Source organism: Anticarsia gemmatalis, chromosome 10, assembly GCF_050436995.1.
Source record: "Anticarsia gemmatalis isolate Benzon Research Colony breed Stoneville strain chromosome 10, ilAntGemm2 primary, whole genome shotgun sequence".
Classification (NCBI taxonomy): Eukaryota; Metazoa; Arthropoda; class Insecta; order Lepidoptera; family Erebidae; genus Anticarsia; species Anticarsia gemmatalis.
The window spans coordinates 11270248-12303836 of record NC_134754.1 but is presented as its reverse complement, the minus strand read 5'-3'; the positions used below and the strand labels follow the sequence as shown (position 1 = coordinate 12303836).

The 1033589-nt window shown below is 34.5% G+C and overlaps 24 protein-coding genes across 39 annotated transcripts; 14 read left to right on the top strand and 10 right to left on the bottom strand.

Annotated features, from left to right (window-relative positions):
- The first annotated feature begins 22258 nt into the window (after window positions 1-22258).
- LOC142976129 (homeobox protein SIX6-like) lies at window positions 22259-30255 on the top strand. Its single transcript, XM_076119365.1, has one exon. The coding sequence runs from the start codon at window positions 22259-22261 to the stop codon at window positions 23072-23074; it is 816 nt and encodes a 271-aa protein (XP_075975480.1). The 3' UTR covers window positions 23075-30255.
- Window positions 30256-100797: 70542 nt separating this feature from the next.
- LOC142976226 (uncharacterized) lies at window positions 100798-101703 on the top strand. The gene has a single exon (XM_076119507.1). The coding sequence runs from the start codon at window positions 100835-100837 to the stop codon at window positions 101681-101683; it is 849 nt and encodes a 282-aa protein (XP_075975622.1). The 5' UTR covers window positions 100798-100834; the 3' UTR covers window positions 101684-101703.
- Window positions 101704-190838: 89135 nt separating this feature from the next.
- Window positions 190839-199275, top strand: LOC142976199 (epoxide hydrolase 4-like). 2 transcript variants are annotated; one of them, XM_076119466.1, is made up of 6 exons: window positions 190839-191199; window positions 191865-192175; window positions 196912-197035; window positions 197381-197510; window positions 197806-197994; window positions 198331-199275. In XM_076119466.1, exons 1-6 carry the CDS (start codon window positions 190987-190989, stop codon window positions 198447-198449), a joined length of 1086 nt encoding a protein of 361 aa, XP_075975581.1. In that variant the 5' UTR covers window positions 190839-190986; the 3' UTR covers window positions 198450-199275. The 2 variants fall into 2 exon arrangements, with proteins under 2 accessions (XP_075975581.1, XP_075975582.1); XM_076119467.1 differs by having other exon boundaries at window positions 190841-191199; window positions 197399-197510; window positions 198331-199272.
- Window positions 199276-199712: 437 nt separating this feature from the next.
- On the bottom strand, window positions 199713-215445 carry Remo (Remoulade). The gene is made up of 9 exons (XM_076119192.1): window positions 214983-215445; window positions 214841-214906; window positions 213107-213322; window positions 211907-212796; window positions 210974-211122; window positions 210118-210288; window positions 209299-209527; window positions 208714-208845; window positions 199713-208298 (listed from the first exon to the last, which is right to left on the bottom strand). The coding sequence occupies exons 1-9, from the start codon at window positions 215204-215206 to the stop codon at window positions 205477-205479; spliced, it is 4899 nt and encodes a 1632-aa protein (XP_075975307.1). The 5' UTR covers window positions 215207-215445; the 3' UTR covers window positions 199713-205476.
- Window positions 215446-215629: 184 nt separating this feature from the next.
- Window positions 215630-223707, top strand: LOC142976134 (uncharacterized). 2 transcript variants are annotated; one of them, XM_076119373.1, is made up of 14 exons: window positions 215630-216103; window positions 216401-216655; window positions 217128-217256; window positions 217460-217570; window positions 217787-217937; window positions 218296-218491; window positions 219083-219231; window positions 219489-219615; window positions 219967-220111; window positions 220423-220557; window positions 220782-220866; window positions 221006-223109; window positions 223195-223228; window positions 223480-223707. In XM_076119373.1, exons 1-13 carry the CDS (start codon window positions 215750-215752, stop codon window positions 223226-223228), a joined length of 3975 nt encoding a protein of 1324 aa, XP_075975488.1. In that variant the 5' UTR covers window positions 215630-215749; the 3' UTR covers window positions 223480-223707. The 2 variants fall into 2 exon arrangements, with proteins under 2 accessions (XP_075975488.1, XP_075975487.1); XM_076119372.1 differs by lacking the exon at window positions 223195-223228.
- A 496-nt stretch (window positions 223708-224203) lies between these two features.
- On the top strand, window positions 224204-230564 carry Slu7 (Pre-mRNA-splicing factor Slu7). The gene is made up of 12 exons (XM_076119361.1): window positions 224204-224507; window positions 224799-224953; window positions 225199-225291; window positions 225682-225871; window positions 226113-226195; window positions 226452-226597; window positions 228039-228222; window positions 228785-228930; window positions 229163-229268; window positions 229395-229506; window positions 229727-229917; window positions 230347-230564. The coding sequence occupies exons 1-12, from the start codon at window positions 224339-224341 to the stop codon at window positions 230518-230520; spliced, it is 1749 nt and encodes a 582-aa protein (XP_075975476.1). The 5' UTR covers window positions 224204-224338; the 3' UTR covers window positions 230521-230564.
- Window positions 230565-231018: 454 nt separating this feature from the next.
- On the top strand, window positions 231019-236704 carry Snx3 (sorting nexin 3). The gene is made up of 4 exons (XM_076119151.1): window positions 231019-231293; window positions 231443-231538; window positions 232080-232182; window positions 235177-236704. Exons 1-4 carry the CDS (start codon window positions 231120-231122, stop codon window positions 235302-235304), a joined length of 501 nt encoding a protein of 166 aa, XP_075975266.1. The 5' UTR covers window positions 231019-231119; the 3' UTR covers window positions 235305-236704.
- An 815-nt stretch (window positions 236705-237519) lies between these two features.
- LOC142975975 (cAMP and cAMP-inhibited cGMP 3',5'-cyclic phosphodiesterase 10A-like) lies at window positions 237520-244918 on the bottom strand. The gene is made up of 13 exons (XM_076119144.1): window positions 244487-244918; window positions 244306-244404; window positions 243862-244064; window positions 243263-243436; window positions 241556-241704; window positions 240895-241198; window positions 240476-240594; window positions 239999-240236; window positions 239382-239537; window positions 238815-238994; window positions 238477-238575; window positions 238146-238315; window positions 237520-237651 (listed from the first exon to the last, which is right to left on the bottom strand). The coding sequence occupies exons 1-13, from the start codon at window positions 244821-244823 to the stop codon at window positions 237531-237533; spliced, it is 2349 nt and encodes a 782-aa protein (XP_075975259.1). The 5' UTR covers window positions 244824-244918; the 3' UTR covers window positions 237520-237530.
- A 306-nt stretch (window positions 244919-245224) lies between these two features.
- On the bottom strand, window positions 245225-248697 carry LOC142975936 (ashwin-like). The gene is made up of 3 exons (XM_076119099.1): window positions 248528-248697; window positions 248110-248448; window positions 245225-247945 (listed from the first exon to the last, which is right to left on the bottom strand). Exons 1-3 carry the CDS (start codon window positions 248603-248605, stop codon window positions 247883-247885), a joined length of 480 nt encoding a protein of 159 aa, XP_075975214.1. The 5' UTR covers window positions 248606-248697; the 3' UTR covers window positions 245225-247882.
- A 793-nt stretch (window positions 248698-249490) lies between these two features.
- LOC142975882 (popeye domain-containing protein 3-like) lies at window positions 249491-293250 on the top strand. Of its 2 annotated transcripts, XM_076119005.1 has the most exons (7): window positions 249491-250372; window positions 264444-264601; window positions 279180-279282; window positions 281485-281625; window positions 282895-283030; window positions 286406-288572; window positions 290208-293250. In XM_076119005.1, exons 1-6 carry the CDS (start codon window positions 249866-249868, stop codon window positions 286444-286446), a joined length of 1086 nt encoding a protein of 361 aa, XP_075975120.1. In that variant the 5' UTR covers window positions 249491-249865; the 3' UTR covers window positions 286447-288572; window positions 290208-293250. The 2 variants fall into 2 exon arrangements, with proteins under 2 accessions (XP_075975120.1, XP_075975119.1); XM_076119004.1 differs by lacking the exon at window positions 286406-288572.
- Window positions 293251-293489: 239 nt separating this feature from the next.
- LOC142975883 (dnaJ homolog subfamily C member 25 homolog) lies at window positions 293490-294679 on the bottom strand. The gene has a single exon (XM_076119007.1). It carries the CDS (start codon window positions 294550-294552, stop codon window positions 293533-293535), a length of 1020 nt encoding a protein of 339 aa, XP_075975122.1. The 5' UTR covers window positions 294553-294679; the 3' UTR covers window positions 293490-293532.
- A 254-nt stretch (window positions 294680-294933) lies between these two features.
- On the top strand, window positions 294934-297633 carry LOC142975881 (DALR anticodon-binding domain-containing protein 3). Its single transcript, XM_076119003.1, has 5 exons — window positions 294934-295634; window positions 295751-295938; window positions 296381-296514; window positions 296946-297116; window positions 297420-297633. The coding sequence occupies exons 1-5, from the start codon at window positions 294997-294999 to the stop codon at window positions 297537-297539; spliced, it is 1251 nt and encodes a 416-aa protein (XP_075975118.1). The 5' UTR covers window positions 294934-294996; the 3' UTR covers window positions 297540-297633.
- Window positions 297634-298072: 439 nt separating this feature from the next.
- On the top strand, window positions 298073-621264 carry LOC142975884 (max dimerization protein 4-like). Of its 2 annotated transcripts, none has more exons than XM_076119009.1 (7): window positions 298073-298284; window positions 298416-298509; window positions 298630-298659; window positions 562850-562964; window positions 597031-597268; window positions 616568-616746; window positions 617108-621264. In XM_076119009.1, exons 1-6 carry the CDS (start codon window positions 298230-298232, stop codon window positions 616744-616746), a joined length of 711 nt encoding a protein of 236 aa, XP_075975124.1. In that variant the 5' UTR covers window positions 298073-298229; the 3' UTR covers window positions 617108-621264. The 2 variants fall into 2 exon arrangements, with proteins under 2 accessions (XP_075975124.1, XP_075975123.1); XM_076119008.1 differs by having other exon boundaries at window positions 298075-298284; window positions 298401-298509.
- Window positions 621265-621441: 177 nt separating this feature from the next.
- On the bottom strand, window positions 621442-632257 carry LOC142976103 (uncharacterized). Of its 2 annotated transcripts, none has more exons than XM_076119333.1 (7): window positions 631967-632257; window positions 631773-631891; window positions 630906-630986; window positions 630539-630647; window positions 628184-628275; window positions 627181-627328; window positions 621442-626810 (listed from the first exon to the last, which is right to left on the bottom strand). In XM_076119333.1, the coding sequence occupies exons 1-7, from the start codon at window positions 632016-632018 to the stop codon at window positions 626638-626640; spliced, it is 774 nt and encodes a 257-aa protein (XP_075975448.1). In that variant the 5' UTR covers window positions 632019-632257; the 3' UTR covers window positions 621442-626637. The 2 variants fall into 2 exon arrangements, with proteins under 2 accessions (XP_075975448.1, XP_075975449.1); XM_076119334.1 differs by having other exon boundaries at window positions 631773-631843.
- A 915-nt stretch (window positions 632258-633172) lies between these two features.
- Haspin (haspin) lies at window positions 633173-659238 on the bottom strand. Its single transcript, XM_076118916.1, has 12 exons — window positions 658729-659238; window positions 658443-658516; window positions 656538-658364; window positions 656178-656260; window positions 656037-656094; window positions 655213-655405; window positions 652478-652654; window positions 648204-648321; window positions 642909-643121; window positions 640935-641030; window positions 634093-634307; window positions 633173-633658 (listed from the first exon to the last, which is right to left on the bottom strand). Exons 1-12 carry the CDS (start codon window positions 659142-659144, stop codon window positions 633457-633459), a joined length of 3672 nt encoding a protein of 1223 aa, XP_075975031.1. The 5' UTR covers window positions 659145-659238; the 3' UTR covers window positions 633173-633456.
- A 693-nt stretch (window positions 659239-659931) lies between these two features.
- LOC142975800 (uncharacterized) lies at window positions 659932-665270 on the bottom strand. The gene is made up of 3 exons (XM_076118872.1): window positions 665051-665270; window positions 663650-664961; window positions 659932-663250 (listed from the first exon to the last, which is right to left on the bottom strand). Exons 1-3 carry the CDS (start codon window positions 665200-665202, stop codon window positions 663092-663094), a joined length of 1623 nt encoding a protein of 540 aa, XP_075974987.1. The 5' UTR covers window positions 665203-665270; the 3' UTR covers window positions 659932-663091.
- Window positions 665271-665523: 253 nt separating this feature from the next.
- Window positions 665524-678801, top strand: Sfxn2 (sideroflexin 2). 5 transcript variants are annotated; one of them, XR_012959632.1, is made up of 10 exons: window positions 665524-665660; window positions 667277-667437; window positions 667848-668018; window positions 670302-670503; window positions 672462-672540; window positions 673686-673773; window positions 674229-674354; window positions 674829-674876; window positions 675273-675475; window positions 675719-678801. XR_012959632.1 is itself a non-coding variant. In XM_076118874.1 (10 exons), the coding sequence occupies exons 2-9, from the start codon at window positions 667280-667282 to the stop codon at window positions 675382-675384; spliced, it is 984 nt and encodes a 327-aa protein (XP_075974989.1). In that variant the 5' UTR covers window positions 665524-665660; window positions 667277-667279; the 3' UTR covers window positions 675385-675392; window positions 676274-678801. The 5 variants fall into 5 exon arrangements, 2 of the variants coding, with proteins under 2 accessions (XP_075974989.1, XP_075974988.1); XR_012959631.1 differs by having other exon boundaries at window positions 675698-678801; XR_012959630.1 differs by having other exon boundaries at window positions 675639-678801.
- Window positions 678802-680722: 1921 nt separating this feature from the next.
- Window positions 680723-790305, bottom strand: LOC142976246 (uncharacterized). 4 transcript variants are annotated; one of them, XM_076119532.1, is made up of 6 exons: window positions 790091-790305; window positions 686382-688875; window positions 685483-686126; window positions 684588-684906; window positions 682584-682932; window positions 680723-681694 (listed from the first exon to the last, which is right to left on the bottom strand). In XM_076119532.1, the coding sequence occupies exons 1-6, from the start codon at window positions 790211-790213 to the stop codon at window positions 681286-681288; spliced, it is 4338 nt and encodes a 1445-aa protein (XP_075975647.1). In that variant the 5' UTR covers window positions 790214-790305; the 3' UTR covers window positions 680723-681285. The 4 variants fall into 4 exon arrangements, with proteins under 4 accessions (XP_075975647.1, XP_075975648.1, XP_075975650.1 ...); XM_076119533.1 differs by lacking the exon at window positions 790091-790305 and adding an exon at window positions 782151-782531; XM_076119535.1 differs by lacking the exon at window positions 790091-790305 and adding an exon at window positions 764280-764436.
- Window positions 790306-792183: 1878 nt separating this feature from the next.
- Window positions 792184-793097, top strand: LOC142975894 (SRR1-like protein). Its single transcript, XM_076119026.1, has 2 exons — window positions 792184-792327; window positions 792408-793097. Exons 1-2 carry the CDS (start codon window positions 792185-792187, stop codon window positions 793090-793092), a joined length of 828 nt encoding a protein of 275 aa, XP_075975141.1. The 5' UTR covers window position 792184; the 3' UTR covers window positions 793093-793097.
- A 12-nt stretch (window positions 793098-793109) lies between these two features.
- On the top strand, window positions 793110-793436 carry LOC142976310 (protein FMC1 homolog). Its single transcript, XM_076119597.1, has one exon. It carries the CDS (start codon window positions 793110-793112, stop codon window positions 793434-793436), a length of 327 nt encoding a protein of 108 aa, XP_075975712.1.
- Window positions 793437-793487: 51 nt separating this feature from the next.
- Window positions 793488-805310, bottom strand: LOC142975893 (short/branched chain specific acyl-CoA dehydrogenase, mitochondrial). The gene is made up of 9 exons (XM_076119025.1): window positions 805153-805310; window positions 804883-805000; window positions 797747-797847; window positions 796639-796845; window positions 796117-796287; window positions 795653-795816; window positions 795167-795311; window positions 794628-794763; window positions 793488-794118 (listed from the first exon to the last, which is right to left on the bottom strand). Exons 1-9 carry the CDS (start codon window positions 805180-805182, stop codon window positions 793940-793942), a joined length of 1251 nt encoding a protein of 416 aa, XP_075975140.1. The 5' UTR covers window positions 805183-805310; the 3' UTR covers window positions 793488-793939.
- Window positions 805311-809681: 4371 nt separating this feature from the next.
- LOC142975917 (activator of 90 kDa heat shock protein ATPase homolog 1) lies at window positions 809682-816363 on the top strand. The gene is made up of 5 exons (XM_076119063.1): window positions 809682-810298; window positions 812426-812794; window positions 814120-814290; window positions 814621-814778; window positions 815173-816363. Exons 1-4 carry the CDS (start codon window positions 809942-809944, stop codon window positions 814750-814752), a joined length of 1029 nt encoding a protein of 342 aa, XP_075975178.1. The 5' UTR covers window positions 809682-809941; the 3' UTR covers window positions 814753-814778; window positions 815173-816363.
- A 679-nt stretch (window positions 816364-817042) lies between these two features.
- Window positions 817043-826214, top strand: LOC142976113 (uncharacterized). The gene is made up of 14 exons (XM_076119348.1): window positions 817043-817185; window positions 817741-817791; window positions 818648-818869; window positions 819282-819367; window positions 819622-819685; window positions 819907-820041; window positions 820674-820772; window positions 821792-822001; window positions 822414-822644; window positions 823145-823182; window positions 823492-823543; window positions 823934-824080; window positions 824783-825016; window positions 825412-826214. The coding sequence occupies exons 1-14, from the start codon at window positions 817150-817152 to the stop codon at window positions 826030-826032; spliced, it is 2226 nt and encodes a 741-aa protein (XP_075975463.1). The 5' UTR covers window positions 817043-817149; the 3' UTR covers window positions 826033-826214.
- Window positions 826215-826495: 281 nt separating this feature from the next.
- Window positions 826496-1033326, bottom strand: rols (zinc-RING finger and ankyrin repeat domain-containing protein rolling pebbles). Of its 4 annotated transcripts, XM_076118938.1 has the most exons (17): window positions 1009923-1010283; window positions 860875-860908; window positions 849871-850281; window positions 848981-849094; window positions 836962-837137; window positions 835909-836053; window positions 835484-835615; window positions 834404-834535; window positions 833644-833849; window positions 831864-833310; window positions 831316-831563; window positions 830670-830955; window positions 830248-830358; window positions 829832-829989; window positions 829576-829655; window positions 829018-829252; window positions 826496-828689 (listed from the first exon to the last, which is right to left on the bottom strand). In XM_076118938.1, exons 3-17 carry the CDS (start codon window positions 850214-850216, stop codon window positions 828396-828398), a joined length of 4110 nt encoding a protein of 1369 aa, XP_075975053.1. In that variant the 5' UTR covers window positions 850217-850281; window positions 860875-860908; window positions 1009923-1010283; the 3' UTR covers window positions 826496-828395. The 4 variants fall into 4 exon arrangements, with proteins under 4 accessions (XP_075975053.1, XP_075975049.1, XP_075975050.1 ...); XM_076118934.1 differs by lacking the exons at window positions 860875-860908; window positions 1009923-1010283 and adding an exon at window positions 1032816-1033326; XM_076118935.1 differs by lacking the exon at window positions 860875-860908.
- Between the last annotated feature and the right edge of the window lie 263 nt (window positions 1033327-1033589).

Below are 1033589 nucleotides of genomic sequence, written 5' to 3'. Positions count from 1 at the left end.
TTGGCTCTACCTAAATCCCCAATATTTTTACGAAGCCGACGGCGAAACGACTCCATGGAAATATGGATTGCTTTAATTCGAAGCTTATTACACTTTAATCTTTAACTATCAATCAATCTACTTTGTCACATCTGTAGTTGTACTTACATATTGGGCTGTTTCAATTGTAAAATTTATTTGCATTCTCCTTTATTTTGTACCTTCTCGCTAACTTCACCGTAACACGTCAGATTCTTATCCGCGATCCCTCTGTTTCCACAATCTTAAGCCTCTAAGTAGCCAAAATACAACACATTTGGCACAAAGACGGCTGCGTTAATCTTCTCAAAGTGTTGAGCTGTTAAAACATTACGCTCGGGCAATTTTCACAAATATATCCAATACTACGCATATATACCTTAATACTATAGAAATAAAGTTTAAAATGTGTCTTAGAAATGTCGTTTGTTTCCTTGTTAAGGTTTAATATCACACGTTGAGGCACTGGTGCAATCAAAACATCGTGAAGTAAGCCTCTTTGTGTGCGGACAAATGGTGAAGTTGGGCTCCTGATCGGCCGCAGATCAATATCTTTGAATAATCCAACACCTTAGTGACATGATCCTGACGGGAATATTTGGGACATGCTCCTGGCAATTTCAAGGAAGATTTATGAAAGATAGTATTTCAAGCAAGCGAGGTAGGTAAGTACGAAGTAGATAGCCTAGATTGAATTTCCAAAAGTCTCGTCGAAAGGTAGCGATAGAAAAGTTTGAGGTTACCATTGCTAGTAGAAATTATGAATTTCCATTTCATTGCCTCAATATAAGCAGAGGAATATCCTTAAATATTTTTTATTAAATAATTATCAAAATGAATTAATCGGACTTTATCCCGATAAAATTCCCGCGTTTTGGTGTCACTACCGCAAGTTGCGAGGCGTCAATTCTGACACCACCGGCTGCGTTCAGAAACGAAAAAAAAAAATATTATCTGTATATTATTCAGTGTAAATAAATAGAGTGTAGGGATGAATGGCATTGTCCCCATAGCATTGTGCCGTCATTGTATGGGGATTGTGATAATGTTTTTATGGTGTCTGTCGCCTCGTATTGGGATTACGAACAAATCGGCTCGGTGATTGCTGACGACAAATATTTGCGGGACACTTGGAGTCGCTATCATGTCGGATGGTACGATCGCACCTATTATGTAGTTATGTCAATAAAATTGGAGGGAAAATGACTCAGTGTCAATAAATACCAAGCATTGTGAATAAACACTAGACAGCGGTCACAAGAGGGACAGATCTTTAAAGAAAATGTTCACAAATTTTCCAGTGTCTATTTTTATGTATTTTCTTTGCCGTAGCAACGGCATATATGTTACCGTCTATAGTTCCTAGTACATATACATTATTCCTTATTATAAGAGAAGTATATCTAAGCAAATTCATCACTGCGCACCCCTTGACACAAATAAGTACTTACCTACAGCCGTGATGTAATATTTTAATGAGCATAGATGATGTAAAACAAACAAAAAACCGTTTGATTAGTTTTTTATCTCTTAAGAAAGATATCTACAGGTTTAGTTGGACATAAATATTTTTGTTATCTTAATAGGTGAAGTGTTTATCAAGTTGGACAGATAATGGACAGGTGGCAGTTTTGCTGTTAACTCACGATCTCTCGTTTCTGAACGGAGAACTGAGGAAATTAAATTGTGTGTTTTCTTTTTTTTTTGCACGTGGCGTGGTCTATGTATAGATGTGGTAGAAATTGTTTTGTATTTTATTTTTGGCCAATCTTTGCTATGTTTTTTTGGTATATTTGTTGTAAAATCGTGACCTGTTTTGGAGTACTTTTGTTGCTCTACCAAATATTATACTGTAACCACTTTAAATTTCTAGACACTTATTAGTTTTCTGGTTTAGGACACAGTATAATTTTTTTTACCGTAGGTACTAGGTAGACTTAAAAGACTGCTGGCTGCAGAAAATTCTTTTTTGTCGGTTCGAAGTTGTTTCTTTACAATTTAAAATGTTTATAAAAATGCATTCAAACTTTCGTCCAAAACTATCACGGATACTGTAACTTACAAAGAACTTGTTAAAAACGAGGAAAACCCACGAAAGTAATCTATTTTGCTACAAGATAATAATCTTTCTTATCTAGATGTTTAAAACAATACGAAATATGAGTAGTCACATTTATATCTAAGATTAGTACAAGCTCTCGACGATGTACATATTATACGTTTATCTGATCAAAGAGTTTTAATTACAAAATGTGAGATTACAAGGAAAAAAGTAAATAAAAGCTTGTAAAATAAGAACAATCGCTGTTCTCAGGCTTAATGTAGTCGCAAGAAATCATTTGTTCGGCCATGTTAGAAATGTATCTAGGTGCAAAATGAATGTGTTTTGCTTACGCCCTCGTCATAAGGTTAAGGTAAAACCTCTACCTAAGTATTTATTGGTGTTGAAATTTTATTTGTTACCGTACGATACGAGAAAACAAAATATTACAAGGAGTGTCTTAAGAAAAGTATTAGCTACAATATCATTTATTGATAATCTTTTTTTGGTTGATTGCGGAATTGGGAGACATTTTTAAGATAGGTATCTAAGCATATCTTCAGCCGCTAATCTGATGGTGATGGCACCTTTAATCCATTTTAATTGTTATTATTAAGATACGTAAGTAGCGCTAAAACCAAAGAATATATTTTAAATACAGCATTTACAGACTTGACTCGAAAAGAAGAGTCTCTCTCTCTTCCATGCTATGAATCTCATATGGTACAGGGGTCAGCCTTCCTAATCTTTCTTCTCCACTTCGCTCTATCTTAGACATCGTCATGGAAAGAAGAGTCTAAACGAATAATTTCCTCCAAGCCGATATCCGGCTACCGCGGTCAGTTTCAGTGAAACTGGCCAACAATATAGGACTTTGTTTATGGTCCAAGTGTCCAAGTGCACAATACAAACACTCTCTATTCCTTAACTCTCATAACCCAGTGGGACGGATAACCGACACGACCAGTGAGAGGTCAGGTGAGGAACCGACAGCTTTATGTGCTCTCCTAGGTACGGAGGTTTATCTCTTCCTCCGGAGGACCTCAACTTCTTGACTACGAGCTATCTCTGAACAATTCTAATCAGCAGATCTTAGAAAAGATTGGCCCGACCTAGGATTCGAACCCGAGATCGCGCGGCTGTCGCATACAGACCCATTGCCACCAAAAGTTAGAATCCCACTCCTCTATTCAACCACTAGTATTTATACCACTACAATCACATTTTAATCGTACACAAAACGTACATAATAGTTATTTAAACATAAAACGATTCGTGTTACAAATAGCGAGTTATTACCTACATGTACTCTCATGGCCCGGCTCGACTCCCGGCTCATTGTGCCGTGTATTATCTGAACAATCATGAAGTATTATCTTCAAATATATTATTATAATGACGTGCTATTTCCTGAATTTGTATATGTTTAAAATAACATTATATTCTTTAGTTGTAGTGATTTAGAATGTATGTTTGGTGGTTTAGTTTTTGACGGTTTTTCGGAAAGGTATCTATGGGCAGCTATAGTGTCAATTTTACTGAAAGTTAGAACATAAGTAAGTACACGCTATCCTTAGTATACAGATATTTTTGGACAATAGCCTAGGAAAATTCTTAACCACTTACCTTTGGTTTAGAAATAAAATATCACATTATAAATCTTTATTCTTTTTGGTAAGGAATGTATAAGAAAATGGCTTACGTACTTTATATTGCGAAATTTTGAGCAACTGCCGTTCTGATCTCACGTCTAGTAGAGACTTGATCTGTGTATATTGTCTCAAGAAAATACACTTCGGGGTTGGCCTGTGTACCCGGTAAGTCGTTGTTTCAATAAAATTATATTTTTAATGAAACTTGATCACTGGATCCACATAACTGATTCTATTTCAAATTAATGGACATAATTTACTTAGGTACTCTACAGCCTACATCTTCAAGCAGAACATCCATGATACATTAATCCATATACCAGTATAATTCCGACATATTTACACGTAACGTATGTATCTAAGATGGTACCGTCGATTGCGAGCGTGGTTAATACGGCGAGTGTTAAAAGCGAGGCGGTAATAGCTTCATACGCCGTCACGGTGAATAATTCTGTACCAATGGCGATCCGTGACTCATAGAATTATGGATTAAGTATTCGTAACATAGTATGCATAGGTTTTTTTTGATGAGAATAGTTTTCTTTACGGGAAAATTTAAGCCAACTTTCCCGTTTCCGGATTAGGTACAACATAAAACAAGCTTCTAAAATATTTTTTGCTTGATTGAAATTTAGATTTAGAGATTATATTAGCTTGTAGGATCTTGGTAGTCGTTTGCACATACATAATTATCCTTTCATGAGAGTCTTCATTATTCGGTTAATTTCAGAACATCAACATAACTGTGAACCTATATTATGATGCGTAGTGTTTTGCATAATTTAATTCTAGGTGGATATTCCTAGAAAGATAACTTACAAATATGACCTATTGCTACAGCTATGAACTTATAAATAAATCGGTATGAAGCTATTCTTTTCTCTTGGTTTCAGATCTCTCAAAGCACCTATTATATCTCTACCACTTTTATCTTTTCACACAAAAACTTCCAACACACAATTTTATCAGATTCCGAAAATTCCTTAATTCTCCGAGACATATCTTTTGTGAACGAATCAACAGCACCCGGCTTGTCTCTGGTTACACCACTAGTAATATGACACAGCTCAAATATGCGGTTCTGTACAAAAATGCTCAATTATAAAATTATCTGTGGCCGCGCGGCCGCACGGTGTTGAGTTACATTGCATTGTCGAATTTAAAAAGTTTTAATTTGACGTATGGAGGTTTCGGATTTGAATTTAGTTTTTTTTAAAGATAGCGATATCTGCTTTTTCTGTGAGTGCAAAATAAGTGCAATATTTTTCAGTATAGTCAATTCTTAGACACATAAAGAATATTTTCAGTATTACCGACGGCGCGGCACTTTGGGAGTCTTTATTCTTAGTTCATGCATTGAAAAATACTTACAATCAGCACATTGAACAGGATAACATTAAACAATAAAACACAAAAATAATTCAAGAAGATATTAGGAATTTTAATCAAATTAACATTAACTCGTTAGTGTTCCAAAATACTATACTGATCTTTGAATTTATAAAATCGATCTAATACATCAAATACCAGATATTTATTATTAATCTGTTGTTAAAATATTTAGTTACGTAATTCATAAAGCAGTAACATTTGGCGGGAAATATTATAATATTTTTAACAATGGCGGCTCAGCGGGTTTATTACGACCAGTAATATAGTGAGTGCGGCCTCATGGGGATTGTAATTGATTAATTAAATTACTATGTTCCTTGTTAGTTACTTCTGTGAACGGCATATGGCTATATAACTTGTGCTAATATGTATTTAATTTCATAATAATGAGGGGTTTTCTGGTAATTCTATGGTCACGCAAAGGTGTCTTCAAAAAGCCTGATAGAAACATAGACACTAATATTTTGAGGTAGATTACTAGCTACCGATTTATGAGATAAATTTAGCGGTAGTTTATCTATTCAATAGCGTTTAAATTCATACAAACATTACAGTTTGAATAGATAAACTATCGCTTAATGTGCCTCAGAAACCGGGCATAACTGTCTAACTAATAAACGCCGTGAAAGCTCTGATTTAGTTATTTGTACAGATTTTGTCACTGTCAATTAATTTTGAAACTGTATGTCTGAAAAAGACAAAACGAGCTTACACAACGTACCTATATTAGTAAGATAATTTATATTCTGCTTTTGAAGATTTACGACAGTATTTAGATAGATAAGCCAAGAAGTATACACATAAACAAAAATTGAAAAATAAAAATGACAGTATAATGAATTTTATTGTTATAAATATGACAGTCTTCAATTCATTTAGTCAACGGTAAGTAGTCATTGCGACATATTTCGCCAGACAGAGCTGTAAAAAGATTTATTAATATAAATGCAAATAAATTCCGGTTTCGTTTACCAAAGGCTACCTTATTCCGAATGACAATATCCGTACATAAATTGACACAATTCTCCATGTACTATAAAAGACCCGGTGTCGTATACATCTCAGTGAGCTCTTTGTCTGCTGGCCCCTTTGTGAGAGTCGTAATTATGTAGCTATGTGTTATTCATTGAGGGGTATGGACGCCATCTTGTCATAGACCGATGGGGTGTGAAACTTATTTGTTAAATGTGATTTTTGTAATGCGATGAAGATATTATTATTTTTTAGTTAAGGGTGACTCTTTAATGGACTTTTTTGGTTTGTTTATTATGTTACTATAGTTTCACAGCAACTGTGACTTTGATAGTAGGTGGTTATTTCTTGGTGGTTTCTAACGTATTTTAGACCATGTGAAGAGACTGGAAAAATAGTTTTCGTGTGTTTTTGAATGTCTAGAGCACATTTTATGTACTAGTAATTGTTGTGTTACTTGTTATGCTCGAAGTTTTTGCCATATTGGTTAAGTTAAGCTATCGTAGATTCAGTTTCCAAGTATATGTGTTCGGTTAATCTGCTAAATATTTTCATTATACCTTTTCAGACCTTAACTTACTTCGTTCTACATCTATACTGGTCTGTATCGATGTACTTCCCTATACTTAGCTAACAAGCATTTAACTAAATCCATTTAAAATTAATACAATCAATGAATGTCTCCATTCACCCACATGACAATCCCTTGTCTTTGTGAATCGATGTTGGGTTAACGAGGAGTTTGGTTACATTATAATGTGGTTATTCCGCCCAATTACCCGCCATTAGCCACCGCGCCCCACCCGGAGTTGCGGCGTTCAGTAACTCCGGATGGAGATTGTTTAATCCGTATCCAGTTACTTGTTCTTGTAAATATACGTTTTATTTTAGAGTATTAATAAGACTAGTTTGCTTAAAACTCGCATGTTCCTTATCAGAATCAAAATCGTATAATTTACTTATTTATGTTATTTATAGGCTTCGGAATTTACCGCAGATTGGACGTCAGATTCGTTATTTTTACCAGGATCTCCGGGATATCGGAACTGGGCAAAGCCGAGCCCGGAATCATGTACACCGAAATCCCAAAATCATCGTTATAATAGAAAATTTTGCCTCTACAGCAGGGTCAGGAAATAATATCTTTGTATTAAAATAACAATTTAATTTCCCTATCAATTACAAGATAGTGCCATAAATCCTACAGTAAAATTGTAATGGAGTAGTGGATCCGTAACTACCGTACTGAGTAACAAACTAAATCGGTAGGTACTAACTAAAAAACTAACTAACTAACAGTGTATCCCAGGTCTCGTGTGAGTATAATGACTCGGTCACAATGCAGGCGTTGTAGTGTGACGTGCTCGCCGGTGACCAGTGGACAGGCTTAGTGCGGATCAATGCGTTTGTAGAACCAGGCGATGAAATACAGCGATCTGTAGCTCAATTCTCTACTACTATCGACTACCGACAAACCGACCTGTCATCGAGAAATGTTGTATGAAAATCTGATCAGCGCCTCTGACGGACGTCGCAGGAAATACTTTGGCAGTACATTCTTAATGTCAAAATTTCGATACTCGACAGTACCGACTGTAGAGAATCGCGCTACTACGATCTATTTATTGAGAATTTCCCTATCAATTTAAGATAGTGCCATAACACCTACAGTAATATAATAATGGATAATATAGTAATGGATCCGTAATTAGATCGGTACTAAGTAACAAACTAAATTCGGTACAAACTAAAAAACTAACTAACTAACAGTGTACCCCAGGTGTTGTGTGAGTATAATGACGCGGTCACAATGCAGGCGTTGTAGTGTGAGGAGCTCGCCGGTGACCAGTGGACAGGCTTAGTGCGGATCAATGCGTTTGACGAACAAGGCGATGAGATATAGCGATCTGGGATTCATATTTTAAAGGGGAGAAAAATTGAGAAGTTATATTAGATTAGACGCTCAAAATCGAGCTTTTTTTGTTAATGACAAGGAAATAATATTTCAAATCGTCGTTTTTATGATCTGTACGTATTTAGTGCAATATTATTTAACATAATACGACGAAGTTAAACATCTTTAGAGTATCGAAACTTGTACTTCAGATCTAATCTTTCAAACTGTAGATTGTTGATTGATGTATCTTTTTCAAAATGTACAAGTTTACAAGTATTTTTACATGTAGGTATAACTAAATTGGCCTACACAAATATTACCTACTCAGATAAAATCCCTTCAAAATTTTACTAATGTTTTCGTAGCCTGTAGTAACTCGCTACAGCCTGTAACTTGGACCACAAAAACTAAAACCTCCTTGGATATATTGCCATTGTGAAAGACACGGATAGCTGACAAATTTGTCACATTTAGCCGCGTCTTAACAGCTTAGCTGCATTTAAGTTCATCCCTGCATATATTGTGTTAATGCATTTAGTAGAATCGTGTGTATAAGAAACTCCTTTGTGTTATGTGCGAAAGATCTGACCATGATATCGCTGTTTGAAATGGTATTTAGTTTATTATACTTACGAATTTGACCATGAAAGCATTTTCGATCTTTGAATTTCTTGATAAAAAAACTGTCTAGTACGAAACTATATAGTATGGAAATTTTGGAATTGACACACTTCTTTATTAGGAAAATCGATTTCCATAATAGCTTAGGAGTTTCGGATATTATGCCAGCATACATAGTTTGCCATTTCGTTTTATTGAAAATATGAAAATGGCATATTGATAATTGTCTTTTTTTCTAGATAAGACCCTAGTAAAATTTTACTAGTTTATATTTATTACACACAGCAAAAAATAAAATGCAGTGATAAAAATAACAATGATTTTACACCAACATTACGAACCAAAATTTTGCTTGAAATCGCATATTTTATTTACAACCAAACCTTTCAAACGTATATTTTATTAACACGCATTTTAATTTAACTGAAAGTATACCAAACTGTATTTATAAGGGGGATGGTGTGTGAATTCTATGGGTTTAAGGTTTTAATGGCGACCCTATGGCAAATATAAGCTTAGTGTAAACATCAACATTATTTTAGTAACCCGATGAGCTTAGCGGAACCCGCAAACGATTAGCTACCACCCTGTATAATACCCACCAAATTACATTTACCGCTCATAACAAACTATACTAACAAATGTCAACCTTATGCCCTTGTAAATAAGGGTGTTACAATATTTTTGTGACGATAAATTTAAGTTGGTTTTATACAGTGTTGATGTTTAAACGGACATCAATATACAAGTTTCAGTGTAACGTTATTTCAAAGAAATAGAGTTTAATTTTGCATGATTTTACATATCATTTTGCGTCTTTGTATTTTTACTAACATTATGGACATTTGAAAAGAGATTTTACGTCTATAGTGCTATGGTTGGTTTTTGTTTGTGTGGTTGTCAGTGTATGTATTTAATACTAGTTAATCCACCCTAGTTTTGCTTCACAGCGCTCTTGATTAATTTGTAAAAACTTGTACAGATTAAAGGATCGATGTGGTTTTGTTAAAACGTACTCTGTTGTACGGATTTTGTGTTAATTATTTATTTATGTTTACATCTTCATTACTTAAAATTAGGGATACATTCGATAACTGTTTGGGCAGTCTTTCGGTAATCTTGCTGAATTGATTTTGAGTTATTTCATTTTATCAAGAATCACTGGATTAGTTACTTATTTATTGTGCTTGAAGATGGTTTTTGATACTAAAGATAAGGTAAGTTGAGTGAATAATTTGAACTCGTATTAATTAGTAATTCACAGAGTTGGTGGTTTGTTTAATAGAACGAAACCAAAAACACAAAACTGTATAGGTGCTAATTTAAATTATATTTTAGACGAATCATCATGGATATAATTATAATCTTCAATATTAAATAGTTATAATGCTATATCATAAATGATACACCTATTATGTTATACAGGCATAACATTACCATGTTACAGCCGGTAGTCAAAGAGAAAGTAGCTGAGAACAAAGAAAGTTGGCGAAACGTTCAGTCGTCGATACGATGTGATGAATAGGATGCAAGTTATAAAACTAAAGCGAGAGTTGAAGCGGGAATAACGCTTGACAGCGCGGTTTTTTTTTGTTTTAAAGAAAGATTACATTCTATTTATTTGATGGCATTTTAATATTTATGTGCCTTGTGATGAAATGTGATTTTTATAGCACATTTTCAAAATATGTGTAGCGTTGTTTAATACTATAAGTAAATAATATTTACATTTTGCATTCTACTTAATTAGGATTCTGGGAGATTCTTGAAGATCGATTCTATCTATTTAAGAGCTTCTGTTTCCCTCTTGGGGTAAGTTAAGCTTTAAACTTTCGGTAACATGACGAGCAACATTTTTCAATGACGTAAATAAATTACTAGACTTTAAATTGCCGCTGGATATGTCTTAAAAATTACATTATACCGGATAGGTACATGTTTTGACATACCTGCTCCTGATCTCTATAAAAGTTCTTGCCATAAAAATCAACTCGATGAAATGAGTAAAGTGTCGCTTCATCTCCCAACTTGCACCAGATCGCGGGGAGGCGTGCAAATCCGCTTAGTGGTGTGATTGACAGGCGACAGCGGCGGGGCGGCGATGTGACGCGCTGTATTGTACACCGTACAATATACTACACTCACAATCACACGATATTTAGGTTTGCGAAACTTTACTATATTTACTACGCACTTCATAATAATAATACCTAGGTTTATATGCCCGAGTAGCTACTTCAGGCTCCAAAATCATAACAGGTTTCAATATAAGGTATGCATGTCCTCTCAGGCATTTTCAACAACTTGGTTGCAATTCTTCTTTTATCTGAAACACCATTCAAATGGTAGACGTTTGCGTTAAGTCATAAAATAGTCAGTATTTTACTAGTTCTGGGAGTGCAGCTCTATATGCCTCCTCTTGTTGTAAGATTATTCTGAAATATTACTTTCCTGGTGACTTCAATATCAAGTTGGTAAGTTAAAAGTCCCTCTAAGAGCAGTAAAAAATTCTACAGAACTTATAGTATGGTGTTCTCTTTTGACCTTAAAGCTAGCGGCATTCTCCCCCTAGTCATAGTCACATCATTGCTTGTTCGTATATTTCAGCTACTGTTGTTGTTATATTCTGTGATGGTGTTATTACAACGTATTACACTTTATTGAATGTTAATTCCGCAGACGGGCGATGGATCTACGCAAATTTAAATTATTGAGGGAGTGCGAGTACATTGTTCTACGCGATACGTCAAATTCCAAGTTGTCGAGTTGTCTTTTCAAAGAGATGCAGGAAAGCATGTGCTATATGCTATTTTAAGGACTTGTTCTTTTTAAAGGACCCCATTCCATAAAAAATGGCGTTCCAGTAAATTTTTGGACTGTATAAATAACGGATACAAAACATAATCAGCTCTTCCGTACAGTCAAACACAGATGCAGTAATTTCTGAAGTTCCTTTAGACTTGAGTTTTCTTAAGTTTAGAATTTTCCTTTTTATACAATCGTCCTTTTTGTTCTTAATAGTTCACTTATTTTTAAATGTCAGGTATTTAAAGGCTACTTCTAACAGAACATCTGTTTTCGTCTCCACATTTATGTGGAACAGTCACGGGCCGACAATATTCTCGTGTCGTATGACAGTGGAGACAAGCTGATGAGATTAGCAGATCGCTCGTGAAGCATGTGGTGCGGTTTATTTGGCGCATGTTAATGCACTTAGCTAATACTGTCTACTTCCAGTCAGTGAGGGGTGGTCATGGAACATGGGAAGAAACATGTGTCTTGTTTAAGTTGAAATATCAATCATAGTTTAATTCGAGAGTTAATTAGATGTGTTCATGATAATGTTTGTGGTTCGAGTAACGAGTGCCGAAGTCTTATGTTCAATTCTTTTATTAATCACTTTTACACCCAGGTTATCTATAAGAAATATTTACCATCAAGAAGAACTTTAATTAACGAAATAACTAAATGAAATGTATTGCAACATGTAAATTGTATAATAAAGTTAGTTACTACTTTAGGTTAGCAGTCACATACACACGAATCTCAAAGTAGTTCGAAGGTATTTCAAAATTAGTACTTACATAATTCATTATAGCCGAATCTTCGCAAGGCTTCTAAACTAAGTTAGGACCAAAACTTCAGCGAAAGGTCGGTCATTAACCCCTTCAAAACTCTACCAAAAATAACCTAAGTCCATAATTCAAAATATTGTTCAAGTCATAACTTAAAAACTAAATAAAAAAGAAACCAAACGCGACAAAAGTGTTTATTATCAGTCAGTGGCTGGCCGGCCATCTTGTTAGAGTGCGTTCATATAAAAATGTCGCCATGACAGCACCTCACCACAAAGTTATAGCGAGATTCATGCGAACTGTGCGTCGTAAAACTTGGAATTATTACGTGTGGTTATGGTGTTTGAGGGGTAAATATCTTTTGCTTAGAATTTAGCTTTAACGGGTTGCTCTTAATTTATCTCATTGTTAGGTACAACTGTTTCAGCACTCAGGTTCAGTAAAAGGAAGTTTTGTGATTAATTCAATAGGGATTCATAATGGTTTATTTAGGCAAAAATGGTGTATCTAAAATTAATCTTTTGTTTGGGAAAATGGCTGCAATAAATCTGTATTAAAAAAATCTACGAACCGCACTACATTATAACACAAAAGTACAGTTGATAAACAACTTAATTTTACGGTAGGTATTTGCCGTTGAGGGAACCTATAGATTCTCAGAGATAGGAAGGGGTATTCCTATAGATTCTCCACTAAACAAAGATCCTCGAGAAAAAAAACACAAAGATATTAAAGTGGAATAACGTTTACTTTCTCTTAAAAATTAACTAAAGTCAGTACTAACATCCATCTACTATGAAGACTACAATTCCTATACGCACACGTAACTCCTCACTTCGGAACCGCTCGGCATCAGTCGGAATCGTCCGCACTCAGTCCGACACCGCAAGTGGCCGTCACATAAACTAATCATACACTGATATATGACTGCCCACTATACACCACTATACTGTGCTATACTGTGCGAGCTCACCAATCACCCTTTGTTCAATAACTACACCTCACACATGTGGAGTAAGGCTTTGAAACGTTCACATCAAATCTGCCAATAAAAGATGGGTTATTGGTCTACGAAAGCTTGGATGCTAGGATATTTATGTAAATTTGAAGACCACTGCTTAAGCTGAAAGCTATTGTATTATATGCTGCATTAGAAAACATACCTAGACCAAAATAATCGCTATAAACTCTACTTTACACTAAAAGAGGCATAGAAAGAAATACAGATAGTTTGCTGTTAATCTTAGAAATCTGGCTATTTATTGAACAGTACAGAGATAAGGGTGAAAGACAAGATTTTTCACTAGGACTTCTATGGTCCTCAAAATTATTCAAAAATATAAATTGCTGATACAACTTTTACTTAACTTAAATCTTACAAAATCTGTACAACCAACCAATGCACCTTTATGACTATTCAGTCAAATTGTTACCTATGTCCATGTATTTATTAACAAGTTTGCTCCTTCATTTTACTGCACTAACTTCATAAGTGAGGAAACGTGGATCCGTATTTTATACACCATTTCTACATTTTCAAGTATAAGAGGTATGCATGTCCAAGTATTTGAGTGTTTGGTTCATACATTTCATACATCTGTAGATATTATCGCGAGGTGGTATTCACATCGCGTCGCTGTATCTGCTGGGAACATAAAACACGAAATTGCTTTCGCTAAACTGCACTGTGAACAAAGGACGCTTGCGGAATGTATGGGGTTGAACTGTGGTACAATTTAAAAGATGTAGCGATTACTTCATGTAGCTACTGGTTCTTAAGGATTATTTTGGAGTTTCTGTTTTCGTCATATGGAGCTGAGAGAGATTTTCAGTACACCGTCGTATCTGCTATTTTTAGCTTTCATTATCTGTTATTAACTATAGATGGAATTTTGTGGTAGGGTTTTGATTAATTGACGTAAGGCTGTAAATTGTGTGTTTTACTCATACTATGAAATATTATAATAAAAAAATTAAAATAAATAAATTAGTAACCATTTATAATAATGGTTACTAATTCATCCCCACTTAATCCCAAATGCATTTCGAAGTAAGAGTGTTTTGAAAGATCACTAGTTTTTCAAAACACTCGCGCTATATGTACATATTTCAGCCACTTACACATACTGTAGTCTACAGAAACATCTTCACAGTTTACCTATCCTTTTTCCCAAACATTTTCATCCACAACCCAATCGCTATCTCCTGCAACTCAACCCACACAGTACCTATAACAACAGTGCGTAACTACGGAAGGCATCGTCCATCGAATGTCCCTTTGTGGGTGTTCGCAATACACTGAGGTATTTCTATTCGTTGCTCGTACCACGTCCCATACCTACCATACTTACTATATCTATCTATACTAATATAATAAAGCTGAAGAGTTTGTTTGTTTGTTTGAACGCGCTAATCTCAGGAACTACTGGTCCGATTTAAAAAAATATTTCAGTGTTAGACAGCCCATTTATCGAGGAAGGCTATAAGCTATATAACATCACGCTACGGTCATTCGGAGCGGAGTAGCAACGAAAAATGTTACAAAAACGGGAGAAAATTTGACCCATTCTCTTAGGTGACGCAAGCGAAGTTGCGCGGGTCAGCTAGCGTGTATATGTAGTAACATCACTATTGTCATGCTAATCATATTGAGGGTCTTCTTTAAATCGTAAAGGTTTTTGTAGCGGTTTTTCTATGTCGTGGAAATCTTGGTGGTCTTAGCTGTAAACGTGGAGTTCTATTGTGAGGTATTGCAAAAGCTGCAGTGAAGAGGATCCTAGCAGAAAAAAAAAGTTCCTTTTGATGGTTCTTGTGCACAGGTTTTTTTTAAGCCATTACTGTCCCACTGCTGGGCAAGGGTCTCCCCCCAAAAGATGTATGGGTTAGGCCTTGAGTTAGATAGATTATTGAAATCCATCGCGAATCAAAGCTTGTACACTCGTAAAGATAAAATGTAGCACATTTTTAATAACACAAAAATTCTGATTGATTAAAAACACGTAATAATCAGTCATTTGATAGATAATGAAAATTAAGGAGCCAGCGCGAGTTAGCAAGCGGTCTGTGTTTCATAAAGAGTAGCTAATTTGACTGGTCATAAAATACCCTATTGTAACCCCAGGTTTCTGAGTACATTCAGCAGCAGTTTATCTATTCAATAGCGTTTTGTTTTATATGAGTAAAGCATTAAGACAAATAAAATAAATAAATAATCATACCAACCAAATAATGATCAAATACGCTTATTACCATGAAAAATAGCCCTAACATTCTATTTCAAAACCCACGTAACAAACCGTAAAGTGATCTTTGAAGTCCACAACGAGCTATTGAAACTCATTTAACTGCACTCGGGGTTATTTCATGTGCGATTACACTTAACCCTGGTTACGTGGAAGGGTTAGCTTCCCTCTGATAGTGGTGTGCGGGGGTTGGCAGTGATGCGTTGTGTGTGATTGTAATTTGTTGACTGTTATGTTAACTATATTATTCAGTGATGATCTATAATGTCAGAGCATTAGATCAGAAGATGTCTAATCCTCTTTTTTCGTAATAGTGATTAATTCGATGAATCGACAACCGTTTCGATATTCGATTTATTGATTTTTCATAATATGCTTTCTTTAACATGAGTTAGGCAAACGAGGCTTAGAATTAGATAACTTTTAATAATATCGGCTTGTTTATAGGTTTGCCAGTTTTTTTCTATCGGTTAGATTATGCGACATTAGCTGTGAAACTGTCCTTTTAATACTAATTCGTACGAAGCTTCCAAATAAATGGTAAGAAACATACGAAGTTTTGGTTTTCATTGAATTATAGTAGGCGCCCTACTTATAGAGCGGCATTTTCCTATACCTTTGATAAATCTGTTTCTTGTCGACTTTCTTTTGTTATAAAATCCGATTAGTTCCGATTACCTTAAGTTTTTTGTCACTTTGAGAAACCATCTGTCAATAAAGATGGCAAAACATAACAATTTAAAACTTAAGACACTTTTATTAATGACGCAAGGTGTGTATAACAAACTAAAAAAAGGACCAAAAACCATTTCATCTCAGAAAGATCACACGAGGCTTTCACAAATCACGAACGTTAAGCGAAGTGTCAAACTGCCAGCGATCTGCACGACCGTAAACTGCGCACATGACGTATTATGCATTGTTTTATGCACAAACATACAAACAAACATCAATAAAATAACCTTAGACCTTATTACAAAGGTTTAAGGGCCATTTTTGTATAATTTCTTGTGTTGAAAGTTCCATGTTTCGTTTACTATGTAGCGACACAGTAGCTCAAAGCATTTTACTTTCAGATTTACAAATGCCAAATAGCATATTGTATTCTGTTCCATTTTAGTGTTTTATTATTTCGCTGTTTCGATCTTAGATGTGGATTCTTTATCTTGCTATGTTTTGAACGCGAGTTTGCCTGAATTTTGAATCCATGCAATGGTATTGGATTTGAGACTCTACGTTCCATAGGTATTGATTTAATGTACTTAATCGAATTACTTGTAGGCTTCTCTAGACTCGCGAATTGTGGCTGCAATTGTTGGACTTGAGAAAGAGGCTTCTACAATTTTTGTCTTCTGAATCGAGACATGGGTCTCATGGGTTTGTGATCCACAATCATGTTTCGATCCGGGTTTTGTTTTGTGTTTTTCATATTTAATCATTTTGACTAAACTTTACAAACTTTCACTCTTAGCGCTGTAGTTGTTTATTAGACAGCTAAATATAAAAAAATCTTTGTACTAAAATTGTTTCAGCAAATAAACAACAAAAGTGTAACATACAGACAGACATACTTTCTTAACTCATATATTTAGCTGGAGGGTATTTTTGAAGATTCCCAAACAAATGGTAGTATTGTGTGATGTTTCGTTTGTCACATTGTCTGTCGGTGAAATGATGATTGCTTTTAAGAAATATTTAGGTACAAACACGCATTGTTTGTCTTCAAAAGTAGAGATAGTTTGCGGAACTCTTTGAGCATGTGTTATACACAGCTTTGTACCTACCGCGATTTTTCTAAAAATATGTTCTTTGAAAACGAGTAGGTATGTGACTAGACCAAATTTTATTTCAAATAGTGCGACAGTGGATATGCCTTAAAACCGTTATCAATTTACAGACAGGTGTACATTTGTGAATAATATTAACTAACAAAACGCGAGCTATCAGATGAAATAATTCTTAAACAGTCACCTTTCTATTGCTCCTATATGTAGGGTAACGAATTTAATAATTCGATCTTAACATCTATGTACACTAAAGTTAGTCAACGCCCACCCATCCAATACCAAACCTCAGCTTCGTACCTTAACTTTACAATTCACCATATAATATGGTACTAAAACTTGTCAGTATAAACTATTAAACGTAGCGAGCTATCGTCGGTAAGTACGTTGTATCAAGCCGGTGTTGGTAGCGAGCCTCCCCCTGGGGGGTGGATCGATACGAGCCCCTTTCAGCCCCGTCTTTGTTTGGATCATATAAAATCTTCAGGGGGTGTGGTCTATTGGTATGATGGATATGCTTTTTGAAAAGGAGGGATAGGGAAAAGAGTGTATACAAAAAAAAATCTGTAAAATTCCTACTCGTTTTTTAGAACTCTTGTATAGAAGTGGTACTTGCATTAAATTAAATGTTGTGTTCTATATATATTAGGTCGGGAGAAAAGGCTTTTTGCATTATAGTATGTATGATCTTGTAATAAAATCTCTTTGGCTTCAAGAATCACAAATGAGTACGCGGTTCATTAGGTTTCTTTCAGTGAACTCGTGACGTAGCTAAATATCACACATACTATAATGCGAAAAGACTTTTTCCCCGACCTAATATACTTATACATTTAAGCGTACTTAAATCACTGACGGACTAGCCTCTCCGTCCGGAGAGAGGGAGAGGGAGACCTCAAGTCCACGAAGGCTAAGTTTGTAGATTTTGCATTCCTCCAAGAAATCCTATTTTACACCTTATTTTGAATGGTCATTGGTGACAATTAGGCTGTCATTCTAAGTATAAACCTGTGATCATTACTGACGAACATCAGATACAAAGCGAGACTAATGTACGACGTATAGTATTCAAGACACCATATGAAAATTTCTTCAAGAAATCTTCTTAAAGAAGATACTTTTTTCGAAATCCTTTGAAAACATTTCCACTTTCCTTCTATCATGGTGTATGTACTGCATCTCGTGATTGCCACAACAGTCCATTACTATGATTTATCAGCTACCTGCCGCGACCTCTGTCTGCCCCGCACGCCCGCGCCGTGATGAAATGGAACTTTTGTATCTATTCACTTGCGAATGTGATGGCGTGGGTTTTGTCATGGTTTTGTTGAGTGGTATATTTTTGTAGAGGTAGGAAAATGTGATGATTTATTTATTGTTATTTATTTATATCTAGGTATATTGTCTATTGTAGAAAATTATATCTAAAAGGTTAGAGTTGGGATGACAATTTGATAGTTATTGAAATAAAATAAATATAGATAGATAGGTACTTACCTGGTTCGAAAGATGTATGTAGTATTCTAGTTGTTATTTTGTATTTAAAAACTGTTTAACTGCTTCAATTAACTATAATACTTATCTACGCTGAAAAAAATAATGTGTGACAAGTAAATAATATATCAGATAAAAATAATTGATAAGAAGATTTGGTTCAAATATGAAAGAAAAAAATTAAAATAGTGTTTATGTCAAGCTAAAATGTGACTTTTATTCATGACTCTTATTGCTGCTTACACTGATGGGTCTAAAAATGTAGACAATATATTTAAAATATTATAAAGAACTGAACAGACAAGACCCTTTTTTACCTTTGAATAAAATATGAAAGAAATCAATACTTTCTGAAACTGTCGATCGTTAGCAAACTTTAGACAAGTAAGAAAGTTGAACAAACTTTTCAATCAAGTCGACTCTAAACTGTACTAAGTAATAAGTTAACAAGGATTATGTACGGAACCTTTTGCTCTTGCTCTTATATTAAGGTACTTTTAAATATAATATCAGCTATAGGCTGCCATGTTATTTGAAACAAATAACTTGATTCTATATAAAATAGAAGTAATTTTGCAAAAAACTGAAAATTTTACTTACTTATAACGCAGTAGGTAAAATCTGAAATGTGTGTTTAATTAAAATAATATAATTTTATTGTTCACGGCTAAAGACGAGTGACGTCGTGAGTTAGAGCTTGTAAAGTATGTAATTTTTAATGGAATCTACCAGAAAAAATAGTTTACAAATAAAATTACAGTTTGTTTTTGTAATTTATTTCTTTATCTCAATATATTGACAAGTCTTTCAGCAATTAGTATTTCAGAACTATCTAATAACTAATTGAAGATACTGACGACATAAGAACAAAAACGAAGTAAAACCACAGAATAATAAGTTGGTAAAACTCCAGTTGTTCCGTACAGTATTTTTTTCAAGTTAATTAAGTTATTATTTATATTTTCTTACAGACTTGACATTTTCTTGTAGTCTTATCAGAAAAAGAGAGTCAATAGCTAAGGTTTTTTTAAACCAAGTGTAATTATTTGAATAGGTGCACAGTAATAATAGCATAAAAATCTACAAAACAGACGAATAAATATTTCGACTATTTAAAATTAACATTCGCACTTTATAACAAAGCCTGTATGACAAAAGAACTATATCAACCTCTACATTATTTTGAAATACTCACATAAATACATTTGAACCCGAACAAATACTAACCGTGTTACAAAATAATACCTATCTAACAACATTAGATGTTTTACCTAATGTAATGTAAGTTTTTATAGCTAATGAGTAGTTCGTAGAAATAATTTGATTCGTGTCATTAGTGAAGCCAGGTCACCTTCATGACCTGTGAGTGAATGAGTGAACTAATTGATGGACATCAGACATGTAATACTTGAAACTGGCTTTGACCCGCGACTTTGTCTTCGAATGGGATAAAATGTGTAAAAACTGAACTGATTTAGGAGTTATATTATAAATGTGCATGACATAGTAATATTATACCCTACCTATGTAAAATGCTAGGATTAACTTATACCGAAAGTTATATAAAGTTGAAATAAAGAAATTATCAATCCCCCTTTTCTCTCTTCTGTATCCCCCTTTTAATACCTTCACGGTAATGTTAATGGGGGGCATAGCTTATTAACAAATATCTACCAAGCATGTAAATCGAAGATACTATTTAGAATATTTTACTAAAAAATTATCTTGTCTTCAATCATGTTAAATGAATTTTATTATTAACAAAACTCTATTATATTACTCCTAATAAAATTTCAAGAACTTAGGTACTTTATTTAAATAAAAAATGTCAATAGATTTTTAAGCTCTATAGGCATTAACCTAACTTCCTATCTTCCTAAACATAACTAAGTACAAGTAACCATCTATACCTCTGCCTATAACAGCTCTTAGTATAACAGTCGTAATATTCTTATAACTAACGATCGTTATAATCTAGCACATCTACACACATATGGTACGGCAGGTGGCGTCACTGTATCTCGGTCACCATCTTCCCTTAATGAGATCGTGACCAACTCTCTTATCAGTATCACTGATAACCAACCTTTTGTATACGCTCAGCTAAATAATTTACAAATGTATAGCTAATTAAATTCGTCGTTCCGGTTTTCAATAAACTACTGAGAGTTTGGGATAACTAACTGAAGGTACCTAGCGATACCGGTCATAATAATGACATGTAATATTTTTGTTAAGAATTATAAATAATTTTTATATTCAAAATGATAGTTCATTTGTAAATAAATCTCAACATCAAATTTAGTGTTGGTGGAGCTGGTATTACCGATACCTATTTGTTTACACTGAAATAAATTACTATTGGAGAGAAATTTAAAATAACAAAAGAACAATCAAACTTAAGTTGATCCATTGTCCGTAAAATAATATTGATGATCATAATAAAACAGAAAATACACACTCTATACTTACTTACAAACTTTATTATTAAAATGAATTGATTATAAATGTACATATTGTACATTATTACAAATACAATACATGCTCTACCTCTGCCCACTCTATTTTATAAAACAGTTGGACACAACAAAACATTTCTCCACTAATATTAATAGTGGTAGATAAAAAGCTTGCACGGTGACAATACGTAACACGGTGAGCCACCCTCGCCCCCCACTCCCCCGCCCCCCATGCCCACGCGGCTCGAGCCCACGGCTGCTCACCGCTGGGGGTGGGCGTGGGCTCGTCTACCGTTACAGGGTGTGGTTTGCCGTTCAATAACTTAATACACTCCCGCCGCTTTCACGCTGAAATCTCACGAGTACCGCGACCGACCCTACTAGATACTTTATATAAATTCATACAATCTGTACCGTACAATTTATATTAATAGAAAATGTGCTAGAGCTCCATGGTTGCTCTTCAAAAGCCAGTTATGAATACAATCATAATGAATTGTAGGAAGTAATAAAGCGAGTTCGAAATATGATAACAATCCAAATGATCGCCCGTAACATGTGATACAAAGAAATGTAGAGTTGGAGCGTTGACACGATATTAGGTCAAACGATAGTCACACTAGTGTGTTGTGTCCTCGTACCTACAGTGTTGTACACACGTAGTGCTGTGTGGTGCTGTCAGTGACGTGATTGATGCCACGCTAAGTATGCACATTACGCGCTAAATTATTATTTTATCGATCAGGCGCGACACACAGGACAAACACTAGCATGTAATCCACCCGGATTGTTGTATGGAGGCTATTAATTGCAGGTTTGCAGGTAATCGATAGAGGAGGTGGCGGCGAGCGGCGCGGCCCGGGGTGGGGGGCGGAGGGGGCGCGGTGTGCGTGACGGATCATGGCGCCCCGCCGCCCTCGTTAAACGCGCCCGCCGGATACGCGCCGCGCCGCGGTTGAAAGCTATCCGGCCCCCCGGGCGCGCCGCACGCGATTGGCCCGCCGGCCTCCCGCGCCGTAAGCGATAGCCAATCGGCGCGGCGCGGGCCCGCCCCCTGCGGCGGGCGCGGGCGCGAGTCGGGGCGCGCCGCACAGCGCGCACACTCGCTCCGATGCGCGGCTCGTGGGACGAGGCCGCCACGGCGGCGCTGCACGCGCGCATCCTGGAGGCGCACCGCGGGCCCGCCGCGCCCGAGCGCGCCGCCGAGCCCGCCGCCTGCGCCGACCCGCCGCCGCCGCCCGCGCTCGAGCTGGCCGCGCCGACTCCTCTGCTGCCGCTGCCCACGCTCAGCTTCAGCGCGGCGCAGGTGGCCACCGTGTGTGAGACTCTGGAGGAAAGTGGAGACGTGGAGCGCCTGGCGCGATTCCTCTGGTCGCTGCCCGTGGCGCATCCCAACGTCGCCGAGTTGGAGCGCTGCGAGGCCGTGCTGCGGGCGCGGGCCGTGGTCGCCTTCCACGCGGGACGTCATCGTGAGCTGTACGCCATTCTGGAGAGGCACCGCTTCCAGCGCTCGAGCCACGCCAAACTGCAAGCTCTGTGGCTGGAGGCTCACTACCAGGAGGCGGAGAGACTGCGCGGCAGGCCGCTGGGCCCCGTGGACAAGTACCGCGTGCGCAAGAAGTTCCCGCTGCCCCGCACCATCTGGGACGGCGAGCAGAAGACGCACTGCTTCAAGGAGCGCACGCGCTCGCTGCTGCGCGAGTGGTACCTGCAGGACCCGTACCCCAACCCCACGAAGAAGCGCGAGCTGGCGGCGGCCACGGGGCTGACGCCCACGCAGGTCGGCAACTGGTTCAAGAACCGGCGGCAGCGGGACCGTGCCGCCGCCGCCAAGAACCGCTCGGCGCTGCTGGGGCAGGGGTTCGCGTCGTCGTCCACGTACGACGAGGACTCGGCCGACTCGGAGATCAACGTGGACGAGGAGTAGCGACAGCGCGCGCGACAGGACGCTCAGTGCTCGTAGAGACACAGTTATGTAGTAGGCGCGTCGTATGTTGTCGGCGGTGTGTGTGGTGTCGCGTGCGGTACAAGCGGTACAAGCGGTACAAGCGGTACAAGCGGTACAGTGTCGTGTCGGTGCCGGCGCCACTCTCAGGTACGTACGTGACTGATGCTCGCTCTGAAGGTGCAACAGGGTTCATTTTACGTATTATTTCGCGTTATACTCCTCCGTAGATAATTTATTTGAATACTTCGTGCGGTGCCGCCGCGCGCCGCGAGAAGCATTTACTTACCTAAATATTTATATACGCTACTATTTTACCAGTAAATATAGATTTTATTTATCATATCAGCTTTTAGTTGTACGTTACAGTGGGAGATGTAGATATTACGTTGGTAGAAGTACTGAATATGGCTAAAACTGAAGGTGTGTACCTGAGCACTATCACTCACTCGTTCATAGTGAAGTTGTTTCATATTATGTGTAATTTAATATATCTATCATACATTATTTATTACGATAGGTGGAACTTGTGTTATCTAGGTGGAAATGCTGTAAAACGCTTATAATGTCGGTGTAGAGTATGAGAATGTTCCGTTCTATATAGGCCTAACGAATGATTGCTCACTAACTGTTGTATTTGTTTCTACGGACGGCTAATGTTAGTGTTGTTAAGATATCCGCTTCTTCTAGTGATTATATTGTCGGAAATATTATAGGGAAACGAAATTATTAAGCAAAATAAGTTATTAAGGAATTTTCAATGTTATACGGTAAATGTAAAACTGGTAGAGATCGTTTTATGATACATTTTTTTATTTTGCCAGTGTCGTTTAAAGTTTTTATTACGCTTACTATTTTAAACGTCGCAAAATCTTCAGAAATACCTAGGTTATATGACAATTTGGTATTTGAAATTGTCTTAGAACTGCTGTGATATCATTATGGTTGCAAAACGTTATTCGAAATCCCAGTAGATTCTAGAAAGATATTAATTTTTGCTTCAAAATTCCAGTGATTTGCGTAACCATTCAATCTTTTAATCTTATTCTAGGGATAACAATAATAAAGAAGCTTATGATGTTTTTTGGAAATGCTTTTTTATATCAGGATTATTACTAATATCCGATTTAAAGTTTTTTAACCAGTGAAAAAATATGTTTTAGTAGGCTATCGTCTAACTAACGCGCGGGTAAATTCTACAGTATATTAAGAAGAGACATACATACATAATATCACGACTGTTATACCCGAAGGTGTAGGCAGAGGTGATGAAATACACTCACGTTTTTGACAATGTTAGTCCCTTGCAATAGGGCGAGCCTCTTTTGCCATATTAAGAAAAGAGACAAATAATAATTTGAATGCGACATTAGGCACTTGCCTAACAAGGAAAGTGTTAATTACATATTTCTACTTGTTTTTTCTTAAGTACACATTTATACCTCTCAGATAAAAAATAAAATGACAACAATTTTTATCATAATAACATAACATCATACAGTCCAAGTAGAAAAATGTTTCTTAGGTTTTCCATGAAATATAAAAAAAATCCAATTTGACAAAAAAAATGTATACTAAACAAATAATATTATTCATATGATATGTGCACATTAATGTGTCTATAAAATGATACTTCAGGGTATTAATTAAGTATATTTAGTTTTTGTATACATTTTTTTCTAACATTCTTACTCATAGGAGCAGGTCAGTTGAGATGCAAAAGTTTGATTTCAAATCTGACATTTAAGTTATTTTTTGTCTCGTTTAGATTTTTAAATCCCAGTGTATAGAAGATGTTAGTTTGTTAAAACGGAGGCTAAAATTTAACATAGAATATAAACGTAATTGCATTGACAATGTTTTGGAATCGCGATAAATAAGAATTGTGACCTTTTTCATATAAACTCTACATTTTTGGAACATAAAACAATAACTTTGACTTAAAAATAATTTATTCTTTTTAATTATGATTGAATTAAATCAAATATAAAGCTGAAGTATTTGATCATGTTTTAAAAATAACTTCTTTGGAATTTACTAGAAGACGCGTTTTTAAGTCTCTATGATAGAGATGTTTATTTGCTTGTATTATAGGGAATGATTATTAAGTTTTAGTAGAGTATATGTTTCGTTAAAATTATTATAGATACCGTTATTTGGCTTACAAATACTATTAATTTGCGTTTTTGTACATAAAAAGACATTAAAAAAAGGGTATTTTTTTAATGAGAAAATATCAAAAATGTAGAGGCCCAAGGTTTGAACCTGGTTATAGTTTCTAATGTCCAGATTGTCATAAGGATGAAAATCGATTAAAATGATTATTTTTATGCCGACTACTATTGAATTTGATAAATTGTCCTGAAAATTGTCCAGGAAATACATCACATACCTTCCAATACATCACGCCTCTCCAGTAACGAGGTAGACAGAAACCAAACAACGTATTTATATACTCTTATCTAAATTATATAATATCTCCGTGGCGCAGTGGTTTAGGTCACCACGCCAACACCACTGCGTCGGGAGGTCGTGCGATCCACAAATAATTGTTTCGGGTCTGGTTGTGCTTTGTGTCCGTTGTTTGTATGTTTGTAAAAGTCCCCGCGATACAAGAGAATTCTTAGTGCGGGAGTTGTCTTTCTAAAAAAGAAAAAAAAAAAAGAATCGAGTCTTTGAAACTTACACGTGGCGATACAATTTATTAAGTACTGTAAATTTAAAACAATGCTTTGATTTAGTATCAAATTCATAAAAATACCATCATTAAAACAATGTCTTATTTAGAAATATGTCCGTTTGTAAAGGAAAACAATAGCATTCCTATAGATATTATTATTTCTGTACAAAGGAATGTGAAATTAATATCACTTGTCTACAATGTATTGACAATGACTTTTCAAAGTTATTGTGTGTTAGAAGTAATTTTACCACCTGCGTTAACGGTGAAGGAAAATATCGTGAAACCTTGCAAGAGTTAAAAAATGTTCTTGATATTAAATACTTGCATCTGATGTTCAAAGTAGACTAAAAAGCTTAGTACCCTGAGTTTTTTAAACAGTTCTTGTAATTAAAAATCATCATTCGATGTGACTTAAGTTATAATCTATATTTTACTCTTGAGGAATGTAGGAAACAGTGAGACAGTTATAGTTCTAGTTAATTATGTTTCACGTATGTTGGTGTATTTTTAAAGTATGTGAATGACAGATTAATATGTACAAATGTATGTATAGCCCCGGTTTTTGAAGTACATTTAGCGGTAGTTTATCTATTCAATAGAGTTAAAACTCATAAAAAAACGCTATTGAATAGATAAACTACCGCTAAATGTACTCAGAAACCGGGGGTAAATCGCGTTGTATTGTGTCTTTCTCTGACATTAATTGTAATTTGAACAAATATGTTATTCGTTTGTTTGTGTAGACTAAGTTATAACTTGTAAACGTAGTTTATTGGTCCTTACATACTTATGGACAATATTATATCGAAGAAGGTGTTGCTTAGATAAGGGTCGTTGTATAAAAAAAATAATGTTATAGATACTGATAACACGCCGCTTCGTAGAGTAATAGGCCTCAATTCCACATTCCACTTCCTACGCCAGAGAAGTGTGGATTATTTATTTAAATGTTTTCTTTTTACCTTTTAAGAGCTTAAGTTTCCGCACCATATTGTGCTTCGCCTTTAAAACAAGGGATAATTTTTCCTTAAACACACATATCTCGGAAAAGTCATTGGTAAATTTATTGATATTTAACACTCAACAATTTATATGGGATTCTTTCTTACACACGCTACTTTGAAAATCCGTGTTATTGAATTTTGAATCTTCAGCCATTTGCTAGGCAGATGCTTATATCATTAAACTGTAAATTCTTTAAATAAATCGTCAGTCACTTTATAAAATACTAGCTGACCCGCGCAACGTCGCTTGCGTCACTTAAGAGAATGAATCAAAATTTTCCCCGTTTTTGTAACATTTTTCATTGTTACTCCGCTCCTAATGACCTTCCTCGATAACTGGGCTATCTAACACTGAAAGAATTTTTCAAATCGGACCAGTACCTAGTTCCTGAGATTAGCACGTTCAAACAAACAAACAATCAAACAAACAAACTCTTCAGCTTTATAATATCTAGCAAAGACACAATACAAACCTAGTTTATATTCGTATTGCAAAACCATTGCCAATAATTGCAGTTCGCTCATTGTTGTCCTGTCAACTGTCAATCATGTCGTGGGTTCGATGCCGGGCCGATACACCCACGTGTAATTGACTTGTATATAACACATGCTTTTTGCTATATAGAAGGTTATTATGTATGTTCACGCTATTAGTTTTAGAGGTCAGGTAGAGGTTTGTTTTTAGGTGTTTGCTATTCAGAGGGAAGTAGGGCAGAACATGTTATTTTTTTGTAATTGCAGTCTTAAATCTTATATGACAGTTTTACGTTTTTGTTCAAGTATGTTGTCCTAATTATACTCATTTTCATAAGATGATTGATGAGTTATAATGTTTGAAACAGTCTCTTCTTACTTTAGTCGTACTTTAGTCTAGAAATACTTACCTAGTGGAAACTGGTTGAAAGTTTAAATTAATGGAATATAATATTAATTTATATTTAGTGTCGGGATTAATGTTGAATAACGACCCAAGACTCTTTTGTTTGCATATAATCTTGAAAAAAGAAAGTAATGTTAATACAGAAAGAATATAATAGGTACACACTTGCACGGCATAACATTTCTTAATATTTTTTTAAGACGTGTGGAGTTTGTTAAATGATAACAATACTGATAGACTATCTCTCAATAAAAAATAAAGACTCTATTGTGATCTAATTATTATGACAATCTGGATATTACGATTAAAGATTTATTGAGACGTACAAATTGTGCAATCGTCACAATAAAAAACCTTAACTAACTGTTCGGAAAAGTAGAGTTTACTAAAAGATCAGCCTTTCTGACTTTTATATGCACACTTAACAAAATAACACTAGACAATTATTAACCAAAAAATAACAGTCTTTGTAAATAAGTACCTAATTAAACATTTATTTTCTGTTTAACATAATATATTATTATTATAGATTCTTCTACAGAAATGTCATTTTTGTTGAGGCAGTAACAGGAAAGTGCATTTTTAATAGTTTTTCTGAAAATAACATTCTTAGTTAATTATAATTATTTTTAGTAAACGCACAATTATAAGCAAAATAAAAAATGGATAAGAATGACATGTTGCAACGTTTAAATTATAATTTCTTATTTAAACTCATTATTAGAACACGAAAATATATTTTCGCGGTCACGGAACAATGATTTGAAAAATACTTGATTTTGAACGCCCAAATACGTGTAAGAAAAACAAATTTTATTATATTATGGTTATAAATTGGTCCTGTATTACATTGTCAATGGCGAAACGCGGGTGAAACGAATATCTATGTATAACAGGCGTGATGTTATGTAAATATATATTTAACGATTAGGAAGCAAAAATATTTCTATTATAGAATCATTTCTATCTATTTCACAGTCTTACAAAATCACTATAGTCAAACATTTTACTAGAGAGCCTCATATAGTAAGCTCGCGACTGGCGGAAGTATCTATACAACATTCAGAATTTAGAACATCAGTGACCCGCAGGTTTATGCAGATGACGGTAGCCTGTTTGATACAGCTACTATTATGAAAATTCGTTGAACTATTAATTATAATCGATATAAACACAACCAAGGCTGTCTACTAAGTTGTTGGACTATAGTTCAACGTATAGTAAAGCTTGCTTCACAGACGTTCGGTTCGGCAATATTTATCGAACAACAAAACTGACTCAATTAACTTATTAGGCTTGTGCCGATCGGGTTCATCTTCACACATTCCGTTTTGTTACTCGGCTAGAACATTTAATAAACCGAATATAAAGTAGCAAGTCTAACAAATAATGCTGTATTATGATTGTCATACTGCTGTATATAAGGATACCCGCATAGCTTGGTTTTTACCGAGGCTAACTACGACATAGCCACGAGGTTAACATTATAACAGAATGTAACGGTTTATCTCGGTAACATAACCCTAGAAAACTGTTTAAAACACTTTTGATACGTTCTATTTAAGTTTTCCTTTAACGTTGCCGTAGCCGTGAACAAAAATAGGCATGTGTGACATTTTCAATCGTACTTTTTGGTATAAAAATAATATATTTAATTACATACACATAGTAAATCACAATAAATATGTACAGTGATTGTAAAATTACTTCAACGTTAATAAACAATAGTTTAAACATTTTCATTTGTAACAGTGCTGAAGAAAATGTGATAGTAAATATAGATTTTTGCTTTTAACTATTTTAAACAAGCAACAAGATAAAATTCCAAATTGTATTGGCATTTTTTAAAGTAAAAATAATTTGATAGTTTGAGCAGTGTCTATCATAATACCTTGCTTTAATAACAGTTTATTTCTACTTACAAGTATAAAAAAGCCGTTTGTTTCTATCCTTAATATTTAAAACGTTATTTTGACATGTGAATGTTTACTACGCGTACGTATGTGATATTTTGATCTGATATATTACAGTTTTAGGTAGTTGTTTAGACAGAAAGTACGTGTTAGTAATTATAAGTTAAAGTTGGGATGTTATTTATTATATTTTTAGCGGCTTTTATCTCAGTTATTTCTAGATTGTATACGAATTATATTATTTCCGAATCTTCTGGATTTCCTATATTGCTGCTAATTGACAACCTTGAATAGACCGAGATAAAATCCGCAAATACTTTGAAATTACAGCAAATTGGTTTGTTTGTAAAACAAAATGGCCACATCGTATTACAATTTATTACTAACGCACAAATTTCTACTCCGTCAATAAGCCTCTTACAGCATTTCCACGATCAAAGCTAAACGAAAAAAAAAACAATTTGTTTTTTACTTTTCTAACTGGCAACATTTTACAAGTTGTATTCTTTTTTTGTAAATTTTCCCGCACTTGCATACCGCGGGCATAGACTATAGTTAGTTGTAGGTGAGAAACTTTGTAAAAATGTATAATATAAATAAACAAATGCAAATTGTAAATACGATATCGACTTACATTACAGTCATTAAATTAAAATTGTTAATAAAATTATATTCGTAAACAATTTACCTTGTATTATTTACACATTCCAATGAACTATGAGATATTTTTAAATACTCCAAGCAACCCGTGACAATTGATCTTCATCGACGGGCGTAACAGTCTGCCTAATCATACCTATTATTTGCCTTTTAGTACGTGTTCACACAAAGTGCTAAAACGACAGTCTATAAAAAAAATTAACTGATTAATGTCCTACTTCTAAGCAAGGGTCTACTCCCGTAATGAGGGAGGGGTTAGGTCATGAGTCCACTACTCTGGCCAAGTGCGGGTTGGGGTCAAATTCACAGGAGGAACAGAAAGTCACCTTTACAATTATTAGATTTTTAATTAACCAGGTCGATCTATTTGGTTTTTGATAATAACTTAAGATATAAGGTCCTTTAAGTAGAGACTAAATAGATTAATACGATACTTTAAGCCCATCTCTGATTCATCATTGAAGCCGAAAACTGATAATGTGAATTTAACAGTACCTACGTGTCTATAAAAGTAGCCTACTAACCCCGGTTAATGAGATGCATTTAGCGTTAGCTTATCTATTCAATAGCGTTTAAGCTCACAAAATGATAGTTTGAATAGATAAACTACTGCTAAACGTACCTCAGAAACCAAGAATAAATTGTGTAGTTGGGTACTTGATTTTTATGAATGGCTGCAAGATGATTCTACGAAAAACTTAAATTATCACTAGCTTAGAAAGGAATAAAGAGTAAGGCCTAATAATTACCTCTTATCATTCATAAAGAAAACCTCATGGTATTCCAGACCACTCTTTTTAATCACCCCTTCAATAAATAGATAATAGTAAAAAAATATTGTAAATCTGACAGTTATATCGGTATTAACGTGCAAATATCGAGAATTTATTGGATACTTTATAAAATAATGCCTAACGACGTGTTCCTTATACAGTTTAATAGTCCCGTAAAGGTATTTAAACGTATTTACATGTAAAGAAAATATAATAATTAATTATAACAAACATGGCTAGTTAAAAACGACTTAACCTTTACAACACATGTCTGGAAGCGGCGCTATCAGTTAAATCTTATAAATATCACTAGGCGACATTAAATTTATATTAAAAGTTAATAATATACTTAATTATGCTTCATTTTATGCTGCAATTAGTTGCTGCCCGCAATTGCCCCTGTGTGGAAGATTTTCTTGCGCTAAAAATGTGTATGAATTAGGTTTGCCAAATGTCATTCAAATCCATTCAGCAGTTTAATGTGAAGAGTAACAAACGGTCATTTGCATAATCTATTAATTTATGAAGATTAACTAGGATTATAACAATACATACTTGATGACTAATAAAATGATATATGATTTAACAAATGATACAACAAAGATTATATTTTTTTCTACAGTCTGATTATTCTATTCTAAGCATAATTTTTGACATTTTGACTAAAATATATTTATATTAAAAAAAAATTTAAAATCCTTTTTAAAGCTTTTGAACGTCGGAAAATTTGCCCTTAATGAATTGTTATCAGACTTAGCATGCTATTCTCTATCCTCAGCCATTTACTATAGACCACAGAAAAACCTTTTCCGGGCCTTAAAATAAGCATAATAGGGTTACTTACAGAGTAAACAAACTAAAATGATCGTGTATTAGACCAAGTTTATTAAGATACATGAGTAAGTTACCTTCATAAGCCAGTAAGTACTATTAACATAAAGACACAACGACTTTTTTACAATCGTCTGATCACTATTCCAAATATGGACTCCATAATATTCTCTTTGCAAATTCCGTTAATTATTACTTATTAGTATTTGCAAACCATAATCATTTTTCGCATCATCATTTGCGTATACCATAGATAGCTTCCTTTCAACCATGACCAGGCAAAAGCCCGCCATTTTTTTCTCTAACAAGTATGGCTACCCTTATTTGCCGCGCATTCATTCACCTTGAATTCCATTTCATATAATGGTATTATAATTATAAAAGAATGTTTTAATTACTTAATCATTTACTTTTATGGGCAATACTATTTAACAATGGTTCATGGAAATTTAATTAGGCGTTTGAAAACTTCCTGGTTTTTCAATGAAATGAAATATGGCGGTAATCAATGGTGCCGTGTGAGTAGAGCTAAGTTTATCTTTTGTATCAGAAATGTTAATTAAATTAAAATAATATTTATAATTTTACTGTTGTCTTTATTCAAGAAGTCAAGTGTAAAGAATATTTTTATAAAAAAAAATAGAAACGCAGAAATACGTAGATATACGATAATTCTTACAATAGATTGTTTACAAGGCAAATCAGAACCGAATCTGTGAAGAAATTTTGGTATTAACTGAATTACTGTTTAACGCGTGTTTTGTTATGTACAAAACACGCGTGAAAAAATTTCTAACCTTTTTGTAGTAATATTGTCTGGGTTAAAATTTTGGGTATAAACGTAAAACCATACAGTAGAATACCTACTGACATATACTACTAATTGTGTTGGATTTTGCCGATTGCTACGGTCGCATTTGGCGATTCTTCCTCGCTACAGTCCTGAAAAAGGTAAATGCAGTTAAGGGTATATCCTCAAGTTTCATTAAAACAAATTTTAAATACCTCTTGTTATTCTCTAGTTAGAGTTATATCACACGTATTTACAGCACAATGCATTCATCAGCGCGGGTTAGCGTAATATTATCTTTTTATTAATTTTATTCGCCTCAACATCTTTATTTCTATTTTCTATTCTTACCGTAACGATGTTTACTTAACGATCGGCTATTTATATATACACTTCATTTCAAATTAAAGCCCTATGGACAACTGTCTTTAAGTCATAAATTCTCAAATGTCACAATTCCAATAATATAACCCCACTATAACACGAATAACTATTATTTAATTAATTAACAGTTGTTAATTGAATCGTAAACTATTATTACACCTATTTTGTCCTCAGTAAAGCAATTATAGGTTATTTTTTTGTCGTTGCAACACCGTTTTAGTATCTTATTCTCAATTCTTAATAAAAAGGTTTGAGTTTTTACCACTTCAGTTTATAGGCCAACTTTTCGCTTAGTATTAACAAAAACAAAAGGAACACATATTTATTGATATTAATATAATGCGAAAGTTTGTCTTTCTGTTTGGGGTTTTCCGACTAAGCCGTTGTCATGAAATTTAGCTTTGAAATAGATGGAGACCCAGGTTCCAGACATAGGTATTTTCAACAACAACAAAAAATATAATAGTTACAGGTGGGGCCGCGGGTATAGACTAGTTATCTTTACATCATTGTTTAAGGCTCAACACCCACGATAAAAACATTACTTCACCATTGACACACATCAATCAATTAGTAAAACTAAATACATAAATCTCTTGTTAAACGATACACGAATTTAAAGCAACAGGTCTTGATTTCACAACCAGTCATCAGGCTAAACAACATGATAAACAGCTTCAAACTGATTAATTGTAACATTACAGTAACAATGGATTACGCTGTTTGTATTGACGTTACTCAAAACGATTAAACAAACCTACAAACATAAATTATTCAACAAATTATCAACTAAAATTTCAATTTAAACCTTATTACAATGTGATAGAACCAAAGAGGTTGGCAACATTTGTTTATCGATTGATTTCAGAACGAATCGGTAAGCGTCGAGCTGTCAAATGTGAAGGCGGTTGTTAATTTTTTTTATTGTTTTTTTTAAAGGCTTTGGTCAATAAAAAGTGTAGCCGGCCGTCGACCCGGCGCGTTAATTGCAACTCAAACAAATGAACGGACATATCACTGGCTAATGAAACTGACGGCTGATGTTCGTTTCAGTAGTTATTTGTTAGTGTCATGTAATTTACATGAATGGTACATGGATTTCAGCATTTCGTTTGTTAATTCATCACGTGTGTGAAAATCAGCATGGATTTTATGTGACATTTTAAAAACTGCTACTCCACTTTTCCGGGTTCCCAAATCGTAGAGACCTTTTGATATCTTTAATATTACAGGTCTCTGAGCAAGCTTCTTTAATACAGTATCTGTAACAATAATTTTCATACAAAAATAGGATTACAAAAAGAAATAAATCAAAAAACAAAACATTACGAAATAAAAACATTTTAAACCTCCACTAGGTATTTATATTTCAATAAATCATTCTTCATTTTTCCAAATCAATTAGTATCAAAAATACATTAAGTTTCAAACGAAACGTAAATAAGTAGATGAATTGACTCATATTTATTTAAATGTTAGGCCTACAGTTGACGTCTCGGATCGGATTCCCGCCCGGCGCCGTCGGTGTCAAAATGACAGCTCAACTTTTTTTTCATGACTGACTTAAGACATAACTCTATTCAGCCAGGTTTTTATTTTTATTTGGTGACAAAACATTTTAGAGATGTGTCTGTTGATTTGGGATAATTTTATTTTGTTTCGTGTTTGGTTGTTATTTTTGTTTTGTCTCGTCATTAGGATTACGGTTTGAAAGGTTTGATTAAATGGTTTGTATTTAGTAACAGTTTTGTTTCGAGTTTTACATTCTTATGGACTTATAAAATCATTTGGAGTTTCAATCGATTTGATACTGTAACTTGTGATATTGTGATCTAACGGTTTTATAATAACATCTAGCAATAAAACAACGTGCTGTCATTTGTCATGCAGGTAATATATGTATGCTAGGAGGACTTAAAAGTCTGTATCTTAACTTATTTTCCTATTGTACGATTGGCGTACAGTATATTAAAAACTGCCAGTTTAAAACCTAGTCTTCCTTTAACTTATACATTCGATTTATATAGATATACATAAATATGTAATCTGCATCCTACAATTATAAGTAATATAATAGTATATCAATAATCACCGTCACTATGATATAATAAATAATTCAATTGTTAAAAGACAGATGTGATAAATTTGACTCCCATCTGTGTTACTTAATAACAAAATTCAATAAGGGTTTTAAGCCTAGAACCTCCAGGCTATCACCTAATTCCGTGTTGGAAGCGGATTAGCCGTTGTAAACCGAAACCCTCACACTCCATTAGCCCCCTGCTCACCCTCCCAACCACAACACAATCTTACCCATCAAACCTCTTTATTGCAACAAAAAATAATAAAAACAATTCAACAAAAAAAGTAATAAAATAAAAAAAAACTTTATTGAGTGGTAGCAATCAGCAGAGTTTCAAATAAAAAAGTTTGTAAAAAATGAAATGTTGTCTATGGTCGGGAGCGATCTGTTTGTAATTAACGCCGGGGGCGTGTTTATGATTAATATGTAGTTCTGTCTGTCTGTCACGCGAATTTGTACGAAACGTGACGGGAATCGCGATGAATGAGAAAGTATCGTGTTATGGGTTTTGTAAGAGTTTTGTAAGTAACTTTACTTTGTAAGAGTGTATTCGTGTATATTTTTGTACAACAAGCGGTAGTTTCATGATACTTATGATTGATAACTATTTGTAATACTATTGTAGCTCGTTCCTGATGACTAATGCCGTATAGTTATCCAAAAATAATGTCAGGATCGATATAGGTATTAATGCGGCGTTCCGTGCATAGTTTGCTATTTAAAATGTGTCATGTATTTTCACAAAACAGGTACAAGTATTTCAGCCAAACAAATTAACTAGTAGAAAATGTGATTGCTCACTTTTTTATTGGTCATTGATCGTGATCCATCATTTCCATTGATCCATATTTTACAAATAGACAGAGTTTTAAAACGACGGTAACAGATACAGATAGACAGACAAAACAACTATCAGATTTGTAACATTAGTAACTAAATATGGATGACTTAGAATACATTAAATAGTTATTTCATTGAAGGGTTGATATAAATAAGTTGATTCGTTTGCTCGTCCGTCAATGTCAGCGGCTGTCGTTAAGGTAATGTCGTCATGAAAGGTTAAACTTTATGTAGCAGGCTTTTCATTGACTTGGAATCATTACTGTACCTATAGTAGCTTTCTGGAATAAGAGAATTAATGCATCAATCATATTTTTCAGACATTCGCATAGCATATATCCATAACTATATATCTATCTAATGTTACTTATTTTACTAATACTTATTATAAACGCGAAAGTTTCGATTTTTTGATGTTTCTCACTCAATCAGCTCAAACCTACTGAACAGATTTTTACGTTTAATACTCTCTAACATCCTTCGTTTCCTAATATTATGTTTAAAAACTAAAATGTTCATTAGACGGAAGCTATTTTTGGGTAGCACAAAACCGCCATTGTTTATGAGAAGCCAACTTATGTCCCCGAATGCACAAAAATGACCACCTCAATTACTGTGCTACGAACATTATCGTTCATGTCTTAGCAACAGACTCAATTCCCTAACAAAATATTTCTACAATATTAAAGCACTTACAACGCATAAACAAAGCTTTTAATACCTCAAAGATCCCCCACCACAAACAATGCGCCCCTTTATAAATTGTCAAATGTTATTCCGCAGTCATAAGTCTATGGTAAAACAACATGGCGTAGAGGGCTATTTAGTCTATGGTGTAAAAGGCTAAGGTTGTAATGCTGTTGTTATAAACAACACTTCGGTTGGGTTGAGCACCCCTGAATGCAGGGGTGGAGTAAGGAAGGAGTTGAAGCGGGGGTAAGTATTTTGATAATTAATATTGAGATTTGTGAGGGAACGGCCAGGAAAAAGGTAAGTTACGCTCTACGAAATGACATTACTGCGTATATCTTTTAGAACAATCCTATATCCTTCCTAATCGCTGAAGACTTAAAAACATTGATATCTAGAATATATCATACAAATATTTGTGTGGAGCTGAAATCAAAGTCGAAGTAGCGCTGTATCAAGTGGTGTGTCGATTATCTTGTTCATCAGATTTAACACAGATAAAAAGTTTTATGAATCTCGTACCTGAAAGAATGGCAGAAGCTAGCATGTTCATGGGAGGCTGTCGTCCTGCACCACAAATACCTACGCCAAGAGGTTATAATTAAAAATAGCATTTTAGATTTAAAAATTGTTCATTATAATACAAAAGCCTTATTTTCAGTGAGACTGACCTTATATTTTAATATACATTATATTCCCGCTGCTCGATTTTCCCTTACTCCCCCATAAGGGTCGGTTTTCAATTAACCGCTATTTGTGTGAGGGCACAGGACAGTACTGCTGTCGCGGCGACGTTTAGCGCCGTGATGAGTGCTCCCCGAGGACCTGCGGTGACGTTCTTATTGAACGGAAACGAGGTACGAGTGAGAAGTGTCCTAGTGTCTTGGGTATTGTTTAATGAAGAATAAGGGTAGTTGTCTTATATCTTACGATCTTTTCTCTTGTGGTCTAGCCAAGTCCATACGGAAAAAAAAATGTGTGTAAGTATTTACTAATTTAAAGCAGTGTTTATATAGTAATTTGCAACTTTATTGTTTAAGCAGTCGTTTCTAAACGATCCAATGCGGATGTTAGGATAGAAGAAAGCAACTGTGTCTTATCTTTAATCGGCTATTGAAAGCTACAGAAGAAAAGTGTTACTGCTTTTCGTCACCTTCCTGGCTGAAAACTCACGTACGTATGTGTTGAAAGGTAACAATGATTAGGTACTTTACAAAGATTTAAGTACCTTCTAAGGATGACAGAATAAGAATTAAGCATACATACTATAAATTAATAGTAAATATGAACTCTTTAATAAACAAAATAGAATCAGGTAGTAACAAATCCTATATTTTAGAAACTATGACGTCACAAAAAACCCCATCAAAATTTTAAATCACTATAACTGACCTTAAAAATACAATTTATATTTGACAAAACGCACAGGGACGCGCCCGTCCCATCGAGTTATAGCAAAGTGATTTCAAGGGCTGGCACAAACTCAATAAACTTGATTGCTGCCCACCCTCCGTCTGCGAGCTGTCGTGAAGATACGTACACACTTTACAACACATCTTTGGCTATTTTATTGAGTTTAGTGAATAGGGTCTGTGTTGTGGAGTTCTGTTTAAACTGCTTTTGGGGGTAAGATCGACTGATTAATTCTAAGGATTATTAATTGCAATTTTTTATAGTTAGCGTAATATGAAACATATTTTTTTATGTTTTTTTTTAATAACCCATATCTGTCCCACTGCAGGGAAAGGGTCTCCTCCAAACGAGGGGAGGGCTTAGGCCTTGAGTCCACCACGCTGGCCAAGTGCGGGTTGGGGACTTTGCAAGCCCTCAATAAATGTATTAAACAAATTTTTTAGGCATGCAAGGTTTCCTCACGATGTTTTCCTTCACCGTTAGAGCAAGTGATAATTATTTCTAATACACACATAACTTCGAAAAGTCATTGGGGTGTTGCCTCGGATTCGAACCTGCGACCACTTGCGTGGGAGGTGCCAACTTAAACCACTCGGCTATCACTGCTATTTTTTTATGTATCGGCTCATATTATTGGCCGATAAATTTACGATGAAATGAGTAAAAATGCGTTTATTTCTGATTTCTAAAAACTTCACACAGTTTGTACTAAGATAAGGTTGATGGTCTAGTTACTCAGTTACTTCTAATGTTATGTTCTAGCAATAGAGCTCCTATTTTTTGTGCCTCGATCTTGTGATATGTAAATTCAACATTTTGTGGAGGCTGGAATGATTTATAAAAGTCTAAATGTGCATGTACAAAGACTTTTATTCCTGCAATGACAGCTAAGGTCAAACAGCATTAGAATACGTTTGACTTCAAAATATTTCCATCATGACAAGCATTGATTCTCATATCACATCGTTGATTTATATTTAAATTACTGTTTTTCAAACATTACATATCAAAATCAAATAAAAAATATACTGTCTTATTAATTTCAAAAGTTACTAATCATCCTACCTACCGATTTTCGATACAAGTTAATTGATAAAGAAGACAACCGAATTTGTACCTCATTGTATGAATCACAAAGTTCAAAATCGTATGTCTCTTAAACCGGGATACTTCAAGGTACAAATTGGAGAACATGCCATAGGAAATTGAAGTTTATGTCTTTGATTTAAGGTGAATATTTGTATATGTGTTTTATTTGGTACCAGTGCCCTAGTGCCGACGGCATTGGGATGGTAGTGTCAGGATATTGCGAGTCTCGACGCGACATAATGTATTAATTATCTATTCTCATTACACAACGGATGTTCGCAGCTGATAGCACACTGAATAGTTCGCTAATATTGATTGAAATTATAATTGAAACTATGTGAAATGTGTTCGTAATATAGAAGCTATGTTATGTGTGAATTATATTATGACATGTTAAGACTGTTCTGATTATTGCCAACAATCAAACAGTAGATTATTAATATGTATCGGTATCTCAGCAATGTAAGTATATAACGGCATAAAACAAGAAAAATAAACTTCAGCACAATCTATCTATTGAGAGGAGATGTCTAGAAGGAAATGTTCTGAATTGTTTGCATGTTTGCATGAAAATTCAAAGTGCGGAAAGTTGTTGAGATATATTGTCATTTTTGGGCAGTCAATATCAATAAGAAACATTAACTTAATCAGCTCGCAAAAGCGTTCTATGTTCAACGTTAATTAAAATATTTACCGTTGAACATAGAACTCTTCAAAAACACGATTCTATGGCATTAGAGATTGCAAATTTCAGTGCATTCTATCCGGTAGTTTTTACGTGACAGCGTAACATACAGACGGAGGTCAGTCAGAAAAGAAAATTATAAATTGCAGATTCGGTATCAGTATCCGTTACTAAACATGCCCCATTGTTTTTTTTTTAATATATTCAATGTACAGAATTGACCTCTCTACAGATTTATTATAAGTATAGATTTACTAAAACTAAATAGAGTTGAAAAAGGACTACACGCATAAATAAATATCTGAACCCTCAGGTACCTACTTATAGATAAATTATATTCTTTCAATATGAAACTGTCGGGAGGCCGCCATCAACATCGCGAGTATCGTCCACACAGTATATCATGCATCTCACAATATTGCTACTATTTCATATTATTATGCTGAACACGTGGGCCATTGATAGTCTGAGACAATGTACTTTGGCACATACTACTTTCTTTATATGGCGGCTGTTAAAGGTGGAGACTAACTTTGAGGTTCTGTTGTAACATTCGTGAAGAACACGAATGTTGGGAAAACTATAGTAATCCATTTGAACAGTGATTTAAAGACTGCTGAAAAAAGGTTAAGTATTTTGTGTTGAAATAATAATTTTAGCATAATGTTCAGTGGTTTGACTGATAGGCTTACAGTAGGTAAGCCTATATTTAAGGGTAACTGAATTTTCAATTTCATTGGTTCATCGGCTTGATATTTGCAATATAATAGGAAACTTTCTTGAAAAAGCAGCTCTGTTTTAAAAGATAGAGTAAGATCAGAATTACTAATTCAGTCGTTCTATGTAAAATACTGGTATGAAGCTGCATCTGGTAAAACTGGCAGCCGATTCCAACATAGTTGGAAGAATGGCTAGTCTGATGATTACCCCAATAGGCACTTAATTTCTATTTTTTATGTTTCGAGAGCAGTAATAAATTCTAAAACAGAAATCATGACATACGAAACTGGATCATGTATTTGAAGTAATCTAACTGAAGTTTTCATGTATACCAAATGCTATTGCACCAGGTCAGTGGCCAGCTTAAAACCTTTTTCTTGACGAAACACAAAAACAGCTCTGATATATCGTCTGGTTAAACTTTATTGGGCCAATAACTCAGTCAATTGATGGCCTGTCTTTTGTTAATGCAATTATAGGGCTTTATTGATCGGCTCGCAAAAACATGACGGCCGAGTGGCGGCTTTAAAGAATCGCTCCTTTTGTTTCAGTGATGGAAATAGATTGTTGATGAAATGTGTTGCTAATGACTTGTTATTGACAATTGTTTTGACACATTGCGTAGTAAGACAGACTGTCATAATGTGTAGGCTATATTATTAAAGGCCTGTTTAGCGCTTCGAAATATATATCAGTAGTGAGATTCTCTACAGTCGACATTTTGTAGTAGCAAGAGTTTGAAATAAAATATAGTACCTACATTTTGAAAAATTGTGCCTATGGCACCCGATACTGATACACCCACCCTGATCAAATTTTGATCTTCGTACCAAGTTTCAACTTTTGTCCATCATCCAGTCTTCTAGTAACGGAAGAGTTTTATTTTTATTGATGATTTTATGTCAGGGTAAATAAGAATTTACAAGTACATAATAATATTTTAACTTAATTAAAAGGGAGTGTGTGTTATAACATACTTATAATTTAAGTATCGTTAAGTTCAATGGATATAATATTACATAAATAAGTAATGTTCTTATAAAGAGTTTTTATTAATTACCCAATTATACTGGTAATTGAGCCGCACCTTAATACCTTGATGTCCATAGCGCAGTAGTGGAAGTGTGGGTTCAATTCCCAACAGAGCAAAATATTTATAAGATTATAATAATGTTTTTTTCCCAACCAAGCAAAATATTTGTGTGGTTCCAAAAGTTGTTTTGGGATTAGTTATTCTCTGTGTATGTTTATAAGTGTCTCCAAAATCTGATTAATTTCGTAAGTTCAGGAGTTTCGAAATAGCTACTAGTTACCCAAAACAAAAAAAGAGTATGTAACAGGATAGAACACAGTGCACTCTGTTAAAAATATGTTCTACTATTAGCAAAAAGAACCATTTTTTTCTTTAAATCCAGGTCTAACTAACTGGCCATCAATATCTTACATTCTTAGTGCCCTTAACTTATAGCTCATAAGGCTAGGAGCTTATAGCAATCTCATTTTTGAGTTCACCTCAACACCTGTGCAACTCAAACCAACATTAAATTTATAGCCCAATCATTAGCGTATTATAAACTGCGCTATAATTTGCGGCAAACTCTACTGACATTTATGATAATACTTGAAATTATCGAACACTCAATATTGTAACACGTTTTCGATCGATTCAAAAAGAAAAATGTTTTAAGATGAGTTTGTATTAGGCTTACTGTTTGCGGCAGATTGGAGGCGGTTAGGAATTGAATTTAATTTTATTAAAATAACTAAACTATATGCTATAAATGATTTTACCTAGTTTGTTTGGAGCAATTATAAATTAATACTCCTAGTCTAGGTTTCTTAAGAAAGTATAGTAGCTAGAAGTAGTAGTAACATAATAGTTTGAAGTATCACCTAGTAGACAATCTATCAACCGACCGAATAATAACTAAGCTGTTTAGTCATTTTGATAAGAAAGCATATCAAGACATAGAATAATAGCAAGTATGGACTAAAGGCCTGACCTCTCCCTCATTCCGGGAGACCCTTGCCCAGCAACGAGACAGTCATAAATTCATCTATGAGTTTTTTCTATTTATCTTGTTTAGTTTGCCGCAAACTATCAGCGCAATAAACCCTAGAATAAACAGAACAGGCCGTATTTGTATTCAAGCCCTATTTGTGACCTTTTCATTGTATAATTTGCTCATAAACCATCATTATGGGGTTGACAAAAACCACGCCATTATTACAAGTGGTTCTCATAAGTTCGTATTTGTTTTTACTATGATATAATGGTCTTTCTAATGGGGAAAGCTGGTACACTTTGTATAAAATATTTTACTTTTTTGGGTTAAAATATTGGCCCATTGTTTTGTATTAGGAGTGTTTTTTTAATGTTGCTTTTTGTTAGGGATACGTACCCAGAGGATTAAAACCTTGGTAACTGATGAACGGACTCTATTACTGAGACTTCGCTATCTGTCTGTCTGTCATCAAAGTATCTCATAAACCGTAACAGTTTAAATTTTCACTGAGCTAGTGGTAGATTCAGTAATTGTAACGACTATCATAAGTGTCAATATTTGACCTAAATGAATAAATGATTTGATTTTGATTTATAAATCTCGCTCTCATACAACAAACGTGACTTTATTTTAGTTTTTATAAATAATGGAACCTTTGGTGCACGAGCCCCACTCGCGCTTTGCCGATTTTTTTAACAGTCATCAGTTAAAACGAAAGCTTTGTTTTACATTGTAGTGTGATAAATAGAAAGGTGGTAGACAATTGATATGTTTTTATATAGTTTAATAACATTTTTATGGAATATTTTACTGCAATATAAAGTCTGCAACGATAACCATTTTTAAATTTCCTCTTTTTCGTCGCATAAAAAACTTGCAAAGTATAATCGGTTCACGGTGTTTTAATGCATCCTGCATTATGCCTAATTCCGCCAATAACACCCTATTAAATAAAATATACCAACAAATATTTTAAAGTCGTATTTTTTTACTGCTAAGCATCCATGTTGAAACATAAGTCCGATTTTGGATTACACTTTGCATTACTAAAATAACGGTTAGCGCAATTCACAGACACGTAGTTTTCCGATAAATCAAAACTTGCCGAAGTTTTCTTCTGTTTTAAATTCAACTTTTTGCGTGAAAGACATGCAATAAACTACTCATACGACTTGTCATTTCTAATTCCCTCAGAAAAGTCCCAAGAAACATGTTCAGAGCAAAATCGCTGACAAAATCTTGAATATATCTTATAGCAATAACAAATCACGGAATATCGTTAACAGAGTGTTCTGGAACCAATCACAGAGTGTTATTCGATAACTTCATGAGGCGGCGCGTTCGCAATTTTTGTCCAATCTCATGGATTTCCGCCGCCAGCACTCCGCTTCCGGTTGCACGGAAACGAGCCGACACGCCGGATATGTTCGCCAACATGTTGGCAATAAAAGTGCCGGTAAAATGGAATCATTTCCGGTTTGTAGTAGGTAGGTTTAGATTTCAATAGTTTGTGGTTAGGATTAAGTGGGAAGGTTAGATTTTAAACTTAGTCTTAAATAAACAGATCTTTATTAACATATCTGAATGCTGAAAGCCGTCATTGATTTAATAACAACCCTTTTGATGGATTTCAAATAAATACAATATTACATATCACTTCGTCATATTCAAATACTTCGTCGTGTTGGGGTAAATCATACTAGATACTAATTTTATTTCAACCGACATTACTCAGGTTTATACATTTATTAACAGCTAATACCTACTTAGAATATTAATATTATGTGTACAAGTCGCGAGAGTTTAAAAACGTTAAGTACATTGAAGTTTAGATTAAGAGAGAATTTTGACTGGAACATATAAAGTCTTCATCTCAAAGCATAACAGCACAATACATTTAAATTCTTTATTCTGTACAAAAATAAAATGACGTAACAAAATCCATTACTAAGAGATTAGCGTTCAATTGTACCCATTTAACCGCAACCTTACATTTTATAACAAAGCTCACGATTTACAAGTCCTTGACACATTTATATAGGTAATAATACCTCAATTATACCCAGAGCTAATATATAGGAATATTATCATTATTACTAATGTACTAATACAGTCATTATGGGTGACCTTGGTTACATATAAAAAGTTAAGTCGTTGCTACCGTGTGATTTGTTTTGAGATTTTCCTGTTATATTTTTTGGTTAGTGATCAAACTAGATTCAAAACTAGCCTTGGTTGAAAATTCAAACGTCTTTGAGAAGACTTAACTATGGTTATGTTAATTAGCAAAAACTACTACCAGTATTCTGGGAACGTTCCCGATGGACAGCGATGTGAAAGAGTAACGACGCGTAGTGTGCTTCCCATATTTATAAGACATGACCGCACCAAAGCTTGTTTTAATTTTACCCACTGCAAACGGTGAGTGCGTCAATGACTATGCCTAAACAAATCTCTATTATATTCAATTAGGCCCCAAGTGGCCTGCATATTAAACTCTAATAGGCGTAGAGGCTACGAGCAGTACCTAACTAACGGGCGACCGAAACATTGCTGAAACTGTTTGATTCTAGCACGTGTATCAAATTGACAAATCTACAAAGTCCTTTTCAAAATTTTTTCCGTAAAAAATATGTAAAAACACAATCCTCACAAACTTTCTATGTTATCACAATCCCAATACTTTTTTATGAAACGTCAAAGTTAAGTATAACACGGTTCTGGAGTATTTGCGGCGGTAACAACTTTTTCATTTGGTTTGGGCTGCGAGAGATTGAAACAATAACAGGGGTAGAGGGCGCGAGTCCCGCGGGACCACCCCCCGACACTTACTTGATGTACTCTCCCTCTAATGTAGGGGGTGAGTGATGAGAGACAGCGGGAGCGGGAGCGAGAGCGGGTTTTCGACGGCGGCAGAATTTTTTTGAGGCTACTGAACTGCGCACCGAGTTGGGCTATTATAGTCAGTTGGCTAGATTAAGTTAGTAATTTAAATATCAACATACTTTTTTATTGTTTGACCTCAAGTTACAGCTTTCTAGACAAATTTCCCCCATCAGCGATGTAAAATCCACGGCGCTCAATGTGTATTGTATCGCAGAGTTCGAATTTATCGTTTCTTTGTAAATATCTATTAACAAGTTAACTTACTCCATTAAAATTTTCTTCTGTCTTGTGTCTTGTCTGTCTTCTGTCTGTGTGAAATCTTGCTTCTGTTTGATAAGATATAATTTAGTGTCGTTAAATAAGCCTATAATAGTTATGTAAAACAACACACCCTAATACGAACTTTTTACGCAAAAATGACAGTTTTATTTTTCCGCTCCGCTCTTCCTCTTATCCCACACCAAAACAGTATATTGATTGGATTTAGCGAATTCAATATTGATGTTATATTGTATCAGAAATGATGGTTATTTGCTTATCAACTCCTTTGTGGTTGTGCCCTCTTGACAAGCGACCAGATAACTCACACAATCTTATTAACTTTTATATAGAACAATGTTTTAGAACAAAAATATATACTTGGTGGAAAACTGATTGTTTCTGATGTGGAAAGAGTGAGGAATGGCGATCGAGTGCCTGTATCTTATAGAAGACTAGCTGACCCGCGCAACTTCGCTTGCGTCACATAAGAGAGAATGGGTCAGAATTTTCCCATTTTTACTGTTACTCTGCTCCTATTATTTAAATATTTTCAAAATTATTTATATCTCTTAGTATAAAGAAAGTCGCGCTAAGGCATATCCGCCATTAAAACAGTTGCCATGACAACGGAATTTTGTTAATTCAATGTCATTATAATATTTTTTCGCGACTTTGTTGAATTTTCTGAATTTTCTCGGGAAACGCGTCATTTTCCCGGGGTAAAAAATAGCCTATGTCCTTTCTCAGGTATCCAAATATCTCCATACCAAATTTCATGCAAATTAGTTCAGTAGTTTAGACGTGATTGAGTAGCAGACAGACAGACAGACAGACAGACAGAGTTACTTTCGCATTTATAATATTAGTATGGATAATATAAGATAAGATATCAACTTTTTATTGTTATTTCGTCATGTTCGTTTGAAATCTTTTCAGTTTTTATACAAAACGTTAAAAAAGGGGCTAGCTTTTTTACTTAACCGCGTTATTAGATTTACTCATGAGTGACCTATGTGTTCATCTATGACTACTGATCCGATTTTGGTCAAACTAATCATAGCGATAGTTGAATACCTGAGAATATACTCCTCAAAAATCGTCTGTTAAATGGCCTATAGAAGAGACGGAACTTCTTAGGCGTTTTGAGTCAGTCAGTGTATTCATATCTTAAGTATTAAACTTAGTTGTACAAATCCCAACTAGCACACAAGCTGCTTATACAGTCGTTATACAGCCTGATAGTTGCATAAGAGTCGTTCAAATGCTGTACAATTTTCTATAAGTTGTATACTAGCTTTTTAAAAAACCCTTTAATAGCTAGGCGGGACAGTAGCCGTTTAGTAGGAAACTAATGACTTATAGTGATATATGAGCATGTAATTGCATCGCTAGACAGCCTAGGGAAGTATAACTGAGTTAATGGAATCTTCTATAACACCGTTAACTGTATAAGGGGACTTTAGGAGATAAAGGAGTTTAAACGGAGTTATGCGTTGCGCTTATAGCGCTCAAGAGCGTAAATAAGCTTTTTGTAATGCCTTAGGTTCTATAACAGATTTTTTTAGGGCTAGTGTATTACTCATCTATAAAAGAGTTGCGTAGGTCTTTAATAGCGCCTTGAGCGTTATATCAGATATTTATATGGCTTCTGTACGGCAAATAGATGTATAAGGTATCATTCGAAACATTTTTACAGCCATGGGGATTACAGAATTATGTTAAGCACCTAAAGCGCTATAACCGAGTAATATACCTTTATACTAAAGCATACTAAAACTATTTTAATATTCAACGACTGACCCCTAAAAGTACGAGTAAAATGCTGGTGTGCGACCAAAACAGTTATATTGAAGCACTCCTATGCCACAACTGCAGAACCTTGAGGTCTACAACAGCAATCACTAGAGCCTTTGTACAGCTTAAGGCGCTAGAGCAGATGTAACCAACTCTGAGAGCTGCTTGATCGAGACGCCATTATAGCATTTGGTAAACATATTTTTTGAGGTTATTACGATCTTTTGAAGATCATATAAATCTATAGCCTGGTAACGTTAACATAATTAAAATCATTTTTTATTACCTATAACCCTAATTAAATTATCTGTAACCCTCAAAGTCTTATTTATGTTCAAAATACAATTTCCAAATCCACATATCTATATAATTTTTGCATTTAAATCTGAATATTTTGAGGGCGCATGAAAATATTGACGATAATATACATATATATTGACAGCAAACTGGAACTCGCACTTTCATATCACGTACACAAAGAAATAAAAGCGATAGACTACTTGTTATTTTAATAATCCAATCCGTAAAAATAAAATGTCTCCTCATTTGTCACTGATGATTCATTTTAAAAAAATATATTTAGTTTACACCATAATAAACCGACCATATTACTAATTTAGAGCGTTAGCATTTATAACCGTTACACAGTAGCGCTAAAATAAGGTAAAGGTGGTATAATCGCGCTGCAAGAGCTTTTTCGAACGCTCGTGGCGCTAACCACCTCTGTACAACAGCTGGTAAGCGCCACGAAGCTGCGAAAAAGCTCTTGTAGCGCGATTATACCACCTTCATCTTATTTTAGCGCTCCTGTATTACTACTATACTACGTACTATTATAATTACTATTTACGACCACTGTAGATCCAATGTCGAGCTATAAGCTGGACAGTATGGGCCTATTTGACGCTACAAGAGATCTGTAGCCGCTTATAGAACCACTATACTTCTTACTAAGGAGCCTAAGGCGTTATAAAAATCCTTTAACCGGCCATTGTGCAGCTTGTTATAGCGCTTGTGTGCTAGTTGGGATGTATCTATCATTTTAGTCCACACTATAACCTCAATTCTCTCGCAATAAAACGCTCCCCGGCTTGAGAGCAAAATTCATCGGTAATCAAGTCTAGAAACAAGATGATTGATCTAACAATGATTTCAAACTCGTGAGCTTTCAACAAAAAATACTAAGTCAGTGCGAGACGGATTCGCATATGAGTGGTTCCGTACTTACGACAATTCAACAAAATTTTATCAAATATATTACTTTAGGGTTACTTCAGCAATTTTCTTTCTATTTTTATTTCTTCAAAGTTAATTTAAACCGAAAATAAATATGAAAGATTGTCATAATTCTTTTTAACTATTTACTGCTAATTCAGAAGGTACTTTAAGAGGTAAGAAACGTTAATAAGCTACTATGCATATAACAAAAATGCGTAATAAATTATATACTTGAAACTTTCTCGGGAATAGCTACTATAATTGTTAAAATGTTATGAAAATTCGTTCAGTAGATTTTGAGTTTATCGCAAAAAAACTGATTGACATCCGCGGCGACTTTTTCTTATATGTATCGGTTAGGATTTAAACCAGAAAGCTGTGACAGACGTACATTCAGCCGAATTTTAGTAGTAGAGTTAGCATCTTTTCAGTACGGAACCCTAAAACATACGACCATACGCTTCATTGCAGTGATACATTTGTTAAGTGATCTTTTTTGTTAATCAGATGATATCTAGAAAGTATTGCACTTTCTCTTTACATTCTAAGTAGGATCTGATTTGTCTCTGTTTTGTGCTACAGTTATCATTTATATCGCTCCTTGAATACAAAAGGGCCACAAATCGAAATCTATAAATTTTACAGGAGAGCCAAAACAAATTTTTGAAACTGTTTTTTTATAATATTTCATATATTTATTTATTAAACATAAGATGTTAATATATCATTGGATGCGTATTTTTTAGCTCTATCTTTCTACAAAATAAACTTTGTAATAGCTGTTACCTATTAAGAGAAAAAAGCATATAAGTCCCTTTTGCATTCAAAATTTGAACCAATATTATGAGAAATATGTCAAAAATTACACAGTTTTACAAATAAAAATGGTTAATTGTACTTTTTTGGTAAAAAAACCGTATCAAAAAGTTTAATAATAATTACTAAGTAAAACCATAACTGAATAGACCAGGAAAACATTGTATTAAACAATCTAAATTAAAAAATCTGAACTTTTTATTAAGTAAGTAAAATTATTGAGATCAACTTTGTGCGTAACTTTCATTATTTAGTAAAATTAAACATCAATCATCATCATCAATCAATGGGTAACGTGACAAGTAGACTGAGTGCAGCAGGAGTATTAAAGAAATAAGATAATAGAAAAAGTTTTTGACTTTTATAAGCCTTTATATTTAGCATTCGTGGATTATTCCAAAGCTTTTGACAGCATTACTCATTCCGCCATAGAATCATCACTCCATCCAAGTCCTACTTAAAGATACTATGTAGAATCGAACCTTCATACATCAAACTCATCAAAGCAATAGACAACAATATCATTCCAAGCGTGAAACAGGGAGACCCGCTATCTCCCAAATTATTTACCAGCACCCTCAGAGAAATTTTCAGGAGCCTGGCGGTGTTATGGCAATCAAAAGCATAGTTGTAAGTGGTAAACAGTTAACAAACCATTGTTTTGTAGATGACATAGTCCTCTTCAATTTTTCGGCATCGGAACTCGAATCAATGCTCAAAGATCTGAGCACGGCAAACCTTCAGATTGGACTGAGTAAGAACCGTACAAAAACCCAGGTTATGACCAACAACACAAAACGTAGGGTCGAGGTAGACGGGCACGTCATAGACTATGTCGACGAGTACACTTGCTAGGGCCAGATAACCTCTTTTAACAACCGACGGGACAAAGAGTTGGACAAACGCGTCACAAGTGCCTGAAAGAGATCCTGGTCCAGGAAAGAGCTAATGAAGGGTAACCTTCCACTATCACTGAAGTGAAAGCTCGTCGACATGTTTATACCTACTACCCGTCCTTACCTACGCTGCCCAAACATGGTCCCTTACGGAAAACCAGAAAGAGCCAGAGAGCGATGGAGCATAGTATATTATGCATCAAAAGAACAGATCACGTCCGAAATTCTATACTGCGCTCCCAAACTCGCATAGCCGATGTAAGGGAGAAGACCGCTTGGCTGAAATGGAACTGAGCCGGCCACATTATCCATATGCATTCGGAAAGGTGGACCCGCATATCTACCAACTGGATGCCAGAAGATGGTCATAGCAGACGCGGGAGGCTTAAATGGAGATGGCAGGATGACCTAGACGCATTTGAAAAGGACTGGTCGGATCTTGCCCCTGAAAGAGGAATTTGAAAGGATAGGGTGCCTCTTTACTTTGCCTGCATCAAAATGTATTATTTTATTTTTAAAATTGTAACGAAAACTAAAATTATTATCATACCAAACGGTCATATTTCTGGCCTTCCCATTCTAGCACGCTAAAAATGATTATTTATTCCACAATAATTTAATGCAAAAGGGACGTATTTCAAAATATGCTACTGTTATATTACAAAATATAATAACAAATACTAGTGTTTGAATGCAAAACGGTCGTTTTCAGAAATATGGCACTTTTGTATTACAAAATATGGTAACAAATACTATAGTTAGAATGCAAAAAGGACGTTTTCCAAAATATGGCAGTTTTGTATTGTAAAATATAATCACATTAACTTGAAATTTTGCACCCAACACAGACATATTTTGGATTGTGGCACTTTTTCATGCAACTGACGAGCATTTGCGCTGAATCTCCGGGCGCAACTCGCAAAGTGGCTGTTTTGCACTGACATTACCTGTCAAAGTGAGCTAATGCAAAAAGGACAGTAAGTCAGTGCAGCCATAATATGAGCAAAAATGATGGGGGTTTTTTTTTTACTATAAAATATAGTCGGTTCAGGTGTCATTTTCGCAATAAAACGATTTTCAATTTTTTTTGAGTTGTGGCCCTTTTGCATTGAAGGAGCGATATGTGCTTAATATTTATTTGACTAGAGTTTTAGATAAAAATGGCACGTCGCTAGCAGTAACGGCAAAGTCGGATTCCAATGTGGAAAAAATATTTGTATAATCAATAACTTTACTTTTAAGTCAAGTTAAGTTAAGTTTAGTTGTAATTTGGTTCCATTGTTTCATTGCAAAGTCAAACAATATGTTTGCTTCTGTTGGCCGACGGTTTAGTCTCATAAAAATCAAATAACTAAAATTAATATAATATCATCCTTTCTTTACTTTCTTATTTATTTATTTATTTATTTATTTATTATGGATCTCCAACAAGAAATACACTTTACAAAAACAGAATTACATGCAATGTGAGATAAAAGTTAGGTACTGACTAATATGCATGTTTATCATATACTTAATATTGTGATATACATTATAAAGTCATCACTAAACCTGTACATAAGGTTTATTGTTGTAATTTTTGAGTAAAAATACTAATTTAATAATGGAGGTAAGCTCTCAACTTCTTTTTTTATGAAATCGATGTCAAACAAAAGACTAGCGGCATTTCTTTACTGGTTGTATATCTTTTAAACCTTGTTTTACACTGTTTATCTTTCATCATCAAATAACATCACCCCTGTAAACGAATCTCTACTAACAGGACCATTTAAACACAATTACAAAGTACAAAAATCCTACATTAAAACAAAACATAGACAACTGTTGTGCTCACACGCATTTTAGTAAACAGGGGCTGTGAAAAACTTCGATAAGGGGTCGGTATAGTAACGCGCAGATTTTTTAAGTCGTAGCAAATTCCAATAGATAGATTAGGAATATGGTAATTTAAAGACATTGATAATTTTAATATAACTGCTAAGATTATTCGCTTAAGAGCATTTAAAGGAAAAGATATTCAGGTAGTAAATTTATGCTGTAGAAAATGGAGAACGACATTGTTAATTTAGTAGTGTACGGAAAAAAAAATCTTTTGCTATAAATTCTGGTTTAACTCAACTATGTTAGAAAATGACTAAACAAGGATCTTAACTAACTTAACTATTGAACGCTACGGAGATTATACGTAGCGTCCGAGATTTAGTTACTTAGATAGATTTAGAACATATTCGATATTCAGTTGACTCTATAAACTTTTATTACGTAAAAAGCGATACAAAAACTGAAGGGTATGATTACGATACTTTACGAAATGACATTGTATTAATCGTAGCCCACCTTGCTACATTCATTAACACAAATGACACCTCCACGCGGTCGACAATAAAAATCGCATTTACGACAAAAAATCGCATTGATTAATGACTGTCCTGTTTATTGTAATTTTTGTAAGGTGATTCAGTAAGACGTTATTTCGTGGATATTTTATGTTGTTCAGTAGTGTGCACACTGCTTTGTTTTAAAGCAGAATAAATTATAAATTATTTCATTCAGAATACTGTTTAGTCAGCAAGCTCCTCTTCTTTTTATATTTCCTGAAAATCGATTGAGCTGTTTGTAGCGTATTAGACAGATAGACTTTATTATTTAAAATGTTAATAAGTATGAACAATGTGGTTTGTAATAAACGTCGAAAAAAAAAAGATTTTATCATTTTTTGAGAAATAATGAAGATAGATTAAGATTTGTTTATCAGCTCCAAGTTATCAATAATTTAAAAAAAGAGCATTATTTGATATCACCAATATGGAGTAATATGGATAACAAAAAATGTGCTAAAATATAGTGATATGATATAAATATAATAATAAATATCATTGGACAACTCACACACGGTCATTTGATTCCAAACTAAGCAGAGCTTGTACTATGGTAACCAAATAACTGATAAGCATACTTATATACTTACTTCTAAATACATACTTATATAGATGAATTGACATCCAGGCTCAGAACCAACTCTCGTGCTCATCACACAAAGATTTGTCCCGGTTGGGATTCGAACCCACCACACGCGGCGCTACGGTTCTTGCAGCGAGGTGACCGCTTAAACCACTGCGTCAAACGTGCAGTTAGTTAGTTAGTTTCAGTTACAAAAATAATCCACATTGTCACACTATTATCACTTTATATACAATTACAATATCAATGAAACAATTGCATTATGTACGACCATCTCAGCAGTCTTGTCGTGACACACACCCGTCAAGCGACACACGAAACAGCCAATACTTAACATATTTATTGCCAAAAAAACAATACACATATGATTTATTGCTGCGTGTACGATATTCACATAAATTATTATCGATCGCTTAACAATAGCTCATTTGAATGTAGCAGTTAGAAAACAAGTTATTGATGACAGTTTTCTTTGTCGAAATAGCAGTTTTTGTAAGTGAAATCTTGTAATTTGTTGCGCTTTGATGTGAATTAATATCGCATTAGTTTCCTGTTTATGAAAGTTGATATTGCAGTCGATAATTTTGTTGTATGAAAATCTTTACACACTTTACATTTGCTACCACTATCGACTATCGACAACCTGCTTGGAATCGGAAAATTTGTAGTAAGTAAGTGTAATTTGTAGGAAATCTGATCAGTGCCTTAAGCGGATGCAGTGAGAACCGTTTTAAATGTCTATCAAATCATCAAAACGCTTAATTATTTCTTAAAGAAAGATATATGAATGAAGCAAACGAACTTTGTAGTGATCGTACCAAATGGCATTCTTTGGGCAGTGCCTACTTATAGGGGTAAAGAGGAGAAAAAGGGTTAGGGTCTCAGGGTAAGGGAAGGGGAGGGGAATTTATGTATATAGTTATGTATCAAAGAAAAATAAATGCCTTGTGTTAATTTCAATATCTTCAACATAATTGAAGGTTTCTTTACAACCTGTACTCAAGAACATATTATTATACACTAGGACCAAAAAATATCAACAAAAACTCTGTCATTAGTTTTAAAGGATAATGTTAAATAATATTTTAGTAATTAGCCTAATGGTGTGACTAAAAACTAAATGTATTGACATTGATGAATCGTGTCAATGTCATGTGAATTGCAGTGCAAATGTTATTGAGATGCAACGGTGCAATATTTAGAAACATATATTATTAAAAACGTATGATTTCATAAAGTATATTTATTACATGAGTTTCTTGCTAGCTCTTCTCATAAGACTCCTCCCCCCTTTCCGAGCTAGTGGTAGATTCAGTAATTTTAACGACTATCTTAAGTGCCAATATTTGACCTAAATGAATAAATGATTTGATTTTGATTTTTACATTTATTTTGAAAAATGTGGTTTTTCGGTTTTGAATAGAATCGTTTCGAGGTCTTGAAATTATTCTGCAAAAACTTAGTCTTACTAGGATTTATTGAAGACTTTGGTAGGTGCTTAAACTATAAATAAATATAAAACTTATCATTTCAAAAGCTCTGTGGAGTTGCCTTTTACAAGAAGTTCTTCAATTACATAGAATTTTATTCTATCCTATTTCATACTTTAATTATATACTTATTTGTATTTTCATCGAAAAGTTTAAACTATAATAAAATATTAAGCCTTGAATTTCGATTTTTTTTGCATAAACCAAATGAAATAAAAGGCCTCCTTTGGAAAAATGTCCTTATTAACAAATTTTTGGTAAGTAACAAAAAAAAGTAGTGAAATAAAACATTACGAATTCAGATTAATTTCCGTTTTACTTGCACCCACATTTTAAACAGCCTTTTCAAATGCTTCTCTTAATTCGTATACATACATATATTAGTGATGCTACGTCAGATAGATCGGCTGGCGCCTCGTGTCGGCTGTCATGTGCTCGTGACGTCACAGCGACTGAGTCAGTGCTGTCAAACTGCACCATGTGGGAAACTACGTGGCGAGACTGTGGGAGGACCTGAATTTGGTGCCAGTGTGAAGGAAGTTAACAGTAAGTCGAAAGTAAGATCCATCAGTGTTCTAAAGGTAGGAATGTACGATTGTTTATACATACATTTGGTGAAGATATTTCATTTCCGTCTGTAGTATCTGTCATTTTTCCCAAAAAAAATATTTTTTCCTTTAAAATTCAAAAATGTCCATGAATTATTTAGCGTATACTTTCTCCTTAAAACGGAATATACAAATCAGAGCATAAAACTGTACAGTATGAAAAAAAATACCAATATTTTATATTATTTCAGGAACAATACTTCTTGCCTAAACATCACCACAATCAATAGCAACATTCTATCCAGATATTTCGAAGCCACACCACACTTATCTCACTGCACCACACCCTACACAACCAAATGACGTTGCACTTTATCCCGGCGCCGGCGCGCGCGCACCCACGTGATTACGCCGCAATGCCGCCGGTAATAGCCCACCACACACCACACTGACCACCACACACCACCACGTATGTCTCTGAGACAATTATCTGTAAAGAGCTGATCACGTCGTTGGTGCGTAACAAGGTAGTTACAAGCACGCCGTTGATTTAAAGAAAAGTATTAGTAGTTAGATGCAAAGTAAGCGAGCGAGAAGTAGTTGTTATAAGATTGAAATGCAAGAAATACCTACATATTTCATAGGCAGCATAGGCGTAGGTACATGCTGCCTATTGTAGTTGCAAATGTCACAAATAAATAAATCAATTGTATTCGCTTTTTTCTGAAACATTTTACCCACAGCAAATGACATGATCAAAACATTTTTTTCGTAAGCAACACGAAATTGTGGGTGCACAGGTAGAAATAGGTTTAATTTCTTAAGTTTGTCATTATTCTCTTTCATCGGTATACATGGTTCCTAAATAAAGTCAGAATTAAATCTGTCCTATGATCTCTAGCTTATGTCATAAGCCTACAGACCTCAATATCCCACGAGAAAAAAAGATAACCTACAAATACACCTCGACCTATGTCCTAAATAACCTGCAAAACTTCTAGAACAATTGACGAGCAATCGAAGTAGGATCCCCACGGCGCTGACACTGGTTTGTAACGAGAGGCGAAACATTATCGACACAACCATCTCCCGCGACTGACAGCATTTTAATTAGGACTTCAAATTTGGCAGCCATTGAAGATCGAAGATATTTTTGATGTCTTCATTTTGAAGGTTATACGTTGATCACGTTAGCGCGAAAATTATTTACATTTTTGAACTGAAAATCTTGACGCAAACTTCATTCGATTGATGTATCTAACGATAAGTGTTGTTTGATTGGTGTTATGCAACGATTGGATGTTCTAAGTGTTAGTCAAAAGTCTTTTTTAAATGAAATACTGTATTCTGCAAAATTGCTTACCTATCACCAGTTGTGTTATTTTACTAAAAAATATCACTGCTGGGCAAGGGTCCAATTACGAATTTTCCGTCACTGTTAGAACAAGTGATAAATATATTTGACTTAGGTATTAAGTCTCGAGGTTTTAAGTTTTACGTATCGAGTTGATATCAATAAACTGTAAATAAATGACTGGCACTTTGGCGGAAATAATAGAAAAAGTAAATAATGCCTGATTGCGTTAACTCCCATATGATATAAAAATTCATTCAACGCAAAAGTCTGAATAATAAAACTATAGATCTTTAACTATTCAATTTTCTGATGTCATATGTGTTCGTGTAAAACGATTAAACAAACATACATTATGTAATGAAGAAATATGTAGACTGACTCTGTGCATGGACGGTAGTCTAGGCGACTTCATCATGAGGTCCCGGGTTCGATTCGCGAGTCGGCCAAAATACTATTGGTCTTATTTATATTTGATTATTTCTCAATAGTAGCAGGGAGTTAGGTAAAATATGGGCTCGTCCCTTTTACATGGAATTAAAATTGTTAATGGCAAACGTGGTATTACATGCACCTCTATTTAAATTTTCAGGTATAACGCAACGTATTATTATGTATGTATTTTTAGAAACATGTATTTGGAAAAGCCATTGGTTGCCATATGATTTGCTTTTTGACACGTTTTATTTGATATGTGTATTATGTATGTATGTGTGTAGGAGTGTGGTCACTAAGTAGTGCGCACGCGCACGAGGCGCCTCCACTAAGACGAGACACGCGTGACGCCAACACGCATCCAGCGAGTTTTCAATTAACAGGTGGGCTAGGGCTGACTAGTAGTGTTTCATTAATATCAATTAAATATTGTCTGTTATGATTATACCATCGAATTCTATCTATTGAATCTTTTATATCTAGGTACACGAGACAACTTTAAAAAAAATATTATTTATTGTTTTTGGAAATAATATTGGTTTTGTTTCAGTAACTTCTGCCTAAGCTTTGGGATATAACAGGCGTGATGGTATGTGTTTTATACAAAAAATGATATAAAGAACAGACAAGAGTGATATCTTTCCAAGTTCTCAACACTTATTCTTACGACAGCCCTATCCAAGTGGCGCTAACAACATTATTTAGCTTATTTCACTCAAAGTCCAACACAACTGGCAGTTTGAAGAATATATCTTTTCGAAGCGACAGAAGCTACAAATGTATGTAATTGTTTCCGTATAAATATTAAAACACATCTTAAGCTTATGAAAAATATTTCCCCGTTTTCAAATCTAATTACATTTTATCCATCCCTTTAAACTTCTGAATTTCTTTCAGCACGAGTTTGCTTGATGGGGTTACACATTACTTAAAAGTCTTTTGGTGATATTAATTTCAAAAAAATATATATTTCAGCCCGATTCGTTTAGTGGTTTGGGCTGTGCGTTGATAGATCACTATGTCAGTCACCTTTGAGTTTTATATGTATAGATTTGGGTGCCAAAGCCATTGGGTGTTTCGTTGTAAAACCTATATTAACTATGTTTACTACAGAACACCCTGTCAGACGAAGGATAAACCGGCTATAAAGTTTTCGACGGAAAAATGAAATTAATTTTAAGAAGTCAGCTTCAAGGAAGAACAGTAGAAAGTCTATTTTTGACAGTTGATACATTGCACCTGCCGATCACCGATTCCCGATAAGGTCTGCGTATTTCTGGGATGTATGTTATTTTCCATGATTTCCTTTACTCATTATAAACATCGTTTTTTTAATATAGTTTATTACTAATTAACCTTTAAAACAAGACAAGCATTCTTTATCTTTCAAAAGATACAAAGATAATATAAAGGTTTGATGATTCTCTATAGTTACATGGAAACTGATGTTAATGTGGCCTTTAATTTTACTTCTAAATATTAAAATTCAAGTATTATTCCGTCAATTAGTGTGTATTTTATTAATTGGCAACATTGTATGAATAAAACATTACAGTACTAGAACTTATCAATGAGCTAAAGTATGCCGTAGCTACAATGTAAAGATACTGGCTGATTTCCTGGCGAATGCCTTTCCGCGTATAAAAAAAAAGTTGATTCTAAATTGAAATGTAGACATTCGATGGCGCGAAAAAGTTTACTCAAGAATTTATGATTCGATAAAGGCGAGTACTCATTAGTGATGTAATTTGATACTCATGAATTTGTAACTGCATTGGTTACAATTTCAAGTTTTGCTACCTTTAATGTTATGCTTGTTATGGGTCGGTTCAGAGATGCTTGCAAGGTCATGGCAGTATTATAAATAAGCAACAAAATTGTTTGTTAGTGTAATTTCAGGCCGGGGTAGTTCACGATTAAAATACACCAGTCTGATTTTAGTAATCAAAATTGGAAAAAGTGTCAGGTCCAACACTAGAATCGATCCTCTGAACTGGTGGTGTAAATAACCACACTCATAGAATTAAATTTTATAGCATTTTTATAGCAATGACATTTTTTATAATGTATTATCTTAATTATAAGTGTGTTGTGTGCTAACCTTAACTTAAGATTGGTAGCCATATATTTTTTTCGTATTAAATTCAGGTTGATACTCAGTGGTATCACTCAATGAGTATTACATGTTCTTGTCATTCGATACAGATGTACCGACACGCCCAGTTTGTATGTAATTAATGTTAAACATATGTCAATGTTTACGTTTACAGAAATAACTGCGATATTGAATTTGTGTTGTTGTTTTTTAAGGCTTTATACTTTCTTAGACCGCGCTTTTTGACTTGAAACTATTATTTGAGATAAAATAAAAGAATATTTAAACTAATTAACTAGAATGTTGTTTGTAAAATCAAACCATTTATTTAGGTCAAATGCTTACACTTAAGACAGTCAATGATACATTGAATTTACCGCCAGTTCGGCAGGTAATATGTAGGTATAAGTTTTATTTAAAAGATTGCGAATGAGAGTTAGGCCTATACAGAACAGTGGGTAGAAGTGGGCTGAATAGATAAATAGAAGTAGTGATAAATGTCAAAATTAGGAGTCCCTTCTTATTTTTAAAGTAAGGTTTAGTTTCTTCCTGCGCTAATATTGGTCGCGTATGTCACTAGGTATATGCCACCAACGTCAGTGTAGCAAGAAAGTAAGCACTAATTCGAAATAGATTAGATAAAATAAAATAATATAAGTTGTTTAACTTTATCCTCACAGTACCTATTGCCTTTACTTGCAGAAAATACTCAATCGATAATTATTTCGATATCAAAACCAAATACGTGGTTTGAAATGTAAAATATCGCAAATGATGAGTAAGCAGTCTGTCGTTTCTAACTGGGACCGACGGTAAAAAATACATCGATATGTTATAACATGGCCATCTGATGATCTGACCACAGACATATCATTGATGACTTAATCTTTATACGCGGCTCATAGAGGCTCAGCATGTTTTTTACTTTTAACGTGGGACGACAAGGATAGAGTCATTCGGGGTAACTGTTCGCAGTGGGTAAGTGAGCGCAGGGCCTATATCTCTGATCGGGGTGAGGGGGCGGGGGTGACTGTTTTGGTCAATCGTAGCTGCAAGCGATGCGAACTAGTCGCAACATGTCAGTGCGCCGCACCACTCTTTGTTGTTTATTTATTTGCAAAAAACTGTTTTAGCCCATTTGATTGTGTCTTTCTTATTGTTTGGAAAACATTCTGACACACAAGATTGTAAAGCAACACCAGGAAAGTCATGTTTTTTTAATTAAATGGTTATTGTTGTTGAAATTTGTAAGCGTGATATAAAGTTATATTCATTACTTTGGACTCAGCGGTTCTTATATTCAATTTTGGGGTCTGCGGGAAAGTGTGCGCGGGTAAGTGGGCGCACGCGTACACTTGCCCGGATTCATAAAGATAATAATAAATTTATATAATTTTAGTACCAAATAAACTCTTATTTACTTATTTGTTTTAGTGTAGCGCCATGTTTCGAAATTATATTAGAAAAAAAACCTGAACTTGCGACTGTTACAACAAATCGCTAAAGCAAAAGCTCTAATTGAACAGGGTAAAAGTAAAGCAATTGGTATAAGCGAGTCATGTCTTCGCAAAAGACTTAAATTAAACGTAGCTGCATCTTCAATAGGTCGGTTTAAGCCAGAAACAGTACAAATTATTTAATTTGATTATTAATTTTTTATATTGATACCTAGAATGTTCAAGTAGTTTTGTTGGTTTTGTGTTTGGATTTTCTGAGAAGGAGATGTTTGGTTCTGGTTAATTTTCATTAAATTTACTTCAAAGGCTAGATAATTTTGGTGGAATAATTTAATTAATATCATTAATTTCGGGCAGATTAACCAATACGTCCACTAGCCCTAAGTGCGTCTATTTACCCCATAGTTGTGCGCACACTTACCCACAACACGGGTCAAGTGATCGCATTGCGACTTTCAGTTGTTTTTGTCTGTTTGAATGAAAACTAATATACTTACAGATTTGGTTTGTCTTCCAAATTGTAGTCTAATAAATGTTTATTTTGATATGTTACTTTTATTTTACTGATTACACTGTTCTAATTCACAATGTGGTCCCAAAGGTGAAAGTGAGCACACTTGACCCGAATGACTCTACTAGGTTTTTTTAGGGTTAAACACTATTACTAAGCCTCCGCTGTCTGTCAGTCTGTCTGTCTTCAGGCTGTATCTCATAAGCTGTGATAGCTAGAAAGCTGAAATTTTCACAAATTATGTATTTCCGTTGCCGCTATAACATAATTAGTACCATACAATAATCGTGATTTTTTCGTATTTTTTTGGTACGGAACCCTTCGTGCGTAAGTCCGACTCGCACTTGGCCGGTTTTTTTGTATCCTTCTTGAAATATAATTCCTAGCAAAACTGCTCATGATACCGTAAATAAATTGTTACTCTTTAGAGCCAATACTCGGTACATCAATTTCAAAAACTATTACAATAGCCGCATCCAACAATAAAGTATCAAATTCTCTATTACAAGCGCATTGTTCATGAACTTGTTAAAAAGCCCACGTACTGCCAACATATTACAACATAAAAAAAGATACAACATGCCAACATCATAAAACAATTTTGATGCCAGAAAAAAAAACAAACAACTTTTTTTCGATACATCACTGAACTCAATATGGAAATCGATATAAAAATCGATAGAAAGGGACGGACGCAACAAAAATCACGAATCATGGCTTCGTGATCTGTTTTTTTCGACGTCTCAATAATAAATTTGGACACAAAATAAATAGTTATATCTCAGCGTGCCGTAATTACGTAGTTAATAAGTACAATGCAGCTATCTGAATCAATCGGGACGTCATTTGCTTGACGTTTCAATCAACATCGCATTGTTTGTATTGTATGTTTAATATGTATAGATTGTGTTACCGATATACCGGTTTTTTTGTCGGTCCATTGTGAGATGACGTGTTGTTTTTGTTTAAGTTACGATTGGAAGAGCGCGGCGGGCGCCCGACGATGCCGTGTCTTGCATTGAGACGTCATTGTAATTTGTTATGAAATATTAGGCCGATAGATTCGATGCTTTGATCTGATATTAAAAAGTGACAGATCATATTTTGAATTAATAAATATGGAACGCGAAGTTTTGGCGCGATTTTGATGACTTCATATTGTTCGGACAGGTTGAAAGCGTTGTGTTTTGTTTTGTCTTGCTTTAGTCATTGATGATGAAAGGCAGATTGATTGTGCGAAAGATTAAGACCTACAATACTCGTGCAATGATTCTTAACCCTTTATAGGCACAGCTGAAAAATAAACTGCCATAATCCTTAAAATAAGCGTTAAGCTTTTTGTATAATCTTTCTTTTGGCACAACACAACCTAACTTATAACACTAGTAACCTTATCGTAGTAACATATACCTATCAATCGTGAATTAAATTCATGATCTTTACCGAAGGTATAACTAGTAGGCAACTTTCCAATGAACTGTGGCCACAGTTGATAGCATTAATTTACAAGAGAAATTACTTATAGCCTAATAGCTTACATTCTTTATTAAGTAATGGTTAGTATTCAGGTAGCTAACGGAGTATTTTTTACCAATAAAGTTTTTGCCATATTTACAATTGCTAACATTTGTTTTACGAAGTTTCTTATCAACTATGCACGCCCATAGAGCAAATAACATTACCTCAACAAACATTAAATTATCATACAAATCGGTTTCTTCTAGAAAATATAAATTACTACTCGAAAGTTTTAATAGATTTATAAATCCCCCTTGTGGTTACCTACCAATAAAAAACAGCTTTGAATTTAATTCGAAGTTGACAGTTGCGAGTAAAAGTCTATAAGTAAATTAATGTCCATAACCTTATTCGCACAAGCGATTAAGTAAAAGACAGTTGCAGTCCTTAATGTCCCTGTGTGTTTTTGCACCAAATAAATTATATCGGAATATTAAAAATGAGCACCTGACAAGTTTCGGTCGATAAAAAACCACCGACCGTTATGACTTACAATCTAATGACTCCTTCGATTTAAAAAAAGGAGTTTAAAAAAAAAGAATTTTAAAAGTAAATACGCGCTCGCGAGGTGCGTTCCAATTTCAAAGTCGCCACATGTCAGCGGTGACTTGCAGGATTCAGAGCGAAAGCTTTCGATCCGTCGGGACGATTATTTTAAAACTAAATAAAATAAAATGTGTCTGGCTATCAACAGGTTGTTTGTATGTTAAAAATAGAACTACTTAATAACGGACTTTTTCATAACATCCCGATAGTTTCCCAGTAAGAAGACAAGATTCACTTGTGTTTGGAAAGCAGGCGCATCTCAAGAGTTCCTAAGAAGGTAAGATTTTTTTCTTATTAAATTATAATAATTCAGCTACAAACGAGTTGTAGGTATTACAAAAGTGCCTTATACTTCGTTTACTATGGCTCTTAGACATCACTTTAAAGGTAGGTAGATGAGTAACACTTAAGAAATTACACCGATTTCCAATCAAACCGAAACAATTGTCAAACTTATGCAAAATGTCGGTTGGAGTGTAGCAAAGGGTGTGCAAGGCGACTAGGACTTAGAAAAATTTTCGAAAATTTTCAAAAATGTTATATATTGTATTTCTTTTGCTTTTATCGTATAGATTGGCTAAAAATAAGCACTTTTTGCCCCTTGAGTTTTTTTGATCCGACCCACCGTTTGCCGACAAAATGGGTTTGAAGTTCTCTCGTTACTATAGGAAGCTGGACTTAGAAAATTTTTCGACGAAAATTAAAAAGTCTCAAAATGTTGCTGTTTTTGGTTTTTATCGTATAGATTGGCTAAAAATAAACACTTTTTATCCCTTGGAATTTTTTGATCAGATCAACCGTTCGCCGACAAAATCAAAATGAAAGTCCAAAAACGGAGTTTTTGGCAAACCGACATGGGTAGGTTAGGTTAGAAGGCTGAGGTGGGAGCGAGCGAAGCGAAGCTCCCACCTCAGCCTTCGTGGTTATTTTTTTTTAAACCACCCAGAAGGAGGAGCCCCGCGAAGCGGGGCTCCGGCGACATGCTGTAATATCAAAAGAGACGAAAAGTAAATAAATGGGACTTCGAAGAAAAGTTTTCTAAGTCCTAATCGCCTTGCACACCCTTTGCTACACTCCAACCGATCAGTCACATTTTAAAATGATAAATTTACTTAATGAATACAAATATCATAATAGGGATGATTCAGTAAATGGTATGATGTCCATTTGTTCTCACTTCCGTACTTATCTGACTCAACTGTTGGGAAAACCACACACCGTTCACTAATCACTTAGCAGAATTTTGTCTGTATAATGTATCAAAAAGAACTGAAAGTGCTTTTGGCATTAAAAGCCTTCAACTTACTCTATAGTTCGATATACCCCCACCCCACCTAACAAATCCGAATTAATGTCTATTGTCCGGTTTATGAGGCACACTTAGCTGTAGTTTACCTATTAAGACTGTTTTTTATGAGTTTAAACGCTATTGAATAGATAAACTACCGCTAAGTGTGCCTCAGAAACCGGACAATAGACATTAATGCGGATTTGTTAGCGTGTAAATGAATTCATGACAAATTAAAACTTCTTAGTTACAGGGAAATTTACCCAAATAATGTACACGTATGTCGTACGTACATTAGGTATAATTCATACATACCCTACTTACGTTTTCATTGGATAATTAATTAAATGAACTTAAGATTTCGTTCCGCCTACCTATGCCAATGGAAATTACAGGTGATTTTGTGTAGGTATCACACCTAAGTGTAAAATATTTTCTTTCTAATACGCATTTCAGACTAAATAGAAATATAGATGTAGGTAGGTATATTTGTTATTTTTTTATGAAAAACAACCTCAATGTATTTTGATGTAATCTGGCACACAGATAAACATTACTTTACACTAGGAAAATCTTAGATAAAGGTAGTTTGTGACAGCAGCTTGTATGTAATACAGTAACGCATGATTGTGTGTCCTTTTAGATTGCATACTAACGCTTTTATTTCCAAACATATTCATGCAAAAAATCATAAATTTATAAATGTAGTGTAAAAACACAGGTCAGACACAATATAGACGCAAGGTAAAATATTATAAAAATATAAATAGATTCACCATAAATTTCTACTTAGCGTTAAAAACAATCGACTACTTGTCTGTTATTTATTTGTAACGTTACGATATTTATTGCTATTACATTCTCGTTATTAGTCAAGCGTGAAAGTTCTATGTTTATTGCGTTCATATGTCAGTTATTGGAAGTCATATTCGAAGGAATACTTAATAAAATACTTACTTCTTGTTTGTTGAAAACTTTACGGTTGATTTAGAATGAAATTTATAGTCGATTTTAAAGAAATTATAGGTAGTAGGAAAAGTAATTTCTCCAGTTTCGTGTAGGTACCCGTTAGTAGCAGGTCTTATGGCACATGTTACACGGCCCATAATGCGATTGTGTGACAGATAATACATGAAAACCTTTTTTCATTTTATGTTTAGACCTCATGGTATTGAATACGACTGATCGTCGGACCTTGTATCTCTATAATGTTGATGTATATTGAATGTGGTAACCTTCTTATTCCCGTGGATTTAAAGTATATTAAAACATTCAAGTACCTTCTCAGAAACTCATATCGCTAAAATTACATTCGTTATAAAGTAACCCGCACTTGTGACTCATTGTAACCCAACATCATTATCATGTGAACCTCTGCCTCAAAACACTCATCTTAAAAAAACATGAATAAGATACGCCACTTCACATTCAGAAAAAACCTAAGAAAATACTTTATATTGATATAAAACATTATTATTTGTAACGAAATACATAAAAGACGAAACATCAATATGTTTTGGTTTATTGTGTCGGCCGTCATTAAGTACTCGTACCCTTTCATATGCTCTTGAATCTCCACAATGGGATAAAAGACGGTGGCTTTTTATGCCACCTGAGTCATATTCAGTGCTTTTCATTGATTTATGAAGGTTGATCACTAAATATAATATGCATTCATACTTGAATCATAACAACGTGAAAAGGAACGCAATTCAAATGAAGCATTTTTTTATCTGTATTATTTTTCATATTGCATTAGCGCGGGAAATCAGGAAGGAAAGAAGGTGATTTTCGTGAAATTAAAAAAAATATTGGCACATAATTGACTTAGGGTAATAAAATTTTCAGCTCGAGGGTTGCAAAGAAAAAATATTATTGTTTTTATTCTACTTTCCTGTCTGGCTGTGTGATCGTTAATATTATTTTGGTTTAATCACATTTTTCCACATTCTTCCAATTTTCAAACTCCGTAATTCAATAAAGATATCTGATCTAAGATCGGAAAAACCTCTAGCATTGTACATTCTATCTAATTTTTCTACACATTTTCCAGAAGCGATTTACAACAAAATCATTGCTTTCCCGGGTACTTCATAAACTAATTATAACCACCATAAATCTACCACCAAAATCAGCTTTATCCGTTTTCAACACAAAATGTACATCGGCTTGTAAAAGTCAAACAACCCCACAGAATCAGTAAGCCGTGTGTAATTCACGCAGACGTTCAAGCCTCCGCACAGAGGGGTAAGCACAGCTTTACGTTCACGCCGTTTTGACCACGTGTGGGATCCGGTTGCCAATCTACCTATTGTTTGCCCTTTTTTGGGTAACTTTATACGGATTTTGAAGAATGGTGGTTTTTGGTTTGGTGGGTCCAATGTTTCATGTTCAAGTGAGGTTGATGTTAAGTTTACTAATTATCGTATATTTTCTGCTTAACCAAATAGACTTAGGATGATTTCTCTGAGTATGAGAGTCCCGTTACCATAATGATGATAATTTATTAATTGACGCTTGCTCAGTACCAAACGACCATTAAATCAAAAATAATTATTCGTTTAAAGCTTCGATAATCTGATACGCTTTACTTTAACGAGATAAACAAATCAGTTCAATGCTCTCCAATTATTACTGCATTTCCATCTCTATACCAATCAAAAACAACTTTAAAGTTTAACTACCAATTGGACAATACGCTCAAATCTGAGCGCGTAATCTCCATCTTCAATTAACGTCAAGTTGACATCAGCTGTCAAATCAAATGACAAATTAAAATAAATGACGCGCGCATCGCCGCGTTCAGCCAATGGGGCCGCGCTAAATGTTGCCAGTTTAAAATATTAACACAATGGGGTCTCGATCTGTCGGCAAACAGGCGTGTTTGTGTTTCGGCTCCCGATGCTTGACGTTTAATTAGTTTGTCCAAGGCGACAGTGCGGTGAATACTGTGAGGAGATGCTGCAGTAGATAAAGTTTGAAAAAAGTGTGTTAACTAAACTACTACTCACATAGCTAACATGACTGACTTTGTACGTGACACAATCACCAACGTTTTTTAGATAAAGAGTTAAAATGATTCTTGAATAGAGTTCTTGATTTATAAATGTATCAAAGACTATCATTATATCAATGGCCATAATAATGCAGCTATTTCACATATCACGTAAGATTCTTGTCATCCGATAACTTTTCAAGATGATGAATTCCACTTTAATCATGACAAAGCAAGAACTACCGGCCAGCAAAATGAGATGACTTTTCCGCTATACCTGATTATAACAATAAGAATTAAAACTATATACTATAAAAAATCACTGAACAACTTATTCTTTACACAAAGTATTTTTTGTTTTCGTAACAATTTTATATTATTTTCTCTCTCTAATCAGCTGTTAACTGATACTACTGCGTCTGCCCTGTACAGTGTATGTCGCGTGTGCGCGCCTACCGTTCAATTGACAAGTAATTGCGCGCGACGTCGCCCACTACACATCTCATCAGTCCAAACTGTTTGTGTTTACATACTACACGTTTTACTAATCATAATACACTCTCGGTGCCTTTTCAACGAAATTAATGGGATGAGATGAGTTTCATTCTGTTTACTGAGAACTGTTTGTTTGAGATTTAGGGCCGATTGTTTTCATTGCTATTAATTATTGAGTTTTAACGTCCTACTTAGTGCAGTGGTCGCCACGCCACTACTAATGAGTCGGTGGGAGGTCGTGGGCTCGATTCCCACACGGAACAATTATTTGTGCGATTAACAAATAGTTGTTTCAGGTCTGGTTGTACTTTGTGTCCGTTGTGTGGATGTTTATAAAAGTCCCCGCAAAGATCAATTCTTGGTGCGAGAGTTGTTAGTGACTGACTGACTGATGAACAACGCAAAGCCGAAACTGCTGAGCGTAGAAACTTGAAATTTGTTATTAAAATTCCTTAGGAAGTGTATAGAAGCACTAAGAAAGGATTTTTTGGAAATTTTCCCTTGAAGGGGCTGAAATTCCACGCGGGCAAAAATTTGTTTTATTATATTGTTATTATTGTCAGTATCTATCAAAATTCCGTCTGTTATATTGATGATAGTTACTCAGACTTGATGAAGCAGGACTGTGCCTTTGATTGCAATCTATGATTAAGTTTTGTCATAATATTGTCTATAACTTGTTAGTGCCAGTATTATAATGGCAATTAAAATGTTATTGTATTATATTCTGTTCTAATTGGCTCTACGTTTTTCTGATCCCATGTAAATTCATTATTTATTTAATTATGATTTTAATAACTCATTGTGTTGTGGTCTTTGTTTTGAATAACAAATTGTGTGACATTGATTTTTGTTCAAAACGTCTAGAAATCGGCTTACAAAATCGTTCGTTTCTCTCTATTTTAATTTTCTTTTTATTGATTTGCAAGTTAATAGGTATAATAATAAAAGATGCCTATATCAGACAAATTTTTAAAACGCGTAACCTGAAATGATATCAAACTGAACAACAAATTAAGCGTAAAATAAGTTTCAAGGTCCAAATCTCTAAAAATACGATCAAACAGGTTTCTGACCTCCCAATGCTAAAAGACCTCCTCCGTCGATATTTTTTCTCCATATTTTTGCAAAATATGTTAATATGAAGGATACTGAACGTATCTGCTTACCAACTGGCCAGAGTTTTTTAATTTCCAAAAAGTAATACTCGGTAAGGCGGTGCCCACGAGCCGGGTCGCGTGCACGCTCCATTAGCGTGAAACGCGATACGGCTCCCGCGATCTGCTGGATTTGCGCGCTTTTTATTTCTCTATTATCTGTGCTCCTCGGAATTGGCGGGAAATTAGTATTCGATTTTTTCTAGTCGTATTGGTTTGCAGAACATGCTGTGCGATCGCATTAATGGCGATATACGTGTTAATTATGAAAGTTAGAGAGCTTTCTGTTATGTGATTATAATTTAAGTGACCACATTAACTTTTACGGTATAAACCACTGTAAAAGTTACCACTGTTAGTTTCCCGATAATCAGATAACAAAACGGAGAACTGCCGATAATATCTGGGTCCCAGGCAACTTTACAAATATAAAAATAACAGGCAATAGAGTTAAGTTGCAACAAAGTCAACTAACAACATTAATCGTAGATCATGCAAATCGGCATCCAACAAAATAAATTATTTCATAGATATTACAGGCCATACTCAACAAACAACTGAGATGACTAGAAATCCAAGGGGCCTTTGCCCAGCAGTAGGATACAGAAATAGCGTAGTTAAAGAATGGAAGAAGCATGTCTCGCCTAAAGCTATTTTATCCACTGGGTGCTAATTGTATAAATCAGGAACATAATTACTTTCTTTGATAATCATAAATACTTACGCGTAATCATTAAACGCACACGAAGAGTTAATATTATATAATACCGGGAATTAATTATAACATTTTCTAATATTTTTACAGTACTATAGTCCGACAACTTAGTAGAGACTAGAGAGCCTTGTGTGTAAGTATCTTGGCCGGTGGAAGTGAACAAAATTTAAAGAGGTCTATGAAGGTATAAGACTTGTTTCAGTAGTTTTATTTTTCGTTTTTACAAAGGGGTATAGAGAGACAATAATAATTACTAGCATTTTCTTAATTCTTGCTTGGTTTATATTTTCCGTAGTTTTCTACGGAAGAGATGATGATGAGAGCAGATGATTAAAATGCAATTCATCATCTTTAAATTACATCTGATTAAGGTAGTTGTGGCCTGCATGATACAGCCACTTTATTTGGGAATTATACAGAATTTTAATTTATAATCTAGATTTTAGTTAGCTTAGTAGCTCTGTACTGAGTTGTGGGTGTGTACTAGTATTTGATACAAAGTAATGAAGCTGCACCTGGTAACTAAGTGTCACGTTTCAATGAGTCTGGCTGCGCATGCGCATGCGCACTGCGCACCCCGCTGAGTTCGTAACACCTGGAACTATAGCGCGATTTATTTGGGTATGTAGGTGAAAAGCTGCCGTTTAGCCTTAAATGTGGCTATAATTAAAACGATACTTTATTTTACGTTATCTACAATGTCTTTGACTCCATTTTGTTTTTTTTTTAGTTGGATTATGTATGTTATTTGTTATTGTCTAGCAATTACAAAGACACGAAGTCTAATAATATTGTGTCGCCTGACCACTGTTTTTCAACCGGTTTTCACTGTTTTTTACAAGACCCAGTTTAAAATATATTTTTTTCATTATTTTATTATATCTCAAAATCTGTCCAGAGATTGATATCGATCTACGCCTCAATCCATATCAATCTCCGAATCGATCAATGCCTACTCTTTAGGCAGTTATAACATTAGGTTTAAACCTTTGCCAATATATGGTTTCCCTAGAAAGAGAAGTAATCCTATTGCGCTACCGATCTGAAGAGTTTGAAAGAGATTATTTCATGATATGTAGCAACAACACTATGTACCTATACTTTTTGCTGTTACTTGATTTACAATTATAATTTCTTAGTCGTATTTGCCGTTAATATATAAAACATGGAACTATCATGTGATAGCACATAATAAAGGCGGCGTATATCTAACGGCGGCGGTGCTTGCGTTATAACTGCACGAATGCTAACGAGGCCGGGTGACCAGCGATAATCACGATATTATAATACTTTGTAAGTTTATTGAGTATTGTTGCCAACAAAAAAATGACTGCTTTTTACCGACTTCAAAAAGGAGGTTTTTTTTAATGCGTGTATTAGTACTAGTGTTAATGTTGAGAGTGTATGGTTGCATAAATAAATATTGATTGTAAACGTGTTTACGTTCTGAATAAAAGTAAAGTTCTTGTAAATTTTATTAGGATGACTATATGTTTGATAGAGACTCATTTCAATGGTATAAACTGTGATTTACCCGATTTAAACCCTGCTCTACAATCAATTTTTTAACAAAATTTTAATATTATTCTTCTTTTCTATTACAAAAAATTTTAAGCAGCTATAGTTAAACTGCCGTCTTGGCACACCCTGGCATCTAAAAGGTTGAAATCTTAAGCACTTTTAGATCATTACCCAAAGTGCTTAAGGTTTATCCTGATCCTTGAATTTCAAATAAATATTTCATTTAAACCCTGTAAATTCAAGAACGATATTTTGAATTAGAAATACTAGTCTGTAGTCCGACTACTAACCGATATTTTAAATTTACGATTAGTCTATAGTGTCCAAAGGTCAAACTTCGTGCTGTTAGCGTCCGTTAAACCGTGACAAACAAACACAATTTCCATTTACGTACGATATTACTTGGTAGGATAAAAAGCGGACACAATGAATCGTTGTAAGTCATAGTTTATGTTTGTATTGCTCAATGAACACGGTACATGAGCCAGAACCGACTTGTTCCATTGAAAACATCACTATGCAATATATTGGGATGGCTAGATGAATTTTAATTTAAATCATACAGGGCTCACAATCAGAATTTTAAATTGTGAAGCACCTGCAATGGAATATGTTAATAATAAAAAGTAGGCAAATCTAAAAATACTCTTATCCGTCTACAATGCCTACAACAAGATGTACATGTACAAAAGTTTAAAAGGTTACTGTTAGTAAAACAGTAATTTTAACTAATCTCTATAGTAAGTTCGATAATAATTACTGTTCTTATGTAGAGGAGTTGGTTAATAATCAAAACTTTGTAAAAGTAGATTTGACATAATCAAGTATCTAAGAGGACATGTAAAGGCAATGGTATGCAAGTGATCTGGCGCCCAATTTTTCCATTGCTACATAACTGTATCTGTCAAAATTTTCCTACTTACGAATAGTAGGTATAAATAATAATTATTAAAAAACAGACGCCGTATGAGCATCAATACCTGTACACAACCACGTATAAAAGTTTTATTCACTACTCTAAACCATCGCCATTTTATTTCTAAACAAAAATATTGTCTTACTCTCAAAACAGTCGAGTGAACATCAATTATCAAATAAAACGAACAATAGATTCGATTGAATAAGCCCAGTTTTGGCTTATAATGTCCAGTAACTGATACGGGCTAAGACGCTCCGTGTAGCACTGCGCAAAAACGAGGACCTAACACTAATGAGCTGGAAAATTAGGGCCCCGATGTAAAGGAACGAATAGTATCACGTTACTTTTGGTGTTTGTTATAGGAGGTGACGGGAGCGATTGGTAGGCTGAACGGTAGTGTGTGATAGAAGTTTAGTGGTTAAAGTCGTTGTAATATGAAAAGATTTGAGCGCTATAAGGGATGATAAAAGTTACACTAGCCTTAATATTAAATATAACATTTTTGTTTGTTTTTGTTTACATTGAGTATGTAAAGAACGAGCTTTCCTTTAGCATGATAAACTTTTCAGCAGTTACCTATTTTCGCAGTATGATGTAAAATTACAGCTATGAAGGAGGGAACTTAGTTGCTTTTTCCGTTATTTAGAAAAACGAGTTACTATGATTTACAAAGAATACAACAACTAATTTGAAGTGCAAAATCTTACTATCACATTACAGAAAAGTTGATTGTCATTGACTTTCACATGACTCTATTTACCGCCAGTCTCTTTTCACTTGTACTCCACACCAACCGCATTATTAACACGTTTTACCGCGAAACGGCATGCTCATTGTGGTCTCATACAAGGTAGTAACGCGACACCGCTCCCTCGCACATTTATAATCCGATCAGTTGGATGAATGAAGAACCACCTTCGTGCAGGGAGTGGACCACAGGCTTTATTGGTGAATGGACTTATCTTTAAATTGGGAAGGTAATATTATAATTAAGGATTATAAGAATTGTGTAAGTGAGACTGGGAAGGAAAAAAAACTGAAAATGATCGTGGAGCTACTCACTGGATAGATTAACTTTAATAAGAAAAAAAATGTGTTTTTTGTAACCAATATTACAAGAATAATTTTCCGGAAAGGTTCATTTTACCATTCGAGATGATAAAGAAAATATTTTAATCAGACTCAACTTAGAAAAAATGTCTTAAGTACTAATGTAAGATAAATATTCCCATTTTGACATAGTCGGCCACAATCTGCATTTGGCCTTCTCATTACGGGAAGAGACCCTTGCTTAGCAGTAAGACATTAATGGGTTAAAGTTATAAATTTATATATCCTTTAAGCTACCGTTTGCCATAAGGCCTACAGATACAAAAAATAACCTATAAAATCTCTACTATAAACAGGTCAATCGGGTACGTAACACTACCCTCGCACCACTGAACTAGCCCAGCTACTGGTCTAAGACTAAACAATATAGGTCTATAGACTATCAGGTAAAGTAACACTACACCATCCCACCTGGCCATGTAACCCAATACTTGCGAATATTTACCATATCTCTTACTAAGGGTGTTCGGTTACTAAACGGTGAAAGTAATTGTTTGGTTCTAGGTTAAATTGTAATTCGATGTGACAGGTATGGTTCAGAATTTATTTGTTGCTAGTGACTGTAAGCTATTTCATCCGTGTGAAAGATTTATTTTGGTAAGTAATAGTATGTTTATCCAGGTTATAAATAATCTGTGTACACAATTTTATCAAAATACGTTCAGTAGTTTTGCCGTGACTGAGCAATAAGCATCCAAACCCATCCACTTTCGTATTTGTAATATAATAAATCTAGCTTACGCCCGTGCCTTCGTCGAGGTGGAAAGTTTTTAGGATCATGTAAGGTGTATCCAGGTTAAAAACTTGCAGAATATAATTCTATAGGTAATAAGGAGTATCAGACAAATATTCGAAACATAACTAACACGCTCCAGCAAATCATGTTTATAATTTTAATAAAACAATTTTCAATCGAAACATTGTATCAAAGTATTTACGATTCTTAACTTGCATATCATTACTAAATGTCAAACTACAAAGTCTATGGTACAGAAAAATTCGCGTGGTGTTAGTCTATAACCATAGATAATGAGAATGGCGGCAAAAAGCTCATCGTTATAATATTTCATCGAGAACAGGTGGAAAGTGGCTGCCGTAGCTAACGCTAATTAGTAATTAACAATAAATTGAAATTATGCGAATAAACGGAATTATAAGGTTTATGTTACGATGTGTATAAAATGTGTAGGTATGCAAGCTTAACGTTTCTTTTGAAATTAAGATTCCATTTTTTCTTTAGCTTCTATTAATTTGATGTCCGCTAATACGATGGCTTTGTGTAATGAAAAGTTGCAATTATTCAGTACAGTTTTATGCATAATTATTTAATAGTGAATGTGTTTTACCCTTATTTTATATAAAAACATGAACCTATGTATTTTGTGATTTGGCAGCAAGAGGTAAGCTACTAATGCCCGGTTTCTTAGGCACATTTAGCTGTAGTTTATTTATTCAAACTGTTATTTTTATACGAGCTTCAACGCTATTGAATAGATAAACTACCGCTAAATGTACCTCAGAAACCGGTGATAAGTAATTTGAGCGAAAAAAGAACGCGTAGAGGCGCGGATATAATATATCAAAAGTTTGCGAACAGCATACTATTTTTGTTACCATGGTTAATATTTTTATGCTTTGCATATATTTGTCGTCAAAAATATCAAAACAGACCCCGATAAATAACTCAATTAACCCAAGTAACTAGATCTTAATTAATAACCTACATTTTGAGAAGCATTGCTCTAATACTATAAAGTGCCGACATTTATAAGCAGTGGACACATGACTGACAACTACCAACATATACATACTACACCATGCCTTAATTAAAAGTTATTTTGCAAATTGAATTTTGCAAAAATACTTTTTGAATTTGAAATTAATTATCTAGTAAGACTTATGTTTCTAAAAATTGTTTTAAAATTGAGTTTAATTATAAAGTTCTGTAATTGAGTATTTCAATAACACGGATAAATTTGCCTTCAACGAGACAGGTGTGTGTTGGTTATTAATCCGTAGTCTCGTACTCCATACTTATAAACTATCCTTATTTCATACATACATTCATACATCATATCACGCCTGTTATAACCGAAAGTGTAGGCAGAGGTGTATGAAAATACATCCGCGCTTCGCCATTAACAATGTTATCCCAGGCATATCTTTATTGCATATTTTTCGAATTTTATTTGTTTATCTTCCTTCAAACCTTAAAACGGCTATACTAAATTGTATAATGGTCACCAAGCAAGGTTAAAGATTATAATATTCTATCTATAGAAGGACATAGAAAAGCAACTATTTTTAATGAAAAAAAAAACCACTATTGGAAGTCGGGATAAAGGCTAGTTTGCCATATAATATTATGATGTTACATAATTAATTGTTTTATAAAGATTATGAACAATATAATTAAGTAGTTAATTATAGGTTTTATATAGTAAACTAAGTACGACGATTATCAAGTAACTGTCGAGCAAACTTCTTTTTTCACGGAAGATTAAACAACGCCTCTGGTGTATGATAACTTATAACTATTACATGGTTTTTTCGATGATTCGAAATGTTAAATAACTAGGTAGATTTATTACACGATGTTTTCTTTATCAAAATCTTGACGTAAAGGGAATTGGTTAGTTTTGATTGATTTGGTTTTTATAACCAGCTGCTCGCCTGAAGTCAACCCTTCTTGGGAATCCTAAGTATATTGAGAAAATTTGAAGGGAAATTCGGGCAGTGGGGTGGAATGCTGCGAGACTGTGTGAAGCCGCAGCTGTGGGGAAGGAGGTGGTGAAGGCTGCAGTGGCTCGTGTAGGTCGGGATAGTACTTTCAATTAAACCATGCTAATTAATAAACTTGTTTAATGCATTTATTGAGTTCATGCAAAGTCTACCCGCACATTGCCAGCGTGGTGGACTCAAGGCCTAACCCCTCCCAGGAGACCCTTGCCCAGCAGTGGGACCAATAAGAAAGAAAGAACTGGGATACTCATAACTTTCAAACTCGCGTTGCATGTTTAATAAATAATAGAAAACGGGAATAATAGCTAAATAATAAAATAATACCCAGACAAAATGTATTATAGCCACATTAGCCATGCATCTTAGTGCAAAACTATATACTGTATATTTAATGTTATCATAACACAATGTACACACCCCTTTACAATGGGTAGTAACCTGATAGCTTTGTTGAAGAATCTTTGTGTAGACCGCTGCGACCGCGCAAGATGTCTCTTAATTAATGAACGGTACTTATATTGTAGATCAGTAGCTAAACCAGCGAATAATTACACATGTAGTTTCTTTATTAAAGGAAATAAATATTAATAAAAGATTACTACAGAAAATGTAGAAAATGTATATCTTTCCATTGTTTCCGTGTTACGAAATGTGAAATTTTCTTTTATGTAATGATGAGCTATTTCCTTATCATTTAGGAAAGATGTTACAAAAAATACGAAAGTAATTTACCAAAATGATGCATCCGGGGTATGGAGTTTATTGCTAGTTTTTCACGCAATATAATTTGTATATGTATCCGGCTATTCCATATTTGCACAAATACGCGAACTTGGTAGAATCTGATGACATGTTTCATGATTTTAAAGGTAATATATTAATATTATTTGTATTAACAATAGGAAGCCTAATAGACAAACCTGCACGCTATACTCTTAAAACGTAATATACCTTTGCAAAGTTTAATAAAAAATTTGAAGAAAAAAACTTAAATGTCGTTCGTTGACCGAACGACCGATAAAGATTGCCCTACAAACTTTTTGTTAACACTTTCATTAATCGCCCAAAAAACCAAAGATATTCAAATAATATATCGGTTTTTAACTGTTCCTAGTTCCCATGGCCGTTGACCATAAAAACTTAATACTTGGTGATTAATAACACGGTTACTAATGTGCTATTGGTTGCTATTAACCTGCTGTTAACCCGGCGGTTAACTTGCGGGTAGCTACAGATACTATCAATCAAATATATTTGTAATTACTTGTTCTGTAGGTCACTATTTTACTCTCAATTAGAGAGCAATTTTTATAATTTTTTACACATATGATTCAAATAGAGCTCGATAAGTCCATACTTCTATAGTCATATTTAAAATGTGTAAATCTATATGTCTGTAATGTTTTCACGGCTAAACAGCTGAACTGATTTCCATGAAATTTTTCGTGAAGAATAGATGGTTGGTTGAAGACTCGAGATCAATCATAGGCTTTTTAAGCAGACATAGGTTATGCATTTGTTCAGACATCAATCTGTAGAAGTGGTTAACGTGGTCGCCACGCCACTACCAGTGCGCCAGGAGGTCGTGAGTTCGATTCCCACATGGAACAAACATTTCTGCGATCCACAAATAATTTTATCGTGTCTGATTGTACTTTTTGTCCGGTGTTTGTATGTCTGTAAAAGCCAACACAAGAACATTGCGTGCCCGCGCAACAAAAAAAATAAAATGAAGGGACCAACATCAAGGATGAAAGTTTTTACGCGAATCAGAAGTATAGTCTAATAATAATAATAATATGATTTATGCGAGCAGTCATAAGTATGTGAATGAATCCACTATTCATATAACTAACACGAGCAACTACTAGTCTAAAGTATTGTGATCTAAAACCAGGAAATAAACTACAAAAGCATATTCACAAAAAGTAGCATCGTTAGCTGTGACCTCTGCTACTCACATTAGTCATAGTGTCGTAATGTTATATATTCATATTTAAGCCGTGGGATTTGAGAATCATTGAACATTTAGAACTCATTATGTGGTAGGTTTTCTAAGTGTTATTTGGCATCACGGATATAGATGTTTCATACAAAAAATATCTACTATTTACTAGCGAAATGTCTTTGGTTTTCCGTTCCCTTAGGCTTTATGGCTATTGCAAAAAGTAGTCACATTAAAACCGATTATGTAGGTATAGTTAATGCAAAAACCTATTTGTTCTGGAAATTATGGCGAACGATTAACGCCATAAAAAACCATAAAAATATGTTAATATTTTGTATCAAACGAAAAGATTTTTTCTCGTCGAGTAATCTGTAGCACAATTCTCTACGGTTGGTAATATCAAAAGAGGTAAGCATTTAAAATGTAAATCAGAAATAGTTCCTACGACGTCCGCTATAAACCCTTATCAAATTTTCGTAAAAAAATGACGAAAGCTGCCCGTTGGTCGATAGTCCGCAGAACTTGCTGGTCCTGTACTTGTGTTCTTCAGACCACCACGACAGTAGATTTGACGGTCTGAACTAGAGTACATTACATTCATGTATTTCCTCCACACATAGTTAGTGTAGGTGATTACAAGCGGAGTGTCGCCGCGCGTGACGAATCACTGCCGCGGCAACACATTTAAACGTTTTTCCCAAACTCGTCATTAGTTGGGAACTGGACTGCAAGGCGTAGGAGATAGCGGGAGCGTTTTAATGTTACGCTTATAAAATCCCGTTTACTGATTGTTACATTAGCTGTTATAATCATAGCTGCAAGGACAATTCGATTTCTTGTCTAGTGGCAAAAATATGTGAGCTTCGGAACAAAAAGATAATTTTGAAGAAATACGAAGCTCACTTGGCAGCAGATCTTTCTAGGGCTGTTCATAGGACTTTCAATCACGAAGACAACCTTCAGTGTTTTGTTTTACAAGTTGTATCATATAAACCAGATGGGACGCAAACACTTATATTATCTTATGTCCTAATACTTACTATTTGACTTATATTTTATGTAATTTGTCTAAGTATTTATTTGCAAATCCGTGACATACTAATTTACGCTTCTACGTGCCTTTTCTGATCAACTAAGATCTCTCATAACTTGGAACGATTTACAAAAATCCGTCAACTCTCACAGTTTTTTGACAGGGCGTGTAACAAATTCGACGCATGCGTGTCGGCATTCCACCGACATACCGGTGCGCGCGCGCAAATGTACCACAGATAATGTTTATAGATGATATCTCAGGTTTTTTGTATCACCATCTTCAATTATTGCCTTTTCCTTTCTGTTTTTGTTTCGACGACTGTTAAAGAGAATTTTGGAAAAGGTGATTCATTAAGAACTAGCTAACCCACACAGCTCCATTTGCGTGCAAAGTTTCATTAGTTTTTTCGGCTTTTTGGGGGATAGTTGTTGAAAAAGGTGTTCATTCCCGGGGCTTCAACTATCCCTTGACTAAAATCAATCAAAATCAGTTCTGCGGCTTAGCCTTTAAAGCGTCCCAGATAGATTTTAACATTTTTAATACTATTAGATAAGTATCGAATATAATAGGATTTTTTTGCTAGTGCAATCTTTCAAGATCTCTAGTCTTCCCCGAGGGTTAAAGTAAAGCCGTTATTGATCAAGATAACCTTTACCACACATTTGAGTAGAGGGGAGGGGCGGCTTAATGAGCACTATAACTTGATCAGTTTTTAGGTAAATGCAAAATAAGAGAGCAGTAGAGACGCCTTCTAAGCGTCTGCAAAAAGTCTGAACAAAATACGTTTTTTTTTAGGTTTTCTGATTTGATCTGTCTTTCTTCTTGGATAATTCGTACTTTTTAAAGTTCAATTGTGTATTATCATTATTAAGTTTGCGGTTTATTTTGAGTCTGCCTATATTTTAGAGAAAATAAAACTTATATAGATTAAAGTAGAGGTAGGTATATCCTTCTCTGAGGTAAAAACTATCACTTTACAAACTGTCATTTTAAAATACTCTACAGTTTAGCGGTGGAAACGAAACAGTCATCTATTTTTACACTTTTTAATATCACTTTGAATTAAAAAACTAACTATTACTTCAAAACTGACTAACATAACATCAAGTACAATTTATTTCAATTTGCTTCACAGTCGTTACGTATATTTTTTGCATCAAATGACACAAACATAAGCTAAGAAGCACGTCAGTAATGACAAATGAAAGGTGTTCGCTATTCTTTGTTTGTTTGTATGCAGCTTGACTACATTATGTCTACAATCTAGATTATTTTACTACTGTACTCAAATAACTTTGCATTGGTAATTTAGAAAAGATTATTACCTATTATTTATTCCCTCACATAGTTTATTATGTTGCAAATATTTTACATACACGCTTCAACACATTTATAGATTGTTGAATATCCCCCTGTTACGTGTTTTATAAAGTTCTCCTTTTTTAAAAATATTTTCTTTGTTTTTTTTTGTTTAAAAAGACAACTCCTGCACTAAGAATTGCTCTTGTGTCGCGGGGACTTTAACAAATATACAAGCAACGGACACAAAGTACAACTAGATCCGAAACAATTATTTGTGGATCGCACAAATAATTGTTACTTGTGGGAATCCAATCCACGACCTCCCGACGCAATGATAGCGGCGCAGCGTGGCGACCTAAACCACTGCGCCACGGAGGCTAATACCAAACTTAGTTTTCTATTTTCGTCGATGTAACCTTTTTATGCCAATGATTCAACCGCCCCGCCTTTAAAGACGTGTACAGTTACACACAGCTAGCACAAACTGCAAAAAAACAGAGCAACCTTACCCTCAAAAGCTCAGCAAAGCTGTTGAATATTAAGTACGATTAAGTACGCTAACGTGTCAATTTTAACCCCTAATTACGTGAGACCGCCGCGTTGCTAAGTGTTATTGATGTTTCAACCGCATTAAGTCGAAGCAAATTAAAGTAGCTATACCGCAGGTGTCAAAAGCTTTGCCGAAGTGGGGCAAAAAAGGTCATCAGCTATAAAACGCGGAGACGATTGCCGCCATAGACTTGTGTGTAGACGCGAAAGTAGGCTCATTTGAGTATCGCCTCAGTAGATTTGCCTTTATAACTTTGTATGATAGATTGATAGCACAGTTTAAAGAACTTTATCATATTAAGATGAAGTTTCTAAGAAGTAATTACTCGAAATTCTAAATAGGTTTTTAAATTTTCGTTTTGGTTTGTTATTACTTTTGGGTAAGTTATCAAGCATATTTACCTTGACGTTGCTCGACGTTTCGGCGCAGGTTGAATTGTAACCATGAATCACAATACGTGTCAAAGTGTAATGAAGGACAAGCAAATAAAAAAACGTAAATACCTTTCTTTATATTGCACAAAACAGGAAGCGCTAGTTTTTTTTTGCATATGGCGCTACTTGTAACACATTTAAATGATTAAGCCTCGTATCCACTAGGCAACATTTGACGCGCGACATGTTGCTCAACATGTTTCGCAACTTGTTGAATGTTGACGCGGAACATTTGTTTAACAACGTTGTCTGTCCACACATTCTTCAGTCGTCGACAACATGTCGCCAGAGGAACTTGTGTTGATTTCAGCGGCAGTGGTTATAATTCTATCGAAATCAAAAAGACGTTTGTTGTGCGTCACGTCTCCACTCGACAACAATTGATGCTCAACTAACGATGCACTTTAAACAAACAACAAGCCGCGCGTCACGTTGCGCGGTAGCTGGCAACGTCGCGCGCTGTTGTGCAGCGTTGCCGTACATGTTGAGATTCACGTGTCGCGCGCCAAATGTTGCCTAGTGGATACGAGGCTTAAATGACTGCAATCATTGCAACAATTAAAACACCCTCATCAAACTGTAACCTTCGTGTTCCCTCGCCGCGTCTGTTTCAAGTGAAGTTTGTCGTTAGTTTTTATTATTATGACAATATTAAATCAAGGGGCGATGATTGATTGGCTTGTTGGTAAGACGCACTGTTAAGAAACGCGCTCGACGCAGTGGGTCTCGCCGACACAGGGTTAACTTGTCGGAAAAACTGGTTGAAAGGGAATATACGTATATTATTTTGCAAGTACTTTTTTTTGTTTTAAATAATTTTGGTGTTGTTGAAGAGTTTTTAGTTTTTCAGGTTTTGTTAGGTTGCTAAACCTGTTATGAAAAAAACTATTTGAACGTAAACTCCTAATTTTTTGAAATCTTATTTTTTTATAGTAATTGTTATGAATGTGCCTTCAAATAATAATTATTTGTAATGCCTATGTACTTAAAGTATTTTAATGTAATTTTATTGCCTATAAAGATAATGTCATTTTTGAGTGTATTTTTTGTGTATTTGTTGACATTACTTGCAATTTTTTACATTATTTTGGACATTCCTAGGGTTCGTTTATTTACAGACTTTGCAATTTAATACACACGTTACACTTCATAGACATTTACACTGCAATACCTATATTAAAATCATCCTAAAACAATGATCCTTTGGATAATAAATTCTAGTCAGTCGTTCTTTTATAGTAGTAGTCTATCTCAATATATCACAGTAAGCTCAGCAGATATAGATATACAATCATAGTGCGGTATAATACAAGTAATTCAGTTGTCAAGCCTAACTGTGTCGGTAGAGTCGGCAGGCACAGTGTCGGCGCCTTTGATCACAGCCTTCAAGGCGCTCAGCGGATCCGCAAGCACTTGATCATTTGTGAGACGTTCTGTGCTATTTTTACTTGATTTTATGTGTAAATGGCTTATGAATAAGAGAATACATATATATAGCATTTTTCCCAAAGGGGTAGGGAGAGACCAGACTTATGAATAAAAGAATTAAGGAGAATATTTAAAACAAAACCAAAATTAAACCTAATCCTAACATATACAACATACATACCTATACGATTATATACTTCTACTTATACGACATAATAAACTTACACGAAACATTTTTCAGAAACAGAAAATTGCTACAAATGGATTTTTTAATGCTGGTCGTCATTTAATCATGGACACAGGTACTTTCACACCAGTTGCTGAAATGTAGGTTGAGCTACAAAAATTACGTAAAATGGAATTAAACCAACCCTTATCAAATAGTTTTTTTAAATCGCCGTTCACATATTCCCACATTTTCTTTACGCATTTCGATTTTCCAGTATCGATGAAGTGCCTCACTAAGTAACAAGAAAATTCTTTATTAACTTTTATTCAAAGCTAATCTAATTAGCAATTTATAATCACAACTTATGAATTAGCGTTCTCATTCCCATTCACAATGGGACATAAAATAGAAGATCTTAATAACATCATGCAAAAATCCAATCAATTATTTCTCTCATAATAAGTGTTTTCATACAAAGAATCCATCTCAGATATTAATAGGTTGGTAAAGAAAACATTTTGTTTGTGGACCCCTCCCTCGCTTTGTGAGCCGTGGTCCAATTAGGTGGGAAAACAGCGGGTGATTAGCCATGACTGTGACGTATTATTACTGTTTTATTATTGTTTTCATACTTTTGGTAATATTTTGATTGTTTGGAAAAGCTTTCTGAAGAATTTTCTCTTGATTTTAGTTACATACATCTATCTAACGATTAACGAGCAAGGGAGAGTTCTACTAAATCATACTTGCAAAATATTTTTGTATACAGATTACAATATTGTGGAATATTGTACTTTTGATGTTATTTAAAAGAACTATTCGTTGTTACGTATGAACAGTAATAAGTATAAATGATCACCTTATTGATGCCCAGAGTAGGCATACATTTTATGTCTAGTTAGCTAAGGTGAATTTATAACACAATTGATAAAGGTTTATTTTAGTTTTGCAAACTTTTATCGATTGTGTTGGTTTCATATGAAAAAATAATGGAAACTATTTCAAATTCCCACTGTCACCCAAATGATTCTAACTTACCCAAGTTGACGGTAATCAAATGGTAAAAGTAAATGTCGCAATTTGTCCTAGAGGGCTTAAATAGCGTTATACGAGTATTTATTTCTATGCTCCACCCCTTTACATACATTTTGTCTGTCAAATCAGAGCCACAATTCCGTTATGAAACCAAACATTTGTTTAACACTTCCATCACTTCCTACCACAGACTAATCAATACCTTTCACTCAAAAACCAACCTTACAACCTTCAACTTAAGATTCAAAATGCGTTTAAGAGTTGGTCTTTATAGGAGTATTTGAGTAAACAGTAGGAGGTTTATTAGCCGTCGTGTGAACAGACGTGTGTGTCCGACAATCGGACAAATTCGGACGTTTTCGGAAACACTCGGGTGTGACAAGTTTGATATATGAGGCCCTATTAATTGGTTGTTCGGAATGTATTTCAGGTATTCTTCTTTGCTTTTGTGTTATAACCATTAATTTGAACGTACAGTTATATCAAAATAATAGACGTAATTTTTTGCAGAAAATCTCGTTATGTTTGCTTCCAATGAAGCTTCAGCTCGCGAAAAGATTTCTTGATGTGAATATTTTCATCCAAATCCGTTCAGTAGTGATTGTTTAACAAACATAGATATTCCGTAGATGGATTGGCATTGAAAGATACGTTAAAGTCGGTGCCGGTTATTGTCAATTTTTTTGTAAAATTCGTTTCCTTAACAGCCTTTCTTTCGACTATATCGGAATCGGCTACCAGTCTCAATGGATGCAGTTGGCTACCAGTATTTTACATGAAGCGACTGCCTATCTGACCTTTACAACTTACCTGGGACATAACACGATACCCTTCGGTAAGACTGGTTGTCAGACTTTCAAACTTCTGACTACTGTTAACTTTAGAACTTTAGAAGATCTACCCACCATTAGGAAAACCCATTAATAGATTAATAGAAGACAGACCCAGCTAATGTCGTTTCCTTTCCTGATCATTTACCAACCGAATCTTTTTAATATAAACTAAACGCCTCTTTTCAAAGCCTCCTTATAATAAACCCTATTATTTGAATTAATATCAGGTAGCAGGCTTCAACACTCGTACTAATTATTGTGTTTGTGCCCACCACCTTTGTACCAATGAATGGCGTGATGGTGAATGAGGCGAGCTAATGTGCCGGGGTCAGATATTCCTCGTGTAACGCGATATACCACTATAGTGTGCCAATTCCTTTATACTTGTTAGCGCTTTGAACAAATAAGATTTGAGATTGAGGTTTCATGTTTTCTATTTCTGTAGAAATCATTATTTGTTCTTTGTTTTAAGCTGAAATTAGATTCTTCTGTTCTTTTCTATGCATAAGAATAAATAGGTACGTATGTCAGTATGAAATAGAACTACTGTATATATAAAATTGGGTTGGACCTTAAAATCTTGGTGCTGTTTTAGTAAATTCTAAGATTTGTATAACAGTTGTTTTGACGCTGAAATAACTAAACCGATTTGTACGAAATTAGGCTGAAAATATACTGAGGAAGGATATTATGTTGCCAAAAACAATTCAGCCGATCTGCGGGCTTACACAAGTATGAATTTTAAATAACATATTTTTACTTCAAACAATAAATGGCGGTTACGATCAAAAAAATATAAAACAAAAATAATTAAAATCCAATCTCAGAAACAAAGTTCGCTATTAAAATTAATGAACCAATCATTACTTTACATATTAATCAGAACACAAGGCTAATTTTAATTTTAACACCTCAATACAAAGCGAAAATGTCGGCTCGATCTGATTTTGACAAATGAACTTGACATATAGAACTAAAGGAACTAATTCGAGTGAATGAATGAGTGAATGGGTGAATGTCTTAGTACAAAAGGTTACAATCAACGTGTGGACAATGGGTTATTCGCAATTAATGTGGAATGGCATCACCTGTGTGACTGTGCCGCAAATTAATCATAGCAGTGACAGTTAATATGTGTATGTGCGAGTTATAAGACAACGTGAGTGGCGGGAGCGATTTACAAACTTCATTTCAGCTGTAAGTAGCTATGTTTTTGATATTTTGATTACATTATTCGATTAATTTTATACTATTAAACTTAATTTAACGGAAGATGTATGCAGAATTGTTTAAAATGTACCTTAACATTTGCCGTGCCGTTCTGACGTTTACACTGTTAGCTTCATCTACGTAGTACTTATTGCTGAAGTCCGGACCACTTTTTTTTTGGGGGGAGAAATCCCTTCGGATGCCCAACTTTCTTAGGGGAGAAATGTTGGGGTATGTGGTGCATTTCCACTAAAAACCACCCAACAATCTGGCGCGTGAACGGAATTAAGGCTCTGGGACATAAAACACTCTCTTGTTCCCTCCACCTAGAACTGAAGAGCTATTTGTAAGGCTTTTTTCTTTCCAAGCGCATTTTCAAGCTAGATTGAAAAGTCATAGCAAAATCTATTATCGCAAGCGGAAAATTCTGATTGGCATCTTGTATCTATCCTATTCAAAAATACTTTTCAGTAAATCGAATGCCTCATCACAGGTTTAAAAACATGATGAAATTCTTTATATATTTGAGACAAATATAAAAATCGCTACAGCTTATAAATTGTGTGTTATCTTCAATCACATGTACAGTGTGTAGTGACAATCGCACCGTGTTATTCCTTCCACCGACTGATGTTCAGTGTTCAGTGAAATGTGCACAACTGCACAAAGTATCTCTTTATTATACCACTGCGACTCGCTGCCTCTTGTAAAGTAGATCAATAGTAGCATTGTATTGTATAGAAGTTGTAGTGTAAAAATAAAGTGAAAAATATGTTGAAACTTTGTTTTAATTATGTCTGTTTTTGAAGTGGCCTATGTGAATATTGATAATTTAATTTTGATTATATCTCTTTTTGATGTCTCCCATGTGCTATAACTACGTATTAATGTGCTTCCAGAAATTTAAGATTGAAATAACAAATGCCTGAATTAAGTACCTACTAAAAATATATGGTAGATCTCTTTATAACGATTGGTTTCAATCAAAAGATTTCTTGTAATTTCTTTAAAAAGTAGCTTGTGTGTGTTTTTGGTAGGTTTGTCACATTTTTATTATAAAACTACAGTACGGATTTAGTCGACTGATAGACAAAAAAATAGTTAGTTAAAAGTATGTTACGAGGTCAGAATCACGATCAATTTAAGCTTTTTTATCTCCAAAAATAGCTATAAAACCCAATCGATCAGTCATCCTCCCAATTCTAAAATAGTGTTGACAAATTCAATCGGTACGTTTTGCCAACATTCGATCGTTTGACAGTTGAGTTTCTTTGCGAGGGTGGCTCCCCTGAGTGCCACCAGATTAAGGATTAGCGCCGGCGATCTGATTGACTTCGTGTTTGCAAAGGGTGCCAAGAATTTGGTACCCGTCCTAAATGTAGTTTTTTGAAGTAAATGATGGGTGAAATTGTAAGAGAGATGTCTGAGTACTTGAGTTTTCGTTGATAGTCAATCTATTTCCTGTGAGTTGGATTAGAGTACCTAATGAAATTAAATTATTTTTACAGTATTAGAAAGTTTCATTAGACTTCCATTTATGTCACAAGAAGTCGCATTGCTACGGAAAATTACCGCAAGCAAATAATTAATCAGATAATATTGATAAGTTCCTCTAAATTTTAGAATTCTATTTTACAAGATTACCTCTTAGTGGCTTGTTTTTATAATGACTTATTTTCATTATAATACGATCGAAAAAAGCGCCATTATTTTCTGTAAATAGTATTCCCGATTTAAACAAATTTATTTAACCAACTCACACTTGTTCTAATTTATTAATAATAAACCACTAATTCCAAAATCAATAAAACACCAGTTCATTAACCTCAACCAAAACTATTATCCTTCAATTCCCGTGGGTTGAGCGAGTTCGTGTAATACAACGCATTAAAAAATACATCGCTCCATTTAGTGAAGTATTCGTAAGAGTCGTAAGACAATAGGCTCCCCTAGTCGCGATGTTTGCACAATATTGTGCCGATGTGCTTTTACACGAACTATTCAAGAGGAGTGAAATAAATGAGCAATCGGTGAGAGGAATAATTTTGGTGTTGAAATATCTAATTTTATTTTGCAAAAAATTGTTAATTAAGGTATATAAGCAAAAACATAATTAGTAAATGACGTAATAAAAATGTATAACGATTTAAAAATGTGCCAAAAGTGAGACTTAATTAGTAGCTATGTATAAAACTTACGTGTTATAACGTTTATAAAGCATTCGTCCCTCTATTAATGATTTGAAGCGATCTCAGTATCGTAGATCCAGCAACAATTGGCCTCGTTCTGTGAAGATACTTTATAGTAAGGATTGTGTAATTTCTAGTTCATACCTACATTTTGAGAAATTAAGTAAGTACTAGAAGGAAAAAGGTTTGAAATGGTTAATTCAACAAGCGCAGCTTACCCCTTGGAAATAAAGCATTTTGTTTTACTACCTTAAAGATGCTTGTTTGAATTTAAGTCTGTTTCTCAGCTGTATAACAAAAAATAAGATTGCTTAATTTCTGTCAAAATCGTTTAAGTATTGTCCTCAACTCGTTCGTCTTCAATGCTCGCTATATATTCGCGTAAAACTACCCCCGTCCTAACAACCCCACGACATGTTGACACTCTGTATCTAGTCCTTTATTTGTCTCTCTTTTGTCACATTGTCACACTGTCACACTCCATTGTTTCAACAACACTACATTACGCACTTCGGTTCCCGTTTAGTGTAAATTCTTGTAGGGGTTGATAAGTTGTTTGTTCTAACTGTAGTGATATTTGAGGGTTTTAAGTAAATAAGAGCTGTTGTTTTGTGTCCCAAGAAAGTGCATTTAAATTAATGGGACTTTAACTTTTTTAAAGGAGATCATCCAGGCTCCATACATTTTTGGGCGATATATGCCACTTTCTTTTGTTGGCCGGCACTTTGAAAAAAGGCCCAAAATGGATGATCTCCTTTGCCAAATTGTTTGATTTCTAGATTAATTATCATGGATTATATTTCAGGTGTGTAGAAGAGTTGTTCCGAGCAAAATACTGGTACTATATACCAACTGCGATTGGCTGCCGACTCCAACATAATTGGAAGATTCTGATGATGATGAGGTAAGTCATTTCAGAATTTCCGCTTATCGCCACCCTTAGGTTATGTGAATTCGAGTGCCGTAAGGGGCACTAAATATTCAATATTAAAATTTTTAGGGACCATAGATAGTGACAGGCCGTATTTTATGTCCACGATTTGCGTATTTAGGAATATTTGTTCCACAAAATATCACATACACTTCTGTCTTAATAAGATAGAATGAAAGGAGCGTATAGGCTCGCAACCGGAAATACTATACAGGAAAGCAGGTTAAATTTTAAAAATAGTATTCACACTTAAGCCACAAGAAAATTACTGTGTATACCTATCACAAATTCTGTATTATTGTATCACTACCTCAGTTTTAATCACTACAAAATGAAAATTTCAAAGCAATTACCTCTTTCCATCTAATATTTACAACTAACTCCAATCTTACGATATCAAAGCGAGGTCCGAATTAACGTTCAAAGTAGCTGTCCACTGGCTTTCTAAAGCCGGGATTTTTAGCATCATCCTCTTGCTGTCTCGCTTACTCTTGTGGAGGTTTATATAGGTGTGAGTGAGAGGTGTGATGTCTAAGATTGGCGTGAATATTGTATGTGTGTTTGTTATACAGGGTCTTTGTAAACAAAATTGAATATTCAGTGAGGTGTTGAATCAGTGTTATACTCCCGTAGATGGACTTACGGTTAACGTTTCTGTTACGTGTGTAGTTTTTTATTGCTATTGTATTTTTATTATAAAAACTATTTTACTACTATTTTTATGCTAATGCATTGTAGCATGTGTTCCTTAAAAGGATAAATCCATGAATGATAGATCTCTACTTACTTCACTATACTATCTTGTTGAGAAAAAGTATTTGTTGATTTCATACATATTTTTCCGTGTCTAATAGCAATTTTACCTGTTATATGGTGTGTAGGTACTACTATTGAGGATTAGCAGATATAAATAAGAAAAAGACCAGCAGCACTTTGTCCTACCTGAAAATCGAACCCGATGTCTCGTGGTGAGCAGTCAGATACACTACCGACCGCACCACAGATCTAATAGCAATTTTACAATATATAGTCTTATTTATATGGTTTTAAAATCCCCCCACGAAACAGAAATTTATTCATAGTTAATGCGAGAATTGTGTTGAAATAATCGCAAGAAACGTGTACGTGAATACACATTGTTGAAGAACAATTATACCCTATCAGTATGTATGAGTTTCATCCGTTTTTGTTTACTAATCAGGTGATTACACTACGTTTTCTTGGAAGAGAGCTAAACGGGTTCAAACTGGGTCACTTTAGAACATATAAAACAGGCTATAAGGTTTAAATTGCATTGTTTCGAAGGGGTAGTAATGTATCTATCAGTGAACATTATAATCATCGTTTGTTAATCTAATTTGCACTGTATTTAATGAATAATTACAGAGTTATAGATACAATCTTAGATTAATAAGTGCAAGAAGTTTTCACTCGTAGACGAAGTCTTGAGCTGAATTCATAATAGGTACCTCTAGAATGAGACCAAAACCTGGAAATCAAACTTGATTCCTATTTTAAGCAATATTTTTACTTAACATTCTAGCAGACTGGCCCGACTTTTTCTGGATATAATAGAAATTTATCCCGTTGATTCTATTCCTACAGAAATTTTGATCCCATCAATCCCATACAAATCTTCTGCCGACAGTTGCAAACATGTTTAAAAAAAAGTTTAGTTGTTGAAAAGTTATGCGCGTAGATAAAAATTATATGTTTATCGAGATTAACATGTATTTAGTTTTAAGCTACTTTTAAAATAATAAATAAACATTACAAAAAACAAACATTTCGGTGATTCATTTTTTATAATAGTAAATCTCTATCTTCAATCTCCATCGCTATAGAAACTCTATTGCTATCATACAAAAAGGCTTTCGTAGACGTAATAGCCCCCGCTGGACTTAAGCCCGCTGAGCCCTTGTGAGCTATCGCAAATTAAATTTCATCCTTGGCCACTGACAACCATTCACTTTTCATATCACACGAGAGCCTTTGTGTCTACTTTTTTACTGTAAGTTGCAATTTTTTATGTATTTTGTTTATAATATTATGTTGTATAGATACAAGAATACAATTTTATTTTTGTAAAATAGGTGCTTGTTGTCTAAACTTAATCTTAAAAAAAAAATTCAATTACTTATTATATCTTTTTATCTAGCCTCTTTCTGCGTCCACTACTGGGCAAAGGCCTCTCCCTAGATTTCCAGTCTCCTCGGTCGTTTGCATTAATTAAATTGATAATATCACATACTTTTTTTACGACTTCTACAAATTCTCCATCCATTCTTTAAAATCATAAAAATAGCTTTTGACACAGATTTGCTACTTAACTATAATATGATATGTTGACAGAGTTTTATGCAAATAATAGAAAGTACCATACTACTAACAGTTCACATGACTACAAGAACAGTCTACCAATGAATGAAGCCGGCTATCATCATACACACTACAAAAATTACTAACTAATTCATTGTGCTGTGTTCACATACAACTAACTAAAGCTCGTAACAAATCGTCATTGTCATATGAATATCTGCTTTGTACTTGTCGAGGTTTCTAATTTTACTTACAAACCTTTACTTTGTAATTGCGTCCATTGGTGAGATTTATTAAAATTTGCACGCCACATGTGGCAGAATATGCGCTCTTTCACTTTTACTATCATCTATGTACACCATATTTGAGCAAATGAATTATTTGATTTGATTTGAGATTTTTTGTGATGCATCGAAATTTTATACGCGAATTAAGGTGTTTCATGATAAACATTTGCAGCTTATGCTGACAATGGTCACAAAATAACTCTTGTCAGAATAAGGCACTGTTCAAAGTTAGAATCCTGTGCCAATCAAAATACCTAATACCTAATGTAGTTTAAAGACACTCAAATTATAAAAAAAGTAATAGGTATAGTTAAAGGCCTTGATATTACCGAATGTTGGAGAATATTGCCGCATCAGCTAACGCCGCGCTGTCGTCATTCAATTGTCTTAATTGAGCCTGTGTGGAGACAGCGCAATACAAAAACGCAGTATTGCAGTGTTGTATATCAATGCAACGGGACACAGAGTAGATAATAATCAGACTTGTAATTATTGTCCCACGGTACTATGTGAATCTTGAACTTGTAGTACGAGTGGATGTGTGTCTGTCTGTTTGTTTGTACACCTATTACATGAAATTTCAAAAGATATGACAGATTCTTGTATATTTTGGAATACACGCGCAATATTATAGCATTTTCGCCAGAAAATGCATGAGTACCTCTTTGTTACTATGGTATTATCGCCACTGCCTTTGTGCCAGGTATCGTAGATTCGATTCCCATAGACTTTAATTCTCTTTTCATTTAGATATAGTCCAACAACTGAGTATAGAGCCTTGTATGCATTGACAATGGTATAAAAATTTAAAACATTAGATTCCCGCAGACTTTTGTAGCTGACACTGTCAACAACACTACCCCTCTTATTCATAAACACGCTTTAAACTTATTTTAGTTAAAAAGCTACTATCATATGTTTTCTCTTTTTCATTTCGCTAAGGAGTGAAAGAAACAAAACACTTTATAACCCTTTCATAACTTCATATATTTTTATGAATAAGAGGGTACACCTTTATTTAAGAAACACATGAAAATTAGCAATTATAATCTACATAACTTGTGCATCCCAAGGCTCTCTACTAAGTTGTATAATAAAATACTAATTTATTCTCTGTTTAATCAGCTGCGACTACGAGCGGAGTCGCGTGTACAAACCAGTATGGTATAACTGTAGGTGTTAATCGTTGTCATTTGTTGCCAGTCATATGTACTGCGAGTAATTGCTTTGTTTTGTGATACATATTGTGTATAGCGACATCTATTAGCGTTGTAAGTACACTATTGAAATTGAATTATTTATGGTTTCTGGAAATTTGTGATTCCTGATTCTTTGATGCACTGTGCGTGGAATAGGTACTAGTGAGGTTGTGGGTTCGATTACCAAAAAAACGTTTTTTTGGGGCTTTTACAAATAGTGATTTTGATATGTACTTTTTCAGGGTTTTGTCTTATATTTTAATAATTGTACTTCAAGAAATTCATACAATCCTAGTAATTAAACACTCGTTAAGCTCAAAGGTTTGTGTTTTGGAATGATTTTACATCGGTAGTGCAATGGGTACTGGGATTTGAATCCACGACCTCTCAATAAATTTAAAGAACAGTACTAAATTTGACATAATAAAAAAACTGCTTTTACTCGATCTCAAAATATTTTTCCTCAATTTTTCTTTTCATCCCCTATTCTTATTCTTAGGGGTGACTCCATAATAATGTCTATCAATTTGCACCCTCGTATTCAAAGCGATTTAATTTTTTGCACTATTCCCGACGGTCAATTCGATATTCGTTGCGTCAGAAACATGACTGGGGTGGACAGAGGACATTTTATTATGAGATTTTTATCTTCTTTATTGAGATTTGGAAGTCTATTTTTATGAAGTACGAAAGTGAGTTTATTTTCAAGTAAATATTTAGGTATTTATACGTATAAAATAATGACTTTCTATTTCTAACAACAATAAACGAGTCTACTAAGTTAATGATTTTTTTATACCTATTGATTCGAAATCATTTTTTTGTAGAAGTTATATGGGTATGGCAACACACTTTCTTGAAATATATAATATTATCTTACGCAATGGTCTTGTAATTAATTTGCAGTGTCATAGACTCTATCTAAAATGTCTCTCAAAAGAAAACTTTACTACTGTTCATGACCCGAAAATGTAATACTGTCACCACTTCTATGAAAAATAAAAATATCAGCGTTCCATTTTTACCCTTTGTGCACGGAACTCTAAAACTCTACCTTCTACAGCAACACACTTTTATTCTACAGCAAATATTTTATCTAAATACGTATAAAGTTGTCGTGTTTCCACCATATTTCCTAATTAAATCCCTTTGAACCAATATCTTAGATAACATCGGTTTGCGCACGCAGCACAGAGTGCGCGGCGAGTGGCGTAGACGCGGCGTAATTAAGAAGTAACCCATATTAGCGCATCTATTCCTTACATCGGCTATGTTAATTGTTTGCGCTGAACGTGACTCAGTGATAGCCTTTTGTTGGGTTTTACATACGGATCGGTTAGTTGGCGAACTTGTTGGAACTGTGTAGTTGAGTTAATTGTTAAAGGACAATTGTCTTTGTATTACGTGGAGATTGGTTGACGTTACGAATCGATTGTTCCGACAAAATTGACCAAAATCGCCTACTGACCAATACAGCAAGCACATTTGCCATTTTCAGCATCATCAAAATCAAAATCTAATCATTTATCCATTTAGGTCAAATATTGACATTTATGATGGAATGGGATAGATGGGAAAGGGGGTAGAGCCTTATGCCATATAATAACAATGACATTTTGCATTATATCTAGGTTTTTTGTGACCTATACTGAAACCATAAGCAAAACTAGTATTAAAACGTATACAGTTACATGCAAATAACGTTATAGAAACTAATTACCTATTTCTAATTTTTTTAGTCAAGACACATATACCTAAACCGTTCTATTAAAGTATTCACCAAATTATCACCATATTTAGATCTAATGCAATTATTTTAAGAATAAATCATCAGGTTTAGACGTCTGTATGTAGCTAGTAAACCTACAAACCGTTGGCTACACGGAAGTGTGTCGCATCTGATAGGTTTCTCTTTGTAGCGCCGATACGCGCACCTCTGCACTGCACTTATACGCGGCCACAGCGCGTACACACGATAGCCGCTATAGCCGCGCAAACACTCGCTAATAAATATAGAAGAGACACGTTTGTGCGTGACCCGAGATTATGTTGATTGTAAGATTTGCTGTTTCTAAAAGGGCATATGTTTTATGTGTTTGTAATGGGAGATGTACTCTTTCTGAAATAGCATACCGCTCCCACGCTAGTTAGAGATCGACCTAAAGCAATGTTAATGATTTTCTAAGGGCTTGACCTCAAACGATACTCATAACTTTTCAGCCTAAAGATGTTTTATAGTGATGAAAACATAACATCTAAGTGTTTTTAACCGACTTTACAAAAAGCAGGAGTTCGTCAATTCAATTGTTTTTTTTTTTATTTATTATTTTTTCAAAACATATTTTGACGAGATGCAAAGATCCAACACGCATTTCTGCACAGCACAGCACTGAATCAAGTCAATTCCCTCCCCCATTTCAAGATAAGACTCTTACCTAGCAAAAACCATATTGACTAAAAAATATTTTACAGTCATATCCAAATTTTTAATGCTTTTTTTCCTTTAAATAAAATACTTTATCTACTTCCTAGCTGCGGTTATAAATAACACGTAGGTACAACACACAGAGCGTAACCAATACAAGACCGCAACAAACATATAAAAAACAAGTGATCTCCGTAACGGACCCCTTGACCACAAAACAATGCCTTAACTAAGGATCAATTAATTAATAATTTAAACATGTTTTAAACTAACTAAAGTCAGCTCCACATAAGTGTTGTGAATAAGCGCGATGATCGCGAACGAGCGGGAACGAATCGGTACCTATGTGCTTATTTTCGCAGAGAACGCTAAACTTAAATCATTATAACTTAATTTATTAATTGTTAATTGTGAATCCATAGAATTTAATTTAATAAAAATTGACAATGTCAAAATAACAGCTGATTTTTGCTTTTCTCTTCTCTTTTCCTTTAAAAGCAAAGAAAATATTAATAAAGAAAATATAAATAATATAAATTTATAAAGCCAGTACGAGGCATCATAAAAGCTGAAGTAAAATTACGGATTTTTTCAAAAACATATATTTTAATAACTTCTTAGTGGCAGCCCTAAGGCGAAACCGCCGGAACGCCGTATATGTATAATATTAATAATAATATGAATCATGAAGAACCTAAGCGAAGCTGACAGAACGCGTTCGGATCCCTCGGCAACGCTCGGGCTTCGTGAGTGCGCCGCCGCGACGTCCCTGTCAACTGCTGACAGCCCGTCATTTTTCTATTGTGTTTTTGTATAATTTGTTGTAAATTTATTGTAAATTTGTATTTCTTTTTTGTTGTATGTCTAGTTTTAAGTGTACAAACAATGGCAGCAACTCGGAGGTAAGCACAAGTCAACCTTCCACATCGGGTGAAGGTCTAGCCGTTTGCCCTTTCTGCCCCCAGGCTCGCTCCTTTAAGGGTGTGAGGGGTTTGAAGATACATTTGGGTCGAATGCATAAATCCCAGAATGTGTTTTCAAACTCCTCCACTTTGCAGTTAAGACAATCTGATACAGATATTATTCAAATTCCCTTTTGGCAAACATTAACAAAGTTAAAAAATTCCGTTCCGGTTTTAAAAAGAATTCCCCGCGGCGCGAGGCCTTCCGTGGCAAAAAATTTGGCACAATGCATTGGCCTCGTCGTTCGGGAGAATTCTGTCACAGCTTGGAAGCAGCTTCTCACTTTCCCTTATAGAATACTACATATTCCCAATTTTCGATCCAACCAAAAATCTTTAACATCCCAAATTAAAGAAAACTGTCTTTTTTCGGCCCTTGATTTTGAACCCAAATTTTCAACCTTCAGCAGTAAATCAATTTTTAGTTATGTGGAATCAAAATTAAGGGAAGGTGATATAAGGGGGGCAGCTAGACTTTTATTTAGCGATGACGTGGTGGCGCCTTGCTCTCCTGAAACACTTGCTGGTTTGGAGAGCAAACACCCGGTGCCAGGGGATGGTCTTTCCTTCCCAGATCCACCAGACACCAATGATTACATAAGCATTGTAGCCAAGGACGTCATTATGGCTGTTAATTCTTTCAGGAGTGGCTCTGCCGGTGGCCTCGACGGTTTAACGCCGCAGCACTTAAAAGACCTGCTGTGTTCTACCGCCGGGGAGGCTGGCGATTCGCTGTTGAAGGAGTTAACGGCCTTAATTAATTTAATGCTCTCCGGCGGTGTGACTGATGGCATCATTGATATTTTGTATGGGGCCAATCTGTGTGCCCTACGCAAGAGCGATGGTGGCATCCGTCCCATCGCCGTAGGTTGTACATATCGGCGGATGGCAGCCAAAATAGCTTGTTATTATTATCGTGACGTTTTTTCAGATAAACTACAGCCCCTGCAGCTCGGCTATGGATCCAGAGGGGGCTGTGAGGCTGCCATCCACGCCCTAGCGACGTACCTTGACCGTGAGGAAGGACAGGTCATCCTGAAGGTTGACGTTAAAAACGCCTTCAATTCGGTTAACCGGGACACCTTGTTGACTGAAATTAAAAAGGAAGCTCCCAAAATTTTCAGTTTTCTTTGGCAATGTTATCGACAACCATCAAAATTATTGTATAAAGACCACCTTTTAGAATCAGCAGTGGGATGTCAACAAGGTGACCCACTTGGACCAGCCATTTTCAGTTTGGCAATACAACCAATCATTCGGCAGCTAAATTCAAAATTCAACGTTTGGTATTTAGATGACGGAACTCTTGGAGGTGATTTAGAAACAGTTTTAAAGGATTTGGAATTTCTAAAAATCAATTTTTCAAAAATCGGTTTAGAACTTAACACAAGCAAATGCGAAATTTATCTTTCCGACTCAGTTGATAAAGATTTGGCCCTCTCAAAATTTAATATTTTAGCTCCTAATATCAAAATTGTTAAAAAGGATTCTCTTCGCCTCCTTGGGTCTCCCATCTTTGACGATGCTTTTAATTTTTTCATAGACGAAAAAATACAAAATTTTTGTAAAGTTTCGGACCGCCTGGAAAAAATTAACGTTCATTCGGCCTTTACAATTATCCGGTACTGTCTTTTTGTCCCTAAATTTACCCACGTAATTAGATCTACACATTTTTGGAAACATTTAACACTTTTAGGAAAAATAGACAAAATTATTGAAAATACAGTCAGCAAAATTTTAAATTTAGCCATGAACGACCGAGTGTGGCTTCAGGTGAGCTTACCCGTTCGCCTGGGCGGCCTCGGCGTTCGCAAAATTACTGATGTGAGTTTACCAGCTTTTTTGGCCTCAGTCCACAGCACTGAAGTTTTAACCAGGAAGATTCTACCCAACTAGCACACAAGCGCTATAACAAGCTGCACAATGGCCGGCTAAAGGATTTTTATAACGCCTTAGGCTCCTTAGTAAGAAGTATAGTGGTTCTATAAGCGGCTACAGATCTCTTGTAGCGTCAAATAGGCCCATACTGTCCAGCTTATAGCTCTAAATTGGATCTACAGTGGTCGTAAATAGTAATTATAATAGTACGTAGTATAGTAGTAATACAGGAGCGCTAAAATAAGATGAAGGTGGTATAATCGCGCTACAAGAGCTTTTTCGCAGCTTCGTGGCGCTTACCAGCTGTTGTACAGAGGTGGTTAGCGCCACGAGCGTTCGAAAAAGCTCTTGCAGCGCGATTATACCACCTTTACCTTATTTTAGCGCTACTGTGTAACGGTTATAAATGCTAACGCTCTAAATTAGTAATATAGTCGGTTTATTATGGTGTAAACTAAATATATTTTTTTAAAATGAATCATCAGTGACAAATGAGGAGACATTTTATTTTTACGGATTGGATTATGAAAATAACAAGTAGTCTATCGCTTTTATTTCTTTGTGTACGTGATATGAAAGTGCGAGTGCCAGTTTGCTGTCAATATATATGTATATTATCGTCAATATTTTCATGCGCCCTCAAAATATTCAGTTTTAAATGCAAAAATTATATAGATATGTGGATTTGGAAATTGTATTTTGAACATAAATAAGACTTTGAGGGTTACAGATAGTTTAATAAGGGTTATAGGTAATAAAAAATGATTTTAATTATGTTAACGTTACCAGGCTATAGATTTATATGATCTTCAAAAGATCGTAATAACCTCAAAAAATATGTTTACCAAATACTGTAATGGCGTCTCGATCAAGCACCTCTCAGAGTTGGTTACATCTGCTCTAGCGCCTTAAGCTGTACAAAGGCTCTATGGTTTGCTGTTGTAGACCTCAAGGTTCTGCAGTTGTGGCATAGGAGTGCTTCAATATAACTGTTTTGGTCGCACACCAGCATTTTACTCGTACTTTTAGGGGTCAGTCGTTGAATATTAAAATAGTTTGAAAATCATTTTTTTTTTATTTATATTTATTTTATTTATTTTATTTATTTTATTTATTTTATTTATTTTATTTATTTTATTTATTTTATTTATTTTATTTATTTTATTTATTTTATTTATTTTATTTATTTTATTTATTTCATTTATTTTATTTATTTCATTTATTTCATTTATTTCATTTATTTTATTTATTTTATTTATTTTATTTATTTTATTTATTTTATTTATTTTATTTATTTTATTTATTTTATTTATTTTATTTATTTTATTTATTTTATTTATTTTATTTATTTTATTTATTTTATTTATTTTATTTATTTTATTTATTTTATTTATTTTATTTATTTTATTTATTTTATTTATTTTATTTATTTTATTTATTTTATTTATTTTATTTATTTTATTTATTTTATTTATTTTATTTATTTTATTTATTTTATTTATTTTATTTATTTTATTTATTTTATTTATTTTATTTATTTTATTTATTTTATTTATTTTATTTATTTTATTTATTTTATTTATTTTATTTATTTTATTTATTTTATTTATTTTATTTATTTTATTTATTTTATTTATTTTATTTATTTTATTTATTTTATTTATTTTATTTATTTTATTTATTTTATTTATTTTATTTATTTTATTTATTTTATTTATTTTATTTATTTTATTTAAAAACAGTTGACAGACTGAACCACCACTGCACCTATGTAAATATATTATGATAATAATTTTAAGCTTTAGAATAAAGGTATATTACTCGGTTATAGCGCTTTAGGTGCTTAACATAATTCTGTTATCCCCATGGCTGTAAAAATGTTTCGAATGATACCTTATACATCTATTTGCCGAACAGAAGCCATATAAATATCTGATATAACGCTCAAGGCGCTATTAAAGACCTACGCAACTCTTTTATAGATGAGTAATACACTAGCCCTAAAAAAATCTGTTATAGAACCTAAGGCATTACAAAAAGCTTATTTACGCTCTTGAGCGCTATAAGCGCAACGCATAACTCCGTTTAAACTCCTTTATCTCCTAAAGTCCCCTTATACAGTTAACGGTGTTATAGAAGATTCCATTAACTCAGTTATACTTCCCTAGGCTGTCTAGCGATGCAATTACATGCTCATATATCACTATAAGTCATTAGTTTCCTACTAAACGGCTACTATCCCGCCTAGCTGTTAAAGGGTTTTTTAAATAGCTAGTATACAACTCGTAGAGAATTGTACAGCATTTGAACGACTCTTATGCAACTATCAGGCTGTATAACGACTGTATAAGCAGCTTGTGTGCTAGTTGGGTAGAACCCTTAAAACTGGTTAATTCCGAGGTGCTTTGTAAGACTGACGCCTTAAATGCCTGGAAAATGGCTTGTCCAAATATAGATGCTCCCACTAACCCTTCCTGCCAAAGACAGTGGGACGTGCCGCTCTGCGCCAAGGTAAGGCAGTCCCTTCTGGACAGCACTTCCACTGCCGCAGAGCGCGCGCGCCTTCTGGCTGTGGGTGAGTGGGAATCGGGTTTATGGCTGCAGGCTCTCCCGTCGTCCAATGTAGGGATTATGTTGGACGACGCCACCTTCCGACTTGCTGCCTGCCTCCGTGTAGGGGCACCTTGTGTATCTCCGCACCGCTGTCATTGCGGTGTACTAGTCGACAACCTCGGACATCACGGCCTCTCCTGTAGTAGGAGCGCCGGCCGCATTTCACGTCATTGCAGCTTAAATGACATAATTCGTCGTGCTCTTGTCACCGCCGGCGTGCCAGCTGTTCTTGAACCTAATGGGCTGGCACGTGACGATGGCAAGAGACCTGATGGTATGTCGTTGCTACCTTGGAAGATGGGTAGGCCTTTGGTATGGGACGCAACTTGCGTCGATACCCTTGCGCCATCACATCTTCCTAGCACGTCGATTTGCTCCGGCGCTGCTGCTGCAGCTGCAGAGTCCCTCAAACGACGCAAATATGCAAATCTTATTGGTGATTGCATATTTGAGCCGTTCGGAGTTGAGACGATGGGGTCGTGGGGTCCGAGTGCAAAAAAAATTTTCTTTGATATCTCTCGCCGAATAATCAGCACGACACGTGACCAGAGGGCTGGCCTTTACTTAGGGCAAAGAATAAGCATTGCCATTCAACGTGGCAATGCTGCCAGCCTTCTGGGCACGTTACCCGGGGACGGCGATGCGGAGATATTTTATGATGCCTTATTTTAATTTTAATTTTATTTATGTTTAGTTCCTTTATTATTATTATTTTTTTTTTTTCGTTTGTACATATAAAATTATTATTTAATGTATTAATTTAATGTTTAGTTCTAGTTAATTATCTATAATAAATTTAATAAAAACTAAACTTTAATGGTAATTTTAAATTACAAATTGTTTCATCATCACATCGTCTGATTTTCGATCTGTAGCAGCAAATCTTCAGAAATACATGTATGTATGTATTGAAGAAAATTTGCTTGGGATATGTTGTGATAACTAACCAATATTTTAACTGTTAAAGTCTAGTAGCCCTTTTCTTAGTTCCTTAAAGTCCTACTGGATGAGGGAAGACATACATAATATTTTTTCCAAAATTGGCATTTAGCAGCTAAAATGAGTAACAAAACATACATAATTCGCATTATAATTCTACGCCTTTACGTCAATAATGTATATCCGCCACAACAGTGTAATCATGTCGCATTTGTATTCAGACGCATATTCGCGTCATACAGGGTGTAATTACGCGTTTTTACGCGTCGCCGTAATGAATCGGTACAAGCCGCTACTGTACGCTTTTTGCGGCGTAATTGTCGAGGACTCAATCGAAGGTGATCGATATTGAGATATAAAAAGCAATGCATCGACAATTTGTTTCGTGATGCGACTGAGAATTATGTATTGTAATTATATTATTTACTAGCTGACCCGCGCAACTTCGCTTGCGTTACGTAAGTTAAAAATTTTCCCCGTTTTTGTAACATTTTTCACTGGTATTCTGCTCCTATTGGTAGTAGCGTGATGATATATAGCCTATAACCTTCCTCGATAAATGGACTATCTAACACTGAAAGAATTTTTCAAATCGGACCAGTAGTTCCTGAGATTAGCGCGTTCAAACAAACAAACAAACAAACAAACAAACAAACAAACTCTTCAGCTTTATAATATTAGTATAGATTGATGAAACAAACCGACAATCGAATTGCTATTAAAAACACCTACTGGTATATAAAAAGGTTAAAATACAAGTTTATGAATCTTGCCTACCGACTCTCATATAAGTATTATACTTCTTAATAAAGAACTATATAAATAATACGGTTATTGGAACATCGTATGCTTAAATAACAGTAAATTAAGAAGCCTATGTATCACGGTCAGCTAGCTCTGTGCAATTTCATCAAAATGGGTTTCGCTTTTTAGCCACTTGTACCTAATCGTTAAAGCGTTGCAGACATATACATACGACATAGGTAGACTCTTGTTCTTATAAAATTTGTATTTATTAATAAGTATGTAAGGGTTTTCTCACGGGAATAGAATCAGCCACTCAGATTGGGACATCATAACACGAATTAATAAACATTTTTTAGCTTTTATAACTACTAGTTTAATCTTCATATAGTTTTAACACATAACCTAGTAAATAATCTCATAAATAAAATCTTCACTGATACAATGCTCAAACAATATCAATAGCAAACGAATGCAAGAGCAATTACACAAAGATTTACGATAATTAGTTAATTATAAGTATCATTAACGTTTCCCGCACTCGAGCCGAGAGTTCTTATTTCTTAATAAGCCATGTAATTGGGAGAGTAATGTAGGAGGATGTTACAATTCATTATCATTACGTTCGTTTTATTTGTCTTATTGATATTTCAAGCTAATTGTAAGTAATCATTTGAAATCATACTTTTTGTTAATTTATACGGGTCCAGTGACATTTTATGAAAATCTATACTAATATTATAAAGTTGCAGAGTTTGTTTGTTTGTTTGTTTGAACGCGCTAATCTCAGGAACTACTGGTCCGATTTGAAAAATTATTTCAGTGTTAGATAGCCTTTTTATCGAGGAAGGCTATATATCATCACGCAATAGGAGCAGAGTACCAGTAAAAAATGTAAAAAAAAACGGGGAAAATTTTGACCCATTCTTTCTTATGTGACGCAAGCGAAGTTGCGCGAGTCAGCTAGTATATCATATCACGATGTTTTTAAACTTATTAATTAGCTATATTTATGCGTGGATGTCTAAAATGAAGTACCCTATGTTTGATACTAGGTATTCAGGGAATCCTATGCTTGATTTTATCACTGTCGCGTGCATCGGTTAAGCGGTTTAGCTATGAAATAGTAACAGACACACAGACTTTCGTTATTTTTTATATATGTATGGATTACATCTTCTAAGCTGTGACACCTTCCTATTCAAAGAAGTAAGACGCCGGTTGTCTAATAGAGCTCTTATAATTACTCTACCATGCAAGCAGTATTCTGATTTGTAAACACTTAGCTACATAACTGTGCATCGTTTATTGCGACAACCATATTTTCCGGTTTAATTAGCTAATGCTGTAATTTATGATAGACATCTAAAAACAATAAAAAGTCCCTACTAACTCAGACTGTCACACGATAACACGGAAGAGTTAACAGATGATAACAAAACAAATAATCTTCGCAACAATACCTGTTACACTAACAATCAATAAAACAATCAAAATAATTATCTCTGCATTTTTCCTGTGACGTTTCCTAACGACATTGTATTACGTACAAATGTATTTCAAACATTCTTACCTTCTATGTAAGAGAGTGACAACGCTATACAACTTGTAGAGCGCTATCTCGCTCTCGCATGGTACAAGTAGTGATATTCTAGCGAGTTAAAATCCGGCCCTTGTCGGTAATTGAACAACAAGAGTGTGTAAAAAAATGTTGAGTGGTAAAAAGCTAGAGAACTAAGTTAGCGGTGTTGCTTTCAAGGGATCTGCATATAATGTGGGTATGACAAAAAGTTGGGGTGTGGTGCGATTGATGAGAGGTAGCGGGTGATATAAGCGACAGCGGGAGCGCTTGCTGAGGAATAGCGATTTTTATAAAAGATTATGGTTTTCAATTGTTTTTTCTATACAACTTGTTACCACACGTATTTTTTTTATATATTCTGATTTTGTCTATTTTTTTAAACTGCCGTAAAATACATTATCCTGATAGATGACCTTAAGAATCCTTACTAAAACGTGCATGTTTATTTGTTCTTCCCCGTGAAAACAGCTGAATCGATTCGGATAAATTTTTCGGTTTGGTGATATATTGATAGATCATAATATTATTATTGTTGATGTGGCATGAAAGGTAGCCTGCGTAATAAATAAGTCTACATATACGAAGAGTAAGCATAACACCCATCTGCCTAACCCCAAAGAACCACAAGTAGTATGATTATGCGCGTCCATAATTGATGACCGCTGCATGTAGATGGATGTTGAACAAAACACTGTGCTCTAAGTAAAAACATGCAAACTAGTAAAAAGCGTGTAGCGTATCAACACAGAATATGTAAGCAAATACATACATATACATACATACACTTACATACTAAAACAACTGTTATTTCTATATCAGGTCGGGGAAAAAGTCTTTTCGCATTATAGTATGTATGAACTTGTAATAAAATCTTTTCTCTACACAAAAAAGCTCGATACTTGGGTACCTCACGAGCGCACTGTAAGAAACCTAATGAACCATGTACTCATTTGTGATTTTTGAAACCAAAGAGATTTTATTACAAGTTCATACATACTATAATGCGAAAAGACTTTTTCCCCGACCTAATACATATATAATATATTCGAAGGTGTATGCAATACATCCACGTTTCGCCATCAAAAATTTAGTCCCATAGAATGGGGGGCAAGCCTGTTTTAGCGGGGACGTTACCAAACTGGGCTTCAAGGAAAATCAGGTTACCAGTGGTGGGTCTCTCTCCAATGGTAATTAATTCGGGAATCAAAATCAGCCTAGTCTTTCTTCCAAACTATGTTGAAGTCTGCTTCCAGTCCCACCGCATGCAGCAGAATACCAGTATTTTACGTATAGCGGCTGCCAATCGGACCTCCACAACACAGTTACCTGGGTTAACGCGATACTCATTTGTAAAATTGGTTTTCAGACTATCAAACTTCTGACTACTGGTAACGACGGTCAAAGAGAAATAATTTAACGTGCCTTTTGGGACGCGGAATTAATAAAGGAACAGTCTGTTATAACATTATCACATCAGGACAATAAAGTACATATTTTCTCCCCTTTTAGGAAACAACGATTTCGTTTATGATTTCTTTATCACTTCGACACGATCGATGGTCGAATTAATGGGCAACCATAAAGGCATTTCTTATAAAGATTTTTTTTTATAGAAATGGCGGATCACAGCGTCTATAAATCTAATAAACATATTTTCCATAAATAACTTTTATAAAAACTACAAGGCATATTTTTGTAAAAAAATTGACCTTTCCAAATTCTCTTGAACTGCTTTAAATGTAGTTTAAACATACTATGTAACCTGTGTATAATGAATTCGCAGAATAAATATAATATTCAGTAAAAAAACATCGTCGGCTTAAGGTTAATGAAGAAAATTACTTGATTATAGTGATAATTTATGTTAGTTGGACCACCGTGATAGTTTATTAGAATTATTAACTTTTGTCCTAATTAAATAGGTGAGTATTAATAGCAATTAATTAGGTGGCCCAATTAGCGTCATGACCTATAATAGGCCAATGACAAAAACGCAATCGGTTTTAAAAGCAAAATACCGGAAAATATTATGTCAAAATAGCTTTTACCCCGGGGCTAGAAGTATGATTTGTTTAATTACCGTATTTTATTATAAGCCATTACTTACTTTTATCCTATTATCTGGTTAATTAAGGGCAAGCAAAGTCCTCAAACAGCACGTAGCCAGCGTGGTGTAGGTACTCAAGGCCTAACCCTTCCTCATTACGGGAGGCCAAGATTGCCAAGCAATGAGACAATAATGGGTGAAATTTTTTTTTCGTGTAAGTATTCTAAAGCAAACCAAAAATCCTTTTAATATATCCATTTATTTGAGATTTAAATTGCTAGTAAACCATTTATAACATCTTTAAAATGCTTGAAAAATATCCAAAAACGATTTTATGCAACATTAATCGTTTTACATAAAAACTGCGACATTTGGAAAAGAAATTGGAAACATCGTTTGTTCCCATGGAAAGACATTGAACCTACAGACAGACATACAAACATATAGATGTATATCCTGATATGAAGAGATGTGTTACCGTGCGATAGCTGCAATATGATCGGCACAGTTTATTGATTCGTTCAAATAAAACAAACACACATAAATGGAAGCGGTGCGCAGATTAAGTTGTATTTTCATTTAGATTGAGGTACAAGTGAAAAGAGGATAGCGTTTTGAGACCCCTCAGCAGCCATTAAGACACAAGATGGCTGCCAGACTTTACTTAGTTCAGTAGTGCGTATAAGACCCGTTGCATTATAATATTATGTGTACTAGTCGCGAGAGTTTAAAAACGTTAATTTACTTAGTTTGGTTAGAATTTTGATCAATTTGGTCGAGCTTAGCTGTAAATATTACACGGTATTAGGCTAAGACATCAATCAAACTACCTACTTATGAGATTGATGACTTAACATACTGCCTCTGTGGCGGCATGTGACTATAGAGATCTCGTGTTCGATTTATAGGACGGGCAAAGTGATTGGTCTTTCCTAATTTATATTATTATTAAAAAAATGATATTAGTTACTCGGAGTTCGGTGAAGTGCCCGATTTATTGCAAAAGGTTCGTATCTGTTACATGAGATTAAGATTGTAAATAGCGAAACGTGGGTATATTTTTACAAACTCAAAACACATAATCGAGCTCATCAGACAACACACTACACGCGGAGGTTATTGCAGTGAGGTGACCGACCATTGCTCCAATGTAAATAATAATGTACAGACAATAAAAAGTGCAATATCGTTTAATTTGCACCAAACGTCTCGTTCTGCCGGTATCGCATAGGTGTGTCGGTCGATACATCACGGCGCGCGTAACAGCGGCGCCTGCATGGCCGCGACGTGCGCCCGCGCCGATTTATACCCACAATAACCTTTAATTCCAACATAATTTAATTTCAACAAGCCGCCATTCGACTTAATTATGATACCACAGAACATGTAATGTGTTCATAAAAAGTAGGCTGTATGCATGTTACCTTTGCCTGCTTAGAACTAACAGCTGCGTTTCGCTCGAGATTTTATTGCGCTGGCAACATTCGGATATTATGATTCGATATTCGAATTAAAAGCGGTTGAGTATTGCAATATTAATTAATTGGTATTGAGAATTAAATAGCCTTATTGTGATTCAATTGCAATATAGTTAATTATGCATTTTGAAATGCGCAACGTTTTATATTAAACCGTACAATATTTCTAAAAATCGTTTTGTTTAACAACGATTAAAACTCGACTATTCTCTGTATATTTTAAACAACGACATGTATTCAATAGTGTTTGTCAATCTGAAGTTTTCTTTTTTAAATAAATGTTAAATTAAATCAATAAATCTTTATCTACAAATCTCTGCGACTTTTACATATATGTAAATGTCACATGATGATACTTTTTATTCAAAGTAAATATTAAATGTATATTATTATAATATGTACATATATTCAGCATACATTGCGCAAAACCGATCATTAGTCATTCTTATCTCAAACAAAACTGTAAATGGACGCGATTCTTTTCAAAATATGATAATTAAAGTCTCTCGTAAAGTTTATAAAAGTTGATGTGTTTATTTCAATGTAATCGTTCCATTGCGTTATTTGATGTTAATTTTGATAAGTGCAGGTACAAAAACGCCGCAACCGATCGCCAGAAATTAATATCATATCGAAGTTGTAGATTTGTTTTATATGTCCCCTGTGTAGGGTTGGCGAATTGATATTGACGAATTAAATAATTAAAATTTGGACATAGTGACATGGCGAAGATTTTCATAATTCCATTACTTGTTCTATTTACTTGTTACTTGGAGTTCCGTACTCTGAAACATATTTGTGCCTTTGTTTGTACCTTTCCATTTCAAAATAGATGAATTCATCTCAATTAGTAAATGCAAATATTAACCCAGGATATGAGGATACCATTATCGCCAATCTTTAAGCTATGGATGAGTGAGTACCTACTACCCACGGTCATATTTGTCCCAGCTTAGATTCGAACCTACCACTGTGGAGCGGTAAGGAAGCGAGGTTATATCGGTAACAACTGCGTTATCCTACTGAATGTTGTAATTTTTTATTGTTTTTTGAAAACGTCGTGACATTTGTTTCACCTTTAATAGATTTATAACATCCAAAGTCATTGCTGTTAATACTTATTTAAAGTTCTAAAGTGCCTGCGCTCTTATAAATAAAATTTTAATTAAGGAAATATCAGGAAACATAGTCGACATTCTTCATAAAGGTTAAACGCTTGTAAACTGTGTGCTACTTAATTATATGAATGTAAATAAAACATAATTAATTTTGTAGTAGACTCAGTCTATTAATAGCCTTACAATTATATGGGTCGGCCAGTCCAGTTAGCAAAGACATGAGTAAAGATTTCCGAAGACGATGTCCAGGACAGAGCGAAGTGGAGGAGAAGGATCAGAAAGGCTGACCCCACTACCATATGAGATTCATAGCATAGAAGGCAGAGACTTAAAAATGGACTTTGAGTACTTACATACACATACATAATATCACGTCCACCATATTCGAAGAGGTGTATGAAATCTACTCACGTTTTACCTATGTAATAGGGTGCCAGCCTGCTGACACTTAGCAGCCAAACTCCTTAAAAAAAATAAAATATTCTAACATACATTAAAAAAGGTCAATAGTATTTTGTCCTACTCGTAAATCGAGCCTGAGACTTTACGATCATAGTCAAATACTCTACCGACCGCGCCTTAAATACAGTGAATCTAGTGTTCATGGGAAGAAATACTGAAAAACAGCGGAAATTTCGAAGTAATCCTCATACCCTCAACCCTAGCACCCCCGATCAGATATCGCTAAAACAAATTAGCGCAAAGAGTGAAACAAACACGTCTCGGCTGACTTATGTGTCGTAATTAAGGCCTGCAGCCGCCGAGTAATGACTCCATCCAACACAACCACTATCAATGTATAACTGATAACGTTCCGATCACTAAATATAGTGGAGATTACTAAAAATGCCAGATATTATAGTCCAGCTAGTAGAAAGTCTAGCCTGCCTATTTAATTTTATTTTTTTATTTTTCAAAAGTCACCTCACGTCGTAAGAATTGCTCTTGTGTCGCGGGGACTTTTACAAACATACAAACAACGAACACAAAGTACAATCATACCTGAAACAATTTATTTGTGGATCCTACAAATATTTATTCCGTATGAGAATCGAACCCATGAACTCCCGACGCACTGATAGAGGCGTGGCGACCATTTTAGCCACTTCGCCATACACGAATACGTAGACTCGAATTATCTGAATTACAAAATTAATAAGCCTGCATTTTTTTTCTCAAACTAAGGTAGCAGTATCAAACATGCCAGCATCAGCTGCATAAGCCTACGGGTCAGGCATGTTCCAAATACTAAATTTTGTATACTTTCGGCGGCCGTGAACCTTGTATTCTAGGCTCTCTATATTAGTCCCGTAAAGAATATCTCTACTTTTGCGTATAGTGGAATTAAAAAAAACGAAAACGAAATTTCCCAAAAAATCGGTTGATTTTTGCCATGATTTCGCTAATGTCCAAGCTATCTTTGAATATATGAATTTTCCAAACCTATTACAATTCACGAAAGTACTAAACCAAAAATCTCTTTAGACATGATAGTTATTAAACATCGGAATTGTAACGAAACTTTGGATTTACAAAACATTGTAAGACTATTGATTTCAAATAAGATACCAACCAATGTTCAAATCCCGGCTTCATCATAGTAATATCAATATTTTTACAGCATAAAAGTAAAAAAAAAATGTCCGGCCAAACACCGTAGTTGTAAGTCGTGTATCTCCAACACTACCAATCCAGTTTATAATTAAATCATTTTATTATCTACCGCCTGGACAAGCCCCGCCCATTTTAGAACATATCTCGTTCTGTGACATCCATTAGATATCCAAAGATTTATGATGTTGGTCAACATATAGGTAAAAATTATGGCAATCAATTCAGAGATTTTAATAAAAAATCCACCGTTTAAAGAAAAATGGTGCAAGTGAATGAATTTCAAAAACTTTATCACAATTGATCTTTGTAAGTAACTAAACCAAAACCTTTTCATCGCCTCGATTCTCTACCACTAGGTATCGACTACCGACAACCGGCTAGCTATCGAAATTTCAACATTTAGAATGTACTGCCAAAATGTTTCCTACGACACCCGTCAGAGGCGCTGATCAGATCGGTAGTCGATAGTAGTATAGAATCGAGCTACTGTTGTACTGAAATGTCATGAGTTTAACTCTCTGAAGAAAAATTTTTGGTGAGTTTTATCGTAGTTTCATGTCTGTTTTTATTTTGGATTCATAATTTGTATTTTTGCAAAGTCTCGGTTTCAAGTAAAGCTATCGTTTGTGCTTCTAGATACAAACAAAGCCAGCTTAACATTAAATCTCATTCTAATAATAACTAAGTTTTACGCAAAACATTAATTAATTAAGTTGCACATTATCACATCTCGAGTTATCTGCTCCGCTCCGCTCATTGTTATCACTGGGATCGCAAAAAGTCGCTCGAAGCCGACAAAAGCTGATACTAACATAGCTGCAAAGGAATCTGACTCGAGCCGCGCTCATTAGCCCCTCGACCGGCCATCGCGACATCGAGAAATAAAATCAGCCTGTATACAAATTCACAATACATTCGAAAGCTAACCTTATGATATACAAAATGAAGTTGAATTTCGTTGTGAAGGTTTCTGTGTGAATTTGAATTAGGAAAATGAAGTAACTGCTTCAGTATTCACAGTTGTTGGAATTTGGACTTTGTGTCAAAAGAACAATAGTTTAATTTCCTGTGAACTTGATCGGTGCATTTAAGGCGTTGCGATTGCAATTTAAAATCAGAATTGCACTTCGAAAATGCTTTAAAAATATTGATTCTATATTAGAAATTGTACTTTCTATCAACAGTCATAAAGTTGTTTTTGCGACAAACAAGTGATGTAGTAAATCGTTTTTAAGGGTGCGTCCATATGTGAACGATGCGCGATTAGCGTTTTTGTGTCGGCGGCGTAATTAGGGGCTATCGGCGGCTTGTATGAAGACATAAATAAAGCGAGAACGACTGAATTAGCGGCACACTAACTACCAACAGCCGTTGACTTAAATTTCAATCGATCGGTGTTGAGATTTCTTTTGTATTTAAAATCTTGTTTGTTGTGGAAAGTGAGAGTTTCGCACCTGTCTCAGATATCAGAGCTAATGATGCGATTCTGTTATGATAAGGAGACTTGGTGATAAGACTAGTGCAGGACGTTTCCTTTCAAGATATTATCTAATGATCAAGCAAATACTAAATAGGAAAGTGTTTTGTAATTAAATCCATTTTCCCACACGAAAAATTATCTGGATTTGGTATGTTTTTGTTCAAAAGACATCAAAAATCAATGGTGTAACATTGATTTTTGATATCACTTTCACCGATTTTCATTATTATTTAATCTGCTTAAGTCCGATTGTTGGGAACAATTTTGATTGAACGAATTTGGCGATTAAACGACAACTGAAAGCAAATTGAAAGTGATTAGCCATGTTCTATAACTTGCAAAAAATACTTAACTCATATTAAATATCAATTAAATTATAAATTGAACTTTCAACGACTCTATAAATTAATTTAAACTATCTATACACACACAAACACACATCGCATATAACCTAACGAGTTTCAAACAATTTCCTAATTCACAATGCTATGCAAATGTATATTAACACCTGACAATATTCGCTGTGGCAACACTATCAATAATTACTTGAACGTTGCGTACGCGCAACCTATAGTGTTGCCATCAGTTACCGCTCGATTTGGGAACGTTCTTAGGTCGCAATTATTTCAACGAATAAGGTTTTGTTTTAATGATGAAACGTGTTTGTGGGATGATAAAGATCGTTATTTTCTAGGAAGGCATTTGTCGATAATAAACTAAACTTGAAGTTTAACTTTGTCCCACGGCTTTGCTCGCGTAGAATGTTTATTTATATAATGTCTTTTTCTAATGCAAACCATCATCTCAAAAAAGTGTTGAGTTGTTTTAGCGAAAAAGTACTTGAAACAAAAAGAGTTTCAAATAGTGATAGTATAAGTAAGTAAAATAATTAAGGTAGTAGTTTGGTAAATAGTTGTTTCTAGAATCTGTTCTTAATTTATGCTTTATCTTGTTTAATCAAAAATCAATTTACAAAAGCAGTAACATAATAACTCACGAAACAAGAAAATTCGTAACTTATCCATACCCCACATAAATTCATATGCAATCTACAATAAATAAAAATACTTGCATGAATAACCGCGACTATGCAAATTGACCGAGAATCGAACCTGTAACCACCGCCATAAATTATTGCAAAATAATAATAAATGTTATATCGATGTTTATAATCTAATTAAATTGTTTTACTATTTAATTTATTGCCAGCTTTTTGTACACCATAAATTATTTTTAAATAGCAACACAAGCACTTTAGAATATAAAAAATTATAAAAATGTTTATGGTCTATTTAAAGTCTATGGGATATTAAAAGTGTGTAAACATCTTCATTATGAAGAGAAAATGAGTTTATAACTTGTAAAAGGTTTTTTTTAGCAATAATTACGGTATAATATTTATGATAAAGTACCTATCTAAGTGGACTTAAAATTATTTTTATATTGCCACCTAGCAAAAAATTACTTGTTATAAAATGCTCACTTTTTTTAAAGTAATTTTGCGAGTGCGTATACGACTTCCATTCACAATGCCTTCGTTTCCCGTGCAAGTAATAGTTTATATGGGTTTTTACAATTTATGTTGGTATAACTGTTTATTATTACTAACTAACTATTATTTTTTTCACTGCTGGGTAAGGCTTTCCTTCTGAACATTGGAGAGATATTGTTTTACAAATAAAAATAATATCGGTATCATAGGTAGCTTGGAGGCTTCGTAACGGTGGGTTACGTATATAATAATTTGCAGCCAACGTATATTATATCAAATGTATTTAACACGACCATACTTCTGCTAAAATGTTAAATATTATCAAATAAACTACAGATAATACAATCATACCTGTGTATGTTCTTCATTATCAATTGTTATTGATCGTGTAACCCTTCATCATTATCTTGTACCTTGTCGCAACATGTTCTTCCAGTCATCTCTATCAGCTGTCTACTCTGCCTTAATTTTCATAGTTTTCATGTCCTCTTTGACACAATGAATCTATCTTTTTCAGTCTTTCTCTACTCACACACCCGTCAACATTTATACTCATCACGACTTGCAACATGGTTTTCTTCCTTCCTCATAACTTACTCATATCACTAGTCTTACCCTTTTATTCACAAACGCACTATAAACCTATTTTAGTAAAAACACTAAGTACTACAATATATTTTCTCTTTTTCATTTCGCTAAGGAGTGAAAGTAACAAAATATCTTATAAGCCTTTCATAACTTCATATATTTTTATGAATATGGCGGTTATACTAAAAATACCCCTGAATTAAATCGTAAATGATTAAAGGGTTACCTGTATAAAGTTATCTAAATTTCCTTTCTATAAAACCTTTCCTCAATCAATCAATAACAAAAACCAACAACCATTTACCTACTCAACCGTAACAAACTAACTAACACCTTTTACAATTTCCCAACCACAAAAAAACTGTTATAAACAAACTACATCCTATAATAAATAAAAGTGAAGTCTTCCAAAACACGAAAGGAATGGAGTTGCTACACTAAAAAAACTTGGTCGCATGAATTAGCGCGTAGTAGCGCATGCAAATGGCCGCTCGATGGATTTATTAGTCCATGTGTACATACAGTTTTTGTTGGCTTCCTTACTTTGTCGTGTTTAAATTCTAGTTGTATAATTAAGTTGTTACTAGGCTAATGAGTTTGTCTTTCGCAGTATTTACCTTCCTTTATGGAAAGAGATTGTAGAGATAGAGTGTTAAGTCTCCCATGCTTCGTCCATACTTACAAAATGAGGCAGCGCAGTAATTACTTTTTGAAGTTAATTATTTATCTGTCTGACTTTGGGAATGCGTTTGTGAAGCCAAAGTCAACACGTAAAGGCACTTTAAGAAGGCTTTTAAGGTAATTTGTAAGATTTTAGAATCCTGTTACTATTGCTAGCCTAAGTCGTTCGTCCTTCTGCAAGAGAAAGGCCTCCCTATGGGTCTCCATTTAGCCGTTGGTCTGCATCTTCTCTGGGACATGGCATGTTAAAAAGGTAAATGAAAATATCGTAAGGTCCACGGAGGGTAAGGGAGTCAGGTATCCAGTAGTGAGCTATGATTGCCTAAAAATAATAATATAATCAATGAACAACTTTTTATACAGAAGTTAGTATAGGTTACACTTTTGAATAACTTGGGTAACTATTGTTGTTAAAAAATTATTTACCTATGTTTAGCATGAAACGGTTGCAAATAAATTAATTTGCTTGTAAAACTTGTCACGTATTAACATTGCTTATTATCTTCAAGTAGCTCTTAAGAAACTTGTTGATTATTTTATAGTGAAATAAGCTGTTGCTATCGCCCGAGGACCTCCTGGGAAAAGAAGTAACTTTATGATAAAAATAAGTATAAGTCAATCTCTTTGACTTTCATCTTTAAATTAAAAACTACGAAAAACTGTTGCTCTGCTTTGAGGTCACAGAAGGACAGCTAACGTACATTCAAGTTTACAATCTTATTGGTTCCTGCCCGCGACTCTGCCCACGTTTTTTTATAATAATAGCTTCTTTCTTTTTGGGTATATTCTTTACTGAACCAGGCTATATTAATTTCGGTGATTTCACTAGTTTTTCTTGAAAGAACATACTAGCAGACACACATTCCCTTAAATGTCATTAAAGCATGGAATGCATACCAAAACACACTAACATTAGTGTCAATTTTCCAGCCGTGTGTTTATCGATTGAATGTTGTTGTAGGTAATGCGTGGTAAAACATACGGGTGTATTTATTAGTGTACAATTAGTCTAAACGGACGCGCCGTGTAATTAGTGCTAGCGTGTAATCGGGCTAGGTGTGGCTCGAATGCAACTACACGGTAGGATCTACGGACTGATACTACGCTTGGACCATTGCAATCCTACGAACTATGACACAGTCTAATGTGACAAATGACGTAGTTCGCACGTTTGTAATAGCCCGAACAAAATTGAAAAAAGGAATGCGACACTAAATGGGAGAGGCTAATATGATATCGACTATAGAAATGCCATCGTATTTTAAGGCCTGAACTTTTTTTTATCATAGTCTTTGACTCAATGACTCCTTTAAGTCGATTTAACAATAACATTCATATGTTCATATTACAATGTAAAGTCCCCCACCGTGTCAATCTATTCGCCATAAACTCAGAGTGTTAAAGTCAAAATACGTTTTTCACCAATAGATAGAATGATTCTCGAGGAAGGTATTTAGTGCATTTTTTATTAAGGTTAACCCGGGGAAGGTTACTCTTAAAATACAAAACACAGACTACATATTATATAAAAGACAACAAACGCCAACAAAATATTTAATTCTACAGTTGTACCTATTATTTAGCAGCTCACTACACATTAAACAAGTAAATAATAGCCAGGTATTGTAATGTTTCATTAGTATGACGCCGGCTCCACACGTTGGCCCCAATATATTCCCCAACGCTATTCGTCCAACGTGTGGATCTAGAAAATGGCATTGTTCCCAACGATGGGGCGAGCGTTGGTAGTTGGCCGGCTCGTGTCGGTGTCATCAAAGGACGTTCCAACGCTCGCGATTTGCTGGGACAGAACTAGTTTATTAGCCAACGTGTGTACGCCTCACCAAGTTTGCAGTCCAATGTTGGTACGAGCGTTGGAACCAACATGTGAAGCCGGCCTGATGCGTGAAACGGATCACGTACACCCGACGTGACATGATACGCAACTGACATTTAAAACATTAATAAATAAGTATACACTTGTAATACAAAATAGCCCACCGTGCTGCTGTTTGATAAACTAGCTATTAAAATAAAAAAAACATATTTATATTTAAAATTCCGAACAAAACATTTATCGAAGTGGACCCTCAGGCAAAACCGGCTGCAACTAGTTCTTGATAAAGTACCTAAATCTTGCCAAATTTTAGCTCAACAGATTCAGTAGTTTAAGCGTCAAGGCGAAACAGACTGACAGACAGCTACCTACTTTGGCTTTAAGAATAATAAGCTAGGTAGTGAAAGTAAGCAAGGATCAGGCGGTCTGAATACTTTTTCTTTACATTTTGATTTGTGAACTTTACCAATGAATATAACTGCAGCCGGAAGATAGCTACAAAGTAGTAGTTTATTGTGGGTAAACGTCTGATAGCATAACTGATAGATAAAGCGTCTACCCAGCATGCGTATTGTGTGTAAAATAATTAGTCACTACGCAGTTACATTGCTGCTTTGGCATAACATATTACTCACCATGAGTTTACAAAAGAATCGATGTACAGAATAATGGCTACGAACCCGTTGACATCCGTGATGCTCAATAGCATTGCTTACTAGTCGTAAATACAAAAATCAGTTATCATACAAGGCACGCACCATAAAGAAACTACCGAACAGAAAACTCGGCATCCGGTAGAAACTATCTCTTAATTAATGAAGTTCTTGTGTCTTCCTGCCTTTTCATCTAATTTAACTACAATTTTAGAATTCATTAGCCTATTGGTGGCTACGTGGAAATAAAAACGGCATACGTACCTCCGCTCTCAGCAAATGATATGGAAAAAGCCTCATCTAGTTTCCATACTAAAGGTACCAATGTGTAGGGCTGGCCAAAAGGCATTGAATATTCTAATTCATTTCAAAATGATTTAATTGATAACTTAGTTCTATGGCTACTGATTACGAGGTCTCTTGTATCATGCCTAATGAGTGGCGCAATTTGAGAGATTGAGAGTTTAACATTTAAAATCTACTGTCAAAATAGTTCTAACGAAGCCCGGTAGTGGCGCTAAACAGATTTTCGTGTAAAATTTCTCGATAGTTAGCCAGTTGACGGTAGTCTATATTATGACCCACTGCTGAGTAAGAATCTCCTCCTGTAATGAGGAAGGGGTTCGGCCTTGAGTCCACTACGCTGGCCAATGGCGGGTTGGGGACTCACGTTATATATTTGTTAAAGTCACTTCACAATTGTTCGCTTATGCTTTACAATTAGTATTACGATTTAAATTATTTAAATTGAATTATGTTTACAACTGCTCAGGAAGAAAACAATTATAGGTAATGATAAATGTTTAATAAATGATAATGAAGACATGATTGTGGATTGATCCGATCATTAGCATGTTTGTTCAGTTTCTCCACACGCAACACTTCCACACTGCAATTAACTAGTTAATAAATTAATTATGTAAGGAAATACATATAATGAATAACTGTTTGCTAATGATAGTATGACATCGTTTCCAGTGCGGATTTGAAAGCGTAAGAGATTTAATAATAGCTATTGCAAAAGATTGTTATTGTGCAACGGGCATGGTAACAAAAAGTCAAATCTGTTAAGATTTTTTACTATTTTAACCATTTTAAAACTCTGTATTGGATAAATATACTCTTGGATTAAAACAAACCATGGTTAATGATTACAACTGACAGCGCAGTGGTTACGATGGTCGCCATGACAGTAACAGTGCGTCGGGAGGTCTTGGGTTTGATTCCCACACGGAGAAAATATTTTTGCGATACACAAATAGTTGCTTCGGATCTGGTTGTACTATGTGTCCGTTGTTTGTATGTTTGTAAAAGTCCCCGCGACACAAGAGTAATTCGTAGTACTAAGTTGACCGTTCTAAAAAAATACGTATAAAAAAATTTACTCATAATTTACAAAAAGTACTGTAATATCATTTATATATCGAAACTTGAGCTACAAATTACTCAAATATATCCAAAAACTCTTTCTCACCAGCCCTGCTAAACACGGAATCCTGTAAGAATACATATGTGTGCATACACAAGCACGGTGCGCATCGGTAATTAACTGCTAAAGGACATACTGGTCCCTTTCATAGAGTGAGAACACCGCTATTTATAGCAACTCCCAGTACTAATACTTTAGTTTTAAGGAAACTAACTCACGTAACGTCTATATTTTTTCTAAACTATTTGATGTCAAAATTCATCAATCACTTTTACTATCATGTACAAAAAATTATAATAATTTATTCCGAGTGGTACTAAAACGGTTAGACTATATTCTTTCCCATGGTATGAAATCACTACCAATTGTCGAGGATGTCAAATTTTGTCAAAATCAAGTTTAGTTAGTTTTCAAGTGAACAAATGACTAACAAGTTATCACCAAACTTACAAAAGGAAAGTATCTACTTTCATAATTAAATCTTAGCCATTCCGAATATCTTTAATCTATACTAATATTATAAAGCGGAGGAGTTTGCTTGTTTGATCGCGCTAATCTCCGGAACTACTGGTCCGATTTGAAAAAATATTTCAGTGTTAGATAGCTCATTTATCGAGAAAGGTTATAAGCTAAGGTTAAATCATTATGATACGACCCATAGGAGCAAATTACCATTGAAAAATGTTACAAAAACGAATAAAATTTTGACCTATTCTCTCTTATGTGACGCAAGCAAACTTGCGCGGGTCAGCTAGTTAATAACAGTTAATATTAATCCACAGATTCTCACGTAGTTCCCCTTCAACCATTTAGTCATTGAACAGTAATGCCACATATTGCAAGTGGTTTTATTGATCAACACACAATTTCGAAACGATACACTCACATATATTATGATGAAAACGATGATGACATGTAATTTTAGAACCCTATTCTCAAACCCGTTTTTCTTCCGAACAAACAAAGAGTATATCCTTAAGTCCACAACGCTGGTCAAGTGCCGGTAGAAGCCTGTGCATGCCCGAAAGAAATGTATTAAACTAATTTCTGACATGCAAGGTTTCATCACAATTTTTTCTTTCACAGTTACAGCAAGTAATAGATAATTTCATAATATTAACTATATTTGTAGCAAAAAGCATCTACAATTCTTTGATATTTCGACCATTTGTTCGAAGTTTCTCTACTGCAGTTGATATTATGCTATAATCTTACCAAAATCATTGACAGTGATCGACCGATTGTTCGCTATCGATTCGCGATGTATCGATGTTTATCGGTTTGTGAATCGTAACCAGCGCGGTGCGATTCAGGTCAGATCCATATCTGTAACTGTATTAAAACAACTGGATTTGTCTGTGTTTAGGTGCAAAGGTTGTTGCTGAGTCGTTTTGGTAATATACTTAATTTTACTGCCTCTATCGTGAAATCGAAGAACTGCAGGTCTCCTGTTTTTTCTCGGTCATGGGTTTGATTTCCAAGTCGGGAAAAATGCTATAGATCTTTTCCTATGAGCAGCTATCAATAGTCGTCAGGAATACTGTGTCCTATTTGCCTTTAGGCTTGCTTTTTTTCTCTACCCACTAAATGACCTTCCACTGCAAGGTATAAAGCCTCCTTTCTTTTCGATGCTTTTCGTGCGGCTTCCACAATTTTGATACTAGTTTAACCACTGACAATACGATAAAATTAAACATTTTAAACAGCAAACAAAATAAAATTATAACATAGGACTTACACGGTAATCGGCAAAACATAAGCACATTATATCATATATCTCTGCCTACACTTTCGCGTACAAACACGCGTGATAATACATCGTAATTCCTTATCTTCCTAACAACGTAAGTAGCAAAAACTAGCTAATTATAATTTTAGCTAACCTATCATGTTCCCGGTATAATATCAGCAGTGAGACCGTTTTATTCGTTTCGTTCGATGAGTTTCGCGTGACCCATGATTATGTGATTAATCAGCTGATTGCAATTAACTACGGATTAAGGATTAACGTTAATATTCGATAAGAATATCATCGCGGTCGTAAACTATCCATTTTGGAGATAGTGTGTTTGCATCACTAAATTATTACTTGAAAATTTTAGTCTCAAATCTTTTACTAATAAATAATTAAATTTTATTTAGTTCCCTTGCTGGTTTTACTCTTGATTGTATGCAGAGGGTTATAATAAAAGAACACATAACGCGAAACATAAACTACGCGAACTATGTTGTTGGTCCCATGTTATTTTAACATCCGGTACCAAAAACCCGTTGTTGCCAATTTTTAGCGGAAAGTATTACCCAAACTGGGACCCGAGACAACGACATCGGTAGTCGAATCCACTACCGCTCATACTCCAGCGCAAGTGTTCTTGATATTTTCTTTTAGAAAACCAAACATTAATAAGAAAAATGTTCTCGAAAGTGTATTATTAGGTCGGAGAAAAAGTCTTTTCGCATTATAGTATGTACACAAAAAAGCTCGATATTTGGGTACCTCACGAGCTCACTGAAAGAAACCTAATGAACCGTGTACTCATTTGTTATTCTTGAAGTCAAAGAGATTTTATTACAAATTCATACATACTATAATGCGAAAATACTTTTTCCCCGACCTAATATGTAAGCTTAAGTACCAGCTGAGACTTGACCCCTCACATTCTGTAGTAGACCCTTGGCGCCGTGGGACAGTTGCCAATGGTATTCCAGAAAAAATACTTTCAATGCCCGTCTGCTTATAGTCCTATAGGTTCCGCAGTTATAAATGTTATTTTCCGCACTATACAATACTATTTTTATAATAATTTTGCAAGCGGTCTTCCAGTGGACATTGGTGGTTCTATTTCTCAGATACAATATGCAGGATAGAAGTTGAAGTTTAATTTACTTACTGCTTGGTAGATATTATTATTATTAGCCAATACTGTCCCACTACACGTCAAGCCCTCGCTTTCCTTCTTTCGTCTATCTCTGTCTAAAGCTGTTTGGGGCCAATCTTTAGTTTAAGCGTCTAACTGTCCTTAACTTTATGGTCCTACCTCGCTGTAGTTTTATGTCAACCAGGTTATGTTATAACTCAACCTAATTGTAATAAAGCGACAAAAAGTAGGCTAAGAAAGAGTTTTCAGGGTAATCAAAATGATATTCAAGTAAAGACAATTATACTTCCAATTGTCAACTGGCTAAGAGACTTCTGCCAACTAAAGTGAGTGTTACAAAGGAACCCTAAAAGGCTAATGAGTTGATTAAATAATGCATGTTTTTGTGTTAATTCGTAGTATCGCCAGGATAGGGAATATGAATGATAGCGCCCTCCACCGCGCTTGTTATGTGAACTTATGTGCAACTAACACGCTAATGTAATGCTTACTGGAATGACCAACATTATTGACATACCATTATGAAGATTGCAGCTCATTTGCGAAAATGGAGTTTAAAAATTGACAACTTCACTTTTATAAAAAAATTATGTTTTTAATAATCTAGCATCTGCTTCGTGAAGATTACTTGATGTATGTAGCAATCGAAGATGTAGAGTAAGTAGCCGAAATGTTTCCACTCTTTGTTGCTTATTATATCGTTTCCATGTCAAAGAGGGCAAAAACACGTGATAAAACTTCTGACTATTGTGAAAGAGAGAGAGAGAGAGGTGAGAATATTTTAACAGAATTTGAAGTCCTATGCTAGATCTACAAATTGGACCCTTGCCTGTGATCTGCCTTTATCACTATCGTGTATTTCATATCGACTATTTGACAAATTAAATTCGCTTGAAAAACGTAGTTCTCACTGAAATGCCTTAGTGGTGCTCTTCAGTTTTTTATACACCATTTGTCGATGACTACCCGATAGTCGACTATTGTAGAAAATAGCCCACATCACCAAGGAATCTGGTGCAAGGAAACTTAGACTGATTCCATCGGGAAATTTTATTCTCTGAAGAGTTTCTCATAGTGCGTGTGTATTTCTGATGTCTTATCATTCATATGGGTTCAAGTGATTGAACATCTCGGTTCGATATCGATGACCTAAATGGGTCTGTTCGGTGGCGCGCGACGCCGCGGTGTAATCACTAATTAGCAATCATAACTCATCAATACCGCAATTAATACTCCGCTCCGAGCCGCTTATTTAATTAATTGCAACTGATTTTCATAAGAATAGCTATAGTGTAACAGTTTTGTTAGAAATTATAGAGATGATAGTACCCATGTAGAAGGGTACATACAAATGATTTGTTGGTATAGATAAGTGTCGGATGTGTTAACAAAAAGTCGTCGACGTCAATACCATGGTCCCACAGTAAGTTATTTTTCGATTCGTCCATTTGCCTTATTTATAAAGAAAACAAACATCTTTAGAGCCAATTTTATACCAAAGTTAAGAGAAAAAATCTTCAGATAATGGCCAAAACCAACTCGTACCTACTAGCTTTAACTTTAAATTAATCAATGACGTTCTACATATTACATTTAAAGTGTGACATAGCAAAAAACATCACCATACATCAACCATATTTAGCAAAAATACGTAACAGGCAACATAAAATAAATTAATGACATTAACTCCATTAAAATTCCATTTAAAAATTACCATACGAAACAAAAACAAGCGTCTAGTTTTACGCATCCTTTCATAGTATAACATACTCGTTAATTACGTATAAAACGCATTAATCGATTAGAAATTTAAAATTGTATTAATCTTTAATTGAATCTAAGGTGATGCAAATTTGTTGTATCAGCTCTATGTGTATGACGTTGCGCCCGCGCAGCCCGTTACAACTCGTCCGGCCAGTTTTTATCGTGAAACATGCGCGTGATAGTCTAGTGGAGCGGAGAGCGGATCGCTTCAGCTTGTGAATTACGCTGCACCAAAATTCAGATTAACAAAATGTTACAAAAGAGGTTTTTCAATGTTATAGTCACCAAAACAATGTTGTTTTGCGTAATGCCAGAATGAGGGTTATGTCCTTAAATGGCGTTTTTTATCTGTAAATCTTGCATATAATAATTAAAGTATAAAATCCACAGATCAATAAATGACTTGTAAATAGTGTTTACATACTAATTAAGGTTCGTACCTTATAATAAACTTATCAATGTTGATTTATTTAAACAAATTATAATATCTGACTTGATTTATGTTGTCACCAACTTAGGCACTCGGCTCTGACCTTATTCAAAGTTTAATCCACTATTTAAACCACCGAAGGATGGATCTTTGAAGAAGAAAGTAAGCAACATTAGATCTTGGGTCTTAGACTACCACCATGTACAATTTCATCAAAATCCGTTAAGCGGTTTGATCATAAAACCGTGATAGACCGACAGACTTTAGTATTTCTAACATTAGTATAGATTTAAATTAAGCAATCCAGTAATTATGTGCTCTTGATATTTGAATACACATTTGTCTTAAAACTTGTTGATTTCATAATCGTAGAATATTTAATCTATACTAATCTATACTAATATTATAAAGCCGAAGAGTTTGTTTGTTTGTTTGTTCGTTCGTTCGAACGCGCTAATCTCAGGAACTACGGGTCCGATTTGAAAAATTCTTTCAGTGTTAGATAATCCATTTATCAAGGAAGGTTATAGGCTATATATCATCACGCTACGACCAAGAGGGGCTGAGTACCAGTGAAAAATGTTACAGAAACGGGGAAAATTATGATTCTCCTATGTGACGCAAGCGAAGTTGCGCGGGTCAGCTAGTATATTATATTTCTGTATCTGATCGTTATCTTTGAAGCAGATTTATGTTTTGGAATCAGATATGTAAAATTACAAAATCAAATGAGAAATCTAAATACATATTTTGTAAATCAGTTTCTAACCTTTCCGATAAACTTTTGAGTATTGCATTTATTCGGCACTAACTTTTGTTTGCAGCGTTGCTAATGTGGCTTTTCGTCTAGTCTGATTCCTTTCCTAGGATATAATCTAAAACTGCACATGACAAATCGTCATATCATTAGCTGTTTAGCCTTGAAACATGACAAACAGAGTTACTTTCGCTTTTATAGTTTTCCTATGGATTGTTACTCTTAATTTGCCTCTTGCCATGCTATAATGTTTATGAATCACTACATAGTATAAAACAAAGTCGCCCATTTTGTCTGTAGTCCCTTCGTATGCATAAAACTTTAAAACTACGCAACGGATTTTGATGCAGTTTTCACTAATAGAAAGAGTATTTTCTCCGACAGGTTTTTATATATAATTGAAATACATTGAAACTATATTAGCTGAGTTATAGCGATTTATGTCCAAGAAGTCAGAAAAAAAATCTAATTGAAGATTGCATTTGTGCGTGCGCCGCTTATATCGTTGGATACAAGTAAGAACAATGTATAGCAAAAACATTGGTCTTTATTAGTTCTACAAAAAAGTCCGCGATGACATATATCCAGCTTTTTTATTTAAGTCACAAAAACTACTTTTCTGTATTAAAAAAACATTTAATTCGTTGGGTGATGTTTAACTGGTGATATAACCAATAATACATATATCCTTATCAAAATAAGTAAGTTCATCATCACGAGCATTTAATTTAGATTATTTTTGCAGTTTACAGTGTGTTATTTAGACATATAGTTTAGGAGATATCACGATATTAGTATTGCGGCACGGTACGGGCCGGCCGCGGCGGCGGGGGCAGCGTCCCTATAAATAGCGCGTCGGCGGCTATTAAATTAACAAAATTCCGTTGTCATGGCAACTGTTTTAATGGCGAATATGCCTTAGCGCGAATTCGTAATATTAGGAGATATTTAAATAATTTTGATATATTTTTCGTGAAAAAAAAAGCATATTGTATATCATCACGCTACGACCAATAGGAGCAGAGTAACAGTAAAAAGTGTTACAAAAACGGGGAAAATTCTGACCCATTCTCTCTTATGTGACGCAAGCGAAGTTGCGCGGGTCAGCTAGTATTATACAAACGAGAATTATACAATCATTTGAACCAAATAATAATGCCAATCGGATCAGTATTTTCAAATCACGGTTTCAAATATTACTCTTGTCTCCGAATTGGTTAAGCTAACGTCTTGAAAATAATGTTATTATTGTAGCTTTAAGAATTACAGCCAAGATTTTAATTTCTCATCCGCAACCCGCTCCCTCTTCTCACTTGCACCACACTTAACCCTAATGCTGCCGTTTTTGTTTATTAACATTTAATTAGAAGATAAAGTTGTAGTATTACCGGATAAGTATACAGTGTTCCATTCATTACGGTGCAGTGGCGCAGTTGTCGTTACCTCAGGCATGTGACCGCGGGTCAGCGGGTTCGTGGCCGGAATATTTTAATAGCTAAGTACTTGCCGGTGAGAATGTTCGAGTTTACTTCTAAGTAAGTAGCCATTGTTTTGTTCGGTGACATTGTGTTTGTGGTGCTGTTCAAAAAAGTTAATTGTCGTTAGTGTCCTGATGTGTCCGTACTACTACATTCAGTAGTATCCTAGCTAGTTATAATTATTGCTACTGTTGTGTATTGTTTTAAATGTGAATGTGGTGTTTACTAAATGGCTTAACAACATTAGGTGGAATTTGAATTTTGTCTGTCTTATTTTACTATTTCTTACAATCTTTATCACAGAATATAAATTATTATTTAGCAAAACTTCATCGAAAATGTCTCGGTCGTTTAGTCATAATAAACAGACGAGTTACTTTCGCTTTTATAATAATAATAATATGTGTTCACCTATATTAGTAGGTACGACTTGACATTATAAATCCATTTAATTATCTGAATATATAAAACTCAATGGTGACTAACTGACTGACATAGTGATCTATCAACGTACAGCCCAAAACACTGGACGGATCGGACTGAAATTTGGCATGCAGGTAGATGTTATGACGTGGACATTAGCTAAGAAAGGATCAATTCTATCCCCAAGGCGATAAAATAGGAGATGAAAGTTTGTATGAAAATTCTGTAATAAGTCACAAACCACGCGGGCAAAAGCTAGGTAGTCTATAAAAGGAAAGGAAGCGTGATCAATATAAATTAATTTCCTATTAAAAATTTAAGAAAAAACCGCTCAACAAATAAACCTAGACTACTAAACCACAAATACAACCATTTATGCCACTAGTATATAATTGTTACACCCTCTTAGGGTCACAGACCTTATTTATCGTGTAATTAACGCGCCACGGCACCGGGTGTACAGGTGTCGTTTGACATTGACACTCAAGGACATTTACCACACTATTCTGTAAACGAAAACATTTATTAATTGTACTGAATACTTGTGTTTTTGTTCACTATTGCACTAAGAACTACTGTTATATCGCGGGTTTCATAGCCAGTTGTGCTCACCGTTTGGTAAACGATCTGTGGGTTAAGCAACCTTGGCGCGGTCATTCCATAGATGGGTGACCGCATGGCGGTGCGTGAACTGAGCGTCTCCATACTTCGAAGGGCACGAAAAAAGTCGGTCCCGGTTGTGGTCAATTAGGATAATAGTCGTTATTCATGTTAGCCATGTCAAAATCCGGCGGGCGGCTTGAAGCCTTGAACAACTTTGACACTAGGTTAACCACAAACCATACGATAGATAGACATTTGTTTGATACATTTATATAGGGGCTTACAAAGTCCCCAACCCGCATTTGGCCAGCTAGGTGGAATCAAGGCCTGACCTATCCCTCTTTCGGGAGGAGACTCTTGCCCAATGGGACAATAACGGGAAGAAAAGAGAGAGACTTCCCGAGGTTAAAAGTAGCCAGGCTTTAAGCTGTCTTTATACCAGAGCTCATCAAAACTCATTTAGTTGTTTTAGCGTCAAGCAGTAACAAACATCCAAAATTTCACGTTTATTATTGTTCATTTGGAAGTAGTTATAGATTTTACAAATACTTTGACTCACAACAATGTCATTGGTATGCAAAGAATGAATCTATTATTTGTCCGTTAGATGGCGTTGATAAGAGTCGCGTGCGCACACTATCGGTGTCTCTACATTGATTCATTAACTCAGTTCTGCGGTGAACGAATCTTAACGGTCTAAGAAAAGGATGTGTTCCGTTAAAATGACCCCATCATTATTATCAAACGTATTTTATTGATAAATTTTTATTTATGCACGCTATAATTAATTCGTTTCTACGCATGACATTATTATATTTTGAATATTTTATTCTCAAGGGAATTAATTGTATCCCTATCTCTCTAGAACCTAAATTAAATAAAACTTGGACTAAACCATGAGCCATTTTGAACTAAGACTCGTGCCCATCCGCGGAACAGTAAATAAACAATTTAGCAAAAATCCACAACCAACAATTACCGAACTACTTATCATCACTAAAACCAATTCTAATACTCGCCCTTTATACAGCAAATTAATTAGCCCATAGCCAGTTGCGCTCACCGGTCGGTAAACGATCTGTGGGTTAAGCAACCCCTGGCGCGGTCATTCCATGGATGGGTGACCGCATAGTGGTATTTGGGCTGGGCGTCTTCGTGCTTCGGAGGGCACGTAAAAAGTCGGTCCCGGCTGTTGCCAATAAGATAACAGTCGTTAAGCCATGTCAAAGGCCTCTCGGGCGGCTTGAACAACTTTGACACTAGGTTGACCACTAACCATACGACGAACGAACGAACGAATTGAAACAACTACTTAAGTCCACCAATCATCATAAAATATAAGCATACTTAACCCTTTAGCCCTTATAACCCATAAATCGTAACTAGTAACATTTTACAGTCCCAATCAATTTCCCCATATAATATTAGCATAATAGCGAGTGCACAAACAACACAATATATTATTTCAAACATATTATAATAATGGCAGCCCTGCGATGTAAAAAGAGTCCGTTTTTGGTCATAACTGCGTGGCCAGTTCTTATTAAAACGACTCGAGAGGTTTGTGACACAGTGGATAAATGTGCGGTGAACAAACCTTAACTACTTAACTTTTGCATTTCAATTATGTTTACTAATATTGTACGAATTACGCTTAAATAGCTGAACCAGTTTTGATTAAATGTTGCAGGCACATAGTCGAAGACACGGGATTTGAGATAGATTCCTTGTTTAAAAAACATTCTCAAGAAGATGAAAAATTGGATGTATGATTTAACGCAAGCGGAGCTAAACTCAGCTGGTTTTCATATAATATATGATTTTACGCAAAAGAGTTATTATGAATCTTATTTTGAAAGCAGTCTGATTGTCTTTTTATTGTAACGTGAATATAAAAATAAGGCACTCGTTTTCAAGTGCTTAAAATCTATCTCAGAGATGGGTGTATTAGAGAGCCATAAGTTAAATATTTTCTGAGTGGCATGTCGCAAGATCTCGCGATCTCGGAGCCACATTGAGTCACCGTATACACTGTGTACTAATGTCCTTCTAGTTACAAAGAATTTAAATTGATTCTCGCGAAGTGTGAAATTTATCTTTTATTAACATTGTAGAGAGCAGGACAAAAAACTATTGAGATGTAGCCGCTAATAAGGACGAGGCAGATAAATTATATTTATTACTGGATACACTGTTTGTGCCGGAACGCAATTGAAACAAACTTATGGTAACGAGATGATTATAAAAACTCAATGTAATTTTTATGAAAGAAATGTGTCATTTTACTAACATTTGACTAGTTTGGTATTCATGTAACTATTCGATTGACCGAAAGGTATCGTCTTATAACCCAGGTAACTTGGTTCTGTAGGTCCGATAGGCAGTCGCTCCATTTAGAATACTGATATTCAGCTGAGACTGGAAGCCGACTTCAACATACATAGTTGGAAGAAAAGCTAGATGACTGATGATTCGTTTTGACTAAGTATATACGTTGGTTTACCATGCTAAGTGTTATCAAAATTAGGAAGTGGTTAAGTCGTGAAAGTGTACCATAAAAACATTCGCTTATTCAACTTTTGAAAATAAAAAAGAGATTTCAGAATATAAAATAACACTTAACGCGTCTATATCCATATTACCCATGTCATATTTTGAGTAACAACAATTGACATACTATAATTATCTGTATAACATTAATTAATAAATTTACTAAAGAGCGTATTAACAAACCGTTAATCATAAAAAAACGTTACTAAACTATCGTTTCATTAAATTTTATCGGAATAATCACATTTAAATATCCATTTAAAAACTTACTATAATAAATTAATGCCTTTTTTAATTCTTAGTTTTACTTCAAATAATGTAGAAGGGTTAAAGCAGCCGACATTGTATCTAACCGTACACCGCGATATTAACATAACTTCGATAATATCGATTTTTTATTAGAAAATAACATTTTCCAGTAATTTTTAATTGTAATTGAACATGTTTATGAGATCGGCTAGTTAATGGCAGGTATTTTTAGTAGGCTTTTTATCTTTACTTAATAATGTGAGAACGTAGAGTTTGTTTGTTTGTTTGACCGCACTAATATCCAGAATTGCTGTATCGAGTATGTTTGTGGTTTTAATCGCATAATCTTATGAGCTACTAGTTCCAATTGAAAAAAAGAAACTGTGTGTGAAACAATATGTTTATTAAGAAAGGCGATATAACATCACGCTATGACTAATGCAAATGGAGCAGTAATATTTTTTTGGTTGTGAAAACGGGAATATTACAAAAGTCCACGCGGACGAAGCCACGGGCGGCTGCTAGTAGCATCTATAAAAATGCTTGTTTTTAATGTGTGTATCGCAAAAACTACGTATAGCCGTTCAGTTGATTAAGTAATTAGTGGTGTTTGGTGATAACGATGTATTAAATGAGCCTTTAAGCGAAATGTCAGTAAAGTACCGCGGTTTACGTCTCAATAAAATGTTACTACTGACTATTATTGAAATGTTTAATTTATTGTATTAATTTGCTTTATTGAAATGGTGTAGTTAATTGTGCTTTTTGTGTTCCAGTTAATCTTATTAGTTTAAAGTGAGCTATTGACCACGGTCGATCCAATTCTATCAAAACGTTGCCGCGTCGCCGCGTCGGTTAAACAAATAAAATATCAAACGTTCAATTTACAGTCACTTTTAGACTTAGAAATATTATTCTTATGAATAAAATTAATGTAGATGTAAATTATTACCGGAAAATAGATATTTAAGACAGCTTCTTTGGTCTTTGCGATATATAACTGAAAATGACACAGTTATGGGATCGATTTCCAATATTTAAAATATATCTTTTTGACAGCATGCAGGTCGGCTCTAGAACGCCCAAAAACAGATCAACATCTTTTATTTGAAAACTGTATTTTATACGCTTACATATTCGAGGAGAACCGACATGAAGTTATAAAACAGGTACATAATGAAAAATTGTGACAAAAAAGTTTTCACTCAATTACTTTTCAATATGAGGCCATGAATTTTAATTAAACAGTAAAAAATCCGAGACAATTTTCTCAGCATTAAATAAGTAATTAAGTAAACAGCCCACCATTTTTAATTAAGCTTATCGGTACAAATATCGATGTAATCCGTATCGAAATAATCGGTATCTGTGCGGGGAGCAGCTCGGCCGACCGGTGCGGTGCGATCGCAAAGGCGAACATTTGGCCAATGCGCTGAGTTATGTGGGCCCCGGCTACTGAATCGCCGTTCTTATAGTGTTGTTTAATTATATGTTATGGTGGGTATATATTATTGAAAGTGATAAACTGTATGTTTGATGGTTAGAACTGTGTAACATTGTAACATTGATTATTGAGCCCGTCTCCTAGTTTGAAAGAAAGCAGTTAGTGGCAGTTACCTACTCTACGACAATTTCATTCCCAGTTTAATAATGAAAAAAGTTTAGGTTTGAAATAACTTCTTACGAGGTCAAATTAGAGCATCGCTACTGTATTTTTTAGGCTGTAAGGCGTAAAAATTATTTCGTATGCTACGAAGAGCTTTATTCTACAAATTTTATTCATGGATACGTCCTTCATATCTCATGTCCCACACATCGATGAAAAAACACACCAGTAAGAATGCTCGCATTTGCCAATAACCAGTTTCTTGTTTCTTGCAATATTTACCTTTAAACCAAAAACAATTTAAACTTTCCAATTATATCAATTTCTCCGGCCATTTAATTACAACGGCGTTGATCAATCGCACTGAATATCTCGCAATTCGTAAAAAAATCTCACTAAAAGCGAAATCTCGCGGAGCGTTCGAGCGGTGCGCGGGCGCATAGCATTTGGGCAATGCGATCGCGCGCCGACGACTCCCGAACGCGCATCGTTTTTTACCGGCACATTTAATTACACTATATCATCGCATACTATAATGCCCTTTAATTTTTTACTCGCCACGCCGTAATGACATAATCGCGGCCTGCAAACATGCTTACGTAGGGCTGCTAGCTTTTTAAACAGGAATTACGAATATTTGGGCAACTAAACCACGAAATAGTGCTCTAAAATATAGACATAAGTCTAATAAGAAGCTTATCCTAGAACACAGCATTGATCGACACGAAAACCCGTGAAGATAACGCACAATAGTAAATATATTATACTTATTCAACAAAATATTAAGTTCTGATTACCTCAAAGAAGAAAGTACCTTGAAGAGTTAAATTTATCAATATTCCTCCATAAAGCAGCCAAGTCCATCATATTTCTAATACCCAGTGACCCTACAGCCAGGTATGTTTTTATAAGGGCATCTGCTTGACTCCTGTTAGCCCCCCGTCTGTCCGTGCGTCACTACTGTATTATTAATTGTTCCTAAGAATTCTAGTAAACGTGTAATTCCTATTTTACGTCATTTTAAACTACTTTTTATGGAAGCGTTTAATTTAATGCGTTATGAATATGAATTGATTTTATGGTCAATGTACGTTTTATGGCTATATTTTGCTATAGCTAGTAGCTAGTTAAAGAAAGTGGTTTAATCTGACATGCGAGTTCTATTGTATGTTTGCACAAGGAATGTGCTTTTTTGTTATCTTGGTTAAACAGTTAAACTATGATTCATTGTGTTTTTTATACTTACACGAGTCAAAGGTTGATATTATAGAATTGTTGTTATTTGTCAGTATCGTAAGGTCAACTTGTAAATCAGCTGATAGTTAATTCTCCGAAATGTTATGTCTCTAGATAACCCATTTTTGGAAACTTAACCTTTTTCACTGCCAGAGTCTAGTAAGTAATTTAATATAGTCAAATATTCAGTAATTAAAAATATAATAGGTTGTAATACACGCTGCAGGCTTGAGTGATCTTATGAATAATAAACAACATCCAAAATGGAAAAGAAAAAACTAACCCAAATACTCAAAGTGCAACGAAACTTGATATTTCAAAGAACTCGATAATTAAGTAGTCATCAAAAGCTCACATAAAAGTGTAATAAGCGTACTGTAATTAACACAACTACGTGTAAGTGAATGAAGCCGCCATAATACAAAATTACAATTAAAACATAAAATCACATTGGCGGGAACAAAAAACGTTGAATGAAGTCGGCCATCTTGTTCCGCCATCTTATGAGTAATTACATGAAATGGCGGGAGCGGCGGCCGATTGGTTCGCGGGTAAAAAGCCTACAGAGTGTTAATAACACCAGATTCGTTCCTAACGAAGTGTGATTGAAGATAATTGTTCGCTTTGTATGTGGTGAAAATAAATGATGGAGTGTGTAGCAACCGTGGGAGTGTGTCGCTTCATGCTGAGTTGGTTACCGGATCGATTTCATGTTGATTCTAAATAGTTTTTGCTTTGAAACTAGTGTTAACGTGCGTGCTGCCGTTGTGTTAAGTGTATTTCGCTGTTCTCTCATGATTAATATTATTTGACGCTACTATTTTTTTTTGTGATAATTAAACATTCTATAATTTTTCATTTTAGATCTATTGAGCGCGTGTAACATATCTTACACGTAACAAATGCGTTACTATAACGAACACAAAATATTACTTTAGTTTTTTTGATCTTTTAATAATTATCGCTAATGGTTATCACTTTTATGGAAAGATTTATTGTTCAATTATAGCACAAGTAAACAATAGGCCTGGTTAAGTAATTTGTTGTCATAAAACTTACAATAAACCGAGACTACGAGTATGCGCGTTCAACATTTTTACAAGAATATCTTACTAATTATTATAAAGCAAAAGCTTGTGAGCATGTATGAATGGATGTTTGTTACTCAAAGTTACGGATTTTAATGAAATTTGGTACACCGATAGCTTATAACCTGGGTTAATACATAGGATCATTTTTCTCCCGGAATTGTTTTTCACGCGGACAAAGTCGCGGGCCGAAGCTAGTGTGTAATATTTTGCAAGATATTTTAAAGTGGACCCATGATCGCAAAATTATTCAAAATTATTCTGAACTCGTTTTTAAATACTCAAATACCGACGATTTAAATTACGACAATCGACATTGAGGGACCGAAATACCAAAAGAAAATCAATACATCAAAAGTACCAATCATAGACTTAAACAAAAAGCTAAAATCTACGGAATAAAAACAGTCGGCGTTGAACAAAGGAGAGGCACATCTGAAAAGGAATATAATGTCTCACTTGTTAGTATATGCCATCATAAATTGTTTGTCACAGTTGCCGACGCAAAAACACTGGCCGAAAACGAGGAGTTACAAAAACTTGGACTCTCTTCAAAGGCTCGATTTCAACTCTTATAAGGTGAGTCTTATGTGTATTGTATCTAATTACTGAACACTAGCGACGTATAATAATGGTTGTAAAAACTTACGGTGTCGCCTTTGATGTTGGTGTAAATGTTTTATAGTTTTAATCAGGTGTTAAAAATGTTGGTAGAGTTTTATACAGATTCAGGAAATACGGTTAAGCTTGAGGAAATCTATTTTTAGGACAATTATTGTTCACGTCAGGACAAGTGTTTATCATATATTATATGCTGGGTACTTCTGTAACGCTAAATAAGAAGCTGATATACACGACTTTTGATATACTTTTATCACTTAATTAATATCGATAAAAATATTTTACATATCTTAGGCAATCTTCATACTTACTTTACTCTTGAGATAGACTGTCTGAATTACCTTTTAGATTAAAGACAGAACCGTAAGCTTCTTCTATTACTCTGAAGCAAACTGTCTCCAAAATATAACCTCAAAACTAAAAGAGTATTCTCTGAACAAAAGAAACACAATAAAACATATACACGTCAAAATCAGGTGGCACAATCCCCTTCAGCTTTAGGATTGAATCCCTAAGGGCCGTGTCACTTCCGAGGGCAGTAATTAGACGTCCATTAATTAGCCCTCACCCCTCCCTCCCCCCGCGCCCTCCCGGACACGCCCCGTCACGGGTGGACACACTGACTTATGAGGTCACTCGGACAAACGAAAGATTAGTAATGATGAGCTGCTATTGAAGAAACAATTTAAAGATAAATGTACTAAATGTTCGTTTTTTTCTTAACGGCAAACGCCAAAACGGCTCAACCAATTTTGATGATTTGTTTTTGAATTTGCATATAGGTATAGAGAACAAAAAAAAACAATTACAAAATCTATTTTTTTTTAATCTTTAAAACCATTTAAGATGCTTTTTACTTTTGCGTTGCATATGACACTGGTTGTGGTTGCAGGATAAGTCAGCAGCGCCGAAAAGTCAAGCAATACAAGGGCAAATGTATCTTTGTCCTGAATTTATCCCAGAACTTTTAAAGAAAAAGTGTAAAGGAATTTGGCTGATGGTTTTATAACCGGTCGCTTGCCTAACGTCAACACGCCTTCGGAATTGAATGCATATTCGCGTAAATTCACTTATAATATTAAAATCTTCTGGAACCGGGAGTATTAGCCTGTAGTTCTGTAAATTGTAAGACATTTGTAGTTTTTTTCTTGCCTATTTAATGATAAAAGACACTGGATTACTGCCTACACCACTCCTAATTTGACTTTCAAATACACTTTAAACATTAACACAAATACACATACTAAATGGTTGCCTATTATAGTAAATTATTGTCTCAGTCGTATGCAAAAAATAATTGGTAATATTTACAATTCCTAACTATAAATTACAATTAAACAAGCATTCACGTTTATGTTAAAAATACCTCTTTATATCTGCCTCTTTGGGTCTTCGGTAGTGTATGCGACGGGTCTTTTCTTATTTTTTATTGGAATTTCCCCTAATAGTAGCAGGGAATTTGGTAATGATATAATTTTTGTAAAAGTGCTTCTATTTGTGAAAAGCTTTCGGGTTTTTAAGACCCATACCTATGGGTTCAAATTTTAATATTTTTTTTGCTAGAAAGTAAAGGTACATCCACACTACACACAACACACCTCAGCGATTCGCTAATGAAGATATTTGGGGCAGTGCTATCTCATTGTCAATAAATAATGTCGGCCGCCCCCGCCCGCGGCGTCCTTCCGCCCTGCGATACACGCTTATAACCGCTCAGCGCTTCGCCTTCGCTTCGCTTCGCCACGAAATCGATATGAACACACCCCTTCAGCGATTTATACTGAGATATAATCTGAAACACCTTAGTATACAGGTGTTTGAAACTCGTGATAAAGGGATACTTTTTTACTGTTGTTAAAACCTGATTGTTTATAAGCTAAATGTTTTGATTGTGAGAATTTTGCGGAAACTTTCTTCTGTCATTACTTTTCTAGTAATACCTACCTTAACAACACCACGACTGTTACAACCGTAGTTGTAGGCAGAGAAATAGAGAGACAGATAGATAAGTCTTCTAAATTTAGCCATACATTGTTTGTTCCATATAAGAAATGGTAAGTCTTTACCAGATACCGGGGTTGACAACGAAAACCAGGCTTCTATTGAGAAGATTCCTATTGGGGATTCGGAGAACCGAAAATCACTCTACTGACCCGAACATCGAACCTTGTATCCAGCAGTCGCATGTATACACTTTCGCTTGGATCACGGGGGCAAAAATTAAACAAAAATACGCAAATACTCAACAATAAAAGAAAAGAAGGAAAACAGTATTTATTTTGAACAAAAAAATCCTACTTTATCAATTTCTTTTAAAAAATAATCTTTCAAAAGTCAAATACATTACACGGTATATTAAACGCGACATCGTTGAGCTACAAGCTCAGAATATTGATCATCCCTTAGCTACAACCCCTTGAATCAATCTGAAAAAACTTTCCATCGCTCCGACCGATGAATACTAAGAAGGTTTTGTCTGCCACTGAATAAACTGATTGTTAGAAATAATATTATGACTAGAGAACGTACTTACGACTTTGCTTGAAATTCTTGAAAATAGATAAGTACTATTTTTTGTAAGGCTTGCTACAAATGTATGTATTCGGTTCGGCATGTTCGGTTAGGCAATATTTATCAAACAACAAAACCGACTTGTTACTTGTTCGGCTTGTGCCGATAGAGTTCATCTACACACGGTTTTGCCGCCCGGCTAGGCCGATTAATGCCGAACTGAGTATGTGTGAAGCACTCACTGAAAAGTTTTGAATTTATCATCAATGCTAATAATATAAATGCATATGTATGTCTGTCATGCTGTTTCAAACCTAAAACCTAACCTTGTTCATGATATCTGGCAAAAAAAATTGCAGGGAGACCCCGGGTAATACATTCTTACTTGTATTATATGCGAAAGTCTGTTTACTAAGCTTTCAAAGTTAAACGGCTCAATCCATTTCGATAAAATATAGCATGAAGATGAGGCTTATAAAGTGTTTTGTTTCTTTTACTCCTTAGAAAATGAAGAAGAAAAAACATATTATAGTAGCATTTTAACTAAAATTGGTTTATAGTGTGTTTATGAATAAGAGTGGTAGAATCAAACATAGGCTACTTTTTATTGAGATATGCCTGAAAGGCGACATTTTTTACGCAAGAGGTCTACAGAGATCTCTTAGTTAAACATAAATCACTGACCTCAAAACTTAAAAGAAATATCACCTATACTCCAAACATGTCTATACGGTCTATAGCCAGTGATATGATCAGCCAATGAAGATATAAACAACGTAATGACGATAAACGTACAAAACACCGGCCCCGGGCGACACCTAACGTGTGGTAATTACAGGCGGACACACGGTATTTACATGTTAATTGTACACGGTGGCCATGACACTCACGGCACAGATGCACAGGTGGGAGATAGTTTTGGGAGATTTTAGAAATAAACATATTACGAACATTGTACAAGCAGAAAAGAGCTATCATATAGTAAACGTACAGCCTTCAAAATTTCGTCATATTTAGGACTAGAAATTAGACATAGGAAGCAAAGATTTTATATTTGAGAAGACGATGATCCTGAAGTCTTCAACTCGCCAAAATGTTCCGCCTGTTTACGTTTTTTTCATGAACATTAATTGTTTCTAGCCATTTCTTTTCGTATACTTTTCTCAGTATATATAAAAAATGTCCCTTTGCTATCTTCCCACTTAGCAAGAACTCCTATAATAATGGAATCAACTCTTAGAATTACTAAACATCACGAATTTTTTAAAATTGTATTTCATCGTACTTGTATTCAGATATGCCTGCCCTTTTGGCGGGAGAGTCGCACAAAACAATGCACTCTATCCAGAGTCCAGAATATGTCCAGAATGCATTAGAATGTAAAAAAAATTACCTAGATCGCAACACGTAATCATTTGTGGCACGAATTACTTAAAAAACAATCCCGAATTCTACAAAACCCAAGTGCACCATATTCCGTAGTTCCTTACCCTATCATCTTCAAGGTATGATTAACAATGATATACAGTTGGGAGGCGGGCAGGATCGCTCTCGAGGTGTCATATAAATCTTGCAGCTCAGATTGAAATCAAACCGCTTTTTACGCGCCGCTTTGATATCGATATGTCCAAAGATTGGGATGTAATGTGAGACTGGGCTAACGGATTTTGCTTTATTATATAGCGACTGTTCTACCAAAAATTTTAGTATTAATGTAGCCATATTTCGTCAAACAGATTATGTAGTTTTCAGTTTGCGTTGATTCTAACTGACACGTTTGTAAGTCGACGATTACTATTGAAAACGTATTGATAAAAATTCTAATTAAATATAACCGAAAAATGAATCTTAGGCGGTTTTGTAAAAGCAGTCCAATTTCTATTATGAAATTTCTAGTTAGGCTACTTATTACAAAATCAAAACATTATATTCATTCAGGTTAAAATTTCAATAACAACAACATAACAATGTAAACTTGCTGACCTTAAACTAAATAGAACTCCTTAATAGAAATTAGAAACACTGCCGACGCGACGTTCTAAACAAATAAAACAAATACCACACAAACAACAACACATAAGGCTAATTAACAAACAAACAATAAAAAAACAATTGTTCTCAAACAACTCGACCGAAAGGTTACACTTTCATCATTAGCCACTAAAAACTATCACAAATTGTCTACGGGTTATAAAAATTACTTCCCATTTTGGTAAACCCACATCTTTGCAAGAAAATAATTACTTAACTAAAGTACTTGAAAAAATATCCAATGTGATATGAGTTATTGTGAGCGGGCACCTAATTATCTGCTTATATGGTATTGTGAATAGCGCAACGATATTTCTGTGTGTGCAGTACAAAAGTGCAATAACTCTACAAGTTTTATTTATCATTTAGAAATATATCTCTTTAAAGGCGAAGCAGTAAAAAATGCGTATAAATTCATACTATACTTAATATTAAATGTTAAATGTCTATCTGATACGCTTCACGAACCAATTTTAATGATTCATGAATACAAAAGATGAATCAAATTACTTTTTATCCAAAATCAACCCATAAATCCGTAAATAACTTGAAAACTAGTTTGCCTTTTGTTACTATTTCATGAACTAAACACCATTGAAACTATAGTCAAATAACTTAATAGAGAGCTTTGTATACATCGTCTGTGACTGACGGAGAAATACAAAATTCAGAATAAGTTCATCAGTGACCCGCAGACTTATACAACTGACGGTGGCCTGGCTAATACATTATTTTAGAAAAACCAGAAATATTACTCTCTAGGTGATCAGGCATTAGTTTATAGGACTTCATCTTACTAGTAACTTCGTCCGCGCGGAAACCCTTCCCGTGTAAATTCCGATCCCTCGGGAACTCCGATATAAAAAGCCTATGTGTTATTCTGGGTCTTCAGCTACCTACATACTAAATTTCATCGTAATCTATTCAGTAGTATTTGCGTGAAAAAGTAACAAACATCCATAAATACATACATACTCACAAACTTCCGCATTTGTAATATGAGTAGGATTCATAGGATACGGTATAGTTTGAGAGTCTCCTCCTGTAACAAGGGCAGGATAGCTTGATCTGTTCTGCCATACCATAGAAAATTGCAGTGCAACCTGCGCCGAAATGTTAGGCAATTTAAGATAAAATGCGTGTTAGCGTTAATTCCCGTACTTATTCTATTATACATTACAAAATTGCAATTCAAAAGGTTGTATTTTCTAGTTACACCGCTTCGTGCCTACAGTCACAGAGTAGCATAGTTTCTATTTAGCATAATGGCAGTTGGCTATTGTTCTCGAAGGCATGTAGGCACTAGGCACTAGACTGTAATGTAGTCGCATTAGGAAGTAGGCAGATGTAACGCATCTGTTTAAGTGCTTTGTACACTGTTAAGCTGTTTGAAATTGCTCTGAGATTGTTTTTAGGCTTGTGCAAAAATTGAGCTTATTAATAGTAGTGAAAAGGGCAAGTAACTTGTAAGATTGGATGGTTACTTTAACCGTTTTATATTGTAGGCTGTTCTTCTATTTGTAACTTAATTAGTACAAAATGTTTTTTAGTATAGTTGGGAAAACTGAATTCAAGACTAATAAAGTATAATATTAAAAAAATATATCTTTAACCTTAGATTGCACGTCTCATAACGAGACAAAGGCCTATGTTTACCTCCAATCAGCAAGGTTTACTCACTAAGGCTTAATTTATTTTTAACTATCAAAATCTGAACTATTTCTGTTGGCACCTTACATCGCTATTGAAGCCATAGCAAAACATTCCTTGAGTCCTAAAAATAGACCCATCCAAATCCAATCCTCGCCGGTTTTGTTTAACCTTTGAAACAAGTACAGCAATTGACACTTCACCTGCGTACCAATACAGCTCATCGCATGTGCACAACACTTAACACTAATTGATCGGTATCCGGCCGAAGATTGCGATCAATTGTCGCCGGGCGACACGACGCGACAATTTGTCGCACGGTTTTTTGTCGGGGTTAACAATCGTGACCTTTTTCAGTATTAACACGTTTGTTCAATTAGTTTGTTTGTTAATGCTTTAATTGTACGTGCCCTTATTTGTTTTTGATTATAAGTTGTGGCTTCATTATTTATTATTATGTATCTTGTTCTTTGATAATGATTAATGAGTACAAAGTAAATGTTATACAAGCGAGTTTGTTTTTAAAAACAAATATAGAGACCACAGGATTTTTGAGACATAAAAACAAAAGAACCTCTAAAGAGTATATAAAGAGTTAGTGCTTTCACATTGTATTTGTTTTAATTAATTTGAATCTCATTCTGAATTGAAAAAGAACTTTTATTTCACTTTAAAGGTTCCCTAGTTATCCTCTTCTAACTAGAAAATTATGCATCTATTAATCGCAACTTTGACAAACTAACTATCAATTTGCCTAGGAATACATTTTTTTCCAAGGAATAACTTTGATTCTTCATACATAAAAAATATATACGAACGCGAAATGTCGTACTTGAAATCCCAAACTCAGCAATATGGTCAGCGTAGTGGATTCAAAATTAAACCCCTCCTCGTTCAGAAGAAGAACCTTGCCCAGCAATACAGGCACGGGTTAATAAGATTAGTTAAGTACATAACATTTGGCTCAATATAAACAAATGATAAAAAATTAACTTGTTAATGTGTTCTCTCATTATCCGATGATGTAACGGTAATTCAGGAATTTGAACTTTAAGCTTTCATAATAAGTTTCTTTAAGGTGTCGCAATGAACAATGACAACGATTAACCTATAATAGGGTGGTATCAAATTAATTGAGTTGTTTTATTTAACGCATTTGTCTTGTGTGTTTATATAATACTTGACCGCGACTTCCTTCGCGTGAAAATACTTCCTAGGGTGGCTATACTATGTGTTAATCTAGATTACAAGCTATCAGTGTACCAAATTTCAATAAAATCCGTTTTGCGTAGTTGTCGTGAAAGAGTAACAATCATACAAACATTTATCTTCTTTCTTTCCATACTTCCACATTTCTTATACTAGTAAGACTGCCTCCGAAGCGCAGTGGTTAAAGCCGCCATGCCGCTACCATTGTGTGGGGAGATCATGGGTTCGATTCCAACACGGAACAATTATATGTGCGATCCACAAAATTGTTACGGGTTTGGTTTTACTTTGTATCCGTTATTCGTGTGTTTGTAAAAGTCCCCGCGACACAAGAGCAATTCTTAGTGCGAATAATTGTATTTTTTTAAAGATGTATTTTTTTTTTAAGATCTATATATACACAACAGCTTAGCAATAAAATTTTGGCATAGAAATAGTTGAAAACGTAAGTTCCTTTTCAATAAAAGTAAATATTAACTCCTTATATGTTATGCCACGCCATGTTATAGTTTATGATATTTTACATCAGCGGAATCGAACTTTTTACTTCATAATAGATTATGACAGGGGATACCTAACACATGAAATATAATACCACTGACCTTTTAATTCAACCGTTATACTATTGCTTTCTATTAAGAGCTTATTATTTATTTATATCATTACATATTGAACTTTATTTCGTAACCAGTCGGGTTGATAGTGCTTTGTAGTTTTGAAATAAGGCTTAGTGTGGACATGCAAATTTGATATGTTATTGTTCATTTCTGTTTGTCCTTATAAGAAAATATAAATTAATGCTTATGTTGCAATAATGTGAAGGAATTAAGGTTGTGATAAACTTTCATTAGATCTTAGAATTTTCGACTATGACCAACACTTTTTTTCAGTCATAGGCTTATTATCAATCTTTAGGTTTTTCATGTGATTCGGAAAACTTGTTTGTGATTCATTTATTTATATACCCTCAGTTATTCAGCACTTTTTACAGCCATTCTCATAAAAATTTGCATGTTTAATGTAAGTATGATTGATAATAATGTATTTTCGGGGTACGCATATACACAAAGTAGAAACACTACTTTAGCCATTGATGTTTACAAAAGTTTTATAAAAATAGTATGATCTTTTGTTACAGTTTATTTATATTATTTACGCAAATCGTTAAAATTATCATCAACTGGACCATTTCATACATTCCTACAACACACAAAACATAAAAATAATAAACAAACTATACAATTTTATTCACTGTAACTTAAAAAACCATGTTATTTTATGCAATCGCTCTGCTCACGATAATTGAGCGATACGTGCATCGAATCTTAATTAATTTGTTGTTAAACAGTATAATGTGACATTAATACTTACTGACTTTGACAGCTACAACACTGAACATTTGACAGCCATGACAGTTTAGCGTTTTTTTTTTTCTAATACTGGCCAGTTACATTCGAAGGAATAAAGTTGCAAGTGTAAAATAGTTATAAATAGACAATTTAAGTATTGAAATGCGAACATTGCTTTTTACATATTTCCGAATAAGTATACGGTTGTTTCTACTTAAGTGAGCAGTAGTAAGTTTTTGAAAACGTATCTTAATTCAGTTATGTCAAAAATTAAGCAACTAAATCGGTCAATGCTACAAAAGGATAGAGGAAACAAACAAACTTGTTGTCGGATTGACAAACTCTTACCATTTTAACATTTCATGAAATATTGTTTAAACTATGGTAAGTCGTGTTGACTTACCATAGTTTTTCACCGCCTATAAAAAATATATATTTTCTAATTAACTTTGTAATTACTTAATCCTCTAATAAACTCTCTTAATTCATATTAAAGTTTAGATTTAAACATTCAAACACAGGCACAGCCTCCCTATATCCAATAGCCCTACAACCTAATCTAATATTACATCGAGATCAGTAATGAAGTAGTTTACTAAGACATTTAAAACTACTTACCCTTTAAGTGAACAGGTTGAAAACAAACAGAGTAACGGCATATAACTAGTGTTTACCAATTAAATGTAATACACTAAGTAATGAGAGTCTGTCCACTCGCAAATGCAATTATAAATACTCATTACAAGTTTATATTAATTTAAGCAGATGTTTTTGATAATACAACAGGCGACACACTGTGTAGACTTTCAAGGTTCCGTACTAAATAACAAACATTATTACTTACATACAGACTTACATAAAAACAAACTACATTATTACAGGGGTTGGCAGAGACATAACACTAAATACAAGACCATTTCAGCCATTATTATAAAATAAATCAAAGCGAAATTATTAAGGTAGTTGCTACACGCCACTCAGTGTCGTAGGTTCGAGTCCCAGTATTATACATATATGTTAATTTATTTCTAAGGTGTATGGCGTGTGTGCTGTGCGAAAAATAAACATATTTTCTTTCTTTCTTTCAGTCGATTTTGGATCTGCTTGTAATTTGTGTTCAAAATTACAAGCAGATGTATGTTTTTATAAGTTAATGCGACACTATTTCTAATTCTATGCTCAGTAGTGACTCCTTCAATCAGAATAATTTCAATATTACTTTGTTGACACTAGCGAAAAGCTGGTCGTTGAACTACCTTACATAAAGTAGTAGTGGTAAGCCAATTGTTAAATCATCGGACTTCCAATTGAAAGGCCGTAAATACCAATACCAACTGACTGCACTACAGAGTGTCCTACTATCGGCTTCGTACGTGAGCCCCATCCTAAATCAAGCCTTTGAATTTACCTGCTGAGTGCTGCAGTAATTCAGACCACTAGGCGAATCGTAAACTTCATTCCTGTACCTCTGAAACACAATATTAACCGAAAAATTTAACTGCTGATTAAAAGTGCTTTTACTTTTGACCTATAATATCATAATATCAAAATCTCTTTGACATGTAGGTTCGGTGTTTCACCTTTAAATTATAACACATTTCATTGTTAAGCGGGCAATCAATAATGTACACATAGGTATAGAGTCCACATTTCTTTCCGCAATTAAAACCAATCAATTTATTGTTAAAGCCCAGATTTAGGAAAACTGTTTTTTTTTTTAAATCAGACAATGTCCGATTCTACTACGATTCTTAACTTAACCCAACCCGTTATTGTCCCACTGCTGGGCAAGGGTCTCTTCCCAAACGGAGGAGGGATTAGGCCTTGAGACCCCCCACGCTGGCCAAGTGTGGGTTGGGGACTTGGACTGACTCTTATTTGGAACGTAAAAGTCATATTTTTTTATGTCTGCATAGATGCATTAAACCACGCCTTGTACAAATGGGGTTACACGATCACCAAATTGCTATATATTTAGCAAAAAACTACTACTCCTCAAGGAACTCCAAACCTAAGTAAGTAATAAGTACGGGCACGTGGTACTAGCGCACAGGCGCACACGTAGAGGAGTGGTGTCGACCGATGTATCGTAAGATAATCGCGTGATGAAATATCGTCGCCTCGCACGTCATGTGCAGCGTGCGCTCTACACACTTTATAACTAGCTTGCTAATGGACACATTTATAATAAATATAAGTTTTAATTTAATTTCGCTTTTCTTTAACTAGACTGGTAAAAAGTACTGTTAAAGATACAACAAATACAACCAAATTCGAAAAATATATCAGACCACGATTTCCCATAAGGCCCATTCGGTCTTGGTACATTATTTGTCCATTATTTGAACTCTTCGTATCATTTCTATTATCATATAACATATTATCATCAAGTAATCAACTAAGAGCCTCTTTCTTCATATAACAAGTATCATTTTATATTTTTCTTCACTTTAAACTAGACAATTAAGTCTAATCAATTTTGGGTCGTTGACTCTTATTCTCGTTCATCAGTTTTGCAAAATTTAGTACCGTTATAATTACGACTATTCATAAATATTCCAGCTAACAAAATATTAAAGAAGTACTCTATCAAACCCCTTTTCAAAAGCACATCTTACTTCATAAAATCATCCCTATAAAATTACCCTTACAATAGGTAACATGCCGTCGGACTGGCGTTGCCCCGGGGGTTTGCCTGCAATATCGCGGCCCGGCCGACCATGCCCTCATCTCGTTATACGCTCCTGCCAGACCTCATAACGCATACCTTTGTGATATAACTAAGTTTGACGATATTTCGTTTTAAATTGTTTTTGCGGATTGTTGGATGGATATTTGTTTGTAATTATTTGTTTATTTTTTTATTGTTTTGTAGTGCTTATTATTTCAGAATCATGAGGAAATATGATAGGTGTAGTGTCTTACTTATGGTTTAAAAGACTTAATTTGTGTTTAATTTTGTATGTCTGCTTCAAATTTGAAAAGCAGCTTAGCTTCAGAAACACCTTTAATAACCGTTGTTTTATGAAGAATTTTACGTTATCTCAAGGCTTAAAATCGTTTCATTTTAAGAACTATTAATTCCCAATTAACTCATGCCAAGAAATGGAAACCTCTTGCCCAGAAGAAAAGTTAGGTTAATAGGTTAATACATTAATGAAAGTAAATGTTACTTAAGTATAACTTGGATTTAAAGTCTACAAAATACGAAGCTATTTAAACGACAATTTTAATACATTCCTCTATCAAATTTCATCTAAAGCTCACAAAGGCTTCAACATTAGCCAGTATCTTAGTAATCTCTAAAACAATTTGAAACAACCATAGTAGCGATTTCGTACTAAATATCATTAGCCATGCTTCTACTCAGGAAATGAGCGAGATAGCAATACTGTACCCGTTTAAATTACACTAAGAGTGAGTGAGAGGTCCACTTTGTACGTATAATTGTTGCCTCCAGGGTTCTCTTGTGTAATTTAAACGTTTCGGAGCTCAAAGACTTCGTTTACTTGATAGTCCTCGTTTCGAAGTAATTTTGGCTTAATGGAGTTTGGTTTAGGATCTGTTGTGGTTAAGCTTCAGTTATTATAATAGAGATTTTGAATTAAACGTGATACTTTAAAGTAGTCTGATGTTTAATGTGCTAAAATCATCGATATTTATCATAACTTTAACAAAAACGATCCTATAAGATGATTTCAGAAAGTTGGTTCAACACGCGTCGGTAAAATATCACTGTAGCAAGCAACATAAACGTGGTTCAATTATAGATGGACAAACAATTATTGGCCAAATTCGCTAAACGTGTTTTTGTTCCGTAGCTTAGGAGATATATGAAAACTCCATATGGACTACCTATCCAATAAAAACAATCATAATGAGCAAAATCAAATGTTATCAAGCGAATGATACATATTTCTTAAACCCAAAACAAATTATCTTGAAACTAAATCTATTAGTAGAGACCATGAGACACACTCAAAAAAATTGTCGAATACAAAATTACCAAAATCGCAATAAATCCTCACTAAGTTATTTTTCCAAATTGCGATGCTTTCAAATTCAATTCGGAACAAATCATGTTACATCTCAAGAGTTACTAACCCCATGAGGATAAAACAGTGGTAATAGAAATGCTGTGTTTCCTGACGCGAAATGATTCGTAATCATCACGCTCCTAGTAATAATATGCGGTTAATATACCCTTGTAGTGTCACCCTAACGCCTGAGGCGACATGGTGCCATCTACCGGAGGGTGGGGACAGCTTTGTTGGAGATTTGACTTACTGACCCAGAAACCCTTGCTTTCGATTTTTGGGATATGAGGAAAATGTTGTACTTATGATGATTCTACGTGCGATGTTATAAAATATATTGTAAAAGTGATTTGATTGCCATATACCTACTCTTAACAGACTATGCAAATATAGGTACTATGATTAGTGAACAGGAATACGAAGCAGCTATTTCGAATTTGAATCATATACAAATACCTACTCAAAGTTTTTTTAAAGTCATTTGGGTATCCTATTCCTGGCTACAGAGTTTTTTCTTGTGTTTCCAAATATTAGAGCCATAATTTCTTGATTAGGTACTTTGTGACTCGCATCTTTGCTCATCAAAAGGTTTTCAAATAACGCACTACAGAGTCATCAAACTTAGACACAAAACTTTTCTTAACATAGACTTCACCTCCTAGAAACAGATACCTAACTCTATGCCCAAAAGTAATGTAAACCTGAATACTAAAGATGGTAAGGAATTCCTACATATCTAAGAATCTCAGCGGTAGGTGTAGCCATTAGATAGAAGTTACGCAAGCCTTAAGCCTTACCCGTGACCACTAGTGACCACACGACCACTAACACATGCTTCGTATTGTGCACGAACTAAACATTTTATATGTCGTAACGTTTATATTATGTGGCGTGGTACTATGGTTTATTACATCGTTTACAAACCAAGTTGCAGTATAGAATTCCTTTAGAAAAGTTTGAAATTGAATCAAAGTAGGTATATTGTGTCGATAGCATGGGTACATATTTTGATTTACAGAAATACAAAAAAGAACATTAATGAGTGAAGATCACGCGGTTTCAAACAAAGTATTCTGTATTAGCTAAAGTTTACATGCCCAATATTAGGCCCCCAATACCATTAAACCATCATAATGAACTCTTAACTTCTAGTACAAAGTGTAAATTAATAATAAATGAACATGATCCAAACGTATCTGTTACAAAACGGTAATATCCAGGGTAATACTAATAATGGTAAAAATCGCTTTAATTCGCTTTTGTTTATTTACAACCAAACTTTTAACATAAAAAATATTGTAAAGTAACTTTGAATATAAAACAACAACAGGATCCACTGTAATACAAGTAATAGAACACGTATATAAACGCAATCAACCATTTACTTTTGTTTGCTTACAACCAAAATTATACCACAAAAAAGTCTAAAGTATCAATACTTTAGCAAATATTAATTACACAATAACTACTATCTGTTACTAAATACTTTTAACAAAACTATTAAGACACAAAAAATCTTCGATCCAGTGACTTTCAAAAGCTATATAATTGTATTAACATTTCCCATTTGCTACCCCTTGTAACCGTACACCGTTATCCCAATATTCCCAACACAATTAGAGGCAACTCAATGAAGAAATAGCCTAATGTTGCACCGTTTAGAACGCAATGAATAAGTAATGTATCAAATCCCAAATGACGATGCTCACAATCTGGACATACTAATGAGGGTTTTGGGTTTCTCGCTATTTTAGTTTTGGAAGGGAAACACGGGTTATTTTGTACTGGATAAAAATATAACCGTATGTAGTAAGATGTGTAGGTAGTTCAATACCTAAATGTAAAAAGATCTTGTATTATAATTGTGTGGTAGTGTATGCGATTGTGAATCACAAGGACTTGGGTTTGTTTTTGGGGTAGGTATTTCTAAAATAATATTCGGAGACGGATTTTGAGTAGGTACGTGGTTAGCAAAAGTTTATTTGCCTATTTAATGAGATCTCCTTTACAAGATCTGTGGATAGTGAATGTATCTATTTTGTTATAAAAACTAAATTCTGAGTCGAGTTACCTTTGGGCCCACAGTTGACCTCAAAAGAACATTTGCTGATGTTTTTAATCACAAGCAATTGCAAATCTTTAGACGTCATTTAATTTTGTATTTGGCATCTTCTGGCAACCAAAACTACAACAAAATTCCTCGAAATCAATTCAACACTACAAAAATTACTCGCATATCTACAATCTACATAACAATCAAGTATTCCGAGACACGAATCAATACAAAATGATATTGTCGTACCCTCATGTCGCCGCGCCACAGATTGTATCAACCCGGGAACAATATGTCTGCGGGATCGAGGCTGATTCGATTTGTTCCCGAGGATGATACACTCGAGATTGTGAACAATTACACGGGACTCTCACTGATGCTGTCTCTATCTTTATTTGATATTGGATTTGGAGAATCGATTTAGAATATACTGTTGGGATATTTTCAATGTTCGTACAATCGCTATACATTTAAATATTTTGGTACAAATCTGATACATAAAAGTGGTTTTAAGGGTCATGATTCAACTTATTTTGAGTATGGTTACAGAACAATATAGACATCTCGGTCCACTCTTATATCTTCTTGAATTTGACTTCTAAGGTAAAAAAAATCATTCAGTTTCCTATTGAGCTTTTAGTAGAGTCTAATTGTATTTTACTTTACACTAACGAGACAGACCCTTCATCTCCAATTAGATACTAAAAGATAACGAAATTAAAACAAAGAATCCAAACAATCTTAAAAATTAAAACAAGAAATAAAAACTTAAACAAACAGTTTCAAACTAGAGAACGGAGAACAAAAGATTACAAATTGTGATAAAAATCATTGTCGTGTAACTGCGGGGCGAGGCGGGGGCGTAGCGGGGGCGAAGCGAGGGCGTAGCGGTGCGGAGTGGCAGCGAGCGGAGCGTAGGTAACGCGATAATGCGCCTGTACCCGCGTCGCAATTAAAATTACGCGTATTTTTGACGACAATCGTAGTCTAACTATATTTGTCGCTTCGCCGCATCGCTACGCTGAATGCTTTCTTTTGTTGTTGCTCGCTGTAATTTGGTTTCGAGTTCGTTGACTTTTTTTGTAACGACAGTAATGATTTAGTATTTTAATATCACTTTAAGTACTCTTAACTTGGGAAATGGCAAGGAGAATAAGAATGTACATCTCTGCATGCTACAACAACCGCCAGAGTCCGTAAGAGGTATACAAACGTTTTTCTTTTGCCCTAAAGTAACGTCGAACTACGTGAATCGTATCCTTAAAGAATAAGACTTCGGACATCACTTGTCTTGTTGTGTGTACCTTAGTATTTGTCCTCAAAGTCTAGAGCATACCGACCATTAGAGACTATACGACCTCTGAATTTTTGTACCGAATAAGGTACAAGGTACTTCTAGGCCTATTTTGCCGAAATAAGGCATATTTATTACTGCAAATAGATTGTCTTCTCTAAATCTATTTGTACCCCACACAGCGTCACGCAGCACAAGTCGAATCGTTTAGATTTCTAATATAAAAAGTGAAAGATGGCGCGTAGTGTCGGTGTCAAAAGTCAAGCGGCCGCCGTCGGTGGGAACATGGTGGGAACCTCTTCGTGCACAGGTATCAGACAACGCATGGGAACGACTCTTACAACTACGATATAGAAACTTGCAAGAATAGAACTGTGAAAACAATTAGTTTGTGGATACTTACATAGAATCACGGTGTTTTTCGTCTACGTACTCTATATTCATTTGTTTATTAGCTTAACCAACATTCACAATAGTATGATAAAACTTTAGAATAACTAATTGCTTATAGGCTCACACCGCATGCACAACGGTAAATGGTAACATAAATACAAAAATGAGTAAATTATATGATAACATTACTCGTTATACACCAACATTATTTTAGTTTATGGAAAACTTTCGATAATTAAGTTCATTATGGAAAACCTAACTTAAGATTTCGTTTTTATTTAGCTTAAAAATACCAGAAAGACCAATAATGATTCCGATAGTAATTAGCTGATTCACTTCACATTACATCATCAACATCAGCAAACACAAAAAGTATATTTTGCTTACCCATTTCGGCTTGTTCGTCGATTCACATCAACTATAAGTCAGTATATTTTGAAAGAATAAAAAAAAAATTTTAACGGAAATTTTGTAGAAATCGCACACAATTCACCACCTTTACACCTATTAAACAATCATACGTATTCAAAAGTCAGTACAGTCAAGTACTCTCAAGTACAGAACAACATACCATGAGAAACTTTCTAACAAATGAAGTCAAAAACAATAATTTCTTACAAAATGGAAACACTTTTCAAATTAACACTAACATTGTTCAAGTAAATGCTCAATTAATAAGGGTAGCGAGTTCCCATCGACTTTATGACCGCAAAGCGACGCTTAACCCTTCACTAATCAAGTGGGGTCCTTTAAGACAAAGGGTTGACTTTTCAACACAATTTAACTGTATTTTGCAAACACCACTCGATTTCGAGTGGCAATTGAATAAAGTTAAGTTTTTAATATACATTTTGTTTCTGTTTTGTATTTAATATTATTTTTGTAACGTGGGAATGGAAGGTTGGTAAATGATTGGAAATTTGGTCACACGGTGCTTTTAATACTTATAAAGTTATGTAGACAATAATTATATTTCCTACTAATGTTTAATGTGAAAGTTTGTTTATAATGTATAGATGTATGGCACTCTTTAACGCAACAACGAATGAAAAGATTTTAACTAAATTTAGCACACCTTGATCACCTAGTTTTATATGTTATATTACTACCTCGGGAACTATTTCTACGAAGACGCGTTGTGGAATTAGTTTTCTGAAGAAGAATCACGGAAATATTGTTAAAAAGTGAATTTAAATAGAGCTATCACAAAACCATTATAATCATTGCTAAACATCAACTTTTAGAATCAAACGATTCTATAAGAAAACCCAAGAGTCTGGGATATGGCATAAACTCGCATCCTATTACAGGGGACTAGCATTGTAAATACGAAATACGAAACGTGGGTTAATTTCTTATACCTCTGCCTACAAATTCCTGTATAACAGGCATGATGTATGTATGATAACAAAACCAATTTTCTTTACCTACATGTGTAAAGACATACAAACACTCAAGTTATGATCTACAAAAATACGTGTGTAAACATCCGGCCAGCTATAATTTGTTGCTTCACGAAAACTTCATTAATATAAATCGTTCAGTTCACGAGTAATGTACACGCAAGACGATATACATTGCAAGTTATGTGGTAAACGAACTCTTTCTATTACCTCCCGCTGTACGTCATTGAGTTATAAGCAGTAGTGTATTGAAAACAATGAGTTTCTAACTAGGAAATGATTTAGATGACTCGGGGGTATGAGAAACTTTGGCTGGTGATTTTATTTAACTAGAACGTGTCAAAATTGATTTATTTTGTGGCAGTACAGTTCTGGTGGGTCTATGGTGCTACTGAGGTGTCAAGAGTTAATGATTGAGTCTTATACAGAAACTAGTGGAAAAATAATACTATTTTAACCCGCTAGGGGATAATTTTCTAAAAACCATTGAGACACGTGTTTATTTTAAACGAAAATCCAAAAATTGCAGTTTATTAGGTACTTCTAGCTCCGAAAATAACGATATTTCATACGAAACTTTAAACCCCTTTTATACCCCTTAACGGATGGATTACTAAAAAATCCTTTCTTATATTACTTTCTTTCTTCTAACTTCTATGATTTAGGCAGTGCGATGATAAGCAGTCAGTCAGTCAGGACAAGCAATTTTATACGTGTAGACTGTTTCTTAATTGATTTTCCAATGAATGTATTTAATATTAAATAACGCCTTACCAATTTTTATTTCAACAATTCAACGGAAAGACCAGACAGACTGACAAACAAAGTGACCTTTGCAAATAAAATCGTATTAAGAACTAGCTGACCCGCGCAACTTCGCTTGCGTCACATAAGAGAGAATGAGTCAAAATTTTCCCCGTTTTTATAACATTTTTTACTGGTATTCTGCTCCTATTGGTTGTAACGTGATGATATATAGTCAACAGCCTTCCTCAATAAATGGGCTATCTAACACTAAAAGAATTTTTCAAATCGGACCAGTGGTTCCTGAGATTAGCGCGTTCAAACAAACAAACAAACTCTTCAGCTTTATAATATTAGTATAGATGTAAACCCCGTTTACTATTGGCATGATGTTTTATGCACCATCAGTCGCGAGCTTGATTCAGTCACACATTACGATATTTACTCAATCATAGGGCAGGGGGTGTTTTACTTTACAGTAAGGGTTGCTTACACGTGCCGGAGTTTAAAGATTGTAGCAAGATTTCGACTTTTGAAGGGATTTTTTAAAAGAAGATTTAAAACTCGACTGCCTCTATGGCGCAGTGTATTAGGTCGCCACGCCGCAACCATTGCTTCGGGAGGTCGTGCGTTCGATTCCCACACGGAACAATTATTTGTCGTATAAAAATAATAATTGTTTCAGGTTTGGTTGTACTTTGTGCCAATGTACCAATTTCACCATTCATAACATTTGACAATTGATAACATATTATGTGCAACTTATTTTCATTAAGGAAACATCGGCCAAGATTACATGTGTAGTAAGAACTAAAACATCTAAACTCTATGTGTTTCTATCGACAAGCACATAATGCTTAGATATCAAACTAAAACGAATTTAATATCTCCCAATTACATAGACAATTATTGTAGACCGTCGAAAAAAAAAGTTCATTCTTTATGGCCCTTGATTGTCAGCTGTCGTGTGTCAATATGCATCCTCCTTAACGTGAAGTGTATGACAGGAATAAAAGATCAAATGTCAATATGCCTTAACGCGTTTGAATTAAATCGATTGAGAATTTGTTCACTTGCTAGTGTTGATTGAACATCCTGTTTAATTTTAATATAGAGGGTGTTCATAAAAAGTTGTGGTAATTTGTCTGAGTAATGGCTAGACAGTGGTCTTTCTTATTTTTATTTGTATTTTGATTGAACCTTCCGAGTGACAATTTAGAAAACTGTATTTAATGAATAAGCCCTGATTTCTAGATTTCAGACTGCTGACTAGGTGTTATATTTGAATTCGACTATACCTGTAAAAAGTTTAGTCGTTTCTAGAGCACAAATAAATGTTAACTTATTGTTACAAAGTAGAATAGGAATAACCCTATTTACTTTATTTCTTATCACAAAGAAAATCCTACTTAAACACAACCAGTAAACATAAAATAAATCGTAAAGAAAAGGCCGTACCAAAGAAAATCCGTAGCCAGCCATTACACAAATTAGAAAAAGTAAAAACAGAACACAATTTGAATGCATTTCCCGCCAGTTTCGTGTTGCCATTCAAAATAGGAACGTATTACCGACTGTGAAAAGAACTGTCTCAAATTACTTTGCAGCCGCTATCCTTTTCTAATACACATCAAATCGTATATCCGTTTCATTCTGGCACTGTACAAACTCAGATAAACAAATACAAAAGGCCTAATTGAGTAACTAGTAAAACGAACGGCTCGGTACCGTCCCTTCGTGTAACTTTACACACATAAAATCGCATCTACCGAATTTGTACTCATTCAAAAATGATCCTTATTGCTTTGTATTAGGGTTGGTAGAATATTTTTGTGTGTGTAAAGTTATATTGGTTAGACAGTTTAAAATTTCGTCGAGTCGTTCTCAAGTGGTAAGGGAGTCGTAGGGAACTTAATTTGTCAACAATTTTCGATATTTGAATACGTTTCGCTGTTCACTGAGCTTCTGTCAGCTTAAATTGTTTTTTTTTTTTTTCAAATAAAGACTTGTGCTTGTTATAAAAATAAACATCTCAGTTTTTTTAGTCTATGCTATTGTAGAGTTGATTTGATTATTGAGCACGGGTATTTGAAGACAGATGGTTAGTTGAACTTAATTTTTATATGTAAACTAGCTTCGGCCCTTTTACTTCTTAATATAGAGAAACAAAACCATTCATGGTCTAGATTTTATTAAAAACTAGATTTTATTAAAAAAAAAATATCTAAGAAACTTAATTTAATTGTGATTCATAACGACAATTGCTTTTTCGGGTTAATTTTACCGTGTTTGATAAAGCATTTAACACACTGTCATAAATTGCAGTAAACGATTTTATTCATTAATAGTCAGTAGGTAGCTCAAAAAATATCTGTACAAGTTTGAAAATTATAGGTATAAACATAGAGATTGGAGCAACATAACTTTCCTAAACGAAAAAAGTCTGTGAAGAACTATGAAAACGACATGAAACTAGATATAGTTTGGAAAAGTACCTTCCTGAAGCTATAGCAAAGCTTGTACATATATTGATTGGTTAACCTTATACCTAACAACACTCCAACGGATGCAGCAATGCAATTTTCATACCTACACACACATACTAACTAACTAACAGATCTATCAATAGAGTTCAACTAGGGAGGTGCTCAGGAGTGGCTTCATCCGGCGACGGCGGCCAATCGCCGGCCACCATCGGTCGTGATCGCTACATCCTCATTGCCGCACGGATGACGACAATTCGCAATGACGGTCGCACGATTCTAATACATCGTTTTACTAATAGATGCTGTAGGTATTTACAATTGAACAAGTAATAGAACACTCGAACACACGACTACTATTCCTATTATTTTAAAAGAACAACCTCGCGAGATTATTTAAAACGATTTCTCCTCTTTTAAAATCCTTGATCGGTATGTTGACAAAGTCTTTGATCCGAATTTTCTGATAAGAACTAACTTGAAGCAATTATTTTGGCAATTTAATTCGCAAAACAGGAGTGACTGAACCAAAAGGTAAGCTATCATTTTATGCAAACTAAAGTCATGCATAGAAAAAAACATAAGTTTACGAAACTATAATATAAAACGATGAAACCGGCTTGTAAAATAAGATAGAGTTGGACAATAGACGTTTTTATAAAAACAACAACAACTAACCTTAACGGTAGCAAGGCTTCCCCTTCAAAAACTAAAATAAATACAAAATTCCGACACTTTAACGCTCTATTTTCATTAGAAACAGTTGAACCGTTTGACGTGAGCCCTCCGTTCCGATACACGGACGATAATTACACACAAACGCGACGCCTTTCAAATTATTAATGTTTATTTGATTAACGTAAAAAATACAGCCTTCCCACAGCTACCAAAGTCAAGTAACAATTACTGAACGAAACGATCCGCTTACGTACAATAGAATAAATAAACCGAGTTCTTAAACGGAAGCTTCTTAAATTGTTTTCTAAAAACATTTCGGGTCGTTAGTATTTTGTTTAGTCACTGGTGACGGCTGGACAATGGCGGACGCTACCGGACGAACTCACGATTATTATTTCATTTTTATAATTCTTATTTTGTGCTGACAGCCATCAGAAATGGACGTGAGTGGCGGTTTTACCTCGTATAATGATAGCAACGGTTTATTTTTGTTTTACAGTGGCATTTGAGTTTAGTTAGGAATTCGATAATGGGATGAGTAACGAGGCTTCGTTGAGATGATTCTTTCTTATTATTTTGTGGTTAAGACAGTTCCAATACCACAATCCGGATATTCGTTTTAGAAATATAAACAAACATCTCTTGAAAACAGAGAAAACGAAATGTAGTTTTTGTCGCAGAACTTATGCGACAATTCGTCCATTCCTCTCAGATTTTTAGACATACCTACATATCAGTCAAATAACTATCTCATTCACGTGATTTTCTGTACTTTACCAGCAACAAATCGACCTGCGCAACTATCGCCATTAGAACAAAAAAAAAGTACCATAGTTTTTTTACACACATAAAAATGTCTACTCATGATCTTCCTTCAAGACAGATACTACTTAACCTAGTCTGCAAGTTCCCGTATCGTAAGGCATTAAGTAATAGAATACTGTTGAAAGTAATATAAAATGTAGTAAGAGTAATCCGTTAGTGTAACAAAACAAATTACCCTACTTGTAAGAACTCGCACCCTTTGTGAAGGGGCGAAAGTCAACACCAGAACTGTGTACGGTCTCAGATACAGCGTTACGTTAAAAGCTTGTTATAAAATCGCATTTTTCTTAACCTTTTTAATATTATTTCTCTACAATATTTCCATACCTTTATAACATCAACGAATACCAACGATTTAACATACGAATTTTTCAACATATACTTTTTTGACGCTTTATAGCAGCACACATTTTGTTTTTAAGTTTTAAAGTAAAACCGAATTATTCTCAACTTCTTTCGTTTTTTCATCTATTTTAATTTTTGACTCTTTGTAAAATACGAACACATAGTTTATTGCATATGCAAGTCTATTTTGCACAATTGTGGATAGTAGAGTATAAAATTCCCTTTTTTTAACGCGCTTACTCAAGCCGCCCTCAACGTAATGGTTGACAAAGTGATCACATGATGTAAACGCGCCAAATCAGCGGCTCCTTTGATCCCGCGCTAATTTCACAATTACCCCACACCCTCAGCTACCCCCACACAGCCCGACACTACTTGTTTGAATAAAAATACTTTATTGATTTCAATGTATCGATAAGAAACGCGGGCAACCGTACATACTGAGTAAACTGGGAAAATACGAGAGTTTTTAAAGAAAATGTGATTACATGTTATGTTATTGATAGATATTTTTTGTGAACGAGTTTAAAATTAATAAATAAATAGGTAGAGTTGCTTAATTGTTGAATAATAAGGGATTTGATATGAGTAAAATTGAGAAAATAAAATGTAGAGCTAGTGATAGTATTCAAACTCAAATAAGTAAGTAAAGGATTGAGGCATAATTTCGCTTAATGTACAAACTTTTCTGAAAAGTGTTGTCTTAGAAAATCTAAATGTAGAGGAAATCTTATACACATCGCTTTTCTTAGGATTAGGCTTGGCTTGCCTCTGGATCAAACTAATTGATTTTTTGTCTAACACTTTTATTTTAGGGTAAAGCCTTAAAAATCAGTATTACCTAAGATTCAGAAAGCAGACACACTTTTTTAGTTAAAATATCGCCTTTAAAAGTAATAAGAAGTAGTACAATTTAAATAATTCCCAGTTGAACTCAAATTACATCAGTCACCCCGTCCACTGCCCTCTAACAAAGCTTTGTAACGAGCCGCCACGTGCCGCAGTACAAATTTGTAACATTACACATATTGCATTACACCGATATTAGTCGTCTCTATGATACTGTGCACTAATTAGATTAGCGGGTGATTAGATAGCGTTTGATGTTGATGATTGTTGATGATAGGGGAAAGGGTAGAAAATAGAGGCTAAAGAATACTGGTTAAAAAAGTAGAAATTGTTTCAAAAATAGCTGATGATGTATTTTCGTAAAAAATACTTTGTATAGGGTATTGTCATAAAACCGAATGGTTTTCCATTTGAGTACATGCTTGGTATTCATTTTTCAAACAAGCGTCCAGTTATTGTACCTTGAACTTTGACTTAATCTATCGTAAATATAATCTAGTCATAAATTACAGGGGCCGAAACAGGTCAGTAAAGTCAGTAAAAGTCAGTATTTTTGGACCTGGTCAGTAAAAGTCAGTATTTTAGAAAATCGGTCAGTATTGTCAGTATTTTTCCAAACTCACACACGTTTTTTTTTGATTTTCCTCTGCTGTTGGCCAATCTTACATTTTCGATTTGCCCAGTAATAATAATAATATCAGAGGGCTGCTTTGGATGCTCGATATTATGTTGATGATCTGCGTAATATATATGTTACTGTAAAAGCCCGAACAGTGGTAAATCCTAAGATTTTAAGGTAAAACCTAAGATTTACCAACTCTCAGTGGTAAAAGTCCGAACAAGCCGGAGTTTAAAAACTGTAACATATACAGTATATACAAAACTCCTTCTTCATAACTATGTAACGGTATAATTATATACCGTAACACATAGTTATAAAGAAGGAGTTTTGGGCAAAGCGACATGGGTAAGTTAGGTTAGAAGGCTGAGGTGGGAGCTTCGCTTCGCTCGCTCCCACCATAGCCTTTGTCGTTATTTTTTTTTTAAACCACCCAGCAGGAATGCAATGCAATGCAGGAAAGCACCCCGCGAAGCGGGGCTCCGGCGACATCTCGACATCATCAAGTGAATAGAGGTAAAATTTCGAAATAAAAGAATTGTTCGGACTTTTACCATTGAGAGTTGGCAAATCTTAGGTTATACTGGAAAATCTTAGGATTTACCACAGTTCGGGCTTTTACAGTAACATATACATGACTGTATTGAAGCATCACATGACTTCAATAGAACAGCAAATTAAAATTTACTATTTTTTGAAATCAATATTTTTGAAGTGAAAATTCTTTAGCGCCGTTGCGCACTTTTGCGAAACTTCGTAAGACCTAATTGAAAACTCGTAAGAGCTGATTGAAAATTCGTAAGACCTGATTGAAAACTCGTAAGAGCTGATTGAAAACTCGTAAGACCTGATTGAAAATTCGTAAGACCTAATTGAAAACTCGTAAGAGCTGATTGAAAATTCGTAAGACCTGATTGAAAACTCGTAAGAGCTGATTGAAAACTCGTAAGACCTGATTGAAAATTCGTAAGACCTAATTGAAAACTCGTAAGAGCTGATTGAAAATTCGTAAGACCTGATTGAAAACTCGTAAGAGCTGATTGAAAACTCGTAAGACCTGATTGAAAATTCGTAAGACCTAATTGAAAACTCGTAAGAGCTGATTGAAAATTCGTAAGACCTGATTGAAAACTCGTAAGAGCTGATTGAAAACTCGTAAGACCTGATTGAAAACTTTATTAACAAAGCTTTTTAACACACTAAAAAGGCGATGCTGGTTGACTACGGGGATGGTGGAGACCAATAACCGAAAATAAGCTTTTTAACAATCTTAAAAAAAGGATTTTGACTTCTCAATTCGACTGTATTTTTTGTTATTTCACACCATTCACCTGAAAAACGGTTTAGAAATGGTCTGTATTTGGTCAGTATTTTTGAATTTTTGGTCAGTAAAATCAGTATTTTCGACCTCGGAACTTGTTTCGGCCCCTGAAATTAAAAGCTAACTAAAATAATGACTCTTTCGCTAGACTCTCATAAGTAAACTAAAACTAGCGTTCGTATTAATCAAAATGAATAATTCATTCTGCCATAACCAATATCCACGGCTGGCACACACTGCAAAAAAGCCTGCACTTCTAACATTGCATTCGCCGCCAATTGTTCTACAGCTCAAAGGCTAAAAGGCTAAACTAAAAGGCTAATTGATTGCACAGGAAGTGCGGAGTGTCACCGCGTGACTCAATGGGATCACAAATGAGTGAAATGAGCATTAATGCTTATATTGAATGGATATAAAACCCGTCGGCTTGTGTCGGCTCGCCTCGGGTTTTGTCGGCCGCGGAGGAAGCGAGCGCCGTCAAACGATGCCGATTTGTATGATGGAGGGCAGGGTTGTGCTAAATTTATTAGCGAAATTATGGAAAATGTAGCACGTTTGTATTTGTAGGCGTACGTATTTCTAGGCTGTTTTGGTCATCAAACTTTGAGATTAATTAAATACGAATCGAGCTTTCAACACAAAAGTTGAAAATATTCTAGCGTGTATCTCGATAAAAGCTTCATGCCAGTTTACAAATTATGAAAGTCGGTTCAGCCATTTAAAAAATATAAATCTTTTTAAGTAAATATGATAATTTCTTACTGAAATCATTTCTAAATCATCTCTACTAAATGACATTTTAATTCACCACTAAATAAAACCATTACTAATGAAGTCAGCTTTAAAATCCGCAGTAAAGTCATCATCTACTTAGCAATAATAATTACAATTACCCAATTAAACATTAAACTTAATTTATCACTCAACAACCCTACATAAAAGAATGTGCCCGCAAATTGGTAGGTGAAATTAGTAGGAATATTTGTCGCTTGCATTGTAAGGGTTATCGCATTTCATTCATGTGAATGAGATCTGAGCAATCTCCAGTTTCATTCGTTCATTCGTTCGCCGTTCATTGTGAGAAAGAATTCACGCATTGTGTTTAACAGGTGAAAAGCTCAATTAATTTGACAAGTTGGTGAAACAGAATTAGTGTGGTGTTAAAATAAAATATATGGGAATAAAGTAGGATTATTTACCTTACTATTATACCATATATAACTGAGGCGGATGTAGAGTGAGGAAGAGGTTCAATCTTGAGTACGACAAGCATTGCTATTACGTATCTCAGTTGACAACTAGTTGAAAGCCACTATGCTAAGTATTGTTATCTCCAATTCAAAGCAGCAGTGAACTGAACGGTGACCATCAATTTGAAGGCACACTCCTTCAAGAGTTTTGCAAAGAATTCTTATGCTAACTCTCGGCTATCACCGTGGAGCTGAGATTATCATCCTATTAATAAAAAAATAAATAACTTCTAGCGAAAATAACAAATGTCTGCAATTGCAATCAATTAAGTTGTTTCATCAATTGCGAATCATCGTAAAGTAATTATCACCAAGAGTGTAAACGCAAATAAAACAATTACTTAGTACTTTTTGTTCGAAATACGAAAAATTATACTGATTAATTTGAAAAACTGCCACCTCGCAATGGTGGCATTACAATGAACGCATTGGACCCCTGTTGCCATGACAACGGATCACAATCAAGAACAGTCTCTCTCTGCAACGTAGAGCAAAAACAGTCATTGAATTTTACATTCTGTTTTTATTTTATCACTTGTCTACTGTACACTTCAATCCAAATTGTTTGCTTACTCCAATCAACAAAAACTGCACCTTTCAAGTCAGAACAAATTGAACAGTAATAATCAATCGGCACCTCAAAAAAGCCTCGCCGGGGAATCGATCAGGCGCCTTGTAACAGTCAAAGGCTAAATTAACCCAACGTGCGTTATTTACGGTGTCAACAGAGCACTTTGATCATCTACCAGTTATTTCGCGTTCAAGGATTTTTCCTTTGTCAGGGCGCGAATCGCGGGGTGATTGACGGCCGATCCGCGGCGCGAGAACTCACACACAACACTTAACGTACACTCAAAAAACTAACTATCAAGCAAAAACCAACCTTATTCCTTTGAAATACAATCTACAAAAGTTCTGAGTAACAGCAAATGTAGCTTTGCTGTCACGCAAACTAACAAAAGAACATCGGTAGTTTCGAATTCCAAAACCAACGAAAACTCAACTCTATCATCATTGATACAAAAGCTACAATCGTTCAAAACGACCGCAGATGTATCTTTGTGGACATCTAATAAGTGCACAGGTTTACTTCGCGTCGGAAAATGAGTTTCCCCGGGAGGGGGGCGGGGGGTAATTGTCCCGGTATCAAAGCGGCTTGTCTTGTACCGCGGCGCCTTTTGATTGTTTTTCCCGGGGTCCAATCGCGCGTGTTTTTGCTATCGCCACCTGTCTACGTAATGGCGATGAGTATTATATATTATGCGACGAGTGGTCGACTAGTGCACTATTGTGATGATTGTGTTAACGAACATGTGTAATTGACTGAGCTGTGTTGGTGCGAAGATAACTTTATCTGAAATTAAACTTTGAGGAATGATAACTAGCGAAGATATCACGCGAAAGAGTTTTTGCAAAGCAGTAGACTATTTACGACATATTAAACAACTTTTGACACATATTTTACAATATTTCTGTGATTATATTTGAAGAAGCTCATCTCCTAAATTACTATTGTATAGGTACTTGTGGTTCTAAATATAATTAATCAATCCAAAAATTTATTTACTAGTTCATTATTCTTGGGAGACATACCATTACCTACAGCTTTTTATCCATTAAGTATAACAATTTGAATTTGCGAAAATTGACACCCACGATTTGACAAACATTACAAGCTAGATAAAAGTAGAAATAAGATTACTTTTTTTAAACATAAGACATTCGTTCGTTAAATTCCTTTTGTTGGTTATCAAGCCCCTCCCTTTATTTGTCACCCAACATCTTCATATCACTCTATAGGTTTCAAAACACAAACTAAAGTGTTTGTCAAACTGTTCTACGAACAGGCATTTTTTTGTGAAGATATTTAGTTAGACGTCACGGCAGCCATGTTTGTTCCGAGGCGCCTAAACGAAGAATATTGTTTTAAAATCGATCCCCGTAACTTGAGCTCTCTTGTATTTACACAGTTTTAAACAACTCTCTGTGGATATTTTAGGGATGGCACGTTCTAAAAATCTTTTGTTATATTTTCGATTATTTATATCATTTCGCAACTAATGTCACTAAGCCCCGGTTTTTGAGGGTATACTTAATGGTAGTTTATCTATTCAATAGTGTCAAAACTCTTGGATAGATAAACTACCGCTAAATGTACTCAGTATCCGGGGGTAAATAATTCTAACCACAATGTTTATTTCTAGCATAAGTAACATAGCCTAACGCTTTAAATTACGTATGATATCCTACATCCTGATTAGTGCTTCAAACAATATAGGCTAGAGTTAGGCTAGATATAACTAAAGAGCAAAATATGTTAATATTGTACCTACTAACTTATATCATCACTATTTGTGATTAAAAAAGGCTTAGCACTGAACCTAGGACCTTAGGAATAGTGCTACTGGCAAATATACCTGCTCAGTCCACCTCTTCAATACCCAGCTCTACCAATAAGTATCATATAAAAACTATGGCGTGTCAACCCTATTCATACATGAAGTAACGCGAGCTGTAGTCAGGAGTTGTTTAAAAACATCTCTCCGGCTCTACAAGATCGCACAAGGCAAGACTCTACCACTCGGACAAACAGAGCAGAACATCAGCTAGTTCCCACGTCTCTATATTTAAGGAAGAAAATCATTTTCTGGCCGTTTTAAAGGACATTGTGTTGCCTGGGCTATTTTGGACATATAGATTCGGGTGGAAGAATGTTGATTTTTATTTACAGAAATAAAAATTGTGTAAATAAGTACTCGCCAAACAAAAGTGTTGCTTACATTCAAGACTGTCTTTAATATATCTTTAATTTAATTTAAGGCAAAGGAAGGTTGCTACCGAAAAAAAAACTTTGAAAAAAAAAAACTAAACTAAAATCCATTTTTACGCAAACGAAACTATCTCCGTTAGCTTGCCAGGAACTAAGCAGTCTTTAAACCAATAAAACATTATTAATAAAAAATATCTTTATCTGTATATCTCATATACTTACCGGCCTTACAGTCATTCAATTTATCGGACCATATTTATATATTTTTCACCCCATTGAACGAACTACTCAGTTCTTAGGCAATCTGTAACAATCCAGGCATAACGATTATAAGCAAACTAAATATCCCTATAGCATATAAATGATATTATTAACTTAGCAGATGTGTAGAACAAACATTGGTACCACACAAGACGATTGTCATTACTATTGAAATAAGTACGTTTATCACGTGTGGGTTATATTAATGGAATCCTGTTTCTATTTAATAGTAGTATGGTAATTGTAGAATATAGCTCAATAAAATTAAATGTGTAATTGTGAGGAAAAAATAATGGAGTAAAACTTAGATTTGCCTCCCACGAACTTTATAGTTAATATTGTCAATAATTATGCAAAATATTGTATTAACTGAATTCAGTTATGTTTATGATAGGTAAATACAGGCACACATATGTAGCTCCTTGTAAAACTTCCGAAACGTATATGTATTTGTGTTTTTTTTTTTGCACGTATTAGACTTCCTATTCTAGGATTAGCACTATACGAAATTCCATACGCATTGTTACAAGCGTCTTTAGATAGAAACGTAACAAAAATAAACGGTTACTCTTTATTAGTATCAATAATAATTGATAAACAAGTTTCTAAGACACCTGCAACTAGTTAAGGATAAAATATTTTTGACCACCTATTTCAGTTACCTCAACAATCCTATCTTTATTTCAACAATTCCAAGATAACCGTTACTTCCTAAATCTTTTACGTACCTTGTAAATCACGTACGAATAATGAGTCATCAAATACAAAGATAGGTACAAAACTTAAATATCTAGTTACATCAATTAAAGTTTAATTATTTATCTAATCTTTGCACAAACAAGGCGGTACAAATGATACATTTGAATTAATGTTGTACCTTATAAGGTATAATGAGAATACCTGTTTTTCTATTACCTTTGTTGATTAGAATCTATAGTGCATACAATAGTATCTAAGCTGGTTTAGAATACCGTAGCAAAATATTATTATTCCAAGCAACTTTGTACACTATTTCATACTAGCTGACCCGCGCAACTTCGCTTGCGTCACATAAGAGAGAATGGGTCAAAATTTTCCCCGTTTTTGTAACATTTTTCGTTGCTACTCCGCTCCTATTGGTCGTAGCGGTATAAAATATAGCCTATAGCCTTCCTCGATAAATGGGTTATCTAACCCTGAAAGAATTTTTCAAATCGGACCAATAGTTCCTGAAATTAGCGCGTTCAAACAAACAAACAAACAAACAAACAAACAAACAAACAAACTCTTCAGCTTTATAATATTAGTATAGATGATAGTCAAAACTCATCATTAGAATAGACTTTCTTCGAACTATGTCAGAGTCTGAATACCAATATTTTAGAAGCAATTTTTCATGGAGCGACTATCTACCGGACCTACACGACCTAGATACTTGGGTTATAATTCCTCTCCAAACTACATTTGCTATATAAAGTTTCAAAGACACGTTGCCATTGCCTTCTTGACCTTGCGTTAAAACATGGAGACAAAATCCATGACTTAATTATTTCCCAATTTCGCGTTCACACTCTACTACTTCTACTTTAATACTTTACTTACGAATAAATTACAGACATAAAAACCTGTAGTAAGTTTTTTAAGATAATATTTATTCGAAATCAGTGGTCCTAATCGTTCTGCTAAAATGTACAAATTTTGTAACTGTTAAACTTAATATATGTATTTTAAAAAGCTTATCTATTCGCCGACTCTGTCGTACAAAAGCAACATACAGAAAAATATTTAAAAATACCATTAAATTACTACAGAACCTTCTCACACCACTAATTCAGTTAAAAGCAATATTTTTTTATGAATAAGAGTACGGGTGGCGAAACGTAGAGTCATTCGGGGTAACTGTTCGCAGTGGGTAAGTGAGCGCAGGGCCTATATCTCTGATCGGGGTGAGGGGGCGCGGGTGACTGTTTTGGTCAATCGTAGCTGCAAGTGACGTGAACTAGTCGCGACATGTCAGTGCGCCGCACCACTCTTTGTTTTTTATTTATTCGCAAAAAACTGTTTTAGGCCATTTGGTTGTGTCTTTCTTATTGTTTGGAAAACATTCTGACACGCAAGATTGTGAAGCAAGACCAGGAAAGTCATGTTTTTTTAATTAAATGGTTATTGTTGTTGAAATTTGTAAACGTGATATAAAGTTATATTCATTACTTTGGACTCAGCGGTTCTTATATTCAATTTTGGGGCCTGCGGGAAAGTGTGCGCGGGTAAGTGGGCGCACGCGCACACTTGCCCGGATTCTTATAGATAATAATAAATTTATATAATTTTAGTACCAAATAAACTCTTATTTACTTATTTGTTTTAGTGTAGCGCCATGCTTCGAAATTATATTAGAAAAAAACCTGAAATTGCGACTGTTAAAACAAATCGCTAAAGCAAAAGCTCTAATTGAACAGGGTAAAAGTAAAGCAATTGGTATGAGCGAGTTATGTCTTCGCAAAAGACTTAAATTAAATATATAATAAATAATAAAATAATAATAGGTCGGTTTAAGCCAGAAACAGTACAAATTATTTCATTTGATTATTTTTTTTATTTTCTATTTATACCTAGAATGTTCAAGTAGTTTTGTTGGTTTTGTGTTTGGATTTTCTGAGAAGGAGATGTTTGGTTCTGGTTAATTTTCATTAAATTTACTTCAAAGGCTAGATAATCTTGGTGATATAATTTAATTAATATCATTAATTTCGGTCAAATTAACCAATGCGTTCACTTGCCCCAAGTGCGTCTATTTACCCCATAGCTGTGCGCACACTTACCCACAACACGGGTCAAGTGATCGCATTCCGACTTTCAGTTGTTTTTGTCTGTTTGAATGAAAACTAATATACTTACGGATTTGGTTTGTCTTCCAAATTGTAGTCTAATAAATGTTTATTTTGATATGTTACTTTTATTTTACTGATTACACTGTTCTAATTCACAATGTGGTCCCAAAGGTGAAAGTGCGCACACTTGACCCGAATGACTCTATAACAGATTAAGATAATACCTGTTACTTTATACCAGTTGTATTAGATACAGTAACAGTCGGCACAGTTAATACTTATTAATGCTACTAGATAATAGATATTCCTAACGATATTTTACTTAGTATTGCAATTGGGTATTCATGCGGAATTCCTTGCTCGATTATAATCGATGATAGCTACTAGATATTGTATATTTTTCTTTAAAAGGTTTGCTGACTTACATTTAAATTGATTACAATGTTTTAAAAGGTAATAGATTAATAATAAAGATTGTTTGTGCGTCATTAAAAGGCAACAACTTAAAGTAATTATAAAATATGACGCTATTTCGTAAATCTTCATTGATTTATTTCGGTTGACTACCATATTGATGTAGTAAAATGAAGGTAGCGTCGATCGAAAATAGATAGTTTGTTGATGGTTATATCCTAATCAATCAGCTTTCGAGTAGCATACGGAACTGAAAGAACTAAATTGAACTACACCTCAGTAAACAACAAAATAATAATAAAATGTTCATTAAACAATGGGGTGATAAAATTCATCGAGATGGATTTGTTGCTCACGTAAATAAATCTATGTAACAAAACGTGCACAAAAATAATACAATAATATAACCTGACGTTTCCATTTGCAGTCGGCCATAATGGCGTCACCTTCAACCAGTAATTATAAGAAATTACCACATTTCTCCACTTCCTTTTAATTATAAAAAGATTATACATGTTTTTTGCAATTTTTATATTAATTTCTACCGTTCGTAGGGAGAATGACTGTACAACTTTTAAAGTGGGGTAAAGTAGATTTTTTATACTGGTAATGACCAAACTGTGTTTTGATGGCAACCCCATAATTAAGGTGTAAGGATCGATCTTTTAAATTGAGTAATTCTGGTGGCCGGTGTTTAAGTCAATATCAAATTGATTATTATATTGATACTGTCAGACGAATGGTCTATTTGAAAGCTAATTATTTTTATTTGAATAACAATATAGTATTCGATAAATCTACATCCTTAGAAAGATGTTAAATAGATGTATTGAATGATGCAGACGCAGGGAACGTCTACCAGCTTTTATTTACCTTACACTTTTTTCATTAGTTTATCAATTACATATGCTTCGATTAAAATATGAAGGTATTTGAATATAATAGTAAATTACTGAAAAAAATATGTCAGTTCTCAAAAAAAAAGCTTTTATAGCTTGAGAACGCGAGCACCTTTTTTGTTTTCTATCGAAAATTACAAAAGATTATCATACCTATAAGAAACAAGGCCATCCACTCTTGAGACACAAACCCTTAGCCATCAACACCATACAGAATACACCATAAGATAACAATATAATAGTCATTCAATAACTTAACAACATCCCAGCCAAAACTGTCATCTCATCATAGAAAAGTACCCAAAAAAACCGCGCCGTGGCGCCACTAGCACGTGGGAATATTACTATATATACAGGTTGTAAAACTAACCAAAAACTTTAAAGTGGTCTTAGACAGTATTACTTCAACGTTAATTTGTTATCTAACTACCTTAGAAGAGAGAAGGTGTGATTTTATGTTATGAGATTAATTCGACTATTAATTGATTTTTGAAATTAGCAGTTATAGAGCAGTGTTTATATGTATATAGTTCGCAATGTATAGAGAACACCGTGAATTATCGCGTCAATTTATTATTGCGTGCCAAATTGAATAACTTAACTAAAATCTTAAAACTGAAAATCATCACTGAATGAAAAATCTATGGAATTTATATGAATATAAAAGTTAGTTAAAGATTCGGGCTCAAACCTGACTTTTTATAATTATTCTATATGCCGCTAAAATAATCCGTTACCTTATTAATAGGTATGGAAAATTCCCATACACTCGTCACAGGAAATCGTACACAAACTCAGGGTTTTCAGTTCATTCTACACCCTGTATACACCGGTAATTTAATACTTAAATATTATTTTTTTGCAGTACTAATGTCGTATCGGAAGTGTTCTCTGTTTGTTTAGGCTCGGGTAAGTAGAATAATATTGGACGCCGTCGCAAATATTTCAAAACGTGTTGTTTTTGCAAACGATTAACTGTATCCCGTGAGTTATACTTTTGAGAGTATTTTTGGGATATGAGTAAGTAGTTTGGGAATTCGAAACTTTGAATATTGGTGTTTGTAATAGAATCTAGATATACTCTATAATTCAATTTTAAATTTGAAAAAAAAAGCTAAATCACGTGTTTGTGAAATTCTAGCCTAGCTTTTGCCTGCTTTATCTTTTTTTGGTCTTTAGACAGGGACTCATATTATTTTCCTTTGCGTATTTTATTATCCTGCCAATTTACATTTTTTTTTTTTTTTTTCACACACGGTCATTTGATTCCATACTAAGCAGAGCTTGTACTATGGTAACCAAATAACTGATAAACATACTTATATACTTCTAAATACATACTTATATAGATACATCAACATTGAAGTTGGTTCACAGTTATGAGCGTGACAAACAGATAGAGCAAGGGTTACTCTTCTTTTGTAATATTGATAGAACTCTCCACTTTTCGAGACTTTTAAACTCTGAATGAAATCTTTCACACTTTACTTAAACGTATCACGCTGGTCTTGCACCTTCATCTTAAACTTTACCTTTAAACACTGCTCCTGAACCGAAAACAACAGATACACAACGTACAGTCAGCTCCAAAAGTCGCTGAACACAATCTTTACAATATACATTTTTTTAACCTATTACTGCCCCAGTGCTGGGCAAGGGTCTCCTCCTAAACGAGGGAGGGTTAAGGCCTTGAGTCCACCACGCTGGCCAAATACGAGTTAGGGACTGTGCATGCCCTCAATAAATACAAGTGTACTGAATTTTGTAGCTATCTTTATATCTGTACATAATAATATACCGGTACCTTTCCATTACATTACACATAATTTACCACGTCTCATGTTGAAGCGTAATGTGCAAGGTAGTAATATCACACTGGTGTTAAACCGAAGAACAACACGGCGACGGATGTGAGGCGCCGCCGCAGACGAGCAGTTGGCGCGTCTCATGCGTATGCGCACTGAAATATTGGGACGCAAGTTATAAGCTTTACTACGTAGTTATTTATCGATAACGTTGATGAATAGGTGAGATATAAAACCTCAAATATCAGCATCTGTAAGGTATCGTGTTCAATGAGAGTAGCAATGAAATGTTTTAATTAAGAAGTTGGCTTTTATACGCAGCTTGGGGATTAGGAGTACGCTGGTACTTTGACAGCGAATAGTACTACATCGCTATAAAAGTCCAGTGTCTAAAAATGTATTAGATGGTTCGCAGATAAAACCGGATCCGAGGCTTTTAAAAACCCTATCTACGACTAAATACCTCTTAAATATTTTGAACTAGAATAATGAAAATATAATGAAGATGAAAACTTAGCCATTGTTAAGTAAATAGCAGTAGTTGTCTACAACTGAATTTCCATATAATACTAGCGGACCCGACAGACGTTGTCCTGTCTAATAAATTAAAAAAACATTGCATGTCCAGCGGACAAAATTGTGAATCTAAACCATTCTCAGATCCCCTTGAACACACACAAAAAAATTCATCAAAATCGGTCCTGTCGTTTAAGAGAAGTTCAGTGACATACACACTTACAGAAGAAATATATATGTAACTGCACTGCGGGTACGCTATCGTTAGATTTATGCGCTTAAAATCGCTCCCGCGTCTCCCTCAGTCGCACAATCTCAGTGTAACCCAATAACATTCAGTCTGTAAGTCGATCCTGCCATCAGCGCCTGTAATGAACTGACGTCGTCACATCAACACAACACAACACAACACTAGCGAACACTAACACCTAGCTTGTTCTAACCTCTGATCTCTGCTAATGGGAGGAGGGGCACATGGAGGTAGATGTTAGCGCCAACTTGACAGCTTTGGAAGGAAAAAATGCTGTGATGTGTGTCTCAGTTTGTTGCCTTTAAGTTGCTTAGAATAGTTTTTTGTTTTACTTAGATTCTGTACACAAGCTCGTGGGTTACTGATTCCAATAAGATATGACATGTGTTTACTATTATTTTTAAGTACAGTTTTAGCTTTTTATCATTGACATTGTTTTCAAGATACGTCTCCTAACAAATAAGCAACCTGTGTCTCTATAATATTAGGTCTAATAAACACTTCGTTAGTCATCACACAAATAAACTGAAACAACCTCGAAACTACCATAAATAAATGGCCACTAAAATTCGTAGAAACACAAATTCCAAACTACGTGCAAGCCTAATCACACCAAATAATCGGTAACATCAAAATCTAAGCGTAAACGCGCGCTAATGAACGACCGGCGCAAATTACTGGTCGAAAGCAAACAGGCCGCTACAATCAACCCTTTACTGTTTGCGCGGGACCCGCCAGACCCGCACATGAATTATTCAAACGACGTGACAGCTAATTGTAATGAAATTTAACCCCCCCTTTACCCCTTTACGTCATCGGTTTCCATGCTATTTTTTGCATTCATCCGAGCGTGAAATTTCTTAAGAAACAGTTGCTAAGTGCTAGAAATTACGTATTTATAGTACGTTTTAATGTAAATTTGAAATTAGATGATAAGTCGTGTATTGCTGTTTAATTAGATAGTCTATGTGTAACGATTAGTGGGAAAGGCTAAGTGGAGTCACGTTATAATGTGATGATTATAAAAGTAGCACTACAAAACATAAATTACTTGTTTTGATGTTGATGTATAAAAGATCGTTAAGGTACTAAAGTTTTTTATATTGTTTACTTTTCAAAGATGTACGTATTTTATGTAACTACATGATAATTATTGTAATGTAGCGAGTCTTATAAGCTCATAAATCTAAGACTGAAAACACATAAGTTTTCTTTTCTTATACACGTTTCTGTGATGCTTTCTTAGTTACACTATTATCAAACTAACTAGCTACTTTCTATAATACACTATTAGAAAATTGATAATGTATCGAAACATAACTGTAATTTATATAAAAACCCGGTTACCATCACACCCAATTTCCATGAACATAAGCTACTGAAGCGCACTTCTTATAGCTTCATTAATACAGCAGACTCGTATAAGAATATTTCATCCATGTTATTCACAAAAACCCATACTACAGTCAAATTTATCACATGTCAAACCATCAAAAATATAAACCAAGTGTACAACACTCAATACTGCAGTAACATGTAACCCTTTCCTAACGAACGAAGTCTTATTATTTTATTAGTTGCCGCGCGATTTAATCACGATTGTTGGTTTAGCTAAGTTAATAAGCGGGTGTTGGCGCGGCTCGGGTCCTTGTGACACGGTGTCGCGGGCGAACGGTTAACGTGACGAGTTATGTACTCAAAGATTATGCTGATCAGTGTTGGTGTAGCGGATTACGGATGGCTCTATGAGTTACGAAGTTGAAGGAACGTCTTGCTGCGGCTTGAATTGATAAAAGGATTTTGGATTATAAGACGGCAGAGGAGCTTAGTTAACAACAACCGCGTGGATCGATCTCTGAGGTTCAGCTACGCTTGCCGGTTGTTCTGTGCATGGGTGACCATCTTATACATATCAAGTTCCTCCATGTTTCGGAAGGCACGTTAAATTGTGGCTCCCGGCCATTCATTTTCAAGGATCTTTGGCAGTCGTTAACTGAAGCCGAATCCAACATAGTATGAAAGAAAGGCTAGGCTGATGATGATGGAATTGTAAGACGGTTTTCCTGTGTAGACTATATGTAAATATCTACATTATTAGGTGAACTAACAGCTGCTTAAAAGTACGTAGTTTTGAGCAGTGGCGCGACACAGACATACCTACACATAATAATATTTGGAACTGAATTGGCCAAGCTACATCGGATTACAAAAACAAAGGGATAGCTTCTTGCAATGGCTCTCTCAAGATCTTTGTAAGTAAGTTGAGAAACTGTAATAAACACTTTAACTTTTTAATATCTCCTTATCGTTTCGTAATTTATTTTCACAAACAACCAAAATTGTCTACTTAGTTGAATGAAGAATTTGAACAAGCACCCTATAGTTGATGATTACTTTGACAGTCTAGTGAGTTCATTGAACAGATTTTTCTTGTAAATATAAATACAATACACAGTCGTGTACATAAAACTATTAGAAAGCGATTACAAATATGTTTATTCATTATTACACGGAGTACTTTTAACACCTTTTTAATTACAGCACCCAAGAAACACACAATGATGGGAATTTCACTCAGATCATACAACATGAGATATTGTGTACTCTTAGACCCATGTACAGTTTTTATTACTATATTACGACGATTGCAGTACAAATTATTCATGTTTTAGGAGCCTCTCTAACAAATCCAGCTTTATTTTTATAGTCCGTATAGACTATAAAAATAAAGGCTTTTTAAATTATTTTTTTCTTTTACAGAATAGACTCTACAATAAAATGTCTTTGAATTAACCCAGGTTTATTTTTATATACTGCTTACTAAATAATGTCTCTTATCTTTTTAAGCTTCATTTTCAAATAATTAGAATAAGCACAATATCACAAATATTAGCTTTTAAAATCTCTAAAACATAATGGACTCCATTCATAAATAATTAACGAAATCGAAAGCTGAAATTAAAATTCATCCATCTCCATACATGACATAACCGTAAAAGTAATCAACTTAAACCCACATTATGTGGCAGGAAGCAACTAAAAACATATTTAAAATCCGCCATGACGACAAAAAAACTTTTATCTTTTTGGTAACCCTCAAAAGACTTAGATCGTAACAATAGATGGTAACGTTTTGCTGTTGGCCACACAATGTCATTTTTTATGGCGGGAAACAAAATTGTCTATGGTCCTGTCAAAATTTACTCTTAATTTTTTCGACCTTATTTTCATTACCATAGAGTTTATATTCTTTTATAGTGTTGTTACAGAGGTGTATTTTTAAGTTAGTGTATTAGTAATTTCGGTGAGCTCTGGGCGTTATCGCGTTTCTTCGTGTCCATCTATTTGCTAATGACTTCCGGCGTCAGGTGCGCCCCTGCCTCCCCTTTCTAATGATTTTTTGTGTATTGTTCAAGACTAGAACGTGTACATAACGAAATACTATGATTAATATACCTTTTTTGGTAATTATTTATTATTTGACGGTTATTACTTACACACGGAGAGGCTTTGTGTGGACCTGATATCGTTCTACAAGGTTCTACATTCGATTCTTGGATAGACAAAGTAACGTCTGAAATATAAGTCTAATGCATGTCTTATAGTAATTAAAAACAGGCTTTTTTCTTTTGAGAACGTCTAAAACCGACTTAGAAGCCTTCTTTCTAGTTAATCTTACAGTTGTTATATTTTAAGTAAGTAATGCCAGAAAAATAGGCCTTAAAACCTGAGTAAGACTTACCATTAGGGTCAAAAGTCTTTCTTCCAAGCATCATTAGAGAACTTAGTTAGTTCACAAATGCAGGTTGTTAAAAACATAGATCATTTAAGAACGAATACCTAGTTTATAAAACTTATTATAGTTTTTGCTTCACTTTTTTATAAGCTAATAACGGTTAAGAGTCTTGTAATAGTAATCTAGCCGTCACTCATGCAAACTAGTTTGTGAAGATGTAGGCACTGTACTAATGATAGACTTATATACTTAGCTGGCTAATGTATATGATTTTGTAGGTAACCTAGTTTTGAAAGTACCTAACGTAACGTCTATGATGATCTTTCGTTGTTTCTTACTATATTATAAGTAGAGATCAATTAATAGAAAATCTCTTTGGGGATTTCCTACACTTAGTCTAGAAAGAAAACTTGGTGATTGGTTGTCTGCTGTTACGCCGACCTCAGAGGCAGTCAATTAGCATTTGAATAATTTAAACACGATATTTAGTTTAACCGTCACTCAAGAGTAATTTTACAATTAGTAATAATATTATTACACAAACATTGCAGAATTCGATCAAAAGAACTAAAAATGTAGGTACCTGGAGTTAATCATAACTTTTTATCTTCCCGTATTTTATTATAGTACCTGGAGTTAAGTTTAGGTAATGTAGGCAGACTAAAATCAAAATCACACGCATGTATACCAACTCCCAACCAAATAACGCCTATCTATACTCCTTTACATAACATAAATGTCCCCATTAGCATACACACAAAAACATACTATATATTTAAACAAACATCAACTTTAGACGAGGCATATCAATTACATTATATTTCCATTCAAAAATCAACTCTAACACAATTTGATAAAGCTTAAATTCGATCAAACTATACAATAAAGAACTAGGGTATCGCTTACAAGAATGGACTTTTACGCAGTTGGGAAATAAACCTTATAGGAACTAAATAGAGTTGATTTTCTATTGTTGTTTGTGAAGAAGAAGTAGAGTATCAGTTACAGGATTGGCTGACATCGACCCCGCCCAGTAGGGCAGTATACATTTCACGCACACCTAAAGTCCACCCACAGTGTACTGGAGAACATAACGACTTGTAATCGATACCACATAGCCAATCAAACACGCTGCCTCTACACAAGAGGGACGCTTCTGATTTATTATCTGTGACATCCGCACTGACAGCTGTCAAAATTACGCGGGAACCCTACATAATGTTAATGTATTTTTGTAAATTTTGTAGTTTTATCGTAAGTATATTTCGTATTGTTTGGTTATTAAGGCCAAATGAGAGAGCCACAGTTTGTTTATACAAAAAATAGTGATTCGAAAGCACCCTAATTAAATATTCATCTCGGCTCACGATCGAGTCACGCACGGTCCAGTTGAAATAACACAGCATCCCGTCTGTTTAGATAATCGTCCCGTTTAGAAGTAAACAGGTCTATTATCATAACAAATACGTTCTTTTATTTCGGCCATCACATCGCATCTCATTTTAATATTTAGTTTGTGATAGGGAGAATGAATATATTTGAATTCGTTCTTTTTGTTATAAGTGGTTGACACTGGCGTCCTATAAGGACATGCGACAATTGAATACGTGACCATAGACAATGCAACTGGACCGTAGAGTAGCCACAAGTGGCCATAGAGCTAGTAAAGGAGACCGAATACTATCAATAACTTCGTGTTGTCGTTAGGCCAGCTGTCTCGTTTGCATGAATAAATAAAATTATCGTTGAAATGTTATTTTTTCTGCTTCTGAGTAATGTCTTCGCGCGTATTTAATATTAAGAATATTTGTTTATGGTAATAGGTAGAAATAAATTATTTTATCGATAGCAGTGTTGCGAAACTAACACAGAAAGGGTTATTTTTATTTATTCGTTGCAAAATAGCATAAAAAGCTTTATAATATCCGATCTAATAATTAATTATACGTTACATGTTCTAGTAAAAAGATTACGCTGCACATTTACCTACATTTTGCTATTTGATTTATTATGTTAGATAAATTTACATATTTCAAGACCTTATGCAAAGTATTTTTGCATTTTACAAGCATTTATTTTACTCACTTATCAATGCAATATATTATATTCTGAATATAAATAATTACAGCTCTTAACGACCATTTTATTATAAGTAGAGTCGTAATAGCTTATGAAGTCAGCTGTAACGAAATGATTTTATAAAATAAAACGAATAATTATGAGTATAATAATTTTAAATAACCTATTCTTAACATTTTTATTACATATCCGAGAAATGTATAATCTGGAATCCGTAGCAATCCAGAACCATATAATATAGGGACATAGTATACTTAACCACGGAAATAATGTCCTCCTAGCCGATATACGGCTACGGTGGTCAGTTTCATTGAAACTGGCCATCTGTGCAGGACTTTGCTTATAGTGTCCAAGTGTGTGCACAATACACAGGTACACTCTCTATTCCATCACTCTCATAGTTTGGTGGGACGGATAACCGACACGACCAGTGAGAGGTCAGGCGCAGGACCGACGGCTTTACGTGCTCTCCGAGGCACGGAGGTCTTCGACCTCAACTTCCTAACTCCGGGCAATCTCTAAGAAATTCTTAACAGAAAATCTCAGAAAAGACTTTTTGGCCCGACCCAGGATTCGAACCCGAGACCTCTCGCATCCCAGTCGCATATACTACCGACCGCGCCACAGAGGCAGTTAAAGGAAAACCACGGAAAAGTGTACTATCCTCAATATTGTACTACAAAGATATTTGTTTTAAATAAAATACCAAAAAATAGCATTCAGATCAGTGGTTCAGCTTAGACCAGAGGGTATTTTTGTTTAAAAAGAAAAGTTTGTGATAGTATTAAGCTGCTTTTGCTTATTATAATATTAGATAAGTGCGCAATTTTTTATTTTTCCTATAATTATAATTATATTAGGTATATAAGTTTTGATATATTAAGAGTCACCTATATTTGTTTGTTTTCTATACAGGTATTGCTAAATTTTAGTGCGCTTATATCTTACCTGTGTCATCAATAAATAAGTAAAACAATTTAAATTACTTAAATTTAATGGACATCGTACTTACATGTCTTTTAGTGCGTCAGTAAACGTCTAAAACAATAGTAATAAAACTTATAGCAAGTGTTCCATAAATAAAGCACTAGATAACGGCCGTCTTCACCGGAAACGATGTTAGTTTCCGGTGCGCCACTAGCGCCAATATTTTACAACTTCATAACGTTGGTGATAAATGTGTTCGTGTCATTTTTACCTATACGTATAAGTATGCTAAGTTCGAACCTGTTTCAACACGTTTAGTATGCTAATTAAAGATAGCTGTAAGGCAAATGCTGATATACTTAATATTTCTGGGATTTTTCTACGCCATCATAGGATAGGCTACAGGAGGACTCTACAGAAGACTTCGAAGTACTTTGTGTGTGGTTTATTTAATTGTACATAACATACATATACTATTCAAATGCTCAAATATATAATATTTACAGTTTGAAAGATTGCCTCTTTTGTGTCCAGAAAACGCTTAAACTCTTCCTCTTTTCTTTACGATAGTAGTATAAGTATACTGCACTTGTTTTTTATAATACCTTCCTACAGTTCCTACCTTGCTATTTATGTCAAGTGTTCTCACAATACAATAAAATATTCAATTCCAAAATGCCAGGACTCTACATCATTTCTGCTTACATCTCAAGCCGATACGAAGTAATGTTAAAAGAATACATTTTCGGTTATCATAAAGTAATTTAAAACTAAAATAGAGTTCTATGTTTTAATCGTTCATCATACACACATTTTCTAAAATTGACATAAGTTTTACCTTATACGTATTACAAGACGTGAAAGTATATCCATTGTTAGAAGATGTAAATACATCTACTCTACACTCTATAGATGTAGTTACAAGATGTCTTCCCACACAGTCTGTAAGCCGTCGGCATTAAATTCAAATGAGAGCGTCTAGGCCGTTGTCCCGAGACGAGATACCGACTACCGACGGATACATTGTTATACATTTTACATTGGTGTATGAAGAATGGTTGATTTAATAATGCCCGGTATCTGAAGTACATTTAGCGGTAGTTTATCTATTCAATAGTGTCAAAACTCATATAAAAAACGCTATTGAATAGATAAACTACCGCTAAATGTACTCAGAAACCGGGGGTTAATAAATAATAAATAAATAAATAAATAAATAAATAAATATTATGGGACAACTCACACACGGTCATTTGATTCCAAACTAAGCAGAGCTTGTACTATGGTAACCAAATAACTGATAAACATACTTATATACTTCTAAATACATACTTATATAGATACATTAACATCCAGGCTCAGAACAAATAGAGTCATTCGGGGTAACTGTTCGCAGTGGGTAAGTGAGCGCAGGGCCTATATCTCTGATCGGGGTGAGGGGGCGCGGGTGACTGTTTTGGTCAATCGTAGCTGCAAGTGACGTGAACTAGTCGCGACATGTCAGTGCGCCGCACTACACTTTGTTTTTTATTTATTCGCAAAAAACTGTTTTAGGCCATTTGATTGTGTCTTTCTTATTGTTTGGAAAACATTCTGACACGCAAGATTGTAAAGCAAGACCAGGAAAGTCATGTTTTTTTAATTAAATGGTTATTGTTGTTGAAATTTGTAAGCGTGAAATAAAGTTATATTCATTACTTTGGACTCAGCGGTTCTTATATTCAATTTTGGGGCCTGCGGGAAAGTGTGCGCGGGTAAGTGGGCGCACGCGCACACTTGCCCGGATTCTTATAGATAATAATAAATTTATATAATTTTAGTACCAAATAAACTCTTATTTACTTATTTGTTTTAGTGTAGCGCCATGCTTCGAAATTATATTAGAAAAAAAACCTGAAATTGCGACTGTTAAAACAAATCGCTAAAGCAAAAGCTCTAATTGAACAGGGTAAAAGTAAAGCAATTAGTATAAGCGAGTTATGTCTTCGCAAAAGACTTAAATTAAACGTAGTTGCATCTTCAATAGGTCGGTTTAAGCCAGAAACAGTACAAATTATTTCATTTGATTATTTATTTTTTTCTATTTATACCTAGAATGTTCAAGTAGTGTTGTTGGTTTTGTGTTTGGATTTTCTGAGAAGGAGATGTTTGGTCCTGGTTAATTTTCATTAAATTTACTTCAAAGGCTAGATAATCTTGGTGAAATAATTTAATTAATATCATTAATTTCGGTCAAATTAACCAATGCGTTCACTTGCCCCAAGTGCGTCTATTTACCCCATAGCTGTGCGCACACTTACCCACAACACGGGTCAAGTGATCGCATTCCGACTTTCAGTTGTTTTTGTCTGTTTGAATGAAAACTAATATACTTACGGATTTGGTTTGTCTTCCAAATTGTAGTCTAATAAATGTTTATTTTGATATGTTACTTTTATTTTACTGATTACACTGTTCTAATTCACAATGTGGTCCCAAAGGTGAAAGTGCGCACACTTGACCCGAATGACTCTACTCGTGCTCATCACACAAAGATTTGTCCCGGGTGGGATTCGAACCCACCACACCATAATATATAAAATAATAGAGTAAATAGAAATAATTGCTACTTGGATTTACAGATTTCTGTGCTGTCAACAGGGTAGATAAAGGTTTGTGTAACTATAAAAAATTGCTATCTTTTGCGTATAATTTGCTGTAGAAAATTTGCTTTTTCTCGAAATGACAAGGTTATCTTACAATTTTGTATATCTAAAATATTAAAGGGGTATAAACGCAAATTAATTTTACAGTAACAAATTGAGTGGGTAACAAATCTGTAGAATATTAGGTAACTCTACAATATACCTAGAGAAAAAAGATTTTCTTTGGATTTTTCAAACGGCTTTATTTCGCCAAAAAATGGTAGCACGGATTTTTTTTTTCAGAAGCATTTTAACGCTTAAAATTTATAATTTTAGGTTTTTTACAATGAAAAGATCCTATAATTTGCCACTAGTTTAGATAAGCAAGAAAATAATATTTTAGGGTTATAATAAAAAACGTGATAAACTTTATGCAAACAAATAATATATTAGGGTCATAATAAAAAACATGATAAACTTTATGTTAACTTTAAATCAATGAAAGAAAAGCACCTATAGACTATACATCGGGTAAGATATACTTATAGTTTTTTAAAGAGAAATAGTTACTTGAGTGTTATGGACAAATGTACAGTTGTTCATGTTTTTTACTCCGACAATAGTCGAGTAATAACTTGGCCTGTATTCCTATTAGCAATATTTTACGACATAAAACAGCGAAGGAAGTAGTTATGAAGTGTTTATGTTCGTTTATATGTTAAATTGAACCGTTTAGGCCATAATAAATATGACATAATGACAATTAACAAGACGATAATATCGTTTTATGAATTATGGGACCATAGACTACAGTTTTTTTTAATTAAAAAAGGTATGACTCAGAAAATATACTTGTAACTACATATTTTATATTCTGGTTATATTATTTTGAAATAAATATGCATTATTTTTACCTTCTATAGATAATGGTCGTTATATACATATATTTCATTTTTATCTTCGGCGGTATATTAAGGTATAATGGTTAGTTTTGCAACAAAAAACTTTGGTGCAAAATTATAAGGGTCAGTTTCATTGCTTATAAATAATCATAGAGTAATTTGTCTCATAGATAAAGTGAAAGCTAATGTATGAAAACATCTGTCAGAATTCTACCTGATAAGCTATTTGATATCTTATCAGAAGAAGTAAAAATATGTTAGTATTTCGTATTATAATCGTGAACGTTTTCTGGTCCAAAAGTAGGTACAACAAATTTTAATTTAGTGAGCGGTATTAAAAGACGTGCATAGTCTGTTTTCTATAGGACTTAATATTGTTTCGGAAAGGCAAGAGACACTTTAATAATACAGCCTCCACGGCTTAGTGATGCTAGTGATCACTGCTATTAAAAAGCAAAACGTTGTCACTCACTGTACTTTGCCAACTTAGTAGCAAGCCTTGACATGCACTAATTACCTTCCTTATTGATTGATGTATAATTATATGTATTTCCAAAATCATTTCGATGTATCATACACATAACCGTCAACTGCATAAGCCTATGGATCATTAATGTATAGATTTTTTTTATACCTTCGGCAACGGCGAACCTTGCCTACAAGGCTCTAACGTACTAACATCCAGTAGGATAAATAATTCAGTTAACGGAAATATCACGTCAGTAATTTCTGCACCTCTAATCAAAATAGTAATTCGATATTCCGTCTTAAAATGTTCAGTTGAATTTCTCAACGCAATGCAATGTTTCTCAAAGCGGATGCCTACATAATATTATTCAAATGACACCGCATGTACTAAGTGTATCTAATCTAATAGTCGACAACGAACTAATTCGACACGGCCGCTCTTTGAGGCAACAATTTACCAACCTTCATTTAAAATGTATGGAACTACGAAATATGGTACTTGTAACGCCATCTATGAAGGGAAGTGGGAAACTTGAGATGAATTTGTACTGAAAGAAAAGCTGGTGAAATGTCATGAATATTTTAGTTAATAAATAGTTTCTTTGTAAGTATTTTTGTAAATAATGAAGTCGATTTTAAAGATTGTGGAATGTATAGTGATTGTGTAAGAATATATTTTTTTTAATGTTATTTACACTACACAAATAAAGTGATCTCTAAATCATAGTTATACATTCAACAGGGGCATACGACATCTTATAACAATATGCATATTATTATTTCCATACAATTACATGCGATGATGCGATTTCTTTAAATCAGTTCTATGTACTAAATGTAGACTTTATTTCTGCGTAGAAAACTCTACCTACAGCTGATACAACAAATGCCACTATTCCTAGCAAATACGCAAATGGCCAGTCCCCGCCAATCTAAAAAATATACATAAATTCTTTTCATAAAATCTTACCTAACAGCCATTAAAAACACACCTAGTTACACGTACAACCCGTGCAAAACCATCTCAAACTCTTAATTGTCATCATTTGAAGCGCTGTGAGCGTGAAACAGTGAGACGACACGAGCGCCCTCTCTCGGCGAGGTAACGAAGCCACTCAGCTGACGGACAGCTGCCACTCACTTCGCTAGAGATTATACTACGGTTGTTAGTACGCAAGTACGCCCTTTGGGAATTGGGAAGAGTGCAGCTTTTTACAAATGGGTTATGGATTTAAATAAGGATTTTGGGAGTCGGGAGTTAATGATGTGTTTGAGGGGTCTATGGTTTTTAATAAGTCATGAGGTCATGTTTTAAACTGAAAAATAAAGATGAGTACACTTAGACACCAACACAAACAATATCTAGGGAGTCCTCAGTCCACGAATTTAATTTTTGACCCTACAGTTAAGCTGTTTAGAAGATATCGATAAAGAAAGGAAAAGAAATAGCCTACTTCAGCTGGATGAAAGGTTGGAAAGGACTGAAAACTCTGAGGAATATATCATATTAGAAAATGTTTGAAAAGCTTTCTACACAATAACGGTACAACAATAAGACAAGAAAATCAATCTTGGGAATTAACAATCATTTTACAATTAACACACTTCATGACCAAAATATCTTTCACAAAAAGGGCAATTATAATTTTACATCTTAAAAATAACAATTAACGCACTTCATCACCAAAAATTACCCAAAAATTGGCAATAAAAGAAAAAATGGAGAAGTAAATGAATTGTTAGGTAAGCATTCGTTATCAGGCGGTCATCAGCGCGAGTGGTCCGTGCTTCATTACTGGTCGCGCGCAAATTGGCTTCGTTACTCGCAGTCGTCACACGGCTACAGTTTTGCAGGTTACTGATGAATACCTATAGATTTGTGTATGTTAGTTTGTAATGAGATGTTTTATATGGTTAGTTTTAGTTTAGTTTGGAATTTGTAGATTATCTTATGTTTCTATGTTGATGATTGCTGCAAGTTAGTGTTTCTTGTCTAAAATAAACGTGTTGTTAAAATTATTCCTATAGTCTGACAACTTAGTAAAGCCTTGTATCCAAGGTACGCGAGTGGTGGAGGTAATACAAAAAAGACACCTATTTCCCAATTATATTTCAGATTAATCATTGTCTTTCCAATGCTCTTTAAGTTGCCAGTCTATAGCGGTTATAACTACATTGCTACATTTATAACTGTATTTGGGATTTAAGTTTATGAAATCTTGAAATTTTGATGTTTCTTCGGGTTGTCGTGTAAAACGAATGAAAATAGGTAAATGCTTTTGGGAACGAATGAATCCAACTTTGCTATAATTTGGATGTACTTCAGTTTAAAATTAGTCAAAAATATAACTTATCATCTACACGACATAAAGTCGGTTAAGAAAAATAATAACAAATAAACCAACTCCTTAAAATAACCGTTAACATTCAAAGTCTACAACCATTCAAACATTGTGTATCAAAATGCGTTACAATAACGCAATAGTGTACCCATTAGCCACTCAATATAACTCAATAACACGAGTCAATAACAGTTACGGTCACCCTACGACAAGATGGCCGCTGACATTCAAATTTTCGCGGGGAATAAAGTTGAAATTCGAACGCTACAATATTTCAAATTACATCGCTATTGTACATGGCTGGATGGAACACAATGAACAGGGTACATAGACGGTGTAAAATAACATTTTGAATAAATCTTTTCGGAGGGGGCGCCATAATAGGTGTTACGAGCTCTCGCAGCGAGTGACGCACCCTCACCGTAGGAAATCAAAATGCTGGACTGTTGCACGCGAGTGAAAGGGACGTTTTAGTCTTGTTTTTGTGTAGAAATATCGTTACGACCAGATATTTGGCATCATTAGATTGAAATAAGGCTTTTATCTCAGGACATAAACTCTTCATCAGCTCTATCTATAATTTCCTAAAAATGTAATCAATTTACGCTTCGCAGATGGTTACTTTTGCATTAGAAAGCAATAATTACATGATTGGTTAAACAGATGCCATAACGTGATGAGTTTAATTTAAGGTGTAGAGTTCGATTCCGGATTTTGAAAAAGAAACCTGTAAAGAGGTTCTTAGAGTATTTGGAATAATGTCCTATAAATTAGAAAGTATTATCAAATCAGTAGAGCATTTCAAAGCCTTGCTACAAAATTTAGATCTATTTAATCAAAATAGCAAATAATTTTCATGTAGACAACAAAATAAAATTCTTAAAATAAGCCATAAACAAACCCTTATGTCCGCAAAACTCCCGTCCACAACACAAGCACGAGGCAACGCGAACTCACAAACGAAGTTACACAGTCAAGTAGGTAACGAGTGGCCCTCGCACATTGTACCCTGTTGTAATGCACTCGGGCACAATGCATGCATCAACTCTCTATACTACTACAAAAGAACAACCACGCAAATACCAACCTTATTCCACAGATATAAAGTACATTTTCCTATCAATTTTCTTCCCCGAATCACCCAACAATCGGCCGCGTTCTCAACTGTACACAGAATAATTCACGTAACGCAGTTACCGACCGAACGCGGTGCATGCTAATGCCACGCGAAAAAAAAGAAATTAAAAAAGTACGACAGTCCGGTACGTCAGTAAACCGAATTGGCGCGCTTTTTTCATTTTCATTGGTTTCTGAACGTGTTCGAGCTACGGGTTTTAATGATCCGTGATTTGAGGGTTTATTTTTTGGCAATTTCGAGGGAAGAGAGCGCATATACCTTTTCCAATATTCAAATCTACGTTCTTTGGTGTAGATACAGACTCAAGCTTCATGAAACATTCCTAATCTTCTAAACTCTCCTTAAATAAAAAGGTCCAGTCTCTTTAAAAAATATATGTCTTTTTTTATTGCCTATTGGGTTTTTAAATACCGTGTGGTGAAACCGCTTCAATACGTACTTTTTATAATATGAGGCAGGTAAATACCATTGATATGCGTATAAAATATTTAACTAACAAACTAAACGCCTTGAATTTCACACCGAAACAGATATTTATCAAATTATACTGAATAAAGATATCTTATTGCCATTTCGTTCGACCTCCTTGTAACACGAAGCCAGCCAGTATTATAAGAAAACAAACTTACATTTGCTGTTCCTGAAAACACTCTCCTTACATTTTTCATAGAGTTTTTAAATGATGTTTTGTTTTTGTACCGGTAAAGTTAAGTTTGTAATAAAGGGTTTTTTTGTAGACTAGCGTATGTTACATTAATTTTGCGTTCAAGGTTTTTAATAGGGGTGTCGTTTGCCGGCCAAATCCGATTAGTGAATGTAGTGTAACCGGAGAATTAACCGCAAATCTGGTTTAGTTTATAATAGAAATGGTTATGTAAGACCTATTCATGAAGTGTCAAATTAAATTAAAAAGTTTTATTTGTATGTTGTTTAACTTTTAATCAGTTGAATAGAGTCATAAAATGGTCGTAGATGCGATTACTACTAGTGAATAGAGCTGTTCATATAAGGCCCTTATGATTGAAACTACGTGTTCACCTGCCTGAATAGGAATAGGTAGGTAGATACAGTAATAGTTTTAATAGGGTAAGTAGATATTAAAGAACATCACTTGCAACGAACTCTACACACATACCGTTACAAACTCTGTTAAATATAGTTAAATAGCAATTCTATCATATTGGTTTGATATTTAACGTTAGAAAGTATCTAAGTAAGGAAAGTACCTAGACTCATTTTTTGTACACGCGTTACTATTCGAGTGCTGGGCAAGGATACTCATAAATTAACATACTTATCCATTCCTATTTAATAAGTTTATCCTTAACTTTGACACACACACCACAAAATCCCATCAAATCACGCATAAAAGTATGTATTTCAACGAAAACAAGGCTCCAGCATCATCGAGATCTCCCCGTACATAAGGGGAGAGTGGAAGTGTCAAATAATTATTAATGAGTTGGCGGGGCGCTACGCCCCCTGCCGGCGACATTAACATGACAATCGCACGATCTGTCCCCCGGGACGCACTATGTACTCCACTGACACACGTGGAAGTATTCAATTTGATATTTTTATTGTTTTTACTGAATTTTTAGAAGCCTGAAATGGTTTATAGTTAGTTCTTGAGTAGGTATCTGATATGTATTGATAGTTCATGATAGTTGATACTTACAATTAAAAATAATATGATTGACTATAAAATGTAGCAGAGCCAACGTGGATCTGCTAACTTCTGCACCTGAATACATAGCGTTGTTTAAGTTATATCAGCACGTAAATCATTTTTTGGCAGTTTTAACGTTCTGATGTCATTGGCTAGAGATTCGAAAGACGAAATTGAAATTTGTTTCTCCTGAAAAGTTGTTAAAAATGACCTATGTGGTGATAGAACTTAAACGACGATATGTAATGTGTTATAGCGTTGCTAATTCTAGAACCTTAATAACTGAAATAACGCATTAAAGTTAAGACACAATCGAAGCTGTATGCCATTGATCATTGCTTAAAAAAAATGGAAATACATTTTTATTACTAAGTACTTCCGATTATTTTATAGTTTACATATAGGTACCTACCATATATATTTAATTTATCAATTAACAAATATCGTGACGTGTATCAAAATTAAAAACTCCCTGGCGTGTCATTAAGAGTTCGGCCATTACCGGTGACCCGCTGTGACACCGCTGCGCTCAACCTATTACATTTTCACAATACAATCTCGGTTCGTAATACAATAAAATTATACATAAGTTATGTATGATACATGATACATATATGTAACCGAAGCTATTTAATTGTAACATCGATTATTCGGTTTTAAAAATGGACTCTCCTTGTTAATACGATCGAAACTCCAACATTAATCTGATAAACCGGTAGCTCTCCCTCAATTTAAGACTTGGAAAATATTAAGATTTTTTATTTATTAATGCTATTGTATTATGTAACTATCGGATGATGGATATAATGACAAGAGCAAACCGTGAGTTTCTTGCCGTTTCTTGTCACGAGTAACAGCTATTCAGAAACGCTGGTAGATTTTTGAAATTCTCTACGATTTTAAAAACTTGTAACAAGATTAGGAAATAAAGCATTTTTGACTTTGACTTCGTTATTTTTTCCTAAAAATATCCAAACGTTAACGACATAGCTGCAACCTATCATTGAAATAGCCAGAATTTTCCCAGTTCCTGAGACAATATAACAAAACGTCACTTATCACCATTTCAATAACTACAGATAATAATCATCTCCGAGTACATCTCAAAGATAGCATTGTGTTTAAGACATAAGCCTCCCTTATATACACTATGTACAGATGTCGGAGGGTCGCGGACGTGACGACGCATCCTGTCAGCTCCATCATACAGATTAGGATGAGGATACAACGTGTTCGGAAATAATGGTGGTTTTTGGGATTTATTAAGACTGTGTTATGAAAGATGAGAGAGAATAAGGTAAGATAAGAAATGTTGTTTAAGGAGCAGATTTGTCTTTTAATTTACACCAGTAGGACTGTTATAAAGTAGGTTTCTACGAAGATACTTAACTTGTAAAAACGATGTATATTTATTAGTAGGGATAAATTGGTCAATGTTAAATTCAACTATACCAACTCGCCGTCGGATGTGCCAATGCAGCGAACAATATACCGGTGTCTAGTATGATATAAAACGAACCTTCGGAACTTATCTTCGAAACCTCGGTGTCAAATAAATCATTTAATTTTAATGTACTTATGTCATTTGTTGTGTTGTGCAGTCTCCCTTATTAGGTACATACACAAATACTTTGGTACCTTCTAACAATTTACACGTGTACAGATAAAGTTACTTATGAGTAAGATTCATAATTCGAACTTATATTGCTAGGTCACGTATCCAGTTAACGTGGAAGGTAAACTAATTTTGAAGATTTTATGTATACGGGCTTCAAAACTGCAAATTATGTAAGACTTAGAATAAATCAGGGAAAACCCAACCTACTAATTTCATCAAAACTATTTATTGATACTTTACCATATCTAACGGGAAACAGACCATAATCAAATTACGAGTTTAAACCAAATCGCAAAACCTAAAGTACTTGAAAGTTCAAATGAAACAACAAAAAAGACATCCTTCCCTCTTCTCACGGCTCACCATTCATTTTAATTGAATTTTACACGCACTCCGCCGGCACTCACATTATTATCCTACCTCTTCGAGCCTGTACACAAATGCCAATGTAAAATAACAAAATAATAGCATTGAACAAAATTGTGCATCGTCGAATCATTGCTCGTCACATTCTCACAGGCGCTTTATCAAATAAATTGAAAATCAATTGAATGTTTCTGCGACTCTCGCGTCACAATAAGCATGCCCTTTAGTCATCGTTAGCGATGGTGACTGGACGTTTCTGCATGTCCTGGCTACCCATTAATGCGTGAATATATTTATCATACGTTACGGGAGGAAACATCTGTTATTTATATTTTCATTTTTAAATTCGGTAAAGCCTTTTGAAAATGTACATTTTAAAGCAATTCTGTGAAACATGAGAGAAGGTCTTGCTTTATATTTAAAGAAATAAGCTGGTTCACTAGGTTCCTAACTATAGTATAAATAATTCTTCGTGTAGACGAGCGATAAAAGACCAAAAATAAGGTAACACCAAAAAGTTTAGTGTAAAACAAATTAGCAAGGTATCTACTTTATCACACTACGCTTATTTTAACGCTTTTTCATAACATAGACATACTCATAACAAAACCAAATGTTACAGTAAAGCCGTAAACATGCCTTATACAAAAAACCCAGCAGGTAAATCCTCGCTACAGTTACAAAACGTAAGCTAAACATGTCTTGGATATTATCCTCTCAGAGTTGAGTGAGTTGAGTGCCTTCCGTCTCGGCCAACACTTAATTTGTTTTTAAATAAACCCTTCTGCACCAGACGGCTCCACGGGACAAAACAATCCGTTTTGTTTTGTAAATATTTAACCTTTGAAATTATCTTTTGATAAGTTACAAACGGTATGTAAGTAGATGGGTGGCCGATTAGTGTTTAATAAGATGGTTTTCCGTTTCTTTTGGTATCCAACTGTTTGGTAGTTTGTTACATTTAGAGCCAATTTCATTCTTATGAATAAGTGTCAAATAACTTCCTTATCCGCTAAATAAAGTGATAGTAAATTTATAAGATATTTAAAAGTGGTGAAATACCGGGCTTTAGTTTCATTAACTTGCCTTTTCTAGATTGAAGCTATCTAAACATGAATAGTAATAGAATTTGATATAATTCTATATTTTTCCCGTCCATGGCAAGTATAACTACTTCAATAAAGAATTTCCTGGTAGAAATATGTATGGTCACTAATGTGTATAAGTCATAAGTCACGATGATATAAAAACATTTATTAGTAGTTTGTTTTTGTCTAAAATTAGGGTACGATTATGATAGCGGATTAATGAATTTCTGGTTTCAATAAAAAACATTATTAAGCCTGATTTATTGCATTATAATGTATTTGTCTAGACTTATAATGTTAACTAATCAATATAATATTGGGGTCAGAAATCACTCGGCTTTTCAACTGCGCATTATGGAAATCGTGCTAAAAGGTCACCAGACTCTTGACATTTAAATTTAGACTCTAAATTTTGTAATGCAAACATATGAATAGATGCATAAAATTTTCGCGGAAAGATATCGAACCAGGGACCATGCCTTATCAGTACTATCTATAACAACAAGGTTTTACAACACCCACATAAACCATTCCACAAAAACAGAACACATTTAAAATTTTCAAAATCTGCGGGTAGTCAACAAAAAATGTCACACGTAAACAAACGCACATCAAAAATAGAGACAGCGAAACGCACAATTATCAACAAAGGAGCGAGATAGAAATACAAAAAATACACCTGAAAAAAAGAGACAGATTTACACGCACTTTGACAGATAACTTATCCTTGCACGAGTGATATCCGTCGTGGTACAAGCGTCGATAAAATTGATAAGAATGCGTGCTCTGTGGCAATTCATTGAAGACCTTTGAGCTTGTCACCTCGTTTTGTTATTCCTCTACGTATTTTCACTTAAACTGTACAATTATTTTACCAAATAATATGGGTGCTAGAAACTTGAAAGTGTTAGAAGTAGTGTCTGGATGGGAAGCTGTGGAATTGATATTAAAATGTGTTATATTAGGAGTGTGGCAGATTATTGAGATGTCTGTGAAAAGATTGTGGAAAGGACATAGGAGAAAATTGAAGAATGATTCCCCCGTGGAACTTACTGTCGATTCGTCTATCGGTACACATTGTTATATCAAAGTTAAGGTGAGATTTTTTATTTATACTTCTATCAAATTATAGCAAATACTTTTTTTATTTATTAGTGTAATGTATTGTTGAGTTATCTTTGTCTGTCGTCAAATCATTGTTTTTATTTAAATCTAATATATTTATTAAATTATAATAAAGATCTTTACACTTTCAATATCAATAAACAGCTGAGCGTTGCATGTTATCTGATACAAGTATTCATTAATACATATTAAATACTTCAAAATAACCTGCAAGCACTTTAGTAGTCCTAAAACGACTTTAACTTAAGAAAAAAATATTTGAAGCCCTAAAACTAAACTAAACTTAGCACGACTGGGGTATAATAAAGTACTGATTACTGCAAGAAAGTATGTTATTTTTCTATAATCCATACTCCATACTTATTTACTTATTAATATTATAAATGCGAAAGTAACTCTGTCTGTCTGTTACTCAATCACGCCTAAACTACTTAACCAATTTGCATGACATTTGGTCTGGAGATATTTTGATACCCGAGAAAGGATATAGGCTACTTTTTACCCCGGGAAAATGACGCATTCCCATGGGAAAATTCAGGTGGCGGATGAAGTCGCGGGTAAAAGCTAGTGTCTCATATTTTACCTTAGCAGATAAACTTACAAAACCTTTAAAAACCTTTTCTTATTCTCTTCCAGGGTGTAAAATACCACTACGTGGAGACAGGTCCTCATTTAGGCCGAACAGTTCTCATACTTAAAGACGCGCCCGACTCCGGGAACCTTTGGGGACCGAACTGGGCGAATTTAGTCCGAAGGTTGGCTGAAACCGATCATCGTGTAGTGACCCTGGATCTGAGAGGGACTGGTGGGAGTGAGGGAGGGAGCAGGAGTGACCTGGCACCGCCCAGGGCTGTGGACGAGCTGGCTACATTGCTGAGAGCGCTAGGAGTATCCGAAAACCGACAGGCCATGGTCATCGGCTTCGGAATTGGAGGTATGCTGGCTTGGTAAGTCTTTCTTTGGTTCGTTTTTGGATGTCTTTATATTAAAACTTTCATCTTGGATGGGAGTTATGGAAAATAGCTAACATATTGATAGTCTCGACAAGGTAGTCCATCTAGGGCACCCGTTCGAATAGCACCTGGACGAAAAGCATCTAACCTAGTCCACGAAGGGCAAAAGGGTGCCCTAGACTACATGGATTCCTCGTCTCGACTATTTACAACCGTATGTCAAACAAAAGACTTAATTTTAAGTTTGAATTGTCTGTTAACTGTTTAACAAAAGTTACCTCAGTCAGCCTTCAATGATGACTGTACTTTAACTTAGTACAGTACATGCAAATGATGAGTATTCGGTATTTTATATCAATTATGTAGCAATGGGATTTAAAATGTTGTAAGGCACATTCAAATATAATATTCACACTTTCTGAGATTTTTAATTAGAACGATTACCTCATTGTTTATTTGTTTTCGCGAACTCTAAAATTAATAAACGTTATCGAAAAAATAATTAGCTTTACAACAGACAATCGGGAGTAACGTGAACATTATGTAGTAAATAGATTAATAACCTCAATACATATTTAATCTGTCTACTGTATTATAATAGGGAACAATGTGTATGTACTTTTATCTCGTTCACACAAAGGTCAGAAGAGCGAGAGATCAGACACCACGGGTGTAACACGAAGTTAAGATGTGGTAGGTACTTAGTAACTAAAAAAGTTGAAATAGGCACAGATAATATAATATAATTATGTATGTCGAAAATAAACTTGTTATCGCTTTTTGGTTGTTGAAATTGACCTTTTGACAATAAAACATTAATAAAATCAAAATAAAATCAGTGCAGTGTGCAGAAGAATCGAAGGATTTTTGGATAGATCCAAATTGTTTTAGGATCCACGATAGCTCTGATTCATAAACACACTATAAACCTATTTTAGTTAAAAAACTACTAAAATATGTTTTCTCTCTTTCATTTCGCTAGGGAGTGAAAAAAACAACACACTTTATAAACCTTTCATAACTTCATATATTTTTATGAATAACAGGGTAAAACTTTTATGTCTATGATTTCTTTACAAATGAATTATCGTACCGTGGCGCAGTGATTAAGGTGTCACCACGGCACTACCATACCAGTACGTAGAGGGGGTTCAGTTTCCACACGGAACAATTATATTATTTGTGTGATCCACAAATAATTGTTTCAGGTCTGGTTGTACTTTGTGTCCATGGTTTGTATGTTCCTATTAGTCCCCGCAAGAGCAATACTTAGTGAGATAGTGGTCTAAATATTGCTGAAACTAAATAAATTATGAAAATACTATAAGTAGGTACGATTGTAATTCTCTCTACTTGTAATAATCAAGGTTTATTTATCAATAAATGAATCGTGGCCTATTCTGATCGAAGACTTGATTACACAATATTATCATTGTCATTTGTCTGAGCTAAACGTCTGTAGATATTCTATCTTTAGCTCAAATCGTTGAAAATTTCATTGACCGTCGAATGTTTTATGTATTTTCAATCCTTCTTCTTCGGTCACCAAACTTTTTTCAAACTTTTGGTCCCAGTTTTATCAACTTAAACTTTTCATTCTATAACTAAATGAACCATATAGCTTGATCTTCATCCCCTATTTAAGGCATTGAGGTGTATTTTTCTTAAACCTTTGTATAATTTCGGATGTTCAACTAAGACCTACCTACGTCTATGTTTAGTATCATCACAATTGGTTTACCGGTTAAGCTGTGAAAAGAGGCAATATATATCGAGTTTATAATGTTTGTATGAACTTTCGTTTACTTAATATTTGATATTTCTACTAAACAATATTCATTCTGATGACTCAATTTTGATCATAATCGTAATTTTCCACATTCAGTATAATCAGAGCACCCTAATCTCGAAGAATACGGATATTACGATATAATGTTATAACAAACAACACAACAAACAAATTGTTTTGTTATCAGATACGTTATCGGTAACACAGTTGTCTGACATCTGTCTGGGTTCACCGATCAATACCATGAGTACACCATGTGATATCTAAATATAACTTTACTTCTTCTTCTTCATCGTATGGTTAGTGGTCAACCTAGTGTCAAAGTTGTTCAAGCCGCCCGAAGGCCTGTGACGTGGCTTAACGACTGTTATCTTAATTGACAACAACCGGGACCGACTTTTTACGTGCCCTCCGAAGCTCGGAGACGCCCAGTTGAAATACCACTATGCGGTCACCCATCTATAGAATGACCGCGCCAACGGTTGCTTAACCCACAGATCGTTTACCGACCGATGAGTGCAACTGGCTATGGGCAACTTTACTTGGAATAACGCACTGTATCCATCGTCTCTATTGTTTGGGACTACAGATTAACTGTGTTACGCATTGGCGGACTAGCTTGTGCGTAACACAGTTAAGATCGTGAGGCGCCTATAGCCAGTTGCGCTCACCGGTCGGTAAACGATCTGTGGGTTAAGCAAACCTTGGCGCGGTCATTCCATAGATGGGTAACCGCATAGTGGTATTTGAGCTGGGCGTCTCCGTGCTTCGGAGGGCACGTAAAAAGTCGGTCCCGGTTGTTGTCAATAAAGATAACAGACGTTAAGCCACGTCTAAGGCCTTTGGGCGGCTTGAATAACTTTGACACTAGGTTGACCACTAACCATACGATAAGAAAAGAAGGACTAGCTCGTGGGTAGACGGGTCGGTACACCCTGTACCTCTCAGGCCTTCAATTCTATAGGGGCTCTAAGGGACTAAAGTCTAAACATAGATAAAGGCAAAAGTAAGCTCAGTAATTGTAGTCCAGTCATTTAAGCTTAAATTAGGTAATAATCTCGGAATTCGAGATACCCAGCTGTAAATCTGTAAATACTTGTATATTGACACCCTAAAAGTTGTCTCAAAACCTACATATGGTAGGGTGTACGCAACTATAAAATTTCAAGGTCAAAAGTCAGAAAAACCGTTTTTTTGCGCTTTTTTTGTAAATATCTCATTTCCTATGGAATTTTTGCTATTTGTATTCATTATCAATATTGATCAGTAAAAATTCTCTACAAATTTTGTTTGAAAACATTTTTTTTACGGTGAACCGTTTTCGAAATAGAGGGCGGAGAGCGCGCGGTCACAGGATCATTTCAGGTCAACCTCCTGTTGAAAATGCGCCATATATAGTTGATGAACTATCGATAAATCAATGATTATAAATATTATTCCGCCCTAGTTACAATATAAAAAAATGTTGATAAGAAAGGAAAATGCATTTCCTCGAATCAATGATTAAGAATCAATTTGTTTACTTCCTTACTACGTCTTGCGAGAAATGCATGATTAATTAAAATTCATCAACATGCAAAACATTACTCATAAGGTTTCTTTAAACATACGATTCTTGCCTAAAGCCACGTAGGCTTTGCTGATAAATTAATAATTCATAATCAACGTGGTTCATAGCACGTAACGAAAACCTTATTTTATCGTATGTTGCGGGGTATCTTTTCTGTCAAAATATCATTATCTTAGGAAATTAACACGACCTTAAATCGTGTTGTTGTCTTTGTAGCCTTAATGTATAAGTATAAAGCTTAAATATTGTGCATCTCTTACCCCCGGTTTCTGACTACATTTAACGGTAATTTAGCTATTCAATAGTTTTTTTTATATGAGTTTAAACGCTATTGAATAGATAAACTACCGCTAAATGTACCTCAGAAACCGGTGAAAGGTTAAATTGGTTGAAGAACATCGGCGATTTGAGGCCTATATTTCGAGTCATTGTGTTTTAAATTTAAAATGCTTGTAGGCCTGGGTATCATATAAAAGCAATAAATTCCAATTCTTTAAATACGTTTTCTTAGGCCCAAAACCATCGCTGGACTTAAAAAAAACTTTTATATTTTTATCACTTTTCTTTAAACAACAGACAAGCTTATTGTGACGTGCGTATATTTATTATAGCCTTTGACATGGCGCTTAACTTTTAACCCTAGCGAAAGTTGCATAACAGTAAACTGTACGTCAATGCCTTAACGCAAATGGTTCGATCTGACGTCCCAAGTTCAAAGAGTAAGCCAGTGCACTGATAGCACAGATAGTGATAGTGTCACTACTTTATAAGTGTGAGTTGTTAGCGCCGCGTGATAACACGGTGATATCGACTGATATTACTAATACTATGCCATGGTCTTAGTTACATCCTGAAACTATGTGCGATGATTCAGAATTAGGATTAATTTGATCGTATATTTTGTTAAAGGTCCGGGTAGTATAGTAGGTTTGACTTGATTTTTGAATTTTCTCCCTTGTGCTTGGTTTTACTATATAATTAAAAAAACAACCTAAATATAAACCCTCTTATTCATAAACACGCTAGGTATAAACCTGTTTTCGTTAAAAAGCTACTATAATGTTTTCTCTTTTTCGTTTCGCTAAGGAGTGAAAGAAACAAATACTTTATAAGTCTTTCATAACTTCATTTATTTTTATGAATAAGAGGGTAAATGTCTATTAGTTTCAGTTCAATTTTAAATTAACTGACAGTTATACTTAGAATAAGAAGACTAAAAAATATTATCATAGAAGGTATTTAATATTTCGAGAAAGTGATTCAACTATAAGCCAAAAGCCAAATTAAATTATATTCTATAAAGCACAGATACGTACAGCCAGGGGAAATGTATAAAATAGTTACGTTTTAAATTTGATATTTTGTCGACAGGTACCTCGTCCACTCAAGAGGTTCCCTGATCAGCAAGTTTGCAGTAATCGATGCTCCACATCCTAACTTGTACTGGCAGTATCCACCCGCTGCGTTCTGTCACAGGGTGCTGCATTTTATACAGGTTTGTACTTCTGTATTACATCTGAATAATTGTTCTAAAATTCTAAACTTACTATGGGCATAAGTGGTTAGATAAAACAGGGATTAGTTCGACAATGTGATGCACATGAGAGCTTGCAATAAAAGTCACGATATGACCGAGGAGGTTTGGGGTCAACTTTTTTGAACGTTGGAAATATCCAAGAAAACATAATAGAGTGCCAACTTTAAGTAAGATGGTACGTTTTTAGAAGAAAAAATCCGTATTGGTGTACCTACTAGATTTAGAACCCTGTAGTAAGAAGATGCAATACCTGAACTAGCCAGTACTGCACCAAAACACTTCAGACTACAAAGTGAGATGCAGGTGTTGTTGCTGTTGCAGTGGCCACACTTCCCTGAGAGGTGGCTGGCGGAGGGCGAGCTCAAGGACCGGGAGGGACGCTGGGCCAGCTCCCGGGCGTGCGACTGGACGGGAGCACTTAACTATGTTAGAGGTAAGAGGTCCCTTAAAATAAGCCATGACTTTTGAGACCAGTATATTGGCAGTGCGGCTTAAAATTTATAATGGTTTCGAGTCAACCAATATAAAAACAGGGCTTATATTTGCAGTAATAAATAACTAATTATCGTTCGAAAAGGAAAATTGAGCTGTAAAGAACCTATAAGTAGGTATAATATAAGGATGTCAGCACTCCATCAAAAAAAAAAACAGTAAAAAAAGGTAATAAGTGAACTCCTTAAAACCGCACCGACAGATTTAAAAACAACGATTGACTTTTCATCTTTCAGGAGCAGCTTGGTGGAAAGTAAAGCCAGGTCTCCGAACCTCCCCATCAGCCCTGCTCGTTGGTAACAAAGACTGTGCCGCTCAGCTAGTGGCGAGCGCGCAACATTGTAGCACTTCCACTCTCAGGCTAGTCAACAAGCCTGAACCTAGTAGTAAGGAACTGGCTGATGTGCTCATGGACTTTCTTATAGGTGGGTAGAAAGTAGAGTTTTTGTGAGTTGTTCTTGAGTGGACTTAAGAAAGTATGGAGTTGCTGCCCTAAGTTTTAAGCATATGGGTTCCTAAAGTATCATTACCACGAAAAGGTCAGTAGGACACCAAATCCCCAAATAATGAGACTTTTATTAACCGTTATCAACAACAATGCAATATGACGTGCTTCATATTCATAAGCATGAATAATAAATAATCTATAAATAATTTTATTTACTTACAGTAGTTACTTTTAGGTACTGTTCAGAACACAGAAGGATTACCTACTAAAATGTTAACACGTATTAAGTAACTATTTAATTTCTTATTTCCAGCCAAAGACAAGCTAATAGAAGAAGTAGTACCTCGAGGTCTGATGGGTCGTATGTTCGGAGCGGTCGCCGACAGAGGGCGCGAGCTCACCGCGCTAGTGCTGCCACCTACACAGGCGTGACTACACTTATAGTCAGTTGTCTTGTGTTCAAATGTACTACAGTGAAACTCTTTGTTACAAACTGAAATAATTATAAGGTTTTTGGTGTGTGCATGTTTTAAATTCTGAGGCACAGGATATGGTGACGTGAATTTGTGAAAGTTGCTATACTAACTGAAATCTAAGCCTTCAGTAACATCCAATATAAACCTATAAATCATAAAATCTTGCAAGCAGTATATTAGAATAAAAGTACTGCAAATCATTTGTCAAAATAATAATATATTGTACGCTCGCAGGATTTTATGGTTACGGACATAATAATTAATATGAAAATTCTTCTGGATGTTGTTATATCTGTTGATACTTCGAATAAACGTAAATTTTGAAGGAGTTATTCCGTAATTAATGGTGATTGTAGTAGTTAGTAACAAAATTATCAGCATGCCTAATCCAGTGATAGATTATTACGGCATGTTTTTAATTACAGTGGTGTTTTTAATTACAAATTAATAAATTCAAATCAGTTTGATCAAAATTATAAAAAAAATATTAATTAAAAATGTTTTTGAGTTGCAAAAGTAAAATTAACGCTAATATAGTTAAATTAACATATGGCAACACAGTTTTTTCCTTTTACTTCCATAAATCCATGACAAGACTTATATTTAATTATAATTTCTTTTAATTTGTTAATTTTCTCCTGTGGATGATTATTTTATTACAATAGTTTATTGTATATAATGTTTTCTTACTGTCTTGCTATTTACTTTCTTTTTAAAGTATGTGTGAAGCATGTGAATGTTTTTTATATACTTTTGTAAAATATTGTTATTGAATGTCTAATTTTAATATATGAATTTTTTTAATCAATCGTTTTACATTTTAATCCAGGTATTAAGAATACCTACAAAATGTGTGCAATTAATTTTACTTATTACAAAAATTTGTTTTTTGTTTTCAGCTGAAAAACCACTATCTAAGTTTATTACTTCTAGGAGTGGCGTTTACTTACATAATACTATACGCCACTGCTCAGCATAGGATCGTTATCATTTGCGAAATTCTATACAGTCGTGTATCGAGAGATTGATATTTAAAATGTACTGCAAAAATAGTTTCAATGGTGTTAAAATGTACTGCAATAATAGTTCCTACGATGCCCGCTAGAGGCACTGATGAGCTCACCATATGAAATTTCTCGATAGCTAGCCGGGTGTCTAGTCGATAGCGGTAAAGAATCGCGCTACAGACATTGAAATGTCGTAAAATAAAACAAAATAATGTGCAAACGCCTCTTTAATACGCAATATGCTCCACAAAAAGCTAACCATTCATAAATTTCCACTATCAATATAATATTCACAATCTCATACCATATAATATAGAGCGGCTACTCTAACGCATTCAACTGCGCTAAATAAAGGAAGATTTATATCACATTAGCTGTATACAGATATATACTACTTTTTCATCTAATTAATTGTTGTAACAAATGAGATATACATATATTTGGTTATAGCCTATAAATAATGTAAAGTGCAATTTGAACTTAAACTTAATTTGAATACATGTAATTGGACTAATTTATTGTTCATTGTCTAATCGTAATAAGTGCATTTATGTCAAATTATGTTGCTAAATTATATCCCACTGCTGGGCAAGGGTCTCTACCTGAACGAGTGAGGAATCCACCACACTGGCCAAGTGCAGGTTGGGGACTTTGCATGTCCTCAAGAAATGTATTAAACTATTTTTATGAATACAAGGTTTCATCACGATTTTCAGTAAATTAGAATGTTTTAATATATTACTTGTAAAATAATATACTAAAACTACATTTTAAAGGCTAAAAACCAACTCAAATTAATTAGAAATCTATTTACAACAATTTTATAATAATAAGTATATCTCAGTTGGTACAACGGAAGAGAAGCCAAAACATAGTTAGGCCAGACATAGAATAGGCACGAATGAACGCTGAACATTTCAACTTATTCTTCACTATAATGTGTACTAAATTAATTTGATCGTGTGTTCAGTAAGTATTGGGTGAAATTGTGACTATGAGCTATGAAAAAATGGAATTGACTGAATAGATTCTGGGTTTGGATATTTATGCATATAGAAAGGTATTAGCTATTAACAGTCTATAACCCATATGAAGATGCGTCAATGATCTTGCCTTATATTAAACGAATTAACCAGAGCTGATTTGAAGACAGATTTTTATAAGCTGAGAAAAAATAAGGTTACCTTAGGTTACTCCTGTCTGGACGAAAAATTTTTATTCTAAAGTTATTTATATTTTGCCTTTCAATCCAAAACTGTATTTATAAATGCTTTTATGGCAGTAGTTTTTTGGTAAAGTTATCTTCGACACAAAAATTCTATGTTTGTATGGCCACTTAGTGGTTTTGTCTCCGTGCTTCAAATTACAGGTCGTCAATGAAAATAACAATCGTCAATTTCATTGATGACCTGTATTGATGATCTTGTAATACTATGCCGGAAGGTTGATCACTAATCAATCAACAAATGAATAAGAAATAAGTCACAATTTCACTCCATACTGATGACATAGACTAGTCACAAGGCGGGTGATGGTATCAGTCAATTTGTGGGTACAATTCAGATAACTGAGTACACTATGTAAACGAGTATTCTTATCGGTTTTGGCACATCACTTGCTGTCGGATATAGTGGTTTCTTTCATTATTTATTGTTATACTGTTATTATAAGAACATTTTACAATTAGTAGAATAATGAATAGACAATTTATTTTAGGTCAATTTTTTTTTAGGTTTTATTCCGTATTCAACTACATTTTAGGAATTAGATACTATAGTTCCCAAATAGCCAGTAAATCCACGATTTACCTAATATAGTTCCTCATAATAGTCACCGTAACGTCTCGGATTTTTTTTTAAATGTGCAGTGGCTAAGAGTCTGTAACAAAACAAAAATTATGCACTGAACATTTACTACTTAACATATTATCTGAATGAACAGAAATAAGTTACTTTCAACAGCTACTTTAAGACTAATCGAATAATAATATGTTCTTATAATCGCAGCATAACTCAATATTACAATATATATTTGTCTCTTTCACAAGATTCAGTTACACAAATGGAAGAGTAAGTACTTCTGTCAATAACCTCACGAACACAATGTTAAAGTAACATTTCATAATTACAATTATAATAAACCTTTCGAGGTAGTCCATCTAGAGCACCCGTTCGAATAGCACCTGCTAAAATTGATGGGTGCCCTTCGTGGACTAGGCTAGAATGGCTTAACCAACCTTTGTATGAAATAAAAAAAAATAAAAAAATCGGGGAGATTTTACTTTTTTTATTTATAGTTATCGTCAAGGTGCTATTCGAACGGGTGCTTTAGATGGACTACCTAGACTTTCACGTCGCATGTTTATTATATAATAGAATACGGGAATTAACGCGAACACGCATTTTAATATCGAATATTTGACGTTTCGGCGCAGCACGCGTCCCGTATACGTACAGATAGAGTACGTTAAATTGAGCCATTGTTCAGTACATTACTGCTTTGACGTAACGTGTTAATCATTATACTTAATCAAAGTAAGAAAACAATGTACCTACAGCATAGCGGCTTTCAAATAGTTGTCAACTAATAGCCTCCCTTTACCGAAACGCTAGTCATTCTAATGTAAGATGTGTGTTTGTGCATTGTCTCGTATTCTGTTATATAATAAACAATTATATTTACTTGTTAATTACGTATATAACTCAAGCACAGTTTTACACAACACATAAGCGTTATTATACTCAGACTTTAAACTTAATAAATAAATAACTATACATTAACATATACAACTTAAATACTAAGAAAGAAATTATACAGTTTATACTTGTTAAGTGCTGTTTAAAATTATATTCTCGAATGATTTTGCTTACGCACAGTAAAAAATATCAAATCGATCGATACTAATGGTACCATTTTATAATTGTTACTATTGTGATCTAGGTGCACTAACGATCAATGCTGTAGTTTAAACAAAATATTTAAAATTTCAAATCTTAGCCGTATTGTAGGTGCCGCAAAACAACTTAAACATTTCGCTACATTTAGGTAAACGGTGGTCATGTCATAAGATGTATGGGTGTGAACGAGGCAAGGGAAGTTTGTAAGGATCTTTCCAAATGACGATCTCTGGTCTCTGCCTCCGCCTTTGAGAAAAAGACGTGACATTATGTAAGTTGTGTTCATGTTGTTTTTACGAAACCGTAGGTATAAAATACGTTTTAAGTAGGTATAAAATACATGATATTTCGGTTTCAGTATTAACAATGTGACCGTAATATACCAATGTATTCACAACTTTACCTATCTACTAAATTTTAAATATTAAAATAGCAGGGGCCGAAACAAGTTCCGAGGTCGAAAATACTGATTTTACTGACCAAAAATTCAAAAATACTGACCAAATACAGACCATTTCTAAACCGTTTTTCAGGTGAATGGTGTGAAATAACAAAAAATACAGTCGAATTGAGAAGTCAAAATCCTTTTTTTAAGATTGTTAAAAAGCTTATTTTCGGTTATTGGTCTCCACCATCCCCGTAGTCAACCAGCATCGCCTTTTTAGTGTGTTAAAAAGCTTTGTTAATAAAGTTTTCAATCAGGTCTTACGAGTTTTCAATCAGCTCTTACGAGTTTTCAATCAGGTCTTACGAATTTTCAATCAGCTCTTACGAGTTTTCAATTAGGTCTTACGAATTTTCAATCAGGTCTTACGAGTTTTCAATCAGCTCTTACGAGTTTTCAATCAGGTCTTACGAATTTTCAATCAGCTCTTACGAGTTTTCAATTAGGTCTTACGAATTTTCAATCAGGTCTTACGAGTTTTCAATCAGCTCTTACGAGTTTTCAATCAGGTCTTACGAATTTTCAATCAGCTCTTACGAGTTTTCAATTAGGTCTTACGAATTTTCAATCAGGTCTTACGAGTTTTCAATCAGCTCTTACGAGTTTTCAATCAGGTCTTACGAATTTTCAATCAGCTCTTACGAGTTTTCAATTAGGTCTTACGAAGTTTCGCAAAAGTGCGCAACGGCGCTAAAGAATTTTCACTTCAAAAATATTGATTTCAAAAAATAGTAAATTTTAATTTGCTGTTCTATTGAAGTCATGTGATGCTTCAATACAGTCATGTATATGTTACTGTAAAAGCCCGAACTGTGGTAAATCCTAAGATTTTCCAGTATAACCTAAGATTTGCCAACTCTCAATGGTAAAAGTCCGAACAATTCTTTTATTTCGAAATTTTACCTCTATTCACTTGATGATGTCGAGATGTCGCCGGAGCCCCGCTTCGCGGGGTGCTTTCCTGCATTGCATTGCATTCCTGCTGGGTGGTTTAAAAAAAAAATAACGACAAAGGCTATGGTGGGAGCGAGCGAAGCGAAGCTCCCACCTCAGCCTTCTAACCTAACTTACCCATGTCGCTTTGCCCAAAACTCCTTCTTTATAACTATGTGTTACGGTATATAATTATACCGTTACATAGTTATGAAGAAGGAGTTTTGTATATACTGTATATGTTACAGTTTTTAAACTCCGGCTTGTTCGGACTTTTACCACTGAGAGTTGGTAAATCTTAGGTTTTACCTTAAAATCTTAGGATTTACCACTGTTCGGGCTTTTACAGTAACATATATATTACGCAGATCATCAACATAATATCGAGCATCCAAAGCAGCCCTCTGATATTATTATTATTACTGGGCAAATCGAAAATGTAAGATTGGCCAACAGCAGAGGAAAATCAAAAAAAAACGTGTGTGAGTTTGGAAAAATACTGACAATACTGACCGATTTTCTAAAATACTGACTTTTACTGACCAGGTCCAAAAATACTGACTTTTACTGACTTTACTGACCTGTTTCGGCCCCTGAAATAGCTGCCTTAGTTTTCGTTAGTCTAAAAAGTCTTTCTAAATTATATAGCTGCAAAATGAAAAACGTTACGAATTACACTGACTACTTAATCAGTTATGATTGAGAGGTCTAAGAGCTCATAATTTTATCTAGCTGCATATAACAGGCAATGTTCTAAGGTATCATTATCCTTCTAGAATAAAATTTTAAACAGCATGAGTCAAGTGAAATGGCACTAACAAACTTAGTTAGTAATAATCGTCAGTCAGTATGTTGGGTAGTTCGAAACATTGCCGCTTGTGATTTCAATCACAATCATTTCGTTGTAGACACTATAAACTTATTTTAAAACGGGATGACTTTATGAAAATAAGTAGTTTTATTTTATACAGTCACTGTATCGCGCGTTGTTTGATTCGGAAGACTGGACGAATACTATGATCTGCACGAAGTTTCGGATGTTTCCTACCACGATTTCAATTATTTTTAAACTCCTAAACCGACTATTATTCACAAAAATACAAATCGATTGATATATGAAAGTTACCGAACTTCAAAATTGTAATGAAACTTCGAATTAAAGAAATATAGTATACCTACTTTTCAGACCGATGAACGCAGAACCAGTAGTCTTAAAATACAAACTACATAGCACATTATCTCTGTATCACGCGCGATAGAGAGACTGTATAAAGTAAGCTATTTTCTAAAGTCGCCCCGTGTAAGCATAGCAGATTTTTTTATATTTATTTTGACAGAAATTCGAAACGACTTGCGATAATCATAAACGCTCAATCATATCTATAACAGCGGTACTTTTATGTAATTGTCTCTTTTATTTAAGTTCTCTAATGAAACAAAACACTAAAAGCTGTTGTTGAGCATTTATGGACTTAAAAATGCACGGAGAAACATTCTGTCGTTCGGAATTTCTATCAAAACAACTCACATCCTTGAAATAGCAGTCAACAAGAATACTATAATATATCTAGACTCAAAAGCTTTCAACATTACCCAACAACATAAGAACACTCCACGTAAATAACTTCGAAAACACTAGAAGAAGTTTACCTATAACGTACTATACGTGTAAAAAAATGCCATATTTATTAGTCCATGGAACTACACGGTAGTTTCTCCTTTTATTTCGGCGTCAGACACTGCCTCGCTCACACAACTGTCACTGTCAGGCTTCAACGTGACGTCAGAGTTCAACGTCACGTCTAGCCCCATCTCTTTCCTCGGCGTTCTGTCCTTGTCACTCTCCCGCCTAGTGATCTGCGTATAAAGTTCATCGATCTCACTCGCGAATGACACCGGACTACTATCCCTATTCACCTCCGGACAACTTAACGCAGGGGTGGGGACATACTTACCTAATTTTGGATTACTTTTTATTGTTTTCCTCCAGCCAGGATCATAGTTGACATACTGACTTTCTAGATTTGAAACGTCTTCGTTACTAAAGCTTATTTCGTTCGGACACATCGACGATGGCGAAGGGGCGTATAAACCATGACTTCGAATACTAACTTCCGACATTTGGTAATTGGGGCAGTAGATATCACTTTCATTTTCAAAGCCTTGCTCACTTGCGTTTGTACTACACGTTTCGAAGTCATACGTTGTCTTTGCCATGAAGAATGTGTCTTTGTCATCGTCTAGTTTCTCTTTAGACCCAGAATCTTGATTCTGTAGTAAGTTATCTAGTTCCCCGGACCCCGCTTCTATGTGTTGCGGCGTACTAGACCTATTAATATCGTCACTATTCATAGTACACTCTTCCGAAATATCTTGCAAAGATTTATCAATAACATTTTCCTTCTCTTTACTCGGTTGTAGATAGTCTATATACTGGCCAAAGCTTTCTGTATCGGTGATTTCGTTTGTTGAACATAAGGCACTGTGGGTCTCTTGTAACGACGTCATTTCGGAATGTGTGTTTAACGTTTGATCGGAACATGTGTGTGGCATCGCTATTTCTGAAGCGGAACTATATTCTAAGCTACACTGTTGAGATATAGTTCTCATTTCAGGCTGTTCACTCGCATGACTTTGTAAACATTCTTCTGAAACGCTGCTTCGTTGTCCGTTGAATGTTTTAGGACAATTTGCTTTAACTACTTGATGCTGTGGGACTAAAGTCTCCGGTACATTCGTGTATATATTCATTACTTGTGCTCGACTGGATTTTGGATCTTCATTTTTGTTCCACGATTTCCTATCTGTCGAATAACTTTTGTAATCTTTCGAATCTTCTTCTAGTAAATTAGGATTTAGTACATTTCTTGTCTCTTTTATACCGTTATTCGTTCGTTCTACGTGTATATTAGTATTATTCACTTTAGAACCAGAATTAATAATATTCGCAACGCCGTTATAAGCTTCTTTATTCGGGAGTGGTAGTGAGAAATGTGAATCGTTATCACAGTCCCGTCTTGTAGGCAATTCTAGACAATTCCTCTTCATATTTTGTCTCTGTTTCTTAAAGAACTTTTTGGCTACATTCATTTGATTTGGATTGTAGAATATTTCAGGGCCTATCGTACCATTATCTGGGTATGTCATCATAGAATTATTCGACCTGTATTGCTGTCTGTGGAGGACAACTAAGTTTATATTGGGAGCTTTACCGTTCGTGTTTTTAAGTGTATCTTTCTGTAAAGTTTGTCCGTTTAACTCTGCTCCTCCTTTATACGTTCCACTATTGTTTGTTTTAGAATTAGTTCTATTAGAGCTACGGCTGCCAGACCTCGATCTATTGTCATTAGGTATAGCCTGAAGATTGCTAGGAGGTGAATTCGTCTGATTTGCTGGTAAATTTTGCTGATTCGCATCAAAAACGCTTCGATTTCTACAACACTGTTTACTTTTCTGCAAATAACAATGCATCATAGACCACTGCGCTCTCACGTCAGACCTTGCGATACCGTAGAAGAAAAGAATAAAGGTACCCAATACTGTAGCACAAACTGCGTAGATAATACTGCAAATATCTTCTTGGTAGGGTAAGTAAGCTGGTAGTGGTCTGTACACAGCTATGGCGCCACACGACCACACCGACATGTACAAACACATCACAATCACTTGCGCTCGCAACTGTATGATCGGCGTGTGTTCTATATCCTCAACTTCCGAGTCCAGAGTAGACTTAACGCTCCTTCTCTCTGCTCTCTCATTACTCTGTGGCTCCCACATTTCCAAATCAACATTTTCCGTCGCTTGCGTACCCTCAGATAGCTGCACATTCATATTTCTTATCGTACAACGTATGAGTAAGAACAAAATTAACAAAAACACTAATAAAATCCCTCCAGGAACGAATAGCGCGCTTAAAGCCGGTGCCGTACTTAAGAAACACTGTGAATAACCCGCATAGTCCTTCAAATTCACCGCTCCGGATATCCCACACACTATCAAAGCGATCCCCCATCCTACTAGGTATAACCCTAGTATGGGTTTCTGTACTGGCACGTCCGGAGGTATATCGTCTTCTGGGGTCCGAACCGGGTTATGGGTTTTCGTAACCCACTTATACATATTGCTGGCAGACACGCACATCCACAACAAACAGGATAAAGACAAATAATGGATTAGTAATCCTAATATTTGACACAATTTCACATCTTCGGTTTGGTAGATACCTAGCGTGTACATGAAGCATAGCAATCCAATTGCTATCCAAGTGTTGATTAGCGCATGTTTTGTTTTCTTAGCCATTTGTATAGCTGGATAGCACATGATGTAAGTAAGTGTGGCACAGCTCACGCAGCCGATGAGAATCAAACTGCCGACGTAGACGGCCGGGTGGGAGACCTTGAACCTTGCGCCATCGGTTCTTGCGCCGTAGATACCAGTCTCTACGTTCTGCAGTAACCCGACGTAGGCCAGTTTCGTACAACTCATGATTATCATTTCTGATATCACGTGGGATATCTTGCAGTCTGAAATGGGAAAAATGAAAAATTACATATCAATTTAATAAATTAATCCATTATCAACACTAAGTAGTGTTGCTATAGTCCGACCACTTAAAAGAGAGCATGGCATGCATGATTTATTTAGAATATAATCTGTAATTCTGTTATTCTTTCTGTGTGTCACCGATATTCCTAATTCAGAATTTTGTATACCTCCACTAGCCGCAAACCCTAAAAATTATTATGTTATGCAGCAAATAAATAAAAAGTCAAGTTCCGATCATATAGACCAGATAAATATGGAAGCCCGACATGACCGAAATGTTGGAAAATAAGATATCAGTACCTCAACATTTAATAGCGTTGACGACCATATTAGTCTATAATTATCAGTCGAAGAGTCGAACAGTCAAACAAACACACAAATTATCTGTCATACCTGAGGTATTGTCCTGCCAGCTCCTAGTGACGGGGTCCCAGGTGGCGGCGCGTCCGTCCACTCCGCCGATGGTCCGCGCACGCACCGTCGCTATGATCGGCTCCAACAACTCGCCGCGAAGAGATACGTTCCCTAAAATTATACGATTACATTTTAAAACAACAACATACATACAATTACACTATGTTACGGGATAGGCAGAAACCAAAGAAAATCATCTGTTAGGATCTTAACCAATTTCTTAGGATAAATTTTGGTCAGATTCATAATTTAGTAAATCTGGAGTCTTAAAGTTTTGATTCCGACTCGAAGCTGTTCAAAATATACGTCAAACTTAGCAGTTATTTTTGCTTCAGGACTTTACTTAACTTCCGGAAACCTCCTAAAACCTTTCCAGCAGTATTTCGACTGGGTTCTGGGCAGTAATTTCGTTTCGCCGTCCCGCCTAGTTACAAAAAACAGTAAGGTGTAGTTATAAACTCCATACGGAAACCGGAAACGTTAGCATACGGTTGTCTAATTCACTAACTGGCCATAATAATGTATGCAATATATCTATACTTATTATTTTATCAAAATACTCACTCAACTGAAAGCCAACAACAGGCGATGTGATCTCCATATTCATATCTTCTCTCTTGGTACTCCTGCCGTAGTAGTCCTTAGTCCTGTGACCAGACCTCGCGTCACCGTCCACGGCGGGCAGGAGAGGGAATAAAGCTGCGTCCTCGTACATGGAGATGACGAGGTCTTGTGGACGACTCTGTAGTAACACGCCCGAGTCTGTGGTGCTGTAGAGGAGGGACGTGGGGATCTGGAAAATATATTATCATGATTAATTGGAATTTCATTTATGATATGGTTCAGAGATCATGGATCTTGATTTGCCATATAGAATATTATCCGAATCGACACAAAATGGAAATTTAGGGGGACCCACTTGTGGTGGGGATGTTTAGAAACTTACACTTACATAAAACAGGCACCCAGCTACTTTTAACCCCTTTTCACCTACGTCGACGAAAGTTTAAGGTGGCGAAGAAATAATAAGTCCGTTAGATGCACGGGTGACGCTAGGTTCTCGTATATACTTCGTGAGGAGAAGGGAATGTCCGTTTTATACGATACGCACGTATAGATCGCAGGTGTCCGAGTCAAAATCAAATCATTAATTCATTTAGGTACAACATTGACACTTATGATAGTCGTTACAATTACAGTATCTACCACTAGCTCTGAAAGGCGGTAGAGCTTTGAGACGTGCTAGCAAAAAACTCACGGCCATTCTTTTCAACCGCCAAAAAATTTACAATGTGGTGGATACCATAATTGATCATACGAGGAGCGCCCAACAATCAGCGAGATAGACTAAACGTAAATGATGTGTAAGAAAGTTATTGTTACCTGCACACTAGCATGTATAAAAGCATCAGTGACGGTGAGCAGCGGCGCCACGGTGCGGTTGGTCGTGGTGCAGTGCAGCAGTGGCGCCGAGCCGCGCTGCTGGCTGTACCACACGCACGTCGTGCCACTGAACCCTTCGGCCACGCGGAAACGTTCCACTGCCAGGTTGGACTGAGGATAGTAGAAAATAATTTATAGATAAATAAGCTTATATTTTCAGCTTTGCTGTTTGGACACCCACCGGTTCATTACTGTAGTAGTAATCCTAGACGTAATCTCTTCAAAAGTTCCCAGACTGATGGATACACGGTTGGAGAGATAAGGGACTTACTTAAGTATAAACAACTGCCATATGCCAGTTTAATCTAATATTAATTGATATATTTCTTTGCATATGCAGAACATAAATTTGTTTATTTTTGCGAAAATTAACAAACATGGACCTAAATTAGAAAACATGAATAATAAACAACACGTGTAGGTATCTAAAATTTTAACTCATTTAGATACACGTGCGTATACGTGCACATTAGACAGTTTATTTACACTACACTCTTCTTCTTCTTATCGTATGGTTAGTTGTCAACCTAGTGTCAAAGTTGTTCAAGCCCGAAGGCCTTTGACATGGCTTAACGACTGTCATCGTAGTAGATAACAACCGGGACGGATTTTTAACGTACCCTCCGAAGCACGGAGACGCCCAGTTTAAATACCACTATGCGGTCACCCATCTAGGGAGTGACCGCGCCAAGGGCTGCTTAACCCACAGATCGTTTACCGACCGGTGAGCGCAACTGGCTATGGCACTACACTTAACTATGTACAAGATTAAAAAAAAATTGAAACAAAAACTCACCTTATGCCCGCGTTTATCATTGATATGAGCCGATATCTCCTCGGCAGCCTTCGCCATGTCAGTGCAGACTCCGTACATGGACTCAGCGCGAGCCATCACCGGCATACTGATGTTCATCGCTGAGCTTATCACATCTAGCAGTGTAGGAGCTGCAAGTAGATACAATAAGTTAGGTATTGGTAGGATTTGAAGGCGGATAGAGAACTTAATTTTGCATGGCAAGACTATGGCAAGATTAAGTCGTGATTCAGATAAGCTATGAATAAGTTACCTATACTTTTTAGTATGGTAATTAATTATGTGGTAAAGTTATAGTTGTGTAAGTATATTTTATGTAAACTTCAAAGCCGACTCGCAAAAGAATTTGTACTTTTTTTAAATATCGAATTAGCACGATTTTTTAAAGAAATCATTTAATTGATTCTACGCGCGATTTACATAAATAATAACTAAATAATTAGTGTCAGTGACTAAATACAGGAACCTATCTTTTATTTTATAATATACATTTTCCAAAAGCATTGGTACATGTAGGAACATTAAGTCGTCCGATAAATATAGCACTATTACAAGACATTGATCTTCGTTCACAAGTAGGTCAATGTTATATATAGACCTGCTATGTTTTGATCTGTGTAAATGAATACACGAGCAATGAGGTCTGCCTCAAAATACATCAGAATATGACGATTGATTATAAAGATAATTGTATGGAATTCTGGGACATATGTTATGATTGCTTTGCGGTTTATTATGCATTAAACTATTAATATCGTATAAATATTATCATTAGTCAACAATTTACAAAATCTAAAATTTTTACTTAAGACGTTTAAATCGATTTTTACTAAAGACTCCTGTAATACATATTTTTCTAAGGAAATCTAGTGAATAGACCATAATTGAAAATATTAAATTTATGTCAGCACTCACCCAAATCCTTTTCCTCAGCGATATACTGCATATAATTCCTTATAGCTTTAGATATGAACATCACATCGTCCGGGTCAACAATCTCGGCCAATGGATAAGTCTTCTCCTGAATCAACATCGCTAATCTTTCAGTTGCATTGACCGCTGAATATTGCACTAAACTTACATTTAACAATGCAAATTGTTGAAGTAATTTTGTCACATTACTTATGTAAGAGCATTCATCAGTGTTCGGTGTGGCCCAAGACCCATTATTCGTACCGTCTAAATAACAGTATCTGTAAGCAAAACCTTCTCCGCTCCTACAAGGAACGGTAGCTGTATGATTGACTAACAATTGAGGCCAGGAATACAGTCCTTTATTATTCACTGTGGCTGTAGAATTACAGTATTTTGTAGTATTAGACAGTACTAAGACCTCAACGGTATGATTATGCCTTATATGGTTTTGATCGCTATACATACAAGTCCAGTTGCCCATATGATGATGGGTTATATTTGGGAAGTACACTGTAGTCTCTGCCAGGCCTTCTTCTTGCATGTCTGTGTTAGTGACGTTGACATCACACACTTCAAGCATCGGGTGGACCCATCGGAGTTCATATTTTGCTATCACCGATGCAAATGGGGCATTGCAGGACAATGTTAGCGTGTCCCCTTGGAAGACCACTTGGTCATGAGCTGGTTTTACTATTAAAGTATTTGAGGATAATACGCTCCCACATGCGGATAGATCTAAGTATATTTTGAGCTTTCTAACACTTTTGTTGACCATGTTTTCTGGGAAGGCACATCTGGGATTGCCCACTAGTTTGACGCTTGTGTTTCGTGACCAGTCTCCCAACCAGAGGAGTTCGCAGTTGCAGACTAGATGGTTATCTGTTATGTCCCTGTTGAAAATAAAAGGTTAAGGATATTATTTGCTGCAAAATTATTTATTTCACAGTTCATTTCTAAATAGAAGTTTTACACAACGACACATTGCAACAAATTACATTGTAGAAGATGACAATATAGAAATCTCATGTGTTTAATGTGGTCTTAAATCAGGTAGACTAGAAGCTGTTTACTGCAGTTTTGATTTTGATTACAAAGTGTAATAAGCAAAAAATATGACATTTATCTTAAAGTGGTTTAAGAACTCATCGGTTATTGATTGCAGGCTTTAAAACGGATATAAAGAGAACATAAAGTACTTACAATTGTTTCAATCCAACAAGATAATCAAAAGTGCCAGCAGCCATGGCAGATATATGATTCTGAGAAAGTATCAGTCGCTCCAGGTTAGTGAGGCCCTTGAACATCTCCTTGTACACATTGCTGATCTGATTGTAGGACAGGTCGAGGCGCTGTAGTGACGTCATGTTGTAGAATGCGTCCGATTCTATGAGCGATATCTGGTTTCTGCTCAGATCCCTGGTGAAGAAGAGAAAAATTATGATGAGTGACATTTCATTTAAGATTTTCATACAGGTTGTAAAATTACGTAGCAAAATATAATTCTAGCAGTTCTTTCGTAGCTTTTACATCTGAATAATAAAGGAAGACCAAAGAGGGTTGACGTCGGGTACGTGGTTGTAGAAAAATCAGCTAAATCCCTTTTGCATCATGTTTGTGAGAGAAATACACATTGTTCTGACCCCACATGGAATAAGGACAAGAAAAAGCAGATTCCTTCAGAAGTAGAGTGTAAATATTTTAATTATATAGCGGATCCTGTAAAACCTATTGAATGCTTTACATCCATTTCTTATGCAATAGTTATTTTGAAGGGGATTTATATTATAGAGAATAAAATTAAGTATTTTTAAAAGGTCTAGGTAAGTAATTCATTGAAATATGGACGACATAAGATACATGGTACAGAAGTTGAGCTGTGCAAAGCATAATAATAAGCTTCATTATGTAAACCGCACATGTATTTCTTGATGAATAAACTATAATATAAATAAACCAACAATACAGGATTAAATAGTTTCATTCATTACTAAACCAGTCTTGTTCTAATGTTAGTAAATCATTCAACTCATGGACACTGAGCTTATCGCACATAAACATCTACAAATAAAATAAACACAATAACACATAAATGTCATACATTTGGCCGCACTGCCAAACTGATGTTGTGGTTATTTTGTTTAGTACAGTTTACTGTGAATGGTAAACCTACTATAGAGTGTACTATTCATGAACTAACTTAACCCAACCAAGACACCCTATAGGGCGATCAGCATAAGGCCTAAGTGCTCCCTCATTCTGGGTGGAAAGAAGTGCCAAGCAGAGCAACAATAGTGTGTTAAATGTATAATTCTTGTGATAAAATAGTTAAATAAGCTAAGCTGTAATACGTAATTTATCTAAATGGTCCCAGTATTTCTATAAATTTTTCTAGTAGAAAAGTAAAATTATATGACAATTTCATACATGTTGTATGAAGTTTACGAAACAAAGGATATTTTGAATTTGCATATGAAGTTGAAGAGAGAAGGATAATTAATTAAGTGTGATTTCTCATTATGATACTTGTGATTATGACTACCTATTTTAAAATAAAGTGGGCAGTACACAAAACATCAAAGGATGACATCAATATTTCATTTGAATGAATATTTAAGAGGGAAAAGATTTTGTACTTCTTTGATCATGAAATGGGTCACGGAAATAAATTTTATTCAACATTGTGTAAGTACTTCACAGAAATACAGATTGAAGACCACTTTGATCATCTGATGGTATAACATTTCAAACACAAACATTTGTGTTAAAACACTGATCTAGAAATATAAACACTTGTATGTTTACCATAAAAGTGTCAGAGATCAAAGGAAAGTCCCACTATCAGTAAAGTGACACACATAAACAATCAGTGATAACATATCAATAACAAAAACAATTTATATGTAAAGAGGATTAATAATATACACTTATACTCACAGTTTCTGTAAATTTGGCAAGTATAGCTCCCTCGATAGTGTTGAAATAGCATTGCCTGATAGATTCCTGAAAATAAACGTGAATGTTTTATAAACAAGCCTGTTGTCACAACATTACGATGAGACATGACTGTCGTACTTACAAGCTCACTACTATCGTCCATAGTTTACTCAAGTCTATTTCCTTGAGCTCAGTGATCTGTGCCGGGCTCCCGCCACACTTGAGCCGCAGCAGCTCACCCGGCAGGGGCTCCGCTAACGCCCCATCGGCCGCCTTGTTTCCCTTGCATGTACACAACGATGGACAATAACCAAACACTCCCTGGACCCACACCAATGTTAAAATTATCAGCCTCAACCACTTCATGATACCTATCCTCGATAAAACTGCAATTAAAACTATGGCACCACGCCAAATACGAAAAATAATCGCATCTTCACAAATTCTTCACATTCATCAATGGCATTACTCAGCTATCCATTAAAACGAATTTCTGTTTATGTTAAGGTGATATGTTAAACTAAATCCGCCACATTTCTCTTTGAATATATTTATATTCAAATGAATTACGAAAATAAACAACTGTAAAACAATACACAAGAACACATCCGACATTTATAAAATTTGACTGATTGATTGAACGAGTGAGTGAACTAAGAATAATAGACATTGCTTACTAAAACTTACAAAGTCGTCTAAAAGCTTTACTCATTCGTAAAAGAAAACGTACTACATGTCTGGAGTCGATGGTTTGGATTTAACGTATTCAACACTGCCAACATTACGAAACAAAAACATGAAATAATTTCAAAAGTTGAACCGTTGCCGTTTGTTTTGCGCGATAAACCCGTAAATATTCGTGTTATTTATTAGTTTTAATGACTTTATACTGGTGCTAAGTGATTAAAAATGTTAGATCAACGTTATTCTGACAATGATATATCTAGAAGAGACATTCCTTCGTTTATTGAGCCTAGGCCTCCGTTGATACAAAATCCGTTTATGCGCCCGAGGCCTCAAAAGGGTACAAACTTATTGGAGTTGTTTGAGGAGGATTCTGAGATCGAAGAGCCGGAGTTGGTGCAGGTATACCTGCGTCTGAAGCCGTGTAAAGTGCCGAATACTTTGTACGAGGTGCGGTCTGACAGATGTCTGGTTACATCGTTGGATACGGCGACGGCAGGCCACGGGCGCCGCACCCAACACAATGTGTCCAAGATGTACACGTTCTCCAAGATATTCGGCCCAGAATGCAATCAAAAAGTGAGTTCCGAGTTCATTCTTGAAGACCTTGACTCTGATAATGATTTTGACATTATCAGCAGTTCAATTATGGCCTTTTTAAAGTAAATTTTCAAAAGCAACAGTTACATTAAAACTATTCTCTGCGCACCAGTATATTACTAACAGAATACTGCATGTTTGGCCTAGTATCAGTCAATTTTGGTTAAGAAATGACTGAATTTTAAAATAATTTCATAAACAGTTTTTATTCACGCCTTGGCATCCTTCCTCTAAGTCGAAAATCTCATCGGAAATGAAATCACAAATCTCTTTCAGGAAATATTTGAACAAGTAGTTAAAGACAACTTGAAGAAGCTGCCTGATGGTCACAACTTCACTCTCCTAACATATGGAGCATCAGGATCTGGTAAAACTTACACTCTCATGGGCACAGTAGGGTCCCCAGGCCTGGTACCAAGGTCTCTGGAGTATGTGTTCAGACTGGTTGATGCTGCACAGCAACCAGCTTACAGACCAGCTGAGAGTGGGGCTGAGAAACTTAATTATGCTGAGCAGGATTATGAGTTGCAGGTAAATGTAACTTTGTGTTAACATAATATCTTGGTTGACTACTAGTATATGTTAAATTCATGGTCACTAATCAGTACATTGCTGCTTTGATCTAACATGTTAATCACTCTAATCTCAGCGCGAAAACAATGTACAGCATAGTGGCTTTCAAATAATTATCAACTGAAATATATGATAGCCCTCTGGGTCCTTGTATGTATATACTTTAAATGTAACACAATCTGTAGACGTTGGTGTCAATAATACATCAGACAACTGATTTCTAAATGACCATATTGAGCTGTATCTAAGCATTTCACATTAAATGAACATTTGTGTGAATTTGAATCAGTTGTTTTAAAGCAATCTATATCTAATCAGTACAGACATATAGCTGTAATTTTTGTATTAATGACTTTAATACAAAAATCTTACTTCACTTGCTTGCTCCTAATATGTACCCAGTTACTCATCAGTAATATTTTATGTGTAGTGGGTGAAGAGATTGCGTCACGTATCGGCGCCGCTCCGCGACAAGTACCGTCGTATGAGTGCACAACTACACACAGATTTGACCATCAGCTCCATTGATCTGTCCAGCAGAGTACGACATTATGTGTGGGTAAGTAACACTTAAAAAAATAGTAAGCTTATATAAATATAACTTTGAAACAAAAAAAATGTTGAAGACATTGATGACCGCACATGAAACTATTTAGACATCTCCTCAGACTTAATTCATGTAAAATACCATTTCTAGAAAACAATATTTTTTTCAGTCTACAAGTAATAAAATATTTAATTATTTATTTTAATTTTCAACAGGTATCCTTTGTGGAGATCTACAATGAAGCTATATACGATCTCCTGGCGCCGCCTGAGAAGAGAACCAAACTACGTATTAGAGAAGATACATCAGGAAATGTTTATGTCAAGGTAAACTACAGAATTTTAACAGGCAAAATAGTCTATCTGATATCCTAACTTACAGTAGATTTTCTTATCTGGTTGAGGTACCATGCTTACAAAGATTAAAGACAATGCTATTTGGAAAAGTTTGTGCTAGAATTACGAAGCTACGTATTTTTACTTAAAAAATTTCTACAATTTGCCAATTTTTTACAATGATTGTGAAAACATTATTTTCTGTAGGGCGCTACGCAAGCTTTCGTCCGTTCCGGTGAAGAGGCGTACGACGTAATGGTAGCCGGGAAGCATAACTTAGTCGTCGCCGCGACCGGAGTACACGCGCACTCATCACGATCACACTGTATATTTACTATCACTATGTTGACTGAAACTGGTAAGTTCCTGGGAGATACATTCTATTGTCATGATGTAGTAGTAGTTTGAATAAAAAGAGGGTGAGTTATGTATGAATATCAAAAATATTACACCTACAGTGCATGAATTAAATTGGTTATCACAATGTTGCATTATTTAAGTCCCAACTCACACATGTTACGAACACAGAAGATCTTTCGATCTATAAGTTGTATCAGATATGTTTTCAAAGCTTTATACGAACCAACACTCTTAGAGCCTTTAGCAGTGCTTGTAAAATTAGGCTAATTTCGATGAAATTAATTAGTCCAGGATTACATTATTAAAAACATTCAACCTGTATTCAAATAAACCAACTACCCTTCTATATTTTCTAGGTGACGGGGGAGTCCGTACATCGTACGTACGTCTATGTGACTTAGCGGGCTGTGAGCGAGCGCGCGCCACTCGCAACACTGGCGCCAGGATGCAGGAGTCTCGCGCTATCAACTCGTCGCTGCACGTGCTCGAACGATGTCTGCATATGCTGCGACGGAAACAGAAGACTAGGAACGATGCGCTTGTTCCTTACAGGTAAAATTAATATTGAAATTCTAGAAGCTGTTTTACATTGTTGCTTATTTGAACGATTCTGTATCTTCGTCATTCATGTATTGTAGAAAAGTAAGATGTTTGTGAAACAGGTCGAAAATACGTTGAATATATATTATATATCAGCTTAGCCTTTCTTCCAAGCTATGTTAGAGTCGGCTTCCAGTCTCAACGGATGCAGCTGAATACCAGTGTTTTACATGGAGCGACTGCCTATCGACCTCCACAACCCAGTTACCTAAGATATAACACGAAGGTACACTTCGTTAAGACTGGTTGTCAGACTTTCAAGCTTCTGACTACTGTTAACGACTGTCAAAGATCTTCGAAAGTGACAGCCGGGGCCCATAATTTAACGTGCCTTCCGAAACACGTAGGAACTCGATATGTATAATAAGTCACGAAACAGCTAGAAAAATCTTAAACATAAATAAACAAGTAAAATAATGTCCACCGCCTTAAAGCCTATGATAAATCGATATTCAATCACACATAGATCGGTGAAAGCTTTCACTATTCACTCGTGCGACCAACAAGACAACTGAATGCGTTAAATACAATATTATTTTCTAGAGAGTCGAAGCTCACTCGTCTACTCGGCACGGGTTTGTCCGGCGCTAGAGGGGAAGCGGTCAGCATGGTGGTGACGCTCAACCCCTCACCAGAGTATGCACATGAAACTAAACATGTCCTCACACTGGCTGCGGTTGCGCAGGATATACGTAAGTTTCAAGCTGAACACTATACATTTTAATATGGCAGTAGACTTTTTAACCAGTGTAGACGTGTCGCCGTTTCATGTTTTAGTTCATGCTTATTCAAATTATGGGTAACTATAAATAATTATAGATTTAACTTTGCCGTCTCGGAAATTAAACACCCGGTCCGCATTAAAATAATGGTCACTAATTATGTACAGAGAACATTCTACTTGGGCAACAAAAGTAGTTAAAATCTAATTGTGATGTTTTACTTATAGAAATAAACAACACAATCCTGGGCTCTACGACTTTAGAGAGCAGTACACAAGAGACGACAATCAGTTGCAGCAACGAAGTTATGAAACTACGCGCCGATAACGAACGACTACACTTTGAACTTGTTCAGTAAGTTTCCTAGTTGCTTCCTTCACTCTTCAAAAACGATAAATAATAATTTTATTTCCTTTAAAAACAGAAAACAGAGTACCACCTGCGGTAATTCTTTTTTTTTATACTACAACACCGCAGTGCCGAATGGTGGTTAATTTTTAATACGGCACCGGAACCTATATGATAAAAGTAAACACTCGCTCCCCAAACACCTCCAAGAATCATAGTTCTGGATATGCCACTTCCTGTATACAAACAAATTCCATTGAATTATATTTCTCTATCTCCTATTACCTATATTTACGTCATGCAATTCTAAAAAATACTCATACTACGACGTTACTAAGTATGTGCTTCAATCTACAGAGCTCAAGCCCGCAACAAAGAGCTGATAGCGTCGATGGAGGAGCGGCAACAAGAGGCTGGTAACACAATGAAAGAGCTCGTTGAAGAAGCCAAGGATATGACTCGACAGTATTACGAAGCACAGTTGAAAGCTTTGCAGTCTGAAGTAAGTTAATAATCTTTAATCCATCTTGGTTTATTTCACCTTTATAATCCTGTTTTCTGCCTTGTTTCTCTTGATTAATTACCAATTTGCGCCCTGGAAAGGACTGCTATGTAACCTGATTTTCCTTGATTAATTACCAATTTGTGTATGCGGGTTGCACTCAAAGTCCGGCTTTCGTATGTCAAGAAGAAACGCATATATAATATCTGGCTAAACAAAAATTGTACTGATGTGTATTTGCTCAAACTACTTAAATATGGCTAGCTGCTTTTTATTTCTGTTATTAAAGTTTTGTTTTATTTCTTTTATAGATGGATGACATGGTTGAAGAATACGAAGCGCGACTAGCACAAGCGTTGAAAGAAGCTCCTCCAGCGAACAGCGGAACACCGGCGCGATACCGCGAGAAGGTGGCACAGCTAATGACTGAAATAGCTGTTTTAGAGGTAATTATATCTAAACACAACTTTGATATTAAATCTTCATTTACTAGACCACTCATATTGCCTAGTAATTGTAAGAAAGATCTAATTTTAATGCACTAGTAAAATGGGAGTTGGGGATTCTTCCTACATGTTATAGTTAGCAGCAATAACAACTCATTATCTTCGTATTTATAAAGCCAGGTGTCTCTTATCCCAGTGGTGATTAATATGACAATGTTTTATAGGAGCAACTGACTGCTGAAAAGTTAGCGAGAGCGCGCGCCGAAAAGGAAGTGCAACATTTACGTACTTGCATTGAAGAGAGAGATGGTAAGTAAAAAATTTCTTTCAAGTTCTCTAATCCTTTACTCTACTTCAAAAAAGGATATTACATTTTTCTCCAATTCAAATCAGTGTATAAACACCTTTCGACAAATTACAAAACCTAATGTAAATACTTTTGTTTCAGAAAAAGCATTCAAAGACGCAACCCCACCGCCCGACGTGATGGCTCTATCAGACAGCGATCACGAGAGTGATGACGAAACTTCCGACCCCTTCAACGAGAGCCTTGAACCTATCTTTAAGAAAGAAATGAACAAATCTGTCGCAAAACATGACAATACCAGTGTACATACTATTGACAATATTGAAGAAATTGATGAACGAGTAAATGAAGATAATGAAATACAAGATAAAACTAACAATACAATAGTCAGTAATGATTCTAATTCAACCATCTGTGACGAACAAAACAGTACTATAACAGACGTCAGTAAATGCGAGAGTGTACATAAAAATGCGACGTACGAAAGTTCGGGAATTGATTCCGCTAATGTAACGTATGATAATGAGATTGAAAAACCAAATGATAATTTTGAGGACAGTTTAAAAGATGAAAACAAAACTTATGATGGTATAAAAGAAGAAAATTGTTCAAAAGAGTCTTCAAAAAGCAATTTTGTTTGCAGGGGAACTTATTTTGTTAGTGATAGTAAAATAAATGATGAAAAAGAAAAGAGTACTACATCTCTCAGAGGTACTTATTTCGTCAAAGACTTGCCTACTAATGAACCAGAACTAGAATCTAATGATAAAGACGAATCAATGGAGTTTTTCAAAGAACCAGTTATTATTAAACCTAATGTGAAAGTTGCTGAAAAAGTGTCCGAAACTCTAGTCAGCAAAATAATAAGGTCTTTGAAATCTACGCAAGGCAGTGACAGTTCGTTAAGACAGTTTGAACAACTAGAAATGGCAGCTAAAGAATGTCAAGATGATACTCAGAAATCACAAAATCAATCTGTTTTTGGTGATATTAAAATGTTGAAGGAAAAACGGACTTATTTTGATAATGAACCGACTTCTAAGCCTGTTGTAGCAGCTGTTGAATCGCCTAAAGATAATAAAGAAAAACGTACTTACTTCGATAATATTGATGTAAATGTAGAAGTACCTAATAAAAAGCTGAACGAAATCATGAAAAATGATGAAGAAAGGTCACCTTCGATTGTGAAAGACGGTATTATGAGTGACAATTTCGAGCCAAGTAAAATAAAAAAGCTACTAGGCGAGAGCTTCACTAAACCAGAAATCATAACTTCAGTACATAAGAAAAGAATGGCTAAAAAGCAAGAATCTGTAGATCTATTCGAGTCGCCCATTGTGGTTCTACCGAAAATTGACAATGTGGAAATTGCAAGGCAATCTATTGAACAACTCGTTTTGGACCAACAGTCTGCTAAAAAGTCAAAACCTGTTGAACAGAATTCTCCAATCAAACAAATAAAATCACCTATGAAAAAAGATGTGGTACCTTCGTCAGTAAAAAGTTCTCAACCTCCATTCAAAAAGGATTATGCGCAATCCTCTCTGATAACTGAATTACCAGCAAGTCTTTCCGAATTCATAGCGAAAAAAGCTGAAAAAGTAGTTCTAGGACCAATTGATGTGAAGAAAGATATCAAACTGGAACCTATGTCGTCACTAGAGGAGAAAATCAAGCCAGAATTGAAAAAAGAAATGAAGTTAGAGCCTACGTCTTCCGTTGAGGAACCGAATCAAACAATTGACCCATCAAATATGACTGCAAGAGATAATACTATTGAAGAATTCGAAAATATATACAAAGATATCACTGCTCCCAGAGCGACGGAATTTGAACTACTCGTTTCAGAGAGTGAAACAGACAAAAACGATAAAGAAGTAAAATATAATTTGAGAAAGAAACATTCTAAATCCGATGACAGCAAAACTGATAAAAAACAGAACGACGATGTAATAAAAACTGTGAAAAAAGTTGAAATTAACGAAGAAATCTTGTTAGAAAGTAACGCTAAATGCGAAGCGAAAGGCCGGAAACGGCCTTTGAGATTACGAAGGCGAAAGAACCAGGGTGAAGATGAAGGCGAGGAGAAACTGAAGGATATTGTGAACTTGCAAAGCGAGTTCAGTGACGTCACTATGGACGTGCCCGCTCCTCACAAAGTTGTCAAAGATATTCCATCACCAGAAAAAGGGGCGGAAGAAAATTTGCCGCCAATCTTGGGTATACAAAGTTGTCCTGCAAAAAGGTTAGTTTTTGCTTCGTTCTTTGAATGTCTGTGTAGTTTGTAGTCTTCCGTATTCTTATTCCTTCTTTCGCCTTTCTTTGTTTAGGGCTGAGCGGTATTCCAGGCGGTATAAACAATAGGTAAAGCAAATAAATTGAGTAGCCCGAACATTGGTGGCGGGAATCTTTCTTGTGTTGGGATTTGGCTAATGGTTTATTGGGAAATACGTTTGGGATTTTTATTGTTATTCGTCTGGAGTACTCGGTATTTGAATTTCCTTCTAACAATTAAGAAACAAGCAATTTTATTTTTCTTTGGTGTGGTCAGGTTGTGGACTAATACCTACAGTGTTGCTATCTCAACATTTTGACTCTTATGCCACTTTTTTCAGCATAACTCGCAGTCGGCGTAAACTCTTCACTCCAAGGGCTGAGCCTCTAGAAGAGTCGTTAAGTCAGACTGGGGACAGCAACGAACGTGTCTACGTACCACGGCCATCCTACCACCGTCCCAGGGCCCGCCGTAAACTGTGAACTGCGACACGACCGTTTTAATTTAATTAAATAATTATGTAAAGATAAATGACCTATGTAATGTATCAATTATATTTAGTTAATTAGTTTTGGTTGTTTTATTAATCCTTTAAGTATTAACTATAGCTATTTTAAGTGAGATTAGATAGAAATAATTATATCGGGATATCCCGTTTTCGTGTTCAGTAATGTGACATTAATGTCTCGTTTTCGGCTAGAAGTGCTCGCACGTACGTAGTAAAATGAGTTTTCTTATTTAATGTCAAACTATTTGAATACCACGTTATTATCAGACTACTGGAAGCGGTGGTTATTTCAAAGTTAACGGTTCCTTTGTCACATAACTCACATAATAATATTCAGGACAAACGAATTTTCCTGATTGAGAAAATAGTTTTTAGTTAGTTGCTAGTCCTATATACCTGGTAACTAATATGTGCAGTAGCATAGTAATGTCTAATTATTTTGTTTGAATTCTTTTTACTATACTTATAGTAAAAAGAATTCAAACATTGCCATAAAAATATGTGTTAACAATATTTCCGAACGCATAGCTTGTGTCAGTAATGTCAGTGTCAAAAAGAGACGCCATTTGCAAAAAGAGAAGAGTGGTGTTGTGTTGTGTTTTTGTCAACGTTTATTTTGCTTTACGTGTTAGTTTCCGTGATAAATTCTACAATAATATTGATTAATAACAGAAAATAGTGTTTAGTAAACATGGCTGCGGGCGGACGGGCCGCCGTTTCACAAATATTGCGCAATAAAGACGATGTGGGTGAGGAAGAAGATGAGCCTAAAAAGAAGTCCAGAGAGGACTGGAGGAAAGCTAAAGAGTTAGAAGAAGCTCGTAAAGCTGGTACAGCACCAGCCGCCGTTGACGAGACAGGTATTTATACGAACACTTCTGAAATAAACCTTTACACGAACACGTAAACATTGTCTACAATAATGTAAAATCATAACCAAAAAATCTTTTAAATGTCGACAATAATAACTTTTAATGCGGAATAAACGCTCATTTAAATCTTAATCATAGATTGCATGATACGCTATGTACAAAATAGTCCCAAATTGCATATAAATAAATTAATCCTAGGTACTTAAAACAAGTTTCATACTTTATGAGTTCCCCCCAAACTATAGAGCCCTAGTCAATGTTATTGTTTTTTTTTTCTAGGCAAGGACATAAACCCTCATATTCCTCAGTACATATCCTCTGCTCCATGGTACTATGGCACTGCCGGACCCACCCTCAAGCATCAGAGACCACAGGAAGACAAGGAAGGGTCTTTTACCAGGCTTGATACTTATTATCATAAGGGTGTTGACAGTGTAAGTGCAGATTTTCAGTTTTTTCGAAGAACTTTGATGTGAATTATTTCTATTATTTTACTGCATTTATCATAATAAAGTGATTAACATCCACATGTACTGTGAGAATCTTAATGTATTAACTAAATTCACAAAATTCTGAGATTGACAAAGTTTCTGTTTTGGTGAATATGCTTAATATTCACTGAAATAGAATTATAATTACATAATGGAATACTTTTTAAGTAAAACAATATTTTTTACAGACAAAACTTGCAACCAAATACAGAAAGGGAGCCTGTGAAAACTGTGGAGCAATGACACATCAAAAGAAGGACTGCCTTGATAGGCCTAGAAAGGTAATTTTCAGTACAAATTTACTTGTGCACACTACTACACACCACACTCACTCTAAGTAAAACATACTAAAAGCCCTTCATAGTGTACTTAATAAACAGTGTTATAAAAATATAAGTCAAATATTCTACTTATAACTTGCTTTGCTGAACATACATAGATCTCAGGTTGGAATTGTCAATTTGAGCTGAATTAGAAACCTTTCATACCCAGTATTGATAACACATATGTTGAACATAGTGTATGTCTGTACATAAGAAGGTACATTTGTATGTTACATACATAAAATGACACCTTTACATAGGGGAGGCGGAGACCAGAGAACCCCATATTTACATATTTATGTATTAGTACCATACCTAATACACCTATGTAAAATTACATTTTTACAGATAGGAGCCAGATTCACAAATGCAGGTATAGCAGCAGATGAGTTTGCACAACCTAACCTGAACCTCAGCTATGATGGCAAGAGAGACAGGTGGAATGGCTATGATCCATCGCAACACAAGGCTATTATTGAGGAATATCAGAAAGTTGAAGATGCTAAGAGAGAACTTAGGGCTAAGAAATTGGAACAAGGTATGTGTTATTGTTTATTTTGTGGGAATTTTACAATTATTGGACCCAAAAAGTATACTACTTTGTGCACCTGGCATATCAATATATGATGATGCCTTCAACATTTATGACATTTAAGATATATATGAGATCAATAGTAATTAAATATTTACAAAATAAGAATTATGTGTGTGTAAAAGTGTCTAATTATGTGTATTTTCATTCAATGATTATGATGTAATGATTTTGTTTTTTATTTCAGATCCCACAGCAACTGAGGACGATGACAATGCTGAAGAGGATGAAGACAAGTATGTGGACGAAGTTGACATGCCTGGTACAAAGGTAGGCTTTTATTACTATACTATAAATTAGAGACAAGTATTCAGGCCTATATGCCTACTATGTAGATATCTATTGATCTGTCTCATTGGAATAAGATACTAAATAAGCATTTATTCTTATTTACTACAGTTTTGCTTCTGCAGAGAGAGAAGTGACTGAATAAGTTACATTCTTTGTGACCCATGCATCTCCTCAAAATTGCCTTCAAATTATTTTCAAGAATGTTCATTTAACAATCAATGTGTTTTACTCTTAGGTGGATTCCAAACAACGTATCACAGTACGTAACTTGCGTATCAGAGAAGATACAGCCAAATATCTACGCAATCTGGACCCGAACTCGGCGTACTACGATCCTAAGACACGTTCCATGAGGGATAATCCAAATCCAGAGGTCAATGAGTAAGTGGTGCATTAATTATTTTTATATTTTGGAAGTGTTTGATATCATATAGTAGAATAATGATAAAGTATTAATTAGTGTTCTATAAGATAGAAAAGTTTGCTGTTTAGTTATGATTAGATAATGAAAAAAATAACTTTACTTTTAAATTATTATGGCATGAATACAGTTTTTGCATTTTATTTCTGTATACCTACCTACATGTTAAAAGTATGTTCACATCAGTGGCGAAGGCTCCATACAACACGATTCCTACCGACTTAATATTACAGTTTAATTAATAGTTTACTATTGCCAAATAATACACAATTAATAAATAATCACCAATATTTAAAACGTAATTTTTAACTAAAATTATTAATCTAATCGAAATAGACGAAAACGCCCACTCTCTAAAAATTACGCTTCGCTAAAACGCAACGTGAGGTACCTAATAATAATGAAATAAGCCGGAGGCGTTGATCAAGAATCGCGTACCTACCTACAATAAAAACTATGGCTGCATAGTGGCGAGCAAGCCGGAGGAAGAGCGGATTGCCTCGCGCGTTACAGCGCTCGCGCCGCGACAGACACATGATCTTACGCATGTTTCTGTCGCGGCGCGAGCCGCGTGCAAGAGCGAGATGGCGAAAATATAAGCTAAGCATCCTGCTTAAGTATGAGTCGAACATTCTTCTACAGTTTGACATTAGGATATGTTTATTTACTGTTTACATCTTTCGCGCGCTCTTTAACAAATTAGAATATTTGTGTTTATTGCAAGATTATTCCTTATTAAATGTGTTTGTGCATAATTGTGAGTGTATCAGTGTACAGTAATTGTTTTGCATGTATCTATTAGAGTACATATTCATTTTGTCAGATTTATAGGTTAAACTCATTTCTATAAAAGTGTTCTGCGTTTTTCCGTAGTGTTTTTGATATCTTATTGTTGATAAATACATTCTAAATTGCTATAAATAATATGTTATTAAACAACCAGACAATCATCGATCATTCGAAATACGTTATCAAAATATGTGCTGTTGTGTTATACGTGTTACTACTGAAGTCGGAGTTACTAAATACAAAACAAGCATGATTAGGTAGCATGGTAAGTACCTATGTATTATTAGACTGTAGAGAGAGAGAGAGAAATAAGAGTCTGTAGTTGAATGTAGATAATACTCTCTTATTGTTATTAAGGAGTAATACGCTACTTTTACGTCGGCATTCTTACGATGTACATATGTACTATGTAGGTACTTTACCTAGACAATTACTTACAGCTCCGGCTTGCCTTTTATAAATATTGACCCTTCGCCACTGGTTCACATAGACGTTAATGTTATAAATGAATCGTGAAAAAATATTATACGGGAAAATTGTTTTTGCAATTACTGTACCTATTGTTTGTATTTGTATATTATAGTTTGTTAAGTACATTGGTAACGTGTGCAGGTCGGACTACCAGGGCGAGAACTTCGTGCGGTTCAGCGGCGACACGCGCGGCCACGCGGCGGCGCAGGTGTTCGCGTGGGAGGCGCAGGCGCGCGGGCTCGACGTGCACCTGCTGGCCGAGCCCACCAAGCTGCAGCTGCTGCAGCGGCAGTACCACGACAAGAAAGACCACTTCAAGACACAGGTACTGTATACGATATCATCTTAAAAAAAGAAAAAGAAATTTTTATTATTTCCTCCACAAACTTACATACAGACGAAAGAAACAAAACCGTACAACAATTTCTAATCCAGTTTGTGGTGCTTAAACTAGGCCTGGGCATGTATTTTAGGATTTTTATCTATATTTTGTTGATTCTTTGACAGCGTTAAACGTATGTGTATATGCGTATATGTAGGCAATGTAGCTATCTTTAATTTTTTTTACACCCAGTTCTATCCCATTTCTGGGAAAGGGTCTCCTCCCGAAAGAGGGAGAGGTAAGGCCTTGAACCTTTCATTGCTAACTAAATTCCATTCTTGTCCAGTCGAAATCAAAATTTATAAGCTATTTTAGGGCTACTAACAACATACGAACTACATCATAATCAAAAGTATCATAGGTACGATAGTGATAATACCTACTAGTTTAACTGCCCTAGTATTGGACGCAGACAAAGGTAAGAGGTTTGAAAAAACTGACATATTTTATAGTATAGCACGATGTTACTGATGTCAAATATTTGAATCCTCGTTAAATTTTCCAGGTGAAACAATCGATCCTAGAAAAATACGGTGGCGAAGAACACTTAGCGGCGCCGCCCAAAGAGCTGTTGTTAGCACAAACTGAGGTTTTCACGCGGTACAACAGAGACGGTACACTTGTTCAAGGTCCAGAGAAACAACTTGCTAAGTGAGTAGTGACATAATAATAATATACATTTTTGTATCATATACTTCTTATTATTTATTCTTGAAATATTTTACATTTTTGAAGGTCTTCATGCCTTGCAGTCATGGTAAAACCTTTGCTCGTGTGTCAGATCAATCGCCGGTCGTTTGTTTCTGCCGCCCCAACGTACTTTTAGGCGATTAAATAAAGTTCCTTTGCTTTGAATTAATGCTATTGTTATTTTCGTTTCTAGGAGTAAATACGAAGAGGACGTTTTGATAAACAACCATACGTCGGTGTGGGGTTCTTACTGGCGCGAAGGCCAATGGGGATACAAATGTTGCCACTCTTTTATAAAGGTACATAATTATTTATCAATAAGTCATATCTCAACAGAATTCTTCAGCCAATCATAGACATAATAATGTAAAAAATGGTTAAAATATTTGTTGAATTTATTCTAAAACTCTTTTATTTACTTGTAGATGTCTTACTGCGTGGGTGAAGCAGGCAAATCTGTGGTTTTAGACGTACCAGAAGAGAAAGCAGCCTCATCTGTTGCAACTGTACAAGAGCACATAGAAAAGAAAGAAAAAGGTAACATATTCAATGCATTCCTTACTCAAGTCTGAATATATGAAATAATAAACAGCTTTTACGTCAAATATTAGGCAAAGATTTTAATATATTATTAAGAGACAGTAAGTATATAATTGCCCTGAATTTGTAGGATAGAGAATCTGGTAATATATTATGGTCTCCATCCTGTCCTATGAAGTGGTCAGTAGAGTTGAACAGCTAATAAATATTTTTACAGAAAAAGAGAAATCCGACAAAGCTTCATCATCATCGTCGTCAAGTTCTGAAAGCAGTTCATCAGACTCAGAGCAGGAGATCAGAAGTAAAACAGAGAAGACTAGTAAAAAGAAGAAGAACAAGAAGAAATCTAAGAAAAAGAAGAAGAAGGAACTTAAGAAAAAGAAGGTCGAAGAGGATAAGTTGAAAAAGGTAATTTTTTTAACACTTGTACATATGAAATTGAAACTATACAAGTTTATGCAAAAGCTAACTTAGTTTTCGAGATAATAAAATATATATTTTCCAAAGGGGCATGTCACAACAAAAACAAAGGCAAGACATGTGTCCATTCCGAAATTTCATGTTTAAAATAGTAATACATACATAAATACACAAAATTACACATTCTCCCCATAGAGTTAGGCAGAGACCAAAAAAATAATCGTTTAATAGTTTTTTTATCCTAATAGTTGTTTTTTTAAGTTTTATTCTAATATATTGATCATATTTTCTTGCTTGACTTTTGCATGACCCTGAGTATTGGCATTTTAATTATTGGAAATCCCCAATCGGATAATTGAGCTGCTCAGAACACGAAGCGGATAATATTGATGTTTTTTGTATTATTTTGTTATTCAGGCATTGAAACTGGAAGAGCGGAGTCAAAAGCGTGCTGACTACCTTCTTTCTATGGATGAAAGGAAACGCCCGTACAATAGTATGTTAGAAGTAAAGGCGCCCACTGAGGAAGAACTTGAAGCATACCAAATGAAGAAACGTCGAGAAGAGGATCCTATGAGCCAGTTTCTATGAAGAAATATGTAAATAAGATTAATATAATAAATCGTTGAAACATGCGTGTCTGTCTTTGTTTCCCTTTGTAAAAATGTGAATAAATTATGAGTTACTGCCATTACGATCTCAATGGAATACTTGTAAGATGAGAAGCGCAAGCATATAGAAGCTTATTGTTGTTTACCTTCACGGTATGATTCATACGATTGAGGTTTTTACTCAGTGAGGTCATAGATGTGGCTGAATGGTCATTACCATTGCTCAAGAATTCTGCTAATGTCGAATGTTGCCACGTAATGTAAGTTTACGTCTAATAAATTTATCCAACTAAAATCAAGGTTCACCTAAGAAACAAGGTATTAAAAGGTTTCATACCTTGTTTCTTAGGTGTAATAAAAAAATGATTCCTATCTAGTTAAATTTATTAAAATTACTAAGTACATTTCAGTCGAATATATTCTCAAGTTTCTACTAATAGTAGAATTTCAAATTCGCATAGTCCGCCATATTTGTTTAAATGTCAAACGATGTTTCATTCTTGTCATTTCTCATTTCCTTTTTGATTAGTGGGCCGTCCTATTCATAGTTTTTGTGATTGTTACAATAAATAAGAAGTTATGATGGCTGAAGATACAACAGCCGATGCCACGAGGCGACTGAACGTGAAGAAGCAGACGCTAGATGATGCTTACGCGGCACCGGCGAACTTCCTAGAAATCGACGTCGTGAACCCAGTCACGACTATGGGAGTAGGGAAGAAACGTTACACGGATTACGAAGTTCGCATGAGGGTAAGCCAGCGGCTCTATTATTGTCATATAATTAGATTAACGACCGGTATCGACGCGTCAAACTAAATTTGTGGGCGTATCTCGAACGGACGCAAGGATACGCCGATTCTACGAGTATATTCTAGTAAACCAGGTTTTTTTGCTTACAGACAAACCTGCCAGTGTTTAAAGTTAAAGAATCAAGCGTCAGACGACGGTACAGCGATTTTGAATGGTTAAGAAATGAATTGGAAAGAGACAGTAAGGTGAGTGCACTAACATTCGTTTATTGATAATGTATGTGTGTTTTTCGCTTGTTATCAGTGAACAAAAACTTTTATTGTAGCTAGTGATTCATTAACGAGCAGTATCGGTGGACAATTGATAGCAGATTTAGACTTTGTTTGTGTGTTTATTAAACTTGCTCTATTTTGTTTGATTTTTGTTCATTGACTCTGGCTACAGAGTGTAACATTCGAAATCAAAATAATCAAATACTAATTAGGTATATGATAGGAAAGTTAGTTTACACACTTTCTTTTTCAACATTACACTAGAAACCTGTGTGTTTTGTTACCTGCATTAATTTCCATAAAAACCACATAATCAATCACCATGAACTGTGGAACATAAATTACAATAAATATTGTACAACTGAACTACTTATTTTAGTTACATTTAAACTTTTACAAAGATTTGACCCATGGTTAGTCATTGGTTCATAGTATTTTATTGTACCTACATGCCCTTTGTTCAATTATAATATAAATCTTTAAACAAGAAAGTATAAAAATGTTTGCATTCCAGATTGTGGTTCCTCCCCTACCTGGCAAAGCTTTAAAGAGACAGCTACCATTCCGAGGAGACGATGGTATATTCGAAGAGGAGTTTATTGAAGACCGTAGAAAAGGTACGTACAATATAACCATATAAATATCTATTGAAAAATATGATAGGCATGTAATGTAATATGGACTTTATTCCTCATTTACGTAAATTATTAATTGTTTTATATGACTCATGGTTTCCCCCCTATTCTAATATTATAGGCTGTTTAAGTAAACTGTTTGTGCAATAATCACTTTAATAGAAATATGATCTGTATGTATTATAAATAATCAAGATAATTTTCCTGTTATATTATCAACAGGAAAAACCTTAATATAAATGCTTATAATTATGATGGTTGTGGTTTGTGAAAGCAAATGTTTTATCCACTGCTACTAAAAAACTTATTAAGGAAATTGAAATAAAGAAGGTTTTTTCTACCTATTCTATAATCTAAGCAGACATAAGGGACATTTCTCTTTTTAAATGGTTGCTATAGGCCTTTTGAGCCACAAAGAAAAGAGCACTAATTCTACCTGATGCCACCTTAATCATCTGCAATAGATGAATACAGGTCAGTGATGACGAAGGGAAACAACATTCCCACAGAAATTGAAATAGGGAAATTGTCCAACCTAAGACACAAATCTGGATTCTTATAACAAGCAGTCCTACAATATGTTTCGTTCAAAAGTTAAATTCCCAATTACATAGATAGAGATCTGCCAAATCAATTCAAGAGTACTTACATTAATAACAGTAGCATAACATAACTTACATCATTCGCAACTAGTTATGCTAAACGCTTTATGCATTATTGAACGCTACACAAATAGCCATTATTTTAGCTGTGTGTAGTAAACAATCGATACAAACAACATTGTGAGGTGTGAATGACAGGTGTAAAATACTATATGAGATAACTACAAGATAGTGCACGAAAAACTGTTTTATTAGATAATTCTAGAAATATAGACATATAAAAATAACTGAAGTGTTTATAGTAAAATTGGATAACCTTAGTGTCGAATAGGTTTGGTTTAGAAAAGGATAGATTGAGTCACAATTTTTAAAGCCTCATCCTTGCGTAAAGGACAAGAATTAAAATCCTATTATTACATTTTGTATTAACAGTGGACAATAAAAGAAATGTATGGACCTGTTTAGCCGGTCAGTAAAATCAATGGCCCCATCACTGATTGATGTATCGCATGTGGTACAAGATTTATATCTCCGTAGGTATTCGAAGCGTAAATTGACTACATTGCGTGGGCGATCTACAATTAAACCATTTTAAATTCACGCCAGCTGTGTAATGCATCGAACATTGTTCAGCCTGTACTTTACCGAATCCTATTATAATATTAGTATCGTGACGTAGTGTGACGTCACACGGCTCCGCCCCCACGCGTCACCGTGTTATGAAATTAGCGGTATTTTTATGACGCTTGTTTTTTGCGAATGTTTTTCGAAGATAAAAATAAATTGTAACGAGACTTTGTTGTGTACGTCCATAAATTTAATGTGATTTAATGAATATTTTTGTGTTTTTGCCTTCATAAAACAAATATCATAAAATTTTCGTGTAAATTTCATAAAATATCACCGTCATAAATATGATCGAGTGGCTGTATTTTTGTAAATAAACAAGCGATAAAAGAAATGATGGAGATTTAACTATCTGTGCTTATCTCTGGGGTATATTATTTTATAAATTTCATTATAAAAATGAAAATCATTATCGTCATTATCTGATGATTTAGCGTTTAGCTTAGGATTACTAATGTGATAGTAGCGGTAGTTTTGGCGTGTCATAAGTCAATAAAATGATTTTTCACAATGTCCGATATTTTCGAAGACAAATATCAAACTAATGGTCAATATAGGTACTGTTGTCTACTTTCCGTACAGGCTCTGCTTAGTTTGCAATCAGACCGTATTTGAATTATCAAAAGATATTTATTTAATTTATATTTCTTCGCTATGTTAATATACGGGGTGCAAGCTTCAAACAATCCTACAGTAAACAGCACAATAACATCTTAATCGTCTCGCAAATAATAAGCTTGGTCTTTATATTTACTCATATGGTTGGAACAATTGTCAATGTTTTCTGTGTCATGTTTGTTTATAATGTACAACTTTGACACGTAGTTTTATAAACAATAGATCGAAAGTAAAGTTTATTGCACTTTAGAGCTATGTGAACGTATTGTTCGACTCGCAGATAAAAGTAGTGCGCGTTCTAAAACGTAATTCGCAGTAATATTTCGTATAATGATTTTAAATGCTAACGGTAATCGGGATGGACTTTAAACGTGCTTTACGAAGCACGGAAACTCCTAGTTTAAATACCACTAAACGGCACTAACCTATCCATAGATCGTCTGAAAAACCTTGCTTAACCTATTGATCTGTGGTGACTGCAGCAGGTGATCGCGATTTTTTTTGATAATTTAAACACGGGTGACACAAAATATCGAAGTAATTATTATTAGTAATAAAATGTAGCACAGCCCGAATTGAACCTCTAAACGACATGATACTGGTATAATGTGAGCTAAATTCCAAAGGTTTCTTTCCAAATATTCTTCTACTTTCTTATTTATCTTCCGATGTTAAGAATAGGCCTTTATAGCAAGTGACAGTACACATTTCTCCTATTAACTCCTGTTTCCTACTATTAAATGAGTATTTTATTTGCGGAAGTAGTTGTCACAGTTAGTGGCACCGATTGATTGACCGCTTTGTGGTATATGAACTGAGCGCGTCGCTCCCGGTTATATTACAAGCAGATTATGCCTAGCCGTACATTGGAGGAGATATTTAAGTACATATTTATAATTTCTAGAACGTAATTTTGGCTAGCAGTCTATTCTAATTAAATTATTTAAGCTTATTGAAATGTTAATTATAAAAACTATGAACTAGTCCAATCGATGTAAAGATTTTTTCAGCAATAAAAAGATAGATTTCCCTTTGGCGCTACACTACTTTTTACTCGAGATATCTTTTGAACGAAACTACGTCTGTCCGTTTGTAGTGCTATATTGTAAAAAGTTGCTCTCTTTTCCAGGTCTAGAAGTATTTATCAACAAGATAGCGGGCCACCCCCTGGCACAGAACGAGCGGTGCCTTCACATGTTCCTGCAAGAGCCAACCATAGACAAGAACTACGTGCCCGGCAAAATACGGAACACATAATAGACAATATACAAACGAGACGCGAGCTTCGAACTTTAAATCCTACCTCCTTGTGTGACAGTGTATTGGCCTATAAGTTACTTCAGAAAGGAGGTTTCTTTTATCCTTGGAAATCACGTGTGTATTTGTGCATTGCGTGCGTGATTAAGAATTCACGCGCACACTGACCTCGTGTGGTGACCCTACAAATATAACTTGTATGTCTTCGCAATTTGCAACACAGCGACTAAGTAACTTCATTTAGCTACGTATTGTGCTAAAACCCAGGTCTTATAAAGATTACTCAACGGTGGACGTACAATCCGTGGTGACTATATCATAATAATTAGGTATGGACTCTCTAATTCAGCCGGTCTGGAACATGGCGGACATTATTCTGTGTTGCAATAAGTATTGTGTTCGATAGTTAGACATATTTATAAAAAGACAATATGTAATATTGATTATATCGATAGGCCAGTTACATCACAAGTAGCAAGCGAGTCGGTTTAAAGTTCTTCCCCGAATATTATTGCAGTTGTGAAAAAGATATCAATAATGACTTTTGCCTTCTAGTTTTTGTTATAAATCACAATTTGCAATAATCTTCAGTGAATACAAAAAATAATGCAACTGATACAACAGATTAACACAGCACAGCATTCCACAGATTATTTTTAAAAAATGTAATGCTCTTTTCATTTGAAAAATGGAACGGTGAAGTCACGAGGTGCATAATGTTTATTCACAGATAAAAAATAATGTTTGTAATTAGAACAAAAATAAGTTATTGTTTAAATTATTAAGCAATATTATTGGAATTGTTGAAATTATTCATTATCGTATATCGATCGTGTTGGATCGCCCTTAGTTTTGTGGTTTGCCATGTATACTTCGACATGTAATGCATTATAAATCTCATTATTTTAATGTCTTATTCATTTTTTTATAATTTCTCTAAGGAAATTGATTGTATTTATTGTGTGTTACTCTATGGGTATAGATGTAAAGATGTGTTAACGGCTCAACAGTTTGTATAAATTGTAATGTACCGTTACTGCGTTGAAAGAGCGAAAGTTAAAGTAATCTGAATAATATAGATTGTAAATTAGTTAATAGTTAAAAAAATGTGTTTCTTTATTTACAGGGGTGAACAGGAGTTGGCAATATTATTTATAGAAACGATAAAAAAAAACTGAGATAAGGATTGACACTGAGCCTTTGGTGTACAAAAATAATAAAAAAAGTTTTTAGCTTTATTTCACTAGCTATAAAGTGTGTCCATCACTAGGTAATAATATCGACTGTTAAGTTCACAGAAGTTATAATTTACATGTATTGTTTCGTTGTACACCGAATCAAATTGGATAACATTGTATTATGTCTATCGTATTAGGATAAATAAATTTGCTATCATGTCATTGTGTGTTTTATTACAGCAGCTGCATGTAATTTAATATTCATACATTTTAACTGCACGTTTGGCGCAGTGGTTTAAGCGGTCACCTCGCCGTAACAACCGTAGCGCCGCGTGTGGTGGGTTCGAATCCTACCCGGGACAAATCTTTGTGTGATGAGCACGAGTATTTGTTCTGAGCCTGGTTGTCAATTTATCTATATAAGTATATATTTAGAAGTATATAAGTATGTTTATCAGTTATTTGGTTACCATAGTACAAGCTCTGCTTAGTTTGGAATCAAATGACCGTGTGTGAGTTGTCCAATAATATTTAAAAAAAATATTTAATATAATATTTAAAAAAATATTTAAATTTAAAAAATATTTTATTCCGTAATTTGGCTACAATCCGTATTGAATAAACCGTGAGTCGGTCCGATTGTCTATTCGTCCTTTCATTAATAACTTTGAAAAAAGCCTTGATAAAAATACATAATTGATTATCTAGTCTAGTCATAGTCTTATCAGCGAGCCTGCAGGCGAAGCAACTGCAATCAGTAATTAAGATTTTGGCTGAGCGATTCCTTATTACCTTGCGGTCGAAAACTGGAGTTAATAAACGAGTTACAGCCTGAGATCTCAGCCGCGTAGAAGAAAACTTTCAAAAAACTACCGATGTGCGACATTTTATAATAATCTGTTCAGAAGTTTTGACGTACCTAACTGAAGAACAAAAATGAATGTACTTATTACATATAAACGGGCATTTATAATATAAGTAGCTGTTAAGAAAAGCACAAGTAATCTTTAAATTATTTATTTAATTAATGATAGTAAGTAAATACAATTCAAGAGTTCTCCGGGTCAGTCTTGACGCTGCTCCTCCGGATGCAAGGCACCGAGTCGTCCTGCCGCCACAGCTTCTGACCGCGGATCTCTATTTCCTCGTGCCAGGCTTCTTGCGTCTTCCTATAACAAATTAAATCCTATAGCATTTGAGCCATAATTGAAGAATTTAATTACTCTGGTGTTTACATTGCGTTGAGTGTTTTTCGTCATCGTTGAAGGATATAATTATTTTGATATGTACCCTAGGGTTCATATTGTAATTCGTGTTTATTTTTTCGAATAATAATTCGAAAATGTTAGTTCTTGCGATGTACGCAAGAGGCGCTGTTCAACTTTTTTGGCATTGGCAAGTCTCTAATCAAAATAAACCAGAGGGTAGTTAAGTTAGTTACCCACGAAAATAATTCCCGCGCAGTAAGTTAGCCGTGTCCGAACCGTCAGAATCAAGTCATTTATTATGTTAAATAGAATACTATCTGAGTCTCAAAAGCCACAACCAATTATAATACCGCTAATTCCCAGTGTTAAAACCAAGAGAGAAGAGTTAACAAGACAAGCATCTAAGTAAGTCACTTTATAATATTCTTGAGTTTTCGGTAGAATATTTTTGGTACCTGCAGTTATCAATAAGCGGGTTGGTATTAGGGAAGATGTTCTGCAGCAGTAACAGACACGGTAACACCACGACTGAGAGGAACTGGATCTGTTCCGCCGGTTGATTGATGCTGCGCCGACGGTCCATCATGCTGAGGGGAGTGTAGCCCATCGCGCGTTCTCTATCACCCTGACACATAGAAAACGAGTAAGAACCGGACATTTTGTTTTAGCCTGTTATAAGTAATTCTCTTTCTAGCGTGCTAGTTTACTGTTACTCCCAGTTACACCTATATCAAAGCACCCAGTACCTAGCTTCTCATGTTATCTATCACACATTTACGTAGGTACCTGATCGTAAAACTCTTCATACACAGCTTCAGCAATAACCTTGGATACTCCAAAAGGTTTGCAACATCCAGATAGATCGCTCGTCGTCATCAGAATACCCTGGAAACGTAAAGTAAGTGTAATTTTTCAAGTTCATCATAAATACTCTTTTTTTATTGAAGACCAACACTCCTGCAACAATGAAGCCTTGCAATTTGACAAATAGCAATCCCACCTAAGAACAAAAAGTACTCTCACAGGAAAAACAATCTCAAATAACTGTGTTTCTGGGTACTCTTGACAACCGCGAGTAATCTCCATGCAAAATATATTCGTTGGCGTTAAAAACAGTAAGAAACCTTTAGCATCTTCCTATGCGCATTATCGTTCCAGTCGAACTGATGGTCGGCGAGCAGCGGCGTGAGTTGAGCGCGGATCTGGAAGTACACGGCGAGGTCCGTGCACAGGATGTTGTACTTGATCTCCTCCATTATACGCTCGTTGTCGCGGACCGGCAGCTTGCTTAGAATGTTCTTGTCCTACATAAAAAATGAAATGTTAATATGACTGAGCCTAGTATGATGTTCAAGGTCTTAAACTAAAAGGCTTGATTGAAAGGTGGGTGGCACACAAAGACAAGTTTGTGTTCTCAAATTTTCAAAAAACTTATCCGTAGTCTATACCTACTCCCGGTAAAGGCACCCATTAGGCTCTAATAAAAACCTGGTTTTAGTGGCACCTTTTTCTTCCAATTTCTCTTAATTATTTTACATTATAAATATAGAAATAATTTTATACCAAATGCGAGTACACAATAAGAAAAGCGACCAAGCGCCTCTACGTCTTCTGAAAGATTGAATTATTGTCAAGTAGTCTTAACATACCAATATCGTATCGATATTTAGCTGTATCTAATGATGTCGTACCTCAATAATCTTTTTGGTAACGAAGAAGTGATGGTATTCCAGCATGGAGTTCTTGTACATCTTGGAGAGCGGGTGCTTGCAGAGTGCTAGGAAATTATTGTTATAGCCAGGGTGATCGATATCGTGACATAGGCCCGCTAGCATCAACGCCACTGTCTGTTGACAGAAGTGGGTGAAAATTTATTTAGGAAATAGTTTTATAAAGCCAAAAAACAGTTTTAGAGTCACCTTACTACAACAATCTAGTAAAATCAAGCACAAAGTGACATGGCACAAGATTAATAAATTCTGCCATTTGGGAACCGAATTCAAAATCTCAGTGTAATAGAATTGGCTGGTCTCTCAGTCCACTGTTCGTCACAATGGAAACATACCTACATCTTTTTGAACCGGATTGCACATATTGTTAATAAGTAGTTTACTATGTATAAATGTCTTATCTGGCCCCTGCAATACAAGCCACGAGCTTAGTGCAGGGCTGTAAACATTGCATTGTATAAATTAGAACCACTTTGAAAATAAATAAATTGAAATTAGACATAAAAATAATTATACCTATCTGAAAGGACTGCGTGCGTGCGTGCACGTGTACGTGTGAAATTAACTTTAACTCTTACCTCAATAAAATCAAAATAGTCCATATTATTGATGAGTATCAGGAACAATGTATGCGTAAAGCAGAAGGCATGTTCAGCGTTGTGATACGCCTTGTTTCTGTAGCATCTTAGCACAGTTAGTATAAAGTCTCCCAGTGCTTCTCGTTCAAAGCAACGATCACCGAACATTTCAGTAAACATGTAGCAGACCAGGCCGGCCATGTCTTCCTTACTGCCGTCGCTTATGTGGTAGTTGAAACTGAGGAAGGCAAACTTATTTAGACACAATTTTATTTTACCTCTTGAGGGCTCTTTATGTTTAGGGAGTTGCATTGAACTCGGACGTTTTAAAGGCAGAGTGAATGGTACTCACACGCCTTATTGGGTCTCGGTTCCTCTAATGATGGTATGTACAGCATGTGAATTAAATACAGCCCGTCTAACTACGGCAATAGCGAAAAGTATCTGCTAACTAGGAAGATAATAAGTAGTTCTTACCTCTTAAAAGTTGGCGGTGGTAGTATAAGCCCTTTAGTTTCCATGAGCTCCTCTAAATCGTGCTTACATGGCTTCAGATGTAGACTCATCAGTTCAGAGAAAACTCTATTAAGGTTATGCTGTAATTATTTAAAAAAATATAATTTTTATACTAAGTATACACTTGCACGGTGGGTAAGCTTATAGATATATAAATATCTATCTATATGATATGCTGATCTGTATTTGGCTTAGGTTTCAGATGTTGTGTAAAGAGTTAATAAATTATATCTTAAATTTACTGAATTAACTGAGACAATTTTAACGTAATATATTCGTCTACCGTGTACCTATGGTGAAAGTGACTAAGTATTAAAATTTCAATTAAGTAAATAAATTAGGTTGGTACTTTAGATGAATAGAATTTAGTTATAACATACATGATATATCTTCCTCTGCTCCATATTATAGAAGTGCACAATAAGCGAGCAATAGCTAACAAACACGGAGAATATCAGCTCATCTTCTGAATCAAACGGTTGAGCATTCGTTTTGTTAGTCAGTTGTACTACGCCAATGACTCCAGACTTGTCCGTGATGGGTGAGACGAGGCATGATCTGACGACTGTGCCGGTTGTAGGGTCTATTTCTTTAGTGAAACGAGAGTCTTTGTATGCGTCGGTTATGTTTAAACTAACGCCCGTCTTAGCTACTAAGCCTGCTGGAGTCATTTCTTGAGATAAACTGCCAATAAAGAAGGATTAGTGAAGAATTAAACTGATTTTAGACAGTCTTGTAAGTACCACAGGCTGGGTCGCTATTGGATGCAGCATTAGCAAAGTTGAAACGTGTGGCTTAGTCGTAGCCACTCAGGCGCTTAATTTGTGCCAGTGTGATAAACACACTAAAACTACTGCTAAGCTTACTGTACCCGCAACCGGTTTTCAATTAGGTATGGAAGCACTTTTGGAAGTTCACACTTATAATTATTACAAAAGAATTTAACCTCTATTCTGTAATCGTCCTGCAAACCTAATTACTTGCCTTCACGGTTCAGCATAAGCTCTTACATACAGTTATGAGACAAAACTAGCCACTAACTTAACTTTCGCTTTCTTCCTCGGCATGGTAGTCTTTTCAGAAGACCAGCCATCATCCCACATGTCAGCCTGGATAGAGTCGCTGATGTTCTCCTTGTCAATAATGTAGAAGCTGCTACGCATTGCACCGATGAAGGTTTTTATAACTGCCTGTAAATATAACACATATACCTATCAGTATCTAGTATTTATATATACTATACTAGCTGACCCGCGCAACTTCGCTTGCGTCCTATAAGGGAGAATGGGTGAAATTTTTCCCCGTTTTTGTAACATTAATTACTGGTACTCTGCTCCTTTTGGTCGTAGCGTGATGATATATAGCCTATGTCCTTTCTCGGGTATCAAAATATCTCCATACCAAATTTCATGCAAATTGGTTCGGTAGTTAAGGCGTGATTGAGTAGCAGACAGACAGACAGAGTTACTTTTGCATTTATAATATTAGTATGGAGTATGGAGGATTTATGTACTTCCAGTCAACACGGTTTTATAATAATTTTATATAAACAAAGCCATTCAACGTTTTGATTTTGTAATAACAAACCCTTGCTGATTAATAAGGGTTGTGAAATCCCATGGAAGGGTTGAAATACGGGGTTTTTTAGAAATGTTTTTTAATCAATTTATTTAGCGGGTTTTTTGTTGTTTTGCTTTTTTTTGAAAGTGATAAAACACAATGTTTGTACCTAGTAATATTATCAAAATTCAAATTCAAATTCAAAATTATTTATTGCAACAAACATGGTTCAGAGTTCTTATTTATAATACAGTTTCACATATTTGGCCGTTATAGGGACGCTGCCCCCGCCGCCGCGGCCGGCCCGTACCGTGCCGCAATACTAATATCGTGATATCTCCTAAACTATATGTCTAAATAACACACTGTAAACTGCAAAATAATCTAAATTAAATGCTCGTGATGATGAACTTACTTATTTTGATAAGGATATATGTATTATTGGTTATATCACCAGTTAAACATCACCCAACGAATTAAATGTTTTTTTAATACAGAAAAGTAGTTTTTGTGACTTAAATAAAAAAGCTGGATATATGTCATCGCGGACTTTTTTGTAGAACTAATAAAGACCAATGTTTTTGCTATACATTGTCCTTACTTGTATCCAACGGTATAAGCGGCGCACGCACAAATGCAATCTTCAATTAGATTTTTTTTCTGACTTCTTGGACATAAATCGCTATAACTCAGCTAATATAGTTTCAATGTATTTCAATTATATATAAAAACCTGTCGGAGAAAATACTCTTTCTATTAGTGAAAACCGCATCAAAATCCGTTGCGTAGTTTTAAAGTTTTATGCATACGAAGGGACTACAGACAAAATGGGCGACTTTGTTTTATACTATGTAGTGATTATATATACAGGTACCTGAGTGTTGCGCAGTGAAAAATATTAGGTTCTGATGGTGCAATGGTTAAGATGATTAGTACGCTGCTATCACTGAGTTCGTGGATTCGATTCTCACGTGGATCAAATTCTAATATTACTTTTAATCTCCAAAAACCTTTTAACGTGTTTGGTTGTGATTGCCTAATAATACACAAATAGAAAATAATACCGGAACGGAGCATCAGTGCTGTGTTTGTTTGTTGCTGTTTTTGAGGGTTCAGAAGTCTCGACAATTTTAAAGCCTAGCGAGTTGTTACGAATAAAAAACAACATTTCATAAAGATGTCACTCACCAACATATCTGTAAGCATAGTATCAATAGACGCAAGATCACAGAAGTAGTTCTGCAGGAGCGATCGTAGCTCGTTGTTGAGATGTGAGGTCTTCTGTAAGGTGACCCTTGCCTGTGCCTGGTGGACGGCCGCGCCTGCCCAGCACGCCACGCATACCACTGTGTATACTACGTTCTGGAAGGCACAACTATATTTAGAACGATGGTGCATCTAGGAGCAGGTATGTCAACTTAAAAAACAAAAAAAATTGTAGCACAGTAGAAGAACAACTGTCAAAAAAGCGACAGATGGTAGAATATTATGCCATGCCATTACCTACACTGCTGAAAGTTCTGATATGTGACCACAATCCTCATTAGTCCCGAAGAAGACGAAAATCCAAGTGTCTGAAATGATATTCTGTGCCCTGCGGTTATGGCGACAAAATACGGTCAACCAGACGGGTCGCGACTCGCGGGTGGATTTTATAAGCAAGCAGATTGGGGTGCCTGGAGATGATTATAATATACCTACCCAATTTCTTATTTAATAGTTCAAGGAAAATCCTCAGCGTGTAAGGGATCTACACAACGAGAACTGAATACGAAATCATATCTCACATCATCATAATTCTTGGCATAAGTCCTGTACAGCTCGAGCACCGCGTAGCAGTCTCCATCGGGCTTCACGACGGGCATGCACAGCGCTACCTTCGCGTCTACCCACTTGAGACCTTCAGCGAAGCGCCGGTCACGTTGAACGTCGTCCAAGAGTAGGTACTCCTTGGTGCTGGCCACATGAGCTGCGGCTGTTTTATTTTCCTCTAAGCATAATAAAAATGGTTAGCTAGAGTTAGACTGTAAATCGACAGCAATTTGCAGCAGGCATTCAAATCGATACAAGGGTACAAGATGGACCAAATCCACTTAGAATCACTGTAGAATTAAAATAATCTTCGAAAAGAACTTAGAGCAAGTTTCTACTACTTAAACATCTTCTTCATAAAAAAAATCTATCTCTTGGATAAGGCTGCTATGCTAAGAATTAGACAAACGTTATCTAACCGATTGGTATATTAATCTCGTGTCTTTCTGGATTCTTCGTATGTGGCTGCATCAAGATTATTTCATTTTTCAGTTTATCTACTATGTAGACAAAGACTCCTGCAAATAACACATACAATAGACATTCAAATGGACAAAAAATTTATAAAAGTACACGGGTAATATTTAACAAGGCGCTTACCAGAACTATCAGTAACAGTCTTCAAAACCATCGCAGTTTCATACAACAAAGTATTCAAATCAACAGTTTCTTCAAGGAAAACGTTAAATCTATTTATATCGAGGTACATGCCAGGCTTTTCTTCCTCTTCTTTCACTCCTTTCCTCTCGATCTGAGCGTAAGGAGCAATGACCCTACGTGTCACTTTGTCAAGTTTCTCCGAAGCTACTAGGAAATGAGACTGCGTTTTCAACATCCCTACACTGTACCCACTTCGTTTCGGCACCTCATCTTGCTGATTTATAGTGTCTAATCTACTTTTGGTAGACTTAACATTTCGCGGCGTAGGATCGTGCATGATTTTATCTGATTAGTCAATAAAATACGATACAATATCTAATTAAAAATGCTAATTATTTTACGAAAGAAAAATACAGTGCTTAGCGATATAGATCGAGCAATGACAGTTCTTTTTTTGAAAAGTTTATCATAAAGTCGTTGTCAGTTGAATGGTTTGAAGGAGGTTGACTATTTTGAGATTGTGGCAAACAGTTTTAGGGGGTTTTTCGTTGATACATAAATGTGCCTACCCGACGAAATACTGGTCATCAAGTCCCAAGTTCGATTCCCAAGTAGTGCAAAATGTATGTCTGTAATTTGTTGTTCTGTAAAAGTTAAGCGTCAAGCTTCAAGCGGCCTGCTCCAAACCTGACAAGATGTTTAAAAATTGGTAAGTACAAAAAAGTAACACAATTCACCTTCATAAGTCCATGTATTTCCGATTTATCATACAAACTATACAGAGAGGACATACATAATAACTTATCTACATACAATATGTACAAGTCAATTGAATTAAAATCAAATGATAGGAACACCTGACAACCTAAACTAAATGTTACAATTCCGTAGCCGATTGCAGGCAGCAGACGAGACATTGGTAAAGGTGGCGGTTCACGCCGCGACAGAGACAAGAGGCCTAGATATAAGACCATGGAATAACTAACACAAGAGGAAACGAAATAGCCATCTTTACACACACACTCTATCGTCTCTATAGCACGTTCTTAGGAGCGTACCGGATTACGCGCGGGAAAGCAGCGCGCTCTTCGAGAGCGATTTTCTTCGCGGACTGATGAGTGCGGCGCGTGGTCTTTCGTTCTCCTTACACGCTCTTTCACGCGCGATTGTTATTTCATGCACGATAAAGTGTGTGTGTAAAAGGGGCTTATCGTGTTTAAAACAACATATTCTCTGAAGCTTCCATTCGGCTACGGAATAATATCTTTAAAAATAATAAAAAATAATTATACTGTGCATTGTCGACATTGATTCACTCATGCTATTCTGTCAAGAAACACTATTTTATTATTCAACATAATTACAAAGCCTGTGGTGAGACATGGTTTTTATAAATTTTTTTTTAGAAGCATTAAAATTAAATATATCTTCATGTCAATTTTGTGATAGCTTAACATTTATTAAAAAGAAATATATTTATAAGACACCATATTTTTTAAAACTGGACTTATTTCATTATCTACTGATGAGATACACATTGAACTATACTGTAAACAAACACTTCATTTAAAAAAAGACGTAAGTCACATCATGTTAAAATGAACTTACGCCTTTTTTAAAGTGAAGTACCTACATTTGACTGAGTTGAACTTTCAGTAAAAGAAGAGCTTAAGTGATCCAATTCGACTAGCTTCTTAAGCTGTTCTTCCACTAAAAGTATAAATATTTCATAGACACATAATTAGATAAAAAACATTGAACTACTGTTACATTGAAACATTCATCTATGAATTATTTTTAAAATCTGATTTGAGTCAAAAATCTACTTAATAATGGATTACAAACGGCTATTTTTGAATCGGAACTATTTAACCATTACCTAGTCATGTTAAATGCTAAAGGTAGCTTTACAGTTGCATCAATACAAAAGTTTAAATTTATCCATCCATACATACACAATTTATTATCCCACTTCTTACACCCCAAATTAGCAAAGATGTTTCAAATTTGTCCTTAGTAATTAAGTTTTAAAACAATTAATTTATTTTATGCTTGTAAGCCATTGTACATATATTAGGTAACGGTAAAACAGTCTAAATTTCCTATTATACTAAGTTCATCAGATAAACAGAAGTAGGAAATAAACAGATATCAGAACAGCTACCTTAAGATTAAAACATTCGCATAGCACATTTATTATAGTATTGAATGGATATTAATATGGCCATGCTCATATTTCAGTGGTCTACTTCAAGTTGCTTAGTTGTACTGAGATAGAAATCTTTTAGTGGATTCGCATATTTATATTTTAGTCTCACTGCTAAGCAGAGAACTCCTACCAAATTGAGGCAGGAGTTAGCCTTCAAGTATACCATGCTGGCTTAGTGCAGGTTGGGGACTTTGCATGTCTTTAAGAAATATGTTACACAACTTTAGGCATGCAAGGTTTTGTCTAGATATTTTCCTTATTGCCACTACTGGAACAACAAATAGGTGAACTTTTTTTTTATTCATTGCTTGAATGAGGTCTTAATTTTAATTTGAACAAACATTAATATGACCATATTAATTCCCATTTAATAGCTATATATCAGAGGCTACATAGAAATCTAACACCTCAATAAAATTTATAATTAAATGTACAGTACTTGTCTTCCCCTTTGGAGATTACAGAAAATGACTTTTCAGTCACAAATAATATTTATCAACATTATATATACATTATAGGACAGCTTACTTTAGTGTTGTAACAAAATATACTAGAAATATGGAAATATACTCTAAAATTGAGTTGGTATTAAACAAGTATGCTATGGAAGCTTGACATTGGCTATGGTAAAAGTACTATATATGTGATAAATACATAACATCTATTAGAAAAGATTCTATTGTTAAAATCTGTAAAATTATTTGTATCATTTGTGTTTCAGCATTTGATTATATTCTTCTGTGACTAGTCCCAGAACAAAGGAATTTAGAGCCCTGCCTCACTAGGAAGCCATGGTGGCGTCGCTGGCTACGTATCCAAGCAGTTAATATATTGAAATGTATGTGACCTAACTCATGTGGCGACGGTGTGGCAATGTGACATTTCAATATTAACTGCTTGGATTCATAGCCAGCGACGCTGCCATGGCATCCTAATGAGGCAGGGCTCTTATAATTATTAAAAATATGCCATAATAGCTTGTTGGCTATACAGTTTTTCTCTTTAACCTATATATTTTCACTCACTGTTTTTTCATCTTGATAACGAAAGATTGATTGACCATTATATTGTACCTTTGTTGGGACTAGTATGTTTGGCTTGGCCTCATTTAGACCCCAGTTTTTGTGTTTGAGGTTAACATTGGTGGAAGGCAGAATACTTATATAATATTCAGTCATCTTGAGATCTTAAGGCCATGTTATTGGTTTCCGTTCTTTCTTCGGTGGTGGACTGTCTGTAGCTGGTGTGGTCTGAAAATTATATTTATATTGAACTTTTTAAATGGCTTTTAAAGTATAATGAAATAAAAGTCTGTTAGGTACTAAACAGTGTTAGATATTTACATTCAGAATAATCTAAGCTTGATTACTAGTAGCATTATGTATATTTGAGAGAATATTGATTCGGTACTCACAGTATCTAATGCCATCTTCCTCTTAATATGACTGAAGCAATTTTCGATTTTTACAGGTGTCACTGTGGTTTCTATCTTGACTCGTTTCGTAAGCCCCGAGTACATATCTGGCGGCGGCTTTAAACGTTCACAATTCGGGTTCGTATTCTTCCTGAATTGTTCACTGGCAGTGTGTAGTTTCTTCGCCGGTTCTGGACTCACAGGCCGCGCTTTGTTTAGTATTCGACCTCTACCCGAATCTCTGTATTTACGTTGCCCGTACGGCACGCAATAGTTATGAAATACATCTAATAACTCGTCTCTCTTCATCCCACCTATGTTCGGAATACGCAAATACCGCTGTAAATAGGACATACATAAATAATACAGTTTCTTTTATTTGTTATGATACAATAACAATACAATTATGTTGCCGTACCTCTTGAATTATAAATATTAGCTGTTCGTTAGTTAAAAGTTCCGGGTGTAGTAACATTTCGAATGGCACAGACATCATGGGAGACAAACATCACAGAAATAAAGGAAATAAAAGGACTTAAAGTCGGGTTTCAGAAGTTCATGCCGCCTTTCTGCAATAGCAACAGCTGACATTTCTTATTGTTGACATTTTGACGTTAGGGAAAGTTTAAACGTTTAAGTGGAGAGTCAGAAAACTTGTAATAAAACCATCTAACGTTCAATTCGTTCAATACTGAAATTTATAATCAATTTAAAGTAGATATTACGCAAAATGGTTCTAAATTAATTTCATGCAAGCCATTGCTACCAAATTCCCATATGAAAGTTTCACCTGTGAAAATTTTGTTTTGACAGTTCTATCAAAGCTTTCTTCATAAACGCTTTGCCAGAAGCAGTGCTGTCATATATTTTGTCTTTGCATGCAATCTATACTAATATTATAAAGCTGAAGAGTTTGTTTGTTTGTTTGTTTGTTTGTTTGTTTGTTTGTTTGAACGCGCTAATCTCAGGAACTACTGGTCCGATTTAAAAAATTCTTTCACTGTTAGATAGCCCATTTATCGAGGAAGGCTATAGGCTGTATATCATCACGCTACGACCATTGGGAGCAGAGTAGTAACGAAAAATGTTACAAAAACGGGGAAAATTATGACCCATTCTCTCTTACGTGACGCAAGCGAAGTTGCGCGGGTCAGCTAGTTCATTATAAAATGTACTTTCCAATTTCACTAGTGTTAACTGTAGATTTATATTAAAATATTGTTTCGCGTGATTAGACTAGTTAATTAACTAATATTAGATCTCTTTGAATTATTGTCACTAGACTTATATAATTGTCTTCTAGTAAGTTGCGTTCAGAAACCGTCTACCTACCTACCTTGTCGTTAAAGTAATCACTAGCGTCTAGTTGGCTATGGTTGATTTCTGTCAATAGTGCAGTGCTGCTTGTCATTTGTGTGCTTCGATTGTTTGCTTTACTGTTTCCTAACGTTTTATTTTGGACTCTTGGAGGAATTTAATTCAAAATAAGTTATTCCTATTTTAGTGACTGGTGTATTATTAGTTAACTCTGTCGGTACTATTGCGTTTATTGTTTAATTATTTCTGTGTAGCGAGCGGTGCGATATTCTGTTTTATTTTACTAGAATAATAACGCTTTAAAATAATATCTAATGTTTTTATTAATATTTAAGACATAGGCGCGTTTTAGTGCAATTAAACAACAGTCAAATGCCAATAGCGGGTAGAGTTTCGATGACAAATTTAATCGGGGTGTGTGTGAGAGCGCGGTGGGACTATGTTGTTTCTCAGTGCCTTAGCGATCGGTATGATAACTGGGCTGCAGAATGTCACGACAGACGTGCCGAGCAGTGACGCCAGCGAGCTCACTAGCCCGCCGCCGGTGGCGGAGCGGGCGGTGAACGAGATGGGGCTAGTGGAGACGACGAAGCTGTCGGGTCAGACAGGGGACTTGGTGAACGTGACGGTGCACGAGCGACCCTCGATGTGGGACATGTACCTGAACCACTGCCCCAAGTGGCGGCCGATAAACCATATATTTTTCCAAGTGGCCAATGTGTTTTTCTTGCTGTCATTCCTGGCTCCCCACACGCCTAGTGGTCTGATCTGGCTGCGCGTGGCGCTGATGCTGGGGTGCGCGTTCAGCGGCATGTGGGCGTGGAGCATCGAGTGCTACCTGGACGCTGTGCTGTGGAACAGTGCATTCATTGTGATAAACTTCATATACTTCTCTATACAGTTTTATTTGATGCGTCCCATCAAGTTCCATAAGGATATTGAAGAGGTAAATATGCACTTATCTTTAAAATATATTTGCTATATTTTTTGCAAGTTTTTTATACGTACCCAGTCAAAATGTTAACATATCCTTTATTTTTATCAGCTGACTTTATGTGTATCACTGTTGGGCACAGTTCTTCATAAAACATGTCTAGTACCTACATTTCAATAAAACAACTTCTAAGTATATGAGTCAGGACTGCAGGTCAACTGGCTGAACTAACTTGTATTACACTACAGGGTCAATTGATAATGAGTTTGATACCCCAGTAATAAAACTTGTTAGGGCTTATTTGTTATGCATTGTTATTAATGTGTGCATATGCATAACATTTATATTTGTTTTGGTTAAATAGCAGGAATTAACCAATTTGCAACACATTTTAAATATATATTTAAAATTAGACTATTTTGTGTATAAATATTATCTCCATTAGAGAACTAGGTAGGTAATTATCCTTGAATAGAATTCAGGAAATCTATCATATCATGCTTAACTTGATGTCATTCTGAATAACTTATCATAAGGTATAAAATTTATCTTCTTTATTTCCAAATATTAAATGTTCTACAGTGATAAGGGTGGCCTAGCTAGGCTAGCAAAAAGATAAAAATATAATTGCTACTTTATCATTATATTACTCTCAAAATGGTAAAAGGAAAACATTTATTTTGTGTATCATAGCAACTTCAAAGATTAGCATATAAAATCACTTTCCTTAAATAGTGTGACCACTTAAAATATTTTGTGTTTTGTCCTGCTTACCTCAACTTATGACTACCTATAAAACATGTTTACTAAGTTTACGCCTTAGAAAGTCTCATCCTAGACTATCGCAATTTACTCCTCAAAGCTTATTCTCAAAAAATAAAATTGTTCGAAGTTGTATCAGCCGATTGGTTGTTTCGTGATCGACCGACTTTTAACAGGGTAACGTCGTAGACTCGTAGACTAGTGTCTTCTTCGATATGCTGTAAATTTGCCGCCGAGGGAACTGGGTCGCTCGATCTAATTTGGCGTTGACCAAAAGCGCAGTGCGCACACATCGCAAATTGAAAACGTAGAAGCTAATGTCATACATTTGCGGAGTTCCCAGCCGAAAATTAAATATTCATATTCTAAAACCGCAATTTACTGCACCTTCCGCCCTCCTATTAGTCATTTCTCGAGCAACGTAGTCTACTGTAGTCCTAGGCAGAGCTAACGTATTACGTAGCTTATATACGCTGAATATCAACTTGTGGATAGAAATGCGCCTACAATTTCACACAAAATTACTCAAACCACTATTTTTTATAGAAAAAAGTTGTCAAAAGTCTCGAAACTAGGAAGATTGAGAATCAATTCAAGAAAGCACTTCGAGATACTTAGTCCTTTAGACCAAAATGCCGCTTTTTTACTGTCTGCCTTGCCTCCGTCTGTTCAAACATTCTTGAACAAAAAACGAACCTTTTCTTCTAACTTACTTTTGCTTTGAAAACGTCGTCTAGATAAAATATTCGCGACAATTCCATTGCGTGTATTGAACCTTACTAATCCATTCAGTGAATTGCAACCGTGACGATTGTTTTGTTCAATAAACGACTGTTTCATTATTTACGTAAACAAGTACAAACGAAGGTTGTTGAAGGATTTTCATACAATTAGCGTTAATTATGGTTTTTGTCTGCCTCCTCGTCTATAAATGTGATTTTAAGTACATGAGTATGAATACATTAACACCGGATAACATTTTTTAGAGATACGAATCATACAGCCGACATAAAGCACAGACTCCATATTATAATCAATATATATTTCAATGTAATCATGGTAAAATGTACTTGCTACACTTATGACTTCTGCTGTTGTTTTATATTTGAATGTTATTGAAATAACCAATTAAAATTCAAACTCGATCGAATATCAGCAAGTGGGTCAAAATAAACGTGTTAACATTTGTACCGTGCTAGCGAACTTAATAAAAGTTGTAAAAACGTGTTACCTTTACGACGAAACTACTGAACCGATTAACAAAACAAAAATGTGTAGAGCTGCAGTCTCTCAGCCGGGAAACTACATAGGATTTTTACTACAAAATAACGCACAAATTCACAACCGAACTACGTGAAAAATGGAGGTAAAAATATTGTAAAGAATAGAGCTTGTTGTGAAGGACTTATTCCTTTGATATTCGTCCTACAAAAGCTCATTAAGTGAAGGGCAAAAAGTAAGGCAAACAACCAGTAATTGCATACAGTCATAAATCTAAAAATACACTTTATCATGTTATTGTCTGAGGCGAGATTTTTATTATGTTATCAGTTTACACCCGCATCCTTGCTCGGTAGAATATTTCGCTTCGTATCTCATTTTCCAGACGTTGCCGTACTGATTGTATTACCGCGTACATAAGTGTTATAATATAGAAGCTTCTACCAGCGGTTCTAAACTTTATGATCGTAAAAACACCTAACAAACATTGCTCTACATTTGGTGTATTCTCACCTTTTTATTGGCGCCCTTTTTGCCTTATAATTTATGCAACTATTGGTACATGTAGTTATGGCAGTAACTTCGGTGTGAATTAAGTTATTTGCTTGAAAAATGACATATCAGTGGAAAATGTGGCATCATATTATTTTATTAAAGCGATGTTCATAAAAGTAAAAGCGCTCCTGAGTGAAGTTTGCCTACTTAACTCACCAACTGCACTTAGTAACCGCGACTTCATTTAAAGGCGAGTCAGTAATGCTCTTCCCTCTTATTGAGATATGGAGAAGGTTTTATCCAGCATTCCTAGACAGCCAAACGTAACGATTTTCGCAGGATGCACTGGTTTTTCAGCCCAAAATTCTGCAACGCTACTTCTATCTCCCTAAACACGTGTAAGTGCCTTCATTTATTAAACTACCTTTGTGTAAAAAGTCAGAACAATACGGGGCAGTATTCAATTGTTGGGTATGACCTTACAGTGTGATAAACATCGTGTTTACTGCATCACGTTGTGAACAGTATAAGTAGATGTACAGATTGCATTTGCGTACGCGCATTCATTCGATACAAATTAGATCAGCCTTCCTCTTCTCACGCAATTAGCGAAGCTACTTTATTAAAGTGAATAAACATTTGAACTAGATTTAATCTTTTTTTGTTTGTACTGAGTATTTTGCCGGAAGAACTACTTTTTAGATTTTATGATTTTCCTGTCTAAAAATAAGTAAAAGTATTTCTAGTTGGTAACTATTGCGTGTGGCGTATAATTAAATAAAAGTAAGCACGTATTCTTATCTATTTAATGACTAATTGTAATAAAATCGCAATCGATACCTCATTCGGATTAAGATAGTGTACGAAAGATAAGCGAAGGCCGTAAAATAACTTCCTTATTTTTTAATCCATCACGCCATCCATACATTTGTCCCTTGGGTAGGCAGAATACGCCTATCGTACGTATATCGTAAGTACTTACGACCCCTACACATTTTCGCGAAACCCCTTTAAAATATGACCGCCCTAAGCATGAATCATATTGGATTCATAAGTCGATAGACACAGGGTAGTTGGGGCGATGCATATCAGTCTATTGGCCTTTGATTTCGTGGTACGAAAGGGTTTTTTTTTACAAAAATAGGTTAATGACCTTTAGCGTATTACGCAGGGGCCTTAGTTATTGTAAATCTCAATTTACAGTGACTCATCACTCATTCTTTAGTTATGCTAATTTTTCCGGTTTTATTCTTAGTGTTTATATTTTTATGTGATTATTTCTCTGTTTCGCCTCTCCCTAATAGCATAAAGACCTTTCGGTACGTGTAGGCCGTTTATGAACGTGATTTGTTAACAAAAAGGGCATTTAGGTTGCCCCAAAATAAGGGAACAAACAGTAACTAGAAGTAGGACTTTCTTCGACTTTAGTATAGAATTTATTTTTCTTATACGCGTTGCTTTCTATTTACACTATTATTTATAAAGTAGTTATATTTAGAAGCACATAACAACGGCGTTCAACCTCAATCAGCGGTAATTAATCAACGCAAATTGCATTTCTGCAAGGTAATTATTGTATTTAAAAAGTCGTTAATGTTCAAAAACAGACTGATTTAATGCTGGAGATGAAACACGATATTGTAGGGACGTCTGTTCACTGTCGATACTTTGAATATTCCAAGGTAACGATCTGGAATTTCTCATTCCAACTATCCGCGCAATCGGGGAGCGATAATCAAATCACAGTTTTCAATATTAAATCAATGTCGCCGTTTGATGAACGATGGAGATTTGAATTTAAAACTTTAGCTAACCGCAATTCGAAGGGGGATTAATAGTTAGAAACGCTACGGTCCTTTCAGTACAGGTCAGTGGGGCAAGACGATGTGAATGCCCTTTCAGAGTGACGTCATCGCACCACTTGCCACCCATCGAGGGTTAAACGTACTTAAAGTTTCACATTTGTGTGACGGAGCGGACAACTTCCAAACTATCTAAGTAATATACAGAATATCTCTGATCTTTCTTTTTATAAACTTCTTGGAATATTCTCTCGAACATCTTCTCAAGGGTTTTATATCGAAAAAGTTGTTTATTTATAAAAGATTTTGAGGCTGCGTTGTGTACTACTTGTTCGTGACTCGGTCGTATAGGTTTCGGAATTTGGCAGCATTTCAAATATCTTACATAATAGCTTAAAAGCTGAGAATCTGACCTTTCAGCTGCAAAAAGAAGTACGACTGGCTAGATTTGAATTTTAATGTTGTTTGGTCTGATTCGCGATGTTATATGACAATGTATTCCATCAAATGTGACGTAAACCTTTATATACATAATACTTACTCGGCAAAGAATACAAACAATATAAAATAAAATCTGTAAAACTAAGAAGCGGTGGCCTAGGAAAAGCTTTTAAATGTAATTTTATTGAAGTCTAACACGCCGCCGCGGCTTTGTTCGTATAAAATTGAATAAAACATAGCCAATGTCCACTCTGCAATATTGCAGCTTCATAGAATTTAAGAGCAAGTCTACGGATTTATGTAAAAACAAAAGCGATGACTTTATTTTTCTAGGTAACTAACAGCACTTAGTTATTACTAGTTTTGGAATTTTGTAAGCCTAGATTCTTGGATAAGTACCGTATTATGAAATAATTATTATAATGCGATATATAATACTCGCGTTTTTAATTATATCGCGTAAACAAAACCCAGTTTGTTGAGCATTAGAAGCTAATGTATAGTTATTTAACACCTACTTTCTACACTTGCGTCATCCTGCTGATATACGTGTAAACAATTGGAATTACTTGTATAATCGCTTCTCCACGCCGCACTCGCCCGGCGGGCAACAATTTCGGCTAAATAATTTAAAAATTCAGCCATAACAGGTGGCGAATAATCATTTTAATCCGCCCACTGTAACGTCTTTGTGTCGCTTCTGAGAACAGTCTGTCGTCGGTTTAATATCTGAGAGACCTCGGAATTTGATGGAGTGAGGACATAAAGCCTCACTTAAGTATTTATTACAATATTTTATAAGAAATGTTTTCTTGTATGACAAGTTAGATACATGGGATATTGCCTTAGCAACCGCTCCTTACGAGGTCTGGTTTTCTTAATGAAAATAATTGTAGCAGAAATGTGTATTGGTGTGAATTCTTTGAGTAATGAGTGTTGTATCGGTACGTCACGTGACGCGACCGCAGCCGAGGTGTTAGTAACGAAGCTATTGATTTTATGCAAAGGTGTATGCACCCTAAATGTGATGGCGATATTGCTTTGCTTACAGTACCTATAGTACACTGTACAGATACGCGGTACAATAACGTGATTGGTTTATTGGTGCGCCCCGATATCGCTGTCACACGTTTTATTTCAATAACCAACTTCGGTTATAGTTGAAATTATTGTAATTGGGCTCAGGAATTATCGACATTGCTTGCAGAGCTCTTGATCTTTGGAATATCTTATCAGCCGGAAGCCTATATGTATATAGATTTACTCTTTGCTTGTAGCACTTTTTAGCAAAAATCCCATTGATGACACCTTATACATTTGAAGAGGCCGTTGATAGTTCGTGAAATTATTACGGAATCCTCATAGTTTATTCAAAGGACGTGATCAGGAAATCAGCTGGCGTTCAAAGTTTTCTCACACAATAACCCGGCATTTCACCATATAAAGTAAAATGTGCAGCCGCTACGATTCCACTGTCAAACTGAACGAAATTATTCAACAGAACCGTCGCATTTGAAAGAGTGCAGAATTGGATATTGCTGGCTGCTGAATTTTGAAAGTACACATTCATATTTCCACAAGTTTTGTTTGTTTTCCAACGTCGTTTTGAATAACGATAACCGTGTTTGTGTATAACTTATATTTTGTTTAAAATTTACTGTCTCGACTGACGCCAGTGAATAGTATTTGTCTGAGATTTTTTGCTAGGGTTCACTACCTGCCCGCTTTGTGAGGATGGCAATAAACCGTCTGACGGAGTCAAGTGCGGGTACGGATCAGATGCATCTTTTCAATCGCACCTTTCTTGTTTTTTCTGCTGTCCGATTCCGGTTATTGCTAACTGAATCATTTTGATCTCCTATTTTTATGCGAATACAATTTTTACGTTGCAGAATATTATTCTTGACAACTTTGCGCATTTGTTCCACAATGTCTTTATACCTATCATGTAAGTGAAATGGACCAATAATGCTTTTAACAGTGACCTTTCCCTAAGCCTTTCTTAGAAGGATATAGTGAGAATAAAATAAATCGTGCGATTTTTATCAGCATCGGTCCTATTTCGAGCGTATAAGCGGTTGTAACGGGCGTTATGGTCGCATATCTGTACCATTCAACAGCTCCCATAGAATCAAAGGGAAATAAATAATTAGGTTTCCATTGAATGGAAAACGGTACATTGTCAGTTCACGGCTTTCTCAGTCGATGGTTATTGTTCTAGCTCTCAATGCCGATATTGTTTTTGTCAATATTAATTACATCACAATGGAATACTCTTGCCGGAGTTTTTTCAGCTTTGTCTTCGAAACGAACGGGAGCTGATACAATTTACAACTTCCCCGCTAAAGTTTCGAAGCAATTTTGTACTTGTTTATTATATTGAAAGTAACAGTTATTGAGTAATTGGTCAATCAATCATTTAAAGGTCTTGTAGATTAGATTGTGTAGATAAAGAGTCAATTTAGGGTAATCTATGCAGTTTGATATTCAATGTAGATTTCAGGTGTCCCTGATTGCACATGATACCTACATTATGCAAATCACAGTCGCTGCTCTAATAGTCTTGTTGGCAACTGTTGCAGTTTATATCACCGCAAAATATTATGTTGCTCTATAATACATTTTACGTTGCTTCTTTGGTCATATTCGTAGTAGACACTTATATAAGACAGTGATGAATGTTGGTAAAATTCAGGATATTTCTCAAGCTAGGATTAAAAATGATGCACGGCTTTTCAAATCATAGTAAATCACAGTGCTTTCTTATTGCTTGAAAACTAACAACCAGAGAAATGTGTAAACCGTTCTTCTCGACCCTCGAGGGAAATTAAAACGATTCGTCATGTTAGTTCGAGGAGACAATTTTTCTTGTAAGAAATCCTCAGTATCAAGTACCGTAGCCATTTACAACTGTATTTAATTAGTAATGCTATTACAGTTGTTACGTTAAATGATGTTAATGATATCGACATGTAATATGGGAACTGGTTTTTTATCATAGTTTTGTGAACGTCGTTGGAGTCATTAGCACGACCTTATTAGTCGTGAACAAGCTAGTAGAATATATGATACGGTAAAAAACAGGAAAAATAATTACGGTATTGTATCACTGTCAGTGGTTGAAATAGAGCATTTTTGATGATGCATTGCATACCAATTTGTGACTAAATCTATTAGGAAAATTGGAGCATTCCGATCAGCTACTGTTATTATAACACGCCTGTACTCCCATTTCAGAATGAATCAAAATATTTAGTTCTACCTTCGAACTAAAAGCTATTCACGGCGTGGTTAGCAACTTGGTTTCTCTACTGCTTTAAAATTTCTCCACTTATTTCACTTACCGTGTGATTCAATTTAGGTTTTAAAACAAAAAATGGCGGTGCTTCTACTCAGCTACCTATCTGTACTATTTTAAAGGAAATAGGTTTATCGGGATCCAATTTTAACGACCGTCTCGGTCAGCTTTTACCGGTAACGATCTGATAGCAATTTCGTTCTCTCATTTTACCTGGAACACTAAAATCTAACAATAAATGTTGGACCGAAAAAACAAATCCTATTTGTATGCAGAACAGGATATTTTTTGGAATAAGTTTTTTGCCGTTTTATTTGCTAGTCAAATTCGAGCGTTTGATTTGGACTATCGTACAGAGGCGCTCATAGCTATTGACGATTGCGTAAAAATCAGTGAATTCAGCAACTTTGGAAGCGGCTAGCTAGAAAATGGCTATCCGCTTAACATTATCTAAGCTCTAGCCATTTTAAAACTGTGACAGACAACCCCACCGACTATCGTAGTACTACTAAAACACTTGTAATTGTATCCGTAACAATTTTAAATTAAACTATCTATGTAATGCCATTACATTCCCACAAATGAGTGGTCACACGTAATATGATAACTAATCAATACCTACCAACATTCATAGTTGATGTCATAATCACTGCAGCTGCTATCTCTACAAGGGAATATATTTCCAACAACTTATCTGCATTGACGCCGCCATAGTTAGAAGTCCGTATACACCGCTGTTTAACATGTAATGATATAGTTCTTGTACTATCCGTATTTCATGATGTGGTAGCATTTTACCCATTACTTGCTTGGTTTCTATTATTTTTTTCATCATTTATTAAATAAGGTCAAATGCTGGCACCTATGATAGTCAATGATAAAGAAAATGAGTTTACTGCCAGTTTGGAAGGAAGGGCCAATGAAAAGATCTGGCAAGAAACTCCTGGCCATTCTGTTTAATCGAAATATTATTAAATGTAACACGGTTTAAATATGGTGCGGCTAAAAAAGTATTTGCGTTGTGGTGAACTGCTGAATTGGTTAGCACTTGCTTATATGTCTAACTGTAACTTCATTATTGGTGTATTTTTAAAGAAGTCGTAAATAAAAAAATCTGTGATTGCAAGCGTGCTGTGAAAAACGTCCAGTTAGTGTGTCTGCATACTAACAAAGCAGATCACCGATCACGAACACCAGGCTAGTAATACTGTTTGTGTCGTGTGTTTGCATCGCCGATAGATTCAGCTCGTGTTTACATTTAATTTGTATTCGATACCCTCCCTCCTGGCGTCACGTCCTCACGTCGCTTGACTGTTACACCCCATCAATGTTCCATTAGACAACTCGGCCAGCTATAACGAAATAGCCACAATTTCTAAAATTGTCGGCCCTCCAATTTAAAGGCAAGCTCTTAAATACCGCAGAATTGGAGCCCTTCTTTGATTACATTAAAATGCGGTTACAGCCCAGGCTCTGGTTGCTTCAAATTATTACATTGTTCGCCAGATAGATTGCTTTACAGCGTTTTGGAGCACACAACCGCTACTAACTCACCAAGGTAATACATTAATTTGCCAAATCAATCGTTGATATCAAAACATTTATGAAGAATGCCGACCGGAAAACACGTGTGCATTATGCTGGTACAGCCGATCAAAATAATGTATATTTGACGCAAAACGTACGCTACTATTTTGCGATGCAAGCGTAAATATTTACGTAACTCGGATGTATAGAATTACCTTCAATCATATAAATATTGATACCTCGTAAAACCGGGCTGTGGTCGTATTAACCTTTGTGAGAAATTATCATTCTTGAACTATGCTCTTACGGATTTTCTTATCTCGCGTTACATGCATTAATCAAACGGTATCACGGATTAAATCTTTCAAACAAATAATATTATCGCTAATCATGAATCACGTGTAATCAAGCTATTAAGGTCATTGCCAAACGGAAGAATGATACATTCTTTAAAAAATAGCGGCACTATTTCAATGTGTTTCGAACGTTTCATACTAATTTGTACTCGTAATGCATAAACAAGCGAATTGTTATCTTTGAGCGTCATATTTCATTGTAATCATCGCGTCTTCAAATGCAGTCGTGTATATTAAGTAACTTGAGCTCGTCGACAAAAATTTCCGAGAAGCGAATTAATAAGCAAGCAGCATCTCTGGGAATACTATTTATAGCTTCGACCACGGCTAGCCCACCCAGTTAATGTTCTCCTACAATTACCATATGTGCACTAAAACCATTATTCACAATGTGAGTAATTGCTGAACAAAGTATTTTTGGACCGCTGACTTAATCCTAGACTCCAGACGGCTAGATTACTTCGTGACTCTTGCGGGTACAAAAATAAGTAACAATTTAAAATGTAGGTCGGTTTTCTGTCGGAGTTCAGTGATCCTGGTACTGGATTTCATCCGGGTATCAAATGCTTAACTTAACAATAATTATCTTCAGGAAGCCTCTAATTACGGGCACGAGTTTTGTGTATTGTTTATTAAAGGTTTCTTAAGAGTTAAGACAACCATATTTTGAACGTTTTAATCGGCCTAATCCAGCAAAAGCGCAGCTGCACTTCCGCCACGGATAGAGGGAAAACAATAGAACCTTTTTAGAGAATGGCGAAATTCCGAGCGCCATATTGTTCGGCGCTATTGTATCTGTTCCGAGGAGAAAAATATTCATCTCGCGCGCCCGCCACGCCTGGTGTTTACTCGCCGTCTGTAAATATTGACCTGTGTCATATGAAACTTTATTTAAAATGTAATATTACATATTTATTTGATAAAAAATCAAAGTGAGTCAATGTTTGTCGATCGTGCGTTAGTTTTTGCGATGTGACGAAATGTTTGGTTTTGAGAGCATGGATTTTTCATGATTGCGAATCTTAAGCCGCACTTAGAAAGATAAGATAATTTTTGAAAATGTTATACCCTAACGTCCCTGAAATTCGGGCGGCAAAGCAGATAATTTGTAACTGTTATCTTAGAAAAAGACATTACAGGGAAAATATAAGACCACTGGAACAATTGAAATTTCGAAGTCTGTTCGCCAATATCCAGCAAACAACAGATGTTGTGTTGCTTAGCTAAAGTTCAAGTTAAGGGATTGGATTTCCTTTTTAATATGACAGGAGATACCCCACTTGGGCATCACATTACCCAACCCTTCACCAGTTAATATTTCTCATTTTTACTTGAGTGACACCCATCCTTAGTATGTCTTGTGATCTTTTATGTAATTATTTGCAAAATTTAAATGCTTTAAGCGTATTTATACGTAAGTCGTTAACTAGTCAAGGTGCTTCGGCGTCTGTTTGTTGTGATAAGTAAATTGCATTATGGCGTTGAGATAAATTAAAATTTATTATTGTGCAGCCTCGGGGAAATTTGCGTTCTTATCGTTTCCAATTTTGTTGCATGCACCTGCTTGCTGATGATTATTAAACTCGCATCAGTGGGTGCAAAGTCGACGGCAGCTTTATAAAGAAAACTATCTTAAATACTTACTGGTAATACAAATGCCACCAAAACATTCTGTAAAAACCTCAAGTCTCGCCGTAAAAAGTGGTGAGATCTAAGTAATACCAAGTCGATTAATCTATTTAGTCTCTACTTAAAGGACCTTCTGTCTTAAGTTATTACGTATGTTATTATCATGCTAATTAAAAAAAAATACCTTTAAAACAAATAGACCGACCTGGCCATCGCATGATTTAATTATTAGTATGTATCACACTACACAGCACGACGAGAAGTTAATGCTCCTAAAATGTTAATGGCGAATTTGTGTTTTCTTGCGATGACCAAGTCGATCTATTTGTTTTAAAGGTATTTTTTTTTAATTGGCATGATAATAACATACGTAATAACTTAAGACAGAAGGTCCTTTAAGTAGAGACTAAATAGATTAATCGACTTGGTATTACTTAGATCTCACCACTTTTTACGGCGAGACTTGAGGTTTTTACAGAATGTTTTGGTGGCATCTCACTTCTTTTTGTAGAGCGAACACAAGTCCAATTTGTATGGAAAGACGTTTTTTTTTTTCATAATTCAACATATTTTCCTATGGGTATGTTGTTCAGTTTCATGGGCTAAACACCCTTACCCACCCTATACCCCCTCCCGTTATGCCTCATATAGTAGGTACCTATTTACACCTATTTATTTTATTTTCTACAGTAATAATAATTCATTAACTGCAAATGTAACCTTGTAATCTTATACATTTATATAGGATTACAAAGTTATTGTTGCAGTTGGTGTATTTAGAAAACTGGACCGAAATTAGAAAATATTAAATTTTTCCCATGATTAAGACACTAAACCCTATTTGTATTCTAAATTTAAAGCTTCTAAGTCTGCTAGAAGTACCTTAGACTTTTGATGATCGGTGAGTCAGTGAGTCAGTGAATCAGTGAGTGACAAAATTCAAAATTTTAACAAGTTGTCATTCTTAAACTACTGGTTCAAATTGACTGAAATTTTAAATATACCGTGTTTATACAATGACTAATTAGTTGCTGAAAATCCAGGCTTCTTGTTTTATCCACAACGAAATTATAGGGGTGTCAAAAATAGCCCGAATTGCTTCGAGAAAAGGATGGTACGGCCGTGCCGCTTTTTTTTGCTCGACTTGCGGGGGCACTTCCGTGCCCCCTGATTATTCACAACTACTCATCTTTTGTTTCGAGTCACTACTCACTGCTACCGATTTGTCCTCGCCTGACTATCGCACACCCGGTTTCTGTTCTACCTACATTTATTCTCCCCGCATATTTATTCCGTGCGTCAAGGAACTAGAAAAATCTTGTCAGTCTAAACATAAAGCTGTCATACAATATTATACAGTACATATAGTTGCGCAGTTGTCACTCATGTGTCGGAAATAGGCCAGTGTATGTACGCGATGGGCTAGCAACTTGTCACTGCGATTTACTGTTCTCGTCCAGTATAAAATGTCTAATCTAGGCTGATGGAGAGATATTTTTTTTTAGAATTTAGATCTGTGCACAACTTTTTAGACCAAATCATTGGGATATATATATATAGTTATCCAGATGTTGTCTAATGTCTAATTTACTCATGTAATACATTCAATGAGCTGGCCAATTGGTCTGAAGGCACAAATTTGGAAGTTCTACCAGAAAAGAACTGAGACTTTGAATTTAGTATTTCACCACTACATAACGTTTGTCGGCATTATATTCGTACTGCATCATAATAAGCACGAAACTTTGTTGCAACTATAACAAGCGGTCAAAACTGAGAATTCCGAGTCGCCCCTTTGGTCTATTTTGGTCAGTTTTGAGGAGACAACTTCCAGAATAATATAATATACCTGATTGCAATTGAATATAAAGCGACGTCGCATTGTCTGAACTTCGGTGGGGAACTAGTTAGCGTACCGGCAACTTTGAAGTTGGTCTCCAGCCTCTGACAACTTAGTTGAGTCTAATTGCGTTCACTAATACCCTAATTGATTTATCAGCTTACCGTCTTATGACATTGTAAGGTGAGTAGTTTTAATTGTAGACTTGCCCGTGCAACTTTCATTCAGATTTGCAACGGTAATTTGATTCATAATTAATATTTTTAATTTCGCTTTTGATATTTAAACACACTGAAAAAACTAGTTTTGTAATATTCTTTTAATTATTATTACGCAATCCTTTCTTTTACGATTTGAGTCACCGATGTTAAGTAACTAGTTTAGGAAGACACAACTTAGTTACTCCTTATTTCTCTTTTTGAAGACCTGCGTCCAACAGCAGACAATAAAACTGTTGTATGTATACTTAAATGAATATTTACGTATGCATACTACGGTAAAAAATAGGAAAATAGACTTAATATTTTGTTAATTATTTTTTTAGTAACTATACATAAATCGGTGAAAATGTTAGCTTCCAAGCTATTACGATTATTGAGATACAGTCCGGTGACAGAGGGACAGACGCAGACGGACGGACAGACAGCGGAGCCTTAGTTCTAGATTTTTTTATTTTTATCCCAATAAGAAACATATATTTTTCTTCCACCAGGTATACGTAGCACTCTTCAAACCGCTGCGCGTCTCCCGGCGCCAGTTCCGTCGCGTGTTGATGTGCATGCGCAACGTTCGACACCTCAAGTGCCACGAGCTGTACGCGCACGAGAAAGTCACCAAGGTCGACAGCCTCTCCCTGGTGCTCTCTGGCAAGTGAGTATGATGAATGAAAAAAGGAACGCGCGAAAATAGCGTGTGCCATTAATACAACAGACTTGCTTATAGCCAGTTGTTCTCAACTTGTCAGCGGTTTAATGCCCGGTTCTGACGTATATTAAGCGGTAGTTTATCTATTCAATAGTGTTTATGCTCATATAAAAATGACAGTTTGAATAGATAAACTACCGCTAAATGTGCTCCAGAAACTGAGCATAAGTGAGATGGCAACATTTGGCTAAGCTGAATCATAGGTGGATGGTAACGTTGTATTAAAGTCTCCGTCTTTTGGAAGCAACGATTAAAGTAAGCCCCAGTTGCGATCTATCAGTGTACTACAGCGTCTGCAGCCACAATTATTTTTAAGAAACTGAAATAAATTCAGCCGTCAAAAGACAATAGACTAATTGTTACGGATTTTCTGTCTGCATTACACGTGTTCGCCTAATGTGTCCTTTTAGAAAAAGACTGCAGTAAACGGCTTGTTGCAACTAACAGTTATTGCTTTTGTCTGTGCTAAGTTTCAGTTGTAACTGAATCGAGACGGTGCTATAGATAAGTATCTGAAAGAACTCTTTGACATTTAAAAATATGTACACTTTAAAACGATTTCCTTAGCGATCAGCTATTCGCGTGCTTTGACTGAATATAATGACTACTCGACTATCTAATTAGCTATCTACTGATTTGCGATACAAGACACCTTTAATAATAGGTAGGTATTGTACAGCTAGTGTTATTGTCGTCTAGTGTGCGAGGAAAAAGCTGAATGCTGAAATAATGAACGAACGCCAAACACAAATCTGTGAGCCGCAACTCCCCCACAAGTAACGATCTATCCTCCGCCTTCCTACTGCTTTAGTTCATAACTTCGTTTAATTACTCCACGGATAATATTTCACTTAATATACGCCCATATATTGTTCTACTGTTTTCTGATCTTTGGCTTCCCATTTGATCTTTAAAAGAACCCACAAAATATTCTGCTTCCGTGTTGTTAACCAAAAACATTGCTTCCTTTTTTATAGTCACACTCTTCATTCATTCCATTTGTTTGCGTGGAAGAAAAACTCACAAAAACTTAATACTAATCGTGTTTCACAAAAACGATCTGATTCAAGGTTAGTTAATTAATTTCCCTGCTTTATTCTGAAGTCGATTTGACATGAGTACAATACCGGCCACTGAAACACGTCTGAAATGTACGCAATTTTGTGACTTGTTTCCAAATAAGGTGTATGACTAAACATTCTGTTATTCGGAATTCTAGCTAAGTCAATATAATTAGTAGTTATTTGTTTGTTGTGCTAGTTCAACGAAAACATGTTTGAAAAGGACTCAACTGTGACGTTCATAAGTTACTCACGCTTGAACTCTCGTCTCGTAATCCGAACTACTTAGACATCAAACATCTCATCAGCTTATGACGCAGCCTCGAGCACTGAAAATCTTTTAGCAAATATCCTCATCCCTTTCTAATCTCGGAGTCAGTTGGGTGTCTCGCTCGCACTGCCGTCGAAGAGTAAGAAGCAGTCATCGGCACTTGTAATTACAGTGCAAAGGATTCACGGAGTCACGAATGCAAAATGACCCCAAAAAATCAGTCAACAGTAAAGTGATTCTGCGAAGCAAAATTATAACAGTACGTTGAACATGTGTTTGTTGAGATTTGTGCTGATTTTCCAGTACAGATAACAGTGAGACTTCTTGATGTCTATGATGTACATTGTTATTGTACTGAGCATTTATCTTAAACGGTAAATGTGATGCAGTTAATTGTGTACTTTGTTTAACGAGGGGATTCTATAAACTGGTTTGTTTGCGTATATGTTTCAGGTTTCAGTGAAAGTACACTGCGACGATAGTTCGCACGATTTACAACCAGTATTAGATTATATTGTTTCCTTAAGTCTCTTCAGATTTTATTTTATTTTGTCTACGTTCTCGTATTCATTAGTGTAATATGAAGAAGAATCAGGAGCAGGCTAAATGTATTGTTTTTTAATTATTATCTTTTCATTAAGGTTGAACTGGTTTGAACGTCCGACGTCTGATTCATTGCGAGCCGTTTAGAGTGTTGTAAGCAATATCTCCTGTTTGGTGAGCTGTCCTATTGTGATTGGAGCATGCCTAGGCCCGAGATAAAGTATTATTTTTAAACTATAGTTAGAGATACCCAAATGTTACAGTAAAACTTTAAGAGTACGAAATATTATGTATATGTATGCCTAGAAAACTTGTATACTTTATCAGTTGAATGACAAGGTTAAATAAAATTGCAAAGGTCAAAAAACAAATGCTTAACATATTAAGTTTGCGTCTCTCTTAAGGCACATCAAATCACATTTTTTCAGCCGTAAATTTCCCTATATGGATAATTCAATTGCCAATATACTCAGATATATTGACAACTGGTATTAGATTCACATCACCGCAAAAAAAAGATATCGCGCCGCATTTGGTTAGACCAGAAACCGACACGAATATGTTGGAAATAAGGCTGAACGAACCAAATAAGATCCATCCAAATTAGCTTTTTTTCTTGCAAATTATATTTCGCTAAAGCTTTGCGAATAAAAAAAAACTAATTTAGAATCAAGTCGGATTTCTTCGCCGGCGTACCGAAAAGTTAAGACTTGATAAGGCTGAAATGTTGGAAAAAACATCTATCGGGGGGCCTTCAACATTGCTTAACTTTAGCCACATTTAGGAGATAAATAAGAAAATAAAAGAAGTACTTGCAGACAAGTGGTTAGTTACTACATAAACTTTTGTGCCATTATAATATACAAAGTAACTGATTAAAATAAGTTATATGAACATTTTAGAGGTTACCTACTTAACTATCAAATATAGCCACTAACAAATACAACTATTGCTGAATGAAAGAGTCTTTTAAGAAGACAGTCTTTTGCAGTTACCTATTACAAAACGTAAAAACTGTTGTCTCCATGCAGCCAATTATAATATTATTCTCATTCTTCTCACCTGTCTCTGCACTTAAAATCTGGCCACACGAATTTATGCTGAACTACCAATTACTCCCTAAAATGGTATCGCCATATGGTTGCCCACACACCGCGATATACCTACATAATTTATTACAAGAACAGTGTCATTTCTCTTAGCAAGTAACATTGAACTGTTACATAAAAACTGGCTCACATTGACCGGAATCGCATCTTAATGTATTCCTACTTATTTTTAACGACAACATTGTCTGGTTTACGATGTCTTAAAGGCGCTGATGTAAAACTGGGACAAATCAAATGAGATAATAGTCTCACGTTGGGAACTGTATACTCAAACATCCATACATAATATCACGTCTTTTTCGTTTATTCCCATCTGCCACCCTTGAGCTTGCCACCACCGGGGTGGTGGTTGGCATTAATAAGTGGCGTTTACCACCCCGGTGGTCAATAGTAAGTTTCGTTTTATTCCCTACCTGGGTGGTACCAGAGACTAAAGAATATACTCATGATCCAATATTTCCATCTAGTAAAATTGAAATTGTATGAAGCTCTACGCTTGATTTCTGATTACAAGATCCCGGTTTTAATTAACAAGAGCAGGATTTTAGAGTTAAACTGTAGATTTTCGCTATCAGCTTTGTACTTGTACTTACTTCGGATTGAGTCTAATTAGTTCAAGTTTCAAGGGAATACATACATAATGGACTGTTATAAATGTATAATATCTTGCTTATGGGGTATTTGAACAGTCGGTGGTTTTCGGGTAAGATTATGATCTGGCTGTCACTTCCCACGGGAGTCGTATCGCGAGGATATGGGGGCAGACAGCCTTCGTTTTCACGCTATGAATCTACGATCAGTGCAGAACATTATTTATAAATATGATCTATCTGAAAAATATCTCTAGAGATTCGAAGAAAGCCGGATATATTTACGAGTTTGTGTTCATTTATCCGGTGATATTGATGTTTTTCAATCTACCTGGATTAATAGAGATCGTTATGTGTGAAGGTAAAGATTTTGACAGCCAAAATTGCTGTTTTTGCTACACTACATTTGAAATTATTGAATAAGCTCTGATTCGAATAGCACCTAACATTTCTATGCCCGCATCCAATGACATGATAGCATTAGTACAATTGCCTGCAAGCACCTCAATACATTGAAGTAAACACTGTAAGGACTGTTTACACAAGTTGAGCTTGTTTGAACGAACAATCCGCAGTAAACAACCGCGACAAGCCAGTTGTTGACTAAACCTTACCCTACCCTCGCTCCGAGACGGTCCCGAATGCCTAAATCCATACTAATATTATAAATGCGAAAATAACTCTGTCAGTCTGCCTGTCTGTTACTCAATCACGCCTAAACTACTGAACCAATTTGCTTGAAATTTGGTATGTAGATATTTTGATATCCGAGAAAGGACATAGGCTATATATCACGCTACGACCAAAAGGAGCAGAGTACCAGTAAAAAATGTTACAAAAACGGGGAAAAATTTCGCCTATTCTCTCTTATTGGACGCAAGCGAAGTTGCGCGGGTCAGCTAGTAAAGGATAAACTTGCATCACATCAATCATAATGATAGCCGGTAATCTTCCACTGGAGAACAATGACTTAACCCGTATTGTTGCAGATATCATTTCAATGTTATTGATGGGTATATGAATGTCGTTTGGTATTATTTTGATAAAGGCTCACGAGTGAATTGAACAGGGATTTTGCCAGCTTTGTCGGTATTCTAACTAGGAGAATAAAGAGGCCTAGTCAAAAGAAACAGTGTTATTTTTCAAATAGATTTTCCATGCTAAAAACTGCTGCCAAAATAGCCGAAATACGAATATAACTAACAAATGCAGTTGCCACCTAGGTCATATCTTATCTTATCTTAAGGGTGGGGGTGCTAGTTAATGCCTGGCTTCTCTAGACGTTGGGGGGCAGAGCAAAACTTAACAGCATTGCTATGCACCTCATCGGTTGTAGCCTGTAGTCTTCTGGTTTAGGGTAACCGTATCCTAGAAGATCAATTTTTTTCCTTGCTAAAGCATCACAATCGCACAGTATGTGTTTCGTGGTTTCTGGTTCTTCATTGCAGTGTCTGCATTTAGGGTCAACTATGGCTCCTATCTTGTTAAGCATGTATTTCGTGCCGTACTACTGCACGCCATGTAGGTACTTGTATACCAAGACATTTAATGAAATGTGACAAAAACCTTAATGACATTTCGAGATAGTTTGACGCTCCAGTAATACTTTCTAGTTCTCGTATAAAAATGTTGATCTCCATTGTTAAATGTTCGAAGCTCCAACCACACAATATTTATCGCTAGAGTTACTTCGATACAGCGTGTCGAGTATTTCCATTCGTCTTGCCTTCCACTGGCTCCTAGTGGCTACTAGTGCACCCAAGGGAGTGCATGGAGCAGTCAATGTACACGTAACAATACATCAAGCGCGGTAATTCTTCTCAAATAATGTTTTGCAAGTATATACAGAATTGTTATGTTATTTTCTGACTGTTGAGAATATAACGTTGTTAAATTGAAGTCATGCCAGCTATTATAAAGAACAATAATAAAGTTGAAGCTGTCCATAAAGGCGGCATTAAAAATATAGGTACAATTAACATCAAAACTAGCTAGAACAATTTAAATCCATGTAACCAAAGTATTATACATATGTGCATACGCGGTGCTTGACATTTTTATTGCAGTACATAAGAAATTCAATAAAATTGTCCGTACTCTTAAAGTATTGCTGGAACTTTTGGGTATCTCTAACTAAAATTACGCCTCTCCCCGTAGGGGTAGGCAGAGACCAGATTCTGATAACGTCACTTGGTACGTTCCTCACAATCTTCCTTTGGACGACGTCATCTGTGTATTTCTTTTTGTTTTCTATAACATACAACAAATATGTAGATATAAAACAATCGGCAACTTTATCCCTAAATTACCCTATGGTAAGGATTTCATATCACGCCCATAAGCCGCTCTTGTATCAATCTGTAACAAAAACAACCCCCAACCCCTACGTAATATTGGTTTGATATAAAAACATATAACAAGAGTCCAGACGATTCTTTTCTTTAGAATTTTCCAGCTTCATGGAACTAAAGGTACCTTTGAGAAGCGTGAAAATATAGTTTTTCAAAGAAATATAATTTAGTTGGGTAGTAACGTGTTGCCGGTCGAAATTTGAGAAGATAAAATTGGCCAAGCAAATGAAAAATATTCGTATTCTGCTCTCCAGTTTTCCAATTACTGGGTTTTAATTTGATAGCATTTGATTCTATCGATTAATAGGTATTCATGTTTATAAATGAATAGGCAGTTAGAACAAAGAAAACAATGGGAATTATTATCTCAATACTCATCAGTTACAATTACAAGATTCTCGAAATAGCAGTCTGTACTTTATAATTCTTTAAAAAGCTTGAATTTCTACAAAATAAGAGGTCTTATATTAACGCTAGAATGGTCAATTCTCCTACAGTTTCAAGCAAACGGGCAAACGATTCGCTACACTCCTTTTAACACGTCTACTTCATAAATCATAAATTCTATTTACACTTGAATAAGCTTTGACAATCCCAATATCAGCCTTTGCAGGGAGCTGCCGGCGTGAGACCTGTGACGCATTGTATTTGGTCAATCGTTCACCTTTCACTTGAACGGGTTACTTTGTCTGATTCAGATATGACGGTTACACTAGTCGTAAAATAAAGATAGGGTTATTTCTGTGGGCAAAGGGTGTTTTGGAAAGAGAAAAATGCTGCTATTCTCTTTGTGTGTGTGTTCAATTGTTTAATTTTGTGCAGTACCATATCGAAATAGAAATTACAAAATACTAAGCAGTAGGTACACATGCAAGTCCATAAATGTTATGAAAAAAGAAGAAGTGTATTTCTTAGTCAGAGGACATTAAGACGCTCTTTAGACTCTCGTAACAATTAAATATTCATTAGCAGCACCGTCTCGCCTAAGGGAGGTATTGCCATTATTCATGCCATAATGGTCTGTGATAATATGAAAAAATCTCAGGTAGATACTGTCTCTGTCTGGATAATCCTTTGGACCCTTCGCGAGGTACCTCTTTGTTGCTCCTTTGTAATGTGGTAATTTTAATCTTACCTGAAAACCGCAATACAATAGATAGTAATGATTTATTATTTTTGAACGTTGAAAGGGCATAATAATGTCCATAACGGCGTATAGTTCCCCCAGGTTCGTGAAAGTTGGGCTCAAAACGACGAGACAATTTAAAAAGTTAAATGAGCTGTTATAAAATCATGAGAAACTCAGTTTTATCGCGACAAAGTTTTGACGAGGAGTCATATTTTGGTGTATATTTTGTTTGTTGTCGTATTTAATTGTCTGTTCGGTCGAGAAACTATCACTTTTGTAACCGGAACATATCAAGGTTTCGTGTCGCTGACAGACGTAAACAACTTATCATTATTCGACCATACGAGTATGTTATCTTGTATAGTGATTGTTTAGCATTTTAGGAGAATAATTTAGATAGATTTTATCCGATAAATAGAAGACCAGATATAGTTATCACTAATACTAGCAAATCCCATATTAATATAAACTTCATATCATATTATGAAGATAAGTTTCTATTCTATTTTATGAACTTACCACCCGCGCACATGTGGCAGACTGAAGCTTGAACTCGTTAATTCTTTTAACAGACTCGATGCACACTAATAGGACAGTAATTTTAATAGGTTGATGACTTGACCATATGTTCACAATCACATAATGGAAAAATAGTCTACAAAAAGGTCACTAACTATCCAATTTTTCAATTGAAACAACAGATTAATTAACAAATCGATTGCAAATTAAAACAACGGTCATAAAATTGGTTGCTCACCTTGACTCGTTTCGTTTTTTGTGAATGAATCGTCCATTGAAAGCAAAATTATTGGCATACGGTACTCGCCACTTGGACAGTGTCGCAGGCGCATTGCGTAATGATACCGAACCACGGACCGGCTGCAAAACGGCCCCTTGAACAAAATACGCTTATATTATGTACGTACATGTAATTCACTTGCAAGTGCCGAGATTCGGCCTGTTTTTAGTGTATTTTGTGCAGCTGCGGCCCAATGATTGAGGGTCTTTGAACTGTGGAGTTTTAAGTACTGTTGGCTTTTGGGGTTGCGTTGTTTCTACGTTTTGTTTTCTTTTTATGGCTGATATTTTATGGGATTGAAGCCGATTCTTTAGCTCTTTAGTAAACAGAATCGGCGCCGGATAGCGTAGATATTTCTATTAAGATGCAAAAATTAAGTGATTTTCAATTTATTACTATGTGTCTTGTAGACTACTATATGTGTTGTCTAATAAACCTAATCTTTATAGAACAAAAATAGTTTTGTAGTTTTATTAAAACCAAATCTAATTAACTCTTGTTTTCTTCTTCAACCTATTCAACAACATTAAAGTACTACTTTACAATCATTACGCATCCGATCTATAACTACATTATGTTATGTTCGTGCGGCATTGTCTAGTAATTTGTCAAGACTATGTTAATCTCATATCTTATAAACCAATTAACAGTCTCATGTAGTGTCTCTTTATTCTGCGTATTCTAATCAGGAGAATGCCTTGCAACAGTATAGAAAGGATCGTTAAAGTAAGTCGTTAGCAGTAGCAGTTTAAAAAAATAGAGTTGGATACTAAATGGTTATTCTTCCCGTTTAAACTATATACAAATTACTTGGGAATATGCATTATTTTGTGCTACTTTTTGCGTCCCGATTATGTTCGATTATCCGAAGTTTCTGCTTGGAAGAGGTGATGAGCAGTACACCTTGATAAAATGTTCTCCCTGTGAATGATTTTCAGAAGGTATGAGTACTGTGTATGTATGTGTGTGTGTGTTTATTTGTTACTATTTCACGCAAAAACTACGTAACATATTTTGATGACATTAAGTACACTAGGTTACGTCATACACACATGATATTTTTTAACTTTAGGAAATCTTTTCCGCACAAAGTCGCTAGCAGAATCTAGTCTTTTTCTCCTAATTCATAAATGATGTCGATTACCTTTGATGCATTACTTTGTCCGCCAGATTTCTTATGTCGAGATTGAATTCGACCCAACTTCAAGTAGGGTTGGTAGCCTTGAATATTGTTACCTGTTTCGGTTGATCGTAGCCTACTAGCCCGTCGCTCCTTTTTTGTTTTTAAGGTCACTCAAAACCAGATCTTCAATATTCAATATAAACCCCTACGTAAAAAGTAATAGAGGTGAAATTACCATGAAATTTAGCATAGATGAATGATGGCGTCACACAAAATGTGGAATTTTACGCTTAATATCTTATTGTTATGGCCGTAATGTGTTTAGAAATAATTCTATCGAGGCACGTGGATATGTTTTATATCTTTTATAGCTGACCCGCGCAACTTCGCTTGCGTAAATAAGAGAGAATGGGTCAAAATTTTCCCCGTTTTTGTAAAAAAAATTATTGCTACTCTGCTCCTATTGGTCGTACCGTGATGATACATAGCCTATAGCCTTCCTAGATAAATGGTCTATCTAACACCGAAAGAATTATTCAAATCGGACTAGTAGTTCCTGAGATTAGCGTTCAAACAAACAAACTCTTCAATTAGTATAGTAGATTTCTATATCTGTACAAGACATTTTTTTAACAGTCACATACGCATCCGATTTTATTTTCAAGTCCATAGCATCTCTTTCTATTTCTTACCTGTATATTAACTTTTAATAGTATTGCTATCTCAAGTATATCGTTAATGTTTACTTAATTTGGTTTATCAATGTTGTCTTCTGGAAACAAACAGCTAGTTATCACAAAGCTAGACTCTTTATAAGTGTTTACGTTCTTCAGAACTAAATAGGAGAAATTCAAGAAATTTACTGAATGTTATCAAAACGACTCCTCCAGAAATTAAGTTTTTTTTAAATCCTTTTTTTTTTGGGAGAAATTAAAAGTGATAATAATATAAGTAATTTATAATCCAATTAAAACAAACAAATTTTCTGTCCCACTACTGGGCAACGGCCGCATAATGCGGGAAGGTTTAGGCCTCGAGTCCACCTAGCCAAGTGCTCGTTGGAGACTTTAAAACATAAATGTGAACAACTTTCAACTTCGTATACCAAAAAAGCAGTCATTTATATTTTTTCTTTCTAAAAACCATAATATAATAAATTGGCCTTTATTTTCAGCATCCCTAGTATGTGCTACAGTTTAAATCGAGGTTATCATATTTCAATCATTGTCAACTACACACTTCAGTGGCATTTATAAGCTGTGCCTAATCAGTATCACTAATCGTAATAGCCGTTTATTTTCTCAGAATTCTAAGTCCTGAGTTCTACGCTACTTGTGATAAAGTATCAGTTAGTTTGTAAGGTATAATTTTGATTGTGTTTTTTTTTACATTTGCTGTCCTTTATTAGTTTGAAGTTGTAGAGGTCCGGAGACGCTCCATCTGTAATACTGGTATCCAGCTGCATCCGGTGAGACTAGAAGCTGACTCCGACATAGTTGGAAGAATGGCTAGGCTGATGATGCTGTCCTTTTATCAATCGGATACGGTATCCATGAGCTGTGATACTAGTCATAATTGTTATAAAGAATTAAGAATATTTCGATAACTGCCTCTGTGGCGTGTTCGGTAATGTAACCGACTACTGATCATGACAGTTCGATTCCCTAGTCGAGCAAATAACTTTTTGTCTTTTCTAATTTATATTAGAATCTTTGTCAATAGTAGCCCGGACTTTGGTACCGTGGCCGGTATATGGCTAAGCTCGCCTCCTATAACATGAGACTAACATTGTTAATAGCGAAATGTGGGTGTATTTTATGCATCTCTGCCTACATCATAAGAATATTTCGATAGTATAAGAGTAAATACATTAAATTCTTATTATAAAGAGTGGGTAATGGATTCATAGTAAAACGTTCTAGGAAATATATTAGTCAATCAATCACAGCAGCCATTAATTTTCTTTAATGACGTCCGACTTTTTGCGTGCCTATTGAAACACGAAGTTTACCTTAAATATTGCTAAGCGGTCAGGAATTCATGTATTCAATAATGTTTTACCTGGCTAATCGGGGAAAGTACATTGCGGCAACATAATTTTCAGACGATAGTAATATAATTTTCAGGAGATACTACATCGGCGTTAGTTTGCGCTGAAGACAGCGCTGTCGTTATGTGCCCTCTGGTTTCTACCAGTCATCCAGTCAGGGAGTCCTACCATACCGAAATTACCTTATCCAGTCGTCGGTACGGTCTTAGGAAAATGACAAATGAAGTACTGGAAATATTAATATCATATAGGCGTGTTATTATATTATTATAGCTAAGTTGTCAAGCGGACACTTGATCGAACAAGTGAAAGTCGCTCATCCACCTCACATGACATCACCGTATGTTTACCTAAACCAGTTGGCAATTAAGTTTGCCGATGTTTACCGCTCGGCTTTATCACATTGAAGTTTTAATCAATTACATCACAACAATAAGCGTAAACACATATTGCAATTTGGGTAATAAACGTCAATTAAAAACCCATTAAAGTAAAAAAAAGTATACAATTTGGGTGCAGTAAAAAGCCATAACTTCAAATTAGTTTGTACGTTGCAATAGGAAGTAAAATTGCGGTTGGCAACATTTACTTACTCGAAAAGAGTTGTAGTGTACAACCATAAAATCCTGCTTTTGCCAGACGAAGTAATTGCAGCGCTTTAAGCCTTATTTACGAGGCTCGTATAACGTCGCCAGATGTCCCATGCGCCGTGAGAATGTATTGCAACATGCTCCATATGACAAGCCATTAGCGCTGTAATAATCAACCCAAATATTTTCTATAGGGTGCTTTACGGCTACCAGACCACTTTTGGCACTCTTCGTACGATCCAAATATTACGTCATACGTACTCACAGGTTACTGCGTATTACGCATCTGACCTTTCGAAGGACGTTACCGGTAAATTTCATGTATTTCTATATGAAACCCATCCTATTTATATCAACGAAGCCCTTCTACTTTAAACAAGCTCTGTAAATGCCTAACGCGTTCAAGTCTAGTCAGTGAGTGGATATCTTTACCGGGATGACTAATGAGACGGATTGCCTTCTAGGGCACAAGCGTAGCTATAAAGTGTCGTAATTTCACGCCCTGATTCTGAACACAGCCGGCTTGTGAGCCGAGGCACACTATCGATACGACGACCCCTCCACAAGTTTGAACCGGGACCTCTTTCGAGGCACTTAACCAGCCCCACATTGCGGTACTTACACACTTAAGTACGGACCTATTTTTACCAACCTTTTATCGCACAGTTGTCTTTGTGTTTAACGCATTCGAGACAAACGATTTTATGTCCGAGTGTTTGTTTAACGACCAATTTAGTAATAGTTCATCCGCCCATACGGTCCGATGACCCGACGTGGGCAGATGAGATTGAATAGATGAATATTTAACAAGACTCACATTAAAATCTATCATCTTTCTTCCATTTTGAGCACGTTTAATCACGATTTCTATTAAGAAAAGCTCAAACACTCGAGATAACGAATGCCGGGATCACGATTGAAATGACCGGAAAATTCGTGGCAATGTTCCTTTAAAGGTTTATGTAAAGCAAACATTTCGGGGTGCGCTTTATTGTCGCGAAACTCTATTACGAAGACGACCTTTGCGACACCGAGCTCCGGGAATCATAGCAAAACAGGGCTGGCAACTTGCATACTACACACATTAAGCAATTATCTTGAAATTTGCAAACGAACCGGCTAAAAACTTGTTTTCGAAAGTAAGTAATTAAAAAGCTTTTTATTTGATTGTTGAATATCTCTGTTATGAACTGGGTTATACAATCCAGTGCCAATTTTGTAAATTAAAAGAGCTCTAAACATCGGTGTGCGCTGGAATTGACCCAAGAGTTTTGGGGAGCGATCGTATTTTTTGATAAGCGTTGGCAGTGAGAAATCGCCTCAGATATCCGACAGCCCTACTTACCTTTTATTCGGGTAAAGAAGACATAATGTCAAGTATCACGATCCAAACTCCATAACGTAATAAAATTTGTTTTAAAAAGCATTATCTTTTTAGACTGCGAACGTGGAAATGTAATTTGTTTATCGCCGCACTTAGGAAACAAATCCTGGACCCGGATTTGTGATGATTAGTTCTAAAACAAAATATATTTACATAGATTTTAAGGCACTACTCCTCCTCTTACCATCGCGATACGATCTCTCTCTTCCACATTACGATATTAGTTTCAAATCGAATCGAAACATTTGATTTGAATGTTAGAAGTCTCCGAAACAGATAATTAATTCTCAACTTTAGATTTGCGGACGAGATGGAATCTATTTTCGGCACACCTTTTCGATTCTGCTTGAGAATTTATGTGTTATTGCTGTATTATAGATGGGAGTTGCCTCTTAAAGTGGTTGTAAAACCCAAACGGGGGGGATAAAAACGAATTGCGAGTTTTGGCTGGTTAATTTTGTTCGTACATTTGAAATTTATGGTCTTAATTAGCGCTCTAAATACGATTTTTGGTTATAATGTATAGCGATATAATGAAGTCGCGAGGCGTAGACCGCAGCCGCAGTTACCAACACGTTTTAATTAGTAACTGTTGTCGGTTAAACCAGGATTATTAAACAATGCTTATTTTGTAGGGGTACTTTTTGGGGTGGTGTGGAATTCCTGCTGTTACTAGATTGAAAGTTATTGGTAACTTTCATGTGGTTTGGTTTTAAATGTTTTAATTATATATTTTTTAAGGGCATACAAGTTTTAGTCTATATTTAAAAGGAATGCGACTTTTCTACAAATAACGTTTGTCCGATAAATGCATTGAAAAATGTACTACCTGGATTTAGTCGTAAAAAATATTATTTGATCAAATCAACCCTAACACCTACAGGGTAGTTCAAATGATCTAAAAATATTCCGTTCAATAATCTTCGTTCAATACGAAACGTGAGAAAATGATTTCTCTCTCTTTCCTTTTAAGCTTTCAATTGCGTACGTGACAGAGATGAACAGTGATTTCAATTTACCTTTGCTTCCGTTTTGGATTACCTAAATACGGAAGCTTTGCGTTGTCAAGGAGATGCCACAGAGTAATTGGGTGTACAGAGTATACTTAAGCCCTCGTCACTTAAACAATTCATAGTGATTAATGCTGGATTAACTATTCTGAACAACGGTTAATACCTGTAGTGTTTTTTAGGTTTCCGAACACAAAGGGTAAAAACAGAACCCTATAACTAAGCCTCTGCTGTCCGTCTCCAGGGTATATCTCATAAGCTGTAATTACTAGGAAGTTGAAATTTTCACAAATGACGTATTTCTGTTGCCGACGATACAACAAATACTAAAAAATTAAATATTAAGAGAGTTCCGGGGTCCCTATATTTTTTTGGTCCCTACGTGCGCGAGTCCGACTCGCACTTTGCCGTTTATTACCCATCGACAACAGCTGATTATTATTCAGCTCCCTTCAGTAATGTAACACTTGCAGAGGCGTTAGTAATCATAAAATGTATTGTAACTATGTTTCAGGCTAGTGGTGTCACAGAACCAGAGAGCATTGCACATAGTGTTCCCGCACCATTTCCTCGACTCGCCCGAGTGGTTCGGAGTATCCACCGATGAATACTTCCAGGTGAGATTACTAATGTTACTCGAAAGGTGTACGAGAAGAATGGACGGTGATTGATGGAAGAATCGCTAGCGGATAAATGGAAATGCTGGTAGGGGACAATTTAAATGGATTTGTCAGGATCCGGGGTGTTCCTCAAAATTATTGCTTTTGGAAGTAAAAAATAGCATTCCGTTTGTTCTAAGTTTCTCTAATAAGTACGCTTGAATACTACATCTGACTATTACTGCCAAGTGTAGTGTATGTCTGCATAGTAAGGTTTTAATAATCCACGCTGCATTTAGTAAACTGCAAGATTACTGAAACCTCTCAACTAAGGGCTCTTCACTCGGGATAACTCGTCTGAACTGCCAAAATGTCGGCAGGTGAATGCAGTCGTAATTACTGCATCCAAACTTGAGAGCTGAATACACGTACAGCACTTAGACGCTAGAACTGTGATGAAATGCAACCTCCCGGACAAACTGTGACAGACACTTTGTCAACGACATCAAACAGAAATTACTTAAGCCGAAGACTTGAGTATATAACAAAGGAGGATTATGTGCCGTGACTGACCTTTTACAGTTCATATACTGACTATTTATATCATGTAAAATGTTCGTAGAGCGGCAATAATCCTATATTCGGTGATAAATAAAAAAATATCCATTCGTCTGATGTCATAAAAAGTTATAAATAGCAACGCGTAGACCTATAAAATGTCATCGAAACTTTTTAAAATATAAACCGCGGTGATATGGCGGATAAAGATACGATTTATATTTTTTCTTCCCGTTTTCAAAGGAAATAAACACGGTAAGTATGTTTCCTATTTCCATGTGGAGCGAAAGTCTCGATTATTGCGTATCCGCTGAAGGAGATATAAGAATATGTATGGAAATGTGTGTTTAAGTTGTGTCGAAATGTCGGCTAGAGCCGTCTAATCGCGGTTGTTCGAGGTGGGTGTCTCTAAGGCGTACTAACCGTGTCTTTATGCGTTATTGTACCATACTATACCGACATGATTTCACTCTCGTTCGCCATTACCATAATACTTATTACGTACTTTTGTGTGGGCTGTCTTTTGTTCTATTCGGTGCACAAGTAAAAGTGAATTTATGATTTATATGTGACTTTCAATTGTGTAACTAATGTATGAACGATGATCTTACCTAATAATTATTATTTAAGTGTGATGAAAGTTAAGGAGGCGACACCACTCATCAAAAAAAATGTTTATCATTATCTCGTACAACTTTTACAAAAAATCTTACATAGAAACCTCCTTTTAGGTAAAAAATATATCATCATATTAAATATCATTGCCTAAAACTTAGGCTTATAAATATGGATCATATCAAACTAGTAATTTTTATATTCTAAATGTTGATTGGTATTCTAGTTTTGACCTCTAGTTTGACCTCTCTAGCACAGATAAGGTTGGAAACTTAAAGACGTTTAGGCTTTTGCTCGAAAGCCTTTAGACAATCCACAGATTTGGCTTTGTTCCGTCAAATCTGGGTCTTGCATTGACGACTGTAGATATTGTTATATGAACAGCTAACAATTTCAAAGGGAGATAAGATTGCTGAGATCGTTATTATAACGTTATAGTATAAATTATAATTATTCTAAGACTAACTCCATTTACTTTGAATTTTGAGACGAACAGTCATTAATCGCATTGCCATAGGTAGCCGGATTGTAGTATGTAATCTTTTTTAGTCGGATCACTGTCTATTTCTTTCTGCAAATAACTCATATCATAGTTACTCTAAAGAGATAACTAATGAGAAACAACATTATATTTTGTGTCAGTTAATAGTCATTCAGACAAATTAGCTTGGCGACAACAATCCAATATAATAGAACTATATGAAATATTGCTCCTAAAATATATAAAATGAAATAAATGCTGTAGTAGGAGGCATTATCTATACTAATATTATAAAGCTGAAGAGTTTGTTTGTTTGAACGCGCTAATCTCAGGAAGTACCGGTTCGAATTGAAAAAAAAATGTTGTGTTGAATAGACCAATTATCGAAGCAGGCTTCAGGCTATATAACATCACGCTACGGCCTTTGGGAGCGGAATATCAACGAATAATGTTACAAAAACGGGGAAAATTATGACCCATTCTCTCTTATGTGACGCAAGCGAAGTTGCGCGGGTCAGTTTAGTTAAATATATTTTCTTCCAATATGTGTGTTGTACGTTTTGCAGGTGTCAATAATGGCGATGGAGGAGTCGAGGGTGTTGGTGTGGCACCGCGACAAGCTGAAGCTGAGCATCATGTCCGACGCGTTCCTTCAGGCCGTGTTTGATCATATACTCGGCAGGGATGTCGTGCACAAACTTATGCAGGTATATATACTGTCATTTTTCCTCGCCTTTTTCCGGTAGCGGTATGAAGAGACTAAAGAACGTCATATGGTACGTTCCTTAAAAAGTTTCCTTGATTTATATCCGAAGTTCTTGTCATTAAATAGTAAATGGATTAACCCCCGGTTTCTGAGGTACATTTAGCGGTAATTTATCTATTCAATAGCGTTTAAACTTATAAGAAAAGATAAACTACCGCTAAATGTACCTCAGAAACCGGGCATAAGAATGGCTACTTACAAGATAGGTATCACAGAGCCTAAACATAAGCTATGTAAATAATGCGGAATTTTTACTTGGAATATTGTCTGAGTGAATTATCTTGTTCAGAAGACGATTGAAAAGACATTCCAAAACCACTTCGCTATTTTTTTTTGTTAACATTTGTATGTTATTTTCTACTTTTGTTCAATACAGCACTTTGTTGCTTTATTCCACAATCCTTGGAGAATCTTGGTTTATGTTCCTACAACATTTATAACTGTAGGCTCTATCTCAAAACAGACCCGAACAACTCACAGCAGTCGTAAACACGTACAATTTTCACTACTAACGTGTATTTATCTATTTATAGTACTGGATTTTGCGAATATATTGACCTACATTCAGGCCTATTGCATTATGGGCTAAAGTAGCGATCCAATCGTGTTATTTTGATTTCTCTAGGGACCTTGCTATTTTCAACCCGAGAGTATTACTTGCTTAGTAAAACTCAGATTTTCATTGTATCACTGACTTTTCAAAAGAAGCCTAAACAAATACGCGAACAAAATGTGTATTGTGTTACGTTGATACGATTCTTTAAGGAAGGCGTCAAAGGTAAACGTTACGGAAGAAAAAGAAAACGAAATATTTTTGTTTGATTTCCTTTTTTTATAAGATTTTGCAAGGTGATTTTTTTACGACAAAAGAATGTTATTAGTGGTTTTGAACTTTGAATTGCATATTCAATTATTGTTTTGAACATGAATGTTTTTTTTTTTAATTCAGATTAGTTTAGAAATCCCTACTCAATCTATAAGAAAATAAAACACTAATTATACTTTCGACATTTTCGAAAAATAAACCCTTTTGCCGCAAAAATAGGAATTGCTAATTTAATTTAAAAAAAAATTGATTGACACGAAATATTACCATAGCATAATAACATTAGTATGGGTATAAATTGCATCTGCGAAAGTAAATTTTTGTGGGTTCTACATAACAACTTGTAACATCGTATGACTAAATTTCTTGGACCAACATTTTCAGGTTAGCGAAACAATGGCGGTAAGCAACGGTCACCTGCCGAACAGCTACGAAGAAGGCGAAGACAAGCCGATGTTAGTGGTGAAGAAAGCCGGCGACGGGCCCGGCATCACCGCGCTGCTCAACAGACAGTTACAAGGTAATATAACTATACTGTGATTGTGAGACGAAGGCATTGGGCATTTGGATTTTGTGAGTTCGTGTATTAATACTGATCAGTTCGTGTATTATTTGTTGTTTGAGGAATAATGAGGGTAACTGTTTTTTGTTGTCATTGGTTGGTATATGGATAAAATTATTGGTATTGAAATTGCTAGATTACAATATACTACTTAGGTCACTATTTATATTTTGAGCCTTGACGAATCTGATTGTATTAGACCCCATTTGGCGTTTTCATCGTAAAGTTTGGTCTTTTTGACTACTACATTCCTAAGAAAGTTTTGAAATCTGCGCTGAAAATATTTTCAATATCGTCGATCGAAAATTGTAAGAGTGGGGGAAAATGGCATTAGGATGTTAACATTTTCGTGCAAATATTTTTTACGACTTTCGACGTGACTTATAGAAACAGTCGTGTCTATATCGACTTATTTATTATTTTGGTAATAAAGTCTGATCTTTTGAAAATTTAAAACGCCAATAAATAGAGTTCTATCATGATTATTTTTCCATCACCAATGAAATTCCTGAAGGTCGTCCAAGGTCACCAGTTGTCTCCGGAAAAATTGATGCTGTGCGAAAATTAATCATGCATTTTAGTTTCCTGATACAAGAAAAGAATGACACAATCCTAAACATTATTTCCACTCCTAGATATAAAATATTAGGTAACAACATTTTCGAATAGAATTTTTTTTCTAAATGAACCAATTTTTTTTTTACAACAATTTGAGAAGGTCCTCCCGCCGATTAGTGCAAACAAATGCTTGAAAAATCCATCCTTTGGCTTCAAAATACGTGTATCAAATTGTGATAAAACAGGAATTTAGGATATAACGCGCATGAGCCCAAAAATAAACACCAGTCGACTTTATGGAAGCTTTAAGATGAACCAAATCCAGAAAAAAATATTCGCGCTTGAAGCACTTCGGAACAAATAGTCCCTTGATTTTTTATAAAAACTTTATAACGGCACAAAAAGTCTTTATAAAAATGCAGAATGGTTAATTCTTATTGATTTACAACCAAAAATTTACCTAAAGACTGGTTTAAAATATGGAAAAATGACGAAATCCTACAGGTCGAGCTCAATAAAATCAATGCCGGCCGTAACGCATCTCGCTAAACAGCCGGCTATTATGTGCACGAAAAAACTTTATTAATGAGTTTCTCGTAATGCCGTTACAGTTTGACATCAAATGACTTTATTTAGATCCAAAACGTCAAAAATAAATACCGTAAACATTGATTTTTCATCGCCTCAAGAAACAGGTTATGCTTTTAAACACCTTGTTTTTAGGGGTCTTTGGGAAAGAAAAAAAAATATTACAAAAATATTTCGATCGGATAAAAATCTATCTAGATCATGCATAAGAATACCCGAGAATACGATAAAGTAGTTTTCACTCACACGTTTACCGTTTTTCATAGTTAGGCTCAAAATATAAGTAGTGGCCCACGTAATGATACTCAATATGACAACAATTTATCAAGATTATGACAGTCTAGTACGATATAAAAGAATTTAAAAATATACCCACATTATTTTTATTGGCAACATTGTGAATGTTATAAATAGAATAGAAATAAAAGCGGAAAATTTACACTCTACTTAAAAACCAAATGCCCAAAAACATTATTATTTGAATCATGCATGACCATCAATATTTTTATAGTAATTATCAGAGCTAGTTTATTTTTTAAGTCTTTACGCACTATCTTTAGTTAAAAACAAAACTTTAGGAATAACTTTTGATTATTATTACACTTCTTTTTCTTATGGTTCCTCGGGTAAATCAAGTATATTCCGAGATACTACCAAATGCAGTAAAAGTAATAATCAGAGAATATTGTAATGTGAACCATTTTCACAAGCTGAATCGATAAATGTTTCTAGAAAAAAAATCCGCGCGTTTGCCAGAAACTTACAATTATCTAGAATATTTAAGTACGGAAAAACCCTAGTGCATTTTTTACGTTGTTTGGCCTATGCTATAATTACATTCAGTATTAATTGTCAGGTGTTAAATATCATATTGACCTCAAAGTTATTGAAGGTTAAAACGCTCAATACTCAATGTCACGTTGTTGAATTATTACTCTAATTTTAATTTAAATATTTATAGTTTTTGCTTAGCTCATTTCAAACTTAGATACGGCGAACATACAGCATAAATACAGGCACTAGTTGCTTAAAAGGGAGGTCCTATCATAACATATGTTAAAGTACAATACTTGTTTTACCAAATAAACATTTAAAAAAAAATATTGATATCGTTTTTATATTCAGATAGTACCTTAATATTTACTAATGTTAAAATGTAGTATTATTCATCATCAATCTATCACTATTTTTACAAATCTAGATTTTTTTGTACTAAATTTATAGAAATATGATAGTGTGTACTGACTAAATATTTATCAAAATCTATTTGTCCGAGACCCGTGCCCAGTGGAAAAGTAACTAAAACACATTGGACCCCAAACCTTTTCAAAAACTTAACCATCTCTCACAATATAGCAATGAAAATCTGTTCAGAAATGTCTTGTTTTTGGATTCCAACGTGTTTCAGTTGTTGATGAATGATTTGCCCGTAAATGTATTTAATTTTAATGTTACTTACATTACTTTAATATGTCTGCTTTTAAAGATTTTTATTGTTGGTCACACACATACAATTTATGTGTTGCCAATTTCTTTTTACTGTTGGTCATACTGAGTAATTTTCTGTGTTGCCACCCCTTTAGACTGAATCTACCCGTCAAAAGTAAAATGTTTTTTTATGTTGGCAATATTAAAAGCAGACATAATAAAGTTTTTAATTGATGTTAGCTAATTAATAGGCGTACGTGGAGTCCCTACAAACAGTATTGCTAGTTTATATTTCATTATCATCACATTATTTTTAAACAGCACATGTTATTATTAATAGTAGCGCGAGACAGCTTCGTTAGGCTGTATACCTAGTAAAAAAAAATAGGCAAATGTTTTGTCTCTTTCTTTTTAAATGAAATAGTTTATATTTAAAACGTCTGCATCCTACAAATTTATTGAAACACAGTTTTATCCTGGCTTAAAGCTAGACGTTGTCTCTTTTTGATTTAGGAGAAAGAAAGAGATAAAGCTATTTAGTCTAGCTCAAGTTCAACGGGTAAAGGGTTATGTTGTGTTACATGGGCTTCAACCATACATGTATAGTGACGTCATACCGCTCATAAGTGGGTGCGGGCGGAGCTGTCTCGCGCGAGGGACTGTGCGTAACGCGTTGTATGGTGTTGTGTTGTGCCGTGTCGCGCCGTGTCGGTGACGTCACGGTGACGTCACGCTGACGTCACGCCGGCTCACGTACAGGCGAGCACGCGCCGCTGCTCCGCGCCGCGCACAACTGCTGAACGACGGACCCGACTCTCTGTCCTTACTCCTCGACCGTTATGTCCTCCTGGTACCTAACACTTCACGATATGATGCAAAATTATTTTTTCATTCTCAAGTTTAATTATCTTTAGGTCCATTTAATAGCAATTCGATGCAACGTTACGCACAAAATTATCAAAAATATACAAAAAAAAAAGGTTCTAAAAAACATCTTTGTCCTTCGACGTAAACGAATGGTTCAAAATTTTAAAAGTAATATTTTTAAGGTTGATAATTTTTCAATTTAGATCTTAGATAAAGAAATATCAAATTATAATACTCAATTATAACTTTTACATTCCAATTGGCTATAAGCTTCAAGGTTTTGAGCTTTTTAATATTTTAATTGGTGTTTAGGATTTCTAAATAAGCACAAAGTATTTATAATAAACACTTTTCAGGTGTTTGGTAATATCGTGAAGTGTATAAATTTTTTCCCACGATCCATATTCCTATAAGATTACCATTATATGTGATACAAAATGAAAGAGAAGTGATTTCATGAAAAATAATATTAACACAGAAAATTTTCAAACATTTTTATCCCAGTATAAAACGTGTGTTGCACGACTTTTTAAATCTTTTATATTGCAATTTGCAAAACTAAAATTAATTCAAAGATTTTTGACACAATTTCATTGTCACTTCTTATTGTACAAAAAATTCGAACAGTATTTTTAAATCTTAATATTTATATTAACCATTCATATTTTCATACATACATAACCGTATTTATGTAAAACAATTATATATTTTCTAACCCTTTTGGCATGAAGTATAATATTCACTAACAAAATACAGTTAGAAATGGTCAATTTGACCATATATTTAGCTAATAATGTCTCATAACTTCATCACTGCCCAGTATATTTTATTAAATTCTTACTCTCTCTAAGCATTGAAAACTTTATTAATATCGGTGTAAGGTAGAAAGTTGATTGGCATAAGAATAGTGACGTATTATTACTCTATTTCGTTCAAATCTTCACCTGTCGTTAAATTAAATGTAAGTCTTTAACTTAGAAAAAACACTGCCGTACTGTTCACTCTTATAAAAAAAGTTTTGAATTAATCATTCTGTTAGCGTCACTATTTTTGTGCTAAATTAACTTTACGTTTTTAGACTCTCGCGACTTGTACACATAATATTATAATGCAACGGGTCTTAAACGCGATTGAAAATTAAAAGTTAGGAACCCTCTTATCCTTATTACCCGCGTCAATTCGCGCCACAAGGAAATGATGCTTAGCAGCCACGTCAATCAGCCCATGACCACGGTCAATGTAATTCGATCGAAACGTCGGCTAAACAAATACGGTATCCTAACATTTTATTTTCAATCGCATTTAACATCCGTTGCATTATAAATTAACTTTAGTATAGGTAAATAACTATTTTCAGTATTCATAGGTATTTTCTCACGAAATAAGGTATTTTCTTGTGATTTCTTAATATCGCTTCGATATAAAATTTTAACGATTTTCTAAGATAACGATTGATAGATGTTATTAACGAGCTTAGTGTAGCATGTGTTTAAGTATTTTGGTACTAGTCTTATAATCTCTCTAATTGTATTAATATTTAGTATGTAATTTATGCACGTATTACATTTATTATAATATTTGATCTTGGTGGGTAAACACAATTTTTGAGTCAACTAAAATCAGATATCACTGCCCTATACAATTTAAAATGGCAACACTGGCAAACATATCTTGCCAATCCAAAAAATATCTACTCAATATTTGATAATCCTATTTTTTAGAGTATGGGAAACAAAGGCCTAATTCCTACCTCGATTGGAAGGCGACCCTTGCCCAGTAGTGGGACAGTAACGGGTTAAAAGAAGGGAAACTGCGATTAAATTCAAATATCTATACTTTTTTTATTTGGAAAATCTTTCAGTTCTCTACAATATAATCATGTCTATCTATAGATTGTGTTTATAAACCTTAATCAAAAACGTATGCTTTAAAGAATAATAGTGTTACCTTTACCGCTATAGTATAGTATAACGTATAAGTAAGAATATCATACATAAGTATCCCGACTCCCATCCTATGTCCGAACTCCCAAAGCATGTTTGGAAGATCGACAGTCAAGGTAATATATTTTTTGTTTTCTCCATTATTTGTTTCACCTTTTTTCACATGAAAATATATGTTAATATTATATGGCTTTTACATCCCTTTTTCGAATTGAAAGTGTCCATTTTTACATACGGTTTATCTCATCAGTATTTAACTTTTTTTTTTTTAATAAAATTTAATATAAAAATTGGTTAATGTATATTATTTTAAAATTAACCTTACCTACTCTAATACTAAATCGTAGATGATTTTGTTGCCGTTTAACTTGGTCTAAACGAACGTGCACATTGGTATACGGAAATTGGTGTACGTATGCGTTAGTGCACGTTTAAAAGAGGTCGAAGAAATTTTATTCCAACCAAATGAGACTACTGTGGTTTCTTATGTATGGTTTAATAATTAACTGTCATTACCAAGGAGAATTTCTATTGGTCAATTTTTCGCTACTTGTTTATTAAATGAATTAGATGTAAAAGCCATATGATAGCATTATCATTCCCCTTTTATATTAATAATTTTCATCAATTTGTTGCCTCACTTCCTACTCACATTAATTTATCATTTTAAAATGTTTAATAAAAATTCCATTGCCTTTTTGTTGACAGTTTAAACTATTCATTTCTTACTTGCAACTGTGGAAATAATAAACAAGGCTGCAGAATTAATTAAAACATCCAAATGACATAGTAGAGAGTATTTTCTTTTCTTTAGTTAGTCTGAACAACCTAGTCTCCAAATTGTCCAAGCTACTTGATGGCTGACTATTAAAAGCAACTAAAATGTCTCTATCTGGCCATCTGTTCCGTTACAGTCTGACTTCGCTTAGCCTTATTTATTTTAAGGAACTTTTATTACTGCTGGGCATAATAATCTTTAAATTAAAATATCTACTGGTTTTTGGTTAATTCTGCTGCAATGTAATAGTAAAGTTAAATGAGTAATAATAATTTTATTGTTAGTTGTTTAAACTGTCAAATGAATACATGTCACATTTGCTAGTTTACATCCACACAGCCGCATTGTCCGCTTGCGAATACGCTTATGTTATGTTCAGTCGATATGTTGCAGAATACTACATCCATATGTTAACAGTCTGAAATGTACTTTATTATTAACTAATTAAAGTTGAAAATAAAATAGAAATGTTGTCATGCTTTTAAAGAAGCCTGCTTTTGATAAAAAAGGGGTTTTGTGAAAGTAAATTTCAGACAATATTATGTGTTTTTTTTTATTATCTGTGAGAGTCAAATGTTTTATTTATGTCTAACGTGAAAGTTGGGACAGTCGTCGACACGTGCACAACACGGTACCACGTGACGTTTGCTTGTGTGAATGTTGGCTAGTATTGTGAGGTCTCCGGGTGTCTACACTAACTGTACTTATAAACACCGAGCACTCGACACATGTCAAAAGCTACTCTAATAACACTCGACAAGGATCATTTTCACTCGCGAGGTCGAGACATGGAATAGAGGTCGCTGACAAATTTTGCAGAGGTGTCGGTGAGGCGGGGTCTAGGTATAAAAGATCAGAAGGGTGACCTCTAGTCCGTGTCACGCTCCGTCGAGTTAAAGTTTTGACATGGGTATATTGCACTCGAAGGTTTCCAAAGTAAAATGTATGAATAATCCGGTGTGTGATGCGTCAGCGACGGACCCGAACGCGTGGCGCCTGGGGCGGATAGAGGAGGCGGACCACGAGACGCCGGTGTGAGGCCGCGCCCTGCACGTCGCCGTGGCCGCGCCGTGCCCCCCGCCCGCGCCCCCCTCCCCCGCGCCCCCCGCCGCCGCGCCCCCCACTCACGCGCACCCCGCGCGCCGCAAGCGGGCGCGGCGCTAGCGCTACGAGCGCCTCGTGCAGGACGCCACGTGGTGACCCCGGACCGCCCCCTTCGTCAGATTGAATAGTACGGCCCCCGGTCGAAGCTATCGACACGCGAAAGTGAACTGTACCTAGTACTCTACAAGGAGACCTTCGCGGGAAGGTTTCGTCTCGGTGTTTTCGACCGGCCCGAGGCTTTCGCTTCCGGATTATAGTTGTAATCTGATGTTAACGTAAGGACAATTGATAGGCAGCTAGTGAAAGATTTCATTGATTTACCGTTTACTGGACTTTTTGTCGACCCGTGCTAGATTTACGCCGGACGGTCGCGTCGCAACGGAGGCTGGAGTTCGAGACCGAGAACGTTATGCGTCCTTTAGTCTCCTTTGCGGTACGAACGGACGAACATTTGAGTAGTTTAATTTAATCTTTTTCTTCTTCGATCGATATGTATTAATGTTCGACTATAGACTATTCAATCTAATGAATTCGTTGCCCGCGTATTATATTTTTACACAGCGGCGAATCACGGTTATTCCTTCACTGCGTTTCTTTTATATTTCACTACAAATAACGTTGATTCTCTGTTGTGTAGATACGAGATTGATAAGGTTTAGCTTACTGATGATCTGAAACGAAATAGCACATTGAAAAAGACTAGAATCATTATTTTGTGTATACTATTTATGTAGATAGACATATAACTAAATATTGAATCGATAATGTGACGTCACAGTCCCCAATAATGAATAAAACGAGAGGTTATATTTAAATAAATGTTTTGTGTAAATACATTATAGTATGGTATTGTATAAAAAATGAGAAATTGTGTGTACAAAATATGTATTCTACTCGATTCGTAGGAGCCGTGTTACGGATATTTATAAATGTACATGCTTTGGGACTCTTACAGTTTTATATAGCTGGCATTGAAACACACTTTTTGAATAAAGTGAATGTTCTTAAGTATAAAGTATTGTCTGTGGATGATCGTGTGTGGTTGTTTATGACTAAAGATATAAAGTGCAGGTCGCTATCATATCATGTCGATGCATATTTGTTGTGCATTTATTCGGTTATCAAGGGTCAACTATTTAGGTACATTCGCTGCACAATATTTTATGTCTCGTAATATATTCAACTGTAAGTCTCCCAAAGGAATGATAAGAGAATAATTCCTGTAATAATATCTTCCATCATCTGTCGAACTCTACAAGTTTTCTTTTGATATAAACGCCACATTATAATGTACCTGACTACGATTCGATGTAAAGAAACTTGTCGAGTAGACAATAAGGGTTTGAAGCTGCTGGAAGCGCTGCACACTTACATTTTAATAGTTTGATAATTTTAATATCAAATCATGAAAGTAGCCTTTAGCGTCTGCAGCCGTTCCAGCGGCTTTATTCCAATAACCTTATTATAAAAAGCGATTAGTATCGTAAACCTCATAAGTCACAATTATAAAACAAAGCAGGCCTTAAAGTAATGCAATAGAATGTTACCATAGATTATAGCAAAACTGTCTAATAGTTGAATTTGTCATTTTCAATCTTATTTTATTACGAATAAGGCTGAAAATATAAACAAAACGTTTTAGCGTTTAGCAGTTTTGCGCAAATAAAATTATATCTTAATCACAAAGTAGGAAATGACCATTAAACTGAAATATAATGACGTGAATATAATATATTATTGTACAAATTGTTGGTTATTTACTGACAATGCACATTATTGTAAGTTCTCTGGACACATAAAATAGTTATTTCATAAAGCAATAAGTACAGTTTGTTAATTATATGAAAAGGCTGTGTTGCGCAAGTGTGTATTGTGGAAATGTTCACGATTCAAAGCGATATGAACACGCAATCTGTATATTGTTTAATTTTAAACAAATATCCATTGCTGGGTTCATCTGTGCAAACATTTGAAATTGAACGACAAACATTTACTGTACGGCCAGCTATCCAGATTGCCTTCTTATTGTCACAGCTCAAATTTTAAATAAGTTCTTTTTTAGGTTTTTCACAATACAGACTTGCGAGAGGTGACCCGATCACTTGCAATTCCGTTAGACGTAGTTTTTATGTTACTTTCACTTATTTTGTTAAAGCCGGTGAGGCGTGTAAATTGATTTTGTTTTGGTTATGTAATAATTAGCCGTTCATGGCTTCGATGGGGAATTAAAATGTAGCGTATATATCGCTCGGCGTACTTAGTAATATAATCCTTTTCCGATAATGATCGTAATGACATGTATCGGCTGTTATCACCGTATTTTCCTTGTAACATAAATTGCCCTTACTAGCAAGATATGGTGATCGAATTTGTTGTATTAATAATATGAATTAAAACATTATTTTCTTGTTTCAGAAAATTGTGATTTTAATTTATGATTCATTATAAAACTGCCCATTCATGGGATAAAAAAATGTTGTAAATGTATAAATGATGAATATAAATATTTTATACTTACTGCATTGTTAGTGATTGGTCACCTACACAGCCACTATAAAAAGGTGCCCTATTCTTGTAATATGTGTATGATGGAAAATGTATATGTGTGTGACATCAGCTACAGAATGATTGTGTATAGTGATGTATAAACATTCCAAATTAATTTGACGCCCTTGGAATTATCGTTAAAAATTATATTTAAGAGTCGAAAGCACTGCCAATGCAATTTGATTGCTTGTTTTGTGGTCACAGCATTATATTTTATATTAAGGATCTCATTTTGTTTTGTATAATGATTTTTAATTTGTCTTAAAGTGAGAAGCACTGTTTAATGTTTGTTTGAGGAAAGTAAAGGTTGTGTGGAGACAAGTGTTTTCATATAACTTGCCTTGTGTCTGTGTATGTGTATGATTGAGCACCGGATGTGTTAGTATGCCTTAACAAATTGCCATTTGTGATGATTGTAAATTATGAATGTGTTGTATGATTAATTGTATTCAAAATCATCTTAGTACATGTTGAGACGAATAGAGATTAAAGAAATAAAGTAACAAATTGTGTAAAAAAATTGTTTTATTTGATTTTTTTAGTGTATAATTTTTGGTGCCAATAAAATGAAATTAAGTAGACATTCAGTTAATAAAATTACCACTCTGGGACCAACCTTTTAATAAATAATCTCAACTTTTAAATAACTATGAATCATCAAATGTCATTCTGCCAACTCCATGTTGTTTGATATACCTCCTGTACTGTTTGTATTTATTGTTTTCTGCAAGAGCCTTTTTGGCCTCTTCATCCTTGATTTCTTTCCACACTTTGAAGTTCTCTTTGATCCAAAGTTCTTCATCCAAGAACTCTTGTTTCTCTGACTCTTCAATGGCATTGAACTGATGCAACCCAAGGTTCATATATTTTCTGATTAGATACAACTTTTCTTCCTCACCATATGGTTGTTTCATTATAGTGAACCGCCAGAACCATCTAAGATACCAGTAAATGTAATATGCAATAGTGTATGGAAGAATGATGAGTTGTACCCACAATATGTCCACTATTTCTGGTTTAGCATATGCACCTTTGATATCCATGTTTTCTTCAATGACTTTCCTTATTAATCTATCCTGTTCTTCTTTCTGCTCAGCTTTCGATTTCTTTGGCCCTTTGTTTCGACCCTGGCCTTCTTTCATCTCGGCTTTCGCTAATTCTAGAGCCTTATTTCTATACTTTGGCACTGTCATGAAATACTTAATTGCAGTATCGTATTTAGACCACGCACTGTAGTACTGTATTATTGATATAATAGTTATAGTGACGGCGATCACGATACGGACATCAACTTTTGGCGCCATACGACGCCGGTAATACCTGTAGTAGTGAGCATAGTACTCCTGTGGGTTGTCCAACATGTAATCATAGTCCGATCTTTCTTCATCATCTCGCAAAATCTCGTAGGCCGTCGCGATTTCTTTGAATTTTTCTTCAGCCTCCTTCTTGGCTTCAGGACTTCTATGCAAGTCTGGATGGAACCTTTTGGCCAATTGTCGGTAACTCCTAGCGATTTCATTCTTTGTGGCTTCTCTTGTCACTCCCAGGACTTCATAACAATTTTCTTTTCCACAGTAAATGCCCTCGAGTAGGTGATCAGCACCGGAGACCGCTGCGATCTGCCACGTTACACATATCAGGAAGAAGTATTGGTATTTTGAAGCCATTTTTATTTTAATACATACTGTATGTTATAAATGCAGTTATAAATGACTAGTGGATAAGTTAAATATAATTTAGCTGATACAAAAATATGCTACGCTACTACGGCTGATTGTCAAACTGACAACTACGATGAAATGTCAACGTCACAGCAACGTCAGCTACTTTTAGCGGTCTCGTGTTTGTGGCATAAACTTCTTTTATTTTTGTTACGAAATATTATCTATTTTCTGAAATGTAAGTAATTATTGCAAATAATAATCTACGAAATGTTATGACACGTTAAGAATTATAATGCAAAATTCAAAACCGACTAACAAAACATAGAGTAAATAGTCTCGCATAGACAAATGCAATCTCTATGCTTTATATAAAATGTCATTACTGTCACCCGCTGTCACTCGTGTGTATTAGCGTTTTTGCATATTTTGTTTTGGAAAACATAATAAATGGTTGAAAATGCGTTAGAATGTTTCGCAAAAAAGATAATTTTGCATTTAACGGGAGAGCTGAAAGTTAATAAGAAAGATCTTTTGATAAAGAAACATGACGATAACTTGGCGACGCATGGTGACTTCAGTTTTCCTTGCTCAGCGCAATCCTGGCAGGAATATGACGTCTGCAATAACGTTGTTGATAAAAAGAACACAACCCTCTTTCAGCCTATAAGTAAACAGCCTGAGGATATTATCAAGGAATCAGAAAAATGGGATTTACCTGTCGGAAAACTGACGCAAGATAAGGGTCGAATACATTTGTATTTAGAGAGACCTAAGGCTATTCGTGTCGGATTAACAGAAGCGTTGAGAAATGTTTCGATATTATTGCAAAGGATACGGCGACCATACCCTAAAGTGGAGTTAGATCCACTTTGCACAGAAGGATGTGATATAACCTCATTAAGGGCGAAATATGTCTGTGATGCTATTAGAAACATTTGTGCATATCACGAGTTAGATGTATCTGTATTTGTAACATGCAAGTCCTCAAGTGTAAAGCTGGATGCCCATTCATCATTCTGTGGAACAGTTTTAAATGCCAAAACAGGGCACAAGGAAACAGATATAACAGCCAATGATTTTATTAAGTAAGTGTAAGTTTCTTTCTTAATTTTTTACTCTATGGCCACAATGAAATATTATACCTCTTATTTTCTTGTTTATGATTTAGTTTTGTCTATAACCATTAACTTTTTTTTTACAGATTAAGGCAGAATGAAATGACCCTTATAGCACAGCACAAGTATGGAGTAAGAGAAACAAAAGACCCAAAATGGAAAGACTTCATAGCACACTTAGGAGAATCAGCAGTAGTATTTGAATTACTACAGACGAACTCTCGCAGTCCAATAAAGATTAATTTTGATAGCTGTGCAGGTGGCTCTACTAAAGGTAAATATTGTAGCCATTCAAAAACTAAGAGTTGGTTTTGAGAAAGTTCTTAGAACTGTGATTGAAGGACTGTTTTAAAATGAAAAATTAGGAAAGTAACTTATCAGTAACACCTGAATGAATGTCCCATTAAGTAGAGGGTAGGCAGAGTCTAAGAAACTTTCTGAACTACAATGCCTACTTATTTCTGTTGCTTTTATACACATTGAATACTTTTGCAGACCCCGATGGTAGATACTAAGATGAAACACTTTCTAAAGGTCAACAAATAACCCTTTTCAATACTGCCATAAAATAATATCAGCTGTAATTTATCAGAGCATTCGATAAAGTATATGATATCTCAATCACATGTCTGTGCATATGACTAACATTGCACACAATGACCTTCCACCAACCTTCAGTATTGAACCAATAAAAAATCCATTTTGTTTGCTTACAGGTGCATCATTCATACTGTACAATTGTGCCAGACTGGAGACTATAATAAAGACATACTATGACAAAGTGTGTGAGGGCACGTACCCAGAGCTGCCTAAATTGGAAGAAACTGATTTGACATTACTAACACAAGAGGTAATTTTTTTGTTTTTGTTGCCATCAAAAAAAATACTGTAGCTTTAAAACATGGTAATATGTATTAAGCATGAACAGTATAAAAATGCTCAATGCAATGGTCTACTAATTTGGTGAAGCAAAATAATAATTATTTATACTTAATATTTTTTTTTTAGACATATTATTGTCTGTATTACTGAAATATAATAAGTTTCTTATTCGAGAAATTGGAATTAATGAGTACAATTTTTAAGAAGTAATTATTTTCTTACATACATAAAACAGACAAGTAAAATCACGCCTTTTCTCCATAGGGGAAGATAGTACCCAAATTTAATATGAAAGTCATTAGAATGTTTCATGATAAAAAAAAGACCTCAACAAGAGATTAAAAATGGATCTGTAATTTTGTATATTTGGCTGGAATTATAAATCTTTTTCTGTTTCAGGAGGAATGGAGTCTAATATTCACTTACATTATGGGTCTGCCAACTGTGCTGAACCTCTGTGCAACTGTAGAGGTAGAACATTGTGAATTTAGACCTTACCAGATATGTCATTATCTTAGTAAAATGGTGAAACTCTTCAGCCAGTATTATAGGAGAGTCAGGATACTTACAGTAAGTCATAGACATAAGATAGATAATAAAATATGTAGTTACAATATTGGATCATCTAATAGAGAGCTATTTACAAAAATAAATAGGCCAGGCCTGCAATCACCATAGATATGGGTGATCCCATATTCATTTTAAAAATGCTTTACTAGCCAATTAGAAGACTCGGATGTTTTAATTTTTCTTGCAAGCCATCAAGTTAATATAAACAGATTTCTACTAACACATATTATGTGACTTCTACTAACAAAAATCCTTATAGGATTCCAATATAGTTTCTAGCCAGCATTTATTTCGTCTTTCCAGGAACCCAGAAAACACCTGCTACCAGTTATGTTCGCTAGGATTCACATGCTCATCATACTAAATGATACACTCAAGGCATGCTTGAAAATATTAAATATCAAAAGTGTTTCCCAAATGTGAATCATAATACTTGCATCAGTTTAAATTGTATCAACTTATTTGTACAGATTTTTGTAATAGAAACATTATATTAAAAGTGTTTCCTAAATGTGAATCATTATCTTTTATTGCTTTATATTTAAGAATTTAAATCGCCCTATTAGAATACATTTAATAATGCAAATCGATGCGATATCAAATGTTTAATGCGGCTAGGTTGAGTTCGCCGCTCGTATCAAACGCTAAAAAACTTTATTTCCTGTACGATGAATGGAGAACTTTCATGTTATAACATTGATTTATTGTGAAGCCGACTCAATGCCGTGAGTGCACTTCAGTGCGAAGCCGACATGCATTACAAATTATTCAAGAAAATAAAAGTTCCTCAATATCAAACTACACTACAAAGAGCGCATAGAAAAAAAAATGTTTTGTTTGGAAACACAAAGTTCACGTGATTGACCCAGGTATTTTATTGTGGGCATTGCTGCAACGCGATTGGCTCACGAAGCGGGGCACGAGCGCTGCCGACAAATCACGAACCGCTTTACACGGTCGCGCGTCCCGAGTCGCCTTACGCCTAGTGTGTTTTTGACATCGGTAAACGCAGTCGTGAACTTCGGAGCGCATAGATACTTTTATTTATAGTTTTAATCGAATAAAGTCGCTTTGCGTTTGTGAATACCTGTGCTCAACCGGGATAAAATAAATATGAGTATTGCTGCTCTGATCCAAGCTGCTGAATACCTCGAAAGGCGCGATAGAGGTGATTTGGATTTTCTTTGTTTGAATTGTCAATCGAGTGCAACTACACGCACACGTCAACATGGCTCCCGTCTATTTTTGCCGTGCTATAATCAGCTGATTTTGACGGAATGGCAGTGTACTTTGTTGCAGAAGCTGAGCACGGATACGCGTCGAGTTTACCGGCGTACGAAGAGTCCCGCTCCGGCGGCAGGCGGCCGAAGACGAAGAAATCGCAGGGCAGTAGGTGAGTTGTGGCCGGCGTAGTGCTAGTGCAGTGATAATGTGTGATATAGTGGTGCTATACAGCATACGTGGTGTTATAAAGTGTCGGCGTGTCGTACAATATGTATGTTTTCTGTTCCAGGACGACTCATAACGAGTTGGAAAAGAACAGGTGAGTGTTTTTGTTGTTTACTGATAACGTAGAAGCGGGTGTCCCCGTGCGGGCGTCGCGGACTCGCGGTGTATCGGTATATGCGGCCGGCTCTGCGGCCGTGTGCCGGTGCCGCCGCGCGGTGGTTTATCGCGTGGCGCAGTGACCTTGGCAGCGTCTAGTCGGCAAGGGAAAGAGTGCATGATCGTAATGAGACGTGGGGCGCGCGGGCGGGGCGGATGACGCTCCTAACCCATTTGGCAGCACTGCCACTGGCAGCAGGGCGCTGCCGCGTTACGTCACGCCCGTCACCGTGATGCTGCCCTCGTCATCCGCTACCTGTAGGACGCACCGTGTTTATACGCGCCGTGTTTGGTTAGGCCGAGCGGCCGACTCCGCTAAACGAGGACGATTTGCGAAACAAAGCCATACTACGTGACATACCACCTCGCCTACACAGTTATTTACTCGCGTTGAATAGGAATTTAGAACCGGTAACTTGTTAGCCAGGCTGTTATTCTCGTTCTATCGAAGTAACTAGCTGATACCCGGTTTACCCGAGCCGCGGATCGCTCCGACTTGTAAGTTTTATCCCGAGCGGAGCATTTGCAATTATAAACATGGGTTCTTTGATCTCGGCCACAATACGATGTGGTTATCACGACAGACCCCTCATTAAAGTGCTCATTGTCCCACACTTTGACTTGTAAAATTGATTCACCACTGTGAGGTACCTACCGTCTTTAATAATTTTTGAATGATGAAAGTGGTGAAAGTAGAGTCGTCATAATAACATTTTAACTTATTCATGGTCCCCTAATGGAGGGGAATGTGCCTATTTGCCTAAGTTAAAGGTCGCTTTCATCATTGAATTTGTTATCGCAACGAGAGGTAATAGGGCGGGGACACTGATTATTTAATTTATGGTTCGTTACAAATAGCAATTCGATTGAACGATTGTATTTGACGGATTAAGCTTAAATAATTGTGATCACACAGTCAGAACTGTAACCGCTAATCTGATAAACGTATTTGAGTTAAATATTACGTATTTTATCTATCTCGTAAAACCCCTAATCTGTCCGTTGCCCGACGAATGTAGTAAATGACTCAACAGACCGTAGTTTTGCTTTATTTATTCTACGACGAACTCGCCGCGACTACAAAATTTTCGGTCATTTCTACTAAAACCGTTATTAAGCGCCACGTCTTATAAAAATTCACATATCGTACATGCAAATTTTCAACACTTGGTTATGACAAATCTCTTAGAACAAGGCGACGATTGCATCGACATGCGTTTACTCGCTGTAAATGCACGTAGAATTAACGATATAGAGTATAAATAGAACAGAGTTATTGAAACTGTTATAATCTCGAGTGGTTGACAACAGCGCAATGCGTCAGTGTTTAAACGTATAAACTTGTTACATGCTGCTATTAGAAACAATTTATTATTATAGCCGCTAAATGATAATTGATAACAGCAAAAACCTCGTTTGCTATAATCGTGTTAATAATTAGCTATTCTGCAACGTCTACAATGCTCATGTTATAACAATGTCTGTATAAAAACATCCGTTTATTCTTTGCTTATCAAAAACGAAGTATCTGTTTGACTTAAACGCTTAGCGCAGGATAGCTTTTAAGTTAAACTGCAAGACGTTTAACTGATAAAAGTATTACAGCCGGCGTCTTAAAATTGAATGCTTGTGATATTTTATTAACTGACTTTACGTTCTTATGGCGAGATTAGCATCTTTCTTGGTATTACTTTTCATTATAAAAAGTGATGGATTACGCGATCGCCAAGAATCTGGGGCGTTGTCTGTTCTTGCGAAAGGTTACTGCAATGTACATCTTTTTTACTAAAACTTTCACATTTTAAAATGTAATCTAGAATAGTGGTTTTATGGAGGATCTGTATTACATTTCATTTTCTTCCACTTCTTGATGGCTAGAAACAATTTGACGGATTGAAATTGGAGACTCGTAAAAATGTAATCTCTCCAAGTTGTAAGTGATACCGTTGCTGTCTTTTTTACACTCTTGAATAAAGACGCTGTAGAGCATTTACATATTTTATATAGAGTAACTTGTTTAATAACTGCTGCTTCGTTATTCTGATCGTTATTCCGTCAATAAATTATGCAACACTAGCGGGATCTAATAAATAAGTACATCACTACCGAGAAATGTTAATTTATTTTCATTCGCTATCTGAAAAAGAGTTGTCAATTATTCATCTAATGACTAGATTGTAAAAATCGTATGAACAATACAATCCCTTAGGAAAATGCGTAAATAAACCTAAAATTGTAGCACACAGATTGGTCCCTTAGTCCCGCAAGCATTTTATATGACATCATGACCTTGCTTTTTACACGGTTCTGTAACACCAGAATATTCATATTTTCCTGGTATATTTATTTATTATAAAAGCAGTGATAGCCGAGTGGTTTAAGTTGGCACATCCCACCCAATTGGTTGCGGGTTCGAACCCGAGGCAACGTGTATTACAAATAATTATCAATTTCTCTAACGGTGAAGGAAAACACCGTGATGAAACCTTGTCTAAAAATTTGTTAAATACATTTATTAAGGCCATGCAAAGTCCCAAACCCGCACTTGGCCAGCGTGGTGGGCTCAAGGCCTAACCCCTCCTCGTTTGGGAAGAAATCCTTGCCCTGCAGTGAGACAGTAATGAGCATTTTCCTTGCAAATCATCCGTATCACGTAATATAATGAGTTAGTACGATGTAGTCATCGAATGCACTTCTCACGTTTGATTAGCCTGCACTACACTTACGTAATGTGTCGTTTTCAATGTCAGATATGATGAAAGACATTTTAGACATATTATGTCACTTGAACAAACTAAATTGAACTAGAAACTGTAAATTTCCGACTTTAGTCATCGCTACGATTCCATAATTGTTTACAGAAGGAGACCTGATTGTAGGAATATTTACAACTTCGCTTTTTTTAAGACGGTTCTGACAGTTTTGAAAATCTGTTCTGGGGATCATGTACCATCTAAAATTCACTCTCCAAAATATGCTTTATTTCGTCAACTTTGTACAAATTAATTGGAATAGTCATATCATATTTGACGGTTTCGAAAAAGCTGATTGCTCGGTAGAAGAAGCGGCAAGAAACTGACGGCTTGCTATTTTTTGATAAAAAATATTATTAATAATAATCTGATATGTTACAACTGTCTGTTAACAATACTCTTTAAACAGTGCAGTGCAATGATGACGTGACTACCATCTTATTACGTCACACTTTCATACTTTAGCACCATAAATTAGCACTTCATTCTGCTTACGACTATTGTAATCTAAGTTTTTGTATCGATTTCAATCCTAACAGTTTAATTCAATAGAAAAATCATGTCTTAAACGGTAGTGTAATTTTCCTACGCCAGTATTGGTTGTAGTGCCTTGTTATTAGGGTTGCCAACTCTGAATTCCTGATCTGGAATCCTAATCCGGAAACTAAACAGCCGGCCTTATACTGATTTTACTAAATTATACTTTTCACTGCTGAACAAAAATGAAGTATACAAAATGCTGTTTTGTTATGAATGCTGAGTGGTGCAAGAATAAAAACATAGCATCTATAAATATAATCAAAATTAAGGTCCTCAATAATTGTAATTACCGTTATAATTGTGGTGAGGTGTAAAAAGTTAAAAAAACCGCTTTAAATTAATAAGTTGTGCCAGAAGCTCTAAAAAAAGATGTATTTGAATCAATAAATAAATAAAATACTGTTCATTTTTCTAAAAATTTTTTTATAGACTGACACTAAAAGGAGACTTGATCCCTTCATTTTGACGCGGTCACTATTATTTTCCATAGACGTGAATATACTTCATTTCTTGTAAGAAGTTGGCAACCCTACATGTTACCGTGATTGATAAACTCACTAGGTTTGTTCTAGAGGTAGGTCCGTCCATTGTTTCAAGTAATAATAGGTACCGCGTAATAACGATCTGATTTACTAGTTCTAGGTACAAATGATAATCACCTCCTATTATATGTATATGTACACTTAATCACCGCATCTAACGTGTCCTGTGATGCACGGATATATTTAGACAAGATTGCCTTATCACTAAAACAATAGTAGGTTTAATTTTAACGCTTATTTAAATAAGTCCCCAACCCGCTCTTGGCCAGCTTGGTGGACTCAAGGCCTAACCCCTCCCTCATTACGGGAGGAGACCCTTGCCCAGCAGTGGGATATTAATGGGTTATTTTCTTTCTTTTTTATATAAATACGTACTACACACATATCCTTATTAAATATATCCTTGTTGCGATAGCTAAAGCGTTATCTAGATTACTTGATTTTCCCGTTTAACGTATAGGTTTCCTTTAATCAGGCGTGATTGTATATTTATATCGTTCTATTAAATTACTCCAAATTTAATATAGAAGACATAACATACTTCAGTACGATCTCTGCATATTCCTTTCTCAAGTACGTTTACTACGTACTTATTGTTAGTCAGATACAAAGCAACATGCATAGTTGATCTTCTACAAGAGCCGTAATACTAAGCGTCTCTTCAACAAACTTTCCAAATTAAGCATGCAGTGTTTGATGTGCATGAATATAGTATGCTATAAAGTATAAAACAAGTCTTAACATGTACTCCGATACCAAAGTTATAATTCTATAAGCTTGTAACTGAGCAACAAATGTACCAAACTTCGCCCCATAGTAACAGTTTGCTAGTGATGTGCAAACTTGCACTTTACTAAAACAAGTTTTAGTCGATTCTACAAAGTTAAGTTCAATAATTATTCAGTTTGTTTGATATAAAAGAGAAAGTTGTAACGTGTGGCTTTCATTGTATTAGAGATTTTGTTAAAAACTTCACTTTTTTGTATCTATCTAATAGATATTTAGGCCTAGGTGTCTTCGTATTACTCATATTTCTCGTATCTTGGTGTTTGTACGCGTATATAAATAGCTGTCCAATTAAATGGCTATATCAATGTAACATATATTTATTAAATAAGCGTTACTTAGCGGAAGTTCCCGATACAAATATTTTCCGTCCTCAATTAGTGTAGTTTTTATTTTTAATGGCCATTTAACCTGTGCTACTGAAAACTTGCTCATTTAAAAAAATATATATGTTTGTTAATCATACGATTTAGTATTTATCGGAAAGAAATAAGCTAATATTTATTTAAGACTCGTTAAATATTATTTCGACTGTCATTGCATAGAAACAAAATTTGCACGGAAACTTAGCACGAGCATGCATCAGCAATTTACACAGATATTGTAAGGAATAATTTAGCATATTGTTACGAATTTCATAGTAATCTTAAGACATTAAAGCTTTGTCGTTCACAATATTATCTAAACAGGCGGTACAGAAGCTCTTAGTACTAGATTTAATTAGAAACGATTGGCTTTGCTGAAGCCTACCACAATTACCTTCGATGAGAATTGTTCAAGATCTAAATAATTACTTTGTTATACGCTTGCTGGAGTAATTCTAACGTTTTAATTAGAAATTATTGATTACTTGAGAAAACCTTATTTTTGCTACACCTGTATTTTAAGAACATGAATCTTTATATTTTTCATAATGGTTTCGTTTAGGTTTCCCAATCTTCATTATTTATTAGACTACTTATTTCAATTCAATATTAATAAACACATACGGTAGAATATAAATCTAGAAGCGCAATCTCTTGAGATCACATTGTATGGCGTTCTAAAGTTTCCATTCCCCATTGGGATAGAGGCTTATGTTACACAGCATTACGGCACTCGATGTTGACAATTTGTACATCACTCAATTCTTAAGTGCGACACTAGATAAAAACAAACGTAAGACGTTTTCCCGACGAACACGACACGACGCAAACAACGCCTTTACTTGCGTACTCTATAGCATTTTGCGCCGGAACGCGACGGTTCCTTGCGTCTTGTCATATCCCATCCGTCGCTCACTCAGGACAACAGCCCTTTCTCACGCGGAAAAGGTTTTCGAGTAACGTTCAACACCGCTTACATACTTGATTGATGGACAGACACATAACAAACGCTCCATTGTATGATAAAAATGTATTTTTTTTCATCTAACGTTTGTGCAACGTTTTTACGTTACTTTCTCTTTGGATAGGCAATTTAGTCGAGTACAATACGATTCACGACGGAATCTACTAAAAAATTGTTTTGGACACTATCTTGTAACTGAAAAGGCTTGGTAAAAAATCGTGATTGATTTTTGCAAATTCTTTTTTGTAAGGTATTTGATTTTTTCTACGTTGTTTTTGAATACTGTTTACCGGTATATTCCTTACTTGGGAATGAACCTACATGACAGAACTTTTTTTTTTAACTGTTGAACAGTTTTTAAAAAGTGTCCAGTTTGAAAATCCGCGATGCTATAGACTAGATCTTCTCATACTTATGGCAGAGTCATGTCATTTGTAAGGAGTTTCGTTATGAGAGAAGTCATGTATAAAATATAGCGCTGCGAAGTGAATATGCTTTTGTTATACGTTTAGCAATCTAACTTACTGTCTGAATGCAGTAGTTAGTGTGGTTTCAACTCGTTAGTGAAATACCATGCCATTTCGTTTCGTAACAGTTCCTTGTTTATGAATAGTGTTTGTCTTTTACAGCGTTCAGATAGAAATTATTGAAATATCTAACATATTTATTATATTATCTCCAATTGCGTTTTTTATTGTAGATAGGTCTTTGTTCTTCTATGGAGTAAAAGTAACTAGCTTCTGACCGCTATTTCGTCCGCGTGAAAAGAATTCCTGGGGTAAAAGTGGGTAATTCTATGTGCTAACCCAGGTTTTAAGCTAACAGTGCAACATATTCCATTAAAATCCGCCCAGTAAAAGAAGTATTTCCGTGAAAGAGTAGCAAACAAACATACATCTATCCTCACGAACTTTAGCATTTATAATATTGGTAGGATTTGTCGCTTTGCAAAACTTCTTCCAAATCGGTTTAGTTATTTTACCGTGCAAGCAGGACAGACAAACATGATTGGTTTAGTACGGAAAACTATTGCAAAATTATATAGAGCTATATCTCTTGAATTTATTTACAGTTGCTTGTTTGGTTACAATTATGTTTATAGTTAAGTTTTCCTTATGACCGATTCAATTATAATCTAGAAATATCAAAGTCTAATAGTATTTAGGTACTTTTGAAAGAGAAATACAATATATTTGTAACGTAATTGATAAGAATACTTGTGATAATGACACTTCTATGTTGATATTTGATTGGTATTGAGGTCCTTTGTGTTGTACCTAAATGAAGACAATTTTAAAGTATTTCGATCGATTAAAAGTTTGCAATCTACCAATAAAGGTACTGAGTATCCCTTTTTTTTAAATATTATCGTCTCTTTTCAGTCGATTATTTATTCTTCTGTAAAACAAACGAATAGATGCTGTATGATATTATTGAATTAAATTATGAGTATATCACGTTGCAATGTCGAATTGCTTAAATAAAGTCACACAGTTTCGTATCAGAAAAAAATAAGTTTTATGATGCAGTGACGGTATCATGTGGGATAAAAAGCGGCTAAGTGGTGTTAGGACTATGTCTTCAGAAAAAATATTCTTACGAAGACGCCAAATAAATCTTAAAACCATTTACATTGGGTAATCACAGTAGTAGCGTATTATAAAATAAAAGTTTATATGCATTCCTACTTATTTAATTATAGATAGTTTGCAATCGAATGTAATTTAGTAAACAACAAATCGACTATGTTAAAGAACCTTCCATTCACTCAAATCTCTAACTATTACCCAAATACATGTATTGTGAGTCCACACCGTGGATAAGTGTTTACATAATCAGTGACGTGGCCGCAGCGCGTACGCATCGTGCCCCACACGGGTAATTTTCCAATAGAAACGACTATAGACAATAAACTACGTACTCATATTTGCACACAAATTGCACTTGTTGCTATGACTACTGATATACGTGTTGAATACGGTATTTTTTTGTTCGAAAGTGTCAATTGATCATTTGAGGTGTTATTTTTCAATATTGGCAATCAAGGCGATGCAATTGACATTGACTTTCGAATTAATGTGCTAGCTTTGCTGCAGCGGCTTTGCCCGCGTTAAATTTCAGCCCCTTCAAGGTGGAATTTCCAAAAATCCTCTCTTAGTGCCTAAGGAATCACCATAATAAATTTCAAATTTCTAGGCTCCGTAGTTTCAGCTGTGTCTTATCCATCAGCCGACCACTGAGTCACGGAAGAGTATTTATACTTATAATAATTTAATAATTTAACTTAACTATCTTACCAATTTGAGTAATATTACACTGTAATCCTTTGATAATAATCGGGAAATCAGTTGCTATGTATACGTCTTTTTCTATGATCTATGCAATACATCTTGTCTTACCTACAAGTCTCTAAAGAGAATTCACCTTTTACAGATTTATCACCTTTAGTATAGCAATAGAACAGTCTAGCATAGTAAGTTAATATTGTCTAACACTAACATGTGTTGCCATCTGGATAACACAGAGCCTACGCACTTGATAAAAATTGTGTCCTTCCCAGGCGATATCTAGAAAATTACATGATTATTAAAGGATGAATCGTATATTATTATGTTTATCTTTGAAATTGACTATCAAATCGTTAGTAATTTTATAGTGATATTTCAAATTTTAACATCCTTTAAAGACATATAACATTTTTGAAATTTTTGTAGCTTTAATCAAATAAAATGGACTATCAGATCTGTAGTGTAATTTCATAGTTAAATTTGAATTTTGATATAGGTAGGTACTTGGAAATTGTTGATAAAATTTTGAAAAATTTAAGCAGTAAATGAAGTAACATTATAATATGATAGCTAAGTACGGGTAGTGTTTGCCTTTTCTATGAATTAGAATGTCGATCAATGAAACGCAATTTGACAATTTCTATTGGAATTATGCGGGTTTGACCTTTATCAAAATAATGCTTTAACTATTAAACGTCTTTTTCACACTTTAAAATTGTTAAAATACAGCCAAAATTTCAACAATGACTACAAATGTTGTCTTTGAAAAGTGCGATTAGACTTACATAACACCGTACTAAATGGAGTATTTAGAGAGAATGGCCTATTCTCCTAACAGTCGGTTAATTAGAAAGGTAGATTTAAGAGGTTTATATCTACATCCTCAAAGAATTCTCCGTAATAAATCTCACGGCATCCTTCAAATCGACCAATCAGACAATAATTGCACACAATAGCAATTATTTCATCATTTTTCATACGTTTCTTAAGTCACGTATACTGCAGTACTCTAATGCGTATTAATGTTCAACTGTGAGTCAGTTATGACGACACTACGTAATACATAGGTACCACGTGGTATTGTTAGCCCTTACCACGTGTGTTCCATTGAGATATCTACTGTTTTGAGATTACTTTTTGTAATGCAACGCACGTTTGGCTTTTCAAAGATGTGTTTGTGAAAAGTACTGTAATGTACTTGTAACGGTGAACGAAAATATCGGTAGGAAACTTTTTAAACCTGGTGAAACACCTAGGTCTTATTCCTTTCATTTTATGTAGGCCGGCTAGACCGATACCCAGTTTAATGAGCAGTGACAAGAAAACCTTTCACGTGTTTTAGTATCGATTTCTTTTTCGTAGAATTAGCAAAGTATTCATTATTAAGTTCATAGTGTCTTCGTTTCTATGCAGACAATTAAATAAAGCCTCGATAGAAATTCACTTTTCTAATCAAATCAATCAGGATCAATAAAAATGCTGTAAAATCTTACGTTGATACACGAGTATGCTATCGTATTTCAAGCAAAATATATCTTCGAACAGTATCGTATAACCTAATTAAAGTAGCTAAGTAAGTCACAGAATCGGTCCTTATTCATCGTCCCACTCAATACCATTTTAATGGTGTTGTAACGTGTCGTATGTTGGTAACGTTCAATCAGGCCGAATGCGATTAGTGGTGAAACATGACATCACCATTAAGAACCGTGTATATCGTACTGGTTCGTTTGTTTGTCTGTAACTATGTGATTTGCTTTAACTAGCTACTGCCTGCGGCAACAAAAACTACCCTTGTGTTGAAGAAATGTATGTTTCGGTGGATTTCGATTAAAATTCGGTTTTGTCGTTAAAATATTGGTAACTATAATATTTTCTGTCGAATTTATAATACTCTGAATTACATTTTTATTAACATCATTAACTATGGCGTAACTATTGTAAAAAAAATCGTCGAAAAGTTATGTTTGGGTATTAACAAATCTAGATTAAATTAGGTTTTATTATTGTAAGATAACAACACAGTCAAGTTTTAAAATAATAGATAAATCTAGATATACTTACATAGAACTACAGTTAAAATAGACTGAAGGATGACTAATAAATCCATCATGTATGTTGGTAGTTTCGTAATGACCTCAAAATGGACGCATAGTAATCCTAGAATCCTCCATGACGCTACTTCCATGAAATCATAGGGCACTGTAAATATTTTTGCCTTTAACAAATTTAGGTGATAAACATGTTTATTTTGCATTAAGTTCGTTATCGTTAAGATGGTAATCAATGTTGTTTTGTTGTAAAGTAGAACGGTGTTTATGAGGACACTAGGTAAACGTGTATGTAGGTTGTAAAGCTGTTACTATGACGATTTGTGGCTGTTTGTATCTTTGATGAAATGCATTGTTTGATAAGGAAGTGACTATAGTATGTGCAATATAATGCTACTGTTCTATGTTTAATAAGGATAATTCGCAAGTTTTCGAAATTTTTGCGAATATTTTCTGCCTGTGGAAATAAGCGTTGTTTTATGTTTGTGTGTATGTATGTATTCTATTACTCAGTACGGTCGGATAATGAAAAAAATCCTAATAATATGCTTGTCTTGTCTAGGTCTCCAAAACAGCATATACTTTTGGAATATGCTCGCAAATGCCACTATTTTTTTGAGTGATTAATTAGTAATTTTGTAATGCAAGGAAATCACCTTGAAACTGCAGTTAATGGATTCAAAACGTTATCTTTATCTCCAATTTTATCATAACCAGTTCAGCAATTCATTTAAAAGTGCAACTGCAACATAGAACTACTCCCACATGAAATAAGAATGTATTTATTATATTGAGTCATTGATAAATAAACTCAATCACGTGTGAAGGGAAACACGTGAAAACTAATAATAAACTTACGTCATTTTCGTCAGACTGTTTAGAACGACTCTGGTAAATAAATCCTTAAAAATGTTGTTGTTTTTTTATAAAAATAACTCTTGTACTTATGGAATATTACGTGACGTCACATGACTATGATAACATTATTATGTCAGAGATTATGATGTTATGTACTCGGCTTTATATTTAACTAGTTTACATACAAAAATAAGATCACGCCTTCTTCTTATAGAGGTAGGCAGAGACCTGAGAACGCCATTTGTTACGATCCTTATAAACTAGCTAACTAGATTATATAGTTGTATAGCAAATAGGCTTTGATAAGAATGAATGAATGTAGTCTTGGTATGTCCTTCCCAAAGATATAAGCTATCACCGTACCTTGCAAAATTTGAAATCGGTTCAGATAATGACATGTAGAAAGAGGAATAAATAAACAAACTGTCTAATGCACTTTTAATAATAGAACATACATACTTTGGTTTACTTGACTTTCCAGCCAGGTTTGCATTGTTCACCTTAAACTGATTGACTCACCCCCGGTTTCTGAGGTACATTTAGAGGCAGTTTACCTATTCAATAGCGTTAAAACTCTTACAAAAAGAAAACGCTATTGAATAGATAAACTACCGTTAAATGTACTTAGAAACCGGGGGTCAGTGAAGCGACTTTGTTGGTCGAAACGTAACAAAAACTCAGCGATAGCAAGATTTCGAAAGACCACAGCTACTTAGTGCGACTTCGTTAGTCGAAATGTCACTTAAATTCACAAGTAAATCAAACATGATCGATTTTTAATCCCTACTTAATACTATATTATCTTTTTATGCAATGTTAATGTTTATTAGTCAATTTAGACTCACAAAGCCTACTTTAGCGTTATCAGTTCTTTTAAAAAGACTCGCGTGCGACCCGTGTATGAGACTGAAAACAGTCGTTTTGTCGTTATTTATAAATGTAGATTAGGATCAGTTTGTATGATGTATGAATGTATGTATTATCATTACACGTGGAGTGGTGACGCTTACGTTACGTAAACCACTGAAGAAAATGTATGAAATCTGATTGTAAGAATTGGCACTTGTTTTAATATGTTTTTTGAATGTTTTTTCTTATCTGAATTTTGAATTTTTGCTGATCTTTTTAATATTTTAAGGATATACGCTAAACTTAATGACTTATAGCTAAACATTGCCTGTTTCATGAGAGTATTCTTCAGTTTCTAAGATAACACATGGTTCCACAAAATCGCTCCCGCTTCCTCTCATCCCCAAAAATGTATAGCAATAAAAGTTAAAGCCCTATCGTAAGGGCTTACGATGCTATCTAGGTAGGCCTGCCTCTTAAATTCCTTGTGCCGTCAAAGTTGACTTGCGTTGGTTCAAATGCCGCCCCTACTATATTGTTCATCATGTCGGCTGAATTTAACGACTGCTGTGTCTTCCCTCTATCTCGCTTTATGGCCTTCTGTATGTTGTTGCTTATAAAGCCTTCTGTTGTGTTGTTATTTTGCGGTTTGATTGTTTATACTAATTTTTACGTTGCCTTTCACAACTACAGTTTCCTCAATAGAATATGGAAAGTGACTAGTTATAGTTCAATAAAATGGACTAGGTGGATTTAATTGTCATTTATCCATAATAAAATAGTTTTATTGCCATTATTTATTAGCTTGCTTGTTTATTGTCAGCCACGAGCCTCAATAATGTCGAAAGTTGTCGTCTTTGAACGCACAATCGTGAAGAAACTAGCCTACCTCATTGTACAGTCAAATTGAAATCTTATACGGCGAATATCTTTTTACTATTTTTAATACGGAGCCTCCTTATTTTGCTGAATTCTCGAAATAATTTCACAAAGTATGTACGGGCGCTCGAGTTGGCTTTTTTTCTTATTAGTAAAAGTAACTAGTCGCTGGCCGGGTGCTGGCCATTAAGCCCCAGAAACGTCAGCAAATAAATTGAGGTCCATTATTTTAATTTAACCGAAACGGTATTACGTTTTCTATAAGTCCCATTCTTCGGAGAGCGAGAAATATGTGTAGCCATTAATGTTTTGACATAACAGACGCACAGGAGCCGGGTGTAATCGCCACCATCTTTCTGATAATCATCAGCGCGTGTTTGTATTGAACGCATTTTTTATGACTACCGAACTGGTTTCCGAGTGCGCTTTTAAAAGGCTTCCTCTTTGTTGTTTTTTTCCTGTCAGTCGGTGGTTTTACGATACTCTGATACATGTGTCATGAAATCTGAATTCGTTCAGGAAAATAATATCAATGTACAGGAAAGACTAGCGTTATCGAAGGTGTTATCGTGTTTATTGTGCAAAACAAGGAAAATGTGCAATTACATACATATTTATACGCGTTTATTGTTTGTCATGTGAATGTCAGCAAATACAATCTTTATAAAGCAAAATATAATACAGTGTTACATAAGATACATAATATTAAATTCAACTTTCAGCTGCCAAAAAACCTGAACAAATAAAAAAGATCACATCATATAAAAATTTAACAATTCCTAGAAGAAATATATCAGTAAAAGATACAATTAAAATTCCTTGTCAATAAGTTTCCCAGTATAAGTGATTCACATTGAAGTTCACAAAGTCAAAGTCACCGTATAGACTAGGTGTGTGCCGCGGTGCCGCCAGACGGAGCGTCGCAGCCAGATCGTTATCGCGATAGCGTAGCAACAAGCGTCTGTTATTGCTATACGTTATTGTAGCTCGTTATTTGCCTACCTTTTTAATAAGCAGACTATTTTTGTGGCTTTTCAATTCCATTTTGGACGCATGTTCTCATGTAGTGGTCTAATTTAACGAGTCTTCAGGTCTCCTAAGGACAGTTAGTTAGTCCCACTATGATTTATAAACAACTAGCTGACCCGCGCAACTTCGCTTGCGTCACCTAAGAGAATGAGTCAATTTTTTTCTCGTTTTTGTAACATTTTTTGTTGCTACTCTGCTCCTAATGACCGTAGCGTGATGATATATAGCTTATAGCCTTTCTCGATAAATGGGCTATCTAACACTGAAAGAATTTTTCAAATCGGACTTGTAGTTCCTGAGATTAGCGCGTTCAAACAAACAAACAAACAAACAAACAAACAAACAATCAAACAAACAAACTCTTCAGCTTTATAATATTAGTATAGATATTTAGGTGTCTTTAGAATTTGAATTGCTATAACAGATAAATAAATTATTTTACCCATTATTATCCCACTGCTAGGTAAGGGTCTCCTACTTGGATGAGGAAGGGGTTAAGTTTTGAGTTCACCACGTTGCCCAAATAAAAATATTAAAAAGAATAATATTTGCAAAATGCGTTGATGTTTCTACATATCTCAAAGTTATTTGACAACAGACAGCTATACAAGACCCAACTTTCAATCCTGCTAATTCGTTATTCATGGCCACAACAAAAATGTAATAACACCTACTCGAAAAAAGTATTATACAGAAGGTCACAAAAGAATTGCAGCAAATATTACACTAGCAATGTCATCACGTTTCCTGCAACTGTCACTCACGTCTAAGCAGCTCCTACAATTTGCTCGGGATGACAAGTACTGTATGTTTTTGTTCCCAGATCTAGAATGATCCATTGTCGGCTTGGTGTATTGTTCACTAATGATATAATGACGCGGGCGCGGATCTATCCTCCGTTTTTTTAGCTTTAGACTCAAGGTGATACTGAAATGTGTTTTAGATCCAATCTTTTACTCCACTTTTTGTCTCCGACGTTTGCCAGTTATCAGATTTCTTAACTATATTTTCGCTTGTTATTTACGTAATGTTCGTGGGTTAGTTAAATAAAAATCGGAATTGTTAAACAGTGTATTGGGTTTCAAAGTAAAACAATACCATTAGAAATAGAAAGTGATAATTACCTAATGATATCACTAATGATAATAGCTTTTTTTTGTTAGGCACGTGTATACATAAGTCCTTCAAAGTTAGCCTTAACATACATAAAAGACTATTATTTCAAACAGAAAATGCTGGCTTTAAATCAATGGTACGTTTTTTGTTTCATGCAAACCTGAAGCGAACTTGCAGTCTGTCAACTTCGTAAAGAACGGCATTAACGTAATAAGAAATACGACTGACGACAATGCTTTCAGAGTTGGCAAAAGATAAATTAATTTTCTAAAATTTCCTGACAAGCACGAAAATAGCATCGCATGTTACGATAAGTTTTTACAAACGAATGAAGTTCGCGAATGCAGTTGTGCATAGGAACGTACCAGCGATATTATAATACATTCATAAACATGTCTTGTTTTATCTCTGATGGCAACATTTGCATTTCTTCTGACAGTTAATAGATAAATATGTTAAAATGAACCGTTTGAAGTGTATTTGCGATACTTGTACTTAAGAGATAGGAGCGGAGTTACAACTAAAATGTAGCGTGACCATATTAACTGCAAAAATAAACAATGTTTTGAGCAGTGAATAGATTTAGATTTTAGATGAATTGTGATGCAACTTTACGACCTATAAAATTGAATGTTCGCTAGCCCAAGGTTTTTAATAGTAAAAACTAGGTACCAAAATAAAGTTTCTTTTCGAGAAATAACAAATATAAACTTTTCTAAAACAGCGCTCTGACTAAAAAGCACTTTATTAATACTGGCCTTAATAACACATAAAGTAGAAAAATAACTATATCGCAGCTATATTTAGTCTGCGCACGCATACACTATGATTCACACAACAAAAGCTAACGACCTCATCAGAACTGATAACAAATTGGTATTTTAAGCATTCACAATAACGATAGTTATTCCACCTCGTTATCACATAGCGTACACAGCCCTTACAAACACCAATAAAACTAACGAAATAGCATATAAATAGCGTTGTTAGCATATTTTTTATCTGTTATGTCATAATTTCCTTGTAAATGCGTCCACAGTGCCTTGTTAGTGTCAAATTCAATGTAAATTTAACCAAAAGGGCTTGTATTAAGATAACGTTGGGTAATGTATATGTGTTGTTTCATTTTATTTAGTAGTTCTTTGTGTTGGCACAGATAAGCGTGGCGGCTACTTTTGATGTGTACGCGATACTTAGATCATGTGTAATCACTGATTATTTACGCTGTTTACTTTCTCTAGAAATGTATGATTGATTGTGTTTTTATAGGAAAGTGATACGACTTTCTTTGTTGCCTGGATTTCGCTTGGGTCTTGTTCCGTATCGGAAGATATCCAGTGATCTTTTACGACTATCTCCGAAGAAGCTAATTTGTTAATATGGGTCTAATTTCGGATTACGAAGCTAAAGACTAAGTGACTATTTTTTTTAAAATTATTTGGGTTACGATAGCCAGTTGGGGACGTCCCCCAAAATGCTGTTTACATTGTCATACGATTGATACTATTTAAATATTGATACAATTTATTTAATAATCTGACACGCAAGTGCCTTTTTAATACGATCCATCTAAATTTTTTCAGGGCATTTCCAACATATCTTCAAATTTGAAAGTTTTAGGTGAAATAAAACTCTATAAATAGATTCGAAAAAACCAATCCTTTTACTGCAATCTAACACAAAACAACATAGATAGTCTAAACATGTCATAGTTTGACCCGAGACGTCTCGCAGGTAAAGAATTAGAAATTCGCCCACACACCACCTACGCAGTGTGTTCAACCGAACCCCTATCCGTTGTCGCCATAGACTGCCATACACCTTCTATGGAACTAGATGGCACCATGTTTGTATTTATTAAAAAGCAGCTATAAAAATCTTTGCTGAGAATATTTGTAAGAAATTTTATTCATTATTCAAATATAACAGTGTTGATAATAATGTTGCTAGCGGAGTAGTACATAGATATTCTTTTATTTTACTGTCGTATCTTTAGTTTAAAGAGTCCTCTTGCTGTACTTAGTGAGGACTTAGGAGACAGGAACCGTGAAAATATAATGCTTTTTAGTTGCTGGCTGAAGTTGATTTTGTGATAAGTATTTCTTACTATAAATTAGTTTAAATAACATTACTTATTAATAAGTGTCTTACTATTAATTAGTTTCCGTAGTTAGTTTAGACTTCTAGCTAAAGTTTGACATAACAATAGCTGTTCGCCTGTTAAGTTTTGAACATCTTAAAAACAAGTATTAGAAAATACGATTTCTAAATCTATTATGTTAACAAGTTTTACCATTAATTAAAAACCAAATAAGGAATGACGAAATTCTCGAATAAAAGCTACCTTACCTAAAATAAAAATTTCGAAAACAAATTCAACAATCAACTTGAAAATTATTCACGTAAAAGGTCAATAATCTCTGACACTAATTAGTACATTCGACCACAAAATTACGAAGTTTTTTAAACAAATTTTATTTTTATTCGTCTCACGCTCCGCGTTCATTAGGTACTAGATATTTTACGCTTGTTTTTCTTGAAGAAGTTATCTTTACGTGTAATTATGATAATAAATTAAAATCGCGAATTTTGTTCTCGCTCTCATGTAAATATTGGTAATACTGCTATTAATTTGCGTATATTTCTTAAACCCCTATAGATTTTTGCCTGCACTTGTGAATCGCAAGTTCTTATCGTTGATAAAAACCTTAGAAACAGAATGCACAGTTTTCTATAATAAAAACTATAAGAGTAAATATATTGACCAATGCACTAATAACACACGCAAGATACCCCATTCGTATTTTTTTTATTTGAATTGACATACTTTGTCTCTTCTCTATAAAATACTAAAAAAATATTAAACAGTTTTGTTTCCGACTGTACATCCATGTGTGATGTACAGTGATGTTGGTAAACTTTCACCTTCCTATTCAGAGGCGGACTCGCCAATTTCTACACCGAAGTCGCAAATGAGACTCTCGGTCTATCTTCTAAGAAAACGTTGAAACTTATCTCAGTTAAAACATGAATAGTGTAGTTTCTTGTGAAGATTTAACTATCATTACAGGCCTGTAAAATAAATATGAAAAAAAATTACAGCTTGTTTCTATATCGAAAGTAACAGCCGAAGTAAAAGGTAAAGTTAAAATTACAGTCAAATTTGTTCTTTACTTCACAAATGTCAAGTAAACATAAATGACTTTAATATGTATAAAGAAACTGGCCGTTAGTGTATTGTTAAGTGTGGTATTTTTTCCCTCAGCGATTTGTAATATTATCAGTATTTCACTTTACAATATTTGTCGATCATTATTCATTCTTGCCACTTAAAAAAGAATTCTTCAAGAGTATAGGTATGTGGGTTTTTACATCGGTCGTGTTTCAAGTATCCAAAACATTGTCGTACCGTAGTGCCAAGTCATTGTTGATAACATGTTTATTCAACCAACCACTGTTCTCTCTGTTGCCTCGTCACAATAAAATTTACTTCTTTCACTTTACCGTTTAAGCTTCACCGCGCATTCTCGAACAATCGCACATTCACGTCAAAACGGTGAACGAGCAAAGCTAAGCAATGATTGAAGGTACTTTGAAGGTAGACAAAAAATAAAGCCTACCCTTGTTTTGTAAGGGTGAGCCATCGAAACCCCACCAAATGCCGTTTACCGTAACGCCTCCAGTACTAAGAATTCCGGAAAGAAAATGATTGAGCCTCCAGAAAAGCCTCGAGACATTTTCATCGAATGTGTGCGCCCGCTCTTACAGTAATGCAGACCGTATAAACTTACGATAGACCTATAAAATAAATGCCTGCTCAACTAACAATATTTTTTTATATCGTATCCGGCACAAAGTTTTTTTTTTATATTAGAGAAATCACCACGCTCGATCGTAAATAGGTCCTCTTTATAGCTTCGAATCATAAGAATGTTATTGTTATTTCCAATGAAGATTTGTCATATATTTGTCAAGGGTAATTGTTGGTCCAAGTGGTCAGGGAGTTGACGTGTCGTTGGCAATTGTTTGACAAATGTTGCGTCCAATATTTGCTGTATTGGCATCCGAGTCGCCTCACAAAATCGTCAAGTCGGTTTCTATTTAACTTGAAGCCTATTACGTTATTGCTTTCTTGCCAGAAAGTTTATTATTGAAGATAAGGTTCTCGGATAATAAAGTTATTTGTAATCATAATGTCTATTTCATATCTTCTACTTTCATTTAGGTTTTAGTACCGAGGCTGGGTTTCGTTTTACCTCACTTCACAATAGGCTTTCAAAAACAATTTCATATATTGGCTGAACAAATAACATGAAAAATTGAAACATTGGATATGTATGTAGACTTTAATAAAGACCGGCCTCTCTTTGTGAAGGAACTATTTCCATTATCTTTGTTACGTTCAATATAAAACACGAACAAAGTAAATATTTTCAATATACGCGGTATCATAACGTGGATCGGAATATGTTGCATCTTATGTATTTTAATAGCTATTTTACGATGTACTACGAAATATTTCATACAAAATTTTATTTTATTCCCTTTCGGGTTAATTTGTAATTAAGCGAAAGTAACACGAATTGTAACATTTTGAATAAATTAAGTTAACTAAAGCGAGTGATATTTTGTTTGAATGTTATTATGTTGGTAAGTGGCACACAAAGTGGTTTTATCGCGTAGATACGAGTGCGAGCTGTAGTAGTGACTAGTAGTGAGTAATTTAGTAGAACAGTGTACAGTAAGAGAGTAAATGATGTTGTGTAGTCGTGTGATAACAGCGCCACTCGCTCACTGTCTTACGACAACAAGTATGGCTGCTATGTATTTATACACTATTCAATTGTATTTGATTTACTTGCTTAAGTTGTATATCTACGCCTGCCTTGATTCCGCAGTAATTTCCACACAATCACTCCAGTTTGTAGCAATTATCTTGTGTAGGACGGCGATAATTACGAACATGTAATTGAGTTTACAGTTATTACTTAATGTAAACTAAAAAAAATAGAAAACCTTACGTGAACACAATAAACAGTTAGAAATTACTTTATTTATAGTTCTACCCGTATTGGGATACTCTTAGAGCAATTATATTCTGTTCATGATTCTAGAATACACTATTTATATTTCCGTCATACACACCCTTTAACAGTAGTGAGTACTGATAAATTTATATTTAGTGGCCTTTCGCGAGGCGAGAGAAAGCGTCGAGAACAAGTGGCTGGGCCTCTCGAGCGGGCAAGGGCACGTCGAGGCTCGAGACTCGAGTAAGCCACTAACCATGTCACGGGCCGGCTCGGAGACGCGCACAATAATTGGACGGGGAAACATCAACGACACCCGAATTAAATGTGATATTAGGTAATCAGGACCTGTTCTGATGTTGGGGTGCTTTTGAAAGACTTGCACGAGACAGTGGTCTGAAATATTCAGATGCGAAGATTTGTATACAAAGATTTTTAGGTGTATTAGTTGAAAGATGACATTGTTAGCAGTGCTAGAATGATAAAGAGTTATGTGGTTATTTCTCGTTTACGATTTGCAAACAATCTTAAAATGTTTCGTTTGTACAATGTTTGTGTTGATCGTTAGACCGAGTGATACAGTAAATAGGCCGCTGAAGCAACGCTCGGATATGCACACCACGAGCATAGACAGTCTGTCTCGTTGCCAGTCGTTGCCTACGCTCGCGCCCGCGCCTGTGAACGAACGTAAACAAAAACACACGACATTTACATGAATATGGATTTTGGCTCGAGCGTACCATCGTGCCAGCCACTAAACACGCCTCCGCTTGTATACCAACATAATCCTACGCTTTCTAAAACCTCCGGCGTGTTTATTTTTATCATTTAATTCATCCACTCCTTGCACGGAGCCAGTATGTTTTCATTATTATTTCCTTATTTGTCTACCGGTCGCTTAGTATGCGCAGTCAACTTTCGAGATGATGCTTAACCTAGAAAAGTACATGTACTTAAAGCGTTATGGGCTGGCGGTGGCGGTGGCACACATGAATGTTATTACACGCGTACACGCATAGAAACGCTTCCCTTATTCGGTAAACGAGCGAACAACGTATGCGGCTCTCCACTTTGATTGCATTCGCCGTACTGCGGTCGGCTTATTGTTGACTCAGACCTTATTGTTGTGAAAACTCAACTCCGCAGACACCTGTCTGCTCGCTGCGAAGAAAATTGTACAACGACGCCCAGTTTCACCGACCTCGTTTGTGCAGTGTAAGCCGATCGAATCGTCATACTCATTATTTGTGTGCGAACCGCCACGTGTGTATGACTAATTGGCGTATCGATTGCGCGGGGGTGAGTCGCGGCACGGCAAGTGCATTTTGGCGCACGGGCCGATACAGGGCGATACTCCGGCGCCCGGCGGCGCTCCCCGACACCGGCAATCTCAGTAAACAGCACCGGTTCACCTTGACTTTTGGCGCGCTCGAGCTGACGGCCCGGCATCATCCACAGTACTGTTTATGTATCGCCGTGCCGACCGGTCGAGATCGCAAGTGAACGGACTGCACCGACTATCGGCCTTGGTGCCTTTTTTCTCGTTACAATATTCGGCAGCCGAATGACGTAATTCGCTTAGACGATTGTGTAAATTGATTCTATCTTTGCCGTCGGGGAAGATTTGCAAATTGAATTTGGCCCGTGTATTGGATCTTTTCGCGATGCGTTTCGTGTAGCCGATGGAAAAGAAGGACACTCTCAATTTTGTTAGTGCGCCGCGCCGTGGTGAACACGATTTCTCCGTTGCATTTTGCAAATTAATTCCGGACCTTGAATTCCGCCCGCGGCGTACGAGTGCAGAATATATATCTGTGGGGGGTTTAATTTGAGAGTGTTTATTTAGTGCGATTCAACGAAAGCCGCACCGAGCGACGCGTCGAACCTTCGGTTTGACTTTCAATGCGTTTTAATCATCGTACATTCGGTGCTGAGGTTGTTTGTCGTATCGTAAGCTTATAAATTGTGTAGCAGGTCTGGGGTGCGGGGGCGGCGGGCGCGGGCGGCGCGGTGCCGCGGCAATCACGCTCGTACCGGCTTGATTACTACCATTGTTTTCAGGAAATCCTCGCTCCTTCACACAGCTTTTGTCCTGCCCGCGTCCCTCTATTAATTTGAAGGTGCCTAAAAAACTTGCTTTAAAATGTTACATTATTCATAGTTGAGAATCGAGGCCCGTTGATTGAAAGTCGTTCGCAATCGCAACCCTTTCTGTAACAGGGAATTCATTGGGCTTTGATTGAATCGCAATCGGAGCCCCTTTAATTCGGTGGGGCGTCGTACTGTACAGTGTAGTACAGTGTACAGTCGAGTACATGACACGCGAAGGTTAAGCGCGATGATCTGATACGCGATGCGCTGTGCGGTAATCTCCGGTCCGTGTGTAGGGATGTTAATTGAGTATTCGATGAGATGTACCGATTATGTAGGGCTCACTGAGCTTCCACTACGTCTAGGGCTGCGCCGACCTGTGTTTCGATTACGCGAGCTTTTTATGTTTGAAGTGCGGGGCGGGTCTGCGGCGCGTGGAGGGCGGTGAGAGAGGAAGTCGTCGAGATACGTTGTGTTTTTTTCGTGTTCTGTTTGTTAGTGTCAGCCCTGAGCCCGTGGGCCACGTGTTGGGCCATCAATCAATACGTGTAGCGGGGCGGCCGGGGCCCCTCCCTTCACTAACTAAATAACAAGCAGATAAAGCCAAACGCATTCGCTACTTAAATTTGATGTAAGTTATCGGATTCTGGGGGAGTCTCTCGTTTCCTTTTCTTCGCTTCAATCTTTATGTCTGTGTGTTCTGTTTTATTGTCTAAGGAAAAGTTTTAATTAGGTACACGCTGACATACTCGACTTCGGATAAAGAATGATACTTTGTTTCACATAATAACACTTGTTATTTGTTTGCGTCTGCAATTATTTATCGATCCGTTTCTACGTAAATAAAGTTGTTTCGTACAGTCATTATTTTAAACGTTATTGCGTGGACCGGTTGAAGCATAAAGAATACAACAATGAGTACTTCATGAATATCAGTTTTGAACAATAACAATACGTATATTGTTATTCAAATGTTTATAGTAAATTATTAAATGTCAGCCGAAGGAAATTATGAATATAAGGAAATAAACGAAATTCTATTACGTGGACCGGTCCCTGGGTGATTGAATATAAAACAAGTTTTTGATGTTCTCCATCCATGGAGTTTCTTATCATTCAATCTCAATTGTTTTTTGCCTTTGACGTGAGACTCGGTATATTTATCTTACCTGGTTATATTAAACCTGTAACTTTCACGTTATTCTTTATACAATTTGTTTCTATAGTGAATCATTTGTAAGGAGAATTCTTTGTGAATGAGGTGCTTTGTATGGAAGGCAATTTGTTTAGGTGTGTTGTGTGACTTGTCGCGTGGGTAGTCAAGACTAGTCACTCTTTGGAGAAGTGTAGTATATCATCTAGAGCTGTGGTTCTTAACCTTTGGTATATGAAAGACAAATGATTTCATAGTTATATGATAGGTATATAAATAGACAACTTTATCGTTGGATAATATAAGTAATTGCACTAGTAAACTGTTTAATTTGTTGCTGTTTAATGGCGATACAATGCTAAGCGTTTACTTATAGAACTATAATTATGTGCGCTTTCTTATGCACTTTTCTTATTACTATAGTAACTGTAGTAAACATTCGATCGCAAAGTGCACAGTCCAATAGCCAAGGCAAATCAAAAATCTTGTTAAAATATCCTTAATCTATACTTCCATACTAATATTATAAATGCGAAAGTAATGTCTGTCTGTTACTCAATCACGCCTAAACGCCGAACCAATTTGCATGGAATTTTGTATGGAGATATTTTGATACCCGAGAAAGGACATAAGCTACTTTTTACCCCGGAAAAATGACGCATTCCCATGGGAAAATTCAGGTGGCAGACGAAGGCCCGGGTAAAAGCTAGTAATAATAAAATGTTGACAACCAAAGATCAATCTTTTAAGACAGCTCGCACATTGTCAACCACGTGATGGCACCGCGAGGTCAAAATCGCGTATTTTTCACTTTACATTCCAAATATTGCGACATTTTGCAGATCTGATTCTTGTAAGAGCAATGCTTAGTTTGCTATTAATCAGCACTTTGTTACATGAGTTGCATTGTGAATGATAGTAACCTACATTTTTAGTTCGGTTAGGTGTAACATACATTTGAAATCACGTGTAAAGCGTTCAGTACAATTAGACATGGGGCATCTCGACATACGCCATTATTTCGATTGATCGAGAAATACTTTTGACCTTGTTTTGTTATTGAACGCTAACGGCAAAATAAACAATCTTTTTTATTTCTAGACCTCTCTTTCATTAGGAATAGGCCTCTTAAGTCCTTCGGACATAAATATATTTGGATGTAAAATAAAATCTTGCATAGAATACAGAAATCCGAAGGAAATTTTACCCAAAATTTCGTGTTATATATAAACCTATCCTTAATTTTTAGCCAGCCTTTATATTCAGCGTAATTTCTTACTAGTGTAAAATTAAATATTCCTACCTACACTATTAGCGAGAAACCTGTGTAAAACTGTTTCAGTATGGTACCTGCTACCACCAGGTGTAACTCTTACGTAATAGACAAGTTCACGACTTTTGATTTTCTACTTGTATTCTTTACTAGGTATATTCGGCTTGCAGATATGACTATTTTGACAATTTTATTGCAATTTTTTGATTATACGTCTTAGCACGGTAGCTCGCTATGGTGTTGAGGGATCGTATTTTATCTAGGTATAAAAATGCTACCTATTAATGTCCCACTGCTGGGCAAAGGGTTTCTGCCGGAATAACTGAGGGGTTTTCTTGAAATAAGTGCTTTTTTGTTTCGGAGATCACCTCCACCATGCACTTAAATATTTGTATGTAGGTACACTATGTATATACGGATGTTTCCTTGAATGTGTATTGTGTGAATGGTACAATTATGGACAAAATTCCCTTTTATAATTTAAAACTCCCTTTTAAAACACCAACTGGACGTACAAAGCCTCTCTATCAGTGGAATCTCTCACACTATGTTGTACTAAACACACATAACTGGGACGTCACGAATGTTATATTTCGTTGTTATTAAGATAGACTGTTCGTGCTTTCTACCTGATAAGACTCCACGTGGACTCCTACATTGTAGTGTTTCTTAGTAATTTTGACTAATTTGTTTTTCTTCGTAGTTTTACAGCCATAACATGTTCAATCTTTGAATATTCTTTCACGTTATTACACCGAAATAACATTTTATATAGATTCAAAGGTTCGGTTCCAATGATTTTGTTTCGATAGGTAGTTCTTATAAATGTTGTGACAAAGATGTTTTGCAAAATATGTAGTTGTTAAGCAACTTTTGAAGCTGATTGCATCTTTGGTATTATTTTTATCTGTAAGGAGTTTACTAGTAAGTAATTGACCCAGTTTCGACTCCCGTGAAAAGTGTTTTTTTTCGATATCCTGAAATTTTGGACTCAAGTCAAGTTATTTATTTTACAAATCCAGGCTATATGTTATTAGATTTATTGTTCAATAATGAGCAGCAACGCAATACATGCAATATTAATTATAATTATATACAATTAAGTTGTACGATGTTCATATTTATTGCATCGACCTCATATTACACTTATAATTACTAAATAACTTAATTTTAACAAAATCGGTGCGAGTCTTAGACGTGAAGGCGTACAGGCAGACAATCACCTACGCAGTTTTAGTATTAAATTTTATTCTACTAAGGTCACTATCCCACTGGCGTATCTCCAACGTTTTCGTAGCGTGTGCGTAACGTGGCGTGAGCAGGGCTGTTTGTTCGTATCTACTGCCAACAAACGCGACGGTAACGTTGCGTTGACGCTGCACAGTCGTTGGTCGCAACGCTCGTAAAACGCTAGTGGGATAGCCGCCTTATAGCTCTTAGAAAAAATACTGAAGTCTTTTTATTATTTTTTTTATTTCTTAAAGACTCAGTGTTGGATATTTTTTGCCTATTAATTGGGAGAATATAAGAGGTTCTTCACAGAAACGCTATTATTATACCTAATCCTCTTAGACAGTATTATATTTTATTTTTTGTTGAAGATTTTGCAATAATTAAGCTTAAAAGTACTGCTGAGCGTGAAATTTATTATAGAATGTATCTATCAATCGTTTTGTATCTTTTTGTATCTTTTTATGTTTCTTTGGCTAATGTTTTAAATGTATTTCTAATGTGATGAGTGTGCGAAAATATTACTTAATATAGATATTTGTATTTTTTACACATGTTTCAATTGTTAGGTATGTATTTAAGCGGCTGAAGCAAGTCATGGTTACAAACGGAATCCTTAAATTTCTTGAAAGAAAATTTCGATAATTATATTACTTAATACTAGAATCAATCACAACCACTCAATCAAAAATCAAGAATAAAAAGCTATAGATTTATTATTTTCATAATCTAAGGATCATATAAAAAATACTATCAACTTTTTTTAAAATAGTCTGTTTCTGTGTCCCAATGCTTAGCAAAGGCCCTTAGATTTTCAGTCCCCTCAGTCGCTTATCAACATACTATCACTTATTAATTTAAGTCCGTAACCTACTACTAATACTTTTACCATAAAAATACAAATTTTGCCTGATCTAAGAACCCAACTTAAGAACTCACGATGCAATGATACTCAACACTCCTCCACTTATTATCAAAAACTAACAAAAGTTTTCGAGGAACAAAATCCAGCTTACCTACATTTATATAATAATATGTTCGCAGCAAGGCTCAGGTGGTTTAAGTATTTAATAGCTCAATAAATAACTCTTAGCAGCGCTACCTAGTAATAAAATAACCATATTCAATACTGCCGGTGTTATAACCGATAACTTAGCTGTGCTTCATAATCCTAGCTTTAATCTTAATATTTACTGAAATTTGGATGAAAATAGATAATATTAGTGTGTGTTATTAAAATACAATAAATGGAGAGTGTGTTAAAAAACGCATTTAAAGAAAATCTTGATCTTATTTACTGCACTACAAGAAACCTTAGGGACTACAACCCAATTGCCTGCGGTAGTAAGGAGGTTTTAGTATATTTATATTACCTGTCCATTGCTAATCACGCGACCGAAATAACTGACCATGGACTGAGAAGTGTGAAAAGAAGTGGTTAAATGAATTCTTATTAGAACTGCAATCGAAAACTAAGAGCTTATCTTTACGGAATTTACCTAATAATCTAGCTGCACTTTTACCTATAAAGACCATAACAATTATTCCCTACCTTTTGGAATTATTCCTAATAACCTTAAAACCAAACGAAAATAAAATTGAACCAAACCAGTTTATTTAAAATGAACTGCGGTTAGATAAGATAGAGACTATTTCATGGTAGAGTCGGCGACAAACATTGAGATAGGTTTGCTCTATCTTAATTGTGTTAATAATTAGTGGACGGTGTGTGGTTATAGCGAGAGCGGGTAGCGACTCTATGTAGAGCTATACTTGAACCGTCTTACTAATAAACTTCATGCAGGCTCTGATTATACGGTATTTTCTCACTATTAATATAATTTTGAAACTGTGAATAGTTTTAGAATCAATTTTAGGACAAAGTTATTCACAGTTGTTAGAATGATGTGTCCCGCCTTAATCGTGTCTATACTGTTGGTTGAAAAAACTCCTTGTCATTCTTTTATTTGTGTGTCTGTTTTTTAGACAAGAACCTGTCTGCATATGCATTACATACGATTTGATCTTTACCTGTAAATATTTCTTTTTTATGCTAGCTTTTGTTCTGAACTGGGCAGAAGCATTCTGATCTAGAAAGCTACTTTACATTTTTGGGCCCCATGAAGTACTATAGTCCTCAGATCCTCAGGTACGCAGTTACTACTTGGTACCTGAATACTTGAGGAACTTCTTGGTACCTTAGAACACACTTACTATCACTTCATAGTTTGGGCCTTCGATTGCAGTAGTAAAGTAGTGACGAACATAAATAGATATTTTCATTTTATATTCCATCTAAAAATACAAACCATGATTCAGGAATAGGAAACATAATAGTATTTTAGTATTAGAATTTACGATAGGATCAACGTCAACACTAGGTTTCAGACAATCTGTAGCGGTTGCAATTTGATTCATGTGATGATGGATTTGGAACGAAATCATATTGATGGCTTGCAGATCAACAACTACCGTTATTACTGTTGTATAGATAACTATTACGAAAGTGTACATGTGTATATAACGTGAACACACGTGTTAATTTATCCTAAAACTAGCTCTCTGGATTTTCACTCACTTCGGAGTGAAATTTCCAAAAATCCTCGCCTACCCCCGATTTCTGAGTACCTACATTTAGCGGTAGTTTATCTATTCAATTGCGTTTTTTTATATGAGTTTCAACGCTATTGAATAGATAAACTACCGCTAAACGTACCGCAGAAACCGGGGGTTAGTGCTCCTCTACACTTCCTAAGAAATCTAAATGCCAAATTTCAACTATATCCGCTCAGTCGGGTGGATAGTGCGTTGTCGACCAGTCAGTCAGTAACGAAAGAGATTTAGGATTATTTCAAGAACACGACCTTGTATTTTACCCCTTAATTATCTCTAGTTTGTAGTGCAGTTGAGTAATCAAATCTTCTAAAACATTTCTGCATCATAAATTATGTCATAAGTAACATATTTCATCAAAAATTAGCGTTATAAAATGTGCAATTCCTCCGAAAAATATGACAAAGTGCACAACTAGAACTCGTTTAATCAGAATTAATGATTGTAAGAAAGTTTTGTGTAAAAACGTTAGAAGGTCGAGTGTAGGTCGGTTGCCGGAGAGTCGCCAACGAAACCAACTGATCCATAAAATATATCGCAACACGTCGGCATGCGCTCCAACTTTGTTACAAGATAAACAACTGCATCTGTTAACGATTTACTCGTATATAGCACTAACTTTTTCACACTGCTATCAGTTGATAAATAGGGACATTCTTGAACATGCATATTGCAGTATTTTGAGGAGTCATGGAGTGTCAAAAGCCACGGCTTCCATAGCAATAATTTCAGGTTTTACAAACAAACGCATTAAGTAAAAGTTACGGCATAGTTAATTCATAATTTGTTCTGTAGCACGATTCTCTACAATTGGAACCATCGAGTATCGAGTTTGACATTTAAAATGTACTGCAAAAATAGTTTATTCGACGCTAGAGGCGCTGATCAGATTGTCATACAAAATTTTTCGATACCTAGTCGATAGGTAGTCGATACTGGCAGAGAATTGCAGCACTCTATGGAGTGTGTAGTATTTTGACGACTTTTCATCACCCAACTTTGTCATGACTATTATTGATACGAGCAAATCCTCTTTATAATTTATATTAACTACCATACTGCCTAACATGGGTAGGTAGCCACGGCTCTTTAAAGACCTTGCACTCATACGTATAGTTATCCTTATGCAGTAGTTTCCTTCTATATTAGTACAATGGATTCACTACTACTTCTTCAATTTAAAACATAAACATACCTAATAAAAACAGATTTAGATTGACTTTTCAAAGTTATGGGTGTATAATAAATATCTAATTATCACATGCTCCAACGGTGAAGGAAAACATCGTGAGGAAACCATGCATGCTAAAATTTGTTTAATACATTTATTAAGGGCCTGCAAAGTCCCCAACCCGCACTTGGCCAGCGTGGTGGAGTAAAGGCCTAACCCCTCCCTCATTACGGGAGGAGAGCTTTGCCCAGCAGTGGGACATTAATGGGTTAAATTTTATTTAAAAACAGAGAGGTTATAGCGTAGGATAAAGCGATTTCGCAGTCGCACGTAGCCTTACTTTGTTGTCACAAAAGTTACTATTTGGTCCCTTCTCAGAAGTTACACAGATAAACATAACATCCTTATATCATACACATTGCGTAATATTCTTGAAAGAATTCTTAATTATATGATAACATTATTAGAATGCTTAATAAGAAATATAATTATTTATAATAAACTTTATAACTGATTTAAACAACGCTCTTTGCGACTGATGAATGGATGAAACATGTATTTATTTATTCTTAACCCATTGGTATCCCACCACATGGGCAAGGGTGTCTCCCCGAAATACGTTTGAGGTTAGGCTTTGAGTGAAACACGCTGGCCAAGTGCTGGTCGAAGATCATAATCGAAATTAAACTTCTGTTATAATATTTCACTCGTTTCTTAGTTTTGTGATTCCTATATTACCAGCCTCACGTTTTTAACGTTGGAATTCTTATTAGGATAATTCGAAGCTAAATTATTATCACCTAATTCCATTGTTTCTGCGGAACAGGGAAGATGGAGTAATGTACCCGGGAATTCCTCGAAACAGGGACGTTTTGACATCAAAATTGTACAGGAAATAATTTCACAACATATTTTATATATATTCTAATTAAAAATAAACATTTGTCTCTTACTTGCGTATTGAATAATTTCTCTATTTATGAATCAAAGTTGCTCGTCGCGTCTGTCAATCTCTTTCCTAATAACTCTAAACTTACTGAAGAGATTTTCATGTAGTTTTTATCAATAGATACCACGATTCCCAAAAAAAGTTTAAGTGCATAATTAGTTGCTACGTGGGCGGAGCCGCTGGCCGCTAGTACAAAATAAGATTGACTAACAACGAAGTGAAAATGCTATCATTATAAAATGCTAAGGCTTTTACGTACTCGTTTTACAGGTTAAAACGGTAATGAGTAAAATATTATCACATAATCTTTCTCAAAGATCTAAATATCTCCGTAATGAACCATGAAACGCTTGAGGCATCTTATATTTTAAATCTAGAAAATTCTAGATTAGTATAGCCTTCTAGTAGTCTATTAGGAATAGTAACCACTAACTAGTCTATTTTTCAAGCTCGCAGGTGGTCTAATCAAACTGTGTACTTTTGAAGTAATTCCAGTATTTTCTGTATGATGTCTTTGCTGGTTCTCTTTCATTACAAGAGGCTTTTGATAAACTCAGTAGGAGTTCTTAGTAACCTAATCAGTCTTCACTTCAAACCTAGTACTTTTGATATTTCCTAATTACTAACTGCGTAATATTAATTTTGAATGACGAAGGATGAGTTCAGATTATATTTAGTTCGTGTATTACTGAAGTTGTTGAAATCCTTTTTTTAAGACTACTTCCGTACTAAGAATTGCTCTTGTGTCGCGGGGACTTTAACAAACATACAAACAACGGAAATACAACCAGAGCCGAAACAATTATTTGTGGATCGCACAAATTGTTCCGGGTGGGAATCGAACCCACGACTTCCCGAATGGTAGCGGCGCGTGGCGAGCTAAATTGTATGTAATTTTTATATGGTTACCTTTCAAAAGATGCCTAAACGGAAAAGGATATTTTTATGCCTATTTAAAATGATGTTTCACTTTATTGCATTTACTTCTAGATGTATGGAAATAATACATTATGTATTCAAAAGAGATTTAAATACAATATATCAAGTCCATCGATGTGTGAACGAGATCTGTCGGAAATACTGACTAAAAACTACGATTTGTCTGGAATAGTGCCAAAGTTTAAGCTACTACTAAGTTTTTTTTTACAAAATGTTTTGTCGTCACATAATCTTGAACATATTAAGCACATTTTACACCAATTATTTACCTAATAGGTTTAATGTTTTTAAAGACACCTTATGTGCTAAAATATGTTGTAATGTTAGGTATCATAGTAAAGATATTTAAAATGTGAAAGTTTGGGAGGATGGGCGGATATATGTATGTATGTTTGTTACTCTTTTATGACAAAACTACTCGACAGATTTGGTCAAAGTTTTGTACACAGATAGTTTATAATTGTTTTTACTCCGGGAAATCTTTTCAGGCATACGAAATCACGAGCAGAAACTAGCATAAATATATGTTCATGTTTCGTATGGGAATCAAACATAAGACCTCATAGCACAGGAAACAGCCAATCAACGCAACACAATTGTTTGGCATTATCTTGGCAAACATATTGTATGCAAGTAATGATCATTTACCCATCTTAACGACTGTTCTATATTTAGCTAGAGTAGTTATCACGATTGTAACATTTGCGTTTTATGTCATTGGACTTTATTTTTATAATGCCATTCTCTTTATCCTGTTATTTACGTGGCTATTTATTTATATACAGAAATACACGTGATATCATTTTTATATTGGAAATAAATACGCTTAGTAAAATCTTGACTTTAGCGACGAAATATGGTGATTTCGAATGCTTCATTTTACCGGTTAATTACTTATGGTTCATAGTTTTGACTTATAAGTAACTTTATAAATGTATGTACGAAAAATAATACATTTTCATTTTATGGATCTCCATATTTTCCCTTGTCAATAACCTATTTTATAGCCAGTCTTATATCAAAGTTTTCAAAACAAACAAAACATCTCAAGAGAAACAAACGTTTTAATCAAATCCGCGTTACAAGCGCATCAATAATACAAAACACGAAGCACTTCAATGTACGAACAATCCGACAGCATCCAAGGATCCGACGTATCTATAGCAACAAAAACCGTCTGCGATCGTGAAAGGCAGACACCCTCAAGTGCTGCTCTGATGCATCAAAATAGTGGTTCCTTTTCAAAGGCGGGAGCGACGGGAGCGACGCGCCGGGAACTTCCTTGAATTCATAATTGTTACGTTCATACACTTCATACAACTCCTGCTCGGTACTGCACCCCTGGTAATTAGGCATCGTGGAAGCTTATTCTAATATTACGCCTTTGTTTCCTTCGCAGACGCGTATTATTCTAAAGCTTGTTCAAGCTTTTCAGTCTTGTATGTTGAGACTTCAAAGTGTAAGGTTATTATTATGTATCATTCCTCCTATTTGCCGAGAATTACATAAAACAGAATGTGGATATTTACATTAAAAAGACATTAGATACCCAAAGAAGTATTTCTTGTATACAGTCATAAAAATACCATCTCCGAGTAACAAGCAGAAAAACGCAAATAATGCTTTAATTATGTTGCTTATCGATCCCAGGAGCCCACAATTACCAGTCCTCGGCCACTGGACAAACGAGGTCCTTATTCTATGACTGGCAACTTGCAAACTTCTCCATAAGTCATAGTCACCCACCTTTATTAGAAAGCCTCCAAGCGAGTTATGTAACCGTAGTAAGTTTCCAACGTGAAAAAACTTTCAGAATCGATTTACCTTGGGAAACTTGCGGTATCTTGATATTATTTTAGTTTTATACTCGGAATGTTACGTTCTTTTGCTGACTGTGCATCTTTCTTTATAATTTAGTGGGTTTTACCCGCAACTTTTGTCTGCGTACTATTATTTTTGTTCTGGCTCAATTTTCAGAAGGTACCCTTCTATATGTTTAGCTTATTCTAGGACTCCTTCGACTTAGTCTCAAAAATCTTTCAAATTTACTAAAGCGCGATTCAAAAGAATCTTACCTCTGTTTAACACATTTACATAATCGTTACAATCTCAAACACAAAGTAAACTGCAAGAGCCGTAGCTCCAATCTAAAACTGACCACAGAATCGATCTGTCTAACTATACGTACGTATGAAAAATAGTCGACCGAAGTAGACGGTTGCCAACCGAATTTAGCCTGAAACAGACTAGCTAAGCAATTATTACTTGCCCTCAAATAACATTATAATGGTTGGCTGCCGACGTGCACATTATTTGTCCATTACGCCACACGACGGAACGGTAACAGGGCTACTATATGACTTGGAATTAAATCTTGTAAAAAACTAAAACGTCTAAATTGCTTGAGATGTTTGGTCAGAGAGCGTGAAGGTGTGAATTGAGAGCATTGATAGGTAAAGTGCTGTAATGTGGATGGAAGGGACGACGTAAAAAAATGTTCTGCTTCAAATGCCACCATTTCTTGAGGCCATTATAAGGTTTTGAGGAAAATGTGTTGCCGAGCAAATGTTCTACATTGAGATTTTATTGCGTAGGACGTTTTGAGTGTTGAAAAATTGGTTGTCTCGGTGACTTCCTTTGCTGTTGCCTCGATTCGATATCCGGACTGTTATTGCAGTTTGTAGTTCGCTCTATTATTGAAAAATATGAAACACTTATTGGAACTACCATAAAACTGAATGTCCATTTCGGGAACTTGTTCTTTTAGAAGTATATAACCAAAATCAATACATTAAGAGCCCTGCCTCACTAGGACGCCATGGCGGCGTCGCTGGCTACTTATCCAAGCAGATAATATTGAAATATATGTCACCTAACTCACGCGGCGACGGTGTGGCAACGTGACATTTCAATACTAACTGCTTGGATAGCCAGCGACGCCGCCATGGCGTCCTAGTGAGGCAGGGCTCAATTTTTTTCACAAAACAGTGTTTATTACAAGCACCTCATCATACAAAGACACTCATAGATTCCTATGATTCAGTGTTCATAGTCACGAGTGCTTGTACAAGTACACAACAGTTGTCTATGCCGGGTGATTCTCCGGCAGCCCTACATCACACGTGTTTACATCCTTGGGCGTGTCCCATTGATGGATGGTGCGAAATTAAAAGCAGTTTAGCATGTTCATTATGGACAGTGGGTTCGCAACGTGACTTGATTGTAGAAGGAAATTGTCCGCGGCATTCAACGTATATGCGTTAAAAACTATTTTTCAAGTTTACTTTAACTACTATTGTCTAGTTAGTCCATTTGTTTAGGTACAATAATGTGTAGTGCAATGTGCAATCATAGTATTCAAATGGCGTAATTTTCTGTGAAAATTAAGCTAAAAAATTGTAGAATTACACCAACAGCGCATAAACAAGCTTATTTTACTTCAACGGATTATTAGAGACCTTTTCACAATTAAAGAGACTCTACAACTCTACTCCATTATGATGTATTCGTTTACCCAAAACCTAATGTCGAAAATTATGCTCACAATTTCAACTAAAATTGCATGCACCCAAAACTTTGTATGTTTGAATGAATCAAAACACGAATTTAACCTTACATTTAACACTGTACATTTAATTTTACGGCGAACGCAAACATTTAGCCAAGTTGTGTAAAAACTATTTAATTACAACTCCCCACCGCGCCATATTTATGATAGCCACACTCCGCCGACAATTATTGTTTGTATTTTGGTTCGCGCACAGAATAATAACCCACTCGCCCCTGGCCACGATTATACTATCGGGTTACTTTGGCCAGGAAATCGAAACGGACCAATTAATTGTGGCTATATATCCGTTCGGCTACAAGAATCGATCTCGGCGGACTTTCGTTACCGACGGAAATACGTTCTCTATAAACATTGTACGAGTGTGCTGTACGAAGATGTGACCGGTTCCATACTTTACTTAGTATACGAGACGTCATGTAGCGAATAAAGTAAGGCCGAGTTACTGATCGAGAAGCGGAATTATTCGCTTAAAATATAGAGTAGCGAGGCGCATCGTACTTGTTCTCTATATTCTCGACACATCGGAACTACGCTCCCCTATTATTTCCCAACAATTCTGACGTATGATTTTTAGTATCTCGGTTGCCAACTCCTCTTGGCTATCACTTGGTTACCGAGGCGCGGTCTCCAAGCCAAGTGTCCCGCCCACTGCACGCCTGTCTTCGTATTTATCTGCTTCAATGTACATATATTTAATCCTTATTTAATGCTGCACCTCGTCTAATTCAATGGTCCGTGTACACGAAACAAGTTTAGCTGCGCTTCTTAACATTGTACCACGAACGGGCGTAACGTGCGCCGTCTCCGAGCATATTTTACAAGAAACAGCGGGTGTGCCCAGTTATGTGGGACAGCAACAAACCGTCCGAGCCGTCCGCGGGGCAGCGTCACGCTCAATAAATCCTACAAATCCAGTACCAGTTAAGTGACAAAGAAATTTGTGGTAGCAATAATGTTCTAATGATATCACGCGATACGCCTCGAATAACCGAGCCGCTAAATGCCCATTCTCACGATACCAGTACAAAAACTCCCCGTTCGGCGTCGTTCCGCTCACCCTTCCTCGATTATATTGTTGCTACAATTCGGTGTTAATTTTCTATCGTAATTACGAAAGTTTTTATGGGCGCGTGTGCTGTGTGTCGGTGGGTTTATGATGAGATTATGTAATAGGTAGGTGCAGCGCGGTCGTCCAGGGCGCGAGGTCGACGCGGGCGCTGCGGACTGTCTAACGGTACGTACCGGTACCGAGGCGAGCAGCGACACTCGTCATCGTCACAGCGTGTCGCGCGGTGTGAGCGCTGCTGTGCCCTTCTCTCTACGGCCCGAGCGACACCGCTGACACTGCGCCACGCAGCGCCCGCCTCTTGCTCGCCTCCATCCAGCCGCGTCGCCGCCGCCGCGATGAATACGTCTCGTGCGAATCGTCAAACGTCTGTAGAAAGTTGAAGACTGTCGCGTACGTGTCTTTATCGCTCCCCTAATTACCTCGTTCAAACAATCGTCTGGAAAGCGGTAAAAATTCTAACGCCGTCGACACGAAAGTCAATTCTGGTGAATTTGCATAAAGCCCGAGTCGAGCTTTGACGTTTCGATTTTCGCTTAATTAACGCTCGTCGGGGGTTGGCTTTCGTCGAAAGAAAGAGTTAGATTTTCCTCTCGCTCCCGTTCGTTTCCGTCGCTCGATGCCTTCTTCATTTTGAATTTTAGGTCGGACTTTATTCGGAGGCAATAAATTGATGTCGTCGAAGTTTCTCCCGTCTTTTGATAGTCAAATAATTTTATCTTCATCAAGGCCCCATTTTGTTATCGTCGTGTAATGAAGACATTTCGTTTGAGGAAATTATTTTGCGATCGCCCGACGGGAGCACGGGCGGCTCCCGGCGCTCTCGATTACGTTTATTGCGCGGTAACGCGGCGGATTTGTAAACAGCGCCATGTGTCGGCGCGGTGGCGTCTCGACTCTCGCCGTCGGAGCGGCGTGCGGCGCACGCGGTACAGCGCTGCTCGAGGGACGCGCACGTACGTGCCTGTAAGATGACCGAGGAGACTCGTCGACTATTTGCATAATAAGCCCGTCCGCCGCTCCGGGAGATTAAACTTTGGCGTATGACGTCCTGGCTGCAGCTCTCGTATAATTCAATAGTGGCAAACTGATTTCCAACTCCGTATCTAGAGCCGTCGCCCGCCGCTCCGTGATTGGATGCACCGATTTACGTTACGAGTACGTAGTAGAGTACGAGGGAGACACAGCCTGCAGCGATTCGCTCTGTAACAGACTCCGTCTTTGTTGTCGTCGTGCATGCGAGTACGAATATTGGAAGCGGAAATAATTATCCAATCTTTTCTAGTGCCGTCACCGTGTATCTTTGTAACGACTCGATATTCAATTATTTATGCAATGTACAATGGTGGGTTGAAGGCTCACGTGGATGCACGTTTAAAAGGCCATTAAAATGTCACAGACTTGATGTGGGTAAACTGAACGCGTCCCTGGAGGCGGCGCGGCTAATTAATTATTTATAGTTCTTACAAATGAGAAGGTGTGGTGGCAAAGTCCGTCGCAGCGCTCGCGGCATGTCTAGCGGCGGCTGGCGGCGGCGGCGGCGCCTGCAGCGGGAGCGTCACGTCCACTCCTCACAATTCCGTCATTAATTCGGAAGTAACGACGTGGATCCTCAGCGGGTTGGACCACGTCGTCGCCGCGGGCCGCTGCTAGTTCTCTCTTTGTTTGTCCGTTGCTATTTGGAATGCGCGGCGTCTCCCTCCTGTGTATGAGCCCGTCCCTCTCCCGACGAGGGTTGTCGGGTCCGGCCGGTAATAAATGCCCGTCCGGCCCACTCCACCGTTTCACTTTTCTCAATTTCGTTGACCCCATTAACAGAGACGCGCTCCGTTTGGCTCGCAACCCTCTCGCGTGCCGTTACACTGTCACATTCATTGTCAATTAAATACTTTCCGCTCTTAAGTATGAAATTTTGTACGGACGGTTAAACTTTAGTATTTGATATATCGGTGCGAGGTTTGTTAACGCTCCGTCGGTCGCGGAGTATTCTCGTCTGACGTCTCGTCGGAGGAGAACACGCAGACGAGACACCGAAAACACTCCAGGCCCTCGACGGATCGGCGCGCGGCGGAGGGATATGGCGGCGCTGCATTACTCGCTAACCACTCGAAACGCAATACGATGCAGACTTATGAACCACCGCGTCAACGTCTAGACGGGATAAGTGCGACACGTTGATATCGATTATGCAGTTAAGAGAAATTATGTAAGTGGGGAGAAGCGCGGAAAGCCCCCCGAGTCGTCCCTCGGGACGAGGCACAAAGCGTGGCTCGCTTCTTAATTACTTGTGACGCTCGCTACAGATATCTTCCACCGAATGCGGTAAAGGGTGACGTGTGACAGGCGGAGGTCGGCCGGCACCGCACTCGGCGCGAACATGTCGCCGCACTTCCCGCCGAAACTAATACGACGTGCTCCTCCCGCCCGGCCCTTTGAGCACACTTTGAGCGAACACGCGCCCCGTTATGAAAACATTATGATGCGTGCCTCGTGCTCTGTTAATTACGCCGGAATGTGATATGTATATTATCTGAAATGAGCGAATACTTCAGCGGTATCGGCTTACATAATTCTCTCATCATTTGTCGGTAATGAGCGCGCGGACGCGGCCGACGCCGACAGATTAAACGTTTAACTCGTACTAACGGCCGTACGATTCCCTAGTAAATTTAATGTTTTGTCCACAACATTGTGAACTTTTACAATTCAATTTGAGCACTCCCGTTATGTAGTTCGAATTTGTAGATTGTTTTGTTCGCTTGTGTAGCTGTAATAATAATTTATAAAGTTTCCGATGTCGGGCCGTTGCGGTCGGATGCCGTCGGACACGAAATTCATTTAGAACCGAATACGAATAACAGAGAATGAATTTTGTGGTGAACCTAAACTCCACCTAAACTCCTTCTACTCTATGGTAGATGCCATATATTAATCATATAACGATTTGGCATTCTCTGTCAATAAATATATCAAACACGTAATGCTCGTATTTTATTAATACATAATATTGGCGACGAGAAAAAAACTGAACCTAAATGGAAAAGCTACGTAAAAAACGGAGCACCCTACGTGGGATGCTCACCAGACTCGATACCTACATCGAGCAGAGGGCGACGATGTCTGACGAGGACATCACCGCTCGCTCCGCAGCCTTGAAGGACACCATAACAGCACTGCGAGAGTTACAAGAGAAGATAGAAAACAAAACCATAGATGATAACGATGAAACAGCGTATTTACACGAACAAAATTACGGCTACGAATTCGAAGAACTTCACACTATTTTAGTATCAAAACTTTTAACAAAAAAAACCATTATTCAAGGTCAGCGACAGGAAGACCAACATAGAATATACCAATACCATAAGATTATACCAAAAATACAATTTAATCCTTTACATGAATCAGAAACGTTCAATAACTTTAAAAAACGTCTGGAAGTGTACTTTAGACTTAATGAAATTACTGAGCCCCACATGAAGACAAATATTCTTCTGTCTACATTATCACCAGAACTCCATGAAAAATTATGTGATTTAATAGCACCAGACGAACCATTGAATAAGACATTTAACGAAATTACTGAAACACTTGACGACTACTTAGACCCAAAACCTAGCAAATGGGTTCTACAACATAAATTTATATCGAGAACTCAAAAATCGGATGAAACAGTAGCGCAATACGCCGCAGATTTAAAAAAGCTCACTACCAACTGCGAATTTAAATGTCAACACTGCCAGAAAAACATTTCAGAAAGCTTTTTATCTCTTCAACTCATAAGAGGATTGAAAGATAGCGACGCACGTACAAAAATTTTACAAGACCGAACAGTATGTACATTTAAACACCTGACACAGATTGCAACATCTATTGAAATGAGTAAAGCAGAAAATACATCAATGCTTCCGAATGAACAACCAAGTAGTGACAATATCAATAAAATTTCCACTGATTCCTACAATAATTCAAAAAAATCTCCTTTTAGAGGAATCACACCAAGAGATTTAAAAGGGAAATGTTTCCGCTGTGGTTTAAATCACGAAACCAAGAAATGTAGCGCTATAAACATAACATGCTATAAATGCAAGAAGGTCGGACACTTAGCTAGTGTGTGTCTACAACGGCGCTCAGATGCGAAGCCCAGTAAGACTACACCGGATATAAATCAATTAAACGACTCAGCGATAAGCGATGATGATGAATGGAATGATATTAATGTTATATCTGGTGAAACATCCGAAAAATACATGATAACGGTACACATTGAACATGCTAAGATGAAAATGGAATTTGACACTGGAGCCACACTTACTTCTATGTCATTACGAGACTACAGAAAATTGAAAATCGGCAAAAGAATCTTTAAAACTAATATAAAACTCAAAACATATACCGGCGAAGTAATCGAACCTGCAGGTGTTGCATACGTTCAATGCAGATGCCAAGGAAAAGAATTCCACGGTAAATTATACCTCATCAACAACAACGTTGACCCCGTTTTTGGCCGGAGTTGGATGAAAGAACTCGAAACTCTAAATTTAGCAGATATAAAAACTTTACAGCAATCAGAAAATCTAGAATTAGACCAGCTTTTGGAACTTTACAAGACATCAGTATTTCGATCCGACTTAGGCGAAATACCCAATTACAGAGGACACCTAAATCTACAAGAAAACACAAGACCAATTTTTATCAAACCACGTAGAATACCGTACGCTTTAAAAACCAAAGTGGATGAAGAGATCGAGCGACTATGCAAACAGGGTGTCATCACGAAAGTCGACCACTCTGATTGGGGTACTCCAGTGGTACCAGTTGTCAAACCGAATGGGAGTATCCGATTGTGCGCTGATTATAAAGTTACACTAAATAAAGTCATACAAGATGAACAATATCCAATACCTATGATAGAAGATATATTTGCAGAGATGAACGGAGGTAAACTATTCTGTACACTCGACATCACCCAGGCATATCTCAACATGACAATGGATGAAGAAAGCGCAATGCTACAAACACTAAGTACGCATCGAGGCACTTTTAAGGTGAACCGCCTAATGTTCGGCGTTAAGGTCGCGCCGAGCCTTTGGCAGAAATTTATGGATAAACTCCTTCAAGATCTCGAAGGTGTAAAATGTTTCTTTGATGACATCATCATTCAAGGCATCAACAAAGAACAATTACTACAGAGACTTAAGCTCGTGTTAGACAAACTAAAAGAAAGTAACCTACGAGTAAACAAAAATAAGTGCCACTTTTTCAAAACAAGCATCGACTATTTGGGACACACTATCGACAAAGAAGGTCTACACAAAAACAGAGAAAAGATTAACGCAATAATTAAAACAGAACGCCCAGTCAACACCGCAGAATTGAGGACATTTCTTGGAATGGCAAATTTTTACAACAAATTTATACCCAACCTATCATCGATCACGAATCCACTGAACAACTTACTCAAGAAAGAATCTAGTTTTCGATGGTCTACAGAATGCGAACAGAGCTTTATACACATTAAAAAAGAAATTCTAAGCGAAAGAGTACTTATACATTTTGATCCCAAGAGGCCCTTGGTTCTTGCAACAGACGCATCTCCACTGGGAATCGGAGCAGTACTATCACATAGACTCCCAGATGGATCAGAAAGACCGATAGCATTCGCTTCCAGAACACTATCGGATAGCGAGAAGAAGTACAGCCAAATTGACAAAGAAGCTACTGCCATATACTGGGGATTGAAGAAGTTCTTTTATTATTGTTACGGTAGAAAATTTATCCTAGTGACAGACCATAAACCACTGACAATAATTTTCCACCCACATCAAACGTTACCAGCAATGAGTACAATGCGATTATTCCACTACGCTCATTTCTTATCTGGATTTGACTACAACATTGAATACAGAACTTCGCCTAACAACTCAAATGCAGATTACCTATCCAGGTTCCCAGTAGAAAACACAAAGGCAAACAAAATGGACCAGAATTACAGCTTTCAACTTCAACAAATACATACCATTGATGTCAACCCAAATATCATAGCGAAAGAGACAAGTATTGATTCCGATTATACACCATTAGTACTCGCATTACAAACTGGCCGATCACTTAAAACGCTCGGTTACAATGATAATGAATTTACTTTACAAGATGGATGTATACTAAGAGGAACGCGAGTCTTAATCCCAAAAACATTACGCGAACGAGTGCTGGACGAACTACACCTCGGTCACCCGGGCATTGTGAAAATGAAGCTACTGGCCCGCAGTTTTGTATACTGGAAAGGAATTGACAATGATATCGAAACAAAAGTTAAGTCCTGTAGAACATGTAGATTACAACAAAATGAACCAGAGAAAGCACCACTACACCACTGGGAACACCCAAAGGGCCCCTGGCAAAGGCTTCATATTGATTTTGCCGGACCTGTTTACGGATACTATCTTTTAATAGTTGTAGACGCATTTTCGAAATGGACAGAGATTATACCTACTAAATCAACGACAAGCTCTTGGTGCATCCAAAAATTGAAAGAACTATTTTGCACCTATGGAACACCTCTACTCCTTGTCTCAGACAATGGCCGACAATTCGTATCGGGAGAGTTCGAAAAATTTCTAAAAGACTGTATGATTTCGCACAAAACCTCTGCTCCATACCACCCTGCAACCAATGGACAAGCTGAACGATACGTACAAACAGTCAAGAGAATCTTACGAAGCTTAGAGGGAGAAAGGGGTAATCTTCAAGAGAAACTTGTCATGGTAAAAACTCGCCTCAGACGGACACCAAACTTGAATGGTCAGACACCTTATCAGTTAATGTTTGGAAGAGAAGTTCGAACAGCATTACACTGCATGTTTAGAAACACCCATAAAAAAACTACACCAAAACATCAAGAGATCAAGGTCAGACAGTTGGAAGTCGGCGAACGAGTACAGGCCCGTGACTACACGAGTGCTAAGCACCATTGGCAGTTTGGTACTATCACAAGACGTCTAGGCCGACTTCATTATGAGATCCGCACCGACAACGGCGATGTCTGGCGCCGACACCTCAACCAGGTGTTGGCTGCATCTTATATTCAGCAGAACAGCTAAGAGGTTAGGAGGGGAGAAATGTGGTGAACCTAAACTCCACCTAAACTCCTTCTACTCTATGGTAGATGCCATATATTAATCATATAACGATTTGGCATTCTCTGTCAATAAATATATCAAACACGTAATGCTCGTATTTTATTAATACATAATAAATTTACATGGAAGCAATCAAAATAAGGGGTAGCGCAGCGTCGCTTATTGCCGAGTTTGATTTAATTAGTCCCTGAATAATGGGATTCGTCAACGGTTGTTTTTTTGTCGGTTCATTTCTCGGGGAATGAGTCGTCGATCATCGGCGTCGTCGTATATTTTCGTGTGTCGCTAATACACGTCAATTGTTATCGGCATTAGCGTCGACAGTCGCCGGCGGCGCGGTGCGGCGCGGTGGTGGTGGTGCTCACCCGTCCTCGCCATTAACTCGTATTGTTGCACAGCCGCGCCTGCCTCTTTGTGATACATGGTACACGCCACTTCGTATCGACTGTCTATTGTGTACGCGAAAATTTTCTTCAGATAACGGTGCAACGTCACCGGGTAACCCAATATTGTTGAGATAACAACGTTCACTGTGCTCCACGCGGTTAACATGACACGCTTCTATACTATTTTAATATTACTTGTCTCTTTTAATATTTAAAGAAATGAGAAACATTTACTTTTAAACCCAAAGATATTCCAAACATTTCAAATCTTGTTAGGGACGTGCCTGTATGAGTTTTGCACAGTATATCATTACTAATTTTTAGTGCGAAAGTAACTAAAACTAAACTGATAATTTGGCAAAGCTATCTAACCTCTCTCACACTCAAGACGCCTCTAAAAAAAACACACGATATATTAAAAAAAAAAAAAGAAAACTGCACGCTTAAAAATAAAAAGCAAAATATTGCCCTTGCATTCCACATGTCATCTGAACGATACGACGCATAATTCCTTCGCTGATTAATGCGTACGTTCAAAACGCGTGGCAGAAGTTGACGGTAGAGCCATCAGTCTTGACTGACCTCATTCCCTGCATTATGTCACTGGACCCTCAAGGTGATCTCAGGAACTTCTATAACATTATTTAGATGATGATATATCATAAGATTTAAACCTGCGTTGTTTGATTTGAATCTAACTAGCTTCTTTTGCGTGTAATTTGGACAAATACATATTATGCCATAGGTATCATTAGATTTAAAGTTTAGTGTTGTCTCATTGATGAAACTAGCTAGCTTTTTGGATATTCAGAAATAAGTTAATAAAATAAAAGGAGCTCGTGATGTCTCCAGATCTTTAACTGCCCTAAAATTCATAAGATTGGTATGAATTTGTGAATTGAAATTGTGTAACAGAATTTTTAACGTAACTTTTGCGTTGATTATATCTAAGATGAACTTATCCTTGTTAATGCAACATCACATAAATTTCCCATGTAATTTTGTAACATTTTTGCATACACTTTCTTACCCCCGGTTTCTGAGGTACATTTAGCGGTAGTTTATCTATTCAATAGCGTTTAAACTCATAATAAAAAAAGCAGTTTGAATAGATAAACTACCGCTTAATGTACCCCAGAAACCGGGGGTAAGAAAGTGTATAAACCGAGCCTTAGTACAATTTTTCCATACAGTCTCCTAGTACACCATGTTTTACCTCCACAATACAATCCTAATTAATTCCTCCAAGTCCCAAGGGCTCACGTAGAGCAACAATTTTTTCTCACAAATAGCCGGCGTATACGTGCCGGCGTGATTGCTGTGCCAGTGCTTCATGTCCATGCGGTGCTGGCAGATAAGGACGTGACTAGATCTATCGCTGCTTTACATCTGACGATCACGAGGGTACGGCTGATGTTCTATGTGGAACTTGAATATGTACTGAATTATACTGAGTTGCCTGTTGTTTTTACGAAGTGTTTTTTTTATGTAGAGGAAAGGATTATTAAAATACTCAAAATAGCTACTATTAGGGTAAAGGTGTTTTTTTCGAAGCGATTATTATGTAGGGGAAAGAATTGTCAATATGCCTCAAAATAGCTGCTATGTAGGTAGTGATTGCTGTTATATGTCAGAAAAGCAGTGTTCTTTAACTTGATACTAATTGCCAAGCAATTTTTTATGTTAAAATCTCGTATTCTTTATTTACTGGGGTAAAATTTCTCTTGTCAACTCGAAGAAGTAAATAGCCTTTACATTTTTATTAAAATCTAAATAACCTTTCATCTACCTCATACATTTTTCTAAAATATTTTTGATATACAAAGGTCGTTAACCAGACATGTATCCTTCAAAATGAATATGTTCTCTATAAAAACAAAAGGTATGTAACAAGAAACCTAAGATACAATACCTAACAAGCTTGTTATTGTACAAGGTTGTTTTGTTCAAAGGGACAGGTATCAGCCCATGAATAGGTGCATTAGCGACACTTTAAAAACTAAGCGCTAATGGATTCCATTGCAACGTCGCTACTTACAATGGACACATTATCTACCCTTTTAACACGTTATTTTTTTTGTATTTCAACCTCAAAACAAAACGCTTATACCACCAATTCGTTATGACTACTACTCAACGATTTATTTATTCCACAAACTTAAATTTTGGCTCTCAGTGTCTCTATTCCTGCAGACGTAAAGTTTCAAAATGCCCCAAGCACCACTAAAACCCGTACCCCGCTGACCGACCGACTTATTGCAAAACTTACTATAATACAAACCACTTACTATAAAATAAATCTCAAACTTTATATCCCCGAACGAGTGCAATTCCTATCAGTCCTCCCAAATCATATTACCAGAATAAAAAATGGGACATTTTACTAATCCAAGGGGATATATGTGACCACCGTTCGAGAGGGCACGACGCATTGCTCTGTGGAAAACAGCGGGGTTCTCTCTAAAAACTAGAATATATGGACTCTTACTGTCCCAGCGTTGGCCGAAGGTATATTTCACTGAATTTACTATGCCACAACAATAGGATGAACGGTAAGTCCCGTTCTTTCTTTTTATCCTTCGTATTTTGCGCGATAGGGAGATACGAGCCGCGGACGGATAGAAAGAGACGGGTAGAGTCGGAGGACGTGGTGTTCTTCTTGTGATGAGACTGCCAAAACAATCAGTCTTTCGAGAAAGTAAATGACCTATCACTTGTTGTTTACCGAAAGTCCTTAGTTTTTAACGAGTCCATTGAAAACTAACATTTTTGTTTGATATTAACTGGTAGGGTGAAAGTGGGAAACGTGGAACGTCTCATCCTCGTGGCTGAGTTACAACGTGAATCGATTTACTGCGTGTTCGACGTAGATTTGAGAAGATAGATTTTCGCCGCGTGCCAAATGTTCTGGATTCGACAAAAATTATGTTCCAGTGATAGATTGCATGTTCTACAATGAACTTTGGCGACCCCTTTGTTCTGGCTTTGAATTAAAGTAATACACTTTGAGATGATGTAACTGAGCTAATTCGGCGGCAATAAACTTTATCTCTCAATACAGAGTTTGCTCATAAAAGGAAAACAGCGTACACAATCTCTCATGCTCAAGTGCCAATGAGTTCCATACAAAAACAAACGCAATATAATATGTAGATAGTAAAGTAATAAAACAGGAGTGGATTTGTCCCTTGTCTATCACAGAGCCATTACTAGGGGAGCAGGCTCGAGCAGAGTTTGTTCAAACTTATCGGCGAAGTGCGATTTCTATTCATGACGTGCACGCATACTCGCCACATATTGCGTACTTGCGTATACTTTCTAACTGCCTCCGTAGACGGGACACAAATCAGATTCACTTCACTCGGTGCGAATCCGACGATTTATGAGCGTTTGCGATTTATTCATACTATTCATAGCTCATTATATTATCTACGCTTATACGAGTCGCAACTTACGCTACTTACCTATTTGTGTTATTCCACTTATTGAGAGCGTATCATCGAGGGCGTCTGTTTGAAGTGGCGGGTACAAACTTTACTTTACGATTGTCTTCAGATATGCATAAAATTTCGTTCTGCGTTTCAATAATACACGGAAAACAACGAAGTTAGTTTGAAGTAGTTTCCCAGCGAATTCTGTATGAATATTAAAGTGGTTGCAGCAGATGATGTATTCTCCAGAAAAATAATATAAGTGTGGCTTTCAACAATAAAGGGAAACAAGTCGGACGGAATAGTGTGAGGATGGTTAGTTTCGTCATGCCCTGGGGATCGGCGCAGGTCGAGCGCGCGATTATATGACCTTTGATATCCGCGGCGTTTCCACCCGCCATCGTAATGAATCTGCGGTCTGCACGAACTATGAAGAAACGCGGTTTGTGGTCTCGCGCTAAACCCTATTTGATTGGATTAGGTACGTCTCTAAGCTTCGACTATACATTTCGAAATGTCGGTATTTTCAAATGTATTATCTCGCTGTAATAGCTCGTATAAATGTAATTGTGAGCGAACGATTCTCACTAATTTCTCATCGGTAGATGCGCTGGTTTTTTCAACTCGAACACCGTGCTGTAACGCTCGAGGTATTTCACAAATTTTAAATTGCCCCGGAACTCGGAGCGAGCTCAATCAAAAAGAAATAGAAAAAAGCAATATTCACTTCCTTCCCCAACAAAACCGAGACAGAAAGACTAAATGAGGCTTGTAACCATAAAGAATATGGAAAATGCAGACGGAAGCAAACGCTGCGAGCTGCAAATAAAGAAACGACCAGAAAATGTTCACCGAGCTAATCATATGACCTGTTTACTTTTGATTCTGAGACATTCATGTAACAGCTCCATGTTTGTTGTTTGTAAGCACTTTTTCGATAGTTGTATCTTATCGACGGTGATGTAACTCACGTCATCGCTCCACGCACACACACACACACATACACACGCTCGTTGTATCTGTATCGGGACTGTATCTCGTCTGTTCAGACCCCAAATTTTGCAAAGGGCCCGCAATTTACTTACCCTTGGTGCGTAAATTGGTCTAGAGTTGTAGTATTATCGCTTCAGAAACTATCGACGCCCGTATCGCGTCCCTCGCAGTTTCCCTCTCTGCGTTGGACAATTCTGATATATTGACGAGTTTCCGACGGCATTTTGTTCGACGAAAAAACAGTAAGGAGACCTCTCCCCCCGGCCCGGATCACTGTCGTTGTTTAGCGCCGCGAAAATGGAAGGATATTTTCTTTTCTGGTAAGATTTTAGAACGCGCCCGTTCCCGAGACAACATGAAATATGAAGCGAACCGCGTGATAAATGAAAAACAACGTTAGGTTCCCGCGCCGCGGAGCGCGCTTTCGGACCTCGCGTGATTACATACTTTTTCAAAAACTGTTACGAATTCTTCGTGAAATCGAAAGTGGGGGACACGTGGCGGATTATTGGACCGTGTTACAAGTTTATCTTAGATTACGGTGACATGTGATCAGGTGAATCGGGTATTTTGCATGCAAACGGTATGTTGTGGGCGCGTGCGTGGCGCGGGGCTGTCGGTGCGCGCGAGTGGCCGCGCGATTTGGTAATACGTGAGCGGAGCGGCGCGCGGCGGAGCGGCGTTCGCGCGGGGTCGTCGACCGCGCTAACAATGCTATCGTAATTGTTTACTTTGGCCCGGCTGACCCGTTAGCTGTGCTTCGCACGCGGCGATAACGCGCGCGCGCTACGCATCCGATGCACGCGCGTTTGCGTAAATCGTTGCAACCTAAATAGTAAAAAACGCCTTCACTTCGACGCATCGGTTGCTTCACGTATGCGTTCTCACGCTATCTTATTGTACTTGTGTTCAATATTCAATATGCTCCCTTTTTTGTTTCAGGTAAATATTAATCTTGCCCGTATTTCTACTGACATTAAGCTGAGGTATGTCCACTGAGTATGACTCGATCTCACTTGACCTGAGACAACACGATTCGGAATAGCACTTTAACGATCGTTTGATATTTTGAGTAAGTTTATTGCTGTTCCTTGCGATGACATTTATTCTAATAGCATAAATACCGACGGGACGTTTATTAGTCCGGCTCCACGGCTACTAGATTGTCTATAAATCGTATCAATTTACCGTATTCCGGGGATGAATGTGGAGCTATTATCAACATTATCAAGTATCAAACGGAGCTACGAGCTAACCACACGTAACTACACATAGTAGTAGGTTTGTTGGTACTTGCATCTCGTTATCAAACGCGTCTTGTCATAAACACGTACATTTATCATCTCTGAAACGACTTTACACAGGAATACGCGCATTTATTAGTATCATTTTTATAGGCCTCCGTCAGATGTGCTCAACCTTTAGCCCGAGGGTTGCATGCCACTCGTTAGCAATGACGAACGGATGTAGTCAAAACAACCGTTACAGCGAAAGAAGGAAGGTTTTTAATTATGTGGCCTGTTGACGTATTCTTGCACGCCCCCTTTTCTCTGAATAATTTTACATGTTGTTTAAGATATGACTCTACCTACTGCTATTGTATATGTAGACAGTTTGATATTGACATTGTTGATTTTTTTACTCTATATTTATTCCTCCGCGATACAATCGCGTTTAAAATCAATGGAAACCATGCCTAACAAAAATATACTATCTATTTTTAGCCATGTTTATCCCAAAAACATAACAAAGAAAACGAAAAAAATAGCAAGAGCCCTTTAAACCACTTAAAGAACAAACTCTCTTTCGTATTAACAAGTAAAATTTAGAAGAAACACTCGTAATTTTCCTGCCCGCGAAAATTCTCCACGTGGCCCGACAAAAAACACGGTTGAGTACCTCTGGCGTCAACGTACTGTTTATGGCTTGTACATTGCGAATGTATTCACAGATACACGGTTATGCAACCAGTGTACATAGTTACATACTATGTATGTATATGTACTAATTAAAGTGAGGATTTCACAACGCGGCTCTATGTAATTGATTGTGCCACTTCTTTATGGCTTCCCCACACGTGAAAACTGTTTGTAAACGGCCTAGTGAATAGGGTTGCCGATTGTGATGCTGTGACATGTAAATGTAGAGATATTTTTGTGTTAAAAAAGTATGTACGGATATGATTTGATTATATGACACAATAACATATTTTTAAAAAGCAATAAAAACTTAGTTTTAGAAGTGCCACTAATTGAATATCATCATCATTGGCCTGTATTCATCTATTGCAGATTAGAGCGAGTTCATTTTCCAGCTCAAAAGGCATTAATTGATAATGTCACAGTAATGAAAACACGAACAAATATTACAAAATCAAACTACATACTCAAAACATTACCTAAATAATTGTTTAAATCGAGTGCACATTGCATAGTAGCAACCGTCTTAAGTACTGCAATATTGTATAATACAAAACTTTCATCTCGATTCTCGCCACTATTTACAGATGGCACAGTCATACGTGTCCAAATGTTCTAGTGTTGCCAACTCGTAATACGGTGCTTAGCTCTGTTTACTAAGAGAATAAGCCGTAAACGGTGTGTCATAGCTATTATCGTGCGAACGGAAGGACCGTACAATGTTTCCTTCTTATATCGTGAACAAACATTCAACACACGTAATATTTTTTTGACAAATCACCGCTTCACTACTACTAAAGCCATCTGTTAAGTTATAAGCGAAATAGGAAGCATCTTAACATATTTCTTCAAACATTTTCTGTTGTATGAAGTATGCAGATTTCCTCAAGATGTTTGCCTTTGACTGTTTCATAACAACAAGTAACAATTAAAACTCCCCAAAGTTATGCACGCCTCCGGTTTGAACCCGTCACACCTGTACACAGTATCCCAGTGGTAATACCACCATCACAATCACAGTTTCAAACACTTTATCGCACACGTTTCACTTCTGCCATGTTAATTTCATTTCAAATCTAATTACAAAATTGAACTCGACGTTGACAAGGTTTCAATTAAAACTGTTTTAACTAACCCTATTCCAACAATGTGTGGTAACAGCCCTAATTTAACGTTAAGGGAGGTACATACGCGCGCCGACTCGCGATTCGAGTGCACGCGTATTGCATACCTTATCGCCATTCTATATTCATTTCGCTGTTTAAGTGGGTCTATTTATAAGCTTTTAATGATATTAGCGGTTGTGTGATCGCCGTACGAATGTCCAAGACGTCTTGTGTGTCCTTAAAGCATACGGATTACGTTCATAGAACGGTAAACGAGCGTAACAAGTGACACGTCTGCTCGTAAACCGTCATATTTTATGGCTAACTAAAATTTGGCTTATAAAGTAAAAGTAACCGTTACTTTTATGACGTCACGGCTCTGTTTAGTACGGAGTTTAATACCGAATGCGTATTGATTAGTACATTTTTGAAGAGAGTTTTCGTCTTCTCGTTTCGTGGAGCGTACGTCGGCATCGCTCCAATGCGTTCGTGTTTATTTATACTTCATTGAGATGCTAATATTGTCGCGTATATCATTTGTAGCGCAAATAAACAACATAGAATTTATTGGGCACTCTCAGTCACCTATTGGCTAGATTTTATTGAACTACGCTTGTGTGTTGTATAAATATTGCAAGTCTATTTTGAACAATTTGCTGATGTTCGATTGAGTTGAAATTTTGCTTACGTAACTGATGACAGCGCGGTATTGAGAATATTGAGGTGATGTGGCAGTTATGTTGTACCTAGCGAAACGTTTAAAGAGGAATAAGGGCTTAATATACAGAATACTTGCGAAATAAAATATGTTCTTATGGAGCGAATTGTTCTAGGGATAGATATTAATGTGCTCTACTTAATACAATATCTACAATACGATCTCTATACTAATTTCAGTTTAGTTCTACACTAGTGTAATTGCTTTAATCTTTATAATACCTAGCACCACTTTAAAATGTAATCGGAAACCACTGACGACAAAACATGTTCCCAGCAACGTCAAAATAAATTGAAAAATCTTCCCTTTACAGCAAAACTCGCGATATTTTCTCCCTACGAAGTTGCATGAACGCATATTCGATAATACGTACAATACGGGAGCACGATGTACATAACATGTTCTGTTCAGTATTTGTCCCGCAGTGGCCGTCACGTCGGCCCCGCCACGTGTGCGCGCGACACGCTCGCATCACGTCTCGCCCATTTGTCGCTAGTGGATATATGGCTTTAGTGCGAGACCAAATGTTTATGCTATTCATATAGAAAAGTTGCCGCCTATGAATTCAATTAGGTTGGGGAAGATCAACTCCACTCAAGTTGTGTAAGACAATGTGTTTGTGATTTTATTTCGTATGTTTTTATTACTTTTAAAGTTTCCTGTTGCCTGTTTATTTTTCTCCTTATAAAAATGAATTGCCAAATGTGTTGCTAAACGTAACACTCAAGAATTGTTCAACCAATTTTTTTTTGTAAAATTGTCTTTAAGACACGGGAAAGGTTGTTATAAGAGAAAAAATAGAAGAAAATGCTTAGAATTTATGCGAACGCGCATTTTACCTAAGAATGCTCGACGTATCAGCGCAGGTTATACTGGCTGCAATGCCAATCGTAAATATTTATTCCGAAATTAGTCTTATTATATCTAGTTTTGTTTTGTGTTATTCGCTTGAAGTTTAATCCTAGATCTGATCACTATCGGAATCAATACATCTTCAAATCAATAGTATCCATTCTGTACCCAATTTATTGTCTCAAACTTGAAATTGAAACTACTAAAATAATTGGATACTTCTACATCTTAAAAACAAGTACATAAACTTCAAAAGTAGGCTCTTTTTCTTATTCTAGTTTCAATAAACTCTACAACTCTATTTATTTAAGAAAACGTACTATTATTTCTCTATACACTTACTTACAAAGGCCTGCTAAAGGGTCTACTAGACCCGAACACCTGATACTCAACATATTATGCAGTTACATGATATTTTAGACATGTCCTTTGCTATTACTGTCATACAATTTACAATTAATTGATGTATTACCATTTGGGTGACTATCCGACATACGATATGATGTTACTAAGTAACTCACGATTGATCAGGTAGGGAAGGAGTTGAAGTGTTTAGGAAGAAGTTGTCTTAACGTTTCTGAGTACATTTAACGGTGGTTTATCTATTTAATAGCGTTTTTTCTATATGAGTTTCAACGCTATTGAATAGATAAACTACCGCTAAATGTACTCAAAAACCGGGGTAGAGTAATTTTTGATACATACATTTCGGAGATCAACGAGTAAAAATTCATGGCTACGTTCCTTATAGAAGAAAACTGACACAACTGTTTTTAAGCATTATTTTTGCAGTAGATATGCGTACAGCTAATGATTTCATGTAATACATAAAACAACACACAAAATAAGGTTCTTGTAGCCCAATAGGAGAACTTTATTTTTAATGCATTAGTAGATTTGCTTTAACACTGAATCGCAGAATTGTCCCAGAATTGTCAGGTATTTAAAGGTAAATTTCCGTATACTTAAAAATGTTTTTAATTGTGTCTGATGTACACTGAATACTTGCGTATGCTACATTGCTTGACATATAAAATAACGCCATTAGAACCTAAGGTTTATCTACAAACTGCGCAGACTATTTCAGTTATATTACCACAGAGTATAGTTGAATATAATAACATGGGCTATTTGATTAGGGAGCCTACGTGCGTGGTCTTGATACTTGGCCGACTGTTGTTATACTGTATCACTGGTTAGACACCTATTATGTGTCGCTAACTATGTTATACTAGTTCTGTTCTCACGGAAATTAGGAGAGTATCGGGTTTTATGCTCTTGTTACTTAGTGGTGTTTAAGGATAGGAAAGGAATATGAATTTGACTATTGTAAAAGAAATTGCGGATTGTTTATAGTAAAATGTTTGGTTTATTTGTCGGGTACTACAAGAAAACGCAGCCGTAATATCGAAGTATTGGCTTTTATGTCCGCTATTTTAATTCAGTTAAATAACTAGTTCGAATAGTTTTTTTACCTTCTACAAGTTTTTCAACATTGTGAATAGCATTGGTAATAATAAAACAAACAATTGCACTTATAGATTCAATTGAATCGTTCGGCTAATCCAAATAGGTTTCAACTTTGAGTCCGTTCGCCACAAAAGCTCAACGAGCTTGCGCTGAGCTCACGGCCTCTTGGTTTTCATCGTAATTCTATTGTTGCTCTCACAGCCGTCTTTAGCTATTTGCATTGTACGTATAACCAGGTCTACGGAACACCCACACAATGTTCCGTGATCCGTGGTCGCCTCTCGAGACCCCTTCATCCGTAGCGGACTTGCGGTCCGTCCAAGCTATGCGACCTCCCATTATTATTTCAAATCCTCTGACCCATTTCAACTAACTCCACTTATCCAACTATTCTCACTATGCACCAAATATGTTTCATTCTACCGTCATACCATTTAAAAATGGAATATTTCAAATCCCCGCACTAGTGGCCTGGATGTCGCCTCAGTGTTGCCACTTGACCTACTTCTGAGCGTAATAACCAATTTTCACCGGGAAAAAAAATAAGGTGAAACGATTTTCTTTTTGAAACACGGCTCGAAATACGTGTCGGTAATTTAGAAATTTTGTATTCTGCGAGGAAGGGGTGCGATTGGAAATTGCATGTCAATGTTCGGCTTTGTTAGAGCCTCCGTGCGTATCTTATGTTGCCTCGAGTGTATAGAAATATACGTCCTCTGAAACGACTCAAAGAACTCACGACCTTTTTCACTTATAGAAAGGCAAACTTATACATTCAACCTTATTTCGCGAGTTAGCTTCATGGATGGGTAACCGCCCAGCAATATTTATGTTAACTGATCGTTATTGCGTTTTGTATTTGTTGTATGTTGCATGACAATACTCTATACTAGTCTATGGGCAAAGGCTTTCAGGCTTAAACAATTGAGACCGAAGGTTTCAAATTATTATTGTCTGTGATGGTAATTACATTGAAGTCGTATTAACGTCGTGTATCGAATGTCCCAATTGTCAAATGGAATTTCAATTTCTGATGTAATTGATTACGACGGAGGCAATGTTATTAGATTATACATGTAATATGTAACATAATACTTGTGTAGTAACATCTGTTTGTGTATATTAATTAAATAAAACACTCGGTTTAATGTACGATAAGATATGACAATAGATAGACAAACATTACGTTCAAGTGTATAACAATACTCGATATCGGATGGGTCAGTGGCCTGATTACCTTCTTTTTGTGGTGAAATAAAACACCGGCTCGTGCCACGTGAAACACATCGCGTGAATTCACCTGCCAATCACTCACCGCACAAGAATAATGTACCTCTACCGCTGTGAATTACCCACATTTCTATTTTTTTTCTAAACTGGTAACATTTAACGGAAATTATAAGTAAAACATTTCCCAAATGACATTTTACCTTTGATTAAGGAACGTTTTTGAATTTAGAAATTAAGTGACGTCATTAAGTTTGAAATTAAGTTATCGACATGTTCCGTTTCACGGAGTATTCGAGTTGAAATGGCGATTTGGAATTGAGAACTTGAGAATGAAAAATACGTTTCTCCGTTCCCTTGATGTAATAAAATAAAACTAATTAGGAACGTTTCACGGTAAATGTTTGAGCGTGGAACCAGTTACCGTTTTATTTCACAAACTCAGTTTTAGAACGTAATTTTTAACACGTGTATCCATGAAAATGGGTTTTTAATTCATTTTATTAGCTTAAGAATTTTACTTGCCTCTCTCAAATATTTTAGTGGCAGAGTAATAAAGACATAGTGATATGGAATATGGAGATTTTAAGTACAAACGAGAAAAGTCATTGTTATAAGATTGCTTAAAAACTTTTTAATATTTAGTCCTTTGTTTGAATCAATAACAACTAGATTTACCTCCTATTCCATCTAACTCTAAGCAAATAACACTTAAGAATCAATAAAGTGTTCCTAATTTATTCTACAAAGAATTATTTATTGAAGGAAACTGGGATTGGTAATTCAAAAGTGGCGAGTCAGGGCTCTCGTAAATCACAGTCCATTTACCTAATTCAACTATAGTCCAACAACTTTGAAGAAAGCCTAGCAAGGTGAAAAATTCAGAATTTGAAAGGTCTATGACCCGTAGGCTTCTGCCGCAGACGGTGGCCTGTTTGATACAGCTATGTTTTGGAAATATGAAGATTTGTCAAATGTAATTATCTTTTCTTTTTCTTTCTTTCTTTTTTTAGACAACTCCCGCACTAAGCTCTAAGCTTATTGTTCTTGTGTCGCGGGGACTTTTACAAACATACAAACAACGGACACAAAGTACAACCAGACCCGAAACAATTATTTGTAGATCGCAGAAATAATTGCTCCGTGTGGGAATCGAACCCACGACCTCCCGACGCAGTGGTATCGGCGTGGCGACCTGAACCACTGCACCACGGAGACAGTCGAAGCAAAAAAATAAAAATCTAGATAAATTGTGCATGCCAAGGCTCTTTCTCTCTCTATTACATTGGACTTGCATTAACGGCGATACATGACCAATAGTAGGTACTTTACCCGACTTGGGAATTGAACCCGAGATCTGACAATCAGCAATCGGATACACTACCAACCGCGCCACAAAGGCAGTCAGTTCGTAAAACATAAGCAAAAATATAATATTACAAATGTTTTCTGCTCGTTCCTTTACTCATATCTTTGCTGCAAGTCAATGTGTAATTTGCTGTTCATAAAAACTAAATTACATACAAATTACACATGATTCTTACACTGATATATTGCGCGTTTTACGTCTCATGAATGTGTAAATTGATATATTACCGGGAATGTAAAAAGAAATGCTAATTTGCGATAACGTCGCGCTTTATCATTGACTTTTATACATACTAATATTACTTCGAACTCACACTTTAACCGACTTGCAAAATGAGTACGTTCTCCATCTCTCTCCCATGTTTTTTACAATGTGTCTGATCTAAAAGAACTCTCGGGATGCAAAACAAGCTTATGTCATTATATTTATCTATACGTGAAAATAAAAAAACTTTCTCTTGTCTCTATCTACCCCCAGAGGGAAAAAGGCGTCATTTTATAAGTATACAAAAATATGTATAAATTAGGTAATGGTAATACTAAGTATAAATCTAAATATTATGCTTATTCATCGGTTCATTAATTTCCTATTCTAGAAAAACTGAATGACGTGACTAAACGTTTGAGTGTTGACAGCCGTTTATGTTCACAGTGTACTCAGTCACTTAACTTGGACACACATATCGTAAACCGATGGATACGTAATATGAGATACATGCAAGTGAGTTGCGTATTTCAAATATACCGTACTTAAGAGTATTTGAAGAAAAATACAGATATCAATCAAACTGATCTTGAAAATTCCGAATTTTGTAAATTCCCTTGCGAACCTTGCATACGAAACTCTGCACTAAGTTAGATCCATGGAAACGCTTGTGGTAAAGCAAGATATTCAGGTTCTAGCTTATCATCCAAACTTATTACCCTAAAAATAGAAACAAAATTACCATATAATAAATGACCATACTGTACCATTATGTATAAGAAGAGAGACATGCGACATATTATCTCTCTTCACTTTATATATCCATAATGTTAAATATTTAAAACAGTTACACTGCAGTTTTACTGTGCTCACAAATTCCGCGAATCGTTTGTGAAATGATCATTATTGTGTGTCGTGCCACTTTCGTTCAATTCACCGGCATTATCGCCATTATATGTGTGCCAGCTAGTTTGTACTAGTTACTTAGAAACTCGTGTGCACCCCTTGGCGCTCACGAACTCAAATTATACTTATTTACAACTAAATTATTGTTATTATCAATCTTTTGTTTCCTAGTTTGTTATCATTTTCCATTTGAAATATTAATTTTAGTCGTGGAAGTATTTATGAAACGTATTAAGACTGTAAAACTGTTGTGTCTTAGGTCTAGTAATAGTCTAAGAAATGTAAGGCATAGACTCCATTGGACGTGATAAAATCGTTTGTTGGACAAAATACAAACATTAATTGTATCTAATCACACTTTCTATTTTTGAACTAATCTTTTCTTGCTACAATCTTACTAATATTATAAATGCGGGAGTTGGAATGTTCGTGTAGAAGCTTGTTACTTAATTATGCTAAAACTACGGAACGTATTTTGGTGAAATTAGTGTAGTTTGTAATCTATATTTACCTATTCCTACTTTTTATCCCAGCAAATCATTTCACGCGTACGAAGTCACGGCCATAGGCTAGCTTAACAAACAATGCACTCATTTAACTCACAATAACGAAAAAAATTGTCCTAAATTACTTATTTAATATACGTAATATCAGCTTATTTAATAGATAATTCATATCATAACATTATCCCTACTTTATTGCTATAATAAACTTTGTAATAAGTCATTGTTAGTTACATTGTGTACTATCGAACAAACCATCACCTCTTTGTTTCACATAACCTATTATATACGTTCATACGTATTTATATACGGGACAGGACAACGACACTATTGTCGTGTCCAAATATAGGAGGATTATTGTCACTGACAGACGAACTACAGTTTTGTTTGTATGTTATTATGTGTAGTTATGAATTGTTTAATTGATGAGTTTGTTTGTAATGCATTTAGAATACGGAAGTTAGTATACTTATTTGTTTAGGGCCTATAATGTAAAGACGAACTTTATTACTAAGTCTCCGCTGTCTGTCCGCTTGTCACCAGACTGAATTTCATAAACTGTAATAGCTAGGAAGCTGAAAGTTTCACAAATTATAGTTTCCGTTGCCGCTGTAACAAAAAATACTAACAATATTAAATATTAAGGGGGTCTCCGTAAAATAAACGTGTTGTTTTCGTTATTTTTCCTCAATATTAATTTTCAATTATAGATAACAAATAGTACGGAAACCTTCGTGCACGAGTCCGTGAGACATCACTAACATAAAGTTCAAAAAAAGGTTTTATCTTTTATTCTTGTGTATCATAACTATTCATAACGCTTTACCTATATGCCTATGCATCTACCACACGTGTGCGTAAACAAATCAGTCAATAAGATTCCAAATTCAAATAACTTCATTCAAAAACTCTACTACACGAACAGTTCCTCGCACACATACACAATCTAGTCTAAGAGCTGGTAACCAATTGTGAAAATCCAATATCAAACTAAAGAATTGTTTGTCATACTACTTAAGACAGTTTAATAACGTCTTGTTACCGTTTAACATCAATGTTTGCTTATATAAAGGTTCTCGAATACTCTTATAAACGGGGATTGGGAGTTTTTTCCAGTGGCCATCAAATTTTATCGTTCTGTTTATATTTCTCTAAGTGACCGGAAAATATTGTTTCCAAAAAAGTTGTAGGGAATATAAATGGGCATATTTTTGTTGTTTTTCTGGTGCATTTGTAGTGATAATGGGTTATCTTTTTTGTATTAAGGTACTGTTGCATGATACGGTAGGGCTATCGATACCTCAAATTTTATTTTGATTGAATTGGTTTCTAGTTTCAATTTTATCAATGATCAATAAGACTTACTGTATAAGTATTTTCGGAAATCAATTTAAATTTTGGTAGTCTTGAGATAATGTAGATATATATATATTTCCCAATTTGAGTTTGAGAGTTTGTATTGCCGATTATATTTAACTCAGAAAGTAATAACAAATAACAATTGTAACTAGATCCAAGCGATTACATAAAACACGGACATTGATAATCCTTTAACAAAACAAACAATTATTTCAAACGGGAATCCACCCTCGCACAGAAAATGGAGCTTTCACACTGATCCAAATATTTACAGAAAACAACGATAAAATATATACAGCTGGTTTGAACCCTACAACTCTTAATCGTTTAAAGCTTGCAGCACACATATAATATACACATATATATGTGAAAAATTTAAAAAAAATCGTTTATGTATCTCTTTTGCCTTGTAGTCCAGTCATTATAGTAAGTTCACCTCGGAATTCGAAATACCCAGCTGTAAGTCTGTAAATACTTGTATATTGACACCCTAAAAGTTGTCTCAACCTACATATGGTAGGGTGTGTGCAACTATTAAATTTCAAGGTCAGAAGTTACAAAAATCGGGTTTAGGTGCTATTTTTGTAAATATTGGACTATTGCGTCAACTTAATGAAAGTACGAATATGCAGCAATAAGCTTCTACATCTACATAGTTAAAGCCACGTCAATAAAAAGTGGCAGTTTGAGCGATACTATTCACGACGGAGATACGTGTGCATCTCAAACAATAGCGAACGGTAATGCGACGATACGTTTACACATTGAAATGTATGCCACGACCTTTATACGGCACTCGGACCAACAAACCACACGCCACGGTTTTATCTCGGCCGTCTGCGGACGACATTTTATTTTTAAATCTATTGGATTGTTGAATTACCCTCTTTTTGTAATTTACTGATGTGATACCGTATTTTGATGAGTTCCCATCTTAATGGGTCAGTAGTAATATATACTATCTATCGCAGACGTAAAGTAAAGATCGTACCAAGAGGCGTTCTTTGGTCTCTGCCTACCCTATGGGAAAAAGGCGTGATATTATGTATGTACATATGAGATAATTAACACTTACTCTAACGGTGAAGGAAAACATCGGGGTGTAACCTTGCATGCCTAAATGTTGTAAAATAAGGTACATTTCTTGAGGGTATGCAAAGTCCCCAACCCGTACTTGGGCCAGCGTGTTGGATTTAGACCTTTCCCCTCCCTCGTTCGTTAAGAAACCCTTGCCCAGCAGTAGGACAGTAATTGGTTAGAAAAAAGTTATGTAGATATGTATTTACTTAAAGTAATAGATTAATATAAAGTTAGTTTGCAAACCCTTTTAATTGAAAATTTCCTACAACATTGATGATTTTGTAATGGATCTCATAGACAGATGATCGTTGGATCATTAAGGCCAATAGTTTTCCCACGTTTACTACTGATCCATCAATAATTGCAATCATTATGCTCTCGTTCTCGGTCACATGGTATTCTAAGGTCAGTTCTTTCATTAAACTCCTCGAACCAGGTTATAAGTCTCCCTATACCTTTTAAGCTATACTGTCGCCTATCAGCAAGATTCTTTTTTTTACCTGTTCTAACTGGTGGGCAAGGGTCTCCTCCCAAACGAGGGAGGGGTTAGACCTTAAGTCCACAACGCTGGATTAATCCTAAATATTAATTTTACTCAAGAAAATCTTTCGCGATCAGATTGTTAATCTTTTGGCGATAGAATAGAGATGGCCGTGAGTTTCTTGCTAGGTCTTCTCATAAGGCTCTACCCCCTTTCCCAGCTAGTGGTAGATTCAGCCATTGTAATGACTATCATAAGTGTTAACATTGACCTAAATGAATGAATAATTTGATTTAACCTTCCGAAATTCCGTTATTTTAATAGATGGACCAATAAAACGTATAATATTTCTTCCCATATCTCTCTGGAATTATCTGGTTGGAATAAAAGTGGTTGGAGCTGGAAAGTTTTGGTGGAAATCCTTTGTTTTAAATGATCTAGTGAATGACTGATTAATATTTTGCGCACTTACTTTCTTTGTTAACCATTATGGAAGCTTGTAGATAAGTGTGTTATTGTGGTCGCAAGGATATGTTTTTGAATGAAAATTATTTTTACTCGTCTTTGTCCTTTGAAAGAGTATGTTGTCATTGTTTGGTTATTTATAATTTTTTTTTATTGATACTTTGAAACTACTTACTGTAAGCTTGGTTTAATCAAAACTTTCAAACTTTTGCGTTGCGTCTTTAACATGACTGTATTTGGGAATTTTTATTTAAAGCCACAGTTCGCTTTTAAGGCTGATTTTCTAAGTGATTCAAGGTAACTTGGGTGACTGCTTAGCGCCTTCTGTAAAATTCCTTACGTCAAAAACAAATGCATATCGTTGACAAAACATAACTAAACATGAATATTAATAACAAAACATTCGTCAACTCAGACAATATCTGTGAGTCTGTAGTGTGCGACGGAAACTCCAAGTCTTTCTTATTACCATATCTCATAGACCTTCGACCTACAAAGTTACGAGTTTCTCGAGTCTCTCGCGATAACGTCGGGGAACGCTTCACATTTAAATTAGTCGGCTGTCGCTACCAACTCGGTACTCACACCAAAAATTAAAGGACCTTCTCTAACTTGAAACTTGCTGCACTAATATGTATAAGTAATACGACTGAAATAAGTTTGTGGAGATCGTTATGAGTCTGCTTGTTCCCTTGGGATTGTGATATTATTTTTTTCTACTTTGTTTTTGTACTTTGAGTCATAATTTGAGACTATGTCAGTCCCATAAATGCCAAAACATTATCCATTCAACAATGTAAACACTTAAATAATGGTGATATTCTATTCATTATGGTTTAAAACTAGAACTTTTTTGTATGTTCGCAAAAACAAAGCGAAAAAATTTTAAAATTCTGTGACATCATTTTGTAGTCGTAGACTGTACTGAATGGCGCGCACTGTTCGAATGTGAAAGACAGTAGTAGCGAAGTGGCGAGTCCGATGACATTTTTGGTCTAACCCGAGCTAGAGTGCAGTTATAATGACCCAGCCGTCTAGCTTCCACGTTTCCGTATAAAGTGCACATACTGTAAAACTTGTTTTTGTATTTTCATACGCAGGACGTCGAACCCTCCCTTCGATACAACCTGTTTTGTTCATAAAAGTGTGTCAGTGGCGCTAAAACCTTAATTAGTGGTACCGTTACGAAGCTTGCACATCTTGTTCGGACGGTGTCAGCTGTTCGCGCGGGTCGTCGACCGCAGGGCCGTGACGTCACAGCCCTGCCGCGCCCACCGTGCCCCGCCGCCCGCGCCGCGCCTCCCCCCCGCCAGAACCCCGCCCTTAGCTCCGAAGGACAATTATTTGCAGGATGCCATTCATCATTGTTACTGGCTTACAAAATCTCTTTGTTCTTATACATTTTAGTCCTGGGGCTGTAAATTTAAACGGGATTAGATGTGTTCGCGTTATTATAGTGGGTGTCATGGCTGTTATCAAATGCTGTGTTCTTTTGACACAGTTAGGGACTATGTTCTCGTTAGGGCGCGGATGTTATGTGTGTCGACATATTTCAGGCTGATGATGGCCTGATTATGTTTATTTGGAAACTCGCTGTCGCTTGTGGTGTGCGAATGCTGATTACAGGGCTCGTTTCTCGGGTCGGGCCCTGCTGTATTTATTAAATGTTAGTACAATTGTGTTCGATCTGGATTGTTAAATCGAACATGGATAACATAAGTCATTTCGTCAAAATATTTTAAGGAATAGAGTACTTGAGTTAAATTTTTATTACTGTTCTGAGCATATTTAGAAAACAAAAAGGATTTTTCTATTAACACATTTCTTAAGAGGCTTTAAATTATTTAAAATTTCTTCAGTCAAAAGGGTAAGGATATCCTCCTATCAGCTGTTTCTTTTGTATCGGATCAATGCAACCTCTATCTGATCATGCCTGAGTTGTAAAAGGGGAGGATCAGCTGTGTCATGTTAGGTTACTCAATAATTTCGTAAGTACTGTTACAAAGGTACTCTTCGCTATCTGATCGTGCCTTTGTCGAGGGGTGGATCAGCTGTGACTTGTAAGGTCAGTCAATGACTTTAATCAATCGATACGAGTATACAGGTTGTAATTATTGTTATTTATTACCTACATTTGTTGGTTAAATGACACAGCTAAAGACTGTTCGCTGTCAAATATTATTAGTATTTATAAATTACTTGTTATTATAATGTAGGTGTATTTATTTTAATGCCGTTAGATTCTTAACTTTTAGATTGATATTTTACGTTTCATGGTACGTTGTGACGGTATTTTTTTCAATTTTTTTCCTAAGGAACTTAACGTTAAATAATTCAATTAGATACTAAAATCCATTTAGTAAGTGAATTTTCATAATATTTCAAAGTAATCAACAAGCAATAGAGTGTCGGAGGCAATACCCATCATTCACGTCTCGTATGATCCCATCTGCGATCAATTACTATCACTCACTGGCACCACACATCGAACCTTGACGAATGACCTACATGATGACGTCACGCACACACACATACATACACACTTACATACTTACACGCACTCAGGTTGAGGCCGGTGTAACCTGGTCGAAACGTCAAGCAAAGCTTATATACGATCGCGATTTTAACTTAAAAAAATCTTGTGTTATTTGTTATTCAGCCGAAGGGTTATAGGATTTGGATGAAATTGAAAACATTGGTTTCGATGTTTTGTAGGTACTTTCTACAAAGAACGAAAAGTTATAAGTAGCCATAAGTTTCGACTTCAGTTAGATTAGGAATGGGAAAGTAACTAATCTGTTAGTTCATTTTTAGGGTATAACTACGAAACTAATTGACACGAAATTGGACAGGATTACAGATTTATATCTGGGGCAGGTCTTAGGATATTTTGTTTCGAAAATATCGAGTCTTGTTATATTATAAAAAGGTGACTATTTTTTATGGTCGTACGTTTTTCATATACATATGCACATTATATTAATAAGTATATAAAAAAATACGACAACACCTTGATAAAATCACGTTGCAACCTATCACGATGTTAGAAGGCTGTACTCAAAAACGTGAAACTCCAAATGTCGAGTGTTTCGGTGAAGGGGGTCACTAAGTCACTGTCTGATTTTCATACCATGACTAGAGTCATTTGCACTATACAGTTTTTATAGAGTAGGATTAATCTTGTTATTGTAAAAGTGAGACGCCCGTAGCCAGTTGCGCTCGGTCCGGTCTACCGGTCGGTAAATGATCTCTGGGTTAAGCAACCTTTGGCGCGGGCATTATACAGATGGGTGACTGCATAATATTTCAGCTGGGCGTCTCCGTGCTTCGGAGGGCACGTAAAAAGTCGGTCTCGGCTGTTGTCTATTAAGATAACAGTCGTTTTAAGACATGTCAAAGGCCTCTTGGGCGGCTTGAACAACTTTGACACTAGGTTGGCCACTAACCATACGACAAACAAACAAACAATTGTAACAGTAGGTAGTAAGTTCTATCTCTTTTTAAAGACAACTCCCACACATAGAATTGCACTTGTATCGACACTTTTACAAACATACAAACAACGGACACGAAGTACAATAAGACACGAAACAACTACCTGTGGATTACACAAATATTTTGTACCTTGTGACTATCAAACCCAGGACCTCTCGACGGCCTGGTAGTGGCGTGGCGACCACCTTAGTCACTGCGCTACGGTGGCCCTCAAATTGTCTGTTTGTATTAGGTATTGTACTCTATATTTCGACTTGCGCTAGTAGTAAAAACGCATTAACCCATTAATTCCCGTGTGATTATCTAATAAGGCACACTTATTATTCAAAATAGTTTCACATAAGTATAGAAGATCTTGTTAAACATGTATCGACAACTGGTCCACTTATCACTGCGTGCTGGTCAATTGTGCGTGACACGTATCGTAACCACCTCGCCTCATAATATGTGCGAAAGTGTGTAGGCAGTGGACTTTAACATGTTACGCGTCGATTGGTTAGTACGTTTACCTATATATCTATGTTAGAGTACGATTTATTCCCATGAATGTAGGTAAAGATTTAAAAATGCCACTTGATATGGTTCTAGAAAGTTCTTTTCTTCATTCACGAATTTTTTTTACTATTTTATTCAATTCAATTTAAAAAGACAACTCCCGCACTAAGAATTGCTCTTGTGTCGCGGGGACTTTTACAAACATACAAACAACGGACACAAAGCACAACCAGACCCGAAACAATTATTTGTGGATCGCACAAATAATTGTCCCGTGTGGGAATCGAACCCACGACCTCCCGTTGCAGTGGTATCGGCGTGGCGACCTAAACCACTGCGCCACGGAGGCACTAGTATTAACGTATGGTTAATGGTCAACCTAGTGTCAAAGTTACTAAGCCGTCCATAGAGCCATTGATATGGCTAAACGACTGCTATGTTAGTGTACAACAACCATTGTCTTACGTGCCGTCCGAAGCTCGCGCCCAGTTCAAATACCACTAAACGGTCACCCATCTATGTTAGCATCGTGCCAACGGTAGCTTAAAATTTGGTAACATAATGGTCTGAAAAACTGTATTGTAACCAGGATAACAAGGAGTAAGCTAAAGGGTTTATTAGTCTTAAAGACTAGATGTGCAAAGCTTTAAGACTGTTCTAGAATTTGCATTCGAACTCTGTAACCTTGAACCAGCCCCTTTGTCAACTAAAGATTAAAAAAAAAACTCTAACCATCTGTGTAAGTTATCTCATTGCTATAATCAGCTAGCATATTCGCATAGTTAAGTACTTAACTATAGCTTCAAGACGTTATAATCTAGTAGTATATGCGTAGATACTGTATTACTGTGAGTTGCAATAACCTCAGTTATTTAAACGACACTAAAATATTCCAAATGACGCCATTAGACAACAATTATCATTGTTAAGCACTAGTCTAGCCATTAACCCGAACAAAAAGTCTGGCATTATGAGTTCATATTTCAGTATATAGTTCATAAACCTAGTTTATTTTGTACTAGCTGACCCGCGCAACTTCGCTTGCGTCACATAAGAGGGAATAGGTAATAATTCCCCGTTTTTGTAACATTTGTTACTGGTACTCTGCTCCTATAGGCCGTAGCGTGATGATATATAGCCCAAAGCCTTCCTTAATAAATAGGCTATCGAACAATAAAACAATTTTTCAATTCGCACCAGTAGTTCCTGAGATTAGCGCGTTCCAAACAAACAAACTACAATTTTATTATATAGTATAGATGTAAAATATTATCTGTATGATCATGCTGTCTAGTAAGGGTTTGTATGTGTCACCTGTGGAATATGTACATAGCGTATTGTACACAAATAATGTACATAAATTAGTGTCATCGTTCGATATAGCGTCACCTGTTTGTTTGACTTCAATGAGAAATTATACAACGAACTGAATACATGCAAGCTTAAAATATCAATACTAATATTATAAATGCGAAAGTAACTCTGTCTGTCTGTCTGTTACTCTATCACGTCTAAACTACTGAACCAATATCTATGAAATTTGGTGTGGAGATATTTTGATACCCGATAAAGGACATAGGCTATATATCATCACGCTACGACCAAAAGGAGCAGAGTACCAGTAAAAAATGTTACAAAAACGGGGAAAAATTTCACCTATTCTCTCTCTTATCGGACGCAAGCGCAGTTGCGCGGGTCAGCTAGTTGATCATAAATAATACATAATGAATGCTTGTGGGTGGAGTACGACTGTCAATCATGAAAGCTCGGGTTTGATGCCTGGGTCTATTGGCTTTAGGGTGTTTAAAATCGATTCCTGTTTCTGTCAATTAATACAGTTGACGTGTACCTCGATTCTCTACCACTATCGACTGCCGACAACCGACTAGCTATCGACATTTGACATTTAGAATGTACTGCCAAAATGATTTTCATACAAAAATTCTCGATGACAGTTCGGTTGTCGGTAGTCGATAGTAGTAGAGAATCGAGCTAGTGGTGGCAACTTTATAACCCTTTGCTTAGCTTGAATTGTTTTGACACCAATAATATAATCGAAAAGTAAATTAATCTACTCTTAAAGTATATGAACAGCTTAGCTTAGATAATGAAGTATTAGTTGTCTTCTTTCATTCATAAAAGCAAACCAAAGTGCTGTATTTGAATTATAACCATAAGTTTTTCCGCTCTCCTCATTATAGCCTGCTTAAAAGTTTCTTAACAGTAACTTTTTACCGTTCATAAATGTACACGGATAATAAATGATTTCATATAATTCACGTCACAGTACAACTCGGCGAAGGGAAGGGCGTGAACATAAACAATGTAACTAGATACATATTTTAAAACCAATATAATTATGAATAGCCCGCGGTATGAAACATTGTCTCTCATTTGTATACAGATTGTCACGCGTACAGGTGCAATTTATTGCTGTTTTACATACTGACATACTTGTTTAATGATTTTTTGATGTATTTTCTTAATTACGTGGCCATGTGAGTACAGTAACGAAACCGGCCTGAAACTATACTATATTACAATCTATTGGGAACTTGGTATACTTCTGTGGCTTGTAGGGTCTGAAAAAACTTACATTATTCGAATAATAATAGATTATTTGCAAGCCTTGGTGGCTTATTATGTACTAACATACAGGTACCAACATGATCATGCGTTTTACCTTAGAATATCTGACGTCTCGGCACAGGTTCCACGTGTCGTAGTCGCAGATTGATTGAATCACCTTGCTGTCTTTACAGAGCTAGTCATTTTTTTTAATCTCGGCTTCTCATGAAGCTACCAGGTCGGCATAATCGTCATAATTTTGACTATTACGAATAATAAAAACTAATCTAGTCATTACAACCGCTTGTGTCATATATTGAGTGTCTCATAACTACCAACGGCCGAGTGCAAATACTAAATCGTAAAGCCATGCAATTCGACATAAACAATTTGGTGGCACTAATAATATATGTTAATTTTAACATCTCACACCTGTATTTAAATATATATGAATATTTTAATGGACTGTTAAACGTTAGTTTATAGTTTTTGGTATTGTCAAAGAGGCTGTCGTCTTATGCTTTACTGCTAACGTTCGCTGAAGATTATTTGTTTATCCAAATGGCGGGTGATAAAAATATTGTCATGCAGGATTTTAGAAGACAAGTACGTTTTAGTATGACTGATGCGCTTTCCAATAAATGTATGTTGGAAAAAATGGTCAGTTTTCTGAATATTTTAAATTACATATTATTTATTACGTATTTAGCTATGGCTTGATTAGTGATTTTATATACTTAAAGAAAAGACCCCTGTTAAGTGATACTAATTCAATATTGACATAAATGTTCGCCATAAACTTTTTATAAGCTATAAGCTATGGTTCTCTGATTCATAAAGGTTTGCGTGTTGAAAAAATCTGCAAAAATCATGGTTTATCCCGGTTTATTATAAAATCTGGTTTCTGCCATAAACCTAAAGCGTTTATATATAAATCTTGAAATACTCGTATTTATTTTCCATCTATTTCTGGTCTAGAATATACCATCGTGTTATTTTGTCGTTATTTTCTCGCACGCCCTCGGTACCGCAATAACGTTAAATGAAGTTAGAGCAACGAAGTCGGAGGTGCGATTAATCGCAACGACGATTTTGTCGCAACAGAAAATATTATTTATATGAAATTTTCTTGACGTATTTCCAGGATACTTTAAAAATCGCTTATTCTATCGTGTGTACATTTTTATCTAGTATTTTCGAGGTATATAATTTGTATTTAATTAACCTCGGTTTACCAAAGATTTAACGACAAATGTAAAGGCGTACTTCCAAATTGAAATTGACACTGAAAAAGATGACGTTATGGTTTTTTGCATGTACCTAATATGGCATTTTGAACTGCATCATACATTTTCAGCTGAAGTATTTATCTCATGATTCACTGCAACCAAAAATGAATCATTTTGATTTTCTTATTCTCTCACAGAATCCATCCACGTGATGCTAGATGCTTCATGTAAAATCATTAAAAAGAACCAAAAGAATAGCCTAAATTCATAGCTATATTTTCGACCTATTGACCGCAGTTCGACCTGGATATCCAGCTGAAACCTGTCTAGCACCTATCAAAATACAAAGTATATACAAAAAGATTAACATAGTCGGTAGTCGGTAGTCTGTAGTGAGTTATAACATAAAAGAATGTTGTTTCGCCCGTCAAGTTCGATGCGCCGTGTAAATTGTTTGACTTAGGTAAACATGTTACGTACCACGGGAGATTTTGTCTAGTGTTTGTTGCTTCGGTTTACTTATGTTTTGGAATATATTCTGGATGATTTAGTATATAGAGTAAAGAAAGGTTTGGTATGATATGATGAGTTTATTTAAGGGTTCGTTTTCCGTGGTAATTTTCACGTTATGAAAATGTTTTGCTATAGAAAAAAGTACCTTTTTAATAGATTTATGTATTTGACAGTTAATAGAAAAAGTGTGTTAAGTGACACACATTGTCGGAACCTCTCTCCGAAGTGGCCATTAAATTATATAAATACATACTTAGCATAGTTCTTAAGTAAGATAATATAGGATTAGGTTATAATGGGGTTGGCATGATCCTGATAGGATTAAAAGCCTCTAAATAAATTAAGAAAAAGAAATGACACACATCGAGTGTGTCCTTTAATGTTGATGAACAACATTTTTTAAGAGTAAGTGTTTGAGCCTTTCTTTATGTTATCTTCTGTATGTTTGTAGAAAATTAGTCTTTTTGAAAAGATTTAAAATTAAAATTTCACTTGTTTTATATAATTCAACAATCTTACTAGGTGTGACTTTATTTTTATATAAATGCAGATAAAAATTGGATACATACAGGTGATAGTAATAGATAGTATTTTTACGTAACTCACTATCAACGTTTGCTCGAGTTGTTTGTCGTACAGAACCAAAATATAACAAATTGTATTATTTTTTTACTAATGTTTTTTAAACAATATTAAGCATACTTTAGAGTTCTTATCTTATAAACGTAGGAAATACAGAAACTTACTAAATATTTTAATTTAGAATTATAAGAAACGTGTGTCATTTTATTATACTACGCAAATGGGCGTTTTCGACGTAAAAACAAGTATCAGTTACTTTCGCGTAAAACCTGCTATTTCCAACCAGTTTTTGATGCGTACTATGCCGAATTAATATATTTTTTTCCTCAGACGTTGAACCCCAAATATAAAGACGATAAACTAGATAATAATGCAGCACTCATTGTCAAGGTGAACGTTTATCTGTCATTAACATGTCCTTCAGAAACAAATCTCTCGCTATCGAATTAGATTAGATATAAAAACATCAACTTTTCAACAAATAACAACACCGGCTCATCCGAACCACTATTTACTTCGATAGTTTCTCGAGAAAGTTCCAAGAACATTTCCTCAGCAATAATTCTAGTGAAGCAATTTTGGTTTCGCCGTACGCATGCAGGTCGGGTGGGTATTACTGGGTGTATCGTGACCACAACACAATTACTAGAGATAATAGTGTGTAGGCCGCGCACCGCTCGGCAGTACTCGTGGTCAGCGGTGAAGCGCGCTCAGCACCGGCCCTTGCTGTCTTACATCACAATTGGGCCGTGGTCGGCGGCGTGGTCGGCGGCGTGGTCGTCGGCGTGGTCGCGCCGTGGTCGCCACTCACTCGCGTAACCTTGCGTACAATGATAAACAAGTGACGTCACCGGCTATTTTTAACCATGTTTGTGCCGAGAGCTGTGCGCGAACATGCGCGCGCGCGAGGTCAACGCCCTACGCTTGTATCTGAACCGATCTGAAAGTCCGCGAACGATACGCTTCGTTCGTCGTTTAGATTTCTACAAACTACTACGGCGTACACTTTATTGGCCTCGTGGGCGACGGTGGTGGCTCTCCCTTTATGGTGGCCGACTACAGAATCTAATTAAGTTACCGTGTCTGTGAAACGCGCCGTGATTTACTCACAGTTTTTCTTGTCAGCGGATTTTCTGAATGCCGTGAACGTTTGCGACGCTCCGTTCCTATTATAACTTTTAGTTTAGTGCGTTGTTTTCTAAAGGTCAACAATTCGGTTTATTTAAACTCCGGCTACATGAAAACACTCAGAAAGTAAAATTGAAAAGACGTGTAGAGAATCTGAAGTTATGGAAACTCAGAATAACAAAGGTGCAATATCGACTCGTTTTAGATGAGCCAGCACTCGAGCCAAACAAATAACACCGAGAAAATAACGCTTTCAAGAAAAATATTGTTAAAACTAGATTCGTATGACATAACTGACGTACTAGCGACCTTCGAAATTAGCCAAGAATGTGTAACGTTTCATTACTTTAAATATTACCTGATGATTAATATCTCGCATATCTTTCCGCACAATAGATTTATTGCAGCGAAAATTCTATTGAAATACCGCAAATATTTTAGTGAAGTGTGAGACTCTTAGACGAAGAATTATATTGTTTTGACTTCTAATAGGAGAGCGGGTATTAATTTTCTATAAACACATCGCTCGCAGACATTACACACATTCATAACGCGCACTGAAAACAAAACGTCGACAAAACATTATTGTGAACTAGCGCTCCACTAATGACGTCATAAATAACCGAGCCTGAGCCGCGGCCCGCAGCCACATCCAAATCCAAATTCAAATGAAATATCATCGAGTGTTCGAGCATCAAGTAGTACGAGTGTAGAGCGGTGGCGCGGTGGCGCGGTAGGTGCGGGCGCGGGCAGGCGGCGTGTGTCGCGCGGGGCGAGCCGCTCCGAGCATCGACAGTAGCGCGCAGGGGTGACTGAGCATTTTCCGAATTGGCATTCGCCAGTCGGGAACGCTTTGTTCGTCGTTATCTGAGCGCACAGCAATGTCTGTAAACGGTAGTGAAAGGGCGATACGCGTCGAGCGTCGTCGACAAAGGGCCCCGGTTAATGCGATCCGACGTTCGGTAGCTCCGCACCGTTTTACCGCCTGCGTTCCCGCTCAGCTGGAACGTTTTCAATTTGCCGGGACTTAGCGAATTCTCATTTTACTCAAGGTCCACTTGCACAAAGGCTCGCGTATATCACAACACCACCCACCCCGACGTAATCCCACATTGTAAGTGGCTAATACCCGTGGAAGTTTTGTAAGCCGAACGCTCCGTAGATAAGTGTATTAATATTTTATGTCAGCGCTTCGAGCCGTTTCCTACAATTACGTAAATTACGTGTTCCAAAAACGCCACGTTTATTTTTTCTAATCAAAAAACTTGTTCTAACACAAACGGCGAGGCTACACCCGAGGACGGAGCGGCCGGACGAAATAGCCATCTGATATGAATAGTGGCCATTAATCTGGTGGAAACAAGTGACCGAAGATTCGGAATTGCGTGGTGCGGGGCCGCGAGGTCGTCGACCTCGTATCACACATGCTAGATGCGACGTAGATGCGTGTTCGAGTCGTAAACTTAACGGTGCCTTTGTCGGGAGCTATCGAGAGCCCGTAGTTTCTATTAACAAGGACATTTAGCTTGACTTGTTGGCTTAATACCGTGGAGCGCGGGGCGTTGAATATTTACGCGCTGGGCCGAGGGCGGGCGCGCTCGGGGTGTTTTTTCTTAGTCACGTGACACGGCAGCGTGTTTGTACGAGCGCCGTGTTACTACCGTCTTACATAATATCGCTTCGTGCACGGCCCCTTGTGTTAAATACCTGTCTATCCTGTAGTTTTAATGTTTGTTTCCTTTTGTTTGCAGGTAATTGTGCCGCTGCTTCAACGTTGCACTTGTCTTGTAAGTTAAACGGACGAAATTAAATGTTTGTTGATTACATTGTGCCAAGATACGTGCTATAGTATCGCAAACATTTGCTTCTCAATACATTAAAGGGTATAAAACAGCATTCAGAAAACGCGCCTCTTTGCATTAAACGTCGTATACTTTATACGCCATAAACTGTGATAAGATTGATAAGAATAGTAATACAATACGAGTGTTATCGGTACACGTCACATTGTGACGTCACAGCACACTATTTGCATTATTCGATAATCGCTATATCACTGTGTTTGTGTGTTTAGCTAATTCTTACACGTGACGACCATGCCGGGGTAAATGAATGTACATTTAGACTGTTCAAAACAATGACGAATTTTGTAAAGATGTTTTTTTGTAGTACATTGACTAATGGGTTCATGGCTAGCTGGTATTTGGCAGTAGTAATAACTGCAATGGATGTGTTTTAATCAACATCATCTTTTATTATTGTATTCACCTTATCAAATTTTACTTAGGGTCGGTACAACTTGTTTTGCACTTGTTTTTTCTTCAACTGGCCTCTATTTGGGACTAAAGACTGTTTAAAATTGTAGTGTGGTCAATGACCAAGTCTTCTATAAGGCCTGTCCCTTCACAAATCAGTATTTTCGTGTTAAGTCAATGGAATTAATGCGTTTTCTGGCTTCAAAATCAATGATCCGTTCTCTAGTCACGATTATGAGATTGCGTTGATGTTTGAATATGCAAGTCGATAGATTATAAACTACACACAGATAATTCTTTCGGGTCTGTTGTTCTTTGTGTCTGTCTTTTGTATGTTTGTAAAAGTCGACACAAGAGCAATTTTTAGCGCGGTAGTTGTTGTTTTTTTTAATATTTTAGTCCTCAGATATGACCTAGGTACTATATAATTAACATGTAGAGAAAATAGAATTTAAAATTTTGCTATTTATATTATAACATAAAAAAGCAACTTTGCCGATGAATATGTTCATTTAAAATCTATTCACATAAAAATAATAACACAACTTATTTATAGAATACAGCGAGTTTGACTTAACCATTACTTAACACTCGTTTTAAAATAGTCTCGAAGGGCTTCCTAACAACACATTACAATAACAGGTTATGTAAAAGTTATCATATAACATAGAAACAGCTAGAAAAATACGCTTTCACGAAAATAAACGCGACCTTCGCGGGTTTATTTATTAAGCGTGCTGTATCGGTCAGTGATACGCGTCAACTTTACAAAACTATCTATTTTGACATACAAAATCTTATCTTATTTAAACTTTCGTTAAATAATATACAGCAATTAACCAACGGTCAGTTTCTTTATACAAATCTAAAGTAATCGCTATAGCCTTCTAGTTACTTGACATGTAGTAAGAACATTCTATAACATGTAGTACTTAACATGTAGCAGGCGAATTGTTTCTTCACAAAACTATGAGTAAATTTGCGATGAAACAAATTTGACTGTTAAAGCTTGTTCTCTAAGTTCCTATGGGTATAAGTTTAACTATCACTTGGCATAATCTCTTCACAGTTATTACCGTAAACAATGATTATTATCCAAAAATACTGATTACACTTATAATCACAGCTAGTGGTTACATCAACACCTGCATGTGATAAGTACCGGGTTCGATATCCGGTCGTAACGATGTCACGCACGTGATTATCAATATTTAACTACTGTTACTTAACTGTCCAGTCCGGAAGTGTGTGCGAGGGGTCACAGATTTGATTCCTGAGTCGAGCAAGGATTTTCAGTCATGAAACTTTAGAGTTACAGTCTGAGACTGTAATGGGATTTGCTAGTAATTATCACATGCAGGTATTGTATGATAATTACCAGATAGATAACTGAATAATAGGTACCTGAAATTGGTTAACCGAAAAATTTACTTTGTGTTTCATTTCATAACACTAAAATTAACTTTGTGATATAATAATGTTATAATTGAAACGGACCTCAAATACTACAAATGCACACAAAAATTCAGGCTGCTTTTTTATCGTCGTTACATTGAATACGAGCTTTCTCTTCTACAACAAACCACACCAATGGAGAATGTTAACAAATTTGGATTATTAGCTCTCCATATTCTCTGCTAAAAATAAAAAATACTAGTGAAAGAATTACTTTGATACGTCAATTAGTTTCCGATTTATAAGCAAAACAAGTTGTAACCGCACGAGTCGGTGTGACGTCATTGTACATTACGCTAAGTCTGGCTCACATAGTCTTTTTTAATAATATTTACTATTATTACACTTTAAATGTAATAAGCAGACGAAAACACAACAAAATACTTCATAAACTATTACATCTACGGCTGGAGACTTGATATTAAGCGGGACGCGGCCCGCGCGGCATGGTGTACTATGACGTCAGGCTGTTAGCGGGACTCGATATTTTTTGAAACTTTGAATGCTTGTAAAATCAAAACTACTTGGTATTTTTGACTGAAACAAAAACTAGTTTGCATGTACATGTACAGGCTTTACTGAGTCAAAATTTCAAGCAATTTGGCATACCTAGTAACATTCTCCATTAACAACATATAAAACACTACCAATCTTACAAACTAGCGAGAACTACCAAAAAACTAGTACCTAACCCTTCAAGTGCACACGGGCCGAAACAAAAGCCATCAGTCATACGGTGTCAAGTCAACAAACATTACCTCGTGCAACTTTAGTCGTTAGCTTCTTAGTCATTAGTCACTGGGATTAGCCGTCCACACGTCGCCTATTGATTGCTGCTTCATATTGACCCCTAAACGTTTACATTGGGAATTATTTGGTAATAACGGATGGTTAAAGAGAGGTGTGGGAATTTTCATATCGGGTGTGTATGTGTTTTTTTTAGGTCTATCAGTTATCACCAACATAAAACAGCGTCTACGCTAGAGGAGCCAAGAACAATTTTGGGTAATGTGTCCAGATTTAGGAGCCTCGAACGAGCGCGTGTTTACGTGTGCTCAGCCCTTCATGTGTAGACGTAGCTTAAGGATCCTAAGTTCATAGAATTTCAGAACAAGTTGCCATAATGATTTCAGACTTTCGCGACTTCTACACATATATTATAATGCAACGGGTCTTACAGGTGATTTAAAATTAAAGGTTATGATACCGTATTTGTTTACTTGACGTTTTGACAAAATAGCACCGTGGTCACAGGCTTTAAGACACTTTGCATTACAATATTAACATAAAGCGCAGGTTCTCTATCTCTACTTATCAAAACAATTGTAACTTCACCATTTCTAATCAAATAGTAATGTAATCTTTCGATTTATATTTTTTTTAAAATAAATATCTATACTTAACAGATTAAAAACCTCCCTTATGAGAGTAATTAAAATCCTCCCTTATAAGAGTCTGGGGGTGTTACACGTGTCAATTGAGACTATAAACCCAGTACTTAATGTAAGAAAGTTACCTTTAATGTGAATGTCCTTACAGTAAAAAAAACTCAAATCGCTAGAATTATTCAATACACGCGCGCGACGCGGATATCTATAAATAAGTATATCGACAGTTTGTATAGAATCGGCTCTCTGTGCTTACCCCGTTATGGGGTACATGCCACTCTGAATACAAAATTGACGAAAATACTCCCCGTAATCGTTTTTGATTTAATCTATTTCGATCAGAAGAGATAATATCTTTAGTGTGTCTTTGGCTCATGGAACAAACCTTATCATAACACGACAGTGTACATATGTGGCGTATTGGTCTTCATAGTTCTCAATTTTCGCATAAAACAAATGTTTCTGTAATGATTAAACTATAGTATTATTAGGTATGCATGTAACAAGCACAATATTATTGTAAGTCCTCTCAAGATACCCTGAAATGATGAAAAATATCTATCAGGTAGCTTATATGCTGAAATTTTGACTATAGTTTTCATACATTTGCTGTCACCTTATTCAGCAAATAGGTCACACAACACTTATTTAATCCATCTGTCTACAACTGCAAAACTTATCTGATTGTATTCATAAGTAAATATACAAAAAGCTTTAGAAAATTATATTTATGTATGTCAATTTCCACACAATAAAACGGTAAACCATAGAATGAAAAACACACATTTACCGAACGCGTATCATCACGCGAATATAATTAAAACTTGAATCCCACTAAACCGTTTAATGGTTGGTGTTAAAGCTTCCATGTGTGGTTGTTCGTGGTTGTTCGTGGTCGACGTGACCACATAAGTGCATGCGTGGTTGCTGCGTTTATATCCCGACCACAATACCGTGTGTGGAGTTGAACAGTGAGCATGCAATGTTTTTACATTAAAATTATTATCGGTTTTATTGAAATTATTGCTTTGGTTTGAACTAAATTGTAGTGGGTTTTAGGGAAAATCGTGGAGGTTTAGTTAGGTGGTTTTTGATGTTGAAAATTATGACTAGTGCTTTGTAATAGGTTCATCTGTTTTATATGTGACTTAAAACTATAAAATCGAGTAAGATTAGACGAGTAATCGAGTAACATATAGATGGATAGACACTCCTTTGTAAATAAGTTAAATCCTTTACGTTGCTATCGGTAACACAAACCATTTTACAATTTAAACCTTTTTCAGATCGAGTAATCGAACTAGCGAACTAGGTTCAGCGGTTAGAGCTTACTTTTATAAGTAAAATCCTATACATATGTTGCTATTGGTGACACAAATATACGCATTTTACAATTATAACCTTTCTTACATCTGGGAATCGAACTGGTATCTTAAGTCTAGCATAATTAGAACTATCATTATCTAAACTGACTATCACGTAAATAATTAATCCTGACATAAACCTTTCTAACCAATTAATTCTACATTCTACTTCAACAAAAGTTGACATTTGGTACATAAAACTAATTTGGCCAGTCCCTACAGTAATCATCCCTCTATAAATTTGGTATTAACCCTTAAGTAAGGCATTACTTATTCATAAACACAAATATTGTGCCTAGAACTCAAACACATTAGGTTAGTACACACAAGTGTACACAAATAAAGCGAAGGACATTACAAATTATCGTGACTACCCTGCTTTATTTTAGATTATATTTAGTAGTTTGAAAAGATAACTTATTTGTGTAAATTGATTTGAGTGACTTATGCTTGGTTTTGTAAGGCACATTTAGCGGTAGTTTATCTATTCAAACTGTCATGTTTATATGAGCTTAAACGCTATTGAACAGATAAATTACCGCTAAATGCACCTTAGAAACTGGGGTATAAAAGTCTGTATGATGCAATACTGGAGTGTCATGAGTTTCATCTTCTTCGTTGATATAGGAAAGCGCTTGCAAAGTCTTCTCATATCGTAGTCACATTTCTTTAACCTATTATTGTCCCACTGCTGGGCAAGGGGATCCTTAATTAAAATACACCCGTTTTGCCATTAACAATGTTAGTTTCATCTCATAGGGGATGATCCTATTGCTGTATTCTGGGCACGTTACCAAACTTAGAAAAATCTCAACAGCAACTTGTCCCTACTAGGAATCGAACCTAAGTCTTCTTGGACAGCAGTCAGATACACAACCAACTGTACCACAGAGGAGTATAAGTATCTAAAAATGAATATAAAAATATACACATAAAATCGTCTATAAACGCGAAACGTGTCACAAATTGCACAATCATCAAGGCGGAATATTTTTAATGTGCTATATTAAATCGATTTCGCAATCGTTATAACTCGAGTCTGTTTCGTATCAGTTATCGAGTGCCCGTGGTATGCCCGTGACACATTTTGAGTTCGTTCTTGTGTATTTTTGAACCACTTATGAATTTTTGAGATTGAGTAATGTAAGTGCAAGTTCTTTGGCTTTTAGAGGTCATTTGGTAAGAGGTTTTGAGATAACCTCGTCTGTATCACGTGGTAGATTAGTTAATGATCTATGTTTTAATGCATGCATATTATAATATACATGTATCTATTACTGCATTGAAACGATTTTGTTATTAGTATGTCCTCGGTCAAACCACTAGACCACTGACAAATTCAAAATTCATACAGTCAAAAAATTGCCTGATTTAAATCCCGTTTCGCTGTTAATCGCAAAGTATTTTATAACTTTCGTTATTTTTTTTATAAAGCTGGTAGTTTAACATACATACATACTAATACATGTAAAAGTCATACAGTAGTCCCATGTAATAGGGGTCGAGCCTATTGCTATATATAGTAATCTAGTATAAATTAGATAAATATCAACAGCATTTTGTTCGAAACGGAAATCGAACCTGGGACCTAGTGTTCAGCAATTGGATACAGAACCGACCGCTCTACCAACCACATGGACAGAGGCAGTCAAAGAAAATACAAAAAATGCAAGAATGGTAGTCTACATACAAAAAAATTTGCTCGTTCAGAAAGCAATACAAAGCTCTAAAAAAAGGGCTTCCATAAGAAATCAACTTTCATATTCCATTACTCCATGTATGAGTGCTACATTATTTGCGTTCCGTAGTCAGGTGCAATGCTATTGAAGTTCTGAGGGAAATTGTCGAAGCACTTGCAATACACCAATAAATCGAACCAATTGCAATGCATTCAATGTAGTGTGATATTCGTTATAGATTTTATAGATGTTAGAAGGCGTATAAGTATGTGTAAAGTTTTTGTATGAGAATGAAAGTATTTATAGACAAAAGAAGATTTTAAATAGTATCCAAAAGTAAGGTAGGGTACGACTAATATAGTTACGTTTAGATAATAAGATAATAGAAACTAATAGTGTTTTCCAAGTGTCAGTCTTTCCCAATCTTCCCTTCTTCTCTAAAGGAGTTATTTAAAAAAGGAGCATGTTATGTATACGTCTAATGTTGAAACCAAACTGCTTAATGTCAAACAGAAACATGATTTTCTGGGTTTAGAAAATGGGTTGGTTGGGCGCGTAGCTTCGGCAAACTATTACACATGGTTTAATACCAATTTTTTTGGTTACGGTTAATTTACCAGACTGATAACTAATTTTAAACCATATCCTCTCTAATTAAATTAACAACTTAACAACGACTTACTAAAATAATTATTAAACTATTAAAATTGTTGGAAGGGCTCACGCAAATGAAAACCTATCGACCATTACAAAATTCAATAGAAAATTCCCTACACCTTGACCAATACAACTTGCAATCGAGAACTTTTCAAACCTTGGACCATAACCCAGTTCCTACACTCATAACAAACTTACGTACTTAGTAATTTCATTATGAACTGTACTTAGTTTGGAGGCCTTGTATATTTACACGTGGCTCCACGTGATTTATGTTTCAAAAGTTTTATAATTATTCTCAACATATTTCTAAATGTGTTTATTAAAAAAACTGTTGTATAATAAGTTATAGTAAGTGCTGGTTTTATAAGTTACGGCTAGGTTTCTTGTTGTTAGAAAATATATATATATTCGCTTAGCCTTTGTTCCAAACTATGTTGGAGTCGGCTTCCAGTCTCACCGGATGCAGCTGGATACCAGTGTTTTACATGGAGCGACTGCCTATCTGACCTCCACAACCCAATTACTTGGGTATTAACACGATATCCTTCGGTAAGACTGGTTGTCAGACTTTCAAGCTTCTGACTACTGTTAACGACTGTCAAAGATCTTCGAAAATGACAGCCGGGACCCACAATTTAACGTGCCTTCCGAAACACGGAGGAACTCGATATGTATAAGATGGTCACCCATCCACGGAACAACCTCGGCAAGCGTAGCTTAACCTCAGAGATCGATCCGTGCGGCTGTTGTAAACTAAGCCACGATCTTGTTGTTAGAAAATACTTGTGCAAATTTACTTGAAAAGCTTAAAGTGGTGAAACTAGCTGTTAGATCTTTGCATGCTGGTGGCACTGTATTTTTGAAAACTAATCTAATCTAATTTATTACTTAATGTGAGTCTCAAAAAGGCAATTTTAGAACAGTTCTTGAAGGTATGTAAAGTCCCCAACCCGCATTTAGCCAGCGTGATAGACTCAAGGCCTAACCTCTCCCTCGCTTGGGAGGAGACTCTTGCCCAGCAGTGGGACATAAATGGGTAAAAAAAATACAAATTACAGGGAGTATGGCCGGTGTACCCGGCTATACTATACAACTTTTGCACATAACATATATCCAAAATTAACTTCGCAGATGTGTCGTATCTAAAAAGTAAATAAGAGATAAAAAATATAATTTTAACTAATAATACACATATAAATCCTACGTTACGCAATATGACTTCTACTTCAAATAATCTCTGTCTATTTAAATCTTTCTTGACATTCAGACTCTCATATTAAGTTTTTGCGCGATGTATAAAACGTAGTCGTACCAATTCATTTTAGGTAATAACAAAAGTATTACTTCGTCACGTATAAATTGTGCCACTTTATAAAGACTTAGAGCTTTTAGCGGTATATTAATTCTTATCTGTAGGTCCCAGGTTCGATTTACATTTTTTAACTTGATCATTTATGCGAGAATAAAAATGCTATCTCAGAATTCATAGCAGTTTTTTTTAGTAATATCTTGCACTTATAATGTTATTCTTATCCTATTATTTCTAACCCCTCTAGTGCCAAAGACATAGAACAAGACATGTATACTATTGTAGGTATACAGATTAGTAATAAATCCAAAAGAACTTAATATATTCTGCACGGAAATCGAACCAACGCCACCCGATGCTATAGTAGTGACGTGGCGACCACATTACACGTGTACCACCGCTCCACGCATCGTCATATTTATTTACATACTTTTTTGTAACCGCAAAAAAACTTAAGTACGTCTTATCAACAAATAATCAATATAAACAACAAGTCGATCAACTTTCACTTGTTGACTCGAAGCGTGCAAAAAACCAGCCGGGAGTCGAACCGACACCTACGCTTTTTATCACGCTAAGAATGTGGTCAGCGTTATCAGTTAGACAAAGGGAGGAGTGCCGACTCACCGATGCAGAGTGACTATGTTTACGAAAATTTTGGGATATACCCGGACGATGAGTATTTCTATGAAATAACCGGATTTAAAATATACTATTGCCAGGAATACAAAGCCAATAATCTACATCGTCAAATCCTAATAAAGTCAATGGGTTTTTAGCTCTAAAATCCTGAAAAACTGGGTTTGTTCACCTTTCTGTCACTTCTAAGACATATGTACAAAACAGTTTTTACAAAAATCATAAGCACGTTTATATAGATCTCTTTTGATAAGAACATAATTAGTCTTATAGATTTATCTTAACTAGTCCGTAGTAAGCCTGATGACGTGGTACAGCTAGTTTTTTAGCCACACTCACGTCACAAGTATATTCGTAACACTAACTTGTTGCATTCACGTGATTTGCTCGGTATTTAGGTACTACAACACATATACATACACAATCATAAACTAATGTTATATAAATAAAAAGTAATAAGACCCCCACAAGCTCTAATCAGTTATATAGTGTTTTACTTTTAATCAATTTTGATATTTTACGTTTAGTAGTAAAACACCTAGTAAATATTGCTAAGTTACACAATAATAGTTTTGTCCAAGTTAATGACTATTACTTGCCAAAATGTTTCAAAAATGTAGGTATTGCAGACTTCCATTTGATTCAGGAATTGAATTTATGATAGAGCTATGTCCATCGAGTCGATTTCCGGATTGAACTGTGTTATTGAGTTTTTCTGTCAGGAAATTCTCAATCACTGTTCAGATTAACATGGCCTATAAATACATGTATAGGTATATGTAGTAGGTACTGTGAATTGCTTCGCTGTAGGTATATAAAGAACCTATCTAGGTAAAGGACTAAAGGTAGACTTACCTCTGCGTAACTCTTTAGCTAAAACAGTAATGGTGTAAACCATTATTAACATGGTTCTTTAGTAGTCGAAATACTGCTACTTAAAATGTTTTAGGCAATATTTTGATCACTAATCAAGCATTGTATACACTTAACGAAAAATAAAAACAAATAACAAAGGAATACAACTTTATAATTTTGCAATATATTTCGATTATATTTTGATAGTGTTGTTGTGTTGAAATATATTTAGCTTACAACGCTTGTATCAACAAAAATATATTTGTCCATTTCAATTCCGTCAATAAGGTTCCATATCGATTCGCTACAGTAAATGACGCGCTGAAAACTTTCTTACTTAACTCAAGTTTTTGTAGAAAGGCGAGCCAAAATAACAAATACTACTTAGGTACCAATAAGTCTTTGACAAATCCTCTCTGTGAAACCCAGGGAATACTCGCCTTGTTGTTTTTAAGCTTGAATGTAGTATGCTTGGAGGTAAACAACGGACACAGTTCAGTAATGAGAAAATATTTATTTTGGACAATTTTAACTTTGTACTGTATGGACTGTTTGGGAGACTCTTCGTCACATCTATACTCATATTATAAAGCTAAAGAGGTTGTTTGTTTGAACGCGCTAATCTCGGGAACTACTGGTCCGATTTGAAAAATGTTACAAAAACGGGGAAAATTATGATTATCTTATGTGACGCAAGCGAAGTTGCGCGGGTCAGCTAGTTTTTTATATATTTATCAGTTAAGAACCCTTAGGCAATATTGTGAAACTCTATATACATTTATCGGTTAAGAGCCTTGAGCAATATCCTGATTTTGTGTTTTACCTAAAAACATATAACACGTCTGCTGTTTTTTGTAATTTGTGTCTTTAATATATTAGTTAGTCAACACAAAAACAGAATATTCTGGACACTCAAAATATACATGCAATAGGCTCGCTCCCTATTACATAGGACTAACATAGTTAATGGCCAAACGTGGATGTATTTTATACACCTCTGCCTACAACTTCAGGTATAACAGACGTGATATTATGTATGTATACGTTACTCTCGTTGACTTATCATACATACATATATTTGGAACAAAGAATATTTGTAGCAAGATGTTATTGTACTATAGTTGTGCTGCCCCTCAGGGATCAGCGAGCAACGCATACAAATGCACAGCGGATACACAGAATGTTAGTCTCGTATTTTACTTGAAACAACCACACTGCTCATATTTTAGAGAATTTACTTTATAAAGTGAAATACGCCCGGACATTTGGTAAAATTATTAAATAGTGATATTCTATTTTATATAAATAAAAGGCATATTTAATAAAAATATCGTCCCTTTGTTGCCTATGGCACTGCTGCGACAAGATTTACAAAAAAATGAAGTCTACACATCATGATAATTTTAAATCAATTTATGGACCTTCATTTCTTTCAACAATGACATTTAAAACATGTGTCAGATCCAACCTCGTTGCCATTATCTTTGTTTTTGTGTAATTTATTTGTTAATATTTAATAGGATCTAAGAGTCGTCGTATTGCAATAAAAAAATATCTGTCAATCTTCTATTATCGGCTTACACATTTCCCGCCCTTCAGTTAAATAACCACAACACTCTCACTAGTCTCTAACAAACGCATTACATAAAAAAACTCCACGCAAAAACCGGTACACTATTATAATGTCACGCGAAAATAGTAGGAAAGTATCGCACGGAAGTTAATAAAGGGTGTTAGACGATAAGTTGGCAGAACAAAGAATTGCTTTTACTCGTGTGGCGCACGTGAGCGCTATCGATCGCGCCGCCCTGCGCCCTGCGCGTTCCGCACAAAGCATTACGTTGAGGCCACCAAACCTGAGGTTCATGTAACTGACGGACGGTCCCACTTACCTTCTGCTATACATCTCACGAAGCGCAATATTCTAGTGCGCTATGAGAATCGCCGCCTTAGTCAAGCCTGCGATGTCTTAGATTTAACGTGTCTTGAGTCTGGTCTGACTGTTTTACTAATGTGTGATAGGTTTTAATCCCGGTTGAGGTGTTACTCTGTGATTTACAATATTATGTCGAACTGCATAAAACAATTTTGATTGCATTGTTATTTAGTTCTCTCGTTTGAATAATTAAATTAAGGTTTAGGTCGGTTTAATGTGTCTTTCAAATAATGTAAAAAAGTGCCTTTCATTATATCAATAGTCGTAAATTTTATTCATAGTATTAAATGACCAACTTAATATTTAATAGAAACGTCGAAATTGCAGTGACCTGGTTGATATTATCTAAATTAAACAAACACATGACAACATAATGACTTAATATGATTAAACCCAAATCGTAACATCAAATACTAAGCACAGAGTTATAACTTGATATTACTTACGCGGTCTTCTTAACTTATGTTTGATTAAGTTTATCTTCCTTAACTATACATTAATTTATAAGACTTCAAGGCTTTACGAATAACTTTACGTCGTATATTAAGAGTTTTCGTAATATGCACGTGAATGAGAAAGTGGTTGCTTAGAGGAACTTAATGAGCTTTTGTGTAATAATTTGAAGACGTTTTTATGGATAGTTTAGTTAAAATTTTCGGGGATGTATGAATTTTAAATGTATGTACATTCATGATTTGTATTTTTCGGTATCGCGGAAATGTTTTTAGATAGTGTTATTGTTTTTATATTATGAACTTTAAACCTTTTGTCGCTCAAGATCAGTTTTTATAATTTCCAGTTAATAAGGGAGCCATTTTATTCCTGATTTAGGTATTCTTGACTACTATAAGCCACTGTAATGTCCGATATGAAAGAGAAGCCACGTGATTTTTACTATTCATTAAATCCTACTATTAATATTATAAATAAATGCGAAAGTTTGTGATGATGGACACATGAATGTATATTTGTTATTATTTAACCCAAAACTATATTTAACTTAATTTAATCTACATCTAACATGAAAACTTCGTATAGATATTGTACAATCTGCAGATAAACAAAGCATAATTTTGGCGGTCGAAGTCAATAGCAATAGCTCCACATATAATTGTTCACTCATTTACTTAAAACAATAGTAAGGTATATAATTAATATACCGTTCACTTCATAGCCCCAAGGCCCTCAAAGCAGTGCATTCGTGTTTACATTACTGCATTTCGCGCCTACGGAACAAAGAACCGCGCAGTGACAATGATCGACCACCGTTACACAATGGCTAATACTTCGTACTGTTTTGTAACACGATGGAACTATTTTACAGACATATTTAGAACATAACAATAAAGATTTAAGTAAGGTTATGTGTTAGTATGAATGAAAGAAGAACGAAAATGAGTGATGAGTGAATAGCTGACGAAAAATGTGGCATATCCAATTTGTTTAAGTTAATTGTGAGACATAAAATGTTTTAATAATTTAGATTTTAATGTTAGGAGACCGCATAGTATGTTCAAATGTCTAAGTTGTTAAGGTAACGTACGTGTAAAAACCATTACTTTTTGGTATTACGAATAAAGTAACATATTTCACAATTGCTACAATTTAAAAGCGTTTAAATGACTAAAACACCGCAATAAATTAGCTTAATATCACTTTTGTGAAACAGTACAGTTTAACGTATTGTCTAGTTTTAAAATAACGTTTAATTTAATGTGTTTTGTTTGAAAGTTGACTGTTTCGTTGCAGGTAATGTGAGATGGGGAAGCATGGGGAAGCCACGTAACATTGATGCATTGCTCGCCGGTAAATATTGTAGAAATGCACAGCAACGATGTTCTCTCGCGTGGTCATATTTTATTTAGAATTGTGGATGGTATTCCAAATGGATTTACCGCGAAACGCCGCGAGCTACCGTTCCTACGTATGAATCTAACAATTTTAGAGAAAATAAGCTATATTTCGACGGAGCTGAGCGAAATTAAATCAACTTTTCCCGTATATTATTACGTGATACGTAAGCCATGATAAGATGATATCTAAATTGGATTCGTGTTTAGTTTCGGATTTAGAACTAAAGTTTATATTACTATTTGAGTATTAAGTAGATAAAGTGAAATTTACTCATTACAGTCCTGCTATTGGGCAAGAGTTTTCTACTGAATTAAGAAAGGGGTAATAATAAGTTGCATTTCGACGATCTCCGTGGCGTAGTGGTTAAGGTGGTCGCCACGCTACTACCAGTGTGTCGGAAGGTAGTGGGTTCGATTCCCATTCGGAACTAATATTTGTGCAATCTACAAATGATTGTTTCGGTTCTAGTTGTGCTTTGTGCCCTGTTTGTATGTATGTAAAAGTTCCCGACACAAGAGCAATTCTTAGTGCGGGAGTTGTCTTTAAAGATATTTCTGAAGGGATGGTATATTTAATAATATGTATACCTCGATGTCAATACACAATTAAAATCCAGGTATTTTTTTGCTGTAATTGAACAGTACGGAGTAATTTGAAACCAAAACATACAGGGAAACAGAATGAAAATATAAATGCCATTGTTTTTTGTTTGTGTTCATGATTGTCTAACGTTACAATCAGTTGGATGAAAACAAAATGAACGGTGAAAATATTGTTTTAAGCCTTTTTTATTTAGTGTTGTGCGTTACAGACTACAACAAAGGTTTTAATTTTTATAGTAGTAAATAAAATCACGCCTTTTTCCCATAGGAGTTGGCAGAAACCGCCATTTTATACAATACTTACAGATTTTCTTTGCTTCATTCACATCCATATTTTTTATGGCAATTTTAGGGCAATTTCCGCAAAATCATATTGGTATAAATATTCAATCAAGTAGATCTCAAGTAGTCAGTCACTCTGAGTTGACAGCATTCAAGGCTTGGGTTAGAAGCTTCGCGATATTGGTGCTCTGAAATACGAACCTAAGGCTTTTTCATGACATGTTCAAAACCTAAACCTTATTTTCTTTCTATTCTGTTAACCAACTAGAAACCAAAATAAAAAAAACTTTACTGGTATTTCTAAAAAAAAATCCATCTGTACTATACTAATATTATAAAGCCGAAGAGTTTGTTTTTTTGTTTGTTTGAACGCGCTTATCTCTGGAACTACAGAGCCGATTTAAAAAAATAAACTTTCAGGGTTAGATAGCCCATTTATCGAGGAAGGCTTTAGGCTTTTTATCATCACACTACTCCCAATATCAGCAGAGTACCAGTAAAAAAAATTACAAATCGGGGAAAATGTTGACCCATTCTCTCTTATGTGATGCAAGCGAAGTTGCGCGAGTCAGCTATTTATTTATATACCACGTATTCCAGCATTACTTTACCTAAGTATGTAGAGTCGCTATGAAATAAATACAGTAGCGTAGAGGGACCGGCGGTAGAGATGCGTTTTGTCACAGGTAGAGTCACTTCGTTGCTTACTCAAAGCTTTATAACCCGAGTCTCTGAAATCACTAGACTGATCTGTAAATACGAGTAATGTGGCTCTATGTAGAGTTAGCTTTTGAAATGTATTTAGTTTATAATCTTGTTAAAAGCTTCTCGTGGTTTAAGAGAGGTTTTAGTCGAGTTTGAAACCTCGATGAGATTTCAAGTCCACATTTCAAGTCAACGTCTTTTAAAAGGTAAACATATGGTTAGAATTTTTATCTATTCAAATTAACCTGTATACAAAGTCCCCAACCCGCACTTAGACAGCGTGGCTGACTCATGGCCTAGCCCCTGCTTCTTTTGGGAGAAGGTCCTTTGCCAGCAGTGGTATAGTAACGGGTCAAAAATAGCCTACTAACTACACAAACTATTCAAACCTTCTTCGGAAGAATGTAATTGTCATGTTATCACCTTTTCCATAGTATTACTACTTGAATTCAAAATGTATGTTAGACATACCTCTAGGGTAGAGTTTTAAAGTCCAATTCATTATTCCCTCACCGTTCCTAACCAATAACTAACAACTCTACCTAGAGTCGCAGTGTTAGTTTGTCCAACCGGTTTGCAGTTAGAGCCTTTTATGGCACTAGTAGCGACGATAGAGCGACTCTCCAATGGCGAATTGATTGCAAAGGCATGACCGCTCGAGAGTCTTGTTTGTACCGTGTGAAGTAGAGTTCCAGATATTATTGGTACTGTTTTGGTAGAGCTGTGGTTTTTGAATTGGTAGAGTTATGATAAGCGTTTGATTTGAAGTTTGTAATTGCGATTGTAAAATTTGTTGTAAACTATAACTACCAATCATCATCATCGTATCACGCTACAACTTGACAAATACCCACACCATAAACCTAGTAATGTCCAGATTTTTTGAAACACTACTATAAATCGGAATATAGATAATGGTCCTTTTTATTTTTCACATAACAAATATCATTAACACATATCTACAAAATCATCCATTTTAGGTCACACAATATGTGGTCTACAAAGTAGGTACGGTTCACTATCTAAATATCTAGTGCTCTATATGTAGAGTTAATACTAAGTACTGTACAATTACAATCAGTTTAGATAGATCTTATATCTCCATATGGTAATAGTATGTTAAAGTGGATCGTTGGAGTATCCTCATGCAAAAGTACAGTGTTCAGATGTCCGCGCTAAGTAATTTATCTCACAGCTCCCTGCTTTACGTGTCACAAGTGCTGTTTATATACGGAAGGTGGTTTGAGACCGGCACGTTGATTATTGGGCTTGATTTATATAAATATAGGAAGATATATTTTCATTAGTTTCTTTAATATAGGTGCAAATCTATCATCTACTTATTTTGTATTTTATTTTGATTATGTCTAAAGCTGTTAATGATTTACTTTTCAAATGTTATCATAAGTTTTGACAAATCATTCATGTCTCATTATAAGTCTTTTGATGTAATTTACATACAGTAAGGGCTGATTGCTTGCAGGTAATAAACAAAATATTTCTGCTCTTTCTAATCCCTGTCTCTACCTGTATTCATGATGAGATACATGCAACAAAGAGCTTGTGTTAGTTACTTTCATTATTATTGCCTATTGCTTATAACATACGTAGGTATTATTGAATACTTCTCATATACGATAAGCCTGACCGTCTAAACCGAAACCCAGTATGTTTCCAACAAGGTGGAGTTTTCACTAGTGGCGCTCGTAAATCAGACGAACGGTATTAATGTGCGGAAGCGACCACCTTCGGCAAATACGTTTTATTGCGTCGAATGTGCCCCTGTGCCCCTTCATATGTCGCGAGGGGTCCCGGTGAATGCATTAGGCAATGAGGATCACTGCCAATGTTACATACACTTAAAGATTTAAAACGTTTAAGTGTCTGAGATCCTCTCAATAAGATTTTGTCTTGTCTCGAGGTAGATTTATCGCAAAGATACGTCTCTATTTATTATGTTTGAAGTTTGAGTAGTCTTTGTTATATCATAACTGCTGCTTAAATTGATTAATTATCTATGTTTTATTACAAGCTATATCTCAACAAAAAGCTATCATTAGAAATACAAACATACATAGTAGTAATACTAACATATATCCAGAAAAACTAAATAAATTTGGTACGATATTTCCAGATAGCTGCAGGGCTGTCTTTCCCTTTTTGCAAAATATCTTCTATCCATCTTTTAACCCTATTTCTGCCTGACAAAATGCCTGCGTAACAAAAATAAATTTATTCAATCTAGTCTCGTAAATTTATTGTAGGTGTGACAAGTTCAAGGTTTCTGTAATTTCAAGGAATACAATATTTCAAGAGAAAGCTAGAAGTGTGACGTCACTTTTGAGTAAATCCTCGTGAGGTCGGCCTCAGACTTGACGCAAATTATGCGACGAATAATATTGTCGTTCTACTTTATGTTTCTTTAAACGCGGGAACATTTATACCAACTATAATTTTTATAACCAGCTTAGAGCAAAAGCCTAATTTTATAAAGTCAAGAACCTTACGCTTTTTCTTTTTTAGCTCACGGAATGAGATCCTTTATGAAAATATTGTTTATTAAAAGTATAGAGAATGTAAGTGGAAGCCGATTATTAGAGGAAAAGCCTCTCAGTGTCTTCGTTTGTCCATTGTCTATTCCAAATTATAACTTGATTTTTGATAAACCAAGTTTTAATAAATTACATTCCAAACAAAATTAATAAAAGCGACTGAACTAAATCAATATCGTCTCAAAACCGATGGATAAAATATTGAAAGTGGAAGTTGAAGCTACTATTAGAGAAAAAACCGCTCATTGTCTCCATATGTCCATTTTTTACTCCAAATTTTTACTAGTTATTCTTATGAATTACAATTCAAACTAAATTAATAAACCCCTTTCCCGTCCATCCAAAACTGAATAGCTTTACCTAAAACAATATCATCTCAAAACCGATCTAGCAAAATGCAAGTTCCCAAATCGGTATAAATAAGTCAGAGTTGGGATTAAAGTGTCGAAAGCCGTTGTAATAAGCCTCGGCCGCAGGTGCTGAGTAATTGGCCGGTGCGCCGATATGACAGGCCGCTTCGCAACGTCTGATCCGATCAGACAACCTAGCGATACTGCCTCAGGATTTGGTCGGCTTTACCTATATCGTTGTAATTTTTATGACGGCTTGTGTTGTGAATTTTGCGGCTTTGCTGGTAGATATTAGATTCTTGTATTTAGTTATCTACTTAATATTTCGTTGGATTTTGAGAATCACACACAAACGAAAACCCATACGTGAAGCTTGCTTGCGTTAATATAGATATTTTTACGTAAAATCAAGTATTTTTTCCGTGAGGATAAGTAGAGATCAAAGAAGGCTAGAAATAAATTTATGTCTGAGGGTTTTTTTTAAATTAGTATTTCTCATATATACTCAATGGTTTATTAGCTAAGTCTGACTAAAGCCTGTAAATAAATAATGTGTTTAAGGTTTCTGTCAAAACTAATTTATTTATTAAAACAAAGTAGTAATAGACTCTCTTTGTCACGTATCCGTTACGATACCTTATATTCATCATTCACATTCTTAGAAATCTTTACATGTTCATTGATATTGGGTATAAGTTCCGGTTATGATTTTAAGTTCTAATCATATAAGCATATCACATTTCATTTGTATTAGGCACTTAGATTACAGTTATTGTGACTAACTCTTGTTCAAACGGAAGAGTGACATACTTGTGATTGTCGTAGTGTAATTTTTCTATGAATTTATGAAATAAAATCATTCGCCGCAAGGATGTAATACTTGTGATCTTCAAGATAAGATTCTACAAGCAGAAAAAATCTTCTTCTAATCAAATAAGCAACATAAACAAACAAACCAACATGACGAACATTCCGTAAGCACGTATCGAATGAATACATCAATAAATTACACTTGTCGTTAACAGACTTGGCACACACTACCACCCAAAATAGTCCATCAATGCACAAACGAGCAGACAAAAATACCTAAGCAATACATCAATAACACGTAACCCTCTTACAGCGAGCGAGCACACTTTACCCCACCTCCCAAGATTTGTGCCCGACATACATAAATACATCCCACAGTGTGCACACCGCTTGTATTGTATAGGAAACGTGTAAATTGTTTACCGATATCAGGGAAGCGATATGTTCGCGCCAACACTGCGAGTGAGTCGGGCAAACACGACAAGTGTGTCGCTTCAAGAGGCTCGGCCCATTTTACAAGAGCTTTCCTACACGTACGTGCATGCGACGCGTGTATTAAACTCACTCTGTTCACGCATCGTTCTAGTGCATTCACGATCGCAAATATCAAACGTGGATATTGACATGCATTATTACGAACAAACAACTTGATCCAACTTTAAAAATATTTTTCTTTACGTCGTACATGTATTTATATTCATTCTTCCAGTGAGCTGTCGACACTACGGAGTGGTGTTGAATGACGAGATAACGCGTAAACACAAAGTTTCTCGTTCCCATAGCCGACGTAATTTTAAAATAAATTTACCTAATATTACCCAGCGATACCGTCAGCTTGTATTTCGATATAAATTTATCTACATGACTTAACTTTACGGAAATGAATTACACGGTAGCCGAGTTCTAGTCGACATCAAAATAAAATTATTCGACGATGACTTATTGATGGCTGAGTTAAACGAGCTATATGATAAGTTATTCCCGGGCAAGGCTGTGTCGCGTAATTTCGCCGGGGCGAGGGTAGCGCAAAATGTCTACGTTAAATATTACGTCACGATTCAATTTGCGGCGAGCGGAGCGTGCGGCGGACGCGGGAGCGTATTTGCTCAGTGATCGACGCCCGGGATGCTCTCGCCTGCATCTCGCATGCACCTCGCCTGCACCTCGCTGGCACCCCGCCTGTACTGTGTGCGTTCAGAGGGTTCAATGTGTGTTGTTCTTTATGTAACGTACCGCCCACTACCGTCATGTCGTAAAATACCAATGTTGGTTAAACGAATGCTAACAAGTAATGGTAGCCATTAACCACGAAGTAGGCTATATTTTCCGCTAAATACTCAGCTCATTTCAATGAAAATCCAATTGAGCTTTTTTATTAATTTCCGTACGACACGCGAACAAATGATGTATTAAATGATTCAATGAAAAATTAATGAACGTTACAAACGCACTGAATATTGAAGGGGAATCCATGGAGAGATTACACAACGCACAGATTAACCCAGTGAGGAACAAAGCCGCGGTACGCAAGGAGGTCGCTATGCAAAATAAAAATGTCTCCACGAATCATCTCCGTCGCTGTAGCAATTTACGTCACTGCTAGACTTTTCACGTCGCCCTTCTCTCTCGCACCACCGCTTAATGCCACATTTACGTTCAAAAATATATCTCACCCCTTCCCAACCCCGGTTGAATTAACCAAGTTTATAGTTCAATTTAAAATTTTGATATGAACTACGTAATAACTCGCAAGTTTCCAGCTCTCGTGTTTATATGATTCATAATTTAGTGGCAATCGTGTCTTATGTGGTGAACTCACTGAGTTTCACATGTTTACACTTTATTACGTTCACGCTCCACTCAAGGTATGCTCTTCGGAAAGTGTTTCACTTTTTATAGTCTGTGTAAAAGTACTAAAAGTCTACAGCCCACCGTCCGCCCCTGGCAACTTTCAAATTATAAAACTCAACTAACTACTTCTATTTCTCGGATACTTTTTAATTTGTGGTGAAACTGTTTATTTGAGGGAATGTTTCAAAGGTAAATTAAAACTATTTTTTCCCCTTTATATTCAAAAAGTTCGTCTAAAAGTAACGAGTTTGTATACAGACTGATACATACCTATACATAGTAAACTATAAGGTACAGAGGACGGTAGGTGTCGCCGCAAAAGCCGAATGATTTTACAGTGAGTAAGCGGAAATGCAAACATATCGACAGATAAACGTAGCTGTCAATATAATGTACGGAGAAACTCTCGTTCAATGTTGGGTTAGGTTAGCATACTTCGCAAAAAGTTATTACTGACTGTACCCAAACTGAGTTTGCTCAAGTCCTTTACGGATATGGGCTCTTCTGCCGACGGAGGATTTGCGGATAATTACGCGCTTCTTATTAAGCCGTCTGCAAATACTTTTGGGATGGGTAATTTTGTCCCTCGCTCGCATTTTGGGGTTAACTATTTTTCTTTAGTTTATACGAGCCGGATCGTGCGGTTCATTTTATTTGATGTGCTATTTTGGAAGTCATATCAATTCCCAAAAGTAATTATAGTCGGCGCACGTGTATTGTGAAATGATTGTGACACAGAGTTTCCGTTGAGGACAGCGTCGATGTCAAAAACGTGATGCTGTTACTATCGGCGTGATATTGTGAAATAACAAAAGAAAATACAAAGTAATTTCCAAGATTATGTTGAAGGGAAACAAGCAATCTCTCTTTATATAGGTAAAGATAACACGGATACTTTGTGTGTCGGTACTCGCTCCCTTCGGCGCGCGTATAAATCTCAATTTGCATAATATATTTTTGCGCCAGTTTAAAGGTGTCCGTTATGCGGGCTCGGGCGGTACATGTAAAACCGCGTACCCAGCATCATGCTCGTTTGTCATTCACCTCCATAGCCACATTTAATTTTCGACGCCCCGCGGGCCCTTCTCACACTTGGGGTGTGCGAAACGTCGAAATATGAAAAGTATTTCGTGTCGATGAATTGAAACAATGTATATTTGTGTGGCTCACGATTTTTCCCTTGTGGGTTAATTAGGCGGAGGGCTCGCGGCAGGGGTGTTGTCATTTCAAATTCGATTTGAACGTGCTTGAAATATGTGACAAATAATTTAGTGTTTCGGGGTTATAATGTAACGTGTGTTGTAATTGTTGGTGACAGGTGACATCGTTGCCTTTATTGCTTAGTGCGTGTTCGTACGATTCTGTCCTCAAACGATTGTACAGACGTCAATAACTTCATAACAATATTGGAAATGCGAGATTAATGTAAAGTCAGGATTTGTATATCTTAGAAATGCTGAGTAATATTTTGCGAACAATTTTTAGGTAATATTTACTTCTTAATTAGACGGTCTATGGCTACTGTTTGTTTGTTTGTCGTATGGTTAGTGGCCTATCTAGTTTCTAAGTTCGAAGCCGCCCGAGAGGCCTTTGACAAAAAGCTACTTACTAGTACTTAAAAACCTTAACCTAGCTTGACTTTTGTCCTTAAAAACATATTTCGTATCCTCAGACAGCTCAGCATAGTGACACTGACCAACATCTATAATTATTCCAAAATATTATAATCATTATAACAAAATTTACATTTTAAACATTTCACGTCATAATTTCCATATATAAAACCAGAAGCTGACCATAATTTATACACATCCATGCCTACAATGACATAAGCCTAAAGAAACAAAGTTCATTGACCCTCACTAAACCGCGATCTTACATATATATATTAATATTATAAAGCTGAAGAGTTTGTTTGTTTGTTTGTTTGAACGCGCTTATCTCAGGAACTACTGGTCCGATTTGAAAAATTATTTCAGTGTTAGATAGCCCATTTATCGAGAAAGGCTATAGGCTATATATCATCACGCCACGACCAATGGGAGCAGAGTAACAGTAAAAATTCTGACCCATTCTCTCTTATGTGACGCAAGCGAAGTTGCGCGGGTCAGCTAGTATACCAATAAACTTATTTGTGACCGTCATGTTTGGACATTCGGTTAAAACTTCCAAACTCGTAATTAAAATACTTCTGTACTCATAAAACTTGGGTTTAAACTGGTTTTAGTTAATCAGTTGAACTTAGTTTGGGGTTAAACTGTCACTCGGAAGATTTATGATAGACCTACAGTTGTCGTTCGTTTGTTTGCGTGGTTTCTTAGTCAAAAGTTTAAATATTCGAATTTTCGCAATGATTTATGAGTTCTTTTGTATAAATAGAAATGTTTCTTTAAATTTTTGTGATAAACCCAGTGTCAAAGTTTTTAAAGCCAAGGGCCTGTCTTGTAACCGGTTATCCAAATTCGCACTAATACGCTAACTTGTAAGTGTGGGACGATGTTTGCAAATGTTTTTCCTTAGAGTTTTTTAATGGTACTTTCTAGAAATTTAGGAATCTTTGAACGTATTTTGTAGAACTAAGGAAGAGTTCAAATACAGCGCTTTGGTTAAAAGATTGTTACATATTAAACATTTCTAAAAAAATATTGATTCTTTAAAATTAATTGGGACTAGGTTATAAAGGTGATAAAATGTTAAAGTGTGAATGTGAAAACTAGGTTATGCCCGCGGCTTTGTTTAAAATAGTAGCCTATGGCCATATCCGGGATTAACCTATCATCTTGCTGCAAATCAAATTATCTGCTTAGCTTAGTTTTGACGTGAAAGAAGGATAACCGAACACCCTTTAAATATCAGAAAGTAGTTATGGAGATGCATGTAAAAACAAGTTCGTTTAAATAATTGTTTAATTTTCTAACCATTTATAGAATAACAAAGATTTTTTACTAGAAAAACACTTGATATTTTTCTTTTATATCTTTTTGAAATGCATTTAACTATTATTAAGTATACCGGGTGTTGTTTGTAGTAACAGGTTACACATTCGACATTAAACAACTTTTGTCCTTTACTTTACTTTTAAAGGACATTAGTTATATTTATAATGTTTTACGTAACTAATGAGGGATCGAGCGATTTGTTGCGCGACTTGTTGAAAGACAAAAATGAAGGATTGATAAGAAAATTTGTAGTTGAGATATTCTAGTCTAGTCTTCTCTATTTTTCAACTAAATGCATGACTCACTAGTGAAGAGATAAAATTTCAATAAAAAAATCGACTCAGAAACACTTTTGTTTATTTCTAGCAGCACGTACAAACAGTTACAATATACGCTAGTAGCAAAAGCATAAAGTTATGGCACAAAGAGAAAATACGAGTGACATACATCGATACATCGACAGACATATTTATAGATTTTCATATACAAAGTTGATAGAATTCGTCGCGATACGGACCGCAGTATTGAGTTATATTCAACCACAGATTGGTTGGGAAACAACACAGCTTTTTATTTGATTTCATAGAAACTATTGCTACGGGACATCAGTTTAGTTTTATGATTTAACTACATGGTGTGATTGCTTTTGTTTGTATGTTTGTATGTTTGTTTTGAGTTCACTGGAAATTGCTGGCTTATGTGTTTTAGAAGTTATAGGGAAATTGGTGATGGTCAAACTTTTGATAACTGACCTATGATTAAGAGGGGATATTATAATTGAGTTTGTAAGTTTAACAGTGAAAATATAATTTTAAGTCCATGACAATCAAAAAGTATAGACTATGGAACGTCTTTTACGGCTGACTCTAGATGCTTACATGACTACTTCCACATTCATACATCTCGTCAAACACACTCGTTACATAAACGTTCATGACTAAGTATATGCTTTTAAAATGTTTTATGGCTCCATTTACCCAAGTACCCGAAACAAACTTTCGCATCTACTACAGAAATAGGACGCTGAATCTCTTTTATTATTGTCCTAAAGCTATCGTGGCATCTTCATCTCAGATCGGGATCTGTTTCGGGTCCTCGGGCGGTACCCTGGCTCCAAGACCTCCCTGGTCTTCGAAACACACCCTTGTTATAAAAAGCTTATCATGAATCCACCCGGCATAGTTACTGAACAAAATTGGATCCGATAAAAAGTTTCTGCCATTTTTTTGTGACTCGTAAAAAGATATCGCAAGCGTTCGCCTCGAGCGAATGTCATTGAATTTTCAACAACGATTTGAGAAGATTGTTGTAGCGTCTCGAGGGTGTTTGTGACGCAATCTATTTACCCTGAGTTAGGTGCTTGTGCTTACTAATTTTTACGAGTACGTCGCCATCGGGGGATACGACGACACCCGAGCCGATCGATACGACACGTCGAACGTGTATTCACACAAACAAATTATCTCATGAATGCGTAATTACTTTTATTAACCATCATTTCACCAAAGTATTTCAGTATTTTTTTAACGATTACCTACTAGCCTTGAAATACAGATAAAATTATCTCGAATGTTGCGTATTCACTAAAGGTGAATGACACTGGCCATTATTACACATCGTATAAAAATCAGTGGAGATCGTAAAATTACGACGACCGACGCACGGCGAGACGAATCGCGAGAGAAAAAAAAAAACCCGTCAAGATTTATGCGCATCGCAGACCCGTTGCGTATCATAAGTTAGGAAAGTGATTGCGAATGATATATTGCTGCCATTTTATTCTAGACATATTGTTAGTGTTATGTAAAGCGCCGAAGACATCAGTAATTTGCTAATGGAGATTCGAGGAGGCGCATAAGTTACGGAAATTTGCAATTCGAAAGGAGCTTCCGACCTCTTTTATTTCATAAGTAATATTGCTGCAATCGCGACGCGGGGAACAACGTTCGCCTGTAGGGTTGCCAACTACGAGTTATTGTGCTCTTTGAACCGACAAATTGTATTGATGTTACGTAGCACATCTGTATTTGTTTAAGACTTACGACAAAGATGTCATTCACTCTTAAGTATTTGATGGCAACGACATCGTGAACTTTGTCCTGTTTCTGTAATTGTATAATCAGTAAGTACAATAATGTGATTAACCTGAAAACCGAACGCGATTAAAATCCTAAAATTATATGTGCATTTAAAACCGTCATATTTCATCACATTAACTACTGTGAGCGTATTAGAATATTTTTATAATCCCGCTTTTAAAGGGCTTTATGGTGCTAAATAAAAGTCAGCTGGTTATCGTCCTTCACAATGCAAGTCGTAAAAGTCAAACGAGGGGTAAGTTATTGTGGTGCTGTAACATTAGTGCAGCTTTGTCGACCGGCTCATTTCTTTTACGACTTAGTTTCTAAATTGTGACTTGGCCCCTTTTTTACTGTGTGCCTCCTGCTTTAATGTTATGAGTGCGAAAGTAAATTCCCGCTTTGAATTTACGAAAAGTGTATTGGGTTGTGTGTTTTTGTTTAGAAATTTATAAAAGTTTTTTATTTTTACGTTATTACTAGTCTGCCAAACATAAAAACATGCGTTATGCTAACTTTTGGACTTGTACGACCTAGTTTAAGAATGGGCGAAATATTTTATTATCTTGCTTTAAAGTACACAGTCGATTGCATCTTGGCAGAATGTTAGCCATAAATAAATTGTCGGTAGTTAAACTAAGGGCTGACTTATAAATTATGAAAGTTTCACTTGAGAGTCAACCCTATCGTCTAACTCAGTGGCGGTGAAGTCTGTCCGTCGGTTTTTCTCCCAAAGGACTGTTCGCGTGGAACTTTATATTTCGATATTTTGTTATCTTAATTCACAAAAGCCCTTTGAATTTCTATTTATGGACCCGTTTATTGTACACTACAAGCAAGCTTTGTTTGCTCTCGATAGCGTTCACGAAATTATACGAAAACTGGCTGTTTGTGCATTAATATTTATGGTCTTCTCTTAATTGGTGTGGTTAGAATGGTTTTGGAAATTGTAAAATTTGAGTGGATTGTCTTGATGTACATTTCTGGAGTGTTTTACTGAAATGGTTAGCCATTTTCGCTGGCCGTTTGATGTACAGTTGTTATGCTAATTGTGTTACCAACACAATCCAAACATTAATTTTATCTGTAAAATTTATCGACATAAATAACAAAAATAATTAATATAATACTTAATCACGGATATAGATGACAGAATACTAAGTAAATCAAGATCCAAGCTGTATTTATCTCGTCTAAAAGCGATGACAGTATTTTCAAACGTCAACTAAACATTGCAACTGCCCGTTTCTATAGCAAAAGCTAAAGTAAAAATTACAGTGACTATCATTTTTACTTTACCCCTATACTTTAGTTGTTACTTTTGCTGAAGAAACTGGCCGATAGATGAAAAGTATTGCACATAATTTAATTCTATTCCCATCATCGGCTAAACCTTCGCTAAAGAACAAAGCAACACATACATACACAGCACGTGTGTAGTATTAATCAGATAATACATTCGTGACCGGGTAACAAATACCTGCGCTCCCCCGGGACGCCAGTTCCGTGTGACCAATATACGTTATGACCACGTGCATACCACGACTACGCCTTGTACCTTTGTGTAGTAATGGGAATATGTATGTAGCATATGTAGTATTATAACATAATATACATAGTGCATTTTTCTATTAAATATATGATATGAGTATTCTCTTGTCTCTGTCTACGATTTTATGTATGTGTGTATAAGTATGTAGGTATACATAATATGTGTAAATATGTTTGTTGTGTTCTTCTTAGAGGTTAAAACTGCTTAATCGATTTTGATTAATTTTGCATGAGTGATAGATTGTATTTATGGAGAGGTATAGGTTGTGGTTGGAACTGTGTGGCATAAGCTGGCATTACTTGGTTTCTAATACAAGATTTTAAATTATTTATATTTTATTTATTTAATTAAAGTTTTTATTTCTAGCCACTATTTTAACGAAATATATTTCTTGTTTCAGGTAAAATACAAACTGTTATCTTCATACAAAAAAGAGAAAGTGGTAAGACAGACACAGACACACACACTCACACGCACTACACAAATTAACTCTTTTATATACAGTAAATGTATTCAATTTGATGAGCAGATGCTACAGTCAACTATCGATAGTAAAAAGTAAAGAATAAATACATTTTTATTTCATATTTCTTACTATTTTCTTTTACTGTTTCTTGTAGACAATATCTATTGAAATAGTAAACAGTATTTTAATTGTTTTCTGAAGAAGGTCGCTCTATAAAAATGGAACTGCGTTGTTTTTGCTACGAATAATTTCAATTAGATTTGAATACGGGGAAAGATATTGTTTTATAATTATGTTTGTTTGCCTAAAATGGTTTGAAAACTATTGCCCAATTTTAGAGATTTTTATACATTATCTAAGTCCTAATGTCGTTCACATTTTTATCTGTTTTAACTGTCGTACTTATTTGAAAATACAAAGTATTTTTGGAGATCAGCGCGTTTTAAAAACTCACAATATTTTTCTTTGCAATAGCAGGGGCCGAAACAGGTCAGTAAAGTCAGTAAAAGTCAGTATTTTTGGACCTGGTCAGTAAAAGTCAGTATTTTAGAAAATCGGTCAGTATTGTCAGTATTTTTCCAAACTCACACACGTTTTTTTTTGATTTTCCTCTGCTGTTGGCCAATCTTACATTTTCGATTTGCCCAGTAATAATAATAATATCAGAGGGCTGCTTTGGATGCTCGATATTATGTTGATGATCTGCGTAATATATATGTTACTGTAAAAGCCCGAACAGTGGTAAATCCTAAGATTTTAAGGTAAAACCTAAGATTTACCAACTCTCAGTGGTAAAAGTCCGAACAAGCCGGAGTTTAAAAACTGTAACATATACAGTATATACAAAACTCCTTCTTCATAACTATGTAACGGTATAATTATATACCGTAACACATAGTTATAAAGAAGGAGTTTTGGGCAAAGCGACATGGGTAAGTTAGGTTAGAAGGCTGAGGTGGGAGCTTCGCTTCGCTCGCTCCCACCATAGCCTTTGTCGTTATTTTTTTTTTAAACCACCCAGCAGGAATGCAATGCAATGCAGGAAAGCACCCCGCGAAGCGGGGCTCCGGCGACATCTCGACATCATCAAGTGAATAGAGGTAAAATTTCGAAATAAAAGAATTGTTCGGACTTTTACCATTGAGAGTTGGCAAATCTTAGGTTATACTGGAAAATCTTAGGATTTACCACAGTTCGGGCTTTTACAGTAACATATACATGACTGTATTGAAGCATCACATGACTTCAATAGAACAGCAAATTAAAATTTACTATTTTTTGAAATCAATATTTTTGAAGTGAAAATTCTTTAGCGCCGTTGCGCACTTTTGCGAAACTTCGTAAGACCTAATTGAAAACTCGTAAGAGCTGATTGAAAATTCGTAAGACCTGATTGAAAACTCGTAAGAGCTGATTGAAAACTCGTAAGACCTGATTGAAAATTCGTAAGACCTAATTGAAAACTCGTAAGAGCTGATTGAAAATTCGTAAGACCTGATTGAAAACTCGTAAGAGCTGATTGAAAACTCGTAAGACCTGATTGAAAATTCGTAAGACCTAATTGAAAACTCGTAAGAGCTGATTGAAAATTCGTAAGACCTGATTGAAAACTCGTAAGAGCTGATTGAAAACTCGTAAGACCTGATTGAAAATTCGTAAGACCTAATTGAAAACTCGTAAGAGCTGATTGAAAATTCGTAAGACCTGATTGAAAACTCGTAAGAGCTGATTGAAAACTCGTAAGACCTGATTGAAAACTTTATTAACAAAGCTTTTTAACACACTAAAAAGGCGATGCTGGTTGACTACGGGGATGGTGGAGACCAATAACCGAAAATAAGCTTTTTAACAATCTTAAAAAAAGGATTTTGACTTCTCAATTCGACTGTATTTTTTGTTATTTCACACCATTCACCTGAAAAACGGTTTAGAAATGGTCTGTATTTGGTCAGTATTTTTGAATTTTTGGTCAGTAAAATCAGTATTTTCGACCTCGGAACTTGTTTCGGCCCCTGCAATAGTAGTATTGATAAAAACTTATTTCTCATTTTTTATTGTTTTTAACGCAATACAAAGTGGAACTCTAATAAATAGTTCAAGGTAAATGATAGTTGGTATAAATCTTTACGCGTTTAAAGAAACATAAAGTAGAATGACAATATTATTCGTCGCATAATTCGCGTCAAGTCTGAGGCCGACCTCACGAGGATTTACTCAAAAGTGACGTCACACTTCTAGCTTTCTCTTGAAATATTGTATTCCTTGAAATTACAGAAGCCTTGAACTTGTCACACCTACAAATTACGAGAATATACATTTGTTTAAGGCGTAATAGATTTACGCGATGTTATATTATTATTTAGATAAAATATTTTAAGGTTTGTTGAAAGTTTCTTGATTGTCAGTTGTATTAGTCAGATCTGTGAATGAAAAGGAAGTTTGTAAGGATCGTACCAAGTGTCGTTCTCTGGTCTCTGCCTACCCTTTTGTGAAAAAGGCGTGATATTATGTGTGTTTGTTTGTAAGTCGGATCTAAGAGTGTCGAAATTATTGTTGGTTGGTTAATTGTAATAATCATAAAATTCTTCGATGTAGATTTTAAACATCACTCAGTTAAAAGATTATTGACTTCCCGATTCTGAAAGAACCTATTTGCTACTGTTTGTTTGGTTTATAAATACTTATACTGTCATTTTCCATCCCATAAATTTTTAAAGCGGCTTTATTAAACGAACCTACTTATTCTTACGTAGATGATGAGACGCAAGGAAATCTAAAACAAAGTGTATTGACCCCACTCCGTGGGCGGCTAAACAACTGTTAAAGGAAGATTGTCTTTGAGAAAACATAATAAGATAATTTTGAAGGAAATATAAAAAAGCTCTTTATGCAGCCATTTTGTAAATTACTCGTAATATTGTCTTAAAACCCCAAAGAAAATTGATTGTAATTTGTCAGCCCCTAATTAATTCAATTACGCAAAAAACCGCGGATCTCCCGCAATTATGATAATAAGAAACAAAAAAGATTTGCTTTAAAAATACGAGTGATTTAACAGCAATATTTAGGGTAAAGCTTCATTAAGCTGACATTATGCTACTAATAGTATGTATAGTGGTTAGTAATTCGTAACAATACCGTACGGGGCGGTCATCGTTGGTATTTTTGATTAAGATTTACAACAGAATTGCCTGGGTTCCAGTCAATATTATTTTTTTTACAAGCCTTTAACGAAGTTCTAACTTCATCTTCTATTATAACTTAGTGAATACGTTCAAACATGTAATCATTTCAAACATAATATAGTCTCCATAAGCAGCAACCAGTTAGCCGCAAACCGTCCGATACTGCCATACCCTTATCGTGCAAAACGTCTTTATACCATTTCTGAATGTAATTTATTTGCTATAACATATTTTATGGTATTGTGGCGAATGTGCTACAAATGTTACAGTTTCGCTAACTTACTGCCGGTTTTTGTGCGAAAACTTTCGCTAGCGAAAATTATTTTGTCCCGTTCGACTAATATGTTAGGAATGTGGCGATTCGCTGACTTTATCGCGTTGTACTGAGGTTATAGGGAAAATTGTTGGACAAGTATTTATGGCGAGGATACCTTGAGGTAAAAGGTAAAAGTGTATTTATAGGTAGATTGACGGATAACTTTTATATTTATGTGCTAATATGGACGCAATAAACGATTTGTTATTACATAGTTTACCTTAAAATTACGTTGTTATATCTCTGATGTAGTCAGATAATACTAAAACATCTACTATCTGTACATGTACATAGCTTTTAGACTTTGCATTCATCTCGCAATGCATGCTCACCGGTTATAACTTGGAAACGCGATAGGCGAAAATTTGTCTGAATATACGTGTCTTAAATCACAGTCATTTATTGCTATAAATAGAAAAATGTAACTTCTAGAAAACGTCTTTTATAGTTAGGTCTCATTACTATAAAAACTTAACACGCGATTCTCAATGTAACCGAGTCGGTATCAATTTATGTAAATTGTTATCTTTCTCGATGTCTGTTATGTAAAACGTAGTATAATGTATGTGGAAATAATTGTACAACTGTTCATTAGTAAGTATGTATTCTGTATCACACGGGATTGTGGCGTTTTTAGCGAAAGTTTTGTTTGTGACGCATTTGCATTGAAATACCTTTATTGGTTGTGATAAAAAATCATTGCCAATATGTTTATTTTAAGTAAATAATTCTAAGATATGAGTAGCTGATAATCTATCAATAATAAAACTCGTAATATTGTGTAGTTCCTCAGTGTCCTTTCTAAATTGTAAAGGTTTTACTATTATTTTGTTTTGTTTTTTAAGCATCTACGTACTTTGTGCGGTCAAACTTGATAATTCTAGTTGAAATTATTGTTTCTCAGTCAGTGAATTTACCCAATTCTTTATGAGAAACAAAGCTTTTAAATTAAACTTATTATGCTGTCTTTGAATCTAAACTTGTGAGATTATAGTTAAAATTAGTTTTACAAAAATCTATCAATAATTGACCCAAGTCTCTTATAATTTTAGCCCTTAATAAATCTGTTCACAATAAACAAAATAGTAATACCAATATAAATAAAATATCCTAAGGGAGGATGTTATGACAGTACAAACAAACTGCGCCGTCAAAGTGCGTGGTCTTGTTCCACGTGGTCATGCGTACCACGGTAGTGAGGTGAGTGGCCGGCGTATCGCCGACCGTTACTTACGACACAAGCGAATGACGATAGCGAATATCGACTGGCGCTTACAACCCGTTTGGCTTTTATTTGTTAAGTTTTTTTAATGATGAGTGTGTAATTTGGGTGTTTTTTTTCTGTTGTCAGGTAAAACTTGTGGTTTATTGATTTGTCTATCTATAAGATGTATTAAAGTCTTGGTTTCGGGATTAGATTTCGTTAGAATAAAATTGTAGTTTACCGTGCATTTTACGTAGCTAAGCGATGATAAGTCATAAATACTTTGAATATCCGAGTTCAATGAACATTATCTAATTATCGAATCTTGTATAAATCAATGAAATGTCGTCCAAACAAAGTAAGCAAAGGAATAAGCACATAAACCGTACATTACCTTTCTTTTATTTTAATTAAGCTTCATAGTTCACGTACTATAGATTCTTTCGTGAACATTTGTCTTGTGTATTTCAATGAAATCTCATTCACGAAAAAAGTGAGCCTGTAGCAAAGGATAGTTACGTGAACCTTACATCAAATTCTTCTGATTCTCATAAAGCTACATACTTCATACAATAGATTCTTAACAGAACATTAAGATGTTAGATAGCTGTTATAAAGGATAAGACAAGCTTTCCTTTAACATTTTTTTTAGTTCCCTAGCTTATTTACACAAACTTACGTTACCAAGCAGCTCAGTCATCCAGCTACCCTCTGAATCTCTCAACTTGCGCCACAGTCCCGGGATTAGAGGCGGATAACAGCAGTACCGTGGATTATCCACTAGTCGTGTGTACGTTCCTTTGTAACAGTAATTACTATGGCTTTACCCGTTCTTAGCTTTAACAAGTGTTCGCGACTCGAATTAGACGTTCTTCTTCGTGTTAAGAAGGTGATACATATGTAGGTACTTCATATACATAGGTGATTTTTATTTGTAAATAAATTGTCGCCATTTATTATATTACGGATATTACATACTTCAGATAAAACTGATTCGAATCACATCAAGTTCGGTAGTTTTGTAACTGCTCGATAAAGTTATTTGACGTTAAGATAATAGTTTAGTTTTCGTAGCTATGACCTACCTGGAGTGAGTTTACATATTATCTGATAAGTAGGTTTTAAAAACATCATTTTAATAGTGACTGTACTTGTTCTTTCTGTATCTTATGGTCGGCGAACTCCCATTATCATTTTGGCAAGGGTCTATTTTAAAATGATTCATTTAGAGCCAAAATAAATTTATCATCTACACTGGCGAACTTAATTTCCACCTTATACCGTACATTTGAATGTAATGAAACATCTCCTTAAAACACCTACCTAACCTGCTCACAACCGCTCATTTTAACGTCTAAAATTAGTATTACATAACACTCGCTAACAGTATGTGTCAGAAAGTTTGCTGTATACGTGCACGGTACGGCGTAGGTGTTAATCTTTAAGTAATAATGCTTGTGTTGTATTAATATGTAGGATTATTATACGAAGATTATGATTATTATAAATTAAATATGTATGGTGAAGGTTAAGCTTCGTTTAGTAGTATAGTGTCGTGGTATCGAGGCCCATGTGAATATTTTGTAAATTTTAAAGTTGAATTGCTGTTTTGATTCAGAGAAAAGATTCTGTTTTTTAGACAATACACAGGTATCTAAAGTTAACTGTATCGATTTAAATAATGCTTGTAGTGCATAGATCTTCGTTACAGAACAGTAAAAACAACAATCAAAACATTTATTAATATGAGTCAAATGTTGGCACATGCTTATGAAAGTCGTTACAATTACTGAATCTACCACCTGTTTTGGAAAGGCGTTTTTGAATCGCAAAAATATAAAAAATCTTAATTTATGAAATTGCCTATTGAAATGAAATAAAAACATTAGCACAGCTACAATTAACTGGCGCGGAGACACATCTCATTGCTTTATAAAACAATTCTTCACAATCCAGCGTGGACCCCATAAATCCCCATTCAAAAACACTTCTCATCTAATATAAACACACCCTATCAATTTAAAAACAATCACCAATACTTAATTGGTCCACATTTATGGCTCTATCAAACAAGCAACGTATCTTTAACGTTACGTTCCGTTTTACGGTCGCGCCACGATATCCTGAGGCCACGCGACGTCTACAATCCTGTGTTGGTATAAAATTGTTTATGGTCAATCAAATTGTCATTATGCATAAGCAGTAAATTCGATATTGGTGATGTTGGTTCAATGAATACGGCTTAAAGTAAGCGTAGTATGAACGTGGATGTAAGCGCACTTACAATCGGTTCAAAATTAGAAAATACCACTAAAAAATGAAAATTTATTCAACTAGCTGGACGTTGTTCATTATCAAAATTATCAGCCTATCAAAGTTTCTTCAAACTTCTTCCAAACTACATCAATGTGATGTTCTCGGTCATACTTACAATTTTAAAATCTAGCTAGATTTAATTATGCTGCATCAAAAATAATATGCACCCGAAACTTCTTAAAATTGATAACCGAAATTAATTTTGCAAATGAATAACAATATCATTTAGATCCTTATTTATTTATTAAACCTCTGGCACTGAATTTTGTCTATAGTACTGTATTTTTATGCACTTTCACGTCATGATCTAAAGTACTGTATTTTTTGCATGTTTTCTACTTAATCTACCTAGAATTTTGCCCCTGTCCATGCCACATCTAGCACCATCAAAGCCTACATTCAACAGTGTAGTAAAAAAGCAAGTAAATCGCAATAACCGATCGTATCGCACAGTTAGGTGACATCGCACTCGTAAACAGATATCGCTTTACACCGACCAGAATAAACTGATTTACGTTCATTGCGCGCTATAAATTAAGTGTATTTATTGATGTTGGATAAATTATATCAATGGATGCAGTAAAAATAAGTACACGAAATTATCTTAGTTTTTCTGGATGCAAATTGCCGGGAGTTAATAAGTTAAGCGTATTTGTATTGATCGAATCTTACGTTATATTGCGTCTTGTTCGAGTAAATATATACAGACATAAATTGTAAAGATTTGTAAAGAGATACATTTCAATAAGTATGTTTAAGTTGATAATATAAGGTTATGAATTAGCCCAAAATTTTATTCACGTCTCTATACTCGATTGCTAGATATTTTTAATTGACTAGAACCTTGAAAAAAATATATAGAATAATATATATATATAGAATACATTGTACGATTTCAAAAATCGCTGTAGAATCGGATTTCGTACATTCTTTATTTTACAAGAAAAGTTATTGATGAATTTTAAATAAATTGTTGGGAAAACAAACAAATCAACTTAGCATTTTTATGAAAGAACATCCGCAGACTGTCGCATCTATTCTGAAATATTTTGAAAAATAGCCTTCAATCTAACAACTTTGTGTATACTTTGTATTGAAAACAACATGCAACAAATAGAACAATCGCGAAAATAAATAAAAACTTATCCAAATCTAAGTATTTGGTGAAAAATTATATAGTTTGAGGCTTTTGGCTGGACTTAAGATTCTACGTAATAATACAATAAATAGAAGATAATTTAAATTATATTTATTTGCAGAAAATATGATACAAGAGGTAGTTCACAAAATATTAGTTGGTAAAGAGGAATTAACGCATGTACTACTAGAGAAATTGATGCTATATTAGTGATCTATTGTAGTGGTACAAACGTACCGTTGATTTATTAGTTCAATCTTTAGACACGTGGATAACTAAATACAAAATTTTCGCATTTATTAAATATATATGTTTGCTATAAAACAGTCTTTAATAGCTTGTTGTTTGTCTGTATCTGGCGGTATTATGATCATTTACCTTATCTCTTAGGTATTATAGTCACGCTAACAGATTCTTGTCGGAAAACTAGGAATGTTAAGTTTGAACTAGATTATTTGCTGTTTATTCCTAAAGATAGCGTTAGAATTAGTAAATTGCAACAATATCATTAAATATGACGATATCTTTCTTCCTTTCTTTCATTATTAAAATTATTACATGGGACCTATTTACTTATTAACTATCTCGATATCGAACATAGGTTTAACTCTGAAAAGATAATACCTATTGCGACTTTGCAAGAACTAACCAAATGTTAAGAAAAAATGTGTGTCCAAAAAAGATCAATCGATAAAATTATTTTTATAGCTGTAAAAGTTTGAATTCCTTTCAACCCTTTACCCAACTTAAGAACTAACAAAATTCCAAAAAGACCAAATCTATACCTGACCGGAAATCGTCCAAATCAATTTCGACCTCCCTGCCTGTTCCACAAAGTAATGTCTCACAATGTCCTCTCGGTAGACACTCTTAGACAAAAATGTACGGCACGCGACGGTAACCTCGTAACTCTTACTCTCCCACGCAGACGGTGGGTGGTCTTGGACCTTAACGATAATACTGATATAATACCATATTAACTTATGCTTTAATATCAGTAAAGTTAAAATATAGACACAGTGTTTTATAATAAGTTTTCAAGGATATGCGTTAAATTTCCTTGCTAAATAGTCAAACAGATGACTTGATTCTCAGTTATCTTCAAGTTAAAATCAGCACGTAACAAAAAATATTTGTGCTTATAGAAACCCATACTCTTATAAACCTGATATATGAAAAAATTGCCGATATGTTTCTATGATTTTTAAACTATACCATAGCAAATAGTTGTATTGTAAAATCTCAGCTACTAATAGATTTTTGCGTGATATTGAAACGAAATCATAATCTTTCAGCTTCAGAATAATTACAACTAGTAATTGGGAGTAAGATTTTTGACCAAGAGCCCTCTAGCGCGATTCTCTGCAGTCGGTACTGTCGAGTATCGAAAGTTTGACATTTAGAATGTACTGCCAAAATAATTCCTACGACGCCAGTTAGAGGCGCTGATCAGATTTTCATAAAAAAATTCTCGATGACAGGTCGGTTGTCGGTATTCGATAGTAGTAGAGAATCGAGCTACTGTTTAACTTATACACAAATCAGTCTTCTAAAGTATGCTTTTAGAATGATTTCTGACTAGTTAAATCTCACTATACTCTGCGCGTTCACACATAGTCATCAAGTTGCGTGGGCGCCGTTGTGCAAATATTGTACCAGTCCATGATACTGCTATGTACTTAGAACAACACTTAAGTAGACGGTACGCACCTGCGTTACGAATGTTAAGATGTTTTCTAAGCTTTGTGTTAGAGAGATTGAATCATCATATTGAGAACCAGTTTCATTACGATTTGATAAGTATTCATTATGAAAAAAATAATTATAATACGCTTATTATAATGACTTGTTAGTATGTGAAAACATTTTCAATCTAGGGCTATTCTTCAATCTAGGGCTAGGGTCATCTCCCGAAGAATGATACTTAAGCATTCAAAATTGACTAAATTAATTTATCAATGGGGTAGAAAACTAAATTTTCTTAACTTTTACGCTTCATTCATTACGAATTGGTGTTTTGTTACTATTTGTCACTTAGCCATACATATTCCTTTTTTGTCAGTTTCTTATGCAGTACCCTTCAACAACCAAATATATATTCTAATTTAACTTGACTTTTCAAGTCATTAATCTTGATTATTGTCACCAAAAATCTGTTATCAAAATTACCTACACAATACTTAAGAAGAATTTTCTACATTAGTATATTAATATGCGTATATTATAAGAATATAAAGTTCTTTATACTAATGCAACTGTTTCGATCCAGATTGAACCCACGGCCATGACCTCGCGAACTAACGCCACGTCATGCGGCTCAACTAAACACCAGTAGCCGTTTTTTGTGTTAATCATAAAACCACAATCCTTATACGAGAATATTCAGTTAGCAACAGATACTGAGTTGTTTTACTAGTGGTGATAGACGGGCAACTTTTTGTTGCCAAAAATTTTTACTTCATATTATTTAAATTGAAGAAAAATAAGTATATGCAACTGGCCGTGCAGATTCGTAGAGATTTATAAATTTCTTTTTATAAGTGTAATGCAACGTTTACGAGCAGTGTTAATAAAAATCTCCGTATTTTTGTGTAATTTAATTTGGATCATAAAATTAATTGTCTCCCAAAATCAAGAATCTGTTAGAGGTCAAATACGTATGTAAAAAAAAACTTGAGATTTTACTCAGTAATTCAAATACGACATATAAAGTCGTATGTAAATATAATAAATGTCGTTCAATACAATTAAGTTGAAGTCTTGATTCATATCAGTTGTCTATATAGCAACAAAAAGTGGCTCGCATACCACAAGTGCGAGATGACACGAGTGCGGCGCTAGAGCATAGAATAAGACAATTTTTTGTTACACTTTTTATAAGTACCCGCAAAAAATATGTAGGTACTGGTTGTTTAATAGCGCTGCTGATGCCAGCTTTGATTATAATTTTAATATGAGATTTTAACACATGGCTTGAATTGAATCAGCTATGGTGGTCTTATAAAATATCATATATTGGGTTCTACCCGTGACATCGTCCACGTGAAAAGATGTCCCGGGGAAAAAAGTATCCTATATGTTTATACGGGTTATAAGTATCTGTGTACTTAATTTCATCCAAAGTAAGTAAGTAAGTTACAAACATTTATCCTCACAAAGTTTTCATTTATAATAAATTAATAAGTAGCAGAATTCGTAGATCATTTAGCCGTGAGGTCTCAGGTTTTGTTCCTGGGGTTTTCTGTTAGCAAATTGTGGTTCTCTGATTGGAAGCATAAATGTGTAAACAATTATCTCTCTCTAACCTTCTAGGAAAATACGTTTTCAATTTATTGAGGACTGTTCTCAGTAACATTGTATACTTTACAAACACAAATAACACACCCAGAAACAAAATTCACTAGGGAACGCTTGTTACACATTCATTGTTAGGCAGAATTTTCCTCAAAAATCCTACTAATATTATAAATGTGAAAGTTTGTGAGTATGTTTGTTACTCTTTCACGCAAATACTACTGAACCGATTACGATGAAATTCGCTATGTAGGTAGCTGAAGACCCATATTAACTCATATGCTACTTTTTATCCCAAGGTTCCAGAGGGATCGGGATTTACACAGGAAGGGTTTCCACGCGGACGAAGTCGCGGGTGGCCTCTAGTAAATAATAAAAACAGGGTAAAAAGCAAATTGTCATCCAATCTGTTTGATTGAATTGATTGAAAGACGGCATTGTGTGTGCTTTCGCCGTAATACAATAAGGGCGCGTTCCCAATATGTCGTGACGACAGATAATCGTGTTGTTTTAATTGTCGTGGCTTATATGTTTAAACGGAGGTGCTCACATATAGAACGACACGACTTACTGTCGTCTACGACATTTTTGCAGTGACTACAGATTATCGTGACAGTGGGGACGGCTAGACACGACAGTTACTAAACGATAAAATTGTTTGACGACAAACAATCGTTATAATGGGAACAGCTAGAGACGACAGTCGTCCAACGATAAATTAATCGTTACGACATAGTGGGAACGCGCCCTAAGTGTTGACGATGAATAACACCTGGTCGTCAAGGTCGTATGCAGATACTTGCTTCGATTATCATAGAAATAGGCGTGGCTTGTTATTGAATGTATTTGTTTTTCAGTTTTCTTTTAACAAAGAATGAAAAATAAATGTATTACTTTTAGGCAAGAATTCCATCTTGGTTTCCAACGTTTGCTGCTGTTACTTTAAATTATTCTGAAATGTACAAGTCACCGCTCCATCTTTTTTTAGTTAGTTGTTCCTATATCCACTCATGTATATGGTATATGGTTCACTTAGTATTTTTTTTTATTTAGCCTATTTCTGTGTCCCACTGCTGAGCAAAGGCCTCTCCCTTAGACATCCAGACTTCTTCACTTAGTAATATTTTCGATTAATCCTTAATTTGCTATTATTACTCGCTATTTTTGCTTCATGCTTGATGTTTAGGCAGAGGATGCATCGGATGTAATCGTACACAATCATGATTATCGCTATTTAAAAAGGTTTAAAAGTTAGCATAGCGTCTCAATCATTCTCAGCTCAAAAAGATAAATTGTACTAGATATATCAAATCTAAATCATCACATTACCACTAACATCCACAAAACAGCGCTGCAGCATTACATCACACATATGACATCGTTGCAAATTGCTAATTTGTTTTTCTCCCCAACAGCTGTTGTTTCAAAACATGTAGAATATGCTTTTAAAATGACATTCGAGTTGTGACGTGATTTTTTAATTAGCGAGTGCATAGCAACTGCTTTCTGCATATATCTGAGTACTAGCTGACCCGCGCAACTTCGCTTGCGTGACATAAGAGAGAATGGTTAAAATTTTCCCCGTTTTTGTAACATTTTTTACTGGTACTCTGCTCCTATTGGTCGTATCGTGATGATATATAGCCTATAGCCTTCCTCGATAAATGGGCTATCTAACAGTTAAATAATTTTTCAAATCGGACCAGTAGTTCTTGAGATTAGCGCGTTCAAACAAACAAACAAACAAACAAACAAACTCTTCAGCTTTATAATATTAGTATAGATTTATGAACGTTTGCGCAAGTTCTTATGTCTTTTTGCAACGTACTGGGAGTTTTGGAAATGTTTTTCGTTCGTCTAGTATTTGTGGACTGTGGGACTGTTTCAAAGGTATCTAACTGCGCACAACGCCACAACTGTATCTGATAAAAGAAAAAGTGTTGCTTGCCAGTGCCAATTTGTGAATGACTTGTGTCCAATAGTAGAGCGATGCGTAGAAAGTCTTCAACACTTATAGATTTACTAATGAACAATTTTTTTTAATAGTCCTTTATGTGTCTCACTGCTGGTAAAAAAAAAAATACAAAAAAAATATAAACATAAAAATGTACATGCTTTAGGTTAATTCGAACAATATAAGTGGTGGTTTTCTGTCTCTAAATTGTATTATATATGCATATTATTATAGTCGCTTAAACTGACTATAATACAGTCTTAATCGATCTCCAAGATTCGTGTTCAAAATACTACACAATGTATAACATGAAGTATGCAAAACATCATGCATGAATGTAGATCTAATTTTAAAACAAATAAACTTTACTGTTTACATGGAACTATGTAAAATTAGCATCACGTTTTGTCATAAAATCGACTGAAATATTCATATTACTGGGAATTCTTGAAATGCATGCATGTAGTAAAAACTATGTTGGAACTAATGCATGACAAATGACAAATACTGAAATACGACCAAGGTATTTGAAGCCAACATTTGGATCTATGAAATTATTGTACATCAGAGATCAAAGAATAATCTGGCGGGTTAGAGTAATATACATGAACTAGCTGACCCGCGCAACTTCGTTTGCGTGTATCCCGCTACTTCGACAAATACGGCCCGTACCGTGCCGCAATACTAATATCGTGATATCTCCTAAACTATATGTCTAAATAACACACTGTAGACTGCAAAAATAATCTAAATTAAATGCTCGTGATGATGAACTTACTTATTTTGATAAGGATATATGTATTATTGGTTATATCACCAGTTAAACATCACCCAACGAATTAAATGTTTTTTTAATACAGAAAAGTAGTTTTTGTGACTTAAATAAAAAAGCTGGATATATGTCATCGCGGACTTTTTTGTAGAACTAATAAAGACCAATGTTTTTGCTATACATCGTTCTTACTTGTATCCAACGGTATAAGCGGCGCACGCACAAATGCAATCTTCAATTAGATTTTTTTTCTGACTTCTTGGACATAAATCGCTATAACTCAGCTAACATAGTTTCAATGTATTTCAATTATATATAAAAACCTGTCGGAGAAAATACTCTTTCTATTAGTGAAAACCGCATCAAAATCCGTTGCGTAGTTTTAAAGTTTTATGCATACGAAGGGACTACAGACAGAATGGGCGACTTTGTTTTATACTATGTAGTGATAAGTGCATCATTTGATTTTATTAAATCTAGGTATCCCCTTGCACTTAAATGCAAAACAAGTTCGTTTGATGTAGATCTTTTCAATGAGCTAGTAGTTTATTGTGTAGATCGACTAGGAACCATTTCAATACAATGATTGGACACTATAATCACCATTTATCTATGTATGTATAAATGAATCCGCATTTCCCTTGGTCATGACATCACGCGTGAAAGGCTGGAACGATTTCACTAATTCTTTTTTTATAATATTCTTTGAAGTGCGGGGATAGCTCTTGCGGAGTAAAAAAAAAAAATAAAGAAGATTTATGAATTATTTAGTTATTAAAAATCGGCTGTTAGGTGATGCGAAGTTTGCGGGGTTAGCTAGTAATTTAAAAATTAATGACAAAAGACATAACTCGGTGCTATACAGAAATCGTGTAAAGAGTACAACCAAAGATTTTATCGGATTTCACGTTAACATTCATTTGGAGCGCGTAATACGGGCGCGCGTAATTACGGTTTATTACTGATTTTACGCGACCGTTGACGCATTTTCAAGAGCAGCGCGTTCATTATAAAAATTAATGGTTGCGCCGACCGCCAATCATTTGCGATCGTACTCTAATTCTTATGCACTCTGCTGATCATTTGGGTTTTATATTGTCCGTTTATTTGCGATATTTTTTTCGTAGAAGTAAATGATAAAGGATAGTTGTGAAGGACTATGTCCTGAATTTTGTGAACCGAGCGTTTCCGTCTGCATTACCTATTTATCAGCATCTAGACTTGCTTTGAAATCAAATACGTATTTGCGCAATTATGTTACCGAAATAACGTATCACTTGTCACTTTTATAAATATTGTTAATATTTAACAAAATATACCTTGACTATGGATATCTACGGATACTTCTATTTTTCAGACTTAAGCGTAACATTTTGGTATGGGTAGAGAATTTGTCTTGATCTACTTGTTTCTCCAATCAAAAATACTTATTTCATTCAACAAATTCCTTACAAAACCTAATTTACTTCCTGATATCACTACGTTTATCATAAGTACAAGTGGTATAGTACAAATAATCTCAATACCAGTAACAGGTTCATTCGCCCGAGTCTTTGCGCGAATTTAGATGATTTATACTTACAAGTTCATTGGGCCGGAAAAACTGAGACGGCTATGGGTTTTACGTTTCAACGAATGTATGATCTTTTATAAATATCATCTTATGGGGATATTTGAGGATCCGTGTATTGGAAAACTGATCAGCTAGCTATATTATTATATCGATGTTCAAGACTATGTGGTACTATATACCAACTTGCTACTTAACGAAACGTAAAAACTTGGTTTAAGTTTAGAATTTAGTTAAGTTGTCATTTCAACCTTTTCTATTTGATTGAATTATTCATTCTCCATAGATGTGTGTATCTCTTTTGATATACAGTAATACATTCTTCAGATGCTCTTACACTGTTTAAAGTGTTATTTACATATGAAAAAACTACAGAACCTGTAATCGATTTATATAAGTCTGTACCTGGACGACTTAAGACTACTTAAGCACTTTTTTCAACAATTGTTTTCATGTATATTTTAGCACTTTTCTCAGTCAATAATTAACGTAATTCTTCACCACATACCACAGCTACTTACGTTAGAAAGCATCCGCGCTCGACAGTTCCCGCGTATTTTTGTGTTGGCCGCTATTTCTGATCGCTTCACCTTGACATTGGGCACGAGCGCGCGCACGTTGCCCACTCCCGCGCACCCCGCGCGCACAGATTATTTGTCAGATGCGAATAATCTATATCTATACTAGTATTATAAAGCTCAAGAAAGAAAGTTTGTTTGTTTGTTTTGAACGCGCTAATCTCAGGAACTACTGGACCGATTTGAATTCTTTCAGTGTTAGATAGCCCATTTATCGAGGAAGGCTATAGGCTATATATCATCGCGCTACGGCCAAAAGGAGCAGAGTACCAGTGAAAAATGTTACAAAAACGGGGAAAATTATGATTCTCTTATGTGACGCAAGCGAAGTTGCGCGAGTCAGCTAGTCATTAAGATTACGTGATGTTTGTTTGTGAAAGTTGATAATGTGTACACTAAGTTTGCACTGAAAGTGATTATTTTTAAGTAATTTGATTTCTGTTGTCATAATCAGGGTTAATTACAGAAGATTTTTGTGATTCAGTTTCACACTTTGGCGATGATAATTTGTTTCTTTCGTTTGTATAGTGTATTCTGAGTCGACTTGCTTTACAATATAGAGTATGATTCATTAAAAAATACGGTAATGTATTGTAATTTAGAGCTCAGAGTCCCTTTAAATACTACTTTTCAAACTAGTGAAGGAAGCTACGCCAGTGTAATAAAATAGTAAGCTTACCTTACCTTAGCTTTACGTTAGTAACCTTATCTACCTTACTCTTTGTCGTATTAGTTATGCGATTAGCTATTCTTTTTAATTTACAAAAGCATCTACTAATTTGAATTTTATATCTCTCTCGTCTACCCAATTGAAACCACATCCTTACCTGTCATATCTAGTCTTTCATTTAATCCATGCCCAGTTAAACCTATATCCGTATACACTAGTGTGCGTGTACAGTATTAGTCACTTGTGTGTATGTATGTGTGTGGCCGTGACATTGACGCATGCGCGTTGCCCCGCACTCCTGCGCACCCCGCTTACATAGATTAGGCGAGATAGACGCGACCTAATGTTATCAGGTCTGTAGGCGTAGACTGATAAATATGTGTTTTTCAACTACTGTTTACTAATTATAATTAGGTTATGTAACAAGCTAAGTTTTGTATGGAATGAATGTCCCAGAACATATTCATACTTTCGTGCCTTTGTTTATTTATGTTTTAGTGACTACGTAATTGCATCAAAATCGACGCGATAGTTTGTCGTTAATGTCTTATATTTAATAAATCACATATTAATATGTTTAACCCAGTTTCATTTGCATTCCTGGAAAGAATATTAAATTCAACACTAATTTAATCTCAGAAGAAGTTTTACGTGATAAATTAATCTAGCATTCCGAAAAAATCATAAAACTAGTTGACATAAAATATGAAATTTAAAAAATATATTTTATTTATTTATAAACATGTGGTGTTTCTTTGGACAGCTGTTGATAAATGTTACATCTACGATTACAGCTGATGTGTTGAACAAATCACGCTCGTATCGCCCGTATGTCCATAACCTAGAAATGTCACGAAAGAACTCACTAGAATGTATCGTCAAATAACATGAGTGCTGAAGGTCGATGAAGAATTATAGCTTATTTCTTTCTAAATAAATTGGTTTTATTTGATTGATACATATTGCATCTTAATTCTAAGGTTTTGTAACTTTTATTTGTTTACTAGCTGACCCGCGCAACTTCGCTTGCGTCACATAAGAGAGAGTGGTGAAAATTTTCCCCGTTTTTGTAACATTTTTCACTCGTACTCTGCTCCTATTGGTCGTAGCGTGATGATATATAGCCTATAACCTTCCTCGATAAATGGGCTATCTAACACTGAAAGAATTTTTCTAATCGGACCAGTAGTTCCTGAGATTAGCGCGTTCAAACAAACAAACAAACAAACTCTTCAGCTTTATAATATTATAAAGTATAGATTTAAATGACAAACATGAATGACGGAAAATAAGTTTTCTGTAGTGTTTTCATCGTAGCAGGTGTTCTTTGGTCTCTGACTAGTGACTACACCTAACTTAACGACTGTCGAAAGTCTCAACATTTGACCTAAATTAATAAATGATTTGATTTTTGATTCTAATAGAAATTGTCATGACTTTATGCTTGAATAGCGTTTAACAGGCTAGTACCTTTCATTTTCGATACGGACTTAAGATTATGTGTGATTCGGGCTTTATATCAGAAACATATAACATACATTGTGCCATATTGTGAAGTTAGTTGCCAGAGAATACGGAAATAGTTCAAACCGGTGAAATGCAATTCAAACTCTATTCAGCTACAGAGAACTTAGTAACAGACAATTTCATGCATTGCGAAAGTGATCCCATCTCAATATAATGCATACATTCATGCCGATTTTACATTAAAACTGAATAGTGTTATATACAAATTATATTGAACATTAGTTTTAATTGTTATCTAGATGTTTACTTCGTTATCGTATAAAATTGTATTTTGAATACTAAGTGCCAGTTTTACAGCTTACGATTAAGTAATACATCCATCCAGTAGATAAAATGACAGTAAATTCAAAAAAATATGTTGAAATTCTGATAAGCTAAATAAAAAACCCGGAGCTGCCAAAAACTTAGTAAAAGTAAGTAAAACCAACTTGTTTTCTTTTTTGTTTTTATAAAAGACTACTTAATAGTGTAAAGGATTTGCGGTTTATAAAACTTCGTAATTTTTACTATTTAAAACATCAGTGATCCGCAGGTATATGCAGAAAGCAGTTGCCTGTTGGCGACAGCTACTTTAGTTTTGACATAGATCATAGAATTCTTAATTATAATCTAAATAATTTGAGTTTATCAGGGCTCTCTTCGCAGTTGTCAGACTTTAGACATATTGTATGTAATTATTGTTATCTATGATGATTACTACAATATATAATAGTGCAAAATTTGCCTTAGACAGTCTTCTAAGATATTATTTGACCTTATAACCCGGTAACACTTGCATAAACAGTTACATTTCAAGGTTATTTCTAAGGAAAATGTTTTAAAGATATTCTACGAAATGTCTTCAACAATGCATTGTAAAAAGTCAATCTGATTCAGTTGTTATGCTACATGTTAGATTTATCTGATAATATGACAATAGGTTTTCGCTGTGGCAGGTTGCGAACATTGTGTAGATCCTTGATTTTACAATGTAAAGTTATTGAAAATCTATTTTTGAGGAATGAATAACTTTTTTGGGGATATGGTAGACGTTATGGATTTTTGTATTGGCAGATCATTCTATAACAGGAGACCATACCATAAGTACTACGATTTGAAAAAAAGTCATTGCGAAGTTTTTGTCATGGTAAAAATACGATGGCTGGTCTAAAATGGGGAGTTTAGGTTTAAGAGATTATTTTACCAGTTTGTTTATCCAAATCCAATTTTTCAATATTTCGTTATGTTTTGTACTTATAATAAAATGAAGTTTTGAAAATTTATATTAGAATTGTACCTATAATTGTTGCGAATGAAGCAAGATAAGTTTGTAAGGATCTTACCAGGTGGCGTTGTTTGATGTCTGTTTACCCATATGAGAAAGAGGGCGTGAATATACCAAAAAAATTGGCCAGCAATTTCCTACTTACAGTTCCTATAATTCAAAATTTTAATGAAACTATAACCTCTACACTTTAATCTATGTCCCCGGGCATGTCGACAAGGACAGTATTGACCGCGGCGACCTCGAACCTACGAGATACAGTCACGGGCCACTGCGCTTCTGACGTCCGAGGAGCTGGCTGTTAGGCTTCAGTGAATACATTTGTGGATACACTACATGTATGTACAGTATGGCGTGTTATGAAATTGGCAAGAATATAAATAACAAGAATTAAAGTTTCGCGTGGCATTTTCATTAAAGAACACGGAAATTAATGCAAACGCGCATTTTGAGTGGTTGCAGGCTTACTTAGAGTCAGCCTGCGGTCACAGCCCGTGAAGCAGGCGCCCAAATCTCAGACATTCCAAAGTACCTCTTAAATTCGTGTTGGCGGTAATTCCCGCATCTATCATGTAACAATAGTTGATAATAGGATGACTGTGGTAATTTCTTCTTTTTAAAATGTATAAAAAATGTTATATGACCGTATACTGGGCAAAGGTCTGCCGAAATTAGTATTGATTATGCAATTGAGTGGAGGCGAATGCCTATAGCACTTGGCTATGAAGGAAATGTTTATAGATTTCTGAAAATAAAAATAGGTACATTGTAAAGGTTTATGAGTTATTTCTCAGAATTTTCAGTAACCCGAGGTTATTGATTATTATGTAAGAAATTTATTTGCTAAAGTTTTCAGTTTTAGAGCATTTACAAGAAATCTTCCAGGAAAATTTACCGTTATTATATAGCAGTAAAAACATAGCCCATTTTAATCGAAAATGTTAACATAAGAGTTGGTGAATAAATACATTACGAGTCATACGACCAGAATATAAGAAACTACAACTAAATAAGTACATTTCTTTGCGTCTTATCGAAGTAAAATCAAATAACAACGTATATACTTCAACGTATTCAAGCGTGAACAATTTTCTCAGAAAACAGCTGAAGTTTGAATGATATCGGTTTTATGATATCACGTTGCACGTTGTGGTAGGTCGTGGTTGCGTCACCGGTGCAATATTTATAGCATGCGAGACAGAAGATAGGGCAGACTGTGCGTTAGAAAGAGATGCATGATGAATTAGACAACGCTTTTGAAGGTTACGGCTATATCTGGACTGGCTTCAGTGAATGGAAAACTTATGAAAGTGAAAAGTGTAGAGCAAATATGAAGAATAGGAAATGTTCTATGTACCTTTTTGCTAATGAAGAAGGATAGCTGTGTTTAATATTAATCGATTTCGTTGCTAATCCAAATTTTACTAAAATATTGAAGACATTCGATTCTTTTATGTAATCGTTTGATATCATTAATATTATGTAATCATTTGTTTCATAATAATCAACAATTACTATAAATAAGTCACGAGTTTACTGTTAAGTCGACTCTTAATAATTATAGCTAAATAAACGAAAACAAAAAAAAATTGAAGCGAGGAAAATATATTCTATCGATCATTTTTCTCTATCAAAAACATTGTGAATTAATCATGCAACGTCCTTAACATATTTTTCTAAAATACATAAATACTAAAACTACATTCGATTACATAATTTTGATTGAATCATGTTTACGCGGGGAGCACGTAATTTTGGCACGGTATCAAACGGTACAGGTGGGTACTTATGTCCGGCATTCAACGAACAGTATGCATCAAATGCTATTAAATCGAGCATTTGTCATACGAATAAGAAGCTCGTGGCTTAGTTAACAACAGCCAAATCATGTCTGAGGTTAAGCTACGCTTGCCGAGGTCGTTCTGTGGATGGGTGATCTTAATATTATACATGTCGAGTTCCTCCGTGTTTCGGAAGATATGTTAAATTATGGGCCGTTAACAGTAGTCAGAAGCTTGAAAGTCTGACAAACAGTCTTACCGAAGGGTATCGTGTTATTTCCCAGGTAAGTAGGTTGTGGAGGTCAGATAGGCTCCATGTAAAATACTGATATTCGGCTGCAACCTGGTGACTCTGGAAGCCGACTCCAACATAGTTTGGAAGAAAGGCTAGGCTGATATATATTTTTCACGCGAATGCTCGGTGGAATAGTAGGTTAAGCATGTATGACAATATGTATGAATGCGTATGGAAAAGATGTTTAAAGGAATCGCGGCTCGCATTCTTAAATAGGTATTTGATTTTCTGCTTGTATGTAAATATGAACTTGTGTGGTATGCATTTATTGTTTGAAAATAAGATATGTGTGTCATATTTGTGCTTTCGTTATTATATTATGACTAGCGGAGCCGACAGACGTTGTCCTGTCTAATAAATTAAAAATTAATTAAATAAAATTGTCCAGCGGACAAAATTGTGCATCTAAACCATTCTCAGATCCCCTTGAACACACACAAAAAATTTCATCAAAATCGGTCTAGTCGTTTAAGAGAAGTTCAGTGACATACACACTTACAGAAGAATTATATATATAAAGATTAGTATTGATTTTTTAAGTGCTTGTTAAGTAACATTTGTTCATGGAGTAACAAATAAGGTATAGGAATCTTTAAAATTTGCATTGCTTTTAAGATCTGAATAGCAATTTAATCTTATGTGTACGAACCGCGATAGTTTAAAAGCTTTGATCTTATTTTAAAATAAGTAAAATATGTTTAAGTTTTTAAGTTCAGTCAGATTGTATTCGATATTATACTTATACTATCTGACCCGGCAAACGTTGTTTTGCCATAAAAAAATTAAAAAAAGTCACTTAGGGGCATGAAAAATAGATGTTGGGCGATTCTCAGTCCTACTCAATATGCTCACAAAATTTTATGACAATCGGTCAATCTGCTTCGGAGGAGTACGGTAACGAAAACTGTGACACGAGAATTTTATATATTAGATTAAAAAAACAACGAATATATACTACAAAATACAATATAAAAATACCTATTATGTAGATAACTATTACTAATTTGTCCATGGAATTATGTAGTTACAATAATATGAACAAATCCCGTTTGACCAAAGAAAATGTTCATCAATATTTCACTAACAAAATTTTCAATAGAAGCCAACAATATCGTGCATCAAAGGTTATTAAATAATACATTTGTCAAATGAAATAGTTGGCTATAACATAGTGGTGTGCATTTATTGTTCGGTTCGTGGAATTTAAACGGCAAATGCTTTGAATTGCCGCTACGTTACTGCATGTGGTTTATTCCAGTTATGTGTTATGTAAATCTGTGGCATATACCCTGTTATATTAAACATACTCGTATTGTATATTGTTACCTTAAAATTGAAGCTAGGCACTAGGATTTTATCATATTACTAGCTGACCCTGCAAACGTTGTTTTGCCATATAAATTTTAAAAAAAAGTGTTACTTAGGGGTATGAAAAATAGATGTTGGCCGATTCTCAGACATACTCAATATGCTCACGAAATTTCATAAGAATCGGTCAAGCCGTTTCGGAGGAGTAAGGCAACGAAAACTGTGACGCGAGAATTTTATATATTAGGTTTTTACTTTCAATGATGATTATTCGTTAATTTAAAGTTTTGCATTGAATGATTTTATTTCATTTTAAAGGATTCGTTTTAATTTTGACGTTTACGAGAGTAAATACTTATATATAAAGATGTATACCTTTCATACAAGATCATTCTGAAAAATTTTAACTGAAACTATCGATAAGAGTAAATGTTTTATCTATACAAATATTATAAAACTGAAGGGTTTGTTTGTTTGTTTGTTTGAACGCGCTAATCTCAGGAACTACTGGTCCGATTTAAAAAATTCTTTCAGTGTTAGATAGCCCATTTATTGAGGAAGGCTATAGGCTATATCATCTCGCTACGACCAATAGGAGTAGTGTACCAGTAAAAAATGTTACAAAAACGGGGAAAATTATGACCCATTCTCTCTTATATGACGTAAGCGAAGTTGCACGGGTCAGCTAGTATCTGATATAAGGACAAAGTTTTCATTATTTCAAGCCTAAAAAGTACAAAACACATCTACAATGTTCTTGTAAAACATAAAACACAGGCTTAAACCCTGTCACGTAAATAAAGCCAGATTTAGTATAAATTCTCATTGCGAGAGCTTAGACCTAGGGTCCCTGTGGGCCGGCTGATGGAAAACGAGTTGACAATGTCACTTTAGTGAAATGTGGTACTGAATACCTACTCTGGTGGAATTCAATTTACCTTGGTTAGTAATATAATACCTGGTTACGAGATTTACTGTACGAATGTATGAATTTTGAAAGAGTTGACTAGAGATTCGCGTTGTTGTTCAAACTATAGTTATTTTATAAACAGTTTATGTTGTAAAAAAGTCTAGTACTACGCTTTACGTATGAAAATAATGTAAATTTTGAAAATCTATATACGCCATTTTATTAACACAACACATACCTAAAACACATGCAACACAAAAGATAAAATTTATGTTATATAGGTACCTACGCAGAATTTTCAAATTTTACAGTAAGTATAGCTCTAATTTTATAGTAAGCAACTAACAAGTTAGAGCTGTGTACTTAAGCGCAAGCATTTGATACTCAGTTTCAGTTGTCTTCAAACATCCCACTCATTTCCTTAGAATTCAACATGCAAAAGTATTTATAACTAGCTGCTCCGGCAAACGTTGTTTTGCCACACAAACAAAAAAAATGTGTCACTTAGGGGTATGAAAAATAGATGTTGGCCTATTCTCATAGATACCGGATTAGCACAAAAAATTTCATCAAAATCGGTCAAGCCGTTTCGGAGGAGTATGGCAACGAAAACTGTGACGCGAGAATTTTATATATTAGATATAAAAATATTCATCCACATTCGACAGTGCATAGAATTCTTACACAAAAACGCACATAGCAACACAAAAACGATCACCCACATAATTATCTCCAGAGATTATCCAGCGCAAACAGCTCACATTGTTTACGATGCACTTTATAGCTTTATCAGTATTATAACACATGTACTTTAAATATAACCAGAATATTTCATTTAACCTTGAGCTGGAGTGCATGTTGCATACGAGATGAGTTTCCGAGATGAAAATTAATAAAGACCACACATTTTCATACTATATTACGGAGAGAGGCTTCACTTGCGTTTAAACTTTGTCTTTTTAATTTTTTTTTAGGGATAGACTCTAAATCAAATGTTTAACCTCAGGTCTTAAATTATTATTAACTTGTTTATTTTTAACTGTCCTACTGTTGGGCAAGGGTCTCCTCCTGAATGAAGGGTTTGAGTTGCTTAATTTCAATATTGGTTCTGCATTCGAGATGTGATGAAACTATGTTCAATTTAATCAAAATGTATACTTAGTAGTAGTTTGTATTCAGAATGGGTAGTATGGATGGATGAAGAGTTTTGTAAAATGTCTTAAAAATAGTTTTTGAATGTTTATTTCTATCTAAATCGACTGGTAGGTTTATAAAATCCATATTATGTAGTTTAATCCACACTATAATGGTTTCAAAGTAGAGGAATGGACGACTGCATATTTAATGATGTAATATCCAGTTTGTCAATTATGCTGTCTGGTGTAAAGTTACATGAAATTGTGACAGCATTCCCTAATTGAAAATAAATTCTAAGAAAATGAGTAAGGGTATCTTGGTATTGTAATTGCTGTTACAAGAAATATTGAACTTTAAATTGATAAATAAAATTCTCTGAATTTGTAATAACAAAATTGATCGAACCTCCACAATTTGAAGTTGATGATAATCACTACATTGGAGATTTATTTAAAATAAATAAATCCGATACGTCTATCTGTCGATGTATGCAAATTTGAAAAACTAAATTTTGCCAATATATACACGCCGTCTACTAGCAAAACTTACACTAACATCTTTTCATATAATTCAATAAATATTTCTGTGAAATAGTTGATGCGTCTTAAATAATTATAGGGCAGCGACCGGCTCCGAATTCGGACAGAACGATTTGCCAACACCTTTTCGGACATAGGTTACGTGTTTCTGCCCATACCTTGTTGCTATGTGACATCATACAACCATAATCGATTCGTACATCTACTAAGAAAGTTCCATTCAATTCGAACACACAATAATTTTATTCTAATGTTCAAATCGCGTTTGAGTGGTATTGCGTTGGCGTCCTGAGGTTTGGAACTTAAAAACTATTATTAGGTCGTCTAGGCATTATGTAGTTTCAAAAAAATACATTATAAATCTATTAGTATTTTACTGGTAGACGCACGAATCCTTTCTCGGTAACGTTAGCCTTAGCGCAGGCCAAGTGCGGTTTGGCAAGCTTTATATACTTTCAAAAACTGTTTAAAGAACATGCTAAAATGTAGGTTTCTTGTATAGTTAGAGTGTAACACAATTTAAGGTTTATAGGACACAAAGAAATGTACTAAGCTCTTAAAAACATTTTATGATGATGTGAATTTAAGATTATTAGTATGCATCTCAAACTTACATAAAAAAACGATTCGAACTAATTGTACCACATCCTTTTTGAAGTCGGTAAAAAAAAGCTTTATGAAATTTATAACACGACTAATAGAAAACTACGTCGCATTATACTCGTGCATGTAACAGGTGCGTAGTTCAGAAATTCGGTTAATATATTTTTAACACATTTCTAATTCGTTACGAACTCGCCTGCCAAATAATAAGAGATCTCTATCATAACGGACGTATCCAACACACGTACAATATCAAACAACATTTAAAATTTAAATAAACTAATTCACAGTTTGCTCCACTTTTTAAAACGGCCATATTTCACCGGACCCTTTCAATGTGACCCTAAAAACAGGTATGGAACAAAATATTTGCGTCGACTACTCTATTTAGTGACAGAGTCTAATATATGGCTGAGAGAACAAAAGTTGTGATAATTTATAGATCTTGATACAACGCCCCTTTTATTTTTGGGGTTTTTTGAGTTAGTCATGCTCAAATTTGGAGCAGAGGGTCGCAGAGAATTACGATTCCAGTAGTGGGAAATTAAAAGTTATAGTATGCGAGTATAATTATATTCTAGATCAAGTGTGTTTAAGAGAGTAGATGACTTTTGATAAATGATGTTTTAAAATAAATTCATCTTTGCAATATTAACGTAACCAATTTTTATTCCAGTTTTTGTCATTTGGTACATAGTTCAAATTGTCAAAAACTGGAATGAAAATTCCTGGCCAATTCCAAATCGGCAATTGCTTTTCGGCAATCGGCAATCGGCACTTTTCGGTATTGTTGATTTTCATACAAAAAAAGTAAACGCACTTAATTTTTTTTTTTTTTTTTGGTTATATTTATACTGTCCATAAAAATAGGCGGTAAAGACCCTAAAAACTGTTGACCGCCCCTCCCCTAGCGTGACCAGTGACTAGGCATAGTGAACACGTTTAAAAAATGCAGCATTAATTACCGAAACAGCTGCTTACGTCACAGTTAGTAATCGGTTAGTTGTATCAATGGCGGTCGTAAAACAGGTGATATATCGCTCTGGTTTATATAGCGTGATGTTAGATACATGTTTGAGTTAGATTGATATGTTAATTAAAGAATGGTTGGTAACAAAAATCACAAAAAATCTAAAGTACCTAACGAACGTAATCTTTTCGTACAAATTCGTGAAAGGTTTCAATACTTCCGATATTTCCGTAAACAAACATTTTTATAACATTGAAACTTAGAAAAACGCAGTAGTACCTTAAAAATAGTCTAGCAATTAAAAGATGTTTGCGTTCCCATGTTATGAAACGTCAATCAATCGAAGCAGCAATGCATTTTCGCGTTGCCATGTTATTTCTTTTGGAATAATTTCTTCTGCCCTCGACTTCATCCGCCTGAAAAAATTGGTGGGGTGAAGTAATCTATGTTTCTATGTTAATTAAAAGCTTTCAGCGTACCAAATTTTAGCAGATTTCGTGAGTGTAACAAACATAATTACAACCTTTTGCATTTATAATATTAGTAGGATTGATTTTACCCCAAAATTATTGGCATGTAATATTTAAATCTACCCAAAGGACACGCTGCCAGATTTACAATAGAGACTGAAAATAATCTGTTCTCAATGTAATCGTTGTTACAAATACATACTGTAAATTCGTCATGTACTTACACTGCTCGTAAGTTAGTCTCAAGAGAACAGAGCATTTGTTAGTCTTGCTCTACCTTGTATTCACACCAAGTTGCCGTTGTTAACAAAACAGAACAGCAGTTAGGTTAAGTTTAACATGTTCTCTTGTTCTAAGCAAAGCGTTTACTTACTCTGATGCTAGTTCTCACATACGGTGTGATATATTTCAGTCGAAAACGATTAAACTTATAGAGTGTACTGCAAAAGTCGCAACTCGAAGGTACCCATAGTTAAGAATTTCGCTAATTTTGCGATAACCTACATTTATATTATGTCTCTGTTAAATGTGCAAAAGTTATTAACATGTTGAAGCTAAATAGACATTTTCTTCCTTTACATATTAGACTTACGTTATTTGAATACCTCGTCTTCGGTAAGGATAGGCTGAAAGCGGGCTTCTTATGGGTTTGGTCGCATTGTTGCCTTCAAGAAATAGTTAACTAACGGATCTTTTTTTTCTTACATCCCTTTAAAATTAGACTATACTATGGAAAAAAAATATTCTGAAAAATGAAACTTCTATTGCTGTAAAACAAGGTTCCATTACTTTTACTTATTGTCTGGAAATACATGTAATATCTATCGACCTGCGTCCAAAGAGTACAAATACATTCTGATAGGTAGTAAAATTGTCACCGTTTCGACGTGACCTTTTAAGGCTAGGCAGAAATGTTTATGACGGTTGTCTAGACGCTGTATAAAATGATTGAGCCTGTAGGTTTGTTTGAGGTCAATTTTAGGTTACCTAGAACACCTGTATTGAATAAACTGCAGTTTCGGCGGCCTTTGTGTTATTGACATTACCTTGAGTCTAGTTTCCGTGGAGATAAAACTTAGTAGTTAAAATTTTGTTAAATTTCAAAGATTTTATCTTATTTATAAATGGATATAGATGCTAATAACCGCATAATAATTTGACATAAAAATAATAACCCAAAATTATTGCCAAAATCAATTAAGATGCGGCCAACTTTTTATGCTTAACGCATAGCAGTCTATTCAACTGACAATACTAGAGCAAATGAACAAATAATTTCTCAATTTTTGTTCAGTAAATCACACTTATTGTCTTTGTCACTAATTAAACCTAGATATAACCACTATCCAAATTCATACATACACGTAGTATCTATACATTATACAGTTATTGCGCAGGTAAATGTCACAAGTTTGCACTGCAACTGCAAACAATGTACCACTAACATTTGAATACACTGAACACCGATGATATAGAGACCATTTTGTACTAAATTGTATTCACTCGCTATTTAGTAGTACACCGAATTGGTCACTTGTTACTCTTTACCGCAAAACTTCTAAATAATTGGATCCAAAAACGATGTATCATGGCTTATGTATAACCCGCTGCAACTTCATACTTTACATCGATCTTTTAAAAGAATGGACGGGCATAGGGAGTGCTGCTAAACTGTTTTGTCTGGCGAAGGATAGGATGAAATATGCAGAGCTGATTGCCAACCTTCACTAGTTGCAGAGGCACTTTAAGAAGAGGAAGAAGAACTACTTTGAATGGCGCGCGTGGATTCGTCCAAATAAATGAAATTTAGCATACAAATAGTATATACCCTGAATTAACACATTTTTACAACTTTAATTCATTATTTGCGGACGATGCCGCAATCAGAAGCGATACATTAGATAGTATCTATACATTATACAATATACAGTTATTGCGCAGGTAAAAGTCACAAGTTTGCACTGCCACTGCAAACAATGTACCACTAACATTTGAATACACTGAACACCGATGATATAGAGACCATTTTGTACTAAATTGTATTCACTCGCTGTTTAGTACACGGAATGTACAGGATCGAATGAAATGGAATGATTTAATTTTGAGTATTGAAATTCCGAGTAAAACGATGCTTCTATTTACGATTGGAACTATTCGTAGTATTCGCAGTTTTGAACTAAATAATCAAATGTTTATTTGAAAAGTAGTATTTATTATTTATTCATTCGACATTATAATTCTGTGCTGCATTAAAATATGTTTCAATTACCGTTTAATAGTTATGAAATCGTTATGATGAACTAATGAAAAGCTGTTTGAATGAACAAACAAAGATATTTTTTTAAATTTATTTGTTTCTCACACACTTGCATTTAACGTTACTATAACAACTATGTGTAGAGAAATGTGATTCATATAATAGACATATTATTATATAAACAGTGTAAATGGCTTAAAAACAAACAAAATTTTCACTTTTTAATCCTTAACTGTATGTATAAAGCAATATCTCACATATTGCCTCTTTCTTATTTTACTATACTTATTAAACGATTATCAACATCATAATTTGCTGCATAAACCATCAACCAAATATCGTCCAGCAAAATTGCCTTTCAATTTTGATTTTATCAAATAAAACTCATCCTGTAGAATCAAAGCTCGGGTGGTATTCAATAAATAGTGCGGGCGGCCATTACAACGGTGCCACGTAGCTATAAACGCTCATTAATATTATTTCCGATAACTGTGAAAGCCAACAATGGGACTTGCCGGGGACTGCGAGAAAAATGATAAATAATATTACTGTGTTCGCTTTGTTTAGGGCTGACGCTTCTAGGATATTGTCGGAGATGTTTTTTGTGAATGAAAGTTGGTGGAACTTGCTTAAAAAGGTTATGTCTTCGCGTTTGGTATACAAAAGTTGATTAAAAATTTACTTATTTGATTTTAAATGATGTAGAATTCTCTTGGTTGAGCGAAAAACTACGGCTTATTTCTTGTTATTTCCCGAAAATGCATCGGGATAGGTAGGTATACCTATACTAGTTGATTAGGAATTGACTTATTTTACGTCAAATGTGATAGAAATTGACTGCTTTAATGTTTAGCGTAAAATTACGGTTTATTATTTGTCATTTTCCTAAAATGCTGGTGCTTTTGTAACACTGCATTGAACACAACATACACATAAGATTTTAGCACATAAGATATCTTGTTTGGTCATTGTCTCAAAAACCACGTTTACCAGAATAATATGTTTTATATTATTATGTGTAGGTATAGTATCTTAAAATCCTAATGTTACTTTCTTTTTGCTTACAGGTATGTCCCAGAATCGATCTTAAAACGCACACAGTAAGTTCAAATTACTTTTAATTTCTACTGGCATTTTCTGGTTGTGCAAAATGTGCGATCTTATTGCGCAATATTATTGACTGTCGATGCAATAAAGGCGACTTTACATTGTAAAAGATTACGAATACTCTAATTAAAAGAAAGTAAGGTCAAATTGATAAAAGTTTGCAAAACTAAAATAAACCTTTATCAATTGTGTTAGTTTCATATGAAAATAATCGAAACTAGTTCAGATTCCCACGTTCAATGTTACCCAAATGACTCAACAGAACTCAATATTATGTCTTACCAAAAAATACAACGAGAGTACCAATCGTTTTGCCAGCCCTACAACAGTACCGATACTCGCAATAACGATTATTGTGAGGCGTAGCATAATAAATGCGGAGCAACAAAGCCGCGTCGGTACACGGCTACGATAGAGTTCCAATAGCCCGCTACCGGTTCCTTCAGTACACAGGTGCACGACTCAGCAATATATTGTACTACTTAGGTAATTCAAATGTGTGACTGTAAAGTTTAGCTTTGTTTTGAATTGCTTTTGATGTTCGATGGTTTTGTGTGTTTAACTTTTGATTTCTTCGCAGAAATAAATAATTATTTAAACTCTTGTTAAGTTGTCGTCAATGTGATGATCAAAATGCACCCCTATGGGAATGCATTTTGCTCTACAAAGTCATGAAACATGTGACCTTTTGAAAATGACACGAGTATAATATTTTTGTTATTCATATACATACAAAAAGAGCTGATGCAATACATTGCAAAATCTTTTTATTGAATGTTCAAGTGTCCATAATAGTATTTTCCTTCTCCTTTGCCTATATATAGTAGAGTGATCTCATTATAATTCAAAACTGCATTTGAAATAATTGCTTAATCAAGTCTTTCATGACTATGTAAAGCTAGGGTGAATATACCAAAATAGACATTTAGTCAGTATGTTATACGCAGAACTAAATCGATTCTGCGAGCGTGCATTACGATTGTATCCAGAATTTCCAATATACAGACCGAATGGCATCGAATACCTTAGTAATTAAAATCATTTACGTTTCCATACGCTTAACTGAGTAATGCTTTGATATATTAGTCAATCAAAGCATGTCTTTAATATACCTGTACATTGTGTAAGGGGTGTACATACGAAATCGAATATCGACGACAAAGCATCGGCGAGTTGATAACAGCGATTTTTTTTGTTTATAAGAAGTATGTTGGTGACTTGTAGACTAATTTTGAAATATAACTGCTGACATCAAATCTCTACATGCATTGTCGGTCGATAGCTTTTCATCCAAGATTGCAACGATATAAATGACGGTTTTTGACCATGGCATGAAACAGTTACTGTGTGATATATAAGTGTAACATCTTGAGATACAATGGAAACAACTATAGCGGGATATCGTGGAAGTGTTAACAGGCTCGTACAAATGTAAGACGAGCAATAAAATAGTATATTTCTAAATTGCATATTATTATATTATATTCCATAGTAATATTCCTAAATTCGGTTGAAAATGCAACTGCGGCGAAACCTATGAACCCAATTTTGTGTGTCTTAATAAACATACAGTAAGGTCCCAATACTTCCTCAGAAGCCCTATAACAAGGGATATTTTCCCATATTTTCTCTCCGACGTAAAGTAATATAACGGTTAATGCTAACGGCCCAATTTCCCGCCTTCAGTATAACAATTAATTTACTGCCTTATTAAATAATTACCTACTAAAATACCTTTTTATAAGTTTATTTTTTAAGTCCGTAAGTTATTAAGTTTTATTATGAATGGTAGCCGGCCATATTTTTGGTTATTAGGCGAGGTGCCGGAGTGCTACCATCATATTTTATTCGTAAATTGAGCCTGTTTAACAATCCGAGAGTTCTAACAGGGTACTTAGTTCCTAATATTAATATTGGTCGTTAAAACGGCGTTTTTCGTAGGGATAAAGGCTTTAGGAAGACGCTACAGGGTCACGAAAAGAATGGATTTATTAGTGACTGATTGGTATTGGCACCTCTATTCTGTCTTTATTTTGTTATCGTTACTTTGTAATTACTTTTGTCTTGAGGTTTGGTACTGTACAGCTGCATCCGGTGAGACTGGAAACCGACTAAAACATAGTTGCAAGAAAGGCTAGGCTCGAGTTTGGTACTGCACATTTAATTACAATGTCAAATGCTTTTTTCAATATATGTTTCCCACTTCTGCTTTTCTCGTTTCAAAGAAATAGTGCTTTGTGTAATCTATTTTTATCTCAACAACTTAAAAATCTCATTTCCTCAGAAAATCATTGTAGAATCCAGCGATAACATGCATCTAGCTGAACAAAGAGCTTCCTAGAAGCTACTAGCACTAAGTGCTGTAGGTGCTAAACGAGATTACTAAATGAAAAGTTTAAATGAATCTTAGCACCGATTAACGTTCGTTTAGCTTGTGTTATGAGTTTAATCGCCGTTTTGTGTATGTAGCGTTCAGTTAAACTATAATATGATTAAATTAACTAGAGTATTTATAGTGTTGTATGCTCTTATGGGGGTGTTAAGATAAGATTTGGCGATGTTGGTTTTTTTTAATACGAAAAGAGTGGGGATGTTAGTGGTTAATGATGAAAATAGTCTTATCTTACAATAGTTCGAGTGACCGGATTTTAACTAGCCATGGTAAAGATTTATTTACGTTTCTTTGCAATTGAAATCGATTGTAAAAAATATGTACGAGGCTGTAGCATCTTAATAAAAAAACTTGTTATTTTCTTTACTGCAGTCAGCCAGACATACTTATTTTTTATAATTTTTTAAACCCCGACACAAAAAGAGGGGTGTTATAATTTTTACGTGTCCGTCTGTCTGCGTGTCTGTGGCATCAAAACTACCATGGAATGCAGTGATTTCAATTTAGTTTTATATTGCTTAAATATCGAAACAGTCTGAAAGCAGCTATAAACTAACAAATACCTACAACTATTAAATAACCAAGCAAACTCCTTAATTAATGAATTTCGATATCGTAACACAATATTTGTGCTAACATATCAATACTTGGGGGAACACGGTCGGTAATTGTGAACCACGGAGACCGCAAGTTTTAACTAGCTAGTTAGCGAACTACTCGATATACGAACTATTGAAATATTAAGTGTAACAGTGTAACTGTTTTATTATATACTGTTATAATATGTTATATGATTCATGCTATATAGTAGTGAAATTACTATGTCATAAGTCTTGTCAAAACTGATTATGCGTTTTTGATTTAAAAAAATACAATACCTACTTCATAAAGAAATCCTAAAAAAATCTTTGCATGTACTCGTATAGTTGTGATAAAATGCAAAGCTATTTTAGATACTTTGTAATAGGTGATATACCTAATACATTTGTATGTATGTATATTAAATTATATTAGTTTAAATATATTTTATATATTGTTAATTCTTTTGTGTAAATAATACACCAACAATATAGTTCTCTTATAAAAAATAATCCGGTAAAATATTTGTTTGTTCATGACTCTAAAAGCAAAAGTTAACTGCTCGATTTAGTAATTTAGCTCTCTTTTGTATTAGTAATGCTATTTTTTATTTCATATGCTTCGAAATTCGCTAATTACTCTTTAATATAACCCAAAACAAACAATCAAACAGTACTAACTAAAGCCTTTACTTCTCCGATGTTCAGTTTAACTATTTTGCACTTCATAAGCGTACCCTCTAACCGCGACTCAAATTAAGTGCATAGCAAACATTTCATTGCTCTTCCACTTCGACAGAACATCACAACACCACTTACTAAAACAGAAATGTAAATTGTTTGTTGAATAAAGCCGTTTGTCTGATTATTTTAATAGAAGTTAATTAGAGTTTTCCTTTGGGTTTTCATCTTAATTTGTTGAAGTATATTGGTTTTTGTTTATGAATAAAATATTATCTTTATTCATTTGTTTACCAATCACATGATAAAACATGATTATTTGGTTTTCACCTACCGAATGGAAGAATGGAAAGGTCATTTATATATGTAATATAAAGCTTAAAATAAAAGCAAAACTATTGAATTAAAAAAATATGTCTATTGTAATTTTCTTTTTGTATAAAAAAAGTTTGATTTTAAATTAAAAAAGCCATAATAATGTAGAATACCTATATTGTAAAATTCCCAATAATATTATCAATTCTACCTACATTTCAAACATGATCATACAAAATAATCATTTTCTCTACAAAAATAAATACTCATAATAAATAATACACAAAACTATTCTACAGAAATTTTAATAATGTTACACGAACTCAGAACAAAATAAAATGTTAAAGTTTTGTTCAAACTCTAGATGAAACGGTACCGAGAATTTTAATTAAATGCATATAAAAATAGAATCATTCAGGTGAATGCGAACGAGTGTTACAGCACTAATGAGAGCATCATTACAGATGAAGGTGACCTTTGACCTTTGACCTTTAGGTTGACCTTTAGAAAGGTGACAGTGATGAGAAATGATTCGGGAATTAAACTAGATAGTGTTTTGTTTTTAGGTTTTTTTTATTGTTGAAATCCCGTTTGAACAATTTCTTGGTGATTGTGTACCGGGTGAGGTCACAGTGGCAATAGTCTCTTTGTTCAGACGAAAAATGGAAAGGTGAAGATATTCCTTTAAAAATGTATGATTTCCGATTTATAAAAGTCATTGTAACCGTGATACACGAAAGTCACAATGTCATTACTTACAAACTATGTCACGTATTTTAATTTAAGAATAAGAATTTTCAATTATTGTAGATATGTTTTAATCGGAGACAAGTCGAGTGGTTTTCTTGTTAAAAGGATATATTAAATAAAGCTATGAATATTTATAAAGCATTATCTATATGCACAAACATTTATCAATCAAACTACATTTTTAAATAAATAATCCACGGAAACACACTTAAATAAAAAAGTCATAAAAAGCCGTTGTTCCAGTTCTAGTAATTTACTTCTACAATCATCTTAGCGAGATGTTTTCGGTATGTAATTTCATCACTTTTTCTTGAGAACATTTATCATCAACGGTAGAACATCACCAGTTAAAATACCACTGTTTTTTCATACATTCCCGTGCAATAACATCCGAAGCAAAAAATGTTGAACACTTTGGAACTATCCAATCTATCCGTTGTAGGGTTACCATGAATAGAAAAATTATATTGAATTATATTTAAAAAAATATTTATTTTAAATATGTCATCTAAACCGTAAAAGGATTATAAGATGCTTTGTGAATCCAACATAATATTTATGTTAGAATCATTTCAGTGGCATTCACGAATATGTAGGTAATATACAGTGTGTAATAATACGTAAATATGATCGCCATATATTAAACTGACAAACACACTAAGCAAATCTAGGTGTAGTTAACTTCTAACCCTCGACGGATTTGACGTAAAAAATACAAGTTAGTATTTAGGACAGCAAACTGTAAAAAAGATAATTTTGAAATAAATGAATAACAAAATATTTATCATCATCACTAAATACTCACTAAGACTGGTACATTATCTACTAGCTTTAGGCCGCTTATGTACCACTAAGGTAAACTAAACTAAGCTACATGAAGCTTATATAAATTACCAAAATAACAGGTATTATAACATATACTTTAAAATCCACTTCCGCCAACCCTAGCGAATAGTTTAAAAAATCATAGACACGCAAGTAGAGCGGAGTGCATACTACAATAAATCGGCGATACGTCGCGAGTGCATTATTTAGATAACCACGTTCATGCTACCCGCTCGTCTATCTATCCTCTATCCGAGTTAACATAACGAAATCAATAACAAACACCACTTACATTCAATCATGTTTTCAGTGCTACGGTTTTTGTACTGAAGATAAACGTGGACTGAAAATGTCGTAATGAAGAGTTCTTTTGATATATTGGCTTGTTTTGTGTAGTATGTGTGGTTTAAAATGAATTTAAATGTCTGTTAGTTAGATTTAGTTCTGGATAACTGAGATTGACTGAAGATGCAGCGTTAAAATGTAATCAATTATGATGAGATATTATGTTATAATTATAATTATTCTCTGGTCTCCCGAGAAGAAAGCGTGATTTTATGTATATGTTACTGTAAAAGCCCGAACGGTGGTAAATCCTAAGATTTTCCGGTATAACCTAAGATTTACCAACTCGCAATGGTAAAAGTCCGAATAATTCTTTTATTTCGAACTTTTACCTACATTCACTTGATGATATCGAGATGTCGCCGGAGCCCCGCTTCGCGGGGCTCCTCCTTCTGGGTGGTTAAAAAAAAATAACCACGAAGGCTAAGGTGGGAGCTTCGCTTCGCTCGCTCCCACTTTAGCCTTCTAACCTAACCTACCCATGTCGCTATGCCCAAAACTCCTTCTTTATAACTATGTCACAGTATATAATTATACCGTGAAATAGTTATAAACATAGTTATGAAGGAGGATTTTTTTATATATCGTAACATAGTTTTTAAACTCTGGCTTGTTCGGACTTTTACCATTGAGAGTTGGTAAATCTTAGGTTTTACCGGAAAATCTTAGGATTTACCACAGTTCGGGCTTTTACAGTAACATATATAAATATTATGTGATAAAATAATAAAAAATGTCGGTGTGCCATTGCTGTCTAGTCTAATATAAAATTGGAATAAAAGAACAATTTTAGGAAGTTTTGTTGCAAAAATCTTAGTCTGTTTTTGACAAAATCGAATCTGCAAGACACTTACACTCATTCCAAGTCATCTTCCGCATCTCGTAATTACCTTCTAATATCTTCATCAAAGCCAATTTTTTCCCTCATAACTGAATCGAGGAACGTTTCAACCAATTAAAACATAATTAACGTTAATATGGCCGCCCGGAAGTTCTCAAACTTGCTAATTATCTAAGTTCACTTGAAATAACGTCGTTATCTGTTATGGATTAATGGTCCAAATTTTAATTCGATAGGACAAAGTTCTAACACAATTTATGGACCCCCCAAATCCCTGGGTCCTTTTTGTCCTTTTAATTTGAGGTCAGCTTACTGTTGTTTTCAGGGTACGATTCGATTTTAATAGTATTTTGTTGATTTGTATCTCGGATTTGGGATAGATTATTGTACTTTGTAACCGTTTTACAGATTATCTATTTCCGGAAGCTATTTTGTTATTGATACGAAATTAATTGGACATTGATAAACTAAATTTCAGTTGTATTCTCACACTAGTAATAGAAACAAATGATCTTCATATTAATTATGAGACGACATCAAGTATACAATCCTTTAAAATTACAACATGAATATAAGTAAAATCTGTTTCGATGAAATGATACAATCACATCTTTAATATAAACTACATGCTTAATATTCGCTACTTCAAGCTAATATGTCTGGCCAGTGAACAATCAGTTCCAAAAATTAGTCTTGATCATCATCTATGTATAATTTCGTTTGCTTGAGCTGCAACTAGATTTCCATATCTAGACAATTATGAACTCAAAACTCAAAAACACTTAAAAAAATCTATTACAATAAAACAAAACAATAGCTTCAGTAAAATCCACTTAACTTTGAAACCACCCTATTACCTTCACACACGCGTCGTTGGGCACTTGACAGGGGCGACACTAGCGCCACACAATTGACGTACTAGTTCACGTGCAAACACAATGCATGGATTTTAATGCATTTGCATAATTGCCACCGCTGTTTTCCGTGTTTATCTGTGGACCCATGGCTTTAATGCTTTTGCTAGGATAAGTTTTGAATTATTTAAATATGGCTGGGCTATTAAAGAGTCGTGTTTTTTGTTTTTTTGAGAACGGATTTCGGTTATCTCTGTGCTGTTGCAGTTGGGAAAATGCAAGTTTAACCTCTCGAGCGCCCAACGTCAAAATTCAAATATACCGTTAAGCGTCCGGGCCAAAAATGGCGCGCGAAATTGAATTGGCGGTTGGCGTTTAAGCGCCGATTCCGTCATATTTTGATACTAACACCCTAGTCATACCTTATATATTTGAAATCTACATAAAATTTGCTATTTATTAAAAAAATAAACAACAAATAATATTTGATAGTGGTGGTACAATAGTCGGTTTAATCTGAATATTGTGTGCTTTAGGCATGTGTTTGAAAAAAGTCTAAAAAATATTTTTAGGCATAATAAATAATATGGCGGAAGGTCTTATCGTGTAGTTAATGAATAATGACATTAAAATCCTACTGTAAAATATACTCAAATCTTTAAAATTAGTTAAAAAAAGTATTTACAATATTGGTTATAAAGGAACATGTCGTTGGGTCGGATGTTGTTTAAGGTGCTCTCTGGCCTATATCAACCACTTATTCAAGTGTGTGCATTCGATCGTCGTCTCGTTTCATCAGCTTCAATGTCAAATATGTTTGAAAGGGATAAACATAGTTTTAGCATTTCGTTTTTACGTTTTTTTAATGTAAGATCGTTTTGCCGTACCACGGTGGCGGGGCGCTTGACGGGGGTAGCACATTTAACCGTGACACGGTGGCCGGGCGCTTGAGAGGTTAATAAAGTTTACAGTAGTATAGTTGTAGGTTTCGAAATCAAAATGTTAGTATGCAAAAACTGATGGTAATACTAAATATTATTAAACTATTTTAGAATTATGATTAACTCTGTTTCATTCAATACGTAGTATTGTCGCTTTAGCTAGAGAAATCGGATTAAATCGCGACAAAAATAAATGCACGGTCATTTTACAAGGTTACTCAGCGACAAAATTATCCAACTAGTTATGATATGCACCCTATAATATTAGACAATACACGACACACAGACACACGCATGCACATAGCTCTACAGCACACACACACATCACTGCATCGCGTGTACAATGACAACAGTTTTTGTCGAGGCGCGGACTTGCTTATTGTTTATTTAAATTGCTCGATTGTGAACCACCCATACACATTAGTATGTATACGTATCACAATACATGGTGCATTCATGAATAACTTAATATGGAAAAATTGTGTGAATCGTGAAAATGTAGAAATGAAGAAAAAACGGAATATTTCAACGCTTTAGCAAAAAATATGTGTTGCGTTGAAAGAACCTATTTGAATAACTATAGTTATTTGATTCGTATGAACCCGGGGATATAATGCGAAGTTTATGTGTTCAGAAAAACACAAAACCTTTTACTTTTTTCTTCACAAAAGAGTGTTTTAGACGCTTTGATCTAGAATATAATGCCTATAAACTTTCGTATGACAATACTTTTCAATCAAACTTTTATCACCGCTTAGAAACTAAACAAAGGAAAACGAGACTACAAGATATAACTTTTACAAAAATACACATTCATACAGCAAAATGTTAAACAATCTTAAAAGAAATATATTAAGCCCCTATTTATCAAATGGAATTTCGACAGCTACTTTTATACATTTCTATCACTTTATGTATCGAATAGTTTATCACCCAAATATATATAACACACCCAATAATAAGCTTATACTTTTAAAATTTACCATTAATGGTTTTAATCCTAATTTGTTTGCACGACATAACTCAACCATCGTTTACACACACACTTCCAATCTTCTTTGCAACCCAAGTGGGAGAATGGAAAGAAAACACCCCAACGTTTCGAGACAAGCCAAATATATGGTCAATGGATTACTTGGACTTATTTGTGTCTATCTCGTATCGAAAACTTACGAGTGGCCCAATCCCTTTTACGCTTACGTTATTTAATATATTTTATTGAAAGAGGCTTTTCGAGAGGATTTGCTTGCAGTTATTTAATTTTTTATGGCATTTCAGAATTAAATGCAAAGAAGTGTAATAACCAACATTAATTTATCTTTGTTGCGTAATCGCTAAGCAGTAGCTATGTCACTTTTTGGAACCAGGTACTCTGTCGTGGTTTAAATTTGACCACAATAAAGTACTGTGTAGTGTTACCACACAAGATTCCCTTCAAGTCTAGTGTAGTTTGTGAGAATTGACCGAAACTGAGCAACAGTAAGAAAATCTTTGGTAAAACATCGCGACTGCTCGAGAAAATATATGGTGAAAAGTGTACTAGCACTTTGCCCCACATTGTAATCTGGATTCAATAAAGTACTTCTTAATCACTGTATCGGTTAACTTTAAAGAATATCAACTTCAACCCACGGGGTTGGAACCCCCTCTTTCCACCCCTCCCCCCCTTTATACTCAATTATTTCTGCCCGTTCATCTGCGATAAGTAATTTGAATTTTTTCAATTCTTTATAAGTAACAGTTTGTTGTACCCCTGTTTAATGACACCCCTACAGCGGGGGTTGGTAAAGTTTTTTAATTGACTCCTTGTGATTATGTTGGTATTGAGGTGATTGATGTTGGCAAAACTGACAACCTTAAAATATATTTTTTTGAACCGTAAAGTGAAAATTGAAAGATGTATTATCTATTTTGGTAGTAAATTGGGAAAAATTATTGCATTGGTGTAGAAAAAAGCAATAGCACTTAGCTCGACTCGGGAATCAAACCTGAAACCTCACGATTACATAAACGCCAAAGATGCAGTATTATCTATAACTAGTGTTTCACAGAATTTCACATAGCCAGTTGCGCTCACCGGTCGGTAAACGATCTGTGGGTTAAGCAACGATTGGCGCGGTCATTCCATAGATGGGTGACCGCATAGTGGTATTTGTGCTGGGCGTCTCCGTGTTTCGGAGGGCACGTAAAAAGTCGGTCCCGACTTTTGTCTACTAAGATAACAGTCATTAAGCCACGTCAAAGGCCTCTCAGGCGGCTTGAACAACTTTGACACTAGGTTGACCACTAACCATACGACAAACAAACAAACAACCTCTTACGGGGTGGAGTTTCCAAAAAGCTCAATTGCGCCTTTACACTTCCTGAGGAATCTTCATACCAAATTTCAACTTTATACGCTCAGTAGCTTCGTCTGTGCGTTGTCCATCAGTCAGTCACTCAGTATCGAAAGAGCTTTATATATATTGATTTATACAAATACCTGCTACGTAAGCTAGATCGCAAGCATTGCAATGCCTGTGCTATTTATATGCTGATATAACTAATTAGTGTTTGATGATTCGGCAGGCGTATTATTGTAGTTTAGCAATGTAGGCCTGATTAAGGTAAATAGTGTTTGTGCAATTAACTAGTAATTTAACATTTCAGTGAGTATATTGATTTATGTGGAATAGATATTGTGAATTACAGAGTGAACTTATTCGGATATAGAAAATTAATTCGTATGACTTATATTGGACAGAATGATCATTTCCATATAGCTAAAAACGTAAAGCGTATGTTTATTGGATACATTAGGAAAACTACTTACTGTCTTTAAAAAAATTTAAGATAAACATTTCGCTCTTAGACATACATACATAAAATTACGCATTTTCCCATAGAGGTAGTCAGAGTCCAAAGAACGCTGGAAGACAGTTTTTTTTTAATTTCACTCAGGCTCTTCATACAGGCCTATATTAGGTACTAGGTTTTTCTGGCTCTAATATTTCATTTGGCAATGGAAGGCACACTTGAAAGTTAGGCATGACTACTGAATAAAGATATAAAAACCGGACATTTAATAGAGATTGATTTACGAACTTAATTACTATCAAAAACCAAATGTCAAATACCCTAACACCTATTGCAAGATAAACGTTATTATTACACAACATTGTACAATCCGTGTAATATACACTTATGTTGTATGACGTAAACTAACATAAAGTAACGTACATCAATCTTACTTGGTATATAGATACAAGTAGAGACCGCGCCTTCGTACACGTGGACTTTAGTTTACAGCTACATGACTATTAGTCATAGCGTGATGTTATATAGTCTATGCCTAGCCTGCCTCAATACATGGGCTATTCAAAAGCTTTTTAAATCAGTACCAAAAGTTCCTGTGATTAACACGTTTAAAGAAATAAACTCTTTAGCTGTACATTATTACTAGCTAGTAGCTTCTGCCCGCGACGTAGTCCGCGTGAAAAGATTTTCCGAGAAAAGTGTTTTCATGTGTTAATTCAGGCTATAACCAATCAGTGTATCAAATTTCATTCAAATCAGTCAAGTACTATTTGTCGTGAAAGAGTAACAAACATACATCCATACATACCTACAAACATTAGCATTTATAATATTAGTAACATAGCCTTTCTCAATAAATGACTAATTACGCACCTAAAAGATATTTTCAATTTGCACCAGTAGTTCCCAAGATTAGCACGTTCAAACAAACACATAAACAAACTAGCTCTATATTATAAGTATAGTTGCCATTAACATTCAAAGTAACAAACATCAAGCCTCGCTATAGATACAATTGGAAGCCTTTCGCTCGACAGTTCTCATGTTACAAGGCACGGCGAGACATAGACGCCGTGCAGTCTGCCACGGCGCGGTTAGCTTACTACCTAATGTACCTAATGCTCTGTTCATATCGATCATTTGTTTACGCATTATTGTTAGGTTTCTTGTTAGTTTTAAAGATGTTAGGTCAGATAAAAAGATAAATAAGGAATATTAGGACCTCTTTCCTACCTCACTTTACCTGTGGTAAACGAGGTTACCTTGATTTTTTAATCACTCTAAACTTACCTTCTAATCCCCAACCCACACTTAGCCAGCGTGGTGGACTCACTTCTAACCCTTTCCTCATTTGGGAGGAGACCCTTGCCCAGCAGTGGGACAGTAATCGGTTAAATAAATCCTAATGAGCCTAAAAGTTATTTTTCTGATCCAATGAACAAATCCAACCAACAGCTACTTGGTTATGCAGTTTGGGTCTCTTTAGCCAAGAACGACGATGTACCTTCACCTAAAGTCACTTGCCTAGTCTATATTAGTTCAATATACGCTAGTGATAATCATGACGAACCGTTGAAGCACTTTCTATTGATGAGATTATCAATGCCTTATCATCTTAATCATGAATTTATTCACATAGCACCACAGAGCCTAAATGTTCTAATCTTAGATATACAGTAATAATCCCACAAATATTTCAGTTAAGCGTAGGTTGAACAACCTTGTTAATTAGTGTTCTCCCAGTATTCGTTAAGACGAGTAAGTGGAATCAAATAACGTTTTCGTGGAACACTAGACGGCCAGGAAACTCTGTGTCGGCACGAGTAGGATATATACGTAACTTGGTTTATTTTATGTTGCGGATTGGGAACATTTAGAGCTACATTTTAATTTAGTATTTTGTAAAACTTTATATAGCTTTGGTATTTTTTTAGTTATTTTTGCTACTTATGTTCAGACTAGAGGCCGCCCGCGACTTCGTCCGGGTGAAACTCCGGGATAAAATGTAGCCTATGATTTATTCTGGGTTTTCAGCTGTAGTATTTGCGTGAAAGAGTAACACACATCCATATATACATACATACTATTATTATACATAATATTAGTGGGATTAGTAGGATATAATTGAAGGCTTTAACCAGAGAAATTATTCTTTGCACTTTTATAGGTAAAGCAGCTTAGTATATAATAGCATGTGTAAGGTTAGTAAGAAGTACACAATAAATACTTCATCAGTTAGTTTTATTTATCAATACCGGCCGAATTCGTTTCGTCAATATCTATATTCTAGTTTGAAAACTACCTATCTTTTCTATGCGATGACTCTCTATTTACTGGTAAAAGCATGTAAGGAGCTTCATATACTTAACGGTAGGTACAGATAAATAAACAGATACATAAATATATTTACGAAAAGTATATAACTACAACGTATTCATGATATGAAAACCAAAGAGAGATCAATTTCGATTACTTACCAATCTCGCTCGTAGGAAATCGTTCGTTCATCGCGAAAGCTCGTCTGAAACAAAGCCTTCCCTTGATTGATAACTACAATCCGAATTGTATCAGCTACGAAATAAAAACGATTACTTATGTTATCGGTTCCTCTTGTTGTTATTGTATAGGTATATGTATTAATGTAGGTTTTGCTAGTAATTTATGTTTTATAGAGTTAATAAAAGATCTTGGAGTAATACTGAATATTTATGTTGGTTTAATATAAAATCCTTATATCGGAAATACAGTACAGTAATTACTAAGAAACTAAAATTACTGTGAACTATTGTTTTGACCCCGTTAATAAAACTTACAATACAGTCGAATTAGTTCCTTTTAATAAGCCGCTGACTAATGCTATTCGGTACTTAACTGAAAGTATAGAACCTTATCTAGAATCTAGTTTAGACTTATCTGGAAGTATAGAGCAGTAGCGCGGTTCTCTACAGTCGGTACTGTCGAGTATCGAAAGTTTGACATTTAAAATGTACTGCCAAAATAGTTCCTCCGGCGCCCATTAGAGGCGCTGATCAGATTTTTATTCAACATTTCTCGATAGCTATCCGGTTGTCGGTAGTCGATAGTGGTGGAAAATCGAGCTTCAGGGCACATAATACGGAACTATCGTCGTCTATTTCAAAGGTCATCAACCGGAACGCAGACGAACAAGACACTAAACAAATTACTAGAATATAACATGAAATGACAGTTGAGTACAGTCGTCGAAATGACTCGGTAATTGTGCAGTGCAGTTGCTAAGCGCGGAAACCTTAGTGTGTTTAGCGGTGCGACGCTTGCACTGTGACGTCACTAGCCGGCCTTGCCGCCTTTTTGTCTGGTGTACCTGCTAGTTGAAGTTTTAGTTCGGTGTAAGAAAGACTTAAGTGATATGATTGTAATGTAATCTTTTGTCATTTTTCTATTAAAGCTGCTATGTGTATTCGGTGAATTTTGACAAATTTTCAGTGAGGTACTAATTAGGTACTATTGATTGAGACCAAAGTATGTTCTTTGATGGAGGTTTTTAAAGATACTGGGGTAGGGCTGGAATGACTAACGAAGGTTTATGGAGTTGCCTCTGGTGATTATTTCTCGTCCCTATCACCATAGAGACTGTCGTTATACTTGATTGCATTGTGATTAGACACTCATTTCGTATCCAGATGTGTAACTTATGTTCGTAATTTGTATGTTTCTCAAATCGAGTTGTTTTGTCATCTTTATTAATCTTAATAGCTTTTAAACCCAATACTCGTTACCACACCAGGTTATAACTCCAATTTTCCTGTACAAATAACTATTGTACGTAATCAACAAATAAATATTAATCTTGTCCTTCCTAATATATTTGTTTATAAAGGAAATAATAATTTATAGTGAGGAAGTTACTAACAGCGTTAGTTCTACTTGCTAAAGGAAAATGACCGAAATTTTCCCGTTCCCTAATTTTATTTGCAATGAGCCGTAAAATTATTGCGACTTATAAGATTTTTTGTACAAATAAATGTTATTTAGGCGGTATTCTTAGACTTTTTGCTGAGTAATCATATTTAGAGGAGATTCTAGACTAGCTAGAAATATTTTAGTCTGATTTATTAGTCTGTCTACCAAATAATGTCGATTATGAACATAAAAGTATAGGAATACCTTCTAGAATTTTGGACGTTGGTATGGTCACCTTTATGGCCTTAAAATTTAAGGGCAATGATCATGTGTCTCTTTACGTCATATTGCAGTTAAAATAAAAGCCACGAAAATCGTAATCCGTGAAAATTGACGATTGAGAGCTTACGATTTCGAGTCCTGCCTAAGTCTTTTAAGAATCAAACCTGCTTCTAATTTAGGCCGTTGTTGACATACGTACCTAAGCCAAAACTGTATTAATGACTATTGTAGTAACTAACCTATAGTATTGGTTTAGGCATTTAAAACTGCGCGCTCTTACGTCTTAATTAGACTAGATTCATTCACACCAATCTCCATTATAGTTTTAAGATTTTAAAGAGGAGTTTACTAACAAAAACAAGAATTATATAGTCCACAATACAAGTAGGTAATCTCAAAAACTGCATGTAACATATTACGAAACAATTCAAGTTATCATATCAGTAAGCGTTACTATCACACTATCAGCTGATAAGCGCTATCAACTTTCACCGATCATTTGTTTATTGGTTGCAATAGTTCGTCGCGTGATGTTGGCGTCACTGTTGCTAACTGAAATTATTGATTTTATCACATTGAATGAAACAAGAACTATAACTCGGCCGTTACAAACGTGCGAACTACGTCATAACCAAAAGAATCATAGGAATGTGACAATGTGTAAGTGCGAGCGAGAAAAAGACATGACTTAGTTCGCACGTTTGAAATGGCCCTAGTATAATCTTTGTTTTTGAGCTGCTGTTAGCATTCACCGGTCAGTAAACGATCAGTGGGTTAAGTAAACATTAGTGCGGACATTCTTAAGATGGGTGGCAGCAAAGTCGTATTTGAGTTGAGCGTCTTCGTGCTTCGGAGAGTACGTAATAAGTCGGTTCAGATTATTATCATGGTCTTCAACTTTTACACTAGGTTGTCAACTAATCATACTAATAATAAATGAAATTGTTCAATTAAACTTTGTTTCGGTAATACACTTAGTTAATGAAACAGAAATAAGAGAATATAGAAAAAGGAATCCTAGTAACAATTGCCTGTATTTTTATGGTATTTTATTGCGGACTTTACGATTTATAAATACAGGATATTTTCTACGCTTGATTAGCTTTGATTATAGTGATGATTGTTATTTCCCGAGTTTAATGTTTAGAAAACACAATAATTATTAGTCGTATTTAAAGGTGTACCTGTATTTATATTCACACAAAAGCATAAAATTTACTGAAATACATAATTGTATGATAATTGTCCAATGTCCATTCATATGGGTCAAACTATCATCTTATTAAAACACATCAAAATTGGACCTGTATGACAAGATGAATGGATGTGAAAAAATCGAAGGAAGTTTGTAAGGATTGTACCAAGTGGCGTTCTCTGGTCTCTAATCCTATGGAAGGAAGGCGTGATTTTACGTATGTATGTATTGGTCTACCAGTTTTGTAATAAAAGCCTAACAAACGAGTTAAACTCTCGTTAATAATATTACGTTAAGAATCATTATCGTGAATACTGGCTATAAGGTCTGATAGATAATTGAGTGAATTATCTACAGGTCACTTGGGTACCTATAAGGTTAAATGGCTAGACTTGTGTATATGGATATAAGTAACTTTATTTACTGTGTTAGGGTAACACAGGCAAAATGTATGTTGAATGAAGAGACACTATGTACTTATGTATTACCCGAAATATGTTGAACACCAATACATAATAATTTTTAACTAAAACGAAATTATAGCATAGGGCTTTTTTTCACGAACGAAAATGTCCCTTCGCTATTCAATCATCTGCAATAGGCCAATATTTACCATGATTATTTGCTTATGTTATGTTTTAAGTCATCACGTTTATTGATATCAAGTGTATAACAGGAGTAATATGTTTTTTTGGTTACTTGATGTAAAAATACCGATTCTGAGATTTTATCCCGCTTACCATGGCAAAAAAAAAATGTGTTTTCGTAAATTACAAAAATGTTTCACGTAAATATCAGACACTATACATATTTGTTTGATTCCGGTTTTCATGAAGATAGAATATTGAGTTTCGTTACAAAAATACTGCAGTAACAGTTTTTTATCTAACCATAGATGAAAAACGAAAAACAGAATCGTGTTATCCGTCGCCTATTTTTTTCGGGAGCGTTTGCCTTGTGCCACACCCAGTATATAACATTGTACAAGGCCTCATCTTTACGGCCATACGTTTAGAATTTTTATTAACATGTAGATTTCGTATTTTCTGGAGAGCTTGATCTAAAAAATACCGTCAGGTGTTAGACCTACCGCTCGTAAAGTCGCTTGATGGCTAGGGGTTAATAGGATGCTCTAGTATCCTTCATACTTTTGCCTTTATTTTATACTAGGAACGGTTTTTTTAAGGATTAGGGTAGATGTACGATACGCTTGCTTTTCACGACCTATGTTTTTTAAACCCACTTGGTAGAAAACATAGCAATTTTTTTCTGGTGTAATGTTTAAATTGACCATAAGTGTTAGGTATTATCACAGCTTATAAATTAGAGTCTGACAACCTATCTGCTAGATAAAGTGACATTCCATCTAATAAGCTATTTGATGCTTAAAAACTGATGAATGGATTGCGTGAAAGAGGACATGAAAATGAAAGGGGACATGGGAAACGAAAAGAAAAAAAAGGTATCTTATCCAAAAGTGCTGTGATAGAAACTTAGCCTAGTAAATAGCATATTAACTAATTCCTTTTTTTATAAACGATATCACATCAAATAACACCACCTTACTAGGAATCCTAAACGAACAGGCTTATAAGCTCTCATACCCTTGTGCTTATATCTAAGAATTTTATTTCGCTTACGTACCACCCTGTGTAAATTACCTACGTAAAGTCGAGGCTGAGATTAATTTTGTTCTCGAAGAAAATCGCGAAGTAACTCACTCATAATGTTGCGTAGAATTTTTAATAACTCATCTCACTAATGTTCAGAAACTGAGAGTCATGCTCGCTGGTTTATATTTTAGACCTAGAATATTATAATGTCTCTTTATTACGAACTTTGTTGACGAACATTTCGTTTATTAGATTCTGTAAGTATTTTGCTGTTTATTATATGAAAATTTGTAAATATTAAAACTATTATTACGGAGAGAGTAAGGTGTAATGGAGACGTTTTTGAACTATCGCTATTTGTACACTTATTACAATGCAAATGGGTCTTAAATGCAAAAGAAAATTGATTATTTCTTGACATCTTGATCAACTTACTTTACCCCCTTTCACGGGTTAAGTGAAGTGTCTTCAGAAGACAAAATGAGTAAATGTAATTGACTTAATTTTCTCACCGTTTATTATGTGTTACTTGAACATTTTTGTAGAAGATATGCCCGTTTGCACCAAATATTCCCGTTTTGTCCATTCCAATATCTTCATTGCACAAGTTTACTAGACCAAGAGGCATCTGATATACGAATATCGAAAGAATTTGAGCTTGTACGTTCAAATGCGTCCATACGAGATCGGTATTTGTCGCCAGAGACAAAAGAATGCATTAAAATGCTGTGAAAATGCAGACAGAACCTGCGAAAAATAGTGTAGAGAATACTAGTACCTTTAAATATTCGCGTTACATGTTTGCCTTTGAAATTAACGCTATTATATGCTACAGGTTTGCTTTCTAAATTGATTCTATATTATTTACTTTCTGTATGCTTGGCGATTCAGTAATTGAAAGCCTGTGTAATAGAAATTACAAGTTTATCACGATATTAATTGGACTACCCCATAGTATAATAGCTTGAGTATTTGTACGTTTGTATGTTATTTCACATTTTTTATGTACAACTGTGTATGTCGAGATTTCTTTGTATAGTGTCGAGTTACAAAAACCGAGTAACTAGTGAAAAATATATTTATTATTTTCTCTTTACATAATTGAGGTAAACAATTACGTAATATAACCTTTTTTACATAACAGCAAGGAGATGGCAGGTGTATCTTAACACCATTAGTTATCATTATGACTGACATCAAACGCCGCTGTCAGAATCACACGAGTGAAATGTCATCCCGAATGACGTGCGCTGCCGTGACGGAAGTATGGTTTTAAGGTTTTTTTTTACTAATGTGACAATGTTGTACCTATGTCTGTCTGTATGTTCAATATTTCCGAAACATAATATGTGAAACGACTTTTTTTAATTTCTAGTTTTCTGACGCATGCTCATTAGTTTAATAGCTACTTATATTTTAGTTACTAGCTAACGATTAGCTTGAATTTTTAAACTCCTTCATTTGAAGGAAGCCGTAGAGGACCTTAGATCGGAAAGATAAACCTAGTACCAATTAATTTAGAGTTGTTTTCAAAATGATCTGATTCTAAGGAATACGCATGTCATATATTAAATGCAAATGGTGGTTGGTCATTCTTTACATCTGCGCAGACGCTTAGGGAACTAAATTTTAAGGCCACACTATGTAGAGTACTAACCCCCGGTTTCGGAGGTACATTTAACGGTAGTTTATCTATTCAATAGCGTTAAAATTCATGTAAAAAAACACTATTGAATAGATAAACTACCGTTTAATGTACTAAGAAATCGAGCATAAGTGTGGAGCTAAATATTTAATAAAATATTTTGGTATAGTCGAATATATAAAAAGTTAATTTTAGTAGAAGTCGCGTGCGTAACCTAGTGCAGTCATAAAATTGATTTACACACCAATTGTGTTTTTAATCTCTCGGAAAGCATTCGTTGATGTTTCCAAGATTGCGATATGAGTTACGACTTATTATATAATTTGTTTACTAAGAAAATGTTTAACTATTTTTAAATGAAATATGTCGCTTTAATTTGTTTCGCGTTTAATTTACTGTAGAGATGTTAGGTCGTGTTTAAACTAATTTTATGACAAACATGTTGTTTTTTGAGAACAATTTTGGAACGACAACTATTAAGAGTAGAGTAGCTATTAAAAGTAGAAGCTAAGAGAAAGAGTTTTTGTTCTTGTCCGTTTTGATAGTTTTATCCATGCTTATATTAACGTAGAAACACTTGAACTAAGGTCTACTATGATTCTTGAAAAGGAATTTTCGTAGAATATTGATGAAGTAAGACGGATTACATTTCGATGAAATATATTGACTTTTTTTCCATCAATTTATAAACCAATATAATTAATCATAAGCAACAAAATACTAAACTTTATTGCAATGGAAATAAAAATCATACAATGCGAATCCGTCTGTCAATATTACATTCATAATACTATTACAGTAAACAAAAATCGTCATTTTCACGGCAACTTTAACTTAAAACTCCACAATCAGTCATGCCTGAAACAACGTGATTTAATATTATTACATAAACAGCGATAGTGAGTATTTATGTACAAACTTCCTTATCATAGTGATAAAAATATAGCAATTCGTATGTCATCTGTGTACATAATATATTATGTTTTGTACCCGTGCCCTTGACATTGACCGCTACTATAACTCGATGTATACTCACTATGATGTCATCCAGTTGGCTGATGATTCTTGCTTTTGTAATGAAATGAGGTATTGTATAATTTAATGTAGATTTTATTAAAATTGTTTGAAATGAAGGCTTGTGAGGTTGAGGAAGACGATGTAGAGGATAGGGCGAAGTGATGGAATAGCCTAAGGAAAACGGACCCACTACCACATGGGACGTTTAGCCAGGAAGAGTTTACTTGAAAGTTTACAGAAAAAAGTACACTTATTTTTTCTTTTTTTTACTCATGACTGTCCCACTGCTGGGCAAGGGTCTCCTCCCAAAAGAGGGGTTGAGGCTTTGAGGTCCACCACGCTGGCCAGGTGCAGGTTAGGAACAGTTCTTTAGGTCACATAAACCTTCTTCGTACTCTTACCTATAAAGCATTTAATTAAAGTATTAGTATTTAACTAAAAATGAGTCATATGGCAACCATTATCGTAAATTCAAGGATGTGTTACATATGATTTATCGAACGATCGATATCAAACTGTGACGTCACTTATGTAGGTATTTTAAATTCATTATCTGACCTCTGATAACGCAAGGTTGTCCCGTTTTTTAGGGTTTGGCTAGGTCAAGTTTGTAACGAACTAATTTGGTTTTTTATCAGTCCATTATATAGAGCGATGTAAAAGAGAGTAGATTTAATTGTTTTTATATTTCCCTTTTTGTTATTTATATTAATTCTACTGAATAAAAATATGTTTGGCGAGTGCAATCTGCGCAGAAACGTTAGGCATTTTAAGGTAAAAAGCGTGTTCGCGTTAATTCCCGTTTCCTATTATATATTAATATGTTTGAATGTTGCTAAGATGAGTATATTCTGTTCTCTGCAGAAAATTTTTCATTCATTATTATAAGCATTTTTTACTACCTTATTCTAGTAAGCCTATATTAATCAAAACAGTCTACACGATTCATAGGAATTTGCTTATATACCACCGTCGACTTATGGTCAGAAATAAATTCAATGTTGTGTCAAAAGTGCAGTAACAAAACGACTTAAGTACATTGTTTGAAAGAAAAAATGTTCCGTGAGTTTCCATAGTACCCGAAAATTGCATAAGCAAACATTATTTATGTGTTGTTAACATAGTTTACAAAAGCGATCTGTCTATATAACTAGCTGGTAACCGGCCTTGTCAGATAATGTCAGCATGAGTCAACTGAGTGCAATATCGATTTATTTAAACATTATGTATATTGCATACGTTAGGTGAATGATAATAGATACAGTAAATAATTGTGTCTAGATCTTTCAGTTTTATCGTGATTGAAGGTTATTGGGGAAATAGTAACAGTTGCTATGTTGTTTTAAACATCTTTAACCCCGGTTTCTGAGGTAAATTTATTTAAAACTAGCTGACCCGGCAAACGTTGTTTTGCCATAAAAAAAGTGTCACTTAAGGACATGAAAAATAGATGTTAGCCGATTCTTAGTCCTACTCAATATGCTCACAAAATTTCATGAGAATCGGTCTAGCCGTTTCGGAGGAGTACGGTAATGAAAACTGTGACGCGAGAATTTTATATATTATATGTACCCGAGAACCGGGCACAAATCTCTTTTGGTACTAAATAGTTGCTAGTTAGCTAACATTTTTTGAACCCTTCATGTTCTGAATTCTGGGTATGGGTGTCCTCTCGAACGAGGGAGGAGTTAGGCCTTGAGTCCACCACTTGGGGACTTTGGATGCCCTCAAGAATAGTGTTGTAATTGTTATAATTGTTATAATATAATATAACTAATAAAGTTGCCATAGATATTAATTAATCGTATGCACTTTTTCTCTAAACAAAATATGACAAGTAATTTGAAATTCTCCCCGGAATTTTGGCAGATTGGTATATGATCTTGTGATTTATTCATTAAATGCATTACATCTTTAATATTATAGGTAGTAAAATCTACTGCGATTCTGCCAAGAGACAAGAATTTTTGAGTTGAAGTTTAAGTGCACATATTCTTATGTAAAAAATGCACTTAGGCATAAGATTTATTTTTTTGGAAATGTGAAGTATTCGCTTGTATTCGGTCAGTTCTAGTTATATTGATTACACTATATTGAAATTTATGCACAAAAAGTTGAAGATTTTTCAAAGTATTTACTCAAAACACGAGGAAAATTTTCGTGTTTTTTTTTTATCCCACGTAATAAACATTTGTCCCAACAGTTGGCGATCGGTCATTGCGGTTAAGTCGTGCTGTAGTTAGCCGATAATTGGATAGGTGACCGTGGTGAGACCTTCATGTCTCCGAGATTTAGATCATTAATGTTGTTTACTTTATACTAGATGGCGTTAGTAATTCTAGATCAACGTAAATACTGGCCATGATTTTTTTTGTCCTGTAATTTTGACGTCAGTTAATTCGGTCGCAATTTTATTTGGTTTCCTATACAAAATGTGGCATATCTTTCAATTGATTTTTGTACATAATTCAGTCTATATTTTAAAGATAATAACAATCTGCTACTTCTTATATGAATTGTATAGATATAGAGAAAGATATCTTACTTAAAAAATGTCATCATTGCTTTTCACCAAAAATTACTAAATTTATCTTTTTTTTTTCAGAGTAGCATTAAAATTTGACGCTGATTCTGTCAAAACAAATTGCAAGCAATGCAATCGAATTAATTCAATGCGTGTATTATAATCTCGTTTAGCTGCATATGCGTGCGTATGCGCCGAGCGTCGTGTCCTCGCGCAGACGACCTCGACACGACACGACACGTCATGCGCTCACATTTTTTATCTCAACAAATGTTTGCGCAAATGTTCGCACAAACATTTGCCTCTAACCGGTTTTCGAGTTTGACTAATGATAACTCAGCTAGTTTCTTACCACGCTGATTTATGGCATCAAGATTTTTTCTGATTTATGCCTATTAGTAGGCTATAAAATGCAAATATCTTAATTTAAACCACACAGTTTATAAAAGACCTATTTGTGTATATAAATAAATAAATGATCGATTCTCTACGTGCGGGCGGCCACGTGCGCGTGCGCCGGTTTCATAAAATGCAGTCTGCGGTGTTCACAGATGCGCGAGTGACCTTGCGCCTGCCCTCACGTGACCTGCGCTGTCCCGCTCTCTCATTGGACCGAAGCGAACATTATGCGCAAACGCAAATTACCCACCGATAAATCGTTGGCTGTTTTTAAGACATTTTTTGTAAATTGTATTATTGTAACGAGGACAGACTGAACGTCGGACATCCTCGATGGTCAGTGGAAATAAAAGATAAAGTATTAGATAAATGCGTTTTGAGGTCAATTGATGCGATGGGATATCCTGAATGGAAACTGTTGGGCGTTGAGACTACTGATAAATGCATTTTCCGTTTGCAAAAGTACCTAATTCAAATATATTTTATGATGCACTATTTGCAGCAAAATTTGTGATTTTCTCGTTCTGGTTATTAGGTAGAATCATTTTAACAGTTAATATGCTTTCACTCCAATAAGAAAACCAGTGTCAGTTGTTAGTCATTGTCGGATGATATTATTTCAATTCTTCTTAGAACAATATTAAGTTAGAAGGATAATCCTTCTAACTTGTTATTGACATTCATATGGCTCCTTCTTCAGCTAGTAAAAAGTTGCATCTCTGCATATTTTCTTTTCATCTTTTCGGCGAATCTCTCTGTCCATTTCTAGATATTTCATGGCCTAGAATTTTTCTCCAGCCAAGTGCTTCTTTAATCTCATAACATGATACTTACTAACATAGTTCTCATTTAAGGTCGAAACGATTTTTAAAAAACTATCACAAAATACCTACACACTAAACAAAATTCAACAAACCTGATTCGTTTGGTATTCGTATCGGTACAGTGTCGACAATCGGCACCCTCGTCAGTGTGTCAACGATACTCATTACTGACGCTCCTTGCTTCTGGACGTGTTTGATACAGACATTGATAGGAAATGGACGAGATTCAAACTATTTATGTTGTTAAGAAGATTTTTAAACTTTTTCTTGAAAATGTAAGACACGGTAACTTGCATCGATAATAATTTATACAAGAATTATCTGCCATATGCTTTCCACGTATGATTCTGTAAATAACATAAAGTAATTGATCTTATAAAGGCCTTTTTTGAACAGTCGCCTGGACCACGCACGAATAGTCACCATAAATTAAACCAAGATTTTTTGGAATTATTGAATAGTTATGTTTCTTAATTACAAAACTCGTGATCTAGATTGCATTGTTTTACAGACACTGTAGCGCCATCTATCGGTACAATTCGTAAATCTTATTAGATGCGCACATGATTTTTTTGGCTCAGTCAAAACAATAATACTTAGTGTTAATGTCATGCATTATAGGTTTTTTAAAGAAAATACATAAACTACTGGCTTGAGCTGTTATCGAGAGGCGCATTAATCGTGTGTATGTCTCAGCGATTCAAGACAAATGTTGAAATGTTTTCGCGTAATGTGATCACCGATCTGTGTTCCATACTAAATGTACAGGCGTGAGCGTAAATATTTTTGTTCTCTCTCTCTTTACATACGGTGACAGTGAATTGCAAGAGGCATTTTCAAAATTACATGTAAAATGTTCATTTAAATGAATTAGAATTACAGAAATGAAATATCGAAGAAAGAGATTATTTAAAATAGTACCTAATTATTAAAATAGTTTGATTTTAATAAACGTTTAATTGAATAAGTGGATGAATTAGATTTTGGAGCTTTAGTAGTTTGAAAGGAAAAATCTAGAATAACCTTTTTCCGTAGTTTATTGTAGCTAACAATTATAATACAACCGTTCTATTAAGTAAAGTAAATATAATTGCATTTATTGAGACGTATTCATCTTTAATAACAAATATCAGAGTATATACACATATACATGCTTGTTACTGTACAATGTTGTGTGTACGTTGACGATAAAAGCATTTTGATAGATATCTCTGTTGACTCGTGTATGCTAAGTCGACTTCGGACAAGACGTGTTGTGATTTCTTGATGTCTATTTTATAATGATTGAATCACTCCTGAATTTGCAGTTAGCAGTGAAACTTGTGAAATGTTTCAGCGATGATCAATTCAGATCATGAAAAAGATTTTATGTACAACAAACTTCTAGTTGATACAGTTTATAATTTCATAATAATAAGTCTATTACTTCTGCAGATGTAGGTAGACGTACTTTTAAACATTCCCTCTTTTCACAGCTTTTTTCAAGTACAAAAGAGTTAACCTATTTTTTTTTACTTGAGGGAGATGGTCTTATAGACAAAAACAATCCAAGTTATATCGTGAAAAAGGCATATGGCATAAAGGCATATTCTTATAGCTTTATCCTTTTCTTGCGATAATGTTAAACAAGTTTTTCGATTTCATTTGCTACTAAAATATTACCTACCTATAGGCTATTTATTATTATTATATAATTGCCAATCACATAACGTGTTATGTACATTTATTTACATGCATTTTGCATTGTGTAATGTTTGTTTTTCGATTGCGAGTACACCTGACCGTTGCGAAGGACACTCGTATCAGTGATAAGCAGATCCGCGTGTGATGTAAGATGTGACAGGTATCACGTTTTACAAGCAACTCCGACAATTTGTGATCGAGTGAAGTTAAGCAACTGTGATGAGGTCAGTGGATGGATTGGTGAATGATTAGTGTCCACTTAAAATTTGATATTCAAGCAGGAATATGTTTATTCAATTGCGCTTTAACTGCAGTTTTTTGGGGATTAGTGCTTAGATGATGATGATAATGTTGGTCATCTGTTTATTCTAAGTTAGTTATTTTTTTTTTTATTATTTCTGCGTATAGCAACGTCCATTTTGATATTATTTGAAGGAAGTTTATATTTATTTATATTAGAAATTCCGACCATTGGGTTACTATTACTCGATAAACAATTATTTTATTCTTTTTAAAAGTTCAATCGTCTAATTTTATATCTCAAACCATGCAGCTATAATTATAAACACAGCAAGAAAAGAGACAAAAAATACTTTACACAAAAATCTTTTTTCGTCATACTTCTAAAGGGCCAAGGTTTTACCCAGTAGGTATCAGTCAAAGCGACCTCTACATACAATACCCTAAACTAATGGGTTTACGTGACTGCCTATACCTGCGTAAGTTGTATTACCTGTGACTAAAGGCATACGTGGGTTATACGTTTGTGAAGAAAAATATATGATACTATATTGGAGCCCGTTAGACTTATGATATATCTGACCTGTGTAACTTTACTGTTTTGTTACTTAGTATTGTGAGTTTAGTCTTTTTTTGCGGAGTTGTTTAGTTTTTTAGTAGTTTCTGCTTGTTTTAAAAGCAAAGGGATCAAAATAATATTCATACAATGACGTATGTACACAAAGGCTTTAAATTCAAGCCTTTTTAGTTACGAGTCATATATAAAAGTAAAACTGTGTCAAACTTATTTTTAAAATATAGGTATACTAAAGTTTCTGAAAATTATGTCCGTTAGTTAGTTACTTATTACACCTTTTCTTATTTAATTCAACTTCTTGAGTTATCTAAAGACAGAGGCTTCAAAACCTATATAATTTCTGAAATAATCCATTCGTTTCCCAAAAGAAACACTACCAAATTGATATTAGTATAGTACAAATATACAACAGACATACACGAAATCTAGACAGCCGTTATTTTCTAGTAGTCACGTAGACACGAGCTTATAATGTTTATGTTAGAAAGCTTCACGAATAGTTCAGTTTGTCGTGTTACTAACTGAACAGTTTTTGCGGCACATTTAGGCTGTCTAAATATTCTAGGTTCTATGTTTTTATGAGTACGTTTAAGTTGTGAAAGTATCGCTTTTTGATATTATGTGACGCTGTTGTGATGTCTGTGGAGAATTTTAGGTTGTTTTAGTTACTATGGGACTTTGTGTAGTTGAAAATATAGTTTATGTATTTATTTGTCCTTAAAGATGTAACGCAAAATTGCTTTTTAAACTATCACTAACAATATTAGTATATGTGTGTGTGGTGTCGATCTAGGTTACAAAGTATCTCTGTCTATCCGTTGTTCAACTATTTTGTGTGATTAAGTGTCAAATGTGATAAAAAATACTTTTGGTTTAATTACAAATGTGTCAAATAGTAGTAAGTTGCGGTAGTGTGGTTAATTTTCTAAGAAAGACGGTGCAAAGATTATCAGACGGCCAAAACAAACAAACTACCGAAAGAAATTGGCAACCACACTCAGCGTCGTCTGAACAGTAATCAGGAAATACAAATTTGACCAGAATTTCGTTAATAAATCGAAAATTTCATCTGTACACAAAAGGCCAGAATCACTTGGCAGGAAGACGTACCTAAAGAAGTCTGGCAGGACTTCTTACAAATAAAGTTTTAAAAAAAGTCTCTAAGATAGTAGCGTTTTTAGTAAAAAGCTGTTGAAAATGGAGAGTTGAAGTTTATGATGTGACAATCCTCGTTGAGGGGATGGTATTCTGAACTGTCTGTCTTGGTCTCCTGCCAGACTATGCGACCAATTTGGGTAATAGCGTGTATCTATTATAGTGCGACAACTTAGTAAAGAGTTTTAGCATGCACGATTTATGTAGATTATAATTAGGTAAAAGCGTGTATCTATTATAGTGCGACAACTTAGTTAAGTGCCTTGGGAAGAGTTATTTTGATTATAATTAAGAATACTGTGTATTTTCATTGATAAAGTTGGTGTTTTAAACAGGCTTTCGTTAACTACATATGCGTATGGTTCACTGATGTTCTAGTTTCTGAATTTTGTATACCTCTGTCAGTTGTGAATATTGCATTATAAGGTTCTGAACTAAGTTGTTGGACTATAGTTCTGTCTGTAAGACAAAGATAGCGGATGTTTGCAGTCTTTTTAGGGTTATACGTTTTATTCCTATGTTACAAACTTCGATGACAAAATCAAAGATTTCTAAAGTTTGTCGAATGTTAATTTACTTTAAAGTCAAAATTTCTTGGTATACTGTCAAATCCTATTCTTTCTATTGAATTACAATAACTTCTAAACTTCCTGGTGTTATATACTATCCCTTGCTTTAAGAAATTATTTTCATTACGCTCTCTATTTACTATTATACAGTTAATGCACTAAAGAAACAAAACTAACACTCACTTGTCGTAACAAGAACTCCCGCAAACCACTTTAATATGCATAGAATCAGAACATCAAACAGTCCCAATTACCATACAGTAACTAAGACATAGGAATGTCGATATTAAAACACAATTACCGATACATACATACATACAAAACATACATATATTCGCAATAGTCGAACCAATATCCGGGAGTTCCGAAACCATTAGCCCGGTAATTGCACAATAATCATGGCCAAATGTTGTCATATCAATTTACTGCCTAATATAACTGTTAATAACTTTGTATGTATGTATGTGTTGACTGAAGGTTGCTGTTATGATTAGGTTTTGTATGTGTAAAGGCATGGATGATGTATTTCAAACTGTGTTTAAGAAATATGTAGAATTTTGGAGATTTTTTTTGAGTAAGTATCATAACTTTTGCCTGCGTATATTTCTTCGGTACAAAGTGTCTTAGGTATTTAACTATTTGTGTGCCTAATCACATTAAAATCCATTTGATCCATCAGTTTAACATAAGACTAACTAAAATCTATGCGTCTATCATTACAAACTTTCGCACTTAATTTTATAATATTCGGTCTGTCTTATTTTAGTGTGAAATTATACCTAACAAACCTGCTATAATTCGAATCTATAGGAATTATGGATTCATCATACTTCCAATTATACATCAATGCAACATGGACCAACTTGCTTTGTGGACATTAAAAATAGCAAGGTGTACGTCATATTCAGTTCTTAAAAAACGAATACAGACACATTAAAATAAGACTTAAACTGCCCAAACTATACTTAAAACTATTTTCAACAAACATTTGCACTCAACATTTAATTAAACAAAGTGGCCAAAAGCCCTACATCGTGGCGATACGGTGGCAAATTGATTTTTTTATGATCACCATTGATCTCGCTATAAAACTGAGATATTTATGGACACTTGTAGTTATAGCCGCTTGTACTGTTTATATTCTATTAATTAAGTATACTGCACAAGTTTTTGATGAGTACTCTAACGTTTTATGGCGCGAGTAGGGATGGTAGATGAGGTTGATTGAAAGTTGAAATGTTTGTTTTATTATGCGTTTAAGTATACAAAAAAGAAATGCATTTGGCGTGTTTTACGTATAATAAGATTTATAGAAGATACGTATGATATTATTTAGAATAAGTTTAACAATAAGGTTTTGAAATTACCATGTGGTTTAGAATACGAAAATGTGATTTCTCTAGCCAGTTTTAACTTGCGCATTAGGCAGTACTTATTTTCAACCGAATAAAAAATGAAGGAAGTTCTCAATTCAACTGTATTTTATATGTATTTTCCCTTTACGTTTGTCCAATATTTATAAAAAACGAATAGGCAACATTTTCAGGACACATTTCCTATAACACTACACTATTTCCTAAGAAAATATATAAACGACAGTCAAAAGCTATATTCCATGTCAATCATATATGATCCTCAATATAAATAATAGCAATATATCGAGTCGAAGCGCGTTGCCTGCTGTAAAGGTAAAATACATTGCCGCGTGACTGAGCCCGAATAAAATCAATATCATACAATGAAGCTTTGGAACAAAAACCCTTCTATATTTTGTAATATATAATACATTTCGCTATTTTAATAATGCGTCAGAATAACAGTGATATTTTCAGGTAGTTAGTATTCTTCAGGCACCTGGAATAGTTATACCGTAGGTCATAAAACTTAAATTCTTAGGAGTTATATTGATCGCTATATAAGTAATATTACAATTTTATAAGTCTATATTATAATCGTGAACCAAATTATATTACGATAATGCACGCCGTAGATTTATTTTAGGTGATCAGTTCTATCTATCGGCAAGAATAGATAGAATAGACCGAAAAGTAATCTAGAAATAAAAAACTAATTTCTTTTATAGACATTAGTTCGTTAACTTAGTACATTTTAATTTCTTAAGTCTGAAAAAAGCTAATTTAAGTTCTATGTAAAATAGTCACTTAAAATACACATAACTAATCACCTAAAGCATTTACGATAGACTGGATATTCATTAAAAATCCTCGCATAATTCAATACATTAGAGGTTCGTGAATGTTTTTAATATCAATATTATGAAGTGCGCAGATGTGGCCGGATTACATGGTGCCGGGCTAAATTAATTTGCCCCTAATAAATTCTGACGCCGCACTGCGAATTATGAATGTTATATAAATTACAGCAGAGATCGTTATTGTTCTTGTTCGGTAATCATGTTTTGTTGCCTTTTTGGGACGTGAAAAGCCCCTGAAAAGTACATAATGTAAGGTACTTGTACGCAAATATTGCTGTTAAAATTTTAACGTTAAAGTCCTTTTGTACCTTCATATTTTTGTGTTTTTATTTATTACAGGCCTCTTTTCAGGTACGCTAACTCATTCCTAATTCAGGTTTTAGTACTTTTTACAAGATGTCTTACCTTAAACCTTTGTAGGGTTTTCTTTGTCTTTCAGTAATAGTGTAAGTTTCATGTCGTTAGTTTTGTACGTTTGTTTCACAATCACGCCAAAACTACTGAAGGAATTTTGGTGAAATACGGAACACATATATTTTATAACCTGGATTAGCACATAGGATAGTGGACGAAGTCGAGGCAAAAGCTAGTTTTCCTACATTTCATCTACTGATTACGGTATTTCTGATACTCAGCGGCCGTCATAGTTATAGAGAGATAAAGGTGGTTAGTCTCAAAAGTTTTCAAGTGTCAGTTTGCACGTAGAACCCTCTCGTAGGCTCTTGAACATCCCAATTGTCCTCACCTTGACCTCCGGGAGATCGTTGACCTTATAAAGGGTTCAGGATATCGGAAACCAGGTAATAGGAACCTCGTAAACATAGTTTAATGTTAGTACATTTTACTACCAAATTCTCGAATTACGTACTTCTGTTAGTTTGAAGGACAGAAGGTTAATTCTCGAAATAAATTCCTTCAAAATACTATCCCGTTAAGAGTCCATCTTGTGACATCATCATATCAGCCTGTAGACGTCTACTGCTGGACATAGGCTTTACCCAACTATATTCACAACGTCCGGTCTCATGCCGCCGGCTTCCATCGGCTTCCCGCAACTTTTTCTAAGTCGTCGGACCACCTAGAGTCCTCTTGTCCAAAATGTTGCGCGTTTTTCACTTGACATTGATTAATTAAATTTAATTGCGGTAAAATGTTCAGCGACAAAAATTTAATCGCATTGATCCTTAGTACATTTTTTTTATTTAAGTATTTTAAAAAGGGTTCATTTATACATAGTAAGGACTATTCCCATCCAACATAGTTGCTAAGTAGGACAGATACAAACATCTGGTCCCAATGCGAACAGTTTACGATGCACCTTTCTTCGCGTTTGCAGCAGTTTTACGACCCCAGTCGTCGTGCTACTGAGTGATTGGTTTTATTATTGTGCCCTCAATTTACACAATAAATACACATTTAACAAACCTGAAAATATTTTGAATTCGAAATCACTACCTACCAAATTTTATTGTTACTGTTTAAAATTGTTCTAATCAAATAAAAGCGGCTTCCAAATAATTTTCCTAAACACAATTATTGTTTCGTTATCAAAATATTACTTCGCCATTCAAAAATATTTACACCAAAATACCTGAATTAATAGGAACGACGTAAAATAACAAACATTTAATTTTAGATTCCAATGGAATATTCCGGCATCGCTCGATATTCCTATTAAAACTATTCTACCGTGCGAACTGTATTTTAATGTGAATGCCAACGAGATTTCCAAATCATTCACAGCTTCAAAGGGTTATTACATGCATATGTTTCGTTGAATTAATGTGATTTAACTTGGGAAACACGGCTTTATAAACGCTGCACGCTGCAAATAATGACACGCCGTGAAAATAGCGACACTGTGTCGTAAGTAATAAGCAAACTTGTGTGTAAATTGAGTTGTGTGTGTCTAGTTGGAAAATGTAGTATTTGCGCACCCGTTATTAAATGTTGAGTTTATTCATATTGCTTAAGACAGAGTCTTGATGAAGGAGGTGGTTTTATGATCTTGTAATAACCTTTTGTGCTATTTTATATGAAGGAAATGGAATATTATATTGCATTTTCATATTTGTCTTGAGTCGTGTGGGTGTAATGCCTTTGAAAAGATATTTCCAACGTTTGCAGACGTATTGAAGAGACTTGTAAGAGGCTTATAAAGTACCAGTGTAGAGTGTACTAATAAAGATGCACGTGTTTCTTTCTTTTTTAAAGTAGTTTCTTTGCAAATGCTTCAGCAACTTTACAAGTAAGGGTTTATATTTATAGGTATGCCAAGAGATAGTCAAAGTAATTTGGGTTAGACTACAAAAAAGCGGCCAGGAGCTTCTTGCCTGCTCTTTTTATTAGCTTTAGTTTTCGAACTGACGGTAAATTTACCTACAGCATTTTCGACAAACATAAGTGTTTGTATTTAATCTAAATTCATAATTGATTTGATTTTAACTCAGTAAATTTAACATCAAAGATTGTTTCAGAAAAAAAGAAGGTGTTAAATTCGAAGCATCTGGCACAAGTAGATACGTACGAGGTTTCTTACAAAAATAATTTCGCACACTTCCATAATCCTTACAAAGTTACTTCAGAAATAAAATCGAAGAATAACCTTTACACAAGTCTTAATCCACGATCACGTAATTAAAACACTATTGTCTCAGCACATTCACCCCAAGATCAACGATCGACAAATCTTTTCCTTTCAGTTTTTGTTAATAGCACCCCGCCTCTAAAGGTTTCTATCAAATTGCTTTCCCAACGACATACGTGAACCACTCGAGATAAATGAGAGCAGAAACAATCAAGGAAAGAAAAACAATATATACAATTTGAGCTGTCGATTTGTCTTTGTCTTACTTAGATTTGACGACATTTACGGGAATCGCATTAGGGAGACGTTTTTGTTCGGTTGCAGTTAAAAGGATTTTTTACGAGTGATTTTGAAAATAGGATGTTTGGTAAATGAATGTCTTTTGATCATTGATTGAAAGAGCTTCATATTGATAGTACTATTAGATAAAGCAGTTTTGTTTTCAGTAAGCTAGAGGCGAAAAAAGTTCATGGTAAACCAATGTAACGAAACGGATTTGTACTAAATACGATTTATATATTTGTAATCTCGACTAATAAATGTTTTACTTTGTTACAGGTACGTAAACGTGTACAAAAAGACTAACATCAATTTACGATTCTATTAAATCAGTAAGTCCAAGCATCAATCTATACAACCGGAACAACAAAGGTATATTTTAGTAAGAAAATGTCGCAAAAGCCATCCTTCCACAGTTACAACTCAATACAAAAACCTTCAATCGATTAGTCCAACACTTCGTCTAACAAACAAATTTCCGTAACGTATTTCGGAAAATTCTCACCATTTTTAAAAAAAGAAACGTTATCCTTCGATAAAAAGATTTTCCCCGAAGTCCTAGGCTTTGTTGACGCAAGCATTACTTGTGCAAACGTGTCGGGAACATTTTTTATTGAGGCTGGCAACCCGAGAACCGCTGCGACACCATGAGTGTGACCTCGTGTTGGGTTTTTTGTGTAACTCAATTCCCCGGTTTTAGGGAAAATATTTGGTGTAAGTTATGGTGTGATTTTAGGCTTAGTAGTTTTTTTATGTGATACTCTATCACATGTGTAATGTGGTTTATGGTGATTACAAGATCGTTATGAAAGTATTATATAATCTTGATACCATAGCGGTATTACTACGTTACCACATAAAATAACTACGTAGAGATGGCAGTTTGACGATACGCATTGTTATTTAGCCTTTTTCATATATCACTTGCTCTAAATATGAAGGAAAATATCACGATGAAAGCTTGTACGCTTAAAAAGTGTTAAACAAATTTGTTGAGGGGGTGCAAAGTCCCCAACTCGCACTTGGGCAGCGCGATGGACTCACAGGGCCTTACTCCTACTTAATTCTGGTAGAGACCCTCGCCCAACAATGGGACACGTCATGTCAGCCATAAATAAAAAAAAAGTTTATTTAAAAGCGAATACCTAAACTGTAATTAAAATAACAGCACATTCGAAGCAATTTCAGTAACTGAAAATCCCCTGTAATAGAAAAACCCTGTAATAAAAAATACCGTGTAACAATCAAAGTAATTCCACTAGCAAATGCAATTAGCTTCTAAATATAGGTACAGTCAACCCCACGAGGCATTCCAGTTAACTGCAGCTCGAGGGTTAGCTACCAAACTACGAATAGTTTCACTTTATTTTTAAACACCCTGTACATGCACTTGCTTCGTTAGGGTTGCGAGGAAAATATATAGCTTGGTTTTAAAAGTGCGAAGGAGAAAACGTTATGTACGAAATTTTGTTAACATTTAGGAAGTGTTTTTTCAAAAGTATTTTTTGTGCTTTCTTAATATAAACGTTTGTAAGTATGGATATATGTATGCATGTTTGTTACTCATTCACGAAAAAACGACTGAACGAATTTTTAATGAAATTTGGTACACTGATAGCTAATAACCTGCATTAGCACATAGGATACTGTTTACCACTGATACCTTTTCACGTGGTTGAAGTCGCGGACAAATTTTGTATAAAATATGTTAAAAATACACTCACTTTATTCTGCTGTGCGTTGTCAGTCGGTCAATTATGATATATGAACTTACTTTTCTGTTTCTTGCCAGTAATTATTCTTCATAGAACAAAGTGTTTTGCCTTCAATAAATGTTAGATAATTATCTTCAAACCGTACAAAATCCAATGATTTAGGTGAACAAAGAAAATAAATAAAATAAGAGATCTTTTGTTCAAAAGAAATAGACTAATACACCCGTAGAGAGGATTTTAAATAACGTCTGGGAAATGAGCGATTTTCTGATCTACTTTCATTAAACTTAATAAGTAAGGAAATGTTGGAAATTGAGTTCATGAAATGTAGTTTTTTTATCTTTATATAATTTTCTGGTATTTTTGCTATTCTTTCTAACGACACGCTTATGAGTAACTGTTGTGCAAAGAGTGAACGTAAAACGCGGACTATAGAAAACTAGAGGTAACATACATATGTATAATTGTATACTGGTACCGTGAATCATATTGATAACTGAAAAAAAACATTGCCCGACGTTTCGGCCAACTTACATGAAGTAGTCACCATTAAACTCACTAAGATGAAATACTCATAAATATTTGTTCCATATGGAAATCTAGCCAGCATTCTCACAAATTTTACAGCGACAATCTTACACGCCGTTAAAAACTATCTTCAAAGTAATAAATATCTAGTGGTATAACATAATCTTTGTTAAACATTAATTACCCAAATTGCAAACACGTAAATTAACCATTATCTGGCACAACCCTGATCCCAGTAATAAATTCACTCGCGTAAAAACGAAGCACAAAGGAAAGTCATACAACACAGAAAGTTTACTACAAACTATTTGTACTGGCTACAGAATCACGCTTTAGATTGTTAAAAGGGCAAATGTTTTATTAAATATCCAGGCGTTTATGCCCTTTTGTAATGAATGTGATAAGAATGTTTAGTATTGCTCAAATCGTAATTTGGTATCAAGCTGTTTTTCTCTTACTAATATTATAAATGCGAAAGTTTGTGAATCTTTGTTACTTCTTCATAATTTGTTACACATTATAGTTTATCATTAACATTCATAGTTAGTATCATTGGTGAACCTAACCTAGATTGGCAATTTTTTTTTACCCCGATAAATATATTCACACGATCGAAGTCGCGGGCAAAAGCTGGTCTTCTTCTTATCGTATGGTTAGTGGCCAATCTAGTGTCAAAGTTATTCAAGCCGTCCGAAGTCCTTTGATGTTGCTTGGATGCTAGTTGTCATTATTAGGTACAAGAGTTAATTAGATTTATTTTAGTTACTTACTAGGTACTAATAAAATCATGAACGTGTTACATTCAAATTTCATTGATACTAATACTATTAAACAATAAGCCTACTCATCAAAATGTCGTACCAAAGCCGCTTGAATAAAGACACAACAAAACTCAAAGCTGGGTTTTCACATTCCCTTACCGTTTTTCCTTTAAAATCGCATACAACAATTACAAGTTCCTGCCTCGAGTATTGTCTGTCTATAATTTCCGTTCGACAGTAGCTATCAGAGCACAAAAGGCAAAGTGAATTTTAATTCAGCCTGCCATATTACTTGAGTGGAAAATCCATTGTTAGGGACCTTGCTCACGTCGGAGTCATTTTTCGCGACAATCATTTCATAGTTTCGGAAGTTAATGCTCGATTGAATGTTATTGATTTTTCTTTGGCGGATTTTTTGTTATAAAATCGTGAAGTTAACAATAAACGTATAGTTTATGCAATAATGTTATTTAAATATATTATGTCGACCGTAAACATATACTTTTAGAGTGAAGAGGAACGAAAATAAAGATTTGATCGAATAACACGACTTCTGTACTTATGTCACTATCGTTAGGAATAAAAATCATTATCTTATGCGTTGTGATAGAAATGTGTGTAATGTACTTCTAAGTTACATTGTTCATGCAAAACTAAGCATACAAGTAGCGTGCCTAACTTTCTATCCGTAAGTGGTATTGTCGTCGCCGTGTAGTCTACGAGGGCCCTTACACATGTAAGTAAAACGAAATGATAGGGCGGCCACCACCCCTTCACCCAGTGCTCGATCGATCATTACATTTTGCATTTTATTATTCACGATCACTTTGCAGTCGCCATTATCGTTATTTATTCGTAAAATCTACGGGTTTTCTTCGATATACGATGTATTGATTTTTGTCGTGTTTCCTGTATTGCGAAGGCGAACGCTCGACAGATTTTGTACTACGAATATGGATAAATTTGATTACACCAACGATATAAAGTATAAATCGAGTTACGCTACCTACGTTTTCATTTCGAAATCAAAATATTATCATTCGTATGACGGGATCGGGATTGGAATCTGCTTGCAATCTTACGTTTTCGAATGAATCTTCTTAGTAATATTATGCAAGATATTTATTTACGTAACAGTACATATCTTAGTATATCCTAGGATTATATCGATGCGGTGTATTGAAAATAAAATGCTTTTGCAGATCTTATTACGATTGGAAGTTGTTATTTAGTATGAATTCTGAAGGGATAAATAAATATTTTCATTTTTTAAAGTCAATCCCAGTTTTCTCGCATAGCTAAGTGATGCATAGTAGTCAGCAGTCAAACAGTCAGACAACCAAGCAATCAGGATTGATTGGCAAAAAACCTTGTCACTACTGTTTTATGCATTAGGATTTTTAAACATAAAATGCATCAATATTTCACTCAAATAGAAAATATAGTTCATTCCGTCATTATATTTAAGGTCACTATGGTAAAAATCGTTTTTTAGAACAGTTAACATAAATTATAAAGCTCTAAATATTTTCACAGTCCCTTCGGCTAATTCTCGTATAGTAAAGAAACAGTAGGCGCGTCAGTATCGATCAGTGAGATAATATTTCCGCACATAGTGACAACATGTGCGGAGTGAACGCTGCAATAAAAATAACAGTCTGAGGTGCGCCCGTCACACGTAGAAACGAGACGCGTTTACTATCACACCGTTGTGTAACGTTTTATAATTACTTGATTATAATTGTTCGGAACGAGTACGAATGATTGATGTAAAGTAATGGAGTGACCTGCAATCGGAGAAAATAAATTGAAAATTATGATTTTTTATAAGTGTATTTGTACTGAGAACCTTTTTGTATCGGAAACAATTTATAGTAGTTTCAAGATAAGAAAAACTGTAAATTTTGAACTACAACTTTAAGATTACATAAGACAAGTAGAATGGATAAGATATTATTATGTTAACACTTAATAAAATTGTGTATTATAATATCTTTGTTTTATGTTTTTTTTTCTTTAATTTACTTGAAGAGTTTATTAAGTAACTCTGGAGGTCAATGACTTGTACATTTCTAAAGCTCTTTATTAGTGTATGGCTTCAAAAGTGTAAAGAAACAAGTTTACTCGGGCGAGTGGTAATTTTCTTTAATTGTTTTGTAGCACAATGTAGAAGAATTCGTGCCGTTTCTTTTTATTGGGTCACGTAGTAACGCAGTTTCAATGAACATAGTCCAGTTGGCAATCAAAGCTCGAAAATAATGTCACTATTTTACGTACTGTATTCGGTATTTTTTGGGAACACATACTGATATATCCGGCACATTATGTACTCTAAAAACTATTGGGCTACACCTAAAATAATAACCACAACGTCGCCTCATGAGTTAGGTGACATTCATTTCAATATTAACTGCTTGGATACGTAGCCAGCAACGCCACCATGGCATCCTAGTGAGGCAGGGCTCTAAAAGAGTTCCATTTTGCCAAAACCTTTATTCAAAGTTACATCTCTTAAACCATCGTGACAGATCAAATGCACAACTAACATCTCAAATAAGAATCTGCGCAGTTCGGTGTGACACGCACCCGAAGATAACATCAAACGTACTGGCATAGCGCGCGGCTCTGCCTGCCAAATTATTAACATAAACACCACGCGATGGCCTGCCCCACCGTTAACGTTATTGACTATTGCAATTTTGTTCTTGGCGTGTGTCGCGACCAATTTAGAACAAAACGTAAATCAAGATTAGACTTATGTTGACTTGATATAGTTCAATCTGTTTATTCTATTTTAAGGTTTATTTGTTGCTACGCCAAATGGTTTTTGAGGTGTTTGAATCTGTTCAGTACGGTGAGACTTGCTGCCTTTGTCGTGGTCAGTCTATTGATGAATGACTGAATAACAGTGTAACTATTTATTGATGAAAATCTTAATAGTGATAATTGTTGGCAGCTTAAAATGGTTACGTGGTATCAATAACTTTGACATTATAATGCTCAACCACTTAACGAAAAATTTTAACTGATCTGTAACTTTTATGACTATACTATATGTCTTTGCCTTAAAGCTTAGTATTTTAATTATTTATTAAAAAATGCACAACACAACAGATAATTGCAATACGTTGATAATTATTATAATATAGGTAGTACTGAAGTTGTAAACACCAAAACAAAAATATATCAGGTGTTGCATAAAAGTGAGTAAAAACGTGTGAATTTAAATTTATGACAATTGTATGTACAAATCATTCGAAGCACCTCGACATCACAATGCTACTGCCATAAAATATAATAAATTCTTCCATTTAGGAGTATGGAGTGACAGATTGAACTGCATAATGCATATATTTGAATAGCCCGCTCCCTCCCGCTTTATTATATTACAATAAGCAGCTGATGCCTGTTTTTACTCACAAATCACTGAGCAATCGAATCATAACGAAATTTTGAGGGAATTTTCGTAATACAGCCTTTTAATATTGTACGAGTATAATGGGAATAGGCTTGCCCTCGAGTTTATTAAAATGTATGTATCTGTAGATAGATCTTTCGATAGCAGAGTTACAGAAACAATTACGTATAGGATTGGATTTTAATTCTTTGATTATAAGTGTTTTCAATAGGCATCTTGAGTTTTTCAGCATAGTTAAGTTTATTATGTTGAATCAATCATTTTTATATGTTTCACTAGCTTTTCCCCATTACTGGGCTGGCAAAGACATTTAAAAAATATTATTTGAATATTTTGGTTAAAATATTTCACTTTATCAAATATCGTTTAAATCAGTTAATACATTATATTACGCAAAAGTTTAACAAACAATGAAAATAGTTACTATTGTTTTTATATTAAACTAAAAAATAACTTACATAATAAATATTACTATGAAAAATTCAAATTAAAAATATTTGTCAAATTTAAACACAGAAAGCGATGAACAGTACACAACACAACAGTTTCACGAAATTGTATACACGTTAAAACTGGGACATGCAGACTACATTAAAATAGTTGTCAAACTACGAAACACTCGCTCTAATATGAACAGTTTAATATGTAGAGCCTTTTGTCCAGCAGTGGGCCAGTTTGGGATGCTGGGAATTTATTTGGTATGATATTGTACTTTTTATTATTAACTAGTTTTTGACACAGATCTGCTTGAATTTCTTTGTATTTCAACTGCTTCCTCGGGTTACAATCTATGCTACGAAGCTTTATCTATCCATCTCAACTAGTTCTATCTCAACTAGGTTTATACGTAAGGGCCGTAACAAACAAATATACATCGTATTCATAATATTAGTAAGAATTAGAACACATAATTATACATAAGCATTAGCTCTTATAAAAAAATTGGTAATAAATAGTTTTTGAAAAATATTTTAAAAGAACATCTCTATAAAATCTTAAAATTTTGCAATTGCTATGAATTTTAGGCGCCCTAAGTTATCCTAAAACAAAATTTACCAATTTTTTGCCTAATATGTGAGAAATAGGTGTTCAAACTAACCCCTAATATTAATTGAAACGAAACTTTTTATCAACATTTTGATTAAGCCTTCATTTATTATTCATAAGCTCTTGAGATGTATGAATAAATAACAAAGCAAGGAATTACCGAAGAGGTTGCGTACTTTTTTATATTTAAACTTGAACATTTTTAACTGATCGTTGTTGAAAGTTCACTGGGTACTTTTAAGGGATATTATTTATGTATGAACCTCTAGGTTGCTTCCTTTACGAGTTTTAGCGAAGTGAATTTCTTCAGGACGTACTTGTTTTGGTTAAAGTATATTATTTTGAACAGCTATTTAAATATTGTGTTTGTTTGAGTGCTTGTAGAATTATGTGTTACAAGCTTTAGGTAACTAACCCTAGAAGTTTCGTTTTGTTGAAACAAATGGGGATTTGATAACTGATAAAGACAGGTCATAAGGGAATCATTTGAAGACATTTTTTGTAAGTTAATGCTGCATTATGACGTCACTGTTTTGTACTTTGGTTGCTTACTGACTTTATTAAATCTTAATAAAATTGCACATATAAAAATAAATTTAACCCATTAATGTCCCATTGCTGGGCAAGGGTCTCCTCCCGTAATGAGGGAGGGGTTAGGCCTTGAGTCCACCACGCTGGCCTAGTGCGGGTTGGGGACTTTGCATGCCCTCAATAAATGTATTAAACAAATTTTAGGCTTGCAAGGTTTCCTCACGATGTTTTCCTTCACCGTTGGAGCATGTGATAATTATTTCTAATACACACATAACTTCGAAAAGTCATTGGTGTGTTGCCTCGGGTTCGAACCTGCGACCACTTGCGTGGGAGGTTAGGCACATATTATAAGGCTTTAAAGAATAATACCTACTTATCGATTTAATGCACAAATTCTTACTCCAACGTTAACTTATTTTCTTTGAAATCGTAAATCACGTGGACGTTCCCTGAAAGTCTTCCTGTAATGTAACAAAGAATATTAAATTCTTAGAACATATTTCTTCTATCTTATATTGCGCTCAGCATAGTGTAATCTGATTTAACTAAAATATTAGACTTTCTACGAAACTAGTCTATAAGCTAAGTTTCTGGAATAGAGCACAAGAGTAGAATCTGTTATCTGACCGTTCCTTGAAAACCTTTTGCCTTTTCTTCTGGGTTTCATTAAAAAGATATTCTGCTCCTTGGACTTTTTGTAATTAGATTAAATCCTTAGGTAACTAGATATCTTACTAATACGGAGTCTAATGAAATTTGGTACACTGACAGCTTATGACTTGACATATGATTTTACTTTTGGAAATATTTTCACTCGAACGAAGTCGCGGGCAGAAGTAAGTTATTTATAAACTCGTAATATGTTCTTCCCTCTTAATTTTTTGTTCTTTGTTTACATATTGTCCTCTTTTCAAGCACCTTTTATGCTTGTATACATTTTTTAAAGCATTCTGATGACGTGCTTGTTTGAAAAAGGTCTAAACAAAACCCGATTATTGTACCTAATTTTTGCGATCAAATCTACTGAACTTATTTATGAAACGATGCTTAGCACCCTATAAAATGCATTATAGGATAGGATACATTGTTTTTATTACACCCAATTTCGGGCATCTTATATGCCCGTATATGTCCTTTCCTTAACACATAACTTGTAGGATGTAGAAGAATATTATCCTTACTAAAATAATGCTATGACCGACCATATAATTACTGTATGTCATGATTATCACCATAAGAGTGTATATTTTTGTTGTTGATACTTATACACTCAGCGGCAGAAAAAGTGGCCCAAAGCAAAACTACGATAAAACTTTTTAGAATATCAATATATGGTTACTATTTTGGCTATAACTATTAGTTAAACAGTTTATACACAAGTTTAGTTACAATTTACACTAAATAGTCGTAATTTTTAATCAAAAATGGGAAAAATTAAAAAATACAGCTTTTGTCGAAATCGCTTACTGAAAGTTTTTGCAAAAACCTAATTCTGCACCAAAGAAAAAATCTAGTTTATACCGCGTGTTACCTCCTCTAGCATTTATGGTGACCTGCATGCATTCTGGCATGCTTTGGAGGATGTTTTAATTACTTCTTGAAGAACTTTATCCCACACTCTGACTAGAGCGGTTCTTCGCTCACCAAGTGATTCTGGTGGGTTGGGCAGTGCGCATACACTGTTTTTTAGCATGTACCAGACATGTTCTATGGGGTTGATGTCTGGACTGTGAGCAGGCTAAGCCAGTTTTTGAATCCCGATATCAGCAAGGTGCGATTCCACAACGCGGGCGCTATGAGCGCGCGCATTAAACTGCATTAGAGTTAATCCTCCCGACCAATGAAATCCATAAGTGGTACAACATGGTCTTGGAAGATTTCTTCAATGTACCCGGCTGCTGTTAGGCGCTGATCTACGATGACAAGCTCCATACGTGCCTCCAAACATACACCTCTCCATACCATAACAGACCTACCTTTGTAACTGACCGTCTGACGTGTTGTGTTGGGAAAAAACCGTCCTTAATGGCGTCTTTACACTCTCTCACGACCATTTGGTGCTCTTAATGCTACTCAGCACTCATCGGTTAACAAGAACTTGCTCCATTGGTCGATAGCCAATTCACATGTTTACGAGCAAATCGTAATCGCGCAACTCGATGGTGTCTCTCGAGTTCTGGTACTCGGGTTGGTCTTCCTGCCCGTAAATTACGTTCTTTTATCCTTCGCCTCATGTTCCGTTCACTAAGAATGACTCCGCGTGCCGCTTGAAGCATCTAGTGAATCTCAAACGCTGTCAGAAAGCGGTTTCTCAGCACCTCGAGGTTAACAAATCGGTCATCTCTTGCGGATGTACATCGTGTTCGTCCAATTCCTGGTCGCCGCGTGTAGAGACCAGTCTCACGATACCTCCTAATCGCAGACCTTAAAGTGGTACGCGATACATTGAAAAATGCAGCCACCTCTCAATGGTAATGGCCCTGATCGGACAACAAGACCACCTAAGCCACTTGTTCAGCAGTAAGTGGCATCTTCAAATCTTTTCTAAAATCTAAATAGACCAATAATCAATAAAAATCATAAAGAAAATCGTTTCCGTGCAGCAATATTTCAAAATACAGAATTCAACTGACCTCTCGAATCAACACTGAATTCAGTTCTAACACACATTGTTAGAAAAAGTCATCCGTCACTTAAATTAATCTGAAATTCAACACTTCATAACACTAAACAGATCACTTCGCAACTACTTACAACAATATATCTTTCATATATTACTTAATTTGTTTACAAATTCACGATAAGCGCTTGGGCCACTTTTTCTGCCGCTGAGTGTATTTATGATAATGTGGTCGTCTGTACCATAATCCGTAGGTATTAGTTCCTTCATACATATTTATTTAAAAGTACAATGGTTATTAAATTGTGAAATGTGAATTGAATGACGTACTGTTTTTTTTTACTATGACCTAATTTGAAAGATTTTGCGACTACGAATAGTGTAACCTGTCCTGAAGTTGGTATGTTGTACCAAAGTATCTTATAAGAACTTAAACACAAATAAGTGTTTTGAAAAGCAAATTAAACATAGACCCTGAACTGTCGGATGACTTTTCTACCAAAGACCTATGTTTTGGTTTCGTTTTACAAGGCTCTATGAACGATTTTAGATAAATCTCTACCAGAGCTTTGTAGAGTTTTGGTAACATTAGCTACTATAGACAGTTAGGGCTGTCGAAGTCTTAGGTATTTTTTTTTTTGTTGCATAAAAAAAATATTTTTGTTTCATAATAATAGTATGACCAATCCCGCAACACTACTAAATGATGATTTGAAATCCAACGAAATTGTATAACTAGTAACTACAAGAATATTTCAATAAAAGTATTGCGTTTTCTATACATAAATGACCACTAACCACTATCCAATACCCAGAAATTCTTTTGAAATATTCTTTTATAGTTAGTGACAGCCCTATCTATATCTAAAATGTATCTCGTTCGGACCATTTGACGATTCTGCTCCGGCGTCGTCTTTTTACAATTTATGTCCAACTGATTTCTCGGCCTACGTTCAAATTTATAGATTCATCCCCTCAGCCCTATGGAGGTCCTTCACCCTTCTGTGTTTTAGGAAATAATATCTGATTGATTTAAGGTCATAATTTTATTATATTGTGCAATTTCGCAGTATTTCTAAAGGATATTGTTTAAAGAATTTATTTATTTAAACTTCTTATACAAAGTTGTATAAAGGCGGAATGCCAATTCTCCGGGCTTTTCTCGAATTTTCGTTGTTTTCATTTATTTCATTTAAGCTTTTACTTCATATGCGTCGAAATCTACGTCGTCGTCGTCTACTTAGTCATGAACATTTACAAAAACTTACGAATTAATTGGTTTCTGAAACGTGGAATCTACATCTTTCTTAACTACATAAAGCTCTTAAACCTTTTTAATAGAATCAATACATACCAGTAAACATCAAACTTATAATTTTTCGCTCTGGTCAATTCTTCAGCTGGCCACATATTTCTATTACACGTCGGGTGAACAAATAAGGTATTCTAACCTTTAATTTTCAATCGCGTTTTAGACCCTTTTCATTATGATATCATACAAGTCGCGAGAGTTTAATCGTTAATCACATGTTTCTTCCCACATTGCATTTCCAAAAACCGGTCAATATTATCTCCACGTAACTAAAGCTACACAAAATTATTCGTCCGACTTACTATCTCGCTTCTTATCGAATGGGAGGCGGCCGGCGGCGCATTAATCATGTCTAAATCGCGTAAATTTATCTCAGAGGGCAGGGCTGTCATATCGCACTGAATTAAATGGGAAAAACTTGGTGTGTAAGGTTCATATCGATTGGGAAAGCCGTGGTGGTGGTTTTATTCCCAGCATGGGAAAGAATTTAAGGAATTTAGTATTTGTTTTAACTATACGTAATTAACAGTAACATTCATTTAAAGATATATGGAGGATAAATAAACGATAGATAACGTGAACCTCAGGATGCTTATAGTAAACTAGCTGACCCGCGCAACTTAGCTTGCGTCACATAAGAGAGAATGAGTCATAATTATCCCCGTTTTTTTTCATTTTTTGCTGGTACTCTGCTCCTATTAGTCGTAGCGTGATGATATACAACCTATAGCCTTCCGCGGTAAATGGGCTATCTAACACTGAAAGAATTTTTCAAATGGGACCAGTAGTTCCTGAGATTAGCGCGTTTAAACAAACAAACTCTTCAACTTTATAATATTAGTATAGATGAATTGTACATTTAGGTACTTTAGTCACGTAAAATGATCTAAAAGCGAAACAGTCTTAAATAAAATATCTTTTTACAGTTCTGAGGCTTGGTTTAAGAAGAGGAAATTCTTTATCGGGTACAGGAGTGACTGCCTAAGCCAATTCAACTTCACACTCACTTCACTCACCGACCATCTAAAACTTAGGCACTAACATAATTCCTTGACAAAGTTTAACTTGTAAGATGTAGAAACTGCAGGTGTCAAATGGGCACGTGGTCGTAGCGTGCACAGTCACGTGTTCGCGTGCACCAACATAGCTCGTTAATCTTGCGGCTTTCACGCGAACTGTGCATTCAAATAATCCACTTGACGGATTATTTTGCGCTGATTTCATTATTTATACTACTTTGTTTAATTAAATGTGGTGGTTTTGGTTTTATCTTTTTAATGTTTTGGTTAGTTGTTGCATAAAATGTGTAAGTATCGAGTCCTGTAAACTTTCATGTGTGTCAAAAGCCCCGTGGCGTTGGGTTAAAGCTTGAATTTTTTTGTAATTATGACAACTAAGAATCTAAAATGAATTTCAATTTTACATATTTTTTTATCTATAATATTAAAATAAATCGCTGAATGTGTTGCGAAGCGCAAATCTCGAAAGCAGAGCAGCTGCACTGATTTTGATAATTATTTTTATAATATTCGTTGGATTACGAGGATGGTTCTTGCGGGGGAAAATGCAATAATAAAAAAAAAGCAAGAGTCGACGGTTAGGTCAGCTAGTTATGTATATTTTTATGTTAGTGGCGGCACGATGCCCTGCTTTCCTAGATGAATGGTTAGAAATGGCAAAGGAGCTTAGAAGTCAATGAAAGAAGCCTTTACTTAGTAGTGAGACACAAAATTAGTTTAAAAAAACGCCATCCTTACAAAAACCACCCCTATACAACTTCCTACATCGCAGTTCTCATCGCATAATCTGTGATATTTGGCAGTTGTTCGACACAGATACGAGACGCTCCCGTTATCGCCGCAATTATCTCGCTAATGAGTCGTACTGTTATTGATGCTGTTCTTATCGGAGCTGTGTTTTTAGTTTATTTCGTTAGTTTATCATGGACTTACTTACATATAATATGCTTAGTTTATTTGATTAGGGAATTCGCAAGTTTTTCTTTTCCCTTGTGTCCCTTTGTCAAGGGTTTCTTACCGGACTGAGGAAGCCTTCCTTGACTCCACCACGCTGATTAAGTTATAATATACCCTTAAGTAAAATTATAGTAATTTAATTTTACATCTCACTACTACTTTTTTTAACCCATTACTGTCTCACTACTAGGCAAGGGTCCTCTCAAATGACGGACAGGTTAGGCCTTGAGTCTCTACTATTTAAAAAAATATTTACAATTTTTTTCAAAGTATGCTAACAGCATTGCTACGTAAGTTATGTATTTTTTATTTGTCGTCATAGGAATCCATGAATAGAAATTAAGCACTTTATTGTTAGAATACGATTTGATTGTTTCTAGAAAACGTAGTTTAATGGTTTGTCCGTCAATTAATGTATATTTAAGTACGCACCGATTTAAAATCACATCATTCATTCATGTAGGTCAAGGGCTTTCAGTTATAGAGGTAATAGTCTTACTAATTCTACCACCAGTTTGGAAAAAGCCGTACAACTTGAACCAGTATGCAAATTACGTATGTCAGTTAACTGCTAGTACTCAAATTGATAGTCACTATTCAGTTCATTGTTGCTTTGACGTAACGTGTAACTCACTATAATCTTAGCGAGAAAACAATGTACAGCATAGTGGCTTTCCAATAATTGTCAACAGAGATACATGATAGCCCTCCTATACTATCTAGAGAACAGTGGTTACTATTTTTAGTCACAAACAAATTGAGGTTTGAGAGAAGAACTTGTATTTTTCGTTGAAAAGCTCCATTATTTATTTCACGGTAATCGAACATTCCTCCATCTGTAAGTTGCAACAGTTCCTAACACATTACCACAAAACCTAACTCGAGTTTCGTTGAGGTGTGAGCATTAACTTCCACGGGACCACTAATGGCTTCCGAGACCGCTAACGATCTGGAGCCTGTCCGACAAAGGCCAAAGCTCGGATATTCTAATGAGCCTTTATTTCAACGGGTAACCGACAAAAATTGTAAATAGCATTTAAGAAAAGAAATGTTACTTTGGTAATTTAATACACAGTGGTAAATATGGCTCCCGTGCCATTAAAGGGCTGAAGGATCGAGGTTTCTGCAAGTAGCATCAAAACGTAATAAAAGTTTCATGGTTGTAGTCACATTTCGTGTCTTTTTAAACAAATCTGTAAAACCTCCCCAGACATATTATTAATTTTGTTAGAGTGGTTAATATACAAAAAAAGTTGCCAGCAACTTAATTTATAGTGATTTTTACGTTGGGCAGTTGCAATTCACAGTTATAACAATCGATTATAACTAATCTACCGCGTCATTATTTAAAAAAATATTATTTTTAATCGGCCTATTTATTGTTCAGTCTACCTATAAGGCTGTCTGCTCCCATTCCATTTATGAAAATAGAATAAAAATGTATTTCATCTGTAAGCCGATTACTTGACTATTGAAGGTTCTTTGCATTGTTATTGAATAATGGAATTTATAGTCGTTAGCTCGGAAAAGTAGAAAGCTCGAATCATGGAGGCAAGAAAAGCGTTTTTAGAATGCCTTGCTATTATTTGAATTGTAGACAATACGTCGAGACTTCAGACATCGAGATCAAAATATAAATATAATACTTTCTGATCCTTCAAAGTAGAAAAGTCTTTAAACCGTGCATTATAATATCCTAACCCTTTCACTGCACTTTGAATCACACAAGCACCGGCAGAATCAAAGTCCGCAACATTTTTCCCAATCACTCGTAAGTACTGGCACATAAACACATACAACACGGCCGGCCTTTTAACCCGTCGATGCCAGCGGACTTTAAACTTTCCTTTTTAGCTCCCGGGTAGGGACTTAAGTGCACACTGTGGCCACCGATAAATCCACCACAATGTCGTCGCCGGCTATCGTGATCGGCAAACGGTCACCTAACAACTGGTGTTTTCTTTTAAAAGCTCTTTTCTGCGGCTTTTTATTCTGCGGTCGACTTTACCCCGCAGTTTCGGGTTGGCTTGAATTTTTGATACGTTTTAGATGTAAGTTTGCCATCTCTGATTGGTTAGAGTTAAAATGTTACCAGTTTAAATTTTCACAGAAAAACTCCAGTTTAAAAGCTTCGAGCTAATTTAGTGAGTAAATGGAATTTATGTAGGTTTTTTACTTGGACTTTTTCTGTAAAACTAGTTTCTACTTTTAAGATACGAGCTTGAAGGCCACTTCAAAGTTACTGGTTCGTATTAAAGTTTTTCGTAGACTGATTTTAGTTAGTGGAAAATATACGACTTACAACTGACGTTTGTTAGCCAAAGTTAGCAGACGATTTTGCACATAGCGCTTACCCAACTTAAACTGTTTGGTATTTGATATTATATATTTTTTCGGGGTATTGATGAAGATGATTTAAAGACAATCTGTGTCTTATATTCTTTTTCGTTACGTAAAAAGTAGACGGCTTATTTATTTGTTTTTACCACACACGTCACATACTTCTTAATTTCTTGCGTTGCCTCTCTCTTCTTGCTATATAATTTGTACCTAAAACCAACCGTTAATAAAAATCAATACAAAATTTTTCAAAACACAACTTCCAAATTCACACTCATCAATAACCATAAAATGCCTATAATAGTGGAACGAAAGGTTAAACCGATACATAGGACATTTGACCCCCGAGTGCGGTGTTCCACGTCGTTATCCACAGCTCCAGTATTGCGAGTATTATTGCACTTGCACGTGCCACGCTAGACATTTGGCATCGATGTTCCCGAGTATTGTGATGTTTCATTGCCGTTTCGTGATGACAGATTGCGAATGTAGAATATTTTAGTGGGATGTGTGGCTCTTTTTGTTGCGACGAAATTTTTTATGGATTTCTTGGTTAGCTAAGAGGAGTAGGTTATGGTTTTGTAATTACATTCTTTGAGTAATTAATTTTGATTGTGTTTTGTTTCTAATAAATGAAGCTATGGAAACATTTTCCTTTTTTTAAATCATTTCTGTCCCACCGCTAGGCAAGCGTCTCCTCGAGACGAGACGAACATTTAAGATATGTTTATTTTATTTATAATAACTCAAAAACGATAAAGATTTTATTACAAGTTCATACATACTATAATGCGAAAAGACTTTTTCCCTGACCTAGTATTATATTTAGTTTTGCAAGCTCTTTACTTACTTACTGCTACAATGTAGACTTAAAAAATATATCTTACCTACTATTTACATTTACTCTACTAATATGACTAAAACATCAAGTTCTCTCACAAAGGGGATCGCATGTCGGCTATCTGGGCAATAATTGTCGATAGCACAGATCCGATTGATCCGATTATATCAATACTCGTCGTCTCGGCTTGGGGCATTATGCACTCCACTTGTGACTTTTCAACACGGTGGCGAAGGGTTAGCTATACGATTTGTAGAGAATTGAGCAAGTTTGTAATTTCGATTTTAATAAATTAGATTGCGTAAACTATTTTTATGTAGATACTAACCTAAATATCTGATGTGAAATAATGTCTACGCTTTATAACACAGTTAAAAAAATTAATATTTAGTTTTGATACTTGTGTTATTAATATTAATTAATAGTGTATTAGAAGATTGGCAATAATAAATGCCTTAAATATATTTTTAATTAATATTGTTAAAGTTACATTAAGTGAATAAAAAAACCATACTAAACGTATGAAAAATAATCCTATAAAAAGTATAAATCTCTAAAAAATATGCATTTGTGACTTAACCACTCGCCAGTAGCTTTTTAGTAATATACGTAATCTTAAATCAAACAAAAAAAAAAAAAACATCAAGGTACTAACTCACAACCCTATCTATTTCCTGAAAGACCATTACTATAATAATTTCTAATGATTGAATGAACCATTTCACTCAATGGATGTTGCATGATTATTAATAATTATACGAAATAAGGTGCCTTATGGCTCCCATAGTCTGGTAATTCCTTGCCGGTGTATAATTTTATAACATTAGTAGCTAATGATCATTGAGACTTCGCCTTGGCACGCAAGTGTTCCGTAACCCTTTGGCAAAATGTGATATTGTTTTTTTGTGATAATATTTGTAAGGACTTCCGTGTTGGGGAGTAAAATTGGCTTGGTTGTTGTCAACTGCAGTAGTTATTTAAGCAAAGAGGAGTAGCGCATTTATTTAAAAAAACAAATTATTATTAAGTCTAAGAATGGAAAAAAATGTAATGAAAACTTATAATATGTCAGAGTTCGCTTACTGACTTCTAAGGAGTTCAAAATCTCCCGCACTTGGCGTGCTATTACCCAATGAAGCGATGAGGGTAATGAGTTCAATTAAATTTTTCGTAAATAAAAAGTCAGACAAAGAGGCATCAAAACAATAGAATATAATATAATACACTAGAATATAATATATACTGGTGACGAGACTGTACGCAGATCTGTACGGCTTTGGTGCATAAAAATCCTAACAAAAAATGACAATAATAAAGAGTGTTCTAAAAAACAAAAACAAAACATACACGCCAAAACTTTTACTACATCATAATGAAAGTCTAACATAATTTGCTTATCAAATAAAGCAGTAAATCGCACAAAGCGCATTCAGCAATAATTTTATACTCACTCCTGTAAACGTAGCAGTGTTTGTGCCGAACAAATGCTAGCGTATTCGAACTTGCAAATTTCACTTCGCACATAAAACGAGCGAGTGAACGGTAAGCGTAGCTAATAACATGACGGACTAAGATCGTCAAAAGTTCTCTGTATTACTCTGTGTTACGTCAAATTTAAGAAGAGTTTGGATTAAGCTGATAGTTTGCAGCTAACTGATAGCTGCGTAACTGAACTTTAAATGAGACTTACGACAGACTGTATTAGATACGAACGCGTTAGTTTGAATTATAGTTAAAATAAGAGTAATGATAAATTTGATGATGAGATAAAGTATAATGTTACTAAAAGTTGGTTGAATAAGAAGTTAAAAATAAGTTTATATAACATTTAACTAGGCAGGAGCTAAGTTGTTGTCCAGTCTATAATGGTGACAGATTAGAAGATTTTAGTTTACCTTTATTTTGATTGATTTTAGTAAATAATAACAAGTTCCTTAGTAATGACAGAAGCGTTAAAATTCCTCTATCAATGTTTAACTCGAAGAACGTTTTGCATGAAATCATAATAAGTTCGTTTCGGTCTATGAAAATCAGTAACTCGATTGTCAGTAAACTCTGCAGCAATCACTTTGCCTTGTACACCTACAGCCTTATTAAGCGATATTGACTACAGACGTCACATCAACAGTTACGAATTTGATTTACGCAGTAGCGACAACATGGAAAACATTTTTACTCCTCACCATAAATAACATATTTCTTTATTACAAACCCTGTTCCCTACAAATAGATTTATTCATAGTAAACCTCGCATCTGTAAGTTTACTCCATAAAACTTGTAATGGTAATTGTCTCTGTCTTTTTTTCCTTCAAATGATATGAAAGACAGAGAGGGAGCATTTTCTTCTTTCGTCTTCATAGCGCATACGATGATTGTTTTTGTCGTATGGATAAAGTCCAGTTTCTATAATCTACTGCTAGTATAGATGTCGAACTGTTAAGTTGCCTAGATTTTTGTTTTGTTATTCTGAAGCAAAAGTGTGTAATATTTTATGATATTTTTTGCTTTCTTTTCAGGTATGTTCACAAATGTTGCGATGCGCCTTCGTGGGGTATGTTTATAAATAGTTTATGTATAAAAGCCACGTGATGGAAAGGACTATGCAAAAAATCGTCCCATATCATCAACAGATGCCAAACATATCTCATTAAATACATCTCGACATTATGATTATTTTTTACTATGGCGACATCACTGTAGGATATGGGGTTATCGTGCAATAAAAAAAAATATGTTATACTTATACAGTTATATTAAGTATTAAGAACTGAATTAAAAATGTACTATTTAACTAAAAAAAACTCGAGAGAGAACAGCCGTAAGACGTACTTTACCATCCTACTGTGCGGAACGTATTCGGAATGGAATTTATTATATTGAATTATTTCGAGAAAACCAGCTAACTGATTTGCCAAGGTTATAATATTCGAGAAGATAATGTCTGGTTCATTAGAGGACGAATACAATCTCGACACGTTAGATCGCGCGTTTATTATTGTTACATATTAATAAACCGTAGTGAAACTGAAGACGTGCTATTGAACAGTGGTATTGCACATGCCTAACAGGGGCGCGTACGGTTGGAAGTTGTCCCCATATAATATCAATTATGTATATGGTATATGGGCAAAGGTCGACATATCGACTTTAATCTACCAGCGGCAATGTTATCGACTATTATAATAGATGAATAATATAACGTTATTTTTGTCTGGATAATAGTTCTGTTGTTATTAAGTATCTACTTGCACAATTGTTTTTGTGTTATTAATACTTAAAATGTCTAGTTGAACAATTGCTTTTTGTATTTATCGTCTAAAATGTAATTTTTTATTTTAAAATAAAAATACTTTATTTTTGTCAAAAGTCTTTTAAAAAAAAAACCCCGTCGAATTCCGAACTAAAAATTGGTACTGACTTTTCATGGGACGTAATAATGATATTGAAACTTGTCCCATGTCTGTTGATGGGATGGGACACTGCCCATACATTTTTTTGCATGGTCCTTTCAGAGATAGAAATTAAACGCACAAAATGTTGATCAAAATAATTCTATTTAAATAATTGTTGTTAAATCAACCGTATCTGGTTAAACCGAGCCGAACTATCTACGCGTATTCTGAATAATAACAAGTAAAGTTAACTTGCTTTAAATACATGTTGAAGAAAATGCAATAAAATCTCATTTTTGTTCAAAATGCCTAACATGTTAAAGTTATTACCAGTATTATTATACTAACGAGTCTGTCTGTCTGTTATGCTTAAACCCCCAAACCGATTTTGGTGAAATTTGGCAGAGACACAGCTAAAGACTTGGAATCAAACATAAACTACCTAGCTTTCGACATATAAGTGCACGAAATCACAAGAAATGTCTGCTTTTCAAGTACTTTCAGTTTGAAATACCTAGATCTAGAGTACCGTGAGTGAGGTTCGTGCGGTGTATCGACTTAATATTGATGAGACAATTGATAGGTGCGCACTACTCGCGTTCATTATTCAGTACCCTGTTTATAGTGGCTGCTTGCGATAAACTATCATGGTACTTGCTCTTTACTTACTTATTTTCTGGATTTTATACAATAAAAAAGGTAAATAGGAAATTATATTTATTTTGTTCAAAAAAGACAAAATTAAAAATCTAATAATTTATTTATTTAGGTCAAATGATTGACATTTTTGACAATCAATGATACAGAGAGTGAATTTACCGCTGGTTTGAAAGGTAGAGTCTAAAAAAGCTGGTAACACAAACATTGACTCCTTGTAGGTTGTATTTAAATGTTTTTCCCCGGTATACAGAAAACGATTCTGTTCGATTCTGCCCGAATAATTTGGAGCTTAATTCATGGCCATTGACCAGTTTTTAGCAAACATATTATATTTCAGACAAACTACACACAACTAGCATGCATTCATTATCTTTTTGTGAAAACAGTACCAAAAGTAGTCAGTAGTTTTCGAGTTTATCGCAAAACGACGGGCAAACGCGACTGTGTTCCACAATATGTTGTTCTAAAAGGCATGTAGGTATAAAATCCTGAACATTTCCAGTAAGTTTCAAACCCTTAACCTTTCAATCTTACATAAGTGGTTGCATGTCGCGGCGCATTATAGAATTACCCGCGATCAACTATTGTTTAGCTTCGGTTAAATTAAACGTTATTATATACTGAATAACTGATGGTCCGCCCTTTGAAACGCTTACTTGATGCACAATATGTGCTTTTGAATACGTTTTAAATATAATTTCTTGAGTCTGTTTGAATGTGGCTGTTGTCTAAATGGCATAGTTAAAGCATTCTTATCCATTTCTTACCTGTTATAGGTACATTCCTTAAAGTAAAAATACAAAATATTTTATAATACGACCAGCCTAAATCAGGTATTTCGCGATAAAATGTATGTTCAAGATCATTCCCGTATTCTATTGTAAAATAAACAAGCAACGTAAATCCTTAAAACGCATGACTAAATATTTAATCTTAAATTATTTTCATAACTCGCATTTCCTCAATATTCTCTTCTTCTATCGTACTATTATTCTAGTTTCTAGTAAAGACTTGTGTCCCGTGTGAAGTAGTAGATTAAAATTACTTATTTTATTAACGACTAGAGGCCGCCCGCGACTCCGGGAACTCCGCGTGGAAACCCTTCTCGTGTAAATCCCGATCCCGAGGATAAAAAGTAGCCTATGTGTTATTCTGGGTCTTCAGCTACCTATCTATACTAATATTATAAAGCTGAAGAGTTTGTTTGTTTGTTTGAACGCGCTAATCTCAGGAACTACCGGCACGATTTGAAAAATTCTTTCACTGTTAGATAGCCCATTTATCGAGGAAGGTTATAGGCTATATATCATCATGCTACGACCATTAGGAGCGGAGTAGTAACGAAAAATGTTACAAAAACGGGGAAAATTATGACTCATTCTCTCTTACGTGACGCAAGCGAAGTTGCGCGGGTCAGCTAGTATACCTATAAATTTCATTGTAATCGGTTAAGTAGTATTTGCATGAAAGAGTAAACTTTTGCATTTATAATATTAGTAGGATACTGGACCCAAAAGTAACATAATAAAATTAACAGACCGTGTCAGTGTTATTGAAAATACTGAACAATGCGTTGCAAGGTTGTGTCCACAAACAAAGCTTTTGAACTTCAAGGTGAAGGCTTTTATTATCCGAATACATTTGTATGATTAATCGTTTGCTGTTGTTGCTAACGCCTTGGTTTTTCAAGTTTTCACTCGACTGTAATTAATTTAAAAATACGACAATAATACGACGTTTACATAAAATATGTATACTGTTTCGTAGTGCATTACGATGGGCAAGTTCCCTGTGGATCTTTAGTACCCAGTTTTTGAGGCCCATTTAGCGATAGTTTATGTATTGAAACTGTCATTTTTATAATTATGAGCTTCAACGCTATAGAATATAAACGACTGCTAAATGTACCTCAGCAACCGGGGGTAAGTCACTTCCTAGGTATGAAACGTGTGTTAGAGTGAGTTACTTATTAGTCATTTTGAGTTTATTTTTGTTAACTGTTAAAGTTACGATTACTTGTGAAATGTAATTATTTGAGCGCGTATATCGTCTTCTTTTTAAGATGACTGTAGCATTCTCTGTCTTTAAAAAATATACAATCATATACTGTCACACATCTTTCACACAGTTCCTAACCTATAGCATTATCTGTCCCTAAAAAAGATGCTATTATCATATACTATCACACATTTCATACAGTTCCTAACTTTTGTAAAAGAACTGCACATTTAAAAAGTCAATATTAACACTCAAGGCAATGACTAGCTGTTCTACCAGCCCTCGTTGTTTATTAGGCGAGGCGTTTTTCGGGTTAATACGCCGTTGTGCGAACAAATGATCCTGGCTCGATTCTAGCAAGTCATTCGCGGAAAAATTACCGACACGGTTGTCGACAAGCTAAATTTAAATTTTCCCCCTTTTTGGCCTATTCTGATGTGTAAGGCTTCCTGTTTTGTTGCGAGATATATATAGAATTTACGGAGAAAATAGACATGGAAAGCCTTAGCGTAGTCAAGACCAAAAGTGTATGATTGTGGTTAAAGAGTTTCGCTTGAAATTTCTTAAAGGAAGGTCGATGAACTGCAGTTCAAATGATAGATATCAATAAATACGTGGTCCGTAATCTAACTATCTAGCTATACCTTTCTAACTATCTACTACTTTACCGTTGCCCTATAAGAGCAAAGATCATGACGCTAAATTTTATCTCAAAACGCATAATCATTACTGATTAAGGTAAGATGAACTGTTTGTTACAATTGCTAAAGCTTAGACGTCGGCAGGAAGTATTGATACCTGTTAACAACAATACATTGTTCATAATATTAATTAAGACATATTTATCTTCTTTAAGAGTTCTTTTGTAAAGCATTCTTCACAGCGATTATCAGTTCGTTAATCCCGAAAGTTCCCGATCATTTACGATGAAAGCCGAGTTATTTGTTTATCTTGCATTTAGTTCGGAATGCAATACGCGATTATTTCTGCATCTGTTTTGGCACGGGCTTGAAAGTATTGCTTTATTTATTACTATGAAATAACGTTATTTTAACAATATTTTATGATCACATTACAATTACAATGAAAACATATTACGTTAGAGTTAGTCTATAAATGTTGTGTATAAAGCATATTTTTTTTATACATAATTTTCTTTATACATATTTTTTTTTTTGCGCCACAAATACTCTTATTTTAGAAAACAGTTATGTCGTCTAATTGTAATGGAAAACCATGAATATGTTTACGGACGTTTAAGCGTATCAAAAAATATTTATTTATATAGAAATGAACCACAATCTCATAAAATTCAATAGTTCGTGTTAGATTTTGGATCAATTATGTTTCATATGCATCAATGTGACGTAAAATTTTAAAACTATGTCTTAGCGTATTGAATTCCTTTGATTACGTATCCATATCATGGAATTAATTGGTCTTGTAATTCCTTCATTGAAATCAACATAGTACAGTGAATAAACACAACGTAAATTTTCAAAGAGTATGTACCAACGCAACCGTAACGTAACACATAAATTATAAGAAACACCAGCTTACAAGAAAATTGATTCGAATCGTTATTGCAAACGAGGTTCTATGCGATAAGATTAACGTAATCGCCTATTACTGCAGGCTGCATCGCGATGACTAGCGATTGTCTAAAGTACCCTCATTATTACAACACTTTGTTAACTCAACAGTTTTTCTGCGTTATTTTGCGTAACTGTTACCTGTTGTTCGTTATTTAGATAATAACTGTTATTATAATAGCTGCTATTTTTTAATAGCTGTTATTTTAATGAGTGTTGACAAGATAATAATGTTGCGTGAAGTGGGACGTTAGCTTTGTGTTTAGTAGTTTTGTTCGATGTTAAAACTTCCTAGACTGAAATATGTTTTTTTGAATTTCTGAACGAAATATGCTCGTCGTCAATTTAATTCCATAAATAATACTATTCCATTTCCTCGGGTTTGTAATAGAAATATTATATTTAAAAAAACGTTATCCAAGATTAAAAACATCAAATTCAGCCTCTCATAATTCAATTTCAAAAATCTCGGTCCGAAAAATTGCCCGAAAAAATGTCCTTGCCAGCCCTGAAACGTCCCTCAGTTTCATAACCACATTAAGAGCGGTCGAATAATTATCTATAATAAACCCTTTAGGGGTGTCTCGAGCCTTTGAAGTGAGTCAAATTGTCGATTACGGACAGACTCTGGGTGTAGTGCTGTTGACAGTTCCGACCGATCGGTACAGTCTCAAGAAGTTTCGGTTGGTAAGGCCTAGAGGCCTCTGGCTTGACTCAATGACAGCTGTCAATGGGAATGACGTTTAACATAACTTTTAGATATATTGCAATGATAGTAATAATCGGTTTCAATTACATTATCTTTAGGGAAGGATTTCGATTGTGCTGCTTCTAGAATGTATTGTTTCTAAATAGCTAAGTTTTCCTTAATTAAAAGTATATAGTAAAGTAAGTAAATGGATGTAGTGATGTTCTTTTAAGTAATTTCAGACCTTATTTTAAATTTTCCTTAACTAACTAGCTATATCTTGGCGTATGATACCAGTCGACAATCTTTTAAAAACTATAAAATATACACTAGACCCCATCTTACCAGACGCTTTTCAAGCAACATTTAGTTACTAAGACACTAAAGCTTAATGAATATACTGTCAAACAGAATTTATAACGAACACTATAGTGTACGTAAGCCCTAAGTAACACGACCCTAATTAAGTTTCTGACCTGACGTTTTTGTGAAAAAAGGTTTCAATTGAAGGCACTGCCCGTGACCCTGTGGCCTTGTACGATATTAGAACCGTTTTAAAAATAAAAAACGTTGAACAAAGCTCTGTGATACTGATAGCGCCATCTAGTGGTAAACTTGCAAAAACTGTGAAAAATACTTTAGTGGTAATTAAATTGAAATGCAAGTTATTTTTATAATAACATTTATATGGGTGTATGAATTGATATAATTTTTGGTTAAAAAACCATGTTTTGCTTTCAATTCACAGGTTGTGCTTTATCGGTTATGAATGAATACAGGGTATAATTATCCTAATTAAAGTGACAGATAGTAAAAGTATATAAGAATAATTACAGTATATGGGATACTACTCGAATGGTAGATAATTGAGGAATTTTGTCCAATTCTTACAATTAGTATAAAATAAGCTGAACTCTCGTACGACTCAACTTTGAATTAATCTCAGCCCTTAAAACTACACGTAGTCTATTCTCAAAGAAAGGCGATGACACGATACAAAACACGTGTTACGTCATTCATGTTTTGAAACGTATACTAACTAGTGTAAAGCGTCTTTCAACTTGAAACAAAAGCCTTAAATAAAAGGTTTTAAAACTTTAATCCTATTATAAAGAGACTGTTTTATACAATGCTTGATGTAGAGTCGTCGTTTGTCAAATGAATCGCTCTATGTCAAAGATGGTCAAAGATGCTTTAGTTTTGGAGACTGTCAATCCTGATTGATAGTTTGATGCTTTGTAGGGTAATTAGTAATGTATTCTGTATTAGAATGTACTGATAATGGGACTCTAGAGTAGGCTACCGATCTCACGCGTTACGTTTGTCACAAAATTTCTTGCCGGTAATTGAATTTATTCAGGAAACTTGTAATGTAATGTAAAATGCATATTTACCTTTGATTGCTTGACGTTTTGGCACAAATAGTCCGTTGTCGTGAGTGAGTTTGATATTTAAAAGCTAAGCATTCTTGAGTTGGAATAATTATATTTTAAATGATTACTTATTAAGCTGTAGCAAAGGAACTCAAAACTGTTCCGATTATTTCGAAAGTCATCAAAAAAAAATAGCACTTATAAAAATTGTCCTAGAAGTAGATTTAACATTTTCAGTTCTATACAATAATCTCTTGCAACCAAGACATCTTTCCAACCCATAATAATATAAAAGTTCACTCCAATTGTCTCAATACAACACGAACTTCCACACAAACAAAACTTTAAAGAAAAGCCTTATAAAGTAGCCAACCCTTTTAGCTAGCAGTAAACAAGCAAGTTGGAAGGAACAGAGTACCCGGGAGTGCGGGAGTGCGGGAGTGCGTGTAAATAATTGATTATAATCACACGGGGAAGTTCCCGGTCCCACTCGACGATCGCTGCAACTGATGACCGCCGATACCTACTGGCATTAGTAGGGGATATGGTTTAAGGTGGAACAGATAGCGGGTAGAGTTTTGTGTAGTTTTAGAAGTATTTTGTTCGTAAATACGTCCGTTTTGGAAATAGAAAGCAATGTGACGAATTAACAAGTCTGTGTTTGGTAAATGTCATGCTAAAGGAAAGATTATATTGTTTTTACTCAGATGCATAACGAAATCGTGCATGCTTAGCAAAACTGGTCAAATACTCAAATTCCTAAGGCCTTACTCAACCGGTGGTGTGAAAGCCTTTGCATGGTATATCTATCTAAACTTAAAAAAGTAAATCCAAAAAAAAACTTATTCATTCTTAAAAATAATGTATGATTAATACGTTAAACCTACATCACATATTATTATTTCATCAAAATTAATCCGCTCTTATTCGTACAATTACACCACACTCAAACAGGTTCCTGCAGAGAGTCATCGCATACTCGTTAGCGATCACCAAACACAAGATTTTCAACTACCCTCCATATTTCACTCGAATCGTTTATCTATGAACAACTTAACTGAAAATATAGTCTGAGGTGGCCGTAATTTTTGAAAGCAGTTAAAAACTTTCTAAAGTATTGTTTGGCAACGATTTGACTCTTAAATTCTTTGTTTACGCAAATAATTCCTGGTAATGTACTTTAACTTAGTAAACTGTTGGGAAACGAATGAGAAACGTCAGTTTTGAAATTGGAACGTTAATCCAATCGCTTTTGTTTTTTTCTTAGTGTGTGTAAGATTTTTATGTATGCGCCAGTGAGGATTTGTAGAAATTATTTAGAATTGGAACAAGTTTGATCTTCAATTGTTTTATATAGTTTGTATCTATGTGTGTGTGACAAGAAGTTTTCTAGAAATACGTTATTTTATATGTGTGCGTGTGCGACTTTCTTTAACCCATCAGTATCCCACTGCTGGGCAAAGGTCTCCTTCGAATTGAGGGAAAGATTAGGCCTTAAGTCCACCAGGTACGGCCGTGGTCAAATACGGGTTAGGGACTTTGGAATTTTAAAGCTTTCAATTAACGATGTTTTTTCTTCACCAATAATTATTTCTATTACACAGATATAGAACTGACTTTACCTACAGCACTCTTATTCTATATTCTTGTTCGAAATGTCTTTATACAAACACGGTTTGCTTAGTTGTTTAGATGACGAGGCATTAAGAGCATAGTTGTCGGGCGGTTAATCGAGTGTGAGTCGTTCAGCGCATGCGAGCAACGCTGTCAGCCTAATTCGCTGTTTTTACTCGTGTTACAAGTTTGTGAGGGAATTGTGTTTATGTTGCTTTTAGCTTATATAGGATTGTCTGTGGAATCGTGAAGTATTTTTGCAATTAGTTAACAATAGCCGAGCATCGATCTCTGAAGTTAAGCCACGGTTGCTGAGGTTGTTCTGTCGATGGGTGACCATCTTATACATATCGAGTCCAATATAGTTTGGAACAAAGGCTATCTCGCGTCTAGAAGATCGAAACGTCGGGTGAACACATAAGGTATCCTAACCTTTAATTTTCAATCGCGTTTAAGACCCGTTGCATTATAATATTATGATGAGTATTTTTTGCAATTCTTCTTCTTCTTTTTGCAGTTTAAATTAGTTATTAATTGATCAATGAAGGTAAAGGTAAAGTGGTTTACTTTTTAATTTAAATAGGATAGGATAGGGATGTGCATATATAGTGGTTACAACGCAATAGGTAGGGTTGTCACTTATCACCAGTTAGCGCAATAGTTTATGGGGTGCAATAATCGGATCACACAGAACAAAATAAATTTTGTGGTATTGATAGTACTTTCAAGCGCGTTGTTGGTTGTTGTTAATGTTCATACTTTATATCCATAATATATTAACTTGATTTAAAATCATTAACTTTTCCGTACACTTTTACCTTACAGACCATTACCTTACATCTCCTAAATTAAACACCAGTCTCACAATAATAGGTCGCAATACCTACAATTTAAATCGCTCGAAATCACGGTCGTCGGCCGGCCTGACCAATTGTGTCCATCTGACATTTATGGTGCAATTTATATTTACAACGGCACAAAGCTCGCCCTTATCTAGAAACCAAGCAGGGCTGCGGGCAAGGGATGGTGCTGCGTTTTAGATTTTATTGTACGAAGGGTTTGTCTTGAATGGTCTGAATGCTTGTGACCCGTTTGGCAAAGTTAGGTATTTTTCTGTAAATGGTTAGGCATATATGTATTATATACTTTTGGGAAGGTGAATAATAAGTAGGCTAAATGTTAAGTTTATAATATGTCTGATTGTGTGTTTCGAGTGTGGTTTTGGATAGTCGTAAACCATAAAAATGTTAAAATACTACTACTTCTTATATTTAATGTTGAGCTGCAGAAGGAAAACGGAGATTGCCTTAAAGTAACGAATAATTAATCTACCAAAATTAATTAATTTACACAACCAAGTGACAGCCCTGAATTCCAATGACACCACAGCGCGAACACACAGTAAATCAACTCTGTATTGTTCGTCAAATAATTGGGCGTTGGTATGCACTTCCGGCAATATGTGATTTGTATTCCGCATACTGCCATCTCTGTTTGTACCGCCATTGTTATGTAGAAAGGATTTACAGATGAAACATATTATGGCTTTTGTGACGCTCGGATTATTCCACTGAAAGCCGTAGAAGTATAAAAGAAGGGTCGAAAACTTAGGGAGATTAAATCTGACATTTACGACATTGTTCGGCCCCACACTCCCAGATATAGAAGCGAGTTTTAAAGGAAAAATCTATCTAAAACTTTATAAATCTGCGGTACTTTTCAATATAAGAAATGAAATTGATTTTCACTTCCTCCAAATTACAAAAGCATCTTAAAGATTTCGAAAAGTTACTATTATTTATTTGTAAGAAATGAACAGCGAATAAAAAAAACCTTTGGCTCTTTACCCCGATTTCGTGTAGCGTAACATTTCTTGGACAATATCCTGAAAATCGTGTTGAAATATTGTCTAGAATATTTTAGTATCTGCTGAGTTACGCCACATAACTTACTCGGTTCGACAGTGTACAGTCTAGTGAACACGTCACAGGTCTCATGCGTATTGCATTGTCGCATGCATGCGTAGTGCACTACCAATACTGTACCAAGTATATTACACCCTTATACTTCTATGAACATGACATGTAATTACGCAACTTTCGGCAAAAGCTTTTATACCGCGCGGCAAAATAATCGTGTCTTGCCGCGCGTCCGAAACACCAGTATTCCCGCGTTTATTATCTACTTAAGAACATAATTCGTTCAGAAATGACTTCTCTACTACGTCCCACGGCCTCTTTATTTTTCATTTGCGAAGAAATGAAAGTGTCAAATGTTTTTGGTTTTGCTTTAACGGCGGCCATTTTTTTCGTTTCGTTGTAAGCTTTTAAGGTTGTTATATCACGAAATCGTGCAGATGAAATTGTGGAAATTGAAATTCGTATTTTTCTCGACTTCTTTTTAAGCTCATGTCGTCCATTTAATTTCACTTTAGTCTAGTGCCCGCTTTAACTTGAGGGAAATGGAATAAGTTTCGCTAGATCGGGACAAAGACGTGTTTTACTTTCTCAGCTTTAATTAAAGAGCTTAGAACTAAGATGACAATATTGTTATTTAGTGAACAAAGAGAAACTGTTGTACGACAATTTGTCATTTGTCTACAGTACAATATTAAACTAATTTTGCTAAACAAATCATGCTTGGAACTCCAATTGTGAATTACTGAAGGGACATTTTTATTTTTCGGTTTCGGACCTTTCACAGCGCACGTCATGTCGCTGTCAAAAAAATAAGTTGAGAGAACAATCCCATTTTTGCGTTGTGATATTTTGGACATACTTACACAGTTATATGTACATCTGTAGTACAAAACCTGTCCATTACAGCCTATATACATAGCACGCACCATTTCTCCATATAAAAATATGACCGTACCTTCGATAATTCACATAGAAATTGCCACATCTCGCAAAATGTGACAATGTTGATTTTATCAATGAAACGAACGGAGTTGGGTTTTTGGTGAAAAAATCTTTTCCAAGCTATTTACTGCGCTGTATGGTAAAGCCGGGGCGTCATTAAACCACGGCCGAATCGTTCATACGCGATGGTGACCATAAGTTTACATTTTGCCGGACAACGCCTTACAACGCGCGGTGTGAGCGCGGACGACGTGTGAATGAGACGATTTATGAAGGTTGAAAAGGTAACGCGGTGATTCGGGTTTTAGCTCTCTGTTTATCAAATTACGGTTATATTGCATGTTATGTTATTGATATCGTCGTACAAGTGAATGTATTAAAATAACACACGTAATGTAAATATATTTGTATCACGCATGTGTGAGTATACGAGCTCAAACGCAGCTTCAGACACATGTAATTTGTTTATTTCCATTCAGCACTCATGTATTTTTATGGTCGAAGGAAATGTATTCATGAATTTCTCCAAGAGATTACATGTTTATATAAAAATATGGATAGCATAATAAAGGAATTAATGCGTGCACGAAAAAAATATGTACATATTTATATCCATAAAAATGTTTGATGACTTGACGCGGGCGTACGCACATCGATGCTCGTAAATTTAATGGCGTTTTTTATATCGCGTTATCTATGCATACGGGCTGTAGAGGTGCGTCCGGATTTTCTCGCCGCGTACATTTTATTATGGTTACCCTAGGGTGTGAGTGTGAATTCTTGTGTTATAAAGTTTGCACGATTTTCGGCGGTCGGCCCCTCCCGGCGACATTTTTGGACGCATTAGAGCGATGGCCATAAAACTTTATTTACGAGCGGCATATGAATGCTCCCTTTTTATTATGTTAATTCTGCGGCAGAGGTTCGGTGTATTGTGCGGGTTGCTAATTTACGGTTCTGGCTCGGCCATTGATGGAGACGTCTCGGCCACACTACGGCCGGGAGCCGTAAATATCCGTCGGAACGCCCGTACGCAATTTAGGATACTGACAAACGGGTGTTGGAGCAAACAGACGATGTAATTGTGCCGTAAGATTAAGCGCAATGCTCTATTGTGACTCTCGGGGGTAGTTTTGCATGTCAATGTACATGTTTCGTATTACTGTTGCTATTATATTTTATATTGTAACACATATTTGTTTCGCTCGTTTATTCTCCAGCTGTCTTAACCTTTAACTAGTGACGTGTAGTCTGACAGGCGTCGCGTGTTTAGTAAATTCTCAAAATTGACAACTTCCCCCCGCTTGCCGCGACCCCGCGTCTCAGTAGCTTTTGTTTTAGTGCCAAAACGACCAAATAAGGGAGAAGACGTGCCGTCGGTTATTAAACAGGTTCGTAATTTCAATTATAAAATTGACTGTAGCCTGTGAGGCTACATGTCCTTAGTTGTCATACAAATATATTTTCAATTTTTTTTTTTTGTTTTTAGTAAAAATGGCACAAAACGCTAGGAAACGTCTACTCGAGCCATCGACATCATCAAAGAAAAAAAAAATACGAGTAGATAGTCCATCGTTTGAAGAGGAAATCAATGACTTCTTGCTAGCTTCAGACCAATCTGACAGTGAGGGTTATATCGAAGAGTTCTTAGTTTCCGATCGCGAACTTTTGCAATTACGTGAAAGTGACCAAGATGAAGATCTAGAGGAGAACATTTCAGAAGTGGATAGCAGCACTGAGAGGAGCCAGGTCACTCGAGAAGGAGATAGCACCGACAGTTCTGATGATGCCGTGCCTCTTTCGGAGTTACGAAGATCAAATTTTTACTACGGTAAGAATCGTTATAAATGGTCGAAAACGCCTCCTAGTGCTAGGGTTCGCACACCGCAACATAATATAATTACGCATGCTTGTGCGTCTAAATTGACAAGTGAAGATGCGAAAGACCCTTTGAGCATTTGGCATAAATTGTTTGACCAAGAAATGCTCCAACAAGTATTGACATGGACAAACAAAAAAATTGCCAGTTACAGGATAAAGTTCGCTCGGCAGAATAAACCTGAACTCAAAGACATTGACATGATTGAGCTGAAGGCTTTTGTGGGGCTTTTACTATACTCAGCTGTTTTGAAATCTAACCATGAACGTACAAGTTACTTATTTGCAAGAGACGGTACAGGCTGTGAAATATTTAGATGCGTCATGTCAGAAAATAGATTTGTCGTTTTGTTACTATGTTTGCGATTCGATAATCCAGATGATCGCGCCGAAAGGCAAAACGATGATAAGTTGGCAGCGATATCCTTTATTTTCAACAAGTTTGTAAATAATTCTCAGCAACTATATGAATTAAGTGAATGCGTCACCATAGATGAGATGTTGGTGAAGTTTCGAGGAAGAAGTCACATGATTTCATATATGCCGAAGAAACCAGGTAAATATGGGCTAGTCATACAATCCTTATGTGATGCAAAAAATGCTTACTTCTATAACGGATATGTTTATACCGGAAAAGGCTCTCACGGTGTCGGTTTGACCACACAAGAACAAAAACATCTCATGCCCACTCAGTGTGTCCTACGGTTGATAAAACCAATTGAGGGTAGTAATAGAAATGTGACTGCTGACAACTGGTACTCCTCTATAGAACTAATTGATGAGTTAGCAAAACGTAAGCTTACTTATGTAGGCACAATGAAAAAAAACAAACGTGAAATACCAAGCCAATTTCAGCCGCAAAAAGATCGAGAAGTCCAGTCAACTTTGTTTGGTTTCACAAAACAAAATACTATGTGCTCATATGTCCCTAAGAAGAATAGATCTGTGGTACTTGTGTCCTCAATGCATCACGATGTTGTAATAGACGAGGAAACTAAAAAGCCTGAAATTATACTATATTACAACAAGACAAAAGGAGGCGTTGATGAAGCAGATAAAAAATGCTCCATTTATTCCAGCAGCCGCCGAACGAGAAGGTGGCCAATGGTACTATTCTACCGCATAGTGGACTTGAGCGGCGTGAATGCTCATATATTATATAATATGCATCAGCCCAAGGATATAGATAGAGGAGATTTTTTAAAGGCATTAGCCCGTTCGCTAGTGCTACCCCAAATGCAAAGACGTGTTGTGTGCAAGCTGTTACCAAGGGAGTTACGCCTTGTGATGAAACGAGTTCTGGCTGACGATATGGTTGAAGATGTCCAAAGTCCTGAAACCAGTCAAGGCAAACGAAGGGCATGCAGTATTTGTCCGCCTAATCTTCACAGAATGACTGTGTACACATGTGTCGGGTGTTGCAATCCCGTATGTTTGCAATGTTCTCGTCCCTTGTGTAAAAATTGCCAATGATTTATGCCAAATAGAGTATGTGTCAGAATTTTTATGTTTTGTTTTCAGAAGTAGCTTTTATGTTTTTTTTATTTTTGTATTGTTTAAGTTTTGATAAAAAGAGTAAAATTTGTCATATAATTTATGTAAGGTCTACTAAAATGTTAAAATAACGATCTCATGTCAATTAAGGCTGAAAAGTACAAGTAAGTGTTAATTATTATTTGTGTTTAAAGTAATTATATAAACTGATTGAATTCATTTATATTTGTTTTATTACATTCCAACAAATAAATATCAACTCAGTCAAAGTCATTATAATGCAATTTTATGACAAAATTTAACTTTAAAAGTAGTAGCCTGTGAGACTACACGTCCCTTATAGTGTAATCAATTTGTCACGTCCCTAGTTAAAGGTTAAATTTCGTGATCGTCAGCTTTTTGACGTTTAAGGATTCATTTATTTTTATTCTCAATTTATAATTTAATTAGGGGTCAGTTCAGTCAAATGTTGTAGATACTGTACAGTGTTTTAATAGCTAATTTTTAGTAGCCCTATATTGCTTTCCATCAAAATCTTAATTAAAACATACAATATATTTCGTGTTTATAGTTATTGTAGAAATCAACAAAGGAAGGAGCATTGCGCAAATGGACGGTGGGCCGAACCTTTTACTGTTCTCGTTTTATAGCTAAGATTAAAACAAATACGCCTTTACTAAATACAAGTAGCCTGCCTGTTTTAGTTAACAGCTCTCAAGTATGAGATCAGTTTCTATTTAAAGATCTTCTTTGAGTTAAATTACAAGCCTGTTGTCTGAAAGTGGCTAGTTTTAGGCTGCCCTAAACTCTGAACTTTGATTAGAGTCGTTAATATCTGTTGATCAGAGATTGCATTCAAATTAGGGTTCATAAATTAGTTTGAAATATTAAATTGAGCATTTGTTCAGTTAAATATTTTTTAAATGAAATCAATTTCAAGTACTAATCGATCGTACGTACGAATATATAATTTTTGACTACTTTGAGTGTGAACTCAAATTTGATAGTCGCTTATTAAAACAGGTCTTAGATCCCTCCGCGTGTTGTAACAATCAAGAATACCTTTATAACAATAGCCCTATAAAGATACTGTTAACTTTACGACTTTCAATGTCTGTATCTGTTTGTTTCGGAGAAATGCCAATTTTCTTGCTTTATTTGATCCCTAGTACTTCACTTGAGAATCACCCGTATAAGAGACTGGCCTATTTCAATAACTTCTGAAGTACTTATGACTTACAGATAATGTAATTTTTAATGATGCAAGCAATTTTAAATATGTTTGGCGGTTTCAAAGCTTTGCTTCGTTAAACATACGTATGAAAAGATTAATTATTTTTCTAATTATTATTTTTAATCTTATAATATTTAAGAACAAAAAACAGATACACCATGGCATTGACAAAATCTATTACTTCCAATAACTTCGTTACGTATCACCATAGAAATAAAAGCAAGGAAAACCGGAAACAAAAATAATAGCAATAATAATTACTCCATATCTCTGATTACATCTATTTTAAAGCGTGGACACACGAGAGAACGAAAGCGGGTCGGGTTTTCAACGCGTGACCCGCACTGTGACTTCATACACAACACGGGTCTTTGTTTTGTCTCATGGTCCATGTCACCGATCGGCACATTATGGGACTTATAATGGTTGAGCGCATAGACAATAATCTGGTCTAAATTTCTAAGTTATAATAATTAACGTGTTTATACTTAAATATATAGCAAAAGCAGTTTTTTAAGGTTTAGTTTTGGTGCACAATTTGTACATTTTAATTAATTTCCTTATGTATGCAAGTCAAGTATATATTTCGATGAAAGTCGCGTTGTAACGAATTCGTCAACACTCCTTGCCTACATTGCTTTCATTTACATCTAGACTTCTACGCAGAGCCTTATCGATATTTAAAGACGAACAAAATTAACTTGCGACTACTTGCGAGTGCTATATTCCCGACCCGCATTCGACCCGCAACCGCGTTGTGTATTGCGCTTTACTCATAAATACTTTTTTCGATAATTTCTCTCCTATCTCGTGACTCGCAACGATTCAAGCTTAGTTAATCGAGTTGTAGAATCGAGACACTATTTTGTGTAAATAAATCGAGTTGGAATGACCCCCTAACACGTGTAGTGCTTTGTTTCCTTAATTTTACTGTCGTTATGATTTAAATTTTGATAAGTAATGCCTATTTTTATGTGATTTTTAATTTAATGTGTGGTATAGACATTAAAATTGATGATAATTATTATCTGAAATTATAGTTACCGTATTTAAAAAGTTATAAAGTGGGATCAGGGGATGCGCTGTGTTACATCTTAGTTGAAATGATTCGATAGCCACTATTGTGTACATTGCTTCTTTTCATAATATACATATGTATGTATATGGTAGTGATTACTACGTTACGTCAAAGCAGTTATGCACTTACTGCGTAGTGGCTATCCAGTTGACGTACACTAGTTGTCAACTGAGCTACCCTTTGCAGGTTATTATCATCTATAGTTTCCATGAAACTCTGGGATTCGGTTGACTACTAACCCGATATAAGAAAAAACATAATTAGTTTATTCATTGTATCAGAAACCTTATCCATACTAATATTATAAATGCGAAAGTAACTCTGTCTGTCTGTCTGCTACTCAATCACGCCTAAACTACAGAACCAATTTGCATGAAATTTGGTATGGAGATATTTTGATACTCGAGAAAGGACATAGGCTACTTTTTATCCCGGGAAAATGACCCATTTCCCGGGAAAATTCAGGTTCCGAATAATCAATATTATAATGACATTGAATTACCAAAATTCCTAATTTATATCATCACGCTACGACTAATAGGAGCAGAGTAACAGTAAAAAGTGTTCTAAAAACGTGGAAAACTCTGACCCATTCTTTCTTATGTGACGCAAGCGAAGTTGCGCGGGTCAGCTAGTATATTATATAGTGTAGCTGTAAACTAACTAATTCTGAGAAAGGACCTTATTACAAAGGACACCTTCACCTGAGATTATCTCGAATTTCGAGACCCTTCACATAGGCTAACTTCAAAGGCTTGGTCATAAAGGCAATAGGATTCCACGTGTTTGTGTCTACTGTGCCTAAGTTCAGTATTGTCTTGAGTTCTATAGACTGATTGATGGGTTAGATACTATCTCGACATGACAAATCTCTATACAAGTTGGATGGGTTGGTTAGCTGTGTGCCTCGTCCAATGTTAGGTTAGTATCAGATTGGATAAAAATGTTAATAGATTGTGTATTAGGTGAAATTAAATTCATGTATTTGTTCTGGTTGTTTATTATTCAATAGGCACGTTTGGAAAAATATAACTCCTTCTTACGTGATGAATGTATGTACACGTTCTTATTACCTATAATGAAACCGCTTTGTGTAATCGATAAGATGCTTTAATTATAGATTATACACTCTCGCGACTTGTACACATAATATTATAATGCAACGGGTCTTAAACGCTTGGCAGCCCGTGACCATGGTCGATACAATTCGATCGAAACGTCGGGTAGACAAATAAAGTATCCTTTAATTTTCTATCGCGTTGAAGTCTCGTTGCATTGTAATATTAAGATGATTTAAGTCTTATATGTTTTCTGAATTACCTACGGATGTGGTTACTTTTATAGTAAGAGTTTTTCTATCCTGTTTATATTTCCTACGTTACCTATAACCCTAATAGCTCCCCAGACGTTTCAGATACCTTTGAGCACCAATCCATCAAAAAAAGTAGGCCACAAACGTAATGATAATCTATCACAACTGGAATCTGAATATTTCATCAATTCCCCGCAGAAATATATCAATACACTTACCACCTTATGAATAAAACGTTTGTCATTCAATAAAATTTCTGATATTATTTTATAGGAGTTTTCCCCTTAATATGTAATCAAACAAATTTAATAGGGCATTACTACGGGAGCGAGTGGATTTATTCGATTTGGACGTAAACGCGTGCCGCGCGAGGCACATCCCTACACAAATATTTTGTAGCAATTTAATAAAATACGCCATTACTAAAAGCGGGAACGACGGGGATTGGTCCGTGTGAATTCGAATTTCGAACCGGTGGCCATTTTGGATTAAAACGTACGTTTTGAAAATGTTCTTTGTAGAAAAGGGATATAAATTGTTTGATGTTTGATTGTTTAAAATATTGTTTCAGATTGTTTTGATAAAAATACAGATCAGTAGCGCAATTTTCTACAGTCGTAACTATCGAGTATCGAGAGAGCTCGGTAAAGGTGTTGACCAGATTTTCATACAAAATCTTTTGGAAGCTAGCCGGTCAACAGTCGATAGTGGTAGAGAATCGCGTTACAGTTTCTTATTTCCATAGCAAGTGCATCAATGAGTTACTTTGAAACGTCTTCTCACGAAACTACTAAACCAATTGAAATCAACTGTTTCATTATTCTTTTCGTCGAACTTTGTAAAGCTCTCAACGGAAGCTGCCACGTAGGTAATAAAATAGACAAATATAGGCCTCCATACAGTATGTCCATTGACACAATATTTACGACCCCCTAAATTAGACTCTCGGGTAATAAAAATAAAAATCAAATAAACATAAAATTTGCCGATTCAAATTGCTTCCTATACATTGTCAGTGTCAATAAATGGTGCTTTTGTATTGTACCTAATGTGGACCATCATGGTTCTGACTTATCCGTATTTATTTGTAGTCTTTACTAGTAATAGATTATCTATTCTATTTTGTATTGTATCTGTTTAATGACTACTTAAACTAAATACCATTGTCACATACCCCACTGAACAAATCGTAGAAATTTCAGATCAAATGGTGAAATGGTCCTCCCAAAAGCGAAGGCCTATTTCAACTTTTTTCAATTTTATATAGAAGAATATTATTTATTTCAGCATTAACAAGTATTGACTTACTTTCAACAAAAACGCGATATAGTAGTATCAAAAGGTCGTAATTACTCATCACACGTGCAATTCATAATAACATTTCAAATTAAAATATTTTCTACAAATTATCACTATCCAATAACCGCATATACCATAGTGGTATTTGAACAGGGCGTTTCCGTGCTTCGGAGGGCACGTAAAAAGTCGGTCCCGGTTGTTGTCTGCTAAGATAACAGTCGTTAAGCCACGTCAATGGCCTTCGGGCGGCTTGAACAACTTTGACACTATTTTGACCACTAACCATATGACAAGAAGAAGAAGGCAGAGAAGGCTGACGGATATACGTATAAATAAATTAAATAAATAAATAAATATTATAAATATTAATGGACAACTCACACACGGTTATTTGATTCCAAACTAAGCAGAGCTTGTACAATGGTTACCAAATAACTGATAAACATACTTATATACTTCTAAATACATACTTATATAGATACATTAACATCCAGGCTCAGAACAAATACTCGTGCTCATCACACAAAGATTTGTCCCGGGTGGGATTCGAACCCACCACACGCGGCGCTACGGTTGTTGCGGCGAGGTGACCGCTTGAACCACTGCGCCAAACGTGCAGTTAGTTATAACTTGATTATATTATAACAATACTCAGAAATTAATCAACATATTTCTCATTCAATTCATTACGCACTAAGCTAAGCGAGAGCAGACCTGCCGGCCGCTCACAGCCTCCCATTGTTTACTCCGACAATATGTCAACATATCAACGGCATTATCCCTCAGATATCTCTGATTTATTGCCGTAAACTCGTTATACAAAAGATTACCAGCTAACTGTTTATAGTGATTATCTTTAAAACTTGTTTAGCTCAGTTTGTTGGTAGAGTATTATGTTTTGATTTAGATAACGTAGTGTTTTGTAAAGTTTTTCATTTTTGTTCTGACTTCTATAGAAGAATTTCTTAATACCAGCCAATGAATCTTTTATGAAACACAATTCTTTATTTTGTCCAGTTCATTTCTGTAAAATAAACACGTCATCAAGGCCTAACTGCTCGCTTATTGGAGCAAAATATCCTTGCCCAGTAGTGTGTTTGGTACAGGGTTAAATAGTAATAAGCTATCAGGATATACAATTACTAAAGCTCTACAAAAAAATAAAAATAATTCAGCTCCTTCCTATTTAAATGCCCTCTAAATATGGCGATTATTATTATATTGAATTGACAAATACTTACTACTAGTCGCCTCGTATTAGTTTACTTTCATATCGTAAAAGCTACCTTGCAAGACGTAGACTCAAATAGCTAAGCTATACTTATATAGTACAAACTATATCAAACGATCTCCACTCTTACGTTGGAACTATATATCTCAGTTCGGCTATAAGATTATAGTCATGATACGCGTGATTTATCACATAAGGGACCTCCTTGAAGATTATACCGTGTCACACTGTTTTTGTACACGATATGGAAGTAACTTTCGTGTTAGTTTGTATTCAGTTAGGTAATAGCTTGTAAGGTGTATATGAGATATAGAAACATCGAAATTATTATATAACTTTACAGACATTATTATATTCATACCCCTGGAATTGCACTTGTGGAGGAACGAGGTGATCATGTTCCTCCAACCAAAGGGAGGATCCTCCGACCAGGCGAGGTGATCGTGCCTGGTGGGCCTAGGCTGCCCGACTGTTGTAGTCGGGAACTTGTATATATAGTCAGTTGCAATGCAAACTTCGATAGCGCGATCTAGGACTTGTGACGTCAGTCACACTGCGCGTGGTGGTTGGTTGCACGCTGGTCCCAGTAGATGTCGCTGTATGTAGCGAGCCGCTACATCACTCCCCCTCAGACCGTAGGTCGATCTTCTCTTCATGTCAGTCAGTCTCTCCAGTGCCATGCATTGATGAGTTCCAGTGAGTCGGAACTCGAATTCCGCTAGTCCCAGTGAGTCGGAACTGTATGCCGCTAGTCCCAGTGAGTCGGAACTGTATGCCGCAAGTCCCAGTGAGTCGGAACTGTATGCCGCTAACTCCAGTGAGTCGGAGAGGTGCGGTGTGCGGTGCGCGGTGTGCGGTGTGCGGTGAAGTGTCCCCAGTGAGTCGGGGCGAGGTGCTTGTTGTCTGCGGTGAGTCGAGACGAAGCGTTGCGGTGCCCTGGGTGCGTCAGAGTAGCGTGACGATGATGCCCAGGTTGGATGCCGCTGAGGCCGTAGGGTATGCCAGTCATGTGCGTGAGCGATATGTTCGTGGAGTGCCCTGGTGTGGCCGAAGATGCTGGCTGGAGTTGTACGACTGCTGCTGTAGGAGTAAGGAGTGATGAGGGTGCGAAGGTTTGCTGCTGCTGATCTGATCTTCGTGAAGGCTGCTTCCAATCACGTCGGGGTCACCACTGTGGAGGAACGAGGTGATCATGTTCCTCCAACCAAAGGGAGGATCCTCCGACCAGGCGAGGTGATCGTGCCTGGTGGGCCTAGGCTGCCCGACTGTTGTAGTCGGGAACTTGTATATATAGTCAGTTGCAATGCAAACTTCGATAGCGCGATCTAGGACTTGTGACGTCAGTCACACTGCGCGTGGTGGTTGGTTGCACGCTGGTCCCAGTAGATGTCGCTGTATGTAGCGAGCCGCTACACACTATTTGACAAAAACGGTAATAGGCACTTAAAGAATAGGTGATTCGCGCCAATCCTTCTTGCTGGATTTTACCGTAATCGGCATCTAATAAAAGTAGCGTAATGAAAATGTATGAGATACTTATTTACTACGAAAATACAATTAAGAAATATTCAAAAAAAAACTAATTCAATTTAAAAAAATCCGTGCTATTAATGTAAAATATAATCTTATTTTGGACCGTGTCCATAAATAGGTCAACTACAAAAAGCATGGATCCCACAGTAACCATACGTGTTACGAAAATTACAATACGCAACATTACTCATTCCTTCTTATTCGACAAGAAACAAGACAATATAATAACGTACTTTTAATTACATTTTGGAGCAAACCGGTAACGATTCATCATAATAAAGCACACAGCAGGGTTACTTTCTCATACATAATCAGTTGTAGTCGTGTTTAGCGATGTAGAAAAACCGTTCATACTCGAGAGAGCGGCCGAGTGGTGCCAAATATGAACATTTGGCAATATTATGTGTTAATACTGGCTTATGTTATGATTAACCTTAAAATATTTGAATATAACTTGCAGTCCAATTTTTGCAGTTTGCTTTGCGAGTTTTAACTTCATTTTATTAGTGTTTATGCGTTTTTGACATTTGCGCTGTATGTTTGATAAAAGTCAATGTAACCTATGTTGTAAACTTACACATCAATGTAATATTTAGACTTTTGCGTGTCATGACTCACAATAAACTTATAATAATGGTTAATGTCACATGTGCCTACACTTACAAATTAATGTATTGATTTTTGATTTCGTTAAACTTCGTGTAGCATATTAGGTTTAAGTATACACAGTTTAGTTAAGCAATACTAAATACAGACAGCAGTTAGATTACAACTTATGGTTTGATTAAATTAAGGGCTGATGTTTTAGTAACTGTAACTTTAAACATTTTTACCTACATATTCTCATAAAGATTAGAGAACCTTTTTTCTAGAACACTTAGATTTACGTGTGTACAGAGCAGTTTTGCAACCTAGAGACCTAAAACACAATTTAGTTACATATTTTTGCGCATCTTTACTAACGGTATAAAACTGATTTTTGATGAAATTCAGTTATGGTAATGTGATCAGGTGAAAATGTTGTTGACGCGTATTGTATTATCCATCATGTTTATAGATGTATTTGAATATAGATAGAAGAGAATTGATACATACAACTTTAGTAGATTTATAGTTTGTACAATCATGCTATATGTTGCCAGGTAAGTTACAAAATATATCTTAAAATACCCTTATTCCGAAGGATTTGACTATTTTCGTTACTGATTTTGTATTTCTTTGGTTTCAGGTATGTTGAAATCGAACCTTCATGGAGGAGATTGAGGTAACTTTAGGTAACAAAACCGAGTGTTTCTAATTTTAATACAAATTAACAGTACCAGTTTCATTCTTTCACGACCAAACTGGTCTCGCATTGAACCGTTCGAACATCAAACAATGGCACACCAGACAAAACCGCTAAAAATAAAAATAAAGTATTTAATCGGAATCAATTTTGAAGGTCATTAACGCGTCGGGGCGGGCGTGCATCGATCCGGCCGCTCGCGATCGGCCACCCGGCTTCGACGCGTAACAATCGTAACTTACCAACCGGTGTAATTGTGAACGCGAACGAGTAATGGCCAGCCGAGCTTCTGCTTAATGGCCCGTACCGCTTTCATTACCGACCGCTTGCCCGATGCCAAAATTTTAATCTGAAAAAGTACTCCGGAAAATTCAAGCCCGCCCTCCAACTGGAATCCCGCACTCCTTAAGTGGCTCGGTATTTTCGCTCATAATGGACCTTAAACAGCTTTTAGGGGGATCGTTTAGTGCTTCATTCGTCGGCGGCGTTAACGATGTAGAAACGATAAGTTTTAGACGTGGAATAAACATGATACCGTGTCATTAGAGGCGCGGCGAGTCGAGTGCTGTGAGCCGCTTGCACTTCCAGCCCTCCGATATCGAGCTGTTGAGTGCGACCCCTGCTCTCGCCGACTCTCGCCGACTCTCGCTACACGTATGTAAATACCTACCAATGTTTAACTACGCGCCTCTGCGGGAGATTTTCTAGATCACATTTTTTCATTTTTTACAACCACGTTGGAGCTTCAAGCGTTTTTCGATAATGGTGTTTGCTATGTTTTATAAAATTCTACACAAGCATTTTTAGCTTCACTTTTGGATGGCACAATTTTGGTGTTATATTTGGCAGTAGTTACTCACTCAATCTGGTAAAGAAGAACTAATAAAAACTTACTCTATTTATTTAATAACGATACATAGAAATAAGCAATAAACTCTTCCCTTATTACACGAGATAGAAATTAACACCTGTCGAAACTACATTTCTATACACCCAATATAAAAACAACCAATTAAGAATTCTTCACTAAATCAAGGCATCACTCCAAAAACATTTGTCACTTAGATTTTAAATCAAAACCAGCTTATTACCCAGCTATTATCTCGATTAAAAGTCACGTTTTGTTCACACACCCTCTCGCTTGAGTGTTGTTTTGCAAATGTCTACTCAGATAGGTACTCCAGCGCCCCGCAGTGTACGGGTTAAGTGAAATACCACTATTTGTGTTTCATTACATGTACATATGTGAAGTGCAAGTGTTAAAAGGGAAAGTGGAGGGTTAAATTGTATGGGACACCCCCTTGTATCATTTTTGTATGAGATGTAAGATGGGTGTGTTTTTGAGTGACTTTGTGTGACAGATTTCAATGTGTACATGTATGGACTATATAGCCCTGCTAATAACTAATATACATGTCAAATTGTTGCGTTTTTTCATGACATTGGGTAAGTTTTTCAACAAATTTTATTCAGGTGAAGCCGGGAACTAAAGTATAGCTACAGATATAAGAGATTGTGATAAATGCGTATCTAGTAGTAGTTTTAAAATAATTTCATTTTCATTCAATATCTATAAAATATAGTAGGATTATCGGTTTGTCCAGTTTTGTCATTATTCATCTTTGTTTCAAAAGGTGTTCTAAAGGCTCTATACATCCTAAAACAGATACCAAACTCTAAATATAGCAAAAATATAAATAAAAAGTACGTACATTCATCAAATCGGCAACTTTTCAGCAACAATTCACCACCAGACCGACACATCAAACTTTAATGATATCGATTCGCAACTTTCCCTAGAGAACTTGCAACTTTGCTAATTACTCGGATCTCTCGCTCTTACATAGTATTATTAGAGAGAGAGGTGTATATGTAGTGTCGGTATCAGGTTTCCACACCATTAACTTCAATGCATCTGTGTCGTTGGACGTTATTGTTTCGTATTAAAATGTGTTGATGTTCGTAATATATGGCGGAGATAAGCTTGAAATATTCGATCAATCAATTTATACAGACTGTGTGGAAATAATTACGTATTTAGCTGATGGATACGTAAATACATAAAGTTAAATAATAAAGAAACACACTGCTAGACTTTTAGTCGGTTATATGACTATGCAGAATCAATTACTTCTAGCTATAATAATAGAAAGAAACATCATGAAAAAAATCCTTTATTCATTGATTTAAAAGGTTCAATAATTGTTTACATGCGAACTTAATGCTAAAGGTATTTGTACCAATCCACCTTAACTACTGACATTATATGGTTAAGATCTAAACAGTTCTTGAACTGAAGCAATCTTCAACAAAGACTCAACCCCGAGCTTAAAATCCGGCCAACTGTAAGTCAGACTCGTGCACAAAATGTTCCGTACCAAAAAATACGAGAAAAACACATCTATAGAAAATTTCAGCTTTCTAGCTACCACGGTTTATGAGATACAGCCTGGTGACAGACATACAGACAAACAGAGAGCTGTGGCTCAGTAAAAGGGTCCTGTTTTACCCTTTGGGTACGGAACCCTAAAAAGTCACATTTATTTAACTTCCAAATACTTTTGTTAATCAATTACCTAATTCTATTCGATATCTACACTATCATATCAACTTACATTTACGTACAAAGCTTTACAATAGGTCGGTGACCTCGAGACTTGAATCAATTAACCTAAAATGCTATCGTTGTACCCAACGTCTAATATTGGCTGGAAACGCTGCCTAAAATCTAATGGGATTCTAAATGTAATCCCTGGGGATACCAATATCTGGAAAAGGAAAAGAAATATGGGTAATGTGAGCCTTTAGGCTAACTATAGTAATGAGAAAATAGGATGTTCTAAATTGTTAGTCTGTATTAAAGTAGGCTTTTTAATCCTCTAAGTATTCTTTTATCATTGTAAGTTTTTAATTCAACGGTATTAAAAAACTGGCTCGAAATCTAATTCCTTATAGCCCCACAACTTAGTCATGCAAAATTTATCTACATTATTATTAAAAGTTCTATGTATTTCCAAAATATAGTATCTATATCAAACAGTTCACCGTCAGCTGCATAAGGCTCCGGGCTATAGGTCACTGATGTTCTAAATTCTCAATTTTGGGTACTTCCACCAGCCGTAAACCTTGCACACAAAACTCTTCAACTAAGTTCTTGGACTATATACCATTTTGACCAAGTCCAGGTCGATTTTATTACTAAAATATCTATAACATAGGCAGCCAATTTTCGATTTATTTTTCTTAACTTATCCATTTTAAAAAACGCTAAGGGATATCTTATCATTTTGTTTGTAAAGTAATCATCACCGTTCTCAATAGGCTCGTTTGAACGTCAATCGTTTCCAAACTCTCCATTTCTTCCGGACTTCGAATCTCCAGTCTCTAAGTGTCGATCTGCGACCAATTTGTAAATGTTTTTAGTTTAATCACAAATATTACTTACATTATAAAATTTATTGTAATTTTATTTCTACTCTCTCTTCTTTTTTTAACTACTTAACAAAGAGTAAGAAAGATTTTTGAACAGAAGAGAAGCTCGCTAGGTCCTTTTACTATAAACGCGACGCAATCAAAGCGAATGACTTCACATACTTGCGTTCTGTCTACCGTCTGTCAGCTACAAACCGCGACAGTTTTTCACATTTTGTTATATCGCGTCCCATTGCATGCAGTCGTATCCATCGCGTACGTAGGATGAGATACTTTCATTGCAACTAACTAATACAGGAACTCAATCATTAAATTTTAAATCTTGCTTAAGAATATTTCGGTCGCATCGATTTACGTCAAAGTGTCTAAGACAATAAGTTGTGGTACGTTTGCAATTGACTGTTTAGTACCTTATGATAATAACTTCCTAGTATGCAAATTTATTTCGTAAACTACTTACCTCCGGTTTCTGAGGTACATTTAGCAGTAGTTTATCTATTCAATAGCGTTTAAACTTATATAGAAAAAACGCTATTGAATAGATAAATTACCGCTAAATATACTCAGAAACAGGGCTAATGTACTATCTACTAAACATATGCTCTTTGTCTAAAGTTCTAGTTAAAACAACTACTTGGTCAGCACCCCTAATGTAGTCTGTTAACCCTTCAAGTGAATACTCAACTAAATCTAGAGCGATTTGCATGACAATGAGTTTTACTGTTATAGCTATATTGTGCTTTTATGTGTTTAATGTAATTGAATTAGTGATGGAAAATGTTAATGGTCAGTTCTGAATCATAGATTTTAAGATTCGATTCTCAAGTTTGTTAAAGCTTAAAAAACTACTCGCGGCCAGTTTCTTCAAACATCTGAACTAACTGCTAAAGCCATTGACTTTTCCTTGATATTAGTGTGGTAAAGGCAAATCTTCATACAACTATCAGTAGATTCGTAGATAAACAAATTTGACTGTAATTTTCCTGTACTTTGGCTAATACTTTTGATGAAGAAACTGGCCGTCAATCAATGAGCAGCCCAATAAAAACTGTGAATATGTATTTATAAAAAAAATAAGGCCAAAATGCTATCTAAACCATGTAATATTTTCGGGTAAAACCAAAAGTGATGACCTAACTCAAAAACGAAGCCCAGTCGCAAATAAAAGAATTCTGCAGCACTCACAACACGTGTCCCTACCTACCCCCGAGGGATAAAAGCCATGATGTTATACGTACTTAAAATCACGACATACCATCCCTTCGGTTGTCAACTCAAGCTATCGACGGTACAGTTTTACGACGGCTTAATCTCCAACCGGATCCGTTTTATGTGACCGATTTGAAACCTCCTTTTATGTGGGGTAGGGCATGACCTTATGGGCTATGATAGGTCTATATGACAATCACATGCTAGGACGGGTAGGTACAGGAAAAATTTCGAGTAAATAAAATAAATTTAACCCATTAGTGGCTGAAGGTCTCCTCCCGTAATGAGAGAGGGGTTAGGTCTTGAGTACATTTTCGAATAAAAGAAATAAAATAAATGCAAATACTTTTGCCAGAATAAATAGATTTGATTCAAATACTAACCCGAAACAATGAATATGACGAATCAAAAATATCTTATGTAGAATTACTTAAAGTAAAGTAATCCCTTTAGTCTTTAAAATTTTATGATAATTTCTATATTAGAGATTACAACGATCAGTTTTTATTAGCAGAAACCTATTTGGTTTTAAGAGTATTAAGCCCTACTTTACTAATTGGCAAGGGACTCCACTGCACCAAAACTGCAGCAGAAACCTCATTATCATAGAAAAAGGGCCAAACTTAGCCTTGCAAAACTAATGCCAAATATTCAAAGTACTTTTCAAAAATGCAACGGAAAATGCCTCTTCTATATTTTGAAGGAACGCGAGCCAATTTTCGAAAATAAAATCCTGCCAAGTTCTAATATGAAGACTAAAATGTGTAAAATAATAGAAGCCTGATTCTTGGCATCTTATGGCGGCTAAACTTCGAATGGACCTAAAGGGCGTCAATATAAAAAAGTTTACGTTTCGCCAAAATTTATTGCCATTTGCCGCTAAGTTAAAGTTCAGTCAAACGTTTTCGTTCAAAAAATGGTGTTTGTCTGTCTTTGATAAACAGCTGGATTTTTGGCTATAATTTATTAAAAGGCTTGCTAACCAAGTTTACCATTTACCCGTTTTTTTCCACTAGCCGTATTCAGTCTTTTGTCGCGATGCCGAAATTAGAAGTAAACTGTATTATCTTGCTATAGTTAAAGTTATACGCGTCGACTTGAAAACCTCCTTTTTGTTTTTCGTTGGCTAATAATACAAGCACGCTTTTCCGTTATATTAAAAACATTGAAACAGCTTCATTATAAAATGAACAACATTATCAAACGATTAACTTCAAAATTAACACTCAGAGCCGGCTTCAAATTCTCAATAATCATTTTTCTACCGAAGCAGCATCATATTGCTACAACAAAGATGTAATCTGTGTCGCGAGTGAGGCCACGTGCCAAGCAAGTATGCCACGAGCCGTTACCTATACATCGGGGAGTATTTTTCTCGCATTGTACCGTTTGGCTAATGCAGACACAATTTCCATATTCGGCTGTAGGGCTGCTCCGAACTTACGAAAAGAGGTCAATTTTAAAAGTAAAAAAAGTAGTATCAATGATATACTTTTTTTTCACAACATAAAGGCAGATACTATTTTCTGTGCAAAATATAATATTAATTATTTTTAAGTGTTCTATTAAAGTAAAAAGACAGTTTGTTTAGTTAAAGCTACCTGTCATATTTTACTATATCATTTATCATAGTATAACTGAAAACCTATGCTATTTTGTGTTGAGTTATAAAAAAAAATAAGCTGCTGAGTTCATTGAACCTGATTTCCTTTTAAAATATCAAGTAATATTATCCAAAACCATATATAATTCTATATAATTTGTTTAAACAAGTTCTTGACTCATATAATCAAACATAACTATCAACTTCAAGTACAGTACTACACCTCTGCTTACCTTTACGGCGACATAAGCTCAATGTTACGGTTATGTGATAAAATATATAGCACTTATATTAAATTTCCCTTTGAAGTTGTAATTTTATGTCTCGTTGAGCAATAAATGCTTTGGCATTGACGGGTTAATGCTCTTAAAGGAAAATTGTAACGAGAGAACGCTTGAGCTTGTAAAATATAAAGCCATGTGGAATTTTTGATGAGATTTGGAAAACTTTAATATGTTTATACTTACGATAGGAAATGTTCTAACGGCCAAATAGCGGATTGATAAGATTCGGGTATAACTAAATCTATAACTACTCGATCCAAGCGAGATCCTTTATTTTTTATTTACGGGATAAAATGAAATATTCACAGGTCATATTTTCTATACTATTTGTTTTTTTATTTTTGGCGTGGGATTTGACATATCCGATATGCGGATATGCCAATATCTAGTATCCCTAATATCATTAATATTTCCAGGCAATAGGCTCACTTTAACTTAATAACATTGCTAATTTCAAAACGTTGATGTATTTCATACACCTCTGCCCACACTTACATAGGTATAACAGGCGTGATATTATGTAAGTGTAAATAAACGTGTTTATACTGAATACTGAACAATGTCACTATTTTACAAAAACTTTTTAAAAAACGTTACCAACCAGCCCTAGGAAAGCAAATAATGCCGTAAGAAAGTTGGTCCATCGCGGAGTGAAGTAGGAAGACGCTGAAGTTTCCACCTCCACGTAATAGCTGCCGGGGGAAGCGCTGTAATGAAACATTCTGCTACATACACTCCTCAAGCATCAGCTCGATGGAAGAATAGGTGTTTGTTATATCTCAAGGGATATGAGAATTTTGAGGGATTTTCTTGGTGGCTTGTTGGTTACTGTGTTAACTGTAGGGAGTTTACGGAACGTCATTTTTATGACTTATTGTTAAATATGTTTTATGTTGATTGCTTCTAGGTATCTTTGTCTGGTAATGCTAGTGACTAGGAATGTTCGATTCTCGAAACAGGAAATTTTATGATTACAGGTTTGTTTGTTACTTACCTTAATATCTCTTGTTTAGTAATAGAAACTTTTACATTGAAGTGTCTTTTTTACAACTTACATAGTATAACATACATATTTGCATAAAATCACGCTTTACCAAAAAGATAGGTAGAGACCAGAGAAAACGTATTTTTATTTAAATTTGGACCTTCCGGACTGTATAACGGATTTTTTATAATATCTTATTCAGAAACACTATAGAAATACTACAAAACAAGCGTTACCTAACAATATTTTTATCAACAAACATCACCATTGAACCTAGTAATTAATTAAAAACAACGCCTGAGTAAAAAGCCTGAAACTAAAGCTATCGTGTCGACATCATATCGTGGAGGTGTCAGCTGTAATTTACCGTTTACAACGTCAATCTAAAACTTTCTACTGCCTACAATAACGAATAAATATAACTTGACAAGTGTGAACTTGGGTAAATATGGAGTTTCAAGTTACTTTTTTTTGTTGTTGTTAGTATTTTTACTAGGGAAATGGTTTTTAGTTTGTTGTTTAGAGAATTTAAAGATGTATTGTCTTGGTGTTTCGTGCATTTAAATGTATAGGTAAAGTGAAGTAGTGTTAAGAGATTGCGTGTACATTTGACTGGCAACATTGTCATCTATCCATGTGGTTAACTACTTTTGGACAAATTGTTAGGTGCACTTGGTTTTGCTTGGCTAAATTCTGTTCAAAATGAGACTTGCTTAAAATTATACAAGTTAATTTAGAAATTAACTTCTAATTTATTCAGTTAAGACATACTTAAGGAACATCGTACATTAGGTAACATTTTTTTTTTTTCGTTATCGTGTAAGTAAATAAATAAATAAATCTAAAATTCCATGTCAGAGACCTCTCGGGCGGCTTGAACTACTTTTTTACTAGGTTGACTATAACGAACCATACGATAGAGTAAATCGAATATTATGTTCATATAATCTTATCTATAAACTACCTACAAAAGGTCAATGAATACGATTGTATTATAAAAAAAAGCACTCAAAAGCTCTCATGAATGATACATTGATTCTCTAATCCACCGGAAGTAGCAAAGATCAGTGCTAACAATCAAACGTCGATGTAAAGGCACACTTCCGGTCCATTCATACACAACTGGCCTCTTATTCATCTTAAGTCGTAAATTTTATGTTGCTATGATTCATCACGCTGTTTCCGGTTGAGGAGCCGGGTAGCAACCGGGTCTAGTTTCAAAAGGTTGCTTTTGATAAGAAATTTGTAGGGTTTTTGTTACCTTTCGTTATTGAACGGTTTTAGTAAGGGAGAATTTTGTTTTCGATTTCGTATATTTTAGTCTGATGCAAAAAGGTTTAAATCTGTCAACTAGTCTAAAACATTTTTAATAAAAGCTTCTGCTAAAAAGCAATATAAGTCTTCATCTATGCTATAAGCTATCTGTGTTCTAAATTTCATCAAAATCCATTCAGCAGTTTTTGTGTGAAGGAGTTCCAAACTTTCATATATTATGAAAAACTTTTGCGTTTATAATATAGGTTATATATAGGTTACTTTATATTATCTACAAATTCATTTAAAACTAACGTTTTTTTAGCCTTGATTTGTATAAAACGGTCACCCATCCACAGAACTACCTCGGCAAGCGTAGCTTAACCTCAGAGATCGATCCGTGCGGCGTTGTTAACTAAGCCACGAGCTCCTCGATTAAAACTAATCTACCTATCCAAAAACGTAGAACACACGAGATAGGCATATTCGTGTACAATTTACAGAGCAGATAATTCAATTGTGACAGTTTGGGGCCATATATCATGAGGCCCCGGCTTAATGGATCTGCGCGAGGCTAGCGGTGTGCACACAGCTTAAACATTTAATGTTAAGTCATGCTTATCGTTGTGGATAGTGGATATTGTTTTATTATGGAATAATATTTACCTGTGTTATTGTGGTGATAGAAAAAGAAGGTAGATTAATGTCTAATGTGGCGGTGAAACCAAAAAAATCTGAGCTTTGATGATTTAAAAAGCGTACATACATACATAATATCACGCCTTCTTCCCTATAGGGGTCGACAGACAAAAGAAGAAAAAACAGTCGTAATTGGTGATAATATGAATAGAAACTATTACTATTAATCATGTTTAGAAACATTACGGAACTTAATGTTGTAAAAAATAGTTTATAAGTTAAAGTTTTTCTTTAAATAAGTCTATATTGTTCTTAGATTTTCGTTTAATGACTTAAAATTTTCACTCAATTAAAAAAATGGTTGTCAACTTGAGAAGTTGTTAGAAACCATTTGTTTCACTTATTACGTAGGTACTCACAATTAAATTATATTACTAGTTATCACAAAATAGTGAAGTATTCACCAGACATATGCACGACTCACACAACTATTGTTTTAGTGACCAAAACACTGAATTACGAATGCCACAATACATATCTCTCATACTATATTTGTAGTTCTATTATCTAATACATAACACACAGGTGAATGACCTACCAACGTTATCGTGTATCTGAATGTTCTAGAATGACGTTGCTGATAACAGATTCGATATGCTGATAAGACTCCCGTCTTGTTTTACTTCGTACAACTATTGTAGTGTTATGTAATATTATATTCGAGTTCGAAGATAATTGCACTTACTGGTCGGTTGTCTAGCAGGTTAAGCAACCTTTAGCGCGGATATTTTTTAGATGGGTTGCCGCCTACTAATATTTGAGATGAGCGTGTCCGTGCTTCGAAAGGCACATAAATCCGGTCCCAGTTGTTATTTATTAATATAACAGTCGATAGTTCAATTTTCTATAATACATGCCAAAGGCACTTAGGCGGTTTGAACAATCCTGACACTTGGTTGACCACTATTAAATAAATAATAACAAATATGACATTGTTAATTCTCGATAGATTAAGTTGGGTTAGTTAGGTTTGAAAGATTTTAGATTCGATTTCTCATTCGAGAGATTCTTAAAGAGTTTGGTAGCGTGCCAGTACAGTTTCTTTAACATTACCTAATAATTTGCATTTAAAAAAGTAACTATCATATTTTAAAACTACGACTAATACAAAGTAATTCTATATTCCCCATAAACGACCTACAAACACATCACTACAAAATATGACACCTTAAAAACGAAGCAAACGGAACTCCGAAACACTTAAACACTACTAATTAAGTCATTATCTACAATTAACACTCAAACGGTATATTACCTCCAATACAAGTAATTACACATTTCTAACAGAACACTTAGAAAATATTCCAATGAAAAATAATCGTCTTATTCTTTTAAATGCTGGTATTGTTTTTTTTTCTCGTTTTAATTTGTAGGTAGCAATGACAAGTGACAGTAAGGACTATTACACTTATAAAGGATGCATAACTTTGTTTTTTTTTTTAATTAATGGCTTTAAAAACTTGGAATAATTTGATATTGTCTAGTTTTATAGCTAGCTAGATAGAGCTTTGTTACAATATTTTTAAAATACAAAAGCTTGGAGTTTTTGAAAATTAAATAATTTACGGACCAGTTTATATATAAATGTCAGGTAATAAACTATTTGCTAAATAAAGTCACGATAAATGTATGAAAACAAAAGTCGAAATTTCGTCTCATAGCATTAAAGGTAGGGAAATAGAGTCTTAGGTATTTGGACATTTCCTAACACGTTTCAAAATCTGCGAAATGCTTAACATATTATAATAGGATACGGAAATTAACGTAAACACGCATTTGGAACGCGTAAATTATAACTGCGACACGAAAATATAAACCATGCCTTCATATTCAAAATCCTGGCAAAGTTCTTTTTTTTTCTAGAAATTCTATCTTCCAGACATTTCCCGTAATTAATGAAGTCATCCTAGAATTCGCTCTACTAAGACAGAATATAACATTAAGTGAATCAGTGAAACGCAGTAGCAGAGTATTTTCATTACTCTATGTAAACTGTACACAGACCACACAATGTCCGGCCTCACAAGTTAACGCAACACGGTCTTAGGATAGCTCCCACTCGCTATTTCAATTTCTTAGGAACTTGTGTGGTGGTATTGCTAGCGGGGAATGATACTTGTGACTTGGATTAAGGATATACTCTTTATGGTATATCTTTGATTATGAGAAAACGGCAGGCTGGTAATTGCCTATCATTGTCATATATGGGCTTGTAAAGAAAAGGAAAATTTTAAATAATTATGGGACGGAAACTTGGATTATTCGCATGAATTTTCGTTAAAATATTTTGCGAAGTTCTGCAAATTGTACAAAGTCTGATGCAAACTTATTTATACTTTACTAACCTACTTTTCTAAATCATCATACATTAAAACATTTTCAATATAAACAGAATCCACTATCTTATACAGTTATTAATTTTCAAATCAAATATCTGGTCAATCCGCTATCACCCCCATACAACTCAGTCCACTCGCGTTCTTGCGGCCTCACCAACCGAAATTAAACCAAAAGACGTCCAAGCAGAGGGCAGCGCATACCAATTACTTTTAGTTTCAAGTAGCCAACTCCATCCAATTAGGAGGATGCACTACATGGAACATGCTCAACTTGAAGCTGTTATAATTAATTCGGAGAAGATGGGATTGCTAGGATTAGAAGTACGAAAAGTCTACTGATGTTAACCGACTTCAGAAAGGAGGAAATTCTCAATTTGACATTATGTTTTTATGCGTTTTAAAAGAACAAGTCCATACATACAGGCACTATAGTAGCAAAAATGTCTAATACTCAAGTTGAATCGTAAACCGTTTTGAGAAGTTCTAAAACAAAATGTCAGGTTTTAGGCCATTACTCTTCTCTAAATCTGTTTGTCATGAGTTTACCTAAAAGATTATACGTAATAATATATTATAATGGTAGTTACAAATAAACGGTTAATAAACGGTCTAAGATATAATCAGAAATGTATAACTAACAGTTAAGGTAAAGAATATGGGATAGAAAAAATACATTTTCTATCTCCTAGGCTTATACTCGTATTTTGCCATAATCTGGCACATTGATACCGACCTCCACGCGGCAGGATACTAAATATCGTAGGGCTTCGCCGCGGACGTTATCGATAGCTTTTTGCAATTTTGCGGTCAACCCAAGTGCGATCGATTAGCACCTTGTAATATTATATGGTGATATTATTAGTCTGGTCTTTTAGTTGTACGTTTTGTATCCTATTTATACATACATACTTAAAATCACGCCTGTTGTATCCAAGGTGTAGGCAGAGGTGTATGAAATACACTCACGTTTCGCTGTTAACAACGTTAGTCTCATATTAAAGGAAGTGAGCCTATTGTCATATGACGGGATCATTACCAAAATTTCGGACTACTATTGAGAAATATTCTAAAACAAATTTGATAAGACCGATAGTAGCTTTCCGAACAAATCTTCCGCTTCGTTTTAAAATTGCTCTTGTATAAATGATAATTATATTTTATTACATGTAAGTATTTTATGATGTAAACAACTCTTCCATATATACATACTTCCAAAACACAAACATCTACCAAACAAACACCAACATTCAGTAAATAATAAATTAACCAACCAATCCATTGTTTCAGGTAAATAGAACATACTCTATAAAGCCGCATTGGTAAGTTAGTCCAATTAAACAGGAATGCTTTCATTAATTAATAGCCATTGAAATGACCAGTGGCCATCAATCAGCTTTGATCCGCGTCAAACGTGTATAGCTATTGATTAGAAAGATTCCAGTCGCACAAGTTGTAGTAGGCGTAACGAGCGGACTGTTTCAAATGTGTTCTTTTTTGCTTTTGACGCGTTTGAAGGGATTGAAATTGAGTTTGGTTTTTTAGTTTTGTGGTGATTAAAGGATATTGTTTTAAGAGCTTTAAAAGGGACATATTGTTAATTGTGGGTATAATAAGTGAATGTTATTGTCCATCTAAATAGATTACTTAATTTAACTTATGGTGTTTAAGATTCAGCAGTAACTGTGACATCACAGCTGCACAGCTAGTAAGTGAAAATTTATAAATTGTCAAAAATAAGAATAATCAGAATGACATACACATATCCTGGGCATGTATATGTCCAGGTACAACACGTGTAAGACCCTTGTCAAGTAGACACATATTTATAACATTTAAAAATAATACCATCGGTTAACCTAAAAATAAATGCACCTAAACAGCACACACGAAGACGGCCGACTAGATCCGAGCTCGTCCGAACGTAGTCACGAAATGTCCTACAGAATACTAACGCTAAGCCTTCCAAAACAAACGTTTGGCTGTCTGTCTGTTTGTGTACGTGACTGTAGAGCGCAAATAGTTTGTTCAGAAAACGGACCACGATACCCTCATGTTATTTGTATAATGCCTTGATACACTTTGTCTTTTCAATGGTATTTTCTTGTTGGTTTATTTTAAAGTAAGTTGTGTTGGGATTTTATATGATTTAGTTATAGAAACTACACTATGATAAGATCAGGGATGATTTATTCTAGAGAAACAGAGCTCAGATTATAAACTAGACTATGATAAAATCAGTTATGATTAGGATTTATTTAAGTGAAATAGGGCTCAGAATAGCTTCTGTAGCTTCATAGATTATGGAAAACTGTTTAACTATCATATTTCATTAAGATTATTGGAAAATCTATCTCCCGAATGAAATGAGTCTTTAATGGGGACACTTTTTGTTGATTTCTTCCGAATTTTTTGTGATAGAACACAACTGACCCTTTCGTTACTTACCCTACTAATATAATTTGTCTTCTAATTCTAAAGTTCAGCTGCAATTAAACTTCACATAGAACTTAAACTAAAGCAGTTCAATAAAACTTTACTTGTACAAGTACAGATATTTTAATATCCATTAGTCTGCTAAAGGAAGAATACAGTCCTTACACATTTCCTTCAAAAACATTGACGCAAAATCCAATAACTGACAGACAAAATGTCATATTACTTGATATAACAAAGCGTGCACCCTGTAGCTTGTATACACGGTGTAACAATAGAGCGTTTCATTAAACGGGACTAGCGACAAATGTTATTTGTGCGCTGTCCGTCACTCGCGCAGAAATTACTTCATTTTAACTAGAGATGTAGTGAGAGATGTGCTATAGATATGTCTTGAAAGAAAAGGTAGAGAATTTATATTTCTAGGTTAGTTAGTCTACTGTGTGTACATATATTTCTAGGTTAGTAACTCTGTATGTGGTGATTGTTACAGAGAGTTTGAGTGCTATGATTATTTGTGTAAAAGAAATAGCGACCGAATCGGGAATTTTTACTTTTGGTAAAAGTTAAAATTTGATTTGGCCGTCCTTATTCTAGAGTAGACGTTTTCTTGTTTTTTTTTTACGTGTATTTGACCTTAAAAAGATCATCTTCGTCGCTTAACCGAACGAGAATTTGAAAAACCGTTACATGCCAACAAGTTATTTTTAAATATTATGCAGTGTTTCTTTTAATCAACTCTTTGCCGAAGGATACTTTGAAAATCTTTAGAAGTTTGAAGAAATTTCGATTCCTTAAAAGTGCTATTGTGATTTGTTGATTCAGAAAACAGAACAAATTGACCCGTTTGTAGTTCAATATTTCCTCATATCTATCGCTTTCACTACAAAACAAGACGTAAAGGTAAACATCGCTTGTCCATTGTCGAACAAGAATTAGGGTTCCTTACCAAATGGGATTGCGGTTGGCGTGAAATATATCAAAATGTGTGCGGAACCTTCACGTTACAAAGGACCTCTGAAAAAGGTGGTGTGATTTAATAAATTGTATTGCTTTTGTCGTTCGATTGGTTTTAGGTTTTTTTTTGTTTATTTTATCACAATTATAAAGGGTGTTTGTGATTGATTGGTGGGATATATGTTGTTTTTTCTGTTATTTGATTTTGCATGGATATGTTTTGAGAAATCATGTAGTTGAGAGTTTGACATAGTAATTCGTCTCTTTCGATGTTATTTTGTTTCTACCCATTAAATGTTTTACTTTTTTAATGGTTCTTATAAAAAACTATTCGCTTGGCTGTTTTTTTATTTATTTAATTGTTTCTTGTCAATCTCCTTCTTGAGGTAAGGGGTAGGGAAAGTCAAATCGGTTACTTCCAAAATGTGTATTCAATTACAGGATTATACGAACTGTATTTGTCTTAAACAAGAAATGAACCTACATCCCTAACGCTCCACTACTAAACGAACAAGATTCAACCACACGACCATTAATCATTCATAGACAAGTAATAGTATAACGTCTCCATTAAACAAGTTATCTATGTACAAAAACATAAGTGATGTTTGTCTGTGGTGACAAGTAATGGCGGTGAGAATCAGTTTATCTTAGACGTGTGGGGTTTATGGCATGAGCTGTAGCGATTTAATAGTTGTTTTAGTGTGGTACGTCGCTTAATATTAATATTATTCATATAAATTATTTACTCAATGCAGAGTAACTAAGGCGGACTTAATGCCATAGGCATTTTTACTTAGGATTAAAACCTACTTTAGAGAAAATGTAGATTTATGCGTAAACATTTTTGTAGTTGACAATTTCCAGATAGTTTACAATTAATTTAAATAAATATGTTTCAGTCTTTTTAGCTCAAAAATCGATAGCAATTTAGATTTAATTATGCCATGTTTAGGTATTCTGGTAACATAATAAATGAAACATTTTATTCAGTAAAAGGTTAATGTTATTGAATATCTACGTTATCCTTAGAAATTATTCTTAAATCAACATTAATCTCGCACCTTGCACCTCACAAAACTCACGCGTATGACGCAACTGCCGCAACTAATTGTACTTCGGCATGCAGTCCCAACACCTCCAACACCCCCAACACCCCCAAACACCCCCAACACCCCCCGGCACCTCCACGGACCGTCATGAATTAATTATATCGCACCGCACCCGTTTCTAACACATGCGGTGAAATCTCCAACTTGGGTTTGTAATTTCTTGTCTTATACTTGATTATTTGGTAAATAAACTACAGATTTGTGAAGGATTTTATACTAGGTTTACCGCTAGAAGCCTTAGGTTATAAATAACGGCAAGTTATGCATGCATGCCTGGAAGTTCTTGAGCAAATTTACATTGATAGCCGAGTGACCTAAAGTTGCACCTACCGTGGTATTTGGTATTTCAAATGGTCGATGGTTCGTCATTTCGAAGTTATGTGTGTACAAGAAATAATTAGTATGTATGAAAGGGATTCAGTTGTTTTTATTTTTGCTATGTTCTGTATAGGGTGTCGTCTGTGTTTCGTGCTTTGGCTTGTATTTGATTTTCATATGTCCCATTGTACTTTTAGTTAATTAAAAGTGCAAACTTTTTGAAAGTTTGTTTACAAATAGAACATTTTTGAAACTCATAAAAATAGTGTACCGTAACCTGTTTTGTAATCTGTATTCTTACCCAGCAGTGGGATGTGACTGGTATGAAAGTGTTGTCATTTTTATGTCGTATGCTTCTTTAAACAATTTTTTTTATTTAGCTTTAGGTTGGTATTTTTCTTAGTATGGTTAGCAAAACATATTTTCGTTTAAGTTCTTTAGATCCTTCTAATATTTCTATTTTAGTAACGATAGTCTTCATTACCAACCAAATCGCAATCATTCAAAGCTCAGACACATGCTGGTATTTTTTATGGGCAAAGAATAGAAATAAATTGTTCTATTCACCTAAATAATTATATTATCTTTAATATCATTACAATAATTCATATGCACCCATTTTAATTTCACATGTGACTTCGTCCAACTTGCAAAGTGTTACGGTGCATCAAATTCAATATTCTCGCATGAGACAGCTCCTGTAAGCCCGGGGCTGTCTGCCTAAGTCCTTGTGGGTATCAACGTATATGGCTAATGATTTGTACACTGTATACGTTCTATGTACACTTATATGATACTGAAACTGTGCTAGCGATGATTAGACTGTAATTTTGGGTAAAATATTGCTTACAATGTATAATATAGTACGAGAATTAACGAATACACTTTTTACGCTGAATGATTTGTAGAATTTAGTTTTAATTTTAATAGAATTTGTGTGATTCAAAGTCTGTTGTTTATCAGTAGGTTGTCATTCAACTTATTCATTGACAGGTGACTGTATGTATGAATGTCAAATACTTCCATGCTTTGGTAGAATCATAAAAATTTGGTCACAATGATCTTAAAGGCAAAAGTTATAAGATGAATGGAAAACACAAAACTATATGAATACCGTCTACATCTAAATACACAAATAACACAGTAACTTAAAATTGAAAGAAATGAGCAAAGGCCTTAAGACCTAAAATTTCAAATTTTTACCATCTTACGCATCATTAACAATTAACAATTAATTCACGTACAAGTAGACATATGTGCAAACATTTCAAACATCGTGTCGTCAAACATCACGCTTGTAAAGTGCATAGGGGTACGACACAAAGGTCATCTACATTTGTTCCGATGTAGGGTTGAAAAGGTTGCGTAGATCGGGGCCGTTTAGGAAGGGTTGGAGTTTATAATTTAGGGCATATTGCATATAGGTATTTGGTAGATTATAAAATGGTTTGATTTTGGCGTCTTCGAGAATTACGCTTATAAATTGTGGGCTAGTTGTTCTTACATTAATATATTAACAAGTTTAGCCAATGCTGTTATAAATATTTGCCGTGTCAGTTTAGATTTACTTTACGCCACACTCATTACAAGCTCCTCAGGTTTGTTTCATACACGAACATTTGTGTGTCTTGTTTGAGCGGCATGAATAGATGGCAAGAAATCATGTAGATATTTGAGCGTCCTCTGCGGTACATCACTTGCATATTGAAAAGGGTGTTGCTTAAAAGCAATACAATCAACAACACGGTCCGAGTGACCCCATGCACTTTAAACTATCACCTCAGACATCTTTGTCTCAACTCCATTTAAATTCATCCAAACATTTGTGATCGTCTATCACTCACAATTTTAATCACTTAAACTCGGCGCCCGCGCCTACGGGGGGATACAAAAGTCCCCTCGAAATAAACTCGTAAAACTCCGTAAAACTCGAAATACTCGTATAAAACCCGGTTTTATGTGAAACCCAAGCTCATTATTTGAACGTCAAACTCAGTATTATGCTTGATTGCGAACTCTTGTCCTACCAATTAAATGGATGCGTAAATTAAACGGAAGGAAGGGTGGTTTTTTATTTGTATTTCGTGTGGTCTGTGACGCACGAGGCGAAGTTTATAACGGTTTAATGTTCTACGTAAAATGAATAGTTAGTACAGTGACGTCATTGTGTGGTTGTTCATTAAAATGCGAACATACGAACCTATTCATTCAGTTTGAACTCATGCTGTATACATTCACATAAATAAAGCTTTAGGTTGTACGAGCAGTACATTATATGTCAAAAAACTGAAATTTCTCCCATACATAGTGCGAAAATTTTTAGAAAACTCAAACCTGCCAGCATTTTCTTAGTATTCATGTCCTTTGAGATCCATTTTTGCTCGTATCTCGACGTCTATACAACACTACGACTACACAAAAGACATTATAGTCTCAAAAATTCAAAACCTCGTACACATAAACACCCATACACAGAGTGAACTAAACGTCACACAATTTTTCCCTCCAAAAATCCTTTTCAGACAGAAATACAACGCGTAAGGCTGCCTTTCCACAAACATAACGAAGTGGTGACAAAATGTATGTATGCGGCATTGCGAAGATTTTTATAGGGAATATGCGCTTTTGCAAATGAAATATGCATCTTTTAATAACGATAATAATCATATTTCTTACTTCGAAAATATTTATCAATCTTTCTTGCCAGTTTTCTTCTTCTTTAGCTTTCCTATCATCTTAAATTTTGATGAGGCACCCACATTTCCCATTGTCTCGAAGATTCAGCCAGACATCATTCTAGAATTCAGAAACCAAGCAACTTTTGCACATAGAAAACTGTCCAGTATATAGACTTAGCATATCCGTGATACAAAAATCGATTACAAAAAGTTATATCACAAAAATCTATTACAAAACTAAACAAAATACTGTATTGAAATTACAAGTTATCTCATGCTACGCATTCTCGTATATCGTAGCTGGAACGCAATACATACAAGCTCGTTCGGAAACAAGTGCAGTTGTAAATTGATGTCGACATCGCGTTCCGTATTATGCATGCACACGTCCACCGATTTGATTAAACAAAAAAGAAATGTAACGTTATGTTAATGTATTTATTAAGTGATTGCACGCGACGTTTAGGGTCGGCCTATGGTAATATTTTATTTTTAGACACAGTTTTATATGAGAATTTATTCTCATATGCTTATTGATTGTAGTTAAACAGGCGTCAAACTTAAGTTTCAGTGTGAAAGTCGACTTGTCGTGTCTGGTAAAAACCTTTTAATGATAGTCCTACGCTTGAAATTCATGACTTTTACTTACTATTAGACTACTATAGTACGTTCCTAAAATTGTATCCAACTTTTTTTTACACAATCATTAACGAGTATTTGAATAAAGTATGTAAAGTGACAATAATTATGTAGTAAGTAACTTTATGTATTTCAGATAATAGACATTTCTTCCTATATTTTAAAGTTTTAATCAAAAATATAATTTTGACAGCATTTCAATGTCAAAACTAACCCTCGTAAATCAGACATAATTGTATACATAAAATAAAGGTAACAGAATAGTAGTAATAGTTTATGATTTATTTAGTAAATTCTTGCTGTTACCACGTTGTAGCGAGTTGGCAATAGGCGGCATCTTCCTTTAATATATTCAACATCTTGGCAAGCGACTTAAACTTCACTTTAATCTTTCATTTTACTAATAGTAGACCGCTGAAAAGATTTATGTCTTCCATTTTATATATATTTTATATTTTCTCAGATAGAATTATAAAATCCTGCTGCTGCTTGCAGCTTAGGGCGATGTTCTTTCCGTAGTCTTGTAATGTTTCGAAATAAATTGCATGAATGAATAAAAATCTTATATATTTTTTTTTTAATAACGCGGCAGAATATGTATGCGTTATATGTCCAAAGTGTTAAGTAACTTAATCTTATGCTGTAATTTCATGAGAAGTATTTTAGGGCTTTCGAACTTTCTTCTTAGTTTTTCTGTAAATTTTTATTACATTTCTTAATACGGTGCCTATTAAATGTGTAAAGAGCAAACATCTATTCATAATAACACAAGCTTACAAAAAATCTACATTTTTAAATTACCCTAAAAAAATCAATTACCCGCTCATACCGTTAACATAATCGCACCCTAACGCAAAAGCGCGTATTTCGTGGGTGTAGTTCGAATTTCGAATAGTAATTTTTGTATCGTGTACATGCCGCCTCGAGTTGCATAATTTAATCGCCATCTTGATTTATGGTACAACGTTTTTTTTTTAATTTGCAACCGAGGCTTTTGGCTAAGCTTTTTGTGAATTATTATTTATTATTGGTAGTCATTAGTGTTTAAACGTTGTGAAATTCTTAGTATTGTTGCTACAATTGTACATTAGAATGCTATTAACTGTCATTAGAGTTTTATTCTGCGGAATTAAATGTAATTGATAGGTTCTTTGTTTTTCCTTTGTTGTATTGTTGGGGCAATTTTTATTTGTAGTTAAGTAGGGTTGCAGGCTACAAAGTATTTTGTACTTAGTTTTTTTAGCTGATATTTTTTAATGTATCGTATGTCTAGTCACCGAGTACAAGAATATTCTAGTTTCTATATCTGATATCGCATGTGCTGCATTTTTATTCTCATATTCTCCATAGCTACTCAAAGTTAATCAAAGTTTATATTCATAAAACTTAGTTTTAATGTATTTCTTGTATTCATTAAACCACTAATTATTTTTAATACCAATTACCTCAAACGTTCTTACATTTTAAACGAACGGACACGTTAAACGCGGCATCTACTAGCATATTCAACTGTCATCAATACTGAAAGTCTCAATTGCATTTAAAGTGGGTTACAGACAGACGTCCCGCAGGTCCGGTACTCGGCCGGTGCGATTAAATGCTATTTGTATTTCCATAGTTAATTCACGCTAATCGGTCGCCGGTCGCAAATTGTACGCCGTGTGTGAACCGGCACGTGTGCCAGCCCTATACGTAGGGCTGCCATTACTTTTATTTTAAGTGCATTTAGTTTATTGAAAAATATGCATTTTGAAATTGTAGTGTTTATAGATAGCGAAATGTATAGGTCAGAGGAATACAATTTGAGTGATTTATATAGTGGCTTCTGTTCGCGATGACGGTCGCGAGAAAATATTTCCCGTGATAAAAAGTATCTTATGTGTGAATTTGGGTTATAAACTATCTGTGTATCAAATTTCATTAAAATTTGTTCAGTAATTTTTTCGCGAAAGAGTAACAAACGTACATACATCTATACGTAAATAAATAAATATACGTATCCATACATCCTCACAAACTTTCGCATTCATAATATATGTAGGATTTTTTCTTTAAATAACGTACAAAAATGATAATTATGTCTCTACTTTTTTTTAAGTATCGGATAAATCGGTGGAAATCAATAAATCGTATGTTTTCCGTAATTCAATACTACAAATATCAAATGAGCTGTTTGTTTGTATTATGTAATACATACTAATTGGACGATGCTATCTTTGTAACGCGGATAAAGTTACACCTATTTATTGTTACACGTGTAATCATAAGGAAATCTGAGGGGAAATTTCCAACTACTATTAACTATCTATTACGAAAATCTGATCAGCGCCCCTAGCGGATTTTACAAAAACAATTTTTTCTTGTAATTTGAAATGACATAGCAAGCAAGACGATAGTACCGACTATAGAAAATTACGCTTCTGTTTAATGATAGCTCAAGTTGATGATTACTATCTGGCTGATCATATACCTACTGCATCTATCAAAATTTATTGTTCTTCAAATTTTTATGTTGATTACCCACATTTAGCCATTTCACCAGCATTGTAATTTTTTAGTCTATTTCCTTCTAAACAGCTATTACATTTCTACCAAATTCATATAATTTAATTCAGCTGTTTCATCGTTAACACAGAACGCTCTCGCAATTATAATATTGAATACTAATAGACATAATTAAATCTTCATGAATGCTGCAAAAAACACTCAAACCCGACTATCGATGCATAATAAAGAAACAAAGATATTCTCTCTTTCTCTTTCATAATAAACAAAAAGAGACAAAACATTTTATCGGGCTCGTCGATCGTGAAATTAACTCTTAATAAGTTCACTTCCTAGAAAGATCATAGCGAAGTATTTTGTTGCCAATAAAATGTACAGTTCTTTTTATTTCTGCTTAGTCGATATCCTTTTCACGCCTCCGCGCTTTACCGATTATTTCTAAGATTATTTTTCACGATTTTCTATAAAATGGTAGTCCTTAAGAGAGGTGTATTTGTATTGTTGTAATAAAGAAAAATATTGAGTATTTTAACACCTACGTTGTAAGGATTATAAAATGAATTTCATAAACACTGTACCTATTTTTGTTAGCAATAGTTTTTTTCTGTCTGAACCTGAACAAGAGAGGGGTTAGGCCTTCAGTCCTCCATGCTGGCTAACTGCGGATGGGGACTTTGCAAGCCCTCAAAAAATGTGTGTAAGAAACACATTTAAACGGTATAATATGTTGTTGAATTTTAAAGAAAATAAATTAAATATCTTTTTCTTTATTTGTATTTTGAAGGTTTTATTAAACGTATATTTCGATTGATGCTTTAGTACATCAAATATTGGGATCAAATAAAACTTTACTAACCTAATAAGTACGACATATCTTATAATATTTCTTCGATAATGCCCTATGACGTCATAAAAGTAGTTATATGTCATAAACATCAATAGTGACAAGACACAGAAATTGGAAGTTCCAAGAATCAGTTCGATTCAACCCTAGCTGTCCATAAGAAATAACATCGCGACAACCCTATTAGCCGCTTAATAATTCTCTATAAGGCCAGGGCTGGCATTTCACATTTGGAATTTTAAATTGAGCATACTTTGTAGTTTCGATTTTTTTTTCTTTGTTATTTAAGGGTATTGTTAAATATAGGAGTGCATTGATTCCATGGCAAACAGAGCAAATTATTTAGATTTGTTGTTATTGTGTGGTAGAAACCATAAGTCAAATGCGCTACGCAAAATTTAAGCTATTCTGAATATAATACAGATGTGGACATCTGGACAATGGTACGTATATAAATTGCTGTTACATTTGGTAAGAGTTTTGGATATTATAAACAAGCTAACTACAAAAATCCTAGTAAAATATTCTCTTCATTTTAAATTAACATCCGTTGCCTAGCAACCAAATTATAATACACCTATGTCTTATATGACAACAGCTTTCGACTTCAAAAACCAATACATTTGCAAACACAAAAATCACAACCATACACCTGTCACGTGTCAACCCTAACACACACATACAAATGACATACACACACACACACACAGACGCGGCGTCTAATGCACTTAAAGTTTTGCCGTGTCATTTAATATTAGAACGGAATGGCAACTGCAAGACAGTACTTCAACTTTGTACCAATTATGCTCTGTATTGAATATTCAAATTACTGGTTGTGTGGAGACTTTATTTGATATGACGTAACATTGAGGGTATGAAAATTTTACGATACAGGGTCAATGACATATATATTCTTTTATATTTAATTAAAAATAGTTTTAGTAGTTCACTTATATAAGATGTTAAGTAACTAGTTAATTAATTATAAATAATTTTGTTTTATTTGAGTTAAATATCGACAAAAGGAGCAATAAGAAAATTGTTCTAATTCGACAAAGAAAATTTTACGTATGTTTTTTTCATTTTCCTACTTAGAAAATTTCCTTGTGTTGTAATAACTACTCCATGAATTTGATTATTTTATACAGAGTATACGTACGTATGAGCAGTGATAGCCGAGTGGTATAAGTTGTCACCTCCCACGCAAGTGGTCGCAGGTTCGAACCCAAAGCAACACACCAAAGACTTTTCGGAGTTATGTGTGTATTAGAAATAATTATCACATGCTCCAACGGTGAAGGAAAACATCGTGAGGTAACCTTGCATGCCTAAAATTTGTTTAATACATTTATTGAGGGCATGCAAAGTCCCCAACCCGCACTTGGCCAGCGTGGTGGACTCAAGGCCTAACCCCTTCCTCATTACGGGAGGAGACCCTTGCCCAGCAGTGGGACAGTAAGGGGTTAAATTTTATTTATTATACGTACGTATACATTACGAGATAAATATCTCACTCTAGCTTAATTTCGTAACTAAGCTTACTACAAACTTGAAATTGGTTAAAACCGACTATTGACAATCAAAATTCTGGTAATAGACTAAGGGGTCATCATTTGTTCTGCTTCCGTTTAAAAAAAATATATACGTAAGCTTCTGAATACAGTACATACCTTAATCATATTACAAGAAGGTAATTGAAAAACTAATCTCATTTCATTACCGTATCGTCATAATCAAGTACCTTAAGTGAAACTAGTTGATTGCAACTGCGCCGGCGCCGCTTTTACACACTTCCAAGAATCCCTGCCTTTCGTAGAGAAAGCTATGAGTAATCATGTTAAATTGATGCTCGATGGACATTACAGATTATCAACCACTATATTACGAAGAGAAAATTAGATTTTGTTGCAGATATATTAATTAGTTGGTCACTTAGGTGGAGGATCCAATATTGATAAGTGAAAATGCTGGAATAATTTTGTTTGGTTAAGTTTTCTAAAAATGTCATTCTCTAATCATCACAAATTATAAAATTAATTATCTTTGCCGCGTCTGTCTATCTGTTTTAGAAAGAAAGAAGAAAGTTTATTGAGTATAACCAGCGCAGAGGCACACAAGAAAGATACATAGTACTACAAATTTTCATGTAACTTTTTTGGTTTAATTTATTTACGACAACCTAGACAAAGTCAGGATAAATCGTTATGAAACATTATTTTTGAATATAAAAAGGAGGACGCCTAGCGCCATCTATCTTTGTAATAACTAAACATCATAAATACCCACAAGAAAACGTTTCACTAACGACCAATATCTTATCTTCGCCTAAAACACGATACAATAAATCAAAAATTCCTTCAACTCTCTTAAATTTGAATAATCCTGTACATTTTATTTGTTCGGTGTAATTTGTTTGAATAAATTTAGTTTGATAGTCGTATTTATCTTAATCAATGTACAGTTATCTAAAGTATGGCCGGCCTACTATCACACCGGAGCGTAATGTGAGCTTACGTTTTTAATTAATTGTGTTTTGTCACGGTATTATGTTAAGTGCTTGAAGTAGGACGCGTAAAGTGCATTTATTTTTGTTGTATAGACCCTATTTTGTTTGTTACATAAGCGAATTAGACAACGGTCAAATTTGAAGATATTTTCATGTTTTCTTCAAAATTTTCAAAATGATTCCAAGAACTAAAAGATTATTCTTTGTCGTGTCGATTTTCTTTTCTTGCCTAGTTGTTTAGCACTGCAGTTTTTTTAGAACATCAAGCCAAGCATATAGCACTTTTTGAAACTCAGGAATTGAATCTAAGATCTCTATATTCAATTAGCAGTCGCATACACTACAGCTACTAACACTGCCTCTGTAGTGAATATAGTACTATTGTATTTATTAATATATTGGATCACCAATAGTAGGCAATATTATTGCATTCTATTAATAGTTACACTACAATTAAAATTTCGCTTTATCCACAGGCAACAAAGAAAACACTCCTCAAGTAATTTTGAATACGACTTCATTTCTTCACCGACTTTTTATTTCCGCAACTGAAACCGAACTCGTTCATTGTTTCAGAACATTGTTTGTACAAAATGTTCAATGTTTCTTTGTGTTTAAAAACTTACAATACGACGCCACCCCGTCTACGGTACATCATCTATTTGACAAATCACTTTCGATCAACTTTGAAATGTTTTATCATAGAATATTTTAGAGTAAACGAGAATTTAGTTTGAATAATGATCTTTGTTATTAATTGGGCTTTTCATTACGTCTAGTTTTGGTCTTTTTAGAGCCTTCGCACAAGACATTTGGGCAATCTAGCAATTCGATGATGTCCCAGTGCTAAAACTAGTCACCTCGTCGGCATTGCTACCTGCGTCATGGTCTTGGGTTCGATTTCCACACGGAGCAATTATTTTGCGATTTGTTTCAAGTAAAGTTGTACTTTGTGTCCGTTGATTGCGAAAGTCTCCGTCATACAAGAGCAATTCTTAGGGCGAGAAAAAATATCATAAATGCCCTGCCGACTAGCAACTGATTTGCGCTACAATCGTCTTCGTATTGACTGTCAATTTATCGATAATGCGTAATGACTCTTAAGTAAACTATAAATTAGTATTAAATGAAAACGATGCCTATAAAACGTTAAGATGTTTTATTAATAGCGTACTAAATGACTAGAATCGATTCAATGGAGTTCGTTTATTTTATAGACGCTTAAATTAGGAGCCCTCTAGAGCTTCTGAATGGGGATTATAATTGTATTGGGTATCAAATTAGGCGTATTTCTTGTTAACTAGTTTCACTGAAATATATATCTATAGATACTAATCTATACTAATATTATAAAGCTGAAGAGTTTGCTTGTTTGTTTTGTTTGAACGCGCTAATCTCAGGAATTACTGGTTCGATTTGAAGAATTATTTCAGTGTCAGATAGCCCATTTATCGAGGAAAGCTATAGGCTATATATTATCACATTACGACCAATTGGAGCAGAGAAGCAGTAAAAAATGTTACAAAAACGGGAAAATTTTCTCTTATGTGACGCAAGTGAAGTTGCGCGGGTCAGCTAGTAAAGTATAGATCTCAATTCTGGGAACAATTTAAAGCTTTAATTTCCAAGTAATAGTTTGAACTAAATATATAAAGTTTTGCGCTATCCTTGATTCTCGTAATCAGCGTGTTTGTTTTAAATTGTATGTCGTTTTAACTGTAATCAAGTAATTTACTTGAGTAAATGACTTGATTATAGTTAAGTGTATTGCTCGATTGAAATTACCATCGATCATTACTCGGTTTAACCAATGAATTATCGTTCAATAAACTCTTCTGTTACCGCGGTACCTATAGAGGAAGTTAACTCTCAAAGTATAGAGTTCTGTCTTTATATCCGTAAACAAAGGTTTTTTGACCAATAAAATGTAGTCTTACTTTGAAATAAGTTAACATAACTAAATATTTTTTTTGTTTAGCGGTTTTTCTATGAAACCGTTTTATACTAAATTACTTTCGCGTTAATATGAGTATTTCCTGCCTAAAACATGTTTTCTGCTTCTGCTGTATCATTGTTTGGCTAAGATAAAACTTAATCCTAACCCCAAACCTACTACATATAATAAGTTTAATGGAGAATGTTAACAAATTTGGATTATTAGCTCTCCATATTCTCTGTTAAAAATAAAAAATACTAGTGAAAGAATTACTTTGATACGTCAATTAGTTTCCGATTTATAAGTAAAACAAGTTGTAACCGCGCGAGTCGGTGTGACGTCATTGTACATTACGCTAAGTTTGGCTCACATAGTCTTTTTTATTAATATTTACTATTATTACACTTTAAATGTAATAAGCAGACGAAAACACAACAAAATACTGCATAAGCTATTACATCTACGGCTGTAGACTTGATATTAAGCGGGATGCGGCCCGCGCGGCATGGTGTACTATGACGTCACGCTGTTAGCGGGACTCGATATTTTTTGAAACTTTGAATGCTTGTAAAATCAAAACTACTTGGTATTTTTGACTAAAACAAAAACTAGTTTTCATGTACATGTACAGGCTTTACTGAGTCAAAATTTCAAACGATTTGGCATACCTAGTAACATTCTCCATTATAAAAATCAGTAAACAACCAACAACTATTTATATCACACTACCGCGTAACAAAAATCGATACGAAATGTCAAAATAGCCACACAAGCGTGCACAATCAATAACACCGTTGCCCGCTGACCCGTTGTCGGGTCTTATTTAGTACATCGTCTTTGATCATTTAGGCCCTGGCTATTTTAACTGCGACCTTTACCGCTCCCCTGCGTTACCCGTTATGTCTGTTACTGTACGGTGTGATGGCGGCCGTGTGTGTTTATATTGATATATTTTATTGTGTGTTATTTTCGGTTTATATTTCTCTTGAAAATTATGTAAATAGATACAAAATTTGTCGTCTCTATTATATTTTTAGTTCGTTTTTTTGCAATTTATCAAACAATTTGGATGCTGTAACTTTATAATTCTTAACTTTTATACCCACTAAACTCCATTTCATTCGTCTCGCTTTGAGTAATATTAACGAAATTGTTCATCTAATCAGAAGGAAATATATCGAAGACACAATCATATGAACACATTTATTAGTCATAGCTCATCTCTATAACAGCCAATAACGTTATTTACATCATACATGTTAATATTAATTAAGCTTATATACCGTGACTAAAACTAGTTAACACTAGCTAATAAGTAAGTTATAACATAAAAACTACAAAAGGAAACCTATATAAATTATAAATGAGCGATAAATAGCAGGATTAGCAGTTAACGAAAATTAATCATATGAACTAGCAGAATAACGATTACATGAAGTTTGAAATAAATAAAAATAAATAACTTATATAAAAATAAAACTTCAGAAGCTTTGGGAATGTTTGTTGCGTATGCATGGGATTATAATAAATTATTATTATATGTACAAGTCGCGAGAGTTTAAAATCGTCGAAAAATACATTTTTCTGCTTTATTACGCAATATAGTAAAAATTTCAGCGTGGCTTAAAGTTATATAATAGTTATTGTATAGCCACCAAATATCACTTAGTTGTCATAAACAACTTATGTCTAAGAACGAGAACCATTACTCAACAATTACAGAAAATGGGTTATACTCATATAATTTAAGTGCTTTTTTTCACGATTTTAGCGTATGTTTCTTTTATCATTTCCATTATTTAGTTATCGTTCAGGTATCCCACAGATAAATACATATGTACTACACACACTCACGCAATGGTTGTGCGTACAAGCATTAGTCACGTGATCCGGTCACATTTCCATAATGCGCGGATTTCACTGATACGTTATAATGAACGATAGCCGTTATAACGTTAATGTACCATAACTAGTGGGTATTCGGTTAGGATTGTAAGTGAATTGATTTATTATCAGGTAGATTGGATTTTACACGGGGTTATGTGGCGGTTATAGATAACTACAATCATTTTGCTTGACGTTTCAACACAAATATCAAAAAGTCAAGCAACGCAAAAATAATATTAAATTACTTATTGCACAGAGAATAAGTTTTCTTGTGAGTCGTTTGTAGCAAAAATGTGTGTACTTTATAGGTTAGTCAAAATAAAATATTTACAAAAAATACGATTCATGGTACCCGTTTGTACATATTCCAAGACCATATAATGAAAAAAATTACTTAAGTCTTTTCCTAAAATTAACACCATGTTTATTAAAATTTTCCTCCTTGTAAATATTTAAAAAGAACTAACAGCACTTAATACCATTTAGTTCATCTCTTATAAGTACAATCACAAACAGTAGTTAAAATTTAAGTACAGTCGAGTACAGTCATGCTATCCGTTTCAAATGTGGAATACGTCCAATCGTTTCCCAAAGACATTTCCCGAGTGGTCGTTACTAAGTTTGGTCGTCGTACGTGCTCGGCGGCCGCAGGTTCGATGCCTGCGCGAGCCACTCGACGTGACCTTACGTGAGTGCTATTTGTGTTTAAGAGCATTGCTCTTTGTTTTAGCTTTTATTGCTCTGATTTTGTTACAATCAGTTCTTTCTGTTTTATTTAATTATCAAGCAGAATGTAGTGGCAAATTACGATACTGGTTAAAAAATTGTGTCTTTTTAACGATTAGACAAGATTAATGATTTTCTTTTTTAATTGTAAAGAAAAAGGAAACATTGATAGCTTAGGTTTATTATGAACAAAAAGCACAGCTTATACCTTCTCGGCTGCCAATTATATTTACAAACACTTATTTTCTTTATCAAACTCACAATTTACTTCAATACTACTACTTTTATTGCATAACAAATAACAGGCCAATCTCAGCAATAACATCTACTATAGTTAAAAAAAGCAAATATAAACCTACTCATAAACATATTTTAATATTACTTAAAACCTGCTTTGCAAAAAGCAAATGACACTTAAAAGCCGGTCGTCCAGTGGCCGTAAACTGTAAAATCGCCTTCGCTTCGCCTTCGCACCGCTATTGCACCGCTATGAGCAGCGCTCGTAAAAGCGACGCGGTATATCGTGCGATAAATCGCAACGTTTCGCGATATCGCCCGCTTGGTGGCGTGCGCCGACAGTCGAGGCACACTGTTACACAGTAGCGAACGTAGTTTTGTGTTTTAAATCTATTAAAATTATAGCTAATGTTTTGTTTGATGCTTGTTTTTTATATTTCTTAATATTATGAAGAGAGTAGACTAGTAGAGTTGGGAACGTATGTTATATGCATTTTGGCATCAATCGATTAGAATTGAATTAATAAACATGATTCCTAATTAATAATGAAATTTTGATCAACAGCGACTTGTGGATTTCTTGTTAATGTTTCTTAATCGTAGATTAGAAGATTATAAGAAATTGTCAGAAGCAACATAAAGCACATTTAGTCTGAAATAAAGCTTTCTGGAACAATTAGATTAACTAACATAAAGCCTGTAATATGTCCTAGTAATAATTAATTGTGTTCGTACAAAGACTATAATATGTACTTAGTAATATGAGTAAATACTTCTAATTAAAGATCTTCTCTCGTTCGTCCCAATGGACCTTATATCTGACTAAATACTACATCAATCTTGAGATAAAGAACAAAAGTTTTATTTGTTATAATACTCGTAGTAGTATGTTATTCCTACTTTTATATTATGCTTGATTAATGCCGATTATGCGACTAAAAATAATTACTGTAGCGCGATTCTCTGTAGTCAGTACTGTCGATAATTTGACAGTTAGAAAGTACTGCCAAAATAGTTCTTACGACGCCCGTTAGAGGCGCTGATCTGATTTTTATATGAAATTCCTAGATAGGTAGCCGGTTGTTGGTAGACATTTACTATATTAGAAACTTGAAATTACTTTTTTTTAATCCTGTCTAATAGTACCAGCAGTTCCTCCTTACCAGAGATTTTAAATATACAATTCTTATGCAACCATAAACTCAAGCTGTATTTCCATAGGGGTAAGCAAAGGATACAACTTGCCATGATTCTTACAAACCACTCTTGCTTCCATACTAATATTATAAATTCAGAACTAAACAAGCAAATATACACAGCAGAATGCAAAAGAAAAATCGCATCTTATCCGTACGTGCTATTGTTGAACACAAGCTAATAAAACAGGTGTAGAACCCAAGGCTTTACAGTACAACAGTCATAAATTGCCTTCTGCAACTACCACTGCATTTTAGTTCACGAAACGGGTACAAATGTGCATCGTCGCTGTTCGTTCGTTTGGCGAGCTGCGACCGAATTAACGCGGTGAGCCGCGACGCTTCCCGTATCACGATGTGCAGTCAAATGTGTTTAAACATCGGAAAGGAGGTTCGTGAGTCGTTTGTATTCTAAGAATGTAAAATATTAGAATGCAAGAGTACGTTTTGTATGTTTGTTAAAACGGTGCAACAAATTAGCTAGCATATACCCGCGTTTTAAGTTGAATAGTTTCTTCTGAGTATTATTTATCGCTAAGACAAATTGCATCTAAATCGGATCAGCCGTTTAGATATGTATGACGGATGTGAAGAAACAAACTAAATGGCAAAAATTGGTGTTTAATATTAAAGAAAATGTTGTACATTTGTGTAGTATTAAGTCCAAAGTTGTTATAAAAGAGAAACTCACTCTATTTAACTACAAACAGAAACCGTATCTTAAATCAACAGTGTAATTTATAACAACGTAAATTTTCTTCCGTTTGTTTCGTGTGAATTGTGGCTAATCTTGTATCAAAATTGTTCAAACTACCCGGAAGCTTCAAATTCATTGCGATAAGAATACTTTAAATACTTTTTGTAATCCAATTAAATAAATCTTATTTATACTAGTTACTGCTCGCGAATACACCTGCCCATGGACTTAGATAGGGTAAACCTCCGTGAAAGTTCAAAATGTTAATAATTTTTTTATGCCTTTTCACCCACATCCATAGAGTACAAATTCATACAAAATTAATTAAACATTATATTCGGAATAATACTTTAAGATTACACAAAATCATGTCGAAAAAAATTTTTAAGGTTTTTTTATATCCCACTGCTGGGCAAAGGCCTCTTTCCTCTTTCCTTCCAATCCTGTCTATCCTGTGCCTTACTCCGCCACGATGGACCCGCAAATTTTAATACTATAAAAATTAAATGTTCTCGTTGGCAATTTATTATTTACACATCGGTGTGACAGTCAGCTCGCTTACAAACTCGGGAATCCTTACAAAATTTCGCTGCGATGTAAAAACTGAGCGGCGAGTGCATCACTATCTTCACCCTTCTACCCACCAGTTTACCAATTAGATTATTTTAACTAACATTTCACGGAATTATAGTCCGACCACTTAATACAGTAGCGCGATTCTCTCTCTGTTCAAAAGTTTGACATTTCAAATGTACTGCCAAAATAGATAGACTGGCAGAAAATGCCTTGGGCATTAAGTCCGCCTTTATACAATTTTTGTATAAGAAGTTAAAATAAATAAATAAATAAATAAAAAATAGTCTCTACGACGCTTGTTAGAGGCGCTGATCAGATTTTCATACAGATTTTTTCGATAGCCAGCCGGTTCTCGGACGGTAGCCGGCTGTCGATAATAGTAGAGAATTGCAGAGCATTATTTATATGCAAATTTTAGGATTTAGAACGTCATTCACTAGTAGACTGACAGTTGCCTGTTTCCAACTCCTACTTTTTTTGGACATGCACTGGTCAATCATTTATACTTTAGATAAATCGTGCATACCAAGGCTCTCTACTAAGTTGTAGGACTATAGTTTTTCTCTATAATGTTTAGTGTCGAGTGTCGAGTGTAGTTAACTGTCGTTTGTCGTTAACTTTCATCGCGTATAACGTGCAGTTTTGTTTCAGTGTTGCGATAAACTCTGTATTTTAGATGAAGTTTTATTTTTTGAGGTTTTTTGCCACTGGCCACTGCAGTGAGAATATATGAAACAAAGTTGCCGCCTGGTTTTATCTGTTTGTATTCTTACTGCTTATGAATCTTTGTTATATTTAGTATTTATTGTTCTATTTACTTTAATTCAGCCTTTAATTTCTTAAAGATTTATAATTACGAAAGCTTGAAATGTTTTCATATAATGAGCATAAACAAAAAGTCTACTTAACGTTATGCAAGCTGCATAAACTCATTACAAATGCATTAACCAAGAAACCTTTTTAAACAAACAATAATAAAGCAGAAACGAAACAAAAGCAAGCCAAAGACTTAAAGTTGCTTATAAAATAAACAGCAAAAAGGAACTATGAAAAAAATCCAACACAATTAAGCATTTAATATAAGTAACTATTCCCGTGAAGTCTTTTGTAGCTTTCTAATGAAATGGAGGTCTCATGCCTTGTAAAAATAAAGCTCTGCCGACGAAAGGGGGCGGAGGGGGGCTATAGGGGGGGTGGAAGGGGGCCTTCTTGTCGCGAAGGCACACTCTCGATTAATTACACGAGTAATCCAACTCGGTCGGCTCTCTGTTTACGCCCGTTTTGAATATCTAGCTTGAAGTTCAAACGGATAGATTTTTCACTAGTAGTACTTTTGAGGAATTAATGAAATAAAAAAGCAAATGGATTCTTTTTAGTGTAAGTATTTTTTAAATGAATGTAAATGCTTTGACTAATTAAATATTGCCGTAGACTGTTAAAAGACGCTAAATGTTTACTTAGATAGTCTGCAACTACGGCCTGTTCAATCGGTACCAAAACCTTACGCAAACGACGTAAATTAATGATAACGTTTATTCCAATTTAGAATAGAACTATAAATAAGATATTTATCCAACGATAGCATTAACTCACAACACATAATATTTATTTATTCTTTACATAAAGAAAAGTAAACATCGTGTCAAACAAGATTAAATCTACACATTTCAAACTTGATCTATATACTTCCTTATATACCTATTGCGGATACACACCTGACCTTTTTGAAGTAAATTACCGATAGGGTCTGGACGTCCATCTACGCCTTGACAATCTTATTTATACCCTCCCTGAAATCCCTTCACTCAATCTCCTTGCATTCATATTATCTACGTGACCAAACAATATTAGAATACGTTTTTACATCACGCCTTTTCCTTTAAAGGGATTAGGCAGGGGCTTTACATTAGAGTTTATACTTGAAGGTATTTAGGTACTATAGTAAAGATACCTTATTCGCTACTAGTAACGAGTGGTTGTGTTTATAAATTAGATAATTGTACCTAACTTTATATGTTCGTATCAGAGCAATACAGGGTAGGATTTTTTCACATTTTCTAGACTGGAGTCATGAGTAATAATAATTACATTCACTTTTTTACACACTTTGATGAGATAACTAGTTCCAATTTAATAGCTGTTGTTAACTGTACATTTTGATGCTCAAAGGTTTTTTATAGAACTGATATACTATAATTTAAAATCGGGCTAACTGAAAAACATCCGCGTTTCCAGCAAACGACAACATAATTTTCACAAAAACTCCACCACATCTAAATAACAGCACTCGTTTGCTCAAGTAAATAATGTGTTTACCGTAAAAAAACCCAGCACCATCATGATTCGTAAGAAACTTTGTAAATCGTCGTCTTAAATCTTAAAGTCGGGACAGTAGTACGAGCAAGCTATATATCGCATTTAATAAATTGGCGCAACTTTAACGAGCTACCAGAATGTTACTCTTGAGAGCTATCTTGGGAACGCTAACGTTGCGAAAAACATCGCACTGTAAACATACCCTTATATAGACGTACTCTTGAATTAGTACCAACCTCCTATCTCGTTCTGTGCGCCTAGTACTCCGTACGAGTTTTCTTTTAGTTTCTGTAATTATTATTGAACCTTTTATTTCTCTAGGGGATATGTAGATGCATTAGATGTTTGGATAACCTTATTCCTAACTACTTTCGATTATGTTAAGTATAATATTTTCATGTCTTACAAAGAAATGTCACTAATCTTAGCTTATTTCAGTAGTGACTTATTTGTTCTAAGAATCGTACTATGAACGGTGATTAATCTAGGAGTAATTATATTTCAATCATGTCAAATACATTACTAGTTCAATTAATGTTTCGAGAAAGGCAATTTCTTTTCCATCAAGTATTTCGCAAACAAGACTTAGGGTACTATTTCAGAAAATAATAAAACTTATTTTCTCATAATCACTTAGTATCAGAAAATTGGACTTACTTTTTGTAGAACACAATTTACCGTCAAGTATTATATCTCAATTCTAATAAGAAAAAGTTTCTTCAATAAACATTCTGTTAATATCCCTGAGAAAAAGCTAATGCCTTTTGGTACCACTAAAACACGTCGAATGTTCGAGAACTCACATATACATTAAGAAGCCGAGTCCTCTCTCGGACTCGGGGGCACATTACGGCAAGTTCCACTCAATTTCTTCCAAATATCACACAAATGATAGCCACTGTCAAATGTCAGTTCGTGTTATAATATCTGTCTGGGGCGCGACGCGGTAATTTCGCTTCTATACGAAATATAACAGAAATTTTCTACGTAAAAAGTAACTGAGATATGGCCCTCACTTTTGTGTGTACTTAATGAGTGGAAGATGCCCCGGACAAGATTATTTCGTAGTATTTTTCCTTCTCTATTGATGTTTATGAAATTTTATTCGTATGAATTCAATGCATATCCAAATTAGTAGAGAGTTTTTTATGGAATAAAAAAACGTACGTATAAATAGGATTCTTTATAAAATGTCCAAGTTAATTGAAAACACTTTCTGGCATTCAGAGTATTCAACGTTTGGAATAAATACAGGGTGGAACAGCGGTGAATGCCTGAGAGCCACTCTGCACTGCAGCTTGTGAAAAAATCCCGGAAAAGATTCCGTATTATTAGACACCGAATACAAAATGATCCCGGAATTTTAAGGGGCTGTGACTGAGGAGTGGTTTATACAGAGCAGAATATTATCCGCTCGGATGAAATTCAACGTGGCAACAATAATGAACTGCATAAATCGATAAGAAATATTCTAGAAACGTTTAAAAGATGAATTATTTTAATAAATGTTGAACTTTTACAAATACAACAGTTGCAATTTGCACTCGCTTAAAAATCTATTAATTATTAAAGGGTCAGTCAAGAGAAAGTCGGTACCTGTGACTATGTGCTAGTTATTTGTTTTCAACAGTATAAAACGGGTAAATACGGTTATTTTACGCGGTAAGAATATTACTTGTCTACTTACTGACTAATAGAAGTCATAATAATTATGTCAGTTAGTACGTATTACCTTTTAGAAGTGTATAGTTTCCGAGAAGTAGAAATATGGCATTTTCTTTCTTTGTATTCAATGTTGCGAAAAAGCATTCGTGGAAATAGTTAAGAAATTGTACTCAGGATCTAATTAGGTTCTAGTGGCTAATATAAAATGTCGGCTGTCATATTTCTGTTTAATTGAAGCATATTTAATTTTCTCTCTCTAAAGGATGTAATTCTCTTCTTATATCCATTGGTCAACACATTGTCAAAGTATTTCGTGTCCAGTGGTGGTTTAGTTTTCATCTCCCATCCCTGAGACATTGAAACAATCGACTGACTAATCCTAAACACTTTATATCTTTCTAAACGTGTTCCCAACTACAGTGACTATATTTAAATTGTATTGTGTATTATTCTCAATCTAAAACCTACACAAATTTAACCATAGAAACTCGAAAAAGCAAAAAAATCCGATAATCTTGTTTGTCTGTCGAGAATTTTCTAACCGGTGAATTGAATTGAAAAGTTGTGGCCAGTGGTAGTGGCGCAGTTACCTCGACTTCTAAAGTTAAGTGAACACTCGAGACTTGGCTTTTTTTACTTTTTAAGTAACATCGGCTGGGTTTTGTTTTAGATTCGTTCGAGTCATGTGTGAAGTAAAATTAGTAGGGGTATTGGTGGAAACGATGAGTATTTTTTTGAGAATTAGAATGTAGATTCGGAGATGGCTTGCCACATTTTTTTTTAGTTTAAAATAAACTTATTTCCATGATTTCCTCTCGAACTAAATCTCATTATGTTTAAATTTATTTATTGTTTTGTAAAATTTGTACTAAAATATATTTTTCTTTGTTTTCAGGTATGTAATCTGCATAAAGCAGTGAACTAGTTACAATATGACGATGGTCAGGTAACCAAACGACTATCAAAAGCCTTAAATTTGAAACCCAGGTCTAGTAATCACATACTTACATTTAACATTTTTAAACTCTCGCGACTTGTAGACATAATATTATAATGCAACGGGTCTTAAACGCGATTGAAAATTAAAGATTCCACGCTCGATGTAATTTGATCGAAATTTCGGGTAAACAAATAAGGTATCCTAACCTTTAATTTTCAATCGCGTTTAAGACCCGTTGCATTATAATATCATATAATTACTATACATCAATGTAATTTTCGATGGTAATATTGTAACCAATAAGTAAAATGAGTACAGCAAATAAATCCTCTTTAATTTGCATCATACATTCATTTTGAGGGAACGCGGTCGGAATTTAATTTATTACAATGTAAGTGCAGGCTGAAAGCTTTTTATTTTGATACAAAAGAAATTGCATTATAGTAACAGCTACAATATGGTAACAATATAATTATGAGCTGAATAATTAACTAGATTTCACATGCTTTGTAAAATGTATGTAGGTAAATGAGGTTGAATTAAGTAAAATATGCCTATGTACTTCATTAAGAATTATATATTATATGCATTTTTAGCATGTCATGCAAGCACAGTATTGCGAGATGAAAGGTCGAACTCTCGTAATTGAAAACGTTTAAAATATAATTTCTATCAAGTATTAACGATCAACAAATCTATTCCGGTTAATGGTAATTTCCAGTGACATAAGTAAGACAAATTGCCTTACAGCATACTACGTCTTTGTGGATCTGTATTCACTTATAGTAAAGTTTTCGAAAATAACAGAACAATTTGATAGCTAAAATATATGTTTTGATTATCCAAAATATTAACAAAGCAACATAAATTGGAAAACCTATACACCTCGCAATAACACTGAACCATGCAAATTTATTAACGTTAGTTACAGAACTGAATTTATTCAGTATCAAATCAACTAAAAATAGTAGCCAAATAAAAAACTACAATCGAACACAGACAAAGGAATATTTTTGGAAAACGACACAAAAATCTCTGTAATTAAATTTACACGGATTCTAGCAAATATTTTGTGATGCATTTTTCGGGAGTGTAAAGAGAAATTGATTTGGACAAAATGGGTGGAACGGGCGGATATCGAAAGCTCATTTCCGGCGAGGGGGCTGTTTCCGCCCCCTTCCCCCTGTAGATCAGCTTTTCTACTAATATAGTGTAAATAATATCATCGGATTCGTTTTAGGTAAATTTGCCTTTGTTAGTCTAAAGAAGATGTTAATTGGTTAAGTTTTCAAATTCGTTTGTTATTTAAAGTTATGCTCGTAACTATTTTTGTAGGTTATTAAGTTTTATGAATAAGTTTGATAATTTGGTGAAAGTTGTTTTTAAGTTTAAGCGTAGGTTGTTGCCTAACATGAGAAATGTCTAAAATAATGTTTTCTAAGATTTCATGCTGAGTATACTTTAAACAAAATACGAATATTTTATTTTGAATTATGCTTTCATAATAGAAAATTAACTTATTTTAACTAGCCTAAAATGAAACTTAAATTTGAAGTATCCAACAATTAAAATAGTTGTCACTATCAATCATCATCATCAATGTGAATGAATGAATGATGAACAACGCACAGTCAAAAATACAGAGTGTAGAGAGTTGACATTTGGTATGAAGATTCCTTAGGAAGTGTACAGGAGCACTAAGGGAGGATTTTTGGATATTACCACCCGAAGGAAGTGAAATTGCACACGGTTAAAGCCGCGGGTGAAAAGCTAGATTTGATCAAAATATTCATGCTAAAAAGAGATCAATACATACATATTAATACATAAAATACTTTTAAAAACAAGCACCCTTATCTCATAATCCGTTGAATAAAAAGCCGGATAAAGTGTAACAAGGAGGTAATACCGGTTGTGCCGGATATCGGGTGAAATGCGCCGGAGGCTGCGTCTGTGTGCACTCCGCCTGTTTCTGTTCTGTATGCCTTTCGTTATTACGTTATTCTTACTTTGATGTAGGCCGGTACTTCGAATTTATTATCGCTGAAATTATTAATATTATTTTAGGAGCAAATACATAAAATGGCTCTTTTTTATAGGGATAGACAGGAATGAACCGATTGGCGTTCTTTGGTTTCTAACTACTTATAAAGTAATATGTGTAAAATATGCTAATATTCATCTGATAATTGTTTGTAGAAAAAAATCGTAACAACTGTAACGATTACAATTTAATCCAGTCTTAAAAAATACACTATCCCTGCTTAATTCAAATGCTAATACTGGTGAATTGCCAAAATATAGCAAATCTTGCAATTATAATAAACACTGAAATATAAAGAAAACTAGGTATTAAAAAATATATACACACATCATTGAAAAACTTTCACCCACGTATAAAATCGTTACACTATTTTATTCCTTTACTACACATAGAAATCTCGAGATTTATCTAAATTGCACCCTACATTTAAGTGAGAACGTGAGTGAGAATAGTGAGATCTAATTGTACACACAACGGTACGAGACACGTCCGGATCAATTTGTTTTAGTAGTGCTTATGCAACTGTTTCGTACTCCTCCAATATTATGGGAATGGAAATAATATGTTTATTCTGATGTGTGTATGTTTGAAGACTTTGTTGCATTTTGTAGTAGGGAAATCTTACTGTTAAGTAAGTGATTTAGTTCGTCAACTTCGTAGAGAGCACGATTTACTAGAGAATATTTTTTTATTCTGTATATTTTAAAATTAAAGTAGCTTCATCAAACAGGCAGATCAACTACATGAGCCTGCTGGCGTTCAAAATTTTGAATATCGTACGATAGCCACGTAAGCAGGGGAATTTGTCATTATAGATGCTTTACTATGTTGGTAGACTCTAGAACAATGTTCAGGACATTTAATCTATGCTCTCATATTCATAACAATTCATACATTAGAATTAATTATATTATTCCATAAATATTAAAAGAACCTCCACGCGTACATTGCTTGTAAAATTAAAGTCGTAAACAACAGTTTCTACTAAGCGCGTGTACATCGTACACGTGGTAGGTAGGCAGAGAATAAAATAAAAATATATCCAATTTCTTTGTTTTCGAACCGTATTTCTTCAAAATAACAAACAAATGTGACATTTTATTAGAGAATAACAATAGTATGATCCTATTAGTTTTACTAAGAACTAATTAGTATCGAGATAATGAGATGAAAGGTAAAATGTATCGATTACTTGTTTTCATGAGATCAAAATAGATTTTGTTTTGATTCGCCGTAAAGAGACGAGAGACCTTTTGATGGATATTATAAGAATTATTGAGACTTTATTTTTGTTAATATTTTGTCAATCATTAATATTGCTATTTGACTTATGAGAATTAATGTTTTTGATCTTGATATTCCAGTTATCAAAAGGTTAATGATAAGGCATTTTTTTTAGAAATTACAGTTAACCGAAATGACATTGATGTAAGTGTTGATTGACACACTTTTGAAATCATCATGGTATCGGTATTAAACCCAGACAATACTCCTGTGATCATTTTAATTACGAAAATAGATCTTCGTTAACGCCTTTTAATAAAAAAATACTTATAACCCCAGGTTTCTGAGTTACATTTAGCGGTAGTTTATCTATTCAATAGCGCTTAAACGTATATAAAAAACGCTATTGAATAGATAAACTACCGCTAAATGTACATCGGGAGCCAGGCGTAAGAAATGTAGTTTCTTTACTTAACAGGTTATTGTTGTCACACAGTTTGACACGTGTTCTTCTATACATTTCAGTTTCTAAACTTTACATAGCAGACCAAAAACTATTCCTCAATGTTATAAAAAATGCAGGCACCGTACTTGTAGGAATAAACGGTGGCAGCTCATGTCAATTCAGACTCATAATTCACGAGTATGTATGAAGAAATATGAGAGATGTGATAGTTTTGACTGGCTGTTTGTATGTCTGTGTACGATGTATGGCGATGTATGGCCGGCATGTAATACATTCCGTGATCGGATAACTGATGGTTTTCATACATCATTTATGAACGGTACCCGGTTTTTCGGGTGCGGTTTTTAAGCCGGCGATTTGAATTACGGTTTTTTCAGTATATGTATAAATAGAAACAAGAATTTAAGGAACAACTAAGATTAAAGTATGTGATCGCAAGCTGATTTACACACATACATAAAATCACGCCATATTGAGTACGTCGTTCCTTTTTATATATGACAAAACACGACACTCTCAGTAAAAGAGAATTATACATTGCGGAGGACTTAAACAATACGCAATTTAGTTGATGTAAGGTTTTTCTTTTAGGAGTAAACCATCCAATTTTTAGAGAAAATTGTAGAAGCTAGCATCTATTTAAATTGATATTAAACACATACTCGCTATTCTCATAGCCACACCTCACCACGTTGAACAAACGCGACCATTTTGATGCAAACGACGCGGCTCGAGGCGTCAAAAATACCCGTCCTTTATAACTCGCACCTTAATACCGTTTTACTACCACACACACTGCTTACCTACGGACAATACCTACATATAACACCATTATTTGATATGAAAGATATTCCAGAGAAAGTGATTTGAAAAACAAAGGACATTTTTATACTGTGGGTAAAATACCTTGAAAAAAGTATAACTTTCTTCTTTTAATAATCTTAATAGCCTTGGGTGTAGATTTTCATACAAACATGATATAAATAACGCTTCTAATAATTGAATATAGTGTAAACCGTAGACACTGTAGCAATTACTACGAATTTAGTGGTTTGCTACGTCGTAGCACTAGCTACGGCTACGACAACTATACACAGTATAATATTCCTTTACGCCGTTAAATTTTAAACTGAAAAACAAGGGGTGAAAATGTTATTTTAACACAAAAAGTCATTGTGATAGACAGATGGACAGATAGACGGGCTGACAGCTGAAACTGAACAAAACGTTTCAAATTGCACGTAAAACGAAATACTGAAAAACATATTTAGATACATTTTATCAGTTTATTTTTATATTCTGCTAACAACCAACAGCTTTGCTTGGATTTCACTCATAATGCAATGCTTTATTAGTGCACATATCAATTTTATTTTTGGTATGTGCATGTGTGTTTACCGAAAATAACTTGCAACGTATACATAAACATAAAAATGTCTTGCTCTCTCTATATAATGATAGTTATAGTTATATTAAGTATTACATAAAAAGTACTAGCAATTCATTATACTACTTGTCCAGGTAAGAATCCAAAGACTTTTGTGGTCCCAATTACTCTCATTGCACTTGGAGGCTTTACTTCTTGGTGCAATGACTGAGACTCGAACCCATGACTTCTAAATATTACTTATAATATTGAACTTCTTAGTTATAAATATTAGGAGATAAAAATATATAATAACATTTCAATGTTTAACCCCTATTTCAGGTAGGTAGAAACTATGCTAGCCTTATTTACGATCAAACAATTAATTTAATTATTCAAACATAAAAATTGCATAGCTTCTCATTCGCTTGTTCTGTTAATTAAAATGGCAAAGGCTTGTTTACTTATAAAACAATGGATATTCTAATTGGATTGTACAACTTTTTTAGTTGGAAGTTTATTATTTTATGAATTTATTCAAAGCTAACAATTATAATTATATAAAGAATATTGCTTCACGCTGACCCAATTGGATAGTATACGATAAAGGCGCATTATAAACGACGAATAGCACAAAGACCGTGCAAAAATAGTTTGAGTACTAATGTGAGCTAACATATTGGCTAGAAGGGATTGCACAATGCTAGTAAAAGGATGAAGAAATAATGTATAATGTATATATTGGACTGAGTCTTTTAAAGTAGTACGATTACGCATGATACGGTAATAGTTACCTATGCGATAGTTTGAGCAATCGCAACTTAATTTCTTAGAATTTTTAAATTATTCTGTGAGAGTAATGCAGTAAGGTGCTTAGCAAAATGGATAAGTATATATTGCGAATATATTATCAAAATCATAGCAATATTTCTTCAAGCAAAGTTAAATGAAAGATTATAAATCATAGGAGGTCAAAAACGAAAGAAATGGGCCTCCATAATGTAGTATGCAGGGGTCACAATGAAGATATAAAAAAATAAATCAAAGCCAAGTCAGGCGTGCAAAAATGTTAAGATATGCTTAACCCTAACGTGACGATCCTACGGACGTTGTAGGGCTGCCACTGCAGGTCACAAATGCATACAATTAAAAACTATTTTTTTATAGAATTTCTTTGTTTCTTTACAAGAAGCTTTACGGTAATTTTTAGATTGATACCGTTTTATTTTTTTTATTCGTCATTATTTATTAGAAAAGTAGATTCTTGTGATCATTGTGTGTAAAACCACGTGCAATGCTACCTTACTATGTCAAACAAGCAAAAATTCTGAGCCATTGCTCTAAATAAATATGTCTGTGAACTTGCTACCTGACTGAATCAATATTACGTTAAAAGTTACGTAATAGTACCTTGAACGTATTTGCATACGTACCAGCCCTAGAATCGCCGTAGGGCTGTGAGATTCTTTCAAATTCATCCATCTTTTGACAGGCCGGGGTGGGTCAGTCCGGACGACGGACGTGCCCGGGTTGTGGCGGGGTATTCGGTGGGTAGAGGGGGCGGGAGGGGGGAGGGGAAGGAAATGAGATCCCCGCCCTCGGGACGTTTTGCATACAGATTGGGTTGGACTGTCTGATACGGGGACATACGTGTTTTCGACCACCGAAGTAAAGACACGGTGGTACAATACCGTTTTGGCATTGTGCCTCCGGCTGATTTTTGTATAGTTATGCCAATATGTTTTATGAAACAATGTTACTGGATTGTGTTATGGGCTTTTGAATTTTTGGTCCTAATCTATGATGAGAAAATAAATCATGCATGGCAAGATTTATAAATATGGATGACAGAAGAATACACAAAGCTAGCTACCCCTGTAGAAAAATGTGTGATTTCATGCACAGTTGTACAATTTCAGAAGTAATTTATGTATATTTCAATTTTCACAGCTGTCTTGAGCCTAAATCGACTGTAAAACATTAAAAAATAACCTTTCAAATTCCTCCCTTCCTTTCTTAATCTATAAAATTATCATATTTATTATTTACCCCTTATAAAAATATGCAAAAATATTACAACAAAACAAAAATTCATTTTTCAGCGTCATTAAATTTTCATGTTATAGTATGCGGGAAAACATAGCAAGTTTGTTGTACCACTGGTGTAATATACACTGTGGCTTAGATAGTTGGGGAGTCGGGACTGAGTTTAAAAGAGGTTCGTGGTCATTTGAGGGCCATTACCGTTTGACCCTCGCAGGCTTTGTTGTTCAAATGGACTATTTGCCTATCTACATAATTTAGACATGAGTTGCTACAGAAGTATTGTCTCATTTCACATTGTCTGTTAACAAAAACATTTTGTTCCAAGGCCTTGATTTTTTTTTCATCCCGCTTTTCATATTGTGTGTACTCTGGGAATTTTTGGACTAGCACGCTATTTGTTTAGGTACTTAGCTTTGCCGTACTACAATTATGTACGTTCGAATGAAATCGTATAGTTCTTGAAATGTTTTTATTTAGCCCGTTGAAACAAGCATTATATTTAAAATGAAAAGCCTAGAGAAGGGTTTTAATATTAAGCTGTTTATTTAGTAATTTGAAAGTCTAGCAACTGGCTCGAATACCTGAAAAAAGCTTAAGGTTTTCAGTAAATATTTCACAAAATTTTAGCTCTTCAAAGAAATATTTTCTAGTGGATTATTCCGTTTCAGATTCAGTTGAAGGCTTTTAAACATTTACTACGATTTCAAAGTGAAGTATTCTTATAAAATTCATATTTGAAGTTTACTCTTGTATAAGCTTTTTAACTTAGACTTTACTGTAACGTGGTAAAAGTGAACCTTTTAAAAATCACTTAAGTTTAAAGCGAGTGGCACACGATTACTCAGCGAGCGACATTATCGCTTACATGATTGATAGAACATTGATTCGTGACGGTGTGAATGCGGCCGGCAGGCGGTCTTTAAACCTAAGAACACACCAAGAAATATTTCTTTTATATATGCTTATATATGTTCTATACGCCATAAAATACTGAAAAAATAAGTTTCATCAAATTATATGTAATTGTAATTTGAAGTGGGATAGCGTCTTTAAGTTTTAAATAGTCTTGAATTTGATATTCTTCTTTTAATATAATAAATTATCTCATATCTAGGTTTGAAGAAAGTCGTCAGTAACTTGTTTTATAAGACACAATATTCAGAATAAGCGAGTCCAAAGCAGTTTTCAAACTATGCACTTTGAAAGGTTTGCGGTATAATACCCCAGTGTATCCAAATCTTTACATTTGTATCGCGCAACGTGACGTAGGGGTAGTAATTTCCTTTTTATTGTAAGTGATAAATAACAGGGTGTTTTCTACGATGATTGTGCTGTTTTGTAGTGACATGTTGATGCCTTGAGTGTTTTAAATGGCGTTTAAATCCTTTTATAATGGAAGATGTCTTAGGGAATTTAGTTTATTCTGTTACGTAATCATTTATAAATAAATAAATTTAACCCATAACTACTGCAGGGTGAAAGAATTTTAGCGTTGAGTCCACGAATTAAAAAATCATGAAAATAGATTCCCTCTGATTTTGTATGTAGATTATAGGTTATTAAGAATTTTTTCATAAATTAGTCCAAAATAGTTGTTCTGCGCCCCAAGATAATACAAAGCCACATTTTTTTCTATGCAAATCTGAAGGCCGCCTTATCTTCCGTTTTCTACTCGTACCTTATAAAAACCACCAAACAACAACCACCTCTGACTTCGTAGCACAACAAACGTTACCTTCCCTTTTGTACATTCAAGCAAAAGCAACAAAGAAATAATACATATTCCACTGTTAATCCGTGTACAAGGAAAACAGGAAGTTAATAACAGTAAACTACTCCAAATAATAGGTAGCGTAGCTTCAGGACATTTAAATCGTAGCTCGTAGCTCCGTAGACCGTAGCACGTAGCCACTGCTACGAAGCGTAGATGATAGCTACGATTTGTAATTTTGTTATTATGATTGTGATATGGGTGCTCGCCGTGTTCGGGCATGAATTACTAGAATTCATTTGTAAGTTCCTAACAATGTTTATGAAGGAGTTGTACTATTTATTTTTTATGTCGATTTCTAGGACGATATAGGATCGTTACTTAAATACGATAAAAAAAAATTAAGTTACCTTTAGGAACTTGAATCGCATTCTTGTTTTTTTTTAAGTTTATTTGCGTAAACGTTTATATAATTGCCTTTAATCTTACGACTTTTATAATAGCTTCAATGAACAGAAATGAAATGCTTTTACCATTTAATAATTTCCTTTACGTGCCAGTGTATAACTGTCTATTTCAGATTATTAACCTCAATTACAAGTATACATCCCATTTCAAAATAGACACGGCCGATTTAAATTAGTACCTTCATAGAATCGCTACGATTATTGATTCAAATAGCTACGGTTGCTACGCCGTAGCGATAACCGTAGCTTCCATTTGAAACTTAAGGGAGTTAATTCAATTGCTACCTATTAGAATTAGAGAAATAATTTGTTAATGATTAGGATTATTATGATAAGTATAATAATACTTGAATAGGGCTTAATGATAATAATAGTAACTAGTAATTAGAAATCGTTTTAGGCAATTATTATATTGATTTGCTTGAATTATCTTAATTAAAATTATCTTCCAAATTGAACATGATTATTTGGAATAATGCATGTATTAGTTTACCGATCCCCTCGGAATTTGAATTTGATATTTCGATATTCCTTTCAAATAAAGCAGACAACGAAACTCTAAAGTTTTTTGCGTATCAGAATCCAATCCAACAAATTTTTGATTACTTTCTTATCAGTACTTAATAAACGAGATTTTATTGTATTTTTTTTTTTGGTAGTTTATTTACCGTATTCCCCAAATTAAATGATGTCATAGAGCGCGTGTCTATAAAGTCGGTACTACCATGCATCGGGAGTTTGACATTTAAAATGTACTACAAAAATAGTTCCTTTAGCATCCGCTAGAGGCGCCGATTAGATTTTCATACATTTTTTTTCGATAGCTAGCCGTTTGTCAATAATAAATAATAGTAGAAAATGGTCGTAAACTCAATATTATTCTATAAATTCTGTTCAACAACAAACACAAGCAAACATGAAACATTTCAATGCAACTACGAGAGCAATATTTCAATTGATTGGAAACTTGCTATTGACCATTGAATACAGCGAAACTAATAAAGGCAGAGAATGCAGTTTGCGTGGTAAATGCAAATTAGTTAGAGATCCGCCGGCCCCTTCCTGCTCGGATATTGAAAGCCTACCGTCTTAGTGGTGTTAGTATTAGTTTGTACGAACATTTTCATAATAATAATAGCTTTTGTGTTATCTGTTTTAAGTATAAAACTGTTATTTCTGTTGAACCTAGTTTGCGTTCTGCACTGTGAATCGTTGGTTAAGTTTTTATTCAAATAATTGTATTTTTTTTTGGTTACGTCACTTCTATTATACTTAGTTGCCATTGTAATTTTATTTCTATTCAGTCAAGCTTTAAGGCTCTGCCATACAGAAAGTTAAGTATTTGCGTATGCAATACTACACACCCAATCAAATTGAGAATAATCAATTGCACGTTGATTGATACAAGACTTCATTCACCAGCGTATACTCTACCACGTGTACAAAAAAAGCAGTCAAAAATCTCACTACGAACAGTAAACTTAATTCCACTCATAAACAACAAAAGCGACACTCATCATCAACACAAAAACAAAACCCCAAATTGATTCGAAAACACAACTGGGAACCCCAACACATAAACTAACGAGCCATTGCGTGGCAATTCACTGAAATATCTCTGTACATTGTTATCAACGCGATATGCGGAGCACGGCAACGTTTTACTACCTCGTAAATTACTTACGACTCTTTCGTCGTAAAAAAGTCGTCAAGCCGAAATTGGACGCACTCCACTATGATAATGTCCGACAAACGGTGTAATTACGACAGACAGCCACTGTAAATGCTTAAGGGTGCGTGTGAACGACGATTTTTTGCGTCAAAACGCACCTGCGATGTATTTTGTTTTGCGTTTTAACGCTAAAATGCGTTTTCATTAAACACGCGAAATGGTTTATGTTGAGTTTTAATGAAAACGTAGTTCGTATTCAAATTATTTTCTTCTTGTACAGATAGTTTATGAAAAGAATATTAATTATTATTTATAGGGATCCTTAATCTCATGATCGTACCATATTAAAATTACTCAGGCATAATCAACATCTAGAAGAAGTTTACACGATTAGTCTCATTACCATTAGTTCTTAGGTATTTTTTTTATTTCACTAGCTCAATTCAGTTCAGTATCCCTTAAATCCTATTTCTTTCCAATCAGATTTCTAAACGGACGTTTACATTTACCCGTAACTTCCATTTACCTACCCTATTGATGTCCCAAATAACGGAAACCTATTTACTAAAAATACATCTCAATTTTATTTCCCCAACATCCTGACAAGCTCGGATCTGCCCTCTGCGCAAATGCCATTAATCACGACCTAGGTTGGTCTAGTTGACCTCGACCTGGATACGCAAAAATCTAGGCTATTTGCCTAGGTGTCCTAAACTAATATTGTAAATACAAATACGTAGAAAGGTTGGAAAATAACGTCAAATAGTTTTTCAGCTGAATTTAGTTTTACTAGTCAAATTCAATTTCAGGTGGAGTGAAAAAAAGCTGAGTTATAAATAAAAATGCTTCGTTAGCTTTTCAGGGGCTGCCTTTTACTGAAAATTATTAACTTGTTGTTCGTGGAAAGTGTGTTATTGAGTGCAAAATTACTGATTCCACGAAAATCTGAACCGATTTTGTAAAATCTCGTAATAGTAGCTAGCAATAATATTACAAAGATCTTTTTATGTAAAAAATATCAGGAAATATCGTAATCAATATTCACTTACGAGTTTTTTCATCACTATTTTCATCCCTAATTATTTATGTCCATAAATAATTAGTAGACAACTTAGTAAATCATATATAATCGGGGTATCTTCTTTTTTTCTTTAAAAAAAAACGACAACTCTTGCACTTAAAATTGCTTTCGAGTCGCGGGGACTTTTGCGTACAAACAACCGACACAAAGTACAACCAGACCCGTAACAATTATTTGTGGATCACACAATGTGTGATCGTGTGGTAATCGACACCCGACCTCTCGACGCAATGGCGTGGCGACCTAAACCACTGCGCTACGGAGGCACTTTAATTTAACATACCTACCTATCATCTTGTAAGAAACACCTACCCTTATACTAAGTTCACACCTTATATACAATAAACGCATATATCCAAGACACAATGTATGTAAGCCCTTATCGTAAGTTACAACAAACATTACGATTAAGAATCCAAGTACATTATACACAAAGATAAAGCCTCTGTTTACGGCTACTACTAACATTATATTATGTACTTACATTGTGTATTACTTATGTACTGGTAGGGGATGGTTATGTGGTAAATAGCCTGTTAGGTAACTGACAAGTGTGAAGAACTTAAATGTTCATTTTACTTTTCACGAATATGCATAAATGCCGTGGCATAAAAATATTTGTTAAAAAAGCAATTGTTTAGTTTCGAAAATTTATTTTCCAATTGTTAAATAAACAATTGGAAAATAAATATTCGTCGTCTTTTGTAATCAATTTTGAAAATGAACATTATGATGTAGTAGTAGTACGAAGTAAATCTAAACATACGTCACTATACCACACAAAATCATATAGCAGTTTTCGAGATTGTATCCATACATACAGGTGCGGTGAAAGTACTTTAAGTACTTCCAAGACTTATAAATGTTTACTTAAGGAATTAAAAGATAATTGGATTAATGAGTTTATCTTATAATCTTTTTTAATTCCTTGAAGATTACATGCTGATAATAGGATTATCAACGTAATCCTATTTTTGGAATAATAAAAACAATAAAATATATCTGTGTATAAAAATAACTTTACGAAACAAAGTATCCAGGAAGCTAAGAATCTAGCTAATTATTTGTAGAAATACTGTCAAATACAACCAAATCTATTAGCAGAAAACATTGTACTAACAAAACACTATTTACATACAAAAACGTCTCAACAGCCGTCGGAAAACAAAAACGAACCAAATTTTCACAATACTTAAGAAAGAACTTCGTAAACGGAAACCCACTCCGTAGAATAACGATGTTCGTGATTTTTTCCCAACTGGTAATGTATTTTTAATATGTCGACCACGTCCCGAAAACCAAATCGGTTTGTTTATTCTAGTGAAAGCCTGCCGTCACCTGAGTCTAAGAATTAGTTCTATTTTTCACCTCACATTATTATTTTTTCTTTCCCCTGCCTTCACGAATAACACAGCAATAAATTTTCAATTTTTTTTCCATGAAAATATACCGTTTTACGAGCCAAGATAGCTGGAATTACGGGTACGTTATAATTATATAGATGTTCCCGGATACGGGTTTTATCTGAACGATAGTGGTGGAATTAATGGTCACAAATAGCTGAAGATATTTTTGGCGTTACATAAAATTGGTATCTCAAGTTATCTGCGAGTCTTGGGATTGGGTTAACCCTTTCCCGGGGAGATATCGACAGTTAATAGCTTTGACCAAAGAGTATTAAATTCGAGATATCGTTTGAACATATTGGTATAGTAAAACGTATGTTGTAGATCAATGCATGTTATAGTTACGCTATTTTTATTGCTTTTGACAAGAATTGAGTAATAATTTAATACCGAATAATATTAAACCATAACTTATGAAATATGTACTTGAAAGTGCTTGTAAGTATGGAAATTAGCCTCTTGCAAAAAGTCCAATATTCATTCCATTTTCGAATAGTTAACGCATCTTAAACTATCAATACACGAAACTATTACTGTCCAACAGTTGAACAATAATCTAAGCATACCACTATAACTTTATTATCAAAAAAGAAATAATGTGTCCGCCTTTGACAATCCCACCCCTCTTTAAATTCACTTTTATTTCGCGACCCTTCAAAAACGACTAAAACATGTCGAAACATTTCCTCATTGGAAACACACTCATTATAAAACAATACCCAATTCTTTGTGCGGTATGTACAGGGTGGATGAAATTAGTGCGCCCGTGTTCAAAGCCAACTACAGGGGGTTCATGGGCATGCGAGACGATCCGGCTAACAAAGCTTATTTGTGGTGGTACTACTGAAACTCGATTTGAAGTCGAATGGAAAACGTATTCAGTGAGATTCCAATTTTCTTTATAATGTTTTTAGCAGAAGAAAGTGTGTTAGCATTTTGTCGTTAAATAGATAAATGGTAAAATTAATGAGAAAGTAAACTTAACCTTTTATTGTGCACTACATGACACAGGTTCTTTGCAGCATTGAAAAAAGAGTTAGTCCGTTATATAACTACGCTACCAAATTGTGATAAGGATCTTTGCATTACTTCTAAAACTATGACACTGAACCTCCAAGTATGCAAGGTTACATTAAAATGTTTTCAATTTACAAGAAAAATAAATAAATTGTAGAAAACAACTTAAAAAACAGGCATTTAGTATATAATAAAACATAGCCAACATTTTAGTTACACTTAATATTTTTCATACAAAAGTAGTTAACACACAATCACCTTCGAATTCCTTAGTAAGGGTCGTACATTCGCAAATTTCGAAGCGAACGCATTACGTTATGCTGAATGGTGAAAACGGTAACGTTATATGCTTTTAGTGTTGGAAATATAACTTATAACAGTTATAACACGTTATTCTCTATATATAGGTTTTTAGTACAACGAAAACGGAATAAAGAAGCGTTATAAAATCTAGGCACTTACTTTTTATGGCCTTTGTGAGACAATTTTATGATATGAAACTGTCTATATTTTTTTAAAAGACATCTTTTTTGTACCGTAAAAAATGTTATGCTACAAAATAGATTTAAGGGTAGGTTTAATTAATCCGAATAGCATTCCACGTGGACGATATAAGGAAATGTTTGCTTAGCTGGAAACGGTATAGGAGCTAGGAGCGCGGCGAAAACAAAGAGAGATCTATATTTATTTAATAGTGACTGTAAGTCGACTTTACATATATTATCTGTGAATTAATATTTCAGCTAAATCTTGAGAACACAATTGGATTCGAACACATATAAAGCTGACAGGCTGGAGTACTAAATGTTGCCTTTAAAGGTCCAAAATATCAAGCTTAATATAAAACATCCATACTTTACTATATACGAGTTAATTTACACCTAACGTTCAACTCTGGCGTTACAAACATATCCTCTAAAATATTCAGCACCCATAATAACTACAATTTCCAACAACCCAAAAACAAAAAGTAATCACATGACAAAATTACCCCAAACTTTCCAACATTTTCAACACATTTTTTTCATACGGCAACACTCATTTACCGTGAAACAAGTCGCCGTTCATCAAAACTAGAATAAAGTATAATTATTGCCTTATTACAGTGAGTGCTTGTTATTTATAGTGTTGCCACTACCCACTTGCCGTTGTCCTCCAATATAATTAGGGAGGAGGTAAATTATATAATTTTTTGTCGTAAAATGCGTTTAGCGTTTGTTATTTTTCGTAATTGTGTTATATGGGTTTATGACGTTTCATCTGGTGGCGTCTTTGGGTTATTATATTCGTGCCTGGAATGTAATTGCCAAATTGTAGTACTTAAGGCACAATTTATATTTTTACGCAATTGGTGTTTAGGTTACAAAATTGTAATAAAGTTTAATAATTGTAATATTATAATCAAAAATGAACCCAAACATCGACAATATTTTTCTAAAACCAAAACCATAATTTGTTATGTACGTTTGTTTAAATAAAAACGAGGATTAAACTGTCAGGCTGGTTCAGATCTACTGTAAAACAATTGATATCATAGTCTAACACAATTTTGTACGTTTGTTACAGGAGAGCACACCTAAGAAGCTGCTTGGAAAAATTAAAGGACATGGTACCACTAGGCCCCGAAGCATCACGACACACAACCTTAGGATTATTAACAAAAGCCAAAAGATTTATAAAGGTAAGTATTTAGTTCCAGTCATTATTTATATTCGGAAAAATATTTCAGGATAAATGAAAAGTATTTCGAAGAAACAATATGGCATCATGAAACTTTAATGAGTACGTTAAAACGCATATAATAATATGTTTTCGACAATCTTAAAACAATTATTCCTGACATCAAGAGAGTATGGGTCATAATTTCCCCGTTTTTGTAACATTCTTCATTGCTACTCCGCTCCTAACGGTCGTAGCGTAATGTTACATAACTTATAGCGTTCCTCAATAAGTAAGCTATCCAACAGTAAAATCATTTTTCAAATCGCACCAGAAGTTCCTGAGATTATCACGTTCAAACAAACAAGCAAGCAAACAAACAAACTACAATTTTATAACATTAGTATAGACAATTTAAACATATTAGTATAGATATTAACTCTCTCGATACACGCCAAACGTAACATCCAAGTTGACCTAAGTCAGTATTGACTTTGACTATCCGTTTTCAAGTTAAACACAACTTGTGGTTTACTTAGCCTACAGTTAACTCGTTTATGTTATTGTGACTTGCGTGGCTTTACATAGTATGTCTATGAGCTATAGAAGGTAAAGTTTGGTGTATAGTTCATACATCTATTAGTATGAACTATCTGAGTGATAGATAATGTTTTCACAGCTAAACTCAAAATTACTTATGCATGAGCATCTTTTGTAGAAATATATGTAAAGTACAAAAGGTATATTTTAAGCAATAAGCCTATATTCTTTCTTGGCCTAAGCAAGGCCTTAGACTACAGTTTTTAAAGTCACACACCCGGTAATGTTTCGTTATTATAGCAATAATCGAGTTTCTTAGCAAGAACGAGAACATTTTCAAACTTTGATAGCACTACCAAAGTATTTATGTAATATTGTCATTTGTCATAATTAATCATGATTATTAAAAAAAAAACATGTTAAAAACAGCTTCGAATATCTCAAACTGAAACTCGGCGCAATTGTATTAAACGGCAGAAAAATATATTTAACACTACACAGTACATGCAGTCAACAATATTCTAAGAAAATACTATTTTGTTTTTTATTCCAAACGTAATCATTTTATCGTACATAAATGTGATTCATGTGTATCAATGGACAATATTTTCACTTTATTGCCAACAAAACAAACCTATATACGGCCGTGATTTGTATGTTTGTAAAGTTCCCCATAAAATAATTCAATAAGCAATAGTATAGTTAACTTGTCTCTTTAGTAATAATAGGCGATTCGTAATAAAATTAATACTTTTAAAATCAAAATTAAATTATTCAATAATTAAGATCAAGTGCTGACAACTTATGACAGATATGATATTTATTAAAATCTTTTCTAATTTTCTGACGACACACTATAGTAACTGCATGAAAAAAATATTACACGTTTCGAAAATAAGGACCATATCTATTTTAACCAACGAATTGTCATAAAACGTCCCTGAAACACATTTCAGACGGCACTAGCGCAAATAAGTCACAGCCTTGAATAGCAGACAATTGATAAATTACTTCAGACGCACTGAAACTTTTATAATTACGCTCGGATTCACGAAACCTTGGAACTAGATGTTGCCAATCACAATTAGTGTAAAGTTCCCAAATTGATTCGGTTATAGAAGTTTTTAGTTAAAAATAGATTATATAACATTGTGAATTAGACTGCTTCCGTGGCGCAGTGGTTAGATCGTTTTAAAGGGGTAGGAAATACATACTAGCCCCGATTTTATGGCTATTGAATGAATACTGATTAGTTAAAAAAATTGGCAGTTAATTTCGTATTTTATCTACCGAATAAGTTATTCGACACTTATCTATGAGCCGTAAAGTAACAAGTGTGTTTATCTGTTGGTTTTTATTTTTATCAATTTTTTTCTAAAATCGTAGAAAAATTTTGATAAAATTTGTAAATTATGTAACTCGAGGATCGCCGAAAAAATACTAAACTTATGTGTTCTAAACTATCTTGTTATCCAACATTTGACGTTAGAATATTATTATTTAATTAGAGTTCATATAGAAAATTAGTGCAGAAGACAAATAAATGAAAATATACTCAATAAAAAAGCGTGTTGTATGAACTCCCCTACTTCATAACGTAATGGATATGTGTGTTTCATATCAAGAAGGGTAAACATTAATCTAATTACTATCGCATCTGGCGAAACAATACACGTCCCCTTGCAACCATTTTTTCAATAACTTTCTAAGAAATAGGGTGTCTACTTTAATTGAACAAAAACAATATGTACTAATATTACATATGTAGTTTCGTGACTTCGTGTATTACTTAGCACAATTTTGAACAGGAGTTTAGTTTAAACTATGAAATAACAAAGAAAAAGCAGCGATAATCGAGTGGTTCAAGTTGCACGTACCACACAAGTAGTCGAGGGCTCGTACCCGAGGCAACTGACTTTTCGAAGTTATTTGCGCAATATAAATAATTATCACTTAATCCAACGGTCAAGGAAAACCTTGTGACGCAACCTTGCATGCAACGAGGATTCCTTAGAACAGTTTTCGAAGGTATGCAAACTCTCCAATCCGTACTTGGTCAGCATGGTGGACTCTAGGCCTAAACCCCTCCCTCATTCCGGTAGGAAACCTTTGCCCAACAATAGGACATTGATGGGTTAAAATTATTTTATGTTTTATTCGTATCATTCGATACTGCTTTGCCGTGTGTGTACAAAAATAAAATTAGTTTAAAAACGAAAAATCTTCAACGAAATTTCGCTTCGTAAGAAGTAGGTTCTATTACGTCACTATTCTCTTCCTTTTTCTTACATTTCCCCGTCAATTACTTAATCCCTGAAGGCTGTTAACATTTCAATTGCACAAAGTTGCTGTCATTGAAACTTTGAGCGAACGTTTAAGACACAAAATGTACAAAGTATAAAGTGTCGTTATTAAGTCCCTCGGTGCTCGGTTGCTATGGCAACCAAGACTTCCTTCTAAAATTAGAAGAAAGATGGACATTGTGTTTTGTATTTTGTTATATTCTGATTGTTTAAATAAGTTTGTACGACACTTAACTAGTCGATTGATACTGTTTGTAGTTTTTCTTGTTTAAAGGTATTTTAAGTTTGATGGAAATTAAAAAAACATGTTAACAAATAACTTCACGTGAATATAAGACAGAAATGCAAATAATTGAGACGTATCAATTTATGCAACCATCTGTTCCCTTACCTACAATAATCTTCTACGTTTCTTAATTGTATTTGCGATTTGCTACTACATTCAGACGCATAAAGTTATTTATACGTTAAAATGTCGAATGTAAGCGAATTTAAAATTGTATATGAAATTTTTGTCCAAAATTTAGTAGTTATATATTCATTTTCCGAGGTATCTTTACGATAAACAAACCCTTCCACAGTTCCTTATAATCTAAATATTTGATGTTCATTTCAAACTTTTTTCATTTAGCTAAGAAAGGAGTTTGGTTATTTGGCGCCCTTTTAAACGTTGGTGTCGTCGGCAACGACATCCGTTTCCTGTTTCGTGTAATAGTTGTATGAAAACCTTTTGTAGGTCTTACGGAGGCTGTATATCAAGTGAAGGGAAACCGCCATATTTGAGATGAATTGCTGGAAGGAACGTTAGATATATATTTGGCTGAAGATTCTGTGTTGCCAAAGGAAGTCTGTAAGGACTGTTTTTGCTTTTTGGAGAATGTGTATGATGTTATGGAGGTATGTATAGTTTTATAAGAGATGGTGTTTTGCGAAGGGAAGGTTTACCCTTTAAGCTGAAGGTTTATGAACTTTAAAACGAAGTACACGGAAAACATATTGACAAGTCTTTTCAGTGCACAGTATATCTTAAAATTATTCATATTGTAATGTTCTGAACGTTACAATTCCTCATTTTGAGATTTGACACAGTATTCATTAACGGCTAATTGACTTAAGGACATGTTCATTACAATAATATTAGTACACTTCCAAATAAAAACAAACAAACACAACTCCACTCAACAATTAATTGCTAATCCTTGGAAGTCGGGCACACCGCGGATTTCACTTACTGCGTTGCACTGTGGTCTCGATAAACAAAGGGCGAGCCAAAGGGTTCGCGCGCTTCCGCCCGACGTCGTTTCCGGCCCGCCACTTCCGCTCCCCCTTCGCCCCCTTTTTGCCCCTCTTGCCCCCCTCCGCTCCTCTTTCGCAAGGATCTCTGGCTTGCCCTTGTCGAGCCGTGTTTTTTTTTCAACTACGTATGCTCTCAGTAGTAATGATAAGTGCTTTGTCATAGAAACGGCGAGAGATATGTTTTTGTGCCGGGGATTTTTTCTGTGTGTGCGCTTGTGTGTGTATGAGGTGTAGGAAAAGTGTGTGTTGGTGTTATTAATTGAAATGGTCAAAGATTTATATCACCTACTAGCTGACCCGCGCAACTTCGCTTGCGTCACCTAAGAGAATGGGTCAAAATTTTCCCCGTTTTTGTAACATTTTTCGATGCTACTCCGCTCCTAATGACCGTAGCGTGATGTTATATAGCCTATAGCCTTCCTCGATAAATAGGCTATCTAACATTGAAAGAATTTTTCAAATCGGACCAGTAGTTCCTGAGATTAGCGCGTTCAAACAAACAAACAAACAAACAAACAAACAAACAAACAAACTCTTCAGCTTTATTATATTAGTATAGATGACGATTAGCTTGGGAGTTTGACTGCTTTTTGGATACTTAATCTCATGGTATAGAACTGAATTGGTGTCTTGCTTGTAACTAAAGTCGTATCGAGTCCCATTTTTTCTCTATACTTAATAAAAATGTACGAAAAATTTTCTTTTACATTCATGCAAGTTACACTAATTAAGAGTTTTCAAAACAAAATTCAAGTTAAATCAAAATATTTTCGTAAAACATTGTCTTCTTAAAGGTCCAGTTACATTTCCCTGAAGCGTTTGGTTTATCAAAAACTCAGTAGGACAGGGGGCGAAATTTTAAAAGTTTCATACAATTTATGAAGTTAAAATTAACTTAGCGTAATTGTTGGATAATTGAATTTTAAACTTGGATTTTCACTTTTACATTTAATTTGAATTTAACTTACTTTCCTTAACTATATAATATTCATGGCAAGTTTGTTGAGATGGTCTCATAATGGCATATTTAAGTAACGGGTTCAAATTTTATCAAATTTGGGGTCAAGGGACGGATGTTATTTTTTTGACAGTTCATTAAAACAATTATATATAATTATATAGAAAATATATAGAAAATATATTCCGTAAAGTTAAACACTCTTTAAGTAACGTAGCTTAAGATTCGTTTTTTTATTTAATTAGATCTTTTTCTCACAGTTTTCTTTTTCTTAAGACAATAAGAAAACTTAGAAAATCTATTTCCCCTAATTCATTTATTTACAAATTCTTACCCACTCGATGTACCAAGTGGACTTATTGCTAGACGGCATTCTCTACCGCAAATATCTATACGCTGTTTTTATAAACCGAGTCAATTTTGTTTAACTCTTGAACAACTAGAGACATTTTCATAAAACAAATCTTTGAACTTTCAAAACTACTAAAGATTTACCATACACCGAAATCTTCCTCCAAAATTCGTAGTTACACAAAAGGTGTCAAATATGACCGATGGCCGAGCCTACAAAACACCGAACATCGTATATTGTCTGCTGTATAAAGCCCGGTTCCCATTACGAGCGGAGCGGACTCGCAAGCGCAAAATGCACACTTGCCGACTATTTGTTCGTGGGAACACAAGTATGGAGTTTGCGCCTGCGAGTTTAACGGACTCATTAATGGGTCAACTGCACGTTTGGCGCCGTGGTTATAGTGGTCACCTCTCCGCAATAACAGTAGCACCGCGGGTGGTTCGAATCCCACCCGGGAAAAATATTTGTGTGATGAGCACGAGTGTCTGTTCTGAGCCTGGTTGTCAATTTCTCTATTTAAGTATGTATTTAGTAGTTTATAAGTATGTTTATCAGTTATTTGGTTACCATAGTACAAGCTCTGCTTACTTTGGAATGAAATGACCGTGTGTGAGTTGTCTAATAATATAAAAAATAAAAAAAATACACATAAAACATGGGTCCGCTCCGCTCGCTGTGGGAGCTGGGCTTTATACTGTGCGTCCTACCGTCCGGTCCGACACAGTCCGGCACCGGACGGCCGTGAGCGATCGCCGGACACCGGACACTCTGCGCATTCGTCACTGTGCCATTGTGACTACTACGAGTTTTCGATTGTTTCGCGATATTGTGTTGTGAGATGGATTTATAGCGCATAAATCTGTGTTCGAGGTAAATAGGTTTTCTAGTTGTGGGGGTTTTGTTGTTAGTGACTGATTGAATAGTGTTATTTATTTATTGATGCTATTAATTCAACTAAAATAATACTTAAGGGTTAAGAATTTGTAGAATTCAAAGTAATTTAGGTAAAGTATTTCTTTGTGTGGGTTCTCAAAGAAGTTTTTCTTGGCATAGTCGAGATGAACTAAACTGTAAAATAATAATGTTAACATAACACATCGTTTTTTTATATTATTCTCCGCAACACAATCTCACATTAATTTCATACTACCATCAAAACTCACATCCAACTCACTTCTCGCCTCAACCATTCGAGAACCACTAGTACCCCCCCTCTTCAGTTCCCACCCCCACCCCGCGACACTATTCGTTTTACACGTCACATTAAACATGACGCCGCTGACTGTACCGATATGACATGTACCACTGTTTTTGCTGACCGTACACTGTTAATGTTTGGACATTTTTCTTGGTAATGGTAGCAAAAAGTGAATGGAGGGTAGTATTGTCTTTTTTGTGGTTTTATTTATTGACTTTATGTCCTTTTAGAATTAAAACAGTTCTTCATTCTAGTACACGTTGTCACATTCATATGATTGGATAATCAATATATGATTATGACGTATTTCGCACGTTTGTAATTTCCCGATTATAGATTCACAGGCTTTACAGTAAGCTACAAGCAATATGTAAAGTAATTGGCCTAACTAAATGACAAATCTTAAATAAAAAAAATATCTTTCATGTTTAACAAAACTCTTGGTTCTGAAATAAATACAACTTCAAATTATTATTATTAAGTTTGGAATAAAATTACCGTGTGTAAATTCTCGATAAATATTTATTTTTTGCTAGACCCTTTACCATTAAAACAAGCGAATGTACTAAACAATATTTTTTACTCTATTAAAATCAAAATTATTCGAATCAAAGTCAGTATTTCACAGTATTCATTATTTAAAGCAACAATTTAATTCCACAACATAGTGTGTGTAATTTGCAAACATTAATGAACACTAGCCGTTACAAAGGTTCGTAGATCTATCTCGCAGACTCATTAATGCTGGCTTTCCATCAGACATGAGATATGTTATAGCCGCCTATTGAAACAGGCTGGATTTTATCGCTTAGCTTAGCTATAGTACAAAATGGGTTGAATGAAAAGTAACTTTTGACAAAGCTTTGATTTTTTTTCCATAAAATTAAAGTTATATCAAACGGTAATATTTTTTATGGGACTGTTTAAATTTACATTAAATCGGTTTTTAATTTATTACACAAAAAAGTTTCAAAAACCATTTATTAGGAAGTTTCATTATCACTTTTAACTTTTAATTTAGTTATTTTCACTAAATTGTAAAAAAAGCTTAAAATAAACTTATTGATTTAACTAATTAATTATTTAAAAGTATAAGAATCAGCCGTATTATTAAGTTTTCGAAGAGAACAGCCTTGCCTAGAAGCGTGACAGTAATTCAGTTAAAAAAAAATTAATAGCTCAATCTATCTTTCATAGCTTAACTATCTTTCTCATCAGTGGTTAGCTAACCTTATCTCAGTGCAATCGAACCCCTAACGCAGTTTATCCCTTCGTGGATATGTCGCTTTCAATTAGATTCGGTAGTTACAAGCAGTGCTGTCACTCGGTCCCGGGCACGGAATTTAAAACGGAATTTCGGATTAAATAAACAATTAACTTTTTTTGGTTAACTTGGTTTGCTAGATGGTTGTTTGGAAAATAACTTTGTAGGTATATACTATTTACTTTTATTTAATATATTTTCGATTAAATGTAGCGTTCAAAATTATTTCAGTAATGTCATTTCTCCTTCAAATTGAGAGTTCATTTTCTTCTTAATTAAATTCTTATGTGTGTATATATATATATATATATATAAAATTAATATTCAAATACATAAAATTACACCTTTTTCCCATAGGCAAAAGACCAGAGATTTTTTTTATTAATATTAACGTATTACCATGAATCCTAGGATATAACTAAAATACTTATTCGTCCCTGTAAAAAATATAAAACATAACTAATAAATAATCCGCATTCAATTCCTCGGATTGTTCCAAGTCATTAGCGGTAGTCACACTACATTGAGTTTCCAATGAAAAATTAGGTTACATCACTCGAGCCTTTATGTGGATTAGTCTTAATCATTTACTAAGCTTAAAAGAGCCGGTGGAAAGAGGATTTCTTTGTATTTCAGCGAATGTAATGGACCGAGCTAAATCCTATCAGTTAATGCATTAAAAATGGATTCTACGAAGCCTTTTATTGGCTTTATTCATTGTTGAAATCAATAGTCGTTTAGGAACAACATGCTTTGGAAGCAAACACAAAGAAAGTATTTTGAAACAGCTTTTGCAAGAAGAACTATCGTATTTTAAGAAGGTCTTGGTAAAGTTATAAAATACAATCAATAACGTCTAAAACAAATATGTATACGAAAATATTTTTATTCCAAACGGAAATCAAATCAACACGGTGCAGTAATTTCGGCAAGACCACCATCAACAACATACGCCGTCGCAAGTATAGTCTAAAGCAATAAATCAAAGCGATAAAAATAATTCGAATTTAAAATCCCGCATCCCGTTTTATGGCGGGATCGGGGATCGGGGTACATCCCTAGACAGTGCGCTCGCTGACATATTGGATTTTAGCTGAAAATTGAAGCCATGGGCTATGGGCATGCCCCTCTGTCCGGAGATTCCAGCCGTAATTATTATTTGGTGGACCTGAATACCGGGAATGGTCTTTCATTAGACAGATGACGTCACGGATTGTACACCAATAACGAACGGATTTGGATACAATGCATTGACATTTACGGAGGCACGTTTAATTGTATTTGTTTGTTGCAAATTGAATATGAAAGCAAGCTTTAATGAAATAGTTTTAACGTTGCATATACAGTATTGGCGTACTGTCGTGTGTTGAAAGGATTATTTTTTAATGAAATAATTCATGTATTCCTAAATGGTCTTTGTGGAACGAAGCCTACACTCGTAATTGAAATTTAATTATGTTCAGAATTGATTTATGGCACCCATTATCTTATGCTATTAATAACTCAATCTCTCAAAATAACATTTACATTAAGACCCGAAAAATATCGCATGTTATAAATAAACTGCATTACAACACAAACCAATATATCCTTCGAAAAATAAAACCCAATAATTTTAACGTCGCAATTGTTTACATACCTTCATTGTTCACATGATTTACACTCGCTCTTCCGCTGCGTTTTAATCAGTGGATTCCAAAATGAACAATACCAATATTATTTATTTACCAAACATATATACGCGAAATTATTATCAATTTTCCCCTTTAACCATTTGGGTTAATAAATTTCTGTGAGGAGCTACACGAAGATTTACAATTTCCGCGGGGGGGGGGGTTTCAGTCGTTGTGAGAATGGGGGTGGTTTGGGGTGCAGGGGGGGGGGTTGCGCCGGACGTGGAGGGAGGGCCGCTAATCGGAAAACTTACAGATTCGCACCGCCCCGCCGGTTCATAATAGATTATAGTTAGATTATACTAACGCGCCACTTATGATTTATATGCGCTGAACATTAGTTCGATCCACTGTGACCTCTGGGATGTTCAAAAATGGATTATGCTCTTCGACGGCTTGGATAGTTTTGTTCAGTCATTTGTTGTAACATGTTAAGGGGCTGAGCGCTCATTTATGATTAGTCCATCAATCTTACTAACTCTGAAATATAATTTAGTAGAATCTGTGATTAAGAATTTAGCCTTTTCATAAATAAGAACGTATTATGAACTAACGTTATTATCAAAACAAAAACGCGATTACATCTTTCTCTTCTCAAAACATATTATTCAAACTCTTCAACCAAATAAATTTCTTAATTGACACACCCAACACATGCCCAAACTCAACACGTCTCCGCATGAATAAGTCTTAACACTCATTACAGCTATTACCCAATAGTTTGAAACTCCAACTGGCACGATCAACACAGTGTCACGACACAGTTCTCAGTGTGTGTATCTTCATACAAGAATTGGGTAGATAATGACACGCTGAGATAGTTGGAATACGCTCAGATGTCGAATGCTTGAAGCTTAGTGGGCGTATAACGGGAGTATAGTTTGCCTTGACGGGTGTTACGTATCGGCAATGTTAGGACTTTGTGGAAGTCTAGATCTTATTGTGTAGATGGCCTAGATAATACAGCTTTTGGATTAACATTATTGTGCTTTGTAATTAAAGTTTGTGATGATATAGCTTGTAGAAGTACATAGATACTGATCGTGAGGTACTGTTTTCGATTGCTGTTTTTTTTAGAAAATATTTGGCCATCAATCACAATTAGTTTTAGGCTTGATATATTTTTTTCTTAACCCATTACTGTCCCACTGCAGGGCAAGTGTCTCCTCCCAAACGAGGAGGAGGGGTTAGGCCTTGAGTCCACCACGCTGGCCAAGTGCGGGTTGGGGACCCAAATTTTTTAGGAAAATAATTTCATTTCAATGAAAAAATTGGTAATTTTGATGCAATCTCCACACATTTTTGACTAAAATATTCCTTGAAATCTTTTCATCTGGCGATAAAAAAATCAGTAGTTACGGAAAACATTTATAGTACAGAGTACTAATTAAGCGTGTTTGTAACAAAATCTAGATAATAATAGTTTAAATTAAAACACGAACTAAGAACATGGTTTTAATGTGAATTCCTAATTACTTTCTCGTGTGTATTGTCATCATAAAGCGTGGAATAAAACTGCTTGTAAAATTAAGTTATATTATTTAACTTTAACACGTTTACTCTTATGTAATATTGTGAACGTTTAGGTAAGGTTGTTGACCTTTTACCTAAGTTATTTGTCTAGTAGAATGGTTTTATTACGAGTAAAATAGAAATTTGACTTAATTTGATAATTAGGTAATTCACATGGTAACTGATATTAGACCTAAAATTAGAAAATATAATCTTTTTAGGGTTCCGTACCTAAAAGATAAAAACGGGGCCCTAATATGTATATTTATATTAGGAATATTAATAACGGCAACTAGTTAGGCGCTTAAATTAAAAACAGAACGATTACCTTATTTTATTACACTTATGCTCGGTTTCTGTGATACATTTAGCGGTAGTTTATCTTTTCAATAGATTAAATAGATAAATTACCGCTAAGTGTACTCAGAAATCGGGCATAAAAGACCCATTTCAAATCAGTATTAACCTAAAAACTACAATATCTTATACACATTGCATTATATAACATTTTCATTATGTCACGTGTGATACAGACTACAGACTAACAAATGTTCGTTGACCGTAATATGTGAATGTAAATAATAGGTGTTTCAGCGTTTTATTTTAATTAAACAATGCGATTAACATTCCGATGATCGCATTATGAATTATGACCGTATTAGGGCTGACTCGCGTCGTGTATGGCCACGAAGTACATTTATTTATTTTTGACTAGCGTAAAAAATATTTAACTTACTAGTACATATGTAAGTTTTATTAAATTCTCACTGGTTCTAATGTAAATTAAACAGGCTGAATCATACTAAAATGCCTATACTATTTTTTTTACATACATAAAACCACGCTTTTTTCCCATAGGGGTAGGTAGAGACCAATAACGCTACTTGGTACGATCCTTACGAACTTCTTTTCTTTTGCAAAACAAGTAAAAAGTTGGTGCCTATCAATAATGGAAGTATCTACTAGCGAATTTAAATACTCGAACAACTTTAACAATAAATAACATTTTGTTCACAATTTTATCATCATGACCGGCATTCTATCGATCAATATTCGCCACTAATTCAACTGGGAAAACTACACCGACGAACAACTGTCATCATTAAATATTATTGATTCCTACTTCGCGCTGTCACAACATCGCAATAGAAACTAATAATTCAAGAATCGCAAAACAGCTTGATATTTCCCATCAATTAAGTAACCAATTTTGCCTGTCACTTTTCCAACTGCAATTATGGAACGGTTTAACGTGGTGTATGATTATATTGTCTATTATAAAAGCAGTGATAGCCGAGTGGTAAAAGTTTGTACTACTAAGCTAGTGGTCGACGGTTCGGACCCGAGGCAACACGTCAATTACTTTTTGGAAGTTATTTCTGAATTTGAAATAATTTTCACTTGTTTTAATGGTGAAGAAATACATCGTGATGAAATCTTGCATGCGGTCAATCTTTAGGGCATGCGAAGTCCCCAACCCGCATTTGGCCAGCGTGGTGGACTCGGCCTAACCCCTCTCTCGTTTGGCAGGGAAGACCCTTGCCCATCATTGAAATAGTGTTACAACCTGACTTAAACAGATACTCGTGTTTATTACACAAATGTCTGTCCTGGGTGGGATTCGAACCCACCACGCGCGACCCTAGCAATATTTCGTTAACTTAGTAAAATACCGTATTCTCGTTTTCGTTTTAGTAAAAGATTAGTATTATACTCTATTCTGGACAACCCTGGTATTAGCGTGTATGTCACACACGCTCTATATTCGTCGTCTGCTAAATTAATAGCCTTGCTTTGATAAATGTGCCTCTATGCGATATTTGTAACATGCAACGTTACCATAGAGTGAAGGCGACTGTAAAAATAGTATTTTTTTACTTATAGCGCTTTTGCACCGGCCGGAGTAATGTGTCATGTGATGTTTTGAATGTTTTTAATGGATGAAAATTATTATGTCCTTTTTATGATGGTTTTTAGTAATTCGGTAATACTGTTTTAAGTAAATGTGTACTCTGAATTAAATAGGCATTTCACTTCCTTAACCTTTGGTAGTTACTGTAGTTAGTAAAATTACTGAAATTGCGTAAGTAACTTTCATTAATTTGGAAGTAATTTTCGTGAACTTTTGTAATTACTGCAAATAAAAAATTTAACATAAGAGTTTGTGTAACCTAAGAAAATAGACGTAGACATATTTATTGCATTATAACAAAAAGTCGACAAAATAAACGAGGCTTTTATACACCATGTACATTTTATCACTCAAACCGCTTCCCCATGCACTCAAAACCAAATGAGCATAACACGCACCAATACGTCACCGTTGACTTTCTAAGCAAAGAATAAGTTATTTATTCGTCGTCGATTCCTTCAGACATTGACGGATCGTGGCCATCCATCCGTAAAGGTATCGATACGACGTTTGTATCGCTATATCACTTTGTATATAAGATTTAGTACATGTCAAACTTGGGCAGGTTTTTGTACGAATAGCTTTGACTACTTCGAACCATTCTGTTGAGGAAATTCTATGAGCATTCATGCGAATTGACTATCTATTTTGTTGGTATATTTTGTTATTTGCTTGATATGTTTAACTTATTAATGGTTGGTATTTTTGCTATTTATTCGGCTATACAAAATAAATAGCACTTTGACTGGCAGTAGTACTATATGTCTTTTCTAATTTATATTAAAATATTACTCAATAGTAGCCCAGAGTTTGGTATATTGCCCGGTAAATGGCAATACGCTTGACCAACATTAAATAGTGTTACGATAACAATATAAAAATTTTCGCAAGTCAGCTTATCTTTTTTTCAACCCGTTACTGTCCCACTGCTGGGCAAGGGTCTCTTCCCAAACTAACTGTTTTAATATTAACTAACTACAAATATCTATAGTTTCGTCTGAACAATTAAGTAGCCTTAAATTAGACGTACTTCAAATATATTTTCGCGCCAATCAGTCAATATAATCTCAAAAAAGCACAACACGAAAGCGCAAAAACTTTCAAAACAACTGATACACGTTCACATAAATATCTTTGATAAAAAACATTGGAGTGACTCCCCCTTATTTTTGCTGACAACTCAATTTAGCCGTAAAATGAGAATGTCAGTGTCAATTTGCGCTCGTACTGGTTGTGAAGTCTTAGCCAATTTTGTTGAGTGTCCCCTCCAACATAGGTATTCAGTCGATATCTATGTTTTATTATGTTCCTAGGTTTTAGATTTATTTCCAGGTAACTGCGAGAGTATATTTTCATGATGAGTGACTGAGGAATAATTTATTGTAATTTACAGACGTAATGTTACGTCTTCTCGTGATTTTTAAACCAAATAACTTTTGTAGAGTTGAATCTATACATAAACTTTAACAAGGTAAATTAAAAACTCACCGCATAGATGGGCATAATAACCTAACAAAAAATATTTTTTTGGAAAAGACACTTAAAAAACATTCGTTCTTTATCAATTAAGTAAAACGAACTCTCGATTTTTTTCTTTATAGATTCTTTATACCCTATTCGAACCCTTCAAACAACTACCTACAACTGGCACTGAGACTACTTTGAAACAACGAAACAAAACTGTTTGAAACTTACATAACATCATAACAGGCACATACTATATATACGTACACGATAACAAACGAGCAAACGAACACTTTTACAAATCGCCGTACTACAGGCATTAATAAAGGCTCTGCCGCATCCTAATCCGGGGGTAGCGATATTAATCACTGGTATAATTAACCTACCGCCCGTTCTACCTTCCAGTCATCTACCCACTCCTGTTTCGCTGAGGTCAGGAACTTTGCACGCACATAAATATCTACTGACATCGTCTAATTTAGTGGATACAGGATAAAATGCCTGGATTTGCTTTTGAGATTGCCTGGACTTTTTCGAGACTGCCTGGATTGGGGTTGAATGTATTTTTGTCGTCCTTGCCTGGATTTGAGTTGACTGGTTTGAACGCCTGGAGTGTATTGTGAAGTTTGTATCAAATATGGTTGGCTATGGATAAATATGGTTGTGGCTGGATTAAAGACGAAGGCAAACTGGATTGCAGCTGACTGTTACTGGATTATGTTTGTATGATTTGTGTATTTTAATGATCTGGATTGTGTTATTTTAGGTAGGCTTATATTATTAAAAAAAAACAATGCAATTGAAAATTGTAATGTCTCACTTAAAGTAAAGTTGGTACCGTTGGCAGAAAAAGCGCTGATGGTAAAATCTTTACCTTAATTTGTGTATTACAATTAACGTATTGTTGGTTTAATTAATACTGACAATAAAACTTGTTATTTTACAAGCTGGAAACTCTGACTGTGATATCAGATAATCGGTAGGAGGCGAAGGAATGACTGAAAAGGGTACTAATGGTATGAACTACTATAAAAGAATTGGCTTAATGAAACCAAGATGTATGCAAGTGTTATCCACTGTATTAGGCACAATTTCTATACATTAATAAACATACATACACACGGATATAAAATACTAGCAAGCAAGTGCAGAATATTTAGAATGCGTTACAGAAGATGCTGATTTCAGTTACTTTAATCTAATGTGTTACTTACTTATACTCATGATTTCCCCTTATTGCTTTTTCTACCAAAATAGTATTCTATGACCTTTCCCTATGATCTGTCTTCCGTCGGAATACTATCTAAATCGGTTCAGCTGGTCTGGAGTGAAATATAGATATAAATATAAGCTATCATCCTGCAAATACTATCCAAATCGATTCAGCCGTTCTAAAGTGAAACATGATATACAGACGTATAGTACAGGTATAAGACTTGACCGCTTCTATTTCCATCTAAATTCTGTAGTTACGTTAGTTACCGCACGCCCACATTTCATCAGTTTAGTCACCCATATAATACGGGTCGGAGCCCATCGATACAATTACAATTTCTAGGCTGCAACTCCGAATTTCTGAACTAAACCAGGAATTTACTTACTCTGACAATCAAATGGACGTTTCAACTATATGTATAACATTACTGGTAAATTAAACTACGCCTACTTATATATCTAATAGGTACCTATATGGAGGTTATTTCAAGACTATACATTTATTTATACTGATTTAAGTATATAAAAGTTCCTAAAAGTGATTAATTTCTAAAGTCGATTAAGGCTAAGGTCTGTCTTCTAAATCATAGTTTTGCCTACAAATCAATAGGAGTGGTTGGTTTTTTTTTACTATCCCATACCCTATACCATACCATAATATGTCGGATACCTATACCATATGTGGGATATATAGGATCCTATCACCTTGTCAAATGTAAGCTGCGTTCAGTTGTTTGAATATAAAAGTAGGACTAACGAACAAACACACTTTTAAAGTTAAAATATTAAAGTATAAACTTAACAAGCAATTACCAACAAAAAACAAAATTATTTAATACCTATCACTGCGAGTAAACAAACATCGCTTTAAAAAGACCACAGAACTTCATTATAAAAAAGATTTTTTTAAAAACATTTTTTTCTGAAAAGAATATTTTAAAGGGGCACTGGGAAGCCGTAAATCATGCGCCGCGGCAATAAAACGAACTCAAATGATGTATCACAAGAACTTTTGTATACAAAATATCAACATGATTCAATGTTAATAAAGAAATAAATGTTACTTCGCTACAAGTTTGCTTTTTAATGCAAAAGTTCGTTTTAAGTAGGGCTTGAAAGGATTATGAGCGAATAGGGATGTAAGACTTTAGTGTATAATAGTGAATGTAATAATATATGGATGTGAAGGAAAAGAAGTTTATAGGGATCGTACCTAGTGACCTTCTTTGGTTTCTGTATACCCCCAAGGGAAAAAGACGTGATTATAATTACAATAATTGTATATGTATAGGTGTTATACAATTTGTTTTCTTTTTCTGCAGTTTAAAAAGTAGCGCATTCATAACTGCTGATAGTTTGTTCTAGGTCTCAATTTCTATAGATTCACTGAGTCTGAAAATATATTTCATAATGGTCATTTCTTAGCTTATTTAGGACCCTATTTCATTATGTGATTGTTTTAAAACCTATTGTTCCACGTATATAAAGATTCAGATTGCTAACTAAATAAAGAATTAAATATTTCAATCAAACATTAACCGAGTGTTTGTCAGTATTACACTAACTGATATTTTCAGGCATAAATTTTAAATACTTCCACTACACTATCTCACGTACTGTCAAAAACAAACAATATCGAAAAATATTAATCTATTGTAGTGAATATGAAATGCAATTCGCTGAAACTGAAATACATAATATATTGGGAGACGCGACGCACGGTGCGGTAATTAAAAACACTGAGAGCTCGTGAAATATGAAAACCAATCCACTATTGGCTGTAATAAATATTGAAAGTTTTATTTAATATAATGTTTTTATATTTTAGGAGTTTGAATTTTTTTATTAATATCAGGGCACAGTTAAATCGGAATCATCTATTTATTAGTTTTAATATTGTCATTTTTGATAGTCGAAGGAAGTAGTCACCTGTAGCGCGATTCTCTACCACTATTGACTATCGACAACCGGTTAGCTATCGACTTAGTATAGGAGTCTGATCAGATCTGTGTATTTTTGCAATACATTTCAAATTTCAAACTATTGATACTCGGCAGTATCAACAGACAGTTACAAACCTATTGAAATTATCAAAATTATCCAATTCAGTGTAGTTGTTGAAAAGTTATGCGCGTACATTATTATGGTGATTCATTTTTATTCATAAAGATTTGAATATAATGTTTATAACTTCACTCAAAAGCTTTGAATATAATGTTAACAACTTCACTCAAAAGCTATCAATACACGTATCCAGTGAAATAATAAAACGGCGTCACAGACCATGAATTATTTAAGTGCAAACAAACCGATTGGTGCCTACAATGTTGATTTACGAGCACTAAACTTGCTCGCAAGTCTTGCCAGTAACGTTTAAATGGAGCGATTCCAACGTGCCTCCATTTCCGATGTTGGATCGTAAAGATTATCTTTTGTTATGAATTGATGGAATAGATACAATTGTATCTAAAAGTTGAATGAGTTTTATTAGTTTACCGTTCATTTTGTTTACTGTGCTTTTTTGATGCCAAGGTTTTGATGATGAATTTGTGCTGTCAATCTATACGAGGCTTATCGTCTTTAATTGTGTATGTTAAATGCATCTATTCAACATTTCAAGAGACAAGTTTTTATTTCTTGAATTGTCCTTATGTCGATAAATTTCGCAGTAGAAGTGTCTATCGTATCGCAACCTTTGAAACTTAGTTGCTCTCTTTGTTTTTCCTTTTTTTAAGAATTGTATTATTTGTATTATATTACATAGTTCGATTTCAATTAATATCCTGTATAACCATCGCTATTTACTACTAGTAAGGCTAGTCTAATCCATAATGGGTTTTTACAGTTTCTTGACTCAAATACAATCTTAAACTCTTCTTATTTTTCTCTCTTATCACAACTAGATCAATCAATCTCAATTTTACGTAATCCAATATACTTTCGTTTTGTCACACCACCTGTTTCCAAAATGTTAAAAGCTAAGTGTACCGTACATTGTAATACCACTTGGACATTTACGGCGCTGTATAGATCGATGCTCGCTATTTATGACTTATAAACGTCACGTAACTGACGTTTCACTCTAGTTATGATAGCTTTGTTAGTTTTATCATTCATTTATTTGTTTTAAATAAAACGTAGCTTGTATTTTTTAGGAATAATTTGTCGACTTCTTAAAAGTTAGGAACTAAAAAGTAAATTGTATGTTTTTATGAGTCAAATAACTGACTTAATCAAATAAATAATATAATCAGCCTAGCCTTTCTTTAAATTATCTTGGAGTCGGCTTCCAGTCTCACCGGATGCAACTTCATAACCAAGTTATATAGGTTATAACACGATATAATTTAATCGAATAATAAAGTAGTATGTTATTAAGGTTTCTGTCTTTTTCTTCAGTTTTAGCTAAAAACTTAAGAAATTTAATTTATATCTATCAATATGACACCACCTAGCATTGGATAATGGTCAAGAACAGATAGATACCTATGTATCAATATAACATTATTTACTATGCAGAAAAAAATACTTACTGCGATTGTAGTAGTACGCTTTAAATAATAACATTCTAACAACCAATCAACGCGCTTTGTAGTACAGTATTTTTAATTTTTATTCTACGTGAATAAACGCAAGTAGTTACATTTTCCTCTATTCTGTTTCAGTTTAATTATCATCTCGATGATTGTGATTTAAAAGCTGTATCGAAACGGTGTTTATTTTATTGTTTTGTTTGTTTCAATTCGACACAGCTATTAATTTGGAAACGCCAATATCCATTACTATTAATTGATATAGGACGATAAATTTATATTTCAAAATATCATCCCTGCATTTTGTTTTATTTTATTACACCTTTAGGGCCTAACTCTTCTCTCATTTTAAAAGAAACTTTTGCTCAATAGTTTTGCAAAAATAAGTTAATTATGAAAGTTTTAAGTGGCATTTAACACAATCCCACACTTTTAAAATCGGTCAAAAACAAAAACCAATCAGAAAACAGAAAATTGCTAACAATTTTCATCGGTAGAACACTTTTATTAATCACAAAAAAAATCTTTCCTCAAAATGACATCCGACTTGAACAAGTGTCCCATCACTAAAATCTTTTGAAATAAATTGACAAAACAGTCTGACCACTTTGAAATATCCGTGAATAGAGTTGAGAGCAAATCTAGACACTTTTTTAAATTACGCGAGCATTTTCATCTACATTAGGTATATATTTTTATTTTGCAGAAATGGTTAATTTTGAGAGTTCTAACTGTAATTTAACACCATTCAACACTTTTAAAGTCGGTCAAAATAAAACACTAATAATAACCAACAATTTTAATTTTTTTGATCGTCACTCAAAAAATAGTCTTTAGTCAAAATCAAATCCGACTTGAATAAGCGTCCCATCAATAAAATCTTTTCAAATAAATTCTCAAATCAGTCTGACCACATTGAAATATCCGTGAATAGAGCTGAGAGCAAATCTAGACACTTCTTAGCTCTCGGCGGTAGACTGAGCGCGGATACTGGGTTCGTTTCAATATTTACTGATGGGATTAACCTTTACTCTTTGGTATTCGTACCTTTGTGTGAATAGTGATGTAGGTAGTTTGAAAAGAACGTAGAGATTTTAAATAAGGCAAATATTTTAGATGTAAATTCATATTTTCACTTTGAAGTTTATATGAGAAACTGAACGTTTGACTAAATAATTTTAGATAGGTGAATTAAAAACGTTAGTGTTTTTTTTCGGAAGAAGATCTAGAATACTGGTTACCAGACCAATACTATATAAAAGATTCAAAGCCATGAGCTTTAAATATATCAAAGAAGCCAACATTTACTAATACCAAAAGAGGACTAATCAGTCTAAATTTGAGAAAGCGTTCTCATATCGTCTTCACTTTATCGCCAATTATCAACATGAATTACTATCAAAGCTCTTTCACATTTATTTATAAATCTACCTATAACTTCCTAAAAAACAAACATTAACAAATTCTCAAAAACAAGCCAATTTAGTTCCCCACCTTATCTATACAGTTACAAGCACATATTAATTTGGCCACAATGCCAAAAACGTTGTTAAGTGCGCTCTGGTCCCCTGTTGGTCGTATCTCGGCTTTATAGCCCAAATTTTCTTTATTACACAACTTATGAATGATAGCCCAAGACCCTCTCCTTAACTAATAAAAATTGGTGTAATTAAATCTTGAGGATGTTTCGCGTTTTATCGATATTTTTTTTCGAAGCAATTTTGGGAGACTTTGATATTTGATATTATATCGATTGCAATATCTTATAGTCGTTTTGTTATTAAGTCAAGATGTTCTTTGTGATGATTAGTCTAATCTTTTGTTTAATCACTGTTAAATAGATATCGGTTAGTTTTATCGGGTGGAATTTTTACTATTTTGCAGACACTATAAGTCGTTAAACTGGCTCTACATTTGGTAGTCACCCAGTCGTATACGAGTGTAAGTAGGTTTCTTGAACAATATACAAAAAGTTATTCGCTTTGGAGATTAGATATCCATTATTGACAGTGTGTGTATTTAGGAGTACTTAAGACTTTTCATTATCCTAGTAGAAGAAGAAATCTTAAAACACTACTCAAGACATTCTATAAAAAGATCTTCACAAAAGCCGACGTTTAAAACAAAGAATACACAAATGAATTATCAAGTGAAGTACTCAAACATTTTCATTACACAGATCATAGACAAGCGTAGGCGTGATGATGTAACGTCTGCCTTCAGTCTAGACTGTCTATTATGACCTAAGGACATATGTCTCCGAGACGTCGAAGAAAGAGTCTGACATAAATATGACTCAGATTACTGATTATAATTTATTTGTGAAAGAAAGAAAGAAGATGAATTAAATGCTAGGATTTAGGTTATAGGTAATGGCAATTAAATTTATACTTTCACGACACATGTAACGTACAGATAAATATAAATGCTGTATAGAAATCGAATCTCGGTACAAACTATAAAAACAAATTGTTCCTATTTCCTAAACTTTAATAAAGCCTGAACTAACCAACATAAAGACGCTACAATCGGTTCAAATAGCTGCAACAACTTTCGTCTATACAGACTTTAACTTTACAAACTAAATCCTCCCTTTACCGCGATTCTATAATCATCTTTCACGCTAATTAATCGAAAAGCTATCTCACAGACTACTCTATCCATCCTGTCAATTATCGCCCACGTCCTTTAATACGCCAATCAGGGAGCAGAACTAATAAAACAAAATGACTGAATCGATAAACCAATAACGTCAGCGCTTCCGACAACGCATCTCCTCGTCACATAGTGCATTTTGGTTTCAACGTCGCCGGATCAAATTCCTGCGCCAATCAGCGCGCTCCGTTGCGCTGACGTGGCATTACGTCACTCTGGATGCAGTTTGATTTTAGAGTGCGCTCGACAGTTATTCCGAATTTATTTTCGACTACCGTCAAATTAGGATTGGGGCAATATTGACGATACCGGTCTATTTTGTACCGTGACTTACTTTTCTAGCTTACGATTTAAACGTCAAATTGTTGAATAAAGTAAAATAGAAGTGAAAGATTGATATGAAGTATAAATAAAGCTCAACATGAAATATATTTCGCAAATGTACTTTACTCCATTGCGAATACAAACAAATTCGTATCATATCTTTTCATAACTGCTAACGTTTAATATACAGGGAAATTTGTTACAAAAGAAAACCTAATTTTAACTACTGCAAGAGGGCGATTTTTTTCTCTCCTACACTTTTTCATGGGAAATTTAATAAGCGAACCAGTATCAATGGGAAGGGACCGTCATAAGACCCCGGATATTCTTTTGGGCGCATTAGTCAAAAAACTGTGTCGCCTTGAAAAATGAACGATGATGAAATTAAACTTGGACAAAAGACTTTATATTTCATTTTTTTATGATATTTTTGTTGTTAAGTGCATTTTTCTGTTATACGCTACGCTCCACTGAACTTTAAATTTTGAATAAACCATTGGCAATTTCACAATAGCATTATTTTCATAACACTGTATTATTTGCCTACGGTATTGTCGTAATAACTAACAGTTCATAATAAAATATCTTCTTACAATAAAATGAAAATCAAAAGCAACACACATTCATACCCAAATCAATATCAATTGCTATTAAATTTGACTCCTCGATATTTCACGCTCCGTTCGTTTCACAAAGACTTCGACAACCTTTGTTACTGTATCCAAAAATTGTATTATTGGTCGTTAGCCAACTACAATACACAAAAAAAGATTCTCCTAACGAAGAACAAAAAAATATATTTCGCTTCAGTAATCACATATAACGAGTGTTTATTTACTTACATACCTTTATGTATTACATCTTTAGGTACTTAAACGGCGTATACAATCGAAACGGGACCCTTGAAACGTTCAAATTATATTCAGTATTACGTAATATCTCGGGTGATAGACAAAGCATTCGTGAGCCCTCTCCCGTTTGAGACGAGATTGAGAGTAAATTGTTCTAATTAACACGGATGGCTCAATGAAATTACGAGTATAATGATTACAAAGAAAATTATTACAATACCTCTAAAGCATCTACAAAGGGAACGTTTAAATAAATATTCAAATCTGAAATGCCTTTCATTGTTACTATAAACTGTTTTCTTGTGCCTATTATGAGGTGCTTCGCTGGTTCCGCCCCAATGAGGTTTTCTTTAAAGGCTGTACATGACAATTGTTGTTATTTAAACATGCACGGCGTGGCCCCACATGTCCGCGACACAGTACATTTACGTTACATTTCCCGGCTTCCCCTGCAATCTTTCCCTCCACGATATCGATGTCGTGATTTATTTTTGTTTTCACGTAGTTGAATAAGTCGGAATTATAAGGTTGGGACCGCGTTATGGCCCATAAAACCTATAATGACTCGCCCGTGCCGCGCAGTAGGTAGTATTTATTTAAAAAATTACCTGCCGCCTTTGGTAGGAAAAAATAATTGTTTTTGTGTAGGTGTAAATTCGAATGAAATTGCTCCATCAAGTATATATTGAAAATGTGGAATGAAGCTTGAAGAAAATAATAATTATACTGTTTAAATAGAGGAAAATTACTCGCCTCGACAAAATGAAAGTATTTTATTATTAATGCTGAATTCCTTTATTCTAAAAACATCGTCTGTCTTGAAGAAAGGCTCATTAGCCAAGTTAAAGTTAGTATTCATAACGTTAAACAGATTATATCTTCATAACTGACTCAGAGAAACCTTCAGTGCTCAGTACTAGAATAATTTAAACTTTTTTCCTCGCGAACATAAAAGTTCCGAGAGAAATGTTATTTATTTAGTAAGCAGAAATGTTGGGCTTAAGGAATCTATTCGCTGAAACCTTAGCAACTCACAATTTTATTAAATAAGAAGAAAGAATAAAAATAGAATCGTTCCTTCAGATAAATAAAATGGTGAAACGTAATATACGAAATAATTGAAATAAAATGCCTTATTATGTATTCCCGTGTAACGATGTCAAATCAACCCTTGGAGCTACCGTTTGCCGTTTTTCCCGAACGTGACCAAGTATCAGATGTATTATCAGAACTCTGAATCTGCCCAATTACAGGCGTCGTAATCTCTTGTTATTTATAATTCAAGCAAAAGCACTGAGTATATTGTTATTGGTCACGTTTCTCTAACCCCAGCGTTTAAATATGTTGAACACCTTGCGTTTTAGCTCACGGCTTCATCGTGACAAATGTAAAGAGCTTTTTGTTAGCTTTACTGATTAAACGAGATACGTGTTCCTAATTTTATAGGGTAATGCTACATTTGGCTTTAATTCATCGTGAATAAACACTTATTTTACAACAATGCTCATCATTGTGTACCAGACACATGAGAGCCTCATAATATAATTTACAGAATATATATCTCTAATTCAGACAATAAGGCGGCGCTTTAAGCCCTAACTTCCTGACACACCTACCTATCGTTAAAATGAGATAACTGGGGAACATTGGTGAAAAGGACCGGCAGGTGGCATTCGACAATATCGCGCGGGTGAAACAATGCGAGATCGGGCGGCGAGAGGTGCGGGATGCTCGCAGAATGGTTTATCAAGGTGTTTGGACCGTTGTCTCGGTTGTAACTTCGCTTTATTGCGTTATCAGACGATGTTAGTACCGCTCAATGTGGGTGTGCCACAAGGTGTGAATCTTGGACCGTTGATGTCTATACACACAGTTATACCACGTGTTCAGATGAAAGCTAATTTATGTCTATAAAAAATGCATTGCGCACACTATTGTGCTAGAAACACAAAACGGTACCTACTAAAGAACTTACACAATTTCGTGTTCAAACACTTAATCGTCAAGGGAACTTATTTCAGACGTAGTTTGAACGCGTCAGAACTCCTGTGGGGCAGACAATAAACTAAACGTCAACTGCGATCCCTTACTTCCTCCGCATTCATAGCTCATTCGCCTGTTTTGCATATTACAGAGGTGTGTATAAAACAATGGTACAAAATTTCACCGCGCCTGAAGTGGGATCCGACACTTAAGTGGGGGAGGGAGTGGGGTGTAGGACTCGACGGAGAGCGTCACGTGTGTCGCTCCACTAATTGAGCGTAAAGTAAACCGCTGTCAATGAAGCGATGCGTTATTATTCCAAACTCGCTTCACCAAATATTATTTGTCAAAATCGTTTGAGAATTTCAGCTTTATGTCGACGTGATACGGTCGGCTTTTAATTAAGTTCGTAGAGGATTATCGAAAGCGTTTTATTATTATACTATGAATTTTCAGAGTGTATGAACCTTGGTTGTGTATTACGAGGGCGTGTTTCAGACTCTTAACTACCTAACAATGTTAAGCAAATTGATGAATTATCATTTAGTTTGCCATTAATTAATTACATTGGCGAATTCAGTAGGAGTTTTCACAGCGCATAAGTAATTAAAACGGCCACTATAAATAGGCGAGCGAACGAATCTAATATGTTAATGGTGCTACACTTTGTTTAGTTCAGCCAATTTATTGTTTCGGAGAAAACATACGGCTATTGATAGGTGACGTACAAGTTGATTACTACTGATTTAAGACTTATAGGATTTCAATAGAAGTAATTACATTGACTTTTGAAATGATTACGTCAGTTCAATCAATTTGATTTCAAGACTTTATTACTATTAAACTAAGGACTTTATCTATCCTTTTAACGAACCTTTTGATACCAATTAGATACTTTTAGTTCAAAATCAAATTCATTATCAACACTATTAATGATCTTGAAAAAGACGTTTTATTACTAGTGTAGAATAAATTTTGTCGAATTATTTCTTTGCTTTATTTGCAAATTGATTAAGATTTAACAAAAAATTATGCCCAATTCAACATTTATTTGCGTCCATAATTTGAAAAAGCGTCCGCGGCAACCGCTTGGCAGTACGTTTACAAACTTAGACCGTTAGTCTGATTAATATGCAGGACTAATTAAAAGGCATCGTCATTAACGCGAGCACATCGCAACTCGTGGGAAACGGCACTTTTCATTTACGTAACGTCGAAAACAGTCAAGGTTTAGCCAAATTGTTGATCGCTTAGAATTCCAAATGTCGTTACAATGAAGCCCTTATTTTAATTTGAAGGTAGTGCTTAATCTGCCTTGTAATTTATTGAGGTGCATGCCCCGGTGTTGGGACTACCTTTGATGCAGGGTTTACGAGGAAATGCTTTTGATGATGTTCTATCAAGTGTATAGTGTCGTTAATTTTGAGTTTAAATCCTTTTACAAATAAATTAATTCTTCTTTCATTATCACAATTTATTTATGTAACGTTTTCCATAGTGATTTAAATCTAAAATGTAGACTAGTTTACAAATACTCCACTATTTAAGGCACATTAGAAATCACGGAACCCAAAATTATGTCTACATATTGTCCTAACAAAAACCATTTAACACATTACTTGCCAAACCGTTAACACATTAAACAGTTACGATTAAACAAGGAAACATAGAAGACACTCATTCATCAACATTAGAGACTTAAACACCAAACACGACACACAAACTACCCTTGAAACCCAGACGTCATATAACTCAAATGATTACTTGCAAACTGCCCTTGCATCCAAATTACTGTCCTTTAAAACAAATTAAGGGTTGTAATCAAGACAGATTCGGTAGACTTGTATTCCTAACGCTCTACGTGATGTGCTATCGAACATCGTAAATACTGAGACGTGCTCTTTTAACAACGTTTAATGGTTCCACATAGATTCTGATTTTGAGAAAGGTAAAAAGTGGTGGAAGTGCTACCTAAATTGGAATTAGTAAATGACTATATTACAGTTAATATTTTTAGTTTTGCAATCGGTTTCACACTGTATAACATATTTTACGCGACTTTGCGACAACTTGTCAATTATGAAGAAAAGTTTCTGTATTATAAATCTTCAACATCATTGTTCTTGGTAGCTAAATCAGATTTTGTTTTTGAAATTACTTCATATTCTGTCATATATTATCAAAAGATTAATTCATAATTACATCTTTCTTAGCATCATATCTAAAGATTTTCATAATTTCTCTACCTTTTATAGGCATATTTGTTCATTAAAAGTCAGTCATATAATCTAAAGAAACAATTTATTTATAAACCTCATATTTTATAGCACTAAGCTATCACTAACACGTCGTCCCGATATAGTGACATAGGTACAAACCACAACCTTTGCTTTATCGATTTAACGTCACAGTTTGAGCGCGGAACGATTCAGAATTATGTCATATTGCTATATTGCTATATATTACGGATTACTGGTGGTATCCAACCCTCGTGTTATTGCTCGCTATTTATTTTTTACGACCGTCGCTTCGTTTAATATCAGTAGATTTCGCCTCTCCAAATAATCCACTCGTATCGGGCGACCACTAAATTTCAAACAATCTTGATACTTTGCATTTACGGATTTATATATTTTTTTATGGTTGGATATCAAATATATTTATTTATTTAATCAGAAAATTCTTTATATAACTAAAATATGTTTATGTACAATTTTCCTATTTCAATGTGTCATTACCTATAAATAAAAATGGCCGCGACGATTCAAATCATTAATTTATTTCCACAACATGAAACTTAAGATACTTACCATTTGTTTAATCGACAATTTCTCAACAAAACTCTGATAATTTATAACCTTCTAAATACCACATACATATTCAAAAGCGAAACAGAATTAAACCGACCGAAAGAAACATCGCGAAAGGTGGAACACTGGAATCTAAGCATGCAAATTTCGAAGCTGATGAATTTTAAACAAAATACTTGGGAATATCAGATATAAGTTAATTGGTTATTAGAAAAGTTTTCCAATCTGCATGAAGAATGGGCCTGTGGCGGGAATTTTTCGTGGCCCTGTGAAATATAGGCTGAACATTGTTTATTTAGGCAAACTTGATGGTACACGCCCGCGGTGCTCGCTTCGTTATATTACTGATTGACCTTGTTACAACTGAGGAGATACTTTGTTTTATGTTATTTTTAGATTAATTGACAAAAATGTTTATGTGGTACAAATGGGAACTCAATGTGACAGTCAAATATCTCAATATTATAATGTAATGAGTCTTAAATGTTATTGAAAATTAAGGATTAGGATACCTTATTTGTTTACCCAATGGTTTTTGAAGTAATTCGATCGAAACCTCAGACAAACAGATATGGTATCGTAACCTTTAATTTTCATTACATTATAATATTACGTGTACAAGTCGCGAGAGTTTAAAATCGTTAAATCAAATCTCTATTAAGTCTGAAATTATATTCTTGCAGAAATTGGAGTTAGATAAAATGTGGCCTATGAATGCCTTTTGGTCTATTTATTCCTTGATGCAATTAGGCAGGTAAAAAAAAACATTCTGTTCTATCTATGCAGCAGTATAGCTCTCGCAGCTGTGAGTGCTTCAAGCACTTTTTTATCCACTAGCAACGAGTCTCTGTATGTCTGATTAAATCCATTAGCTTGCAGAAAAATACCTTCGTTGCGATATCTAAAATTAGACATTATCCAGCACACATTTCTGTGAAACATACTAGTTCAATTAGCACTTATATTCTCTTTCATTTCAAGTCCAAACAGTCGTCTTTTTGTCGACGACAGACTTTTTTTATCATAAACTTCGTCATAGCTTTATATTAGCTTTTGTCTCTGACTTCGCTTGCATTTAATAAAACTTTTAGTGCCTTTACTCCTTTGTGGATTGTGAAGAATTTCTTCTTTATTAAGGAAGATTTCATGCACTACATTTTTGTTATTTATTCAAAAAAACACTGTCTCGTCGGTCTGTGAGTGTTTCCGACTGCTAACCCCAAGGTCTCGGGTTTGATGCTCCGGTCGATATAATGTTTATTAATGAAATGTAAATGGCCTAAATTATTTTAGTTTTCAATAATTTTGTACTATTTGAAATCTGATTCCAATATCTATCAGATATGACCTTTCAGGTAATTTTTCATAATTAGTGCTTGTCATTGTACTAAAATTAGCTTTTTTTATAGACGATTAGTGATGTGATGACATGGCAACATTAATCAGGTCATTTTTTATTTTGTGGGACATAAAAACTGTGACCATAAATAGTGTAAACGATTCACGCTGACGACACATAAATTGTGTTGATGGATTTTAATTGTGCTTACACAATCGCTTAATTACCCATTTCTGTGATCTATTTATGGTATGAGGAATATTAAATGATTGTACTGCGTTGGGTTACTTTGATATTTTGACGTAAACTAGAGTTTTACTTATGAATCTATTGATTCTTTTGAATACTGTATTTTGTTTGGCACTTTGTCCGTAAACGGGATACTAATGAAGGAAAAAGCCTGTCTGGTTTGTTTTTTAATTAAGCACGGTATTAGAAACTGCTGTCTTTATTTCTAACGATTCATTTTTAATGTCAAAAACCCGTCTATTCAAACTCGGAACGTCAAATGTCATAACCGTTCCAAAAAAACCAAAACACGAACGCGTTTGAAAATCGAATTATTCATCTACCCACAATTTTAAATTCGCAAAAGCATTTAAAATTGGAGTGCAAAATAAGGGCGGCTGCGGACGTCGCGAACCGTCGGCTGAGTTGTGGCAGATTTATTACGAGATATATCATCTAAGGCCGCCTGCAGACTCCCACTGCTGATCTCGGCCAAAATTAAACCATAATATGAGATTTTTTATAGTATCCTGTTTTCGTTTTGCGGGTGGAAAAATAAATTGGGATTTGAATGTTTTTTTGCTTTCGGTATGTTGTAAAAATGTTTGTGTGAATAAAATGTATGATATGTGCATTAACTAATGTTACTAAAGTGGGATATACATTTTCATTTGTTTTGAACGTATTTCACAATTTGCTATCGTTATACATACGTAATTTCACGCATTTTCAGTAGGCAGAGAAAATCATAAAATAAAATTTGATATTCTTCATAAATAAAATACACCTAACTTCTCTATATTTGAAGCTCGGTACAAATAACATCAAAAGGATACCTACACAATACAAGTGTAAAACAAAAGGAAGAAATTCATCGAGTGTACAAGTTGTGGAACTCATACAATTCTCATTTTTTCTCCGCGGGTCGGTCCCCAGTGTATAAGACTCTAGGAAAAGCCATTTACCTAAGAGCCTGACAAAATCGCCTACACCCCGTCGTGTAGGGGAGATGTTTAACTTTTACAAATGGCGACGGTTTAATATCACGGCTTTAATATCGTAAGACAGGGTGTGTAGTAATTGATTGAAGCTAAAATATGACCTCTGGGAGTATCTGTATAGTGAAATAAAAACAGCGCAAAAATTGCCAAAGACTAAGCTTCCCAAATATGATTTGCTTTTGAAGATCTTCAAGCAGCGGCCTAAAGATGCAGAACCAATTACTTCAGATAGAGTTTGTATCAAAAAAATTCGATCCTTGTTATAAAATATCTCCCGCAAGCCTAGTCGCTGTTGATAACTAGTAAAAAATGTACAGTAAATAAAAAAAGTCTCTCATTTATTGTATTTTACTTTTATTTTTATTTTTCTCTATCAGTTGTCAGTTGACGTCTTGTAACTATGATTCAATTTAATTTAATATTACGTTACTCGATATTTTTCAACAATTTCTCTTGTCTTTGAAATACGAAGTAACGAGAAATGTCTCAGAACATATCGAATGTCTCATTTTCAGTTCTCAGGTTCAGTGTTCTGGCCTGGAAGATGTTTCAGAATTCTAAGAATTAACCTGGATATATCCAAACTTAAAAAAATCACCTTTTATATAAAACTCTCCGTAAAATTTTGTACGTATAGTAGTTTGTACGTATTTAGATTGATGATTCTTGTGTCGTGATTGTTTTCGACATTATCTAATTTAGTCCATTGAAATGTTACATCAGTTTTACATTTCTTAGAGGACGCAATTTTATTTTTGGAACATTTAGGGGGGGTCAATAGAAGCTTAACTTGAAGTTTGTGGGGTTGCCACTCTTGTCCCCCGGCCGCCATCTTGGAAAAGGGGGTGGAAACACTTTTTTCGCTATATCTCAGAAACTATGCGTCTTGCAATAAAATTGTAAAAGCATAATTTGTAGCAAATTATTTTGCCTACAAATATGATGAATAACGTTTTGCCCTAAATTAACAATTAAAGAAGTTATAAGCAAAAAAGTGCAATTTTATTTATAACAATTTTCTTTATTGCTCTATAACTTTTTTTGACGACAGCCGCGCGGATCGATCTCTGAGGTTAAGCCACGCTTGCCGAAGTTGTTCTGTGGATGGGTGACCATCTTACACATATCGAGTTCCTTCGTGTTTCGGAAGGCACGTTAAATTGTGGGTCCCGGCTGTCATTTTCGAAGATCTTTGACAGTCGTTAACAGTAGTCAGAAGCTTGAAAGTCTGACAACCAGTCTTAACGGAGGGTATCGTTTTATATCCCAGATAACTGGGTTGTGGAGGTCAGATAGGCTGTCGCTCCATGTAAAACACTGATATTCAGCTGCATCTGGTGAGACTGGAAACCGACTCCAACATAGTTTAGAAAAAAGGCTAAGCTAATATGTATAAATACAAAAAAATTCCCTCAGACCAATCTTGTAGCGTATTTTTCGAGAAAAATTTATCCCTATAATTTTTTTCACCTTCATTAATTATAACTCAGTAACAGCGCTCCGAAGTAGACCGGATTCGGAAAGAAAATTTTTTAAAAAATAAAATCACTTTTTTGCTTATAACTTCTTTAATTGTTAATTTAGGACAAAAAGTTGTTTAACATATTTGTAGGCAAAATTATTTGCTACAAATTATGCTTTTACAATTTTATTGTAAGACGCATAGTTTCTGAGATATAGCGAAAAAAGTGTTTTCCAAGATGGCGGCCGGGGGACAAGAGTGGCAACCCCACAAACTTCAAGTTAAGCTTCTATTGACCCCCCCTACACGTTCCAAAAATAAAATTGCGTCCTCTAAGAAATGCAATATTCGGCCCTCAAATTGTAACATTTCAATGGACTAATTCTGCCTGGATAAGATTGGCATAGGATCGGATGTGATATAGACAAAGAGAGGCCTATACCTACCTAACTTGAGTTAGAATTGGGCTGTACATACGTTTCGAACATACGTTCGTAATGAACTCTTCATAGCTTACGTACACACAAGTGATAGACAGGAATATCAAGTTCGAAGTAATCCGATTTCAGTCCATTTCTTGCTCGTCGAACTATTCAAAATCTAATCATTTATTCATTTAGGTCAAATATTAACGCTTATATGGTCGTTACAATTACTGAATCTACCATAAGCTTGGAAAGGCGGGTAGAGCCTTATGAGAAGAGCTAGAGAGAAACTCATGGCCACTCTTTTCAATCGCCAAAAGTTTTACAATGTGGTTGATACAATAATTGATCATGCGGGGAGCTGCCAACAATCAGCGATATATGTATATAGACTAAACGACAATTAAAGAAAATGATTATAGCTCGGTTACTCGTACGGTACTTCTACGGAAATCAGATATATTATTCTACTCTTTACTTTTACTCCATGATTCAACCTATTCTTGTACCTGTCTCAAACGGGTCAGCTTTTTAAACCTCCACATTAAATATTCCTAGTTCATTCATATAATTTCCGCAACTCACTTAGTTAAAACACGATGTTGAAATAATAAATTTATTGTTGTGTTACATACTGTACGAGTTATTACACGTCAATATTGAACACAGCACTCAACACATGTGATTAATTAGTACAAGTATTGTTCACACGTTCAGTTCAACAATAACAATACCTGCTTGGTTTTACTCTAATAATTGCTTGTTGAAAAGTGTCTGTTGAAATGGGAAAGTGGTTTAAAGGCTAGTAAATTAACAAAGATTTCCACTGATAGATTTAGGTTGTCAACTTTGCCTAAATCCATATCCATTCTAATATTATAATGCGAAAGTAACTCTGTCTGTCTGCTACTCAATCACGCCTAAACTACTGAACCATGAAATTTGGTATGGAGATATTTTGATACCCGAGAAAGGACATAGGCTATATATCATCACGCTACGACCAAAAGGAGCAGAATACCAGTAATTAATGTTACTAAAACAGGAAAAAAATTCACCCATTCTCTCTTATTGGACGCAAGCGAAGTTGCGCGGGTCAGGTAATACATAATATTATAATTGTTTACCCGACGTTTCGATCGAATTGTCTCGACCGTAGTCTCGGGCTGACTCAGTCATTGCACTGAGTGACAATTAAACTTTAATTTTCAATCGCGTTTAACCCCCGTTACATGCTCACATATAGTATTATGTGTACGAGTCGCGAGAGTATAAAATCGTTAATTTGCTAAAATATTTGGACAAAATATATTACAGCTTTCTGTGTAAAGATGGGTTAACGCTCTAGGACACTAAAGCAACTTTTGTCAAAGGAGGTAGTTTTAGTCCTGTTTGAGCTGGAAGGTAACCTAGAAAGTTTGGGATCTCCCTAGGGCGGTGAATCAGAAGTTTTTCCCTGATATTGTCATTTAGACAGTTGTTAACTCAGTTCATCTCTTTATTTTTTTTTCTTTTACCCATTACTAGGCAAGGGTCTCCAAACGAAGGAGGGGTTAGGCTTTATGTCCACCACTGGCCAAAGTGCGGATTGGGGACAATTTTAGGCATGCAAGGTTTCGTCACGATGTTTTCCTTCACCGTTACTTTGTAAAGTCATTGGTGTGTAACTGTTGCCTCGGGTTCGTACCGTCGGTCACATGCGTGGGAGGTGCCAACTTACACCACTCGGCTTCCACTTTATCAATTCCAATAAATGCAATGACTAAATCAACACACATCTATTGCAGAATTTGGAAGAACGGGAGAAGAGGCACGTGGGTCACAAGGAGCAGCTCGCGCGGGAGCAGCGCTACCTGCGGCGGCGGCTGACGCAGTTGTGTTCATCGTCGCGCAACGTGTCGTGCTCGATGGAGGAGAGCTCGATGACGCACGCGCACGCCACGCGCGCCGACTCGCTCTCCTCGCTAGAGTCATCGTCAGGCGTGTCCACGGCCGACCGGTCGCCCTCCTCTGTGTCTGAAAGTGGTGAGTGCTTTTACTCAGTAGGCTTAGATACTTTAGGGTATAGGTAAAATTTGAAGTTGTGTTTAATATGAAGTCTGATTGGAGGTTTGGTGATGGATAGGACAAGTGAAATGAACTGCAGTTCCAAAATGTAATTTGCGTTCGTTTGAAACTATACAGCAGCAAAATATAATAAAACTAGCTGACCCGCGCAACTTCGCTTGCGTCACATAAGAGAGAATGGGTCAAATTTTTCCCCGTTATTGTAACATTTTTTACTGCTGCTCTGCTCCTATTGGTCGTAGCGTGATGATACATAGCCTATAGCCTTCCTCGATAAATAGGCTATCTAACACTGAAAGAATTTTTCAAATCGGACCAGTAGTTCCTGAGATTATCGCGTTCAAACAAACAAACAAACAAACAAACTCTTCAGCTTTATAATATTAGTATAGATATAACCGCAAATAAAACAATGTACGCTCTAATGAGAGACACGACACTAATCAGCTTTGTCGCCAAAAAATTCAATTATTTCCCACAACTAACTAATCCGTACTAACAAACGTATAAACACTTCCCAAACGTAATTATTTCCTTCACAAAGAAGGATTTTTGGAAAATTAAAAACAGCGGTGGTAACAAAGCAGATTAAAACGTGGCGCTTCTAATGAAAAAGGAATAAGCTGTGACTGTCTACTGGCAACTAACACAGCCGCTGAATGCAGCTGAAAGCCGCTGGATCTAGCGAAAAGCCGCTGAATTGAGTAGAAGCCGCTGAACATAGCGATGTAAGCCGCTGTGTATCAGCTGAAAGGAACGGGGCCATTGTAAGAGGCTTAGAGGAGTGGCCGCTAAAGTAGCGTTCACTTGTTGATTGAGTTTCGTGTTTTGTGTATTGTTGATGGAATTTGATAGAGCTTTAAATAATTTAGCATCAAATATCGTATTTCCTATTAATTTATCAGACGCATCTAAAGCCATTTAAACATTTCAGTACTCAATATATCTATATCAAATGACAGGCCAACCCTACCCGTATTGGGTGAAGTAATCTCATCTGAATATTATCACAGTGTTTCTTAACCTAGCCTAAGCATACAGATAAATGTAAGACAAATATTCTACACAACAATTTATAAATTCAAAACTCTCTCTCTAAGGGTTTCCTCCATTTAAAAAATACTTGGAACATTTAAATACTAAATTAAAACATAATTTTTAGTCTGTTTCTTGGTCGGTACCAAAGAAACAAGGCAAGAATTTCATACACGTATCATGAAATTCAATACACACGTCATCACATCATTCAATCATCAGCATTCCTCAATAAATCTGTGTCTTTCCCGCGATTTTTATGGCCTACTTAAGGGTGCGACCGGCCTACACTGTTACCTTTTATTTATGCATTAACTTTAGCAATTTAAGTGTCGCCACCACACTTCTCGGCAGCCATCTTTTCTTTTGTGATGTCAGACTTGTGTCATATATCTTTGTTAGACTATATTTATATATATAGAAGTTATTCTCATTGGAAATTGTCTATGTGTGGAAATAATTTGAAAGTTTAGCTTCTGTTGTTCAAATAATACGGGCTGGAAAATCTGTTTTTTTTTTAAAACATTGATTGAATATAAATTGAAAATATATAGCTAGTCTTTGTAATGGGAAAATTAACTTCCAAAATCATTAAAGCGATGTTATAAACAGCTTGACTATAAAAAAACATAATTACCCAATAACTTAACTCTTCTGTCTTCAAAACAATCACAAATCAAACTTTACAATCACCGCCGCCAGATGGCGTTGTACCGAAACCACTTTACAATTATTGGTCAAAACTAAAACAATCTATTACATCACTATCTTAACTCCTTAAACTAAGACAATATGTTTATTATTGTTTATTCACTATTAATCGCATCATCAAGTCCTTCATACCGCATTTGGTTTATAATTCGCAATAAGACTATATTTATGATGATCTAAGGATCTTGCGTCTCGCTCTCGCACGGCTCTTTGGAACATTTATATGTTGATGCGGCACTAAAAATAAATATTTGCATCTCTATTGAATGTTTAGGGTAAACAGTGTTTTGAGTTTAGTTTCGTATTGAGATGTTAACATACGGTGTTTTGTTGATTTGTTTATGTTTTTGTGAAACATATAGGTTAGGAAAATAGAATTCTGCGATGGTAAAGCTTTAGTACATGAAATAGGTCTTAGTTCCTTATTAATTCGTCAAAAAGCGGGGAATTTCAAAGGCACCTTTAACTTGACGACAATTATTTCAATTTTAGTAGCATAAATATTGCGTGTTTGATAATACTCAAAAAATGAGTGCATTTAATATAGCATCTGCCCATGAACTTGACAACAATATTATATTTCAATTTAATATCCAATAAAAAGCTATCGATCCCTTATTTTAACAACAAACATGTCCATTCAATAATCCATCAAATTCACTATCACATAATTAACTCAGGATTCGATGCAATTAATCCAAACACACAAAACTGGACTTAAAAAAGAAGTTGATAAGGTTGAAAATTTACTGTCGTTGTAAGGGTCAGCTCGCTAATTAAGGGCGCGCTCACACTGCCGACGGCTACAGAAATCGCATTACTGTAATCGTATCGGTGTAGTGACGCGAAACGCGACCGTCCATGCTAGAATATTGCGTTATGTGCACGCGTTACAACACAATTTTGTCGCAAAAATTTTGACCAAATGTTTTTCGTGTTTCGCCCGGTTTGTTTAGTGTTTTTTGTTTTTGTTTTCTCGTGTAGAGTTTGTTTTGAAAATGTTTTTGAGAAAAGATGATTTTGTATTTTTTTATTAAAATTTATGTTTTTTACTATTGCTAGTTTATTAGCTTCTTTGATATCACTATTAAAATAATATATTTACGAAAAAAAATTTAAAGTCATCTTAAAACAAAATGTTTAAGAAAGTACCTAACAGTCTTATAAACCAATTAATTTAAAGCTCAATTTTAAATACTACATGTTAATACTTAATTACATGATACTTTTACTATATTACTTCTACAGAACTCCTTAGTAAAACAAAAGTTACACAACATCATACCAACACAACGGTTAAACAAACTACAACTGGTTCAAGCTCTCACACTGAATAGCAGAAATTAATTAAAATTAAAAACTACTTACGCAGCGAATCGAACGGGAATCAATTCAATAGTGCTTATGTTTGTTTGTATGTATGGCCTTGTTTGTTATTCAGATCTCGACGTATTAATTAATGGATGTGACTTCAGAGAATTAATTGTTTTTTAAAGGTGTTAATACTGCTAATCCTTTCGGTTTTAGTGGGTACATGTATAATACCGCACATGTTATATTCGAAGCTTGGGTAGAGGTATATGATAGAAGAATAAAGGTGTATGTTTTCCCTTTAATAATGTAAGTCTCAAGTAAATGAGAGCCTGTACTCATATACCGGGTACATTTTGAAACTCCGAACTACTATTGAGAAAGTCTTATATTAATAAAAAAAATACATTCTTATGGAAATCGAACATGAAACCTCGTGATCAGGCGAATACACTACCGTCCAGATAATAGAGGTAGTCAGACTCTTGGCTTATTCGATTAAGTTAAAATTTCAATTATGATAACATCAAATTTTACTGCAAACCAAATAAAAACGTTAAATATCTAAGAAAAATACAAAAACCATTACCTAATAATATTTTACCTGCAATAACGAACAAGTTTCACTGAAATAACTTACGACTGTAATATTCCGCGGAAAGAACAACAAAACATATAAACACGACTCACTGAACCACACACAATTACCTGAAAACAAATAAATATACTTTATTTCTTTATCATACTACCTCCATGTTGAATTTCCTGTCATTTTCTACCTTTGCTGTCTCTTAGAGAATGATGAAGAAATATCTGGATAGTACATTTTCTACGAATTATGTTACTAGACTTTAGACTTTAGGCTTTGCCCGTTTGGACTTTCACCCTCGCGAAGTATAATTTCAAAAAATCCTCTCTTAGTTCTGCTCTACACTTCCTAAGGAATCTGTGTTAGTCAGTCACTCAGTAACGGAAGAGTTTCATAAAGCAGCAACATTACTATTTTTTAGCAAAAGCAGTTATAAAACAAGGTATCTTAAACCATTAATTTTTGTAACACATACAGAAACATCACAAATACAGAACTTAATAACTAGTCAATACATTTATGTGCAAATAAGGGCAACAGCTCAGTATACGCTGTGCTAGGCACAGCACTGATTTTCAGCTGCTTAACTTTTATTGACCTAATTATTATTGAAAAGGAATAGTTTTGTTACGTAAAAATAAATAAACATAACCATTTCTGTCCCATTGTTGGGCTCGGTTCTTGTCCCGTAATGAGAAAGGGGTTAGACTGAGACCAGATCTTTAAATCAATACCTAATGTAAAAAAAATATCACTACTTACATAGATAATCCCATACAAAAATATACGAAGCTGTTCAATATTATTCATACATTTTACATAAAAACATTAATTCAAACATAATAAACGTACCGTCTATTCATTACTAAAGTTTACGAATTAAAACCGTTAAAACCGGTAAACATTATGAATTATGTGCTCCCACCTCTATAATGGTGGTAAATTACCGGAATTTCGGTAAAATATCCCGTTTAATATCGGTATGAATGGTCCTACGGTTCAAAAGAGCATGTAAGCGTGTATTTTCAAGTAAAATTTTTGTTGTAAATTAATTAGAGGGAAATGAGAGATGTTGGAAAACCTTTTTATAAATAAATTTCGTTTGTATAGCTCTTTATGTTTGATGGCCAGTGACCATTAGTGGACGTTTTCGTTTATTTTAATAGGTTTACAGACCTTTCTGTCCTTCTTAACTTATTCATATTTTTGAGAACAAATTTTTATATTAGGGATTAAATTATGGCTTCGTTGTTTTGTGGTTTTATGAAGGGATTTTCGAATAAATTGAAAACTTCGTATGAAAACTATTGCTAACAAAAAAAATCTTACGATATTCGTAATGATAAATAAAATATTTCTTTGCAGATATATTTTAATAGCTGACCCGCGCAATTTCGCTTGCGTCACTTAAGATAATCATAATTTTCCCCGTTTTTGTAACATCTTTTACTCGTACTCTGCTCCTATTGGTTGTAGCGTGATGATATATAGCCTATAACCTCCCTCGATAAATGGGCTATCTAACACTGAAAGAATTTTTCAAATCGGACCAGTAGTTCCTGAGATTAGCGCGTTCAAACAAACAAACAATCAATCAAACAAACAAACAAACTCTTCAGCTTTATAATATTGGTATAGATAATTTTACGAATAAAAAAAGAATATTTCGACAAAAACCTATATACGGTTTCTAGGTGTCGGTGGTTACAGCCTGCACAATAAAGAAAAAAAAATGCTGGAAAAAGATCTCTACCGTACTAACCAAGTTTAGAGACTTTATAATTAATATTAATATTTACTCTTATCTACTTACAAGTAATTTCTTTAATAAATAGCTATACAAAAAAGCATATAATTCTTATATATTTCTACTCACACACTGACTCAATACCTTTTCTCAAGCCATTTCCAGTTTCCCATATCTATTCGTACCGTCATTAGCGCGGGTGATTTACCGACTCTTTCCCTCCCGTTTCAACACATATATCCGTCTCACTCTAGCTTTATTAATTACGGTGCTCATATATTAATGTTTATCTGCAAATATGTGTGATTTTCTTAGGTTTGTTGATAAGGGAGTGTGAGATAGATATTCATAAAGATTTTATTGATATTTTTTTGTATTGTTGTATTCTTTCTCCTATGGCGCAGTTGGTAATGTAAACGACTGGTGATCTCGAGTTCTGGGGTTCGATACCGGGTCGGACAAAGTGTTATTGGAATTTTCAAATTATATTTAATTATTCACAAAAGTAACCTGGAGTTTGGTGAAATGACACATATGGCAAACGGCTCGAATACTTACATGATACTAATATTATACATTTCAATGTACATAAAATACACAATATTTCTTGCAAAAATATATTTTAAGAACCAGAAAGGAAAAGTCTCACTTCTCTGAGAAAAGAATAGCTACATCGTTTAGGGGAAAAATCACCGGATTATCTATACCTAAGGCGAAATTATCAGATCAAGGGCAGCAAAAAATTGTAGCAATAACTCAAAAAGTAATGTATATTGGCGTTGGAAAGGGACGGAAATATATAGGTTTTGTAAGTTTGATAGAGAGAGAAGATAGTAGGGAATGGCTTTTTTTCTGTTTTATGAAGATATTGTATCAAACTACACTTAGGTTTCTATATCTACAACTTATTAGTTATAGGTGATTTCTTTAAATAATATGACTTATATACTTAAATGTAATTGCGGATACACATTATATAACATAATTACTCACATAAAATCACGTTTTTTTCCCATCGGGGTAGGCAGAGACCATAGAACGCCACTTGGTATGATCCTTACAAACATTCCTTGCCTCATTCATATCCATACGTCTTGTCATACAGTACCGCTGGTTACAAGTACTAAGCACCACTATGATATAACATATTCGAAACATTAACTGATGTTATTAACATATTTACCAAACATAGGTACATATATCTCAGAAAGATGAATTATTATTATAGAAAGATAGCTGAAAGGTAAAATAGATCTTTATAAAACGAATTATTTTAGTCTTTCGTTAACAATTTAACAACAAACACATATAAAAATAACATACCTGAAAGAGGAACCCAAAACCTCTCATTCAAAAGTCATACTTAAACCCACTAAGCTACAAGTATACTTCACTCAATTTCATCCAACATTTTTTTTATTCTCTTATAAAGAGCTTTAAGTTTTTCCTTTTATATTCGGCCAGCATTTTCCGAGTTTTAATTTACGAATGCTGAATAATTGAAGGAGGTCGAAAATAGGTTTTATAACGCGGCCCGTGTCAATGTCCGTTATAATTTGGGATTCAGTTTAGATCGGTTTATCCCAGCGCTGGGCAAAAGATATCGTTTCAATGACGTTTGAAATATAGATTCGGTTTTGCTGGGAAAATTCTTGGAAACGTAAATTTGATTTTCGTTACCGGTATTGGATTTTCTTTGAATTGTAGTTATTGTCGTAATTTTAGATCCTGTTACTAGGACTACCTGAAAAAGCAGCTTTCCAAATAATAAGATTTTTTCTTCCTCTGCGTCGCGTCAGTGCGAATAACTTACATTAAAGTTAAGTTAAATTAATTGAACTTGCATATATCTTGTGTTTTCGTGTAAACTACTTTGCAGCTATAAAAATCTCATAGTTTTTATAAGAACTTAACATCAAAATCTTAAACAAAAACCCCCTTCCTAAGACGCAACATTGATTGATATACCAACACAGAACTTTACTCAAACAGCCAAAGTTTCACACCTCGCGTGTCCAGGTATCATGTAGCTATGCCGTGTGGAAGCACCCTTACTTCTGATAAGCCTTCCGTGTTCCGCTGTTATCAGTCCCTGGGAGGACTTGGGGGGTAAGGGGGAGGGGGGGTTGAAGGCGTCGAGGCATGCGGCCGCTAATTACCACAACTATCCAACTTTAATTAGGTCGCACTTGTTTATGCTGTGCTCCGGGACATTTCATGTGCAATGCTGATGTGGGTAGTTCTCTTTGCGGGTTACCGTTGGATTTTCAAATTGTGAATGTTCTTTATTAGGATTTGGAACGGTGTTTGTTGTAAAATAACATTTCGAAATTTATTTTTTGTTAAGATTAATGTCAAAAGCGAAATATTAAAAATACATCAAAGACATTTTTTACTTATTAAATACGTTTCACAGTTTAATAATCTGTTAACAATTTTATTATCTAAATTAATATAAAATTATTAATTTAAAATATGTTTTTAAGTCTTTAGAATAAAAAGGATTTTCAATCTAGACTTTAAGGGTCTAAAATCCAAATTGCAAAAACAATGAAAAATCTAAGTTACTGTACCAAAATTGCTTTATGTTACAATATCTTTAAAGCCTGAACTAACATAACAAACTACTTATCATCTCACACACAACTACAACATACTTCAACATTCACAAAACATCTAACTTATTCCTTTTAAAACTAAGATTTTACAAGAAAACGTTTATATAAGAGAATTTACAATAGAGAGATCAAAGGCTTTTCCTTCATTAGGTTCCCGAGAAAAATGGGCATTAACGTCCTTAAGTAAGATCAGATCAGGAATAATACGCTCGCAACGATGCGCTTGATATATTATGAAAATATACTTATTTGTACATTGTACTGCAATTTGAAAGGAAAGTTCCGCTTTTAGGAAGAATTTAAGGCTTGGCTTAACCGGTTTTGTATTTAAGTTTGTTTTTTAGATTTTAAGTAATTTTTTGTGTAGTGTGGTAGATTAGTTTGGTTAGTTATTATATTTGCTAATATGGTGCCGCTAGCGGATGATTAATTTCGGAGACAGTAGTGTAAATCTGTAACTGCAACTATCTTTATGCTAAATTCGTCAAATGTGTGGTTAAGCGGTGAAAAGTAACAAACTGACTTACTATGGGTAAAAATCACTTTCAGTCTAATCTTTTATTAACTTGTTGCATAACGGTTAGTATATCAAAGTCTTGCGAAAAATATAGCAATAAACTACCTGAATTTCAAAGAGTTGTTAATATCCTAAAAGCTTAAGAATCATATTCAGAAATAAATGCATCATTTCGTACGTGTTGCAAATAAATAAATAAATAAATATAAATAAATATTGTTGGACAACTCACACACGGTCATTTGGTTCCAAACTAAGCAGAGCTTGTACTATGGTAACCAAATAACTGATAAACATACTTATATATTTCTAAATACATACTTATATAGATAAATTGACAACCAGGCTCAGAACAAATACATATAATATATATATACTTGAAGTGAGCTTAACACTGTTCTCAAAGGAAGGCTTTAACTTTCACCGACAGCCTTCGTAGGCTTATGTTGCTTTCGTATTGAATTTATTTTATAACTCGTACAAAAATTTTGTTTTATTTTATACCTTCTAAATTTACAAAACTTTCTTTCTTTTTAAAATAACTATTTGGCACATTTAATTACACCGTTATAAGACCTTCCATATTGTATATTTAAAACTATAATTTCAGCATCGAAATCATTAAATATAAAAGAGTGTTTTGTCCTTTCGTTGATTTAAAACTGCAGAACCTGTTTTGATAAAAATATGCGAGATGGACATTGTTTTCCGGGAAAGGATATAGAAAAAGAGAGAGTAGATGAAGATCTTTAGTGATTTAATTTCATGTTTTAATTAACACATCTGCTTAAACGAAACTAAAACTAGATTATAAAAAGAAGTAGAGTAAGACAGGATCTTTTATACCATACTTAAATAACAATCAAAGGTATAAAATAGAATACATACGAAAGCACTAGACACTATCTAGATCTAGAACAGTTGATATTAAGTTAGTACAACGAGTAGGAACGGTCGCTCTAACAAGAGAACGACCTGAAGACACTAAGTGTAATGCGATCATGACACTGATTCTATGAAACGTTCGCTTCCTACAACCTATTTTGTGGAGATATTCTTTTATAAGACAGGTTTGTTGTTTATTACAAATTAAAGTTATATTACCAAGCTGCTCATGACGCAGTACAGGAAGTACCACTGCATTAGAAGGTCGTGGATTCAATCCCCACACGAAACAAATGCGTATGCTTTTTAAATAGTTATTTAAAATCTGATTATAATTTTTGTTTGTTTGTATGAACATAAAAGAAAAAGAGTCAAAAGGGGTATTTTCACCATACTTTCAAAACAATCTTATCTCAAAAAGATACATATTTATAGATTATATATACATACAAAAGCACTAGACACTATCTAGATCTAGACCAGTTGATATTAAGTTAGAACAACGAGTAGGAACGGTCGCTCTAACAAGAGAACGACTTGAAGACACTTAGTGTAATGCGATCATGACACTGATTCTGTGAAACGTTCGCTTCATATAACCTATTTTGTGGAGATATTTTATTATAAGACAGCTTGTTGGGACATACCTTTGTTTATTGCAAATTACCGTTATTTCCAAAGTGGTCGTGACGCAGTAGTTACTATGTTATTATTACACCGCTCAGTTTGTTGGTTCGATTCCCGCACGATACGAATACTTGTAATCTTCAAATAGTTTGTTTTGAGTCTAAATATAACTTTATCTATTATTTATATGCTTTTAAACAATTACAATTTTAAGCAAAGAAAGAGTATTTTAAATTAAAATATATAGTTAATATGTATCTAGCCTCTAACGGTTGTATCTAAATCAGGTCCAACAAAAATGCCGAAAAGTTTACAAAGGACAAACTTGACAATCGAAAAGCCATTCTCACTAAGAATATTTGACAAAAAGAACTTCCAACTAAACACAATACAAGACTCATCCCATATCGATCCTGCTTCATCCTACCTATTCACTGAACAGTGAAAAACCCAGCGAAAAACGCTGTGAAAATAACTTTATCAAGCATCCAAGTACTACAATTAATGAACTAACTTGGCCTTTCATTTCGAAAACTAATTTAAGAGAAAGGCCCTCTAATATTAACGTTCCAAGAAATCAGAATACAATTCAAAGGGAAAATTAACTAAATTGAATAGTACGATTTTGTGAATGTTTTAGTGCTGTCCCTTATTTCCCTAGTCTCCCCCCGACCTGCCGTGTACGATCTAATTCGCCCTTCAATTTCAATGGAATTCAATTTCCTTACGCGTCAAATGTCTTACGAGATCCTAATTTTACGCAAATAGGTTACTGTATTTTTCCCTACAACCCGACTTTCTCATCGAAATTGAAAAGATTTTTTTTGATATATCGAAGACGTTTTTATAAACGCGTATTTAACAGACGTTCGATAAAACGCGTACCTATTCGATGTGTACGTATTTTAACGTAATAGAATATTAAAGTGCTCCAACGTTAATGGCGCCCAACGTGGGACGCGGAACAAAAAATAACGTTTTTCTTTTTGAATGCTCGCAATTTACCTCTTGATATTTTCCTGGTATATCCATCACAGGCTCGAAGTCATCTCCGATTCCCTCCTCTCGGCCAATCGTCGGATGAATTCCCCGAAGCAAAACAAATAAATAACTAAAACTTGTGGAGGTGCAAACGCCACAGACTAGGGTCTGTGACGTCACGACAAAATTTATTTGCTACGACAAACAATCAGTAAATTATCGGAAAGAGATTTATCGTGCCTCTCGGAGGGGACAGGTGTCGTCGTGGTATAATATAGCCATAAATATTTCATTAATTATACATGTTCTTTTCGGGCGGCGCTTTATTTTCGCCGGATTCGTTTTTGATGTGGGTTGTGGAAAAGTTACCCTTTTGGGTCTTAGACAACTTGTTAGTGCTATGTTTTTGTATTGTGTTCAGATAGAATTGATTACAAGAATATATTTTCTGAATATTGAAATGAGAAGAACAGACATGTTATGATCGTCAGAGACTGTAGTGTATATTTTTTGTGGAAATCGACGCGTTTCTTTCAATATTAAGTTATTTTCTTCCTTCTTTTTTATCGCGGCACTGTGTAAATAGAGATACATAGGAAGCACAGTACGGTCGCAATGTAGAGTAATTTATAAAAGATTACTGTATACTACATCCAAATAGAGACAAAGAGGTTTTATTTAATTTGTAACGTGCACTACAACACGTTGTTACCGTACCTAAGGCATTATTAAAGAAATAAAAAGAGAGACATTTAAGGATTTATACACAACACGACCAAAAATATGACTCCATCATTTGTCGTACCCATCAAGAACACAAAACACCACTTTACTTAAAGCACAAACCATTACATCTCACATTTCCATATCTCTTATCTCGTTCCAACAATACCTAAATACGTTATATATTCATGAACCCATCAACTAATAGATACGAGAGGAGTTAATAGCCGTATTAATATATCAAAGTGCGATATATAAAGGCTTATGTACATCTCGCTAAGGCGTAATGGAGCTCGGCAGACCGTTACAGCCCGTCACGCTTGTTATCCTTAAGGGCTTTCACTCACGACGTTTAGAACGCGCTGCCGACGCGCTTCTAACGCAAATAAGATTGGTATCCAAATAGCTAAAACAGAGAAACTCCCTCATAAAGATAAATTGACTTTCTAAAAATAAGCTGAATAGAGTATGAAAGACGCAGTCATAAGAATAAGACATCCAAAAGCCGTATTGACACGACACGTCTCAGTAAACTCGGGAAAAGCTATCCATACTGCTATAAATGCGAAAGTCTGTTACGCCTTCATGACTAAACTGCGTTTTCATTTTAATTGGATGGCATATAAGCCTGGATAAAATACAAGCTATTTTAACATTATCATAGTCAGCTAGATATTCAATATTTTGCAACATTATCGCGAAGCTAAATGTATTTGCGAGTCTTGCTATACAGTCGCAAATCGCCGGCTCTCGGTCGCAGTGTGTCTCTCCCCTTAGTAAGGTGAACTCCGCCTTAACTCCCAGTAGATTTGAAGTTAGGTTTACTTGCTAAGTGGTTAACTAAAACTGAATTAGACTTGCAAAATGTAAGGACAATCTATCGTGAAGTCTGAAGCGATAAATGGGAGATTAACTTCATTTCCCTTAAGATTTCAACTGTATTACACTGGCATTTCAATAGCTGTACTAGTTTTAATGCTAAAGCTGATTTACTTTTAGTACTAAATGACTGTTGCTAACAATATTTATATTCTAATTACTTACTTTTGTGACTTGTGTCTCTTCACGTAATAATTAAAAGTATGATTATTTTCAAATTGCAAGGGTAATTTGTTTTCATTTTGTCGTTCTATGCGTTCATATCTTAAACAGTAAAGCATTTTAACATTTGTTGCTGACTATATATTAGAGCGTATAAACATCCTCCTAAGTAGCTACTCATTAACGTGTAACCAGCAAATAAGAAAAAGATAACTACGCCTTCCACTGTATATAAACTGCTAAACACTAACTTGTAATAAGCACTTACACACATTATGTTACATAATAGAGGCACATAACATTTAACTTAACACGTTATAACGTGTCACAACTCATTAAATAATTCGTAATGAAACGATGTCACATTACTCATTGTCACTACGGTCCCACGGTGGGCGCCATTAAGATTTTAAACTTACTATTACTTAATTATTGTTACGTTTACAGCTATTTTTAGTATTGTGATGTGGACGAAGTGTTTTATAGGGTAATAGCGAATTGATAGCCTTGGACAGTTACGGATGGAAATGTAGCAATGCGCATTGAACACCTATTATGTGTTAGAAATAATAAAAAACTTAGATTAGATCAGACTTTTGTTTATAAAATGCAAGAATTTTTAGCTGCAATTGGTAAGAGTGAACTTTTGCTGAGTCTGTTTTTATTCCGAAAGGAGTACTAAGCCCAGCTGTGAAAAAGTAATGGGTTTAATACAAAAACAATATAATTTTTTTGTTATGGAGTAGAATTCTGCGCCATAAAAATAATTATGATAAATATCCTCGATTCAAATTTTCAACCCCTTGAAACATCTCATTTATCAACAGTCTATTAAAGTATCAATCCATCAAATCCCAATATATACATCTCGATGTACCGTCTAAAACTGAACTAATAGGTCGGTTTATACCGCGGCGGGTAGCACCTGAGCCTTGCTAGTGCGATCATCAGTTACACTGTTGCGTCCTACCGGTTTCCCTAGATTGATACTCTTGTAACATAGATGGTTCATTTTGAGCGAACTATTAATTTTGGTAGTTGAAATGGGATAATGCGGCTCGATTTCAGTTATACATAACTAAATTAGGTATCTGCATTGTGTTTTCTTGTTGTTTGTATAATTTTGACAATAGATACTGATGTATCAAACTTAAATAGAAAAAGCTTTTGAAATCGTCACATTTGATCACAAAATCTTGTGTAGAGATAATAAGTCTACTTATAAATTTAGTGCAAGCTCCTTTTAATAATCAACCTAAAATATGATTACACAGAGGCACACATTACTAAGCTATCCAAGCTAGGAGTAGATTCAGTAATTTTAAAACCATAGGTTTCAACATTTGTCCAAAAGGAATGTAATGATTTTGGTCAAATGTGATAATAATTTAACGTTTTTCTACTAAAATGAAAGAGTTCTTTAGTCAGTTTTCTAATATTCCTAAACAATTCTTCCACAGCACAAGTTTTTCACCCCAAATCACAATCGTTGGTAACGCTAACACAGTTTGCTGGTCCCCATTCAATTTCTGGTGGAAATAAATTCTCTCGTCGAAAAATGTCTTCACGCTATTGTGTGTAAGTGAATCGGCAGTGATTTACCTACACTGATAATAACTTGGGAGATAAGCTTAACTTGACGACAACGTGTCTTGGAATAAAAAGAATATTTGCGAAATAACTTTGACATATCTTTTCTCGTACCTATAGCTGTAGGCAATGCCGTAGTTGTTATTTAATTTTATAAAGAAATAAAAATTGAACGTCTCGTTGGATTAAATTGTTCAGTATGTCTTACGTTTTTGCATTATTTTTGCGAGATGAGAATTTAAAAGGTTTGAAATATAACAAAATGTATAGCCAGATTCATTATCCAACAAATAAAACTTTCGTAAAACTTTTCTAGTTCTGAATTTTTACTCAACAACACAAAAAAAACATCCAAATTTACAAAACCTGCAACCAAAAAGCCCAAACATTACTGCAATAGAATATTTCAACATATCCATTTGACTTTTACAACCCAAAATTCAGTAATTCAACTGCATGTCTCATGCATCGCTAGCACACAATCGGTGGCCGTTTGCAGCCCCAAATTCCTGTATCCATTTGTGTACTTTACCGTTTTGTACGGTACACGATCAAAGGTACAAAAGCAGGCATGCCTTGCGTATTTGTTCTTTGTTGCCCATGTTTGGTATTCGCATTGATTAGGCGGTCTATGTGCTATATTATGTGGCCCCATGGTGGGCGCCAATAAGGATGGTTCATTGATTTTTGGATGATAATATTTGTATAATTGGTAGTTGTTTAATTTGTTATTAGTAATGTTTATTAAATTTTTGTTCTGTCTTAACATAAACCACAAAAATAATTAGATAAAAGTCTTCTCTGTGAGTTAGTAGTTTTATAAGTCTACTCATTCATTGGGTTATCCTTAAATATATACGATGAAAGGATATAAAGAAGAAGAAAAGAGTTTACACCTAATAAGATGATAATATGATAACTTTCATGACATCATAGTCATACATAAAGGGTAAACTGTTCAACATACTCACAGAAAATAAAACAGTAGCAACTAGCATATCAGTCTACCCTCAACAAAATATCTCATAAATAAAAAATCTCAACATATTAAATGAAAATCATAATTATTCCACGTATAATTTTGTTGCGCTCCGGAAAGGCGTGCAGTGCACTCGACGGTCGGCTCGCGATTGCCGTCATTTAACACGTATTACAGGAAATTGGCGGGAACGCTCGCCGACATTGCAATTCGCTCGCTCGGTGCCGTTTGTGTTATAATTAGTCCCAACAAACTTGTACCGGGAGGAATAGAGACGCCATATGTCGTGTGTTTCCTTGGAATTTTCAATTTATTTTATAGGAAATATCGTGTATTTGGTCGTTTCTCAGATATTTCTATTTGGTACAACGAAGCGTAAGATGTTTAGAGTTTTACGTTTGTTGCACTCATTGATTTCTTAATTACTTTTAAGGTATACGTTTAGGATAGATCTAGGTTTACTGCAAAGTTAACGGTATAGCGATGATCACACAGTGTAAGATTGCGAAAAAAATTACGATACAATTCAATCAAATACTAAACAAAAAATAATAGTTTTGTTCTTCAACAAAAATATGCTGTTCGCGGTTAAAAGTTTATTTATCGCAAAAACCTTCGCCACAAGATTGACCACAAAGCGAAAAGGAAAACTAAAACTAACGATCCCATCGCATGTGTATTTCATTATAGAGTTGACAAATGTTTGGCTACCCTCATACAAAGCTCATATGAACAGCGTTGTTGAATTAGCGACACGACACAACCTAACTTGTTTGTTCAGCAATTTGCGACACAGCATAACAACTACTTATAATTTACCTTTGATTTTATCACTGGCTGCTAGACTAGTATTATTTTTGAAACTTTACACCCGGGGTGCTAATTAGCTAATCCATGTTATGAAAAGTATTTTTTACAGCTTTCGTAGCGTAACTGCTGAGTTGATTAATATGATTTTTTACATTGATTATATTGCGGTAAAAGACGTTACCTATACCAAAATACTTAATGTTTGCTAGTTACTAACAAAAACTAGTAATCTATAATTTTGAGCTGTGGTTTCAAAACTTCTAAATAAATATCATATACTTAACTAATTAAAATGACGATAACTCCTTTCATAGATTAGCCACTTTATGTCGCAGATAGACTACCTGTCACTTTTTCATAACCTCTACTGTCCCTTTATAACATGACATTTTCTTTTAACCATTTAAAATATACGGCGTAAAAGATAAAACTCAAAAACGAGCTCTAACAAACTATATAGAGAAGTATAGCTCCCAAAAAACTAAATTATTAAGAACTAAAAGAAATAGTGTTACTACAACTAACAGAAACTTGGTGCACGAAATATACGTTACATTTGCTACAAAGTTTGGCTCTCCAGAGACCAAAACATATGTAAGTACAATAATTTTTAAGCTACATAAAATGGTGCTTCACTTTGAGAAAGCCACTGTTTGTTATATTGTGTGGTGCTATTAGCCAATTGCACTTACTGGAGTTAGCATTATTTGTCGCGGGCAGACAAAAGATAGGTTGCCCAACGGCCGCTTTCTTTAACCAAAGGTTACTAAAGTTTAACAAGCGATAAGTGGAATCTTTACTGAAAAGAATAACGCAGCGACTAAACTGTAGTAGCATATCCGTTACTATCGATTGATTATTAAGATCTTAGCATCTATGCTTTAATATTAAATTAGTACCTTGCATGCCTAAAAGTAGTTTATCACATTTCTTGAGGTTATGCAAAGTCCCCAACCCGCACTTGGCCAGCGTGGTGGACTCAATGCGTCACGCCTTCTTCATTCGGAGGGAGGCCTTTGCCCAGCAGTGGGACAGTAATGGTTTAAAAAAAATGTCTCTGTCTTGTAGATAAGCGGCTCTGAATTTCTGTACGGAAAAGTAGGTATGCCTTTATTAAGCACTTGACTACTGAGTCAAGTTTATTACTATAATGATCGAATGGCTGTAAGAACTGAAAAATAAGAAGTAAGAGAAATTCTTCTCTAAACTAAACATAACTCATTTTCACTCCCAAATAACAATTTTAATATAACATTATCTATCTCTGAACGTTGTCGAATAAAATTTATGTTCTTTGAAACACAAATTATATCCTTTTCGCAAGGTCGAAGTTGGTAGGGTAAATAGATACGGATTATTTTTTTGCGGCTCTTAGTAAAGGTTTTACTTTTTTCTCTTCTTTATATAAGTTTGATAGGTACAATCTGGGAGACTTGTTTTTCGTCCTAGTTTTTTGAGTTCATCTGTTTTAGACGTTTGGGGTTGGGGTTCCTTAAGTAAGTTATATATTTTATTGATTTGGAACAGTATTGTAGTATTGTCATCAACAAAAGAAAGAATAAAGACTAGAGCCTTATTGATAGCCTTATTTTACAACCTAGCAACCAAAGTTAACTACTATATTTATTAGTTTTTTAAAGCTTTATTACAAAATAAGTAGCTACTTCAATTTTGGAAAATATTACCAAAACTAAACAATTATTGATGCTTTTGTTTTTAAATGTAATACATGATTAACAAAAAAATGTATTATCTCGTCAAAAATACAGTCCATTTTCAACACCTACACCATTTTTTAACTTAATTTATATTCTAAAGTCTACAAGATCTCAAAACTCATATCCAATAATAAAAACGAGAGTCCTCTCTCAAGTAGCACACACGAAGGTAAGATAAACCGGTTCAAAGGAACACAGAGCATATTGCATATTCTTTGAGATGCAGAGGGTATTACTGTAAACGAACTTCTGTAGTGTTGAAGACTTCTACCTACTTTATATACTGAGAATATTATAAAGAGGGGTAAACAACTGTAGGTTTATTGCTAGTTTTGATATAAAACAGGTTTGGGGCAGAGGATTTGTACCATCTAATGTTGTAATTGTTTAAGAAGTACCAGATACTTCCAACTACCTTAATCATTTGAAACTATATAACGGTTTTAAAAAATGTACTCCTTTTTAAAGTCGTTGAATAATGAACCATATCGGGTATGAAACTATAAAACGATACTCGCTATGGTTATATTTAAAGAACAAGGTTTGTCGATAAATTGTGTAAATCACACCTTGTCTCTTTGTACAGAAACACTTAAAGAAAAGAACTATCGATCCTACAAAATTCCATTGCTTCATCCAAATTCATCAACATCATTACAGTTTTTAATGCCAGTATTATCCACTTTAAATAAAGTAACATTTTCAACTCTCTACTTTCCATCAGGCAAAGGAAATTTTAATAGCAAAATGCATATACGTTTTAGGCCGTAACATTTTTTGCTCCCCGAATTTTCTGCACACTTTTAATTAAACGCGAAATTTTAAATGCTGTAAAGCATAGCTCGTAGGATTTTTTGGCGACTGAAAAACAAGAGACTTGTGGAATTGGGACACCTGCCAAGTACAGACTGATATGAGAAGCTGTATGGCTTAAATACTGAATGATATTCGCCGAGCTAATTGGAGTGTACCTTATTAAGGAAATTTTGTGCTTTTCGAAGTTGTTATATGAATTGCTGTATGAAAGTCGTACGTGGGTTATTTGACTGCTTCTGTGGCGTGGTCGATAGTGTATGCGACCGCCGTGCTGGAGGTCTCGGGGTCGAATACTGGGTCGGGCCAAAAAGTCTTTTCTGAGCTATTCTGCTAAGAATTTCTTAAAAATTGCCCGGAGTTAGGAAGTTGAGGTTGAAGACCTCCGTGCCTCGGAGAGTACGTATAGCCGACGGTCCTGCGCCTGACCTCTCACTAAAAAACTAGTCCATTATTGAAACAAAATACTTGTGGTCCTTCAAAAGGCCACTGGTTTCAGACAAATTTCCAAATAAAGAGGAATGTTAGCATCATCTTAACGTATTTTTTTTGTTATTTCCAGACGAGGTGGACGTGATTGGCTACACGTCGAACCAGAGTGACAGCGAGTCTCTAGTGTCGGGGCACAGCGCCGACAGCGGCGTGGGAGAGCCTCGACGGCGACGCCCGATCGTGACGTCACACCTAGTGGCGCGCACCGCGTGCCGGCCACGACGCGCCAACCGCCCCATGAGGGTCTAGGTAAGATGCCTGACTTTGACCATTAATGTTACAAGAGACCAAATTAAATTGAAATGTCTGTTAAATCTAAGATTTATCTGATGATTAAGACCTGTATTTATGACGCATACCTATAGTCCACAATAAAATTGATTTGATTTGATGCTCAACCCCTGACACAGTTTTATTATTCATAAACTCAGAGAGTTACTGAGATGGCACTCACATATTTCAGAATAATCTGGTTAATCTGGTTATGAATGTCATCTTCTGATAGATGCTGACATCGCAAATAGTTAAATGTTCAATTTAAATCCCTTTGCGATAAATTATATGAAGATGTTTGAAAATGTTGTCTAAAAGACGTGTTTTCTATTTGCAGGTGAGCGGACGGCGGCGCGGGGCGAGCACGGGCCCACATCGGCTCGCTACACGTTATACTTCATAACGTAAACAAACGTAGAACATTTTGTTGATACATGTACTAAGGCGAATGTTGTTTCTGTGACCGAACGTCGAACGTGACGCCGACGGCGTGACAGACTGACCCGGCGACGACACCAGCGCCCGCGCCGCGCACACACACACACATCACACACACAAACACACACGCAAACATACATACACACACACACACACACACACACACACACACACACACACACACACACACACACACACACACTACACCGTACACGTGAACACACTACACACCTCTGCGAACCATCACTAAGTACAAAATTGCCAAAAATTTATATTCAAAGTTTTATTTTTCACATTTCAGACGAATTTGTATTTGTTTTATTTTGTTTTTTTCTCTTTCTTATTTAATTGTACCGAGCCTGGCTCGTTTGGATGAGTTGCAATATTGTGTAGTCTAGTGGCGCGATGTGTATTCCATACATTACGATTTTACATCGCCGTCACATATTCCACTGTGTTGAAAACACGCAATGTGTGCAAATCTTTTATCTACATGATGTCACTATAATTTTAATACTTTATATTTTATATCATACATTTTATCGTACGCCTTGGGGGGCCGATCACATACGACTCGTACAAATCCAGACTGGGCCCCTTGCTCGCCCACATTCAAATGACCATGTTATTTTTGTATTTATTATTCAATTTTTCTATCGGACATATTCGAATATAAATTTTAACGGTCTTAGAAAAAAATCGTTTTTGAAAAAAACTCTCTAGGTACTTATTGTTATTGATTTCCACGAAAAAAACAAGTTGCTATAGTGTATGTTGTATAGATATATCAATTTTATATTTTGTATATAATTATTTTTCTTGTAAAAATTAATCAAATAGAATTTAGATCTGTGAATGATGCGCCGATATGGAGTAAAGTTTTTATAATTGGGTTTAACACAAAACAAAGGGAACCCACCAAAAAATGTTTGTTTAATATTTTTTAAGTAATTTTCTAACGAAGTCCATTTAAATTCAGGTACTAACAGTTATTCGGCTATGAGAATTAGTTATTATAACGTTGATCGACATAAGCGTGACCCGGCCTGGCCACTTTCGTTTACTTTTATGTTGAAATCATTTATTTTTTTGCTCGAAGTATATTCTGAACTTTGCTCTGGATAATTATACACTTTGTTACATCAATTTGAAAGATGAGCGTAATTTAAATCACACACAATCACGCCATATGTTGTCTGTACTGTAAAGCAAACCGTTGCGTGGTTCAAGTTGCGCTCAAACTTCGACAACTTGGCTACGTTCGTGTTGATCACAAATCATTCACTTACTCATATGTACTTTTTATTTTTAATACGCAGTAGTTGTAGACAAATACATGTTGTAATGAAATGATTTTTTTTATGTTATTTTTGACTCTATCACAACCGTCGTACAGTCTAAAATCGCATAACGTCCAACTGCTGTTAACATCACCCACTAACCATCGTATTGTTAAGTATTAATATTGAATTATAATTAATGATCTCACTTCATTGTCACACGCGATCGGCTGAGTAAATGTGTCACTACTGACTGCTAACTAATATTTAATACAACAAATATTCAAGCAGTTTTTGAAACTTGGGCATTTTTTCCTTTACGTAACTTAATAATCATTCTATCAACATCACTTCTCATTTAACCTATTTATAGTGCAAGTGCCCCAGTTATGGCCATGTGACCATTACTGGTGCCGTTGCGCATTATTGTTATTATTTAATTTTCTTTATTTCTTCATTTTGTTATTGTGAGTGTAATGACACAGTTATTTAGTAGCGATTTTAATTTATGTGGACATTCATGTACCAAAAAAATAATATATTATACACGGAAATGTAAAGCTCGACAATACATTGTGTTACAAAAACAAAATTCACGAGGAAATATCTAGATGAGTACATATATTTTTGTTATAAAACTATTGTATCTTGTAATTGTTGATTCATTATTGTGATGAACGACTGAATTTTCATTGTATTATATTATTTTCAATATGTATGGGACATTCGGTGGGGCTTCGTTCGAGTTCATGACTTCCTCTCCGGCCCGACTGAACGTTATATCTTAATATAATTTGCATAAAATATTATTGTAAATTGTTTTAGGTATGGATGTTTATAATAAGCATAGTTGTAAACGTATTATCATTTGTAAGTATAATGTTTGTTTTTAATGACAGTTTTGATCTCTTATGGTAATTGTGTTGTTTGCGCGATGGCGGGAACTTGTTCTGTCGCGACATGTCGCAATATGTCGCATTATGTCGCCGTATCCGCGACATTCACCGCGACAAGTAGCATTCACGCGACACGCTCGCTTACACGGCAACACATAGTATATGATACGTGAACAATATTACTTTGAACAAACCGACAAAACCATTTTATGAATAAAGCACGCTCTCAATTCTTAAAAATGTGTGTTTGAATGATTAATTTCATTCAATAATTGTCACACTTCATTCGATCGTTCATAGATTCGTTCATTCGCTCAAAACTTCACTTGAAATGAGCTCGTTTGAATGAATTACGTACACAGAATGATGTTCATTCAATGTTAATCAATGGACGGTGTGTTTTATGTATGGAGGGTTTTGTTAGTGAATGGTTTGCTCAACGTCGTACTGCCACCATAGAGTTACATGATATACGCTGCTCACATCACATTGTAAAAATGTACAGTATGTTGTTTTAATGTGTTCTAAGTCACTTAAGTTTTATAACTTGATAAGCTACATCGATAAACGAATCCATCCAGGTGTTTTGATTACTTTGACGTAATTGTCGCGAGTTGACTGAGTACCATCTAAGAACGTTGTTAAGTTAGTGGTAGCTGTACAAGCGAGCGTGGTCGCGACTTCTCGTCGACTGACTTAACGCTCACACCTATGCCTCTGTCTAAATATTTATAACTACACAAATTATTTATCATTCGGTTATTTATGTATCACAAAAATTATTTAATTTATTGTTAGAACAGTGCTTTGTCGTTTTATATCGTACCAGTGTTTCGCTTCGATCAACTCACTCGCCGGCCGTTCGTTCGACACGTACGTAGTGACACTACCGTAGTGATGTACCTTTATTTTGCATTCGAGTGTAACATGGGTGAAGCGGCGACGGGACGCTTTAAGAGTACAAATTCTGTATAAGCCCCTCAACTTGTGTGTTAATTCTATACGTTAATTTTTAAACACGAAACAGGGAGAAGGTATCGTCAGAATACGAGTATAGTAAGTAGCGCGCGGGCGACGTCTGAGACCGTCAGTAACGGGACCGGTCAGCTCTGCCTTCGGTGTTGTCTCTTCATTACTACGTTTTATCTGTATCCTATGGCTACAGTGACTTTGTGTTGCTATCTCTTCCGATTTTATTCACTAGTAGCAGAACCGCGGCGTAGTTCGTCGCGAGTAAGAGGTTCTCACTGTAACGATAGGGTATTAGACTTGGTCGCGCACTGTACGCGCGCACTCTTATTAGATAAGAAATGTGTTATTAGAAATGAAATTGCAATAAAAATCCTCGGCCGTCGGCGGCGGGCGGGGCGCCTCCGCGACCCTTTACCCAACTTAGTCGCTGTAAAAATTAGTCCGGCGTTGTAAAAAAATATCAGTGCATTTGTAAATATTGGAGCCAAAATTTTTATACAAATTATTTCATAAATATATTCTTGGACCAAGTTGTGCGTGGAGGCGCGCCGCTCCCGCTGACGCGTGGCTGCCACTCGCGCCACTCCTCGGAGAGTGAACGACAAGTGAACTCATTCATTCATTCGTTCGTTCGTTCAGTTCACGACGCGTCCGTCTTCACAAGATGGCGGCGTTGAGAATGGCGCCGAGCTGAAGGCGGGCTCGTTGTGTCGAGGGGTGGGTGCTCGGCCGTTTGTCGTCGCGAGCAGCCATTCGTTGTCTGATTGTAGAGGCAAACATTAGGTACTATTGTGACTACTGCTGATGTGAGATGGCAGCATAATTCAATGTAATTGACAAAACGTGGCACATATAATTTACTATATGTAAAAAGTTATAGAAATAATTAATTTAATAAAATTATAAATAAAAAATCCTGTTGTATTATTTTACCCTCTTCTACGCATAACAACATAACCTACTTGCCAAGAATGGTAGGTTCTAGGGCCACCAATGGACCCATAGGCCCAGCTGCGACACAAACTAGAAACCTTACTACTTTACAGCCGATAGGTTAAATGAAATTTCAAAATGAAACAAAAATGTTCAGATTCAAATATTTGTTTATTAACTATCGACGTCTGGTATCGACCAGCGAATGTCCAGAGTGACAATATTATATAAAACATAAACAGTTAAACACACTGATATAAACATTGGCTACTCTTTGGTTGTGGTTAAATCGACACCAAATAGAAAGCGGGCTATTTTGAATGACTTGTAGAAAATTGATGCTAAAAAGCGAACTCAGATTTTTAAAAAAATCATTGAAATTGAGACGTACTGAATAAAATACTGATAAGCGCCTCTAGCGTGCACCCGAGGAACTAATTTTATTAATATTTTTATTTCTATCTATCGTTTTTGGGTACAATAAATTGCACATTTGAAACTATTTTTATCTGGTTCGAAACCTAAGCTTAATTTTGTGGAACAATACAATAAAATTCAATTAATACAACAAAATAACTAGGTAAATTTAAAAAAGGTAAGTTAGACCCTTGAAAACAGGTCCCAAACAGGCGAAAATATGTATGAAATCATTCAACATAACCCGCTGAATTATGTACAATAAGTATTAGAAAAGGAAAGTTTAGAAAACGGTATATTTAGTAACTGTACAGTGGATAAATGGCACAAGTCACAGAATCGAGAATTGACTGATGTATACAGAATAAAAATAAAAACAATGAACATCATAAGATCGTTCTTGTTCATATTTCCAAGGAGAGTTGACGTAGCCAGTTGTAAAAAATTCAGCCAAATCACTTAACAAGTTGTTTATAAGAATAAAAACATATTGTGGCCCTATTCAACGTGGGATAGCGACAAGACATAGAAGAGATTGTTATTATTAAGACAATATTATTTCCGCTTCAGTTAAGACTCCGGTCTATAGAATATAGTCAAAATGTAACTAGGCTAACTCACGAATGCTATTTCCACATACTCTATATTCCCTTTCTATTGAAAACATCTATAAAATATGATAGCTTTCTTAAAAAAGAAAGACAACTCCTGCACTAAGGATTGCTCTTGCGTCGCGGGGACTTTTACAAACATACAAACAACGGACACAAAATACACCAGATCCGAATGGAACCCACAACCTCCTGTCGCAATGGTAGCGGCGTGGTGACCTAAACCACTGTACCACGGAGGCTTATCTTTAAATATTTTGCCTAAACAATAGGTATAATAACTTACATCAATCAATTCTAAATCTGCAACATAATTTACAAACGGCATTTTCAAAAACATTTCTTACACTAGACGAGTATTTTGGAATGTCATAGAATTAAAACAATACAAATAATCCACAAACAATCAATAAACTGATACACAAAGAATACACATTAAAACAATAAGAATAACATAACCCAGAACAGAAGTAAAAATATATTGGATTTTTTAAGGATCGTTTTACCACCAATTTAATCAAACTATGTTGGAGTCCAGTTAAATACCAGTAGGTATTTTACATAGAGTGACTGCCTATCGGACCTCCACAACCCAGTTTACCTGTGTTATAGCACGATACTTCTTGGTGAGATTGGTTGTCAACATAGATTCTTATTAATTAACGAATCAATCAAATCGTTTGAATCAATCGAAGCGTTATATATGTGGTGATTCACTCACGCTTTCCCTAAATAAAACATATACTAGAAATCAACGTTACTTCTAGTAATAAAAAATCAAACCACTGGCTGCTCAAGAGCACCTCAAGTTTCACAGTTTACAAATGGACGTAGTTAAGCAGAAAGGACTCAATCCACACTTTCGCCATAATGAAGTTAAGTATGTTATCATTCTCCTGAGGTTTAATTTTGTCACTCTTCATACTGTGGGTTAAGTCGAGGTAGTAGGAAAAGTAGTTTAGATGTACATTTAAAAAATAGGGATTTCACTACATCATAGATTTGACCCTCAGGAAAATGATTGCATTAGTATGCAATCATTCTCCTGAGGGTCAAATCTATGATGTAGTCAAAGTGTGGCGAGTAGTCCTCCATTGTGGTCAAAGTGTGGATTGAGTCCTTTCTGCTTAACTACGTGCAAATAAGTGTCACGTAAACTATCTGCTAAATAACGTTACAGCGAATATAAGAAAACAACCTGTCTGTTAAGCTGATAGATTTAGAGGTGGTAAAACAGGGCTAAAGTTGCGAATACCCAATACATCCATAAAAAAAACCTAAAAAACTAACAAACAACATATTGGTATATAACAAAAGTGGTCATAATATATAATAATTTGGTACAGTTCAACACATGTAAGCTCGACCGACGTGAGCACCAACACAACGACTTACAACATTTAACATTAACATAATCATATTTATATTGAATCATTTAGTTTAGTTTTACTGCTGAAAAAGTCATATATATATATTTTCTTTATCACACTGAATCGCATACGAACTTTATGTTTTTTTATTAAATCTTCAAAGACTTAAGGTTTAATTAAGATATCAATCTCAAGCTGTCATCTGTTCTTGCAAAGCGGTCGAAATGGCAAAGAGAAATTATTCTTCTTTCTTATTAAAAAGACAACTCCCGCATTAAGAATTGCTTTTGTATCGCGGGGACTTTTATAAACATACAAACAACGGACACAAAGTACAACCTGACCCGAAACAATTATTTGTGGATCGCAGAAATAATTGTGCCGTGTGGGAATTGAACCCACAACCTCCCAACGCAATGGTAGCGGCGTGGTGACCTAAGCCACTGCGTCACGGAGGCAGTAAAAGATATAAAATACATGATTATGCTAATATCCATTAAATATTGTTCAATATTCAGAATAAAGTTGTTTTTAACAGGTAAGCAATAAGAAAAATTTAAGTAATTTGCTCAGAACACGAAATTATATTCATTTCAGCAGTAAAACTCAATTAAGTTTCAATCGAAAAAAAAGTACCCACCGCGTTAACGCCACGAAAGCTTTAAACATTGACGATTAAAAAATAATAATTTCTCTAAAAATTTAATAAAATACGAAGACACGTCAATGAGGTATGCCAAAATTGTATTTTAGCTATAACAAAGAAAATATACCAATATCCATAATAATACTTAATATTTAGTTACATATGAACTAACGATACAATTAATAATGGTCGTTTATTTATTAATTATATTTAATAAACAAAAGGGGGACTTAGTGCTTTTTATCGAAGCGAAAATGATTTGGTAGCGAGTAGATATTTGCTCGAAAAAAATCTAAATATTATTTGATATCTTCGATATTAAAACCTTTTATTCGCATAGAGCTAAAATCTACTACGAATATGAGGACCATTAAAAAATTAAATAACTATAGTGCCTCTTAACCACACTTCTATAAAAAACGTATTTAGGCTCGCTGAAGACATATTCGGTTCAGCATTAAGCGGCCTAGCCGCGCGGCAAAACCAAATACATATGTGTAGATGAACACTACAAGCCGAACAAGTGAGTCGAGTCGGTTTTGTTGTTCGATAAATATTGCCGAACCGTGCGTTCCGAATCAAAAATATGTTTTAAAGCAAAAAATGTGTCTTAAATATTAGTATAAAATTGGATAAATAACACAAATAATTTTCAAGTCACTCTACCGTAGCCTTACTTAAGAAAAGGACTAGAAATTAGACTAGAATTATAGTCTGTATCTTATTTCGACTTCGATAAAAAGCACACAATAACAACCAAACGTCCGGGGTTTGACTCTCAGTATAGTAATTATATTCAATAAACATTTTACATAGAAACATTCAAATTATATTACCCTACACCCCCTTCGAGGTGAATTAGTCTAAATCAACATTAAACAATAATATACATATAAGTACAGACAGCCACATAAAACGAATAATATTTTTATAATTATCTTAATTTTTAACACCCAAAAAAATATCAGTCAAAATAACATTTTTGGTCAAACTTCTGTCGCTGACTGTACATCTGTCATTGGACTAAAACATAAAATGGTGGGATATATTTTGAACTATTATAATAATTCGGTAACTCAGTTATTATATCGCCTGTACAATGGCTTCTAATAAAAAGAAAAAATAAGTACTCAATTTTTTTTTGGTTTAAAATAATTGTCTTATATTTTTTTTGTCTCGTTTAAGAGCTATCAGAAATTGGCGCTAATCTATCAATTATCTAATAAAGCTTATTATTTATAACAATAATACTATTCTCTAGAACTAAACGTCTAATCCCAACTATTTTGGTAGGACAGCGAATTATATCTACTGTGAGCATTTCTTAGGAATTTGTGTGGTGTTCGTGTACCGTAGGCGGCAAGATGCGACAGTTCCGCGGCGAAACTGCGACTAGAATACTGAAGACGCGGCGAAATTTGTCCGACCGCGGCAAAAATTGTTCGACCGCGGCAAAATTTGTTCAAACGCGGCAAATCTCTGCCCGTTTTGGTCAAATTTTGCACTTTTGTAGGAAAAAATCTGCAACTTTGCGACAAAATCGCTTGACACCGTAAACTTTTGTATATTTGCTGCAAAACTAGGTGATGTTGCGGCAATTATGACATCAACAATAAAATATCATCTAAAGTAAGGACACAAGTTTAGTGTACATTTTATTTGAGGTAGTCTCAAACTACGACTAAATTGAACAAAATTCTTCGGAAAGCACAAAAATGTTTCAACAATTTCTATTTCCTTGCTAAATGGAACTTTAGCTATTTTTGCCCTAAACTTGGCTTCAAATATTGTGCAATTAAATTGTTCTATATTTCCCCTATGTTCACTATTTCCAGTGCCAATATTATTTTTTTGCAACATTTTTTATTTAATTTTTTTTAACATTTTAAATCTTACTTTTATAATTGAAGCATTAAAATATTTGTTTCTCGTTTGAAGGCAAAAAGCCAGCGGCACATCGGTAACATTCGGAATCATTCGGTTATTAGAAAGAGACAACGAATTTAAACAGGCTTTTCAAACTGCCGCTTACAAATTCATCAATTCCATAACATTATTTCACATATAACATCGAACATCGGCCGTAACTAACTTGACCTTGGAGTCTAAATGACCTTAGCATATTCAATAGAAATATGAACCATTAAAATATTCGCGAAAGAATTTTCATTGGTTAATCAACATTCTTATTCCACACAAATTCCAATATTATTCCAAGGTCACAAAAGGTCGAGGTCACATATTCCAAATCCGCACTTTCACTTATTCCACATTCACATACTATTGTTGTATTAAACATTGGCATTACTTATCGCAATCTTGTACGAGTTGAACGCTGTCTTCATCTCGTCTGTGGCAATGGGGCCTTCGGAGTGGACGAGGATGCTGCAAGAGGGAGAAACGCTCGGATCTCTCGCTCTTTTCGTTTGTTTGATTGTTTTGCTTTTTGCTGAGCGCGTTTCGGAGGTGGCTTTCGCCTGTAATAGAGACATAAGATAATTATAAAAGATGCTGAATAAATATGCGCCAATAAATTATACCTTCCCTTAAGATTTGAAGGTATTCTTAAGTATGTGACAGTTTTTCAGAATACATAAACTGAAGGCGGGGTAATGTGGATGTTATAAGATAATGTTTTAAACTTTCTACATCACGTTTATTGCCAAATTTCTACACACATCCCAAAGCATCCCTTGAAAACCATTACTCTGATTTTCTTAAACACTAAGTATGCAATATTACGCTCCCTATGGTGCCTAAGTATCACTTTGACCTTTATGGGATACTTAGGCACAAAAAATATATCGGTAATCATAAATCTGATGTAAAGAAGATTTGCAACTGTACCTGGCAAAGACAAAGGTCGTCCACACAGGGTAAGGTCGTGTGACCTCGGGGAGGCAGAGCGCGATGACCTCGGCCGTCCAGTGCTGTTGTTATTGCGAGACTCATCGCAGCGAGTGCCGCGGCGAGGAGAACGACCGCTAAGTAACTCCTGAAATTACCCGCAAAAAATGATTGAATAATGCATGTTTAAAGGTTTGGAACGTAGGTTTAAAATATATTAAAGGGTTTATATACTGGGCATATTTTGTGCATAGTTAGCGACTACAATCACCTGGACGAAAGGTCGAGAAAATATTGCTTACATTCTAAGGGAATTTAAAAATCTTTTAGTAAATAAAAGATTTAAATTTTATAGCTATCCTGCGTTGAGTGCGAAGTAAGTAAGGTACTCTTTGGCTGACGCCAAATGCGTATGAAAATACAAGTGTATGTGCACATAGCGCACCGTATACGGACGTGCACGTATACGTTCGTACGATAACATCAAGTGCGACATTATCCATTATACACTCATCAAAATACGCCCAGTATATAAACTTAAAATCCAAGAAAATAATCCTAAAGGCCACTTTCACAGCTTAGGAATAAGTATCAGACAATATATCTACTAGTTAAAATGACAGCAAGTGTTTAAACAACTGTTTACCCATCATAGTTATCTAATACTTACCCAGAAGCGTGAAACCGGGTCTAATTTACACAAACACATGTACTAATTGCGATACATACACATAAAGCAGGGGTTCCCAACCTTTTCTTAGTCCGGGACCACTTTTATATTATTCTTGTTAGCATGGAACACTACATAAGTAAATTAAAAATAAAGTGTAATAATCATATTGTTTTTTTTTAATTTTCAGGATGATTTATTAAATTACTTAATCATCGTGAAAATTTAAAATTTTAAAATCATTCGCGGACCATATTTTGTCTTCCACGGACCACTGGTTGGGAACCACTGACAGAAAGCATTAATAACATATAATATTAATGTATTAGTAACCTTTTCCTGTGAATTGACCGAGTATGCGCTGTACGACACGGGACTGTCGCCGGCGAAGTCGAAAGCGCTCGACGCTCGGTACGAGAGTGAGTCTTGAAAACATATTAGTTTATTAGTACAATATACAATATTTCACAATATATTAGAGGTAAGCAATTAATTTAATATCTTCTAAAAGATGCGTGGTAGTTGTTCCCGGCGGTCCTGTATGACAAGGTGTATGGATGTGAACGAAGCAAGGGAAGTTTGTAAGGATCGAAGTGGAATATAATCTAAGATATGTCAGAAAATACGTTAAAAAAAAGTAGATTTACTTTTTTAATGTTGTCTCATAAACCATTCACAAAGAACTAATTTTAAATTTAATATCATAGACACTTTTCGTAATAACATCTAAAAAAGCTTTCAGATATCCAGTGGCCTCGTTAATGAACTATGACGTCACACAGTCTACATTCCCAAACTGGCTATAAAGTATAAAGACACCGCAATCATGGCTCGATAATCGCCCTAATCAGTCATTCACACGACCCAGATATAAAGTAAACGTTAGGAAAACTGCCGCCCTACAATACACATGTAGCTATAGAGCTATGTAAGTCAGTATGTAGCTATGCTAGTATGTAGCTATGCTAATATGTAGCTATTCAACCGAATAATAATGTGTTCATAGATTTATATCTAACTTACTGACACGCGCGATACCGCACTCGTTTAGCTTTATCGCCTATATCAACCACTTGGAGGTTGATGTTTGAATAATAATGTAGCCTAAATCTCCTTATAATATGAGCTAGCCTATAACGTCTACCCTCGACTTCAACTGCATGAAAAGATTTCCCGGAGTAAAAATTCAGGTTATAAAATGTCTGTCGGTCTACATTCAAGAAAAATTATTCAATACTCTTTTTTAGGAGACTAATTAGTAACAAACATGCATAAGAACTTACGCATGAATTAAATTATAATAAAATAAATGCAAAAGTCTGTCTGTAGGTATTAATCTATTGCAGCTAAACCACTATAACGAGTTTGATAAAATTTAGCATAGAGATAATTAAAAACCCAGGGTCAAACATAGGAAACACTTTTTTTAATTCTACCCCTAAAATTCTAAAAAGCGGATGAAAATGTATACACGAGTTGAGCCGTACGGGTTAGCTAGTTTATGATTAGTAAACCTGATCGTGTGTCAGATTATAAATTGTACTAAGCTTGCTTTTATGGGTCAAAAACGTTAGTTTTTTACTCTAATGGCCGCCTTTATGACCGTAATTAAAGAATCGTAAAACGTTTTGTTTGTTTTTAGAATTTCCTTAATGCCCTCGAATTACGTTAAGTTAAGCTTCAATAAGAAATATGTGCTTATTTTCTTTGGATTATAATCAGACATACTTTAAACACTATTGTAAATTGTGATTGTAAGTGATAAGACTAAAAAAATAATCATTGTTTTCAAAATATGCAAGTTGTACATACTATATTTATTATTTCAGGGCATTAAGTTACGAGTTCGTAGTAATTCCAGTTTCTTGCAAGTTGTAATGATATTTAACTTAAATGGCTAATTTTGTTATATTTTATTGCCACTACCATCATATCTTTATGAAGATAGATTTGTATATGTCGCAGTAAGATAGATAAAGCCGTAACATAGTTATATCCCTAGGGATATAATTATATACCGTAATATAGTTATAAAGAAGAAGTTTTGGGCAAACCGACAGGGGTAGGTTAGGTTAGAAGGCTGAGGTGGGAGCGAGCGAAACGAAGCTCAGCCTTCGTGGTTATTTTTTTTTGAAACACCCAGAAGGAGGAGCCCCGCGAAGCAGGGCTCCGGCGACATCTTCAAACTCTCATTATAACTATGTTACGGCATATAATTATATCCCTAGGGATATAACCATGTAACACTATAATAACTATACACTATGCAAAGTACCTACTGTCTATGTATAAATAAAGATTAACACTATTAGTATAGAATATTATTATGTGTATAATAATGTTATCATTGACTGACCTAAAGTTACACTACAATGGCAGAGGAAAACCCTATATTATTATTGCCAACCCAAACAATAAGAATCAACACAAATGCTTATATAGAATTAGACAGGATTACTTATTTACTAGGCTTCACTGATAAAGAATAATCAAAAACCATTATCCAATTAGAAAAAGAAAACACTGTGAGTAAAACTAAAGAAAAATAAATATAGATGTATTAGTCAGTGGTTAAAAAAACATTGATTTAAATATTAAAAAGTGTTAGCATGGAACTTTTTAATTTGGGCATAAAGCGGGAAAACTTTCTTTTTAATTTATACTTTTTAAATTGTGTGTGTTTTTTACCATGTGGCCAGCAGCTTGTTGGTGGTGGAGACCTTATCATATGTTCATGGACCTCCTTTAAGGTCATAGGGTCATCTTCTATGAAGTCCAAGGCAGTACTTCCAAATTCCTGCAAGTGGTATTCATACTATTATTTATACACAAAACAAGATAAGATCCATTTTATTATTGGATTATTATTGATAAAGACTAATTTGCTTGATAAAATCTTTATTGCAGTGTCAGTTACAACTCATGGTGATGTGAAAATCTAATCTAGAATAATCCATGTAAAAAAATCAAATGTAATATGGATAAGGAGACTAACTTTCCTGGCAATTGGGTTTAATTAGATAAATTACAAGTATTTATAGTATTTTTTTCTTACCTGAGACATAAGTATGGTGTCGTCAGACTCACACTCCTCATGATGGCTTTCAATTAAGCTCTCTCTACTGGCCATCACTTGCTGTAAATATAAAATAACCCAATGCATCAAACAGATTTATTTATACCTAGTTGTTGATAATGTATTTCGTTTTGTTTGGTTTTGGGAAAGCTTAAGTTTCATTATCTTTGTCACTTCTGAATCTGCTAATATTTGGTACCATGCTACATAGTTAAAAGAGTAGAGAACATTAAGGTCTAAGTTATTCTTTTAGCATATAGAGGAATTGCAGTGATGAAAATGGTTTGTGCATGCAACATAGTTAAAAAAGCAGAGAACATGAAGGTCTAAGTTATTCTTTTAACAAATAGTGAAGTTGCAGTGATGAAAATGGTTTGTGTGTCAAGAAAATTTAATTCTACCCTTTAATAAACAAAACCTTATTGGTTTGTATTAATAAAACTATACTTTCATCAAATGAGTTTGAGTTTTCAAATAGGTATGTGGAAAAGTAAATGACTGTACCAATAACTTATAGTACACAAATATTTATAGTAACAGATACTAGGCCACATGTACATTCAACCTATCATTATGTAAAGTGGTACTGGAAATAACTAGTCTATGTATACATAACTGGAGCATATGGCTAGCACTCAAAACCTCCTGCCACAGTTATCTGATACCTTATCTCACAGATAACACTCTCTAACAACACAACAAATAATAATACAATACATTACAGAACATATAGCCCCACTTCCGTGTTCTATCCGAGTGTTTACTTCTTATAGCGGAAAATGCATCGAGTTAGTAAACCTTCCGCGTCAAGACGTAATAATTACTCCGTAATTATGTAAGTCATACCTGCAAGTAAGGGTTGTCCTGCCGAGACAGCCTCAGCGCCTCCATGTCCTGTGCGATGTTCCTCGTCCGACCTGGAGTCAGAAGAACCGCAGGAGACCCCGTCATAGGCGGAGGCAACACTAAATTATACCAAAACACGCGAATTTAGCACATCACTTTTACATAACAATTTTCTCCACTTAAAAACTACTTACCCGATAAAGAATCATTGCTAGCCTCCATTTTCACACTAAGTATGCTTTTCATTTAGTCTTTTTATCACAATTTTCAAGAAAACTCCATATAAAAGGATCTTTGAATTATTTAAAAGGGTATTGAGCACAAGTTGTCGCGATTACCGAATCAGCTTATCGACGACATAAATGTTGTAAATTGTAACTAAATATATTTTTGTAAATGTTATTTAGTTGTTTATTTGCTATTTTTATACATTTTTGACGATTTGAGATAGAGCAATGGAAAACTGATAACGATTGACAACTTGACAGAAGCTTAACCGTTCAGAAACGTATGCATTTCATTTAGCGTAGTTTCGTTTAGAAACTACAGTCTGGATTTTAGCAGTTTAGAATTCTCTCTTGAGGTAAAAATTGCTGTAAATTGTTGCTGTCGAAATTTTAATTACTAAGTATTCAGTAAGTAGAAATCCTAAATTCACGAGCAATATTTTCGACCATATGTGGCACACAATACATATTGCCGGGTATCTTTTCAACATAAATGTCTAACTATTGATTAGTAGTCGTAAAAGTCGTAAAAGATAGACCACTTCGCTTAATCCCTTAGACAATAAACCACAAGATGAAAACTTGACGACGACGACTTTTCGCTATGCACTCAAATAAACGAATCTTATTTTCGGCGTCCCCGGCCAGCATGGTAGACTTATGTGTCTGACCCCTGCCACATCCTGGATGACCTCTACCCATATTGCGACATTAAATAAATAGGTTACTTGACAATACTTACAATTAATCTTTCAATAAAAGTTACTTGCAAGAAACTTAGCTATTTGTCTACTTATTGTATCTTTCTTGGACTACAATCACAATTTATTCTAGATCTTAGAGAAGATATTACAAAATGTACATTTTGAAATTGTTAGGCCAGGACCAGACGATTGTAAAAACAAACAACTGACACAAAGTACAACCAGACCCGATACAACTATTAATTATTGTTGATCGCACAAATATTTGTCCCGTGTGAGAATCGAACTCACGACCTCCTGCCGCAGTGGTAGAAGCGCGGGGACCACCGTAACCACTGCGCCACCGAGGCCGTCAAACAATATTACACGTTGCACTCCCCTGAACTTTACTTTCGAGGGATAAAGAACTTCCTTTGTTAAATTATTAAGGTTCATGGTTTCAGGGAATAAAACAACTGTATTTGTGAACACAATATATGAATTTATTAATGTGAACAAAGGCACTACCTTATCTAAGAAGGCACCTTTACTGTAGTACTGTTCTAATAATGCGACAACATCGTATATAACTCTTTTAGCGTCTACCATTTCAACGAATTTATCAAAGCAAACATTATTTACATTATTATAATTTATGCGATTCATTGTCATGTCAGATTTATAGCAATAACAGTTTATTAAATCCATTGTTAAGACTAGTTTGAATTAAATTTACATATGAAAAAAAATGTTATTATCATAATTTTGTTCGTTTTATATTTCGTTGTCTGTCAGCACGAACTGTGCAGCACTGCCGTAGTCAAGTATTCGGCTCTTGATCCCCTTCAGCTTGTCAATGTAATGCTTGTGTATCTTCGTGTTAGTCCTCTTGTAGCGGAGGGCTGTTATCATTTTATCAACAGTGTAATGCAGCCAAAGGATGTTTGTGTACGGCTCGAAGTTCTTCCAATCATTTCTGTAACAAGAGATAAGCAATGGGTTAGTTTAATCAAAATTGTAGGACAAATTCGTTTAACGTTTTTGGTTCAGTTAATAAATACCACACAGGTAGTTTCAACGTAAATCCATGAATTCAAACCAACAGCCTGTTTTATTGGGATTATCAAGGTACTCCATGATAGAGCACCACCCGAGGAAAGTTGTGCTCCCGGGCTATAACTGTCATGATGTTCATGATGATTGATCTGTGCAACTCAAGTCTCAAATCATGTATATTTCAACTCCTCCAATTTAATTTTAAACTTCTCTAATTAGTCCTTTATTGAGAGTTTTCTATCAGTGTGATTAATTTAAATCTATTACATTTAGCATACAGTTTGGCTAGCATCATGGTTCCGGAGTATTGGTACATGAATGTATTATTTAATTATACGTGTGTCAGATGCATACCCCAGCTTGTCTCTCATGAGCCTGTAGACCTGGAACTGGTAGTCGCCGACGGCGTCGAACAGCGACTCGTCCCGCGCCAGGTCGTTGTAGAGCGCGGCGGCGTCGCCCCCCGCCAGGCGCAGCGCCACGCGCGACAGCGAGTAGTCGATGACGGCGGCGCGCACCCCGCACCGCGCCACGCGCACTGCGCGCCCGCGGATCACGAACGTCGCGAACTGCAACAAACAAACACAACATTAAGTATTTTTTCTATCAACTGTCATTTAAGTGTTCGGTAACCTAACCAACAGATAGCACACACACTGCCAAATATACCCCTAATAAGCTTATAGCTACTTATTCGGAAGGGGTGAAAAAAAACCCCGGGTAAACTTGTTAAATAAAAAAATATAAGAACAATATCAGAAAACAATGTTTAATTGTGCCAGTAAAGGTCCTTTCTCAATGACAGGGGTGAATAATAAGGTCATTTTGCTAGCATATTGTGGTTCAAAAACCTGTTTCCCTTTGACGAACTGTTTAAAGAAAACGAGCTCAATTTTCACGCATTTTTTCGCCGTTAAAACACTGATTGTTTTCTAATACACACGTGACTTCATAAGTCGGAAGTGTATGGCTATTAAAATTCCACCTCCTGCCCGATAGAGTATTAGGTAAAACATTAATCATTCACGAACTTATATAGAGCAGAAAATCATTGCTTACTAAATGTTCAACTACCCTATTTCTTCACTAATTAGTCGAGAAAATTGTAGTATATTTGATATATCGCTGTAAAATGCTAGTCAATTAAACCCTAACGTAATTTAAATAACAGTGTCCGATGAATTGGCTATAATTAGTCTGAAAAATTGTAATATTTGGTATATCGTTGTAACATGTTCTAGGCAATTAAAACCTAATGCAATTAAAGTACGAATTATTACACATTGTTGCTGTTGTTGCAAAGAATTTGGTACACACTTATTGTTTCAGAATCGCTTCAAATGATTGTTGTTAAAACAATAGCGTAACCTTATGAATGATAAATCGGTAAAATGTCATAGGCCCCTGCCGAAGGGACCTCCCGAACTTAAGTCTGAAATTCTATCTCCGTTTATTGAAAGAAGGGTTTATCTAGTAGTAGTATGTAATTATAAATATGTTTTAAATTGCCAGCGTGTTACAAATATTATTTTGGTTTAAACCAATTATGTATTTTCTCTAAGTACATCTCTTATCGGCCGTAACAAAACATTCTCTTTGTTAGTCGTGCGAAAAGGACACGTCAAACTAATATGTTTTCCTTTATTATAGCAACAGTACAATAGATGATGTCATATGAGACGATAACGTGAGATGTACACGTGTATTTATTCGTAATAGTTATTTGTTAAACATAAAGGCGTAATATTTCGGAATGCAAATGTTATCTTTGCAAGTCTAGGTTGATTGTTAGGTAATACTAGAGTAATTATTACAAACTATTGTCCATTATTATTAGTACCTAGGTATATTTTATGGTAATGTTCACCAGCGGTTGTCACAATTAAGATGATATTGTATTTAATAAACAGATTGTCTTCATAACTTTGCAATGACTATCTTTTAAATAGTTTATCCGACACTTATGTAAGCAGTGAAACTATCCCTTAATTACATAACAGCGTTTATAATACCTAATTGGAGTTAGACGTCGATATAATAAACCGTCATTTTGCCAGTAATTTCAAGCAATTAGATAAAAGACCGTACTTAAACCAAGATTAGCTCTAATCTCCTCTATAACCTTAGATAGATAATAAAGCAGCGAGGCCTATCGTTAACATTTCACTGAACTCCAATTACGTTGTACCCTTGTGTATTGAATGAACAACATTTTGAACTCTAGACCGACCTTTTGTCCGAGACATTTCGTTCTAAGGTTGAGGTCGACGACACCGTCTGTGTCTTTCAAGCCATAATGTTCGGATATGGAATAAATGTCTACCAGTGCAAGTTTAATATGGTATTTTCCGGTTAGTTTCAAAGCAAAATTGGTAAGGTATGATCGATTTTTGTACAAAAACGATTAGCTAGAGATCATTATCGAATACGACTTGGGGATTAAGGCGATTAGCTGTAAAAGCTAGTGATCATCATATAAAAGACCTACACGATATTAAGTGATATTCCTAAAATGTTAAAATTGACAAAGCGTCTCATAGAATCGTAGCACCGAGAGTTCGTACTTAGTAAAGACTAATAGATTTATCAGGCTAGCATGAAAGCTGGTTCTAATACTTGTCAATACCTAACGTTAATTTATAATTTAGAAATTTTCTTTCCTTAGCACTCAGTAATTTGATAAAACAAAATGCACAAATTGACTTGTTAAGGAAAATCCTTGTATTAACAGAATCTGTTTAAATACGACTATCACCCTGAGACAGAAGGTTTCCACGATATTATTGTATGATAGACTAATGAACAATGTTGGTTAACGACTGATAATCTTAATTACTTCGCAATACACTGTATCAAGATAGTGTTCAATGACAACATATAAGCGATAGACATCTGTAAGGCATCCGACGCATGTGTTATCATTGCGAATATTGTATTATAAACCTAGTTATTTATCTTTCTATGTAACTAGTACATATTACATACATATGTACGTAAAATCTTTTTCTCATAGGGCAAGGCAGAGATCAAAGAACGCCACTTGGTACAGCCCTTGCAAACTTCTTCATTAATTTATCGTATGGTTAATGGCCAGCCTTATGTCAAAGTTGTTCAAGCCACCCGAAAGGCCTTTGACATGGCTTAACTACTGTTTTCTTTATTGATAACAACACGGGTCATACTTTCAACGCGCCCTACATTTTTAAGGCACGTTAAAAGTCCCTTGCCTCATTCACATCCATACATCTTGTACGACCGCCAGTTACGAGTAATACGCACCTAGTACTATAATGATTAAATATTGAAACTTCGAATAGAAGTAGCGTTAAGTATTTCTGTCGCTATATTTCAAACGTGACACAGTATAGGTTATAAGTGGTACTTAAAATGGCAAACCGTTTCAGAATTCAAGACTTGAGTTCGAGAGTCGTGATCAAGAACTAATTTTATTAAGAGCTGAAATGTCACACTGAAGAACAAAGGCCTCTCTTTCGTTGTTCCACAAATTCTATTTTAACCGAGTCAAGAAGAAGATTATATTATTTACATACTTCGTAATATAAAAATCCTGATGTATAGCAATCTCAGAAATTAAGAAGACATGACAATAATAAAAGAATAACACTAAAAAGGAAAAACTACCCGTAAAAAGGATCATTATGCGCAAAAGTCGAGATTCTTAAGATAAAAAACCTCCTTAATTTTGATTTTGAATTTTAATGAAGACTAGTTTCTATTACAATGTTATGCCTAAACTAGGTTAACGTTTGATACGTGTGATAAACTTTATATAGTAATCTGTTTATCTAGTCTCGAAGTAAACAAATTATCTAGCTTTATCATCCTAATATTATTTGTTTTGAGATTGTTTACTATGTTGTCTAGTACATCAACAACTTATGTAATTATTTTCGTCTATATTTATAGCATAACTTGGCTTATGTGAACCTTACTATACACAATACAAATCCATCACGTAAATATTTGCTCCGTAAGGGAATCGAACTCACAACCTCCGTGCGAAACGACAGCAGTGTTAACAGCTCATAAAAAATAAAACAAAAACCATTACTTGAACACTAATTTCATGTATTCTTTAGCTACAAAAAGGATGCTGAAGAGATGACGTCATAATAATATTTGTTCATGAAAACATAAATTTACAAATCAGTCATATGTATTAAGCAACAATCACACACTTCACGCACGTATTCAGTCACGTGGTGTTCAAATATTGTTATCGATATGAACATTTCACCCACGCCGTATCTCAGGTCGTTGACCCATCACCCCGAGTTTTGTGTATCTACCCGCAGTCGTCTACCTTTGGTTAGGTGACTGCCACTTTTTGGCAAGGTTACATAAAGTTTATATTTGGAATTTATTCAGATGAGTAAATTAGTGAATTGCCTCTATTGTCTGGGTTGAAGTGTAAACGATTGCTGACCATGAGGTCTCAGCTTTGATTCCCTTGAAAGCCCGTGTGCATCAGTGGGTGTATTTCATACATTTCTGATGTCTCTGCCTACACCTTTCTTTTATATACAAGTGTGATTTATTGTATTTACGTAGTCAGACTTCAGAACATAGCACTCTGACCATGAAAAGCTAATTTGAAAAGGCCCTAATGAGTTGACAATTTATTATCATTGGCCCTTACTTCCGTTTACGTCAAAAGTTCTGACGCATGCCAAAATGCGTTCGTGTATTAACTTTGTAATTATACGAGGTGAGTTCAGTGATTGGTAGGGACGTTTATTTGGCATATGTTTTGACTTCTTCAAGGTTTAAAGGAAGCTTTTAACAAAATACTAAATGGTTGAAATGTCTTCGGGAATAATTTTACTTTTTCAACTCGATTGAATATTCTCTAAAGAGGTTTTTGCTGCTAGGACCGTAATTAGATTCAGTAATTACAGTCTAATTGCTTAGTGATAAATAATACAAGTACAAAATAAATGGAATGAGATTCGGAATAGTTAGTGGTAATCAATCATTATTTTTACTAAATATTTATTAAGGATATCGTTTATACAACACTAAAGCACTACGAGAACAATAAAATTGATAATAACATCGAAATTAAATAAAAATATTTATTTTTACGAACTAATATTTACTTTTGTTTTCCTTCGTACAACAGGAAATTGTTATTGTTTGTCGGTCTAGTGGTTTTAGAGAATGATTTAATTATATTTTATTATTCGAAATAGTTTAATAAAGCATGCCTAAGCGTATAATAATATTATCTATAATTATTTTATTTGAGTTTGATTTGCTATTTACATTCTTTTTTATTATATTATTATTTTGGCTATAACCAGACACAAAACAATTAATTGATGATACAAATCGTTGTTCTATAATGAATGGGGCATCGGTGTAATAGCGTCGCATCCTGTTCACTAAAACAATGCTAGTTTCAATGGAATCGGATGCACATAGTTTTGTTTACTATTTGACCGCGGCGAAAGAGGAAAGGTTATGAATTTAGCAATTTAGGTATACAATGTATACCAGTGGCGAAGGGTCATTTTTTATAAAAGGTAAGCCGGAGCTATAAGTCATTGTCTAGGTATAGTACCTACCTACATTATATGTACCTACATCGTTAGAATGCCGACGTAAAAGTAGCGTATTACTGCATAATAACAATATGAGAGCATTTTCTACATTCGACTACAGTCTGTTATTTCTCTCTCTACATACTAATAATACATAGGTACTTACCATGCTACCTAATCATGCTTGTTTTGTACTAAGTTACTGTGTCTTCAGTAGTAACACGTAGGTAACACAACAGCACATATTCAAGATAACGTAGGTATATCGAACGATTGATGATTGTCTCGCACTGGTTGTTTAATAACATATTATAGCTAGCAATTTAGAATGTAAACATCAACAATAAAATATCAAACTCATTATGGATAAACGTAGAACACTTTTATAGAAATGAATTTAACCTATAAATCTGACAAAATTAAAATTTACTCTAATAGCAACATGTAAAACAATTACTGTTTAATATACTGATACATTCACAATTATGCACAAACACATTTATTAAGGAATAATGTTGTAATAAACACAAATATTCTAATTTGTTATAGAGCGCGCAAAAGATGTAAACAGTAAACAAACATAACCTAATTTAACCTAATGTCAAACTGGAGAAAGAACGTTCCACTAATACTTATGCAGGATGCTTAGCTTTTGTTCGCCATCTCGCTCTTGCACGCGGCTCGCACCGCGACAGAAACATGCGTAAGATCATGTATCCGCCGCGGCGCGAGCGCTGTAGCGCGAGGCAACCCGCTCTTCCTCCGGCTTGCTCGCCACTATACAGCGCGGTGCGAAGCGCGATCCAAAAGGTCGTAAGCGACATCGCCGCCATAGTTTTTATTGTACGCGATTCTCGATCAGCGCCTCCGGCTTATTTCATTATTATTACTTCACGTTGCGTTTTTAGCGGAGCGTAATTTTTTAAGGGTAGGCGTTTTCGTACTGTTTCGTTTAGATTAATGATTCTAGTTAAAGATTTCGGTTTAAATATTGATGATTATTAATTAATTGTGTTTTATTTGGCAATAGTAAACAATTAATTTAACACTAATATTAAGTCTGTCCAAAAAGGGAAGCCGGTAGGAATCGAGTTGTATGGAGCCTTCGCCACTGATGTATACATGTATTTCAACAGCAGCTATTTGTATGACTAAAAAAAAAAGTAAAAGTGATCTTTACAGTTAAAGCGTTAAGAGTAAAAATCATGATAACTTTTGTAATGAAAAGTACATTTCGTTAGCGTTGTATAAGATAAGTAACGTCGTTATTTCTGGACATTTATTGGAGACATTTTTATGGCATAGCTGCTGTCGATTTAATTGTGACATTGTTCTACCCTCAGGATACAACGCTTTAGTTTAAGTACAGTTTTATTTCAGACAATTTACACGAAACCTTAATGAGTAATACACTAATAAGATAATGAATCAATCTGTCTATTAGTGAAAGCCACGTGCTATAGCCACGTTTATCAAGTTGATCGTGTAAAGGCAGACTAAAAGAGGAGACAGTGAACTATGCTTAAAATAACTAGTTTTTTTTCACGTGCGATTAGAGTGTGTGTAAGGGTGGCTATTGAGTTTATTTGTTATTTGTCGTGTTATTTTATTAAAAATAATAGTAAATCTTACCTTCTGTTCAGTGGGTGATATCAAGACGTTCCCCCAGTGAAGATCACGGTGCTCGAACTGGAACGCTTCTTCGGCAACTGCCAGACCATACGCCACCTACAAAACAAATAAACAACGATTAGAGCTAACTTCGTAGCATATAGATAAGGGCTGGATAATAAATCTGACAAATAAAGTGAGGGTAGTTTCACAGTAGGATTTGAAAAGCATTAACAAGTTTAAAAAAAATGGAATATAGTACAAAATAAATAAACAGCAATTCACAATAAGTAAGTAATAAGTAAATTATAATAAATCAAAGTTCAAGCGTGATTTTCACTCGCCCTAATTATTCTTTAGTAATTGTGTCAAGGCTAATTGGCAGACAAAATGACTTGAAATAAATGTAGGAGTATTAGTAGTGTTACATCTTTTCTCTGTATATTTTGTAGGATGAGAAATTGAAGAGGTACTCCCGTTCCTCAGATATATAATAGAGTAGAATGAGTGTTAAACACGCCAAACTTATATTTACAACATTATGATATCATAACAAACACATAAAAGACGATAAAATGTGAAAAAAAAATCTATATCAAATCTTAAAAACTTTCTTCACTACTTATTTCAAAATTTGCTATCAAATTGCATCACTTAGCGACATATCAAGAAATGTCCAGAAATAATAGCAGGATATAATATTTATCAGACAGATGAGTTGGTACACTGATAAAAGTAATAAATGTTTTAATCTCTAATTGCTAATGTAAATAAAATCTGTAAAGGTAGACGGCAAACAGATAAGATTACTCGTTAGTCATCATTAAAACGGTATTGTACTGAAAATACTGACAACCATCTTCTTGAAAATTACAAACAATATAAATGTGAATTTTGTAATTGACTTATGACACTAGACTAGATACTTTTTGTTGGATCATATTTCGTTACACTAATACTAAAAAAAATAATTACTATATTGATAACAAAACAGCATCAAGGTGTTGCCACACCAATCGATCTAAGATCTACCATTATTCTTCGTCGATATTAAAAGAAAAAAATATAATACTCAATTCTACCGTCGACATTGGTTTAGCAACAACTTAAAGCTTTTAAAAAAAACTTACAAAAAATACAACAAATTAAAAAAACAAAAATTAGTTACATGCTTTCACAATAAAAAATTAAATACAAAAAATTAAGTTCCACACACTGGGAGGGGCACATGTAAAGCGGTCGGGGCCCTCCTCGAAGGATAAGTGATAATCTAGTCAAGATACATAGACAACTTGAACTAGAACATCACTTACCATCCGAGATGGCCATAGTCATGCACTCGACAGCCACTGAAAAAAAATATACACAACGAAAAAAAAAACAAAATCAAAACAACAACATGAAAAAAAAATGTACTCAGTTTAGAGACTTATACAACTGTCAATAATATACCTTCAGATAGAAATTGGGTTTTGAGATATTATTTCGTTACTTATGTAGATAGACTATCTGACGGTATAATATTGAAACCGGTTCTTGGAAGGTTAAGATGTATCTTTAGTTAAAAGTAAATATTATAAACCAAAAAGTTGTTATTGTATTCTGGTTGAATGAATGTTATAAGCCTCTAAATAAGCACTCAACTAAAGAGTATTGGCAAGTTTTTATAACACTTTCAATTTCTTTCATTGAAGGTTTTTTGTTCAAAACTTTCTATTATAAAACTTTTAAGTCATTTAATAAAGTTTATCTTATGTAATTACTAAATAAATTATGTAGTAGGCGCTACAGGAAATATAACTGTAGGCGTAATAATATTAATTAATTTCTCAATGCCACGTATCTGACGTCACTATGATTCACTTATCATTAAATATTCCCAAATAAAATAACAGGTAAAAAAATAAGTTGAACAACATGCCAATACTCCACAAACACACAAAATAAAAAAGAAACAAAACGTCAAAGTCAATTTGACAGCTGTCATGTTCTCACCTGTAAGAACAGGGCATGCGCCTGTTCAGCGTTGTTGAACTGGTAGCTCTCCAAGTCTTGGCCTGCGTTAGCAAGCTCCAGTACTATGTACTGCTGATCTACGGGCAGAATCGCCGGGTTATCGTTCTCTGAACCCTTGCACTCGTCGTAGAGATCCCACAGGTCGAGTAGGCGAGAGGGATAACTGCCGTATACGCACCTCACTGCCAATACCTTTGAAAAGAAAACATCAAGTTATTTTTTTATTTCGCTGGTCAGCTGACAAGACTTGATTATAAAACGAGTTAGACCTGTTACAGTTGATTGTAATCGATATTATCATACAGTCGTAATGTATATGTTACGAGGTGTATAGTCAATAACAGTGAGATGCATTGTACTATGCAAGCGATTGGACAACACACGACTCTGTATTGCGATGCAATATAAACACTGGCTCAAACAGATCGTCGCAGTGTGGCGCATTGCGCCTGCTAATAAATTATACTTTATAGTTTAATGAAATGAAATGAAATATGGTATCTTCTGTTATAAAATCGACTCTCGAGAATCGGTTTCCGCTTAATTGATGCCTGACTTCAATTATTAATCTATAGCTAATCGTATATTTTGCTAGACCTTGACTAGCCAGTCTTAGGCTCCTGCATCATAATGGATCATCCACTAGAGGAGCAAATAAATATTCTGCCTAGTCATTGCTAAACTGGACTAGTAGGAAGTATTCAAGAAATCTATGCTATAGCGACATTGACATTGTAGTCTCAAAAACAAATAATTCTACTTAACTTCAAGTAAACATAGTGTTTCCCAAGATCCACTCGTGTTGTGGTAGACAGGTGACACCTTGCACTCAATGACAGGAAGTCACATGCGTTTGTCGGCTCGCAATCTGTCACCAGATGGCTGGTACAGTTTGTCAAGTAGATCTCTAGATAACAACGCCCTACTTGTTCAAAGGAATGTGATCTTGAGATAGATAGGCTTCATTTGGTAACAATTTTGCGATTGAAGAATGTGGACTCAATTCGCTCTCGAGTTTTATGGCATGTGATGCAAAGATAAAATATGCACACGAACACAACTTTAGATTAAACATGTAGTACTAAATGAAATTGTCACGCAAACGCAAATTCCAAGACACATTTCCAACTAAAAATATTACAGTTTGTGCTAGAAAGAAGCCAGTTATTCCCAGAGCAAATAACCCTGAGACTTCGCGAACAACTGCAACGTTAAATACTAAGGCAAATCATCAAAACTCTTGATAAAAAATCTATTTCCATCCCCGCAGCGCGTGCCTATCAAGATACAGTGACAAAGGTCAACGATATCAATATACAGCTGGCTTTGAGAATAAAACAACGAGTCTGTATCAATAGTTGTAGACAGCCAATAAAAATACTTACATACAAGTATTTATTATTTATTTATTTACATTTATCAATCCAAAAATATAGAATTTAGCATGCCGCTATCCAGAAATCGGTCTGGAGATAAGCCAAACACACGCGTGTGTTCCGTGATAAACATACACATTTTACCTACCGCACGATCGCGATGAATGAAACAGAAACAATGAGTAATTGTACAGAGAAAAAAATATATTGCGCTCATAATCGTAATTTATAATTGGCTAAAGCAAATTATGCGCCAGCTGGACTAAGATAGTAGGTGTCTTGTTTCGATAACAGACCGGCCTAGTTACGTTATCAAACAAATAATAAACATACTGTTCATATGATTCACTATTCGCTAGAATTCGAAAGTAAATTCACGTTGTTTTTACTTTTGCCGTACAATGATTCATTCCTAGATCGTTATGCGCGTAATGACCTCATTCTTTTTAACGGATATTGAAGCAATCGTTTACGCTGAATGCATTTATGACGAATCTTGTATTACGTAAGTAATGTGTATCTGAATCCGAAGGTCAATGAATGATTTGCGTCAATATGTGGAACTAAACTTAAAAGGATATATTAATATGAACATTTTTCCTTCCTCAATTTTTGTGAACGAGGTATTTACGGCTAAAAATTTATTATTGCAAAACACCTTTGGGAATTCTCTGTTTATGTCAAAAGGAATAATAAATAACAGTGACGTCAATAGCTCAAAAGCATAAAGGATCAACACGAAAGTCAATTTCGACGCAGGTAGAAGAAATCTAAGGGTATTGTGATAAAAGGACCCCTATTAAGGACCCATGCAGGTAGAAATTTAGAAATGGGCCCACATACTGCGAAGAGAATTAGGAAGGGGCTGTTGAATTGAAATCACGGCAAAGAATGTCGTTTTTGTGGAGTTTTATATTATTATAAAGACTGCTAGGTGGGATTGTTGCATTCAAACGTGCCTAGTAGACATAAAAACTTATACTACACCTCGTTTCGCCTCTTTTGAAACTGGCCATTGGACATCAGTGCCAATTCTGTTAGACATCACGCTAATATAAATCTTACTAATCATTTTTCTTACACAAACGATAGAAAAAGATTCGTCTGGGCCTCGTTCAATGTCATGACTATGACTATATGATAGCAACCTCCATGTGCGTCAATATTCCAGTCACGCTATTATTCAGGCTATCTATTTCCACGGGGATGCATTACCTAACATTTCTGTTTCCAACAAGTCTCAAACAAAACAAGGCGAATCACAGTTTCTTTAGAATTATGACAGTTCATAATATTTCCAGTTGACGAGTACAAAATATTATTATTACCATAACCTTAACCTCAGTAATTCAAGTGAACCTAATCAATAAACCGCCAACGTCACGAGGTTTACGTAAGCTAACAGCCGTGCAGACGTGAATTGTCGTGATGCAGTAGATGGCTATCACAAACACGTTTAATGCGACGCACAAGCCTAGCGTTATTGGCACGTGTGCGTTATGTACGTTCTTACTGATAGCGTTTGTTTTACCTTCTTGATACTTCGATAATCTTAGAAATTGTAATTGAAGATAATGCCAAGATCAAATAGGAGACGACGGATTGTTCCGCGTCAAGACAAAAGGTAGATTACTTGTCACACCCTCAGTTTATCCCTAATGCTGAAAACCAATAAGAATTAGCAACTTACCTACCCCCGGTTTCTGAGGTACATTTAGCGGTAGTTTATCTATTTAATAGTGTCTAAACTCTTATAAAAATGTCAGTTTGCATAGATAGACTTCCGTTAAATGTACCTCAGAAACAGGACATTAATCACTCTTCACGCATTCTAGAAATCCTAGTCATAAAACCATTCAAAATAAAAAGCAATGGAGACAAATAGCTCCCACCATTTACTACTGAATAACTTATGCCCTTCTGCCGTCAGGAAATACATTGGCGTCTTTGAAAAAGAAAATCCTCGAACAAATACGTAGTCCAATTTCCGACATCTCGTATTCCTTTTGAAGATCCCCCTCGATAAAAGAATTAAGGTCATTGCCATTCAGTTTGCGACGAACGTTTCATTTCTCGTGTGTCGAAGCCATTGTATCAATATAATGGGCCGGCTTTTGCAAATGGCTGTCATGAATTCGCTCAGTTAGTTATTATGTAATGTTCGTTACAATTGTTCGTGGATGTTTTAAGTTGAATTGAAGTTATGTAAGCACGTTTGAAAGCTGGTGCTTATGTCATGAAACTTTGACGACTATGTAGCTTACAGGTAAAGTTAAGTAATGATGTTGCGGTGAAAACTAGATGAACTGTGGCTACTGAAAAAAACAATTGATTCTTCATACCTTGAAAAGTACGTAGAGGACACGTTACGTTAGGACAGGATCATTAAAGACCCAAAAATATTTTCAGGGTAACTTAAAGGTTGGCTGCTCTGAAAAGCATCTGGTACAACAATCTTCCCTATTTCATTAGTCTTGTCGAACATAACTTACTTATAAAAATAGCCGTTTTTGTTTTTATACAGTCACTACGATTTGCGCACAATATCCTGGCCTATATTAAAACAATATTCTCATCTAAACTCACCAAGAAAATATGGCCAGATTCCAAAAAACATTTTCTCTCTTAATTCTGTTATTCTATGAATCACTTATAATATTATTGCCGCGTTTCCGGGAAGGAAAAATAACTGTATTATTTCTGCTATTTATTAATGAGTTGGCAACACGTTTTACTTAGAAATATGAGTTTTGAGTGAAAACGATACTGAATACTTGCGTTTGAGGAAACAAAGAACATGTTTCAATGAAATTAAGAATAAAGGAGAAACGGTGAAACGCTGCATTACACTATTTTAAACATTATCATTTCCTTCTTTTGTACTAGTGAAAAACCTTGGCGTAAATTCGTGAAAGTCGAAAACATTTGATAAGACTCAGTCAGTTTTGAAAAGGTAAATTGTGTCAACAAACGTCTTAAAAGCTATTCTTCTACGACTAATGTGGCCATTATTGTTACGTCCGATTCACAAAAGGCACAAAACAACAGTTGCTAGGTACAAGTTAGGAGTCACCTGTCAATTTCCAATCGCTAACATCTCGGGCATCACAATCAAACATTATGTAAAGACCCTATTGTTCTGAGCGTCGGTTTTCACACGTTACATCACGCTTACCTGCCGATTGTTCCAATTGCTTTACTTTGTTGTAGCGTAAAATCGACCTGAATTTCATTTCCCTTGGGAAAGAGAGCACGTTGAGGCAGAAAGTTTGACGCTTGAACTACTTTTGTACAAAAGATAGCTCGTTATATTCAATATTGTTGGCTACAGAGCTGTCTTTTCGAACAGCGAAGGTTAAAAAAACATGTCAAATGGGTCAAGGTTTTGAAAAGACGTTGCAATTTCAAGTTATTATCCAGCACGAGTTACGACGCCCTAGCTACTAATAATACAGCGATTCATGCATAGCAAAGAGCTTCGCGCGCTATTTCAAACTCATAAATATAAAACTCGAGACTGTGCTAGAAACATTAAGCTCTTGACATCCCTGGAGCATTTCTCTGTAAAATGCAAAAGTTACGAAACGCTGTATAGATATGAGTCTCTTTGGTAGTGTTAGATTTTTACATGCATAAATAATGTCTCGCTGTATTCTTGTAGTATGCAAAATAAAACGTTCAGATTCTTCGAGATTATTCTACTATTTTGGTGACTTGCTTCCAGCTTTATCCATGGTAAGACCGCAAATACACTAAAAACTAAGTACCTAAAGAAAGTGTTGTACTTCGACAACCCTAAATAAATAAAGGAGGATCTCCGCTCCTATTGGGCTCTCTCGATTGATTGATTCGTCATTCAACCTGCATTAAAGACTACAAGTACATTAAGGTCACTCACCTCGTTAAAAACATCAGTGGCATTCTCTATAGCGTGCAAGTCCAACGCCTCGGCGCCCTTCCCCTCATCAAAGTGTCGTTCAATTTCGGCTATGGGAGCGCGCAAGGCACTCAATTCCCTGTAAAGAAAACGTTAATTAGAAAAAGCTTAACGGAATACTAATTAAAAAGGGACTTGTTTCAAAGAAATCTCGATAAACTCTTCAGTAACATGATACTTTTTATCTTGGAAAGTAATCAGATCAGCAGAAACCTCTCCACGTGAACAAAGATTGCAACTTTATTTAGACGGCTGGCTTTTGTTTGTCGTTTTAAATGCAAAAAATACACAACTTTGACGTACGTTTCAACTTTTAAGTGACCGTGTCAGGGCGTACCATGCTGTTTTAAAACTACCTAGATAGTTGCGTTTGTATAGTTAGTGCATTTTGCAGCCTGAATATCACAAAAAGCAAACGCCGTTTTCTCTACTGCTTAAGCCAAAAATAGCAGTGTAAGTTAAATATTCTAGCTGATGCCTGACTATTGGCGTATTTCTTATACTCCTAAGCATCTAAACCAATTATTATTGTTGTTCATGAACTTCAATTGTTCATAACAGCTTATTACGTACTCTGTTTACGTAAACGCTTACTTGAAACCTTGTTCAAATCAAAAACATCCTCCTCAGCATTGCATAACTCATGAAAAATAGACTTCCCCTAAAGCTTATATAACTAAGGAATAATTTATATAGCGGGAAAGTGGGCGTGAGGCAAGGTTCCATATAACACGATTACGAAATACAACCTTTAAGCATCGTGGGTGGTTTTAAACATGACTAAGGGGTTATCTAATACGGATGGGTTAGCAAGCATCCTGTTTATATTAAAACATATGAGTAATTGCACGGCAACAGGCGACAGCTGACTAATGAGTCACCCAGGTGGTCGCTGTGACCTCTAATCAAGTACCAAGATAATTAGCACTGTATTAATGCTGTTGAATATGCATTAGTGGTAAAGTGTACTTCCATCACGGTATGGAGACAAATTATTATTCAAATTCAATGTAAAGAATGGAAAGATAGGACAGTTATGGCTTCACCAATTCTAAAGAGTGGCAGTTAGCTTTTCAAGTGTAAAATTGACAGTATTTTTCACATTTGCTGTCATTTTATCCATCAGATTGGTTATCTGACTCTTATCCTTAAACCGTGAAACCGGCCTTAAAAGATGCCACCCGAATAATTTACGCTAGTACTACCAGCACCGGCACAAAGATTTTAAAAATTCAAATTTATGTTGTAAACTGTACAGTCTCGCTGCAGCTCATTTTTTCACTTCCTACTAAATGCCATGCATGTCTGAGCGTTTCCGGAATGAAGTTATTCTCCCTGCCCTTACATACATTGCGGTTTTATCGTGAATATGTTAGGTATTTCGATTGCCTTGCACATTTTATTTCCTATGTTTTGTGTGTAAATCCTTTGTACCCACACGTGCGTTTATATTCCGCATAACGAATTAAATTCTGACCGTGAAATGCACGCAACACAACAGACTGCCGGGTTCGTCTTTATGTTTCGTCGTAATTAGTGAAATGTGGGCGTAAAACGAACGGCAGGAAAATAGCTGTTTGGATTTTTGTTAGAAATAGGTGACTAATTTCAAAATATAGGTCATTAACTTATTCATTGTTATTGTGAATTTAATGAGGAAACAAAACCTTTGGAGGTATTTCACAAAACATGTGGTTTAATGTCAAACATTGCAATGCGTATGGTGCAATCGGTTGCCAACCACGATGCAACCTGTAAAATGCTATTAAGATTTATATCTATCTGTAAGCTACAAGCTATGAATATTGAAATTATACATCAATATGATTTTAAAACTATTTGGCGTTTGCTCGTATAAAAATGCTATCATTTCATTAGCATTTTTTCTACTACACGTTGTTGGCAAAGATAAAGCTTGTAGACAGTATGACTGTCGTCAAGCAAAATGTAAATACCTACGCAATCCAATTCGTATAGTATTTAGCAATGGTGTAAAGTCGTAACGTAGCTAATTGATCGACCGCGGAAAGCGGAAGCGCTCAGTTTCGCCGAGATTGCGGGCTGATTAGCAAAAAATACTCTTTTATTTTCGTTCAAATAGGTCGCAGCGGTACTTACGGCGGCCGGGCGAGAGAATTTTACACGCAAAATTTTAGAATGGCAGGTGTGTTTATTCGCGTATCTTTCCGTGGTATTAAGAGATACACTAGTCTCACGAGAGAACAGAGATATTCGGAAACGAATGTTTCTGAGATAGAATTTGAGCACGTTTCTTGAAATAATATTTACATTTACATAGTGTATCATCATAACACTATCTGGGTAGCTGAATCATAGATACCTATCACCTTGGAGAAATGCAACTAAGGTAGCAAATATTTGCAATCAAACTACCTCGGGCGATGATTTCATTGGCTCAAATGAGCCACACACAAGTTGTGAAATGAACAACGTGTGGTGACTCATAAAGTAACGGATAGGTGATATTAATAGGTGCCATAAAAACCAAATTATCATTACAACTGATAACTGAATTAGGAAACGTGTTCGCAGAAATACGTCCAAGGACGTTTTGACAACAATCAATTTACTATAGAGATATGATGTGTTGTGTAATGTTTGTTATTCATGTGAGAGATATGCTTTTATTGGACTTGATAAAAAAGTAATATCTGTCGGTATTTAACACTCAATCATTTTCCCATCCTAAGGGGAGGTAGGGGGAATCAATACACCCGATGTTTTGCTGAAACGTTGAATATTCTTAGTCGCATAAAGTAGCAGTGGACTTCGTATGCATACGGACTCATTTCTAAACGTACACCATGTGCCCTTCTTCTGCCCTCATTTTAAAATTACGAGTTTGTTTCCTTTTTTTTTGCATTTGGATACCATTTGCCAAACCTGCGACCATACTTGACTTGCCATTAAAAGTCAAATGGACCACCAAACCAGGAGAGAAGCATTAAGTCAGATTTTATGTATATGTCGCAGTTGGCTGTATCATAACAGTCAACAAATAATCACCTCTAGACTACTTGGATGTCAAATAACACAAAAACAATCAAGTCTGTCTACAACCCGACGCGAATACATATTACGGCGCGACAGTACAATAACCTAAGATCAGTGATCTTTCTAAGAAAGAGATTCGTCGATGTGTTTGATAATATTCCATTGTTTAAGACTATTATCTTTATGTTGTGTTTATATGACACCTTGGAGTGTAGTTTTGAAAGACCATAAGTGATGTCATGGGGCGTTTGTTGTGACGGTTGATTGTAGATTTTGAAAGAAATCGAATTAAAACATATTTAATTATTTTAATGTCAGTGAATACCTACTATAAATGGGAAATTTCTTAAACTAACTCAAATACCTGAAAATGTTGTGAATTAGTGTTATCATAATACCGTCGTGGTATTTTTTGCCAAGACTCAAAAAACGGGAAATCATTTAAAATTCTGCCTGTATGATAGGCATCAAATCTGATGTAAAGTAATTGAGCAAAAAAGCACTACTTGTTAAGATGCAAGTAAGTAATTTGTACAAATACGCGGTGTCATGTCCAAAAAAGTGAAAGTAGCAATAACACGTACGGCTCATTAACGTTTCAATAATTTTCGGTTATGAAATGTAACAATTTACGTAACTCCATACAGATATCGCGAATCGACTACGCGTGACAAATTTTTGGCGAACTAGTTTTTTAATCTATGCATCTGATCGTATTTTAGAATCGAATTATTACGTATTTGAGGTAGGTTAGTGAAGATAGAAACTATAAAATAAACGGTGTATGACTTTGAAATCTATGTAGTAAAAGCTAAATAGTGAAATAAGCCACTAACTTTCGCGTAAGAAGTCGACCGTTAGGCGCCAATTATGTTCAGACCTAGTAATATAGATTTCGTGCGATTAGATCGAGTATCTTATTGATTTTCGTAGTTTATTTTTATCTACAGATTTAATAGATATCGAGTAGTAACGAATGCTCATTTTTAATATAATCCAATGTAGATACCACTGAGCACAGCCACTTATTAGTTTCAAAACACACACAAAAACCAATTGACATCATGACAAAATCTCAAAACAATTTGACATCATTGAAAACCATTTGCATGCATCTTTTCCTTCCTCTGGTAGCATTTTTTTTCTGCCCCTGACATCCAAATAGGCATTTCTTTGTTTTCCTTCAATCAATATAAAGATAGTATGATATTTGTACTTACATAGCAATCACAATCTCAGATATGATCTCGTGGAAGTCCTTCTGACTCTCCCCATTGACCTTGAGGTCTCCTGCGATGGGGACTATCTTCAGGACGCGCGCACGGCCATCTCTGTCTCGCCACAGGAACACTTCGCCGTACACGCCCTCGCCAATCTTGTGGCAGTTCTTCAACACCCTACAATAACATTCTAACGTTAGAAAATTATCAATATCACCAAATTCCCACCTACACACTACTAGACAAGACAGGCGTGTTATCATAATATTTATATAGATATCTATATAAACAATCACATGCTGTACTAAATTAATAATGTATGTTTAGAAACAAATATGTTTTTAATATTTGCTCATTCGCAAGATAGTGGAATCCCCCGTACGTCGTTGCTGAGTAAAGATATTTCGGGGAATCCTCAATGATTTATATATGTATTTTACGCAGTGATTTAGAACTACACCTTTGGACAGGACTTTACGCAAATTATATATTAGGACGATTCTAGAATTGAAAGTCCCCCGCTGATCGAATTAGTGTTTTGAAACAATACAGCCTAATTAAGCGTTTTGTTGAGATACAGTTAAGAAAAATAGTTATGACGTGCCTTATATACATTGGTTAAAGAAATAGTGAGTCATCAATGGCATACCAATAATTTGCGATTAGTATTATAGGTTGATTGGTACACCTATTATAGGCCAGAACTAATTGGTTGAATGATTCACACATTGAGCACTAGCTATATTTTTAGTTATTAGCAGACCTCATAAAAGTTTTGATACCTAAACTCCCTGAATAAAGTACAGAATGACTATTATTCCTAAACAATACTTTGTTATAAATTAAATATAATTACATTTAAATCTGTTTAGAAGACAATACAATAACGCATTGTACAATATACTCTGATAATTCAAAATATACTAAACAAGGAAGTGAAAAACCACATTACGTACCAAACATGTACACAAACAACTAAGTGCAAAGTAAATTTATTTGCTGTACAAATATTTATCTCATAGGAATAAACCGTAATATCACAATGACATACTGAGTTACTGACATATAGACTTAAAGAACAATACTATCTGTTAGGGACTAGCTTTGAAATTGTTACGTAGACTAATGACTTTCTTTTAATTCAGTGCGCAAATATTAATGCTTGTTACACAATTGGCTATGTTGCTGTTGCATAAATGTTGTAATTGGCCGACATAGAAAAAACAGATGTTTAAATATTTAACAGATACGGTTTTAAAAGGATTTCCTAGATATTGTATACTCATATATTCTATCAACACGTTTCATTGCCCAATATAAAAAGGTTTTTCTAGTTAGCTATTGAGCTAATTAACTGCAGTAATAGAAAAATATATAGAAATTAATCGAATATTTTTCAATTAAACAAACTCAAAATCATCTTGATAATTACATAAAAAACTTACACATTCACTCAAGCATACTCTCTAATTTGATATTCAAGGAATATGTGCTTTCTAATATAAAAACTGACCACTTAAATATTCAAGTTGTAACTTGGAAACTTTCACTGCTATAAAACACTACACCATATTGAACAATACTTCGAAGGACTTGTATCCTCTCTTTCTTGCATATAGTGTTTATTATAAGTGGGACAGAGATGGAGATATTATTGAGAAATGTGTAAAAATATTGCAATTCATCATAGTTTCAATGTTATTGACAAGGTTGTGGTCTAATGACACGAGCAACCTCAAATAGAATAAATGTTGACAATGAAATATGTATTGAAGGTTCTTTAGCAAATCCTTCAGTGTTATTGGATTATTTTGTTACTACCCGGTAACTGCTGCTAAGTCCTTTAATGTGAGATCTTCCTACCTACATACACATAGCTTATGGAAGGCCTAAAGTAAATACTAAGATAAATAATGTTATAGATAGATACAAGATTTGTATATATTGCAAAGTTATAAAGTTTTTCAGTTTCTAGGCAACATCTGATGTTTTAAATCAATTATTAAAATTGTTAGGCAGCCTAATGTAAACAATGTAGTTAACAGTTATGTAACAGTAAGTAATTATTATAAATAAACTCGCCAAAACAAAAGCTTTGTCTTTACTTGTTCAAGGGGAAAACAAAAAATACCCTTCAGAGTAACTCGGTAGTTTTTACGCTGCATGAATCATTGCACTAACAATAACAGTGTCTGTATATTGTGATAAGTAGATAAAGTAAGCAAAGAAAAGGTACAATGTACCTCATTTTACCTTGTAAAGGTCAGACGTACATGTTTACAGACATTTATTTTGATAACTCATTTCCCTTGATCTCAATGCAATTTTAAGTTTTAACTGTTTCAAGTACAGTTGCAAGATTACTCACAAGTCTAACGAATTATCTAACTGTTACGCCAGAAGTTATGTAAAACTTTTTGCAACTGCAAATGTCTATTAAACATTTAATTTGAACCGTTAACATTAAAACTTCAGTAAAAAGTAGAGCAGTTGGCCAATTCAATAGATAGCTGCATAACACAAATTATTGGTATGTCATTGAACAAATTGTATTAAAATGTAGGGCACAGTCATTCATACAAATTATCTACCAACTACCTACGCCTACAGAGGTTACAGATGTTTAATAACAACACCTCCATTTTGTATTCACTATGACCTAAATAACCGCCAATTTTGTTTGTTGTTTTTTTCGGGGCAAAGGAACTTTATGAAGAATTTATATTTATACTCACGTATCCGGATAGCATTCATCAAATAGTATCGTGTCCTTTTGATTGCATCGACGCAACACGTAATCCCGCGCTGTAGCTATACGGTTCGAAGTATCATGGAAGTTGTCTAATACAGTGACCTCGTGCGTCTGATCAGCGATCGAGAGTTTGGATAATTCGATAATAGTATCATCACACTCCTCGTTCAAAAATCCTGAAAAAGACAATGCGTCATTCACCTCATATGACATACACATAGTAGGAAGTACTTGAACGTACTTTCCCCCGTGCGTAATCGTTCCGTTGAGATTCGAGACCCGTTGACGCAACGAAATAACGCTAAGGTAAATCAAAAAGTTGAAAAGTGGTGTTTTTGAAACTAACCTGTGTATTGCAGGGAAAGATGCATGCACTTGGCTAATTTAACACTTTATTAGAACAAAGGGCGTAGAACCAAGCTGTTATCCCGTTACGGATAAGCAATGGCAGACACACAAATTCCTTTTACAGTTCAAACACTAAAATAACACTTTATAAAGTTTATTCTACTATTATCTTGTAATAGTAGTAAATAATTATTTCACTTGTGAAACTTTAAACACGCAGTTACTAAATAAAAAATAAAATAAAAATTATTTATGGACAAAGACCACGCAGCGTCTTCTTCCACGAAATGCACACAGCACAGAACAACCACAGATAACCAAGCGTAGGATTTTGAAGCGTCTGAGTTACCAACAGATAAAATGGAAAAATAATAGTAGGATTTTTAATATGGTAGAAACCCGCAATACAACTGATTGAAAATAATTTTATGTAAAGTGGAAATAATATTAAATTATTACCTTTCAAGTCATCGAATACTGTTGTGTTGCATAAGCTAAGCCTCGAATTATCTGGATCCTGATTATAAAACAAAGACATATGTTTATAAGAATTTTCATACAACAAATACCAATGGTTACTATTTTTTCATAGACACTTACTTTTACAAATCGAATTGTTGATCGACTGGGCTTAGATACAAATGTACTTCTGCGACTATTGATTGATTCATTGTGTAGGGAACCTAGAATAATAAAAAACATAAATGAGAACAAATTTTTATGTAATATTTTTTTTATAAAAAATATTTATACCTGACATTACACTGAAACTTTGGATGGAAGTGTCAGATTGGTTTGACTTTTCATAGCATGTTCAAATTGTTAACTGCCAGTAGCATAATGTACAGAAAAGTATGTATAGGTACTAGAAATAGGGCCTAGCTTTTCAGGCACTATTTTGCAAAACAAAATATCTTTGTGAGTTAGATAATCTTCAAAATAAATAAATTAATTACTTACTATTATAATCCTGCATCTCCATAGTACTAATAACACTCTGCCTGTACTTTCGTCCTTTCTTCTCAGTTGGTTCTTCATCCAAGATGGACTGGTCAAAATGATCAGTCATCATAGTCATTCTTCTGTAAATGCTCAAAGACCTCTCCCATTTTTTACCTGGCTGAAGAACAATACCTGGTTTCGAATCAAAACAAGATATTCTTGAAGTTTCAGAGTCCTGTCTGAAGCTTTCTCTAGGCAAATTGGAGTTTCTTGGTAACACACTATTTCTAGGTTTCACTGAGCTTTTTCTAGGTCTGATAGAACTTTTTCTATCAGTAATATTACTATTCCTAGTAGTAACAAAAGAAATTCTTGTATCCTGTTCTGTAGTAGGATCATCAGAATTTTCAGAGTCCTTTAAATCAATTATTTCTTCAACATTATTTAAATCCATTAAAGTATCATTACCATCTATACAATCTTTAACTAAATCAGCCTTTTCTACAGGTATATTATTGCTAAGTACAGTTTTATCACAATCTGTACTGGAAGAACAATAGGAGTCATTAAATATGGACAGCATAGAATCATTTGTGACCTCATTTCTTCTCCTTGTTGTGACAAAACTAATGCATTTCTCTTCTTCATTATTACTACTGGATCTATCATCATCATTAGACATTATTTCGTCATTATCATTAGCCACTATTGTCTCATAAGCCTCATTTTCTAATAATTCATCTCCCTCATTAGCTATTTCATTACTTAAGTCTATAGAATCATTATTTTCTAAACTAGCGAAAGAGTTTGAACTGTCATCAGATCCCATATCAGTCTTCATTTTATTGTAGTATTTGAAAAACTCTGAATCATTCATTTTTTCAAGGATTACTATTGGTTCCTTGATATGTTCTTTTTCATTCATACTTTGATCACTACATGTGTCGTAGAATGACTCTTTTTCATCATCTGCTGAATCTATTGACGAATTTCTATCATCATCACTTTCTTTATCAGAATAATGACTGCTTTCACCAACTTCAAGTTTAGTTACATCATTTTCTGATGTATTTTGATTATCCTCTTCAAAAGTATCATTATTTTCGTCCATATTAATCTCTGTGACATTAGTTTTACGTCCTGAATCATCTAAATGTGATATTCTTATCACCCAATTGTCGTTTTCTCTCTCACCATTAGAGAAACCTAGGAAAGGTTCTAATTCTGTTGTGTGTAAGGAACTTAATTCAACACTAGGATTAGTATCATTAACTACAACTGAAGGTTCATTGCCTTCAACAGATTTTTCTGTATACTGTTCATCTGGTATTACTTCCGCTACCGGTTCAGGGTCTAATTCATCAATACTCTCTTCAACAGGAACAACTTTCTCAGCAGATGTTTCAGCAATTTCATCACTAACTTTAGGACTAACAACTTTACCTTTACCTAATATAATACTACTATTGCCATCATCATCCTCATTTATAGTATAAGTCGGACTATTATCCTTACTTGTCGCAGCGATAGGTGAAAATTTAAATATAGATTCACCTCTATACTTAACTTTGAAAGGAGTGCTACATAAAGGAGACTTTTGTAACAAAGGAGACTGTATATTCTTAGTCAGTCTATGCCTATTGATTCTTAAAGATGTATTTATAGAATCATTGCCTGTGTATTTATATTTTAGTTTGTTTATTAAAGATAAGTTATTGACTATGTTGTTTATGGAATCATTTATGTGTTTGGGAGTGTTATTGACTTCTTGTTCAACAAGAAGTTTGTGAGATCGGATGTCTGTTGTATTATGTAGTCTTTCATTAGAATTCTCTTTGTCTGAATCTGGAAGAAATTATGCTGTTGTATTATAATGTAATGTTGTTTTTTTTTTTAAATAAAGTGAGAATGTTTCTTTCTTACCAGAGCTGTCAGAACTAGAGTTAGCATACTTTTTAACTTTTGTTGTTTTGCGTCTTGTGTAGGTCTTGCCTTCTCTGGAAATGTTGAGCAACATACATTAGTACACTTTAATTTTTAATTAATTTAATGTTTCTTGTCCTACAGTATTCAATAACATCTGAGCAACAAAATAGTCAAGTGTTTTAAATTAAGCATCAATACTATTTAACTTACAATGTAATTTATAGTAAAAGCTTGTCAGTAGGTACATCTATTAATATGTAGTTTTATTTACAGTTTAACTTACTTTTTTGGTACAAGTTGATCAAACATATCCACTTTGCTGGTCACAGACTCAACATTTAGATCTTTAGGAACTGGACATGCTGGTGACGACATCAGAAGTAAATCAAACGGATCAAGAGGTTTATTCACACGTATGGACTTATCTGGAGTAAGATAAGTCGACCCCGACATGCTTTCCCGTTTAGGCGTTTCCACATCTTTAACTATTCTTTTCACGAATTTCTTCTTACGTACCCTACTAGAAGCAACCCCTAAAGCATTTGAGGACCCAACACAAGATAATTCCCGCTTAGTTTGCTTGATATTTTGAATTGAAAATGCATCATACGCCGTACTCTTTCCATCCAAGTTTTGAAACAGATCTCTGCGTTCTAAAACATTTGTAGTGTCTTTCTTGGACCTGTAAGTACGCCTCATGATGATATACAACTATTCTGCTACTGTTTCATAAAATAAATTCAATAAATTAACATTATTTTTATAATTCAAACTTTCGAACAACTTCTGAAAAGTCAAACTCAAACCGAAACTCAAACAAATTGTTTTTTTTATGCACAGATAACATAATAATTTTGTGTTTGTTGACAGCAAACTACTACTATGTTATTGTGGGCTACTTTAGCTGAACTATTATTGAGATTTGGCTAGAACTACGGCTTGAACAATCGACCATCATCAATCATTATTTAGAGTTTCATGATTTTGTATAATATTCATTAGCCGTATTATCAATTCTTGAAGTATGAGGTGAGAAACGCACTTGCTAGATTTTTTAAAATGGTGGTTGGTATTATCACGGTCTACAGATACTTATGTTTCGAGATTTTCATAATACTATTAGTTTATATTATTATATTTTAGGAGTGGTTGGAGTTACAGAGTACTCAATGTTGGACTACCCTGACAATATAAGTTTACCGGTTTGGTAATTTCAATATTCCTTTCGACAGTATCCTCACTTGCAAAGGTGTTGGAACAAATCTTTACTTTTCATATGAATTTGCCGTTTCCCTTAGTGATCTACTAGGAGTTGCATACTGACGGATACTTAATTGAACCACTCTATAATCTTTATCATGGGAATCGAACCATTAACTGATTGCTACGACAGATTCACAGATAGCTTGCGCCACTTCATGTTCAACTCTTGACTCCATTTGGTTGAAGTTAGTAAATCTTAGAAAGACAGGATAAAACAGAAGAACACATTTGTGAAGAATTTATATTTTAAAAATACACTTCCTGTAATGATAAGTTGATACACTGTAGCTGACTACACTAATAAAATTACCACTTATTTCTGTATACATATTTAATGATTATGAACAAATATTTTAAATACCACTAGATGGGCAAAGATCATCAATCTTTGGCAGAATTCCTTTCGTAGCATGTGCCTTTGACTACCAACAATTAGTTGTAAAAGCCTGGAGATATAAAAATACGTAACATTTTTGTACAATAAAATAAAATCTATGTGCCTGTTTCATAATACACCATTTTATTTTATAAATCTTTTGTTAGCTGCAAATTACAGATCTATATTTCCTCTTTTGAGTTAGACTATACATTCAAATGAATATTTTGCAAATAATGTATTTATTTTCAAGCGCAAGTGTAAATGAAACAGGCTATAAGTATCTGAAATGAAACAATCTATGACAAAGTAGTGCATGACACAAAGAAACCAATACATTTATTGGTCAAACAGTTTAAATTATGATCCATGGACATGAAAAGCCGAGTTTTATAAGACACCCATTTCAGCTAATAACCTTCGCCGTCTTTGAGAATAAAGTCACACACAATTTCCTACTAAAGTATGTTTTTACATTAAAAAAAAATATATATATAAAATAGTAACCAATTTGTATATAATATTTGTTTGAATAAAACAATACTTCTTAAAAGTAAATAACAATGTATCCTCCCGGTTTTACATTTGGTAGAATAATAAAAAAAATATTTACATGAGTTTCATAAGTATACAGAAAGTTTAAAATACAGAAATATGCTAGAAAATATGTAAAACCGAAGAGTTAAACAATAAAAGGAATGGCCATAAGTTTTCAACACTGTACATTATGGTAAAGCACACATATCAATGTTACAAAATGTTGACTGACAAAAGATAAAATCTAGTGATTTCCTCTTTTAGACAACTAGTATTCATGATAGCCCAAAGTAATAGTATTAAATCCAGACTTCAAAATATGTCAATGGCCAATTTCACAGCTTATGAATATTTTATCTGCAGCATATGCTTGGAAAACTCTCGTCAAATTTCCATAAAGAAGAAGATCCATAAGAAATCTTACCATACACTTTTGTCGCTAGGTAAGTAACAGCTGTGTTATAACAGTAATGTGTACACTTCAAAACTGTAATATAACAGTTTGCTAATTATAAAACAAAATCTGTCACCAATACAAACAGAAAGAAAGATAAAATATACAACATAATAATATAAGAAAATGTTACACTTTTTTGGAATGCCCTTGTGCTATCAAATTGCTTTTATGGCCAGCTCCACATGTTGCTCCCAACACTCGTACCAACGTTGGACTGCAAACTAGGTGAGGCGTACCCACGTTGGCTAATAAACTAGTTCTGTCCCGTGAGATCGCATGCGTTGGCGCAGATTCTTTTGATGAAAACGACACAACGCTCGCCCCAACGTTGGGACCAATGCCATTTTCTAGATCCACACGTTGGACGAATAGCTTTAGGGCCTATATTGGGGCCAACGTGTGGAGCCGGCGTGTGGTGTTTGACTGGTAGCAAGCACACTATAGGAGTAGTTACGACTGAACTAGCTGATAAACAGTTACCGCACAGGATGTAAAAGAACTTGCATAAAACAGGCAATCCTTCACTTATGGGCAATTTTATTCACAGTATTCTATTTTACATCAAGTGTAGAATACAGACCTATTACAATTGGTTTGTGTACTGTGAAATATCATCAGGCATTAGTGTAAAGCTGGTAAAATCAAATATTTTAGTGAACATTTTGTTAAATGGCATCTCAGGTTACAATGAAATTCAATTTTCTTAGAAAACCTTCTATATGGCTTGATTAGTGTAATGAATTGACACATTTTGTATCCAATTTTGGTATATGTTATAAGTTTTTGTTTTACATATCTCTGCATCAAAATCAATAAACAATTGGTACTTGTTTTTTACATTCTCAAAAACCAGATCAAAAATGTTAAAACCATAGACAATGCGTCAGTGTTAACTACTGTAAAAATTGCAAGCATTGATGCCATAAAGCTTGCATTTATTGCACACACAATACAATAAAGATAACAGGACTACCCATCAAATGCGTTTTTTCACTTTTCCTAATAGTTATACAGCATAATTGAATGTATTAGTATTTTATTAATAACTATTGATCCTATATATTTAACAAGAACTTTGAACACCATTGAAAGAACACTTTACAATACCCTTTTAATATTGAGTAAAAATTGACAGTAATATTGAGAACAGTTACGATTTAACTTCTACAATGGCAGTATGAAAAAACTTTATTCTAATACAATAACAAATGCAATGTTTGAATTTCTTTTAGTTGTCATCAAATGTTTTTTGTACAACTTGCTTTTGCATTACTTCTGTATCATTGAAATGGACACAATATACTATTTGGGAGAATGATCTATATAAAAGATTGCACAAATACTTCTATGTGTGTGCTAAACAAAGCCTCATAAAATCTCGCGCTTGTTGTCGACGCGCGTTTGTTGGTATTTTATATTGACAGTCAATGGGTAGTCCCTCAAACACCATGAAACACCCAGCAAAATATCTAAATTTATTAATTTAACTCCTAATCTATCTAGAGAATGTATCTGCAGTCCACTTGTGTTTATAATGTTGGTATTATTTACAGTATTGCCAACATCTATATACATAAATTTTAAGTGGTGTATTTTTTATAGTTGATACACTGAAAATGAGCCAAAGATCAAAACACGAAATTATATAGTTTAAAGGCAAGGAAATTTGCAAATTAGATGCCAAGTTGTGAGCAAGATTGAACTATGATTGGCTACTATGATACAGACTTTATATAAAGTTACTATATTATAACAAAATATATAAAATAAAAAATATCAGCACCCTATATTGCGATTAATTGCACATCGTTAAAGCACACTAACGCAATAAGAAAGGGCATTAAAAACATAAGAAACACAAATGCTATGGCCGAGATGTACTACCCAATTTACCTAAAAATAACTTTTTCAGTGTAACAACCCGTATACAGCCTATAATTAATAATTTGTGCAGACAAATTGAGTAATTATAAATATCACATGAATTTGAATAAATTCGGATGCACCTTACATTTACGAGAACACATCTATGGGTCGGGGAGAGACGGTGGCGAGGTTGTGGGTGGGACTCGCAAGGGGATCACTTGCATGAGATTCACTCCTCTTCGCTTCAATCGTTGCTTGTTTTACAGCCTCTTTGTACGCGCCTCGCTTTTTCTTGTTGAACCGTACCTGAAAGATTATAACAAGAATGGCTTTACAAAATAGTAATTGTGATGGAACATACAGGAATCAATTGATTTTGGGAAAACGATAATTGAATGCATTAAAAAATTATCATAAGGAGATAATTATACGCATAAACTCAGTTTGTAATGAAAATTAACATATTTTCAAAATAAGCAAGTCATGCTCATTGACTATAAATGAGATTACAATGCATAGAAGTAATGAATGTATAGGCATAAAACATTTTAGTCTCTACATAAAAGATGCGTAAATATAATGCGTAATTTAAATGACATCATTGATGAAACTTAATTCATTTCACAGAAATATTTAGTCCAAAATATTATGAAAACACTTAGAGACAAGAATATGTTTACAACAAAAATTCTAAGAAATACACACCTTATAATCCTCTAAAAATGGACTTAAGCTATCACATGGCATTAATGACGACGTAGTTGAAGCGTACCACGAAACATGGGCTCTAGATGTAGGTGTCACACTCAAGACCCTTCCAGGCCACCACGGGAAACCCACCACTTTACCCCACACCACATCTCCAGGCGATACACGTAATAACCTGCCTGCACCACCCTCTGTCCCATTGGCAGGGAAATCTGGTACTAACTCATTATCCCAGTCCTCCGAACCACTTTCTATATTATCATTCTCACTTCGTTTTTCATATGAATTACTACTTAGTCTCCGTAAGCTTATTGAGAGCTTTTGTTTCATACAGTGCTCTTTAATATCACTAAAATAGTCCACAGCTTCCCCGTCAACACTTTTACTTGTGTTCTCATCCCTTTTCTTCTGATTTTTGTATTTCTTTTTATGTTTTACCTTGTGTTTATGTTTCTTCTCTAAAGGGTCTAATGTTGGACTTGAAGCATTGTTATGTGGGGACAATGCACCAATATGTTTAGGTGACTGACCTTGATCTACTGAGTTAGTTTTCTTTGCTTGTTTTTTAGCTTTTTTCAATGCTTTTTTGGCTGCCTTAGAGTCAGGTTTTGTGGGCTTCCCCATGTCACATGAGACACCTGAATCTTCGTTGAAATCACCTGATAGCGGTGGGATCTTAACTACTGTACCCTCACCTTCCCCAAAACATATTTTAAGAGTCTTTGCACTAGAAAACATAGAACTAAATGACATGTCACTATCGTCTTTCAGGTCGTCCTTGTCGCCGTCAATGTCATCAGAGACACTGACGAACGCCATTTCCTGCGTCTCAGTTTCATTACTAGATGTCTCACTTTTAATTTGCTTTTCACTAGCCTTATTGGAATTTTTGGGTGCCCCTTTTATAGCACTTGTGATTTCACTTGGTTGTAGCCTAGCTAACTTGGGTATAAGCATGCCGCCGACTAAATATTTTTTCTGTGCCCTTGATGACTCAGAGTACGATGGTGTATCGTCATCAGAATCTAGCTTACGTTTTTTAGACACGTCTACGTTTTCATTGTTCTCGTTACAAATACCTTTACAATTTGAACACAGGACCTTTCGAGGTCGCAGTCGGACGGTCATCTTTTGCTGTGGTTTGCCCTTCGGCCCAGGTTTCTTGGATTTTTGTACAGGTTCAGTCGCATATTGAGGCTCCTGATAAGTGAATCTTTGACTAACGGAATGTAACTTATCCTTCTCATCTGCGCGCACAGGTTCTTTAGAAAACGCTGGATGAAGGCTATAAACTCCAAAAGGCAAATTACTGCAAAAATACAGTGAAATTAATGTAAATTTAGCAAGTTTTTTTCAATAATCGATAAAAACACACTCGGTTTTATTTCGTTTACCTACCCTTTGTTGGAGTCCAGAAGCACACCCTGAAACTTCTTATCCTCTGTGCAATACGAAACAACAATTAAATCTGCAATAGCTTCTTCTACATTTACTAAAATCTGAGAATTCTTTTGAATCGTCATATCGGCTGTTTCCACGACAGCCGCCATATTTTATTGCCTCATAGACAGGGATTCGTCCAGTTCAGAATTTTGGCAATGGTCATGTTTAATTTTCATTCTGAAAACTAAAATATATTCACGAATATTCATTACAATAGCCTAAAGTGGTCATTAATTTCATATAAATTAAACATAATGTTACAAAAGATATCCGAGTTCAATGGTAAAACACTTATCGGATAATAACAATGGTTAACTCGACTTCAGTCTTTAAAATCATGCAATAGAATTCATTTTCATGTAAACTATTTTTGTTTGGAACTCTATTCATAATCAACTGTGCCGATTGGAGAATATCTTTCGTGAATTTGACTTGACATTTAATTTACTTGACACTTGACAGTTGTCTCGTCCGGTTCGTGAAATACGCACACAATTTCGATTTTTACGAAGCAATTAATTAAATTTCAATTTTATAGTTCTTCTGAAGAGCAGAACTTATTCGCGTAAGTTATAATGTACATTGTATAATCTAATACATTTTTTTGTTACAAGAAACATGCATTTAAAAGTCACGCTTACATAATCTGTTCGCAGTTACAAGCTTTATATTTGCTAAATTACAGTTTTTGCCATGCTTTTAACTCTATACCGCAGATTCAAGGTCTCGAAATGTTAATTTGTTGTTGTCCGACAAGTATAATGTCCGTGCTATTATTTGTTCTGTGTTAAAACTAGTTAAAAGGCAAGGCTGATCTGAAAGGCATTGATTTTTTTATTTAGCGAACGTAAATTCGTTTCAGCCTAACTTAATTGTCGAGTTAATTACGTGAGCATTTTTTTAAATTTAAACTATTTAATAAATAAAACAAAGGTAAATACTGACTATTTTGTGTTACACTATACTCCTGGTGTCCATGTTTAATAAATAAGTAATTGTCATAATATAAAAAACAAAGTATAAAAACATTGCTATCAAGTTTATTACTTTATTTAATGGCTTCTAGATCTCAATTACGCTTGATCAAAAGTAACAGGGTTTTTTCAATTTTAAAATTTCTGTTGTTACTAAATTATGTAACTGAAGAACTGGTTTCCAGCTCAATTTACAATTTACCTATCTCTTTAATAATACTTTTAATATAACAGTAAATTCTAGGCCTCATTATTATCTTATTTTATGGTAAATACAAGTTGTGTTTATCTGGCTATATAATGAAATATACCTGCCTCTTTTCTATAAGAAGAGAGGCAAGTAGGTATCTACAGTTGTTAATTATTTAAAAGGAAAACTACTGTACTAATTGCTATAACTTCTCTGTGTAAAAATGTTAGAATGAATGACATGAATGTACTGAGAGTGGACAATCAATCTCATTGAGAGGGGCTTTAATATTATTTTACATGCTGAACATGTATACAAAAAATTGGGTATTTTTTGCAGTTATATAAGTGGCTATATATTAGTTGACTGCATTTAAAACTTACACTCTATTGAACAGTCTCTGTTCAGTAGATCTGACAACATAATATAATGACATCTTTGCAAAGACAAGGCTGTATCAGTATAGTTCCCTTTGCCTGTTTCAATGAGAGCAAAACAAAAATTACAAACAGGTATTGACATAATGCCATGTTTTTTTTTCAAGAGGATAAGACCAAGACACAATGCCATTACTGTTTAAAAAAAAAACACTCACTTATTCACAAAGGTCAAATTCTGATACATAAATTGGTTAATGTATGCACCAGTGAATGCATAAAGGGATCAATGACTTTCATTGATTATAACATGTATATTTAAAAACTCAGTGGAGACTTAAAATTAAATAATTAGTTTAAATATACTATTAACTTTTAGTGTTCATGATACATAGTAAGTTTTAGATACTTTAATTGCAAAATAACTTTTTATCAGCTCAAAAATTAATGTAAAAATTTGTTCTTTACAAAAAAAAAACAATTCAAACTCTTAAGAAGTTTACTTTTTCTGGAATATCTTTATTTATTATATTCATAGTGGCATGTGTTGTGATGATAGTTTCTTTTGAACTTACTGATGACATGACCGACTCTCCTAATATTCATATTCTCTTGCCTATATAATAGTTTATCTTTCCAGACCATGTCTACCGAGAAGAGAATAGACATAACCCAGCCACTATGGGACCAGAGCACCTTTGTGGGAAGGTTCAAGCATTTCGCCTTCATGTCCAACCCCTTACTCTCACTTGCATCTGAGCAGGAATTGATGGAAGCTAAGGATCTTTACTTAAAATACAAGTAAGTATTGTGTAAAAGGTATATTATTCTTATCTCTCCAGTCCTTTCCATCATGTAGATGTGAGCATGGAAATGTCTTCTCTGTTGCCTGTAAAACACAGACTTCTTTTGATGACGAAGATACTTAGAATTCCGATAAGAAAGATACGAGTAATTACGAACTTAGTCCATTTGCCAGTGATGAATCTCTAAAACACCTGAATATTTTCAAGTCATAAGTTAACTGGTGTGCCTTGCTTGGTGTACAATATAGACACCATATTTATCCTTTAGACCAGTATTCACATGGCTAAGCCTGACAGAAAGGCACAATTTCTGCGCGTACTTTAGCATATAGAAGTCGGCATCGCGTACCAATCTATTTAATAACTGCGATCTACAATATTTTCACCCTGTACTTTTACCCCCAGAATCGGCCAAGAGCCCCCAGGCACGAAATACGAGCAAGTTGTCCGTGCCAAGCAGCTGTACGAGTCAGCCTTTCATCCCGACAGTGGTGATCTTCAGAATGTGTTCGGAAGAATGTCCTTCCAGATGCCTGGTGGTTGTCTCATCACTGGTGCTATGTTGCAGTGGTACAGGTAAATAGAGAAGAATTTAGTAAATTACTATACTAAGCCTACGAATAAAAATTCAAAGCCTAACCCCTCCCTCATTACGGGAGAAGATCCTTGCCCAGCACTAAGACATTAATGGGTTAAATTTATTTGATTATATGTGCTTACATTTACTTTACAGTAAATTAAGGTAAATTAAGGAAATCATTGGCTAAAGAGAGTTGGAATTTGCATTATTATCATATTGTCGCTCAAAAACATGTAATACTTTAAAGTAAAGCATAGAAACAGACACAAAACTTTGTTAGAAGCTTAAGCAGGCAGTCGGTTTTAAACTTATTGTTGAGTATATAGACTGGTATGGACAATTTAGCATTTCTTTATGACAATGGCAAAACCTAGACTGACCAATCCTTTAAAAAAAATGATATATCATAAAGATGGTAGGTTTTTTTTATGACGAAATGGAAAATATTTAACAAAACATTAGTCTGGTTGGTTGCGGCACTCACCAAGCATTTATGTTGTCGTGACCCGGAATACTACAATTATTCGGTAGTAACGCGAGTAAAATATGTATTTTTAATTTTTTCCCATGGCAATGGTCCAGTGCGGGTCAAAATAAATGTTAAAATGTCAAGAAATGAATCACGCGCACGATGGGCGTGACTGTGACGTCACAGAAAGTGTTGCCAAGAATTTACTTAATGAGTTCTTCATTTATTTAAAATTGACAACTCTTATGGGTCGAAATACTTAAATAGATTTTTTATTCGTTTTGGCAGAGGATAGGAAACTATTTGTGGTGTATGTTTTTGTGAATCAAATTCCTCGTCTGGGTGATTTTTTATTTTGTTGTGATGAACTTTTCGGGTTCAAGCTCGGAGAGTCCTTGAATACGGAAATAGTAACTAAAAAACTAAAAGTAGTTATCGAAACACATAACATATTATTTCAAATTGTCTTTTGGAACAAAAAAAATCGTATATAGACTGGTATTAACTTAGAAGGACGGTTTTAATATCCTATTTTGTAGTCTGACATCTGACCACTGACTCTTGACCACTTACCACACGATGATACTAGATAGAAGAGTCTGACAACTATGTAGACAGCCCTGGGCCCCTGGAAGATTTATCTAGATTGTAGTTAATACTGCTGAGTATTTCCAAAATGCAAAAAAGCTGTATCAAACAGGCCACCTTCAGATCAAGCCTGCGGGTCACTAATGTTCTAAATTCTGAGTGTATACCTTCGACAGCTGCGAACCTTGCGTACAAGGCTCTCTACAAAGTGGTTGGACTATGAATGAAGATAAATTTTATAAATATAAACCCATTAATGTACTTCTGCTGGGCAAGGGTCTCCTCCCGTAATGAGGGATGGGGTTAGGCCTTGAGTCCACCACGCTGTCCAAGTGCGGGCTATAAATATTATTTCGCAAATTAAAATGTATGGCTACGTACTTTAAATTTTAGTTCTTAGTCGCGTAAACTGTTGACAAGCTTCTAAATTCTCGCAATTCCAGGTCGTGCGACCTATTTTATACGCACGTCGCACATAGCTATGAAAATACCACACAATTGTTAGCTAAGTGTATGAGTTATAAATAATACACATTGTTTCTATTTCTCAACACTACGGACTAAGAGAACGTATCTAACAAGACTATTACATAATACAATACAGAATGCTGTTATGATATGAATTGAACACGGTTTTGTGTTACAATCAATAGCGGAAAACTTTGTACAGAATATTGTGTCTACTGAATTGATAGAATAATTACATACTAAGTGCGGGTCGTTCTATATGATGATATTTTACGTGCGAGAAAAATTAACGCGCGTAAATAATATTGGTGTGTACTGCAGGCGTGCACGTAAAGTCCGTGAAATAAGATTACCAAGAATTGTCTTATTAAATAGTGTTTTGAGTGAGTGGTACCACTTACCACTCCACAAAAACAGTTCTTATGGTTGCATTACCGCCTAAGACGTTAAGAAATAAAAAATAACAAGCACTTTTTTTTATCAAACCGTAGGTATGCGTCGCAATATGGTCAAATTATGTACACTCACACGCTCCACCTGGCTTTATTGTAGAAAAACAGCTTTCTGATATGCACTTGAAGTTAGTTGCACTTTCTCAGTGAGACTTCATGAATCTAGACGATACATATCCAGCCTATATTTATCATTGAACGTTGCTACCCAAGTTTTAGTAGCATAGGAATCATACGTGCGACTTATCTGAGAGACTTGCAAGTGGGACCAAAAATTTAGCAGTAAAACCTTTATTCCCCAGGACACCGGTAGCAGTAGTGTTCTGGCAATGGGTGAACCAGTCGTTCAACGCGCTAGTGAACTACACGAACAGGAACGCGAACTCCCCACTAACTACTACACAAATGGGCGTGGCTTATGTATCGGCGACATCGGCCGCTATGGGGACTGCGCTCGTCTTCAAGTACGGAGTACAAAAACGCGCGAAGAATCCTATTCTTGCTGTAAGTTTTTCTATAATTTTTATTATGTCATTATGATTAGAGAAATATCTATCTGTTTATATGTATGTAGTTTCTATAGTTAATCTATGCATTGTATAAAGCGCTGTTGTGGCATTAATGTACTTACGGTTTTCGTGGAGCTAAGGTACCGCTAAACAGCTTGAAAAAATTGTTATTAGAAAAAATATTTTCTGTAAGACTTGTAAATAAGTGCAGGACGCAACTGCAGGATTATTGCGCTTCAATCGGCTAATAGATGGATCAGTAGAATCTCAAATTGCATCTTACTCTCTCCATTTCAAGAATAGATGTTATAAACAGTTTAATGACGACATTTATTTTAATTGTTAAGTAATTTTACGGTCTGATGGATTATCTAACGCGAATTCATCAAAATGCATTTATGAGCATTTTTATTTAAACTTAAATAAGAATATATTCTCTAGATATTTCTTGTAACTTTTTATTATTAACAAGGACTTATGGTGGACAAATTATTTGTTATCGTTTATTTATGTAAACATGTTTGTAATTGTCTTTATCACAAATATATTATCTTTATTACCGCTTATTAAAACGGTGTTATTGATTGATAAGGAGTATAAAACATTTATTAATATCAGTTATCTGTTGCAATTAGACCGGTTATGAATAAAAATAAATTGAATAGACGATCTTACAGTTAATTTCGTTAATACAGTCAATGGCGTATAAGGAAATGGAAATTAAGGCCTGTTTCTTAAAGCTTTAATTGTTAGACATACCACTACTCTTACAAAAAATAGTATTTTGTTACTTCAGACAGTCTACAGGTCGCTGTCATGATTCTTTTGAAGTAGAAATCCGCAATAATTTCGTCAACTGCGTCGGCGGGTCGGCGATATTTGTGTAGAATCTATACTAAAATTATAAAGCTGAAGAGTTTGTTTGTAGCCCATTTATCGAGGAAGGCTAAAGGCTATATATCATGACGCTACGACTAATAGGAGCAGAGTACCAGTAAAAAATGTTACAAAAACGGGGAAAATTATGAGCCATTCTCTCTTATGTGAAGCAAGCGAAGTTGCGCGGAAACGAACGGAACGGTTGAACGGAAAAGACGAAGATAACATTTTCATATAATAGATAGATTTTATCGATCAAATTACACATAAGCCGTGGAAATACGATGATATAGTTTTATTTACTTGTCGATTTGTAGATAAACGTATTACACATAATACTCAATAATCTTATTGATAAAATATGATGACAGTCGTATCAAAGGGTATTTTTACTGAATCATACAAATTGGTCGTGAGAAGTCTTGAGTATTTCCGAAACAGTTTTTCCTTTTCTTATTAATCAATTTATCGTGATACATACTTATTTAGAACAATTAATGACTGTTTTTTTAGTAAATCAAATAAGTTTAATATAGTTTTCCAAGAGTTATGAGCAATCGATCTTTGACTGATCTAAAATAGGTTGCCAAATAAACCTAAATGTGCTATGTGAATCTGTTTTGTTACTATTTACTTATTTAAATGCTATGTATACTCTGCCTCAAAGTGTGCACACGGTCCCTGTACAAGTCTTTGTTTCAAGGCTGGTATAAAATCTATTAAATTGAAAAATATTGCCGTCCTTCCGTTCCAAAACTTGTATCACTATTTCCCATTGCTGGGCAAATTTCTATCTTTACCTCCTTCTCTTAAGTTTTTTTAAAAACCTATTGCTGTCCCTTTGCCTTAGGGTGTGGAATTACGCCTGAAGGAGGCCTATCTTTCAATGCTAGAGGGATAGGCACCTTCAAGCCTTAATTCCACCACGCTGGCTAATTGCGGGTTGAAGACTTTGCATGGCAAGTTGTCTCGGATTCCAACCGTCGACCACTAACTTGACACTCGCATGCTTAGACTATTCAGCTAACATTGGTCTTTTCAAGTATTAATAATATTTTTATTGTTATGTTTCAGAGGTTCGTGCCATTCGTAGCCGTGGCGGCCGCCAACTGGGTAAACATCCCGCTGATGAGGCAGAATGAATTCTTATTAGGTATGGTTCACGTCATTGATTATTTATCAACCTTTTTACAGTGTTTTAATACCATTATATTATTATACAAATTACTTGTTCACCTTGAATACTTACTGTTAATAGATAAAGGAAATAATAATAACATTTATACATACCTAGGTTTCCCAACTTTTGAGCAACGTTTGAAAAAAATAGAGATAACTATATTTTGATTTCATAGGGGGTAAATAAAAAGTATAGACAAAAAAATTTACTTTTAAAAAGTTACTTTTGGTAAAAATAATTTTTAATAACGTACTTTTTGGCTTCGGTTGTGGCACAGAACTTTTTTGGTGACTTACTATAGAAAGTAAAATATTATACGGTTGGCGACCCTATTTGTAACTATCATATTTTCAGTACAATTATGTTAATTGAAATAGCTTGTTTTCGATACCTTCAAGAACTGATCATAAAGTTATTCAGTAATGCCCTTGTATTGTTTTCACGATGTATTTTTTATTCATAAAAATTAACAACAATTAATTCCTTATTTAATAACCTGCATTGTGTCACTCACTAATGGCCCTTACAGTTATTATCTCCCAACCTTCATATTTATTGTCTGTTGTCATTATATTTATTACAATACTACCGACCCGACAAACGTTATTTTGCTATATAAATTTAAGATAAATGTTAGGTGTGGGCTACCTGAAAAATAGATAGTAACCGATTTTCACTTACTAAATATGCGATGCACGAAATTTCACGAGAATCGGTCAAGCCGTTTTGGAGCAGTAGGGGAACGAATAAGTGACACGAGAATTTTATTTATAAGATAAAGGGTCAGTTTCACTTGTTAAGATCTCCGATACGTATCCAGAACAAATTAAAGTAGCCGTTATTACTTTAATCGTTTAAAAATTATAACTTATGTTGTATCATGATCTTAATTAAAATCAGATCATTATTCTATTCATTTCATATAAGTAAATTTTAGACACTTTTGATGGTCAAATATACAATTAATCATTTTATCGCCGGTTTGGGCCAATGAGAGGATCTGGAAAGAAATTCCTGGCCATACTGTTTAATTGGTTATATAGATATTAAGTTAAATGTCAATTCTTTATGAGAAATAAAGTTATTCTTAAACTTAAACTTAAATGTCTTTATTTCAGGCTTGGATGTAACTGACGAGAATGGTAAAGTGATTGGCAAGTCGCAGCTCGCGCCTGTCAAAGGCATTTCACAAGTCGTCACTTCTAGGTAAGACTCCAATACCTAATGTTATAAAAGCTTTTAATTCGATCTGTATGAACGTTTGTATTGAAGAAGAGGTAAAAAATAACATATTATTACGAAATTCATAAGACTTATATATTACTTAACCTTGGGTTGTCAAATCTATGATATTTGAAACAAGGTCTTACTAGAAGGAAGGACCGCATATGAAGTAACTAAGAAGTATCCGACGGTTTTATATTAATTATAATAATATATAAATAAATTTAGCCCATTAATGTCCGACTGCTGGGCAAGGGTCTCTTCCCGTAATGTGGGAGCAGTTAGGCATTGAGTCCACCATGGAAAAAAAACATAAAATTACGGTCATTTGGAAACCATATCTGGGCTATTTGATTCTCAGATTATCTGAGTGTTTTCAGTTCAGTTAGTTTAGTTTATCTTTTACTAAAACTGACCTCAACAACGTACTATTACAGGATTGCTATGTGCGCTCCCGGTATGCTGTTGCTCCCATTCATCATGGAGCGACTGGAGCCCAAACCCTGGATGCAGCGCATCAAATGGGCACACATCGGTATACAGACCGCTATCGTGGGCATGTTGTGAGTATTACAAACTAAAATGTAGTGTTACTAGAATCAAAAATTCGTTATTTGACTTTGAACAAACAATATTTTCGCCTTTTTTTGGATTCGTTAGATTCATTGACTGCCTCCGTGGCGAAGTGGTTTAGGTCACCACGCCGCAACCATGGCGTCGGGAGGTCGTGGGTTCGATTCCCACACGGGACAATTATTTGTGCGGTCCACAAATAATTGTTGGGTCTGGTTGTGCTTTGTGTTCGTTGCTTGTATGTTTGTAAAAGTCCCCGCGACACAAGAGCAATTCTTAGTGCGGGAGTTGACTTAAAAAAAACCTTTGCGAATGTCAACTTTGTCTTGGGTGTCAGACGAGCGACTAATTCCACAGACTTGTGGCATTACGACGTCTGTGCGTACTTAAAAACAAATACTTTAAGATCATAAGAACTCGATTTTCGATATTTTATAATTATGTTTTAATTTATTTAATTCCAGCCTAACATTCATGGTGCCAACGGCCTGTGCTATCTTCCCGCAAAGATGGTGAGTACTTTTATTATTATTTAATTTTATTATACCATCATTAAATATCGCAACTTTATAAAATTTTAAACCGTACGACATACAGAATATTTCTTTAATTACCATCTTTATATCCTTTATAGTGTTGCAATACTATTTATCAGAGATTTTGTCTGCATTATAAAATCTATTTATCAGTGTAGTCTTTGCTAAAAGTTGATCATTTTCCTATTTTATACATTTTAATAATAGTATCCCTGTGGTTTAGTAACTAAGGTTAACCTGCTTATTAAACATTATAGATAAATAATAACCATTGTTTACCATTTAATCCCATTATTTCTTTTTATAATGATTGATCAAGCATTTTTTGTTCATAGAAAAATACTTATAATAAAAATGACCTTTTATTTCCAGTAAACTATCAATAGACACAATCAAACGTTTCGAGAAGGATAACTACGATCAAATACTAAAGAACACGGACGGCAAGCCGCCAGAATACGTGTACTTCAACAAGGGACTGTAAATACTTAGCAGGGGCCGAAACAGGTCAGTAAAGTCAGTAAAAGTCAGTATTTTTGGACCTGGTCAGTAAAAGTCAGTATTTTCGAAAATCGGTCAGTATAGTCAGTATTTTTCCAAACTCAACGATATTTTTTTGGTTTTCCTTAGCTGTTGGCCAATCTTACATTCTCGATTTGCCCAGTAATGATATCAGAGGGCTGCTTTGGATGCTCGATATTATGTGGATGATCTACGTAATATATACATCCATTACAGCATCACATGACTTCAATAGAATAGCAAATTAAAATTTACTATTTTTTTGAAATCAATAGTATAAAGTGAAAATTTTTTAGCGCCGTTGCGCACTTTTCTGTAATTTTTAAAAACTTCTAAACTCGCGTCCGGGCACGTGACCTGATCGAAAATTCGTAAGACCTGATTGAAAATTCGTAAGACCTGATTGAAAATTCGTAAGACCTGATTAAAAATTCGTAAGTCCTGATTGAAAATTCGTAAGACCTGATTGAAAATTCGTAAGACCTGATTGAAAATTCGTAAGTCCTGATTGAAAATTCGTAAGACCTGATTGAAAATTCGTAAGACCTGATTGAAAATTCGTAAGACCAGATCGAAAACTTTACTAACAATAGAAAAAGCTCTTTAACACAATAAAAAGGCGGTGCTGGTTGACTATGGGGATGATGGAGACCAATAACCGAAAATAATCTTTTTAACCGACATCTAAAAAGGATTTTGTCTTTTCAATTCGACTGTATTTTTTTTTTATTTCACACCGTTCACCTGAAAAACGGTTTAGAAATGGTCTGTATTTGGTCAGTATTTTTGAATTTTTGGTCAGTAAAATCAGTATTTTTGACCTCGGAACTTGTTTCGGCCCCTGTACTTAGTAATAAGACTCAATTCTGTTTGTAGCTTGTAAGATTACTGTGAGTGAGGTTATGAGCAAGAATAATGTGGAAGGAATAGTTCTGGAGGTACTATTGACAGGCGAATAAGCGAAATTAACTCTAATTGAAATCAAATTCTGTAGAATTACAGTTGATAATTGAGTGAAATGGAGTTATAGGATATTGGAAAGTGATTTTGCGTAATACAATACTTACATTTTTGAACCATGATTATATAGACTTTCAGTATGCGTATGGATCGCCTAGTATGTGCTCCCAACACTGTCCCTGTGGTTGAATTATTGCGGAAAATATCAGAGGGACTAGGTTGCTATAAATCTGTTTAGCATTCTAGCTTTGAAAGATAGAAGATGTAATTATGTATTTTCGAACTGAAAACATTAAGATTAAAAAAGAAAAAGTAAGAAATAACTCCAGTGAATTCAAAGTAAGTTTTGAGAAATGACGTACCCCAGTACTATTTCTTCAACGAAATTGTAATTCTTGCTCATTTAAAACTTAATTTGAGAAGTCAATTTATCACAAGCATTAAGTGAAGTTATCGAATCATTTTCTTATTATTTTTTTCTACAAAATCTCACTGCCTACGCAAAGATTATGAAAGATTACGAATCAGAAATCGAATGGTTTTTATTCCTATTATTTTTGTATACAATATTATTTTAAGCTTAAGAGAGCGTTTGGGGAATGGACGTATTTTTGATGAATTGATGATGATGACGTATTGATTAATTTAAAATTATAAGTCAGTTTCGCGGTTAATGGTTAAGTGTGGGACAAACTACCCGATTGATAAAGTGGCAGCAACAGTCGATATTTCACTTATGAAACTAACTAATACTTATTCGGAAGTGGTCAAACTGGCCTTATTCTTCCGCACAAGGACTCACAAACCAATGAATTTGCTTTAAACCGATATAATTTCACTAGCTTAATCCTGCGTATACGTGCGTGTGCGCATCCGTATACGTTTTATAACGCATTTGTATGCCATCTTCGTAAAATACGTCCATTGTTTAAACGCTTTAAATCGCGTGACACATTTAAGATCTGTTTTTTGGAATGTTTTTTTTTTATACTTTTATTTTGCTATTTACGCTAAACTACATTCCGGAACCGCTTGCTTTTACCATTTGCTTTTTTGCGTTATTTTATAAGTAAATGTATTCGTATTTTTGTATTTTAATTTCTAGTCTAACTTGATATTTGCAGCCGTTTTCCATATTTGTTTAAAATGAAGTTAAATCGCAGTTTTTTATTATTCGTTAAGAGTATTTTGCCAGTGAATTTAAACGTGATGTTTAGTTACTTAAGCTCAATAAAGCCTGGTGATTTATATAATTTGTATTGAACTAGCCCTTATAATTTATGATAATGAAGACACTAATTGCTATCAATGTTATGCACTATAATAGTGGATAATATTGTTACATGAAGACTACTAACATTATGAAGTATACAAATATAGTTCATATTATTTCAATTGCATAATGCTATCTTTCAAATTTCATTAAACATTGACTTACACTTTCGACCCCCGTTTAAACGATATCATAGGGGCTTGTCTGCCTACTATCTTAATCGAAGGAGAAATCAGCTGGCTGTAGGCTTGTCTCCTCTCCCCAAAAGACAAGAGAATCCTAGGTCAAGTAACTCAAATATTTGTATAGTTTTCGCTCTGCAAAGTCATCAAAATAACAAAATATTAATTTAGAGTCATAATATTAGCAATATTATGTGTCTTCCTATATCATATTTTAAAGGGTTTAAAGACGTTTTACGCTCAAATGTTGTCAACTAAGTTGAAGTCGATATTATTTACTTAATTGAAAATTATCTTATTAGTTAAGAAGACATTGAATTGTATTAATTGGTCGTTAAGTTTTAATTGTTTTGAAAGTAGAGTAGTGAATTGGCAATGTAGATTTGATTTCGTGCCATTAAATTGTTTTATTATTATTGTAGTATGGCAACTTTTTGTGAACATTTTGGGAAGATAAGTATTGCTGAATCCTTGTTCATATAAATATACAGACATTATGGGTACTCGGTAAAAAGCCAAGTGCTTTTTACCGAGTACCCAGTACATACAATATCTATAGTATTAGCTACTCAAACTGCTACTCAAAAATGTATGTAGATTGTAGATATCTGTATATTGAGTGTATGTCTGTGTTATAACGTCTCCCCAACGTATAGAATTTGTAACATAAGGGAGCATCAAGGTCTACTAAAAGCTAAGTATAGCTATCGATTGGTCATTAGTTAGAATCAGTAATTTATCTATGGCTAACTATGCATAAGTTATTGATTCCTGCTAATAATTTCTTAAACAAAGCGTCCTTTTAGTTAGATAAAATGTTCTACAAAAAGTTGCCAATCTATAATAGTTACAAAGTATGTTGTGCCCTGAAACTGGGTGTGAATTGGGATAATGCAATGTATTGTGAAGTAGTTGGTTAGTACTTAGTTATATCTGTTGCAACGCTGAGACAATAAAGTATTAGAAACTATTACTTGTTTTATTTATGTTATAGGTTCGCCTCTTCTATATGAGCTGAGCGCCTCCGTGCTTCGGAGGGCACGTTAAAAGTTGGTCCCGGTGGTTGTCTACTAAGATAACAGTCGTTAAGCCATGTCAAAGGCCTCTTGGGCGGCTTGAACAACTTAGACACTAGGTTGACCACTAACCACACGATGAATGAATGAACTAATAAGCCTTTAGAACTTTTATACACACAACTTCCTCTTAAATCTTGCTATGTATTAAACAAAACTCCATCAAAATCAGTTACGTAGTTTAAAAGATCTAACCATACATACATACAGGCATAGGGGCTGACGGGAATCAACTTTGCTTTATGCTATGTAGTGACGTACACGTATACGCAGTCATGTGTAGGTACGTATACGTACTTTGTATCAATAAGCAGAACAGATATCTACGTGAGAATAAGAATCAGTTTCACGGCTATTGGGTAAGTGTCGGATAACCTATCCGATATATATAAAGTGATAGCTAAGCAGTAAGTACTTATATAAAAAACGTGTAACCATTGCGTTAATGTACTTTATATGGACTGGACCGGAACAAGTTAAACGTGCAACAATAATTATGACATTTGATTCAGAGGTATACAAGGAGTCGCTGGCTCTACTATGCCTTACCAACTTCATTCAAACTATGGGTAGGGCTAGAGCTCAATAGTCGTGAGGCACACATTAAAAGTAAAGTAAAAAAGAAAGTAAGTGCAACACATACTAAATAATAAAATAATGTAATCAAAACAGTATTACTCTGTACAACCATTCATTCACACATTTCACCTCACTATGACTAAGTACAATATTTATTACTTACGTGTACGCTGGAGCGACTACGTCGCCAGGCTCGCGAGTTCGGCGCCGGCGCTTCTCGATCCTGTGACGTCACTGACACTTCGTGCAGCGAATGCATTTCCTACCCATTTATTTACGAGTTCACTTAGGTTTGCTACTGTTTTTCCATCACTAATCACTTCGAGCGTGATGGCCATCTCGACGGATAAAAAGTTCTAATCGGTGTTGCATATTTGCGCGCACCCTTGATAATAACAAATCTCCTGCCGAATTCTAGGAACGTATACGGTGTTTATTATTCACCGTGTACAACACAAACACACACTACCTAATGATAAACCATAATTGACTCCATGGCGTCCTTATCGCATTAGGTAAACACTAAAAACTTTATTATTGAAATGTCTTTATTACACAAAACAGTAACTACTACTATTTAGTTACAGTGAAAACGAAAATAAGCGTCTTTTTGGGTAAGGGTAACTTCAATTTTAATTTTTAGCGCTCGACATGTACCGGCAAGTGTGTCAAGGCCGAAGTTCGGACGGCACTGGCGGGATAAATCAAATCAACAAAAATTCGAACAAACAAAGATTCAATAATTCGAATTTCGAATATCATAATGTCTCGCGAGAGTCGCGAGCCCGGTAAACGCACTTTATGGTATAGTTAATTACGCTGTTGAAAACCGATAATAAATTGAATTGTTAACAATTCGGTAGTAAATATTACATTTTTTAAGCTACAATTTTTACGTCCTACCCGCATATAAATATGTCTATGTGAGCTGTACAAGTTGAACCCATGCGGAAATAGGTACTTGACAAGAGTCAAACCAGCTACTCTTTATGAAATTAATGTCAAAAACACATTTTAGTAAAGAAATATAGCGCCATAACGTCACGATATCGAATTTTCGTTGGAATCAAATGTTTCAGCCTATAATAAATACAATTTCAACATTATTGACGGAAAAAATAACGTATCCTGACAAGGTAACGTAGGTTTCAACATATAAAAGCCGTGACACATTTGTTCAAATAATCTTACGTTTATTTCTTTAATGACACCAGTAATAAAACAACATAATATATTAAGAAATATGTATTTTTATTTTCATATTCGATGATCTTACAAGAGTAAATTAATAATTTGAACTCTATAACTTAACGGAGCTCGTATAAAATATAAATTACAATCGATATAATACATTACTTACGTATAATACAATTTAAGGCACCGGATTGTTAGTACAATGAGTATATACCATCAGTTCTACTTATTGGCACCTACTGACCTTGACTGATTCAAAACTGATCACGCTAATCGCGTCACTGATCACTCCGATCGCGTCACCGATCACTTGGTCATAAACTAATCATTGATCAGATGAATCATGGAATAAGTTTTTGAGCTACAATTTATATTGGTCCCTTATAATTCATTTAGCACACAATACATGTTTTCTTAATCATTCTTCAATTAATTAACAATATAAACAATCATTCACAAATGCAAGCAGTTACATTCTAATAATATCAAGTCTTCAGGTGCCTAACTAAGCTAAGTTTAAATTAAAATAAGTGTCTTACGAATGCTTTTACTTACAGTCTGCCAACAGACACTGAATAAAGCTTAAAGAAATATACAGGTTAATAAACATTGGCTTTTTCGAGTAATACAGAGGCGTCGCACATTGCTTTTGCTGTGGATCGAACTAAGAACATAAGGTGTAGTTGTTCAAAGACGTTTAATTGGACTCTTGTTCTCACAAGACCGTGTAAAACAGTCGCTCTTTCGAGGTCCAACCATCTTTGTAAGGACAGTTCTCTTTCCTCAACCGGGACCCCTTGAACGACGTCCAAAGGTCCCCATAACATGAATTCCAGAACGGATTTTGCTTGGTTTAAGGATACCGCGCGTTCTTCATGAAGTATTTCCTTTAGTAGAGGTGTCATCTTTTCTCCAGGGAGAAGGATTTCTGTTGCCTTGATAGCACATTTGCAGAGTGAGTTGAGGTACCCTTCGTCTGTCGATTTGCTGTTGATTTCATCGCTTAAACTGTAACAGAGAAGGTAACAGGTTAAAATGAATGTAAGTAGGTAAATGAATGGTCATATTTAAAGGGTTGTTGACTCTAAAATCTAAGATCTGTCTGGTGACTAGTTGTGGTATTTTGTCATCGCTTATATTTGTAAATTACGTGGTTAACACTATTTTAAAAGTTTGTTTGTGACCTAAATTATAATAACAGATGTCTATTTCTAAAATTGTAACGAAAACAGCGCCAAAATGTCGACCACTACGTTAGTGGGCTTTCTCAAAATATCCACAACTAGCTGACCCGCGCAACTTCGCTTGCGTCACCTATGAGAATGGGTCAACATTTTCCCCGTTTTTGTAACATTTTTCGTTGCTACTCCGCTCCTAATGACCGTAGCGTGAAGTTATATAGCCTATAGCCTTCCTCGATAAATGGGCTATCTAACACTGAAAGAATTTTTCAAATCGGACCAGTAGTTCCTGAGATTAGCGCGTTCAAACAAACAAACAAACAAACAAACAATCAAACAAACAAACTCTTCAGCTTTATAATATTAGTATAGATTTAGATTTATTCCGTGTTACCAAAACATGCAGGTTAAACCCAAGATTTAATAAATGATGACTGTTAAAATGTTGTTGGTTGAATCTTTTAATTAACTAGAAATGTATTCTATGTAATGATATGAATGTCATAATGAAATGGCGTTCTTGTATGCCATTACCATTACCATGGTAACAAAATTCACTTCATGCATGCAGAATGTAAATAAATTTGCATTATTACTACCTATTTCTAACTCAAAGCCAGTTTTGAGAATAGTATTTTCGCCTCACATTTTGCCACACGTACGATACACTTTTTCATATTACACCATTTTTTTTCGTTTCTTAAAGCACAACTTACCCTTGTAATATACACAACCGTCCATAAGAATTAGTCTTCGGCGCCCACAACGAGTTCAACCTATCATCTGGAGAGGTCGGAAGGTTCAAGGTGCTCCCATGAGAGACCAGAGGCTGGACCTCCTTCAAAGCAATGAAAGACGTGAGTGATTCGGGAATCTCTTCCACTCCTCTCGCTTGCAGACACTTGAGGCCGTTAATCATTTGCAGCATCATGAAGATGGCTTCATGGATCTGTTCCGTTTGGACCAGCTGGTGTTCCTTCGTGGTCAGACCTTCGGCGGCGTGTAGACTCTCACCATATGATTGGATCGTGTCGACTTGAGCGTGGGCTAAGACGACTATGGTGGCTGGAATAGAAAGTAAGATTTACAGTTAATAAGATATTTTTACAGATAAAGACTTCAATTTATTGATTAGATTTGAAGATGTCATTTTGACTTGATGTTAAATGAAAAGTATTTTCTTAAAAAAATATATCGTTTTACACGATTTTATAAGAAAGCTTCCATTCACAGCTGATGTTTAAGCACTTTAGGAAATTGAGATTTGATTTTAGAACTGCCTTATCCAGCTTTCGTATGATAATTATCTACTTATAAACTAATTATCAGTAGTTGTATCATAATTCATAATTACAATAGCAGAAAAAGAACACATTTGTTTTCCTGAATGAACAACAATGATTGTCTTACTCCCACGTAACACGGAAGAAACTAAAAACCCACTGTTGACCTCTTCACTCAAATATATCATAAAAAGAACTGATTTGCGTAATCCTCACATAGATCTAGACATATCGAATTAGCCTAAAAACGGTATATTTCGAAACGACTATAGAATATCAATCAATATCTGGGTTGTGAAAGGAATTTATGTCAAGCCTCTGGTCAGATAATAAACAAGTTTTAATACACATAGTATTATGTATTTAGATGAACTATTAACATATTGTTCTAAATAACTTAGATTATCTTGTTTTGAATCTAACAAAGAGATCTCACTTTTTTTGTTGCCCAAGATTTAGGCTTCTTAATCACCTAGGTACTTTTATTTTTTCTGCCCGCAATTTCGTCTGCATGAAAAGACTCGGGGAAAAATTATCTTATGTGTTAATCTAGGTTATAAAATACCTATGTACTACATTTCATCCAAATCCGTCAAGTAGTTTTTTCGTGAAAGAGTAACAAACGTTCATATCCACCCTCACAATTGTAATATTAGTAGGACCATTGCTTGTTTGAATGCGCTAATCTTAGTGATTTCTGATGACGGATTTCGGAAGACTATATAACAACAAGCTATAACTAATACTAGTGGAACAGCAATAAAAGTAGTTGTAAAAACGGGAAAACTCCACTCCACACGGGGGGCCGCTAGTATTTTATACAAATTAACACACACTTTTTATAAAACAGATGTCTATACAGCGATCAAACAGTAAGGAATTTAACTGTACAAGCCAACCAAAAGCCATTAATTACGCGAATATCACGTTTAGAGGAACGATAATTAAAACGTCAAAGCAGATTGCGATTAATTGCTGCTCAAAACGGCATCTAGACAGGTAACTTTTTCATACGAAGATATAAAGAAAAAGAGTTAAAACGATAGTGATTTTATGAGCTGATAACCACATTACCGATTTTTAAATCAACGTTGAAATTGGGTCAAAGCCCGGCAAACGGTTTCTGTGCTTGAAAAAATGACTTCAAAAAGCATCTTTAAAGAATGACTCCTTCATGGCGCGGTGGGTAGTGTATCTGATTGTTTATTGTGAGGTTTCGGGATCACTCCCCTGGTTAAGTCCTTTTTAATAAATATTGGAATATCTCTCAATAGTAGCCCGGAGGTTAGAGTAACGTGTCCTATACACGGACTGGGATTAACATTAATATGGGACTAACATTGTTAAGGCGAAATGTGGGAGAATTTCGTACATCATTACTTTCATTTTCGGGTATCACATGCGTTATATTATTAATGAATGTTTAAGAAAACTCACCTTGTACTAAATCATCGCCGTCCTCCCCAAACTGCTGCAGCGGCACCAGATCACAGAACTCAGTAATAGCATTCAAACTCAACGTCTGTGGTTGTACAGACTGCTGGCAAACCATCTGGGACGCCATTTGCTCTTTATAAAGCATCAAAGTCACGTTGACAGGTCCTTGGCTGGACGTCCATATTGCTGGGTAGAAGAATCTCTTGCCAGCTTTCACTGAGTTTGTTTTACAAGGCTGGATGGTAAAGTCACTCCATCTTAAGTTGGTGCATGCTTTGAGACCACGGAGGGAAGGTTGCATTGTGGCGCTTTGCTGGACCTGAAAATTTAAGTAGGATGTTTAAAAGACTTGTAATAATGCTAAGTTGAAAATATTTTGATGTTTTTCGGCTATTTGGAGTTTGGAAAACAATTAGTATCGATGCATTGGATACAATAACCAACGTTCTCTTGCTATTTTACAAATTATTTCGGGCTTTTTTAAAGAAATAATTTGCTTGCATTTAGGTAGAGGCAACAGCTACCTAAAATTACATCGTATATAGAGATTGCATAATAGCATCCTGTTTACCAAAACATTATAGTACCTTATGTTAAATCGCTTTGATTTTAGTGGGTATCCTTGAAATCTATTATAAATCTTAGTTATAGCCTAGGTGCGACCATTTCAATTGAAAAGTCCAACAACACACTACAGTCTATAATTTTATTCCTAACATTCAGTACCCAGTCATAAAGTGCCTTAACTTACTTTAACGATTGTACCTTCAAGGATTTTAGTTGCATTCATTACGCAATTTATGGTAGCTTTATTTAAAACAAACTAGAACAAAATGCAAAGCGAATTCAACATAATCGCAGTACAGAATCGAGACAAGATAAATATACAAATTACCTGTTCTAAAACTTGCGCCAGTGCTTCGTGATTCGCTATAACGACCGCGCCGTAATTGTCCTCTAGGTTTTTATGTACCACGCTGCGCCCTTTCCTCACTCGCAGTTTGTTCGTTGTGGTCTTAGGCGTCATATCGTTTGAATAGTCCTCGTTTCCAGGACTGTCCATATTGTCATTTGAACTATAAAAGCTGTAGGGAGAGTATATTTCTGATTCCGTTTCACTACCACAGTACGGGAGTGATGTTCTATTGAAGATCCCGTTGCCGTATTTGGGGAAGTCACCGTTGCTTTCTTCGCTTTTGCGAGCATCGTTTCTTTCAGGGTTCGGCTCTCTGGGTTTAATAGATGCATCACATTCAGGTGAGCTGGATCTAGCGTGGTGCACATACTCGTAATCGCTGTCACTATTTTTCGCTGAATCGCAGTTCTCTTCGTCATACTTAGCTGTGTTGTAAACGTCATCGTAACTGTGTATAACAGGTTCGTTGGTCGCTTGGACTAACTCCTGAGGTCCATCGTCTAGTTCGTCTTTGTCGTCGTCTATCTGAGTCCTTCGTTTGGGTAGCTCCAAACGAGCTTCTCTTTCACGCATACTCGCCGTCCGTTCCGGTTTCCGCGGCGCAAGCGCTGATCTGATTTCTCCTAGGTAAAGAATGATTTGTTAGTAAAATGAAGATGGTGATGTAAAAATTTGAATATTTGGGTAACTAGAAATGAAATCTAGATTATTGTGACGATTCGAATTATGTCAAAATCATGCTGTTCACGTAAATGTAAGATTGGACATGTATTTGATAACATGCGTGTCTGAAATGTTCACCATGAAGAAACCGGGAATGCATGTAACAACATGAGGTTACTTAATGGAATGCTCGAGTGTGTAATATGGTTACTTACCTAAATTAGCATAAATGTTATCAGCTTTGGTCGGCGCAGCTGCCCAAGCTTGTTGCTTTTGTTTCTTCTGTAACGCTGCTGACTTTGGCGGCGGTGGTCTCGCTGGCTTCGGCACACTGGATACAGTTTTCTGGTCTTCGTTAATTTGCCTCGGAGGAGGCGGGGGTTTATTCACAACTTTAGGAGTCTCAGGCTCCGTCGCCGAACTAGATCCACTATAAATAGATGACACATCATCGTGACTCAAACGTCTCAAATCCGAAATTTCACAATTCGATTTAACGACTTCCACTCCGTTTGATCCGTTCATGTCTAACGGATGTATGATCACGAGACGCGGCTTCGGTTTCGGTGTCAAGTCGTATATCTCCTCGGTTTTGTTCGTCGTCTTAGTCACAGCCGCAACTGTCAGCTCCTTTTTATCGAGGTCTTTAGATGACCCTATCCGAAGTAACTTTTTAATCGAAAATTTTAGCTTTCCTTTGCGTTTGTCATCTAGCAACAAGTTGTCGTGCGATAAAGAAATATTCCGCCTGGGCGCTGGTTCGGGAGTCAAGTCAACTTTCTTTATTTCGGGTAAATCTTCGACAACTTTCGGTTTAGGGGTAGAAGATACAGTAGCTCTCTCCCTTTTCTCCAATTCCCTTACGATGGGTGCATCAGATTTCACAAAGCCGTTCGTATTTCTTTGGTAAATATTGGGATATTCTTCAGTGGGTGACGACGGCGGCGTGGGCGCTTTTCGCTTGCCAATACTGTTAAGCGATGAGTCGCTGTCCTCTTTAGTCAAAACCGGTTGCGCGTAATAAATCGGTTCAGGTTTGTCTTCATGCACCTCGGTTATCTCATTGTTTTTTTCTTCACTTAACGCTCCAATTACTTTCTCATCCTCACTTTTTGTGTGCATGTACATGTTTAATTGTTGCTGGTTTGTTGTGATAACACTTTTTTTTGTTGTCTGTTTGATAACTGGCTTGACCGGTAGCTTCGGTTTTTCTGGTAGAGCCGGTTTGTGTGCAGGCAGTATATCAGATATCATGCCATGAAGAAACGACGGGCGCGGGTCTAGGGTGGGGATAGGACTTTTCGGTAAGGCGGGCGCCTCGGTGGCCTCGTCCGGGTCAGCTCTGCCGTCCGGCTCGCCCGCTAACTCGCGACTGGCTTCTGCAGAAAATATATTATCTGTTTGTTTAGGTATTATCGGCGGCATGTCAATGATCGGACTTTGGAACGTAGAATAGCCGGTACTCGCCTGTCCGTCTACTTTTCTAATTTGGCCAATTGGTGACATCTTGATACTTTTGTCGCTTTCGTTGAATATTTTTATTTTAACTGTTTCCTCGCATTTATTATGAGTTTCTGAGAAGTGTCCACTGTCATCATTGTCCGAATCCGTTCGGGCGCTAAAACTTTCGTCGTCAGACGCTAACGAGTTATTGGCGGTCGAGTTCAAAGTGCTAACCGCTGAATCAACACTGCTGCTCTCAATATTGATCTTACAAAATTTAAATTCTGACCGACTTAAGTTTACTTTCGGCCTCTCCTGTGTTTTGTGCAGCGGCGATTGCCTCACGATGCCGTTCTTTTTTATTTCGCACATTTCTTTTTTGTCCATCGGCTCATCTTGCATACTTTCCTTCATTTTTTCGTCAACGACAGTCGGTTTGTTACAATTCTTCTGAGTCAAATGAATGTCCGAACCATTAGACATTCGGTTTTGTTCTAACGTCTCTGATATTTCCTCAAGCAAAGATTTCTCTGTACAAATAGTAGCAGACGAATTGATATTGTCTGCACTGATTATGGTTTCACTTTCTTTTACATACGACGATAAAATAATATTAGTTTTATAATTACTAGACGTATCTTCGGCCGAGGCTTCGGATACGTGAATAACGGCGGGTTTGCGAACGTGTGACTTATGATTATTAGGCTTATTCTCTTGTCCAAAAGGCGTGACGGATACCAACAAAGTTTTCTTCTTGCCGTCGGAATCCGTCTGCATCTTGCCTAGCAACAACGACGTGTACGACTTGGCTGCGGAATCACCCAACAGATGAGCTTTAACCGTGTTAAAATCTGTGTTAGATTTCGTGATTCTAAGGAGCTCTCTTTCCTCCTCCGTGACGGGGAATGTGTCATCTTCGTCATTTTCCTCTGACATCTCAAACTCCTCTCCATCTGACCAATCATCGCCTCCGAAGCCTATAACACTGCATACTTCTTCTGGAAACGTGACATTTCTTTTGTTTTTCTTCTTTGGGTGTATTTTGAGTATGCTGGGAGGGGTTTTCTTGAAGAATGTGCTTCTGTTCTGGAAGGGTGTGGCGAGGTACTTGCTTCCCTCCGTCGTCCTCTCCTGCTTGACGTGTTCCTCCCGTGACTTGAAGCAGTTGGAGCAGAAGTCCTTCTTCCACGCGTTTTGCACGAAATTGTGGCACACCGGTGACATCTTGTCTTTAGAGTATCGTCTGTTGATCACGTAACTGGCATTCTGGAAAGATAGAAAAAGGAATTCTTAGATATTTATTCGTATTTAACAATACAAATATTATAAATGCGTAAATCTGTTACACGCTTACAGCTAATTCAGTGTACTGGTTTTCAGCATATGAGTCTTGAAGTGAAAAAGAAAAATCTTTTACTAATAACTAATTAACATTTCTCCGTTAATAACAACTTTTTAAAACTAACTGTCATTTTAATTGATCACGCAACCGATACATATTTATGTGCTAACATGATAGCAGAGTAACATACGTTATCCAAGTAAGGTATGGGAAAGAAATAGGAATTGTATGAGAACTTATTACGGAAGCTTCATACATATGTCATGTAACTAGAGGTATATAAAAAGTATATCGATTGTGTTCTATAGAACATTGTTATAATGTAACGTTTCAGAAAAAGTATCTACTGTAATATTGGAACTATAGTTCCGATATTACGAAGGTTAAAAGTAACAGATATTTTTTATTGTATTAGTTATTTATTTATTAGATACAGTGACATGAATTTGACGACCTTTTCAAGACAATTATGTCATAATTAAGAAGAAATCTTTAGCACAAGTAAGTAGCTACATTCAAAATAATATTATAATATATTTTTCCCAAGTACTAAATTGCATGTGAAAATCCTAATATTGTCCCACTGTTGGCCACAGATTCAGTTAAGGGTGCGGTACTTGTCTCTACTATACTATTGCACTACTAATTCCACCACGTTAGAGGACTTTGTATAACATAAAAAAATCTGTTTAAAGAACTGTACACATCCAAGAATTCATCACGATGTTTTTCCTTCACCATTTAACAAGAATTTTAACTAGATTAGTCACAAAACCTAGCCTATCAATTCCTAAATCATGTTTTTATACACCTGTATTCGGCAAACTGCAGTTTATTTACGTTTTTTCTCTTCTACACTTGTTTATTTTCCTATACAGTTACATAGTTTGCGAGCGACATCGTTTGCTTCTAATGCGAACACAATACACTGTGGACGGTTACTCTAAGAATAGATGAAGTGTTTCGTAAAGACCAGTAGGAATTTAACTGGGCAGCCAAACTGTTAGTCTCTTAACGGTTTCTAGACAAAAGTTAAGTTCTAGGTAAGTATTTATAAGTGTACTAAAATACGTTGTGTTCTAAAATATTATGTATGTAATTATTATCAAACTATCAAATGTAGAGATCTAATAATTTTCAAATCAAATTGCTTGAGGACTTACTATTTACCAATATTTGGTGCGTGCTGATCTGTGCAACTCTTCAGTGACTAATGTTATTAATTAAATTTATCGGGATTTTTTCGGGGACAATAAAAAAATTTAAAAATTTTATTGCAAATGTCAAATAGCCATTTAAATGATTTCGAATTATTTGTTTGTAGTTTACTTCGACAGCAATCTTCAAATTACTATTTGAAATACATAACATAACATAAATAAAAATAGAATGCTATTTTCATAAAATCTATCATATAAGTTTCTTCTTCACTAAGATTAAAGCAATGCATCGGGTTGGAAATTAAATACGCATAAGTGTGCCTTTGTGACTTTTAAGAACTAATTTAGTATTCACAAAGTACTTCATGTGTCAATCATTGAAACTACTGTACTAATGTTATTCGTACCAATATTGTAATGCGAAAGCAGCTTTGTCTGTTTGTTACGCTTTCCATTCTAAACAGCTGTATACATTTTGATGTAACTTAATATAGTGACGGAATTTAATCTCATACAAAGACTTTGGGGTTTAGAATATTGCCGTAATAAAATTAAAAACTGGATTATTAGACTGGCAGAAAATGCCCCTGGCATTAAGTCCGCCTTTATACAGCCCTGTATATAAAGTTTGAAATAAATAAATAAAATAAAAACGCAATTATTATCCTTCTGATGGACGAGGGTCCTCCCGGAATGAGGGAGATGTAAGGTTACAACATTATAGCTAAGTATTTGATTTAAGACGTAGAAAATTAAATAAAAGAATATTTCTGTAAGTGTTAAAATCTAAACTTACTTTAAAAGAGATCAAATAAAACACAGAGTTCTGTTTAGTTTCTAATGCCGGCTCCACATTATTGCCGTGAAGCTCCGCGAACAGACGCGAACGTGAATGTGGACGGTTTTCACGGGGTCCACGCGCGGTCACGCCTGTTCCCCGATCAGAGTCGGTATTAAAGTCCCGTGACAAAGGGTTCGCGCGGCGTTCACGCATACACATACACATTCACGGCCCCGGCGCAGTTAATTAACTGTTTTATAAAGCCTATACAAAATGTACTACACCAACACACATACCTTGATCGGTTACGATGTATTTCTGTCATCCACCATCTTCTTTTCGAACGTTTTCTTTTAATAACTTTCTTGTTTTTGACATCTATATAGTGGTATAGGGACACAGCAAATAAAGTTATCGCAGCAGCAGCTTCTACGTCCATTTCGCGGAGGGCTTCGAACTATTGTGAGCATTCCGTGAATGTGGAGGGCATGGAGTCGGTCCGTGAATTCACGGCGAGAATACGCGCGTGAATTCACGGCAATAATGTGGAGCCGGCGTAATGTAAAATAAATAGTTTCTGGTAAAAATGACAATACCTTCCCCAATTATTTACCAATACTATTCGTACATGTATACGTATTTACATAACGAACAGTAACTAAACGTACATTGTACATGCGTACTAATACTTTCTTACGTAAATACGCTTCTCGGGACTAGATACCTGTTCCTAATACTTGATACCAAGTACCAGGTACTATTACAGATCACGTATTGTTATGGAATACTAAAACTAGAATACGTCCCTGTTGTACGTTTTGGTGTGTGGTACAAGTGATAGGAATTAAAGTGTAGGGTTAAAAGCAGTCATTGTTTTGACCGTACTCGTCTAGTTGTTAGACTTCACGAACAGACCAACATTTGGTGAGTTACTTTGATCAGTATTGTGTATTGACAAAGTCAATTAATAAAATGAAGATATAATTGTTGGACTAAGACATACTCAAATATTTAATTGTGCATAGGAATTGCATTTATATCAACTTGTGTAAAGGAACGTTGATGAACCTGGAGACTATATTAATAACTATTATTAACTATCTATTATTCAAACAAACTTTAAACGGATATCATAATTCTTGTTTAACCGTCAAAAGTTTGATTGACAAAATTTATTGTTTCAAGATGCATTTTTATAAAAAAATATGGTATTCAACTAATAGGTTTATTTTGCATTGCCTCGGAATAATCAAATGATCGCTACACGCCATGGGGTCTTACACACACCTTATAAAGTAAATAACCAAAACTAATGAAACTAAGCACGGCCATATATCACCGCGTCCTTTTTACATAACATTAAATATCGATGTCATAGTTCGTTTACATAAGCTCTTATATAATATCCGATGTTAAGGAAGTGTGGTATATGATATAACTATTAATATTTAGCAAATAAGGACAATCAACGGTGTCAAATTTAATTATTCGATTTGTAGTCGTTTTCTAGAATTTCGATAAAGTTGGTCAAGTTTTAAGTGATCGTAAATTGTGGTTATTTTGTTTTGGACATTATGTATAGTGATCTTCTTATGTAAAATTTTCCCTAAAATAATATGATTAAGCTTGATAATCTGTTTAATATTATTATGTCGAAGAATATATTATACATATTTAAGCTTTACTAGTTTGTATTTACCGATTTCCGATTGCGATAGCATCATTTATAAGAAATGACGCTTCCCGCCTTAAAAATTTTCTTGCTTCCCAGGCACTTTCAGAAACATGCACAGGAAGGACATAAAATACAAATAGATCACATCTTTATGAATCTTAGAAATTTTAGTTCCATGGAATTTGGATCTACGCTCCTCTCAAGCAAACGTAGCAGCCAACGGACAACTTTAATCATTGCGTTGTTGATCAACTTGCATAAGAGCGCAGATCACAGAGTATCCGTAAAAAAAGATGCACTTATCAACTTTTCTACGAAGTAGTCGGTACTTTCAACATTTATAAGTATTTGCTTATTCAAACTCAAGGTAATTTAGAAAGGCACTCCATCAATAACTATGACGAGGATCCAACACGTGTCCGCTTTCGCCCCTACCTTTGATATGCGTAACAGTGGCAAGCGTGTGCTTTCTCAAACAGTAGTGTCACCATATTCGTAATACTGATCAAATATTCATACGCCGCGTCGAGGGAAACCGTGGAAAATGACTAGTGTTTACTAACGGTGTTTGTTAATGAAATACTTTGAATTAATTACTAGTTGGACAGGATATAGAAAATGGAAAGATTATAGTGCCTAAGTGTGTCTGTGGTTTAGCTAGAGAGGTTTTTTATTTAATTATTTCATACTTTTGTACAAAATTGTATAATGGCTCAATGAGTAATTACTGATAGATGATAAGTCCATTTTCAATGTGTACAGAAATGAAATAAGTTTTTTTTTTTTTTTTTTTTTTGGCTTAGTTAACAACAGCCGCGCGGATCGATCTCTGAGGTTAAGCTACGCTTGCCGAGGTTGTTCTGTGGATGGGTGACCATCTTATACATATCGAGTTCCTCCGTGTTTCGGAAGGCACGTTAAATTGTGGGTCCCGGCTGTCAATTTCGAAGATCTTTGACAGTCGTTAACAGTAGTCAGAAGCTTGAAAGTCTGACAACCAGTCTTACCGAAGAATATCGTGTTATAACCCAGGTAACTGGGTTGTGGAGGTCAGATAGGCAGTCGCTCCATGTAAAACACTGGTATTCAGCTGCACCCGGTGAGACTGGAAGCCGACTCCAACATAGTTTGGAAAAAAGGCTAAGCCATGATGACAGAAATGAAATAAGAGTCTTTTAGTTATCAATGCACCTTTTGGCAGTTTTTTTTTAATTATAGGTACACCGTGCAATGATTTTTTTTTTAGATTATTGATGGAACAGGTCAAAGTTAAAGATGTTCCAGAGATGAACATAAAATAAGTAGCTTTTAAATCAGTAAAAATAATATCAATTGGATGCACATCGATTTGAAAGACATTAATAACGATATGATCGTTTCAATGGCAATTAATGCAGGTTAAATCGATTTCGGCGGTCAAATTAGTAACTGTACAACGTTAACAAGACCCATAGGACCGACTGCCTTTTAGTATTACCTCCATATAAAGGTTTTAGCTCCTAAACCTATAAAAATTTAAAACACTGGAAGCACTGGTAAATTTTCGTATTTTGATAGAAAAGCAAGTCTTATTTTGGTTTACTGAGTTAGCAAAGTAATCAACAATAGAATCATTAGTGATGATTGCAAGTTAAGATGAACAAGAAAAGTAAATATGTGCATCGTTATGTAAGTTGTTTAACAATATTCGTAATAGTCATCTTTACGCTCTAAATCTTAATGAATGGTGCTAGATTAAGTCTGGATTAGAGATTGTCCAAGGCCGTTTAGAGCAATTTGTTATTTGCTGTAGCAAAGCAAATATTTCATTGTGGCATTATCAGACAGTTTATTAATTTATGTTAAAGCTTTAAATAGAAGTTGCAGACACTGTCATTTATTATAAATATTTGAATCAATAACTAAAAGCTACTGTCATACCATTTCATGGTCTAAACCCATGGATTTTTTTCTAGATCGAAGTTGTAGTGTTTGATCAAGTATAATGCACAGGAGTCCGATTTTGTAACGGTAAAGCGATCAAAGTTCCATCTCAGATAAGGATAGCGTTAAGCAGACTCTATATCATAGTCCCTTTCCTACTTATAGTATTTGCATACAGGTAAAGTTCTAGGTAGTAAGAGCTTGTACACTTTAAGAGATAAATATCAAGAAAAAAGAGTCACTAACATAATATATTTATAAAATATTTAGTAGTCAAATATATATCGGCGGACTACAATTTGGCTACTGCATTCTTAAATACCATTAAAAATCCACCTGATACGAATCACAGAACAAAAGCAAGCTAATTACACAGTAAGAGCCGACCGAGGAACATCAAACAATACATCATTATAATGTAAGTAGGTGCTTCTCGTAAAACATTTGCGTCCTTGGGAGAAACTGTGTCATCTCTTGAACTGAGCAGTAGCATGTGTGCTAACACGGTAGTGTGTGTTAGTTGAAGCCAGGGAGTTATTCTGTGACCTGTACTTTTCACTACCAAAAAAATATTTTCTTAGTGTAGTTGGTACATGAAAATTCACAAATAAGAACTGAAATAGACTTTTCTAGTTAATTCATATGTCAAACAAAAAAATATAATAAAGTAAATTGAATAAAGTTTCTAAGGATCGTAGCAAGTGGCGTTCTTTGCCTACCACTATGAGAAAAAAGCGTGATTTTATGCATGTGTGAATGTATAAAGTTACTCCAGAATTCAAAATATGTAGCTAGAAACAAAATTGTGTACCGAATATTCTTAAACCATTTGAAGTCTGTAGCAGGAAGACACTGAAGATTTTTATCTTGTACTAGCTGACCCGCGCAACTTCGCTTGCGTCACATAAGAGAGAATAAGAGAGAATGGGTCAAGATTTTCCCCGTTTTTGTTACATTTTTATTGCTACTCTGCTCCTATTGGTCGTAGCGTGATGATATATAGCCTATAGCCTTCCCCGATAAATGGGCTATCTAACAGTGAAAGAATTTTTCAAATCGGACCCGTAGTTCCTGAGATTAGCGCGTTCAAACAAACAAACATACAAACAAACTCTTCAGCTTTATAATATTAGTATAGATTAAAAATTAAAGTGAATTTGTATAGTTATGTACTATTGCCCGTATTTCTTCATTCTAATTCGATCTCTGCTTGCTCTTATAAATTTAAACCAACAAGATGTTAGCCAATTAAGAGCTACTAACCGAAACGTATCAAAGAATATAAAACAATACATCATTATATAATGATGTAAGAAGATAATTACTGCAAAGACAGTACATAAAGATGTATATAGTGCATCCTTGGAGCAATTGTGCCGTCTATGTTTGTACAAACACTTCTGTTTTTAGATGTAAATATCGGTCTTATTAATTGGGTCGTGGTCATTACTGTTTTTGCCGATGTTTGGTTATTTTATTCAGCATATTTAAAAAATCTGGTTTAAATATCAATTTCTGGTTATTTGTAAAATTTATATGGACATTATTACTTTGAATAATTAAAATAAATCCACCTTAATCGGTCTTATGTAATGCATTAAACATATACATGACAATAGCATTTTTAAAGATACTTTATATTTTAAGTACTTGCAAAAAGTACCAATCTCGTAAGTAAATAAAAACAATAAACTGGCAATTTACTTTTAAAAACATTTTTAACAAATAAATAAACGGAAATAAGAATCATTATTCTTAAATAGCCACTGAATTATCTTGAAGAAAAAGGAATATAATTCTCACATAAGCAAATAAGTAAAGTATGACAATCAAATTACTATACAAAGTAAAAATAATTCTAGCGAAAGTGTAAAAGTATGTCGTACAAACAAAACTAGTGTTTATTATATCTAATTTTATCACTGTTCTACTTATCTCGTAAAGAATTCGCACGTAGAAAAGATAATTTCTTCTCATGGCCTCAAATTTGCGTTAATGGAACTAGAATTATATAAATTGATGTTTTTGAGATGATATACAAAGATTATGTTACGCTTATATTTTCTTAAAGATATTGGCATAGAAGTAAATGAGAATTGTATTAAAGTTTGGATATCATCAAATAAATAAATAAAATTCGAGAAGAGATTCTTGAAATGGTACAGTAAAGGGTTAAAAAACTGACTGACTGTGATACAAGCTAATTATTTTACACTAGCTGACCCGCGCAACTTCGCTTGCGTCACATAAGAGAGAATGGTTAAATTTTTCCCCGTTTTTGTAACATTTTTTATTGCTACTCTGCTCATTTTGGTTGTAGCGTGATGATATATAGCCTGTAGCCTTCCTCGGTAAATAGGCTATCTAAAACTGTTTTTTTTTCAAATCGGACCAGTAGTTCCTGAGATTAGCGCGTTCAAACAAACAAACAAATAAACAAACAAACTCTTCAGCTTTATAATATTAGTATAGATTACTGAACATACAAACTTCCGTACAGTTTTCTTAGACGTAGCATAATCTTTTTAGTATTACCATCTAGCTAATTCTAAAAAATGATCGCTCATCAATTTTCTAGCTTGTTAATTCGCATTCTCGTTATACTTTATCTAAACTTATTAATCAAACGTAATTTATTCATATCGTGTATCTTACAAACATGCTGACCACTGCAATTATACGTCGAGAATGATTTAATGATATAGAAAGAAGAGCATCTATCTTGATTATCTTATAGATCTTAGTCCTTGGGTTTACAAGTGGTAATTTTTCAGTCTAGAAATAACAAATTGACTTTATGTAAACAATTTGAATCGTCGAAAAAGTAAAGATAGTTAATCTTTGGGACTGTCTATAAGACTGATATTTAAAAAAAAAACTGGCCAAATACGACTTGGACTAGCGCACGAAGAGTTTCGTACTATAACTTATTAAACGGCAAAAATTTATATGAATATATTTTACAGCTTTTTCATGCAATATATCAAAACGCCCAAATTATTTCCCAATTGATAATTTCGACGATAGATACATCGACCCTTAACTCTCTTCAACGAATAACCTAAAAATTTCCTACAATACGAATGGTTTAGTAAATTAAGGTCCATCACAAGTCCGCAGTACAGAAGACATCATCGTAAACCCATAAATCCTCTATCTCAGAAAACCAGGTCATTTGCGTCAGGTCGAGGTGAAAATCACACGCGTTCACACACTACCTTCGCAAATAGAGCGATCATTGTTTGTTTATGAAAATATGCACGCCATTGCACGGCCATGCACGGCCTACATGCATTATATGATAGCGTGACTTGGCCAGGGTTGACACGTCTTAAGTATATGCTGATTGGCACTTGACTTATTGTTTTTTCTCTACGGCTATCGAGTGTCGACAACCGGCTAGCTTAGCTATTGATATTATATGAAAATTACATAGTTTCAGTGCTTCTTTGATAACTACTGTAATGATAACTTATATACTTATGTTTCAGACTAGTTTCATATTTCTGCTTTCTGAACACATTGCTGTAATGAATTGTTGTTTAGTTCATATCGACACGTAACTAATTTATTGCTCAATACTATATTAACGAAATTACGAGTCATTTAAATCACATCTCGAACATTTATTTTACAAAGAGACCTATACATTTTATAAGATAGATATATATTTTACTTGAAACACTTGTTATATTTTTTACGAAAAATGTATGCCTAAGTTTATTATAGCAAATGACTTCCAATAAATAAATATTGAAAGTATTTGAAACTTTCATTTGAGTCATCAAAGGTGTCAAGTAATTACTAGTAATTAGCATATTAATCGCGTGCAAATCAATATCATTATAAAACAGTAAAGACAGGAGTGAAACGAACAATTTCTATTGAATCTTAACTAGTGTCTGCTTGCGTCTGTGGCCGCGTGGAAAGATTTCGTGGAGTAAAAAATATCCTAAGTTTAGTGTGGATTAATCTTAAAAGCTGCAATAGGTCAAGAGGCCTGAAATTAGAATAACTGTAATTCAGAATAATTTGATCTGTGGAAGCAGTTGCGAACCATAATAGCGAGGAAAGAGGAAGAATAATATTTATTTGATAGTTATGCGGTTAGCAGTACATTGCTTTTTTTTCTTTTTACGATATAAATTGGTTCGTTATGTTAAAACAGTAATGTAATTCAAAGTGCCCATTAAATTAAGCCAACGGACATTTTCAATAGCTATCTGTGTAAAATTTCATCAATATACAATCAGTAGTTTTTGCGTGAAAGAGTAATAAACATCCTGACTATATTATTTACAATATTAGTAGGGTATTTGCACGGTGGGAGGCTTGCTTAAGATGTTGGCAACACTTAACGAGTGTTGCATGCAAATTCAATTTTATCGCAATTTTATATACAAATACACAGCGTGGCTTCTCGTTTACTTTTTAATTAAATTTCTTTGAGTAAAGTGTTCAGGCTGTTAGTCTGACGGTCATTCTGAAACATCATGTGTTTTGCAATAAACAAAAATATTTTTAACAATTGCAAGTTAAAATATAATATAAAAAAAGATGGAAGTGGTTAATAAATATGGCTACGTTTTTTATAACTGAGATCACCAAAATATGTTTTAAATGATTTAAATAGTTTTGTTGGTTGGAATCCATTTCTGTTTCTTTAGAAGGAATACAAAACAGATTGTAAATATTCTTTACGTCATAAACTTCATACAAAGTGTTTGAAATAGTCATATTCATTTAACCGTTTCGGAAAAAATGGTTACTCGAGAGAAGAAACGGCAAGGCTTGCTCTTTTAATTAAATACTTTAAATCGCGTAACCATACAAAAAATACCTATATGTAATTTTATTAGTAAGCAAGCTAAATATGGAGTAGTTTCTCTTATTAGGAATATTTGCAAATCCTCAATAATCTACTTTTAAATGGCCATGTCCGATACAAATAAACACAAGTAAAGGTTCGCTGAATGTCACCTTGGTGTAAAAACCTGAATACCGTATACTGCCTTAAACAGAGAACGAGAACGGTGATCTCATCATTATGTCATGAATATAAGTTGTGATTTTATTATAGTACCTATAAATATTAGGTCGGGGAAAAAGTCTTTTCGCATTATAGTATGTATGAACTTGTAATAAAATCTTTTCTCCACACAAAATAGCTCGATATTTGGGTACCTCACGAACTCACTGAAAGAAACCTAATGAACCGTGTACTTTGTGATTCTTAAAGCCAAAGACATACTATAATGCGAAAAGACTTTTTCCCCGACCTAATATTTTCTTTAATATTAATTTCCTAGATATTTGCTGAGGAAAGTTCGGATAAATCATCTTCTATGATTATGTGTATTATTCTATTATGTGTTAATGTTATGGCAAATCAACTTTATTTCATTCAAATCCGTTTAAGGTCTTTAAGACATTCTTAAATGCCCTTTAAATAGTGCAAGTTTAATACTTTAAACTACGTCTTAATATCATAATATCGCAGATTAAAGCTAGAGAGGAGCAGAGGAGTTTTAATCTTTACTATTTTTACCCAAGACTCCTACTGACGGGCAAGAGTCTTCTCCCGATCAAGGGAGTAGTGTGTTAATTTCTATTACAAAACCCTTTTCAGACGAAAAATCATAACGAGACTATGTATTTTTTAACAAATGAAAATAAAGGAAAACAATAATAACAATCCACATTTGGAATTTCCAAAAGCTTTCGACTCCTAACTCCCGTATCCATATTTGTTCGAACTGCTAATTACTTAAAACATTTCACACGGTTCAATGTTCTATTTTACTAACATGATTCACCGGTACTGCATAATACTGTTACGGGTTACTTAACAGTACAGACAAATATGCATTTCCAAGTATACCGAGGTTTGTGGTTTATATGTTTTATAATTACCTTATTAAGGAAAAGTTATTATTATTTAACTACTAATATGTAAATCATTATTTCGCTACTAATTATGGAGAATAATTAGCAATAAATAAACGTAACTTTCAACTTTGGGATAAGAATCACTCTACACTATAGTATTATGCCTTTTGTAAGATTAAAGAGCTTTATAAATTAAAACAACGAAGGTCAATAAGCCCAGAAACAGATACAAATCTTTAGAATAAAAGCTCCTTAATATTAGTTTCGAGTCTTGTTGAAAGAATAAAATAAAATAGATAAGAATTGATGAACTTTAGGCTAAGACTGCCTAACAAACCAACCATTATCCTGAGATTATAACAAAGAGAGAGAGTAGGTGTTTAGGGCAAAATCAGAAACAATATAAAAAAGAAAATCATTCATTTTATTAACCTACTTAAGTTAATAGTAAGAAGATTTCGCTTTCACCGTCAACCAATTTAAAATAGTACAAACAAATTGATATTTCTATCAATAACTTAGAATTTGAAATTTATTAGGAGTTTCTACCACTTTCGATTATCGATAATCGAGTAGTAATCGAGTTATGAATGAAACATATCAGCGCCCCTAACGTATTCTACTGGAACTATTTTTCCAAGTGATTTTAGATAACAATCGCTCCCCAACAGTACCGAGAAAATCGCGCTACTGATCCAGTATCAATGAAATCGAATAAATTATTAGTAACAGTGTAATTATGCGTCGCTCTATTGAGAATACTGAAGATAAATGATCCACGCCCTGTAATTTACAGTGAAAGTTACAAATATCGTCTAAAATATATCATATTCTGACAGTGTAAACTGACTGCTCAATTACAGAATTCTTCGTTTAATTTTAACCGGAATATTTCCAATTAAGTAACGATTAAATCTAGAGTTATATTCGCAATACTTAAAGTACCTACATGCAATTTCAGATAAATAACTTATTATTATTATTTTTTTCTTTGAAAAGCCAACTCCCGCACTAAGAATTGCTCTTGTGTCGCGGGGACTTTTACAAACATACAAACAACGGACACAACGCACAACCAGACCCGAAACAATTATTTGTGGATCGCACAAATAATTGCTCCGTGTGGGAATCGAACCCACGACCTCCCGATGCAGTGGTATCGGCGTGGTGACCTAAACCACTGCGCCACGGAGGCAGTTATATATTAATAGACATTTGAAATTAAAAACATAATAAAGCTAGGTTTTTAGCAAAATATTCAAAATAGTACACATTAATATTTGGATCGCCATTATAAAAAAAGAACAAAATCGATGGTCTATGGACTATTCAAATTTAGAAATGTCAATTGTGCTAGTAGCTATCAGAATAACTTCTTCCCTAAATAGGAGACATTATTTTGAAAATCCCTGTTCTAAAAAGATCCACGTGTTACTTCATTTCTACACCTAATTATGCTCTTTTTTATTCCCTAACCTTCTAAATAACACGCATATAAGTCGTTAAGTTTTTTTTCCGACGTGAAAGGGCCTTTTCCACGAACAGTAATTGCCTCCAAGCCGCGAGCTATGGTTCCCACAGACTATATAAGACGAACGCTATTAAAACTATTTTAGAGGAATTTTAATCTACTTACGTATTTGGGTGATTAGTTTAAGCTTTACTTTTTGTAAGAATTACGTTGTGTTTTTGTTCGTTTAATTAGTTTAGAAGAATTTATTAGTGTTTCTTGTTTTTCAGAGACAATTTTAAAGATTAACTTATGATTTAAAACATATCATAAAAGTTTGACCATCATACTATAGATCAGTTTATTAATGACAGTAATATCTCAAAAAGTAAGCGCACACAATACATGCCATTTTATTGTTTATATTTTATTGACAAAAACAGCTGTTAAAGGCAGCTTTCTTTAAAAAAATCTATGTGCTCATTTCAAGCTTAAACCACTTCTTCAGCAAACATAATTAACATAATAAGAGTAGCTATACATGTTTATCCTTGTAAATTATTGAAATGAATAGAAATCGAAGCACAAGTGCGCAGTTATCACGAGAAGGCCCGACCATCGGCGTTAAATTCCGAACCAATAAAAACTTGAACTGCATACAAGACCTTGCTTTAATATTTTCTCGAAGAGTAAAAGTAAAACGAGTTTGTAGCGACTAGCTTCTGCCGCGAGTTCACTCGTATTGGAAGATTTATTGCGCTCTTTGAACTATTTCCTGGGCAAAAAGTTATTTATTGCCTTTACGCCTAGCAATGCAGGGTCCATTATTAAAATAAGATTCTCAACGGCAGTTACCCTTATAAATGCAATATGTTAGAAGTTTTTAAGATCAAAACAAATGTATAAAACTCCTTACTAAACACTCCTTTTGTGTCATTTATAACAGTCACTTAGGTTTTAATGACTTCAAAAATATCTATATATAAACACTTATCTGTAGACTTTAAGAAAAAGAGAACAAAAAAAATCTTTAATTAATGTCCCATCGACAAGCAAACTCACTTCAAATGGCGTACTCTTCAATATTGATGCAGAACTATAAAAGAAAAGCCGCGTATCAAAAACTAGTACCATTAAGAAAAACCTACACAATTTACACATGCAGTTTGACAGGTCTTTTAGAAAACATTTTCACTTGTCGCCGCAACTTTCTAGCTCTCTTAAATACACTAATAGAAAATATTAGCATTAGACCATGTGATTCGCTGTGACGACTTACGCATTAAGCTGTGGTTTGTGAGATTGTAGAGCTAAGATTATGTGCAGGAAGGAAGGTAGTCGTTGACTTGTAGAGTTAAACATAAATTTATTTATTTAAACTTCATGTACAGTAATGGTACATAGGCGGACTTAATGCATCAAGGCATTCTCTACCAGTCAACCATTGGGTTAAATAAAGAAGTTTGTGGTAGATGTACTCCTTATTTATTCTGTTTAATTATGTGAGACATGTTAACATATGAAAAAATAGAGATTTGAATATCAGAGGCTATCAGAGTACTCTTTCATTATTGGACAGCTGATGATTTTGCTTCTGATAAGTGATAAAGTATAACCTAAAATTATTTTATAACTAACGTAGTGGTAGTTTGGTAACAATGAGTAAAAGTTTTATACGCTGATATTGCTTAATATCATTGGGTTATTTAACTAATTTCATTTGCAAGCTGAGGTTAGAATCTATGATATGTGTAAAATGTAAATCGACTCTAGGTATATGAAAAAGGATACAAAATCATTTTCCGTTATCCATTTCTAGAAATACCCAAACCTAACTTATTTGTACCTATACTTATTATCCTGTGCAATTTAGGCAACAAAATTCCAATACTCCGCGAGCGTTCAAATTGAATCAATAAGGCTAAATAAGGCAATAACTGGGTGGCAAAACCGAATATGTGTGAAACCAATCGGCACAAGACGAACAAGAGAGTCGAGTCGATTTTGTTGTTCGATAAATATTGCCGAAGATAAATAAGTGTAATTGAATAACCCCCGGTTTCTGAGTACATTTAACGGTAGTTTATCTATTCAATAGCGTATCTATACTAATCTATACTAATATTATAAAGCTGAAGAGTTTGTTTGTTTGTTTGTTTGTTTGAACGCGCTAATCTCAGGAACTACTGGTCCGATTTGAAACATTCTTTCAGTGTTAGATAGCCCATTTATCGAGGAAGGCTATAGGCTATATAACATCACGCTACAGTCATTAGAAGCGGAGTAGCAATGAAAAATGTTACAAAAACGGGGAAAATTTTTGACTTATTCTCTTAAGTGACGCAAGCGAAGTTGCGCGGGTCAGCTAGTTTTTTATATGAGTATTAATGCTATTGAATAGATAAACCTCATGTGCCTCAGAAACCGGTGGTAAGTGCGCTGCAAGTCTTAGGTACCTTATATTTCCAGTCATTAGCATTATATCCTTAATCGCCATATACTGTCTGCGACTATAAATACGAATGATTCATCTAATGACTAATGTTATATTATACAACAGACATAAAAACTTTGTACACATGACGACATAAACATAACACATAACAGTTTAATGGAGTGTTATGACATATGTTTTTTATGATAATTTGATACATGTGACAGGCGGGTACATTATGTGTTTCTTAAATGCCTATAGATATACGTAATGTGCAAGTGATCCATACTAATATTATATAAGTCTGTTTGTCTTTTACGCTTTTGCGACTAAACTGCTGAGTCGGTTTTGATGTTGAACACAGTTTGCTTTGGACAGGTTCGAAGACCTGCGGTACAACATGAGTTTCTTCTCATTATTTCTATTATTTAGCAGGTAATAAGGACATGGACAATTGCGCTACAGTATACAATAATTTGTGACTGAAAACTTCGAAGCTCTAGTAAGGTGGCCAGGTCGGGTAGAGTTACAAGGCTTTTTCGTTAGGACAGTTAATTTCTTATATTAAATTGCTCAAAAGATTTTCCCTCTTATTCATAAAAATATATGAAGTTATGAAAGGCTTATAAAGTGTTTGTTTCTTTCACTCCTTAGCGAAATGAAAAAGAGAAAACATATTATAGAAACTTTTAAACTTAAATAGGTTTATAGTGTGTTTATGAATAAGAGGGTTTGTTTTTAGGATGCTTAGATTGTATTTCAAAACTATGGCTGTACGTGTATGTAGTTTTAACAAGAACTTCGAAGAGTAGGACAGTATCTCTGGAGTACACCATCTGTAAGTCGTTTAGGAAGAGGCGAATATAATACAACGGATAAAGGTGGTTTGTAGTCACTAGTTCACGTCGGTCTTTGAACTATTGTTGCATATAATGCACATGTATATCATTCTAGTTTCTTGAATAATTTTGTAGAGAAAATATTTTTGTTAATTAAGATGTGTGGGGAATTAGGATTAATGTTTTCTCTCACGCAGGGAGAAGTCCTGAGACAGAAGTAGGAATGCAATGCAATCAATTAATTTGATGAGGTATTTAATCCGATAAATTAGTTTAGGATGGATTCGTGCTAATTGTAGCGATAAAAATGTTGATACTTGAGATAATAAAATGGTAATTAAAGCATTAGCAAATGAAGCATTTACTTTTGTAGAGACAGTTTAAAAATACAAAAAAAAGGTCTACTCAGTCGTAAATCGAAATACTAACTTTAATAATCATCGAAGCCAGCTATTTTCCAATACATAACACGTGTTTAGTGCAAACACACTATCATTACTCTGTTTCTGATAAACACACACCCATGTGCTTTGATAACGTATATTTAGTACTACTACCCTTAAAGTGAGAAATATATAATTAATATCAAACTAGTTGTTACGACTGTACAAATGTAATGTAAATGTGTAATTATAGCTATTATCCCTCAGGGCAAATAAAGTAAATGAGCGATATTTTGCAGTACTAATAGCAGTTTTGTAACTGGTAATATTTTTTATATTTAAATGAATACGTAGTTGGATTTACTTCTAAGTGTAATAAATAACTGCATAAAATCTTGAAACTTGTGATCATTATTGTGGTAACATAGTACCACAACAAAAACGTAGTAGATCAATGATTATTTAAAAGAGTGGCTGTTGGTTATTTGCTCGCTTTTCCTTAGGTTCTACACCCTTTTTGTTCTCATAAGCTTTAAAGTGCAGAGTACTCTCCCAGTAAGGATCTTTTACAATAAATTATAAGATTTTTAGTTAGCTGGACTAAAAATCTTATAATTTATGATAATCAGGCTTTCGTTAAAAAGCGTTTTGCAATAAGAGCCCTGTTTAACAAAAAAAAGTAGCCAGATGCTAGTGCCTTACCTCTGAAGGAAATATGCTACGAAACTCAAGTTTTTGTTAAATAACGTTTTGTAATAACTGCTTTATAACAAGCTTGTTATACTATCTGTAAAGTAATCTACATCAAAATAACAATAATAGCCTTACGAGTGTTATAAAACTCACAAGGTTTCATGTTAAAATGCATATTATGCGTCATGTAACGTATAGCGGTACTATGACCTTGAAGATTTGCTTTATTTCACACAGTACACGTTAATTTGATCTAAGTATCATTATTTTGTATGGATCCGTGAAATGTTACAATAGGGTTTTAATAACTGCTTGATGGAATGCTATAAAATGTTTGAGTTTCATAATACTTTAGAACATGAACTATAAGAAAGGGATTTTATTTTTTCGGGTTTTTCGAGCGTTTGGTGTTATTAAGTGTGTGAGCGGTGATACTAGTCGCTACATCTAGCTTTCGAAAAGTGACGCAATCGCCGATCCCTAATGCTAATAGTAGCTTATCTACGGTCTCCCTACAAACTAATAGTTATTACGTATAATTAAAAGTGAGGGGAAACATTGTATTACTATTAATGTTTTACCAAACAGCCCAAGCCTACCTACTTCAAAAATAATATATTTTATACGTAATATTTTTAACATTATCCTTCATACACACCTACATAATAAAGAGAACAAAATCACATAATATTTTTGCCAAACTGCATGCAAAGTTCAATGTTAACACATCATAATATCGTGTGTGCCGGTACTAACTCGCCTTGAAAATAATGTTACTCGCACTTCGCACATGATGTTAACGAGAAAATACGTGTCCAAATGTAAGTCACAAAAATTACATCAATTTTACATTGCAACATGAGGTTTGAGAACACGTCATTTAACTCTGAGTGTTTGAATTTAGCCACAAGTCGCAATGCTAAACCTTAAAACAAGATACTATTATGCAGGTAGAAAATTACGAAACTGAGTCGTCATCTTCAAATTCTAAATATCCTTTATTTGCCCCCGGTTTCTGAGTACATTAAGCGGTAGTTTGTCTGTTCAATAGCGTCCTTTTATATGAGTTTTAGCGCTATTGAATTGATTTAAACTACCGCTAAAAGTTCCTCAGAAACCGGTGGTAAGTGCGCTGCAAGTCTTAGGTACCTTATATTTCCAGTAATTAGCATTATATCCTTAATCGCCACATACCGTCTGCGACTATAAATACGTATGAATCACCTAATGACTGAGTAAATTTATCCGAATTATTTAAAACCGTCACAGCATTTGGAATCTATCACATTTCGGTACGTCCTCTCCCTCGTTTTTTTTTTGCCGTTTTCGCAAATGTTTGCTTGTATGTATGTATATTCAGACAAACAAAGTAACATGGCGTTACTATACTCGTATTTCGCACATATTAACAAGAAAATACGTGTCAAAGTTGTGAGCCACAAAAATTACACTAATTTTACATTGCAACACAAGGTTACACATTTTATTATTTGTTTTTCTTAAGTTCTGCAATAAAATGTCTTTCAGTGATTTTGCTGTGATAAATATAATTGTCTCTAAATGATTTGCAAGATCTCCTTGTAGATTTTGTGATTTGTGTTGTAAGATAATAACACAATTTTTATGCAGTATAATCTTATTTTATGAAATAATGGTACTGTTGTTCATATCTCTTTCTAAAGCCCGTTGTAGGAAAAGGACACACGATTAAGAAATCTGTTAGATAAACTTTCGGACATAATCAAATATTGCAAGAAGATAAGCAAAATTATGAAGAAGTATGATCAATAAATGTGCATAATATCTATGCAAGATCACTAGATATTTAACATGTTAACATTTTAATTCAAACGTAAATTATATTTTGGCATTTATTCGTATTAATCTGCATACAATAACAAAACTAGTTTTAAGATTATCTCCGTCCAGTTTTTGGTCTGGGTTGAGCGTCCGATAGATTATGCTAATGTCTTATTACTCTTTTTTAAATAATGTAGATTTAATGCGATATTATAAGCTATTATTTATTCAGTATTTATACATAATAATCTACATCAATTTCAATATAAAGACTTGCATCGAAATAAAAGTTTTTTTGTGGTTGATCAAGGCACTATTCTAGGACCACAACAAAACTTAATGATATTTTCACTCCAGTCGGCTTATTCTTTGAAATGCTAAATCTTAATTAAAATACAGGACATGGATACCTAAAGTCAAAAAACCTAGTCACGATTGAAAGCTATAAAGAACATAAACAAGCATTTTATTGGACAACTTCACCTAAAATGTTAAAAAGCGTGGGTGAGTTTTTTATCGACGGTAGATAGGAATTGAAACTTTAATTCCTTTGTAACAAAGTTGGAAATAAGTTGGTAGTAGAAGTGGTTTTTGAATGCTAATTAGCTTGGAATTGAATCCTTGTTGCTATAGGAATTAAGATTTTTTGTAGTTCCGTAGTCCATTCTTTGCTAGATACAGAACAAAAGGTAATAATACTAATAATAGACTGAATTTCGAAACAATTAGTTATCAAGTGGTATTAAAAAAACACAAATAGGTATTCATTCCGAGAACCTATTTAGCAGCAGCTTTCATGCAAAAGAATTATCAATGTAGGAACAAATAAATCGAAACTCAAATCTATAGAGCAGTCGTAAATTTTTATAGACACTATATACTTTTTGTCAAATAATAATATAATAAGAATTATCTAAATTGGTTTCTATGTAAATATTTTAAAACGTGTAAAGATTATTGTTGCCAAATACGGAATGTTGCTGTTCTTGCTAAGTAAAAATAATGATGACTCTACATTTTTATTAGAGATTAATCAAGCGTATTAGGAAGTCTAATAAAATCTAGTTTTATAAATTAGGATCTATCCAAACGTGATTATCAAAGGTCAGAGTTGACATAAGATTTTTCCATAAATATACATATGACCTCAAAATATTGCATAATGTTTCTTTTGTTAATAACTTTGTGATTGGTGCAAATTTGTGAGCCGGTGGGTCGAACTTTGCGACCCCGAAGGATTTCCGTAACGAAAAAAAAGGTATACTTATGATGATATCAGAATGGGAATTTGGATGGGATTAGAAAGATCTGGGGGCACGGAAGTGCCCCCGCAAGTCGAGCAAAAAAAAAGCGGCACGGCCGTAACATCCTTTTCTCGAAGCAATTCGGGCTATTTTTGACACCCTATAATTTCGTAGTGGATAAAACAAGAAGCCTGGATTTTCAGCAACTAATCAGTCATTGTATAAACACGGTATATTTAAAATTTCAGTTAATTTGAACCAGTAGTTTAAGAATGACAACTAGTTAAAATTTTGAATTTTGTCACTCACTGATTCACTGACTCACTGACTCACCGATCATCAAAAGTCTAAGGTACTTCTAGCAGACTTAGAAGCTTAAAATTTAGAATACAAATAGGGTTTAGTGTCTCAATCATGGGAAAAATTCAATATTTTCTAATTTCGGTCAAGTTTTCTAAATACACTAACTGCAACAATAACTTTGTAATCCCATATAAATGTATAAGATTACAAGGTTACATTTGAATTAAATTATTATTTCTGTAGAAAATAAAATAAATAGGTGTAAATATGTATCTACTATATGAGACATAACGGGAGGGGGTATAGGGTGGGTAAGGGTGTTTAGCCCATGAAACTGAACGACATTCCCATAGGAAAATATGTTGAATTATGAAAAAAATACGGCTTTCCATACAAATTGGACTTATGTTTGCTCTATTCGCTCTACAAAAAGAAGTGAGATGCCATCAAAAACATTCTGTAAAAACCTCAAGTCTCGCCGTAAAAAGTTGTGAGATCTATATAATACCAAGTCGATTAATCTATTTAGTCTCTACTTAAAGGACCTTCCGTCTTAAGTTATTACGTATGTTATTATCATGCCAATTTAAAAAAAAAATACCTTTAAAACAAATAGATCGACTTGGTCATCGCAAGAAAACACAAATTCGCCATTAACATTTCAGGAGCATTAACTTCTCGTCGTGCTGTGTAGTGTGATACATACTAATAATCAAATCATGCGATGGCCAGGTCGGTCTATTTCTTTTAGAGGTATTTTTTTTTTAAATTGGCATGATAATAACATACGTAATATCTTAAGACAGAAGGTCCTTTAAGTAGAGACTAAATAGATTAATCGACTTGGTATTATATAGATCTCACAACTTTTTACGGCGAGACTTGAGGTTTTTACAGAATGTTTTTGATGGCATATAGTATTTTTGGGATTACTTATTTTAATTGTAATGTTAAGTCTAAGATTTTTAAACATTGATAACATTAGTGTTATAACAAAATGTATCGGTATACAGTATGAACTGATAATAGTTTACTAAGAAATTCATTCGGTTCTTCGTACTACTACATACGTACTTCAAATTTAGCTATAAAAAAAAACAATTGTCTTTTTCGTTCAACAATGATTAATACACGAGTCTTTAACCACACGTAGAATTAGGTAAACGGGTCATAAAAAAGGTCTTCAATTCTAACTTTATATTTCACCTGTCTAATGGCACGTGACATTTAAGTTATTTATAGTCCAACTGTTTAAAAGGTGGCCTGTTTGTATACCACACCTGCTTTGTACTTATCTATTTAATTTAGTCAGTTATTAGCCATTATAGCTGTAGGGTATTAATATACAGGTAAGTATTTTATGGCCCTAGAATAGCCCTAAGGTAAATTTGACATTTGCCCTTTCGCGCTGATGTACAACCAATACTAGGCATACAGATGAATTATGACACTCTAAAGTTATTGAAAGTGTCATTACCTAAAGGAACTATTTTAGTTTCAAACAATCTTGATAAACCTTTTGATTCAATTAATAATATTATTTTAGAATCACGAATGTACTTCGCACGCCTTAGAGTTTATTAAACAGTTTACGAAATAATTATAAGTCTTGAATCCACATTTGCCCAGCGCGACGGACTTAGAACCTTCCCCCCTGTAATTTCAGGAGGAGACCCTTGATTTGGTAAGACTTCATCCATTTATATTCTTTAGACCACTGTATCATCTGCTTGAAACAAAAAAAGCATCTGATCCAATCTCTTATTAGCTCGACGCAGCATTATCTTATTAAACACAGAATTCTCAGATGCACGAATAATATTTATTTAACATTTAGATCATAAAAGAACCTTTATTATCTACAAAACAACACAGCCTTTATCATTGGCACGTGACAAACACAAACAAAACAGATAACTATTGTTTCACCCTGAAGGTTGACAAACGGTTATCTTAGCGAATCTACAGCGAGAAACCGCATCGAATTCGGTACAGCTGTTTTGGAGTGATATCATCGGATAAAAACAGAAATGTCAAGGTCTCAGGGGCGTTTATTTAATAAGATGTTTGTTTGGGTGATCGGTTGAATTAATTCATAGGTTTTAGGAGGTTAATTATCGTGTCACAAAGTTTTCTTTGGCTTTAGGTAATTAAATGAGCATATAAGAGTGTATATAGGAGTAAAACTCCGTCAAAGATTAGAGAAGTATCTTATTGTATATGTAAGATGAAATGTATGGATGTGGATGAAGTAACATAGATTCTATAATGCCTACATATACGTTTCTTATATACAACTATGTGAATCATATTTTGATATTAATATGGTATCAATTATGATATACTTAAAACTATTTATTTAAAACTTTTTACCGTTATTCAAGCACCCTGAAGGCTCCTAAATAGTCCTTAGCCAACCGGGACGGAGTTTTTTACTCATCTAAAAGACATTCAGAAGCAATACTACTAACGCTTACTCAAGCGTAGATCTTACAATAGATTGCTACAATTCCATGAATCTATCAATATTCTATTTTATTACAGTTGGCAGCTTCATGGATGTCAATAAACATTAAAAAATGGAATTACAGCTCTACATTGATTTTTCAAAGTAAGTTTTTCTGTATTTTACGCGATCATAGCTGAACTGCTGAACTGATGTAGTCAAAAGGTTGGTTTACGATAGTTTATCCCGAGGAAACAACCAATTCACTTTTAGGAAAATAAATTATCACTTCTATTAAAGGTGACACAGTCTGATTTCTCTACAATAACTTATATGTTTCATCGTTTGCAATATTTCAGAAATAAACATGTAATTATTCAAACAAAGCATTGCCCAAATGTTAACAATATCAAATCTTGTCCAGCTGGTTCCGAGATGACATTACAAACACAGACCGACAAAAACACGTATCAAGGTGACTTTTTTATCGGCTGGTCCAAAACCAATCGACCGAGGATGGGACAAATGGTTACGGAAGCAGTTCATTAAACTGTGGAAATTAGGCGAAATTTTGTCTGGTCATCGGTTAGAAAAGGATAGAACTATACAGGTTGTATAGCGTTGTTCCTTTCTCACTAAACTGGATCGTTTAGGCACGTTATGTTACCCGAATACGGTATTGCACGATAGTTTTACTGGACCACGAGAAAAACGATATATGAACTAAGTAACAGATTAAAAGGTCGCTCGATCGTAAAGAATACTCGATCTAGCTATCACTTCGAGTAAAACTTAAGGCTCGATCAAGCTACCACTTCGAGTATAACTTATGACTCGATCGAGTAAAACTGTGTACGGTAAGACGATTGTTTGATTTAACGTTTGAAGGCTGTCAATAGTTCGGCTATGTTATGACAGAGGTGTAATACATTAGCAGTGTTTGTTTTGAATTCGAGTGCATTTACCTTAAACGTGTTCATGTAGTTATCCTTGCTGGTTTATTTATAATCTATTTACATAAGAGACTTGGTGAAGGAAGGGAAATTTAGTTTACATAGGTACTTAGAATTACGCCTTCTTCCCATAGGGGAAGGCAGAGACCAGAGAACGCCACTTGGCACGATTCCTACAAACTTCCCTTGCTTCATTTGCATCCATGCAAATCCTTCAATGGTAGGCTAGAATTTGAAAGCTACCCGTTATAAGGAAGATTCTCAATAGTGCCCTTCATAGGATCTTCTTCTCATACCTTAGGGACCCCAAAGGACAAACATAGCGATAGTCGGAACTGTATTTTATAAATATCTTCCCACACCTTCGGGTTTAAGTCACTAAACTAAGCTTACCATAAAACGTTACTTCCTTATTCCTAGCTTTAATTACACCATGACTATGTCAAATAATATTCTACATCTCCCATGCAGACTCTACATAGATTCGTTTAACCATTTTCCCAATATCCCCGTCTAGGCAACACACAAACGGTTCTACCCGCATAGTTTTATTGTAATTTGATTGAGATAACTCAATTAAGATTGATATGGATAGCGGTTTATGCGGGAGCTTGAATGCAAATAAGAGTAATAGAATGACAATTTTGATAGTCATCTCAGGAAGAGTTAGGGGCATCGATAACTTTAAATTGACCAAATTACTCTAGAACATTTTGACACTGCAATCATTTTAGAATATAACTCGGTGATATGCCAACATAAACGTAATTAAGTTAAAAAATTAATGTTTACAAGTCTCTTTTGTCGATAAACCTGCGTAGAAGATGTAAATAAAAAGGAATCACAATGATATTTTAAGCAAGAATAACACGAATAACACATTAAATTATGAGCTGTCTCTGCATGTAGGTTTTGTCACTAGCATAAGGTTAAAATTACTACATTTCAGCAAGAAAATAGCTGATAAATGGTCATTTTGACGATGACTTTCATAGAAATATTAAAGTAAGATCACATTTCTTTCACTTAGATTTGTAAATAACAATTAAAGTGTACATAACATGTCATAATCTCGTGGGAGAGGATAGGACGTAACGGAACACTGTACGGTGCTTGTGCAACCGATATGTGTTAGTATCTTTATTTACGATGTATCTTAGATAAAAAACATGTAATTGTAGATGAGGTTTCAGTTAGCAGGTGGGAATTTGTTCGGTATTGTTGGTAGGTTGGCTGGTTTGGTCATTGAAACTGTTGTTTTAAGGTAAAGGTGTTCATAAAAGTTAACTCAGTATGTTTCGTTTATCAGATGCCGGCAACAATAGCACGCTGCAATTTAATCTATAAATCCAGATTTTTTAAATTTTTTTTTCGTACAATTTTTACTTCTTATCCGTAAAAAGATAAGCATAAAAATGTTACCAGTGACCAGGTAATTGATCTAGTAACCAAATTAAAACTGTTTTTTTTTCAGGACAGCACGGAAAGAAGACATAAGAGTGCTAAAGTCAAATATACTAGAAGAAGAAGCTTTTTTTCGGGGGAAAGATCCCTTTGCATGCCCAACCTTACTAGGGCAGAAATGTTAGACATTATAAGAATTTGTATAAATAGTAAGATCTCTAAATTTTAGAATGACTAGAATAAAACATGTCACAGTGACCTATAGACTATCTTTTTAGTAGTACCATCTCATATAAATATGATTGCACAATGATGTAGTACATAATCCACTTATTGTCTGCGCTTTCTCTGAAACACATTGTTTGTTGATGTATTGTCAACTGTTAGTACCAAGAAATGCTCTGTAAACGGCTGGAGAACATATGGGCTGAGATTTCGGTAATGTAATTGAATTTTTATATTTGGCAGTTCGCTGAAGATGATTGGTAATGGGTTTGATGATATGCTAAATTGTACAACTACTCACATGTACTCTAGTTAGGTATATGAATTTACATACATAATATCACGCCTTTTTCTCATAGGGTTAGCAGAGAGCAAAGAATCACGTGAATTTAAAGCCTAGATATTCCTTTTCGTGTGATTGAATTCTAATTTTATTGTGACTTAGGCCACGTTTATCTGAGTAATACATAAAATTTCGTCGTGTCGATCTAGACTCCTTTGCTAATAATTGGACATTTTAAGCAGGCGATAGGACCAGTAGAAAAAAAACGGTGAATGCCTTTGTGCAGGAGTGGGACAATTTAGATTTAAAAAACAAACATATACGGTGACGGTAAGGTTAATTATTTTTAAGAGACTTCATATTACATACTATAAGTATGTCTAACAACAAGGAAAAAATATGTAAAATATACAATTTTAAAATAATGTAAATTATTGAAATATAATTTTTTGAATTGTGTAACAATATATAATTTTTTTTTTCCTGGTCATGATTTCTTTTACTGTTATAAAATATAGAAGAGTGGTCTAAAAACGAATCAGCTGTAGAACGCGTGATTGCAATACGAGGCGGTTTGATCAAAGTAATTATGTTCAGAATAACTTGATATAAAAACTGAGCGATGATGCAAATCGTTTGATGGCTGATGTAGCAGTATATTGGATTGCTAGTAATGTTAGTAAAAATAACAATCCGTGCTTGCTTACGATGAAGAATTTTGTAGTAAATATGAGGTATTTTACAGTTGCATGGCCTTTGCCAATCAACATTGTAGTTTTAGCAATTTTCTAAATAATTGACCGTCGAATTTTAAAGATATATGTTTATTTTGAGACAATGTTGATATTGCTTTATAACATGTCATCAACATTTTGAAAGCTTCTCTTATGAATACTAAGGTTTATCTAAGACCTTAAATACCACCGACGAAAGTAAAAATTATTCCTAGCAACGTAATAAAGTTTTGGATCCACGAGGCGTAAAATATCGACTCGTCTTCAAATAGAAAACTGTTTTTCAAATATTTTTTTAGATGACTATTCTTTACAAACAAGTGAGTAATAGTATAGAATATAACGGAAAACTATCTTTCAGAACAGCTTTCAGCAGATTTTTCAAGTTCATACATACTGTAATGCGAAAAGACTTTTTCCCTGACCTAATATATCCAGTCATCATGATCGTCAGATGCACATTTAAATATGACTAATCAGTCGATAGAAAACAATCATAAATTATAACAGAGACACTACAATTAACTTACATCAAACGAATTTCGCACCCACTTAAACATTTTCACGCACTGAAACCTTCAATATATTTCTTTATACTGAAACATTTAAACACCTGGATAAGCCAATACATACTTAGTATTGACTCATACTGATTGTCTTTCTAGTAAACGATACGTATTATTAGTATTATATATTTACTTTAGATTGTAGATTAATGTTTAATGGTGACGTCATCACTTATTATGTGGTGGAGACGTGGAGTGCCTTTGTGTACGAATATAGATTGAATGTCATGGTCTGTTTTTATGGGGTGAGTAGAGACTAAAGATTTACAAATGACCTTTATCACGAACATACTGTTTGAAAGAAAATCTGTATGATAAAATAATGTAGCATTTTCAATTTCTTTTTCATATTTGTTATAGAATTTAGGTTACAGCATACTTTTTAAAAATAAACTGGGATTAAATCCTGAAAACCGTATTTTGTACATCTAATAATGTTTTTAAACCATTGCTAGTCCATATTACGATCCATAACATTTTAATTGTAAGGATCATGCCAAGTGCGTTCTCTGGTCTCTGCGACCCCTATGGAAAGAAGACCAGCGCGCCCTACGTACCTCAGTTGACAACTAATGTATGTACGTCAAACTGATGGTCACTATTCAGTACATTGCAACTTCGACGTAACATTTAAATCACTGTAATCTATGAAAAAAACAATGAACAGTATAGTGGCTTTCAAATAGTTGTCAACTGAAATACGTGGTAACCCCCTGATTCTAAGTTCCTATGTAATAATAAAAAGTTGCGTTAAAAAATAAACTCAAGTTTGTTGAAGAAAGTCTAAATGTCTTAATAACCTCGTTATTGACGTCATCAAACGTCACAGCACTTCTCACAATGCAGTGACGTCATACAGTATCCATATGAACGGGAAGTATAAATCATGCACAACAAATTTCTTGTCGCCCTATGATATGAGGTCAGTTACCTCTGTTATTAATAGCACAGCGATGCAGTTATATTTAGTTGCATAGCAGATAGGGGGCGCTGGTGCTTTGAAATTTGAAACTGTTTTAAATTTGTGAAGGAAATGGAAGGTCGAAATTTGATGTCTTTTTATCAAAATAAACTCTTTCGTTACTGAGTGACTGATGGACAACGTCCAGCCAGCGTAGAAAGGTGAAATTTGGTATGAAGATCTTTTAGGAAGTGTAGAGCACTAAGAAAACCTTTTTTAAATATTTCTCCCACCACATAAAATTTAAAATATGAAGGAAATGAAAGTCCGGTAGGATGAGAATTTATAAAATTAACTTTAATTAAGTAGGTACCTTTTCTGTTCAGTTTAATTATAGAACGCCTAAATCACGTAGAACTCCAGAAAAAAAAAACAAAATTGGAACGTCCCAACTTCTTCGTTCTTGAACTTAAAAAAAAAACAATAGAGTTTAATAAATCACTAAAGCGTGTATCCGATCACGTTTTGTCAAAAACAATGGCGGCTTTACGCGGGAAAAAGCACGTGCCAATTGGGTCATACGAACGACAAAATACAAATACTCGTATTTTGGACGCACAATACTACGGATGTAGAAAGGAATGCGGCTTTCTGTGCTTTCAATTCTATTTATTGTTGGATAGCCAAGCCTATGTAGAGTAATGGAGTAATGGAGCAATCGTTATGAAACCGTTTCCCGTATATAACTATAGGTGAAATGTTGACATAAAAAGCTGATGAGGAATATATGCAATGTTTCCACCTTTTGCTAGAATTATGCAATTTGCGACTGTTTTTGTTTTGTTTTTAATCAAACAAATGACTTTTCCATATAATTTTACCCATTAATGTCCCACTAGGCAAGGATCTCCTTCCGCAATTAGGGAGGAGTTAGGCCTTGAGTCCACTACGCTGACCAAGTGCGGGTGGGGACTTTGCATACCTTCAAGAAAATTTCTAAAGACCAAGAGGTCTTTAGAAATTTTCTAGGCATGCAAGGTTTTATTAATTAATGTGGATTTCTCTTCACCGCGGGCATTAAGAAGTAGTAGGTTATGGTAATAAGTTTCTTATCAGCAAAATATGTTATCAAGACAGCCATGGCCTTTTGCCCTTTAAACTATAATATGCTCTAAACTGCATTTTTTGTCAAACTTAACTTACTTTAAAGCAGACAAGTTGATAATAATGCTATTAATTAACGAGACTACAAACAAAATATGTAAAATGACCTACTTTTCATATAATACAAGTAATTTATCGTACAAAATAAATAAACCATGACCTTTTAACAAGCGTTTAAATTAGATATTCACTCATCGGAACAGTGATAATGAAGACTATGACAATAATAACAAATATCCATTTTAATGTGAATAAGGCAAAATAAGTTTTCAAGGAATTGTAAGCAAGTGATGTTCTTTGGTCTCTACCTTACTTACTTCCTTGGTAAAAATGCGTGATTTTATGTATTGTCAGTACCTATGCGCATTTAAGGTTGACCACTAACCATACGACTACTTTTTTTTTTGTATGGATGTGTGGTATTTACTTTCAAAAAAGGACGAAGGACTAGACAGAAAGGAAAACGATCTTCAAAAACTCAAGCAATTTATTTTAAAGTCTCCTGTTAAAAACCCTAAATTAGCCATCTATTGAAACAAAATACTTCCTTTCATGTTACTAAAACAATAAAGCCCAATAGTTCAGCCACATGTTTCTGAAACATGTGTGGGAATGCGACGCATGTGAGAGGAATATCTTCTGAACGCGCTAACTTGACGAAAGATTAATGTTCTACTGAAATAACGTAGTGACGTTTCCTGATTTACACTTCCTAAAGTTGTTGTATTTATGATAAGAGTAGGGTAAAGTGTACAAAATTTTTTGAGAGTATATACATAGTAGAGTGAAGTGTGTCTTTGGTATTGTAAAAAGTTGGAAAAAGTTTTGGTAAGTAGGTATGTTTCAAATTATGATTTGTTATTGGATGTAATTTAGATATTATGTTTGCCTTAAAGTACCTTGGATTATAGATCATAGAGTGAAACATAGAGTTAACTTAGTTACAGGATTTAATTAAAACATAAATTCGATGTAGGTAAATCAACGAATTCATGAAAAAAGATGTCTAAAATCTGAAATGGATATATCGGTAAATATATCGACCAGTTTAGTTTTGATGAGTATTCCACAAAAATATAACTATAGTTTAGTGCAGGATTTCCTCAAACTCTGTGCTATGAATACTCTTCCCTAATTCGGCATGGTCATGTCAAAAATATCGTTTAACAACATCACGTCTGTCATTTGTCTTAATTTGGCACAGTTGTGAGCTTTCTGACTGAACGGTCATTAGCCTTTGTTCTGTATCGGGAAAGGAAGCAAAAAGTTATGTAAAAAAGTAGTTACTTCCTTTAAAGTAACTGAAAGACCTGCCTAATGTGGACAGGAAAACTTATTACGAAGATTTAAACCTTATTTAAGTAATCTAATGCATTGAATCCAATTCCTTATTTTTGTGTAAATAGAAAACTACATTATTCATTTAAAATAGTTTTACTATACCGTAAATAATCACAGAAAATATTCTATCGCAGGCACAAATGCTACAAATATCTTTAAGAAAGTTAAGTCAAATCATTTAAACAAATCATAGTATACAACCACAAATAAGAGTTTATAAAAAGCAAGACCTTTTGCAGTGCCGATTTTATTATTTTTTGACCCAATAATTGCAATCACACAGAAATAGCTTTAAATAATATTAATTCGTACAGTTATGTATTCTAACAGTTTCTGCAACAAGCTTTTTACTCGATCTAGTGATGTGATAAGATCGACAAGTTCTCATATCGATAAACATATGCTCACAATGCATATCCGTTTTATCGACAATGTTCATCATAATATATCGGTATGTAGGTTTGTGTTTCAGTGAGAGCTTTGATATCTGATCAAATCAAACGTGGGATGATTTCTTTTTGTTCTTAAATTGTTGTTGGAAGATATATTTGTTGTGACTTTGATTGATTGGTCGATGTGTTTTTGTTCTTGTATTATCGGGTATGTATCGTAGTAGTCTCGACGATAAAATAAAATACTGTTGATTCATATTGCGGTTTTTACTCATGCCGCCTTATTCTTTTTACTTTACTTATAGTTTCGACTGAAAAATTCAATGATAAAATTGAAGTAAGGTATAGATCCATATATTCGTACATACCTATTACATCTTATATTCCTTACCTACCAGAGGTTGTTAGGTAAGGTATATAAGATATCTATGTATCTATACAAACATAAACACAATAAACTTCTCAAGCCTCTAACATCACAACTAACATAACATTACTCAATTGTACCAACATAAAAGTCTATTACAAAAGGCCCAACATAATCCGCAACTGTCATTATTCATATCCTACACAACTACACACTGTTATAAAGCTAAACAAATACATTTTAATTAATTACAGACATCAGTCATTGATACCTTGGCACAGCACTAGCTTTCACTTGGTCACTTGATATTACGTAAGGTAATGTCAAGTTAATTTATATAAAGTACTGTATATAAATATTATTTACTTTTTATATTTAAATCTTATGATATAGTAATGAACTTTTGCTATTAAGAGCAATTTCAGTGAAGGTTGAAGTCTTGCATGACGTGATGTCTTGACTCAATTTGTGTCTCTACTATTGCTTTTTTTTAATGTCTTTTATTTTTTTTTCTAGGGAAACGAGAAAGCATTAAATTATATCCACTGTTTCCTTACGTTTTAAGGTTAAATTAATCAAGGGGTAGCAGGCTTACTTTTTGTAAATTCGAATTTGAATTAGATTGAAACACATTTGAGGTATCGAACTCTTAAGTTCAAGTTCAAAAATACACTTTTTTTAACAAATATCCTCACGTATCATTGTCACAAGAAAACTACCCAAGATAATAAAGATTTAGAACGATCTCTCATACTTATCTCACGTTCGTTAAGATTCACGTGTTTAAAAACGTTTTATTTTCCGAATCTGCGTAAATCGACCGGTTTTCCTCATATTTTATTTAAATAAGAGATATATATTCAAGTTTTTATTACTAACTTTATTTTATTGATTTTGAGAGTAGTCTAGATTAATAAGCAACATCAATAGCAATTGAAACAGGAAGTTGAAATTTTTACAAATTATGTATAACAGTTGCCGCTATAACAACAAATGAGTTCCCATGAGATAAACGTGTTTTCTTCGTTTCGTTTTGGTACGGAACCCTTCTTGTGCGAGTCCGAATCGCACTTAATCGGTTTTTAACCATATTGAGGCATAGGACGCAGTTGCATAAAATCCACATAAAAATAATAACATGACATTAATTAATGCAGTTGAAATTTAGTTTTGAAGTAATTTATTATCTTATTGTAATAAAGAATGGCAGTAAAGTTTTAAGACAAGTGTAACGAAACAATTTGTCATTATTTCAATCAATCAAAGTCAAAGTAGAACAATTAGCGGTTAAACACATGTTATGTCTTAAATCACAATGGACAATCCTGAGAAAATATCTGCGGGTTCATAATGTTTAATGATTTGACATATTTCTTTATTAAATATACTGTAACTGAACTTAAACATGTTAAAAATAGATCTTTAGAAACGCGAATATTTGTTTTTATAACTTCAAGTCTTGTATGCTTAAAAGAGAAGGCAGAAGTGTATCGAAAAGCTCTCACTTTTTACTTAAGGGCCTATTTGCAAATACGGATCCAAACTGCGAGATACTTTTAATAACTTTCTTGAATGCAATTAAAACACACAATTAATTGCACTTTACTCAATTTAGGGATCGTAACAACCTAACAACGAACAAGCCCTATGTTTTTAAAAGTTGTCCAAGTCTATAAATAAAATTCTGAACTTTGTGATCTACAAGTATGACTACGAAGACCCAAAAAAAATCTAGTATACCTAATACCTATAGATATTTTTCAAAACAATTCCTTGAATAGTAATGATCATTAAATTTAAAGAAAACTCTACTTTCAATATATCGAAATCTCAAGACTCTCTAAATATCAAGTGCATTTATCGGCAGGCGGATATGAGCAACTTCCTCTACGACCTCATGTCGTAATCTATGTTCAAACATATCGGTCAAATTTGTTCATCGATCGGAAATAGCCTTCAAATATTTGTAAGAAATATTTAAAAATATGTCCCTATCTAAATTTCTATCTATTTTTTATGATTTTCATAAAAAATAACTTGTCACTAGGAAGAAACTCTTAACCTGAAAAACAAACATGAAAACAGAAAAATAAATCGTCACTGTAAGGTAAGGGTCTCCCTCCATTAGGGATGTAAAGTAAATGCATCTAAGTAAAAGCATTCGTTTATCTTCGTGAGGTTGGTAGCGCACTGAACTTAAAGTATATTTAATCTGTCGTTGAAATTTAGGCATTCATATTTAAATTCAAATAAAAAAAAACAAGAGTTTTTTATTTAGACACATGACAATACAGGCCATTAAATTTTATAACGAATTGATCGATTGAAAATTAAAATTAATTGTCGTATGTACGTATGTAATAAGAGTTGTAAAGAAAGATAAATTGATACCGCAGCTGCAGTTTGTATTGCAAAGAATAAGTACTTCAATAGCACGGAAGTGCATAGTTATTAAAATATTATCGTCAGCCTGTTCTATCCCGTATGTGGGGTTGGAAGTCGTTATAAAGATGTTTACCAACAATAATAGAAACTATAATTATACTAAGGGTTGGAGAGCGAAGGGAAGTGAGACGTCAAGTTTATAACGGTAAGAAAGCTAGCGTAGAGAAATAATGTTTAATCTAAATATGGCTAAACTAAATAATGAACGTGGTATTTTTTTAGTGACAAGCTTTATCATATTATCGTGATTCGCGCGAGCTATCTCGGAAAGAAATAACTTTTAGAGGGCTATAACGTATGTCAGTTGACAACTATTGGAAGCCACTAAACTGTACATTGTCTTCTCTCTTAGATTATAGTGATTAACACGTTACTTTAAAGCAGCAATGTATTGCATAGTGGCTATCAATTTGACACTAATATCAACTGAGGTGCATTATATGCCGAAAGAATTTATTCTTAAAGTCAATCCAGAACAAAAAACAAATAAAGAATTTGTAAGGTTTAAATATTAACCGTAATACTAATTAGGTATATCGACCATTCACTTCCTACGCAAATAAAACGTCGAAATTCAGTCCATAAGGAAATAAAAAACGTTTAATACCAGTTTAACTGCGCTAGTTAATTTTAACCGAACGTTAACCTATGTAAAACTGCTCGAACGCGTTTAAAACAGCCGTTGAGTGGGATACAAACCTAAATAGTGGTTAAATTTACGGTATGCTTATGGCATTATGGAGAATTGCCATGGTCATTGTGCGAAATTAAACGAAAGTTTTGAGGTGAACCGCAACAAGACTGTGTCAGTCGTTAGAGGCGACTAGTTTTTATGCGACAAATGTTTGACCTTTATAGTCGATGTAAATAAGAGTAGAAAACTTGACATAATAAACAAAGGTTATAACTTAAATGTTATAGAAATAGTTGCTTTTAAGGCGCGGTCGGCAGTGTATACACGACTGTTGATCATGAGATCTCGAGTTTTATACCAGGGTTAGGCAAAGTGCTATTGCTTTTTATAATATTTATTGGAATATTTTCAATTATAGTCTGTGGTTTAGTAATGTGCACAGTATAAAGCAATAGACTCGCACCTTATCACATGGGATTAACATTTTTAACTGCGAAAGAAGGGTGTATTTCATACACTTCTCCTTGATCGGATATAACAGGCGCGATAATAAGAGAGTTGTAGAAATATAAAAAAATAAGTAGTTCATAGAAATGATAATTTAAGTAATGTGACGATGCATTTCGATATCTATTCTAGGGGAGCCGATCCCCTAATGGTACAAATATTTGTTTAACTAAACATTTAGGGGAAGTTCCAAATATATTCCGAATATTTCCAAGCCAGTAATTTTACGATAAGATAATTTATTCAAGCATTTAAAAACACAAGAACAGGTGAAAATTCTTTTGTAGAACTTTTCGATACGTGCAAAACATATGACACGAATGTTGCATGATAAATGACATCATAGTATTTGATACATTGACTTCTAAATCATTTTAAAATCACGCACTTATGTGCGGAATTAACGATAATAGTGGAAAATAACAGTGTATTTGAGCATACGTTTAATTTGAACACGCAATGTAGATGCAATACGTTAGATAATTCAATTAGATACACAACACGGTATTTTATTACCAGTCACATCGGTTACTCTTTATGAAACGTCACAAACTCATTTTTGTATAAAAAATACGACATTGTGACGTCAGTATGTCGTATTTTCGATGACATCAAATTTGCCTAATACATGTTATGTTATAGTCAATTATGAATTTAATTTCAACATTTATAACGATAAAAATATTAAACACAGTGTGTACATTTTGGATAAACCTTTTGTTATTACAAGTTTAATTAATTTCTATTGACCCTATAAAATACCATATTTGTTTGAGATACAATGTCGCGAAGTGTGATGTATAAAATATTGGACCAAAGAACCAAATTAAAATTCTTTAAACACCTAAATTTTGTTGTACGGGTTTTAGGAAACCTGTTTTTAGTATCGGACAGGGGACTGACTTTAGATGATGTCAAGATAAAGTCAGTAAACTTAAGGCTTGTATTAGATATGAAAATGTGTTCGTGTATTAATAAATTTACGCAAATGTAGAGTTTATTCATTGAAGATGACTTTGACAGTGGAAAGCAAATACAAGAGAAAGTGCAATAACATTAAAATAATACAATTTGTTTGAATTAGAAGCGTTTCACAGTATGTATTTTGAAATTGAAATTTTAAATGAATTCATTTTTGTTTAGAAAAGTGGCATAGAAAGTTAATGGAATTTTGAATGAAACCATAGAATACTAATTTCAAGTTCAAGAGACGAACGATAATACAAATTTTACAGACGAAGAAATATTTTTTGGGTCAAGCAATTTTAGGAGATAAACATGTTTCAGATGTTAAATTCCATGACGATCCCAGAAGATAGCTATTTCTGTGATGTAATAGTTTATCTTTTTATCTCAGTAACTGTAAGTTAGACATCACACATACTGAGATATCTTAAGATAATGATAGTATCTTGCGTGTGCTTACAAATGCTCACAGAAAATATTCTCATGTGATCATTAATGATTGCAATTTTTTCCCCAACCTGCATATTGGTGTCAAACTAAGAAACCACGTAAAAAAGGTCTTGTTAATTAATTATATGAAAATTATCTCGCTAACTTTCATTAACCAACTTGATTATAAAGTCTTCTATTGAAATTAGATACATTTTAACGGATGTGTAAGTTGTGAGAATTAATTCCGATTCTAAAACACCGTTATGTTTATCTGGAGATTGGTCTGCGACTGGTTTCACGTCTCTAGCTTCGTGAATGTCATTAATATTTACCTTTTCATCGAGTTGAGGTCAAGTCCCTTATTAAGAAGTTCTCCGTAAGAATGTTTTAAAACTTTCAGTCCAGTGAAAGTATCCTCGGCGTCTTCTCCTTTACAGTCTGGTGCACTCAATACACAAATCAAAACACTTCACTATGGGAACACCATTAACATATTAACCATAACACCATACTTCTATTTATAATGACATCACCGGAACCGATCTTCGATTCGATTACGAAATTGTCGAAATTATAGCGAGATGTGACGAGAGCGACGATACTGTCGATAATGCGCGCGCGCAGCCGCGTCGCAACGCTGCGCCGGAGTTAGTGAGCAGTGAGCGGTGTGAGCGGACTGAGCGGCGACGGCGGGTCGCGGCGAGGCGCGGCGGCGCGGCTCCCGCGCGGACTTTGCGCTCGTATTCGGAATGCAATCTCCCTCGCTCTCTCAGGCATGCGCACGTTTTCTCCTATACGCCACTTCGTCTCGTTTCCTCGCCGTTATGAATGGTTGTTATGCTCATGCTATGCAGTTGTGCTCAATAACTCTGTGTGCTTGGGCTTTTTGCCTTTTTTTGCCGTTCCTAGTCCCTCGGACGGTTCATTGTTTACTGTTTTGACCTTTTGTCGTTCACCAGTTTATAGTTCCTCAGAATGTTTTTTCAGTTTGCTTTGTAGCGATTGTTTTAATTTTTTGTGCTTAATAATCAGTTACAATGAGGCTCGTTGGAGCAGAATTCTCGGCTAAACGAGATGTTAGAGCAAGTTTAACGGCGAGTCACGATTTAGATACCGTTACAATACACACAGATGAAAACGATTTTAATCAAAGGAACAGTTTGATTGCAGTCATTAAAGTTTCGATGCCAGCAAATTTCGAAAAGCTTTTTTGTGTCTCTATCAATCACAGTACAAAACTTAAAGAAGTTTCCCTTTTTTTATTTTTATTCCAGAATCACATCTTAAAGTAGTCCAGAACACACATCAAAAATATCTGGAATCATAAACCATACCATCGAAGTTATAGTTAAGCATAAACTGAAACATAAAAGCCCTACTAAGAAGCAATAACAATCGATCGTAATCTAACTTCTGGTGCATTTAGCCGAAGGAAATTGCACATACTGCTTACAATCAATGGCCGGAAAAATCTCTTGAAACGAATTCAAAAGTTCTTTGTCTTGATGCGAATTGTTTCTATGTAGATTTTGAAACTAACGAGAAAAGACTAACAAACGAAAAGGAGTAGCGTTTCAGATTACTTTGCCGGTGACTGACACGTAGTGTATAGTGAAAAAGACCTTATTTGCTGAAGAATATGAAACAAAATTGGGCAACAAATAATTCTGGTACCGGTAAAAGTTTCTGGAATGTTTCGGGAAGTGACTTCACGGTCATGTTCTTTAATGAATTAAGGTCAGGCAAGGGATTAAGTTAGATCTTCAATTATCGTCTGGCAAAATTTCTTAGCTTCTTTCTAGGTTATTGATTTAGCAGCAAAAGCGTATCAGACCAACAGATAGACCTTTGCATTTCTATGTAAGTATATATTTTGGTCTTAAAACCTGACCTAAACACCAAATTTCAATACAAGGTCAGTACAACTACCTGTGATGTGCGTGAGGAACCTTTCACTTAAAACACCACGTCATAATGATTTGCAAATGAGCTATTACGGCTGCTCTTCAGTTCTTTTTGTTTTACCATTAGTTGATACCAATGATGGATTCTTTGAAGTATATCATTATAGAAGGCTTTGAAAGACTAATCAGGGGACTGACTAATAGAAAATAATCGTTAAAGTAAAGGGTTTTATTAACTTGTTAATAAACGTTACTAATTAGCTTCCAATTCATTGAGAAACAGGTTAAATACCGGCAAGGGTGATTTTTAAGATTATTATAAGGATTATAAAGTAAAAACTGAACGCTATTTCTAAAACTTAAATGTGCATTTATCTGTCCAGATTTTGTATCAACAGAGGACACCCGAAAACATGTGTTGCACAAATGTTTAGCATATTAGAAGAATACATAAAATCAACACCGTTTGGATAACCAGCGTCCAAACCCTTTACTTCGCTCGATACAAACTTCTTTTACTTCACATCCATTAACGACAGGAAAAATAAACGACTACACCTTGGCGACATCTCAGGCGTCAGCCAGTCTACCAGAAACATCTTGTTACTAAGTCACGTCAATATTCCTTTCATCTTCAACATTATGTTAATGAGACTACGATTAAACAAAGACTATTGTACTTAGTTTGAACACTTCACTTCATGTAAAATGCTTTTCAATGTGGCCTGATTATGTTGTGACAGTTGAAAATGTGACCAAAATTCTGAAGGGAATAGACGAGGGTATGAATGAGGCTGTGTTTTAAATAATTTGAAATCAACTGTAGATATGAAGTAATGTGTTGTAAGTTATTTGTTGTAAATTCTAATAGATAAAAATTTTACAACACGTCATGTTTAACAGATATATATGTGTAAATCCAGACAATTAAAAAAAATATATGTGTGCAGTTTGACGAATATAACTTAATTAAAATAATTGAACGTCGAAAGTCCAGAATGACGGATCGCTATCTGAACATGGTCTATGTTCAAATAGAGATACTAAAGTATGTTGCTTGCTAAAAATTAAAGACAAATGTGTATAATAAATGGTGAATCATTTCTTATTGATACAGTGTTAACACTTATGATGAAGTAACTGAAGAAATAAAAGCAGGAACAATGGAACGAATGCTAAGAATCAAAGATGACATTTATGATTGTCAAAGTTAAAGTCAATTTTGCGATAAGCAAACCAAGTTTACACAAGATGCAAATCAACTCCATTAAAAGCATATATACTTCTTTACCACTAGTTTCTAGGACAGCGTGTAGAGCCTATAAATTTCACAAACATAAGATATCAACGTCCTTCACGTGTCAAGAGTGATTTTAATTGCCTGTCAGACGTATTGCCTACTTACCTACATGCTTTCATAAGACTCGTTATAAAAACATCGTTACGTTGATTGCTCCTTGATTAAGTGTAACGTTGGGTCACTGAGTTACTTATTATAAATAGTAATAGATGTTTGTGACCTCACTTGAAAGTGTGTTAAAGAAGGTGATTGGTTTTGGAGAAATTAGTGTTTTCGAACTTTACTAATAGGTATGGAAACGACTTAAGATTGATTTGTACATGAAAAGTTGCTTTGGAGAATTAGCTCAATGAAAATCTTCATAATACCGCTTGTCTTAAACATTTTTTTTTTCATTCACCGCCTATCCTGGCTTTGTCCGGATTCAAAATTATTTACTCTAAGCCTTAATGAATTGCAAGACAAACCTTCCACTGGACTCGCTCTATATATTGGTGGAAAACCGATCATCATCGAGAAAATACAGACAGACGCATGAGGACTTTATTTTAAAATTAAAATAATATGTTTTCTATAGTGATTACATTTGTAATATTCAACAGTTTATAATCTGTCCAATGATTAGCAATACATGCGGAATCCGATAGCGGATTTACCTTTGTCGCTTCCTTCCTTCATCATAACTTTATTAATATACACAGTTATACAGTTATTTTAGAGGAAAGTCTATTTTAAATGGGATTCCTGTGATCTCAATATGATCTCATATTACCTTATACGTCATGTTTAATGGCCGTTTATAGTTTATATTTCTGTTAATAAATCACGTACACAATTTGATCAGTCACAACTTATACAGTGATGGTTTTATAGATGTTATGTGCTTGAATATATTCTGTTTGAATATAATCAAGCTAAGGAGATGTGGATCTAACTAGAAATTAAAGATGTTACTCTCCTACGACAATTCTTGTTAAAGATATCATGTTATTTATGCTGGCCACAAGAAAATTTAAGGAACTAGGTTTTGCCTTCGACTATAACCACGTGGAAATAAATCCAGCGGTATGAAGTCCTATGCGTATGTATACAATAATTATAGGACTTTCTACCTCGAAATTTTCGGGTTTTAAACTATGCCCCTATCAAATTTCATCGAAACCAATCCAGTAATTTTGGCATGATTGAATCACAAAAATCCAAAACTCCAAAGTTTCGCATTCTAAATGATTTGGTAGGTAAATCGCCCGTGATGAGATCATGTAATTAATGACTATACATTCTTCCGAGCCAATCATAATAATCATAAAAATAGCCAAATTCCTCCAAAAAGTCCTTAAAAACCAGGAAACAGTACGAAACGTCACGACATGTATTATAAAATAAATTGATACATACAATTACATGAAACACGCACATTGGTCACGCGACACGTTACCAAAGTATCAAGTTGCATCGGATATTTGTGTACTATCTGACACCGATGTATGACATTGAATAACAATCTAATTTTAAAGAGAATTTGATTTGAACAGTCACGTGTGAAGAAAGGAAGTGTTTGTGCAAATAAGTGGTTATGTACTTGGGCTAAGTGTGGTTGATACTTGGAATTGTAATGCCAATAGATAAGAAGAAAGTAGGATCTAAATGGCGTGATACTTTCACGAATTTTGTCATAATTAATTCAATCAGTGTTAAAATGAACGATGAAAATTGATAAGGACACACCTGATCAGGTGTGTCCAGCAGCTGAACAAAAAAGCGATCGAAGGACGGTTTTTGAAAACGGAAATTAGGTAGCTTTGGAGCTCTCTTGATATTCCTAAGCCTTCCAAACACGTCCTTAAGAAGAACTTGGTTGACCCTGGCTATCTCTGATATTTCTGCATAAAAAACATACCTACACTCTTCCAAATAATGGAATACAAGCCAGGAGACCCAAGGCTATTTATATTAATAGTGAAATTTAATGTCCAAATAATCTGTGAGGCTGGGGCAACCTTCTGATCTGGGACCCATATCGTATATCAGTCCGTTTTGCCACCCTATAACTACTACCACTACAAAAAGAACAAGCATCTCTCACAACATAACAGTAGATAACAATTTACCCAGTTAGCCAAGTATTAACTCACAATTACAGAGTGAAGGGTCAAGCGGCAATTTGTCACGGCCCTACTGCCATCTTGGCAATTGATGTGAATGCCCTTATGTTGTCAACTTCATTCTTAGGATTAGTAAGTGTCGGTTAATTGTTACTAACTGGCATGTCTCTTTCTAGTAATATTGGGATGAAAGGGATGAAAGAATGAAATGACAAATTGGATTTTGATGTAATTGGGGTCTGGTCGGTAAACATCTGTTTGTTAAGGGATTTTTTGTAGCTCCTTATGTTGACCCTATTTGGGGAGAGGTTTGAAGAACCACAAATTGAAAATATTAAAATTTATTAATTTTAGGCTTTAAATATTAACACTGGTTGTGGTGAAAATGAATGATAATGAAAATAATAGAAGTGTATAGTTTGTAGTTTACTTACATAATATTGTCAATATTCGCAAGTTGTAGACAGAGTTAAAATAAAATTTCCGGTAGCAGACGGTAAAAGGGTAGCTAAATGAGATAAGCAAACTTAGCTTAAAGATATTTGAGCTCAGCCTTTCCAGGATTCAAAGAGCAAAAGTTAAAGTCAAAAGGGCGAGGTTTAAGTCAGAGGCTCGTACAATATTGTCAAGGAGTCATCAAAACTACGTAGAGAGAAATAATAACAGCTGTCTTTGTCCCTTTTGCTCTCAAATTACATTTTGCAGCCGTATTTATAAAGCACAGACAGAAACATCATATTTTGTACAGTAAATTTATTACTAAATCCAATTTGAAATACGGTACGGTAGTCACATACAAGCTCAGATTAAACAAACATTCAGACCAAAAACAATTTGAGAAAACAAATACATCACGAGGGAGAGGTAATCGAAAACACGCGTTTATTTCCAGTAGGAGCCATTTGTGATGATCACGGTTACTCACGACATGTATTACATATATATTTGGCGGTACGGATGTCTGTTTGTAAATAAAAGTAGCGATGGATGTTGAATTGAGAGATAGAATTGTAACTTGGATGAGGAGTGAAGTGATAATCTTCTTTGAAACAAGCTAGGATAGAAAATATCTTCAGTTCGTTGACTATAAAAAGATATATGCTTTTCTGCTGAAATTGATTTTTTTAAGTGTGGATATTTCTGCAAGATGTTAACTTTTAAATTGTGTCCAGTTAAGGCTGATATTAAGAGGCGGTGTAAGTAAATGAGTAGACTATTATTGTACTGTAATCATATCTATAGATTATGTAAAAACAGGGAACTAGAAGCCGGTCACTCTAATTAAGTTCAGCTTAAATCGCAGATCGACATTTTAACTATAACGCATAATATAGCACAGAAAGACTTCAGTGTCACTCAAAATAAAAATTTGTTTAAGTAACTTCAAATATTTAGTACTAGCTGACCCGCGCAACTTCGCTTGCGTCACTTAAGATAATCATAATTTTCCCCGTTTTTGTAACATTTTTCACTGTTACTCTGCTCCTATTGGTAGTAGCGTGATGATATATAGCCTATAGCCTTCCTCGATAAATGGGCTATCTAACAGTGAAAGATTTTTTTTAAATCGGAGCAGTAGTTCCCGAGATTAGCGCGTTCAAACAAACAAACAAACTCTTCAGCTTTATAATATTAGTATAGATTGCAAAATTTCAAGGTGTCCCTAAGGCCTAACCCATGACAAGTTTGGGAATCCAACAGAGGTAGAGTCACGAGTTAAAAAAAATATCTGTTTAATATTACGAGTGAAACCGTAAAGTGTAGCTAGTGTATATTATAATGAAGATTTTGGACAAACTTCACGCTTGCTAAGTGGGTCGAGAGCAGCTCACGAACCGTTAAGATACGGTTGCATCTTACGCTAATGTGTTTTCGCTTTCGTCATTTGTATTGTAGTGTTTAAAGTTTTGAGTGTTTTGGTATTTGCTCTTGAGATTTTGTATGTAAATAGAGAATAGATACAGGAAGAGGTGAAGGAATTTGTAGATGATAAGCCTTGTGGGGGGAGAAAAATCTGTTGCAGGGGACGATGGCAGGGGATACAAGATTAAAATGTATATAGAATCTTAGGATGTGGTATCAAAAGACGAAAGAATGACAATGTCATAAGATAAAAGTGAGGCAGTATCAGTACAAGTTCATACATATAATGCGAAAATACTTTTTCCCCGGCATAATATGTTTGACAGTTTAGATTGGATAAAAATGTTAAATGTAAAAGTAATAGACTTTTGTTTGTCAAATCTTTAATAGAGTACTTACACGTATAATGCGTTTTTCGATGAGTCATAATTTTATAACAAAAAATAAGAGTGCATATTATTTTTATAAACAATTGTTTCGTCATTTTACTCAACGCACTCGAGAAGAAATGACGAATGAATTTTAACTTCTAGAAATGTATTTAAATGAAAAATACATACATTTTGAACACGTATCGTCTGGGCTACTTGTATTTGCTACATCATGGACATTCGTGTAAAAGTAAACCAGGTTTAATTCTACTTTTACGAATAGTATTTAATAAGCACATGTCTAAGCTAATGACAAAATAACGTCTTATTAACTGAACGTGCACTGCATTGCGGCTGTTTGTCTGCTTGTTTCTCTAACGGCTAAATTGCTGACTCGATTTGGATGACATTTCTTGACTTAGTAGCGCGATTCTTTACTACTACCGGCAACCTATTAGGACATTTTGGGTGAAAATTTGATCAGCGTCGCTGGCGACCACCATAGGAACTATTATTTCCGTACATTTTTAATGTCAAACTTTCGATACTCGAGAGACTGTAGACTGTAGAGAATCGCTGTACAGTAGATATATCTCAGAAACTATGTAACATTTGCTTCTAATTCGTCCAAGATAGTCAGCAAAAGATAGAAACGTTAAGAAATTGATAGTCATTGACCAAATTGAGGTAGCACAAATCGCTTCAAAATGCCATCTGACGCATAAAGGAAATGAGTAAAACTTTCATAAAGACGCAAAAACAAATTTACAACTTCAATTCCATTACACTCATTCATTCTAACGTCGAATAATATTTTACGCACCAAATAAACAAACAAATTACATAACGAACTAAGGCAATGGACAAAAAGGTTCCATTCATACGGTTCCACATGACCAGCAATGTAAAGCGACATTGAACACAAGGTTGACAAATAGTGCAAGGAAGGAAATATCGCAACTAATATTTAGCGAAACGAATTGTGTTATTAAATTAGGTGTCTTTTTAGTTATATTTAACAAAGTAAGCAGTTATTAAATTAGGTGTCATTTTTATAAAGTTAACGTAGTAATAAAATGTAGTCTTTTCCTTATAAGAACAGCACTATTTCTATTTTACAAACGTATTTTATGAATGCAAAAGTTTCGGGTACGCTATATTGATTAAACTGCTTAGCCGAATTAGGATTTTTTTTGTAAAGAAATAGATTATGTGCAGGTCAAAGACATAAGCTATTGTTTTTCTAAGATTTAAAAAATATATTTTGTCCATAAAACTTTATTATGTTAAGTTACGTGGCCATAAAAAGGGTATTGTCTTAAAAACGCTATAATATAACAGGAAAGGGATAGAGCCTATTTTTGTTTCGAAACTAATAAAGATTTTTATAGCTTCATTAATTTTATACCTCGTTTAAATAGAGGTATTATAATTCCATAGAGTAATAAAGCTTTAAAAGGGTTCTTTAAACGCAAAACGTAAGTTCTTTTGTATCCTACTCCGGGTAAGTCTTATTCGGGAACTAGACCATCTAGATTCTATAAATATAATACCTATAATATAATATTTTCTTTAAGCCAAAACGTTCATTGTTTCAAACAGGCATAACCAATAAAACTCTTCCCTTACTGATTGACTGATGGATAACGCACAGCCGAAAATACTGAACGCAGAAAGTTGAAATTTGGTACGAATATTCCTTAGGCAGTGTAGAGGACCGCTAAGAAGGGGCTTTTGGAAATTCCCACCCGAAGAGAGTGAAATTCCTCGCGAGGAAAAACTGGTACCGATATATGAGTACAAAATATAACGAACTTTATAAAACCGAGGAAGACGAAGACGCACCTTTTAACAATTACGCAACTTTCAAGTAAAGATCCTGAATGCACTTCTGAAAGGTTAATAAATCACCTATAAACACGTTTAGTGCTCACATTTCTAGGAAACAATGATGTAAATGTCATTCATAGTGACACATAAGTTGACCTTGTAACTTATAATAATTTAAAGAACATGACTGTCTCTTTGGTACAGTCGATGGTGTATCCGACTGATTATAATCATGAGTTCCCGGGTCCGATTGCTGGAGAAAACGACAGTTTAATCGGTCTTTTCAAATTTATATTTAATTATTTTTCAACAGGATCTCGGATTTTGATAACATGTCCTGTAAATGGTTATGTTTCGGCCCCTTTTACATAAGACTTACAGTTTTTACTGCGAAACTTAAGTGTATTTTATACACCTCTACCCACACCTTCGAGTATAATAGGCGTGATTTTATGTATGTATGTGCTTAGAGAACATGAGTTTTATTTAAAACGTACAAATGAAATGAACAATCAACAATGTTTGCATTGTATGGCTAACGTTTGATAAAGGAATAAATAGTATTTGCAGAATAAAAGGAAATAGAGCCGTGTGTTTACGACTACTGGAGTGGAAACTTTTCTTCTGCGGTGCAGGTGTTGAATTAAAAAAAAGTTAACGCCTTTAACAAATATACTCAATTTTTGAAATCAAAATGACTACATATCTAAAAGTTTGACACACTGAAAAACTCCCTTGAAACTTAGTTTATTTTCGGTCAGCTAACAAAATTCACCTTAAACAATTTTTTTTACTTATCCTATTTCTATGTCCCACTGCTGAGCAAAGGCCTCTCCCCTGAGAAACTTAAACTAATACTGGCCAAAATTAGTTGTACAAAACACGTCTAAAACTACATAACATTTGTTAGATCGTTTGAAGTGGTGACTATTACTTGTGTGTGGTATTTAGGCGAAAGGTGCGGATGTTTGCAGCAGAAATAACATCAATGGGTACGATATGGGCTGGTGCACTACTGTTTAGGGAAGGGCTAGCTTTGTACTTTAAATTTTATGGTTTGCTATACTGAGGTTGCGCAGCTGCGAGGAGTGTTTGCTATTATGGATTAATATGGCTTTGCGAAGTCTGGTCTTGGTTCCTATAATAGCTCCAGAAAAGGGACAAAAATATTGGCAGTTACTTCTTTAGTGAGAGATATTATTTTGTTTTTGAATTAGTGATGGTCAACTCGAGTTACTAAATCGAGTTGGGCTTAAATAACGTTTTTCAACTCAAGTAAAATCGAGTCGTGTTTTTCCCAAGTTGGCACATCATTCGTTTTGAAGATTAATGTGTGATAGTTACTCTTTCATAGAAAAACTGTTACGTACCTTTATCATGGGGACAAAGGTGCGGTCAGAAGCTAGCAGGTACCTAGCTAATAAATATAGACAATACTCATTTGAAAAACTGAACTGTAAAAAAAATATCGCGACGAATTGAGAACCTCATCCTTTTTTGAAGTCGGTTAAAAATATAGAGTATTATAGTATTTTTTTAAATATAAGGAATTAATATTTTTATCTCCTAAGATAAGACGTTAAAGTCTCCCAATCGTGTCCGCATAGAGTAAAAAGGACAAATCTGCTGCAATAGTTAAACAGATTTAGTCATCACTATGATATAAAAAATAAACATAATACTGGCCTCCGACCAGTTAAATACTATTAGTCATCTAATGTGCGACCTCCTTATATTTTTTACGATTTCGCAATTCAGTAGCCAAGTCTCTGTTTACGAAGAAATAGTATGAATCAGTTGTAATGATGTTGCTGGCCAGTATCAATTTAACTAGTCCCGAATTATTCATAGTTGTAGTTTAAACTACTGATTCAGAGGATGAAAGTGGTGCTGAAATCGAGATTTTCATACATTTAGGTGTAAAGTATACGTATATACTTATGATAGTCTTTACAATGTCTTAATTTATCACTAGTTCGGAAAGGGGTGTGGAGTTTTCGTCTTAACAACATCTAAAAGGAGACGACGATTAGCAGTTTACCGATACAATTTCATCGAAACGTAACCAAGTTTGCCAACTAGATCCGTTTTTCATTGTGGCATAAAATGTGTGAATAATTCACGGTTTTCGAACGCATTATTCGCATCAAAACTCATATATCACAGAAATAGGTTAGCACCTTACTTGAAGAATTATCATAACATGGTGAAACACTTCTAAAACACCATTATTCTGATAACTGATACACATCATTCACGCTGATTAATAGTGATACAAATAGCCTCTTCATTTATTGGTCCAAATTCCAAAACACCAAGGATTTCCTCAAATCCAGTCCAGCAATTACAAATTAGAACGGATATAAGAAGTGTTATTAGGCATTTAAAAGCAGAGTTCATCAGCCGGTGTGTATATTTTTAGTATAAAGCGACGCGCATGTGACTAACGGGAAAGCCGGATACCAGATTGATTTTGAGAACAAATTGGGCAATACTTCTTCGTTGCTTTTGTAGTGAAGTGTGTTAAGTATGGCTTAAAACATGAATACTTTTAACGTATAGGTATACGAGTCCTGAAACTCGCAGATTATAAAAGGATATATATTATATCTACCACACTTTTTTGTGAATTTTGTATTGCTGTGTGTCGTCGTTTTCGCGAAGCGTCTTCGTAACGCAGTGTTGTGCTAAGCCCAAAGTTATTTCTATCCATACAATACATGTTAAAGAAACAATGACTGACAATTGACTAAAGTTTCACTTAAAATTGAGCAGCGGTTGAGTATGTTCTCATAATTCAACGAACATATTAACAGATAAAACCGATTTCAAAACAGAGAACTGTTGATGCACCGGTGCATCGAAGTAAGTACTGATATTACACAGACTTAGCGCAGTGGAAATTTATCTATGTGAATTTATGAGTTTAATACACGAACTATCTAGAACGGTTGTTTGTGTTATAGTTATAAATAATCCTTTAATAGCATCCTTCTCCTTCCTGTTCATGTTGGTGCTTTCTAGCCGATTTAGTTTAAAATGGACCGTAATTATATGAAATCGATTAGGCAATTTTAATTCTACAAAATTGCAAATCTGCAAACGTTTGCTTTTTGTCGTGTTCTACTTCTTAAATTTAATTCTGAGATTGTTTTTTGTGAATAAAGTTGAGATGTCGCCTTTGGCCTTAGTTAATTAAAATAGGATAAGTAATTGTGGAATAGAATTAAGAGGTTTTATATGCACTAACAACTTGTCAATCTTCTGCTACGGACATAATGTACAGGTAGACCCAAAGCAATCGAACCCTACGACTTCCATAGTAGCGTAGTGACTTACGCCACGGACTTGTTCTGGTATTTCAACTCAAAAATCTACAATAACAAAAAGTATTAAGGATCGTACAAAGTGACGTTCTTGGTCTTCGTCTACCCCTTGTAATAAACGGCGTAATATTATGTGTGTATGCATGTACGTAAAAACCTACGATTCCACCGTAAAGTAACCCGAGACATTTTATATCAATTCAACTTGCTTCAAACAAAACCTCCCTCACACTGACGTCGAACAAAACAAAGAACCATTTAGCCATTGAATAAAAGCTTCTCAGAACGGCTATTGATTACAGCTCATGAGTGAGTAAGTCCAAGATTGGCACGGTTTCAAAATATTATGATTCAATTATGACGTGTGGACGTTCACGTCAACGAAGAAAGTGACAGGTTCTGACAAAAGTTTGTTTTGCGTAGATGTCTACTAGGAATGGTGTGATGATATAGCATTAATAGGCTTCTGGGTTGTTTAAGGGATTTTATAACAGGTGTAATATAACTCTGTGTGTCTGAATAGACCAATAAGTCACCGAAAGGTAAATATGAGAGATATGGAAGAAAAGTGCGGGTGATGGACACGTAACATTACAGAATCAAGGGTTCTATCTCCATGGACTTTAGTACTGTCCCACTGCCAATGGTCTGGAGTAGACCTTACGCTCACAACGCTGGTTAGGTGAGGCTTTGCATCCCTTTAGAGAGATTTTGGAACGCTAAGCTGGGCAAGGTATCGTTACGACGCCAAAATGCTACTTAATCAAATATGTATTACTTTCCTTTCCTAACATTTCATAATATTTTAAAATATTTCAAGCACAATTAATCCTCAAAATTGAGCTAAAACAGATTACTTTTTCAGATTCGTTCATTATTTTCTAGCTTAATAGCCGTATTTCTTGCAGCTATCAATTTCAGAGTAATATTTACTTTCTCTTAAGTTAAATTAATAAGATCTTAGTGTTTAGAGCGCTAGTCTGAGTTCTTGATACGGTGTGTTGTTTTTTATTACGTAATGTCAATTTAAGACGCTTATTCTTCAGTCTTGATTCAGTTATTATGTAGATTATTTAATTACATTTGTTACTAGGCTGTGGCTACTGACACAGGTTTTCAAATTTTTAGTTCGGATCTTTTTTTTTATTGTGTTTGTATAAAAAACTAGCTGACCCGCGCAACTTCGCTTGTGTCACATAAGAGAGAATGCGTAATATAATCATAATTTTCCTCGTTTTTGTAACATTTCTCGATGCTACTCCGCTCCTTTTGGTAGTAGTGTGATGATATATAGCCTTCCTCAATAAATAGGCTATTTAACACTGAAATAATTTTTCAAATCGGTTCATTAGTTCCTGAGATTAGCGCGTTCAAACAAACAAACAATCAGACAAACAAACAAACTCTTCAGCTTTATAATATTAGTATAGATATGTTTTCAAGAGAAAATAAGGTTGACTCGTAATAAAATGATTGAAGAAACTGGTTTGTTAGATAAATGAGATTTAAACGTTTTTCTACATTGTTTCGTGTGTTTATTAAAATTTATTCATTCTACGGAATAAGGGAGGAGTTAGGCCTTGAGTCCACCATGCTGTCGAAATACGGGTTGGGGACTTTGCATACCTTCAAGATTTATTTCATTACATTCAATTAGTTAAATTATATTATAGAATTAATGAGAGTTAAGAATTCTGACAAGACCACATAAGGAAAATAGAAAACAACGTTTTTTTATTTTGGTACTTCCGATATCTTACCAAATAACCACAACGGTAGTCATTAATTATGATCTAAGTGAAATCTATAGCAATAAATAATACAAAAATAAATTAAATAAATCTTGTATATGAACTACTAACTTCTGCCCGCGACTTCGTCTGCGTGAAAATATTTCCCAGGTAAAAAAGTGTTAATGCAGATAGACTATCAGTGTACTAAATTTCATAAAAATCTATTCAGTAGTTTTTACGTCAAAGAGTAAGAATCATACATCCATCTTCACAAACTTTCGCATTCATAATTAGTAGGATTTCTTATTACAGGTTTGAATGTAACTGTAATTAATAAAAAAGGTAAAATAAAAAAATTCTTATCACTTCCGGTCAATTAAACGTCTAGGATATGACGTAATCCGGTCAAAAGAGGTTATGTTTTACAACTTGCTTTTATTAGGGTTCCGTACCTAAAAGGTGAAAACGAAACCCTATTACTAAGCCTCCGCTGTCTGTGTGTCCGTCTATCCGTCTGTCACCAGGCTGTATCTCATAACCGTAACAGCTAGGAAGCTGAAATTTTCACAGATTATGTATTTCCTTTGCCGCTATAACAACAAATGCTAAAAATTAAAAATTATATATTTAGGGGTACAATTAACGAGCTTTTTAACCGACTTCAAAAAAGAAGGAGGTTCTCAATTCGTCGCGATTTTTTTTATGTATGTTCAGCGATCATTTCTAAACGGCTGGACTAATTTGTAAAATTATTTTTTTTTTCGTATGTTTTTTATTGTACGGAACTCTTCGTGCGCGAGACCAACTCCCACTTAACCGGTTTTGTATTGGTACCTTTGATTAATTTCGCGTAGTAATTATTATGCTTATAATAGACTACTGGTTTGAGATTAAATAATTGATACCTTTCTAATAAAGTGTTAATCAAATCAAAGTAATGGATGGTTTAATAACTGTTATTTTGTGAGTTCAAGTTATTGACCCGCTTTTTTGCTTATAGGCTGCGGAATATATTATAGATGATCATATTTTTTGCAGATATATCTTTTTTTACTTTCGTAATTAGGATTGAGTATTTTTAGCGTGTATTTATGTCGATATTTAGCTTTCAAAGGATAATAATCTAAAAGTATAAATAATAATCTAAAGTATGACTGAATCATTGTAGTAAGATGCATTAAACATTGATTTTATAATATTCTAATTGCTGTGATAGACAGATATAATAGGAATACTTGATGTTTAAACATATAGGTATGAACAGCTTACTTCTGGGTTGGTTTTTTACCCGATTTTACCTTTCAAATATTGTAATTGATAATGATACAAAGACGATTTTAGTTTTTTCAAAAACTAAACTTACACATTTTGCAACCTTATATATGAATGTTCTTAAAACATACAACAAAATTTGATTTTTAACCAAAGAATCATACCCACAACCAGTTCGCAGTACCGGACCAATCTTTGACAGTTATACCTATTAAATCATTTCCAATTTACCGCTACTAATCCTTCCACATTCGGCCATTACTTACCTGAAATAAAAAACATATAAAAACATTAACACCTCTTTCTTTATCGCAATTTTATACCCTAATTCTAGAACAATAAAGTCGAATTTTCTTCGAGTGTAATATTGTAAATAGGTTAAATCGTGATTGTTTGATATAGATCGAGTAGAACATGTTTAGCTTACGTTAACAGTTGTTCTAGACATTCTAGGGCATGCGTTTGTTTTGTTATTGCATTAGTTAGGTGTGAAATACTTGTGTTGTAGTAAATTGAGGATGCTATGACGTTGGAATGAAGTAAAGACAAGGTATTGAGTTATGTCGTAACTCGTGGAAAATAATTACTCTTTTGAGAGTTTAACAATTAAAAATTATTAATTTAAACGTAGATTGAGTAATTTTCCAATATTTTTTTCTTTTATAGGATTACAGACAGTCAATGACAGAAATAACTTTAAAAGAGAACTTCTAACGCTGTGCTATTCAATCAATTTTTTTTTTGCTAATCTTTGTATATCCCATTATTGGGTAAAGGAGATCTTTAATTTAAAATGTGTCTGTCCTTTGCTGGACCTTAAAATACATACAACATACATCAAACATTACTTTCATAATTTATCTAAATGTCGTACGAGATACCACAAAAAATCTTTAAAATAAGCTTCGATAAATAAAATTATGTAGATTAGCAAACTACTACGTCATATCCGTAGCATAACGTATCCTAACTACATTTTTCACACCATAGATTTCAAGAACGTGTAAAAATAAGAAAGAATTGCACCAAACGCTTATTATTTCAACGTGGTATTCCACAGAGTTCTTACGAAAGATTAATTTCAGATAATTGATCGTTAATTGTGGTTTTTGAACGGAGATTGAGGTCGAACCATGTACCATGGTGCTCACACGATTGCAATTAACTTGAAGGAAACTGTATTTAGAAAAGATATATTACTACTTGGAAGTTTGGTTTCCGCTCATAATTCTGGGAGAAACTAGAATAATTTATGGAGCGATATCGAACTTTCGATTCGATGGTATCGAGTTGTCGACTAAATGTCAAAGTGATGAATAATTTTTCGTCGCCATAAGATATTATGATCGCAAAAATAAGTAATTTGAATGGACTGTGCGATCATTTTTACTTTAATTCAGTACGACAAACCATATACAATTTGGATTAAAATATTCTTTATTTGTTGTTTTTTATATACGTATTATCGTATTTCGATAGTTTCGAAAAAGCTGTTGCATGTGAAAATAAATGGCAAAAAACTCTTTTTATTTTTTAATATCTTAGTGCAACAGACCACCTTTACTTTCAGATTTTTTTGAAAATGTATCTAATAAATCTAATAATTGACAGTTGGTAATTGGACATATTAAAATTCGATATAGTTGTAGATTTACATTAGGCATTAGGATGAATTCCTTGTGCCTACTTTGCTTTAAAAAACCAAATAATGATCACATACTTCCCAAGCATTACATAAGTGCATCAAAGATAATCACACACTACACCTACATTGTCATTATTCTTTTAAAACATAGCTATAAGCACGTAGCGTTGCATTCAATCATGATTCAGTTATAAACACGAGTTAGATCACCGTGCGCGTCATTCTAACTCATTTCCTTCAGATAATACTATGTTTGTGAACTAGTATTATGAAGTAGGGATAAAGTCTAGATTTTTCATTTATTTTTTGCATTCTTTGTAGCGTGAACTGTTGAAGTTACCAGGCTTGTGCCAAATGTATTATACAGATCCTGGTACATGACTGCAGAATGTTTTTCTGCTTAAATTTGCTTGCACAAAATTTTACACATAATTTACGACTAAAAATCACATCGCAATTATCGCGACTTTTATAAAAAAAAAAATAGAATAAATAAGCACATCTCAATGATGTAAAACTGCTGTTAGTCTAAAAGTTAATGAAGAACAGACAAACTTTATTTTTGAACCGTCCTCAGCCCCCACACTATTGAAATATAAATTTAATTTATTACCATGCTTTTCAGGCGAAGGATTTTGTGAAGAAATTCGTCTGTCGGGCGACCCACACATTTATTAATAAATCACCAGTAAAAGAAAAATATATGATAGGAATTTATTTATACAATTATACCAAAGTATTGTTTACTGCGACTATCTCAGATTCCTCTGAGGAGTGTGTTGGTACTGTGATCAGCGCCTCCAGCGGGTACCGTAAGAACTATTTGGCAGTACATTTTAAACGTTAAACCCTCGATACTCGACGGTACCGAATGTAGATAATCGCGCTTCTGTTCTCAACAGCAAAAGAGTAATTGGTCCAAAACACGAACGAGTAACAGTAAGTACTACCATAGTAAACTTAATTCTACTTTATCATCAGTTCATAATCAAGTAATAAGTATACATCTTCCCTATCAGCCTGAGAACCTCCAGTGTACATTTATTAAGATATTTTCCTTTGAGAAAACGGAACTTGAAACAATTAAAAATTATAACAATTCGCTTTCTTTACGCATTGCTCAAATCTTTCTCCCAAGGATGTAGTAAGTTGTAAACAATCTTATACCATTGTGTTAAAGTTCACAATCGCTTGTAAAATTATTTCCCAGGGAAGGTTTTGGGACTATGTTTTTGTTAATTATACTCTTTATTCTCACAACAGTACCGTAGTTTGTTTTCGATGTGAATACCGCACGCAGATTGTAAAATAATCTTCAAAGTAGTTTAAAAGTTGAATGATGAATGATGGATGTCAAATTACAACATAATTTACACAGCGGCAATTTCTTAGCTACGTAGTACTTTATAGTAAACAAACACTTTCTTTTACTTAGATTTATACTTCGGAACTTTGCTCATTTCTTTGTCTCCCGCAAGTTAGAATAAGCAGCAGCACACCAAAGCTTTTTGAAACTGCTTGAAAAACTTCAATGCACTCAAAGTTTTTAGCGTTTTGGGTTTAAGTTTTGTGATATCGAACCAGTGACCTTCCAACGTAGTATTGGGCTCGTAGCGACCACATTTTCCATTACGCTATGGAGATTGACGTGTAAAGACAGACTTTACAGCTAATACAAAAAAAATGCAATTTGTTTAAACGGATCTTCAAAGTAAAGAAAATTTTAAAGCTACACTACCTTTTATCGCAAAAAACGGTACTGTAACTGTAAACTAACAAACATAAATAAATCAGGTGATGTTGGCATTGCACAACAATACCTTCTTCAAGGGTCAATATATTGCGAGTGCCAACTTATTTATAGTCTGCGCGCGGCGTATATCTGTGGCATTGTACCCGGATCTACCGACAATGTGCATTCTTTTAGGGTTTAGTTTAGAATGTGTGGTGTTGGCACAAAATTTGAGCGGGTTGGTTGGATTATTCTTTGATTTTTATAGGTTAACTGGCCTGTTGTAAAAAGGACCTGATAAATTCAGGGAACGTGTGTAGGAGCACGCAGAAATATTTTCTTTTCAATGTTAAGTCTATGAGGAAATAAAGAATACGTCATGGGTGCCTATTGCCATATACCGGGCACATAACCAAACTCCGGACTACTTTAGAGAATAATCTAATATAAATTAAAAAAATATCAATAACATCGTCAGCAGTCGGATACACCTGGACCGCGCTACGAAAGCAGTCAAATATGGAGATAGAAATTAATAAAAAATATAAAGAAAATATGAGTTAAAAAACATAAAAGGTATAATTGTCTTGCAGCTACAGCAAATAAAAGTAAAAGCCATATAAATAGATTGACTTATTAATGTCCTTCAAAAGGTACGTTCGCACCGGAATCAAGTGACTTTTAAATGAAAATAAGGCCAAGATTTACTACACATTGCACCTTTACTAGTTAACCAACGTATGATTCACACTATGACTCAGTATTGCAATGATTTCTTAACAAATTACGTGTTATTTTATACCTACACTAGCCCGCGTGGTTTGTGACTTAGGACAGATTTCTCATTCAAACTTTCTTCCCCTATTTTAGGGTCCTCTTAGGAGTAGAATTGATCAGAATTTCTTAGCTATATAACATTACGCTACGACCATAAAGAGTGGAGCAGCAACGAAAAATGTTACAAAAAACAGGGAAAATTATGATCCATTTTCTATTATGTGACGCAAGCCAAGTTGTGCGAGTCAGCTAGTTTTGAAAAAAGTACGTAGCTCAGACAACAGTCCAGAGTAAACTAAACTTACCCCCGGTTTCTGAGTACATTTAGCGGTAGTTTATCTCTTCGATAGCGTTTTTTTATATGAGTTTTGACACTATTGAATACATAAACTACCGCTAAATGTACCTCAGAAACCGGGGGTTAGTCCTGAGTTTAGACTAGAATTTTATGAACTAAACCTGGATTTGAAACACGCTAGCTCTTACACTTAAAATAGTCCCAGAATTCGTACACTTAGATATTACGAAACACTTATGTTTATGGCTTATTGGGTGCAGTGCCATAGAACAGGTTAGTGCGACGAACTTCACTCCATCTCTCTCTAATAACACTGGTTGAAACAAGACAGAGATGTCTAGTTGATTCCTACTTACGGCTGTAATAATATGTTTTTGTTATCCCGGATGTGGATAATTGTAGAAAGTTTTCAAATTGTTAATACTAGTTTTTCTTCCTCTTCCTTTCAAAAAACGTATTATTTAATAACACTTTTTAGTGTTAATTGAAATTTATTGTATAGCTTAATAATCCTGTGCAAAATATATCATAATCCCAAACTCCATGAAGAGCAACATTTATTTTATGATTGGCACCTTATAATGACGTCTATGAAAGGAGGGTTTTTGTCATGTTTAAGCTAAAAAAATTACACCAAAGGTACAACCTACCACTATCAACAACCTCAAAAAATCTTATCAACATTCTAAACATACAATTTTTGCAGTATTTTAAATGTCAAAATCTCGATAATCCATATATAGTACCGACTATAGAGAATCGCGCTACTGAAACCCATAAACATGTCAAGTTTCATACAAAAACAATGAGCACACAGTTTCAAGTACATTAGCTAATTAATTCATAATATCCGGGATGTGTGTCCCGAGTCCCGTGGGAGACTCGTTCTTTCACGCGTCGCTGCTTGCCTCACAAGAACGTTATAAGTGACCAGTTTAATAAGAACTGGTGAACATCTAATGAATGACTTTGAACTTACATCATTTATGAAAGGAAATATTAATATTCATTGTTATTTCGAATTAAGATAGAGAAAGATTCATTGATAAGGCATTGGAGAACAATTAAAACGCAAATTCTAGTTTATATCAATATCGCAAAAGAACCTAATAAAAATTGTATTGATCGGGAATCGAACGAAGAAACCTCGTGATTCACTGCCGTACATATCTATATACCTACACAAAGTTGGGTTTCTGGGAAGTTTGACAATATGCACATTGAATATTCATTCAAAATCTAACACTTAAGTAGGTGGCAAAACCTAACATCATAATTGTAATAAAAAGAATAACATACCTACAACAAAAGCATTATTTAAAAACTAGAAATATCAGTGCCTCGATTCTCTTTTACTATCGACTACCGACAACCGAACTGTCATCGAGAAATTTTATATGAAAATCTGATCAGCGCCTCTGACGGGTGTCGTAGGAAACATTTTGGCAGTACATTCTAAATGTCAAATATCGACTCTCGACAACCGGCTAGCTATCGAATTTTGACATTACGACACCCGTCAGAGGCGCTGGTCAGATTTTCTTACAAAATTTCTCGATGACAGTTCGGTTGTCGATAGTCGATAGTAGTAGAGAATCGAGCTACAGGGTACTGCAGACGTTATTAAAGAGGCGCGATTCTCTACATAACAGTCAGTACTATCGAGTATCGAGTGTTTGACATTTAAGATGTACTGCAATGTGGTTTCTGCGGCACCCGCTAGACGCACTCATCAGATTTTCATTCAAAACTTCTCGATAGCTAGCCGGTTGTCGAGAGTCGATAGTGGTAGAACCGCGCTGCAACTCTTCCTAAAACTACCACAAAATTCATCACCATCTCTTTAATAACAAACAGACGACAGAGGGGGTGAAGAACATCCAACCAGTTTCCCAGGAGGCGAGGTAGTTCATATAATAAAACGCCTCTGTGAAACCACATCTCATGTTCCACATCAATGCTCCACGTTTTTGAGGGTGCGCTACATTGTCGTGCCCACGATCCTGTGACGGTATTTTAAAGATTTTACGCTGCAATAAAGGATTTTGTTGCAAAGAATGACGTGTAAGTTGAGGTAGGGCTTCGGTTTTTTGAGTGAAAGGATTGTGACTCATGGAAGTGAAGTTTTTGCTGTTGACGAAAAAATATTTTCTCGTATACTGATCGACGAAATATTTGATAGAAATTGTTTTTTTTAGTTAACTAGAGCTTTAACGAATATTGTGATGGATGGAGATATGGTAAGAAAAAATCTCAGTGATATTATTTCAAGCATAATTATTACCTGTGCTTAGTTAAATATTTAAAAACGATGTCTGTTATTTAAGTTAATGTTTTAATATGTATATAGTGCATATTATCCTATGCGTTAGGGAAATCTCCTAATGGTGACAAATGTGGTGATGACGAGTCCTAAAATAAAAACAATAATAAAACACTCCCAAATCCCAAAGCAAACAAACGTGTTGATAAAAATAGCTCATGTTTATAAATATCAAACAAGAGTCTTAAAATACTAACTCCAAACTATTAAGTATTAGAATTCTGGAGCAAGTTTATATCGAGTAATAACCATTAATTTTATAAAGCCCCAATGTGTCTGTGATCTCGAACGTTTATTTTCACTGAGATCACGCGAGAAAACTAAACGAATAAAAAAACAGTAGCTTGTAAAAAACATAAGGGTATGAATTATGGGTCAGAGCCCATTCGTCCCCTAAAATTCGTCCCCTAGTATAAAAGTTATAGATTCGGCCCCTACATAGGTGCCCATTGGTCTCCTGGTAGGGGACCAATTAATATTTTAATAAAAAATATTATTTTAAGGTACCCATTCGTCCCCTCTAATATACATACAATATAAGTTAAAGATTCGGCACCTATTCAGGTGCCTATTGGTCCCCTGAGATAAAATTAGCTATATTTTACATAAGAAACGGTCAACATAATACACTTGTGAACAGTCTATTAACGGAATTAATTTAATAAATCATAACAGATCATTGAAAAAAGAGCTATGATGAATGATAATCCATTATGATTTTGCATGTATGTAGTTGGTAAATATACAAAAAAATAAGAAGTAATTATTTACTGTTGATATGTGTTCTATTTTTTTCTGCATATTTTATATTTAATGTTGATTTATATGATGGTCAATCAAGACTGATTTTTATAAAAGAGTTGTATTTTGTTAGTTTCTAGGACATTGTGATTTTGTATGTGTTAATCTTATTTGAAATAAACATGATATCTACCGAAATACTATATTTTTTATTATAGCCTTTTCTGCGCGACTGTACCAGGACTACCAAGCTGCAGTATACACATATACATGTACTTATATTAGAAGAATGAATAAAAATAAATATTCTTCAGGGGACGAATGGGCCCCTCAAAAGTTCCAGGGGACGAGTGGGCACAGGGTGCGAATCTTAGGGGACGAATGGGCTCTGACCCTGAATTATGTACCGACACGTTTACGGTAAACGATGCTGCTTTATTTTAACGAATGTCGACGTGTAATACATTTACTAACTTTGTACTGTAGCATTTTATGAGGAAAAGCAAATGTCCATTGGTGTTAATTAGAACTAACCAACCAAAATAAAATGTAATCTTTGAAAGACTTACAAAGCTTAGCGTTGAAGGAGTAAGTAACATGGAGAAAACTAAATCATAAAAAATCATAAATATTAATTCTATGAGCATAGAGGAAGACTTTGCAGAGAATTATTCATACATAATATTACGCCATTTCTACAATGAGGGCTACCCCTTTGGTAAAAATGGCGCCTACGCCTAATTGTCTGCGCAAAGACCAGAGAACGCCACTCGGTACGATCCTTACAAACTTCCTTTGCTTCATTCACATCCATACGTCTCGTCATACAGGACCTCTTATTTAGAAATATCAAGTTTTTAATCCTACCCGTTTTCTTCAAGCGTTTTTAACAAATAACCGTTTCAAATTCAACCGCGTATCTCCCCATGGTACTGCGGCGGCCATTGATCGTTTACTTCACTTAATTAGTGCCCACCGCCCTTTGTTAGTGTACCATCTGTTTTGTTTCACTACACACTATCAACAAACTCACATTGAGGATGTGTTCAATTACAACTATGTGTTTCTGGGTATCTCTGATGAATGATGTTTTAGGGTACCACTAAAATCGTGCACGCAAGTTTTTCGGAAGCATTTAATGTACTCGTTTCATATTCTTTTGTACACGCAAAGCTATGTCGTCCTCTTATGCTTTGTATTTCCTGAAGAGATTCCTCTGTGGCGCCGTCGGTAGTATATGCGACTGCGGTGCGAGAGGTCTCGGGTTCGAATCCTGGGTCGGGCCAAAAAGTCTTTTCTGAGATTTTCTGTTAAGAATTTCTTAGAGATTGCCCGGAGTTAGGAAGTTGAGGTCGAAGACCTCCGTGCCTCGGAGAGCACGTAAAGCCGTCGGTCCTGCACCTGATCTCTCACTGGTCGTGTCGGTTATCCGTCCCACCAAACTATGAGAGTGATGGAATAGAGAGTGTACCTGTGTATTGTGCACACACTTGGACACTATAAACAAAGTCCTGCACAGATGGCCAGTTTCAAAGAAACTGACCGCCGTAGCCGTATATCGGCTAGGAGGACATTATTATTATTATTATATTCTATTAATTTATTTGTTTCTTCAAATATTTTGCATATAAAACTAAAAGTGAATGACGATTTTACGGCATTTATGTGAACGTGGTTATTAAGTTAAATAAGACAAAGTAAGTTTAATTACATAATTATTTTTAGTTAAAAGTTATTTTTCTATATTCACAATAAAACCTTCTTCCGGTTTTTACTTTATTTTTAACGTTTTCTCGTAGCAGTACAGCTCATCCCCTCAAAATATACTTAAACTTATTCAAACAAATTAATTTTAATAGAGCCACTTAAAGGTTTCTGTTAATAGACCAGAAGCAAAATGATGGTCTGTTTATCTTAATTGCTTTACGATTAGGACTAACAGTAGACAGGCCTTTTCAATTATAGCTATAAATCAATTTAAATAACTTAGTGGGATAAAACTGTGGGATATATTTGTATATAAATTCTCATGCTCTCATATAAAAACGCGTCTGAAAAATTCAAATAATGGATATCATATTTTGACTACACCATAATTTTCTACTGGGTGTCTTACTGTGGAGCAATTTATTACCGAATCTCCAAACCACAACTCGAAATGTTATAAGAAAATTGATCAATGCCCCTAGTGTACATCCAAAAGAACTAATCTTTAAAGAAGATTTTAGATGTCAAAGGTGATGGTTGGTGTAGGAAATAGCAATACAGAAGAATATTTCTGTCATAATCAAAGGGAGGGAGGTCGTGGGTTCGATTCCCAGACGGAGCAATTATTTGTGCGATCCACAAATAATTGTTTCGGGTCTGGTTGTGCTTTGTGTCTGCTTTAACTAAACTGCTTACAACCCTATACTTTCGAATAGAGTCAATTTGATAAAATGTACGCAACACTTTGATTTGATCACTATACGACTAACAGTCTTAGTTTATCACAAGATCGCTTAGCAACTATTATGTCACAAATTAAATTGCCCACACTTCCTGCTTCGTTCATCAAGGTTACGACTCTCACCTACATACATAAACATTATTAATTGAAATCAATACTATTAGTTCCGGTATCCACCTAGATTTTATTTAATTGAAAAACAAGTCTAATCAAACTGCGAAGTAGAGCCTATTATGACATTAGTGTTACGTCCGGATTCCGAAAATCTTCCGAAGTTTGAGTAAAGATTAAATTAGCTTCTGTTATTTTAAAGGGTATATTAAGGGTATTATAGCTAAATTGGAATAATTTTTAGGCACTTGGTAGTTAATGTTGAATTTTATTCGGTGGTATGATGTTTTGCTATATGGATAGGCTGGCGAATGTAAGAAATAAGTAGGGTCAGCAACACCTGAAGTCCGTAAAGTAGACTTATTTGCTCAGTATCAGTATCCAAAAGATTATAATATCGTATTTTTTTAGTAATGAGAGATGCAGTGATTTTTCAAAACATAGAAATCACGAAAGTATCTATTTATCACCAACCAAATCTGAAATGTAAGGTGACTAGGCTCAGAATCTAGCTATGCTAAGGAATTTAATGATACAATCTCTTCCCGTTACATCAAACCTCGCCAAAATTCTTAAATTATTATCAAACGGCCATTGACCCCTCAATACATATTTCTATTTCTCCATCTATATACATAAAATAGTTCCGTCAGTCGTATCGAATCGGACCTTTACTTTTTACGAACACAATTCAGTACGGTCGTAACGATTCATTTCAAATAGTCGTTTATTTTTTACAACTACACAACTAATTTAGTCTCGAATGAGGTACGAAATTAACAAAAAATGCTCTCAAAATATTTCGGAATAGTTACTATGTAGATTTTATTGGAAATTTGTTTTGGTTTCTTCGATTTGTTGTTCGCAATTTATATCCGGGACTGCATTATCCGTTTTTACTTATTAGTAGTCTGTAGTTTTTTGAGCCACAAAATAATGGGTGTTAATCTTAATATTTTAAGACTAATACATAGAAAAACGAATTCATGTCCTGCTCCATTCAAATTGTCACAAATATTGTAAATACGAAAGGTAGGATGATTGGATTAATCACGACATAACTATTGGACAATGGTACCTACTCAGATAGTTTATAATCTGAATTAATATGTAGGAAACAATTATCTCGATCTCCTCAAGTGGCCGAAGTCATAGAAAATTTTAAATTACTTAAACAACTCTTATGCTATTCATATTGTCATTTCATTTCTGCATTCTCTACATCAAGTAAATATTTCGACATATCACCTACACATATCACCAATCTTAAAAAAATCTTATTAATTAATTAAACCTTCACTTCGATAATACTTCGTTAATTGCCAAACAGCAATCAATTATTGCCCAACCATCATTTCACACTCACCTACGATTTGATCTTTATAATCATGCGCGGGAGTTAGTATATTTGTACAAGATGTGTATTGTGTTAAACGGAAAGCTGGTGAGCTATTAACTGAAGGTTATATTAAGTTTAAGATGAATTGACCAAAGTCAAGTGGGATGAAGCCTGAGGCAGCCATCCTACATCCTTTTTGAATAAAGATGTTGGTAAAACCAAGTTTTTGTTTTAAAAAGCAGTTGATTTTATAAAGTAAGCAATTTATTTTAACTGCCTCTATTGTAGTAGTGTATAAGACTGCTGATCACGAGTCTCGGGTTCCTGGATTCCTGGGAATGACAAAATCACGTCAATGTTTTCTAAAAATGTTTCTCAATATTCGCCTGATCCTCTCCGGGTCAGAGTAACATGCCTATAAACAATGGGGTTAGCCCCAATTGCGTGCAATTAACTTTGTAGCATTAGAATCAGTTTAGTTGACATTAGAGTTTCCTTTTACGTGAAAATTTAGAAAATGTCGTGTTATAGAAAAATTGTCGTTGTCTTGTCAAAATAATATGCAACGGAAATACTAATACATCAACCGAAAATCCTACTGAATTTATAAATGCGAGGACGTTTATACTGATGTTAGTTTCCTTTCACACAAAAACAACTAAATGGATTTTAGGGATGGTTAATAATCTAGATTAACCAATAGGATTATTTTCGAGCGCGGGCGGGGGCAAGTCAAATAAAATTCTAAATTATACAAAGACATTGACCTCTACGTATTGAACCCCACAACAGAATCAGATAATAAAATGGTAAAAACAATCAGATCTATCATCGTAGTATAAAAGAACAACTGACAGAGTGTCTGACGGTCCGATGACGACAATACTAACAGATAAGGTGGGAAATTGATGACACGCACGCAACATCATCAAAGTGTTTTTGTACGAATTGTTAATTACTGTCTCGTGTGCGTCTGTCGTTGGAGTGAATGTGACTGCAGATAGCGGGGTCTTAAGTTTGATTCCTGGGTCAGTTAAAGTGTTTTTCTGTTTTAAAAGATTTTACAGTAGTCTTACGGGGTCTTGTAATAGTACGGTAGTAGGCTCGCCTCAATTAAAAAGGATAAAATTTGTGTCATTTAAGTTTCGAAATGACCAGTAAATATAATTTCTCATACATTTCTGCTAAAACCTTTGAGTATAACAGGAGATGTGTTATAAAAAAGTAAGTTGCTGTGTTTTATAATCTCATTTTCACTTGTAGTTATTTGTATACAAAACCTTTACTTTAACCTTTCTCATGGTTTGCATATCAATAGGGAAATTACTAGTCCTTACAGACCAATTCTTCAGCTAAAAATATTCTTAGATGATTTATTGGTAAAATGAGTAATGTAATAAACTACTATCAAATAGCCATATATCCTACTACTACCTACACTACCTGTTAGAGCCACGCCCACATCCCACGCAGTCATAGTTAAATGCTCGTTTAGCACTTGTATACTGTTTCCCACGGCTGTACTTGATGTGGCTACAATAGCAGTACGTGGCTGTGACATCTTCAAGGCTCTGTGTACACGCACGGGGTTTTTTGGTAAGGTACTAAGTTTTGGCTGAATGTTTATAATACTAGTTGTTGCCAGCGGTTTCCCTCGAGTTTTTCAAACAAGGAGCCTGCTGAGCGTATGTCATCATGACATATTTCCTTCAGATTGGATTAGAATTTGGCCGTGGAAGCTTAACTGGGTGTGAGATATAGTTACTTTCTTAAAAAAGCTTTTGTAAAACAGTTTTCGTGGAAAATACTAAAGAGACTATATTTAGTGCTCCTTACCCTAGTCCTGTTACTTGAGATTACCGGTTATCGGTTCTTGATAACCTACAGGTAGTAAGGGATACCTACTTTTAACTTTGGTTTAGGTTACCTAGATATAATAGTTAGCCACGTAACTAAACTACAGTGGCCGCGACTAAACGGGCAATAGAGAATCAACAAATCGACGATATGGCGCTGATGCATGCTATCCGCTATTATTTACTCATTCGAAATTAAATGTAAGTAAGCAATTAACCCCCGGTTTCTGAGTTTCGGTAGTTTATCTAATCAATAGCGTTTAAGCTCATATAAAAATGACAGTTTGAATAGATAAAGTACCGCTAAATGTGCCTCAGAATCAAGGCATTAGGACACTACAAACTTCTTCTTCTAACGGCCGATACAGAATCAACAACATGATTATGACGACGATCATGATGATGGCACATGTGACATGTTAAAAATTAACCCTCTTAAAATAAACACACTATATACCTATTTTACTTAAAAAACTACTACAATATGTTTTCTCTTTTTCATTCCGCTAAGGAGTAAAAGGAAAAAAACCCTATATAAGCCTTTCATAACTTCATATATTTTTATGAATAAGAGGGTAAGACTATACATGTTTCCGATCAAATCTCACAAAAATGACTAACAATATTTACACAGTATTTGAGATAGTGTTAGATACGACAGCTGTTATCTATCACGTCAAATCTTATCGTGATTACAACTATGATAAGAGGTTTCTTCACAGGTACTTGTTATTACTAGATAATAGATATCACATGTTGTAATATTATGGGAAAATGTGTGTATGTGTAGATATTTTTGCGGAAAATTATTGTTTCGGTGAAAGATAATTATGCTCTTATGATATTCTCAATTAACTTTTCAAAATGGACTCTGATCTGAATTGATTAAATTATTGGAGTCTTTACCTCCACATTAAAAGAGGTGTAGGTGAGACACAGATTTCTGATTATATGTATATTTCAATTTGCGTTTATAATTACGAAAATTGTAGTGATATTTAGGTTCGTTGCCCATAGTTAGGTCTACGGTTACTGTTACTGTTACTCTTTATCGTGACCCTGTAGTAAAAAAAGTATTTCAAAGGTTGTTCTATTCATTTGTTATTAACGAAGTACCTGCTCATGTGCAGTAGTTACACATTTATGCTATACACACTACGCACCTTCAATACCAGATGAATAAACGTGACAGTAAGTGTTAATAAATACAATTTTCTACTAAATTATTCAAGCATACAATTGATTGCCATGTTTTGTTCTCAAACGTTATAATTAAAATACCTTTCCAGTTCATTAAGATTCTTACATCAGCTGTATTGTCTGTGTTCAGTCGTTCATTGTCATTTGATGGCTTTTATTTGTTCGTTGTTATGGTAATTGTCGTATAAATCATATGTACTTGTAAAAAATACGAGACAGTATATGTTTTTTGAAGAAAAATCATGCCTTGTTATTCCCGAAGGCTTGCCTATCATCATCCACCGGAAAAGTAATTTAAAGATCTATTATTTAGTTCTTGGCTACAACTCAGTTAATGGAAAACTTCAATTTGTCCGATTCTGAAACTGAATTAAAGATTTCTTTAACAGACGATCAAACACATTTTATTCATTGGGCAACCAGAGAATCGATTCCAGGAAATTCTAATCAGAACGGGTGGATCTACATAATGGGTGACTACGTAAATTTACGTTGTGGACTTAATACCTAACCTCTTTCTAGTTCGGGAGAAGTCTCTGGCCTGGTGTGACCATAATGTCTAAGAAAAAAATTTAAATGCACATGCAGCTGTTATAAAAACAACTAGCATATTAATATGTAACACGCAACTCACGGTTGTTGAGCCCTTTAACAAAAGTGCTCGATATAAAGCGATTAGTTATTAGCGTGGGCTAAGGCTAACGGATGTGTTATGAGCATCCTTTAGTTGTAACCTTAGCCTTGTGTACTTGCCCTCTGTAGTTCACGCAACTGTTATAGTTTGTTCACTTTGTTACATTGTATTTTTTAAGACTTGCCGACCCGCAAGGTTCTGCTCACGTGTGAATTAAACTAGTTTTTTTTTTAACCCCAAGTCTGCAGAGTCCGTTCTTTGGGATTAAATCGGTTCAGTTGTTTAGCCGTGGAAGCGTTATAGACAACTGATAGATATGTATCATATTCACAATTGGAATGTCTAATATTCAACGGTTACCATTAAATCAAGTGATATAAGTTCATATAAGCAAAAAGCTATCAAATTTTTTACAGCTCATAATCTACGCAACAGCAAAATCGATGAAATAGGTGCTTTTCCTAATTTCAGATTCACATTAGTACTGAATATGAGGCTCATGTACTCCCGATATCGAACTATTCGAATTATGCTATAAAGACATAATGTTGCTCATCACATCTTTCAACAAGATACTAAGATACTTCATATTGATACCGTAAGATCGTGGCACTACTTCCCACTACATCGTACTACCAAACATCTCAGTAAGTAAAGGCACTACTTCCAAAGTAAGTACCACCAAACATCTTAGTAATTAAACAAAATCATGTTATCTACCATCTGCATATAAAATATAACGTACAGCTTCATAACTCCATTGTTCTTCCGCTCTATTGTTCATGACGTCGTGACTTTGTACATGTTATGAGAGCAAGTGGACTTGACCAGTGAACTTTAAATTTGGACTGATGAATCTCGAGGTTATGACTTCGATTCTTGCCCGGGTAGATTTCTAACCTCGGTCTTCTTCTTCTTTTCGTATGGTTAGTGGTCAAAGTCGTTCAAGGCCTTTGGCAAGGCTTAACGACTGTTATCTTAATAGACAACAGCCGGGACCGACTTTTTACGTGCCCTCCGAAGCACGGAGACTCCCAGTTCAGATACCACTATCACTCATCTATCGAATGATCGCGCCAAGGTTTGCTTAACCCACAGATCGTTTATCGGTGAGCAACTGGCTATGGGCGAACCTCGGTAACGTATGGTGAATAGTATACATATTTAGTAACAAACATGAAAAAGAAGACAAGCTGATTGTGAAGTTCCTACTTTTTTGAAGGCGGTTAAAAAGAAAAATTTGGTAGCTTAGTTATTATAGACGCCGACTAACTCTCTTGTAGCTAGCTATTATGATGGTTTTTGACTACAACAGTTGATTAACAGATTCATATTGAAGTATGTATACATTGTAATCCATTTCCCATATAATCAGAACAAATCTATAATCAAAGTTTGCATGACTCAATGTACAGACAATGTTTTGCTACAAATAAGCAAGCTAAGGAGGGAACTGTGTCGTCGGCTTTCTACGACAATTACTACGTGTGATCACGATAAACATAGATCTATGGTACCGTACTGTAATGTGGTCAACCAACTATACTGTTGAGGAATTTAGATTAATATGAGGTTTGAGCTTAGGTATTCTAGCGGAGTTTATTGCATAACTAGCTGTTACTCGCAACTTCGTTCACGTGAAATATTTTGTTTCTTAGATAGGTAAATAGACATGTTAGTCATACAAGACTGGCATCATATAGGACACTTCAAAGTCTAACTTTATTGTAACTATATACTATTTATTTAATTTGAGCAGAAGGGCGATTTCCTACCACTATCAATTATCAACTTTGTATAAAAAACTGATCACTAACTAGTGTATTTATTTAGCAAAAACAATGATCAAGAGACATCAATGTAATTTCGAAATTATATGTGTATTAGAAATATTTATCACTCCAATGGTGAAGAAAACATCGTGACGAAACCTTGCATGCCTTAAATTTGTTCAATACACTTCTTGAGGGCGAAGTCCCCAACCCCAGCAGTGGGACAGTAAAGCTCGCTTATCGATAACACTAATTTAAAGAAATGAAAACCGAATGACAAATGAGTTACAGTGTTACTTATCACGAATAACCTTAAAAAGTGGTCTACCGCAGTGCTCAACCCAAATTCCACGTTCAATGCTCATTTCATTGATGATTTATATGAGCATTAGAGCACTAAGCATGCAATGATAATCGTTCATTAAGATCATTACTGGTTACTGAGTAGCGGTGTGACCTACTAACTTGGAGTGGTAATGATTTTAAGATTATAAGGTAATGATAGGGTTTGAAGTGGGTAAGATAGTGGCTATGGGGCTGAGAGGTCGTGACTTTGATTTTCACGTGGAATACGTGTTGTATGTACTGAAATTGCAGTTTTGGGCATGGTTGTAATGTGTGCCAGCTATTTAAAAAAGACTCCGCGACAAAAAAAGTCCCCGAAATTTTGGCATAAGTCCGTGCCTGGATTGCAGTGGTTCTCTTATAGTTTTCTGGTAGTGAAACTCTCTTACAAAACAAATATATTCAAATGATCTCTAGTTGAGTTTTTGCATAAATATTGGCCAACAAGCTCGTTATTTTTCTTTTTCGTCAGTCGTCAGCTAAGTTTGGGCTTAACATTTTTTATAGAAACCAATAAAAAATTTGACCAACAATCCATTAATGCTTTTATCGTGACCACATACCTTCTATATCACACTATACTAAGTATTCAATGGACAATCCCCAGTGTGTTCGTGTATTAGTATTAGAACTGGTTGGAAGGTACCGTTGAACGCATGCGACCCACATGCGGCTGTAATGTATCTGTCTCTATTTATATACTAGCTTCAAATACTCTCGTAGGAGATATGTTTTTGATAAAGACTTGAGAGAAAGGTTTACATTGAACTTTGACGAAGGATTTTGTTTTTTTAATATTAAGGGTTTGAGTTAAAAGAATCGGACGCAGAAAATGTGTTGCCCTAATTGGCAAAAAATGGTAGTGACGTCGTGAGCTGCTGCAGATATGAATTCATTCATCCTTGGACTAGCCACGCTTAAAGTTAGTCCCTTTACAAATGAGTAAATTAATGGTAAAAAGAGTAAGGAATGAGTGTTCATCGAGCTATAAGCTAAAGGCTGAAGAATCACGTTACGTCTTATTTTACTTTGAACCTCGAAATTAGGCATATGAGTATTCAGGTGGAAGTCGGTCACGTATAAATTTATTCAGATTATCAGCAATCTTAGCAAATCAGCTGGTCACTTGTCCCTTCTGGGGAAATACAGTCGTGATATTTTACTTCTATAAAAGGTATGAAATAAACACGTCTGTCTTCACATAACGACGCGTACAAACGCATGTAGAGTCTTATCTGCAGCTATACATTGCATCTTGCTCATCAAGGCGCAATACCTCATAAGTATTAATGTTTCTGAGAACGTATTACAGTACTACTGACTCAATCACAACAAGTAACTCATTGTGGACTGTTTATTATGTTCAATAGGAAATAGCTTAGATATAAATTAGCTCTGTCATCTGGACTTATTTTATAAAAGTTGTAATCCTGGTTAAGACGATATTTTAGGAAACGAATCTTTATTTTTTTTTTGGTCAGCGATTCAGTAAATTTTACTCATTTGTTTGTCCTATGATTAGAAAATAGGGAGCTATGCTTATACATTTATGCTAATGCCTAAGCTAGGCATTTACGGCTCCTTGTTTTCTTCTTTTAAGCTGAGTTATACTATGTAGTTCTTAGATGGTTTGAACTTTAAACCTAGATTTAATTCTACTGCCTTCGTAATGCAGCGGTTAATAAAATAATTTTGAGCGATCCACAAATAGTTATGCCAGGTTTTATTTCATTTACCCTACACTACATTAGCAATTCTTTAAGCGAGAGTATTTTTTGAAGATCATAATCTCAATATTTATGTCATCAAGAAAGTTGTTTACAAAACTCTTTGACACACAAAAAAACCGGACTTATCACACATAAGGGCGAATATTTTGCGAAGAGAAACCGCGAATTACATAACACGATTACGTTATATTATCTAACAGTACTAAGTATATAATAAATAGACAAATCATTAAGAGTACCCCTAGGGCGTTACACCTTACTCTGCTGACCTTGATTAGGTGTCATTTGTCATAATGCTGTAACACTGATGTAATACATAACGCTTGACCTACATAAATGAAATTGATTTACAACAATTTGTTAGTGGTCTTCATGGAATTTACCAGAAAAAATAACGTTCTTGGTATTTTTTCTATTGTAGGTACAAAATTATATTTTTGGTACTTTGAAGATAGGAATATGGGATTTTGATCCTTGTTTTTCAGATGATACTTAAAAGAAAGGTGTCGTTGGTATCCGTTTAGTTAAAAGCCTTCAATCATCTTCTGGAGGTTTTGATAGCAGAAAGACGCGAAGGTTCACTGTAATGAACCAGAAACCCTTTAAAGAAAGCGATTAGGTCTTACCAACTTAAGGACTTTGTTAGAGAACTTTCCAGTAATCAGGAGTCAAAAATGGCTAGTTTTTTCAAAACGCACAAAACGGAAAGTGTCTTTTTTCAAAAAAGTATTGTTTACGAATCCATATTAGAGATATCTTTTACCAAAGTATAGTTACAGAGACGTCGTAACTCAAAAACAATGACCATTTAAACGTCACAAACCGATCAAAACGTCCCATAGAGCCTATAAACGATTGTACCATTCACGATTATAAGACAATAGCAACGTCCATCGCTTGCAACAGCACCTGGCCGGTGTGTTTTCGACATATGTGGTGCGCAATGGATTACGAAATGGCGATTGTTCCGTTATTTGTGGACCTTCAGGGTCTGATTGTGGTTGCAGGTGGCAAAATAAACATAATTAAGACTTGCATGAAGCTTTTAGAAAAGGTCAGAAAGTCGTGTTTTTACCTTTTTATAGCAAAAGTTTTGCATAATGTATAAGGTAGTCTGTATTTTAAAAATGGACAGTACAGTCGAAAATGAAAAGTAACTAGGTTAAATCAGAAAAAAAAATCGAAAGAAAGGACTGCAGTAAAAAATCCTGTTTGAGTCAAGAGTTAATCTTTTTAGAGACTGAGTAAATTATTCTAGTGCGCAAACTACATAAAATGCAGCCGATTTTCACCAAAACTCATTCAGTACTATTTAAGTAGAAGATCAACAAATACCGGTACATCAATCCATACTATGACTAAAGAAGTGTTCGCGTATACATATAAGATAAGATTAGTAGGCAAGAATAATGATGATGAATTACACATATTGCCAATAGGACAGTTTACAAAAGAATGCTGTTAGCAATATATAAAACTACGCATTCTTTATAATGTAATAGTAATTTGTAAACATTATCGTGACCCAGTTAATGTAATATTATAAACAAAGTCGTTTTATTTGCTTAGATGCGTTAGAAACTAACTCAATTAAAGAAGTTTTGAACAAGTCAAAGTAACAAATATTGGTGAAATTGTATGCCTAAAAAGTTAAATAGTAAATGAAACTACGACCCCTAACATCATCATGAGTGTCATAAGAGATCTATTCCTATTTTTCCCTTGTAGTATACTGACAGCATCGCCAGTTAATGGGCAGCCCTCATTCAACGCACTTCACTAACTCTATTGCAATTAGCAAAATATTTGTGTAATCCACAAATTAACACTTCATTTCTGATATAACATTGTCAGGTTTTGTTTGATTATTTTAAGGTCTTATTTTGCAATAAATTAAAAAAAATAAAATACGTCTTTATAAAATTTAACCCAAGACTTAACGGTCACGCTTGATCCAACGTTATTTGCATACGAATTAACACGAACTTATGTAAATAGACACATAACAAATGATTATAAAACTCTTCCTCACTTCCGCGAGATTATGGAAATTACTATAATGTTATAATGGCCATCACTATTATAACACTAAAGCAGACAGGATTATACCTCATGCCCTCAAAAAGTAACCATATTTTATGAAAAAACCACTTTACTAGTCTCTACTTATCATTGTAATCCATACTAATATACTAAATACAAAAGTCTGTGCGTGTCTGTGACGCTTTGACGGCCAAACTACTGAAGCGATTTTCATGAAATTTGCAACGGAGATGGCTCAGGATCTAAGATCAATTATAGGATCATTTTGTTTCAGAAATCGTTACCTAAGTGCTTCAAATACGGGATGAAAGTTCGTCCATAGCTGAACAGCGCGGGTTAGCTAGTACGTGCAATACATTATAATTTGGTCCAAGTTTTCAAGTCTTCTACATGAGATGGAACTCAAAAAATTGTAAGACCATCTATATGTCATTGTATTCTCCATCTCTCTCTAACTAACGAGGATAACCGTGATGTTATGAATGAGATAATCGTAATATTTACAAAATATAATTCTATTGTTCCCAATGTTTATGTTGCTGTAACTTTACAATGTTCTAAACATACTACATTGTTTAGGTAATGTACGAGTAAATATATAACTTCTATACTATTTAAGAAGAGATTTTATTTGTGTATACTTTGTAATGTAATGTCTTCCCGCGACATAATAGCAATTCTTAGTTCTCTTTAAAAAAAAATGTTTGGACTAGCCATTGAAGCAGGCGCAGCTAAATTTAAATTTACTAACTAACCATAGCCTAAATTTTGTAAACACTACATTTTTCATTATTATTATTATTTCTTATAGCTGTCTATTCTTAATTTACCGAGGAAATAAATCGTCGTGACCAAAATTAAATGTTGGGATTCTCAATATCTCGTTAAACAGTATTCATTGCAAAAATGAAAAAGTCTAATTCTGTACTTGCAGCTTGATACAATGAACAAGAATAGAACTAATAACTAGTATCTGATCTGACAATGTTATGTAGTTAATTGATTTAATAAACATAAAAAAAACTAAAATAAATAACAAAATAAAAGTTTTCAAATCCGGTTTAACTTCGCAAAACTGCAAATGTCAACGTTTGACCGCAACCCCTACCAAGTCTAATCGCATCTAACATCCGTTTCGTATAAGATATTCACGATTTTGAATTCTAGATAATTGGATATTGAGTGATATCGACCAAGAATAAATTATCTATTTCCTTTCAGCATAGAGCCACCATTTTTTTGCGCGGGAAAATTGTTAAGCCCTCTAGCAGATTCTAATGGAACTGATATTTGACAAGCCATTTTAAATGGCAAATATTTGATACCGCCGTTATGATAGTACTGAGTGCAGGAAATTGAGACAAAAGGAATATACCGGTTAATTTATGAGCTTTTAAATTTAATAAAAAAGAAAATTGATAAACGTAACTGTTAACCAGTAATTTTAAGTATCAAATACTCGGTAGGAAGGTAATAGTAACCGTTACTTCGAACATACATTTCCTTGATACGATTTCTCGGATCAAATGCAGTGGATCGCATTTAAAATTCCTTCCACGTAAACCTTATAGATAAATAGGAAAGTTTAGTATTTCGCTTATCATAGGGTATACAGGCTAATGAAATGCACTAAGCCGGCCGGCTGTAAGCTGCGGAACGTGACTAAGCCCGGCGTCATTATCCTTCCATCTACTCACGACATTGAGAAAAATATTCACGAACATCTTTTATAATGAGTATACTTTACACATTTTAAAGACGTATAGTTATGGCTGAGCTAAAATTAAGTACGGGTAATATAAACTGAACACTTAACTAGTGGTTGCGCACGCATTTTAAGTCTCATCCTCTTTCTAAATCCCTGAAGGGCTGATTAAAGAAAAAAAAATCCCGGATCTTCGACTATCTGTATGCAAAATTTCCATTCAATCGGCTTAGAAATTTAGCCATGTAAAGATATCAGATCGGCCGCCGACAGAGATTGTGTGGATAATACGGAATAAGTATCCTACAGATAAAGTAATATAACTCGATTCCCTTATTCTATCAGGCAAGTTACAATCCGGACACATTACTCAATAAGAGTCTGCAAATATTCAAGAACAAATAAAATTCTCAAATCACCCTAACCCTAACCAGGAATAGAACCTAGGACTGTAAGCCTTGCAGTTCCGCCCACCAATACATGATGCAGTTCAAAACGTAAACATCGCTCTACCTGCTATTATTATGATGGATGCTACAGCTGTCATGAATCATAATAAACATTGTTATCAAACAAACAAACAAACTTACCCATTAATTAAAGGAAATCCTTATAAAACAAACATGAACACTAAAATCCACAAATCACATACGAACTCAATTCATAAAACTTTTTTTTGCGATTTTCGAACGGTGCACACAATGACGTTTTGATTTTTTTAAAATGGCGGTTGCATTGACGTCGCGCGCACGCGAGGCGCGGAGGGATACTGAGGGGCGCCAGCCTGCACTCAGGAAATACACTGCATCAGTAATAAGGTTATATCATTTCTTCCTGAGGTTAAAAAAATATATTAATTTCTATTTCTAGTACATATTTGTTAGGTAAGTAAGTAGTTGAATCGTAACTGTAACTTGATTTTCATTTCACCTGAAAGTTTCAAGGTCGAAATATCTAATATCTACATAATCCTTTCAAGAAGTCGTTCAGCGCCGGTTTCAATAATATACAACTGTAACATATCTTTAACTAGGGATATCCCTATCTAGATAGACATACATAGGCAACATATTAATAATATCAAACAGTATATCTCTATCCTTATCTGAGATATGGGGCTATCTATAAAAGAAGAGAAAGGAATATTCGACCACGCGGCTTTGCCCGCACAACAAACAACCCCTTATTATTCTGGACTAGCCCTAGATAGTTCAATATATTATTATGTCCTAAAAGTGAATAATTTAAATTCACTTGTTAGCAAGTGCGTAGCAGGCGCCATGCAAATGTATAATGAATAGGAAACATACGTCAAGGTCTATCGCGATCGGTGACCGCAAGCGCATACGAGCTGAGAAATGTAGACATTATGATTGTGTAGTTTTAGTTTGATGTATCAAAGTCGTATTTGTATGAAATATTAATTCTAAGATTCCAAGAGGATATCATTTTGAGTAAAATTTTGAGCTTGGGCTTGGGACCCTTCCTTTTTGTATATGAGCAATAAGTTACCTATGGGACGGGAGGATCGAAATTAGGCCGCAACTCAAAATCGTATGCAGATTATAATATGGGCATCGGCCTCGCCTCTACTCCGCTCTCCTGGATTCGCTTGTGCTCCTTTACATTTAAATTCTGAACTTCAAATACTTAATTGTCTCTATATAAACAGTCAGCCTTTTGCAGCACATGACTGGGAAAAATGGTTAAACATGCTACGTCGATATTTTTCATTATAATTCTGAAATTCATATTATTACGGACTGGAACATAACCTCGAGCACTAAATGAGTGAATAGAAATCCTCACGAAACTACAACAAAGTGCCGTCACTATGTTGTATTTCTATACTGAAATGAAATGTGTATTGGCATTTCATAGAAAGCTAACTTAACTGGTAGTCGACTACCCAATTACGTTTTTCCCTCATAATTACACGACAATTTGTCAGTTCATACGTGAAACCAAAAAGTACAAAAAAAAAACACCTTATTGTTTAGGGACACCCCTTAATCTTTAATCTTTTCTAGTATTTGTTGTTATAGCGGCAACGGAAATACATAATTTGTAAAAATTTCAGCTTTCTAGTTATAACGGTTTATGAGATTCAGCCAGGAGACAGACAGACAGCGGAGGCTTAGTACCTAATAGGGTCCCGTTTCACCATTTGGTTACGGAACCCTAAAAAAACAGTTCCCATTTCACGCAATACAATCTAATAACCAATAACTCAATCAAACCACTTATTAAACTCTCGTGCCAGCAAATTGCCTTCAATAATATATTTATGGCGATCTATCGTTTAACGAATTAGTCTAAGGTCGGCTTGTATTTCTTATAAACGTTCACTCGCATAATTACATCCTTGTTAGTAGCCAATGTAGCCATAGTGACATGTTTCAAGGCCTTATTGTGGTTATACCCATTAGTATTCTATGCGGTTAATCAATTCAACTATTATGGCTTATGACTGTACGTAAGCCTATTTTACTCGTAATAAAAACATTAAAATGGTGCACCTAGTTTTGTTTATATTTTATCCCACGAATGTACCACTGGGCAAGAGTCTCAGTGTCTGTCTCAAGTTTATCTATTCAATAGCGTTTAAACTCATTGATTAAAAAAACGCTATTGAATAGATAAACTATCGCTAAATGTACTCAGAAACCGGGGGTCAGTCAATCCCGAATTGAAAGAGGTTTTAGGCCTTGAGTCTAGATAAGGGCGGTTCCTATTCAAATTCAATAAGAAAATCAAATCTTTTTCAGTATTTTGGTTAATCCAAGCTAGATATACTCATGATACTGGTATAGATTCAAGATACAGATAGATAAGTTTCTTGCTAGCTCTTCTAATTAGCTCTACGTTACGTGCTAAGGGCAAAGTTACTGATTGAAGTTACTTTAAAATTAGGGATTTTCTGGCCCTGAAAATTGGTCTCTACTAATTTCTATTAGGTTTGCTTGTAATGAAGGCTTTTAAGAATATAAAGTACGTGTTTTTTTAAAACAGCAGCCTAGCTCTAGAGAATACAAAATTGTAGCTGTATCGTCTCTCGAAAACACGACCAAAATTTTCAGTTCCATTCCATTTTATACAAACATTTGGTTGTGTAGAGTTCAACCAGCCTTTATTTAACAGTTCCCACTAAACTATTAATTAACAAAGTATAAATACTGCAGATAACATCAAAATTAACAGTGTATCATAAACAAACAAACTAGCCTCGATTCACGATAGAATCAGAGGTTTCATAACAACTGCTCTTGTCTATGACCTCAAAAGAACCGCAAAATATTAGAAATATATGCTAGCTCGTAGTGTTACAGTAATCGCGATAATACCGCAAAAACATGTTTCATGTTATTCGATAGTGGTGGGAAATTGTAGGCTTTAATCGATATGTTTATAATCGATTATGTTGGTACACACATGATTTTTGTTATGGTTCAGAACGTAAATCATAGAAACATACCTAAGCCCCTTTTTTCCAGAGAACAGAGAACGTCATTTGGTAGCTACGAGCAAGGGAAGTTTGTAAGGATTGTCCTTACAAACTTCCCTTGCATTTACAAATCGAAATTTAGGTTAAAAAATTTAAATAACTTGATACGTTGTGTTTAGTAGGGTTACAGTCACGTTTAGGATCCAAAAGCGGGATTGAGTTTTCAATAGACTTTACCGTATATAGGTGTAGAGCTTTAAATTCTTTATTAATTCTTAGCTCAGATGCATTGGCTAATAACATAAACGTTTCTTGCTAAAGTGTTTTTCATCATTGTAAAATTCAGACAGCACTTTATACTTCCGTCTATGTCTAATCACCTTAAAGGATCCAACGGCGTTAGGCGTTACTAATGTATTCCTTAAATCATCATTTAGAAACCATAATTCGTAATCTAGAGGATACTAAACTTATTTTATCATTAAATTGATTAACAATCTACTTTCTATAAACACAGCTTCCAAGATCGTGACAAAAGCTATAAGCAAATACAAAACCTAACTCGATTGTATAAAGCGATTAAATTACTCGATACATACTTGATTCGCAACACTACTCGCAACGGTATCTGCGACATTGCACTGTGCGAGAGAGACAAATATACGACACAAGTGTTAGCAAGAAAGAGATAAAAAACTGGTTTAGGAAGCGTATAAAACAACTTTTACACATACTTTCACACGATGAATGAGACCTCTAGTTTACAATGTAATTAAATATTACTGGTTTGTTATAAAACGTAGATTGTAAGTGAACTGTAATGGCCAGTTTACTGGAATTATTGACAATTTAACTCCAGTTATGAACCAATCAGTTATAAGTTAAATGCAGAGAAGAACCGTTTTCTGCTTTTCGAAAAACATTGAAGGGTTATTACGACCTTCCATCGCTATTTATAATGCTCGGTAATTCCGGAACAAATACAAATTATAAAAGCTCTTTTTACAATTTCAATCTAAAAGTTACCTCCGATTTTGATTTAGCAACTCACTCTACTGGTCTGTGAGTCTGAAACGTAATGTGTATGGTTTTAATTCAACCGGATAGATTTATTATGATACAGTAAGATCAGTCCAAAATCTAAAATTAATGTTAAATCAGTATACTTAAAAGATAAATAACCCGGAAGATTCATTGACAGCTTCAAACAAGATCAAACAATTCACATAAAAAGAAACGAGCTTAATGTTAATTTTATTCTTAACGAGAAAACAAAACTAATTAAGAGCAAAGATTTCATTCCTGGTAACCCACGCACCGATTCCCATCAAAATGTTGCCACACGTCAAACTGACATTAATTGACAGGTGACAGCTGACAGGTTTTTGTCAGTCTACCCTACATGATAGGTTTTTCTGATAAGTTATAGGCTGTTGTTCGAGGTGTTGAAGTTATTGCTTAGCTAATCTGTGAGTTAACACGCGCTGGAAATGTGAATTGTTTTGTCTGTACTACCTTATATTGTTCAGTTAGATAGAGTTTGTATAAAAATCGGTTACAACAATAGTTACTCTATCTTAGGCTTGCTCCGCAGATATTCGGTTCGGCATAAAACGGCTTAGCCGGGTGGCAAAACCAAATATGTGTAGATGAACCCGATCCACAATGACCCGAAGCACAAGCCAAGCAACTGCGTCGAGTCGGTTTTGTTGTTTGATAAAAATTGCCGAACCGAATGTGTGTAGCAAACCTAACAGTAAATCTCCAGGGGATTGACGCGCCAGAAGATTACAGGTTACTTCTAATAAAGAGCCTAACAATGCTAATGAGCTGCTTCAGACGCATCAGCTTATGAAGTAGTCCTCAAGGGAAAAGATACAAAGGATCAACGTGGTTGAAGTACCCGAGGGTTCCTCTAGTCTCGGTTTTAGCCTTGGTCTTAAAAAGCGTTCATCGCTTCTGAAACCTATCATATGTATCTAACTATGGCTGATATGTCTGAGGGTCTAGCTTTAGTACTAATCTCAAAGTTTTAATCGATTTTAAAAACCTTTATCGTTAAACAAAGGAAATTCGTTTATCTTGTTGAATTTAACGCAATACACTGTAAGTTAACTTGTATTGCTATATATTACATATTTATTAACGACAAAAACAAACGGGTAACAGTAAAGAAAGTTTCATTTCCACCGTAATCGACGATAAACGATGTAATATCGTTACGTGAGTCGTTGTTCAAAATATGTCAAGAGGCGTATGCGCAGACCAACTTAACATATCGTTGGAAAAACTACCTTCGAACAAAATAGACCTTATTCTTATACATATAGGGTTGAATATATAATGGTTATTGTTTCCGGAGTGTGTATAATAGGTTGGTTTATTAGTAAAAATGTTTTTGCTTGTTGAATTCGTATTGGATGGTACTTTTACTGATTACGAAAGGATTTAAGTATGAAATCGCCGACTGGTTTGTACGTCTTGTTAGTAATACTCTCTCTTTATGTCTATTTGCACGTATGACTCATTATCAGTCTGGGTTACGACTTTTTGAGTTATGCACGACTCCCAAAATTTTGTTTTAAATTGGTCAGATCAAATTATTTATTCTTATATATGAAATATGGACTCTTATGACTGCCTAAGATACGGTTAACAAACTACCAGATTTTTTACATAATATTCTTGCTGTCTATGTAATGGCTATCTTGCAACCCCTAATGCGAAATCATAGTCGGGATTAGTCAATAAAAATACATTGGGATTTCAATAATGTTTGAAACCCACGGATATTTTTGGGATATTTAGCAATTACCCAGCCATTGAACCAAATAATTAATATAATTCACAATCAAACCAAATACTCCCTTGCCCTTTTAACTTTCGAAATAAATATAAGTAACAATTTCTAATTTGAAATGAAAATATAAGCTAAAGTGAAATTGTACCGCTCTCTCTGCCATTGTTTTAAATTTAACGGTCATTGGTGACTGATCCGTTCTGTTTACGCCTATCTGGTTAAATGAACAGTGTGTACTGCGGAACGTAGTTAAACGGTGACTCGTTGATTCTTTTAAATATTTTGACAACATTTTGAAAAGTTTATCGCTTTTTTTCAATACTTTACAAAGTTTTTACTGTTACTTTTTTACATTTATGGCCTTACTTGCCTAGCAGTTTGTAGATGGCCTATTTGCGATTACTATAGAACAGGAGTTCCCAACCTTTTCTTAGTCCAGGACCACTTTTATATTATTTTTGTTAGCAGGGACCACTATGTAAGTAAATTAAAAATAAAGTGTATAATCAACCTGAAAATTTAAAATTTTTAATACGCGGACCATATTTTGACTTCCGCACTGGTTGGGAACCACTGCTATAGAGAAACTTAAGTGAAAAAAGGATCAGCGCCACTTGCGTGTATTACTGAAACTATATTTTCAAATACAATTTTTTACTGTCGACACAAAAGCGATAAAATTTAAGTTTAAAAAGGAACCATTCACATAATCATATCTTTAGAATCCATTATTATCTTTTTCATCTCATATCCTGACAATTAATGAAACTAAATGCATGTCCATTAATATCGTGCAATCAAATATCAAAATAAAACGACTTATCTTTTAACTTGTTTATTTTTACACCGAGTTAATTAATATTATGCATTAACGCAAGGAATTTGCAATAATAATATGCTGATATCCGGTCCGGGACATATAAATTACCATACTGACAGATAAATTGCGAAATGGACACTTTTATACTAACTGCTGCCCCAGGGTTTGCTTACATTGTATATTGATGGAATTTAAAAAAGAAGAATGAATGATCTTTATAGATCATGAAAATAGCGATTATGAATCCCATGCAATTTTCTCAGGCTTTTCTCGAATACTAGCGTTCATAACCAAGGCAACACACCAATGGCTTCTCGAAGTCTTCTTTTCCTTTAGGTACTTCCTGACAGTTCTTTAAACAGCTCTAGAAGACATACAAATAATGGATTCAAAGTCTAACTGCTCTCCTATAAGAGGATGTAAACGTATCCAGCAGTGGAACAGCAATATTTTTTTAGCAAAACCAATTTGGTAGAGTAATTTAATAGCAAACACAAACAGACATACATAATTATTTCTTCTTATACATATATTAGGATATGCATATCGATAGACTTTGAAATCTAGACCCTGTACAGTATTTGCTAATTACATTTACATAGTTAAAATCAATAGTTAGGCAATATAATATGTTAAGTAGACGGAGCAAGAACCGGATTGAACCCACTGACCTTCCGTCTTGAGGGTATTTAGCTCATGGTGCAAGAAAGAAATTAGACAGCATCAAGGTTCAAATATTCATTAAATATTATTTCACCATTTTGAAATAGCTTACTGGTAAATACAGCAGCAGTATCCTTATAATTAAGTGATTTTTTTTTATGACAAACATCAAAAATCATTTATCACCGTAGGTGGCTCATGAAATACTGAAAATCTTTTTTAACTCGTGAAAAACACCTCCATGTGGGAAGTCATTCCAACGTTTGAAACGGGTAAAATTAGGAGAATCAATATATCAAAATATGGAGCGGCTGAATTTCATAGACTTCTGCAAGTCAATGGGAAATCGAATAACAAAAAAATATAAAACGTTTAACTTACTCACTTCAAGTTTGCTGCCAAACAGAGTCGAGAACTATTTCGTCAATAACTGACTTTACAAAAAACTTTACAGTCAGCACTTTCTTAATAATTCACCAAAATATAATTCACTCCAAACAATATTCCCACGCATCACTTGAAGAAGAAAGCTATTTAATACGTAACGTGTTATTAATATAATAAATATCATAATATCTAAGGTCACAATATGGCCCATACCGCCAGTCACGTCGGGAGAAAACTCTATTATTTTATAACTTGTCATAACTACGCTCATCGACGTGAAGGTATTCGACATCTGGTTTAAAGGGGCAAGGTATAGGCGAAATGATTGGGCAAAAAAAACTGAAACGAACATTTTCGTGTTATAAGATCAACTGAAACTTTTTAATTAAATTACTTTTTTGATACAACTCAAATATAAATATTGGTATTAAAAGATTAACTGAAAGTTTTCCATTAAAGTACTTATTTTTCTGGTTACTAATGTCATATCTAATATAGGTTTTTTTCATTAAAAGTGCCAAGCTACATAATGGGATATTCAAAAAACAATCGGTATTTGAGATGCAAAGCTGTCAATGCGTAAAGCGAACGCTGTCAGGGAAGACTTTGGTCTAAAATCTACGACAATTAAGAACTCTTTTACACATCCAGGGGTCCGATAGGTAGAGAAGAACTTAGAAAAATTACAATTTAGTTTCTATTAACAAAAAATCTATTTAAGTAGGTACCTACACCTGCAGAAGTATGACGTTCTAAAAAATATTTTAAAGTCCCATCAAAACTACTGTCACCAGTTTCAATGACCTTCAGAATCGCCAACTTCTCATGAAAGACACCACAACCGTTGCGTAACCCGTCACCTTTCTCATAACCTCTCAACCAAACTACCTGTCACTTACAAACTAATATTTACTATCACATATTTGTCTCATACCCTTATTTTATTAGTCATAAGGTTGAATATCAAATGACTTTGATTTTGACAGTTAGTTAGGTTATGTTGGCAACAATGACAGTTGACAAGTTATGCTTTTCGTTGACGGAACTTTCACGCGAATATAATTGTTTTAAATTGACGATTAGTGGGTTTGAAGTGTTAATTTATACGTAATGATGGTTTTTAATTAAAATGTCGGGTTAATTTAGATAAACTGTTTGATGAAACTTTATTATGAAAGTAAATGTCGACCAATGACCCACACAATTGTAAAGAATGAAAAGGAGAGTTGTAGTTTATAGCACACACATAAATTATAGTTAATAAACATTTTTATTAAACGGGAATTGAATAAAACTAACTACATTCAAATAAAAATACATTCTTTAGAATGTACTGCCAAAATAGTTTATAGTTAGTTGACTTTTATGTCAAACTTTCGATACTCGACAGTACCGACTGTACAGAGTCGCGCTATTATAGTTGTACTAACTAGTTGTGTAGTAATAATAGTAGTTAAAGCATTATTAACTACGGGAGAAGCTGAACAGCAGATCCGGGCTTATGCTTGCCCGGTAAAAAGAAACTATTTATTTGGCATACTTATGCAGTAAATTGTGGATAGTGATTCAATGTCTGTCGAAAAATGGAGGTGAATCTTAAAAATTACATTTCGTCCTACCTCTAAAACTCAGGCGTTAAGTTAAGTATCTAAGCTATTATTAAAACCACAGTAGTGCTGCGGTTAACCGCTACGTATGGCGGTCAAAAGGTCAAGAGTTCAAATCTACCAGTTGTTTCACGGAAATATTGAGTTACACCCGCTACTTAACAGGTTAGCAGGGATAAACGTTGTTACTATTGAAATAAACTGATGGTGTAATGGTAATATTTATGTATCGTTAAATTGTAATAAAATTGATAATATTTCCTTATTTATAATGGATACTATGTATAAACAAAGTCTTGATCTAACTTATGTATAAAGCTGAAACGATTACTGAGTTAATCTTCGTTTTCAGCATTGGTTCTGCATCGATCAAAAAGAACGATTTCTAACTACTGTAGTCCAGAATGCATGTAAAAGTGATCAGCGCCTCTAGCGACTTTTGATGGAACTAATGTTGGTAGGGTAATTTTTTAATTGCACTAAATTGGCGATTTCTTGCTACTGTTAGCCAGTTATCGATGGAAATCCGATCAAGACACATGGCGTATCTATTATGAAAGAACTTAACTTTGTTGTTTCAAATAAAATTTTTGATGACGGGAGCAGGTGAACACTTACATAAAAGCTCTAGGATCTAGAAGCACTTAAATAGAATGAACAAAGTCCTTGAATATAAACCATCCTTAAGCAATAAGGCTAGATCCGCTTAAGACCTATTATTTTCGAATTATTGAAACAAAATACAAACGCCTACATGACTTTTTGTCTATATGTTGTCTGTCTACGTCTCATATATTACTTCCTTGTTTCATCGACTTGTTTAATATTTTTTGTAAATATAAGCCTCAAATGATTTCCAGGATGTTTTCTTAATGATTTCATACCGTTGGACTGTTAGATAGAGCCTTAAACCAAATACTGTAGAAGCTTACTGAAACTTTCGAATCCTACGCTACTAATATTATAATTGCGAATAATGTTTGAAAGCGTTTTGCGATTAAAAAGAGTGAATTAAATTAAGTTGTCTTAACCTGCATTAGCACATATAATAATTTTTACCGTGAATTTATGCCACACGGATGAAGTCGCGGGCAGAAACTAACTAGCTGTAATTCATGAAAAAAAATACAGCCTTATTAAGTACTATACCTATATTTATTTATTTTCGTAGCTTTGCTTATGCGTCCTTAGAGAAGACCAAATTGTCGCCCTACAACCTAAATTCTACGACAAAATTCTTTAGTCAATTAAGCCCCAAATACCAAGAAATTGAACACCTAATTCTAAAGGCATCCAAAGAGGTCAGACGTACTGCATCGAGCAATCAATCAGCGGCCGACTGTGACGCATGCGCATGCTTACTAACGCCATCTGTTGGCGCCACTTGACGTCAGAAGCATACATCCTTTTGTAACATTGTACAAATGATTCTCGACTTTAAGTTTAAAGAGCTTAAGTAGAATTTGGTTTGATCAGTGCGACAATTAAACATAACTTTGCGATTAGTGATTGTAGAAATATGGACTGTATATTGATAGTAATAGGGTTGGTTTTATTCTGTTTGTGCTTTCCACCATGTTAAAATAGGTTCGTTAATAAAGTCAGTTAGCTTAGTGCCATTGCAAGTATAAAGCAGTAGTTCAGTTTTGCTTCAGTGATTATTTAGTGCTGACACAATAGTTTGAGTGACAGGTTTATTGCTCGTTTGATTAGAATAATTACTTTGTAGTTATGTTGTTAACATATTTCTGAGGGCAAACACCTTCAGTTGCAATGTTTGAGAGTAGTAATTATTGCATACGATTTGCTTACGTTAGAATACAGTGTATAGTATTAAGTAATACAAAAGCCTGCTGTTTGCCCTTATTACCTTTATTTTCTGTGGGATCATATCAATAGTCCTAACTCCTAAGTATATATAATGAATCAACTGACATTAAAGTATTTAAAAAAAATGCACTTACATTTGATCAAGGCTTATTATGTACGTTTATACAAAAAATATAAAATACCTAGGTAGGTTAGGTAGCGATATTACACTGAATATCTGATGTTTTCAATATTCATGGGCAATTAAGATCAGCAAATATAAGCGTTGAACATGGCTTCCCATGGAGACGTTTCGCTTGGTTATTCATGTTAGCGTATTTTTAATATGGACACGCTATTATCAACTTTAAATGGTACATAATCACACGTCAATTTTATTTTTAACAACAAATTGTTGATTATACATTTCTGAGAAAATATTTTACTTCACTTGCTGCCATACTTTTCCTTCGCCTTATTTCAGAAGACTACACACCTTTGCACTTCGTTTTCTTGCCTGCCTATTGTCACTTATCTCAGAGCATAAATCACACTTATTTTATTTTAAACGCACTTAGCAACAGAAACGTACTTTGTTTCAATGTCTGAGATGTGAACTCTATTTATAGACTGCTTGTTGCTAAGTACTGAAACGGAACGAAACAATTAAATAAAGCACGGTAGCCATTGTGACGCGTAACTAAAGTGTTTCTGCGTAAAACTGCAAGCCATGAGAACTGGATGTTTTAGAAGTTCGTTTTTTGGATGAAATGGTTAGTAAAATGCTTTTCGGATTCCGGATTTCGTGGTTTTATTTTTTCTGCAAACTTATTGTATTACAGCTCTATTTGACGTGGGTTTTCCAGCTTAGAGGACAATTTAACGAAACGTACTATCCTCGCAAAGGTTTTAGAATACCTGATCACTATTCCCAAGATGCTGAATAATTTAGTGCCGTCAGTTTACCTACGTTAAGAAGGACAAGCAAACGGTTCGTTCTCGGAAAGCGAGTCTCGAGTCTCGAGAAATGATAATACTCGTCTTGAAAGGTAGACCGAAATGCCTTCTTGAACTACTAGTATGTGCTAAAAGACCTACTGACACCATCACTGATTAAGGCATCCTTTTGATCTTATACACCAGTACTACTTATAACTTAAACTTCAAAGACCAGCTTCAGTCATAAAGGTTCAGCACCCAGTGATGACTGTAGTTGCGCAACGGGGCCGATGCGCTCTGATTAACGCACTAATGGTACGTGACCGTCGCCTAACGTTTATACTACTATTGGTTTACTACTCGATTGATTCTCACAATGTTCTCGTTGGTGTAAGAGAGTATAACAGCTGTTTTCGAGATTTAGCATTGGTAGCGCCTTAGGCATTTAATTGATGGTTTCGCTTGATTTTTTTCAAAGCGAAATTCGGTGGTTCTTTCTATTTCAAGAAAATGTACAATCACTCGATTAGTTTACCTAAGTTTGTTGTTGGTATAAGTAAGTATAAATGTTTTGGGGATTCAATATTTGTACCGCTTTAGGCATTTATTTGATGGTTTCGCTTGAATTTTATTAAAACAAAATTCGATGTTTTTTTTCTATTTCAAGAAAATCTTAAGTTAAACTGATCATAGCATTAAATGTAAATGAATAAGTGGAAAATTTAAATTTCAGTATTGAGCATTTCAGCAAATTGTAAGACTGTTGTGTACCCGAGTTATGTAACTAAACTAATTATTTCAGCTCTATTTTTTTGTTGGTCTAAAATATTACATCAAGAAAATCGCAACTAAATCTTGCATCGAGTTTTAAACTCATAGTAGGGACAAAGTCAGTGTTACTCAATCTACGATAGACGTGAGATAATTTGATTTTATTCTACAAATTGTTCTTCTATGATAACTGTTATGTAACATGATTAAATGCGTTCACGCATAGTTTTATTTATTTTATTTGAACACATAATTGACGTAACTATGAAATTTGTCTGTTTTTTATTTACGTGAATACTTTAGAGTCGAAAGTTACTTTTTCAAGTACTGCAGGTGGTATGTTAGCGGTTAATTTGACTTTTTTTGTTTTAATGTTCTTGATAGCAACTTCAAGTTAGGTTATGAGTCCGCTAAATCGCAATAAGCTAATATTATTTACATATATGTGAAAATGTTATTGATAATACAATTAACAAAACATATTAGTTACATCTTCATAGTTACTCAAAAAGAGGTAAGAAAACGTCTTTAGAGGGAAAATAAACACGACGTTCGATTTTTCTATTCTAGGAAAAAATTGTGATATAAATTTTTACAGCATAGGAAATCGCATTAAAGAAAAAAACAGCAATAAATATAGGAGCTAGATATAAAATTTGAGATTTCAGATAACCTTAGTATCAAAGTCATTGATATTGCAGATTTACTACAACTGTTGCAAGCCAAGACCTTGCCGTGTCAAAGATTTGTCTCGCTTGTCATGTTTTAAACAAAAGAAAACCTATGTAAAAACTATAACACTGAATTAATCCTAAAAACAAGTACTTTTCGGTATTTGTAATTCTGTGAAAATGTTTTGTACCTTTAAATTTTATTTTTAAAAGACAACACTCGCACTAAGAATTGCTCTTGTGGTGCGGGGACTTTTACGAACATACAAACAACAAACAGACACAAAGTACAACCAGACCCGAAACAACAATTTCTGGATCGTACATATAATTGTTCCGTGTGGGAATCGAACCCACGACCTCCCTGGTAGCGGAGTGCCTGTCCTGGCGACCTTAACCACTGCGCAAGGACAGGCAGTCATGTAATGAATGCTAGGCACAGGTCTCCTCACAGGATGAGACTTTTGACAAGAACTTCATCAAGCTCGCCGCTGGTTTAGAAAGTTATCACTGCAAAATAATAGGAGTGTCTTATACGTGTCAAATTTTTACCAAATTTCATAGCTTTTTACCAAAACTTCAGGGTCAGCTTTTTATTACTTCCAAATCGTATCTGCATACAATTATTTCTCAAAAATCTTATCAACTAAATGTAAAAATGTTAGTATTTTCGCAACAATTCTTATGCAGTGACCTTCGGTATTATGGCCGGCTTAATGCAACGGCATAAAGTATTTTAATTATAATTTCAATAAACGTGAAATAACCCGTAAAATTGCCGTTTCATAATTTATTCACCTTGAACTTAGGTATGAAATAAATGTAGGATTTTTACAGGTTTTTAACCAGCACTGTCGCCTTTAAATAAATTAGCTGAACCTCTAATAAGTCATTTAATCCTCCAGGTTATATAACTATCGACAACCGAGCCATACAAAAGAATTATTTATCTGAAAAAAAGGCACCTGTTAGCGTTTTCTGCAAGAACTATAAATTAGCATTTTCATCAATGGCATAATAATATTCACTCTTGATACTAGTTCTCATAATAATTATTAATTGCGGCTGAAAATATTATTAAAGTTTCAAGATCTATTATAAAATAATATATCATCTTAGACATATTTTTATAACAGTGGTCTCCGTAATGACTAAGTACTTATGTCATTATAATAATTGCACTTCTTTCACATGATGAACGAAAGTGACATCGTTTTGTTCCGCTTTCTTAGGCCCATAGAAGAACAGGTTTCTATAAAAATCACATAACTTTTTAAAAACAAATAAACATACCAATTATCCATACTTTAAGCAACTGGAACTATTTGGAAATGCAACTAACACCAGAGTAAGAAAAACCGACTAAGTCTTAGGAGTATCTCCGCTGGGCAAGGATCTTCTCCCGGAATGTAAGATAAGGGTTAGAAATGAAGCCTACCATGTTATCGTAGAGTTGGTTTGGATTTATGCCTATGTACCACCAGCAATTAAATACAGACGTGTCTCCATCTGTATTTTATACAGTTTAGTGCTAATAAAGGCAGGTAAGGCACACGTACGAATTTAGCACAGGTCTTAACATTGAATAAAAGTCATAATAGCGTCGAAGACAATATATTAGAAGGTAAATAAAAACATTGAAGAGAAAGACAAATTAAAATGCAGCAAAGATAAATAAGAGGTACGTAAAATGTTGAGAACCAATGAATAACCTTCAACTACTTAGTATGCATTCACTGTTTGTGTGTATGTCTCATCATTGCCTACTGACAGCTATCTAAGTTGTGTTCGCTATTTGTATAATCCAAATATAAATAAAAGGTTAAATCATGATGTTTTGCTAAATCTTAATATTATTAAGAAGCGTTACAAGTTATGCTTTATTCATGCAGGCTATGATACTCAAAATCCATGTATGTAAAGCTTTAGCGGATTCCTTGCAGAGGACCCGATCAAAACCTCTTTACACAGCAGTTGATGTTACGAAGTAAAGGCACATTTGAGGCACATAGTTTATAAATTATCGTAAACTTAATTAGCAAACACACCAAAGGAGCCCGGAACTATAGGAAAAACTGGGAAATCTGGGAAATCTTTGCCCATCAGCGGGAGCCTGCAGCTTATTAATAAAAAACTCGACTTGGTGTAAAGAGTAAACTGTCAGTTATCTACCCAAGACATAGACACTTATTTACCCAAGATATAAACATAGCCTAGTCTAGGATTTCGGAAATGACAAAAACACTGAAAATAATTTTAGAACTTAATTTTAAGACACAAGATAGTGCGAAGAACCTTCTAGAATCTCCACAAAGTATTAAGAAGCTGCAATGCAAAACATTGAGCAACCAAGGCCGTCGATATGCATGTATTGTTAGATTATGGATGGTTCGCCGTCACCGGTAGGCGCTTGCCGAGGATCGACTTGCGAAACATCGTGGGCTTAATGCGCATGCACATCTTGTACTAAGCTGTAAGTTTGTATGTTTTGCAGACCGTTTTGGAACTTATTATTCTGTGGTTTTGGTACTAAGTTTGTGAAAACATAAGTAAAATAAATTGATGATGATTGAACCTATGTGGCAGATATACATATACATATATTTGTAAGATGCACTATGACATAGTGGATACATGGAGCTTTATTTCTATGTCCGGTATCGCAGGTTGAACCCGGGCAAAGAGAATTAAACATGGAGCTAGAATCCTGTATTTATAGCAGGTTTAGTAATGTTGGCATTAATAGAGGTTTATAATTACTCCAATAATTACGTTTGCGTACTCATCCATCACTTAGTGGAAAGTTTAGTTAAGAGCTTTAATGCGTCCACAACAGATTGTTTACAAAAGGTTACGTCAAGATATCAAGTAAACTTTGAAATAGACTTAGTCAGAGCTAAAAATAAGTTAATGCCTTTTGGAAATAGTGATAAATTCATAAAAATACTAGCCTAGGAGAAAAGCGGTTGGCCTTGGTTATCATAAAACATAGATTGTAGATTTACTTTGACATAAGTATAAGTTCTAAGCAATAAATGTCTACAGATAAGGTCGACCAGATTTAGTAATAAACTGGATTATTTCATAATGCAATTACTGACTGGTTAAGTAGTATAAATGAGATATTATTTTATGAATTGAATAACTCAGGGCTTGTCTCTTTCTTGATCAAGGTATCTGTAGCAAATTCTCTACAGTCGGTACTGTCGAGTATCGAGAGTTGACATTTAAAATGTCAATTTTAACTGCCAATTTTTTTTATGGAGCCCGGTAAAGGCTTTACACTGATTTTCGGGTAAATATCTCCATAGCTAGCCGGTTGCCGGGAGACGGAAGTAAAGAATCGAGTTAGTGTACTGTTGGACTTTTTGTGGAGAAATAAAAAAACATGACAATTTTCTCTGTCTTTGGAGACCACTTGTTAGTGGGATTTGGATTACAAGATAGTGATAGAAATAAAACTAGTAAGTATATTATATACTTCTAATTTCAAAACAGAGCTTACTTATGATGCTTTATTCAGTCTTTAAAAGAATCCGGAACATGAATGACTTATACGGGTTGCAGACCAAGAGCTAAGCTAAGATAGTTTAGCTTGCCTCACACAGCAGACGCAGTTTTCCGTTGTGTGGAAACTATGTGTTTAAGCGGGAGTGAAGGCGCAGAAATAGGGCAGGGTATCCAAGATAATTCCGGATTTTCCCGGCCAGCTACCCTATTTAGCATCCGTACCACCAGTGACAATCACAAAAGTGATAACTTTTTTATTGGAGGTTGCCCATCAACAATTGAAGATAAGCACAGTAAAACAGAGTTATAGAAGTAATTTATGAATCATGAATAGTCTAGGAGGAAAACTGATTATTATTTAACCCTCCTTAAGTAATTTACATAAAAAATATTTACAACTTAATTTATGAGTGCAATTGAGTTCATTGAATTAAAAACTTTGCATATTACGCAATCTTATTCCGTATTCATTGAACACGCTAAGTGAGTTTGGTTGATTGATAGGAAAATTCCGGTTGCATATTACAAATGGCTACTTATTTTGATTTAGGTTTGTGTATAAATCATAAATAGAAATCATATTTATGTTTATAGCTCTTATTTAATAATCAAGTGTGTCTTGCTACAGTTTTAAATATTCATATAGTTTCATATCAATAGGTTTTACTGCTGTTTGAAGGCAGCTTGTTATTTTTAATTGTTTTTGTATTATGGATGGGAATACTTTCTGTTATAGATAAGAAAATCCAAATATAAATTTACTTTTTATAGCTACATAATAATAGATTCATCTTAGGTACGGAACAGTCAAGTTTTAAACCAAACACCGACAAAGCAATTCAAAAATGCCAATCCACAAATCACATTTTAACTTTCGCTTCATACTCAATTTTCCGCTAAAGTAGCAAGTAGTCTAACGATGTTTTAACCACTTCATTCAGTAATAAGTATACGCAATTATATTCTAAATGTTTTTATTACACGGTAAATATCAAGGGGCATACGCCACAGAGCGCCGCGGAAAGTGAAAGTAGCTTACCTCGAAGTCGGCCCGGTCCCGAACAACCATTACTTTTTTAAAGAAAATCTGGGGCATAATGTCACCTTTAACCCCAGACAGAGACAAATTACTCTATAGACAACACTGTCACAGCACAACACTAATGACAACTAAACGTCCAATTCTAAATTCAAACTTTTTCTGCGTTCTAAAAACTCACTTTTGTTTTTGTATGTAAACAACTCAATGTCATGGTCACTGTTTTTAAATTAAAAAAAAAATAAATGGCGCCAAACTTTAAACTGTCATTGATATTTTTTATATTTATTGCTAAATTTAACACATTTTTATAGAATTTTTTTTTGGAATTTTTTGAATTTTCGCGTACCTTTCCCTTCTAACACTATAGACAACTAAACCACGCAACAAGCATAATGTTAATAAGTAAGAAACGTTGACTTGGCTAGTACTGTCGCAATATTCGCTAGTATACACATTCTTGGGGAAATCTCTTGTATTTCTAGGACTATAAGGTTGAAAATATCATAGCAGGTATTAAGGCAATTCAAGTGGCAAGCTGGTCTAGGTGCAATACACGTTCAATACGTGCAGATTGGATAGATGATAGTGGATGCAATTCATATGATTCGACCTCTATAATTAATGATGAAAGCAAAGGCAGAAAAGCGTGAAAAAAGAAAAAGTTTTTATATTAATGATGGTAATCATATAACGAGTTGGGTTTAAATTGGGCTTTAATTTTCGGTAGTTAAATGTGATTTGAATGGAATTAGTTTATACTTAACCAGCGTATGTGAAGTGCGTGTACTGCTTATTGTAGCTGAAATCATTAATCTATTTTCTCTATAGTTTTTCTTCTGAATATTATTGAACCACGCCAAATTTGATCTAACTAATTTGATTTTGTAACTTTGACGCTAAATAAGGGTAGACCGACATAGAATGGATATCTTTGGAAATGTTTGAAAACGTAAATCAAACTCTATACGTAGTAAACATTTGCGACCATCACGTCATCGTCAAAATTTTAACATAATTTAACATAGATTTTTTACTGTGGAAAATGCGAAAATCGAGAATTTGGTTATTTTTTATGTTAATACACTTTACTTGTAACTGCACTATCTTCTTTGCACTACGTATTTTAACATAAAATATTTTTAACTAAACAGAACATTTATTAGAAATCGCTTAAAGTAAACATCTTCCTACACAAGTTGTACAATTACATAATACTCATACAACCTCCATACCTGTACAAGCAATTGATCGCAACGATTTCCAATCGTATCGTCTAATATAAAAGCGAGAAATGTTTTTAAAACTAGTTTTATTTCCGTTGTTGCCTGATTTAATCGATGCATAGTTAGATAATCACACGTCGGGTGAATGGACTAAGGGAGGCTGGAGGGAGGTTACCATACATCAAGGTAAAGTTAGGACAGTACTCTCCTTCATTCGGACGGAATGTTCGACAAAGCCCGATTTCGTCCGAGTATATTACAATGTTATCCCGTTGATTCCATTCCCGTGTGAATTTTGATCCCGTACAAAACCTTGTCCTAAAATTTACGAACATATTGAAAAAAAAATTATCAGTGTAGATCAGTGGTTCCCAACCAGTGGACCGCGGACCACCGGTGGTCCGTGGAAGTCAAATATGGTCCGCGAATGATTATAAATATTAAATTTTCAGTATGATAATATTACACTTTATTTTATACTTACAGTGGTCCCTGCTGACTGATTATTTTTTATTAGTATACTACTTTAAGTAGCGTTAGCTTAGCTTGCATGAGTATTAAATAAGAAGCTAGCACTTGTCCGTCCTCAGGATAATTATAAATGACATAATCATTAAACATAGAGAAAGTACTTGATTGTTCACAGTTCACCTTAGCCCATCTCTTACAGATTATCCCTAATTTAACTCCAAGGCTTGGCAATCCTACCCTGCACGGAGATCAGATATCCTAGCCCGGAATAGTTTGCAGCATCCGCAGAGCTTATAAGGTATGGCTGAGGAAGTTTCTAGCGAGTGTAAATCTTTTTTCCTTTAGCTAATAGGCGTGTTCAACTAGTTATATACATTACTGCGTTCTATAAGCGTAAGTGGTTATAATTATAGTTATACTGGTATAACTAAGCTAGTTAAAGTAACTTTTGCTTGTAAACCAAGAGAAAAATAAATGTAAAAAGTATCTTATGTCCAAGGATAATCTAACAAGTGCAGTAACTATAGTATTTTTTTTAGTATTAGAGAAGTTTTTATTTGGTATAGGTAGAAGTGGACTGAATAGGTGTACTGAGACATACTTATATACTTCTTGATAGATAACAATTAGATACAACAGATATTCGTGCTCATCACACAACAAATATTTGTCCTGGGTAGGATTTGAACCAATGACAGGCGACGGGAGCGGAGATTACGGTGGCAACCTGAAGCATAGCTTCAAACGTGTAGTAGAAGGTAGATAGAACATCATACTAAACAGACTACGAAATCGATTCTCGAAAAGTCGAGTACTTTTTGGGGCTCTAGTCAACACATAGATAAGTAAACGTCCTACAAGTCTTTCAAAGTATCATACAAACTTAAAATTCAAGTCACACCTTCGATTGAAACTTACTAAATAACAAAGTAAGTATTTATCAGTACCATGCCAAAATAGGAAGACAATATGAATTGTATTCAATACGAGTGTGCTTGTATATCAATATCGATATGTCGATAGTAGTCAACGATTGTGTGACTGTTCTGTGTTCTCACGATATTTGTTTAGAATTGTGCCATGTAGGTTTGTAGGTACTAGGTACTGGCAGCGCGTAAAGCATGAAGCATTTCACTCATTTGCAGTAGTCTTGTGATGGTACTAAATATTTAATGTTATAATGACTATGAAAAAAAAAACAACTTCAATCACGACCGAAGAACATATGGGACTTAAGCTTACCCGGGAAATCCTCTATACTAAGCAATTTTTGGCAGCTACTGACCACGTCATTCTTTTCTTGTATTATTTTTGTTCATATTGGGAATTAAGGCAAAAGTTAAGTACTATCAGTATTGATTGAACTTTTCGTCAGTCAGAATTTGGATGGACCGAACTATTATTTTATTTTATACCAATATCAATAAACACCTTTTAAAAATGGTACTGATAATACAATGTGTAGGTACTAAAGAGGATAAACATTCTAAAAATCTAAAGTTGATTACGACTTCCCATGTTGACTGTACCTAGAACCGCATGTTACGTTAACTAGGTACTAATTTGTATCATTGTTACATCACTATGTGCTAACTGCTCCTTGTCACGAGTGTAATAAGTACTAGATTAGGTAATTAGTACTTTATAGGAACAGGAAGGTGTAAAGTTTGTAGAGCAAGTGAACAATGTTTATATTAAACGTATTTACACGAATACTCAGTTATGAACTTATGTTTACATTTCAAAATGCAATCATTAGTCGTTTAAATTAAGAGAAGACGCTATTATCACTACATTTTGCAAAACTAATTCGATGCCCTGATGTCTTTGCATGCGATAACCCCTGAAATAACTGATCACATTCAAATAAGCCTTTCTTTTGAAAATAGATGATAGTGATATGCTGAAAGTTAAACAAAAACCTGTACAGTTAAATTATGACTGCAGAAGTTATTGAAAACTAGCTTAGAAGAAGGGCGGCCCATATTATAATGTAAAATCTTTTCTACTGATCATCTACCCTTTTTTATACTTCCAACCTTGTATTCCTTAGATTCAATTGTACAATCATTTCGAAACAAAATCATAGAAACATCTAGCAACATCATCTACAAGATATTATTAGTAATATAACACCGTGTCCATATGTACTAACATTCCCATTATGGTTAGGTAATGATGCTTACTTGGGATGCCTGCAAGTACTAGGTACTCGGTAGTATTTGGAAAGCGATGAGTCATAGTTTAGACATAACTTCACGGATGAATTCATTCCAAGAGTTGACAATACTGGGTTATTTGAGTTTCAGGTACCTATGTATGTTTAGATTTAAATTATGGCACTCATGGTTGTCTTAAATAAGTATATCTTCTGGACGCCTAGGTAGTAGATCCCGTCATTAGTCAACATTAGAAATAAGGTACGTAAAAAATCTAATTAAACTTTTTAAGATAAGAACGTAAATCGAATCTAAAACTTAGTGATCAGTAACGCGATTCTCTACTGCCGGTTCTAAAAAATATCGAGAGTTTGACATATGGAAATGGAACATAAGGAATTGCAAAAATAGTTCCTGTAGTAACCGCTAGGCGCTCTGATCAGTTTTTCATACATAACTTCTCTATAGCTAGGTTTGTTGACTATACTCAATACCGGTAGAGAATCGCGCTAATTTTGAGTCATGTGAGGTCCTTTACCAAAATGATTGTGAAGTTATAAGGGACATACAGATGTGAAACCACTTCTGAACGAATAGTTTATATAATGTTTAAGATCAAAGGTTCGCTTAAAAGTCTATACCTACCTTACCTTCTTTCAACGTTTCTAATAATTTTCCTAGCCCAAGGCCGTTGCTAAAAGTCAAACACATTGACTAATAAAACAAGAATTTCTAACAAAACAACGGCGACAAATTAGCATAGAATAAATGTCACTGGACTCGCGAACCGCCATATTAGTCAGGGTATTCTATAGTCTATGAATTTTGTATAGAGATTCTCAAAGTTTTGACAGTCTACCTACTGACCTATGAAAAGTGAAATACAGGGACAATTTTTTCACAATGGCTCTACAATCTGATTTAAGTGGACTCTACCTTTCCACTAATTTATCTTTCACTGAACTGCTTGGTAAATTCCTGAAAATTTACTTTTGTTCTAGTTATCTTAGGCTAGAATAAACTCTTTTGGTTTTGTGAAATACATATATACTAGGTGGGTTATTTAGACCCTTCTTCGAGAAACGAGTGGTCACTGGTTTACCCCCGTAGCAAAGAACACTAGGGATTTTCCAATTTTCGTTATAATCTTGTCGATACTTGCCCGATATAATAATATGATGAAAGACTTTCCTTACAACAAAAGATGATCATTATGAACGGCACACTTCTACCTAAATCTTAAACAAGGGTGAAGACACTGGCATCTTTAACACAGCTTCGGATAGCATAGATGTCAGGACAATCAAATGTGTGTCAATATTTTTTTTTTCTTGACCTAAACTTTCGGGAATGAAAAATTAAAGTTTGAGAAACATATATTTATGCTACCAGTTAATTTAGTTAGGCACATCACGCGTGGCATAGGTAATGTAAATGTGACCCAAACAAGACAATATAAGAGAAAGTGTCGATCACATGTGTTGAATATGAAATTGTTTACTAAATTATAGAACAAAGCATGTTTATATTTGTAGCCAATGTAGCCATTGTTATGACGGTAAAGTTTCCGTGTCGATTTGAATAGGTCAAACCAATATTTTTTTGGTAGGAAATTCGGCAATTTTATGGCTGTGTTAAGAAATCACTGTAAGATGCGTAAGGACTGAATTGTTTCCTTCCTGCTTGGAATAAAATATACTGTAAAAGTAGGTACTGTGGTGTGTTTTATGGATCATAGTATTTTGTGTTAGTGATCTGTAAAATGATTTTGATGCTGAAATGGTTAACTACAAAAATTTCTTAAAAGTAGCTTCCAAAAGCTATCATTGAAGTAAATAAGCCAACTTTTACAATAACTTAGACAAAAAATTATAAATTTTATAAGGTCCGATTTTTACCTAACCTGAGCAAATTAATAGCCCGATCAAGATGGTCCATTAAGCCGATATTTATATGCTTAGAGCGGTGAAATCGTTAGCGATAAGAAAGATGCAAACACCATAACAACTTAACAGGTTTTGCATAAGATTAGGTAACTCCGTTGAAAATTAAGAAATCGCTTATTTGAGATGCTTACAAGCGTTTAATGTTTAAAACAAAACGTACGCAGAAACAAACGATTCGGTTCGCTTAATCATTTAATCACGGATCATTAAGCGATTCAAATTGATGACTAACATTTACCATCAATCATCTGTTATGGGGTTTAGACAATATACAATTCATGCTTATATTATAAATGCGATACAGAAACCCCCGGTTTCTGAGATACATTTAGCGGTAGTTTATCTATTCCATAGTGTCAAAACTCATATTTAAAAACGCTATTGAAAGATACACTACCGTTAAGTGTACTCAGAAACCGGGGGTAAATAACTTGTACGAATTTAGATTAAGCTTTGCATTGCTATAATCGGGATAACAGTCATATACTACTGAAAAAGCATTTTTTTTTACGAGAATTGACAGTGTATCGCAATAATGAGTCATTATTTTTTGGAAAAGAAGGTTGCTCCTGTATCAAGTTTTATTATAACTTTTTGAATGGGACCAATAGTTTCTATGGTAAATGAAGATGCAGACGAAATTTACCACTGGACCGTTGGCGACAATATAGGTTCGATTCGCAAAGGAAATAAATTCGCGATTTTAAGATATTTGTTTTACTTTCAGACTTGATTGTGCTTTGTGTCCCTTAAAATATTTAATGTTATTCACTTCGAAGGTATCAATAACTATTGAAGTTGGGTAGTCACATTAATAAGTGTTCATTTCAACATTGAACTATTTATGACTGAGTGGCGCAATGATTTCTTTCTGTGTTAAGAGTCAAGGGTTCAGATCTTGTACGTGACAAACAATTGTAATTGCTTCACGTGACTACTCTGACCATAGGCTTACAATTGATTTCAAATGTCTGTCTGTATAGATCTTGGTTGTAGTATATGCAACTGCTGGTTACAACTTACCTCGGGTTTGATTCCCGACTTGAGCAAAGTGATCAAAGATATTTTTAATTTGCGTTGGTGTAATATTTGATAGAAACCTATAGGTGTATTTACCTATAGGATAAAGTTCCTGTTTGTAAATATAAGGGAATTATAATATCAGAATAATTAATTATTATCATTGAATACCTACATACTTTGTTTATATAACTCCTTGAACATAGGATGTTTATTTAACAAAGGAAATAGCTATGAAGTATTTACGAAATAATTTTACGGTCGAAGAATTGATTGATCGGTTTTCATTTGTTATTTATTATTTTATTTCACTAATAAACATTTCAGACTGTTTATAAAGAATATAATATATGTACCTATTATACTAGCACCCCGCCCTGGGTTTACCCGTTTTACGACAGCCCTAACAAACGATGCACAAAACCTTCCTTGGGAATCTCTCTATCTTTTACTTAAAACTGCATAAAATTCTTTTCAGAAGACTGAGTATTTCGCGAACATACAGACCAACAAACAGGAGTAGGAGGTGACGAGGGGAATTCATTTAATAACATAATGTAATAGGTATATAAGGTTTAATTGTTAGTTTTCAACAGTTTTCATCGATTTCACTGCCTCAGGGAATGCACAACTTACTTGATTTGATACAAAGAGTTTTTTATGATAGTGCAGTGCTATTTCAGGTTACAGTTTTAGGTTTAAAAATAGAAAAGGTTTATTTATAATAAATTAACATAACAAAGTTGCGAATTAGAGTCAATCCCAAGACTTCCTGTGTGCGATAGACAATAAGGAATCTACCACACTATGGAATTGTTTTAAATTTAGAACGCTGCATGCTTGCTTCAACTTCGGTACCTATATCTCATTATGTTACTAGTCACTATAAAAAAATACAGTAACTATGGCTATGTTATGGATTCCAGTGTTGGTATATAAATATGTTTGAATATCTAGTATTATTTAAACTGGCTATCCCGTCTTCTTCCGGGTTTGTACAAAAATAAACAATCCAGTGTTTTTTGCTTGCCTTGATTTATTTACCTAACGAACTTATATCAATAGGCTATAGTCACGACATGATAATCAAAATAACTCAACCGTACCAAATTACTTACATTTAAGTCATATCCGCTAGTAATCCATGAGCGCCTGCTCAAAATACTGCATTTTCTTCTCCACTTTGTCAATAGTCCGTCGTTTTTGCGTTTAGAACGCCGGTTCACAACGTACCGATCCATTGTCAACACACACTCAACAGTCAATGTACAATGCTCACATTTATTTCACAACACATAACACGATGAACGCAGTCCACGAACTCGCTTATACTAAAACGTAAACATACAAATTCAAACTACCTACAAAATATTGTTATATAAAAGTAACGAAGCGAATAGAATTTAATTACAACCTCTTTTGAATAAGGCCGTCACGCTTACGTCTTTATAAACATTAGAAAGTTATTAAAATACCAACATAAGAATTTGGAACGCGGAAAATTAAAAATAAAATTTTCGCGCCGTCCGGTGCAGCGTTCGGAAACGTCGTCCTTTGGCTGAACTTGCGTGGTTAATAATATCGTTTGGAGCACAATTGTCGCCTTATTCGTATTACGGTATGTCGGAACGAATACGGGTGCGTGATTCGAATGCTGCGCTCATAGATTTTGATTGTCCCTCCCATACAAATCGTACAATAGGCACTCGATATGCGCCGCGACCATTTGTCCTCCATGTTATTTTGTCGTAATTTTTATAACCCAAATACCTGATCAAGGACGCCGTATGTTTTGTGTGGGAACAGTACCTGAGTGAATAAAGACCGCAATTGGAACATGCCCTCAATCAATTCTATTATAATTCAGGTCTGGTAAGTTCTTGGACTTGAAATATGGAATGAACTACTTTAGGGATATTGAGAGTTACCTACCGCATAGATACGTAGCTATTGAACTTTGTGCAGTCAGTATCGTACCTATATCGTAGAACAAAGTAACACACAATTGGTTTACCAACCTACATCCGGGGTCCCCGCGGTTTGATTCCCGGGTCAGAGAAATACTAAAAAGTAGTTGTTGGACATGTTTTCCTACGTAACCATGTGAAGGTTGTAGAACTGTCTAGAAAATTATAGTAAGTACCTAATAGATCCTCTCTACAATAGATAAGTATTAAATTAAATAATAAGGGTCATGTATTGTATGCCTATTGGAGGACTATTTCCTCTTCCTTTAGAGACTTTTAAAACCCTTTGCGATAGTAACTTCTAGACTTATTTCTTTTTTAAGACTAGTCAAAAGTTCCATATTTAACAATTTAAATACTCGTAGACATAATAATAATATTTATATTATTTATTTATACTTTTATTAATCGATCGCTTTTAACAGCCAGCATTATAAAATTCAGTACTATCTTTTCCTCAGTACAAAATTAAAGAGGTTTGCTGGGTGATTATACGTTCGAGTTAAACACGTTTTAAATTGGTTTACAACTGAGGAAGTAATAAAAGCACTTTCAATTCCTCTAATTCTCGAAGCCGACATCATAAGTGCATATTGATTAGTAACTCATTAGATATTCATAACTTTATTATGAACGAATGAATCGTGCAAATACACCTGATTAAAAAAATTAAAGCAAGTCGCACGAATATCAAAACCGAATATAATTGCTCTTAAAATAACATCAGGAGTATATCCCGAAAATCTTCATAAAATCAACAGATAACCTTCAGGATTGATTTGATATGCTAAATTCAGAGATTAGCCTGTTACTTCATTGAAGTTTTAAAGTTGCCCTAGAAAAACAAACACAGTGCATATTCTACCAGGTCTAGTGTATAGAACTCGTAACCGGCGGTCCTGTATGCCAAGACTTGTCGATGTAAATGAAGCAATTGAAGTTTCTAGGGAGCGTAGCAAGCAAGTTACGTTCTTTGGTCCCTACCTATCTCTGTTGGAAAAAGGCGTGATCTTATGTATTATGTATGTAAGTTGTAAAATTATAAGCTCACGAGATGACGTTCCTAAAGTCCAGATTAAGGTATGTATAGGTAGGTATAGTTAGTTTCTATTTCGGTAATTATGTTGATATTTTTAGTTTTACAGTATATCAATTAATAAATTCACCTAATACAATAACAATAAATAAAAAAAGGAAAATATAAGGTTCGGAAACAGTTTTTTTTTCTATTGCAACATTACAAAAATGTCAAATCCTAACTTCGACAGTGATGGGTTTCAAAAAGTAAAATCAAAGCGTTCTTCAAAAAATAAACCTACGAAAATACCTGCAAAAGAAACGCACTTTGATAACCAGAATATAATAATAGACGTTGAAAAAGTTATTCAGTGAGTATCCACAGTTTACTTCTATGAAAACAACATCCAGTTTTGAGGTTATGTGTCATTTGTAACTTGTTGTTTTTCAGACGAATTCGCAGTTCAGTGGATGATTTACGATTGTCTGACTATCTTGAAGGCTTCCTAAAATCTGTGAGTAGTTTATTAGACGGTAGAAGTGTCGTAGAAATAGTATGTCTTGGGCTCGGACATATTTCCGAATGTAATATTTCTAGATACCAGTTAGCTCTCTTGCTCTGCCTGAAAGAACATTGTAACCCTCAAAAAGTGCTCACACATGACCCTATATTCTATAAAGGTGAATGTGAAGTATTAAACAAGCTTGGCCTTGAAGTAATTACTGAAAACAATGAAGGTGGTTATGTAATTTCTGGGAAAGGTCCCACTATTGTTTATTTACCTCATTGCCCAAAACAATTGACTAATAATTTCCTTTGGAGCAACTGGGGTCCTAATTTAGAGAACTGTGTACTTATTTGTAACAGTTTTGGTTCTTTAATTGACAATCAGCCAAGTAGAATTCTATCAGAAACAGTGCCTTACATTTATAAAATATTTCCAAATACAACTGAACATAGTTTAGACAACAACTTTAAATTCACAGACATTTTTAATGATACTTCTATTCACCAGTTTTCTAAAAAAAATTTAGAAAAAGTTGATAGTGATTTCTGGAAGAAAGGCAGCAAGCCTAGCTATGAAAACACTGAAGAGTTCATAACATCTCTTATGGTACAGAAGTTGAACATTTAATTTGTTTAAAGGTCTAAATGGCGTCGATATCCACAAAACCGGCACTAGCCACATTGAGGCAGTTGCTCTCAGAGTTACGTAAACAGAGTTCTACTAAGAAACTCGCAGATAACCAAATGGTGCAGTACATTCTCAGTCAATATAGGAAATATCAGACTACTGACCAACAGCTTTGCAAAGCAATTGACGAGATGCACTTCAAAGCAAAAACATACTGCGATTACCTCCAGCAATCAAGACGTTACAAGGAGATTAATACCGAGTTTAAGGGAAAGGGGGAAAGGACCGTTGAGGAAACCGCAAGAATGGTCGGTTTTAAGTTACCGCATGACCCTAAACCATGAAACCACGAGTTAATTGTTGAATGATCATAGACCTTAGATTTACTGTAAATAAATTGTTTTAGTTTATCAAGTCTTTTATTTATAAAAGTTATAACATTTTTGATACTTGGTTTGGAAGACATCTCTTTGTTAGTATTACAATTTTTATTTACATATCACTGAAAGCTAATAAATGCAGGTTGGCAAATATTATTTTAATCTCTTAAATAATATCTATATGAAAGCATTTATAATATAATATAATATTCTCAGCAATTTATTAAAATAGAAACTTAATACATGATATCTTAAAAGAAATATGGAAAATTGGTATGATAAAGAAGATACATACAGAACTTTATTTATATTGGTCAGAGTTTTGATTTCATAAATATTGTAAGAATAAAGAGGGTAGACAGAAAAAAAATTGGAAAGTAAAGTCAACGAAAAATAAAAACATTTGGTGAAAATAATATATTTAAATCCACCGGGTCCCTAAAATAATAATTTCTTTATATTAATCTCTATTGTGTGTACTCCTTTTGCAGTATCTTGGCAATGGTCTGCAATTGCATGTTGCTTGTTCCTTCATAGATGGTACCGATCTTCGCGTCACGGAAGAATTTCTCTTGAGGGAAGTCTCTGGTGAAACCCACTCCTCCCATAAAATCTATACATTTGGATGTCAATCTTTGAGCGATTTCTGTAAAGAAATATAAAACTTATGTTAATGGATGAAGGTAGAAAGTGTGTTGCGTGGGTAGTTTGGTTTTATCTGAACTTGTTTGTGTATCTAGTTGTCGATAAAAGTTGTTTTTCTGTTGTGTAACTAGAAAATAACATAGCTGACGTATTTGATTCAAGCTTATTGCGTAATAGTCAATAAGCACTATCAAAATTAAGTGGATAAACAAGACATCGAATAAACTTGTGGGGAGTTTTAAAGTCATCGTTAATTCAAAAATTATATTATTATCATATAAAAGGTATTATTTTATTGACGAACTGGGGATCTACATTGTGTCATTTCCTTTCGCACAATAAATATAGAAGGGATACCGTAGAAAATATATAAAACACTGATTGGCACTGACATTAATCATGAATGTCCAGGCTTAAAGTCTCGTTGCCTCTTTAGCGAATTAGCAGATAATTCTTCTGATCTAGCCCTATTTATTTGCTTAAGAAAGTTTAAGTAAGCAGCTGGTTTACCTGAAGCGTAATATTTAGCCATGGCGGCCTCCTTGACGAACTCCAGGCCGTTCTCCTTGAGCCTGGCCGCGTTGTACGTGAGCAGGCGCGCCGCCTCCAGCTCTGTCTGCAGGTGAGCGATCTGGTAGCTGATACCCTGGGGAAAGAAGATTTAACAATTTAATACATTTTGAAAGGATATTTGGTTGTTCAATTGCTCAGGTAGAGCCCATTCGCGTAATTTTGTGATATCAAGAACATTAGATACCTACTTATTAAAAGAAAAAAGGTATTGCGGTATGCGCTTATCAGAGGACTTGACAATTTCTAGGTAGGTACTTGATTGTCGATAATCGATTGTGGTAGAAAATCGAACCCCTGGACAAGTATTGCTCGGTCTGCTATCTCGTTGGACGACGTCAATCAATCCATTAGGTGGCCATACTGCCCATAGACTAAATATAAAAAGAAAAATCTGAACTGTTTTGCGTTTAATAAGTCTTAGTTCTGAGGGCAATCATATGGACTTCTTAAACCATTGTGACAATAATTCTTCTTACCTGGAAGGAGTATATGCTCTTGCCGAACTGTTTCCTCTCCAGCGTGTAAGGGATGGTGGCGTCCATGCATCCCTGGCACAGACCGATCATCTGAGACGCGATACCGATACGACCCTCGTTCAGGAAACCAGCTGCGTATTTGTAACTGGAAGTAAAAAAGATTCGTGGGTTAGACAAATATGAATTCTTTAGCGGCCGTTTTTCTTTACTGATTTTCGGTCATTGTTTTCTGTGGCTTATTAGGCATTTATTTGTTTTCAATTGTTTCCCAGCACCTGTACCTACTTAGCTTTAAACTTGCTCAACATTAGACAGAAATAGTCGGTGATTTACACGTGATATTACAAACTTAAACATTAACAAAACTTTCTGCTTTAGAACGCATAATATTTATTATTAGACAAAAAATATTTGGGCTTTACAGCAGAAACCCCCTTAAGTGAATCACTAAATTATTTATTGCTTTCAATGAGATTTAGTACATACCCTTTGCCATATTCTCCAAGGATGTTAGCTTCAGGCACCCTAACATTGTCGAAGTGCACCATGCAGGTACCAGAGGCGCGGATACCCAGTTTGTTCTCAGGCTTGGCCACGCTCAGACCGGGGGTCTCGCGGTCTACTATGAAGCAGGTGATGCCTTTGTAGCCCTGAAATGATGGAAAAAAAGAGTTTTATACATTCTGGTGTTAATATTTTCTAGTAAAAATTGATATGTGGGCAGGAGATAGATGTTAGGTTATTAAATATTAAAAAAAAACTTATGTAAATTATGATGGTAGTTTAGTAGAAGTGTGTTGCAGTCACCTAGAAATAAGGTTATAGGGAGATGATCATGGAATTAGGACATAAAATCGGCATCATTTTGCATAGAGCAGAATTTAATTAATTATCGATGGGTTTCAAACCGACTAGAGCTCTTTTAAGCTACATATTTTCAATTTTCTTACCTTGGAGGGGTCAGCGTTAGCCATAACAAGGAACACTCCAGCAACATCAGAGTTCGAGATCCACATCTTGGAGCCGTTGATGACGTAGTGGTCGCCATCTTTCTTCGCCACGGTCTTCAGGGCGAACGCGTCGGAGCCCGACGTGGGTTCGGTAAGGCAGAAGCTTCCTGCCTGGAATAGAAATTCGTAAGATGAAATGAGGAATAGGCAAAAATATGCTGGCACGTTGCATTTTCATCTTTCAACAAATGTTAGGATGCTCGTGAAGTAATTGAATATCACTTTGTTGGTCAACAAAGTGGTGGTGGTTCTACTTTGATTCTGATTTTCATCAAAGACTTACTTAAGGAAAGCAGAAGCTGCCTCTGGAGCTTATTATACGAGAATTATTGCTTGCTAAATTCTGAAGTAGAATTATCCACTATCATTTTTGTCTGGTGCTCATACCACTATGAAACAACTCAGGAAGTTTTCAAACTCTCAAAAAGTAAGACGGTATAGATTAAGAAGAGCATTACTTACGTATTCTGTACAAAGTTTGGTCAGGTACTTTTGCTTCTGTTCTTCCGTGCCGAGCTTCATGAAGAGCGAGTTGACGAGTGTGTTGTGGATGTCCACGTACGCAGCGACTGCGGGATCCACTCTAGACAGTTCCTCGACGACCAGCATCATTGTGAGGAAGCCGCAGCCCGAGCCGGAATAGTCCGTGGGAGTTTCAATACCCATCAGCTGGAAAAACAAGGTTTGAAGGTGAATTCGAAATTTCGATTTAGAGGGCTAGAAGTGTCTGGGTGGCTTGAAATTTCAAATGTTTAGGGCTTGATAGGATTCAATGGTCCTAGAAATGAGTTAGAGAGAATCAAATTCTAGCTTACGAGTGTATTTAGATATATTAGTTCTAAAGCCATGTTTGTGAGGTTAGGTATTTATAGTTAAGTAAGTTTTATATGTTGTAATTTTTTTCATGTAATTATTAAGATTAGGTAGGTAACTAGTACCTAATATGTGCTAATAAAAAACATCAGGTACCTATTTTTAGCACACAGTGACCTGATATCCTTCAAATTATCTTAAGTCATTCAAACAGGTTAAGATTAGCTTTTTATGTGGGTTTTGTCTTATCATGTAGGCGCATAGCAATGTGTATGTTTGTTTTTTGTTTTCAAAGGGTATGATAATGCATAACAACGAATACATTATTAGAATACAAAAAAACTTATGTTTCTCTGAGCCTGAGGTTTGAAAGTAATTTGCTTTATGAAAAATCCGTTATAAAACCTAACTTGTATAGTTTATCAATGAAGGTACTGATATAGTTAGTTAAGAGTAGGTAAGGTTAAGACAACGCAAAATCTTGGACTCTTTTTTACCCTTGGCTAGAGAGTAACTTCATTGAACTCCTGGTTTTTGAGGCACATTTAGCGGTAGTTTATCTATTCAATAGCATTTAAGTTCATATCAACATAACAGTTTGAATAGATAAACTACCGCTAAATGTGCCTCAGAAACCGGGCATCAGTAGTACATTGAACCAATAAAGAGTTAGCGTGTACCACACACGGTGTCACGTAACGTAATTATGGTAAGTATTAAGTAATTAAATAAGTGCTTGGTCATGGTAAATACTTACACCATTGTCGAAGAGAAGCTGTCTAACACCATCGTCGATGCGGTGTTCATCTTCCATCTTCTTGACTAGGGGAGCAATCTGTTCTGTTGCCAGTTTTCTGACTGTAACATAAAAAAACATACCGTCAATGGGATGATCCAGAAAACATCGTGTCCAGGTAGGTTTTTCTAGATAGTTATGCAATGTACAGTCCTTTACTGACCCACAGTCACTGACGGGCAAGGATCTCTTTCATATATGAGGGGTTTGCTTTGAGTCCACTACCGTGCGGGACTTGAGTTGGGTTAACTTTCCGTTTTTTTATTTATTTTGTTATTTCGCCTGTTCCTGTATCCCACTACTGAGCAAAGCCCTCTTTTAATTTCCAGATCCCAATAAGCCCATTCAACTTATATGTACCTACATAATTCTCAAAAAATGTTAGATTTAACAAAACATTTCGAGAATCGCAAGAAAAACCTCTCACAGAACATAAGCTCTTCTTCATGTTACGTTTTTAAGTCAAATTCTGTTAACTCGGTTGATTTAAATTTCTGGCAGAATGACTTGTAGTTATTTAGTCTTACTTCATATCTATCTTTGAATAGGGATTTAAAATAGTATCTAATATTACCGAAAACGTAGGTAAAGTGTTCAACATAACTCTTTATCTTTCGTATCTCAATAAGTATGATTATGTTGTCTATCTATGAACGTTTGTTTATTCACTTTCGCTATCAGTTGATGTGTATCTTTCGGTATCAACAAGATATAATGGACGAGCGATATGTAAAGACATTTTGTTTAATGCTATCGTTATAAGCATTATCGAAAAGCCGTGACTTTGACTAGTACAAATATGTTATAGGTATGAATATTAAAGACAGGTTTTTTTGTGGATTTATGGTCGCATTTTTTAGATGATTTTGTTCCATTCGTTTTATTTTTTTATGTGTTGTTATGTCGCATTTGTTTTTTTACCTACATCTAACAACAAAATCATTGTTGTTGGATCTTATAAACTGCATAGGTACCTACCTATTTTTGGTTTCATTTTTAATTCTAAATTGAGGCGAATTTCCTTCATCACAAAGGTATGGTCAAGTAATCGTGAAATCGCAGCGAAAACATTATTGAGATTTTCTACAATTTGGTAGGGATATTGACTGTAACGCGTAGGTAGGAACTATTTTTAAACAGTTGTATCCTGATGCTGTAGTCTATTCGAACCATCACAAAACAGTACATGGACCTAAGACCTAACCTCTTATGAAGAATACGCGATCAAAAATACTCAGCTTGTTTTAAAAACATGTCATGGAGTTCTGATATGCAGCCAGCCATCCGCACGATAAATGCCATGGTATCGAGGTCGGCAGTCGCGTGCAATGTAATATTACTCGCCTACTTAACGCTTAATGATGAAACAAAAACCTTTTGTACTTAAAACTACTTACTGTATGTTTCTTACTTGGGTTAGTAAGTATTTGAAGATTTTCATTAACTTCACACGACAATTTCTGTTTGTGCTCCTAGTACCTGTCTATCTACCTACTTATAATTATTAATTTTGGCTATGTGGTACCTAATGGTTTAATTGTGGTTTACTGATTTTTGCTTTTTTTGTTTGTTGACTGTAATTGTGTATTGTGGCTGCGTCAAAATATGTCTATGCTTTTTTAACGAAATACTACAAACGAAAGAGCTCCTGTCAATTAGTATAACGAAAGCCAGTTTAATAAAAAATATTTTCACAATATAACTAAAGAAGCTTTTTGAACAGTTCGTATCAACGAATTCTACTTTAATTCGGAAACTACTACGAATAAATTCAGACGATCTATTTTCGCCAACATTTTCTCGAGTTGTTTACGTCACAATCAGACGTATTTAAATATTCAAGAGGCAAGACTAAATGGGCGTGGTGTTTGTAAAGGTCAGTTACCGAAGTTACCGACCAGTTTATAAGCCTTCAAGTATTTTTTTAGGCGCCTTGGTATAAAGAAAAAAATTCCTGGCGCCGCCGCGCCGTAGATTATAAAGAATAGGAGCTAAAAAGTGATCAATCGTCTTAAATTATTTTCAATTGTGGCAGTTAGGCCAGAATGTTATTATAATTTATGAGATAAAATCTTATATTTTTAGCTACAAATATATTCGGTTCGGTTCGGCAATATTGATCGAAGAACAAAACCGACTCGACTCACTTGTTCGGCTTGTGCCGATCGGGCTCATCTACACATATTCCGATTTACCACCCGGGTAGACCGATTAATGCCGAACCGAATATATGTGTAGCAAAAAATATAAGCGTTTATCGAATAAATTATAATAACATTTTGTCGTGCCTCCGCAAAGCGAACATATCGCTATATTTTTCATCTTATCAAGCGCAAAATTCAATTTTTATCTCTGTTCTGTTGCCAACTATTTTCTACAGTACAAACAAGATAATGTTGAGTGTTATGTCGTCATATCGTCAGTATCGCTACGGGGGAGGTTAATTATGATATAATTTAAAGATAATATTACGTTAGGCCAAGCCTGTGCGCAGTTTATGACACGTATGATCGATAGTTTAATGTTTATCTGCAGTAAATCTAATGTGAATCACAGAAACAGTTATAAAATATCAACAGAAATAATTCCGGTGGGTTCCTTATTTTGTAGTGATTAGTGGAGGAAGAATACATAACGTGGGACAAGTATGTTCAAGAATGGTGAGGAGGTGAATCCTGCCAGGCATCAAGAATTTCAAGCTGCCACCTTAAGGAATCTGCTGCATGGCATAACGGTTTTATGATAACAAACGGGACGGACTTTTAACACGCCTAAAGCAAAGCATGAGTTACCCTAATACCAGCAAAACAGCCGCGTTTTTTTAAAGACAACTTCCGCACTAAGAATTGCTCTTGTGTTGCGGGGACTTTTACAAACAACGGACAAAAAGTAAAACCAGATCCGAAACAATTATTTCTGGATCGCAAAATTAATAAATGCTCCAAATGATAATCGAATCCACAACCTTCCGACGCTATGATAGCGGCGCGTGGCGACACCACTGCACCACGGAGGCAGTAAAAAAAGTAACTAGTTCATAGTTTCCGTACCAAAGGTTGCTTAGCCGTTGATCGATTTTATTGACCGGTAAGGTCAATAAAAAATGAACGTCTCCATAAATAGGTATACTCAAGTCTCTCAATAAACGCCTTCATATTTTAGTAATGTATTTCACTTTGGATAAATTGATATCAGACCATCGTGACCTTCATAACGTTTTAAATGATATTTAGCAAACAGTATTATTATACCAATTTATCAGTATTGCCGTCGACATTACAATATTCAATTGATAACTGATTGTAGATGTTTTTGATATTAAGTATTTTATTAACTTTATTAAGTAGGTAAGTACCGTATTATGACAAGCAAGTTTTTACATTTTTTCTTGTTACTTATTATGTTTAATTTGACTTATGAATAATTGTGAGTACCGGTATGAAAAAATCTATTACATTTATTAAAACAGTCGTTTCGTCCCAGACCGCGCATTGGAATTCCTATAGAAATTAATAAGGAATAAGTAAGTACATAGGAATCTACAGAATGGTTCATTCTCGTAGGAATCACAGGATACATGGGACATAGGTGTTAATGATTTAGGTACTACCATGAGTAATTTTATTAGTGTTTAGCTTTAGAACAATAAAAGGATTAAACCAGTAAGTTACCTACTTATTTTTCCTCGAGAACTCATTTGTCTACTTGCTGAAGTATTTTCATTGTCAAGATCTTTAAATTAGATACTAAAACCGAGTCTAGACGGCGAAAGACAAAGCGGGTTACTAATTAGCATGTAAAGAGAAACATACATACTTTGCAATTAAGTATCACTTTTTGCAAAATGTGCGGAGCATGCTAATTCAGAGAAACCAGACGGCAATCAATCATATCGTTTATGAATGCATTAAAATGGAATAAAGCAGGGATTGGCAAACTGTGGCAAGGATCCTTTATTAGCACAAAGAAGACTGAAGCTGTGACTACCGCAACTGTTCATGCTAAAAGTGTTTTTGTCCACTCATGGACCACGGAGGAAAATCGGCAAGACCCTGGCCAGTGGAAGCACCCGCCACAAGAGATAGAGGATTCTGATATACGATTTTCTTTTCTTTCAAATTACCTAATACCTAGCTACAAACCACGGGTACCTACCTGTACTACCATAAGACATCGGTGAAAAATGTTTTGCTAACTCTTTAATTCAACGGCAATACAATCTGGATCCATTAATATTCATTACAAAGATTTTTCATCGCTTGAAAAAGGTTGGAAGCCCCTGTCATAAATGAAACAGGATCCGTGAATGTCCGTGATTGACTTCTTTTGTATGTGGACAATGCATGCATTTTCTGTGCCAATAGGATGTGGCTTTTGTCAACGACTTTCTAGGCACTTAGTTAAAATAAGTAATCTCTAATCTCACGAGTATTGATTAGAAACATATTATTATAAATTAGACACTGGAGTTAGTTAAATTTTGCTATTATTTAAAGTTTATGTCTCATGTATATTTTTATTGGTTATGAAAAGTATTCAGAGCAGACCTGAGTAGCTCAGGTAAGCAATAAGGTGACTTAAGGAAAATAATAAAATAAAGTCATAATAAGCAATTAAATAATATGTTTTCCTCGCTCTAATTGAATTATACTGCACACGCGAGTAGGTACCTATACTGATAAATTGTATCAAATAAAAATAAACAAACGTTTATGTACTCTAAATGCATTTATTTTAATGCTCATATTATCAACTTTATATTGGTTAAGCTATCTTTACATCCTTCACCAAATTTTAAATTTGGTAGAATGATAAATAAATAGGTCGATCTGAACTAACGAATGCAAATAGAAAAATAGAAATCCTAGCTTAGTCTAGCGTTTAATTTTTTTTGTACTTATAGCAAAAACCTAAGTAAATATCATACATACACACTTAATAGTAGGTAGGTATAAGTACTTTACTCAAAATATTGTTATTAACTGTAATAGTTAAACTCGGTGTGTAACTCGGCAATAGTTGAAACTATTTAATTAATTTTAAGATTAAATGAATAGAATATTTATATAATTCCTTCCCACACTGATATTGTTTTGTTTTTATTATGAAACTGACTGTCGTTAGCCAATGACGTGTGTCGAAACAAGAGATAAGTAATTAAAACATTGTTAACTATGTTATTTATTGACAGTTCGAGTTTATTATGATGCAATTCGGGTTATTTCTTAAGTTATGAAATATGAAGCATAATATTTAAACGAGCAGAAGTATTTCAGTTGAAATAATCGCATTTTTGGTCATCAGAAACCTTTTTATCTATAGCACGAATTTGACTGTTTTTTCAAGTTTAAGTTAGCCCAATTAAACCTTTCTCACATTATAGGTCGATATTATAAAATAACACAACCTGGATACAAACCACAGCTTAAAACCAATCATACAAGCTTTAAATACGATGTTATGCACTTGCAAACGAATTATGAAAAAGTCCAGTAAGAATACGCCCTTACCAATAAGGGCCGCATCACAATTGCCAAACTGTTGAACTGGGTCGACAAGTTATTACATAAAATAAATACGAACAGTGAAAGTTGTTTTTATCGAGTGCAGCTGAAATAATATTGTTAATGATAACTGCATTAAAATAATATAAGAGCTGATAACGTTTTGCATTCAAGTCTCACGAGTAAGTTATTTTTTACGAATTTTCATTCATTTCTGATTCACTCCATCAAAAAATAGACATAGAGGTAAAAAATAATGTTTGTTTATGCTTTATCCGACTGCGCGACGCAAAGTTTGGTAATGTCTTTATACATGGTTTGTGTTCAGAATTCAGAGTGTATTGATGGACAATAATAATTACGTTTAAAATAAATTTTAACTAGCTAGTAAAAATCTCAAAATTTTGCTGAAGAAGTGATTATAAAATTATTTACGATAAAAACGCAAACGTTGTTCGATTTTGACGTAATTTTAGAGTCAACCTTGATCTTGAACCCGCTTCCACACTAGCGACCGAGTACAACGCGATTTTAATTTTATTTAGGTTTATTTATTTCATAAGTAAGCAGAGCTTGTACTATGGTAACCAGACAATATACTTATTATAATGTTGTTTCTCAATACATATAGATGCTCATACCCGTGCTGAACACACAAATATTCTGTTGGGATGCGAACCCACTGTGGCTAAAAACAGCTGCACGACGACCACTGTGCCAAACATGCAATTGATTAAAAATGCAGTTTTAAATGTTAATATCTTCAAAAAGCTAGACAAATGAGTAAGTAATAAAATGTACATTTGCATCTTCATTTTAACAAACAAAATGCAGTGAACGTTATGTCATTGTAACCGTCGATAAGAATCCAAAGAATTTCGAGAAATGGTTTGGCTCCAACGGGACTCGAATTCGGGTGCGCGATTAATTGTTTACACAGCTTGTATGAATGATTGTACTTAGATTATTTTATACTTTGTATTAAAATAATTTTATTCCTAAAAACTGTTTGCAATGGCTGTATATTGCTTGCCTATTACAGTTTTTTTGTAAATCCTACTTTTATCAGCGGCATAACAGCAAAACATTATCAACACGTAATTACTTATCTAATATTATCAGAGTTGTGTAACCATTGTAGAGATACTCTTGACATCAACAAATTCTTAGCTATTTCCATAAAAACACCATCGTATTTAAACAGGTCAAAGTCAGTTATATTTTTATATTGATTACGCAATTAATAACAACTAATTAAATCGCGCGATTACGTATCAGTGTGAACACAATCTTATTATAATTTATAATCTATTTCGTCTACGAGTTTTACTTTTCGCGCATGTCGCAGTATACAGACAGCCAACACCGGCGTTTGTATAAATACGTAAATCTTTTATTTTGTACACGAAATACGTTATTTAATTTGCGCATGAATAAAATTTGGCGCGTACATGAATACCGCGGTTGCTATAGCAGAATAACACAATTTAAAACGTTTATTTGACCAAATATTTGCGCCAAATAATGTCCAAACGGAACTGGCTCGTGGTTCACCTTCGTAATATGTTGGTAAAAACTTCATTCAACACTTACTTGTTTCCTTCATCTGCAGCTCATCTTCAGTCAACATGGTAAGAGCACGAGGCGCTTCTGTGCTGTAACTCTTCTGCACTTTGGCCGATACAATTGGAGCCCGCCATTGCTCCAAGACCTGCAGAACCGGCTTATTTTAAACACACGCTTATAACTAAAACTAAATCAGTGTGGAACTTTTTAAAGTTTTTAATGTTGGTAGAACTTTTTATTATTCGAAATTTGAACATAGAGTGGACAGTATTTTTAATTGATGCACCGATCACTCACCTTGCTGCCAACGCGGCGTAATGGGAACATTGTTTTTTTTTCTTTTATAAACTTTTGCAATACGCGTTGGATGCGGCCGCGCCTGCGCTCAGCGGTCTCCGAGTCGAACTGGGTTTATTTCTCGTGGCTAGTCTGTTATCTCTCTCACACTAAGATAACATGTTTCGACCAATTGGTGATGAATAGTGTTCGCTCGTGGTGCTCGTGCGTATGTGTATAAAATTTTAGTGACCTTGAACGTTTTATAACACTTGTTTAATATTCCCCATGTGTTTGGCCATTCATTGTCACCGGCCGGCACTGACAGGCAGTCCATGGGAAGACACAATGGGCACTGTGTTATTCTTTTCCAGCTAACTATTAAGTTTTAAAATGCTTATTAAGATATTACAAAACAAAATAAATTATTTCCCATTTTTTAATTTAATTTTCAGCCACACTGGCCTACAAATAGATTCTTCTGGAGCACGATTATTTTCGTCGGTCGTAACACAGTAATGCAGTTAACTGGGGTTAAAATATTGCATTCGAAAAATACACTGGCTGTTTATTTACCAAATAATTAAACAATTAGGTACACTTCAGGAGTCCAGGATCTTTATTTGATGTCTTAACTCTACTTTGTAGGAATACTAACATAAAAAAAACGTGTTTATCATACAACAGAAACCCATTATAGCGTGAATTGGCTATCTTTTTTTATTTTTTTTTTCTGTCATTTTATTAGATACTGGCATGTAAAATTTAACTTATTTACGAAACAAATTAATGCCATCAAAAACATTCTGTAAAAACCTCAAGTCTCGCCGTAAAAAGTTGTGAGATCTATATAATACCAAGTCGATTAATCTATTTAGTCTCTACTTAAAGGACCTTCTGTCTTAAGTTATTACGTATGATATTTTCATGCCAATTAAAAAAAATACCTTTAAAACAAATAGACCGACCTGGCCATCGCATGATTTAATTATTAGTATGTATCGCACTACACAGCATGACGAGAAGTTAATGCTCCTGAAATGTTAATCGCGAATTTGTGTTTTCTTGCGATGACCAAGTCGATCTATTTGTTTTAAAGGTAATTTTTCCCATGATTAAGACACTAAACCCTATTTTTGTTCCAAATTTTAAGCTTCTAAGTCTGCTAGAAGTACCTTAGACTTTTGATGATCGGTGAGTCAGTGAGTCAGTGAGTCAGTGAATCAGTGAGTGACAAAATTCAAAATTTTAACAAGTTGTCATTCTTAAACTACTGGTTCAAATTGACTGAAATTCTAAATATACTGTGTTTATACAATGACTGATTAGTTGCTGAAAATCCAGGCTTCTTGTTTTATCCACAACAAAATTATAGGGGTGTCAAAAATAGCCCGAATTGCTTCGACAAAAGGATGTTACGGCCATGCCGCTTTTTTTTTGCTCGACTTGCGGGGGCACTTCCGTGCCCCCAGATAATAACAGTTTTTTATATGCACTTAGTATGTAGTAACATAGGTAAGTGGATAGGCAAGTAGATAGGTGTTTGCATAGTTATTTGCCTAATTAATATTTAATCTCGTCTAACTGCACTACATTAGAAGATTCCTAATACACTCAGCGGCAAAAAAAGTGGCCCAAAGTAAAACTACGAAAAAACTTTTTATAATAACAATACATGGTTATTATTTTGGCTATAACTATAAGTTAAACAGTTTATACACAAGTTTAGTTACAATTTACACTAAATAGTCGTATATTTTTTATCAGGAATAGGAAAAATTTAAAAAATACAGTTTTTTTCGAAATCGTTTATTGAAAGTTTTCGCAAAAAACTAATTCTGTACCAAAAAAAGAATACAGTTTAAACCGCGTGTTAACTCCTTTAGCATTTATGGTGGCCTGCATGCATTCTGGCATGCTTTGGAGCATGTTTTAATTACTTCTTGAAGAACTTTATCTCACACTCTGACTAGAGCGGTTCTTAGCTCACCAAGTGATTCTGGTGGGTTGGGCAGTGCACGTAAACTGTGTTTTAGCATGTGCCAGACATGTTCTACGGGGTTGAAGTCTAGACTGCGAGCAGGCTAAGGCAGTTTTTGAATCCCGATATCAGCAAGGTACGATTCCACAACGCGGGCGCTATGAGTGCGCGCATTAAACTGCATTAGAGTTAATACTCCCGACCAATGAAATCCATAAGTGGTACAACATGGTCTTGTAGGATTTCTGCAATGTACCCGGCTGCTGTTAGGCGCTGATCTACGATTACAAGCTCCGTACGTGCCTCCAAACATACACCTCCCCACACCATAACAGACCCACCTTTGTAACTGACCGTCTAACGTGTTGTGTTGGGAAGAAACCGTTCTTAATGGCGTCTGTACACTCTCTCACGACCATTTGGTGCTCTTAATGCTACTCAGCACTCATTGGCAAGCAAGAACGTGCTCCATTGGTCGATGGACCAATTCACATGTTTACGAGCAAATCGTAATCGCGCAACTCGACGTTGTCTCTCGAGTTCTGGTACTTGGACTGGTCTTCCTGCCCGTAAATCACGTTCTCTTATCCTTTGCCTTATGTTACGTTCACTAAGAATGACTCCGCGTGCGTGAAGCCTCTAGTGAATCTCAAACGCTGTCAGAAAGCTGTTTCTCAGCACCTCGAGGTTAACAAATAGGTCATCTCTGGCGGATGTACATCGTGTTCATCCACTTCCTGGTCGCCGCGTGTAGAGACTAGTCTCACGATACCTTCTAATCGCAGACCTTAAAGTTGTACGCGATACATTGAAAAATGCAACCACCTCTCAATGGTAATGGCCCTGATCGGACAACAAGACCACCTAAACCACTTGTTCAGCAGTAAGTGGCATCTTCAAATCTTTTCTGAAATCTAAATAGACCAATAATCAATAAAAATCATAAAAGTAATCGTTTCCGTGCAGCAATATTTCAAAATACAGAATTCAACTGACCTCTCGAATCATCACCGAATTCAGTTCTAACACACATTGTTAGAAAAAGTTATCCGTCACTTAAATTAATCTCAAATTAAACACTTCATAAAATTAAACAGATCACTTCGCAACTACTTACAACAATATATCTTTCATATATTACTTAATTTGTTTACAAATTAACGATAAGCGCTTGGGCCACTTTTTCTGCCGCTAAGCGTATATCATTATTTTAGAAGTAACTGATTAAACCGCAATAGTAATCAAAAACCAAATTAATTCAAAAATTATTTATAGGTCAATCGGTAAATTGTGACATTAAACTTGAACTAACACTGGGAACAGCTAACGGTCATTGACTTCTGAAAGAAAGTCTGTGGTAGATATGATTTTTGTAGGACTCCCTACCTACGTATATTTGTTTTGGCAAAAGTCGTCAACTTTTGTCAATTCGTTACCAATGTAATCCAAATAAAATGTGTACCTTACCTACCATGAATGAATGGACATCCGAGATACCGCTATTTCTACAGAAAGTTGTTGTTTACAAAACTATACTTAATTAAACTAATTAGGTAGGTAAGTAGGGAATTAGGAGCCATCTAAAGTGTTATTGTTTCTGTGAATCGGCGACCTATTTATAGAAGTCATAATATTTTATTATAGCCATAGGTTACTGCACACTGCCATAAGACTACAACTAAATGTTTAGTTAAGCTATTAAGGAAACAAAGAGAACGTATACTTTTTTGTAATTGACATTATTTTTCTCTCCCTCCCTCATTACGGGACCCGTTGCCCAGCAGTGGGACATTAATGGGTTAAGTTTATTTTTATTTATATTACATTGTTTTTCTCAAGTGCAGAAATGTGTAAAAGGTCTATAAAAGTAGAGAAAAAATATTATACAAAACTTTATTCATTTGTAATCATTCTCTACTGATTGAAGCTGTTATTTTATAGGCGTGAAATAGTACGAAGTTTGACAACAATAACATTTAACCCGATTAAAACATATTTTAAGTGTAGATCTTAGTTAATAGGCACACTGCGGCATATTATGTTTGTTGTTGTGAAGACAGTTGTTGCTTTGAAAAAACGACAGGCGCTATGCATTTTTTATTCATCCAGCCTGGTAAAGTATTATGGAGTTTACTAATTACACCATTTTTAAGCACTTCTTTTTACAATAAAAATGTATATTTATTTCATTCTTATACTTTACAATATTTATGTATCAACTTAAAGAGGAAAAAGAGGCTGCGTTTAACGAAACGTATTAGATTTGACATCCGGATACAGTTAACTTGTTGGTACCCCTGCTTTCTAGAATCATGCAGAAACTGTCAAAATTATTGCCATCACATTAAAATATCTGTAATTGTAGGTACACACATTGTTAACAAGATACGTTAAATTAAAAATCTGTCTATTTATTTTAAAAATATCCCTACTAATTCATGTAAACAGTTTTACCTAATAATAATATCAGTTTTGAATAAAAAAAAAACTGTTTGTTCAATGTAAGTACAAACTAACGTCTGCTCAAAATTATTGGGGGTAAATTAAATTAAAAAGTAGCAACACAGTAACTGTCATTGGACAATGGCATGGTTTGGTTCTTACGCGACTTTTCTCGAAAATTGTTAATTTTCTATGCCATCTGAACACTCGCACGCGGATTATTTGTAAGCTGACTGTGTATTATTGCGTACTGAAGTGCTAGAATTGCTTTCACTGAGAGCGACGTGTCAAAAATCTTTACTGTCACGATTTTGTCGCAACATTTGCGTGTGTGCTATTCTGAAAATTATAATCGGAAGACCTTGTGCTTAGAAGTATACTGAAGACATGGCTAAATGGGGAGAAGGAGACCCTAGATGGATTGTGGAAGAGCGACCGGATGCTACAAATGTGAACAACTGGCATTGGACGGAGAAAAACGCTGGTCCGTGGTCGAAGGAACGTCTAAAAGAATTGTTAATTAACTTTAAAATAGCGAAGAATGGGATTGATTGTAAGGTTACGGAGGTGGAGAAGATGGATGGGGAGGCGTCTGCTAACAATAGGAAAGGAAAACTAATATTCTTTTATGAATGGGACATCAAACTGAAGTGGGAAGGCACTTTGGCTGGTGGCAAGGAACCGGTGAAGGGAGAGGTCCATATCCCGAATCTATCTGAGGAGAACGACGTCAGCGAAGTGGATGTAAGTTTTAAATTCACTTTTAAGTTATACTTTTAATTTTCCCTTGACTTTCATATAACATTTGATTGACATAACCTATATAAGGATAGGTTCATAACCATTGTATTCTGTTATACTGCATTTAGCCTACCAATATAATAAGGGATGACCAAGTGCAGTACTTTTCTAGTGATCTATTATAGTTAGGTATTTTTTCATTCATAATTTGTAAATTTTACTTTAACGTTAAGTGATCTTAGTCACTCTTCCAACTTTTGTCTCTTTATGCTTTGATTTTATGATTTTGTAATAGAGAATTATGTTAACCTCATTGGTTTAGGCATCTGTTGGAGACCAGTGTCATAGGCAATGAGTCAGCATTTTTTTTTATATATTTTACTATGGTTTAATAACATTTTGTTGTTAACCAATATGTTGACTCAAAATGGACTTGCCTATATACATAAAGAACTCATACTCACTAAGATGAATTTGATCAAACATTGGCTGTATGTTTATATTTGTCTAGTTATTTGATCAATTAAACTGACTTGAATTACAGCTGCTCATCAAAAGAAGTAACTGAAGTAATTGAATTAAAATGCTCATTATAATGTATACTACACACATACAGTTTACTGGTAGCCTTAGAATGTAGGTCAATTAGAATTATAAGAACAAGTGATATGAGGAATCTTGCTCTTGAATCTTGTCCCACTGATTATAGAAACCAATTGTGTATAAGGTTCTAGGTTATAATCAGTTTAGATCACAGGTCTTAACTTTATTTTTCTAACAAGAGATAATTACTTAACAAATCCGATACGGACAAACCCACTTAGTAGGATTTTTTGTACTCAATAGGAGTTCTTCACCAAACACTAATTACTCTTTTACAATTAACAGAATAACAATGTAAACAAAGTTGAAGTTAAAACAACATAAAGTTTTCAAATAAGAATCATCTCTTTCTATTACAAGTCCTCGGGTATGTAGTTTAACATATTATATTTTTAGCATCTGCAGGCCATCTTATCTGCAATACAAAGTAGAAGAACAGTTACAGACATTAGAATTTCTAATAAAATAAATGTTTATAAACATTATATGGAAAGTAACTCGAGCAATACACAATGAATACATGTATTGAGAGTGAATTGAAATACATTTTGTTATTTTCTTACTATCAGTGGCTGGTTTAGGATTTTGATTTTTACTTCGACTTACAACCGAGTTGTGGAGATCCAATAGGCAGTCGCTCCTTGCACAATACTGGTGGGTAGTTGCATTTGGTGAGACTGGAAGCTGATATAGTTGAAAGAAAGGCTGGGCCATGTTTGACTTATAAATGCCGTACTTCTTGTGTAATACTATTTAAGTTACTTTGAAGATGCTTTTTCTAGAGCATTCTAGAAACATATTGGCTAGATTTAACATTTCCAAATTCCAATGAATGTTTGTCAGTCAACTTTTGCTGTTCTTAAAATCTACTAGATTTTATCTGAAATAATAGTAATTTATGCTTATCTTATGAGCACTATATGATACATCACCATGATTCATTTTAACTATATTAGTCTGCTAAGTACCTAATAGAAAATCTTATAACATTATTGCTTGAAATTTTAGTAAGTTAAATGAATGGCTACATTGATATATCAACCACATTTTATAAAAAGGAAATAATTTGGTTTTGTGGTCAGCTGATTACACACTATAATTTGCATAATATTGTGTAAAATGTACAGTATTGTAAGTAAAAACTATTATCAGTCAAATATGCTTGTCATCATTGATTGAATAAAAAATGTATGATGTTTATTAAGATATCATATAACATCTCCAACGAGTCAATTAAAATTTGATAGATCACCTATATTAACTCTCCTTTCTTACCCCTGACTACTAATTCAGAATGGTTCACTATTCAGAATTTGATAATATATGATTCAAACAATTTGGCAATATTTTTTGCAATTTCTCTATTAATGTCCCACTGCTGGGCGAGGGTCTCCTCTCGGAATGTGAAAAGGGTTAGGCCTTGAGACCATCACGCTGGCCATGTACCAGTTGCTACAATCTCTACCTTAATAGACTAATTATTACAAATCATAATATGTACTAAAATGGTGCTTCTTTTATTTCCAGATCGCAGTCACAATCAAAGGCAGTGGGGACGAAGCTCAAAGGGTCAAGGCGTTCATGCATAACGTTGGCCGCGACCAAATCCGTAAACAACTCAGCGAATACATCCGTAGTCTCAAAGAGGAGTTCTCTAAAGGCCTCATCTTGCCTAAGAAGGGCGAAGCTTCAGTCAAACCGGACAATATTTCAATGATCACAAGCGGTTTCAACAAGAAGGTTAATATGGAGCCTGTCGTAGCTCCTCAAACTAAGCAACAGATTGGATGCAAGTTAGATACGAAAGCTATAGAAATTTCTGAAAAGTTCCAATGTCGCGCCCAAGAGTTCTACGATGCGATGACACGAATAGAAATGGTGACTGCATTCACGCAGGTATGTTTGAGAGAAATTGTTGAACTCCTTGTGAATTACTAACTTGTTGATCTGAAGTTGCTTGTTGATGGTTCAAATTGGTTCATAATGTGCAGATTTTAATGCTTAACTTATTGGGGAGAACATTTTAGTAGTAGAGCCAAGCTAGTCAAGCTAATCGGAAGTATGCATTATAATTAGGCTTATGTGTCCCTTAATTATTACCAAGGGCTTATAATTATGAGTGTTATGATAGACGCCACAATGCCTTTATAGCTGCATTCTCTTAAATACTGCGAAATATGTCTAAATCTTCCTTAGAGCATATAAAAGACGTGCCTAAAATAGACCCCCTATAAATAAATATTTAACGCGTCTAAAAAAAACTATGCCATATTTTTTAAACGATTATGGCTGGCTGCATGAAAGATTTTGAATATGGAAGTGGTGTGTGTTAGTTAGATGAATTGCTTGTTATTCTCAACATAGTTACCAAAATAGTTTAACTAACTTACAATATAATCTAGAAGGCCTGTTGTCTAAATAAATAATTAAATCATTATAGTCGACATTTCCAAAGTATAGAGATTGTAGTAAAATAATTTTAGATGATGCTTTTTAGGTGTCTATTTACGATTGAGATTGTTATTGTAGCGTTAGGTGTTTTATTCCCATCATTATTTATTTATACGTAATTTATAATCTGATTTGTTAAGATATTTATGTATATTTAGTATAATTTTTAAATTTAATGTATTATATTATAGTAGTCGAATCTGTGAAAGAAATAAATATTATAAATTATTTTTCTGAATTTTTATTCTGGAAACCCATTAAAAAAAATCAGAACTCCAATGAAAATGGCGCCTTGGTCCCTCTATTGCAACAAAATGCAGACAATAAAAAGCCACTCTACCATAGCCACAAAATAAAACAACATGGCTTTATTTTTTCTTTTGTTCCATATTGAAACCTTAGCTCCTTTGTTGTTCTACTTTCGAATAGACACCTAACAGGTTTAAACACTACACACTGGGAAAAGAGACAGTGCACTAAGTTTTAACACTATTATATTGGGCTATATTAGTCTATACTAAAGCTATCTTAACCATCAACTACATTGATACATTAATAATTTAAATTTGAATATCTTTATCTTTTTAACCTTATATGACTAGGTACCTACTTTTAAAATTACACATCAAGCGATTCTAGGTAAATAACACATGATTTCGATTAGTACCTTTTGAATATTAGAGTTTCAAATTACTTATTAGGTTAGGTGAGCTCCTTTCCCTCTAAAATTTTGAATTAAGAACATAACATTTTTATTTCTTTTTTTGCAGGGGCACGTGAAAATGGAAGCGGAAAAAGGCGGTAAATTCGCACTTTTCGGCGGGAATATAACTGGCGAGTTTAGAGAACTAGTGCCGCCTAATAAGATAGTACAATATTGGAGATACAAGCAGTGGCCTGATCAACACTTCTCTGAAGTTACCTTTAATATTGAGGAGAAAGTAAGTTGCATTTTGGATTTGCTATTGTTTATTATGTTAGTCTCTCATATCAGATTTCATAAAAAGGCGTTTGAAGCAATGACCAAAGAAATAATGCAATTAGCAATTATTATTAGTTAAAACAGCTTTTCGTAAGCTTGGCGATGGAGATTTGCGGGCATCGCAAGTAGGGTTAAGACCTTAAACCTGAACCACGTCGGGCTCGGTGTAGATATTTAAATAGCCTTTGCAGTGCATACCTAATAGAAATGTCCTTATTTCACAAAACTTGCTCTAGACTCTCTCTGACTAATTTTAGAGTCTTGATACAAATGTATGGTTGTATTACAGGATGACCATACCCTAGTGACAGTGAAACAAGAGCTGGTGCCGACGGCTGAGGTGGAACAGACTCGTGAGAACTGGCGGCGGTACTACTTCGAGAGCATAAAGAGAGCGTTCGGCTTCGGCGCCTTCCTGTGATCCACAGTTTTCAATACACAAATTAGGTATGCATAATAGTTACCTTCCATTGGCCTTTAATATGAAAAAGATAAGGGTCATAGCAATATTTTTTTCCCTTTATCAAGAGGTGTTATGGCCAACTAGTAAATGGTTATAACCAACTAGTAAATCTTTAACTGTTCCATAAACTGGTACCTATATGAATCACATTTTTCATGTAGTCATTCAAATATTTTTAATTATCAGTTAAATTGTTCATAGAATCAGTGCTTTGCTTTATTGTTAGACAATAATACTTACAATGTTTTCCTTTACTATTAAAACCAATAATTAATAACTTGTATATATATGCTAGTTCGATAGTGTAACAAGCATACATATAAGTCCTTTAATCAAATATAAATTTTATGCTAATTGTATGTCATTTTCCTTTTTCAGGTTCAATTGTACCAATAAAGTGGTTGAGTTGTTGACTGCACATATATGGGACAAGTTTTGTAAAATGCAGGTTTTTTCTTTATGTACATTTTGTAATGCATCTGTGATTTCTAACTTAATGCCGATTGTACGCGCTGGTCCGCGGGCGGGAATTCAGAACTGATTCTTCAATATGAATGATATAACTTTCTAAATGATCATAGGCTCGCCCCCTATAACATTGTTAATGGCAAAACGTGGGTGTATTTCAATTATCTCTGCAAACTACTTTGAGTATAACAGGCGTGATATTATGTATGTAAATTATCGCGACTTATACGCATAATACTATAATGCAAAATGGGTTTTAAATACGGTGAAACCTTTACCTACCTTTACCAAGTTTGTCTTGGTTGTGGGCAGGCTAGAAAGAGAACAACAGAAAAGTAATTCAGAAGAAAAAGTTACGTGAGCTTTGAATTTTCATCGCATATAAAACCTGTTTTGATTTGTAGATTAATAGAGTGGACGCTTCATAGATTTTGAATTAATCGCAATTGACTAATGTTGACGAAAATTAAAAAAACAAAACTGTAATTATCGGTTATATATTCCTATGAGACACTGCCTGTAAAAATATTTGAGTCTGTTCAGCGATGTTTTGAAGTAATTTAAGCTCTTTGTCAACTTGCAGTATTACGTTTTATGAACCCTGTTCTATGAAGCTGCCTTTGCGTATAGTAAATGTTGCTTTACGTCGTTGTCATAGCAACGCGGCATTCAAAACAATCGCTGAACAGACTAAGTTAGTTCTGAATTCACGTCCGTAAAAATACCTAATTAGTATCGAAAATTTATGAATCTTGATAGCTGTTTTAAACGGTTAGTTTGCGCCTAGAACAATACACTTTATAACACAGATAGTTGTCTGATTTCTTATTAAATTTAGAACATTTTTGTACCAATTCTTCCATGTAGCATACCATTAGAAAAAAATTGGTAGTTTTAAATTACAAGTCACTCCATCTATTGATCTCACGCATCAACTATCGACGGTACAACGCCATCTCTCGGTCATCTCTCAAAACTAGTGAATTAGTTATCCATGCAACTATCTGTGTAGTAATTTCTGCTTATTTCTGTAAGTAGCTGATTTATGTGTAAACTTTTTTTTAATTTATGGAATCTTCCAATAAATTATGTTAGATATAATTATGTGGTTTTTATTTACCCTCCCAAAAAAACAAATGAAGTTAATAACACATTCCACGCTTTCGGTCAGTGATATTACAAGTTACATTGTTAATATTCATTTTCACACCTTCAAATAAAATATAAAGTTAAAAAATTGCCTATGTAACTTAAAAAAAACATATACTAATCGATACTTGGTTAAAACTCACTATCAAGTATAAAAGTTCGAAATGATCACTCAAGTCTATGTCACACTCATCACGTTACGTAAATACTTTTATATCATTTATGACGCAATCAAAGTATACAACTATACATTTTGCACACTGTATAAATAATATACAACAAAACTATTACCAAATTTACAAACACAATACCTATGTACCTACATGTTTTTGTAATTTACTAACCCCAATGAATAATTATAATTTGAATTTGCGAATGAAAATAATTTAAATTTGAAAAATAATCTCTTGGCATACAGCTACATCCCTACGCATACCGAACCATCTCTAAGCGTGCAACGGGAATTCTAGCTATTTTTGACGCAGGTAGTAAGACCAGGTACAATACGACTCAAAACAATGGCTGTACATTCCAGAAACGTACCTACGCATAATATAGTGAGGTGATTTACTATAAAATACTATTTTCACTCTATACCCACGTTGTATGGTGTGATAGCTGTTCAAGGCGCGTCGCCCCATTTAACAGACGCAAAATAGTGTTATCTCAAGTCGCGACCCTAGATATCTGAGGCCAGTTTTATCCGCTAGCCAGTCGTTCTTGAATGTTCAAATAAATATGAAGTTATTGTGGTTGTTTTTCGTTTTACCAGCGGTATGTATATATTTATTTATTTTTGGTTTATTTCGTGAAATATATAGAAATGAAAGGTTATATAGATGTGGAGCGTTTATTTTTATTTTAATTTAGAAAGTTTTGAAGTACTTAATTGATAAAATGAGTGGTGTATATTTTTTTAAAGAATAGTCGCTATTTAAAAAAAAAGAGGAGTGTTAATAAGATATTTAAGAAATATGTTTGTGTGATTTATTAAATTAAAATCAGTAATTTAAGCTTTATTGATGATGAAATATCGTTGTTATTTCGTTCAGATAATGCGACTAAGTAATATTTTATCGGTCAATCCAAGTTAAATATAAGAATTTTTATGCAATCTATAATCTTGAGTTCACCTTAAAAAATATATTTTGTTATATAAACTACGCTACAGTTCAAATATTTTACATTAAATATAAATTGTAAATATTCTTATATTAAATAGATTTTATATTCATACAAAAAATCTCCCACACACGAAAGGAAATGGTTATTTTTTTATACCGATTTGCCATGAAATATTGTTTTTTAGATTTATTATTATTTTTTCAGATTTCAGTGCAAGCTGCTTGCGGTTATTCTTACCTAATAAACTCACGTCTGGTAAGAATACATACCTACTTAGTACCTACACATCTACCAAAGTGAAATCACGCCTTTTTTTCTATAGGTATAGGCAGAGACCAAAGAATAATTAAAAATGCATCTCTAACCCCCGATTTCTGAGAACATTTAGCGGTAGTTTATCTATTCAATAGCTTTTATATGAGTTTTTAACGCTATTGAATAGATAAACTACCGCTAAATGTATTCAGAAACCGAGGGTAAGTGTTATTGATAGTATTAAAATCTATCCATACACGTACTTAACTTATCGTTTGTAAACAAAATATATTATTGTTCGAGTACGATAGTAATTAATTAACTTTCAGTTTACTATTGTTTGTTAACGATTGCTACTTAAGTTTTTGTTTTTGTTAATAGATAATGAATATTAATTTATACGGATGAGAATTTCTAAGCCTTTCATCACTGGAAGTTCATTTTTTACTCTAAAGTTTATAAAAATATATTTATTAATTGATTAAAGTACCTCATGGCACATATTAAAAGTACCTAACTACAATATTTATGCATTGTTTTGATATGCATCACAATATCGGCGTAATATTAACTTTGTAATAATATACTTAATCAATATGTAATTTAAAAAATGCGATATACGTATGTAGTATGTAGGTATATATACTTACCCTCTTATTCATAAACACACTATAAACCTATTTTAGTTAAAACACTACTAAAATAAGTTTTCTCTTTTTCATTTCGCTAAGGAGTGAAAGAAACAAAAGTCTTTACAAGCGTTATATAAGTTCATATATTTTTATGAATACGAGGGTTATACCTACTATATTAAATGCAGTAGATGTATCATTAAAAACCTATTTCAACTTTCCAGTGTCGAGAATGGAACTGTATCAACACAAAACTAGGTTTACCAAATGCTCTGCCACCTAAAGACACTACTAAGGCTATATTAACCCAACTCCTACCTCCCGGGGCATGGCAGTCTGTGGTAGATACAGTCCTGGACAACTGCTATGAGAACAGGACTAAGAGATACACGAATACTTGCCCGGGGCAAGCGTTGTTGCATTGTGTTGTGGACCAGCTGATTAGAGTAAGTGGGAACTTTTAAAAAATCGTGTTTTCTTGTTAGCGCATGGTTTATGACAACATTTTACTATGAATTTTAAATCTTTGTATGACGACATACCTACTTAATCCAAAAGAATATACATTGCTTCACTGAGAGCTTAGGAATTCGACAAATTAAGCTAGACAAGCACTTATAAATATTTTAAATGCTCAAGTAATCGTTTACTCTGTAGGTACCTACGCTCTCACTGTGAAATTGATTTACCTATGGACTTTTATGACGAAAGTTTTAAGGGCATAAGGGCAAAAACTATCTTATTCACAAAAGATCTGAACCAGAAAAGCTTACATTATAGACTGACAAGATATTTACCACGGGAGTTAAATTTAAGATAGGACAATAAGTTTAATAACTTATTTTTTTATTTTATCAGAACTGTCCGGAAGAAAGCCTGAGTAAAGATGATTCATGTTCGATGGTGACATCGCTTGCTGGCCTCAACACCATGTTTTCACAGAGGTAACATATTATTTAAATTAATTAGTTGAATAAAGGCTATGGATGAATTCCTCGATTTGTGTAAATTTGCTGCTCTAAACCCCGGTATCTGAGGTACAGTTAGCGGTGGTTTATCTATTCAATAGTGTCAAAACTCATATAAAAAAACGCTATTTAATAGATAAACTACCGCTAAATGAACTCAGAAATCGGGGGTAAAAAATCCAATGAAGAAATAAATGTTTTGGTTGATACATAATATTTTATTGTTTCAGTAAATACATAGGCCTCGAAAAGAATTTGCCATCGGAACGACGACCTGCATGGTTCTTGACTCATGTAAGTACCTACACATAAGTTTTGATTACATTTATTGAATTTAAGTACTAGTAACCACACATGGTGGTTTATTGTATTTGAAAAACTTCATTTGCTGTCACTAGATGGCATTGTACCCTCAGCCAAAATTAATAAACTTGTTATTTAATAGTTGAGTACGAGATAGTAATTGATCACAGATATAATATTAAACGAAAAAATATAATCATTTGTTTCCACAGTACTTTGAGCAGAAATGCTGCAATGTTCCCGAGTTGTTCAACGCGACTTTGCTTCAAGAATGTGGCTTCAACTCCTTCATAGCACAACACACTCATGAGCCTAAATATCAAGAAACACACACACCCAATTTGCAGGTAAGATTACAAACATGCCTTCTTAAAATGTAATTACAAAAGGGATAAAATATCAGACGATATTTTGCACCTTGTTAAGAATTTTGCCCGACTCAAGAATCGAACGTTAAAGCTCGTGATTAGCAGTTTTATACACCAATAGTCAATACCTAGGCTCCAAATGCAGTCCCATTATTGTTTCTTGGTTAACTTAAATTTTATTTCAACTGCTTTTATATCCCTCCATCCAATGGTTGCCTGGAAGAGATTGCCACTGTGCGATAAAGCCGCCAATTGTACTTTCATTTTAAGTATATTTTATGTTATTCGTGTTTCCTTTATCCATACTAATATTATAAATGCGAAAGTAACTCTGTCTGTCTGTCTGTCTGCTACTCAATCACGTTTAAACTACTGAACCAATTTGCATGAAATTTGGCATGGAGATATTTTGATACCCGAGAAAGGACATAGGCTATATATCATCACGCTACGACCAAAAGGAGCAGAGTACCAGTAAAAAATGTTTCAAAAACGGGGAAAAGTTTCACCCATTCTCTCTTATTGGACGCAAGCGAAGTTGCGCGGGTCAGCTAGCGGTACAATAAAGAGTTTTTCATTCATTCAATCTTAAAATTGAATTTTGATTTCAGATTCAACCTCGTCTTCGTCTTCCACCAGTTAATAATGACGACGATATCATAAAAGCTGTTGATTTAAACCTGATGACGACACCCATGCCGTCTGTTGTAGTAAGTAACACAATGTTTGTTCTTTTCTTTGTTGTATAGTTAGTGGTCAACCTAGTGTCAAAGTTGTTCAAGCCGCCCGAGAGGCCTTTGACGTGGCTTAGCGACTGTTATCTTAGTAGACAACGACCGGGACCGACGTAGCACGGAGACGCCCAGTTCAAATACCACTATGCGGTCAACCATCTATGGAATGACCGCGACAATGGTTGCTTCACCCACGGATCGTTTAACGACCAGTAAACGCAACTGGCTATGGGCGCCTCATAGTAACACAATAGTCACCTTACTGTTGGACCGAAAGGTCCGAAGCTCGTTTCCGGCATCAGAATGGAAGAAGGAACCATCGGTATCCTTACATGCATACTACTGTTGAAAACTGGTATACTGCAACGGCCTTAGGCATGTCAAGGAGTAAAAAATAGTTTCTACAGAATCCGCTAGGGGCGCTGCTATATTGTTCTTCTATACTTATATTATAAAACTAGCTGACCCGCGCAACTTCGCTTGCGTCACATCTATACTAATATTATAAAGCTGAAGAGTTTGTTTGTTTGTTTGCTTGAACGCGCTAATCTTAGAAACTGCGGGTCCGATTTGAAAAATTATTTCAGTGTTAGATAGCCCATTTTTTGAGGAAGGCTATAGGCTATATATCATCACGCTACGACCAATAGGAGCAGAATACCGGTAAAAATATTTATTGAGGAAGGCTATAGGCCATATAACATAACGCCACAAACATTAGGAGCGGAGTAGCAACGAAAAATTATTCAAAACCGGGGAAAATTATGACCTATTCTCGCTTATGTGACGCAAGCAAAGTTGCGCTGGTCAGCTAGTACAAAATATCCACTGATCTGGTTAACTGAAGGTTATTTTTCTCTTATAAAACATATTTTGAGAACTAGAAGTATTTATAGAGACATGTTCAAATGCTCTAATAAATTTAACAAAAATAAAGGTCTTTTTTTACAATATTGCCAGTGGCCTTAAATTAAATAATCGTTTTATTTTCACAGGATTCGTCAACCACAGATCCATTAGACTGTTGCGATATGAGTGAATTCATTCAGCCTAGTTGGAGGTCCCAGTGTGGGTTCCAATTAACATGGAGAGGTCATGATAGACTGGTTATTACTAATACTTCATCGCCAATGAGTACGGAGACTCCGACCACCAGTACTGTTGGACCTGAGCCGCCTAAGGATTTGATGTTGTTGCCTCAGCCTGTGAGTATCTTTTAGATGTAGAACTATATTTTAGTCTGTTGCGTTCTTACAGCTAAATAGCTAGCTGAGAAAAAAAATGAATTTATGTTATTTCTGGTAAAAATATTATGCCATTTTTCTTTGGGAAATTTATTCTGGCATAGTCATTGACACCAGTGTTGTCAATTTATGAAATGCTTTTCAAGTTTTTTATTATAACTGATAATAGATGAGACTACTTCACTGCGGTTCCATAATCAGTTTTTTTTTTAATAAATTTAGCCAGCTTTCTTGTCACATTATATGTATATTATTATGTAACATACAAAAATATATCGCAATAATACGAATAATTAGTGTTCACAAATTTGGATCACCATTCAAAACTTATCATAATAAAATACGAAAATTAAAAATCACCTCTCCATTCCAGTGCCTACAAGAGACCTGTGTATTCAGAAAGCTAGGCATCATAGGCGACACGGGCAACGTAGACACAATGGCGTACATGAAACTGTTAGACAACTTTACCGACGCCCATCAAACGTGGAAGAAAGCCAAGGCGAGAGTAGTCACCAAATGTTTGAGCAAAAAAGTGAAAGACTATGAAGGAGAATGTGAGATTAATAAGATATTAGCTTGTACTTTGGATGTACTTACTGAGGTTTGTATTGTGCTAAAGTTGTACATACGTAACTAATAATTAAAAATTAAAGAAACGCCCGATTTTATACTCAATTTTTTTCATACTTTTTATAGATTGGCTAGTTAGGTAAAGCCATTCTAATATTCCCACCACCAACTTTCTCCCCATTCAAAGCTACCCATCTAAGTAAATTTCCTCTCCTCCCCTCACTTTCACCTATAACCTAACCCTATAATTTTTTAACGGCTCAACCGATTTTCATCAAACATGTCTAAGAAAGCTTACACATAATACAAAAAAACTAAATTGAAATCACTGCAGCCGTTTGGAAGTTATGATGCGACAGACAGACACACACAACACACAAAGACACGTCAAACTTATAACATTCCAGAGGCAGAGATCAGAGACCACTTGATACGATTCTTACAAACTTGCTTTGTTTCATTCTCACCATCTTGGGAAATAAACGGAAATCAAGATTATTTCATTTGACAATCATTGTGTATTATTTTCAGAACTGTCCGTATAAGAGGAAATCAGAAGATACGTGCAAGTGAGTAGAATAAGATTACCTTCTATCTCATGGATTTTCTATAAAAAAAGTACTATCTCTGCTTCTATGATGGCGCTCTTTTGAGTGTAGACTGACCCTCTTATTCATAAAAATATAATAATATGAAGTTATGAAAGGCTTATAAAGAGATTTGTTTCTTTCACTCCTTAGCGAAATGAAAGAAAGAAAACATATTATAGTAGTTTTTTAACTAAACTATGTTTATAGAGTATTTATGAATAAGAGGGTGAGACTAATGAGGAATATTTTTTTCGAGAAATTTTAAAAAATGCTGTTTTGTGATTTCAGGCACAATAAACATAAGACTGGATGTCAAATTAGTTCATCAAAGTTTAGACCGGTAAGTAATACCGATAAGTTTTATAAAGCATGTAATTCGCTACCTTTAGCACTGTTATTGCGTATTTACTCTTTTATCTTTCAATTTTTACTTTTCTGGCAAGACTCTTTCACACAGAGCTCCATTCGTTTTATGTAATCCATCTTTGTTCGAGAAGACAGGAATAAAAATCTAATTCTATCTATATAATATAATCAAATCTATTGTTTTAACTTTTTTTTTTCTGGCAAGACTGTTTCACTAAGGCGTCCATTTGTTTTCTGTTCTATGCCTTCGTGCAGGAACAGAATCAAATGGAGCCCTTTTGTTAATCCAATGTTGGTATTATAAAAATCATGCTCTGTAAAGGTATCAAAATTGAAAAATTTGGTTTATATTTCGTGTTTTCAGAAACATCGTCGTGAAATATGTCTGCTGCCTCCTCTTGTAAGCTTTGATCTGTTGTCTGAATGTGGTCTAGACTATTTGTATAGGACCGAACATGTAGTTGTTCAAGAGCCTAAGCCGAAATACGCGTGGCAGGCTTCACAGTATTTGGTAAGTAAATTTGTTGAAAAATGTTGCTTGTTGCAAATAATGGTGTTGATTAGCGAGGTTAGGTGTTACAAGCTTTTCCATCGCAGTTTCTAATTTTATATTAAATATAGCTGACCCTCGCAACTTCGCTTGCGCCACATAAGAGAGAAAGGGTCATAATTTCCCCGTTTTTATATCATTTTTTACTTGTACTCTGCTCCTTTTGGTCGTAGCGTGATGATATTTAGCCTATAGCCTTCCTCGATAAATGGGCTTTCTAACACTGAAAGAATTTTTCAAATCAGACCAGTAGTTCGTGAGATTAGCGCGTCCAAACAAACAAACAAACTCTTCAGCTTTATAATATTAGTATAGATTTTATTTTCTTTACAATCTAACACTGTCAACTAAAACTGCACTGATTCAATTTATTTTTCTTTGAGATAATCTAGAAATATGTGTATTGTGCAGACACTTGAACACCGTAAGCAAAGTCCTGCATCGTTGGCCACTTTCAATGAAACTGACCGCCGTAGCCTCATCCGCGAGGACATATGTCTTTATACAAAAATGATAAATGTCTATATACAAAAATCGTTTTAATTACGGAAAAAATAAAAATATTACTTTAATTTATGCTATTATTTAATATTATTGTATCACACCAAAAATAAACATTACCTATATCTTTTTTTTCTATAAAATGTATTTCCTTATTTCTAGTGCCAAGACCAGTTCCCCTCGACAACTTGTCTTCTACAAAACATGGGTTTATTAAACAAGTACAAATTCATGGACTACTTCCGTATGAAGGACAAAATCCGTCAGTTTACTAAACAGGGAGAATGGGCCGCGTTACAAAAGGCTTATATAAGTGCTTTTATCAATATACCCATGTATGGTGATCATTGTAGCTCGCAGAAGAAACTGTTGAATGTCATTGATGCTATGATTATGGTGAGTTAAAACTTTATTTCATAAATTGTATGGCTTTAGTTATATATTAAATATACATATAGAGAAATAATTAAAAGACTGAGTGAGTAGTCGAGCTGCCTAGCACGCATATAATAGAGAAAAGATAAAAAAAATTATGATCGATTTATCGTATTAAATCGATAAAACATCGATATGCTAGTCAATTTAGGACGTATTCGACATTGTCGACTTAATGTAGCATACCTACATATGTGACGTTAGCATTGATTTTAGCTCTTACAGTATACGCTAGGTGCGCTGATAACTTCGTGAAACGAAACTTCAATAGACACGTATAGATTATCACTATTCACACAAACTTCTCCATTACAGCTCGAACACATTTTATAATACTTTTATCTTTCGTTTTACAGACCTGTCCAATCTCAAAACGGGTAAACACACCGCAATGCACGAAAATCTTCAAAGACATGATAGACACCACTCCAATAGACAACCAGAACGCCACGAAGCAAAGACTCCACGAAATTATGAAGCACTACCATTCTATATTCCTCGCAGACCAACCGACCACTCCTAAAATTACCCGGGTTACACAGAAAAAACATACAAAGACACATAAAAAGCCGATTTATAACTACGGCTTGTTAGATTCGGAAGCCTCTCCGAAGGTGAAAGTTATTGATGTGAAGCCTATGTTTCCTTTTGACCCTACAAAACCTATTCCTATAATTTTACCTGTGTATTTGCGGGAAAAACCTAGTCTGGAAATTGCAACGCCTTTTTATAACGATGGTGTGATGAGAAGCAATCCTTTCGCGCTTCATGAGAAGATAGCTGCAGCTAGTGTTACTACCCCTAGAATCCCCTCAACGGCTAGTTTTACTACGCCTAGAATCCCCTCAACAGCTAGTTTTACTACCCCTGCTTCCACCAGTCCTCTAGTACCTTTTTTGTATAACACTAGATCTTTTCCCTCGGTCACTCCGGCTATCCCTTCGGATCCATTTTCAGAATTATTTACGCCTGTTTAAATGTTAAGTAATAATCTGTTTTTTATTAACTATTATTATAAGTTTCTACATATTTTTCTATTAAGAAAATGTTGTTTCCTATTCTATGGAGTGTTATGTGTCTGTTAGGGGAAGAGTTGACATGCTTTCTTGACAAAGTTGACCTTATTATGTGTTAAAATATAGAAACTAATAATAAATAATGATTTTATTTCTAAAATCTATTATACCCATCTTTTTAAACTTAAGTTTTGGACTTCAGATTTTAAAAATATATAATTCTGTAGTACTTAATACTTAACCAAAATTATTTATCGACAGCTCGATTTAGATCGTTCTGATGTAATAGGCCTCCCCAGCTCCCTTATAGAAAAAAGGTTATGTTTACTTAGTCATGCAATGCAGATTATGCATGAAAGAGTGAATTAACGAATGAAATACCTGAAAGAAATGTAGGGGAAAGGATATCAATAAAAAACTGAAATAAAGCAATATGAAAAATTTAATACAATCATAATAATAATATGTACTGCCTGAGTAACTATTGTACTTAAAATATTTCTTATACTATCATAGCTATAAGTAAATGTTGCATTAATTTCCACCAATTTAGCTTCAGTCTTTAAAAAATTGAACATTTGGCCAGAGTTTTGTGTTTCACGGAATAAAAACCATTTAAAACGGTTAAGAAATGCGAATAATTGATACTTTATTGCGTTTTTTAACTGCTTTTTATACATAAGTGATTATACACAGTACACATCTCAATCACTATTATAAATTAAATGTTATTAAGAATTTACAATTCAAAACATTACAAAATACGGCTATGCATCGGGTTCAAAAATAAATAAAATTATTTATCAACTAGTAAATATAACATACATCACTCTTTATATAGATACATCCAACACAACAAACAAAAAAAACTTCATTACAATTGCATTCCTAAATTTCACATAATTTGAACTCACTCTAGTAATTTATTTAATTTAATAAATTATAAATAACGCAAGAAAATGGGCAAATGAGTTTTACTCAAAAGATGATTTTTTAAACAACAAAATTGCATATTCAACCCAAAGTTTCGCACCGAAGATATTTTTTTATAATTTTTCTAAAGAATTTAATTAAAGCGTTCTAAAAAAATGGCAAGCGATTAATAAAAATAAACGTGATTATATTCGAGGCTAAAAAGCTAGACTTATTAAGACACTGTACATTGTCGAATACTTATGTCGTAATAGGAAAGGATTACATATTTACATGTGATCACATAGTAAACGTAGTGCCTACACAAAGACGGATTCTGAGATGACAAAAATCGCAAAAGCATGTGATATACAATACTTAAATATTGTACCTACTCGGGTAGCGTTTTGATGCATTTTATTCCGCCCTCCTTATAAAGTCGCTGGATCCGTCAATGTGCGTACATAATATTATTAACTATAAAACATATTAGTTAAACTCATATTTGTATCTACATAGAATAAAACACTACACGGACGTGTAAAGCCGTTGTATAAGTCGAAAAAATCACAAAATAGCAATAATTTTAACTGTCCGTAGATATTTTGTCTTTAGATTTTCATAAAAAGCGAAAGAAAACACGCGTGGAACAAACTCCAAAATAAATTAAGCATTTTTTTGATAAAGATACAATTTTATAAGTAATCTCACAATAGTATATTATATTGTTCTCTTACAATACCATTTTTTGATTTAGACATCTATTTATAATTAAGTTGTTCAACTACCCACTGCCACTACCACATTAAATAAAATAATCTTGTAGAAAGTGTATTAAAAACTTTACAGATAAAATAAGATCTAAGAAAATAATGTGTTGCTATTAAACAATATTATAGTAGAAAACTTCATTCGTTTATACAGATAACATATTCCTATATCGTTCGTTCGTCACAGATTATATTTACAGTCAAAATAATTCTTTTTAGAATTATTATGTGAAATATAATAAAAGTAAAAGATCTTAGATCTGTTTAAGATATTTATACAATACCTGCTGTAGTATAAAGTAAACTTGTGTACAAGGCACTCTTATACAAAATCGATGGGTAATGGATTTGAATAACGATGATCTGTAATTTCAGAAATAGTTTATTCATAACTGACACGATGGTCTACTAACTAATTAGTAGACCAGCCAACAGACACACCAGGACACAAAAAGATGAAGTCGTATTTGTCAGATGTTGTCAAACCCTTTATTTTTTCTCGTTGTTCAACTAGTACCTAAATGAATAATAAAATGGGCATGGAACATTTTCTCACGATCAAAGCTTTTTGTAACGATTTTAACAGCATTGATAACCAAATAACACATGCCAGTTATAAATAAAAAACCTGAACTGTAAAACTTATGGCATATTTAGACTGATAGTATCAAAATTCCTCATAGACCTCGTATCACCGTTGAGACTATGGGAGCCAGTATTAATTCTAGTAAGTATTTCTTGCTGGAGAGCCTTGAGTGTTCGTATGGCGGACATGTCAGTGGCCGGTGCGAGGAGGAGAGCGCGGCGCGCGTGTGGGAGTGCCTCGGAGGGCTTGTTGAGCGCGAGGATAGCACGTGACATGGCGTACGCGCATTCAAACGCGTTCGGCCGCAGGATGGAGGCGCGCGCCGCTAGGTCGAGAGCTTCTGATGGTTCCTGGAAACGAAAAGTATATCGTTAGTGCTAAATTCTGTATTGTTTTATGTATCTATGGAGCGAGTCCTAAAAGGTACAATCGTGTTTTACTCTTTTTTGTTCTATTGCCGGGGAAAGGCCTCTACACAGAATAAGAAATATTGTATTTAATATACAGTGGCAGGTTTGAAAACTTTGTATGCTTTTAACAACAGCATCTTGCATTAACTTCCTAAACATTTTAAATTTTAATATGAAGTCTGTCGGGGAGATTCGTACGGATGAGAAAATAAGTTTTCTTCCATATGGGAACAAGAGTTTAGATATAGTGTAAATCAGCAATACTTACATTCAATTTCCTCTTACACCTGGACAAATTCAGCAACAAATTAGTCTTCAGCTGTACAAACGCAGACACATGTTCCTGCGGCACGGGCTGCGTGCTCGGGGTCGTCAACCCCTCGTCACTGATGAGAGGGTTGATCTTCTTGAGCGCGTACTGGTAGCGGTGCGCCGCTTCTGAGGGTCTGTTCTTACGGTACAGGAGGTTCCCGTCTTCTAGCAACTTGTTTAGCAGTATTAGCCTGGAATAATCGATTTGATAAGTTAGAATTTGGTCATGGGTATCGACTGCTTATTAGGTAGTGTTCTCAAGAACCCAAGTTAAGTTTAAGCAAAATGCTTGAATACAACTTAAATGTAAGATTATCTGCTAACGAAACGAAAAAAGAAGAAATGAAACAAATCTAAATCAGCAGAAAGCAGATCAAAGGTTTTGATACTAACTTTTTTAGATTCTTGTGATTTAAAGCGGCTGTTGTTTTTACACGAAGCATTTTAAATTTAAATGATAATTATATATTTTATATTATATTTCTATAAAAATATATTTTATAGAAATACTTACATGAATTCTGGTTTGCCTGAAGCCATAACCCACGTAGTCGGACCAAGCTTAGCTCCTTTTCTCAGAAAGCAGTTCACGACCTGAGGACAAAAGAAAAAAAATATCATCACCATTCTTCTAAAGAAGACTTAAAATAAGTTCAAAAGTTAATTTTATGCGATTTGTGAAATCAAAGATTTTTCTTGTTATCGTTTGATAATTAATATACATAGGAAATATTTTCAATGCGTGCTTATCTTATTCGTATGATACTTACGGGAACATTCCTCTGTCCAATAGCTCTGTCAAGTGGCCTCAGTCCACTGTGATCGACCCTCTCCAACGAAGCTCCTCGCTCCAGCAGTATATCGACCAGATCTGCCGGTCCACCACATGCCAGACCCAAAGGTGTTCGACCGCTAGCGTCTGGTTGATCTGGAGTAGAAGAAGGAAGTTTAGATAGATAGCCCAGAAAATGGTGACTGGAGATAGGAAATGAAAACAAGGTACAATAAAAATATATTTATTTACATTCAAGGCAGATTAAAAACCTTGGGGACGAAATTGAAGTCGAAACTTTATGGCCTTCAGTCTCTATATACTGATACATAGTTTAGCATAGTTTTTTTGGTAAGATTGAAAAGACAGAATCATCCATCAAGGGCATCAAAGTAAATGTACAGTAGATCTTACCTATTGTAGCTCCTTTATCAAGCAGCATGATCATAGTAGGTAATCGTGATCGGAGGCATGCCCAACCCAATGGAGATATGCCATCAGCATCTGTCGCGTCCGGATCAGCACCTGCAGGCAATGATATTGTTAAACTTTGTTTCTACCTTATTAACTAGGTGGAGTGTAAAGACTTTTAAATTTTCTTTTTAGAAGACTAAATGTTAGAGATTCTTAGAAGATATTTAAAACCACCAGTTTAATGAAGCATTTGTTGAAAAAAACATATTGATTGATTGACAGTCAAACTACGGCTAGTCTATTACACTAGTTATTCTATGGTCTAAGTCCATTTGATTCATCGGTTTTCCCACATAGTCTCAGTTCTATAGAATATCTTTATAGTCTTTCCTATGGAGAAATTACCATATCGTAACACTCACCATGATCCAACAGCATATCAACAACATCGGCATGTCCTTCAGCCGCTGCGAGAATCAGAGGTATCTTCCCTCCAGAGCCCATGACGTCAGCACCGGAGTCCAGAAGCCTCAAAACTAACGCCAATCTTCCATTCTTAGCAGCTAGCGCCAGTGGTGATAGTTGTCTTGCATTCAAAGAGTATGGAGTTGCTCCTCTTATGAGGAGTGCGTCTGCAATGGCGGCGTTGCCTTGAGAGCAGGCGGCTGTTAGTGCGGTCTCGCCTGTTACTGGGCAAATGCCGTCGGGCTGCAAAATAATTAGTTGGTTAAGTTCCTATAAAGAAAATGATTTTTTGGTCCAATTTCCACGGTGTTTTGGTTTTTTTTAGTTGGTATTTACGGATTGTCGTTATAACGAAAGGATTTATATTTTACTATTTTGCTTTGTTTTTAGTCACACTAACATAATCAATCTTGTTCAAGAAGGGCTTTTATAAACCAAGGAGAAATATTTGAGGATAAACCCAAACGAACTCAAGACGTTCGATGTGCTAAGCAGAGCGGCTATCAACAAAGTCTTATCTGAAGCCTTTACGGGCATTACTGAGGATGTGAGTACATATCTAACACATATTAAGTCCTTAAATCGATCATTATGTATACTCACAATCAACTCAGCAGTATCAAGTAGATATTCCACAATATCCAAATGTCCATTCTGAGCCGCAGCTATCAGCGCATGCCTGGACCCTGGGACTAATTGTTCGATATTATCATCATCGATATCCAAGGAGTTCCTGTCATCTCTACCAGTTTGACAGCCAAGGAGGTAGATGACTGTGTCACGGTGACCGTTCTTCGCTGCGTGGACTAATGGAGTCTGTTCTGCGGTGTCTGTATGGCTTAGTGATGCACCTAAAATAAAGATGGCATGGTTAAATAATTTTATTTATCAACCACTGCTGGGTAGAAGGAGACCCCTTTTAGAATATGGGAGGTTTCAGGCTTTCAGTCCTCCACGCTGTTCAGATGCGGATTGAGATCCTAATAATATGGTAAAATGTTTATTCCTGTAAATTTTTATGAGTGCTTAGAAGATGCACTTTGACTTCGAGAGGTATCAGAAACAAACAAATCTTTATTACTACTGTGTTTGACAAGGGGTACGCAAATGATAAGATCTACCAGCAAAGTTAATATTAATAGTATAGTCACCTGCAGCAATAAGTCTCCTTGCAACATCAGTGTGCCCTCGTTGACAGGCCAAAGACAAAGCGGTACATCCTTGAGAATTCGTCATTTCTAAATCAGCACCAAATTCTATCAGCAGTCCAACCATTGCCAATATTCCTTGGTAAGAATACATACACAACAATGGAGCATTGCCAAGACATTCAGTAATTTGGTTCGGAGACCCTCCAGCCAAGAGCATTAGCCTAGAAACTTTCACATTCGGCGTGTAAATATTCCTCAGATTGGCAATAGCTTCGCCAACATTGGCCGAACTTGTTGCCACCAACATGGCTTGCAAATCTCTTGGACATAACCCTAGTTGAGCTGGTCCCATATTCCTATACATATGAGCTTTGAGAATGTGGTGTCCTAATTCCATCGATTTCTCTGAATCTAATGGCGCTTGTACTCTTGATAGTCTAAATGCAATACCACAATGTCCTGCTCTCAGATCACAGAGGAACTTGGGACTTTCATTGTCATCTCGCCTTATTAACCATTCCCTGAAGGATGGGTGGAAGAACATGTAAGTGTTGTCGATTCTTTTCACGAGGAAGTCAGAGAGGGATTCGAATCGGTGGCAGAATTCATCCCAAGGTAAGAACGTGTTCACCAACAACGAATTGACTGAATAGTATATTTCTACTAAGGTGAGCGGGTATAGTGCGGCTAAGCAGACACTTAGGATATGAGTGACTTTCTCAAAAGATTGTACTGTTGGGAATCTAAGATTGAATTGCAACAAAAATATCTGCGCCAACGATATCGGTACCACTTTGTAATTAGTCGATTTCACCACGATATGACTCTTCTCAAGTAAGTCTAGAATTAACTTTAGGAACAAAAACGAGCCTTGGCTCAGATGTAGAACGTATTGCGCGAACTTCATGACAGAATTGTGGACCCCTTCAGACTTTCCTGTTGAACATTTGATATTGGTTTCTATGATGGGAGCTGCTTGTAGCCTCACGTTGAAATACTCCAAGAGATCTTTATGAACATTGTCTGATTCGTCAAGACCCAGCCTCGTGTACGGCAACTGTTTAGTCAGCTCTAGGAACTGAGTTCTGACTGTTGCCACTACCTTTAACCAAGTAGGCATTTCTGCTACATGTCTTGCTAAGAAAGACGCAATAGTGTATCCATGATCTGGCCTGTGGTACTCTGCTTCGCAAAGGCCATCAACAAGGATTATACTGTTGGATGAATCTATGCTTCCGTTCCTCCTTAATATGATCAAAGGTTCGATAATTCCTCTCATGAAGGCGAGGTCTGGGTCTGCAATGCATTCTTTTAGAGAGAGGCAGGCTAGTAGATGTGGTTCGCTGAGGAGATATTCCCTGTATGCTTGGAGTCGTGGAGCTTGGCAGAGTTGAGCTGCTAGAGAGTGGACGAATTCACCCACCAGACATGTGCTGTTGTTATCGGCCTGTAACAAAAAGAATATAATTATTTAAGTGTGAGAAGAAGATAATTTTATATTGGCTAGTCGAGGCGAAAGACTGAACTTCTAATATTTATATTCGTACGTTTTTCGTTATTATCAGCTGTTCTGGGTTTCAGCCTAAATTATTTAGCTGATTTGTTTTTGAAATTGATCTCGTGATAAATTGAACTGAACCTGGTATTACGCCTAGTGATCATTTCGTCTTTTCGTCTCCCATTTTACCGGATATCTACTATACGTAGGTATCTAGTATAATTCTGTAATACTGTTTATCGTAGATCATACTAATACAAAGTAGAGCCAAATAATATTTACCTGACAAAAATGATAAGCGACAACATGCGAGGCCAGATGGGTGAACATTCCAATAGTTAACTCTTCGGGCAGCAGTTCCCTGATGTCGGACTGTTCTCTCAACTCCTCATATTCACAGTTCCTCTTCCTTCCGAAGCAGGAGTATTCCACCAGTTGTAGAATTAGTGCTGTCTTGCCCGTTCCAGGGCAGCCGGATACTAGGACACCTGGTGAAGAGAAAAAAGGTTCAGTTAAACAATTCAATGGTTAAACAATTTAATGGCAAGAGAAAACATTGAGTCAAAATAAAATCTTCATATTAAAATATTTTGCTATGGGCAATAGAAGAATCTTCTTCTGTACCTCGATTCTCTACCATATAACGATAATAGACTAACGACAACCGGCTAGTTATCAACATTTTGACATTTAGAAGGTACTGCTAAAATATTTCCTACGACACCCGTCAGAGGCGCTGTTTAGATTATCATACAAAATTTCTCGATGACAAGTCGGTTGACTGTAGTCGATAGTAGTACAGAATCGAGCTACTGAACAACATTCGTAATGCTATTCGACGAATTTATATTGCTGTTTGTAGGTCATTGTAGGTGTCAAAACAAAGGTTTAGGCTTACGAACAATTTTAAAGCGGATCACATGTTGTAATATTATGTTTCAACTGTTACTAGTAATGCCAAGAGATCAAATGATAGCATAACAAACGGAACATAAGGTTCAATCTCAAAATCAAAAATTTGGAGTATCACTAAATAACATACCAGCAGAACTGGAGTCCAAAGCTTTCTCCATGTCTCTCATGAGCCACTGTCTTCCGGAGAAATAGGTCTGGTTGTCTGTTGAAGGCACTTCGAAGAACAGAGGTCGTAACGTCAGCTGGGGTGATGGGTGTACTGTGAAAGAATATGGTTAATTAGTGACAGTGTCTTTACTATTTGTAGACGAGGAGAGAACATAGATAAAAGGTGATAAATTAGATTATTCACGGAAAGAAAAGATAAGGAAAACAAAAAATTTAGATGAAATGACACATAATACGTTCGCTATACCAACTATAAGTTATAGGAAAAGTCTAAGTAATTAAAATAATAGTACCCTTTAGTGTTATAAATGTTATTTAATGTCGTTAAATGCCAAAAAAGAACCCTTATAAAAAGATCATTGGAGCCATATTAGTTACATGTAACTCGAGCAACAAGTCAACGTGCTTCTAAATTTACTTATGCTAATAGGCATCCATTTTTTCATTGTACCCAATAATATAAAGCACAGACACGATTGCTATAGAGGGGAAGTACCTGGTATCAATAGAAAAACTAAACATACTCGTGTATGAAAATTTGGGTCTACTTTTTCTAGCCGAAATATAAAAGTCAAAGTTCGCAAAAATAATTTCAATGATATTCAATTACGTATCTAATTACATCAACAAAATGTAATTTCAACAGCTTATTTTAAATCTTCCGTGTTTTTTGTCCACTTGAAGAAATATTAATTTGATATAACAAAGCATCTTTTTTGCGTGTCTCGAAGAAGTCTTAAAATCGTTGCTAGGTACCAACAGTAGTATTTATATGTTTAAAGTAACGGGAGGCTAACATTTCTAGGTAGTGTTTAATATACCATCAATCTTTTGGTATAACTGTTATCCACTAAAGGTGAATCTTGCAGTACAGTAGCGCAAGTTTTTTGCATTATAGTGATGATCATTTTAGATTTAAAATAACCTGAAGAAGTCGTTTTAGCAGTATTTTTGAAATGATTATATTGGAAAGATCCAATTTTCATACAAAGGTAGGTTTTTTGAAAAGGCCTGTTGTGGGAAGAAGGTGAAGAATTACCTTTTTTGATTTCTGATGAAGTAGAAGACTGTTTGTTGTTGACCCTCGCTGATCGTCTGGCAGCCGTCTTCCTAGTCTTGAAGAAACCGCTTGACATCCGCGTCAGTTCATCTGATCTGCCACTTTGGAGTGCTAGAAAAATAACAGTTTTTAATTGAAAAGAAGTAAAGCGTTTCGAAAGACTAATAATTTGAGGATAGTGGAGCTGATTTAAGTTAATAATATTAACCATGTAAATTGTCTCAGAAATTCTTCAATGAAAACATGGTTAACAAGGGCTGCTTTGGGCGGTTTTTTGTTACTTACAAATAGCTCTTTAGTATGCTAGGGGCACTGGTGAGTTTGAGCATATATTGACTGAAGCTATGTGGTTGATAATGGTACTGAGAGATTTTTTTAAGATGTATATGTTCAAATAAACTTACTGTTAACAGAATGTCGTCTGCTGCCAGGACTGGATGACGAGCAGTTGCTGGCTGCAGACAACGACATAGACGCTAGAGAGCCGAGGGAGTCACGTCCTAGAGGAGTCGCCACTTCCACTTCTGAAGAACCGGTGAGAGTTGACACCTGAAAAAAAAAGTTGTTATTCAATGTACTGATGATTTTTTATCTTATTTTGGTCTATTGGCTTTAATTTCGTATAATGTTTAAGACTTTTTATTTTCAATATTCTCGTAGCTCCTTTATTTTTTATTAAGGCATTTATCAATTGCCATCTTTGTAATTTGTGACTTTTCTACTTTTCACATCAATGAGTACAGTAAAATTGGGCAATTAGACAAATAATTCTAGTATATCCACGCAATACTAAGTAGAGTTAAAACAAAATTGTTTAGCGTAACGTATTTTATTTCTACCTAAATCTTCTTAGTAGAAACATAATCCGTTACATGATCACGTAATAACTTATAAACAACGGTAATAAGACGACATACATGATAAAGTGAATGGCGTATAATAAATAATAAACGTCTGTGTCATAAGTGTTAGGTTCGGGGCCGGGTTAGAATATCTGTTTCCATTAGGTCACTTTGCTGTTTAAATTTCAATAAAGACTGTAGGATTATTGTTTATACATGAGTCTTGACAGATGATAAATACGGATATACGATTATACAAACGACTGAAAATCTAAAGTCCATGTTCTAATAATTCAGTCCTATTAATATGAGGTTCTTGTGTTTAGTGTCATTGCTATAATCGACGACAAAAAAGAATTAGCTCAAAAAATTCTAAAACGTTTTCATGCTAGAATTTGAGCCAATTTATTATATCAAGTTTTTGAAAACCTTGTCACTAATTTATTTTATGAGTCTTTACTGGGTAACTGTACTATATCACATATTACACCTATAATGCTAGACGACATGTTATTAAAGACTATGTACCTAAAAATACATCCAGCGTTGATACCAACCATAATAGACACATAAACAACACCAATTCAACAGCTTAACCACAAAATCCATACTAACCGGGCTGGTATTATGAGAAGCCAAAGTATGAGCATCAAGCGACGCGAGCGAGGTGCAGCTGTCTCTGGCCTTGTTCCTGGACCCTCGCCGTTCTCCCAGGAGCAGACCGAGCCGCATGTACAGGTCGTTCTGCCGCCGGGACTCGTAACCTTGCTTGATGTGACCTCCTTCATCGTCTGTGGGGGAAATGAAAGCAACAATTAGAATATGTATAAAAAATGGTAAAAGAAAATGGTAGGATTTTCTTAGGGTCTTTATAATTTAAGTGTTTTGTATGAGTTTAAACCACAAAGTATATAAAAAGCTCGTCAGAATCAACTACTTGTGTATGTTAATTATGGTGATTCATCAAGGTAGTTTTAAAAATATGCATAGATTTTAACCTAAGAGAAGTTTAAAAATCTAATAAAAACCACAAGATGGCTGGTTTCCTACTATGTTTACCAAAAATAGTAAAATTAATGACCACGATTCATACATGACAATATAATTATACAAAATTAAAAATCTAAACATGAAGTGCTGTCATTAAATATTATAGTGCAAAATATACAACATATTATGTTCAATAAACACGAACATGATAACAAACTATCAAAATTTGAACTCCATGCATAAACACAATCGTGCAAATCTTACACACACCAAAAAAATATTATACACCTTAGCTATACAAAAATCAAACAAAAAAATACTAGAAATACATTGAACTGTAAACTGCACACAGCAACCCGCAAACCACAAACCGTAAACTGCAAGTTTCAAGAACCAAAATATATTGTATAAAAACCACATTGTCGCCACCTCTAGAAAAGATTTTGTAACTCATATGCAAAGGCTTGCAGTTTGCAGTTGGAATTTGCATTAAACTATTCATATGTATGTTTAACTATCGCAATAGCAAACACACAACAAACCACATAGTTTCGTACCAATCTCAAACAAAGGTTAAAAGAAAAGATTGAACCTTTGGTAGTACTGTGATTTCACACAAAAATTCACCTAAAAAGAAAACTATACTCAAGACAATTTTGTGCAATATCTTATAACACCTACATATTTGATATTTTATAACACAAACCCAAACTAAAGGTGAACGAAAAAATCTTACTGCAATAATCCACGTACCTACATAAAGAAAGCTTTCAAAGAACACTTTACAATAATTATTCATATATCAATTCGCATGTGATTCCACCATTTCTCTTTCAACAAAACAAGCCAAGATTTTTCATATCCTTTGTCTTACTTTCCCATGACATTTATTCTCAAATTAAAAGGTGTAACGATCCATATTAGGTGGTGAGAGATCATGGCGCCTATTGTATGTAAACAGGTATTGTAATCGTAAAATTAACACGTCAAGCGATTGAGAATGTTGTTACAATGGTTTGGTAAAAAGTGCTAAAAGTGATGATTTCTTTACGTAATGTATGGAAGTCAGAAAAGGTAACTTCCTCCTTAGATTTTTATACGCAATATAAAGTTCTTCTAGCTACTAACCTTCAGCGCAGATATTGTATGGATAGATTAAAAACTAACTTAGTGACAAGCGCGATGAGCATTTCCATTTTTTTAAATCAGTCCTAGTTGATGTCAATCCCAATAGATATTTTGCGTAATTATTACTGTCATACCCAAATGTTATATGTAAAGCAGTAATAAATACGCTCTTTTTATAACACGTCACGTGCCTTAATCCCAAGTAACTGTTAAGAACTGTGCAAAATATACGAACGTGATACCACCTGGATCTCATTCTCGAAGAGTGAGCATCAAAATAAATGTTTACAATAAACTTTAGTTATTTCTAATCCTATCAAATTCCTAACTAACAATAGGTATTATTTCACGGTATCAAGGGTAAACCTGCGTCGTTTGTCAAGTGCGGTACCGTAGTAATCTTACCGTTCTACCAATTGACTATACTTAATGTTACGAATGTTTGTCCTGCTTTCACGGCTAAAGGAATAGATTGTCGAGCCGCGAATAGTTGATTTGTTATATTAAAGCGTTTGTGTTGTGGATACTAATACTAAGCACCAGTAATCTTAATCAATTTTTATTCCAAAAGTTCACTAATGCTCGTGAAATATCTATTTGAAATGAATGTATAAATGTCAGGCAATTTCAAATGTAAAGTTATTGTTTGATACGAAGACAGCTTATGAATTTTGAATTTGAATTTGAATAGACGGAAAGAAAGTAGTAGCCAACTCCATAGATACTAGTTTCCGAGTTAAAAACTAAGCACCTAACCGTCTCCAGCTTTAAATAGAAGTGAAACAAATTTTATGGCCCCTTTACCTACTTCAAAATTCGATAAACTCATAAATTATGAGACTTTGGCAATTTTAACTACTGAAATGTTAATAGATTTAGTACAGGAGTTCTATCTACAAAATCCCAAGCGTAACTCATTACTATATATCAGTACTAGTACAAGGTACTGTCAGGAAGATGTAAGAAGATCCTCCGCACCTGCGGAAACCGCGGCGTGGGAACTAGCGAGATGTTCATCAGATACTGTAACTGTGTTGTACTGTAGGGCCTTAAGGGAAAAGGTATAAGCGGGTTTTATAAGCGTTTTTGTGTGTATATGTCTTTTTAGGGCCCTAAGGGAAAAGACAAAAACGCTTAAAAAATCCGCTCATAGATTTTTTAAGCGTTTTTGTGTTTATATGTCTGTTTATGTAAGTTTTGAGTTTAAGCTACTTTTAGGGGATATATAGGGGATACTTTAGAAAGACATACATACACTCATAATATCGGTAATCACTCATCATAAGGTCATATGCGTAGTACTCGTGACCAGCGGTCTTGTATGAGAAGAGGCAAGGGGTAGCGTTTTTTGGTCACTGCCTACCCCTATGGAATAAAGGCGTGACATTATGTATGTATGTATGTGTCTATACAAACAACCAACTTGCTATAAATAGGATTTTATAGCAAGCAATGGTTCAGTGTTTTGTAATTGTCTGGATAGGTTAAATTGGATATTAAGAAATTCAAATTTAGGTTTTCTAGATTCAGACACTCTACAGTAGTCACGAGTTCACGCCGAGCGAGCACTAAAACATGCCTATCTTTAACACTTATTAGTATCAAACATAATAAATCTACTAAACATTTACCATAAAAGGATCATAAACGAATCGTGGAACCGTGAATTTGTGATGCATTGGGACGTACTAAGATATGTTTTGATTAAAATTTTGCGTATAGAAAGAGATACGTATACATAATATAGTGCCGTATCTTTCCTGCACTAGAAGTTAGATCTTGAGTTGCTTGACGTTTTGGTGGAGATTATGACGTCATAGTGTGGCTAATGGAGAAAAACTTTGGCTTTTTGCAAACAATGCAGTTTTATCGAGAAAATAGGATAACGCTCTATAAATTAGGTAAAACTTCCGAATCATTTTAAGCTACTGACTTTTGTGATTTCGTTACTCAGGATATAAGTCTATCACCTAGCCGAAAAGATATCCAATTCGGTTAAGCCGGTTAGACGTAAAAGAACACAAACAGACACACAGTCACATTCAGGATATTTAGTACACAGAGCTATTTTGAACAAAAGCTATCAACTTTAGCAAGTGAGAATACGGCCCCTGTATCTATTAGATCAGATGAAGACATTTTAATCAAATGTCAGGTGAGTTTGCATCGCGTCATGAGATCAGTGTAACCTATATCGCTAATGTGAAAGGTCCTAAGGTTTTCTATGAGGTAATTTACTTATTAATTGAGATAGTGGAAGACCTTTTATTGAGGACAAAGAAATTGACGTGGTAGAAATAAATTGATTCTCATTTGTTTCTTCTGCTATTGACATTGCTATCCGTAACTCAATTCTCTACTACTATCGACTCCCGACAACCGATCTGTCATCGAGAAATTTGGTATGAAAATCTGATCAACGCCTCTGACGGGTGTAGTAGGAAATATTTTGGCAGTACATTGTACCTGTCAAAATTTCGATACCCGACAGTACTGACTGTACAGAATCGCGCTACTGTTGTAATTCTGAACCAACGATCTCTATGCTACATTTTATCAGAATCGGTTCAGCAGATCAATAGTGTTAACGACATCGTAACAAATAAACTTGTATTGGATTGAATAGTTTTTTGAATGTACAGAAAAAATATTGAAGCAATCGTTGCAAGTTGCGTTTTTGGGTCTCTAATTTGCTCAATACAGGGTTGCTAGTTATGATAAGAGATCGAAAGACTTCCAGGTACAATTAGTAAACTGTAATAATATCCGACGCTTAACAATAAGTTTAAATATATTGATTAGTTACAGTTCTGCTCTACAACCATCAATTTTAAATCAGTAAGCTTTAACATTACTAAAAATAAATTAATAATCGTACACACAAAGAGTCGAATGCAAATCAATTACTTGAACATTTAAAAGAACATGACCATTTATTTAATGGCCACAATAATTAGCTAGGCGATACTATCGCGGACTTCGTGGCCCCAATCTCGAATGACAATGTTTCATTGTAAAGATCTATTCAATTGTGAAATTATTTTGTTATTATGCATGTATGTTATAGAAGTAAGGACAGTTTTTAAGAAGAACAAGTGAGAAACTTTGCGCTCGCTCGGTTAAGGACTAACCGTGCCTCTTTTAGAAGGAGACCTTTGCTCAGCAGAGGGAAACTTGTGAGTTGAAGTTAAAAAAATATGTCTGCGATAAATGGCAAATGGTATTCTTTGCTTACTTCCTACAATAATGGGAACTAAGACGTGAGTTTATATATCGAGTAATATCGACGTATGTTAATATATTATGCATATATATACATGTATTCTATAGCCTATATATTATTTTGGTGTATAAGCTATAATACTGCCAAGTTTTATCAAAATCCGTTTCGCAATTTTGGCGTGATTGAGTATCAAAAAAATATTTAAAACTTTCGCATTCCATTTTAGTAAGATTCCAAGTTACTTCTTACTAACATAAAGAAGCAGGCATTGTCAAGATAACAATCAGTTTTCTGATCACTTCATAAACTAAATCAAGCACAAAGATGATCTAAACATAATCGATGGCTACCGATTGATCAAGCCAGGAAGTTCAACTCATCAATCCAAGTAATTAGCTGATCACGACCGAATGGAATCAATTAGCTCACTCATTCGGTCTTTGAATGGAATGAATGATCGCTATCGTGATTGGTGAGTATGCCACTTTGAAATGGATTTATTATTGTTTTAGATTTATGTTTCTTGTTATAAGTAAAGATTTTGCATTTAAGAAACCTGTAAATATATATTAATACTAGCTGACCCAGCAAAAGTGGTTTTGTAATATGAATGAAAAAAAAATGGCACTTAGGGCTATGAAAAATAGATGTTCAAGTTTGGTGAAAATCGGTCAAGCCGTTTCGGAGGAGTATAGTAACGAAAACTGTGACGCGAGAATTTTATATATTAGATTATTAAAGTAATGAATTCGTAACTGATATTTAGCTAAGACGCGAGAGTGTTATAGAAGCTTTCCAACTAAATAATAAGGGCTTTCCTATAAACATTTATTTAAGAATGTATTATTCATAATCAACCTCTTTGTTTTTGCTGTTTATTTTTATTGTACCGAAGTTGTTAGTCACTTGGTAGGAATTTTGATATTCAGCTTAATCTAACGACCGCAAAACTGCTCCCAGTCTAAGCGAGAGATTAATGCGAACAAAGTCGCAAGTAGTAACTAGTCTATACTCCATTAATTTTAAAAGGTTCACATGATCACATACAGCATTATCAATCCATTGAACGCAGCTTCTCAATGGTGCCTGCACTTTATGTTTACAAAAACGATTCCCTTCATTGATCAGCCGGGATGTGGTTGGGAGAAAAACTACCGTCCCACGGTTCAAGCAGCAGGTTTCCAGTGTTCCTGCTTGTTCCCTGTTCCCAGTGCTGTCTTGTAGTATATCATTATGAATGTACAATCTCCTATTACCTATGTTGTTGTTGAACAAGATTTTTTTCTGCTAAGTGGTGTCTTTTTGTTGGTTTTGTTTAAGACTAAGTACTCTAGGAATAGTTATTAGTAATTAAGGGAATAACATGTAATCAGATTCTAAAGAGTTGAATAGTGAAGTATATTAACATCATCTATTCATCTATTTTATTGTCATTCTGCTCGGCCTATCCCGAAATACGAGTACTAGTTTTTATTTACTCGTTTATGCTATTATGCAGTTAATCCATTTTTTGTTGGGAGAGTCTCGAGAGGGAGCGGGAGCGATCGGGTCACCGATTCATCAACATTTGTAAGAATTTGATAAAATAAAGTATTTTATCAAATTCTTATTTACGAAAACAAGTTCAGGTCTATTCCAAATACTAAGTATTTAGCATACCTGAAAAGTCTAATACCAAAATTTACGTAATCTTTTCCGCTTATATCTTCAGATTACTCTAAGCATCCATACTTCCTATATTATGTAATACCTGCACATGTATATTTTCTCAAACACGTGCCTTTTTTATTATGATACAATACAATATTTACAAGTTACGTAAAGCTAATCAGTTGTATCAGAAACATTGACCGTGACACATTGAGTTGTTACGAAATGTTAACTCGACGTTTAACCTTGGTTTAAGTTGAGGTTGTAGTTTTGATGGAAGTTGTAATACAAGTATTGTATTAATAAAGGGTTTGAAATTATTAAACGCCTGTTGGATAGTTCTCCTGACCGGAATGCTGTGTAGCGCGATTCCCATATTGTTTTCTTTTTTTTATCTTTTTGCATACATAGTAGTAGCTTATTTTAGCATACTTTGAAAAATGTTGTAAATAATATATATTGTTGATATTATTTTAGTAAAATCAAATGAACGCTTTCCTTAGGAATTTAGGAAGCATTTCGATGGGAATAATTATACATATTTGACAGCACACAGTCAAGGCTGACCAAGGCGCAGATGGCACGATGATTTGGCGGAATTTGCGGGACACTTGTCGCTCAGGACATTTGGAAGACGAAAGGCAAGACCTTGACCCAGAAGTAGGGCACACAATCTTGCGCCTTCTGTCATAAGGACGTGAAAGCGCAAATTTTATAAAACTTATTTATAAGAATGTGGTAGCCATTAATATTCGTAGCATCCTGTCACCAGTATGACTTCCGGTACTCAAAAATCTGATCTACTAAATCGTATAAATACATCTTTCTTTTTATTTATTGGCCATTTAACTATACTATTAATCTAATGTATATAAATTAAATCTCTTTTACGAATAAATAATAATAAGCATCTATATGTCCCACGTATGTACTCGTAATTGCACTTAATATATTTTTTTTAAAGGTACTCCCGCACTAGGAATTGCTCTTGTGTCGTGGGGACTTTTACAAACGTACAAACAACGGACACAAAGTACAACCAGACCCGAAACAATTATTTGTGGATCGCATAAATAATTGTTCCGTGTGGGAATCGAACCCACGAATTCCCAGTGCAATGGTAGCGGCATGGTGACCTAAACCAAAGCACCACGGAGGTCGTCAAAAAAATCATACTGTCACAAGTATCAGTGTAGGCAGAAATATAACAAAGAAGTTGACCTTTCAATCATCAGCTTCAGGTGACTAATCAATTATCGTCCCTGACACCTATAGCTTATTCACAACATACAATAAGATCGTGACGAGATTGTACAACTTGTTTATAAGCTTTACTTGCAGGTTGAAAGACTTTTTGTACTTTTTACGTGTTTAGGAAAAAATGTAAGCTTTTGTTGTGGCTTTGATTGAATTGTTGCTAAAAAAAGGTAATATACGCCCTTATGAAATCAGTGAAATGTAACTGTTAAATCGTATTTAAAGTTTGTTTATATCCATAACGTTAATCATAAATTTACTTTGTCCCTTATATTGTGTTTAAAGTCTTGTTAAATGTGCCGAAACGTCGAGAGCAATGTTGATGTATATATGATTAAATCCCCTAAAACATTAATGAGAAATTCCCGATCCTTCTTACCGGACTCTTACCTCAACTATTTTCACGCGAAATATAATAAAAATTGATTCTGTGGTTTAGCCGTGGGCGTATCCACTTTTATGATTTTTAACTACATTATTTTATTGTACCAGCTTGAAGTTACTGCAGATTGGTGTATTTTCTGGACATCTGTCCACTTAACACCTGACGGTCCTTTACGGCAAAACAAATGAGTGCCCGTATCAAAACAAACCTGTAACATGATACCTAAAGGTGGTTCACACGGTGGACGGAAGCGTTTAATCGTGTTCACGTCCACGCTCTTACCGCAACGGTACAGCGATCAACTTTGTACGGATGTCCTATATTACTGCTAAAATTGTCGTGTGTTTGCATTGATTGTAATTAATTGATGGGTAGTTATGTGACTTCTGAATAAGTATAGGTTAAGTTGAGTATGATTATGACTGATTAGTTTTACTTTTAGTAATGTCTTGCACTTCTTACTGTTAATGAATGATAGTGACAGATTTTTCTTACCTTTACAGTGACTTTGCTACAGCCAGAATCTTGGGATTTTGTATGTAGAAGTAAGTAATATTTGAAAAAAATTATTGAATGCATAAAATTTCAAATATTTTGTAAAAGATGAATTCAGGCAATTTTAAAGCTAGCTCAGACAAAGTCAGTGCGGGCAGTTAGTCCGCAATCGATGGTACAAATTGTTTTAGACAAGGAAAGTAAATGAAAATCCTACTTTCTTATCTAATGGTATTTGTGTGATTAGCTGTATTGATCATTCATTTATTACGTACTGCGATTGACCACCTATGTACATATATTACAATTTATTCTTTATTATTCATTTTTTCAAAATTTATTTTCATAACCTATGCCTGTAAAGGAACATCGGGTTATCTATAGTTTAATGTAACAGTCGTTAAAATTCAAAAGTCCGGGTTGAACAGCTTTACCTTTAGGTTGACCGGTAACCGCGAGTTTTTGTCAGTCGTTTGTACGATATCGTGATAAACATCTATGTCGAACAGTGAAAGTGATGCTCAATAAAGGTCCGATTACTTTCTTAGTAGGTAATATTATGTTTATTTAAGCTTTGACGTTTTTAATAATATTAAGATGGGAGAAAAGATAAGGATTAGAGAATAAACAGATATATTATTGAAAATTTGTAAATTGCAAGTTTAGAAAAGTCTACAATACATATCATTCGTTCGTAATTTGATCATGTGAGATCGTGTGTAATACGTAGATTTTTTGTTTTACAACATGAAAAGTTTGTATGCATATTACATTGAAATATTGCACCAAATTTGGAGGTTGTTTCTACAGATGGTTACTTAGGGTTTAAACTAAAACAATACTCTCACGTATTACACCTAGATATTAACTGTACTTAAAAGTTTCTTAATGTTACCTGTAACTAGAGAGAAACCGCTAGTTAGATAATTGATTAGGATTTAAAACCTTCGTAACAATCGCGCAGATTCCTCACAATTAATTAAAAAAATAAGGAAAATTTGAGTAGTGCATTTGTACCAATCCATCAACAACATAGACGATTTAACAAAATACAGAACAGCTAACCAAATCCATCAACTTTCTCGTTGAAAACAGTGTCCAGTTACAATAATTGTTTACGCGAATACGAGTTCAGTGTGTTAATGTTTTACCGAGAACAGTCATTTGACCTCCTAGCTTCGAGTTATGAACAAATACAAACTAATGACGAGTATTTTTCCAATTACTATAGAAGAAATATTTGCGAAAATTTGGTTGAGATTTTCGACAGTGATGAAGTAGAGTAATTTGCTGTATTAAACAATATTCGGAACTAGTTAAGTTTAGTATTTTGTTACTTTAAAGACTTTTTAGACTAAGTAGTTGTTTACTAATCCAGTCCAGTCTAGTGAATGACCTAAAATGTAGTTTCGTTGACCTGTTATGATGGTAAATCTATCCTTATGCTCTATTTTTTACGTAGGACCTGCCTGAATTGAGTTCTATTATGTGTTGTCTGTCAATAATAAGCAAGAACTTTCGTCTTTTCTTTTAGAGTTACATTATTTAAAAGGGTTTATTATAATAGTTTGCTTATGTCAATCAAAGTGTGATTTACTCAACAATGACGATTTTTTTCTATAAGTAAGAATATAATTCAATAATTCTTAGAATCAAGATCGAAAGTAATCTAGATTATACAAGACAGATAGAGCTTTACTATAGTTAGTACTAATATCTATCTTCATAATCGTAGGCAGTGTACCAGTCACCTTGTCAAAGAAACAAGTGAAGGCGGGTCCTTGTTCAAAGCCAGTCTGCTCTCCCGACTGCTGGTTTAATGTCGATACACTTTTGTATTTATTGGAGTGTAGGTGACGAGTGGTGAGGTGTATCGTAGGTGCAAGAATAATAATATGTAGGTGATTACGTAAGAGGCTGCGTAGATCGATTACTATAATCATTTTAATATAATTGTGACCGTCAAACTTCTGATTCCGGAATTTTTAATTGTTTCTGAGGCTTACGACTGCTCTCTCGAATTTTCGGATCGGACAAAGTGCTTTTGGGTCTTAATTTATATTAGAATATTTTGTAAATGTAGCCTGGAGTTTGGTAATGGCAATAAACTTTTTCTAATCTCTAGATCTGATAGAGATGAGACTAACACAATGAATATCGAAACTTGTATGTATCTCATATATTTCTGTTTACACTTTCAAGTATTTCGGTGATGTTATGCAAGTTTGCAGTGCAAACAGAGCTTTGAATGTAATAAAATTATTTCTATTTCACGCGGTTTTAACAAATATTATGTATGTGCCAACATACATAATAATGATACTATACAAAGGAATCCATTTAATCTAACTGTGCATAAACATTAAAAATACTATAAGTCCTTTTCTCGTAGTCTGTAATAGTACCTAGTCAATATTTTTTATGGTCATGGATTCTATTAAATTTGTCTATAAATTTATGACTATCTACAACTTCCAAAGCCATAAAATCTTGTGTTCATCTAGATTTTAGTATTTAAACTTGAAAGCCGCAATTATTATCCATTAAAACTTCATAATACACTTATGCAGGTGGTCTTTACATTCCCTGAATCGATAAAAATAAATATATTTTTCTAATAAATAGTTAATTTGTTCGATCAATGCAACCAATCTTCTTTGCTTTTCACACAGATATAAAATACTCGATTTCTAAATCTAACTAGTTCTTTTCACAAGATCTTTTCTATACGTTTATAGTCTACAATATTTGAAAGTCATATTTCTCTTCATATCATATTCAACATGAAATATAATCGATAAAAATGATCTCGCCCACAAATCGATGTTACTTTTGTCACCGAATCATTATCTCGATTCATGAATCGATTGTTCATCATTCGTGTATCGTAAATTCGAATATGAGTCATGCGTGGTTACATGTTTATTATAACGATTACATTAATAGTGATGTTATGAAATCGAAATCGATAAAAATATTACATCGATGATATATTATTTTATCGAGTACCATTCAGTTAGCATAACACAATGTGCAAAAACATAAAATTATAAAATATTAACACATCTTAAATTATAACGATTAACACTCTTCAAGCGTTAAATAATTAAATAAAACTCGGAACACCACACAAAATGCAAAAAAAACAATTGAAAACAAAACCGGTATAGTAAGCTATGTGTCAAACGAACGGGGCGATGCGAACAGGCAATAAGGTGTGCAAAAATCGAGCCGAGACCGTGCTAGATCGAGTGCAGGCAATGCGGACTGAATACCGATGTGTTCATTTACCGCAAAAATCGCTTCTAAATTAATCGATTCGCCAATCGATTCCAACTTCAACGGAACAAACAATACTGCTTTTAAACCCAACGAACTCGAAACCCTTTACGATATAAAACGACGTAAATATTTATCGAGTTATAATCGATTCTTAAGCAACATTTGCAATTAAACGAGCAACATCGGTATAATCCACATTCCAATGCAAAATTAAGACTTCGTGCCTGTCAGTTGGTTGAGTCCTTGCGGCACAGAGGAGTGCGTGGACCAGAGCGATCTGATCTTATTGAAGACCAGGCTATGCCACGCCGCATTCCTCGGACCTTCCTCCGGTAACCCTGTTGGAGCGAACTCTCGATGTAGAACAATTTCTCCTCGTTTATCATCACAAACCACACGAACGGAAAGGAAATTTTCAATTACACTTTTCTTCGATGAGTCTTCATGGCCTCTCTCTCTTCATTGCACCTCTGCTACATTAACAGCCCGTTACAAATTGTAAAAGACACCATTATTCATATCAACAGATAGAAACGTTTCCAATCGACAGATTAAGTACAAACGTGAAGGGGCAAGGGCCGTGGCGAATTGATACTAATAGTTTATTAAGAAACCCACAGCTGTGAACGAAGTGTATATTTCAATTACCCAAGAAATCTGGTAGACCGGAATGATATAATTAATGGAAATGGAAAATGTAACAGATACAGAGATTATGTTCACAGCCGGCCCGCTGTCTGCGCGGGCAGCGTTGCAAAAGTACGAAATTATACTTTAACTAATAAATACAGTAGAGAGACAACCGGTCCTTTAAGGAACCCCTACGTACATCCGGCGGGGCGCGCGTGGGCGCTCGTGTCGCAACTGTCGCTCGATGTTATTTACGCCGCGACGGATCCTCGCAGTTTTCGTAAAGATCATAAAACGAGCCATCGAGTGAGAGGTGCTACGCGATTTGCTTGTGAATGAGGTTTCAACTTAACCAAAGAAGGCATCAATGAAGTGTAGCGCGTTGCGTGCGCGGCAAGCTGCAGCGCTTGCGCAACGATGCAAATCTGCGAGTACCACGCGCGAGCCCACGGGTATGCAAATGTTGTGCGTGTGAGGTACTCACCGGATAGAGGCACGTGGTTGTCGTGCGAATGGCGCGCGCGGTGACCGAATGGACTCCGGAGCGATTTGGGGCTGAGGAAGAATCTTCTTCTTGTGTGAGGTGGTGTGGGACAGCTCTGTGCTAGGTTTGACGGCTGCTTCGGCGGTTTCGGCAGGCGCAGCGGCGATTGCCAGTCTGGCTCCTGCCGCTGCGGCGACGGTGTGTACCGTTCCATCACTGGCCGCCTTTGACCCTGGCTGTTCCTCGCACACGACGGGCAAGCTTCGTTCCTGAACATGCACGAGTAGCAGCGCTCATGTCCGCAAGTGTCGATCAGTTTTCTCTTCTTGCCCTTGTCAAAGGGCATGTTACAGCTGGGGCACGTCGTCCCTCCAGTCTCGCTTTCCAGCAGTTGTCTTATTGCCGCCAAGTCTGTAAGAAGAATGAAGAATGTTAATATTGTTTTGATCATGGCGCCGTTTGACGTTATCGTTTAGTATGCGACGCTGAGTTGTCGTTCCATGCATGGCAATCGATTTACACATTAACGACCCTTGAAGTTATTCTAGCTAAGGATAATAATATACATAATAATTTGTACTGTACTCGCACCGGACTGTTATAACCAATTATATTGAATGAGGATGTGGCGTCGGAATTTAAATGGGATTATGGTGCGGCGGTAAGTGAGTGGTGTTTTTACGATGTTAAATGCACTGTTACTTGCTACAGATACTTTCATTTGTCGAAAATTAACGTAATTGCGTCATAAATATCTTTATGTCCTCGCATTTCTCATTTTACAAGCGGTTAAGTTTAAAACAAACTGATTTATACGTTGATGTCGTTATAACTTCTGGAAACCAGGTTCTCATCAAAACTTAAATCAACACTTTCAAATTAAGCGATTCGTAAATCAAGAGTCTGTAAACGAAGTAATTAAATACAAATGTTGCCCCACGAGGCGAGGTGTCGAGACGGGGATATCGTTCTTCTCTTTTTACACACACATTGAAGCTCGCACAGCGTCCTGATTCCATCGACAAATGACATTACGAGAAGATTGACCGCCGCATGCGCATACCGAGAGCTCTTTTACGAGTTTTTATTTTCTTTATAATGCCGTCGTAGCATTGTGGGCGAAATTAGTTTTTTTCTACCTTCCAAATTAACAGGATTAAATCCGGCGTCAATTAATTGATATGGTCGTTTTAAATGGCCGTCTGCGTGTAAACAATTTTTGTCGAGAGTAACTTATTCGGGGCTCGACGTCGTTTACGCTTTCCTTTCGTGACCTTTAAGTGTAGCTTTAAAAATACTTCCTCTGTGTTGTGACAGGCGAATAACGTGTTTATGACGTTATGCAGGTTAATGAAGCCTGTTAAAAATAATTTATGATTTTGTTGATGCAAGAGAACGTGACATAATGGGTAATTTTTCTAAAATGCGAAAGTTTTATACATATCTTTTGTAAAAAGTGTATGAGGTGTGGTTTAAAGGTATAATAAAGATAAGGTGAGGGCTAGTGGCATCGCCTACGACGTTATAATGACCCATTTTTCTCGGTAAGAACATAACGTATTAAAGTTTTAAAACTGGTCATAAATTGTGGATGAGCTTGCAAGTAAAGTTCATCTTTTTGTGTCGTGTAGATAATATGGTTCGTGATACTTTTTCTGTAGTCATTTTTATGTTGATACTTACTTGCAGATTTGTGTTCATCATCATTTATAGCATGCACTTTGTCGTACACTTCTTTTTACTTTTTTTGTATCTGCAATGCAGGAGTGGTTGCAAGCATGACTTTGACTTCTGAGAATGGTATCTACTGGCTTATGTCAAGCTGTAGGGAACACAAAATTGTTTACTTCTTAATGAAATCTGCTAACATTTAAGATGTATTTCAAGGCTTTATTTACATTATAAGTTACGAATATCGTTTAGACTTATAGTAGTTATGTTTGTATAAAATTCAGAATTAAAACTTGATGTGTATTAGCAATAAGCTTCTTTAATCGACAGAAAAGTAAATCAAAAGTCCAAAAAATAATTTTCTTTGACATATTTTTTTATCGTTTTCCTTATTTGCACCTCATTTTAGTCGCAATACTAAGAATTTGCTATCTGTCAATCCATTCACTATTAAACAAACAAATAACCGATTTAATTATAATCCGTTCAAGTCTCTGATACAAACAACTTGGACTGATCTATTACTATCATTAATATGAGTACAAATTAAAGCATTTACTTGTAATGTTATTGAATTGATGGTTGAGGAAATATTGGATGTGAACTGCAACTACTGAGTTTTGAGTTCAGTGTATACCTAATGCGCATTTTCAGACAAACCCACATTTTCACTTGACTATTTCTATCAGCTTATTCAGTTTTCAAAATTTGTTTCAGCTTATCAAACGCTGAAAGTGTTATTCTGTTAAATATGTAGTCACCTTTAGCTCCTTTCCCATAGTCTAATTTCGTTACCCATATTAAAGAATCCACTAAAATCTCATCAATCACCATTTAAAATGTGTTGTTGACCAATTTATGTTCATTTTTAACGTCCAATAATTAAAACTGGCCATATATTTTGTTCTTTCGTTCATTTCTAATGGAATGTTTGGTTAGTATAAATTAGGTAGGTTATTTGCTCCGGTGGATCAGTATTCTTACTATTTCGAGGTCTTATGCCGGAGAGTAAAGAATTTGGAGTATTTCATGGAAAGATTCTTGAGCAACAGTAATTAAATACGATTTATGTTAGTACTAGCTCTTGCCCGCGACTTCGTTCCCGGGACTAAAGTTATATGGTTTATGAAAACCAAATTAGTAGTTATAATAAAATCTACGTGTTTTTTGGTACATAAGTTACAACGCTGTAAATTATCATTTTAATCCTTTTTAGTGTTTTTGCGGGAAAGAGAAACAAGTAGGTTTACAGACATACATTCTCAATTACTTTTGCATTATTTATTGATTTATATCATTAGGCCTGTTATACCTTAAAGTGTAGGCAGAGGTGTATAGGATACACACAAGTTTCTTTTATGACAATTTTATTTAGATATACGAGGAGGCATTTATATACATTTCGGGCATGTTTACTAAATCCCGGGCTACAATTAGGTAATTCTTTAGCAAAATAAGAACCTAGGAATCAAAACAGAGACCTTGTCATCAGCAGTAATATACAATACCACCCATACATACGACAATCAAATAAAAAAACTATATTTATTAAATATCTATACAAATGCTTCATTAATATTACGTCTTCTTAAGTAAACTTTGTTAAATTAAACGATTCGTACCAATCGAACGTACTCATAAATCTCTCATACGATTAATCTTTTACATTCACCGCTATATCAACGTCGAGAACACGTAATTTTGTCCATAATGAAAAAGTTCACTCATTTAAATAGCAAAAGGGAACATTTATTAAGTTATCAAATTACTTTATGTGACATTTTGTGTTATGTAATCTTATTTAATGAGAATCAGTTTCGCAAGGGATTTTAATGAGATTGGCAACTTGTAAATTATGTTGATTTCTGTATCTGAAAAACTTTTTAAAATGAGCTTGCAGCCAATATTATGATAGTGTTTATTATGGGTTTTATTTCAATAAGGCATTGTCTGATATCTATACTTCGCTATATTGTGTAAAGTAAAGTTGCTTCCCGCGTCTGTCCCTTTATCTGTATACTATGTATGCATGCTTAGATCATTTAAACTACTGAACGGATTTTGATACGGTTTTTTAGAAGATAGGGTGATTTAATAGGAAAGCATGAGTCACATTTTTTAAGTTTTTCTTTGTTTAAAATAACTGTTTAAGCCAGGGGAAGCCGGGCAGGCCAGTATTCCGGCGCTCAAAAGTTATTCTACAAAAGACTAAAAAGTAATACATTAAAGCGGCGCATGTCACCTAATAAGTATATAAATTACATTACAAACTGTACTATTTAAAAATATATATTTCTATCGACTCACAAATAATTTCCTGTGTCATTTCAAAAATAATTTGATTAAAATATTGCCAAAGGAAGTACCGACTGGTCCTATTAGCGTAATTAAATGAGATGTAATGAAGACATTAATTATTACAAGACGTGGAACTAATTTAATGGAGACAATATCGTATACAATTACTTAAAATTATTGGCAATAATTTATTTCGAATTGCTAAAATTATATCAAATTGAAATGTTGGATTCGTCTCAAACTTAAAAAGATTATAGTATGATAATATGCTTATAAATCTATGAGTCCTGTGACCATACTTTAAAATCCTACCATAGACTTCATTATGATATCTATAATTATCTATGGTCTATGCTCATATGTTTGATGTTAAGCAATCTACAGCACGGAACCTCCATAGATGGGTAGCCGATTTTATATTTGAGATCAGCGTTTCCGTGCCTAAAAAGGCATTTTCAAAGACAGTAATGCTTGCAGAGAAGCCTTAAGGCTATATCAAAGTTTAGCAGACAGACACTAGCTTGACCACTAACCACAAAAAAATAATAAAATAAAAACACATCAAACAGGTTTTTGTACGGTGTTATTATGGCTTGTTTTATGGTTTATTGTGATCTCCATGAACACCGCTTTGTGGACGCCGACATGTTTTATAGAAGCGGTTATATTCACTGTTATATGTCCACTGTAGAATTACACAAGTTTACTAGTGTCATAAGGAGACGCACTTAAGTAAACATAAAATTGACACGGTCAATACATTAATGGGATATAAAAGTATAGAACTAACGGTTAATCAAAATGCAGATAAAGCCGTTAAGATTTGAATCCGTTTTATATTCTAACACTAAATAAAGACTGGCTGTTATAATCTGCGTCCAGATGTTGACAAAAAAACACATGTTTTTTCAACGGCCATACAAAAGTTCATTCATCTAGATTTTAATTAGGCATTATAAAAAAACAATCTATTTTAGTCCATGATCTAACAGACCCACAGTAGTGCAGTGTAAAACAATGTCGGACGACTCAATTGTTTAGCACCTTGTACCATGTAATGCTACATTCCTGACCATGTCAATTACCTCCCATAGAATTGAACGGAAAGGTCACACGGTCTGCTACATTTGCAAATACCATAGTACCTGGTCTGTCTGGTACAACGGACGCTGACTCACGCGAAATTGTCTGTAGCTAAAAAAGCTGAAGCAACCTTACTTCTACATTCATCTTCTTTTACCTTGTAAACGAATTTATTCTTTATTCTTAATGTCATTAGGTCTTTTGTTTCTTTCATTCTTGTATTATCATTGTCTTTGCTGCTATCCAAACGGGTTTCGGGTCACGCCTCAGTGGGGATATTAAAGTAATTTTCTTTGAGAACTCATCAATTTCTTAGTCGTTAAAGGTTTTTTGTATCGTCATTATATGTATGGTTGAATATTTTCGTCTATTTGGGTTAGTGAGACGTTTCGGCGCGTCGTAATCTTAAGTCGCAAGGTTTTCTTAGAATTTCGCGTGATAAGATAGTTACACGTGTATTTTATGTTTAGTGTTCCGTAATAGATTTCGAAAAGGAAACTTGTTAGTCTTTGAGGTCGAGTAAAGAACCTGACTAGGCATACCTTGTTTTAAAATTACACTTGTTATATCCGAAGGTGCAGTCAAAAGGACGTAAACCGACGTTTTGTTTGTACATTTTTGGTTTCGTACTGCTTTCATAATACTTACTAAATATTTATTTGTTAGACGTCACTTAAATCATCTACGACCTATGAGCGAGGGCAAACTTATTGCCATAATGGCCAACTCAAAACTATGGGAAGTTACTGAAAACTTGCAAACTAAAACCTGAAGTTTCACCAACCTGTTCCCTGACGGAATTTGAACCCGAGACTTCGCGAATGACAGTCGTGTGCATAACTACTACTGAGACCACATACTCGTCATCAGCCATAACAGGTCTGTACTATAGAATTCATGCTGACAATGGTATAATTTTGTACTATTTCAATCTACAAAAGGCAGTCTCATTAATGAGGGATCTTCTAATAAATCATGGATAAGTATCGCGGTCATTATAGAAGCAGTGAACGTCAGGATCATTTACGAAGTCACTAATGATCTGAACTGAACTCTTGACCGACTCCTGATTGATTATGTTTTGAGAAAGTATCTGTATTAGTGCGTTGATGTATCATTGTATGTTGCTACTTAGAAAGTTTTCTCTCAATGCTGGCTAGGTTCGTGGTTTAGAACAAATGAGGAATATAGAATTGGGACTAAACTTCTGATAAACATAACATTAAAGCAGTTCTTCTTAGAAGAATTCTGCCGTTACTACTAACAATCCTGCTACTCACTCTGTCAGAATTAAGTTCTGAATAAGGTTTGATTTGAACTAATTACCATTAATCTCTCTTGAACTACAAACTAACTCACGGTCGAAAAAAAAATGACCTAATCTGAATCAGCAACAAGCTTAAAACACATTAAACTGTAACTTTTTTATGGTACGGAACATCAAGTCTAGAAATTTTAGTATCTATCTAGAAAAACAATTGCAGCTATCTTTCAAACGCACCATTAGCTTTTACAGAAATAGCCAAACTTCCAGGAACACCGATAATCGATAAAGATTACAGACTTAACAATACGTTACTAGAATCGATGTAAATGTAATCGATATATTGTTTCTCGAATAGATTACGATAGAAAGGAGTTGTTAATCGAATGCGTACATACTTAATCACGGTTGTAAACCTCAATAGAATGTGGTTTATTAATCCGTTTGGTAATTAAACTCTTAGTAATTGAACACTTTTGGTTTTAAGTTGAAGCCGAGAGGTTAGAGGAGGGATAGATAGTAAAAACAAGTATACTTGTACGTTAAAAGTACTAATAAAATACTGTGAATACCAAGTTTGGTACTGTTTTCGTTCTGCTTGTACTTTGTGTCCATTGTTCGTATGTTAGTAGATTATCTGAGATGAAAGATTAATTGTAAGGAAGAAGAAATAAACATAGAACAAAAAAAACTATTGCTTGATTATCAAGTTGAGTAACTTCTAAAGAAGATAAGCATTGGGGAGATGAAAGACTTTGGTTGTCGCAATGGCCAGTAACAAAATACGTAAAGAGTCGATTTCGCTGGTTTTTAACAGAACAATTAGTCAATAAATCAATCATCAGCTGTTTGTTTTGTAATCCAATGTTCATAATAAATATTTAAATTATGTTTTATATTGTTATAACACTACTAAAATAGAGTATAATTTTGATAAACTCCAGCACATTTCTCTAATCCAACTACTCGGCTTTCGCGCAACTATAAATGTTATCATGTAACACGCATACTCTCACGCCGACCCTGTTTGAAAATAGGCAAATGTAATTACTACTCTTTGTTTTACTTCCTTAACACTGTCTGTAGAGTATACTTATATATTTTTATTAAAGCTTTTTGTATCTTAATCAATTGCAGTTACTAGACCTCCGTACTTTGATGATGGAACAAAGTTAGCGATCTTGCAACCAATGTCCTAGTATTGTCCGCTTAAAACTCCATCGGATTTTATATAGGATATGAAATTTTTCTATTTCATATCTGCATCAAATAGACTTTAGGCCTATGTCTAATATTCGTTACACTTTTTGCACTGAAAATTTATTACGAAATCATTCGTCCAGTCAGTTATACTCGTATTTCCGAAGTATGAACTAGTTCTTACGACTACTGACTAGTATTAATCCAGGTGACGCCATTCGTATATTCTGACCAATTCCTACAGGGCAACAAAGAAATGTAAAACCTTAAAGTTACATAGCAAAAACTACCAAAATTCTAGGAAACGCCAACATTTACATAATATCCAAATTATTAAATGTTTTTGAGGAAGTGAAAACACACAAATACAACGTATTTTATAATTCCCATACTAGCATGATGAATCAACGTTCGCCATGGTTTGATGGGGTAATTCGAATCGGTAGGTACACAGTTGCTCAATAATTTAACACCATAATAGTTTTTATTGATATCCAAGAATAGAATGATGGATTCATTCCGAGAATTTGGGAACGTTTTGAAGATATCAATATCAGTTTTTTTTCCTTATCGTATTTGTTACCTTTCAAATTGAATTGTCTATCTTTATGTTACAACAACGGCTAATATTCGGACTTTAGGCTGCATTTTGATTACTGACATCATAGAACATCTTTTTATTAAATTGTTACCATTTCTGAAACAAATTATAGTTCGTCTCATAAATAAGGAATTTTTGATATATTAATGACTTCAAAAAATAGGACAACTAGTTTTTTTATGGACAAAATTAGGTGTTCCTGCAAAATAATTTTTAGATCTATTGCTTCATTTGCTTTTTGATTCGCATAAACTTCAAACAAGTACAGACTTCGAACAAATGGTCCAAAGAATATACTTTTTGCCTTTATGTCCCATATGGTCATCAGAACTGATAATTAAAAACGGCTTTTATGACCTACAAGATCTTCAATTCTCACATTCCCATAGAAATGCCAAAAAAACAAGCAACACCCATAACAAGTTGATCCCAGGTCGTTCTTAATGAATGCTCACGTCCAATTAATTGCTACAATTAATAACTAGATTATGTGGTTAGTCACTAACAGTATCGGACCTCTCACTCACTCGTACTACAAATGTCATATGAAAAAGTGAGATGTACGCCTTCAATATGTGATAATAATGATGATAACTAGTTTGTGAGTAGAATTGTCGGACCTCTCACTCATACTTTAGGTGAATGTAATATGAGGAAAAGAGATGTAAATAAAGTCATAGTTTGATGATGATGATGTTTTTGTTTTTATATGGAGTAATGATGCAAGTAGTAATTGGTGCATGGTTTAATCATTATAATGTCTCTTGCGGTTGTATGACAAAGGTACTTTAGGTATTTGAGGTTTTTTTTATGAAGTTTAAAACAAAAAGTTGTGGAGTACATAAATATAAATTGTTTTTTGCTCTCTACGGTTAGAACGGCCAACCCAACTTAGGTTAAATTTTCTAAGGCAATTAGCCAATTTTGTCAAAATTTGGTTAAATTTCGGGGAAATACACACATAGGTTTTCTCATTTTAGGTACCGTTTTTTAAATGAATTAACTTTCACTAAGATTTGTATTTAATTGATTACAATTTCTTACCCATTAACAAATACCCAGACATAATATAACGTATTTTTTTCACTAAACACTGCTATTACATAAACTTATGACTCTAATGAGACTTCACACGTAACGGTGACAGAAAAATACTAAGAACTTTAGTATAAAGATGTAAAATATTCAAGGAAGTATAAAGAAATGTAGGGATCGGGGAAGTTATTTGTAAGAAACATTTGCGTAGTATTCTCCATTTATGTAAGTTGAGGTCGATTTAAAGTATTCGTTATTGCTTCCGCTGAGAAATATGTGTTATGTAGCTAAAATGATTTTTTTAAGGAGAACCTAGTCTATACTTATAATAAATCTGTAGAGAGGTCAATTCTGTACATTGAATATATTTAAAAAAAAACCAATGGGGGATGTTTAGTAACGGATACTGATACCGAATCTGCAATTTATAATTTTCTTTTCTGTCTGTCTGTCTGTCTGTCTGTCCTCCGTCTGTATGTTACGCTATCACGTAAAAACCACCGGATAGAATGCACTGACATTTGTTATATGCATAGAATAAGTAGTGGAGCAAGTATTGGGATACTTTTTATCGCATAAAATTTCATAGATTTTTAGAAAATTGAATAAAATACGTAGAAATCGTTTGAACCTGCGTTTTCCTAAAGAGACCATAGATGGCATTGCAATTCATTTCACAACATTCGCATATGGTTAACGCGGTGCCTGCCGTATCGATACCTGTTGTTAGCACCAACCAATAGATGGCGTTATGGTCAGCAACACAGCATGTTTTTCCTAATTAATTTATTTTGATTGCTTTATAGAAAAAAAAATCCTTTAAAACAGGCTATACATTTATAAGATTTTCAAACATAAATGTTGTATGATATATTACACAAAAATGTTGGTTTACGTGGTTCCGGTGCGGTCGGGATATCCTAGATGGCAAACCGAGTAATTTCGTTTGTTGTCGTTGTTCGCCGCAACTAACAGATGACGTTGTAGTTCGTAACACGTAACCAAATTAATTGGTTGCATTAAGGAAATAAATTGGATAGCTATGAAACAGACTATGTGGTAAGTTTTAAAAAATAAACGACGGATGATATATAAAAAATAATTACGGGTTACGCGGTTTCGGACGTATCAACGCAAGTATACCTACATTATTACGCGTGTGAAGAGCTGCGGCACAGATAGGTCTGTCTGTACCTATAATAATATTCTGAATCCAGACGGGTAAGCAATGGTCAGTCTATAATAAGGTATTATATTTTACACTGTAAACTGGTACGGATACAGACGAGCGGAAAAGAAGGTAACCACAGGAAATCAGGCCTGCCTGAGCCTGTGTCACATTGTGTGCTCTTCGGGTCCCTTTCGTAAATAACCATTAGATGACAAAAGAGTTGTTAGCATTTTTATGTGTAGGTGTGTAGGTAGTGCTTCGCAATTCGTGTGCTCAAACGAATAAGCAACAGTACGAAATTCACGCGAGCAGAGCCGCACGGGTCAGCTATAATATTATAAATCAGAAATGTGCCAGTCTAGCCAGCAGTCAGTCAGTCAGTTTTTTGCGTTACTTAATTGCTGATAGGTCTTGGACAGTGGCACAAATACAAAAACAAAAATTGTCAGCTTTGAAATTTCCAATTTTACCAATTCGATATCTAATGGATTTTGGATAGGTACGAGTAATATTTTATTATTATTTCAGAAATTTTATGTTTTTTTTTAATAATTTTCTAAAAGTGATAGTTATTATTGAGGTATATGGGGTTTTAAAGTGAGTAAAGCTGTGAAATTAAACCACAACCTGTTATTGGATATTATTTGTTTTTCATTAGTTTAATATCATTCTAAAACTCACGAACGCAGAGGAGATTCTCCTACAGTACTGGTACCTAGACAAAACAAAAATATATCAGTTTTTCATTCACTTAGCTTTTGTAGTCCTAGGTCAGGAAATATGAAGGTTAATGGGATGAAAACCTTTGTGGCAGTGTACACGAGTGCAGTAGCGTGATTCTGTACAGTCGGTACTTTCGAGTATCGAGAGTTTGACATTTGAAATGTACTGCTAAAATAGTTCCTACGACGCCCGCTAGAGGCGCTGAACCGATCGTCACACAATTTTTTTTGATAGCTAGCCGGTTGTCGGTTGTCGATAGTGGTAGAGAAACGTGGTACTAATCAAGGGATTTCGGGATCCATTCCCTGGTTGTGAATAGTCTTACAAGTCTATTTCTAATTTATTATGTTTATTTCTCAATAATAGCCCTGTGATTGGAACTAACATCGTAAACAGCGAAAGTTTAGTGTATTTTATATATCTCTGCCTACACCTTCGAATATAATAGGCGGGAAGCAATAAAAGAGCAACTACTATAGTAGTCAGACATTTATATGTTTGGGAAAGTCTTGTATGTTTGTATGTATGTAACTTTCACCATTTGATAGTACAAAATGCTTTGTCGTTAATATTATTGTTGTTTACTATAGTGAATTTATAGGTCTTTATTTTGCGTTTATTTTGCATTAATACGTGTAGTATCATATTTATAACATTAACAGCAATTCATATGAGAGGTAAACAGAGGTTTAGCAACTAAATGAACACGTGACTCGCCTTAATAGTTAAGTAGTAATCGTCGTTATTGTGTCTACGACATAAAGTCTATTCAGAATTCCGATTCTATTACTTTCGAGTATCGACAACCGGCAAGCTATCGAAAAAAATGTATGAAAATCTGATCAGCGCTTCTAGCGGACGGCGTGGAAACCACTTTTGCAGTACATTTTAAATGTCAAACACTCGCTACTCGATGGTTCCAATTGTAGAAAATCGCGTTGCAGTTCCCTTAAGTTTATCATTGGTAAACATAGTAAATAGAAAAGTATATTTTCAAAGGTTTGTGCGTCAATTACCATAGGATTTAAACTCCTAGCAAAGAAACTTACTGTCTAAAAACAACTCAACAAACAAACAAACCCTTTTTGAAATCAAAATTAAAATATAACCTCTTAACTATACTTATACATTTGACAGATGGAAATCCTCACCAGCCATAGATCTTTACGTCTGAATGATCTATAGATCTATACAGAGCTTGAGAGATTTACGACGGCGCAGACGCACGCGCAGTCGCAGTCGACAATTGCATATGGAAATCATTCGGTTCTGCCTATCAGATTTTGTAGTATGTATTCATTATTGGTTGGGGATTTAAGGATTGTGTACTCGTATAGTGACTATTACAAGTTAGGGATGTCAATTGAATTTAGAGATGTTTATCTAAGTAAAGGAGTTGATGAATATAATGTTGTCAGTGTGTGTAGTCAACTAGCCACTATATTCGTAGTGATTTTTACGTTAAAGTACCTAATATAAAAGCTAGTACCTTTTTTTATCGCGAAAAGTGCGATGGGACGATCGATAGATATTTGTGAATTAACACAAAAAACTACCAAACGGATTTAACACAAAAAACTACCAAACGGATTTGGATGAGATATTTTTTAGACACGAGTATTTCATATCCCGGTTGCGACAAAGTTCCCTCACACTCGAAATCACTGGTTATGACTACTATTTTTATGAAGTTTCGTTTGAATTGTCAACTAAACTTTGTCATGAGAGCAGATAAATATAATTATGAACTCATGTTATTAACATAATTTTGAAGTAGTAACTCAAAAAGTTACTTATGTCTTAGCCGAGTACTTCCAAATTTGGCAAAAGCTCAAAGAAAAACCTAGTTTGTGGTATGTTTACTTAATTACCTTAATTATCTCGATTTAGAATCAAGCCTTGTAGACTATTTCAACAATGAACTAAACAGAATACTAACTCAACTCTGTCACATCAGTTTCATAACAAGTTAACACCTAGATGTAATGATAGCACGGTGTCAAGTTGTAACTTAAGTTAGAACAAGGTCTTTTGTTATCTGATGTATATTTGCAAATGGCGGATTTCTAAGTATGGTTAGAAGTTTGAGATTTGCTGATTATGACGGCAGGTGAGTTTGGGGAGATTAATTTGTACATAATTTAGACTTTAAATATTTTCATTTTCTATGTCGTGTATTATGTAATAACAACGTGGTGTTTATGGTACATTGGTTGCATCAGGGTTCTATTCCATGTCAATGTAAAAAGTCATTGTGTCAATTAGATATGTACGTTTGGTCATTATTGTTATTTTGTCTCATTAATTGCACATAAAAATGGTTTTCTCTTTATTTTATTCAATGCATTTTGTTTTTTAAAGTGGGATAGGTGACTTATTTTTAATACATCTAGGCAGAGGCCGAAGACCAAGAAGGCGTGATTTTAAGAATGTACCGGTGCCTTTTCTACAGCCTACATCGTCCCGAACACCAACAAAAAGCAAACATAAAAACCAAAAAATACAACCGCCACCTCGTTCCCACATCAACAGAAAAAATATTTTCATAAAACACACCTTAGAAAGTTCTTTATTTACAACTTTCTCGTAAATAACGCACAGGTACAGTCACAAATATGATGTTTATTTGCTTTTGTAAATATTCCTACACACAGCACTGTACAGTAAGATTGTTAAAAGTTTGACAGCGCGTGGGCTGCACTTATCAAAGTTTTGAATACATTCTGATATGAGTGTGACTTGATCTTTTTTTTCGTGGTAGTTTGTGGGAGAGTGGTGCTTCGTTTAGATTGACTTGTCAGTTGCTTATTAAATTAAATTGTTGGAGTATTTCTGATGACAAACATTGATGATTTTTTCTTGGTTGCGTATAGAAATTAAACAGGAACAGAATATATAGTGGTATAAATCTGGATTTAAAATCGTTTGCTCTTGTTTTATGCACCTAATAGATACTTATTTTTACTTCTATTACTGAAGTAATTTTAACTGCTCGATAGAGATTGTTTTTTTTTCAAGGCTGTGTATGTTGGCACTGTTTATTAAATAGTCTGAATCGAATGATGTAGAACCGTTTCACAAATATTTGACACCAACATAAAGAATAATGCTAAAGTTTTATAATTTTATAATTACTTTAGCAAACAATAAACGCATTATCTATACTAATATTATAAAGCTGAAGAGTTTGTTTGTTTGTTTGTTTGTTTGAACGCGCTAATCTCAGGAACTACTGGTCCGATTTGAAAAAAAATTTCAGTGTTAGATAGCCCATTTATCGAGGAAGGTTATAGGCTATATATCATCACGCTACGACCAATAGGAGCGGAGTAGCAACGAAAAATGTTACAAAAACGGGGGAAAATTTCACCCGTTCTCTCTTATGTGACGCAAGCGAAGTTGCGCGGGTCAGCTAGTGAAACATAATCCTTGCGCAAACCGCAAGGACATAGTTCTAAAGTTCTATAAATTAAACATACACCAAGAGGATAACAATCTTAATTTTATATATTATTTATAAGAGTTATTATATAAATAATAGGTGATTAAATGCTGCTACTATTAAGGTGTATGTGGAACAAGGATAGGTCAGAATAAAGTCATATTTTGCTTCTAATGGTCAGTATATTCGTAGTTGAGACATTTATGTCTGACTATTTGATCCGCACTTCCCTTGTGTAATTTGGCTTAAAGTTTGATGTTTTCAAAATAGGGTTATATGGTTCAGCTATGCCTTTGTAATTGTGTCCATCTGTCATGCTTTCAAGGATTACCCTCTGAATTGATTATGATAAAATTTTGCATAGACTTATGAATTCTCCAAAATAAAGCGACTACACCAGAGAGGTCACCATCAGCTGCTGCATAAGCTTGCGACAATGTTCGTAATTCTAAATATTGCTCAGTTCAAATCTCGCAGGCAAGGCTTTTTAGTAAGTGGTCGGACTATACCTAATAATTACCTCAATATACGTGTAGTACTGCAAAGTCAGCCCTTATTCTCATCGTTACCGCTACAACCGCATTCGGAATAGACGAAACATATAAATTCTAATTAATTTTATAATTGGCAAACAATTTGTTATTTATACGTTTTATTAGATGAAGTAAATCAAGTCTTAGATATTATACGAGCCGTTTATAATCATTAGCTTCGCAGTTAGCTTTCACAATCGAATTAATAGTACTGATTGTTTTACAACAGTTTAATAAGGAAATTATTATATAAACTTGTTGTAAGAAAGGTTGTATTTTACTTGTAATTGACTCTATCGATTGAATTGTGTTGTAAATGTGAAAGGTCGTAAATGTTTAATTAAAATTTAATATTGAATTGTTGAATAGCGAGTTATTAAGTCGTGTTTTAATCATTAGAAAATATGTGGTTTTGTAATGAGCCACAAAACACTTTTTATCTTTGATAGTTTTTAAAGGCTTCTAGCATCAACCAAATGAGCTTATTTCGGCCATCTTTCGATACGAGAAACACTCGATACTTCACTTTTTAATTCATGATCGTAACATTGGCCAGCGTGGTAGACTCAAAGCCTAACTCATTGTACAGCAGCAGGAGACAGTAACAGATTAAAAAAAAATAGTTTATATTTATAAAATATGAAACCAAAATATGCATAAAGTCGTATTACCGAGACCACGTTTAATGTTTTTATTTTATGTCGCAACTTACTAGATCGTTCACTTGCTCCAATAACTAGTACATACTGAACGCAGCACCAAATTATCGTGTTCAAAACGTGAGAAAAGTGGGAGTTTAATTGAAGCTTCTTTATTTTAACCAAATTAGTTATGTTCTAATTAGTTCCTTCCTCTCAAAACATGAATGGTACAAATAACAAACGTTGACCATATTTGGGTACATTTTAATTTGAATATGGTCAAACTTCCTGTGTTTTTTAACCAATTTTGGTGTCGTTTTCAAATATTGGTTCGTTAAAATGTAGAGTAATTGAATGGGTCTATGGTGTTTTGTTACTGCATTTAAAAGTGATAATTGAATTTTTACGTTAAAGCCACGCAATTGCTATAAATTAGAACAATATAGACTGAAGAGTAGGTATTTTAAAATCATAGTCTAACTATCTCTTTAAGGTCTTTAACTATAATTATGTTAAATTTCATTTGAGTTTAGTTATGAAGGTGCGATAGACAGACGGACAAACGGTTACATTTAAATAGTAAACATTAATACAGTAAACAAATACCATCAAATTCACTTCCTAGAAAAACATTTTAACACAAAACAGTGAAAGAGCAGTGAAAGCTTTTAACGGCCAGTAATAATTCTAGTGCTGAAACTATAACCGTATTTCCAGTTGATCGTGACAACGGTCTATGCGTAACCGATACTACAAAGCGCCTTACTATTTTACATGAAAGTCGGTTAAATATCGGCTCGAGAAAATAGTTGTACGAAGAATGGTTTTATAGGCGTTTGATGTTTGTGAATGCTTAGTTCCTGACCACTGTCGCATTTATCTACTAGCTTTGGCTCGCGACTTTGGCGGTATAAAAAGATTTCCTGGGGTTAAATGTTGTATGTGTTAATCCAAATAATAAACTAACTGTGTGCCCAATTTAATCCAAATCTGTCTAGTAGGTTTGGCTTGAATGAGTAACTAATAAATAAGTTCAAGCATGAACTATTCAGAAATACTAACATTAGTAACATAATAACAAGAACAAAATTCAATGAAGACTATCGTCTGTGGCCGTACCGCTGTTGATCACTAAGTCCTGGGTTCAATTCTCCGTAATTGCTAAAAGACTTTTCTAATTTATATTGGGATATTCTCAATTGTAGGGAGATTGGTAATGTGCCTGCTACATAGCAATAGGTTCACCTCTATTTTTCGAACATAAAGTGAATGTATTTTAAACACTTTTGCTTACACCTTCGCGTATAACAGGCGTGAAGTTATATACAAAGAAACTAGCTTCTAAAGACTAGAACACACAGTTCTAGGAAGATTCGTATCTGCAGGATGATCGTGACAACAAATTCGTACGATTCACACGAATTATTTCGAAACGCTACCTTTAGTTAGGGCTGTCGTGTTAAGACAAGTGGATTGCGAAACGCTTGAAACCTGATAACGCTTTAACCAGTCTCGACAACACGTTTATGACTGGGGTAATTAAAAATGAGTGTTTCTTAGTATAAATATGTTAATATTCTTGATTAGGAAGGTAGTGTATTTTATACTTCAGTTTCGTAATGAAGAAATAGTCGAACGCCTTCTATTGACGTCACTTTGAGACTTCATTCAAGTGTAAACTACTCCTGTGGTTTGAGCGATTGTGTATGCGACTGCTGATTACGAGGTCTCAGGTTCGTATCCCAGGTCGAGTTGAGTACTATCAGGCAATAGCTGATGATATGTATGATATAGGCACTAGCTCGCCCCTTATCCTTTTCTATGTAAATGGCAAAACGGGATTGTAATACATACAAATCAGTCTACAGCTTCGGGAATAACGGTGAAGTTATAAATAACAATTAAAGCTTAATAAAAACGGACCAATATTTTGGTGGCAGCCCTGACCCCTGTCAGTTTTATAGTGTCAATAATGAAGAGCTAACGAGAGATGTGTATCGACCGTCATGTGGCGCCCCGCGATGTAACAACTACCAACGCTTTATGTTTGTGATCAGCCTGTATAAGAAGAACATTGGAACACTTTAGTATGTTCAGTGATTGATAAAAGAGAATTGGTTGATATTATGAAATTGAAGATTCTGTTGTTGCTAGTATAAATTTTGAATACGTTTAGATACTGTACCAAGTGGCTTGGCCTTTCATTTAGTATGGACAGCATGTACAATGTCATAAACCAAAACGTGATTGAGAAAATAATAAAGTATATTTATATAAAGAGATCATTAATAAGTCTCTACATTAAGTCACTTACTAAAATTACTATCAGCCTAACTTAATTACGATTAAAAGCAAAAAGAAAAAGTCCCTAATACCCATACAATTCACTAGACTAGCACCAGATTGACAATACACTTTCAAATGATGTTAGGTAAATTTTATCATTTTACCTTCGTAACAGTAAACTCTCTCAATTGATTACAATATTCGAGTCACAACCCTAAAGATAGCATCAGTGCTTCGTCAGTGATCAAGCGATATAGCGATATGTATCAGACATTCCCGGTAGGGTTATCGCGAATTTCCCATTTGTGGGCCTTCACATCAGGTCAATGCAGCAGTCGGTAAACGATTTCTATATAGCTTTCACCCGTTTCTATGATTTATGCATAATCTTGTAGGTGAAGGCTTTCAACCGCAGCTTGTGGTCTGAATGTTGTGGAAAATTGTACGTTTTTATTAATATACCGTATGTTTTGAATTAAAGTAGCGTTCTCTCTCTACCTACTCCTATGGAAAAAAAGCAAGTATGTATTTATGTTTTCTAGGATTTATAGTATCTCAAACTTATTACATTGTAAATAGTTTAAGATTATTAAATAACAGTTTAAAAAGTTATTTTCCCTTTCCCAAATGGTTCGATAGATATGCAGAATGTTGATGAAATTGTAAACACACAAACAAGCACCCGTAACAAAAAACTTAGACTATGCTTATAAAATAAGCAAGTAACTAACAGGCAATGAATTAATTATTGTTTGTCTCTACAAATCTACAACCCATCTGCCTAAATCATTTGCATGGTTATAAATTTTCTCTTATTTGCGATGCATGTATACGTCTTATTTGTTCCAAGAACATAATAAAAGGCTGTTTAACAACCTTGTATGATGTTACGATTGTGTCAAACATCGCAAGATAATACCGGTATGAATGCACTGACTTGGCGCCAAACGAACCATGCGAAAGTTTTGTTGGCACTCATTAAATTTGATTGTGGTGTTTTACAGGTTATAAATGATTTTCATTAAATATTTTTTAAGTTTAAGTTTAAGTGTAAGGAATTGGCAAGGTATTCGTGGATTGTGATAATTATAGTTTAGGCTTTAGCCTAGAATCGCATAATTGTGTTTCAAAATTAGACGGTCATCAAAGGTCATATTAAAATATCAAAAGAAAAAATCGTTTTGGCTAAACTAATATTTAATTTAATTTGATCGCAATATTGTTACTCGCATACATCTGTTTTTGGCCACTATGGGAATAGTCCCCACGAATATCTTAATGAAATAGTGAGACTATCAGTCATATCTCCGCTCTTCTACAATCCACTAAAAGGTGTTTACGAACATGTTGTACTAAACCATAACTTTTAAACTCTCGCGTTGCATGTTTAATGTATAATAGAATACGGGAATTAACGCGAACATTTCACCTTAAAATGCCTAACGTATGTTGTACTAAAAGCTAATAAAATACTTAATAGTTATGTTTCGAATAACTAGTAAAATAATTTTAACACGAAGTTTGACTATAATGTGGTATATCTGTACATTCTGTACTTTCGGATTAAGAAATAATCTATAAATAAAGCAAACCTTTGAACCGTAGATTGCAGGACATTATTACGTGTGATAGCCAATAAAATTTAATTGCTATTCGATGGCTGGTGACAGATATTTGTAATATTAAGGTAATTGTGTGGATTTTATGTCGATAAGTTCATTGATGTAAGTGCTTGTTAACTGATAATGAATGTCGCAATATATCTTGTATGATTTTTGTTAATAAATGAAATTAAATCTATATGTTTTGTTTTGCTGCTAATGTAATTTTAAATTATTTACTTAACAGACGAAAGACAAGAGATACAGTTAACTCTTTAAAATATAAATAAGTTTCCGCCAAAAAAATCGTTTTCCGTTTTGCAATTTACTCCAAAAGTAGCTGCCAAATTACTTGATCGCTCTTCAAATCAATGTGGTGTATACATTCCATGTGAAAAACTAATCAAAAGCAATAGGAAGTGATTTCTATATCGATACGTAATACGTTCTATATAAGGGTGAGAGAAATCGTCCGTGGAACCAATTAGACGATGCCGCTGACTGCCTTCGAGTTAGGATGGTATTAAGTAAGCACGATCAAAACTAGCTACTATTGGAACTCGACTGAACTTTTGAAGTGATATAAGTGAATTGCCGGTCGACGGTAATCTATTTAAATGTAAAGAATTTGTGACTTAGTTCAGGGATAAAAAAAAGTTTCGATTCCGTTTCTTAAATAACTTGATTGATTATTTTTCTGTCAACTTTAGTTGTGACTAAATAATGAGCAACTATTTTTTATCTACTGACAGCCTCTACCACGTCACTACCCGTGCATCGGTGGGTCATGGATTTTACACCCATTCGGAACAATATTTGTAAAAAAGTAACCCATAATTAGCTGTGTTATTTTTCTAGTTATTGAAAAAATGGGTTTTATTGATTTATGCACTGTTCCAGTACATAAGAGACTAAGCCTTTATAAAAACAAACATAGTCTTAGCTTTCGTGAAACAAATAGTAGCCCTCGAGTTAGTTCGCACGCTAATCGACTATGAAAACTGAACGCTTCCAAATGTCACATTCTCACTATACAGGATTAGACACGGATAAGTCAATGGCGCTGTAACCTTACTATATTACGACATTATACTGAAATAATATGGATGTAATAGTATTCTGTAAAACTTGTACACTATAGCCTAACAACTAAGTATAGAGCCTTGTATACAACGTTCATGGCTGACGGAGATTTGACTGCCTCAATGGCGCAGGCGCCAGGCCCGCGGCCATCATTGCCTTAGGAGGTTTGGATTCCCACACAATTATTTGTGCGATCCATAAATAATTGTTTCGGGTCTGCTTATACTTTCTGTCAAAATTCAGAATTCAGAACATCAGCGACCCGTAGGCTTATGCGGCAGGTGGCCTGTTTGATGCAGCTAGTTTATTTTGGAAACACAAAATCTTTAATAATAATCTTGATGAATTGTTTATGCCAAGGCTCTCTACTGCTGTCTGGCTGTAGTTAGATTTGCCTTTATCTGTTTCAAAATGGCGGAAGTGTACGTAATAGCTGAATTCTAAACACATTACATAAAACGTATGCATAGTGTTGGTTCGTGTCTGTCAATCTTTAAAGTTCCGGCACCGAGTCACACCTTGATAAATGTCGAAGTGATAAGTGCATAAATCACTGCGAGTGATACAATGTAATGCAGGCTTTTAGTCAAGGTGACCTTTGTTAAATAGTGGGTTTTGTATTTAAAGGATATTGTAGGTAAACTTAAAAATGGTTCCAAGTGTCGCAACAAGACCAAAATTGTTATAGTAAACAAGTAAGTTCAGCTTCAGCAATAAAACTGTGAAAATCGCTTCAAAATTTATGAAATAGTTGATGTGTGAGGCGCCAAAAATATAGTTTTTAATATTTCGCAGTATCTTTCTGTTCGTTTTATTACCTAACTTTACTTTACTACCTTTTTTTCTATATACGCGATGGCTATGACACATGAACAATGTTTACCTGTAACAAATAAAAAATAAATTAGAATTATTTTGTAATCAAGTTTTACTCTCCTAGATGAATTAATGTTATGTAAATTAAACTGTAGAGAGTCAACCTGTAGGGCTTTCACGTATTTCAGTTAACAACTATATCAAAGCCACTATGCTGTACTTTGCTTTCTCCTTTAGAATAAAATGATTAACACGTTACATCAAAGCAGCAATGTACTGAATAATGACCATCAATTTGCCGTACCTTAGTTTTTAAGATAGGATTTTAGATTTTTGAACATATGTATTTGAAATATTTGAACCTAGATTTGCTATGAAAATATATGAAAATTTCGCACTTTACCTTATAAATTACCTTTAATGTAACCTAGAAGCATCGCGGAGGCGAATATTAGAACGTGAAGGAGCCCACACTTCAATAAATACACTATGTGGGTACATTGTCATTATGTGTAATGCATGAGACCGTTGACAGATGGCGCCACCTGTCATGTTGAGCAACGCCGGGCTACAGGTTTGATGCCAGGGCTGATACGTTTTGATAGTTATTATGATGTATGGTTTGTGATGATGTGAAGAGATATTATTTATTACATGAGATAGAGAAAGAACAACTTAATAGTAAATATATCGGAGTCTATAGAAATAAGTAGACTTCAGATAAGTAATAACCTTAACTCAGATATACTTCAAAACGTACGTGAACTGTAATGAAAACAGCAGAAATGATGTTTTCTTCTTTCTTAATGTCTACCCATCGTACACTGAATAACTGATGATAGGAGCTTTTGAAGCATGTTATGCTTCCGTAGTTACAACCTCTATTCCATAGTATAGAAGAATAGTACCTTACAGTACCTATACTCAAAACTACAGGATCTTGAGCAGAGAAAACAAGTAGCAAATGTACCGTCATATATGCCGTCTTCTATACAAAAGTAACAGAAGAAAGGTTGCACCTAACGTCCCCGAACAGTCTATAAAAGAGAGTAGTCTGCTCCAGTTAATGACACGGCCAAAGTAATACTGGACCGGTTCCTATCACAATTATACTCGACATAAACATGTTCTACATTTCATATGAGTAACAAACAACCCTAAACATCATTAGGCAATGACTTCTATAGAAAATCAACGGCACGGTCGTAAATCATTCGCTTTCACGAACATTCACGAACTGCGGCGGACGTAGCCGAATGATCTATGAAGTGAATACAATTGCGCATAATCAATGATAATAGACTAAGGCTACTGTTGTTCTGAATTAATTTGTATTGTAGTTAAGAACTGAGTGTAAGAAGTTCGGATTTTAAAGATTAAATTCCTTTAAATGCATTTAACGCAGATGCAATGCCTAAATCATATTTCTATTCAAAGAGAAGAGAATTAATTAAAGTTTGTCTTTACTTTACTATAAGACTGTTTTAGTACGCTTCAGAGTAAAACTTTTGTTAAAAAAGAACACCTACTGAATATAACAGTCAATCAGCAATAAACGAGATAGTGATACAGGAGTGAGAACGATAGCTGCTGATAGCTATTTTAAAGAAATATGAAAGGGAACTTCGAAACAAAATGAGACTTAAAAGAAGAAGCTTTCAGTTAAATTATAAGAAGCATTGCAAAGTACCTATAGAACAATAAGAGTATCTAATTAATGCTATATCAAGTTTAGGAATTATCGACAAATCCAGGATTCTAGTTTAGTTTAGGTTGTTGTGGTCTAGAAAGAGGAGGCCTTAGGGTATCTTAGTGGTTATGTACCCGTCAAATTTTTCAGTTGTTCAAGCATATATGCTTTCTTTGTTACTTTTACATAGGATAGTTGAATGTAAATATATTTTACACCGCAATATAAAACTTCAAGTACGCTTATACATAAAACTAAGCACAAATAGCGGCGCTAGGTAATAAAAACCAAAATGGAAAGTTGCACGTTTATAACCGACAGATGTCACTTTCAAATACGTTTAGTGTAGATTGCAAATAAATCGTTGTGTGATTTCTCCTATATTACTTGAGCTAGATTTTATTAGCTCATTTAAAAGTTGTTGCTTACTTTTATGTTATGTTAATAGTACGTTTAAGTACTACATAAAGTATGTTAACTTGAACTTGTTAAGTATAGCTTGTTGACTTTATTCAGTACAGAAGAGCTTTAAATGAGCTTTTAAGTCTATACGACTTATATACTTATTATAAGAGTAAAGAGGGGCGATTCCTTACTACTATTGATCATCGTCAACCAGCCAGAATAGAAGTATCGAAAAAAAGACGGATAAAAATCTTATCAGCGCCTCTAGTGGGCACCGTAAGAACTAATTTTGTAGCACATTTTAAATGCCAAACTCTCGATACTCGATGGTGCCGTCTGTACTCTGTACGCTACAAGTCCCTTATGTAATAATTTTGAGATTTTCTGAATAAGTAAGCTTACCACGCGAAGTTTCAGTTTATCGAATTTATTTTCCTGTCATCTGTCTCTTTTCAACAATCGTATTTAGAAAGAGATATCAATGCTAATGATCTATAATATAGCCCAAAGTGCCCATCGAGGAAGGCGTTAGAATTAAAATGTCAACTACCATAAACGGTGACAGTTAGGGCTGTTAAATGCAAGTTTATAGTAGTATTTATTTAAATAGGTATAATGCGTATACACATGTTATTTTAGGTTAAAGATCATGTGTAGTTTAGTGCTGTGTAAACGTGATTTTGCCGCTGGTTTTGTGTAACGGGGTTCTTGAAAATATTATCTATGGTGTAGTTGCTATGCAAACGGGATTTTACTGGAAGTTTTTTGTTAACTTTTTATGGTAATGTGTGAATTGAAGCCGTTTTCGGTGTAGCAGACATATTTTGGAGTGTAAAATGTTTTCTTACTCATTGAGAAATACTGTTAAAGTTTATTAGGTTTTTGCATCGCATGCGATGCATGCACATTGTTAAGTTGATAGACTAAGTTTGACTTATTATCCGAGCGACTACGGATAGCAAACCTTAACAATTCATCCATAAACAATTGATGACTTTAATATTTGATGTTCAAAATGCCGCTACACCATATTAATATTATGATGTTAGATTACTTTGAAAATAAATATGTAGTCATCAAAATTCTCTCGTTTCCTTCTTGAAAGTGACGTATGACTTCTGAATTATTCATTGAAACACGATTTATGAACTCCCAAGTGGCAACCATATCATATCGCGTCCGTTTATGGTGCGATCGTTAGAAGTGGCGCTTGCGCAACGCTCCGGGTTCGATCCCGAAAGGTAACTAGCGGAGCGAACATAATCTTTTTCGCAATATCTATTATTTATTGATGCTATATACTGTGTTGAAGGTGTTGGGAAAATTTATTGGTTTCTATCTAACCGTTATAAATCTGTAATAGATTTTCTGGTATTTAACATTGGGTGAATGAAAGAGAAGTAATGGACAGTGTGTCAATGTCCTTTAAATAATTCGAGTCTTTATCTAACTTTTGTGTGGTATGTACAACTCATTTTCGAACCTAAATCGAAATTTATTTTCACAAGACATCATTAAATAAATTTTAGTTAATTTCTTTTTAACCAATTTATTTATTAATTACCATCCCGCACTTGGTCAGTGTGGGGGACTCAAGGCTTAACCCTTTGTCATTCGGGAGAAGACCTTTGTCTACCAGTGGAACAGTAATGGGTATACTTTCAACTTTTTAAAATATTTATTTGGTGTATCTGTAAAGCTTAAGAAAATAATTAGCCGCAACAACACATCTTTTAAGTACTAAACAATTTTAAAATCTTATTTTTGTTGCATTAAATTTTGTTTGCTGTTTGTACTTAAATAGAGATCGTTTGACTTAAGTATAATTGTTTGTGATGTACAAACAATAATTTACAAAACAAACATAGAGATATTATTTTCTCAATTATCTCAATCGTTACGGAGTCGTGACAACATGAGATTACGGCGAAACTTGCAGGTTTCACACAATAAAACTTTACAATACACATTACACATGTAACAATGTAAACGATTCATTTTCCAACATATTGATCACGAATGTTTTTATCGTAAAATATCAAATTTTCAAGTAAATCGTCGTTTAACTCATAAGTCTTTTACCATCATTAATGCCTGAATATAATTCTGAAATAGATAGATTGAAAAGTTTAGTAAAGGCAAAGGTTCAAACTTTAAAATCAACAAAAATATTAAGTCTGACTGTCACGCTTTTACAACCAAAATAGATTTTGATGGAGGTTAGGTTTAAGTCGAATATAAGTTCCAATAAATTTCAAAAATCATCTGGTAGAAAGGGAACCAAAGTTTCCTTCTGTGTGAAACCGCAAAAGTCAGTTATTATTGTAGGTTTACTATCCAAAAGTTAGGTTCTAGATATAAAAAAATTAAAGCTTAACTCTCTGAGATAAATTAGTTTCCGCAAATCGTCCCACAAGTCTCACAAACACGCTCACCGTATACCGATATACTTTTCCCCAATTACCGTCCGATACGTCGCATGCATTTCGTTCTTTTATTAGTTTTACTTCTTTTGGCATCGGGTCGTCGCTCCTTTTTGATTAACAACCAGTCCCATATGCCTTACCGATTATCAAGAGGAAGATTTATCGAGAATACTTAAAGTTTTAAGTCGAAATTATCGAGATATGATATTGAGTTGAATTAAGGTCTTTCTGAGTGATTGAAGGGTACTTATTTCGCAAGATAAGAGCGTCTTTGTAAGTAGTTGGTTAAAAAGTTATTTTGGGATTTTTGATTGGCTTTCTCGATTATTTGTTGATCATTTTTTGTAGGGTTTTTTACGGAAAGTGTATTATTAGATCGGTATCTGCGATGTTTCAATTTAAACCCGGTGAACGTTAGGGTATCACAGTCTGGTTCATATAGAATTTATCATTATAAACATTGTGTATTGAAGTATTATGTGTTCAGCATCGAAAATTAGACGAAAAATTAAACTTCGCATATTGTAATTTTGCTTAATAGTAGTGTAGTTTTCCATGTACCTTAAAATATTATATAGTGTAGTTTGTTAACCTAATTCTTTAGCAAAAGGACTTAAAAGATGATCATAATTTTAACAAGAAAATTACGAAATACTTACTTTAACGATGTCGTGGAAATCTTGTTAACAAAATCAGTGTTAAACAGAAATCACGGGATTGCGTGACTTTCGAGTGTATTGTCGCAATTATTGTAAAAGCCTTATTATAAAAACGAACGATATATGAGTCGTGAAGTGCTTGTATAATTTTACAATTATTGAGTAACTTTACTGTTGTGAATTGAGTAAGATTATAGTTTTAATTTGTAATTTGGCTTAGAAACTGACAATAAGGTAAAACGTTTTCAACGATTTTGACCAATTTTATATTTCATAATGTTTTAAAATAATTTAGAGCGATTAAATCCCGTTCGATATTTTTAAAATTCAGAAAAACAGAATCACAACCGATAAACTAAATTTCTTGTTAGTATTTTTTAGTCACAAACCAATTAATCTTTGCTAAACGATCTTAATAATGATAATTAAAAATAACTTTCTGCATTTCGGCCTTTACACTGCCATATGTAAACATAACATCAATTATTATTTGGCTTATCAATTCCAATTATTTAGGTACATAGAGGTCTTAATAATCTTTCCTGCTCATAGCTACATATTTTTCAACCTGAATTGTACTAATGATGATATGAATTTCTACCTGAATCTAAGCCAACATAGCTCTACATCTGAAACCTGACAGCTGTAACAACGGGGAAGTAGCCGAACATTCACAGGAAGCATAGAGTATTGTTTATGGTTAGTTACTGGCACTACACTTGTCTAAGTCAGTTGCACGGTTGTATGCGTGGGTGCAACGTAGGCTTGCTTGAACTTTAGATTATTGATATTGAAGGTAGGGTTTTGAATGGAGTCTATTAGTATTTTCAGATGATCCTTGTATCCTTGTATCCTTAATTTTAAACCAAGAAAGTAAAACAGCAAGTAAGTATATTTTTTGAAGTTGCTCTTTTGGATTTGGTATCTTAAGAGTATTAAAAAATATGTTTGCAAGGCTTGGACTTTGCTATGAATTCTCAGTTAAAGTGTAACTGTGTGTCTAAGTATGTCCTACAGTTAAGTTAGAGAACATGGATACATAGAGAGGTACATATTTACTGACAAAACTCTCAGTTAGTTACTCAGTTAGAAAATTAAGAAGTCTCAAAAACTGGTGACTCTCCGCTTTGCTTTCCTGTTAGATTACTTATAATGAAGAAGTATTTATTCGAAAATTGCATGTTAAACATTATATAATCCACCAATAATTTGCTATTAAGAAATTATTCACGCATCAACAGGCAGTAATTTGTCTTAAAGGTAGCTAATTACAACAATTATCTTTTTGACTAAAGGCATTACTTAACAATTACGTAAAATTTTAAAAGCTCAGAAGTGAAATTTCTTTAATCCTTTTGCGTAAAAGTATTGAATAACCAAATTAAAATAATATTGATGGGTATTGTAAACTTGTTCGACAGTAAACGATACTAAATGGTACCCGATTGGTTTTTGAAAGAGGTAGGAAGGCTGTCACTTTATAAAATTTAGAGCCGTATTAAAAACCTGTAAAAAGTGCTTATTAACGGTAATTGGGATATAAATGCTAGTTTTTGAATTTTATATTCGAAGTGACGTCATAAGTCGGTAGCTAATTTTATTTTATTGTCAGTTAACTTTTTAAATACAGAAGTTTTTACGTCGTTTGTGTCGTAATATATGTTTAACAAAAATTGGCTACCTTTCATCCGTTGCTCCACCCACCAGGAGAGTTTTGAGAACATCAACCTATGTCTCGCTGCAAAATTTCAGCTTAGTTGTTTTAATAGAAAGAGTAACATAACATACAAACAAACAATTTCACAACAGTATGTAATAAGTATTTACTGGTACTTCTGTTGGATAAATTATTAAGGCTTATGCGATTATGGCCTACATTTTAATGGACATTTGCATAACGATAATTTCATACTTTATTTTCTCATAAACAGCTTTCAAATGCGTAGGAGTTAATTTAAGGAGCACACTTTTGTTCACAACTACCTGTTTTGTTTTAACAACTTTATTACAAAATTTTACGACCAAAATACTCAAAATTTTCTTTTAAACATAAAATAATAAGTGTATCATTTATTACATAATAAAAATTATGATTGAAATAACGAACTGTTATATTTGGTATCTTAAATAATAAATTTCGTATTTAAATATCAATAATAATTTGTTTTATCTTTCATATGTAAAACGGGAGCCAAATGATAAGATTTTAAAACGAAAATCGTGTGATGAAATGTGATATGTGGTTTTGAGGTGCGGTATCACTGTGAGCGATTGGGCCAAAGCAGAAATGCGTATTTTTTTAGACTTGCTGTAAATTCTATGATTTATAGCAAAGTAAGTATAATTTTTAAAAGGTTACAGCATTCGATAGCAAAGTTTTAGTATATTTTAGCCAAATCTTAAGCATTGACTAGCTAAACTTACAAATTCGCTTACAAATAACTCAGAAACACGATCGCTTATTAATCTAATTTTCCATTAAGTATATCAACCCCTCGCACAAATCCTGCCATCTCTTTTAGACACTAAAATTACCTAGCATTACCGGGTAATTCTGTATAAATCAGCGTGTCGAAAATCGCTAATCGCTATCACTGAGACCTATAGAAACAAACCGGCCAAACAGCTTACATTACACTTATTGTGGCCACTAGACACGCGTGCTAATTTAAGCGATAGCGGTTAAGTGCTCCTTGTACAGAACTGCACAATACGGTTAATTGTAAAAAGAAAACATATTCTACAAAGAACACAAATTAAAATACAAGAAAAATAAGGATTTGGCGTTCAAATATTTTAACGACTGAGAGTTTTATTTTGTCAGTAAAATGGTTTTTGAAAGTTCAAATACATATACTATGGTGAGTTTGTCTTCAATATAAAAAAAAACTTACTCCACAGAGAGTTCGAAAATGTTAGAAAATATATAAACATACATTTTCTACGAATTTATATTATGTACTAAAATATATACGTATAGTTTCCTCTGTAAGATTCATAGCACCCAATAGACCTATTACAACATAACAACACATGGTGTTTTGTATAGGACCTCGTAACTTAAGTTCAAAGCTGGAATGGTCTCGAGGGACAGCAAACAAGCAGGCAACAGCATCATAATAAAACAGATGATCAAAATATCCTTTGATCACGTTAATGACACTTAAGGGAATAAAGCTAGCGTTGAAATGATGACAGCTAAAAATAATGATGAAGAAGTAAATGATGGCAATAGTAAAGAAGAATCAAAGGGTTGAGAGTAATGTCACTTTATGGAAGAAAATAACATTTATGTAGTAAAAAATTGGCTCACAATAAATGTAGGAGTGTTTTTCTGCTACTATAATTACTGTGTAGTGTGTCGAAATGTTACCTACTGTTACTTATGACATAGAGGTGATAAAAATGTTATAAATTCTAATATCTACATAAATATAACTCATCTGTTACTGAGTGAGTGACTGACTGACAGAAAAGGCACATTCGATACTAATGAACGCAAGAAGCTAAAGTCTGGCATGTACGCTACCTGAAAAGTGTAAAGAAGTACTAAGAGAGGTTTATTGGAAATGCCACCCCGAAGAAGGTGAAATTACACGCGGACAAAGCCGCGGGCGAAAAGTTAGTCTTCTATAAAGCAATAATTTTGAAACAGCAAAAATCTTCTACCTTAAGGCGTTATTTAGTCTATGTAACTGTTAATTATTACGAGGTGTTGAATAAATTAACAAAATGGTTGCCATTTATTCAAGACATAAATTGCTGATGGGAGCAGTGATAATTTATAGTTTCGCAGTTTTTTCTTTATCCTTACATTAATCTGAATGAAATTAGTTTTGAGTTTTTAACAGTTTAGTTTTATCGAAGTTGCTTTACTGAGATTTTTATCTTTTTCGGAGATAATTAAGATAGTGCTTTCCTCTATTTTATGTTGTTTTTGAGGATACGATTTTGTTTTTTAGTCTGCAATGTCGCTAAATAACACTATAAACACAGTTATGAAGTGAAAAATAAGGAAATAAATTATTGAACCAATTTTAACTGTTACTGAAGATGACTCTTGCTGGACAATTACGGAATATGATCAAGATAAGAAATTTTGGGACCCAGAAAAAACTAATTTATCTTAATTATTTAGGCAAACGTATTTAAACATATTTGTTATGTAATAAATAATTATTAATTTCAGTATTCTCAAAAGTTTCCTCGCAATACACTCGAAATATACACATCTAATATCTATGTATATCCCTACTGGTATAATATACCTTAAAAGTTAAGCTCAAATAACGGCGGTATAGGAAGTTAATCCCATAATTCCCCATGGGTACGCGTGGGCTGGTACAACGTTCATGGCTAATTAAATATTGCGCATGTTTCATGGAAAACTTGTTTTGATAAAAAGTCTGTTTGAGATAAAGTCAAAGAACTGTAGCACGGTTCTGTGCAATCGAATCCATCCAGTTTCGAGAGTTTGACATTTAAAATGTACTGCAAAGATAGTTTCTATGACGTCCGATAGAGGCGCTTATCAGATTGTCATACACATTTTTTGGTAGCTAGCGGGTTGTCGATACATGATAGTAGAGAATCGGGCTACTGGTGAAGGGGTTATCACTGTGTTTTCACCAATATACAGAGAGACTACGTAAAACAATATTTACTTATGAAAAATGGTTGAAACAATATGATGAATAATCGAACATGTCGTCGAGTCAGGTTTAGGATTTTCTTTAAACGATAACTTGAAGCTAAAATAAAAAATATATGAAAGAGCAGCAGCTGCCTCAAGTTCTTTAGCGGTTAAATATGACAATTATCTACCTTGACATGACTTTCAAATAAGACATACAAACAATTTTCTTAGAAACCAAAAAGAAAAACGTTCACAATTCCGACATTTACAAACGTTATATCAATAATTCATCATAAAATTCTAACAGACTAATTAATTTCTAGTTTTTATCTCCACAATGGCTGCCCTTTCTGGTCCCCTTTTTTATGACATTGTATGGCATTTTGATCCCATAGTTTAAGTCGTTACCACGACCTTTCAACTGTTATTTATGGTGGGAGATTAATGGATGTAAAGGGGATCTTTTTGTGGGGTCGTCACGTTTCAATTATGGAATAAACATTACGAAGACTTTCTATTTTCTGTTTTTCATCATTCACTTAATATAGGCAAGAATTTATCAGAAATTAAGTCGTTTTTCAAGGTACTTTAAAAATGCTGTTGATTAGTATTTAAATACTAATAAGAAATATTCTATTTAGGTATTGTTTAAAGGACGAAATAGTCAAATTAATCAGTAGTATTTCGTCAGTCATAAAAATAAAAATAGTAACTGTATTTAATAGGCAGAGCGGCAGTTTAAAAAAAAATCAATACATGCTGGCATTCACTAGAAATTGAAAAAAAAACCAACAATGCTTATGCAACACACTGACAAAGTTGAAATAGGTATACAGGCAGTCACTAATGCCTCTACCGTAAAAAAGATCCAAAACACAACAGCCCAATCGTTTCGAAAGGAGACCCTTGCCCAGCAGTTGGATAGTGATGTCTTAAAATCTATTTTTTAGCCACAATAGCTTAAACGTTAACGACAAAATAACAAGGGACTTTCTTAAGGCTGAATTTAGTCTCACGCTCACCGTCAGCGCTCATAGCTCAGCGCGTATCAGTATCGTACTGACCGCCTTACTGTACAGACGACGACCAAAATGCGGAGTGTATTAATTAATGCTGCTTTGTACTATCTATCCCAAAAACTGTACGCGCTGACGACGTCCCCTCCGCTCGACGCTAGAACGCTCCCTGAAAGTAGCTATCGGCGCTGACCACTGTGCGTTCTGATAACTACGCGTCATTTAAAAAGGCTTCCTAGAAGTTCATATATCTCGGCCATAAGCGCTGACGGTGCGCGTGCCGTCGGCGTAAGACTAAAATCAGCCTAAACAGTTTCTATGAACGCGTCGAGTCGTTGACGAGTTTGAATCTGTAGGCGTGGCTCATTTACGAACGAGTTCAATTGTGTTTATGGAGTGTTATAACTACGTATTATTTATGTGGACCACACGGGTTGTAGTTGGGTGGTAAGATGAGGAGAATAAAAAAAAATGGACTGGGTTGGTTGATGTTTAGATGTGTTGGGGAAAATTGTAGCTTAGGAATGGTTGGCTAGACGAAGCTTAATGTTTTAAGATTTTCTAAAAAATTACAAGTAATGTAATGTAATGCTTATAAATAATAATCTTTAATGTCTTTAATAATACCCTACTTGTTTATATTTGAATAAAAAGTAAAATGAAGTATTGTAGAAAAACCTAAATCAAGTCAAACTCATAGAGAGTCGCCTATGTTTGTAATCTTAAAAATATTCAAAAATGCAGCAAATAGTTATCTCAATAAACGGAATACATAAATGATCGTTTTATTGGCAAAGCAATGCCTCTTTTTACACAAATCTCAAGACTTCATAAAAATAGATCAATAACATATTTTTTCGCTATTACTAAGTATGGTATCAAGTACAGTTAAGTAGGCTTTAAAGTCAATGGCTCAACAAACACATAAAATATTTAAAAGCTCCTTGACATTATAAGTACGTCTAATTTAACGCTTACGCCTTCACGGCACGTTCAAATACTCGTAAATCACTCAAACATGTCATTCAAACTAATATTGCTCTAGAATCATAACAAAACGTCATAAAAATGTATGAACTTTTGTATTTTATTTGAGTGCTTTGAACGCACCTTAATGAGTGATTTATTGGTTTTGATTGCTAATTTTGACTCGTATTATTTTAAAATGAACGAATAAATCATTTTTCTAGTAAAATAGCTACCATATGATAAGTTAGAAAAAAGTTTTTTGATAAATAAATACAAATACTAATACCGAAATCGGTAACTTAGTATTTCGAAAAACTTATTAATCGTTAGGCTTTTACTGTTACCTATAAATATTTCGTAATGAATGTCTCATTGAAAACAACATCCCATAAATTCAAGAAAATATTTTTTTTCTCTACATATACACAGTAATTCTGTACAAAAACCTTAAATACATACCTTTATATGAGGAGTTGTAATGTAATATGATGTGTCACTCTTGAACTATTCCACAAAAAAACTGTTTGAAATTACAAATCAAACTTTGCACTGCCAAAGAGTTTACTAACGCTTTTACCAAAATAAACATCTAATATTTGATTTGCTCTTGGGCTATGTTAAATTGTAAGTATTTACTCGTTTTTATCAACAAAAAACTTTTAAATATAATACGAAATATTGCTACAAGAAACGTAGAGATGCTTTTAGTCATTGTAAGAAAATTCGCTCCTATTATGGCTTTCCCGCCACCATTTATTTTTCTTCTCATGCGTAAATGTTATACAGCCAGCATAAAGAAATGACGACAATAGCTGTCAAAGTTTCAAAGGTGTCTCTATATTTGAAAACGTGATGTTACCATAATAAAAAATGCGATCTTGATTTCGCTTTTAGTTTCACATCTAATGCCTTGAGGCACGTGCCATCATAGTTTCACGGTAATATCAAGACACGGCTACAACCTTCAATTTTTAATATCTTAGCAAATAATTTTGATCTAAATTACAGTGTAGCTATATTTAAAAGCAATATCCTTAAATTTTTACAGCAGTTATTAATCAAATACGGTGTATATTTTATAAATGTAATAACATACTGGTAACACAAGGTTCTAGGGTCAATGATCTCGTTTATCACAAACTGAAGAATGAGTATTAGCGATATTCGACCTTTTTTAATAAATTATCGGTTACAGGATCCAATTTTATGGCCAGTATCTGGGGGCACGGAAGTGCCCCCGCAAGTCGAGCAAAAAAAAGCGGCACGGCCGTAACATCCTTTTCTCGAAGCAATTCGGGCTATTTTTGACACCCCTATAATTTTGTTATGGATAAAACAAGAAGCCTGGATTTTCAGCAACTAATCAGTCATTGTATAAACACGGTATATTTAAAATTTCAGTCAATTTGAACCAGTCGTTTAAGAATGACAACTTGTTGAAATTTTGAATTTTGTCAGTCACTGATTCACTGATTCACTGACTCACTGACTCACCGATCATCAAAAGTCTAAGGTACTTCTAGCAGACTTAGAAGCTTAACATTTAGAATACAAATAGGGTTTAGTGTCTTAATCATGGGAAAAATTTAATATTTTCTAATTTCGGTCCAGTTTTCTAAATACACAAACTGCAACAATAACTTTGTAATCCTATATAAATGTATAAGATTACAAGGTTACATTTGCAGTTAATGAATTATTATTTCTGTAGAAAATAAAATGAATAGGTGTAAATAGGTACCTACTATATGAGGCATAACGGGAGGGGGTAAAGGGTGGGTAAGGGTGTTTAGCCCATGAAACTTAACAACATTCCCATAGGAAAATATGTTGAATTATGAAAAAAAAACGTCTTTCCATACAAATTGGACTTATGTTCGTTCTACAAAAAGAAGTGAAATGCCATCAAAAACATTCTGTAAAAACCTCAAGTCTCGCCGTAAAAAGTTGTGAGATCTATATAATACCAAGTCGATTAATCTATTTAGTCTCTACTTAAAGGACCTTCTGTCTTAAGTTATTACGTATGTAATTATCATGCCAATTTAAAAAAAAATACCTTTAAAACAAATAGATCGACTTGGTCATCGCAAGAAAACACAAATTCGCCATTAACATTTCAGGAGCATTAACTTCTCGTCGTGCTGGGTAGTGTGATACATACTAATAATCAAATCATGCGATGGCCAGGTCGGTCTATTTGTTTAAGAGGTATTTTTTTTAAATTGGCATGATAATAACATACGTAATAACTTAAGACAGAAGGTCCTTTAAGTAGAGACTAAATAGATTAATCGACTTGGTATTATATAGATCTCACAACTTTTTACGGCGAGACTTGAGGTTTTTACAGAATGTTTTTGATGGCATTACATTGTTGTGATGACAAAATTAGGTGCAAATGCGCTTACGATGTTAAATATGATTTGATATTTATACGCAAAAGCTTCGGCTCTCGTTTTTTAAATATTTTTTTATTTGATGTCATTAAATCTGGCAGCTGTATTTTGTCACTTTAGCGTTCTAAAGGGATTTTAATTCGATTAATATCTGTCAAAGATACCGGCACAAATCCGAAATTTTTGGAAAGGAAAAAAAAATGTTATGAGGAAATAAAGTTCACTTTTCACTTACTTATAAGGTATATCATACTATAACGTGTATGAATACGCATTTGTTACTGTATAAACCAGAATTCTGGCAGAAGCATTTCATAAAATCTTGCGATTTTACCGCCAATATTTCAGTCTTATCATACCCACAAATACTACTAGTAGGTAAAATATATTGTAATAAACGTCCCTGGCATAAAAAACCAATTGGGACTTTTCAAAAATTGTTGTTAGTTCCTCGACGAGCTTCGGATTCCCATTCGTGTAACAAAATCCAACAAGACTATATAGTGGCGTTGGTAACGAAACCATAGCGAGTTTTAATTTTCCGGCACAACGCCATCTATCGAGCGACGGGGAAACTCTGTTTTCCCTTTCTTGTTAGAGCTGTAGTTCAGGAACGCTTTTTAACAATAAAAAAATAAAATAGAACCAATTATTGGTGAATTGCAAATGTTTTTTTTTTTAATATTATAATATGCTTTATTTAATAAGTGCCTTTTGCTGTCTACTGGTACTTTAATAATGGTTATCATGCTGTTGTTTGATTATTTAAATAGGTGTTAAAATCAATTATTATAATTGTTGTTTATCAATCTTTATTTGAATTTTATTATTAAATTTTACCTTTTATGGGATATAAAGGAAATTAATAGATAATTATAGTTATCTTGATCTTACTAAGGCCTAGACTGAACATATGACACGGAATAAATAAGTTTACTGCGTTTAGATTCGAACTTAAATTTATACAAAAATAATTTATCAATCTATCTACAAGCTCTCATTAGCAATTACTGCTTAACCGAAATATACTCTATTTCAGAAAAATAGTATCAACTTTTTATTCATTCACTTGAAAGTTTGCATTGATATTTGCCTATTTGTCTACTCAAAGCTTTACCTATATTTTAGTAGAATCATATCCAATCTAAGCAGCGTAACATGTGCAAAACCTAACACAAAAATTACCATACCTACCAGTAACTATGAACCATATACGTCTACATAACGGAAATTACATGTAATATTAGTAATTATTCAGTACTATACAAGGAAACTTAAACACTTTACACTTGGTAAATATGTGGTCTAGAATTATAGAAGCATTAATCTTGAGCTAATAATTGACGGTAGTTTTGTAATTGTTGATTTTGTTCTTCCGCCATAAGATATGGACGCCAATGCATTTTTATACACATTTTTCTTCCGCCAACGTCCTGTACTTGCGACAGTTCTTTATTACACAAATTTCCCATATTATTATGCCTTATTATATTCACACTTCATTAAATATTATATTCATACTTCATTAAATATTAGTTTGGTTTGAATAATAAGACAGGCTGACCTCCGTTGATTTGTGAGCGAGTAATCTGAAGTCAGAAATAGCATGTTATTTCGGATTCCAGATCTTCAATTGTTCTGACAAAAGCGTAACAGACCGACATACTTTCGCTTTTATATTATTGATATGGATTAAAAAGGAGTTATCACATACATACCTATATGTCGTGGAGGACTAAGATTTTCCACTTTAGGACTTATATTTTTTAATTTCATATTTTAATTTACTAGATATGCATACATTAATACTGTTGCCCTCGATTTAAACCCAATTAGGTACTAACTAAAAATATGGCGGCATAAAAATTAAGTTCCCGCCAATAAATATTTTTAATGTTGCCAATAATAAAACGAAGTGTCAAAAATCGTTATTCTGCAAATAATATAAAAATTATGTTAATATTTTTATAGCTTATGATTCAAATGTTTTTATGAAGCAAAAGTGGAATATTTAAACGTATTTTAATCGAAGTCGATATGTTTATTCATACTTTGATTATTTATGGTGTGAACCAGTTATTTTTAAGAGTAACGAGATAATTATGGTAAATAAGTATGGTTAACTGTAAATAAATGAATTGACTGTGAGGTTATAAATTATAGATTCTGTATTTGGATTTTAATAAGTCAACATATTTATAACTTATTTAAACTATGGCGATTAGGAAAGTTTTGAATTTTAATTTATATTATTAAAATTATTTAATTTTAAAATATGGAAAACAAATTGATGAGGAGTATGTTTTATGTGTTTTTAGGCAAATACTAACACTAAACTTTTTATTGCCAAAGTTGTAGCAAGTGAATTTATCATTCGTGCCATTTAGTTCATTCGCCAATGAGAAGAGTTGGCAAGAAACTTTCGGCCTATCCATTTAATAATAAAGAAGACCCAATTTTCTATTTCCAAATCAATGATAGAATAAGGTAGCATATCTTTCAAAAACAAAGGGCCGAAAGCATTCATTTTTAAAAAGCAAACGTTATCTAAGTACGGTACGATCATAAAAATCAAACTGCAAATATAAACTTTAAATTAGGAGCACTAAAAAAAGTATTTTTTGTTTTTAAGTACCGAATTCCAAAGTTGAAATTTAAAGGTCGTTCTGGCTCAAAGTGGCATTCCAGTACTTTAAGGATTCATTAGGACAACAATGCATTCTGTGTTTTGTGTTCAAAGAATGTGTTCGAAGTTTAGTCCAGAGATGGGCACTGGCTGGTTGCAAAATATCTTTGCTGTAACGTTTTTGTAACATGAACTTTATTTGTTCTGCTTTAGGATTTGAATTCGTTTGCAGTTGAACAAGAATTTTAAGTACGTTACTAAAGAACTAAAGTTAGTTTCTATAGTTCAAGAATCGTTAATATTTTTGAATTTAGATTTTGTGTGAAAGAGGTAAGGTTTAAAATTGTGTTTGAGTGAGTTGAAAAATATCCTATTTAAGCTTAATTACGTTTAAATGTACGAAAATAAAAATATGTCTAAAATTTTGAATTTCACACTTAGAGTGTTTAAGTTATTATGATTCTATTTTAATGGTTCGCAGATTACTAGCCTCAAAAAAAGATTTAGGGATTCTGTGCTGGAATTATTACGACAATTATTTGGTAAGACAACAAGCGCCATGTTTCCTAATTCTAGTGTAGATCTAATCAACTTAAATCAATATTATAAATTTTTTGACTTTTCAAAACTGTTGTTGTAAAAAATCTTTCAAAATAGAAAGCTACATTATTCCTTATTGTTTTCATCATGAGCATATTGTTATACAGCGTTTAAAAAAATCTTTCATTTTCATCATTAGTAGCAAAAAGAAAAGTAATATAGCAATTTCTCATCAATCTCACTATTTAATTACAATAATCGTAAGTAATTAATAAAAAAAAAGATTCTATCAAACCAGTAGCAAAAACCGGACCGAATCAATACGATATTACGAACATTTATTATTTTATTTATTAGGTTGGTAGTATGTAATCATGGCGGTAAATTTATGGCGCGTTTGGTTAATTGATGGAAACATATAAATATGAAATCGGTTTTGATGTTGCGAGAGTTATTTAGAGTGTTGATTTATGTGTTTATCATTTACAAGCATGCTTCTTAATTTTGTGGTTGCAACCAAAAACGATGGATTTTTTTTCTTAGGCACTTAAAACTTTTGAGTATCTGAGAAATTACTTCTTATCTACAGCTTTAACTTTGAATTAAAGCAAAATAATAAAAAGTTCTTGAAGTTATAATATTTCAAACCTTATGATGATGCAAACAATTTCTTGATAAATGACAGTTATGGTTTACCTGTGAACAAAAGGAAATAAAAATGACATCTTGGTAGATAAAAGTGATATACGTACATCGTATTGACATTAATCAATAATGAGCTATCAAAGTAAATCTATTTTACAAAGATCATTAGATTAATCAAAAGACATTCACTGCCTTTAGTAATATGTCTATTTCCTCATTACGTTATCTTTTTGTTTATATAAAACACCATTTTTCACTCAATAATACGATAAAAGTAGGCACGATATACACGGTATACACGGGGATGGTGATTGATACATTTGCGCTAAACTACCGTACCGTAATAATATACGAACAGCATAATAAAAAATGTCCAAAACATTATCATAGTCCTAAGAACAGTTACAAAATGCTATCAAGTCGTTTATACGTGTACGTACACACACGACGTCAAGTTGTGTTCAATTGAATACATTTCATGTCAGCACTTTCGAAGCCTTAGGCTCAAATTGTGAGCTTTCTAGAACTATCCGAGATGCTTTATTGATTGTATTGTGTAGGCATATTGTAGTCAAACCTACGTTTTCTTACTGTACTATGAATCTCTCTTTTGTTTAATACTACTTTTGATTTGTCCTAAAATATTTTTGTATGTATAAAAAAAAATATATAGTTGAAAATAATATATTTCTGAGCAAAAACTACGGCTACGTAGGTTACGTTAGGTTTAAATGTTTATTCAATGAAAAATGAGTAACACATTTCAAATGCAAACGTCTAAAACTTTACACGAACGAAGGAAGTAAAATTTTAGTAATTTTATCCTCTACAATACTCTATACTTGCACTAGTCCGTACATATTACAAACTGCAGCCATTCTCATTTACTTAAAACTCTAAATTTGAACAGTCTTACGTAGGCTTCCTAGTACAGAACTCTACACTTCATTTCAAAAGCAGCAACAGCATTGCATAACATAACATTTTAAACTAGCTCAAACCATTATTATAAACTATTGAAGACTACTAGTATGCTAGGTACCCTAGCATCAACTAAATGACTTTCAGAATGTTCGTATATTAGAAACATTGTTTTGTAGTTACTGTATGCAAATTTTCAGTTCAATAGGACATGTTGCAAAATTTGTGCCAACTGGTGAAATGATGTACGGATTATTGTTATGCATTGTTATATTAGTGTTTCTAGGAAAGAGACGGAGACGCGTTTATGTTTAAATACTAATAAGCTTTAAGTATCAATATAGACTACAATGAAATACGTATAAAGTTTACTTTTAAGTGGCTAAAAATATTTTACCAAAGACTCAAAATATGATGAATACGAAATTTGACCGGGCAGTGAAACAGTCCTCATGCTGATTTATAGGAAAAGTCGCATATAGCAAATGAAGAATGGACAGTAATATGTTACATTATATATTTTTATCGTAATTTCACAGAAGATAAAAATATGTACTTGAAAAAGGTCAGGACAAGATGTCTGGATGTGAATATAGCAAAGGAAATTTGTAGGGATTACCAAGTGGCGTTCTTTGGTCTTTGCCTACCCTTATGGGATTAAGCCATAATAATTGTATGTAAGTAGATTCGAGGCTGGCAATCAACCAGTAAAGGTCTAAAGTGATCTAGCATTCGCAACATCTATGATTGGCTTTCGCTATTGCAGTCATAAAGGAAAGCTCCATAAATAAACATTAGCTACATATCTACTCACTCCGTACTAACGAGCTCCAATAAAAATGTAAAAATACGTCAAAAATCAATACTACTGTATCAGAATTCTTACCTACAACCTTATTACAAAGATTTATGTCTCACTAGCTGACCCGCGCAACTTCGCATGCGTCACCTAAGAGAATGAGTCAAAATTTTCCCCGATTTTGTAACATTTTTCGTTGCTACTCCGCTCCTAATGACCGTAGCGTGATGTTATATAGCCTATAGCCTTCTTCGATAAATGGGCTATCTAACACTGAAAGAATTTTTCAAATCGGACCAGTAGTTCCTCAGATTAGCGCGTTCAAACAAACAAACAAACAAACTCTTCAGCTTTATAATATTAGTATAGATTTATGTCTCTTAGCCCCCTTACGCACTAGCGGTTAACCGCGGGAGCGGCTAGCCGCGCGGTTGCAACTGCCTGACAAAATTGTTGGCGGTTATGTTGCGGTTCACAGGCGGTTGTATATTAAACTATAACCGCGCGGCTAGCCGCTCCCGCGGTTAACCGCTAGTGCGTAAGGGGGCTTATAAAAGAGAAACGTGAACATTGTACGCAAATATTGCCATCAATTGATACGACACACATCTACTTGGAATTTGGACTCGACGCCGTGCAATTGATTTAATTGATCATTTGAGAGACATTTTTATTTAGCCAAATTATGTTGTGATTGTAATCGTTAGAAGAAATCATTCTAGTCCAACGTAACATGGTGAGATGATAAAAGTAAATAGTATTATGTATTTGAAAATAATATTATCTTTGCTTGACGATATTGATGGTTCATCATGAAATTACGGTAAATATTTTTAGGCAAGAAATCTCATCTCTCAAGAATCTCAATCACCTTCATACTTCTCGTATGGAGGTGATTGAGACGGTGGAAGTATGTAGGGGTCATAAAAAGTTTGGTCTCTGCCTACCTCTGCGGAAAATAGGAGAAAAAACAGTGATTTTATGTATTCATGTACAGGAAGAATTAATATAACGTTCATTAACGTTTAAATATGCTATAAGCATGTAATTATGTACGTGCTGGAAGTCACTACAAGTTAGAAAAACTACTATAGATTTTAGTGAAGGTCTCATTAAAGGTAATAAAAAGATAGCAATGGAATATTAACCATGACCAACCAACAAACGGAGAGTTCGCCATGAATGTAAAGAACTTGTATAAAATTAATTGTCAAACCCAACAACAGAAAATACTCAAGAACATATATAAAAATAGCTTTAACCCTTCAAATAGACTCTCGTCATAAAAACAAGTACATTTTAACTTTAAACTCGAAGTAATTTCGCGATAACAATGACCAAGTAATGACTCCCGCGCAACTGTAGGCCAATGAACCCGAGCTCTTGAACTTAGTTGATTGAACTACTGTAGTTAACGTTTTAACATTGTAGTAACGAAGACACGAATGTATATATTTAGAAAGAATATATTTAGTTTCAATGTGAAACCAAGAAATTATGAAGTTTAATTTAACCTCAATCAAAAATGATATAAGCTAGTGGTGTGATAAAAAAATAGCTTTTTATTTGTTACACAAGAATATTTACAATTTTTAGAAGATATATAATGCTAAACTATATTAATAAATACAAAAAATTATACAATATAAACTTTCTTTTAAAATGACACTTTTTTTTTAAAAAAGACACGTAGAGTGCGTTCTACTTGAAAGTACTTCTCCGCATCACTTCTTCCGGGAACGTTCCCAGTATACAGGCAGCATTGCCATTTGCCACGTTGTTCGATCAACTTACTACTGGCCAAAACTTCCTACTGTAATGACCTATAGGTATTTAGAGGTCTTGAGTCCACCTTATGGGCTAAGTGAGTTTAGGATTTTGCCTACCTTCAAGAATGCAATATAATAGGCACGAATGTAACGTGCAAATCACTCTAAATAGATACTTAACTTAATGTTAATAGTGTAGTAATGTTATGAATAAAGATTTCCTTTTAATTTTATGCTCGTTATGCAGTGTCATAAACGGTAGCACATTAACGTAACTGTTTATGGTAATGAACATTTGTTTGTTTGTTTTACGGTAGCTTGTGTTAGAAAGTGATTTGAATTCTTCCGTTAAATTATTTGACACACAGGAATTACGCTTGTTTAAACGTCTATAATTAAATCTTATTATAGTTTTAGTGACATTCTGAGTCCCTTAATGCAGAATACATAAAATTCAAAGAGTTTTACGAACAATTACTGAAATAAATAATGACACTAATTAATTTTAAGCAATGCTGAAATTTAGATCTATCGCTACAACATACGTCAAAGTAACAGTGATAGCATGAGATGTGTAACAAAAAATTAAGTTTTATTTGTATATTGATCAATAGATTATAAATCATGCTCTATAGAAACTTTGTACGAGGAATAATAAACTAAGGAAACAAATAACTATTACATAGTAACTAGAAGTTCTCGAACAGAAGTCGATTAATGAAAACTTACGGTTACTGCCAGTGATGGGCTTACTACATTACATGTTACTTTGTTGCCAACTTGTAACACCTTTGAAGGCTTGAAGTGTGCTATCCTTTTCTAGTACCAGTCGGTAAAGCAACTACTTGTAAAGTCAAAGTCAAATATGCTTTATTCCATAAACTTTAATATTCGAAATCGAAATTTTGAAATCGTCAAAATATTTTTTGTCTACCACCGTTTCGGAAAAACAGTTGCTCACTAGCTGTTGCTGTAGAAATACATATTGGATTTTTAAGGCTTCAACTCTAGTTAATACTGTAGTGTCGTGAAATAATAGCAAGGTAACAAATACCTATTACATCTATACTAATATAATAAAGCTGAAGAGTTTGTTTGTTTGTTTGTTTGAACGCGTTAATCTCGGGAATTACTGGTCCGATTCGAAAAATTCTTTCAGTGTTAGATAGCCCATTTATCGAGGAAGGCTATAGGCTATATATCATCACGCTACGACCAATAGGAGCAGAGTACCAGTGAAAAATGTTACAAAAACGGGGAAAATTATGATTCTCTTATGTGACGCAAGCGAAGTTGCGCGGGTCAGCTAGTAGTAACTAATAGTGAAGCCCAAACGGAAGTCGATTAATGAAAACCTACTGTTACTGCCAGTGATGGGCTTACTTCATTGCATGTTACTTTGTTGCCAACTTGTAACACCTTTGACGTCTTGCAAATTTTATTTTTCTCCTAGTACTAGTTGGTAAAGCAACTTCCAGTCGAAGTACATAATGGTTTCTTAAGACTGAAATGTTAGTTAATTGTGTAGTGTTTAAATGGTACAATTAGTCGGTAAGGTTGTATTGTTTTCTTTAGTTCCTGTTGAATTTATGAGTGATTTTTGCAGTTTTAATTTCGCATAGCTTAGCAAGTGCTAAGCTATGCGAAATTAAAACTGCAGTGCAGTGTGCAAAAGGGAAGTCCCTTCACAATAATGTGCCATTAATCACAGGAGACGTAATTACAAGCTAGGTTTGCATAATTTGGGATTGGCGTTTGAAGAAATGACTTCAAATTTTACTAATATCACTGTACTTTAACCAACTGATAAAGTTATTATAATTTTAAAGGTATATTAAAGCTTCTTGTTAGTGAAATAGCATTACCTAAACCCTAGTTGACCCCTCACAATTACACTCTTTACACGCGTAAGGGGCTATTACTTTAAATTCAATCTCTCTTCTATACTTGCCATGACATTTGCCCTCGTCACAAAGTAAGCACTAACAAAGTATCTATCCAAGGAATCAGTACCGGTGGACTAAAACTGCACAGAAATTGACGATTATTGTTGAAAAATTAACCTTTTTAGCGCATACGGAACTAATCAATAAAGCCAACGAAGGCAGTCAATCGCTCGATAAGGCTTTTACGAGCCGAGAATCGATACGGTATCGATACGATACGATTATTGCTTTCGAGAATCGACTTTCGTTTTTGACTTGGGGCATATTTTTTACGGTGTTCAATCGATTTGGTGATTATGTTTGGTTTTTATTTAGATAGTATCGAACGCCTCGGGGTGATAGTAATTGTCCTGAAATAATTGCGACTAGTAATCGATTTGGTAATCGATATTGTTTTTGAATATGTTACGACGATCGGTGGGCGTTATGTGGCGTCGCGAATTCGTTTGTTTTTGTTATGACTATGAGAGAGTTTGCTCACGATACTTACTCAAATTTAAGTCACCCACACGTTATTCTCGTTCAACGAAAACTGGCAAATACGAGGTTAATTGGTGTGGTTTCGTCTACTGTTAAACATATAACCCTATGAGAAAAAAATAAATATGTTGCAGTTACTATTAGCCTAACTTAATAGTATGAAGTTAGTTTTTAACTATAATACTGTGGGTTAAGTTCGTGCGCTACCTTTACATAATAGTTATATCAATGTATCTTTCTTCCTGTTTCTTATTTGTCTTTGGACCCGCTATCAACCCAAGAAAAATCTAGCGCCTACTAGGGGGCCGTTTCGCCCCCGTTGCTAACCTATGCTCTGGGTAATCAGTACCTTAAAAGGTACTTGGGTCAAATATGGCCAGCTGAAAAATATGGCCACATACCTTTTTACCACACCTCTTGCATGGTTCACTAGGCGAATAGCAGGGCGCTAGAAGGGTTGATGTATGTATATGTAGATACAGATATGCGATACTAGCGACAATTTATTGTCGCGTTATAATATTTCGTGTTTCAATATTTCATATTTGACCCAGGTACCTTAATATTCATGTATTCACATTACAGTAACTCTTTAAAACGTTATTTCTACATTTCGTACCCGTTTTCAACCGCAGACATATACTAACAAAATACTTCATCGTTTCCTAAGTCCCATTCTTTACGATTTCACATCAAACTATAACTGTAACACAAATCATTCCATCCACTATGGAAGCGAACCACTCACAATTGTCGTGTTAGCTTGCGAATGGAGAGCAGGAAGACCTAATAATACCTGTCTGGTCACTAGTGGTGGGAAATGTACGATAAAGATATCGATAAAATGTAATCCGTTAGAAAAGGATAAGGGAATCGTGTGAATATCGATAGAAAAAATGAATTAAGCACAAAATATGTTTCCCCTTTTTTCTTCTTATATACTTAGGTAATTAAGAAGAAGTATGGCTGTGGATGAAAAGTTAATTTAACGACGTTTTCTTCCTTAAATTCTGTCAAAGATAATCGAGCATTTTACGCCACCAAAAATATTTAATTCAGAATCTCGATTCGAAAATCAAGAGAGAATTAATTGTAGGATACTTATTTGATAACTCGAATAAGTTGTCATTTAGTACACAATTGGAATTTATCAAGTTTTACTGTTGGTAATAAAGTTTAAATGATCTATAAAGTATTGAGATGTCATTAATCTCTTTGTCATCGTTAAGTGTCGCATGATGATAACGTTTTGTTACGGTGACTGATAAATGGAAAGAGGTTTTTACGATGGCTGTTAGGATTTTGTATGTTTGTTCTATTTGTATATATCCTTGTAATAACGTAGGTACTGGACAAGTAACTTTTATGCTTTATCTCTTGCGCTATGATTGATCTCTCGAAATTATTGTCATGATTGAGGCAATTTTTTGCTTTGAGGAGTGAAGAAAGTGATTTTTCAGACATTATACCAGTGTAAAACGTCTTAGTTACGTACTGTTCAAACTAGAGTTAACTACTTTATGTATTTTTTTAAATTTTACACTGTCTGGTTCACATACAGTAGTAAATCTCTGTTAGTTTGTTTGTAAGTGTGTATATATTGTTTAAACAGTTGTGTACCCGTTAATACCTATCTACTAGTTATAATTTTTATTGTACAAGTCTGTTTTATAGTCTTAGGCCTACTTTTAAAACATCGATATTGACGTATCTACATCACTAAAGGTGTGGAATTACGACCGGTTGTGTAGAATCAGCTTGTAAAGGCTTCTCTTGACAATCTCGCCGTTGTGTGGTGCATTGCGTTTCGCGGAAATGCGACCGAAATTAGATGCGATAAAAATAACTGTTTACTATACTGTTGATGTTTTAATCTACCTTTATGTGTTTTATGTAGAATATTTTGAACTTATTTGGTACTGTCTGTATAAGGTTGTGCAATGTCCTTTGGAAATGGAGAGCATGTGTCAACATACGGAATGATTTTTTTCTTGTACTGGCTTCGCGATTTCGTACGCGTAGAAGGATTATTCTGAGTAAAAGACAAGTAGATCTTGAACGAAAGTCTAGCAAATACCCTTGACCAAAATATCCACCCAAACTTTTCGCATTTATGATATTACTCTTCACATCTCGAAGATGTTGGAATATTTATTTCAGAGGTCTTCACCAATCTTCACTTCAAATTTCATCACCATCGCTACAGTGATTTATCTATAGAACAGACAGACAGACTGTCGCATTTATTATATTAATATGGTTAGTAGTAGCAGAGGTAGCAATGAATTAGACAAACACCTGTATTAATACACCCACTTCTGTCTTATGTACCGAGAACGATAACTACGTGCTTATTATTACTTCCAATCAAGTAACGAAGTAGTCAAGTAATTCTCATTACGTCTGTATACATTATGCAAATATATAGTCGTAGCTTAAGGATAAAACTAATATTAGGTAACGTCCGTTTACTATCAAAAGGGCTTAATGTAACTGCAATAGTAATAAACTTAGGACTTTGCTGTTCCATTGCTAGGCACGGGTTGGGGCTACTCCAGGGACAGGTTAGCTTTTGAGTCCATATTGCTGGCAAATCGTAGGGTAGCTCCCTACAATTTGCCAGCAAGATGGACTCAAAAGCTTTCTACATATAAAGTATTTTTCTACTTAAATAACTGTGTAAATAAGAAATGCATGTTTCGTCTCCTGATCTGTGCTGGTGTCAAAACAAGTGATAATTATTTCTAGTAGTTTTATCAAGCTCTTTTGGATATAAACCCTGTACTAAATTGATTGGCCTGTGATGGAAAACGTCTACCTCTGCTATTTGTTATTAAGTACTAGTACAGTTACGTAAAATTAATCCATAATCTTTCCAACAATTTTGATTGAAATTCTCGACATATCCACAGGAAACATAAGCTATCTTCCCCTTATCAATGATATCAAACGAAGCAATAAACTGTACTGAACACAAAAACTCATCGTTAGAAGCACAGCACATACCGATCCTCGGTTTATTTCTCAAACACCGTCGTAAAGAACTGACTACAGGTTTTTACTTTTTTGTATTCCACCTTGTTTGAAAATAAAGCTTTATTTTTGTTCTTAAGTAAATAACTGTCAGTAGCAGTTTAACAGCTAGCAAATGTATGAAAACAGCTGTCAAATTTATATCAAAGATTCTGTACAACAATACAAAAATTTTGTATGTACAATCGATTCAGCGCCTCTAGCGGGCGTCATAGAAACTATTTGTGCAGCATATTTTAAATGTCAAACTCTGTGCAGAATCGCGCTGCTAATATTTATCCAGAAGTGGTGAAACCAGCCCTTTGTAATGAATGAAGAGTCGATTTAAACAATCAGGTAGCTAGTTTATCTGGTAGATAAAGTATCAGTAAATTTTTTTTAAAGTATGTTATCCAGAACACTGTTTTCTGTGTTTTGAAAGTAGGTATGCTTAAAAGAATACTATGCTCAATGAGGTCGACGAATCTTAATAAATTGGTTATTTTTAAGAAGGTGTGTGCAATGTATTATTGTACTTGCTGTTATTAATGCAGTGGGTGTTCGATTTGGTTTATGAATGGAACAATTTATTTTGTTCCAGGTTATTATCATTTATTTGTGCTGAATCGGGTCTGTATTTTGTGATTCGTTTTAAACGTCTCCGTGATACAAGTGAGTTCAGTGGCGTGATTTTCCATCATGTCATAGGAACAATTAATTCGAATATCGATTTCTCGATAATCTCGATGTCGAGTATCGAGAGGTTGACATTTAAAATACACTAAAAAGTGAGTTCCTCCGTTAGGGGTAGCTGACTTAGGTCTTATACAAATATTGCTGGTAGCTAGCCGGTTGTCTACAGCTGATAGTGGTAAAGAATACTTGTATCCAGTCTTGTGCAAGTAAAATAAAATAAGTCCGTTCATTCACCTCCATCCTGTTCAAATGAAATCTATATGAAACAAAAACACTTTCAACTAACAATCTGTCTTTCAATAAGCAATAGTTCCTTGTTTTTCTGTATATTAAACCACATAGTCATCCTACCTTCTGCCGGAGATCGTCTTTAAGTAAAAACTGTGCGACTCACTTTACTGGGCTCGTTTTCTTAGAAGCTGCGACTTATGTTTTATTACACGAACATACTCTGTTATGTATAGCTATATGTTACTGTAGAAGTTCTTAGTTTGATTCCCTAGGATGAGCTTGATTTATTTTGTGAGCGGAGTATATTTTACGAGAATTCTTCAGCGTGTCTTTATTTTTATTAGTTTTACTTATTCATAATCCTACTAATGTAATAGATGCAAAAGTCTATCTGCCTGTCAACGTTTCTACGGAAAACTGCTGTGCCCATTTTGATGAAATATAGCATGGAGATAGTTGAAGTGTCTGGATGATATTATTTTGCTTTTATATCAACGCGAGTTTTTTTTTTTTATTGAAACGATTGTGTTTCTTTCAACAGCATTACTATTAACACACAAAATTACGTTTAACCTTTACACCAAAATTTTAAATGCGAGAAAATGAGGTAAACTGTTAAAGAAATGTCACGAGAAACCAAACACCATTGGTGAAACAAAAATATACAAATTATATCGATAAAATCTCGCCAATCGCGCTAATAATATGGATATCGAATCTCAGTAAGCACCACCTTATTTACTAGTCGAGTCGACCTAGTTGTCAGGTATCGAGTAGTTACTCGAGTACTATCGATTACACTTATTAAGTGGATCGGGTACAACACTACGGTTGACAAGTGGATGGTAGGCATTAGCGGTAAAGTTTCACTGATTTCGCTGCTAAATTAATAATGCGATGGGAAAATAAATAAATATTTTGTGTATTTAACCAAAACATAATGCACTAAAAAGTAAATGAAAACTGTGTAGAATTTCAGATATCGTTATTGAAATGAACTTCAGAAATCGTTCAGTATGAATAGTGCAGGGAAAAGTGATTAACATACTTGGTAAAAGACAATACGCATTCATCCATTCGTCTCCTATTAGAAAACTAACTTGCAAAAACACAAAAGTTCAAAACAATCCAGGGTGTCTAAAAAAGGTACTTATTCGTCTTGAGCATCCTGTAAATTATATTCACATTATTATTGGGAACCTGCATTATTCGAAACATCAATATGATCAACACAACACATCATTGACGAATTACTATCTAACCTATATCTAAGTATCAAGTATAGTCTTAGCCCAACTGGGTCACGGTCCAAACATAATCCATTCTGCATAAGCCTCACTTTATCTGATCCGCACGCGATATGCGTGCAACGCGTGCAAATCAACAGCATCGCATGCGCTTACAACGCGTGCATACGAACATCAACGCATCTAATTGAGAAATTGTTCAAATGTTATGGGAATACTAATGGGTGATTTTGTTTTCTGTTGTGTTTAAGGGCTTTCATATAAGGGTAGTGCATAATGGCGAATTAAGTAGTAAGTTTTAATTACTTAATTCACTTTTAATATTAAAAATACTCTTGGTTGAGGCAAAATTACTTCTATTGCAAAATAATGAAGAAAGATTTTAGCAGGTATCATTATTTCAAAAACTGAACCCTTTAAATCAAATACCACTAAATAGCATCTCGTTGACAGTATAGTAGCTATTGTATATTATTGTGCAGAAAGTATAATAATAACGTTGAAGGTGAAACCTGGTTACTTTTATACTCAGGACTTCTTTTTATCAGAACTTCAATAAATGCTACAGTGTTTCTTCGCGTTAATATTTTGGGAGGGCAGAAATACCCTAAGAGGAGGTCAGGTCGCGGCCGCATTTGCGCCTCTCCTTCTCTTCATACGAAGCCTAGTCTACACCTCGTCATAATATTTCCTGTCTAGCCTACACCTTAGAAATGAATGACGTATCCACGCACACACGTGTATAGGTGCACTGAACTTTTGCATTGTGGGTATAAAGTTACATGTAACTTGTACACTTCCTTGTGTACGGTTTACTTACTGTTTTCTATTATAAGCTAAATGTACTGGCTGTTTTATATTCAAAGATTAAAATATATGGGGTATAATATATGAATAAAGATAAATGGGGTTTTGCAACTGAGGCTGACACTTCGACTTTGTTTTGAAACATTTGTCGCAATCGTTAACTATCGATGGTAAACCTAAAGAAGTTTTCCAAATTATGAAGACATTAAGCAGTTACTAATGTGATCAATAGTTGTTAATGTAGGCAAAAGACTTGAATAAGACTACCAGCTATTATGTGTAACTGGCCGATTGTCATAAGGTTGACACATAGGCACACATAAATGTATAATTTGTGGCGATATGAAAATGCATTTTCGTAGACTTTTTATTAGATAATATTGTTACCGAGCTTTTCGCTTATAATTAGGAATTATTTATATGCATTTTATCCATTTTAAAAAGCTTTTTGCTAACAGTGTCATCATCGGCGCATGCGCAGGTTACTCACTACAAGTAGTTCCGGTAAACTACACTTCTAGAATTTAAAACTGTGCATAAGTTACCGATTTTTCGCATTCCAACGGTAAATATGAGTCAGCTTACTTTTCGAAGACACATATGTTTGTAACAAATGCATTGAGAATACTAATTATCGTTTTCGTAGTATTTCTGTGTCTTTGAACTTTTGTATTGAGACTGAATACAAAGATTGAATTATTGTATTTTTATCTTGTTTTACTCTTTCGGTATTCAGAAGACAGTATATTTTTTGGACTCACAAAATTACTTTCAGCATAACTTGCCGCAGTTATTGCATAGATACTTCTAGGTAACTGAAATCGTAGGCAAAGTTTCAGTTGTCATGTGACCGTGGCTCAAAATCCTAATGGTAACATAAAGAAAATCATTGTAGAATAATATAAGACAGGTCCTAACTTCTGCCTACTTTAACACCAGACTACGCTACTATTTCATGCTAAATATCGTCACAATGGGTTCAGTGGTTTACTCGCAAAAGTGCAACAGACATACTTAAGAATTCATAATAATAAGTATGCATTTTAAATAATAAACTGTTCTTCTCTTACAGCAGTAGAAACTACCTAACACTCAGATAGTAACAAATTGATAATCTCTATAATAAATAGTTTCAAAACAACAAATTAATCAGCCGCTCTAGATACGCCCTTAAAGGTACCGCTATCAATAAAATCGATATAATTTCTCATTGCTCTACAATTATAGAGAGTGTAGGTGTTATAATAATATATTGTATTGATCAATGCATTTTGTTGTATTATTAATGATGTTTTTAGACGTGGTTTAGTTTAAGTACTGCAAGTGTTAATTATAAATAGTATGATATGTGTTAGCCGATATTCGGTCACGGCGGCCAGTTTCATTGAAAATAAGATTACGCTTGGGGGACTTTGTTTATACACCTGTGTATTGTGCACACACTTAACATTGATTCTCATCACACTCCATATTCTCTCACTCTCATAGTCCTGTGGGATGGATAACCGATACAACCAGTGAGACGTCAGGCGCAGGACCGACGGATTTACGTGCTCTCCAAAGCACGGAATAGACAAATTGTGCCAATGGACCCACTGATTCAACTTACGTAATAATTTTCATTCCCTATGTCGACCGTTGAGGTGCCGGAATGTCCCTGAGTCGTAAACTATCAACATTTTTTCATCAAAATCGGGATAGCCGTTTAGAACCGTAGCGTTCCGTTCGTGTCGTTATCTTAAATATTTATCAATCGAATGCCTGTATCAATCAGTTCCAAACCTATCAAATAAGAAGCAGATAGTCGTTCTTCAAATATGTAAATAGTCTACAATTATACGACAAACTAGTTTATAACTAGTCCGTAATTGGGCCTGTGTTGTTTGTCAATTATTATGATTACCTGCTCTAAATAAACTGATTTCAATATATTAATGGAATAATCCGATTTAGGGACTATTATTCAAATTTCTGTTTAATAATAAATGTAGGTATGTTGTCTTATTGATGTCAATCGACTTATCAAAAGTCTAATTGTAGTTTTAGGTTAAAAATCTTGGGTCTTATAAAAAATGCCATGAGAACAGGCGAAAGAGCTTAAGAGTAACATGAAATCACGAGTATATTACTTAACATTAATAAAATATGCAGAATAATACACACAGACAAACACACAGAATAAGCTACCTGAGCTTCATTTTTGTTGTATCCTACCCATAAAATGATAGAACAGAAATAATGTATCACTGTGTATACTTTTGTATGCATAAACCTATTTCTTAAATTACTTTATCCTAGATACTACATCATCTACAATTCACAGAACTAAATACGCAGACAATTCTAAGAAGAATCCAGAAAATAGGTAACAGGTTAAACAGAATTACTATTATCAGTTCGTTTAAAAGAACTAAAGTGTCGCACGGCCAACTAGTCCCCTAACTCCCTCAGGCTATACAATTTACGTGATTACCTTCAATTTGTTCAGAGATATGTACTAACAATGTGTTAGGATACTAAGAAATACTAATAACCGCTTAAGGCTTCTCTACTAAGAAAGGTAATGGTAAGAACAGTTCGTTCGTTCGTTCGTCGCATGGTTAGTGGTCAACCTAGTGTCAAAGTTGTTGTGTGTCCGCCCGAGAGGCCTTTGACATGGCTTAACGACTGTTATCTTAGTAGACAACAGCCGGGACCGTCTTTTTACGTGCCCGCGGAAGGACGGAGACGCCCAGCTCAAATACCAATATGCGGTCACCCATCTATGGAATGACCGCGCCAAGGTTTGCTTAACCCACAGATCGTTTACCGACCGGTGAGCGCAACTGGCTACAGGCGCTAAGAAAGAAAAGATACTAAGAAATACTAATAATAGCCGCTTAAGGCTTCTCTACTTAGAAAGGTAATGATAAGAACAGTTATTATAGGATATCTTTTGAGGTGCTTTTGGATGAAAATTGATAATTTTGTGTTGAAGACCTGTTGTTAATACAATATTAGTGCAAATTGATTCTTTGATGGACGTGGGAATTAGGAATGTGAAACGAAAGATGTTTTATGATTATGATGATGATCGAATTTCTTATGCGATGATCTTTAAGTTTTTTAGAAGTCCCAAATGCTATAAGATTTATCTGTTTCTGTCTACACAGTAAAGCTGAAAACTACGTGTTACGTGTGTTAAAAGAAAAAAAGGAACCGATGATTACTTCGATTTTTTGGCTACATGTGAAATACCAGCTCTGATATTGCACAAATGGCAACATAAAATGAACCTTTACATCTTTTACACCAGATAAAAAGCGTGAGTCTTTCAGGATGTGCCCTCATTTCTCATTAATACCAAATGACCATGGAAGTACACCATTAACCTTCTATTACACAACGCCAGTCTATTCCCGGTAGCGTTGTACTAGATAAAACGCGAATTATTCAATCATATGACGAGACTTAAACAATTGAAGAAAACTACACACGAATTTGAACCCTAAAGTTAAAGGAATAAGGTTGATAGTCCTTTGGGTGATTACTGAACGTATAATGTTACGTTTAGACTGTTTATGTCGTTGTATTAAGGAAATGGTTTAAATAGATGATTTGCCGTCAGTGATTGTGAGTGAAGCTTAGAATATGGTTACAGTAATAAATTCAATTATAGTTACATTGTAACTTTTGAGCAAGTCTTCACTCTGTAGGGAATTATGCGGGCTTATTACGCATCTCAGTTGACAGCTAGTACACGTCAAATCTATGGTCACTATTCAGTACATTACTGCTTTGACGTAACGTAATAATCACTATAATCTAAGGGAGAAAATAATGGACAGCATAGTGGCTTTCATATGGTTGTCAACTGAGATACGTGATAGCCCCCCTGGAGAGTAAAAGTGTTTTGGTATAATAGAACATTAAGTTAAGTATTCCTTGTAGATATTTGTATATTAGCTGGGTCTGTTTATATTGAGTTATTATCCGTTCGTATTGAGTGTGACTGCTATTTGTGAAGAATCATGTTTGACTCCCGGTACGATTTGTTATGACGATTAAATTAGCTTTTGTATCATCCCAACAGCTCTTACATTGCTTATGTGACTTGCATATGTCAATAAGCTATCCCCCTATTATATGGAATCATAGCTAATAACCTACATCTTCGAATTTAGAAGTAATGCTACAAAAATACATTAACACAATATTCAAACGCCCTGTAACTCCAGTAAGTAGTAAACCATTATAAAGGGTGTTACATTATCAGCTTAACATAACTTTAGTTCACAACTACGTTATTAATAACGGTTATCGGTTAACAATATCGTAAACAGCTATATTTACATGCAATAAACGTTAAATGTCATAAAACTAGTTATTTGTACGTAGGCTAACTATTTATTGTTATTGATGAAAATTTTGATAAATGATTTTGGTTATCTGACTGTGTATAAGCCTGACTATCTATATTAAATGTATAATAGAAAAGCTTAAGGTACCTGAAATACAGTTATATAGACTACCCTGACCCTTATTAATCTTCTCTCCCATTAATAAAGACCTGTGCACTACAGTTGGACAATGATTGCCAAATGATTTATTTTAGTACAAAGTTTAGACAACTAAAAATTGGTAATAGGTGACTCTAAAATCTATATGTAATTTTCAGATCCAGGCTTTCTTTACTATACTAAGTCTATATAACGACTATTAGAAGTTTGTAATTTTTACTTTCTATCAAGCTTTTTATAAAGAATACGTCAAAACCTATTTAATTGAAGGTAAAACTAACAAGGAATTGCGCTGCTAAAAATAGTACAACGATAATTCCCCGTATAATTTTCTCACCATATAAAAATATTACTACTAACATAAGTATTATTAACTCTAGTTATTGCTAGATACTGGCCCTGACATACTCGGACACTGCCTAGGGATTTACTAAATCTAGGTTAGACCTGCTGAATAGGTCAGGTTTCCACTGATTTGCATTACAATTGCAATGGCTTCTGACTCCTAGAATAATATAAATAGAAATGATTTAGACATTAATAAGGATTTATATTAAGTGTGAAAAGCGATGTGATGGCTGGTTTTATTGAAATGTGTCTTACTTCCAGTATTCTAGGTTTCTGCGTTAGTTTGTTCTTTATTTGACCCTAAAGCTAAGTTCGTATTAAGAGAAGTCTGTCTGTACGCCCGCGTTTCCGAGTTTAAAAGAGTGACCAAGAATTGTATACTAGTTCATCCCTTTGACTTCCCAATTGGTCTTTTATTAAACTTACTGTAACTTTGAGAGTTAAATATTGATCGTTACAATATTTGATCTTAAATAAATAATTTGTTTTGATAACACGAAATAACGTCTATTCTTTGCAATAAAGATACCTAATATATTATTTTCAAACCGAAGGCTTTCGGTGGGCTTTATAGAAACGTAAGAAAAACTCTAAAAAAAGTAAAAAAAATAACTCAATATTGGAACTGTTTCAAATCACCTACCCACCCGCAAAAAGTCTTAAACATAGCCTATATGTAATACAAGCTATTATGAGTGCTTATTCACACCTATTAAGTTAAGGTTATAGACCAACATGGTGGCTAGCCTCGGACCCAACCGCTTCATAATTACACTGATTGGATAACGTTTGAATTAATATTTTGTAGATAAGTTACACTTACTCATTTACAGAGTTTTCTTGAAAAATGGCAGTTTTTTGCCATGAGACGGTTTTGATTTCGATTTTACCTTTACCTTTTGATGTTTAGGTCAAACACCTTAGTTGCATCCGTAGTAACATTATGAGAAAATGCTTACCTGTAACAAAAATAAAATAATACATGAATATACGATTCATTTTAAAACACAGATGCAATGTAGATATAACAATTTGTCTTTAAGATTCTTATTCATAAAAGGGTGGGATTCAATTCAAATCATCAATCTTTGTAGCTTACTGATTTGATTTCATTATTTTTTAAACAAAAACAGTTCATGTAAACAAACTCAATGTTTTTTTTTACCAAATACATTCGTCCAAAAATCTTTCCCAATAAATCACACCTCATAATTTATATTGCTCATAAAAATAATCCGTGTTCATGTCAATGCGCGTACACGTCATCATAAGTTTGATTTAAACCGACACGAGATGGCGTAAGCATACATTTCGAGGAACTAAGGACCAAATCTGGTTTGGTTCAGAACATTTATCATTTGTAACAACAAACAGATGTTTAATATGAAATTTAGGTTATTTCTCGTCCGTAAATGGTTATGTGATCATTGAAGGATGTTTGTTTAAAGCAAAATATTGTTAGAAGTTTGTAAACCAGACTTTTAAAATAGGATAGTATAAGGAAATCTATTAACTGGGATTCGGTATTGATATATGCAGAAGTTTCGCTTTCTTAAAAGCTTGCACATTTGCGATCATTTCATTCTGAAGCTAAGAATATAAATTTAAAATTAATTTATTTCTTCACGCTTAGTGCCCAAAGGTCACACTAATCTATCTACCAGCAATCGATTTGAGTGTTTTCTTTATTTTTATAGGTAACACTTCTTCAGACCGTCAAGGGTTTTTGAACTTCCATTTAGTAAATCTATCGACCGATTGTTATCTCTATCTACCATCGATCGCCGATAGGTGTACACTACACCCTAAACTGGCTCCTACACAAACAAGCTAGGAAACAAAGCTCAACAGAGTGACCACGCGTGTTCCCGTTAACCGTTTGTCTAAACAGTACAGTGATGCCTCACCTGGGTAAATATTCACAATACGCTGACACTTGAGTGCTTAGGGATAGGATAGGACAGTTGTTTTTCCTTTTGAAAGTTCCTGTTTTTTGGTATTTTCATAAATAGGGAATACTTGATTGAGTGCGTCATGATTATCTTAGTAAAATTATTCTGAACTAGCTGACCCGTGCAACTTCGCTTGCGTCACATAAGAGAGAATCCGTCATATTTTTCCCCGTTTTTGTAACATTTCTCGTTGCTACTCCGCACCTTTTGGTCGTAGCGTGATGATGTATAGCCTATAGCCTTCTTCAATAAATAGGCTATCGACTACCGAAAGAATTTTTCAAATCGGATCAGTAGTTCCTGAGATTAGCGCGTTCAAACAAACAAACAAACAAACAAACTCTTCAGCTTTATAATATTAGTATAGATAACGAAACTTTAGCAGCCATCGTATGAATAGTCAAACCATATTGTATTAACTTAGGTTTTAATATAAAGCAGTGACAATCACGGCCGCAAATAGATTAAAGACCAGATAAAAAGTTCAAGATTTCAATTATTGAAACTTCTTTTAAATTCATGTATTTTGTTTTAATTTGGTCTTTAATTTGGGTTTAAATCTACACCATTTACTTTCTACATTTACAGGAACAATCTCTTTGGTTGAATAATAATACTAAACATTCTAATATCCTCATCTAACTTCCTAAATTACTCTCAAATACCACAAAATACTATAATTTCGTATGTACTTCAATTTACAAGTTGTTAATAGTTTAAGATATCGTTCTAAGTAGCTGTGTGCTATGAATATTGATAGCTAATAATCAATGTTTTATACTAGTCGATTTAATTTAAACCAACCAAATGCCTATGTAATTAACTGAACTTGATTTTAACAGATTTAGGTTTGTCTGTATGATGCAGAAAGTTTGCGGCAGATCATTTGCTATTGACAAACTATTCACCATAGCTAAAGATGATGACGAAGATACTACGAGACTTAGGAATTAAATAAATATCTAATAGGTTTTTTTCTAATGCGACCTATAACTTTGTTTGCTAACTTATACCTTTTAAAAAAATGACAATTAATTGCATTCATTATATAAGTGCAATACATAATTTATTATTTTTTGATTTGTCGTTAAATACACCCGACTTTATACACAATCTATTAGCTTCAGTTAGCCTAGTGTGGTCAAAGCCTTATACAAATAAATATACTATTTAATAGCAATTTCTAACTAATTTCATCATAAAAATAAATACTAGTGATATTGATATTTTTAATTAGTTATTATACCGTCGTAAAGTAAACGATTAGTAGAGAACTATCATTAGAAATTAAATTTCCGTTTTAAAAGCTGATTATTAAAATAATTTGTTATTATGACTTAAATTATTGTTATTTAATATTTTATTTTATGGGAGTATTAAAAACGTTTTTCCATTTAGTCATATGATAAATAAATACACCCATATTTATTTTATTGCTTTGATACTTGATTTCTAACTCTTTATATACTGTAGCTCGATTCTCTACTACTATCGACTACCGACAACCGGCTAGCTATCGAAATTCTGACATTTAGAATGTACTGCCAAAATGTTTCCTACGACACCCGTCAGAGGCGCTGATCAGATTTTCATACAAAATTTCTCGATGACAGGTCGGTTGTCGGTAGTCGATAATGGTAGAGAATCGAGGTACTGGTATATATAAAGAGGAAGAAATCAAGTATCAATGTTGTGACGTCATCAGATCGAGACCTGTTATAATCACGGGGAGAAGCATTTGCCCAGCAGTGGGGTAAGGCAGGGAGAGGTATTTGCTTAGCAGTGGGATGAAGCAACTTAGGAATCTCAGTATCAGAACTGTAAACGATTCGTATTCGATGTTATACAAAGTAACGTCATTTCTGCAAATACATCACAATTTCACTGTAACAATAAAATTTGCAATAAACATATAATATTGGATATAAATGGCGGAAAACAATCCGTTTATTGACATTCAAAGTTGTAAAAATCGTAAAAGGCGTTAGTCACAAATTAAATTGCAAAGGGTGGTCCTGTCTGATGCTTTTGTCCAACGTTTGATCAAACATTTGGGACAGTATTTGGAATCAAAGACAGTATTTGGAATCGTTTTCCGAAGCAACCTGAGTTTGGACCTTTAGTGTTTTGGGTAGGTATTCTACCAGAACTCATAAAGGCACTATTTGAAATTCTCATACCATTCACATTCATACAAAGACTGCGAGTTAGATAAATTAAAAGCAATTTTTTTTTGTTTTGTTATTTCAAACGACTTGAGAAACTTTGTAATCACAAAATTATATTTCTCGACAAAGTATTAACTTAAGCATAAAGGCCAAGTAAAAGAAAAAAAAAACAACAGAGACTTAATGACTCGCCTGTTTACAAAATATCACTTATTTACAAAAAAAAAACCCTTAGGAAATTCAACATCCACCCTTTTAGCGTTTACACACTTTTAGTGCTGCGAAATTATCGATAACGAAGGCATCATAAAGTTAAAAATTTAACACCGCACTCGTTTCGTGAGAGGTGACCGTGAGCCCATACACTTTAAACGAAGAAAAAAAAATTCTACAAGTGCGAGATGGACTCGCGCCCGAAGGGTCCCGTACCATTTATTTAAAAAACGGCAAAACTAACACATTTGTTGTACGAAAGACCCTCAAAATATAATACAGATATTTTATATCTGTATTATGATACAGATATTAAAACATAATATATATGTTGGATTCGGCTTCCAGTCTCACCGGATGCATCTGAATACCAATGTTTTACATGGAGCGACTGCCTATCTGACCTCCACAACCCAGTTACCTGGGATATAACCAATATCTGTATTATTTTGTTTTTGAATATTTGCTGTTATAGCGGCAAAAAAAAATACATTTTATATGAACTACATTATTTACTGTCTAATTATCGTAGTTCATGAAATAGACTAGTGTCAGATAGACGAACAGAAGTCTCAGTAAGGGTACCGGTTTTACCCTTCGGGTACGTAACCCTAAAAAGTACACAAACACCTCATGTTTATCACTTTACATCGAGCAAAGGTGTCGCAGAATTAATAAAAATACTAACAATTAAGATTGTGTAATTTTAAAACTCCACTTAAAAGTTTATTGGTATTTATCGATAATATATCGATATTTTTATGCGATGTCGATAAAACGGAAAGTTTTTTATTGAATTTTTTGAAAGTGTTTAATAAAAATAGTAGTGATTGAAATACATTAAGACTGACAGTTGTTAATTAAGTGCGATAGTAATAATAAAATATTAATTGTTTTAATTTTTTGGTGTATTTTCGAGTAAAGTAATTATAATGTTGCAATTGTATATTGAGTTATAAAGTATGTTGTCATCGTAAAAAATTAACATTAATTAATTTTTGCAATAAATTTAATTACGAACTGTGTAACTTTTTTCACTGTAGGAGTATACGACTCAGAACAAACAGATTTGGAAGGAAATAGGGGAGACCAACAGTGGAACATGGAAGAACACGTTATAAAATTGTATGTACAAACCAATTTGTCCAGAGCATTTCTTAAGCTCACGGGTTGAGCCGTTAGTAGTGTTTATATACATTAAGATTCGTCTTTGTTATAGACAAAATAAAAAGGTATTAAGGATAGTATTAAAAACTAAGTCTACCAACAATGATACCTAAAGCATAATAAATTCTCACCCACAAATAAAATACTTTGTACATAATTTCACATTTTACGACACACGAACATCGTTCAAACATTAATAAGTCTTTCTCCTATAAATCTCACACCTCACAATTATTGATATCTACGTTTAAAACTATAAAGTTTACTGCTACTAACGACTGCTATCAGGTTTACAACGATTTCTCACATGAATCATTTTATAAACACTGCAATAATATAAAGCTGTGGTCACAAACAAAGTTTTCATGCGTGAGTGACCCCCGGTTTCTCAGTACATTTAGCGGTAGTTTATCTATTCAATAGCGTCAAAACTCATACAAAAAAACGCTATTGAATAGATAAACTACCGCTAAATGTACTCAGATTCCGGGGGTGAATCAGTTAGTCGTGAGTTCCTTGACTAGACCATTGTAGTGTAGAAAATGGTGAAAGAGAACATCGATTAGTTTCATGGCATTTCGTAGTTCTAATAGTAAATGTTGAGTAACAACACTTTAGCGAGACAGACTTTAGACAAGGTTTTCTGAACATTTTTTTTGTATTATTTATACACATTTAATTTAAATTAGCTGTAAAAGTATTCTAAATCTGCTGTCAGTTTTAAGTGTTTTAATATTGCATAAAACAATCTTCATGTTATAGTATTTATGTACATATGTATGTACTGAATGATGTACTGGTCATACGTACCGCAATCAAACGTAAAAGTTTGGCGAGTTTACTTGAAATAAACAATAATTGTAATGTTTATATGAACCAAATAAATAAAATAAAAAAATATATCTTAATATCGTTACTTTAAAAAGTTTTACAAGATTACTAAATCTTACCGTTTATTTTAAAAAGTTCTACGAGGGAGTTGGCAAGAATCGTGGGTCTCGACAAGTGTGAACAAGTCTTAAAATGATTCACACAAAAATGCAGTCAGCCTAACATTTAGCATTTAGGATGTGAGCTGCATTTTTAGACTCCAAATGACCTGTTAAAGGTACCTGCTGTTTATCAGAGCAGGTATTTTCGAATGCCTGATAGGTAATTAGGTGATTCCTTCCTAAGGTATGCGGGGAAAGATTGTCGGAATAAAGTGATCTAGATTGAGAGTTGAGTCATCTTTTAATAAGTATTTATGGTTGGTAACAACATTGAAAAATTATATTAATAATGAGTAAAATCTTGATGGGAATAAGCAGCATTGTATTGTTTTAAAGGAGTTTGGTAAGGAATGAGTAATCATCAGTGACGAAAAAAAGATGCGAAATTGTCTGCCTTAAATTAAACAGTAGAACGTTATTTGTATTAACAGTTGACCAACCTAATTTAGCCTGAGTAAAATTATATTATTACAATTGAAAAGAAATTACATTACAATTTCTAATTAGAGAAATCTTTCGTTAAATCTAAAAGGCGCAGTAGTTTCCGAGACCGCGTTCAACAAACAATCAACTCCGTCATATAAATATAGATCTACCTTTGTGATTCAGATTTTCTAAGGCGAGACAAACTACATAAATTACTTAGAAAGTAGAAATAACACGGCAAGTCTATGATCTTACAAAATTGTAAAATTATAACAGTTACATTGTAATGCAGTTTATAAACAGCGAAGCTATTAATTGCAGTTTCGCACCCGACTTTTATTAGCCATTAGTTATTTACAATATGATTCTGTTTTACATAGTATTGTTTATAAAACGGAGTTATTATTGTGAAGAGTATAACCGAAAGTTGTAGCTATATCGTTATTGCGAAAGTAAGTTACATTTATATAGCATATTATCATTTTCTTGTATATTGCTGACATAGGCATAAGTTAGAGTGAAGCCAACGAATTATTTAAGAAAGTCAACAGGAATGGTGATATACCTATATTTAAAAAAAAGTTTTCAAAACAACACTTCGCAAGATTTTGTACCTCGCATATGTATAATGGTTACGTTAAAAACTGGCCAGCGACACACATTTTTTTACTTGTTTGTTTGTCGTATGGTTAGTGGTCAACCTAGTGTCAAAGTTGTTCAAGCCGCTCGAAAGGCGTGGCTTAACGACTGCTATCTTTGTAGACAACAACCGGGACCGACTTTTTACGTGCCCTCCGAAGCACTGAGACGCCCAGTTCAAATACCACTATGCGGTCACCCATCTATGGAATGACCGCGCCAATGGTTGCTTAACTCGCAGATCGTTTACCGACCGGTGAGCGCAACTGGCTATGGGCGCATAATTTTTACTTTATCTGAAAAATATACTAGCCGAAACTTATTTTTTCCATATGAATTTTATAAGAAAGCCCTTGCACTAGTTAAATACAAACGTGCTATACTCATTACAGTCATTACATAAGAACAATGCATGTGAATGAAAGCAAAAGTAGTTGGTATTTCGGTGACCGCCCACTAAGTACTTATTCAATTGTCTTCTATTGACAACGTGGGGTCCCTGTGATAGCGAAATGGACTTTGATCTGAGAGTTAGTTTATGAATGAAAGTTTAGGTAAGGCTTCATTATTTTATATTGATGAGAAAGATTTCTAGAACATTCTAGAATATCACTATCTGAGATTTTTGCGGAACCCAATTGTGTTTGTCTCTTTATTAGTAGCGACGGAAATATTTTTGAATTTACTTAAAATTAAAATAGGATTTGTTTGTTTGTTTTGACGTGATTTTAGAGCGACCATTCAATCGAAGTAACTACGTCATAGATATAATTACTAAGTCACTAAAATTGCTAAACGAAATTTCAACTTAGCTGCATTAAGCTCAAAATAAGAAGCATATTCGTGAGAGGGTAAATAATTGCTCATCTCTTCGGTATTATAATAATATATAAAATACAGTTACACACATTCGTTCAAAAAAGTATCGCGTATTTAAATATAAATGCAAGTAGCTCAAAGATAAACAATATAACCAGAGCTACAAGGAAGCAATTCTCTCTTTCCTTCAAAAGGACATATAGAATGCATTTGTATAATAAAAACATTAAGACATATACATGCCCTTATTAGGTACGTCATTGTCGTTACACAGTTCATTCAGAAAAGTATCTCGCAATTTTAATTTTTACTTCAAGAGGAAATTGAACCTGTTTACTTTTATAGTATGAGGAATCATTCTTGCGATATTTACAGACGTCAATGATGAAATTATGTTATTACTTTTTTTCATATATTAATGAATATTTGTTGACATTTTGGTGTAAATGTGTTTGCCGTCGGGTCAAAATACATATATAAAAGATGGCTGATGTTTCAAGCTTGGTAGTTTTGTTAACATAATAGGTAAAAATTACATATACACTTGAACTTAATACTTTTGTACTTGTGTCATTTCAAAATTTTCACACGAATACATAAATAATTTATTATTTAGTATTTTGAGATACAGGTGGAGATAATTATGACCCCAGAAATAATTGCTTCATTGCGTTCCCATACAAAAAATATTGGGGTGCATATAAATACAGGAACTGTTTTTACATTAAAAAAATACATCCGTACTACCATTTGTTAAGTTAAAATAGGAATTTTAATGGTCAAATACTATTCCCGGAATGAGTGAGGCGTTAGGCCCTTAATTTGCCACACCGGCCAAGTGCCCGTCGAAAATTTTGCATCACTCATAAATATTGTTTTGAAGAACTCAAAAACATTGAAATTAAATTATTCGTTATACATGTTGCAGTCACACATTTAACCAGTCAAAAGTATTTTTGATAAGCAAAATCAGTCAAACGCCGTCGTCTGATTAGGAGTTTTGACTGCATCATACCCGTTTCTTATCTTATCTTAGAGTGTGATGGTCTAGGAAGGATAAGAGGGGATCTTCTAGGAAACTAACCCAGAAGACTACAGGCTGCTTCCGATGGGGTGCATAGCAAAACTGTTAAGTTTTGCTATGACCCAACGTCTAGAGTAGAATGGTCGAAGTGTCAGCCAGGCACTAACTGGCACCCCCACCCCTAAGATAAGATAACATACCCATTGCACCAAGTTCAAGTAAAAGTTTCATTATACCACAAATCGCTGTCACTAAGGCTCGCTCGACATGCGTGAGCGCACACGTTGAAATATTAGCATTTCCGCGCATGCGTTGATTGTTTGACTCCATTGTGTGGGTGTGAACACAATGTTACGTGGTATTAGGACAGTATTACTATGATTTATATTTGACATAACTGGTACATTTCACTCACGATTATATAAACTGTTGGGAATAGATGTCATGGGTAGAGATAGTTTAAAAATATAATTAAACATACATAGTTAGTAGGAAGTATGAAAGGTATAATTTAGCAAAAAGCTATGTAAATAGTACATACATAATATCACGCCTGTTATTTTAGAAGGTGTAGGCAGAGGTGTATGAAATACGCTCACGTTTCGTCATTAATAATAATAGCGGGCGTGCCTATTGTCATATATCGGTCACTTAAGGTAAAGATAACACATAAGGGTTTTAAGTAGGTATTCAATATACAGTTAACTACTTCTCAACTGGTGAATAGAAGCTTTCTTACTAAAGCATTATTACCGAAGATTGTAAGGTCAATTTGGTTTGCTAAACAGTCGACATTAATTGTTAATCGATGTCAGTAACTAAAGCTTTTGTTCAAAGTTGGAGAAATAACTTAGGAAAGTAACTAAGAGATATGAATACAATAGCTTCACATTAACTTACACTACCTACACTTTTCAAACCGTAATTTAAACTACATAAAGTAAAATTCTTAAAAGAAAACTAAAACACAGTGTTTATTTTATACGCACGGTGTTTTCCAACAACCGGCACTGTGCATAACGGTGCATGATCCGTCAGTAAGTATAACAGGATGCGTCAATCAGTTCAGCTTTATTATTTTAAAGTGAAATGATTTATGTACCCACGTTCAAAAACTTGTTTTGATTTCTCTAAACCTGAATGGTATGAAAATAGCATATCCATTTGGGTATAATTCCGTTTTTCCCATGTTTGAAAATGTTGTATTAGGAACTTTCGTAATGGATAATAGTTTGTTTATAGGTAAAATTATATCTTTCATGTTATGCAATGCCAAGTTTAATGCGTGAATGTTTCCTTAAAAGGCATTTGAACGTGTATTTATAGGTTAGTTTGTTTGAAAAAGGAAATTAAACGTATTTTTAAACCAATGATTGCTTTTAATACATAAAAGTATGGTTGAATAAACTCCTCATTTAGTGTTACCTAATTCTCGAAAATTGATTTCGGTGCCTTATTTCTGTAAATAAAACTGTCTTTTATCAAATACTATATGCTATGCATGCTTGCATCCAATCAATTTTAACCCGTTACCTACTGTCCTTACTGAGCAAAGATTCTTCCTCCCAAAATGAGAAATGGAATAAGTGTAATGAATAATATGCATATTATAATTATTATGCTTTATTCCAAAGATAAAAATAAACACCCAAAGAAGGAAGTAAAAGTAATAATATACAGCCTTAAGTCTACGTATAAAAGAAAATGTATTTATAAACTGTTTTCCAAGTTAAAACCTATTACCGTTATAGCTGTATATAATTTTTCACTCGAGAGTGAGTCACCGGCCGGCGCCTGCGCACGGCGACAAGTTTCACCGTTTATGGTAATGCCGTTCATATAGATTTTTGGTTCATTCACTTAAGACATTATTTAAGTAGGTTGAGATATGTAATCTTTTAGTTGGTTTTAAGGATTTTCACTTTCAAGACTTACTATGTGACTAACTGATAAAGACTAGACTAAGACCTAAAGATTAGGCTCTTTTGAAATTCACTGTCAAATCACATGGAAAATTCTCTTTCTGCGTCCTATTATATTTAAACGTGTAATTGATTGATGAATTAAAAAATTGGCCTTAACATCAGTTATTCTTAAAATGCAGTCATCTGAAATTTGACTCGGTCATAAGCGTATTAAATCTAAAAGACCGTTCGTCAATTTAGGATGATGTTTACAAACCGCGTCACTTTAAAAACTTTTAAAATCCATACTAATATTATAAATGCGAAAGTAACTCTGTCTGTCTGTCTGTCTGTCTGTCTGCTACTCAATCACGCCTAAACTACTGAACCAATTTGCATGAAATTTGGTATGGAAATATTTTGATAACCGAGAAAGGACATAGGCTACTTTTTACCCCGGGAAAATGACGCATTTCCCGGAAAAATTCAGGTGACGAACGAAGTCGCGAATAATCAAAATTATAATGACATTGAATTAACAAAATTTTGTTGTCATGGCAACTGTTTTAATGGCGGATATGCCTTAGCGCGACTTCGTTATATTATGAGATATAAATAATTTTGAGAATATTTTTCGTGAAAAAAAAACATATTAGGTATATATCATCACGCTACGACCAATAGGAGCAGAGTAACAGTAAAAAGTGTTACAAAAACGTAGAAAATTCGGACTCATTCTCTATTATGTGACGCAAGCGAAGTTGCGCGGGTCAGCTAGTAAAAAATAATCTTTTAATATTTTTTTTATCAAATTGTGATGATTATTGTAATGCCATACATGATCGATCTTTATATTTTGTCTCATTTAACCTGAAGGCCCTTTTTAGTGGACAGCATACAATATTATTTTGCAAGATAACTTTGCATAAAGAGATGCACTCAGGTCTTAAATACCAGTTTATCCCATTTCACTAAAATAGAATCTTATCTTCAAACGCAATTAAAAGTCTAAATAAATACTCATGATTTACAAATGACTCTTCCATTCGGTATCGAAAGCAATTTGTTCTTAACTAAACTTATTTGAGATTATGTGTCGTAAATCTCGTCTTTATTGACTTTAGTCTGTACGGACCCTTCGTTAAGGTCAAATAAAAGTAAAAAGAGAAATTTTAATAGCTTTCTGTATCTTCTATTTGTAGAATAATTATAAGGTTGAGTTTAGCGGCGTTTTTGAGACGGAGTTTTATAGTGCACTAGCTTTTGCTCGCTACTTTGTCCGAATTCCCGGGGTTAAAAAAAATCTTGTTAATTCAAGTTTACCTTGTGTACCTTAAATGAAAATTCAGACAGTTGATTTTGCGTAAAAGAAACACACACACATACAATCATATCTTCACAATATTTCACCTGTTCTTTAACTTTCGTTCTCAGGTCTTAATATTTTTATCCCGGATAAGACTTTGCACACGCGAGCCACGGACTAATGTTTCACAATGAAACGTTTCTACTTGGAAAAACAACAAAGAGAACTATTATATAACACAGTTTTCACAAAGAATCTTGCTTCTAGTTTATAATTACTAGAAGCATTTACAGTGAACAAACTTAAAATACCTAGGATGACAGTAAAAAAACAAGTAATGTCCGACATTAGAAAGTGTATGTCTCTCGTTTTATGTCGCATGATAAAATCGCACGACTAAACCTTCATGTGAAATCGCATAAACTGCTTTAGATGAGAAATTGCTGTTATAAATGAGAACTTAGAATTATTATACAAGTATCTTGTAAGTAAGTCTTCTTGCAAGTTTATTCTCAATTAATTAATTTTGAATAGCTTTACAGAAAATAATGTCCCCACGTAGAAAGTCATAATAAGTCAAGTTTACGTTGTGACAGACGTACCAAATATTATATTTTCGCATTTATAAGAGACCTGCCTTGGCACGCCCCGGGTAACAATGGGTTAACTAAACAAATTGTTCACTTAAACCTTTTTCGTGAATCACTATATCTGTTGCTAAAAACCACATGCAATTTATTGAGTATATTTTGAGTTTATTGCGTTCAGACCAGACTTTCAGACAGACGCGGTGAGGGTACTTTATTTCATAATACTCATATAGTGAAGCAAATAAACCAAACAGGTATGGTAAGCATAATTTACTAGCACCTAAAAAACCGACGTACTAACCTAACCACAAAATCTCAAGTCATTTAAATAAACCAACCAACGTTATCTTCAAATTAAACAATAAAATTCCTCATATCTGCCGGCTATAGCTAACAATGGCTGGCAAATAAATGACACCGACACTTTTTGTTGCGAACTGTCCAGTCACTTCGGTCAATGACCTATTTCTTGCTAATAGACATTTCATTAACTTTTTATTATGCGAATTTACTTTCTCCACTCAATTCTTACAGTTAATTAGAGCTTTTTTGGTTTGATTGTGTGTAAAATTAAAATTTGCGTGATTGCGAACACGTCTTGGTTCGAAAAGATGCGAGAAAAAGTTGGCAAAAGTTGTTAAAACGTGACTTGTCTTAAAACGAAGATATACTAGGTTCCTCCTCCATTTCGTTTTTCTGGTCGGTTTTTGCTAAGATAGTCCATGGAAAGGTAATTTCTTGACTACACGTTACTTGAGCCACTCTACACAAAAGTCAGATTGTATCACTTGCAAAAGCATATACATAGGTAATTATTTCTACTACACACATAACTTTGATAAATCATTTGCATGTTGCGAATAATTTTAGCATATCGTGTAAAAACTCAATATAACAGTGTAAAGAGTATTTGTTAGTCATCGGTTTCGTAGAAACGATTGCTCATGTGATTGATTTATAATATTAGAAATAGATCTAAAGTAAATATTTGCTGCTCAAGGTTATATAGAAAACATGGTTTTAGTGAAAACAATGCATTTCATTGTAAATCATTCCTCACGAATTATGAATAACTTGAAATTCTTAATTCATAGCAAATTCGTAGAAGCAAACCTTTCTTCCAACTATGTTGGAGTCGGCTTCTAGTCTAACCTAACGTTTTCCAAAGCTCGTTTTATATACATATATAATATATATTGCTCAGCCATTCTTGGCGATGAAACTATTGCCTTGCAGTTGCTGGTCCCACGATGGGAAGGTTTGTGTTCTATAATCATAAGTTCCAATTAGGGTAAACTTTTTACTACAGTTTACGTATGAAAATAAAACAATTAAATTAACCTTTTATGTGCACTGAAACAGAGTAATTATTGCTTATAAAAGTGGTATTCACTGTTAATAGACTCCAAGTTATCTAGATTGCATTGAATGTTATTATTTTGTTATAGTCGTCTGTTATAATTTCTCTATTTAGTTAGTTATTACTCTGAATCCAATGTTAGATATAATCCCAGCGACTAACTAGCTTGTTTTATAACAATAATTTTGCAGTAATAATTACTTAACTATTTTTTATTTAATTATTCTATAACTGACATATTCTCTACATGGACGATGCAATGAATACGCAATTTTGGTTTCCGAGTCAGCTTTGAAAGTACTTAAAATCGTTGACTCTACGCCAGACCTCTTGTCCATCACGACAATCATCCTTCAGGGTTTTAAGAATAACGTAATAAAACTTGCACACATTTATTCACTCTTACAAAATTAGTACTCAGATGACTAGTTTAAATACATCGACTAGTTTATACAAAGTATATCGTTTAAATATGATATTGTTATTTCGTAGCCAAAACTTGCCTCAATTAAATCTAGTTTGTATGAGATTCGTGAGTCAAAAAAACGTGAGAAGCAGTCATTAAAATTGTCATTACATGTGTCATCCATCTTAGTCATTGCGACCAGACACAGGTTCAATGATTCTTAGAAAAAACTGTTTTTCTTATGAAATCTGTTGTAATGTGTAATGACCTGAGTTCGGTGTGTCATAACAATAGGACATGTTTTAAGAATTGGAATAATAAATACCGTTATTTTGCTTTTCAAAGTTATATGTGTATTTGAAATAATTATCACTCGCTCTAACGGTAAAGGAAACATCGTGATGAAACCTTGCATGCCTCAAAAATTGTTTATTATATTTATGAAGGCATGTAAAGTCCCCAACCCGCACTTGGCAAGCGTGGTAGATTCAAGGTTTACCCCTTTCTCGTTTGGGAGGAGACCGTTGCCCTGCAGTGGGACAGTATTGGGGTAAAAAGAAACTATACTATATGCCTCCTGGGATACATAAATTTCGCTTTAGAATTGTTTTGCAACTTAACATAATATATCATAGACATGTGTATAATGTAAGGTTCCTCCGTGGCGCAGTGGTTTAGGTTGCCACGCCGATACCACTGCAACCGTCGTGGGTTCGATTCCCACACGGAACAATTATTTGTGCGAACCACAAATAATTGTTTTGGGTTTGGTTGTGCTTTGTGTCCGTTGTTTGTATGTTTGTAAAAGTCCCCGCGACACAAGAGCAATTCTCATAAGATGGACAAAATAAGACGGACAGGCCACCTTAGAAGCAGAATCATAACTAATCACAATAATTTTTTCACCAATAACTCAAAGTTACATCATTAATTTCTTTATAACAATGATGCACTTAAAACCAGGTTAATTTATATCTGTAATTACTGAGTGTAAAGAAAGTATTCTCCATTATAACTTGACACTTGTGTGTTATGTAATACTGTAGTCATGAGAGGTCTGGACTTTTTGGTTTTATATTAAGAAACGTTTTGCTTTTTATTGTGTTTTGTTTTGCTTTCTTTAAGTGTTAAGGTGCAGTTAATAGAGTAGTTTTTATTTTTGTAGTTTATTTTCTGTCAAAAAATTAATGAACACACATTGTCATATAATAAACGTTAGAAAAATTAACTTTGAGTAAAGGGAACTCTAGTAACTGATTAACTTCGAGTATAATTTTATCAAACAACTAAACTTTTTTTATTTGCACCATCTTTTCAATTGCCTCTGAAGACGCCATTTGCCTTTGTTTTAGACTCCTTAAGCACTTTTATACTTAGTTTGTAATTTTGCAAACACAATAATATACTTCCGTTCCCATACAGTTTTAAACACATTCTCGATAGTTGACTATTAGTAAAAATACTACTATCTTAATCACTGTAACAATGTGTTAAACAAGTAATGTATCTCAGTATCCATACTTTATTTCCAATCGCGTATACGACTTCACCTTAACCAGTAACGGAGAGAAATCGTATCAATACATTCCTTAGATCTGTATTGCTCAATGTAATGATCCCATTGATTCATACAACTAATGATACTAAACTATGTCTGGTTTTTAGAGCGAAGGTACAAGGGAGTTGGAAGTAATCAACCTTTTGGTACACGTGATTTAAAGAGAGAGATTGTTGTACGAAATTGTAACTGTTTTAGAAGATGTTGTGGCAATAAATGCACAATTCGTTCACGTATATACGCAACATAGGAGTAATGTTTTCTAGAAATATTTTTTTTTAACAAACTGCAACTCATAGAAACAATTGTATCTCTTTTAAAAATTCAAATGAAATGTCAAAAATTAAAGTAAAAGTAGGTGAAGAACAATAGTTTCGATTACCGATTCATACTTCAGCTAGCGACTTTGTTTGCATGTGTTATAAACATTACCTTGACGAACTACTAGACCGTTCGAAAAAATATAATGTACCTTCTAATCAAAGCATGCACTCCTGTCATTTCCTGTATAATTCTATGGTTTTGTGTATCTACTAGAACTCCATTCAAAGCCGCGATCAACTAGTAATAGGAGAATAGACTTTGTACAATGACTATCATAATCATACATTATTTTTCGTTTCTATTGCATCTGCATTATTAATATCTCCTTGTGTACATTGATATTTATTACACAACCATCGTCTTGCATATGAATATGCTCTTGATCTGTGACTACTTTTAGACTTATATTTAGATTCTTTAATGGACAATTCTATTGAAGTGTTTGAATATTCTCCGGTCAATTGTGGTCGACCGATATTGTTAATCATTTTGCTACGTGTCAAATGATGTCTATTTGATGAAATTGAAGGCTGAAATTGATATTGAAATGAATTTTATCTTTGAATTTTATAGTAGCATAAGTAGGTTTCATCGTTGGTAGGTTAAATCATTAATTTCTTTTACAATCATTATTTCTCTTGTTATTCACATTTATCAATCTGGCCTTAGGAAGTCTATTTCAAAATCACGATTTTGATTTATACTTACATACGTGTTCTTCCTGATCAAAATGAACAATGAATTTTAAAGTATCAACTTCTACAGATAATGCATAACCAAATACTCGTACATACATAAAACCACGTCTTTTTCCCACACGGGTAGGCAGAAACCAAAGAACACCACTTGGTACGATCCTTATAAGCTTCCCTACTACCTATGTATATTATAAACAAAAGGAAATCTTGATACTTTACTATTTCTTCCACACCTCGCTACTCATAGTGAGTTTCAACACAATGTTTGAACAGTTTTGTGTCTCATTTCCCTCTTCTCATGTGTCACTCTACAAAGTCTGTTTCAACGCAGACACCTTTGTGTCCTCGATTGTACCTTGATGATGTTTGTCTTAGAAAATAGTTTGGTACAGACGAGTACACAGTTTTTTTCTAGTTTTGTGTAAAGTGGTGTTCTTTAAGGGTTATAGAGTTGCATGTGGGCTTTGTGGTTGTCTAGGTGTTAGAATAGACGTCTGATATAGTCTGTCACTTAAATCGCAGTATTAGTGCGTGTTATGAGATATAGTGAATATGTGCAAAGAGAAGTAAGTAGGTATTTAGTGTTATTTTCTTTGCTGGTAAAATAGTTTAGATTTAAAATGCAAGGCAAGAGTATTTACTTTGAAAATGCTAGGTTGCAACTCACGCACTTAGAGTTAGAGCTTCATATATTATTAAGAGATTGTCTGTAAAACTCTCAAAATATGAGTAAAAACCATAAAAGAACAAATCAGATAATATTGCAGACTCGATCTACAATAAAAAAAAACTCTCAACACATGACATTCAATCCAGACCAATCACAACAACAATCATTTATAAGAAACCGTCTAAAACAATTATCGTTGACTACAAACGATTCTTAGAAATACAATTGCTAACAATTGTAGAACTACAATATGATGGTAATTGAGCCTATTGATAGTGATATGTGATGATGTCGTTTGATTTATTGATCTTTGTAGTCACTTAGTGGTGTCTGGTTTTGTTGCAAACGCCATTTAATGATTTCTTGATAGTATTGCCTTGTGTGATATAAATGCTTTGTGGCGCGGTTGGTAGTGTATTCGTATGCTGACTACGAGGGTTCGACTCTCAGGTAGGAAAAGTGGAACGTCTATTTCTATTTTCTATTATTTATATTAGATTTACTCAAGGCCGAACCCCTCCCTCAATACGGGAGGAGACCCTTGCCCAGCAGTGGGACATTAATGGGTTAAATTTATTATTTATTTGATATATTAAGTTATTCTCAAAATTAGTCCGGAATGTAGGAACGTTTCCGGTATATGGCAAGAGGTTCAACATAAATTAAATGGGTCTGATTGTAAAAGGCGAAACCTGGGTGTATTTCCTACACCTCTGCATATATCTTCGAGTATAAAAGGCGAAATGTTACATGTCATTATTTTACCTACGTATGTCTGTATGTTTGCGTAGTTCCTATTTCGTAATTAGCTGATACCAAGAAGAAACAATGTACATATTTATCCAATAACGGATGCTGCAGCAATATTCTTAAAACAACCGCACATTTCCCTTCCGTATCTGACTTTGAAAACACATAAAGAGTATTCGTTTGGCGCGAAGCCAACCGGTAGTCCTCCATCGATCAGGCGAATATCGATGTTGTATCGATACATTACATCGATGTATTAAATCGATATAATCGAATGCATTCCGTCAAGATATCAAGGTTAATTGAAGACATTCATTTGGATGTAACTGAAATGTTTTAATAAATGTTTAGTGAATTTTATATGGTGTTCTGTGTGTGATGTCTTGTTTAATCGTACACGACTCTGTATTAACTAAAGTTAGTCTTTAGTTAAAAGACGACTTGAAAGTCGAAGTTTACTGACATTTTAAGAGGCTATGTTACTTTTTCTACTATTTTTTTCTGCTTTTGTATGGTCTGTGTTTGAAGATTACATAGTAAAAGGTGCTGAGAAAATGTTGGGAGATTTCAGTTACCTTCGTAAAAATCTCGTAGAGTTTTTGTTTTCGATACAAATTCATGAGTTAAATATGACTGGAATTAAGGTTTTATTGACTTTAAGCAGCACGTCTGTTACCCTCAGGTGTAGGCAAAGGTATATCAAATACATCTATGTTTTATCCTTTTCAGTATTATTTGCAAGTAAATGTTTTTCATTCCCATACATTTTTTTGTCTTGAATACCGATAAAACTTTACAACCATAATACATACTTTAGTCTCACACTTTTTGTCTCTTCAAATGAGTACTTAATAATCAGAATTAGTTTGAACCAGCCAAATGACCAGTTCCATCGGAAATAGACTAGTAATTTATGTGTAAGCACTTAGAATTATAACTAGCTACTGTATAACTGTGCATTGATTTATGACCACTAATAAAGCCATTACTACGGTCAATTGTAATAACGTGCTAGACTAGCTCATAAGGCTTTGGTTCCGGGTTTTAATCTGAATATGCGAAATGCTTATAAAGATTTTATTTTCTTTCCATCTTTATTAAAATAGAAGGTGTTAGCAAAAGCTCTGCCTTGTAAAGTTTCAAACGCTGTTTTTACAAACGTGTATATGTTGGAGTATAAAGTCCGTGATTATTATGTACCTAATAAGACTCTTGCTTGCAATGAAGCTTGTTACCGAACTCAGAGTACAACTAGAAAGTACGAAGTAGAAAACTCGCATAAATAATATTCTTGTTTTTACATCATAAACCTTCACTCCTTTACGAAAGCTACGGCTTTGTTCAGCATTAGGACCGACAATAACTTGGATTTCATTAATACTTGAGAGTTTTTGTAAGATTTGATCACGTAATCTTGGACATCAGACCATTCCCATTATTAGAATACTGTAAAGTGTCGTTTCTATTTTGTTACTATGACCATTATGTTACTACCTGGTAACAAACCCTTCATAATTTTATTTAAACAACCTGTGGTCAGTGTCCTTGACCTCACAGATGTTATCGTCACGGTGTTCTGTTTCGAGGGTGAGTGGGGACCCATGCGATACTAATAGTAGTCACGGTTGAAAACTTTTATAGAAAGGTTGTGGTGTTGTGTTACTGATATTGTATGATATTATGTTTGGAACAATGTTTGAAGTTGTCTGTAAGAGTTATGTCATTAACAATATGGTTAGCTTGTTTCAATATTTATTAAATTAAACAATGATATTTACATGAAAAGTGTTTAAAGTAAATTATTTTAAAGCTGCTGTCGGCCGAATAGTCTGAAAGAATCACGCATTTAAAATAGTCACTACAGATTTTAAGCCCAATAATGATGCTTTTAAACATATTTGGTTACTTTAAATTTTATTTCAAGTGGTTTTCTAAGCAAAAATCTCATAGCCATTAATTATATCAAAATTAATTTAAAGCTGCATATATTCCTTAATTCAATTACCGCAAGAATTCAATCATTATCAATAACAACAGCAGACTTGTACACTACTTGTAGCGTTAGACCACAGGGCACGGTTGAGAAATTAGCAAGGCATAATATCGACCGTTTTACCTCAACACACTCACGACTTTCATGTTAAGATTAGCTCATTTGGTTTTCTATCATTCCCCGTACAAATGGTACATGGAAATATCGGATACGTATGCACGTGGACATCTGTGGGACTGTTGATTGCGAAAATACTGGTTGTTTGACGAGTAAGAAAACTGTAGGTAATTTTTTTGCGATTTTTTTTGTCTATAGTAAACGACTTGGTTTCTTTTTGCTTAAGATTGTAAAGAAAACCATTTTTGGCATTTTTAATAAAGGTATTTTATAGAGTGATGGCTAAGACATACACACACGATACAATGAGGATAAGTCATGAAAAGGCTTGAACGCAATTGCCCCTAAGAATGTTAACGTACTATTCGAAAGTAAGAAACAAATTAGCAAGCATTATCGTTTGTTTGATAACAATGAGAAATACTAGTAGCCGTCATGATAGTAAATTGGAGTTTTCAACACGGTTTCAAGAAGTTTCTGAAGATTTTCTTCCGTATAACCTATTATAAAAGTTCCACAACTCAGGAGAAGAGAGCCTTGGTATGCACGATTTACACAGGACTACAGGATTTAGAACATAATCATGTATTTTGTACACCGTTGTAATTCCATTTTACAATCACCTACAATTCTAACCTAAGTCAGTATTCGCACCCATTCCAACTAACTGCACTCAAACGCTCCATTCAGATTTAGCGATGTAAAACACAATCGGCGCCACTTTCTTTTAAGGTGCGTTTCTATAAATAGACTGTGACTCACTCATTGAGTACTAAGTACTGAGTACTAAGTTTTAAATGACGTCAGCAATGAGGTTGCTAGGTGGACTCTTTGTTCCGTGACAATGAAAAGTCAAGACCTTAGCTAAAGTACGCGCCAGTTTACTTTATGTGTATGAATATAGCCAGTCTTAATGTATACTACTACTACTTTTAAAATCTCGCGTTGCATGTTTAATGTTTATAAGAATACGGGAATTAACGCAAAGTTTCGGCGCAGGTTGCACTTGCCGTGGTTGAAGGCTGACTGGAGCAGCGATGACGATATTAGGCATTTAATGATGTTAGGCATTTTAAGGTAAAATGCGGGTTCGTGTTAATTCCCGTATTCTTATAAACATTAAACATGCAACGCGAGATTTTAAAAGTTATGATGAGTGCTAAGGACGGAGAAATATCGACGTCTCTCAGTTCCATAATTTGCACTCCTTATCTCTAATGTTACCTTTCGCTTTCTTAACCGATGAAAAAGAATAAAGGAGGTTCTCAAATAAATGTCCCCGCGACACAGTGATGTAGCTAGGTAGCCTGGGGCTCTAGTGCAAAAAAAACACAAGGGCCCCCTACACCTAAACTATAAGACACAAAAAAATGGCCAGACCGAATCTACGCCACCACAGCAAAACAAGATTCTTTCAGTACGAGAGTTGTTTTTTTGAAAGCCAAACACTTAGAAATCTTAAGTCGTTGTAGGTACTAAGCATTAACACATAACTCGCACATATCTCCCGGTTAGTCAATAGGGTACCACTTTATACCTTTCACATACTTACTGATAAACCCTAGTTGCAGATAACTTGTATGTACAGACAGATTTACGAGTTATTTATCTACTAATAATGTTTTAACGTTAAATCCATTAGTTTTCTCTTGATAGTGTGAATATTTTAAATGTGATTGCTTGGCTTGTTTTCAATTAGGTTTGTAACTGTGCTGTAGGTACGAAATGATAAGTAATTAATTTTATTATGGTCTTGGGTGGGAAAAATCATGAGCCATAGAATGAAACTGCTTGAAATATTGAAGATACTGAAATTTAAACTGAAAGAAAGTTTTTTTAGAAATAAAAGTATGGTCACAATTTCCAGAAATCTACTTAGTTAAATTTCAAGTTAATTTGGGCTTAGGCTTGACTGTATCATATGAAAATATTGCTTTTACCTGATGCTTTAGTAACTTAAGAGTTGCCTTAAGCTCACGAACCTGCGGGAAACAGTTAATACAACAGCCAAAACCTACGAATTACAATATCGTGCCATACTTAAAAGTTTAGTTAAATATAACTCTATTAAGCCAATTATACAATAATGAAGATTAAACACAGATATGAAACAAAACACAATTCTTCATATAAATTATTTAATTTATTAATAACATTATTTATGAAAACAAACGTATAATTCTACAATTAACATTTGATGTAAAGCTCAAGGGTAGAGATAAGTCGAGAATGCAAAGGCTTGGTTATATTGATATGATTTGAATTGCAAACGTGTTAATATTACTTTAGCAACAATAAAATGATTATTTCAAGCTATTCTGCATATGAACGCAACATGTATTTCAGCAGATTTGAATAAAAGAGCCCAAGTAGTTAAAATTTTATAAAAAAACAATGTACCTATTTATTATGTTTGTCAAGAACTACCTTTTCGTGGACTACTCTGAGCAACGACGTTTGCTTCGAATATAGACGTACGAGCGGCCGTTGAATTTCCTCCTCATTTGTTCCTCAACTCCCTGCCGTACAACCACGAATTTCTCAACTTCTTTTAAGGAGTTACTAAATACGAGTACCAACTTTTGGTACTCCCTATCTATTACAAACTTTTCAATGGATCAATTGGTGCATTACTCCATTTCGCATCATGCAAGAAAAAAAGGCGCATGGAAAATCCAGTTGGATCTATGATCAAGCGCAGTCAGATTACAGGGTTTGTTTTAACCGAAAAGTGTTGAGTTTCTAATTACAGCTTTAACGTCATTTCTAAGCAATCGTGAATGCACAGACTGGTCTAGGTATCAACTTAAAATCACAAGTTTATTGTAATTCCATTGAAATGACATAATAATTGCAACATTACAGCTCAATCATATCTATAAATGGAATTATATGGTTATTTAATACCGTATAAGTTATAATAAGTATAAACAACAAAAGGCGAACAGAGTCTATTATTTAAACTTCTTTCAAACTTTGTTTTTGTATTATTAGTAATTCTTTATTATTTTTTATACATTAACGTTATAAGTTGAAAGTTAGTGAAACTCAACTTTCAACTCTCAACTCCTGGCAAAAGTGAGGTTTTTGCACCATTTGACCAGTTTCCCATTTTATCCAATCACTTTTCTGCTTGCTACAGCGGTCCAATTTGTTCTGACCCTGTCTAATTCAAGTCAAATTCGTTTACACGAGCAAAAAGCATGAACACAAAATAAAACTTTGAGCCAAGAATACAGCCAATATTTTTCTTCCAATATCCATTTTAAAACCAATCATCGAAGCCAACATCGTACCAGGTAAAGGAGTAAAACACGCGTACAATGTAAACAATCCCTTCGGCCAACAGCCAATGTTTGTCCAAGTTTTTTACTTTTTCTACGTCTGTCTGTCTGAGAGCTATTTTTGGAAGCAAAGAACATGTTTTAGACGATGTCTGTGTTTAGTGACTGGACAAAGGAGGCAGGAAATATTTGGATGCATGGAACCAGCGAACTATATATTATATCTAGCTTGAAGTGATATATTGAGTTGAAAGGTAGGTACAATAAATATTTATAATACATATAAATATTTACTTAGACAGATGTCATTGGTTACAATGACATCTGTCTTTGATGACCACTCAGGTATTTTTATAAAACAGAAATTACCGAAATGGCTTTTAATGAAAAAAAAGATGAAATTATACCTAATATTTTTGTTCATAAATTAACTCCCGTAAAATCGCTTCGATATTAGTATTAATTGTTATTTGATTTTATTGAAAATCACTTTAAAGGGAGCCGTACAATTACATTTTAAACTGTATTAATAAGCAAACAGATTAATGCGTATAAGCAATAGCACTAGATAGACTAATCTAATTTGTGAAACAGCAACTCAAGTATAAAGTAAGTCTTTGTTTAAATTGTAGAAACAATAACAGCTCACGACTAGGGCGTTGGCTGATGATGGCAAAGGTCGAAAGATCTTTATACATACTTACATCTACAAATCTATACCCATGAAATGTTAAAACTGACTGTCTGTCTGGTACGGTATCAATGCTTATCAGTAGCGGGATTCTCTACAATCGGTACTGTCGAGTATCGAGAGTTTGAAATTTAAAATGTAATTCAAAATAGTTCCTGGGACGCCCGCCAGAGGCGCTGATCATATTTTCATACAAAATTTCTCACTAGCTAGCCGGTAATCGATTCTCGATAGTATAGAAGGTCGGGGTACAGTAGGGCAATTTCCTACTACTATCGACTATCGACAACCGACTGCCTATCAACAAATTTTAAATTAATATCGGATCAGTGTCTCTGGCGGGCGTCGTAGGAACTATATTCTCAGAACATTTTTAATGTTAAACTCTCGATACTCGATAGTACCCACTGTAGAGTATCCCACTGCTGACCTGAATCAAACGGAGTCGCGGAATAACGTTAGTGTAATAGTTTGTTTACAATATTTGTTATAAATATCATATTTTATTGACATTTGTCACACCATGACGCCAAAGACAGAGGTTATCTAAGTTTAGTTCTTTTGATTGAAGTGTGTCTAGGTTACGTATAAATAACTATCTTTCGTTCTAAAGAAATTGCTAGAATGACCATTCACGTCGTATTATGCCATTTTTATTCGAGACGAAAGGAACCTAACTATAATAATATTTAGTAGTTTATCTATACTAATATAATAAAGCTGAAGAGTTTGTTTGTTTGTTTGTTTGTTTGAACGCGCTAATCTCAGGAACTACTGGTCCGATTTGAAAAATTCTTCAGTGTTAGATAGCCAGTCATTAGGAGCGGAGTAGCAACAAAAAATGTTACAAAAACGGGGAAAATTTTGACCCATTCTCTTAGGTGACGCAAGCAAAGTTGCGCGGGTCAGCTAGTCAATAATAAAAATACAAACTTCTAAATGAAAGTTCTAGAGTTTGTTTGATAAAAAAATCATAAATAGTGGTTTTAGGAAGAGTGAATACTTACATTGTACTGTAATTCGAAAATAAAAGAAACAGCCCTTTCGAAAACATATGCAAGTATGTTTACTAATGCAAATACTTTCTATAGTTCATCTCTACGAGTACAGACACATAAAAAGCTAAATATGACTTGTTTACTTAACCAAATATGACATTCACCGTGTGTTTTCAAGCCCGCACTAACATTTAACATTTTAACTATTAGGATCCATCTAAAAGCAACAAGATTCCTCATTTTACGCCTACTCAAGTAAATAAATCTATTGAACATATTTTAATTAACCCTTTACTAAGCAATTTGACCGTTAAACGAGGAATCAATAAAGATTGTAAGATATTTCCTTAAACATAATTCAATGTGAATCAATGTCATTGCATCTGATAACCACTATCTTATAACGGTTTATGTAATACAGTCATGAGCAAAAATATGTGAGTAATTTTCAAATTCATACATATCTTTACTTGAGAGGGAATGACGCTGTCGAATTAAAAATGTATGGATTTTAGACCGTTTTGTTTCTGGCAAAAGCTCACTTAGCCGAAAAAACTTAAATCCATATGAATATTAGAAATGTAAAAGTTCCTATCTGTGTTCCTCAGTCAGGGCTAAACCTGCAAACTAATTTTAATGGAATTTAGCCTAGAAATTGTTATTCATTGGTCTGATCAGTAACTGCGTCCTATGACTCCAATATCACCCACAATTTTTGATGACATCTAACTATTTCGCGGGCACTGAGTATTAATGTTTGCTCGTAGCTGTACCTCTTCTAATTAGTCCCTAGTGTACGGGAAATGGTAATTAGCAACGTGTTAATTACATATACGTCATGGATTGATAGCAATAAAGTTTATTTGGGTAATTGAGAAAGGTTTGTTGTTACTACTGAATTAGATCTGCTGTAAATGCTTTTTTCGATTGCACGCTATACGAATACGGTAAACGATTTAATTGAGGTGAGGAGTTTTGAAAATTAGAGTGTTGTTTGATTTAATTAGGCTGTGAGTTGGATATCGTAGTTATTTCGAAACCTACGCATCGTGCGTCGTGGGTTCGAATCCTGTCTATTGTAAATGAAACGATATGGATGAATGTTTTTCAACTTGTTTGTATTTAGGAGTGTATAGACAATATGTATGTTTTAGGAGGTTTTGGCAGGTTCAAAATTGTTAGAGTGGTGAGTTGTCCGAACGTTTATTATATTTTTGTACCTTCCCTTAGAAATTATTTTGAGTCATTTTTATAAATGATAAAAAGAAATAATGAAACGAATACGAAACGAACGCATAAAATGTCGATAAAACAATAAGTAAAAAGCTAATACACTCTAGGTGTCAATAACTGACATAAAGCAACAACTCTACACACATTAGTGTCAATAACACTAAATCAACCATATAAGCAAAACCGGGAACTCTAACTAGTTAACCAGCCATTAAGTAACGTTACAGACTAATACGATAATGTAGAGCGTCCCAACTATCTTTGGTAGAGTCACTTACTCATAAGGAAACTAGAGTCGTGCAAACAAATGCAAAAAATACTTTCAAGAACAGTTTATGTAGAGATTTCCATGTTTAAGGAAAAATGTAGAGTATGTAGTGGAAATTAGTAGTAAATTAAATGTAACAGGTGTTGGTAGAGACTTTTATGGAGAGAATGGGAAGGATTTGCTTTTCCTGATTGTAGCTCTACAATATGTTGTAGAGAATAGAATACGTGTGTCTATATGTGTTCTACAAAAATTAACATTATATTAAGTAGTTAATTAGGCATCGTCCTTAGTAATTAAGGGTTCATATAAAGAAAGATGTTTTTATTTTGTTTTATGTTTGGCCAATATTTTTTCTAATTCATAACGTATCCTAAAATTACGGTTCGATTCTTGTCTTGAACTACTAAACCGTATTAATTATGAATAACTGGTATTTGGGAACTTAAAAGTAACTTACCAAGCACCTGACATACTAAAGTTTACCTTCTTTTCATACATAGGATATCATTTACTTTGACATACTACCTTATACGTAACTATATCTAAATTAAACTAAGGTTTCTTTCGGTAGCATCAACAAACTCTAATTTCATACATTATACTACATTTTCAAACATAATAACTCCTACATCCGCTGTCTCCATACATCTAAGTCATACATTTCTCTGAATTTTCCATCTACACGGCACAACGGCACAGTGTCAATCTTCGTCCCTACCTCGTCCCAATTCTAGTGCGACGTTTGTCACAGTGCAGTGAGTGCAGGCACGTTGTAAATCGTGCTCTCACTTTCTAACCTAAGATCCTACTGACGAATAAAGTTTAAGAAATTGAATCTGGAAATTGAAAGGAGATAAGTTTGAGGAATTGAATCTAGAAATTAAAAGAGGATACTTTTGAAATAGATTTTTGACAACGTCTGTGGTCTAGTGATTGAGATGGCCATTGTCTTGCAAAATTGGTGGTATAGAATCCGTTGTGATGCAAACATTCGTGCTATCAACAAAAAGGTTGGTATTAGGTTAGAAACAAGTGTTGAAGACAACATTTCTAGGTTTTAGAAAAAAATTTAAAAAACTATCAGATCTCATAATTATTGTTTTGTACGAACTTGAAACTTTATCGCAGGAATTCTAAAAAAATACCCAAAGTTTTCATAAAATCATTATTTTTCAGTTTTAGTATCTAAAGTCCTATAACTTTGCAGATTTTTTTTCATTTAAACGTTAACATTAGACACGTGTTTCGTATAACAGGTCAATGTAAGTTATTGCGGTGAGATCTCAGACTATTCGTGACTTAGCTGAGACCGTACATCATTTTAATATATTCCGGTTATGTTTTATTACTGTTGTGACTCTGATGGACAGATAAGCGTTGTGAAAGCTTGTTCCTGGATGTTATATTGTTTTCAAGGTGTTTTTGTCTGTGTTTGCTTCTGAGATAGTTGTACAGTTGAAATCCGTTTTTGATGCTATTGTTGCTGGGTGCTGCAGGTTCGATTTTTACGACAAATTAAATATTTATATGGTCACAAAGTTTAAATTGATAATGCTTAATATAAATGTTTTTGCATTTTTTGTCATACTTTTTGGGTCGAACTCGAAATATTTTGAAATGATACTCTGAAGTTTAATTAGTGTTTTTGCTTTTGCATAAAACAATCCATAATGTACCTGGACATTTAATTTGTAAAATTGTGGCAATGCAAATTTAGTATACCAATAATCAATAAATAAAAGGAATTATAAAACTAAAGTTTCTATAAAATTATTTTCGAAGCTAAAAGTGCAACAAACCAATCGTCTATTCTTACAGGAAGTAAGATAATACAAAAAGCTGATTACTTGGTCCAAAGTCCAATAACATCTTATTAATTTATATATAAAACAAAACTAACATGCATTCATTTGAAAAAGTTAATAATAAACTGTCAAATATCTCACTTGAACCTTGTTATCAATTAATTGTTTAAAACTGTACCTTGATTCTCTACCACTATCGACTACTGACAACCGGCTAGCTATCGAATTTTGACATTTAGAATGTACTGCCAAAAAAGTTTCTACGACGCCCATCAGAGGCGCTGATCAGATTTTCATACAAAATTTCTCGATGACAGTTCGGTTGCCGGTAGTCGATAGTAGTGGAGAATCGAGCTACTGACATAGACTTTGTTCCACTTAGTATGCAGCTTAGTTTATCTATAAACCTGTGCTATAATACCTACTAAACCAAGTTTAGTACTGAAAAGAAATTACAACTCCATACTATGTTACGCTGTATAGTAAATTGATTCTAGAGAATGCAAAAGCTATATAATTGATGTTAATTAACACTATAATTAAGAATAATTTGACTGACAGTGATGATGCTGACAAATTGTGTGTCTATCAAATTAGTGTTTTGTTATTCTATATAAGGACTACTTAAATTATATTTGACATAAAACAATACAATTTTTGATTACTTTAATCCTTCACAAATGGATTACTTACGTAACACAATTTTAAACAATGCTGCTCCTTCATTCATAGTTTAGTTTGAAAGATAAACTCGGGTTTAACTTTAAAACAAAGTATTATAATTAAACCACACAACAATAAGTTGTTACAATATGCAAAAGCGATACAGATCACTTTCTTCATGTCCAACACGTTACTTTAATCTCAACACGAATCAATTAACAAAAATCGAAAGTGAGAACAAAAAGTTCTCATTAGTTATTCACGGTTTTCCTGATACTATCTCTGGTTTATTTTGTGTGTAGTTTATTTTTAATTCTGGACTATTTTTAGGCTTTACTTTTATTTGTATTGTAAATTTTATTTTTAGATTTAATGATGTTGGTTTTTTATAGTTATTTAAGTTGAACATGTTTCAGTATAATTGAGAGCTGATTGTATATTGGTATTGCTGTAGCTCGATTCTCTTCTACTATAGACTACCGACAACCGAACTGTCATCGAGAAATTTTGTATGAAAATCTGATCAGCGCCTCTGACGGGTGTCGTAGGAAACATTTTGGCAGTACATTCTAAATGTCAAATGTCGATAGCTAGCCGGTTGTCGGTAGTCGATAGTAGTAGAGAATCGAGGTACTGAAAACAAATGTTATGGTTCGTATAGTTTTTGTTAAGAGAAAAAGGTAGACTGATTCTTCTTTCATTACATCATATAAGAAAAATATTAAGCTTTTATAGATTATTTATTCATGTATTCAAAGTTTGTAGAGATAAAATAGTCAAACAGATGGTCAGACATTTGCGCGAAAATACTGTTGGTTTCGGACTTCATTTAAAAATAACAGTAATATTTTCCTCCATAAATATTTCCACAATAATCAATTCACCTCACTATAAAATCATTTAAATTCTCCCAGGATTTATATCAATATAAATATTTTTAAGGAACCCATATTTCCAAACATTGACCATATTTGGCTTGGAATAAATCACTTCTCTAATAATGAACCGGCCAATTATGAGCGTCCAATTTTGGGTGTCGTCAAAGTTAACAATGTGATTTCTGTATTCGGTTACAGAGGCCCTAAATCAACTTTCTGTGAATTGTATACGACGTCCTTAAAGAAATAATAATATGAAATAAACTTGGTATATCCATATAAATTAATAATGTGTGTTGGTTTGTCCTTCTTCTGCGTCAAAACTACTGAACTAATCTAAGCAAAACAATGGTTAAAAATTCTAATGCATGTATGATACTTAAAATCACGCCTTGTACTATAGGAGAAGGCAGTAAAGTAAGTGGTAACAAGCGAACACTACTGGTTAGTCTCACAAAGCCAAGATGTATGGATGTCATACATTTTGGCATACAGGACTGGTTACAAGTAAATTCAAATTATTCATTAAATTTTACCTTATAATGTAAGTCTTTCTAAGCGAGACCGCGTGGGTCAGCTAGTATAACAATAAACTTTTCACATCATTTATTAACCCATTGTAATAAAATATATTTTGTTATGGCAAATTTTATTAGCATTCGTGGACAAATCAACCATAATTTAGTCCTAAATGCTAATTTTAGAGTTTTATTGCACTATTAACTTGTAACTAATGATATTCCATATGAAAATATAATATTATGACTTTATTGTGGTCCAAGTTTTAGAGTGTTATCGTGGGGTCTAAGTTTCTATTCCCGAGGCCACTAATGTTCTCATAAGGTATTTTAATATATTAGGTCAGAGAAAAGACTTTTTCCCCGACCTAAAATATACATAAAATCACACCTTGTTCCTACAGAGGTACGCAAATACAAAATAACGCCACTTGGTACGATTCTCACAAACTTCCCCACACCTCACATCCTTAAATCTGGATTAAGACGATCTTTTAAAATAATTATTCAATAGCAAAACGGAGTTAAGAGCCGTAACTAGCTTGCCTATAACAAGAAACTTAGATTTAAAACGGCAAAAGTAACTAATTTCACACAACTTCGAGTAACTGTAGTGATAAAAATGGTGACAATTATTCGTATTAGCATTTCAACAAACACATTAGTAGGGGTCACGGTATCATCTCGGTTTGAAATCGTGACTAATCCACTGACCGTTAAGTCGATATCTAAATTATACATTGTAACAAAATGGGTTTACGTTTTTCGATTTCTCCATGAACGACCACGCCCGCAGTGCGTCCGATGATATTTACCGGTACCCGATATTGTTTGCCGGGCTGTTTTCGCATTGACAACCGACCATCAGATATAATGTACATTTTGTATTGAATAGGGATGCGAAATTCCGGATTCGGATTACGGTTTTGAATAAGGTAAAGGATATGAAATTTATTCGGATGATATGTAAAATTCTAATATTTTTTTTACAGATATAAGAAATTTTTAATTTATAGAAATAGGTTAAAAGTAAATTACAAATAAGTTATCAATTTAGACTGTCACTATCCGAACTTAACCTATTTTTTTATCGTGTACGGATACAATTAAAAACAAATTTATATGAAGGACATCAACAAATATCTGAAATATAATTCTAAGCTGTATAAATTAAGGAAAGCCGAAAGTGTAACCGAAATTCGAAATTTCGATTTCGGCTCTCCTTAACATCCCGATATTGTTTGCCCCGCCATTCTCATTGACAAGCGACTATCAGATATAACGTACATTTCTTATTGAATACAAGTGAATTTATGCGGATTCATGTCGGCGTGTTGTGATTTTGTTTATCGTTTACTTTTCGAGTTTGTGAAAGCACGGCCTATTAAGATGGCCGATATAAATATGAACTAGATGCGAGATCGTGGGTCGAGTTTATTTGGTAGGGGTTTTAACCGTTTTTAGATGTAAATGATAATTTTACTATTACTGTTGAGGTCGTGATTTTTTTACAACTATAATTGAATAATTCGTACTCGACGAGCACGATAATATTTTTTAAGAGACTCAAAAAGATATTCAAGCAACGGACTCAAACTCAAAAAGAAATAATGGATTAGTGTATCACACAAAAAAACATATTCTGGATTGGTAATCAAACCCACGACCTCCACAGACAGACACTAGAGTCTTAGGTACCAACAGTTTCACTGTTTAAAAATTGTCTTTACCTTTAACAACTATTTATAAATTCTCTAACAAGACATGTCAGTCAATACCTAAATTGCATATCAATCACTGAAATAGACCTGCTAAATAAAGGCGTATCACTAAAAGCACTGAACGAAATGAAGCCTGAACCGTTAAAGGAAAAAGTTTAAGACAGAAACATTAATATGGCTATTACAAGCGTTGATAATTTATTACAGCTAGGCCGTTAAACTCTATATGTATACCAGTGTTTCCTAACCTTTTCGAGTCCATAGAAAATCTAGCACAATCGAAAGGACCCCCTTAATAATACACATAAATAGGACAGTTTATTTTAGTACTGATAAAAATTGCGAACATCTGTATCAAAAAACCTCTTTAAAGTAAGGACTTACTGAAAGCTTATAGGTTTAAGTGTAGTAATTGCGAAGGATGGTGGCATTGAGGTGCTGACATTTATTTATTTAAAAATGTAAGCGATATGTCGGGACCCCTATTCACATAGTCGCAGACCCCCATTCACATACTGACGGGGGTCTTGGGATTACAATTTAAAAAACACTACCCTATACAAATTTATTGATCCTGATTGAAGATAGAATTGTTTTTATTCACGAACCGTGAAGAGTTGAATACATATTTGTGATAATGTCATCACTCTGTCCACGAGGTAATTAGCTTTCTCGATGTCTTGTTAGTTTTTGTTTGTAAACTGGACGAACCCTAATTATTTGCAAGTTTATAGCTGTTTTAGTGAGGATAGTAAATAACGGTAGGATTATATTGACAATTGACGAAGAATTATAGACACCTTTATGATGCCTATATAAAAACCGAAGACAAGTTTTTAAGTGAATGCAAATTGACGATAGCAGGACAATTTGACAAATTAACCTACTGCTTTGCACGGGATTCTTCACTGAATCATAAAATACATATTAATAGTTTACAGTCTTTAACGTAATAAAACAATTACACAATACCCAGGCTTGTTATCGCACGCTTACGATTTGTGCAGTCGTGTTTAAAATATTTCTTAAATAGTAACTGAAGCTCTAGAAAGTAAATTACTGAATTAGGTCACAATCTGACATTTAACCTTTTAACTGCCCAGCTCTTTCTCAATAAAAGCCAAAGTTTATAACAACAATCGATTTATATTCGCGCCAAGAAACAAAGGGCGCTAAAAACCATTTACTTGTACAATTACGGCTTAAAACTGTTCAGCAATAAATTACATGGAATACAAGAAAGACGCCATTACAGTCACGAAGTCAGTCGACTCCCCAACCGCGGAGATTTATGATTCAGACTGTAAACACTTCATTATGAAATGTTAATACGAATTCGAGTAATGTTTTACTTTGTTTTTTATGTTGATTTTTGACTGTGAAACTTGGGTGGCTTTATATCTCCTGCTTACCTCTTTATGCACAACCAAAAAATTTTGATATGTTGCAATCGAAATGCTACCTACTTTTTAATTAGAATAATTAGAATAGAATAATTATTTATTTGCGTAAAATGTGGTAACAAAACATGGTAGTAAATAAAAATAGGTACAAGACACATTTTGCCATTTACAATAGCATGCAAATATACAAAAAGGTTGACATAGGGATGCCATCATTAACACTAAGTTAAAATATTAAAACTTAACACTACACAAAATATAATATTAACAAATAACTTGGTATCTCTTATAAAAACAGTACTATAGTTTATTAATAGTCTAATAAAATTAATTATTTACAGACATACCACTTATCTATTACACGTCATACCAAGCATGAATAAAAATTTACAATAAAAACATTTTATAATAAAAAAACAAAACAAAATTAAGGAAATATAGTATCTTCTTATTTTATAACCCTTCTATTATTTTATAATGCATTTCTAAAGTGATAGGCTAGTCCGTGGTAATTTAACAGTTAACGCTTACGTTTGGGAAGCTGTGGATTCTAATTCTACAAGGGACGTGTCCTTGTATAAGCCTTTGGAGGTTTTGTAATGAGAGAAAAAATATTAGTACGTATACCTCTACAAAGCTGGTAGATACAGCACTTTTTTAAGTAAAGAAAATAATAATACTTCATCTTAACTTAAGTAACGGTAAAAGGTTTAAGGTCTCAGAAAATATCTTACAGAAAAGGTTAGGACATATTTATGTGAAAACAATTAAATACAGAAATCGCTCGAAAATTTAACCCTACACGTTAACAGTAAACTTCAACATGGGTGACACGCAACGGTCCACAAGGGGGCAAAACACCGTAAACCAAATTAACTTATCAACAGCAAATAACATGAACTAACTTAAACGAAACCACATAACACTCTACAAACAAAAACACATTCAATTTTGAACCCTACTGCTAAAAGAATAAGAGTCATATGTAATGGAGAGAGAAGTAAATATAATCTTGTCATAGTAAAAGTTGGTGATAGTGAAAAGAAATACAAGATTACATGGCGACTAATTTGAGGGCAAATAGTCGAGGTTCTATACTGTTTAACTGCTGGAATAGTTTGAAAACTTTCACCCTTATAGCTTTTGGATTGCCTTCCAAAAAAGAAAAAAATAGATGAAAATGGTTTTCAATTTGATAAATGTTTTTATATTAATTTAAAGAAGAGAAGACTTGAACGCAATACTTTTAATGTGAATGCAATACTTCTAAAAATATTTTTTTTTGATAGTTCGTCCTTTATTCACTGGTCTCAATCTCGGGGTATGTAATTTTGGTAAGTGTAACTGTAGTAAGAAGCTAAGACATAATAATAATATATGTTATACTAACAATTGCCTTCATAAAGACATTCTATGCAGATACATAACGACTCATAAAATTATCGTAAATTATATAATACTCGAGCAAAACTGTTATTTAACATGCATGTGCTCACTAAGGACAATTTGTTGCTTGTAAGTGTCATCAGTTTACTAGCAACTTTATATCTGACCAATAAATTTGTTTGTCATTATTTTACCACAAGATTCACAGCGTCTTCGAAGCTGAATGATTGTCGGGGTATGTAATGTTTTATTCCATTACATTAACTATCTATGTAACAAACCTCAAAATCCATTCAGTAGTATTTGTGTGATAGAGCAACAAACTTCTTAGTAGCTTAGTAGCTTTCCCATTTATAATATAGTATGACGCGGCGACGTACGATTAGAACCAATATAATATTATCTTCTACTAACTGAAAACCCGCACATCACAGCAGTATTGAGTAGCAAAACATACCTGGAAAAAGAAACAAATCTTTATTAACAAAAAGTCTACAAAAAATTGTTAGTGCAGATAGCAAAGGCCAATTATAATACCTAGAAATAGCAATTAAACACGTGACAGTACTTCAAATAGTGGTCTATTGATTACAAATGCGAACCATAGATGCTTCAATCTATACAAATTGGCCACTGTCAATTTCTTAGAACTATTTGATGCTATTAGATTGGCAAACATTAACATGCATTGAAGTATGCTGTGACTGTATTGTTATGCGAATGTTTTTACTTTGCTTACAATCGAGGTGAATTATAGATAGAATAATATTTTTTAGGACCCCAAAATATATTATTTTCCATAGATTTTGTATCTTTTCCTTGAATTTTATAGAATTACATATGTATTTAAAAAAGTTTTATGTCCTGAGATTACTGTTTGTATCGCCGTCACGTGAATGCAAGTTAAAAACTTCTGGTAATAATAAGTCAGCGACCTTAGTATCCATGGAGCCCCTAATTAATATAAAATTTTTAATGAAAGCTTTCGGAAAATAATGTCACAATGAAACCTTCAAAGATAATAAATATTGCAATAAATAAATCCTTCGAAAGAAAACGAAGCTATATTTACTTTTATAGTAACAAGAATTACAACACAGCAGTCAAAACCGCACGTACTCGTACAAAGAGGTATTTGATTCAGAATTACGATCACGATTACACAGTAGAAGTTAAGAACAAAGGCTTCTTGTTTGGTAAATAAAATACTATTGTGGGTTTTGCACACGTTGCGTAATAGCCTAATTGTTTTGATGTTGATTTTGATATGGATTGGATAATGTTTATTTTTGGAGCAACTGATTCAAGGCTGTTTTTAAAAAAATATCTGTAATAAATTTGAAACGCTTGATCAGATGGGTCACTTTAACTTCTGTATGAAACTTTTGTATGAAACAGAAGTTGACTTTAAGTTTGTCATTTTTTTGATTACCAGTTGCTACAGGCATGTATGTTGTGGGATGAAAATTGTTAAAACTTTTCTTAATGCGTACATTCCCTATTTTAGAAAATATTAGGAATAAGAAGCAGAAAAGACAAACCATAAGTTACATAGAAAAATAATTAAAAGACTACAAACTGTTAAAAACTTTACGAACGACAAGTAAGTAAAAGAATTGTGTAACTAACCTTACAAATATCAAACTGAATGAACTTAGAAAACCAGTCAACAATATTATGAATGAGAAGTATGACATATTTGTACATCTCATTGACAACGAAATAAAAATACACGAATGGACTGAATAACGCTAAATTACCACAAGCCAACAAAGTGTTGATAATTAGCATATTGGTACTGCCAACATAAGGTTCCGGTGTAAGGCTTAAAGCGGATTCAAAATTGTATAGCAACCGAAATTCGCGAGAACATGCTAAAGAGAACTTCAAACAATATAATATAAACATAGATATAGAAGCAGAAGCAGTTAAATAAATTTCTAATATTTGCGAAATATGAAATGAAAGTTTCCATATTTATGATGGAAAGGAACGGTTTAAGGTAAACATGTGGCGTAAAAAGCTTGTTTGATTGTTTTGTAAAGTTATGAATGAAAGTCATGTAACTTTGTTTTTCTTAATAGGTATCAAGAACAGCTGAGAAACCAATGTGGTCTTTGAAAAGAAAAACTGAAATCAAAACAAATACTCAAAGGTTTTCAAAGACTGACAAACAGCATTTTAAAGTAATGAGACCCCAAGTACATACATGAGGTCTCACTTTTTTTTTTCTAATAAACCTTTTTCTTCTTTTTTCAAAGTATGAGAATTAACGCTAGCGTTTCCTTGGCTCACCTCATTAACCTTTCACCTACTGACACGTCATAAAATTATCATAGCAATAATTTTAAATTGTTCTAATTTACATGGATGTTAGGTATTTCTCACGTCTTCAATTTTATTATGAATGACCTGTTGAGACCTTTTAGAATAAAGGAATGTTGAAAACGAGCTTGTTTGCCTATTGTAGGCTCAAATGTTTATGAGTAGTTTTTATTGTAGTTAGTGTTATTTTCTATTAGAGAGGAGATTTTCTTTTGCTTTTCAAGTGCAGTACCCCTACTTTACGTTATTGCATATGCTGCCAACATTCCGTTTCCAGCGTTGTGGAGGAGTACTACGATGCGTTGCGCTTCTCATCATCATCTTTGTTACTATTCCACACTTGTTTTGTATTTCTCTGTTTAGTTCTAGTATAGTTTTAAAAATTTTGTAATTCATATAGATTGTAAATATTATTTAAGTTATGATAACAGAAAAAAATATTTATTTTTTTCTTTAAAACAGTTAGAAAAAATAATTAAAAGTTACTTTAGTTATATCTCATTACATTCAAGAACTTTTCTACGTTATAAATTTGAAATCTAAAACCAATAATATAATTAATAAACCTTCTAACAACAGTTTGTTATTATCATATGTTTTGCTTTCCTTGTAGTTGCTAATAAACTTTGCAACTAAGTAGCTTACTTCGTTTAATCGCAGGTAGCTTGTAGATGTGGGCTGAGAGCAATTTAATAAGAAATACCGGTACCATGACCATCGAGAACTTTGTCGCTAGACTTAATTGCTTGTAGACTAACTTCGTTTTAACTGGGACAAGATATTTTTGATCCTACTGAACCAGTTTTGGTCTATAAACTTTCAGATTTTGATCCCGACAAAATACCTTTCGATATTAATGGATCAATTGACCTCCGTGGCACAGTAGTTTAGGTTACCGCTACCGTCGCGTCGTCGTCGTGGGTTCGAATTCCACAGAGAACAATTATTTGTTCAACTAGAAATAATTGTTTCGGGTCTGGTTGTACTTTATGTCCGTTATTTGTATGTCTGTAAATGTATTTGCGACACAAGAAAAATTATAGTGCGGGAGTTGTCTTTTCTTATAAAATAAATAAATCGATATAGCGTGATTAAAACAAACGTAAAACAGAATTTATAACAACATTGATCAACTCTTCCTCATCCCAATAAGACTATGAACTTACAACGTGACAATTTATTAATTCGCCAACCATTGCTTTATTCGTTTACGAAATTTTATTAGCACACGAGTTCAGCCGTCCATAAAAAGCGACATAAGATTACGATCCAGTCAACAGTGGCTATTTCTGCACTTAATAATTACTCAGAGAATCAAGCCGTTCATAAATTTGCAGTCGCTTGTATTTATTGAAAACATTATGCACATCGCACACCCAGAGAAAAAAGGTCGTAAGTGCAAAACTCATTCGTTATAAGAGCCAAAATCTGTTTAAGTTAATTTATATATTTTGATGGCGGTTTGTACCAAAAAATAATGAAACATTGGTTTGATTAGATATATTTTAACACAATTTTACGTGCATATGTTGCTTTGTACACTTCGATAAATTGATAAAATACTGAATACTCGTGTTACGTCGTAATTTTACGAAAGAAATTGATTGTGACTAATTTTACTTGTACTATTCAAAACTGCTATAAAAAATTGGCGTATTCGTACTTACGCTTTTCTGGCACTGTGTGTGCAACATGTAGGTATATTCAACAGGCGCCCGATACATTCTCATACTATTTATGGCCAAGAATGTCTTAAGAAAACATTACGACAATAAAACATTTACGTTTTTAAAATAAAACTCATTCTATTTTCGACTTTAATCCTTTGTAATAAGAAACAATTGATTACATCATGAAGCTTATGATGTACAGTTAAGTCTTCCTTACATCTCTGGCAATGCAGATGATAACATAGATGAAGGTTGAAATTAAACCTTACTTGTATAAGAATAAGATAGCAATTCGTGAGTTAAAGGGATAGAGTAAGTTGGTTTTGATGTAATTAATTAGGCGCTACAGGATATCATTTTACGAGCAGTGATAATTATGAGCAAGCTACATACTGGTTGGTGTAGGAAGAAAATTTTAATTCAATGATACCTAGAAACTATAATGCAGATGAAATGGGCGATTTTAATGGAATCAACGGATGTAGTAACGATGTTGTTATGAAATGTAAAGAATTTAACATCGTAATTATTGTAGTAAGTAGTGAATGCACTTACACTTTGTATTATGAGTTCCGGCTATAATAGGGAGTCTTGCATTACAATCACTGTATGATGTTCATAATCAATTACTATAACAATTAATACATTCATACCAATACCTATTTCACAGGATCTTTAAATCTTACAGTAATGTATATTATCATTTTCACAAAATATATTTCTAGACTTAAAATTTCTACAGAATATTTAATTTAAAAAAAAGTTTAAAAAAAAAGTTTCTTTTCCGAGATACCGCAGGCTTTATATGTAGGCATCCCAATAAGTTTATATGCATTATGCGTAAAAATAGTACATATGTACACAAACACACATTGAAATTTGTAATATTAGTAGACATAGACACGGTTGGGTTTGGTTCGAGTAGTTGCATTACGTTTACTATCACAGGATTAAGATTATCTACCATTTTTTCACCACCTTATTTTAATTCTGTTGCAATGCAATCAATTTTCTTTCGATATCAATTACACGAGGCGCCAGTCCATTGATAAATAGAATTACGGCTGTCCTTATTAAAGCACTCAGAGAAACAAGTGTATTAATTATGTAATGACTGATAAAGTTGCATGTTAGGTGTTAATTTGTAGGTCACACTGATAAGTAGGAACAATGTTTTCTCAAAATGTGTGGACAATAATAACCTGTTACTCATAAAAGAATGCATTAATTTCAGTACAGTTTAAGACATTTCGTATTGACTATAAGCTGGGCAAGATACAAATTGTATTACAGGAAAAGAGTTGCAATTAAAATAAAAAATGTAGTACACCATTGGATACTTTAAAATTACATCGAGCCTAAAAATATTAGTTAAATATTTGTGCTGAGTTTGGATGTAGATATAAACACATAATCATACGAATATTCTAGTGATTTTATCGAAAATCTGCTTCGTTTTGAATCAGTTGATGATCGTGTGTGAAAGTTAACTTGATGTTTACATTGAGTCCTAGACAGGTGGTAGTTTTAAACATTCATCTCACTCTTCCTTTCAACACAACAGCTCCACTGGAACTGCCATCTTACTCTAATTTCCGAACAATATTATTTCCACTTGTGATAATATTTGTAAAAGGTTATGATATTCGACCTCCCGCTGCTGATATATCATTGTTCCCTTTATCAGATCTAGAACCATCATACGAACACCACCTCGCCATTATAACGATAATCTTAACAGTATCAATAATCTTTTATTTACAGACTGGCGCCGTCGCTTGACCGTCAATTGATTGATAAAGAATGATTATTTCGTCTATATCTTTGTTGTTATCTTTAATGCAACGGGCTTCAATAGTTTTATGATATTTGGCATTGAAAGATTAGGTGGAAGTATATTTATCAGTTATTTACCCCAAATAAAGTAAAATAATACTGGCTATTCAATATCTTAACATTTCCGTAAAAATGTATGCTGAATAAAAGTAAAATATTTGTGAAAATACATTAATATGACATGAACAACAATAGGTATTAAAATGTGAAGAAGCCATGTTTCTCTTTCAAAATCTGTTTTATTATAGGCGAAATATCTTGGTATAATGATATGCCATAATATGTCTCTATCTTATAGTATTGAAAGATATAACTCTCCAAAAGTAGAGAAATACTGGTATACAGCTGCATCCGGTAAGTCTAGTAACCACCATTAACACAGTTTGGAAGCAACGCTAGGTTGATGATGACTTTCCAAAAGTAGAGGAAATAAAAGTGGTAGTGGTTGAATAAAAACTTTAGACATGAACTTTGTTTGTCTGTGTATTTTTGTTTAGTCATTGTTTATATTTCATTATGACTATCTGAAATTACAAGTTCTATATCGACAACGTATCTCGCTAAAATCAAATATAAAAGTTTGATTTTCAGGTTGCCAACTTGCATAATATTATGTAGATATGACTTGCAATTAGCAATTGAATTATCATAAAAATACATTTGTGTTGTTTTTGCATAATAATTTGGTGTTATAAAGGATCATTAACACACTCTATTGCCTACCTACACTTTTTAAAATCCAAACGACATTATTATTGATCCCTAGGTAAGTCAAAGTATTGTTGGGCATTTAGACTTATATATTAAAATGTATGGTGATAATTATTATTAATTTACCACTGTGACCAGTTGCACGATTTTCTAAAGCCGGATCATCAACTAACAATAAGAGCTTGGCATTTGAAATACTTAAACAAAATAGGTCTTGCGACAGTCGCAAGGGGCGCTGATCGGTTTTTCTAATTTATCGATAAAATAAAAATTGCGCTTCAGATAAGCGACAGTATCATTAAAAAATCAGTGTAATAGAAAACAACATAAATACAAACTTAAAGGTTAAAGTAACTAGGCTTAAAAAAAGTATGAAGTAAAAGTAATACCAACAAAGTCTCGTCAGTTTATCACGATGTTAATAAAGTTAACAATAGTCACAACAGTGCTTGACAATTGTTCAGACAAACAGGAAGCTGGTACATTGTATACCGCTAAACAAACTCGATCATTGTGCTCCGAATGTGTATGTAACTAAATCATCACGCCTTTGTGGAGTTCGTTTTATATTTAAATATGTTTGGACGAAGAGAAAATATTTAAGTTAAAGAAGTTACTTGCGCTAACTCTTTACAGAGTTAGATCTTTTTTTCTTTTTTTACCCATTATTGTTCCACTACTGGGCAAGGATCTCCTTCCAAACTAAGGACGGTTAGGCCTTGAGTCCACCAAGCTGGCCAAGTGCGGGTTGGGAACTTTGAAATTGTTTAGTTGGTAATAACAATTTTAGATTCTAAAAATAACTACACTGTTAAAGTGTATTCAAGAAACAGTGTTATAAACAAAAAGAGTTAATTGGTTGCTTATGATATATCTAAATGTAAAGTTTAATGAGAAACTGCAAAGTTATGAGTAAAAGTTATTATCAAGAAAAAAAAAGTTGAAGTCATTGTACTACACATTATAAAGTTACACGACTTTCTTTATTACTATGTCAAGAAACATATATATACACACAGACGCTATTATCAACAACTCATATATTTATTTTATAACACTTCCTTGTACTCGGAAAAAACCTACTTATATAAAGAAAACAATGTAGCCCTCAAACATACGGTTAAAATACTCAACATCACTGAAACCCAAATTTAAAACATAAAAATGCAAGTAAATTGTATTCAAAAGACATATTTAAAGACATTTTACGTAAGTTTTCATGTATACTCGTGTGATATCGTTCGTTTATCGATAAAACTGATATTATTGCTTCATAGAACTGATAGCGGTGGCCTCTATAGATACCGCGTTATGGCTTTTTGGATTATGTTCTATTACATTTATTGTGGTGCATGTTGTTGCAGTGTTATCTTTGAGATCGTTTTTGTTGACATGAGTCCATTACTGCATGATTTTCATATAAAAAATGTATTTAAACATAATACATAAATACTAGAAATAAGCAGAAAAACTGTTATTGAAAAAGTATTTTTTTATTTTGTGGTAGAATAGTTATTGACCATCATGATATTCAATATGGTAGATATAGTGCATTCATTGATGATTAACAGGGTCTAAAGAATATGTTTCGTTATAACAATTCGCATGTGGTAAAAACACATATTATGTGAAATGACACAGAAAAAGGGCTATAATAATATTTAAATTTCGTAATCAAAATTAAGTGTTTTTTGACACCTATTATTGTCTGTTCAAATTCTCTTCATTATAATTCAATAAGATAATAAAAACCAACCACTTAAATTCCAAACAACTCCTTTGTTCCAATTTATTACCTGTTATTCATTCGAACACAAACATAATTGGCTTCAAAAATAACACTATCAAGTTTATCACAATTCATCATTATTATCGCTCCATTAGTTGTTTATGTCTTCACTTTCTCACGCTGTGGTTCATTGTCTCGCTTCGTAATTATAATAAAGTTTTGACTGCATACTTTATCACTGGTTTGACCGTTAAGTTCAAGTAGAAGTCTTCAGAGAATACAGGATATTATTTTGATATAGGTACAAATTACTATGTATCTAGTATTACTCTATAAAGGCAGGTGACAATCAAGCTAAACTGTAATGAAAAGTTTCAATATTGCCATACTTTAGCCATAATCTATACTAATATTATAAAGCTGAAGAGTTTGTTTGTTTGAACGCGCTAATCTCAGGAATTACTGGTCCGATTTGAAAAAATCTTTCAGTGTTCGATAGCCCATGTATCTAGAAAAGCTATTGGCTATATATCATCGCTACGACCAATAGGAGCAGAGTACCAGTAAAAAATGTTACAAAAACAGGAAAAATTTTGACCCATTCTCTCTTAGGTGACGCAAGCAAAGTCAGCAGGTGAATAATAATACAAATCTATAGTATGCTAGATGAAGTCCTATTATTGATAGAACTAAGATAATTTCAAAGAATAATGGTTACATGCGTGGAATGTGAGACGTCTAAAGAGCGTCAATTGGATAGTGATTACGAAATTTGAAGGAAACTAACATTCTAAAGGTTTTTGAAAGTGTAGGACGAAGATTGCGGATAAAGAGAGTTGGTAGTAATAGTTTGACAGGCTCGCGTGCAAAGTGAGCTATGATAAAAATCAGAAGTCGCCATGGTTGAGAAAATATAAAATCTTTCAACACTCGAAGTAATAGATTTAGTACATCTAGATAGAACAAGAGAAAATAAAACGATTAACAAATATAATATGGTAGATATTGATATTTATTTTTTTGTATAAATCTATGAAGTGGGATTTCTTAACAAAAATTTACTTTAATACAGTCTTGGACCAAAAAGGAGGTCTTATAATTAAGTTTAATATCCTTTGCCACGACGTTCGGGATACTTCAAAAGCATTAATCTTAATGTGACCTAAAATTTCAGACAAAATTCTTTTGACGTTAATAAGGCAACTAAAAGGATTAAAAAAACATGTGGCCTAATGAATCAATGTTGTAATTCTTATCATTTAATTAATCAGCAACGCTGAAAGCTATCAGAATGGTTGATATACGAAGGAAAACAGATTGTAATTACACCTTTACTGGTCTTTATATTCAAAGGTTTCTATAACAATGTTATAAGGTTCATTATTGTTTGTTTGAAATTATCATCATTTCGTCTTTTCTTCGCATTGTTATCTGTTTGTTGTTTAACGTTTCTGTTTATAGGTTTTGTTTAAGATCTTTTGCTTGGAGCTCGTACTTTAAATATTGGTTCAACTTCTTACTTGAAATGTTTTGAAGAAATCTGATTCTGGTTGCTGTTTGTCTATTACGTTATTTTGCTTCCGTGCCTTATTCTTAGCGTTACATCATCATAGACATTTATGCTTGGTGCAAATGATTTAGACACGATGCTTGTCTTTTCAGTTTAAGCTAAGTAAGTTTGAGAAAGGTTTACGTCTATTTTAAGTTTTTATATGCTGCTAGAAGTGAAAATTTCGAATTAAAAAATACCTCTGGGTAAGAATCGATAATATTGAATCTTTGAAATATTTTTCCGTACATTTCCAATTATTTTATCTATTGGATATCCTAACAAGTAGAACCGGCATTTAAACATGTTATAATCTGGTCGGAAATTCTTCAAGATAACCCACGATACATAAATTATATACTGCTGATAATTATTTGCTTCTATCAATACATATAAGTAAACTTTTATTACGATTGCAATCATAACGTTTCGTGACGAAGGTGTCAGCCGATAGCCCCGGCGCCGACGCACATCCGCTAATCTTATCATAAAACGTTATTTAACGTCCATTTCTGCGCTTGACTTAACATCTGCGTGTTCGACTGAAGATTCCAGATAATGTACGACTAGTTCTGCGATTGTATCGAATGTGGAAGGAGCATCAAGTGTCGGTGTATAAGTTGCAGATAATTCTGTTGATGGACCGTGTTCCAATTATATAAGTCTTAGTACTTGATCGAGGATTTGTAAATACGTTGTGTTGACGGAAACGGCGTCAAGATAGGAATTGGATTGTTCAATATTTGTTTTATTTAGTTTGGGTTTGGTAATTAAATCTTTGTCAATATTTGTCTTTGATTGGAATGTTATGACAAGTGTTTATCTATTTCCATTCAAGTGTATAGATGGATCAAATAATCAAGTAATTTGAGGTTTGTTGGTATCTTACTTTGGCCTTTATGAAGCTATATGGTAGAAGCAAGAACATTTGCATATGTATGTTTTGTCGTTATTATTTTTACGAAAAATATCAGCCAAAAATTCAACACAAAAAGGTTCTAAAACCACCTCCAAATAAGGCTATTCTAAGCATAACTAGTCCACTGACACTTGCCACAAAGGTTAACAGTTTCCTAGAAAAACGGCACAAACAATCATATGAGGCACACACTTAAGCTTTCTACAATGTAACAGGAAAAATTGCTCAAGTTTACGTGAAGCCGTTTCAAGCTGGATAGTATATCTTAACGCTGAATCGCAAAAGGCCGACAGCAATACTGATGCAGAGATTACAAGGCTAGTTGTTTTGCTAGCTTTTTGTATAGAAAAATATTAAGATAGCTTTGATGTTTTAAAAGAAAATAAGACTGTGAAAGATAAAAATGGAAGTTTATTTAATTTTGTAGAATTAGATCGGTGGTGTTTGAACTAGTTTTGTTTCTTTTTTGTTGCCTAGCTTTAGTGTCTGAGTTGTCTTAGAATGGATGGCAGCTATCTTTGAGAGAACTTCATATATATCATGTTATGTGCACAATTTGGTGATAATAATGATTTGTGGGTTAATCATTTTGGCATATTTGTATGCATGGCATGGCATATTATTTGTATATACATTCGTGACTGTTAAGAAATATACTCAACAAACTATTTAATATCAGATGAATAAGGTGTTAGGAGAATTAAATCAGATTTTTTTGTAGGTTTTGGTTAATGTTCTGCGATTGTAGTATGATTAAGTGTCGTATCAATGAAATCAGAGTTTGTTGACTCAAATATTATAATATTTGAGTCAACAAACTCTGATTTCAGTCATGAGTGTAATCGTGAATGGAGTAGTGATATCATAACGTTTTCCTTTTAAGTGCTCTTGTAATGTCCTCATTCAATGCTAGACTCATTTCATGTTGTTACTATTACTAATTTTATATTTGTAGAAAGCGCTTTTATGTTTGTCTATTATACTTTTTATCCATACATATGATATATCATAGAGGGATTATTATAATAATTTATAAGGTAATAATGATCTTAAAAAGTGTTTGTACCATTAATTTGCAACCGACTCAGACCTATGCAAAGGCATTAAGGCCTTTAGGCAAAAAACCTTTGGTCTTAAGGCTTAAAAGAGATACAATAGAATTATAACTGTAAATTTTTATCATGATTTTTTTATTTTGTACACACATTTATTTTTGGATTTATTATAACCGTCATTTCAGTTCCAACACTAAAACAACAATAGAAAATAACAAAGCAATACAATTTTACATGCCTCGTCATATTCCATTCATTATGAATTCCATATTCATGATCCCTAGTCATGTTAATGAGCGCAAAATTGCAAACACCATACTTTTCAATGACTCATGTAATACGTCATCGGTTCAGACAAGCGAATATCCGAGTCTATTGTCAACTACCAAACATCCGGCGGCACATACATACAAGGTTGAAAACACTGACAATTTGCAGTAGCCCAATGATTTGACGTCTAGATGGACATCAGTTTGCGGTTACAGACAATGGGTTATTTGAACCTGTCATGGTTTTGTTATGACGCGACAATGTTAATGGTAGGACATAAAAGGTATATAAGCGTGAAGACAAATAAAAAAATTACGGTTGTCATTTTAAACAGCTGGATATCAAATTTGCCTGACACTCAATTTGTTGCTTAAAGTAGATGGAATTTCAGCTTATAGTAATGGCTTTTATGTGAGTAAGGCTAAAAAATAAGGACATTCGGTTTGTTTTGTCTATGTAACAGGATTCCTTTTTAATTTGAACTATTTATTTACTTTACCTCTTATTTATTCAGGATCATTTTTGTCTACTTTTTTTCGAATGATTACAGATTTTTTGTCGCTGCCGACAACATATCAGGCTTTCGTCCCAAAGATACTTCTTACGCCTACATGTTCGTCAATGATTTACTTAATCTCATCAACCCATCCGCCTTTTTCGTTACATACATTTAATCCCACGAACAATGGTAAATATACTCATTTTATTATCATCTCAGGCTTTTGAACAATAACTTTGTTTTTATCGATAACAATTTGGATTTATAAAATTCGACCACCCATTGAATGCCCCGAAGATGCTCCAAAGTAAATTGGATCATCCATTTTGGTGTTCGATAACAATAATTTTGCATGAAGCCTTGATTGGACAGGTCCAGGATTAGCATTGAATAAATTTGAAATAAAAATACCTCGTAATTTTGTTGATAAATATGAGCTGGAGTGTTCTTAAGATAAGAATGGACTTCAAAGAGAGCTTGGTAATTTCACTCTGCAAACAGATTGCACGTTTGCCCTTTATTTGCACACAGAGCTATTTTATGAGCCTTAATGCATGTAGTTCAGATGTAAAGACATGCAAAAGATGGCCTTTGTACAAACATGCTGTTATCATGAACAATTGAAACGAAATGTCAGCGGAGTAGAGATTGATCTTGTGTATTTTAGTTGCTATAGAAATAGAGATTGTTTTAAGATTAAAAAACATCGTAAACTACTGTTATTTCATTATTTTTTTTAGTAATACATCTTTTTAGTGTCTTAAGATAGATATCACGTGACCTTTTTGAATATTGCATAGGGACATGTTCTCTAATGATTTTCTTTTTTATTTACAATATAGATATTGCACAAAAAAACGGAATATTATGTTTTTTTTTTGTTAGCGCAAAGCCTATTCAATCCTTTTAGCAACGGTAAGTCCAATACTGATAGTCATCTAGACAAAGGTATTAAGGATCTTATTGTTGATTCAACAGACACCAAACAATGTTAAACTTAACAATAAAAAAATACTCAACTATGTGTCTGGACTTATGCATCAGTACCGCAAACACAAGTTACTAGAATCGCAATAAGGTACCATAAAAGAACAGTTTTAAGAATAAACTCATGTTTAAATATGACACGTTACAAAGGTAATATAGGTGGCGGTCATTTTTATGGAGCTATAATACAGTAGTGACAGCAATTGTATGTAGTGTGTATTTACAGAAGTAGTATTTATAGAAGATTTTTACCATAGGAATAGATTCTTAGGAGCAAAGAAAGAAAAAAGAAAATAATGATGAAGATTTATGCAACTGTTATTGAAATGAAAAGTGAAATTTGGATGTGAAACAAAGGCAAAAAACATAATTAAAGATATTTTAACCGAACGGGAGACAATTTCAGGCAAAAATACAAACACACGTAACCTTTGAATATCTCGTTAGTCAGTATTATATCAGTATAATTTTAAGATACAAACACTACTTATAATTCATCTGTTCATATAAATTTGAAGAAACCTATTGATCTAAAGAGCATGACAGTACGTGAAAGTATGTAAGAAAAGAACCATTGTTTGAACATTACGTGACTTTGTTCGTGTTTCGTAACTGCCAGTTAGATGTCCTTACAAACATCATTAGGACAGAAAAAGACAGTAATTATTTGTACTCATGTGCAAGTAAGATGACGAATAAAATGTACTGTTTGGCAGTAAAAAGAAATGCCGGAAGGGACACTTTAGAAAAACATACACATCCTATCAAAAGATCAAATGTGTAGTGCTTGGACCCGGCGGTGGTCTAAGATGGATGGATGTGAATGAAGCAAGGAAGGTTTCAATAAGCAAGTGGCGTTCTTTCTTCTTTTGTTTTTGCTTACCCATATGAGGTAAAAGCGTAATTTTATGTATGCATGCAACTAACATTACCTACCACAAAAATAGGGACATAATAACATGAAGAAATTGGCATTTAAGTATGTCGTAAGAATGCATTGTTTTAGTTACATAACTTTAACCCGAGAGTTAACAAGCGAAATTGTGATTAATTATAACGAAATCGAAATCATTTTTCATTGCAGTAAGTGTGCAATTTGCATAATGATCTTGCTAAGAAACCAGATTTTTTTGAGGACACGGGAATTGATTGTGTACCAATGGGGGGTATTTTTCGCTTGCTTTATTTTATTTCGCGGTTTTTATGGTCAACATGTGTTATAAACACTGAACAAACACATAAAGAGCTTCTGAATAAATATGAATTCACAAATTGTATTTGTTAAATTTAAAGACCCACATTTGTAAATCTGTCTCGAGTTTTAGTGTTCATCGTTTTTCTTTATTGATTGGTTGTTACTTGATAAAGATTGATTATTGTGGATATAATGATACGTTTTGGAAAATTGTTTGTGTTATCCATACTTATAAATAAGCGTATAGGACAATGGTTTAAGGTTTCAGTGCAAAGAACGTCAAACCAGATGGGTGTATTTGATGACTTCTTAGAAAATGTAAATTAATATGTAGAAAAAATGATTAAGGTTACCGAATTTCGAATTCTGACTATCTTTATGTGGCGGTACTGACTAGACGTTTTGGGTACTAATTCTCCTTCTATCATTACTGTCCTAAATCCACTCGTAAACAAGGTTTTAATGATAATAAATGGCATTCTTTTAGAGGAAAAAACTAGTTGAAATGGACTGAGAATAAAGACTTGTGTCAAGTAGCTAATAACTACATGCTATGTCGCCTTTCACTCAAACAATTCACACATCTAAACTTCACAATTTACTTGAACTAAACAACAATTCTGTCAACAGCAAATGGCTTAGACTTCAACGACTTGAAACAGGTAAAGTATGTTTCTTTATCGTTGCTGATAAGATAACAGCATGAGGTCAGCGCAGTGCACCGTGCAACCGCATTCACAGATTTATTGTAGATCTTACTAACATATTTCGTTTAAGGCAACCTCTCCCTACATTTGGGTCTTTGCAATCAAATCTTCTAATCCAATCTACTAGAAAGGTGTGTCGACGCAAGCACGATTCCTATATTTTATTAAATAGGTTTGAAATCTTGGAGAAATTTTGATGATATCGTTAGAAACTTAATACTCCGTATTTTGTACTATAACCTTAGGTTTAACCTTGTGAATCATTAAAACAATTACTCTATTTGAGATTAGAACCCACGACACTCGGTGCTATAATAATATACGCTACAACTATACACATAGTTGAATATACAAATGCAAGTACTTATCGATAACATTATAGGCCCCAATGCAATGCCTAGCGGTACTCCCTATAAAGCTGAACCGGAATCAACAACCGAAAATTTCCTTAAACGCACGTGCAAGTCCCGTATAATATCAGATGTACAACAAAACAATGGAGCGATGGTATTCTATAACCATTGAAGGGATCAGGCAATTCAGAGGGCAACGCTGCGCTCGCAAACTTGCATAGGAAGTGTGATAAAACGGTCCAAGACTTACTATTACACAGACCTGTAACGTGGGTTTTATTGATGTACTGGCTTAGGCCCGCGATTGCATCCACGTGGAAATATTAGCTGGCGTAAAAAGTATGTAATGTATTCATTTGGGTAATAAACTATAGATGTTCAAAATTTTATCGAAATCCGTCCAGAAGTTTTGGCGTAATTGGGTAACAGCCATCCAAACTTTTGCTTTATTGGTACAGAAGTATAGATAAGTAATTTATTTTTGATGTTGTGGATGAATTAAGTCGAGTCTCTGATGCGCAGGGTGCGAACCAGCTCCAACAGCATTCTAAGCATGATTGCAAAAAGGATGGACTGTCTACCTGGTTCATTGTAGTGCCATTTTACATGGAATGAAGCGACAGTGAGCCAGCCATGTACTTTAATTATGGTATGTACTAATATAGACATTAAGTTTTACTAACAAAAAAAATGAGTCATTGTTACTTGTAATAAATAATATTCTATTCTATTCTATTAATATCTAAAGAAGATACATTTAAAAGCTACTGCAATAGTTCGTAGTAATAATAGTCTAAATATACCAAAATTACTTTGAAATGTCTAACTCTAATTATACCAAAATTATCAAATAATGATCTAATGACGGGTAATTTAGTTTTTTATGTGTTTTTCAGTAGTCTATTAAGCTATAGCTCGTTATTCAAAACTAAAGTGTATAATTACATGACAGTTAGCCATTCATTAAATAATATTTACGAGCTTATATATAGTTTGCAGTCTGACGTTCACATAATTTGCATAAAAGTTTATAACGACTGTTAATTATTCATCTATTAAGACGTAGATTTTTATCAAAATATCATTCTTCAGAATAGGCATAGATAAAAACCTTTTGAACTTTTGCGTTTGTAAAATATTACTGCGACCACAGTCAGTGTAATCTGCGCCAAAATCTCAGGCATTGTAAACCAAAATGTGTGTTCGCGTTAATTCCCGTATTCTTTTATATACTATTCCATTGATCTTCAAAATTACACTTAGTTGGTAAAAAAAAAACTTTGAGAAGAATCTACCATGCCTAAGAGTTTTAATTGTTTGTAGTAGTTTGATTCTTAAAGTAATACATAGTTCCTAATTCGTATATGATAGCGTAATGTACTCTCTTATTCTAGAAGGAAACCTTTAAAACACTGGTGTGGAACGGTTATGTTTTTCAAATGGTAAAATGTTAAAGAAATTCTAGCAACGGTGTAACAAACGTCGGGTTAAATGGAAGTTCCTTTGTTTCTCGCTCGTACCGGCTATTACGAAGCGAGTACTAGTATAACTATGATTTGTAGCCAATGTTCATATTGCATCTCAGTAGAGAAATTAATGTGGAGGATTTAATGCCTATAATTGTTGATATATTTGTTAACGGTGAACACGAATACTCGAAATGTTTGACGTGAGAAAGTTTAAATCGATTGCGAGTGAAATGTTTGATTTATGAGCCTATTGTGTGAAAGGTGGTGAAGGTTTGTTTGTGGAGCAAGAAATAAGGAAAGAATTTTAATATGAGGAACTATAAACGTTATAATTATCCCATAACTATAACGTAAATTTAAACTTACTTAAAACAGTTATTGGCATTATTTTCAGCATGTATGCATGCATGTATACACTATTTAGTACAATTTTTTAGTCTACTTATTTTTTTTACTCTAAATGAAGTAGCGTTCTTTGGTTTCTGCCTAATCCTATGGAACAAGGCGAGTTTTTTAATACCAGTACATCAATAAATAACATAAAAATCTGTAAGCCCTATTTATAATTTCGATGATCATCAAATTCATCTTCAATATCTATTCATAGAACAACCTTTCAAATACATCATCTTAAACAAGAGCTTCATTATGACTGTCCAAAAAAATACGGAGCGTCATTCATTGAAATCTAAATTAACGCTTCCTTCCTGCCCACCACGTGTTCACAAGAGGGATGTCTGTTACTATCGCGTGCTCTTTTATTTGAATTCCTATGAAACTGTTTACTTTTTATTATCACTTTGTTTATTGACTTCTATAACTTAATATTGTTGAACAGATGCTTGCCTTTTATCTTTAGAAAGGGAGCGATGTTTTATTTGTACACTGGCGCCGTTGGTTTAAAAATAACTTTTAATTTTATATACATAATAGCCTGTTATAACCGAAGGGAGAAGAAGAAGGTCTGGCATAGGTGTGTGACATACCTACGCCCAAGTTTCACCATTATCAATTTTGTTATTTGTAGCTACTAATATATAATACCTCATATGATTAACTCTATGTCAATCAAGTTTGCAACCTTGCATGCCTGAGAGTTCTTTATCACAGCTCTGGAAATAATGCAGTTTCCTCAATCCGCACTTGGCCACCTTGTTCGACAAAAGGTCCAATCCTTCTCTCATTACGGAGACCCTTGCTTAGCAGTGAGACAGTAATGAGTAAAATTAATTTAATATTATCATTAAAACAATAATATTGGGTAGAAAATCCTCTGTATTAACATTTCAAGCATCATTATAGTATCCGTTTCGCAAAATAAATTTGATTTACGATCCAACTCATTTGAGAATTTACTACCATTAACTTAGAAACTATTCAAACAATTTCTGCACATAGGCACACATTTTTTCTCATGTTAGAAGTTCGTTGGCCCAGAAATTGCTTGCACAGGTCTGTACGTGTCAGTTTAACCTCAAGTGGTCGGTTTGAACAGATGGCTACTGATTTTTTATACCACCAACCGTTTTGAACATGGTGAATATGACGTAATACCCAGAAATGGTATTTTTTATATACTTTTGATTGTCGTTCATGTTTGGTGTCGTGTGGAGCTGACTTTACTCTTTATTATAAGTAGTTAAGGATATTTTGTTACTTGGTTTATTTGGTAAAATGTGAGTTTAAATTCAAGGTTTTAAACACTTTCCTGTACTGTACTTGTTCCCACGTATTCATTCATATTTTTTCGAGGTCTGTTTAAGCCTTGATATTTATCTTCAAACTGGTCCACCAATATATTTGTTTGGCTATTTTTTAAACATTTGTCTTATAATTTTTACTGGTTACTGGTTTTTGTTTGTAAATTATACACATCATTAAGATAATCCGTCTCATCTCTTGTGTTAAACGTGCAACTACGATATGTGATTTTATTTGGCGCTTACAAGCGGACTCTTCTAATAATGCACGAACTCTTTTTCACACCGAAAAGAGTGGAGTTAGCTTCCGACTATGCGGCCGCATAGTATCTGCGCCATAATGTCAACAGTTCCAGTTTAAAAAAAATATTGTCTCTTCCTCTCATAAATTACTATATTATTATAGTCGATAGTACAATTCATTGTAAGAACATTACATTTGTTCTCCATCGATATAAAATTACGCAACGTCATTATATGCAGATATTTCACGATCATGATTGTCACCTTTGCCTTCACTTTCTTTGTTCCAGTTTATTATATCAGCATATTAAGGCTAATGATTCACAATTTGTTTCATGAATTCAATGTTACGTTTCATGTTACATGTATGAGTAATCGTTTGGTTTATGTTGTCATTTGATTGTTTCAGTTCGTTATGATTGATTTCTCAATCAATGTGATTTCTGTCAAGTACCTTAGACCGTAAGGTACTTGAGGGATATTAGCTTGAGTTTTGCGGAAATTGTTGAAGATATAAAAGTAGATATGACGATGTCTAGACTTATTATGATATCATACTTTTTATTACTTTAACTATCTTTATCTATCGCCATATCTTGTGTAACTAACAGTTATTAGCTATCAGTAATTCTTTACCTTCTTTTCTATCAAATGATATCTGTTATAAAGCAGGGTAAAAGGTTTTTTTATGCCCAGTATTCTGTTTTTTTCATTAACTTATGTTATAATTTTTCCCCAATATAAAGTCACTTTATAACAGATTATTTTCAATAGCAGCCCGGGGTTTTATACCGTGCTCGCTATTAGCAATAGACTTGCCACTTATTTCATGGGACGAATATTGTTAATGCGAAACGCAGGTATTTCGTACACCTTTGCTTACACCTTCGGGTATAACAGGTGTGATATTATGTATATATGTATGTATTCTCTCTTCTAACTTCTCTTAAGCTACTTAATATCTTCATTCATTTATTCTTCGAGATCTTCGTTTGAATTTGTAAATGAGGTTGTAAAGTAAATTATAGATCTGAATATTGCGTCATACTAATTAGTCTAAAACGTATGTGACGTAATAATTGTCCAATAATAAATTAAGTAACGCCGATAAGGAGACCACACGCATGAATGTTGGCATATTTAAATTAATTAAGCGTCTTAAGATCAGAATTATTTATAGGAACTAAGATAAACTGGACCTCTTGACCGTAATCGTTACATTTTTGAGATAATTGAATATTTAAAAGCTCATTATGATTATATGCATATGTTTATAATTCGTTAAGTTCGATTATGTATAATATCGTGGCGATTTCATATTATTTTTATAGGTCAACTATAACTGATTTAGATCGTAAGCATTAAAAGGAAACCTTAGCACATAATAATAAAATACCTACCCATGAAAGATGATTGTCTGATGACGTAATGATAGCTTCATAGGATTTGAACTGTAGCATTAAGTAAGGAAACCTTTAAGGGAAAGGGCTTTAGTCAACAGGGGGACGTGGATTTTACCGATTAAAATGCCTCACTTAGTCTTACACCATAAGTTTCAAAGATATTTTGTCTAAGAACACCAAAACACAAAACAGCATAAAACATTTATGCAATATCAATTTTAATAAAACCAGTACTTTTATTAAATTCATTCTTCGTATAAATGTCGGTTTTTTGTATGAGCATGCAAGTAACGATTGACATTTCGAACAAGAATCATGTCGTAACGGTATTACCGGTCAATGGGACTTCGATTTCTGATTGGTGTAATGCATAATGTTTCATTCATTCAGATATTGTGACTTACGGACGTGGTAGATGATAAATTGTAGCTGGAAGCGAAATATTACAATATTTGGTGAGGGTTTTTTCGAGTGCCTGTCAAAATTACTCATTTTACTACTGATTTTATTATTGCTAATTGTTCTGAAAACCTTGCCCAGTTTTAGGACAGTAGAACAATAATGAGCTAACCGTTGATTTATATTTTGTACATTTATGTAGATGTAAGTAAGTGAAGGAAGGGAAATTTGTAAGGATTGTACCAAATGGTTGTCCTAAGGTCTATAGCTCTGTGGCAACAAGACATGGCAACAACTTTTTCTCCAGCTAAGTATGTTGGAGTCGGCTTGCAGTCTCACCAGATGCAGTTGGATTATGCTTATCAAATCTCCACAACTCAGTTACCTGGGTTATAACAGATAAAAATATAATTAAAAAAAAAACATTTTAAACCAACATCTACAATTTCTGATGATGTTGTACGTAAAGCTAAAACAAGGTTATCATTGACCGTACGTATCGGGTTTCATATTTACCTCAGAATGGTAAACCGAACGATACGTAACAGATAAGATATCGTGTTAAACGATTGCAGAAGTGTGTCACCAGTGAAAGTGGTTTAATTTGTACAAACCTGTAGGTGTTTTTGTTCAGTGGTCTTATTTAAAACGGAGTATATACTAAGAATAATAAGCGCTCCATTTTTTTGTATACTGACCAAATCTATACTAATATTATAAAGTTGAAGAGTTTGTTTGTTTGTTTGAACGCGCTAATCTCAGGAACTACTGATCCGATTTGAAAAATTCTTTGAAATATATCATCACGTTACTACCAATAGGAGCAGAGTACCAGTAAAAAAAATTACAAAAACGGGGAAAATTAAGCATTCTCTCTTACGTGACGCAAGCGAACTTGCGCGGGTCAGCTATCTAGAATATAGTAACTGAAATCATTGATCGATCATTTTGCTAGATGTTTTTGACATGTACGAGAATGTTGATAGATTTTTAGTAGTTGTAAGCAAGTTGGACATATGTGATTGATGAAAAATAATATTAGTGGTTTATGCAGTAGTCAAACAGCAAAAAATATTAAAGTTGACGTTTGCAATCTTGTGGTCAGCTATGTAATATTAGTAAGCTTTTGTAACATCATCTTAGATTTTTATTTCGGTTTTATATATTACCTACTCCCGAGAAAAGAGCTGTCCTATTTTCTTTCAAACATCGTTATTGATTTTCTGCAACGAAAGACCTTTGCAAAATTGACAGAATTAAGCCTATCTGCTGATTGCAATAAAGATGTAAAAGAGGGTGAGAGAACTATTAAAACTAATACTGACAGAAAAATAAGTAACATATTTACAATTTTAAAAATATCGAATAACAATCGAGTCAATCGATTTTTTGCAAGAACCAAACTAGTTCTTTCTTCAACAAAAAAAGGCAAACTGCTAAAAATTCAACACGGCCAGGATTAAGATATCGTAGAACAATGGCCTATTTACGGAACTGGTTTCAAGTTGTGTGTCCGCTGGGACGACAGACAATGAGGCGCTCAACGCAGTTAGATCGGAACCGAATGGACAACGGTATCGTATTGTATGCGAAGAAAATTTTATTGTAACTGTTGATTTATTTACTGTGAGTTTTATTAGATTTTAGGCACGTTAAATTGTGGGTCCCGACTGTCATTCTCAAAGATCTGGCAGTCGTTGCCAGTAGTCAGAAGCTTGAAAGTCTGATAATCACTCTTACCGAGGGGTATCGTGTTATAACCTAGGTAACTGGGTTGTGGAGGTCCTAAAGGCTGTGGCTCCATATAATAGTTTCAGGGATGAGAGGATAATCATGAGTTTCTAACCGACTTCTAAAGAAGGTGTTTCTTAATTGTTGTGAATTTTTAGAAGTAATTATTGAAAAAAAATGTGAAAATGAGATTCCGTGACTCTATCAAATATTATTGTTGAGGTTATCAATGACCATCAATGGTATCCCTGCGCCATTTATTAGCGCAATAAAAAAAGCATAATACTTTTTACAGAAAACTATTGACGATCACGATATGCACTTACTTATCAAAGATGTTTACTAACAAGTTTCATAAAAAAGTTTTATTAGATAAACATAAAGATTAAATTACATAGCGTTCCCAAAGTTCATTAATAAATTTTAATAACATCTTAATAGAGTTTTCAGTTTCACCTTTTTAATATAAGTTTAATTTTCTAAAAACAAAACTACGATACTATAATTATAAAATTAAAAATCTCACCAAATTAAAGAATTAAGGCGTATAATTTTCGCTCGAGTAATTTTGACGAGACGTTCTACATTGTAAATTATAAACAACAGCTGTGAATAATATAAATATGAGAGCGTGCAATAAAAAGGAATATTTATAACACTACACGTATCATATCAGTCATACATACATGTATACATAAAGAGATTCCCATAGAGGCAGGCAAGACCAAAGAACGCCACTTGGTACGATTCTTACAAACTTTCTTTGCTACATTTACATTCATAAATCCATATTTTTTTAAAACATTAGTGTTCAAACATCAATATCATATCAGTGATATCCATCAATAAGGTCTGGTGCATAGTACATGTAAACGGCGGTCCTATATGACAAGATGTGAATGAGGCAAGGGCAGCTTGTAAGCGTGTTTGTAAGTGACGTTGTTTAGTCTCTGCCTTCCCCTTAAAGAAAGAAGCGTGATATTATGTTTATACGTATATATAGCAGAGTGTGCGATAAAAAAGTAATATTTATAGCGCTAGAAATAACAAATGATACATATTAATGAACTTATCAAATAAATTATATATGACCACGGGGCACAGTGTGACAAATCAAAACATGACAGGAAAAAAATAAACCACACTTTTTTATCGAACTTGAATATAATTAATTAAAAAGTATATTTACAGTTGGCTGAATTTATATTGGTTTATTGCAAGATTAGCATACCATCAAAATATCTTGAAATATTTTAAAGGTAAAAACAGTATTAAAAATAGACATATGATTTAGATTTCTCAAAAGACATAATTTTAAAATTAAAAATAAAATAAATACATCATTATTTAAGCCATCTATTCGTAAGCATTATAAATACAATTATGATGTCATCGTTTCGGGCACCACAAAATCTTAAGAAGACATTATCTGTCGCTTTAGAAAGAATATATTCTAAAATAATATGCTTAAAAATCATAATACAATTTAACACCGCTCATAACTCAAGAGAATTTCTATAGACCTATTTTATTTATTATCAAAAATCTCTGATTAGTGTAATAATTTTTAAGGCTATTATAAAACATTGGTAGAAGACAAGTGATCGTAGATTTAAAAAGTGTCAACTGTCAGACGCGTGGGCAAACCTGCCAGACGGAACGAAAAAGTACCAAGATCTTTGATTAAACCTGATGTAATTTCTACTAATATTATGAATACGAGTGTAACTCTGTCTGTCTGTTTGTCTGTCTATCTGTATCTTCTTCATTCCTATACCACCGATGGCTGGTTTCTGCGGTATTTTATCTATTCAAACTGTCACGTTTATTTTTGCTTAAACGCTATTCAATCGATTAACTGTACCTCAGAAACCGGGGATAAACCAATTTCGATAATGTTTGGAAGAAAGATAGTTTGAAACCCGAAAAAGATCTTACTGGCATAAGAATTATGTGGATAATAAGCCGTATGACTATAGTTTACGCGGACAGAGTCACGGTCATGAGTTAGTATCGGACATAATTAAAAATTAATTAGTTGATATTCGAAACAGTGGTCAGTGGTTTTATAATGTAATTGGTATGCAACTATTTCAAACAAAAAACAAAATAAAACCAAAAGTAAACATGTTTTGGTATGTTGCAAGTGAGGAAAACATGGTCAATCTTTTATACAAATGACTTACATTAACGAGAACATTGTACAAGAAAATAAAACCATTTTATAGGTTGTAACACATTTTTTACTTTTTATATTTCACAACCTGTCAACGCTTAAAAGGCTATAAACCGCTTTACACCGTTAAATAATTCTATTTAAAGCAATTTACTCCTAAAATCGCGTGTCTTAACTATCCAATGTATAAAATACAAACTTAATTCAGTCTTTTTCATTCACGGCAGTTTTCTGGTTGTTGCGCACCAAAGCAATTTGTATTCAAATAGTTATTAACGCAACCTGTTAACTACATCATAACTTATTTCTCATAAAACTCTATACAACAAAAACGTACTCTTTCATTAAACCAAAGATTGAATTTCACTTTGAAATTGATTAACAGCTTCCCGTCTTTATAAATTACAGTAAAACACAGATTCGTATTAATTAAAGTTCATAATTTACTTGTATGCATCGATGTTTTACCGTTATAAGCGTGGGCAATGTTGCCCAATTCATGAATGGAGTGGACCACGTCGAGTTCGCCTACGCATGTTATCAATGAATTGTGTAGAAATACGCCAGTGTGTCTGCAAACGCGGTGTTGCGAAATGCTGCCATTGAATCGTGCACTGCACACTACTTGTTTTAACCGTTCTACTTGACTAGCCTGTATAAATCTATTTGTCGCCAAAATAAATGTTTTTGTCCCGTGGGCGTTAGTTTCCGGCCACTGGGCACTACAGCCTTTGTTTGGTGTAGAGGTCTACTATCACAGGTAGTATTTTAATGTTATTGAGTTTTATTGCACGAGTAGGTGTGTATTTTTATTGATATTAGCAATTTGGTCTGAAAGTGAATTTGAAAGTGAAATGGTTTGAATTTCAAAAGTCAAGGAGCTTTTTGCAGTGACTACTTTATTGCGTACCTTAAATGTAACATGTTATGCGAAGTAATATACATTTTTATTTCTTGTATCTTCTGTGTTATGATGTAGATTTCCTTGAATATTGTCGTTTGTATGTAAAGTCGTGTCGTTGTTACTTCATGGTATCCATTTGTTGTTTACGTACATAATATCAAGCCCTATTTCCGTCGCATACAACGAAGTATACAAAACGGCAGCAACAGTCGGTATTTTTATATTTTAATATCCGTACAATAGTTCTCGGAAGTTATAATTACCTAAACATCATTATCCTTAACGCGATTCTCTCCAGTCGCTACTGTCGAGTATCGAAAGTTTAACATTTCAAATGTACTGCCAAAATAGTTCCTATGACGCTCGTTAGAGGCGCTGATCAAATTTTCATACAATCCTCGTTAACTAGTCGGTTGTTGGCAGTCGATAGTAGTAGAGAGTCGAGATACTTTTTTTCTTCATGAAGTAAAATTCTTCAATCTATAAAATCTGTGGCAGCTTTTAATATGTCGAGGAAAGTTCCAGAAAACCGCAGTTTAGATTTCAAATACAATATTTCTAGTGAGGCGCAGTATAGCAGATAATTTACTGTAAATAAACACAGCTTGGTGAACCCGCGGCCACAACTTTCGCGGCGTCCAATTAAAATTTCAATTAAATTCTAAAATCCCTGTCAAATTCACGCGAACTTTATAACCTTCGTGTAATGGTACAAGTTAAGATTTTCAAGCGAATTCAATTAGATTCTAAACTAGATGTTTCTTTGAAGAAACATTAACTTTCTAAGGTCTTTCTTCTACGTTTCCTCTTGTTTCATCATTGTCGCCACCAATAGTTGTATTATATAGGCTAGCCACTTTTGTAATAATAATAATTTTTTAAATCCTTTTCACATTAAATCATGCATTATGTCTATAGATCAGTTTTTTTATTACTGTCTTAAATCAACCTTTTTACTTACGACAAAAATGTTAAGATTTTTTAAGTGTAGCTTTTTTTTTTTAGTTAGTTCTTAGTTCTAAATATTATGGATATTGTAGCCCTTTTGAATAATCATCGTTTTATGTAAATTAATGCGACATTTAACGTTCAATTTTGAACATTAACAAGCCGATCTCACGGATTGTCGTCATACAACAAAATTGCGTAACTTTATTAATGAGACACTACTAACCTCGGGTTACACCGATTATTTACAGTTTTACATGTTTCTTTGACAGATATAACAAATCTTGACAATAGAAGAGTTCAGAAAAGGAATCTATACACAATCACATTGATGTAGCTAATGTAAATTTCATACTTTCCCTAGGATAATAGGAAGGTGCGTGTTATCCTGTGCTTGAACATCTCTACATGGCAATCCAAGGTAAAATGTTAACGTTATTCCCGTATAATATGAGATAATAAATATACACGCAGTATTCAAAAGCTATGAAAACTATTTCTGAATAATACCCCAAATTTTTAAACCTTAATTATTCTATGAACATTTTATATAGTTATAGTTTAAGTTTTACATTCGAATCTTCAATTTTGTTTTCTTCTAAGGCATCAAAAACATCTTCGAAAAAACAACTTGTCTCACTTCCTACATTTCAACCGGCGCACAGTCAAGACAGCATTTGTACGCTCGTTCCCTAATCATTGGCACTGATCAAATGAACTACTTCGAGTGTTAATCACTTGCCGGCCAGTTTCGACTTTCATCTAGTTAGTTTTAATATGAGCCGTTTGTTTTCGTTCGACAGGTAAATAGAAATTGATTGTTTATTGCGGTTCTTTTAAGGGCTTTCTTGCTTTTGGCATGTTTATTATGACAGTTGGTGAGGTGTACCTACGTTTGAGTACTTGCAATTATCATGTATTTATAGCCACGCGAGAAAAACAATGTTAGAAATACGTCATAAATAGTAGTTTATTGTAAAGTACATCATTCGCTTTCATCATTAACATTCGCAACACATCGAAAAACACCTTAGTATCTCAAAGGATGTTAAAGATTTACTGTTAAAATATAGAGGTAGAGGCTTCAAATTCTGAAGCTACTCATTGCAGCGAAGGATTTGACAGCCATTTGGAACACTATCTAAAATTTTCAAAAAAAGCAGATGAAAATCAACTTTTGACTTAACTACTAAGAAACGTTTAAGTTATATTAATTAATAGTAATACAATTGCTAACTTGAAAAATTTTAAACTGCAAAAATTCATTCAATATAGCTACAGTAAATAAAATGCCAGACAAATTTACTCTTGGCATACAAAAATAAGGTACATTTATTGACCCAGCGATTTCAACAAGCGATAATGACGAGACGATCTTATGTAGGTAGAAGCGAGACATGTTTTGACTGTTTATGGAGATCTCAAAGCATTTGGACCACTAACGGTTTCAATGTTGAACTTAGTAACAGAATTTATACGTGTGAAGACCAAGTAAAGACTTGTTGGTAAATAAACATGTATGAATGTTTTACACTGACGGTGTTTAGTAGCTTTCGCACATTATAAATTACTAGCTGACCCGCGCAACTTCACTTGCGTCATATAATAGAGAATGGGTCATTATTTTCCCCGTTTTTGTAACATTTTTTACTGGTACTCTGCTCCTATTAGTCGTAGCGTGATGATATAGCCTATAGCCTTCCTCAATAAATGGGCTATCTAACACTGAAATAATTTTTCAATTCAGTCCAGTAGTTCCTGAGATTAGCGCATTCAAACAAACAAACAAACTCTTCAGCTTTATAATATTAGTATAGATTTGCAAGAAGGCGATGACATAGTAAGTGTGCATGATGTTATATAAAAATGTTTGTTAATGTGTAAAACTGAATATGCGCTTCAGGCACTACAATTAAGAACGCTAATGCTGTTTAAGTTGAATTTAATAGAAAGCCTTGGCACGCATGATTTATCTAGATTTTTAATAAATACGGTCATAATGGTCCTGCGGGTCTCTGATTATTTTAATTTTGATATTTGAGTACCATTGCCAGCTGAAAACCTTGCATACAACCTTTGCCAAGTTTTAGAACTGGAATAGTTAAAAAATGTACTCCTAGGTGTTGTCGATAAACTTAGTTCTTTTGAAGTGTAAATTCAAAGTATAATGTGTCTATGTACGACTTCTTATGATAATGATCACCATACTATTATTGTAAATAGTGTTTAATTGCAAGTGCAACTGGTTTCTCGTTAACAATCTCAAACGCATTTCCTTAGACAAGTTGTTTGCGTGTTGTTCTTAATTGTTATCTTTTTACCGGTAAGATTAATATATGCGATATTAATTTTTATATAATTATAGAATAAGGCCAGTTTCACGCCCTTTTGATAGTGAAATGTCATGTTACCCGATTGATGACACGCATTGTTTGGAAAATACTGTCAAAAACCTAGGTGATAAGTTAACCTACCTATCTAGAAGGTAAAACGGGATCCTTATCTTGTAAGTTTTATTTTTCTACTAATAAGTGATTATTCTAAACGTTAGCTATTTCGCAAGGCACGTTTATTTCTCAACGTCCGAGATTAGTCTCGCTTCGTTACCCAAAGTACTTGAGACGGTAACATAACAATAGAGAGAGCTTTGCGTATCTTTAAAACTGACGTCCGTTTGTATCATGATAACTTTTTCTTACAAAGATGACTTGTCAGAGAGATTGACGCTAAAATCTTGTGCATTGTGTGAGGCATCAAGGCGTCAAAGGCAAATTTTAATAGGCTTGATGCCATGTGACTTTTATGGGCAGTGAGAGTTTGATTGTGTAAAGGGAAATTAATAAATGATTTGAATGGAGGCAGTGTTTGCTTTGTTCGTGGGAACTTATGTGTTAGAAATTCAATAATCATAATCTCTCTTTCTTCTATAATGATAATATAAACTTTGCATTTTGATGTTAACGCTAATATCCACAAAAAAACTATAGGAAGGTGCTAAATATGTTTTTTAACGTACGGATATGTGCTTCGTTTTAATACCTCTAACTCACTCACTTTTGTATGTTTGGACTGGCTGAACTCAAAGTTAGCGGCCAAAGGACTATGGGCAAAAATGTATGGGCTCCGTCCCCACCTACCAACAAACATGGAACTGATACCAACGTGTTCATAAAGTGCCCCCTATTTAATTAAAATCCTTTGTTTTTGATAAATCAGTGGGAATATATATTTAAAAAAAAAAACAATTTGTAATTATTATTTAACGTATATTTTACATTTGTAAGTTATTTTAACATTATTGTTATATTACAGTACTAACTCATATGTATAATAATGTCCTCCTAGCCGATACACGGCTACGGCGGTCAGTTTCATTGAAACTGACCATCTGTGCCGGACTTTGTTTATAGTGTCCAAGTGTGTGCACAATACACAGGTACACTCTCTATTCCATCACTCTCGTAGTCTGGTGGGACGGATAACCGACACGACCAGTGAGAGGTCAGGCGCAGGACCGACGGCTTTACGTGCTCTCGGAGGCACGGAGGTCTTCGACCTCAACTTCCTAACTCCGGGCAATCTCTAGGAAATTCTTAACAGAAAATCTCAGAAAAGACTGTTTGGCCCGACCCAGGATTCGAACCCGAGACCTCTCGCACCGCAGTCGCATATACTACCGACCGCGCCACAGAGGCACTCATATGTATATACTTATATCATTTCCATTATACATATGTTAATACATGTTGTTATTGATTTCATATTCCAATAATTATTTTTACTCGTCAATTATAATGCTGTCTAACAGATGCGCTGGCAGATTAAAATCTGATCAGATCTAAAATCGTGGGTTGGAGAGCGGGGGGAGGGGGTTATTTTGTACCCAGCTATCTTTATGTGCATGCGGCGTCCGCCGCTGTGCACTAATTAATAAATAAATGAGCATGTATTTTGGAATTAGTCGTCAATAATACGTTAACGAGATATTTGTTTAAACGTAAGATACTATGAGAACCCCATGCATTTGGGCAATGTCGCCATAGTATAAAAATATCGTCTTGCCAAGATATATCAATTGAGCTACATTTCATTTTTGTTGATGGGTGGGGACGATTCCGCCCATAGTCCTTTGAGAGCGGTAAATAGAGTATAAAAAACAATTTTGGGACGATGACGATAGGATCAAAGTTCCCTGATGAAATGATTAAATTGTACTAAGCAATAGTCAAAACATTCAAATCATCACTAAACAAGGAAATAAAACGTCTCACAGATAATATCGGGGACAAAAGTCAAGAGGTTATCAATCGCGAATTTGTCAATGACCCAAAGATAATTTCATTCATAAATTGGTCCAAAGTTTTAGTGGTTTTAACGTTAGTCGTGACTGGGTAATGGGTGCTCATTGAACAGTACCAACAGCTGTTGTAATAAATTGTGTTATTATATGAAACAAATAGATCTGGTTGTAGTCGAGTATTGTAAAGTTAATTGACGATGTAACTGGGAAAGTTTTCTTCGAATTGGAGATTGATCGAAATTATACAAAATATGATATAATAATTTGTGATGCCTCTATTACGTTGTTTTTCGAAAATAATAAGGTAATTCGGACTATTGTAAAACATGCAGTCAACAAAATGCAATTAGTTGTTTCTCAGAAAATTCGATTAATCCTTGAGGATAAAGGAATACCTTTAAAATGTTTAAACATACTCTAAAGTAGGGTCTTGTCTCCCATTCAAGACAAATTCGTTAAATCTTAGCACTTACAAAATACTGCATATTCAGAAGGTTAGAAGCAGAAATAGGAACATACCTGTAACAAAAAACAAATGTTAGAAGAGCACAACAAAACATCACATTTTTATATCATATCTAAAACTACGAACAAATCCTAGAACCGGGTATAATTCAATCAGGCCATTACTATTGCATTGCTTAGGTTTCTTCTTAGCATTGAAGCAAAGGCAATCCAACAACGGGTCAATGAACTTCACACGTACTTAAAACATTATAGTATTTTTACCTAGGTTTGTTTTAGTTCTCTATGAAAGCAGTGCATTGTTTATAAGTAGATAAATATATGTGAGAGGTGTTGAGATGAGTGCAGTGTAGTAACTAGGGTGTGAAATATACAATAGGGCGTTTGTACTCTGGTCCCGCAAAAGGGCTCTTAGCAACAACATACTTAGTAAGTATGTACATACTCGTACATAATAGAAATTTAACTAAACCAGCTTCCAACGATATTTATCCACATGAGTAATAAATTTTTCGTCCTAAAAATTTGTTTTGATTTCAGCAAAGTATCCGTTAATCAAATAGATAGTAAATATACTATTGAAGTAATTTTTATAAATGCAAAGTTGCCACTGCAAAGCTTTAGAGCCTTACTTATGTTCCATAAACAGATAAACCTTGCCTCTATAGCTGTTATGAGTTCAGGTATTATTTAATTTTCTAATTTTTCTTTGTCTACGGTTAACTGTCGATAATCTTTTGTTTCAAAAACCTTTATTCTAGAAGGCGAACTACTCTACTAGGCTACTTCGAGCTCTGACGTTATGAACCAAATATTTCTTGTCTGACATCAGAAAATAAAATATGATTCTGTCGTGGGCGTAAAGTAAATGAATGAATGGACTGTCGATTTTTTTATTAAGCGGTTGTATTTTTTATAGAGAAGTTGACACTGAATGTCCTCATTCATGCTTTTTGGTGATTTCTTAAATAACTTGAGTTTTTTGGGTGCGGTACCAATTTTTTTTGACATTATTGGAATTTTGCTCATTGAGTTCTAAATGTGATTTAAAATTGAAATTGGATTTTTAAACAGTTTATATTGCATAATTGTCAATCTGAATTTTAGTTAAATATTTAAATGGATTATAAATTGTTTTTTTAACAATATTTCAAAAATAACAGTTTGTAAATTGAAGGCTGCAGAAGACTATTATTTTTCAATAATTATTTAAATCTTAAATTGTGACATTAAACTTAAATACATCAATCTACTGATGATTACATTACATGAAATTTCAACCAAATGTAACGCAGAAATCTGAAGTAAATTGGATCAAATCGAAACCTTGAAGAATATGAAAACCTGTCACAATAAAACAGCCTGCAGATATTATAATGTAAATATACCTTCACAATATTGATGTGCGCAATGGAATAATTTCAATGATGCATAATTATGCAAGAACGGCAATTTAACGCTAAGATAACGTTTATCTTGTAACACGTTTAGATACTGACGTAAGCCTTGTCTTTGTTAAAGGGAATTAACTTTTTATATTAAACTATTATATATTTTTTGCTTGGAGCTGAAGTAGAGTAATAATAGAAGCTGTTGGAACAATTGTCTGTTTTGGTTTAGTTATTTATCGTGAGGAGAACAAAATAGATAATAGTTTACACGTGACAAATAGTCAAATGTTGTCAATTTTTACAATGGTTTTAATAAGAGGGATTACTATTAATGTTATCAAATTAGTTGCAAATACACATACATTAAATTTTGGCAAAACAATCGTAGCTCAATATTAAAACCGAGGCAAACAATATATGCAGATGCATGCCTTTTCAAAGTGTAAATCGTGTTTCTTTCTCATGCTTCAATATTTATTCATCAAGAACCCTTCTAACTGAATAACTCTATCTTAAAATACGATGTTCTAGTTCTTCACCGATCCAACCTTCTCATAAGTACCCACATCACGTTTTGACAGTATATCTCCAACAAATAGTGCGCAACAGAAAATTGGCACATTACCTGTCCCAACCATATTGCTTCGATAGGTTGCCTTAAATAATTCATAGCTATATTGAAAACTAAATTGCGTGTAGCAATAACACTGGCAGACAGACTGCCTTGTTATTTTATGTAGCAGACAATATGGCTCCATTTATTGGAGTTAGAATTGTTTTAGATGTTAGTGTAGATCTTGATACTGTTGTTTTGATAGATGGATTACTCCATATTTATACAAATCAGAGATAAGCTGAGTTCCCTTGAGATATTAATAGAAAGGATGGGATAGGATTTTGATTGATCAGAATTTGCAGTAAAATTGAAGTTGCATAGCAGGTACTTTTACAAATAAACAAACAACGGACACAAAGTAATCTATGCGCTAAAATAATTGGAAATACAGAAGCTATCGTGAAAGTAATGTTAAATGTCAACGAAATTAATGGCAACTAAATCAAATCTGCCGAAACATTTCGTTTGCAATTTAGGGAAATAGGTTATTTTTGCGTGTGTATGTTTTATAGCTAAATTGTGGTCTGTGGATATATTATTGTGGTTACACACAAACTATCCATTGTCTTTCGAAGTCGATGGAGGTTCACACGCAAAAATATGGAAATACTCAACACATAGAAGTATGATGGTAGCTTTAGCTAATACTAAAATAGATATGATTCAATCCTTTAAAGGCATAGGTATTTGTGTGATTGAGAAATAGGTAATTCCCTATAATATGCGCAGTATCATTCACATGATATTTTTAAACTATCTCCATGTTAAAGTGAGGGTAGTTGAAAATCATTGTAAAAAATAGTTATTTATTATAGATTTTTAAATTAGTTAAACCTCTATTTGATGCAAAAGTAGGATCAATAAGTAGGAATATAGATAAATATACAACTTGAACTCTAAGTAACGAACATGCCAATATCAATTAAACCATACAACGTTTAAACTTATCTCACGTCTACATTCCCAAGTCGTAAACTGTGCATGTAATGAAACCAAAAGCCGGACTACGAGCATGTTACTCATAAAACTCAGGCACCGGTAATTGCTGTATCAATCAACCGAACAATTATACTGATGCAAACGCCAGGTGGTCAGTTTTACGTAATACCAATTGTTACATTAATATTAATGTGGTGTATGGAGTTGTGGGTAAAGTTGAGATTGAGGCTTTTAGTATATGACTAGATGTTTGAAATCAAGAGCAAAGAAAATTTTTTATAGGCAAAACACAGCATCGAAATGCCTAAAAGTTTAGATTGGATGTAGATGTCAGATGTAGTGTTTTAAGGTATGTCGTAGTTATTTACGTATGTATGTAAAATCATATCAAAAACAAAAAAATGTCATGAGTTAACTTGCGTGTCCATGAAAACTGTAGAGGATGGGGCCTAGTCTACTTCCTTGAAGTACACCAGCGTAAATGTTGAACTAAGCTCTGATTTTTAGAAATCACGGATAGTCTAAGACTATAGCTAGCAGATATATAATTCTTTATATTACAAGGAAGTATTTATCTGATAAACTTATAGAATTGTTCAAAAGATCTATAGTAACAACAAAAACGGCACCCACAATGTGCTGTTTATAAACTTGTGTGATTTGTAACGGTCGAGCGCCCTTGACCGGTCAAGACGAGAACATGATACTCTGATGTGCGCGCAATATCGTCTTGGCATCTTCAAGTCCTGTTGCTTTATATTTTATTTTGTGTACTTTGAAATTCTTCAGTCATGGTAAGCTCTGTGTATTCAAATTAAACGGTTTCACATTGTGCTACCAGTTTTTGTACTGCTTGTTTAGTTAAGGGCTCAATGGTAGAGTATCCCACTTGAGATGTTCACTGTTCAGATCACAATGCGTATAGGCTACTAAAAAATATGTTACGAGTCTCTAATAAAAGCGTTTGGAACGAAATTAAAATGGTAACATGTATATTTGAAATTAAATAATGAAACAAAACGATAAAGAAGAAAATAAAATTAATTCGCGAAATCCAGATATTAAGAGCAATTAAACAAGACCACAACAAATACCGACTAGTCTAATAAAACCAAACCACAGCTAGCCCCTCAAACAAACAGATTCAGTTTTTACCAGCCACATAGACATTGACACGATTTGATCCGGTACAGATAACTGATAACAGTGCAATATAAAAAGTGATGGATGGTTATGAGAAATACGGTAGATACCGTCCGCTTATTGTAAATCATATAGAGTACGAGATAAGCTGCACAAAGAAGATTTTTGAGAGATTAACGTACAGGGTCAGGATTTTGAAATTGTTTGGAGCTCTTTCATATTAACGTTTCGTAGGCGTTCGATTGCATCGGATACTCTCAACTTACCTGTACGTGAAGTGGGAATTTACTTGGAGTATTTTAATGTATATTCAGATTTGAGTGTATCTATAGTTTGTTGAGAGACTTCGGTAGTTTTGTGATGCTAAAATTATTTTGTGTTTGCATTGAACCGATTACAAAAGTATGTGAATAAAATTTGAGGAAAAATCAAGGAAAAAGTACGTTCCGATAATTTGCAAGTTTTAATTCTTTTACGAATATGTATTGTCAAGATCAAGTGCAAATGCTATGTTAAAACTTTCGTTGTTACATTTGAATGCTTCTAGTGATTAACTTATGAATGGAGTTAAGTGTAGAAATGTGTTAACTTGAATGGAATGTAGGAGGTTGACTGTGATTGACGTCTGTTGTAATATTCAAACGCGGTTGTATAATTGCTGTTGTTATCATAATAATAATTTATGCATACTTAAATAAAATATTAAATGTATTAGACAACAATTTGCATTTTAAAAGATTTTAATTTGCAGGCGAAATACGACGGTCAGTTTTACGAGATTTTAGGGAACTTAGATTTTTTGACTATTCTAGCTTGTGAGTGTGACAGATATTAGTAAAATGTTACACCGTTTTAATCTTAAAGAAGCATGTTCTGTTACTTGAATTTTCAATGTGAATAATCAATAACATCCTCCATCATTGAACATACCTATTAAGAGTAGAACATAATAAAAACAAAGCATTTAATTTCTCAACAGTTTATGCAATTCTAAACAAAATACCAAACAACTTACACAACACGATCGTCTTCAGTTTTGTCCAAACATCTATCCACATTAATTCACATTCTCCTTTAGAAACTGGATCGTAACGCCATATTCGGCGCAAACCGTTTGGTATCACTTTCAGAAAACCATTTATGGCAATGAATGCCTCATGAATTATCCCCAATGGTAATTTGCTTTTGAAATTTTTAAACCGATTCAAGTAGCATTGAAGAAACCAAGAATGCTATCCTGTTTTGGGGACATTAAAACATTTTTTTTTTACATAAATAGACCGGCTATCGAATAGCTATTGAAAAATTTTGTATGACAATCAGCGCCTCTAGCGGACGTCGTGGAAACTATTTTTGCAATACATTTTAAATGTCAAACTCTCGATATTCAATAGTTCTAATTGTAGGAAATCTGATATTGTTCAAAATCTATTGTACTTAGACTAACATAATAGTTTTGTTATCGCTCTAACATATGAAATTGTTAGATTGATAAAGTGTCGATTCCGAGATTTTTATTATCATATTTCTACAGAAATTTAAATTCGAGGGTGCGATAAGATTTCACTATTGATTATTGATAAGTCTAAGCCGTTCCTTGACAGCATTGACTGTCAAAATAGTTATTTCATTTCAAGATTGTACTAGACAAAGGTCAAAAGTTAAGTTGATGCATTTATCTTCGTGTAGAAATCCTATATGTACTTATTATTAATGCGAAAGTTTGTGAGAATGTATGTACGTATGGATGTTTGTTACTCTTTCACGCAAATACTGCTGAACCGATTATGATGAAATTTGATATAAAGGTAGCTGAAGACCCAGAATAAGACATAGGCTATTCATCCCGGAATTCCAGAGGGATCGGAATTTACACGGGAAGGGTTTCCACGCGGACAAAGTCGCGGGCGGCCTCTAGTAAGTCATAATAACACTTTAGTCTATAAAGATTGTGTAGGTATTTAAGTTCTCATGCTTTAGAGTTGTTTGCGGAAAAAAGTAATAGAAAATATAATTGTATTATGCAGAATTTTGCGAGGTCACAAACGTGTGTGATGAACTGAGTGAATTGAGGCTTATGACAACTAGACAATCGTGGGAAAGTCCTGATATACATCAAGAAATATATCTACATTGCCATCTGTATGTGAAACTTGTACTCAAAAGTTTCTAAGAAGCTAAACTGTTGTAAATGCGTCTTTATCTTTTTCTTCAGTATCGAGTATTATCGCGGTTTTATCATTTACACTGTCATCATTGTCTTTCTAAGAATTCTATTCATCGTTATTTTATAAGGAATTATTTAATCATATAAGTGTTCAAGGCGAATTATTTTTTAAACATAATTTTTGACTCTGCCATTCCATGATTTTTACTTCACTTATTATAAGGCTATTGACCCCGAGAAAACGGGTTTATTTTTCTATGCTAAACAATATTTATATCACATTACTATTTACCTCAATCCGGAGAAGATCCTTGCCCAGCAGTGGGGCATTAATGGGTAAACGAAAAAAAAATTGATTAAACTACTATTAACTAGAGAAAAATATCTCCAGTAATAAGAAAACGTTAATCTAAGCCTACATACTAATCTTAAAATAAATCGTAGTTCCGCACGCACAATTGCATCACCAGCAGCCACTGTTTTCATTTTCGTAAGCTCATTAGCTTAACTTTACCGAGCTAATCTGAACCATCTATGTAAGACGACTTCATTCCCACGAGAGATGTTATCTCATTTACATTCAATATAATTAGTTGGTTCAATTAAATCTAGATTTCAATGGCCCCTGTCTGTATTGGAAACGGTTTAACCTTTCTGTTTTCTATGCTGATCTGCGAATCAACAAAGATGAGAGTAACTGATTCTGTAGATTTTATCTTTACATTCAGATCTAATGAAAGATTGAGAAAGAATATATTGTCATCGGTGCTATCAAATTTTGTAAACATTCAAATGACAAGAATTATCTTAAAGACATAAGTACATATATGCTCTTGTAAGTTTATCTATTCAAGATATTGTAGAAATCCATTGCTACAGGATTCTGTAATTAATTTTGCATTGTGACACTGTTCAAACATACAGAACATAAACAATGGCTACAAAAACAAACCCAGGAGTGAAACAAAACTCGAGCTCTTCTTAAGTCGACCCAATGCCAATGGCAACCAATCGTCATTCAATCTTGACATAATTTCACATTTCATAAGTTGTCATAACAGCTATAACATAAGTTTTGTCACGACCACCCATAACATATATTTTCAACATCTACATTAATATTATAATCAATATTTTGTAACCAGTAGCTACCTTATAAGTGTTAATATTGCAAAGGACCATAATCACTTGCCAATTTAATCAAACTGTAACTAATACTTATTGGCAATTTAGTTCTTGAAAATGCTAAATTAATTTCTAAACAACTAGATAAAGATATGATATAATATCATTATAATTTGTAACAAGTATTTGGCACAAAATTAATTAGCGATAGTAATCAATATGAAGGTCAAACGTCCTGCAAAAATACATAGAAAAGCAAATATCGAAATCATAACAGTATGAAATAGAGACTGACTAGAACGACATCTGCTATTTATGCTACGCTTACTCGTAAAAGTTAAGTTTACTGTAGTAGCGAAAAACTTGATAACTTTTGTAATGAAAACTACGTTTAATTAGCGTTATGTAAGATTTGTACCTTAGCTATTATTAGTAGTAATTTGGCGGAAAACCAAAACTCTACTTGACTTCACTGGAAGAGAAAATACATCAAAATTTTACTAATATAAGATTTTAAAACTTGGTCACTAATACATAGAATGAAACATCAGTGCCTCGATTCTCTACTGGTATCGACTACCGACTACCGAACTGTCATCGAGAAATTTTGTACGAAAATCTGATCAGCGCCTGTGACGGGTGTCGTAGGAAACATTTTGGCAGTACATTCTAAATGTCAAAATTTCGATAGCTAGCCGGTTGTCGGTAGTCGATAGTGGTAGAGAATCGAGGTACAGGAATTTCATATAAGTCGATGCAAATAAATCTACCGTCTCATTTGTGTCAAAACAGGTCATTTGTTCCCAAATCGATTGAGTCCATAAAGGAAAGGATCGAACAATATATTAGCACCTGCCAAAACATAAATCTAAACCGAAACCAAAAACGTATGCAAAATTTCATAATGCGATTTGGATCATTGAATACCGATTTGTTTATTTTTATGGAAAACAAATTACCGTATATCTTTGGAAGTTTAAGGCCGTCAGGTTTTAAAAATAAGGTACTTGAGTCAGTGTTTATGCAAATTAGTTATTTTGTGGTTATTTATTGTAAGGCCTTGATAACAAGTTCAATTTAGGCTTTATCCATAAACAAATACGAAAAAAATGCCTTGTCAATAATTTGGTTTTCACTACACGGTTGAAAATACTAATTTAATCATTGTTCCTTTAACAGGCGTTAGCAACCAGCAATCAGATTAAACAGAAAAGGAACTAGAAAGTGATTAAAAAGATAACTACATTTACATTCAGCCGGCAATTTGTCCAACAGATATTTCATTCATTTCCACTCCACCTGTTCTTTGATCAAAGCCGAAATCACTCATCAATTCACTTCGAATTATATCTTCATTGACAAGAGAAACAACCGCAACGATACAGGTACTGACAAATCAATTCTGCGATAGCTCATCACCGCTTATCTTAGCATCGTCTAGACACAAGTAGGCAGTAGTTAATTGGTCTGTAGAAAGCCTGCGACGAGTAAGAGCAGTAAAATTGCCGTGACCATCAAAGTTTTCACTTTAATTGATTATAATGACAGTTTTTGTTGAGAGAAATTGTTGGGATTATGTGTTTATGCGTTTTTGTTGGGAACTATAATTATATCCTCGTCTGAAAGTTCATTGCGGGGTTTAGTTTCTATTTGAGTAGCTTGTAAAATGTAATTTTTTGTAATATTATTGTGACCTTTTAACCTTTATTTTATGACAATTTCTAAAACTTTGTTCCTCAACTATTTTATTGCGAAATGGCCAACCCAAAATGTTTTGTGACCCTTTTGCATGTACAGTAACTTTGATTTAAAGTTAATTGCAGCTCTGTACAGAATCGTTACTCACTAAACCTTTGTCAATCGAAAAGATATTAAAAAGACAAATCGTAACACCACCCACAAACGTTCTTTAAACTTTAAACATCGCCCACATAAACAATAAAAGTATTTATATCTGTAGTTGAAAACTACACGGCAATTTCACGGACATTTGTGTTGTAGGTATTAATAATGAATGAAGCAACCGCCTCGGTTTATCAATCAGTGTGACTAATGCTTCTACGTATCTTGTAATACGTGATTTTGATATTAAAACGTGCCCTAAAATAGCAGGGTCTGGTTAGCTAATAGGTACTGAGGTAGCCTCCATATCATCACTTTGATTTTCGTAAGGTTAGAATTGTATATAAATTGAGATTTATGTGGTCAACTTTTGTATACCTCTCAGGTCAAACTACATTCCTATATTTTGTTGTCATTGGATCTCAGGTGTGATTTATGATTTTTTCAATAACATCTCGACAACATTCAGGAACAGCGTATCTGTCAAAGTACAAGAAACTGTGCATTTGGACCGCTTCTAGGCAGATACTACCGCTGTATGTATGTTAAGTCAATGGTAAAAGAAAATGAAATTATTTTTGCGGAAATTTAGGTTATATTGAAACAACTGAAACCAAATATTTTAATTTAGTTCGTGACATTATAATAAACGCTCAAATAATTTTAGATCATTGTTTGCATTCAACGTATTTGTATAAATATATTGGTCGTTAAACTTTAGTTTATTATAATAACTGGGTAATAATTGCTAGATTTTATTATGTTTCCTTGTTTCTTAATGTTAAGTAGTTAAATGTTTGGGCATTTTCATAAGTTTTGGTCTTTGACTAATCAATCACTAACGAATATAGGTTATTACAACCTTTTGTAATAGGCAATAATAGGCATAAATTAATTAAATTAAATTTGTGGACATACCAGACATTCTGTTCTTCATTTTGTTGCGTAGAATATTAAGAAAGTCGCTTACCTGTAACCAAATAAAAAGAAAAATTAATACAGATAGTGGGAAATAATATACAAGAGAATAAAAAAACATTGATAAAGTAACTAATGATATATTTGTGAAACTAGATCCAAATGATATAGTAACAGTTAAAATCCAGGTACCATGTATAATAAATGATAGTAATCATCAAACTAACTTAAAATTGAACATAAGAGTTTAACTCCTACTAATCGTTCAAGGAAACATGAACGTAACCAAACATTCTTAGAAGCAGATATAAATAACTAATAAGAAATGTCCATACAAGACCTAAATACATTGAGGAGATAAGCACAGGAAATAAAACATCAAAGTTTAGATAAGGAAGCTAACATGTAATGGTTCTATTTGTAAACGTTACGAAATAACTTGTTGCTCGATTGAGATTAAATAAATAGTCAAGATATGAGTAGAAGTAAGCACTGCAGGTTTTAATGTTAAAGTGAATTTTATCGAATGGTTAGTGGTCAACCTAGTGCCAAAGTTCTTCAAGTAGCCCAAAAGACCTTTGTTATGGCTTAACGACTGTTATCTTAATTGACAAAAACCGGGACCGAGTTTTAAAGCAACACGCTTAGGTCAAATACCATAAGATCACCCATCTATAGAATGACCGTGCCAAGATTTGCTTAACCTATTGATCGTAACTGGCTTTGAGCGCCTCGAACATAGGAAGTATAAAGAGCATGTGAATGATATCAGCTTAACAAATTGCGAGCTTCAATTGCAAAATAGTAAAAGAAATATAAATATTACTGTCCTTTCTCTTTAAGTCATTACAGTGAAAGATATGTCTTCTTCCACGACTACAGGTATTGTTTGAAAAGAATGTGTAGATCACAAAATTGAAATATTTTTTTCAAAAGTAAGACAAAGTAAATTGTTGGCAATATAAGTTAAGTTAAGTTTGAGTTAATTATGCTTCCAAATTGTTCCCTGTCGATAAAGTACATATGTACATAAAATCAACTACTAATGCAACGCAACTAATAATGGGAATAACGCGGTCCCATAGGGGTAGGCAGAGAAAAATGTAAACTGAATACAAGTACAGAAATACGTGTCTATTTAAAGCTAACTTTATGCAATAGGATAGTGAAAGCAAAGCGAAATTGAAGGGTTCGATGCTTTAATATTTTATACTCATTGCGGATTTCTCTACTAAAGGTCTTGGAAAATAATTTATATTTCGATATCGTGTTAGAGAGTGGACACACTAGTTGAAATTAGCTGCGGCCATTATACTCAGAGGTGAATTATTACGCAGTTAATGAAGATCAGAGAGTTGATGACTTGGTACTGATTTCTATAAGTAAGAAGTTTACAATCAGTACCTATCAGATGCTGATTGATTTTTGACATCTAAAAAAGCATTGAAGTTGCAAAACGGTACAAAAGTCCGATCCACAAATAGTTGTTTTGGGTCCGGTTGTACTTTGCGTCCGTTGTTTATGTGTATGTAAAAGTCCCCGCGAGACATGAGCAATTCTTAGTGCGGGAGAAGTCTTCTAAAAAAAAATAGCATGGAAAAAAAATATGGTTCTAAAATAATTGTTGCAACGTTTGTTCAAGTCTGTTTACTACTGAAATTGAAATTACAATCAGATAAAGTAGTAGTCAAATGTATGTATTTAATTAAAGAAGATACAAGCAAGTAAGAAACAAGTTATGAAATTAAAAATTAACCCAAATATTATAAAAATATGAATCTAATTAGCACATTTCTCATGGCAAACCAAATTTATCTGCCCATAAACATGTGGATGAAGAAAATTAATTATACCAAATTGCAGCCGTTCCTAGTGTGAAAGCAACTTAATCTATTACTCGTTAACGGTGCATGCATTCAGAAGATACAGTCGGCAGCCAATTTATTACGCAGCAGTATCGAGTTCATCTGGATGTATCGATAACAGCAAAAGACACGACTTCGCGATCAACTATTTGAACGTAACGGACGGGGAATTGTAAGGCTTCGGACTTTAATAGAAGGTAATTGTTCTTTAAAGATTGTAAGGAAAATGGGTTTCGAATAGCTTTGTGTGTTTTGTTGAAATGTGGGTCTATACAGGTCAATGCTGTGGGTGATTCTTTTCAATGTTTATTGTTTTCGTTTTGTTGTTTGTGAAGCTTAGCCGTCGTCATGGCAACAACATTTATTTATTCATGTTTCAAATTCTAGTGTTGGGTAACGTAGGTGGTTTAGTCATATTCTCTTGTTAAGTGTAATGTTTAGCGTTGTGATGCCCTTCTGGGACATTCTAGGGCTAAAATTAAACATGGAAAATCAAACAGCAATCTTGTCATTAAAACTGAACACGGCAGTAAACTTTTTGTGACTTTTTCTTCACCTACACTATTGTATCATTGTCAACACCTACAAGAAAAGTTTTTATTGTTGTATTTGTATATGCGAAGGTTGTGTACAGCTTAATCTAATTTAAAGTTCAATAACACCTACATTTTATACCTACACGAACCCAGATTAATTAATCCCGACATGTGTAAGATGTAGATCTTTAAATATACATTCTGTTTTAACGATAGACATCAAATCAAACTGCCAATTAGAAATCTATGGGCTACCTCATGCTGCGATTGTAACATGTACAGAAAGACATAAACGGCAAATACTTAAAATCAAATCTAATGAGATTATGCTAGATCATAGTTGAAGTTGTTGGAGGAGCTCGTGGCTCAGTTGACAACAGCCGCACGGATCGATCTCAAAGGTTAAGCTACGCTTGCCGAGGTTGTTCCGTAGATGGGTGACCATATAATAGATTCTGCGTTCTTCCGTGTTTTGGAAGGCACGTTAGAATGACGGTCCCAGCTGTTGTTTTTAAAGATCTTTGACAGTCATTACAAGTAGTCAGAAGCTTGAAAGTATGACAACCAGTCTTAGCTAGGAGTATCGTGTTGTGTCATGTAAAATTGGTACATACTAGTATTCAGATACATTCGGTGAGACTGGTAGCCGACTCCAATATAATTATGTAGTTGGAAGAAAGGCTATGCTGATGGTAATGTAGTTGTTGTTGTTTTCAATTTTAATAAATATATTTTAGTTTCTAACGTCTAAACAGCTGTAGTTTCTGTAGTAGACAATTTGAATAAAAAGAAAATTAGTTTCTGCAGAAGACGATGGAGCTGCAAAATACGTTTCCTTAGAAGAAAATATCGACAGTAATTATAATGAATTAGCTATTGTTGCTACAAGTTCGGTTTCTACTAGAAATATGTTTTTTAATTTAAATATACTTTCTGTTATTAATAATGAAGTTGTAGCTACTGATTTATTCCTCTATTGTTATTTTTTTTTCTAAACTAATAATTTTAAAAAAATACTTCTGTTCAATGATTTATAGGTTTCCATAATATATTCTACTGAATTATTATTCATGATAGTAAAGGATAACTAAATGGTTGTAATTAACATTGATCATAAATGGAATAATCCTCGATAGAAGAGTTTACTTCTTTGAAACTAATCTATCTATGGCAATGTATTTATTCCTGACAAATTCTCTAATTATTAAACTATTCATTAACTAAAATTCTTAAGAAGCAGGCTCAACAAAACTAGAACTAGAATTCTTAAGTTGCAGGCTCAACAAAAAAATTTAATATAAATTTATTCTAATATTTTTGTTGTTTCAAAGCTGGTTAAATCAAGCAACGGTCGTTTAGATCAGTCAAAGACCTTCAAGCAGGTTTGACACTAGTTTAAAGCTAAATGTTAAAGAACGAAAGATACACATGAAACATGCATACATGTATGTAAGTCGGACATATTTATTTGTCAGTTTATCTGTCCGTTTAAGTCGTAAATGTCAAGTGTGTGATCGACAGTCGTCAAATTAACCTGTTTTCCTAATAGGTGCTTGGGTGCGGTGGCCATTTTATCGAATTCTACACTAAACGGCGATGTTTCATGTTGTAAATGTTAGATTGAAGGAAACTTTGTTGTTACATTCGCAGTATTAAATCTAATCAAGGTTTTTTTGCAACTTTAGCGTGACAAGATACTTCATTAGTATACCTACATTCAAATGATTGCGTAATGAGTGCTATTATTTAAAGAAACATAATAATTATTTTCATATCAATGATCAATATATTTAGAAAACGTATTATTTATGAGACGCTCAGATTAATAAGCATGAATACACTTAGTTGTCCTACCTCTAGACTGCTATAACCATTCCTAATAGTTATTAAAACGTATATAAATATGCCCAACATAAATTAAAATACCGTTATAAGATATCTCAATTTCCTACAAAGACCATCTACTTAAATTACTTCGCTTCAGTACGTAGCACAAGTAAAAGCAATCCTGGATGATAATAAATCGAGACTACACATTAATAAACTTCATCGAGTCTTGTTGCTAAGAAATTTATTAACAACAATGTAACATTAATACTTAAAGCTGTTAAAATGAAATACAGGCGACCGGCACGATAGCCCATGCCCGTAAAGCCACACAATAAGTACCACGAGACCGTGTATTGTAAAGTTTAGGTAATTCAATGTATTAAAGATGAGACATTTAATGACAACTGAGCATGCGATTGAGAAGTGAAATTGTGAAGGAGTACGCGTTTACAAAGTGGTTGAGCAACACGGAGTAAATGATGGCTACCTGACTGTATAATTATTAATTTGCCTGCCTGAGAGAGCAGGTTAAACGGTTGGACACATCGTCATGGACTCTTGACTACTAATATCATAGAAGATTTCAACTTAAAAATAGATTTACAAAAACATGTTGTTAATACACTTGAGAATCTTGTTAAATTAATATACATAGATACAAAAGCAATAAACGAAAATGATGATGGATAACTACTACTGCTTCTTTCCGACAACTTTAACCAAAATATAGTCATAAAGGCATCAAAGGAAACATCAATCACGAACATAACATAAACAACACAATCAATCAATCATCCAATCAATATGGAACAACAGAAATCAATAAATTTAGCACACCTCATTTGGCATTTAAATACTGCCCACTTGGTCAAAATTTGGTCACATGCCCACGTTGAAATCTAAATATTCTGATTGTTTGACAGCCAAACAAAAGAAGGTAGACAACCTTATTTAGTGGACAGGACTAGTGGGAAGTTCATAGAACTTAAACTTACGCAGGTTGATGAAGCCTGCCAAAGGTAAATGATGGTAAGTAGCTGTGAAATACGTAACTGAGAGAACTGCTATTGTTCAATACATCCTAAAGATTTTACTGTCACCAATAGGTCAAGTAGAAGACGAAAATTATGATGCAATGCAGAAGAAGCAGTTCGATCAAATTACCATAATTTTAGCCAATTTTCCAGCGTGTTGGGGGTCATTGTTAAGTGACGGCTTTAATGATGGATTGTATGAAACAAGAAAGATGTATTTTTTGACACGCATCTTCACTTTATATGGTAAACCGATCGCTGAGGGGTATTATTTGGTTGTTTAAATTTACCTTGACCTATACTGATTGCTCGTCACTTAATTTGTTTAAATTTTGGATTGTGAGTTTATCATTATCAGATTTTATGTCGAAACGTTTTATAATTTGATTTATTGACATAAATGGTTCGTCAACGTTCTCTTCAAGAAGAAGATAATATATTTTAATCTGTATCTTATAGTGACACACACTAGCTTTAATGAAGCTCCTCTTTATTAATAAGGCCCTCTACCTTTCTCCTCACGGATTAGCCAACGAAAGGTCGCGGAAGCCATGCCTAATGCAGGGATTGTTAGACTGTCTGTGTCTAGCCCACAAGGTCCCTTACATACCTTATTGCGTGAATACTTTAGTAGGCAGGTGGACTGGTTACGTCACTCTTACACAACCAGGGCTATTGAACCGATATTAATAGTGTATACGACGAAAAAATAAATCTTTTAATACGTTTATTGGAACACGTTCGACCTCCTTCAAAAGCCTGAGGCGTAAGATATGATATAGTGCATGTAGAGTATTTTAACTTGCGGGAAATTTACTTTCGTTTTATTATGACTGTATTGATGTATGAAATAAATGTTATCCGTTTCCATGGTGGGAAGGCCTGAAGGTATATTACGAGGTTTATTTTTATGAATTGTGCTCATATTTTTCATTCTGAGTATTATTTTGAAAGAATACCGGGGTGGTCTAAAAGTTGTTCGTAGATTAATCGGTAAACGATTTCGATGTGAGATGAGTGTAAATATTAATTCAAGGAACTGTATTCCACTGATGGTGGTTTCAATGCGTATTGTTGATGAAGCTAAAAGGAACAAGAGTGTCAAGATTGTATCGCAATAAAAAGTAACATAATTTAACAGCTCCATAACAATTGGGGTTAATGACTGCATGTTTGGTGCATTGGGTAATTACCACTATACTGCGAGCAATGAGTTCGATCTTCACAAAGATTCCGTGTGTTACCGCAGCAGCTTTCTGAGGATACGAAGCTTCTTATTTTTGTTAAGTCTTCGTAAATAATTTCCTTCCATTAAAAAAGATGACAATCTGCATTCAGTTCTTATGTTATTAAAAAAGTGATTCTGCAATAATTCTAAATTACCTGTTTCAGTTTAGACCTAAAATGATATACGACTATGAAGGTCAGCAAGGTAATTTAAAAATGATACACGCAATTATGATTTTGCAATTTTTTGCAGATCTTAGTCATGCTAAAATTAATGCGAATGAAGTTTTGAATAAGGAAGGATTAACGGTGAAATCAACGGTAAAGTACTTAATTTTTTACGCACATTTTTAATATGGGTCGATCAGATTTTCAAGAATTTTGGAATATAAATCATTGCAGATTACTGATTTGTTAAGTGCAGTACGAAAAACAGGTTTTGGAAGCCCAGAATAAATAAATGTAGATCTATGTCAAGGATAAATATTATGAATAATATTTCAAAGGATGTTGCAATAGGTACTACTCATTTATTATGATGTTAGTGACTCATACGCAGAACTAGACAACAAAGACAAAAATCTCTTATTGATCAATTAATATTTTTTGCCTTTTAGAATTCTACAATATTTACCAAACTCAAAAGAATATTTTAATAACTCGACTTTAATTTTTAGAGACATTCTATATTAAGCTATTAATAACGAAAAGATCTCCAAAATTGGTGATCTTACAAATTCTGACGCAAAGATTGCAAAATATTGCAATTGAAATTTTGGTGACACCAAAAACTTTGCACTCAACACTAATATTATTATACTTTGCAATCGATTCATGAACAAGAACCTGCGTCATACAGTTTTTTGTAAAAGCACCGTATCAAGCTTTTTTTGCATACGCATTATGAGCTTCCAAGTATTTATGCAACGATGTAATTATGAACCAGCTCAAAGAAAAATCAAATCTATATCTAAAGTAACAAAGTTCAATATTGAATGATTTTGTGCCTAGCATTATCTGAGATGCAATTGATTTTGGATTCAGTAAAGATGTTTATAGTTTTCTGAATCAATAAATTGGTGTGTTCAGTTTTTTCAAACGTTTCTTTAGAAAATTAATTCTCTCTGGAGAGACCAGTTGCAAAGACGATAATTTTATTTTCAATGTTTTACTCGTAAGCATCGAAGCTGTCGATGCGAATATGTATGATAATTGGCCTGTCAGTTCCCAAGTTAATGTTGGTCATGTCGATTGTCAACCGTTCGCAGTAATAACTGTCGACTTTAAAACGTTTTTTAAAAGTGCTATATTTTATGGGACTATAATTAATGCATTTATTATCGCAATTTTCTGAAGACCTATTTGCAACGATTTCACTACTTCTTTTAACAAGAGTTTCAACTTATGCATATGCACGGGTTTTGATTAGGGTCTGAAGACTGATAGGCAAGATTAAGGTCTGTTTAATTGTAATGCCTATAACTTTTAAATTTGTGTAAGAAATCACTTTATTTATATTAATATCTTTATCTGCATTTGCATCAACAAAATCGATTAAACTAAAATTGTTTCTGTAAACGGGCATCGTAATATTTTCAATTATTTTTTACTCGTTTCTCTTCTTAATATTGATAAAGAAAATATCAATAAGCTATATTTCTTGACACATCCTTCCGTTGTGCCAAATTAAAACTTTCTACGTTAACTTTTTCCAAGAAAATCACTTTGACATGCGTTCGGACACCATGTTTTGAAAAAACGACGTCTAGAATATTGATAAAAATGAACATATTTTTTTGTATAAAATGGCATTTTTAAACAGAAATTTTGCAGTAAGTGTATGTTAACGACTATCGATCTTAGGTTATATTTTCGGCACGGGAAAAATATAATTGGTATCAAAAAAATATCAATAGTAGTATTTTGTTAATGTGTCCGGTATTACACAGGACTAAAACATGTTTTTAGATGGGTGCGCGAAAATGTAGGCATTCTTCTGCTATTTAGGTTAAATTAGGCGTGATGTTTTTTTTTCCCGTAAAAACAAGTTTTGGCCCTGTTTAAGTATTACCAAACACCCTGTATACACATCAGTTACAATAAAAACGAGAGTTAATTTGTTATGGGCGTTACTTGAAGGCAATTAGTTTTTTTTTTCATCAACAATGACACTGTTACAAAAACTTGATTGCCGACAAAAAGTAATTAAGAGATCAAAGAAAGAAGTGTTGCAAGTTAGGAGGTAATTAAACAATTTAGTTGAGAATAAAACGTTGATTTATAAAACTTAGAATAAGGTGTTGAAACAATTATTATTGCAGGTGAGAGAAGTAATAGAGCTTGTTTTTTAAGGGAGCTAAACCTCAAAGAATAATCATGCTGAAGACACAGAATAAGCACAAATGTTTTATTGTGGACCTGATCTTTCAACAGCAAAGTTAGTATTGGAAGATATTAGAAAAGTTAATTAAAAAGTATATATGGAAGCAATGTTTTATCTAACAATATCGTTTATTAGAATAAACAAATAAAACCCTACAGTAGCTTTAAAAACAATAAACATATCAAACAAATAATTAATGATTAAATTCTAATTAATCGTTAAAAGCTTTCTATCATAAATCACTGCCGTAAGCATATTATTAAAAAACATCTCTATATATTAATAGAGCAGTCAAAGAACCGAGATAGTTCATTATAAATCGTTGGTTTAAACGCAAACCATTCCTGGTAATCAATAGTTAACTGTCTTAGTAATAAATTTTGTTACTACAGGACTCCTACGAGACAAATTACTTGTACAACAAAATTCAATTTCGACTTTACCGTTCTTCGATACGGTTTAATTTCCATTGTGTTCAAAGGAATAGTTTACAAGGCTTAATCTGTTGATTTTAATGCTTTCTAAATTATAATCTTCCATGGTAATGAAAGGTACACGTATCCGATGGTTTAATTTGGGTCAGCAGATACACTGAAAGCGGTGGTTTGTAGGAAGGTTTAAATGCAGCGTGTTGAAACACTTGAAACAAACATTACATTCCCTCTGTTTCGTTAATGTCTTTGTGTTAGACGGCACGGAATCTAAATAGGAAACGTAGCAGAATATTAGAAGTATCAGGTTTGGTATAACTATGATATCCCAGTAAAAGAAAGTAGGTGTAATACAAGGTATTAATTTAGGACCTCTCCTTTTTATGCACATTGTTTTTAATTTATCTTTATAAGCATGTAATTATAAGTATATTAGTATGTTTATTTGTGGTTTTGTTACCATAGTATAAGCTCTGCTTAGTTTAGAGTCAAATAATCGTGTGTAAGTTGTCCAATGATATTTATTTATAACATAAAGAAGATTACTCTTTATGCAATTCATAATTAAAAAACGTAATTCCTGCAGTTAAAGCTTAATTTATTTGGTCATGTTCTATTTGCATTTTCTATAGGTCAAGTACCAAACAATTAAGTCTTAAGAGGCATTAAACTATATGAGATACTTAATTTTAAATTACTGCATTTAAGCTATAATGACGAAGATGTTAAATTCAATTAAGAGAGGGTTTATATTGTAGTCTAGGCTAATATAGGGCTTTTTACAGTACCTCTCGACTCATTTGCAATTAAAAGCTAATAATGTTTTTTGAAGGCTACCATATCCCAGTCCAAATATTGGTAATATGAGAGACCAACACAATTTGCTAGAGCCAATTTTGATTTAGAGGGTTATGGGTTATTACTACAAATAGATGGTAATGTAACCTATTAAATCCATGAACACAAATTTCAAACACAAGACTACAAATTCCAAAAACAACTGTTATTATCATCTTTAAATTGATGACTTTTATGAACATGATCATAAGGCCATCAAGGCTGTTCCATATCAACATATAATTAAATATTTTATTGTTATCTCAATAAAACTACGACAGTGATAATTATATTTTCACAAAACCAATGATCCTTTTTCAATTAGCGGTGTTTGAAACACAAAACTGATGCAGGTGGTGTTTTTGATCCCTTTTTTTTATAAAACTTTTTATGTTATCGACAGGTAATGAAACTCTATTCCACGTGAAACATTTTGGTTGCTATAGTTTTTGAGTTTGGACTTTGAACTCGGGAGACGAAATTTTATACAAGCAGATGGTTTGATGAGTATTCTGTTACAATTTTTTTATTTGCCAGTACACTTTGAGTAGAGTACATCTGGAGTAGAGTCTGTTTTATGACTTCATATAAATAATGATGATAATGTCCTCCTAGCCGATATACGGCTACGGCGGTCAGTTTCATTGAAACTACACAGGTACACTCTCTATTCCATCACTCTCATAGTCTGGTGGGACTTCGTATAAAGTGAACTCATTGACATGTTCAATAATATTCTTTTTACTAATATTATTACGTCAAAGTTGAAGTTAAGGTATTCCAAATGGCTTTTTATATAAACGATGTTCTTCTGCTTCGTCATTTGCTTCATTACTGAAAGCCATGCCATTTCTGGAAATATTGATAGAATAGCTAACAAGCACAATGCTATAACGACGATGTAAAAATAAAAATATGAAAGAAAAAAAATAAAAACTACTTATTTTGGGCGGACCTGGGATTCTAAACATAGACAAATATATGAACAAATATAACCAAGTCTAAGTAAGAATTAATTTTCGTTAATAAAAATGGTGAGTTCAAAAACCCTAGAAGCGTGATTCAATCCTCTTTGAAAACAACGGTTATACCAGGTTGACTGGTTGCTTTATTAATAAATTGCAGTAATAAACGTCAGTGCAACAAAAGAGCCCCAGTGTACTGTGACACTACCTGTTATATTAGTTGCTTCTACTAGAGACACCATGTTTTGAGCAAATGGTTAAACAAAATGTTTTTTTTTGTGCGAAATGATCATTTAGATACATTAATTCACATTTCACTTATCCGATTAGTTATAGTTTCCTTAAATTTTCTACCACTTTATTCATATATTATGAAACTTGTTTTATTTCGTGCAGTAGTAGTTGTTTAGCGTGTTTAATCATTTTATTTTAAAACAAACCTACTACTGAATTAACATCAAAATAATCTGTTTATTCAAGATTGACTTGTCAACTATCCGCAGTACGTTTTAAAACAAAATAATGTTTAAAAATGTTATTGTATAGCCCCAGATGTTTAAAATGTAAAATCAAAACATATCGATTCAACATCACAAAAGGCATGGCAACCCTAATCTTTCAAACCTGCTCCTGTCCCTCTGTTAACAATAATAGACCCTATTGCTCTCTCCCTCGCACTTCACCGTTATGACAGGGATGGGAGATGGCGTACGCCTACAGGACTCCGGCTAGAGATCTCGATTCAATTAGCTATGCTGTTAATGCAACTGTGTCCTTTTTATTTTGAATGTTTTTTTGATTGGTTAGTTGACAGTTGAAAGCAAGTATTTTAGGATTTACTTTATCATCATTGTTGCTAACATTAGTTTTCATTTTTTTTTTTATTTATTCATTTATTTCAGGCAACTGAGGCCCATAGAAAGAAAGAAAGAAAAAAAAGAAAGAAGCTTGATCTTTAAAAATAATATAAAGAGCTTCGTCTTTTTCAATATCTTTGTCGAAATTGACGTGTCTATTGTTTAATTATATGATTATATGATGTAGTTAACCTTACGTCGTGCTTGTGTAAATTTAACATTTTAAAGATTTAGGATCACTATACGTATTAGGAAGCACGTAATACTAAATTACGGACCGATTATATTTTATGTGTTACTCATCTTAAATCCCAATAGATATACCACCTTAGTCCATCAAAATAAAGTTCAATATTAGGTGCATGGTGGAACTGTCGGTAATTGCATTTTTACTGTTTGTAGCAAATCAAATTAAGTGACATAAAAACGTGTATTGAAACCCAATTTGGAACGTTTTTTGCAGATATTAAGTGCAAAAAGCACATTAAGAAAATTGACAATCAATTTGTTTCGACCTCTTAAGAGCCGAGACACGAATGGAATAAAAGTCTGTCTATATTTTTAAAACCTGATTACCTCTCTGTTTTTCAAAGCATTTCCGTTGAACTAAGACCAATAACGATATTGCGAAGTCATTGTACCCGTCATATTATCATACTTAATGTAGATATAGTTATATCTTTCCTATTTGTAAATAAATTTTCTATTTCTTATGCAGGTCTGGCTTCGGTATCACTTCAATTAGCATGGCAACTTCAGTTGTATGACTCATAACTTTCTCGGCATGATAACTAGCTGTTACACTGTCTCTCATTCGAGCAGCTTAGCACCAGACTTGATCAACTTAACAGGTACTATTTCCAACGAACTCGTTTCATCAGCACATCCTTTATTACAGAGAAAAATATTCAAACACTGATTGAAATCGTTACTTTCCAAGCAGACATATACATTGCCTCATTTGCCTAAGATTATGGAGATCTATTTGCAGGTGAACGTGCGATGGATGAGGAATATATTGAGAGTACGGTAGAAGCTTTTTATAAGCTGCGTTCTATACAGATGCTAATATAAAAAATAAACTAAGAACTTGATGGTGGTGGGTGTTTATTTCGTTTTTGGACCCTTTCAATGTCACGTACTGCTGTTTGTATAAGTGTCTGTGATGATGTACTGTCAAAGCATTGAGGTTACTTGACCACAAGTGTTTGGGTGTAATAGCTATTTCTTAAAAGCCGTGACGTTAAATATATTAACTACGTTCGTGCCCAGATCGTGTCACGTATTTTCACGCAAATTAAGATCAATATTATGATATCGACAATCGTAAAAAGAGCTAGGAAATGAGTACATTATTAACAATCAAAGTAAAAAACTATAGGTAATGCGAGCGACTAATAGAGTTAAATATTCCTTTTCGCCAATAAAATTTAGTGCTTCAAATAAACCATTGATTTGGTTCATTAACGCAGAATGAATTAACATTAATGATTTTATCAAAACCAAATCCGGATTTGGTGCTGTAAATAATGATACAAATTCACTAAATGCTCTAACTGTACCGGGAATTTATATAATGGCAATAAACTGTATCTAACAATGAATAATTATTGAATAACAGGACCATAATGGTTTAGAAATCTAGGAATAATAATATAATGATCGAACAAATGCTTGTCATTTTTGCAAATTGTACGAAAGAATAGTTGCAGAAAACTTTCATATTGCCTTTTATTATAAACTGTAGAAGAAGAAACTATAGTTCAAAATATTTTTTTCTGTTACAAGAACAAGACAAAGTCTATCAAATTTTAGAAAATTCTGTTCGATTAGAGTATTGAACAGAAACTACCAAATTAGATATTCATAAGGTATTCGACCACCTGAAAAGATTTCTCGAGGTAAAAATATCATATGTGTTAATCTAGGTTATAAACCATCTGTGTATTAAATTTTAAAAAAAAACATTTGGCAGTTTGTCAGAGGAAGAGTAACAAACATACATCCATCCTCAGAAACTTTCGCATTTATAATATTAGTGAGTTAAGATTTGACGATAATTAAAAGTAGGTAATGACTTTTGCATGACCTATCATTTAATAGGCCAAAGTCAACTTCAAATAAATAAGATACAAACATAAGGAAATATGCATATTCCTTTTAGAGATGTTCTGACAGCGTATAACTTTCTACTCCAGGGTCAGGTTACCTGTCCTTACCATCAGCGCCATGTACGGCTTTATCTGTCGTCTAGGAGCCATCTGACGCAGTGTTATTGGTTTCCTTTGCTTTAATTGTATATTTCAAGTCTTTAATTGGAATGTTTCTAATGACGTCAGCTTTATTGGCTTTAGTTGTTTTTTCATCATTATCATTTACTGCTCGAATATTTGGTTTTCGAGTCTTGATTTTAGTAATCCCAAATGGTGGATGAACTGTTTGAACTTTTTTGTTACCCAATTTGTGTGATTTGGTTTAAAAAATTGCCAAAAACGGTGCCCTATTTTTTAGGTCTGTGACCAGTGATGTGATTTCAAAGGAAACATTACAAAATTGGAAAATATACGTATTTGTTTATTTCATAAACTTATATTTACAACAAAGTTAATGAACATTTTAGGTAACCGTAAAATATTTATCTTTTTTACCAAAGACGGTATCTCCCGAAACGCATTATCTATTTTTGGAAGCGTATACGTAGTTCAATATTAACTGAACAAATTAGTGGGTCACAGTTTGTTTAGGAACGATCCTTTGTCTTATACATCTGTTAGCCGAACTATTAGAGCCGAGAACTACAGAAACAGGTTTCAAGGAACAACACAATTGGTGTCTTCATGCAGCATACCTTTGTTGAGCTACTCTTACCCCCGCCTTCTGAGGTACACTTAGCGGCAGTTTATCTATTCAATAGCGTTAAAACTCATAAAAAACGCTATTGAACAGATAAACTACCGCTAAATGTACTCAGAAACCGGGGGTACGAGTTGTACTATGCTAGTCATGTTTTCAGTGGCTTTGCGCTTGCGAAAATATTCGTTTTTATAGTTAAAGTTACTCAAATTATGCAAAAATCCACTTTATCAATCGTTTTAAGAGCTATTATAGCAGTAAAAACTTGCATTTATTAGCTTTTAAGACTAAAACTGGAGGAATATAAAAATTACAATGTATCGATTTTATTAGGTCGTAAAATAAATTATAAAAGGCAAGGCAAGTTAGTGAAAAGCGTCCAAGTATTTTATGATCGCCGGAAACATCAAGTATGTGCGAAATACATTAAGTTTCACATAATTCACTTTGTAAATTGTATAAAAGCTTTTATTACATACTAATGTTAAGCAACTTTGACCATGTGTTACTGTATAAGTCAGAACTTTAAAACCCATTGATGAAACCTTACATATCGAAAATGCTACTTTTGTATTGTATGTTCTAAAACTAATCCAATGGAAGATACTGGATTTCGTGTAACAATGATAGTAAATGAAAAATCTATTTTTTATACAGCTAGATACGTAATCTAGCTGTAGAAATAAGGTATATATGGTTTACTTAAATTTAAAAGTAGACGGAAAATGTCAAAAATATACCTTGTCATTTTTTTACAAATGTTGTCAAACCAAATAACTTTTATTTTTTCATTCTCAATTTTGTTCCACAATCGTTATAAGGGTACATAAATGTAACTGTAGCTTTAAAACTAACGAATAAAATGTAAGAAGAGCAGCGAACACATTCTCGGTATTGTAGGCTACGTTACCTCACGATTGTGCAATGTTTAACATTACCCAGTTAATGTCAACAATACCGTGCACTCATGTTTGCCTTCGAAATATCGTCTAACCAATTAAGAGTAGGTTACAGGGCAGAGGTAGGAAGGGAATAAAAGATGATACTATAGATAAAACAGGAAAAGAAACATTTTATCTTAAGTTGTATTATAGTATTGAAGGAATAAAAGAAAATCTAGGGTAAGAAGTAGTAAGTAATATAAAAAAAACTTTTTTAAAAGGCTTTGGTATATTACTACATTCTAAAGGGTATGTTATTATTTAACATGAAAATGATGACATTACCGGCGTACAAAGTAGGAAGAATTACAAGAGGCATTTTTGAAAGCCTTTAGTATATTACTCCTACATTCCAAATTGGTAAAGCTATTCCTTATTATCAAAAGAATAAAAACATACCTAGCATTCGAAGTAAGACCTAACACTTGTTGAAGCGTTGTGTGAATTGCATCATGAATGCTTTATTTTTAAAGGTAGCGCCAGGCATATTTTCCAATACTAGTCTACTAAGAATTTTTTAATAGCAATAGCAACACTTCTCCTAGAATCGACTCAGGACCCTCACGAGTAGCAATTATTCAAGCCAGAGACCTCCGAGGTTGTGGGAAAAAATATTTAACTTAACCTACAAAATAAACGGAAGCAACAAGAAGCCTATACAAAAAATCATTTGAAGATAAAAAACATTTGAGAAAGGCATTTTAATTCCAACTAATCAAAACAAACATCGACTTCAATTTAAATATTTGATTACGAGTTCAAATATTTGCATATAATTGCCGTAAACGAAATCGTAAATCAGCGATAGTTTAATTTATATCAATTAAACATAGAAAGGGGCTTATTTATCAAAATAATCTTGTCTCTTAAAACTAGGACGATGTTAATTAGTAATTTCCTTCATAGCCATCTCAATGTATTTTATCTGATACCAATTTGCTATTTTCTGTTTGTATTTTTCTCTCATCAATTTTGTTATGTAGGTCTACGTTTATGAAGTGGTTTATTAGTACTATATCCGTTCAAACTCAACGTTTAAGTACTTTACAAAACGTCCTGTTTCTAGTGTAAAGTCATTTCTCTTCAATTGGATATGCATTTATGTCTCCAATGTCTTTTTCTATATTATCTTATTTATTCATTATTTGCTAGAGCCAGTTGAGTCTTAAGGATCGTTTCGTGCTTATAACAAGGATCCTTAGTTATAAGTACGAATAGTCAATTCAGTTCTCATTGATATGTATATTGATTTAGCCCAACTGGTACTTTTCTTATGATTTTTTAAAATAATACACATGTCATAATTTCATTCAACACCCTACCAGTTATAATCTAAATTCGTTCAGTTGCTTCAGCGTAAAAATATGACCAACGAACTTTCACAATGGAATTACGATTGTTAACAATTATGTCACTATGTTATCAAATAAAAGAAACAATCGCTTCCGTACTCTCCGGTAAAATCAGAAGGTCAGAAGGTCACCTGGTTAATTTAAAAAAAAATCTTTAAGCTTTAGCGTGAAATATAGGCCACTAATTCTTTCAAATAGTAAGGATTAAAACAAATAACTAACAGTAATATCACTCAAAGAATTAATATTTTTGTAATCTCAGGTAGAAAAACACAAATTATCGCCACTTCATTGCTCAAAGGCGTGAAATAATCTCTAAGGGTTATCCTCACTATTGTTCGGGCTCCCTTTGTTGATCAATGGACCACACTGAATGTTCACGCTGTCCTGTAGTGTGTTCACGGCTTAAAGGAGATTAGCGAGGCTTTAATGGATAAATATAGGGAAATATATGAGTAGACATGTTAAAAGTGCCATTGATTTTTTGTTAAAGAATAACGGATTGGTGTCAAATGCTTTTTTATTTTAAATCAACCACCGTTGTAAGGACCAGTCCTATCTTGACGGGAAACTAAAACATTACAAATGAGAAAAATCGAAAACCACTGAAACGATTTGTTAAAAATATTGTAAGTACTTATAAAATGGTTTACATGGAAGGATAAGTAATAGTTTCACTCTAGGAATCTCACAGGAACGGATACTATACGAATGCGTACGTATATAACTAGAGTCCTATGAAACGGAGATCCGAGCAAGAGCTGGTAAAAGATTAATTGTTATAGATTCAAAACATCCCTTTTTTTATTTTATTCATGTTTCGTAGTACTCTTTGATCTCAAAATCGCTAGCAATTAATCACTTATATTAAAATAATTGCCTGGTACAACCCTGTAACGTGTTCCACGAACCGTAATGAAATTAATTCTGAATGGTTTTAGTACTCACATTCGAATTTAAAAGCTCTTCTTAGAACTTTCCGGAATCGATTTATTCATACCGCATATAAAGGCTTAGGATTATGAACTTTCTTTTTTATTTTCATGAATTTTTATAAGGCATTTATTTTTTAAACCGTGCTAATCGTTTATGGTTCAAATCTGCAGATTTGGGTTAAAATAATCATAACTGACTTAATCTTAAATCTCTTTATGAAGCTTAAGAAATATTATATGATTATAAGATTAGATTTGTGTTATATAATTGAGGAGGCAAATTTAAAAGTCGTCTGGTTATTGTTTTGAAATGTATTATTTTCGTGAGAATGTTATTTTAAGAATTCCAATTAAATAACATGTACTTATGATTAATAAATTTTACCTAATACAGTCCCACTGCTGGACAAGGATCTCCTCCAGAAATGTGATAGAAGCAAAGACTACACGTATAAATTATGATAATGAAGAAATTAATGTTGATAAAACAGTTACTCAAAATGAATGTATAATAGAATTAAACAAGGAACCTTTTAAACAACATGTGTGCGAACTTGTTGAAAGTAGTGAAAGTCATAAGGCTTTGTTCAATTGCACCCGTTGACGTATTGTTGGCAAATACTCGGTAAGCTAATAGTCAAGAGTTATAATAGCCTAAAAGCAAACAGTTCATACTAATGCAAAGTTATGGAACTTTGTGTCAGATAAAATAATTTACGGTGACAAATAGGTATTAAAGTTTAGAAAATTGTAGAATAATCACCGAACGAAATTTATTCGAATTGGTTCTTTCTTTAAAGTTTAAGCAAGACAAATCAACACACTTTCACATTATAATATTAATATTAACAAAGTTTAATGCAGTCCATACAAATAAGATCAAAAAAATCTTCTAACAATTTGTTTTACAGATAGTCATCAAAACAAAATAAAAACGAATCCTAAAGCATTTAATATATTTGAAGCTTAAGTAAACCTAAGTGCTTTCTTTACGGCCGTGGGTAAAACCGTTTCAAACGATTACACCTGCTATATTACATTAGATAATCTTATAAAGAATCTGTCAAATACGGGAATTAGAGAGCTTATTATAAATCGATACGAGCTTTATACGAAAGAAATAGTATTCGATTATATTCGATTGTGGGATACGATTTTATAATCGATTTTCGTGTAATCGTTGTTGGAATTTCATGGTGGAGGATAAATTGTGTATTACAATGTAATGGTTTAAGTGAAATCCACTTGGCCCTATAAAAAGGTGGCCCTGGTGTTTTAAAGTTACACATTATTTGATAGTTAACTGTTCTAGTAGTCATTAATTGGTCCTACATTATTTATTAAGAAACTGATAAAAATCATATTTATCTCTCATTATTTGTTCGTTTGTCTGTTCAAAGGCATATCTGCAAAATCAAACCAAACACTTTTGAGTATTCCAAACCACTTTGCCAGCAATTTATGTCATCTAACTTTAAACCTTTCGCGTTGCATTAACCAATGCAAACTTTACTTTCAATGCACAATTTAATTAATTCCCGTCTCATTCCTTCTCATTCGAACCTTCATCTTCTTCAACTTTACTATATTAATTTAATTCATATTCACAATACACACCAGTAAAAGAACCAGCAATAACATTATTAGCATTCACCGGTACATTCACCCCCTCAACGTCAGTTACTTTCACCCTCTGTACATGCATATCTCGCCATGTCAAAGAGATAGGCAGGGAGAGTGGAACTACTATTGCAATCTTGGCAATAACTAGAAATATCTGTAGATTTGCAATTACTCGTGGCTTTGAGTTGCCGCGGTGTTTATATACGACTTTGCATTTATTTTTTATTTCAATATTTTTAATAGTGATAGCCGAGTGGTTTAAGTTGGCATGCAAATTGTCGCAGTTTCGAACCCGGGGCATCACACCAATGACTTTTCGAAGTTATGTGGGAAGTTAAACATCGTGAAAATACCTCGTATGCCTAAAATTTGTTTAATACATTTATTGAGAGGGCATGTTAAGTCCCCAACCCGCACTTGGGCAGCGTGGTGGACTCAAGGAATGACCCCTTCCTCGTTAGATAGAAGACCCTTGCCCAGCAGTGAGACAGAAAAGGGGTAAAAAAAGAATGATTTTATGCCTTGTAGCAAATTGTGGTTGCTACTACTGCTGTGCTCTTTTCTGATTTGGTTAAAGTGCTTACAGATAATTTCTACTCAAATCTATGTTTGTGCGCTGTACAGACAAAGAGAGACAGAGAGAAAGGCTAAAAAGAGCTGGAACAAGACTAGACATTTCAGAGAAAACAAGATTATTTTATGATACTGCTAACATGCCTTATCCCACTACTGGGTAAAGGCTTCTCGCTCTCTTAATCTTCTCCATACTTCTTATTGTTATGTCATCGTAGCCCAGGGATAATTAAATTAAACGTAGCCCAGTAATTCACTGTTCACTATTTTAAACATAATATACGACACAAAGAAGCTTACACAACTTAATTCATCAAGCAACTCAAATAACATTCAAAGCTATCAAATACTTCCGCGCACCCATTGTATTACTAACTCAAGGTCATTGCAAAGTCAAGACTCAATAAATGACGTCACTTCGAGCTGATCATGACAAATTACTTTTAGATGTGTCGATCATCTAAATTCAATACTAACAGTAAAAAAGACTATAGACAGGTGTGAGGCGAAACCTTATTTGCAGAACAAAAACTTGGCCGAAGCAAAAAAGAGGCACAGGATTTTAAGACCTATTCTGAAGTGTATACAGTTGAAAATTGAGTGGTAGTCCAGATAAAGGTTAAGGAGATCGTAACTGGGATACCTAAGCTCTAAATTTTGAAGATATTTTTAGGATCACCTCTGAAACCTGTTTGCTTGACTTTGAGCAAGAACAGCTGATATTTCTTTTTTTAATTTCTGGAGCAGGTAGTATCAAATATAGGCTAAATTTAAACAGTCTTATAGTCTATCCATGTTTATTACTTTAACATTCCTTTCCTAGTTTAATGGTTCACTTTGTGCTATATATTAACATTAAAAACCCAAAAGTTTATCCGTTATGCTTTCACAGCTAAGGTGTTAAGACAATGTTAATGAAATTTTGCTAACACATATAAGAATACATAAGTTCAAATACAGTTTTATTCATATTCCAATTTTATAAAGCTGAAATAGGCACAGCATGCAAGTGGGACTGCGTGATACAGCTAGCTTATCAAATAATGTCTTGACTGAAGAAACATTGATGGATCGTTACAGTAGCCAACATATCAGTAACTTTTACACAAAAAAGGATCACAATTTTAAAACTATTTAACTAAACTGACACCAGTCGATAAGACAAAACTATACTTGTTTTATCTAAATCGGTAGAGCCATTTACACTAATAGGTGACAATGCAACCCAAAGATATTCATGTATTCCAACAATGTTTTTGGGTTGAGTCTAACCGGAATTTTAATAAAGTGACGTTTGTAATAAAACTAAGGGAAAGGGACTATGTATGTTCGATTGTTAGAAAATAACTCATAAATTGCTCTCACGTCTGAGAGCGATCTCAAAAGAAAACTTCACTACGCATTAAATTAATTTCCATCACCGCGTCTGTCTGTCTATCTGTTCGGGTGCAAGCTCAAAATCTACTGTACATATTTTTATGTGGTTTGAAGCAATGGATAGAATGACTATGGAGAAAGCTTTTTGTGTATACTTTGTGAAGGATCAATTTTAATAAAGGCAAAACCGGGCGGGCTGCTTGTGCAAATACTTAAAGTGATGAAAGCTTATAACATTTCTGTGATATTGACCTTAGCAATCAATTAAAAAATGTTTTGTCAACTCAATGAATTGTTTTAAAGCTTACGAAATAACACACAAATAACTTTTATAATGTGTTAACGATGTGCATAATGATAATGGAAATCATGTTATGTTTATTTATTTATTTAAATCAGTACACCGACGGCATATACATGATATTATTATTCACAATCAGTAAAATCAATAAGCCTCCCACATATAAACTGTAATTAATGATCTTAGTTCAAAAACGTATTTGTTTTGATATAAAAATAAGATCTTTGAGAATTTGTAATTTTGATGGTTAAAAACAAAGATTGTACAATGCTAGGGAATAATAAAGATTGGATGCTGCAGAAGATATAGTAAAGTGGGTAGTTTGGATGATGAAATGAAATAGAAGAAAAATATGATCAAGCCATTTGTTAACCACAATGTACCTACTATCATAAAAACCCAAGCAAGAAAGTGGTGTTTGTCGGATTGAACACGTCATATTCAATATGTAGGTATAACACGAAAAAAAAACGAGAAGTTGAGATCAATAAAATAATTAGTAATAACGAGGGTAAATAAGGTGATGCCACAAAATACAATTTCAGTGATGGAGACATAATATAGAGTATCTACTGAAGGAAATTAAATTGCAACTTAATTCCTATAATTTGCAGCCACAGCCTTATATCAAATCAGCAGAAGTTAACGGTAGATAATTTACAGCCACTCACTTTAATTAGCTAGAACAATAAAACAGGAACACTAATACAATCAAGCTGAAACATTAAGGGACAAGCCTTGAAGCAATATAGAGCAACATAAATAACAAATTAACTATCTTCTTATTGATAACTAGCTTTTACCCGCGACTTCGTCCGCCACCTGAATTTTCCCATGAAAATGCGTCATTTTCCCAGAGTAAAAAGTAGCCTATATCCTTTCTCGGGTATCAAAATATCTCCATACCAAATTTCATGCAAATTGGTTTAGTATCTTAGGCGTGATTGAGTAACAGACAGACAGACAGACAGAGTTACTTCCGCATTTATAATATTAGTATGGATTATAGTCAATGTTTAATTACTATGAATCCATGAATGTTTATTGAATTAATCGCCAATAATCAAACTGGTTTCAAACAAGATCATCTTGTTTTTTAATTGGTACTTTTTGGTACAAATTGGAGCGATTGACCGCACTTGACATGGCACTAAAGTGAAATTTAAGTACCTAGGTAAGAGGAAAAAAATTGCAAGATATTTTTATAAGAGTTTTATAGTCAGATTGTAATTATGTTTACTGACTGTTTTATCTTATTCGCTGTTTTGTAGTCGCATAAAGTAGCATGTACATGAATAGGTCTTTCTTTTTAAAATTACAATATTTTGAAGTTTGTTATAAACTGCAAAAAAAGTGAAACTATATAAATATACTTAGACAACATATAGTTTAATCATGTGTAAGTACACATGATTAAACTATATGTGCAGTTATAGGCTAAAGGCATACTGAGTAATATTAGTGAAAACGTTTTCAGTCTCGTCTCATCGTAAAAGATCTAGCATTTTCCATCATAATTATAGGAACTGATTACATCGTACCAAATAAGGAAACGGCAACGGATAAACGCAGTAATTAAAATAGTAAAACATGAGTTACGGTGAAACTTGTTTTAATTAGTTTAAAATATCTTAATTAGTTATCCAAGCTTATTACAACTTCAATTATACTTGTTAATTATTTAAATAATTAATAAAAATCTTTTGCAAGAAAAACTTACAAGTTATGCCATCTACCAACTCGAGAAAAAAATTGAGATCGGTTTACGATATTGATTACAAATAATTCATTTTAATCAATTTTTACTTCATGTATGATCATCCATCATAATTAAGTTAGCACTCGTAATTTTGTTTTTGCCACCTTAAAAAGTTATTTACAGCGTGCGAATGAAAGTTTCAACTTTCGTTTCGATGTGGTGAAAAAATATTTTAATTTAAAGCAATAAAACAATTTGTAAGTACCGAATAACTCAATCAAATTGATAATAAAAATCTTGAAATCAATGAATAGATAAATAGAATTAATATGAATGGGAAAGGTTAGAAGCGTGCCAACACTTAAAATAAAGAGATGTCATCAGCAAAGCCGTTAAAATTGCCATTAGACACATTATTTTTAATGGATATTTGCATATGCATTAAAACTTTAAGGTCATTGCCAATCAGCTGGATGAATATAGATATAAACCTACATTTTTAATAAACTTTGACGTGCAAGTGATTAGCGAGAAAGATTTCTTCCGCTTATAAACGTTACTAACAAGAGACGATGCAGCTTATAAATCAGAAAAAGGTTGGTGACCTCTGATAGATCAATTTGGAAATAAATGTGTTTTATGAGAAGCGATTTATCTTCAGTAAATACGAAACGAGCTAAACTTTGATGATTACAATCAAACAAATAATAAAAGAACCAAAATTTGATCCTCTCTACCAAAAATAGGTTGACGACCTCTTATAGACCCAAAAAAATAAAGGTCAAGATAAACTCAAAGATGGTGTATCTAGAATTAATGATTACTAATCTAAAGAAGATTTCAAACACATACCGAGAGAAACGAAGAGCGTTAATGAAGCGTAACATTAACTCCCAGACACAACAAAACCACTTAAAAAGCAATCAAAATACATACACTTATAATTTCACTTTGATATCGTAAGCCTCATTTCGCGGTCTCGATTTAATTTTTCAGGTCGCATATTGAATTTGTTTTTGTCTTATTTGCAATCCTTACTTTCAAATTCATATTGTTCGTTACGTTCAAATATTGAGACTACTATGATCTGAAGATTAACCACCAAATCTATACTAATCTAAACTAATATTATAAAGCTGAAGAGTTTGTTTGTTTGATTGATTGTTTGTTTGTTTGTTTGAACGCGCTAAACTCTGGAACTACTGGTCCGATTTAAAAAAAAATTCAGTGTTAGATAGCCCATTTATCGAGAAAGGTTATAGGCTATATATCATAACGCTACGACTATTCGGAGCAGAGTACCAGTAAAAAATGTTACAAAAACGGGGAAAAATTTGACTCATTCTCTCTTATGTGACGCAAGCGAAGTTGCGCGGGTCAGCTAGTCACCAAATAAAATTATGGTTGATTTTTTCCTCGCTAAGTTACTTTACTTACTTCCAAAATTATTTTGTCAATTTCACAGATTTCCCATACATCATCTATCACTAAGTAAAAATTGACTGTCGTTATAAGTTATTCGTTAATGGGAAAACCAGTCCTTACTAACAAAGAACTGGCAAGTTTATAAAGTTTAGCTGCAACATCTTGGCAGTGGCTTGGATTTCGCTAGCACTACCTACATAAAGTCTTCAGCTCGCAGACTAAGTTATTGGCGTGGGTTATGGACCTTCGGTGGACTTGACTCATACCAGAATACGTGGCTTCATTTGTCTATGAGTCAATACACCTCCACAAAATCCAGATTTAGAAGACATTGTGAAATGTTGGGAAATTATTTGACAATTTTTATTAGGCTCTACCATATTACATGGTGATGATTACATAGATAAGAAAAATCTGTTTTAGGTTTTTAGCGATGTCTAGGTTATTTATTTTTAGGTCTGCTTATATCAATTGATATTTAAATTCTACAGTTAGCTATAGGTAGGTACTAATCGAGTACATTATAATAAAAACTGAATTACACTTAATTCGTATGGACAAAAGTCGGTCGTTTTTCGAGTCCAAGTAGACTTAAGAATAAAATCTTATCTTTATTTTATGTTTAAAATCCAACGCACTCAATGGAGTGGAATAATTACTGCAGTCGCTGGAACTGCGAAGGTTAATTGCAAAACACGGTCTTTTTAGTATATCACTCGTACAAAATCTTATTACAAGCGTGAAGGAAATCTCAAGTAACAGTAATAAAGTTCCCACAAATGAAACACACTAATACTAAAATGTGAGACTTTAAAGGATAATTATGACTACAAATAACTTCATTTCAAACTAATAGAGTCTCAACTGACAGCTTATCCCCTTTCATATCGCTCATTTGAATTTAAAACAGACACCCAATTATGGCGTTCACAAATGGGTTTTCAAATTACTGATGTGGAAATCTAATCTAAAGATAATAATGTATATTACGAAGTCATGATTTCTGCACCAAAGTTCACGACGATTACTAATAACATTCCTAACCCTACGCTTTATCACTGACACACAATTTCACGATATTGATATCACTAAACAACGAACCTCATAAATATAAAGTTATCAATGAAACTATTTCTGTATATTTACTCTACTCTACTATTTATTTCATCTCGTTCTAACTCACCTAAAAAGCTGAGACTCGGCTTATCATCCACAGAATCGTCGTCGTCAAAACATTCCAATTTTTTCGAATTCATATTTCCATCACTTTTGCATACAAGTTTATGAACAAACTCCTTTTTTATAACACAGAAGGTCACAACCACTTGTCTCTACATGCACACCACAGTACAGAATCAACGAACCAATAATTGCTATAACATCACTGAAATCACACACAAAATCCGAAATATGTTTTGTTTCACACACTTGTTTTTTATTTTGTCAACAAGTCACGATTTTGTTCTGTTAGCTTTTTGAAATTTGAAATGTAACGGTCGCGGCGCGCGCGCTGACGTCCGTCGCGCGACGTCTCACCGACGCGAATGACGCTGCGCTCACTGCAGACATGTGCGCCTAGATTCACGTCGAACTGACTGACCTGCATGATAATCTGATTATACATACCTACTCTATATTGTTTTGTATACAGTCGTGTTCCTTATATAGTCTTATCTTTTATTGACATTGAGTGTGCTATAATTCTTTCGTTTAAAAACGCAACAAAGTTAAAAGCGCTATTAATTATGTTTAACAATTCGTTTAAAAAAATTAAACGAACATTGGAACAATCTGTGTGATAATTGCGAGTAGGAATTATTACTTGCGAAAGGGTTCGACCCTCCCTCGAGAGATCACGCGTTTCGCTCCTTGAATACAAAAGGGCCACAACTCAAAAAAAAATGAAAACCGTTTTATTGCAAAAATGACACCTGAACCGCCTGTATTTTATAGTAAAAAAAAACCCCCATCATTTTTGCTTATATTATGGCTGCACTGACTTACTGCCCTTTTTGCATTAGCTCACTTTGACAGGTAATGTCAGTGCAAAATAGCCACTTTATGAGTTACGCCCAAAAATTTTACGCAAACGCACGTCGGTTGCGTCAAAAAGTGCCACAATCCAAAATATGTCTGTGTTGGATGCAAAATATCAGGTAAGTGTGATTATATTTTACAATACAAAACTGCCATATTTTGGAAAACGTCCTTTTTGCATTCAAACATTAGTATTTGTTATTTTTTATTTTTTAATACAAAATTGCCATATTTGAAATACGTCCTTTTTGCAATCCAATATTAGTTAAGTATAATTATATTTTATAATATAACGGTAGCATATTTTGAAATACGTCCCTTTTGCATTAAATTATTCTGGAATAAATAATCATTTTTAGCGTGCTAGAATGGGAAGGCCAGAAATATGACCGTTTGGCATGATAATAATTTTAGTTTTCGTTACAATTTTAAAAACAAAATAATACATTTTGATCCAGGCAAAGGCAAGAGGCACCCTTTCCTTTCAAACTCCTCTTTCAGGGGCAAGATCCGACCAGTCCTATTTGAATGCGTCTAGGTCATCCCGCCATCTCCATTTAAGTCTCCCGCGTCTGCTATGACCATCCTCTGGCATCCAGTTGGTAGATATGCGGGCCCACTTTTCCGAATGCATGTGGTTAATGTGGCCGGCTCAGTTCCATTTCAGCCAGGCGGTCTTCTCCTCTACATCGGCTATGCGAATTTGGGAGCGCAGTATAGAATTTCGGACGTGATCTATTCTTTTGACGCATAATATACTACGCTCAATCGCTCTCTGGCTCTTTCTGGTTTTCCGTAATGGACCATGTTTAGGCAGCGTAGGTAAGGACGGGTAGTAGGTATAAACATGTCGACGAGCTTTCGCTTCAGTGACAGTGGAAGGTTACCCTTCATTAGCTCTTTCCTGGACCAGGATTTCTTTCAGGCACTTGTGACACGTTTGTCCAACTCTTTGTCCCGTCGGTTGTTAAAAGAGGTTATCTGGCCCTAGCAAGTGTACTCGTCGACATAGTCTATGACATGCCCGTCTACCTCGACCCTACGTTTTGTGTTGTTGGTCATAACCTGGGTTTTTGTACGGTTCTTACTTAGTCCAATCTGAAGGCTTGCCGTGCTCAGATCTTTGAGCATTGATTCGAGTTCCGATGCCGAAAAAGAGAAGAGGACTATGTCGTCTGCAAAACAAAGATTTGTTAACTGTTTACCACTTACAACTATGCTTTTGATTGCCATAACACCGCCAGGCTCCCGAAAATTTCTCCGAGGGTGCTGGTAAATTTTTGGGAGATAGCGGGTCTCCCTGTTTCACGCTTCTTTGGATTTGTAATGATATTGTTGTCTATTGCTTTGATGAGTTTGATGTATGAAGGTTCGATTCTACATAGTATCTTTAAGTAGGACTTGGATGGAGTGATGATTCTATGGCGGAATGAGTAATGCTGTCAAAAGCTTTGGAATAATCCACGAATGCTAAATATAAAGGCTTATAAAACTCAAAAACCTTTTCTATTATCTTATTTCTTTAATACTCCTGCTGCACTCAATCTACTCGTCACGTTACCCATTAATTGATGATGATGATTGATGTTTAATTTTACTAAATAATGAAAGTTACGCAGAAAGTTGATCTCAATAATTTTACTTACTTAATAAAAAGTTAAGATTTTATAATTTAGATTGTTTAATACAATGTTTTCCTGGTCCATTCAGTTATGGTTTTACTTATTAATTATTATTAAACCTTTTGATACGGTTTTTTTTACCAAAAAAGTACAATTAACCATTTTTATTTGTAAAACTGTGTTAAATTTTGACATATTTTTCATAATTTTAGTTCAAATTTTGAATGCAAAAGGGACTTATATGCTTTTTTCTCTTAATAGGTAACAGCTATTACAAAGTTTATTTTGTAGATAGATAGAGCTAAAAAATACGCATCTAATGATATATTAACATCTTATATTTAATAAATAAATATATGAAATCTTATAAAAAAACAGTTTCAAAAATTTGTTTTGGCTCTCCTGTAAAATTTATAGATTTCGATTTGTGGCCCTTTTGTATTGAAGGAGCGGTTTGTTCGCGTGCGCTAAAACTAGAATAATAATACCACCCTCTACTTAAAAAATGAACAATGCAACGTTTTTGTATGGTAATTTTAACTGCAGTCCGTTTCAAATTTCTATCACACGAACTGTATCAAGAGTCAAAAAGTTATCAGCTTTCCTGATTGAAATTAAAACCATAAAATCGGTGAGTGGGTTATAAAACTTTGATCAGATCGAGCGTGCTTCCTCACGATCGATCCAAAAAAGGGGCAAAACTCTTAATGTATTAAAGGATGTTCCCACACCGGCTCTCCTTTTTATTTTTATGGTCCAAAGCCCTATGATTCTCCGGCCAATTTCGTCAGCGGCGACCACTATATAATTTTGTACACCATTAATCATCGTGAGTGATTCAAGAATGACAAACTGATCCCCAGACAGTGAAAGTCAGGCACAGGTAAACATACGTTTTTGCCAAATATTGTTGTACAATTTTGAACCTTGTTGTCACCACAGGTAGTGCTAAAATATTTCAAAAGGCAGACAAATTAATGTCCAGAATATTTTTGGATATTAAGATAGCAATAATAGTTAAGTAAATATTGTCGTCGTAATTATTCAATGTTTAATTATTTCCTATTTTGTTTACGATTGTTTTAACTCGGACGAATTCATTAAAATAAGTTTACGATTATTTTATTGGAACTAATTGACTTACTCGGTACATTTTATGACTCAACATTAATGAGTATGTGGATTCGTATCAGTTTTTATGGATCTCATGTTGCTATTGAATTTCAAAATCGTATTAAAATGGATCAGACGTAACATGTATGTGTTAATGATATGTACCTACCAAGACTCCCCATTCAAAAATGCCGCAAGTGCTTATTAATATCGCCCTACTTTCTTTGACAGGTGTACCATTGTTCAAGTGGACTTACAACATTCTTGAATTGAAACGACGGTGAAAATTATTTTTCGAAAAAATCCAGATCAGTAATACTCAATTTATTAATGACAACGTTAAGAACTGTATCGGTCGAAAATCGATCGTAAAATCCAAAATTAACTTTAATAGTCTCAAACACTTGTCATTATACATCATTTACATAATGGACCATTCTCATACAGATGTTGGGTGTATCCTGCGTAATAAAATTTATGGTGGAAAACCTGAACAATTTATAAAGGTAGACATGATTTAAAATGTAAAAAGGCGCGAATTACCTGAATTATGCGTGCTTAAAATTGTTGTCTTTCAAGGGAATCTTGGTTTGGTGATTCTTTCACATAATGATGTCTTAATGCAAGCAGAACTTTCGCAATATTCGATAAACGACTAAAATTGTATGGAAACTAAAAACATACTTTTAAACTGCAATGCAACAAATTGATCCAGTTTTGGAGATGCAAAATCTACAGTAAGTAGAGCGCAGATTACAGATTTGAATCTTTGTAGAATTGAGAACGGAATTTGTTAACAAGATCAAAATTAATATTATGTTACATTTTATATGTTTTTAATTAGCTTGTTAGCAGGTGCTTTAACAGCTACTTTTTAAATACTGACAGGAATTAATTTAACCCTGTCTGTTTAGTAATTAATCTGAAGTCTATTCGATTTTAATATTCAACTGATATCTCCTTTTACTTTAACATAACCATTGAACCAAGTAGCATCGTAATAAAGTCCAAGTATTTATTTAAATGACACTAATCGTGTTGAATGTTTGGTGTTCAATTTATTCCTGTTGCGTAGAAAGTTCAGCTACACGTATGGGACAAGAAATATATAAGGCTATAAACCGGTCCATAGGTTTTTATGGGTCATATTATATTACTGGAAATGTTTATTAATTTATAAATTAGTCAGAACTTACTGCAGTTTGAAGTCCAGAATACTGAAATAAGGATCAAAATATAGCACGACTATTCCCGGCATAAACTTCAATACCGCCACACACATCTTTATTTATAACACAAACAATAATCCGAGCGATTTCAAAGCCCAGACTTACTTCTGATTCATCGTCTGGATGTTTTTCATCAAACCCTAAGGCATCCCCGACGTTCCCTTTAAGGAGTCCTGTTTAAAATTCCGCTCCCGTACTGGTCGAGACGCGCTCCTAACATTTTTAGGCGTCCGGGCCCTTGCTTCTTTCCCATAGATTTTTTTTCCTAAACAAAAAGATCCCTTTGTTGTTTTTTGTCGGATTTGTGCGACGAACTTGTAAGTAAACGATTTCGTCCGAGTTCATTATTAACATTGTTGCTATTCTGACGGTTTTCGATCTATTGTATTATTTATTGGAAGTTTATCGACTTCGTTTGATTCTAACAGTTTATGTTGGGAATTTTGTCCCGCTGTTACGTAGGCTTGAGATATGGCGATAGTTTATGACCCATCAAACGATTTACGACTATTCTAATTTCTTAATTACGATGATATATTTATAATATTCCTTTTAGAGATACATTGATCTATCTTTTTGTAAATATAAATTAGAGACATGTCTAGAAATATCATGTCTATTAATTACAGGTCCAACGCCTTGTACCTCATTACTAAAGTCTTAATTTTTTAATATCTTCATTTATTATGCTAATACGAATAAGCATTCTGACTTGTTCATTAAATGAGGCGTTCATTTCATCTATCATGTTGATGTTTAGTGCTCTAGGTATCTCAAAAACATTGATACAGATCTTTGTAATTTTACTAACATCATTTTTGTTGATCACTTCCTTGAGTCTAATCATGTTTTAAATCATGTCTTCAGGCGTTTTGTAATTATATTTATTGCTATTACAGATTGTAAATTTGTACTTATATGTATCTTCATAATTTAATATTACTGCAGATCTAGATAACTTCCTAGATAAATAAGTAGATGAAACTAAGTTGAAATTTCATAGTCGGTATTTGAACCCAGAAAGGGTTTGAAAAATGTATGTGATCAATCCCAATGAGAGGCAAGGTCGTGTTTTGAATCCAAATAGGGTTTTTAAGTCAAATCTTGCGTTTTATTTGGTATCATTCTAAAAAAGTCAAAAGAAAAGGTCAGCTAGACATATTACAGGTGATATATCTAAATTGCCTTGAGTATCACAATTTTATGTTCATTATTTTTTAGTAAAGATAGAAAATGGTAAGTGTGAAATATATTTTATTTCCTAGTTTGCTTTCTTTATTAAATAGAAAAAGACAATCCAATAGGACTATTAGACCAGTCGCAGATTTAAATGAGATGAAGACTTTAATAGTTTAATTTTCATTAATATTAGGCAGAGGTAGTGGACATAGAGTTAATAAAAAAGGGAAATCTTGCTTCAGAAACAAGCCAGTAGAATTATTGCTTTATATTTACACCAGAATTTAGGTCTCAAACATTACTGTATATAATATAGGTCTTAAAAACAACTTACTGTTACTATTTATTTTAATGGCTCCTTAGATACAAACAAGTACATAAAATGTAATAGAAATTACTAGACCGATTACCGTTAAGTGATATTAAGAAAAGTACTTAGTAAATGCTGATACTGACGTGAAAGTTGTAAAAGCTTAAGATTAACTTAATAAGTAGAGTCTAGGTGACGTTTATATTGAGATTGGACGGAACTGTACGTTTGTATGTAATTGTCAGATATTAGAGTACCTACTCGTTAAGAGAAAAGATACTAGCAAATCTGAATAATTTTAAGTAGCCATGTGTAGTCGTGTACGCTATATTTAGAGACATAGTTTGAACAAAAACTTTATGCTTTATTACAAAAGCTTCATTACAATAACTTTTAGTACTATGTTTTGTTTTATTTGTTTGTTTATTTGTTTGTTATAAATATTGAGGTATTGATAGTTGGGCCTTATAATAATTAACTACCTTTTGTGATTTAGGCATTCATGATGCCCGAAACTGTAAAGGACAAAAATATTGGTAGTCGGCATAGTCAGATACTAAATCAAAGATAGGAAACTATGAATATGCTAGAACATGATGTTTTTTTAACTTTGTATACAATAAAATTTTCGATATAAATAGTGATTGAAAGGGTATCCATTGTTTTAACCGCGGATATCTAGGACTTCTTCTTCAATGTCACGTAAAGTAAAAGTTATAGCTTAAACTATAAGTAGATACTATATAAGGATATTGTCATAGAGTACCATATACCCACGCTCGGCATTCCGATTCGCTTCCTTATACCTTTTATAGAATGTAAGGAACATGCAAACATAGAAGGTACCTCTTAAAGCAAAGTGAATGATGTAGGTATATTTTTAAATTCCTTGTGATTTTTTAAAAATGGATGTATGAAGATGGAACGTTTAGTTTTGACTGCAATGATGGCAATTTTTAAAAGCGTTTAAAAATTGCTATCATTGCTGTCAAAACTATAATATTATTTAATCTCTGGTAGGTACTACGAAATCTTTCTGTGCTATTGTCAGTGGTTTGTGTTAACAAAGACCTTGGCTATACTTAATACACTCATTCCCGGTGACTTTAAACATGTGCTAAATGTTATGTGTATAGTCAATAATTTTTTATGATTTTGTTTGGACAACTTACTTATTGATAAACATTAAGTTTATTTTTCAATGCAAACATAGTTAAATTACATATTTCATGTAATTTTCTAAAGAAATCCAGTATAACGAATGCCACGCAAACAAGCAGGCAGCAACGGGTCTCAATCCCACCAACTTTCTAATAATAAATTTAATTAACAGTAATTAAAACGTTGTCGCTACTTGCGATTGATATAAGGATATTGCTATTACAAGTTTGCCGTTAGTTTTCTATTATGAGTATTTATCTTTACACTTTAACTGAGGAAAGATAATTTCTTGAGTTATTACTACAATTTGTTTTAAGATTCAAATCAATTAGTGGTTTGTATATGTCTGCATTTGAAATTACTAAGGTTATTCTAATATTTTAGCTAGTTCCTGTAACAAGACATGATTAAAGCTTCAAACTATTCGTTTGCCAAAATCAGAAACAGTTACAGAAATCCTTGAAACCGTTTAAGATATACGATCATATTTTATACATCTACCCTGTTTGCATAGATTTTAAGAGTATTCTTATTATTGAATGATGTTTTCCTATTGTTAAAAATTATATTTAAAAACTTAACCCATAACTTATATATATACCTACATATTCTGTCTTGAATCCTATATTGGTTATGAGTTGTTCCAGAATTTTAACCACTTCAACCTGCATTTGGCAAAAGTCTCTTCTAGCAAACTTAAAATATTTTTTTTATTGAAAAATTGATAGAACAGATAGCAGACCCAAAAAAAAGTGTACAAATAGACCCGTTTTTGGCTACAACTTTAAGATATTAAATAAAAATCTAGTATTTAGTAAACAAGAATTGAAAAACAGCAATACTGAATAACTACATATACAACTAGTGCTTTCAAAACGGGTCCCAGTTAATCGTTTTATTTGGACTTAAAGCGCAATCACATTTACTTGACCTGAAATTACAAACCAGTTTCTTCCAAGCGATAAGGACAGGGAATAATTTAGTACAAAAAATCAAGGCTTCGATTTAAGGATTTGGAAAAACAAGTTTGAGGTCCAGACTCTTCTGAATTAAAGTAACTTGGGAAAACAATATTACATCAACTAAAACTTTGTATAATTTTTAAACTGTAGTTCTAATATCAACTATAGATAAAAGTTGACATAGGAAAATTACTTTGACACCGAAGTCCAAGGCCTTTTAGGGGCTATAATTACTAGAATTATGCACAAGTGCTTGTGCCGAAATGTCAAACAAATATCAAAGTAAAAATGTACTTCACATTATTCCTCGTGTAATATATGTAGTGTAATAGCAGTGTAATAGCAAAGTTAAGTCAAAGTTTGCAGATATAAACTACAAGTAAACTTAAAAACCAGTACAAAATACGAATACCATAAACATCTTAACACAAAAAGCCAACAACTTCAGTTATCAAAATTGACCCACATCGAACAAAACGTTTTACAAAAAACTTCGATAACTTCGCTATTCACAGATAAAAATGGACCGCGAAGAATTTATTAATGTAAATAATATCGAATCCATCGGCTTTGCAAAAAGGTTATAAATGAAAAAAGTGGAATCAAAGGCTCGCGGTTGGGTTCCGTGCATTGACTCTCTGAGTCATCGGGAGAAGGCAAAAACTTGCTTGAGGAACCCTAAAATGCTGCTGTAGAAGCAAATATTTGGAGCAGTTTATTTGTTTAAAGTGTTGCCTATCTGATTGGACGCCTTTGTGGGTTTAAAGATCGGATAGTTAGATTTTCTTTGGTGTCTTTATTGTTATGTTTTTAAGACGTTGTTTTAATTGTTATTCGTGGAAAAGCGATAAGTATATTGATTTAAAAATTCTTTGTTAAGTTAGAATATTTTCAGATTATCCTTTGATGTATTAACTATAAGCTTGGATACATTTAAAGAATAGTCTGTTATGTCGTGATTAGACCAATAATCTAATATAGCAAAATGATATTTGACATCATAATATTTTTAAATGCATTCTTTTCTCATACCGTTTACAAAAACTTTCAGTTTTGAATTTAATATTTAAACTTCGGCTCTAACTTATAATTTACCTTCGAAACTAAGCCAGTGAGCGTCATTTTACCGGCGCAATTTTTCCTCCCGTCTAATAAGTAAATTGTTTGCTATAAAGGGAGGGCAACCTGTTCCATTGTTGTTGCACCTCAAGACATGGGCTCAGTAGCGATATTTGTTTGAATGAATCACTCACCATAAACGAAGAATACGTAGTTTATTTTTATTGCGGTTGCTGTGAAAAATGGCATAGAAGTGCCCTTGAATTCATCTTTTTACTTTTTTTAAAATGCGATGGAATATCTTTCTACATTTTTCATTGCTACACGACAAAGTTGACTGACTCTGTGGCCCAGTGGTTTAGGTCGCCACGACGCTATCATTACGTTGGAAGGTCGTGGGTTCGATTCTCACATGGAACTATTAGGAAAAGGTGCGATCCACTAATATTCTAACGGGTACATTATGTGTGTTGTGTGTATGTTTGTAAAAGTCCCCGCGGCACAAGAGCAATTCTTCGTGCAAGTTGTCTTTTTTAAGAAAGAAAAAAGTATAAAACAATAGCGTCTATACTGTCCTGACAAGTTTAGTTATAGACTTCAACAAAAATTATTTAAGCATAGGCATCAGACAAATTAAGTCGTTTTTTCAGGGGTTCAAAGATTGTTTCCGACTTAGCTAGCGTGGTTGACCTAAGGCTTAACCTGTCATTCATTTTGGAAGACCCGTGCCCGTGTATGATTGTAAACAACAAAAAGTTTCTTCAAATTGTTAGCGAAAGTAAATCTAGATAAAAAGCATGCCAACAAAACGTTACACTATTTTAAATCAACTCAATTTCGCCTAATCAAATCACTTTTTGCAACTAACACTGGACAGCGAACATGAATGATCATGTTGTATGAAAGCATGTGTCATTACTAATTACTAATATTAATGGATTAGTGAGAGGTAAAAAAGATGTCTGATTTTTTATAAAAGCTTGTATGACCTGAATGTTTCAATAGATTACTATGTCGATGGTTGCTTTCAATAGAATTGGTTGTACGTTCAAGAACACCGTTTTGATCACATATTTTATATCAATTTAATGTTGGTGACTCACTTGAATCGTGCTTACTACTGTACCAATAAGAGTGTACTGCCATAATTATTATTTATTTCATTTACCTTGTTCTTCGAGTCCTATGAAGTTTAGTTCACGATAGTGTATTCACGAAAGTTCGTAAGGCTTACCTGAAAAGAAATAAAATAATCGTTACCAAGTAAAAAAATTGTAACTAACATGGCTTAATAATAATTAGGTTCGATTACCTAACCGGTAGATAAAGTGACGGCATACTATAAAAAGACCTGACAGTATTCTAACTGATAAGCTATTCAATACTTATTAAAGCTGGTAAAGCTAGCTTGAAATACGAAACTCGAAACTCCGTACGGTAGATCAACCCTCTATTTCATACATAAAAATATATTTTATGATAAGACTTCCTTCCTTAAGACCGCACAGAAACATTTAATTCAACTAAAAAAAAAAACAAATATAGACCAGGTATTTTTCCGAGATATAACTATGAAACTTTATAGGGCAGAACAAAATGCACATGAAACTATTTTAAATATAATTTCATTAGGGAAGCTGAAGAAAAAGCGTAAATATTTACGTCCGTTATACTGAGCATCTGGCTTCAAACATTACCTTTCCAATAACTGTGATAGCTGGGAGGTGACCATGTGTAGGGATAAAAGAAATTGTAGCTTTATATGGGATAGGACTTGTTAGACTATTTTAATTTTTTGGAGATACTGTCTGGATCCTGAATTTTAGTTCGAAAGGCCAGTTTTTAGTACTTTTAGATAAATGAAACGCTATTAATTAACTGTCGGCTTTTAGTCCAGTAATTTTAGTAATTTTCTAGGGAAAGAAAAGTGTCTGGGTTATCTTGTTCTGATTCCATTTTTTTTTACAAAAAAAAAGGCTTTCATGGTAGTTTTTAAGAAACAATACATTCTGTTTTTTTCCTGACAGTAAAAATACATTTCATTGGTTACAAATTGAAAGAAATCAAAATACTTATACGAGCTGTAATTTCAAATCCAAGAAATTTGAATTCTTTTAAAAGTTCATAATATGTTTAACGCAAACAGCATTACGTATTGTCTCTACCATTTTAACTTCACTCAACAACTTATACTAAAATGTCCTACAATTTTTTAATTCATAGCCACCCTACAATAAAGGCCCGAGGTACCATCTATATATGGAACTCCCGTTTGATTCCATGTTGATACACGTGTTAAATTCGCTCAAACACAGGTAGACTGTTGCCTCATTGTGCCACTTTCTTATTGGACTAGCCTCTTATTTCACCATAGGATCATGTAGCACAAGTGGGTAAAGGAATTTTGTTTTGTATTGGTTTGTTTGATAATTCTTTAAAAAATAGCATAGACGGATGATTGGAAATTGATGACGGCAATTAATGATGTTCTTCAAAAAAGTCCTTATGGAGAGCCTAGTATTATGGATTATGTGTAAAAAGCAAATAATTTGTGTAGAGTTGCAGAGATCTCTAATATCTTTGAGTTAGTATGTTTAAGCGCGATCATAATATGAAGATGTTTAAAAAAGTGCACATTCTTAGCATAGTATCTACTGAAGTCATGTCTTTAGTCCAGACCAAAATTATGGCTTATAACTATTTATTATAATTCTGACACAACAATTTGCCTTTTAGATCCTCCATTCTATAAATCGTACTATACGTTGCCTATTTTTATACACGCTCAGATATAAGAGCTCGTACCAGACAAAACGGCGCTTGTTTCCAAGCCAACACTCATCTGAAATCAAATTGCCTAACAACCTAAATTTCAATTCTATCAGCTGAATATTTCCACACCCATACAATTCATCGCTTGGCACAGTAATTGACGAACATATTGTCTGTACGTCTGTTTATTGGCCGTAGATGTTGCTACACGTTGTAAGTGCAAACATCCAATAAATGTACGGAGGCGCGGCTTTTATACGTTTTATTGGAGGGAAAATAGAAATGATTTGGTTAGAGAATCTCTATATAGTTGATGAAATACTAAAAATGTACCCTTAATTAAATACTTAAAATAATGTATTTTGTGGTATATCACATATCATATAATAATAGTATGGTAGTAGAGGTAGTAGTATAAGTAAACATTATATGCGTAAAAAGTCTTTGTTTGAATGATCCAAAGTCCTCAACTCTCTGTAGGTCTGGGTTGTGGACAAAGAAAGGCTAAGCTCAACTTTGTTTTTCTATTTTCACGCTATATCTTTTATTCCTAATGTAATCTTAGGCACGGTGGATCTTCAAAAGTATAGAAATATTAAAATTTCATATCTACCTCTCTTGCAATTAAATACTGCTATTCTTGTAAACAGAATACCTGTTTTACACCAACTAATTACCCACAACACATTACACCGAAGCCAAAAATAACTCTTCCTTTAATGTTTCGTTTAATCAAAGTATAATTAGCTCTAAAATTAAACAGTAATTGATTCACGAATCACAAGTGAAAGCAATGCGAGTTACTTGATTAAACTTCTGCCATGATAATTGTGTTTATTTTATACCTTTTTTCGTTTTTGGAGAGTAAACGGACACGTTATAGGCCGATATTATCAAGAGTAACTGTTTTTAAATAATATTTGTTATTATTCAATTTAATATTTCAGTATCCCACGTATCCCAGTTAGTGTGCCAACTATTCAGTACATTGCTACTTTGACATAACGTGTTAATCACTATAATCTACACATCCAGAATTTCTCTCATTTGATATATATTCGCTTAGCCTTTGTTCCAAACCATGTTGGAGTCGGCTTCCAGTCTCACCGGATGCAGCTGGATACCAGTGTTTTACATGGAGCGACTGCCTATCTGACCTCCACAACCCAATTACTTGGGTATTAACACGATACCCTTCGGTAAGACCGGTTGTCAGACTTTCAAGCTTCTGACTACTGTTAACGACTGTCAAAGATCTTCGAAAATGACAGCCGGGACCCACAATTTAACGTGCCTTCCGAAACACGGAGGAACTCGATATGTATAAGATGGTCACCCATCCACGGAACAACCTCGGCAAGCGTAGCTTAACCTCAGAGATCGATCCGTGCGGCTGTTGTAAACTAAGCCACGAGCTCCTCTCATTTGATACTGAAAATTATATGTTATTGAGAAATTAATACAAATAATTAATTGAGTTCTTATCTACTGAATCAACCTCTGGATACTTTCCATCGAGCACTTTAGAAAACTGAATCATTTAAACTTCATTCCTTTAATACGTGCTGGTAAAGTTTGCTATACACATACATATGTTCGGTTTGGCGGTATTTATCGAACGAAAAAACCGACTTGAAGCAATTACTGCACTTGTTTAGCTTGTGCTGATCGGTTCCTTCAAGTCCAACTGTCACAATTTGGTTTAAACACTCAGCGCGGCGATATCGAGCGGCATTTTTCCCGAGCATCCATCTACACATATTCGGTTTTGCCGTTCGTCTAGGAAGATAATGCCGAACCGATTATGTGTGTAGCAAGCCTTATACTTACTTACCAGTAATTACAAATAACTCTTACTAATAAATACTAAGATGTCTACATAACTGTTTCTAATATCAAACGAGTTGCATGTGAGAGCTAGGGACGTGGCTACATTCTTCTAAGTTCCCACTAGTGTTGTACCAATATGGGTATATCGATTGCTGTGCTCGATAATGAGAATCGATTTGATCGGTAATGCATCGTATGCAAATGGACTCTCGATATGGTAGAAAGCCTTATGTAGGGAGATTTCTAATTAAATACTTTTTCTTTTGAATCCTGGATCTCAGGTTTTACTTGACATTTCTTGTGGAGTTAGTCTGGATTTAAATACCGGAATAAATCCATCTAATTTGCAAAGGAAATTGACAAAAAGGTGATACGTGACTTAATTTTAATTCAATGGCTCTTTATTCAACTCTTACATACGCCAACGGCTCTGTCCGCAATGCATTTTTTTCATTCTATTTATGCTTTTCCGGGACATAATTTGCCCCGTAAATCGGTTTAGGAGTTTAAGTGTCAAGAAAATACTAAAATGCACTCTTTAACTTTAGTGTTATTTGTATGAAAGTAAAAAATTATAGAAAGTTCTATTGTAAATTAGATATACATATTAACGCCTATTATACCCCATGGTGTAGTCAGAGATTGTATGAAATACAGCCGCATTTCGCCAATATCTATTGATAGATTAGTTCCATGTAACTGAGGACCAGCCTATATACCTATTGCCAGAATATAATTGGAAATTACACATATTTAAATTTAACTAAACGTGTCTTTTATCTCTGAACAATCATTGTATTTGTTTCTTCGGTTTATATGCCAATGTTTTAAAATACATTTAAAACGTTTAACCTGATTGAAAGGAAACGCTGTAAAAGCGAACAACTTGAAGAGAAAATGTACGTTAATTAAAACTCCGGTCCGTTTTAAAAGTGAACCATAGTTTATGTCTAGTAAAATGTATTTAACACTATTATTAGAATTAAATAACTAGCTATTATAGAAAATCTATGTGGTTCTACAATTTAACATAATATATATTAAGTTGTGTTCAATTGATAGTAAATGTGAAAATTGAAATAAATCATAGTTGAATATGGGATAAATATGAAAACTTTATCGTTTGTTCTTTTTATTTCATTTCGAAATTAATTAAAAGTAATCAAAAAAGTAGAAGTAGTAAAAGTAAAAAAGTAAGTAAAAAGAATATTGAAATATGGAAACAATTGACGTATTTGTTCTGTTTAAAATTTTTTTTTAGTCTCTACTAACCTCGGTGGGAAACCGGTGTCATTTATATAATAATATGTATTAATGTACTACTTGTAACAGTTCAATAGTATCAAATAATATCATTCAATAACTACGTTTTTGATGCAATAAGTCACAATAACAATTACTCCACACTTCTCCAATCGTACTAAACCTTGTTTCCCATCCCTAAACCTGTACAGTGTAGAGTCGCGAAAGTTGATATGTATTTATTTAAATAGGCTCACCGTGTGAATGTTATTATTTATAGTGCAACTTGAAAGTGGACAGGAAAGTACGATGTTCGTTATCAGTTTGAGGTTAGTGGGCAGTTAGCGCCATCTAGTTGTTGAGGACGGTAACTGTAGACTCGTATTTTGTGTTACTCTACTTAGTTGTTTAATAAAAATTAACCCTCTTTTTCATAAAAAAAATATGAAGTTATGAAAGGTTTATAAAGTGTTTTGTTTCTTTCACTTCTTAGCAAAATAAAAAGAGAAAACATATTTCAGTAGTTTTTTAACTAAAATTGGTTTACAGTGTGTTTATGAATAAGAGGGTAAGTATATAATAGTTGGATATCTATTTATGCTAGTAACTAGTATATTATCAACTTACACTAACAAAACATGTTATACATAATATGTATAAAGCACATTTTATATGCTATTTTATGTTTATTTATTGAGAAAAGTTTAGATTATTATGTATTTTCCTTTCTCATTTGTTATTACTATTGGTTACAAACGACGAGTGACATAAATCTAATTGTAATATTATGCAAATATGCGTTTAATTTACAATTAAGCATGAAAATAGCGCAAAGTAAGTATGTCAGTTTTCTAAGCGTTCATATTACTGCGAAGCCTAGGCTTAAAACATCAGTTTAGGGAATAATCTATGGTTTGGTTATTCGGCTAACGGCTAGCGGCTTGGTAAGGAAAAGTGATAAACTTTGCTTACTTCTATTTCTATAATGTCCTTAATACGACAACAAAATAACATCACACCTGTTAAATCCGAAGGTCTCTGAAAACGTTCCAATATTTGCCCTGTTACTTAATGAATAGAGGGCGAGTATATTGCCATATACCGGGCATGGTAACCAAACTACTATTAAAAGTATTATAATTTATTTCAACAACTATATTACTATTAATTACTAGGTATATTCAAAATTAGAAAAGCCTAGTATCACTTCCGCCGACTGGGAATCAAACCCGAGTCCTCTTGAACAGCAAACACTACCAACAGCGTCACAGAGGAAATCATCAGAAATACTTCTACTATAAATACCTTCACATTTTCTCCGTCAATCTAGGTAAATAAACATCACCTCTATGAACTTACAAAGTGCCTAGCAAAACTGGATCCTACCCTACTTACCGCTTATGAGTCACACTCAACACAGTCAAGGTTTCCCCTCATCTAAATCAGACAAGCATCAAGATAAAGCTCCTTTCATATTTACTGACATGTGGCATGTTTAGTAGAAAACGGCCCAGACATATATTTTATATTTAAACTAGTATTGTTGGTAGTAAAACCGACAATCCTGATAAACTCTTCAGCTAAAAATCAGCCTAGCCTTTCTTCCAAACTATATTGGAGTCGACTTCCAGTCTCATCGGATGCAGCTACAAATATTGTACATGGAACGTCTGCCTATCGAACCTCCACACCCCAACTACCTGGGTTATAACACGATACCTTTCGGTAAGACTGGTTGACGGATTTTCAAGCTTCTGTAGGTAACGACTGTCAAAGAGCAACTCTTCAGTTAATACTAGTTCATTATTGTGGTACTGCTATACTACCTATAACTTTTAGTATAATACAACACCTGCTACCTATACATTTTAATCCTATTCTAGTTATATTGTTTTGTGAAATATTGGCATGAAATATTAAATAAAAATGCAAACAAGAAAGTCCCACATATAATCCAGCGAACAATGAAGGATAATCAATACACATGAACTAATTCTCATGCAAATAATCCTTCTGGGTCGAGCTTAAGTGTCAAAGTTACTACCCTGTTATAAACAGAGCGTTAGTCTTCAAAATTAGGTCAGTACTACCAGTGTACTTTATCAAAGGTAATCTGTGTTATCAGCGTCTTTTCTCCTTATTTGCATACATAGTGGATATGAAGCCGTGTGTAGTTTCTACTGGAATTGATTTGATTAGACCGTGTAGCTGAATGTACGACTAATTAGTAGGTAAGTGAAGTTTAAGTGGAAATATTTACCACGTAATTATTGATTAAGACAGGATCTTATATAGGGCTATTCGTTTAGAGAGATTTTAAGTGGATTTGCCTTCATCAGAAATGGTCGAAAAGACGAACAAAAAAACGAATTACTTTTTGAAACTAGGTATATTGTGTAAAGAATATCGCGAGATAATCAGACAGAATTTTCGAACACATGTTCAAGAATGAAAATTACATAAACCTGGCTACCCATGTTTCATGGTTTAAAGCTGACCCAGCTTTAAGCAAAATCTGACCCTTTTAATTTCAGGAGCAAATGTTAAGCCAGCTATAGGAAAGTTATAATGGATTATTCGTTTATCACCTCAGGTCTGTAAAAAACGAAAGGCCCTTTAAAAATGCCCAATGCTTTTAATTACGCACATGCGTGGGATCTGATTCCAAAAAGCCAAAAGCGACTCAAAATATATCATGCCTTACCCAACTACCTTATCTCAACATTTTGTCCCCCAATCATGTTTCCTTATTTTGGAAATTCAATATAAGATTACTGTTTGTTTATTAAAACAAGTCTATTGCAAAACGTTACCTTTAATAATATTATAAATTCGCAAGTCTGTCCATTTGTTACGCTTTTAGGGCCAAACTGCTGAACAGACTACTAATAATCGACTAGCTACTTTGAATTAGCGAATTTCTTGTAAAAATCAGCGCCTCTGGCAGATGTCATAGGAACTAATTTTGGAACACTTTGAAATGCAACTCTCGATACTCAGTAGTGCCGTCTGTAGATAATTGCGTTTCTAAGCTTTTTAGACTACTGTTAATGTTTGAAACCAGCCCCTTAGTGGTTTAAATGGGGAATGAAGCTTCATACGCGAGTGAAGCCAGTCGGGTGAGCTAGTTTATTATACAGTGAATAATATCTTTGGTTTTAATTAACACTTTAAATGGAATCCGAAATGACTCGTGGCGTAAGCTGTCGGTTTAAATCTGAATTGTAATTTAACATGTCTGGTGAAAAATATTGGTTAATTTATTATTTTGTTTGCGTATTTTAATACCTTTAGATTAGTATGGGTTAACTTATCTGGACGTATTTAATACAGTTTTAGAGGTTTACCTTGAGAACTGTATTTATCCTATTTGCAAATTAAGGGGCTTATAATAATATTAAAGTTTCCTAACGCAACTTTAATGGATTACTACTACTATTACTACTGCTACTTCTTTCATCTAAAAAAAAAAATCTGACTCCCAAGATGAGTGGTATTTATTTATAGTACAGTCAGTGTTTCCATTTTATTGATATGAATAAAAAGAAATTGTATACATATGTGAATTCAGCAAGGAAAGTACGTACTAAATAATACGTGTATATATTTTCGCAGATCGCATCACTAATTTTACAAGTCCGTCAAGCGTGAAAACGGTGCGAAATGTTTAAGCGAAATTAATAAACAACATGTTTATTTAAATGTTACTTTAACCCACAAACCAAATAGAAATCTGTGATAGTTTTTCAACAATTTTCTCGACCACAACTTTAACTTTTTACCAACAGTTCAACACCACAATTTTCCCCATAAGTGGGCAAATACAAGGTACAATTAACTGGGAATGATGGCATTAATTACGATTTATATGTCAGGACGCGACACTCTCTTGGGCCAATTAGGTTTCTATGTTGACTTATAGAGGTACTATAGGTTTTCGATGAATCAGAGAACTCGATTAGAGATTGAGGTAATGTCGAGTAAGGGTGAGGAATCTTTTTGTTTTTGATACCGTGTCAGTTATTAAGTAATCCAAGATATGATGCTTAAAGAAGGAGATCCTTCCGCTTATATATAATCCTTATATAATATCCTTTTAACATTCAAAAATAAAAATTATATCTTCACTAAACGATAAAAACGACAAAAGTCACTGCTATTTTGAGGTTAGTCTGCCTCCCATCTTGAAAATGTAGCTTCAGGCACAGTCGCAAAAATGAGAAAGCCATATCTAAAACTCATAAAATAAGAAAAGAGCTGATAGTGACATCCAAATACATATCACGATCACCAACTTAAACACTCTAATATTTTACTTAAAAAATTGATAAACTGCACTGGCACACAGAAACTAATTTCTCACTTGAAACGAGAACCAATAGTACCCACCCATTTTATTACTTTTTCTACGTTCAACAAGATTACTGCACATTTAACTTGTTATACTTGCAGTTAATTCCATATTCTAGTTTTTAGTTCACAATTACTTACGAACCCAGTTTTTGCTGTATATTTATTACGACCACCCTTAGTTGGGAACAGTTTATGGTATTAGCTGTCATATTAGTTCTCTTTTTATGTGAACGAAACTCTATACGGTGTTGATTTGGGATTGGTTACTGAATTTTGTATAAGATTTATAAAGTACTTAGTTGCATTTCGATGTTTGTTGCTGTTTAAGTTGTAGTATTATTGGTATTTCGTGGTTTGTTGTAAAGGTGTATTGTTTATCTCAAATGAGATTAAATACTTGACTTTTTTACCCATTTTGTCCTACGGCTAGGCTAGGGTGTGTTTGTGATGTAAGTCTATGTGTAGATTCCATATTTTAATTATGTCTTGAAAAATTTTGTTCAAATAAAACCAAACAGAAGCCTGGCTCAGTCTTTGAATGGACATGTCAACAGTAGCAAGTAGCCTTATACATTATCTTAGAATAGAGTCTTATTATCTTTTACACCATAATTATTTTAAGACTACTCCCGAAAAATAAACATAAAGGTCCATATCTACAACATCAAAACATGAAAGTTGAATCAGCACAGTAGTCTCATTACGGTACTCAATTAGTGGTCTCTTGCTCACTCATCGATCAAGATAAGATCACAGGAAGCCCATGTTTATAGGCCTTTATATGTTCCGTACAATCGGTACTCTCTAGGTTGTGAACTGGTTTGAGGTGAAATAGTTTGAGAAGTTTAGAGAAAATCTTTTGGAAGATTGCTAAAATGTATTAGTTATTTTTATTCTGTGATTTTCATTTTTGTCCAATTTGAAATTTCCTTCATTGATGAATTGCATTACATATTATGTAAGTACATGCAGAAAGCTTGTAAGTTATAATTGATTGGTTTCTGCGAAAGAGGGGGAATTTTACTGCTTATCTTCCGGAGACATGGATTTGATTCCCGAAACGGTCGGAGTGCTATTGGGCTCCTGTATTCAGTTACTCTTTAATTGTTTTCCTTACAGATTCCGATCAGATCCCTTAGTAAAATAAAGTCATAAGTGACTGGACGTCAGTACAATATAATGACATTCTTTCTCTGAAGGTGCGAATTATGTTCGATCCTTCAGTTTCTATTATTTGAGATTAACTTGTGAAACAGCAAAATGAGGATGTCATTCAGACCGCAGTTTCCAACTCGGAGTTTGTACAGAGTATTTTTGCTCTGTTTTTTGTATTTGCATATTTACAAGACTCAAACCTGCTGTTCCATCACTTCGAAGACAAATTGTCCCTAATTACAACCACTTTCTTTACCGAAAATCGGAGTGTAATTCTTCACGCGAAATACAAAAAACTGGCGTTGAAACAGCTGTTTCGTAAGCATAATTTGACAAAAACGTTCAAAATACTGGCTTGTAAAATAATTGACAAAAATTTGAGTCGACATGGGAAATTTTGACGACGCAGACGTCCTATTCGGCAACTGGCTTACAGTTTGGCTCTTCTGGTTACAAAAGCGCAAGGCTAGTAGATTTTTTTTGTATAATACTGACACGCCTTTTATCCCCAGACGTCTACGCAGAAGTGTGTTGGAGTACCTCGGGATAATTCGGGACTTTTCATGTTGCCCTGTGTAACTATCATGTGTAACCATAGTCGGGACTAGTGACACTGTTTTAGAGCCAGTTGTCCCGTTGCGGAAGAATCATGGGCCTGATAGGACTGACGGAAGGGCCATTCCCACTAGTCCCATTGACTGCTCTCGTCAAAGTCGGGACAACTTAACGGGACTAGTGGAATAAACACTCAATTAATATTAAGGTTATTGTTAAACACCGCGTATTATGGAGGACGAAATATATATTATACCTCTCTACATTCACTTTCAGGTATACAATGACATAACAGGAGTTATGTTAAAAGATTAAAAATAATATTTTCTGTTAAATTCCAAATTGACAGCTCCTTTTACTTTCTTCCACTTTCGAATAAGTACTCTGGTCATTTCAAAAAAAGAAATAATTGTACAAAAGTGGTTTTCAAAAAGGATATCGCTCATTTTGTAAATACGTGCCTTGTATTATTGTGGTCACCGAATATTACAGAACCGGAATACAAAAATCATCTTCGCTTATTGATGATTATACAAAAAAAGTAGTATTCCGATAATGTTACTTAGTCATTTTCAAGGAAGTTGTTGGATTTAACGCTTCGACGAATCATTTTTAATAAGTACTAGCTGACATGCGCGGATGCGCTTGCGTTCGTCCCCTATAAATTTGGGAACAAAGTCTATCTGGGAAGTCTCCATCGTTATCAATGACAAAGGTAGGCAAAATTCAAAATTTTTAGTCTAGTGCTATGGTATGCTACTATTAATGAGCCATTAGATTCTCCATCTATTAACTATTCCCAGTATTTCTCTGGAAGCACCAACTATTTCAGCACCTAAACTGTACCATTTTTTCTATAGCTTAAGTTGCTAAAAGCGGAAGACCCTAACTATTCATATGAAAACTTGCATAATTCTGCACCATAAACCTTCTGCTATATCACCATCATACATTTCAAATGATATCAATCACATTACGTTTCACGGGAGGTAATTACGTTAATATAGGTCATTGATCATCGATGTGGTTCAATGAACTTGCTATGAACTTTCGTGCCGTTATTTATAGGGACTGTTTCCTTATGGTTTGATTTAGGAGTGATGGGGAACTGAAGCTTCCGAGTTCGGGTTGTAGGAAGTAGGTGTCTTTAAAATGAAATTTCTAACTTGTATGACATTACGTAAGATAGAGACAAAATAAGTATTAATTTATGAGACTATTTAGAAGCCTGAGATATGAATGTCATAAATACTTCAAATTAATGGCCACTACTAAGTACATTGCTACTTTGACTTAACGTGTTAATCACTATGATCTAAGGGAGAAAACAATGTACAGCATAGTGGCTTTCAAATATGGTCAACAAACCCGTGATAGCCCCCCAGGAACCAAACAATTTATATGTCAATCCTACACTTTATAATAATATATTTAGAAGTAACAGACTTAATAAAATGTCGGTAAATATTGTATAACATATGGAAAACCATATCTTACCTTGATTCCAAGCTGCTGTAATATTTTCTTGATAGAAGTACTCCGTCTCCTCTTCATCGGACCACAGCACACCTTCGATACTGGACGTGATTCCTTGGGTTTCAGGCCCTTCCACCAAAGACCTTCTCGACAACTGGTCATAACTAGGAGGCCTTGATAACGAATACCCAGAAATATCAGCCAATGAAGACCGAAAATTCTTATAACTCCTACTATCAATCGGCCGGTAACTTCGAACTGATCGGGTATCTTCGGATTTTACCGAACGCAATGATCGGCAGTCGTAATTCGTGACGTCACTGCTCAAATCGTTCATAGAAACTTTAAAATTGTTGGCCGAAATGTCTCCTAAGGGTACTTCGCATGATCGACGCTTCATGCTAGTTTTTTGCGACGGCGTTTCCCCTGTTGCTTGCATGTGACGGCTGACGCCGGCACTATGCAAGAATTCATTGGAATTATACATTTTTAAGCTAAATTATACTACTAGGAACTTGTTCTTGACTAATTTTTGGAGGAATTATTCGTTCGATTGTCGAGGGCTACCTGTAACAAAAGAAAAAAATAAGTTAATAATCTAGTACGAACGAAACATCGAAATTCTGTAGTACTATATAAACGAGAAAAAGTATATTAAAAATCGTAGTATATAATAAAAACAAAATAATATATACATAAACAAACGACACAAAATATTTAAGAAAAATTTTAACAGTAACGCCATCTATTAAGAATTGCATTAACTAACACGAGTAAGCTACGGAGCTCGAACGT

Bases quoted from the DNA above. Each gene is read 5' to 3' on its own strand.
- Haspin (XM_076118916.1), bottom strand. From the start codon at position 659,144: ATGAGGCGTACTTACAGGTCCAAGAAAGACACTACAAATGTTTTAGAA. The intron at 656,095-656,177 runs GTAAGTGTCTAT...TTTTATAATCAG, and splicing joins CAACAATTCGATTTGTAAAA to GATCCAGATAATTCGAGGCT. The intron at 633,659-634,092 runs GTATGCATCTGA...CTCTTGTTACAG, and splicing joins CTCATGAGAGACAAGCTGGG to AAATGATTGGAAGAACTTCG.
- LOC142975881 (XM_076119003.1), top strand. From the start codon at position 294,997: ATGGTTGAAAATGCGTTAGAATGTTTCGCAAAAAAGATAATTTTGCAT. The intron at 295,635-295,750 runs GTAAGTGTAAGT...TTTTTTTTACAG, and splicing joins ACAGCCAATGATTTTATTAA to ATTAAGGCAGAATGAAATGA. The intron at 296,515-296,945 runs GTAATTTTTTTG...TTTCTGTTTCAG, and splicing joins TGACATTACTAACACAAGAG to GAGGAATGGAGTCTAATATT.
- LOC142975800 (XM_076118872.1), bottom strand. From the start codon at position 665,202: ATGGCGGCTGTCGTGGAAACAGCCGATATGACGATTCAAAAGAATTCT. The intron at 664,962-665,050 runs GTAGGTAAACGA...GTATTTTTGCAG, and splicing joins CTTCTGGACTCCAACAAAGG to TAATTTGCCTTTTGGAGTTT. The intron at 663,251-663,649 runs GTGTGTATTTCT...ATAATCTTTCAG, and splicing joins CATTTTTAGAGGATTATAAG to GTACGGTTCAACAAGAAAAA.
- LOC142975917 (XM_076119063.1), top strand. From the start codon at position 809,942: ATGGCTAAATGGGGAGAAGGAGACCCTAGATGGATTGTGGAAGAGCGA. The intron at 810,299-812,425 runs GTAAGTTTTAAA...TTTTATTTCCAG, and splicing joins ACGACGTCAGCGAAGTGGAT to ATCGCAGTCACAATCAAAGG. The intron at 814,291-814,620 runs GTAAGTTGCATT...GTTGTATTACAG, and splicing joins CCTTTAATATTGAGGAGAAA to GATGACCATACCCTAGTGAC.
- LOC142975884 (XM_076119008.1), top strand. From the start codon at position 298,230: ATGAGTATTGCTGCTCTGATCCAAGCTGCTGAATACCTCGAAAGGCGC. The intron at 562,965-597,030 runs GTAAGTATTTAG...CATCTATTGCAG, and splicing joins AAGCCAAAAGATTTATAAAG to AATTTGGAAGAACGGGAGAA. The intron at 597,269-616,567 runs GTGAGTGCTTTT...TGTTATTTCCAG, and splicing joins CTCCTCTGTGTCTGAAAGTG to ACGAGGTGGACGTGATTGGC.
- LOC142976103 (XM_076119333.1), bottom strand. From the start codon at position 632,018: ATGAAAAGCATACTTAGTGTGAAAATGGAGGCTAGCAATGATTCTTTA. The intron at 630,987-631,772 runs GTATGACTTACA...TTATATTTACAG, and splicing joins AGGACAACCCTTACTTGCAG to CAAGTGATGGCCAGTAGAGA. The intron at 626,811-627,180 runs GTACAGTTGCAA...TCTCTATTACAG, and splicing joins ACGACCTTTGTCTTTGCCAG to GCGAAAGCCACCTCCGAAAC.
- Remo (XM_076119192.1), bottom strand. From the start codon at position 215,206: ATGAAGTGGTTGAGGCTGATAATTTTAACATTGGTGTGGGTCCAGGGA. The intron at 212,797-213,106 runs GTAAGTACTTTA...TATTTTCAACAG, and splicing joins CTTGTTGGATTGAAACAATT to GGACATAACAGATAACCATC. The intron at 208,846-209,298 runs GTGAGTATTTTG...GTATAATTTTAG, and splicing joins TGTTGTTGGCTTTCAGTTGA to GGAACGTATCTCTTCGCGGC.
- LOC142976199 (XM_076119466.1), top strand. From the start codon at position 190,987: ATGGGTGCTAGAAACTTGAAAGTGTTAGAAGTAGTGTCTGGATGGGAA. The intron at 191,200-191,864 runs GTGAGATTTTTT...ATTCTCTTCCAG, and splicing joins ATTGTTATATCAAAGTTAAG to GGTGTAAAATACCACTACGT. The intron at 197,036-197,380 runs GTTTGTACTTCT...AGTGAGATGCAG, and splicing joins GGGTGCTGCATTTTATACAG to GTGTTGTTGCTGTTGCAGTG.
- LOC142975936 (XM_076119099.1), bottom strand. From the start codon at position 248,605: ATGATGTCTGTGCCATTCGAAATGTTACTACACCCGGAACTTTTAACT. The intron at 248,449-248,527 runs GTACGGCAACAT...TCCTATTTACAG, and splicing joins TAATATTTATAATTCAAGAG to CGGTATTTGCGTATTCCGAA. The intron at 247,946-248,109 runs GTGAGTACCGAA...TATAATTTTCAG, and splicing joins GGAAGATGGCATTAGATACT to ACCACACCAGCTACAGACAG.
- Snx3 (XM_076119151.1), top strand. From the start codon at position 231,120: ATGATGGCTGAAGATACAACAGCCGATGCCACGAGGCGACTGAACGTG. The intron at 231,294-231,442 runs GTAAGCCAGCGG...TTTTGCTTACAG, and splicing joins ATTACGAAGTTCGCATGAGG to ACAAACCTGCCAGTGTTTAA. The intron at 232,183-235,176 runs GTACGTACAATA...TCTCTTTTCCAG, and splicing joins TATTGAAGACCGTAGAAAAG to GTCTAGAAGTATTTATCAAC.
- LOC142975882 (XM_076119004.1), top strand. From the start codon at position 249,866: ATGTTGTTTCTCAGTGCCTTAGCGATCGGTATGATAACTGGGCTGCAG. The intron at 264,602-279,179 runs GTGAGTATGATG...ACTATGTTTCAG, and splicing joins TCCCTGGTGCTCTCTGGCAA to GCTAGTGGTGTCACAGAACC. The intron at 283,031-290,207 runs GTAATATAACTA...GTGATGCGTCAG, and splicing joins GCTCAACAGACAGTTACAAG to CGACGGACCCGAACGCGTGG.
- LOC142976310 (XM_076119597.1), top strand. From the start codon at position 793,110: ATGGCGTCGATATCCACAAAACCGGCACTAGCCACATTGAGGCAGTTG.
- Slu7 (XM_076119361.1), top strand. From the start codon at position 224,339: ATGGCTGCGGGCGGACGGGCCGCCGTTTCACAAATATTGCGCAATAAA. The intron at 228,931-229,162 runs GTGAGTAGTGAC...TTTCGTTTCTAG, and splicing joins CCAGAGAAACAACTTGCTAA to GAGTAAATACGAAGAGGACG. The intron at 229,918-230,346 runs GTAATTTTTTTA...TTTGTTATTCAG, and splicing joins AAGAGGATAAGTTGAAAAAG to GCATTGAAACTGGAAGAGCG.
- rols (XM_076118934.1), bottom strand. From the start codon at position 1,033,281: ATGTATAATTCCAATGAATTCTTGCATAGTGCCGGCGTCAGCCGTCAC. The intron at 850,282-1,032,815 runs GTAAGATATGGT...TTCTTCTTACAG, and splicing joins TACAGCAGCTTGGAATCAAG to ACTTGGCGGCAATAAGACAA. The intron at 829,656-829,831 runs GTAAGTATCATA...TTTTGTCCTCAG, and splicing joins TTGGACAGAGGAATGTTCCC to GTCGTGAACTGCTTTCTGAG.
- LOC142976134 (XM_076119372.1), top strand. From the start codon at position 215,750: ATGTTAGATCAACGTTATTCTGACAATGATATATCTAGAAGAGACATT. The intron at 217,571-217,786 runs GTAAACTACAGA...TATTTTCTGTAG, and splicing joins CAGGAAATGTTTATGTCAAG to GGCGCTACGCAAGCTTTCGT. The intron at 223,110-223,479 runs GTTAGTTTTTGC...CACTTTTTTCAG, and splicing joins CAAAGTTGTCCTGCAAAAAG to CATAACTCGCAGTCGGCGTA.
- LOC142975893 (XM_076119025.1), bottom strand. From the start codon at position 805,182: ATGTTCCCATTACGCCGCGTTGGCAGCAAG. The intron at 797,848-804,882 runs GTAAGTGTTGAA...TTTATGTTACAG, and splicing joins GCTGCAGATGAAGGAAACAA to TCAGAAAACTGGCAACAGAA. The intron at 795,312-795,652 runs GTATGTACTAAA...TTTTACTTCCAG, and splicing joins CTTGGAGAATATGGCAAAGG to TTACAAATACGCAGCTGGTT.
- LOC142975894 (XM_076119026.1), top strand. From the start codon at position 792,185: ATGTCAAATCCTAACTTCGACAGTGATGGGTTTCAAAAAGTAAAATCA. The intron at 792,328-792,407 runs GTGAGTATCCAC...GTTGTTTTTCAG, and splicing joins GACGTTGAAAAAGTTATTCA to ACGAATTCGCAGTTCAGTGG.
- LOC142976246 (XM_076119532.1), bottom strand. From the start codon at position 790,213: ATGGATCGGTACGTTGTGAACCGGCGTTCTAAACGCAAAAACGACGGA. The intron at 686,127-686,381 runs GTAAGTAACCAT...TTCTTTACCTAG, and splicing joins TAACATTTATGCTAATTTAG to GAGAAATCAGATCAGCGCTT. The intron at 684,907-685,482 runs GTAATTTGTATA...TTAAATTTTCAG, and splicing joins TGGCGCAAGTTTTAGAACAG to GTCCAGCAAAGCGCCACAAT.
- Sfxn2 (XM_076118874.1), top strand. From the start codon at position 667,280: ATGTCTACCGAGAAGAGAATAGACATAACCCAGCCACTATGGGACCAG. The intron at 672,541-673,685 runs GTATGGTTCACG...TCTTTATTTCAG, and splicing joins GCAGAATGAATTCTTATTAG to GCTTGGATGTAACTGACGAG. The intron at 673,774-674,228 runs GTAAGACTCCAA...GTACTATTACAG, and splicing joins TCACAAGTCGTCACTTCTAG to GATTGCTATGTGCGCTCCCG.
- LOC142976226 (XM_076119507.1), top strand. From the start codon at position 100,835: ATGGCTTGTCCAAATATAGATGCTCCCACTAACCCTTCCTGCCAAAGA.
- LOC142976113 (XM_076119348.1), top strand. From the start codon at position 817,150: ATGAAGTTATTGTGGTTGTTTTTCGTTTTACCAGCG. The intron at 819,686-819,906 runs GTAAGTACCTAC...TTGTTTCCACAG, and splicing joins CTGCATGGTTCTTGACTCAT to TACTTTGAGCAGAAATGCTG. The intron at 823,544-823,933 runs GTAAGTAATACC...TCGTGTTTTCAG, and splicing joins GTTCATCAAAGTTTAGACCG to AAACATCGTCGTGAAATATG.
- LOC142976129 (XM_076119365.1), top strand. From the start codon at position 22,259: ATGCGCGGCTCGTGGGACGAGGCCGCCACGGCGGCGCTGCACGCGCGC.
- LOC142975975 (XM_076119144.1), bottom strand. From the start codon at position 244,823: ATGCACGATCCTACGCCGCGAAATGTTAAGTCTACCAAAAGTAGATTA. The intron at 238,995-239,381 runs GTACGACATCAT...TTTTTTATGTAG, and splicing joins TTACCAAAAAGATTATTGAG to GACAAGAACATTCTAAGCAA. The intron at 238,576-238,814 runs GTTTCTTACTGT...TTACGTTTCCAG, and splicing joins CGCATAGGAAGATGCTAAAG to GGTATTCTGATGACGACGAG.
- LOC142975883 (XM_076119007.1), bottom strand. From the start codon at position 294,552: ATGGCTTCAAAATACCAATACTTCTTCCTGATATGTGTAACGTGGCAG.